General features: G+C 38.6%; 1 protein-coding gene across 3 annotated transcripts; it reads left to right on the top strand.

Moving 5' to 3' along the window:
* Window positions 1–224,473: 224,473 nt before the first annotated feature.
* Window positions 224,474–804,792, top strand: KLF12 (KLF transcription factor 12). Of its 3 annotated transcripts, none has more exons than XM_060287905.1 (8): window positions 224,474–224,526; window positions 497,687–497,750; window positions 557,511–557,600; window positions 650,156–650,702; window positions 681,710–681,845; window positions 725,770–725,832; window positions 778,352–778,509; window positions 794,793–804,792. In XM_060287905.1, the coding sequence occupies exons 2-8, from the start codon at window positions 497,718–497,720 to the stop codon at window positions 794,972–794,974; spliced, it is 1,209 nt and encodes a 402-aa protein (XP_060143888.1). In that variant the 5' UTR covers window positions 224,474–224,526; window positions 497,687–497,717; the 3' UTR covers window positions 794,975–804,792. The 3 variants fall into 3 exon arrangements, with proteins under 3 accessions (XP_060143888.1, XP_030694518.1, XP_030694520.1); XM_030838658.2 differs by lacking the exon at window positions 224,474–224,526 and adding an exon at window positions 356,169–356,426; XM_030838660.2 differs by lacking the exon at window positions 224,474–224,526 and adding an exon at window positions 356,566–356,695.
* The last annotated feature ends 348,641 nt before the right edge of the window (window positions 804,793–1,153,433 follow it).

Below are 1,153,433 nucleotides of genomic sequence, written 5' to 3'. Positions count from 1 at the left end.
CTTAACCATTAAAAGAGAATTTTGACGATAAAGACTAGCTGTGTCACATCAAGACTACTTAGGAAAGACAAAGCGAATGAAACCTGGAAAGGCTGAAAGCTCTTTACAAAGAGACTGCTGTGAACTTGAAGGAGCTGCTTTAAACAGGAAGAGATGATATACCTCAAAATGGCAATTTTAAGTACTCACAACACCCGCCTCTCACCCACCACCATCATCAGAATTAGGAAGTTGTGAGCTCAAAAGTGATATTAGAACTCTATAGGATACAAAGTTACTTGTTTACTGCACATTATCAGTCCCCTACATAATCAACAATACTTGCTAACTGATTCAAAGGGGTGAGAGTAAAGGGTAATGAGTCAGAAGGATAAAATAGGCAGAGAATGAGACGCGATGGTGAGCCATGAGCCATGGAATGTAGGCACCTCTAGGAACTGGAAAAGAGGAGCCTGACACTGACATAGATTAAGTGATGCCCAGTTCAGTGGCCCTGGCCTGTGACCAGTGGGAAAAACACAGGTGAATTCAGTGACTGCACATCTCTGTACAATCCCACATCTCAGAGGCACCAGAGATGGGTAGAAGGAAGAAGAAGCCCAAGCAACATCATTGTTATACAAGCACGTGATCAGGGCACAGCTGTGGCACTAGGGCTGCCTAGTGGTCTGGCAGGCCATTACGTAACCAAGAGACAATTCCTAAGCAAGAAGAAGAGAAAAGACTGAATAAAGGACTGGGTAAAGGCTTTGGTATCAGTAAAATATATATATTTTTAAAGTAGCATCCATACTTCTGAACCTGGGTTAAAGGGAGCACAATGATCCCAGTAATCACAGTAGGGAACAAGGTGGAGAGGTGGAACTAATAGGATCCGTTTAGGGCTCTGGACTCTAAAGTACCCATATGTAGCTAGAACTAGGAGTCTGGATGGGGATCTCCACTGGAGAGTCATCCCATCAAATTGACTATTGAAGCTAGGAGTAAATAAAATTTACTTCCTGTCTTAGTGCAGGCTGCTATAACAAAATACCATAGACTGGGTGGCTTGAACAACAGATATTTAATTCTCACAGTTTTGGGGTCTGGGAACTCCAAGGTCAAGGTGCCAGCAGATTGAGTTCCTGGTGTTGGCCCATGTTTTGGCTTGCAGATCGCCACCATCTCGCTGTGTGCCCACAGAACCTCTTCTTTTCACATGTGTGGAGAGAGATTTCTATGTCTTCCTCTTCTTATAAGAGCACTTATCCCATCATGGAGGGCCTCACCCTCATAACCTCATCTACACCTAATTATCTCCCAATGGCCCCAACTCCAAACACCATCACATTGGGGGTTAGTGTTTCAACATATGAATTTTGGGAGAGACTCAAATATTCAGCCCATAACACTTGCCCTGGAATAAAGTATAGGGGGAAGAGGAAAAAAGGGTGAGAAGATATCTATAAAAACAAACCTTTAAGATAGTGTGTGAGGGGAGAGGCAGCAGCCGTTATGAGAACCTGAGAAGGACTGAGTTGAATCAGTCAGAGAAGGAGGAATGGATTCAGAGTATGCATGAGTGAGGTATGAAAGTATCAAGGGGAAAGAGAGCATTGAGCAAGAGGAGGTAGGTAACTGGGCAAAATGCTTCAGAAAAGGTAGCTATGAAAAGGACCAGAAAAGGCCACAGAGTGTGGCTGCCAATAATGGTGATATTATTCAATATGCTTTATATCTCAATACTGCCAGATGCTGTCTTAGTTGTTCTTTTTTTAATGACAATATTACATAGGCACCATAAAAACACTTTATCTAAATCAGCTTTGCCCTCTGGTTCCTTATCTGAAGGACAAAATATAATGCAGGTTTAATCATTCAGCTAGCTTATGAACATGTTAGGAAATTAAATTAACGCTTTTAAGTCATTGCTGCTCTGGTGACCAAAATAATGGTCTTGAGTCCTGTCCAAGTTAACAAAGCTTCCCAAGTACTTAATTAATGGGCAGATTGAATAGCGTTTGCAACAGGACATTTCCTTGTACTCTAACTTCCTCTCTGGCAATAAGTTTTCTACAAAGGTATCAATTAGTGACCTGTAACCAGTAAATGGATTTCTCATTCCAGCTTTCATCAAATGACCCCTAAATGCACAATTGCTGTAATCAGTCACTGTGTTGTGTACATAGTACTTAGGACTGTCTTCATAAAATATTTGGAAATTATTTGCTTGCTAGCATTATGAATTTGAATTCAGAATCTCCAATTAAAATTTCAAAAAGCATTACTTTACCCTTTTTAAAAAGCCAAACAGACAGGTCAGTTGTGGAAGACAATCCAACAAAAGTACTTACAAAATAACCCTATGCTTGTAGCATCAAGTAAAAAGCATTTGTTATTTTAGTTCTTAACATGAACATGAAAAAATTAAGCATAAATGTAGTTATATTATCAGTTAATGTTAAAGTAACAAGGAGGCTGTATAGTTAGTATCTTGTCTTCAATTATTATTGATTTAAACTGACTATGAACATGTCAGTTTATAATGAGAGGCTTAAAACGATTCCTAAAAATTTCACAGAATATCTCTCTAAACATCTTATGGAGTCTTGGTTTCTTTCCACAAAAAATAGCCTAAGAAATGGCTACTGACTGCTTTGTTATTGTTTTGTTCTTTTAAAAGAAGTCAATCCTGTGAGAGAGGATGGCTGACAAGAAATGATAAATCCAGTGGAGCATACCAGTACTTGGGTTATTAGGCAGCAAATGGTCAAGCTTATCATGTGCTTAATTGTAGCTTTTATTAAAGAATGACAAATAGGGCTTCCCTGGTGGCGCAGTGGTTGAGAGTCTGCCTGACGATGCAGGGGACGCGGGTTCGTACCCCGGTCCGGGAAGATCCCACATGCCGCAGAGCGGCTGGGCCCATGAGCCATGGCCGCTGAGCCTGCGCGTCCAGAGCCTGTGCTCCGCAACGGGAGAGGCCACAACAGTGAGAGGCCCGCGTACTCTAATGTACCGCAAAAAAAAAAAAAAAGAATGACAAATAATAATAAGTAAAGGCAAGATTGATTTAACTTTTATTTTGTGCTAATATTCTAAGTGTTTGTCATGTAATATTTATTGAATCTTCACTATACCCCCCTTCAGTAAACACTATCATTATCTATTCTAATAGATACTATACATATCACTATTTTACAGGTTAGGAAAATGAAGCCCAAGAGGTTAAACAAGTTTCCTAAAGTTGTAACACTTTGTTCGGGTTTTTAAATGATAGTTGCTACATTTCTCATCTCTTTAATGTAGCCTCTCTCTTAATATTCTGAAAAAGTTATATGGGAGAACTGCTTTCTGTGAACCCATAGAGGGTGGGGAAGATATCTCTTCTCCTCGTCCACCCTAAATGTGTAAGCTTTACCTTCATTATTTTTCACTTACTTTGCATCTTTCTATCTTCACTTGCTGATCTCATTTAGGTCCCAGACCAAAGCATGTTGGGTATCATAATTTAAAACAAACAAATGGACTCCTGGGTCCTCTGAGGGGGGAAGATACATAAGGAGAAGGCTTGCTATCCTGGATATAAGATGGCGGTCAAGAATTTGGAGTGAATTCTAGCTCAGCTGTTGAATAGCTTCTGATAATTGGGAGCTCTTGATCTATTTTACTAAATGAAGTGAAGGCAAAAGAAAAATTAGCTCAAATATTTTTAAAAATAGAAAACTCAGCATCAGTTCTATTTCTTTCAAGAGTTGTAAATTGATTTGGATGGTCTTTTTTTTTTTAACATCTTTATTGAAGTATAGTTGAATAGTTCTTAAACACAGTACAAATAAAGCAAGATATGGTAAATATTCAGGACACTACAACATTGCTGTTTTTAAATATTCTCATTTACCTTTTTCTCCATAAATGATAATTTTACAATTATGAGGTTACCAATTCTACATATTATCTAGATGCTGTAGGAATTCAGTGAGATAGTAGTTCTGAAGGCATTTTGTGAGCCCTAGCACATCATAAAAAGATAAGTTGTTTTATCATAACATGGTTGAAACAATCCACTATGGCATTAATTCTCAGTTATAGGAATATAGGTGAGGTGCTGTGAAACTGCTGCTCTTGTGAGAAACAGAGGTAGAAATTACAAGCTGCTCCACAGTCCACTGAACCATGATCCTGGAGTTCACTTATCACTTAGAAGCTGCATTCTCCCCCTCCTTTCTCTCCCATACCTCTTTTTCTTCCCCTGCTTCTTTCTCTGTCTCCAATTGATTGTTAAGACTTCAGTGACTTTAATTAGGCTCTCCCTCTGGCATATCTCCAGCTCTAAAATCTAGAGGAGTTGTTAAGCTATTTATTTAGTTATTTAGTTATTTATACACCGACTTTTTTCCCCCATAAAGTGTTAGGGGTCCTAAGAGGTTAAATTATTTGTAAGAGTATATTTCATTTTTCAAACTATATGCATAATAAGCACTCAGAAAGGCACCACTGCACAGAGACTAATGCCTGAATTAGACCTCAATCCCTACCATTTTAATAAAAAGAGTGTGCTACTACTTATTGGGGCTTTTTTTAACCTGTCGAACACCATACTAGGTTATTTACTTAATTCTCTTCATTGAAACTCTCAATAACCCTGCAAAGGAAATTTTACTTTCCCCGTTATAGAGATGAGGAACTGAGGCTCAGTAAAATGAAAGTAATTTGCCCCAAATCACACACGAGCTAACGTACAGGGGTAAGATTCAAACTTAATTCTGGCTGACACCAAAACCATTACATCGCATTAGAGGAATTTTTTATTTGTTTTGAACTCATTCACTAAATTTAAACTCCAATGTGCTAATGAGAATAAAGCAACATAAAAATCCTCTTAAGGCTGTATAGAGGATCATTTGGTCTAATTCTCTATATCAGGGGTCTCCACCCCTGGGTCGTGGACCAGTACCTGTCGGCAGCCTGTTACGAACCCGGCCACACAGCAGGAGGTGAGTGACGAGTGAGCGAGCGGAGCTTTATCTGCCGCTCCCCGTCACTCGCATTACCACCTGAACTACCCCCTCCACCCGTATTGTTGCAAATGGCAAAATTTTATTCTTTTTTATGACTCAGTAGTATTCCACTGTATATGTGTACCACATCTTCTTAATTCAGGCGTCCATTGATAAGCAACTTAGGTTACTTCCATATCTTACCTTTTGTAAATAGTGCTGCAGTGAACATAGGGGTACATATATCTTTTCAAATTTGTATTTGGGTTTTTTTTTTTAATAAATACCCAGAAGTGGAAGAGAATTAAGAGACTCAAACTCCCAGATATAAAATAAGTAAATCACAGGCGTGTAATATACACAGAGGGACTATAGTCAGTAATATTGTAACAACTTTGTATGGTGATGGATGGTAATTGGACTTAGTGTGGTCATTATTTCGTGATGTATAAAAATATCAGATCACTGTGTTGTATACTTGAAACTAATATAATATTTTATGTCAAGTATAAAATGAAAATAAATAGTGGCTGCACCAATTTACATTCCCACCAACAATGTACTTGTGTTCCCTTTTCTCCACGTCCTCACCAACATTTGTTATTTGTGGTCTTTTTGTTGATAGCCATTCTGACAGCGTGAGGTGATATCTCACTGTAGTTTTGATTTGCATTTCCCTGATGATTAGTGACGTTTTCATGTGCTTGTTGGCCATCTGTATATCTTCTTTGGAAAAATGTCTGTTCAGGTCTTCTGCCTATTTTTTAATCAGGATGTTTGTTATTTTCATAATACAAAAGAATAAAATTTTGCCACGTGCAACAACTTGAATGGACCTGGAGGGTATTATGCTTAGTTAAATAAGTCAGAGAAGCACAAATACAATATGTTACCACTTATATATGAATGAATATGACAAAACAAACTCATAGAGAACAAATGAGTGGTGACCAGTGGGGAGAGGGAAGGGGAGAGGGGTAAGAAAGGGGTAGGGGAGTAAGAGATACAAACTACTATGTATAAGAAAAATAAGATGCAAGGATATATACAGAGAATATAGTCAATATTTTATAATAACTTTAAATGGAGTATAGTCTATAAAAATATTGAATCACTATCTTGTACACCTGAAACTAATATAATATTGTAAATCAACTATACCTCAATACAAAATGTAAATATGTAAATAAATAAATATCACTGATTCACCCACCCAAATCTGAGCATTTAACCAAAACCGCATATTTGGGGTTTCTTATACACACTTTTCTTCTTCTATCCACTCCTTCCTCAAGCAATGTGATCACAGTACTTGGCCATGGCTTTACTAACTGTCTACTTAACGTCACATGATGCAGAGGTGTTCTCAGGAACAGGCCCCTCCTCTCCAGCCGTTCCTTCACTGATGATGCTCCGGAGATACCCTCCACTGGGCATAATGACCTCTGCTGGGGAAGGGTACTTGGAATGAATAATAGCTGAGGAAACCCCACGGAAAATCTAAGCACACAAACTAGGCTGTAGTGAGCAATAAGAAAGTGTCCATCAGTTTTGGAAAAGACTGGCTATCTGGTCACCAAATCCATTCCCCCTTCCTCCTGGTAACACATGTAGAATGCATTTCCCACATTTCCTTAGTTGATTTTTACCATGAGACTGAGTCTTAAGCAGTGGAATGTGGTTAAAAATAGTTTATATCACTTCCAGGTGACTCCCATGCAGTTGTCCATGATTTTGCCTCACCAGCTGGCTGGAATGGAGATGACCTTGCATGTTCAAGATGACCTTGAATGTTCACTGTGATAGATCCACATAAAGGCAGCAGCCTGGGCCCATGATTTATCACTTCAAGGGAAACCACTCAACACTGGCTGGACTGTTACATGAGAAAAATTAAAACTTTAAAATTGTGCTAAGCTACCATAGTGATGGGGCTTATCAACCAGATTCTGGTGTTATCATAATTAATACAAAAATCTATATCCTGAAGTGAGATGCTTTCATTGCAAAAATCCAAAACATGGGGCATTAGCTCAGTGCTCAGATGTTGGCAGGAAAGTGATGTTGGCAGAGGTTTGGAAAATGGAGATTCACGTTACGTGGGGGCAGAGCATTTGGTAAAGATGCTTCTGCTTCCAGAACAGCCAAACCATGTTGACCCCTTTCTCAGATAGCAATGAAAAATGAAAAAAACAATTACGGAATGCACCAGAGAGTGAACAAAAGCAGGTAGATTCTGGAAAGGAGTCAACACTTGAAAGAAGATAATGGCCTCAAGAAGAATTCTCCATTCTTATTACTTTTAGCCTAACTATAGGCTTCAGTGGGCGATGGGTTGAGTCTAAAACACTGATAGAACACCCAGAGTCTTTCTGGGATGAAGAACCAGTGGATAGATTGCAGGTAAACACAGCTGCTGCAAAGTGAGAAAGAATCCTGGAAAGAAGAGATCCTGAGAGGTGGAACCTCAAATTCCATGTGTAGACTCTGCCCAAATCTCTGGCCGACCCCGGAACCATATGTATGCGGGGAAGACGTCAAGCAGCATAACCAGTAATTAGAGAATGGAAACCTTAGTTTAACTCCTTCCCAAGAGATGGAGTTTTCAGTTTGAGTCCAACAAAACTACTGTTACAAACAACAACAACAACAAAATCTCGAGATTTGGCAAAGCAATATGATAACATCCAGAGTCTCCACTCAAACCGTTCAAAATATCCAGGATACAACCCAAAAAAACGAAATACAAAGAAACATGGAAATATAACTCATTCTTAAGAGAAAAGACAATCAATAGAGACTTGCCTCTGAGATGACCTACATGTTGGATTTAGCAAAGAAGAATTTAAAAACAGCTATTATAGCTAAGCTCACAAATGTGAAGAAAAAATGCTTGTAATGAGTAAAAGTGTAGAAAATCTCAGCAGATAGATACTATAAAAGAACCTATGGAAATTCTAGAATCGAAAAAGGGTATCTGAAACTAAAAATGCATGGGATGGGTTTAGCAGCAGAATGGAGATGGCAGAGTAGTTTGTGAACTTGAAGATGGAGCAATACAAATTATTTGATCTGAAAAGCAGAGAAAAGATAGAAAGAAAATGAAAAGAGTCTTTGGGACCTGTAGAAAAATATAAAAAAGTAGAACATATGTTTAATGAGAGTCCCAGGAGGAGACAAAAAATAGGGCAGAATAAAATATTTGAATCAATAATGGCCAAAATTTTCCTAAATTTTGTAAAAGACAAAATTTTACAGATGCAGGAAGTTTGAGGAAACCCAAGAAAGATAAACTCACATGTAACCACACTTAGGCCTATCATAGTCAACCTGCTGACCAAAGATAAAGAGAAAATCTTGAAAATCACCGAGAAAAAAACGACGCATTACGTACAGGGGAACAACAATTCCAGTGACCTCAAGCTTTTCATCAGAAGCAATGGAATCCAGATGACAATGCAACAACATCTTTAAAATGCTGCAAAAAGCATTGGGGAGAGGAGGGTGGTAAACCTGTTGACCTAGAATCCAGTGAATCCTTCAGGAATGAAGGCGAAATAAAGACATTCTCAGATAAAAGTAAACTAAGAAGAAACATCCAGTAAAATTGTCGCCAGTGAAGAAAGGAGGGCAGATCACATGCCTACTCTGTCTGAGACCTAGAAGTGGTGGGAGCCAGAGTAATAGTGTACGCCTGCTCTCATTGTATTCTTTCAGCAAAGTATCACACGGAAGATAGAAACTCAGGAGAGGGTTGGCTGGTTTGCAGGCAAAAATGAAAAAGAATAAAGAGGAACCAGAAATTTAAGACCTTTATGGTTAGAGCAGCTAGATGGGATCTAAATGAGTGAGAAATAAAATTCTCTTTTGTTAAGCCACTGAGATTTTGATATTTTTCTGTCATAGTAGTAAGATTTATCATAATATGGCAATGGTAAATTTCTTTCATTTGATGAGTGTACATCTCTGTGTGTGGATAAATCAGGATGAAGAGTTTACAGATTCCTGGTTGCTTATGGCACCTAACTCTTTGACACTATTTTATGTTCATTTAGTATTTGTGAGAATGGGGACTTTCTATAATCTTTAAATAATTGTCTTTTCAGATGAATGTTCCTATACCCGTTTTTAAATCACCACGGTATATAGAAAAACACAGTTTAAGACATGTTGTTGATACAAATATAATAAATAAAAAGAAAACCTAAAATAGGAACAAAGAAGCATCTTAAGATGGGTTTTTTATTTCATTATTATCTACAAGGTAAATGTTGTTTTCTTACAGACTTGCCTAATGAGATTTAGACTAAAAATGGAGCCCCAACTTTCTAAAGTAGTCATAAAGTGTTGTATTAAAAGCAAAGGAATTAGCTGGTTTGTTGCTACAATTTTCTTCTTCAAATAAATTTATTATTCAAAAATAATTTTTTTAGATAAAATTATCTATTTTTCAACTACAGTGAAAAATCATTTTTATTCTTGAATATTCTTTTCTCTCCTAAGTAATCCAAAGCCCTGGAACTTTGTAAGAAGAATAACTCTTAGAGTCTATAAAGAAATTTCTCCAAATAGAAATTTAGTTAATCCTCACTTTTCTGTGAAGTACATAAGCCAGAAAATATTGCTTAGCTAGTTTATAATAGAAGAGAAATATGGCCTCATCACTTAATAGGGCTCTAATTTCTAATTAATCAAATATCATCAGCTGAATGAAAGGTCTGAATTCATGATAGACAGACATGAAATAGTGTTATTTTTCTGTAATGGCCATTCCCAGTCCAGCACCACACAGCTATCATAGCTCTCCAATCAGCTCTAGTGTTATTAAGAACTAATCTAGTGCAAAATCTCATTTTCATCTCCTATGATCTCCCCAACTCAAGCTTTGCCCATGCTGGAGGAAATTTCCTGGGGGAGGAGGGTGTAGAGGCTCCTCTTATGGTCCTAGCTCCTCCATGGTAGTGGTGAGAAAAACTATGGGAAGAAAGCAGAAAGTCTTTTTCCTTAAACAGAAATGAAATCTGTTGGGTGCTCTTGTTTCAAATGTTCATTTTAGAGCCCGTCAGTGACAGATATGGAATGCTCTCAACATTTTTGTAGAAACCTTGTGAGTTTCCCAATGTAGGAAATATGACTATGCCATGAATCTCTCTGCTCATCACTTTTGGACTACATGCTGCCTAACAGTCCTGGACACTTGTAAAACCCCTGGCATAGATAATAGTGTAGGAAGACTTCTGTGTGGGTTGTGGAGGTATGAGGGGGAACCCTTTGCCTCTGATCAAATTTGCAGCTAGTTGAACAAACAGGGATTTTCCTAGTGGACCCCAGCTACTGCTGAATGGTGAAACAAAATTTTTATTTGTGCTAAGATGTTTTAATTTGTTATAAACTATTTTTAGAAATGTTTTCAAAACATTATGCCACAGTGCTAAACTAGAAAATGGGATATTTAAAAGTATTTCCTGTAATGACCAATAAATTCAGAAATATGAATTCATAGAAATTTACAAGTAGAAAATCTAATATTTATGTCATTATCAAACATTGAAGAAAGTCATATCTGATACACAGTCTTAGAAGGAATATATTTTGGTATATATGACAATTATGCCTTGATTGCAAAAAAAAAGTTGTATACAGTACAAAATGTGCTAATATGGTCAATGATGAATTGCATATTTTATATTAAAATACTTTCAATTTTCAGTCAATAAGTAATAATATTTACTATTTATAGAATACCTTTAAGGGCCAGCTTTGTAATTCCTTTTTTATTCCATTAATTTGTATTATAATCTTGTGAGGAAAGCATTTCCTGCTTTTTACTGGGGTAAATAAGATTGTAAGGAGCTTGTGGTGACATATTCTAAAGAGCAGCTCAATTAGGATTTAAATTCATGTTTTCTGACACAAAAGCCTGTTCAATTACCACTATCTATCTTTTTTGCAGATGAGCTGGACAGACCAGCTTGTTCTGAAATGCGTTTTAGCTCTTTTCACATCAGTTCAGAAAATACATATATATTGAAAGTATTTTGTTCAATATATAACCAAAATATATAACTAGTTATACAACTCAATATCAGAAAAGCAACCCAATAAAAAAAAATGTGCAGAAGACATGAATAGACATCTTTCCAAAGAAGACATACAGATGGCCAACAGTACATGAAAAGCTGCTCAACATAGATAATCATCAGAGAAATGAAAATTAAAACCACAAAGAGATATCACCTCACACCTGTCAGAATGGCTGTCATCACAAAGACCATAAATAACAAGTGTTGGTGAGGGATTAAGAGATACAAGCTGCTATGGATAAACTAGATAAACAACACAGATATATTTTACAGCACAAAGAAATAGAGCCATTATTTTGTAATAACTTTAAATGGAATATAATCTATAAAAATATTGAATCACTGTGTTGTACACCTGAAACTAACATAATATTGTAAATCAACTATACTTCAATTAAAAAAATATTTTGCTCAGCTAGGCATGAGGCAAATGAAGAAATTCCTGAGTAGATTGAGTGTGAAATGCTTTACCCCTTTGAGAAAATCTGAGCAGCCCGTCTAAGTCTGTGCCTTATTCCCCTATTCGAGAGGTACCCCTATCAGCAACCTGGCGAAATGGAAAGGGCATGGAACTCAGAGCCTGGTGGACCTGGGGATGAATCTTGGCATTGTTACTTACTATTTGCATGACTAGATTCAAACCTTACATCATAAATTATATCATTTGTAAAATGGTGTTATGAACACCAACCTTATTTAAAGGTCAGAAATGGTATATGTGAATCACCTAGCATAGTGCCTGACACATTACATGGTAGTCCCTCAATTGTTAGTAATATTATTATTACATTAAGCATGTAATGGCAAGGTTTTGTTGCATAATAAAACATACCCAAACTTAGTTGCAATTTTTTAATGATTCTGTGAATCAGCTTGGCAGTTCTTTGAGGCCAGCTCATTCAGGATTATTTTGCCCAAGACCGCTTCAGTCACATGTCTGGCAGTTGGCACCTTACTGGTCTGGGCGAACCTCAGCTTGGATAATTGATTTCTGCTTCATATAGTATCTCATCCTCTAGCTGGTCAACACTTCTTCACATGGGAGTCTCAGTGTTCCAATTAGGAACATGGGAGCAAGCCCCAAAATGCAAACACCTTCTGAGTCTCTGCCTACATCATGTTTGCTAGTGTCCGATTAGCCAAGGCAAATTACCAGACAGATCACAAGGGTCTAGAGTCAGTGTGGGACAGTGCTACCAAAGACATGGATAAAGGGTACGAAATGACTACTGGACATTTTTACAATCTACCAAAATCCCTAATTATACTAGGGACATAGTGTCGCTCTTTGGAGCCCATGGCACGAAACCAATTTGTAAGACTCCCTCATAATTTAACAATTGATTTGCTTAATCCATTTCATTTGGCATGAATACATCTTATTTTCTCAATCCTAATTCTGTTTTCCATCAAATAATTTTATCCTAGGGTTGTAGTACTGTGTGTGTCCTATATAGCCACCACTAGATTATTTTGAAAATGAAGTCAATGCACTAATGATTTTTCTATCCAGCTAAATACATAATATCTGACTCTAAAGCCCTTATCACATTGATAAGACGTAAAGAATTTTCCTAATATCTGTTGCTTGTGACTATGCTATGGGCCTTGTTGCTATTTGAAGAATGGTGCTCTGGTACAGTAGACAGCAATTTTGCTCAAACTAAGTCACCCTATCCTTGACTGCCTTGACTGTACATACGAGTACATCCTCTCAGCTATAGTTTTTCTGCTCTCTGGTGTGATGTTACATTGCTTCAGGCTGTAATTCAGTGAATCCTTCAAACGCATCCTTGGGCACTCATGCTCAACCAACGTCTGAGAGATTAATCTAAGCTACTTTTCAGTGTACTTTATTCTTCCATCACTCATAATCCTAACACGTTTGAGCTCAGCAAGGGTGAATTTGAGTATCTGGCTGCTAAAAGCTTCGTCTAGCAAATGTTATGAAGAGCAATTTGTGAGAAGTAAGAACAAATTTACCCACATAACTAAATGGGACATTTATAAGTGTCACAGTCACATAAATAGGAGTGGACATTTTCACATCACGTAGCTGAAAAACTATAAAGCAACAAATTCCGGACAAAAATCAGCTGTTCCCATCTCCTCAGGGATGCAGTAACATATGAATTTCAGACAATTTAAAAAATAAGATTACCAGATTTCTGGGCATGATGTCGTTTTCCACAGCTCAACTAACAAACATGGTCTTAAATGAAAAACTGACTTCTTTCTGGAAGATTGCTGCATTATTTATAGTCTATGAAACAAGGATGATTTCCTCTTTCATGTTTGTTTATTTTAAATTTTGAAGCACTTTACTCTGAGCATGACCCAACCTTCCTCTGTTACATGAGTTGATTTAACTCCTGGTTTGTCCTATTGTGATCATTGCCTCATCTGGGGATCCCTAGGTTGCTTTGAATCACCAGAGGTCAGTCAAAGGAACTGGTCACAATAGCAATAAAAGGAGAAATATTCTTGAGTTTGTATAACCCATCGGGAGAACTCTCAAGACAAGCCCAAGGTTCTTGCTTTAGTCACAAAAGCTGACCTTCCTCCACCCTTGTGGTCTTCACTGCTGCACCCAGCCTGTCACTGAAGGAAGATGCTTGACTTCACCTTCACTGTGGAATGGTCACACACCTTCATTGTACGTGCTGTTTCCACCAGAAAAGCAGATATGAGGCACACTCTTCTTACAAACATTTTAATTCCCTGTGGGACTCCCAAAAGATGGTTTGTTTTGCTCTCAGTTTTTTTAAAACAGCCCATTCAAGTCTTAATCCCCTCACCTTGGTACCACACCACCAGCCTTTTCAAAATCCTCGATATCATTTTTTCTAAGAGGTCCACAAGATATCCAGGCTAATAGGACTCTTATGGCTGAGGATAACTGTTCCTAAGTTCCCAATATTATGATGATTAGCTTCTCAAAATTTAAATCCTGCTATGCCATTAAGGGGGCCAACCTTGTGCCGTACTCACTTTTCTGACCATTAACCTCTAAAACAGTTTTATAGATTAAAATCACTTTTGTTCCTTCAGTAATTATATTCCATGGATGAGATTTAAAATGAAGTCCTTACTTTGTAGTAAAGTAAGGCACACTTCGGGTTCCACTGGACCCCGTCTCTAGATTCTGCTCTGACCTCCCTCCCATGTACATCATTCTCTTTTTCAAATCCTCTCATAACTTTTACCCATTGTCTTATGTTTTTCTTCCCTCCCCACTTATCTGTTTTATTTCCTATTCCTCGTCTACCTCTACTAATTATGGGTTCCTCTCCCTCCAGTTCTCTTCTCAGTGACACAGTACTGTTCTCCTTCTGCACAGTAGGGAAGATTTCTCGACAGCATAACCTCACTTTCTGTATGTGAGTCTGTGTGTATGCACACATATGGGTGCATGCCTTACTTAGTCCATTCAGGCTGCTATAACAAAAATGCCACGGACTGGGAGGCTTAAACATTTGTTGTTCGGCCTAGGAAGTTCATGATCAAGGCACTGCCAGATTTGGTATCTGGTGAGGATCTGCTTCCTGGTTCATAGAGAGCTGTCTTCTCGACATGTTCTCATGTGGCAGAAAGGTCAAGGGAGCTCTCTTTGGTCCCTTTTATAAAGGAAGTAATCCAACTCATGAGGACTCTGCCCTCATGCCCTAATCACGTCTCAATGCCCTACCTCCTAACATCCTATTGAGGGTTAGCATTTCAACATATGAATTTGGAGGGTTACAGACATTCAGTCCATAGCAGTGCAGGTGTGCATGTGTGGTGGGAATGGGTATGGTGGAAAGTGGAAATAGTGATGGTGGTGGTGATCAAGGCAGAAATCTATTGCATGGGTTTTGTAAGTGAGTTTATTTAAATATTCTCGCCCAAAGGAATCCATTGGACCGATGTTAGCACAAAATAATGAAGAGGGATTCCTTTCAGACTTAATTCAGGGTCTTTAAACATTTAGTGAAACGTGTATTTGCCCTTCCAAGGCTCTTAAATACTAAAATACATAACTTATTTAAGTAATGATTACTTAATGTTTTCTGTAAGGTAAGTTTCATATTATCCTGCTCTCTTTGCTATTTTCTCTTCAGCAGCATTCCCTACCTGATCTGTCATGTACATTTTCAGTGAGGCTCACTGAGGTCATTACAGTGATGAATAAAGGAATCTGTACATTTGTACTACACAGTCCTCGCTGAATTGATGAGAGCCATGCCAGTGGGGCTAAATCAAGCCTATCATTTCTGAAAGGCTTTGATTTTTGGATATTCATACCAATTACCATGTTTTTGTTGACTAGACAATGAAATATCCAGCATAACATTGGTCAAAATTATTTTTACTGAAGGGAGATGACTAATGTGGACCCAGATGTAGTATTAGTTTTTCAAAGGGTAAAATATTTTATGGAGAAAAAAAATGAAGGGAAAAAACCTTTTAGCTTCCATTGGAAATGAAACATAGCTATACTTTGATTTTTCATTTCATTCAAGCTAGAGTTGGTGGAAGTCAGCAGGGTAGTGCTGGGGACATTCTCCAATTTCCTGGTCTTGTTCTTCAGAAGCATATTAAGCTTTCTAAAACATCAATCAGGAGACAAAGAATTGGTTTTTTGAGGTAAAAACAGAAGGTATTACCTTTTCTCCTTCCTGTGTTTTTTCCTCTCCTCCCTACTACCTGCTGTTCTTTTTTTCTCTCCTTCCCCTGTCAGACTCCGTAATCACCACATACACTCTGCTTAATGCTAATCTCTGCTTTCATACCAAGGTTCAATATTGAGGTTGCTGTATGGTTATCTGGTCATTCATTCATTTATTCTGTCAGTCAGTTGTTCATCAAACATATGAGTATGTACGATGGATGGGATGTTAGTATCTGATTAGTATTTATGTTCTTTGTATACTTTTATGAAATAAAAGCACAACTACTTTATGATTTGGTAAGCATATAGCAGACATCACTACAAAACCATTTTCTACCATGGAAACTCGCCAAAGATGACAACTATGAAAGCTAGAAGTTAGAAGAAATTAAGTGGAGTTTGAGAAACAAATGGGAATATTGTTTGTTGAGATCAGTTGTTCTTCTTCTCCTGAAACTGGTCTATAAGTTTGCTTCAAGGAAATTCAGTGAGGTCCACAACTTCCAGTTTTGTTTCAACTCCTGGTGGGCTTTTTGTGTCACGAGCTTGGCTGATCTGGAAGAGAAAGTGTAGGCTTTCAGATGTCTGAGTAGCCAATTAAGGCAACAAGTCAAAAATGGAAGAGGTACATATATATATTCTTTTTCAGATTCTTTTCCTTTATAGGTTATTAAAAATATTGAGTATAATTCCCTGTTCTATACAGTAGGTCCTTGTTGTTTATCTATTTTATGTATAGTAGTATGTGTATGTTAATCCCAACCTCTTAATCCCTGCCCTCTCCTCTTTGGTAACCATTAGTTTGTTTTCTATGTCTGTAGGTCTATTTCTGTTTTGAAAATAAGTTCATTTGTATCTTTCTTTTGTTTTAGATTCCACATATAAGTGATATCATATGATATTTGTCTGATTTACTTCACTTAGTATGATAATCTCTAGGTCCATCCATGTTGCTGCAAATGGCATGTAACTGAATCACTGTGCTGTACACCTGAAACTAACACAACATGTAAATCAACTATACGTATGCATATATATATTAAAGGAAGAGGTAAGCCTTTAACCACTTGCTCCAGATGGTATAAGCAGGAGTTCAATACTGGACAAAGCACTGTTGCATTTTCCCCCATGGAATGTCACCTCAATCCAGGGTCAGGTGGACCAGCACAGAGGTGAGGTCGTCTCCCTGAACAAGGCTCTGGAAGTTTTGTGCACTCTGGGGTCATGGGGAGGGTGAAAGGGAAGGACTAGGAGTGGAAGAGTAGGTACTGAGTCACAGTGGGGAAGGATTTCAGTTTCTTATTAGAAGTCCTGCTTCCTTCCTACTCCATTCCACTCCAGGAGATCCTAATCTCTTGGATTATCTCTAGCACTAAATTACCTGTTTAATTCTGCCTTCTCAAGGGTAAGTGGCATGGATGGATGGACGCATGTGGCATCAGGAGAGAACATGGATTTTGGAATTAGTGCTGCAACCTCAGACAAGTTACTGAATCTCTGTCTCTGGCTCCTCACCCGTACATTGAGGCTAGTCATACTGAACTAATACCTACATTGTAGTGGGGAGTAAAGGACATAATCAATGTACCCATCACATCATACTCAGTTATTTAATGGTAGGTTTTTTACCTCTTCCTTAGTTCCAAGAGTGTCAAGTAAATTTCTATGTGAAAAGTTTCTAGTCATGTATCATGTGTGTAGGTGGCAAAAAAGATATAGGAGAAGAAGGGATAAAGGTATTTGTGATTCAAGTTTTGATTCCAGCCTGAAGATTATGTTCCAGAATTCAGGTTGTGAGGGCTCTCTGGTGACCTTGAGATGAGGTTTAGAGACTGGATTAGCTGGAAAAGCCTCATGGTATCACTAGTGACCTGACTTTAGAGGCTCTAAACACAGGGTATGACAATGTCCCTATGTGTAAACCAAAATAAAAATACACTAATCTACAAAATAAATGTAGTGAAATAATTTTTCTTATACTTACTACTTTGATGCTTTTAAAAAAACAATATTAAAGACAAAATTCTTTTGAAAAAAATTTGTTTAGCTTTGCTGGTGGTGTATGGGAATTTGCTTAGTCTTCTTAATTGGAAATTTAATCAAGAAAAGGCCTAGATCCTTTCCCTTGACTTTTATTTCCCCACACTTCACTATAGCTGCTATGTTTAAAAGTCCACTGTTAAAAACACTTTGGTGCAATTCTAGTTCCAGACAAGACTGAGAAATTGACTCCTTTCCACTTCTCCCACTGAATGCAAATACAAAATCTTAAAAGAAGTCAAGCAACTATCTGAGGATTCTGAAAAGCAGATGATAGCAAATATCCTCACATCCTGAACTGAGGAACAGGAAAGAGAACTCCTGAGAGTCAGAGGGAGTGAAAAAGGCTCCCCTGATGGCTTTCTTTCCCTTTATCATTCTCTTGCCCCTGAACCTCCAAGAAATCAGGCAGCCACAGGGCAGCAATAGAGGCTGTATATGAGCATAAAACCCTAAGAGAGCAGAATCTCTTTCTCTGTCCAGAGTACTTATGGTCCCAAGATCACGGGGGAAATGCCTGTTGGGTTATCCTCTCTCTGTTCTCCCAACACCTAACCCAGATATGCAGACACAAGGAAGTATGTGACAGAGGGGAGAAACAGAAGCCTCAGGTTTTTGGCCAGAAGAGGTAAAATAGGGATCCCAGGGAACCAGAAAGTATCAAGGAGATCCTGGAGAGGAAAAGAGCTCAAGAGATCTCGCAAAATGGTATATAAATTTTCTGGGCTCACTTCTGTATGCTTCAGACCCTAAACAGAATACCAAAGGCTTTAAGAATGGAAATATGGGATAGAACACTTCCAAGGCCTCAGACTGGTGTCATATACATGCAGCAGATCCAAATAGCAGTGTAAAGACTTTGAAAAATACATTCATATTGAAACCACAGAACACAGAAAGTAAGCAATAAAATAAGGAAACAGTTATAGCAAGTAATCCAACAAGAGAGATAAATGGAGATAAGAAATAGTACTCAATCAAAAAAATTAAAGGCAAAAATATAGGAAAATAGAGCAAAGAACAGATGGGACAAATAGAAAACAAATAACAGGTTGGTCGATATAAAACCTACCACATTAGTAATCACATTAATTCTAAATAGATAAATCCCCCAATTAAAAACAAGAAATTGTTAGATTACATTAAAAAGTATGACACAATTTACTGCTATTTCAAATATAAAGACACAAATAGGTTAAAAGTAAAACGATGGAAAAGAGTATACCATGCTAACACTAATCAAAAGAATGCTGCAATAGCTATATTAATATCAGACAAAGTAAATGTCAGAGCAAGGAAAATTTTCAGTGATAAACAGGGTCATTACATAATGATAAAATGGTCCATTCAACTGGAAGACAAAAATAATGAATCCTAACTATGTCTGCATCTAAAACCAGAGCCTCAAAATACATGAAACAAAAACTGATAGAACAGAAAGATAAATAGACTAATTCACAGTTATAACTGGAGATTCCAACACTTCTCTCTCCATAACAAAGTAAATAAAGAGAAAACCAGCAAGGATGCAGAAAAACTGAACATCACCATTGAACAATTGTATCTAATTGATATTTACAGATCACTCCACTCCACACTGAATACACATTCTTTTCAAGTGCCCATGGAACATTTATCATGATAGTCCATATTAAGCTCATAAAACCTAAATTTCTTTTTCTTTTTTTAGTTTAACTTAAAATTTTTTTTGTTGAAATATAATCAACATATAGCATTATATTAATTCCAGGTGTACAATGTAATGATTCAGTATTTGTATATATTGTGACGTGGTCACCACAGTAAGTCTAGTTAACATCCATCATCATACATAGTTACAAAATTTTTTTTTCTTGTGATGAAAACTTTTAAGATCTTTCTTAGCAACTTTCAAATATACAATAGAGTATTTTTAACTATGGTTACCATGCTGCACATTACATCCCTATGAGTTATTCATTTTATAATTGGAAGTTTGTACGCTTTGACCCCCATAACCCATGTTGCCCACTGTCCACCTCCTGCTTCTGGAAACCACTAATCTGTTCTCTGTATCTCTGAACTGGGGATTTCTTTCAGAAAGAAAGAAAGGAGGAAAGCAAAGAAAGAAAGAAAGAAAGGAAGGAAGAAAGGAAAGAAGGAAGGGAGAAGGGAATGAAGGGAGGGAGGGAGGAAGGAAGGAAGGAAGGAAGAAAGGAAGGAAGGAAGGAAGGAAGAAAGAAAGAAAGAAAGAAAGAAAGAAAGAAACGAAAGAAAGAAAGAAAGAAAGAAAGAAAGAAAGAAAGAAAGAAAGAAAGAAAGAAAGAAAGAAAGAAAGAAAGAAAAGAAAGAAAGGAAGAAAAAGAAAGGAAGGAAGGAAGGAAGAAAAAGAAAGAGAAAGAAAGGAAGGAAGAGAGAGGAGGGAGGGAGGGAATGAGGGAAGGAGGGAGGGAGGAAGGAAGGATGGAAGAAAGGGAGGAGAGAGAGGGAGCAAGGAAGGGAGGAAGGGAGAGAGAAAAAAGAGAAAGAAAGAGAGGAAGAAAGGAAGAGAGGAAGGAAGGAAGGAAGAAACTAAATTTCTTTTTAAAGTACTGATATCATGGGGAATGTGGGACTACGAAGAGGCATTATGGGAATATTTTGGGGTGGGGGCAATGGAACTGTTCTTTATCCTGATTATGATGGTAGTTCCAGTAACTTATACAAGTGTTAAAACTCATAGACCCCACACACCAAAATATGTCCATTTCACTCAATGTTAACCATAAAAATTAAAATAATTCCATCTTTAACAAGCTGTGGTAGATATTACTAGTACTTAGCAATATCTTATTCTCTTCTCCTTTTGGGCATTATGATAATTCTTCTCCTCCTCTGTGGTTAGACAGTGCCATGTAGACAGTGAGTTGTGAGTGAAGTGATATGTATTATCTCAGGTAAAACATAAAAGATTTGGGGAGAGATTTCTAGATGTTCTGCTGCATATACTGAGAAAGGCTGCATGTTCCAGATGGTGCAGTTTTAATTGAGTGGAGCCTCCATCAGTCTGGGTATCTGAGGGGCTACAGACCAGAGTCATCCCCTCTCCCACCTTGCCAACCCATTAAAAATTTAAAATGAAAGTAGGATAAACTGTTGTTATGTTATGCCACTGGGTCACCTTGCCTGATATAAAAATTAGTAATGCAAGTTGAGTGCTTCTGTTAACAAGAACCTAAAACATGTCACATTGACCTAGCAGTCATGTGTCAGCAGCAAAGAAAATAATATCAGAGGCTACAATGACAAAACATTAAGTAAAAATAATACTATTATATATAACTCAGAGGGCAGAAAATATATCTAATGTGCTTGTGACTCTAGAACAGTGGTTCTCAATCAGGGTGATTTTTGCCCCTAAAGGAATATTGAGAATGTCTGGAGACCCTTTTGACTGAGAGTGTGCTAGTGGGTAGAGGCCAGGGATTCTGCTAAATTTCCTACAATGTACATGACAATCCCCCAACAAAGAGTTTTCCACCCCAAATATTGATGGTGCAGTGGTTGAGAGACTCTGTTCTTAAGGAAGGCATTGACTGGTTGCTACTGCCCATGTTTGTTAAAATATTGCAAAATAAAGAGGAAAAACTTGACCAGGTTACAAGCAAATATGACCAAGAAGAAAGATTCCAGCAATCAGTATTTTGCAATATTGGGAGGCCAAGTGCCTTGAAGTCGCAAACAGGAAGAGGTAAAATTGAGAAAGACTCACTAAAACTGAGACTTCCAGGAAAGATTAGACTAAGAGTTTGGCTTTCACACGCCTAATGCTGAGACCTCTTATTGCATAAAAAAGGCACGGGTGAAAAATCAGACTATGGGTATAGCACTTGGTGAAATCTAATAGTGGGTAGAGAGGCCGGAGGGAAAAAAATAAGATTAAGGACAAGCTTTTCTTCAGAATGCCATTATCTAATACTTAGATACCTAATATTAAGAGAGAAAAAATAAAAATATTTAACAAGTCTGTAGTATATCTCAAAAAGAACTGCACTTGTAGATTCTGGAATTTAGAAATGGCTGGAATCAAAATAGATTAACTAATAACTTTTGTGATATTTGTAATGCAGAGAAGCTAAGGCCTGGACAAAAACAAACCAAAAACAAGAACAACAAAAAGAAAACCAAACCAAACAATCTATGACCCCTTGAATATTTAAAACAACTCTTAGATTCTTAAACATCCTTGAGCAGAAAGTGGACTGAAAAAGTTGCACAGCCCCCAACGTGGGCATATTACTGAATGTCAACTTCTGAGATGGCCAAGAAGAATTGGGGACAATAAAAGAAAGTTCCACGAAGGCAAAGTCAGAGACCATAGAGTTCAATTGATAAAGGAACCTTCTCAGAGACTAGAATTAGTGCCAAATCATGGAACATTCCTGTTTCTGGAAATATCCTAGAGCAAGAATAAGTATTTGTTGTTCTGAGCAACTAAAATTTTGAGGGTTTGGGTTTTTTTTTTAATGCAACATTCTCACAGCAAAACTGAACCTTACCTCACCCCCACGGTGCCAGCCCAATAGGATTTCAGAATGTAAAGACCAATGATTGTTATGTGTTTCCTATTCTTCCTTCCCAGGGAGGAGTGTTAATTATGGTTACTCTTCCCCTGTTCTGCTACTATATTGTGTGTGTGTTGAAGTCCATGGGAATGTAGGGGAGCAGCTAACTTGTATTTTTATATCAGAGTCTCCAGACCAAGACAAACCACATTCACACCTAATGTAAGGACTATTGTGAATCACCCAGAAATTGGCTTGAGTTCAATGCTCTGTTTGAATGGGATTGAGTTGTCTCAAAGGAGGAGACAGAGGTCTCCTGGAGGAGGTCTTGAGGAAGAGGTGATTGTGTTCCACATGTAATAGGAAGAGTCAACTCTATATTTGACTAGAAGCCAGGATCTGATAAACAGGTGACTCAGGCTGAAGCACACAAGCACAGGTGTGAGATATTCATGCGCCCTTTTCCCTTGCTGTGATATCAGAGGGGGCTGTGTGTTCCAGGTGGTGTAACCACAGGATGATGGATCCTCTGATCCCTGGATCCCTGGGTGACCACATGGAACAGAGACCTCTCCATCACTGGCCCCTATGAACACAGTATAGACATAAAGCAGGAGTCATGTCCGGACTAGTGTACTCTTCCCCCTTCATTTTAGGGTAATAATCTCTGGTAAACCGAGAATCGTCTTGGCCATTCACACCATGACACCATGAAAGAGAGGGAGCTGGTGAAACTAGCATATTGCTGAAATAGAGAAAGAGCCCAGTTCGGTCATCAGAGAGTGACACACACAAATAGCCATTTAAAATGAAGTTATGGTGCCCTCATGCCATAATACTCACCGTTCTGCAAACCTGCATATGTAAAAATGTATGGCCTTGCATACACATCTCATTTCTAAAACCATTTCCACTACAAGCCAACTTACAGGTGAGATGTATGGTTATAAAGCCAGAGCTTACAGAGTAATTTTTCCCCACAAAGTAACATGAAGAGAGTAATTCATATGTGGATGCCTCTATTCACCAGTTCAGTTTATGTCCACATTTTAACTTTTAGGTTAAATCCAATATTTACCAGCAAAGCTCTGCTAATAGAAGAGTTTAGGACTTCTGCTCTTTAACCTGTGTTAATTCTTCAGGTCAATAGAGTTGGGTGTGAGAGGAGACTGACAATCAGCTCTCTTTCTGGTAAATATAAGTTTCTACTGGGTTGGCATGGGGAAATTTTTTTTTTCCATTTTTCTCCTACTGCATCTGGGACTACTTATTAGTTTCATTTTGATAGATGGAAAGAAGATGATCAAATCACAAGATTTATTTTTCAGGGCATATTTGATAGAATCAGAGACCTTTTACCCTTCTATATACTGCCTGGAAAAGCCAAATCAGACCAACATAATATGATTTGGTCTCCTCAGACTTTGTTAAAGAAGCTAGGTTTGATAGATAAAACTGTATTGAGCTGCTTTTTTTTTTCTTTGATGAAACACTAGTCTAAGAGAAAGTCATAGATCAAAGGCTACATGAAATATAACATATCTGGTTTTTCTTCATCAAAGATTTTCTGTGATGGTTTAGATAATGTATACAGTCTGCATGAAATACATAAAATCTTGGCAAGTTAACTCAACAAAGCAGCATCCCTGAAAGATATATCCAATTTCTAAAATGTATTCACTGGGAATAACTATCCCACTGTTGAAAATTGAAAGAACAGGTAACAAAGACATGTGTGAAAACTATATCTCAAAACTGCCTCCTTGCTGTCCCAGAGTTCCAAAATCAGAGAGTTGGGTTAAAGACCTGTGAGTCTCTACTAGCGGCCTAATGACAGTTCTTCATTGGAAAATCTAGTAAAATTGGTGGCTACCAGAGTGAGGAACTAAGTGGTTAGGGAATAGAGTAGACAGATTTTTCCTTATCTGTTTATAACTTTGACTTATGAGTATATGTAAATATATTATCTAAACAAAAATTAACATTTAAACATTTTTAAATGAATGAAATAAAAGCCAATCAAAATGTATTTGATGTTATTCAGCAGGGCCTTGATTATTGACCAGCATCATGTACAGACCCCTGGACACTTTAGTTCATTCTACACTTACCCTAATCCTCCTAAGACCTTCTTTGGATGAGCAATTCCAGCTAGGTCGGAGTGTGAGGCCCATGGTCTTTCTTCACTCTACCATACCCTCTCTTCTTTCTCATTCCTCTTTCCTCCCCTAATTCTTCTCTCATTCTCTCTTCTCATCTCCACGTGTTCTGTAACACTAAGAGTTGACACTTATTGCCCTTTTTCAAACTTCAAAAAGAGGACAGGAAGGGAAGGGCTGGTGCAAACAGAGGAAGGATGGAGTTGAGGGTGGGTGGAGGAGTTTGGGAAATGAGTCCTCTTCTATTACTTGGCTGTGCTGACCCATTAGCGAGAAGCTTAGAAAGATGGATTTCAAATGAGTAAGGAAAACAAACCACTTGACTGCCTCAAAATTGGTCTGTCCACAAGGACAGTGTGTTTTCTTTCATGAGGAACGTGAGCAGAGGCTGGATAAGTTGGCAGGGTGTTGTAAAGGGAACTTAACAGCGTTCATGTTGGAAATAATGCCCCAGAACTGTTTCCACTTTGAAATTTAAAGATAATTCTATAATTCTTATGGTATACTTTATCTCTTTTAGAATCCCCTCCTCTATTTTCTCATTGTAACTGGTGGTTCTGATCTAGTCTAAGACTAGTATCTCTCTGCTAAATGGAGTGATTAATTAGGAACAGGAATCTCTGACATTAGCCCCATCGTCTGTAATTCTCAAAATATGGGATGCTATTCAGAGGTTGCCCATGTCTACCCATTTATTGACATATTACAGCTGGATTCACTTATCTTTGTGCTTCAAAGAGACTATTCTAAAATAGAATTTATGGGTTTAAAATAATTAATAGCTCCTCTTTATTTGGCCACCAAACACTTGTGCAAAATCAGACTTTCACTGCAATTTTTGTACATAATCAGGTGACACCAAAAGAGAAACATTAGCTTATAGCTTCTAAGTTTTAAACTGTATCAAGTTTTAAAAATGGATAAACTATAATTACAAAATTACACTATAAATCCTTAATTATTTCTCAGAGGAATGAAGACTTTGAAAACTTATCAAGTAGCTACAACTAACTTCCCATCAAATTATTTTTGCTGTAGTTGAGTGAATGAAGAAAGTGACAAGGAAAATAATTTCTTCCCTTTGCTTAAAAGAGAAAATTTATACTTACAGTAGGTTACATTTTTAGGCATTTTGATTATAGACTTTTTCTTTTTATCTTTGTTTTATTTTGTTTTTATTTTTGTTTGTCAGCACATAATATATATTTGTTGAGTCATATAATCAAAATTATTCCAACTATATCTAAGAAATGCTGCCATATAAATTAGTAGAAAATAGTCTAAATTATACCATACAATAGATAAATTAGGGCAGAATTGTTTTCAGTTTGCAGAAGAATTCTTTTAAAGCAAGATTCCTTTAAAGACCAAAATTCCCTATTTCCCTTAAAGTAGAATTCCAACTACTTTCCATTTACATCCAACTTTTCCAGGATACTCTATCATATAAGTTGAAGGATATTGATAGTTTTCATGCTAAGATTTTACAGTTACCTGATAGAATTTTTTTCCTATTTTCATGTCCAAACTGAATCTTTTCATATTGTCAGAAATGATCATATACTATAACATCTTAATTTTACACTTGCTGCCAAAGCTGAAATCAAATGAATAGCTCCCATTATCAGAACTTATTCCTATGGGAGAATAAAACTGTTTTTCTTTACCTCTGTACACCCCAACTGTAACTGGATTCATGTTCATTTGGAGTTGGAACACTTTGGAAATTATGTTACCATGAGGTAAACAGCCCATGGAGGTCTGAACTTTTCAACTTCTTTTGGAAGGGATGGAAGACCAGTAGCCATAACATGAATCAGACTTGAAAAGAGAGTTTTGGTAGAGATGCTAACAAAGAATTTTTGATGAAAAATCATCACAAGAATTCTTAAGAAAACCAAATTTTTTACTCCTTTACATTCATCTTTATCATATTGAAAACTCTAGATACATGTTTTGTATGTCTCAATCTATCTTTTATTTAGGTTAAAAAATGGGGCAGTTTAACTTTTCAAAACAAATGTGCAAACTGCTGGAAAGTGTATGTTTCAATGAAACATGACTCAAAGTAGGTTTTTACAACAGTGAACTGAGTACCAGGTCATTAAGCATTTTATATTTCCTTCGTTCATTATCGTATAATTCATTGTCCTAGTTGTGTGTGCAAATTACTGAATACTGGTTAAAATATTTACTTCTTTATCCACTGCTGATTTAATCTACCTTCACTCTTTGGGCTGTATATATGCATAAAATATACTTTTGAGAAAAATTATTTGCTTTATAATCTTACACTAAAAGGAATATATTTCCTTTACAAAATAAATATTTGTTTCCTATTTCTCTGTATTGCATGCGGAAAAAATTTATACCATAGGTATGCCAAAAAGAGAAGGAGCTGTTAGAAAACAATCTACTCTAAATTAGGATTTCAGTATCTCTATCTTCTGAGCATGAAAACTATTAACATCTACTTTAAGTTTAACTCTTATTTTATATTTATTATTATAGTAGAGTTGGGTTGTGAGGAGTTTAAGTTTTGCACACAATTCAACTTACAACACCATTTTAATCCTCAGAGATCTAAAGACTACATGACATGAAAGGGAAGCAGAAGAATCCTTCTGGTTCATAGATATCTGAAGTCAGTCTGTTAATCTAATCTTGAAGGAAAGCATTCCAGAAATCATGAAGGACCCCTTCCCCGTGCCTCGCATTATTCTAGCTGGATCACAAATTGTATATATGACTTGCCACGTTTTGAAAAAAGTTGTGGCCTAAGAATCCACCCCAGTGTTAAATCCCAACTTCAGCAGCAAGTAGGTAATGGCATCTCACTTCGCACTTTTGAGCTTCTATTCCTTTCATAGATACTCCTCTTTTATTCTGTGATTTCTCCATCATTTACTAGTTCGTTAGCTTATTTATCTGTCTAACATTCTGTGAACATCTGCTTTGTGCTGAGCTTGGTGAAGGATATGACCATGAGAATGAATGGCTGAAGAGGGGAGGAGTTGAAGGTCTAGTGTTCAAAAAGCTTAAAATGCTGAACTTATGGAACACAGACTAGCCTGTAAGTGGGCCATTCAAAGTATGGCCCACGAACTGGCCCACAACATGGTAGATATAGAATTTGTAAGTAAGTGCCAGAAACTTTTATAGCAATTTGACTCTGATGTGCTCAATGGACTCATCTTGTTGAACGGCGTATAGACCCTTTTGGTGTGGTTGAATTTATGAGGTTGATTACCTGTGACATGAGCTGTGCACTAGTTACACATGGTAGGACTGCATGTGAGATATTTCCAGAAGCACTGGTCTGAAAGAAATACATAACAACTTTCAGACTGCAAAATCTCTTTTACTTTCAATTAATCCATGCTCCCTAATGACTTTTAACAATTGATCTGATGTGTAGAGATCTGGGGAAACAACATAGAAGGCAAGATACTAACAATTTTTGCCATTTTACCAAATATAAATTTTAGGCAAGTTGGCATAGCTTCCTAGAGCCACTATTATCCCAACTTTCTAGCAAAACTGACTAAAAAATAATAACCAAAATTAAAAATCTACTTTATATTTTTTAAAGATTTTTTTTGATATGGACCATTTTTAAAGTCTTTATTGAATTTGTTACAATATTGATTCCGTTTTATGATTTGGTTTTTTGGCCACAAGGCATGTGGATCTTAGCTCCCTGACCAGGGATCAAACTCACACCCCCTGCATTGGAAGGTGAAGTCTTAACCACTGTACCACCAGGGAAGTCCCTAAAAATCTACTTTAGATTCAGTGTGTTTTAGACACACTCTAGATCTATGAATGTGCTTATTTTAAAGTGTAATAATCAGTTAGACAAGCCCTAATAAGGCCACTTCCCTTGCATTTGGTTTGAAATCAAAAGTTTTGTCTAAAAAGTGTTATCAGGATATTCTTGTTTCAAATATTGACAGGAATCAACTATTTATGGTGAGTATTTGTCAACCTTTACTTTTTGAGGACAGAGTTCAAAAATCTTAGGTCTTATAAAGGTAAAAATTCTCAAAGGTATCGTTTAATCATCATGTTCTTTAATGATCTTAGCTACAAGAACACACAAAGGTGGAAAGTATATGTTGTTCAATATGCTTTCCATGTAAAATCTCTGAGATAAAGTAGAAGGTATTTCTTTCATTCCGTCAACAAAACTGTTGAGGGTCTGCTATGTGACAGTTGCTCTAGACAGTCTTGGGGGAAATAAACAAAAGATGTTCCTATTCCACAAAAGCTCAATAGTCTCACGTGGGAGACAGGCATATATAAATAACGACAGGTATTGGGTTGACACAAAATGCTATCTACAGGCAGTTCTTGCTTTGCACAGTCATATGGAAGAGTAAAAATGACTGCGCAAGCTGAAATTGTGCAAAGCAATCTAAATAATCAATAGGAAAAACATTGCAATTTTTCTGGGGCCCTTACATTTTTTTCTCAAAACATTGAAGCTGTCTTACTGTTGGTTATAAACATATAGGTAATTGAAAACATAGTAAAATGAACATTTATTTAGTACACTGTAATCTTACACATTAGAAACTTTGAGAACTAAAGTGTTTTATCTCATTTTAAACAATTGTCAAAGTAGTTTTAACAGTGCTTTCCTTCTTCTCATTGATTCGGAGCGAGGATCTTTTTAATGCTTTGGTTAGTTGCCATATTCCCTCCTAAGTGTGAATCGGCTTCTAACACATTATCCTTTTTGCTTTCAGTGTCATGAAACTTCTTCAAGAATTCCTTTAATGTAATGCTTTTTTGCCATTGTCACTTCTTCTGGGACACCTCCATCCTTTCCTCATCACCACTTTCCTCGTTTATATTGATCAGTTCACCTTCACTAAATCCCTCTGGCAGTACATCTAGAGTCTCATGAACGGTGGCCGTGTTCAACATTCCTTAGTTAGATATTTCTCCTCTAATTCTATGTGCAATTCCAATTTCATTTCCAGCATTATCACTTTTTATTTCTTTGCTACACTTTCATTATTGATGACCAATCCCTCTCTCATTATCCATTGTATAAAATGTCATGTGGGTTTATCACTGGGAGACAAGGAGACAATGCAGATACATGCTTTGCAGTCCATGCAGAACTGAATAAGAGATGTGTAACGACCAATCATGAACAGATTTTAAAAGAAGCACATGACTGGTCACTGATCATGATGCACATATGTTATTTAAGTCGTGATTTGTACACTGAAGCTAGCAGAAAAGGTTGTACGTTATACAATTAATTACTCATAGTTGATCTACCCTGATAACTAAAATTTGAATTGTGTTGTTGAGGCACTAGTGTTATTTAACTAAATCATAACAATTGAATTCATGCAGAGTGGAATGTTGAAAATCAAGGACTACCTATACATAAAGGTGTGGACACCTTAAAAAATAATAAAAGAATTGTGCATCTGGGGATGGCCAATCAGTCTAGCTGGAACCACGGCTGTAGAAGGAAAACGAGGGTCATGCAGAATTTGTAAAGATGAGGCTTGAGACAAGATTGTGAAGGTTCTTTGGCATAAAATTCCATGTAACCATTGCTGCCCTGCCTGGAAGGAAACTGCTCTCATTCCTACCTTACCTAGTTCCTTCCCCATTCTCACCAAAGGTTACCCAGACGTCAAAACTGCAGTCCCTGTCACTCTTTCATTTCATCGTTTTAACCTGGCCCTTCTGCCAGGTCTGAGAATGCTGGCTAACACTTTCTTCTCAGTGCCAACCTGTAGCTTTACAGCCAGATAGAGATGGTAGCAGAATCCAACTCAGAGCTGTCTCATATTTTGTTATGGAAAAGTCCTTGCTTTCCCCCCCATGTAATGAGGGTCACAGATACTAATGATAGGTGTGGTCATCTGAATCTGACTCTGGCCATTGAGAGGAACAGTGAAAAACCCAGTGGACTCAGTCCAGCTGTGTGTTTCAGTTCCTAGTTCACCAGTTACTTTGCTGGCGCAACTCATTTCACTTCCCTGGGCCTAAGTTTCCATAATGATGAAAAGATCTCACACTTATCAGATCTACTTCTCTAAAGGCTGTGGCTTTCTCTCGTTTATCATATGTTTTCTCAAAGATTATATTTCATTTGTAAGCCTGAAACGAGAGAGAAAAAGAGATTACAAAGCCAAACAGAATACATGCTATTAAGAATTGATGAAGGCTCCTTTGAAAGCTATTTTCAGAAGCAATGGCTCTTTCTCCAGAAAAATCTTGAAGAGTTTTGGTGGTTTTCCTTTTCCCAAACTGCCAAGCAGCTGAGTCTAATGTTCCAGACAGTAGTCATGTTCTGCCTTAGTTCTCAATCGTTAGCAAATTTTCTCCAAGAAAATATCCCACTTGTATCCTCCCAGTACAAACCCCACTTAGTTCTTTTCACAGAAGAGGACATGCGCACCTAAGTGTCCACTGACAGATGAATGGATAAAGAAGATGTGGCACATATATACAATGGAATATTACTCAGCCATGAAAAGAAACAAAATTGAGTTATTTGTAGTGAGGTGGATGGACCTAGAGTCTGTCATACAGAGTGAAGTAAGTCAGGAAGAGAAAAACAAATACCGTATGCTAACACATATATATGGAATCTAAAAAAAAAAGTGGTTCTGAAGAACATAGGGGTGGGACAGGAATAAAGATGCAGACGTAGAGAAAGGACCTGAGGACATGGGGAGGGGGAAGGGTAAGCTGGGACAAAGTGAGAGAGTGGCATGGACATATATACACTACCAAACGTAAAATAGATAGCTAGTGGGAAGCGGCCGCAGAGTACAGGGAGATCAGCTCGGTGCTTTATGACCACCTAGAGGGGTGAGATATGGAGGGTTGGAGGGAGACGCAAGAGGGAGGAGATACGGGGATATATGTTTATGTATAGCTGATTCACTTTGTTATACAGCAGAAACTAACACACCATTGTAAAGCAATTATACTCCAATAAAGATGTTAAAAAAAAAAAAGAGGACATGTGCTATGGACCAAGATTTTTTTTCACCTAGTGTTAAATAGCTTAATTGTGAGGTAAATACATATACACGTGTATTAAAATATATATAAATGGAGCCATCTAAGGGACAGAGGAGAAGAAACAGAAATGATGAGAAATAAAAAAGAAGGATTGAGGTTTTCAGAAGAATGTGAGAGACTACATTCAAGTAAGTGTGGTAAAAATGAGGAGCAAGAATAAAGTTAACTTGGAGCATGTGTAGGAGAGGGAAATTGAAGGTGGAAGTGGTGACATGTGAATAAGGACTAGAGATGTCTATTCAAAACCAAACTCTGTCTTTGCAATCTCCTAGGTCATTGCACTAGGATAAAATGTTAGCCAGCATTCTCAGACCTGGCAGAAGGGCCAGGTTAAAACAATGAAATGAAAGGGTGACACGGACTGCAATTTTGACGTCTGGGTTATTAGGAACTGAGGTTGGAACCCAAGAAACAGAAAGCACAAGGCATTATCCTTGACTGTGTCTACATACATGTATAATGAACTTTGAAAATACAAGGGAAAGGAGGTATTTGAAACAAGCAACTTGAGTTGGTTGGGTTTAGTAATCCCACAAAATGAGCTAACAATAGCCATGGAACTAAATAGATTTTCTCTTCAAGAGCGAATCTTGATTTGAGGAATTTCTCAAGACTACAGCAAAAAAGACGGAATACAAAGTTTGCTCATTTCCTTTCACTGTATGTTTTTTCACACTTAAGTGGGTAAATGCTGCTTTTCTGTCCTTCACTGAGAAGGTACAGCACTTGAAAATAAGATTGAGTGCCTAAAACAGCAGGAAGTGAAAGAACCACACCTCAAAATAATGTTCTTCCACTGTATTTTTAAAGAAGTTTCCACCTACCCTAATGTCACAGTCATTTTTTTCTGTCTTCATTTTTTTTCAAAGTATGACTTAACTAACAGTGACACCTGAATTTCAGTAGATCTTGCCAGTTAAAGATTGGCTATACAAAGTAGGAGGGATAAACTAGAGGTCATTACTGTCCTTACTTATCAACAAACCAGATAAACCAAACAAATCAAAAAAATAAAATAAAAAAAGCAATTGGAAAGTTTGGCTTATTCACAGATTGGCAGGGATATTTAGTTTGTTTTTATTCAGGATTTTCTAAAATTTCTCCCTTTTTAATGACCTCTGGACATTAGCATAGAAAAAAGAAAAGGTAGAACTCTGGAAATCTATTAGAATTATGAAAATGCTCTCATTGCAAAGTCTTTGGGCTCATGTACAAAGTAAACATGTAATCTTACTCCTGAGAAACTATTTTATGGATAATCCCAACTCATTGAAATCTCTCAAGTGGCATGAATGAGACCTACTAAGAGGGATATTGTTGCCTCAGACCCTGCAAAGGTGATTTTTACATGGAAAGGATAAGAAGTGAATTTCAAAGCTTCAGAGCCTCCCAAAAGAGACTCGATTTCTGTTCTGAGAAATAGATCTCGTAAAAGAGACCATGAGTTGCGAACAACTGCCTTAGAGTATATCACACAAATTACGGTGGAGTCTACATTTTGTAGCCCTAATTTTACTATGCAGTTAAAATGTCAGATCACTCAGAAGTGCTGTAATTTGTTGTTGAATAAGATTATGTTATTTGCATTTTGAGATCATTTCTGTCTAGGTTTCTCTTGAAGCCATGGCAGTTAAAATAATTGATCAGTATTTGGTATTGCAAACCATTTCTTTCAATTCCACATATACATGTCTACTTGAGTTGGCTCAGAAAAAAAAAAGATGGAAAAGTAGTAGACTGGAAAAAGTCATTAAGGAAGGACAAAATTTACCCATGCATAGGAGATCAATGGCTACAGAAGTGCTATGAAGTCATGGACTCTTTTTTCTTCCTCATGAACTTTCACTTGGTTGGCAAATCTTCTTTTTAAACTTTGCTATTGTCTGGTCATAGAAACTGCTTCAGGATTTCCCATAGCCTGTTTTATATCCTTAGAGTCCTTTATTATAAGTTTTAATTTGCATAAATCACATTTTTTAAAAATTAAAAGATATATGCATTTAAAAAATATAATATTGCTTGTCTTTTCCAAACACTGTATCCCAACTAAGACAGAATTGAAGAAAAGGTTTATCCTTGCAATTCTTTTATTCCCATTTGCTTTTCCTTAAATTTAGCCTCCTCATGTAAGTTGTGGCATATTATTTTACTTATAATTATTTCTTCTGTGCCCCTTGAATCATATTACAACATGAATTTCATTTCCCTCACTTGGATTTATGAAGTTCCTTAAGAGCTGAAATTGTGCCTTCTAATTATTTTGCATGATATGTAACCATAAGGTAATAGAATTGATGTTTTTAATTGTATTGAAGTATAACCTTTATGTAGAAGTGTACACAAATCATAAGTACATAGTGCTCTGAATTTTAAAAATTAAATACATCCATGTAACCAACTATCAAAACAAGAAACAGAACATGACCAGAAACAGAAACAGAAACATGACCAAGAAACAGAACATGACTTCTGGCATCCCCAGAAGTCCTCTTCATACTTCCCTCCATCACTTCATCTCAGCCAAGGGTAACCACTATCCTGACTTCCTAACATCATAGATTAATTTTGCCTGATTCTGAACACTAAATAAGTAAAATCATACATTAAGCACTCTTTGTGTCTGGCCCTTTTTGTTGTTTCTCATCATGTTTGTGAGATTCATCCACGTTGTCACATATAGTTTCTGTTCATTAATTCTCACCTCTATATAAGATTCTATTGAGGGAATATACCACAATTTACTTATCCCTTCCATTCTTGACACTGGCATTTGACAAATTCCGGCTCTTGGCTAGTATAATTATTGCTGCCAAGAACATCCTCATACATGTCTTTTCGTGAAAATGTTTACTCATTTCAGTAGGATATATATTTAGGAGTAGAATTTTTGAGTCATAGGTTATGTATATTTTCAGCTTAATAGATATTACCAAAGAGTTTCCAAATGACTGTACCAATTTCTACCCCCACAGCAGTATTTGAAAGTTCAGATTGCTCCACATCCTTGTCAACAATTAGATTTGTCTTTTTCCTTCTTAGTCACTCATGTGAGTATGTAGCGCTATTAGCATCGTGCTTTTAATTTACATTTCCCTCTTGAGTTTCTCTCAAAATTTAAATTTCTCTCAAAACACCTTTTAATGTGTTTATTGCTATTTCATGTGTCATTATTATTTCATATGTTTATTGGCCATTTTGATATGCTCTTTTGTGATATGCCTTCAAGACTTTCGTCCACTTTTCTTTTGAGATGTTTAGCTCTTAGTGATTAATAGGTATCCTTTGTGTATTCTAGATACAGTCTTTTTCAGGTATATGAATTGGAAATATCATATCTCATGATGAGGCTTTTCTTCTCAGTTCCTTAAGGTGTCTTTTTAAAAAATGAAGTTCATAATGTTAATATAGTTAAATTTATCCATTTTTAATTTTAAGAGTTAATACATTTTGTGTTCTATCAAAGAAATCTTTGCCTACTTCAAGGTCTCAAAGATACTCTCCCATGTTTTTATCTGAAAGTCTTTTTATTTTTACCTTTAGATCTGCAATACATCTGGAATTGGCTTTCATGTATGGTGTAAGGTCAAGCTTAATTTTTTTCCAAGTGGATGTCAATTGAACCAGCACCACTTACTGAAAGGGCCTTCCACTATACTGTAGTGTCATCTTTGACATCAATCTGGCATCTGTGTATGTGTGGATTATTTCTTAGGAGAAGAGGATAGTTTCTCTCTTCTATCAATATCATATTGGTCAGTCTAGTTGTCTATCCTTGAGCCAATACCAACTGTCATAATGAACTTTCAGTAAGTCTTGATATCTGGTAGGGTAAATCCTCCTGCTTTGTTTTTCGAATTGAAATTGACAACTATTCTTTGCCTTCCCATTTCCATATAAATATTATTACAGATTATCATTTACCACAGACAACTTCCTGAGATTTTAATTGAAATTGTGATGAATCTGTAGAGCAGTTTGAGGAAGTTTGACATCTAAATAATTTTGTCTTCCAATCCATGAGCATGATGTCTGTTTATTTCAATAATGTTATTTTCAGTGTAGAAGTCTTAACTATCTTTCTTAGATTTCTTGCTAGGTACTTGATGCTTTTTGAATCTATTGTGAGTGGTATCTTTTTAAATTTTATTTTCATTTTGTTACTGGCATATAAAAATAAAATTGATTTTTTATATTGATATTTTATTCAGCAACTCAGTTACTAAGTTCTAGTAGTTTGCCTATAAATTGTTTGCAGTTTCTACATACACAATTATGTGTTCTGTCAGAAAAAAAAAAAAGACAACCTACAGTCCTATTTCTCAATTATTTTACCATTTTGGGGGGAGAGAGGGTTATGTGTTTGCTTGACTAATTGCTTTGGGTAGAACCTCCAACACACTGTAATAGTAATTATCTTTGGCTGTTCTCAAGCTAAGGGAAAAGCTTTGGATGTTTCACTATTAAGTGTTATGTTTGTGGTAGTTTTTCTTAAACTGATTTTTAAACAAATATTAGATTATTTATGTATCCAAATGAATGTCTATTTCAAAGTGGTTTAGGAGACAATATGTTAACTTCATGACTCAGAATATTTCAGTCTTCTTGTTGGGGCTTGCTACTAGAACATCATATAAGATAAATATAATATTATAGGAGATATATATATATACATATATATACACATCAGCATTATTATTAGAAATTTAATGCCTTGCTTTAAATCTCAAAATGAAGATGACTTCCTTTGTTGTTTTTTCTACCCCTTATAGTTCCCATAAGTTCTTTCTAAAATTTTTAGTTGCTTGTTTTTCAATAAATATGTTTTAATTGAAAGCAAATCAACTCTGAGTCCTCCTCTCCTTTTCTAAAACCAAATTTGCAGCACTGCTTTATTGTAGTTTACTGTAGCTCCCTCTTCTTTACTTTTCTAGGGCTGAGATTCCAACATCAGGCTCCCTCTATTCACCATATAAGATCTAGTTACTAGCCACAGTCACTGCATACTTTGAAAAAAAAAAGAAAAAAAAACATTGGTTAGGCCCTTTGCCAAACACCACACTTAACCCCCCTGTACACTTTCAACTGCTATGCTTTTGGAAGTCCTGGGGTCTCTGGGAATTCCTGGGCCTTAACTTGGTTACTTCTAACAACAGTTTCTTATTCTCAGTGAACTCCCCGTCTCACTCATGTTATTGTTACCCTTGGCAGAGATGGCTAATTGTCCCCCAGTATCCATTTTCACTCATTATTTGAAGTAGAATCCCCTCCTACCAGGTTTCAGCAAGGCACACCATTGGTCAGATAGAGACTACACTTTCCAGTTTCTTTTGTACCCACATAGGACCATTTGACCTAGTTCTGGCTCGTGATATTTAAGAGGAAACAATGTTTGCAACTTCTGAATCATGTCCTTCAGAAAGGGAGCTGTTTGCTTTCTGTTCTCTTTTTCACTTTCTGCTGGTTAGAAGTTCGTAATAACAGAATAGTCAGCTTGGACCCATAAATGCTCGCTAACTTGGGTCCCTTGATGGCCTGGTGCAGAGTTGCCTTCCTGACTTGGACTGGTGGCTGACCCATGGACTGTAAGATGACAGAGAATTGAACTTCTGTTTTATCTAAGCCACTGTTTGTGTGTTCTTTGTTATAGAAACTTAGCTTGTATTCTATATTATACCTGTTCTCTTCTCTCTGTCCCATACTGGTTAAGGCATGGAAAAAAGATCCTTTACATTGATTTTGCGAAAATGCTACTCAAACAGGATGTGATAGAAGTTGATTGAAGATTTGGGGATAACAGCATTAGTCACATTAGACACAGAACAGCTCTGCTGAGAGCCCAATACAGAATATTATATATCACTCTCTGTATGAAAGTATCCAAGTCATACCTGCTGTTATGGACTGAACTGTGTCCCCCAAAGAAATATTGAAGTCTTAACCCCTGGTACCTATGAATGTGACCTTATTTGGAAACAGGATCTTTGCTGATGTAATCAAGTTAAGGTGAGGTCATTGGGGTGGGCCCTAATCCAACATTATTGGTGTTCTTATAGAAGAGGAAAGCACTGTGTGGAGATTCAGACACACAAGGGGAACACCATGTGACCACCAAGGCAGGGATCGCAGTGTTATAGCTGAAAGCCGAAGAACACCCATGATGGCCAAGGATCCTAGAAGTTGGAAAGAGGCAAGGAAATATTCTCCCCTACAGGTTTCAGAGCAAGCATAACCCTACCAATACCTTGATTTTAGACTTCTAGCCTCCAGAACTGTGAGACAATAAATTGCTATTGTTTCAGGTCACCCAGTTTGTGATGCTTTGCTATGACAGGCCTGATAAACTAATACACAGCCACCAGAAGTGTCTCCCAGGCCAGCTATTTTCTTCCTAATGTCCTTAAGCCTCTCATCAAGATGCCATTCCTGTCTCTCCCGAAAATATTCTGTCTTCCCAACTCCCCAGTGTTCTTCTATAGCAAAGAGAAAACAGAGATTCCAGAATCCCATTTCAGTTTGCATAATCCTGAGACAAAATTTCTAAAGTTTCGTTTATATGAAGTTGCTAACAACAATAAATATACCAATTGTATGGTAGCTGTGATTAAGAAAATTTTTAGTTTCTCCAAAATATCCCCAAGCATACTTTGGCACGTGCTTCTTTTTCTTTGCTGGTGCCATTCCTACAATAATGCCAAAATTTCCAAGTTCAAAATAATATGTTTTCATACCCCAGTGAAGTAACCATATGTGTGTATATATATATGTGTGTGTGTGTATATGAATATGATGTAGCCATATATATATGTGTGTGTATGTCCATATATACACACATATACGTATATATACAATAAAATATTTTATATATGTGCTATATATAATATTATATACATATATATTTTATTATATCTATTTTACTGTGAAAAAAATAAATTATTTTCAAAACCTAATATTTGGTATGACTTTGGCTTTCTAAATAAATACACATTTCTTGAGCTGAGTAAAGCTGAATTGGATTGAATTGCACCAAATTGAATCAAATTAAATTGTGGAACTATGCTTCACTTATTTGGTGAAGGTGAGCCATAGAATAGAATTTAAAACTTAACTTTAAAAATAGTCTGTTTGGGGGAATTCCCTGGTGGTTCAGTGGTTAGGACTCCACGCTTCCATATATTTTTTTTTCTGTTTTTATCATGGACACACTGTTATTATTAAATGATCTGTTCATTGCTGTCCTGTTACTTCATCATTGTTCTATGTTAGAATCTTAGCAGCTAAAGATAAGTTTATTTTATTCCCTGGTGATGTCTTTTTTTAGCTACTGACATCAAAGTGATGCATATTATACAGTCTGCTCATCAGAATGAAAGTCAAAGTTCTTCTTGGATATTTTCTGATCTCCATTTTTGTGTAGTTGAGCTAAAGTTACATAGCATCCCTGTGCTGTAAAGTGCTGATTATGTCAATGTCCTGTAACTTTTAAAACAAGTAAGACCAGAACATAGCAGACAGTTGCGGTACTAGAAATGGAATGCTCAGTTATGCAAAAAACAAGTAAATGATATTTTTTCTTCTCACTTCATATTCTGACAAAGCTAGAGACCAACAGCATTTCAGTTCCACTTCGATAGGCTTTGGGTCTCTCTATTGTGTAAATAAATATATGTAAACAGGTGTATATATAAATTTAAATGTTGTTTACAATTCTCATTTCCCTCTTCCTATCTCTAATCATTCAAAATAATATTTTCTTATTTATGAGAATATGACTTCCTTAGAGGAAAAATGCCACCAGACTCATTCATAGGCATAACTGTTTAGTAGAAAAAGTTTGTGGTTTGCCCCAATATACACTTTTCATTTGTCCCCTCCCCTTCCATGTGTCTACTCTTTTTTGTGTGTGTGGTACACGGGCCTCTCACTGTTGTGGCCTCTCCCGTTGTGGAGCACAGGCTCCGGACGCGCAGGCTCAGCGGCCATGGCTCACGGGCCCAGCCGCTCCGTGGCACATGGGATCTTCCAGGACCGGGGTACGAACCCGTGTCCCCTGCATTGGCAGGCGGACTCTCAACCACTGCGCCATGAGGGAAACCCCATGTGTCTACTCTTTTGATCAGGCCCATCTTCATCACCTATAGCCATTTATCACCCTCAACCTGGGTCTATAACTCTGCACATCCATGTCTTTCTGGACCCTTTCCTTCATCACTTCCACATTTCCATGAAGTTACTTATTTTCTGCTCCATTTTCTAAGGTCCCGAATTTTCTTATCCTTCACAAAATTCTCAAGAGAGTTTTCTACATGCGCTTATTTTCTCTACATCTCCCACTAACTCTCTAACACATTTCCAGGATAACTTCTTTCTGATCACTTCATTAGAATTGCTCTCATGGAGGCCATTGATGACCTCCATCGCCAAAATGTAAAAGATATTTTTCAGTTCTTCTGGGGGCTGACATCTCAGGCACACCCAAGATAATCCACTGTTCCCCTTTTCTTTAAACGATCCCTTCCCTTGGCTTTTATGACCCAACACTGCCCTGATTGAAATGTATCAGGATTCTTTTCTTCTTGTTCTCTACTCTCTCTGTGTGATCTTCCTACACTCGTGCCTTCTGTTACATCTAAAATTATACATTCATACAATGACATGCCCCATGATGGAGGGAACATGGTATAGCCAGAGACTGGTTGAGCAGAGGAAGTTAAGATTATAAAACCAACAGTAGTAATGAGGCTCTAGCATGCTGAGAAATAAGAATAAATTTTTTATGAAATGATGACAAATAGGAATAGCATCCAATGTGGGTAAAGAGTAAGGAGATAAAGGAAGAGAAGGAGGAAGGATTGGCAGAGCTGGCAGGAGCGGGAATAGTGAGGTAGGGGTTTATGTTGCCTTTTCCCTCTCTCTTGCTGTCTCACACACCTTGCCACCAATGAGCTCTAAAAAAGAGATGATAATTATAGACAAGGACCAGGAACAGGTAAGCTAGGTAAGTAGAGAACAGCGATAAGGAGCTAAAAGAGGGTGATATGATCTAGGATCTGCAAAAGAAAAGGAGGAAAAGGAACCAAAATCAATTTGTGGAAGCAGCATCTGCAATAGTAAAAGGGCATCTCTGCTGGAGTATCCAATTATATGTGAGAAGTACATTGTGTGTTAATTAGGGTAATGCCAGCAGTTGGAACAAATGAATTCCAAAGTGTATAATGGCTCATGCACAAGAGAAATTTGTTTCTCATTTAGGTAAAGACCAAAACAAGTATTCCCGTCTAAGGGATAGCCCCCTTCAAACAGGGACCCAGGATTCTTTATATTTTGGCTTCTCCATCTTCAAAACATGGCTTCCAAGTTCGCTGTGCCCATCTGCCTCAAGCCAGCGGAAAACATAAGAGTGTCACGGGCCAGGTGTGGAGGTAGAACATATTTCAGTGACCAAAATTCAGTTACATGGCCGGACCTAACCGCGAGGAAGACTGGGAAATATAAGCTGACCACATGCTCAGGAGGGAAAGGAAAACAGCTAAGTGAACACCTAGTAAGTCTCTGGCACACATTGTAAAATGAGAATGTGTGCGCTTCTAGAAAGAGTGCACTTTAAGTATAATGTGTTCATCAGCGGCCAGTGATTTATTTCCAACCCCCAAAAAATGGTCAGAAGAACCTAAGGGCAAGACGGGAATAAAGATGCAGACCTACTAGAGAATGGACTTGAGGATACGGTGAGGGGGAAGGGTAAACTGGGAAAAAGTGAGAGTGGCATGGACATATATACACTACAAAACGTAAAATAGATAGCTAGTGGGAAGCAGCCGCATAGCACAGGGAGATCAGCTCGGTGGTTTGTGACCACCTAGAGGGGTGGGACATGGAGGGTGGGAGGGAGGGAGACACAAGAGGGAAGAGATAGGGGGATACATGTATATGTATAACTGATTCACTTTGTTATACAGCAGAAACTAACACACCATTGTAAAACAATTATATTCCAATAAAGATGTTTAAAAAAAAAAAAAGCAATGGCATGTTGAGATGCTGCAATGAAAATGGGTCCGCCGAGCCCATTTATATATTCTTGAAATTGAGGCACCCAACATAGTTCTGTCTTAAGTCCTAGTGCAAAACAGCATGTCACGTTTGATATGTTCCCTGTTATCCATCACGCAGCATCATTGTGTATGCAGGGATATTTGGTAGTGTGCCTTTCTTTGTGTGTTTTCCAATTCCAAGTCCCCCCCAAAAGACCTTTAACTTCTAAAACAATGGCTCTCCATCCCCAAGATTTTAGACTTCTTTGCACCTCAAAGCCACATCTGTCAAAGGATTAACTGAGAAACAAAGAAAGCACCAGGAATTCATTAGCTCTAGAAAGAAATCACCCGGCCACTTCTTCAGTTGCAAATGCCATCATTCTCCTATGGTGATAGCAGATCATTTGAAACCGTTTCTCACTAACTGAGATGACAATAAACACAAGTTAGCCCTGCTGGCTAATTTTCTCTTTTATGTGGCTATTTTGCCATGAGGCATTAACCTTTCCCAGTAAACAGGACATTTTGGAATTATATATGGTGAAAGCATACAGCAGTTGGTATGCGTTTATTACCAGTGGCATTCGTATATTTTTAGATGAGCAATTGACTAGCATGCCCTGCACAGAGAAAGTGTTATTAGAGATATTAGTTGAGTGAATTAGGACTTAGAGTAGCATGGTGTATCTTTCACTGGCTGGGAAATAGATTTGGGGCATTTACTTGTATGTATTGCTAAATGTAGTATAATTCATAAGCAAAGATCTTTGGTACTTTTGTGTATATATCAACTGCACTTACTAAAATAAAGCTGATCTTTCTCAATATTAAAACATAGAAATAAGGAAAGGGATGAAATTCCAGAAATGAGGAGTTCAATGACAAAGAAAATCAATGCTTACACATGCTAAAAAAGACATCCTTGTCTTTCAATTATTTCTTCATTCAATAAATCTTTCAAGGTCCTATAGAACCTTGTTAATCAAAGTGCAGTCTACAGGGCAGCAACAGGGGCAAACCTTACAGCCTGTTAAAAATGCACCATCTTAGGGTCCAGCTCAGATTTCCTGAATCTGGCATCTCGTGGGTAGAAGCCAAGGGTACTGTGAAGCATCCTACAAGGCACAGGACAGTCCCCAAAACAAAGGATTATACTGCCCAAAATGTTAATGGGACACTGGTGAGAAGCCAAACTTTAGCATGTATTAGAATGACGTAGAAGGCTTGTTAACATGCAGATTGCTGGGCTCACTCCCAGAGTTTCTGATTATAGGTCTAGGGTAAGGTTTGAGAATTTTGTTTCTAGTAAAGCCGCTAGATAATTCCAGTGCTACCAGTCCTGAAGCCATACTTTAAAAAACACTGGTACAGAGTGATGGGAGATACTACTTGGCCCATGGGGGCCTTTTGCTTTAGCCTCCTCATGGCTCTGGAAACTCCTGGCAAGTTAACTAGAACCTGAGGTGCCTTGATGGTTATAGGTTGACAAGAGAAGCTGAGGGTCGCTTGAGGTGCGGGGGGTGTGTGCAGACAGGACTGAGTCAACAGAGAAAATACAGTGCCCTTGTCATTTACAGATGATACCAGATGGCAGCTAAATTCAGAGTCCAGACTGCCTGAAGGGCTTGCTAATTACAAGAGACTTCAGCTGCAGGAAACACCCTAATCACCCCAATGGCAGCTGGGCAGCCCCAGGGAAGGCAAGATTGCCAGTAAAAATTTTTGTGTAATCTAAAGTAGGACTCGAAGGGTAAAAATGACAAGTTCAATTTGGACCATATTTAACAGAGAAGAGAGGGAGAGGGAGAGGGCAGCATATTTATGATGGGGTTGGTAGGGAGTGAACAAGCGGGACAGTTCTGTTCCATAGGAGTCAGCATGGAGGGTGACGCACAGCTGGAGCCCAGGCTGGGCCCCTGAGAGACCACCCCCCCTCACACATGTCCCAGGCATCCCTGTGCACCACACCCTGTAGGATGGCCAGGGCTGGTTCTACAACCAAGACTCAAAGGTGGAATTTGTGGTTCCGACTTACACCTGCTGGATGCCCTCTGCTTCTTGTTATTTCTTTCCAAAAAAATGCTATTGATTTCTCACCCTTTCGGGAGGAAGGAAGACATCTTCTGCTTTGTTTAATCAGCTAACTGCCTTTCTTTGGTTGGCAACGAGCACTGAGATAATTTTGTTCTACGGGCAGCATTTAGCAAAACCCCAGGATTGTGAATGAGGAAAAAGCAGCAGGGAGGGAACAACTACCCGAGCAGCTGTTTCTGGGCTACACCCCAACTCGGGGTTTGGGCCAACTTCATGATATTCTCCTCTGCTGGAAACTTTAACAAAATTTCCTTAAAGTGGGAGTAAATTGGAGAAATGCACCTAAAATAAAATTGTTTACATTTTAATATAGTGGGATACAAGATGTTTAAATCGACTTTTTTTGAAATTTGACTTTACAACAGTAACAATAAAAAAGGAGGAATAGAATTCCAAGTGTATTCACATTTGAAAACCACTTCAGACTTTATTTTATGCCTCTCTCTTCTCCCCTGTAATTTTGCAAAGGGTGTACAGAGAGATACAATCCATTTCTGGAGAGAAAACATTAATAAATAGTCCTTCCCAGTCTCTGGGCCCCTTTCAGTGCATGCCCAATACGCCACAGTCCCAATGGTACAGCCGGGGGCCCCTTTCCTGTCTCTGTCTCACTCTTCTTCCTCTCTGCAATACTGCTAAGATTCTGATCACACCCTTCATCCCCGGAGGGTGGGGATAAAGTTCCTATGCAGCCACCTTGCTCATAGGCTCCCATCTTTCAGATTCTTCATAAACGTGACTCTACCAATCAAATTAAACTTTCTCTTGTTAACATGGAGCGGTGAATTTATAGCTCATAGTTACGTTAAACCCTCCTTTCCTATAATCTTGAAGAGCAGTTTCTGGTCCAGAATGTGGAAGTCGCAACTCTGTCCTAACAACAAAGAAAAAGCTGAACAAACTGAAAAAAAACAACTCCTCTTAGATCCATAAAAGAAGTGAGGTCACAGCACAAACCGTTGGCCCCAAATTGGAGAGACTGACAAGGGATGACAGAGAATCACAATTTACTGGCACAGAAACCTCCCTGGGAACCAGAGCAGGGGTATCAACATGAAGAGATGAGTAAAGGAGAAGGGAGAGACCCCAGTCTACCAGCCTTTAATTCAGCCATACACCCCCTTTTTACTTCCTACCCACTTCCCCACCCCTACTGCAGATACACTGAGTGTTTCACTGTGGCTACTAAAACCCTGAATTTATAATTTTGGGGTCGATATTAAAGGACATTCTTTACATGAAAATGGTACTTTGACCAGTGTTTTCCTTTGTAAGACCTTCCTAAAATTATAGTCATTTCTTCTGCGGGAGCAAACTTTTTTCACTTAGAGACAAAAACTTGGTCCTCAACTGATGGACAAAACAGCATCAAATTCTCCCATCAAGCCCTTACTGTAAAACTCCAGGAAGATCTCTATTTGGTGTGCAACCAATCCCCATGTTCATATGTTGTTTACCCTGGAAATCACACCATGGGTACCAGAAAAGCTTCCACCTCCTTTGTGGGCATGTGCACATTGTAGAGGTGTCCAGACAACTGGAAACTCAGCAAGTCCTGAATTGCAGCTGCTACCAAACTCAGGTTGCCTTGGAATTTCAATATTTTGTTAATAAAAACACAGACCTCACAGTTATCCATAGGATTTAATTATAAACACATTACACACATATCAATATAGCAAGCTTGAACTTAATTTTTAATAGACACAATGCAATTTTATGATAATTATAGAGAGAATTCAGGGTAACTTCTCTATGTTGCCACATGTCTAATGCCGTTAAGCAAAAGTATTGAGCTAAGATGCAACCAATAAAGCTTCAAATTTTAGGCTATGGTTATTTTGCAACTAAGAGATCTAAAAGTACGATCTTACCCTATCCCAAAGGTATGGGTACATTTAAAATTCTCCATTCTCTTTATTAAAGATGTTCACTTACCTGCAGTAGGTTTCCTGAGTCCTGGCTTTGTAGCTTACATATTTAAATGTTGTATTATGAATTCATCTCTGTATATTTCCTTTGTCTCCCTAACTCCTTCATACAGTCTCCCTCTAATTAGGGGGAAGAACTCATAAAGTTATGCTTAGTTCGAGAACCACATGGAAGGCAGAATAGTGACTCAGAAGAAGCAAAAGGAAGTCATTAATCGTGCCCAGCCAAGTTTAGAGTTCTGAGAATTTATAGTACTTAAATAATGTTCAAGCACATGGGAATATTTCTTTAGAATAAGATGCATAAATCATTTTGTAGCAGCTCAAAAAGTTTTGTTCTAGTCATCCCCTTGAAATAGAAAAATTTTACGAGACTAATAGGCATAAAGTATTTCTGTGAAAGAGAAACTTGCTTTAGAAACTAAGAAGGAAGAGGGAGGCTTTATTAGAAGCACTGATGTCTCAGTATTAACCACTAACCATTTGAAAGTATTTAAGAATTCTTAACAGTAGCTTGGTACATAACAGAGATGAAAAATACTTTCATAAGGCAAAGTGAGATAAAACAGTGGCTGGGTATGGTAATTTTCCCCAGAGGCTTAATTTTCTTACTTTTGTGAATCCAAATCTTTATTGTAGACAATATCCCTGGGTGGATTTGATGTTTCAATCTTTATGGCTAAGGATAATTGACTTTAAAAAAAAAGGAATAATTTTGACCTTGCACCTACATATGCACATTCACAATTTTGTAGCAAAAATGAGAAGTTTTACCAGAAGTCCATGTATTGCCCATTAAAATGGTGAGGCGAAAAGATAAGAGAGGAAAATGTGTTTTAAATTCAAATCATCCAATAGTGATTCTACCTGGCTTTTTCCTAAGATTTCCCTGTAGTCCCTCAAAGGCTTCCTCTAAACTTCCTTCTCTTCCACCAGGAAGATATGTCAGCTTCCTTCCTTCCTCTCTTGGCTTCTCTTAAAAACTGCTTTTTTTCCCCCATCTAATGGCACTTTCGTTTTCTTTAATTGAAGTATAGTTGCTGTACAATATCATATGTTACAGGTGTACAATATAGTGATTCACAATTTTTAAGGTTGTACTCCATTTATAGTTATTATAAAATAGTGGCTATATTCCCCATGTTGTACAGTATATCCTAGTAGCGTATTTCATACCTAATAGCTGTACCTCTCACTCCCCTACCCCGATCTTGCCCCTCTTCCCTCTCTTCTCCCCACTGGTAACCACGAGTTGGTTCTCTATATCTGTAAGTATGCTTTTTTTTAAATTATATTTACTAGCTTGTTGTATTTTTTAGAGTCCATATATAAGTGATAGCATACAGTATTTTCTTCCTCTGTCTGACTAATTTCATTCAACATAATACCCTCCAAGTCCATCTATGTTGTTTCAAGTGGCAAAATTTCATTCTTTTTTTATGGCTGAGTAGCATTCCATTGTGTGTGTGTGTGTGTATCACATCTCTTCATCCATTCATTTGTTGATGGACACTTAGGTTGCTTCCATATCTTGTCAATTATAAATAATGCTGCTATGAACATTGGAGTGCATATATCTTTTCAAATTAGTGGGGGTTTTTTAGGGTATATGCCCAGGAGTGGAATTGCTGGGTCATATGGTAGTTCGAGTTTTAGTTTTCCAAGGACTCTCCATACTGTTCTCCATAGTGGCTGAAGCAATTTACATTCTCACCAACAGTGCAAGAGTGTTCCCTTTTTTCCACACCCTCTCCAGCATTTATTATTTGTGTTCTTTTTGATGACAGCCACTCTGACAGGTGTGAGGTGATATTTCACTGTGGTTTTGCTTTGCATTTCCGTGATTATTAGCAATGCTTTCTTCTTTGACATTTTGCCTCAAGCCCTGGGTAACATGTAATTTTCACTGACATAGAGAAGGGGCACCAAAAAGAGAGCAGATAGAAAAGGGAGGACCACCTGAATGTGTTTCTGCAGACACTGCCTCTCTGAAGAGTGCTGGCCTTAAAGGTTCAAGCCAATGCTGTCTGAGCACTATGTGCTGAGCACTATGTGCTAATCACTCTTCCAGGTGTTTTGTATCGATTCACTTAGCACTCATGAACCTCGAGGAGGTGGGTGCTTGTTTTTCCTATTTTACAGATGAGGAAACTGAGACACCGAGAGGCTAAATGATGCTTATTAACTAAGGTGTCTGCCTAGAGGTATCTGGAAGTCAGTGATTCCTGAAGCTGATTTCCACAGTTTCATTTTACTTTTTCTCTTTAACTGAGGGAAGAAGAAGAAGAAGAAAAAAATGAGAATTCAAGCATGTACATGACTAAAAGGAGATATAGCAAACAAACCTCACACCCCTAAACCACGACAAGAGGGTTTCACACAGTGTAAGAACGTCTACCAATTAAAACAAAACAGACGATTTTTATCAGCATTTGTTTTTCTTCAGGATGTAGTTCAAACAGATTACCTAGTTCCTGAGCTACGGGGTCAGTTTCCACATCTATAAAATGAGTATACCAATAAATCATTCCTGCCTGGTCTACCTCCTGGAGTTGCTGAGAATCATGTGAGATAAAGTATGTAGAGATCTGTCATCACAATGTGGTATAAGTTCCTCTTCCACATTATAAAACATTTCCCCTAGGAAGTTTCAGATTCAGTGTTGATGCAGGGGACTGCCTAGATAAGATTCCTTAATTGTAATAATGGTAACAAATAATTGTGGAGTACTTCCCATGTGCCAGACACATCAACGTGTATTAATTTATTTAATTCCCCAATAATCTTATGAGGTAGGTACGATTATCATCCCCACATTACACATGGGAAAATGAAGGCATGGATAGGTTACTCTGCCCAAGGTCACATTGCTAAGAAGAAAGAGGGCACAGTTCCTCCCCCAAGCATTTAGAGTCTCCGCCTAATAGAGATTTCAAGAAGTCCTTAGTACTTGGTAAATTTTTAAATGATAAAATCTCTTATAAACTAGATTATAAATGAGCATATTATGGAAGCCTAATAAATGAGAAACTAAGATTTTAAGAGTCAGGTGCCATTCTATAGGCATTTGTTGAATACCTACTTACTGTCGGGAATATAATCATGTGTTCCTGACCTTGAGAAGTTTAAAGTCTAGTAAGAATGATAGACTGTTAAATAAATCATATCAATAATATATGACAATATTATAGGTAAGTAAAAAGAATTATACACACCCACTTGTCATGGTGCATAATCCTTTTTGTATGTTGCTGGACTCAGTTTAATAGAATTTTGTTGAGGCTTTTCACATCTACATTTGCAAATGCATACTGGTCTGGAGCTTACTTTTCTTTTGATATAACTGTCCAGTTTGGGTATTAGGCTAATGCTGGCTTCAGAAAATAATTTAGGAAGTGTTGCCTTCTTTTCCTTGGAAGAATTTGTGATGGATGGGGTTAACTCTTCTTTAAACTTTTGGTAGAATTCATTAGTGAAAATAGCTTTTCTTTCTTCTTTTCTTTGATTATTAATTCAGTCTCTTGTTATAAGTCTACTCAGATTTTCTGTTTCTTCTTGAATCAGTTTCAGCAGTTTGTGTCTTTCTAAGCATTTGTCTATTTCATCTAGGTCACATAATTTGTTGACATATAACTGTTCATAATATTCCCTTATAGTTCATTTATTTCTGTAAGGTCAATAATAATGTCTCCCCTTTCATTCATGATGTTAATCATTTGAGTCATCTATATTTTATTCTTGTTTTTTTTTTCTTGGTTTGTCACATTTATTGTTTTTTTTAAAATAACTAAGTTCTGGTTTTATTGATTTTTCTATTCTCTATTTCAATTATTTTCTTCCTTCTGCTTGTTTGAGTTCTGTTTCTTCTTATTTTTCTGATTTCATTAGATGGAAAGTTAGGCTATTAATTTAACATCTTTCTTTTTTTAAAAAATATAGATGTATACAGCTATAAATTTCCCTCTAGGCATTGTTTCTGCTACATTATATGTTTTGGTGTGTTGTATTTTTGTTTTCATTCATCACGTTTTCTAATTTCTCCCGTGATTTATTCTCTGAACCACTGGATGTTTAATTTCCACATATTAGTGAATTACCCAAATTTATTTCTGTTATTGATGTCTAATTTCATTCCCTTGTGGTTGGATAACATATTTTGTATGATTTCAATAATTTTATATTTATTGCATCTGGTTTTATAGCTAAGCATATGGTCTATCCTGAGAGAATGTTCCATGGGCATGAGATATTTTCTTAGTGTTTGTGCTGAGGCTTACTGTTGACATCTTAATTTATAACAATCTTTTCTGGATTAATAACAGCTTAATTACAATGATACATGAATACTTTGCTCCTGAATAGCTCCATTCCTTCCCCCCACCTTTGTGCTATTAGTGTCACACAACTACACCTTTATACATCATGTGTACAATACTCCTTTATGCTATTTTCCTTTAAATCAGGCAGGAGAAGGAAAGTTTTTTAAGCAAGACATACATTTAAATTGTCCTTTATATTTACTTATACAATTACAGATTTATCAATGCTCCCTACTTCTTCATTTGAATTCGAGTTACTGTCTGGTGTCTTTGCACATCAACCTGGATTATTTCCTTTAGTATTATTTATAGGGCAGGTCTGTTAACAACCTATTCTCTCTGTTTTTGTTTACATGGGAATGAATACCTTAATTTTTCCTTCTTTTTTGAAGGATCATTTTGCAGGATATATAGAATTATTAGTTGACAGTATTTTTTTCAGCAGTTTTAATATGTCATTGACTGCCTTGTGGCTTTCATAGTTTGCAATGAGAAATTGTTTCTTCATCTTATCAAGGATGACTTATACATGATGAGACACATTCTTCTTGCTGCTTTCATTTCTCTCTTTGATAGTGTGATTTTTTTTTTAATTTTTTAAATTTTTTGGCTGCCTTGGGTCTTTGTTGCTGTGTGTGGGCTTTCTCTGGTTGGGGCAAGCAGGGGCTACTCTTCGTTGTGGTGCGCGGGCTTCTCATTGTGATGGCTTCTCTTGTTGAGGAGCACAGGCTCTAGGCACGCAGGCTTCAGTAGTTGTGGCCTGCAGGCTCAGTAGTTGTGGCTCACGGGCTCTAGAGTGCAGGCTCAGTAGTTGTGGTGCATGGGCCTAGTTGCTCTGTGGCATGTGGGATCTTCCCAGACCAGGGCTTGAACCCGTGTCCCCTGCATTGGCAGGTGGATTCTTAACCACTGTGCCACCAGGGAAGCCCTGATGGTGTGATTATAATGTATGTAGGTGTATGCATTTCTACAAGTTTATTCTATTTGGGGTTAATTTAGCTTCTTGCATGTGTAGATTAGTATTTTTCATAAAATTTGAGAAATATTTGGGCATTATTTTCTCAAAGATCCTTTTTGCTGCTTTCTCTCTCTTTTCTGGGACTCCCATTATGTATATTTTGATACACTTTATGGTTTTCCACAGGTCTCTGAGATCTGTTTATTTTTATAAACTAATAGATTTTCTTTTTTTAGAGTAGTTTTAGGTTTACAGAAAATTGAGTAGAAAGCATAAAGACTTTCCATATATCTGTTCATCTTGGCTTCCCACACACAGTTTACCCTATTAGTAACATCTTGAATTAGTGTGGTACATTTGTTACAACTGATAAGCCGATATTGATACATTATTATTAACTAAAGCTTACATTAGAGTTCATTCTTTGAACTGAGCATTTTAGGGTTTTAGCAAATGTACAGTGATATGTATCCAGCATTACAGTATTATACAGAATAGTTTCATCTCCCTATTCATCCTCCCTCCTTCTCCCTAGACCACTGGTAACCAATGATTCTTTTACTGTCTCCATAGTTTTGCCTTTTCCAGAGAGTCATATAGTTGGAATCACATAGTACATATTACGTAGCATTTTCAGATTGCCCTTTTTCACTTACCAATGTACATTTAAGATTCCTCTGTGTCTTTTGTGGCTTGATAGCTCATTTCTTTTTATTATTGAATGATATTCCATTGTATGGATATACCACTGCTTATTTATCTATCACCTACTGAAGGACATCCTGGTTGCCTCCAAGTTTTTGACAATTATGAATAAAGCTACTGTAAATATTAGTGTGCATTTTTTTTACGTGAATATAGTTTTCAATTTATTTGGATAAATGCCAAGGAGAACCATTGTTGAATTACATGATAACAGTATTTTTAGTTTTGTAAGAAACTTCCAAACTGTCTTATCATTTTGCACTTTCCTGAGCAATGAATGAGAGTTCCTGTTGCCCCACATCTTCACCAGTGTTTGGTTTTGTGAGTGTTTTGGGGTCATAGCCATTCTTATAGGTATGTAGTGATATCTCGTTGTGTTCATTTGCAATTCCTTAATGACATATGAATTTGAGAATCCTCTCATATGCGCACTCACCATCTGTATCTCTTCCTTGATGAGGAATCTGTTCAGATTCTTTGCCCATTACTTATTGGGTCATTTGTTATAATTATTGAATTTTAAGTGTTTTTTTGTATATTTTGGATACCAGTACTTTATCATATGTGAATTTTGAAAAGTTTTTCTCAGTCTGTGGCTTACCTTTTTATTCTCTTAATGGCATCCCTTTGTAAAATTTATTTATTTATTTATTTATTTTATTTGCCTGCGCCAGGTGTTAGTTGCGGCACACGGTATCTTTAGTTGCAGCACGTGGCATCTAGTTCCCTGACCAGCAATTGAACCCGGGCCACCTGCATTGTGAGCACGGAGTCCTAACCACTGGACTACCAGGGAAGTCCCAATGGCATCCTTCATAGAGCAAAACTTTTTAATTTTAATGAAGTCCAACTTCAAAAAAAACAACTTACCATTTTTTTTTCTTTCATGAATCATGCTTTTGGTGTTGTATCTAAAAGTCCATTTCCAAGTTCAGGGACACCTAGATTTTCTTTGATGTCATCTTCTAGTTTTATAAGTTTGCCTTTTACATTTAGATCCATGGGTTGTCTCTCCATTCATTTAGATCATCTTTGGTTTCTTTCATTGGAGTTTTATAGTTTTCCTCATATAGCCCTTTTACATGTTTTGTTAGATTTGTATCCAAGTGCTTCTCTCTTTTTTGTGTGTGCTAATATAAATGATATTGTGTTTTTTAATTTCAAATTCCAAATGTTCATTGCTGGTATATAAGAAAGCAATTGATTTTTATATATTAATCTCCTATCCTGCAACCTTGCTGTAATTGCTTATTAGTTCCAGGAGGTTTTTTCATTAATTATGTGACATTTTCTACATAGGCAATTATGTCATCTGCAAACAAAGTTTTATTTCTTCTTTCCCAGTCTATATACCTTTTATTTCCTTTCCTTATCTTACTGCATTAGCTAGAACTTCCAGTACAGTGTTAAATGGGAGCAGTGAGAGGGGACATCATTACCTTTTTCCCAGTCTTAAGAGAGAAAGCATTCCTCTTGTCACCATTGAGTCTGGGGTTATCCATAAACTTTTTGTAGATGTTCTTTATCAAGCTGTTTATTTTTTCATTGTTCTTTTTTGTTTCTATTCCTTAAACCAGCTAATCTCAATTGACCAGACTATCTTCAAGTTCTCTGATTCCTTTTTCTGCCAGGTCAATTCTGCTATTGAACCTCTTTAGTAAATTGTACTTTTCAACTCCAAATTTCTTCTTTATAGTTTATATCTCTTTATTGATAGTCTCCACTTGGTTAGAAAATCCTGCTCAGAATTTCTTTTAGTCCTTTAGACATTATTTTCTTTTGTTCTTTGAACATATTTATAATAACTGATTTAAACTGTCTAGTAAGGTTGACATCTGGCCTTCTTAGGAATTGTTTCTATTGATTGCCTTTTTTCCCTGTGTGTGGCTCATACCTTCCTGTTTCTCCAGATGTCTCATAATTTTCTGTTGAAAATTGGACATTGTAATTAATATACTGTGGCAACTCTAGAAATAAGATTTCCTCTCTTTCCCAGGGTTTGTTGTTAACTTTCCCAAACTAATTCTCTTAAATTTCTTTTCTTTGACATGTGTGACCACTGAAGACTCTGGTCAGTTAGCTTAGTGGTCAGCTAATATTTGGACAGAAATCTTCTTAAATACCTTGATCCATAAGTTTCACAGCCTTTGCTAATGTGTTTTGTATGAGTATTAGAGCACATGTTCAACATGCCTTAATCCTTCATTTATATTTGTGCTAAGCTTCAAGGTCAGCCAGAGGTGAAAGATGGTGATGTCTTAGGGTTTTCTTGGGCATGTGCACAGTCCTGCACTTGTGCATGATCTTCTAGCATCGCAGGATTATATCAGAGCATTTCAAAGTCTCCTTTGGATATTTCACACCCAGATTCTGCCTTAAAGTTGTTTGGTCTACCTCTTGTTTGCCCAAGATATTATTTCTGCCTCAAGTGCAACACTAAATGATAGCCATTGATTGTTTTCAACAGTTGCCCCATAATGAGTGAGTTTTGAGTCAAGTCAAATAAAGATGAGCGTTGCAAGTAGGAAATTCCAGGGAAATGCCAGACGGGTCAAATGACAGTTATCTAGGAATGGGCCTTTGAAGGAAGCTCCAAACCTAGTCCATCCCCTCCAGTAGCTCCTAATCTGTTGTTTTTCACAGATACATTAGTTGTGAGGATACTGGTTTTCATAAGTACTGCAGAGCTGGGTAGAGGGTGTGGGAATATGACACATTTAAATACTGAAAACTTCACTGTTCTTACTGATACTCGGTCATTCTTCTTGAATAAATGCTCTTCATATTGTTGCAAATTTTTGGTTAATTTTCAGAATTCTGAAAAAGTTGATCTTGAGAGTTCTGCCAGAGTCTTCATTGCTTTTACAGAGGAGTGGTTTCCAGAGGTTCTTTGTCACCATTTGAAAAAATGCTTTTGCTACCACTGATTCTTATAGTCCAATAGCAGTAGCTTTATTGCCCCAGTAGTGTGGGATAAAAGAGCATGTCCCTGGGAAATATGCGATAGAAACCCCAGAAGTGTAGAAAAGATATGGAATTGAGTCAAGGCACCCCGTGATCCAGGACTGCTTAATCCATGAAAAGGCAAGTACTCTCCATGTATTTGCTCATCTCTGTTATGTGCATTTACTCTTAGTTTCTAATATAAGTTTATTGTTAAGAATTGTGATCTTATCTCTGCTGAATTAACCAGGAAAGATGTTTTCCACATTCCAAAAAAAAAGACAGTAATTAAGGGTAATATAAGGCCAGAGGTCAGAAAGTTCTTTTTTTTTTTTTTTTTATGGTACGTGGGCCTCTCGCTGTTGTGGCCTCTCCCGTTGCGGAGCGCAGGCTCAGCAGCCATGGCTCACGGGCCCAGCCGCTCCGCGGCATGTGGGATCCTCCCGGACCGGGGCACGAACCTGTGTCCCCTGCATCGGCAGGTGGACTCTCAACCACTGCGCCACCAGGGAAGCCCCAGAAAGTTCTTTTTAATCTGTTTATTACTCATCATACATAGGGACCATCTTTGCTGGGCACTTTGGCTAGAAAGTTGAAAATGCCACAGTTTGTGTTTCAGGAACCCACAGCTTAGCAGGGGAGAAAAATGTATAAATAATTATATTACATCATGAACAGTGCTGACTGCAGAAGTCTAAGGCAATGCAGAGAAGGAGGTAGGAAGTGCTCAGCTTGTGGGCTTAGGGAGAACATCTCACAGAGACACACTTCTGTTTTCTGTCTGGCAGTCATTTCTCCACGTGAATCTGCCTCTGGCACACAGGGCAGCATTTCAGTCAAGTTAGATACGGTGTCTTGTTGGACCTCATCGCTTTCAAAGCCCTCCTCAAGGTCTCTATGGCATTTCCCATTCAAGGAGGAAAATGGTATTACAAGAGTTCAAAGTAGGATATCAACTTAGTATATCATCACCATCTTATTTGCGCTGTTTCTGCGTTGTCCTGGTCGTGTCAACTCCAGAAACGTTGGGATGACTGGCCATGCACATTCTTTTGAGAGGAAGAGCAGAAAGAAAAGAAGACGTACAAAGGAGCATGCCCACCCCTACTCCCACCTTGCATTTCCCTTCGTCTACACCAGCTGTCAGTTTTCCAAAATAAAACATTAGGACATTGGGGAACATGATTATTACAATAATCATTTCTTTACTTTGACCCCATCTTGACATGGTTTTCTCTCTTGGCCTTTCGAAAATATTTTGAAAATGATGTGAGCATAACATGTTTTTTTAAGTATTGAGTCATAAGATTATTTCATTCATTTTAATATCTTTGTTTGGAGAACTCTAGTTTATGCACACTGCAGGAATCTGCAGAGTTGCAACCCACATAAGCCTGTGTAAAGTTTGCCTTTTACTCTTGAACCTCATAATCCCCTCAGGATATTAACATATTTTACACGTTGTGTCTTTATCCCATCGTCATGCTACCATTCCCTTGTTTGGTGTGAAGGAGTAACATGCTAAAAGGAATTGTAAATTGGCCTAAATTTACCTAAAAGGTGAGGTCCATTCTAACCCTGAGAGTGAGTGGCACAGTGTACAAAAAGAACAGATACCTGCTTTACAGCATAGCCCTCTTTCTCAGGGTCACAGAGACAACATTAGTAAAGGAATCATGATTTTCTCCTGTCACTACAGAACTTGTTAAGAATATCCTCTTTCCTCCAGAAGTAGTAAAGATGGGAGAGAATACCGGGCTAGAGGCTTGTATTTTCCATTCCACTCTCAGTGGAGAGTTTAAGGTTACAATCTGATGAATTGGGATAATTTGAAAGTGGTGTGGCGTTCCCAGGTGGGAAGCTGGGGAGAGAAAAACAGCGGAGACTTGCCTTGGCCAGAGTGTGGAAGGGTAGAAGCGGCAGAAGCAAGCCAACCTCAACAGGCACACAAAGGGGTTGGGAACAATGTGAGGGAAACCAGAAAAGCAGATCCAGGAGAGACATGTGTAGATCTTTAGACGGCTGAGGCATGTAAGTCTTCACTGGTTGTTTTCCCAAGCCTGTCATGTATAATGGTTAAGTGTCCCATGGCCCAGGACAATCAGCTATGCCTGTGAGGAAAGGTCAGTCTCCTGACCTTGATGTCAATGCAGTTCCCATCAACAGAGCACCTAATATTTCCTTCTTAAAGTCTTTACTTCAGAAAAATAGTCATCTTTCCTGTATTTCTCTTAGAAGAATGGATTACTGGATTTTCCCCGCCAGAGCTACAGAAAATGATTCTGGCTAAGGTACATAAAATGTATTTATTGGGAGAATTTCATGAAACTCACAAATTCAAAGGGAGGTTGTTCAACAAGACTCTAAAAATACCAGAAACCAGGAAAGGTTCAGATGCCTTGTTAGCATGAATTAAATGACAGTACCTTTAGGTCTCCACCGTGGGAAAGAATGTGTTCCAACTGCTTTTGTTCTGTTTAGTTTCTCTGTCTTTGCCTCATCCCACTGAGAGTTTGGAGTCCTGGGAGAGAGAATGTGGGCAGCATCAGTTGAATGGTGATGCCCATCCCTGCCTGGGGAAGACAGGTGACTTTTTCAGGTAACCACACCTCACCCACACACAACAGGAAAAGTCACCCCCTAATGGAATTCATTACTAAAATAAGAAGGAATAGAAGCTGACAGACAAAATATTCACAACAAGAGTCATGGCAACACACTCTCCAGTTTGTTGAATTAAATAGAATTACTTTTCTAAAAGTAGGAGAAATTTTTTGGTAAGAGTTGGGATTAAATAAGAGCAGTGGATAGTCGAAAAGGTAGTACTGAATCTTTTGGTTACCAAAGGGGACACGTGGAGGGGGAGGGATAAACTAGGTGCTTGGGGTTGACAGATTCACACTGCTATATATGAAATAGATGATCAACGGGAACCATCCGTATAGAACAGGGAAGAACTCTACACAATATTCTGTAATGACCTATATGGGAAAAGAATCAGAAAAAGAATGGATATATGTATATGTATGAATGAATCATTTGGCTGTGCATCTGAAACTAACATAACATTGTAAATAAACTATACTGTAATATAAAATAAAATTTTAAAAAATGTAGTACTGAAAACCAGGACCAACAAAGTTAAGGAAAGATAAGAATTAAATGTCAGGTTAAGTGAATTAGCCTGGAAACCCAAGGCAATGGCTCAGGCCAATCAGTGAAGACACAATCTATGACAAAATAAGGTGAGAGAATGGAATAACATGTAGAAGACTCTATGTTCATGACCAACTCTGGGGCACCCACTGAAGAAAAGTGATGTTGCCTAAGAAAGGTGGTCTTCTGGATGGAGGGAAAGTTTGAGTTGAAATAAAAGCAAATCCAAATAAATAAATAAATAAATAAAAAGGGTAACTCTTTTCTTACAATAGTATTCCAATTAATAAAAATAAAAGAATAATGGGAGCTTCCCTGGTGGTCTAGTGGCTAAGACTTCTCCTTCCAATACAGCAGGTGCCAGTTCCATCCCTGTTTGGGGAGATAAGATCCCACATGCCTTGGGGCCAAAAAACCAAAACATAAAACAGAAGCAATACTGTAACAAACTCAATAAAGACTTTAAAAATGGTCCACATCAAAAAATCTTTAATAAATAAATAAAGGACATGGAAAAACCACCATTTGTCCAAAACCATGGACAAATCACTGTTGCAGGTAAGAATCATCTTTGGATGTTAAAATTAGATGGCAAAAATATGATGATGTAGTATCTCAAATTATCTTCCCGCAAGGAACATATTAATTACAGAGGGAAAATTGTAACTTTACAGTGGAGAACCTTGGCAGATGCCACCTTAACTAAGTGATTGAAGTTAACATCACCACTAATAAGACGTATCAAAATCATGTATCTTCTGGTGTGATACACTGGAAAGGACACAGCATCACTATTGTGATATTCTTGCCAATAATGCAGAACTTCAATTCTACTCAAATTCTACAAAATAACTAGCCAGTAATCTTCAAATTTGTAAGGTTCTTTAGACAAAGAAAAAGAGTTATTGAAGTCACCATATTGAAGTCAAAGGAGACATGCCATCTAAATGCAATGTGAGATCCTGGGTTGGATCCTGAAACAGAAAAAGAGATACCAGTGGGACAATTGGCAAATTTCAAAAAAGGTATGCCATTTAGTTAATGGTATTGTATCAATGTTAACTTACTGGTTTGGATAGCTGCACTCTAATTTTATAAGATGTTAACATTTTGGGGAGGTATATGAAAACCCACAAGTATTATTTTTACAACTTTATGTCTAAAATATTTCAAAATAAAAAGTTTAAAAATATTTAGAATAGAAAGAAAAGAAGAGAGAGGGGAGAGTGCTGTTGCTTCTCTAAGTGATACTGCCAACATCACTGCTATCCAGGTCTGGGTGCCTTAAGTGACCCCACCAAGCTCCATTCACAGCTACACCTGCTGTTATGGACTGAATGTTTATTTCTCCCAAAATTCATGAGCTGAAATCCTTACCTCCAAAGTGATGGTATTAGGAGGTGGGGCCTTTGGGAGGTGAATTAGGTCATGAGGGTGGAGCCCTCATGAATGAGATTAGTGCCCTTATAAAAAAGACATCAGTGGGGGCCTCCCTGGTGGCACAGTGGTTGAGAGTCCGCCTGCCAATGCAGGGAATATGGGTTTGTGCCCCAGTCCGGGAGGATCCCACATGCTGCAGAGCTGCTGGGCCCGTGAGCCATGGCCGCTTAGCCTGCACATCCGGAGCCTGTGCTCCGCAATGGGAGAGGCCACGATAGTGAGAGGCCCACGTACCGCAAAAAAGACATCAGAGAACTCTCTCACCTCTTCCACCATCTGAGCACACAGAAGATAGCTGTCTATGAACCAGGAAACAGGCCCTCACCAGACACCAAATCTGCAGGCACCTTAATCTTGGACTTCTCAGCCTCCAGAACTATGAGAAATAAATTGTTGTTTAAGCCACCCAGTCTATGGTATTTTTGATACAGCAGCCCTGAGCAGTGTAAGACACCTACTAAGACAAACAACCATTCATTCTATGCCTCAGTTTCTAATTGAAACGGCAATTAGCCAAAGAAATGGTATTTTCAAATAAATAAATTTATTTATTTATTCTATTCTATTCTGTTCTATTCTATTCTTCTTTCCTGAATTAATGCTCAATTCTAATCTTCCTACATATGCTGAATTAAAGTATGTAAACATGTGGTGTGCAAAATGAATTTCTGCATATGAAACCAAGTCTGTTTTAATTGATTTCCATTGTATGTAATGCACATGTCCCTATAGAACAAAATTTAGCCTTCAAATGATATGCACAATTGGAGAAAGCTTTGATCAACCTCATGACGGTGGATTGACACAACTTGCTTTGATTTCCAATACCTTTCCAATGGAGGAATAGACAGTCATAATCAGTAAACTAAGTAGCAATCTATATCTCAAGCACTTCTACTCATGGCTTGTCCCCACACAATTTGAATGTGTGCTGTATTTCTTTGTGAAATCTGTCTGAATACCACCTCAGAGCCATTGTCAAAATATTCTTGGTTATATAATATTCCAAAGTCAAGAGGAATGGTTTCTTAGAGCCCAAGAAGACAATGAAAGGCTTTAACTTAATACGTATGACATATTTGGATGGAATTTTTTCAATAATATTTTGAATTTATTTTAGGACTTTGATGCGTATGTTGTTTCTCGATGATTGAATATAGAACCATTGAATAGCACCCCAAATGGGGGTAGAGGCTAGTGACAATTGTAGACTGGTAGAATTTGATGAGAATCTGAGATTTAAAAACCAATTCCCAAAGCAGTAAAATATCTTTGTCAAGGTAAATAATGTTTGCCTGTTACGACCTTTCAGATAGCATGTGCAAAGCCACCTTCAGATTACCTCACATGATAGAGTTTTATTTTAAAGCATGCCCAAGGGAGTAAGACAGATTACAAACAGCTGCATAGCCAGGTTTCCAAGACACTAGGATAACTTTCAGAATCCTTCCACAATAACAAAGCTGGGCCTCATGGAGGAAAGAAATGCCGTTCGGAATACAACATGGCTGGAAAGACCTTGCTGTCATTTTATGCTCCCCGTAGCAGGCTTCCTTTATGCACTGCTCAGCATGGTTATTCAGCTACTCTCTGCCGCTGCTTCCTGTGCTGTGACTGCTCCTGATGAAATAGTTTCTGCTCTGCAATCTGCCACACAATGCTTGCTTATTCACAACATCTGCTACCTCATAATTTCTACTGGATTATCACTGCTTACTACCTTCTCTCTCATCAGGCTCCATTTCTGCATCACTTATGTGTTTGTGTCCCTCTCTGTGTCTTTTATATTAAAACCCCTAAAAGAGAGGATTTTTTTCAGATTTTCTACTTAAGTTTGGGGTCCAGCTCTCATGGTAGGACCCTCATTAAGTCTACTGACTAGTCTACAAATGGTTGGGTTTTAGTTGATGTTCATTTCAGGTCCAGCATTTCCAGGTCAGATGGAACAAGGCATAGTTTCTATACATCTTATGTGTAGAAATCCCAAAGAAGCCAACGCGGGCATGGCAGGTTCTCCTCAGATTCTCAAAACAGACTATAAGCACATTGTCTGGCTTACCCATTTGACTTTTCACACCTCTCTGAATCTAGAAAGAAAATACAGCTTTAAGTTTTTGTCCATAAAGTTGGTTCTATTATTGGGATCAGCAGCAGGATATGAGACAGCCATAGGATCTGAATCACCATCAATCATCACTAAACAAGCAGAGTTAACTGGCTTATGGAGCTATAGAGCTTTTCCTGCTGTGCCCATTAGCACAGCTAACCAGCTCAGCTAACCAGCCCACTGGTTATAACACGTAAACACACCCTCACACCCAAACACAGCCATCACTAGCAAAGTGCATCTGTGATGAATGAGATTCAATCAGCCTTCCGGCCTTCCAGGCTCAAGATAACGTTTCTGCTATTGATAGTATCAATTTATAATTTAATTTCAGGTCCTAGCTCTTAAGAGATAAGACTGTTTGCAGAGCTAAAATCTAATCCAGTAGAGGGTATTGGACAGAGTTTCATAAATTCCGATGACCACAAGATAGCCTGATTTCCTTAAAACTCCGCCAGAATACCTTTTATAAACCTGAATTTCTAAAACAAGGAATAATGAAAACGGTGACACCAAATTTAATATTTGCTTATCTCATTAACCCAGATGCGTGAACTCACTGATCAGCCTGAATGTACACTTTTAAAGAAAAAGAAGGAAGAAATCCACTTGTGATCTTTACAAAAGTGCAGGCAAATCACGCTTCCTCTGAGAGTAGTCAGTGAAAATTGGTCTCATATCTTTAGTAGCTTATTATTTACTTTTCCTTAAGAAGACAACACTTGCTTGTGTTGTCGCAAACCATACAGAATGATAAACAGAGATCATTATTAATCGTTCCATATCTGGCTTCTTCTTTGAGGGTCTGCCTCCTGTATATTTATTTCAGGAGATCTGCTGCTGTAAACCCTGTTACCTTCAGCTCTCCTTGACGGTGGGTGCTCCTTTCTGCTGCGGGATTGATGTAGGCGTAGACTAAGTTATCAGGCAGCTCCTGACCCATCCAAGGAGGATAATTTTATTTCATGTCTGTTTAGCCTCTGTCTTGTGCTCTCTAGAAGGCATCAGTTCTCTCAGGTGAAGAACACAAATAAAATTGAGAAATGCTCCCTCAGGCTGAGAGGTTAGGAATCATGCCAAGATTTCGCTGAATGAAGTCACTCTCTGCATAATCTTCCCTGCTCTGGCCAGCTCTCACAACCGCGTGCTGCCCTTTGATTAGAGGAGTATTAAAGGCAGTGGAAAATCACTCAGAGGTTTGATCGCCAGTCATTTTCTTCTCTTATCCAGTTTCTGTTTTATAGGATAATCCCAAGGTGATCTCTTGCTCTTCCCTTTCTTTTGCCATTTTTCGTACACACGTGTGTGGCAAGTGTGCGTATGAAACCTATGAAACAAGCAACCATAAATAATAAGCATCCCCTCTGTCATTTTCTTTTCCTGAACCACACCCTCCTCCTCTCCTAACAAAGAACTTTTGAGAAATCGCCTTTCTCCTCCTAGTGTGGAGCAAAATCATTAAACAAAAATTATAGGGTGGTTTAGCCAATTTCTCCACTCTACTGTGAATTCTTCAAAGCTGTTATCCCAGGATGCTGCCTGCATGCTTCTCCCTATTCTAAGCATCTTCCACCAAAGTATAAACAATAGTGAGTCAGTTCATCAAAATGGTCAGAAATGTAGAATTTAGCCCATGAGAATCAGCCTCCATTCTCCCTCCTCGGGACAAGTTTCATCTCTGTTAATCCTACAACAATGGATTCTGAAATAATACAAATGTAAGTTCCTTGTAAAATAAATGTATTCTTTGAAAACCTGGATAAGGATAAAGAACATTATTCACACTTTAGATGTAAGTACTTTAAGTCTAAATTGTGTAAAACTAGTCATTATTAATAACAACGACAAAAACAACCACCTGAGTGGTGGGAAATTTAAAAAATCAGAAATTTTGCTAAGCCTGAATCTTGGCTAGTCTTTTTTAAAATGCAGATTCATTTTTTCCAGATTGCCAAATGTGTTCTGGAATATCATTGTACTGACATCCGTGGAAATTGGCATCTAATCCTGGTTTTACCTCTTCTTCATTGTGAGTTCCCGAGCAATTTATTCTCCCTCTTACCCTATTCCATTAAATGAGACGATTGGTTACATAGATCTCTAACATCCTTTCCTGCTTTCAAATCTCATGGACATCAGGATTGAGCACTCAACTCCCTCCTCCTACGTATCCATAGGGAAGAACTTCCAAAAAGGATCATTCCAGGCCTCGCGCCCTCATATCTCTCCTAATTAATGAATTTGGAAGTCCATTCCTGTGTAGGCATCAGCCTGACCCCAAGAAGCATACTTCCTCCATGCTTCTATGCCTTAAGTTTTCCAGTACAGACCTCTGCTGGCAAAGCCCATTGCTTTCTAACTCAGACTATGACTGGGTGAGTAAATTTAATTCTGAGGTAAAGTGTAAGTGTATCTTCGCATTCTGCAGAGATTAGGTAATAAAGTGGGTACTTTGATGCTCATTTGCCTGACTCCTGTGGTTATCTCTTCATTGCTTCTAAACTTGAGGGGGTAGGAAAGAACCGTTATATATTAACTTCCCTGTAAAATTTCAATTAGAGGAACAAAGGCGTGATGGGAACAACTAGAATCCAGGAAGGGAGGGAGGGAGGGAGGGAGGGAGGACAAGCTGAAAAATATTTGTTGAATGGGTAAACTGGTAGACAAATACATGAATGCTTCTTATTACTTCTTAACAGAACAATTTTATATAGATGCTTATTTAAATGAAGCAAATCTGACATTTACTGGATTGTTGCATGCAAGTGTACATGTTTTGTATTTTTTGTCTGTATGTAAATGTATTTCCATATTCCATACACAAAGTACATTGTCAGATTACAATGTACGATAGCACATCAAGGTTTATTTGGAGTTTCTTTTATGCCCAATAATCCCTAGACTGCAAACTTTATAATTATAGAGTTGGAAACCTATTCCTTTTGGTTTTCTTATGCTTAAGATATAGCTTAGCATTTACATTTATTTGCTAAAATAAACAGGATGATGATTTGGAGGAGCTTCCCCAGGCCTCTCCTAACTGAGTGCTTGCTGGATGCAGATGCCAATTATCCTGGATTCTGAAACTGATTCAAAGGGAACCTTGACAGGACACTTTCAAAAGGAAGGGAGCTAGTGCTTAGTTGTGTTTGTTTATGAACATATGTCATTTATTTAATGATTAAAATCACAAATACTACTTAAATATTAGCTTTAGTTTTCAAATTAAAATGTCTTCTTAAAAATAGAAATTCCTTTATACATTGTTGGTTGGAATGTAAATTGACACAACCTTTTCTTAGAATAATTTGGCAAGATTTATCAAAAGCTTCAAAAATAGCCACTAATTTTCACCTAGCAACACCTATTTTAGAATTTATACTAAGAAAATCATTATGCCTGTGCACAAAAATTTACGTATAAAAATTATTTCTGTAGGTATTTCTTATAATAGTAAAATTTCAGAAGCTTTTAAAATGTCCAAAAATAGGAGTTTGTTTGGTTTTTTTTAAAATAGTAAATCGGTATTTAGGAACACAATATCCTATAAAATTATGGAGCAAAAAGCACAATATATTCTCAAGTTAAGTTTATAGCATAGTATTACTGAAGGGTTAAACGTTTTAAAATAAATATGTTTGTCTATACATATGCCCCTTAAGATGCCAATGTCGTTGTTTTTTCAACATGTATTAGTTGAAGTTAGTTCATACATTTTAGGAGACAACTTTCCATGGGTCTCTTGCATTTCTGCTTACTTTGCAAGTAGAGACACTGACTGCTATATTTTTCAGACTGTCTTTCCAAGAATGTGTGTATTGTGAACAGCCTTGGAAGATGTAGGGTCTTCTTCTGGAGCAAAGGGTACATTGGTTTACTATCCAGTTTAATAAAGATAGTGTCTCCTCTGAGACAAAGTTCAGACAGGCTATTGTCCGTAAGAAAAGTTTCAAGTTCCCTAAGCACAGTGTCCCTCTCCTGTAATACAGCTCACTGTGTTTATGGGTGCCAGTGGGCCCTCTTTGTGTCACCCTGTGGGAATTGGGGCTCAGGAACTACTTCAAAACATGCTTATGCTCTATTGTTGTAATAAACTGTCCTCTATCTCTGACCAAGAAGTCTCGTGTCTTCTACCAGCATCTATAAAACTATTGCAGGCTAACTTTGCAGCTTGCAGTTCTTGATAATGTAGGTTGTTTTATTTGTGATTTTTTATACATTGCAATCTTACTACCATAAATATAGATAACTTTAGATCCAGATGTTTAATGTTACTTTTTAAAAGAATCTGAAAGCCAGGTGCCACGTCACAATAACGTGCCAATAATAGCGTCAGAGGATGCTGGTCTACGTGGCAGGAATGGGGGTGAGGCAGCTAAAGAGACTTTGTCTGTTGGTAAACTTGGACCTTCTGGTGATGCTTTTCACATGTCGAGAGGCTTGAGGGCTCTGCTTTCAACTTAGAGCCTGTTGAAATCTCAGGCAATCCACTGCCTATTCTTCATGCGGTTCATGGGGCAAGGACCTGTCCCAACAAAATAAGTTGCTCTCTTGGAAAAAGTGTCAGCTGCAACGTCTGACAGGGAACAGGTGTTTGGTGCATAGGACCCAGAGTCAAGAGCCTGCTGCCTTTAAATGTAACTGTCAAGTGATCAGCGTCTGCCAGCAAATGGCACTGGGAACAGAGCCCTTCTTTAGAGAACAGATGAGACTTTATAGTTGCTGGAGGTTATAAATGTTTGTGAATGTGGCTGTGCGTGCATATGTTCTCTCATCAACATCCACTGGAGCACAGGAGTAAAATGTTTATGAAAAGGTCTTTATCGGGTGGTAGTTTTACTTCTATAATTTGAAATGAGATGAATAGAGTGTAATTATCTAAAGATTTCTTTGGCACATATCTCCACTGTACCTTGGAACTCAGAGATGGTGGTTTAAGACAAAGAAAACAAAGGAAAGGAAGGGAGGCTCTTCCCTTGCCTCTTAAGCCATTGTGTTATATTCTCAGGAGAAAGGGGAGGGCTGAGTCCATGTCTGATTGATTTCAGGGAATGCAGACTTAGAATAATTAAATTGGGGCTTTCTTTCATTCCTAAAAGAATTTTAAAGTAACTATTGCTACATAAATCGAAGCTATAAGAAGCCCGTTTAGGTAGAAGTTGACTCTCAGCCATTAAAAAAGTTAATCCATTATAAATGAGTACAAATAACCCTAATCCAGTTCCCCAGCACACAGTTGCCTCCTGTTTACACTCTGAGGATTAGTGTGGATTTCTGAACCAGGCTTTGATTCCCAGTCCTCTTTCTCATGGAACGCTAGAGTCACATAAGTTTCTTTATGACACAATGGCTGTTAGTTCCTTGCACCAACATCCATCATCACTGACCACCTTAGTAACAGAACTCCAGTTTTATTCAGGATGGCAACGTGTCCAGGTAAAAGGCTACAGTTCCCAGGTTTTTGGTTTTGTTTTGTCGGTTTGTTTTTTGCAGTTAAATGTGTACCTAATTTCTGGTCAAATAGAAGAAGTACCCAGCAGATTTCTTTTTCTTTCTTTCTTTTTTTTTTTTTTTTTTTTTTGTGGTATGCGGGCCTCTCACTGCTGTGGCCTCTCCCGTTGCGGAGCACAGGCTCCGGACGCGCAGGCTCAGCGGCCATGGCTCACGGGCCCAGCCGCTCCGCGGCATGTGGGATCCTCCACGACCGGGGCACGAACCCATGTCCCCTGCATCGGCAGGCGGACTCTCAACCACTGTGCCACCAGGGAAGCCCTAGGAAGGTTCTTTAAAAGGGAAATAATGCTTCCTCCTCCTCTTTTCTTCCCCCCCACCCCTTTCTCTCTCCCCTTTCTGCTACCTCATTGTTGCAGATGGAATTAGAGCAATTGTCTTGCTGATGGAAACCAAGGAGGGCAGAAAGATGGCAGGATCCTGGTCTCTAGTGATTTTGTGCTTTCTCCAAACAATCTCCTCTGAACTTTGTTGTTATTGTGGTTGTTTACATAAAAAAATAAACCCTGGGTGTAAAGCTACTTCAACAATTCTAACTGAACAAACATTCTAGCTGATACAGATTGTCTGCCCTCAGATTAGACATTTATCACAAACTCTTTGGTGAATGTCTAAAATGGATTGGAAAATTTTCAGGTTTTGAAAGAGATAAAGAAATGGTGTAAGATAGAAGAAAAAATCTAGGCACTGAAATTAGCAGAAAGGATTACATTGTTTTCAAATTACAAAATTAAAAAGGATTCTACATTGTTCTGTATTTGAAAATAATGGATAAATACATAAAAAAAGATTTTCTTCAATATTTCATTCTATTTTTACTCATGTAAGAGAGGCATTATAGTGACATGATTTGAAATCAGATGGCTTGGGTTCGTACCTGGTCCCATGTTGCACCAGCCATGTGATAGCAGACAAGTTCCTCTCTCTCTCTGTTTCCCCTTCTTCATCTGAAAATAGCACCTTTTTTTAATAGGCTGTTGTGAAGATTACTTGATTTAATACAGATACATGGCTACAGTGACCGGCATATTTTGTCACCTATAATTATTATATTTATATGACCTCTATACTTTTAAATATTTTTATACATCTTTATTGGAGTATAATTGCTTTACAGTGTTGTGTTAGTTTCTGCTGTACAAAAAGTGAATCAGCTATATGTATACATATATCCCCATATCCCCTCCCTCTTGCGTCTCCCTCCCACCCTCCTTATCTCACCCCTCTAGGTGGTCACAAAGCACTGAGCTGATCTCCCGGTGCTACACACCTCCTTCCCACTAGCTATCTATTTTACATTTGGTAGTGTATAGATGTCCATGCTACTCTCTCACTACGTCCCAGCCTCCCCTTTCCCCCCTGAGTCCTCAAGTCTGTTCTCAACATCTGCATCTTTATTCCGGCCCTACCATTAGGTTCATTAGTACCGTTTTTCTAGATTCCACATATATGTGTTAGCATATGGTGTTTGTTTTCCTCTTTCTGACTTACTTCACTCTGTATAACAAACTCTAGGTCCATCCACCTCACTACATATAACTCAATTTCGTTCCTTTTTATGGCTGTAATATTACATTGTATATTCCATTGTATATATGTGCCACATCTTCTTTATCCGTTCATCTGTTGATGAACACTTAGGTTGTTTCCATGTCCTGGCTATTGTAAATAGTGTTGCAATGAACATTGTGTTAGAGTGATAATCTTTATTTTATACCTAGCAAAGTGATAGGGCTCTACAGTTCTGCAGGATAATTAAAATGAAGTATATGACTTGTTTGGGTTTATGTGTATCTGAGGAGGGTGAAAATCAGAGATGATCACACTGTCAAGAGCTGTGAAGAGCATGGAAGATGCTCTCTTTCCCTCTGAACTCCTTCCCCGTCTATCACCAACGATGCCACAAAGTAAATGATAAAGTTGTTCAAATATGTAAGAAGTGGTCCTCCTAACCAGACAACTAAATTTAATTTCTTATGTCTGCATTCAGACCTCAAAATAATAGGATTTGAGATTCCATGGAAAATTCCATCTCACTTGTCTTCTGCTATATTGCTTTGGTTTATGATAGTCTCAAGGATTAAATCTGCAGCCTAAATCTTTGAATATATATTAATATTATACAATTTACTTCAAATTTTTTATTTTTATTTAGGGAAAGTCTCACTCATTTCTAGTCATTTATAGTTATATCACTTGACTCCTTTTCTTAATGGGTAATATATTCATTATATTTTTGAATAAGTAGTTGTGCACAGGACATAAAATATTCTCCAGTATCTCCCAGTGTTCACTGGGAGGTAAAATGTTCTGCAGTGTTCTCCCAGTTGTCTTTATTGGTGACTTTGTTCATTTATATTGTACACAATGGGAGCATAAGATAGCTTTGAGTGCCCTTAGTTACCTTTTCTTAGATTCACTCATCCCTCGCTTTCCTCCGTTTATGATACTGCATTTCTAATTCTTTTCTGCTTTTATTCTCAATTACTTTCTGGTATTTCTTATTCATCTACATTAAGGTTGCATATCCTCAAAATTTATTATTCTGTGGAATTCACCCACAGAAAGGAATTATCTGTTCATTGCCAGATTATGCCCTTTTTATTAGTTTATAATTGAGTATTACATCATAATTCCCTTCTGGTCCTCATTCTTACAATTGAGGATAATCACTGATGATTATTTACCTTTTTCTTTTTCTTAATCAGCTGGAAAGATATTTTATGTACTATCTTTAGGAATAGCGAACCAGTTTAGTGTATCAGTCAAAATCACATTTTAATAAAATAATTTCTTATAAAAATGCTTTCTACCACCCCTATCTAATCTGGCTATCTGCAATGCAGTTTCCTTATTTCCAAATCCCTACTTATCAACAGTCTTTGCCTTATCCTGTCACTGTTGACCATTGATCATACTGTTGATATTTGCAAAGATTCCATCTCAAGCCTCTCAGTTTCAGTAGACAATGTTTTCGGAATGGAAAATGTTTCATGAGCTCTCAGACCTAAGCTATGTAGAATCCAGCTCCTTATTCATTATGTCTCAAATCAAAGAAACCAGAGTCACATTCGCAAAGTGAAGAATCCCTCAGAGACTACATTTCAAGTGAGTTCAAAAAGTTGCCATCTCCCAATTATCCTCAGTTAGGATGGACTAAAAAGTTTGAGTCGCTAGATTTCAAAAATGATTTTTAAGTCTTTGGTTTCACTTGTATCCCTCCATAAACACTTTTAACCACATTGCTTATTTGTAGCAGATCTGAACGTAGCAAGTTTTCTAAATTTTGTTTTCCTTGCTTCTCTAACTTTCTAGTTCTGCTGGCCTAATTCTTTTCATAATTTATTATAATTGCCTCTGTTTCTCTCTCTAAGCTGTGCCTATATCATGTTTGTTGTTGTAACCACAAAGTAGGCCATAATTGTACTTCAGTAAATTGTTGTTTGAGGAGAGAAAAGAGTGGATGATGCAGAAACTAATAAAAAGACTAGCAAACCTTCAAGTAGATAAGTAGAAGGAAGAAGGGGAGAGGTTATGATCATGGTCATGGACAATCACCTGCCTATGTCAGGTTATTATATAGACATTCAATGCTTTCATTTAAAATTAAAATGAGGCACTAGCATTTGACTCCTGATAACTTTTTCTAAGACACGCTGCCATTCCCCATCCCTTTTTTTGCATTAACATGTTAATTTTTCTTCCTGCCAAAGCAGTCATTTGAGAGAGGACCATTAGTTCATGGGAGCAGAAGTATGTCAATATCACTCTAGAAGGAAAAAAAAGGGCTGTATCCCATACAGAACTGAAAAAAAAAAAAAAGGCACGATTTTCATCCCTTTTAAAAACCTCTATCACTTGGAACATTTATTAGAATAACAGTAAGGCTGCCAGGTTTCTCTAGGGCTGTTAGAGATTCAGGCCCATTTTTAATGGGTTTTATTGTATTTAATCCTCACAACAATTGGAATTGTGGAGAAAGGTTAAGAGTGACGTCAATATGAGCACAACAGTATCTCTAATAGAAAATAGGCTTAATTAGGAATAAGTAGCTCTGAGCTCTGGTTCCAGTTCTGCCACTAACTACCTTGAGGAATTAACTCAAGTGACTTGGCTCCTCTGGGACTTAATTTTCTCATCTATAAAATGAAGGGCTTAGACAGCAAGCTCCAGCTCTAAAATTCTGTGCGTATTTTTATCAAAGAAAATGTATTTCAGCCACTCATTTCAAAGCTAGAATTCTTATTACTAGAGATAGAAATAACACAGGAGGCTTAAGCATCATTGCGGAGGATGAGCTGCCTTCTTTTTACCCTTCCAAAGGTCACTCCCCTTTGCCCACTTGCTTTTGCCCAGAAAAGCTCATTGAGTTCCCTGGTCACATTTTTACGTAGGAAATAGTTTCTTGCTTCCCTATCATCTCTTTCCTATTGTTAATGGTCAGTATTTGACTTCCAGATAAGACATTGGAAAGATAATATCATGGGATCAACCTACAAAATATAAATTGAAAGAGGGTGGTAGAAATGTACGATAGCACAGGAAACTAAGAAGAATGTCATCTGTATACCAGAAACTTTGATGTGTTTAGAATGGCTTGAAGGAGTCATTGTTAGCCAACTAACATGCCTTGAAAGTTAACAGAGGAGACATGGCAGAATACCCCTATATCCTCTAAACCAGAAAGAGAGGGGCGACCACAGGACGAGTACAAATAATACAGAAATGGTAGCGACGCCTCTCTGAGCTAATGGCCAGACAAGCTGACAATGGGAAAGGGTCTCCTCCAGAGAGGAGTGTTACCTGGAGGCAGGTGAACAGAGCATATTTAAATCTTGGAGCAGAGCACTTTTTTAACACCATTTCTTCTATGCAATACGTATGCAAGTGCATATTTTCAGTAATAATCATGAAAGGAAGCAAATGACAATAATGACCAGGAAAAAAGTCATGGATATTAAAAATTCCTTTTTATTAATTTTGTCATAATTGTTCCCATAAAAATAAATGTATTAATTAAAAACAAATAAGTATTATAATACCAGAGGGAAAGTCAATAACGGAGTAATATTGTAAATGGAAATGAAACATAAATCTACATATTGGTCTGTTGCAGTAAGGAATAAAAACAGTAACAGGCCTTAACTTCTACAAATTAGAAAATGACATCTTCAAAACTGTTTTTCTTCACATATTCACATTCATAGACAGTGCGGCCTTGTTGCTATAGTTGTTCATAGTTGACCAAAAACTATTCATATTAATTTCAAAAATATTTTTTGAATAAAGCAACAGATATACATATAGGAAAAACCTTAAACATAAAGATAAGTTTTGCAGATAGTTACAAAAGTCTCATTTTACAATAAATTCCAGGACTTGCAATACTGCCTGTGTCTTTGTTTCTTCAAAATCGATCCAAGCAGCTCTCAAATCTCTCTGCAGTCAAAATATTTCCACTAAAGTAGCTTCCCCAGAAAATGCATTACATTCTGTTTCTTCCAATTTACAATCACTATGCTCACTTGTTCATTTTGTAACTACTATTTAAATGCTGGAATATCCAGTCCCTCAGGAGTTGGAAAACTGCTCCCCAAGCGAGCTTGAATTATTGTGAACCTTTACAAATTTACTTTTCAAACAAGCACATGTAGCTAATCTCTGTGTGTTAGGAGCTGACTATATAATTCGGAGTTCTCTGAATTACCTTCCATAGAGAATATAATGTTTAACCAATGGTAAGTCATTTTAAAATGTACTAATTTGAAGCCCTGCCTATGTTATTAAAACTCAACCATAACTGTGTCACTTGCTTAGAACTTAAACCAACAGATTTTTTAAGAGAGGGGTATTTTATCATTAACATTGTTTAAATTTGCTGGTACATGGGGATAATAAAAAGCATATCAACATTCATCAGTTATTTTGTTGTTTGTGGATTCTCTGCAGTCAATGCACACCCTTATTGCCTGTACCCAAGCTGACCACTCCTATTACCTCAACCTTGGTGCACTTCCAACTTGCAATAGCTAAAAGGCAGCCCAGCATCAGGGCTTCCCCAGAAAGAAGCAAACACTAGAGAACTGAGTTAGTGTTTTGTACCAAGGTTGCTGCACGAAACAAGGAAATTATTTCTTCAAATATTTATGTCTATATCAAGATATAAAAATAAAATACAAAATAGGAGACCTTGAAGATCACTCTGTGGAATAGAATGCAAAACCCAAAACCCAACTTTGGTCAGTTAAGAATTTGGTATATGACAAAAATGTCATTTCAAGTTGTTGGGAGAAGGTGAACTATGTGTTGGGGCAGCTGTATAAATATATGTAAAACATATAAATGTTCCTCCTTTCTCATTCCACTCACAAAAACTGAAATCTAGACAATCTAAAGAGTTAAATATGTTAAACACACACACACACACACAACAGGAAGGAAATATAGATGCATTTTTGTATGCTATTGGACTGAGAAAGGAATTTCAAGGCATAAATCAAAGATAGAAACCACAGGGAGAGGACTGACATTGTCAACCGCATAAAAATTCTTTTTATACTTTGAAACAAACCATAAACAAAATTAAAAGGCAAATGACATCCTGGGAAAAAATATACTGTGTCGTGTATGACAGAATAAAAGCTTTCACAAATCAGTAAAAATAATAATAATAATAAGCATTATTATTATTATAGTAGTAATAATCCTGAATGGACAAATAACATGGAAATAACATGGAAAGGCATTTCACAAAATCAGGAATGTGAATTTTCAAAAAAAAAAAAAAATTCAACATCATTATAAAAAGGAAAATAAGCAAAGAAAACAACAATGATGTCACCAAACTCAGGTCCAGCTGCTTGCCACTCAAAAGCCAGTACTCAAGAGGCAAGTGTTGGTTGGAAAAAGAAAGGCTTTTTCTTTTTTATTCAGGTTGCCAACAGCCTGGGGAGGAGGTGGACTTGTGTCCAAAAACCAACTGGGAAGATTCTGCATGACCATGAAAGTTTTTAAAGGGAGAATCACTTGAGGAGGGGATCAGAGCCTTCCTTATCTTCCACCGTGTGCAGACTTTCTTCTGACTGGTTGGTGGTGAGATAACAGGGTGGTGTTTCAGGAATTTTGTGCTCAGCCTGAAGTTACCATCCTCTACCGGGTTGGGGGTGTTAGTTCCTGCAGAAGAACTCAAAAGCTATTGTTATGCATATTTCTTGAGGAGGAACCAGGACCCTGTCCCAAGGCTGTGCTGTTGTTTCTTGACTGTTCCTCCTTTGTTTCTACATTCCCTCCCTTTTCTGATTAGCAACCATTTGAATCTGCCCTTTGTAACTCAGGGAAGGTCAAGGAGGCTGAATGAAGCTTATTTCCTGCAAACAAGAATCGGGGGACACAGAAAGGATTTGTACCTGGACCCCACAGGGTCTTACTCCATTTCAATGAGGTATTTTACTCTTTATTTGGGATTTGTGTTACTCTCTGTCCAATGTTGATAAAGGATCAGCAAAATGAATATTATTTGATGTAATACAACATATAAATCACCCTTTTGGGTGGTTATATCTGCAGTACAAATCAAAAGCTTTAAAAATGTGCCCCGAGACTCCACTTCTAGGAATGTACACATGGAAATAATTAGAGATGCACACAAGATTTATGTACAAAGGTTTTCATTGCCCTGCTACGTTTAATATGAATACAGAAATCATCTAAATAACCAACTGGAGAAGAATGGTTAAATAAATTACAATGTATCCAGTAACAAAATACCATGCAGTCATTTTAAAAAATCATAGTATTGAAGCATATGATTATACTTTTAAATGTTCATAATATAATGTTAAGTGGAAAAGGCAAGATAGAAAACTGTTTATACAAGATAATTTCAATTTTTAATAAACAAGATGTTTCCATTTTTGAATAATGGTCATTTTAGGTATTGGGATTATTTGTCCTCTACAATTACCTATTATTTTTCTCCTCTAAAATTACCTATATTTTCTACATGTTCTACAATGATCATGAAACCGAGCAGGACCCTGTAGGGCCCTCCCAGGCACAGAAGCTTTTCTGTGTCCCCCATTTCTTGCTTGTAGGAAAAAGGGTTCAGCCTCCTAGACCTTCCCTGAGTTCCAAAGGGTAGATTCAAACGGTTATTAATTAGGGGAGTGAGGGAATACAGAAAGAAAACATAGTGCAGCAATTGGGCAGGTCCTGGTTCCTCTTCCGGAGATGTACGTAACAATCTGATACACATCTCTGAGTTCTTCTACAGGAGCTGGGGGCCCCACTCAAGTGGAGGAAGGTAACTTCAGGCTGAGCACAGGCACGTGGACCCCAGACTAGTTGGAACCAGAAGGCTGATTGAGATTCCTGGAACACCACCCTGTTACCTCCCCACCAACCAATCAGAGGAAGGTCACACACCCTGCAGCCCTCCCCCCAAAATTTGCCTATAAAAACTCTTCCCCCCCAGGGAGTTCAGTTCTTTCTAAGCATGAGCCACCCTGTTCTCCCTGCTGGGTCGTGCAATAAACCTTTCTCCACTCCAGACTCCAACGTTTTGGTTTATTTGGCCTCACAGTGCATCAGGCACGTGAATTTGGGTTTGGTAACAATCATATAATACTTTCATAATCTAAAAGAAAACATTGCGGTTATTAGAAGGAAGAAAAGGGCTAAACTTGGGATAACCCTGCTGCCTGTGGCTGCCACTCCAACCCCTGTGCTGCAAGGACTTCCTTGCTGATTTCTTTCAGAGGATGGAGGCAGTTTTCTCCAGGTTCTCCTTCCCTCCAGAGCAAAGACATATTTAAAGGCTTGGTTCCCAGTGATTTGTTCACCAGAACATTGTATAGAGAAACATGATTCTCAATAACTCCCCACCAGGGTGCTCCAATTGAGGTAAGAACTTGTTAGGACTTGAATTGTGTCCCCCCAAAGTTCTATTTTGAAGTCCTAACTCCTAGTACCTCAGAACATGACCTTATTTGAAAATAGGATGGTTGCAGGTGTAATTGGTTAAACTAGGATGAGGCTATACTGGGATTAGGGCGAGTGAGATTGGGTGCCCCTTATCCACTATGACTGATATCCTTATAAAAAGGGAAAATTTAGACACAGAGACATGCAGAGAGGGAAGATGAGGTGAAGGCACCCAGGAAGAACACCACGTGACGACGAAGGCAGACAGCAGGGTGATGCTTCTACCAGCCAAAGAAGCCAGGGCAGAGCATGTTCCTTACAACCCTCAAAAGGAACCAGCCCTGGGGCTTTCCTGGTGGCGCAGTGGTTGAGAGTCCGCCTGCCGATGCAGGGGGACACGGGTTCGAGCCCCGGTCTGGGAAGATCCCACATGCCGCGGAGCGGCTGGGCCCGTGAGCCATGGCCGCTGAGCCTGCGTGTCCGGAGCCTGTGCTCCGCAACGGGAGAGGCCACAACAGTGAGAGGCCCGCGTACCGCAAAGTAAATAAATAAATAAAAAAGGAACCAGCCCTACCAATACCTCAATCATGGACTTCTAGAATTTTTATTGTCTCCAGAATTGTGAGCAATAAACTTCTGTGGTTTGTGTTTGTGGTACTTTGTTTTGGTAGCCCTAGGAATCGAATACAGACCCAAGCATTTTGACTTAATCAGGTGTCTGTTTCTCTAAAGGTTGAATAGGGACATTATGGTTTTGTCCATGGGGTAATCACTTTACGATCTTTCTGCCTTGGCAAATATAAAGCACAAATCTCACCCTGCTATGGCAAGACCCAAGGTCAAGAGGCTAAATCTCTCTGCAAAATAACATTGAGATGCCCTTCACCAGGGATGGAGTTGTACACTTGCCAATAGTTTTCACTGAGAAACGTGCATTTCTCTCTGGTGGCAGGGAAGGGGAGGGGTGGACTTCCTGTGGGGGAGGAATACGTGGAGGAGTGTCACTTTGGAAGAAAGAAGTACCTGCAGGTACCCAGGCTACATACCACAGCCTGGGGAGAAAGGGTGGTCCCTGCTAGGGAGGGTGGATTGTGGACTGAGAAGGGTTATTTATAGTTTCCAGCTTTGTTCTCTCTGAGTTGCAAATCTCGTCTGCTTTTCCCAAACCTTCAGAAAAAACTTAAGGATTATGGACTCACTTATCACCGTGGGGAATCAGAGGCCAGGGAATGTAATCTATGGGGGGTAGATGGGAAAGGATTGACAACCTGTTGAGAGAATCCAGTCTCAAGACCACAAGTGGTGACGTGCACGAAAGCCACGCTGGGGTCTAGAGACCCTTGGTTCACTAAAGTGGCAGATGGCCGCCAGGACAGATTTGGGAAACATGTCAGTTTTCCCTGGACAATAAAACTGGTAAAAGACTAGACTTCCTGAACACTGGCAGGGTGGTACTTCAGGCACTTAATTGTTGCGAGACCTCACAACTGAGCAAATCTGGGACACACTTCTTTTTTTTTAATTGAAGTATAGTTGACTTACAATATTGTAGGATGGGACATACTTCTTTATAACACTATGCCAGGCACCCAGATTTTTCAAAAAGTTCATGCTTTCAGCATTTTCTTTTCAACAGCTTTCCATAGATTTGGCCTCAGATCCACAAAGTTAGAGGAACAATATTATCCCATTAATATTTCAGACTATGGACTATAGAATGTTTCTACATACTAAGAAAAAATATAAGCTTAACCAAATGATAATAATCAGTATTTGTCTATGCAGTGCTCTCTTCTTTCTTTTTTGGTAAGATAGATAAATCACACATACGTTAATGTCTCTATCTCCCCATGGCTCTAGTCCAATCCACCATAACAACCTCTGATTTAGGCCCCCTGCATCTTCTTTTATTTTCCTTCAATCCATTTTCTTTCCAGCAGTTAAATTAACTAAAAATGCTAGTTTAACTTTGTAACTTCCCGTTTAACATTCTTTAGTACTTTCTCAAGGAAAAAGAAATTTGTCAGGGACTTGGTGCAGCCTTTATCTCCAGCCTCATCTCCTGCTCTTTCTGGGCATTCTTTTTCCCCACTTTGCCTAATTCCTAATTTTCCTTCAGGTTTTAAATTTAATAGCACTTTATCAGGGGAGCCTTTATGATCCCGGATCTAAGTCAGCTGTCTAAATCATACTTTTTAGCTGTCTTCAATTAAAGCTGTACTTTCTAATTATATATTAGTTTGATAATTTATTTGTATAGTATTGATCTTCCCCACTTTTAAATACTATAAAGGCATAGATTGCTTTTCTATTGAGTTGTGCTCTGTCCCAAGGTTCTAACAGAATTTCTGGTCTATTGTAGGTGTATTATAGATGTGTAATAAATACTTGATGAATGAGTAGGTAGATGCCCTTGAAATAGTACTTGAATTGTGTCTTAAAGAAAACACTCAAATATATTAAATTATCTTTTTCACGGCCAAGATTGTTCTTTTAAGCAAGAGGTGAAATCTGCCTACATGCTTAAAGATGACAAATGGAGAAGATTTTCAGGTCTAGAATTTTTCAGTTTCTCAGAAGCAAACCTAGTAGAGCTTCTCAGCCCATCCACCATTTTCATGAAATAAGAATATCTGGGAATTGATTTTAATGATGTACTTGACTGAAAGGCCCCAGAATAATTTTTCTCATCCACCCCAAGACCTTGCTTGGACATGATTTTATATTTTGTTCCTCAGCTTTAAGCAAGCATCAGTCTCTCCTTTCAATTTCTTTTCTCCCTGAAAGAAAGTACAATCCCTTACCCTGGCTCTAACATCAGTTAGGTATATAACTCCGGCCCCAGTTTCCTCATCTATCAAATGGGAATAACACCCAACTCCCTAACTGTCAGAGCTATTTTAAGGATCAAGCGATTAATCATGAAAATGTAAAAATTCTCATTTTATAACACATAGCAAAATGTTAGACACATAACGGTTCCATAAACACTATTGATATGCATAGCTAATAGTTGCATTTCCAAAGAATTTATCTAATGGGTGTCGCTGGTGTTTGTATTTGTAAACATACATCTGTCAGTAAGCTTCAACCTATAGCTAATCAGATAAAATGTCTAGGAATATAGGGACAAAGAAAAGAAAAAAATACACACCAAGTTTGATTAATAAAATAGAAGCAATGAATTTAAGGTAGAAATAAATGACCAACTCCAGTTTTATGCATTTTATTTCTAAAGTTTATGCAAGTTCCCTTATATACAGTCTTAGTTTTCAATTTTGACAATTTTATTAGCAATACTGAAAGATTTTAAACTGTCATTACATTTAATCTTCTCCCTAAAGCTCCTTGTTTCTTTGGTAGTAAAGACATAAATTGTCATTGCCTATTCCTATTCAACTTTGAAGTATAAAATTCTTTTTGCTTAGCTAACCTAAATCAGCCATGTAATGTCGCCCCTCTGTGTAATAATTATACCTGAAATATGCACCTAAGTAGAAGAAAGGAAAACATCTCAATTCCAGGTTCTTTTCGTTTTGTTTTATGACAACTGATTTCTGTATTTCTTGGGTGTCCTATTATTCAACAGAAATAAACGTCTCCACCTCCCAGGATATATGTCAGTGATTTACCCAGTACCCTCCCTGCACACACACAAATGCACACACACAATTTTAATTTTTAATAAATTATCATAAAGCACATGTTACATGTCATTATTTGACACTAAGTTATTCTAATAACTATATTTTTAAATCAACTAAAAAACAGCAAAATTAAATTTTAGTAAACTGCACTCTAAGTGTGTTGCCAAATGTTCTATATAAATAGTTTCGCTTCGGCCCCATGTCAGAAAAATTTATGTCCTCAAAATATTTTTACTCACTATAATAATAAATTTTCCACATCGTCAATAACCTAGAGAATTAATATAAATAAAGGCATTTTATGATTATTGGGAAAACAGTTCCCCATTGAGCCATAAAAAGAAACTCTAGGTCAGTTTCAAGGTTCCTCTCTTTTTTTTTTAACATCTTTATTGGAGTATAATTGCTTTACAATGGTGTGTTAGTCTCTGCTGTATAACAAAGTGAATCAGCTATATGTATACATATATTCCCATATCCCCTCCCTCTTGCGTCTCCCTCCCACCCTCCCTATCCCACCCCTCTCGGTGGTCACAAAGCACCGAGCAGATCTCGCTGTGCTATGCAGCTGCTTCCCGGTTCTTCTCATTTTTAAATGAGGATACTAAAGGTATGAGTCTTCTGCAAAATGCTAAAACAAGATTTTGGTTTTGTTTATAGTTGTTTCTGACACTAAAAAGACAAGCAATGAGATGATTCATCAGGGCAATGTATTTGGTGTTTAAGGTATCCTCTGGTGAGAGGTGCCTCTGGTCAGGTAGCACTGGGTGGGAGTGTAATTTACTATCAGGCTCCTTGTCATTGTGTCACACACACACCCCACACACACACGTCTCTCTCTCTCTCATTAATCAACTTGGATGACAAAATACATAGTCATAACAAGGAACACCCTTTTGTTATATTACCTTTCCTCCCCCAGGTTGCCAGGCTGTATGTGCACACTCACGGTATCCCCATTGTCTGGCTCGACGGAAAGAGACACCTTCATGTGTGTTCACTCAAAGAATGTTGATGCTGTGCTCCTTTTCCAGAATATAGCCGCTAATGAGAGTCATGGTCTGTGTATACAGATAGGATCAAAATTCTCTTTGGACAATCTCTGTACACTTTTTTTAAGCTGTAAAGCCAACTCAGTACTTCTGGAACATATCAGTGTTCATATTTGCTAAAATAATACATATCCATTGTAAAAATTTAAGCATAATACAAAAACAGAAAATGGTCATAATTCTACTACCTAATGGCAAACAATTTTGAAAATTCTCTTGATATATACTCAGTACAAATATTCAGAGTACAAAATCTCTACTATATATTTTTAAAATAGTATTTCTCGTCTCTAGATAATCATTTTGATTACTGGCCAAAACCTTATCTTATTCAATTCAATGTAAACCATTCCCATCAGAGTTTTGGAAGTGAATGAAGTATTTTCTCAGACAAATTAGAATTTTTTCACTCAATTAGGTCTTCACCCTCTTCTTTATCTCTTGAATTGTATCCAGTTTTTGGTTCAGCTCGCAGTACCACACTGTGGGGGACATGGGTCCTCTCCCATATCATTTGTTCATACTACATTTGTTTGTTTACAGTTACTCTTGTTGGTATTTAATGAGATATCCTATATGCCATCCAGTTTCCCTTCCCAAGGCCATGCCTTCTACATCCTCCTCTTTCTAACTACAAGCACTGTTGATTCTCCAGCACTCAGCAATATCCACACCCTGTTTAAGGGATACGAAAACAATTAATTTGCTACTCTCCTCAAATTCTGTAGAGCTGCCTGAAACCCATCTGCTGGGTAAATTCTGCAGTCCTTACTACTCAACATCTTAGGGATCATGCATGACACAGGGCTTCTCTACAAAGCTTACCAACTCCCCAGTCACTCTCTGAAACACAAGACACAGGCACCTTCTGTGTCCTGCACCGCCCTGCCCCAAATGTGGTTGGAGGTTCTAGAGCACTCTACCCACTAGCCAGCTCAGTTCTAGGTTATCTTAGGGGAGTGACAGCTTCTCAGTACAAGTTTCCAAAGTAGAGTTGCATCCTCTCCAGTTTCCTCCCTCCCCCAGTTTGAACAATACTTACCTAATGTCCAGGGATAGGCTCCTATTACGTTTGCAAACTATTAGTTATGGAAGTAACTGGATGTCTTCTGGCTTAGCCTTTTAGAAATACAATATTCTGACCCTTACAGGTCAAAAGCTCTGGCTTTCAAGAATATGTCTCTGCTATGAGTCTCCAGAAGGTATTTTGGAACTCAGAAGCCAAGGTATTGACATTTTGTCCTCTATATTCAATGTAATCTCTCCCCTGAGACACTGCCATGTTAATGAATTAATAGGGGAAAGGTCAGAGAAAAAAAGGGAAATAGATTGTATTGCACAGAGAAGAATTTCAGTTAACATAATAGGATTCTATGTATCTATCTATCGGTCTGCCTACTTACCTATTTATCTTTCTAGAGAGTTTTTTTTTTTCTCTAGAGAATTCAGACATGTCCGTTGCTTATTTCTCAGAATTTCCAGTTTTTCCACTTTGTTTGACGCTGTGCTTTAGCAAACACATAACACATTTCTTCTGCCTTCACTATTATTCCATTTTTATCTGTGATTAAGTTTATTGGTTACCTTGTTTATGCCCCAAATCATAGAATTCCAGATGAAAATAGGCATTGGTTCAAAGGTAATAAGTTACTATTTTCTGAAGAGTAGAATATCAGAATAGATTCTTCTTTTTCTTTCTTTCTTCTTTCTTTTTCTTTTTTATGGGGGGCAGGGGGTTTGGAGTGCCTGTAACTCACACTGAGAAATCTACCCAAAAGCTTGAATGTAATATCTCAAGTAAACTTGAACATATAAACCTCTTAGGCATTTATCAGGAATTTGCAATTAGAATTCTTCAGTGTCCCTCAAAACTACTTCTTTCATTCTTACTGCTAGCCCTTTAATTAGTCTAGGTCTCCATAACTGTCATGTAGACCAGGGGTCTGCAAACCTTTTCTGTTAAGGGCCAGATAGTAAATATTTTGGTCTTTGCATACTATCTGGCCTCTGTCACAACTACTTCACTCTTCTGGGGTAGGGCAAAAGTCACCCTAGAAAATACCAATACATAAGTGAATGAGTACAATTGTATTCTAGCAAACTTTATGTACGAAAACAAGCAGGAGTCAGAGCCCTGTTTTAAACTATCTAGACCCTATCTAAAAGTGTCTTCCTTTTTCAATTCTGCATTTTGAAAATGTGGTGGGCATAGCTTGCCCTGCTGACATGACATGACTTAAGTATATACCTCCTTCTCAGACTGGCATTTAAGACCCTCTACAAGATGACTGTTAGAAAGGGAAAGAAAACTGGAACCAAGCAAAAGAAAGTGTTGGGAAAACTGATCTGCCCATAGGTTCTGGTTTTGGCAAGGAAGGACAGTTCAAGGAGACTCGTCAAAGGTATAGAAACTTAAGGCATAAACCAGGTCACTATGCTTGCTCACCTTTCTAGGAATATTGGACACCAGAGGGGAATACCGAGACGGTCATCAAATGCTAGGTGGCCAGGAGGCATCATTTGCAATTTTTTCTCTATACGAAAGACCCTCAGGCAAGAGTACATGGGGACAAGAGCAAGGTATAGCACAGTTCATGAACCAGGCACTTCGCAAGTTTATCATCAGTTCACTGTCAAGCCAAAGCTTTGTTTCTAGGCATCTGGAAACCACCCAAATGGCTAGAGTTCATGGCAAAGCCAGGCGCTGGATACATAATAAGCCAAAGAACTAGACTGACCAAAGAGTTGGAAGCAAAGAGAAACGCAGCCCTAACTTAGAGCAGACACTGTAAAAATCTATTCAGAAGGATGAAATTGGTTGTGGTACCATAAACGGAAGGCTGCCAGGTGTTGGGTGGGGCCTCCCTGGGAACTGCCTCAATTAGTTAAGTCACTTCCGGGATCTGCTTTCTGCAATAAATGTGTAACCTCCCCTTCTTTTATTTATTTATTTATTGTTTTGCGGTACGCGGGCCTCTCACTGCTGTGGCCTCTCCTGTTGCGGAGCACAGGCTCCGGACGCGCAGGCTCAGCGGCCATGGCTCACGGGCCCAGCCGCTCCGCGGCATGCGGGATCTTCCTGGACCGAGGCACAAACCCGTGTCCCCTGCATCGGCAGGCGGACTCTCAACCACTGCGCCACCAGGGAAGCCCTGACCTCCCCTTCTTGACAGTGGTCGGAGAAATAGGTGATGAGAGCCTGAAAGAGCGTAACTCAAATGCCCCTAAGACTAGGGAAGACACGTAAATCCTGACTTGCAAATGCTCACTGAGAAATCTAACTGCCACGCTGAGCAGCCTACTGGTCTCAGCAAGTGTTCAGCTGCAGTCTGGCTTTAAGAGAAATCAAATAATATTAAAGACCACTTTATTAAGTCATCTTGAAAAATCACTCTCATAGACACCAATGATGTTTATCATCTATATGAGCACTTAATGTTTGCCAGTAGAAAAAACTAATTGGAAAATCAAATCATAATTAGATGGTAACTAGGTAAGCATGGGATCAGTGCAGGGGTGATTAGATGTATAAATTGTTTAATGACATTAGGCTAAGATAACATAAAATACATCTACTTTGCCATAAAAAATTTTCTTGTTGTGAATGGATCCAGAACGTGCTGTGCTCATTGCCTGCAATTCCTTGCATCTCTCTTCATGAAAAGGATGTCTTTCTTGGGAAGGAAGCATTTGAGTTTCAAAGTGGGTATTTAGAAGGCAAACATTCCCTTGACTGTGCTTGCGTTAGCATTGTCAAAATTTATCTCCTGTAACTCTTTATTTTCTATATTTCTATAACGGGCCAATCCTGATTTTGAAGAGATAGTCTTTATTTAAATAAATCTATATTTGGACAAACACATTACAATCAGGTCCTGTTGGCATGAGAACTATTCTTTACCTTTCCCATGACTTAACTTATCTCTGCTCTGGTCTATTACCTAACATTTTAACTCTCAAGGGATATTCCCTTAATTCAATTTGCAAGATAGTAAGTCTTCACATGCTGTCAAAGGGAATACCTTGAAATGGAAACTACAAAGGCACACAAAGGCATCTGGTTGGCAGACATGGACACTTGGGGGCCCAGCTGTTGGAGGCTAGATCAATGAATCTTGTTAAAGTAATTTAATTCCAAGACCCACTACACCAAGATCTACTTCCTGCTTCAATTAGTATTGGCTTAAGAACAGATGTGGAACTAAACCTGGAGGGGTTATTGGTGGAGGGGAGGGTACATGAGGGTACGGAGGTTGTATGTCAGAAGATTTAGCTTCTGGGAAGCTGGTGAAAGTAGAGACAATGTGACACAGAAGGCCAGCCACAAAGCAGAGTATGAGCTTGAAGTGGGGAGAAGACGACTAATTATTGGCCTAGGTAAGGACAAGGGGAAACTAAGCAATACTCCAGGGAGCTGAGAGCCAGGAGTCTGTCCTTAATACAGTTTGGAATATTAGTTACACAGGATGGAAAACAAAAAGGAGAGTGGGAGATTGTAGCAATAAGCACCTCTGAACAGACTATTCTGAAGTCCTCAGTTATGGGTTGCTTAACCATGGTCAAGTCACTGATACTCACCAGCTCATTTTAAAAAATGGGGACAATAGGGCTTCCCTGGTGGCGCAGTGGTTGAGAGTCCGCCTGCCGATGCAGGGGACGCGGGTTCGTGCCCTGGTCCGGGAGGATCCCACATGCCGCGGAGCAGCTGGGCCTGTGAGCCGTGGCCGCTGAGCCTGCGGGTTCGGAAACTGTGCTCAGGTTATTGAACTCATGGGGTTATTGAAAGACAGTCCATATAAAGCACTTATTAGAATATATTATTATTATTAAATCTGACGCATGGAATACTGATAAAAACTACGTCCCTCTTCTCTAGTGTAGGAAATCCTTAACTTGAAATCTATGGCCCAAGGGAGAATCATAACTGGGTGTCAGGAAGTATGTGAACCCCTTCAAATTGTTTACAGAAATTCATGTGTGTATGTGCACTTTTCTGAGAAGGGGGTTTATATCTCTTATTTGATTTTCAAGAACGTCCATGACTGGAACAAATGTTGAGAAGCACTGTACTGGTGCACAGTGGCGACAGATGATTTCCACATCTCACTCACTAGTAGGCAAAAATGTGATCCTACCATATGAACAAGCCAGTTTCCCATTGATTCAGCCTGCGTGGGACAATACCTCAGGAAACAGTCCTTTAATTCTGACAGCTGGACCTGGCAACTGTGCTTTGGAGTGAAGAGTAATCACAGAGCAAAGAATTCTTTTGTTGACTCAATTCCCCACTTAGGTCTGGTCACGCTTTGGAACTTTTCTCTCCTTTCTGCTTTTTCTTCTGTCATTAACTAAATTATCCTCATGACAGGATGACAAATGCTACCATACTTGTTCTGGTTCTTCCTGGTCTTAAAGCAAAAATATAGTCATTGTAACAGAAATCAGAAATAAAGAGATTCCGGAAATATTCTCCTCCTTCTATTCAGATGATCCCTTTTGCCAGTACTTATCAACTAGAACATATTTAGCACCAGTGTTGATAGAGGATTATGCCAATAAAACGGATGCTTTCATTTATGATGAAAACAATGATGACAGAGAATATTCCATATAAGGACAGTTACAACATCTGGATCTACTTGACAAGGTAGAAGTAACATTTAGAAGTATTGAAATGGAGATTTTGCGTTAATATAAAATAAAGATCAGGTCTGGTAATAACCCATCTACCATGCTTTGGAATGATGAAATCATTCGTTATTCTGTATACACTGTGAAGATAGTGAATTGAGACATAAAATACGTTTTTTGTAAATTAAAAAATAAGTCAAGTCAATATAAATTCTTTCTTCGTCAAGGTTAATCTTTCTAGATAAGTAGGAAAACATAGGATTAATAAATATGGAAAGGCTCATAACTCTAGACCCTTTAACCTATTCATGAACCAATTAAGAAAATATGGCTGGTATTGGTGGTGGATGGTTTGGTTCAAAGAATAATTGGTCTTCTGGCGCATGAGATTATATGCTGAATTCTTTCTCATATATAACTGGCAGATAATTAAGGTCTATTTTATGTCCTTTTTAAAAAATAATTTTGGTGACTATCTATAAAGCAACAGCAGAACATTTCTATGGACAAAATAGTGATTTTTGTAGATGATTCTCAATACATGAATAAGTACTTAGTGAGTATCGTATTTACAGAGCCATCAGTTCCCTTCTAGAGGGGCTGCCCGATTGTGGATTGAGGCATTTGTGTTTACATTGCTTTACTTACCAATCAGTTTTACTCACTGAGCTTTAATGAAGCAAGCTTAGGAACATGAACCAGAGGAAGGAAAATGGCAAAACTTTCACTGTACCTGTTTTAATGGCTCAGAATCATGCATGTTTTAGTTGAAATGTTTTACAGGTAACCTGTATCGCTGCTAGCTCAATTTTTCACCTTCAAAACGTTTTAAAAATCAGATTTGATGTAAAGATTATCAGTTTACAGATCAGTAAACAAAAGAAGGCCTGGTTAAGTTTGCAGATGATAGGAGCAAAAGGTAGATATGATGAAAACTGACAACAAAAGATAGATGCAGGGCTTCCCTGGTGGCGCAGTGGTTGAGAGCCCGCCTGCCGATGCAGGGGACACGGGTTTGTGCCGCGGTCTGGGAAGATCCCACATGCCGCGGAGCGGCTGGGCCCATGAACCATGACCGCTGAGCCTGCGCGTACGGAGCCTGTGCTCCGCAACGGGAGAGGCCACAACAGTGAGAGGCCCCCGTACCACACACACACAAAAAAGTTAGATGCAAAGAGAGGTAGGATTTCACACAATGTTAAAAAAAAAAACAGTCTATACATTCCACATCGACAGGGATTGTGTTTGGTTCAATGTGGCATCTCCATTTCTTAGGACTATGTGTGTCATGTAGTAGGCTCTCAAAAATCTAAGTGAGTGACTTGTGAATGATACAACTCTCTAAAGATGGATCAAAGTAATATGCTAATGGAACACTCCAGCAGAGACAGAATAACAAGGTGCTAGGTATGTGGAACGGAGGGCTCAGGTTTCACGTACGCGTTTAGACTTAAGTGACCTTATTTATGGTTCTACTCAGTTATGAACTTCTATGTCTTAACATAAGAGAAACATGGTGAATAATAGTATCTTTCCCACCTCATTTAAAATGAAAAGTAAAAGCGATATGTTTGTCTACAGAAAGTAAATTCTCAAGTTCCTTTCTGAGCCCTTCTGCAAAGAGCCAGAATAAACTGGAAACACTTCCAGGATCAAGTAATAAACAAAAGGTTCATCAAACATGCTTTATATATCAAATTTAATCACTAAACTCACTTTGATTGAGCATTTAAATTAGCAAGAACCAAATTGAGAGTAATTTTTTCAACTTTCGGGTAAATTGGAGTATTTAGCATAATCTAATTAAGAGATGTCGGGAGCTAGTTATTATGGGTCACTAGTCACTACTAATCAGAGGCTCTTGAATATATTTGTAGAATTTTTCTACCTCAGTCTTGTACTGGGTTTCTTTCCTTTCCAAAAGAATAAAAATCTGAGTTTTTTAAATTAGTTTGTTTGAAAAGTAAAGTTTTAAACATTTTTCTAATGAAATCACTTCTTTAGATAGATAGTCAAATAATTTGTGATAAATTGTCAGTTTCAGTGATTGGCTTGAAGCAAGACCATAAATACTCAGCTTGACATCACAAAACATCTGCTCTTTGATTGCAATATGCTACTTTTATGATTTCGTTTCAAGAACCCTGAATTTTATTTACATGTACCAGATTACATCCTATAAAACTTGAAGTGAATGGTTAGCATTAAGACTTGCAAATAATAACAAGATATATGCAGACATGTGTTAATAAATTGGCCTTTATATTCTTCCCTCATGGCACAATAGTTCATAGTCCCCCAGTAATTCCATGGAAGAGAGGCAAGGATCCAGAGACCTGGAGTCCATTTCAGACATGACTGACTTCATACATACATAAAAGAAGTTAATTATAGAAGAGTTCACTGCTAAGGCTAAAAAGCAGGATATATGTGTGAGGGTCATGATGGGGTGGGGAGACACAGCTCTATCTCTTATGAATATTGAGTTACTCAATTCAAGAAAGAAGTCACTTTTTTGGACTGATTTGAGTCATCTTGATATATTAAGAATTCTCTTGCTTTCCATTTTTTGCCGCTTTACCAAAAAGCTTAATAGTTCCCTCACTACAAACTGATTCCAAGGTTTGACTTCTAAAGTGCTCTTTTCAAAGCTCTCAATTACTTGAAAATCCCTGAATTTTCTAAAATCCCCCATGTACTATATTTATTTTAAAGGAAGTATGTGTACATGCTTTGTTCATTAATCACAAGTTGAGAAGTGTAGGAAAACATAAAATATTAGCCGCTGAAAAGATGCTTCAAGAACTTTACAACTGAGAGTACTGAATAATATATGTGGAAACGGTGGTGAAATAATGACAAGAGAAAAGCTTGGCTACCTGTTTTTTTTTTTTTTTTTAATCCATCAGTGAAATTGGCTGTTCTGTTTAGAAAATATTTCTTGGAAATCTTGTTTTTCATTTAGTCTGTTTGATGATGTTTTTCACTGGCAAGCATAAGAAAACTGAACAGTGATATTTGAAGCCCTTTTCTTGAGGGTTGGGTTAAAAACAGGAAGTGATGCCCAGCATGAAATTAAAGATTCACATTCACACCTCTAACACCAACACCTCCCAAGTCAGCCATCAAATGATGAGTTAGAAACTCATAAATGAGGCTAAAATCAAGACAAATTTTGCAGATTTGTACTCAGTTATGAATATTTTCCAAAGTTCTTGAAGTTGGCTTTTGCAAGAACTTTTCTTAATTCCTTTGAATACCTGAAAAATATATTTGCATACAGGTCTGTATAAGAAGGGTTTAAATAATGCAGGTCTACTTCTCTAATTAAGGTTTTCAAAGCAGTACTCACGGTCAAGTTTAAACTTTCAGGAAGGATTTCCCCCAAATGATTTGACTCACATTAGTATATAAATTAGTTGTACCTTAACTAGAAAGTGACTCTCCTAGGAATTATTGAAATGTTCAAAACTTCCTTTATAATGCATAGTTTAAATGAGCAGAATTTTGAGTGGATACCCAGGAAGCTAACCACTTTGATTCATTTTTAATATCACAAACATAAGACACAGATTAATAATGAATAAGGTATTCTATACTTCAGTAAAATATTTGTTGGCTTCATAACGTTAAAGAGAATGAAGAATAACCCATTCATTTATCTCACCTAACACTGTCTCGCCAAGTAAAATTTTTGTACACAACATTTTATGCTTATTTAGAATCTAATAACTGCAAAATATTGAAGGAATTTAACCATCAATAGTGCTGTTAGTGATTATCATAGTTTACATTTTCTGCTTTGCAAACGAGTGCCTAGAAACTTTTCCAACAATCTTAGGTAATGTTTAACCACTATGCTTAACTCTCCTTTGTCAGTTTCATGATGAGTTAGCAGGTACTCTAATTGGATGTCTTATTTCAGGATCCCTGGATGGATAATTCCTGTTTAATCATGAAAAAGGCCCTGGGGAAAAAGTAAAACTCCTGTTTACTGTTCTCCATGTGATCAAATGAGGTCTCTGATATTTGTTTATTTTCTGAATTATCTCCAAAACTTCAGCTGTAGAAATAATATCCCACACAATGTATTTCAACTAGTAGTTCTTAAATGCTGAAAATACACCCACACTATTATAATGACACTGTGAACTACTGCATTTTCACTCCTTTGATATAATTTTAAGAAAAAAATAACAAAAAAAGTGTGGTTATATTCCCATTCTTGATTCTCCACTCTTTTTAATGCACTGGTAATCAGTCCAAACTTATTAATTTTTTTATCCATTCAGTAAATTTTTATGAAGACCCATATGTTCCGTGGATTAAATCATTCACCAAAATATTCTTGCAAGTACTCTAAGCTTGGAAGAACTAAGGACAAAGAATATTCCTTGAGTACACACAATACTCATATTAATTCTGTGTGGACACATGGATATCAAATGTAACACCTCAAAAATCAACATTTGGTATCAAATTTATTATGAGAGAAAATGAGTGACATCGGAAATAACACAAAATATTTAATAGTGGAGGTTTCAAAATGGACAACATTAAGAAAGAAATTAAAGATAGCCTCTAATACAGTGATTTCAAAGTAGTAAGCACTTGAGAAAGTCTTTGTTAAACATTACTTGGGCATTCTATAAAATAAGTCAAAACATAGGCATTACGTAAACTTTCCTTAAGGAAGACATATTATTAAGATATTTCAGGGAAAAAATTGACAAAGTTCACTATGAATTGGCTTATGAAAAAACAGCTTTAAGATGTTTTTAGTCCAAAGTTATGATCTTCTAAATATGCCCCCAAGGCTTTAAAGTATCTGGCTTTAAAACCAGATATAGCTTTACCAACGGCCTATTTGCTCCAGAGTCTACCCACTGGTCCAACAAGACCAGTTCTGAATCTTGGTTCCCATTTAAATTTGAAGAAGCCAACTGCAGCAAATGCCACAAATACCCTCCTAAAAACCTATAAACGTAGGTTAGAATGAGCAGTAGCTTTTTCTGTAGTCAACGTAGACAGTTAACCACTCTTTTTGACCTCCAGAAAACATTAAGCAAAGAGATTCAACCAGAGGCTGATAATAAAGATCTTAAATTGTATAATCTTTTAGTATATTTAAAGTGAAATATACTTTTTAAAGCCTTTTAAGTGTTACTGAACCAAACTTGGGTCCCCTTGCCCACATGCAGTGAAGCCAGTATAGTGACACAAGTCTGTAGCGAAGGAAAGTGCAGGGTGCCAAGCACGGAGTCCACAGCAGCTAGTCTACAAAACACCTGAACTTCCCAGTGGGAAATGGGGTTTATACCAGGAATGCAAGGATTCTTCAATATATGACAATCAATCAATGTGATACACCATATTAACAAATTGAAGGGTAAAAACCATATGATCATCTCAATAGATACAGAAAAAGCTTTCGACAAAATTCAACACAAATTTATGATAAAAAAAAACCCTCCAGAAAGCAGGCATAGAGGGAACTTACCTCAACATAATAAAGGCCATATATGACAAACCCACAGCCAACATCATTCTCAATGGTGAAAAACTGAAACCATTTCCACTAAGAGCAGGAACAAGGCAAGGTTGCCCACTCTAACCACTATTGTTCAACAGAGTTTTGGCAGTTTTAGCCACAGCAATCAGAGAAGAAAAAGAAATAAAAGGAATCCATAGCAGAAAAGAAGTAAAGCTGTCACTGTTTGCAGATGACATGATATTCTACATAGAGAATCCTAAAGGCGCTACCAGAAAACTACTAGAGCTAATCAATGAATTTGGTAAAGTAGCAGGATACAAAATTAATGCACAGAAATCTCTTGCATTGCTATATACTATTGATGAAAAATCTGAAAGAGAAATTAAGGAAACACTCCCATTTAGCACTGCAACAAAAAGAATAAAATACCTAGGAATAAACCTACCTAAGGAGACAAAAGACCTTGTATGCAGAAAACTATAAGACACTGATGAAAGAAATTAAAGAGGATACATACAGATGGAGAGATATACCATGTTCTTGGATTGGAAGAAGCAACGTTGTGAAAATGACTCTACTACGCAAAGCAATCTACAGATTCAATGCAATCCCTATCACACTACCATTGTCACAGAACTAGAACAAAAAATTTCACAATTTGTATGGAAACATAAAAGATCCCGGATAGCCAAAGTAATCTTGAGAAAGAAAAACGGAGCTGGAGGAATCAGGCTCCCTGACTTCTGACTATACTACAAAGTTACAGTAATCAAGGCAGTATGGTACTGGCACAAAAACAGAAATATAGATCAAGGGAACAGGATAGAAAGCCCAGAGATAAACCCATGCACATATGGTCACCTTATCTTTGATAAAGGAGGCAAGAATATGCAATGGAGAAAAGATAGCCTCTTCAATAAGTGGTGCTGGGAAAACTGGACAGCTACATGTAAAAGGATGAAATTAGAACACTCCGTAACACCATACACAAAAATAATCTCAAAATGGATTAAAGACCTAAATGTAAGGCCAAATACTATAAAACTCTTAGAGGAAAATAGGCAGAACACTCTATGACATAAATCACAGCAAAAATCTTTTTGACTCACCTCCTAGAGAAAGGGAAATAAAAACAAAAATAAAGAAATGGGACCTAATGAAACTTAAAAGCTTTTGCACAGCAAAGGAAAACATAAAGGAGATGAAAAGACAACCCTCAGAATTGGAGAAAATTTTGCAAATGAAGCAGCTGACAAAGGATTAATCTCCAAAATATACAAGCAGCTCATGCAACTCAATATCATAAAAACAAATAACCCAATCTAAAAATGGGCAGAAGACCTAAACAGACATTTCTCGAAAGAAGATATACAGGTTGCCAACAAACACATGAAAGAATGCTCAACATCACTATTCATTAGAGAAATCCAAATCAAAAGTACAGTGAGGTGTCACCTCACACGGGTCAGAATGGCCATCATTAAAAAATCTACAAACAATAAATGCTGGAGAGGGTGTGGAGAAAAGGGAACCCTCTTGCACTGTTGGTGGGAATGTAAACTGATACAGCCACTATGGAGAACAGTATGGAGGTTCCTTAAAAAACTAAAAATAGAACTACCATACGACCCAGCAATCCCACTACTGGGCATATACCCTGAGAAAACCCTAATTCAAAAAGAGTCATGTACTACAATGTTCATTGCAGCTCTATTTACAATAGCCAGGACATGGAAGCAACATAAATGTCCATCGACAGATGAATGGATAAAGAAGATGTGGCACATATATACAATGGAATATTACTCAGCCATAAAAAGAAACATAATTGATTTACTTGTAGTGTGGTGGATGGACCTAGAGTCTGTCATACAGAGTGAAGTGAGTTAGAAAGAGAAAAACAAATACCATATGCTAACACATATATATGGAATCTAAAAAAAAAATGGTTCTGAAGAACCTAGGGGCAGGACAGGAATAAAGACGCAGATGTAGAGAATGGATCTGAGGACATGGGGAGTGGGAAGGGTAAGCTGGGACGAAGTAAGAGAGTGGCATGGACATATATACTCTACCAAATGTAAAATAGATAGCTAGTGGGAAGCAGCCCCATAGCACAGGGAGATCAGCTCGGTTCTTTGTGATGACCTAGAGGGGTGGGATAGGGAGGATGGGAGGGAGATGCAAGAGGGAGGGGATATGCAGATATATGTATACATATAGCTGATTCACTTTGTTATATGGCAGAAACTAACACAACATTGTATAGCAATTGTACTCCAGTAAAGACGTTAAAAAATAGAGTCTGGTAGGGGGTGTAACGCTGAAACTTTTTCACTCAGTGTCGTCCTTTGTCCTTGAAGCACCATTGTCCTTGGAACACCACATTCCCCCCTCTCTTTATTTATAGGGCCAATTTCTTGGCCTTATTGGATACCCTGTTCATATCTACCTAACTGCCTAATTCCCTAATTAGGGAACCTCTTTGTTAGGAGAAGGGGCAAGGAACTTTCTCTGGTTGCTTCCTGCTGAGTGGGGTCATCGTGAGGTCTGGGTTCCCGTTGCCTGCTCTCTGTCAGGGTGTATCTAGGGAGGAGTGCGGGCCTCATGGAAAGTGATGGCAACTTGTTCAAGGGTTGCACGAGTATTGTCTGGCCAGTATTCTTCTTGCATCACCATTTGGAGGTTTTTTTGTTGTATTCTGGAAGAGACAAACTTAACAAGGAGGTTAAAAATACATGGCCCCAAAATTGGTCTGGACCTTGCCGATTGGTTAACCAAAATACAGGAATCCCCCTTTAACACTGCACAGGTCCCTCCCTGGTAAGCTGTTAGGAGGTCCTGAGCTCTTCTAGTTTGTAAAACCACTTCTGCTAGAGAATTTAGTAGCGTGTTAATTTGAGCTGCAGGGTTGGCAATCTGTTGTGTGAGTTCAAGAGAGAGCCGTCGGGCAGTGAAAATGGAGTTGAAGAGTCCTGCTGAGCCTGTTCCCATCCCTGTTAGGAGGATTGAGGAATGGTGAGTGGGACCAGAGAAGGAGGTCAGGGCTGAATAAGTAGCCCCTGTGTCAATTAGAAAGCTTATAGTAGCCCCTGCCCCATCCAGGGTTACCCGGGCCTCCTCCGGTCTTATGGGGAACATAGGGGCCTGTAGATTGAGCCCCGGGCACCTTCAGTCATCCGCATCCAGGAGCCCCAGATCTAGAGCGCAATCCGGTTCTTGATCCTGATGGTCAAAACCACCAACGGGGTAATGGGCCTTGACGTCGGCCCAGGGGGCTGGGACCCGAAATACCCCAGGTGTTGAGTGATTGTGGAATTGGCCTACCCGCTTGAGGGTGGGAGGGACAACTCCTCTTCCAGTGGCCCTTTTGGCGACAGTAAGGCCATGGGATATCGGGTGGTGGGGTGCAGCCATTCCTGACAGTGTGCCCCTGCTGACGGCACTGGTTTCTGAGACAGAAAAGGGGCTCCCGTGGGTCCCTGATTGCGAGGGACTGAGTAATGGCAAGAGCCGTATACTGAGCATGCCGTTTTAATTTTTCCTCCTCTCAGTTCTCGTCTGTTCCTAGAAGGCTCCTCCCTATTGTTGAAGACCTTAAAGGCCATGTCAATAGGACAGAAAATGGGGTCTGTGACCCTTGCTCTAGTTTCTGTCATTTCTGTCTTATGTCTGGGGATGCCTGGCTTATAAAGTGAACTGCAAGTATAGCCTGACCTTCAGGGGTCTCAGGGTCTACGCTACTGTATTTCCTCATAGGCTCTGCTAATCGGGCTGGAAAAAGGGCTGGATTCTCAGAGGGTTCCTGTGTGACTTCTCTGGGTTTCTTATAATTGACAGGTTTGATGATTGCCTTTTTCATACCTTCTAGCAGACAGGTAATCATGTAATTTCTCCTAGTGGGCCCTCCTGCTGGCCCATTTTCATTTGCCGGGTGTCTCCATCCTGGGTCTGCCCGTGGGACTGCTTCTGCCCCTGCTCGGTTCTCATTAGGATTTCGGGCGTATGTCTCATCTGCCCAGGCCTGAGCCAAGGCCCCGATCCTGGCCTTTCCCTCATGAGTGCAGCAGGTACTTAGGACCACAGGAATATCTGGCCAAGTTAAGTCAAAGGCTATAGTTAGGGCCTGGAATTCCCTGATGAACATGGAAGGGTACTGGCTAAAGGAGCCTGGTTTCCCTTGAACATGAGAGAGATCAGACATGGGGAAGGGGACGTGAACTCTGACAGTGCCTAGATCTCCGTTAGCAACGTCTTGTAGGGGAAGCATATTGGGACTCGATTCAGAGCGTTGGGCTGCTTGTGACCGAGTGTGGGGAGGGGAGGGAAGGTCTGCTTCTGGATACGCAGGTCAGGGTCGGGGAGAAGGTTTAGGAGGAGGCTGGGGAGACCGGGGACAAGAAGGCTCATCCAAGATACCTGGTGGATGGGGAGATGGGGAGGGACGAGGTAGTGAAGCTGAAGGAGGAGAGGCGGGTGGACGAGGCATTAAAGCGGCAATGGAGAGACACTTGCGACAGGAGTCCCTCAGGCTCGGATTCTGACTGAGGACCTGGAGGGCCTGGACCTATGGAACCTCGGAATCCTTTCCTAGTTTCTGACAATAGAGATCAAGATGGAGGATCGTGTTGTAATTTAGCGTGCCATTAAGAGGCCATTGTTCTTGGTCCCCCAGTTTGTATGGGAACCCAGCCGTATTACAAAAGAAAATGAGCTTCCTCTTTTTGAGATTGTCTGGGTCAAATTCCCTCCAGTTCCTGAGAATACAACCAAGAGGTGAGTCTAAGGGAATAGACGTACCTGAACCCATTCTTAGCCTCAATGCCATAGAATAGGCGTACTGAGAATCACTGGCGGGCAAAAGGGCATCCCACTTTGTCTCAGTGACGTCTCTGTGTGACTAAGGCACCAGTGAGAACAGTGTGACTAAGGCATCAGTGACCAGAGGGGAACTCCCGGAAGCCGGCCGGAAATTGACTCACTAGTAGAAGATTCTCAGGGATGTGAAGGGGCTCTCGGGACCATCTAGAGGCGGTGAGGTCCTTTGGAGTCAATCCAAGCCAAGGAGAAAGAAGCAGAAGCGACAGAAAAGAGGACTGAGGATTCCGCCTTCTAACCCTACAGAGGAGGCAGTGGCCAAGGGACTGTGGGCTTTGTGCTTTGCTTCGTCCACTACGTGCCTCGTGTTGCACGGAAGTTGTCTTGATGGGGGCAGACGCTCTAATAGCCTGGTCCGTTTCGGGAGCCCCTTATCCTTTCACAGGAGTCTTCAAGCGGCAGGCGCCCTAATGGCTTTTAAATAACCCGTGCCTGCACAATACCAATCGGCCCAGTCCTCAGTCAGAAGGAAGACAGAGTGATCCTCACCCGTTCTGGGAGGCAGTTACTGGGGTGAAGTGAGCCACGGAGCCTTTGGAACACACCAGGGTGTGGCCCTGACCACAGTTCCTCCATTGCTTCCACGGCAGCTTGCCTGTTCACAGAGGGTCCCAAGGAACGAGGAGAGGAGGTGGGGAAAGAGATCCCCCTGGAGATCCCCGTACAGGCCACCAAATGTCGTGGTCCGAACGCGGGTTGGTAAAGAGTTTCCAGACACAAGGCAGAATGTAAAGAAGATAGAATTTATTAGAGGTAAGGGTTGCTGCCAGAACAGCAGGACGACTTCCTAGTAGTCTGGGAGAGTAGAGCCCGAACATGTGCGATTGATCAGTTTTTATAGCCAGAAAACAAAGGAATGGTCCGAGGTGGTAATTTCCATTACTGATTGGTTGAGGCACATATACCTTCCTTCTATAGGGTGGGAGTGGGACAGGGCAGATGCCTTTCCTTATTTGGGAGAGGTCCTGTTGCCCAGGTGGGCATTGCCCAGGTGGGCTCGGGAATTTCGTAGCCATGGCAATATGGCGGGGACGGCGATTAAGAGTCTGGTATAGGGTGTAACGCTGACACTGTTTCAGGCAGGGTCATCCTTTGTCCTTGAAGCACCATTGTCCTTGGAGCACCACACTTTTGACAATACTGAGCTTTGAAAGCAAAAGTCAATCACTCTTTGATCACCAGTAGGAGACTATAGATTGAATTATCTCTAGGTTTAACAATTACAATTTACATCTTTTTGCTACAACTCACATTTCCTATCATGAAAGGTGGTCACATCTCAACAGAAGGCCTTAATGAGTCCTGTGAAGTAAGCAAACATCGACTGTGTACAAGTGAGCTAAACTGAGTAACTACAAACACTTTCATTGGAAAGTGGCAACCTAGATTTCTATCTCTAGCAGAAATGTCGGTCAAAAAATGAAGGCAAAGAGACTTCTTTTAGAAAAACAAAAGCTGAGAAAATGTGTTGCCAGCAGACCTATAATAAGAGACATGCTAAGGCTAGTTCTTCAAGCTGAAAAAATGCTACCAGATGGAAACTTGGATCCATAGAAAGTAAAGATGAGTGTTAGGAATGGTGAGCATGTGAATAAATAGGAAAGACATTTTTGTCATTTATTAACCTCTTTAAAAGACAATTAAGGGATGCACAGAAAACTCACTAAAAAGATTTGAAAATGAAGCTTAAATTTGAAAATTTCTTGATCTCACTCAAATTATAGAAATTGAAATATAAACAATACTAAGATATTATTTTTCATATATTAGACTGGCAAAAGTTAAAAAACAAGACAACATTCTGTTGGCAAGACTGTGGGGAAACAGACACTCTCATATGTTGCTCATGGGAAATTGTTATATCCCTTCAGGAGAAAAATGTGGCAATATTTAACAAAACCACATATGCACTTACCTTTTGACTCAGAAATCCCACTTCTAGGAATCTATTCTAAGACACTCTTCTAACAATATAAAAATACATACGTATGAGGCTCTTGATTGCAGTATTATTTGTACAGTTGACCCTTGAACAGGGGGCACAGGGGCACCAACCCCTGTGCAGTTGAACGTCTGCACGACTTTACAGTTGACACTCTTATCCAAGGTTCTGCATCTGCAGATTTAACCAACCACAGATCATGTAGTACTGTGGTGTTTATCAAAAGAAAAAAATCCACCTATAAGTGGACCCATGCAGTTCAAACCCATGTTGTTCAAGGATCAACTGTATTTGTAAAATATTAGAAATAAACGAAATATCCATACATAGGAGAATCGTTGAATAAATTATGATATATTTACATAACAAAGTAGTCTGCAGGTATAAAAGAATAAGGAAGATTCCACTATAATGATTTGGAGTTTTTCTAGGATGTGTTGTTAAATGAGAAAAGTAAAATGCAAAGGAGTAGCTATAGTGTTCTACACTTCATGTAAGAAAGAAGGGACTACTAGCTTGGCTATAATAAAAAAGATGGATAATTACAAGTTGGCAAATGTGGAAAAATTGAAACCCTTACAACACTGCTGGTGAGAACGTAAAATGCAGTTGGTGCAGTCACTTTGGATAAACAGTCTGGCAGTTCCTCAAAAGGTTAAACATAAAGTCACCAAATGACCCAGCAATTCCACTCCTACTCATGTATTCAAGAGAAATGAAAACATAGCCACACAAAATTTGAATACAAATGTTCACAGCAACATGATTTATAGCAGCCCAGAAGTGGAAACAACCTAAATGTCCATCAGCTGATGAATGGATAAATAAAATGTGGTATATCCATACAATGGAATATTTTTCAGCCATAAAAAGAAATGAAGTACTGATCCATGCATGGACGAACTTTGAAAATATTATGCTAAGTGCAAGAAATTAGTTATCAAAGATCACATAGGTTATTGGTTACCTACGGTTGGGAGTCGGGGAGGATGATGAGTGACTGATAATGGGTACAGGGTTTATTTGGGGGTGATGAAAATGTTCCGAAGTTAATGTGGTGATGGTTGAACAACTGAGTGAATACACTAAAAACCAACGGCATGTACACTTTACGAGTGAATTTTATGGCATGAGAATTATGTGTCAACAAAGCTGTTATATTAAAACAAGAAGGAAAGAAGGGGATATTAGAGACTATACTACGTGGGTATTCCAGTGGTCCAGTGGTTAGGACTCCATGCTTCCACCGTAGGGGCCATGGGTTCGACCCCTGGTGGGGGAACTTAGATCCTGCATGCCACAGGCATAGCCAAAAAACAAAAAGAAACTATACGTGTTGTGTTCACTTACGCAAAATAAATACAGGAAGTATAAATCAGGAACTAAAGGTATTTGTTAACTACAGTGGGTGGGCATGAACAAGTGGAAAGAAGAGGGAAATGGAACTAGAGTAATGGGGATTAAGAGAGAGCAATATTTCCTAATGATTGATTGATATTATTCTGGATAAAAGCATGAGGTTTCTTGATCAAGGCAGCTTACTATTACTTACAGTAATAACCATGTCAATTCTAGGGCAACCATCAAACACACACAGAGATATAATTTAAAAATCATTACTTAAGAAAAATTGAGATACTAAAAAGTATATGATTCACTCAAAAGAAGGTAGGATTAGGGAAACTGAGACAAAGAACAAATGGGATATATAAAAACCAAAAGCCAAGATGGGAGGCTTAAATCCAATCATTTCAATGTTACATTAAATGTAAATGAACAAATAGATGGAAATTGTCTGAGTTAGCGGCAGATATCATCTATTGGATTTTTTTTTAATGAAAGCTTATAAAATTACTGTCTTTAAAAACTCATTTTGTGTATACACATGGTGAACATTGTTCAAACTGGGACACTTTTGAGAGCGAAAGGGGGTTCTACTCATAATTATGCCAGAATAGTAGATATAAACACCAGGACTGATGCTCACCTCACCTGTAAACAAAAGTTGGTGGTTTGGGCTTCTCCAGTCCACAGTGTTTAGATCATAAATACAGAAGGTCAGGATTTGCAAGATTATTGTCCGCTACCTCCCTTAAGTTTTAAAATTTCCATATTTCTTATTATTCATTTAAAAATACCTATTGAGGGCCTTCTAAACGCCAGTACCTAATAATTCAGATGTAAATAAGGCCCTGCTGTCTTCCACAGTTTCACTACCAGTGAAGGAGGCAGATCAGCAGCTGGATAAAATCATATATAAATCTGCTGATTAAGTGATATTAAAATGAATATGAACAGCACAGAGCCGAATTTTTCCAGGAAAGTTGTAGAATGTTTCTGAGACTAGGAGACATTTGAGTCTGCATCTTAAAGAATAAATGAAAATGAATAAAAAAGAGTCAGAGAAGGCTATGCCAAAAGGAGAGAATAGCAATTGAAAGGACAGTTATAAGTGGGTCTGTTGTTTTGGTTAATTGTAAACATTTTAGCAAAGCAATAACATACATCTTAATGAATTGAAGATTAGAAGAAGAATGATGAGAAATAAATCCGGACAGATCTGGGGAGAAGAGAAAATTGTTAAGGATATTATAACAGTGTAACAAGTTGGATTTTGGTCCTATAGTTTGGCAAAGGAAAACAACAGAGCTTTCCAAAGAAGGTGGTGTGATCAGGATTATAAGAGTCCAGGGCCAGGGACAATATGAATTAGGCCAAAAAAAGATCAAAATAAGGCAGTGATAGTGAAGAGGAGAATAAGAGCCAGATTCCATAGATAGATTTGTAGGGATGAGCAGAGTCAAGGCAGTCAGGCCTATAGCTTGGTAGCTTGAGTGAATTTTGTTACCATTAAATGGGTTATAGCCCCCAAGACAGAACTGATTTTGGAGAGAAAAATTCCATTCTGTAAATGCTGGTAACTCTACAATAGCTGTTAATAAGGGTAGTATGATTAGAACAGGATGTAACCTAACCTGAGATAAGTTTCTGAGCCTGTTCACTCAAAAACTCAGCCAGGAACTGGATGGATCATGTTCCATCGAAACTGCCCAAGAAAATAGGGCATATATGTATCATTGTGAATGAGCCTGGGGAGGTTCCGTTAATTTTCTCATATCTCTATTTCTCTTCATTTTCCTTTGCGTTTCTAAATTTTTTGTTTCAAGTAGTATAATGCTATATTATTTTTAATAATAATCATGACTCCAAGAGCTACAGTGAGAATTGTTCCATTTAACAATTTTAAATGGTGCCTTTTGTCTTATTTAATGTTTGCTGCTTTGTCTTTTCTGTTTGCATTTGTGTAAAAATGCTTTCTTGCCCTTTTATATTAAACTTTTCTATATCATTTGGATTTAAATGCATCCCTTGTAAAACAGCATATAGTTGCATTTTAAATCTTTCTAAGAGTCTTTGCCTTTTAATAACATACAAAGAGTATAAACTATATTTCTTGAAATAGTGAATACAATCTGCTTATCGTGGTTTTTTTTTTTTTTTTTTTGCATTTTCTAGCTGTTTGCCTTATTTTTTTACTTAGATTTTCCCCTTTTATCCAGTTTTATTTAGACTTAATTGATATGTTATGTAAATATAGTGAAATGATTACCACAATAAATTCAGTTTAACCATCTATCACCTCACCATTACAAATTTTTTCTTATGAGGAAATGTCTCAGATTTACTCTTTCAGCAACTTGCAAATATAAAAAGCAGTATTGTCACCATACACAATTACAAAAATATTCTTTTTCTTATGTTGAGAACTTTTAAAATCTATTCTCTCAGCAACCTTCAAACATGCAATACAGTATTATTAACTACAGTCACCATGCTGTACAATACATCATCAGAACTTATTTGTCTTATAGTAACTGAAAGTTTGTACCTCTTGACCACCTTCACCCATTTTCCCAACCGCCAACCCTGGTCTCTGGCAACCACCTGTCTGTTCTCTATGAATTTGGGTTTTTTAGATTCCACATGTGAGTGAGAACATACATTATTTGTCTTTCTCTGTCTGACTTATTTCATGTAGCATAATGCCCTCCAGGTTCATCCATGTGCTTGCAAGTGACAGGATTTCCTTCTTTTTTATGGCTGAATAATATTCTATTTTGTATATATACCAAGTTTTCTTTATCTATTCATCCATGAATAGACACTTAGGTTGTTTTAATGTCCTGGTTATTGTAAATAATGCTACTATGAACACAGGAGTGCAGATATCTCTTTGAGACAGTGATTTTATTTCCTTCAGATATATACCCAGAAGTGGAATTTCTGGATCATATGGTAGTTCTAGTTTTAACTTTTTGAGGAAACTCCATACTGTTTTCCATAATGGTGGTACCAATTGATATTCCCATAAACAGTGCACAAGGATTCCCTTTTCACAACATCCTCACTAGCACCTGTTATCTCATGTCTTTTTCATGATTGCCATTCTAACAGGTATCAGGTGATATCTCATTGTGGTTTTGATTTGCATTTCCCTGATGATTAGTGACATTGAACTCCTTTTAATATACTTGTTGGCCATTTGAATGTCTTTTTTGGAAAAAATATCTATTCAAGTCCTTCATCCATTTTTTAATCGGATTATTTGGGGGTTTTTTTGCTATTAAGTTGTTTAAGTCCCTTATATATTTTGGATATTAACCCCTTATTAGATATATGATTTGAAAATATTTTCTCCCATTCTGTAGGTTGCTTTTCATTTTGTTAATCATTTCTTTTGCTTTGCAGAAGCTTTTTAGTTTGATGCAATCCCACTTGTTTATTTTTGGTTTTTTCGCTTGTGCTTTAGGTGTCATATCTAAAAACTCATTGCCAAGACCAATGTAAAGGAATTTTTCCCAATGTTTTCTTCTAGGAATTTTATGGTTTCAGGTCTTATATTTACATCTTTAATCTATATCAAGTTAATTTTTGTGAGTGGTATAAGATAAGTGTCTAGTTTCATTCTTTTGCATGTGAAAATCTTAATTTTCCCAGCACCATTTATGAAAGAGACCATCTTTTCCACTGATTATTCTTGACTCCCTTGTCAAATATTAGTCGAAGGTATATGAAAGGTTGATTTCTGGGCTCTTGATCCTGTTCCATTGGTCTCTGTGTCTGATTTTATGCCAGTACCATACTGTTTTGGTTACTATAGCTTTGTAATATAGTTTGAAATCAGGAAATGAGAGTTTCCAACCTTGTTCTTCTTTCTCAAGATTGCTGTGGCTAATTAGGGTCTTTTGTGGTTCAAAACAAATTTTAGGATTGCTTTTTCTATTTCTCTGAAAAATGCCATTAGAATCTTGATAGAGGTTGCATTGAATCTGTAGAGTGCTTTGGGTAATATGGACATTTTAATAATATTAGTTCTTACAATTCATAAACATGGGATATCTTTCCATTTACTTGTGTATTCTTCATTTGTCCATCAATATCTTATAGTTTTTAGTGTACATGTCTTTTAACTCCTTGGTTGAATTTATTCCAATTTATTTTATTTTTTATGCTATTGCAAGTGTGATAGTTTTCTTTATGTCTTTTTTAGATGATTAATTGTTAGTGTATAGAAATTTAACCAATTTTTGGATATTGATTTTGTACCCTGCAACTTTACTAAACTTGTTTACTGGTTCTGAAAGCTTTTTGGTGTAGCCTTTAGTATTTTCTATATATAATATCAAGTCATCTGAAAATAATGACAATTTTATTTCTTCCTTTCTGATTTGGATGCCATTTAATTTTCTTTTCTTGCCTAATTGCTCAGGCTAGGACTTCCGCTACTGTGTTGAGTAGGAGTGGTAAGAGTAGACACTTTTGTCTTTTTCCTGATCTTAGAGGAAAATCTTTCATGCTTTCACCAATGAGTATGATGTCAGCTGTGGGCTAGTCTTATATGGCCTTCATTATGTTGAGTATATTCCTTCAATACCCATTTTGTTGAGAGTTCTTATCATAAATAGGTGCTGAATTTTGTCAGATAATTTTTCCACATCTATTGAGATGATCATATGATTTTTTTCTTTTATTCTTTTATTCTATTAATGTGATGTATCACATTGATTGACTTGCTTACATTGAATCATCCTACTTGATCCTGGTTTATAATCCTTTTAATGTGCTGCTGAGGTTCAGTTTCCTAGTATTTTGTTGAGAAGTTTTGCATTTATATTCATAAGGGTTATAATTCTCTAGTTTTCTTGTATTGTCCTTATTTGGCTTTGGTATCAATGTAATGCTACCCTCATAAAATGAGTTTGAAAGTGTTCCCATCTCATCAGGTTTTTGGAAGAGTTTGAGAATGACTGTCATTAATTCTCCTTTGAATGCTCGGTAAAATTCATCAGTGAAACTATCTAGTTCTGGACTTTTGTTTTTTGGGAGGTTTCTGACTACTGACTCAATATCCTTACTTGTTATTGGTCTGTTCATATTTTCTATTTCTTCATAATTCAGTCTTGGTAGGTTGTATGTTTCTAGGAATTTATCTATTTTTCTATTTTATCTATTTGTTAACATATAGTTATTTGTAGTAGTTTCTTATGATCCTTTATATTTCTGTAATATCACTTGTAATGTCTCCCCTTTCTTTCATAATTTTATTTATTTGGGTCCTCTCTATTTTCTCTTGGTTAGTATAGCTAAAGGTTTGTAAATTGTGTTTATCTTTTCAAGGATCATAATCTTAGTTTTTTTAAATCTTTTTATTGTTTTCCTGTTCTCTGTTTCACTTATTTCCACTCTAATCTTTATTACTTCCTTTCTTCTGCTAACTTTGGGCTTAGCTTATTCTTTTCTTCTAGTTCCTTGAGGTGTAAAGTTACGTTGTTTGTTTGAGATCTGTCTTTTTCCTCGATGTATGTATTTAACGCTATAAACATGACTCTTAGAACTGCTTTTGCTGCATCCCATATGCTGCGGTTCCATTTTTGTTTGTCTCAAGATGTTTTTTATTTCCCTTTTGATTTCTTCTTTGTTCCATTCATTGTTCATCACTGTGTTGTTTAATTTTCATGTATTTGCAAATTTTGCATTTTTCCTCCCACTATTGATTTTTAACTTCATACCATTATGGTTGGAAAAGATACTTGGTTTTATTTCAGTCTTCTTAAATATGTTAAGACTTATTTTGTGGTGTAACATTTGATAAATCTTAGGAAAGGGCCCATATTCTAGGCTATACTGAGCTGTAGGCAGCCTTCAAATTTGCTTTCTGGCTCTGGCAGGGCTGTGGAACAGGCTACATGGCTAGTGTGGCTTGTTGGCTGAATCAGGAAGTACTGTCCACTGAGCTCTCTGGCCAGACAGGGCTACCAGCTTGGCTCTGTTAATGCGCAGAGCTGATGGCTGGACTCTCTGCTCAGGTGCCACTGCAAGCAGGGATGTAGGGTGGGCCCCACAGCTTCCCAAGTGCTCTGATTAAACTTCATGGTCAGGCAGGAGTGAGGACCATATTCAGCAGTAGGCATGGCCACAGACCTGCTTCCCTGCTTGGGAAGGGTGGTAGAATAGGCTCCAAGGCCAACATGGCTTGTGGCTGGGGACATGAGTCAGCCAGATCTTTCCACCAAGTTCCAAGGCTTGACAAGGCCATTGGCTTTGATCTGCAAATGGACAGAGCCATTGGCTGGGTTCTCTGCTCAGATGCTGTTATAAGTGGTGCTACAGGATAGGCTACACAGCTTCTCAGATGCTCTATTTAGGCTTCCTGTTCACATGGGGCTGGAAGCTATATTCAGCAGCAAATGTGGCTTCGACTTTGTTTCCCTGCCCTGGCAGAGCAGTAGAACAGCCTCCAAGGGCAGTAAGTCTCAGCTGGGGACTCAAATCAGGCAGCTCTGCCTACCAAGCTCCCTGGCCAGACAGTGCCACCAGCTCAGGTCTGCAGATGGACAAAGCCGCCATCTGGGCTCTCTGCTAGGTGGTCCTGTGAGGTAAGACCCAAGTTGGTTTCCTGGTAGAATCCCACTAAGCTGGAGGAGCTGGATGTCAACCTTGAGCTCTCTTTCTCCACACTGGAAAAGCCACAGGCCCTGAGGAGCCCTCTCAGTGTGTCACTGTGCCAACCTGGAAGAGGTGCAATGTGGTTAGAGTGTAGCCATTCTCTTACCCTTCTAATGAGCTCCTTCTTGGGCTCTGTGGTCCAGAGGTGTGCTTCCGCCTCACCTCCATGTTCTGGGATTTTCCCAATGGTGTCTCATCTACAGGCAGTTGCTAGTTTGTTTTCTTGTGATGGGGATTAAAGTCAGGAATGACTTATGTCACCATTTTGATGATGTAACTCTTTTTTTGATTTAGATTATTGAATATTGTATTTGCATTCTTCTGGTCCAGTGATTTGAAACAAATGTGTTTTACTTTAATTACCTAGTTATAACCTTTAAATTTTTCTAAAACATTTTTTAACGTAAATTCCTCTAATTATCAGAATCACTAATGAATGAATCTTTCCAATATTTCCGTTTGTAGGATAAGAGCACATGAAAGTTACATAGCCCAGGTTTTAAGGTCTCTATTGGGCCAGCAGTGCTTTCTATGCCAGTACTTAGTAAAACTATTTGGTATATTGTTGCTCACTGTCTGGCATGAATACAAGAAAAAAATTAAATGTTAATCTGATGTAAAGGGAACATATGTTAAAGAAATGGAAACTTATTGCTTAGAATGAAATCTGTTTAAGAGATACTCAGTGTTGGATTGTTGTTGTTGTTCCCCTTAATTTAACTAAGGGTATATAGGGTAAGAGCCCATTACTTTCATTCTAACCTAAATTGAGGGCACCAGTAGAGTGACTGCAATTCAATATTCAAATAGCTGTTCCTGGGGAAAAACAGGCTCAAGTTGACTTAACAAATTCCATTTATTGAAGGCACATTCTAAGCTTCATTTTCAGCTCAGACTCTAGAAACTGACTTAGTTAATTGGGACAATTAAGAATCACCAAGTGTATAATTGCCCCTTTCATTTTGCTTTGGGAGGAAAGAGAGTTATTTATCTCAGAAAACAAGAGCCTAGGGGCCTGCAAAGAAAGAGAATGAGAACACTTTGGTTAAAGAGAAATATCAGAAAATCTCTTTTATAATCAACTCAAGAGATGATAAGCCTTCACCTTCTCTCTAGGACAATAGAAATGATGGAATGTCTAAAATCGATTGTTCTAAAACTCCTACAACCTACGATTTCTCAAAGGGAAGGAGCCTGTTAGCCATCTTTATCAGCTGGTACCCTTGGCCAATGTTTAAAACACACACACACACGCACACACACATGCACACACACACACTTATAAAAATTTACCAGAATGAATGTAAAAACTAGTGTTGATTTTACTCGGATGTTAAGAATATTAGCACTCAAATCAAAAATGTAAAAAAAACACTTCTGGATTCTAGACTACCTGGAGAAAATTTTAAGGCACTCTTACAATTAGTTAACTGAATACCAATCATGTATATAGATTACATCAATAAAATTGCAAAGATCTCATTTATTGTAAATATCAAATTTGAGTACCATTGAGCCTTCAATAATTTTGAGTCTCATATATCACAGCACAAACTCGTGCAGATATTTGAAAACATGAACTTTCAATCCTTTATTTATGAGTCTACTATTTGAGCATATCATATTTTGTTTATTGTCATGTTAAAATATAGTCCCTTAATTTCCTAAGTGGGTTGACCATGTGAATCTGGAAAAGATGAAGAATCCATCTCAGAATTAGCAATCTTTTATATTTGTTGTTGTGCCTGCCTAAAACCAAAGTACAAAATTTAATCAGATGCTCCACTGTTTTGTCTGCACAAGGCCACCCATCTGGCTGTGAAATCTGCCTGCATCACATTGTTCCTCTCAAAAGGAATATTTTGCTTGATAAGAATAAAAGGTTATTTTTATCTTCCATATTGAAAACATTGGAATGCCATCTAGTATTTTCTTCTGGCATAAATTTCAATTTTGTTTTAGAAAATTATGAACCATAGAACAGGTTTGATAACATTTGACTCTTGGTTTATTAGACCAAATTAAAATAATTTAAGTAAGGAGCAAAAATGATTTTTCCTATGCCCACTTTGAGTGTTCCATGCAAACAGTAAATCTGAAAAACTGGCGTAAGTATTTGGCTAAGGCTTTTTCTGCCTTCATCTGCCTAGCTCTGCCCTTGTTATGAGAAGAAATATGGGAGATGCCCCGTGTCAAGTTATGAAAAATGACATGAGAAGGGAGAAGAAATTAGATCTATATTAGCTATGAAGACTGAGGAAAGGAAAGTATGAAATTGGAAAAGGCAAATTTTCTACAGCCCATCTCTCCTGCCAAGTCATCTGTTCTAGTGAAAGGAGACCTTCAAGTGAACTCTTTGAAGGCCTACAGGCAAATTTCTTAGTCTGTTCCTGAGAAATGCTCATCTCCAGAGAAGGCCATATTTAAATTCCTAGATCTATATTCAGCAAATGCTTGATGCAAAAAAATGAAAGGTTGCTGTTAAGCTTTGGTCAGTCTGTCATGACTTTGCTATAGTTTAAGCATCATTTTTAATCTAAGGAGAACTAAAAATGTGTTAGATATCCTGTAGTCACATGGCACGCCACCACAATTTCTTTTACAGATGTTCCTTCCAAAAATATTAATATAGAACCACTAGGTTAATCAATTGGTTTAGCCTTTTCTCTTACCACAAAGGAACACAGAGTTGATAATAACTATGGTCCACCCTAGGTATATAAGGTATACAGGCATCAGGGAGTATAATTTTAGTGTCATTAAAATCACAGCTCTTGTGCAAGCCTGGAAAATAAGCATGGAGTAAATTCATGTAAAAGTCTTATCTAAAATGCATATATCCTAAGTGTCCATCGACAGATGAATGGATAAAGAAGATGTGGCACATATATACAATGAAATATTACTCAGCCATAAAAAGAAACGAAATTGAGTTATCTATAGTTAGGTGGATGGACCTAGAGTCTGTCATACAGAGTGAAGTAAGCCAGAAAGAGAAAAACAAATACCATATACTAACACATATATATGGAATCTAAACAAAAAAAGTGGTTCTGAAGAACCTGGGGCAGGACAGGAATAAAGACGCAGACGTAGAGAAAGGACTTGAGGACGTGGGGAGGGGAAAGGGTAAGCTGGGATGAAGTGAGAGAGTGGCATGGACTTATATATACTACCAAACGCAAAATAGATAGCTAGTGGGAAGCAGCTGCATAGCACAGGGAGATCAGCTCGGTGCTTTGTGACCACCTAGAGGGGTGGGATAGGGAGGGTCAGAGGGAGACTCAAGAGAGAGGAGATGTGGGGATATACGTATATGTACAGCTGATTCACTATGTTATAAAGCAGAAACTAACACACCTTTGTAAAGCAATCATACTCCAATAAAGATGTTTAAAAAAAAGTGATATGAAATAGAGCTTATTAATAATAGTCAAGTGTAAGAACATATTTTTGGCAAGATCTCGATTTTCATTTAATTCCTTTTTCAAATCACTGTTTATGTACCTATATAAACAAGAGATTGGACACCTTTGTAAATTTATGTCCTCCTTTTAGGCAAATAGGGGGAGGGCAAAGAGGTTTTGTTTGTTTGTTTGTTTTTAATCTGCTTCTTCACAATTGCCTTAAATTCCTTATGCCAGAGTGACATATTCTGGGCATATTCTGCTACCCTTCACCATGCAGACTGCTTTCCTGCACTCACACCACATCTCTGACATCTTTTGAACAATGAACTCACTGTGTGGTGTCATCTATGCAAAATTAGGAATGTGTGGAGAACTAAGATTTGTTGCATTAAATTAGACTTTTTTTCTTTTATTTGAAGGAGAGTAACTTTTGCCAACACTTTAGCAACTATAATTTCTGTACTCCGGGGATTTAAAATTATTTATTTCCAGTTGAAGAGCTTTATTAATTAGAGTAAGTGAACAGTTGTCTGGAACAGCAATTAATGAAGTATATCCAACAGACATTAAGCACTCTAAGAGAAGGAGATTGACATATTAAGCATCTATCATGGGTCAGTTTTAGACTTGGCATGTTAAACCTTCATCTTAATTAATTCTCACAACACCCTGTGAGAGAGATATTTGCCTCCATTTTATAGGACAGGAAACTGAGGCTCAGAGAGGTTAAAGAGCTTGTTCAGGGTCTTGGGTCTAATAAATAATAATCAGTATTGTGGCTCGGGTCTTTCTGACCCTGAAGCCTATGCTCTTTATATGACATAAGGCTGTTTAAATAAAGTGGGATTAGGCACACAGGTTCTGATAAAAAATAATACATAATGGAATTTTTGAAGGGTGGAATCTAATAGGAGATAAAGTTTATCCAACGTATTTTAATTGAGTCTCTTTTCGAAGTAGTTTAGAAATATAAGAATACCAGAATGTTCAAGAGACAAAATATATATCAATCTATAGTTTTATTTCTCTTGGTCCAGAATTTTTAACATATTTCTATAATGATGTAAATATTATTTTAAATATTCTGTTTTTAGCTTTGGAAGGATACTGACTGGCTGTTGCTGAACCATTTCTCCTTTCCTCTGGGTACTTAACTAGACTACAATGCGAAGTCACCCTTGTATTTAGATGTGGCCAAAAGACTGAGCTCTTGCCAATGGAATGTGGGCGAACACAATCGCCTCATTTCCAGGCAAGGTCCATAAATCCTCCTGGATGGTAACACCCAGTGTACCTTTAGAAGCCACATGTTGAAAATAAAAATGTCTCTGTGAGCCTGGACCCACAAATAATTGTGTAGGTTGAACTTCAACTTTCCACCACTGTACCAGCACCTCTTTATTTAAGTAAGAAATGGACATCTGGTGTATGAATTAAAGTGACTCTGTGTCCTACTATGCCCAGAACAGGCCCAGTTTACACCACTTGTCCCAGTGTATTTGATAAAAGCTGTCCCTTGCATTCTCAAAATGCTCCAGTTTGAATAATAGATATAATCTTTGCAGTATAAGGCCATGGAGACTCACATTTATGATAAATAACATTACTTTAACTTAAATCATTGGTTATGTTTGTTTTTTTATTAATTTTATATTGGAGAATAGTTGATTTATAATGTTGTGTCAGTTTCTGCTGTACAGCAAAGTGAATCAGTTATACATAGACATCTATCCACACTCTTAGATTCTTTTCCCATATAGGTCATTACAGGGTACTGAGTAGAGTTCCCTGTGCTATGCAGTAGGTTCTTATTAGTTATCTATTTTATATATAGTAGTGTGTATATGTCAGTCCCAATCTCCCAACTTATCCCCCCACCCTTTTCCACCTTGGTGACCGTAAATTTGTTTTCTACATCCATGACTCTATATCTGTTTTGTAAATAAGTTCATTTGTGCCATTTTTTTAGACTCCACATATAAGCAATATCATATAATATTTGTCTTTCTCTGTCTGACTTACTTCACTCAGGTTGACAGTCTCTAGGTCCATCCATGTTGCTGCAAATGGCATCATTTCGTTCTTTTTAACGGCTGAGTAATATTCCATTGTCTATATGTCCCACATCTTCTTTATCCATTCATCCATCAATGCACATTTAAGTTGTTGCCATGTCCTGGCTATTGTAAATAGTGCTGCTATGAACACTGGGGTGCATGTATCTTTTCAAACTATGGTTTTCTCTGGATATATGCCCAGGAGTGGGATTGCTAGGTCACATAGTAGCTTCATGTTTGTTTTATACTCTTTATTTTCTTTAGCTTATAATAGCTAAGCAGGCTGTTTTCATTTTAAAAGTTTAAAGGAAAGCAAAAGAATACACAATAAATTGTACTTTGTTTGAATTTCTATATACATTTAAGACTCTGCACCCATTTTGCTGATGTCCATTTCAGTGAGTACATGTGTGGGTGGAAAGGAAATAATATGTACAGTTAAATTCCTGGCTGATGTAAGCCTAGGTTTAATGACTGACACATAGTAATAATCAATTTAGTATTTATTGCTAATGCTATTATTTCTGTTATTTTCTATTTTTATTCTATTATTATTTCTAATCAACTGCTGATAAAAAAGGGAATTAATAAAAATATGAATTAATGCAATCCTTTTGAAAAGTACTCTGATAAAATTAGTCAGTTTTACCTATGTGTAAATAATATCATTTCTAAGAATCTGTCCCCTTAGGTCGAAAATGAGAGATCTACAATTCAAAATAGTTTACGCGTGGGGGGAGACACAGTAGTCTGAGAATTCAGGAATAAATTTGCTATTGGCACCCCTGCATAAGGGATCAATAAAGTTTGGAAGCGGTCTGTCTTTTTCTGCATCTCAATCCTTCCTCCCTCTGTGTGTTGACCTTATTCTGTAGAGACATTCTACCTACAAGGCCAGGGAGACAGCCACCAAGAATCTAGATCACATCCTCACAGTTCAGTAATTCTAACATATCAATAGTAAGTCTATCCCCCTGATAGTTCTAGCAACAGAGTCTCAGGGAGAACTCCCAATCCTGTGCCCATCTCGGAACTATCCCTCCCAATCCTATGCCCATCTCGGAACTATCCCTGAGCCATGAGAACAGATCATTCTGATTGCCAGCTTGATCTGGTTTAATGGGGGTACTTTGATTGACCACTTTGATATCCACCATTGTGGTGGTGCTGGTTAGGGGAGGGGGGATGATAGGCTAAATAGCCCCACCAACATCACATTGGGATGGGGAGGGGGGGAGTATTTCCTGAAAAAAAACACAACAAAGATGGATAGACAGACAAGTCAACAATATATCTCTACAAAATGATAGATATGTAACCAAAGGCATATTTGCCTGTTACATTATTACTTATGTTGGTAAAAATTCATAGCAATTTCATATCCAGCAAGAGGAGTATTTAATAATGGTTAGTGACACATCCATAAGATTTAAAATTATGCAGGTAATAAAATCTTGGCTTTGATAAATAATTAATGATATGGGAAATGTCCATGATCTACCATCCTTATGATTACTCTTATGTGTCAACCTGACAGGGCCACGAGGTACACAGATTTTGATCAAACATTATTCTAGGTGTTTCTGTGAGGATGTTTCTAGATGAGATTAACATTGGAATTGGTAGACTGAGTAAAGCAGATTGCCCTCCCCAATGTAGGTGAGCCTCAACCCTTTGGAGGCCTAACTAGAGCAAAGAGGTGGAGTAAAAGAGAATTCCTTCACTCGCTCTGTAAGGCTGTCTTTGAGCTGGGATATTAGTTTTCTTCTGTCTTCAAGACAGACTCAGACTTGGACTGAAACTTACACCATCTGCTCACCTGGCTCTCCAACTTGCTGCTTCAGCAGATCATGGGGCTTCTCAGTCTCCATAACTGTGTCAGCCAATTCCTTATGATAAATGACATTCTGGTTCTGTTTCTCTAATACAGACTAATACAACTATTTTAGTGGGAAGCTCAGGATTTAATAGCAATCTTTCAAAATATCTCACAAACTCATTATTTCATTCATAGTTTCAATAAGCTTAACTTAATTATATGAATGAAATGATTATTATAATCTTCTTTATGATGTGAAGGCAGATTCACACACAATTTTATTTAACATCATTTTAAAAGACAGAACATTAGATGGAGTTTGAAATATAAACAGTAAGTTAAACAAAAAACTATCTATCCCTGCCAAACAGGAAATTAGAGAGGGGCTAACCTTCCTCTTTCTGTAAGAAAGTTGCATACCAAAAAAAAAAAAATTGAGGTGAAATGATTGAAATACAATGGAGTAATGTTCAATTTCAGTTTGATAAACATCTGCTGTACCTATCCTGTGGGCAGCACTGTGCTGGGCCCTGAGCATATAAGGATGATAATGGCTTTGAGGAACATACTATGTCGACGTGGAAAATAAATACATAATTGATATATACCGTGGTAAAGGCCATCATAATGATGTTTAAGGATGCTAAGGGAGCACAGAAGGACTCAGGTTGCTTTAAAAAGCTTGGGTAATCCTTTCTGGAGGATGTAGTACCTGAACTAAGTCTTGAGTACTTGTTGAGGAAGGAGAAGGGGGAATCGAGAATATTTCACATAAGAGAAAGGGCATAAACAAGACCACTGAGGATTAAAATAACGTATATTGTTTGAGGTGCTAATTCAGTATTTTTGGACTTCAGATGGGAGCCTCAGTGGACATAAAAAGAAAAGTAGGATCCAGCAAATTGCCGACTTTGTATAATACATCAAAGAAATCGAATGTTATCTGATAGATTATGGAGAACAACTGATAGATTTTAGTGGAGTAGCGGGTTTAGTTAATATTCATTTTAGATATACCATGCTGGTAGCAGTATGGCTGGTAGCAGTATTGAGAAGGGCAAACTTGGAGGCTGGAATGTAGTTAGGATTCAATTACAATATTCCTGGGCTTTATTACTAGGTAGCAATAGCAGGATTAGAGAAGAGGTGACAGAATCAAAATACAGTTGGTATGTCATTAACAGTTAGGGGTTAACTTTTAATGGAGTGGAGGAGGAAAGCAGGAAGGGAGAGAATGGTGAGAAACAGGAAGTAGTTTAAGATGACTCCCAGGTGTCTCTATTGGTTGACTAGGTATGTGGCAACATTATGAACTGGCTAATGGAGAAGCAGGATTCTGTTTGAGGGTCTGAGTGAGGGAAAAATAAAAGTTTAGTCTCAGATGTAGCAAATTCAAGGAGACTATTGGTCTTCCAGTGTCCAGAAGTTATTTAATATACAGTTTGATGTTCTAAGGAGAGGTTGGCCGGAGATACATATTGTTAAACTTTCAGTATATGGATTTTAGTTGAACATCTGAGTTCACGTGGAGAGGGAAGTGGGGAGCGGAAATAGTGGAGAGCTTTGGCACACAGTGAAGAGTGAGAGGAGGGAATAAAAACAGGATTCCATAGTGGAAACCAAGAAAAATTGTCAGAGAGGTGGAAGGAGAGGCAGGAAAAAGTCCTGTAAATCTATCTAAAAGAGCAGAGAGGGGGCTTCCCTGGTGGCGCAGTGGTTGAGAGTCCACCTGCCGATGCAGGAGACGCGGGTTCGTGCCCCGGTCCGGGAGGATCCCACATGCCGCGGAGCGGCTGGGCCCGTGAGCCATGGCCGCTGAGCCTGCGCGTCTGGAGCCTGTGCTCCGCAACGGGAGAGGCCACAACAGTGAGAGGCCCACGTACCGCAAAAAAAAATAATAATAAAAAATAAAAGAGCAGAGAGTTCCAAGAAATAGGTAGTCGCAACAATACTGTGGTCAAACAGCTAACTCTCCGTTGAAAAATGTGTGCTTCCCTTTCCTTAGTAGAAGCTGTACTGGCCACTCAGCCAGGACTATACAGATCTTCCTCAACTTACCATGGGGTTACATTAAAATAAACCCATTGTAAGTTGAAAATATCGGAAGTCAAAAATGCATTTAATACACCTAACCTGCCAAACATCACAGCTTAGCCTAGCCTACCTTAAACATGTTCAGAACACTTACATTAGCCTCCAGTTGGGCAAAATCATTTAACACAAAGCCAACTTTATAATGAAGTGTTGAATATCTTATGTAATTTATTGAATACTGTACTGAAAGTGAAAAACGGAATGGCTGCATGGGTACAGAATTGCTGTTAGTGTATCCGTTGTTTACCTTCATGATTGTGTGGCCGCCTGGGAGCTGCAGCTCTCTGCCCTGCCCAGCATCACAAGAGAGTATCCGACTGCAGATCACTAGCCCGGGAGGTCAAAATTCAAAGTCTGTGGTACAGTTTCTACTGAACGCGTATTGCTTTCACGTCATTATAAAGTCGAAAAATCATAAGCCAAGTCATCGTGAGTCAGGGACAGTCTGTAGCATCATAGGTATAATAAAAACTGAAAATTGTCCTTTGAATTTGACTAGGAAATGGTTGAAAACACAGGAATAATTGAACAGTAGCTAAACAGAGATGCAAAGTGAAGGAAGGTTTTTGTTCTAGTATTAGGACCAGAAGGAGATTTAATCATGTTTTACAGGCTGCGCAGAAAAAGCCGTTATAGGCAGAAAGAGTGTAGAAAGAGAGGGAATCAGTCCAGGAGCAAAGGTCATGGAGGAGATCCTAAGGCGGGGGCGGGGCACGGTGACCTTGATCACAAGGATAAATACCTCTTCCTATGACTGTGAAAGGCTGATGAACCGTAAAATGATGAACAGATAAGTAGATAAGTCTGAGAAACACTCTAAGATTTCAGTTAAATTATAACCGTAATAATAAACATCAAGGTTTTACATATTTTGGCAATTAAATGCTCATTTTAATACTTTAAAATGTGCAAAACCTGTACTGGTGTCTATACGCTGTCATTTCCTACTTACCATTACTGAAAAGGGGACCTTTCACATTTACATTTCCTCAACTTGCTCATTCTAATTTAATTGTACTTTAAACGTGATGTATAAGATAAAGATCCCTTCCCACAGAACAATATCATCACCATAGATCTAACATCAAATTCTGTCCCTAGAAGAGAACTGCATATTAAGAATAATTCTCTCTAGCTTTGACAGACTTCTTACCAACTGAGAGCAACATGACAAGGCAATGTGATGATTCATCTCGGTAGTTTGTAACATTTCTGGCTTACAGATATATTTATCTCTATACAGCCCACTGTATAGGGGGCTGAATAGGGACTGAATCTGAAATAACCAACATGAAACTAAAAATGTCCCCAAGTGCTGGAAATGATGGAAATGAATGAGATGGAGGACAGGAAGTGAAGGGGGAAGTAGGGAGAAAGAAAAGCAGTGCTCAGTGTTATATCCAGTTTCAGAAAGAAACGGTCTATACGTCCCAGTCTAAACCCCCATTTTCATGTATTATTACATTTTCATAATAGTGCTTTTTGGTCATTTATAATAAATACGTTTGTGTGATTGGGGTGAAACTTTTTTGTTAAATGGACAGGATTTATGATCATGAAACAATTTTATCCTTTCTCAGATGGTCCCTCTAAACACTCTCTCTGATTTTTTTTTTTTCTTCCTCAATGAAATCTCAGGTAGGTTCCAAAGCTTTTCGAGACCCTCTCTGTCACTAGAAAAGTCCCATGTCAGCTAGGAAAATAAGCAGATCAATGAAATAAGGACACATTCTAACATCCTTCAACCCAAAGCTTCTCCCTGCAGCTCAGGAACCCTTGCCCCACCTCTCCTAAGTCCAGCTCCCTGACGCTCACGAGCCAGCATCACAGCAAGCAGGAGAGGGCCTCTGGGGAAACAGCACATTCTCCGGGTGCAGAGGTGGTTGTAACGGGCCATTGATTCCTTCTAGACAGGGGCCACTGTACGGTCTCCCCTCACTTTCACGGAGCACCCTTGTGGGGTGTTTCTTAGGGGAGAGGAGGAAGCATAACCCTGCACCATCTCTCTGGGGTAGATCTTACCCTCCTCAACTGACTTTAGGAACCCCTCCCTCAACCCATGGGGACATCTGCTGGTCTGCATCACGCTTGTCTTTCAGAGGTCCATCTCTTCCTCCAGGCAGTGTGCTTGAGCTGTTCCACGGAGCCACTGGGCCCACAAGAGAACTCAGTCATCCTTATCCAGCACTTTGGTAGAAGAGAGCCTTCTCCCAGAACAGTACTTTTTCTCTTTGCAACCAGACAGGCACAGCCCCCTCTGTAGTCTCTCAGCAGGAGTGAGAGGGCACTCTCCCACTTCCGGGAACATATGTCAGTCAAGCCCTCCACGTGGTTCTCTTAAAGCGCTAACAACCGTTCCTGTGGAATTCTCATTCTCTCTCTCTCTCTCTCTCTCTTTCCCTCTCTCGTTCTCACCACCTCGTTCTTCTGGATCTCAATTACATCACCACTGCTTTCTGGGTAGGAGGTGGGTAGTAGTGACAAAGACCCTTTGTTTAACCAAACTTTAGTCAAATTCCTGAGACCTCTCCTAAGCCCATCTGTGCGTTTCCTTCTAAAATCTAGTTATAGAAAGATTTCTTGATACCTGATCTCCCTCCATATCGAACCGGGTTCCTCCCCTCCACCATCTCCCAGGTGATGTCTGATCACCCTGGCCTGTCTTCACCAAGGATCCTGTTAGGTCGTTTTAATCAGAACCACTCTCGGTTCTGGTTAAACCAACCCTGATGTTTTTTTTTCTCTTAGTAATCTTCCATCCACTGACCCGCACCCTGGTCCCTGGCTATAAATTCCTACTGCCCATGCTGTATTCGGAGTTGACCCCAATCTCCCTCTCCCTCTCTCTCTCTCTCACACACACTGTAAAATCCCATTGCTGTGGTCCCTATACCTATCATGATGGTCTTGAATAAAGTCTGTTTTAACATCTGTAACAAGTGTCATGGAATAATTTTTTTCTTTACCAGTAGTTGACACTGCTACTGGCAGAAAGGGTTTTACCACTGGCATCTGCTACATGTGTGGTCTCTCCCTTCCCTTAAGGATATTGAGTTACGTGGTAGTCCTTGCATCCTTCTCATTTTTGAGAGAGGAAACAAGGACAAAAAGAGCCCCATTACAACATCTTGTACATTATTTCTACTGCCCCCCCCCAACACCACCCTCCAGACTGAAAGCTCCATGAGGGCAGAGACCTTGTCTGACTGTGCACTATTGTGTTTCTCAGTGCCCAGTACAGCGCCTGGTACATAGTATGTGCTCAGTAAATACTTGTTAGATGAATTAATTCTGTTCTATTTATTCATTCCTGAGGGAAAAGAAACACTTTTTTTTAACATGATTGCCCAAAGCCCAGATTAGCAGCAGCAAAGTATGACCTGGCTTTAAGAATCAGAACATTCTATCGTATATTAACACATATATGTGGAACCTAGAAAAATGGTACAGATGAACTGGTTTGCAGGGCAGAAATTGAGACGCAGATGTAGATAACAAACGTATGGACACCAAGGGAGGAAGTGGCGGCAGGAGGTGGTGGTGGGATAAATTGGGAGGCTGGGATTGATATATATACACATATGTATAAAATGGATAACTAATAAGAACCTGTTGTATAAAAAAATAAATAAAATTAAATTTAAAAAAAGAATCAGAACATTTTATTTCTCTTTGCCACACAATGATAAACCTTTATATTGCCTTGCACTAATTAGAAAACTTCTCCATTATTATTAGCAGGTGCTTACATGAGGTGACTTTGAAAATAACCTAGTTACTCAATTTAAATGACAGAGACTGAGTGACTTGTGCAAAATCTCAAGACCAGCTAGTTCTCGGCAGGGCAGAAGGCAGAACCTAGACTGCTCTCGGTATGGCATTTTGGCATGTTCCTTTCACTAAACATGAGGAAGTCTCCATGCTATCTCATAGAATGCTTGCCAACCAGATCAAGTTAGTTTGTATTTTGAATACAGTTGACAGACCTCACCATTAGTAATTTTCTTGGAAGAGTGGAGATGTTTTTAAAATGTATGACTTTCTTATACAATTCTAACCATACTGGACATATTGATTATTTAGCTAACTGAGCCTGAAGTGTTTGAAAGGGATTTTTTTTCAAGTCCTTTAAAATAATTATTTAAGATAGAAATCTGATCGTAGGAAAATTGTCTCTATTTTTTAACTTTGCCATCAGTTGTTTTTGTCAGCAAAAATGCATTTATTATACATCTAGTAGCATGGAGAGTTTTCTCTCCTTTCACAGAATTCCCGTAGAAGTTATGGCTGGAACTGGAACCCTGCTGTAGCAGTGCTGGGTTATGGCTAGCTTGTGTCTACTGCCAACCATATTTCTTACCCTCTCCGTTAGATGATAAGCAATATGTCAACAATGTGTACAACTTTGTATCATCTCACAGCACCCAGCACAGAATATTCATTAATATATTATTGAATATATGCATCAAAACTTAAAATTTATATAGTTTCTCTCTTGGAACTACTACTTCAACTTCTTTAAGTAGCATTTTGTCAGTATCTTAGAAAATTTGAATTTTAAAAGTGATGAAAAATCCCTAAGAAATTCAGAATATTCCTTTATAAATAAATTGTCTTTTTTCCAAAATTTACTTCTTTATAACTTTATGGTATTCCTAGACTTATGAATAATGTGCCTGTTACAGGGATTTTTTCCCTTAGTATGATTGCAAATTCACACAATTTTGTTTTGAACTTATGGAGCTCATCCCAAGTTATTGTCTTGTAACAACTTTCTGAGCTCACACCTCACACCAGTTCTTCCATTTAACAATCCCGGAGGAGCAAAGCATCTAAATGATGTTGAAGGCATTGGCTTTTTTCAGAAATAGCTAGATTTAAATCTTCGTTCCTTCTTTAACTGCTTTATAATGTTGACAATTTAAGTAACTTCTCTAAGTCTTAGTTTCCTCTTTGATAAATGGAGATAATAGTAGAACCTATCCCATAGAGTACTTATGGTAATAAGCAAAGGGAGGGCTGTAAAACATTGGGCACATTGCCTGATGCTTAAGTACTCAATACACTTTGTTAAAATTTTTGGTCACGATTATCAGAATTTAACTATTTTTCATTATACTAACTACATTCTTGATCTAAAGCCAACAAATTGCAAGGGATCATATGCAAATAATTCCATAATGATATTCTGAGCACCACTGTGTATAAGTGATTGTGACAGGGGATGAAGGTTCTGAAAGTGAAGCTTCTTAAGAATGTATGATTTCATAAGGAAGGTTCACATGTGCAACCAAGTACAGGAAGGACAGTTACAGCAATAGTTGTCAAAGTCAAGGTTCTTAGAAAGGCTATGGCGGTTCAGAGGAGAAAGTGATCACTGCATGTTAAGAGATAGTAGGAGACTGGTCCAAACAGGGCTTTGCTAGAGAAGTGGAATGTGAGTTGGGTCTTGAAGGGTGAGTAGGGTGAGTAGGATTTAGGGAGAGAACAATAGGGAGAATAGCACTGCCATCTGAGGGAATCCTGGAAGGAGCTTGAAGGAAAACACTGGGAGTGTTTATTGAGCTTCCTTATGTTGGTGGAGTGTGGTGACTGTAGAAAGTAGAAGGGTAGATTGATGGGCAATCAGAGTTCTAAATGTCTTACCAAAGGACCATGGTCTTTCTTCTGAAGGTAGCTTGAATCTATTGCAGATTTTAGAAGCATGATTTTGGTAGTAATAGACCAATGGAGGGAGAAAGAAAAATTTAGAGAAATAAACTAGTATTGAAGTTACAACAATAGTAGAGTTGAAGAGCAATGAGCATCAGAACCAAGGCTGTTTCAATGGAAATGGAGACAAAAGCTAGACTAACAGTGGATTTGGCAGCATGGTTACTACTCAGAAAACTGGCAATTAGACGATAAAGAAATAGTCATTTACCTTGCTCTTCTGTACAAACTGTATTTCAGGGTAACCAAATAAATGGTTGTGTTGAAGGTTCGTAGCTAAAGTATATGGTAGGATAATAGCTAAAGTATATGGTAGGATAATATTAATAGAAATTACATTTTGCAACCCTTAATAAAATAATTGATTCAAGCAACAATCATCAGTGGATGAAACCATTAGATGAAATGTCAGTTGGAACTTTCCAGTGGAGAGTTCTGGCTGTCCCACTAAAAGTAGAAAACCAGAAATGTGGTTCCTCCTGATACGATGTAATACATAGCCCACAGCTCCCCTGATTACGTACCCCAGCCAAAAAATTGTGTACCTAAATCTATTTAAATTTCTAGAGCTGACCTCTATTTACAGAAATTATGGACGATCCAGGAGCAAATTAAATGACACCGCAAGAAAGCAAACGGACAAATCTGAAATGTGAGAAATTCTGAAAAACAAGAGTAGATCCAGTATTACTGGATTCAGTTTCGTAATAAGTCAATTACAGGGGAGAAAAGGGGGAGTGGGAAGAAGGGACTGAGATACATGAAGAGCTAAACCAACCAAATGTGATTTGTAAGCATTGCTTGTATTCTTATTCAAACTAGTCAAATGCAAAAGACATTTTTGAGAAAGTCTGGGAAATTTTTTATGAGTTGGTTACTAAATGATACCAAGAAATAATATTCTTAAGTTAATTACATGTGATAATGGCACTGTGGTTACATATGAAAAGGTTTCCATCTTGTAGAGATGCATACTGAAGTATGCGGGGTGAAATGGCATGATACCTGGGACTTGCTTTAAGATTCTTCAGTGAAGTAAAGGGAAAAAAAGGAAGGAAGGGAAGCAGGGTAGGAGAGAAGGAAAGAAGGACAGAGGAAGCCTAAATGGTAAAATCTTGATAACGCTGGAATCTAGGCAATGGTTATATTGAGGTTCTTCGTATTTCCTTCTTTTGTGTGTGCTTGCAATTGTGCATATAAAAAAAAAAAAAGGAAAGAAAACATTTTTTGCTTGTTATATAACTTGATGCTTTACGTTCCATATCTAGGAAAGCAGATGCTGATACTTTTGTTGATCTCGTTTTGCAGAATTTTTTTTCTCATTTCAGTAGTTGTGACACTCTGCACTGAAATACTGACTTTTTAAAATTTATTTTATTGAAGCATAGTCGATTTACAATGTTGTGTTAATTTCTGCTACACAGCAAAGTGATTCAGCTATTCATATATATACATTCTTTTTCCATATTCTTTTCCATTCTGGTTTATCACAGGATATTGAATATACTTCCCTGTGCTATACAGTAGGACCTTGTTGTTTATCCATTCTATATATAATAGTTTGCAACTCCTAACCCCAAACTCCCAACCCATCCCTCCCCCACCCCGCCTCCCCCTTGGCAACCACAGGTCTGTTCTCTGTGTCTGTGAGTCTGTCCCCGTTTTTGTAGGTAAGTTCATTTGAGTCATATTTTAGATTCCACATATAAGTGATATCATATGGTATTTGTCTTTCTCTCTCTGGCTTACTTCACTTAGTATGACAATCTCTAAGTCCATCCATGTTGCTGCAAATGGCATTATTTCATTCTTTTTTATAGCTGAGTAATATTCCATTGTATATACATACCACATCTTCATTATCCATTCATCTGTCGATGGACATGAAATGCGGTTTTAAAAAATCTTTTTCTCAGCATATATTGACCCTCACTAAGGACAGAGAATTATAGTAGGATTTATTGAAAGTAAGAGAAAGTATACAAAAATATGTGGACCTTAAAACTGAATCAACATAGCTACTCCTATACTCACTAAATCAACATTGTCTTGATTCTCATTTTGTTATGGCAAAGGATTGGGTCATTACATCAGTAATGGATTTAGATGCAAGGAAAAAAATGATCAATTTTGCTGCCTATATGACAATTTTAAAAAACGGTGGGTTACAAAATATTTAATTACATCTGATTCCTCTACTGCTTGCTACTCAATCTCTGGCAACAATCTAGCGTCTTTGAAATGATTATAACAAAAGTGCCGCCACATTTATCTTTGTTGATCTTGGCCATTTTGTGTTCTTAATAAATAACAAAATGCATTTTTTTGTATGTTTCAACCATCCGAGTAGTAAATATTTTCTCACAATCCTCAAGTGTGAGATACAGCTAAATTACACACTAGTTATTTTTTCTTTTTTTCTTTTTTTTTTTTTCGGTACGCGGGCCTCTCACTGTTGTGGTCTCTCCCGTTGCAGAGCACAGGTTCCAGATGTGCAGGCTCAGCGGCCATGGCTCACGGGCCCAGCCGCTCCGCGGCATGTGGGATCTTCCCGGACCGGGGCACGAACCCGTGTCCCCTGCATCGGCAGGTGGACTCTCAACAACTGCGCCACCAGGGAAGCCCTATTTTTTCTTAATATTACCACAAAATAAGCAGAAATTCCAAAGATGATGAATAACCCAAAAATGAAAGCTAATTGTGAGACTTAACATGAGAACATAAGGTATTTTTGAGATAGTTTTCCCAAATCAATAATTTTTTAAATGCAATCTAATTCAGGTACTTGCAATTGTGAAAATACTGCAGAAATATAACTTGCCAAATGCCTTAGGCAATGATGAAATTAGTCATTCACTCTGGCATCAACTGACAAACCATAGTTGATTTATTAGTCATATATTACCTTATAATTATGCAGTGCTTAACAGTTTACAAAGCACTTTTACATACATTGACCCATTTTTATCTCACAACAGGCCTTAGAGAGGACTCAGATTATTGTGTTCATTTTACAGGAGGAAGTGGCTTCACAGAGGGCTTAGGGACCTGTCTGTGGGTCTACTGCTGGTGGGAGGGGGAACACTGAGACCCAGATTTAGAACCTGCAGCCTAAAGTTCACTCAGTCACATGTGACAGCACCAGGATGCCCGATATTAGGAACAGTCTCTGACACAGATGGGGCTCTTAAAGCGATCAGAGACACGGTCTCCTCACAAACTCCTAAACTAATTTGTGGATTACAAGCCAACCAAGTGAACTTCTTCATAATAACACAAGACAGGAATTCAGGAGTGATCCCCAACCAAACCATGATGCATATCCAAATGAATGAAGGAGAAATACTTACTGACTTAAGCTGTTTTACTGTCAGTGTTCTTAACTCCACAAAATATAGGAGGAAGAGGTATATGTTAAGGTTGTTACATTTCTTTCCTTCTTATAAGATACAACTATGGATTCATGAGTGATTATAGTAAGTTATAATTGGCAAAATAAAGTATAAGTAATATACTATGCATTTTGCACTGTATTTTCTCAGTCAGTCAGCAAGACAATCCTGAGGATATGTTATTGTTATACATTTTACTGACAGAGAAGCTGTCTTAGGTTAAGTAATTTTTCCATGAAAGCGTAGTTAGTGAGACTGAAGCCCAGAACTGTTAAATTCTAAAGCCCACATTCCTCACCACAAAACTATGCTTTTCCTCCCCTCTCCATCCCACCCTGCAAATAGTAATAGCACCATTCCAAAGGTTTTGCAGAGAGAAACTTCTTCAAATAAAATGATTCACTTATTTATTCCAGTAACATTTTTACTGAACCTCTTCCTTATGCATAAATATATGTTACATGGTTCCTGCTGTACAAGATTTGCTCCCTATGTGAGAAGACAACACATACAAACACACACACACATCACAGCGCATTACTACTACTGCTAATAATAATAATTGCTTCTCGTCACCAAGATCTCACTATGTGTTCAGTTGTTTAAATACATCCCATGTGGTAATATATTTAATTCCCACAGTCCCATGATAGATCATTCCATTTATCTGGTTGAATATTATGTTGGCTTATGTTTCAGGTTACGACTTTCTCATTTCTGAAATAGTATGATAATAGTTCATTTTGTAATAAATCTGAACCCAGATTGCCATTTTAAGAAAGTCGTTTTACAGATATTCTTACTTTAAATAATTCTCAACTATGTAGCTTTGTAATTTTCATATCAAATCATTCATTCATTCAATAAATGTTAATGAGTATTTCTATATGTACAGCCTTGGGCTAGTTGCTATTAAGGATACTTAAGTATAACATAAGCATCTCCAAGGAGATTATTATCTAGGATTATAATGATCAAACCAACTTATGTAGTATCAGAAATGATGCAGCATGTCACTCCTTGCCTTGTTTCTCCTGCACCTGCCTATGACAGCTATTCATGTGGGTGCCCATTAACAACCCCAGAAGGCAGACTCGGCCCTATTATGTTTCCTAAGATGATCTTAAAGCACATAAGATGGGACTTCCCTTGTGATGCAGTGGTTAAGAATCCGCCTGCCAAGGCAGGGGACACGGGTTCGAGCCCTGGTCCGGGAAGATCCCACATGCTGCAGAGCAGCTAAGTCCGTGCGCCACAACTACTGAGCCTGCGCTCTAGAGCCCGTGTGCCACAACTACTGAAGCCCGCGCACCTAGAGCCCGTGCTCTGCAACAAGAGAAGCCAGCGCAATGAGAAGCCTGTGCATCGCAACGAAGAGTAGCCCCCACTTGGCGCAACTAAAGAAAGCCCGTGCGCAGCAAAGACCCAACGCAGCCAAATATAAAATAAATAAATAAATTTTGTGGGTTTTTTTTTAAAATAAATAAGCACATAAGATGATGGATACCTCGTTGGTGGGTCTTGATAATCACGTGAATCCTGCCTTTAAATTTTTTTAAGTGACTTCCTCTTTTTTTAAATAAATTTATTGATTTATTTTTGGCTGCGTTGGGTCTTCGTTGCTGCACACAGGCTTTCTCTAGTTGCAGTGAGCGGGGGCTACTCTTCATTGCAGTGCACGGGCTTCTCATTGTGGTGGCTTTTCTTGTTGCAGAGCACGGGCTCTAGGCGCACAGGCTTCAGTAGTTGTGGCATACGGGCTCAGTAGTTGTGGCACGTGGGCTTAGTCGCTCCGCGGCATGTGGGATCTTCCCGCACCGGGGCACAAACCCATGTCCCCTGCATTGGCAGGCAGACTCTCAACCACTGTGCCACCAGGGAAGCCCCAGGACTAATATTTTAAGTCCAACAGGTTTCCTCCAAATCCCTCTGGCCTGAGGACCAGGCACTACCGAGTCCTCCCAGGTCATAGTAGAATAAGGCAAGTAGCAAATGGATGGAAACAGAGTGTAATAAGCAGGCACTCCAGTTTGGGTGATGGTAAGGGCTTTTTGGAGGAAGTGACAGTAGAACTGTCCTTGTCCTTTGGCTACTCCAGCTCCCTCACAGCTGAGACCACTTGTGCCCACACTTCCTTCCCTGACTTGTTCAATAGGTCCTATTCAGTTCTTGACCCAAAATCATGGAATTAAGTCTCACTCGCACAACTGGAATCAGAAAACTTGCATTTCATCCCCTTCATCCTCCAGGCTTTTTGCCTCTAACTGTTCAAATGATTTTGACAAGCCATTCCTTTGATTCAACAGGGGTGTCACATGGAAACATTACCAAGACAAGTGCCTCAGTGCCAGCTTCTCCCCATCAGGGAACTATAACTCACTAGGCTGGAACCAGGAAGATACAGCCTCTTGGGTCCTTCATAATGCCTTAGTACAAGTCATGTGAGTCAATGATAGATGGAACCACCAGTAATGTCTATTCAATGCCCATTCACTGAATAATATTGAATAATAATATTCAATTTAAACCCATAATATTTATGTCTTCTCCCCTCTAAGGAACTGTGTTTTATTCATTTTAGTCTTAGTTCCCGATACATAAATGATACTCAGTAAATACCAAATAGATTACTGACTTAATTAATTGATATAATAGCCAGATGCAGGCTATGAGGTGCACAGCTGGAGTGATCTCACAGCTATAGCACTCCCTATTCATCTCTTTCTTGTCCCTACACTTGGGAATAGACTTCTACCTTGTTTTTTCACTGTATCATTAGCCTACTTACCCGACCTGGTAGTTCAGTTCCTTTATAGGACTGGAATTCTACCCTGAAGCCAAGCTGGTGACTAGGATTTGAAGGCCAATCAATTTTCAGCAACCATTCTTTCAGAGGATTGAGTCGTATTCCCTGTATTCCCATCTCTTTAGCAAGCAGGCTTGCTCTGTTTCAAATATCTCCCAAATCCACTGCAATCCCACAAGACTTCAAGGTTAAGAGTCACCTGGAGTTTGGGTGGGACTTCCTGCACCTTTGTCTAAACCATACTTTGTCTTTCCATGTCTTTTAGACACTAGGCCTTAGACAATTTCTGCTGTCTCCTTGCTCAGTATCTATTTCCATCCTGTGCTCTACAAAGTGGATCACTACCAAAACTCAGCATGTTTTTCTCCCCACGCTTACTCAGTACAGAGGGATGAGCACATTCAAGTGAGTCCTTGAAAGATGAACAGTATTTTGTTAGACATATATTTAAAGGTGTTTCAGTAAAAGGGCTAAGCAAGAATATAGAGTCCAAAAAATCCATTTGATTTCTTTTGGGAATGGAACGTAATCTTGTTTGGAAAATAAGGTTTATTTTAGAGATTAGATTGAAATGATTAATGTGACGTGAATATTGATGACTATGTATAAGCTAAAGCCCCCAAGGTATGGAAATCTTGCATATTAATTCAAATTACTGTCAAGATGGAACATTGAAACCTAAATATATTAATACATTTTATAAAACAAAGCTATAATATTCTGAGAGTAGAAATGGAGCATCTTTAGATAAGCGAGACATTCACTGGTCAAGAGTTTGGCAATTATGGTTTGGGCATAGGGTGGTGGCTGGTATGAACATGAGAAGATGCCAAAATATTCCAAGCATGCAAAGCAAAATAGATGAGTTAGGCAAGACCTTCCCCACAGCAGGTGCATCCTCTCTGATATGTTAAGATGCACAGGTAGCTTTGCATCACTGTATCCCTTGCAAATAAATTCAATCCAGGTTACAGAGCACAAGAATTAGTTAGGCGAGATCTGCATTCAAATTTTGGCTCCTTTATACACCAGCTGTGGGTCCTTGAGCTGTTCCTATAAGCTCTCTAATATTGTTTTCTCCTTTGTGAATATAATACCTTCTTCACAGATTGATAGAAGGATTACACGAAATAATCTAAGTACAAGTATCCAACACAGTGCCTGGAATATAATAAATGCTTAGCAAAAGTCAGGTTTTTCTCACCCTCTTAAAAGAATTTGTTCTTTCATATATTCATGTTCACACTCAGATAGTGATTACATCTACTTTTACTATTGAATAAAGAACTAAAGAGGAGAATTATAATTGTGATTATACTTCAACCAATTCTATCAACATTAATAAAACTATTAATAACCATATAATCAGTTTTAAAACCTTAAACATCAATATGGTAGGATGAGAAGTAAATGAGAGGAATGGGAAATATGGATGGGATAAAAAAGAGCCTCAGGCAACAAACTCTAAACAAATAAGTTCAAAAGGTTATCAAAATTAGGAGCTTGGGATTAACAGATACACACTACTATATGTAAAATAGATTTAAAAACAAGGTCCTACTGTATAGCACAGGGAAGTATCTTCAATATCTTATAATAATCTGTAATGAAAAAGAATCTGAAAAAGAATATATGTGTGTGTGTGTGTGTGTGTGTGTGTGTAACTGAATCACTTTGCTGTACACCTGGAACTAACAGAACATTGTAAATTAACTATACTTCAATTTTTAAAAAGACTAATATTATCCAGTAGGTCCTTTCTTATTGCTTACACGCATATTTTTCTATTTGCACCATTTTCTGGCACTTTTCAAGTCCAGTTTCCTTTATGTGTTGAGAACCTGCTCCATACCAGATACTGTGCTAGGGACTCAGGATACCACAGGCAGACAGGGTGAATTCCCCCCCAGTGGTGAAAGAGAGCTATTAAATACCATGGTACATGTAGGAGAGTTATTTACAGGGTGCTATGAGAGCAGAGATAAAGTGGAGCCTGGTTTTGCCTAAGGAATGAAAGATATTTCATAGGTGAGGTGATAACTAAACTGAGCCTTGAAGATTGAGTATGAGTCAGACAGCTAGGCAAGGAGATTTCAGTTACAGTGTGTAACTACTTCTTCTCCTACTGTCATCCACCCAACCATCAATGCTTGTATAAACACACACACACTCACTCACACACACATCCACACACGCACACACTCGTGTGTAATCCTTCCTTCCCATTCTCTTACTTCTGCTATTTTCTAGAAATTTAAATTTATTGATGGAGGAAAAGATCTACTAATCAATGACATAATATAGATCAAATTTTGAGAATTCTTGAAACTTGAAGCAGTAAATTTCATTTAAAAGATGGCAACGTCAGTGGTTCTTGTGAAGTGATTACAGCATCACCAGAAACCACTACCTTTCACATCACACCTACTGAACAGAGACTAAATAAGTGAGTTGATCACAAATGTGGGAGTAAATCAGAATCTTCAAGGAGCCATGATAAATACTCAGATACACAAGCATTCCTCTTTCCTCCATCCACATTTCTGAAACCATGTCTTTGCCCAGACCTGTTGAATCAGAATTTCTGGTGATAGAAATTGAGTTTAAGAAACTAAGAAATAAAATTCTCCATATAAGTTAACAGCTTTCTTATTAAGAAATTTGCACCCATGTATATTTCCATTTGCATTTTCTTGCTGTTATGTAGACATGCCCTTAGAGAATAATGAGTTTTGATTTTTATGAAGAGAAACAAATTTTTTCTTAATATTAATAAATTATTAATGTTCTATAACATCTGAACCACAAGTTGTTAATTTAATGGAATATTGTCAAAGTAATTTTAATTGTATCTAGTTATAAATATTTTGTGTTTACACTTTTGTAAGAAAAGTGTCTTTTTTTACATAATTTCTAAGCACAAGTGATTTCTAAAAATTGTTAGAATTCCCATAGACTACAAGTGTTTATTTTTTTCTCTCTGTCTTCATTTTTAAAACTTGCTGAGTCAAAATACAATAGCTTCTTGAAAAAACAATCAAAGATAGGTCACATAATTTTGTTGTACAGATTACTATTTTGAAAAAACAAAAAAAGCAGATTAGAAAGACATTTCGTTTATTAGAAGTGGCTATCTAGATGGAGATGTAATATAAGATGGGCTGTTTTGCTATCATTGTTACTATATAATTTAATTATTTTAGTAAATGATTCTATCATTTCATATCCTGAAGCTTTAAGAAAATAACTTGAGGGGAGTGAGTGAGAATTTCATCCATACACATCCTTAAATGAATTAATTATGTAGTATTTTGGATTACGGTGGGATTTTTTTTACCATAAAAAGTATTGCTATCAGTATATTAGTTTTCTACTGCTGTGTAAAAAATTACAACAAATTTAGTGGCTTAAAACAGCACACATTTATTGTCTCACAGTTTCTGTGGGCCAGGAGTCCAGTCTTGGCTTAGCTAAGAGTCTCACAAGGCTACAGTCAACATGCTCACCTGATGTTCTCATCTGGAGGCTTGACTGGGGAAGAATTAACTTCCAAGCTCATCCTGGTGGTTGGCAGAATTCATTTCCTTGCAGCTGTATGACTGAGGACCCACTTCTTACAAGAGGTCAGCTAGAAGCCACACTTGAGTCCTGGGCGTCACCACAGTTCCCACTCATGTGATCCTCTCCATAGACAGCTTACAACATAGACATTTGCTTCTTCAAGGCCTGCGGTAGAATCTCTCTCTACAGACTGCTGAAATGGAATCTAGCATAAACTAACGTAATTATGAAAGTGGCATCCTATCATCTTTACCTTACTTGATGGTTTAACACAAGCCTGCCCACACTCAAAGGGAGATTATACAAGCTCAGGGATAAATAGCAATCACCCTAAAGTGTGTCTCCCAAAATTAGAAATTTTGTTGCACATTTTTAATTTACTTATTTATTGTCTCCTCTCTGTCCTGGAATATGTGTGCCTTGACATCAGGAAACTGTCATTAAAGTCATATAAAAGGGCTTCCCTGGTGATGCAGTAGTTGAGAGTCTGCCTGCTGATGCAGGGGACATGGGTTCGTGCCCTGGTCTGGGAAGATCCCACATGCCGCGGAGCGGCTGGGCCCATGAGCCATGGCCGCTGAGCCTGCGGGTCCGGAGCCTGTGCTCTGCAACGGGAGAGGCCACAACAGTGAGAGGCCCGCGTACCGCCAAAAAAAAAAAAGTCATATAAAAAGGAAACTTACTTTGTTATGAATAAAATTTAGCCACAGAATATGTTCAAATATTTGTTTTTAAAATTACTGATAATTAACTACAGACTAACTACAAATAAAAGAGAACATGAGTTATTTCCATATTTTATTGATTTAGTGTGCTTTTAGACATGTTGACTTCAATAACTTGCTCTGAGTTTTCTGACTTCATCAATTGTCTAGACCTTCTAATAATCAGTCACAAAGAAATATATTTAATAACAGTACTAATTAGGATAAAAGCTAAGAAGATGTAGCAAAGAAGCCAATAATACAGTAATTAAAGTAAGGTAGAAGTTTATTTCTCACACAACAAATTGGCCAGTATAAACTGGCAGGGCACCACCTTGGTTCCATAAAGTCATTCATGGATTGAGGTTCTTTCTGTCTTCCAACTATGTCATCCCTACAGTATTATCCTTCGCTCCTTGGGCAAAATAAAAAAAAAAGGCCAGGGACACATTTATTTTCCAGAAAACAGGAAGGAGGAAAGAGTCTAAGTCCAGGGCAGTAACTTCTGCTCATATCTCATTGGCTCAAGCATAGTCACAAGGACAACATAGCTACAAGACAGCAATGAAATCTAGATGCTAGCTGTATAGTTGTGAGCCCAGGACAAAGGGAGAAACAGATTATGGGGAACAAAGAGTAATCTGTAGTAATAGTAAAACAGTTTAACAGAGTTTCTCATTAAGATAACAAATCAACGTCAAATTACAACAGCTCTCTGATAACCTGGATTATTGCATCACACCCAGAATGCAAGTGTGAGTCTCCTTTGAAATACATGCATTTACTCACCTACAAAATAGAATTAATGTAGGTTTTCCTGTGTTTATCTTACAAGGTTGCTGTGATGAATAATCAGAGGCTAGCGTTTTTAAATATTGCTCTCTTGAGCTTAATAGGCTGCCTCTAATATAATACTTGCACAAAGTCATTATATAAGTATCACAGTTTTCCTCTTTGACCAATAAAAGATTATTTTTCTCTAGAAAATAAAATTAAAATGTTAACACTCTTCATTTTATATAAAGGTGTAAGAAATTCTCTTTTTGAATATTCATGGCTTTTAATTTTCAAATTCTTCATTTCCCAAATTGTACCTAATTGTGATTTACCAAACTATTACCTTCTGTTTTTTACAAGTCCCATTTGGCTTGTTATAGACAGTACAAGCAAAATTCTTTCTCTACACACAAATGTCATCTTGAACAAATTGTCTCCTTTATAATTCTGGAAGAATTAAGCAGAGGTCATTATTTTCCCCTGAAACAAGTTATTATTTTTTTCAACCTGAATATTTAAACTCCATAAGTCATCTCTACATGTCCTAAATGATAATTATAACTGTAAGATATTGTCTTCTTATGTAGTGACTCTAAAGAGTCTTGATCCCACAGAAAGAGTATGTTCAGGTATCAGAAAGTGCAAAGGCACTGTTTATGAGTGTAGATGAAACATAGTACACATATATCACTGTAACTTTACATTAGCTACAAAGAAAGGGCAAGAGAGATAGAATAAAAATAGGCATTCAAGCACATAACACTTAAAAATCTATCAGTACTGGCCTAGCCCACTGAGTTGAGGTGTCAGCACAGCCATTTCTCACTAGGCATTCTGATCTGAAGTGCCAGGTGTGAGGCCTCTGCATGAAGCACCCTGTGAACAAGTGAAACTAGACAAAGCACAAAGAAAAAGAAAAAAAATAAAAACAGCAAGGTGCAAACCCTCTGAAAAAAATGTCTCTGCACCCCTGGCTCTTAGGGAGACTGGCATCTTCAATGGAGTGTCCTATTGAGGAGACCTTCAAGATGGCAGAGGAGTAAAATGTGGAGATCACCTTCCTCCCCAGAAATGCATCAAAAATACATCTACATGTTTAAATGCTACAGAACACTTACTGAACACGGGCTGAAGACCTCAGACTTCCCAAAGGCATGAAAATGCCCATGTACTGTGCCATGAGGGCTGACAGGGTCTTGGTGCTCCAGCCTGGTGTGAGGCCTGAGCCTCTGAGGTGGGAGAGCTCAGTTCAGGACATTGGACCACTAGAGAACTACCACCCCCACATAATATCAATCAGTAAGAGCTCTCCCAGAGATCTCTGTCTCAACGCTAAGACCCAGCTCCACCCAACGGCCATAAAGCTCCAGTGCTGGATGCCCCATGCCAACAACTAGCAAGACAGGAACACAAACCCACCATTAGCAGACAGGCTGCCTAAAATCATACTAAGTTCACAAACACCACAAAATGCACCACCAGACACATCCCTAGCCAACAAAAAGACAACATCCAGCCCCACCCACCAGAACACAGACACTAGTCCCCTCTACCAGGAAGCCTCCACAACCCACTGAACCAACCTCACCCACTGGGGGCAGACACCAAAAACAAGAGGAAAATTGAACCTGCAGCCTGCAAACAGGAGACCCCAAACACAGTAAGTTAAACAAAATGAGAAGACAAAGAAATATGCAGCAGATGAAGGAGCAAGGTAAAAACCCACCAGAACAAACAAATGAAAAAGGCACTCTACCTGAAAAAGAATTCAGAGTAATGATAGTAAAGATCCAAAATCTTGGAAATAGAATGGAGAAAATACAAGAAATGGTTAATAAGGACCTAGAAGAATTAAAGAGCAAACAAACAATGATGAACAACACAATAAATGAAATTTAAAATACTCTAGAAGGAATCAATAGCAGAATAACTGAGGCAGAAAAACGGATAAGTGACCTGAAAGGTAAAATAGTGGAAATAACTACCACAGAGCCGAATAAAGAAAAAAGAATGAAAAGAATTGAGGACAGTCTCAGAGACATCTGGGACAACATGAAATGCACCAACATTCTAATTATAGGGGTCCTGGAAGAAGAAGAGAAAAAGAAAGGGTCTGAGAAAAAATTTGAAGAGATTATACTTAAAAATTCCCTTAACATGGGAAAGGAAATAGTCAATCAAGTCCAGGAAGCACAAACAGTCTCATACAGGATACATCCAAGGAGAAACATGCCAAGACACATATTAATCAAGCTATCAAAAATTAAATACAAAGAAAAAATATCAAAAACATCAAGGGAAAAGCAACAAATAACATACAAGGGAATCTCCATAAGGTTAAAAGCTGATCTTTGAGCAGAAACTCTGCAGGTGAGAAGGGAGCGGCAGGAATATTTAAACTGATGAAAGAAAAAAACCTACAACCAAGATTACCCAGCAAGGATGTCGTTCAGATTCAATGGAGAAATTAAAACATTTACAGAAAAGCAAAGTTTAGGAGAATTCTGCACCACCAAACCAGCTTTACAACAAATGCTAAAGGAACTTCTCTAGGCAGGAGACACAAGAGAAGGAAAAGACCTACAAAAACAAACCCAAAACAATTAAGAAAATGGCAATCAGAACATATATATCAATAATTACCTTAAATGTAAATGGATTAAATGCTCCCACCAAAAGACATAGACTGGCTGAATGGATACAAAAACAAGACCCATATATATGCTGTCTGCAAGAGACCCACTTCAGACCTAGGGACACATACTGACTGAAAGTGAGGGGATGGAAAAGATATTCCATGCAAATGGAAATCAGAAGAAATTTGGAATACCAATTCTCATATCAGACAAAATAGACTTTAAAATAAAGACTATTAAAAGAGACAAAGGACACTACATAATAATCAAAGGAATAATCCAAGAAGAACAGATAACAATTATAAATATTTATCCACCAAACATACGAGAACCTCAATACGTCAGGCAAATGCTAACAGCCATAAAAGGGGAAATCAACAGTAACACAATCATACTAGGGGACTTTAACACCACACTTTCACCAATGGACAGATCATCCAAAATGAAAATAAATGAGGAAACACAAGCTTTAAATGACACATTAGACAAGATGGAGTTAATTGATATTTATAGGACATTCCATCCAAAAACAACAGAATATACTTTCTTCTCAAGTGCTCATGGAATATTCTCCATGATAGATCATATCTTGGGTCACAAATCAAGCCTTGGTAAATTTAAGAAAATTGAAATCGTATCAACTATCTTTTCCAACCACAATGCTATGAGACTAGATATCAATTACAGGAAAAAAAAACTGTAAAAATGCAAACACATGGAGCCTAAACAATACACTACTAAATAACCAAGATCACTGAAGAAATCAAAGAGGAAATCAAAAAATACTTAGAAACTAATGACAATGAAAACAAAACAACCCAAAACCTATAGGATGCAGCAAAAGCAGTTCTAAGAGGGAAGTTTACAGCAATACAGTCCTACCCCAAGAAACAAAAAAATCTCAAGTAAACAACCACCTTACACCTAAGACAATTAGAGAAAGAATCATAAAACCCCAAAGTTAGCAGAAGGAAAGAAATCATAAAGATCAGATCAGAAATAAATGAAAAAGAAACAAAGAAAACAATAGCAAAGATCAATAAAACTAAAAGCTGGTTCTTTGAGAAGATAAACAACATTGATAATCCATTAGCCAGACTCATCAAGAAAAAAAGGGAGAAGACTCAAATCAATAGAATTAGAAATGAAAAAGGAGAAGTAACAACGGACACTACAGAAATACAAAGAATCACGAGGGATTACCACAGGCAACTATATGCCAATAAAATGGACAACCTGGAAGAAATGGACAAATTCTTAGAAAAGCACAACCTTCTGAGACTGAACCAGGAAGAAATGGAAAATATAAACAGACCAATCACAAGCACTGAAATTGAAACTGTGATTAAAAATCTTCCAACAAACAAAAGCCCATAACCAGATGGCTTCACAGGTGAATTCTACCAAACATTTAGAGAAGAGCTAACACCTATCCTTCTCAAACTCTTCCAAAATATACTACAGGGAGAAACCCTCCCAAACGCATTCTACAAGGCCACCATCACCCTGATACCAAAACCAGACAAAGATGTCACAAAAAAAAAAAAAACTACAGGCCGATATCACTGGTGAACAAAGATGAAAAAATCTTCAACAAAATACTAGCAAACAGAATCCAACAGCACATTAAAAGGATTATACACCCTGATCAAGTGGGGTTTATCCCAGGAATGCAAGGATTCTTTAATATATGGAAAGCAATCAATGTGATACACCATATTAACAAACTGAAGGATAAAAACCATATGATAATCTCAATAGATGCAGAAAAAGCTTTTGACAAAATTCAACACCCATTTATGATAAAAAGTCTCCAGAAAGTAGTCATAGAGGGAACCTACCTCAACCTAATAAAGGTCATATATGACAACTCACAGCCAACATCGTTCTCAATAGTGAAAAACTGAAATCATTTTTTCTAAGATCAGGAACAAGACAAGGTTGCCCACTCTCACCACTGTTATTCAACATAGTTTTGGAACTTTTAACCAAAACAATCAGAGAAGAAAAAGAAATAAAAGGAATCCAAATCGGAAAAGAAGAAGTAAAGCTATCACCGTTTGCAGATGACATGATAGTATACATAGAGGATCATAAAGATGCTACCAGAAAACTATTAGAGTTAATCAATGAATTTGCATTCCTATACAGTAATGATGAAAAATCTGAAACAGAAATTAAGGAAACACTCCCATTTACCATTGCAACAAAAAGAATAAAACACCTAGGAATAAACCTACCTAAGGAGACAAAAGACCTTGAATGCAGAAAACTATAAGACACTGATGAAAGAAATTAAAGAGGATACACACAGATGGAGAGATATACCATGTTCTTGGATTGGAAGAATCAACATTGTGAAAATGACTATACTATCCAAAGCAATCTACAGACTCAATGCAATCCCTATCATACTACCAATGGCATTTGTCACAGAACTAGAAAAAAGAATTTCACAATTTTTATGGAAACACAAAAGACCCTGAACAACCAAAGCAATCTTGAGAAAGAAAAATGGAGCTGGAGGAATCAGGCTCCCTGACTTCCGACTATACTACAAAGCTACAGTAATCAAGAGAGTATGGTACTGGCAGAAAAACAGAAATGTAGATCAACGGAACAGGTTAGAAGCCCAGAGATAAACCCACACACATATGGTCACCTTATCTTTGATACAGGAGGCAAGAATATACAGTGGAGAAAAGATAGCCTCTTCAATAATTGGTGCTGGGAAAACTGGACAGCTGCATGTAAAAGAATGAACTTAGAACACTTCCTAATGCCATATACAAAAATAAACTCAAAATGGATTAAAGACCTAAATGTAAGGCCAGACACTATAAAACTCTTAGAGGAAAACATAAGAAGAACACTCTTTGACATAAATTACAGCAAGATCCTTTTTGACCCACCACCTAGAGAAATAGAAATAAAAACCAAAAACAGAAAACAAATGGGACCTAATGAAACGTAAAAGCTTTTGCACAGCAAAGGAAACCATAAACAAGATGAAAAGACAACCCTCAGAAGTGGAGAAAATATTTGCAAATGAAGCAGCTGACAAAGGATTAATCTGCAAAATATACAAGCAGCTCATGCAGCTCAATATCAAACAAACAAACAACCCAATCCATAAATGGGCAGAAGACCTCCTAAATTGTCATTTCTCCAAAGAGGATATACAGATTGCCAACAAACACATGAAAGCATACTCAACATCACTAATCATTAGAGAAATGCAAATCAAAACTACAATGAGGTATCATCTCACACCAGTCAGAATGGCCATTATCAAAAATCTACAAACAATAAATGCTGGAGAGGATGTGGAGAAAAGGGAACCCTCTTGCACTGTTGGTGGGAATGTAAATTGATACAGCCACTATGGAGAACAGTATGGAAGTTCCTTAAAAAACTAAAAATAGAACTAGCGTATGACCCAGCAATCCCACTCCTGGGCCTATACCCTGAGAAAACCATAATTCAAAAATGGTCATATACCACAATGTTCATTACAGCACTATTTACAGTAGCCAGGACATGGAAGCAACCTAGGTGTCCATCAACAGATGAATGGATAAAGATGTGGCACATATATACAATGGAATATTACTCAGCCATAAAAAGAAACGAAATTGAGTTATTTGTAGTGAGGTGGTTGGACCTAGAGTCTGTCATACAGAGTGAAGTAAGTCAGAAAGAGAAAAACAAATACCATATGCTAACACATATATATGGAATCTAAAAAAAAAAAAAAAAAAGTGGTTCCGATGAACCTAGGGGCAAGACAGGAATAAAGATGTAGACGTAGAGAATGGACTTGATGACATGGGGAAGGGGAAGGGGAAGCTGGGATGAAGTGAGAGAGTAACATTGACATATATACACTACCAAATGTAAAATAGATAGCTAGTGGGAAGCAGCTGCATAGCACAGGGAGATCAGCTTGGTGCTGTGTGACCACCTAGAGGGGTGGAATAGGGCGGGTGGGAGGGAGACGCAAGAGGGAGAAGATGTGGGGATATATGTATATGTATAGCTGATTCACTTTGTTATAAAGCAGAAACTTACACAACATTGTAAAGCAATTATACTCTAATAAAGATGTTAAAAAAAAAAAACTATCAGTACCAAATCTAATCCCATACTCCCCACTCACCAAACACGCACGCACACACACGCATATCATGCAGTTTGTGTTCTCACCTAGTTCTTTGCTGAAACTAGCTTCCCTGTGGCTTTGTCTTTGGATCCTATGTTCCCCAAGCTAGCTCATATTCATTTTTTAAAATTTTTATTGGAGTATATTTGATTTACAATGTTATGTTAGTTTCTTCTGTAAAACAAAGTGAATCAGTTATACATATACATATATCCACTCTTTTTTTAGATTCTGTTCCCATATAGGTCACTACAGAATATTGAGTAGAGTTCCCTGTGCTATACTGTAGGTCCTTATTAGTTATCTATTTTATGTATAGTAGTGTGTATATGTCAGTTCTATCTCACAAATGCAAACTGTTTCCCATTGTCTTCTCTGCCCTTGTCACTCTCCTTCATTGGTGCCACATTCAAACCCCTGTTTGCCTCTCTCAGGTTTAGAATACAACTGCCCCTCATTCAAAAGCAACATCTCTTTTTCAGCTCAAGTGCAGCCTCCTTCCAGACGTCCTCCTGAAGTAGTATGAATCACAGTGGCCTCTTCATTTCTTAACCCTGTTTCTCTTAGAGTTGGGCCTTCACTGTGCAAAATTTTGTTACATACGCTCTCCCGTGTTTGTTGTCCCAACTTGATTAAAAGTGCCTATAGGACAGGCATTATAATTCATAATTGATCTGTACCTTAACTTCACAGCGTCTACCACAGAACTGGTTATGTAGCCAGTGCTCAATAAATATGTATTCATTTATTAATGGATTTAGTGGGGTCAAATAATTACATGGGACTGGATATGCCAGATTGATTTTCTTAGCATGAAGTATATGTATTTAAATGTTCAAATTGCTAAACTTCTCCCAAAGGGAAATTTACTAACAGCCTATAGCCTCTTAGCACATTTTTAAAAATCAAGACTCTAAACTCCTCAAGATTTGATATTTACATAATCATAATAGTCCTGACATAAATTTCCTGGGTATTTATATCTTATAAAGTCACTGAAAGTCATCTCTTTAAGAAGTACCAGGAACACTTCAGTGAAGACTGAATGTTCTTTCTTGTTTCAAGAGAGTTCATCATAAATGCTGAGTAGGGGACAGCCTCAAAAATAGCACTACTCAATCTATTTCATTTATATTGCAAAGCATTTGAAAATGGAATATATTTATGTGCTGAACCAATTTGATTTCTCTGTATGATTTACCATTCATATTTTTTCTTTTTCCTCTCAATCCTATGATTTCAATACTGATTATATACAATGACAAATATGTGAATGAGAGTGATATGGAATTTGTCATTATTCTTGACAGAAACAGTATGCTACTTCATGAAAATTTGATATTAAAATTCACTCTGTGATAATCATAGGAAGAAAATAAGCTGGTTATCTTGACAATATTCATTAAAATATCTGGAGTAGGTGTTCTCAACTTTTAGGGGTTATTATTTTGTATACTAATTATTTCTCATTTGCATACTGTTTTGCAGTATTTCAACTTTTGTTTACCTCATACCCCCTATCACTAGTACCCAGTATGTATGTGTCCCTTAAGTACTTGATGGGAGGAGTTATTGGAGTTATGATGTTAGTTTCCAAAAGAAGCAAGAAAGAAGATGCCTCTCTATGATAATATCTGGAAGAAAATACTATCCAAGTGAACTGATCATACTCCATCATAAATTTTAATCCCCAATAGGAGAAAGTTAATAAGGGAAGGAAGGGGTTGTAAGCCCCTCTCCATACCCTCCCCCTGCCCCAGGGATGATGGAAGTTCTAAATACCAACATTCAACAACCCCAGGTCTCAGCCCCTAGAGGAAGTAAAGAAATAGCTCTTTGGCTCAACATCATTAAGATAAATGATACAGAGAAGAGATAGGAGGAGGAGCAAAGAGAGGAGAAAGGAAATGAGGACATTATGCTGACCAGGGGGCAAGGGTCACCCTCCCTTTCCAAACTCAGGAGCTCAGTGGACCACACAGCTGTTTGCAATGGGCTCACTGGGCTGGCTTCACCGCTCACTCAGGGCACCACAGGAACTGAAGAACTCTGGACGCCGAGGATGCTCATCCCCAACTATGGAGGCTCAGACCCACAGCAGGCAAGCAGGAGAGAGGCGGTTGGATTCTGGCACATTTGAGCAGGCAAAACAGAAAAATTAGACAAGCAGAGAGAAGAGAGACCCACAATTACCCGGCCCACCCAAAGACAACCATTGTTAATACATTGAAACATATCTATCTAGCTTGGCAGGGAGAGCACACAGTCCTAACCACTGGACTACCAGGGAATTCCCAGTCAGCGCTACTCTATGGGAGAGACCCAAGGGCATAAATGCCAGGAAGTGAGAATCACCAGAGGCCATCCAGGGCTGGCTGCCACTCCCAAGAACTCTGGTCGGAAGGGCCAGGGGTGAGGGTCCTGCACAAACAGCACCCTGTGAGCCAGTGAAACCAGATAAAGCACAAAGGGGGAAAAAAAAAAGGAAAGAGACCTTCACACAAACAGATTCTTAATGGCTGGTGTGAAGAGTCATTCCAAGCCATGCAGCTGGCAGGGTCTTGGTGCTCCGGCCTAGTGTCAGGCCTGAGCATCTGAGGTGGGAGAGCTGAGTTCAGGACATTGGACCAACAAAGACCTCCCAGCCCCACATAATATCAATTGGCGAGAGCTCTGCCAGAGACCTCCATCTCAACGCTAAGACCCAGCTTCACCCAGCGACTAGCAAGCTCCAGTGCTGGACGCCCCATGACAAACAACTAGCAAGACAGGAACACAACCCCACCCATTAGCAGAGAGGCTGCCCAAAATCATACTAAGTTCACAGACACCGCAAAACACACCAGCAGACACAACCCTGCCCACCAGAAAGACAAGATCCAGCCCCATCCACTAGAACAGAGGCACCTCCACCAGGAAGCCTACACAACCCACTGAATCAAACTCACCCACTGAGGGCAGACACCAAAAACAACGGGAACTATGAACCCACAGCCTGTGAACAGAAGACTGCAAACACAGTAAGTTAAGCAAAATAGGAAGACAGAGAAATATGCAGCAGATGAAGGAGCAAGGTAAAAACCCACGAGACCAAACAAATGAAGAGGAAATAGGTAGCACTACCTGAAAACGAATTCAGAGTAATGATAGTAAAGATGATCCAAAATCTTGGAAATAGAATGGAGAAAATATAAGAAACATTTAACAAGGACCTAGAAGAATTAAAGAGCAAACAAACAAAGATGAAAAACACAATAAATGAAATTAAAAATACTCTAGAAGGAATCAATAGCAGAATAACTGAGGCAGAAAACGGATAAGTGACCTGAAAGATAAAATAGTGGAAATAACTACCTCAGAGCAGAATAAAGAAAAAAGAATGAAAAGAATTGAGGACAGTCTCAGAGACCTCTGGGACAACATGAAACACACAAACATTCGAATTATAGGGGTCCCAAAGAAGAAGAGGAAAAGAAAGAGTCTGAGAAAATATTTGAAGAGATTATACTTGAAAACTTCCCTAACATGGGAAAGGAAATAAACAATCAAGTGGAGGAAGTGCAGAGAGTTGCATACAGGATAAATCCAAGGAGAAACATGCTAAGACACATTAATCAAACTCTCAAAAATTAACTACAAAGAAAAAATATTAAAAGCAGCAAAGGGAAAAGAAACAAATAACATACAAGGGGATCCTCATAAGGTTAACAGCTGATCTTTGAGCAGAAAATCTACAAGCCAGAAGGGATTGGCATGACGTATTTAAAGTGATGAAAGAGAAAAACCTACAACCAAAATTACTCGACCCAGCACGATTCTCATTCAGATTTGACAGAGAAATTAAAACCTTTACAGACAAGTAAAATTTAAGAGAACTCAGCACCACCAACCCAGCTTTACAACAAATGCTAAAGGAACTTCTCTAGGCAAGAAACACAAGAGAAGGAAAAGACCTACAAAAACAAACCCAAAGCAATTAAGAAAATGGTAACAGGAACATACTGTATTGATAATTACCTTAAATGTAAATGGATTAAATGCTCCAACCAAAAGACATAGACTGGCTGAATGGATACAAAAGCAAGACCCATATATATGCTGACTACAAGAGACTCACTTCAGACCTAGGGACACATACAGACTGAAGATGAGGGGATGGAAAAAGATACTCCATGCTAATGGAAATCAAAAGAAATCTGCAGTTCCAATTCTCATATCATACAAAATAGACTTTAAAATAAAGACTATTACAAGAGACAAAGAAGGACACTACATAATATTCAACGGATCAATCGAAGAAGAAGATATAACAATTATAAATATTTATGCACCCAACATAGGAGCACCTCAATACATAAGACAAATGCTAACAGCCATAAAAGGGGAAATCGACAGTAACACAATAATAGTAGGGGACTTTAACACCCCGCTTTCACCAGTGGACAGATCATCCAAAATGAAAATAAATAAGGAAACACAAGCTTTAAATGATACATTAAACAGGATGGACTTAACTGATATTTATAGGACATTCCATCCAAAAACAACAGAATATACACTCTTCTCAAGTGCTTATGGAACATTCTCCAGGATAGATCATATCTTGGGTCACAAATCAAGCCTTGGTAAATTTAAGAAAATTGAAGTTGTATTATGTATCTTTTCCAACCACAATGCTATGAGACCAGATATCAATTACAGGAAAAAAACAATAAAAAAGGCAAACACATGAAGGCTAAAAAATACACTGCTAAATAACCAAGAGATCGCTGAAGAAATCAAAGAGGAAATCAGAAAATACCTAGAAAAAAATATCAATGAAAACACGACAACCCAAAATCTATGGGATGCAGCAAAAGCAGTTCTAAGAAGGAAGTTTATAGCAATACAGTAGTACCTCGAGAAACAAGAAAAATCTCAAGTAAACAACCTAAGCTTACACCTAAATAAATTAGAGAAAGAAAAACAAAAAGACCCCAAAGTTAGCAGAAGGAAAGAAATCATAATGATCATATCAGAAATAAATGAAAAAGAAGGAAACAACAGCAAAGATCAATCAAACTAAAAGCTGGTTCTTTGAGAAGATAAACAAAATTGATAAACTACTGGCCAGACTCATCAAGGAAAAAAGGGAGAAGACTCAAATCAACAGAATTAGAAATGATAAAGGAGAAGTAAAAACTGACCCTGTAGAAATACAAAGAATCATGAGGGATTACTACAAGCAAATATATGCCAATAAAATGGATAACCTGGAAGAAATGGACAGATTCTTAGAAAAGCACAACCTCCTGAGACTGAACCAGGAAGAAATAGAAAAAATAAACAGACCAATCACAAGCACTGAAATTGAAACGGTGATTAAAAATCTTCCAACAAACAAAAGCCCAGGACCATATGGCTTCACAGGCGAATTCTATCACACATTTAGAGAAGAGCTAACACCTATCCTTCTCAAACTCTTCCAAAATACAGTAGAGGGAGGAACACTGCCAAGCTCATTCTACAAAGCCACCATCACCCTGATACCAAAACCAGACAAAGATGTCACAAAAAAAGAAAACTACAGACCAGTATCACTGATAAACATAGATGTAAAAATCCTCAACCATATACTAGCAGACAGAATCTAACATCACATTAAAAGGATCATACACCATGATCAAGTGGGGTTTATCCCAAGAATGCAAGGATTCTTCAATATACGCAAATCAATCAGTGTGATACACCATATTAACAAACTGAAGGAGAGAAACCATATGATAATCTCAATAGATGCAGAGAAAGCTTTTGAACAAAATTCAACACCCATTTATGATAAAAACTCTCCAGAAAGTGGGCATAGAGGGAACTTACCTCAACATAATAAAGGCCATATATGACAAACCCACAGCCAACATTGTTCTCAATGGTGAAAAACTGACACCATTTCCTCTAAAATCAGGAACAAGACAAGGAGGCACTTGTCTACTAGGCACTACTCTGTCTAGTATTATTCAACATAGTTTTGGAAGTTTTAGCCATGGCAATCAGAGAAGGAAAGGAAATAAAAGGAATCCAAATCATAAAAGAAGAAGTAAAGCTGTCACTGTTTGCAGATGACATTATAGTATACATAGAGAATTGTAAAGATGGTAGCAGAAAACTACTAGAGCTAATCAATGAATTTGGTAAAGTAGCAGAATACAAAATTAATGCACAGAAATCTCTTGCACTCCTATACACTAATGATGAAAAATCTGAAACAGAAATTAAGAAAACACTCCCATTTACCACTGAAACAAAAAGAATAAAATACCTACTAATAAACCTACCTAAGGAGACAAAAGACCTGTATACAGAAAACTATAAGACACTGATGAAAGAAATTAAAGAGGATACATACAGATGGAGAGATATACCATGTTCTTGGATTGGAAGAATCAACATTGTGAAAATGTCTATACTACCCAAAGCAATCTACAGATTCAGTGTAATCCCTATCAAACTACCAATGGCATTTGTCGCAGAACTAGAACAAAAAATTTCACAACTTTTATGGAAACAGAAAAGACCCTGAATAGCCAAACCAATCCTGAGAAAGAAAAACGGAGCTGGAGGAATCAGGCTCCCTGACTTCAGGCTATACCTCAATGGTACAGTAATCTAGACAGTATGGTACTGGCACAGGAACAGAAATATAGATCAATGGAACAGGAGAGAAAGCCCAGAGATAAACCCATGCACATATGGTCACTATATCTTTGATAAAGGAGGCAAGAATATACAGTGGAGAAAAGACAGCCTCTTCAATAAGTAATGCTGGGAAAACTTGACAGCTACATGTAAAAGAGTAAAATTAGAACACTTCCTAACACCATACACAAAAATAAACTCAAAATGGATTAAAGACCTAAATGTAAGACCAGACACTATAAAACTCTTAGAGGAAAACATAAGAAGAACACTCTTTGACATAAATTACAGCAACATCCCTTTTGACCCACCTCCTAGAGAAATGGAAATAAAAACAAAAATAAACAAATGGGACCTAATGAAACTTAAAAGCTTTTGCAGAGCAAAAGAAACCATAAACAAGATGAAAAGACAACCCTCAGAAGTGGAGAAAATATTTGCAAATGAAGCAGCTGACAAAGGATTAATCTCCAAAATATGCAAGCAGCTCATGCAGCTCAATATCAAACAAACAAAAACCCAATCCAAAAATGGGCAGAAGGCTTAAATAGACATTTCTCCAAAGAAAATATGCAGATTGCCAACAAACATATGAAAGGATACTCAGCATCACTAATCATTAGAGAAATGCAAATCACAACTACAATGAGGTATCACCTCACCCCAGTCAGAATGGCCATCATCAAAAATCTACAAACAATAAATGCTGGAGAGGGTATGGAGAAAAGGAAACCCATTTGCACTGTTGGTGGGAATGTAAATTGATACAGCCACTATGGAGAACAGTATGGAGGTTCCTTAAAAAACTAAAAATAGAACTACCATATGACCCAGCAATCCCACTACTGGTCACATACCCTGAGAAAAACATAATTCAAAAAGAGTCATGTACCACAATGTTCATTGCAACACTATTTACAATAGCCAGGACATGGAAGCAACCTAGGTGTCCATCGACAGATGAATGGATAAAGAAGATGTGGCACATATATACAATGGAATATTACTCAGTCATAAAAAGAAACGATATTGAGTTATTTGTAGTGAGGTGGATGGACCTAGAGTCTGTCATACAGCGTGAAGTAAGTAACGAAGAGAAAAACAAATACCGTATGCTAACTCATATATATGGAATCTAAGAAAGAAAAAAAAATGGTTCTGATGAACCTAGCGGCAGGACAGGAATAAAGACACAGACATAGAGAATGGACTTGAGGACATGAGGAGGGGTAAGGGTAAGCTGGGATGAAGTGAGAGAGTGGTATTGACATATATACACTATGCAAAATAGATAGCTAGTGGGAAGCAGCCGCATAGCACAGGGAGATCAGCTTGGTGCTTTGTGACCACCTAGAGGGGTGAGATAGGGAGGGTGGGAGGGAGATACAAGAGGAAGGGGATATATGTATACATATAGTTGATTCACTTTTTTATACGGCAGAAATTAACACAATATTTTAAAGCAATTATACTGCATCTTTAAAAAATGTATTTTTTAAAGATGTTAAAAAATAAAAAAAGGTAAATGATAAAAACCTAAAATTTATTGGGTACTTACTCTGTGTCAGTCATGGCACTAAGTGCTTTGCAGGTATTATCTCCTTTTAACTTCATCACAGACTAATAATGTAGATGTTGTTTTATGTCTGTATCACAGCTGAGGAGTGGAGAGCTACTGAGTCCTGAGGCATTAACCTAGACCCCCCAAATTTAGCTTTCCTCTTCCCCAAGAAAATTCCTCTCCACGGGCTCTTATCTTAGCACTTATTCTTCAATATATGTCATGGCCTGTATCCCAACCCCCAATGGCAAATTTCCAAAACCTGCTACTATACATAGTTAACATAACCTAATTCATTTGTCCACAATCTTAATGTAGCCAGTAGTCTTTTGCATTATCCTTGCTCACCATCTTCCCTTGTGAAAGGTTTATCTTCTTTTTTTTTGGAATACATTTTATTTTATTTTTTTGTTAGTAATACAAGGGTTTTTTTTTAATTGAAGTATAGTTGATTTACCATGTTGTGTTAATTTCTGCTGTACAGCAAAGTGATTCAGTTTTATATATATACATTCTTTTTTCACATTCTTTTCCATTATGGTTTATCATAGGATTTTGATTATAGTTCCCTGTGCTGTACATTAGGACCTTGTTGTTCATCCATCCTATATATAAAAGCTGACATCTGCCAACCCCAATCTCCCACTCCTTCCCTCCCTCTAGTATCTTCTGATAATATAGGAACCACTATCAAACATGATCTCAGTCCTAGAAATTTAACTCAGCCTTCTCTTCCCTAATTGAAATGAAACTCCAATGTCTTATTTAACTTTGTCCTTTGTCATAATACAAGCAACCTGCCCATCCCATCTTCAGAACTAAGCTCCAGGTATTAATCCAATCTGCTGGACTCACATCCTCATCTTTGTCTCCCATAATGGACCCTTGTGGTATCGCCTGGTCCCTAGTGCCCCCTCTCCTGGGGACCCAGTCAGGTTGGTTCTCCTCCTCTGCTCACTCAGCTTCCATCCTCACAGAGAGGATAGTCACCGCCTCAGTCTGGCAGGGTTTCCTTTTCCCCCAAGAAATAAACTTTCAGAAATCTGTCTGGCTCCAAACCCGATATGGATTATACTTTCAAACTCAATATTCATTTAGCAGAGGTATTATTCCGAATGGAAGTATGAGTTTGTGCCCAAAATTGTAATATAATTAAAATTATCTTTCAGCATCCTTTGGTGTCCCCCAAATAGATCACATCTAATGAATCAAGCCAGCAGGGTCATCCTTAGATATGTAGAGCCGTGGGGAGACGTGAACTCAAATTCCTCAGGTTTTCCCTTTTTCACTTTCTTCCTCTATTACGTTCCCTCTCCACAAAAGAAAAGTCCAAGTGCTGCCAGCTTTGACACCTGAATCAGGTCTGCCCTCCTTGGGCTCTATACTACCATGTAAACTCACTTTCACTTCTTTATTTCACTCAAAACAAACAAACAAACAAATGACTCCTAACTTTTTCTCAATCAGCCTCCTTTGACAAACACATTCCAGTGGCAATTACTTATAACAGCTTCATGCTCCATCCTCCTTGATAACAACTGTATATTTAATGTGCACATTTGGAAAGCAAACCCAACCACATAACCCAAAAGAATATATTTCTGGTTCTGAAGTTTCAGGAAATGTGACAAAAGATAAGTTAAAGTCAGGGAGATTTTCTTTATATCTCTAAATAAGACAGCTCTGTTGTTTGACCTTGGAGTTATGCTTCCAAATTTCATGAAAAGATACACCATCTTTACAGAAGAGAAATGATATTTCTTGAGCACTCACATAGCCTAAGTATTATGAGTTTTGCATACACAATTTCATCTAATCCCTAATAGCAGTCATTCAACAGGTATTATTATCCCCCATTTAACCGTTGAAGAAATTGGGGCTCGACAAGATTAGTTAGGTCCCAAATTTTTCTCCATTAAGTAATAGACCCAGAATTGGAACCTAGGTGTGCCTACCTCCTAACAACGGTCTTTATTCAATTTAACCCTGTCCATTGATGGGTATGTTACCTAAATGATTGCTATGTAATCATCTTGTGCCTACCTCCTAACAACGGTCTTTATTCAATTTAACCCTGTCCATTGATGGGTATGTTACCTAAATGATTGCTATGTAATCATCTTGCTGTGTAATATGTTACTTTACGTGGCAAAAGGGACTTTGCAGATGTGATTAAGTGTTATGGACCTTGAGATGGGGAGATTATCCTAGATTATCCAGGTGGACCCAGTTTAATCATGTGAATCTTAAAAGTGAAGAGCCTTTCCAGGATTTGTTCTGAGGGACAGATGAAGACAAAAAAAGTGTTTAAGGGAGATGCAACATTTCTGGCTTTGAATCTGAAGGAAGGTGGGAGTCTAAAGCCAAGGAATGCAGTGGCCTCAAGAAGCTGGAAGAAGGACTTCCCTGGTGGTGCTGTGGTTAAGAATCCTCCTGCCGATGCAGAGGACACAGGCTGCGGAGCAATTAATCCCGTGTGCCACAACCATTGAGCCCACATGCTGCAACTACTGAAGACAGCATGCTGCAACTACTGAGACCTAGACGCCTAGAGCCCGTGCTCTGCAACAAGAGAAGAAGCCACCGCAATGAGAAGCCCATGCACCACAACGAAGAGTAGCCCCTGCTCGCCACAACTAGAGAAAGCCCATGCACAGCAACAAAGACCCAACACAGCCAAAAAAAAAAAAGAAGAAGAAGCTGGAAGAAACAAGGAAATAGATTTTCCCCTAGAGTCTCCAGAAAGGAACATAGTCTTGCTGACACCTTGATTTTAGCTCAGGGTGACCCGTGTCTGACTCTTTAATTATTGAACTGTAAGATCACATTTTTATGCTGTTTTAAGCCTGTACATTTGTGGCAATTTGTTACAGCAGCAATACAAAACTAATATAATGGCTTAATATTTGTAGAACAATTAAATGAATTAATCCACAGGTTGACCTTGTTTTTATAAACTGGACACCCATGTCAAGTATCAAAAGTGCAAAGATTTAACTCTCATGTAGTCTTTTGTGAGTAGCCAGCTTTCCATGGAGTTTGCTAAATTGGGAATTTATGACTCAGTGAGATTTACATCTATTTAATTTTGTTCTACACTGTATATTTCAAACAATGCTCAAAATATATTTGCCTTTGGGTGGATCTAATCAAAGAATCACAAAGACCCATGTGCTGAGAACTATGAGCTTAATTACACTTGTTTTTGCTCTACTTGATCTCATGGTCATGTAAAATCAAGCTTCAGACCAGGCTGATTGCCTTTGTCCTAAAAGAGGAAACACATTTGTTCTTTAATGGTGTCTAAATGAGTGTAAACACAAGAATAAGCTAGAGAGATAGGAGTATTGAAGATTCTCGACAACACACTCTAGTGGACACAGTGATCCTCAGATACAATACACCAGAGTCTTACATGGCCTAGAAATGAGAGCTCTTTCCTTGCTGTAAAAGGATAGTCTTTTCTAGACTTGGAAGAGTTTGTTGTCACTTTTGCACATTTATTTCTATTTAACCAGAATACTGTAAGTGAAATAATCATTAAAATGTATTCTGGGGTTCATAAGTATGACTTAAAAAAGTTTTAAAATGCACCATTTTTTAAAACCAAAAGAGCAGTTATTTGGCAAGTGTGAAACAACTAAAAATGTAAGAAATCTTATGTGAATTCTCAAAGATCAACAGAGAATAAGAAGGAATAGAACAGAAGAATTTAAAGGAAAAAGTAAAAATCATCCAGGAGACTAAGGGGTATTTTAAAGCACTGTATGAGCTTATTTTTTAAAAAGTCCAAGAAAGTTTATCTTCTGGAATTCCAGGGTCAGAAGTGTAGAAAGAAAGGAAGAAAAGCAAGAAGGTACAGAGAAGGAAAAGGAAGTGAAGGGAAGGAGAAGGAAGGAAACAAAAAGGAGGGAAAGAGAAGCAGGAAGAATTTAGGCAGTTGTATTAAGTAAAATAAAAGACGTCCTACATACTGTTTTTTAAAAACTACCTGGGGCAATTTTCTTCAGGAGAATTGCTACAAAGACTTTTCAATTCACCATGCTTTAGCGAGTTTAGCACAAAACCTTAATTTATTCTAAAGTTTAACACCCAGTCTTTTTAATACTTCAGCATTTACCACTCTGTATCTCTATGACCTATTATCAAGCTGTCTATAATAATACCGGCTCTATTTAGAGATGATTTCCTTATTGAGTACCCAAAGTATCGATACCATGCATACATTCCCCCAAATAGGCAGAACCGAATGATTAAGGTCATTGAGGGTTCTCCCGTGGATACTAGAAGGTTACGCTGAATGAAAATAAAGTTGATGTTTTTAAGTACAAAGTGGGTACGTGGGGAATGATTAAAAAGGAAAGGAGAGTTAGCTTTCCTGTGACTAGGACATGGGTAAGGTAGGCAAGTGGCTGTGGTTCTACAAGGGGTGAGAGCCTACGCCGAAGGTAAGAATCTCTGGTGAGATAGTATGGCCCCTGGGTGCTGAAAGACTGATCACAAAAAGCTGAAGCCTAGGAAAGGATGAAGACCCCCAGGTTCTAAAGAAAGGAGCGACCGTGTTGGATCCTGATGGCTATGACTACAGACAAGCTGCAGCTCTGCTGAGCCCAAAAGCAGTGTGCAACTCCACCCCAGAGTTCCACGTTTTACTCTTGGTTATTCATCCATTGTTCTCAGTTGGGGTCTTTTTTTTTTTTTAACATCTTTATTGGAGTAAAATTGCTTTACAATGGTGTGTTAGTTTCTGCTGTATAACAAAGTGAATCAGCTATACGTATACATATATCCCCATATCCCCTCCCTCTTGCGTCTCCCTCCCACCCTCCCTATCCCACCCATCTAGGTGGTCACAGAGCACCGAGCTGATCTCCCTGTGCTATGCGGCTGCTTCATTGGGGTCTTCTCGAAGAATATTTCTTAAACCTCAAAATGTCAGTGGTTAAGGATGCTACTTAATCACCCACCCCCAACAATCGCTAGCTGAGTCAGGACTCTGCATCCCCAAGCTTGAGAGCTCCCAGGAGTGTTACTCCAAGTCCAAACCTCTTCTCCCATTTCCAGAGCTGCCACTCAGGTAACAATGAAACCCAATGTCAGGAACCGGAGCATGACCACTGTGCCACTGCAAGATTTCCACAGCATGCTGCCCCAGCCACCACATGTTACAGACCTTTATTACACACACACACACCTTTCTCTCAGGATGCATGATGTGTCATGGTGGCTGGACTGGAATGTACTTCCCAATCACCTGCCTTGCACTAATACCCAAAACATTTCTCTCTGACACTCAGGTTTGTTTCAGTCTAGCTTACTGCATTTAATGCCATCTTCATTTAACTCTTAGTGGCTTCCATTTTTCTTCTCCCTGAAATTGCATTTCCACTAGGTTCATCCCGACCCATTAGCCAAAACTGCATACGTCCAAACATCAGAGTTCAACAGTGGTGCGGGGTAGTTTCCAGATAGATCCTCAGCCTCCGTGTAAATCAGTGGGTATGTCAGCAGGGTTGGGGGGAGTCCTAAGGTGAAGGTTCATAGAGGTAAAAAGGATCTTGTGGTTCCAGAAGAGTGAATATTAAAAGAAAATAATAGGATTTGAGTGGGTTGCTGAGAGAGTGAGTAAGGACAAATTGAAGACAGTTAAGTGTAGTAACTCATAAGGAGGTTTGCTGCAAAAGGGAGCTGAGAAAACTTTTGATGAGGCTGTTTGCCCCCCTGGATCGCTTTCCCTGATGTGCTGATTTACATACTGGATTTGCTTTATCAGTTTTTACTATTTCGAGGGACTGGAGATCATGGTGATCATTAGTGCAATTTACTAAATATTTCTGGTTCTCCTTCAGAGCACATGGTAGGACTGAGCTTGCTTTCTCCCCATGTGACCTGTTGGAGTGATGTGTGTCACCTCCAGTTGGAAGCTTTAAGAATTAGTACAGGGACTTCCCTGGCGGTCCAGGGGTTAAGACTCCATGCTTCCATTGCAGGGGGCATGGGTTCAATCCCTGGTTGGGAAACTAAGATCCCGCATGCCGCGTGGAGTGACCCCCCCAAAAAAAGAATTAGAGCAGAATTCACTACACTTTTTTCCCACCAAGGAACAGCAAACAACAACCTTCAAAACAGGGTCTGCTCCATCAGCCTGGATCCTGGAGTGAGGACGCATGAACCAGGAACTTCAATCAAGTCCTGACTGGGACGTTGTGTGCATAAGAAATAAATCTTTGTGGCTGAAAGCCAATAAGATCTCGGATTGTCTTTTACCAGAGCATAACCTAGACTAACTCAACTGACACAAGAACTTATCAAATTTACTTATATTTTTAACAATATATAGAAAACAAATTTAAAGACTCCATCTGCGTTTGTTATCTAAATAAGTCACCTAAAATGAGGTTAACACCATATCTATCCTACCTATTGTAATAAGTTACAAATATTACATTCAAATGTTATCTCCTAAAGCTGTGTCATGTTTTATGGATGTTGTATTTCATTAACCTGATTGGATGTAAGCCCCATTTATGTGGCAGTTTTAGGGAAAAAACCATGTTCGTTTCAAAGTACATAATCTTAAGTAAGGATAATAGTAAAATATCACAGTTGGAAATTCCCTGGCGGCCCAGTGATTAGGACTCGGTGCTTTCACTGCCAGGGCCCAGGTTCAATCCCTGGTCGGGGAACTGAGATCCCACAAGCTGCACAGCATGGCTATATACATATATATGTACATTATGTGTGTGTGTGTATATATATGTCATAGATTCTGTGTTTTTTTAGCTCCTTGTCGGAACCCCAAGAACACTTGAAAGCCTCTTCTGCCTAAAAAGACAAGTGGAGTGATCTGTCATGTTTATAAGCAGTCACTGAACTGTCATCTTAATCAGAACAGATTCAGATTATGACAATATAAAACTTCCCTGAACCCAGCTTTAAAAAAAGAAAAAAAAAGACAATATTGAACATTTTTAGATCATCTTTTAAACACACAGACACAGCCATAATCCTTCACACTGAATAAGAGAAAAATTTTGTCTTTCAGCAAGTTATACATGGACTCATCCTTAATTATGTCAAAGAATGCACACACAGAGACACACACATATCCTTACAAAAATTTCAATAGATTTTCCATTCTCAGCAATGAAATAATGTTGTTCGTGTTTTGTGATGCCCTTTGATGCGGCATCGAGTTTCTTTAAATCATTCCTTGGCTGGTTTGCAATCATTTCCTTTTATCACTTTTGCATCAAGGATAAAGACAAGCAGTATTGATACTCAGTCATCACAACCCCTTTAGGTTTTAAAAACAGTTTCCGTTTATGGTATGAAGCAAGCAGATTCACACCATAGGGGTCTGCTGCTTTTTATAATCTGAGGGCCTTTGGCACGGAATGGTGTCCGTTTGCAAATCGTCCCCTCTGTGCTAACTTTCTATCTGCTTAGTTTGTAGAAATTTTCCACTAGGACACCCACAAGGCCACAAAACCCTCATATTCTCTATGGGCGGGCAGCAACGTGGACAGCAGTCAGAGAAGGGAAGCTGAGCATGCTTTGGCAGGGAGCCACATGAAGAGACTGTTCCCTGAGAGCTGCTCTGTATTTATCTGTGATTGAAAGGTGTGTAAATCATAGATCCCTCAGAAGTGCTTACACACTGTAGTCACCTTGTAAAAATGAGTGATTCTCTAGCTTTTATTTGACATTGTTCTTATATAGACATATGACCAAACTCTAGTGAAAATACCAACTTAAAACACAGCTGTGACACTTGCTTTATGCTCTTGGAAAAATCATCTCATTGCTTATCTGACAACTCACTTCCAAGACATGTGTCTTTATTTTTCTTTCAAGTTTCTCTTTCCTTTATTTTTATCTTCCACTTTTAAAACTGGAGATCTAGTAGAGAGGAATAATCTTCCTTTCTCCCAGGCATGAGATTGTGTTCCTAAGTGTCTGAATGGTGTTTCTTGTTATTATTATTATACTATTGATATTATAATAGAACAGATAGAGCTTGAACTCTAGACCAAGATTGTCTGGGATCTCTTATTCTCTGTTACTCTCTGGTGGTACAATTTTATCAATACCTCATCTCCTTACGTGTTCCTGTGAAGACAAAACTATTTAATAAATGTAAAGATTTTAGAAAAGATTCTGGCACATAGTTAACTGCTACTTATATGTTTTCCATTGTTACTCATAGAAAAAGTAACAACTCATAGCAGAATATCTACTTCTAACACAATTGGTTGCAAGAAAAGGTAATTATAGTGGTAAGGTTATACTGAGGACCCCCAAATTCCCTAGAATAAAAGGTTCAATTACAAACCAGCTGAGAGAGAGAGCCACTACGACAACAGAGAAGTTAAATAGCACTCCTACTCCCTTATAAATCTTTCCTTATCTCGCTAATAAACACTGATCTTTAATGTCCAGATCAGCTTTCACCACAGTCCTCTGGACATGAGGCCAGGGAAGCTCACTGAAATAAAGCCTATAGCTGCATAGCCCCATCTAATCACAATTCTCACAGTGTATGTGAAAGGAGGTCCATAACCACCTCTAAGGACCTGTACACACTTGACAATGCAACAACTCACAGAGTAAAATCAGCACTTTCTGTGAAGTAAAATGGCATATCAAGTCACTATTGCTGAGCCCTTCAGAGGCCACAGTAAAAAGCAGAATATTGTCGTCTTTGGTTCTAAACATCAACCCATTTTATTAATTTATTTATTAATTTATTAATTTACTCAACTAAAAATAAACTAATCAAAGACAAATGTTGAGACTTCCATTTTCAGTAGGGAAGAACTCAGTAATTATAATAATCTCTCTCATTGAGGAAACTAAAATTTCTGGATAAAATATTTTTTAATTTCTCCAAAACAACAAAATCTAACAAGATGGTGAAGAATTTTCTGATCAAAACCTACAGAATTGTGAAACAGAAAGATAAGCTAAGCACGCAATGTTTCTTTAACCTAAGGTTATTTGTTAATTTGGTAGGGTGGGGGAGGGGAAGATCATCAAAACAGAGTTGCATTTTTGCAGACTATTGGAGCTGTCAAAGCCTAGGGCCCCAAATCTGGACCTCTGATAAACCAGGCCCCGATTTCAGCCCCAAAAATCTGAAATTGAGAACTGAATGGAGAGATTTTGCATAGGTTAGACATAGCTGAAGAGAGAATTCATGAATGGAAAAATAGATAATAAAGAATTATTCAGAAAGTAAACAAATAGACAATGTAGTGAGCAGAAGGATAGGTCTGAGAGAATGAAATAAAGGCATTATTGAAAGATATACTTAATTCCAATAACTAAGGAGAAACATCAATTCACAGAGCCAAGAATCCCAAGAAATCACCCACAGGATAAATGAAAAGATATCCATATTTAGATACATCATAGTAAAACTGCAGAAAAACAGAGATGATTAATGTCATCTCATCTAATAAGGCAATTACAACATAAGAAGTTACGGGTGAGAGTAGGGTATGTAAGAGACACGTTGCCAGCCTTGTTTTATGGTCTGGTTTTGTTTTGATATTGCACAATTCAACTTTACACACAAACCACTTTTCCTCTGTTTACTTAAATACAAAAGAACACTTTCACTTTTACTTAGCTCAGGATACAATAGTGAATCCACAGGGAAAGTCCAGCTTCCCTGGTCTCCCTCGATTCCACAGGGACACTCAGAGCAGCAAATACAAATCTGATTAATCTAAGAAGGCCTCATCAGTTCTCAACAATGCAAAAGTATGTCACAGCCTATTTTCATGTCAGCAGTGAGAAGGGGGAATCTACAAAAAGACCCCACACACATATAATCATTTCTGAGGGAGACACACAGGTGGCATTCCTACTTAACAAGTAACATCCAATGCATTTCTCTTAACAGGACACATTCAACTTAATAAAGAATGCATTCAAAATGCATATATTTTTACTCCCAAATAGAAAATGAAAACTAAGTCTTGTAATTCCTTACATATTAGTACCCAGAAGAATGTTCTACACACAAGAAGCTGATTTATAGTGTACTTATTGTAGTATAATATGAAGTTTATCATTCTTCTCCAAAACCAATGATTTAATAGGGAGCATCATGTAATGGGCCCAGACGGACTCGAGTTCCAGTGTCAATCCTGCCATTTATTAGCAGTGTGGTCTTACAAGATTTCATTACCCTCCTCTCTGGGCCTCCATTTCCTTGTCAAGATATTGATGCAGTAGACAACAGTGGGACTGAGTCTATGACATATACCCCTGACCTCCAACCTCAAGGTAATATCTTTCCCCAATTCTATATAATGTTTTCAGTTACTACCATGTCATGTAATAGACTCTGGAACCAGAATGCTTGGGTCAAAATCCTGGTATTTACACTTATGTGATCATGGACAAGTTAGTTAAACTCTGTACTTTAGTTTCCTCATCTATAAAATGAAGATGATTATAGCATCTAACTTTTAAGGTTGTTGCAAATGTAAATAAGTAAATATCTGTAAAGTGCTTAGAACAATGCTTGGCACATAGTAGGCACTCAACTATATTATTATTACTATTAACTATAATTATTAGATTGAATGATGAAGTTGCCATCCTTAAGCAAATACTGGTAATTTCATATAGTTCAAACGTTATATTGTATGACCCTGCCACATGTCACTTGTGGGTACCTGGCCAAAGCTGAGCTAATGACTCTCTTCCTGGGCATTTTTCTTTTGAGTTAGGACCAAGAGAAGAGTAGTTATGCTGAAAGATGTAAAACTCAGGAGCCATTAGCAATAATATTTCCTGTCATGTAGAGAAAACCAGTAATAAACAGGAGAGCGACAGAGAGAGAAACTAAAAGTCCACAAGCAGAGCAGCAATGATAGACAGTATCCTGATGGCCTTGAGATCTAATTCTATCCAGCTGTCTGCAAAGCTCAGCTGCAGTCTCACAGCTGGTTTATTCTGAGATGACCCGGCATACTTCCCCCTACAAATTAAGCTTTTGCTTAAACATTTTCAAATAAGGTTTCTCTTTCTTGGAACTAAAGAGCTCCTACAAATATATTGTGTTTATAAGCTTAAAATAATCAATCTATCCTCATGGATTTTGAGCTTATTAAAGGAATGGATATAAGGTATATGATGATTCACTCAAAGTATCTGACAAGAGAGAAAACATGAATAAATGGTGGCTTTTATTAATTCTATCACTGTAATCTAAACTATCAGGTACACATGTTATCAAAGACATAGGCCAATACAAAGGGTTAGATTATGCCATATGAGATGCAGATGTGATTCAAGACAGTTGGAATAAAATGTTTTGCCTGGCCATTATTTTGTAGAATTTCCAAGAAAGCACATCTCCAAGTTCTAGCTCTGTGTAAGTTTTCCAACTTCAAGCTTTCCCAAGTAGATTAATCATGTTTTTATTATGAAATGAAATTCATCCAACCCCAAATTGTGTTTATGTTAAGGCTTTGTTCCAACTCATCTAATCTCCTTTCTTTTTTAAGAGACTTCCGGAGATGGCTGACCTGGTACTTACTTCTGGTCTTTGCCTTCATGTTTCATGTTGCCTTCCTCATTGGCCTGCCTCCTAACCACTGGCATTCCCTTGGAATTAATAATTGCATTTAGCAAGGTCACTAGATACAAGGCCAATATTATGTTTCAAAGCAATTTTATATTTCTATAATAGCAACAAATAAGTAAAAAATAAATTTAAGAAATCACATTTACTATAGCAACATGACACATAAAAATGTGATAATAAATGTAATTTTAAAAACTAGCACAATCTCTACACAAAGACTACATAACATTTTTAGGAGAAATTAAACAAGACCTAAATAATAACTTTTCACAATTTGGAACACTGAATCCTCTCCAAATTGATCATTTCAACCTGTCTCCAAAAAGAAAGTCCTCAGATTATATATATATATATATATATAGTATTCCTATATATTCCTATATAGGTATTCCTATATATATATATATAGTTTTTTTTGTTTGTTTTTTGTTTGTTTGTTTGTTTTTTGCGGTACACTGGCCTCTCACTGTTGCGCCCTCTCCTGTTGCGGAGCACAGGCTCCGGACGTGCAGGCTCAGCGGCCATGGCGCACGGGCCCAGCCGCTCCGCGGCATGTGGGATCTTCCCGGACCGGGGCACGAACCCGTGTCCCCTACATCGGCAGGCGGACTCTCAACCACTGCGCCACCAGGGAAGCCCCCTCAGATTATATTTTATGGAAATGTATAAACTTCATCTAAATGACCAAGAATAACTGAGATAATCTTAAGAAAAATGGTGGAGGATTTTAAAGGTTTTATAATAAAGCTGTGCTAATTAAGACAGTGTAGTATTAGTGCAAGGATAGAGAAGGTCCAGAAGAGAAATTTCAGAAATAGAACAAAAGAGAAAATCCAGAAACAAACCCAGACATATAAGGACACTTGACATAACAAAAATGGTACTGCAAAAAAATGATCCTGGGAAAGGATGGACTTTTCAGTAAATGATCCTGAGTTAACTGGGTAATCATATGAATCAACTGAACATTGACTCCTAACTAAGATCCCATGCAAAAGTCAATTCCAGATGGATTATTGATCTAAGTGTTAATGGTGAAACCATAAGGCTTCTAGAAACTAATGCAAGAGAATGTCTTCAAAACGTTGCAATAGGCAAAGATTTCCTAAACAGAACTAAAAAACTTATTAACATAAATTGAAACTAAGAAATTCTGTTTATCGAAAGAAATCTTCAAGAAATTTTAAGAGGTTAGCCACAGATTGGGAGAAAATAGTGTCGGAAACGCTTATAAACGAGTGACACTTATGCCAAATATATAAAGAACTCCTCAATAGAACCATGAGCAAAAGTCTAAGACACTTCATGAAGGAGGATATACAAATGGCCAGTAAACATAGAGCAACATGCTAATCTCATTAGTCACCAAGAAATGAAAAATAAAAGATGAGATAACACTACACATTCCAAATAAAACCAAATTTAAAGAGCCAAAATTAAGAACCTTAACAAAACTAAGCAGTACTGAAGATATGGAAGAACTGGAAATTTTGTATGCTGCTGGAGGGAATGCAAATTGGAAAAAATGTTTTGGAAAACTGTATGACAATAGAGGGAAGTAGGAGGGAACTTTTGAAGTACTGGGACTATGCTGTTTCTTGATCTGTGTGGTGGTTATTCATCAAGCTATAGTCTTGTAATTTGTGCAAATATCACAATGTGCAGTATGTATGTTATACTGCATTGAATATATTTTTTGTTTAGTTTTTTTTTTTTAAACTGGCCAAGTTCTTTTCACATATTGGTTAGTTATTTTATGGTAAGTTGTTGGTAAATTGGATTTTATTTCTTATTTTCAATGACAGTATAATCTCAATGATGAAAATTTGATCTTAAAAAGATACTACAGCCAAATTAGAAAAAAATGCATATACCAATCATTATAATGGATAATATTACTGCATTTTAACTTTAGCAATGTAATCATCCTCAAAAACTACTTCTACAGGGAACCTCTGAGCAAAGGTAAAAACAGTGAACCAAACATGCTCTCTGATCTCTGAGATAGATCAGTCCACAAATATTTATTGGCTCTTTATCATATATAACATGAGATACTATAAAGAACTCAAAGAAACTTGGACTTGATCTCTTCCTGGGAGGTTTGAAATGTGTTGGGGAACAAATCACGCTTAAGTACTTGAAAGAAAGCATTTATTAATCCAATGCATTAAACGATTATACTAAATTGTACAAGTTGCCAAGAGAAAGAAAGCCTTGTAGATGGGTCTGGTCAAGGAACACTCTCTGGAGGAGGTAGTTTTAGCAAGATTATGATGAATATATTAAGGGTGCATTGAGCGCTGAAGACTAATGATTAGATAAGGTTGGAATGCTTAAAATTAAGTCATCATTGAATAAATGAATGTTGGATATAGATTGTGTAAGCCTAAGGAGAGTAGGGAACCACTGAAGGCTTTGAGCCAAGAAATGATATGATTTTCTCCCTCAGGAAGAAGTTAATCACTCATTCCTCCCATAATATGTATCTTAATCTAATTCTGATATGAATTATAGTTTATTCTTCCTATGCTTACCTTGCTCATTAGATAGTAACTAACCCTCTCGAAGTCAAGCATCAATTAACAGTCATCTCTCTTTTTCCTAGAACATCCAGGTTAGAGCCTTACACATGGTTAGCACTCTATAGTTGTGTGTTGAGTAAGTTAATCAGCCAATAAATCAGTCAGTAATACAGGTAAAATAAAGATACCCATCAACAAACATATAATAAATCTAGAGTAGTGGCTTTAATGAGTTAATTGTGAGGTTATAAAAATGAAAAGAGGTGATTGGAAAAATTTTTAAAAAGCAAAATAGGTTCCTAGTGAACCTAGGAGAAAAGAAGACTCTGAGTTGTCTGGGAGGAATCTGCTAGAGAGCTTAGAAGCTGTCAAGAGAGTCACTGCTTGAAGACTTCCTGGCTCCTGAATTGGTAGTGAGTATGAAATGCTTTGTATGTTGGGCACTAGCTCCTTTAGGACCAAATAGGTTGGTATTTATGTACTCTCACCATGACTGTATTTACTTTCTTTTGGAAATTAATAGATAAATCTAGTATCGTAATTAGTTTGGGAAGTCATGAGATGAAACATGCTCTGTAAGAGGAAGCAAATTATATACGTTCAACCATTTAGCTGTTTTCAGCTTCTAATCATTACTGCTGAAAATATTCAAAAATAGGCAATAAAAAGAGAAGCATTCATTTTTCTTTATAGCTTTTAACCAACTTAATGATTTTTAAAGTGGCTTTTGGTGTATTCAAATGGAGAAGTGTAACTGTGTAGATTTAGCAAAACAGACCTGAGTAAACCTGTCTCCTCGATGATGATCAACTTGCATTTAAGTGCACTAAAGCACAGCACCCAGTATATAGCTAGATCATAGTAGGTATTCAATAAATGTTCATTTTCCTTCAATTATGCTAAACCAGGTAACACACAAGTTAATACACTATGAATCAGGTAAAGATTTTTTCCATGCAGATATTTTGCTTTCAAATAACTCTGACCCTACTAAGCAAATATTATTGTGTATGTCATTAAATTTTTGTAATAATTATATTTGTTAATGAAATTAAATAATAATTCAGTTAACTTATTATGACAATTGAATTATCTTTCATAACTTGACATCCAATCCTTCTCATCTTTAACTTCTTGGAATCTCATATTAAATACATTCCAAATAGATGTACTCTTTTTAGGAAGTCAAATGCATCATCCTCCATTACCAACATCAAAGCAACTACTACAGAACCCTAGTCAGTCTTATAGAACTAAATTAGCAAGGAGAAACCATATAGCTTTGCACCATGGTTTAAAGCTATACCAGATATAATAGGAATCTGATGCAACTCTAGTATCTGCATTACCATGCAGATAGAATACTGAATCAAATATAAACTTTGTCTTAGTATAATAAAGTTGAGTATGACCAGTTGTCTATTGCAGCCAATGTCTAACTGCAGTTACCAAAAAGGGAATCACAGGATATAGTTCTAGCAGAAAACAAACTCTTTCTAGGTTATTGCTTTGGCTCCAGTGGGGCTCAGTGCATTTCCTATAGTCAGTAACTATAAAGTCATAATTGTACAGACTTCTAAATGTCATAAGTCTAATCTGTACCTCATCTAATTAGCCATCCCGTTAAACTACTTTGCTCATTAGTGTTTTGGTATAACTAAATAAATAAACAGATAAACAAATGAGTTAATAGGACAGTAAGCTAACATACCTCCTGGTAAACTCTGAGATCATGTATATGCCGTGTTTTCTTCCAGGTCAAGCATTTCTTTGATGTATTTATTTATAATATGTATAGCAAGTGCTGCATTTCTTATGTTCACTAAACAAATAGGCCATAGTCTATTAATATATAGCTTTAAATTACAGATTATTTCTAGTTATTAGTAGGGAAAAGGAGTGTTAGCACTACCCTTCCTGCCTGTATTTATATTAGTGCCTTCTAATATGACTGTCTAATGCTGCATGAGCTTTGTCTGAGCGGACTGTCAGTTATGTGGGAGGTTTCTTTTATTCCCCCTCCTCTCTCTCTTTCCTTGATGACTGTTGTTTGATGGATGCTGTGTGAGGGAGAATGTGGTGTTTGGTTGATGTGTGGTGGGCAAGGAAAGTACTGCATTCTCAAATAAATGACAGAAATTCCTTCCTGACAAAAGAAGTGAACATTAGAAATGAACTCTCTGAATATATCTGCAGTAGATAAACAGACCACACTATATAAGTAATGCCTTGATTTCTCTATGACCAAAAGTGTCCGTTAGTTACCAGTGAGAGATAATCCCAAGGTAAGAACAAATCTCAATTTTATGCGCATCCCTGCTGCTACTGAAACTCAAAGCTCAGAGGATGCTTTCTTCTCTCATGCATGTTGGACCTACAGCTGAAAATAAAATACATGTGTAGTTAACCATATTTGAAAGGTACAACTGTACATTTTGTGGCACGGTTAGGGAAGCAGGCAAACGTTTCTGGGAAACCTGTGGACTTAGTCCGTAAATAATGCCTGCTTTGAAATATTCATCCTAAAATTAAGGATCATAAGACTTCCTCTACAGAGCATGAATGCCAAGTCAGACTCACAGAGAAAATTTAAATTGCGATGATTGAGTGTCTAAAACATCTTGAGTAATTTTGAATAATACGTAGTGTGGCATATATATAACTTTGTGAATTACATGATCCTAGAAAGAATAAACGATCATTCATCTGATTCCAAGGTGAGAGGAGAAATTGCAGAAGATGCTATTTGGGAATTAACTGCGAAGGTTCTCAAGATCCAGCCTTCCTTGAATTCAAAAAGGGACCTCCTTTTTCCCCCAAGTTCTTTTTTGGTACATTCCAAAGTACCTGGAGCCTTCTAAGATTACATTTTTTTAACTTTCAAAAACCATGTTTGCCATAGGACAGAAGTGATAGAGTAGTGAAAAAGACAGGAAAGCACTCCACATTCATACTTGTGTATGAAAGCAATGGAGGTAGCTGGATGATTGGTATCACTGTTCTGTACTAGCCTGGAACTTTCATTCAGAAAACAGAATGGAAAGTAAGGTTGGCACACTCAATATTCAGAAAAAAGTTAAATTCATGATATTTAGAAAAATCATTTTCCTTTTCAATCAGAAAGATGTTTTGCAGCAATGGGAAAAAATATTTAAGTTGGATTTTTAATAAACTAAACTTTTCAGTCCTAAGGTTGTTTCTTTACTTTCGTTCCAGTTTCAGAACTTTAAATGAAATTGCATAGAGCTCTTAATTCTCTTTCATCAATTTAAAAATCTACCTTGTTTTGTTTTTCCATTAAATAGAACCTTGGTAATCCAGACATCTCCTTGGGTTGATAATTGCCCTTTCTCTTTTCTTCTTTTCCCCAACCTCTTTCTTTCAGGACTTTTAAAGCATGTACATTCTTGGCCTAATAAGAAGGTTTGTACTTAGAAATTGCCATAAATGTTACACCTCAGAACTTATCTTTGAACTGCTCAATATCCATTATAGTTGGAGCCAAGAAACACTGGTTACTAATGTCTTGTGAGTGTTTTCGGATTTTCCTAACTATGTTAGGTTACCTAGAATCTAATTGAAGAATTTTTAGAGAAACTTATTTTACATGATATTACCCTACCTTTGAGATATAATCTAGTGATGTGATCTTCAGTTTTTATTTACTTTTTCAAAGATCCTTTGGCATTTATTAAATTTCAAACCTCTTTTTATTTTGTATAACTAAATTTATTCCTTCCATATTTACACAATCAATGCTTCTGTAAGCTCGATTTTTCCTCACTTTAAAAAAATAGATTATTTTGATCCATGTGTAATAACTTATTCCAATGGTTTCTAATCACATTTGAGTTTTGACAATGATTATATTTGATTAATCAATGCATTCCATTGCTTTCTCACCTACATGTGTTTGAATTAAGTCAAATACAATTAATCTTGTTTTGAGACTTTCCACAATACATTTTGACATACACAGACACCCTTGTATGCAAAAGCAGTCTTCAGAATTTACTGTTTCCAGTGCTCGCCATGCTGTAGCCTGGGTAATATCTTCCAGATTCAAAAATTATATCTGGATCAGAGTTGACTCCCTGTGCATCCCTAGAATTCTTGGAAAACAAAGGTTATGGGCACATAGGAGTTTAGATTAAGAAGAGATTGTACCAAACCCCTCATCTTTCAGAGGAGCAAACTGAGCCCTAGGCAGTAAAGGGACACGTCCAAGGTCCAGGTTCCCGTTCATAGGACCAGGAGCCAGAGATTTGGGTAGTGTTCCTTGCCCTGTTTCTGAGTTGAAGACTGACAAGTTAGTTAACTTGTACCATAGCCTCTTTACTTTAAAATGACGGGTTCGTGCCTCTTAGGGAACATGTGTCTCATGAGGAAACTTTAGAACAACTTCATTCGCTTAGAGAAAGAACTGAATATGTGCTAATGTAAAGGGTAGGAAAAATGGCAGCTAATTCTTTCTTGCCAATGTTTTGCTAATCTTTTGCTAATTGTATGGTTTTGGAGCCTCTGTTTCCTCTTTAGAGAAATGAGACTAACAAGTAATACCTGATTTGGTTTTTTCTGGCATTTACCAGCTATGAAAATAAGTGCACTGTAAATACATAAAAGCACAAGCTAAACATGTGATACCAACCATATACAGAATTAAATTATTACATATAAAACTTCCATATTTCATAATTCCATATGAAAAAATAGACTATCCTATGTGAATTTCTGTGGAATTTTCATTCTAGACTATTCCACATGAATTTCCATATCAACTATATTCACCTTCAAACACACTTCTCCAGAGGCAAAAATATATATGTATGTGAGAGTGGTTGGTAGATAGATAGATAGATAGATAATAGATAGACATAGATAGATATGCACACATACATATACAGAAAGGGAGACTCTTCAAATTGACCTACACAAACTGTCCTACAAAAAAATTGTGAAACGTTTAGCTGATCTCCAAGATTTGTAGACAAGTATCTTGCATGTTTTATAGATAAATATAATTATACTACTACCAGTCCTTATGCTTTTTCTCCTAGCCTCGTTTTTCAAATTCAGTAAAACTCCCACTGGAACATGATTCAAAAAGTTCATTCACAAAATGTAGGGTTGCATTATTGTGAGGGTAAGAGTTGTTGGGTTACCTCCATTCTGGTGATATTCACTCACCCTCCATTTCAGCAGCTCACTCTCCTAACCCACACTCTGCCTAGGAATTATGGACTGAATTGTGTCCCTCCAAAATTTGTATGCTGAAGCTTTAACCCCCAATGTGACTATATTTGGGGATAGGGCTTAAGGAGGTAATTAAGTTTAAATGAGGTCAGAAGGGTGGATCCTAATCCAGTAGGACTGGTGTCTTTATAAGAAAAGGAAGAGACACCAAAAATGCCAGCCTACAAAGGAAAGGCCATGGGAGGACATAGAGGGAAGGTGGCATCTGTAAGCCAAGGAGACAGGTCTCAGGAGAAACCAACCCTGCATGAATCTTAGCACCTTGATCTTGGACTTCTAGCCTCCATAACTATGAGAAATAAATTTCTGTTGTTTAAGCCACGTAGTTGGTATACTTGGCATGACCTTTAAAACCACAAAGTTCAAACTGTTCTTTTACCACAACTACCCATCCTTCCACCTTACCACTTTACAACCCCAGTACTCTTCTCTCTAAGCTCAGTGAGAACTCCAGTCCCCAAACACTGATTTTCATCTCATGTTAATCTCTCTAGAGCTGTTCATAAGATAGCTCCAATCAGTAGGAAGCATGTGCATCCATCAGGTGACAGTTCACAACACGTGTTAGTATGTGAACCCCTGTACTAAACTTGTTCTTTCCAGCATTACTAATGATCTCCATATTACATTCAAACTAATGGGTATTTGTATGAGCCTTACTTCAGTTGACATCTCTCCAGAATTATCCTGTAGATCACTTCTTCTTCTGGAAGCTCTTCTCTTCCCCATATTTTGTAACACTACTCTTCTCTACGTTTTATTTTTCTTCTGTCTGAACATTTTTTTTCTCTATTTTCCTTTCTGGACCCCTCCACTCCAGCTGCCCCTTAAATGTCAGTGTTCCCCAGGCTCACAGTCAGCTCCCTTCTCTTTACATTATTATATTCACTCTTTCATTGGATGATCTCATTCACGTTCATGGCCTCAACAACAATGCAGATACCCACATCTTCCAGTGTGCAGCCCCATCTTTTATCCTTGATTTCTCTTCTGACCTTTAGACGGAGGTATTATTGTCTTTTCTGTCTAGATATTCCAGGAGCGTTCAAATGTAACTTTTGCTAGACTAAACCTAGCATATATCCATGAAATCTTTTTCATCAATCAACAAACAACAATTCATCCATTTATCGGGACCTGAAAGCAATCCACAAATTGCCCTACCTAGAGGTTTCCATTTTCCCTTTGCTCACACTCTCAGTCTCTCTCTCTCTCTCTCTCTCACACACACACACACACACACACGCACACACTTACCACTTGCCAGTACTGTTGAGTCTATCTCCTTAAAATTTCTCATATCTATTTACTTTTCCCCAGCCCCACTACCTGAGTTCAGGTCTCGGTTGTTTCTGTCCTGGACTATTATGCTAGCCAGCCATGCTGGGTACTTTTTTTCCCCATCATCTTCCCACCTCAAGATAATTTCTCTCCATTTCTCTACCCTCCTCTATGCCCCAAGAGGCTAACCTCTACTTACTGCAACTCCCAGGCTTCCTCCTCTGTGGCTTCCCATTGGATTCAGCTTCTGGTAATAGGAATAAGTCAGGAACAGCTTCCTACCATTGTGGTTCCCCGGGTGCTTCACCATCCTTTGTTAATTCCCTTAACGCTGCTCACACCCCTGTAAACAGTCCCTCAGTAATCTCTCTACAGTTAAGGCCTTTGAAAGTGCCATCTCTTTCCTGCCAAGATTCTAACTGAAACTCGGGCTAACTCATATCCCCGGTTCCAGTCCATTCCCACCCATCCTATGCTACCAGTAGACTAATAGAGCTTAGTCACAAATCTGATGATAGTTCCTCAATGACCTATAGTGGTGTTCAAGTTAAAGTCCATATAACTGGCTTAGCCCACAAAGCCCTCCATGATTTGATCATATCTATGATCGAGCCTTATCTTCCACACTGCTCTTTCCTTCCATAATGGAAAACTATATGCTTTCCCTCAAACAAACCATGCTAGTCATTCCTCCTTTTCTTTCCTTTCTGTTTTCTTTTAATAGAATTATTTCTCTCTCTTCAGCTAGCTAAATTCTATTTTGTAAAAATTCAGTTCAAATGCCCCCTGGGATCTTCCAGTCTCATTGAGATGCCCACCAATGTGTGTGTGTGTGTGTGTATATATATATATATCTATATATATCATATTTTTATCTGACTTCAGTAGTAATTATGGATTAATGTTGTCTCCCCCTCCTGCGTATGAAACATCTTGAGGGGAGGGTATGTGACTTCTTTTACCTTGTAGATCCTAGAAAGATTTGATCCAGAAGCTGACCTATAACTCAGGCATGTGCCCAGTGATCACACACTCGGTGTTGAAACCCTTGAATGGTATGTCCCTCCCCTTAGCAGAGACAAAATAAGAAAGGGTTCTCTCCCCTTTCTCTCTCTCTCCTTTCTGATCACTGTTAAAAATGCTCCTAAATCTCTCAAAACTCTAATCTAGGGCCTTGAATCCTCAGTATTACTCTACATAATGGGAAAATGATCACTAGTTATTCTTCCCAGACCAGAGTCTGAGAAATAATAATAAAGGAATCTCTCTGGAGATCATATTCTCAGCAGCCACTCCTTCTCTTGCAATGGATCGATTAGCCTCATTCCAAGGAACATGGCTAAGAATGGGATCTGGAAGGACTAGGAGGGCAATCCCAGCTGAGCAGGCTTTGCACTAGACATGGATTTCCCAGTTCCTCCCTGTGGGAATTTATCGGGTATTTTTTTGTGTATGGATTTGCTTGTCTTTAAGAGACCAGAGAGTCAAGTTGTACGGAGAGCTGACACGAGATTCTTAAAAAGACAGTCACACCTGTCATCATCCTGGTCTTTGTTTGTAGTCCTAAATTTAAGAGAAGGAGATAGAGAGACACAGACAGACAAACTGACAGACAAAGAAAGGCAGACAGACAGAGAGGTTGACACTCATTAGTAATGTGATATCATTGTCATTTCCTGAATGACAAATCTAATCGTGAAAACGTTCCTCTTTTTACAAAAACATCACCTTCCCCCACATCAGAAGTTTCTGCCTCAGGCAGTAGAAGTGGATGCAGAGGGGATGCAGGAACTCTAAACATCGCCCTATTACTTTTTCTCAGTCACCGAAATCTCCTCACATCCTCAAATTACGCACATGATTTTGGTTTATAAATCACCATGGTAATAAGCACGACACAAATAACTCATAGAGTTCAATCAGAAAAACACTAATGATGAAAATGAATGATGAAGTAAGGGCTTTGTGCACTAGTTCCAACTACATTGCTCAGAATAAATAAAGCACTTGTGCTTTCTTGAATCTGTGGGTGCTGGCCCTTTTTGCCTAGAGAGAATAAGGACAGAAGTAATAGAGAAAAAAATGGATTTACTGAGTCAAACATAGTTTAAAAATAAGAACGATAGTTCAAAGAGTTAACAGGGGAAACAAGAGCACCTTCAATAAAAATAAGCTAAAGAAAAACAAAAAAAAATTTTTTTAATTTTTAAAAGAAAAACATCTCCCAACAGGTTAGAGTTAAATATAAAATTAGTGACTAAAGTGGAGCCAAACAAGGCTAAGAAATGGTTAATAATGTTTTGTAAGTTCAGTCATGATAGCATGAACTAGGAAAAGTCTGTCTGTCAATATTTTGGCAAAAGCCTGAGAAAGAACCAACAGGGGTTTTCACTCAGCACCTTAAAAGCCTGTCTTATCCTTGGGGTTTCTGCAGCCAATGAAAGTTTGTCATGATGATGTAATGCTCCTGAGTTGTGTTTCAGCACCGAGTGTGTGGTCACCGAATACCATGCCTGAGATATAGGTAAGTTTCTGGATCAAATCTTTCTTTCCAGCCTGTTCCCTGCTTAAACTAATTTCAGCAGAGATCATTTGTTTCTCTTCTATTTTGCTATCTCTGAACAATTTTTTTTAATGTGGGCTAGGGTGATTATAGGATTGTAAAGACAGCTGGTAAACAAAATGATGGGATCTTTGAGTCAATTTTCCTCTGTTATTAGTATGAAGGCTTTTAACTCCTCAGCAATTTATCATCACCTCAGAGGGAAAGAGCAGCGAACAGCGTTGTGTTTTATTTGTTAAGGGAATCCTAGTCATTTAACAAACATGTTTTACTAGAAAGATGTTTTCAGGGAGATGGAAAAGATTTCTTTTTAAGGATCCAAACTGAGTTTGACTTATATTATTAAGTGAGCCCCATAGAACTGTAAGCAAAGAATAAAGTTTCAATGTTTATTCTAAGTAGAGAATATATAGGTTCTGCCCTCACAAAGTTTAAACCCGAGAGAGAGAGAGAGAGAGAGAGAGAGAGAGGCAGCACACTATTTTTTCTCAATTTTTAATTAAGTTGAAACAATTTAAAAAGAAAAAAAAGCTGAAGATTAGTGACCTGTAATAGCCTAATAGTTATATGAAGTTAAATGGAGAAAAGTTAACTCTAAATAAATAAGCCAATTCCAATACCTGACTGTGCAGATACTTTTATATGTAAGCACCATTTTAAAATTTGGAATATTTCAAAAATTTGAACTGGGTAACCAGCACAAACAATGAAAAGTAGTTCTTTATTTTCTTTCCATGATACCCTCTGCAAACGTAAGAACTCTTACTGATACCAGTCAAGCTATGTATGTTCAAGTAACATGAATTACAGAAAACAATTATCCAGATAATTCAAGATTTAAAAAAAAAATTCAAGAGTGCTACTGGGGAAAAAGAGAATGAGTCGGGGGAGAAAGCCCTGGGGAGGGTAGGAGTTTAACAGTGTGTTACGAGAGACACTGATTGAATTATCCAGATGGTTAGTCATCTTTCACCTTAACGCTGATCATATAGACACAGACTCTGAGAAGAGCCTCTAAAATAAAAGTGTGGAAAGGAATTATCCTCAGCCATGAGGAGGCAGAAAATGTTAAGTGTTGTAGAATTTCTAACAGGAAAAATATTTTTTTCTTGTTTTGTAGAAACTGATGTCTGATGGGTACTGTTGCACATTTTCTTTTATTAAAAACTTCTCAACTTTCTAGTCTGAAAGCTATTCTACTTTCAGCTGAGTTTATCAATTACACATCACTTTCCACTGAATTTTCATTCACTTAACTTCTAAAGAACTTGTCATCTCTGTACCATACTTCCTAAATTGTTGAGATACTCACCCCTTACATTAAATTATCCTCTTCTCTTTTGTTCCATGGTTAACTCATTTTTCTCTCAACTTAATAACTGAAATCCCAAATATTTGTTATTATAAAGTAAACCTTATATACATTTTAAAATGTGTTAATCAGCATAGTGTTAAATGACTCATTTTCCTTTTTTAACCATAATTTTCCATATTATTGCTCTGGTACAGTACTTGGTACTGACACGTGGGACTTAATAGATGACATTCCGTACATCAGTAGCATCTTATGCTTCGTTTTCTGCACGATCCGTTCCGAACAGGGAGCCAATATGGCAACAGGAAGGGGTACAGAGTCCTGCTCTAGAATTGAGAGAATGAGAGGTGCTTTAGAAGGACTGATAGAAGGAGAAAACATTTCCAAGAAAGAGAAACAGAATGGCTAAGGTGGAGAAGAATGAGAACAACAGGAGATGACCTGGCTTCTGATACAGAATTTATTTGGTCTGGGGGCCTTGGTCTACGCTGAAATCCCAGGCCTTTATCACAGAGCTCTGGTGTGGCAGGCTTAGCTCATTTGACTTGGGCTCCCAAGTCTCCCAGCACCCAGCTGGAAGCAGAAAGGGCATCCGTTTGGAGTAAAGCAGGCTCATTAGTTGTCAAGTGGGCCTTTGGAGAGGCCCAGAATGAACCTGCCTGGGGTTCTGCTTGATCTAGGGAAACCCTTTGATCCTCACGCTGAGATGTAACCATGCAGAAAAAATCAAGAATTTTTAAACTCTGTCTCATAAGGAAGATATTGCTTCAGGGAAGACTTTAGGATGTGGTCTGAGCACAGACAGGGACCAAGAACATGCCCTTGTGATTCATTTGGAGGCCAGAGTGGACCTTGGAAAAGACTCTCCAGGGTAGATCTCTTTGTGCTCATAAGATCAGAAGGTTTCAGTCCAATTCCAGCATTCCTGGAATCAGAAGGTTTTATCTATCTGAAAGACAGCCTAGAGGATTTGTAAGTTCCCGAAGTCCCGTAATTCAGAAAGGAAGTTTTGTTGGGAAAAACCACTAAAACTACCATAGGACTCCACCATATATAATAAAGTAGGTGCCACTTGACTTTAAGAACTATCTTTTAAAATACCTTACTTTCCATTTCACCCTAAAAGCATTCTTTCATTAAGTAATGGCATCTTCCATAAATAGAAATGGTCTAGGCTTATTTAGTTTTTTACCTTACCCATCTGTACAATGGAGAGGGAGGCACATTGGTGCCACTGTCAGAAGAAAAGAATGATGATAAGCAAGGAGAAAAGGAGTTAGCTATACCTTCCCCGTATGAATATGGGAGCTAGAGCACTTCCTAAATACATGGAAAATTTAAATGTGGGAGCGTATGTGAGGAGGAAGGATAAAGAATTTAATAGTCATGCTCAATTATAATTACACAGTGAAGGTCCGCGGGGCACCTACCATGTGCCAAGCATGAAATTAGATGCTGAGTACACGAAGGAGAAGACACCTTTTCTATACTCCAAGAACTTTCAGTTTTCCTTGAATTGTTAAGTGTTAAAGAATAAAATAGTTTTTCATCAAGCACAGAAAAGTAGAAGTGTGTGATAACATGAGGATGGCCATACATCCCAGTTTGCCAACGATGGTCCCAGTGTATGCCTCTTGTCCTGGCATAATTATCAACCGCACTTCTGTGCATTTTCAAATGTTCCCTGACTTGTCACTAACAGATGAGGAACCATTAAGAGATTTAAAATATGAGTTAAAGGAGGGGGACCATTAACCCAGGTGAGATATTCAGAGGCCCTGACCCAGGGCAGTGGTCATGGTGATGGAGGGGAGCAAACAGCATCCATTTCTCCTTCTTTTAGACGCAGCATCCCCACCTCCTTCGGGAAACTGTCTCCTGTCGCTTTATGTAAATTAAGGGGACTCTGCTTTCTCCAAGCCAAGGGGTGGCATGAGACCAGTGAGCCAATGGGACACTCTCTCCTGGAACTCTGCCCCTTGAGCAGAATGAGGAGATGAGAGAAGACCAGTGGCGGGGAGCTTGGAGATTGTGCAATCTCACAGCAGTGCACTGACTCAGTCTCCCCATGTGGTTCCTACTGCAGAGATCCCCAGAATGGCATGGGCCCTGGGAGTCAGTTTCTTCAGCCTTTCTTTCATTCTGTGAGTTTCCTCCTAGCCTTCCAATCAATATCTTTTTGGTTTAAAGTAGCCAGAGTTCGGTCTCTGCTACTCACAACAAATGAATCCACACCCATCCCGGTGTTGTCAAGAGGCTGTACTTACAGTTGGAGGGGAAGAGGGAAGGAAAGGTGATACACTCACTAGCCAGCACTTTTCTTTTTCACTCTGTATCTTAACCATTATGTTTGTAAGTGAATGCCATGCCATAATCTCCCTCTCGCACTGCATCACTGTAAAATGCTCTATCTACCTCATTGCTTATTTTCTATTATCTACGTATATATATACAAATGGGGTGTGCTTCGTAAAAAGATAATTGTTAGTATTGAATCTGAAGATCTTGCCTCTGCCACTGAGGGTCCACTAGCCCAGGATTTGTTTCCTTACCTCCTGTGATGGTTCCAGTACTTCCGCAGGGGCTGCAAAAACAAAACGCTAGGATTTCACTTAAAACAAACAAAACATACTTCTCAAACAGACCTCTTCCTGGAGGTTATTTGTCCGTGAAACGAATGCGCATGGGTGACCTGAAGGAAATTTTTATTTTGGCACTGTTCTCCTTTAAACCATTCGAGGCACGGAGCGTTGCCTCTGCATTCTAACGTGGCTGGAGGGTGCTGAGCCGTGATCTAACACGGGCAGCACACACTTGCTTCAGGTAGGGGAACAAATGAAAATTGGGGAGGGCAAGACTACACGCTGCGATTGGTTGGATTTTGATGCAGCAAACACTCTAACGTCCTGAAATATGGGATGCAGGATGTCTCCACAGAGGCACTGTGCTACAGTTCTTGAAAGGCAAGAACAAATTTAAACTGGGTTTTGTAAAAACAAATGACATCATTTCTGCATACTCTAAAACGCTGCAGCCCCAATGGAACATTTTCTCATTTTCCCCTTTGCTCTCTGTATGTGTCTGACTGCAGGGCTTCAGGTTTTGATGCTGCACGTTTCACTGGCTAGATCTTGGAAGGAATAACCTTTCATCACTTGCCTCTAAAAATAATCAAATCCAAGAAGAAAATATAGAGGCATGTAAAAGTTCATTTAAACCCACATTTAATCTCCGTGCACTGTTATCTAGAGACATGACAGTGCATGGGAAGAATTCTAGGGATTTGAAGGAAACAATAACAAAATGCTGTTTGGGGGACTGTCCTCATGGAAATTATGGCACTGATTTAGTTTGGGTGGCCTTCGTCGTACAGTGTGTGGTGTGGGTGGCTTGGAAGGGCAGGATTTCCATGTAGGGATTATTCTGAGTTTGCACTGTTAGCTGCAACAGTAATCAGGGATCTGTTACAGTTACGATAGTCAGTTAAGAGCTATACTGAAATACTGTTCCTCGTTGCAGAATTCTACAAAAAAATAAAAGACATGCAAGTTCAAAAGTTTTTTAAAACACAGCAGAGTTAACTGACTTTCAGAGCGTGTTTTTTTTCATCTTCAGAAGCTAGACACCTAGAAATGTAATAGTGAATCATCAACATACCAAAATGCGATGGAAATTTTCTCACCAAGAAAACATTTGTTTAATCACTGTCTTTAGCCAAAGGACGTTCCAGGAAGCTCCCTATTTGTCAATGTCAGTCCTGTAGGAGCAAGTGAATGGGCAAGAACAGTGAGAACCCACCAAGGCTTGAATCCTACCTGGTTTTCTCAATTCCATCCCCAAACCCAGACCCTACTGTTCACCTTCCTAAAACCACTTCCCGCAGCTAATTCTGGAAACTGCTTTTCTTTGTTGAGCAGACTATTAAAATCTTTTTAGTTCCATTTTCTTCAATATTATGAAATGGCAAACAAGAAATGAATCTCAAACTACAAAGATGAATTTTATGTTAAAAATTACATTTAGTGACTTCCGAACTGAGGTTTGACACCATACACCCTCAAACTTAACGGTGATTCTTTTAGGAAATAGGGGCAATATGATGGCTGCCTTTCTCTCAGAAATGAAACCAGCCTAGGGAGAATCTTAAGGAGAAATGGAGAAACAAGTCCATACATACACCCCTGTCCTCCCCCTTGAATATTAATTTTAATCTCTGTTCTCGGTTCTGCATATACTCCCTTTGACCTTCAAAGCCTAGAGGTCATCTTTGAGAACCCCACTCTTATTTATGCCATTATGAATCAAATGATGGCTACTGTGTAGACCCCAGTAAAGTCGTATACCAGCAATCAGAAACAATCTTTAACTAGAGTTACATTTACTAGTCAGGAAATGCAATAGACTATCTGATTAAATAAACATTTCTTTATTATTAAGGATGATACCATTTATTTATTTCCATTGCCCTCCTCTTCAAAATTTCCCTCTCATTCTGAAAGAAATTTTTCACAATATTTTTCTGCATCATTTTCTCCATTCAACTGAAATTGTTTCCACTTTAAAAAGAAACCCAACTAGGTCTTCTTATGGAACTCAAAGTGACTTCCTCTTGCTGTAATCATTTTTCCTACTAGAGATACTTTGTACATATAGGAATTCTGCTTTATTCTTCGCAGTCTGGGAAAAGGAGAAGAAAAAACTTTCTAGCATTTCTCTATCTCTTTCTGACCTTATAGTACCTCTCCTCCTCTTTCTTATTTTGTCTTTCTTTCATCTCCCCTGAACTGCTGGAGCTGAAAACACAGAGCTAGAAACTTAGAGCCATAGTGGCTGCTCTTGCTATCCTTTGGCCTAAAGTCACCTGAGCCTTAAAATTTAAAAAAAAAAAATTTTTTTAAAGAAGAAGTAGAAAATAGGAAGGACACTTGACAGTTTCTAAGTTCTACTCTCTCTGCTTTGAAGTCCCTCCCTGGCATACACATGCTATTGGAATTTCCTTTCAAAATATATCCTACTAGCACTTAAAACTGAGAGTTTATAAAAAGGGAGGCAGTATTAGGAGATGTGAAGAAACTTAAATTTAACTTGCTTTTGCTGAGAATTTTTGTGTAACCTAAGACAAATTGATGGTATTTAGAATACAATGGAAATTCTACCACTAATTAAATTTACCCAAATTTTTATAGAAAAGAATCCCATGATGCTGACATCATCGTGTATATGTTCTACTCCAGTGTATAAGGCAAGTGAATAAAAAGGTATTGTGAGAGGCATATATGGGGTGCAAGGACAGAAAATCACCAGAGAAGCACTAGTCGGATGCTATGGCTCTTCTGTTCAGGACTTTCCATGGCTTCTCATCTCTTTCTGAAAAAGCCCAGTGCCCTTGCAAGGGCCTTGATCTCCTTCTGCACTCTGCCCCTCCTTCCTGTCTGACCTCAACTTCTCCCCTCTCCTTCTCATTCCTCAATTCCAGCCACACTAAACTTCTTGTTGTTTCTTGGACAGTCCAAACATATGTCAGCTTCAGGACCTCTGTACAAACTAATTCCTGTGCCTGGAGCAATGTTCGTCCAGACGGCCACGCGCTAGCTCCTGCGTTTCCTTCAGATCTCTGTTCCAATGCCATCTTTTCCATTAGACTTTCCCCGACCACATTATCCGTCAACAGTACTTGCTACTTCCAGTATCTTGATCCCCTGTAGCCTTCTTTGTTTTTCCCAGAGCACATATAAACATCTGACATTCTGTGTATTTGTTGATTTGTTTATGATCTACCCTACCCCTTTGGAAGGCAAGCTCCATTAGAGCACGGACTTGGCTTTGCTCCCTGGTGTTGACAACAATGCCCAGCACAGAGAAGGGACTTAGCAAATACTTGTTGAATAAATGAATGATCAGCTCGGTGCTTTGTGACCACCTAGAGGGATGGGATAGGGAGGGTGGGAGGGAGGGAGACACAAGAGGGAAGAGATATGGGAACATATGTATATGTATAACTGATTCACTTTGTTATAAAGCAGAAACGAACACACCATTGTAAAGCAATTATACTCCAATAAAGATGTAAAAAAAAAAAAAAGAATGAATGAACTTCCAACTTTGAAATACTGAGATAATATCATATTTCTAAGACCTCTTTATTTTTGTGTCTTTGCAGCAAAATCATACTTATCTTTGTTGCTAAAGCTTAAATCAGTGACATTGGAATTAGACATGTTTAACATTAAAATATAGACTCAGTTTTTTTTCATATTTAAAATTATACATTGAAGTTAGTGACATTTCTTTCTAATATAGTCCTCTTTTGTTCCTTCACTGTTATACATATTGCCTTTTCTCTTCTTTCCTTGCTTAAAAACTAAAACAGTAGTGCTCGCTGGTCTTTCCAGTAAATTCTCACACAATAATTTCCTTGATTATGTGTTTCATTTCGCTCCGGCTCAGAAAGCTCTCCTCCACCTTCTTTTCATTCCTAACGTTCCCTCCATTCCTGTCCATGTCTCTGAAGCCCTTGAAACTGTGAACTATGAAACTATTCTCTCTCAATTAATTTTTTAAATTTCCTTCTACCATGGTCCTCGCCTTACCCACTACATTGCCTTGTCTTTCCCTGCTGGGAACTCTGCTCTTTGGGGTTCCTCTGACTATAATATTTGGGCAAATACAGTGGACTGAGAGCTCTCATGGAATTGAATTCTCATGAAGCTTTTGAGGAAAGTAATCCCTGATTTCAATGAGTCATGTAAAAGATGGGCTTCAAAACAAGCTGGCTTGTTCCTTTCTTTAATAGTAATAAGTCGAGAAGGAGAAATATGTTAAATAAACAGCTAAAAGTTAATGTAATTTTTACCCTGTGTTTCTGCATTTCTTTTTTTTTGCTTTTTTTAACTCATTAGCATAAAACTTTCTATTTACTTTCCTCTGAATATTTTAATTTTTTGTTTTTTAAATTTTTTAAATTGATGTATAACTGACATACAAAATTATATTAGTTTCATGTGTTCAACATAATGATTTCATACTTGTGTAGATTGTGAAACGATCACCACAATAGTCTAGGTAACATTGTCACCGTACATAATTACAAAAAATTTTTTTTCTTATGTTCAGAACTTTCTTAAGCAACTTTCAAACATGCAATACAGTATTATTAACTATAGTCACCATGCTGTACATTACATCCCCAGGACTTATTCATCTTATAACTGGAAGTTTGTACCTTTTGACCCCCCTCATCCACTTCTCCCAGCCCCCAACCCCACCTCTGCAATCATTAATCTCTTCTCTGTATCTATGAGCTTAGTATAAAACTCTTCATAGTGTTCTAAACTGCAAAAGAATTTAGGACATTATACTTTTCCATCTTACATAACTTCACAAAGTAACACTTGCCAATAAAATCCTGCCATTTTAGCCTCTCTTCTTTTTCCCTACGCCCAACTCTCACATGGATCTGAATTTGTGTAAAAATATTGCTGAACTTTCTTCAATGATGGAAACGTTCTATATCTGCAGTGTTCAATACACTAGCCACTAGCCACATGTGGCTAGAGCATTTAAATGTGACTAGTGCAACTGGGGAACTGAGTTCTTAACTTCCAGAGGCATCTTAAATGAAGATAAATTTCATTACCAAACATGGAAATAGTGGATGAGACGCAGCCAATTTACAATCTACATCTCTAGTCACCTGCAAACCCCATATCCTTATCTCCTCTCGGTCACACACTTTATTACACCCAATAGTTTTCAGGCAAATTTCTTAGGAAAAATAAAACTGAAAAACTACTTTGACAGTCAGCCCTCAGGTATCTGTAATGAGGGAGTACATTTATCAATAATAAAATGAAGCCAGGACTTCACATTAACTTTGGGTTTAAAATCTTGTGCATTGACTCTGCTACTGCAATTGTAGACTATACTTCATTTCAGTCCTGTTGACCACACTGTACAGGTAGTTATAGGCCATGATTTCCAGATGGCAAAATTCAGAACGGAAAGAGAAAGTGACATCAAGACCTCGAAACAAGACTTCTGAAATATCACAGATGTTTGATCATATGACATTTAAATTCTCCCATTTTTGTCAGTTCACTATTGTTACCTATGATATTTTGACATTAGTTGAAAATTAACAGTGTTCTTCGCAATACTGTGGTTTTAAAACATAAAATTTCAGGCTTATCCAAATGAACTCATTCAACTTAAAATGTGTTTATGATACTATAGAGGATTCATTTAATTCTTAAATTTTCAATCTTTATAATTAGAGAACGCTTCTATATCATAGGTCATACCAAAGTTCTCTTTATCTTTGCCTCTTTGTGTTTTTACACGGGATATCTTTTTTATTGCTCTCTAGACATCAAGTCTGCACTGAGATGCTACAAGGGTGCCACACCAGTGAGTAGGAGCTTAGCCCCCAGCCACACAAAATATTTTGAAAATCCAGGGGCAAAAAACACTTCCCCGAGTGCCACAGTGCCACAGTACCTACTCTGCAGATCAGTATTTTTTAGATAACCCCTAAACAAAACCAATCAAAAAGACAGGAACTATACTATCTCAGGAGAGCCATGACAAACATTGACATAAAGATTCTGGAAAGTCCAGTAGCAAAGAAACCTATTGGCTTTTTTTCAAACTCAGTGCTTTTCTGTGACTTTAACCTTTGAACACTTTATCTTCTCACCTGACATCTCTTAATAGCCTATGGAACTAATGTTCCAGGGAAGACACTAGGCCTTAAGGTATTTCTAAGTATCAATTTCCTGTTTCCAAATATTCTGGCTTATTCTAGATCTATATACATTCGACAGGTTGAGAAACCCTATCAATTCAACAGAATGCAAGGTTAAAAGGTTTCCAAGAGATCGATAAGACCATTAGATAAATAAATAAACTAATAAATAAATAAATAACTTCCACTGTGTATTCCTAGAGTCCACACCGAGAACTTCTCTGACAGTTTACAGTTGCTTTGCCAAGAGGCTTCAAACATATCTGGGATCACAATTGCTCTTCAAGCTACAGACTTGTCATTAATTGTAGATACAATTGACTGCATGATTATTGCCTATAAGCAGGCTCTTGTAGACAAGATTTCCTCCACTGAAAATACCTGGAGGGTCTGTTACAAATAGCAGTTCCCCAGACCAGATAACACCCAGTAGTTTTTACGACTTGCCTTAGTTTTAGCTTAATTTCTTTGAGACAACAGGAAGGAGATCTCGTACATAATTTAGTTTAGAAAATTATCTGTGTGAGGACTGCCTATGAAACTACTGTGTGGTGAAAATGAAAAGTATCTTTGAAAGTCAAAAAGGCATCATTAAAATGGTTTTCCCTCAGGAATAAGACTGCTTAATGGCTTCTTCAAAACAAATAATAAGTGAAAAGGAAAGGATTTACAAGGTGTCCGGATTTTAGAATTTTACAGTTCTGAGTTATGTTTTATCTACCTAATAATTACTATCTCCAAACCACTTAAATATGTGACTCTCGCAGAGAGTGCCTTTATCTGTGTCTAAATTCTTCTCTAGGAAAAATTTCTATCCATGCTTTTAATCTATATTTAAGAAGAAGTTGAAACCAGGCTATGGAAGCAGATCGCATGAGATAGTACTGTGTAGAAGACAAACTGAAGTCAGAAAGACATGGGTTCAAATCCTTACCCTAACAATTGTAAACTGTGTAACCATACAGGATATTTACCTTTTCTGAATGTCAATTTCTCTATCTGTGAAATGGATATCACAGCACCCTACGACAAAAGATAGTCAAGAGAATCCGATGAGACGGTGTATGTAAAGCATTTAAAACCAGGCCTGGAAAATAGTAAAATATGTTAAAATATGCTAGAAAATGGGGATTATTACTCTAAACTATTATTTTGGTCTAAGAGAAGTTTCAGAAAATTTTTTTTCTATGTAGTTTCTGGAATATAATATTCAAGCATCCATTTCTTTAAACTATGTACCACATCGATTCCCTTCCTTTATTAAACAAATGCTCAAGTCACGAAGGATCAGGAGATAAGAGAAAGTCCTGGCCACTGAGAGGTCACCATCGAGTCAAGAGACATCTGAGGCCCAAATCCTGGCAGCCCATCACAGCAAGTGCATAATGGGAGGGGTGTGATCACAGTGCTGTTGGAAGACAGGAAGAGAGTGACAAGCTCTGCCCAAGTATGCAGGCTCTGTCTTCTTATGGAAGAAAGAAGAGAAGCTGGGCCTTGAGGGACCAAGGGGATTTGCCAGGTGGAGGAATGGGGTGGGTCTTTCAGCAGATGCATCAGGAAATGATATGTTCAGTGGAGCTAGAGAGTGCATATGTGTGGCTTGTAGGGAGTGGAGGAAGGACAAGAAGAAAGAGTTTCAAGAGCGTTCATATAAGGGGCTTAAAAAGCCAAAAGTGGTCAGACCAGAAAGAAAAAGGAAAAATTGGTAATTAAGTTACTGAACACCTACTATGGCTGGCATCGTATCAGATGCTTCACCTACGATTTTGCATCTAAATCATAGGACAACACTCCGAGATAAGCAGTATTCTCTCCATGGTGCAGATGAGGAAGGTGTGGCTCTCAGAAGTTAAGCAAGTTGCTCAAAGTTACAGAAAAAGAAATTGAAGAAATGTGGATTCCAGCCCAGGTTTGTTGAACCACAGAGACAATGCCAACCTCTATTTTAAGCAAGGGGAACCAGTCGGGGGTCTGCGAAAAAGGAAGTGACCTCATCAAAAAAATGTTTTTTGAAAGGAAAGTATGGTGACAATATAAGATGATGGACTGGAGGAAGAGAAGGCTGGAGATTAGGAGATTAGGTCGAGGTTATTGCAGCTTTGCAGGGGGAAGATGAGGGAGCTTTCAGCGAGCCAGCTCCTGTGCAGATGGAGAGGAAAGAAACATTTCTTAGAGAGACTCCAAAAGGCTTGGGAACCAACTGGATGTGAATATACCTAGAATAAAATCTCTGAACTTTATGACAGAATGTACGCAAGGGAGAATAGTGAACTACTTTATTTTAAAACGGTATGTTAATTTGGAAGAACAGAGTCAAACACGCGGCATTATGTCATCTAAACCCGTCCTATCCCAAGTGTAGTCCACAGGCCAGCACATCGCTACACCCAGAAGTTTGTGGGAAATGCCAGATTTCATGCCCTGCTCAGGACCTTTGGAAACAATCTGCATTTTAACAAGATCACCATGTAAAAGCAGCACTAAACTAAAAGCTCTAAAATTGAGGGTAATAGAGGAGGAAGGTATCAGAGAAGAGAGGTAATTGTCTTTAAAAATAGGCTCTAAACCCTGAATTTTGACCATAAATCTATAATCTTTCAAAAGCATTCTGGTTAGCAGTGATCTTATTTCCTACTTTTATTACGTTAAGAAGTTTCTAGAAGAAGCAGCCACAGGTGCTGACATAGCCAAGATGTAAAAGGCAGATGCTCATTCAATTCAGTATTTTACAAAAGCCTGCCAAATCCAAGCTGTAACCAAATGATTCGGTGGCATTTGATTTGCTCATTTGGAATGTCAGCAGGGATAATGCTTACATCAGCTCTGTGCTGTCTTATATTGTCCTTCAGTTACCAGAAAAAGAGAAATCCAAAGAGGGTATATTTTATCATCATGACTGACTGAAAGGGAGGCAGAACAGAAAGATCTTAAAATATTTTCTGAACTTTCAATACATGTGTGTATTAGAGTGTGTGTCTGTGTGTGTAATGTCAAGAAAGTCTTGAACGCCGTCCTGAATTTGTTTTTCTCTCCAACTGTTATGGATCCAAAGTCTGTAGACTGCACACAACGATTGATGAGAACCAGAGCCAAGACAGATAGGTTCGGTAGAGCCTGGAAGGGAAAAAAAATAATACAACTCAGAAAGGTACACCAGCTAAAATTCTTCACCCAAGATTTGCCCTGGAATCTCTTCTGAACCTCTGGCCCAGTGATTTGTACCAGCTTTCTCTCATTCCATCCACCCTGATGAGCACTGGTGTCCTTTGTAAAGAATATTGGGGGCTTCCCTGGTGGCGCAGTGGTTGAGAGTCCGCCTGCCGATGCAGCGGACACGGGTTCGTGCCCCGGTCCGGGAAGATCCCACATGCCGCGGAGCAGCTGGACCCGTGAGCCATGGCCACTGAGCCTGCGCGTCCGGAGCCTGTGCTCCGCAATGGGAGAGGCCACGGCAGTGAGAGGCCCGAGTACCGCAAGGAAAAAAAAAAAAAAAAAAAGAATATTGGGACTATATATTCTCCTTGTCTTATAATTTGATCCTTTAGCTGTGATGGGCAAATTTAAATATTTTGTCTTGGCTCAATAAGAAATGTTTGTATACAATTTAAACATTGGCAAGTGGCCAATGCGATGTTTCCTGTCTGGTCCGTGCATCCTTATCCCTGTAATGGCAGGATCCTGAAGAGAGTAGGGTTCCATTGCTCTTTTCATCACCACTGTTGTTTGTTAACAAACTTTTCTGAGAACTGTGATCAAGCACTGTTCTAGGCTCCAGGGCACAGAGGTGACCAAAGCCACTGCTTACACACACCTGACATCCAGGTGAGCAAAACAGATAATGAACAAATGGAAAATACAACCACAAGGTAATGTTTAGTAGTGATAAGTGACAACAAAAAAAGCATAAATGTGGTGTCGTGAGGAAGAGAGCAATAGGGATGCTGTTTTAGACAGGGCGTTAGGTCAGATTTCTCTGGGGAGCTGAGACCTGAATAAAATAAAGAGGTCAGACTTGGGAGAAGAGGAGTTCCAGGCTAAAGGAGCTGCAAAGGCAAAGACCTTTGGGTGGATGCGCATTAGGAATGTTTGGGAAATAGCTAGAAGGTGAACACGGCTGGAGCAGAGGGAGAGGGAAGAAGAGTGAGAGAAAATGTTCAGCCAGGTGCTATCATCTAGGCCCTTGAAGGACACTGAAGGTCATAATAGAGTTAAAACAAAAACAAACAGACAAAAAAAAATCTTTCATTTACTGAGACAGGCACTACACTAGTAAGACATATATGTGTTAGTCTAATCCTCACGATAATTCTATACATGGGTATCATCATTATCCCTCAAGAAAAATGAGATTTAGAAAGATTAATCAACATGACCAAGGTCAGACAGCTACTGAGTGTTGGAGCCGGGATTTGAACCCAGGCCTGTCTGATACCAGAGGCCATTATACTTTCCACAATGCTGTTATGACAGTTGGATCTCTGGAATCAAAATTTACATGCAGTTAATTGATGGAAATACTGTGAAATTCAAGTAAAATAGACATCGCTGTGATCCTTCTAAGTTTAATGAAAGGGTTGAATTATATTCTCTAGTCTTGACCACAATTAAGTTTTATTTTTGGCCACGTTTTTCATGCTCTTAATACAGTAGGATTCTCACTGAATGATCAAAGTCCACAATAATTTTATACAAGCATTTGTTTAAGTTATAAGATAATCAACTCTTTATAACATCTAGTTAACCTCTCATCGGACTCAGCAGACAGTAAGCCATCATACACAGCTGTGAAGACATTTTCATTTCAAAAATATTTGATATTGGGTACTGAATTTGAGAGACGGATGTTCAAAATATATAGTAGTTTCTACTTCTTCCTAATTTACATCATCATTGCTAATTTGTGCACCTGCTTTTCTAAATTTAATCTCACAATACATATATCCACTCCAGTAGGTCTGTTCTGTATGTACCCACCCTTCCCTGTCTCATTCTCCCAACCAGAACTCTTGTTCTTAGAACTCGTTCCCTCCTCTCTGCCCATTAAAATCTGCCTGTTCCTTTCATGCCTGCCCTTCTCGCTGGTGCATTTAACACACTGCCCTGCCTGTGTGATGGACTAACCTTCCTTAAGTACATTCTGCTTCAATAACTGGCCATGGGCGGGTGGCTTGACTTTGTCTTCTAAGTCTCTAAGGGCCTGACATTGCCCATTCATAGATTACGAGACTTTTGGAACAACAACCTTTATTTTTGGCCTCCCAAGCACACTTGTATCTACTGTTGACCAGAATATTTATTTGACTCTTTCGGTTAGTTGAATAATCCCTAATTCATGCGGAGCTGATTTATCTGATCGTCACCTTCCCTACAAGGTAGTGTAGTTTTCAAACCTATTTGCAGGCGTTTTCCTCGGAAAAGCCCTAGAATCTGAGTGACCTGGACACACATTTTAACGACACAAAAACCTACTTGATTTTAAAAAATAAACTCCACTTAGGATAAAAATAAGCCAGGTAGGTCTCCTTTCCTCCAATACCTTCTCTCCTACAAACTGCTAAGTTTTAAAGCTAGTTCTTTTTAGGAAACTCTGCTCCACGGGGCAATAAGTTTTTCTAAGACACTTGGTATAATTTTGTTTTCCATTAGATCAGTGGTGACAAAATTAAGCTTAGCAGGACCTTTCTATGAACACTTCAGTAAAAGTTCTGTTCATGTAGTTCTTTTTTAAGCAAAAAGCAGTCTTTTCTTATGCTGATTTTATACTGAAAATAGACCTGATATCAGAGGCCATGTAAATCAGGTATAAATTATAAAAGGTTTTTACTTATTTTCAGGACGACAGTGTTTAAAATACTCTAGGCGCTCCAACAGTTGGTTGAAGTACAGAAGCTGAAGAAATTCTGGGCTTGTAAAGAAACTGCAGTGTCTAAAACTCTCCAGAAGCACTCAGAATGACAGGGCTCTTAACCAATAAAATGTGAGATTCAAGGAAAACATTGTCACAACTCAGCAAATAATAAGGAGCAGGTATAAGTGTGACATCATTGAAAAACACTCTCATTGGCGGTTCCTCTGTGTGCTGGTTACTGTTCTATTTGTGGAAGCAGCAGCCTTATTCAAATTAACCTTTTCACACAGAGGGGAGGAGGGAGGTGGTGAGTAAATACGCTGCGGTCTTTTCCCTGAAGGTGATGTGCTCTCAAATTCACTTTACATTGCCTGTGAGTAGGCAAAATAAAAATAAATTCAGCCGTGGCAGTGTTTCACAGGGACAATAGCTGCTTGAATTAGATCAGGTCAGTGAAGAGGAACGGAATAGAAGCTGTTGCAGAGTTCAAACAAATTTCTGAATTTTCTCTTCCCTTTTATTCCTTCCTCCCACTTATTATTTCTCCGTGTCTCGTTCCTGGACTCAATTGCTACGTAGACTAAACTTGGTATCCCTCCAATCAGCCATTCGAGGGAGGGATTTCTTTGAATACTAATACCTCCAGCCTGTGCTGTCTAGCAGACAGCTCAGATTAACGGATAGTTCTCTGGCGTGATAGAAATACTCAGGAGTATGAAGCTGACGAGGTAATTTAGTCACATTTACTGTAGTCAGCGAGGAACTGTCATTTTCCATCCTATCCCTGTTATATAACATAGGGCCTCCAGCTATATCTATGATACACAGGAGAGCCCACTCTGTTTTCGACTTGGTTCTTTGCTTTAATTTAGGAGCGCTGCGATGCAGGGGGCAGTCCCTATGTCTGGTCCCCGTCTAGATTGGCTTCTAGTACTTTGTACAACTTTGCTCAAATGAAATGCTTTGTGTCTTTGGCTTTATTTCTTTTACAACTTCAAATTTCAGTTTCACTCTCTCTTGTCATCTATGAAGACCATTCAGGATACAAACCATGTAAAATTTTGAATCCTGCTTTAGAGTAAACCTGCTTTGGTGATTTCTTGTTTCTGATATTTCTAGTTTCTTCCCTTCCCTTGTCACCTCTTCCTTCCTACCTCAAAATACTTCTACTTGTCAAAGACAAATTTAAAAACGCAAGTGACAAAGGTCTCCAGAAAGTTGACAATCAACCTGTGATCTCTACCACAATATGGGTTATCACTCTGGGCACTCATAACAAACTGCCACAGACTGAGTGGCTTATAAATGGCAGAAATGTATTTCTCACAGTTTGGGAGGCTGGAAGCCTGAGATCAGGGTGAGGTGAGGGACCTCACTAAGTGCAGATTTCTCCTTGTCTCCTCCTTGGGTCTTCACACGGTGGAAGGGGCTAGGGAGGTCTGTGCGTCTCTTTTACAAGGGCACTAATCCCATTCAGGGCCCCACCCTCATGACTTAAGCATCGCCACCTGGGAATACCAATATCTTTGGGGGTTAGGATTTCAGCATATGTATTTGGGGGTGGGGGGAGATGCAAATATTCAGACCAAACATTAGGCAAAAATGGTTGTATTTCAGGTCAGAAATAGGTTGCTACAGGCAAAGAGCTAGTTTCCATTGCTCCAAACATGCTGCACTATTGCATGTCCTTAAAGAGGTGTTAACCTCTGAGATCTTCCCTTGCTGCTTCCCTAAAAATATTAATAATCTTGTCATCAAACGTTAATGACAATGGCACCAGCATGATAACACATGTTGCAATCTGATTTGGACTGTCTATACTTGTTTTGCCTCTGTTACTTACAATTCTTTTACATTTATCTGGGTCTTGTAGCTGTTACTGTGTTCTGAACAAAACTATACAGATTTAGAAAATAGTAGCTTGTGTGAGGAAGGTAAGAGCACTCCGATTTCATCACTGCTGAATAAATAATGCGAGAGAAGGTGAACCGAAGGACCACTGGGAAGCTGGTTGACCAGTGGGGAGCAGGTGCGCGCTGAGGCGAGGGGCGGAAACGAGGCAGGAAGGACGGGGCGTAGACTAATTCACTGTCACCCTTACGAGCTGGCCCTGCCCAAGCCCCGCCAGTTTTCTGCCAGGAACCACTGAGAACTATGGGCTCTTTTGCGGGGAAGAAATCCCAGGAACCAGGTGTCTGGAGCAGTTTTCAGCAGAGCTCTCTGTATGTCGTTGAAATCCAGCACTCCTGTGTGCCCAGCTTTCCATTTTTTGACTTTTTGCACCTTTCCCTGCCTAATCCCAACCCTTCCTTTGAAAGGAGACCGTTCCACGGCCAACCTTGGCAAACCACTCCAAGAGAGGAGCTCAGAGGTCGCCTGCTTGATCTGGCGCACCACGCGTCCTCAGCTTACGCTGCCTGAATGCAGCATTGTTCCCGTGCTGAATGAAGTTTCAGAAAATGACTTTCAGATGTTACATTCCCATTCTGGGGCTGTTTTACCCCCTTGCCGTTTATAATCGCATAAAACTCATCACCTTTGTTTGGCTCTGGACAAAAATGAAAAAAAAAAAACTCATAAAATAGCATCCTAGATGAGATGAACTGATATCAGCTGGTAATGCTTCACCTTCAGACCACTACCAAATAATTGGATGATTGCCCTTCCACTGTATTTACCTTTTTAGTTTGTCTATTTGCTTCTTTTACTTTAACTGTCAAATCCACCGGGTTCTTTTAGGCAGTGCCCACAAATGACTGTGACCCTCTTTATCTGAACTCTGATCAGAAAGCTGCCAGTTCTCCTCAGGTTTTTTTTCCTCCCGCCACCCCCCACTTCAAACCAGAAAAGTAGCTGCTGAAAGCAGAACAGTTGCTATGGCAACCTCTTGGCAGCTTCCTCGGTGAGTAACAGTGTTGATTTCCCGAGGAGGCCCGGTGGGAGGGGGTGGAGCTCTGAGGAGGGAAAGGAAGGTTACCGTGCACTTAGTTAATATGCAAAACCACTTTCGCAGTGCTGGATGCGCCGTGAATAAGCGCAAACAAAGCCATGCTTGATCAGCTAACATGGACTTTGCACACTAGTTGATCTGTCCAAGGATGCAGATGTTGGCTCTGAGAGAGATTTTGCCATTGGACAGTAAAGGGCACAAGAGGTAATCCGACAAGAGTCAAACACTATTTTTGTAATGGTTGACGAATACGGAAGAAATAAACAGACCTGAGGTGTAATTGCCTTTTGCTCCTCTTTGCTTTGTTCAAAGAAAAACATAGCAATCTAAATCGTAGGGATGGTGTTTTCTCAGAAAAGCTAACATACTGAAGTTCAAGTTTGCATCAATTAAACTCTATGTAAGATAAACCAATATGTTCAGATATAAGCAAGTATAGCATAATTGGGCTTGTGCTGGAACAAAACATACGGCTCAAGTAGCATCTTTCACCTCGGAGTTTTCAGACAAAGCAGCAGCATATAGTAACTTGGGGCAGGGAGTAGGGGCGGATACTATTGGTTCTGTCCTCTCTCTGGCTCCTCTCTAACTTTGAAGCATCCCCGCTTGTTTCCTGGGGGCTGGACAGGTTGGAAATCAACCCCCGAGAGAGTACTACGGAGACTGAGTGCAGTACAGTCCTGGCAAAGGTCACCTGCAGGAGAAATCAGCAGACTGGCTGGGAGCCAGCCCCTTACCTCTAGGCCTGCAGCTTTGCATGTTAAAGAAGAGGTAGGTGGATGGAGCCTGCAGCAGTGAGCTGAGGTCTGCCCAGCAGGTGTCACTAGGGATTTAAAGCGTACCAGGCCTTTGGGACAAGGCCTAGGAAACAGCCGAGTAATGATTAGTGAAGCTTACTTTAAAATATTTTTGAGAGATGGGATGTGAAATAATTCCAAGGAGTTCTCCTTCCAAGGGACGTTAAAACGATAGCTACAACTTGGTTTAAATGATTTCTGGACCATTCTCTCCGAGGCTCTATCTCCATTTCTGAGCCCCCATTCCAAAAACCAGACATGGCCATAAAACACACTGAATCCAACACAGTGGGGAAATTACACAGGCAAAGCGAAAGCGAGTGCAGAAAATCATTATTACGGTAGATTCCCACTTACAAAATCAGCTTCCATGTCCTAACACCATAGATGTTGATTTTATGAGTAATCTCAGGGTTTAGATGAGAGTTTACTGTAGAAATGCAAATGCCCCCAGGAGTCACTGTATACATGAGGTCAGTTTGTATTTTATCAATGGTTAATATTTGTTAACAAAGCCATATGAAGACTATCTCTACTTTTAAAAAACTGCATATAAGATGTTATCTACCTCTTAATTTAGGCAACTAGGAATATGCATATGATCATTTTTTTTCTAAGAATTAATAGTGGGGAAAATTTGTCTCCCCTGAACACTTTTTTGCTGTTTCCCTCTTTGTCTGCCTGGAAGCTCACTATTACATTTCACCATGAATTTCAGTAGCTTCCCAAGCTTAGATTTTCTTGTATAATTTCTCCTCCATTCATTTTACACTCAAATAATGGTTTCCTACCTTGTTTTAATCGGTTTATAGTCTTAACGTATCTGTACTTTTCACTGTGTATATCAACTCACATCCATTTTGGTGTGACATACCCACTTAGAAAGAAGGGAAGGAGAAGAGAGAGGAGGGAGAGAGGAAAGGGAAGAAATAGGGCTTCCCTGGTGGCGCCGTGGTTGAGAGTCCGCCTGCTGATGCAGGGGACGCGGGTTCGTGCCCCGGTCCGGGAAGATCCCACATGCCGCGGAGCGGCTGGGCCCGTGAGCCATGGCCGCTGAGCCTGCGCGTCCGGAGCCTGTGCTCCGCAACGGGAGAGGCCACAACAGTGAGAGGCCCGCGTACCGCAAAAAAAAAAAAAGAAAAAAAAAAAAAAGAAAGGGAAGAAATAACACGACTCCGTTATCAACACTCCACATCTTATGATGAACCTGTTAATCATATAATCACATTCATCTTCAGTTACCTTTTAGAAGGTGGAAAGAGGGAGCTAGAGTCTTGGGGGAGCTGAGCTTGAATGTGCCTAAGAAGAAAACTTATGGACTCTGGGCATCTGATTTGGGAGCAGAGGTGTGAATGCACCAAGGAAGTGACCTGCTTCAGGGCTTGGCCGAGCACTATTAGGGAGTGTTTATAATTCTTTCTGAGCACTTTAAAAAGCATCATTAGGTGCAGTTTGACTTGCAAGCTAAATGAAATTTCTGCCAAATAGATATAATCCCACCCATGTCACAGATGAGAAAAACTGAGGTCCAAGGAGGTTGTCCTGTAGTCCAGGGCATTAGGTAACAGAGTCAGGACGAGGAACCAGCCCCCTGCTCACATTTCTGCTAAGTGATGCTAACTCCAGCCTGGGAAGAGTGAAACAAAACCACAGGACGTGCAGGGACATCATGAAGAAATCCTTTGTTTTCTGTTCTTTCTCCTGGGGATGCCCCATCACACAACATCACCAAGACTCTCCCACAAATAAAAACACCAGTCTGCAGTTATGCAATTGGAATGCAATTTCATTACCATCTTAGCCAGTCATTATATTTACTTCTGTTTTATGAGGGAAAGAATAAATGACTTTAGCAGTGTTGATGTCTACAGGCCCATTTTCTAACCACAACTCTAACCATTCTCTAACTTAACTGATGTTGTTTTAATGAGAGCTATTGTTATTATGCATTATTAACAAAGGACCACCATTGCTATTAATATCACTTAGGGAAGATTCTATAAAGAGATTTGAGACTGCAGATGCAATTAACAAGAAGCCAAATTCTCCATGGTGTGAAAAATATCAGGTAGGGCTGGCGACACGTTTGGTCTTATGAAAGTGTTAAGGGGGTCAGAAGCGGACCTCACATGCCCACAAGAAAAATCATGAACCCCACGAAGATTGATGTATGCGGTAACTTGTCCTCCTCCATAGAGAAGAAAGTTGATGAGTTGAGAGGGACTTACATAAACCTCTGATCTCATGACCATGACAATGGAATGAATGAATGTAGTATGTCACATTTCAGGGAGTTTGGGCTTACCTAAAAGGTCATATTCAAAATGGGTGAAAATAAACATATTTACACTTTCAAGTACGGATGTTGGATGTTGGATAATTCTGACATATTCTAAATATACTGTGAAGCCCAACATTCTCATGGGCTTCATAGTATATCTGACAGCTGAGACCACAGGAGTGGGGCAAAGGCCCCTTACCCACATCCTGCCTTCAATCATATTCCCTCTGAAAGGCCCTCCCCTGGCCTCCAAAGCTGCCATTGCTTACCAGGCTCAGAGATATAGGATCACTCTTTTGTTGGGGAAGGATGAATTAGAAGGAACTTCTAATTCCTTCACAGCCAGAAGGAACAGAGCCTCAGTCTCTGAGTTTCTTATACCATGAATGGAAAAGGAAGACTGGGCTGTGGTCCCATCATCTTCAAGGTGAGGATGGAGTTCTCCACGCTAACAAAGGGATCACCTTAGCAGTGAGCCAATTGACTCACTATCCTGGGAACTCTGTGTTCCACAAGAAGCATCCACTACTTTACATTTGTTCTCTGAGAAAAGAGGCTTATTCCACAGTGCCTGAGGGTTACATTTGGAAAAACAACACTCTCACATCCTCTTCTAAGACTTTTTCTTTCTGAGTCTGTTTTCACGATTTGCCAACCCCGGATTTTCTCACCTGGCATTCGGCCTCTTTGTGTGACCAAAAGGCCCAGGTCAGCTGGATGACCCGGGGGCATAAAGGTTAAGTCTATCTGCAACAAGATCATAGGCAGACGTGAGCATTTTTCAGGGCTCTGAGAAACTAACAAGACTTTTAGGGAGGCTTAAAGATTATATTTTTGCTGAAAGCCTTCAGTCTCATTGAAATACCAAGAATCATGTATTTTTACTGGGAATACATAGTCTTTAGCACTTTTCAAGTCTATAATTTAATCTCACATTGATCAAGTGAATATCATTATCCTCATTTTAACAGATATGGAAATAGAGGCACAAGGCTTAAGAGCGGAGAAAGTCATAGAGTTAAAAAAAAAATGGAATAATCCAAAATAAAATCCAAATTCCCCCGACTTCTAGCCTAATGCTTGGTCTACTCATTAACATACGCTCTCTTTTTAATTAATAAAAACTCAAAACACCCTGTGAAGGAGTGTCTGCATGGAAATGTAGTGGGACTCTAGTTTATGCCTTGTCTGGAAGCATTGATTTTTCTAATTTATTAGTGCAAGACTCTTGGGTTATTCCATTGGACTTATTTGCCTTTTTACTTGTTTTGTTCTCTTCCAAATTATGGCTCAGCAGATAAAAGCTACAAGGCTTTCACAAAAGTTTTGGATTATGCCAATAGTATCTTCCTAGTAGTTTTATTAATCAAAGGAAAACATCTTGTTAATGGTATAATATCCATGAAATAACCATTGGAAATAGTAAGTATTGAAGCAATATAGTCTTGAGTTTTGGGAAGATACTTTCTAGCTGGCGTAGATGATTTACACAGATAGGATTTTTCTGTGCAGGTTGGAGTCTGTGTTTCCTCTGGAATCTCCAGTAGGTTAGGTTGGGAACTAACGTGCGTATTGTTAGTTTTTAAGGTAGAAGAATTTTGTGAATTTTAAGTCTTTTTTTGGCCACTTTTAAACTAATGTTCTTGTTAAATCATTATAATACATCATCAAGAATCAAGCACACCTGTGTTTTGCCGTAATAAACTCTACGAACATACTGAAAGTCAAAATATGAGTGTAGAGACAATAGAATACTAGGATGTTAGAATTATAAAATACCACGTGAATCATACAATCAAAACACACCCAGGAGGGAAACTATGACCCGGAGAAATTAAGTTCCTCGCCCTCAGTCACACAGAATTCAGGAACTGAATTCAAATCATCATGAAGGTCCCCAGCCTCTGGGACTCATCGCTGTGTCATTACCCTTCCTACTCATTTTTGGTTCTTCGGTTCATTTCTATTCTTTGGTTCACTTTTTCTCCTCCTCCATGATGTCATTATTCTCGTATTTCCTTTTCTGAACATGCTGTTGTTCAGTCGCCCAGAGATGTCAGTTTGTATCACACCGCCTCTCAGGAGAGTCACCTCCATCACACTGAGGTGCCAAGATCTTAACACTGTCACCCTGTAGCCCTAGGGAACCTCAGACCATCAGCATGCTTCAACCAACTCCTGCAGGATGACTCCACAGGAAACACTGACGATAATGTGTAGTGTTAACATGGCGGGAATACAGAGATCCGATTGCCCAGATTCATAAACCACATATACGGCAAACAAAAGCACTGAATTTCAGTCTTGCCACCAAGGCAGCATCTTAATCACATACCACCTGCTTAAGTGTGCAGAATCTCAAGGCTGACTTTTCTACTAAGCTGTGAGCTCTGAAGACGAATATTAAACTAGGATTTGGAAAGGAGAGTGTGCTCCTTCATAGAAAAGCACTTTGATTTTAACGTTTAATTATGAAGCTGTCCCACAGAGAAGTGCTGAGCTTGTTGCCATTAGAAACTGAGTCATACTTGCCAGGGGTGTGGTCAAATTGCAAATCCCACCCTCACCTTCCGCCAGCATCCTCCAATCATTGACTGACCTTCCTAAGGTTGACTGGGCTGAACTTTGAAATGGTCCCAGGTGTCCAGTGGCTGAGCTGCGCTTCTCAAGGTGCATGGAAAGGACATTGTTTTGATGGCAGAAGGGAGCCCTCGCTGAGAAGAATTTCCAAGGAAAGCTTTCAGTTGCAGAAGGTAGCAGTGCTTAGCAGAAACAATTTTACATCTGCCTGAAGAAAATATCCACAAAGTTTTCATTTATTTCAGACTTTTGTGAGAGATATTGAATTATTGTGCAGGAAAAAATATTTTCCGTACCCACAAAGAAGATTGCAACAAACTTCCAAAATGGGGAATGTCTTGGAACCAAGCACATAGATCAAAAAGTGATTTATGTGAGCCACTGAGTTTGTATATATTTTGACACTATTCACTTTTATAATCTTATTCTATTACCTTGACAGAAGAAAATTCTCATCTGCTTCTAACTTAGAGTCTAGCTAATTTTGTAAATGCATTTACAGTTTTTATATAGTTAAAAGCAGTTTAATGTATTTTGCAACAAAATATATAACCTTGTGCTTATTTTATTCATATTTATCTAAAGCAGGAACTGATTCTTTTTACTAATAACTATATTCATATCCAATATTTAAATACCTTTCATCCCTACTTGTCATGCCAAAGTACTTTCATATTTCATATGCCTTAATTCTTGTTGTCTCAAGGTTTTGAGGGGAAGAGGGACTAGAATAACTTTTCAACTTTTCCTCTGATGACAGTCACTGCAAAGTACTTTAGCATCCCAGCGTGGAGGGCAAAGAGCACCCCTAGCAAGTGACATTTCTACCTGAACAACTTATGAAGTGTAGTGAGAATTGTGTGTGGGCTTCTCCAGAAGAGACTTGGTAAAAAATAAACACACAAATAGGGCTTCCCTGGTGGTGCAGTGGTTGAGAGTCCGCCTGCCGATGCAGGGGACGTGGGTTCGTGCCCCGGTCCGGGAAGATCCCACATGTCCGGGAAGATCCCACATGCCGCGGAGCGGCTGGGCCCATGAGCCATGACCGCTGAGCCTGCGCGTCTGGAGCCTGTGCTCAGCAACGGGAGAGGCCACAACAGTGAGAGGCCCGCTTACCGCAGAAACAACAACAACAACAACAAAATACACAAATAAATAAAGAGGAAAGTTGTAAACATCATCCTTTAAAAGGAGAAGGTTAAAAGAAGGAAAACTGGGCAGAAAAATAAAATATAGCAAAGTATGAACAGCCAAGAATGGGGGAGGTAGAAGTCTACGAGAAGCATGATGACCAATTAGTAATAAATTACAGATTTTACTCACTGTCAGTTAGTCACGGGAGACAATACCAGATAGACAAAAAGTAGTGACTATCTGATCTTGGTTTCAGAGAGAGTTAATACGTTCTTGAATTTTTTCTCTCTTTATCTCAGTTTTTATGGGTCAGTTTTTGGTTAGAAAATGTGAGTGTGATTTCTATACACAGCTAAATATTTTTCTCAAAAGTCAGTTAGGAAAAAGAGTAGATAGAAGTGTTCACAAAACAGCATTTCCTATGATTCTCTGTTATGTCAGACTGTTAGGTCTGACCCCATCCACTAGGGCACTTTCTACCATCAACTTGCAGAAATCTAGGGAATGTGGCCAGAGATGGTGTTTTGACCCAACATCCATTTCCTCACTGTGTCTATTTCATTAGTTTCTCCCACCACACTCAGAGCCGTGCAGTTTTTGCTACCATGGGATACAATCGATACAGACTTGTAAACTTACAGTGCGCGTTTTATTGTACTACAGAGTAATCAGGTAATAGTGCAAGTCCGCTTCCCTAACCACACCTTTATTAGCATTCTAAGGAACAGAATTAAGTTAAGCCTGTTTCCAATTGTTTCAGTGACTTCAAAATTGAGGGGAGCAGAGAGGAAGCAGTTCATCAGTCTGTCTACCCAGAAAGAACATTAGACCATACCAGGTTCCAGTCCTGGTTCTGGAAACTTGGACTCCTTTCTTAACTGCTCTGAGTACCTGTTTCCTCATCTATAAAGGAAACATGAGAATGACATATAGCTTTGTGAGGATTGGTAATTATTTCTAGGACACACGGTAGGAATGTAATAAATGGTAACAATTACTAATCTGCTCATCAACCACGCAGGATAAATTTTAAAAAGATTCTCATGCGTATTTTCAACCCTAGGGGTATCCCGCAGTGGATTGTAGCAAGAAACATTACTGCTAAAATCCATTCCTTGTTCTGTTGTCCACACTGATGACATTCCACCCTTCCGGTGTTCTGAGATTAAGATAACATCCTTGTACACATCACTCCTTTCAGAGACTCTCATTTGTTTCCATATATTTGCCCAAGCCTTAGATTCTCTTTACCCATGAGAATTAGTTCAAGCTTCTTAACATGGAATTTAAGGGTCCTTAAAATCTCAGTCCAAACAAGCTTAACAACACTTGACAATGCCCATTATGTACTCTGTGCTCTTTCTCTATTGAGCCCACCGTGAAACAGCCCTCTGATGTATTTCCCTGTGTGATGTGTTTTTGTTCCAGCTAAACTCTCTGACTGTAATGCTATCCACCCTTTTGTACATTGGTTACGGACTTGATGTTCCCATCTCTGTGCTTGTTCAGCACTTTGATTGTATTCCTCAAAGAGCACTGGTGTCCAAAGAAAATGTCAACAGAGTTTCTACTTATTTCAAACTATTGTGAGAGATACTGAATTATTGTGCAGAAAAAAATATTTTTCTTACTCACCAAAAGTTAGACCACACTCTATCAATGTGAAGAGTTTGTTTCAGAATGTTGGTTAACATTTCTTCCATGCAGAGTCCTAGCCAAGAACCTAAGCACAAATATATTCCTTTAGGTAGAGCTGTCTAGTAGCAACTAAATTAAAGAGCACAGTGGGACTTCCTAACTCCTATTATGGTTTAACAACCTAACACAGTGATGAAAGAAACTCTCCCCAAGGGGAATTTTTTTTAATACATTTATTTATTCATTCATTTTATTTATTTATTTTTTAGCTGCTTTGGGTCTTCATTGCTGCGCGTGGGCTTTTTCTAGTTGCGGTGAGCAGGGGCTACTCTTGGTTGCAATGCGTGAGCTTCTCATTGCGGTGGCTTCTCTTTTGCGGAGCATGGGCTCTAGGCATGCGGGCTTCCATAGCTGTGGCATGTGGGCTCAGTAGTTGTGGCTCACGGGCTCTAGAGTGCAGGCTCGGTAGTTGTGGTGCATATGCTTAGTTGTTCCACAGCATGTGGGGTCTTCCCGGACCAGGGCTCGAACCCATGTCCCCTGCATTGGCAGGCGGATGCTTATCTACTGTGCCACCAGGGAAGTCCCTCTCCATGGGGATTTTAAGGACATGTGTGTCCAAGAGGAAAAGAGTTTAGTCTAGAAGTTGTTTAGGCAGAGAACTCTGACCCACCAATACATGGGAAGTGGCACAAAGGATATGAGCTGTCTTCAGTTTCACCAATCAGTGTTGATACCACCATAGCTTCTTGGGCAGCAGTGGGAAAAGATGTACTGCCCCTTTCTGGAGAAAGCAGCTAAAGTGATCTCCCCACTATAAAAATATAATGATCCAAAAAATAATAATTCCTACTTAAACATTGTTATAATATAGATATGTAACTGGATATTAAAAATGGGATTCTCTATCTGTTTTGACTAAAGCATGAAAATAATAGATGCTACAATTCAAAGTGAGACTTGAAAAAATTAGGATGGAGGACTTCCCAGTTAGGAATCCGCCTGGCAATGCAGGAGACACAGGTTCGATCCCTGGTCGGGGAAGATACCACATGCCGCGGAGCAACTAAGCCCGTTCACCACAACTACTGAGCCTGCGCTCTAGAGCCTGCGAGCCACAACTACTGAGCCTGTGTGCTGCAACTACTGAAGCCTGCCCTCCTAGAACCCGTGCCCCACAACGAGAAGCCACCGCAATGAGAAGCCCCCGCCTGCCACAACTAGAGAAAGCCCGCACACAGCAATTAAGACCCAAAGCAGCAAAAAATAAATAATAATGTAAATAAATAAAATAAAAGGCGAAGTTTTCATCTTTTTAAAAAGGACTAAAAAAATTAAGGTGGCAAAAAAATAATTTTACAGCACCTGAGATGACAGCACGTCTTTAAAAAGTTAGGAAGAGTTGAGAAAAGTGAGGAGAATTTTTGGAGAGATCTATAGGGGGAGGTGTGGTATTGCCCTCTGCCTCAAGTCAAGAGACAGAGTTTTAAAGCGACAATTGGAAGGATTCAATATATGTTCTTATCTATTTAGGGGATACAGTGGACTGATGCCTGATTCTTGCTTGGAAATCTAAAGTATAAGAGGAGAGGTGGGCTGACAAGTTCCTTTGTAGAAGAGTGAAATCGTTGTTGCTGAACTAAGATCAGTATGTAGACCCAGAATTTATTGAAGTAGGGTAGCGGGGATGAGGGGGAACAGTAGGCAATGAGGGCCTGAAAGTTTCCATTGGACCAGATGTAGTGAAATAAGCAAATGAGCAATTATCTGAGGTCATCTTAGGTCTTGACCTAGAAAGCTACCCAAAGTAAGAAAAGACTCACCAGAGAGAAACTGGCTGTATCACCAGATTTCTAGGGCTGAGTGAGCAGGAAATAGCCAGCCCGAAGAAAAATAGAAATCCTCAGTTATTGGTTGAGGCAAGGGAAGGGATGCTGGGAAAGTAAGGAAGCTGGAGGAGGGAGAGGTTCCAAAGAACCCATAAGGGACTTCCCTGGCGGTCCAGTAGTTAAGACTTCACTTTCCAATGCAGGGGGTGTGGGTTCGTTCCCTGGTCAGGGAGCTAAGATCCCACATGCCTTGCAGCCAAAAAAAAACCAAAAACAAAACATAAAAAAAGAAGCAATATTGTAACAAATTCAATAAAGACTTTAAAAATGGTCCACATCAAAAAAATCTTTAAACAAAAACAAAGAACCTTTGAGAGCACCTGTAATAGAAAGTACCAGCATTAAGCATCCACCAAGACCAGAGAACAGCACTTCATGACCCTTAACAGTAGTCACATAACAGACCTTAAGGATTATCTTGCCCCAACCTCTCTCTTCTCCTACCTTTCTCCCCCACCAACTCTTATTCTGAAGGAAAAAGAAAATCCTATTAATAGGAGGAGGTGGAGAGGTCCAGGTGTAAGGTGGGGAAGGAGAAGCCATCTTCTCTCTATCCCTCAATATCAGGTGGTCAGAGATGCCTCAACTTCACAGCAAGGCTGAAGTTGTGTGTGACATTCCATAGGACATATTCTAATTACCAAATTGAGAAAGGGTTTTGTGCCCTAAGAGTGGATTTTAGAAGTTATAACACCTGCCTGATTTTCATCCAGGAGAAAGAGAAGGACAGGCCCTACAGAGCTTAGTTTAAGGGGCTCCAGGAAAAAAATCACAGTGGCTTTACAATTCCAACCCCCGAGCCATGTTTGTTTTCATATATTATTTTTATATGCCTCTCTGCCCACTTTGGTATCCCTGATGGCAACTACTCTGTCTTGCACTTGTCATTTTTGTACTCTCAGTACCTAGTCTAGTAACTGGCAGATAGCACTGAGTATTTGCAGGGTAATACAAGGGAGAATGTCATGGCTACCTGGGAAGAGATAAAGAGAATTACAAGGGTGTGAATGCGAGAGGAACCACATCCTGTTGGATAGATCAAGAAGACTTCATGGACATGGTCATATATGACATGTAAGATTAATATCATTCCACCAGGCACTCATTTAGATCAACAGAATTCAAGAAAAAATGCAGTAGCAGGAGAAAAAGTGTCAAGATGAAGAAATGCAGTTAGCCTTCTGTGTTGTAGATGGCAATGTGAAGATGTGTATAGTCACTTTATAGTAAATGAGAACAGAGAGTAAGAGGAGAACCACAATGAGATTGGAGAGGCTGAGGCCATCACGCTGCTGGCACGTCCCCAAACAGAAACACACGAAGCTTATTTTAAGAGAGTAGACTGGGAAACCCACCAGAGGCCCATTAAGGGCACTGCTATGTCCATTGTCCAGAGGATGCTGCCAAATCAGGGGTCAAGTTCAATGAGGAGGGCAATGTCTACCTGAAGTTGATAGAGCAGATTCATTTTCCAGACATAAAAGGACTTGGCTTCTCCAGTTATCAGCTTTGCAAATAAAAGAGAATTAACTCACCCTAAGTGCAGGATTTAAAGGTAAAACCATGAGGACAAAAGACTCAGCTCAAGTATAGAGAAGAAGCCAATGGGAAGAGAATGAAGTGAAAATATGGGTTTGGCTGTGTCAAACCAACTGGGTTAAATAAGATTGACAGTTATCTATTCTGTATACAGTTTGTTATTACCCCCGAATTCCCTAACTCTGTTATAAACTTTTTGTTTTTGTTCGTTCAAATGGTTGACTCTAATGTCTTGCTGATATGGATGCTACCTCAGATAAAACGAGAAGGGCAAGGCTGTTTTTCACAGTGGTGAAATCAATTCTCCCCACTGATGGAAAGAGAAAGTTATTTCAATGAAGTGACATGATAGAGATCATTGGAATGCCTTTTTTGAGAAGTTGTCTTCTCAAATAATGTTAATTATTTATTAACATTTTTTAATGATTTAAAGAGAATCATTTTATAAAAGACTGAGAAAATAGGTGAAAAAATAAAATGTAAAGGCTCTGGAGAGCCAAAAGTCTTAGAAGCATCATCTACTTTTCATCTTGGATCTGCCCTGGGAAGATGAAACATAGACTCCAAGGCTAGCAGGAAAATATAAATCACTAGAAAAGTCAAGAAATAAAAACCTACTGAATGAGTATTTTGTGCTATCTTCTACATAAGTTCTCTCATTTAATCTCTGTAAAAGCCCTCTAAGGGATTATTACTATCATCATACCATTGACGAAACTAAGACCCAAACAGGTTAAGTAAATTTTAAGGCAATACAAACAGCATAACCAAGATTCAAATCCAGAGCCACCGAAAATCAAGACCTTGTTTTGTTTTTTTTTTAGTTCAAATGTAAGCAGCAAAGAAAATAGAAAAACACTAGTCCTCCACATAATGATTAATCAAGAGAAAGTTATTTTTTATAATACTGAAATCAGGTTTAGACAAACAGCAAGGTATCTTAAAATACTAAAATAAACTTAAGAAATAAGAAATGTGCAAGACCTAGATGTGGCAAATTACAAACTTTTACTAAAGGACTTTAATGAGGCTTAAATCACTGAAAGACAGTATTGTACAGATTTAAATTCTTGCTCAAAATAATCTGGGTAGCTAATTCAAACATCGAAAGCCAATGGATTTTTTTTAACTTGATCATAACATTAAAGTTTATATGGAGAAAACAAATGCCCAAAAAGAAGCAAGAAAAATTTAAGAAAATACTAATAAAAAGGAATCTGCCCAACTAGATTTTATTTTTCTAACATCTTTATTAGAGTATAATTGCTTTACAATGCTGTGTTAGTTTCTGCTTTACAACAAAATGAATCAGTTATATATATACATATGTTCCCATATCTCTTCCCTCTTGCGTCTCCCTCCCTCCCACCCTCCCTATCCCACCCCTCCAGGCGGTCACAGAGCACCGAGCTGATCTCCCTGTGCTATGCGGCTGCTTCCCACTAGCTATCTACTTTACGTTTGGTAGTGTATATGTGTCCATGCCTCTCTCTCGCTTTGTCACAGCTTACCCTTCGCCCTTCCCATATCCTCAAGTCCATTCTCTAGTAGGTCTGTGTCTTTATTCCTGTCTTACCCCTAGGTTCTTCACGACATTTTTTTTTCTTAAATTCCATATATATGTGTTAGCATACGGTATTTGTCTCTCTCTTTCTGACTCACTTTACTCTGTATGACAGACTCTAGGTCTATCCACCTCATTACAAATAGCTCACTTTCGTTTCTTTATATGGCTGAGTAATATTCCATTGTATATACGTGCCACATCTTCTCTATCCATTCATCCGATGATGGACACTTAGGTTGTTTCCATCTCCAGGCTATTGTAAATAGAGCTGCAATGTACATTTTGGTACATGACTCTTTTTGAATTATGGTTTGCTCAGGGTATATGCCCAGTAGTGGGATTGCTGGGTCATATGGTAGTTCTATTTGTAGTTTTTTAAGGAACTTCCATACTGTTCTCCACAGTGGCTGTATCAATTTACATTGCCACCAACAGTGCAAGAGGGTTCCCTTTTCTCCACACCCTCTCCAGCATTTATTGTTTCTAGATATTTTGATGATGGCCAAATGTCTATTTAGATCTTCTGCCCACTTTTGGATTGGGTTGTTTGTTTTTTTGTTATTAAGCTGCATGAGCTGCTTATAAATTTTGGAGATTAATTCTTTGTCAGTCGCTTCATTTGCAAATATTTTCTCCCATTCTGAGGGTTGCCTTTTGGTCTTGTTTATGGTTTCCTTTGCTGTGCAAAAGCTTTGAAGTTTCATTAGGTCCCATTGGTTTATTTATGTTTTTATTTCCATTTCTCTAGGAGGTGGGTCAAAAAGGATCTTGCTGTGATTTATGTCATAGAGTGTCCTGCCTATGTTTTCCTCTAAGAGTTTGATAGTTTCTGGCCTTACACTTAGGTCTTTAATCCATTTTGAGCTTATTTTTGTGTATAGTGTTAGGGAGTGATCTAATCTCATACTTTTACATGTACCTGTCCAGTTTTCCCAGCACCACTTATTGAAGATGCTGTCCTTTCTCCACTGTACATTCCTGCCTCCTTTATCAAAGATAAGGTGACCATATGTGCATGGGTTTATCTCTGGGCTTTCTATCCTGTTCCATTGATCTACATTTCTGTTTTTGTGCCAGTGCCATAATGTCTTAATTACTGTAGCTTTGTAGTTTAGTCTGAAGTCAGGGAGCCTGATTCCTCCAGCTCCGTTTTTCATTCTCAAGATTGCTTCGGCTATTCGGGGTCTTGTGTTTCCATACAAATTGTGAAATTTTTTGTTCTAATTCTGTGAAAAATACCAGTGGTAGTTTGATAGGGATTGCATTGAATCTGTAGATTGCTTTCGGTAGTAGAGTCATTTTCACAATGTTGATTCTTCCAATCCAAGAACATGGTATATCTCTCCATCTATATGTATCATCTTTCATTTCTTTCATCAGTGTCTTATAATTTTCTGCATACAGGTCTTTTGTCTCCTTAGGTAGGTTTATTCCTAGATATTTTATTCTTTTTGTTGCAGTGGTAAATGAGAGTGTTTTCTTGATTTCACTTTCAGATTTTTCATCATTAGTGTATAGGAATGCCAGAGATTTCTGTGCATTAATTTTGTATCCTGCTACTTTACCAAATTCATTGATTAGCTCTAGTAGTTTTCTGGTAGCATCTTTAGGATTCTCTATGTATAGTATCATGTCATCTACAAACAGTGACAGCTTTGCTTCTTCTTTTCTGATTTGGATTCCTTTTATTTCCTTTTCTTCTCGGATTGCTGTGGCTAAAACTTCCAAAACTATGTTGAATAAGAGTGGTGAGAGTGGGCAACCTTGTCTTTTTCCTGATCTTAGTGGAAATGCTTTCAGTATTTCACCATTGAGGATGATGTTGCCTGTGGGTTTGTCATATATGGCCTTTATTATGTTGAGGAAAGTTCCCTCTATGCCTACTTTCTGCAGGGTTTTTATCATAAATGGGTGTTGAATTTTGTCAAAAGATTTCTCTGCATCTATTGAGATGATCATAAGGTTTTTCTCCTTCAATTTGTTAATATGGTGTATCATGTTGATTGATTTGCGTATACTGAAGAATCCTTGCATTCCTGGAATAAACCCCACTTGATCATGGTGTATGATCCTCTTAATGTGCTGTTGGATTCTGTCTGCTAGTATATGGTTGAGGATTTTTGCATCTATGTTCATCATTGATATTGGCCTGTAGTTTTCTTTCTTTGTGACATCCTTGTCTGGTTTTGGTATCAGGGTGATGGTGGCCTCGTAGAAGGAGTTTGGGAGTGTTCCTCCCTCTGCTATATTTTGGAAGAGTTTGAGAAGGATAAGTGTTAGCTCTTCTCTAAATGTGTGATAGAATTCGCCTGTGAAGCCATCTGGTCCTGGGCTTTTGTTTGTTGGAAGATTTTTAATCACAGTTTCAATTTCAGTGCTTGTGATTGGTCTGTTCATATTTTCTATTTCTTCCTGATTCAGTCTTGGCAGGTTGTGCATTTCTAAGAATTTGTCCATTTCTTCCAGGTTGTCCATTTTATTGGCATAGAGTTGCTTGTAGTAATCTCTCATGATCTTTTGTATTTCTGCAGTATCCATTGTTACTTCCCCTTTTTCAATTCTAATTCTATTGATTTGAGTCTTCTCCCTTTTTTTCTTGATGAGTCTGGCTAATGATTTATCAATGTTGTTTATCTTCTCAAAGAACCAACTTTTAGTTTTATTGATCTTTGTTATCATTTCCTTCATTCCTTTTTCATTTATTTCTGATCTGATTTTTATGATTTCTTTCCTTCTGCTAACTTTGGCGGGTTTTTGTTCTTCTTTCTCTAATTGCTTTAGGTGCAAGGTTAGGTTGTTTATTCGAGATGTTTCCTGTTTCTTAAGGTAGGATTGTATTGCTATAAACTTCCCTCTGAGAACTGCTTTTGCTGCATCCCATAGATTTTGGGTCGTCGTGTCTCCATTGTCATTTGTTTCTAGGTATTTTTTAATTTCCTCTTTGATTTCTTCAGTGATCACTTCGTTATTAAGTAGTGTATTGTTTAGCCTCCCTGTGTTTGCATTTTTTACAGATCTTTTCCTGTAATTGATATCTAGTCTCATAGTATTGTGGTCGGAAAAGATACTTGATACAATTTCAATTTTCTTAAATTTACCAAGGCTTGATTTGTGACCCAAGATATGATCTATCCTGGAGAATGTTCCATGAGCACTAGAGAAAAATGTGTATTCTGTTGTTTTTGGATGGAATGTCTTATAAATATCAATTAAGTCCATCTTGTTTAATGTATCATTTAAAGCTTGTGTTTCCTTATTTATTTTCATTTTGGATGATCTGTCCATTGGTGAAAGTGGGGTGTTAAAGTCCCCTACTATGAATGTGTTACTGTTGATTTCCCCTTTTATGGCTGTTAGTATTTGCCTTATGTATTGAGGTGCTCCTATGTTGGGTGCATAAATATTTACAATTGTTATATCTTCTTCTTGGATGGATCCCTCGATCATTATGTAGTGTCCTTCTTTGTCTCTTTTAATAGTCTTTATTTTAAAGTCTATTTTGTCTGATATGAGAATTGCTACTCCAGCTTTCCTTGGTTTCCACTTGCATGCAATATCTTTTTCCATCCCCTTACTTTCAGTGTGTATGTGCTCTAGGTCTGAAGTGGGTTTCTTGTAGACAGCAAATATATGGGTCTTGTTTTTGTATCCATTAGCCAATCTGTGTCTTTTGGTGGGAGCATTTAGTCCATTCACATTTAAGGTAATTATCGATCTGTATGTTCCTTTTCCCATTTTCTTAGTTGTTTTGGGTTCGTTATTGTAGGTCTTTTCCTTCTCTTGTGTTTCTTGCCTAGAGAAGTTCCTTTAGCATTTGTTGTAAAGCTGGTTTGGTGGTGCTGAACTCTCTCAGCTTTTGCTTGTCTGTAAAGGTTTTAATTTCTCCATCAAATCTGAATGAGAACCTTGCTGGGTAGAGTAATCTTGGTTGCAGGTTTTTCTCCTTCATCACTTTAAATATGTCCTGCCAGTCCCTTCTGGCTTGCAGAGTTTCTGCTGAAAGATCAGCTGTTAACCATATGGGGATTCCCTTGTGTGTTATTTGTTGTTTTTCCCTTGCTGCTTTTAATATGTTTTCTTTGTATTTAATTTTTGACAGTTTGATTAATATGTGTCTTGGCATATTTCTCCTTGGATTTATCCTGTATGGGACTCTCTGTGCTTCCTGGACTTGATTAACTATTTCCTTTCCCATATTAGGGAAGTTTTCAACTATAATCTCTTCAAATATTTTCTCAGTCCCTTTCTTTTTCTCTTCTTCTTCTGGAACCCCTATAATTCGAATGTTGGTGCATTTAATGTTGTCCCAGAGGGCTCTGAGACTGTCGTCAGTTCTTTTCATTCTTTTTTCTTTATTCTGCTCTGCAGTAGTTATTTCCACTATTTTATCTTCCAGGTCACTTATCCGTTCTTCTGCCTCAGTTATTCTGCTATTGATCCCATCTAGAGTATTTTTAATTTCATTTATTGTGTTGTTCATCATTGTTTGTTTCATCTTTAGTTCTTCTAGGTCCTTGTTAAATGTTTCTTGCATTTTGTCTATTCTGTTTCCAAGATTTTGGATCATCTTTACTATCATTTCTGAATTCTTTTTCAGGTAGACTGCCTATTTCCTCTTCATTTGTTAGGTCTGGTGGGTTTTTATCTTGTTCCTTCATCTGCTGTGTGTTTTTCTGTCTTCTCATTTTGCTTATCTTACTGTGTTTGGGGTCTCCTTTTTGCAGGCTGCAGCCTCGTAGTTCCCATTGTTTTTGGCGTCTGTCTCCAGTGGCTAAGGTTGGTTCAGTGGGTTGTGTAGGCTTCCTGGTGGAGGGGACTAGTGCCTGTGTTCTGATGGATGAGGCTGGATCTTGTCTTTCTGGTGGGCAGGTGCACATCTGGTGGTGTGTTTTGGGGTGTCTGTGGACTTATTATGATTTTAGGCAGCCTCTCTGCTAATGGGTGGGGTTGTGTTCCTGTCTTGTTAGTTGTTTGGCATAGAACGTCCAGCACTGTAGCTTGCTGGTCGTTGAGTGAAGCTGTGTGCTGGTGTTGAGATGGAGATCTCTGGGAGATTTTCGCCATTTGATATTATGTGGAGCTGGGAGGTCTCTTGTGGACCAGTGTCCTGAACTTGGCTCTCCCACCTCAGAGGCACAGCACTGACTCCTGGCTGCAGCACCAAGAGCCTTTCATCCACGCGGCTCAGAATAAAAGGGAGAAAAAGTAGAAAGAAAGAATTAGTAGAAGAAAAGAAAGGAAGGAAGGAAGGAAGGAAAGAAGGAAGGAAGGAGGGAGGGAGGGAGGGAGGGGGTAGGAAGGAAGGAAGGAAGGAGGGAAGGAAGGAAAAAAGAAAGAAAGAAGATAAAGTAAAATAAAATAAAGTAAGATAAAATATAATAAAGTTACTAAAATAAAAAAATAATTATTAAGAGAAAAAAAGGACAGATAGAACCCTAGGACAAATGGTGGAAGCAAAGGTATACAGACAAAATCCCACACAGAAGCATACATATACACACTCACAAAAAGAAGAAAAGGGGAAAAAATCATAAATCTTGCTCTCAAAGTCCACCTCCTTAATTTGGGATGATTCGTTGTCTATTCATGTATTCCACAGATGCAGGGTACATCAAGTTGATTGTGGAGCTTTAATCCGCTGCTTCTGAGGCTGCTGGGAGAGATTTCCCTTTCTCTTCTTTGTTCTCACAGCTCCCAAGGGGCTCAGCTTTGGCTTTGGCCCCGCCTCTGCGTGTAGGTCGCCGGAGGGCGTCTGTTCTTCGCTCAGACAGGACGGGGTTAAAGGAGCCGCTGATTCGGGGGCTCTGGCGCACTCAGGCCGGGCGGAGGGAGGGGCATGGAGTGCAGGGCGGGCCTGCGGCGGCAGAGGCAGGCATGACGTTGCACCAGCCTAAAGCGCGCCGTGCGTTCTCCTGGGGAAGTTGTCCCTGGATCCCGGGACCCTGGCAGTGGTGGGCTTGACAGGCTCCCAGGAAGGTAGGTGTGGATAGTGACCTGTGCTCGCACACAGGCTTCTTGGTGGCGGCAGCAGCAGCCTTAGAGTCTCATACCTGTCCGCGCTTTTAGCTGTGGCTCGCGCCCGTCTCTGGAGCTCCTTTAAGCAGCGCTCTTAATCCCCTCTCCTCGCGCACCAGGAAACAAAGGGGGAAGAAAAAGTCTTTTGCCTCTTCAGCAGCTCCAGACTTTTCCCTGGACTCCCTCCTGGCTAGCCGTGGCGCACTAACCCCTTCAAGGCTGTTTTCATGCCGCCAACCTCAGTCCTCTCCCTGCGCTCCGACCGAAACCTGAGCCTCAGCTCCCAGCCCCGCCCGCCCCGGCGGCTGAGCAGACAAGCCTCTCAGGCTGGTGAGTGCCGATAGGCCCTGATCCTCAGTGCGGGAATCTCTCCGCTTTGCCCCCGCGCACCCCTGTGGCTTTGCTCGCCTCCGTGGCTCCGAAGCTTCCCCCCTCCACCACCCGCAGTCTCCGCCTGTGAAGGGGCTTCCAAGTGTGTGAAAACCTTCCCTCCTTCACAGCTGCCTCTGACTGGTGCAGGTCGCGTTCCTATTCTTTTGTCTCTGTTTATTCTTTTTTCTTTTGCCCTACCCAGGTACGTGGGGGGTTTCTTGCCTTTTGGGAGGTCTGAGGTCTTCTGCCAGCGTTCAGTAGGTGTTCTGTAGGAGTTGTTCCACGTGTAGATGTATTTCTGGTGTATCTGTGGGGAGGAAGGTGATCTCTGCGTCGTACTCTTCCGCCATCTTGGCTTACAAGTTTTCTAGATTTTAAATATATGTTGTCACAAAAGTAAAACAGTATTGTATTTATGCAAGAAAAAGTCAAGAGACTAAAGCAAACACAATGAAGGTTCCAAGTATATATTAACTCTAAGTACACATAAGAATTTAATAATTTATACAGGTTGCATCAAAAAAAACCCGACAAGCTTCTATCTCTAGGGAAAAGAGAGATTATTCAATAAATAATTTGAAATCAACTGCTGAAACTAGAATGGAACAAAATATAATTCTGTTAAAATGCAAGTCAAGTCACATGACTTTGGTGCTTAAAACCCCCAATGGTTTCCCATTTCCTCCAGAGTAAAAGATGCATAGTGACCTTGCAGGCACAGGGCCACATGGCCCGTATTTTCTTCCTGACTTTTCTTTTTTCTCTCCCCCGTTTAATCATTCTGCCTCAAACATAGTGGCCTTTTTACTGCTCCTCAAACAACACAGAAATGTTCTAGTTACAAGGTGTTTGCATTTGTGGTTCTCTTCTCCTGGAATTCTTCTCAAACAACACAGAAATGTTCTAGTTACAAGGTGTTTGCATTTGTGGTTCTCTTCTCCTGGAATTCTTCTCCCCAAAATATGACTATGGCTCCCTCTTCATCCGCTTCAGATCTTTGCTCAGATGTCACCTTGTCCATGATGCTTTCCCTTATTTCTCTGAAATTATAAAAGTTCTAAGAAAGAAAATATATGTGAATATTTACATAATCTTGGGGTGTGAATAGGCTCCTTAGCAAGACTCACAAATTACTGGGTAATAAATTTTATTACATAAAAATTAAAAACATCTGCTGGTTCCAAATATGACAAATAGAATAAATAGCAAGCAACAAGTTGAAGAAATGTACTCGTGATATGTGCCAACTAAAGGTTAATTTCTTGCCTGTAAAAAGTCTGTCACACACGAGAGGAACACCAATGCAAAAATGGGCAGAGGAATGAAAAAGAAAATTCTTACACACACATAATAATAAATTACCAACATACATGAAAAAATATTCCACCTCAATGATAAGAAAAGTGAAAATTAAAATAGTGCGACACTAAAATGTCGAAGATAAAAGGAATGGTAATTGGCAAGGGTAAGAAGAAACTTGTGTTTCCTACACAGCCAGTAAATGTAGAAATAAACGCAATCTATCTCAGGAGCAAGTTGGCAATATGAATTTAAAAAAAACTTAAAATGTGCTTACATTTTGACCCAGGACTCTCACTCCTGGAAATTGGTCATAAGGAGATAATTAGGGACAGGTGGAAACATTTAACTACAAAGATGAAATAAAACAGTAATGTACCACCTTAGAAGGAATAAGGAATGTAAGAGGAGGCAAGGCAGTTTTTTTGTTGGTGTTGATGAGGGCAGAGAAAGGGGATCTCTGAGCTGATTACATGTAAATAAGCTTCAGGTCTTTTTTTTTTTTTTTTCTCTAAGGACCATCTGGAAGTGGCAGCTGTATTGCATCTTCACTAAAGTTAGAAGAGGAAGTAGTGGGCTTAAGCTTTCACGTAGGGATTTAGGTTAAATATAGGAAAGTATTTCCTTACAAGAAGATTTGTAAACATTGGTATTGGGTAAGTAGGAGGCGGTATATTCACATTCCCTGGAGGACTTTACCGAAAATCAGAAGAGATTTTTGTCAAATTAAGATGATTTTTGGTGCATGCCTACAAGAAGCAGGTTTGATGCTTAAATTCATGTTGAGTCTTCTATTTTTAATGATATTTCAATGTCTGATTGGTCTATTGTTCATTGTGTGGTATGGGTTCATGTTAAAGTAACTGTCACCTCATCTCATTAAAATAATACTTGGAATTACTCCTTATTATCCAAATGAAATAGGTTTCTCAGTAAGAATCAGGGTGGGGTACTCTGTCTTCAACCCACCAGCTGCCATGCATTACATAATCTCAGTAATATTTGAAATCCTTTGGGTGATCTTGGCTTTTCCCAGAAAGCTGTAAGTCTGAAATCAATTTATCAACCCTCTGAAAGGCCAAAATTATTCCAATTTTCAGTTATAGTGGGAATAAGTTTTCTAGTTCACATAACTTTAAGTTTGTCATTATTGCTGTTATAGTATTTTTACTGAGCACTAATCTCTAAAATTATAACAAATTTTAGACACAATTTTATTAGAATATAACAGATTTGGATATAACCATTGGGAAGATCTGATATAAAGGGAAAATTTCACAAATATGAAAAACAGATTTGTACATAACAGAAAAACTGGATATCAAAACTGTTACAGGAATAGATTAACAGTAAGTCAATTCTAATCATTTTTTAAGCAGTACAGATACATTTACCAAGGAAAAAAATGAGCCTAAGAAGGAAGGAATATAAATTGCTTATGTAGAAAGTAGAAGGGATATTACTGTATTATTTATAACTTAGAGAATCATGTGTTCATATTTAATAAACTTCAAATATTCTCATTTTTTCAGACAAAATCTGACATTTCTCCAGTTGCATCATAGCTATATGCCACAAAATAAGGAATTCTGTAATGACTACCTAGTGATTATTTCTATCTTTAGATTTTTCCAGGCAGGAAAGAAAAAACTAAAATGAGCACTATTTGAAATTATACTAGTAGAGCACACGCCTTCCGAAAGGAAAAAGAATACTGCGTTTGTGGTTTCCCAGGCTCATTTGACCCACATTGCTTCATTTATTTTAAAGCAATATATGGTCCTTCCTTACATCCCAACCTTTACAGCTTGTCTATCCTTTTTAAAATTCACTTTTACCTTTATTCCTTGGCCACACCTAGTTTATCTTGCTCAGAAATCCAGGTACGTGGCATATCAAAGTTTTTCTGTCGACATATCAGACCCCTCTCTTGGCTTCAAAAAAATGTTGCTCCTCAAATTGCCTGAATTCAACCTGACAGTATTCCTTGAATCATTCACTCTCCCTTCTGGACACACACCTTCATTCTAAATATTTATGATTGAATTTTTCAAAATATCCTTTATTCCTTTTTTTAAAAAATATCCATTCATTCATTTATCTACTTGGCTGCATCGGGTCTTAGTTGCAGCATGCAGGATCTTCGGTGAGGTATGCAGGATCTTTTGTTGAGGCGCATGAGCTTCTCTCTAGTTGTGGCATGTGGCTTTTCTCTCTCTAGTTGTGGTGCGTGGGCTCCAGAGTACATGGGCTCTGTAGTTTGCGGCACGCGGACTTTCTCATTGAGGCGCGCGAGCTCAATAGTTGTGGCGTGCGGGTTTAGTTGCCTTGTGGCATGTGGGATCTTAGTTCCCTGACCAGGGATCGAACCCGCGTCCCCTGCATTGGAAAGTGGATTCTTTATTACTGGACCACCAGGGAAGTCCCCATAATATCCTTTATTCCTGCCTCCCAATTGGATAAAGAGTTCCTTTTGTTTCTTCCAACTCTCTACTCCCACCTTCTCTAAATATTCTGCCTTTGTCACTTCCTAGGTCAGTGTTAACACCCGAACCCGATCCTCCTTTCCAGAGCTTCACACCTAACCCCTGCAATCTTGTCTTCAGGGCCTCATGTGAAGAGATATTTCCTTCTCAAAAACTTTAATATGACAGCTATCTTACTTACAACTTATAACGCTGAAGTTTGACACAGTAGCACTGCAGGTTCTCAATCCACACAATTATTTTTAAGATTTCCTACACTGCCCTCCCAATTTGCTCTTCAATGGAAATCCATAAGATTGACTAGTGGTATGAATCTCCATCAAAGGAACATAAAGGAAGTCTAAATATTATCCTACATGAAGATTTAGCCATTCAACAAATACTAAATTGAGTATCCATCTATTAATCAGCTGTTCAATTGGTAGAGATATAAAATAAATCCCAGATTAGATAGGAATTTATTAGATAAGAATAGTTACAAGTAGCTCATAAAAGGTAGAGAAAACAACACTCTAATTTTTTTATGACCCTGATTTTTATTTGTGATGACGATGTATGCAGCAAATAAATGAACTACATTCCCAGACCCCCTTGCAGCTAGGCCTGTCAAGGAACATAATTCTGGCCGATAAGATATAAATGGAACTCAGAGTGCATTCCATAAAAGCTTTTTTAAAGGAACTGACTACACTGGCATGAGTTCTTTGCCCCTTGCCCTTTACCATTCTTCCTTGCCAAAATGCTTGTTGCCATGCCCATGGGGGCAAGAGTTACCTTGCAATAATGAGGAAGAGAGCATATATTCTGGGGAAAAGTTAAAAGGAGCCTGGATCCCTGATAACATTGTGTATACCATACTTGGCCTGCCTACTATCAGACTTCTTTCACATGAGGGAAAATTTAACCCCTCTCTTTTATGCCACTGTTTTTTAGGTTCTTGTGGCCAGCAGTCTAACACATCCTTAACTGATAGAGTTGGTAAAAAGTTTGATATGAAATTTTAAACAAAGATATTTCAGGAAGTGGCCTAGGAATAAAATTTAAATTATTATTATAAATGGAGTTCATTAATTATTTTTTCTTCAGAGTTTCTTCTGCTTCACAAGTGTCTGTTCTCTGTGATATGAAAATACAAAATGTTCTGCTATTTTGGGCTTTTTTACTATTTGTTATAAGTCTGCTTAGGGAAGAAAAGAAAATGGAATGATTAGAGGCTTCAGATCAATGTCCAAAGCTTACCCTTAGTTCCTACTAAAGCTTTAGTATGGTTTCCTTCTATTACTACTTCTATCTATCAAGATATTTGATTGCAAAAAACAGAAAGGTGTTTTAACTAACCTAAGAAAAGTAGGAATTTACTGGAATCATAACAGGTGGCAATATCATGATTTATAAGAAATATATATTTGGTCAGCAGATGACTAAAATATATTACCCATGTATATTTGGTGTTCATCCATGGTTCCTGGCTCACAGCTCCAAAAACCCTTGGAATCTCCTAAGTGATGAGAGCAATAAAGATGTCTTTTGTTATGCTAATGAGGTGATTTGGGGACCACACCTAAGGATGGGGACTGCTTGCCAGGAGAACCGACCATATGATTACAGGACTCAAACTTTCAGTCCCACCCCCCAACCCCTGGAGTTTGAATCAATCGCTAATGTCCAGTGATTCAATGACTCATGCCTATGTAATGAAACCTCCATAAAAACCAAAAAGTACTGGGTTCTGGGAGTTTCTGGTTGGTGAGCATGTGGAGACTGGGGAGAATGGTGCACCTGGAGAGATTATGGAAACTCCAAGCCCTTTCGTCATACCTTGCCCTTGAAAGAGACCAGCTTCTCTTTCATCTAGCTGTTCCTGAGTTATATCTTTTTAGAATAAACAGGCCACACTAGCAAATTAATCTAATCAAACCCAAAGAGAAAGTTGTGGGAACTTCTGATTTATAGCCAGCTGGTCAGAAGCACAGGTAACAACCTAGGCTTGCAACTGGCATCTGAAGTTCCAGTTGGCAGGGATGGGCACGGAGGGCAGTGGTGCTTCCAATCCTTAAACTGTGGAATCTGATGCCGTCTCTGAGTAGATAGTATCAGAACTGAGTTGAATTCTTGGACACCCTGCTGGTCTCTAAGAATTGTTTGGTTTTGGTGTAGGGAAGTCCCCCTCCTCACACACACTGGAAATTGGTATCAGAACACCTCCAAAGGAAATTGACAGGAAAAGCTGAATGCAATGAAATTCTGAGCTTAACTGCCCAGAATTAGGTCAAATTTCATGTTAAGGGAACAGTCTGCCACAAGACTCCCCTCTCTTCAGACACCAGTCACAAGCTCCAGGGTTCCCAGGCCACCCACACTTCTCCCCAGCTGGCTACAAATTCAGAGGTTCCTATTATTCCCTCAGGTTAGATGATTCACTGGAAAACTCACAGAACTCAGGAAAGTGATATACTACTTACAAATACAATTTTATTTTAAAGAACACAAATCCAGACCAGCCAAATGAACAGATGTATATGGGATCCGGGAAGATCCAAAACACAAAGCTTTCATGTCCTCGGGATGTTTCACACTCCAAGCACATGTCTGTCTGACTACCAACCAGGGAAATTTACGAGAGTTACAGTGTCCAGGGCTTTTACTGGGGCTTCCTTCCATAGGTGTGATTAACTGAATCACTGGTTATGTGCTTGAACTAAATCTCCAGCTCCCTTGCCTCTGTGAAGATCAGGTTGATATCATGTAGCTCAAAGCACCAAACCTCTAATCACATGGTTGGTCTTTCTGATATGAGGGCCTGATCTGTTGCATTAGTGTAAGCCATCTAGGGGTCTACCATCAGTCTCCTTGCTAGTATAAACTACCAAGTGTGGTCTGAAAGGCCAACCATAAATACCAGAGACACTCCATCACTCAGGAAATTCCAAAGGTTTAGAGGTTCCCTCCAAGTAACCAGGACAAAGCCCAGCCAAATTCTATTTTATACAACACTGAGGAAAATCAGGACGTTTTCTTCAGGAAATCAGCAGGAAGCAGGATCACAGTCAAGACCTCTCCACTGGAATGGCTGTCTTAGGACACACCTGCCACCTCTGCAGACTTCCCTGGAATTCTCCACTGACATTGCCACAGCCAGCACCATACTCACTACACCCCGACAGCACTGATGACACCTTCAAAATGAATGGATATTGTCTAGCTCCTTTGCCTCATTTCTAGTTTCAAAACTCCTCGATATGAGCCTTTCGCTATCCAAGTTTAGGTCATGTGCACACACCTAGCTCACAGAGAAATAGGAACATTTATCCCATGGGGGCTTCTAAGGTGGAAGTATCTAATCCTTATTTTGAATCTCCAAATAACGAAGGAATCCCCTAACTTAGGAACTTGAGACCTTGGGCAGCAAAAATATGCCAAATATCCCTATACTCCACCTATTTCACTAACTAAAATACTTATACTCCCTTCTTCTCCCCAAAATGTGCTTCTGTAAAATATAATACTATCACTTGTATAATTAAAACACACTTTTCTCCTCTTAGAACATGGAGACCATCCAAAGTCCTATTATGTGCAAATCCTACTACATGTCTCAGATCTTTGGATACCATCCCTTCCTTCTCTAGTTTTGCCTCCATTCCACAGAAATATCCCATATAAATACTGTTCAGCCTCTGGACTAAATATGCCCTATATATAACAGTGGGTGCAAATGAGCAGGAAACCAAAGATACATTAGTTAAATATGTAATGTATACATAATATATAATGCCATATACACATGGAGAGAGAGAGAGCAACTAAGATCATATAAAAGGGACTACAGTCCCTGTTTATGCAAAACCATATCAACAAATATGCCTCTTCCACTACCCACTGCATGTTCTCTTTGCCGTCAGCCAGCACGAAAGCTGGTTGAGTAACTTTACCCTAGGATACTTCATACCTTTATTCCTAAGAGTTCTGTGTCCTGGATGATCCTACTGTATAAGATTAAAGTCACCTTTAGTCTTTTTTTTACTTCTAGAAATGGCTATACAAAAATCTCCACCCCTACCCTCAGCTTAGCTGGTCCTGTCCACATTCTTTTTTGTCTCCATTGTGAAGTAACAACTCCATTTTTCCTTCTGTGTCAGGATTAATCACCCCAGACAGCACCATAATCCCTCTTTTCGATATATTCGACTCATGGTGAAGAACCTAAAAGGCCAGTGGCTGTCTCAGCTTCCAACTCAAAAGAACCCTTATTACGATGCCTCGTGGGTACATTCATCCTTTGCTTACCAAATCCTCGAAGCCAGAAGTGTTGGAAGTTAGTACAGTTTTCTGGAGTACATTATGAGTAATAATGAGTAATCTTGAGTCACACCAAACGTTCTGTCATTCACTCTTCCCTAGATTCATGTATTCCGTCTATGAGATAAATGGGTCCTCATATTGTTCTCCTGAACATGCACTCCGATCTCACACACAAGATCTCCTGCCTGGGACCCAAGGGGAGCCTTCCATAGGCCGTGCAACCATTCTACAAATGAGCTGCTTTAGGATCATGGCTACATGATAAAACCAATAATCCCATGAGCAGTAACACATTGCCTGATTTTACTCACTAAAAACCAGTTGTGTGGCCAAAGAAACGTGGAACACAATCTTCTGATGAAGTAAAGGGCATATGTTAAGTCCACAATCGATGGTGCTTTCAGAAGTATAACAAGCAAGAAAAGCAAATCCGTGTACTGAATGTTTATTGGAAATTGCCCAAGGTAATCAACCTGCCAGGACTCTCACCCATGTCCTAAGCCCTTTGCTCAGCATGAACAAAGTCTACTGGAAAATTGAGCCCTCCGCAATGCCAGCAATAAAATAAGCCTAATGTAGAGAAGTCCCAATTCTTGGTATATTCATTCCTTAAGTGCCGTAATAAATTACCACAAACCTCGTGGTTTACAAAACAGAACTTCATCTCTCACAGTTCAGAGACCAGAAGTTAGAAATCAGGGTGTCAGTAGGTCCTATTCTTTCTGAAATTTCTAAAGGAGACTCCTTCCTTGCCTCTCGTGACTGCAGGTGTCCCTTGGCTTGTGACTGTATAACTCCCATCTCTGCCTCTATATTCGCATGGCCTTCTCTGTGTCTGTGTCTTCTCTCCTCTCTCGTAAGGACACTTGTCATTGGATTTACAATCCACTCAGATAATTCAAGGTAATCTCAGCTCAAGATCCTTAATGTAATTACATCTGCAAAGACCCTTTCTCAAAACAATCATATTCACAGGTTCTGGGGGTTAGGACAAGGATATATTTGAGGGGGACAACATTCAACCCACTGTAATAAATTCCATCACTATCACCATTGCTACACCACTCATGAGACTACTAAGTCAACACTGAGGAGAAAGAGAGAGGAAGCTGACTGACATTCAGAGAGTAGATCATTTTATCTATTTTGACCTTTTAGAGAGTCTTGATAATCATTTAAATGGTATACTAATATTTTCCCACCTGGATCCATCCCAAAAGGTTTATCTACATACCTCTACCAAAATAGTCTTATTACTTTCAAATTACTGACCACCTGCTCACACCACTAACCACTAACTATTGGTTTGTGTTATTACTTAACTCAATCCATGACTTCTTCCAGGCAAATTAGACAGGATGTACCTCCCTTTAGAAACACCACTGAAATGAATGGTGCAGTAAGGTAGCATTAGATCCACCTAATATTGATCCCAGAACACCAGGAAGAAATGAAGAAATGTGTGTGTGTGTGTGTGTGTGTGTGTGTGTGTGTGTGTGTGTGTATCTGGCTTGTCAAGCTGCTAACTGGTTGTGGGAACCCCTCCATGAGGTCATTCCCATGGTATTGAGAGAAAGCAGCAGTGCAGCAGGAAGACACCTCCGGGGAGGATGCACATCCTCCTTGTACAATTTAACTTATGCATTCAAGATTGGCTTGGGTCCATTCCTTATATGGATGTATCTCTGAATGTATATTCCACTTGATGGTCTACACTGGGTATGCCTCGCATTATGATTTGGTGGATAAGCTAATGACCAGTTCATGATGGGAAGCTGAGTTCACAAAATCAGGCATTGAGGCTCTACTGAGGTCCAGTAACAATTCAAGAGTTATTTCTCAAAATAGGAATAGTTACTTGCTGAAGAGGCCATAGCTTATATTTCAAAAACAATAATAGGGGTCTTACCTGTGAATTTACTATTGGGGCTCCATAAGGAACCCCAATCTGCTACAGACTGTTCAAGTTTCATTGGATCTGCTGGGTCCTCTGGGCTGCCTGGTAGACCCGGTTGCACTGCAGCCTGGACTGATTGCCAGGGGCTGTATTGATCTGAGTTAGTAAGGAAACAACATCTGGAACAGCAGCTGCACTTGGAGGCTTCACCTAATTAAGCTTATGATAATCCACTCTCATTCTCCAAGACGCATCTGTCTTCCCCATCAGCCTAATTGGAGAGTTAAATGGAGCTGTGATAGAAATGACCACTCCCTATCTTTCTAGTTGTTGATGGTAGCACTAGTCTCTGGCATTCCACAGGAATGTGGCATTGCTCTTGGTTTGCTCTTTTAGTGAGGAAGGTGAGATCTAGGACTTCCATCCTTGGTCCTTCCCCTCATAATAATTCTTATTCTGAGTCGAGAAGCAAATGTCAATATCAGGCCATTGCCTAGGATATCTTTTTCCCAGAATACACTCAGGAAATGGAGGGGGAAAGAAGAGGGTGGATCTGCAGGCCCCGCTGTGTACTGTGTGCGGTACTTGGCTCAAGATTCCATTCATCACCTCACCACCCAAAGCTTCCGCTCTGACTGCTGGACCACAGTGCCATTTTTCTTTGCCAGGAATGTGTTATTTTGGATCCATTATCCAAAAATAGGTGAAAGGTCTACTTGTATTCCTTTCCTCAGAGTATATTTACACCAGAAAATGACCACAGGTCTAGAAATAGAGATAATGACTGCCTCCCTTTTGGTGAGCTCTATCAAAAGACATGGATTTTTTAATACAAATTTGTTAGGAACTTTGTGAGTTGCCCATACATTTCCATAGACTCAATGATCAATAAACCAATGTGAAATACCCATGTGCCTATTAGAGAAAGCACAACCATCTAGCCTCTGGAGCTTAAGTGCCTGACTTAGCTTCTGCACCTGCCCACCTCCACCAAAGAACTTCCCATCTCTGATGTAATCAGGCAGATCAGTTCAATATTCGTGTCTCCCCAAAATATCCTTGAACTACAAGAAAAACCACAATCACTTTTTAAAGATACTAGTGGTTCCCTCTTCAAAGTATTTCTCAAGGCTTAATAAGGAGAGGGTTTTCTATGGCTATTTAGGGAACACAGAAAGTATGTAGGATTCACATTATACATCTAGTCTGTTGATTGCTTTCTGTATATTATGGCAAATAATTTATGGCATCTTAACCGTCTTAAGCATAATCACCATTCAGTACAGCTTTCTGTCCGTCAACCTACCTAAGAATTAAAACTAACTTGCCTTCTCAATGAATGCAGATAATTGCATTTATGTTAAAAAAAAAAAGTCAGGTTAACCTGAAACTATACTTTTTCTCTCTTTAGCATGTTTGGAATTTAGTCCCATATATTTTCCTCTATGTATGTTATAATCTAAATTGCTAAATATATTTATTTCATTTTTCTTTATTTTATTTTATTTATTTATCTATCACTAAGGTAAACAACATCGTTGAATGTTCTGAAATCTAACTCTAGTTATCAATTTGAGATGAAGATTGGGGGAAAGAGGCTTAGGACCTGAGGAGAACTGGCTCAAGCGAGGCAGGACTAGCCCACTAAGACCAAGAAAAGAATCTCTAGGAGCTACTTCGGTTGCATCCACTGGTAAAGGAAGCTTAAAGAATCTGGGGTTTGTGGATATTCCAAGCCCTTCAAATCCTCCCATAATTCTTATTTCAATATTATGGGGCTTACTCTGTCCCATTAAATACTTTAACTTTCCCAGAAGAAACCTGGAGAGAGGGCATACTAAATAATGTGTTAACCTCACAATCCATAGACAGCCTTTTCCTTTGTTTGTTGGGTACCTCAGCTCTGCAGCTGTAAGAGTCAAAAGATTCTAGCAACATCATCAGATAGAGTGTCCTGGGTTTAAGTTGGTGACTTGAGAGTTTCACATTTAAGCTTGTTATTCTCTTTTTTTAAAGCCACCTAGTGTGGCTAAAAGCAGCCACTCCCAGCCCCACTTGAATTCTTTCATGTTGTTATGTAACAGCAACAAGTTGATACCCAAAGCCTTATCTTCAGTGTGCACTTGATTCCAAGTGACAGCAGGAAAAGGAACTGTTTCACCACTGCTTACCATAATCTGTCACCTTTCTATCGCTGACAGAGACTGAACTTTCACTAATTTTAGCCCAGTTAGGACAGGTAAAAATCCTAGATTTTCTTCTTTTTCAGAGGTCTGATACAATAATCTACTCCTGGAAACAAATTCCATACCACTCAAGGCTCTTGATTGCCCAGAATACAAATGTACATATTTGTTAATATGTAGTCTTTACATGTTATTTAAAGATGGAGACTTATATATAGTCTCTTACATGATATTTTGCCCCTTTATCACTTCCTTTATTATCTTTTTTTTCAGATAGCATTCAAAAAAAGCTAGCAGGCTTCTACCCAATCTTGTTTGACTAGTAGGGGCAAATGAAGTTGCATGCTTAAGCCAAAGTACTTTTTATTTTGAGATTGAAAAAAATTTTTAGGCTCTGTTTAGAAAATATGTGCATATATATATTAAGGAAATTGAGTCCACAAACAGGTAAAATATATAGATGTGAAGACGGTAATATTCTTATGTTCTGTCTATTCTCTAATTGTATATTTTTGCCAGGTAAACATAACACATTTCAGAGTAATTTTCCTTGTACAGTGATTATTGATATTATTCTGTTAAACACTAGGTCTTTTCAAAAGTGTCTGTTATTTTAATGCATATTGATCTAAACTGATTAACTTGTTTTGCATTTTTTTAATTTAGTTTGCTTTGCTCCCATCACCTTTTTTTTTCAGAATTAATGACTGCAAATCTTGTGCTTGCTTTTGCTCCTTAAACTAATTTGTTTTTCTTAGTGTGTCTTAAGACCAATTGGCACACATATCCCGATATTTTTTATCTTTCCAAGCATTCCCTACACATTTAGAATGTGTCTATTTTCAGTAACTTCATTATCCTCTTAACCGCAGGATATATTTCTTCATTGTTTTTCTATTTGAAACCGGATTTTATTACTTAGGCTCTCTCCTGCAATTAATTTACCCTAGTTGAATTGCTGTACTTCACCTGGAGAGAGCAGCATGCCTCTGGTGGTCCAAGTTATCTCTTACCAAAGCATGCAGTATGGGGCCTTGCAGTCATCAAGTTAATTTATTTACAAACATTTGGAAGCTCCTACTGTATGAAGTACATTGCATATAGCACTCCAGAAGGGATACAAGAGAAATAATCTTCATTTTTAATAGATTTGTAAATTCATGAGGAAAACACCCAGAAGAAGTAAAATCAATCCTTCTTTAAAATGTGAATTAGCCCCAAATGGCATAGTTTATTCATACAATGATTCAGCAAATTTTAATCAATGCCTACTATGCACCAGTCCCTGGGCCAGATTCTAGGAATGCAGTAAAGTCATGGTACCTGACCTCATGGCCTTTGAAGTGTGTCCTGGAAGGCTGGTGGTGAGCAGAAATTGCAAATTACAAAAGACGAGCATTGAATGATCTGGGAGCAGGCAATATGGAAATCGAATCTAATCACGGGGCTCAGAAAAGGCTTCCTTGAATTAATGCTTTTTACACTAAAAAGATTAATAATGTTGGATAGGTAAAGGGGAAGGAGTAGAATACAAGGGCTGAGTGGGTATTGACTAAAGGATTTAGTACCGAAAAGATTTTTGGAAAGAGATAAGCCCTGAGATAGTATGTAAATCAATCTGAAAAAAAAATTTTTTTAAAGCATTAGCTATGTTCTGTATAAAAAAAATTCTGTGTACTAGGAAGGACACAGATTAATGTAAACCACTGATGAACGCATTCCAAGTGGAAGGAACAGCTTAGCAGAGAATGAAAGGCAAAATTATGTGTATGGATTGGCTTGATCATATAAGGAAAGCTGAGGAGTAACGTAAAATGAGGTTGCACAGAGATGAGGAAAGTCAGCAGAATATCTTCTAGAGCATATTTCCTTCAATATCTAAGGAAATATGCCCTAGAAGATAAATATAAAATAAATGAGAGTACGAAGCATTAGAGGCTAGAAGGGGAATCCTTGGAACAATGGGAGTATTCTTGCTTGGATTAGGGTAGTGCCAGATGCTCTTGGTGCCCTGCTCAAATCACTTTGGCATCACCAATCCCGTCTCCACACACACCACCTGCTACCTACCACAAGCATCTGTGACACTCTGCCCTAGGGCTTTCTCTGGTCACAGGAGCATGCCTGGCCTATCCAGGGCACGGGCTGGACGTTTTGAGGAGTTCATGCTTGTAAGCAGGACAGGATAGAAATGTAGTGCATCAATACCCCGGTTCTCTCGCTCCAGCAGAGGGGGCAACTCCAGGGCAGGTTCTCCTCAGTCTTCCAGACTGCCAGCAGAAGGGAACACTGAGTACCTTCTGGTAGCTTTCTCCTCTGTGTTACTTCCCCACTCTCCTACAGTCTTCCTGGGATCCCATGCAAATAAGCTGCTTGTACCAAATCCTCATCTCATGGCCTGCTTCTGGGAGAACCCATAGTGAGCTGTCAGTTACTGAGGAGGCTGAGGAAGAAGAAGTGTTTGAACATGGTGATAAAGGGATAATCCCTTATGGGGTATCTAACCTATGAATTAGTCGCCCATCCCCATAACCTACAGACAACTCCATTCTCTCCTAGTAACAAAGATCTTCTAAATCGCACTGTTTATCCACTAAATGTAGAGTTGGGGATCACCAATGCTAACAGTGACAAAGAGACGTGATCCTTAATTTACACAAATTTACAAAAGTATATTGTTTAGCGCTTTACCTAATTCTGTCCCGGTTACTGATCTCAGGTTGTTTTGGTTACCACCCCACAGAGAATGAGCGCCCATGGAACCAGGACATCTCTGCATTAATAAAGACCTAAAAGACACTTACTTGGAGCACTCATTTTACAGGTAAGGCAACTGAGGTGCAGGGAAGAGAAATGTCTTCGGCAAAGTCACGCGGTCGGTGAGTGGAGGCCTGTGAATAAGATCTAGTTTCTCTGTCAAGTGCGAGCAGCCCACAGCTGTCTGCCATTTGGGGGTGTGGCCAGGGGGGAACCTTCAAAAATAATAGGAAACTGTTGTTTTAGCATATATAGGGTAACAGACTAGACAAACTGTTTGAGGGCAGTTGCTCTCAGTGCTCATAAAAGAGTAGATTTTAGACACAAAAATGACGATTCATAAAATTCTAATACTTGTCCTTTTGCCGCATATGATTTTTTCCCCCTGAATTGAAAGATAATAGAAGTTAATGAGTAAAAGAAGCAGTTCAGTACCCTCAGGTAATGATAAGGTATATCTCTAAGTGACCTGTGTTATTTAATACAAACCAGACTGTTCAACTAAGACAGAGAGTAGCTGTTAGTTACTTCTCAAAACACCACTGACCAGAATTCAGAAATGAAAATCAAAAAGGGAAAGATGGGATCGAGCTGAACAGACCTAGAAAAAGGCAACAGGGACTTCCCTGGTGGCACAGTGGTTAAGAATCTGCCTGCTAATGCAGGGGACACGGATTTGATCCCTGGTCTGGAAAGATCCCACATGCTGCGGAGCAACTAAACCCATGTGCCACAACTACTGAGCCTGCACTCTAGAGCCCGCGAGCCAAACTACTGATGCCTATGCGCCTAGAGCCCATGCTCCACAACAAGAGAAGCCACCGCAATGAGAAGCCCGTGCACCACAACAAAGAGTAGCCCCCGCTCACCACAACTAGAGAAAGCCCACGCACAGCAACAAAGACCCAATGCCACTGGAGTGTGATGGATGTTAATACAGTCGCCCTGTGGAAACTGATTTGGGTCCACAAAATCAGACATATAAGTACATTTTTATTAATCTGTAAGCAAAATTGCGTTCCATATGAAGCTCACAGTCTTCCAGGTGACAAAACTTAATTTCCATCCAATTATGACCTTCTGCCAGGGTTGCATCCAAGTTTGTACGGGCAATGGGGGATGGGGTCTGACAAAGTACCGGAGCATCACTGAAAGTGAGTGGCCGGTGAGATTTGGATCTTGGTTATTGGTCCACACATTTTCCTGCTCACATCAGCCTACACGAGGCCGGCTGGCTTTCTGTGCACGTCTGCATCACTCTGGGCATCAAGGGAAAGTGGCCTGCTTTCCTCGCACCAGCTGGGGAGTGTGGACCCTGGGGAGCTGATGCAGGTCCACCTGCCTGGACACCACTCATGACATGTCTTGGGCTCCCGAGCCATGCTGTTTCCCAAGCCCTCCTCGGGGAAGGTGGCACCAGGCTCTGCTCTGTCTCAGGTTTCCAGCCTCTTCCAGATCCCAGGCCTCTGTCCAAAGAACACAGGCAGGAGGGTTTCTAGGGAACAATCCAAGCTCTACTGCTCTCACCTCCCCCGGGCCACACACCTCCTCCAATCTAGACTCTCTAATTGGGAAAACTAACCCTGAGTGATTAAAACTTCTATCAAATTTTGCCTTATATTTTGAACTTAACTTTTGAAGATCCCAAAAGCCAAACTTTTCACTCTTTTTTTCTCTGTTGTTCGATGTCCCATGGATCAGTGGCTTGAATAGAGAAAGGATCATGAAACAACAAGTGCTATGGTCAAAAAAGTGAAGAGTAATCACCAATTAATGTATAAAAATATGTCTCCAGTGACACTGACACCAGTTTTAATCCTCATTCTGCCTTCTCATGTGTAATATAAAATTTAAAGTGTGATTAAAATTGAGACTGCTGGATGATAGTGAGTCTCTCTGCAAATCCTGGGCCATTTCCAAAACAGTATGGCAACAGTTAGGAAAATCTTGGGGAAAAGCGCTCCTCAAAATCTTCCACTGGTAAAAGAGAAGCTTAACACTGCTCAACCCACCTCCCCACCCTCCACCCCCACCAGTGAGCAGAAGTGCCAGCTCTACTCCGCTAACTCCTGGGAGGCTAAAGCCCTCATGATCCCACCCACTGTGATCTACCCGTTGGGTTGAATGACCCTTGCTGATTCTTTCAATAGGATTATTCTACTGCACTGACCTTTAATACAGTCTCACCCAGATCCACATCGGTCCTCAACTTTTCATCATCACATAAAGGTCAGAAGGGCAAGTTTCAGCCTCTTGATTTGTGATGTCCAGGACCCAGAACCATGAAGCAAGGCAGTGGCAAACCTGGGACTAGAGTTCAGGCATCTTTTTAAGTCATGTGTTTGGCGTTTGTTTTGTTTTGTTTTGTCTACGCTTCTTCTTGTTTTTAGTCACTGGGCCAGGCTGATTCCAGTCTTAGTCATCATCAGAGACTTAAGCCAAGTGTACCTTAAACTTGAAGCTGTTCATTCTTGACTTCTTGATAAGAACTTGGTAACTTCTCAGTAGATACTGACATTAGATTGGAACTAAGAAAAAACTTTGTTTGAACTTTATGGAAATACATGTTTCTCCTCAATATACAGCAGCAGTCACTGGATAGAGTTACTTTTCCTGTATATCTAACCATCTTATTTAGCAAGAAATTATTTCTTTTTCTTTTTTTTTTTTGCATAGTGCTTTTGTTTTTTTTAATTTATTTTATTGAAGTGTAGTTAACTTACAATGTTGCATTATTTCTGCTGTACATCAAAGTGATTCAGTTATACATATATATATGTACACTCTTTTTCATATTCTTTTCCATTATGGTTTATCACAAGATATTGAATATATTTCCCTCTGCTATACAATAGGACCTTGTTGTTTATTCATTCTACATATACTGGTTTGCATCTGCTTATCCCAAACTCCCAGTCCTTCCCTCCCCTCTCCCCCTCCTCCTTGGCAACCACAAGTCTGTTCTCTATGTCTGGGAGTCTGTTTCTGTTTTGTAGATAAATTCATTTGTGTCATATTTTAGATTCCACATATAAGTGATATCATATGGTATTTGTCTTTCTCTTTCTAACTTACTTCACTTAGCATGATAATCTCTAAGTCCACCCATGTTGCTGCAAATGGCATTAAAGAAAATATTTCTTAGAAAATAATTTCTAAACTAGGGACACAATTTTAATTAAATAGAAACCATTCGATATAATAGAAGCTACAAATAATTGCTCTGTGGATGTTCTTCTCTGGTCAATAATAATTTGATCGAACACCTTCCTGAAATTATATCCATCTGGGGTCTCACAACATCATGCAATTGAAGGCCAAATGCAGTTCTGATGAGTAGAGGCTGCTGCTAAATGATACAACATAAAAGCTAAACGTCAAACAACTGATGAGCAATTAAAAACTCAACTAGTCTCTATACCTTAAGCAAATGAATATACTTCAAAAACAATGATGTGATATCTCGTTATTAATCTGAAACGTACGCTCTAGAACACTCAAGGTACCGAGGAAAGTTTTTTTCTTGGTGCCCAAACACCCTCCCTTGTAAACTTGGAGAAAGGTTCGTTCTCACTTATTAAACAGTATTTATTGAGCACCTACTTGGAATGAGTTACCGTGCTAAGCATTATAGGTCCTTTACAGGGATAATAAAAGTGTCCCTTCCTTAAAGTAGTTTACTAGATATTTGTTAAAGAAGACGTGTTTTTAAAATGCTAAATTTCTAAAAATAAGTTCTAGATGTTAGCAAGAGCATCTTGATAGACGCGAAAGCAGCCAACTCTTGCCGGCACCAGTCTTCTCCCCTGATGTTCTTCTCTGGCTACCAAGCCAGTTGCTGCACTCTGAGTGGAGAAACTGTTCTCCATTTAGCTCGATGGCCCAGTTATGGCTGTCTTATCTTTTCTTTAATTACTCATAGAATAACTGAAGTAAAGCCTGCATATTTGAATGTGGTTAAGTAGCAGTTAAGGGACAACAAAAGACAAAATAAACACACACACGCACACACCATGGCACAAGATCATGTGCCCGGGAATGTATATGTATTTACCTTCAGCTTGGGGGTTTCCTCCCTGCTACTCTTACTCTCTCTTCATCTGGAAGGGGCCACTTTCAAACTTTACCTCCTTGGGAGCACCCTCAAGGCCTTTTAGAATCAGCAGACAATGAACGGAATGATCATGATTATGAGCATTGAGGTCAGATAGATGAGTTCAAATCCCAGTTTGGCTACCGTACCTGCATAGATTTAAACCAGTAGATATGTATTATCTTTTGGACAAAGCATGAAGAATACCTTCTTCATCGGGTTGTTTTTGGAATTAGAAGAGATAACAAGTACTTAGCACACTGCCCAGCTTAAGTGCACAGTACGTGGCAAGTATTATCATCATCAAAATAATAATGATCATTTAAAACCCATAAAAGTTAGCAAGACCCAGAGTGAATGGAGTTCCCTCTCTATTTACCTAAAGCCTGACATCTCAGTTTTCATTTTCTGTCTCAGAACCTGCCTCAGCCTAACTAACGGGCACCAGCAAAATCCACTCCCATCAAAACAACTCTGCTTGCACTTGGCAATAGCGATATTAACAGGCGTGAAAAGGACAATTCACTCAATAAAATACACCAAACACACAATCATACATGACACATACATATACTGATCGGAGATAATTTAGTTACAAGTGCATAAAAGGATGAACAATAATTAATGTAAGTGATAGTTCAAGCCTCCAAATGATTAATTAGCAAACATAAAATATATAAACAAAAGAGAGAGAGAAGTGTTGATACATGTTATGCTTTTGAAAAAGGCTCTTTGGTCAAATAAGTTTCAGAAACCCTGATTTTAAAAAGGCAAAAAGTTTATTAGTGCAAGGTTCATCATAATCTATAATAAGCTATGGAGCTTAAATAGTGAATATATAAATCATACTATTTCCCTAATTTATGTATGCTGGACTTTCACAAACATGTCAGTCTTTTTCTATGATGGCAGGGATAGTTGAAGAATTTGTTTTCTATGGAACATTGAGAAATACTGGTAAATTCAAAAAAGCATTATTATTCTAGAAGGCAGACAGCTCTGTGGGCTCTAAGAGGCTGGCAAGTTTTAATGGGAAAGAGATTTAATCTCTTTGAAGAATGGATAGGATAAAGCATTCGATTCCTATTAAGAGGAAGAATAAATAAACTGATACGTAGCTACTTAAAGATAGTTTTTACATATTCACTTATTTATATCCTTCCATCTTTATTCACTCATAATTTTAATATCCACAAGGGATTTGAGGTGTCTCCCAGACACATGTTTACACCTCCCTACCACTTCACTCCCACTTCAAAATTGTCCTTTCCCCTGCGTGATGTGCTGCGGTTTACAAACTCTTCATCTGCAGGGTTCCGGAAATATAATGTGCTTAAGATTGATAGGGACCAGGGGAGCAGTCTTGTCAGTAATACTGATTCTCAGCGCAAATACAGATTCCTGTACTTTTAGCTAGCATCTCAGATGACTCCGGGAAGGTAATATAAGACTGTGCTTTTTGAATGTTGTTTTAGATTAATGTTATTTAGAAAAGATATCTAATTACAAATGTTAATCTCTAATCACACTCTAAAAACATAGATATTTCTCTAGAGAGATGATGATACATAGAGAGATGATAGATAGATCCCAAGAGTTTTTTTAATTGAAGTACGGTTGATGTACAATATTATGTAAGTTATAAGTGTACAATGTAGTGAGTCACAGTTTTAAAGGTGTTACTCCATTTATAGTTATTATAAAATAGTAGCTATATTCCCTGTGTTATACAATATATCCATGTAGCTTATTTTATACCTAATAGTTTGTACCTCTTCATCTGTTACCCCTAGATTACGCCTCCCCCCTTCCCTTTTCCCACTGGTAACCACTGGTTTGTTCTTTATAACTGTGAGTCTGCTTCTTTTTTTGTAATCTTCACTAGTTTGTTTCATTCTTTAGATTCCACATATAAGTGATGTAAGTATTTGGATCCAAAGAGTTTTAAAAACAAAAATTATGAATAGGAATAATTTAGACTAGAGATTTCTAATTCTATGCCGGAATGATCTATCCTAGCAAGGAGGTGGATGACTCAAACTTCTAACTAACTTCTTTATTTCAAAGTTAGAAATAAAGAAAGGAAGAAGGGAAAGAAGAAACGAGGGAGGGAGAGGGTGGTGAGAAGGAGAAAACAGAGCTGATAGTTGCAGTTAAATATTTCTGATTTCATTAAGATGGTTACAAAGGAAGAATTTACCCTATATAATCATGGTTAGTTATAATAAATAGTTTGATTGAGCGCCACTGAATCCAATGCCTGTAGAAAGTAATAGTTAAATCTCGTAGAATCTCAGAGGTTTTGTTCCATTAGTTTGAGTAGCTAACCTCATTTTCCAAATGGAGTCCGGGCACAGTTATATGCTGAAGGTCATGGAAGCAGGGAGTTACAGTGACACAGTCAGTCTTTTACTGTGATGATTGTGTCCTGGTTGAGTCTAAGAACAGGGGGGAAAGGAGGTGTGTCTGAAACAAAGCCTGGGGTGAGGGATTGACAGCTTTTCTATGGCAGAGCCTGCAGTTGTGAGCAACAGCCCACGTCCTCATAACTAACGAACAGGTGCAGTCAGCTGACCCTGCTGGCAGCCCCATCTCTAGGGTTCTTTGGAGGCGGGAGCCTAACAAGACTCATCCACGGGTAAAGAAGGTTTGGGTTAATATCTGTAAGCCGCATTAGCGATGCTATTTTTCAATATGATTTATTGACAAGGGATAACAAAAGGGAAATAAACACACACAAAACATGGCACGTTATGGTGTAGCTTGCATGATGCTTGAGAAAAGGGGCCCCTGCCTGTGTGAACCAGAACCCCCAACTGTCAATTTCAGCCTATCCCAGCCCCATCCCCCCTCCCACAAAGATCACCTGCCTTGTGTGTTGTCAGCGGAACCCATCTGGGCACCAAGGACTGACTCAGCCTAGCAGAATTAGAAGCTTTCCCCTGTCCACTTGCAAGTGGGGTCTGGAAGCTGTCCATAGCTGTCTTAAGTCATAGAACCTGGAGGTCAACAGAATCCTCTGGGCCACGAAGAATAATACCACCTGGCCCTTCAGTTCAAGTTTGCAGTGTGTGGTTTCTCTTGACAATATCTTCCTCATGGTGGGGAATCAGGAACCTGATTCTGAACACCAGCCAGCCAATTCAGGAGTTGGGCCTTTCTTACTTGGCAGAGGAGAGTAGGAAGATGGGAGAGGACAGGAGAATTTTAATCCCCAACGAGAAGGAGGTGGGAAGGCAGAAGCATTGGGAACTTCGCCAAGCAGACTGTGGTTTCAGGCAGGGGCCCAGTCACAGTGAATATCTGGATAGTAAAAACCCACACTACAGGGCTTCCCTGGTGGCGCAGTGATTGAGAGTCCGCCTGCTGATGCAGGGGACATGGGTTCGTGTCCCAGTCTGGGAAGATCCCACATGCCGCGGAGCGGCTGGGCCCATGAGCCACGGCCGCTGAGCCTGCACGTCCGGAGCCTGTGCTCCACAGCAGGAGAGGCCACAACAGTGAGAGGCCCGCGTACCAAAAAAAAAAAAAAAAAAACCCACACTACAGGCATGGACATATATACACTACCAAATGTAAAATAGATATCTAGTGGGAAGTAGCTGCATAGCACAGGGAGATCAGCTCGGTGCTTTGTGACCACCTAGAGGGGTGGGATAGGGAGGGTGGGATAGGGAGGGTGGGAGGGAGACGCAAGAGGAAAAACAAATACCGTATGCTAACACATATATATGGAATCTAAGAAAAAAAAAAGGTCATGAAGTACCTACAGGTAAGACGGGAATAAAGACACAGACCTACTAGAGAATGGACTTGAGGATACGGGGAGGGGGAAGGGTAAGCTGTGACAAAGTGAGAGAGTGACATGGACATATACACACTACCAAACGTAAAATAGATAGCTAGTGGGAAGCAGCCGCATAGCACAGGGAGATCAGCTCGGTGCTTTGTGACCACCTAGAGGGGTGGGATAGGGAGGGTGGGAGGGAGGGAGATGCAAGAGGGAAGAGATATGGAAACATATGTATATGTATAGCTGATTCACTTTGTTATAAAGCAGAAACTAACACACCATTGTAAAGCAATTATACTGCAATAAAGATGTTAAAAAATAAAAAAATAAAACCCACACTACAGAAAAGCAAAAATTAAAAAATCTAAGATGAAGATTGCAAGGAAGCCCTCAGTTTAGTGAGAACTGGGACACCTGGGTAATTTACCTAGATATATCAGTCACCAGGCTCAGGTCTATAGTGAAGAAGCGTTCATTAAACTCGTACCTAGGGCAAGGTCATACAGGAAGCAGGTGTGGCTGTATCTAGTAGATGGAGATCCTGGGTACTGTTGAGAAGAACTGATAAGACTGGGACTGACTTTCATTGGTGGTATTAAAACAGCAACACTTTTCATTAATTATTCTTTGAATGTTGACATGTTTTCTCTATCATTTTGGCACATCTTCTTCTCACTGCTTTTTCAGTGTGGTGACTAACGCACATCATGTTTAGAAGAAAAACATAAAACTACGCCATACTGGGTTCATTTTCATTGCAGCCTTGACATTTTTTGAAGTTTGATGGAATAAGACCATCAGTCCCTGGCGTGTTAGGCATAATAGTGCCTGAAAGACATAACACAGTAATTAAATTTCCAGAGTTCCTGCTCCCAGAAAAGGGCTTAATCTCCTTCACCGGGAAGCCAGCTCTGGCCTGCTTTGCCCTCACCTCTTCTCTAAGGCATTCTTCAGCACTTCCTTTAGTGGTCTCTGATGGTTCTAACCTTTTGCTTTTTCTATATCCCCCCCTCCTCAGCTTCCCTTCCCTCGTTAAGTCCTCCAAGGTTCCCTTCTGGGTACCTCCCTCCTTTCACTTGCTGGTTCTTGTCTGCATGCCGTCTGCTCACAACCTTGCAGACATCTCTGTGCATGATGTTAAGATCTCTCTGGAATAGTTTGACATTTCTGTCACCAAAATTTCTTACTACCTAAAGCACAAAGAAAACAGATCTACTCCTTTTTCCAGGCGCAGAGCGCTGTGTTTTTAAAACTCTAGTCAACATTCTCTCTCAAAGCACGGTTTCCTCCATGGATGCATTCACTTATTTATTTATTTTATTGAGATATAATTGATCTATAACATTATATTAGTTTCAGGTACACAACATAATGATTCATATTTCTATATATTGCAAAATGATCACAACTATAAGTCTAGTTAACGTCCATCATCATACATAGTTACAATTGTTTTCTCTTTTTGTGATGAGAACCTTAAAGATCTACTCTCTTAGCGACTTTCAATTATACAATACAGTGTTATTAACTATAGTCATCATGCTGTACATTATGTCCCCAGGACTTAATTTATTTTATAACTGGAAGTTGGGTGTATCCATTTGTTTATTGGCTTCATATTCCTTTGGGTCTGACTATCTCTTGCTTTGCCTTGGTGTAATGACCTCTCCCTCTTTCCTCCAAACTTACCTCAGTACCTCAAACGTATGTCATTAATATGTTTCAGATATGTCTCATTGCCGAGCCCCAGATCCAGTAGCTCCAGCAAGGCTATTGTGATTACAAAGTTTGGAGGCCGTTGACTGGCCTGATTACCAAAGAGAGAACTTGACCTCACAGGGTGGAACACCTACCCTGTCTCCCTCCCCCAGCCTCAGGGAGACTCTCCCAGTGATGAATCAAGAATGATGAACTTCCAGAAAATATCTACTGACTCCACCTACCCAATCAAGAAATAATTTCAGAATCTCCTCTTTATGATATTCACATCCAAAAAACCAAGGAACCCATAAAACCTTTCCCAGTCAAGTACTCCTCAAAAGAACAGCGAGGAATAGATTTAAGTATTTTCTATCTAGTATTAAAGAAAAAAACTTATCAGAACTTTCAGTTCCATATGTTTTCCAACTATAATTATGGTTGATGAAAACCAAATTTTTAAAGTAAGAAAGCTTGTTTTCTCCAACTCTCACTTACTGTGTTCAAATTCCTCCTTCTCTACTCTAACCTCCACCTAAACCCACCCCTGGCCCAAGCTGTTGGGAGAAATCCCTGAGAAGCTCCATGGTCCAGACTCACCTACTCCCAATGCATCAGGCCCAGCTCAATGTTTTCTTTTCAGCAAACGTTTATTGTATTGGGGTGGGGTTTTGTGTGTGTGTGTGTGTGTGTGTGTGTGTGTGTGTGTGAGAGAGAGAGAGACAGAGACAGACAGACAGACAGAAAGAGAGAGAAAGAAATGCCCCTCCTTTCAAAGCATTTACTGTGTAGTAGAAATGCAGGAGTTGACATTTACTGAAGTATCAAATATTTGCTATACACTGTGCTAGGTTATTTACATCCTTTACATCACCTAAGCTTTGTAGCTTTTTAGTATTATTATTCCCACTTTAGAAATTAAAAATATAAGAACCTGAGACAGAGAAAAACTAAATAACTTCCATCATCATATAGCAAATTTCAGGAAGTGGTTTTGTTTTGGACCCACGTTTGCCTGGACTTTCTCAAACAGACCACTTGCCCACCACCATTTCCCATCTTTCGAATTCATCCTCTAGTACCACTATTCCATCAGTCCTTCAGCCTACCTGAAACTGACAGTCCATTAATCCTACCATTTTTTTCACTCTCCCTCACACCTCTTCCTTCCCTCCTTCCCCAGCTTAAAACCCACGGTCAGTCATCATGAACATCCTTAGCACACACCTCCAGTTCCTTTGTGGTTTGTCCCCTTTGCATGCTCACTTGGCAAAAGCCCAACCCTAATGAGACCCAACCCTCCACCTCCTCTGTGTCTGCTGCCTCCCAGCTGCTTGCTCAAGGCAGGAGAGAAACACACAACCAGGGGACTGGTCTCTTGTGAGACAAAGACCTTAAGTCAGCCCTTAATGGCGGGCACTTTTACAATTGTGGTGACGTGTGTCTAAATGACTGGCCAGAACATAAAACTGAATGAGATAAGTTCTATAACTTCACAAGTGCTTCCCAAGACTAAGCCTAGCTTATACATAGATTACTAATCATTGGCTGAAACTGTATTAATTGACGGGGGCTATTTCTCCTACTCTCCTTAAGCTCTCTTTGTTCTCCCTAGTGACATATGAAGCCTACTTTTCGAATCAGTGTCCCCACCTTTGCTAAATCCATAAATAGAGAAACTCAAATGGCTACTACAGAAGTGTGAATAGTCTTTCCTGGCCAACAGTGTTGCACACAAATGTCATCAGAAGAAAACAGGCCGGTGGCAACCTGTTTTCCAAGTTGACACTTGGAGGCAACCTGTCCTCACAGCAAGAGCATGTTTACCCTCAGCCTCTCAGGCTCAAAAACCTAATGTTTTCAGGTCACCAAGAGCAAATATAAGCTCTCAGTGTAAACTCACAGTACTCAAACTTGTAAGCAGATGTATAAATCCAGAATCCAACTACAAATAGGTCTATTACAAAGTCTGCAACATGGAAATTAGTATAACCACTATTCCTCTGCTATATAGCAAGCCAAATCATAAGCAGAAGTTTGGCTGGTGAGTTTATAATCAAAAGGAGAGCAATTACCTTAATTGAGTGTATGTTGTCATTAGTTTAAGGTACCCAGGGCCTCCAGTGCCACAATACCAATAGCCTTGCCAATAGGACTGGAAGTTCATCATCAGGTGATCCCCACTCCCTCTCCTTGACATAGTGTTTGGATGAACCCTTGTCAATGTTGGCCTCTGTGATCCTCCTTTTGTAATAATGAAAATATCTCTCTACAATAACATCAATTCATTCAATAACATCAATTCATTCAATAGTCTCATAGACCTAAAGCCATTCTGCCTACAATAACTTGACATAACTTTGATTTTTCATTCATTGTTTTCATAGGTGAATTCTCAGAGTTCAATTGTACACCATAAATTTAAAAATTCTTGGGAATCCCATTCTGCAGCCTCCACAGACATCAGTGAGGGTTCCAGAATAAGTAGGGAGCAATTAAAACTTGAGGTCAGTTTGGGAGATAAGAAAAATCAGGTAGGATGCTTATGATACTTCATCTCCCTTCTTCACCTAGGTAACAAAACTGGTACCTCTTGATACTTGCCAGAAAACTGATCACAGAGAAAAATTCAATTAATGGTAGCAAAGATCCCTTCAAATCGCTCATATGTCTCTGATATTTTTTTCAAAGTGTTATCATCACAGTGAACTGTTCCTATTTAATCCATGTCATCCTTGTGCACCAGAAAATCTGTAACAGCAAGGAAACGATTTTATATTATATGGGCTTTTCAATTCAAAGCAGTCTAAACCATCTTTATCACCAAGAGCATTTGTGATATCCATTTTACTGCTGTGTAATAAGCAAGATATCAAAGATATTTCCTCTGCTTTGTCTTTTCTGCACTCTCAATTTCTTTTCTTTGAAATCCGGTCAAAAGAACATAGCTTACTGCCTCCAAACTCAGTATTAGTACAATAAGATAATTTTCACAGAAAGCAATAGCTATTGATGGAATTCAAACTACTGATGTCTATATGAAGATCATATTTTTCAACTAAGAGTCTTTTCTTACATTAATCACGGAATACCAGTTAATTCCTCTGAGCATTTTGATTTTTTTACCCTAAGTAATTAACTCCTCTGACCCTCCTTAGCAGTGTGTCAGATGTGCTTTCTCATACTTGCCACACACAGATGCAAATCTCAGCCCCAGCATTCTGACTCCTAAATGGAGACGTGCACGCCTCAGCTGAGACCCCCTTCTTTGGAGGCTTCCTGCACTTAGACTCCAATTTCGGAAGAAAATGCCACCAAGGTGATCTTCACCATCTGTCCAGCGTTTCTGGGGAGGCATCGTGGGCACATGTTGGAGGGAGGAAGACTTGATGTTTCCCTCACGTTGGTCTGTGCTATTTTTTCCACCCACAAAGCCAGGAAGCTGCACAAATCTCTGGCAAGCAGCCACTTTCAGTTTTCTCAGAAGCCGAGAGAGTGGTTCCCTGTATTTTAAAAAAGGCAAATGCTGCCTTATTCAACCTAATCATTACTTGGAGAACAATCGCAAAAGAATCCAGCCCACTTCCTTTTATGCCTAAAGAATAAGCCTGGGCGGCATTCTAAATGCTTCCACTTCTCTTTGCCAGAAGACAGAAAAGTCGTTTCTCTTTGCCAGAAGACAGAAAAGTCATGTAGAAAACGGGCTCTCCACCAGAGGGTCCACCCACCTGCTAACACTCTTGAGTATTAGAACGTGTTATTTCTACTCCATCCTGGAACTCCCAACCGGAATGGGGCCAAACCCTGGTACCAGGTGACCCTTCTAGAAAACTACAGAGTTGTCGTCCACTTCAAGCAGGATGCATCATCCACTTATAACAGAAGCAGATCTGAAATCTCTGACTGTTTCTTCTGCCATCAATGACTGGGGTTCTAGCGCTGATGTTGAAGTGTGGGCATTTGGAGAAGGCAGGCCTGGGTGTGGTGTCAAAGAAAGAGGATTGGGGCACTGACGTGAGAGGATTTGAAAACGAGAACTCTAAGAGCAAGGAAAGAAGTTCCCAAGGGAGGTGAACAGGGACCAAAACTAAACCTTTTATGTAGAAGTGTCTGGGGAAAAGTTACTGAAAATTCCCTTTGCAACGGATCTTAGGTAGTTATTTTTCCACTGATACTTTAAGATACATGGCTGTGACTTTTTTTAATATTCCACTATTAAGCTTACATTTTAACCCGATCTTCCCAAAATAAAGTTGTTGTCCACTCTTATTTCCAAGAGGCAATTTGTTATTAATTTATTTATTTAAAAAACTGTATTGAGTAATTGCTCTCTGTGAAACACTTTGCTATATGCCATGGTAGATGGGAGACTCATAAAACACTACAGATTTTATTGATATATTGAGATCATTAAAATATGATAAGAAAACTCAACCAGGAATAAGAAAACAGAAGTGTTCTTAGCACAATCCTTTTTTCTTTGTAAACCTTGTCTTCTTAATTTATAAAATAAGAAAATATGTTAGAAGGTCTCTAAATTTGTTTATAGGGTTAACATTCCCTCATAGATCTTTCTTTCTTCTCCCTTACTAGCTCTGCTTTCTTTAGGGCCCTCTTTTTTTTTTTCCTTCCATAAAACACTTTCTCCTTCTGACCCTATATTAGTTCATTGGGCAGTTTCATCAAATTCCCAAGTTCCCATAACTTTGATTTCCACTTATAGACTTATGATTCCCAATTGTAAATAGATAAATGATAGATAAAGGACAGGTAGATAGATAGATAGATGATAGATGATAGATAGATAGATAGATAGATAGATAGATAGATAGATAGATATAAATGAGCAAACTTATCTCCTGGTCTCCAAACCTGATGTTTAGCCGTTCTACCAAATGTCTCCAACTGTATGTCCCAAATTCATCTCACACTTTCATGTGTGAAATTGAATATCTTCTATTTTTGTATCTATTGCAATAAATAATAATATCTACTCAAATACCAAAACCCAAAACTGGGAATTTGCTTCAATAGTTTGTATCGCCATCCAGTTGGAACCCAGAACAGTCCATTTTTCCTTTTCCATCCCCAAGCCTTCAGTCCATCTCCCGAGCCACCATCAGAGTGACCTTTCCAAATTCCAGTGATGGTAATACACTCCTTTTCTAAGTTTGAAACATTTAACCACAAGTTTGTTGCTACCACTACCTTCTTCAAACCCACCATTGGTCCCCCATCCCCAGGTGTGCTTCTCAATCTGGAATATACATCCCCCCAGGAGTCCTGTCACTGTGCCAGGGGAACTGAACACCTCAGGATAACATCTTCTGGGAAATTCAATTTTACTTGATGGCAAAAAATTTAAAATATGATTTTAGTATTGAAACCAGTAGAGTACACAGTAGAAAGCAAAAATATGAAAGGAGATGTCAAATAAATTTTTTCGCTTGCAATGGCCCACTTCAGACTATTCACTAAAAGCCTATGGTGGGAGGATATTCTTCTCTCCTCTTTGGAATACTTTGGAACAGACAAAATGTTTGAGAAGTACTGACAATGAAGAATAGAACCAATAAACAACTAGGTCCTACTGTATAGCACAGGGAACTACATTCAATATCCTGTGATAAAGCATAATGGAAAAGAATATGAAAAAGAATGTATATATAACAATCACTTTGCTGTACAGCAGAAATTAACACAACATTGTAAATTAACTATACTTCAATAAAATTTTTTTAAAAAGAATAGAATCAAGACTTCTTCTTGGTATAGCACTTGCAATTCATCTAGTCCACATCTATTATCTCAACAACTCCATGTTCTTCTCCCACTTCCCTCCCACCCAGGGCTCCAACTATAACAAGTTACCTTTATCTCAACAGGCTGTGTTGTTTCATGCACAAAGCCATGCGTTAGACAGGGGTACAGAATATGGGAGAACAATGAGTCATTCATGACGGCGTAAGCTTAGGGGTTGGGAGTAGAATGAAATGAGTTTGGAAGAAAGTGGGGAAGAATTATTGGGGCCAGCTTGTGAAGAATATTGTCTCCCACAGTGAGACTTATCTTGTAGGCAATGAGGAGTCCCTGAATGTTTTGAGACAATGTCAGGATCACCTGTCTTTCAGAAGTGAGAGCTCTAAGCTATAGCACTACCTCTAATGGTAACATGGTGTATGGCTCAAAGACTGGAGTGGAGAATTCGGGCGAGAGTCCAAGTGAAAGATAAAATTCTTAACAATCACTGAAGAGTTGACCCGTGGGAATATAAGTGACACTTTTCAGTCTAGGGGTTTGAGGTTAAAAACAAAAAATTCAACCACAACAGGAACTGCGATAATGACTCACTTGTTAAACATCTGGTAGTAGATGTTTCAGATACCCCTGTTAGTGAAAGCACTTCAGCTTTTCTAACTCCAACATATATCAATTAAAAACAATGAGACAGATGACAAGATGTGCCATTTTCAGGCCTCTTTGGCATTGTATGTTCATTCTGTTCCCTTTGGTAAGGATGCCCTTATCACCCTGGACCTTATTCCACCTGTGGAACTCTTAACTCTATTGCAAAACCCAGGCCAAAAGATACCCCTTTAAAGAATGCTTTGTCATTGTCACCTGCTGTGGTTGCATCAGGAGCCTCAATCTTTATGTGCCCAAAAGTTCTATGTCCACGTGGTCCAGATGGCCTCACCTCGCTGTAATACAAGTATGTTTCTGCATGTTCATCTCCACTTTAGACTGTGAGCTCCTTAAGAGTAAGGTCACACCTTCTTCCCCTTTGAATCACCAGCATCCGGCCCTAGGACTGGCACATGTTAAACACAGTTAATCAGATGAGTACATCGAAGAATTAAAACTCAGAAAGAAACTTTGTTACACCTCATATATACACATATATGTCAAAGAAAATGCAAGGATGTGTAAGCTCATTTCAAAATAAATGCCTATCTTACAAGACTAAATGTACCTTCTATGAAATCTGACTGTTCAACAGAGAAATATTTTCTATAAGTAGTAAGATCATTAACAAACATTTTCTATTTGAGGGAAAATTGAGTCACAATCGTGCAAATGTGCAATTTAAGTTGTCTAATTTAATTTTCAAATAACATTCTGAAAAGTAAGCAGAAGAGTTTTAATATTCCTACTCTAGAGATTCAGTAACTGAGAATCAGAGTGGATGTGTATATCCGAATTTTGCTGCCAACCTTCTCTTTCGTATACGCTATTAAGAAATTTGTACTTAAAACAAAATGCCAGAATAACAATATTTAAGGGGATGAATATAAGTTTGATCTTTTGTCTCTGCTTTCATGGATATGCCTTTCCTGCTCCAAAGGAGAGAAATACTTCCCGTAAAAGGATAACTTTTTTAATTGTAAAAAGGAAATAGAAATAAGTTGTTATTAATAGATGAAGATCTTACCTCACCTGTACTACTTCACAAATATATATAGACAGGGAGAAAGATCAGTTATAACAGATGTATGTATTTTGGTCAAAGATGTTTTCTAACTCTTTTCCTCTTTATTTCTCCTCTGTCTTTTGTAATTGCAGCCACTGAGATACTACATCACTTCAAGTAATAAATCTAAATCATAACTACTAAACTTTTAAGATGAACATAGGGAAAGGCAGTTTCTATATAACAACTATAACATTTATTGAATATTTCTTGTGCAGAACAACTGAGATAAACACTTTACGTATGTTATTTAATATAAACAATATTTAATATAAACAATATTCTGGTTTCCCTTACCAGCACCTACTACAAATAGTTGCATGTGCTTTGTAACATGAATATAATGCCTTGGTGATTTATACCAAGTGTCAAAACAAGGGGAATGAAAGCCTGATTTTTGCTTTAGGCAACAGGGTTAAAATAGCCTCTATGGCCCTCAAAGCTGAAATGCATCTGCCTTCATGAGTTTGGTGGTAAACACCCCCAGTAACTGTCTCTTTAAAAACCAGGGAAGAAATGGTCATTTAATCCATTTTGGTTTCTTGCATCTAAACTATATTATGTCACATTTGAAGATTTTTTAAATGAGTATATGTGTATTTAAATACATATACATACACACTCTATAATACTCAGGAGAAGACTTGAGACCTACCTCTGTCTCCAACATTACATGCCATAAATGTAAACCTTTTCAGAAATTCCAAGTAAAAGAGACAGATATTTCAGTTAAAATCCAAAATAGGCATATATATGTGTATATATGTAGGTAAAATCCAAAACATATATATATATATGACACACATATGTGTGTCTATATACATATATATATAGACATATATATTTGCATTATATGTATATAATGGTCTTGAGCTGTGAAAAGAAATTTTAGAAAGATACCTCCGAAGCATTTTTCAGAATTCCAAATAAGAGTGGCAAAACCTGAAAAGCTTAAGTAAACATACTGAATGGTTTTAAAATGTATGTATAGCCAAACAAATTAATGACTTTTCCTTTTTTGCATTATGACTTCTCCTTTCCTCCAGTAACCGTTCTTATTTCTGGCATAATTCTGTTAGCTTTTGAAATCTGTACAGCTTTTAAATGTAGCCTCATACATTAAGGATTGGATAGTATCAGTTATTGGATATTTACAGTGTGACATGCAGTGTTTTATGTGATTTGCCAACAAAACCTCATTTTAATGAGGTAGTTGTTCTTATACATGCTTCACAGATGATGATAATAATGTTCAGGAAGAAATAAATCTACTCTCTTAGGTTCACACAACTTTTGTAATTTGCATAGTTCAGCTATGAACGCAGATCTTTCCAATTCTAAAGCTTCAATTGTTTTATTTCTCTGTCTTCAAATAGAATACTTAGCCAGCTGAAGGATCTCAGTATACTTTTTAAAGTCATTTTTAATTGAATATTATCATGTTTTTTCAAACTACAGTGTGTATTTAGAAACAAAGTTATTGCACTTAATTATTACGGATGCCAAATCTCCATGGGCAAAATATGCTTCCAGAAGAACTGCTAACAATAGTGCTTTTTTCCATTGCTTACACAATACTCTCCCCAAGGCACTCTTACGTTCTTCTGGCTGTGGATATGTGAAATAGGCCTCTGCAGGTCCTGTTGCCCACCACAGGAATACTTCTCAGGGTATGTAGTGAATGGAGTAGGTCAAGGTTGCCAGGCCACGGGATCAGATCGATAGAGGAACCTTTAACAGGTTGCAGAGTCTTGTACAAAAAGGTCTTGTCCCACTGATGGCTGTAGCTATTCATGTATTCAGGTATTCATGTGAATACCAAAGGAGTAGCTTCATCAAAGTGTGAGTCTGTGATTTGTTCATTTGTTTTGTTTAATGAGTGATCCTTTGTCTATAGGCCAGGTTCACAGTGGTCTAGTCAAGTACCAGGGAATCAAAACTCCCTGACACTAAGCAGAGGAGCCCTGTTGTCTTTGACAATGATCTTGGTGAGACTGTGTACTCTGTCATTTAGATCTACCCCTGGAAAGAGAAAATGTGATTCTATAGCAATTGTTGTTAGCCTACCTGGAATGGCACAAATAAAAATTCTGAAGGCCTTTCACTTTAAAAAGTTTTTGAAACAGTGTTGTAAAAATACTTTTGTTTGTGTAGGTTCAACTGTCAGAGGTTAGAAACCCGCAAATCTGGACAGGACACTCTTCTTAGAATGTAAAGAAAATTTCTCAAAAGGTTTTACTGGGCATCTTTTAGAGTCCTAGAATTATGTAGAGATGTGAGAGCTTGAATGGGTATGAAGACATAACAGGAACTAGTTTCTTATCACAGTCTAGTTCAAGCCATGGGATAAACTTACATGAGGCAATAAACTATCAAGGTCAATTTTTTGTGGCAGAAACTGAAACTGCCAAGTGGATACATAACAGGGTCCCTTTCAAAGGATCATGAACGTCTACTTGACCACAGTTATCAATTTAGAAAGAGTAAAGCTGTTCAGAAATGTATTTCCATATCATCTTAATCTGCACACTTTGGAAAGGCAGAGCTTTATTGTTGCTGCTGTCACTATTATTTTTGTTGCTTAATAAGCCCTTCTCTACAAAGCCCATAATGCAATCAACACTACCTCCATCCTCCTTTCCACTCTACCCACAACCTCTTCCAATGTTAACATTGGTCTGAAGGAAAATGACTACTTACAAGGTAAAGTAAATTAGTTTATGTTACTCGCAGATCTTGTCACGTTGTGATTCATCTAACACACACAGCTTCTAGAATTTTAACATCAATTCTTGCTATTATCAATTCAGACCAAAAAATTAAATTTCTTTGGAATATTTAATAAGTTAGATGCTTTCTGCCAATTTTTCTCCAGAGTATACAGACCTAATATAATAATGAAAACCAATAACCAAATCCGATTTCCTAGACAATAGACCATTTTCATTCACAGATTTAAAATTTTTGATTGAGACGATTTGAAAGCATATAATAATAATTTCTATTTCCGAGGTTCTATATTGAATGATGTGTACTCTGAGGATGGTATGCAGAAAAGGGGCTCTTTGTTAGGAGGGTCCAAGCTGGCTGCCAAGCTTCCGTGTCCACTCTACCTGGTTTCCCGTAATTTCAAATTTTGGTCTTCATAGGACATATTTCCAAAGATGACATATATTGTAGAATCACAACTTGGGATAGACAAGCCTGGAGACTCCCAAACCTTTATGCAAAGTATGACATAACAGGAAAAGCATGCTCTTTGGAGGGACAAGGTTGAGTTCAAGGCCAAGCTTCCAATATGACTGTCCTTATGACCTTAAACAATCCTTTAACCTCTCTGGGTCTCAGTTTATAAGTTTGCCTTACCTCTCTGGATGATGGTTTTGTTTAGCAAATAAAATGATGCGAAGTTGAGAATGAAATAAGGCATTGTTACAAATATCCAAGAGGTTAAGGGAGGATGTGGCGAGTGATTCACATATGTCTTCCTCCTCTTTCTTCTCTTAGAGTTTAATGCTTAGCAAAATATTTGTTGAGTGTCTGCTAAATTCCACTGATTAACATCAGAGATTCATAGATAAAGCAACTTGGTCCTTGCCCTGAAGTAGTAACAATGTGACATGACCTGACTTTCATTTACAAGGATCACTCTGGCTGCTGTGTTGAGAATGCATGATAGGGAAGTAAAGGCAGAAGCAGAGATACCTGGTTTATAGACCCTTGTATCATTTTGGGCAAAAAATGATGCTGCCTTGTGCAAGAGTGGTAGCAGTGGAAGTAGTGAGAATTCAGATAAGACGAGGGTTGATAACTGCATCTTGGATTTAGCATGGCAAAAAAAGAACCAGTATCTTTGTGGCAGAGATAAAGTTCAAAGCAAAGCAACTAAGAGAGGATTACTTAAAAGAGAATGAAAATTTCATAAGCATATTGGAAATATTTGGGAGAGAAGCCAACAGGAAAAGGAAGAGTAAGAGGGAAAAAGCATCAGGTTTAGAAAGTCTTGCTTTGGAGGGCAATGGATAAAGGCCTGACAGACATGAATATGTGGAATGTCCATGAGGCTAGATCAATGGGGATGTGGTTCCTCTGAATAGAGCTCGTCTCAGGTATGAAGGGGAGAAAATCTTCTGTGTTCACCATCACTCATTTTCATGCAAAATCAGCTGCTGTCCATTTGGTTAGGGGACTAAAATAAACATGGTAGAACTGAAGAGGTCTGAATTGGAGCTAAAAATATCCTAGTCCTTGAATAAGGTCTTTGCCACATAGTTGAGGAGGTGAAGCATATATAATTATGTTTGTTATGTATTGAGTACCTATTCTGTGTCTGCCACATTAAACTCTCACAACAAAAACCTAAAAGATAGATGTTATCATCTCATACTAGAGATGAGAAAATTGCATCTCAGAGAAATTAAATAACTTACTCATCCACCCATCTTCCCACAGTGAGTGACAAAACTAGGATTCTACTCTCTCTCCCTCTCTTTGCATTACACTTTGAAGTGCTGTGGAGACACATCTTTCAGAAGGTGAAGAGGTAGGATTAGTTGGAAACACAACATGGGGTACAGTGGGGAGACAGGACTAAGAGTCTATATAAGAAATAAAAATAGAGTTACCATATAATCCTGCAATCCCACTTCTGGGCGTATAGCTGGAGAAAACTATAATTTGAAAAGACACATGCACCCCAGTGTTCATTGCAGCACTATTTATAATAGCCAAGATATGGAAGCAACCTAAATGTCCATCAACAGATGAATGGATAAAAAAGATGTGGTATATATATACAACGGAGTACTACTCAGCCAAAGAAAGAATGAAATAATGTCATTTGCAGCAACATGGATGGACCTAGAGATTATCATACTAAGTGAAGTAAGCCAGATAGAGACAGACAAATATGCTATCACTTATATGTGAAATATAAAAAAAAGATACAAATGAACTTATTTACAAAACAGAAATATATCCACAGACATAGAACAAACTTATGGTTATCAAAGGGGGAAGTTATATATATATATATAACTGAATCACTGTGCCATACACCTGAAACTAACACAACATTGTAAATCAACTATACTTCAATTAAAAAAGAAAAAAAGAAATGAAACTGAATTGGGGTCAGTTGTGGTTTTCAGCCTTCTAGACCAATCTTCAAAGCTTCCTCAGGTTCAGCCACTGGTTGTTAGTGGCTCACAGGCTGCTCTCGGGGACCTATGAAAAAATTGCCAAGTATAAGTTACCTTTTAAGTTTGGAATCTAAAAGAAGTTATTATTTTAGATGACTTTCCAAGTGTTAGTAGGAGTGAATAATTTTATTTAATTAAGACTCTCATCATAGGCTCCTACCTCTTCCAAATTCTCACCCTTTTAAGTCTGACAAGGAATAAAAAAGGTTGTTAGCACGCATCACCTTCACTGGTACTTCCCTACTTTTACAAGAAGCTGTGCACACCATGGGACTCAGGAAAACAGAGAATTACTGCCAAGCACAGGTTGCACCTGGGAACCCTGAATATTCAAAACCATGAATAATGAGTCCAGACGTAGAGGATATTTTTTTTTGGCCAGGATTTCACTCTTCAACAATGTATTCTTCAGACCACTTAGGGACATATTGCTTATTATATATTTTTACCTTGGTTCAAAGCCTTTGTTCCTGAAGGCTATCTCCCTATAATTTCACACAAGGATAATGCAACTTTGATGATAAGCTCCAAGAATTCAGGAAGCCAGGAGTATGGCAACTTTATTTTTGCTCAAAATATACTGCCATCCCAACTAGCAACTCTAAAGAAGCTTATTTGTTTCCTTGTTTATTTTATTGTTTTAAGATGTTACACATTATTACATGTTTTAGCATGTAAGGTTCAGATTATAAGGATTCATTATACTTAACTTTAAATGGCTACATGTACTAAGGGTTCTTAATATTTGATAATGGAAATTTAAATGATATTCAAATTATTCACTAAGTGTGGAAAACTACTGTTTGGTTTTCTTCATTTTTCTGTTTGGCCTATTTAAAGAAGACTATGAAAACTGATAAAGTACAAAATGTGATGTTTACATTGAAAAAATAAACTAAGGGGCACAGAAAAACGAAGACAAACTTTGTGTTAGTTATCAAGTGTCAGATTTGGGGGAACAGTTTTGATTTTGAATACTCTGTTTCACTGTTTCCATTTAAGTCAAATCGGACTGTCATAATATACACCCTAGTTTTAAATTCAGACAATATAGACACCATACTATAAATAAAAAGTGACAGATCTAGAATCAGACACATTAAATTCTCATTCAACCTCTGCTACTAATTTCCGTGTGACCTTGAAAAGGGGACTTAACATTTCTAAGCTTCATATTTCCTTATCCATGAAGTGGTACAATTGGTCTAGATGACCTCTGCAATCTCATCTTATCTATATATAATACTTTATGGGAAAATAATACCTAAATACTATTTCAAGGATTAAAGAAATGTAACCCACTGTTTCAGACATGTCCAGCTTTCACTGGTTTGCCTTTCCAAAATATATTATTTTCATTACAGTCCAATTCGTGACTCTTTTTCAAGTTAAGTCTTGAATGTTTCCAGTATATAATATAGTTTCAGAATTTTCAATACACAGTGCACAAAGTATGACAAAATGCTCTATAGCAAACTGTATAAGAGAAATATAATATTCCTTAGACATGGATAGTTATGAATTTCACCCAAGTAGACAGGTAAAATAAACTTAGGGAAAAGAAAACTGACATTTAAAATTGGTAGAGATACAAGTATTTTTGCAGAAATAACATCTTATACTTCCACAGCATCTGTCTTCTTTTCTTTCTTCCAAACACATAAAAAAAGGCATTTCAAGTTACTGATTAACTTCAACATGCTGATCTTTGATTCTGTCTAAGGTCCATGAAAATTGATTAGATTTCCTTCTACCAGAGAGGAAAAACTAAAAAATTGAACACATTTTTTAAAAGATTAGATTCTCTGTTATTCTGATATATTAGCCTAAATCTCATTTGGTTGGACTATATTTTTATTTGTTCCTTTTCCCCAAAGAAATTGGGAATGTCTGAGAGCTATTTTCTAAATATGATGCTGTATTTTATTATCAGAATAAACCATACATTTTTATGGGTTATCCTCTTTCTCTTGATACTTTCCACTTTAGAATGAGAAGGATAGGATTGTGGGGAGTTGATCCTATAACCACTGGGGTTCTTAACTATTGTTAGCCTTGGCTGTAGATGAAGATAAAAGGGGAAAAACTTTAAGCAGGGAGTTGCTTTGACTAAAAATGGAAAAACTTTGATCAGGGAATCAAAATGAATATACCAAGTGAGAATCAGTTATCATGTATGACTTTATAATGTTAAAAAGATGAAAATATGAGGAGGTATAGACCATGTCTACCATTACTAGCCAACCACTCTGGAAGAGGCAGCATGGTTCAGTCTGGAGTAATACAAAAGTGGACAAGGCAGCTTTTTTCTCACAATTCATGTGAGATAAACCACAAACACTCGTTTAAAGCATAACATGGGTTAGTGCTGTGATAGAGGTACAATACTCTGTAGGAGTACAGATTGCTGATATTTGAGCCATTCTTGAGATTAAGAGGATTGCAAAAGGTACGAACAGATGGGAAGGGTATTCCAGAAAGAAAGAACAAAAGCACCATTAAGGCTGTGAAGAGAGCTAATTTTGAGGAAAGGCAATTGATGCTATGTAGAAAGCATGGGAAAGAAAAGACTTAAGGAAAAGAGTAGCATTGAAAAGGAAGGGCTTTATACTATATGTAATAAGGAGTGGCTTAAAAGAGTTTTGAGCAAAAGGATGATGAGACATGATTAGACAAGTACTTAATTAGGACAAATAGTCTGAGAGCAACAGGCAGAAAACCTTGGAGTGGGGAAGACTGAAGGCAAAGAGATCTGTTAGGAAACTATTTCACTAGGATTGTGAGTACATTGGGAAACAAACAAATGAATATTTTCGCTTCCCAATCCCTAGCAGCCCAGGAGAAAAGTTAGCCTCCTGTGGGTCAGGTATGGTACCGTTACTGAGTCCAAGCTCGCTCCTACTTCTCACCACACAACAGGCCAATAAACCAAGAGACAAGTTGTTGGGGCAAGGAATAGCGACTTTATTTGGAAAGCCGGCAAACCAAGAAGATGGTGGACTAGTGTCCCAAAGAACCATCTTGCCTGAGTTAGAATTCAAGCTTCTTTTATACTGAGAGGCGAGGGGCTGTGTGGCTGGTTGTTTCAAACTTCTTGGTGCCGGAATCCTTTGTTCTTATAGCTGTCCACATAGGTCAGGATATTCCTATAAACCTCCAAAAAGACAAATGTTCTCTGTTCTGCAACTTTTTATCTCTACATGAATGGAAAAGTGTTATACCTTTAAAGGTCAGAGCCTTGAGAATGGGCTATCATGTACATTTCAGGCTATAGGCAGCATTCTTTTACAAAGGGGCAGAGCCAGAATGACTAAGCACAGGTAACAGAGCACCAGGGTTAGAGCTAAAGGGATAGATTCAATATGGAGTCAGGTTTGTTCTTCTCAGACACAGAATATCCAGGAATGAAAGTTAGGGTCCCTTCTTCAGTCTAGTTGGAGAGATATGGGTTGATCTTTTTTGTTGTTGTTTTAATTGAAGCCCCTGGCTTTTAGCAATGATCAGTTGCTAATGATTTTGTAAAACTCCATCCCTAGTCTTTTGCCCAGTACAGACTCCTATCCCTCATTGTTGAATGGACATGTCCACATAAATGTTCCACAAACTTGTTAATTGGACGCATCTAAGATCAAACTCATCTTCTCTCTGCTAATCTACTTCTGTTAGTGTCTTTCATTATTCACTCAGTCTTCCAAGCCAAAAATTCCAAAGATATCTATCCAAACCATTAGCAAGTCCTGCCTATCCTTGCTCAGAAACTTCTCTTGAGACTTTCCCTCCTTTTCTTTCCAAGATACTGCTTTTTCTTGCTTCAGATCTCCATCAACTCTCACCTGGATTATTACATTGGTTTTCTATCTGATATTTTTGCAGTTTCCTCCTCAAGGCCATCCTCCACACAACTTCCAAAAGTATCTTCCTTTCAAAAAATACATTCGCATCATTCACCTGCTTAAAATTCCAGATATTTATATGTGCCTGAAAAACAAAATTCAAGCTCCTGATTATGGCATGAAAGGACACTTAAAATATGACTGTAATACAACTTTCCAACAGCTAGTCCACATACTCCAAGTTCCAGCCACATTCAATGTATCATTATCTTTGATGAATTGCCACAAAGATTATCCTTCCATGGCCATTGCACATGCAATTTGGTCTGCCTCAGATGTCCCCTTTTTCTCTTCTAAGCTTGGACATCTTTTCATCCTTTAAGAACCATTCCAAAACTTACTTTTTCTTCCCCAACACTGCCTGAAAAAATGAGTTTCTGCCTATAACCATAGATTAAATTGTTTCTACCTTTATTCCTATTTTATTGTAACTTCACCTGCTTATATATCAGAGCTCTTCCAACAGACAACAAGATTCTCAAGGGATGGGATGGATTTCAATTACCTTTTTATCTCCAGGTCTCAAATTAGCCTGGTAAATGGAACGTGTTCAATAAATGTTTGTTGAATGAATGACTGATTATCACTATCACCATCGAATGTGGTACAAAAAAGTAATTACCCATTAGGAAAAATTACAGTGTAGTCCACAACTACATGCAATACTTCATGGAAAAGAGATAGGAAATAGATCCAATGGAGATTTAGAGATTCATCTACAAAGAATGTTTCGAGAAAACATAACTATATCTTTGTTAACAACATAGCTTTGATAGCAAAGAATCAAATAACACCTTTAAGGTAGAGTGAAATCAAGACTCTGGCTATGGAGGAGAACTTAGAGATAGTCATTCTAGTCCTGGGTATCTTCTTTGTAGAGGTGGTAATTGAAACTTTGGAATAGGATGAGGATATCAAAGCATCAAGTGTAGGGAGAGAAAAGTACATACATAATCTGGGATGATGTTCAAATTCTTCCTGAAGTTGCCACAGTCAAAACATTTCTATTTCTGAAAAATGACTGTAGTGTTATGTTTTAGTTTCTGCTTAATTCTGTTATGTTATGTCATTGATATTCACTAAGTTGTATGCAATCAAGGAGAAAGTCATTTAGGAGTAAGAATGCTTAGTAAAATTACAACAATATTCATCTTAAATTCAACATGTTCTTCATATTTATCCATTGTACTAGTTATAAAGAACTGGTGAAATGATAGTTTGAGAGAAAAAAATTCCAGAATCTCAAAATAACAAAGTGCTCCCACTCTAGTATAACTTTTCATTCATTGTGTTTCCATTGACCTAATGGAGATTTAAAACAGACAGTTCCAAGCAGCTACATGCTACAAAGTACTGTGGGTCCAATATGTAATGAAACTTGGGAAGAGTTAAAACACTAGGGAAGTGGAGGAAAAAATATTTCCTCTCTTTTGATCTCTATCATTTAGCATCAGTTAATCACATTGCGTGGTAGGATAGATTGGTTGGCTTAACAGTGTGTTGATTTTTCCCATATAGAAAATTAGAAGATCCTGGATTTTACACATCTCACTAGCCTGGGCATCAGAAATCCTGGGATCAGGGATTCTAGGATCTAGAAAACATATTTATATTGTTCATTCCTTTATTCCCAGTAGGTAGCCCAGGACCTTAAATAAATTCATTTTTGAATGAATAAATGGTCAAACCTCTTTTATGTTTCTGCAGATGGTCAACAGAAATGTTGATTACATTGTCTTATTTATCAAGTCATTAGTGCACATACATTCTGAATTATTGGGAGTTGCGTGAGGTAGGATGAGAGTATACTTATGGGAACATGATACCACACCTATGACGGATTCCCTCCCTAGGGTGAAAGATCAAAGTTACTGGGGAAGATTTTGTTTCTTAGGGGAAATACACAATAGGAGAGCAGTTAGGAGGGTCAGCTAATGTCTCAGTTGTTCATTACATAATGTCCTCTTCTGGTAAAGGAATGTTGTTCCTTACTCCACAGATGGTAAACATGGGAAAGTTAAACCAAGAAAAAGTGCAGGGTACATAATACAGAACTGGTGACTGCTGGTCAAACCCACATGGTTATGGAGGCCCACAAAACAGCCACACTCAACTGGATCCATTGCAGTATGGTTAGCAACATAGAGGCAAAACTACAAAGCTGAAAGGAAAGCACGGAAAATTGACAGAAACCAATCTGTTTGGGGGATGTCTTTACATTGAGGCAGCTCAGCATTGACTGCCCAACATAAAAGGGGTGGAAAATAACTGCTCTGAGCTTTTTGGACGATAGGGAAGTCCATCTTCTGTTCCTATTCCATTCAGGTCATATACATGAGAAGACCTTACTGGATCCTAGAGACAGTTCAGGATCTTTAGCCCTTAACATAAGAAAATGTCCCTCACCATCACTTGGAAACTGTCTTTGTCGTGTTGGGGAAAAGCTAGAGAGGAGTTCCCAGGCAACTCCAGATTCAATGAATATGAAAGTCTATTAACTATGCTGGGATGCATCAACTGTCACAAGAGGCTAAAGAATTAGGTTAAAGTTCTCAGTAGATTTTGATAGTTCCACCCACAAATTACCGGATATTACTTGTAGCACCTATGGTTCCATCAACTCTGCACGAAGTCATGCTCTGTAATAGAAGAACCCAACTGTGTATTATTTAAACTATTTACAATACTTTTGTTCACTCATAAAATGATACCCTTCCTTGCCAATTAAATTAAGCCATTTTAAAATTTGCAAAGCACCACAAAAAAGATCCAGATGTTTAAAGAAATAAAAAGGGTGGGGTATTATGTGCTTGTTGCCTTCATTTCTTGGATTATTTGCTTAAAAATACTTTTTTTGCTTGTTAAATCAACTGGGGTTAGCAGTTTCTTCTCTAGGTTTTATAGACCAAGAAAGCTATTTCCAAAAACAGGATTCACTTTTGTTAAATTCAACTGTTGATTCACTCTATATTGTTGAGTTCTTAGTCTGTGCCAGGCACTGTGCTAGTTTTGAGAATATGTTCAGGAACAAGACCAACATGATTGCTGACTCATAAAACAACATATTTTTCTTTTTAGTTAGTTACAAACAAATTTTACACTTGTGCAGACTTTATACACTACTATTTTATTTGGACTATCAAATTTTCTCTGTTTTAATTACTACTATTTTTTAATGTTTATTTATTTTCTTACTAGTCATTCACTTTATACATATTAGTGTATATGTGTCAATCCCAATCGCCGAATTCATCCCACTCCCCCCACCCCCCACCACTTTCCCCCCTTGGTGCCCATACGTTTTTTCTCTACTTCTGTGTCTTGATTTCTACTTTGCAAACCAGTTCATCTGTACCATTTTCTAGGCTCCACATATATGCGTTAATATACGATATTTGTTTTTCTCTTTCTGGCTTACTTCACTCTGTATGACAGTCTCTAGATGAATCCACGTCTCTACAAATGACCCAATATCATTCCTTTTTATGGCTGCGTAATATTCCATTGTATATAGGTACCACACTTCTTTATCCATTCATCTGTCGATGGGCATTTAGGTTGCTGGCTATTGTAAATAGTGCTTCAAGGAACATTGGGGTGCATGTGTCTTTTTGAATTACGGTTTTCTCAGGGTATATGCCCAGTAGGGGAACGCTGGGTCATATGGTAATTCTATTTTTAGTTCTTTAAGGAACTTCCATACTGTTCTCCATAGTGGCTGTATCAATTTACATTCCCACTAACAGTAAAAGAGGGTTCCCTTTTCTCCACACCCTCTCCAGCGTTTGTTGTTTGTAGATTTTCTGATGATGCCCATTCTAACTGGTGTGAGGTGATACCTCATTGTAGTTTTGATTTGCATTTCTCTAATAATTAGTGATGCTGAGCCACTTTTCATGTGCTTCTTGGCCATCTGTATGTCTTCTTTGGAGAAATGTCTATTTAGGTCTTCTGCCCATTTTTGGATTGGGTTGTTTGTTTTTTTAATACTGAGCTTCATGAGCTGTTTATACATTTTGGAGATTAATCCTTTGTCTGATGATTCATTTGCAAATATTTTCTCCCATTCTGAGGGTTGTCTTTTCATCTTCTTTATGGTTTCCTTTGCTGTGCAAAAGCTTTTAAGTTTCATTAGGTCCCATTTTTTTATTTTTGGTTTTATTTCCATTCCTCTAGGAGGTGGATCAAAAAGGATTTTGCTGTGATTTATGTCAAAGAGTGTTCTTCCTATGTTTTCATCTAAGAGTTCTATAGTGTCCAGTCTTATATTTAGGTCTCTAATCCATTTTGAGTTTATTTTTGTGTATGGTGTTAAGGAGTGCTCTAATTTCATTCTTTTACGTGTAGCTGTCCAGTTTTCCCAGCACCACTTATTGAAGAGACTGTCTTTTCTCCATTGTATATTCTTGCCTCCTTTGTCATAAGTTAGTTGACCATATGTGCGTGGGTTTATCTCTGGGCTTTCTATCCTGTTCCATTGATCTATATTTCTTTTTTTGTGCCAGTACCATATTGTCTTGATGGCTGTAGCTTTGTAGTGTAGTCTGAAGTCAGGGAGCCTGATTACTCCAGCTCCGTTTTTTCCCTCAAGACTGCTTTGGCTATTTGGGGTCTTTTGTGTCTCCATACAAATTTTAAGATTTTTTGTTCTAGTTCTGTAAAAAATGCCATTGATAATTTGATAGGGATTGCACTGAATCTGTAGATTGCTTTGGGTACTATAGTCATTTTCACAATATTGATTCTTCCAATCAAAGAACATGGTGTATCTCTCCATCTGTTGGTATCATCTTTAATTTCTTTCAACAGTGTCTTATAGTTTTCTGCATACAGGTCTTTTGTCTCCCTAGGAAGGTTTATTCCTAGGTATTTTATTCTTTTTGTTGCAATGCTAAATGGGAGTGTTTCCTTAATTTCACTTTCAGATTTTTCATCATCAGTGTATAGGAATGAAAGAGATTTCTGTGCATTAATTTTGTATCCTGCCACTTTACCAAATTCATTGATTAGCTCTAGTAGTTTTCTGGTAGCATCTTTAGGATTCTCTATGTATAGTATCATATCATCTGCAAACAGTGACACTTTTACTTCTTCTTTTCCAATTTGTATTCCTTTTATTTCTTTTTCTTCTGTGATTGCCATGGCTAGGACTTCCAAAACTATGTTGAATAATAGTGGTGAGAGTGGACATCCTTGTCTTTTTCCTGATCTTAGAGGAAATGGTTTCATTTTTTCACCATTAAGAATGATGTTTGCTGTGGGTTTTTTTGTATATGGCCTTTATTATGTTGAAGTAGGTTCCCTCTATTCCCACCTTCTGGAGAGTTTTTATCATAAATTGGTGTTGAATTTTGTCAAAAGTTTTTCCTGCATCTATTGAGATGGTCATATGGTTTTTATTCTTTAATTTGTTAATATGGTGTACCACATTGATTGATTTGCATATATTGAAGAATGCTTGCATCTCTGGGATAAATCCCACTTGACCATGGTGTATGATCCTTTTAATGTGTTGTTGGATTCTGTTTGCTAGTATTTTGTTGAGGATTTTTGTATCTATATTCATCAGTGATATTGGTCTGTAATCTTTTTTTTGTAGTATCTTTGTCTGGTTTTGGTATCAGGGTGATGGTGGCCTTATAGAATGAGTTTAGGAGTGTTCCTTCCTCTGAAATTTTTTGGAAGAGTTTGAGAAGGATGGGTGTTAGCTCTTCTCTAAGTGTTTGATAGAATTCACCTGTGAAGCCATATGGTCCTGGACTTTTGTTTGTTGGAAGATTTTTAATCACAGTTTCAATTTCATTACCTGTGATTGGTCTGTTCATATTTTCTGTTTCTTCCTGGTTCAGTCTGGAAGGTTATAACTTTCTAAGAATTTGTCCATTTCTTCCAGGTTGTGCATTTTATTGGCATAGAGTTGCTTGTAGTAGTCTTTTAGGATGTTATGTATTTCTGCAGTGTCTGTTGTAACTCCTCCTTTTTCATTTCTAATTTTATTGATCTGAGTCCTCTCCCTTTTTCTTGATGAGTCTAGCTAATGGTTTATCAATTTTGTTTATCTTCTCAGAGAACCAGCTTTTAGTTTTACTGATCTTTGCTATTGTTTTCTTTGTTTCTATTTCATTTATTTCTGCTCTGATCTTTATGATTTAGTTCCTTCTGCTAACTCTGGGTTTTATTTGTTCTTCTTTCTCTAGTTCCTTTAGGTGTAATGTTAGATTGTTTATTTGAGATTTTTCTTGTTTCTTGAGGTAGGCTTCTGTAGCTATAAACTTCCCTCTTAGAACTGCTTTTGCTGCCTCCCATAGGTTTTGGATCATCGTGTTTTCATTGTCATTGTCTCTAGGTATTTTTTGATTTCCTCTTTGATTTCTTCAGTGATCTCTTGGTTATTTGGTAACATATTGTTTAGCTTCCATGTGTTTGTGTTTTTTACGGTTTTTTCCCTGTAATTGATTTCTAATCTCATAGCGTTTTGTTCAGAAAAAATGCTTGATATGACTTCAATTTTCTTAAATTTACTGAGGCTTGATTTGTGACCCAAGATGTTATCTATCCTGGAGAATGTTCCATGTGCACTTGAGAAGAAAGTGTAATCTGCTGGTTTTGGATGGAATGTCCTATAAATATCAATTAAATCTATCTGGTCTATTGTGTCATTTAAAGCTTCTGTTTCCTTATTAACTTTCTGTTTGGATGATTTGTCCATTGGTGTAAGTGAGGTGTTAAAGTCCCCCACTATTATTGTGTTACTGTCAATTTCCTCTTTTAGAGCTGTTAGTAGTTGCCTTATGTATTGAGGTGCATATATATTTATAATTGTTATATCTTCTTCTTGGATTGATCCCTTGGTCATTACATAGTGCCCTTCCTTGTCTTTTGTAACAGTCTTTATTTTAAAGTCTATTTTATCTGATATGAGTATTGCTACTCTAGCTTTCTTGTGATTTCCATTTGCATGGAATATCTTTTTCCATCCCCTCACTTTCAGTCTGTATGTGTCCCTAGGTCTGAAGTAGGTCTCTTGTAGACAGCATACATATGGGTCTTGTTTTTGTATCCATTCAGCAAGCCTGTGTCTTTTGGTTGGAGCATTTAATCCATTCATGTTTAAGGTAATTATTGATATGTATCTTCCTATTACCATTTTCTTAATTGTTTTGGGTTTGTTTTTGTAGATCCTTTTCTTCTCTTGTGTTTCCCACTTAGAGAAGTTCCTTTAGCCTTTGTTGTAGAGCTGGTTTGGTGGTGCTGAATTCTCTTAGCTTTTGCTTGTCTGTAAAGCTTTTGATTTCTCCATTGAATCTGAATGACATCCTTGCTAGGTAGAGTCATCTTGGTTGTAGGTTCTTCCCTTTCATCACTTTAAGTATATCATGCCACTCCCTTCTGGCTTATAGAGTTTTTGCTTAGAAATCAGCTGTTAACTTTGTGGGAGTTCCCTTGTATGTTGTCATTTTTCCCTTGCTCCTTTCAATAATTTTTCTTTGCCTTTAATTCTTTTTTATATTTTATTTTATTTTATTTATTTATTTTTTTGCGGTATGTGGGCCTCTCACTGTTGTGGCCTCTCCTGTTGCGGAGCACAGGCTCCAGACGCGCAGGCTCAGCGGCCATGGTTCATGGGCCCAGCCGCTCTGCAGCATGTGGGATCCTCCCAGACCGGGGCATGAACCCGTGTCCCCTGCATCGGCAGGCAGACTCTCAACCACTGCGCCACCAGGGAAGCCCCTGCCTTTAATTCTTGTCAGTTTGATTACTGTGTGTCTCAGCGTGTTTCTCCTTGGGTTTATCCTGCCTGGGACTCTCTGCGGTTCTAGGACTTGGTGGCTATTTCCTTTTTCATGTTAGGGAAGTTTTCAACTATAATCTCTTCAAATATTTTCTCTGGTCCTTTCTCTCTCTCTTCTCCTTCTGTGACCCCTATAATGCAGATGTTGTTGCATTTAATGTTTTCCCAGAGGTCTCTTAGGCTGTCTTCATTTCTTTTCATTCTTTTTTCTTCATTCTGTTCCACAGCAGTGAATTCCACCATTCTGTCTTCCAGGTAACTCATCCGTTCTTCTGCCTCAGTTATTCTGCTACTGATTCCTTCTAATGTATTTTTCATTTCAGTTATTGTATTGTTTATCTCTGTTTTTTCTTTAATTCTTCTAGATCTTTGTTAAACATTTCTTGCATCTTCTCGATCTTTGCCTCCATTCTTTTCCAAGGTCCTGGATCATCTTCACTATCATTATTCTGAATTCTTTTTCTGGAAGATTGCCTATCTCCATTTCATTTAGTTGTTTTTCTGGGATTTTATCTTATTCCTTCATCTGTTTCATAACCCTCTGCCTTTTCATCTTGTCTATCTTTCTGTGAATGTGGTTTTTGTTCCACAGGCTGCAGGATTGTAGTTCTTCTTGCTTCTGCTCTATCAAATTTTCTATGTGAGTGAATGTCAGATCTCTCCATGTCTATCTGAAATTTTAATGCAATTATAATCAAAATTCCCATATGACTGTTTTAGAATTATCCATTGATTATAAAGTTTTTCTGGAAAATAAGTGTGGGCAACTAACTAAACTATTTTGAAAAGGTAGAATAATGGGAGTAGACATGCCCTATGATATCAAAATACAACACAAAATTCCAGTAATTAAAGGTGTGGTAGTGGTGCAGGCCCTGATGACTAGAAATATCTAGGAATAAAGATTCCAAAAACAAATTTGTGTCCTTTTTATAAAAGATAGTGGGATTCAGATATTTACTCTGCTTTTTCCTATGAAAATTACCAAAACATCTGAAAATCAAAACCATAAACTATTTGCAAAAAAAACAAACTAAAAATACAGAGAGGGCTTCCCTGGTGGCGCAGTGGTTAAGAGTCTGCCTGCCGATGCAGGGGACACGGGTTCGTGCCCCGGTCTGGGAGGATCCCGCATACCGCAGAGCAGCTGGGCCCGTGAGCCATGGCCGCTGAGTCTGAGGGTCTGGAGCCTGTGCTCCGCAACGGGAGGGGCCACAACAGTGAGAGGCCCGCGTACCGCAAAAAAAAAAAAAAAATAGAGAGAAAATTTATCCAAACCCAAAGAAAATACCACAAGTTAACTTTCTGCCCTCCAAATCTTGGTTAAAGTGTAGATTTCTCTAAAAAGAAAATTAGAGTACCCCAAGGGGCTAGCCAACATTTTTTTTAATGTAACTACAAGAACTGGGATAATGGGTGGGGGAGGGAGAGAGTGAAGGTCAAATTCTACACTGTCAAGTGGTGGGGGTCATAAGAGGATAAAACCTATGTAGAAATACATATGAAATACCACATAGACACCCATATTAATTCTCTCTGTACTCTCACCCAACTAACACTAGAAAAATAGCTTTCAGGTGTGGGGAGGTAAAGCGGAGAAGGGAATCAGCAGGCAGAATTAATTAAGCAGAGAGAAATCACCACATAAATGACCTGTGAGCTATAGGGCTTCACAGTGGAACTTGGTGACCTCCTACCTGTGTGATCTGCCCGTCCTGAAACGTAAGCTCCTGAAGTGAAGAAGTGAGTGATGGGGTCCTCAGACAGAGTAGACTCTGGCAGAAGATTGTTCTGAAACAACAGACCCAAATTGAAGCTGTTTCCCAGTTTCCCAAGATCATGCTCCCCGGAGTTATAGTATCAGCTGATAAAACTGCCTCTTTTCAGTGCTCAGCATCACTAATCATCAGGGAAATTCAAATCAAAACCACAGTGAAATATCACTTCATACCTGTTAGAATGGCCATCATCAAAAAAATAAGAAATAACAGGTGTTGGTGAGGATGTGGGAAAAGGGAACTCTCAGGCACTGTTGGTGAGAATGTAAATTGGTGCAGCCACTATGGGAAACAGAATAGAGATTCCTCAAAAAATTAAAAATACAACTACCATATGATCCAGCAACCCCATTTCCGGGTATATATCCAAAGGAAATGAAAACAAGATATTGAAGAGATACCTGCAATCCCATGTTCACTGCAACATCATTGTTTACAATAGCCAAAAATATGCAAACAACCTTAAGTGTCTATCAACAGATGAATGGGTAAATAAGATGTGATATATATACATATATGAATATTATTCAGCCATGAGAAGGAAATCCTACTGCTTGTGATAACATGGATGGATCTTGAAGGCATTAGGCCAAGTGCAATAAGCCAGACAGAAAAAGATTAATACTGCATGGTACCACTTATATGTGGAATCCAAAAAAAAAGGTCAAACTCTTAGAAACAGAGAGTAGAAATGTGGTTTCCAGGGACTGAGGGCTGGGGAAAATAGGGAGAGGTTGGTAAAAGGGTACAAAGTTTCAGTTATAAGAGGGTTAAGATCTGAGGATCTAATGTATAGCATGATGACTAGAGTTGATAACACTTGTGTAATTGAAATTTGCTAAGAAGGTAGCACTTAAGTGTTCTCACACAAGAAATAAGTGTGTGAGGTGATGGATGTACTGATTAGATGAGGAAATTCTTTACCAATGTATACGTATATCAATTCATCACAGCTTATGCTTTATCTAACAATTTTATTTATCAATTGGACCTCAGCAAAGCTGAAAACAAAACTTCCTCTTTTCAAATCTAATATTGACTCCATTAATAGACCCAAGGCATATAAATGAGACCTAATAACCTGTTACAATATAGAATGTAAGTGTTACAAACCATGAGAACTAAAAATATATAAGAAAAAAATGGAGGACTAGGAATGTGTAAGGAAGAATAATTGTGCTAATTTCTTCTTTTTTATGTTAGAGAATTAATGATGTCCTGTAAAGTTTATATGTCAAGGAAATTAGGTTTAAGTAAATTAGTGTTATAGAAGTAACATTAAAGACTACATTACAAGCTGCAGAGTTTCCAAGTGACCCAAAAGGTGGAGGAAGACTAAAAAGAAAAATAACACATAGACCAAATAAGAAAAAAATAAAATCAAAGGAAGCACTAAAAACAGAAAATATAACGTTATTTTTTTTTTAATGACTATATGTGTTGTATAAGCTTTCAGTGATAGCGGGTTACACAAATGAGAAAAACTGAGATAAAATATTTTAAAGAATCTTCTAACAAACAGTATTGGAGAGGTAATAGTATAATGACTTGCTTTCCAGAGAAATATAGAATATGAGAATGCAGAGAACTAAGGAAAATACTCAAAGCCATTTTTCTACACTATAATCAAAATTAATAACAAAGCTTGAGTTCACTAGCAACTGAAACATAATGAAAGAAAGACTTGTTAGCCCGGAAGTTTCATCAAAAAATTACCAGAACAATGCATCGAGAGACAAAAAGTTGGAAAACGCAGGAGAAAAAGATATAAAACTTATAGTGAGAAAGTTCCAGAATAGGAGGAAGTTGAAGCAAATGCAAGATTTAAGAGCTAATGACTGAGAAACTTCCAGAACTGATGAAACATGTTGGATTTAAGAATCAAGTTAAAAAAGAAAAGAAATCCACACTTGAACACATTTGAGTGGAACACATTTGTGGAAAACCAAAGAGAGAATGCTTGAAAGCAGCCAAGGAAAATAGATAGATTACCTTCAAAGAACAAGTTAGACTGAGCACTGATTTCCCAAGAACAACAGTCTTACTCAGAAGACGGTAGAGTATTTCCTTCAACGGACTAATCTGAATTCTATCCACAGCAGAAATATCATTCAATAATAAATTGAACTAAAGACAATCTCAGAAAGTTAATAGACAAAGAGTAAAGAATTTTTTTTAAATTTTTAACGTAAAATGTACTCACCCATAATCCTCCAATCCTAGAAGTTCATCTTAAAGTAATAATAGGACAAACATTAAAATATATATTTACAAGATGTATATACATTTTTATTGGTTTCCTTATTTTATCAAAAATATGGAAACAAGTGAAATGTACATTAATAGGGAACTATTGAAATATATGATGCATTCATAATTTGCATTAAGATTTCACAGATCTTTGTGTATTCACGTGGAAATATAATCTCAGTATTACAATAAGTCGGAAAAAAAGAAAAAAGCATGCTATGGAGAAGCAGCTTTCATATGATTCAATATAGGTTAAAAATTATAAATTTCTATTTGTTATAAGTTTACATATCCAGAAAAGTCGAAAAAGTCGAAAAAGGCATATATATATATATATATATATATATAATTATTACTGGGGTGTGGAATGCGAGGGAAATTTTTCACATTTTGTTTTATTTGCTTTCTTTACCACCATCATTTTCATTTAGAAAAACAAAGAACAAAAGCTGTTCAGGAGTATCACATATTTATTGAGACCTTTACTAGAAACATTACATTTATGCAGCTAACGGCACGGTGTTTTAGCGCTAGCCTCGTTCTCTCGTTTGGGTCGGCCACGATGGTAATAAAGCCTACTCTGGAGTTTGCTTCCTGTGTAGGTCAGTTAGCTCTGCACACAGAACAAAACGACTCTTTTGCGCATTATCCATCAACCAAGGAGGCAGGCTTTCAAGTCCTTACTTTTGTCTCATGGTAAGAGAATTTGTGTGGATGTTACAAACCATAGAAAATGGAAAACAACTCAAACCATGTGAACCCAGAGGGGGGGCAGTTAGTGTCACCTTCACCTACAAAGAAGGACTCATATCTTCCTTTGATATTCCCAGACCACTGCGTTTCCCAGGTTACAAGTCCAATCAAAACAAAACTGCATTCGGCAAGAAGCTCTCATTTTTTAGAGCTCCCTTTCCATTTGCCTCATTGCTTTCTCCCACTTTCTCTGCTCAAGAGGATTTCCACATATTTACCATATTCATTCTCATAACAAATGACCTCAAGAAATAGAGACTGACCTAACCACTCTCCATGGCCTCAAAAAAGAATTCTCATTTTTTTGCATTATGGTGAGGAACACCAACAGCTGGGAGATTCTAATCTCACCATTTTCTGGCCTGCAGTTTTACCCCTCGACTTTACACCAAGTAAATCCTCGTAACAGTTTTTGGAGGTTTATCTCTTATGAAACCTGCCATAGAAACTTACAGCTTCATTCCAATCTGAATGTATCATTGTCAGCTTATAACCCGAATCATGGAAGGAATTTGAGCAGCTAGTTGGGATGTTTATACTAAATACCTGGAGAGTTGGGCTTATACATTCCAGCATATCATTGTAAATGATGTACTAGGTAAAATTCTAAACAAATCATTTTAGAATTCTGAGTACTGGTTTGTTTCACTGGAAAGAATATTGAGGATATGGATACATTGTAAGGAGAAACGAGATCTTACTGCATTATCCATGTTCCTTTTGTAACATGTCCTGAGCCTTTTGTTAGCAACTAACAACTTTTCAGTTGTCTTTATTTTATGAAAGGTGTTTTACACTTTTATAACAGTCATACTACCAGTAGTGTTTGTAGGGCAATGTTTTTCTTACAAAACCTATTTTCTAACATTGATATTCTGATAACCAAGAAGAAAAATAAATAAGTTCCCAGAAATTTATGATTTGGGTTTTTCTCTTAGAAATCCCTGGATATTTGTTAAATATTTTCTTCTAGGGAATATGGAAGAAATATATATGGTAAATAAAATCATTGTCAAGGTATTTTTTTTACAAATATTCTGATTGCTAACTAGATAATTAATATAAAGCCATAAATTTCCATAGAAAACTACTCCAGAGATGAAAGTGCTAAGTAAATTCATTGTCAATCAATCATATTTATTTTTGAAACTCTTCCTCCTGTCAAGATTGGTTAAGACCTCTTGCTACAGAGGATTTTAATTAGGGTGAACATACATCTGGCTTCTGGAACAGTCCTGATTGGTTTAAGTCCATTGCCCCTGTGTGGGGGCACTAACTGTTGATAGTGTCCCTTCTCATTTTCAGAAGTCGGAAACAAGAATTACATGATCACTCTATTTTAAGAATTTGATAACCCATTTTTACAGCTTTCCCTTCATTATGTCTCTTGATGTACACTCCTCTGAGAAAGTCAAGATAAATGAAGAATGCAGAAGCACTACTACCCACCCTGGTCCTCCGCCTAGGGCATCTGCTGAGGCTCAGTCAGGCCTATCTTGTTGCCCAGTTCTCAGGGGTGCCCTTCACACCATGATCTGTATAACCAGTGGCCCCCACTCCTTTTCTTGGACTTATCCTGTTAGGGGAAACATGTATTTACATGGATTCAGCTAAGTTAAATAATTGTTAACTCTATCTCTCTTTCTTCTTTCTCTATGTGCGACTGTGCCCCAGCCCTCAACTTGATCCCATGTGAACAGAGTTTATCATCTCTTTTTAACTAATCTCATTTTCCAAATGAAAAAGCCTTTGCAAATGTCATGTTTATGGTAGAATCTGGTGTCACATGAAAAAGTCTAATGTTCATGTTTGGCTATTTTTTGTTCTAATTTCAGTCCAAACTAACACTGTTTTGTGTACATAGACTATGTTCCTCCATTCTAGTGATATTTTAGTAATCACTTACTTAGGTACAACAGTATCTTAAATACATGACTGAATTTCGTTGTATGAGAAAATCTGAATAACATATTTCTATATACATAGTACAAGCAAGGTTTAACTACGGTATGCTCTTTTTAGCACACTATATATGGATAAAATAGTCTTAAAAGATGTCTGTATAACGTAATACACAAAGTTCGTAATAAAAATTGTCATGGGGCTTCCCTGGTGGCGCAGTGGTTGAGAGTCCGCCTGCCGATGCAGGGGTTCGTGCCCCGGTCCGGGAAGATCCCACATGCCGCGGAGCGGCTGGGCCCGTGAGCCATGGCCACTGAGCCTGCGCATCCGGAGCCTGTGCTCCGCAGCAGGAGAGGCCACAACAGTGAGAGGCCCGCGTATCGGGAAAAAAAAAAAATTGTCATGGATGTTTCTAAATTTATAATTTAAAATAAATAGGGCTTCCCTGGTGGCACAGTGATTAAGAATCTGCCTGCCAATGCAGGGGACACGGGTTTGATCCCTGATCCGGGAAGATCCCACGTGCCGTGGAGCAACTAAGCCCGTGTGCCACAACTACTGAGCCTACACTGTAGAGCCCACGAGCCACAACTACTGAAGCTCGCGTGCCTAGAGCCCGTGCTCCGCAACAAGAGAAGCCACCGCAATGAGAAGCCCGCACACCGCAAGGAAGAGTAGCCCCTGCTCGCCAAAACTAGAGAAAGCCCACGTGCAGCAACGAAGACCCAGCACAGCCAAAAATAAATACGTTTAAAACAATTTTTTTTAAATAAATAAATAAAATAAATGAACATCTAACTTGTGACCAGTGAAAGAGCAGGCAGGGGCCAGGTTATGTGGTGCCCTTTAGGCATTGTGAAGGAAGCTGGATTTCATTCTAGGTGCCAAGGAAAAGTATTGAACAGTTAAGAGTAAGAAACATAGTTTGACTCACACTATTGGATTCACGTGGGCCAAATACATAGCAAGAAGTTTATTTAGGAGGTTGTAGCAGTAATTCTGGCAAAAGAAGATGGTGGCTTGGGCAAAGACATGGAGATGGAAAGTTTTGGAAGAATTGGGATCTATTTTGGAGTGAAAACTGGCAAGACATGCTAATGGATTGGCTGAGAGTGGGGAAACTGTGGAAGGACAGTTTATCTGGCTGTTCCTGAGTTATATTCTTTCATAATAGAGTGATAATCTAGTAAAAAATGAAGTAAAATAAATGAGCATCTAAACATCACACACACACACACACACACACACACACACACACACACACACACACACACACACACACACACACACATCAAAGGCAGAAGCCATAAAGGAAAAGGTTTATATGTTTGACTAAATTGATTTACTTCCAGTTAGACTTGGCCAATGGAACAAATGCATTTTTTAAGTACCCAACCCCCCTGAAAGCAGATTAAATGGATTTTCTTTCAGGTATAAATCCATACATACATAAAAGAGAGAATGACAAGGACTTAAGAGTGTAAAAGAGACCGTAGAGGGAAGGGGAGGGTTCTGCAACAAAATAGCCAGGTCTCCAAGAGCTGGCCCCATCAGGCCTCAGGTTCTAACCACACACACGTGTTCAAGGCCTTTCTTAAATACAAAGTTTTAAAGCTTTTCTGAAATTTGAGGAAAGCATCTAGTTTCATAATAAACAGAGACCCAAACATACAAAAAGGAACTCAAAGGAAACAAAGATATGATAGGATTAAAAAAAGACATTAAAGGTCCTAAAATTATTATCCTCAGAGTTTTAAGGAAAGATATTGCATCCGTAGAATAATTACAAGATACAAAAGAGGAATAATCAAAGAACAGTTTTATTGTAAAATAAAAATAAGGTTGCTAAAATTAAAAAGTCAACAGAAGTGTAAGGAGATAAAGTGGGTCCCAGAAAACATAATAAAAAGACAAATATATGAAATATTGGAGCAGAAAAATAAGGTAATTTAAAAAATGGTTTAGGAGATAAAATACCCAATAACTTGAGTTCAAGAAAGAGAATATATCTGGGGGGAGGGGGGAATAAGAGAGAAAGACATTATCAAAAATTATTTCAAGAAAATGTTTCCAAAATTTTAGAATATGAGTTTGCAAAATGAGTCTCAACAAAATAAATTTTAAAATACCCATTTTAATGTGCATCTCCTTGAAATTTCATCCAGAGGACTAGAGATAAGTAAAATACTATAAATAAATTTTGAAAAAAGTTTCTGCGATCAGAGTATTACCAGACAACACTACAACCACATTTGAAGCTAGAAGATGATGAAACAATGCCTTCATATTTCTGAAACAAACTTTTATTAAACCTAAAATTCTGTTCTCAACCAAACTATCAGTCTATGTCAAACCAGCAATCAAGTATAACAGTATATTAAAACATTTACAGGGCTTCCCTGGTGGCGCAGCGGGGGACGCGTGTTCGTGCCCCGGTCCGGGAAGATCTCACATGCAATGGAGCGGCTGGGCCTGTGAGCCATGGCCACTGAGCCTGCGCGTCTGGAGCCTGTGCTCCGCAATGGGAGAGGCCACAACAGTGAGAGGCCCGCGTAACGCAAAAAAAAAAGAAAAAGAAACAGCACTATAAAATACAAGAAATTAAATGCCAAAAGAAATAGCCAGAAAGTTTGTGAAAGAGAACACAGGAATAGGAAATTTGGGGCTTGGGGAACTATTTTTCAATATCAGTCTTGTAAAGTTATGTGACTGTTTAAACTACATATGTTTATTACTCAGAAAAAATAAAAACAATATTTCAAATAGAAATGATTTAACTTAGAAGGAAGGAAGGAAAGAAGGAGAGAAGGAAGAAAGAAAGAAAGGGAGGGTGATTCCATCCATATATTTCATTGTATCAATCAGTTAAAAGAGATAATATGAATGGTCTGTTCTATAGATGCTGAAAAAAAATTGATAAAATTCTGTACCCATTGCTGATATAAATAAAAGAAGTCTCATAACAAAATAGCTTCCAGAAACCCACAGCAACTGCTATGATATTAAAATGACAAATGAGAACAGTTGCTCTCAACACTAAAATTCAGCATTGTACTCACAAGCATAGCCAATGCCACAAAGAAATTTTTCATGTTGTCCTGAAAAATGGCCACAGTAAATTGTTAAATGGAAAAAAAAGGCTTAGTATGCTCCCATTTATATGTGTGTGTGTGTGTGTGTGTGTGTACATAATATTAAAAAGAGATATGAAACAAAATTTAACATAGGTTATCTCTGGGTAGAAGAATTGTAGGTGACTATTAGCTTTTATTTGCTGATATATGTATGCATTTTTTTCTACTATCTCAGTGTTTTCTAAATTTTCTACTATGTGCTACACATAAAAATTACATTTTACACATACAATTTTTATTAGTACCACCCTCATTTTAATTATAAAAACTTTCTTATTTTATTACTTGCTTGAAAAACGTGTTCTTATAACCAATCTCCTTCTTCTCTCTTCTTTCCATGTTTGTTAATAAATAACTTAGGATTATTACCAAAACATTGAATTAAAATATTTATTTTTACATCAGTTCTTTATATTGTTCTGCATTTTGGAGAAGGATTGATCCTGGGAGTAACTGTAGAATAAGAGAAATTTGTTTTCAGTGGCTCCCTATCCCCCCTTTATTTCTGCCTCTCCTACCTCCATTTCAGTTTTCCAGGGTTCTCTTGTACTCCCCACTATTTCCTCTCCCATCCTAACTAAGCAAGACCAATTCTACTAAAGCTATTATAATTCCACGTTTCATTAAGTTTGTTGTTGTTTACACATAGTTTTTTAAGTCTCTCTCATCCCATAGTTGATGCCTCCCAAGGTTCTGACCTGAGCCCTACGTAATCTAATATCAATTGTTCTGAGACTCTGTGCCCATAACGTCTCATGCATACCTTGGTTTTAGTAATGAGGAAGTTTTCTCAATGAAACTCCAATAATATACCTAAGCTAAATGATTGATATTGTGCATTCCTTTGTCAGATATAATGGCTGATGTCCAAAGCATGCTAAAATCTCCCAGCTTTCAGCTGTTCTCCAGTATAACCACGAACTTCTGTTCCTACCAGTTGGGTTGTATGTTTCCAAAAACTTGATAACATTTCTTCCAAACCAGTCGTCTTTGCTATTTTAATTACATAATTAAATTTTATGTTGGAACTAATGAAATACTCTATGAAAAGAGAGTTGTTTTGTGATAACATATGTGAATACTTTTAAAAGACTGGATAAAGTTGAGTTGTTAAAAAATAATACTGTTGAATTAAGTATTAGCAAGATAACTCAAATACTCATTTACAAAACTAATACAACCCCAGGAGGATCTGTGCTCATTACTTTGCATGTTTGTCTAGTTTCTCATTCCACTTTAAAAAATACAAACATTAAACCACATACCTTGCATTATGTATATGGTTTATATAAGAAAAATCTTGAAAAGAAAAGGCTTTGACATATCAAAAGATCAGTGAATGTACAATTTTATCTTTTAAATTAAAATATTAAAAGGCACTTTAAAATTCCCTCCTACAAGCACATTTTTACTTGGTTAATAAATCAATTTCTAGACCAAATTGCATTAGATAAAAGAGCTTCAACTGAATATAAAAAATCACTTATTTGTGTATCCGCCTCCCCTAGTGGAATGTTAGCTCCTTGAGAGCAAATACCACAACATCTTATTATTCTTTGTTCTCTAGGACTAATGAAATGCCTGGGCAATTAATAAATGTTTCCCTCTTAAAATTTTTCAATGGATCTTCCTCAAATGAATACTGTGAAATTTTTTATTTTTACATTCAAGTGTCCCATGAAATTTTTAAACTCCATAACCCAAATTGAAGCCCATAGGCCAACAGTTTTTGCTTGACTTCCTTCAAAAATAAAAAATTTAAAAAACAGCTATTTATCTGCCTCTCCTCATGTGGTTCTTCTACTTGGAATGCCCTCACCAACTTCAATATCCTATCCAACCCAAACCCTAATGGAGACAATCACCCAGAATGAATGATTCCTCCTCTTAGAACACTTCCTTGACTCCTTCCAACTGACATGATGGTTGGCTATTTTCATATTTTAGTATTGAAGCGAAAGTCATGATAAGTCAGGACCTGTAGAAAATTTGGGGACTGGCTGATGACCCAAACACTGGACTGAGAGAACCGACTAGGCTCAGAGCTAAATACAGAAGTTCAGAGATGGCTGGCAGCATTATAAGTTAAATCATATTTCAGACAAGAACCAGCCCAAGATGTCCAAAAATCCCAGAGCATAGCAAAGACATTCATAAACTAAGGAACACAATAATGAACCTGGATGGAAGGCTGCCGTCATCCCTTCGTTGCCTTGTGAGCTTACAGACGTCAGTAGGAACTCAGACCCTGTGCAGGCTACAGGACCATGTAAGAGGTGTGACCTCTCTCCTCCCAGCCTTCACTGGGCAGGGTTACCGGCCCAACTTTGGTGCTTAGAGAGCAGTGCAAAAGCCAGATCAAAATAAGCTACACAGGGGCTTCCCTGGTGGCGCAGTGGTTGAGAGTCCGCCTGCTGATGCAGGGGACACGGGTCCGTGCCCCAGTCTGGGAAGATCCCACATGCTGCGAAGCGGCTGGGCCCGCGAGCCATGCCCGCTGAGCCTGCGTGTCCGGAGCCTGTGCTCCGCAACGGGAGAGGCCACGACAGTGAGAGGCCCGCATACCGCAAAAAAAAAAAAAAAAAAAATTAAGCTACACAGGCCTGTGAGCCGGCAGACAGCCAGGACTTGAAGGTAACATGGACACATAGTGGGATCCCAAGGGAACACTGGATTTCAGGTCTGGAGCCCAACAGAAATAACGATTATTATAAGAGCTCAAAAAACCAACCAGATCACCAGGTCCCATGTCTGGAGTAGTGACTAAAGCATAAACCAGAAAGAATCGGGAACTAAAAAAGAGGCACTGAAGCTATAGATACTACTCTCTGTATTGGAAAACGCACAGGCAATGGCTGGATCATACCTTGCATGGAAGGTATCTGTCCTGCCACATTTTATGACCTTGGAAGAGATGTAGATGGGGAAAGTAGCATTGCCTCACAGTTAAAAACACTTTAACCTAGAAATGGCTGATGTTATTTTGTAGCATAGCTAACCCAGAGATTAATGGGCCAGTCTTCTAAAGTATATTTTAAAATACAGAAGGTTTTAGAACCTTTGAACAGGTTTTGGTGGTAAGAAGTTGGGTAGAGGGGCGCATAATTCTACTGAGCTGAGCACCTTTCAAGAAGTTTCTTGATTCACCAAAATAACTTAAAAATTTGTCAGTTACCAAACCAGCAGGTTTTAGAACCATGTGTCTGGATTCCTAGAGAATGTCGTTTCCTGTGACTTGATAAAAACCTAAATCAACCACTTTCAGATTCTTTAGCTATTAGTTAAGAATGGGAAGGCAGTCTTTCTAAACTTATTGCACTAATGTTTTGAGTTTTTTCATTCTCAATTTTAGAATTTTGTCACCCCAAGTAATTTAGTAAAGGATATATTTTAGCACAATTCTTACATATGCAGCAAAAACCTACCTTCTTCCACAAAATACTATCTGGTTTGAGGCATGTTTTTAAGACCTACAGATCAATTTCACTTATTTAATCAAAGAATTGGAAAAAATATATCAACACTACAGCTTGGTCCTTATCTTTTTATCTTGGTTTTATTCTATCTGTTGCTTAGTGTTAGTTGCCTCAAATCTTTTTAAACATAGGCGGGTGGCAAATAATAATGTAGTTAATAATTATTGAGCATTTATGTGCAAGAATTTATGCTGGGCACTTTACATTATTAAATCTAATCTATACAAAATTTCATCAAATATTCACTCGTATATCTGCCATTTTGCAAATGAAGAAACGAAGGTCCGTGTAGATTAAGTAACTTGCCCAGGATCACACAGGTAGTAAGAGGTAGAGCTGGGATTTTTAACGCAGGTCTCAAATTTTTAACTTGTACATTTAACCACCGCAGTGCATGTGCGTGTGTGTGTGAGTGTGTGTGTGTGTGTGTGTGTGTTCAAGATACTAAAATGTTCTCTTTCCTTCTTTTTTTTATGTAAACTTTATTTTCTCTTACAGAAGTTTACTGAGTATTTTGTGCACTAGCCAATATACAGGGTATTCAATAGGAGTCAGAAAAGGTTAAAAATCAATCTCAGTGCTCAGAAGCTTATAGTAGATGTTAAATATTTTCCAATTAAAGTGACAGCTTTTTAGTTGGAAAAAATAAAGAGGACTGAATGTTTGGCCCTCAGAGTTAGCCTAGGAGATTCAGATATCACAGGAAGGAAATTAAGTGGCTCTCACTGCAATTCACAGAGAATAACTTGAACATTGTAAAGAGCAGAATCCAGTATCTATTGAATACAAATGGGGTTTGTGTCATTATCCTTGGCTGTGGAACATATTTTTAATATGTTTGTGTGTGTGATAAGATTGTAAGTTCCTTAAGTGTTGAGCCTCTTTTTGTACTTCCACACTGCCACAAAGCCTGGTGTGCTGTTGTGTCACTCAAGATTGTATTTAATTAAATTGAGATAGGATCTCTTATCAGTATTTAGTGCATTTTCATGAAATACTTGGGAAATTTTTCATCTTTCTTTCTTCCACAGCACTTAGGCCACTGCAAAGATAACAAAGCTAGAGTTTGCCCACAATTCTCCTTCCCAAGGCAAAATTAAACTCTGCCCCTTCTCTCTTTCTTAAGGAAGTGATTCATACACTTTTTTTTATATGACCCTTTCCCTGGATTATAACGGGCCTTTTCCATTACATTGAGAATTATGAATCCAAAAGATTTTCTGACAACCCATTTTGATAAGAAAGTAGACGTTTGAAAGATTACTATTTGAATTTAGGGACTCTGCCTTTCAACAAAATGATATATAATCTCCTTACTGTTATAATATCACTACCAAAAATATTAACATTAGAAAACTTCTCAGACAAAATAGGCATCATTTTTTAAAATATCCATTCAATTTTGTAGTGCTTTATTTTTCTTTCTTTGCTAATTACACATGATTGGTGATAGATTGGCCACCAAGAGTTCAAATCCTTGAAGCACCATATTGCAGCACTCTGAATGATCTGTTTGCAAGATTATGTTACAAGGTTTTAGAGCCAATTCTCTCTTGAGATTTCAACGATATACTTTGGACAGATTTTACAGCAAAGAGACAATCTCTTTAATGTATTTGATTCTACTAACCGAAACTTGTAGGATCACATTATTACTGTGAAAAATATATATATATACTATATTGAAATATATACATTTTTTTTCAATGTGTCATACCTCTTGACCTAAACAATGAGGGTCTTGAATTTGAACATTCATAATGTCAAAAGGGAATTAACTTCTTTGAACTTAACTAATAGCTGCATTTATTTCTTTTTCTTTTTCTTTATTCTATAAATTCTTTATCCTGTGTTTTTTGTTCATTGAGCTTAAGGCAAAAAAAAATCCGATTTGGGGGTTTGGGGATGGCAAAAGTGGGTGAAAGGTCAAAGGTACAAACTTCCAGTTATGAGATAAATAAGTTCTGGGGGCATAATTTACAGCACGGTGACTATAGTTAATGATACTATACTGTATATTGGAAAGTGGCTAAGAGAGACAATCTTGAAAGTTCTCATCACAAGAAAAAAGTGTAACTATATGAAGTAATGAATGTTAACTAAACTTATTGGGGTAATCATTTTGTAATATATACATATATCAAATCATTATGCTGTATACCTTAGACTAATTTAATGTTATATGTCAATTATATCTCAATAAAATTGTAAAAAAAAGAATGTCTAATTCAATGCGGAGTCAAGATCTGTAAATACCTCCGACAAACATACTTATAATTCACTTAATCTCTTGGAGGACAACAGAGCCGCATAGCAGGAATTATATTTTCTACTTTTCACCATAGGCTCAGATGGCAAAGTGATTGACTTTGAATTAAGAGATTCTTATAAGATAAGAAAAGAAAAGTTAAATAAGCATATGCCCTAGTGGTTTGAAAAGTAAACAGGCTGTCACTTGATTTGAGGATGCATGGAAACCTCTTTCTAGCATTTCCTGCATGACCTGTCCTGAGGAACGAGGACCATTGTACTTCCCTGTCCCATACTGTGTGCTGTGTATGACATATAAGGTTTGCAAAGAACAAAAGTTCATTAGTTCGCTATATTATTATTGGCAAAGAGGCAGATGCAAAATGTTTAGAAACTCTTGAAGACTGGCTTTAGATTCTTAACTGTTCTGGGTTTTGTTCTAACGCACAGGGTTAAATGAATGACCAATGTGCTGTGTTGTACTTTGTTTTGTTTTCTGTAATCCTATGCATGGTGAGCCTGCTGTCTCCCAAAAAAAACAAAGTATAGCTTAAACTACCACTTACCACAGACTCTTTCATTCTCATTCTAGAATCAACACTTTATATTTTCCTTGTTAGAAAATTAGCAATGCAGCTCCTATCCCTTGGATCGGTGGATGAAGGGAAGAGAGCATGTGTATAGATTACTCAGTTTCCTGTGGGTGAATGCAAACACAAAGAGAAGTGAAGAATAGAGAAGGAAAATACCAGAGTAGCCAGAAATAAATGGGCCACTCAAAAGTGGTTGCCTGGAACGTGGGGAATGAAAGCCTGTGGTAATTGTTTGAAACTGAATAAGTCAATTGTTTGATACCATTTTAAAATATTTGAAAGTTCATAACCTCTAAGTAAAGTCAATGTTTTTATAACCAAGATAACCAGAGTAGTGCAAAGCCAACACTCCTTCTAAAAACATTTAAAACATAATTATTATAGTTAGTTTATAAAATGTGTTGTGTAAAGCATCCATTGTCAATTTTTTAATGTATTCTAACATAGGAAGTGGCCTCTAATGGGGAATGAAAACAGGTGAGACCTTCTTTCTTGACAACTATATTCTTAGGTTGTATCATGGTTGGCTACCATTATATAAACTTGAAGATCTGGGTAATGAAATAGATCATAACCAAGAATAGGAAGAAAAGAAAGAGAGAAAATGATCTCTTCAGTATGACTATTTAATTCAGATGTCCTATGAACAAACCTGTATCTTGTGTCATCTCTTATAAGACACTACCTATGAGATAACTAAAAGCCTGATCTACCACATTTGGAAGCCATTAATTTCTGGGAACAGAGTTCACATTTGACAGCTCTTTCCCACTACTGTAATATTAAAATCCCTACAGTCTGGAGGAAAGACTCATCCTTTTACAACCACCATGGCCCTTCGTCCTTAGTGTAAGCTTCAAATGCAGCTAAGCATGTCCTCACGTTCTGAGACCAGAGTTTCAGCCTCTAGAATTGTTTCAATTCTGTTCAGTTCTGCTATAAATGATATATAGAGAGAACCAAGGCCTTTCTCTCTGTCCACGTGAGGGTCAGGAAAATTACATGGGCAGGTCAAAGGAAGTTAATCCTTAATCATACATGGTTAGCAAAGCTTTGTGTGTTTGCACAGGTCCAAGAACATGTTTGCTGAGTCAGAGCCAGTCAACATAATTTTTTAGGTAATTTTTTTCTTTACTCAGTACACTCGGGTAGAAAGAAGGTCTCACAACTTAGAGCCCACATGACTGACTGGACCTCTTGAAAACCTCGGTCTACATGTCACCTTCCCCCAAAGCCTAGTAAATCTCAGACATAAACATTCCAGTTGTCTGAAAGAGTTACTTTTCATTTCACACCATATTTGTTCATAAAGAACTTCATCTGACAACATTTTCTGATGCAGTAAAATCTGCTGGTTGTCTTAATTATGAATTTATTACACTGGCTTAATTTGACAAACTGTATTTACTGTATTCATTCTACTCTGAGTAAATTTGCTGTCCGTCTATGCCCCTCAGGAATTTACCCTCTAGCTAGTGTAGATGGCCACTAGGGAAACAACTTTATAGAATATTTACACAGCAAAATATAACCAAGGACCAAAAAAATATAGGGCAGCTATGTCAAGGTCAAGGGAAGTTCACTTTCTAAATATAACAATAAAGGATAAATGGGAAGGTAACTCGATGGTCATTTTCTGTCATCAGCATATGCCCAGTGATTTATTTTAGACTGGCTCTGGCTTTGTAAAAAGCCCAACAGTCAAAGGGCTGGAGAGATTCCTGAAGTTTGCAATAGCAGTAATAAACTTTAAAGAAGTTGCTAGCAAGATGCTACAGAGACCAAAGTAGCCCAGATATCCCAAACATGCAGCAATGGTGGTGTAATCGTCCACCCAACCACAAATTCCTGAAGTTCCTCCAGATGCCACACAGAAACCTGGGTTTCTGAATCATCCAAGTAATAGCCAGCCTCATACACAAAATAAGATCTTCAACATGTTTTTAAATCTGAAAATTGCTTAAGATTTAGAGAAAAATGGAAGTCATTCAATTTACTCCTCAAAACTACAGAGAATTCACCACAAATGGTAGGGTGAGATTTCTAAAAATCTAAATAATTTTAGTGGGAAGGATTTTGTGGTTGACAGACTTTCAAACTCAAGGGGAAATGAATTGAGAAGAATGATTTTATAATCACTTATAAGAAAACCAAGAAGAGTTCTTACAGGTATTTTTATATTTACTAACAAAGTGTTTTTAAAATGATAGCTATCATTTCAATATTCTCCATGTGCCAGGCACTTTGCATACATTTTCTTGGTTTTTACAATGACACCAAGCAACACTGCTATTGTCTGGATGACGTTTTAAAACTTGCCCAAAGTCATACATATAGTAAATAATAAAACTAGAGTTGTATCACTTCAAAGCCCATTCTACAGGAGAGATGATGGGAGCACTGCAAGATTTCATATAATATACTTCCCAGAATATCTCCATGCTCTTCCGGAGTTTCTTCCTTAAGCTTCTCAGAAACAACGTCCATGTTGTCTCCATGTCTTCTTTTGAACGTCTTTCTGCATCCAGTCATTCAAGCTTTGCTTCTTCTGAGGCTCCACCTATGTGCTGTTCAAAGTAGAGTCTTCAGGGACTGAATATTGATAAAGCTGTTTTAAAATTGGCAACTGCCTCGTATAGTGTTCAGTGGGAATGGCTGGGTGATACTGCAGCTCTCTGCCCCTGTAACCTGAGTGCTGGGTCGGCCCTCTACTTGGCAGTCGAGTTTCTCTGCCATAATTAATGTCCTGTGTCCTGTGGGTAGGAGAAGGCATTTTAAATCTTTGCCAAGGAGAGTCACTTCCTGCTTATACTCCACCAAGTTGAATACAGATTCTCACATTGCATAGAATCATAACACTTCCTGTTTTTCACCATCATACATCTCAATGGCAGCTGCCGTTTATCAGCATTACCCTTAATTACCTTATCCTAATAACCAGGTTGCTTGGATCCTAACAGGAATCGCAGTGAATCATAAAGGTCTTATTAAAAAACTTTTTGTTGGGGAATTGAGGCTTGATTTTTACTATTGGTGCTATTAATTTGTAAATCTGAGGAGGGAAAAATCTCTCTAAAAAGAAGCAGTGTTCCATCCAAAATTCATTTTGCCACCGTCTTTTTTTTTAAACGTTAATTGCAGCATTGTTTAAAACAGCACATTATAGAATCTCAATGAATCCTAATGAATCAGAGGATTTATTTCAGTCTAACAATGGCTAAGTACTTTTCTTTAAATTGAAGTATAGTTGCTATACAACATTATATAAGTTACAGGTATACAATATAGTGATTCACAGTTTTAAAGGTTACACTCCATTTATAGTTACTATAAAATATTGGCTATATTCCCCATGTCGTACAATATATCCTTGTAGCTTATTTTATACCTAATAGTTTGTACCTCTTACTCCCCTACCCCTATATTGTTCCTCCTCCCTTCCCTCTCCCCCCGGTAACCACTAGTTTGTTCTCTATATCTGTGACTCTGCTTCTTTCTTTGTTATATTCACTAGTTTGTTGTATTTTTTAGATTCTACATATAAGTGATATCATACAGTATTTGTCTTTTTCTTTCTGACTTATTTCATTTAGCACAATGCCCTCCAAGTCCATCCATATTGCTGCAAATGGCAAAACCTCATTCTTTTTTATGGCTGAGTAGTATTCCATTGATTATACCATATCTTCTTTTTTTTTTTTTTTTTTGGCGGTACGCGGGCCTCTCACTGTTGTGGCCTCTCCCATTGTGGAGCACAGGCTCCGGACGTGCAGGCTCAGCAGCCATGGCTCACGGGCCCAGCCACTGGGCGGCATGTGGGATCTTCCCGGACCGGGGCACGACCCCGTGTCCCCTGCATCGGCAGATGGACTCTCAACCACTGTGCCACCAGGGAAGCCCCCATATCTTCTTTATCCATCCGTCTGTTGATGGACACTTAGATTGCTTCCATATCTTATTTTTACACCATCTTTTTGCATCTGGTCTTGTTCCAGGGTGGCGACAGCAGAGGTTCTCGAGCAATAGATTGAAATCTGCAACCTATGAACAATGACTCCCAAGCCAATTATCTCCAGCCAGATCTTACCCTCAGCTCTAGATTTGCGTTAGTATTTGCAAAGGTATATCATCTCCCAGATACTGCCATGCATTCTTCAGACTAAATATACCGAGAAATAAATGCCAAAATCAACTACCTCTTGGTATCTTAATAGAACCCCATCTAACCTATTCATGTAAACCAGAAATCTAAGTGTTTAAATCGATCATTAAGTTCTATTCTGTCATTCCCATCTCCTAAATAGCTTTCAGTTAAATCCCTTCCTACCTTCTGCCACTTCTTTTGTTGGCAGTATCATTACCGAACATGCGAGTCATGCTGCCTGCCACGCCCACACAGACTTTTCCCACCTTGCCTCTTTTATGAAAGAAGTATTAGCCCCTATTTTGAACAAGGGCTGCCAGTAAATGGACCAGAGCAGACACACCTGTGCCAAGAGTCTAGCAGGTGATTAATGAGGTCACTTAACTCAGAACATTCTGTTCAAAAAGAGGCAGCAGCATCTAGCAGATTAGTTCCTGCCATAATTTGGATGTGGACCCTGGGAGGAACTGACCTATCAATAGAAAGAGGAGGGCAGAGCAGACATTGCTGAGTGAAGCCAAGAATTTTGTGTCAGAAGAACAGAGGGAGATATTGGTCCTTAGAGGTGCTGTATCATAGACAGATTGACGACTGCAAATCTGGCACACAAGAACACGTCAATGAGCACTCATTTGTATTAAGGTAATTAGTCTCTTTTATTAAGGAAATAGTTTCTCTGCCTTGCAACCAAAAGAAAGTAACTAACACCACAAATAGAGGGGTCAGGAGTATCCTTGCAGTCACAGTCCCTTACAGGGGGTGCGGATCTGTTGGTAGGGCTGTGGAAGACTGGACAACCTGTTCCAGGATGGAGGCACAAGCAATCCATGTGTGGCAAAGGTAAAGTGGATTCTGTCCTGGCCAAAGCAAGGCTTGGTGCTTTTGCTTTGGAGAAATTCCAAGGAAATGGGAAATGCAGGTGAAATTCTTCCTCTCTCTGTGTCTTTCTACTTGTACTGCCCTTTCTAGAAGAATAGGCACCAAGTTGTTAAAGGTGGTTACTTTTGGATGATGGAAATATAAGAGGCTTTTAAGATCTTTCAAGTTACCTGTATTTTTCCCCAACAATGTACATGCTCTGATTTTTGATAAAGAAATAAGAAAGAAAAAATGAAAAAAAAGAGAAATAAAATTCAAGAATCCCAGAGCTGGACGACCGCCTCTCATACGATTAGACGGTTGCATTGGGAAAGCACATGCTCTGGTCCAAGGTTGCCTGGTTGAAAGCAGATAAAGAAACACAGGGCCACCACATGACTTGGCTTCAGGTAACCCTTTCTATGTGTAACTGGTATTCTGAGACCACTTAAAATCAGATCCAAAACTAATAGTACCCACTGCTGAATTGCAACGTCAAGCTGAATTGTCTGACTTGCCAGGTTTCTATGGTTAAAATTAATGCCCTGCTTGGCAAAGACTGTCACACTAGCAATTGGAACCATCTGAGAGGAGCCAACGCAGTCTGGATTTCCCGACTCCTGGGTCCCTTTGAATTATACCTCTGCATTCATCTGCTTCCCCCAAGAGTGGAAGGAGGTACAGTCCAGTCATAAGGATTCAAACACAGCATTAGATCCAGTGGTGTGCTAAATCCGAGTGTGGGAAATAAAAATACTATCAAAACTATTATAGGAGTTGTCTCAGGAGTATGGGGAAGAGCTTCATGAGAATACGTAGAGATGCATTTTACATTTGCTTAACCAAGGGGTACAAAACATAGTCTGAGAAGATCTAGCCAAATTCATTCCAAGCTTGAGATGAGAAAGGAAGGGGATGAAGGGGAAGCAGAGGCAAATGGTTTCACCTCTTCAGGCACATGTGGAGCTCTGTGGTAGGTTGTGACCAACACAGACAGAGGGCTGAAGTAGGCTTGCAGGCAACAGATCTTTGGAGGAAATGTGAACTTGGTTGCAGGGTTGTGGAAGACTGAGGAACCTTGGGGACAGTGCCTACCAAACATTAGGTTGGGATCTGCCATCTATAGTCAATGACTCCTAAGTCAACTATCTCCAGCCAGACTTCTACCCTGAGCAAACTTCTGTGGTTCCAAAGGTTGCTGGGATCAGCTGAGACCCAGCCAGTAACAGTGAAAAGCCAGACCACCAATGGTCCGTGTGAAAAAGGTTTACAAATGATACAGAAGATAGGAATATTTGAATGCTTCTCTATCTTTGTGTCCTACTGAACTGCTCCAAACTAGGCTCCCCATTTGGGCTGGAAGACACACCCTTCTCTGGATCATTAAAAAGAGTATAATAAGAGAAACCATCTTGGCAGGGAAAACTACTTTCCTGATGAGGCTTCACAGACAGGGAAAGGAGACAGCTATTTAAAAAAACCAAATAGATATTGTGAGTAAATCTGCACTAAATAAAATAGTAGCGCCCAAGTAGGTATAGCATTCTGGTGCTGTAGGATGAAGCCTAAATCTCATTTGTCTATGCTTTGAGATCCAGGACTATGAAGAATCCAAATTAAAAGAAAGTTCAATAAAGATCATCCTTGTAGGGAAAAGACTAATATGCAAAACATCTTCTAGAATTTGGAATAAAGAAAATGGGAAGAATGGGCTGTTCCATGGAGAGGGAGAGTGTATAACGACAGAGAGAAGGAGAAACTTTCAATGAGATTGAACTCAAGTCACAGGCATGAGATTAGCCTGTCTTGATGGTTTCTGTGTTCAGTTTGCTTATTAAGACATCCCCCTTTTTTTTTTGAAAAAGATCTGAGTGAGTCTGATTTGGACAAACCAAAGATCCAGGCTAGCATCTGTCATTAGGTCTTATGTAAGCTAGTCTTAACATTCTTTTATCTTCAGTCTTTTCCCACTCTACCTGCCATGTAACTTCTAGAATAATATTCATCAAAAATAAAAATCCAGTCAGGTTATTCTGCCTTCAAACCTGTCTATGACACTCAGTATGATCCTGCAGAATTTTCCCGTTCCTACTCTTCACACATCATCACAGAGGCTCTTGGCTCTAGTCACGGAACCATCTCAAATCGCTTAAGCGTATCAACTCTATTGCCTTGGTAAACTTAGACCTAGCTTTTCTCCTCTCCTGGCTTCAGTTCCTGCCTGATTCTCCCAGCCATGCTTGGTGCACACTGCATGACACAACCCTCAGTCCAGAAGATCACTGCCTCCTTACAAAACCCTTTACCGACTAGGCCTAGAAATAGATGTTTCCCTTCTTCTGTTCTTCTAAAGCTCCCTTCACTCTTGTTAATGGCAAAAATTCCATTGTGTCTTTGTTTACCCTCGTGCTTCTCCCACTGCAATGCAATCTCCTTAAGAGTGGGAAGAATCTCTTTGAATCTGTAAATTATCTTTAATTATCTTGAAATGCCCAGCACTTGGCACAGTTACTAGGATGCTATAATGTTTATTGAAAGAATGACTAGTGATCATTACCTACCAGATGTCCCCAAAAGGCACAGGCAATGTCCTAGACAGAGCTTGGGATTGTTAAGATGAAGTCTCTGTGTGGAGTTCAGGGGCAAGCACCCCACCCCAACCCCGTCTATTGTATCCCATCCTTTTAAGAAGCTCAGTGACTCCTCAAAAGTGGATTAAATTTGACTTCCTTTTCCCAAGGCAGATTCCTGTGATTTGGAAAACTTCCTATCTGACCATTTACTCAGGGCTTGATTGTCAATCAACATGGTCATGACTCTCTTACCTAATTCATTTATTTCATCTAAAATATTGGGCAATGGAACTGAAGTGCTTGAGCCACCAAGTGTGGAGTAGATTTGCAGGTCCTGTGCATCCTCATTCTGCTTATGTGTCTATTTTTGAAATGTGACATTTTTTAAAGTTCCCTTTAATATTTCAGTAAGCCTTTATTAAGAGTGTACTATATGCCAGGCATGACTTTTATTGTCACAATTTTTTGGGCATATGGCAGGGCCAATTTACGCACTACCAGTCAGGTGTGAAAGAAATGTAGTTTATTTTCTACATCTAACTTAATTTTGCTCCCAAGCTATCGCACTGCTGGGTACTGAGAGAAAACATGACTGTTGAATGACAGTATATAATCTCTTTGGGGCAGTCATTTTAGAGTAAATCCTCGGTCCTTTTGTTCTCTACCCTCATTCCCAGGATGGGTTCTGAATGTATGGGGGATTTTCAAGGCCATGAGTTACTGGGACAGAAGACACTTTGAGACCACCCCCAGAGATCCTGGGAATGGATGACTTGTGGTCCTCATTGACTTCTACAGTAATGTCTGCCAGTCATGGGATGTCCTATGGGCCCATGGTACTGATGTCCGGGTCTGGTGGAATCATGAGTGGTTCTCATACTGGTTCCATGAGTTGTTCTCATACTGGTTGCCTCTCCCTGGCTTTGTGGACCCACCTGAGTGTCAGCCACGCCCTTCCTCCTGCTCTGGTTTAAGCCATCTATCCTGCAGCCTGTGCAGTGGAGTCTGTTCTTGTTCACATTGCCAGCTCATGGATTCTCATTCCAGAGACTTTCTATGTCTCCTCCTGACCCAGCACACTTACTTCTGGGTTTCTCCCATGGCCCATGCATGTGGAAGGAGTTGGAGGAGAGTGAGGAGTCTGACCTCCAGCCCTCTATCTCACCCCTTGCTCAGCCACTTGTAACGTTTCCTTCAGGACATCACTCCTCAAACTATAGTGGATTCTCACTCCTCGAACTATAGTGGATTCCCACCCCTGCCCCCAATCCACAGCAGACCCATAGTTTTGTAAAGTACAATAAAAGTCACTTATTAGACAAATAAAATAGTAAAAAGGCACACAATACAAGCCCCAGTTTTTAAAAATAATTATTTGAGTCAAGAGGTATAAAATCAGTTGTCTTAGTCCACCTGGGCTCCTAAAAGAAAAATATGATAGATTATGTGGCTTATAAACACCAGATATTTATTTCTCACATTTCTGGAGACTGGAAGTCCAAGATTAGGGCACCAGGAGGGTCAGTTCTGGTGAAAGCCCCCTTCCAGGATGCAGACCTCCAGTGTCTCATGTTATCTTCACACAGAGGAAAGCAGAGTGGAAGCAAGCTCTCTCCTGACTCTTCCCAAGGGCACTAACCCCACTCATGAGCTCTCCACCCTCATGACCTGTCTCATCCTAATCACCTCCCAAAGGCCCCACCTCCTAATGCCATCACATTGGGGGATGGGATTTCAACCTGTGAATTTGGGGGGACACAAACATTCAGTCCATAACACTAGTCTATCAAATTGGTATAAAAGTTTCTAAATGCTTACTCCCCATTTCAGAACTGATCTCAGTGTGGACTGGAGGCCAGCACCTTCTCAGGACCACACTTTGAGTAGCACAGGCCTAGAATGTGCCACGTTGGGCCAAGAACTTGTCTAAGGTGGTCTTTAGTCTTAGGCAGTGCCCAGGGAAGGGAAGAGCAAGTCCCACTACACCAGAATTCTGCACAGTTTCTCTGTTTTACTTTGTCTATCAGCCTTCAAGCGCCACGCCCAGCTATACTTACTTTCAACATGCCCCAGGGTTTAACCTCAGGGGTAAGAGAGGACACCTTCTTTCCTGACCCTGGTCCCTCTCAGCATCTGCCTCTCTGACCAGGAGCCTCTCCATTTTCTCCCTTTGCTTTCCATCTGCTTGGGGTTGATAGACAAAACCCTCTGTCTTTGCTTTTGATATGTGACCAGTAGGGATTTTTTTCCCTTCTCTTGTTCTTCTTTCTTTCTTGTTTTCTTTCTCTCTCTCTCTCTTTTTTCTTTTTGGCATTCTAGAATACCCTTTTCAGTCTCTAAAAGGCTCAACCCTCTTGCTGGAATTTTTTTTTAAGTTGGCTTTGGAACTCAAAGCTGATCAATGCCCTCTTTGTTCCAGCTGGTACCCGCCCTCCTTCTGAGAGGACAACTGCCATTGACAAAGTGGGTGGGGAGCCTCGGAGGCAACAACAAAAAAAGTACAGGGTATGAAAATATTTCATAAAATGCCTATTACACTGACATCTGGGTGATACAAATAGGAGTAATTAAGAAGGATTTTAAAACTCTTCATCAGATCAACATATACACACTACTATATATAAAATAGATAACTAATAAGGACCTACTGTATAGCACAGAGAACTCTACTCAATACTCTGTAATGACCTATATGGGAAAAGAATCTAAAAAAGAGAGGATATGTGTATACATAAAACTGAATCACCTTGCTGTGTAGCAGAAACTAACACAACATTGTAAATCAACTATACTCCAATAAAATTTTTTTTAAAAATTAAAAAAAACGCTTCATCACTATTACGTGATACCTGATTGATAATTGCATAAAATGATGCTTTTGATGCAAACATTTATACATTCCTTTACTGTACCCTCATCTCACAACAAAACAGGAGGAGTTTTCAGGATACATATCTTTATATGGATGAAACCAAAAGTAATAGCACTAGTAGAAAATACAGTAAAAATTGTAAAAGTTATTCAGTGTGTGTGTGTGTGTGTGTGTGTGTGTGTGTGTGTGTGAACAACTGGCAAGAGAATCCATTTTTAACTGAGGGATCTTTATGCACTCTTGGGATTTTAACTCACATACAAATTAACCTCTGCTTTACTCTCAGGAAAACTGAGTTGCCCAAAGAAAATTGGATGGTTCCTCCTGGATATTCTTATATTTCAAAAATTATAATTTTGTAAATATGCCTGCAAACTTACTTTATAGAATTCAAAATAACCATCAAAAGAAACTAGACAATATAGACAGTGTTTGTACATTTTTTTCTTCCTATTATCAATTATTTGTTATGACCACATAAATAATTCTAGTCATTATTTCTATTTCAATAGCTATTACATACTTGAAAGTGTTGTAAAAACTAAATTCCAGTTTCCTGAGATCTTACCTCTTTAAGACTTAGAGATGAACACAGGTCTCATTCACTGTACTATTTGAAATTTTTGCTCAGGGCCTGGAATAGCAAAGAAACCAAATAAATCTTCACCAAATTAATTATTAGAAGTGAAAGCTCACCTTCCCATAACTTCTGCTGGAAACACTATCCTTCAATGTGTGCACATTTTAAATTAAACTAACATTTTAAAAGATGTAGGAAACACAATTTTTTAAAAAAATTCTAAACAAATGTTGCTATATATATCTACAGTATCTTTCAACAATGGTATTAGTCAGAGTCTAGGTAGGAAAGAGATGGCACAGTCAAACTGTATATTTGGGGAGAACTTAATTAAGGGATTACTTTCAAGGATGTGCTCTGGATTTAGGGAAACTACAAAACATAGTGCAGTACCACAGAGCTAGTTACCAGGAGCATTGTTACCATCCTCAAGCTAAAGAACCCCGGGGGAGCTGAACCCCAAGACGGAGAAAGCTTCATAAACTGATCATCCTCTGAAGACTCCAGCAAAAAATGGAGAAACCAAGCTAAAGAACATAAACATACATTTCTGTTACAGATACAAGTAGCATTTTAAACAACATGAACATTTAGGTTGTTTAAAGGTCCATCAACAGATGAATGCATAAAGACGATGTGGTACCTATATACAATGGAATATTACTCAGCCATAAAAAAGAAGGAAATCATACCATTTGCAGCAACATGGACAGATCTAAAGATTATCATACTAAGTGAAGTCAGAGAAAGACAAATAACATATGACATCACTCATATGTGAAATCTAATTTTAAAAATGATACAAATGAACTAATTTACAAAACAGAAACAGACTTACAGATATCAAACACAAACTTATGGTTACCAAAGGGGAAATGAGGGGGGAGGGATAAATCAGAAGCTTGGGATTAACTTACACACACTACTATAGATAAGATGGATAACCAAGGACCTACTGTATAGCACAGGGAACGCTACTCAATATTCTGTGATACCCTGTATGAGAAAAGAATCTGAAAAAGAATGAATATATGTATAGGTACAACTGAATCATTTTGCTGTACACTGGAAACAAACACAACATTGTAAATCAACTGTACTCCAATAAAATTTTAAAAATAAAACAAACATGGAGTTTGTTCTTCTTTCCCACTACTTACTGTCACCTCTCATTGACAATATTGTAAACATTATGTGCCTTTGGATCGAGGGATGCAACCAACCCAAAGTGATCCCTGCACCCTGCAAGAAAAGAGCCTGAGGAATAAATATCTGTCTTTACTCCCCTTCTTCCCTCTGATGTCCTGCTGAGGGTTCCCACTGGAAAACTCCACCAGAAGTCAGGTTAAGGAAGCTGCTACCTTCAGTCAAAGTTCTAGTCTCCAGAGAAGGGTGGAGGAGAACAGAAAGTGAAGATTGAGGGAAAAACACAAGACATCTAACACACTCAGTGCGCTGTCTTGCAATGTACACATGGTTGTGTTTGTACTCTTTAAAATATTTTGTACCTGATGTGTGCTTAAAAAGTGTGAAAGAGCTAACGAAAGGATATAGGCGTACTTATCAAGAGTGACCTAATTTATCTCATTTTCTTTTCATAATACCTGTGGTAACAATAGTAAATACATTTCTTCAGCTATCATTAAGTCCCAGGTACCATACATTTTCGGACTGTAGTAGGTCTGTCATGTTTTGTGGTCACCAGCCATAAAAAAACCTCCTTAAATGTATGGACTTTCCCTCTTTGTGAGTCTTGTGGTCAAAACCAGGGCTGAGTTTCTCAGCCTCAGTCATGGAGCCTAGGTTAGGCTAATCAGACTCCTCCAAACAAGACTGGGTTTGGAAGAGAGCAAAGAGAGAAGGAGACTGCACAGGCCGCCCCATCCCCGGCGCTCATGGTGTGTCAGGGCACAGAGGCGAGAGGAACAGGGTTCATAGCAGTAAGTATCCTTTGCTCAGCCTCGTAGCATGGACTGCTGGGCCCTCGCCCAAGCCGGGAGTGAATTCAATATTTTTCTTGGCTATGAGGCCGCCATGTCTGATTTTCTGGCCTTTCCAAAGATTCTGTAAACCATCTTTAATAACTTTCTTCTCTACTAAAACTAGCTACATTATGTTCTGGTTTTTGTAAATGTTGTTTTAAAACATCTGGCGGATACAAATTTTCAAAAACATTTTAATACAGTCTTATGAAATGTTGTTGCCAATAAAGAAACGGGAGCTTGGAAAAGTTAAGATTATACAATTCGTAAGCAGCCAAAGGGCTGACCACAGAAATCCACTCCCCACAGTGGCCTCTTTGCCCCCGTGCCAGCTAATTCACCTGCAGAGTCAACGACAAACTCCACAGAAGAAGGGAGTCCTGAAGGAGATGCTTTAGAGAGAGTTAAGGAAAGCAGATAATTAACAGTTGAGAGGCTTTTATAGATCAACTTGTCTATGAAAAAGAAATAAACGAATCATTATTTTTCAACGGAAGTAGGAAAGGAATGTCATCCGGGAGTGACAGCTACCTCAAACTGAAAACATTAGAGTTTCTTTTGTCTGTTTGTTTGTTTTCTTTCCCCTCTCTTTGAGTATCTTAGATGTCATCCAGACTCCTGTTGGCCCTTGGAGCATAACATGTATTTGGTGTCATCTCCATTCATTCAAATCGGCAAAATTGTCCATAAAATTCTGTTCCATTCACTCTGTTCTGGTTCCTGAATTCATGCATGCTCGCTCTGTACACAGAAATCACCCCCCTTCACCTGTTTTCACTACTCCTTTTGTTAAAAAAAAAAAAAAAAATGACTTCATTGGAGATCTGTGGGCACATTAAAGGGTTACATCGTGTATCACGCAAAATTTTCACATCTTACCTCCTTTAATTTTTTTTTAAAATTTATTTATTTTATTATTTTTGGCTGCGTTGGGTTTTTGTTGCTGCACATGGGCTTTCTCTAGTTCCAGCGAGCGGGGGCTACTCTTCCTTGAAGTGCACGGGCTTCTCATTGTGCTGGCTTCTCTTGTCGTGGAGCACAGGCTCTAGGTGCACGGGCTTCAGTAGTTGCAGCACACGGGCTCGGTAGTTGTAGCTCACGGACTCTAGAGCGCAGGCTCAGTAGTTGTGGCGCACGGGCTTAATTGCGCCGTGGCATGTGGGATCTTCCCGGACCAGGGCTCGAACCCATGTCCCCTGCATTGGCTGGCGGATTCTTAACCACTGTGCCACCAGGGAAGCCCCTTACCTCCTTTATTCTTGTCCTCCCTTCTTTCATCCTTCCTTCCCAGATTGCCCCCAGTTCTCCAAATTATGTTCCCTTCAGGAAAAAAGAGAAATGAAGTCATTCCCTTACAACAAACATTTATATCCAGACCCATTAAAATGTTCAGCAGAACAAAAAATCATCATCCACTTAACGAAACCCATGTCCTCAGAAGGCTAGAACAAAAGTCAAAGAAATCAAGCTGAAGAACACAAACATACATTTCTGTTACAAATACAAGTAGCCTTTTCAACTATTTAATAAGGATGCATTAGCAATCACCAGGATTTTCCCTCAGACAGAAGAGACCAGAAGAAAGGGAGAGAGTCGAAATCCTAAGGGCACTGGGGCAATGGGGGAAGTGGCCGGGATTGGAGGCAATGGCTAAGCTTAAAATCCTGGCTTCCTTCCACATCTTTACTAGCTCTTTAAGAAGAAAGGTTCCTTAAAAGCGTTTTCAATCTGATTCTAACCTAGAAGCCTATCTATGTTGTGTGTGGGTCTGTGGTAACAACATTTGAGAGGTGACACCAAGTAGTGGGAAATAAGAATAAGCTTCATGCCAACAAAATTGGTTTTCTTTGAACATCTAGGTATTTTAAGAAGTTTTCAAATTATATGGAGGAGTCCATAGATTTGTCTAGCTGCCCCAAATGTCCACGGCGTGAAAATAATCTCAACATTGCAACTTTTTTTAATGAAAGGCATCCAAATGCAGATAATAGCTTTGCCACTGAATTGCCAACTTGGACCCATTTTATAAGTGTGTCGAACTACAGAAACACAAAGCAATGAAACCTAGCTCGTGACACATACAGAAACCCACGTCATTACCTTGTAATCACATCTCACACTATGTGAAGCCAAAACATAATAGGCATTCATAAATCATATTACAGAGTGTCGACACCTTACAAATTCATAATATCTTTTTAACGGAGTCAGTGGGGGTTTTAAGATATGCAGAAAGTGATTTTTGTAAAGTAAAACTAGGGGCTGTATTAATACTGGAAAGGGAAGAGCAGGCATCCTAGACTAGTTTAAACTGTAACTTCCACTCCTGGGAGTTTAACATACTGTGTTTTTTAAAATACATAATGTAGTTTGTAAAAGGAATTGAACTGGAACAACCAGTTAAAAGCAACATCTGGGGAGGAGAGAGGATACTAACTGATTACTTGGTTTAAGTTTCTTGTAGGTCCAGTGTTGGTAATTTGCTACAGTTTTCCTTTTTCAAAAAGGAAGGATTTTGTTTTGTACACTCATTTGAATAGCAGCAGTATTCACAATAGCCAAAAGGTGGGAGCAACCCAAGTGTTCGTCGACGGATAAACGGATAAATAAAAGATAAAAAGGAGGACAGTTTTTAAAATAAAAAAGAAATTAATCAAATAATTCGAAAGAAAATGACACTGAAAATAAACAAAGAAGATCTAACAGAGATAATGGGAAATCCCTATAAACCACAAAACCAAGTAAAGAGAATCATGCTTAAAAATTATATTTCAAGAAATCTACCCTCCGCCTAAAAAAAAGAAAGGATTAAAATGTAGTCAATGTCCAAGGTTCTCTTCTTGATTTGTTCTTCTGCTCTCGGGGGAAGGACACATTCCTCAAGTGCTCATCAGTTTGCTGCCTTCTGTTTACAAGTCTTAGTTATCAGAAGTTCAAGTGTGTCTGTTGAGGTTTGAAAATAGACAATGAACCGAAAAGCCGTGATGTCTAGTCAACATAGGTGATTTGAAGTGAAAGGGGAAAATCTCAAACCTTAACAATTTCTTTCAAAAACTGGAATCATAAAAATTCAAAAGAGGGAATTTAAATCATTTTTTTCTCAAGTGGAACTGGTGAAGATAAAAATTATTATTACTGGGGGAGTAATATTTTACAGTTTCTATATACCAAATATCTGCCCTCAGTTGGCCAGTCTGACACTCAAAGAGGTTCTGTCTCAAGGGTGTTAAGGCATGACCCCCTGGTGTGAGTCAGGGGCTCTGCACCTCCTAGCCTGTCCTCTACACAGGCCTGTGGACAGAGCTGGGCAGCCCCCAGTGAGAATTTCGTCAGGGCCATCCCAGGAAACTCCGAGAACACTTGTTTCCTTGTAGCAAGAGACCTCCTGAAGCCCAGATGCAGAAACATGTGCCTCTCCTTAATCTGAAAGGAATTTGGCTTTTTGTGAGGCGAGCATCTGCAGCTGGAGAAGCAAGAGCAGAAATGAGCCCCTCCCAGGACGGCATTACGATGCTCGGGAGCTAGACTGTTAAACACAAGTGGAAAGAAAACAAATTTAACCCAACCAAAGACAAAGGTTTTCAAAGCTTTGGGTATTTCTCTCCCGTGGCATTACGAGTGGACAAGAAGAAGGAAAATTCTATCTCGTGATAAAGCAACAATAAAGGAACTTCAGAGGCGGCTGAGGCAGATAGGAAATGATAAATCAGCCACCTGTATGCCCAGATGCCAAGCTCTTTGACTCTCCTTGCTAATTCCAAAACAGAATATACTGCTTGTCACATGCTTCACATAAAATCCTTTGAAAAGGGAATTCATTAGAGAGAGAGTTCACAATATAATGAAGCAGACATTTATTGCTAAAATGATTGCTGACCTGACTTTTCAGTTATTTTGGTTCACATTAAGATACTCCTGGCTTCTGGCTTCAAAAGCATATTGAGGGACTTTTCCAGTGGCACAGTGCTTAAGAATCTGCCTGCCAATGCAGGGGACACGGGTTTGAGCCCTGGTCCGGGAAGATCCCACATGCAGCAGAGCAACTGAGCCCGTGAGCCACAACTGCTGATCCGCATGCCACAACTACTGAAGCCCACACACCTAGAGCCCATGCTCCACAACAAAGAGAAGCCACCGCAAGGAGAAGCCCATGCACCTCAATGAAGAGTAGCCCCCGCTCGCCACAACTAGAGAAAGCCCGCGCACAGAAGCCGGCGCACAGCAATGAAGACCCAACACAGCCAATAAATAAATAATAAATGATTTTTTTTAAAAAAAAAAAAAGCATATTGAGTATAAAGTAATGGGCAGTGGTGCCATGTGCTTCCAGAGGTCATATGCAGAGCAACCCCAGACCCCGAGAACACATCTGGGAATCCAAACATAAGTGGAGAAAAGGGTCTTTGAACAGTGAAGAAAACAGTTGTCACAAAGCTAATACCTTTTCTTCTGGAGGTAGGAGAGAGTTGATATGGCCATTGGAACAATGAATCCCAACTCTGCCATATATATATAGCCTCTCAGTAAAATTTAACAGTAAGATGCAAGTCATAATATCTACCGCTAAGGTCTCTATAAAGATTTAATCAGATAATGCATAAACACATCTACCTGAAACACAAAAGATACTTAATAAATGGGAGCTATTAGAAGTTAGTATTTTGAAGTCTAGGAACATCTTTCATGCCCTCCTTCAGTTGATAAAATGTTAATTAAGGAACCAGATTAGAAGCCAAGAAGATATTCACGTACACAAAAAGCCACAGCTGAAAGAAATTAAGTAGCCAGAAAAACAATAGAGGCACAGTATTCAGAAACCAGTCCCACTCCTGGCAAAAAGCCTCTAGGCCTCACTACCCTTTAATGTATCACCGCATTAGAGCACAGAATTCTTGTCCATTATGATGACAGCTAAACGTCAAAGGACCATTAGAAGGATTAACTTGTATATAAGTTGTACAAGAGGGCTAGAGAAATATGCAATATATTCTTGAATGATTTCTATAAAATTTTTTCCATTAAAAAACCCTATTGCTTCTTCAAGGGATAAATTCCAAATTTATACTAAGATATCTTTTTCACCTATTAGATTTGCAAAGATCAAAAACTTTGGTACAGGGACTTCCGTGGTGGCGCAGTGGTTAGGAATCCGCCTGCCAGTGCTGGGGACAGGGGTCCGAGCCCTGGTCAGGGAAGATCCCACATGCCGCGGAGCAACTAAGCCTGTGCGCCACAACTACTGAGCCTGTGCTCCGGAGCCCGCGAGCCACAACTACTGAGCTCGCGCACCACAACTACTGAGCCCGCAAGCCACAACTACTGAAGCCTGAGTGCCTAGAGCCTGTACTCCGCAACAAGAGAAGCCACTGCAATGAGAAGCCTGCGCACCTCAACGAAGAGTAGCCCCTGCTCTCCACAACTAGAGAAAGCCCGCGCACAGCAACAAAGACCCAATGCAGCCAAAAATAAATAAATTAATTAATTAAAAAATTTTTTTTAAAGTTTGGTACAGTGCTGTCATGGACGTAGGTGAAAGAAGAACTTTTAAATATTATTGGTGGGAGTGTGTATTGTTACAACTCCTGTTATTACCTTCCACAGGAAGAATTTGACAATATCTATGAAATTACTGATGCATATACTTTGACTGAAAAATGCTTTAAAATGCATACGGCCAACATACTCTCAAGGATGTGAGATGATCAATGTGACCAGGTTACTCTTTGCAACAATATTTACATACATACAATAGCAAAATATCGGAAATAATGATGTTAATCAGTAGTGTACTAGTTAAATAACTTATGGCACGAAGTGTTTGGTGGAATATTTTGCACACAGTAAGCAAAAAAGAATGTGGAAACTCCTCAGGGACTGGTCAAAAATAATCTCTGATATAACTTGCTAAGGGAAAAAAAAGAGGTGTGAAAAGTATTATAATAGACATTGGTGGGTGGAGAAAATATACGTGCATATGTTGCTTGTATATTGCTGGAAGGATACACCAGAAGTTAGCAACATTAATTGTACCGGGTATTTGGAGAACTGACGTGGAAGAGGGATTTTTCACTCTTCTGTACCTCTTGAATTTTGAACCATGTAAATACACTACCTATTCCAAAACGAAAGCAAAACAACTTTTTGTTTCAATAGTCTTCTGTGTGAACAAGCCTAGAAAAAGAGGGTGACTGACATGGAAGAAGTTGAAAGGCAGCTGTTGAGTAGGGGTGGTTCCACATACAAGGTCAGGTCCATGGAGTAAGGGAGGTGCAGATGTGTCCGTTGCCATCAAAAGAAAGAGAGAGGCATCTCACTGCTGTGAAGAAGAACATGTGTCAAATACAGACATTGTTTAGGAAGGAAAACTGTTGATCTCAGGTGCAGTTTTATTGTCCTTTCATTCATCTTACAAAACAAATGAAAAATTGGTTCTTCAGTTTTTTTCTCTTACAAGTCTACCATTGTCTATAATTCCTTTATGCCCTGAAATTACACAGGAGACTTGGCAAATATTTTTTTTTTCCAAAATGTGTTCAGTAAAAAATTGTCCAACAAAAGGATCCATTAAGAAAGAGGGTTCCATGATCAAATAGGTTTAGGAAATCCTGAGTATTAGTCTTCATGCTTGGATATTCAGGAAGCCCAGATATATTTTCAAAGTTATTTATGCAGGAAATTCACTTTTTGCTTTTAAGCTGAGTACCTATTAACAGTTCATGGAAAATAATATTCAAAATTCTGGTTTAGAGAAATTGGCCCCTGTTAACTTTCTCAGATTTTACCATCATGTTTTTGACAGGCATGACAATTGAGCCACAATTTCATAGATACATTTTTCTAAAGGAATAATAACATTTTTCAATTATATTTACAATTTAGTAAAGACTATGGGATTTAGAGCCATAGAACATTCCATTATTGAATTTATCAACTTCATGGTATTTTAAGAAAAGTATTATGACACTGAAGTAATGCAATTCTGATGTAAATTTTCTGTTGTATAGTTGATAGAATTTTGATCTGTTTTGGTCACCAGTGTGTCCTCAACTCCTAGAATAGTGCCTGGCATATAGTAGGAGTTAATAAGTATTTGTTAGACAAATAAATGACAGCATGAATAGAATACACTAATTAATATACTTTTGTAATGTACTAATTATCTAACAATTAAGTACACAAAACACCAAAACTATATTAAACCACTTTTTCTCTTCCTATTTTTGTTATTCCAAAGATATTCCCAGACCTTCTGCTACCTCAGAGGGACAGCACTGTAAACATTGTGTTTGTTATATAGACTTTTTTTAAAGGAATTATTGTCATTTAGGAAGCTCATTAGAAAGTCACATGTGTTGCATATTGTGAGCAATGTTAAATAACTGTATTTTCTTCTGGCTATGCCCCAATCTGCAGCGACTCTCAGCACCTTGGGACTGACCTGGCTTGGGTTTGTCAGTGTCTAAAACCATGAAATGTGTCAGAGTTGGGATCATGTCAAAGTCAGATGGTGCCCAAGCAGCTTAGCATATCACTGTCAGATGCTGGAATGAGGGTTTGCTGAGTCATCCTGGCACCCTTCAGGGAGCAGGAAAATATTATACAACCTCTGTGGCCCCCAGTCATCCCTGGGGCAAATCAAACTTGGACAAATTAATTAAGTCATATGTCTATTCAGTCATTCGTTAAATATTTACTTACTATCCACTATATTCCCAATGGAATGCTGGGTATTAAATCATTCCGTATAAACTCCCTACTAACAACAAAATTTCATCAGTGGTTGCTATGTACCTAGACTTGTGCAAGAATTTTACATGATATCTCATTTAACCCCACAGCAACCCTCTGAGATCACTACTCTGTAAAACCCATTTTACAAATGAGGATAGGAAGGTACACAGAGGTTATATAGTTTTCACATGGCCACAGCTAGTAAGAGATGGCAGGATTTTACCCAGATTGACTGACTGCTGAGCCTACAGTCTTAATCTCAGCAATGACAGACTCTGCCCTCCCTAGAAGTAAACATATACATCAACATTGTTTTAATTTTTATTTTATATTGGAGTATAGTTCATTAACAATGTTGTGTTAGTTTCAGGTGTACAGCAACATTTTAACATAAGGGGAACTAAAATTTGTTGAGCATCTTCTATGCGCAGTCCTGTGTTTTTCATTTTTTGTATGGTATCTCATTTAATAGACTTACACATTGAAACAGTAAAAAGGAGAAATTAAGAGGACAAGATCAGTTAGCTAAACTCCTGGGTTCAAATCTCAGCTCTTTCACTTACTGGCTATGTCCTTAAACAACTTCTTTCATCTCTGTGTGCCTCAGTTTCTTCATCTGTAAAAGAGGAAAGTGCATACCTTATAGAATCAATATTATTAAATGAGTTAATACATGAAAAAAACACTTAGAACATGGCTGGCTCTAAGTAAGCACTATACTTCTTAACTATTTTTCTTTTAATTTAGGTAAAATGTAATTTAAATAAACAAATAAAGGCACTTTAAAAAAAAGGTGGGAAATGCGTGGGTTGGTGGAAAACCAAAAGATAATTTCTCTGCTGTACACGCCACCATGGGATGCTGTGTAGCCAATATCCTCAGCTCCGACATCAACTAGATGATATGTCTCTAAACCTCAGGATGCTTTTTGTCTTCATCTAATGCACCCTCCACCATCACCCTTCTGAGAATTTCCAGCCACTTTGCCCCAAGCTGTCTCAGGATACAGGGATACTGCTTGGTCTTTTGGGGAGGACTCTAGCCCAGGACCCACCTATTCATTCTATCACATCTGAAAATAGGGCTCTGGTTAAGTCTTCATGGTCTTGTATAAATATCTGGGAAGGGAAAGATGGCTAAGGAAGAAAAATTGAACCTACTAAGCTTTAAGTGAAATATTTTACAATTGCCACAGATTAAAATGAACATATGCCAGCAAAAGAAACTGTTTACAAATCTTAAAGCATTGTGGTTTCTTATATAGGTATCTCAAGGGGAAAAAAACTTTTTTGAAAATATGGTCATTAGGATTGTGTTTCTGAGTTATTTGTTGTGTTCATTTTTTGAAGAATCTGGTGATCGCTGTATGATTGCACACTTGAAAGAAACGGTATCAATTAGTGTGTATAAAAACCTCAGTACTTTAAAGTCCTTCATCAATCATGAGTCATAGCAACAATCTTAGCTCATCACTTTTCTGATTACAAAACTCCAGGTGACCTACAGCAAATTCAAGAGGTCTTACGAGTCCAAGACATTAGTCTGGCCAGTGTTAGCCCCGTTCCAAGCTGAAAGCTCCAAGGCTATCACTTGACTACCTCTTCCCACTGTTCTCTGCAACAGCTCAAACTTCTTTGGCCCTAAACTAAGCCTGTCAACTCACAGTGCATAGTAAGATGCCATATGAAGTTGATCAAGTCAGAAATAAATATTGTTGACTGACTGAAATGTTTACTGATGAACTAGTTACTGCATTTGCCAGCCTCACTCCATCCTTGGTCTCGTTCGTTGTTTTTGAGGCCTCTCTGATTTAAGTTTATTGCTCTAAATTCTGAGACTATTTGGGAACACTGGAGGATGAGAGAGAAAGATTTCAATAAGGAATTTCTTAGTATATAATTGACTGCACAGGAACAAATATTTATTTGGTTGTATGTAGTTTGTTGCTCAATGTAGCTTAAAAAAAATATTGGCACACATGTAGAATCTATTGGGAAACTTGACTCCATCTTGCCTGTCCTAGACTAGAATAGTAAAGATAAACATTACACAGTCGATAAGTTCCTGAGAGCATAGGGCCATATTTATCTACATCACTAGTACCTGATTAAAGAGGCACTTCAGACATACTTTTTTATGATGGTGAAGTGTTTACAACAAATCACTATGTAAAATTTGCACCCACTTTGTACTTCAGTAGTAAAATATCCAATCTTAAATAAATATAGTACAGTAAAAAATTACTGTATATTTTAGACAAATACTGTAGTGTTTCTACATAAAAACTAATTGCAAAATTAACTATTGTTTAAAAACAGAGCCAATAAAAATATTTTTATTTCTAGTTTGGCCTTCTGGTCGACAGTATTCTCTTGGTTATTGTGCTACTGAGTACCGTGTCTCCCAGCTCCAGTAGATTGTTGCAGCCTTCTGGGAACGCAACCATTAGCCTACTATGGATCGCACTAAGCTTGCACGCTAATTACAAAGTCTCCAGTAATTACGGTTTATCTCTGCATACTTTTGAACATTTTATAATGGAGAAAATATTTGCTGGGGGAAGTTCTCATCCAAACATTATTTGCAAGAATGCTGCTTACACAGTTCTTTCTCAATGCATATTACTGTGTTCCATAAATAACAGTGTTAAATATTGCAGCATCCTTGGAAGGTAGTCAAATGGGAATATATTCTTTTTATGGTTTGGAAAAACTAAAACTTTTCCTGATTTACCATATTGAGTTATAGCCACGCCCATTGCTGAGCTTTCATAGCAGTTTGTCATCCCTGAAAGAAATCATTATTATTGAAGTACAAAATTTGACATAGAAGCTTTTCTGATAAGATTATTCTTCAACTAACACGCCTTGTCTCTGAATGAATAAAAGAAATGTACTGTATAAGCCCATTTTACCACTTAGCCTATTATGTATGTCTGTTATATGTTTGAACAAAATGGAAGAATTATTTTACCAGTTGGAATAGTATAGATAATTTAAATATCAGTGCAAGAACTAGAAATAAAATAATTTACTCTCATTTATATTTAACAAGATCTATTAAGTATCTACTATGTACCTGATAAGGCAATGGAGAGATAAAGATGGGAAATTATGGTGTCTGTCTCTATAATCTAGCAAGGGAAGAGCTTCAGAAATAAACGAAAGCAACAATGTAATACCTGTGATGATACTACAGGCACATGAGAGGGGGAATGATCCCTGCCTCTTGGGAAGAATCAAGGGTGATGCCAAGATGGGTGACAGCTGATAAGTAACATGTGGATGACTATTACGATTCTGCTATAACTCAGGCATTGTGCTCAGAACTGACGGAAATGGGATAGTACAATGGAAAACTTTAATATCTATTCAACAAATGTTTATACTTTATTCACTGCAACGTAATAAGTTATCATCTCTATTTTCAAAAATTGACAGTCTAATTTAGGAGACAGGACATATACATCAGTGAGTGTGTGTGTGTGTGTGTGTGTGTGTGTGTGCATGGGTGTTTGAACACAGAAGTATTTGAGTGCTAAATGAACATAGTCCAAATAAGTGGTAAAGGAGGGAGGGAGTACTATGAACTCAGCTGACCCAGGAAGGATGCAGGGTGATGGCAGAACTTGAGTAGGCCCTGGTCAGTGGAAAGGTGGCTCTTTTCTTTTTTTTTTTTTTTAAGAATTTTTTAAAATTAATTTATTTATTTTTCGCTGCATTGGGTCTTCGTTGCGGTGCGCGGGCTTTCTCTAGTTGCGGCGAGCAGGGGCTACTCTTGGTTGCGGTGCGCAGGCTTCTCATTGCGGTGGCTTCTCTTGTTGCGAAGCACGGGCTCTAGGCGCACGGGCTTCAGTAGTTGTGGCACATGGGCTTCAGTAGTTGTGGCTCAGGGGCTCCAGAGCGCAGGCTCAGTAACTGTGGCATACGGGCTTAGTTGCTCCGCAGCATGTGGGATCTTCCCGGACCAGGGCTCGAGCCCATGTCCCCTGCCTTGGCAGGTGGATTCTTAACCACTGCAAAAGTGGCTATTTTCATTGGAGAGAATGCGAAGGCAAAGACCTGGGCTCGGGATTATATCACTTAGGATATTTCAAGCGCAAGAAACAGAAACTTAAGACAAATTGGCTGGAGCAACAAAGGAAATTTGTCCTCAGAGAACTGAAGAGTGAAAAGGTAGGGTAGGCTTTAATGCACTTGGTCCCAGGTCTTTGGCTCATTCCCTTGTGCTTCTCTCAGTTCTTCCATCCTCTATATCCTGCTTTGTTCTGGGCGGGGTTTTCTCAGAGTGGCAGAAATGGCCACCGTATATCACCAGGCAAAACATTCCAGGCATAATTCCTGAGATTCGTCCTACCTGGGCCGGCTCAGCCCATTCGCTGCTTCTGAACTTGTCCTTGTTCAGGGGGATGGAAGGTGCTGACTAGATTAACACTGGTAGAGCCAGCTTCCCAGGAAACACAAGAATTTTTTGATGCAGAAATAAGGGGACTGTTGGCAAATGAGGCATGGATATCAGATAGGCAGTCAATGAGTGGCAGCTACAGCTTGTTCACAGAATGCTTCCTTGACTTTGGGACACATTGTCACCATTCTTTGTGCCATCGTTGCCAAGTGCCACGTTCATATGGCTTGGGAACCTGGAACCTGATCGCTTGCATTGTGTCTGGTTCCTCTGGTAGCGTGAGAACTTTCTGAGGGCGGTGACCATAAGTCCTGCTCATCTTTGTATCTCCAGCAGCAAGCAGAGGGTAGGCCCTCAGTAGGTCCTCAATAAATCAGTGCTATTCAATAAATCAATGTACCAAAGAACTTTCATATGGCTTTGGCAGGCACAAAAAGAAAGAGAGACCAAAACTAAGAGCCCGTCGTACACTTGAGGCTTGAGTTGAAAATGGTTTGCTCGAGGGCAGCATTTTCCAAAGTGTGTTCCAAGAAATACAGTCTCACATGGTATTCCTGGAAAAAGAGTCACTGGTCAAAACAGTTTGGGAATTACTGCGTTCCAATTCCCACCCCTGCCCCAACACGCTTCCTAGGAGGCTTGCCATGTGTATTAAGGTATGACCTACATATTACATCATGTGGAAGAAAATGCTTAACGAATTTAACCAAGCACTTCTCAAACTTATCTGACACATACCCATTCCTCATGCTTCTCCACATAATGTCTATTAATGTTTGTGGAAGCAGTATCTTGGTTTCTATAAGGAAGTTTATCACTTGTTTCTTTACAGGAATGCCGAGAGCATTTCTTTCCCTGTGCATTCTTACCTGACAGCAAAAAGGAGGTGCTCTTCTTAGGTGAACAGTCCATCACAGTTAGAGGGGATTCTTGGCGTTCCCCCAGTGGCTGGTGAAGACAGGGAGGGGCTCCCGATCCCAGGCATTCCTTCCCCTCGCCTTCCCCACCAAAAAAGGTAACAGAAAAGCTTTCTTCCCTTCACATCCTCGCTGAGGTACCAGAAAGTGAAAAAAACCCTAGCTCCTCCCCCGGGATCACTGCAGCCTGGGGCAGACCATAATATATACTAGGTTGCTTGAACAGATTCAAACCTAGTGAAACAGTACTACAATTAGCTCAGCCTCTAATTGCGTGCTAACCGTGGACAGAGAAAATAAAATCACCCATGGACAAAAGTGACTGCAGCTTTATGTGTGGGTCTCTAAAAATGACCCCTTAAAAAGAATGCCTAAACTAAACAACTAATACAAGGAAAGGGAGTTCCCCATTCGTGTGTTTGCTCATTTCTAAGGCAATGAATTTAGATGATATTTTTTATTGTGGAAAATTTTCAAAAAAATAAAAGCAGAAGGACAAAAAAAACCACAGAAGGACAGTATTAAAACAAAAACAAAAAAAAACAAAAAAAGTAACAAACCACCTTTGTACTCATCACTCAGCTTGAACAAATATGACATTTGTCAATTTGTTTTTATTTTTACCCTTCCACCCTTTTTGTTTGTTTCCTATACTATCTTAAAGCAAACTCTGAACATTAAGCCATTTCCACTGTAAATTCTTTGTTCTTCATCTCTGATTTATGTAATTTATATAGTCTATCTATAGATAGATATCATGCCACTATTAAATCTAACATTAAATCTAACATAATTAATAGTAATTTCTTAATATCATCTGATAGCTAGTTCATATTCATGACCCCCAGATTATCTCAAAGATACATTTATACAGTGTGTGTAGTCAAATCAAATCAAGTCCCAAACAAGGCTCTCATTCATTTGGTTGTTATTTCTTATGTCTCATTCTCAATTTTAAGCCCCCTTTGCCCTTTTTTCACCTTTGTCATTCTTTTCTACATTTCTTTTATGCTAGATGCATTTTTAAGATATTTTTCATCACTTACCATTCTAACATATGTAGTCAAAGGACATGAAAAAATCAAATAGGTAGATCATCTTTTAAATTGGGGCACAGAACATACAGAATTAAATGGGCTTTATATTTTACCCTTTAGGTTGTGAATGTCCCTTATTTATCCTCGGGTATTTCCAGGTAGGGGAAAAAAATAATAAGCTCAGGAAGCATAGTTTCTGAATAATTGTTATATTTTATGATTTTATATTTATAATTTATTTTATGATTTTATATTTATAATTTATAAGTAATCATTCCTGGAGGTGAGAGAAGACAATCAAACAAACAAAGATACTCATTTGTGGGATAACAACACCCATTCTTGATGAAATAAGACAAAATCTTGTGTTCTTCTCAAAAGATTTGTCTATATGCACCTCAATTTCTTAATTTATTTTAAATTATTAGAGTTGTTTAACTCATGCATGTTTCAACTTTCCTATGCCATGATTGGGAGGAAACTCAAAAAAACAATCTGATAATGATTTTCAGAAACAGGATCCAGCCTTCTTAAGAGTTTTGCCAGTTAGTCACCTTTGTTTCAGAAAAGCTGCATACTAAGTGGGTCACTTCATTGGCAAAGGCAGTAATTTCTGAGGCTTTATTTAGAAGAGATGAGGAAAGAAAGATAAATTGTGAAGAGAATTAGTAACACAATTTTTCAATTGCAAGTATTTCAATTGATTAACTGTCAGACCAAGCATTTCCCTAAACTCAGCAAACCAACTCAATCTGTCTTTTGACATATTCTTTGCAATTTGTTAAGGCTTTTGGCCCAATCGAGAACACCAACCACCAACTATTAGTTTAGGTTTGATTTGTAGGTTGGAATTATTTTCCGTAGAGAAATCTATATATTGCATGTTAATTGCACAACCCAGTTAATCAAAATTCTTATAACAACAGCAACAAAAAACTCTTATAACATCCAAGGAATGTGCCAGAAAGTCTTAAAAAAGCATACCAATGATTTGTAAAGATATCTTTATTATTTTCTTGTCCATCTGTTGCAACTATGATACTCTTTCATGCTCTGAACTTTTAATAGAATAACTCCCCTGTAAGCCATTCCTTTCTAGCAAGGGTAAGAAACTTTCTCCTCCTTTAAGTACAAGCTAATTATATAATCATTCATCATTACCAGATGCTGATTTGGGGGACTTTTTGGAAAAGAGAGGTTGTATACCTGCAGTCTCATTGCTTAGGACGTATTAAAGTAATTATGAGTTAAAAGCTCTGTGCACTCACTGAAACAAAAAAGAGGGATATAGCTGTTGGTTTTCAAGTCACATGGAATTCTCCAGTGTTGATCTCGATAAAGCAACCTCAGTTTCATAAACCACTGAAAAACCAGAATTTAACTAGCTGACAGAAGAACCGGGGCATCAATATGTCTTTAAATGGAGGTCAGGGAGAAGTTAAATTACTGACCAAACGGGTAGAAATCTTTCCCCTGACATATAGCCTAATTTTTTAGTACATCTCCAGGCAAGATTGTGTGGCTTCATTCATTTAAATCATTTTGCTTCATACTAAAAGGAGGATGGGTAAGATGTGACACTGGTGCTCAAAAAGGACAGTTATATATAAGTCAGAGCACCTACCTTGACACAGTACTGTTTTCAGAGAAGCCACCATTTCTCCTGCAGGACAGATACAACCAATCAAGTTGAATGTATACATGAGTCACCTTATGGTTTTATTCATCTCTGCCAATAGGCCTAGCTCTCAGCCTCTGCAGTTGTAATGGCACCTGTTCAAATGGGCTCTCACTACACACATGAGGCTTTCTTGGCTGTCTCTTCCTCATAACCAGAGGCTTATGGGTCATGGAATCTAAAGTCTTTGGCAGGAGGGACCTGAGTGTTAGGTCTGATGGTCCAGGCTGGCAGCCTAGGTTTGTGCTGTGCCCAAAGGAAGGGAGATTCAAAGGACTAGAGAAGTTTGTAGCACATGGAGCATAGTAGACACTCAATAAATACTACTGACCAGCAACTGACTGTATACAGTATCTATAATCTCATTTTTTAAGAAAAAGGCAGAGGTGGTATTTTTTTAAATAAAAGGAAACACTAACTAAAGAGTAACAGATTATGTTCACGACACTGGGGGTGGAACAAAAATGAGATACCAGTACTTCCAGTGGGTTACTAGTGAGCAAGGTATTGCAGGAAGACTCTGGGACTGGAGACGGTCAAGTGGAAGAACTTCCCCTCACACAGGGGTTGTCCTGGGCTCCGTTTCAACCTATAGATTGGGGTACATATAGGAATGAGAAAACTGTCTTAAAACTAAGGAGATGAACCAGCCTCTACTGATAAATGAAATAAACACTTTCATAGTGAGATGCTCTTTCTTCTGTGACATCTTCATTCAATTTTCTAAAATTTAATACTAACTTGAACCCTCTGTTCTTGTGAGTACCACAAAGAAGCACAAGGAAAACCTCTAATCTTTCTAAGGCAGAGATGCTCAAAGCAATCAAGGTGTAAAGATATCACCTCCCTCGCTCTTTTTTTTTTTTTTTTTTTGCACAGCAGGCCAGGTTCAGCCTGCTGGTACAGTGGCAGCACTTGTTCTTGTACTGGGTGCTATTCAAGCAGAGCTCTTGCTCTCATGCTCTGTGGGTCCCACGTTCCTTTGAGGAGCCTGTCAAAGTTGAGAACATCTTCCTGGAAAATTCCTCTCTCCACCGAGAGACATTCACATAAAATCTCAGGGGGATCCTGGACCCTCCAAGCCCATGCATGGCCTTGAGTTAAGAACCTTTGGATGGGGTAGGTGATGCCAAAGGGCTGGCTCAGCTCTGCCCTTAGTGGAAAGGCAGTGTGGGGCAGTGGTGAGAGCATGGCTTTAGAGCCTGCAGCTTGGGCTCCAAGCCCTGTTCAACCCACCTCCCTTTTCTAGACAGACACTGCTAAGAGTTGCCCTCTCATGCTTGTTTGGCTCTTTTTCCTTTTAAGTGAACACTGATTGTTTTCTGGCTTGCAACGCGTGTAAAGAAAACACTGCTTTTCCCAGTCATACTTGCACCAGGGGACAACGTGATGAAGCAACAGTTCACTGGGTGGAGCTTTTGGGGAACTCCACACACAGGGACGCAATCGGCCAGAGTACATCCTTTGCCCTTTGATCCTCCTCTTTGACCTTTATGGAATATGCACCCAACTCTGGTTGGTGGCTCTGAGGTGAAAGCCATACTGTCTTATACTGGCTGCTATAACAACATATCACAGACTGGGTGGCTTATAAACAGCAGAAATGTATTGCTCATAGTTCTGGAGGCTGGATGTCCAAGGTCATGGTGCCAGCATGGTAGGGTTCTGCTGAGAGCCCTCTTCCAAGTCGCAGACTGCCAACTTGTCGTATCTTCACATGGTGGAAGATGGGAGGAAGCTTTCTCAGGCCTCTTTTAAGGGTGCTAATCCCATTCTTGAGCGCTTTGCCTTCATGACCTAATCACCTCCCAAAGGCCCCACCTCCTAATAGCATCACCTTGGGCATTAGGTTTCAACATAGGAATTTTGGGGACACACAAATGTTCAGTCTGTAACACATACATTAAGAAAAATTGCAGAACAGAAAACCAGAAGGAACTGACAGCCTGGTGGCATTATAAAATGCTATATCATTAGTGGTATAACAACTGGCTCGAGCTTTCTTATGTTAGAAAATAAAAGTCCTAATGTATTTAAACCTAGGTTTTAGAGGTTTCTCTTGCCCACAGTCAAACACAATCCCCAAGTGTATTTCACTTGTTAATATAATGTACTGCATACATTAGATCATTAACATTTGATGATCTAAAATCCTCTGGGGTAGGAATTATTATTACAAAACCGAAGTGAATCACCTGGCATCAAATCTGTTAGTTATCTTGAATTTTTCTCTCTTAAATCATGAATCTGATTTCCCCCAAGTCTTTCTGGCCTCTCTTCTCCACCTGCACCATCATAGCCTTAGATCAGACTTTCCTCACCTGAACTGCTGCAAAGACCTCTGGTTTATTCTCTCTTCTTCCAGTCTCATTCGTTCATGTACATCTGCAGCAACTCTTTATTAAATGTCAAGTGCAGTAGTAGATGCCGGGGGGAAAAGTAGTGAGGGAGGTGTGGCTCATGTCATTAAACATCTCAGATTCTTCCTACTTAGAGTCATCATTGATCCTCCAAAAATGTATATATGATCACATCATTCCCTGTTTAAAATCCTAAAATGACTACCCATAACTTATAGGTAAAATTAAAACTTTATATTTCATGTAAAATCTTTCAGAACCCTGCAACATGCTAACTTTCCAACCTCATCTTACCACCTTCCATCACCTTTTTCTCCCAGGTTCCCTATTTTCAAGTTCACTGAACCGCTTGCTAGGTAATGTATTTAAAGCACCTTATGCAAGGCCGTCAAAAATAGGCACTTAGAAAATGTAGCTTGCTTTCCTCAGCCCTTCCTCAAGCACACCATACGCTTTCACACCTTCTGTGTTTGCCTATAATTTTGCCTGAAATTGTTCACCTTGTTCACTTTCCCTCCCAGAAGACTTTCTATTCAGAGTTCAAGATTCAGCTTCAATACTGTGAACTCTAGGTGTCCCTGATGATGTGGAGAATCAATTTTGATGCTTAGTACCTTCCTTCCACATCCTAGAACAGGAAAGTTATGAAAACTATTTAAAAGAGTTACTGATAAGTGCACTTACTTCGCTTCAAATAAATTTGGTATTGATCATTGGTAGTAAAGCACTGTTAGATCAAGGAAGATTCTTTAGAGTTGGCTATCGTGGGAAGCTGATTGTGTTAGATTCCCAGTAACCCAAAGGTGGCTAAAATGCTCAGCTCTACTATGGTCTTAGGCAATGATATCATCTAATACAGGAAGTGCAACTAATTAATTCTATATTATTAAGTACCTAATGCGTGGACCTCAGTGGAGTTGTTGACAAAGTAGACAGATTGATATAAAGCGGGAGTTCTCCTGGAAAGTTGGGGAGGAAAAGGTGTGTATAAAGAGGCAAGAGAATGGAGAGTGAGATAAGAGAGTAAACTATCAGGTCCCCGAGTTTAGGTTAGATGCAGAAGGAAATGAACCTCCAAACAGACGGACAAAATTGGGAGAAAAATCGAGAGATTAAGCACCTGAATGTCTGAATACAATCAAAGAATCCAGTTAGTGGATGTAATAGGTGAAAATACTAGAAGAGGAGACAGTGATTAGAAAATAGAAAACAAACTTATGGTTACCAGGGGGTAAGGGGAAGGGAGGAACAAACTGGAAGATTGGGATTGAAATACACACACTACTATATATCGAATAGATAACTAATAAGGACCTACTCTATAGCACAGGGAACTCTACTCAATATTCTGTAATGGCCTATATGGGAAAAGAATCTAAAGAAGAGTGGGTATATGTATATGTATAACTGACTCACTGTGCTGTACACCTGAAACTAACACAACATTGTAAAGCAACTATGCTCCAATAAACATTTTTTTAAAAAAGAAAATGGGGCCTTCCCTGGTGGCGCAGTGGTTGAGAGTCCGCCTGCCGATGCAGGGCACATGGGTTCGTGCCCCGATCCAGGAAGAACCCACATGCCGCGGAGCGGCTGGGCCCGTGAGCCATGGCCGCTGAGCCTGCGCGTCCGGAGCCTGTGCTCCGCAACGGGAGAGGCCACAACACTGAGAGGACCGCGTACCGCAAAAAAAAAAAAGAAAATGGGATATCCAAGTTCAAGGTTTCAGTGCCAAAGCAGTCCTTGGGGATGAGCAGTCAAGTGTATAGAGTAGAATAAGATTGCCAGACGTTGAGGTGAGGAAGACAAGGCACCATGATGTTAGAATGGTGGGCTTGTCCTCATGCACAGCCAAGCCATCTAGAATAATGGCTAGACAAGGGGTGAGGATGAAGAACTTAAGTCAGATGAAAGCTTCTAGATCATCTGTGAGGAAACATAGAGGGTACACAAGCTGAATGGTTTAACCCTCACAGGACAAAGGGTATTTACACAATGATGGGAGAACAATGCTTTCCAGCCATCCTCGGGATTCCCTCCCCTTCCAATCACTCCCACGTATGCACCAAAGCCTAATGCTGAACAGGAGGAATGATTGGTTTTAGTGAAAACGGCTAAGGGAAATTGTATTCTTGGGAGAAAACCAGGTTTAAATCAAATCAGGAAGGTGTAATGAGTCTTCTGTTGAAGATGATTAAAATGATGGAATTTTTCATCATCATGAAATGAGATTTCTTGAAAATGTAAAATATTGCAAGACAGTTTGATAGCAGGGGGCTGGCCGGGGGAAGGAAACACGGAAAATCAGCAATATAAAAAATGTGAAGAGACCAGATGGCCCGAGGAGTTTCCTTTTTTTACAAGGATGCTGGGTTGTGAGGCACAGTGAATTAGCTGGCGTCAAGGTTTTAAGGAAACAAGGGGACAAGTGCTTTGAGGACTGGCTCAGGCTAAGCTTCATGTATGTCCTAGGACAGGTAGGGTAAGCCTTCCATGACTTTTGTTCTGGGTTCATATGTGAACATTATTGAGAAGTTGTGGTGGTGTCTTCTGTAAGGAAATTCTAACCCAAGTGGTTTAGAACTGAAATCACCTAGGGTCCATATACTTACCTTCCAATGACAGGGATGGCTTAAGCTTTGGAAGGAATATTCTGTGGCCTGGATTGGATCTCATCTTGGGGATGCCCCCGGCAGCATCTATCAGAGATGAAATCCAGGAAAAGGAGATCCTCATTCTCAGAGACATAAAAAGGTCAGAAAATCAACTAATGGTGTGGCTGACACATGAGAAGGACAAAAAAGAATTTGTTGAGTGAATTAATATGACTTAATTTAACAGTAAGTTTTAATGCTCTGTTAGAAAATAGAAGCTTTGATAGCACATTTTCAAACTGTTTAAAAGGACAGTAGGAAATACTTCTCGTTCTTTCTGGCTGCTTCTCTGCTTAGGGGAGTTCCCATTTTATGAGCTAGAGGTAGAAACTAATGACAGCTCCTCATTTATCCCAGCCTCCCTTGCAGGTCAAGAGCATGCATGAGACCTAGGCTCAGCCCAAAGAGATGCGACTTCCCAGGCTTTACCCTGGGATATGGAATGTGGAATAGCAAAGAAGCATTTCTTGTGGCAGGGGCTATGGAAGCAGATTAATCTCCTAGAGTAGTATTAGTCAGTGTGGCAGTGACAGCACTGTGTGCTCCATGCTGGTGACATCAGCAGGATGAGCTGCAGGTTGTTTTCACACAGTTCTGCATGTGCTGCATGCCGTTGTTCCTGACACATCCTCTCCTCCTGGTCTTGCATGCCCACATGATTCCTACCCACTATTCATTCAGCAAATGCAATTTCTCCTTAAATCAGATAGATTTGGTTTATGATTCTGACAACTAAAAACTCTACTGGTACAGATGATTGATCCAGAGGTGGAGTACTGAAAGCAACAGAACATAAAGTGAGGAATTGGGTAAATGGTAGTGAGGAACCTGACTGGTAAGATAGTAACTCTTTTTATGAGGTTGTGAAACAATAGGTTAAATTATCCATTGCTCTTGAACACAGATCATGGACCTAGGGAGATTTCGGTATTAGTGGAAATGGTAGGAAGATCGATGGATGCCTTTCAGTGAAGTTCCATGGGAAAGAAACCAGTTAAAACTAAGGATGAACTATCTTAAAGAGGGAAGCAGGAGATTTAGCAACAGCTGGTAAATTTGAGCCAAAAGACAAGTGCAATCTGCCAGACCTGTCTCAAACAATTTTTATAAAGTTGTTTCTGCCTGATGAAGAGAAAAACCCAGATGGCCAAGACTGGATTATGAGTATTGCCTTTCTACCCAAGGTTATTGTTTTAAACTGCCTTGGGGCAGAGGTCATTAATCTGAGGTCTAGGAGGACTGGCACCATGTAGAAGTCCCTGGCATGGAGTCACGAATTCTCAGGCTCACAATCTATTTCTAGAAAAGATCTTTGGCTGTGTTGTTAGCCCATGGAGTTGACTGGAAGCACCTGAAGCCTACTGAGTTCTTACAGGAATTGTATTACCAAAGAAAGTCCAAGGTTAATAAACAATGGCTTTATTCTTTATTAACTTTATTGTTTATAAACAGTGACTACTCCGTCTCTAAGGCAAATCCCTGAGCTCCTAAACTCCCACCAACAGGATATAGAATAATACACTGTGCAGCCCCCAGTAAGAGCATATTCCCCAATGTTCATCTCTAATGTCGCCGTAAAGGAGAATTATATTGGTACAGGTAGGGTGACTGCCATAATAAATAGACCCAATATTTGCCATAACAAATAGACCCAATGGAAATTTTATTTCTTTTTTTTTCTTTCAAATCTTTATTGGAGTATAAATGCTTTACAATGTTTTGTTAGTTTCTGCTGTATAACAAAGTGAACCAGTTATATGTATACATATATCTCTATATCCCCTCCCTCTTGAGCCTCGCTCCCATCCTCCCTATCCCATCCCTCTAGATTGTCACAAAGCACCCGAGCTGATCTCCCTGTGCTATGCAGCAGCTTCCCACTAGCCATCCATTCTACATTTGGTAGTGTATATACATCAATGCTACTTTCTCACTTCATCCCAGCTTCCCCTTCCCCCCACCCCATGCCCTCAAGTCCCTTTTCTACGTCGGCTTCTTTATTCCTGCCCTGCAATAGGTTCATCAGTACCGCTGTTTAGATTCCATATATATGTGTTAGCATACGGTGTTTGTTTTTCTCTTTCTGACTTACTTCACTCTGTATGACAGACTCTAGGTCCATCCACCTCACTACAAATAACTCAATTTCATTCCTTTTTATGACTTAGTAATATTCTGTTATATATATGTGCCACATCTTCTTTATCCAGTCATCTGTTGATGGACATTTAGGTTGCTTCCATGTCCTGGCTATTATAAATAATGCTGCAATGAACATTGTGGTACATGTATCTTTTTGAATTATGGTTTTCTCAGGGTATATGCCCAGTAGTGGGGTTGCTGGGTCATATGGTAGTTCTACTTTTACGTTTTTAAGGAACGTCCATACTGTTCTCCATAGTGGCTGTATCAATTTACATTCCCACCAACAGTGCAAGAGTGTTCCCTTTTCTCCACACCCTCTCCAGAATTTATTGTTTCTAGATTTTTTGATGATGGCCATTCTGACCAGTATGAGGTGATACCTCATTGTGGTTTTGATTTGCATTTCTCTAATGATTAGTGATGTTGAGGATCTTTTCATGCATTTGTTTGCCATCTGTATGTCTTCTTTGGAGAAATGTCTATTTAGGTCTTCTGCCCATTTTTGGACTGGGTTATTTGTTTTTCTGATATTGAGCTGCATGGGCTGCTTGTATATTTTGGAGATTAATCCGTTGCCAGTTGCTTCATTTGCAAATACTTTCTCCCATTCTGAGGGTTCTCTTTTCGTCTTGTTTATAGTTTCCTTTGCTCTGCAAAAGCTTTTAAGTATCATTGGGTCCCATTTGTTTATTTTTGTTTTTATTTCCATTTCTCTAGGAGGTGGGTCAAAAAGGACCTTGCTGTGATTTATGTCAAAGAGTGTTCTTCCTATGTTTTCCTCTAAGAGTTTTATAGTGTCTGGCCTTACATTTAGGTCTTTAATCCATTTTGAGTTTATTTTTGTCTATGGTGTTAGGGTGTATTCTAATTTCATTGTTTTACATGTAGCTGTCCAGTTTTCCCAGCACCACTTATTAAAGAGGCTGTCTTTTCTCCATTGTATATTCTTGCCTCCTTTGTCAAAGATAAGGTGACCATATGTGCGTGGGTTTATCTCTGGGCTTTCTATCCTGTTCCATTGATATAGTTCTGTTTCCATGCCATACCATACAGTCTTGATTACTGTAACTCTGTAGTATAGTCTGAAGTCAGGGAACCTGATTCCTCCAGCTCCGTTTTTCTTTCTCAAGATTGCTTTGGCTATTCAGGGTCCTATGTGTTTCCACACAAATTGTAAAATTTCTTATTCTAGTTCTGTGAAAAATGCCATTGGTAATTTGATAAGGATTGCATTGAACCTGGAGATTGCTTTGGGTAATATAGTCATTTTCACAATATTGATTCTGCCGATCAAGGAGCATGGTATATGTCTCCTTCTGTTTATGTTACCTTTGATTTCTTTCATCGGTGTTTTATAGTTTTCGGAGTATAGGTCTTTTGCCTCCTTAGGTAGGTTTATTCCTATGTATTTTATTCTTTTTGTTGCGATGGTACATGGGATTGTTTCCTTAATTTCTCTTTCTGATCTTTCGTTGTTAGTGTATAGGAATGCAGCAGATTTCTGTGCATTAATTTTATATCCTGCAACCTTACCAAATTCATTGATTAGTTCTACTAGTTCTACTAGAAAACTAGTTCTACTAGTTTTCTGGTGGCATCTTTAGGATTTTCTATGTATAGTATCATGTCATTAGCAAACAGTGACAGTTTTACTTCTTCTTTTCCAATTTGTATTCCTTTTATTTCTTTTACTTCTCTGATTGCTGTGGCTAGGACTTCCAGTACTATGTTGAATAATAGTGGCAAGAATGGACATCCTTGTCTTGTTCCTGATCTTAGAGGAAATGCTTTCAGTTTTTCATTATTGAGAATGATGTTTGCTGTGGGTTTGTCATATATAGACTTTATTATGTTGAGGTAGGTTCGCTCTGTGCCCACTTTATGGAGAGTTTTTATCCTAAATGCGTGTTGAATTTGTCAAAAGTTTTTTCTGCATCTATTGAGATGATCATATGGTTTTAACTCTTTAATTTGTTAATATGGTGTATCACATTGATTGTTTTGTGTATATTGAAGAATCCTTGCATCCCTGGGATAAATCCCACTTGATCATGGTGTATGATCCTTTTAATGTGTTGTTGGATTCTGTTTGCTAGTATTTTGTTGAGGATTTTTTCATTTCATCAATGATATTGTTCTATAATTTTCTTTTTTTGTGATATCTTTGTCTGCTTTTGGTATCAGGGTGATGGTGGCCTTGTAAAACGAGTTTGGGAGTGTTCCTCCCTCTGCAATTTTTTGGAAGAGCTTGAGAAGGATGGGTGTTAACTGTTCTCTAAATGTTTGATAGAATTTGCCTGTGAAGCCATCTGGTCCTGGGTTTTTGTTTGTTGGAAGATTTTTAATTACAGTTTCAATTTCATTATCTGTGATTTGTCTGTTTATATTTTCTAATTCTTCCTGGTTCAGTCTTGGAAGGTTGTACTTTTCCAAGAATTTGTCCGTTTCTTCCAGGTTGTCCAATTTATTGGCATATAGTTGCTTGTAATAATTTCTTATAAACTTTTGTATTTCTATGGTGTCAGTTGTAATCTCTTTATCTCTTTTTTCATTTCTAATTTTATTGATTTGAGTGCTCTCCCTTTTTTTCTTGATGAGTCTGGCTAAAGGTTTATCAATTTTGTTTATCTTCTCAAAGAACCTGCTTTTAGTTTTATTGATCTTTGTTATTGTTTTCTTTGTTTCTCTTTCATTTATTTCTGCTCTGATCTTTATGATTTCTTTCCTTCTACTAATTTTGGGTTTTCTTTGTTCTTTTTCTAATTGCTTTAGGTATAAGGTTAGATTGTTTATTTGAGATTTTTCTTGTTTCTTGAGGTGAGTTTGAATTGCTATGAAATTCCCTTTTAGAACTGCTTTTGCTGCATCCCATAGGTTTTGGATCATTGTGTTTTCATTATCATTTGTTTCTAGGTATTTGTAGTTTCCTCTTTTATTTCTTCAGTGGTATCTTGGTTATTTAGCAGCACACTGTTTAGCCTCCATGTGTTTGTGTTTTTTACGGTTTTTTCCCTGTAATTGATTTCTAATCTCATAGCGTTGTGGTCGGAAAAGGTGCTTGATACTATTTCAATTTTCCTAAATTTTCCAAGGTTTGATTTGTGACCCAAAATTTGATCTATTCTGAAGAACGTTTCATGTGCACTTGAGAAGAAAGTGTATTCTTCTGCTTTCTGGTGGAATGTCCTAAAAATATCAGTTAAGTCTATCTGGTCTATAGTGTCATTTAAAGCTTGTGTTTCATTATTTATTTTCTGACTGGATGATCTGTCCATTGGTGTAAGTGGGGTGTTAAAGTCCCGCACTATTATTGTGTTACTGTTGATTTCTCCTTTTATGGCTGTTAGCATTTGCTCTATGTATTGAGGTGCTCCTTTGTTGGGTGCATACATATTTATAATTGTTATGTTTTATTCTTGGATTGGTCCCTTGATCATTATGTAGTGTCTTTCCTTATCTCTTGTAACAGTCTTTATTTTAAAGTCTATTTTATGTGATATGGGTATTGCTCCTCTAGCTTTCTTGTGATTTCCATTTGCATAGACTATCTTTTTCCAACCCCTCACTCAGTCTGTATGTGTCCCTAGGTCTGAAGTGGGTCTCTTGTAGACAGCATATATAAGGGTCTTGCTTTTCTATCCATTCAGCCAGTCTGTGTCTTTGGTTGGAGCATTTAGTCCGTTTACATTCAAGGTGATTATCAATATGTATGTTCCTATTACCATTTTCTTAATTGATTTGAGTTTGTTTTTGTGGGTCTTTTTCCTCTCTTGTGTTTCCTGCTTAGAGAAGTTCCATCAGCATTTGTTGTAAAGTTGGTTTGGTAGTGCTGAATTCTCTTGGCTTTTGTTTGTCTTTAAAGATTTTGATTTCTCCCTCAAATTTGAATGAGATCCTTGTTGGGTAGAGTAATCTTGGTTGTAGGTTTTTCCCTTTCATCACTTTAAATATGTCTTGCCACTCCCTCTGGCTTGCAGAGTTTCTGCTGAAAGATCAGCTGTTAACATTATGGGGATTCCCTTCTATGTTATTTGTTGTTTTTCCCTTGCTGCTTTTAATATTTTTCTTTGTATTTAATTTTTGATAGTTTGATTAATATGTGTCTCAGCATGTTGAGTGAGGGTGTGTGGGTGGGGTTTAGGCCCAGCGCGTTGGAGGGTGTCTCAGAGGGGGTCTCCGAGTGTAGAGGTGGGTCCCTGGGTGGGGGGTTAGGGGTGGGGCTTGGGCTCTGCTCGGCAGGAGGGAGGCTCCAAGGGCAGAGGATTAGGCCCAGGAGCCCAGCAGGCTCCCTGGTGCCTAAGCGGACAGGGAAAGTGCTGGCTGTGTTCCCTTCTGTTCCTCTGCACCGCCCCCGTCTCTCCCAGGGTCTCTCCCATCACTGCTTGGACCCCTAACAGTGTGTGGGTCTCACTGGGTGTAAGAACTCCTCCCCTCCCCCAGCCACCCCTCAGCGGTGCCAGTCCCGGAGGTCCGGCCTTTACATTTGTTCCCCCTTCCCTCCCTCCCACTCCCTCTGGACCCGCCTGGCTGGAGTGGGCCTAGGTGGGCAAAGGATCAGGCCTGGGGTCTCAGCAGGTTCCTGGGGGCCCAAGTGGGCAGGGGAAACCTGGCCATGCTCCCTTTTGATCCTCTGCCCTCCCAATTTCCCCCTTTGGGTGTGGGATCCCTTCCCCTCCCCCAGCCGTCCCCCAGAGATGCCAGTCCTGTCCCACCTCCACTTCTCCTTCCCCCTCACTCCTCCCATGCCCCACGTCCTACCCGGTCGCTGGGGGTTTCTCCTGTCCCCTTAGGTGTCTGTGGTCCCCCACTGGTGCTTGGTAGGTGCCCTAGTTGTGCAGAGACACAAATTCCACGTCCTCCTAGTCTACTATCTTGACTCCACCCCCTGGAAATTTTCTTTCTTTCTTTTCTTCTGAATTTTTGAATTTTATTATTATTATTATTTTATACAGCAGGTTCTTATTAGTTATCCATTTTATACATATTAGTGTATATATGTCAATCCCAATCTCTCTTCTAGGGGTTTGTTCTTTAATTCTTCTAGGTCTTTGTTAAACATTTCTTGCATCTTCTCGATCTTTGCCTCCATTCTTTTTCTGAGGTCCTGGATCATCTTCATTATCATTATTCTGAATCCTTTTTCTGGAAGGTTCCCTATTTCCACTTCATTTAGTTGTTTTTCTGGGGTTTTATCTTGTTCCTTCATCTGGTACATAGCCCTCTGCCTTTTCATCTTGTCTGTCTTTCTGTGAATGTGGTTTTTGTTCCACAGGCTGCAGGATTGTAGTTCTTCTTGCTTCTGCTGTCTGCCCTCTGGTGGATGAGGCTATTCTAAGAGGCTTGTGCAAACTTCCTGATGGGAGGAACTGGTGGTGGGTAGAGCTGGGTGTTGCTCTGGTGGGCAGAGCTCAGTAAAACTTTAATCTGCTTGTCTGCTGTTGGGTGGGGCTGGATTCCCTCCTTGTTGGTTGTTTGGCCTGAGGCGACCCAACACTGGAGCCTACCCAGCTCTTTGGTGGGGCTAATGGCAGACTCTGGGAGGGCTCACGCCAAGGAGTACTTCCCAGAACTTCTGCTGCCAGTGTCCTTGTCTTCCTGGTGAGTCACATCCACGCCCCCACCTCTGCAGGAGACCCTCCAACACTATCAGGTAGGTCTGGTTCAGTCTCCTATGGGGTCACCGCTCCTTCCCCTGGGTCCCGATGTGCACACTACTTTGTGTGTGCCCTCCGAGAGTGGAGTCTCTATTTCCCCCAGGCCTGTCAAAGTCCTGCAATCAAATCCCTCTAGCCTTCAAAGTCTGATTTTCTAGGAATTCCTCCTCCCGTTGCCGGACCCCCAGGTTGGGAAGCCTGATGTGAGGCTCAGAACATTCACTTCAGTGGGTGGACTTCTGTGGTATAAGTGTTCTCCAGTTTGTGAGTCACCCACCCAGCAGTTATGGGATTTGATGTTATTGTGATTGCGCCCCTCCTACCATCTCATTGTGGCTTCTCCTTTGTCTTTGGATGTGGGGTATCTTTTTTGGTGAGTTCCAGCGTCTTCCTGTCCTTGATTGTTCAGCAGTTAGTTGTGATTCCAGTGCTCTCGCAAGAGGGAGTGTGTGCAAGTCCTTCTACTCCGCCATCTTGAACCAATCTATTTAAGTAACAGGACTGAGCAACTGAAGAAGTGGGTGGCACAGCTTTGACCTATGCAGTAATTTGGGGATCCAGGTTGAAAGAGGTTCTACCATATTCAACATCATCTTTTAAGCTTATCTTATCAGGTATCTCCACTTGAGATACTTGATAGTGAGCTGGAAGGAGGAAAAAAAAGACATGCAATCACACATGCTGGTGATTTTATGAGCCCAGCCTGGAAGTGATGCATGGCATTTCCACTAATATTTTATGGGCTAGAATTCAGTCTACATGGCTACGACTAAGTGCAAGAAAGGCTGAAAAAGGTGTCCTAGTTGTGTGCCCAGGAAGAAGAAGAAGCAGGTGTTGGAGAGCAGCTAACCATCTCTGCCACAACAGAGGAAAGAAAGACCAGTCCTGAGAGTAACACTTGGGCTGTACAATTGGATGACCAAGTACCTCTCTCTACTGCCGGAATAAGAAGCCTTGCTACTCTCATCCAGCAGAATGTAAGTGCTAGGGACCAGTGACTGTTGTCAGGTGTTTCTACTCTTTCCTTTTCAGAATTGGAATTGATTTGATGAGAGGATAAGGGGAGAATTAATTGTATTTTACGTTAGGGATTCTAGTGATGAACATTTCTTTTTAGCCATATGTGCACAGACTATGATAGAAGAATAAAAGTCTAGAAATCCCAGATGTAGATTGGGTGTATTGACAGGTGAGATTTTGGGCTGTCTCCCATTCAGAAAGTAGTGGGTATATTTTTTGTAGGTCTGAGCATTTTTTACCAAGTGTGAATGGGACAAAGTGTATATATTTAGCTGATGGTTGGGCAAAGGGTAAACCTGAGGAGGCATTTTTTAAATTGCTAGCCCACCATCAATTCCCCTGTTTCCCCCATTTTTTAAAGAGCTAAAATTTTGTTTGGGTAGCCCATTCTCTTCTTCTTTTTAAAAAATATTTATTTATTTGGCTGCTCCGTGTCTTAGTTGCGGCACGCGGGATCTTTGAGTTGCGACATGCGGAATCTTTAGGTGTGGCATGCAAACTCTTCATTGCGGTATGTGGGATCTAGTTCCCTGACCAGGGATCAAACCCGGGCCCCCTGCATTGGGAGCATGGAGTCTTAGCCACTCGACCACCAGGGAAGTCCCTAGCCCATTCTCTTCTTGACTTCAATGAGTCAACTATGGTCATCTCATCCCCTTTTTCTGCAGTACAGCAAAGGATACGTGATGCAATTATAGTCGATGAAACATTAGGAGAAATCTTCTGAATGGCTTCAGAAAAAAATTTTTCATTACTAGTAAAAGGAGACTCATGAGGAAAAAGAAGTCTCTTTTTCCATTTGACCTTGTTCTGCATGTGCGCAATACTTGGACCGATGCCAACACTGTGTGACCATGAAGGGAGTTGGACTGAGGCTAAGGCCACAGGAACAGAACAGAACCAAAAGATGGGAAGAACCTCAGTTGCAATCCCAATACCTTTAAGCCACTAAACTAACTGGACTTGGAAACACCCAATAAGAGGCTACAGACTTCTTATTACAGAACAATACATTTTTATTAGTGTTTAAGATATTTTTGAGTCAGGTTTTTCTGTTACTTTTACTTGAAAACTTCCTAACTAATAAAGATCCTTTGTGTTATCCAGTCCAAACACCTCTCATCATACATGGGGAACCTAAGGTTTAGTGTCTTGTCATAGAAAATACACTGTCTATATCTGATAAGTGTGTACTTTCCTCTGTAGACAAATATAGTCCTGGGAGCACATGTCAGTAAAGAATGTGTGTGTGTGTATGTGCTCATGTGTTTCATGAGGGTGATAAATTTGGATGGGTCCATCTACATTTTCTCAACCAGTTCTCCTCGTAACTGAGAACATGTATTTGATATCCAGTTGACTGGGGTCAATGGTAGAGTGCTTGGTTATGAAATGAATTGAAGTTATGTCAGCACAGAACACATTGTCCTGGACCCATTAGGATGTTGGGCTAAACGTCAGAAGTTTATGCTTACTCTGAAAGGAAAAGGAAAAAAACTGCATTATAAGCCCTGTAACATGGAAGGAATTGAGAATTCTCCTTCAGATTCTATTTTACACTCACTCTATTTCTTTTTCTTTGAATTTTATTTTATTCATTTTTTTATATAGCAGGTTCTTATTAGTTATCCATTTTATACATATTAGTGTATAGATGTCAATCCCAATCTCACTCTATTTCTTTGGACCAGTAAGTAGCAGAAATAAAGCTTTGCAGATGTGGGTGGCTTAACATGGTATTTTAGGATCCAGTGTTTGTGTTGGGGTTTTTTTTAGCAGCTGAACATTTCCTATGAATGTTTCTGAAGTTACTGCAGATCATTTTCTTCCCACTCTAGTATATTATACTCCACTTCCACCTTTCAATTATTGTGAATATGTAATGATGAAAATAACTACTATAAAGAATGCCTTGACTTTTTATATCTTCTTTCCAAAAAAGAGAAAAATGCATGCTGAGCTGCAGGGAGAACAGGGTGGCAGCTGCTGCCATTTCTCAATAGGCAAAGATGTATGGACCATTTGAAAAGAAGCAGTTTGTCCTCCTATTTCGGATGAAATGGGAGGGACTGTGGATAGTAACCATCTCATTCCACAACTGCACCTTCACCCCCATTTTTAACATGGGGGTTCTCCTAACTGAAGGTGTAAAAAGCTGAGAATGACAAAAGCAGTGTCCCTTTGCTTTTCCTTCTTTCTCAGGAGTTAAGGATCTTTAAGAAGGTGATATTGGTGACAGCATGGATTTGCCCAGCCTTGGGCAGGAAATGCAATAGTTTTACTCTTTGAGGCAGGGCATTAATTGAGTACAATCTTAGCTCACCTTATTCTCAAGAGATGGATCATTCTGGAAGCAACATGGAATTTGGAATCAGGAGACCTGGGACAAAGCCCCAGCTCGGCCACGTATGAGCGTAATAACTTTGCTCAGGTAGCTTCACCTATCTCTGAAATTAAGACAATAATAGCCAAATTATTCTTTCATTCATTTCTTTATTTTCTCATATGGATCCTCTTTAAGAACATTTGAAGCAGATTATGAAAAATTATATGTGCAATAATCACCTGAGGCTGATGAAACAGAAATAGAAAAGCAGAACAAAGAAAAAGGAGAAAGTGTTCTAACGCTAAAGGTTGATATAATAGCCATAAAGCTTCATTACATTAGAATCTGAGGTTCCTAGAAGCCAGGGCATGAAGGGAAAAATGAGGGTACATATACTGGGTTTTCATTAAGGAAAGTGAACATCAGTTCCTCTGAGGACATACAGCATGTTCCTGGCACTGCATTCTCCAAGAAATTGAAACCATATAAGGAAAACAGTGCCAAACTCCCAGGGTTGTTAAGTGTGCTAAGTATATATAAAAGCCTTTATAAATTGCGAACTATTATTTAACACTAATTAACACATAAATATTGATTAAACCTATTTCCAGAGATAAGTTGAAAGCAGAGAACAGAGTTTTAACATCTTACTCGTTTTTAGTGGAAAGAATTTCCATAACATACTCTATACTTTCCTATCTTCGTCTCTTCTAGAGCAGAACACACAGGGCATAATATCACTTTCAGAAGGGATTTGAGAGTTCATGATTATAAATATCAATGATAGTAATTTGCAGTACATATAGGTATAAATATAGATGTGAGAAGATTATGTGGCATATAGGGATGAATGGAAAGGACTCCACCAATGAGTCTGACACTTGCTTTCTAGGGAAAAAATCACCAATCTTTGTTTGCTTTTAAACAATTTGACTCTCATAAAGGTGGAGTGAAAAATGTGCAGCTGTTGACCCTTTGGGCAGCGTAACACAGCTGCTTTTCTGTAAAACTAATTAGAGAACTAAAGTTGAAGCAACTTTAACTTTTGGGCCTTCTCCCCAGTGATTTTCTCACCCCCGCAGACAATCTTCACAGTCACTGTGTCTCTTCCTCCTCAGTGACATTCAAAGCATCATTCTTAGTTTCTTGGTCACAACTCTATGGTCCAGGAGTGTCTCCTTGTCAGCTCAACATTCGTCTTTTACCTCATGTACCCAGTTTGAGGATGCTGTGTGTACAAGGAGCATATCTTAGTACTTGAAGAAGTTGTCCAAGGGCAAAGGGTATAGTCTATTCCAAAGCCTGTTGACAATATTAACAATACCTAACAGTTGTATATCAGTTTAAAAGCTCACAGAATACTTCTGTTACTGAACTAAACATGGGTCCACTCGCCCAAGTGCAATGTACTGACACTGAGTCGTGTGTGGCGAAGGAAAGTGCAGTATTTATTGCAAAGCGCCAATACAAGCAGAATGGGTAGCTCAGTGGCTCGTGCTCAGAAACCCGAACTCCAGAAAGGGTTTCAGGGAAGCATTTTTAAAAGCCAGGTGAGGGAGGGGCATCGCAGGGTATGTGACCAGCTGGTGCCCAATTCTCTGATTGGTTGATGGTGAAGTAACAGGGTGGTGCCCCAGAGGTTAACGTTATCAATCCTTAGGCTCCAGTAGGTCTGGGAGCTACATACTCATGGCCATCAGATAGTTAACTTCTTCCATTTGGTGGTGGTTTTAGCATATGTAAAACAACTCAGGAAATGTGTATCAGATACTGTTATCTAGATACTTCAGAGAGGAATTAAAGCAGAGGACCTGGGGGGAAGCGTCTGTCCCAGAAAGCCCCCATAGAACCCTACTCAGTTACACTTCCTTATACATAGTTCCATTTAATCTTCACAATTTCTCCATTTTGCAGATAGAATAAGACATATTTGAATTTGAATCTTGTTTCTGCGCCTTATTAGCTATGGGAGCTCAGGCAAACTATTTAATATTTTTATGAATCTATGTCCTCACCTATAAAACAGGAATAAAGACTGAATAAGGTAATATCTGTGACATATCTTCAGAGAGTCAGACATAGAGTAGGTACATAATAATGGAGATTATTATTGTTGTGTTTCCTGAACAGAACTCTTGTAGCCACAAAAAATTATAAGTTACATATTAAAATGCTACAAATATTCTTGAAAGTCACAGTTGTGTTCTATTAAAATCTTTCCTCGGGTAATATAATTTTCCTAGTAATACTTTGATCCATAGTTTGAATTAATGGACAACACTGGTTTAAAAAGAGTCCCCAAACATAAAACCTATTTCTTCAGAGTAAACCATAAAATCTTCTAGGACTCTTCTCATGAAGCTACCAAAAGGTAATTAAATCAGTGAGAAGAATTCCTGTCTAAAGCCAGGGTTGGTTTGTGCTCTGTACTCAGTAAATACAAGGCAGCTACAATGCTCCAGGACTATGAATTTTAATCCCTAATATTTTCATATTATAAGAACCTCAACCATTGGTGCACAAAGATCTTTTCTTATTTGATTCATCCCAGAGACATCAGATTATTTTCTAGGTATCTTCTAGGTTAGAATTACCAAAATAGCCCAACCTCTTCAGGCTGGTAAATTGTTTAAAGGTGATTTATTTGAAAACAAGCCACAATTATTTTTCAGCAGCCTCCTAATGTGCTAAGTCTTTGTCACTAGTTACTTCCATTTCTAATAGCACACCTCATTCTAAATGGCCAGCCCCAGCCTTGAGAAAGTGCACTAACTGTGGCCACCATGTCTGCTGATATAGCCCAGCTTTTCAGCCAGCACTGGGTCAGACTTGGTGAGTACTTTGATCTTTTCACTGAGAGGCACATGGTCTCTTTGTCAAATATCACCAGTGGCACTATTTCACAAGTTGTTGTGCCCAAGTTGGCATGAGGACTGGACAGGAGTTAAAACTCAGAGTCAGAGATAGGTGTACACAAGCAAACACAGAGAGCCAAACACGCCGGTGCCAAAAGAGTTGTAATACAGGGAGCAATATAAGATACAGAGCCAGAGTCCAGTCCGGGGTGAGAGAGAAGAAACAGGCTGCACAGCGGCTAACACTGCCATCCCCTTGCTAAAGCTGTTCATATTGGACCACCTGCAAGTATAGTGACTCACATAAAGGGGCCCACAGTGTCTCACAGACGCCGCTTACAGCAGAGATGGTTCAGGATGCAAAGAATTTGAACTACCATTTCAAAGCCTTGCTATGTTATCAGGTAAATACACCTAAAACTCGTTGGCTTAAGGCCAGCTCAGCCAATGATAAAGTCACTGATTTGTATATGAAATGAAATATTCATTTCATTTTTGATATAACCATTCCAACCAATTTTGGAAATTTTTGAATTCTAATAATTTTTTTTTAATTACTTGTTTTGACTCATTTAAGGATGCTTAGCCAGCTTGTCTAAGCATTCTTTCACTTTAATGTCATATTTTTAAAACATACTCATGGTAACTTTATAGATGATTCATTAAATGCATCCTTTGTGAGTGTCTTGCATTCCTTAGTGAATACTTTTACAAACTGTATAAATTGATTAAGTAGATTAACAAATACCTTGCGTTTGCTCCCTGCTAATGAAGGATTGCTGTTTTGATGATAATAAAGAGAAGATCTGTTATGATTGTATTATGTAGATGTCAGGAACAATGAAGTGCAATGGAGGATTAAATTCAATGGAGAATTAAATTAAATATGAGATGAAGTATAAAATCGCAGTACCTGGCATATGTTAGCTACTTCGTTAATACTAGTTCTTTTTAGAGAAATGAGAAATTCATTCTCATTACCAAATTGACTTGGTTGATATTTCATATACCTCAGACTCGCCAAATACTACTAGTCTTGTTTTTTATGATATGAAGAAGTGTGAAAGTAGATAAAGAAATATTCTTTAAAATCTGTGTGGTTCCAGTTTTTTAAAATTTATTTCCCTAACTCCAATTAGAAACAGCCTCTGGGTAAAGGAGCTATTTCCACTTGACCCTATACTGGTTCCAATGTTCTTAATACTAAACCTCTAACCTTTTGTCTTCTCCCTGCTGGCCTCTGTGAGCAAAAAAGGGAGGTATACCAGATGTTCCAAGGCTTGCCCCTCAAGGAAGCCAAATCAGTTATGCCCTAATGCATTCTTTGCTTGAGCACCTCTATGAGGTAGCTGGCCAGAGGAAGAGGCAGAGAATAAAGAGAAAAGAACAAGACACAGGCTCAGAGTGTGTGAATGTGGAAGAAGAAACTGGAATTTATTAGAACAAAAGCATTCAAGGTATTCAGAGAGAAGGATCGATACATAGTTCTAGTTTGGTGAAAGAAAAAAATATGGCTTTATTTGCCTACATTTGCTTCTGCATAATGACAAAGGCATGACATATCGGCCGCAAATATCTATGAAGAGAAAGAATGGAGAGAATCAAAGTGTACGTTGGGCAGGGGAGCTTGGGTGATATAAATCAGTGAGATAACCTGGGCTTCAGTGGGAGAAGAGCCAACTGTTGGTGCATATATTTGAAAAAGGTTAAAGGCATGGAGGAATTCCAGTTAACTGTTGTTAAGTATCAAAAGTGCAGTACTGTGTATTCAATATTAGAACAAAGTCAATGGTGAGTCAGAGTCTAAAGAACGAAACAAATCTGAAAGGTAATTAGTAGACACAGAAAAACGGAGGGAAAATCAGTGCAGAAATAGGATTAAAGATAAAATAAATAATAGAAACAAATGTTGGGGGGAAATGTATAAAAAGTGACATAAAGAGGACTTAACTACTATATTGTTTTCTCCAACAGAGATGAGCTTTTAGTTTTTAAGAAGAAAGTTTTATACCTTCTCTAGATTTTGCCCATATAGGTCTCTTAGACGTCACAAGTCTCTCTGTTAGTTGTCGACCCAATGGTCATTATGCCTTTCCTACATACTAAGAGAAACATCATTTTGAGTGGCAGAGATCTGATATCAGGCAAGGTAGTATCCTGACTTGGTCCCAGGGAATGAGCCATTATTGGTCTAGGTCATTTATAATAATCCCGTTCCCTTCTATTAGTGGGTCTGGTCCCAAAGTGGCATGTGAACCAGTTCTGGTCAATGAGACATCAAGGGAAACCTGGTATTTCCCTTCTTGCCTCAAAAGTAGTGTACAGGAACTTATCCCTTCCTGTTTCTGATACCAATGTAAAGACATAATGCCTGGAGATGTGGCAGCTATCTTGAAACCATGAGGCTACAAATACAAAAGGATGGCAAAGTAGAAGGGTGGAAAAAGTCAGACTCCTGGTTGATCCCATTTAATAGTTGAGTCTATTTTAGCAACTGCCAACTACCAGATGTGTTACATGCATAAACCATAATTTAGCTGGATTTTCTGTTATTTAAACCCCAAAGCATTTAGCCTCTCAATCACATCTGGACTGGGCAATCAAGCTATAACCTTCATTGTGTCTTTTAGGCTTTAAAAGAAAACATTTGTTTAGTAGTTCAGGAAAGTATTTAAATAAGCCATCTCAAATTAACATATTTAAAAATAATTTAGCACATTCTCTTGTTGTCCCAGATCCAGAGAACTTAAGCATGACAAGTTGTTCTACCTATTTTCATGTGTTATCACCTTCTACTGGGGATACAAAAAGAAATATACAAGAAAATTGAAATATGAGTAAATTGCAGTAAAAACCTAAGTATATGAATAAATACAGATAAATAAAATAACATTGCCATGTTGACTCCTGATTAATCAAGTTAACTAAAATTTATTTAAGAATACATAAAGTCTTAGAGAACAAGAAGGCCATAAACATGCTTTTATTTTACCTTGGGAACAAAATAGAGGGTTTGAAAGATCTAGCGGTGATCATTCAACTAGACAGCAGCCAGCAGGACTAGAATGTAACCCTTCTTTCAGGCCAAAGCCTTTCTGCTCCATCGTACTGGCTTCCAAAGGAGACATAGAAACACTGTCATAATTATTAAAATCTGTTCACTAGAAAGCCATGGCCAGATGTGGCCTCTCCTGAAATGCACCTCTTCTTGGTCTTCAATTCTTTCCTTATTATTTCTTGCTCTTTTTCTTATGCATCATGCTGATATTTCTTCTTTTTTCACTTTTCTTTCTATTTTCTTCCTTATTTTGTTTCTTCTATTCGGATGACCTCAACTTTCCCTTCCCTCTTCTTCTGATTACCCATTCTCATTTTACCTACTTCCTTTCACTCCTATCTCCACTCTTCCACCAAATCCTGGCATCAACTCCACTCATCCACTTTCTCTTCTGAATATAAACTCATAGGACTTTAGCAGCTCATTTACTTTCCTTGTTTTTTTTTATTTATTGTTGCCTGGTTTCTTTGGTATAATCTATTTTCATTTGGAAGCCCTTCTTTTACACATGCTTTTAAAAATATAATTCTAACTTCATAATTAATATTTTATCCAGCATACCCTGTCATTTTCCTATGTTAATAGAGCAGTAATAGTCATAAGGACCTGGACCTGGCACTCTAACCAATGCCACTGCTGACCTGTAATTCCACACTTGACCTGCAGACCTCTGCCAGGGATGGAAAATAAAGATTGAAAATGTTGACGAGGGCTGTGAGGAGAAGCAAGCAGAATCCAAAGAGGTAAGAGAGCAATGAGGAAGAGAAATAAAAGAGAAGAGCAAATAAACAGCATTATACCCTACTATTTCAGAGCCCTATTATTTCACAAACACACACATACATAGGCAAGCTTCCAGGTTGTTAGGATGAACTTCAGGAGGAAGACACAGGGAAACCCAAAATTAAGCTTTGGGCTTATTTTACAAACCAGACCTGAAGAGGTCAGTGCTAGGGCTGAAAGAACCTGGGTTAAAAAGGTTAAAGATAAAGGAGACATTGGTCAAGGTCTCTTCAGCGTTGATCAACCTGTGTTGCCAAACTCGAGGGTTCTTTTGTAGTGTCATTCGTCCACTGTGTTTGAGGAGGAGAGGGACATTGGACAAACAGCAGGGAGAAGGAGAACGTTATTTTGTGAGATTAACAGATGACTTGAACACATAACTTACATCCTTTACAAGAAAGGCTCAATGCTCCTAACTTTGCCGTGATTGCATGTTTCATTGGTTTGCAATTCTATAGCAGAAAACTCTCTCTTTTGAAAATGGAAGGAATGTCTTTTGCTGCCACTTTCCCTGTGTTCACTCCACCATGGAATTTGTGTACCTTATTATAACTAATTCTACATGATAGGAAAAATATTTTCTTATCAAAGAAGTTGCCAAAATGATAGAAATAAAAACACATTGATTTAAAGAACAAGAATTTAAAATTGTGTCTTCAGCTTAATCAGGGAATGAAAGGAGTTATTTTGAATATTTCTTATGACTCCTCCTGACCCTTGAGTCTTTATCTGTGGGTCCTTTTGGGTGTGTTGTTTGTTTATGTATCAGGAGTGCTTGAAGAAGGAGAGGTGAGGAGAAATGAAAACTAATCTCTATTCAGTTGCTAAGCAAATAACTATGCAGCCCATATTTCCATGGGCCACCCTTGCCTGGATCTAAAATTGAGGAATATGGTGATATGTTAGTCTCCTAGGGAGGCTATGACAAATTGCTACAAATTTGGTGGCTTAAAACAAGAGAAATTGATTCTCTCACAGTCTGGAGGCCTAAAGTCTGAAATCGTGGTGTTGGCAGGGTTGGTTCCTCCTGGAGGTTCTGAGGGAGAGTCGCTCCTTGCCTCTCTTCCAGCTTCTGGTGGCTCCTGGCAACCCTTGGCATTCCTCGGCTTGTAGCTGCATCATGCCAATCTCTTTCTCCATCTTCACATGGCTTTCTTCTCCTGTGTCTCTGTGTGTGTCTAAAGCGCACTTTCCTTTCTCTTATAAAGATACCAGTTTTCGGATTTAGGGCCCATCCTAAATCCAGGATGATTTCCCCTTAGAACTTTTACTAATTACATCTGCCAGGACCCTGTTTCCAAATACAGTCACATTCTGAGGTTCTGAGTGTACATGAATTGGGGGGACACTATACAACCCACTACAGGTTACAACAGCAGTTCTTAAAATATGGCTCAGCAAAGACTAACAAATTTGCAAAAACTCCAATTCAACCACCTTTCCCAAATCTGCCAGTCCAGTTTAATGAAGCCTCACCAGAATGCATCCAAAACACCCTGGAATGTCCCAGACGACACACTCGCTCCATCCCACAGCCGTCTCCCACGTGAATGACGTGGCGTTCTATTCATCCTGCCACCTGTGGTTCCATCGAGGCTGCTGCCCTGCTCTGCTCTGATGGATGCCTTGGTGAAGAGGGTGAGAAGGAGCTTTTGCGTCCTCATGTTGATCAGAACTTTAAAAATTTCCACAAGCAGTGAGCTTTGTGTACTTGCACTTTAGGTTAATTAGAGCTGACCAAAACCTGACTGAAATTCAAACATTCTGGGTCAAAATTTCTCTTGAGTCAACTACTCCGAATTATTCCTCCCACTGACCTCATCCAGCGTGTCCCCCACTTTCCATTTCCCCTAACTTTCCTACGTTTCTTCCCTTTACAGTCCATATGCTTCTAAGACTAAGGAGTGAACCCAGTAACCTGATTTCTCAAGGTGGGGCTGCAGGGAAGGAGCCCAAAGCCTAAGTGACCCTCATCAGTTTTTATCTCCCTCAGGTTCATTTGGCATTTACATAAAGAGATTTTGTTTGTTCTAAGCTCTCTGCCCTCTGGAAAGGCCTGGGTAACTACATAGATTTAGGCTGAGACCTTCCATTAAAAAACAGAAACATCGCTGTAGAAAGATTTCCTAGTTCTCTTTTCTCTGCAACAGAGAATATACAAGAATATATCCCACATGTTTATATTTAGGGAGCATTTAGTTACAAGGTGGTGTAAATAAGATTGGTACGAGAGACCTGCCAGCTGGCTATTTTAGACTGAGTTCCATTGGGTGTTAGTGTGTCAGTGAGGTCTCCATGGGTCCAGAGTTTCATCTTCAGTGTTCAGAAGGAAAATATACATGCAAAGAGTACGGGAACATGTACCATCATGCCATGGTCCTACACTAAAGAAGACACTATGTTCCTTACATTTTTAAGTTCTGCAATCGGATTTTTTCCTATTCTTGTTTTTCTTTTTTTTTAATTTATTTTGTTGAAGTATAATTGATTTACAATGTTGTGTTAGTTTCTGCTCTACAGCAAGCTGATTCGATTATACATATATACATGCATATATTCTTTTTCATATTCTTTTCCATTATGTTTTTTTACAGGATATGATATCACTTATATGTGGAATCTAAAATATGTGATTTTATATATGAACTTATCCATGAAAGTGGATGAACTTATCCACGAAACAGACAGACTCACAGATATAGGGAACAGACTTGTTGTCGCCAAGGAAATGGGGGTGGGGGAGGGGTGGACTGGGAGTTTGGGGTTAGCAGATGTGAACAATTATATATAGAATGAATAGACAACAAGGTCCTACTGTATAGCACAGGGAACTATATTCAATATCCTGCAATTGGATTTTTAATTCTCTCTGCTGAGCTTATTCACATTAATCAAATTGCAAAGCATTGATAAGCCAAAATTCCAATTTATTAATTTACACTGAAAAATGTTACTGCCAGGTGGATTGCAATGCTCACTTTGGCTAGTTAGAGTAGTACCTTCTCAACAGAAATGTGTCCTTGAGAGGTGAAATCAAAATTAGAGGATATCTTGGATTATTGAATGAGAGTAAAAGAAATGAATGACCTTAAGTCATATAGCAACTTCTCTACCTTGGGGTTACAGGTGCCATGCATCAAAATTCCTCAGTTGCTCCAGAGTATGTGCAAGTATTAATGGAATGTATGCCTTATCCGGCTCTCAAGTTTCAGTGTTCTTTATTATTGTGCAAAAGTTTCTGTGACTAAAATTGCACTTAGTGTCAGAATTTTCGGCATTATTACATCCATATCTCCCCCCTTGATCTTCAGAATGTTTTTAGTTTCGGGTTTCCCTGATGGGAATTCAGGAAGGTCGCATTGTTATCTTACCTGTGACACTCTCATATGACTTATCTTAATGTGATTTTATATTTTTAGAAAAATATCCTTTCCAAAAGGCTACACTCATTCCCTTGTGTGAACTGTTGTTATTTTAATCAGACTGAAGGGTGCACGCTTTTTTGGAATCTGCAGTCCTTTGTATTTGCCACACAAGGTCTCAAGGACACATGTGGACAAAGTGGTCTCCAATGTACTTAATTCCTAGAAAGAACATGGCCAGTGGGACATGCAAAGAACTAAGCTTCAGGATATCTGGGTTCTGGTCTCAGCTCTGCCTCGAAGTGCCTGAGGCATAGGAAACTCATGCCTGTTTCCTTGTATTTAGACATAGAACTGGGGTAGCTCATTTTCCAATCCCTCTGACTAGCACACAATAGGTACCTGTGCTGGTTAATCAACCAATCATCTCTAATAGCTCTTTTAACTCTAAAAATTTTACTAAACCTTGGTGAATTAAAATCCAGATTGGTGAATGACATTTTACAAATTTGTTTTTTCTCTAATAGATTTTCATTTATTCATTCAATGAACATTCATTGCAGGCAAGATCCCTGACCATGGAGAGCTTATTGAAATTAATGATTTCAAGCTTTTTTCCTCATATTCTACATCCTTCTTTCCCACACTCAATACTCAATGTCCACATATGATCTTCTTTTCTTTCGAATAATCTGATCATCTCTCTTTACAACCAACTCGCTCTCTCCTCCGTGTTTCCCTTTCCCACGATCTCCCCAAGATTTATTTTTCTCAGGGACTCACTTGCTTTGAACTCTTTTTCCTCAAGAAGTCTGCCGACGGCTTTGTAATCCAAGTTCAGAAGTTTAGGAAAAGCAGATTCTAACCAAAAAGCAGGAGTCTGAGTGAAGGATTCCAGTGGCCTTGCACTAACCTAATCCCGGAAGGTGAATTGCTCACATCTGCAACACTGGAAGGTCACGCAGGCTTCTTCATCCTCGTGGAAGATTGCTCCAAGAACTCAGCACCTCCCAGGTCGCCTCCATCTTTCACCCCCCTTGAAAATCCCCTACAGGGTGGCTGGGAAGGAATCCAGCCCAACATCCTGCGGCCACACATGTGTCTTCACTCATACTCCAGCCCCCGCAGGTCGCCAGCCTCCCAAGGACCTCCCAGACCACCCACAGGGCCCTCCCCTGGAGTCCTGAATGTCTCCTCCCTCGCTCGCTCTCTCATCTCGGCCATGCCTGAACCTGCAAGGTCTGTGTCTGGGCTCCACTTATTTCCGCCAATGTCATTATGAAGATTTTAAAGAGAAACACGATTTTAAATGTCATAACACTTCATATTTGAATAAGAGCAAACCAACAAAGTGCAGCAGAGGCAGCAGCAACTCACACAGCAATGAATACAAGAATGAACCAACAACAACCTACTGTATAGCACAGGGAAATATACTCAATATTTTTTAATAACCTATAAGGGAGAAGAATCTGAAAAAGAATAGATATGTATGTATGTATAAGTAAATCACTGTGCTGTACACCTGAAACGAACATAACCTTGTAGATCAACTATACTTCAATAAAAATTTTAAAATTTTAAAAAAGAATGAAGAGGGGAGAGGCACAGGAAACTAAAATGGGGCTGTCCCTAGGGCAGGGAAGGGAGTTGACTGTGAGTTTACTTGGTGAGTGCCATCAGAGACAGCAGAATGTCTACAGACTCAGTAGGCATCTTCCCTCGTGACAATTAACCAAGACCCAAGACAACCGGAATCCCAGATCCCCTGTTTAGTGGTTTTCTCTGATCCAAAGAATTGGCCCATTCCAACATGTTGACCTTCTCGGTCCAGTATTTTAGGGCATGATAATGACAAGTCAGGGGTAAAGTTCAGGATTTGGTAATGGAGCCACAGGAAGCCTAAGAGGTCAGGCAGAATATGGCCATAATCTGACTATCTCCAGCAACGCCTCTGAGCGCCTCGTTTGCTCTGTACTGGTATTTGTGTCCACCTTGTTGTGGGCTGCAGCTCTGCATCGGGGAGTGGGGCGGGGGGGACGCGATAAACTTCCATGCCCTCCCCGATAAAAGTAAAATCAGGGCTGCAGGAAGCATGTTTTTAAAAATTCAACTGTTGTTTCTCTAAGTAATCAGCTCCTGAGCAGTAGAATAATGTGATTTTACGGATGCCTTCAGCCCTGCTCTGGGGCACTTGGCTATAGAATGAGGTAAACCAGTGTTTGATTAGATGAGTTCTGCAAGCTCCCTGCAAGTTCTGCAAGTTTTTTTATGACAAGAAATCTGTCATAAAAAGACAATTGGGGGGAAAAGGGTACATGTATAAGAGTTTTATTACAGCATTTTATATATTTGCAAAATTTGATGGATAAACCAAATATCAGTTGATCCATAAATTGTCATGTGTACATATCACAGGACACTAGGCAATCATTAAAAGTGTATACCTTTATTCACTGATAAAGAAATCCCCTGTGATTCACTGTTAAATGCACAAAGAAAGTCAAAAAACAACATGTATGATGCCATTTATGATAAGTTTGTACTAACACACCCACCCCACACAGATACAGAAAGATATTAACCAAAATACTGAACACTCCCTGAGATATCCCCAAAGTGGAATTTCAGATATTTCAAATGTTTTTATTTCTATTTTTCTGTATTCTTTAAATTTTCTACAGTAAAGTAAATAGTTTTTTAGGATTGGGGGAAAAAACTTAATTAGCTACCTGTATTTTGAGGATAAGAAAAGGGAAGTATATGGACGGGGAAAGGGAAGTATATCACCTCAGACTGAGGTGATTTCAAATCCTGACTCTCATTTACTTGTTATATGACCCTGGGCAAGTCATTTAACTACACTGAGCCTCACGTGCTTCACTTATATCGTTAGTTATTCCCTACCTACCACGAGGGTTGCTTCAGGATAGTATGAGAGAGTGTGGCAAAATGTTTTGAAATATTACCCGATGTATCTTTCTTTTAACTCTTTTTCAATGCTAGAGCCCTTCCGTCACTCAAACTAGATGAGGAAAGCAGAGACTCAGGAAAAAGAGGACATAAAAGAAAATAGTGAGAAAAATATGTTGGAATCAGCAGTCACATTTTTGTCTTTAAATTCTAAAATTATTGAAATTTTTAGAAGAGACAAAAGACTTGAAAAGCAAAGTGCCATTTAAACAATTCCTTTCATGCTTTTTTAATGTTCTCATATTGCAAGTACTACTCTTGAAATGAAATATCTTTAATTTTAAAAGAAAATAGTTGAATCTCGAACCTCCCGACAATCTCCAAATAAACCAAGTTCAGTTACTTGTCACAGGACACAACACTTCATTCATTCGTTCAGCAAATTATTCTTTTCCAGGCATTCTTCTAGGCACTGGGAATGTAGTTGTGAGTAAAGCAAACAAAAATTTTGAATTTTTAAAATTCACTTTGTACAATAGGCAATATACTCTTATGATACATACACACATAAAGGGGAAGGTATAGAGCAGAGAGGATGGGAAGAAACTGGAACTGATGCATTGCTGATGGCTGATTCTAAATGGATTCAACTCCTGTGGAAGACAATTTAATATTATGCTGCAAGGTTGAATGTCTGATACTCTATGACACAGCACTCCCGCTCCCAGGTATATGCCCAAGAGAAATAACTTGCACACATGTTATCAGGAGCCTTATACAAGATTGTCTGCAGCAAAGATGTTCACAAGAGCAAAAGACGAAAGCAATCCCAATGTTCACAAACAGAAGAATGGATTAGTAAAATGAAGTCTTTTCAGACAATGACGAAAACAGATAAACCACAACTTACTTTGGAAAGGTAATTGTAGCAGAGGATATTTTTCAGAAATGGCCACAATATTAGTTCTGGCCCCAAATGTTCTTCCAGAACCTTCTCCACCCTCCCCTCCACCTCCCATTAAGAGGTGGAGTCTGTGTTTTCTCCCTTTGAATTTGGATGGGTCTTTGTGACTGCCTCGACTCATACAAGACAGAAACGATGTGACTTTTGAGGGCTGGTCATAAAAAGGCAATGTAGTTTCCTCCCGGCCTTTGGAGCCCTAAGCTGCTCTGTAAAGAGTCTGATGACCCTACAGCCACCAAGCTGGAGAGACCCCATGGAAAGAATACATAGAGGAGATAGAGGTAGGCCGAGAAGCTGGGCTTGTGTTACCAGCCCAGGCAGCAGGAATGTGAGTGAAGATGTCTCAGAGATGACTCTGGCTCTAGAAATCATTTGACTCCAAACACATACGAGACTCTGAGCCAGAAACATGCTTCTCTCAAACTCCTGAATCCAGAGACAGCACGAGATGTCTGCTTATGTCCATCAACTACAAATGACGTTTGTTGTTTTAAGCCACTGAGTTTTGGAGTGATGCATAAGGATAGATGACCAGAACGATGACAATGGGTGAAAACAAATAAAAAGTCCCAGAAAAGTTCTTACTGTATAATATCATTTTCTTAGTGCTCAAAAATAAGTCAAACAAAACAATAAAACTACTTTTTAAATAACTGAAAAAATAAATGCAATATTTTTTAGATTTTGATATTTCTGATTTCATTGCAGTAGAATCAGAGAATATTTGTATTATTTCTACTTTTCAAAATTCATTAAGGTTTTCTGTGTAGCATAATAGGTGATCAATTTTTGTGAATGCGACTTGAGCACTTGAACGTGTATTTGCTATTTTCAAGATACAACATTTGATACATACATCTGTAGGTATAAATCAGATCTACCCTACTAATTATACTATTTAAGTCTTTTAGTCACTTAATTTTGATGTGTGAGAAAGGTGAATTAAGGACTTGTAGTGCTAGTATGTTTCTGCCTCTTTTGTAATTTTTTAAATTTCTGCTTTATTGCTATTCTGCCTTTGTTTTGGGTGGAGCACAAATATCCATACCTCTATCTCCCCTGTGAATTATAAAACTTCTTAGTTTTATTTAATGCTTATGGGCCTGAAACCCCATAACTGATACTAAGAGCATGACTCTTGCTTTCTTTAATTTTTGTTTGCTGAAAGGTTGCCCAGCTTTTTATTTACAATCCTTTTTTTTTTTTTACATCTTTATTGGAGTATAATTGCTTTACAATGGTGTGTTAGTTTCTGCTTTACAACAAAGTGAATCAGTTATACATATACATATGTTCCCATATCTTTTCCCTCTTGCGTCTCCCTCCCTCCCACCCTCCCTATCCCACCCCTGTAGGTGGTCACAAAGCACCGAGCTGATCTCCCTGTGCTGTGCAGCTGCTTCCCACTAGCTATCTATTTTACATTTGGTAGTGTATATATGTCCATGCCACTCTCTCGCTTTGTCACAGCTTACCCTTCGCCTTCCCCATATCCTCAAGTCCATTCTCTAGTAGATCTGTGTCTTTATTCCTGTCTTACCCCTAAGTTCTTCATGACATTTTTTTTCTTAAATTCCATATGTATGTGTTAGCATACGGTATCTATCTATCGGATGAATGGATAAAGAAGATGTGACACATATATACAATGGAATATTACTCAGCCATAAAAAAACGAAATTGAGCTATTTGTAATGAGGTGGATGGACCTAGAGTCTGTCATACAGAGTGAAGTAAGTCAGAAAGAGAAAGACAAATACCGTATTTACAATCCTTTTAAATCAGAATGTTTTAGGTATGGCTCACTCATAGCATAGCTTTGGCTTTTCTTCGAGATTGGTCTGAAATCCTTCTTTCATAGAGAATGAAACCTATTTATATCTATTAATGAGAGATATCCTAGTTCTGTCACTTATTCAGTCAGTTAATATTTTTTGAGTTCTTCTACTCCAGGTATATATAATAGGAGCTGGAAATACAGAAGTGATAGATGATAGATAGATGATAGATAGATAGATAGAGGCACCATTCTAGGCATCAGAAATGTGAGTGAAGGAGGATTATCTAACTATCTATCTACCATCTTTCTATCTACAATCACTTCTGTATTTCCATTTCCATGTAGCTTGCAATCTAATGGGAGGAGAGAGACTAAACATAATATCATGTTTTCAGTTTTATAGGCTACTTATTTAAACCTTTAACTCTATGGTCTGTATTCTTCATGTCTATGTGTTTGTGTAGTTCTTCTATTATTTAGAAATGTTGTATTCTTACACTAGCGGAACCTTTATAATTATAACGATATAATATCCTTAGTTTTTCATTTCTTTAGACAGTCCCTATTAACTTTCTATTATGAGCAATGATAAAATTAGCATGTTTCCTGTTTCCTCTCTCCTCTCCCTGTCTCTATTATCTTTTTAAATGTTTAATAGTATAGTTACATGTGCTTACATTTCTATCACTTGATCTGTCAACTTGGAATGACATCTCCTCACTCTCAACTATTATAGACGAAGCAATCAGCAAACTGACGCTAACGCCCATGTCCCCTTTTCCTCTGCAAATTTTTATTAGTTAAATACTTTTTAAACTGTTAGGGCATATAACCCATATGTCTGTTCTGTCACCACGTTCCATCACATTTGGTTTAATCTTTGCCTGTAGTTAAACCAATTCAACGCTCCCTGCCATTGCATCAGCCAATGTTTCCAGAGTCATCTCCAGGAATTTCATCAAGAGGAGTTAATTAGAACAATATTCCCTGTGTGCCTCATGTTCAAAACAGCCTGGACAGACTTTAGTCTTTATATTCGAAGGATAGTTTGGCTGGATATTTAATCTTTCACTTACACTTCCCTCTGGGAATATTGTAGAAGTATTCAAAATATTGACAGTTCGATGCCTGCTTTTTATCTGCTGGGAAGATTTGCTCTTCTTTTTTTTTTTTTTTTTTTTTTTTTTTTGTGGTACGCGAGCCTCTCACTGTTGTGGCCTCTCCCATTGCGGAGCACAGGCTCCGGACGCGCAGGCTCAGTGGCCATGGCTCACGGGCCCAGCCGCTCTGCAGCATGTGGGATCTTCCCGGACCGGGGCGTGAACCCGTGTCCCCTGCATCAGCAGGCGGACTCTCAACCACTGTGCCACCAGGGAAGCCCTGCTGTTCTTTTACATATTTTTCTTTCTTAGAATATCTTTTCATGATGCTGTAGCACTTGAGCTTTTTCCTGGAGGTCATGGAGTCTGTAAGGCTACCTTGGAGGATCTTCCCAGCAGGAACATTTCTTCCCCTGTTCTAGCACAGAGGGAAGCTAATTTCTGCAGTTATGGGTCATCTGTTTTTAATTCTACCTTTTCTGTTTATCTGAACCAAAAGGATCTAAAGGACCTCTACTACAGCCCTGCACACCCCAGTCCCTGACCCCTTCTTCTAAACAAATGAAGTAGTATCTGCACTTTAGGAGAGCCCCTTATCTTCAGGAGGTGGCTCAATCCGAGTTCTGGAATTTTCTGGGCTTCTTGTCTCCACCTCCTCCTGTGACTTTTGGTCATTCTTACATGAAGTTAGCAGATTTTAGTGGATTATATGTGTAATTTCATGAAAAATTAAGTTTGCAAGGTCCATTTTTAATGCCTTAGGCTTTTGCCTTTTTCCTAGGAGAAGGGGCAAAAAGCTGACTTATGCAACCCTTTTTTGTGTCAATATTTCCAAGCACTTTTGGTTTGCCAGAATTGGACTTAATGAGAAAGAACTGTAATGAGAAAGAATGATGCAAAAGCAACAGCATTCCTCCCAGTGCAGGTTATCCCAGAAAAGAAGGAAGGACAGGAAGGGAATATTCAAGTGACTAAATATTTAACTTGATTCGGCCACACAAAAGTTGTAAATGACTGAGTCACCTTGAATTGCACAGATTATCTTCCTACGACCTTTAAAAGGGGAGCTTTAGAACTGAATTAAGTTCAGTTCTAGAAAAATAAATACTATTAGAGATTTGCACCCATAGGTTAGTGAGTGTAAAACTTTAAATCTGCTACATTTGGGGGCTTGCCTGAAATTCCAAGGAACATTCATGTAAAGCATACTTGCACCATGAACCTTAGACAAGAACTGGAGCAATTCAAGAACTGGTCAGGACCATGATGCTGTGAGAGAACTGTGTGCAGAAAGCCAAAGTTTGGAGCCCCAAACTGTGATATTAACTGTGGCTCGGAAACGCCAAAAGAATAAATGTCCTACTCATAGAAGGAAGGCTGATTCTAGGGATACCAGTTCTGGCCATAAATGTGGTGATGGCGGATATTTGAAGAGTTTGACTTTGGAAGAAGAAACAAGCTGTGAGGAGAACTCATAGCTGGTGATGTAGAAAGTCAATAAACTAGGGAGGGGGTCCTTGAGACCTGGAGAGTGGAGACACCATGATATTGCAGGAGCCGAGGATTGATTAGTCAGTGTCTATCATGCCTTTAACCAGGTTGCCTGGACACAGTGATGGGAGAGTCACTACTCCCGGGAACCAGTGGGTATCCCAGGAGATTTAGACTGGGGGGGTCCTATACATCATTTCATATAACCCCAAGCAAAGACACCTTAGTTATCCCAGCATCATGATAGCACCTTTTGTAGTACAGACTACCTCGGAGGGCAAAGTGAGCAAAGGGAAATTCTTGGGAAAGCAGTGATGATCTTCCAGTGGAAACAAGTGGCAACTCCACCCATGATCCACATGTAACTCCATGATCTCAGAGACTCTGGCGCGTAGATTATGGGTAAACAACATTTGAACAGGGACTTAGCTACGATACTCTTAGCAAAATATTTCCCTTCATAGGAATGCAAATACTTATTAAGGGGATAAAAGAAAGAAGATAATATTTTTGAAAATTTAATTAATACAATTTATGTTTGTAGTCATTCTTTTTTTTTTTGGATGTTTGTATTTTATTTACATTTCTAGAACTGTTTAAAATACAGAAAAACACAAAGGATTAAACAATAAATACCTATATTCCTATCATCCAGAATTAAAACTTTAAAAAAAATTTTTTTAATTTAATTTTATTTTTTATACAGCAGGTTCTTACTAGTTATCTATTTTATACATATTAGTGTATATATTTCAATCCCAATCTCCCAATTCATCCCACTGTAGTCATTCTTAAGTTCTCAATAGTCTCAAGGCTTTATTTACTGAATAAATGGTATTCATTGCTTTAGGAGGGGACCAGATCCAATTTAGAACAAAAAAGTCACCATTCCATTTGCTGGTAGAAACTTAAAAAAATCCCAAGTAGGCAAGCAAGAGGGTAAATTCAAGAGGATCAGTGATGTCTAGAAACCCAAAATGGGGGGCAATAGGTTCAGGGGTGAATCCTAGGAGAGCAATAGCTTAGCTTCGCCAGGTAAAGCCCACACACTGAAAATTTTCTAGAGGTTTAAATCCAACATCAAACCGAATGCTGTTAACTAACAGTGGTTGAATAAGATCTCTGAGTTCTTGGGCCTTTGAAGTCCCTGACCTGAGTGTGGTGTGGAGAAGGCCATTGGCAGCGTGCGTTGAGAGAACTGGTGGACCAAAGGACACCTCATGTTTGGAACAAGGAAGGTGAAGAAAGCATGGTTTGACAACTGGGGGCCACTGGAGGGATATGGATCAACAGTGGATATACAGATACTTAAGTCCAGGCAGGACCAGCTATAGCTTACTGGACCAAACAAGCACAGAGGATAACACCTGGATCAGATGACTCATCCCTAGGCCAGAACATCTTTACCAGTGTCTCCCTCGACCTCTTTCTGACCCAGGTCTTAGTTCACCCTCTGTCTTCAAACAGAATGAGGGAGAATCACTGATTGACTGATTTGAAGCTTTAAATTGACCACATTGAATTCAGGAGATTACTGAGTAAATTTGAATTGGCAATACGAAAATTTCCACATCAAAGAGACCAGGAATTCTCAAGTTTAAGTAGTTTCAGTTATGGAGCAAAGAAAATCATTTTCATATTTAACACCCAGATTTTGTGACTATGTGAAAATTAAACCCAATGTATATGTTAAGAGTAACAGGTATATAGCAAACATTTAATAAATGATAGCTGCTAACAGTTATATTATTACATCTTTCCATTGTTATCTGAAATTTATGCTTTGGTCCTATCAACTTTTAGGTCTTAAGAGACCTCCATAAAAGCAAACCTCTTTAAAATGTCCTGTTAGTTTATCAGGCGGCACAAAAGTACTGGCAAATAAAATCTTTGGTTCTTAGGGTGGAAATACAATTATGGGAACGGGGTGGAGTAATAAAAGGCAGAAGGTAAAGACGAATGTCTGAGAGGGGAGCATTCTAGAAATTTTGCCTGGATAGGAAAACAAGCTCATCTGGCCCCCAAGTCACACATGAATTATTTGTACCAGGATGACATTTAAATAATTAATAGTGAGAAACTTAGCTTAATATTCTTGCCAACCAGCTGTATTGAGAAATCAAAATTTTTTTAATGGCTCGCTAAATCTGGGATCAGAGTAAAAGTGTTGGGTGGTCTTGCAGGCTATTTTCAACACATTGTAGGAGCCCAGTGGCCTGCTTTTCTCTCCATTAAGGGACTGTACCACGGCATCTATTTATATTCCAAAGTCAAGCCACCCGCTTTCTTGGAAAATGCTGCCAAAAATGGAACACCGCCGTTATGAATCACCTCTTCTTATACGTTAAGAGTGCCACCGCTTCTCACTTTGTATCTGTTCACCTCATCTTTTTCTTTTCAACATGTATTTTTAAAACACTGCAAATTAATTACAGATTTTTAAATTCCTAATATTTTTGGTTGGTTACATTGATCAGCAGATATAAAGAGCTATCTTTATTCTTCATGTTGTAACTCCAAGCCACACTGGTGGTAGATTCCTTCTGTCAAGTCAAGCTCCTGAATCATGTATTTATAAGTTTCAATCATTTCCTGGTCAGAATTTCTTACTGTTCCTTTGACTTTCTCCTAGGTTTAGGGATTCTCCTTAGTTTGGAGTTTGTATAGTTTGGCCTATTGACTATAAATGCCTAATCACATTTTATCTAGTTAGAATTCCAACTTTAAACGTAAATTATGATATGAAAATGCCCCCATTTTTTCCTGCTCTCAAGACTTATTTTTCAGAACTATTAATCTTCAGTCTTCTCTCAGACCCTAAAGCCAATTCTCTATCCACACTTGTAATCACTTAAACAAGTTTATGTTCATGGAACTAACTGTGAAAAAAAAAAACAAAACACCTCACCACCTATTATAGATCCTAAAATTAGTTGTCAGGGATGGAGGACTACTATTTTCTTATGTTACAACTGATTAATAATGATAACAGAAATTTTGTCTTTTAATTCATGGAAACAAATCCCTCTTATTTAAAATACTAATGCTCCGTGTATGAGTGTTCACGGATGGTGATATTTGGGTGGGAAGAATTCCTTCAACATGTATTAGAGAGGTGTTCATTAGTTCGTTCAATAATGAATTCAGTAGATATTTATTAAGTGCCAACTATATTCCAGGCACTCTTCTAGCGAATACATTAGTGAACAAAATAGACACAGATATCTGTCCTTCCTGAGATTACAACCTAGTGGGGAGGAGAGAAAAAATAAAAAATGAATGAATTAATGTTTACCATTGATGTTGATATATGGAGAGAAATAAAGCAGGGAAGGGAGGTGGGACAGGGTGGGGAGGAAGTGCTGTTTTTCAAAAGGTGGTCTGGGAAGGCCTCCATGACTGGGTGAGCAGACACCAGAGGTGACAGTGCTCACCAGGCACAGATCTCAGGGCAGAGCATACCAGGCAGAGGGGGTAGCAAGTTCGTGGTCCCAGGGCAGGGAGGCCTGGTGTGTTCAGGAACAACCAGGAGGCCAGAGTCGGTGGAAAAGTGTGAAGGAGAAAAGTGGGAGATGGGTTTTGGAGAGGCAGCAGGTAGCCCTGACATAACCACTTTGGAAGCCTGTGTGAGGACTTTGCTTATAAAGAGTGAGAGGGGACACCACTGTGAGGGCATTGAGCCATGGAGTGATAAGATCTGACTTATGTTTTAAGAGGTTCCCTCTGGGTAGTGTCCTGAGAAGTGTCCATAAGGAGGGGAGGATGGAAGCAGAACGTCCATTTAAGAGGCTTCCACAATAACCTGGGTGAAAGGTGAAGGGTAGTAACAAAGAGGTGGTGGGATAGAACTTGAAAGAAGAATCAGTAGGACTTGCTGGCTGATCATACACGAACCCTAAGAGAATGATTCAAGAATGTTATTAAGTTTTTTACCCTAACGACTGGGGAATAGAAGCAATTGCTATCTACTGGGATGAAGAAGATGACTAGGAATGGTTAGGGTTAGGGTGGGGACAGGTAAGATCTGGAGTTCAGTTTTAGATAAGTTAATTTTAGGTATCCATCATACACATGAGTGTAGCTATAGAACAGAGAGTAGACTATGTAAATCTGGAGTGAAGGGCACCCTGAGATATACATTTGAGAATGATCAACATAGAGATGCCATTTAAAGCTATCAGGACTGGAAGAGATCACCACGGGGGTGGGCAGAGACAGTTGAGAGACCGAACAGCGAAATGTGGGCACTCCAACATGAGGAAACTCAGGAAAACAAAAAAAGAATGAGATAATGTGGTGTTCTGGGAAGCAAGGGAGGAAAATGCTTCAAGGAGGAGAGGGTGTTTTACTATCTCTTTCACTTTTGGTTCGTGTTTGTGTTAAACTTCATCTTCTTGACCTCTCTGTGCCACATGCTGCTGATGGGTCAAGATGATGCAGACTGAGCATTTACTACCAGATTGAAACACCGGATTTAATTTTTGTTGACCTTAAATGCAGTTTTGGTAGAGCGGTGGGGATCAAAGCCTTTGTGACCGCCTGGAGGAGTGGGATAGGGAGGGTGGGAGGGAGGGAGACACAAGACCGAAGAGATATGGGAACATATGTATATGTATAACTGATTCACTTTGTTATAAAGCAGAAACTAACGCACCATTGTAAAGCAATTATACTCCAATAAAGAGGTAAAAAAAAAAAAAAAGCCTTAATGGAATTGTTTTCAAGAGAGGATGGGAGAAGCGAGATTGAGTACAGAAAAAAATTGAGCACTTCTTGGCGGGCTTTTGTTCTAACAAAGAATAGAGAAAGGGGGTAGGAGCTGGAGGGGACTGCGGTGGTCAGAATGGTTTTAAAATTCATTTTGAAGACTTTGTAAATTACAGGACGTTGTATGCTAAAGAAATTGATTCAGCGGAGAAGGAAAAACTGGTGATGCAGAAGTGAGGAAACAATTAGGGAGCAATATACATGAGTGGGTGAGAAGAGAAGGAATTTCATGCTAAAGGGGGGAGGAACTGGCTTTAGATATGAGAACCATGGTTTATCCATGGTACCAGGAGGGAAGGTGGAGCTGTAAGAAGATGGGTAGCTGGAGCGTGTAAGCCTATATGTGGAAAATTCATTCCTGAGGGCTTCTGTTTTCTCAGGGAAGTAAGAAGCAAGACTCAAAGTGGAGGGTGAGGATGGAAGAATAGTATTGAAAGAGGTGAGACAGGAAGTGTAAACAGTCAACGGGCCAGGAAATGTCCTAGGATTGGTGGGCAGGACTTACACTCCAGAGGAGCATTTTGGAACTCAGGTTGCTTGGGAAAATATTCCCAGAGTATTAAAAACATGTTTGAAAACCAAGTGATTAAATATTTTGGAGAACTACTGTATGCTCTGTCGGCCCTGTCTTCCAAAGTCACGACGTCAGTTACGAGGTGAACAGCAACTACAGCATCCTCTTCAAAGAAAGATGTTTAACACTGTATCATCAAAAATTTCCCAAATGTTTGAGAGCACAGAACTCTTTGTGTCCCATTACCTATTAGCATCCTTCAGAACAGTGTTCCATGGACCCCAGTTTGGAAAAATCACTGTCATAACTACAGCATCACCAAAGGTGTTCATTAATTCCCCGAGAGAGGCTCTCGCAGTCACTGCTATGCCACCTATAAGGGGCAACATCTGAACCAGATGCAAAACTTAAGAGGCTCCAGGTAGGGAAGAGCTCATTAACTTTTTCTGAAGTTCCTCACTCATGAACCCTAACGGGGTATAGAAAGCCTTCAAGGACAATTCAGTCTAACGGGAAGAACAATGTGCTGGGATCCAGGAACTCAAAGCTGAAGTGCATAGACTGGGCGATTTCGGCAGGTACCCAGCACTCAAGTATCTAAATGTCGACTAGCAAGTTTCCTCCACCAGTTGTGAGTACAGAATACACAGTGATTAAGAAGACTCATCTGCCATCCGTCAAACCAGGGACAAATCTTATTTCCATCTCCTACTAGCTGTGTCACCTTGGAAACAAGTTAATATCCATGGATCTCAGTTTTCTTCTTTGCAAACCAGAGAAGACGATATCACCCACCTCACTGGCTATTATGAGGATTAAATGAGAAAAAAACACCTCACTTAGCACATTGAACTTTTACCTGTATATTGTAACAAGCAATAACTGATAGGAAGCACTTTTCTAAATTAAAAGTCTTGTGAAATTGTAAAGCAGCGTTAGTTCTGTATTAACAGTGTGGCAAAGGAAATTAAGAATGTTTTTAAAAGAAAACATATAAGTGGCTGGTTTGGTTCTGAAAAGTATGAAGTCAACACACTGCTCCTTCCTAGTCTGTTTTCTCTTCAGTATTTTAACAAAAGTCTACATCAGAGGTTTATTGAACTTGTACTGCATTATTGCAGAAAGGGATGGCTTTTCTGTTGGGGATAATAATAGTAATAAAATAATATTATTTTAGATTTGTGGTCTAGCATTTCCTTTACAAGCAGGTATTGTTCCTAATGGGAAAATAAAGATTATGAAGGGTTAACTGACTTAGTAAAGGTCAACAAAAAGTCACAATCGGTCCACTCATAGAGCGGCAGGAAAGTCTGTATTTCTGACATATTTATAACTCTATGGTTAAGATGTTTGTTTAATGTTCTCTTTTATTCAAAGGTCTCTGACCATTTAAACCTTTCCCCCCTTTAACTTAGATGTGCTCTGTTAGTTATTAGCATCCTTTAAGTACCTGCTTCATGCTCACTTTAAGATCTGGACCTACCAATTTTCAAAGACTTCTACTTTGACAAAATTCCAAGATAATTACAGCAATTTTTAAAAACATGTTCTAGTGAAAAATAAAACCTTCCTTTAGATTTGAAATTTCAAAGAATTAAGTTTGCTTTCTTCTTGTAAGAAGATAATTCTTAGACTTTGTGATACTAAGACTAAAAAATACACTATATTTTGCTTGTAGGTTTAAAATGTGTTTGAGTATGTTTGCTTTAACCATGGAACATGATCCAAGACCAGGCTCAGAAGTAGGAGCTAAAAACCTGAAATCTAGGTTTTATTGTCAAACCCATGGAGGATTGCATATCTCCTTTCTAACTGATACTTCTAGATAAAATGGCAAAATATTTCATTGCTGCTTGATTACATGTTACTAAATAAAAGTGGTATTTATAAGTATCGTTGGGGTGAAATTATATAAATATTTTTATTAGCATATGATTGTAAGAGATAGAGATCCCAAATGTAGATGTGCATGAATGACACAAGTCAATACACACACACACAAAGAGATAGAATTACGAATGGTGTGCGTCTAGATTTTCGCAGCCGACCCAGCCATATGTTTCTTGTCTAGGTGGCTGCCCAGGGAACTCAAGCATGTGGATAACAGTTCTAGCGGGCAAGAAGCCATATAAACAATGAACATAACTCAAAATGAAACAAAGAAGCATGCTAATAGCAAATTGTATCATTGTAGAATACTACTCAACCAAACTTTTTTGATGAGTGATAAATGGATAAATGATGTAGAATCATCCCAATGAAAAAATAATTGTTTGATGGAAGAACCACATAGCATTTTGTGCTGTAAGATGTGACAGTCCCATTCTCTCTCTGATTTTTGTCTACACTTGCCTTCATTGTAACCTCCCCGGAGCCAGCCAGGACAAACACGATGCCTGATACCCAGTGGTTAAATTCTACGAAACATTTTGTTTATTTTGTCACTGTGATAGGAAAGATCTGCTTCCAGCTTCAAAGAAATAAATAATGGAATTTAAATTCTTTTTCCTTTTATGTAACAAATAGAATGTATACTTTCTGTTAGTTTGTGGGTGGGGTGGGTAGTGTAATAAAGTTATAGAATTTCATTCACATGGGAACATTTTGATATATTAAGAGTAAGCCTTATGTTTTACCCGATGCTTTTTCTGAGAAAATAGTCACCGTGCTTAATTCAATGAGAAAAATACTTAATAATTGATGAGGATTTGTGGAGTTGAAAGTTGTAAACAAGACAGTATTTCAATACAACAGCTCTAAAATAACTAAACAGACTTCCTCTGTTGAATTTATTTACCCTTTCTATAGCACCTATCATCTTAATACTTAGGCATAAAAGTACCAGGCATAATGTGAGAATGAAAATATTATGATTCTGTCTAATTTTTCTCTCTCAGTGAGTTAAAATACAGTGTTCAACCATACATTTATTCCCCTTTGTTACACTGCTTAGTTCCTGAGACTAAGGAATTCCTTATATACTACAACTATGCAGTGATTGGTGTGAAAGAGAGATGAAGGAATGACACTGTCTATTCAAAAATCAGTCAGTAGTTTAACTACAAATAGTGTACAAATACGCAGGTATAGTAGCAGTACCTAATGGCCGTGTATTCACTTTTTTCTGTCCTGGTTTCATTCTCATTTTTGAAGAAACTCTCTCTCATGATCTTGTGATAACCCATTAAGTTCCTGAGACCAATATTTATCTGCTGGGTCTGTTGAGAGGTTATCAAGCTCTTTCATGTCAACAAGATATATGGGAAGGATTTATATCATGACAATTAATGACAAATTATACAACAAACTTACAATAGTTTTAAAGACAAAGTGATACTAAAGGCAGATGCCTCAGAGTTCTCAGAGTTCATCTATGCAATGGGAATTGTGTTAATACCCAAATATTTGCTGAGTGACTACTACATTCCAGGCACTTTTCTAACCCAATGGGCTGCAACAGTGAACATGTGAGAAAAATCCTCTGCTCTTGTGGAATTCCTACTCTAGTGGTGGGGCAGATAGACAGTAAGCAACAAAAATAAAGCAAAATATGTAGTGTATTAGATGGTGATAAGTGCTGTATAGAGAAAGATAAAAGGAGAGGAAGATCAGAGTGCACCGTGGGGCTTGCAACTTAGTTGCAATAGTTGGTGATGCTTGCCCTGAGGAGGTAAAAACAATAGTAGAGGTTCGTAGAATTCTTGGTTAAGATTGAATGAATTATATGCAAAATGCGTTGAGCAGTGTATGGCACATAGTAGAGGGTTAATAAATGTCAGGTTGAAAAAGAGGGTGTGATACTTAGGGTTATCTTGAGGAAGGTTTTTGTTTGTTCTGCAGACTTTCCTTTATTGGCCATGGCCATTTTTATCTGGAGTTAAGAATGGAATTGTATTTGACTTTTGCATAAAACGTTCATAAAGCTAATTTGTAAACTGGATAAAAATAAAGAACTGGAAGACCTAGGTCTTCATGGATCAGTTATCCACATTTTGTCCCTGTCTTAAAAAGAGAGAAAGAAGGAGGAAGGAGTGGGGGCATGGAGAGGGAGAAAGCGAAGGGGAGAGGGAGAAGGAAAGAAGGAAGGGAGAAAGGAGAGAAGGAAAGAAAAGTTCTTTAAGAGTTCATCTTAAGAGTAAAATTGTTTTAAGGCATATAGTTTAAATTACTTTAACTTTATATGTGACTAACTTGAAAGATGGCTCAGTTAAAACAGGTCTAGGGCTCCCCTGGTGGCGCAGTGGTTGAGAGTCCGCCTACCGATGCAGAGGACATGGGTTCGTGACTGGGCCCGTGAGCCATGGCCGCTGAGCCTGCGCCTCCGGAGCCTGTGCTCCGCGACGGGAGAGGCCACAACAGTGAGAGGCCCGCGTACCGCAAAAGAAAAAAACAGATCTAAATCCGAATCTAGGAAAGTACCAATCTTTAGTAATTGGGTTCGAACATTTTATTGAACTATATAAAATCTATAGAAATCTCATATATTCCTTAAGATTATTTTTCTTGACAAACAACTTTATTATTCTAGAAGGTGACTATATTTAGGTGTATTTTAATAGTAAACAAACAATGAGTTATTTGTGTTAAAGAAGTTAACAGTTCTAGCTAATAGAAAAGAAAAATAAATACTCATAGGGCACCCACAATGTGCTAGGCAATTTGGAAGTTACTTTCATTTTACCATGAAAAAGTTTTGAGGACTTATGTGTTGGGTGCTGAGTGAGGCATTGGTGGGATAACTAAGAAGTGGTCACACATAATTCTTGCCAAGTTTCAGAGAGCTTACAGTCTTGAAGGAGAAGGTGTATAAGACCTCATTTGTTCTCCACATCTTTGTAAAGAAGATGCCATCCCAGTTGTACAGGGAGGAAAACTGAAATCAAGAAAAATGAAGCAAGCTGTCAACGGTCACTCAATCAAGTGATGAAAACCCATAATCAGTTCAGGACTTTTTGGTTAACAGGCACAAGCTCTTTTGCTGCTGATTCTCTAGTATTTGAGTATGAAATACGAATGCAGTTTATATTTACCTTTCCGATTGTGACTTGCTTATCCAACTTTTAAAAATTAATGTTCATTTCTCAAAGACATGTAAATCGATAGAATAGCAAGATGAGCCACAACCAGACTCTGTTACTGGGTGAAGCTAAACTGGGATTCACGTTTGCCTTGGGTAAATCACACATGGATTAATCTTAAATTGGCTACATGATGGTTTGTGTACTTTAATGATTTTTAAAAAATCACACTGTGGGGAAAAGTATATATTAAGAAATATCACAAAGTCTTTTTTTTTCTCTCTTTTATGAAATGGTGTCCTTACAATGACTGTGTCAATAATTTGTCAGCCTACTATATGTTTTTCTTTTTTTAGCTGTCAGCCAGCAAGAATTCAATAGAGTCTCAGTAATATAAAGGTTTGCAATTTAAAACATTATGCGAAATTACATAGCAAAAAGGTAGAGACTGTCAGTTGACTGTTCCAAATTCCACCTAAGATGTTCTCTGTGTCCACTTTCCTGTGATGGATCTCTGGGAAGCCATGTGACCCAATCTTGGCCAATGAGATATAAGCAGATGATATGGGTAAGGCTTTGGGAAAAATTTCTAAAAGGAATAGATCTGACCTTTATCTTTAGCCGTTCTCCCTCTTCCTCCTGTGGAGGGAAAAAAGAGTTACACTTTCAGAAGGCAAGCAGGAAAAGAAAATGGACTTGGAGGCCCTCGGACACCAGAGAGCAGCTTCACAGCCTTGAGCTCTGGCTGTGTACCTTTGGACTTCTTGCTTCATTGCAAGGGCATTGGGTGGGGTGGGCGGGGCAGGGGGAAGGGTATGTATCCTAAGCAGACATTAGCTGGGTTTTCTGTTGTTTGCAGACGAAAGCAAAGTACTACTGATCAGTACAGTGATGTTTCTCCCTCTGTTTCCTCTTCCTTCCCTTTCTCTCCCCCTATTTTCATTTCATGTTATTTTATTCCCAAGTTTCTGGCTAAGTTTTAATTCTTTCTTTTTCTCTCTTCTTCTCTATCAGCTATCTAATTTGTTATTTTAGCTTCCAATGTGGTAGAACTAAATATCTATTTAGATGCCTTACAAGTTTATCAAAAGTAAAAACAAGTATGAATTTCATAAAGACACTTTTTTTCTCTTATTACCAGGACTTGAAAATTGAGACAAAGTTTCCTATTTTCTTTCCTTTGTACCCCTTCCCCTAAATACTTAAGTTGTTGAATTTCAGAGTCTGAATTTGTAATGCCAGCTGTTCCAATGTTGATTTCCTATTGTAGACGGACTGGCATCCTCTTAGTCGGGCTGTGGCAACAGCAGTTTGACTCAGTCCCAGCGTCCTACCCACCAATTTCACATTTATATTTCTAGAGTAGAGTTCAGTCTCTACTAATCAAACAATTAAAATTCAAGCTATTCTTGTTTACCAACCTAAGGTTTTTTTAAAATGTCAAAACACCACCCAATCTTAGCAAGAACACAAGAAAATAGCACTCTCATATATATGGTGTCATGGTAAACTGGTAAAATACTTTTGAAAAATAATTCAACAATATGTTTCTAGAATAATAAAAACAAATTCATAATCTTTGTTTCAGTAACACTATTGAAACTAGGGGAAACTATCTAAAAGTTATTTTTAAAAGAAAGAAGCCAAGGCGTTTACTCTAAAGTAAGTACAATTGCAAACATTTGGAAAACTTCGAATGTGGGAGGGACAGTACCCTAAATAGGTAATAGCAAATCACTATTAGGAAAAATAATGATATGAAGACTTTATGTCAAGATCAAAAATATTAATAATAAAAATCTGCAATGAAATTTTTCCCCCAAGTTGAAAAATAGTAACCCCTGAAGGGACAAGAGAGCGATGCAACTGGGATAACCCCAGTGGGTGGCTTAGAAAGTACTGGAAACCCTATGTTTCTTAAGTGCGGGAGAAGCCACATGTACCTGATATATACTATTTTACATACATGATACACTTCATGTTATTAAGAAATAAAAATATCCTTTCCATCTTTTAAGTGCAACCTTCTCCACAAAGTTTCCAAACAGATATAACTTTATCCAGAGTATTTTAATTGTACCTCGTGTTATTGTTGTTCATTAGTTTTATCTGAGCTCATCTTCATAAGCTTATAATACTGAGGCTAGTCCCTTGCATTCAGCATGAAATTAAAGTGGTATTCTGTAAACGATCTATACTTGAGCTGAGCTAAATTGTTTCCATGAGGGTACAAATTTCATTTGTAAAATTTTAAAAGGCAAGGATAACTATAGTTCAAATCTGATATGCCTCAATTTGTTATATTTAAAATTGTAGATTATCTCTATCACAAAATTATAGCTCCAATGTTTGCAACCTAAAAAGTTGCAAAGTGCCATTTTAGAAAACAAATTTGTTGTGAATTTCCTCTCTGATACTGAAGAATTGAATTTTTATTCAATACAGTATAATTCTAATTCTAATAACACAGAAAAGTAGTATAATTGATTGGATAATTTTTAAATGATTACATATGATAGGGACAGTGGAATTAGGTAAAAATGCTTCAAATTTAATATATTCCTTTACGTAAAAACTTCTAACTTAGAAGAAAGTTGATTGAAGAATGTTGCCAGAATCAATGTTCAGAAGGTATTTGTCAACATATGCCAGAATTTTATTTTCAATATATGTACACAAATGGAAACTCAGGTTTTCTTCTATATTGTATTTTAATGATGTCATTCTAACTTTAATAATTGTTGAATAGATTCAACTAGTACTCATTAATTCCCTACTATGTGCAAAATAGTGTGCCGGGTGAAAGGAAGGCTAAATAAATGGTTCAGGTACTGCTCTTGTTCACAAAGGATTATCTGTGATAGGCCAGCCAACAATATTTAATGAAAGCAGAAAGGTGTAAGTACCTTAAGAATAAGTGAGGGAATTTACATTTGCTGGATGCCTGCTCAGGCTAAATATATTTCACATCGGTCCAAATAAGCGTACAATAAACGTTAATCCTTCAATATGAGGGAAATATTATTCAAATAGGTAGAAAAATTGAGAATCAGAAAAAGGATGAAAAAACCGTCTGGTCAGTGGCTGAGGCACTCTTTCCATTATACCAGAAGAAGCTCAAAGAAGGGAAAGATGAGTTTTGGGTGAGGGAATAAGAGATGCATACATGTGTATGGGGTGTCATGTCATCATTTGGTGATGATTCCACAGGAGGAAAAGGAGGGGGACTATTAAGTGAAGGTATCCAGGATGGATGGGGCATTGTAAGATGGCCACATGTGCTGGGAGGGGAAGTATGAGATATGAAAAGCTAAGTGGGGCCCTTAAGTGTCATCGTATTGTATTGAAACAAATTTGTGCCACTTTGGGTTTCTAAATATAGGTATGCTATAATCAAGGTTTTGCTGTAGGAGAGGTGGACTGCATATGAGAGGAGGGGCTAGAAGTTCAGAGCTGGGGTACCAGGAGGGCATGTGGTAGTGGGAACAGGGGGAAACTTGAATGAAAATGACTATGCAGGATCTTGGAAAAGAAGAGACACATCTCAGGATGTGAGGAAGATATTGAAGCTAGAAGGACCAAAAACTGTATTGACTACAACAAAACAAAGTTATGAAATGTCGTTTTCCCCTAAGTTCTAGATACCGCCTCACTCAAATCAAAAGATGTTGCATGTAATCACATAATATCACCAGCTGTTTGCATTTGTAGTAAGGCTTTTAGATGCCTTTCTCATACAGGAAAATCTCCCTTTGCTGCACATTATTGCCAAAATATGACACAAGGGAAAAAAAAAAAACAACCAGGCATTGAAAACCTAATAGCACATATTCACTTCAGGCCCTAGGAAAAATCAAGGTTATATTTTTTAATTTATTTAAAGCCCCGGGAATCACCTTTCATTTTCACTTCTAGTCAGTTCTAGTCTTTCAACACAGCTTTTACTTTTGAAAATGGACTTCATCGCCCCCCCGACCCCCGCCAAATTATACTAGTGTTAAATCATCCATGCAATCTTTGGCATCATGCAGCCAAAGGCTTAAGAACTTTACATGTACATAGATATTGAAGAGAGTCTTTACCTTAGAGAAATCAGGCTATGGGACAGGTAATACTCTTAATACTGTAAAAGAGTTCCTGTCACTGACATTAATTTTTCAAAGAGTATCACAACTGGTAAAGTATAAGAAGATCTGGCAAAAAATTTCTGGGTAGGTAACATTTACATTAACAACTTAACATCTCTAGTTGTAAATTTAGCTGTGTATTTACATTGAATTAGGTATATTATTTGCTTCGATGGTGCATGTGTATTTTTTTTTTTTTTTCTTTCTGGCCAATATGTTAGGGAAAAGAAATCCAACGTGTGTACTGTTTATGTGTATAAGAATGTCAGAATACAAACCTACATCCTCTTTAATTCATTCTTCTGGTATTTGCAATAATAAAGACTAAATAAATGAAGTATATAAACTTAGGAAAACAGGTCATTATCTTTGACCCAAATCATCTTGCTTTGAAACAGAACTATAGTATCATATAGAATTGGATTTGACAGATACTTTCAACACTGAAATTTTATGATTCTGTAATTTCAACACATTCTTTTATGCAGACAGAATTATGCATTCTTGGTAAAATAACTTTGCCATCTTTAGATTTTCTGCTTTTTCACATCCCTGCATACACATGGAAGTAGAAGAGAAAGGACTAAACATAAAGGATGTGCACATACTTTTGCCAGGGTATGTAGACTTTTTTCCTACCTCCTCCCAGCTGTTCACACCCTACTGTTTAAATCCAAGTTCTATGCAGAGATAGAATTATACAAACTGAATTGGAAATGTATGCCTGTACACAGACACACACTCACATACAATTGTCTCCAGTATCCTAAGTGCCAATAATACCTTGCTTCTTTATTTTCTTACTGTTTTTGCACTTCCATATCCATCCCCAGCTCACACAATGAAGTGATTCTCTCTCTTAAACCTTTTCCTGTTTCTATCTGGGGAGTTGCCTTAATTTAACATTTCTATTCTTTCTTATGTCAACAATTTAACAAAATTTGCTAGTATTTTTTTTCTAATACTTGATATACTTCTCTCTTCTAACCACACTATACAGTTTCTAGATATTAACCTTGACCTATCTCTATATTCGTTAACCCTCTGGAATGGATTCTTGTACTTTGTTTTCTTTTTTTCTTTTAAATAAATTTATTTTATTTATTTTTGGCTGCGTTGCGTCTTCATTGCTGCATGCAGGCTTTCTCTAGTTGCAGTGAGCGGGGCTACTCTGTGTCGGTGCGCGGGCTTCTCATCGTGGTGGCTTCTCTTGCTGTGGAGCAGGGGCTCTAGGCGAGTGGGCTCAGTAGTTGTGGCTCCCAGGCTCTAGAGCACAGGCTCAGTAGTTGTGGCACACGGGGTTACTTGCTCCGCGGCACGTGGGATCTTCCCGGACCAGGACTTGAACCCCTGTTCCCTTCATTGGCAGGCGGATACTTAACCACTGAGCCACGAAGGAAGCCCCGTACTTTGTTATCTATCTTTCATCATTCTATTAACATGCTCATGGCTGGAGCCATAGGAAGGAAGTGCAGTCTGGAATACGTTTCCACGTGCATAATCACTTGCTCTAGAATATATTTATGGTAAGTCCGCCACTCAGCTCTCTTCGAGAAAGAGCTGTTAGTACAAGAACTGCCACGATGACATAATGTCTTATAGCATCCTTCCACTCTTGCAGTTAAACTCACTTCTTTCACTCCCTGCCCCACCTAGAGGAAAACTTTACAGTGTTTCCAGTAGAGGCAAGTTTTTCATTTAAAGGCTGTGCATCTGTTGATGTTCTACGGTTTTTCAAACTTGTCTTTTCATGTTGTTTTTATCCAGATGTAGAGGAATGTAAAGGGCTGTTTACCCGGCGCCCAGGATCAGGCCAGGGGGTGGGGTTCGGGGCTGCTTTCTCCGGAAGAGTCCCCACCCCAAGGAGGGCCCCTCAGCCCCCAGTTTCCATCTTCCTTTGGGCTTCCTGATTCCCTTGCCGCACCCACGTCTTCGGATGTGGGCTTCCATCGCCTTCCCGCTCGCGCTGCTTTCCTAGTCTAAGGATACTTCGCTTAAGGAGTGGGGCACAATTTTTGGCCACCTTCACTTATTTGTTCTTCGACACCCTAACACCAGGACAGACCCCTCCTCTTAATCCTGATTTCTCAGGCGCAGGCCCAGTGATTCATCCCGTCAGGACCAGAAGTGGGCTGTGGAATCCTGCTCCGGTCTGGACCACCTTGCCGATCTTCCTCACCTACAGAATGTGGCAGGAGGTAGAGAGCACACCAGGCAGTGCACTGCCTTTGTTTTCATTAATAACACACACCGGGCCTCTAGAAGTGTTTGGAAAATGCCACAGAAAATGTAGAACATGGCTTTTCCTGGCTAGAACTCGTCCCTTCACTCTCATTTCCTGTTTCTCGGCCTCTGCCTCCTTTTTCTTCCCACCCTACTTCGTGCCACACTTGCGAATCTTTCTTCCCTTAATGTAAACTTCCCCTTCGCTGCCTTCCCACGACCGGGGCGGTTTCCCACGCGGGGCGGGCTCAGGAGCGCCGCGCCGGGGTGTCCGGCGGCCTCGGCGGCCTGGGCGCCCCAGCGCGCTCACGCAGCTTTGCAAGAAAGTGGCGCACGCAATCGCCACCTCGGCCGGCCGCGCCCGGCCCGCCAGCTCCCAGCCCCGCGCGCCGGCTTCCGCCCGCGCGGACCCTCCAGCGCCGCGCTGACCCCGCGCCCTAGGGGCCACCGCGGGAACGCCGGGCCGCACGGGCTGCCTCCTCCCCCTCCCGCCCCAGAGTCGCGCCGATCCGCTCCCCCGGGCGCGGAAGCGGGGAGGGAGGGGCCCCCGGGAAGGGCGTGAAGGACGCGGCTCCTGGCTGCCCGCATCTCGGGGCGCAGGGCGGGGTGGGGGTGTGCTGGACTCCCCTCTCCCGCCGCTCCTCGCTCCGGGTCTGCAGCTCCTGCTTCCTGCTCCTCCCGCCCGCAAGTCCGCCCGCCTGCCTAAATTCCGAGCGAGGGCGGACGCCCCTTCTCCCCGGGCTCCCGAGCCGGCCGCGCGGTTCCGCCTCGCCCCCATTCATCCCGCCAAGGTGAACCGCTGGGAGGGAGGGCGCCCCCGCCTAGCCCGCAACTTGCGTCGCTCCAGAACCCAAACAATGCTTCCCCCGCCTTCCGCGTGCGGCCCTCCGCCCAGCCCAGCCTCGCGCGCAGCCCCGCGCGCAGGGAACCGCCTGCCCGGGCCGGGACCCCATTGTTGCCCGGCGCGGGCGATGCCCGGCGTCCGGGGGCGGTCCCCGCGAGCGGTCCCGCAGCCTCCGCCGGCCGCTGGAGCCGGCTCCGCCCACACCTTTCCAAGTTAGCTGGTGGGTGAGCCGCGGGGACGGCTCGGGCCCCCGGCCCCCTCCCTGCACGCTTTCACCCGGCCGGGAGGGAAGGGGAGAGGAGCGGCGGGGGCTGTGGGCCGAGCGGGCTCCGCGCTTTATTTGTCTCCGAATTCCCTTCCTAAGGCTGCCTAGCGCGCTGACACAAAAGAGGGGACTTTCTCGCGGCTCCGCGCGAGTCCTCCCCAGACGAGTTGAAATCGGGGGTTCCTCCCGCCGCGAGGCCCGCGGGCACCCCTCGCCCCGCGGCTCCCAAAGCGGCGTTGGCCATGTGTAGGTTATTTTGGGTGCCGCAGCAAGGTGGTGCAGGTGATCGGGAGGCTCCGCCGCGGCCGGGGGCGGGGGCAGGGGTGGGGCGGGGTGGAGGTTCCGCGGACCCACCCCCCAGCCGGCGGCCCGGGCGCCGAGGCGAGGGCCGGGCAGTGGGTGTTGCCTTCTACCTCTGCGAGCGGGGAGGGGTTAGTTTCCCACAGGGGATTTCAACCATCACACTCAGAGCCCGCCTCCTAATCCTCGGGCGGAGCGGCTCGGGGGCCCCATTTTATGGCAATAAAGCGACTTAGCGCCTGCTGAGCGAGCCCCTCCCCGCCGCCGCCCCCGCCCTCAGCCCCACCCCGGGGCTCGCCCGCAGCGGCGGGGCTTTGTTTCGGGGGAGGAGGACCCGGAGCTCTTTTGTTTGGGGGTTTGGTGTTTTCACCTCCCCCCCGCTCCCCCCAACCCTCCCCCCCCTCCGCGCCTCTCCGGTTTCCTGAGCTGCGGGCTGCAAGGGAGGAGAAGCGGCGTCTTGCAACCCCCTCGGCTGGGCCCCGGGGTAATTCGATGCGGGCCTGGCGAGGCTCCCCCCGCTAGACCCGGGCTCGCGTCTCGGCAGCCTCCACCCACCGGCCCACCCTACATTTAGCGCATCATGTGATCCGGGTAAGTCATTTGCAAGTACAACAGTTCCCTGGGTTGCCCCCCATTCATTTCCTGAGAACTGCAGAGAGCAGCTGAGAGGCTCTGCCCGTGCGTGTGCGTGTGCGAGTGTGCGTGTGAGTGTGCGCGGGTGACGCCGTGTGTGTGTGTGTGTGTGTGTGTGTGAGTGTGCGCGCGCGCGCGTGTGAGAGCGAGAGAGAAAGGGAGAGAGAGAGGGGGACTCTGTGTGAGGGAAAGAAAACAATTTCTCCTGCTCTGCAGCTTCTGTTCAGGTCTGTGCCGATTCCGTTTCTTATCAAAATAAACAACCCCCTCCTCTTTTTTTTTTTTTTGTGCCATCCCAGATCAGACCGTATTCTCTTAACATGTTTTATTTTCCTTCTGTCATCTGCTCAAGTTAAATCATTTTGGTTGGTCTGTGTTCGTAAAGGGGGAAAGTGTTGGGAAGCGGGAGGGGGCCGAGGGAGGGCGATGCTACTGCAGAGCAAGTAGCGTCGGTTGGATTCGTGGAGAAGAAAGAAGGTTTCTCCCCCCCCACCCCCGCCTCGCAATTTTTTTAAAAAAGAACTTATCAAGTAGCGTGAATTAAGCAAATGTTTTTCTACCCCTTGTGGAATTGTTGGTTGCAGTGCTTGCCTGACAGTTGCCAAGGATGAGAAATAAAACACCAGGGCTGAATTGGGGGGGGGAGCTTGTGGAAGTAGTGTGCCCCCAGGAAGAGAGCGAGTTGGGTGAAGAGCTGCCGCACCGGGCCTTGTGGGCTTGGGTGTGCACTGGAGAGAGCGGAGGGGAAGGGGTTAAGGCGGAGATGACACTGCTGGCATGAATAGTGAGTGGTCCTGGTGCTACATTCATTATTGTCTCTGGTCGTAATGATGTGTAACTGTCACTTGCTACAGTGCCTGGTCCATGGAAGTAGCCAGGGGCTGGCCCGTGGCTGTTATTTTCAATTACGGGGGGCCTGACCAGAGTTGACAATGGGCAACTTTGCAGGGCCACCCGGGCCGGGAAGCCCGCGGAGACGGCCTGGGAGCCACTTCTTGCCTTAAGAGGCTCGCTCCGAGGACTCGGACTTGACCTCCGCGACATTAGTTGGTGTTCGCGTTAGATGCTTCCCTACGGGGAGAATCAATCCTGCTTTTGTTGGGTAGAGAACTGCCTATTAGAACTTTGAAAACTTTTATCTTTGGGGAAAAGGGTGGGGTGCACTCAACAGTTCTGTTTCGAAGTGCATTTGAGGCAAATGCTTGGAAAAAGTACCAATTCCTTTGTTATATGCCCTGCAGCTTCCCAACCCCCTTCACCCTGCGCTTCCAGTTTTGCATACTTTAATAGTAACAGCCTTTATTCAGCTGATAAAAGCTGACTGTGTTGAGTTAAAGAGTATTAGTACAACGGAATGTGTAATCTGGATAAACAGTTTGTGTGGTTAGTATTGTCGGCTCTCTAATTTAACTGTACAGATGGTTTAAGTGTCGTGCTGTATGGATTGTTTTAAGCAATTCCACTGGCTAATAGAATCCTCCTCAGACGAGCACTCGAATATTTTATTTTAAATCAGCTTTAATATTCTCTGTTTCCCTGTAACACCAGGGAGAGGAGCAGCTCTATTTACGTTTAGTGCGTGTGCATCTAGTGGCTTCGGTAGACATCTGCCAATCAACGCACGTCATTCTGCAAATCCACCTAGACGCCTTCATGCCCTTTTCTTACTGGAGGATAGAGTTGTTTAGATAAGTTAACGCTTTGAAATAAATTTGGTGGCTTTTAACGGGCAGCAGCTTGTGATGGGGAATAGGGGTGGTCACTTTGAAGGGTGAGTGTATTCCATCTTCTAAGAAATGCTCTTTGGAATTGGCATTCAGTAAAAACAGTGACCCCTCACCTTAAAAAAAAAAAAGCCTGGTTGTGCTATTTGCAGACCTCATTCAGATGTTGTTTACATTTTTGAAAACCACATAGAAATTGGTTGTGATAAAGGGGTATACTTTTAGACTAGAAAATGTTTAACTTTAGAAGCTTAGAAATAGGTTGAAGGACAAACATTCGGTTGCATAAGTTACATCTTTATGGCTGCAGCCTGGTCAATTAGAGTCCGAGTTGGGGAGAGAGGGTTTTGAACATACAAGAATTGACAGAAATTTGTAATGTAGTTAGGGAAGAGGTTTGTTATTTTTACCTTCTAATTCATAACTATTATGAAATATACTTGCGCTGGTAAAAGTTGGGATGTTTTCACATAAAATTTTAATCACTTATGTACTAAAACTGCTATAGCTGTGTGAGGTAAAGAAACATCCTTGAGGGGTTTCTGTTTTTTGAAGTGCTTCAGTTATTTATCTATTGCTTAGTAATGCATATTTAAAAGAAACTTCTGTCAGCTAAACTTTATTTTGGAATGCGTTGAATTACTATTTACTGAATGAAAATGGTTGCGCTAATGGGCCCTTAGTATTTTTTTTCCTCCAGAAAATTCCTTTTCCACAACTGAATGTCATTTGGGAGAAAATTGGTCCTGGTATAGCATTTGAGACCTTGACCTTAGCAGCAACTCTTGGCTGGCGCTTGTTTACTACAGCTGCAGCCTATGTGTGTACAGAAAGGGAGGGACTGCAAACACTGGTGCGCTCTCTCTCCCCAGACCAAGGGAAAAACAAATCAGGATGCTTGACAGTCATTCCGAAGAGCACCCATCAGGCATGTAATAGCGTTAGTGTTCTGGTCGTTTTAAAAAAAATCTATGTTCCTTGGGGATTACTTTCCGGCCTCCTGGGAAAGGTAAACATGCACTTCAGCAGACTCAGAGTGAGTTTTAGATGTCATATCATGAAGCAGGCTGCTATCAACGTAATGAAATAATTTGTTCTTAAATATAGGTGTGTTTTCTATCCCCATAAAGATGGCATAAGTGCTTAGGCCTCTAAGCCCATATGAGAGCATTTTGAACTCAAGCCAGGATTGGTTAATCTAGAGTATTGAGTAACTTGACCAGTGAGGTGATGTTGTTAACTAGTTGAACATATAAACGTCTTGGATATTTTCATCATGGTACAAAATGGAAAGTGTGGAATTTCATATTTCTGCGAATTAATATGAGACTAATCACATTAAATTTGGGGCGTCAAATGGTTTGTTTTCTTTATATTGTGAGAGTAACAGTCCTCTTAGTGTCAACTTCATAAATCTAGCTGTAGATGATCTGTGTATTAATACAAAGAAGTTTGTATTCTGCAAAACTAGAAGTGGCACAAAGTTATTTGAAAAGTTATTCTTTTTTGGATAAATAAGTTTCCTCGCTTGTGCGTCCATGTTGATTAATGAACAAGAGCTAAAAATCTCCAAAGAGTTTTATTCAGAATCAACGCCATGGTTATCTTTTTCTCTTAGAAAACAACTTTCATTTTTGTAAATAACTCCTAAAATAGATGGCAGTGGCTCACCTTTGTCATTTACATTTTGAAAATACCACGTGGTACTGGAGTGGAAATGTCTGTATTTTTGCCCAGTGTTCGTTTATTTTCCATTTTAAAATTCACGTTTATTTATTTTTTCAGGCTACACATTATGCACGCCTTTCAGTCTTACGTATGGACAAAATGTAAGGGTGAAAATAGTAAGATTAAATCCCTGGCAACACCCTATAACCACAGCCTTAAGTCATCCACCGCAACCAGGGGTCCCCAAATCAAAAGGCAGGTAACCAGATGGCCCTCCCCCGTGCCCAGAAGGGCAGCAGCCTTCGGCTCTGTGAGACCTGCTTGGTTTCTAGATCCCAGGCCCTTGCAGAGAACTGTCTGACTTCAGCTGGCCAGAGTTCATTGTCAGGCCATAGAGCAGGGACACCCCATCCGATGTCAGCTTTTGAGTTCTTGCGGTAGGGAACACATGCTGTGGATTAAATGGTTACTTTCTCTATATGTTCTCAGTAATTATGTTACAAAAGGATTTTTCGCTTTGGGGTGTTTATTGTCATAAAAGTGGCTACTTGAGTAGTCCTGCTGCTCCAATGAAAATTTGTTTTGGTCTGGCAGTAGATTACAGGATATTCACTCAAAGAATTCTGCTCTGGGATGGGCTTTCCTCCTGTCTTTTTTTCCAACTCAAAGTCATACTTTTATTTTGTGGCTAATTTAATGGTATATATTTTTGAAATTTTACTAAAAGCATAGTAATTGGACTGGTCCAAACAGTGTTGCTTTTTAGGTACAGATGCAGTAGCAGAAAGCCCTTGCTGCTGTATTCCGGCGTGGAAGACGAGGGGAAAAACTACAGAGCTTTGGGGTAGTTTTCCCACCCCCATCAGAGGCCATAGAAGCTGCCACTATCACAACTTGTTGGCCTCCACAGCCAGGAATTGTGTTTCATGTGCTACATTCACCGTGCTTAACAGTATATATGGCTTTTCACAATAATTGCTGGCATGATGTGTATGTATATACCATATATAAAAATATAGCCACTATTTTAGGTATGTACATATATATGTGTACATACATAGTATTTATATTTATGAATGTGAGTTTTTATATTCTCTACCTGTATAGGTACATACCCCATACATAAACCATGTACGTTATGACCACGAATTATGGTAAAAAGCCCCCTTCCCACTTGCATAAAAGAGGAGAAGAACAAGCCGAGTTTGTTTTTTCAAATTCTATGTTTAAAATACTATTTTCACTTTAGTTTAACAAGCAGACTTAAAACATGAAAACAGCCCTGCCCCAAAGAAAACAAACCAACAGACTTACATGACAACCAAGGTAAATGATTGTAAAAAATGAAATAAATAACTGTAAAGAAAACCTTCATTCATTTCATAATCGGGTGTCTGCTAAGATTATACATCCTGGAATCAGGACTGATTTAAGCAGAGATGTTGTAGTTTGAGCCTGGTTCTCTTGCTTACCAACTCTGGATGACCTTTGTTAAATTTCTTAACGCCTCTGAGTCTTTAAAATGGGAAAAATCATATGCAGTTTACAGGGCTGTGGTGAGGGTAAGAAGAAATAATGTAGGTAAAAATCACTTTGTAAAACTGTAAAGCACTGGTGTGTCAACTGATTTGACAGGAAAACCACTACCTCCCCGTCCCCCCACCCCCTGCCCTAAAAGGCATGAACTTTCCAGCCTCTCAAAGTGAGCATATAAATTACGCTTATGGAGAAGGAATTTCCGAGTGTGGGTAGAAAACTCCTGGCAGTCAAAGGTCATGAATTCCATTCCTGTCTCACCAGAGATTTGCTCTATGACCTTGAGATCAAGTCACTCTTAAAAAGTTTTTATGTAGCTGGTATAAAAGTTACTGACTGTTAACATTTATATAATGCAGGTGAAGTATCTGAGCTTTTCCAAAGGAAAATACATGACAATACAGTTTCCATGATCATTTATAGAAAATAGAAAATAAAGATCAGCAAGGATTATTTAGAGATTATAAACCTCCAGGCTACTTCTTCAGTGAGTCAACTGAAACCTCTATCGACTGGTCATTGAAAATGCCCTTAATGTTTTTTTTTTATGGAATCATTAAATTTGTGCTGTTGTACTATAATTTAGAACAGCCTATTGAACTTCAAATCCCTAGTTAAGCCAAGATTCTGTTGATTAAGTTCTGTCTGATTTATGGTTTAGTCTCTTGGTTAGACTCAGATGTTGTTGCAGTACAACGTGTGAACAATAAAGGAAGGTAGATGATGGGGATCTTAAATGGGTATTTGAAAATTTATTGCACACATTTTTTTATATGCACACGTTTCCGGCCATGTACATTTTTTAAACACACACACATTTTTGAGAAAATTAAGAACAATAATACTTTACATAATTTCTCCCCAGCTACATTTCCTCCAGTTAAGAAACAATTTTTTTTCACACTCTGCACACTGCTATGCTTGCAGTAGCAAAGAAACAGACTCAAACTAGCTCATCAATATAACTCTTTCCGTGTCACACATACACCTTGCCTACCTCCTGTTCATGTTACAACTATCACTGTAAACATCACTTTCTGTGGGACTCTTATTTATCATCCCTTGCTTGAAGAATACACCAGGTTCCAGTCTGTAATCTATGGCCCCATAACACACGATGTTCCTTCTGGTGTAATTGCTTGTTGATTTGTCTTGTCCCTTCCCAATAATAAGCCCCTTGAGAGCAGGAAATGAATCTTCTTCATAGTTACTTTCATGGCTTCTAACATAGTGGCTGATCATATAGTGCTAAAATACTTAATGAAGGAACAAATTGAGGAGTACAGTCCATATGACTGTCCTTTCAGTAGCTAAGTGCCAAATATCATGGTCATTTCCCCTTGCCTTTTCATTTCTAGTCAGTATATTCATGTCTATTAATCATTCCACAATTCACTACATTTTCCTGAAAAATTTTTTCTCCTTGCCAAATGAAGCCTTGCAGTGGAGTTAAATACTACTGGATTTGAAACCTTAAACTACCCAGTTTTTAGCCGTCTAACTGGGCAAGTTGCTTCTGCAAGTCTTAGTTTACTCATTGGTAAATAAAAACAAAAGCAAGAACATATAATGTCACCATTGCAGAATGTTTTTGAGGATCAGAATTGTGGTAATGCCTGCAAAGCATCCAGTATATAGAACCTTGTACATACTTAGTGCTCAGTAAATATTAGTCTGCTCAAAAGGTACAAACTTCCAGTTATAAGATAAATAAGTACTAGGGATGTAACATACAACATGATAAATATAATTAATACTGCGGTATGTTATATAGGAAAGTTAAGAGAGTAAATCCTAAGAGTTTTCATCACAAGGAAAAAATTTCTTTGTCTTATGTTTTTGTATCTATATGAGATGTTGGACGTTTACTAAATTTACTGTGGTAATCATTTCATGGTGTATGTTATACTTTAAACTTACACAGTGCTATATATCAATTATATCACAATAAAACTGGAAGAAAAAAACTTTCATCTCTTCTAGTATTTTTTTTTTTTTAAGATGTTGGGGGTAGGAGTTCATTTATTTATTTATTTTTGCTGTGTTGGGTCTTCATTTGTGTGTGAGGGCTTTCTCTAGTTGTGGCAAGTGGGGGCCACTCTTCATCGTGGTGCGCGGCCTCTCACCATCGCGGCCCCTCTTGTTGCGGAGCACAGGCTCCAGACGCGCAGGCTCAGCAGTTGTGGCCCACGGGCCCAGTTGCACCGTGGCATGTGGGATCCTCCCAGACCAGGGCTCAAACCTGTGTCCCCTGCACTAGCAGGCAGATTCTCAACCACTGCGCCACCAGGGAAGCCCTCTTCTAGTATATTGATGGCCTCTTAAAAGCAGCCACTGAGAATGAATAGCAGCAACAAAACAACTACTCTTTATTGTGCAGCTACTATAATACAGAAATTAGGCACTGTGCTTTTCATTTCTTAGCTTATTTATTTATTTACGGTAAAGATGTTTTGTGGACGTGGACCATTTTTTTAAGTCTTTATTGAATTTGTTACAGTGTTGCTTCGGGTTTATGTTTTTGGTGTTTTGGCTGAGAGGCATGTGGGATCTTAGCTCCCTGACCAGGGATCGAACCCACACCCCTTGCATTGGAAGGCGAAGTCTTAACCACTGGACTGCCAGGAAAGTCCCTTAGGTTATTTAATATGTACTGTTTAGTAAACAGGCATGCCTAGTTGACTTTCAAATAATTGACACTTTGAATACTCTATGTGGAGACCGCTGAAGTACCTTTTTGTACACTGGATTTTGACTTACGAATATCATCAGTTCATGAATGAATGAATTTTTTTAAACTCTTGTAAGATGGGGCCACGTAACAGTCTTTCCCCTCCCCCCGCCCTGATTTTGCCATTTTTGATAATAATTTCGAAAATTATTTGTGAATTTTACTGTTTTTATGCCTTTCATTAACAAACTGAGTAGAAAAAGGGGAAAATGAAAATCTTGATTCTGGTTTTGAGAAACAGGGCTTATTATCCAGTTGAGACAAAGAAATCATTAGGTGTGCTGAAAATTGGTAAATCTTTATTGAAAGTGCTTAGCGGAGGTAAGCTAATGAATTGTAAAAAAATAATAAGATGACAGAACATACAAAATGCTATACATCTGTTTTTAATGACACTAATAGATTGTGTATAATTACAGATTTTGTAATATTCCTTTGTCTCTGGGAATGGGTGTCCTTTGAAATGTAAGTCTAGTCCCTTGACTTACACATATTTGAGTTTTGTACAAGTTTTTTGGAGTGCATTATATATTAGAAACATGAGATTCCTTCCTCCCTTCCTTTATTAAATATTCATTGAGTACATGTGTATGATATTATGGTTTCTATTTAATAGATGTGGAAACTGATTTTCACACAGTAATGCCATCATTATCAATAACCAGTTAGCTTTAAAGCAAAGATTTGAAGACTGGAAAACCTTTGAACTGTCCTCTGTGTTACTCTTACCTCCCTTCAGCATTAAATATGCTATTCCAATTAATTTTATTGTAGAGAATTAGAGCAAAAGAATGGGAGATTGTACAAATAAATATTGTCTTTAGAGGCTGTTTTATTTGTAGATTATATTGATACACATTTACTAGAATACCTTTACTAGAATATTTACTTCAGTGTAGAAGCCAATTCTGTGTTTAAGAGACTTAATCCAAAAAATTATTTTAGGCGGCAACTGCTACAGGATGTTCCATAATGTTAATAGTAGACCAATAAATTCTGACCAGTATGCATTCTGTTTGATAAAGCTATTAAAGTCAGAGGCATAATAAAATTAATAAAAAACATATTATCTGTATAAAAAATGCCTTACTTTCTCATTGGACTTATGCTTATTTAGCTCCTACCATGTATCTGGAATTATATATGAAAATGGGTAGGACATCACCAATGAGCTGAAAATCAAGTAGGAGAAGTAAGACTTCTGTAGAAAATTATAATTCAAAGTAATTTGTGATACATGGATCAAGTGCTATAAGTTGCTTAAACAAAAGGCAGGGGAGAAAAATTGCTCCTAGCTGGGAAATCAAAGGTTTCAAGGTTTGAAAGTGGATAGGTGGCACAAATCCTTCATGGAAAAAGTTTTACGTTTTATAGAAAAGAAACAGCAAACCTGCAAGTGGAAGAGAGCAAATTAAAAACAGCTATTTTGGCATCTGCGGTGATTTCACACCTCTTTTTCTGTTATCTTTTAGAGCTGATGGCTTTATGGTGTTTTGGTGAACTTCTGTCATTTGCTGTATCACCAGAAAATTTTCTTTTCCAAAAATAGATCCCGGCATATGCTTGGCTAGTAGGGCACACAGTGTTACAGTGAATTTAGAGAAGGTTTATTTGGATAAACAAAAATAATGGTGGTTGATTAATAAAAATTTAAAAGTACACTTTATATGAAGTTATCTAATAAAAGTTTTGCATATTGCTGAAGAGGTTTGATATATGTTTTATTTATAAATGTTGGGAATTTTAGCCTTGACCAAAAGCCTTTACATATAGGAATAAAATCTTTTTTTTCTGTGTAAGAACAATGGAAGGGAAAACTTGAAAATCGATCAGTTTTACAGAAGGTCAGAGTCAGTTGAAGGGATATTTAGAAAGGAACTTTACAGTAGAGTGGTTGAATATTTAAAGAGTGATATCCTCTGGAATGTGCATTAGCTTTTCTGCTGTAGGTATAAATACAGGACACTTAAGCAAACACACGAGATACTTCATTTTGAGAGACTGTATAATAAGAAAGAAATGAACTCTTAATGAGTCTATAAAGAGCATTGACGGTATTTTTATTGTACACTGAACTTTCTGTTGAGTATATTGGGACTCTACCAAGGCTCCAGGCTGAAGCAGTTGTGTTTTATGTATAAGTAGCTTTGTAATTAAGACAGTTTAGAATTCTTGAGAAGTAGGGGCCAGCAAAAAAAGAATTTCTTAGTGCTTGGTGGTTTACAGAGTGGTTTTAGTTTCATCCTGACAATCCTATAATGTAGATTGGACACAGTGAAGGTAAAATAGCTAGAAGGTAGCCAAGTCAAAACTAGAACCTTGATTTCCAACACCAGTAAAATAATTTGTTCCCATTTCATTCCACTGCTGTCTTCCTAACTTTCATTTAGTCTTAATAAGCCAACATTTTGAAAGTCCACATTGCACAAAAGAGGTGCTGCTCAGTGAATATTATTGGATGAATTCTTATCTCCTTCCAAAACATACTTTAAGGGGGTATATAAAACCCCAAATATAACAGCTTAGAGAGATCAACCCAATTAATCCTAGAAGAGACTGTGCAGTTGGAATGCATCCATACTCTGAAGGAAATTAGGGAGATGCTTCATCACTTAGCACATAGCAGGGCTTATGTTAGGTGCTGAGAATACTAAGATAAATAGAACATGGGCTTTGTCCCAACGTATAGGCAGATTGGGGAAAATGCAGCACAGTTAAGCCCAAAGGAAGGGCCATGCTAGTGTATTCTGCTTCAGTTTATTTTCTTCATGTAGATCTTTTATGTGCCTAAAAATAATACACTAGATATTCTTAGATTTATGTTATAGTCTCTTTTAAGTACTTTCAATCTTATCGGAAAACCTTTGGAAAACCTTTTTCCATTTAAACGTGGTTTTCTAAGTGTTTTCTCTTTCAAAAATTATATTGCACATTTACTGTACATAAAATGTGTATATACGTTTTAAAGGTAGTATTTAATGTTTACAACCAACTCAAAGCTAGATATTTATAATATTTACATGTGAATTTATTCTTACCTTTATGACTTAGTTTTTCAAAGGATTACCACTTAAGATCTATAGGAAATAAGCTGTGTTTTGCAGAAACTTACTTGTTGGGCAGGGTTTACAAATCTCTCTCTCTGATAAAAGTAGGTACACGTGTGTGGAGACTTTAAACTTGATTTTATAGTGAACTCCTTTCTCTTTTTTTTACTTAGCTTCCCTTCTTCCTCTAGCCAACAATAGCATTATATTCCCTCATAACCCTCATCATAACTATCAGTATTATGTGTCTTAATATTTTTCTCCATATCCATAAGAGTTATAGATGCATCTGCACACATGGTTTTTTGATCACGTTTACAAAAATGAGATTATTTTTTGGAGACTCTTTTTTTTCATTTCGTCCTGCCTAAGGGAAATCCTTCCACTTAGCTGCAAGAACTCTAATCCATTAAAAACAAAACTGTTGTATATATTGCAAGGTATGGTTATTTTATAGTCTGTTACCTTACTGATGGGCAATACTTTGTTTCCAGTTTTTGCTACTAAAAGCAATATTGTAATAAATATCTTTATATTACAGACTTGTGGGATCGATCACCAGGGTGGCGTTATTGATTCAAAATGTTGCCACCAGCAATGCAGGGAAATACCCTTTCCCATAAACTCCATCAGCAATAGATGACACTTTTCTAGTATGATAGTTGTGTAGTGGTATCTCATTGTTAACTTCAGTTTTTTATTTCCTGACTTCTAGTGACCTGGAGCATCTTTTCCTATGTTTGTAGGTAAATTGGTATTCTTCTAAGAGTTGCCCTTTATTCTTTGTTCATTTTTCTATTTGGTTATTGTCCTTTTGTGAGAGTTATTTATATATTACAGCTATTAACCATTTGTCTGATGCCTGCATTGCAGATAATTTTTTCAAAAACTAATCTTTGGCCTCTTGTCTGTTTAAGAAGTATCTTTTGATATTGTTAACATTTAAATTAAAAAAAATATTTATTTTTGGCTTTGTTGGGTCTTCGTTGTTGCGCGCGGGCTTTCTCTAGTTGTGGTGAGCAGAGGCTACTCTTCCTTACGCTGTGCAGGCTTCTCATTGCGGTGGCTTCTCTAGTTGCGGAGCATGGGCTCTAGGTGCGTGGGCTTCAGTAGTTGTGGCACATGGGCTCAGTAGTTGTGGCACACGGGCTTAGTTGCTCCGCGGCATGTGGGATCTTCCCGGACCAGGGCTTGAACCCGTGTTCCTTGCATTGGCAGGTGGATTCTTAAGCACTGCACCACCAGGGAAGTCCCTAACATTTTAAATTTTAATATAATCAGTTTTTTTCCTCTCTGTTTCTCTGGTTTCCTGTTTTTGTTTTACGTTTTTAAAAGACTTTCTCCATTGGTAAAATAAACATGTAATGTCCTATACTTAGATTTAATTTTTCTTTCCACTTTGATCTTATCTTTAGTCCATTTGGAATTTTTAGTTGTATATGTGGTATGAGAGGGGAGGGAGGGGGTCCACTTTTTCTTACTTTCAGATGCATATCCAGTCCATTGAATCAGAACCATTTTTAAGGTAATGAATCCCTTTCCCAGTAAATATAAATTCCACAGTTGTTTTCGTATATCCTATGACAGTACTGGGTTGTTTTTTTTCACATCTTTATAGGAGTATAATTGCTTTACAATGGTGTGTTACTTTCTGCTGTATAACAAAGTGCATCAGCTGTATGTATGCATATATCCCCATATCCCCTCCCTCTTGCGTCTCCCTCCCACCCTCCCTATCCCACCCCTCCAGGTGGTCACAAAGCACCGAGCTGATCTCCCTGTGCTCTGCGGCTGCTTCCCACTAGCTATCTATTTTACCTTTGGTAGTGTATATATGTCCATGCCACTCTCTCACTTCGTCCCAGCTTACCCTTCCCCCTCCCCGTGTCCTCAAGTCCATTCTCTACGTCTGCGTCTTTATTCCTGTCCTGCCCCTAGGTTCTTCAGAACCATTTGTTTTTTTTTTTAATTCCATATATATGTGTTAGCATATGACATTTGTTTTTCTCTTTCTGACTTACTTCACTCTGTATGACAGTCTCTAGGTCCATCCACCTCACTACAAATAACGTGATTTCGTTTCTTTTTATGGCTGAGTAACATTCCATTGTATATATGTGTCACATCTTCTGGTACCGGGTTTTTTTCCTTTTAAAACTGATTTTCTTAGATATTCTCAGTCATATAACTAGGATTCATGTCTTAGGAGTATTGTATTCATTGTCCACCTCCCCTGGGCGAAAGATACATAAAAACCCTATTGTGATTTTAATTGCACTAAATTTATATATAATCTGGGGACAATTAATATTTTAATGTTATCTCTATTTCTAATGTTATTTCATTTTATCAGCCCAATTCAAAAATATGGTTGTCTTTCCATTTGTTCAATCTTATTTTTTATACTTCAAATAGATTTTAATATATTTTTGTAATGATTGTTTTCTCTTTAATTAAATTTAATTCTAAGTACATTATAGGTTTTTGGCTCTTTTATATCTATTGGGATAATATAATTTCTTTTCTTAGTTTGTTGATACAGTGAATTAATTGTACTGCTTACGTTTTGAACGTTGTACCAGACATTCCTTATTCCTTGTATAAGCCTTACTTGGTCTAGATGCATTATCTTATTATGTATAGCTATATTTGATTTTCTAATATTTTGTTAAGAATTTTTTAAAAGTTAGCTTTTATTCTTGTAGTGTCTTTATCTGATTTTTCTTTCAGGGTATTTGTAGCCTCCGAAAATAACTTGGGAAGTGTTCTGTCCTGTTTGTTTTTGGGATACTTTGTGTAGAATTGGTATTTTTTCTCCCTTGGAAGTGTGGACGAATTCACCAGAGAATTCATGTGGATTTAGAGGCTTATTTTTCTTTCTAGGAAGGTTTTCAATTTATTTAATGCATATAGGGCTATTCAGATTATAAATTAATTTTTGAGTGAACCTTCTTAGTTAGTGATTTTGAAGGAATTTGGCTTTTTATATGTTATAGAATTTATTGGCATAAGGTTGTTCATATTACCTTACTCTTTTAATATTTGTAGGATCTGCACTGATAACACTTTATTCCTAATTTTGGTGACTTGTGACTTTTGTATTTTTGTCTTGATCACTTTGTCTAGAGGATTATCAATTTTATTGATGTTGTGAAAGAACCAGCTTTCGGTTTCATTAATTTTTTCCTCTAGTATTTTACTTTTTTTTAATTCATTGATTCCTGATCTTTATTATTTTCTTCTTTCTGCTTGTTATAGGTTTACTTTTTTCTTTTTATAGTTTCTTAAGGTGGAAGCTTAAAATATTGGTTTGAGACCTTTTTTCTAACGTAATGTATGTAATGCTATACATTTTACTCTGAGCTCTGTTATTTTACATTTTTATTCAGTTCAAAAGATTTTCTAATTTCCATTGTGATTTCTTCTTTGATCTTGGACTATTTAGAATTATGTATTTTAATATTCAAATACTTGGGCATTTTGAGATATACTTCTTATATTGGTTTCTAGTTTAATTCCATGGTTTTCAGGGTATGTATGATTTGGGGTCTTTAAATATTTGCTGAGATTTGTTTTATGGCTTAGAATGTGGTCAGTATTGGTGAAGGTTACATGTACAGTTGAAAACAGTGGATCCTGCATTGTTGGGTGGAGCAGTCTATATGTATATTAGACCTATATCCTACAAATGTCAGTTTGGAAAGTTGGTTAATGTCCTTCACGTCTTCTACATTGTTAACTGATTTTTCTTTTGTCTCCTTGTTCTGAAGGTTTTTGGGAGAGCGGGCTTTAAGTATTTAAATTCAATTGCGAATTATCCTAATTCTCTTTTCAGTTCTATCAGCTTTTGTTTATGTATTTTGAAGCTCTGTTATTAGGTGCAAACAAATTTAGGATTGTTATGTTTTCTCCATGAATTGACCCCTACATCATCATGTAGTATCCCCCTTTTTCTCGTGTAGACAACGTATAATTGGGTGTTACTGTTTTTAATACAATCTTACTGTCTCCAGCTTTTACCTGGAATCATTTGATCATTTACATTAAACATTTTGATGTGATTAGGTTTCAATCTACTAACTTGCTATTTGTTTTCTATTTGTCTCATATGTTCTTTGCTATTATTTTCATGCGTCCTGCCTTCTTTAGGCTTATTTTTTAATATTCTATTTTATCTTCACTTTTGGCTTATTAATTACAGCTCTTTGTTTTATATTGTTAGTGGTTACTCTAGGGTTTACAACATACATCATTAACTTCTCACACTTCCTGTATGATGTCAGAATTTTACAATGGTATACTGTCATTTTTTTCCTCTCACTTTGCTTATGCTATTTTCTTAATATATTTTACTTATACGTGTTATAAACCATAATTTCCTAGATACTATTTTTGCTTTAAAGAGTCAATTACATATATATACATATATATATGTATATATATTTGTGTGTGTGTTTACTGATGTCTTTTCTAGTTCCTGCATTCTTTGTTTGTTTGTTCTATGTTTCTATCTAGTATCATGTTACTTTTGCCTAAAGAAATTTCTTTAGTATTTCTTGTAGAGCAGGTCTGCTGGCAATGACTGTTCTCAGCTCTTGCTTGTCTGAAAAAGTCTATCTGCCTTTGTTTCTGAAATATTTTATTTGGGTTTTGAATTCTAGGCTGACAGTTTTCTCCTCATTACTTTAAAGATATTGCTCTATTATCCCATAGCTTACATAGTTTCTGAGAGATGTCTTTTATTATTCTGATCTTTGTTCTTCTATAAGTAATATTTCTCTTTTTCTCTGGCTGCCTTCAGGATTTTTTTTAAACTTTTTTTTTTTACCCTGGCTGTAAAGTGCATAGGTGTGTTATCATTTATAATTGTCCTGCTTGGGGTTCTCTAAGCTTCTTTGATCTGTAGCTTATTGTCCTTCCTAATTTTTCATCCATTATCTTTTTGAATATTTCTTCTGCCTCCTTTCTGTTGCTTCTTGTGGACTATTTTGACAAGTACATTAGTCTAATTGATATTGCTTCATAGGTCTAGGATTCTCTGCACTCCCCCCTTCAGTTTTCAGTCAGAATAATTTCTATTGATCTGTGCTCAAATTTACTAATTCTTCCTGTTGTGTCTAGTGTTTTGTAAGCTCAGTGAAAGCATTCTTCATCTTTGAGATAAAGCAATTTGTCTAGTATTTTCATAGAACTTAAAAAAATTTTCCACATCTTTGCTGAATTTTTTTTTTCTTCTTCTTTTTTTTTTTTTTTTTTTGCGGTACGCGGGCCTCTCACTGTTGTGGCCTCTCCCATTGCGGAGCACAGGCTCTGGACGTGCAGGCCCAGCGGCCATGGCTCACGGACCCAGCCAGTATGCGGCATGTGGGATCCTCCCGGACCGGGGCACGAACCCGTGTCCCCTGCATTGGCAGGCGGACTCTCAACCACTGCGCCACCAGGGAAGCCCTTTGCTGAATTTTTGATTATTCATGTTGTCTGTCTTTTTCTCTAGATTTTTAAACATCTTAATTACAGAGTCTCTATTTGATAGTTTCAACATCTCTGCCATCTCAGGGTCTGATTATGTTGATAGCTTTATCCCTTGACATTGGGTATCCTTGCTTTGTTTTGGTGTCTTGTAATTTTTGATTGGCTGCATGACATTATGTAAAAGAATAGTGCATAGTGAGATAAAAAGTTATTATGCTAAGACATGAATGTGCCTCTTATTCTGCAAGGTGTTAGTGTCTGTCGAGACGGGTAAATGAATCAGTTTGTTCAGTATATGTGCTGCGTTACTGCTTTGTTGTTGCTAGTGAACTGTCACATCACCAGAGACTTCAAGTTTCTCCAGGAATGCATTGCTTTACCTGGAGACTTCTGTGAGACCTGGAGTGCCACAGAATTTTTCTTCTCAGTGTTCCTGCTATACCCTCAACTTTCCGCTAGTCCTGAACTCCAGTGACACAAGGGACCCCTTTCTGTGCTTTTTGCGTCTATCTTGGAAGTAGTCTGGGTGAAGTTGTGGATGGATGAGTGTGTGGGGTCTCAGTTTCCCTACACCAGATGCAGTTTTAGGCTGGCCTGGATGACTAAGTCTGAGCTGGGACGTTGTCAGCATGTCTGTCCCTTTCTCTTGTGGTAGCCAAACTCTGCCTTGTGTCAATGGTAGGCTTTTGTGCCAGTGAGTTTTCTATTCTTACATCAGTATGGCTGATGTCTTATTTGTATCACTGTAGAATTCTGGGCCTCAGTGAGTTTCTTGCCTTACTCCAGGATCAGATGAGTTTTACCTAGTGTTCAGTGCAGGGCAGCTGTGTTCATGATTTTTGTTTCTCACTCAGTGGCTACTATCCTTTGAACCTCGGAAGAGGGCTAGGCAGAGGGTCTCTCTCTCTCTCTCTCCCAGTGGCAGATAACTTCTTCTCCTCCTCTAGCACAGTCCACCTTTGCCTGGAGGGAGAAGAAGTATTTACTGTCCCTTTCTCTGTGGCAGATGGCTTTTGCTTCATTTGATGTTAGAGTCTTGGATGAAGCCAGTTTTTATGCTTGTCCCCCAGTGGTAGCTGATCCCTACCCGCATGCCAACACTTCCAAGAGTAGCTCTTTTAGGTCTCCTGTTCTTTTTCTAGTCTTTTGTCTTAGCACCTGGAGGAGGATTATGCAGAAGAGTAGGTGAGTGGCTGTGGAGTGTCCTTGCATCTGGTGCTTCCTGGGATACTAAGTGACTTTGCTAGCCCACATTCAGCTTTTAAAAACTTATCACTATTTTAGTGGTTTTATATTGCTTAAAAATTAAAAGAAGAATTTTTTTAATTTTTTAATTTTGTAGTAAAAAAAAACAACATAAAATTTACCATCTTAACTATTTTTAAACTCACAGTTCAGTCATGTCAACTGTATTCACATTGTTGTGCTTCACATCTCAAACTTTTTCATCTTGCACAACTGAAACTCTGTACCCACTGAACAGCACCTCTCCATTACCCCCTCTCCTGGGACCCTGGCAACCACCCTTCTGTTTGTGTTTCTTATCAGCTTTTATGACTGTTCACTCTTTTTCCATTATCATGGCCAAAGGCAATTCCTATTTCTCTATGAAGGTCAGTCCTATGAACTGGAACCTAGTTCACCTGGTTGCCTTGTGACTTAAACTTTTTGGTCTCAAAAACATTATGAATTTGTAGGGTGTTCATCTTACATACGTATTTTCTTTCTATATCTGCTTAACTTAAATGTGCTTAGATTTCATTCTTTTCTTTTCCTCTGGTAATACCTGTTGGACTGTGTGTGTGTGTGTGTGTGTGTGTGTGTGTATGTATGTGTATATAATCTACTGATGGAAAATTTTTTTTCTCCTTTAGTTGACTGTTAGCAAGCATTGGAGGATTTGCTAGTATTGAACTATCCTTGCATTAGGAGCAAACCCTTTTAAAAAATAATTTATTACTTTTTATAACTTGGCTTGATTCTATTTGATAACTTGGAAAGATATTTAGAATATGTATTCACAAGTGAGATTGGTCTATAATATTTTTCTTGGTGCTGAATCAGATTTTTATATAATAATTTTGGTGGATACATAAATTAACTTAGAAAGTATTCATGTCTTTCCTTGCACTGTAATTGGAACTGTCTCTTAAAGGCTAATACTCAGGTGTGAACCACTGGATCATAGTTGGGTTTTTTTTTATGTTCCCCCAGTGGTACATATGTAATCTTTTCTCCAATTTCGTCTGTATATCTGTCCATTAAAGTTTTCAGCTTCTTTTCGGATCAAGTTTTGGCTAGGAAATACTCCATTTGCTTTTTAAAATTATTTATTTTATATTGAAATATAATTGGCATGTATTACATTGTATTAGTTTCAGGTGATTTCTGAATTGATTACCACAGTAAGCTTAGTTTACATCTGTCACCACACCTAGTTACAATAGCTTTTTTCTTGTGAAGAGAACTTTTTAGATCTACTCTCTTAGAAAACATTCAAATATCTGATACCTTACTGTTAACTGTAGTCACTATGCTTTACATTACATCCTCAGGACTTACTTATTCTATAACTGGAAGGCTGTACTTTATGACCACTTTCACCCATTTTGCCCACCCCCATACTCAGCCTCTGACAACCACCAGTCTCTTCTCTGTATCTGCGATCTCTGGATATCTGTATGTACCCATTTGCTTTATAGGCTTTTAAATTTGTTACCTTGGGATAACATGTATTATAGTATTCCCTAATGCATAATTACATTTCTACTGTAACACACTTTTTTCTTATTCCCAATATTGTCTTTTTTTTTTAAACTGTTCTTTCCATAAATGGTCCATGTGTTACTTTGCTGTTTTATTAATTTTCTTTTAGAAAAATTCTTTTGGTTTTTAAAAATCATTTCTACTCTGTTTTTTCCTTGTTTTCTTTTTCATGACTTTTTGCTTATTTTTTTTCAATTCTCTGTCCTTATCTGTTTCTTTTTGCTTTGTCTTTTTTTCAAAAAAAACCTTTAACTATGAAGGCATTGACGTTAGAAATATTGTTCTGAATATATCCTTTGCTATATTCTATGTGTTCTTATTGAGGAATTACTTCCCTTTTCATTGTTTTTAGATAGTTGGTAATTTTATTTCTTCTTTGAATCAAGAGTTTCTAGGAATGTGTTTTTAAATTTCTGATTATTATTTTTAGGTCTTCAATTTTGTATTTCCATCTGAATTTTGATTTACATTCAGAGATTGTAATCTGTAAAACAGTCTCATTTTTAAATCACTAAGATTTTTTTTAATGTCTAAGTATATGATTTACTTTTATAAATATTCCCGAGAGATTTGAATAGCAGTATCTTCTCTATTGAGGAATGTGATTTTCTATTTTTCATCTGCTAAATTGTTTGTTGATTTATTTTACGTTATTTTATGTTCTAACTTATATCTGTTCTGTTAAATTTGATTAATTCAAAAAGTGTGGTGTATTGAGTTTTACATTCTAATCATATTTTTACATCTTCATTAAACTTAAAATTTATTTTTTGTTATTTTAAATTGTTGTGAAATATAAGTGACATAAAACTTAACCAAAAAAAAAAAAAAAAAAAACTTAACCATCCCCCTCCCCACAGCCCTTGGCAATCACCACCCTACTTTCTGGTTTTTTGAGTTTGACTATTTTAGATACCTCATATAACTAGCAACATATATTATTTGTCTTTTTGTGTCTGGCTTATTTCAATTAGCATGATGTCCTCAAAGTTCATCTATATTATAGCATGTGTCAAGATTTCTTTCTTTTTTTGAGATTGAATAATATTGCATTGTATGTATGCTACATGAAAATGGATGTTTGAATGTCTTTTGAGTCCCTGCTTTAAATTCTTTGGGGTATATAACTGGAAGTGGAATTGCTGTATATTGTTGTAATTTTTCGTTTAATTTTTTGAGGACTTACTATACCATTTACCACAGTAGTTATAACACTTTTGCATTTTCATCAGCAGTGCACAAGGGGTCCAGTTTCTCTGCATCCTGGCTAATACTTTTTATTTTCTGGACTTTAAAAAAAAGCCATTCTGATGGGTTTGAAGTAGCATCTCATTGTGGTTTTCATTTGCATTTCTGTAATAATTAGTGATGTTGAGCATCTTTTCATGTGCTTATTGACCATTTGTGTATCCTGTTTTTCTTTTTGAGAGAGACTTTAAATATATATGATTTTACTGGACTAAATGACTTATTCTGTCATTAACTTTTCGTTTTTAATTTGTTTTAAGTTTGTTTTATAATATAAAGTAGTGTTTTTCTTCAGCATTTTGCTTTTTCTTTTACTCATTTTATTATCTCAGCTTTTTAATAGTCACATTAACATAATAACTGTCCCTGTGTTTTTCTTAATTATGATTTTTTATTCATTTCTTCATACTTTTGTGAATTTAATCAAATTGATATTTATATTCTTTTATTTCCTACATGACCCCAATCAATTTGGAAGATATGCTTCACTGTGCTGTTTGACTAATAGTATTCCAACCCCAACTTCATGTTTACAGCTCGTGTAGTGCTGATGTCTGAGAAAGAAAGTGCACCATTTCCTTAAGACCACTCTGTTTGACAAATTTTTTTTTTTTTTTTTTTTTGGTAATATACTGCCATTGCCAGAACATTTTAGTAACCGACATAAAAATCTCTGGTGTCTACAGTGTGAAGGGCCCCCTCTTAGATGTGATGCCATTGGTTGCCTGTTGCTTGCTGTGATAAGAGTTAGGAAATAACTTTTCCATTACATCTTACTGCAAGGTGATTGCCATTTTTCTTAAATTCTCTCCTTTGTGAGTTTTCATTATATTGGCATCCTGATATCGTGGAGTACGATATCAGGGATGTTTTATTCTAAGGTTAGGAGTCTACGCACACATTGTACTGCTAGCACTTTTCATAATTTGCTGGAGGTTTCTATTTTAAGAGTAGTTCATTGATCTCTTCAAACCTTGGGCAGAAAAATTACTTTAGCCCTAATTTAGTTTTAAAAAGATTTGAGATTGTTATCCCAGTTTCTAACCTTAACTTGGAAATCATAACAATCTTTGATCTCCATATAGTTAAAATATTTTCTGAAAAGTCTTGTTGTGAAGTCATAAACTGTGTACTGGGAACAATCACAGTCATGAAAATCAGCTAATTCTCACTGAGTATGTATAATGCGCATGGGGTTGTGTTTAGATCTTGCCTTAGTTTGGTTGGGCTGCCTTAACAAAATGCTACAGACTCAGTAGCTTAAGCAACACAGATTTATTTCCTCACAGTTCTGGGTACTGACAGTCCCAGACCAGGGTTGGTCTGTAGTGAGGACTTTCCTCCTGGCTTGCAGATAGCCATCTTCTCCCTGTGTCCTCACATGACAGAGACAGTGTGCACTGGTGTCTAAGGACACCAGCCCTATTGGGTTAGAGCCCTACCTTATTTAACCTTATCACCTCCTCATAGGCCATATCTCCAAATACAGTCACATTGGGGGGTTAGGCTTCAACAAAAACATTTTGGGCAGACACACACATTCTGTCCATAACAGATCAAAAGCCTAAATTTTTGAAAAATAAGGCTTTAACTCTTGGTTAAGTTTCCTATCAGAGTGAGTTGTCAATAGTTTGACTTTCAACCACCCAAGTAAAATTACACATTCATGTCCTTATATAAATAATTTGAAGAGATCAGAACCTCACCCAGAGAAGGTCTTTGTAAAATTACCATGTGAACAAGTACGTTGGTTTGTGAGAAAGGATATATAACTGGGTTTTTTTCCTCAGAATAAAGATATGGTCTCCAAAGATTTGTTGTTGGCACTATGTAGAGTAATTCTTGGGGATCAGCAAGAAAACGCTGCTTAGGCTTCTGGCTGTGCCTCAGTGGTTGCTTTTCAAGCAGGACATTAGCAAAGAAGGGAACAAAGTAAAGGCTATTCTTTATCCATTTTTCCTCTTTTTGGGAAGATGGTTATTTCATTTGGATGTAAGGCAAGAAAACACGTATCTACTGAATGCCTACTGCAGTGGGTTGAATGGTGGCTCTCAAAAAGATTTGTCCATTTCTGAATTTGTCAAACCTGTGAATGTTACCTTATTTGGAAAAAGAGTTTTTGCAGATGCACTAAAGTTAAGGACCTTGAGATGAGGTCATTCTGGATTACCTGGGTGAGCCCTAAATCCCGTAAGTGTCCTTATAAGAGTCAGAAGAGAGGAAGGCAGTATAAAGACAGAGCCAGGTATTGGAGGGATGCTGCTGCAAGCCTAGAAACACCATATAATGCCAGCAGCCACCAGAAGCTCGAAGAGGCAAGGAATAGATTATCTTCTAGAGCCTTCTGCCTGGCGTGTCCCTGTCACCACCTTAATTCTGGACTTCTGGCCTCCAGAAGTGTGAGAGCGGAACTTCGGTGTCAGCCACCAAGTTTGTGGTAATTTGTTAGGGCAGCTTCAGGAAACTAATCCCCGCCCCGCCCCCCTGCCATGGGGAAGGCATTCTGCTAAATGCTAGGGGTGCAGAATTGAGCAAGACAGGGTCCTTGTCACCAAGAAGTCAACGTTGTTTGAAATGTAAACAAAAGCCTAGTAAAACATTACAGTAAATTGTGTAGCAGAAGTTTGTACAGAGTGTACTGAGAGCATTGAAGGGTACAGCTAACTTTGCTAATTTGGAGAGTTTGGAGATTCATTGAGGATGAAACTTTCCATCTGGGTTTGAATGAGGAGTAAGAGTGTGCCTGGAAGAAAGGGGATGAGGGAGAAATGTGTGGGAAGTATCATGTCCTGCTCCTTTAACCTCCATCTGGGAGACAAGCACCCAATCTGAAAGCTCAGTGTTTTCAAGTATTGAGAGGAGAGCTGTTTCTTGAAGTGACATTGTCAACTTGAAGCCACCGGGCTCGAGTAGTTTGTCTCTGTGATAAATGTAAAAGATATTTAAAAAAATCAGTCCCTTTGGCAGCTCAGAGAGTAGTATGAAGTCAGTGCCCTACGTGTCCTGAGGTCACAGTTATAAAGACTCTCTATGCTCTGTGATTGGGAGTCTGCAAACTTTTGCATCAAGAGCTAGAAAGTAAATATTCTAGACTTTGTTGGCCATGTAAGGTGTCTGGGTGTGTGTGTGTATATGTGTATATATATTTATTTTTCCAAACACACACACACATATATGTTTACAGCCATTTTGTGTGTGTGTGTGTGTGTGTGTGTGTGTGTGTGTGTGTGTAGATATAGATATAAAATAACCCTTTAAAAATGTAAAAATTATTTTTGGGGAGCATGCCTTACAAAAACAGGTCATGGGTTCTGTTTGGTCTGCTGACTCTTGTTCTATGATATAATAATATCTTAAATTAGGGGTCTTTTTTTCTTTCAAAAGGAGAGTCAAGTATTTCTGCTATAAAGAAGAGATATTAAATATGAACAGCTTAAAATCTGAGCCAAGGTATGACTGATTGAACTTTATAGCTTTCTAACCTCAAACAAAGATTGAACGAATGTAGAAACAGCCAGATAAATGCTTAAGTTTTATTTAATACCTTTGCTTTTTTTTAAATAAGTGGAACTTAAAAAGTATATATTTCAAAGATCCGAAAAGAAGAGGAAGCTTGCCATCTTGATGATTTCTTTAATAATACCACTTTAAAAGACTACATTTCTGTTTAGTAACTGACAGCACTTTTAAAAGACCATTTCTTTTTCATCGGCACAGATGTTTCTCTATGTGAGATGTATTGTAGTTTTCAAGATGCTTCAACAAGGTTGTGTTCTTTAGGATGAATGATTAAATGGACGTTTCAGATCATCCTGTGAAAGGACTTTATCATTAGATTGTCTTCTCTTTTTTCACTCACAGCTCCTGAAACATCCCAAAGTGCTTTTATCTTTAGAAGCTATCAACAAATTATTATTTTGAATTCTTTCAAGGTAAGCTTATATAGCTACCTCAGAGATTACTTATTTTTAGTTCCAACAAAACTGTTGCAAATTAGGTGTTATAAAAACATTATGCTGAGCTTAAAATGAAAAGAATATTACGGATATTTCAAAAGCTTGTCTTTTCAAAAGCTCAGACTTTCTTTCAGACTATAGTACAGTTCCCATTTGTTCTTTCCCCCACTGAGTACATAGAGTTCAACTGAATCAATAAAAATTTCTAAAGCAAAAGGTAATTTTGGATACAAATTATAGAAATCAATTTCAAATACAGAATTAGAATACTTAGTAGTCAGTCTTGTGCTTCATGTGGTACTCATATCCTGTTTCTAGGGTACAAACCCCTCCCCTACCAACACCACGAAGTCCTAACCTCAGTCTCCTTTTTCTTTTAGCCATTATCTCTCACCCTTTCCTTCTTTCAGAGGAGAATACCAAGTCAGTTAAATTCAGACCAACTGTGATGTAGTTGGTGAAATCTGGCAAAAAGAATTAGCATCCTATTTCTTCCAGGGCCTGTTTAGTTATTTACACCCACTCATCTGTAAAACGGGGACAGCGTTCATTCTGCATTTGTTGAGAGGATTATAGAAGTTGTGTGCAAAGTTTCATCACAGCGCTTGGCACAGATATGGCCAATAGATAGTAGTACATATTATTCTTAGACAGTGTTCTACTCTCCAATCTAGAGGAAGAGAGAGAGAACACATTGAATAACTTGTAATGTTAAAGCTGTGATAAGAACTGCAGTAGGGGGAAGTAATGGTAATTCCTTCTAGAGATTCTAAGAAGCTCTGTAGAGCAATGGCCTGTGAGCCACACCTTGTTGGGTGGGTTGCTTTGAATGGGTGGAGGGAGAGGAAAGGGCTGTCTAGACACAGGAAGCAGCTTGAGCTCAGGGTGAGGCAGGAAGTGCTGGGTGTGTATGGGGCTGAGGTCCACTGTAGCTGATTTAGCCCACAGCAATGCTTTCTTTGGAAATACACAATGCTTTCAAAAATTTAAGCCAACAGAGTAACCTGAGAGATTTCACTTAAATCTACATTTCCAATTTTTCTTGAACAATTTGTTTACAACTGTTGGTTGAAGCTTATCACCATTTCTTAGCCTCACATTGTTTTAATGAATATATTTTAGCATTTTAATATAGCTCAAATCTTCTTCCATTATTTTCAGAAATGTCTTGGTTATTATTGCTGCTTTATTCAGTGTGTTCTGGTAGGCAGTCTCTGCTGGCTTGGCTTGATATTTTTATCATGTTAAGGAAGCGTTCTTTTCTTTCTTCACTAAGAATTATCATTAAGAATAGACTTTGAATGTTATCAAGTATTTTGGGGCATGTTACATTATGATTTTTCTTTTTGACATGTTGGTGCTTTGCCTTATAGTATGTTTCTTTTTCTATAGTAAATTAGTAAGTGTCCCATGTTTTTCTGTACTCTAGAGCATCAGAATGATCTTTTCTTTTAAAAGTTACTGTAAAATATATTACCTGTTCTTTAAATGTTGAGAAACTTCACGTTTGTGTATATCTTTTCAAAATAATTTTTTGTTTCTTTTCCCCCTGCAACCCCACTGAATCGGATCTGTAGTTACTGATTCAGTCAGATTTCCTACTTTTTTTTTTAGTATTTATTTATTTATTTGGCTGCACCTGGTCTTAGTTGTGGCATGTGGGATCTTTTAGTTGCAGCATTCAGGCTCTTAGTTGTAGCATGTGGGATCTAGTTCCCTGACCAGGGATCGAACCTGGGCCCCCTACGTTGGGAGCTCGGAGTCTTAACTACTGGACCGCCAGGGAAGTCCCCCTACTTCTTTTAGATCAATGTCGATTAGTAGCCTTGGTTACCTCCAAAATTTAGTAGCATAAATTTAAACATAATATATTTAAAAAGTTTTTACTTGGTAGTTAAAAGCAATTCTTAATTTCATGATTTTTATATCTTATATCTTTGAAATAAACTAGTTTATGATTTATTCTTTTTTAATTTTTTCTTCCTGTTTTATTGAGATGTAACTGGCATACAGCACTGTATAAGTTTAAGGTGTACAGCATAATGATTGGAATTACATATATTATCATGTGATCACTACAAGTTTAGTGAACATTGTTTCGTGTAGATACAAATATTTCCTTGTAATGAGAACTCTTAGGATTTATCCTCTTAACTTTCATATATAACATACAGCAGTGTTAATTAATCATGTTGTACATTGCATACCTAATGCATATTTATCCTGTAACTGGAAGTTTGTACCCTTTGATCGCCTTCATCCAAATCCCCCTCTCTTCTCCTCTTATCTCTTTTTCCATGAATTTGTTTGTTTGTTTTGAAGTATAATTGACCTACAACACTATGTTAGTTTCTGGTGCACAACACAGTAATTTGATATTTATGTACATTACAAAATGATCACCGTGATAAGTCTAGTTTCCATGTCACCATACAAAGACATTACAGTACTGTTGACTGTATTCCTCATGCTGTACATTTCATCTGTGTGACTCATTTATAACTGGAAGTTTGTACCTCTTAGGCGACCACCTGTCTGTTCTATTAATCTGTTTCTGTTTTATTATATTTGTTCATTTGTTTTTTAGATTCCACATGTAAGTAAAGTCATATGGTATTTCTCTTTCTCTGACTTATTTCACTTAGCATACTACCTTCTAGGTCTGTCCTTGTCACAGATGGCAGGGTTTCATTCTTTTTTATGGCTGAGTAATATTCCATTTTATATATATCTTCTTTATCCATCCATCTGTCAATGAGCACTTAGGTTGCTTCCATATCTTGGCTATTGTAAATAATGCTGCTGTGAACATAGGGGTCCATGTATCTTTTTGAATCAGTGTTTTTGTTTTCTTTGGAAAAATATCCAGAAGTGGAATTGCTAGATCACATGAGAGTTCTATTTTGAACTTTTTGAGGAAACTCCATACTGTTTTCCATAGTGGCTGCACAATTTACATTCCCACCAACAGTGCACAAGGGTTCAGTTTTCTCCACACCCTCCTAACACTTGTTTTTGTTGTCTTTTTGATAATCTTTCTGACAGGTGTGGGGTGATAGCTCATTGTAGTTTGGATTTGCATTTTCCTGACGATTAGTGATGTTGAGCATCTTTTCATGTGTCTGTTGGCTGTCTGTATGTCTTCCTTGGAAAAATGTCTGTTCAGGTTCTCTGCCCATTTTCTAATTGGGATTTTTTTTTTTTTTTTTAATCTTGAGTTGTATGAGTTTCTTTGTATATTTTGGATATTAGCCCCTCATCAGATATATTGTTTGCAGATATCTTCTCCCATTCAGTAGGTGGCCTTTTAATTTTGTTGTGCAAAAGCTTTTTAGTTTGATAACTCATTTTACCATTAAAAAAATATTCAAGTTTAGTACATTTTTTTCTGTTTTCTGTTGCATTTTCTAATTGGTTATTCCCAAGTGTTTGGATTTTACATCTAGTTATTTTTTAGTTGGAAAATCTGATTTACAATTTCTGCATTTTGGTATTTATTTAAAATTCTTCGTCATGGTGTATATGGTTAACTTAGGTAAAATTTCTCTCTATATTAAAAACAGTGTTTTTATTCAGTATGAAATTTGACATAAATATGCTAACTTTTGTCTTTTGCTCTTGAAGAGTTCTGCTTAGCTTCTTGAAGAAAGATAATATGTAAATGAACATTATTTAGAGTTGCTCAGAGTCGTAGAGCAATTGGAGTCAGTAGGAATTTGGTGAAAAAGTTGATCCCAGGAGATCCTAAGGAAGCCAAAATGACCTAGACATGGACAAATTATTATTGCTATTGCAGAGAACATAAATAAATAAATATATATATATATGTATGTGTGTGTGTGTATTTTCAAGGAGATGAGGGACATACGTTAAAGAGCCTTTTTTTTTATCTTTATAGATTATTATGCATCTGTAACACATTCAGTTTCTTAGGTGAATAATGGCATGTGTGGGCATCTTCGCTTTGGTTCTTTCTCTTTGCTCCTGCTCTGTAGGTGCACCATGCTTCAAGTACAGGGCAAGTCTTAATGTCTTAGCTTTACTTGATTTCTTGTTTCTGATATGTGGTTTATTTCTCTAATCTGCTTCTTATTCTTTAAATTGAGATATGTATACATATACCCAGAGACCTCAAATTGAGATATATATACACACACACATATACATACATATATATAATATACATATACCTAGAGACTTTATACTTAAAGAAGTAGAACATAAAACGATCTAAAAAGTGATGAGTTAACATTTCTTTTTACTCTTATTTCTGTAGTGATATGATTATCTTGAAATTCAGCTTATTACTTTATTTTCGTGTAGTAACACTGTGATTTCAAATTTTGATTGGGAAGTTTGAAGAAAAATTTCACAGGGACTCTACCCAGGATATTTGCTCTTAGAAATTGAATCCTTAATACACGTGTGTCCCATAGAGGTGGCTTTATTCCTTTTTCCTTTGAGCTGTTTTGAAGTGGAACTAACTCCCTTGCCAAGACTTTACTATCATAATACAGAGGAAGAATAGGAAAGACTTTCTTGAATTGTTTGACTTGGCTGTATTTTGTGGTTAGTGGGAGATAGATTTGAGTTGCTAAACACCTTGCTATCTTTACAGAGAAAAATACCTAACAATACTTGGGTTGGAGCTGGCGTCTACAATCATCTGTTTCACATAACACAATCATATATTTTCTAGGCAGTTACATTTTTGAATATAATTTGATTTATGGTCTTGATGACCCAATGAAAGAATGCACAATTTCTATCAGCAGTTTTGTTGCGTTGATTTTGGTTCTCCAGAAAATGTCACTATTTTTTGAATGTGAATGTTTAGAAAGATTTAGAGCATTTGATAATTAAAAAAAAATTTATGTCTTGAAATGTATTGTTGAGTAGGAGAAGTGGGAATTCAATTATAAAGTGCCCTAAATTAGTCTATTATGTTAGAAGCCATTAATTTCCCCTTATAGTGACGTATAATCATGATTTCACCAATATTTAAAATAATAAATGAACTTTTCAGATAATTATGTGAAAATTCTATTTTAAGTATTTGAATTCAATTTTAATATCTAAGATGTCCAATTTAAAACAGAAATTGGTCCAGACAGCTGTTGAAATACCTGTATTGTCAAAACAGTCCTAAATATCAGTTTCGATAGATACCGGTTTACGCGTCTGCGAGCATTTCCTGTCTACAGGTAAAGCACAGATGAAGCGTTTAATAGCTAGGAAGCACCAAATGTGATTATGAAATATAATTGACTGTGAGTGCCTTGAGGACAGGGACAGTGCTTTATAAATAGCCTTGAATTCCCAGTAGCTGGGGTACAAGCTACGTAGAGTAGAGGCTCAACCGAGTGTGTAAAATTCAATTACATCATTTCTTTTTAAAGCTGACAAGAAATTGCTATCTCGTAACCACCTTAATTTTATTACAATAAGAGATGATGCTGAGAGCATCGGTGTCTGGGCTTGAGTCTCTTTTTTTTCCCCCCTCTACACACTTTCTCCTTACACGTAGTATGAAAGTCATTTTCCCTGCCTTTCTCTTTGCAAAAGCCTTCTTCCTCTTTTCCTTTGGAGATCAGTAGGCACAATGTGTATTAGTTTTTCTCCTTTTATTGTCAGTGCTTGAATATTGCATTATTTGAACAAGCACTTCATCCTTTCGTGGAAAAAAGTCCTTCAGGGGTTTCCCTGGTGGCGCAGTGGTTGAGAGTCCGCCTGCCGATGCAGGGGACGTGGGTTCGTGCCCCGGTCCGGGAAGATCCCACATGCCGCGGAGCCTGTGCGTCCGGAGCCTGTGCTCCGCAACGGGAGAGGCCACAACAGTGAGAGGCCCGCGTACCGCAAAAAAAAAAAAAAAAGTCCTTCAGAAGCTCTGTTTCTGTTAACATATTTAGGTTGGAAGCCAAGTAATGCTGTCTTCACTTGTACATTGATGAGAGAAGCCAAGAATTCAGCCCCTGCATTCCATCCTGTATGAATTTACTCTTTTACCAAAGATCCTTTTCCTTTCTTTTCTAACTTCTGTTCCCCTTTCTTGCCTTCTCAGTAATTTTTTTTTTTTTTTTGCTTTGTGGATAAACCTTCAATAATGTCAAATTATTCTCTGTGTATTGTATGATGCTTCTAATTAAAGTATTTCAAATATAATAATGACGTGATTTTATTCTTAGCTTTGCTTCCCCTTTTCCCTTCATCGATCAGATTGATATTTTCAAAAAATTTAAACAAAGAGCCTGTGATAAAGTTAGCGATAATTAGGAACAAAACTCAATTCTGTTGGGGATACAAAACTCAGGTAATTGTATTTCTAGAAAATACTTGTCTCTTGAGAATTCTGAAATGGCTAAATCAGTCACTATTTCCTTTGACAGTTATCTCCTGATCTTTCTTATAGACCATCAAACTGCATAGTTTTGTCTTCAACTTTCTTAAGAGATTTATAAATACAGTCATCCAGCAAACCTTATATTTATTTAGTGAAAGAACAGATCTCTCTTCTCAGCACTGAAATAATCATCGACTTATGTTGTACTTGGCCCTGATGATGTGCCAAATTTCATGGTGACCCAACCTGCTGTGAACCGTGCAGCTTAGGGTCTTAAAAAAAAGACAATAAATAATCTCAGAAATTAATTAAATTAATGAAGGTGGCTGAAGGGCTGTAGAGGAGAAGTATACAGAGCTACTGTGGAACCTATATGGAGTGTCAAGGGGGACCTAACCTACTTCAGTAGTGTCTACTCATCAAGTTTAAAATACGAGAGCCTATCTACTCCATATTTTATCTCCCAGTCGCCGTGGTTTCTTATGGCTCTTCTATTTCACATTGCTGGTCTGTTGCTTCCTAAACTAAATCTAATGAATTTAGAAGTTAATAGATTTAATTAGTAGCACTAATGGACTTATGTACTAAACTAGGAAAATGTTTTCTTGATAGAACATGTTGACTCCTGAAATTGTATACTAGCTTTACTATATTATGTTTTCACTCTGTGAGACTGGGAAAATGGTGGTGTCATGAACAGAAATAAGGAGAAGCTGAGAGGAAGGTAGGGGGCTGGAGATAAACACAGTAAAAACCGTATCTGACTTAACCAGCAGAGTGGGGTTCTGGTCATTCAAAACATCGGGTACATGGATTCACTGAAACCATATGATATTGACCAAGCATTTAATCTTTAATGATTCGGAGGTCACGCAAGTCAGGAAATTTTGGTATCTTACTCATCTTTTTGAATTTCAGTTTATGTGAATGTGCAGAAATGTCAGTTTGTAAAGTTACAGTTGAATGAATGTGGTATAACACAGTGCATGAGTTTAATCATTCACTGAATATCTCTACCTGTCCACAGAGGAATAATGTACAAATCATTGAAGTAATGTATTAAAAATATGTTCAACTGTGATGACTCACAAGCCCAAAAAACACCTTATCTGGGAAATTTCCTTATCTGTATATGCCTCTTTATTTTTTGTATGATGTGTGTGTGTGTGTGTGTGTGTGTGTATTTTAATAATAGGATAACATCAATTTTATGACCCAGTTTTAGAAAGGTAATCATTCCACTGGGAAAATTGTTCTCACTTTTCTTGTATTAAATTAACTTTTTAGGATCTATTATAGCGTCATATTTTAACTAATAACTTCACCAACCTTTAACAGAACTTCTATCATCGTCTCTAAATCATAGTGTAAACTGTGATGCTATGATAAAGTATGTCTTACGTTGTGTTGATGAGTTATTTGTGTAATCATTGTACTTTATAGTATCATACTAGATTAAGCCTTTTGAAATTAGAATTGAATTATGGCTCATCAGTACATATTCATAGTGATTTTGAAGTTGTCTTTTTCCTTTTGGATCATTTCAGTGACAATGAAACATTTCCTTAATTGTGATTATTTTTTTCCCTCAAAAAGATCTATAAAGTCAGATACAAATAGCACTTCTAACTTAGCCAAATAATACCTCTAATTCAAGGTTGGACTTTGTTCTTCAGAATTCTCTGAGGGGTGTGCTTGGGCCACTTTGGAGATTGTTTCTTGTTAGTGACTGTTAGTTTTGATCAGCTGGTCATGTGAGTGTATGTCGGATTTCCCTTCCAAAGTCACCATTCCCCCCTGTGTAATTGATGAGCGCTGTCAAGGGAGGTAATCTGAGATTACGTCAGGGTCCTTTCCCTCATCAAAGCACCATCCACCAGGCTTATTCTCCACTGACGGCTCTGCCTGAGTCAGCCGACACGGTGATAGTTGCCAAATGGTGACTTTAGTTTTCTGTCATTCCTTCTACTGGTAATCTCCTTTATGGAAGAGCTTTCCCTTCTTCCTCATCTTTTCATTTTTTTTTTATGTGTCACAGATTTCTAGTTTATTCAGGGCATTACGATTCACTATTATCCTTATTTATTTTGATGCTCATATTGTCCCAGATTTGGCAAATGGGGACCCCTTATGTGTCTCATCAATCTTGGAGCACTTCCTTATTTTGTGACAGAATAAGTTGTTCCAGGCTCATCTTGCCCTTTCCCTGCCCCATCCTTGCAATACGCTGTATCTCTTAAGGTAACCGTGGTTCCTTTTCTGTATGGTGTTCAGGAACTAAGATCTGGGCCCTCCCAACAGACGCTAGGAAACACGTCCATGTATGCACGTATGCAAGCATTTTTACACACATATACACACCCATAAACACTTCATCTATAGCTACGCGTACATCTGTGTGTGTGTATATATACACACATATTAAATATATATATTTAATACATATTATATATATATTTATATATACATATATATACATATTAAATATATATATATATATATTTAAAACTAAGTTCGTAATTGTACTTCCAGTTCTAAACCAACATGTCTTTCTAGCCGTTGCCCTTGCTCCAGCAGTGAGGCCTGGCCCTGCTTAGCCTCAGCATACGTCCTTATTTGCTCAATCATTTTACCTATTTTCTCTATCGACTCTCTGTCACATAGTGTGCTGTCTCCTTACTGTCCACCTCCACTGCCCTGTGTCCTTAGTCACCAGTGGATAGCTGCCAACGTGCATCAGCTCAGCTGCTCCCCTCTGCCCTGGGCTTTCCGGGTGCTCAGGGCCAGCGGGCATGCTCACCTGCATGTACCATCCTCTCTCCCCACCCCTGCAGCTCTCCATGTCCTTGGGTGCTTCTGGGCAAACAACACAGTAATATCTTATGGTCAGCTTTGTACCATTTCAGCACCTTTAGCACTGTTGTTAGAATGTGTTTTCAAAGAAATTTCCAGTTTAAATCAACACTTTTTTTTTTTTTTCTTCAATGAAGGCTTACCCTGTGTGAGGCACCACGCTGGGTGTATTACAAGAATGAAGATAGACACAGTCTCCACCCATTATGGGACCATGACTAGCGGGTGAAACAACTGAATTAAATGTGATGAATTTTACAAAAAGGGAAGAACGAATGTTGTGGATGTACATTGAACATGCTTCCCTAGTACCCCGTATTAGTGTCTTCTTTCTCCTTCAAGATTTACTGAATGGATTATTTGTTATTTGTGGTGTGAATATGATATGTGGCCAGGCTAGAGGAAAGGCTTGGAGAGTTGCAGACTCTGGGTATGAGACCAGCACCTTGGTTTGATGGTCTTTCATAGTCTTCCTCTCTTGGTCAGGGGAAAGGCTATTTTTATGACTCATTTTCTGCTTGGTGGGAGGGCTCTAGCTGATGTTTCTGAGCCAGGTAAGATTTGTATCGTAAAAGGTTTGTATGCTTATGGGGCTTGGCCCAGTGCAAAGAGATTTCTCTAAAGCCATTTATAGAATAATAATTAGGATAGAGAAAGTCATAAAGATGCCCTTTCCTAACCTTAGAAAGTAAACACCTGTTAATGAAACTTCACTCATTTGTGTTGTAAAACAAGACCTGTAGCACATAACATGTTGTCTCTTTAAGGGTTTGAAAATATTCAGTGTCCCATGTGAACTTGTTTACTTGTTCGCTTAAATGTAAAACCTTTTTACATTTTGAACACAATTGCTTCATAATAGTTCAGTGCTACATAAACAAGCTAGCAAAATATTTTCTAAAAATTGTTAAGCCTATGATGAAGACTCCTTGCGTAAAAATTTGAAAACAAAGGTTACCAAGGTCTGATTTATATAATGGCTCTTTCCTGTGGTATTGACTAAATATCTGGGAAGTATGCATTCCGGCCTTGTGGCAAAATCCATGTATGAGGTTTGATACGGCCATTCATTATTCAGTATACAGCTCTCCAGGGCATGAGGCCTAAAGAGTAATGGAAGCTTAAAGGAGCTTTAAATCATCTGTCTTCTGTAGATAAAGGTAAAGTGACTTGTACTAGGTTACAGAGCTTGAATGCAGTGAAGCCAGGGGCCCAGACAGAAATTTAGCTCTCATGGCTCTAAGTCAAAATCTATGCCTGAGATTTTAGTGCTTCTGGATTTGGTGGTGATGGTAATGGTGATAATAATAATAACAATGCGTTTTATGATCATAACAGTTTAACATTTATATTTTTATAAATAACTATATAAATAATATATTATAAAAATGAGTTACATAAATAATTGTATATTATATAATTATTATTTGATTAGCCTAACAGTTTGTAACACCAAGCTTTTGCCAGAAGGTAAGCAATACCGATGGTTAGTAATTACCTGGACCATTTTTAGCACTTAATTAAAATGGGAGCAATGTTCGCTTGTCAATGTTTAATTTCAAGAATCTGATCAGTGAGTTCAGCTTTATCTGTGACTGAGAAGCTGAAAATCTGAATTGTCTTTGGTATTATGGCTGAAATGGTACATTCCTGGGATCAGGATTTCTGGGCTATTAGGAGGTGAATGGTACAGATGGAAATGTAGAGCTGTGGTGTCTGTCATTTGGTAGTAGATGCTGAATGTGGCCTATGAAAGTTAGTTTAGCTAGTTGTTTCCATTTCCTAGTTTCTTTTTTGGATTTTTATGTATTTTAAAAGGGAGAGAAGAGAACATTGAATTTTGAATAACTGTGTGGTGGGCCAGTAGATGCACCTATAAGTCAAAAGGAGTATTTCAAACAAGTATTTGGAGGAGCATTTTGTAGAGTTGGGGCTTGGAGTATGGAAAAATACTAAGTTGCTGCTTTAGAGAAAAGTTGCTTTGCAATTGCAGACATTTAAATCATCCAAGCACATGAATATATGTATAACATTTTAAAGTATGCTGTGTGGTTAAATGTTTGGGAAAATACTTAAAAATGTGTTAAAAATGTTGGGATATAGTGTCTGAATCTTGTTAAGCAGCAAATCTCAGCAGCATATGTAGTGTTTGGATCTTTGGGCCAGGGTTGTGATGCCTTACACATTACTGTGATTTAATAATGGCTTTTAGAAATTTGAAACTGTTTAAACAAGCTCTACAGTCATGTTTAAAACTCATTTATGTTGTGATTTGTGCCTTAGTTTTCCTCCTGTATTTGGTTGTTGATTAAAGAAAAAAGTCCAGGTACTGTGGACCCAGCAAAGATGTATAGTAAATACTAACCATATTCTCAGGGCTAAAAAGTTCATTTGCCGATGTTTGTAGAAGTGATACTCCATTGTACTTTCTGTAAACGCCATGTCTCCCTGTAAACCCTTTAAGAGGAGAAAAAAAAAAAAGCCACCCCCCCCCCGAAAAAAAAAAATCACACCCTTATTTAACAATAGCATAAAGACTTTGAGAAACTACCAGTTTTGCCGTCTTTGAATATAGCACTTGGAGACTCTTCAGAGACAAAATTGTTTCTGAACTTGGTATTTTGTATTCATTTTAAATCTAATATATATTAGCACAATATGAGCTAGGTATTTTTCCTTTTTTAAGAGTTAGAAACCGTAGTTCAGAGTAGTGAAGTAACTTACCCAGGGAAAGAGATTTGGAATTTGAACTCAGAAATGTCTGACCCAGTGTTTCTAATAAATCCAGGTTTTACACATTTTTTGTCTCGCCTTTCACATAGTGAGTTAAGCTAAATGCCACAAACTGTGTTGGGCACTTACTGAACTAGATCATAAACCGCTTTCCAGCTTTTTGGAGCTCTCTGGGCAGACTTTTCTTCTGTTTGTTCTTCCATCCACCCCAGGAGAAGAAGCAGGCTGGGAAAATGATATTCTAGCTCCCTTCTCATTTCATTGTGATTTCTTTGATACTGGAAGGTCATTTTTTTCTTCTAATAGGCAGTAACCACATATGTGAGCTGAGGATAAAAGGGAAATGACACTGGTAGAGTTTCCTTGCCTTAGGTTAACCTGCTGAGTTTCCTAGGAAACAGACATGATTTACAAATATTGATTTGAAAAAGCTTGGAGGAAATCCTAGGCCATTGTTTCTGCCTTTAAAATAGTTTTTCTGAAGAGAGCAAGTTAAATAATTGAATCTTTAATGATCACATTTTATGGAGAATGCATCTTGCATAATAGGTGTTTCTGTGAAATTTGCGTTGAGGTTTCTGATTGTAATCTTTGCTGCCTGTGTGATTTCTTTGTTGGAGAAATGGGGGACCTTTTTTTTTTTTCCTGTAGCTGAGTACAGTCTAGTCAGTCACCCTTTGATTTTCTGAGCACTGTGCTGAGTGCCAGTGTGAAAGGGGCAGTGGGTACAAAGGAAGGTAAACATAATTTAAGATGTAGCTTAGCGTTTAATTAGAATGATGAACTCTTGTAGTCTGTCTTATGGCAGGCACACTTTTGGAGTTGTTTGAACTTGGTACCTTTCTGTTCCACCAATTCAGATGAAAACCTTTCGAGTTTTATAATTAAAAGGGGAAGAAGAAAACCTCCAGAAACAGCCTCTGAGCACTTGTCAGCAAATTGACCTAACTGAAAGGAACTGCTCAGGATGTGCGTGTAAAAGTTGAGCCTCTTCAGACCAAAAGAGCGAGTTCGTGACATGATGGAAGATGGTAGGAATCTGGGTGGGGAAGCCACTACCTTCATTAGAGGATTTCATGAAGGTGTGAGAGATACCGGGTGTGTGTGGGTGTGGGTGTGTGTGTCCGGGGGGGGGGGGGACTGTGTGTCCTTGATGGTATCACGATACCATGCTGAAGACAACCCAACACACCCAGTGCGATTCTGGAATCAGATATGAGGATTGGCAGAGGTCATCACTGTAACTCATGTTCAAAATGGTAACCCCAAGTCACTATGAATAGTTTTAAGTTTTCAGTACATTCTTTGTAAGGAATTGGAAATATGTAACGCAGCTTATAAACATGTCTTTTAAAAACTACAATAAAAAATAGAGGCACTGAAAATGTTCAGTGTAACAAAAATTCAGTCATCTCGGAGGACTTATTCCTTGAGGAGTCTAGATAATTGAAGTTTCACTGAATGCAGTCATAACCCCCTGACACTTCTAATCTGAAATCCCACGTGGGGTTTTCAATCACATCTCAAGAAATATATGGATTTGAAAGAAGGGAAATGAACTGATTTTTGTTCTACCTGGGGATTTGAAAAATGTGAACTTTTCAGGCTGGAGGGTATATGATCAGAGCCTATAAAATGCCGACTTAATTGATCAAATCTCAGAAATCTGTAATAGAACTGAGTTTTCCTCTGAAATCTGAAAGATATTTAAGTATAAAACAAATGAAATGAAATAATACTGTACACAGTGAGTAGAATAATCGTAGAATATATTATTTACGCAGGGTATTTAACGCTGAAAGCAGGTAGCTTCAGAAATGCTTAAAAAATGTAGCCAAATCAGTAGAACAATAGATCTAAAAGCCTTTCTGGTTGTGGGAAAAAACATTTTTACTGAGTCCCTCCTATGTGCCAGCCCTGTGCTTCCTTCTGGGGACTCCTGGCCCAGTCCTTTCCCCTCAGAAGTGCACATCTGATGAAGGAGATGACCCATGTGATCTATAAGGGAAAGTGCAGAGCACTGGGGAAGCCAGTTGTGCTCGGATCATTTCTTCCCCGCCACAAAGGCACGTGCATTGGCTTTTTAAAGCCAGGAGCTGTAGTTTTCTAAATCCGTATATTTTAGAGTTATTAATAATAAAACCAGTGTCCTTTACTTTCCCAGCCCTCAAGGGATTAACGTATAAATAATTTGAATAAGCAGGATTTTAAACTTTTTCTGCTGTGTGTGTATGTATGTATTTGTGTGTGTATGACAAATATTTATTAGTATACACATGTAAGAGATGGGTCTAAAATATATAAAATTATATACATCAGAATCTATAAAACATACCGATTTAAATTTTTGAATACATGTTTGTGTAACAAATATGGACTATCCCCTAGCTTTTTAAAGAAATTGTTTTTCACTAGTACACCTAGTATACTTTGAAATATTTGGGAAAACTAGTTCTTCCCTAAGCGTTGAAACAGAGTGGTTTAAATGCTGAATTGCTATTTAAACCGAAGTAATGCTCCTTTATGTTAGTTTGTATTTTTCTTTGTTTTACTTATCTAGAGAAATGGGTCTGAGGCGAATAGTCCCTCTCACTGTATATAATTTTACAGTCATTTCTTGACACTCTGTGTGTGTGCGTGTGTGTGTGTGTGCGTGTATTTATATATATATACACATATATGTGGCATATGATGATATATTTTCGAAAACCTTAGAATTATAACTTTAGAGCTGGGATTCTTTGAAAAGAATTCTTTGAAAATTAATGGAGTCTAATTCTTTAAAGTTATTTGTAAGCAAATGATAATGATTCTATTATGGTCATTTATAGTTTACAGAGTTCTTTTTCATTAAATGGAGCTCCAGCTTTGCCTAAATCTATGACCTCTGTATTTTAATTTCTTTATTCTTTGTGTCATGTTACTTTGGACATTAGAGTCAGCAAAGATGACTAAAAAAAGAACAATGGAATTTCCATGGGAAGTGGGAGACTTTTTCGATTTGTGTAAGTGTCCATGTAAACTATATTGATTAATAAAATGGGAAGTAGTTGTAAGAACTAAGGGACACTGGGTCTGATTTCTTCATACAGGTGGTGGAAAGAAGAGGAAAGACCTGTTTTTGATAACGGAAGGGCAGGAGCATGGGAAAAGTGAAGAAAATAATTGAATGTTTTCTTAAAGAAAAAGTAGGAGACGAGTGACCTTTCTTTCCCAAGTTTTGGGTTAACTGCCCCCAGTCTGTCCTCAAAGATGATTTAGCCACCTATAAAGATGTCCATGGTGACTTTTTTGTACCTCAGCAGAGCAAATGAAACAGCCATTACCATTCCTACCACTATCTAGTTTAATCTTTCGCAGATGCTTAACTTGGGGGGGGTGGATTATGAAGCACTACTTTGCAGTCAGTAAGGGAACTTTTCGAGGAAGGCAGCAACATGGTGAAAATAATGCGAAAAGCTTAATCTGAGCAGCATGCGGATTGGGTTTAATGAGGAGAAACTAGAATCAAGGAGACTAAGTAGGGAGTGTTGGAATGCAAGAAATAGGTAGAATTAAGAGCATTTCATGAAGGGTGTTTTGACTCCTGAGACTACAAACGAAGAGAAAGAGAGGGAGAGAGGAAAGAGGATTCTGAAGTTTCAGCGTTGGGTGATTGGGAGATGCCATTCACATGGGGAGATTGTGGGAGAGCTGACCTGGAGTTAGATTCTGAGCTCAGTAATGGTCAGATTATGTATGAGCTGATGGTAGGCATTTGAGTGGACCTGTGCTCACGTGGTTAGAATACTGGAACTGGAGCTCAGGTAAGATCTTTGAGCTGGAAAAAGTTTGGAGAGTAGAGTTCTGAGTGAAGCTTTGAGACATGATTCAATACACTAGGGGGAAACATAGTTTGCCTTTCTTCAAAAATAGCTGTTTCAGCATTTGCCTCCAAGATGATATTTCTGCTCCACTTATCCACTAGCATTTCTTAACTCTGTGATTTAGTCAATTAAGATGTGTTTGATTAGGAGTAAAGGAAATTAACTCAAACTGGCTTTGATAATAAAGGAGACTTTGGTCTGATCATAGAAAGTCCAGAGGCAGGTAGGTCTTCAGGATTAGTTTGGTTTAATGTCTCAGTAGTATCATCAAGGATGTATCCAGTTTCTTTCTGTCTTTCTGTGTCAGCTTTAACGTCATTCTGGCTCTTCCTCAAGTGTGCAGGAGTGAGAAGGAAGGTATCTGGTTTTTCACTTGTAGGATGAGAAGAAGTTGGCTCCTGGCAGCACTCTCAGGTGAGGAAGCTTCTTTCTCAGATGCCACTTGTGAGGAAGATGCTGTAATTCACCGTGACCATGGGATGTTTTTTTCATTCATTCAGATAGTCTTTAATTTCTTTCAATAGTATTTTCTAGTTTTCAGAGTGTAGGTTTTGTACTTCTTTTGTTAAATTTATTGTTAAGTATTTTATTATTTTTGATGCAATCGTAAATAGAATTGTTTTCTTTTTTAATTGAGGTGTAATTGACATAACACGATATTAGTTTTAGATTTACAGTACAGTGATTTGATATTCGTATGTATTGTAAAATGATCACCACAGTAAGTCTAAACATCCATCACCACACATAGTTACAAAATTTTTTTTCCCTTGTGATGAGAACTTTGAAGGTTTACTCTCTTAGCGACTTTCAAATGTGCAGTACAGTGTTATTAACTACCAGTAGACATGTTTTTTTTAATTCATTTTAGGATTGTTCATGCAAGTATATAGAAACACAGTAGATTTTTGTAAAATGATTTTTGTATCCTGCAACCTTGTTGAGCTCATTTATTTTAATTTTTAAAATGAATTCTTTAGGAATTTTTATATACAGGGTCATGTCATCTGTGAATTGAGTTAGTTTTACTGCTTTCTTTCCAATCTGAAGGGCTTTCATTTCTTTTTCTTGCCTAATTACTCTGGCTAGAACTTGCAGTACAGTGTTTAAGAGAAGTAGCAAGAGCAGACTTTCTTGTCTTCTTCCTGATTCGGGGGAAAGCGTCTAGTCTTTCTCCATTAAGTGTGATGTAATTTGTGTGTGTGTGTGTGTGTGTGTGTGTGTGTGTGTTTTGTAGCTGCCTTTTAGCATGTGAAGAAGTTCTCTTCTATTCCTAGTTTGTTGAGTTTTTATCATGAAAGGGAATTGGATTTTGTCAGATGCTTTTACTGTGTTTAGTGATATGATCATGTGTTTTGTGGGGTTTTTTAGTATTTTGATATGGTGTTATTACATTAATTGATTTTCATATATCAAACCAACCTTGCATACCTGAGATAAATCCGACTTGTCATGATATGTAATTCTTTTTATATGTTGCTGGATTTTGTTTGCTTGTATTTTGTTGATGATTTTGTATTCATATGCATAAAACATACCAGCCTAGAGCTTTCTTGTGAAGTCTTTGTTGGAAATAATTCATTTTTAAATGCCTAGTTTAGATTAGCTGGAATTTTTAACATGTCATTGATGACTAATACTTCTTTATGGGCTTATTTAAGTGCACACATTAAATAAAATGGCATATGAATTAGTCTCTATTATCATATTTTGAAGGGTTTTTTTTTTTTAGGATTGGAAAGGGAGCACAGTAGCACCTATTGTTGCAGTGGAATGACAGAATTTATTGTATTCATGAACCTAGTGTGTTTTCTCTCCACAGTTTATTTATTTGTTTTTTTTTGTTTGGTGGAAGTGTTTTTTGATTCTTTGTGTGTATGTTTATAGGACTCATTTACCCCATCATTTACCTGAAAAGCAATGAATATATTATATTATGAATAAGATAAAGTTAATTTTTTGGAGATTAAGCTTGGATTTGTATTTAGGGTTTTATTGCTTTTTTTTTAATGATTAAAACATGAGAATTTTACAAATGATAATTGCACAGTTCCACTGCAGGTAGCAGAATAATTTATTGCACAGTTTTCTTATTTCTTAGGAGCTTGGAACACAGTACAGCTGTTTATAATACAATCCAAAAAATTAAAGCTTATTGTCTTCAAACATCCCCATATGCGTGCAAGTTTGTTTCTTTAATCATAGTTCCTTGTGAGTGATTTTAACACTTTAAAATGCTTTCACATTTGTCATCCTTTCTGGCCATCATCAAAACCTTGTAAAAATGGTAGAGTTAATATTGTAATCTGAACTTGTCAGACAAACAAATTCAGTCATTTAGAGATCTTAAGGTTGCAGATCTATGAAGTGACATTAGAAACATAGTAACCTAGATGTTCAGAATCCCAGCCATATGCTCTTTTTTATAAACCAAATGATCTGCATAAAAGGACCATCTAACGACCATCTCTGATTTCTGAATGGCCTTCGCCTTTTTCTTTTTGTCCTTGGTGTGCTAGAGCAGCAAGAAAGCCACAGCCAACAATGTCACCAGCGCAGTAGTTTCTGTGGTAGATTAAATTCCTCTGAAGGATGGTATTTATCCTTAGCGGAATTTCTGAGCAGATGATTTACTAAGTAGTAAGAGTTGCTTGGCCTTTGGGCCTGATCTCACCGTCTTTCATGGAGTTTTTAGCAGATTCCTGTTTCTTAGGGTCCCCTGATGTTGAGAGAGAGAGAGCAGGACCATACTTTGTCCGCAGTCTGTAACACCCCCTCCTCCAATCACTCATCCCTGTGAAGTTGCTAAGAATAAGAGCATATTGGTAAAACCACCCTGGCTCATGCCCTCGTGAGTGCTCTCCTGCTTGAGGGTGCACCTGGGTGCATCCTTTTTCTGCTCATTAGCTCTTTGTGTGTTTGGTGGGGCTTCCTTGATAGCCCAGGTCTGGCTTCCTCTGTGCAGTGCGCTGAGGAACACCAACTCATTATGTGTTAGTACCTTACACTTTACAGAGATTCTCATTTAATGCTAACAATGGAAGAACTTTCTGTCTCTAATTTACAAATAAAAAACCCCTGAGGCTCAGGAACTTGAATGACAGGACCAGAAGCTGGTACAAACTGGGGCTAGGAACCTGACTTCCCTCAGATTTTAAGCTTCCTGAGAACAGGGAATACATTTTAATCAGTGTTTTAGCCCTAGCACTCAGCATGTATCTTGGCTCGTACTTGGATCCCCCAGATATGTGTTGTATAAATGTTGAGCCCCCGCTCCATATTGTGTGGCTCCCCCCAATTCTGCTATTGTGAGATTGCTTATGCAGAAGATTCCAGACTCTTTACAGGGAACCTGAGGCTCTCTTCTTAGGGCCCAGGGACATCAGCTGCTTTCAGAGGTGAGAAAATCCTGCCAAGATTTTTTTTTTTTTGAAGCCATTCTGCTGTCTTGTCTCTGACCTACATAACTTCTGACAGAGGACCTGTGTCAACATTCACATCACGTGCTCTTGCTGGTGGCCAAGCTTCTGTGCCTTGTGCTACTGATGGCAGAATTCATGGAGCTGCTGCTTTGGATCTGAACTTGCATGTTGGGCCAGGCTTTCCGTTACTTACTCAACAAGTTGTGTTGTCAGAATTAACTCCAAGTGCAGTCGTTGCCAAAAACATCATAGTTTTTCTCCAGCATCCTCAGGGGCACATATGTAGAATGTTCTGGACAGTATATGTTTTGGAAGATACAGGAGAGAGGTATAATGGGTTTACCTCTTTAAAACAAAAGATTACCTGCTGGCAGGTGATCATCAACCTCTCGCTGTGCTTAAAATATCAGTGATTAGTTTAGCTTATTTTTTGTTAAACAAAAACTGGTTTTTAAAATTTAAAGCACTTTTACATTTCTATAAAATATTAAAAGCTCAGTATAGTTTTCATAATTTTAATTCATAAAAAAAGAGAAAGCAGGCTGAAATTAAAATTTAGCCTGAAATCAGTCTACTGCAGCTTTTCCTCATTGAGGCTAGTCATCTACTTCAAGTATGGCTTTAGCAGGCACTGACGATCCCTGTTCCAGTACAGATGCTTGGCTCTTTGCTTGGAAAATGCATGGGATTGCCGTGTTTCTCAGGGTTGGTTCCACTGACAGTTTGCGCCAGACTTAACGAGAAGTATGTGTTCAAATGCAGAGTCCTGGGCCTAACCCCACATGACTAAATCAGAACCTTTTGGATGTGAGGCCCAGGAATGGGCATTTTTACGAGCTCCCCGTTGATTGTGGTGAGCTCTGAAGTTAGAAGCTGGCTGGCTAGTAGATGGCAGCAACAGATCAGAGTCACGGAGATCTTGGATTCAATCGCTGCAACATTTAAGGCTGCTGCCATATCTGTTCGTGGAAATAGGGATGATGTAGTTACCTCAAGGAGGTGCACGGATCCAGTGAACTCGGTGTCTGGTCCACAGCAAGTGCTTAAGAAATTCTGGGCAGGGCAGGCACAGCCGTGCTCGTTACTGTTAGCATTGCACCCAAATGACATAATAGCTGCTAGGACTCATCGTCCCCCAAGCAAGGCTGTGAGAGTGTTCCCAGAAAAATAACTTTGGAGAGTCACGAAGTCAATGCCAGACCCACGGCCCGGTTTTACAGAGAGCGTTATTGCTGCACGGCCACCCCGTTGGTTTAAGCATCGTCCGTGGCTGTTGTGGACCCTTTGGCTTACACAGCCAATGATATTTACTCTCTGGCTCTTGACAGGAGAAGTTCGCTGACTCCCGCTCTCCTCTCTGTGAATGTGGTTTTTTCGTGGAAGCTTCATTGACGTTCATCCGTGGTGCAGAGGCAGTCAGGCCTTGTGATAAGTCAGGCCTGGTGGCAGCGGCCAGTGCCCCCACCACACCTGCTGCTTCACGTCTTTACGCAGCGCCAGCCCTTCTTCGGGCCTTTTCTACCACTGCCTTCTCACTCGGCCTCAAAAGCAGTGACGGGGACCGGGACCATTTCAGCATCCGAGAAGCTGGCTGCCTGAATGCTTTCAAGACCGCCCAGGACTCAGGTGTTAGAGTCCCCACAAATAGCAACATGGGAAGGGGAACCAGTTTCCAGAGAACATGCAGACAGTCGAGTCATGTGCCCTGGTGGGCCTTCTCGCTGCCAAGTTTGAGTTTACATTGAATTCTGGAAACGCGTTATCATTCATCTTCTACCCTTTCTACGTTAGAAACCACAACCAAGCCCAACTATCAGATGAGAGAAAACAATCCAAAATTGACGTAAAGCTGTAGAAGAATGCTTTTATGGAAACAATTGCAGTCCTCATTCTCTAAACCTAAAAGTCCAAGTGAAGATACAGTTGTTGAAATGTGTGGTTATATTTCACAAATTAAGGTCACCGCCTAGACTTCTGTTCAACAAGTATGGTATCAGGCTCAAGCGTACGCGCGACAATTAATTTACAACATTTTGATATTTTCCAGCAGGTTTAATAACAGGAATATCTCATTTTTCCAAAAGTCCAAATTCCATCCTTCTTGCTGGAGCCTCTAACGTTGTGATGGGCTTTAGTTGGGAAAGAACCTCTGCACTGTGGTTTTTACATTTGTTCCTTAGCATAGTTCCTCATGCCCCTTGGGGCAGGTGATGAGGTGTCTCCCTTTTTGCACATGTTCATGATAGTAAGACAGACATCTCTTAGTCGTCAGTAAAAATGTTTGGAGAGATTGAGAAATTAGAATGCTATTCTGTGTTCATGTGGGTTTGATTATAGGTTGCTTTTCTCTTATATTTCTACTTCTTTGGTGTTTTGTGTCTTTCTCTGTGTGCGTCTCATTCCTCCTTTACTTGGTCCCCTAACTCCATTCTTCCTTTTGTCCCTTAACTAGTCATGATAGGTATATATCCCTTGGGTCTTGCTTCTCTAACTAGTCATGATATATAGTATACCCCTTGGGTCCAGTGTTTATGAAGTATAACCAGCATAGCATTAAATGTTCCTCTTAAAAAAAAAAGCTTCCTGCCAAACTATAATTAAAAGTCCTTTTATGTGTCTCTTGATTAATATTTTTATTCGCTCACAGACTCTCTAATAAGGAGAGTTCCCGTCCCCTGTTTTCTTGGCCTCTTTATGTTGCTGGCTCCGAGTGTTTGATTGCTTGATGGAGCCGATAAAATTCCCCTGATGTTTCCTACTCACTCTAAATTTGGAATACACCTACAGTATTCTTTTAGGCCTTATTGTTTCCTAGACCATCTATTTAAATACAGGCCTAAAGCTTAAACGGAACACTGTTATTGTGGCTAAGAATAATATGTGTAATGGAGCAGTAGATTAGATTTCATTACCATCCTCATAACCATGCAAAAGCCAGCGCTCCCACAAAGCGCTCAGTAAGTTCTCGTGATTATTAAATTTTGCCAGTACCATGGCAAGTTTATAATGGTTACTTGCAGTTATTTGTGAGTGGAGTGGAGGGAAGAACTTGGCCTTTAAATCCAATAGGGCCTCTCTAAAACCCTGATGTTTGAAGCAGAAGCAGAGGTACCCATAAGGACAATAGTCAAGGGGAAATCTGTTGCCCATCACTGAACAGAAAACAGTATCATCTAATGCATTGTTTTGCTGCCTCTGAGGCAGAGCAAGGAGCTTTTCGTGTATTGTATTGTATTGAGACTTCTATGAACTTGAGAATGTTTGCAGCCCTTTTATAGGGAGTGACTGACTTGACGCTCTTATTTCAATTTCCTTTTATGGTTTATCAGAAAACCTTTATATTTGTTTCAGAATCCCAGATTTTAATCGGATTTTGAGACATAACGTCAAATTCATCAAGTGAATTGAATATAAATTATTTTTTAATAGTGAACCTTCTGTACGTGTTCTGTGACATTAAAATACATGATTCTGTCATTTGAATTATTCTGTTACACTTTATGATCCTGTGTTTATGTTCTTGCTTTTCCTCAGCTTAAAATTCCCATCTGCTACTTCCCTCCCCACTCTATTCCCTCTTCTAACTATTCCAACTTTCAAAACCTGATTGCCTAGTTCATATGCCATCTGCTCCGAGAAGCTGTCCTGCTTTCCAAAGTCAAAAGTGAATGATTTCTTTTGTTTGAATTTTAATTTTTGTACTTTCTATATGTCAGAAAGAGACATTTTGCCTAGACTTCTATTTCACAGCTATTTTGTTAGTTTTCACTGATAGGTATCATATCAGGCTGAACCATATGCAATTACCATTATTCAACTATTTTTGAGCTACAAAACATCAAGTTAATAAGGTCAAACCTCATACGTATTTCATCATGAACTGCACAAACTTATGAAAATAAATGATCTGAGTTACTTAAAACACATCTTGGACTTGGATTTACATATCTCTGTTCTGGAGCACTTGCTGAGTTATGGACATGACAAATGTATTCAAGAAATGTTTGTTGAAATGAAATCAATTGGACTGTCTAAATCATTACTTTTTATGAACAGCTAATAATTGATTTAGAAATGAGACCTGTTCTGTGAGCCACACCCTTTTAATGCCAGCATATACAGGAGTCCACAGTATACTTTGGTGTACATTGTCCAAACCATTACAGTATTGTCACACACGTAAAGTTAAACTTCTTGTCTCAGTCACTGTTACTTATGTTTTAGTTTTATATTGTTACCTTGGTTGAAATATTTTTCTTTCCTTTGCCTATAGTTGTCTTATTTTGCTTTACTTAATGCAAAAATAAGAATTCTTTTATTTTCTAATGTTCCTCTCAAAATTTTTTACCCACCTAACTCTTGGCTGAAGGTCTGTCAGTGTCCCCCTCCTCAGAAAATCCTCCCTGGCTTGCTTTATTTAGCCATGGGGAAAAAAAATCCTGTCCTTCCTTTGCAATATTTTTGTGCTTGCTAAAGGTCCAGTTAAATCACAGGAGATAAAAGTTGTACTGACAACCTTGGACATTCTCTGTCGTTTGCCAGAAATAGCAAACTAGATACTCATCTTGTACAAAAATATGTGCATGTTCATCCTCGCTAAAAACATCTTGTATTTGGTAGAGGGGTAGAAGTCTAAGGCAGCTCGTAGTGTGGAATCTTGGGCTGGGGCCCATGAGGTGGGGTTGGAGGGGAAGAAAGGATGGTGCTGAACAAATGGAGAAACTTATGCTTTTTTTCTTTATTGACAGATTCGTTAGTTTAATAACATGTAATCTCTTTCTTAGCTACTTGCAGTACAGTGTGATTTCCTCAAGACATTTCTGTTTTAGCTCACTCACGCTTTTTTCCTAACTAGAAGAAATTTTACATGAGAAAAGGTGATTCTGGAATTGGAAAGAAAGCTCCGTCTGTAAATATATTGAAATATTTTACAGCATCATGCATAAATATGGTTTTGTGAATTTCTTTTGTTCTTGTGTCAACAATTTTGCCATATAATACTTTTAGTTAGGGTAAAAATTCTGATGGGGCTTCCCTGGTGGCGCAGTGGTTGGGAGTCCGCCTGCCGATGCAGGGGATGTGGGTTCGTGCCCCGGTCTGGGAGGATCCCACATGCCGTGGAGCGGCTGGGCCCGTGAGCCATGGCCGCTGGGCCTGCGCGTCCGGAGCCTGTGCTCCGCAACGGGAGAGACCACAACAGTGAGAGGCCCGCGTACTGCAAAAAAAAAAAAAAAAAAAAAAAAAAATTCTGATGGGCTCTTTTACAAGCTCTTGAGGCATGTATAGACATTTTTCATTTTTAGACAGATCCCAGTAGTTGAGGTTGCTGGAACATGAGATTCTATAATCTATATAGTTGAAATTAGTATAACAATTAAATAAGGTGACTTATTCTCTGATAGGAGTGGAGTAAGGGAACAGATTATTGTAACTGTGTAGAAGGAAGCTTTCCATGCCTGTATGCATGTATTGTTCCAATGAATAATTCAGTAAAACGCACTAGATCTTGTTGAGCATGGATTGTAAACTCAGGGGTAGAGATCAGTATATGTCCTATGCCTAGGACGGTGCCTTGCACACGGCAAATCCATAATTATTACCTGTTGAGTGAATGGTTGAATTGCTAAATAAAATACCTAGTTGCTTAATACCATGTGATGAGCTCTAAGGAACATAGAAAAAACATATTAAACATGGTCCTTGAGGTTGTAATTTAGAAGTAGAGACAAAAATCGGTGCATTCATGGAGAGTGATTTGTAGTGAAATCTATAGTACTTAAAGTAATTTTTTTAATAAAAAAGGAGATGAGGCAACCGTAGAGATAGCGTCATTTACTAATGACCGAATACCTATTTTGCACTATTTATTGTGCTAAGTGGTTTACATATATCATCCCAGTGAATCTTCATAATAACTCTGTGATGATTATTCCTGTTACTCCTCAATGCAATAATCAAGGTTCAGTATCTTTCTCAAATCACCTGGCAGTTGGGGGCAGAGCTAGGTTGTGAGACCTGTTTTGTCTGCCTGTTTTACTGCTTTGCTGTATAATTGCTTTTCTGGTTTTCTAGAACTGTCTGGACCAGGATTGGCCCACGATGGTAGTTGGGTACCAGGAGTTCTCTGGACACCACAGATGCAAAAGAAGACTTCTTGGGGCTCTTCCTAAAGCAAAAGTGTAAAGCAGATACTGCTGTCAGTGGACCTGGGGCTCCACCCATTGCTATCAGTTCAGTGATGGAGAGAGGGACTATTGTAGAGGGACTTGAAGGGACTGCCTTTGTCTCTTCTGTCATAAGTATCAGTATTAAAAGTCATCCATTTTTAGTGACGTTTGTATCAATTTCCATTATAAGAAATATTTTACATACACCTATAAACATTCGTTAAAAGCAAACTGAAGGTTCAACATGGCTGCCATTGTCTTTGAGTCACTTTCGGTTAGGAAACTGATAAAATTGATAGATCTCTGTCTGCTGGTTTTGGTCTCTCACTTGGGGAGCTTTTTACACATCCTAGTTTTTTTTTTTTTTTTTTTTTTGTAGCGGTACGCGGGCCTCTCACTGCTGTGGCCTCTCCCGTTGCGGAGCACAGGCTCCGGACGTGCAGGCTCAGCGGCCATGGCTCACGGGCCCAGCCGCTCCGCAGCATGTGGGATCTTCCCGGACCGGGGCACGAACACGCGTCCCCTACATTGGCAGGCGGACTCCCAACCACTGCGCCACCAGGGAAGCCCCACATACTAGTATTTTAACCCAATCTCCGGAAAACCTATCAGTAGGTTTGTGATGGGGGTCAGGAAGTCTATGGATTGATTACTTTTAAAAAACCATCTAACCGTGCTTCCCGGTTAGAGAGAGAGAGACCGCAGCAGTGAGAGGCCTGCGTACAGCAAAAAAAAAAAAAACAACAAAAAACCATCTAACCATTTTTGAACATACAGTTCAGTAGTGTATATTCACATTGTGCAACAGATACGCAGAACTTTATTGTACAAAACTGAAACTATATCCATTAAAACAACTCCCAATTTCTTCCTCTTCTTAGGTCCTGGTAACCAGCAGTCTGTTTTCTGTTTCTATGAATTTACCTATTTTAGATTCTTCATATAAGTGAAATATACAGCGTTTGTCTTTTTGTCATTGGCTTATTTCACTTAGCATAATATCTTCAAGTTTCATCCATGTCGTAGCATGTGATAGGATTTCCTTTTTAAGGCTGAATAATATTCCATTGTACGTATATACCACATTTTGTGTATCTGTTCATCTCTCACTGTACATTTGGGGAGCTTTGACTTCTTGGCTGTTGTAAATAGTGCTGCTATGATCATGGGTGTGCAGCCATCTCTTTGAGACCCTGTTTTCAATTCTTTTAGATATATACCCAGCAGTAGGATTGCTGGATAATATGGTAGTTCTTTTTTAATTTTGTGAGGAAATGTCATACTGTTTTCCATATCAGTTGCACCATTTTACACATTTTATATTTCTACTAACAGTGCAGGGTTTCAGTTTCTCTATATCTTCACCAAAACTTAATTTTATTTAATTTTTTTCTTTTTGTTTTTTTTTGCATTGTGGCCTTCCCACTGGGTATTATGAAGTGTCAGAAAATCTTCTAAAAGCCCACTGGTGAGTCTGATGGTAGATTAACTGTGTAAACCACTATCTGAGCACATCTTTGTATTGCAGAGACTACAACAGTGCCAGCCTCAGGAATCAGTGTATAGAACTTCCTCTTTAGTCCAATGAGAGATGACTCAGTGTTTTTTCAAAAATAGAAGTTTTTCAGGAAAAGTTACCTTATCAAGTTAGCTAATTGGCTGGGTTGAATTTAGGTACTTCCTAGCTTAAGATTTTCATTGTCTTGTGATTTTGTTTTGCATACTGTTTTTTTCTTGTGGAGATATTTTTTATTATTATTGTTAATTGTGATAAAATACACATAAAATTTACCATCTTACCATCTTTTAATTGTTTAGGTCAGTGGCATTAAGGATATTCAGATTTTGTGCAGTTATCACCGCCATCTTCAGAACTTTTTTCATCTTTCAGAACTAAAACTTTGTACCCTTAAACAATAATTCTCTGTTCCTTCCTTCTTCCAGCCCCTGGCAACTACCATTCTACTTTCTGTTGATGAGTTTGACTACTCTAGGTGTCTCATATAAGTGAAATCATAACAGTTTTTTGTGACTGGTCTATTTCAAATTTGAAAATATTTTGTTGCAACATTTTAAAAATGTTTCTTTAATTAACCTTTATTGAGTCCTTTGGGAATAGAATGCCATGTATCTGCACATTCCCTCCCCCAGGATCGGCCTCACACACGTTGTAACATCTCTGAAGGCAATTTAGCATTGTATACTAGTTTAATTTGACAGAGGTTTAGTCTCTTGCACATAAAATAATGGTACATTTTACAATTGATGGGTACTTGTTTTCGATGATGGTAGGGTAGGTGATTTCCGTAAGGTAAAATGATTACCTAGAAAACATTCATTTAGGGGATGCCCTTACAATGCCCAGTAAATGTTTTAATTTAACTAAAGAACAGAAAAGCTATCAGGTATCATTAATCAGTACATTCGAATCATTACTCTGAATGATTATGCTTCATTTATTTTGTGTCAGAATGTTTTCCACACAATAATAGAGAATAAAAGTGCATCATTAATTACAGTAGAGCAACTCACACATGTGTGGGTATATGTATTTCCATATCCTCACACAATGAGGGAAATTTAATGTAAGAATCAGTCCTTACCAGAGTTGAAGATCCAAGTAAATAATATTACATTTAGGACCATTTATAATTATGCCTTACAAAAGTTTTCAGTAATGCTTGAAAAAGTTTGTAGAAACATTTCCATATACTTGTGTCTTCTATTTGTAAATGACAAGCATTTTTAATAATAATGTTCCTTCCAGCTCTTTCCCTTTCCCATAGCTGTCTGGATTCTTGTCAGAAAACCACAAAACAAACACACAAAACCCACTTGCAGTATATAATTGCACTATTATAAAAACACACAGTATTGTCTTAGGTCCAAAAGGCAGATGAAGGAAGTCAGCCCCTAGTTTGTTTCATCAGCTGCACTTACTTTCCAGAGTAGAGGACTTAATTTACAGTTCAAAAACCTCTTAAAAGACATATGTCTCTCTTTTAGAGATGAGAGTGCATAGACAAGAGAAACTTAAGTAGTTTAAGTGATGCTACAGGAAAAAGGGGGTGGAGAACAAAGTTTGAAAGGTTCTTGGAGAAAGTTACAGTCTCTTTCTGAACTCTGTCCTCTCTCTTTTTGTAAGAAAGCCAAAATAATTTCAACACTCTTTTTTTTTTTTTTTTTTGCGCTACGCGGACCTCTCACTGTTGTGGCCTCTCCCATTGCGGAGCACAGGCTCTGGACGCGCAGGCCCAGCGGCCACAGCCTACGGGCCCAGCCCGCTCCGCGGCATGCGGGATCCTCCCCGACCGGGGCACAAACCCCTGTCCCCTGCATCGGCAGGCGGACTCTCAACCACTGCGCCACCAGGGAAGCCCTGATGTATAATTTTTAAGGAAATTTTGAGTAATTTGTCCAAGAATACTCATCCTAGTCAGAGCTAGGATTTGGGACTTCTGACTCTTAGGACCATTTCATTTCCACCACATCACACTTAGTGATTCACTAATAACTTCATCACACTTTGTTCCCTGCTCCCTCCCTAATTATATCATTTATTTCAGTATTTTAATGTTAATTTTTATAGTTAAAAATTTTTGCTGTAGCCTGTGAGTTTGAAAAGCTGTTGAAGCCAAAATTCTTCCAGTATGGAATATACCTGTGATTTTAGGAGGATATGAAAAAGAAACTAAGATTTATACTAATATTTTGTGGAATACCTATAGTCTGTATACAACTATGAAAAAACTCATTTTTAATGTAGCTAAGAAAATAAACCTGCTTAAAAAATTTCTCTTTTGTAACAGCTTTCTTGAGATATAATTCACATACCATAAAATTCACCTATTTAAAGGGTACAACTCAGTGGTTTTTAGCATTTTCACAGAGTTGTACAACAATAACCACAATCAATTTTAGAACATAGAATACCTACTTTTAAAAGTAGAGTGTTCAGGGACATCCAGGTGGCTTTCAGTTTTTGGCTGTTAAGAATAGAGCTGCTTTAAAAGAAAAAGAATAGGCAATTTTAACAAAATAATCTTTAAATTAATGTCAGAATCGTATGTTTGAAAACCTTTAATTATATTGTAACTATTTCTCAGCTATTTAGAGACATTTTGTGCCAGTGTGCTGAGCTGAAAAACTTAAAAAAAATTTTTTTTTTTGGTTATATCAGTGACTTAGTGTTTCTCTGTTGCTGTTTTTGTAAGTTTTTGGTCAGGAAGGTGAAGTGAATGATGTTTGCTTAAACAAATGACTTTCATATATTACTGTAGGAGCTATAAACATACACATGGTTAGATTTCTGTTTTAGCTTATCAGGTTCACAGCGTATCGCAGGCAGAACATTTTATGTAGCATTATTTATCAGGCAGTAGTTCTCAATCTAATGCAGATTAGGATCACGTGAGTATTTAAAAATACTAGCACCTTTATTTACTCCTCAGAGATTGTAATTGAATTGATAATTTAATTCAGCATGGGACCCAAGGGCCAGGAGCTGGCCCATTTTAAGTTTCCTATATGATTCTCCTGTATGGCCAGATTAAAAACCTGTTTTAGATTCCTGCTGTCAAAAACATTATTTGAAGATATTTTACCTTTTGTCTGTCTGAAGCCTAAGAAAAAGAACTGATTAAATCAAGGCTAGATTAGAAAGTAGGAGAGGAAACCCTGAGTAGATCACCAGGCAGCACCTCTGAAGCTCATTTGCCATGCTGTTGGTCTTTGCATCCTCTGTACTTAGCAAATGCCTGCTCTGTAGAAGTTCCTTCCTTCTTTTCTTCCTTCCTTCCTTCGACATTTATTAAGTGCCTACTGTCTGTTCCAGCGCTCTTTTATACCCTGAGGATATAAATACAATTTGGAGGCCTTCTTACATTTGAGTTGGCAAAAGATGCATGATAAATATTTGTTGAGTTGAATAGAATCACAGCTGAGCCCTCTTGGCGTACTGCTCTGCAGTGCCTCAGATCCTTTGTAGAAATTATGCCTTTTTGATATCCAGGAACATTCCAAGCATTGTTTGTCATTTCCTCATTTGTCTGCTCAGGGATACCCCACATCTAGCCAGGCTTGAGTCATCAGGATAGAGTTGGTTAGGATGAGTAATTTAGGTCTCACTTCTCCATGTATCACAAACACATGGGTCCTACCAGCGACTGAGTTTTGGGGAAGCTTAATGTCAAGTTAGATGACGGAGACGGGGAACACGGACTGGGGGTTGTAAATGAGAGAAGTCTGTCCCTGGAGGACTTGGTCTTAGAAGCCAGGCTTCCATTCAACCCCATGGCACATTTTCTTTTCTGAGAGCAGGGGAGGAAGAGGAATGGTGTGTTTCTGTAGGAGTTTATACGATCTGACTGGATTGATCATCTCTCCTGTGCTTCCCTATACAGTTGCTTGACTATTTTAGCGTTGACTTTACTTATGGAAAAAAAGAGAGCTTAGAACAAAATAGTAAAATGTCCATGTGTGTGCATGTGAGCCCAGCACACACACACACACACACACACACACACACACACACACACACACACACACATACACACACACATATATTTAAGAGTGAGAAAACAGAAGCAGATGGGGCAATAGTTTGTTTTTTTTAAGCAGTGATTTTTTTAAACACTCAGTTATTTTTAGCTTTTCCAGCCTTTCAGCATATAGCAAATACCTTCTGAATAAGAGTAAGTGGGTGTGTGTTGCTGGCTTTTGTATCTTGCTGTGGTGCTCCTGATGGAAATATAACACATGGGAAGAAAGAAAGATTGCAAGGTTTAACAAGGCTTTCCTCCTGGTTGAGTCTTTGCTGCCACCATTGGCATTATTAAATTTATATATGCAATAGTGAGTAATAATATCTAGAGTCATAGCATGTCCCATGTTTTTAGGAAAATATTTTAACAAATACATTCTGCTTTTACTTTGTAAATGAAATATTTAGTTGTTGAGGTTTTTCCCCTCACACTGCATTCCGCCCTCAACTCCTACACTTTTTATTGGGGCTGTTTTACTTGTTTATTTTGTTTTGCAAAGAATTTATTCTCTGGGCGTGTGTGGATTGGCGTTTACCTTTTAAAGACTTTTGTTTGTTGGGGCGCTAGACGTATACCAAAGGAGCTTCTGTGTGGCCACCATTCAAACAAAGCTTCCTAATTTCAGTGTCATTGAGTCAGCAGCTGGTGCAGCTGAATTCAGAGGAACAAGCATAGTTATCGACTGTTTTCTTTAAAAACAGCTTGAACAAAGCATTTCCTTAAGCAACGCTGAGCAGGATCTGGAACTTCCTATGCCTCAAAAAAGTCTTAGAAAGGTTTGCGGAAGTGCAGAGGTCTACATTACTGCGTGTAATTCCTCTCCTCCACCCCCGATTCATGGTAATTGACTCCTTTAAAAAAAAATCTCGTATTTTAAAATCATAGGATCAGCATCTGTAAGCAAAAAACAAACAGAAAAACAAGAAATAATCAGTTAAGTACATGGTCATATCAGCTAGATAATCGTTAGTAATGCCAGAGGAGTGTAAAACACAAATGCTGGTTAATTTAAGAAAGTTTCAAAAATTGTAGCTTAGTTGTAGTGATTGTGTGCTATTTTTACATGTTATTTTTTTTCTCATAGATAGTTAAGGGGAGTAATCTTTTATATAATTATATTGCTTCAGTAGAGATCTTTGAAATGGTATAGATCAGGAGTTGGCAAGAATTTATTCATACATTTTATTTTTAAATTTTTAAAATAAATTTATTTGTTTATTTTTGGCTGCATTGGGTCTGTGTTGCGGCAAGCAGGGGCTACTCTTCGTTGTGGTGCGCGGGCTTCTCATTGCGGTGGCTTCTCTTGTTGCGGAGCATGGGCTCTAGATGCGCGGGCTTCAGTAGTTGTGGCACGTGGGCTCAGTAGTTGTGGCTTGTGGGCTCAGTAGTTGTGGCTCGTGGGCTCTAGGGCGCAGGCTTAGTAGTTGTGGTGCACAGGCTTTGTTGCCCTGTGGCATGTGGGATCTTCCGATCCAGGGATCATACCCATGTCCCCTGCACTGGCAGGTGGATTCCTAACCACTGCGCCACCAGGGAAGACCCATTCATACATTAAAAAAAATAATCATGCTTTCATTATTTTTTATCATAATCATGCTTTCATTAATTTTTCTTTTTAGTGAGTATCTACCATATAGCAGACACTCTGTTAAGTACTCACAGGGACAAAAGAAATGCATGATAATATGCAAACAGTTAAGTAATAATAAAGGTGGAATATAATTTGGGGAGAAGGTAAGTGGCATAGATCTGCTTTCATTTGTTTTATTTCCAGATAAATTTGTATTTTCAGGTAAAAGTTTTATTTTTTGTAGCAATAACTTAAGGGTTCATAAGGAGGTTTGAATACTATCCCTGCTTTCTGTACTTTTGTGATCGAAGTGTCTATGAGGTATTGCCTACTTGTTCTAGGGGGAAGGAAGATTAGGAAATGTTATTAGATTACATTGTGTTTTACATTTTTCTGGTAACACATGTAGAATTTCTCATTCTTTTCCGTTGGCATCGATTTAAAATAAAAATCATTGTATAGGGTCAGACTCACGGCCGATCAAGGAGGGTCATGTTTCTGGGTTGCCCCTGAAAATAGTCCACTGACATCTTAATTTCTTTAAACTACTACTTGGTTCTGTTGAATCCACTTTAGTTTTCTATTCATTATTATTTTTTTTAACTTAATAAAATTTAGTCTCACAGATTAAGGGATTATTTTATGTAGGTCTCCTGCCTGCCTTACCTTACAAAATAATGACTTTTTCTTTCCTAAACCTTATGTATATTTCTCTCAGGTTTTAATGAGGTAGACCTGTATACTGCGGCCAGGATTAGATGGACAGGTTGTGTTATAAAATCATACCATGGGGCAGGTACGATTCCATAGATTATTTGGCTTCTGTTTCTAGACCAAGACATCACATTATTTTTATATGGCCCTCCCACATTCTCATGATCATTAAATTGTGAGTAGGTATCGCCTTTAACATGCATTATTTAGTAAGGTCTGGTGGTTAACACTATGAAGGGCATCACAACTCTGTAAAGGTAATGTTGTATGCTTTATTTTTAGTTCTATTTGGGTCATGTTTAAATTTTAAAAATATTTTTGTGAGTTAAGAGTGTCCTAGAGAGATACCTTCGAGTTGTTCATAGTGCCTTTGGGCACATTTCCTAAGTTTATTTATAACTTGCCACCCATGATGCTATAAACATCTAAAACTGATTTTTTTTTCTCCTCATGAAATGAATTATCGGGGAAATGTTACAGACCCACTTCCAGAGTCTCAGGAGGGTCCCTGCATTGCACACAGGGGGCGTTTAAGACTTCCGTTGCTTTCCTTTCTCATTCCTTTTCCCCAAACAATGCCACTCTCACCCTCATAGATAATGTCTGTATCACCGAGACAGTAGGTCTCTGTGTGAGTAACTTTCTCAGCTTTTCACTTGATCCATTTGTGGGCTTACCACAGCCTAGTTCTCTACCCGTTCCTTCCTTCCCATTCTGAGACAGGCGAGTTCTTTGAATTGGGGGTGTCCTGACGTCGGTCCTCTTAGAATCTGGGTCCTTCCTGGCTTTTGGGGAGTTGGGCCCCTCACCTTGTCTCCCATGACTGTTTTCATCTCCTCCTCCGTTTATGAAAATCTCTCAGGTTATATCATCTTAAAAAAACCAACTTTTTCCTTTATGTTGTTCCATTCTCTAAGAAGTACCTTCACTTTCTCTTTCACTTCAGTTGAAGGAATATTTCTTAAAAGAGCTCTTTTCCACTTCTTGATCTTCACACGCCAACTCAAGACCCTTGAGCTTATGTACCTGCTACCAAGCTCAAACTTCCTTTGCTAATGGTCTCGTAACTGCTAAGTACAGTGGTGTCATGGTGATCTTATTTGACCTTGCTTTTGCAGTTGATGTGCTGATTGCTTGCTTCTTTAATTCCCTTCTGTTGGCTCCCATATCATTCCCAAGCTCTTGCTTCTTCCTTTCTGACTGTTACTTCTAAGACTCCTGTATGGGTTTATCTTTTCCTTCTTGCCTCTGGAGTTGGAATTTGGAATAACTGTCCAGTTATTTCTAGCCAGCTTTTAATTAAATATCTCCTTTTGGTTATATAGTAGCATTTCAGACTCATCATGTCCACAGCTACATTCTTTATTTGTTCCTTTAGAATCCTGCATTTCTTGTTTTTATTTATTTTTTTAAATTAATTTTTATTGCAGTATAGTTGCTTTACAATGTGTTAGTTTCTACTGTACAGCAAAGTGAATCTGCTATGTGTATACATATATCCCCTCTTCTTTTGGATTATCTTCCCATTTGGGTCACCACAGAGCACTGCATAGAGTTCCCTGTGCTATACAGTGGGTTCTGAGTAGTTATCTGTTTCATACTTAATAGTGTATCTATGTCAATCCCATTCTCCCAGTTCATCCCCCCTCCGCTCCCCCCGTATCCATACGTCCGTTTTCTACGTCTGTGTCTTTATTCCTGCTTTGCAAATTCCTGTTTTTATTAATGAATCTTTGACCACCAGATGCTACATCCATCCCTAAACCTGGGAACCATACTTGACTCACTACTTATATCTCTCATCAGTCACCAAATCAGGCTGATTTTACCTCCTCAATATTGTTCTTCTGTTGTTTTATTTTTTTTAATAGGCTGTTTTCATAACCTAGTGTCATGGCTGGTCTCTTTCTGTATTACCTCCATCCATTTGCTAAACTGGAAAGATAACTTTGCTAACATACAAGTATGATGGTGTCATTCTTTTGTTTAACATATAATGATTCCCCATAATTTATAGTCTGAAACTTAAATAACTTTGTCCCTCGTGACGCGGCTCCCACCCTCCCTTTCCAGCCTTTCCACAGTTTGGGAACTTTCAGTGACTGGGACCTGTGGTGCTCTCTAATGCGGCTCTGCTTTGGCACACGGGCTCTGTCTGCGTGTGCCTGAACTCACACAGCTATAGCCTCACTGACGCTATCAACTCACCCTACTGCTCTTCAGACTAAGTTACTTTCTTTTTGACACTTCATGTTTCTTTTCAGTGCTTGGTATAATGGATAGCTATTCTTTGTTAGCACATCCATCTACTCCATTAAATTGTGACTTACTGAAGGGCTGAAGCCTTCTTCTTCATTGTATTCACAGCCCCTGCTCTACTGCCTGGCACATAGTAGGCATACCGATAAGTACAGTAGAGCTTTCTCAACAAATGAAGTAAGAATCAATAGTTGGTCAGTTAGTCAGGAAAGTTATTAAAATAGAGAAACATAAAAATGATGTATACATATCTTAAATATTTTAAACATAAAACTTACAAATGCATTTTTTGGCAACCCTTTGATATAAAGCCAAGACTTTTTCTTCCAGTTTCAATTCACAGATGGGATTCAGTGTTATCTTTCGTATCAAAACTAATAATGGATTATCTGTTATTTCCAATTTGTTTATTTTTAGAGTGAAACTAAAAACCTTAGAAACACTTTTGAAGATATTTTTGATTTATTTTTCTCATTGTACAATTATGATTGCCCATGCCTTATTCAATGGCAGCTTTAAATATTAGTATTTTATTAGGTCTAGTCTTTGAAAATCTTGAAAGCGTTCAACGTACTTTTCATAGAAACAAATATTGTGCTTCTTTTCGTACTCCAGTTTCACTGCTTTAAGTAATATATCATTGAATAAAAATCACATTACTATAATAAAGTATAACTGCTTGAACAGGTTTAGGATCAGAACTACTCTTGCTACAGATATGGCTCAGCTGATGGCAGCAGAGGCCCTTGCTCTGCTCAGGAAGGAGGCTGCTGGTTGGGAGCATTCCAGGTGCATCAGTCAGTATGATTTACAAAGGGAGTGGAGATCATTGGTTCATCTGGACAGTTGGTTAAGTGGAAGTTGGTTAAAAGCATTCTACCATGTTTGTCAGATTGATGCTAAAAGATGTTATCTTTGTTACTTGGCATTTTGGTAACTAAGAGAGCTGGATAGAAACGTGCCTGCTTTCGTGTGCACTCTCTCTACGTCATTTATAAAAATGTTAAATAAGACCACGGTGAGCACCTGTCTCCTGGACGTTCTCACGTTTGTACGTCTGTTTCTCTGTCATTTGTCTCCTGCTTTAACCGCGGCAAAATGCAATTTTTAAAACTGCTCTTTGGTTTGTTTCAGTCTGTTGGTTGCTCTCTAGTAGAATGAGTGCTCAGCAGTATTCTACCATTAATTCCTGTTTGGTTTTGTCCCTCAACATGTTGTTTTCTTGACTATTTAAAAGGCCTTCATTTTGAAAATTCTGCTTCGTCATCCTTGTTAGCAACTGCATCCTTCTGTCCAGTGGCCTGTCTAACTAGAATTTTACATTTGAGCCAACAGTTTACAAATTCCACTTTGAATCTTTAACTCTGTGATAATGCCAATCGAATTTTTGTTACATCTTGTTTAATAATTAGGTTTAGACCCACCTTCGAACTAATGACTCTTTGATTAAGTCCTGCATGCCTATCTGTTTCAAAAGATAAGTTGGTATTTGCAATATTCTTGATACTTTCCCCAATAAAGACCAAGGAAACAGTTATTCAGTTTCTGTCTTTCTGTCTCTCATCTATAGTACATGCTTTGCAGAAAATCTTACTTTACTTCCTGAGGTTTTATCTTTTTAAGCAACATTCTTTTTATTGGCTTTGGAGGACTTTGTAAGGTTACTGTCAAATTCTTACTTGGCAGCCTGATTAGTAGTTTTTCCTTGACCCTCTAATCTTTGAGGGTTTCCCTATATCCCTTGATAGGGCTCTGATTTCATTTTTTGAAAAGCAGTTAGCTATATATGTCGCCTCCGACGCTGTCCCTGTACCCTAAGCCTCTACCCAGGGCCTAACCGTTTTGATCGTTGGCAGATGTTTATCTTGAGCTATGGATAAGGTCTTTAAAATGGTCTTCAAAGTACCTAGGTTTATTTTCTTTAAGCTGCGTGTTTCCTTTTTAGGAATAATGCCCCATTTTTAAGAGTTGGCTAGTGACCTGTTATAGCTGTCTTCCAAGTCTGGAGTGATGATGCTTTTTTTAAAAAATTTTATTGAAGTATAGATGACTTACAATGTTGTGTTAATTTCTGCTCTACAGTAAAGTGATACGGTTATATATATATATATATATATATATATATATATATATTCTTTTCCATTACGGTTTATCACAGGATATTGGATTTAGTTCCCTGTGCTACACGCTAGGACTTCGTTGTTTATCCATCCTATATATACTGGTTTGCATCTGCTAATCCCAAACTTCCCTCCACCCCCTTGGCAACCACAAGTCTGTTTTCTACGTCTTTGAGTCTGTTTCTGTTTCGTAGATAATTTCATTTGTGTCATATTTTAGATTTCACATATGAGTGATATCATACGGTATTTGTCTTTCTCTTTCTGACTGACTTTGTATGATAATCTCTGTTTTGGCAGGACTCCTTCCCAGTCTTTGATTTTCAACGTTAGGTGAAACTCTCCTGCCTGACACCCAGAGGGGTACACTCATATTGCATTACCATTATTCTTGGTGTTTTCTTTTCACTATCTTATTTAAAACTCTGAAACTGTTCTCTAAATGGATCATAAAAGTAGGACCTGATAGTTGACTGTACAGGCTCTTTCAGTATAATGTATATATGAGTTGGAAATGGCTATATTTCATAATAAAGGAAAATTATTTATGGATAAAGAGAAGCATGCTAGACTATTAGAGCAAGTAGCTTGAGAAAGCAAGTGTTCCAAACATTCACCATCTGCTTCAGTAGACATTTTGAGAATAATAGAGTACAGTCTAAAACCCACACACACAGGCGTTTCCATTTCCTCTTTACGTAAGTTTCACCTTCTCAGTATCACCTCTGTGTCCACTGGCCTTACTAGAGTGTGGATGTGGATGGACCGTATCATCCACAGCAGCTCATATTTCCTGTTGATGCACCTACCTGCTCCTGTAGCACTTCCAGTCTCCTTTAAAGTGTCCCCTAATCCTTCTGTGTCTGGGTGCCCAGGGACATCTTATATGTACTGATGAGTTATTCCGTCCGCTGGTTACCATGAAGAGTCTTCTCCGTTTTGGCCTCTTGCTTGCTTACATCCTCTTTTCCTAAAATCCCTGAGAGGGCCTCATCCTTGCTGGTTATAAGTCTTGTAAGAAAGAATCCTAATTCTGTATGTCTAGAGACATCATTCAGAGCTCTCTAGATTGTCAGTCCTTGAACAGAAGGGAGAATGTCCCTTCAGGTAGCTGGGGTCCTAAGCCATGTTGATTATGTACTTCCTTCATGTCACTCCTAACACTGCTTTATGGCTTAGAAACTGGGAATTTGTCTTGAAGCAGGTACATATAATACTGTTCTCTGTTGCTGGCTGCTGTGCATATCCATTCCTTACCCCATATGATGGACAACTACAACACAAACAATATGAATACCCTCATCCTCCAGCCAAGAAACAACAGTCTTCATGCAAATGGATAGGTATGGGCTCAGGGAGTTTCCATGTCATCATATTTACCTAGATATGTCTCCTTCTTTCAAGTTAGGAACTCCCATAGAGGTGAATAGGGTCCAGGTAAATTACGACATAGTATCAGTTACAGTAACTTTGAAATCATAACATGAGTGTCTGTTTCACATTTGAACTTCTCACATTGAAAAATATGTATTTTGAATACGAACATGGTTTACTGCTTTAAATTTTAGTGTGTCTGTCTATATGCCAGTATGTAAGTGTGTGAATATAAATAACATACACAGTATTATCAAGGTGTGTGTGTGTGTATGGCACAAAGTAGTATGATACATATGAGTAAGTTGTATGTACAGATCAAACAGTTGTGTGATTGCTGCACGTATGTGTATGTGTGTGTATGCATGTGAATCAAATGTGTAAGAGTCAAATAGTGTAATATATATGTGTGTATGTGTATATATGAGTCCAACACAGTGATATAATGTGTGTGTGTGTGTGTGTGTGTGAATCAGACACAGAGTAATGTGTGTGTGTGTAAGAATCAGGGACAGGCAAGCATGATACATATGTGTGCATTTGTATCTTTGTACAGGATTCAGACACATAGTAGTATAAAGTAAGTGTGTGTGGGAGAATCAGAGTAGTATAATTGGAAAAACACAGGATAAATAAAATTTATGATGATTCCAAAATGATAACACCTGCATGACTCTGTGTGAATCACACAACCTTTCTAGGCACGATTTAGGCGAGATTTTTACGAGATCTAACTGCAGTCTTTTATGGTTCTAAAATTTGATGGTTGGTGCAGTCACTATCTGAAACTACTTGGCCTGTTCCATCACTGTGTGAGTTATTCTATCTATAATGACATTTATAACTGACCTTTCTGCGTTCAGAATCTCTGTTGTATCTTTGTTTATTAGCTTCTGTGGGAGCGAGACATGGTAACCCTAATTTCATGGTTATTTTTCTGAACTATGCCCAAAATGGCCCCTGGTTTTATAATTAAGGGAATCCAACACTTCCTTGGATGTACTGTCAAAACCACATTTTCTAAATCCTTGCATTAACCTAAAGAAAATGTTGCAGCAATCTGTCTCATCTTGTTAAGGCTACCTGGCTATTTAATACCTAACTAAAAGGACTGAGTGAGTGAAAGCCTTGAAGGCAGTATTCATCTTTGTAGGCAGTACATAGATAACCCTTGCCACATGCTACATACTCAGCATACATTTATGGAATGAACAAATTATATGATAAAATACATTTAAATAATTCATTGTTATCTACGTGCCCATGTGTTTTCTCAAGATTCCTTTGCAATGTTTTGCTTGGAGATGGTGGAGAAGGGTGGTTTCCTACCATCATGGTTGCAAGATGGCAGTACTGTTTAGATGCTCTTGGTAACTGTGACAGACAGGGTGTGGAATTTAGGGATGGTGGGAGTAGAATGTTACTGCTTTTCTGCCTTTTGGGAACAGTTATTGCACCCCTTTTAGAGGAACCATCTTAAATCAGTGAACCACTGATTTAAGTAGCTCTGTGTCCATAGAATCATATGGGAGCTTTTCCTCTGGGCATAAATCTTGTGTCTATAGGGCACTGAAGCAGTTAATATAAATGCTCTCTTTTGGAATCCAAGTTCAGTGCGGACATAGCACTGAGTTATGGTACCGGAATGTCAGACAGTCCTACTTTTCTCTTAGAATATTCTCTTACTACAAAGGGAAGTGAAAAACTCTATAAGGGAAAATTATAAACAATAAAAGAAAATTTGGTAATCTAATACAAAAGAACACCTTTTTCATTGCATGAAATGCCTTGTACTTTTTTTTTTTTTTTTAATTTCAAAATCCATTTGAGCATTCATCACTAAAGCTTGCTGTGATGGCAAAAAATGCCTTTAGAGGCCCTTAGTCAGCTTCGGCTGATTAGCTGTAGTGGTAATTAATTCTTACTTTGATACCTTGTCAGCCTTCTTATTTGTAGAAAAGGAGTAAACATGAGAAATCGGACTTTAAAAAATGTGGGTCATTATTAGCTCTTGCAAATGTTCTTCAGGAAGCGATTTGGCCCTGAAATGAATGAAATGAGAACATGTTATATAAGGTTGGTTTCCCAAGCAGTTTTGATGTTCTTAAAGTTTAGCATAAAAAATACTAATAGCCTCTGGATGTCTCATATTGGCTATCGGTGAGCTCTTTTCCTTTAGGCCTCCTTCCAGCATTTTGAAATTCTGGCGTTAGGTGTGTGCTGACTCTAACCTCAGCAAGAAGACTTCTTCCAGAGTCAAAATGAAACTAAATATTCATATTAGGGGGTGGTGGGGAAAGAAACACTGCCTTCCCCTCAGGAGCAGACTGCATGTGAGTTCTGCCAACTGGCCTGTTTGTGAGAATTAGTGAAGTCATCAGACCAGAGCTATTTTCATGCACTGACATGGTGCTCTAAGGCAGCTGGAGGTGCTGCATAGAGGAAGCTCTGAGAGAGAGGTTTTCAGAAGCAGAAAATTTCCCTGCTGACTGACAGCGTCCGACATCTCCAGGAAGCATGAGGGCTTGTGTAACAGCCCAGGCAGAAGGACGGGGAGCGTTTTCTAGCCTTTCCAGGTTATCTGAAGGGATGTCTCAATATCAAGGTGCCAGGATTGTCCGAAAGAATAGGTGGCCCTGGGTAAGGAAGATGGTGCTGGAGATGAAATCTTTTGTTTATAGAGCAGCAAGACAGATTCCTTTTCCCCTCCCTCCCTCCCTCCCTCCCTCCTTCCTTCCTTCCTTCCTTCCTTCCTTCCTTCCTTCCTTCCTTCCTTCCTTCTCTCTCTCTTTCTGTCTTTCTCTTTCTCTCTCTCTCTCTCTCTCCCTCCCTCCCTCTCTCTCTCTTTGCCTCTCTCCCTCTCCCCCCCCACCTTCTTTCTTTCTCAAAAAGGTCAGAAATGCAAAGGCTGCCCTTTTTGCTGGCACAGTCCTGTAGGAGATTATGAGCAAAGTAAAGGAAGTGGGACGTGCATCATGTATAATTTATCAGCATATTGAAAACAAGTTGGATACTATGCTGGACAGTAAATGACCCCAGAACAGCCCCAATGTGGGAGAAAATACTGTTCAGTTGTATTTCTTAAACGCTTAAGAAAAAGATCTATCACTTGGAAACAGTTTTTTTCTGTAACCTGAACTGCATTTAAATTTTTGAATTCTGAACTCTGCCTTGTGGGCTCTGCCTCTAAAGATCCTTCAGAAAGGCATAAATGAATATTTGATTAGAGAATCATCTACCGGATGCTGTTGTAACCACTTCCGAAATGATCTAAAAGTGTACACGGAGCTCTAGCCCTTCAGAGACTTAGAAAAAGTCCAGGGACATCAACCAAATGGAGATAAATTTAGAGATAATGAGATACTAAGCCTGAGCGTGAGAAATTCGCTCCTTTTCAGCTTCAGTGATGCAAGTATTTTCAATTCAGAAAGCAAGAGGTGTCCTCTGATAAGTAGTTTCCTACAATAGGAGTGAATCAAAGCAGACACTCTTTAGCATGAGTGCACTCAGGGGTCATGGCTGTGCAAGCTGCCATGATTCAACCCTGTTGAGCAATGGGATGTCAGAGACAGAAAGCTGCCTTGTTTATTAGAAGTAGGGTAACCACAGTCTCAGGCAAGTGAGGAAGGTTTTGCTGGCACTTTCATTCTGAATAGCAAGCCCTAGTGCAAGGAAAAAAGAAAAAGCCAAAGTGTTTGGTATAGGTGTTTATATACTGCTAAAGCTCACAGAGCTCTTGTTTACTTCTTAATTTTTTAAATTAAAAAGCACAATCCTTACATTTCTTATTCAGTAACGGTGAACAGCTTAGCAAAGCTCTCATGTAAGTCAAGGATGACGGTGCATGGCCTGGATTTCTACAATACTTTACGAATTCGAAGTTAATGAAACCTTTGTTTAGGTGGGTGTTTCCTTATTGCCTTAGAACTTCTGGGAAGGTCGAGGAGGGTTTGCAGAGTCATTTTCTATTTTTTGATAGAATTGGGGCCATCCTTTGGAACATTTTCAATTACAGGTGAAGAAACTCGGACCCCCAAGTGTCTTCCTTACCTGAAATCTCGTAATCTAGGAAGTATTAATGGAAATTAGATGAATGAGTCTAATTGAGGGTTACTTTATGTTCAATATTAGACTTGCTATTTGGGTGGAAAATTAAGGAAAACTGTAATATGCTTATATTAAAGCTCTCTTGGCTATAATTTATTCTTTCTCTGGTACTTAGAAGGAACTTGAGAGTCACGAAATTTGGTATAGTTTTGAAAAGCCAGGCTTGAAATCTAACTTCCCCCTTATTGCTGGGACCTTGGGCAAGTGACTTATATTTGGGGCCTCAGTTCCCTCATTTGTAAGATGAACTTAATAAACGAACCTACCGAAAAGGATTGTTGTGACATTTTGAAAGAACAGATCTGAAATGCCTTAGTGTGGCGTCTGGTATGTAGAAGGAGCAAAATAAATCTGGCCTGTGCGGAAGATGACTAATAATGTTATTTTGTTCTTCAATACCTCAAGGCCCTCGTTTGAGGGATTCAGTTTCATTTCCGTCTGAGTATTGGACCCCATGAGGGACCAAGGTCTACATTTGCCCTCACCCCTGTATACTGGAAAATAATTTTCTTTCTGGTGGGCTGAAATGAATGCTCTATCAGTAATAAAGTTCAAGACATTAAAACCTGTGAATAGAGGTCAGTGAACATTTCGGAGTAGGTTGTAGGAACACCCCCAAGTTCACAATGGCAGGTTTCATTCACGGTCATTTTATATATTAAGATATCCTCTCTTTTGCTTCCACTTCTTACTCATGACCCTGTACTCATGGGTATGCATTTTTATGTGAGATTTTTGCATATATTATTTAAATGATGATGGTAAAGTTATGAGAGAGATTTCTTTGTACCTGTTCTATGGATGAGAAAACTGAGGCTCTGAGAAACTTGTGAAGAAGTGGTTGCATTAACTCTGTTTCACTTTTTGTTTTTCTCTCCCCCGTGTCTCCATCTCTCTCTTCATCCGATTCTTCTCCTCACTGTATTTTCTTGGCTTCCTTCCTTTTCACCCTTCATCTTATTCTTCTCCCTTTGTATTTTATTTTATTTTTCCTCATTTTATTTTTCTGTTGTTTTGTCTTTCCTCATTTCTCTTATGTATGACAAAAACAACTTTTAAGAGTTGCTGTCTCTAATGATTTTTGAATTCTATACCCATTTTTAAAGGAGAGAATACATTTTCTTTTAAAGCCGTTAAATTAAGTTGCACTTTGTGGCCAGTAGTTTAACTTGCCTCCCCTGCATGTCCATGACTAGCTGACAGGAAAAGTAGTTTGTTATTCTTGTTTAAGAGATGGAGGCAACTCATAGATACATATCTTGAAAATTTTCTTTTTCATTGACAGCCAATTCTACTTATACTAACAGAGTGCTCTGCTTTTAAAAGGCCATCCTATAGTAGCTACCATTTTGATTGCTTTAAATCTGTCTCCTAGGAGTAGAAAACCTACTGTAACCTATTCTTTGAGAGTCCAGTGAATTTAGTTGGACCCTTTTCAAAAGCGACGGGAGGAGGTCAGAGCTCCCTCCCGGGCTCTGGGGCTGGGCAGAGGCTAGGGACAGCTGGCCCCAGCCTGTCTCTGTCTCACTGTCTCGAACCTGCTATCCTGTTGCACTTTGTACCTCTTCACACAAGCACTCAACCCCTTGCCCTTGCTTTTTCCTTTTTATCAGAAGACCATGTAGAATTAACTTTATGAAGATAAGGGAAACTGAAAAGTTAGACCTCCAGAAACAAAAAAAAGCTTGGAATTGAATACTAGACCATATTTTAAAAGTTCCCTTGTCAGGATCCAACAACTTGTGCCTGGCCACCCATCATTCACCTTGACCCTCCTTCTCTCGTCCCTTAATGGCTCCCAGTAAGTTAAAAAAATAATTCTGAGCTCTTATGTTATACAGAGCACTACAACTTCCCCTGACCCTGGTGCCCAGTTCTGAATCTCCTTTTGCTTATCTAAAGAATCATTAATAATTTCTAACTCCAAATCTTTGCTTTCCCCTTTCTCTTAGAGGCCTCACAATGAAAGGGGAAGTAGGCAGATTTTTTCCCACTGAGTTGAATTTCATCCCCCTTCCCTCCCAAAGAAGGCAGACATGGCTTTTATTTTTCCAGTCCTTTTTACATGTAGAATTAAAGCCAAAACAAATTATGTTAATCTTGGCTTTTTGGTTGAGTAGATTTTGGATGAGTTGAAGTTTACTGTAACTTTAAAAAACGTTTTTCAGTTTGACAGTATCGTCGGGTAACACAGTTTTCATTTTCACAGATTACTTTTCTGAGCCTATTTGCAGACCAAAGCATGACAAATACACAAATAAGTTTCACTTCTTTTCTCTGCATAGGAAACTCTTCATGTTAAGTGGGATTCTTATACACTCAAAGGGATATACTGCATAATTTTATACCTAGTGCCGTATAAGTTGGATTTCTTATTCATCACACACCATATGCAGTGTTATTAATCTTTACTGTAAGTAGAATGACAAGTGAGCAATAAAAGCAGGCCTTAAAAAACTACCAACAAACATACAGGAAAAAAAAAATCCCCTAACAGATGCTTCAGAAAGAAGTGACAGTCAGTGAAATTTGGGTTACATGTATGTTGCATAACTGATGCCCTGGTGTGTGCCCTCAATATGGTCCATGGTTTTCACTTCAAATCCTAGCTTGGGCTCCATTCTTTTCTCCGTTTTCCCCTCCATCTCTCTCTTTTCCGTCCTCTCCCATACTTCCCACACCTCTTAACTCCTGTTAAAAACATCTTCTCTGGGTGGGAACCGCTTGCCCCTTTCCTCTTCCTTCCCACTCTTCAGGCAGGTGTTCCATTTGTCTGTATCCGTGGTCCCAAGCGTGCGCATCATCTGTGGTCCCAAACACGCCCATCATCTGTATCCGTGGTCCCAAGCAGGCCCATCATCTGTATCTGTGGTCCCAAGCATGCCCATCTTCCCTGCGGTGGGTGGAGAATAGCTTTTAAAGTGGTTGGGCCCCACTCACGCTTGATGCTTCCTGTCTCTGTGTCCTCTGCCTTCCTTGCCCATCTGTACAATCCACTGTTGCTCTTGGGGTGGTGGTTTTGGCTATTGTTATTCATGCCTGCTTTGCCAACTGCACGTTGGACTCATTCCTGGGCCTTACCGTGCCGCCGTTTATCCTGGTCCTGGGCTTGGTGCTTTATAGCCCTTGCTTCCTGGCTGCCTGCTGCCTGGAACAACTGTGTTTGGGGTGGACTGATGCTGTTGTTTTTCTTCTGTCACGGTTGCTTATCCATACCCTCCTACGTTAAATGAAAACCCCTCTTTGGATGCATCTTGACTGTTTCATGTGTTGGGCCACAGTGGGCTCTGCCTGCAAAGAACTTAAGACCTGTGCAAAGGCTGAAGGGCCTTGTAATATTACCATGGGAAGTAGGTTAAAGAATCTTGATTGTGCCTACAGTCTGCTTTCGAACTCTGGAGATGAGCATCATATGTGCACAGTGGTGTAGAACCACACTTAACTGGGGCAGCAAGCCTTGTTGCTTTCTGTTACATCTTGTTAAGAACCAAGAAAGTAAAATTTACAAGTATCCTCAGATACTTTAATGGCAAAGTAAATGCCTTGCATTGATTTGTTATTGTGGCCCATTAGCACAAGCATCATGTATTCTTTTCTTCTAATAAATTGCTTTGCAGCCAGGGTTTTTCTTTTTAAAGTCATTTAAGTGAATGGAATGGATTTGAGAAGTAGAAGTCTAAATTTCCAACTTGCTTGATGCTAAGACTGCAAAACATTTTGGTGAGAGAGTAAGGGGCAGGATTTGACTTACTAAAACTTGCAGTTAACTTTTCTTTGGTAGTTTCTCTTGACATGAATTTCCTGGTGATTTTTATTTTTTTTCTAATTTTTAATTTATTATTATTATTTTTAACATCTTTATTGGAGTATAATTGCTTTACAATGGTGTGTTAGTTTCTGCTGTATAACAAAGCGAATCAGCTATATGTATACATATATTCCCATATACCCTCCCTCTTGCGTCTCCCTCCCACCCTCCTATCCCACCTCTCTTGGTGGACACAAAGCACCGAGCTGATCTCCCTGTGCTATGCAGCTGCTTCCCACTAGCTATCTATTTTACATTTGGTAGTGTATATATGTCCATGCCACTCTCTCACTTCATCCCAACTTACCCTTCCTCCCACCCCATGTCCTCAAGTCCATTCTCTTATGTCTGCATCTTTATTCCTGTCCTGCCCCTAGGTTCTTCAGAACCATTTTTTCCCCCTTAGATTCCATATATATGTGTTAGCATACGGTATTTGTTTTTCTCTTTCTGACTTACTTCACTCTGTATGACAGACTCTAGGTCCATCCACTTCACTACAAATAACTCAATTTCATTCCTTTTTATGGCTGAATAATATTCCATTGTATATATGTGCCACATCTTCTTTATCCATTCATCTGTTGATGGACACTTAGGTTGTTGACATGTCCTGGCTATTGTAAATAGAGCTGCAGTGAACATTGTGGTACATGACTCTTTTTGAATTATGATTTTCTCAGGGTGTGTGCCCAGTAGTGGGATTGCTGGGTCGTATGGTAGTTCTATTTTTAGTTTTTTGAGGAACCTCCATACTGTTCTCCATAGTGACTGTATCAATTTACATTCCTACCAACAGTGCAAGAGGGTTCCCTTTTCTCCATACCCTCTCCAGCATTTATTGTTTGTAGATACTTATTTTATTATTTTTTTGCGGTACGCGGGCCTCTCACTGTTGTGGCCTCTCCCGTTGTGGAGCACAGGCTCTGGACGCACAGGCTCAGCGGCCATGGCTCACGGGCCCAGCCGCTCCGTGGCATGTGGGATCTTCCCTGACCAGGGCACGAACCCGTGTCCCCTACATCGGCAGGTGGACTCTCAACCACTGCACCACCAGGGAAGCCCTGTTTGTAGATATTTTGATGATGGCCGTTCTGACTGGTGTGAGGTGATAACCTCATTGTAGTTTTGATTTGCATTTCTCTAATGATTAGTGATGTTGAGCATCCTTTCATGTGTTTGTTGGCAATCTGTATAATTTCTTTGGAGAAATGTCTATTTAGGTCTTCTGCCCATTTTTGGATTGGGTTGTTTGTTTTTTGATATTGAGCTGCATGAGCTGCTTGTAAATTTTGGAGATTAATCCTCTGTCAGTTGCTTCATCTGCAAATATTTTCTCCCATTCTGAGGGCTTTCTTTTTGTCTTGTTTATGGTTTTCTTTGCTGTGCAAAAGCTTTTAAGTTTCATTAGGTCCCATTTGTTTATTTTTGTTTTTATTTCCATTCCTCTCAGAGGTGGGTCAAAAAGGATCTTGCTGTGATTTATGTCATAGAGTGTTCTGCCTATGTTTTCCTCTAAGAGTTTTATAGTGTCTGGCCTTACATTTAGGTCTTTAATCCATTTTGAGTTTATTTTTGTGTGTGGTGTTAGGAAGTGTTCTAGTTTCATTCTTTTACCTGTAGCTGTCCAGTTTTTCCACCATCTGGTGCTTTTTAAATATTTAGTATTGTCATCAATGGTTACTTTCCTGGGGCATGAGAAGTTTTGTTCAGTGTTATCCATCCTGCTAGATGCCCTTGAGCAAGAAATTTAACTTCTCTTTCCCTGCCCATAAGATTTTAATTATTATAATTTTTCCCCATTTTGTTTTTATAGGGATGTCATGATGCTTTGGAGTAGAGTTCATGCGTCAATACATAGTACAGTATAATGGATTTTTATTATTTTCTTTAAAGTCAATCTTTGCTCACTAATTTTTAATTAGGACAGTGGTGCATTGAAGATGTTTAAGCTCGTGAGTCATTTTTCCTAATAAGATAATAGGCATATTCCTTTTGCTTTTGTTTTATTTAAATTTTTTTTACTTTCTATTGCAGTATAGTTGATTTACAGTATTGTGTTAGTTTCAGGTGAACAGCAAAGTGATTCAGTTATACGTATGCATATATCTATTCTTTTTTAGATTCTTTTCCCATATAGGTTATTAAAGCGTTGAGTAGAGTTTCCTGTGCTGTGCAGTAGGTCCTCGTGTATTCCTTTTGTTTTTACTTTGGCAAATGAGGAACAAGCAGTTCTGTCAAGAATGGAAAGTACTGTACAGTGTCCAGAAAATGAAAACCCCTGAGTTAATGTAGTCAGTAAAATATGTAGGCACACTACTATGTTCAGAACACCAAAAAATTCCATGAACAGTGAGGCAGCACAGCCGCGAGAATGGCCCTGGGCTCTGATCTTGAAGTTGTCTCACATTAGCTCTGTGCTGCCGGGTAAGTCATGAGGTATTTTCTCATTTGTAAAATGAGTCATTTCAGTTTGCCAGCCCCAGAGTTCCCTTGTGTTCTGTCATCTTAAAACCAAGTATCCACTTCCCTGCCCTTCCCTGCTTGCTCCTCCCGCCCGTGTCAGGTCTTGGACTTGGCCCCTGCAAGGGAGCTGATGCAGACCTCTGTGAGCTGAGTCTCTGTAGCACTAAAGTTGCTGATGAAGAAACTCCAGCTCCTGACAATAAGGCCCTCAACTTGTTTTGTTTTTGTTTTTGTATTCTGTATCATGTATAAATTATTTCTGGCTAAAGCGTCTAGAAGTTTAAATGATCACTCTGAGTTAGTTGCTTTGACTTCTTTTTATGAATTGTCCTAGCTGTTTTGCGTAGCCTGGTGGTTGTAAGTCTTTGGAGTTAGGGATGAACTTTCTGTGTTTGGTTTTTATCCCCCTTGGGTCTAAGAATTTTGATGCTGTGAGTTGTCTGAAATACATGTTGAAGATAGGAGCAGCTTTAAATTTAACATATCTTTATCCTATTTTATATGATGGAATACATGGAAAAGTTTACTGGGATTGGGATATCATATAAGAAATTACAAGTTAAATTACTTTTTTTTTGGAAGTTTTGAATTTTTAATTATTTTATACAGCAGGTTCTTATTAGTTATCTATTTTATACACATTAGTGTATATATGTCAATCCCAATCTCCCAATTCATCACACCCCACCCCACCCCACCCCAGAACTAATAAGCCTTGAAATGTTCCTAAAAATACTCTGTAGTCACTAGTCCCACAAAATGAGTTTGTTCTCCCGTTTGTCAGTGAATATGAGTCTCTAGTCTCATTTACCCTTCTGAAGAGTCACAGTGATATGCCAAAAGATTTTCTGCTTTTCCTCCACTTCATCTTCCTTCTCGACAATGTAATAATATAATTTTAAAGCAATCTTTTTAGCACATTTTCTCATCCAGAGAGGTTCATGCAGTAATTTAAGTTTTCACACATTCATTCTATACTTACTGAACATCTGCAGTGTGTGAAGTCCAGTACCCACGTAGGGAAGCTCCACTGTTCATATATATATATTTCTTTTGCGGTGTGCGGGCCTCTCACTGTTGTGGCCTCTCCCGTTGCGGAGCACAGGCTCCAGACGCGCAGGCTCAGCGGCCACGGCTCACGGGCCCAGCCGCTCCGCGGCACGTGGGATCTTCCCGGACCGGGGCACGAAGTCGTGTCCCCCACATGGGCAGGCGGACTCTCAACCGCTGCGCCACCAGGGAAGCTGTGTTCTGGCTGTTTTGAAGCTAGTGCGGGCAGTGTGTTGAATGGTGAACAGCGCTAGCCTCTGACTGCTTGGCTTTTCATCCTACTCCACGGCTTGTGTCTTTGGCCAGTCTTTACCTTCTCTCTATGCTGGTTTCCTCGTCTATGAAACAGGGAAGTTAACTCTATCTCACAGGGTTGCTGAGTGTTAAATGAATTAATACATGGAAAGGACTTAATATGGTGCCTGATACATGATAATCCTTATTGTTTATTATTATATTACTATCATTCATTAATAGTAGTAATGGTACTGTTGAAAGTGGTAGGTGGTATTTCTTGCCATCATGATTCTTTCAGTTTCATGGGAAGTTGAGAGTTCTATTATAAGGAATATGTATTAAGTATAAATTCTGTTTGGAATACAGGTTTTTTTTTTTAACATATATTTCTTTTTAATTTTAAAAAATTTTATACAATGTGTTTTTTTTTACATCTTTATTGGAGTATAATTGCTTTACAATGGTGTGTTAGTTTCTGCTTTATAACAAAGTGAATCAGTTATACATATGTCCCCATATCTCTTCCCTCTTGTGTCTCCCTCCCTCCCACCCTCCCTATCCCACCCCTCCAGGCGGTCACAAAGCACGGAGCTGATCTCCCTGTGCTATGCAGCTGCTTCCCACTAGCTAGCTATTTTACGTTTTGTAGTGTATATATGTCCATGCCACTCTCTCGCTTTGGAATACAGTTTTTCACCACAAATGAGATTTTTCTCTATAAATATTATATTTAATAGAATTAGGTTAGATAATAACCTACTTTGATACATAGTTCATCCTTAATTATTTTGGATATTTCAGTTTATAATAGCAAGTATCTGAAGATGCTCATTGTAAACATATGGACAAAAAAAACTCTAGATAATAGAGTTTCCTGAAACAATGGCTTTCTACTGATGAGGTGTAAGTTAATATGCATGTGCTTTTAAAATTATTGCTGGTATGACTGTGGTGGATGGAGAGCACAGGGCAGCTGGGAAGACTGCAAAGATTTTAGAGGGAGAGCAAGGTGTTAATTGGCAGAGATGATGAAGAGAGGCCTAGCAGCTGAGGAGTGGAGTGTTTTGGAAATTTGAGGAAGAAATGAGCAGATTATATGCAAGGGAGAGGAGGCTAGTTGCCCTGCAGCTTTTCCTCTCAGCTGTGGCAATGGGAGAAAAGGACAGACATCAGGAAGGGTGACATTTTCTAGAAGGGATTATGTTTGATTCTTCTTGATTCTTTACTCATGGCTGTGAGTGGCCTACTCATGTCCAAGGGACACTGCCTTTAAAATTTAGGGAACTGAAATATAATGGAAACTTGCTTCGGGGAAAGAATTCTCCCATTTGAATTGTGTGCGCTGTGATCCAGGCCAAGGTGATGGAGTGTGATGTTGGGCAGGGTAGGTAGCCTGCTTCCTTGGCTATTAATGTGATTCTCAGCTTTGATAAATGGACGCTTTGTGATTTCCTTTCCATGGAGTGTCAGAAAACTTATTTTCAGTAGAAGTAGTCTTCTCAAGGTGGGGACCAGTAGAAAACTTACAAAAAAACACAACAGTTGATTCAAAACTGTAATTCTCAGAATTATCTACTGGGCAGCAGGTGGGTACCACGAGACTGTTTGTCTATGGCACTGTATCCCAGAGATCGACACACTGTATACCACATTTGTGATGCCACATAAGGGCCACTTTAAATTTGGACTGTCTTCCAGTTTCTGGGCTTAAAAGCAACCTGACATTTATAGAAAATTTTCTAGTTTAATTCTTACAGTTACTCTAAGCAGAAGTTACAGTATCTTCCTTTTTTATGCATAAGGAAAATGAGGCATAGAAGGTAAAATATTTATTTTAGGCCATATACCTAGAAGATTTGGGAGCCAAACTTGAAATCCATGTCTTCTGATTCTAGATCCTCTTTTTTTTTTTTTTTGTACTTGACACCCCTTATATTTCTCTCTACTTCATCCCAATTCTGTCCGTCTTTCTGTCTTTCTTTGGGGGTGGGGTTTAGTGTTGAGCAGTGTTGGTGTTTTTGATCCTCTGCTGTAGACAGTTGAGTCCATTGTACTTTACCTCCCTTATTGCTACCTGGAAGGCTCCTCTCCTGTTTCAGTCATTTCACTTCCTTTGTCTTTGATGCCCTCTTGCACTCCTCTTCCCCTGGTCACGCCCTGCTTCTCACAACCAGCCAAGCACACATTCCGATGTGGCGTTATGTCCCTAGATGTGGCGTTATGTCCCTAGATGTGCAGGAGCCCTTGCAGAATTGTCAGTGGTGTTTGTAAGTGTGTGTGGTTGATTTTCATACATGGTTCTATGTTATAAAACTCATTTCTCTTTTTTACGGTTCTCACCTAACACTGTATTTTTAAGTTATATCTACTTTGGTATCAGTTCTTACTCCTGCATAGTATTCTGTAACATTCACCTACTATATTTTACTTTTCCATTCCCTAGTGTATACCTCCATGCCTTCAACTCCCATTACTACAGTGTTGCCGTCAACGTTTCCAAACATGTATCTTTAAAACGAGTGATCAGATAGGGCTTAAACATACTTAATTTCACTAATTACTGCCATATTTTTATTTTTTCCATAATGGCTCTACAAGTTTAAACATGCAGCAGCTGCATGTCAAATTTTCCCTTGTTCCAAATCACTGCAAAACCTTGATATTATTCTCCTTTCTCATTCTACACCATTCTGATAGATTGGAAGTAATAGGTTGTTGTTCTGATGTGTATTTCCTTGATTTCTAGTGAGTTTTAACCTCTCTCCTACTCTCTCTCCCTCATTATACTATCCTTTGCCTTTTTATGGAAACTCACGCTCATTAACTCTTCTTGGACTGTTGAAATATCGTTCTAACTGGCGCCTCTGCCTCTCATTCCCCAGTGCCCCTTGCTCAGCACTACCAGATTCATCCCCCTAAATGTGTCTCATGGATCTTCTACCCCAGATCCCTTAATGGCTTTACATCCTCTGTGTATGAGGTCAGCTCTTCTTCTGTGAATTGCCCGCCCGCATCTGGCCTCACCACCACGGTGTGGTTGGTCCATGGTGTTTTCTTAGTCTCGGCTCCTACAGTCCCCCATGACCCCTGACACATGGTAGGGTCTCCTCACTGTGCATCACTCCACGTGGAACGCCCTCCCACATCTGTCCGGGATCCTCATTTGGTTTCTTAGTTTTCATTAAAATTTTGTTTGCACATAGCTTAAACAGTCAGATTGACCAACACAGCTGGGTAAGAAGCAGCAGCAAGTCTTTGCTTGTTTTCTTCACTCTGTTTTTCTGCCCTCTGAGGAACTACTCTCTTTGTTTCCCTTAGTGTTAGCGCTTACCTGCCGACTTCCCAGTGTGTAATACAGGATTGAGCCCTTTTCCTCTCCACACCCCTCTGCCTGCCCCCACCAAACCCACAGCTTTGCTGTCTCTCCAGTGTAGTTGTGTCAGCTTTGGTTCAATCCATATTAAGTGTTTACGTAATTAAACCTTTGGAGACACTACTCAAAGCTGTGCTGTGCTCAGCGTTTACTCTTCCTTTCTTATAAATTTTGTCTGATTGTTTGTTTACCGAGTTTTGAATATTCTTATCATTGCTCCAATCCCCGAGTTGTCTGATTCTCCCCTCTGTGCGTTTAGATTCCTGGGGTGTTGTGTCAGATCCTTCTTCTTGGGGCTATGGTGCTGCCCTGCCTCGTGCACAGCTCCGGTCCTGGGGCCCCATAGCTGTCAGTTCTTTCCTCTCTCTTGAGCCCTCTATTCCCTTATCTCATGGTTCCTCCTCCTTTGTTTACCTCCTTCTTTGCTGTGCACCTCCTCCTTCCTGAGAAGGGTCCTTGTAGGAGATGTAAATTTTTGACACCTAACATACCTTTACTTTTATATTTCATTGACATTGTGGTTCGGTCTGGAATTCAGGGTTGGACATGATTTTCCTTTGGGATTTTGAAGGCATTCCTCCACTCCAGCTTCTGTTTGGATGCCGTCATGATTCCCAGTACTTTTGTTGCTTCTTTCCTTTTGTTGCTCCTTTCCTCCCCCCACCCCCTTGCTTTCTCTCTCTCTCTCTCTCTCTGGAATCTTGCAGAAGTGTCTTCCTGTTGCAAGTGTTCTGAATTTCTCAATGATGTGCCTCTGTGTGATCGGTTTTCATCAAATCTTGCAGTTTCTTTCATTTGCAGCTGGTTTTATAGTTGTGTCAACTTTTAAACCCTTGTTTTAGGGAAATTTCTTTTTTCAAATGCAGACATCCCTTGTTATCCAAATTGATTCATTTACTGAGTTCACCTAGCAAGCAACCAGAGCGGAAAGTGTCAGAGGATCCAGGAATAGTGTTTCCTCCAGAGAGTACTACCTCAAAATTTATTTTCATTATCTATTCAGTTCAGGCAACCAGAGTTTGGGGAGCAGGACGGTTGTGTTTGTTTGATGCTGTCCTCATCTCCATTTTCTGTTTTCTCTTTAACTCCCATATTCCCACGTTGCACATCCTGGACTTCAATTCCAATTTTCTTCAATTCCAGTTATTGTTTTGCTCCTCCTTTGTGTTCAGTTCTGCTTTCTGAAAGAGCATGTCATCATCATCTTCCCATCCTTTTATTTCATTTTTTTACTGTCACATTTTTAATTTCTAAAAATCACTTGTTCTTACAGTAATCCTTTGTTAATGATGTCCTCTTGTTTTTTGAATGCATTTATAATCACTGTAATCTCTGGTTGGAGCACTCAGCAGCTTCCTGTAAGCTCTGTACTGGAATGTGGGCTTCTCAGCAGAGTCACCTCCCTGGGCTACTACTTGTGGAGCCCCGAATGGCAGGGAATATCTGTAGGCTTGATTCTAGGACCAATTAGGTTCTCAAAGAAAGAGCTTCCAGACTCCTGCCTACAGGTATAGGCCAGGCAGCCATTTGCAACCTGACTGGGAAGAAAACTGGACATGACACCTCAGCAGTCTGCTCCCCCCGTACTCTGTCCTCCGTATGATTCCCTCACTCACACGGTGTCCCTGGACTCCCAGTAGAAGCCCCGTGTTTTCCTCTATCCCGAGAGTGAACCACCGGTCTTCTAGGATTGGGGAGGGCGGTCATCTGTGTTCAATAAGGTAGGGCATCTGGAGATCTAAATAACTCTTAGAGGGATTCTCGGCCAGTTTCCCTTGATATAGCTGAATGTTACCCCCTTTTCTAGAGTCAAGTGGAGCTGACAGCCTCCCAGATCCTGGAAGGTTTTGTCGGGTAGGTGAGATTGCTTCTCAGTTTTCCTCACAATTGGCTTATCTTCATTCAGCTTTCTAGGGTCTGCTAAGTCATTTACCTTTCTTCCATCTGCTTTTTGCCTTTCCAGAAATTTTTTTTTGCTGTGATTGACTCATCTCACGTTCTATGCCAAAAGAAAAATCTATTACCTCTCATTTTATTTGAGTAGAGGAGAGCGTGAAAGTCAATGTGTATGACCAGTCTGCTCTTAATCCCAGTCATATTCTTGTTGGCCATTTTTGTTTCCCTTTCTGTCAATCATGTATCCATATGTTTTAGCAGATTTTTCTGTTGAGTCTCTTGTCTTTTTCTTTGTAGAATTTCTTTAGATATTGTAGTGTTAATTCCTAATTGAATTTGTATCCTTATGTTAACAACTTGGGCCACATGATAAAGCTCTACTCTCAAAATTTTGGTTTTCTAAAATGTGAAATTAGATGCTCATATTGCTGGATTCTAAATGTGTCATTGTTGTGTGGGATTCCCAAAATGTAAGTACTGCAGTGATTTAATGCCTTAAAGTTTCTTGCTTTTAAATTACAGTCATTGAAAGAACACCTATTACGTAGTATATGATTTGTATAAGTTACCTTAGTTGGAAATTGTAGACACCCAGATTGGCAGGGACTGATTGTCCCAAAATCTCTGTTCTTTCCTTCTTCTGTGACAATAGAATTTTTAGTTGTGTGCGTGGCTGCCCAGAAGAAAGGTGACTGACATTTTCTAGCCTCTGAATGTGGCCGAGTAAGTTCCAGCCAGTAAGAACTTACTGTAAGTGGCTGCTACGAACCCACCTGTAAAGTCACCTAGTGCATTCCCTTTACCTCACATCTTCCTCCCTTCTTCCTTTCTGTGTGTGACATGTGACGCAATGGCAGGAGGTCTAACTGTAGGATTAAACTCATGAGAGGGGGTCTGACTCTAGGAATGGTGATGCCGTGAGCTAGAATGTGCGTGGTTCTGTAAGACTTGGGGGAGCAGAACTTCCATACCAGCCCTTGACTCTGCATTCTGAATGCTACAGATAGAAATTGCAGTCATGTCTAAGCCACTGTCCTTTTAAGTTGGCTGACATTTGCAGCTAAACCCAATCTTAACTGATATACCACCTCAAACTTGCTTAATCAAAAACAGGTTTATGGTTTATTGGCTTACGGAATGGGTCCATCCAAGAGGGGAAGCTGTTTTTAAGTCCTGCCCCATGCAGCAGTTTAAATTATGTCATTAGTGCTCACTTTCTCTATTCACTTTTCAGGTTTGTCGCTTCTGCTTGCTTTATTCTCAGACGGTTCAAGTGTGGTAACTGCATGGCTGCTGGTTGCCTCTATCATAAAGACATTTATATTCTCAGAGAAAGAGCAAGCACTTCTTCTGATAACTTAACAGTTGTTCCTGTCACCTGTTCTCTAAACCAGGCAGAGGTGACCATGGGGGAGAATGCTCAGATCAGTTAGGCCAGGGTCACATGCCCATTCCTGGGCTCTAGGCGGAGGAACATCCGTACCCAAACACACGGACTAAGCAGAATTTCTCTAGGATGAAGCAGGGCTGGTTCCGAGAAGATGCTGGGAAGATAAATATTATATATGTCTAGTTGCGTTATGGATAATTAATCTTCATATTGCTGTGATTTAAAAAATATGTAAATTTCTTGCTTTTCTGTTTTTCAGTAGTCCTTTACAAAGAATGCAATGAATGTTAAAATGACTGATTTTATTCGTTAGGCAAATCGATGACAGTAAAGAAATAATAAATGAAATGAATGATGTAGTAAGGAAGTACAAAGCATTCTTTGCCTATATAGAATACAGTAGTAAGATGATCAGGTGAAAATATCTGTGGTAAAAAAAATCATAATAATGTTTTTCTAAATAGAGGTCATTTCTATTAGTGATAATTAAGCATTCCTTATTAGAGTGGTTACAGTATATCTGAGCAGACTGCCTCAACTGTAATCAAGAAACAACCTTATATGGTTCAATTCCAATTTGTAATCTTTGCAAGTAACTCTTCTTTTTCTCCTGTGAGCCTCTCGAAAGGCCCCATGCAGTGTCACAGCTGACCCCAGTTTCTTTTTATCAGGTGGAAAAGCAAATCTCTAAGAGCCCCTCAAAATGAAACGGAATATGTTGTTTCTTTTGGAAAACAAATGGAAAAGTATAATTTTTAAAACATGTTTTAAGACTACAGGTGTTGTAGCTTGTGAACAAACTAAATACTTCTATAAACTTTTTTTTTTATGGCTTTATTGAGGTGTGATACACACAAAAAACTGCATGTATTTAATGTGTATAATTTGATGAGTTTGAACATCTGTACATTCATAATAATTAATTCATCATAATCAAGGTAGTAAACATATCCATTGCCTCCCAAGAGTTTGTGTCCCTTTGTTATATTTTTTAATGGTTAAGAACATTTAAAATGAGATGTACCCTCTTAACATTTTTTATTTTCTTTTTCTTTTTGGCTGTGTTGGGTCTTCTTTGCCGTGAGTGGGCTTTCTTTAGTTGCGGCAGCAGGGGCTACTCTTTGTTACAGTGTGCGGGCTTCTCATTGCGGTGGCTTCTCTTGTTGTGGAGCACAGGCTCTAGGCGCATGGGCTCAGTAGTTGTGGCATGTGGGCTCAGTAGTTGTGGCTCGCAGTCTCAGTAGTTGTGGCACATGGGCTTAGTTGCTCCGTGGCATGTGGCATCTTCCCGGACCAGGGATTGAACCTGGGTCCCCTGCATTGGCAGGTGGATTTTTAACCACTGCCCCACCAGGGAATTCACTTAACATATTTTTAAGTGCACAGCACGATGTTGTTAACTATACGTACTATGTTGCACATCAGATCTCTAGAACTTGCTCATCTTGTATTACTGTAACTTTATATCCATTGAACAATAACTCCCCTTCCATAAACTTAAAAAAAAACTTAGCCTTGCGTAGAAGGTTAGTCAGGCATTTTTAAAAATAAACTTTATTTTTGAAAAACTTTAGATTTACAGAAAAAAAATGTGATGATAGTACAGAGAGTTCTCATACACCCACGCGCAGTTTCCCCTGTTACAAACACTTTACATTTCTATGGTATGTTTATTACAATGAGTCAATCAATATGGATACATTATTGTAAGTACATACCTGATTCCCATCTTTGCAGTTTTTACCCACTGTCCTTTTCCTGTTCTAGGATCCCATCCAGCACCCCACACTACATTTTGGGGTCATGCCTCTTTGGCCTCTCGCGGCTGTGGCAGTTTGTCAGATGTTCCTTATATTTGATGACTTTGACAGTTTGCAGAGTACTGGTCAAATATTTTGTAGAGTGAGTCTCAATTGGTATTTGTCTGATGTCCTTCTCATGGTTAGTCTGGGGTTATGCCTCTTTAAGAGGAGGATCACAGAGCTAAAGTGCCATTGTCATGACATCAGATCAACAGTATATGCTGTCAGAATGATTTATCACTGTCGATGCTGACCTTGGTTACCTGGCTGAGATAGGGTTGGTCAGGTTTCTACACTGTAAAGTTATCCTCTTTCTTTCTTTCCTTACTGTTACTTCTTGGAAGGAAGTCGCCCTGTGTTCCCTACACTTGAAGAGTGGGGAGTTGTGCGCTTCCTCCTTGAGGGTGAAGTGTACACAAAGATTATTTGGACTACTTCAACTCGTGAGATTTGTCTGTTGTCCCTTATTTATCTATCTGTCTATTTTTATCTATCTATCTAAACACATATTAATATAGACTCATGGTTATTTTATACTTTTGGGTTATAATCTAATACTACTTAATTTATTTTTATTTTTATTTTTTTTTGTGGTACGTGGGCCTCTCACTGTTGTGGCCTCTCCCGTTGCGGAGCACAGGCTCCGGCCGCGCCGGCTCAGCGGCCATGGCTCATGGGCCCAGCCGCTCCGCGGCATGTGGGATCTTCCCAGACCGGGGCACGAACCCATGTCCCCTGCATCGGCAGGCGGACTCTCAATCACTGCGCCACCAGGGAAGCCCCTAATACTACTTAATTTTGTTACTCAGATTGTTCTAGTGTTGGCATTGGGGACTCTTTTAGTTGGTCCTTGTATCCCTTTGACAAACCCCCTTATTGTGTTTTTTTGTGGTTTGTTTGTTTTAGCCGTGCAGCACAGCTTGTGGGACCTTAAGTTCCCTTACCAGGAATTGAACCCGGGCCCTCTGCAGTGAAAGCGTGGAGTCCTAACCACTGGACGGCCAGGGAATTCCCTATGTGTTTTTTTTTTTTTTCTTTTCTTCCCTTTACCCTTGCCTTTCCCTCTCCCTCCTTTTCTTCCTTACTTTCTGTCGCTACAGATGCTACATACTCATTTTATATATCTCCTGCCTCAGGCCTAGAATCAGACATTTCTCCAAGGAGACCTGGTTCCTGTTATTAGAGAATGATACTAGAAACCAAGATCTGGGTACACGGTGTGCTTGTTGCTGCCGGGGCGTTTTTATTATCCCATTTTACAGATGTAAAGTTGGAGGTCCCAAATAAAAATGGTGGCGACGGAAGAGGGTAGAAGTAGTTGTGGTCACATTGTGGAATAAGAGGCCTTGTTTCTGGGTAGTTTTTCTTCCATTCCTCTGCAGTTGGGAACTAATAGGTTTTTCTCTCTCACTGATGTTTTTGTGAGGTGGTTTATTTTCCTGGGCCCTCTCATGAGTCATTTATCTAAGGGCAAAGTGTAAGAGGGTTTTTATTAATGTTCTGACTGGAGGAGTTATTCATTTATTGACCACATCATTTTTTTTTTCTTTTTGCAGTTTGCCAAAAAGGCATAAAATGAAATATGATCTGCTCAAGAGTATTGTTTATTGTTTCTGACAATAAGACTAGAATCCTTACAGGATTATTGGGAAACATGGAACCCTTTAGGAGTGTTTAATGGATGTAATGCTCTCTCACTCGCTTCTTTCAACGTAAACAGCAGTTGCTCTGAGGACTTGCCTAATGTATTATAACTAGATCCATAGTCCAATTTTTACATTTCAGTCTTTATTGAAAGCATAAATATTATCTGGAGTAGAGAAATGCCAACCTTCCTCAAGGAACGCTTACTTAGAGAAAAATTTAAGCCCACTTCGTCTGTCTTTGTACAGCAAATACTACTTTTGTCCCTTTTCGTTAATTAATTAATCAGTGCTCTTTAGAAATGGGAGAGTGGTAGCTTTAACTGGTTGTCCTGTCCAGGGACCAAGATACTTCTGTAATCTGGATTTACTGTATTTTAGTAAAGTATCAAGAAACACTGAAGCCATTATGGAAGTAGAGAGTGTACACACAGTCATGCACACACAGAGGTTAATTTCCATTTTTCCATGAGGCCTTCTGTGTGTCTGTTAGGAAGTTGGAGTGAGTTCTTTTGTCTCAGTTTCCTTACTGCTGTGTTAGCCCGGACAGAATCGCCCTCCATCAGGCCACAATGAATTATCCTGTCCTTGTCCTCCTTCCACAGACCCATATTTAGTCATCACTAAACATATTCTGTTCGTTCTGTTCTTTTGAAGCATGTGAATGCATTAATTTTTTTTTTTTTTTTTTTTTTTTTTTTTTTGCGATACGCGGGCCTGTCACTGTTGTGGCCTCTCCCGTTGCGGGGCTCCGGACGCGCAAGCTCAGCGGCCATGGCTCCTGGGCCCAGCCGCTCCGCGGCATATGGGATCTTCCCAGACCGGGGCACGAACCCGTGTCCCCTGCATCGGCAGGCGGACTCTCAACCACTGCGCCACCAGGGAAGCCCAGAATGCATTAATTTTTGATGTTTGAAATGGTTTAATTTGTCAAAGGATGAGGTTCTTAATTTTATTTTCCTTCTGGCCATTAGGGGACTAATTAGAAAAGCTTGAGCAGTGCTAGACCCCCATTTCATACAATCTTTCACATTTACAGAGTTAATGAAAAAATAATATTTCACAAAGGGAATCTCAGTTTAACCTTGTGGAGAGGCTCTTCAGTCAGTCGGACGTTGCTTATCATGCATGGAATCTTATTTATACTTTTCTTCTTCTTCTTTTTTTTTTGTATTTGGATGATCTTGAGAAAGATCCTGATGAGTCTTTGCTGCTTTCTTGACACTCTGATTCCTGTTTTACACAGTTTCTCCCTACTTTGTTGTGTCTCCTGGAATATCTGGGTACTAGAAGGTCCCAGCCCATAGAGAGCATTGTGCTGTCTCAGTTTTAATTTGTGCCTCAGTTAATGCTTTTCTCATGTTCATTTAAGTGCTTTATGAGTTTCTGTTCTCTGAAGCATAGATCTTAACTGTTTGATTGAATGACATGTTGCAAATATTTAATGTTTCATATTTATGAGGTCCTTCTGAATTATTTTATTACTCTGTTGGACATACCTATCAGGTCTTAATTGATGTTAAGACTTGGCAATCCATTAAGGCCTCTTCAGTCAGTTCAAACTCAGGCTGTAGCTAGGATCCCTGTAGCCCTAACTCCTGCAGTGTTCAACATAGCTGAATCAAAACAGAGATCCTGTTCTGGGTTTGCTTCTTTTTTAGCAGTCTTTAGGACCCTCTGACCTTTTGATTTCATTGTTACAGTAAAAAGCATGGAATAGTGCCTGGCCCTGGGAGATGCCCCCAGGTCAGATCCATTTTCAGGATTGGGTCCTTATGCTGTTAATTGCACATGAGATCTTATCTATTAAGAATCAGCCAGTAGATAATCTCATTCTAAATATTTAAGTAAATTATTAATAAATCATATACATTCCGGAAAATAGTAGTAGCAAACACTCATATACTGTAGCACTTATTTAGCATATACATGCTTTATATGAAGGAGGTACTACGTCATAATCTTTATTTTGCAGATGATGAAATTATGGCGCAGGTAATTTATATACTTGGAATACATTCACACAGTAACAAGGCAAGATTGGACCAAGGCATTCTGACTCCAGAGACTGCTATAAAAGCTTGACTGTCCTGCCCTGAGGTCTACCCCTTTCTTGGGGATGGGGGCAGGTGGGGAGAGAGAGAAGGAGGGGGTGGGGAGAGAGAGGGTGTGTGTGTGTAATTCAGAGGCCTGGGGAATTTTATTGCCATATCTTTGATGTTGGATTCCTTTTTTCATGAAGTTGAGCCGTGGGTGTTGGTGATTTTGATAATGAGTTTTAGGAAATCACAGTTCCTGAGATCACTGGAACTGCTGGAGTTCCTGCCTCCCCACTCATCAACATTTTAGCCCCATTTACACAATGCTTGCATTTGAGAAGAAGCCAGCATTTTAACATGAATGGTCAAGGTCAGTTCCATTTGATAAATATTTATCAGTCATCTCCTGTGCACTGTGTTCACAGGATATGTCCTTGCACTGGGTGGGACAAGGCAAGCCTTACCCTTACATAAAATACATCCATGATAAATACTCAGGTGAGTAACTGCATTGCAAGGCATATGAATGGTATAAGGTATTCTGGGGGTTCAGAGATGGTAAAGAATTAGGACATAATTTCTTTGAGGAAGTTGCTTTCGAGCTAAGTTGTGAGATGGGATTTTTGTCAGAGATATTTGAGGTGGAGGGAACCAGGTGATCAGTGGCGCTCAGGAGGAAGGGTGTGCGCGAGTAGTCGCGTGTGGTTGTTGGGTCCCATGTGTACAAGGTGGGAATAATTCTGTGGTTTGGGGTCATAATGTGAATTTTATTTAATGTGTACGAGGTGGGGAATAATTCTGTGGTTTGGGGTCATGATGTGAATTTTATTTAATGTGTACGAGGTGGGGAATAGTTCTGTGGTTTGGGGTCATGATGGGAATTCCATTTAACGGCACTCTGGATGATTGTTGTGGCAGTGAGAATGGAAGAGAAGGGATCAATTTGAGAGTCATTCTCAGGACCCCTAAGACTTGACAACTAATAAAATGAAAAAGATCTGGGAGGAGGAAGGGGGGTTCAGGATGGTGTCGGGCTTTTAAGTCAAGCAGACTTGAGAGGGTGGATGGAGATCAGAAGAGCTGGTTTTCATTTTAGCCAGCTTGCTGAGGCAAGGATTATTTCGATATTCGGTATAAACATTTTTTGACCACCTCAGCTGTTGAAAACCTGAGTCATACGACCTAATATTGTTTAAAGGGAGAGGGGACAGGTCCCTAAAGGCGTTGTGGAGAAAATACCTCTTAACAACAACAGCTTTGTTATGTAGCACATTCGCTGTTTCTGCATGAGGTATTCTAAGAGTCTCTTGTTCAGTCTTAAGTGGCTTGAAAATAAGGGAGAGAAGCTGTAGGCATACTGGCGTTGGCACTGAGTTTATAGGACTGGAGTCACTTCATTCCTGAGACTGTTCTCGGCTTGATGGAAGCTCCAGAGGTCTAGAGGTCTCTGGAATCCTGTGTCCCAGTCTAGGACTGTGGCTGTTCAGTGCAGCCACTTGGAGCATCAGTGCTTTTTTCGGGAGTGGTGGGCGGTCTGCACGCACAGCCCTGTGTCTCGTGCGCAGGCTGCGGAGAGCATACCGTTCTCTGTTCCTTGTAGATGCTCTCCATGATGGCACGCACCCTGTCTGCTTTGGATGGCTGTTGCGTTTTGGCACTTGGCTCCATGCCAGATACATGATAGAATCAGAAAAATAGAAGTGAAGAGATGATGAGCTGTTCCCATAGTCTGTGGCAGATTAAGTTTTCAAACATGGTATTCTGATGGCTCTTTATTAGGGAAAGTGTGAATTAAGGAACCTGTATGTCTGATTTACCATTTATGTATTCCAGTATGTGATACCTGTAGTTGAATTATTTCAACCAGAATATCTGTTTAACACTATACCCAATTTTTGACATTCATGAGTTTTTTCCCACCTGCAAGAGTGTCTTGGTTTTTATTGGCCCACTATACTTATGAATATATTTTTGATCAGCTTATAAGGGTCCACAAAACAAAGATAAATAAATAACCCTTTCTGGCTTATTATTGGGGTTGCATTGAATTGATATGACATGTTTTTGGAGAGAAATGACATCTTCAAAATAAAAAAATATTTTCAGTCTCATAACTTGGTATCTTTAATCATTTATTTAGGTCTATTTAATGTCTTGTGATAATTTATTTTAGATAAGAAGTATTTTATTTAATGGAAACAGTAAAAATTCTGTAACATAGTAAGTCTTATTAATTTTGCCTGCATATCATTTTTTATAGTTTTATTGAGATATAATTGACAAACATCACTGTGTAAGTTTGTGTACAGCATAATGGTTTAACTTTATATATATTGTGAAATGAGTATTGCTGTAAGTTTAGTTAGCATCCATCAACTCATGGATACAATAGAAAGAAATAGCAAAAAAAAACAAAAGAGAGAGAGAGAAGAAGAAAGTCTTTTTCCTTGTGATGAGAACTCTTAGGGTTTGGTCTCCTGAGTTTGTTTGTTTTTCAATAAATTTATTTATTTTATTTATTTTTTATTTTTGCGTTGGGTCTTCGTTGCTGTGCACGGGCTTTCTCTAGTTGTGGTGAGCGGGGGCTACTCTTCGTTGCGGTGCATGGGCTTCTATTGCAGTGGCTTCTCTCGTTGTGGAGCATGGGCTCTAGGCATGCGGGTTCAGTAGTTGTGGCTCGCGGGCTCTAGAGCTCAGGCTCAGTAGTTGTGGCGCACGGGCTTAGCTGCTCTGCGGCATGTGGGATCTTCCCAGACCAGGGCTTGAACCCGTATCCCCTGCATTGGCAGGTGGATTCTTAACCATTGCGCCGCCAGGGGAGCCCCCTGAGTTTGGTTTTTGAACAAGCCGTACTGTGTACTTTATACAGTGACTGTAAGATACTGTTTTATATTGATTTTTTGGACGATAGGTCATGTGTGAAAGTTTCGGGGCAATGCAGGTGGTACTGTGTGTAAGTCAGGAGTTTTGTGTAGTCAGCATTGCCATCTTTGCTTCTGCCCCCTTGAGTCCAGTGATCATCCAAGCTGAGGCTAGAGAGATTGGTAGAATTTCCGTTTTTCTCTTAATTGCGTTCAGTTTTTGAAAGCTAATATTTGTCCTTTATTATTTTCTCCTATTTCCAAAAGTAAGATTTTTTGTAGTAAATCTTTAATAAGGCCAAAGCACAATAATGGCATTATTTCTTTGTTTAAAAATTTTTTACAGAATTATGTTTTCTTGTGTAGCAGTTTCCAGATATAATATTAGAAGTATGAGGGAACCCAAGGATTTGATTAGGCCAACTTGTGAGAGGGACTGATAAATAAAAGTTAAGATACTGACATATTGTTAATGGAAAATCAGAATCAGGGAGGAAGTACCTCTTAAATAAAAGATCATATTGATTTAAAATGAAATTGTTTGCTTTTACAAAAGTTTTCCAGGAAAGCACGTAACACGCAAAGTGAATCCATAGCTGTGTTTTAAAGAATAGCAACTTCTATTCCAAGTTAACATTCTTTATCACCCCTCAGTTTTACATGTTTTAAACTAAGCTGTAAATTTAACTTGAATAATTTTAACATTTCCAAAGACATATCTCAAAAAGCAATTTAAAGGAAGCATTGACATTTTGAAGTCAAACACAACCCCCTTTCTTATGAAAGCAGTCAGCTTATTTTAACTGAACATTTATTTGCTCTTAAGATAGAAATACCTTTAGCAGAAACTTTTCTCCAGGGTTGAGATTTTTTTTTTCCCCCATTTTATTGACGATGAAATAAGAATACTTTTTTTTTTGCGGTACGCGGGCCTCTCACTGTTGAGGCCTCTCTCGTCGCGGAGCACAGGCTCCGGATGCACAGGCTCAGCGGCCATGGCTCACGGGCCCAGCTGCTCCATGGCATGTGGGATCTTCCCGGACCGGGGCACGAACCCGTGTCCCCTGCATCGGCAGGCAGACTCTCAACCACTGCGCCACCAGGGAAGCCCCAGGGTTGAGATTTTTTAATGATGTGAACCTTACGTTAATCTGACCATTTTATTCTGGTCGTACATAGTCATTTATTTTGTGAATGGAGTGGTGATTGGCAAATACATTTGCTTTCATGTAAAGCTTGACTATGACATGTACCAGCTGCAGACCCTTACGTGAACTCTGCGCGTAGAGTACCGTTGTACCTTCTCTTCCCTCCATACTTTGCTTTCCTGGTGGATGACCAGGCTGTGAGTTTCTCAAGATCAAAGGTGATATCATTTCTGTGTCTATAGCCCCAGCATGTGCAGCAGTGCCAGGCAATAGTATGTGCTTAATAAATTGAATGAATATGACTAAATGTATGTCTGTATGTATAGCAAACAGTGTTTGCTACTGACAGGTTTTCTTTCTGAAAATTTTCTTTTTAAATAATTATAGGTTCCTAGGAATTCTCCTGGGTCTTGTACAAAGCACATCTTGTATCCCTTTACCCAGTTTCCCTCGGTGGTAACGTTTTGCCTGACTGTAGTGCAAAATCACAACCAAGACCTTGGTCCAATCTGCAAAGCTTGTTCAGATTTCACTAGTTTTACATGCAGTCATTTGTGTGTGCTTGTGTGTGTAGTTCTGTGCAGTTTTGTCACGTGCAGATTTATTTAACTGCTATCACAGGCAGAAGGCTTCCTTGTGCTACCCTTTTATTGTTCACCTGCCTACCCCCATGCAACAGGTGCTGACTCTGCTTTGCATTCACTTATGCGTTAACTGTGGCACGTAAAAGAATTAGTTTCTGTTCAAGAAAAGGGAGCAGCAGTGATAGCATTCGTGATTGTTCCCCAGTCTGTAGGTCATCTCTCACCCACGAACAGTTTACATCTTTCCTATTTTAAAGAAACATTTACCTTAAAGTTGGCTTCCCCAAAGTTAGGAATCATCAACATTATCATCAGGGGAGTCTACTCCCATTTGTTGGAATTTAGAGACCTCATGGTATATTCATTATCCAGAAAATGCGTGAGGTTGCAAAACATAAATCGAATGCTAAAAATGGGGATCCACAGTGTTAATGAGTTAGATATTGACAGGTGAATCTTAGGAAATGATCTTGAGACCGAAAAACTGATGCAGTCTCATGTGTCCTGAATGGGTGTGTCCAGTGGGTCTTAATTGGTGTGACCACAGATCCCTTGTGCATGATGGAGGCTGTAAGGATGGATGCATGCAGTAGGCTTAGTGTGTCTAAACGTGTGACTTTATGTGTTGAAAGGGAATCTGTCCCTTGGGGTGAATATAGCAGGCTGGTCGCTGATATGACCACCTATGTTTATATAAGTATGGAGGAGACTTTTGGTGTAGAAGGGAAAAAACAGATGCTTGTGGATGTTTTCCTTTAGGAAGTAGTTTGAAATTTTGAAAATGAATCTCAATACAATAGAGATTGTATTGTATCTCGTGCCTGGATATGAGAGAGAAGGCAGTGTCTCTCCTCCTTCCCTCGCCTACTTATTCTCTCACATTTCATTTCATTATGCTGGAAGGCAAAGTGGTGGAAGTGGCTTGGGAGTTTCATCACTGGGAGTGAAAGGACCCTCCCCTGCTGACTCTGCTTCTTGCCTTTCTTCCTTCTCTAGCCTCTCCCTGGAGCACCTGCTGGGCCAGGAGCTATTGTGAAAGACCTGTTTTGTAAGGAAAAGCCTCCAGGTGACACTCCCCAGATTTGGGATCAGAAAAGTACTGCCACCTCCTCAGGGTGAAAACCCTGCAACCTGTCTTGGGCACACTGAGCCCCTATTGGGCGTGGAATGTGGGTTTGTGCGTGCGCTCTGAGCAGATCTGGGAGTCTGCAGGTGGGCGTGGGGATACCACGTCTGGGTTAGTGTTTGGCTAAGCCTTTAAAAATAGCTTGTTTTTCGTGTTTTGGAATATAATCTCCCTGTTCCAGTTTATTAACCATCAATTTTAAATCCTTACACTAGGTGCTGTGGGAAGTTTAAAAAAAAGACTTTATCTTTGAGGAGCTAACAGTCTCTTCAGAGGATTTATCTACTAGTGGGAGAAAAAGAGATTTACCAGGAATGCAAAATAATAGGCCACGGACTATTTTAAGTTCTGAGAGAATACATTGTTAACCTGATGGAAGTGGTCTGGGTGCAATCTATGAAGACTTAGAGAAGGGGCATTTCCAGACAGTTCACAAGGAGTGGATGACTACTGGGCATTGAAGAAGGGGGGCCTCGGCTAATATGTGCACTGGTGTGGAGGTGAGCAGGTGTCCTGGGTTCAGGTCCTGCCCCTTGCTGGACTTTTTAATTCAAGTTGAGTTCCTTCACTGACTATAAAATCCCTGCTGTCGACTGAAAAAAGAAATAGGCACAACCTCAAAGTTAAGACTTGTATTTTATTTGGTGGACAAAACTGAGGACTTGAGCCCAGGATACAGCATCTCAGATAACTCTGAGGAACTGCTCCCAAGAGGCAAGGAGGGGAGCCAGGGTGTATAGGAGTTTTTGCAGCAGAGACCAGATAGTCGGAACATCAAAAGATTACTGTTAATTAAAGAAAACCAGATATCTCAGGTTAAAGAATTTAGCATTTTTCTATGTATGGGAAGATGCAAGAGTCTGGGCTCACTGAAATCATTCCTTTGCTATGCACCTCAGCTGTCTGTCGCCAGTATCCTGTACTTTCTCATCCTGAGTCCCCTGAGGGTGCATCCTCAGGGGTGGCTGCAGCATTTGACTGCTAGGCGGCGGGCATCCTGTTTCTATCCTGAGTTCTCTCAAGGCTCACTGTTGGGGACACTGTGTGTGATGGCTTGATGGCTGCAACATCCTTTGTTTATTGATATGGCAGGCCATGTTTTTCATTCACACTGTCCTAAAGTTGTGAATACTAAATAATGTGTACAAAAAAGCTCTGTAAACTGCAAAACCCTACACAGATTTGAATTCTTGCTCTTTGATTATCAGTCTTAGAAATCAAAGGTTTTTTATTTCTTTGTATACGCTTTAAAACTGCGGAGCATTGGAAAGTACACTGGTATTTACCTATATTTAAGAGCATGAAATGGTACTGAAATAGCCCGATTTAGCAGATCACTTTAGGATGAAATATGTTTTCCCCTTTCGACCCGTCAGGAATGAATTTTTAGAATGATGGTGCCCCTCTTCAGCTTTTCTAAATATGTGTGAGGGAAAGATGGATTACTTCCGAAGAAGGACTGTGGAAGGACAGCTTTTTGTTTGGTTTCAACCTGACTTGATATTTTTCCTAGAATAACAAATGCCAGCAAACAAGACAAAAAGCTATATGGAACTAAAGCTAAAGGAACTTCCCTTCCGCCCTCGAGGACCTGTTTAGATGCCAGCTACTGCAGTGGGGATCAAAAATCCCCATCATCTCTGCCGTGATTCAAGTAATCAAATTAATAAAAATAAATGTCTCATTTCCAACCGAGACCTACTGTAGGATAGAGGGAAAAATCCTGAGTGCTTTATAACAGGCACCTGTGAGGCCGTTCTCCCTGAGGAAGTAATTTGAGTACAGATGTGAAGTAAGCTGTGGGATCAACAAGCCTGGAAAGCAGAACAGAGGTATATGGATTGAGATAAAAATTAATTGCTAAAAATATGAAGCCACTGTATCTGACTTGCCTTTTTATAATATTCTGCTCCGGAAGCTTAGATAAAGCCGCTTCTATATCATCCTTAATACAGTGGTTTGGCGAAGCATTATGCTTTGTCCAACCTGAGATATTTTCAGAAATAATTCTCTAAGATTTCACATACATCTTCCTAATACTTTGCTTCATAAAACTGAATCAGAGTAACGTATAAAAGGTACTAAAGTAAGATTTAGATTAATACTTTTATAAATCTGTATGGGTGAAGAATTTCTAAAGGATGACACTGAATCCAGACATCATAAATTGGAAATGGATGGGTATATTTGACTAAAAAATCTAAACACATCTTTATAATAAAAATTTGGTGAATTGAAATGACAGATTATAATGTGGAAAAAAAACTATCTGAAATATATATAGCAGTGAAAATTCATATATATATATATATATATATTTTTTTTTCTTTTCTTTTCTTTTCTTTTTGTGGTACGCGGGCCTCTCACTGCTGTGGCCTCTCCCGTTGCGGAGCACAGGCTCCAGACGCGCAGGCTCAGCGGCCATGGCTCACGGGCCCAGCCGCTCCACGGCATGTGGGATCTTCCCGGACCGGGGCACGAACCCGCGTCCCCTGCATTGGCAGGCGGACTCTCAACCACTGCGCCACAGGGAAGCCCGAAAATTCATATTTTTAAGGGAAGAAATCTCTTAACCAGAATAAGGCAACTGCCCCAGTATGAAGATGGGAAAAGATTTGAACAGGGATTTTACAGAAGAAGACATACACGTGACCAGTGAACTGATGAATTCATGTTTAGTCTCATCGATAGTCCAAGAAGTTCAAATTAGAACCATTTTTTTTCTGCTGTCAGATTGGGTAAGATTAAAAAGATGACCATACCGGGATTTCTCTGGTGGTTGGTCCAGTGGCTAAGACTCCGTGCTCCCAGTGCAGGGGTCCTGGGTTTGATCCCTGGTCAGGGAACTAGATCCCACATGCTGCAACTAAGAGTTCGCATGCTGCAACTAAGACCTGGCGCAGCCAAACAAATAAATAAATATTAAAAAAAGAAAGAAAGAAAAGAAAAGAAAAAGACCATACCAAACGCTGGGGAGGATGTGGTAAATACTCAGGCACGTGCATTGATGAAGCATGAGTAAATGTGTACTTTTCTGTGGAAATATGTATAAACATTTAAAATGTGAGTACCCTTTGGACCAGAAATTTTACTTCTAGGAATTTATTCCAAAAATGTGATTATGAATATGTGCAAAGATCTGGCTACAATCATGTTCACCAGAGTATGGTTATCATTAAAAATTATGAAGCAATCAAAACGTCAAATAGAGATAGTTAAATATGGTACATTGATAGAAGAAGCTCTAAGCTGCTGTTAAAAACAACATAGTTTTGAATTTGTTGGTAGGGAAATTTGTCAGTGAAGTGTTGTCAACTGAAGGAAGCAGGTTACAAAATGGCGTTTATGTCAAGGATATATAATAATGTTGAAAATGTGCTGTATGTTAGATCCTTTGCTAAGTGCTTTACATTGATTATCTCCCTTAGTAACCACAACGTTCCTCCTACTAAATATTATTGGCCCCATTTTACAGATTAACAAACAGAAGCATCCAGAAGATAAATAGCTCAAGGTTGCAGCAGTAGGAGGTATAGAGCCAGGATTTAATGAGTAGCTTCCGGAATTAAACTTTTGTATGTGTGTATGCATATATGAAAGGGCACAGCAAATATGGTAACAATGCTTCCTGTTCGTTACTAGTATGTCAAGTGGTTTAAATTTTCTTATTTATACCTTTAGGCATTCTCTGAGGATTTTAGAATATGCACATTGTACTTTTCTCATCAGAAAAAGCAAAGCTATTTTTATTTTTTAATGTTTGTATTATAAGTAGCAGTTTTTAGATTTTTAGAAGGGTAGGTACACTACCTCTAATTTGTATACAACGTGTGTCAACTTTTACTTTAAGAGGAAGAGTTGAAGAAAACTATGAATGATGAGCATATATAGTTGGCATTTTTCATAACACCCATGGGACATTGCATATTAGGAAATTAGTAAATGATGTTTCCTGTGGTACTTTTTAGGGTAGATACAACAAAGATTGAGTTTTAAAGAATAAAAACAATTGAACATTGGACTCATTTATCAGTTTAAAATTTTAAGTACTATTTTGAAAAGTCAAAAAAGGAAAGAGTTCATATAAAGGTAATTTTATTTTTATCAACAAGCCATTAAGTATTTACTGAATGTGGAGAATTTCCAGGAATAAAGAAGAAGTGTAAGGTGCAGAATTAACAATCTAGTTGTAGACACAAAACGTCAGAAACAGATAATCTGTATGTATTTAAAACAGTATGTTATCAGGTGGTAAATGATAAACTTCAGATGAAAATACAGAAATAAAACTGAGTCATAAGGGTAGGGTTGTATATAAGTATATACTTGTATATAAAGTACTATAAAAGTACTATACAAGTATGCTTATAAAGTGTAAGATGGATAGGGTTGGATAATACTCATGTGTAATAGGGAAGGTACATGGAGAAAGTAAGGATTGGGTTGACACTGAACACAGGATGGGTGGCAGGTAGCCTGAGCAAGTGGTCGAAGCCAGAGAGAGCAGGATGGGAGCAGGCGTTTAGTTCAGTAATGTTTGGCAGGAGGTGGGAAGTAAAGTAAGGCGAGGGCAGATTATAGAGATTCCAGTGTGAAGCATTTATGTAGAAAGTTTGACAGATTTAAAAAAAAAAAATTCGAGGGGGCTTCCCTGGTGGCACAGTGGTTGAGAGTCCGCCTGCTAATGCAGGGGACATGGGTTCGTGCTCCGGTCCGGTAAGAACCCACATGCCGTGGAGCGGCTGGGCCCGTGAGCCATGGTCGCTGAGCCTGCGCGTCCCGAGCCTGTGCTCCGCAACGGGAGAGGCCACATCAGTGAGAGGCCTACGTACCGCAAAAAAAAAAAAAAAAAAAAATTCGAGGCTGTCTACAGGCTTAATTATAATAGTTTTCCAAAAGTTTCTCTTCAGTTCGATAGATTTATTAAAGGAAGGTCCTTTAATCAAGAAGATTAAAGGACTGCGCCACTTCCCTTGTGGCGCAGTGGTTGAGAGTCCGCCTGCCAGTGCAGGGAACATGGGTTCGAGGCCTGGTCCGGCAAGATCCCACATGCCGCAGAGCAACTAAGCCCGTGCACCATGACGACTGAGCCTGTGCTCTGGGGCCCACAAGCCACAACTACTGAGCCCGCATGCCGCAACTACTGAAGCCCGTGCACCTAGAGCCCGTGCTCCACAACAGGAGAAGCCACTGCAATGAGAAGCCCACGCACCGCAATGAAGAGTAGTCCCTGCTCGCCGCAACTAGAGAAAGCCCGCGCTCAGCAATGAAGACCCAATGCAGCCATAAATATATATATATATATATATATATATAGAGAGAGAGAGAGAGAGAGAGAGAGAGAGAGAGAGAGAAGAGTCCATGCCTAACAGATTTGGAAGTTCCTGTTGTACACCACAGGGTTTTATTTTCAGTTTTCAAACTGTGTTTTTATGCTATATAACATCCCATTGATATTACATGAGAAGTAGTGTAGCTGATCAATCTGATTGGAGCTCTTGTAAGTAGCGTTCTTAATTAAGAAACTCTGGTTGGATGGGGCTTTAGACATCATTTAGTTTGAGTTCTCATCTCAGTAAAGAGATTTCTTCTATGATAATCCCCAAAGGGGATTATTTCTAACTATTTGTTTAAAATGAATAGAAAGAGGAAGATGAAGACGTGTTTGATGCTTAGACCAAAATTTGAAGTAGCCTGTTTTATCTGTTGAAACATATATTTATAACTGAAGAAAAATTTAAAAGCACACACCACGTTTCTTTTTAGAAGATTTATACTTGGAAAGGATCATGTAGAATACTAAGTTACCAGTTAAGTAATTTAATCTTTGAAATGCTTTTAAAAAATAATTAATTAATTTTATTTAGTTTTTGACTGCTTTGGGTCTTTGTTGCTGCACGTGGGCTTTCTCTAGTTGTGGTGAGCGGGGGCTACTCTTCGCTGCGGTGCCCTGGATTCTCATTGTGGTGGCTTTTCTTGTTGCAGAGCAGGGGCTCTAGGTGTGTGGGCTTCAGTAGTTGTGGCATGCAGGCTCAGTAGTTGTGGCTCACGGGCTCTAGAGCACAGGCTCAGTAGTTGTGGCACACAGGCTCAGTAGTTGTGGCTTGTGGGCTCTAGAGCGCAGGCTCAGTAGCTGTGGCGCACGGGCTTAGTTGTTCCGCAGCATGTGGGATCTTCCCGGACAGGCAGATTCTTAACCACTGCACCACCAGGGAAGTCCCTGAAATGCTTTTTTAAAAACCATTTAATCTTTCATTGCAAGGTGAAGGAGCATCCTTAAATCTCTTAAATTAATCTGGCAAATTGAATATTGTTTTTTGTCAGTGACTTCATAAATATTTTAGTTAGCTTTCTCAAGTAACGAATAAAATGTCACTTGATCTTTTGGTGTGATTATAACGTATTAAGTATATCATGTTTATATTCTATAGATATTAACTATTTTATTGTCTTACAGTGTACTCTTTATAATACTGGACAGGTAGCGTATTAAGGGTGTATACAAAAAGTATTCATTTCCGGTTTGATAAAAGATCCATTTCTTTGTTAGTAATAATTTAAATCAAGTCGATTGTATTTATTAATAAATTAACAAATGCTTGTGTGCTTCACACAAATACTAGATTATTACCAGTAACACATACATCCTCTAAGTAAAAAAGACCTATGATGATAGTTTTTCATAAACCTAGAATTAAGATTAATCCAGTTCTTTGTACCTGAGATACACCCCATCAAACTAAGTTGTATACTCTCCTTGATATTCAGTATACAGTGTATTGTAGGTATAGTTGGTCATTTAGAACAAAGTAGAAGACACCTTCTCTGTATTTGTTGAATGTAAATTTTATGTACCAAGCCATTCAAACAAAAGAAACTACAGGAATTGATTTTAAATCAAAGATAATATCATATACAATAGCATTGCTAGACTGATTGAATAAATAAGGAGAATTAGGGCTTCCCTGGTGGCGCAGTGGTTGAGACCGCCTGCCGATGCAGGGGATACGGGTTCGTGCCCCGGTCCGGGAAGATCCCACATGCCGCGGAACGGCTGGGCCCGTGAGCCATGGCTGCTGAGCCTGCGCATCCGGAGCCTGTGCTCCACAACGGGAGAGGCCACAGCAGTGAGAGGCCCGCGTACCGCAAAAAAAAAGAGAATTAGTTAAGAAAGACATTATGGAGAAAGGGAACAAGAATTTGAAAGAGCATAAATATGGGCATTAGTGGACCAAGGCAGGTTTACATAAGAAGGAATGGTGAATTGTTGGAGTCTATGAACCCATCAAGACTTGGACTGTTTACCTAATCTCTACATTTCCAGGATACGGCATAGTGCCTTGTACATATTGGTGCTCAGTTCTTTTCTTCTTCTTCTTCTCCGTCATCTCCTCCTCCTCTACTTCCTCCTCCTCCTCCTTATTAAATATAGTGCCTTTCAGATATCAAAAAGGGTAGAAGGTAGATTTTAACAACTTGCAGTATAATTTGGCAGTTCAGAATTCAGTTTGGAGTTGGAAAGATGGAAGTTGACTCCTGCCTTAATTACTTGCTCCCATTTTGTGATGTTGAGCAAGTTACAAGTTACCTTCAAGTTACAGTTCCCTCAACTGTCAAGTGGTAAAGAGTGCCTAACCACAAGTTCCTAACTTGTGATTTTAGTGAGATAAATCTTGCAAGCCTTTAGTACTGTGTTAGCTTAAATGTTAACCTTAAATAAAAGAGATGTGGGATGCGGCAGAATGCTACTTTTGTGGTTTGCATTAACATGTAAATGTATTCTTTATGGCCTGCCATAAGCTTCTAAGACGTGATGCTTAGTGGCTTGACTATTATCTGTAGAATATGATTATTTTCTTATTTTCTTTTTAAGTTATGTTGGTTGGATGTGGGTCAGAAATAGGGCGGGTGTGGGTGGTAAGTAAATGATGGCCAGGTTTTGTTGTGGAACAGTGGAGCTGTTCAAACTTTTTGTCCCTTCCCCATGTAGGTATTTAAAAATTTTGTTAAGGCCCATTTAAAGTAGGGTGCGAGATCACCGTGCTAATGCAAGGAATTGGTATTTCCCTGGGCCGGAGGTTGACATGAGTAAATACAGAGTCTGAAGCAGGGAGAGGAAAAGAGAGGCAGTGACATAGGAGGGAAGTCACACAGTGCTGGGCAGGGCCCTGCCCATTCCTCCCCAGCTCTTCCCCAGTGACTGCTTTTCTGATCTCTTAATGCTTTTTCCCGAGAGGCAGCCCTTCTATCTCCAGTAGACTCTGTCGTCAGCCATCTTCTCTTTCGTCTCCTGTTTTCCAATAAACCCTCTACCCTACCGGGTAAAGCAGAGCATGCTTTCCCCTCCCCCAACTCTCAGCCCTGGCTCTGCGTCATTCTCCTCTGGGATGTCCACATCTCCGAGGGCATCCTGACTTTCATGTTTGCCTGTCAACTTACCCAGGTAATTCAAGACAGGTGATGATTTAAAATGATTTAAATAAAATATAAAAGATCTACTGTGTAATTTTTTGAAGAAACTTCATGTCATAAGAAAATACAAAATTTCAGGTACCCTAAGACCCATGTGAGGGTGAATCATGTTCTACCGGCAGTAGCAACTCACTCTCCTTCTTTCCCCATGGCCTTTCACTTGGCCCTGGTTCTGCACTTAGCCATGGTCTAGAGGTAAGAGTTGATAAGGCAGTGCCTTTAGGAGATTACATTACAGAACTTAACTCAGAGGGAACCAGACATGTTGTTTAGGAAGGAGGTAACTGTTCAGGAGATGATTGAAGGAGCTGTTAATATTGGAATGCAAGGCTTCTTCTAGAGGCTGGGAATTACCTGGTGTTTAGAATAAGACATGCTTAGAAAAATACATGAGAACAAATTGGAAGAGTGATACTGGGTGCCCTAGATGCCCAAACCTGTTCACAGATCTTCCTAAATACTTACCTTAGAAATCATGAGTGACTTAGACGCCAAAGGAAAAAGTTAAAAACACATCTGATCCAGTGTATTCTGGCAAATCATCTGTGGTGTAGCTAAGTCTGACCTAAACAGTAATATGATCAGGAAACATGCCTGTATTAATTTTGTGATCTTAAAGATAAAATTTCTATTTAGTTGGAAACATTTAGTAGGAAACTTGTTGAAAATAAAGGAGATGACTAACCATGATGGATGAAGTTTTCTTGTTGTATAGTTGAGGAATTCTTCTCTTTTAAGAAGAATAGATACGAACACCTGAGGAAAAAGCAAATCTAGTGGGATTATATAAAGAAATATAAGTAGGGCTTCCCTGGTGGCGCAGTGGTTGAGAGTCCGCCTGCCGATGCAGGGGACACGGGTTCGTGCCCCGGTCCGGGAGGATCCCACATGCCGCGTAGTGGCTGGGCCCGTGAGCCATGGCCGCTGAGCCTGCGCGTCCGGAGCCTGTGCTCTGCAGCGGGAGAGGCTGCAGTGGTGAGAGGCCCGCGTACCCCCACCCCCCCAAAAAAAGAAATATAAGTAAAAGTGCTGTTTTTATATGGTTTATACATTTTTTTTTCTTTTGAAGTCGTTGGAGAAAGCATGCAATAAAGGATCAGAACATGGTTCAAGGCCTAGTTCTACCCTTTCTTGTTGATTGGATGTCCTCCGTATAAACTTGGCCAAGTTATAGTTCCTACTTAAGCTTCAGTTTCCTCATCTGTGAAATGCATTTACTAAACTTGTCTAGTCGGTAGTGTTGTACTGAGTGTGAAATGATAAGTATGTAGAACATCTGGCAAGGTGTCTGGAAATTAGTACTCAATGAGTGATAACTGTTTTTTTTTTTTTGTCCACCTTGAAGTTTCATATGTAGGGGACTTACTGTACTTAAAAAGAAAATCCATTATAGTTTTCTTTTAATTTTTTTAAATTGGGGTCTAGTTGTTTTACAGTGTTGTGTCAGTTTCTACTGTACAGTGAAGTGGAGTTCCCTGTGCTATACAGCATGTTCTTATTAGTTATCTATTTTATACATATTAGTGTGTATGTGTCAATCCCAATCTCCCAATTCCTCCCAGCCCCCCGAGTGATAACTATTAAAAATAGTAAGCGATAATTGCAAATTCCTTTTTTTTTACGTTATACATTATTGTTGGTTGTTTCTCTAGAGTATTGTAATTGGTCATATCATGTATGTCCTTTTTAAACAAACTGAAAAGTCTCTTTTTCTTTATTTCTCTCTTATAGTGTAATCTTTCCATAATGATGTGATTCTCTTACCTTCTTTCTCTTACACACTGTCATTTTCTGCAGCACCTGGCAAAATGCTTTTTGGTAATCCTGTTAACACACAGACTAATTGAACGTTTTGAATCTTGAAGTGTTTTCCACTTAAGAGCCATGTTTATTGTATTATTCATCATGTTAAGACAAATTCTGGGAGTGACCTTGTTAATCTTTATAGTCTTTTCAATAAACACTGCTATTTGAAATCTGTTTATTAATATTTAAAAATAGTATTAGGAAATATACTTATAAAAATATATAGTGTATGTAGTTTTTTAAAAAAACATTACAAAGGTATGTCAAAGGTAAGGTAGGGAAGAAACCTTAGACCACCACACCACATTTATTCAACAGATACTTTTGTGTATTTTACTAATTCTTCATGTGCACGTCATTTTTACTTAGTATTGCTCTTTTCCCCATCTTTCTTAAACGTAGTTTATATTGGTAGCATAATAGTTCATTACATTGTTTTACCATAATTAAGTCGGCCATTTCCTTGTGATGAACGGAAAAGAACTGGAACTGTTTTTAGGTTACAAATGGAATTTCAATGAGCCTCTTATTTATTTGTTATTTATAACTTTATGTTATTTATTTATTTTTGGCTGCATCAGGTCTTAGTTGCGACACGTGGGATCTTCGTTGAGGCATGCGGGCTTCTCTCTAGTTGTGGTGCACAGGCTTCAGGGCACATGGGTTCTGTAGCTGTGGTGCGTGGGTTCCAGAGCACGTGGGCTCTGTAGGTTGGGGCACGCAGGCTCTCTAGTTGAGGCGCACAAGCTCAGTAGTTGTGGTGTGTGGGCTTAGTTTCCCTGCGGCATGTGGGATCTTAGTTCCCTGACCAGGGATGGAACTTGCATCACCTGCATTGGAAGGCGGATTCTTTACCACTGTACCACCAGGGAAGTCCCCCTCAATGAGCCTTTTATATGTGTAGTTTTCCTTCTTTTGTTTTTTACCCCCTCCCTTCCTCCCTCCCTTCCCTTTTTTTTAAGGGGGTAGGATTAATTCAGGAATATTATTACTGGGTCACAGATTATTAACTATTGATATTTTGACTCTTAAAACATGAGTGCCTTTCAGAGGGTTCTGGTAGTTGGTATTGCCATAGGCAATGTACGAGTAAGATGGTTCTACCATTTTCTAACAATGAATATAATAGGTATTCGTTTTAAATTGGCTAATTTAATTGATGCTTAGTGATATCTCACAGTTTCTTATTTCTTTACAAGGGGCGAAAGTGACCTTGTTGACATGTACTTACTTTCTGATTTAAGACAAGACATCTGGTCATGTCTTGCAGTTTTCTGGAATTAGTTGTATAGTTGTAATAAAGCACATCTTGCTGGAACTAATTTAAAGAAAAACTCTTTAATGCAACTTGTTGACTTTTATATGATGAATTTGTATGCTCACAGTTGAAACTACTTATAGGAAAAGTCTTTGAAGTAAAAAAAAAGTACTTAAAAAATGTTTTTCCGGTTTATAGATCGAATTACTGATTATTTGACTTAATGAAACATTTGCTGTAACCTCTTTCTGTCTGCAGTCCCAGTCACTAAATGTAGGATTGGAAACCACTGTTTTGGTTTCATGGGTGGTTAAAAATAGCCTCAGGGGATCCTTATCTTGAGTTTTACTCTTCAGGCCAACTGCTTACTCTTCTTAGCTTGCTCTCTTTCACCTGATTTGTAGGAGGACAGATCTTAGTATTTACTCACAGTATCCTCTCACCCCCTCCCCTCCCCTCCCCACAGCAGCTTGGACGAATAGACCTAAAGGGGCAAGGGAATGTCCGTGAGATGTACAATTGGAAGGAAATTAAAAAAAAAAAAAAGAAAGGAGGAAAGGGTGAGAACAAAAGAGGAGGACAAGGGGAAGAAACTTAGAAGGGAGAAAGACCTGCACATATGGAAGGGAATAGATTTGAATTATCATTGCCTTCAAATTTCTTCACCATTTCCTCTGTAAGCCTTACGATAGGCTCAGTTGATTTGTATTTTTGGTCAAACTAATTCTGCATCTCTTTCCCTTGCTCTTTTTTCTTTACTTTTCAGATTCTTTGCTTTATTTTTAAGAAATGCACAGTCTGAGTTTCTGGATCTTTCTGCCCTGTTGTCAGTGCACCCACAGCCCTGCCTCCGTGTGAATTTGCACTTCAGGGGAACCGTTTCCTGTCAGAAGCCCAAGGCAGGCCCCTGACATTTCTAGGTGGCGACTCACACAGGAAAGGACCTGACAGGGCACATGACTTCACGGTGGGACGAACTGATCAACTTGGTGCGCAAATCGGTCCCTTCTATCCCATACCTTTTGGCCTCCCAGGGATCTGAGATTAGAGTGGCTAGAAAAGTTAAAAACTGATGTAACCATATTCCAGAATATAAATTATGGAAGGTTAGATTTGATGTTTAGATTCACCTGGATTGAAAACAAGGTGAATGATACTGATACTTGATTCCAAAATAAAGTGATTTTTTTTTTGTGGTAGTAAAATTTGCATAACATAAAATTTACCTTTTTAATCATTTAAAAAACATGTCACTTATTTGACAAAGTTATAGCTTTTCACACTGTGCAAAGAACTTTTCTAAATATAGGAAATTCAAAATGAACAGAACCTGATTCTTGTCTTCAAACAGCAGAAGTAGAGTTAAATCCACGTAGTTTCAGATAACTGTATCTAACTTGGAAATATGTGTATGCATATGTAAGCTACAAAGATGAAAACCATTCCTTCCCTATTTTATGAATAGATGAACCTCTAAATAGCACTTCATTTTTATTTTTTGATTGTGGTAAAATATATGTGACAATAAAATTGACCTTTTAGCCATTTTAAGTGGATATTTCAAGGTGATTTTTATTCACTGTATAATTTAAGCATCAGGGGGAATTATATAAAGTTTTATGACAGAAGCATACTGCTAAAAAAGAAGTTGATTTGCAAATCTTTTACTTTTTTTTTGAATTAAAATAACTGATTTTCTTTCCTCTTCCGCCTTTCTGCATTTTTTACACATATATTTTGGTAGCTGAACTATTGCCAAGTTATTTTAGACCTGTTTTTCCTCTAATGTGGAGATTTTTTTTTTTTATTCCCCATCAAGGTCTAAAAGAAAAGATAATTTTTTCATGGGATGGGTTTGCAATCCATGTGCAGTTATTTACAATAATTTTATAATAATAAAAATATGAAATCAATAATTTTGCATGTGTTTCTTTTGGCATGAATTATGTTAATTAATAAAGTTAAGCTTTGAGTAAGGTTACCTAAAATACAGCTGTTTTGCTGGGTAAACCTTAGCAAGTCTAAATTATTTAAGGAAGATAACTTGCATTCTCCAAATAATATTTTCTTTGTATCATAAGGACAGTAGAGGTGTGATTTATGGCAGTAATCAAGTTAGATGCCTGACATATCTACTTGGTTGCTTCATTTAGCTGTATCTGCAGTCATTTGGTTATCTCATCAGATCAGTCTAATGCATTTCATTTCGCTTTATTGATTGATATAATCTCTATTATTTTGTATTTATGACAGTGACTGTTTATATAAAGGCAGAGCATAAACTTTTATGATTGTGAATTCCCTTTTGTATCTTTCATGCTCAGTGTATGTTAGTAAATTATTATTATGGGCTTGATAGACCTAAGGCAATGAAGCACCAGAGCCTTTGCATCTACTTAGATTGATTTTATAAAACTGTAAAAAAAAAATGAAATGTCCACCATGTATAATTTACTAATGTTCATAGGTAAATTAGTAGCACCATTAAGAACCTTTAAATCGACTTTGAAGCTACAGCAGTAGTTGGGGCATCAGATGTGTTTGGACACTTCACCTGAGTGGATTAGCAACTCTTCTCAGAAAGTAGAAGTAGTTGGGAAGGAATGACATTTGCATAAAGGCACTTCCTTTTGCTACCTTTGGAATTGTTTTTTTTAGAAGTATGGTTTAATCTTACTCCGTTATTAAACCACTTTAAGCTTCTTTTCAAGTATCACAGCCAAACTGAAGGATTTATTTCCTTGCCTGTTTTTTAAAACACTGCTGTCAAACAGAGTAAAAAAAGGCAAGCAGTAAAGATACAGCCCCCTTGTGTTTTCAGTTTATTTGCATTTGTTCATGACTTCTAAGGTATTCTACATTCCCAAAGGAGTTTGCTTGCTCTGTTATATATAAATTGTTACCTGAAAGGGTCTGTAAGAGATCAAAGTAAATGTCAGCCTAGTAAATAGAAGAGATTTTTTTTTCTCTCTGAGCTACGTTATAAAGGGAGATTTCTTTTGCCTTATTTTTGTTTAGAACTTAATGTAGTTAGGAAAACAGTGAGTTATTAAAGTTTGAAAAACGTCAGGAATCTCAAATATTTGAAATCTATTGAAAGAAAAAAACAATCAATAAAAATTTATTTGATTACTTGGAGTTTCTCCTAGTTTCCTACATTTTAGAGAGTTTTTGCTTTTTTCTTCCTTAATGTTGAAAAACAAAATTTGGCTGAAATAAATGATTCTGCCCATCTCCCTTAAAATAGTATTTAAATGAACAGTACTAACTTGTTTATATTGCCAGTTAATTTATAGGATGCTTAAGGCCAAAAAAGATGACCAGGGACCAAACTAATTTGTGTCCATGGGCTAATGATTTTCGTCAAAAAGTTTTTGCACTACATGTATTGATTATACCTTCTCATTCTCCTTTTCTCTCTCTTGGCAGAAGTCCAACTGATGGCTGCTAACATCGTAGGGGCTCTTCTTAGTGTGTCACAGAGAAGTTTTTGAGCATGACAAAATGACTCATATATTTTTTGATTTCTTTGGTTATTGGAAACAAAATGTCTGTGCTAACTATTGCTGGTGAGGATGATTAATATATAAACCATTTGATGGATAACCAAAGTGCTGAATCATGGAAAGTTTATTATTTTGCTGGGTATTTGTTAGAGTATGAAGTTGGAATTCAGAAAGTATTGTCCCTGAAACATGATTGGGTATGTGCTTGTTAGAGGTGGTTAATTCTACAAAGCACATTTCATCTATAATGCCTGCCTGATAAGAATATGCTACTTCCATTATAACTCTCTCTCTCTCTCTCCCTCTCTCTCTCTCTCTCTCTCTCTCTCTCTCCCCCTCCCCCCCCTCTCTCTCTCTCTCTCTTTCTCTCTCTCTTTCACTCTCTCTCTCTCTCTCTCTCTCTCTATATATATATATATATATATATATGACAGTGTATCTCTTGGGAATTGTTTGAATTCTCATATCAATTTTTAGGAACATTGCTGTAACTCTGACAACAAATAAGGAAAGTTATACGTCACAGGCCACTTGGTATTTTAAAGGCTGGAAGTTGGAAGGGGTTCCATTGCACTGGTGGTGATAAACTCTTAGGGCTTGGAACCCCTTTCCAGGTTATCTTTTAGAGACACTCTTAACTCTAGCTCTGTTTCGCATACCTCTTTATTTTCTTCGAGATCCCCAGAAACTTGGCTGATCTACTACCTGTTTGCAAGCAACACCTGATGTTTCTGACCAGAGTTGCTGTTTTTTTCACCTTTTTTCCTGCTGTGCTGGGTTGATTGATGTCTCCCTAAAATTCATGTCCTTCATGGGACCTCAGAATGTGACTTATTTGGAAATAGAACTGTTGCAGATGTAATTAACTAAGAAGCGGTCATACAGGAGTTTGGTGGGCCCTGAATCCAATATGACTGGTATCGTTAGAAGAGATACAGAGACACAGACACACAGGGGGAATACCATGTACCGAGGGAAGCAAAGATTGAGGTGATGAGTCTTCGAGCCAAGGAGCACCGAGGGTTGCTGGGAACACCAGAAACTAAGAGGAAGGCACGGGACAGATTCTCCCCTACAGCCTTCAGCGAGAGCATGGCCCTCCCGATACCTCTAGCCTCCAGAACTGAGAGACAATAAGTATCTATTATTATAAGCCACCTAGCCCTAGGAAACCCATAAACCTGCCAATAAGCTGCAAAGAATAGTCTCCGAGTTTATCAATTGCAAGTCTGGTTTTGAGACAAGTGCTTAAGTAATTTTAAAGTTCCATAAGCGTTACTCCTACTGGAAATGGTACAAAAGTAGAACATAAAATAGGGAAACTTATAATAGTTGAAGGAATTCCAAAAACAAAGCTGAGGATCTCTAGTTGGAAGAGCGTTACTTTCAACCGCAGCTTTAGCTCAGTATCTTGTGGGAAAGTGTTTCCATGCCTCAGAGATTCTAATTTAGTTGGCTTAGGGCGGGGCTCCGGCATCTGTATGTTTAAGCTTCCCAAGGGAATCTGGAAACATGTGGCTTGCAGTGAGAATCAGGAGCACAGAGCGCGGAGTAAGAACCATTCTGTCTAGAGCAGCGGTTCTCAGCCTTCGTTGCACCCTGGAATCACCTGGGTGACTTTGAAGACCCACTGATGTCCGAGCACGGACCCCAGAGATTCTCTGGTCATTGGTCAGGGATTTCGGTGGCTCAGAGGGACTTTAAAAGCTCCTAATGTATTGGGATGTGCAGGCAAAGTTGAGAAATGCTGGTTTAAAGGTCTTTTTATCCCAGTGAATAGCAGGGATACTTACTTTAAAAATTTTGAGATTATGGAGATGATGATTTTTGTTATGCAATGGATAGGTTTAGATTAATGTTAACTTTCAAGAAGACAGAAACAAATTTAGTATCTGATTCTTCCTCACAATGCAAGATTTCCCAGACATCTCTGATAAAGGAGGCCAGTGAATTATGTGCTCGAAGGATTGGAATGGTCCCTGCTGGTTGCATGTTGGTTAGGGTGGGGCTTGGTGTTTTTAGATGGACTCTTCTCTCTACCATTGCTTTTTCTGCTGTTTGAAAACCTGCTTTGGGCCCACATTAAAAGAGATGAGGATGAAAGTGTAGAGTTGAAAAAAGTATGGAAGATACTTTTATCTAGTATCTAGTACTGATATTAAATCTAGCTAGGGAATGATTTTCTTTTGTGACATAGAAATGTGTGCATATAGTGAATCACATTCCTTTTTCTGAAATTCTGTTCGTAGTGAATGTTACCATTGTATCAAGTGATGGTTTCATGAGACGGCATTCCTCCTGATCTTGTGATCCCCCATTTACTGTGTAGACTTGACGAGTGGGTTGTGCCTTTAGTGTTACGGACTGAGAGCTGGTTAACACCTCTGATGCTTCCTAGTGGCTTATTTCTAGTATTTCATTGTTGCCATTTCTGACACAGGGATGGTATATTTAAAATACCTAGGAGGACATAAAAGTGACAAATTTAACCTGGGTCTGTTTCATGTAGAAGGCTCAGAATGAATGCCTCCGTGTTGACTTCCCATTTTGTGCTGGTTTCCTTGTCAAGTGTGCATGCTTTGCTATTTCCCAGTGACCTTACCTATGTTCCTTTTTGTGTATTTGTTTCTAAACTCCACTGCTGCTCTCACAGCTGTTCTTCATCCACTGGAAGCCTGTGGTCTGAGCCAGCGCTACCATGAAGGAGACCTCATTAGGTGAAATTCTTTGAGGTTGCCTTCTGTGATGTATACTTGATGGCTAATTCTTGAAAGTAATAATAGTCATAGCTATCTGAAGTTCTTGTATGTCTACTAAGCACTCTTGTATTATTGTATTTAATTTTCATATGAATTTCTTGAGGAAGATGAGAGTACTTCTGTTTAATTGGTCGGAGACTGTCACTGAGCATGGTAATTTGGATCTAACCATATATACTGATAAATAGCTTTCTGAATAAAAGCTCTGGTTTGTTACCTTTGCTGATTTCCTTGATATAAATGTACTGACTGTGATGAATTCCAAGCTACAAAAGTGTAGTCACAGGGTTGTGCAGAGATGTACACAGTCAGCTCTCATGTGCCTCTGTGAGCCAGCTCCAACTCTTCTCTGGCTCTTACACCAAAGCTAATGTTTCTATTGTGTTTTCTGTTCTCCCTCCCTCCCTCTCTTTCTTCCTTCTCTCCTTCCCTCCTTCCCGTTTTTTCTCCCTCCTTGTTCCCCCCAAGGCAGTTATTTTACAGAATCTCCTGTATCACTATCTCAAGAATATCATGTCCTGTTTGTAGCTTCTTCTATTAAGAGTTTCTTAGGGACATGGAATTATCATCAAATGTCAACATCTAGGACCCTTACTGCTTTAAATTGAAGTCGAATTAATAGGGTTTATTATACTAAGTTGTCTCTTTTTTATTCTTGATAAGAAAAGTGTTTGAGTATGCTATCAAGTGAAATGCCTGATCATTCCAGATGTGAGCAACAATTTTATGAACTTATCAGTAACAAATCAAACTGATTCTATTCACAATACCAACCGTTCTTTTTTAACATCTTTATTGGAGTATAATTGCTTTACAATGGTGTGTTAGTTTCTGCTTTATAATGAAGTGAATCAGTTATACATATACATATGTTCCCATATCTCTTCCCTCTTGTGTCTCCCTCCCTCCCACCCTCCCTATCCCACCCCTCCAGGCGGTCACAAAGCATTGAGCTGATCTCCCTGTGCCATGCGGCTGCTTCCCACTAGCTATCTATTTTACGCTTGGTGGTGTATATATGTCCATGCCTCTCTCTCCCTTCGTCCCAGCTTACCCTTCCCCCTCTCCATATCCTCAAGTCCATGCTCTAGTAGGTCTGTGTCTTTATTCCCATCTTGCCCCTAGGTTCTTCATGACCTTTTTTTTCCCCCTTAGATTCCATATATATGTGTTAGCATACGGTATTTGTTTTTCTCTTTCTGACTTACTTCACTCTGTATGACAGATTCTAGGTCCATCCACCTCACTACAAATAACTCAATTTTGTTTCTTTTTATGGCTGAGTAATATTCCATTGTATATATGTGCCACATCTTCTTTATCCATTCACCTGTTGATGGGCACTTAGGTTGCTTCCATGTCCTGGCTATTGTAAATAGAGCTGCAATGAACATTGTGGTACATGACTCTTTTTGAATTATGGTTTGCTCAGGGTATATGCCCAGTAGTGGGATTGCTGGGTTGTATGGTAGTTCTATTTGTAGTTTTTTAAGGAACCTCCATACTGTTCTCCATAGTGGCTGTATCAATTTACATTCCCACCAACAGTGCAAGAGGGTTCCCTTTTCTCCACACTCTCTCCAGCATTTATTGTTTCTAGATTTTTTGATGATGGCCATTCTGACCAGTGTGAGATGATATCTCGTTGTAGTTTTGATTTGCATTTCTCTAATGATTAATGATGTTGAGCATTCTTTCATTGCCAACAACCGTTCTTTTTGAGTTTGATTCAAAACGATTTTTTCTTTCCATGCCTCCTTTTCCTCTGCATAGCCTTTACCTGAAACCACTTTTTTTCCAGGATAGGATTTGCCTGACACAGCTAATGTAGGAGCAGACTTGGAAGGGTTCTGGATCTCAGTGGTCATGAAAACCCATGAGAAAAATCAGTCATCTTTCTCCATAATTGCAAAGGAAATGGCTGGTGTTAAAATCTCCCTCCCATTGCATATTTTGATGGAAAGTCTAAACACTTGTCTAATCTCCTTCCCCTTGTCGATTTCTACCTGATTATAAATCTCAGAAAACACGTGTCTTAGACTTTTCATTTATCCTGTCTCTGGCTGTAACACTGACTTTCTTAAAAACTGGAGTGTATTCAAAATCATTGCATTTTGTCAACTGCCCTGCCCTTGCTGAGACCTCGAGTTGGATGTATTAGGCGTTCGTGAAGTGCTGCTGCCATGTCTTTAGGATTTGCCCTGTAGGGATTAGGGTACCCATCTTCTTTCTTCAGCAGAGCTGTGATAGGTGGCTGGGAGTAGAGAGTGCTTGAATCCATCACTGGTATGGGCTGCTTGCTTCTTCTTCATTACTTGACTTATACAGAAGTTGCTTTAGTCCATGAGTCCTGTGTTATTTGGAAAAAAAAATTGTTAAACAAAATTTCTAAAATTGCTTCTTGAAGTTTTATCTATGCATGAAAAAATACTTTAGTGAATATCAATACGAGGCTTGTAGAGTCTCCTTTATAACCAAATTCCGGGTAAGAATGACCTCGCTTTAAAGGCAGGCTGCATTTTTCTTTTCCATCACGTCAGACCCCTTGAAGACATGGCCACAGGCCATGGGATTTCCCATTCAACAGAATGTCATTTTATGTTTGATCCCCAAAGAATTTGGAATTGTTGAGATTTTATGACTGTCTGACACTTGTATTTAATGTGTAGGCCACGCCACTGAGTGATAAGAGCAGATGGGCATGGGGACCATAGGCGGAGTTTATGTTACTATAGTATTACAGAGGACTGTGAAAGAAAACCCCAGAGGGTTCCAGTGTGGTTTGCAGTGCGGGTAGTTTATTTTGCTTTTGTTGAGGAAATAAATAGTTAAAGGAGTAGATTTTATCTTCTTAAATATTAAAATTGGAAGCGTTTTCCACCAGAAAAAGAAATTTCCCAGAAAAGAAAAAATTTTATTTCTCAGTCTGATTACAAGAAGAGATGCAAAGTGAAATTGATCTGTTTCCTACTTTTATTTAAACATACAGATCTTTGATTGCAAGGTACTTCGAAGTTAAAAAGATCCCTTCTTGGAGATGTTGCCTTTATGCTTTTTCTTTTAAAAAAAAATAGGAAAAACAATAATTATAAGGACTTTCAAATGTTTTCTCACGACTCTGGTTGTTCCAACCCTAATTTCTCACCTTCTCTTTTTTTTTTCTTTTTTAACATCTTTATTAGAGTATAATTGCTTTATAATGGTGTGTAATTTTCTGCTTTATAACAAAGTGAATCAGTTATACATATACATATGTCCCCATATCTCTTCCCTCTTGCGTCTCCCTCCCTCACACCCTTTCTATCCCACTCCTCTAGGTGGTCACAAACCACCGAGCTGATCTCCCTGTGCTATGCGGCTGCTTGCCACTAGCTATCTATTTTACGTTTGGTGGTGTATATATGTCCATGCCACTCTCTCACTTTGTCCCAGCTTACCCTTCCCCCTCCCCGTATCCTCAAGTCCATTCTCTAGTAGGTCTGCATCTTTATTCCCATCTTGCCCCTAGGTTCTTCTGACCATTTTCTTTCTTTCTTTTTTAGATTCCATATATATGTGTTACCATACGGTATTTGTTTTTCTCTTTCTGACTTACTTCACCCTGTATGACAGACTCTAGGTCCATCCACCTCACTACAGATAACTCAATTTTGTTTCTTTTTATGGCTGAGTAATATTCCATTGTATATATGTGCCACATCTTCTTTATCCATTCATCTGTTGATGGACACTTAGGTTGCTTCCATGTCCTGGCTATTGTAAATAGAGCTTCAATGAATATTTTTGTGCATGACTCTTTTTGAATTATGGTTTTCTCAGGGTATATGCACAGTAGTGGGATTGCTGGGTCGTATGGTAGTTCTATTTGTAGTTTTTTAAGGAACCTCCATACTGTTCTCCATAGTGGCTGTATCAGTTTACATTCCCACCAACAGTGTAAGAGTGTTCCCTTTTCTCCACATCCTCTTCAGCATTTATTGTTTCTAGATTTTTTGATGATGGCCATTCTGACTGGTGTGAGATGATCTCATTGTAGTTTTTTTTTTTTTTTTCCCGTACACGGGCCTCTCACTGTTGTGGCCACTCCCGTTGCGGAGTACAGGCTCCAGATGCGCAGGCTCAGCGCCCATGGCTCACGGGCCCAGCCGTTCCACAGCATGTGGGATCCTCCCGGACCGGGGCATGAACCCGTGTCCCCTGCATCGGCAGGTGGACTCTCAACCACTGCGCCACCGGGGAAGCCCTCATTGTAGTTTTGATTTGCATTTCTCTAATGATTAGTGATTTTGAACATTCTTTCATGTGTTTGTTGGCAATCTGTATATCTTCTTTGGAGAAATGTCAATTTAGGTCTTCTACCCATTTTTCGATTGGGTTGTTTCGTTTTTTGAAATTGAGCTGCATGAGTTGCTTGTATGTTTTGGAGATTAATCCTTTGCCAGTTGCTTCATTTGAAAATATTTTCTCCCATTCTGAGGGTTGTCTTTTCATCTTGTTTATGGTTTCCTTTGCTGTGCAAAAGCTTTTTAAGTTTCATTAGGTCCCATTTGTTTATTTTTGTTTTTATTTCCATTTCTCTAGGAGGTGGGTCAAAAAGGATCTTGCTGTGATTTATGTCATAGAGTGTCCTGCCTGTGTTTTCCTCTAAGAGTTTGATGGTGTTTGGCTGTACATTTAGGTCTTTAATCCATTTTGAGTTTATTTTGTGTATGGTGTTAGGGAGTGTTCTAATTTCATTCTTTTACATGTAGCTGTCCAGTTTTCCCAGCACCACTTATTGAAGCGGCTGTCTTTTCTCCACTGTATAGTTTTGCCTTCTTGGTCAAAGATAAGGTGACCATATGTGCGTGGGTTTATCTCTGGGCTTTCTAACCTGTTCCATTTATCTATATTTTTGTTTTTGTGCCATACTGTCTTGATTACTGTAGCTTTGTGGTATAGTCTGAAGTCAGGGAGCCTGATTCCTCCAGGTGCGTTTTTCTTTCTCAAGATTGCTTTGGCTCTTTGGGGTCTTTTGTGTTTCCATACAAATTGTGAAATTTTTTGTTCTAGTTCTGTAAAAAATGCCAGTGGTAATTTGATAGGGATTGCATTGAATCTGTAGATTGCTTTGGGTAGTAGAGTCATTTTCACAATGTTGATTCTTCCAATCCAAGAACATGGTATATCTCTCCATCTGTTGGTATCATCTTTAATTTCTGTCACAGTGTCTTATAGTTTTCTGTATACAGGTCTTTTGTCTCCTTAGGTAGGTTTATTCCTAGATATTTTATTCTTTTCATTGCAGTGGTAAATGGGAGAATTTTCTTAATTTCACTTTCAGATTTTTCATCATTAGTGTATAAGAATGCAAGAGATTTCTGTGCATTAATTTTGTATCCTGCTACTTTACCAAATTCATCGATTAGCTCTAGTAGTTTTCTGGTAGCATCTTTAGGATTCTTTATGTATAGTATCCTGTCATCTGTAGTGACAGCTTTACTTCTTCTTTTCCGATTTGGATTCCTTTTCCTTCTCTGATTGCTGAGGCTAAAAGTTCCAAAACTATGTTGAATAATAGTGATGAGAGTGGGAAACCTTGTCTTGTTCCTGATCTTAGTGGAAATGGTTTCAGTTTTTTTACCATTGAGGACGATGTTGGCTGTGAGTTTGTCATATATGGCCTTTATTATGTTGAGGAAATTCCCTCTATGCCTACTTTCTGCAGGAATTTTATCATAAATGGGTGCTGAATTTTGTCAAAAGCTTTCTCTGCATCTATTGAGATGATCATATGTTTTTTCTCCTTCCATTTGTTAATATGGTGTATCACGTTGATTGATTTGCGTATATTGAAGAATCCTTGCATTCCTGCAATAAACCCCACTTGACCATGGTGTATGATCCTTTTAATGTGCTGTTGGATTCTGTTTGCTAGTATTTTGCTGAGGATTTTTGCATCTGTGTTCATCAGTGATATTGGCCTGTAGTTTTCTTTCTTTGTGATATCTTTGTCTGGTTTTGGTATCAGAGTGATGGTGGCCTCGTAGAATGAGTTTGGGAGTGTTCCTCCCTCTGCTATATTGGAAGAGTTTGAGAAGGATACGTGTGAGCTCTTCTCTAAATGTTTGATAGAATTCGCCTGTGAAGCCATCTGGTCCTGGGCTTTTGTTTGTTGGAAGATTTTTAATCACAGTTTCAATTTCAGTGCTTGTGATTGGTCTGTTCATATTTTCTATTTCTTCCTGGTTCAGTCTCAGAAGGTTGTGCATTTCTAAGAATTTGTCCATTTCTTCCAGGTTGTCCATTTTATTGACATATAGTTGCTTGTAGTAATCTCTCATGATCCTTTGTATTTCTGAGGTGTTTGTTGTAACTTTTCCTTTTTCATTTCTAATTTTATTTATTTGAGTCCTCTCCCTCTTTTGCTTGATGAGTCTGACTAATGGTTTATCAATTTTGTTTATCTTTTCAAAGAACCAGCTTTTAGTTTTATTGATCTTCGCTATTGTTCCTTCATTTCTTTTTCATTTATTTCTGACCTGATCTTTATGATTTCTTTCCTTCTGCTAACTTCGGGGTTTTTTTGTTCTTCTTTCTCTAATTGCTTTAGGTGTAAGGTTAGGTTGTTTATTTGAGATGTTTCTTGTTTCTTAAGGTAGGCTTGTATTGCTATAAACTTCCCTCTTAGAACTGCTTTTGCTGCATCCCGTAAGTTTTCGGTAGTTGTGTTTTCATTGTCATTTGTTTTTAGGTATTTTTTGATTTCCTCTTTGATTGCTTTAGTGATCTCTTGGTTATTAAGTAGTGTGTTGTTTAGCCTCCATGTGTTTGTATTTCTTACAGATTTTTTTCCTATAATTGATATCTAGTCTCATAGCGTCGTGGTCGGAAAAGATACTTGATATGATTTCAATTTTATTAAATTTACCAAGGCTTGATTTGTGACCCAAGATATGATCCATCCCGGAGAATGTTCCGTGACCACTTGAGAAGAATGTGTATTCTGTTGTTTTTGGATGGAATGTCCTATAAACATTAATTAAGTCCATCTTGTTTAATGTATCATTTAAAGCTTGTGTTTCCTTCTTTATTTTCATTTTGGATGATCTGTCCTTTGGTGAAAGTGGGGTGTTAAAGTCCCCTACTATTATTGTGTTACTGTTGATTTCCCCTTTTATGGCTGTTAGTATTTTCCTTATGTATTGATGTGCTCCTATTTTCGGTGCATAAATATTTACAATTGTTATATCTTCTTCTTGGATTGATCCCTTTATCATTATGTAGTGTCCTTCCTCGTTTCTTGTAACATTCTTTATTTTAAAGTCTATTTTATCTGATATGAGTATTTCTACTCTACCTTTCTTTTGATTTCCATTTGCATGGAATATCTTTTTCCATCCCTTCACTTTCAGTCTGTGTGTGTCCCTAGGTTTGAAGTGGGTCTCTTATAGACAGCATATGTATGGGTCTTGCTTTTGTGACCATTCAGCCAGTCTGTGTCTTTTGGTTGGAGCATTTAATCCGTTTACATTTAAGGTAATTATCGATATGTATGTTCCTATTACCATTTTCTTAATTGTTTTGGGTTTATTACCGTAGGTCTTTTCCTTCTCTTGTGTTTCCTGTCTAGATAAGTTCCTTTAGCATTTGTTGTAAAGCTGGATTGGCGGTGCTGAATTCTCTTACCTTTTGCTTGTCTAAAGCTTTTAATTTCTCTGTCAAATCTGAATGAGATCCTTGGTGGTTAGAGTAATCTTCGTTGTAGGTTTTTCCCTTTCATCACTTTAAATATGTCCTGCCACTCTCTTTTGGCTTGCAGAGTTTCTGCTGAAAGATCAGCTGTTAACCTTATGGGGATTCCCTTATGTGTTACTTTTTGTTTTTCCCTTGCTGCTTTTAATATTTGTTCTTTGTACTTAATATTTGATAGTTTGATTAATTTGTGTCTTGGCGTGTTTCTCCTTGGATTTATCCTGTATGGGACTCTCTGTGCTTCCTGGAGTTGATTAGCTATTTCCTTTCCCATATTAGGGAAGTTTTCAGCTATAATCTCTTCAAATATTTTCTCAGTCCCGTTCTTTTTCTCTTCTTCTGGGACCCGTATAATTTGAATGTTGGTGCGTTTAATGTTGTCCCAGAGGTCTCTGAGACTGTCCTCAATTCTTTTCATTCTTTTTTCTTTATTCTGCTCTGCAGTAGTTATTTCCACTATTTTATCTTCCCGGTCACTTATCTGTTCTTCTGCCTCAGTTATTCTAACTTTGATCCCTTCTAAAGAATTTTTAATTTCATTTATTGTGTTGTTCATCTCTGTTTGTTTGCTCTTTAGTTCTTCTAGGTCCTTGTTAAACGTTTCTTGTATTTTCTCCATTCTATTTCCATGATTTTGGATCATCTTTACTATCATTATTCTGAATTCTTTTTCAGGTAGACTGCCTATTTCCTTCTCATTTGTTAGGTGGTGGGTTTTTGCCTTGCTCTTTCATCTCCTTTGTGTTTCTCTGTGTTTTCATTTTGCTTAACTTACTGTGTTTGGGGTCTCTTTTTAGTAGGCTGCAGGTTCGTAGTTTCCGTTGTTTTGGTGTCTGTCCCCAGTGGCTAAGGTTGGTTCAGTGGGTTGTGTAGGCTTCCTGGTGGAGGGGACTAGTGTCTGTGTTCTGGTGGATGAGGCTGGATCTTGTCTTTCTGGTGGGCAGGTCCACGTCTGGTGGTGTGTTTTGGGGTGTCTGTGGCCTTATTATGATTTTAGGCAGCCTCTCTGCTAATGGATGGGGTTGTGTTCCTGTCTTGCTAGTTGTTTGGCATAGGGTGTCCAGCACTGTTGCTTGCTGGTCGTTGAGTAGAGCCGTGTCTTGGCGTTGAGTTGGAGATCTCTGGGAGATTTTCACCGTTCGATATTACGTGGAGTTGGGAGGTATCTTGTGGATCAATGTCCTGAAGTTGGCTCTCCCACCTCAGAGGCACAGCCCTGATGCCTGTCTGGAGCACCAGGAGCCTTTCATCCACGTTGCTCAGAATAAAAGGGAGAAAAAGTAGAAAGAAAGAAAGAAGATTAAATAAAATAAAATAAAGTTCTTAAAATAAAAAATTATTATTAAGAAAGAAAATTTTTAAGGCAAAAAAAAATGGACAGACAGAACCCTGGCACAAATGGTAAAAGGAACAGACAAAATCATACACAGAAGCATACACATACACACTCACAAAAAGAGGAAAAGGGAAAGAAATATATATATCGTTTCTCCCAAGTCCACCTCCTCAATTTGGGATGATTCGTTGTCTATTCAGGTATTCCACAGATGTAGGGTACGTCAAGTTGATTGTGGAGCTTTAATCCGCTGCCTCTGAAGCTGCTGGGAGAGATTTCCCTTTCTCTTCTTTGTTTGCACAGTTCCCGTGGCTCAGCTCTGGATTTGGACCCACCTCTGCGTGTAGGTCGCCTGAGGGCGTCTGTTCTTCGCTCAGACAGGACAGGGTTAAAGGAGCCGCTGATTCGGGGGCTCTGGCTCACTCAGGCCAGGGGGAGGGAGAGGTGCGGATGCGGGGCGAGCCTGCGGCGGCAGAGGCCGGTAGGACGTTGCATCAGCCTGAGGCGCGCAGTGCGTTCTCCCGGGGAAGTTGTCCCTGGATCACGGGACCCTGACAGTGGCGGGCTGCAAAGCCTCCTGGGAGGGGAGGTGTGGAGAGTGACCTGTGGTTGCCCACAGGCTTCTTGGTGGTGGCAGCAGCAGCCTTAATGTCTCATGCCCGTCTCTGGGGTCCACATTGATAGCCGCGGCTCGCGCCCGTCTCTGGAGCTCCTTTAAGCGGCGCTGTTAATCCCCTCTCCTCACGCACCAGGAAACAAAGAAGCCAGAAAAAGTCTCCTGCCTCTTCGGCAGGTGCAGACTTTTCCCCAGACTCCCTGCCAGCTAGCCGTGGTGCACTATCCCCTTCAGGCTGTGTTCACGCGGCCAAACCCAGTCCTCTCCCTGGGATCCGACCGCCGAAGCCCGAGCCTCAGCTCCCAGCCCCGCCCGCCCCGGCGGCGGGTGAGCAGACAAGTCTCTCGGCCTGGTGAGTGCCGGTCGGCACCGATCCTCTGTGCGGGAATCTCTCCGCTTTGCCCTCCGCACCCCTGTGGCTGTGCTCTCCTCCGTGGCTCCGAAGCTTCCCCCCTCTGTCACCCGCAGTCTCCGCCCGCGAAGGGGCTTCCTAGTGTGTGGAAACCTTTCCTCCTTCACAGCTCCCTCCCACTGGTGCAGGTCCCATCCCTATCTTTTTGTCTCTGTTTATTCTTTTTTCTTTTGCCCTACCCAGGCACGTGGGGAGTTTGTTGCCTTTTGGGAGGTCTGAGGTCTTCTGCCAGCGTTCAGTAGGTGTTCTGTAGGAGTTGTTCCACGTGTAGACGTATTTCTGATGTATTTGCAGGGAGGAAGGTGATCTCTGCGTTTTGCTCTTCCGCCAACTTGAAGCTCCCTCTCACCTTCTCTTATATATAGTGTTCTGGTAGGTAGCACAGAGCGGTCAGGCACCTCTGTATAATCCGGTTTCCCCTGCACTCTCCCAGTCTGTACGAGTTGGCAGTGCTCTGGACCTGTCTGCTCTGATGCTTTCTTACCCCCTCTTGCTTCATCCCTGAGGGTGGCCAATGGTTCATATGTCTAGACCTCTGCTTTTCTGTGTCTTTTCAGTGCCCTTTGCCAATTACTTTCAATTCAGACCATTTGACAGCTATGTTTTGCTATAAACATAAGTACATGGAGTGTGTGTGTATCATTTCTATCTCTTTACAGTTGCCAATTTATCTCAGGAAAACCGCTTTCCTTCTTTTTCTTCCATTTGGAGTAAAAAATCATGACCCCATTTCAGCTGTTCCATCCTTTTTTTTTTTTTTTTTTTTGTGGTACGCAGGCCTCTCACTGTTGTGGCCTCTCCCGTTGTGGAGCACAGGCTGCGGACGCGCAGGCTCAGCGGCCATGGCTTACGGGCCCAGCCGGTCCGCGGCATGTGGGATCCTCCCGGACCAGGCCACGAACCCGTGTCCCCTGCATCTGTAGGCGGATTCTCAACCACTGTGCCACCAGGGAAGCCCTGTTGCATCCCTTTTTATGGCAGTGTTAAACCTGTGTATACGTAGTCTATATTTAGCAAATAGGTTAAAATAGAATTTCCCAATAAAGAGAAGAGTTAGAAATAAGACCAAGATGAGATCTCAAATAGAATCAAGTGACTGGTCAGGCTTAGAGGATTTCAGACTTCCTGGAGTTGTGTGAATCATGTCTGTTGACTTTTATTTTTAAGGTTGAGTGCATTTACTTATTCATTTATTTTTAGCTCACCTTTTCACCAGAGTGCAGTTCACATGCAGAAAAGTGCACACACCGCTGGTGTACAAATGGGTGAACTCCCATAAAGTGAACATAACACACTCCACTGCCACTCAGATCAAGTCATGAAACATGACCAGCAGCTGCTCACGCACCAGTCGGCTGCTGTCCCACCTCCATCATCGTAGACGACTGTCTGTCCCTGATGCTGCATAATACACATGCTCTTTTGAGTCTGGATTCTTTTGTGCAACATTGTGTTTTGAAGAAAAAAATTTTTAATTGAAGTACAGTGCTGTACAGTATTATATGTTACAGGTGTGCATTATAGTGATTCACAATTTTTAAAGGTTATACTCCATTTATAGTTATTATAAAATATTGGCTGTATTCTCTATGCCGTACAGTATGTCCTTATAGCTTATTTATTTTATACATACTAGTTTATACCTCTTAATCCCGAGCCCTCCCTAGCCCTCCCCTGTCTCTCCACCCTCCTTTCTCCCCAGTGGTAACCACTAGTTTGTTCTCGGTATCTGCGAGTCTGCTTCCTTTCGGCTGTCTTCACTAGTTTGTTGTATTTTTCAGATTCCACATATAAGTGACATCATGCAGTATTTGTCTCAACATTACGTTTTTAGATTCATTCCTATTGTTCTTTTTTCATTGCTATATAATATTCTGTTATAGGAATTTATCAGAAACCTTCCACAGACTTATTTATCCATTTTACTGTTGGTGGACATCTCGGTTGTTTCCAGGTTTCAGCTGTTAGGAATATATTGCTATGAATATTCTTGTGAATGCCTTTTGGCACGTGTATGTACATAGTTCTGCATAGCATAGTAGTAGGAATGGAATTGCTGAGTCTTCAGGAATGTATTTTCATTTTAGTAGATACTGCCAAACAGTTTTCCTTAGTGACTATAGCAATTTAGACTTTATGAAAGTTCCAGATGCTCCATATCTCACTACTCTGTATTTTCTCACTCTCTTTTTGTCATTCTGATGGATGTGTGTTGATGTCTTAGAGGAGACTTTAATATACATTTTCTTAATAATTAATAATGGTGTATACGTTTCATATGTTAATGGCCATTTGGCCATCTTTGGGGAAAAACTTGTCCCTCTTTTTTCGGTCCATTAAAAAAACTGGCTTATCTGTCTTTTCCGTTTTTGTTCATTTCTAAATTTGAACCATATCCTAAATCCAGTGTGACTTTTCTTGGGGAGGGTGAGGATCATGGAAAGGTTATTCCGGTAGAAATATGTATGTGTTCATTCATTTAACACAAGGTTTATTGAACATCTCTTATGTTCTATACCTTTACAATGGTATAAAGGTAGTGTCTGCCTTTGCAGTCTAGTGGGGTATTAAGGCATGTCAAAGACATCAGGAAGACTGAAGGTTAAGTGCTTTGCTAATTAGGGACAAGGAGAAAGCCCAATGAGAAAGCATAAGCAGGACACATAATAGACTCAGAGTTTTTAAGAAAAGACTTCCCATGAGAGAAGAAAGGGAACCAAAATTTAGATGAAAAATAAGAGTTAGCCAGATGAAAATGAAGATGGGGAATAGTGTTTTAGGTGGAAGAAGCAAAATCATATTGGAGAAATGGCAGTGTCTGTGGAGAGGAAGGATGTGTTTGCATGCAGATGGGGGGATGTTGAAAAAAGTATTCATCGATTTATTTAATTATTGTTTGCTGAGCACCTCTCATGTGCCAAACCCTGTGTAAGTTGCAAGGACACAAGGGTGGATAAAATTATTAACCACAACAATGATAATATCTAATATCTCCTGAGTGCTTCCTGTGCTGTGCACTGTGCTAAGCTCTGTACCTGCATTATTTCATTGAACTCCCATAGCCGTTCTGTGACATAGGCACAGCTGTTATTCCTGTTTTATATTTGGGAAAACAGGGTCCTCCAGAGTTTAAATAACTTCAGTAAACCTAGAAAGCCTCTATGCCCACTGAAAATAAATCTGTTGGGGACTTCAGAAATTGCACAAAGAACTACACATACCAATTGTAATTGCATTGGAGGGTTACAGTAACAATAAGTTAGATATGGGTCTGTATATGATAACCAGAGTAGATTATAAGAATAAACATTTTTTAGTGTTTTAAAAAAATTATAGGTATGTAATATAATACTATGTGTATATTATATGTACTGTACTAATACTGTATATAAATTATTGTGTATAAAATATTTCTATCCACATGATAATAAACAGGTAATAAACTATACTACCTGAGAGCACAGACTCTGGAGTGGAAATCCTTGGTTTGATTCCTGACTCTGCCATTTATTATTAAACTAAGCATGGCAAACTCTTAACCTATGTGCTTCACTTGGAAAAATATTGTTTTAAATCCCTACTATTAATATATTCAATTCAAAATTTTGTGGTCCTGTGAGGAAAAATATTCAGATTTGCCTTTGGTCTTTTTCTTGAAAGTTTCAATGTGCTGCACGCTAACAAAAAGATCGTTTGCCAACAGAGACCTTGTAAAGTACATTAGTTTGGGGACTGCAGACAATTTTTGGATTGAGCTGAAGGCACTGAAAATAGAAGGTTATAATTGAAATGTCAGCAAATATGACTTTAACAATTCTAGTTGATGCTCTTGGAATATTAAATATACCTGTTAAATGCATTTTTCCTTTTCAGTATTTAAATTTTAATATGCATCTCCTATTGCTGCAGCCTATTTCCTATATCAGTAGTCCCCTGTGGCAACTTTATCTTTGAATACAAACTATTCTTGTTCAATATTTGAGTAACGATAATGAGTTTTATTCCGTAAATAACAGCCTTAGGTACTCTAAACTACAGCCCAGCATAACTTTACCGTTTGCAAGAACTACAAATACTTTTTATTTGTTTTGTATTTTTCATTTGTTTTATTAAATGTTTTATATTCCAAATAGCCATTTTAATGTTTTATTCATTACAGTAAACAAATGCAGAACACACGAAGAAAACTGTTGATGAATGTACAATGGGTAAATCAGTTGTGTTTGTGGGGTACCCTCTCTCCACTGGGCTGGAAAACCTGAGATGCTGAAATGCAGTGTTCCAGGAGCCTTCTAGAACAAGTTGACAATGTGAATTATGTTTGAATTAGCAATCTAAGTGGCCCAGAGCTGATACACACTCCAAACTATGGAAGAGTCCTTGAAAAATCTTATTTTGTTCAGAGCTTGTTTAAGGGGTTCTTGTCCCCTCTGAGGGTTGCCCACTAGTTTACTTTTCAAACTTTTCCTCAGAAAGGGAAAATCATTCCAGGTGTGTGGTTGAAAGTAGCCTGCCGCAAGCAGTGAATTTACTGACTCTCTTATTTTACAGTAAATCATGTGATTTTTGAACTGTGCTCATAATATACTCAGTTTGTTTTAATACAGTTTCTCCAAAAAAAAAATCTAAAAGTGAAATTGATGCTTCCGTTAGAAAGTCCATGTTTATCATGTGAATTTATGTTCTTCCTGGCACCCCGATGCAAAGGCCCAGACAAATCTAGGGTGTCCATAGTTTGTAGTTTCCTTGGCCTCCTAGATGTTTTGAATCTGAAGGTCAGGCCAGTGCAGTACATATCATGAACTGATTGATGTGTGGATGGTGTTTTGTTTGGTTTTTGTCAGTACAGCAGTACTGTGTTTATAAAGTAGGAGATCTCTTAAACGGGTATAGAGGCTTCATTTCATTTGACTATAACTACGAGGGAACCACTGTCAGCAGGTGAGGACCAGCGGCCCTCTGCAGAGAGGACATCCCTTCTCTGTCCCGCTTCCAGCCTTCTGTTGGGTGGCTCCACTGTTTCAGCCTCTTGGCTCCTGGGAGCATGGAGGTTTGTAGCTCCCTCAGAAAATTAGCCCAGAGCTGCCCAACTGATGTGCTGGGGGTCGGTTCCAGGTGTGTTGAGATACTGATTTCCTTAAACAGTTGAGGATGCCCTGAAAAGGGTTGAGAAGCACTGAGTTAGCCTTTGGTAACTTCATGTGTGGCCTGGCACCTCCGCCCCTAAGATGCCCCAAGGGTTGTGGGTTCCGGGAGTTTTTACACAGGAGGGCCTCTCTGTGTTTATACCACCATGTGGAGAATGGTCAACTCTGAAAGACCCTCTGCAGAATTAGAAGAAATAAATGCATGTGCTCGTTGTCAAGCAGATCCTCTCTCTCAAGTCAAAGGTTTTATTGCCAGTGAACCAGTGTCTTCTGAGTCTAGCCCTGCTCACATTGCCTGGTATCACACTTATTCGTAAAGTTAGCATCTGGCGGGAACTGACCCACCAGGGATATTTGGTAGAAATCATACGATTGAAAACATGACTTCACACGTAACTCCATGAAAAAAATGAGGGTTGGTATGAGTTATAATATGTGATTGTTTTTTAGGTATTGCTGCTTGTCAATAAAAGTGCTGGAAAAATTCCTTAAATGTACAATGAATTCTTTCACCACTTTTACACATTATGAAAATGAGAAACTCTGTTAATCAAATTTGTTTACTCAGAAGAATGCCTAAGGAGAAACATAAAGAGCAACATTGAGACACAGAATGAATGAAAATGTTATTGTCAGTAGTTTTGACATTTAGAAATTTCGGAGGATTGTTTGGCCTGAGTTTCCAAATGATGCTGTAACATAATATGCTTGGCTGTGTTCAGTTTAATGATGTATGTATTGTCCAGTGTACTTCCCATCAGCAGCAGAGTGGATATGTGATGCAGAATACGTTACATTTTATTTTATCAATTTAGATACAGCTATGCTTCAGGACACAAAGTGGATGTTGGGTTGTATTTCTGGTCCTCTGGGGATCTTTTAGTTTTAATAGGCTATGAGGATTAAGGAAAGCCCTCGACACTTGAATTCAGGCATGGCTGTGCGTGAATGACTGTGCTTTTGGAAGATACACACGACACTTTTGAGATCACTTTGCAGAGTTTTCAAAGATCTGAAGATTGATAATCTGGTGAGATAAAAATCAGGTACCAACAAGCATCAAATACATTCTTCACAATTATAGCTTTCCAAGGAGCTGAAGACTGTGCTCAATTAACAGTACATGTTGGGATATATTCACATCCAGATACATTAAATGCTAGATTAAACAAGAAAACGTATCTTTGGGGAATTCAGTGGAAGAGAAGTCATTATGGTCTCTATAAAATACAATTAGAGGCCAAGAAAATTCCCAGTGTGTTGTACAAGGCTTTGAAATGTAGGACCTTTGACCAGTGCTGTTTAATAGAAATATAATGCGAGCTGCTTCAGTAATTGTAGAGTTCCTGATTGCCGTGTTAGAACGTAAAAAGAAATAGGTGAAATTAACTTTAATAATATATTTTATTTAACCCAGTATGTCCAAAGTGTTGCCATTTCAGCACATAATCAATATAAAATGATAAATGAAGTATTTTAAATTATGCTTTTTGGTAAAAGGTCTTCAGGTGTATTTCACACTTGCAGAGCAGCTTGATTTGGACCAGTCACGTTTCAGACGCTCAGCAGCTACAACTGGTGGCTATTGGAGCAACCACTAGGAATGCGTGGCGTTTAGTTTCCTTAGTACTGTGAGTAGAGATTTTATGCTGTTCCGTTGTATGTCTTCATGGTAATTAAAAACAAAATTCTGAGGGGCTTCCCTCGTGGCGCAGTGGTTGAGAGTCCGCCTGCCGATGCAGGGGACGCGGGTTCGTGCCCCGGTCCGGGAAGATCCCACATGCCGCGGAGCGGCTGGGCCCGTGAGCCATGGCCACTGAGCCTGCACGTCCGGAGCCTGTGCTCCGCAACGGGAGCGGCCACAACAGTTAAAGGCCCGCGTACCGCAAAAACAAAAAACAAAATTCTGAAATCAGTGCTTTCTAAAACCTATAGCCCTCCTTTATTTTTAACTCAACGAGGGATTTAGTTGGAAAGAGGAGGAAGGAGAAGCAGTACTTGTTGATCCCGTGAATGAGTGATTAACGTTCATAGGACAGAGATCAAGGTGTGGATTTCCGAATAATTACAGGGATAAGATGGACGACATTAGAGAGGCAGTAAAAGAGAGGGTGTAGAAGTTACTGAGAATCAGCGTCTAAGGCTGGAGTAGATATAATATTAAGTTGTTAAGTTTTAGAAGATGGAGCCAAATAATCTCCATAAACAGGAGTTCTGGATGATGGATTTTCAGAATGATCTTCACTTCTATGGGTTTTAGTTTATTTGGGTCCTATTACTATGAAAAATTGGAAACCCATCTCCTGTTGCCTTGTTCCCTGTAGAAGAAGAGTATGGCATACGCATGCCGGTTTTCTGGAAACCTGGCTGTCTTTAGTAACTCTTTCTCTTTTCTTAAATTAGAATCATTTAATAATACAGGATACCCAGAGAAGTTCATGTGGCTTGTTTTCTGATCTCTTTCTGGCTCCAGCAGGTTCTGTGGCTTAGTAGTGTTGCTTAGTTCTGTGTTTTAAAACCAAAGTAGTACTTATAATTATGAAAAATAATAATTTAATAATAACTACTCTTTTTATCGAGAGCCTTCTGCAAATTGCACTTCTTAGATTCTCTAGACGTAACAAACATGCTGCAAGGTAGGCATTATTTTAGCCATTCTTGTGGATGTTGCAAACCTGAATTCTAGAGAGATTGTGATCGGGCCATGGCCGTTTAACTTAGAAATAGAAAAGCTGAGTTTCGAATTCGGGTCTCTAGGATGTTAGATGTCATCCACCTCTGAAGAACTCTGCAGTTACTGTTCATGGTCTTGTAAAAATGGGAGGGTTAACTTTCTAGAAACTTCTGAGGCTCCTGGGACTTCTGGCTATATGGGGGAGTGTTCTTGCATAATATCTCTGAGAAAAGCTACATTAAAAACAAAATGCATTGGCAAAAGGAGCTCTGATGTCCTTTGTTTAATATAGACCCCATTCCGTCCACAGAACATACGTGGAGAAATGCTGCCCAAGTGTAGCAATAGCAACACTGGGGCCATCAGTGGCTCCTGATCATAATTGAGAATGGGAACAGCAGTGTCTTCAGTGGCTGCCCGGATCCACAAAGTGATCAGCAGTGCCTGAAAGCTGGCCACATCTGTACCTGGATAAATTTGTCCTGGCATAGCGCTTTCATCAAGCTCACACCTCAGGAGCTTCTAGTGAGGGGCACTGTGGTGTGAGGAAAAGAGTATGGACTTTGGAATCAGACAGAAGAGTGTTCAGATCCCCACTGTGCAGTTCAGTAGCCATGAAGCTTTCTTCACTGGTAAAGTGGAGGTTAATATCCCTCCTTCATGGTGAGGACTCCCTAAGATAACGTGTATGAAGTACCTGCGACGCTGCCTGGCGCGTACCTGGTATATAGAGTACATTTTTGCTGCTGAGATACTGTTGGAAATAATATATTCCTTTAATTTACACAAAACAATGTCGCAGATACGTTTCTGAGCCTTCCAAGTGGCCATCGTAAAACCCTAGGGAAAGAAATTACTTAAGGGATTCTCCCTCTTCACCTTTGGAATTGTTCAAGACCACCTCCAGAGGATCATTCAGCTACTGGTGTGTCCACAGGCTCAGCTCTGGAAAGAGTGAAAATATTTCACTTCATGGTCCCCTCTTTGCCTCCTAAGCTTTTCTCTCCAGAGCACCACATAGTAAAGAGATGTGGTGTGCTAAGTTACCACTGACCTATTAGTCATCCATTATATTCTGCCAGGTTAGGAGCCACTGGGAAGGAGAAGTTTTGATAAATTTCACTGAGTTCATCAATTCAGAGATAGAACTCAAACTCTGTTAACCAATATTAATGTATTCCAGCTCATAGCATATGCCTTGCAGGCTTGTGCATTTTTTTTTCAACAACAGCTGTTTATTCCACTTTAAAAGAATTTCAGAGAATTGGACTCTCCAAATAATTCCTGCGTTCTAATATAAATACCTTCTTTTACAGTAGGAACTCAGTAAATTGCATTCCATAAATTATTTTTGGTGACTTCGTATGATTCTTTTCTTTCTCATTTTTTGTGCATTTTTAAAATAGAGGGTTTGTAGATTCCAGAACTTTATAAGTGAAAGGAAACTTGAAGACGTTTCAGCCCCTTAATTTCATAGATAAGGGAGCTGAGGCCCAGATCGGTTAGCTAATCACTAGCACACAGTTGATAATGGTAGTATTGCCATATACTGTGGTATTGTTTACTCTATCTAATGGGACACGAATCTCACCAAATAATGTTTAGTGGTCAGCTATAGGAATTCAGCATGTTGCTAAGAACCATAGAAACTCCAAACAAAATGTATCATACAATGTGCTTGCATTAAAAACTGATGCTGGGTAGAAAGGGTTGTTCAAGAGAGCTGGAGCATTAGATGTGTTTCAAGTTGCTTGCCCTTCTGTAATCAAGAGTAGCTCATGTAGCCTCCGCTTGATAACTGATTGGTCCATGGGTGATAGCTAGCTTTGGAGTGACTCCTGCATACACTGGACACGATTCTGTAATATCTATGTGGGAAAAAAGGTAGAGCAAGATTTTAGCAAGAGTTTAGGCTTAGAGATGTTCATTTGAGAGGTAATAATCAAATCTCTGGTGGGTGAACTTCCTAAGAGATCAAAGCCCGTTGTAAAATTAAGGAGAGTTTTGGAAGATACCCCTTTGTAGGGAGGTAGACTATTTAAAAGACATCCAATGGTAGTAGAGAGACTGGAGAAAAGAATCAGAGACCTCATTGAAACGGGGGAGGGGAATTTTCTTTCCAGGTGCAGGTTATCTGTAATGCTAAATATACATCTGTCATCAAAGAGACCGTTTCATGGTCCGGGGAAGGCGGATCAACTTAGAGTTAATGAGTTGTGATCACATGTCTGAGGAAGGATAGAAATTGTTCTGTAGTTACCTGAAGTTACATCTAGTAGTAGAGCTGGCTGACTGTTAGCATTGAGACGGAGATTATCTGAATATTTTGAAGGTAGGAGAGAAGATGCATATGCCGGAGAGGAGTACAGAATGAGAGCCCAGATGTGGTGAGGGAACTTTAAAGCCCCTCAACCAAATAAAACACCTTTAAAAAGGATAACTAGGGTAGGCCTATATGTCAAAGCATTTTGTGAACCTGAAGGTAGAAGCATGTCGAAGATAGTATACTTACTATCTATGGGCATATTTTCATTGCTTTGTATTTGATTAATAAATATTTTGAAATATTTGATCCATGAGAGTCAGAAATGTCAGCAATACCTTCAATCATGGAACATAGCACAGTTCATGAGAAAGCACTTTTAAAGTCATTTTTTCCATAGAATTAGCTTCTTTAAATCATATTTTAATGTTCTTGGTTTAGCATATATAATATAAATCCCTTTATACTGTAAGACAGATGTGCACCTAAGACACTAGAAGTTATGCTTTCACAATTGTTTTGATCGTTTATTTGAAATGGACCTTCTCTCCACATTACAGATTTCTATCTTAGAGCCCCTCGTTGGGTGACATGGGCTGGCTGGTATGCTGATTCTTAGGACGCTTGGTCATATATGTGTGTGTAAATTATATGTGTCTGTACATATATTTGTGAGTGTTCTCAGACTCAGATTTAAATGTACTCATTCCTAGTACATCCCCTTTCCCTGAAATGTCTTTTCTTCCTCACTTTTCACAACTCAGCTTTGTTTCACCTTGCTGTGGGTTCCCTCAACTTCCTGCTGTACTTTATTCTTTTCACCAGACCTCATATGATGTTATTAGTTCTTCAACTTGATATAAGTTAGAGAATATGGACTTTAATTACAGTTACTTTCATTTTAAAGTGTGGGTGTTAATTCAGGGTCATTAGAATAGCTACGCCTTGTACATGCATTTATTAACTAATATATATAATAACACCTAGTTCATGTTAAACGTATGGTAAGCATTCAATAGATGGTATCTATTACTGTTATAATTATTTTACTTATTTATATTTGTCTCACCTTTGTTGTCTATGAGCTTCTTTAAATTAGGCATTGTGGCATATAATTTGTAATGCTCTCAATTTCTGGCATATGGGTGATTCACAGATGAATTAATAACAGAATATATGTACCATGTAGTAAATGTCAGTGGGCCTTCATCAATAAACTGCTTGGATTGTACTTGAGTTGAGGTCCAGTTTCAGTATTTTTCAGTTTTTCAAGTGGTCTTTTTGATCCTTCTGAACAAGAATCAACCTAATATATCATTTGTCATTCTCAGCAAAATAGTTATTTTGATATTTTGGTATTAATTAATTATGAGAGAAGCATAGGGTTATGTAATACATTTGACAGTCTACTAATTTGCTCATCGTTGAGAAATACTTATTGATTATGTACTTGCCATGACAGCCAGCTATCTCTTATGGATCAGATTATGAACTACGTGGGGCAATGGTTATGATGTCTGAATATGCACACTGGATTAATGAGTTCAGCTGGTCAAAACTATCGTTCAGTAAGGCAAGATTTTCGTTAAAAATATCAAATAAACCCTCTTGTTTCTGTATCATTATGTCAAAATGTCACTGAAAGAAATCTACTTACTTCATTGATCCATCTTCAAATTATATTTTAAAATCTGCCTGTGTTAAAACTTCTTTGCGCCCAGTTATGTGAAGAGATTGAACATAAAAGTATCCTTAAAATACCTCAGGTCTGATGTTTTCTAATTCTTGTTAAATATTTCGAGATTGCAAATTTCATTTAAATGTCAACTGTAATTGTGTGCCGTTTGTTTTCCTACTCAGGTTTTACAGTTTGATGGAATGTTTTCCCCACGATTTAATAAATATTGTTTTATTTCACGTGAATTAATTCAAAACTGGATAAGAGCAACATATTTTAATCAACTATTGTTGTGATGGACTAGAAAATAAATTTACTCCGTACGCAAACAGTTTACTATGCCTTTGAGTGGGATTTATCTTGCTTAGCATTGGCAAGCTAAACATAGAAAGCAATAATTAATAGGAAAACCAAATATGTATACTGAATGAGGCACTTATTTATTTATATTTTAAATAAATTTATTTATTTATTTTTGGCTGCATTGGGTCTTTGTTGCTGCGCGTGGGCTTTCTATAGTTGCGGCGAGTGGGGGCTGCTCTGTCTTGCGGCGTGCGGGCTTCTCATTGCGGTGGCTTCTCTTGTCGCAGAGCATGGGCTCTAAGTTCGCGGGCTTCATTAGTTGTGGTTTGTGGGCTCAGTAGTTGTGGCTCGCAGGCTCTAGAGCACAGGCTCGGTAGTTGTGGTGCAGGGGCTTAGTTGCTCCGCGGCATGTGCGATCTTCCCGGACTAGGGCTCGAACCCATGTCCCCTGCATTGGCGGGCGGGTTCTCAACCACTGCGCCACCAGGGAAGCCCGAGGCATTTATTTTTCCTGACTATGTCATAGCTCTTTAGTGTATAAAATTTTAATTACCCAGTAATATATACACCCAGTTATGTCCAGATAACACCCATTGAAGTAAAGTAGTGAAGAAGTTCTTAGACTGTGTGAATTATGCATTTATAAGTGGTACCAAATGTGTGTTTACCATGATTTTATTTTCATTTGTTTTCAAAACTTGAAGTTTGCTTTTCTATATATAAATCACACAACCACATTATATTTAACACAACCACATTATATTTATAGAAAGTGCTGGGAAGTGAACTGGAGATTAATAAGTAGCTGGGTACCCTGTGACTCCTTTTCTCCTACCAGCCTCTTAAAAACCCCAAAGATTTTTAACATCTTTGGCATGATGGTTTAAGACATCCTGACAGAGAGGGTTGGGGAAGGATGTTAGGGTCCCCCACGTGGCGGTGCAGACTAGTGTGTGGCCAAGTTACTTTTGGCAGAACGTAGTGTTACATGCGGTAGCTTTCCATGCAAGTACAAATTGCACATGCTCATATTTGTGTTGCAATCTAAATCACATAAATTAGACATACGAAGACAAGATTTAATCATCTTGTCAGTCCTTTGCAATACAAATCAGATTTTTGACTACGCAGTCCCAGTAAAATGGCAATTACACTGGAAGACGAGCATAACATACATTACTTTTCAAACCATTATATTGAGCACAATATGTGTAAAAGAAAGGCTTAATTCATTTGCTATGGTTGCTTTCTTTTAAGGGTTTATTTGTTCTCCGTCTGCGCAGAATGATGGGGTGTAACGGAAGCCGCAAACAGATTGAGAGAGTAATTTCCACGTCAGTGTGCTTTGGCTCCGCCTCCTCCCTCAGAGAATGGGCTGTTTATTCAGAGAACTCTGTTCTTTTTTTTTTTTTTGCGATATGCGGGCCTCTCACTGTTGTGGCCTCTCCCGTTGCGGAGCACGGGCTCCGGACGAGCAGGCTCAGCGGCCATGGCTCACGGGCCCAGCCGCTCCGCGGCATGTGGGATCTTCCCGGACCAGGGCACGAACCCGTGTCCCCTGCATCGGCAGGCGGACTCTCAACCACTGCGCCACCAGGAAAGCCCGAGAACTCTGTTCTTAAATGATTGTGCAAAGCATACATTACTCCACATGGGACCTTAGTTCTTAAAGTTTGCTCTTTCTGTGTTGTCTGTTTTTCTTAATAGTGAAGAATTCCTGGGTGGAAACATAATTTCAGAGAAACGTAGAGCTGGAAATAGGGAAGAACCGTTTTGTAAATGGAGAATTTTCAAATGATTTGTATGTAACTAACAGAATTCCAAGGGGATTATTATGGGATATGGGTTATTAATGACCTTGAATTCCCTTTCTCCTATTTCTGTTAGCTGTTACATCATTGAACTCTCTTAATGGGTGCATTATAGACACTGTACTGTGACACCCTAGAGTGGAGATCCTGTCGTCTTTGTATTCCCAGGATCTTCCTGTAAGAGACACACTCTCATGGTTGAAGGTGGTATCGAGGAAGTGGAACTTGGGCCAGAGTAGGTCATTGCTAGTTCCTAGTTCTCAGGAAAGTTTAAGTGGAAATAAGAGATTGGACACTTGATGATAAATGTAGCGAGTAGGGGCGGGACTGACATTTGCTGAGTAACTAGTATGTGCCAGGTAGTGTGGTAGCTACATTGTCTACATTCTCCTTTTCAGTGCAGCCCACAAGGTTTTATGTTACCAGTTTAATAAATTCAGGAAAGGGAGTACATAAGGTGAAGCAACCTGCCTCAAGTTATATGACCCCAGATGTTAAAGCTGGTGTTCATTCTGTCTGGCGTTCATGCCTGGATCTTTTTCGTGACCATCAGTACCACCTTTCTAATGGGAGTGGAACATACCATTCATTCATGTGAGGTCCCAATTCTGGGCATAAAACCGTCCTTGGCGTTTCCATATCATCATTTGGATTGCCTGATGAGTAAAGGAGGGGGTGGAACTTGGTGCCTGGGTTTTTGTCTCAAGGAAGGGAGGTAATGCTACAAAGTAGGTGTGTAATTATAAACTATGTCCAGGAAATAATCTACATTGAGGCTTTTTGTGCTTCTCTTTTTGCATTCATCAGATCTTTGCTATGATGCTCTTGTATTAATAAATTTAATACAAATTGGGTTCCTTTTTATCAGGATATGCTTTCTCTATGGATTCTGCCTACCCTAGTTGACGTGATCTCTATTAAAAGTGTGAAAATTCCGAAGTGGGATACAAAGAAAAATTATCACTCTTTAATCTTTATTCACGAGTCATGAAAATTATATGTATTTCATATGTAGATGTTATTTAGATTATAGAGCCACATCTACTCAAAATGGAAAATAAAGAGCTATCCTTTTCTATTTATTGTGAGAGGCATATCTAAAATCACATATTCATACAGATGTAATTTCCTGACTACCTGTGGCCTATATTTAAAAATACCTGAACATTAGTTTGCTTCTCTACAGAGAATGATGTGTGTGCCATGGAAATCCGTGTGTCTTTTCTCAGCAGTAAGATGTCTCATGCTGTACAGGTTCAGAAGAGATACTGTAGGTGTCACCTGTCACCTAGCAACAAGCTTACTGCTTTGTGTCTTTAGTGTCTCTTTTCATTTTAAGTCAAAATAGTTATGAAAATGTAGCGCTTAGATTTGCATTTATCTCCTGAAATATTTAGATTAACCTTCAAACATTTTCAGTTCCCAAGATAACTCACCACGACAGATGAAACAGAGATAACTTTCAATAAAAAAAGGCAACTTATATATCAGAAACCTTGGTACAGAGTAAGGCCAACATGGATCCTGTTATATAATATCTCAGACTGAAATGCACAGGCCTGCCAGTGAGTTCCGTAATCAGCTTTAAAAGTTGTGGTAACTGAATTGAATAGGTATATTACACGTTTATTACTTGGCTTTTTTTTTTTTTTTTAAATCAGCGCTTGAAAACACAAGATCACAACTAATGAAGTAGTGATTTGTACTACTGTTGAATCCAGAAGACGGAATTCCAAATGGGATTGCCATACCGGCATCAGGATTCAATTATTTGAAACAGAGCAAACTAAATTACCTGTGGGCAGAGTGGTATACCCTGACTAGTCAGGTGTCTGTAAACACTTTTAAAATGTGTTTCTGTGTCTCTGCTTAAAGATACATAAAGGGATTATCAGAGGAACCAGCAACAAGTGTACTTATGGGTCCTGAAGTATTTTGAATGTGTTAAACACTAGCCTTTAAAGATTGAGAACATAATAGATCATTTAAGATGTGATGAAGAGCCTGTTACTAGAGGGTAATGTAATGCCTGTACTCCGAGGTAGTTATTCTGAAGTAACTCCCTATTCGTTAAGGAGGATAGCATCCACTTTCATTCTGGCCAAGGTCATTTCTGTTATCCAGGATACTCTCTTTGAATTTTTATGGAAGCTGGCTGACCAACTGGAAATTTTAGGGAAGAAAACAAGAGTTAGAAAGTGAAGAATTTGGACAATTATTCTCTATTGCTTATAGCTACTGAAGAGAGAAACAGGTGTAAGTAGAATTTCTCCAGACTATCCACTAAAAGAAAAACAAACCAGTATTTGCCAGTGGTTCCAGGCAGCAATATTTTTGTTTAAAAGTAAATCTAAAATTCTTTCTAAAATACAATACTTTATGCCTTTTGTTATTTCTCATGTTTTTCATTTTGGAATAAGTGACTACTAACTAACCCTTTGCTTTTCTTCACCTGACGATTGAGAATCATTTTTGGAGCCAGGAAAGTGAGGACCAAAACACGTGTGATGAGTTTTTTGATGAGGACAGTGCCCTTTAGAACTTCGGTACTTAGGGAAGATTTACTGGATAATTTCACAAACCTGTTTGGCAGAGTTAAATAATCTTTTAATTAGGAAATTGATGATATAATAACTGTTATTGGAAATGTGCCAATTTCCTATCTTATATCGTGGTTTGGTTTTGATGGGAATTTGGGGAACAACCCAAAGGTCCCTTAGCATGAATAAAATTGGAGCTTCATCTATTCTATCTTGTGGTCTTAATTTGGGGAAATTCTGTTGTTTTCCTGTTTAATATCTGTCCACTGATTAAAGAGTGATAATTCTTACGTGTGCTTACGTATATGTTAGTGCAGATTGTTGTATAGACATTACTTCAGTTAGGGTATATCGGGTAGGTAAAACAGGTATTATCCTTGCTTCTGTGGAGACGGAAGTTGGGCCTCAGAGAGGTTGATTGAGGTTTTTAAGGTCACAGAGCCAGTAGATGACAGAGGTGAAACTAGGGACAGGTCTTCTCAATCCTAAACTGTGTCTTCGTTTTCTGTGGGGTGGGGGTGCTACAGAGCAAAAGATGACCTTGAGTGCTTTGAACAGCTTCAATTGAATGGAAAACAGAAGTTAGCATTGTACCAAGCTGTCCCCAGGTTTAAAACATACTGAGGTGTACATTTAAATTATAGGTAGTTACAGAGATATATACAAAGAGCCGTCCACTAACATTTGGGACTAACTCAGGGGGTTTAAAAGGACCCCACCATTATCTGACTCGTTGCATAGGAAATTAACCTCTGATCGTCACTGACAAATGGATCTTTTTTTTTTTTTTTTTGTCAAATGGATCTTAAAATGCTCATGTGCTCAACTCACAGAACTACTTTCAGAACAAATACTATCATTAGGATACTTGGTAAATCTCCAAATGCTGTAAAAATGTGTGATGTTGTGTTATGTATAATTCACAAAATTTAATGTTTATTGTGGTCTGTAGCTTAATTGCATCAAAAAAATACAAATTATATAATTAAGGCCCTAGTTACTTGGTTAAGAAATATCCACACAATTGATATAAAGGGGAGTTTATTTTTCTTTTGTTTTTATCATTAGCTTCTCTTATTCATTTGACAAACCTTTATTTTATCTCCTAAAGTTTGCTGGGCAGTGGTTTGTGTATTGGACCATAGATGGTAATAGAACTAGGTTAGCAGGTACAGCTTCTTCTGGTGGGAATATAAATTGGTGTAGTCTGTATAAAAAGCTTCTTCTGGTGGGAATATAAATTGGTGTAGTCTGTATAAAAAGCAATTTGGGTAATATATTTTGAAAGAGTGAAAAAAGTTCATATTATTATGATCCAGTAATTATACTTATATAACTATATTCTAAGGCAGTTAAGGTAACTAAAGGTGCAGACAGGGCAGCTAAGTACAGTGGTGTAGGATGTGGATGCTTGGCTGAGGGGTGAGTCGTGGAAATCTACACAAGGCTTCCCTGGCCAGGCCCCACCTCCTGATTAGAGTCTGTCTGTGTCTTCCCAGAGAGGGCATCCTTTCTAGTTGTCCAAAGGCATCCTCCAGGCTAGCAGAGGTCCTTGTGTCCAAGATTTACGTAGAAGGATGTGTGTTATCAGTAATAGTAAAAAATAATAAACTAGTAGACAAAAATGAGGGAGTAAATAATACTGTATCCCTACAATGGAGTATTATGAATTTAGGGAGAAGCATTAATAAGTTGAGTGTCATGTAAAAATTCTCATGGTTTATTAAAGTGTGAAAAAAATTATAGAACCAGAATGTAAGATTGAAACCAGTTTCGAAGTACCTGGTACATTCTGCTGAGAAGTGGGAACTGATGGATTGAGATATATTTTGAAGAAAAGAAAGGACAAGATGTATTTTGATAAGAACATGGTGTTTTAGATGACTTTTTAGTTCTTTCAAGGGGTACCCTATTATGGTTTCATAATGTAAAATAGAAGAATTATCCTCTGAATTTCAAGAGAATATTTCACCACTGTCATATTAAAATATTGTATTTATGTTCCATTGCTTCTTAGTGGCATTTCTAGTAGTGGTGAAAGCTGTACTATATTTTAGGGGATGTGTTTTGAGTCATAAGAGACATATCTATATCAATATAGACATAGAGGGAGAGATGGAGGGAGGGAGGGAGGGAGGGAGGGAGAGTCATTGACTGACTGATCAATTGATGGGGTTAAAGCCGGAATAAAATGAAAGACCACTTCATCTTACAGGCCAAGCCCATGGAACATGTACATTCTGGTACATTTCATTTAAGGCTTTATGAGTGAGTGAACTGTTTTTTCTGTTCAAATGTATGGAAACACACACAAAGGAGACCTGGCTGGATACTGCCTGTGTAGACATTGGCACAGAATGGGTGCTGCTAAGAGCTCCAAGGCGTGTCCCCTCTTGAGTGTAATTCCAAATGAAAAAAAAAAGTCAACTGTGCCTAATAAGCTGGCTTAACTGAATGCCAAAGAAAATTTGCCTCATGAAATGGAAATTCTGAAGCAAGTTACATAATACTGAGAGAGAATAAATAGGAGGACTTTTAAGATCTATCCAAATGGGGCAAATGGTGTATTGTAATCAGAACTCTCCAATACAGCAATATTTAATTCTATTTGGTGAGATCCAAATGGTGTTGGGGATTTGGAAGCTTTCAGAAATCACATAAATATTTACTTGGTATTTGTTTAATTTTTGAGTGACATATCTTAGATCAGTTTTTAAAAAGTTACTTGGGTATTGGGTAACATGGAGCCACCCAAAAGTATTCATGTTAGTCGTTCTGCACATTTGTATCAGCTATAAAGAGGGAGAACAGCATTCCTTTAACAATCTCTTAGTTGCTAAGAATAATAGAGCCAACTGCTCCAGCCGGAACATTTGTGACTTCTCTTTCTTACATTAAATTTACTTCTAAAGCAGTTTCTGCCATTTTCTCCCCAGCCTTCTCTCCCTGTTGCATGCCTTTCCTTTTCTCCCCTCCTTCCCTTATCTTTATACAGATTTTCATATCTTGTGCCCAGGATCTGTCATAGCGTCATAGCTGGAGTTTCTGCCTCTGTTTCTTCATTTCTCCATTTTGCCCTTTACATGGCTGCTAAAGAGGAAGCAAAAACCAAAACTGTTCATCAGCTATTACTTTTATTGTGTCACTCCACTAATCAAGAGCTTCAAAAATTGCAGAGTTAAGGTTTTCTTTTTCTTTCCTCCAGTGGAAGAATGTTACCAACATGTGGAACTTTTTTCTCATTTTTTAAAATTGAAGTATAGTTGATGTACGATATTATATAAGTTACAGGTGTAGGATATAGTGATTCACAATTTTTAAAGGTTACAATCCATTTATAGTTACAACATATTGGCTGTTTTCCCTGCGTTCTACAACATATCCTTGTAGCTTATTGTATACATAATAGTTTGTACCTCTTACTCCCCTACTCCTATGTTGCCTCTCCCTACTTCCCTCTCCCCACTGGTAACCACTAGTTTGTTCTCTTTATCTGCGAGTCTGCTTCTTTTTTGTTATCTTCATTAGGTTGTTGTATTATTTAGATTCCACATGTAAGTGATATCATACAGTCTTTCTCTGTCTGATTTATTTCACGTAGGGTAATAGCCTCCAAGTCCATCCATGTTGTTACAAATGAAAAAATTCCATTCTTTATGGCTGAGTAGTATTCCATTGTGTATGTATAGCACATCTTCTTTATCCATTCATCTGTTGTTGGACACTTAGGTTGCTTCCATATCTTAGCAATTGTAAATAATACTGCCATGAACATTGGGGTTAGCGTATCTTTTTGAATTAGTGTTTTTCTTTTTTTTTCAGATATATATCCAGGAGGGGAATTACTGGGTCATATGGTAGTTCTATTTTTAGTTCTTTGGGGAACCTCCATGCTGTTTTCCGCAGTGGCTGCACCAATTTACATTCCCACCAACAGTGTATGAGGGTTCCCTTTTCTCCACATCCTTGCCAACATTTGTTATTTGTGTTCTTTTTGGTGATAGTCATTCTGACAGGTGTGAGGTGATATTTCATTGTGGTTTTGATTTGCATTTCCCTGGTGATTAGCGATGTTGAGCATCTTTTCTTGTGCCTGTTGGCCATCTGCATGTCCTCTTAGGAAAAATGTCTATTCAGATCTTCTGCCCATTTTTTAATTGGGTTATTTTTTGATGTTGAGTTGTATGAGCTGTTTATATATTTTGGATATTAACCCCTTATTGGTTCTAATTATTTGGTTTTCTTGTGTGTGCTTTTCTTGCAGGATCAATGTGACTCTGGAAACAAATGGATGAATGAATATCCATATGAAGAGGAAAACAATAAAGGTTGGTTAGTCAAACTGTATAATTGCAGTGGCAGTTGAACATTAATTCTGGGCAGTTATTCTCATTAGAGCACTTCTTTGTCTGACTGTGAGACAGAGGTCAATGGTTAGAGACATTCATCTATCTATAAAGTGTAATTTTTTTTTTTTTTTTTTTGCGGTACGCGGGCCTCTCACTGCCGTGGCCTCTCCCGCTGCGGAGCGCAGGCTCCGGACGCGCAGGCTCAGCAGCCATGGCTCACGGGCCCAGCCGCTCTGCGGCATGTGGGATCTTCCCGGACCGGGGCACGAACCCGTGTCCCCTGCATCGGCAGGTGGACTCTCAACCACTGCGCCACCAGGGAAGCCCTAATTTTTGTTTTTAAACCCTTAAATATATAAAAAAAAATTATAAAGAGGCAGCCCTTCTTTGTTCAAGTCTAGCTGTTGTCAGTTTCGGGAACTGAAGCTGGTTTAAGAATCAACTTTCAGATAATAATTAAAAAATGGAAAAACACTTGATACAACTGATCACTGGGACAAAAACAAAAAAAGCCAGATTTTGTTCAATTCCTACCACAAGCCTAAGCCTAATCCTAGTGCTCTATGGCATATGATTGCTGTCAATGCTGTCCTCTTTGCAGCTGCAGTCTTGGCTTTCATCAAGGGCATGGGATGATTATGAAAGGCTTTTAACTTTGTTTTTTCACAGACAAATACTGGTGTAAATTAGAGGGTAAAAAAATCCTGGGAATTTCAACAGTAATCAAGTGCTGGCTATCACTTTGTAGTATTTATTTGAACTTTTTGTGTACTTCATACTGGTCATAATATAAACATCATCAATTAATACTAAGAAAATGACAATATGTTAAACCATTTCTATTTCATAAAGTCTAGTACAGAGGCATGTGCCTCATAACTCTTTATATAGCTGCACAACACATACAGTTTCATATTTTCCTTCCCCCATTGCTCCTGCTACCTTCAAATAAATGTACATCATGTCTTTTTCTGCCAGCCCACCTTCATAGATACTTACAAATGATTTTCCAGATTATATCTTTCACTTGAAATTGCCTTCTTCCAATTCAGCATCCATTCATGATAAAAAGTCTTAACAAGTTAGGCCTAGAAGGAACATATCTCAACATAATAAAGGCCATATGTGACAAGCCCACAGCTAATATACTCAATGGTGGAAGTACAAAAGCTTTTCCTCTAAGATCGAGAACAAGACAAGAGTGTCCGCTCTCACCACTTCTATTCAACGTAATACTGGAAGTCCTAGCTAGAGCAATCATGTAAGAAAAAGAAAAAAGTTATCAGAATTGCAGAGGAAGATGTAAAATTGTCTTTATTTGCAGATGGCATGATTTTATATATAAAAAATTTTAAAGACTCAACCAAAAAAACTGATAGATATGATTAATGAATTCAGTAAAGTTGCAAGATACAAAATCAACATAACAAAAATCAGTAGCGTTTCTATACGCTAACAGCAAAGTTTCTGAAAAAGGAATAAATTGATTCAATTTACAATAGCATCAAACACAGTAAGGTACTTAGGAATAAATTTAAGGAGATGAAAAAGAATACATTTTAGGAGATCTCTATGCTGAAAACTACGGGACATTGATGAAAGAAATTGAAGAAAACACAAATAAATGGAGAGGTACCTCATGTTCATGGATTGGAAGAATTAATATTGTTAAAATGTTAATATGACTGAAAGCCATCTATAGATTCAGTGCAATCCATATCAAGATTCCAATTATGTATTTTACAGAAGTAGGAAAAAACATTTCTAAAATTTATATGGAACCACAAACAACCTTGAATAACCAAAGAAATCCTGAGAAACAAAAAATGGGAGATGTCACATCACACTTTCTGATTTCAAGCTGTACTATAAAGTTATAGTCATCAAAACAGTATGGTACTGGTAGGAAAAAAACCAACAAATAGACCAATGGAACAGAATCGAGAGCCCAGAAATAAACCCAAACATATATGGTCAACTAATATTTGACAAGGGAGCCAAGAATACTCAATGGAGAAAAGGCAGTCTCTTCAGTAAATCGTACTGGGATAATTGGATATACATGTATGAAAGAATGAAATTGGACCCATATCTTACACCACTTACAAAACTTAAGTCAACATAGATTAAAGACTTAAATGTAGGACCTGATACCATGAAACTACTACAAGAAAGTACAGGAACAAAGCTTCTTGACATAGGTCTTGGTAATGATGTTTTGGATATGACACCTAAAGTACAAGCAACAAAATAAAAAATAAACAAGTGGGACTACATCAAGCTAAAAAGTTTCTTCACAGCAAAGGAAACCATCAACAAAATGAAAAGACAACCTACAGAATGGGAAAAAAATATTTGCAAACTGTGTATCTGATAAGGGGTTAATATCCCCGAATAGAAGGTGCTCGTACTACTCAATAGCAAAACCCCCCCAAATAACTGAATAAAATAATGGTCCTAAGTCTGAATAGACATTTCTCCAAAGAAGATATCTGAAAGGCCAGGAACATAAAAAGATGCTCAATATCACTAGTCATCAGAGAAATGACATATCACCTCACACTTGTTAGAGTGGCCACAATTAAAAAGATAAGAGATAATGCTGACATGGATGTAGAGAAAAGGGAATCCTTGTGCACTGGTTGGTGGGACTGTAAATTGGTGCAGCCACTATGGAAAACATTATGGAAGATCCTCAAAAAATTACAAACAGAACTACCATATGATCCAGCAGTTCCACTTCTGGGAGTATATCCAAAGGTAATGAAAACACTAACTTGAAGAGATACCTGTACCCCCGTGATCATTGCAGCATTATTTATAGTAGCCAAGACATGGAAGCAACCTGTCTGTCAACAGATGAAAAGATAAATAAGATGTGGTATATATACACAGTGGGGTATTATTCAGTCATAAAAAATGAGGAACTCCTACCATTTGTGACAATGTGGATGGACCTTGAAGGCATTATACTAAGTGAAATGAAGACAAAGGCAAATACTGTATGATTTTACATGTATGTGGCATCTTAAAAAAAAAAAAAAGCCTTCCTTTTTTCCTTGCTAAAATTTCTCCTTTGTTGTATTTGTTTCTGGAAAGTTTTTAGCCCTCTAGAGGGAGTTTTGATTCAGAGATGATATAAGGTAGATTTCTGGGTAATGTTCTTTTTTATGATCTCAGTATTACCTATATGGGTACATTTACTTTGTGAGAATTAATTGTACTGTGTACTTATTTGTATATGGATTAGTGGTGTGCTAGTAAACTGGCTCTAGGGCATGGGGTGGGGAGGCCTGATCTGTAATATTTGTCAGTTCCCATGGTGTAAATATTCCCACTACGGCTGGTTTCAATGGTTTAACAAAGAGCTTGCAAGATTCCTTAAAATTTAACAATTGGCTCTCATGAGCCGGAGATGAGCTAGCTCCAGCAAACCATTGATAATTTCATGTATAATGTAACGTTAAACAATTTTCTATACTCCTTAAGACAAATAGGGCAAATGTAGTAAATTCAAATTTTCCTGACTCATCGCTGCGTAAACATGGAAACCTTCACTCATTATCATGCAGAAAGTACTTATCCCTTTTCTTACGTATGATGTTGATCTTATATTTATGTTTTCATTTGTAATTAAATTTTTATGTTTGAATGGATCAGTGTCAGCTTTGTAAGTTTATGCATTTTGACAGTGTCATTGCTCTGTAACTAATTTTATGAGAACTGAAGATTATCGCAAAGAGAATCTTTGTGTTAATACTTACCCTGAGGGTAGACTGAAAATATTATCTTGATTAAGTATAATATATTATGTGTGATTCATTCTAAATGATCGTGCCTCATAGCTCATAATTCATGAGTTCAGAAGTCTTTATAGAGGAAGGAGCAGTGAGTATTTCACTTAATGTGTTTGTCCCAATGAATTATGTTTTTCTTCTTGCTGTTCCTTATATTTCTCAATCTGTGTTTTCAGTTATAGATGCCTTAGAACAAAGAGTACATTGATGCTTGTTTTTAAACCTGCTTGAATCAGGTGTTGTTAGTTTTAGTAAGGTCTGATTCAGAGAGAAAATTGCAGTTTGGAAATTTATCTCTTCTATATTTCATGTATATTCCCAAGGTCAGTTTTAAGATGACGTTTTTAAAATGTCAGCAGTGGATGCAACATTGCCACTGTCTACATAATTGAAAAGGGATTTGAATATGGCTCTTAAAACTATATTGTACATTTCCAGTTTGCCAGCAGTGATAAAATCTTGCCAAGAGCCACAGAATATCATGCTATGCCTTCCTGCTTATGCTCTAATATTTGAACAGCCTAAATAGCATTTGTAAAATTTATTTTGTGGCCGTATCAATAGTCTTATTTTCAGGTGCTGTCTTCATCTCCTCTTTCAACCAGTCAATCAATCAATTAATCAATAATATATAAATATATTTATATCAAAATATGTGTGTGTGTATATATTCACATTAAGTTCTTTACTCAGTTTTTAAGTTCTTTCTTTTACTCCATTTCATTGCACTTGGATTTGTCGCTTTACCATTTGCCATTAGATAACATTAAATAAATTCTAAAAAGATTCCAGTTATCCATTATTTTCTATTCACATATATCGGCATAAAACCTTGTCTATGTGCTCTTTAACATATTTTAGCAGTTGCTCTCATTGTGAATGTTTGTGGACCTGACTCCACAAACCTGGCTTTGCTCCATTGTTTTCCATCCATTTCAGTATGTTTCCCAAGTGCTCTCAACAGCTGGTTTAGAGCAGGTGTCCAAAACATATGCATGCATATACATTAGTCCAGCTTATCAGACTTCATGTTCAAACTTTTGCTCTGTGACTACTTCTGATGAACAGCTGCTTAAACCATTCAGCGTTAACAGTGGGTAAGTTTTCCTTTTTTGGATTTGGAAAGCAAGAGGACGATAGCAGGCCTTTCTGGGAAAGCTTTAATTCCCTACAGAAAAAAAGTTTGCTTCATAGCGATGGGCATATATAGGGTGGTTACTTTAAATTTGTTTTCCATGAAGTTTCAAGGCTGTTTCTTCACTCAAGGTAGAAAGACTGTAATAGCAACAATCCAGCCTTTCTTCCATTTTGAGCTAAGTAGGCATAGTTGTTGAGAAAGCCCCAGTTGATGTAAGTGAAATATATTGTCAGCGCTAGGCCACTGTACATTTATGTAGAGTAGCTGCCTGGGCAGTAAACATGGAATCACAAAAAGTCAAGTCTTCGCTCTGCAATTCTCTGCCTGTATGATCTTGGACCAGTGACTTCTTGCTGAATTTTAATTTTCTCAAGTGCCAAGTGGAACTAATAACACCTGTCCTACCTATTTCAAGAGTCGTTATGGGGTGAAAGAAAATATGACATATTTATGAAAGTAATTCAGAGCTGTAGAGTTCTAAAAGTGTGGGTCACGCTTGCTACTATTGTTTATACAGCATAAGACAGAGATTCATGACTTTGTTGTATGACGTCACATCACAAAGTCAAGTATCTTCAGAATTGGAAGTGCCCACAAAGGTCATTGACTCTAATCTGTGCTTGGTACATGGCTGTCTTTCCATAAGAGTTGGTTGGTTACTTCAGCGCTATATCTTGAGTACTGCTTGGAATTTCCTACTGCATGTGGCAGTTCATCCTGTTTCCAGGCATATCTAGTTATATTAAAAGTTATTCCTTTTATTGAGCCTAATCAGTAGATGTGATAATGATCCAAACTAGTAGGTGTAGAGCATATTTATTAAAATATAGTCCTGCGTGAGGTCATTCTTCGGTGAAGTCCCATCACCCTTGGGTGTCTGATTTCTTAGACCTGGGATACGAGAACAAAATGATATACAGGGATTTGAGAAAGATTATGCAGTTATTGAAGTAGAATAATGGCTTTATTCTTTGAAAAGATGATGTATTGCTCATTTGAAAACATTAAAGCATGCAAAGTCCCATCACCTCCCTGTCTCACACCTATTAGTATTTGGTGAGCATTTTTTGCAGCCTCTCTGTGTACGTATATACAAGTAAAGAGAGATGGTTTTACAAAAATAGGATCATATTTGTACTTTGTATTTCTAATATAGAGTTATTTTTGTTTGCTTCTGATGTAATGGAAGAAATAGAAGCTGAGTTTAAACCAAAGGAATTTATTATTTTCAAGTTAACGTCCTTTCACCAAAGTGATGCTATCATTTGAGAATTAAGAGAAAAAGAAAATAAAAAACTTTGAGTTCTGATAATTCTGTGGATTTTTTTTAATGACTGAATTTAACTTCAAACATCTTTTGACTTGTTGCTATGAAAGATGGGTAAATTAATGACATTTCTAACTCTTTTCCCTCTTCTTGTTTTACTATCTTCTTAAAACTTAGGTTTATTAACATTTATTTTCTGATTGTTAACTGTAATTATCAAAGCCAATTAGTATTAATTCTTATTTTTCTCAGAAATATGGAAACACTACTTTACTGTCATCTGGTATTTGGTGTCACTGTGAAGGCTGAAGCAAACTGGTCTTTGCACTTGTTCTTGTCTTGCTTTTTGTTCAGATGTCCATGGACTATTTTTAGTAAGCTAGAAGTTCAGTAACTTCATCAGTTTTGCTTCTTGGTTTTTATCATTCTGTGTCAGTTTTTCTTGGATCCTCCCATTCAGCTCTGAGAAGTAGACTCTGTTTTTATGTCTTCAGATTTAAATATTATATTTAAGGTGTCTTTTCTATTTGTTCTCTTGTTTAGTAACCCTGAAGATAGGTATAATGTTTCTCCTTGGCGTTTTGTATCTGTGGTCTTCACCTTTAACGTTTTTATTTCACTTAACTGTGCTTTCCCAGTCAGCATTTTTTCTTACTATCTTTTCAGTCAAATTCTTTGTTACTTTTTAGTTCCTGGAGTTAATTATCATCTCTGTAGTATTTCATAACTCTGTCTGCTTACTTTCATCTGTTTCACATGTCCTGCATTTTAACATTTGAGCCCTGTACTTTCCTGAATATTATTTTCTTTTAAAGCAAGACCCTTTTGTTTGAACCATTATTATTTTTGAGCCTGTGAAGTGGTGCTATTTATCCAAATTCTTCATCTGTTTCCTTGGGTAATTCTTCCTGCGGTGTTTGTTCTTCACTGGCCTCTTGCTTACATTTCTCTCTGGCTTTTAATATTTGCTGCTTTCATGCACAGTTCCCTTGTGGCCTCTCTCTGGTTTTTACCTATCTTTGAATGGGGCCGGTAGTTTCCAGTATGGCAGGTAGTATTGTGGACAGGGGCACCAACAGTTTTGGGCATGTGCTAGATGAGTCCAAATCTTTGTCTTGCGTTTCTTGTTTCAGATACTCTAAATAAAGGTGTTACTTCCAGAGTCCTCCCTCAATTGCCCTTGTACAGCAGAGCCTCTGGAGACAAAGGCTCCTGCACTTCTGGCACTTCAGTGACCCCCTGGATGATGGAGCTAGACTCTAGAAAATGCTGCATCTGTGTGTTTGCTCTCTTAGCACCACTTTCTCTGCTTTCACTGGATAGGCATTTCATCGCTGTGATCTTCACTTTTAGGAAATTGCTCCAGGTCTGAGGAGGTATGCATCCGTTCCCCGAGGACTCCGAGATTTCACAGTCTTCGATGAGTATGTTTTGATTGGCAGTCTGAGTTTCTGACTGTTTTTACTTTCACTTAAGATGGAGTTTTTCTCTGTTTGTTTGTTTTTTCTAAATTGGCTTTAAAAGTTTTCAGTGAGTTTTAAAGGAAGGGTATAAAAATGCCTTAACATCACCGTTTCTAATAGGTAGCATTTTAGGTACATTTAAGGGACCCATGGAGACTGTTGAACTTGCTGACGTGTTTAAGAGCTTGGCTCTATATGCAGGCCTCCTGGCTTTCAGTCCCAGCTCTGCCAGGGCTTCACCTGCTTCTGTAGCTCATTGTCACACCAGTCCTATGTGGATGACGATGATGATGATAGTAGTGTCTCGTCCATACAGTTGTCATGAAAGTTAAGTGAGTAAAATGCTAAAGCGTTCACATATTGTCTGGTAGTTACTAAGTGCTCGTTAAAATAGCCATTTCATCATTTTAAGTCATGTTAATTATGTCCATTTGCTTTAGGAAGATTTGCTGTTCAGGCCAGTAATTGTATCTATATTGTTTCCTTGGACTGAGGATACTGCTGGAACATACCTGCATACCAGGGGGTACCGGGTCTCTGACTTAATATGTCAGCTTCCAGTTTCAGGATCTGACTGGGGACTTCTAAGTTGTTGCTCTGTATTGATAAGAAATAGATACCTCTGGCTTTCTCTCGGAGGAAATAAAATCCTTGCACTCACTGGATATGCTCCAGTGGTTGGTACACATGCTATTCATTTCCCTCACAGAATGTTGACAGCTTATTTTGTAGTAGGCAGGGTTCTCCAGAGAAACAGAACTAATAGGATATATATATATATATATATATATATATATATATATGTATGCATACACACATATATATGTGTGTGTATATATACATATATATATATAATATATGTAATTTATTGTAAAAATTGGCTCATGTGATTATGGAGACTGAGAAGTCCCGTGATCTGCCATCTGTAAGCTGGAGACCTGGGAAATCCAGTGGTGTAGTTCCAGTTCAAGTCCAAAGGCCTGAGAACCAGGGGAGCCGGTGGTGTGAATCCAAGGCCAGGAGAAGTCCAGTGTCCCAGCTTAAGCAGGTGAGAAAGGGCTAATCCTCCATTTCTCCACTTTTGGTTCTATTCAGATCCTCAACAGATTTGACGATGGCCTCCGACACTGAGGAGGGCCATCTGCTTTACTGAGTCCACTGATTCAAATGCCAATCTCATCTAGAAACACCCTCCCAGGCACACTCAGAAATAATGTTTAACGTGGGTGCCCTGTGGCCCAGTCAAGTTGATACATTAAATTAATCATGACACCTATGCTGTAGTCTGATTGAATCTAGTAATCTTATACTTAGAGTATGTTATTTGTTAGACACAGGCCTACAAAGCCAAATTATATTTAGACCCTGTTTTCAAGGCTTCATCATCTCAGGGACAGGCAAATGAGCTACTACTATCTGATATGATTAGTGCTACAATATATATAATGAAACCTAGGGAGCTGGTGATGGCTTCACTTGTGAAGTGACCTTTGACCTGGGCCTCGAATGATGGTGTCACATTTTCTGGAAGAAATAGGAGTAAAAGTCACAATTTTTTTGTTCAAAAAAAATTCTAAGTAAACACAAAAGTATATTTTCTTTCTCTTGGTCACAAAAGTGCCCTGCAGAATTTCCTTTTGGAGTTAAGGATAAATGTAATACTCAGTGATACCATTAAATATTTCAGCTAAAATCTGTTGAGGCTCGTTTATGTGTGCAAATGATTTTCTCTTTGCTTCCCCCTCTGTCTCTCTCCCCTTTTATGTCTCTCTCTCTCTGTCTCACATGCTCTGGTGTACTTTTGTGTTCTCTCTCTCTCTCTCTCTCATTTTCATTCTCCGGCCCTTTGATTATAGTGGCTCTTCAGCTAAGCTTTATGTCATCCTATTTAGGGTACATTACCCAAGTAGTTTATATAATGCGTTTTACTAGAACTTTTCAGGAGTGATCATAAAAATGATATGAGCATCTTTTAAACATAACCATTTTAGTTAACCAGTTTTGATTTAATGAGAACATCAGAGTATTAAAGCAACGTAGTGATTGATTATTGAAAGCATTTGTTGAAATATAGTATCTATCTGGTTAATTTTGTTATTAACAACATCTGTGCATTTAAAAAAAATTGTAACCTCTTTCGCCTCTCTCCAGTTGATGTTAGCTGAGAATTAATCTCTTACTGTTCTCTAAAGAGACTTTTGTTTAATAAAATCATGAATGATTATTGACTCAACAATGAGTATGATTCTTTATCTTATAGTTTAGTCCTTAGTACACCTTAAGGCCTAATGGAAGTAAGACTCACAAATATTCCAATTTAAGAATCAGTTGGTTATTCATGTTCAACATGCTTTTTTCCTGGAGCTAGGGTTGGCTCAGAGGAACAGAACCACGGGAATGGTAGAGAATATGGAATTTAGTATCAGGATTTGACCTCGTCTGATTTTAGGAGCTAGTTAGGCAAGTTAGGTGTGGTCGTTGCTTCTGTATTTTGGGTGCTAGGCCTGACGTCAGCAGGGCACGCAGTCAGGAAGAAAGGGTGACAGGAGGTGCTGGAGAGCAGGGATGAACGGAAGCCGTGAGGGTGAGCTGAGTCCACACAGACTCCTCACTGCTCACCAGCCTCCATCTCCTCGAGGATGCTGCGAACTGCAGGGGAAGCTGGCGCCTTCTCCGAGTCACAAGTATCTCGTGTGAGAATCAGATAAGCTGATGGAGATTTGGGGGGCTCGTTCCACCCCTGAGGCAGCATGGTGTGCAAGCACAGAGTGACAGCAGGCACGAGCTGCACCCGCCCCTGAGCCCTGCCTTGATCTTCTAAGTGTGGTGAGAACACGAGGGCTGCCGCACTTCTGCCTTCTGCGTCTCACCACGGTGTCCCTTATAACCCAGGAGCTGTGGAACCCTGCAGGGAAGACAGTGCTGGACCATGCAGGTGGAGCTCAGCTAAGCTGTGACAGTTCATACCCAGCACTGAGTCCCACGTTGCCTGTTCTCCCCATTTTCCTGCAGGAGTCTCCTTCCTCACCCTTCCCTCCACCTGAGTGTTGTATGTCGTACCTTTTCTGATCCACGTCCTCTTTCCTTGATCCTTCCATTCCCGTCCGAGGACGGAAGCACTGTCTTTGGGACCCAGGCTTGTAGTGGAGACGATGTCGCACACAGAGAAGTCTCACCCGCTCTGGACAACCACCTGCCTGGATTCACTGTTTTTGAGCTCTGCTCACCTCTTGAGGAACGGCAGGATCGTTTGTGGCCTCATGTGGTACTTGACTCGTTTTTGGTGTCAGTAGTAGCTGAGATCACTCTGCTCCCTGGATTTTGACTGACCATCTATAATGTAGTAGAACGGTCAGGCTCAAGCCAGGGCCGTGTGGCCATGGGGAGCTTTGAGAGCATAGGAAGATCGAACATAGCCTGAGAAGAGGGGAGATTCTGATATAAAATGGTGGAAATTAGGTGGGTCATCCGGATGTTAGGGGCTTATCCAGCTAGTAAAGTTCAGAGTAAAATTATGAGCAAGAATGAGATTGAGAGATTATATCCAGAGTAAGAATGAATGATGCCAGGGCCAGCGTACGTTAGAGGTGAGGGTGACAGGCTGTAACTGAACAGAATCGCTGGAGAGCAGCTAACGAGGAGGCATATGTTAATTCACGCCCGGTTCCGGACAGGAGGCGCTAATACTGGAGGGGAGGATGGGGGGCGGCGGGGGGTGGTGTCAGAGGGCAAAGGGCAACACCAGCGGGACTGCCGAAGTAGTGGCACCAAGAAAGGTGAGGCCTGTGCAACAGGCTGGAAGGGCAAGTGGCTCGTTATCTCACAAGTCGACTCTCCTGTGCTGGGAGGTTTCCCGGAGGTCTGTGTTGAGCCCTGGTGCAGGACCAGGAAATCCTGTATGATGGGCCTTCCTGGAACAGAGGTAAAGGAGAGCATTTGGAGAGGTGGGTGAAGGTAGACAGGGAGAGGGTATTAGCCCTTTACTGGGTTCGGGGGGAAAAAGAAGAAAAGCTTTTGAAGGTAACCTGCCTTCAGTTCCCAGAATTCCATCCATAACCCCAGAAAGGACTTGACTCTGATATGTGATTTAGAGTAAATTCAGAAATAGCATTCTAATCAGATAGAGAGTAAGAACAATTAGGTTGCTAAAAAAAGAAGTTCAGATACTGGTAGAATATGCCAGTTTATATTTTTACATTTACATGGTGTGTGTGTGTGTGTGTGTGTGTGTGTGTGTGTGTGTGTGTGTGTGTGTGTGTGTGTGTGTGGAAGAGAGAGGTTGATTGATTCTAGTTTATGGGTAACGCTTGCTAGATTTTTCTGAGTTTTAATTACTTTTTAAATTTAATTACTCCATTCCTTTTAAATTGAATTGCAGATCGAATTCACAGTCCTTAAACACCAAGATCACATGAATTGAGACACTTGATCTGGTTATTCCCTTTGTGGACTCAGTTCTTTCCAGTGGTGACTACTTTTCACGGAGATTAATGTCGCCAACCTATAGATATGAAGGACAGAGTATCTTATTTATGCTTGTAAACTCTTCTCTCCTCCAGAATATACTCATTCTAAAAAGGAGAAAATGATGGAAATAGGTGGGTGTCTGGCTTCTGGCTAGATATGTTATTTCCATCCATGACAACCTTTATCATTCTCTGACATCCTGAGGGACTTGCGTAAGGTTGCACTGCAGATAGTAGAACGGTGTACATTTAATCTTTGTTTCGAAACATTTATTTGTACATCATTTCTAAAAGTGCCATTTAGAAAGGCCCCAGTAGAGAAATAATTGTGGAGGAGCTACTTGTGGGAGGAGAGGTTGAGTGATTACAGGTAGAGGAGAGTAAGCAGAATTTATTGTTTTAAGCAACTAAATGATTTCCATTTATAATTTCTTCTGGTTCTACTCTAGGACATCTATGCATCTGAAATGCTTGCTTGTCTAACTAGGTAATCACTGTATCCCCACCTCACTTCTTAATTCTCCTCATAGAGTTTGAAGAAAAACTGAGATATCAGATATTCAGTGGTGGCCCCGGGCATGCAGTCTGGCAGTTCCCCAGCCCACTTCTGGCCAGCTTGGTGTAAATAATCAAGGGGCGGCAAAGAGAGAAAAGGCCAAGAGATTTCTGTGTTGCAACTCAGTGTGAATTGAGGTCTCTTCCCTGGTTCTAATCAATTATGCAACAGCATTTATTTTTTGTTCTGCCAGAAACAATATACATTGTTGTATGTAAGAATTTAATTACAGTGGAGAAGTCTCTAGTGCTTTTTGAATGAGAAATTAAGTCTCCATCTTACTTTGCCTCTAACTGTGAAACAGATACTACTAAAGCCCCAGCAGAAACTGCTGGTAACGTTAGTTGCTCTTTCCATGTTGAAATATGTTGACCGGGTGAGAGGGGAGACTAAATGGGACCAGTGGGTTAGCGAATTGTTATTCTTTTTACGTTGGCTCAGTCTTGTTCAGTAGTTCAGGATGCAGGGTCTGTGCTTCAAAGGGATGATGTTATTGCTGCCCTCAAGAGCAGCTTCTTTCCAGACTCACAGATGCAGAGAACAAATTAGTGCTTACCAGTGGGCAGGGGGGGCAGTACAGGGATGGGGGAGTGGGAGGTACAAATGACTGGATGTAAGATAGGCCCAAGGATGTATTTACAACATGAGGAATATAGTCAATATTTTATAATAACTGTAAATGGAAAGTAACCTTTAAAATTATATAAAAATTAAAAAAATTAAAAAATAAAAAAAGAGTAGCTGTTTTCTAGATTTTTCTTCTCAAGCAATGCTGAAAATTTCAAACATATATCTTAGAAATGTAGAAATTTGGAGTTGGATGTTTCTATAAGAAATATCTCATTCAAGTGGATTAATGTAAATAGGAGGAAAAAAATCAATAAAAATGAAGCAATTTGCTGAAGGTTATGGTTACATAGCCCAGTGTAGAGGGGTAGATTTGGGAGAAAGGAAGGCTAAAGGGAACGTGGTGACTTGTAGTTCACGGATTTTTAAAACCCAGTTTAAGCAAGTAGGTTTAACTTTTGCCTATTTTTGATTTTAAAGCAAAATGGATGGATATCTTTTTAATGGACGTTTGAATAAACGGGTGGATGGAGGATGAATGAGGATAAAAGAAAGAGAATGAGAAAGAAAATGAGTCTGATCTCTCACTTTTTCCTTCTTTGAAAAAAGTGTTAAAGATTGTCATCATGTGATCATGTGCGATGGAAGAGTGACAAAGATGAGGCCCTGAAAAGTTGGCAAATGGGTCACACAAAACCTGAAACACTGAAAATTTATTAAGGTTGACTTTTCCAGTAAGTGGAAAAGTGGTTGAGGGAAAAGGTCTGGTTTACAGGAGCTAACTATGTGGAAAATGGCAAGGCAGGATTTTCCTAAACAGTTACCCTACACAGCTATGCTGATGACATGGCAAAAATATTCTGAATTTACTGCTCAGACTATGGTTAAATAAAATAACAGATATGAAGAGGGTACTTTCCTATACTAAATATTTATGATTATTAGTCTATGCATCTGTGGTAGCCCCAAAATTTTATATTAATGTATCTAGCAACATGATTTTTTTTAATGGATAATATGCTTTTTTTTTTTTTTTTTTTTTTTTTAGTTTGGTAAGTTGAGTGTTCTAAGGATTTCCCCTCTACTTTTCTTCTTATGCTTTGGTGTTGCAAATTAAATTTTGATTCTTAAAATAATTGCTTGTGTTGTGTGATGACTATGTAGTCTTAACAAAGCAAATTCTAGCTAACAGTCATTTTATTTCAGAATCAATAACTTTGAAAATTCTTATTTAATCAATTTAAACAATGTGTTTCTAGTTGAAAGAGTAGGGGTAGATGCTTTCTTGAAGTTATGAAGTTTTTGGTAGATGTAAAAGAATATATGTGATGGATGTATATGTAAGTTATTAAGACATAATGATAAAGAGAAACCCAACTTAAGAAATAGAATGTTTCCAATATTTTTAAAGACCCCTTTTAGTTCCAGGCATGAGCATTATCCTGCATTTTTTATTGTACTTTCCTTGCTTTTTATAATGCTTGTCATCATATATAAGTATGTATTCAGGAACTATATATTGTTTACTTTTACTTGTCTTGGGACATCAGATGAGTAGTGCTATACTCTTTTCCTTTGTAACTTGCTTTTCTTACTCAAATTTTGTGTTTTGATATTCATCCACACTGATACATGTAGGTAAAATTATTCATTCCCACAACTGAATAGAACTATATTATATGACCATACTGTAATTTATCCATTCTTCAGCCATAGACATTTTTATTCTTTCTAGCTTTTTTGCTATTTTAAACAATACTGCTGTGTACAGTCACTTAAATGTGTCCTGGTACACAAGTAGAAGGGTTTCTCTGGAGTATATCTCTAGGGGTAGATTTGCTGGATTGTAGAGTATGCACATTTTCAGCTATACTAGATAATGCCCAGTTGTTTTCCCATATTGTTGCAATACTTAAATAGCACTGTTTGATAGTTCCATTTCTCCACATCCTTACTGACTCTTGGTTTCTGCTGACATTTAGAGTTTTGTCAGTCAGGTGTGTGTTAAATAGTGTTTCCTTGTGGCCTAATTGCACTTTTCTATTACTAATGGTTTATATGTTTACTGGTTATTTAGTTTCATCTGTGGAATTCCTTTTCATATGTTTTTGCCTATTTTTCTATTGAATGGTAGTCAATTTTTTTCTCGCCTTGGAGTAGATATTCAGGGCTAATTAAATGTGTTGAAAATATTTTCTCCAAGATTGTGGACCGTCTTTTCACTTTTATAATATTGCTTTAATTTTTGATTTGGCTGAATATATATTTATTATATGGTTAGTGTTTTTCTGTGCACTTTGTCATGATAATTTTATATAGGATGTTTGTATCTACTAAGTGAGATTGGCCTGTAGTTTTCTTTTCTTATAATATTCTGACTGGGTTTTGGTATCAATATTAGAATCTTTTTTCTTTATTCTTTGAGAGCATGTGAATAACTAGAATAATCTTATCTTTACATATTTGGTAGAACTCACTTGTAAAGCTATTTGGGACTGGAGTTTTCTTTGTGGGTAAAATTTGAACTTGAAGTTCATTTCCTTTAGTGGTAATAAGACTATTTAGGTTTTCAGTTTCTTCTTCAGTCAGTTTTGGTAAGTTGTGTATTCTATAAAGTTGTTCGTTTAAGTTTTCAAATTTATTGGCATAAAGATTTTATTAGTTTGCCAGAACTGCCATTACAAAGGACCACAGACTGGACGGCTTAAACAACAGAAATTTATTTTCTTACATTCTGGAGGCTAGAAGTCCTAGATAAGGTGTTGATGGAGTAGATTTTTTCTGAGGCCTTTTTCCTTTGCTCATAGATAGCTTTCTTCTCCCTGTGCCTTCACATGGTCTTTCCTCTGTGTACCAATCATATTGGATTAAAATGTACCCACTTGACCTCATTTTACCTTAACTACCTCTATAAAGGCTCTGTCTCCAAATACAGTCACTTTCTGAGATACTGGGACTTCAACATAAATTTATGGGGGACACAATTCAGCCCATAGCAAGGATGTTCACAGTTGTCCATTAATTATATCTTTAATCTTGTTGTATCTGTACTTATGTCTCTCTTTTCATTTTATTTGTTTCAAAATGATTATTTTTATGTTTTTTACTTCTCTTTTTACTTCCTTTGGTAAGTCTTATCAGGGATTTGTCAATTTTGTAGTCTTTTCAAAAGCTCCTTTTGTTGTTGTTTCCTTCTATTGTATTTTTGTTTTTTATGTATTCTTAGTTTTTATTTGTCTTTAATTTTCTCTTGAGTTTCTTCTCATAGTCGTTGTCTGATAAATTTAGTTACTGAACTAATTAATTTTTAACTTTATACTCTAAGGATTTCAGTATAGAATTTCTCTCTAAACACGGCATTAACTGTATTTCATGAGTTTTGATATGAAGTATTTTCTATATCATTTAGACCTATTTATTTTCTGTATTCCACTATAATTCTTTTCTGAGAGTCTTGAGTTATTTACAGATCTTCTTTGACTTATGATGAGATTATGTCCTGATAAACCCATGATAAGTTGAAAATATCCTTGGCAATTCCCTGGCGGTCCAGTGATTAGGCCCCTGTGCTTCCACTGAGGGGGCCCGGGTTTGATCCCTCGTCAGGGAACTAAGGTCTCACAAGCCAAGTGTCATGGCCAAAAAAGAAAAAAAAATACCCTAATTCAAAAATGCACTTAATATATCAATACCTAACTAACCAAACATCATAACTTAGCCTAGCCTACCTTAAACGTGCCCACAACACTTAACGTTTTACCCACCTGGGCACAGACGTGCCCAAGTTGGGTAAAATCATCTAACATAAAGTCTGTTTTATAATAAAGTGTCGAATGTCTCATGTAATTTATTGAATACTGTTACTGAAAGTGAAAAACAGAATGGTTGTCTGGGTACAGAAAGCTTGTGTGTTAATTGTTCACCCTCCCGTTTATGTGGTTGACTGGGAGCTGTGACAGCTTCCACTGCCCAGCATCACCAGAGTATCATACTGCATATCACTAACCTGGGAAAAGATAAAAATTCAGAATTCTAAGTATGGTTTCTAGGGAATGCATATTGCTTTCACACCATTCATAAAGTTGAAAACTCGCAAATTGAACCATTGTAAGTTGGGGACCCTCTGTAGAAGTTTTAATTTACAAATGTACTTTTAGTTAATTTTAAATTACCAAACATTAGCTTCATTGTGTTGTATTTATAGCATGTTGTCTGCTTGCTATTAATTATTTATAGTATTACTATATGGCCTACTTCAAGGACAATTTTTGTAAATGCTTTGGATTTGGAAAGAATGTATGTTCTCTTATTGTTAGGTATATCGTTTTATATTTGTCCAGTAGATAAAGCTTTTAAATTGTTTTGCTCAAAATCTTTGTAGCCTTACTGATTTTTGCTCGGCTAATCTATCCGTGACTGAAAGAATGGGTTATAATCTCCATTTCTTGGCTAATCTATCCATGACTGAAAGAATGGGTTAAAAATCATGACTCTCTTAGTTTCTTGTTATTTCTATAAATTTTGGCTGTGTATATTTTGAATTATGCTAATAGATGCATACTCATTTAGAATTTTTTAATACTCTTAGGAAATACATCCTGTGTCTCATTACTTAGTCATTTTCCCTTCCTTTCATAATGCATTTTGTCTGTATGCTTCTTTTGTCTGAATTTACATATTCCAGCTACTTAGTTATTACTGTCTTTCAGCATTGTGAGGACATTATTCCATTTCACTTTAAATGCAGTCAGAGTCTTTGAAAGATTGCAAGCAGGAGGTTCATATGGTCGAGTTCTGCGAAAATGGCATGGACTTTTGTATGGAAAAGGCATTGGAAGGTTGCAAAAACCTGGAGTTGGGCTATTATAGGGCAGCATGAGATGGTGGTGGCTTGGCTTGGGGTCTTAGCACCTGAGATGGAGATAAAGAGAATGTATATGATTCAGAGGGAGAATTAATTGACAGATGTTGGTGATGGATGTCAAGGGTGATGTGAAAGACAATGTATAAATGATGAAGCTTCAGTTTCTACCTTGAGCAACTCATTCCTTGAAATTATCATTTATCAATTTTAAAGTAGTAGAGTACTGTGCTCCTTCAATTCATTTTTGTACATGTTGCATTTATTTTTCAAAAAAATGTTGAGGGTCTCAAGAATAATTTTCATACTTGCTGCTTTAGAAAGAATAAAAATAAGCCTATTCGTGTATGGGGATGCTATGAAAGAGCTTTCTGTCTAGTCCTATTTATTAATTCCTTAACTTTTTTTTTGATGACTCAGTGTGCCAGGCACAGTGCCACTTTTTCTGGGCTTGCAGCGGTAAATACGGTGAGTAGAGTGTGTGTCTGTGCTGAGTTTAGTAGTAAATGCAGATCAGCACAGACTCATGTATCAACACAATGTGGGAGGAGCTTTGGTGAGAGAAGTGTTCGGTTCTGTGACAGCACGTGGCAGGGACACCCACCTAGATATGGTCCAGTAAGTATGGTGAAGATTTTCAAATGAAAATGAAGCTTAGACTAAAAGAGCCCCACCAGAGAAAAGTTAAGAACTTTGGAGAAAGAACATAGGCGAGAAGGAGATTATGACAAAGTTGAGGAACTGTTAAAAAATCATTAGGATTTGAGAGTAGAGTGCTAAGAGATATAGTACCTGTTTGAGGAAAGGAGGACTCAAATTATGTTGGTGCCTTATAACTTAAAAGTTTGGTATTTATTGTGAAAACAGTGAGGAGCTTGTGAAGAGGTTTAGGAGAGAAATTGACATGACCAGCTTTGCATTTTAGTGAACTCTTGAGTATATATAAAAAGGATTGGGTTGGGAAGTAAGGGTGGACCACCAGATAAAGGACTGATGATGATACTTGATACTGTCTTGAACTGGCTTTAGGCTTGGCTGTGGAGGTGGAGAAAACTGGATAGATTAGGAGGATATTTAGGAGATAAAGTGATAGATTTAGTTATTCAGTGTATGTGATGTTGAAGAAATTAAGGAAGTCAGAAATGGTAGCAAGATGGGGCTTGGGTCACTGGGTGGATGGTGCTACTGGGAGGATCAGGTTTGCAAAACATGATGAGATCTTTTAAACTTTTGAGATTGGAATGCCCTGGGAGAAACCCAAAGGGATTTTCCAGTGCGTATATTTGGGCCTGTTGCTCAGGAGAGAGTTCTGGGCTAGGAACTTAGGAAGTCAGTGGTACATTGATGGCGCTTGAAGCGGTTGGAGTGAATGAGATCATCCAAGTAATGTTTATGGAAAGAGAAGAGAAAAGTGGGAGGGTCAGCATGGAGAGAATTGATATAAAACAAGTACAAAAGGGTATAATATAATAATATGATGAAATGCAGTAAGAAGATATAAACCATTGATGGGATTTTAAAGGGGGTAGTTGCTGTTAGGAGAACAGGAAAGTCTTCACGTGAGATGATCATTGAAGAATGATGGCTAATATTGAATAATTGTGAAAGAGAATGATTCAACCAGAAGGAGTTATACAAGCAATCACGCAGAGGGAGGAAAAAAAGAGCATAACTTTAGAAACCAAAGAATAATTTAGTTTAGGACAGAACAGAAAGGTCAGTTGGGGCCATTTTATAAAATACCTAATGCATTATAATGTTAGAGTATAGTTCAAGGTATTTGAATGAATTCCATTAGTGTGCCTTGTAAAAATGTCTGTCTCTTATTTATTTTATTAACCATGAGGTCACAGTTAACAGTTTGTAGGTGTTTTTTATTCTTACTGTATTTCCCCTTGATGTGATTAATTGAAATTCTTTTGAGATGCTTTTTGAAAATCTGTTTCTTTTTTAAAAGAAATACTCAGGTTGTATTTAAGGAAATTTATTAACACTGAATTCACTCATCTGATTTCACTCATTATGTTATATAAGTAAGCATGCATTAATTATTAAACTCTAGTGTTTAGAGGGAAAAAAAAGTGGTTGAAATGATGAAAGGTAATTTTAGACATACCTGAGTTGGCAGGTCTCAAATAGTAACAAAAAATTGAGGGTGAATAAGTGGGATAAACTTTTGTCTTTCCAAACTTTCTGCATACATTTTATTAGGACTTCTAGAGTTAAAAGTATACTTTTGAATTACAAAGTAGATATGTAGGTGATTGGAATTTTAGATTTTTGGATGAAAACACTTGTTTTATTAATGGAAGAATTAATATTTTTAATGAGTATACAGTGATAATGTTGCAGTTGAAAATTCAGTTCTTAAGTGTCAAGATTGCCTTTTACTGAATCAATTGAACAATTAGCAAACTTTATCGACTGTGTAGAGCTCTCTACCTGAGCCTCTGGAAAAGTAGGACACCTGTACTGTGTTCTTAACAGTTCATCAACTAGTTAAGCAGCAAAAGATTTAAATCAGTTAAATTAGTTTGATGTTCATCCTGGTCCTTTTCCGTGGCTTTTTCATCCTGAGTTGTTTCTTTTAATTTATCTCTTGGTCGACTAGATTTCATTGTCAAGTAATTTTCAGAAAATATCATAACACCCTGCATTCCCTAAGATATTTTATGTTTGAGCACGTTAAACAGCTGCTTTTATACCCTAAGGCCAGGTTGATTTAATAAAAGAATTGGCCCATACTTTCCCTCAGAACTTTGTAAAACTTGAGTGCTGAAGTAGTCCTTTTGCCATAGCGTCTGTTAATAACTTGTTTGGCTAGATTCTATTATTGAATAGTTTATTTTATGAAGGACTCATGGATGCTGTGTTCCCTGACTTCTTGCATGTTTCAGTATCTGTTTCTTTTATATTCAAAGGATATTTTGCTTTGTTGTAACATTTTGGGGTCCTACTAAGAAATCTGTAGACATGGCTTCTTTGTCTTCCGGCATTGAGTGTTCCTCCTATAGAACAGTGAGGTTAGTCTGACCTCCTCACCACGCCATGGGAGTGAATTGCTCTTTTCTGCCTGAACACCTGCAGAACGTTTTTCCTTTATCTTGAAGTTCAGTGACTCAAGGATATAATTCTTTTGGATCGTTCTGCATCAATTTTTAACTGTTATTGCAATCTGTTCTTCCTTCATGTTATGGAAAATTCATACTATCATTACTTGAAATATTTCTCTAGCCAGTTTTTGGGTTCTTTTCTACAGAGTCAGCAGTTTTCAGTTTGTTTTTCATGCTTATCTTTTCTCCATTAAAAAAAAATGTATTTATCTTTCTCCTCTGTATTCTTTGGAATTAAGTCCTTTTTTTAAAAGATCAATAATTCAATTTTTAGCCATATCTTCTCATTTCTAGCCATGTCACCTCATTCCCTTGCTGTTTTTATTTTATTAGTTCTGAATTGATAGATTTTTGATCTTCTGTTTGTTTTGATGGCTCTGCAACATCTTTTTAATTTCTGTTATTTCATCATTTCATCTTTGATCCCCTCTTCACTGATAATCCTTTAAAAAAAATCCTGCTATAATGGGAAGCTTTTTGTTTTTAGGTTGTGTTTTCTTTTGGAATGAGTGCTTTTTCCCTCCTTTCCTCCCCTTCCCTCCCATTCTTTCTTTTATTACTTCCTTTATTCTATGATATGTTTCCATATTTCCTGTTTTGCTTCATCTTGTCATGTAAGCAGAGAGTCTGTTTGCTGAGATGCAGTGTTGGTGAATCTTTCTTTCCTTCTTTCCTTCTGTGGTTGAGACCTATCTATTTTCCCTTGGTTGCTACGTATTGAGAATTAGTTGTCCCTTTCATTTTGCTCTAATTCCAGGTGAGGAATGGGATGGCCTTATTGTGGGGAATGAAAGAAGGGAAGGGCTTGGCAGTGTGAGCTGTGTCAAAATGTTCTGTGACTTCTCTCCCCAGATGGCCGTGCGTACACAATGATGCCCTTCAAAGGAGATCTCAGATATAATACTTCCTTACGAAAGCATGCAAACTATTTCTGCACCTTTCAGCTAAGGGGCACGGAGCTAGTCTTTAGGGAGCGTGGTGGTGTTCTGTTTCATCCTGTGGCTTTCCTGTTTACACGTATGAGCCCTGTTGCATACATCTTTACTTATTCAAGAGCTGAAAATCTCTCCACAGGGTAATTATTTTAAGTATTTAAGATTACTTTGGGCCCTGTAGGAACATCATCAGCTTTAAATAACAATGTCATCTTATGCATTTTCTAGAGCAAAACATATTCAGAAATACTGAAAGGGCTTTGCATTTCTCCTGTATGTATTGCTGTTGCACCATTTCCTGTTGCCAACATAGAAACAACTTACTCTAAAGTGCATATCATTTTAAATTATTAGCTCGTTAGGCATCCTGGTTTTCTGTCATTCTTGGTGTTTCAACTTAAAATGAAGTATTTATAAAATAGGTACATAAGCTGTATTAAATCATTATGTCCGGCACCTCGTAGAAACTTTATCTCAAGGAAAGGGAATGATCCTTTTTTGGTGCTGACATAAATCCATTCTCACACGGGCAAAACGCAATCTCCAGTGTGCTCCTGGTGATTCATTAAGTCTTTGGAGTGCAGAAGGGCAGTGGTGGGTTACACTAGGGTGAGATTTTAGCTGGGAGTCTGTCACCTCCTATCGATCTACTAGTTATTTGTTTCATTTATGTTTGAAGATGCTCCACTGCAGCTGTGACGACTGTGAATTCCATATGAGTCATACAAGATGAGAAAATAAACTGAAATGTATACAGTTTACCAAAAAAAAAAAAAAAAAAAAAAGGAAGTCAAGCTTCATGTGCAGTTTATTATGGTTTAATGCAATTGATGTTATACTCCCTTCTACTGAGATGGCCCGTAAGGAAACTATTTGTCATCTGTCATAAAGATTGACTATCTGTGACTGAGGAACCACCATGCTGTTCTAAATGATTATTACTAATCAATTGTATTGATAATGTTATTGATTGGATTAATTATAGGGAATCAAACTTTGAAGACTATTTTAAAGACTGTCCATACTTCTTTAAAGGTACATTCACAATGAAACTGTATCAGCATAATGGGGAAAGTTTCATTTATTGTCAGTGTTTCTTCATCCCGATTACTCAAAACTCAGTGTTAGAACAGTCATAAACTCTCAAGCTGTAATTATATTATCTTTAACAGGTTGCTGTGATTTTATATACTCATGCATTTAAAATTTTTTTCTCTTCTTTTTCTCAGAGTAAAGATTTCAGAATTTTAAAGTTTTCTTTGGCATCATAACTTTACATCATTCTTTTCCCAAAAGTATTTTTTGTACCATTAACTTTGATTTAATAAACATTTATTGATTGCATAATACCAAAAAATATGATTGATTTGGCCAGTGGAGTTGTGCAACCAGTTAATTTGTGAGTGGGAAACTAGCAAACAGACAAAAAATCTTTTAAAACTCCTATCTGTTCAGCTAGGAAAAAAATCTATTAGCTGTATTTATTTGTAGTTCATATTGCCACCACGAACGTATGTCATCAGTAGTTATACACAAAATCTAGAAAATTGGTGGTGATGAAACCTATTTAGCCACTGTTAATGAAGAAGTTTCTTTGTTTTGAGTCTCAGGAGAAATATTCATCATGCATTTCTTAATCTGAGGCCTTAAAGGAATCAACTTCATAGTTTACGGTTTAGTAACTTTTTCTGTCCTGGAGCATGTCATCATATAGGTGAACTAACCTGGAAAAGGGTGCTGTAGCCCAGATAAATTATATATGCATCACAGTATTGCCTAAGAACAGGGGTCAATAGTTCTCCGGTCTCTTATGGTATATTATTGTGTTTTTATGGAGTCTGGCAGCTTATCAGAGCCTCTGTCTAGCTTTTGGTCCCAGAGTTTTATTTTGTTAAGGAAGTGTATGTATTTGGATTGCATTATGTCTCTCCCCCAAATTATTAACTTCAGTATAAGAACCCGTAAATGTGTTTGTAATTGATTGCTTATTAAAACGATCTGGCAAGTGAATGGTTTAATTTATAATGCTTATTAACTTCTTGACTCCCTGCTTGATTTTATCTTTCTTTGGCATCTATTTTTATTGATATATTACATATTTTTAAAAAATAGCCCAGTTTTTTATCCCTTGCCAAGTTCTGGTAACTTTCTCATTTTGTGATATTAATGTTTATAAATTTTTACCATTTGCAGTTTGTGTAAACTTAACTTTGAAAACCACTAACAACTCTTTTGTTTTTCATGGACGCCCTCCCACAGTTGACATTAACATTTTTTCTGCAGCTTATGAAATTTTGTTTAAAAAACATTCCCTGCCCTTCTGCTACTTCTAGCCCTTGATTTAACCCACTAAAAATGGGTACTTTTGATAGCATCTGTACTGGGAAATGATTTCCAAGCAAAACATTTGTTAGAACACACAAACGATTTATTTAGGTACATCTCAGAGCGTAAATATTCGCTTCAGCTGCCAGTATGTGCTTTATGGCTAATGTTTCTGCAGTGTTTCCACCTTTTTATAGGCTGGCGGCCAAGTTGTCCAATAGTCTGGTACCTCTCAGGGAGTGGAAGTGGGTGTGTCTATGGGGAGTTGGTGGCACTAGAATGCTCTTTTGTGTAGCCAGTTGGCATATGTTAGAACCAGCAGAAGTTGATCAGAAGGAACCTGGAAGCATCTATCTATAACCTGGAAGCATATAAATACTAATGAGCTTCCTCTACCTGTCCAAAGTGGCTTGAGGACCCTGCTTAGATCCCCTGTGATGTTGATCCAAGGAAATCAGAACTCTTAGAGCAACTTGTTCAGTCATGTTGGATCTAAAGTAGTTAAAACATTTAGTACAACTGAGGTCTAATATGTCATTTTTGTACAAAGATATATTATGGTAAACAATACTTCTGTAGTGCTCTGTGGTTTATAAAGTGCACTGTCATGTGTTTTCTCATTTGATCAGCCAAAAAAAAAAAAACCAACTTGTGAAGTAGATGGTGTTATACCCATTTTATAGATACAAAATCAGTCAGTCACACAAGCTGGAAATGCTGACATTGTGGGTTTAAATCCTTGTCACTGGATCCCATCTTCTGTGTTTTCTCACTGTGCTACACAGGAGATAAGGGTTGGCCAATGGAAGATGGACTGAGCTAGTATAATACAAGATTGCGTCAAATAGGTATCAGATTAAGGACCCAAGAATGCTGCTTGTACCACCAACCTCCGGTGGTCAATTGGCAACAAGGTGTTTGTTGTTGATCATAACTAAGCACTATGGGATTTGTAAAGTTTCGATTAGATGAGATCTAAAACTATAAGTAGGTCTCTATATGATAAGAACAAAAACTGGATGAGTGAGGATGCAGATTTGTATCTATCTAATAGATAGACATAAATAATATGTTTTCCGGGTGTGTGTGTCTTTACTGCATTAAAAGGAAGAAGATTTGATATAATCCCTTGAGGAAAGTTTTGAGAATGGCATATTGTTAGTTAACTGGGATCAGTGGAAGAGCTTCTGTCCCGTGTATGCACTGAGTGCTTTCTATGGATGTGCTTGGTGTCAAGCAATATGCCGGGTACTGGGGGTACAAAGATGATGAATACATAGGGTTGAGGAAATGACTCCTTCACTTTGGTAGATGCTGTGGACTGAAATGTCTCCCCCAAATCCACGTGCTGAAGACCTAATCCCAGTGTGACAGTATTTTCAGGTGGGGTCTTTAGAAGTTAAGTAGATTATGAGTGTTGAACCCTCATGATGAATTAGTGCCCTTGGAAGAAGAGATGTGACAGATGAGCAATCTCTCTTCCCATGTGCGGGCACAGCCAGAAGATGGCTTTTTGCAAGCTGAGAAGGGAGGCCTCACCAGGAACCAAATAGACCAGCACCTTGATCTTAGACTTCTCAGCCCCCAAAACTATGAGAAATAAGTTTCTGTTGTTTAAGTCAACCAGTCTGTGATATTTTGTTGTAGCAGCCTGTGCTGACTAATACAGCAGAGTTAGAGCACTCTTTATAGACCCACATTTGAACAAGGGCTTGAAGGATGAGTAAAAGTTCTGTCACCAAATGAGGAGGAAAGGTATTCCTCCCAAGATATGAACTAAGTGTGGGCATGTCCTAATGCGTGGAAGGGAATGTAAAAAATTCTGGTGGTAGTATGTTGTTGGGAGGATTGAAGGAGAAGTTAGAAGCTAAGCTGGGGCCTGTTTGCCAGCTGTCCTCTCGAATGTAGGATGTACTGGAGGCCATTGCACATAACATCCAGTCTAGTGACTTTTACCCCTTTTTTATAATTCTGTATCTTCATATGTTCGATTTACTGCAGGCAGTATAAAATGTCATTATTCACAGTAGTTGTCTATGATATGTTTTAGAACCTCTGAGAGGACAGGTTTTGTATTCTGATCCTTCATCATTTTGGATCCATATTTTTTGGCTATTATGTCTCCTCCCTCTTTTTCTCCTACACATGCGCGCGTATGTGTGTGCGTGCGCGCACACACACACACACACACACACGTTCACATACAATGTGAGGCCAAACTCAGCAGCAGCGTAGTATTTCCCTTGGATTAGTATCATTTAGCTCCAATATGGCAGAAAAAATTGCGAATAGGTGTCATGAACAATAAGAAGATATATATATATATATGTATATGCATGTACGTTGATTTTTTTTACATATGTGTATATGTATACATATGTAAAAAAATCAACCTGTATGTTTTATAGAAATATGATTCATAGCTGATCTATACATAGACTGGAAGGGAAACTGTTGGCAACTGAGAAGGCAGTTAGGGGCTATTTAATAATCATTAAGAGATGATGACCTGAATTAAGCCTGCAACAGTAGAGTTAGTAAGCATGGATGGTGTGGAGAGGTCTTTCAGAGGTGGCATCAATACAACTTTGTAATTGATCATGAAGTCAGAAAAAGTGGGCTCCTAGATTTCTCATTTGGTGCATGTTGATGTTATTAACATGAATAGAGAATAATGGAGAAGAAAGTAGGTTTTTGAAAGTATGAGGTAGGGAGAGAAATAAGTGAGATGAGCCTTTATAAGCTTCCTTGGACACTTTTTAACTTAGGGCAATCCAAGTAGAGGTTATGCTAGGGAATAGGGATCTAGAACTCAGGAGGAGGTGGGAGCTGGAGATGGGTCACCCATATAGAGATGGAATGATGGCGGTGAGCATGACTTGGATTACTCAGGGAAAAATGTGTGGAAGGAGAAGGAGATACAGACTGAGGTATGGGTTTTTCGGGCTCCTGATGGTGACACTGAAGTGTGTAATAGAAATCATGTGCGAGGGACTCCTGAAAAATAAAAGATGAATAAATTACTTTCCTTTGCGTTTGCAGAAATATCCTTTACATTTGCACTTTATTTTATATTAAGTGTTTTCACAAAACCATCTTTTAGAAAGCTTCCTGAGTAATTCTGTCATCCAAACACATAAGGCAAAGAAAGTCTCAAAACTGAGTACTCATTTTACAGTTAGTTTACTGACAGGCATAGATGATGACATATACAGATTCTGCTTTTGGGTGACCTGAAAAAGAGCCCTCTCAAATAAGCAGTTATTTGCATTGAGAATACTAGGCCAAGTAGAGACATACAGAAGTATAGTGGCATATCATTGGTAAGGTCTTAGTTATCCAGAAACCATAGCTGTACTAGACCCCACCAACTACTGGGAATTATATAGTAAGACATCTGAGAAGACAACTAGACATTACAAGGTATATTCACTTTGCTTATGTGAGAGTATATTGCACGCTTAAGTATCTGTATTACTTTCCATCTAACTTCAGCTGGCTTATTTTAAAAATATATAAAACAAATGAGAAGCAGCAAGTTTGCATTAAGCATTTTAGCAAAGAAAAGGATTGAAAGAGTTACCTAGTTAAATTTCCTCATCTTACTTAGGCCCAGAGATGTTAAGTGACGTATCCAAGGTCATTTAGCTAAATAATAACCTAAATCAACTTAACTCTTAGTCTGATATTCTTTCTGTTCTACCATAGGGCAGAAGGAGCATTCATTTTTACTTAAAAAAAATAATATTGAGAAGTAAAAGCCTGACAGACTATAAAATGCAGATACAAGAACTCAAGGAGCACAGGAGTTTCAGGTCATTTAGTGTAGACACACTTCAGTGGGCCCTGAAGTTATGTCTTTATGCAGCATTGCATAGTCATTGAGGTTCATAGTTATTGGTCTGAGTCATCAAAAAAATGTTATATCCCTTATTACCTTCTACGTAAAATATATTAGGAATATTTCCATCCCAAGTAGTTAGTATTTTTTCCTTTTAAATTTGAAGTTAAAAGAGATACACTCTCGGGCTTCCCTGGTGACGCAGTGGTTGAGAGTCCACCTGACGATGCAGGGGACACGGGTTCGTGCCCCGGTCCGGGAAGATCCCACATGCCGCGGAGCGGCTGGGCCCGTGAGCCATGGCCGCTGAGCCTGCGCATCCAGAGCCTGTGCTCCGCAGCGGAGAGGCCGCAACAGGGAGAGGCCCGCGTACCGCAAAAAAAAAAAAAACACAAAAAAATACAAAAGAGATACACTCTCGCCCATCCAGAAAACGAAACTCTCCAGAACACAGTATTCTAAGAATGCTGTGTAAGGGAGGCTTATTGATGAAGGGATAGATCTTTCTTGCATTGTACTTGCTCTCTCATTAAAATGACAAGACTTACACGTTTGGTGCAGAGAGTAAAATACCTTAAAGAGTGCATGACCTTATTTAGGACTGAAGCCTTCAAATATTTAGAGGGAGGAGGGATCTCTGTTAGATGCCTCGTTTACCAAGCTCATGGTTTAAGGCTCATCCTGGGCAGGAGGCATGAGAACCTCAGGAGGAGGTCCTGCCCCCCTGCCCCCCACCTGAGTTTGTCTTACAAACTCCCATCACACATTAATTACCTCATTCTTCTGTCCTTGAACACCACCATGCTTGAGTTGTGTTATGTGGCTGTGTATTCCAGTCCTGGCTGAGTCCTTCATCTTGACATTTCTGTGGCTCTCTCATTGATTCAAACTCGTTTTCTCAGTTTTGGCGACCAGCATAACCCTATTTTAACGGGTCATTCTTGGTTCAACCCTTCCACCTTTGGCTGTCAACCATTCCACCTTCTACCCCTTTCACTAGTCTAGGAAACTGATTCCTGAGACAAAAATGCATTTAATTATGGGCTTGGGAAATGTTACATTTGTCTTCATAGAAAGTTATCAGAAAACAAAATTAGTGGCCTTTCTCAGTAAAGGAGCTTGTCAGAATTGATCATTTTTATTTGTCTTTAACCATATCCTGGCATTTATTTTGGTCATTATTTATAATATTTTTGTCTGTAAAAGTTAGAGGGAAACACACATTAAGATTTTAAATAGAGCTATCATTTTCTTTGTCTCAGTTTGGCATATATGAGTGGCTGAAATTAGAATTAAATTAATGTGGAAAAGTCAGAAGTTATTTGTGCATTGCCGAATATTAGCTAACTTTTTACTGTACTTCCTGAGTAAAGCGCTGGCAAGTGGCTGGGCGTGTAAATTCAAGGTCATTGGGTGTCAGTGCTGGGTGTAAGACCTTCGGGGTTAAGTTCCCTTGAATAGGGTAAAGGATTGTGGGGGATCAAGGGCATTGTATGGAATGGACTACTTTGTGCGTCATCGAGTGCAAATTGTATTTTGGCTCAATCCTTTTGCACATGGAGGCGCAAGAGGCCACAGAGGTTACGCCTGCATTCAAGCTGTCCTCAGATGAAAGTTGGCTACCCTTTTCTTACGAATCCCCAAGGAAAAGAGATTCCATGACCTTGGTTGACTGCACATTTCAGAGCTTCTCAATCACACTTGTAAGGAGTTCTTCCTAAAGCACATTCCTAGTCCTTCCTCTTTCAGTTAGTTTCTTTTCTCTGGCATATTACAAAAAAAAAAAAATCTTTTACTGTTTTCTGTCTCCCCTTTAAGTTTCTCTTTATCAAAACAATACATATTCTTTATGTACTCATTAGAGAAATAGCAGAAAACGTAAAAAGAAGTCAGAGACAAGAAAAGTAAACCTACATAGTTTTCATTACACTGGAAGTGAGATAACTTCTTATATGCTATTTGTATTTTGATTTTTATACTTAAGCATATGTAGTACAAACCTTTGTGTGTCAGTGGGCATATTTCGGCATCTTTTGAAATGACCCTTTATGGTATTTTATTTTACAGCTCTGTGATAATTTATTTAACCGCCATCCTATTTTTGGACATTTAGTTTGCTTCCAAGATTTAGTAATTACAAATAGCAGAGAAATAAATATTCTTTTGCACGCTCTTAATTATTTCCTTAGGATGAATTCCAAGAGTTAGAATTGCTAGAACGAAAGGCATATGCATTTTATGGCTTTTAATATTTTCTGCCAAATTGCCCTGTAGTTAACAGCCTCACCCACTAGATTATGAGAGTAGCCTGCTCTTAATTAATTTACATTGCAGCTGTATTCAAGAACTTGGAAAAGCTAGTTTGCTGGCCTGAATGGTCATTTTCTAGGTTGAAGAGCAGGCTATATAATAGGTGCTCAATAACCATCATCCTTTTCTTCTACTGAAATTCCTGTCACCTCATGCCTTTTGGTCAGAGTGGGAAATTTTAATATATTCATTCTATTTTAAAAAGGAAAGATGAGGGCTTCCCTGGTGGCACAGTGGTTGAGAGTCCGCCTGCCGACGCAGGGGACACGGGTTCGTGCCCCGGTCCGGGAAGATGCCGCGGGGTGGCTGGGCCTGTGAGCCATGGCCGCTGAGCCTGAGCGTCCGGAGCACCCCGCAACGGGAGAGGCCACAATGGTGAGAGGCCCGTGTACCACAAAAAAATAAAAATAAAATAAAAATAAAATAAAAAGGAAAGATGAGTAGTAAAAAGGGAACAGGAGTTTTGGAGCAATGTGCAGTTGTGTGCGTGAATGGTCTCTGCATTTCCTACCCTAGGGACATTGAATCAGCTTCCAGAATGTACCTTTGTGGACTGTGGGCAGTGGGATTGTAAACAGCCACATAGATATGAGTGCAAGGTCTCCGAATGGGTGACAACTAGGATTCCCATCTATCCCATCCCGATCTGCGAACCCGATCAGTCTCTCTCTGTATAGGACTGAAACAGAGGTAATTAGAGACTGGAAGCTCTGTATATGTTAGAAAAATCAGGGTAATATTACAATTTCCAAATTTTGTGGAAGAACAAAGAAATGGCCTATCAAAAATAAATTGTGCTTTTAAAATACAGTATTTCTTATGGAGACTTTATTAAAATACTGTCCCCTAAGGAGTCTTCCATCTGAAGTAAATATGTTAGAAATTAATTTTCTTAGGAAATGGACTTTTAATGGTGGCAATATTTATCTATGTAGTTCTCTATAATATCTACAATATTGAACTGTAAAGATGCTGATGGTGCTTTGATTCATAGCACTACTTTCTTAAATTAAAAAATTTATTCTTTTACTGAGGTATAGTTGCTGTACAATATCATATAAGTTACAGGTATACAGTATAGTGATTCACAATTTTTAAAGGTTATATTCCATGTATAGTTATTATAAAATAGTGGCTATATTCCCCGTATTATACAATGTATCCTAATAGTTCGTATCTGTTACTCCCCTACCCCCATCTCGCCCCTCCCCCCTTCCCTCTCCCCACTGGTAACCACTAGTTTGCTCTTATATCTGTGAGTCTCGTAGCACTGTTCCTTTTAATTTTTTGTTTTGTCTATAACCTAGCCATGCTGAAGGTATTTGATCCTAAGGCAAAGCCTTTCAACTAGTATGGTATCAAGTCACACTGGTATGCCACAGATGGGTTACAGGTATCCATCCCTTGAGCGTTTGAGACTGTCTGCCAAGGCCAGCCTTGTCTGATTAACCCACTGTGCGGTAGAGCCATGAATTGTGACTTTTGGCTTCTTTGGAAGACTATATTCTAGGTTCAGATCAGCACAGACGTGTCTGAGCATCCTTATTCAGTCTCCTATAGATTACTCTGATACCATTTGGGGGAGAATTGAGGGATCCAAAAACTTTTGAGGTATTCACTAGAACTAGAGTAGAACAAGAGTTACCTAAGATTCTCATAGAGGGATGCTGAAATTCAAGAGGTAGTTTTGGTATCTTCAGTGCCCTTTGCCCTGGAAAAATGACCTAGATAGGCTTAATTTTGCAGTCCTGTGTTCTATGAACTGAACTACAAACACTGGGAGTTGCAGAGATAATCAGTCGTGGTTAAGAGCTATTGAGGAGCTTCCCATTGCACAGACCTTCTTCTTAATGTCAGTATTTGTACTTCCTTGCAGACTGTGTATCCCTGCATCCTTGCCTGTAATTTTTGTAGGTGTGAAAAAGTACTGAATACCTAGGTTTGCTCTTAAAAGTTGTACCATAGCACAGATCATGTTCTCATTGTCTAAGTTTTGAATGGAGCATTCTGAATGGTATAAAATTAGACATTAGGCATTTGTAATAATACTGTAGGAAGGATCTATCAGCTCTTTCAGCCATATTTGTTGGCTTCACTGGTAATAAATTATAAAAATAGGCCCATAAGTTGAACCTCAGACTCTTTTTATTTCTGAATTTTATTTTATTTTTTTTTATACAGCAGTCTCTTATTAGTTATCCATTTTATACATATTAGTGTATATATGTCAATCCCAATCTCCCAGTTCATCACACCACCACTCCCCTGACCCCGCTTTCACCCCTCGGTATCCATACGTTTGTTCTCTACATCTGTGTCTCTATTTCTCCCTTGCAAACCGGTTCATCTGAAACATTTTTCTAGATTCCATATATATGCATTAATATACGATATTTGTTTTTCCCTTTCTGACTTACTTCACTCTGTATGACAGTCTCTAGGTCTATCCATGTCTCTGCAAATGACCCAGTTTCGTTCCTTTTTATCACTGAGTAACATTCCATTGTATATACGTACCACATCTTCTTTATCCGTTCGTCTGTCGATGGGCATTTAGGTTGCTTCCATGACCTGGCTATTGTAAATAGTGCTGCAATGAACATTATGGTGCATGTGTCTTTTTGAATTATGGTTTTCTCTGGGTATATGCCCAGTAGTGGGATTGCTGGGTCATATGGTAGTTCTATTTTTAGTTTCTTAAGGAACCTCCATACTGTTCTCCATAGTGGCTGTATCAACTTACATTCCCACCAGCAGTGCAGGAGGGTTCCCTTTTCTCCACACCCTCTCCAGCATTTGTTGTTTGTAGATTTTCTGATGATGCCCATTCTAGCTGGTGTGAGGTGATCCCTCATTGTAGATTTGATTTGCATTTCTCTAATAATTAGTGATGTTGAGCAGCTTTCTATGTGCCTTTTGGCCGTCTGTATGTCTTCTTTGGAGAGTTGTGTATTTAGGTCTTCTGCCCATTTTTGGATTGGATTGTTTTTTTAGTATTGAGCTGCATGAGCTGTTTATATATTTTGGAGATTAATCCTTTGTCCGTTGATTCGTTTGCAAATATTTTCTCCCATTCTGAGGGTTGTCTTTTCGTCTTGTTTATGTTTTCCTTTGCTATGCAAAAGCTTTTAACTTTCATTAGGGCCCATTTGTTTATTTTTGTTTTTCTTTCCATTTCTCTAGCAGGTGGGTCAAAAAAATCTTGCTGTGATTTATGTCAAAGAGTGTTCTTCCTATGTTTTCCTCTTAAAGATTTATAGTGTGCAGTCGTACCTTTAGGTCTTTAATCCATTTTGAGTTTATTTTTGTGTGTGGTATTAGGGAGGGCTCTAATTTCATTCTTTTACATGTAGCTGTCCAGTTTTCCCAGCACCACTTATTGAAGAGACTGTCTTTTCTCCATTGTATATCCTTCTGTCCTTTGTCATACGTAGTTGACCATAGGTGCGTGGGTTTATCTCTGGGCTTTCTATCCTGTTCCATTGATCTATATTTCTGTTTTTGTGCCAGTATCATACTGTCTTGATTACTTTAGCTTTGTAATATAGTCTGAAGTCAGGGAGTCTGATTCCTCCAGCTCTGTTTTTTTCCCTCAAGACTGCTTTGGCTATTTGGGGTCTTTCGTGTCGCCATACAAATGTTAAGATTTTTTGTTCTAGTTCTGTAAAAAATGCCATTGGTAATTTGATAGGGATTGCATTGATTCTGTAGATTGCTTCGGGTAGTATAGTCATTTTCACAATACTGATTCTTCCAATCCAAAAACATGATTTATCTCTCCATCTGTTTGTGTCATCTTTGATTTCTTTTGTCAGTGTCTTATACTTTTCTGGGTACAGACAGGTCTTTTTCCTCCTTAGGTAGGTTTATTCCTAGGTATTTTATTCTTTCTGTTGCAATGGTGAATGGGATTGTTTTCTTCTCTTTCTGATCTATCGTCTTTAGTGTATAGGAATGCAAGAGATTTCTGTGCATTAATTTTGTATCCTGCAACTTTACCAAATTCATTGATTAGCTCTAGTAGTTTTCTGGTGGCATCTTTCGGATTCTCTGTGTATGGTATTGTGTCATCCACAAGCAGTGACAGTTTTACTTCTTTTTCAATTTGTATTCCTTTTATTTCATTTGCTTCTGTAATTGCCGTGGCTAGGACTTCCAAAACTATGTTAAATAATAGTGGCGAGAGTGGACATCCTTGTCTCATTCCTGATCTTAGAGGAAATGCTTTCAGTTTTTCACCATTGAGAATGATGTTTGCTGTGGGTTTGTCATATATGGCCTTTATTATGTTGAGTTAGGTTCCCTCTATGCCCACTTTCTGGAGAGTTTTTATCATAAATGGGTGTTGAATTTTGTCAGAAGTTTTTTCTGCATCTGTTGAGATGATCATACAGTTTTTATTCTTCAGTTTGTTATTATGGTGTATCACATTGATTGATTTGTGTATATTGAAGAATCCTTGCATCTCTGGGATAAATCCCACTTGATTGTGTTGTATGATCCTTTTAATGTGTTGTTGGATTCTGCTTACTGGTATTTTGTTGAGGATTTTTTCATCTATGTTCATCAGTGATATTGGTTTGCAATTTTCTTTTTTTGTAGTATCTTTGTCTGCTTTTGGTATTAGGGTGATGGTGGCCTTGTAGAATGAGTTTGGCAGTGTTCCTTACTTTACAATTTTTTGGAAGAGTTTGAGAAGGGTGGGTGTTAGGTCTTCTCTAAACATTTGATAGAATTCACCTGTGAAGCCATCTGGTCCTGGAGTTTTGTTTGTTGGAAGATTTTTTTTTTTTTTTTTTGCGGTACGCGGCCCCCTCAGTGTTGTGGTCTCTCCTGTTGCAGAGCACAGGCTCCGGACACGCAGGCTCAGCGGCCCTGGCTCACGGGCCCAGCCGCTCCGTGGCATGTGGGATCTTCCCGGACTGGGGCACGAACCCGTGTCCCCTGCATCGGCAGGCGGACTCTCAACCACTGCGCCACCAGGGAAGGCCCCCAATCGAGTATTTTAAAGTGAAAATATATCTCTTGGTGCTTATTGTATTATACCAAGGACTAAATCATCACAAAACTTTTCCATATAGATAAATAGAATTATTTTGGTTAGCTGTTTTTAAAATTAAAGGATAATTGGTAGAAAGAAACATTCTAACCATAAGCTCTTTTAAAAAAAAATTATTTATTTTTGCCTGCTTTGGGTCTTTGTTGCTGCGTGCGGGCTTTTTCTAGTTGCGGTGAGCGGGGGCTACTCTTTGTTGAGGTGTGCGGGCTTTTCATTGCGGTGGCTTCTCTTGTTGCAGAGCACAGGCTCTAGGCATGCAGTCTTCAGTAGTTGTAGCATGTGGGCTCAGTAGTTGTGGCTCGTGGGCTCTGGAGCACTGGCTCAGTAGTTGTGGCACATGGGCTTAGTTGCTCCATGGCATGTGGGATCTTCCCAGGCCAGGGCTCGAACCCGTGTTCCCTGCATTGGCAGGCAGATTCTTAACCACTGCACCACCAGGGAAGCCCAGAAAGAAACATTCTAAAAACATTGTTGAGTGACCTGTCCTATTTGTTAGAAGTAGTCAGACTTACTACCTAAAACTGTTTTTTTCATGTTTATATAATGCGTTCAAGAATTGGAAACAGATTGAAAAGGTTAGTCAAGGCAAAGTGTTGTGACTCAAAATCTCCAGTTGTTTTTCCCCCTGGACATTTTTCAGGGACATGCAAATCAAAGTCATATATATATATATAACAGTTATAACTTATATACAGACACACTCAGACGTACATATGCTTATATCCTTCTATCTTCTGGCATAATAATGACAATTTTATTGCTTTATTCAATTGCATTTTAGTCTTATATATAACAAATACACTGGGTAACAAATTTCTTTACTGCCAGGAGAAAAGTGATTAAATGCAGAATGATATATTTGCCCACATTGCCTCATATTTCAGATGATTAACCAATCTCTTCTGTTGGTCTTGACAAAGTATGTTTATAATTAATGTAAAGTAATAGACTAACATTTGAATCACTATTATAAGTATGCTTAACTAATATAAAATAGTGTTGGAGACTGGTCTGTTTCTTCACAATTCTTATGATAGTACCTTGCAACTTTTGATAGTTTTATAGATTTGGTAGTAATGGTTGCCTTTAGGAATCATTATTCTTTTCTATGTACAAATATTATTTCTGATGTCCTCTGAATGAAGTAAGAAATGCGTGCTTGCGTTGCCCATTTATTTTCATTTTTATTATTATTATTTTTTTTGTGGTACGCGGGCCTCTCACCGCCGTGGCCTTTCCCGTCCCAGGGCACAGGTTCCGGATGCGCAGGCACAGCGGGCATGGCTCACAGGCCCAGCCGCTCCGCGGCACGTGGGATCCTCCCGGACCAGGGCATGAACCCGCGTCCCCTGCATCGGCAGGCGGACTCCCAACCACTGCGCCACCAGGGAAGCCCCGCCCATTTATTTTTTAACTGCTTTTTGAGACCACTTTAAAGAATGTATTCTTTTTTTAATTAAAGAAATAGAATTTGTGATTAAACATACAGCAGAGAATTTTTTTATTTAATAAAGTTTGTTTTAGAGCCGTTGAGATTCACAGCAAAGCTGAGCAGAAAGTATAGAGTGTCTGTGTACCCCCTGTCCCCATTCATGCACAACGCACACCACAAGGTATATTTGTTACAATAGATGAACCTACATTGACACGTCATCATAACCCAAAGTCCACAGTTTACATTAGAGTTTGCTTTTGGTGCTGTAAATCTTGTGGGTTTGGACAAATATATAAGTTCCATGTGCTCACCATTGTAGTATCATATAGCAATAGAATAGTTTCACTGCCCTAAAAATCCTTCATGTTCTCCCTGTTCATTCCTCCCTCCCCCTTAACTCCTAGAAATCAGTTATCTTTTTGCTGTCTCTGTAGTTTTACCTTTTCTGGAATACCATATAGTTGGAATCATGCAGTGTATAGCCTTTTCAGATAGCTTTCTTTCACTCAGTAATACGCATTTAAGTTTCTTCTCTGTCTTTTCATGGCCTGTTAGCTCTTTTTAGTGCTGTTTAATATTCCATTTTCTGGATGTAGCACAATTTATTTATTCACTTACTGAAGGACATCTTGGTTGCTTTTAAGTTTTGTCAGTTATGAATATAACACTACTGTAGACATTCATGTGTAGGTTTTTGTATGGACCTAAATTTTTAATTCATTTAGGTGAATTCCAAGGATTGTGATTGTGGACAGTACAGTAAAAGTATGTTTTGTTTTGTAAGAAATCCCTAAAATATCTTCTAAAATGGCTGTACCACTTTGCATTCCAAACAGCAATGTATCAGAGTTCTGTTGCCCCACATTCTTGCCAGCATTTGATGTTGTCAGTGTTTTAGATTTTGGCCATTCTAATAGGTGTGTAGTGGTATCTCATTGTTTCAATTTGTATTTCTCTAATGATATATGATATTGAATATCTTTTCGTATGCTTACTTGCCATCTGTATATCTTCTTTGGTGAGGTGTCTGTTAAGGTCTTTGACCCATTTTTTAACCAGGCTGTGTATTTTCTTATTGTTGAGTTTTAAGAATTCTTTGTATATTTTGGGTAACAGTCTTATATCAAATGTGTTTTTTGCAAGTACTTTCTCCTATTCTGTGGTTTCTTTTCTCATTCCCTTAAATGAAACTTAATGAAGTCCAACTTATGAATTATTTCTTTAATGAGTCGTGCCTTTGGTGTTATATCTATAAAGTTATCTCCATACCCAGTGTCATCTAGGTTTTCTCCTGTCTTGGAGGAGTTTTATAGTTGGGTATTTTATATTTAGGCCTGTGATCCATTTTGAGTTAATTTTTTGTGAAGGGTATAAGGCCTGTATCTAGAGTGATTTTTTTTTTTTTTTTACATGTGGATGTCCAGTTTTCCAGTAGTGTTTGTTGAAAATACTGTGTTTTCTCTGCTCAATTGTCTTGCCTTGCTCTTCTGTCAAAGATAAGTTGACTATATTTATGTGGGTCTGTTTTTATGCTCTCTATTCTGTTCCATTGATCTGTTTGTCTCTTCTTTTGCCAATACCACACTTTCTTGATTATTGAAGCTTTACAGTAAGTCTTGAAGTTGGGTGTTGTCAGACCTCTGACTTTTTTCTTCCCCTTCAATATTGAGTTAGCTCTTCTAGATCTTACGCCTCTCCATTTAAATCTAGAGTCAGTTTGTCGATACCCACAAAATAATTTGCTAGAAGCTTGATTGGGATCGGGTTGAATCTGAAGATCAAGTGGGAAAAACTGATATCTCGACAATATTAAGTGTTCCTATCCATGAACATGGGGCATTTCTCCATTTATTTAGTGCTTTGATTTCTTTTGTCAGAGTTTTGTGGTTTTCTTCATGTAGACCTTGTACATCTTTTGTTAGATTTATATCTGTGTTTAATTTTGGGGAGCACTAATGTAAATGATAATATGTTTTAAAATTCAAATTGACTTGTTTATTGCTGGTATATAGGAAAATGCTTGACTTTTGTGTATTAACCTTGTATCTGGCAACCTTGTAATAATTGTTCATTAGTTTCAGGAGTATTTGGTTGATTCTTTGTAATTTCTACATGTAATTTACAAGCAACGATAGGTTTATTTCTTTCCAGTCTGTATACTTTTTATTTCCCTTTCTTATCTTTACTAGATCATGGGCTAGGATTTCCAGTATGATATTGAAAAGCAGTGGTGAGAGTTGACATTCTTGCCTAGTTCCTACTCTTAGTGCAAAGCTTCTGGTTTCTCATCATTAAGTATGATGTTAGATGTAGGTTACTTGTAGATATTTGTATAAGTCAGGGTTCTCCAGAGAAATAGAACCAGTAGGATACATATATAGCTAAGACGATTTATTATGAGAATTGTCTCAGACAATAATGGAGGCTGAGATAATACCACAATATGCCATCTGCAAGCTGGAGAACCAGGAAAATTGTTGATGTAATTCAGTCCATGTCTGAAGGCCTGAGAACCAGGGGAGCTGATGGTGTTAAATCCTGGAGACCAAAGGTCGAATAATGAGGATCTTTGATGTCTCAGAGCAGGAGAAGATGGATGTCCCAAATGAAGGAGAGAGAGAGAGAATTTGCCCTTCCTCTGCGTTTTTGTTCTGTTTGGATCCTCAATAGATTGGTTGATGCCTGCTGACATAGGTGAGGGTGGATCTTCTTTACTCAGTCTACTGATTCAGATGCTGATCTCTTCTGGAAACATCCTCATAGGCATACCTAGAAATAATGTTTTACCAGCTATCTAGGCATGCTCTTTAGTCAAGTCAAGATGGCATATAAAATTAATGATCACAATGTTCTTTGTCATGTTGAGGAAGTCCCCCTCTAATCCTAGTTTACAGAGAGTTTTTATCATGAATGAGTATTAGATTTTGTGAAATGCTATTTTTGCATGTATTGGTATGATCATGTGATTTTTTTTCTACTTTAGCTTGTTGATGTGAGGGATTGTTTTCATTGATTTTCTAGTTTTGAATCAGCCTGACAATCCTACTTTTCTGTGGTGTATAATTTTTTTTACACATTGTTACATTCATTTTGCTAATGTTCTGTTGAGAATTTTGACAGCTGTGTTTATTAGAGAGATTGGTCTGTAGTTTTCTTGAAATGTTTTTGTCTGGTTTTGGTAATATGGTAATACTGGCCTCGATGAGTTAGGAAGCCTTCCCTCTGATTCTGTCTTCTGGAAGAGGATAGAAAATTGGTATAATTTCTTCTTTAAATACTTGGTAGAATTCACCAATGTACTTATCTGGACCTGGTACTTTAAGTTTTGGAAGGATAACTATTAGGTATAAAATAAGCTACAAGGGGGCTTCCCTGGTGGCGCAGTGGTTGACAGTCCGCCTGCCGATGCAGGGGACACGGGTTCGTGCCCCGGTCCGGGAGGATCCCACATGCCGCGGAGCGGCTGGGCCCGTGAGCCATGGCCGCTGAGCCTGCGCGTCTGGAGCCTGTGCTCCGCAACGGGAGAGGCCACAACAGTAAGAGGCCCGCGTACCGCCAAAAAAAAAAAAAAAAGCTACAAGGAAACATTGTACAACACAGGGAATATAGCCAATATTTTACAATAACTATAAATGTTTTATAGTTTTATAATAAAACTATATAAATAAAAATAATTTATTAAAATTAATTAAATTATTAAATTAAAATTTTTAATTATAAATTATATCATTTTATAACTATAAATAACTATAATAACTATAACTACACCTTTAAAAATTGTGCAATCACCTGTAACATATAATATATATGGCAAATATACTTAAATAAAAACAAAAACCAAAACAAACAAACAAAAAAACCCAGCAAAACATTTTTTTCTTTAATGGATACAGGCCTATTCATATTGTCTGTATCTTCTTGTGTGGGTTTTGGCAGATTGTATCTTTCAAGGTAGTGATCTATTTCATGTAGGTTATCAAATCTGTGAGCATAGAATTGTTCATAATATTCTTTATTCTTTTATTGTCCATGGGATCTGTATTGATGTCTCCTCTTTTGCTTCTGATATTATTAATTTGAGTCTTCTCTCTTTTTCCCTTAGTTAGCCTGGCTAAAGGTTTACCAGTTTTATTCATCTTTTCAAAAAGCCAGCTTTTGGTTTTGTTGATTTTCTCTATTGATTTCCTGTTTTCAATTTCATTAATTTCTGCTCTGATTTTTATTATTTCTTTTCTTCTGCTTACTTTGGATTTAATTAGCTCTTCTTTTAGTTTCCTAAGGTGGAATGTTCGATTATTGATTTTTTTATATTTCTTTTTTTATAATACATTCAGTGCTATAAATGTCCCTCTAAGTACTTCTTTTGCAGCATCTGACAAGTTTTAATAAGTTGTATTTTCATTGTCATTTAGTTCAAAATGTTTTAAAATTTCTCTTGAGATTTCTTTTTTGACTCATTTGCTGTTTAGAAGTGTGTTATTTTGAATTCCCAGCTATCTTTCTGTTACTGATTTCTAGTTTAGTTCTAGTGTGGTCTGAGTGTAGACCTTGTGAGATTTCTTTTTTAGAAACTAATTAAGGTGTATTTTATGGCCCAGGGTATGGTCTATTTTGGTGAATGATCCGTGGGAGCTTGAAAAGGGTGTGTAATCTACTGTTGTTGGATAAAGTAGGCTACAGTATGAATTATATCCAGTTTATTGATGGTGCTTTTGAGTTCAGCTATGTCCTTACTGATTTTCTGTTTGCTGGATCTGTTCATTTCTGATACAGAGATGTAAAGTCCCCAACTGTAATGGTGGATTCATTTATTTCTCCTTGAAGTTCTATCTATGTTTTTGTCTTGCATATTTTGACATTTTGTTAGACAAATACATATTAAGGGTTGTTATGTCTTCTTGGAGTATTGACCCCTTTATCATTGTATAATGTCCTTCTTTATCCCTGATAACTTTCCTTGCTTTGAAGTCTGATCTGCTTGAAATAATATAGCTACTTATGCTTTCTTCTGATTAATGTTAGTATGGTATATCTTCCTCTATCCCTTTACTTCTAACCTATATGTCTTTATATTTAAACTGGGTTTCCTATAGGCAACGTATAGTTGGGTCTTATTTTTTTGATCCACTATGACAAACTCTGTCTTAATTGGTGTATTTATATCATTAATGTGTAAAGTAATTATTTCAGTTGGATTAATATCCACCATATTTGTTATTATTTTCTATTTATTGCCATTGTTTTTTGTTCTTGTTTTTGTCTTTCACACTTTTTCTACCTTTTATAGTTTTAACTGAACATTTTATATAATTCTGTTTTCTCTCCTTTCTTAGTATATTGGTTATATCTCTTTATTTACTTTTTTTAGTAGTTGCCCTAGAGTTTGCGATATATGTTGATGACTAATCCATGTCCACTTTTAAATAACACTGTCCTGTGTCATGGATAATGCAAAGTACCTTATAATAAAAAATATATTTCTGATTCCTCTCTCCTTTGTCTGCCCATAAAAGGCATTCCTCATTTCTGTTACAGTGTTTTTGATCACTTGTATTTCTTTTTGAGTCCTTCTCAGCATTTCCATTTCTCTACTTACGTTACTCATCTGTTTTTCCATGTGTCTACTTTTAAAATTGAAGTTCTTAGCATATTAATTGTAGTTTTTTAAATTCCTGGTCTGGTTATTTCAACATTCTGTCACATCTGACTCTGGTTCTGATGTTTGTTCAGTCTCTTCAAACTGTGCTTTTTGCCTGTTAGTAACCCTTGTAATTTTTTGTTGAAAGGTAGACATGAGATACTGGATAAAATGAACTACAGTTAATAGGCTGTTAGTAATTTAGTGGTAAGGTATAGTGCTATGGTCAGGTCTTAGTCTTTTGGAGAGCCTATGCCTCTCAGCTGTGTAAATCACCAGTGCTTCTGAGTCCTCCCCATCCCCTTACTTGGGACAGGATGGCTAGAGGGGACTGGAGTTGTGTATTCCCCTCCCTGCAGGTAGGTTAGGTGCTTATAAGACCCAGCCGGTTAGGCTTTGGTAAGAGTTTCTCCTAAGGGAAGTTCTTGTTAAGAAGAATTTAGTGCTCCAACATGTTTTTCAAATGGAAATCCTCCCCCTGATGGAAGTATTAGAGGATTTTTCTCCAATATTCACTGTAAGGACATGGTACAACTCCCAGAGAATAAAACTCAAAAAGTGCGTGGACACCCTATAAATGGAGTTTTTAATTCTCCGGTTTGTCTATCCTGAGCTTCCACTAATTCTTCAATTACAGTTCAGGTTTCTCTACCCGAGCACTGCTTCCCAAAGAGGTTTTGGTTCAGGGGCTTTTGCTCTGGCAAGTTGGGGTTCTCTGCATCCTCTTGTCTTTCCAGTTTTTGGAACAGCAGTTTGCCTTATGACCTTACTTCTCTGATGGATCTAACAGAAGTTGTGGTGTCTGTCTATTGAGCTTTTTACTTGTTGTCATGGTGGGTTGATGACTTTAAGCTTCTTACATGGTGGACCGGAAACTGAAAGTCCCTGAGGTTATTTTTAGTTCTTCCAAAACTGCATTGTTTAGAACCTAGTTCTTCTATTTATTTTCCTCATAACTCTCTAGGAATTTTCTCAAATAACAATTCCAACATTGTTATGTAATCAGAGAATGTGGCCTTAACATTTAAAGGTCCAGGGAAGTGGGAGATCTACACAAAGGGCAGAGAGTATAGTAGTTTGTGGTTATTATAAGATAGAATATTTTGTTTAAAAACCTGACAAGTATAAATCTTTTCGCTCCAGTACTTTTTCAGACAAGAACAGAAAGGATTGATTTTTCCGTAAGACTAAAATCTTGTAAAATACACTCACTGACTGCTCAATGTAGTGGAAAAAACAAAAATATTTGGCACATAGTTTCCTTTTTCAGGATGCTAAATTCTTAGCTCAAGATAGTAGTATAATGTGCCCATTTTTTTTTTGTGGAATTGAATAGAACTTTAAAAAGATTATAGATTTTGCAAATTAGATAACAATGTATCATAGCTCTTTGCATAATAAAAAATATTTGCAAATGTCAGTTGATATCCCACTTGAAGCAATATAACAGAATTCAGTGAGTCAATTACAAATATAACTTAGACAGTAAGTTCCTTTCAATTTCACCTACATATTTTTTTTAGATTTGTAGTAGTTAAATTTTAACTGCAGCACAAATATGCAGCTCTGTGTGTGTGTGTACTTTCCTTGTTAGAAAATTGATATGACTTTTTTATACTTTATGAAAGTTAATCTGGATTAAAAACTCATTTCTCCCATCTGTTTTTCTTTTAACCTGTTTGGCTCTTTTTAACCTCTTTTTTCTTTTAATTATTTCTTTTAATTACAATTATTTCTTTTAATTACACAGATAATATATGAAATTCATAAAAAGTGAGAAAATTCGTCAAAACATGTGAAGAAAATCAGTCAATGTCTTGTCAGGTCCAATTTTGAAATGTATATCCTTTTAGCTCTCTCTCCTCCCTCTCTCCTTCCCTCCCTCCCATTCTTCCTTCCTTCCCCCCACCCCACTTTTCTCTCTGTCTATCTCTCTGTCTGTTATAAGCATTGTTTTTAAAGATACAGGAACAGGGCTTCCCTGGTGGCGCAGTGGTTGAGAGTCCGCCTGCCGATGCAGGGGACATGGGCTCGTGCCCCGGTCCGGGAAGATCCCACATGCTGCGGAGCGGCTGGGCCTGTGAGCCATGGCCGCTGAGCCTGCGCGTCCGGAGCCTGTGATCCGCAACGGGAGAGGCCATAACAGTGAGAGGCCCACGTAACCGCAAAAAAAAAAACAACACAAAAACAAAACAAAACAAAAGATACAGGAACATATTCTTCTGTCATTTCTTTTTCGCTTAATTATGATCATTCATCTACTTTAAGACAGAAAGCTGCATATCATAAATTCAGTGAATAAATATTATTCACTGGTTTGTATGTCCCATAGTCCATTCAACCAATTACCTGTGGTTTGGCATTTAGATTGATTCCTTTTGGTTCTTTTAATACTATAAGAAGGGCACTGTTGTACATGCTTAAGTATGTACTTGTTCAGTCATTTTCTTAGAATAGCAGTTTCTGTTAATTTCATTATTTTTTACCAGGATACTAGTAGGCCTTGATGTTTCTCTTCCATTTGTGTATCTCCAGCTTTTTTCAGTTTAGTAGGCTTTCAAGTTAATGTTAAAAGAAAAACCTACATTTTGCAGTATCTGAGGCTGTTGTTCCAGTAATTTTATGCATTCAAAATGTGGTTATGGGTCATCATGGTCCGATCTTTAGGGATAAACCATGTAGTTATGAGCAAGATAAACTTTACCATTTTTTTTTTGTCCTTTTAAAATCTAGCAGAGATATTTTTGTTTTTAAAGATAGCATTTATCTGATATTGTGTTGAAAAATACTGTGCCTAAAATAAATCTCTTTATTTTTAGTCCAAATAACCATACATGCTAATTATATATTATGTAAATTTATTATATATATTATACATTTAGTACATAATCATATACACGTGTTATATATAGACCCATATAGAATATGTAACCATACGTAATCATATATAATACTTAAACTGCTTTATAAGTCACTTTTAATTCTTATGTACTAATATACTTAATTTATTATTTTTCCCTTATTTCACCCTTTTTGCTTAAAATGAAGTCAAATTTTCTAAGGCTTCCTTGTCACCTTAAATTTTATCTACCATCAAAGATCAGGGAAGTTTTCCCTCTGATCTGGCTAAGTTTAAGTTAGTTAAGCCTTAGACCTAGTTAGGGGAATATTTCCCCTCTGTCCCAAGATGTCTCTGGCAACAGAGTAGAAGAAGGGTGTAGCAAGACTGTCACTTATTGGACAAAGAGTAATGGGAACTGAGAGTAAAGGCTGGCTGTGATGGCTAAGGGTCTGGTAGCACGGTTCATGAAGGGTTTCTAGCCTGAGAAGCAGGGTTGATTATGAAGTCATTCCTTGAGGGACAGTTCATTAAGCAGAGTAAGATTTTCCTGTTCCCTCCCTCCCTCCTTCCCTCCTTTCCTTCCTTCCTTTTTTTGGGAAGGGCTGTATGGAGATCAGAGACACTGTATTTGGTTTGGATTTGTAAATCATGGCCTACTCAAGGAATGTCCAATTGGAGATGTTGACCAGTCAGTTGGAATATAGTCTTAAGTAAAAGAAGTCAGAGCTGAAAATACAAAGTTGGGTTCCAGCAATTAGCTGCTGCCATTTGGCTGCCCGATTATATCACCTGCCCCTTTTTCAATGGAGACACAACTGTAGGTAGGTGAATTCTTCATTTTACGGGGATGACTCCTGCACTGAGGAATTTTAGCATCCCCGGGCATTAAAGGCCAGTGACACTCCTCCAATTCTGTGACATTCAAAACTTCTCACTTCTCTACCCACCCTGCCCCTACCCCAGTTCCCAAAAGGATTGGGTAGAAGCTGGAGGGAAGACCATGATCCCAGTAGAGGTTGAGGTCTATTGAAGTGATGGCATAGAACGACTTTGTCCGGTAGGCATGGAATGAAATCCATATGTGTAGTTCTTAATTTTCTACTAGACACATTAAAAATTTTAAAAATAACGTTAATAATATATTTTATTTATCCCAATGTAACCAAAATATCATTTCAACATGTAATCAATTAAGTTAATGAGATGTTCTACATTCTCTTTTGCATACGAAGTTTTCCACATCCAGTGTGTATCTTATATATAAAGCACCTCTTAATTTGGACTAGTCACATTTCAGCTGCTCCATAGCTGCATATAGCTAGTGGCTACCCAGGCATCATAGGTGTAGACTGTGTGTATCCTAATGGAAATGAATTTGTGGTTTGCTTTCCAGCATGTTCTCCCACCTTCTAAAAAGAAGTCCTTCTTTTATTCCTGTGACTCTGAATCAGCAGTGAGATGCTCTAAGAACCTACTAGCCCTCAAAAATTTTCATTTTCAGGAGAAGACACCCTTCCTCTTCTTCTTTAGCAGGGACATTGTGGCAGTTTAATTTACATAACCTTGGTCATGACTTAAATCTGTTTGGTCCGGTACAACTAGATGGAACTAACTCCTGTATTACCACAAGGGTATATTGAATTGTTACTTAAAAGGTAACATTACTAACACAATTGAGAAAATATAGACAGGTTTATATTTCAGTTCATAGTCAGCATATTCATTTAGGTGATTACAGTTTCTTACTTTTGGGGTTTTCTAGGCTAATTTGGTAGATACTCACTGGCCATGTCTAGGAATGAGGTGAGAGATCTTCCTTGAGTTGTTATATTAATATTGAAATCCCTATAGGTTTCTTTCAGTTGCCGTAGATTGAACTAATGAGCAAATTCTTGCAGCTCCTTTCTGGAATTTTTGCCCTTGTTTAGCGGGAAAATTTGTATATGCAGAAAGAGGAGAAGAAATTCGAACAAAATAGTAAAGCCATCTTGTAAAATGTTTCTCATTTCCCAGTTAGGTGTATTTTAAGGTAAACTGTAAATATTCTTTATAATCAGATATTATTTTCTTTTAATATTCAGGTTGTATCTATACTCTTGGGCAATATAATTCAAAAGAAAATTAAGATTCTTTTCTAATGGGTTCATAATATCAATACTTATAAAATAGTGCTTCTTAGATGGGGCACCCTCCTTTGCTTCTCCTTCCTCTGCCCCTCTCCCTTGACATTTGGCTATTTCTCACAGTTTTTTTTTTCTTTGCCGTACCACGCAGCATGTAGGATCTTACTTTCCTAACCAGATATCAGACCCACGTCCCCTGCATTGGAAGCACGGAGTCTTACCGCTGGACCACCAGGGAAGCCCCTGATGGCATTTTGGATTGCCACAACTGTGGGGGTGAAGGAATGTTCCTGGGATCTAGTTGTAGAAGGCAGGGATGCTGCTGAACGTCCTACAATGTACAGGACAAGCCCCCAGAACAAACAACTATCTGGTCTAAATGTCGTAGTACAGATGTTGAAAAGCCCTGGTCTAAAAGAATACCGGAGTTATGACAATGGACTTCCTTAACAGAACCTATTTCCTCTCTCTATGAGCAGAATTTAATTTAGACATATTGACTGTGAAGTAGCAGAAAAAGGTAATAGAAACTTCCTGGATACAGTAAGTTATACAGACTGAAAATTATACTGTTTCTGGTTTTATGGGGCAGGTTTATTAAGAGGCTGGAGGAAGTAACAAAGCCTGAGTAAATGCCCGATAGTTATTTAATTCCTTAATAAAAAGTGTGCTTCAGATTTCTGTTGGATAAATTTTCCTTTCTGAATTGCATTGCGTCGCATTTTAGAATTTTAGAAGTACCGCTTATGGGAAAAAATAACCCTAGATTTAATTTTTCTACACACACACCCCTTATAGAAATTCTAAGAAGGCATAAAGATGGTTGATAAAATGAGGGAGGTGCAGAGATGGGGGAAAGTCATTCAGGGTGACAACAGCATGGGTAATGGCATGGCGGTGTTAATATCACTGGCATTGTATTGCCCTGAATACAGACAGATTTTAAATTTTTAGCCCCTTGGATTTATTTTACCTCCTATGTAGTTTTTCTGGTTTCCTCAAATAATTTTGCAAGTTTTCCACAGCTCAAATAACAGGGCACTCTGTAGGTATCTTCTCCTACAGAGAATATGTTGTGGTAGTGAATATCTTTCTTTAAAACAGTGTATTTGTGGGTAATCATGTGAAGGGGAACCATAGAAAAGGCTTTGAGCACTGCATCAAATAACATTTGATTGCTAGGAAGGGCTATCAGACACTTCACGGCTGTGCCCGGCAGTCAGAGAATATTAACTGTCCTAGAGATGTCCATGGAGAGGTGAGCTGGGTCTCTGTTATTGGTGTTCATCCTCACAGTTTTAAACAGATAAAATAGTTCACTGTTGCCATGCATCATGAGAAATATATGTTAATTGTGTAGATCAGTCTTCTATCAATTCCTTTCATTAGTATTTTTATCAAATCTACCATTTCCATTCTAGTTCTATAATAGTTCACATAGAGAAATCTCACACATAAAACCAAGAGGGTTCTGCAAAGAGTCAAAAATCAGATTAGGACATCCATTCTTAAAAGTAAGTTTAGTAGAATGGGTGAAATAGTATAACCATTACTACTATTAATTAAAATTACTTAATATTAACAATTAATATAAAATACTTTGTGCTAAAGTATCTTACGTGCATGAACTCATCAAATCCGTAAAATAATTTTGTGAGATAGAATGTTATCTGCATTTTACAGATAAGAAAACTGAGACCATGAGAAGGTCATAACCCATGTTATAGGCCCATGTTCTGGGCAATATTCTATTCTAACTTACACTTCTATATAGTCATGAAAGTGTACAGAAAAAAAGCATAGACTTGGAAGATAGAATGCTTTTAAAAAGGTAAAAGATAAAGTCGTCAGAATTCTTGGAGATGGTATTGGATAAAATGAAAGTAGATGTGTAATAAATAGCATTGCCAATAAAAATGTCAAATTAGTACAGGATTTGGATTATACGTAAAATTTAATTATTACAACTAAAGAGATCATTTGGGGAATCTGGAGAGATCACAGCTAGAGGTGGGTATACTTGGAAGCTGACAGATTACATTTTGGGTTGAGCCAATGCATTTGGCCATTTGGCAGCCAACTACTAATGTCTTTCTCCACTGCAGTCCCAGGACCCAGAGTGTTGAGGAAAAAAGAGAGGGGAAAGGCCATTCCAGTGATGTGTCTTACATGATTGTCCAGGCAGTGCAAACAATTGCACCTTTGTATTTTTGATATAGTCTTTTTAAAGCACTTTTGTTACACCTTTTAATAACAGGACGAATACTACCTAACGCTTTCACATGCTTTGACAATCCTTCTTAGATGAAATAAACTGTAAAGGTCATTTGTTCTAGCTTTACTTTTTCAAAACATACATTTAAAACCAGTATCATGCCTAGGGTTTTCAAGGAATGTGATATTTTATATTTGTTACAAAATCTTAACTAAATAATATGTATAAAATAGGAAGGCATTGAATATAAGACCTAGTTTACCAGTTTACATATTTTTCTGGCCACTGAGGAGACCCATGAGGTTGATCTTTTCTTTTTGTTTTCATTAGAATAGTTCTAACTAAAAAAAAAGTTAACTTGGATTTTTATTTCTCCTCAAAATTTTTTTGCCTATTCCCAACTCTTCAGTGCTATTTCTTCAGGCTGTACAGGAGACAGATATTCAACAGCTCGTGTTCTAATAAGATAATCCATTTTGGGTTTGATAAGGAGCCACTTGACATCATTGTAGGTCAGGAAAGGTGGAAATATAGGTCAATAGTCATTTCCTTTGTTTCCTACAGAAAATAAATGACTTTATTTTTGATAGTAATCTTCATTGTCTCCAGGCACAGAGGACCGGTGATGTTAGTTATTTCATTACATATTCCATTCAGTGTTCTGCATATTTTTTTCATTACTATCCAAATGACTTTTCATAAAGGGAAACAGCGATGAATATGTTAATGTACAATACTCTTAAACTTGTACTTTGGCAAATATTTATTTTGTTTTAAGTTTTGATAACCATGGAAGTCTGTAAAATGATAAATCCCAGGAAAAATGATAATGAAGACAGAGTTAATTCTTGTCTTAAAAATGCAGCTAAGAAGATGACTTCTTTATTTATAGTTTTTTCCTTATTTCAACCAAACCTGTGTTTCCAAGTTTGAATGAATTTGACTCTATTAGTATCTGTTATAATATTCGAATGTACTCAGCTTGAGAGGAATTTTCTTCGATGCATAACAGATCCTGAGTAAGCAAAAATGTATTGAAATTAAACAATATACTGAAATATTCATGTATCTCAAAGTGCAATAGGTCCTTTACGGGATATTGGAGGAATATATGACACGTTTGGCTTTTCCTGCTGGGCTTCCTGCCTCAAGCTTCATGTACAACGTAGAAAATCAGTGCCATCCTTGACAGTCCTCTCAGCTCTTACCCCACACTTCCTCCTTCTTGTCAGTCATCAAAAGCTGTTCATGGGCTTCCCTGGTGGTGCAGTGGTTGAGAGTCCGCCTGCCGATGCAGGGGACGCGGGTTCGTGCCCCGGTCCGGGAGGATCCCACATGCTGCGGAGCGGCTGGGCCCGTGAGCCATGGCCGCTGAGCCTGCGCATCCAGAGCCTGTGCTCCGCGACGGGAGAGGCCGCAACAGTGAGAGGCCCGCGTACCGAAAAAAAAAAAAAAAAGCTGTTTATTCTTCCTGTGTACTCTCTCTCAAATAATTTTCCTCCTCTTTATTCCCACTGCCACTGTTTTGGGTCAGGCTCTCCCCAGCTCTCCCCTGAGTTGTTGCAGTAGCCTGTGAACTGGTGGCTCTTCCCTCTGCATCAAATTCTATCTGTTTATAAGCCATCTTCCAAAGCAAGTCCAGGGCTAGCTTTCTAAACACAAAGCTTAAACACATTATGCTTTTGCTTCATGATGCCCCATCACCTGCTGTGTGATACCCAAACACATTTCTTTCCCATTTACCTCAAGTTTTCTTGGGATAGGGGAATCTTTCTCTCTTATTCACTTGGGCCCCTAGCAGCTAGCCCATTGCAGGCATTAAAGAAACATTTTTGCATGAATGAATGAATTACCATAACATATAAGACCTTTTGCCCCCTAACACCAAGTTACTTATATGGTCTCATCTCCAGTTTCTCCTCCAATAAATCCTGTGTTCCAGCCACATGAAATCCTTTATTACTGTTCACAAACATGGAGAATTTCATTGCCCTACGACTTTGCTTATGCTCTTCTTGCCATCTGTTTCTCAACAATCAGTTATATCACCCGGGTCAGGTGAACCCAGGGAATGAACTGATTTTAGATTTATTTACATTTATTCTTTCATCAGCCCAGCAAACATCTACTGAGCACATAGCATGTGTTAGACACAGTTACAAGTTTGGGGATAGGGACTTATGAACAAAAAGGCAATGTCATGGCCCTCCTGGAACTTACATTCTAGTGTAATAACAGATAAAGAATTTGTCAGGTAGTGATGAATACAAGGGTGGAATCGAATATAGAGGCCTGGAGGAGAGAGCATTTTTCACATGGTTGAGATGTACCCTGAGCAGAATGGTGGAAAACAGGGTTGGGTAACTGGTTAGAGGCACATTGGGTAAATAGTTAGAGGTACCCACTATAGGACAGGGTAAAGACTCCATAATGACCTTAACACCATCTCCCTTCAGTGTGTCTGTGATCAGCCTGCCTTGCTGCTCCCACTTCAGCCCTGGTTCCCAGCCTTTTGATATAACAGGAGCTTGAAGTACACTAGCCAGAGTGGCTTGGACACTTCTGGGCTCATCCAAACTTTGCAGCCAATGTCAGAGTACCGAGCAGTTGAGAATTTCTATCCCAGGTAGCAATGGAAAATAGGTATTAGCCCCAGAGTTAGACTGCCGATCATTTTCATAACCTTGGGCAGATTACTTAATCTCTCTGAACCTGAACTTTCTTGTCTGAAATGGACGTAGTAAAAAAGAAAAGAATGAAACTCTGTAAGTTTCCCCATTTTGTTCACTGATGTTTCCTAAATAGCGAGACAGTGCCTGGTACTCAGTAGGTATTTTTTGAATGAACGAGTGATATAACAAATGTAAAGCCCATGAGACAACACTTGGTACGTAAGTGTTTAGTAAATAGTAGTTACTGTTATTATCATTGTTCGAATATGGTTATGTGTATATTGCTATTATAATTGTTGTATAATTATTTAAAAAATTTTGAGATCCTGTGGTCATATTGTGGTTGTATTGCAAGTGTAATTGTCCATGTGTGGGTCCTGTGTACTGCATCGGCCTTTCTGCCCAGCCTCCTGGTGCCTGGTTTTTGTGCCCATGTGTGTGCCTGGGCTTGGGCACGTGGCTAGCTCTCTGATTCTTGTCTGCATCTGTTACCCACTTCTGGCTTCTCCTGGGGCTAGGCACCCAGAATTAGTTTCAGCTAGCCCTGCTCCCTTCAGAGAATCTTGTTTCTGGCTTCCTTTTCCAGGACTGAACTCACTTCTCTCTTTTCTTTCTCATCCTCTTTTTTTGGGGGGAGGTGGGAGCTATAATTGACATATACTGTTAATAGAGTCACCATGCTGTACATGACATCCCCATGACTTATTTATTTCATAAATGGAAATCTGTACCTTTTGACCACCTTCTCTCACTACACACACACACCCCTGTGGCAATCACCAATCTATTCTCTGTATCTATGAGCTCTCTCTCTCTCTCTTTTTTTTTTTGGTATTGTGTGTGTGTGTGTGTGTGTGTGTGCATTTAAGATCTTACCTCTAAGCGAGATGTGGTATTTGTCTTTCTTTGTCTGACTTATTTCACTTAGCATAATGCCCTCGGGGTCCATCCATTGTTGTTGCAGATGGCAAGACTTCCTTCATTTTTATGACTGAATAATTCCCTTATACTTTACCTGACATCCAGACCACTTGTTAGCCCATCCTGATACCGGTTCCTACACATTTGATCTCTCCCTGGGATGTTAATATCTGCGCAGCTGAGCTGAAGTTTTGTGCTCCCTCTCTAGGGTTTGGTTGGTGGTCAGTTGGCACGTCTCTTGCCATGATAATTGCCTGATTTTTTGACCTGGTTTCTGTTCTCCAGTCCTGGCTCTGCCCGTTACCTCCTGTAGTGCCTCATGGTTCGTGAATGTGGCACGGATAGAATGAGATGACTGCCATAGCAGAGACCCGTCACTGCGTGTTTAAGGAGAAATTTGGCCCACTCATGACCCCCAAGTGTGTGCAGCTCTTCAGAATATGAATGACAAAATAATTTTTATTACAATCTGTATTAATGCTGGGGTGGAAGACTTATTTAGAAGCTCAGTTGACATTTCTAAAACTATTAGTGTAAACGATCCATTGTTGTGCTAATTTAGCACTTTACCAACATAGAAAGCAATGATTCTTTTTTTTTTTTTTTTTTTTGCGGTACGCAGGCCTCTCACTGTTGTGGCCTCTCACGTTGTGGAGCACAGGCTCCGGACGCGCAGGGTCAGCAGCCATGGCTCACGGGCCCAGCCGCTCCGCGGCATGTGGGATCTTCCCAGACCAGGGCACGAACCCGTGTCCCCTGCATCGGCAGGGGGACTCTCAACCACTGCACCACCAGGGAAGCCCGAAAACAATGATTCTTGCTATCAGGAAAATATAAGTTGCTGCATTGCATGTGCAGTTTTTACCAATTCTTATGAAAGACACAGTTCCATGTTTCAATGTGAGGTGATTATGGAAGGGTTTTGTTTTTGAGACTGATGACAGATATTTCAGAATAATGTGTATATGGATCATTGAACCCACTGAAGGGGATTTAAGTTGCAAGTCCCAGTAGGTCTATAGTTTGGATTCTAGTTCTCCCAGTAAAATATGATCATCAGTGTGATATCCACTCTCCTGTGCTGCAAAGCAAGGGAAGATGAAAGCCTGGGCCAGAATGGCAAAGTCAGCATTTCAACTGATACTTATTTTGTACCATCAGAGGTACTTTAATTACGCATATGCCCTCTACAAAACTGACTTACCAGTGTGAGGGTATGTGAGTTTAGAAAAATCTAATTTTACACTTAATCTAAGCACTTATAAATTGAATGTGAGGCCCGAATGTATCTCTTTTGAGTATAAAAGGTCGAAGATGAAGTTCCTGTATAATCCAAGTACTTCAGACTATTGTGAAAATATCGCATGAGCCATCTAGGATATGAATATTTTCAAAACACTGGGTAGCAGATGAGATTACCATAGATTTTTCTGGATGTTGAACTCAGGATGGGACTGACTTGCTAAATTAATTACGAGATGTTTCTAGGATAGGAATGTATAATCTTATCAAGCTAAGGAAATATGTTGAAAGATTGATTTAAAGAAAAAAATAAGTGAAATAGCTTTGAAACCAGGGGCTTATTTGATCTCTTATTGTTATTCCCCAAACTGTTGATACTCACCGGTGACCAGAAGTTGCGCATTCCTTTCAGTGACTAAATCAGTTCAGCCCTGAGAGGAGCCATCGACTGAGATTCCAGAGCTCCTCTGTTGGGGCTTTCAGTAAGGTGCTCATGTTTTTTTCCACGTCGATTTAGGGAGCGCACAGAGGAAGATGGAGAGAGAAGGAGAGGGAGAGGAAGGGAGAGAGGGGTTTAGTGGTTGGGAGCTTAGTTTGGTTGGGCTCAGCCTCCTTTGGTTTGGAATCGAGCTGCACCACTTACTAATCGTGTGACCTTGGACAGTTTAACCTCCTTGTGTCTCAGATGCCTCATCTTCGGATAATAAAGCCTTGACCTCTTGGGTAGCTGTAAGGACTGAATGAGTACACGTCTCTTAGCACAGGGTCTAGTCCATAGTAAATATGCAAATAGTAGGTGCTGTTATTATGTTTGTTAGCAAGATAATAATAAAATGGTAGCTGTGTTATGCTACCTATTGTTGCATAACAATAGATAATGGAAACTGTTGGCTGGGCATAATTCTAATCTCTTAGGTGTGTCGATCCTTATGAAGAGCAGGGATTCACTCATTCTTTTGCATTTCAGCATAAATTTGGGGGTAGTATAAAACACTTATGTTTTCTCTGAAGAAAGGACGTATTGGTTGAACTGGCATACAGGCTTGGAAAACAATTGTTATTTTTGTTGGTTTTTATTGTTGTTATGGTAGAAGTGAGTCAAGAGAGGGGAGAGATTGACTTCTTTATGACGTGGTTTTCAAGCAAAAGGCGAATTTCCTTATAATCTGATTCTTCTGCTTTTTCTGTAGGAAAAAGTACTCAGAGGATGATACTTTTAACCGGTTGGTATGCCTGCATTATAACCCGTTAAGAATCTTTTCCGAACATGCCTTAATCAGCTTGATGCAGTGAATCCTGAATTGCTTCTCAAATGTCCCTTTGATCACTGTTGAACATAACACGGGTAGGGGTGAGGGCAATTCATATTTTTCATTACCTGTAGCCAAACATGGAGATTCAAGATGGAAATATGTTTAAGTGAATATGTCCTGTATCTTGAGAACTCGGAACAAATCCCAGTAGATATTTTTGGCTTATGAAGGGAAGCCTTGTTGAAAACTTTGGTCTGTTGAATGTTGACTAGCTGGCTCTTTATTACCCCACCTGTGCAAAGTGGATGACGCACAGACTGGAGGAGGGAGAGGAAAGAGACCTGCCTTCTGGGAGTAGGAGGGCGGATTGTAGTAATTGCCCTGGAAAGTCCCCCCCATTCTATATTTTTGTGAGAGAGGATTATTGAGCATCAGTCCTTTTCCTTCCTGCAGGTTCCATTCAAAATATTGTGAGATGCTAGGATTGATGACAGTTGTGTTTACATGTACATGTATTTCTGATGTATTTGTGGGGAGGAAGGTGATCTCCACGTCTTACCCTTCCGCCATCTTGAAGGTCTCTTGACAGTTGTGTTTATACTGCTTTTGACTGGGAGAGCTACTATCAGCTGGACTGCTGTGTTGCCAAATCTTTTTTGGGAAATAGGAGTATCCAGAGTACCGTTCTCATCCAGTGCACGTGTAATTGATCAACAGCCAGCTAATAAATCTGATGATAAATTTGTCTGTAATTGATACAGTTTACTCATATGAAATAACATAAGTGTATAGATACGTGTACATGAATATAAACACATATACATAAATTATGTAGGGTTTATAATATCAAAATATTTGTTACAACATAGAGAGTACCATGTTACTAAAATTGATGACTAATCTTATTTACCTCTTGGGAATCAACTGAGCTATTGGATTCCCCAGCAAATGCGTTTTGATCAAGATCACGACAAGATATGTTTGACAGCAATTTCAAATTATTAGAGTTTATTACATATTTAAAGTCTGAAGTCCGTTGAGATTGTATGTATCTGATTTTTAGCTTAGAGAGATAAATCTATTGATATTTTGTTCCAAGGACTATGTCCTCAATGCTGTATAATTACCATGTGCTCCGTAAAAACCACACACCTTCTTGGATGGTCTGGGATATGGTGTGATGCTCGGCCCTTCTCTTTAGGCTAAACAAGGTCAGAATCAGGAATGCAGAGATTAATATGCTTCATGTATATACAGTATAACTTTCAGGCATATGTCCTGATCGAATCTGCACTAGTTGCAAGAGTTTAATAATTAAGGATTGGGTTCCTTAGCTGTGAACATTGTTATTTATGGTGTTTATTATGGGTATGCTACGCTGATCCTGGAAAAATCAGGGAAAGAGAAATATTTGCCGGGCAAACTTCATTTCTTAAAAAAATGCTTGAAAATGTGTTTAATTATTTCACTTTTATAGGAAACTGAAGTGTAACCCTGTCTTTAACGATCTAGAATTATTCCAGTACAACAACAACAAAAATTATAATGAAAACAGTGATATTTAAATGTACTAAATAGCATGTGAACCCAGTCAGCTTTTTATGATTTATCCGTTTTTAACTTCAAAGACTCTGGTTAGCTTGCATTTTTTTTTTTTTAAATGAATGGGTTGATCACAGCCAGCGAGGAAAACGGCTGAAGTCTATCAGCTGTAAATTGGTACAAAGCACTAAAAGGGACATTAGCCTCTAATCAGATTCTAACAGTTCATTAAACCTGCCTTTCCAGAATCGCTCTTTGTCTTTTCCCCTCCTTTGCAAGGCATCTTCTTCCCTTTCCATCTGGGCAAGACCTCCTCCGGGGTAGGAAGCAGTATCAACTCATCCTTCATTGTCTACCAACCAAACAGCCTACGGGAGGCTTTGTTAGGGTGGATTCCATGCTGCTGTGAAAGGCCCGGCAGTTGAGGGCTGCTGGCAGCAGGAAGGCTTTCCTGAGGTTGGGAGGTAGCAAACCAAGCTGGCTGCTTCCAAGCATGGAAGCAAGTGACACATTGGGATTTGAGGTCCATGCCTGATATGCAAACAACCCACCAGCCTCCGCGAAAGGATTTTAAGCTTGGAACAAATGCACTGAGCTCACCAGTAATGCCATAGTTCCTTCTGTTCTAAGCTATTAGGATGCAAAAATCCCCCCCCCCCCAAAATATGGACAAGTCAAAAGCAAACATGTAAAAACAATGATGTATCCTGCCAGTTTTAATAATATTGTACATTTCTAAGAGAGGAACATGACAGTAATTTTTCTTCTTTTTATTACCTAACAGACTAGGTAGCATGGGATTTCTAAATGCTCATTAGTTAGCTCTAGCGTAAATTTGCTTTTTCTTCTTGCCGTTGATTTCTCTGAGCAAATATTTGTGATAAGAAGCCCCATACATTTTATTTCTCAGAGTATTTTTCTTAAACAAAAAGGAGAGTCAAGAAATGGGAGAAATAATTAGAGCTTCACTATACTGCACTCTGTTGGTATTATTTGGTAATAAAAACGTTTAATTTATGATGTGTTGAAGTGAGAGTTGTTTTTATTTAACTGTCTGTTGGGGAGAAAAGCAACTCCATGAATGGCGAAAACCTGAAGGTTTAGAAGTGATATTTAACCTTTGTCACCATGTAGGCAAAACATTTAGAAATGTCTCTTTCTTTTAATAAGACCACCTTAGTGTCATGTGGTTACATTCTATAACAGCAAAGACACTAGTCTAAAAACTCAGTCAGACTTAGTCATTTTAATTTCTTGGTTTAGTCAGTGTTTGAGGGTAAAGTTGGCATTCTCAACGTATTTTGAAGCAGGAGCCTGATTTTGGCCTGAAGCAAGCACTGATGTGTGGCTTTCTGACTCCCCTTCCTAGGTTGTTGACTTCAGAAAATCCCCGAAGCTGTGGAAATTAGTCAAAAAATAACCCTGATTTAATCTTTTTATAGATGTTTGAAATTCTATTGCACCACAATAGAAGTAAGGTTTTCCCTTCAAGAGGTGTTAAATGGAGGCAAACATATACTGGAACAGAAACCAAATTGTCGTTTATTCTTTGATTATGACTTCAGCTTAAGAATTCGCTCTTAATCCAAGACTTATGTTAGTTGTTTTTAAAGCAGATGTTTGCCGTTGAAAGGTAGAAATTTTCATTTGATCAGATATACCATGATACCGGAATTCACTCTCCAGCATTATAGTATCTTGTATTTAAAGTTATTTCCACTTTGACAGTAGTATGAGAGTATATAAATTATTTTGATCTGTCTTTTCCTTTATGGATTTCTGTATACAGTACAACCTCCAGAGCTAAGGAAGAAAGAAACTTGCCTGGTATTTCCTTCCACGATTGCAAGTGTGATGAGTTATTCCGGCCCTGTATAAATTAACGTAAGGTTGCCTTACTTCAGTTTATTACCGTCTGACCTCCAACCCAGGGGTCATAGAATCAGACTGATTAATTCAAGTTCTTGGTCATTATTTCAAATGAAAGTTCAGCATGGGGGGATAATTGGCTGTGCTGATGTTCTCCTTTAATTATACTATATTGTTAAAAAATTAGGTTAGCAGTACTAAATGTACTACAATGAAGGCAGACTCTACTAGCTGTCCTCTTCTGAACGCTCTATAGCTGAATTTCCCTCTCTCTCTTTTTTATTCTCAGAATATCAACACCCTTGAGAACAGAATGTTAATGCTTGATGGGATGCCGGCAGTCAGAGTCAAAACAGAGCTTTTGGAATCTGAACAAGGGGTAAGCAGAAGTTTCCGACGATGCCCCACCCCCTTCTCTTTAAGAGAGTGGCAGTGTTTACCTCCAGAGTGTTCTAAGGTTTGCAGAACACTTCTGATTTTTCACTTGCTTCAGCTTTTCTCTCTTGAGTAAAAATCATCTGAGACCATGGTTGATTCTCACCCATTTGCAACCTCAAATATTACTAACTTAGAAAAGATAAGTTCTTGAATTTAGGAAGGCATAGTAACCATACGGCTTTATTTAAATTGGTGAATGTTTTGGAAAACTAATTCAAATCCAACTCGCAGAGGAAGAATTAAAAAAATAAGATGGGACTCTAACCTCAATGTCAAGGTAGTTTGGTTCTTGCTAAGTTAGGAAATAACAGAGTACAGTTATGGGAATGTTACTGTTTTGGGATGGATTTCTCTTTTTGACATTTGTTTTTACCGTTTTTTATAGTTGATAGTGAGTTTGAAAAGCACATAAAAGCAAAAGAAAGCTTATTGAGCAATAACGTAGCCAAATTGACAGTTTATGGCTACTGAAAGTGTAAGGACTTAAGAACACAGCTAGATTTTTTAAAACGATGTGGGTGATTTTATAATTGTTAACATCTATAGCTTCACTAGTAAAAATCATAATCACCGCGACGTGATTCCTTGCAGCATTGGCTGACCACCTTTTGTATTTAAGGGAGAAAGCACTGCCTACCTGTCTTACTAAAACAGCATCACAGAGGCGAGTACACGTGACCGCAAAAAGGACATCGATTAAATATATATTTAATCTTATTTGTGTATCCCTTATTCAAAAAAACCAAAACAAAACATTAGCAGTGTTTTGTAATTGAGCAATCAAATTTAAGTGTTAATAAACTCTCACTCTTACAACAGTCAGTACGCATGAGTTCCTCTGGGACCCCATTCAAGAGGTTAGGATACTGATGTACCAAAATTATTTTGTAATGAGGACACTCGAGGGCAGGGATCTCGATGGTTGCATTTAGAGGGTTCTCCAGTAACGTCCCCATTCCTGAGCGCTATGTGGCAGGGTGTATGGCATCTCATGATATATTTCTCTTCCGTGTAAGTCAGTGTCTGAAACAGACCCCCATCCCGTAGAGCATATCATTTCATCTTTATGTTCAGCGTAGACTGTGGTAGCTCTGAAATGCACATTGTGGAGTATGTCAACCGAGAACATAACCCCACAGTCTGCGTGACATAATGACTGAGTCACAGAGATTCAACCCCAAACTTAGGCAGTAGAGCATCATGAAAGAAAAGACTATGTGTTGGTTATTAATAATTGCTTGTTCATTGTAGACAAACCTTTAGAAAAAATCATGTGTTCACCTGGATTTTCTAGCCTGACACTCATCAAGTTAAACTCTATATCCTCCAAACTAAGTAGTTCTTTACCTTTGTTTTCTTAACCAAACCACAGAAGGATGTGTTTTATTTCTTAGGAGTTCTGTTTTCTTAATCTAAATGCATTAGCATCAGTTTAATAAAATAAATTCCTACATACCCCGTGTTTAAGTTTAACAAAACATACAGACTGTAACATCTTATTTGGAGAAGGTAGCCTGATGGAAAAGTGAAAATGGTATGTTTCACAATGTCGCTTTTATTTCACAGTATGTTCTTCCACTTAAATAACAGTAAATCTGTTCAAATCATACATGTTGGAGGGAGGCAAAAAAGTACAGAAAACCAGTCAGAATATGTTACCTGGGCTATTAGGCAAAGCCAGGAATAGTGCATTGTTGTCACCAGTCCTGGGAATCTGTAAGAACATCTAGGTACTTCTCTCTCCTTTACTATCAGTTTTAAGGTAAGGTTTGCATGAAAGGTTTAAGTATACAAAAAACAAAAGCCAGTATTCCCAGGGGTTTTACAGTGTGAATAAGAAACTCATGTCACATTATTTATAGAAAGTATTTTTCTGTCCTCAAATAGGGACAGGAAAAATTGTAGGTTCTAGGTTTTACTTAATGCCTGTTCATTAAAATCCGTTTTCTTCTTTGTGAATGGAGCCGATTGGTACTTTAACCCTAATTTAGAATGTGTGTGTTGGAAGGGAATAGAAACTTCATTTTTTCTTTTCCTTAGTCTCGTATATACTTTTCTTAAGTATATGACACGCAAACTTTTGTTCTCTTTCACAGCAAAGCTTTAAGAGAAGCAGACCACAGTGTTGAATGAAATGTATTATGATTTAACTATTTATAGAATACAATTAATTTGTACTTAGTCATTTGTAATACTTTAAATCAACTCTTCTTTAAACAGCTGAAATCTTGAATTTTAGTGAACTTTATTTTTCGTCCCTTTACTGGAGTTTTTTATTGGGGGTGATGGGATGGGTGATAATCCTGTGTAATTTCAGAATCTCAGAACTACTTTTAGATAAGGAGTGCTAGAATTCTGAAGATTTCTTGATTTCCATCTTACAGAACTCTCCTCATTGAGTATTAAAGGCTGTTTGAAGTTTGATTCTTCATAAGAAAATGTGAACATATTGGTGACATTAAAATCATCGCATGTGTGATTATGGGCTTTTGAAAAAGATGAGATGTTAGTTACAGTGAACAAAACATTATAGAAATGTATCTGTGCATCACAACAATGAATGGGAAAGCCTGAAGCTTGCGCGTTAGTGGGATTCTCTAATCACTGTGGAAACCTAGTTCTGAGACTCTTCCATCAGCGTTAAGGGGAAAAAGAGTCAGTCTGCCTTTCAGGCTACAGGCAGTATTGTAAGGATCTGCTACTTTACATGGACCTCCTGTCTCAGGGCACCATGAAGGCATCTGCTCCTTCCCTCTTTCTTGTCATAAATAGTCCCTTAGGTCTTCGGCTGTCAGCTGGCCTCTGCATGTGCCCCCTCCTCTCCAAGGAATTCAGGACTGGATGAGCACATTTCAGAGCTTAAAGAAAGACTGTGGAACAGGCCGAGGTTGGCCACTCTGCTTTCTCTTCTCTGAAAAGTTCTGGCTGCCTTGCCTCTTCCTCTAAATAGTTCCGTGGTGTGTACGTGGCCCCATCTCTTTAATCAGATTCTAAGCTGTCAGAGGGCAAGAACTATTCCTTGTGTTTTTCTCATAGTTCCTGGCAAGTGCTCAGAAAATACGTGCTTTATTAAACTTGTCCAGGCATTGTAACTGGCATGGTGCAAAATATGAAACTAGTCAATAGCTGCTTATAAAGCTGCTCTGTCTACCTCATAGGGTTGTTGTGAACATAAAAATAAAAATTGGAAATATTGGAAATAATAGATTCCCTTTGGTGGCAGTCTTCATCTTGTAGCCATGTGAACTGGATGGATAAGAGTGGCTAATTCAGCCCGTCTCTGTGTGCCTTACTTCTCTTTGGAACCCTTAGTTTTGTGGTGTTGAAGTCGATCATTGTTGCAGTCTCCTGAAATGTGACCTAAGTTTTCTTCAGCCTTCTTGGTGATACAGCGCATGCTGCCGCGTGGTCCGTGGCAAGGTCATGTGCTCTTGTGATATACTTCAGGGGCACAGCGTGGAGTGACTTTGTCTGTGACCTTTGGTGCTTGTGTCCTGCTGTTCTAAGAGCTTCTCAAGTGTGCTCTCAGCCTTGGGATGTTCTAAGGTGTTATTAAGCCCAGGACTAAAGCAGGAAGAGGAATGCTAGAATTTGTAAACCCAGAGGTAAGGTGGTGTGCAGAGAACAGGCACCACCTCAAAGACATAAAACGTGATTTTATTCCTGGCCCTGCAGCTCCCTAGCTGGAACGGCATTGGGAAGGAACTGCCCATCTCCAGGCCTCTGTGTCTTCATCTGTGCAGTGGGGATGTTAGAGACGAGACCTTCCAAATTCAGTCTGACGGTCTTTGATTCTGGTCACAGGCATGGAGTGAGCGAAGGCATTTCCAGTGACGAGTCTAAGAGTGATACTGCAATGAAACTGCCTGTGTGTGGAAGTAGAAATGCACAGACTTTAAAGTGAGACAGACCTGAGTTAAGATGCTTCCTCAGCCGTCTCTGTCCACCTGTTCCTCCTCGCCTGGGAGGTGGAGCGAACCATCCAGCCTCACAAGGGCCTGACTGCATGTGGTGGGTGCTCAAGAAATGTTCTCCTTTTGACGAACAATAGGATTATAAAGGGCCCCATTGCTTCACTTTCCATTGCTGCAGTTCTCATAGGTACTTAGTAGAGGTTTCAACATCTGCATTAATTTATAATCCTAAGAGAGGACTTCAGGTAAATCTTAAGCTTTGTTTTTTTATTTTAATTTTTATTTAAGCACATCTGGAGAAACGTTGCAAATTCTGCTTAGATTTTATCATGTAAAAAAATAGAATGATGGGGCTTCCCTGGTGGCGCAGTGGTTGAGAGTCCGCCTGCCGATGCAGGGGACACGGGTCGTGCCCCGGTCCGGGAAGATCCCACATGCCGCGGAGCGGCTGGGCCCGTGAGCCATGGCCGCTGAGCCTGCGCGTCCGGAGCCTGTGCTCCGCAACGGGAGAGGCCACAACAGGGAGAGGCCCGCGTACCGCAAAAAAATAAAAAAAAAATTAAAAAAAATAGAATGATGAAGCCAGAAATCAGTTATTATTTTAACACAGAAGTGATACCGCTTGGTGCGATAATGCTATTTGGCCATAATTTTTAAAAAAGGAGTCTGAGTTCACATACTTTAAAGACTTGTTGCTATATTTCCAGATGAAATAATTCGATGTCTGGGATTTGCTGCAAAATAAAAGGGGAGGGTGGAATGGATGGGGATAGAGATGCAGTAAGATTGGTCATGGTTCCATCATTACTGAAGCTGGATGATGGGTGCAAGAGGGCTTATTTAACTCTTCTGCCTAATCTTATATATGTTTGAAATTCTTTAAAGTAAAATGTTTAAAAAAGCTCTCTCAATAAAAATTTGAAAAATACATAGGCGTCAGAGGGAGACGGGAAAGAATCATTCCTCACTCAGTCACCCTCGCTCTTCGTGTTCTAAGGCCTGAGGGGTCTGCCACAGGGATGGAGCGGACCTGAGTCCTTCCTCCAACCACAAGGGTGTTGGAGCCCTTGGTTTTTCCTCCTCTCTCTCCTCTTTGTAGAGGCAGGTGAAGCCCTGATCCGCGGGCTTGTAGGCACAGGGAGGTGGCAATAGCGTGGCTGCGGGAGAGAAGGAGATGGGATGTTCTGCCCATTTTAAGTGTTCCGAGCAGTTGGTAATTGGGTGATAAAAGACCCCTCTGTGTTACACTGTGGGAGACGGCCTAAGGTCGCTTTACCACAGCCCGGGAGCTGGGGAGGGGACAGGTATGGCAGCGGATAAGTATGGTTCCATGGCTTCCTAGCAGAAAATATCAGCCCTGGTCGGACCAGAGATCTCTGAGCGCTCTAATTTTAGAGGTAGGACAAAAGAGAATAATGGTTCTTTCCCCTGGAGGCTTGCAGTGCTTTTGCAAACCGTTCAGTAGGACATTCATAGCAAGGTGTTGAAGACATTTCTGTATCAAGGAGAAGTAGCGCCGTTAAGGCGACTATATTGTCACGTCCTTAAGAGCAGAGCTAATGCTTTTTGTTTCTCGTTATTCCTCATCCTCCCAGCGCAGGGAGCTGATGCTTAGGCAGAGCTCAACAAAGAGCGATCAATTCAGAGGCTCTTTATTGTAAGTGGGAGCCAGTGTCAATGGCAGAATTGAGATTTCGAGACAGGTGCCATTTTGGAAAAGCCGCCAATTCTTAGGTTTGATAAACAAAGAGAAACAGGTGCAAGTGTTGTAGCTGAACCTACATGTGTGCTATGCAGTGCTGATTGGAGACAGGCAGTTACATTAAAATTCAGTGGCTTTAGAGAAAAACACTCCACAACACGTCTAACTTCTTTTTCCTCAGTAAACCAGTATGTTTAACTTAACATAGAAGATTTAATATACATTAGTGTGTCAAGGCTTAGTAAGACAGTGTTACTTTAATGACTATCAGATGAGCACGAGAAGGCATTGTAAAAATGCCACTTGCGTTTCCCTTCCATAGTGCCTCATTATTACCCCCTCTACCTTGGGAACAGGGGCCAGCATAGCTAGTAAATTGGTAGAATTATCTTAGACATACGATGTTGCTTATCACTTAATATTCTCTGATGACCCACTACTTGAGATCTTTTGATCCGTAGTCCAGTCTTTGCTTGTCACTACCTGGCTTCAAAGAAAAGCATACGCAGAAGCTACGTTATTGCTAATACAAGAAGACCATTATTTTTTTTAAAAGCAGGAAAAAATATCTGCACTTGCAAAACTCATATTTTAGGGAAGAGCTGTCCTCCTCTGTAGAAGCAGAGTTGGACTGATTTTAATAATGTCAGAATGGCCAGTAAATATATTAATAGAAAGAATTGAAAATCAATGAGCTGTGATAGTAATTACAGATAGTACCCAAGGGAAATATAGCAGGCAGCCAGACCCTTTCCCTCGGGGCCTGCCCTGGGCAAAGCTATGAAGCTGATAATTCTGCCCCCTTTCTTTCCCATTAGCAATGTACTTTCTCCTTCAACTTTATTCCCTTCCGCCTGCCATCCAGACACCCTTGACCCCTCTGTGCAGTGTTAGTTCTTGGTATCCACAGATGACCGGTTCTAACTGCAGTCGTATTAATTGAGGAGAATGTGAAATGCTATTCTTTCCAAGCATTATTTGCATTTGCACAGGGTCAGTGCTTTGTAAAAAGGAACTTTTTAAAAAGAAATTTCATGCTCTGAGTAATCTTGATTTGGGAGAAATTAACCTTTCCAAAATATTTCAGCTTATGAACGATCGTGTTCTCCTTCATGTACTAGTCTTTGTAGTAGAATCAGGAAAAAAAAATCTGGAGCATGAGGTGTATATTGCTCTATGTCTAGGTGTGTTTTCTTATCCTAATATTTATATACTGATTCAGAGTCTATAAAGTGCCTCACAAAAATATCTTATGTAGCCCTTGGAGGACTTTCTGCTCCTGACTGTTAGGGATTAACTGCTGTGGGTATCAACCTCCCACCATAAACACTAGAAAACCAGACAAAATACATGAAATGTTTTTCACGTATTGGACAATAGGCAGTTAAGGACTGTGATCCTTGGGACGTGGGACGAGAAAGGGGGTGATGCTACTCTTGCCTCAACCTCCTGCCTGGAGGCAAAGAGGGAGGGCGGACCCAGAGAGGGTCTAGCAGTCACACCGAGCTAGGCAGGCAGGGTTTGGAATTTGGAGAGGTCAAGGCAATTAATTTTTAAAGAGAACAATAACAGAGAGGACGGGGTTGTACAAAGAGGGCTCTGGGGATCTTCAAACTGGTCCCTTTAAGGGTTTTGCTAAGTAATGATCTGCCTGTGTGAGGAGGAAGGCAAGGAAAGGACAAGGATGGCAACGGGTGGAACGATTCTTGGATGTCACATAAAATTCACAGAAATCATATGGGAGAGACCTCTTCATACATGGGCATTTGGTAGAGGTCTCAGAAGGGCCACAGCTTAGTAATAGAGCTGAATTAGTTCCATAATAGTCTGGTCTGGACCTTTCCATGACAGAAAGGATCAGACTGATCTGCAGGTTACTTAGTTGTGCCAGAACAAAATCCAACAGTCTCAAAGGAGGACAGATCTAGCCTTCAATAATGTAAAAGTAACAGTGTCGTGGCATTTAATCAAAATCGATCATATAGAAAAAAAATTTAAAAACAGAGTCTCAGTGACCTGTGGAACAATCCCAAGTTGTCTAATATATGTACAATTGGACTCGCAGGAGGAGGGGAGGCCAGAAAAAATATTTGAACAAAGAAATGGCTGGACATGCTCCAAACGTGATGAAAACTATAAACCCACAAATCCAAGTTCAGCCCCAAGCAAAAGAAATCACGCCAAAGCATATAATAATCAAATTGCTGAAAACAGGTAATGAAGAGTAGTCTTAACAGCAGCCAGGGGAGAAGGAGGAAATATACCTGCCATACAGTGGAACAAAAATCAGACTTCTTATCAGACACCATTCAGGGCTGAAGAAAGAACTTCCTTAGGTAGCAGTAAAAGGACACTAGGTAGGAATTTGGATCAACACAAGGAAATGAAGAGCACTCAAAATGGCAAATACGTAGGCAAATATAAGAGATTAAAAAAAATTTTAGAAGAAAATTGCTCAAAGCAAACATAATAACAATACATTATAACATATATTGAAGGAAAATGAGTAACAACAGTAGCACAGAAATGGGAGGATGGAAGGAAGGATACTGTTGTGTGTGTGAAGAGTTGTGGTATCATTTGAAGGTAGTCTGTATTAAGTTAAAGGTGTAACGCTGTAAATCCTAGAGAAGCCCCCCTACACACACACACACACACACACACACACACATACACACAAAAGAAAACAACCAGATAGTATCTAATAAATCAATGGTAGAGATGAATTGGAAACATTTGAAAAGGTACTCAACTGTATTTAAAAGAGAGCAAGAAAAGAGGAAAAATGAACAAAGAACAGACAGGAGAAATAGAAAACAAATAGCAAGGTAGTACATTTAAACACAACACCTTGATTATTGTGTGAAATGCACATGGTTTAAGCACTTCATCTAAAAGACAGATTGTCAGATTGGAAATAAAAGTAAGACGCAACTACATTCTATCTACAGGAAACTCCCTTTAAAGATACAGATAGGTTAAAAGGAAAAAGAATCAAGAGTAGTCAAAATTATGAAACAGAAAATGGAATGGTGGTTGTTAGGTGGAGGTGGACATGGGGAGTAGTTTGATGAGGAGAGAGTTTACATTTTGTGAGATGAAAAAACTGTAGAGCTCTGTTACAACAACGTGAATGCAGTTGACACTACTGAACTGCACAGATAAAAATGGTTAAGAGGGTAAATTTTATAGTATGTATTCATTACCACAATGAAAAAAAACATTTAAAACCCCAGGGAGCTGATGTTTACAATTGTCCAAGGGACAGTTTAGTATGGATTACTAAACTGAATGGCTGAAGGAGAATTTCAGCAGAAATTGCTTCAGGCAGTTCAAATGGGAAGTGACTTTTAAAAAAATCTGTTTGTTATAGCAGCAACTATGTGTGAGTAATGGCCCTGTTTTTACTTAAAACGGCCACTTCTTAAATGAATGTTGGCTTTGACAACACCCTTCTTCTGACTCTGGAGGAAGAAGTTTTATGTGAAAAGTGAGGTTACAGTTGAGGAACCAGGCAGGGGTTGTTATGAGTGCCAAGCCTCTGAGCAGCTGAACATTTAAGTATAGCTTGTATTCAGCCCTCCATATCTGGCGTTCCTCCATATCTGTGTTCCGCATCCGCAGATTCAAGCAAGGTGGATCATGTAGTATTTACTGTTGAAAACAGTTGACGCGGAAGAGGACTCATGCTGTTCCAGAGTCAGCTGTGTCTGTGTTTAGTCATCCCAGTCCTGTAGATTGCGGGTCCTGTCGATCATCCAGATCAGAAACGTAATTCTTATGTCTGGTAACATTTTTGTCATTGAAAAATTCAAATATATAAAAAACCCATCGAGAAAAAAATAAAAGGCATGATCACACTACCTTGAAATAAAAGCTGTTAATAGTTTAGAATTTTTTCTTCCAGGAAATTAATAATTCTGTAATAGACATTCTTTTAAACAAACAAAAAGTAAAAGGATAGGAAAAGATGCATCATGTATACACCAAATAATTACAAAAAAACAAAACTGCAGTGCCTGTATTATTATTAGAGAAAATAGACTTAGGGACAAGGGGAACCAGAGATAAAATAAAACATCTCATAATATAAGAGAGTCAATTCATTGAGAGTCAATTCAACAATCCAAGTTGCTTTTTTACCTTAGTAAACCCTTGAGTCGATATAATATTAGCCCTATTAGTCATTAAAATTGCAGAGATATTGTACGTCCAAGGTCATATCACCAGTAAGTAACAGGCATGTAACTGGAGTTCATGTATTCTGAATCAGAATCTTTTCATATTGCAAGCTGTCCTTGACAGTATTATAACTAGTCATCACATTGGAAATGATCTGATTTCAAATAATTTCCACTACAATATTAATGTTTAAGAAAAATTTTAGATCTTATGAAAAGTTTTAATTCAGTACTCCAATAAATGCAAGTTTACCAACAGAGGTTCAATGCCCAGTGCACACAGTACCACGAAATAAATATGAACTCTTGGGCTTCCCTGGTGGCGCAGTGGTTGAGAGTCCGCCTGCCGATGCAGGGGACACGGGTTCGTGTCCCGGTCCGGGAAGATCCCACATGCCATGGAGCGGCTGGGTCCGTGAGCCATGGCCGCTGAGCCTGCGCGTCCGGAGCCTGTGCTCCGCAGCGGGAGAGGCCACAACAGTGAGAGGCCCGCGTACCACAAAAAATAAATAAATAAATAAATAAATATGAACTCTTGGAATCTCTCTTTTACCTTAATTACATAGGATTAAAAAATATTTTACTACTTAGTGTATGTTTGTTTTAATATAAAATAATGTTTTCAAAAGTTTAATAGTAAGTAAAAATGTGCAAAAATACTCCCTGCTCATCACATTGGCAAAATTTTATTTCACTGTGTGTCTATCAATTTTAGAAATCAACAAATTGAGCAGAGCTGACAGCACACATTAAATGCACCTTCTAGAAAACTCTGTCTCTCTTAGTATTTTGAGAACCCAGAATTTCATAAATATGTAACATCAGAATGTCAACAGTTGTCTTTTTTTTTCATTGCTTTACAAATTATGTCAGAGTCATCACTGAGGAAAATACATACTTTGCCACCAAGGCACATTCGACCTGGTGATAATTTTGATCAATTTAACGTCTTGCTGAATGGTCGTGTCTGTGGCCTGTGGGAAAATGAATTTGTCTCTAATCTGCTGGTCAGTCCTTTTTCTTCTCTTAAGGGCATATTGTCCGGAGATTTTCTTAACGAAGAAATATGTACTTCTCGTCAGTCATAAATGAGCTGTGAAGTTCAGATGACTCATAGTCTCCGTGACCAATTGTATTTCCACTTTTAATTTCACTGTTATGCTCTTGTCATGACTAATTATATCTTTTTCAATAAAGCCAGGCAGATAATGATTGAGATTATTTAGTCTTAAAGCCTATATCTGCTAAATAAGACAATCTTATTGTTCTTTACAATTAAGATAAAGAATGTACTGTTCTTAGGTTCGTTTTTTAAAGACCTCAGTTATATACTTTTTTTACCTTCAGATTGAAAGAAATTAATACAACTGTGGGTTTAAAATCTGCAACTTCCCTTGGCTAAGTCAGTTATAACAGGGTAGTAGAATAAGTCTCTTGGGTCACTTCAAGTGATAAATTTCATATAAAGATGAGTATTCAAACCATTTACAAATGAATCATCAATATATTACTCTATTTACTGAAAAAAATAAAGAGGCAAAGTGTTTGAGGTGAAGTATTTTCTATGAACAATGCAGCGGCTACTGGCACCTTTTAGGGACCTGACAGTCTGGACATTATTTTCCCACCCATACGTATGACCTTCTCAGGTATAAGATCACATATTTTTTCCCCCAGTGAATATTGTACTTACTAAAAATTTATATATCTTGCTGAAAATTTCTTCAGTCTTTACCATCAACTATTTTGCAAAGGAACGTGATTTTCATACCCATCATCGTTATTAATATGGTAAATAAATACCAATGATATGACAAAACCCTTAATGTCTGTTGTTTTATCAAGTCATAAAATAGATGTAGAGACAGTTATCTCTTTCCATTCACCTTGCGTGACTGTATACCCTCAATTTGCTCTCATTTCCCTCCCACCAAATTTTATTTGCCACAGTGACTTCTGATTTCCACGTTGACATTCCATAAATATGTAAAAGTGGAGATTTTGCCTTTGTCCTCTTTGGATTATTGTTCTTGGGGGTATATTCACATTTCTGTGCAGTGTTTTTGGATGACTGAAATGTTTCTGAAAAGGATGTGAAACATTTTCCTATATTTAAATTCAGGTGTAATAAAGGGTATAGAGTTCAGCTAGGTTAATGAAATTATATACATAATGCTTAACATAGTACACTGTGTATTAAGTAATCAATAAAAAGTAACTGCTCTTGGAATTGTTACTGTTAAGTCTGAATTTCTCCTTAATTTCATTATGTAAAGTACATTGCATATGTAAATTAAAATATATGTTCATTTATTCACATGGATTTTGGTGATGCTCCACAGTCACACTGTTTCATATGACACCATTATCAATTAAAAAATGGAACTGTCAATTTATGTTTACACAAGAGAAATAATATATATTGTGTTATTAATACCTGCCTTTATGCATAATTCACATTTAAAAATAAATCTTTAGTTCTGTATTCTTGAGTTTTGCTCTGAAATACTATATCTTATTGTATGCAGCTAACTTTCCTTAAGCATAAAGAACAAGAAACAATTGTTACTGTAGAAAGCACTTGAAATTTTATTCAGAAACATTATGTGGCCATGATAGTTAAAGGAGTAGTGGTTTAAAAATAACTTTCTATTTTGTAAAACAAAACTAAACTAACTCTTTTCTAGTGAATATTTATAAAGTATTTTATTTCAAACTCCTATTTCCACAAAGACAAAGTTATATTGCCACCATTCAAAATCTCCATTGTCTTGGAAAATGTTTCTTCTACAGAAGTATAGGAGAACTATAAGAGGCAAAAATAGTACATGCTATGGAATGTGACCAGTTTCCTAAATTAGTATCTTTTGCTTTTTCGTATAGGAAAAATGATGCATATTGTTATGCTGTAACATTCTGAAATCACTGGGGGAAAACAGTCACCAAGTAGTTGGTATTATTAGTTTTTGAATTACATGAGTTATTGTCTTTATGTCTTGTGAAACGTCTTGCTATTATAAGAGACCTATGGCCTTTGTTAGAAAAGAGTAAATTGTTCCCAAATGAAATGAAGTTTTACCTACATGATCTGACTCTCCTTTAGGTAGCTGACATTATTCAAGAAAACTTCTCAGCCTGCCCATTATCAGAATGTGTAGTGGCCCTTTGTGATTGCCTGACATCTTTTGTTTATCATCTTGACTTCCTGTTAGCTTCCATATTGTGATTCCAATTCCCCTGATAGAATCTTTAAAAATAGCAAAAACACAACCAAAACACCCTGTAGTTCCTAGACTCTCTTGCAGCTACGACTTGTTGCCAGTGAATTGCACCACCCACTAGAGGGACACGAGAAGGAGGCAGTGCAAGGCTGATGCTCTTTGGGTGAGTGCAGTGGCAAGAACTTCCGGCTTTTGGGGGAGGTTGTAACAGACTTTTTGGCATCAGATGCTGGAGGACAGTAGTTGTGGAATTTTCACTGGAGGAGACCTGAGGTGTGGTTGGGCTTTCTTCCACCCACATTGTTCCTGGCTATGTAGTATTTAAGCCTGGTTCTCTGATGTACCAGAAGATTTTATGAACTGATATTTTAAAAAATATATTTCTCTCCACTGAAACTCCTCCGAGTGGGTTCTGTTTACAGCTGATACAATGAGGTCTACTCACTTTCCTGCTTAAATATTTTGGGACTTACCTTGGTGACTCTCCATGGTTAAATGTGTGGGCTCTAGAGCCAGACTGGCTGTACTTATGTCCTGTCTCTAACATTTTTTCTGTGACCTGAGCAAGCTACTTAAATCTCTGTCTTATTTTCTTCATCTGTAGAATGGGGATTATAAGAGTACCTACCTACTGGAGTTTTGGGGAAGATAAAGGAGTTAATGTGTATTATATCCATTTGCTGCCAGCTGTTGCTTCAACCTAATACCCTCTCTGTTCCTGTAGTTTGTTTAGGTCATGGTTATCCTCCAAGTCCCAGGACAAAAATCTCTCTTCCATAAAGCATTCCCATTGATCTCTCTCTTCTCTGCACTTTTATTGAATCTATCTGTAGTCACTACCCACCCAATTTAGCACTTAATTGAGCTCAAATTGCATGATGCATATTAACTCTCAGCTTGATTTCAAGCACATTTATTTGTTAATTCAGTCTCAGAACAATCATTTATGGTGCTGGTTGTTAGGGATCAAGGTATATAGCCTGACTTGAAAGAGCTCAATGGTTTATTAGGAAGATGATCCTAGTATTAAATTTCCCCAAAAGACTAGTTGTGGAGGGTGCCACTTACGGGTACTTCTGAGGGCCTGGTCCTTTATATCATCTCGTCTCACATTCCTGGTTGTCACTGTGGAGTGATCATCTCCACTTCACCAGCGAGGGCAGAGTGAAAGAGGTATAATTCATCCCTTTGTTTGGACAACAGAACTCTGTTACTTGTACTATGAAGGAAGGATGCTGGTGTAGTACTGATTTTGGGGGTGATCCATGCTCTTTGGGACTCTCCCACTCTTAGCTGACCTACTGGCTTCTCTCCTTCTCTTCCTCACCTTCTCATTTATGTTATTCCCCACTTTTGCTGTGGTACTGGATTTTCAAGCCTGTTTGGCTGTGCCAGATGAGATAAATTTGGAATTATCGATACTCGTTCACATAAAAGCTGTGTTATAGTTAAGTGGCTAGACGTTTGAGTTCCATGCTTCACACCCTTTCAAATTCTTTATGCCATTTCATTTATCCAGTATGATTTCATTATAATTCTGTGTAACACTTTGGGAATCAGCTATGGGATTGCCTTGGGCCCATTATTTTTATGGACCCAGAGTACTGCTCTGTCATGTTCTCATCTGGAGTCTTAAAATGGTGTGAGTGTGATTCTAGAGACGCTCCTTTTTACTGAAATCATACAGTACTATAGACGTGCCGTGAATTTAGCCTGATTCTGCATAGCTACAATTACTTGGGTAATTCAAGCAGAGAAACCACATGCGCTAGAAACCGAACCATTTATTGTGTCTTTCACGAGTTAGAGTGATTTAGCCTGATTAGTTTTGCAAAATAAGTTACCCTTCTGCAACATCTTTGGTTCTCAGTTATTTATTTATTCATTCATTAAAAAAAAATACTGGGGGAGGGCACTGAGTAGATATACCTGGGAGAACCCTGAAAATATGAAGTTAATGTGTATATATCAAGTTTTAGGAGATTACACTTTGTTATGTACTGATGTACTTTGCTGTTTAACAAGCTGGTCATGCTGTCTCTGAGTACTACTTCACATCTGTGAATGTCCTTTTCATGCTTCAGAGCAGTTTCCTGTGCATTATAGCTTGATGTCTGTATCAATTCAGTGAGAAGGTCAAATAGGAAGAACTTTGCAATCACCATTTTTCACAATGGAAAACTGAGAAATTAAGTTGGTACACTCAGGAGCAGTGTGGTTTGTTAATCCCAAAGGATGGCCAGAGATTGCAGGGTTCTTGTATGACACTGGGTGAGATTGTGAGCCGCGTTGACTTGGTGGGAGGTTACGTCAATCTCTGGAGTCAGAGAGCTAGGGCACGGAAAGCAGCATTTTTCAAAGTGTGGTCTGCCTGGCTGGTGCACTGGGTTTGTTAGAGAAGCCAGTGGGGTGTTGCAGTCTGCAGGCAGCTTAGGAATTTTTAACACCTGAAATTGATTAGTGGATGCATGTAAACTCTGAATGGCCCAGATGATTCCTTTAAAACTCAGTGAGGGTTGTGAGGACGTTGCATTAAAAGTATAGTGAGCAGGATACGGATAGTTCTGGGCCCACTTTCTCCAGCAGCCTTTGAGTTCCTGTGGAGCCCTGTGAATTGCCGTTGTCAGGTTCCAGCACTGTGTTTTCAAGTTCTAAGCCAAATACCGTTGAATTGTGAGAAACGTACTTAACTCTGTCTTTGAAGAAGTAGTTCACGTTTCAGGCATTGACATTTTATTTTACATCTTCTCTACTAAGAGAGTGAATGACTCATTTGGAAGTTAAAAAAATATTTGAACTTTTAAAAATATTGATTTTATAAGTGCCATAACTTAGAAGAGGAGGCATGAAAATTGGCATTTAAATGATGTCTCCGAAGATTCCACCTCTTTTGTACAGAATGGGACTCGCTATTGGAGTGAAGCTGCGGTGTCAGATTCTGAATTCACCCCTGAGAGCCTGGTGGTGGGGGCTGCAGAGGCTGAGGGGCTTCACATGAAGCCACCCTGCAGAGGGGCCATGGGTTATACTCACCCTGTGCTCTCCGGGCCAGTCAGGAGCCCCAGCACATGATTTTTCTAGGGTAAATTTTTCTAGTTACTCCTCTAAATAGGTGTCTTTTTCTGATTTTTTTCCTCAAACAACAAAGGGCTTTGGGTTTAGCCGAAGTCTTGCACAATACTTACGATAATGCGTGAAGTAGGTTCTTGACAAATGTTTCTTTCGTTTTATTTCATTGAGCCTGACTAGAAGTCTGAGATTCTGTGTTTATGTTCCTGTGACACGGTTTTCGAGGTTTTGCTGTGTAGAAGCCTGATTCTGTCACCTCTGACATGGATGGTCCAAGGGTCCGCCTTTCTCTTGGCTGTAAGAAGAGATAGATCACATCTCCCTGACCTGAACAAATAAATGAACAAATTTTATCAAGTCTTAAAAGACCTATGTCACACTATTCCCCTCTCTCCCTTTCCCTCTCATTTTCTAAAATCCAGTCTCGGATGTCCCTTTGGCAGTGCTGTTTATCTGCCTTTGTCAGTCCTTAGCAATCAGAGATGAGTGTAGGTGACAGTTGAATGTTAGCGTGAGAATCAACACAAGTACCCCAGTGTCTGTTTTTTTAAGTTGACGTTTTAGTTTTTTAAGATGGAAAATAATTGTCTCATAAATACTGTGTGTGTGTGTGTGTGAGAGAGAGAGAGAGAGAAAGAGAGAGAGAGACAGAGAAGTCTAGGACACCTTAGCTAAAGGAAAGGAGAATAATGACATTTATTTAAATAACCATGGTTTCAGAAAAATCTGCCAGAACTACTGAGAACATGGTAGTTTTAACTTTTCTGAATAATAGAAATAATATTGATAGTAATAGCTTAATTCTCTATTTTCCTTTTTCTTTTAATACCTGGCAGGTGACTTTTTGTTTAGCCACAGTAGAACAACCCTGAATTGTGAACACTCTTTGGAGACGTGTGATAACTGGTGAACTATTTCTCTTGTTGGCAAAACAGCAACAGTCACTTATAATTTCTATCACTGGTATTAAGTCTGGCTGAAATAATCTTGAGGTGAGAACAGTACTGCTGTTGTCTGGAGTTTTTAGGAAAATTAGAATCATTGAAGAAAAACCTGGCAAAGCCTTTGTTAATCAAATGTCTCAAAACTTTTTACACAGTAGGCTACCTTCTTGATTTTTCTGGGCCTTTTCCATGGATACAGAGATGTTAAGCTCATCTTCAGACCTGTAGTGAACTTGAAATACACAAATGATCTATTTATGACACCAGGAGAGTATCTGTAGGGTTTCCAGCATAGCTCACTGAAGAGGGAGGAAAGAAAAAGGCAAACACAGCTTTGACCCTCAATTCATATGTAAAATCTTTAAGGCAAAGACAAGAATCAAGTAATTTTCAGTATATATAGAATATGAAGACTTTACTCCTTGGAGGTAATGTCAATATAAATGGAAAACAATTCAGTTGAAACTAGACAATAAATTCATTCAGTTAAATGGAAAGTAGGTGCCAAAAGACATCATCCAATAGTAGAAATTAGATTATTTGTACTGCTCGAAGCATAGGACTTCCCTATGAAAAAAAAAAGAGATTTTGTGCAGTGTTATTTATTGGTCCTGCAAGCGCACAATAGCACGTCCACAGATTCCGAAGCTCCTGTTTTCTTTATAACTTTTGAGTGTGATAATAGAGTTTTAATATTTCTTTTGATCCATATCAGATGAAGAGGATTCTTCCTTTTACCTGAAAGTAGGGTACAGAAGATAACAGAAATAATTTCAAAAGACATGGTATCCAGAAAGCTTACCAGATGGCTTTTCAATACGTGTGCTATTTATTTACTCCATAAGGGAGGTACTTTTAAAATACTTGAGTCACTCTAACACTAATCAAGCTAAAAAAAAATTGAGTTTATCTTAGGAGATATTATTGAATTGACAGGGCAGGTGAGACCAGTGTTTATTAAGATATTTGTTTTAGTCTTTTAACGTGGATGATTACATTTGATTCTTTCAGTGACATCTTCAGTTGAGGAAATCAAGTCTCCGAATGTATAAGTGCCCCATCTAGCATCAAATCTTAGGAGTGTTCTTTCAACTACACACAGCAAATGAAAAAGTGCTATCTTAAATGTGCTCTCTGACAGACAGGTAAGGTAGGGAAACATAATGTGTAAGTATTCATTGCCTCCCCTTTTTGCCAGCTTCTTTTTTGTTGTGGGCCTTTGTTACACAAAATCTGGATGAGCAGAGAAAGAGGACTTTTGGGGGTGTGGGTAGAAGAGATAGAACAGGGAAACCAGCATGCTTTCATTTATTCTGGAAAGGTCAGAGCATTGTTGCTGAGGGAGAGAATAATTGATTTTGAAAGCGTGTGCAGAGATCAGGGTAGGGAGATGGGGCATTAGAGCCAAGAAGAAAGCTTTGGTGAGTTTGGATAGAGAGTTAAAAAGTAGTGGGCAGGGAGGGATAGATCTGCCAAGTGTTTCATTTTTTGAAAATGGAGGAAAGGGCATTTTGCTAGTTTGTGTATTATGATCACATTTTTGTTTTGTTTTGTTTTGTTTTTGTTTTTGTTTTTGTTTTGCGGTACGCGGGCCTCTCACTGCTGTGGCCTCTCCCGCCGCGGAGCACAGGCTCCAGACGCGCAGGCCCAGCGGCCATGGCTCATGGGCCCAGCCGCTCTGCGGCACGTGGGATCCTCCCAGACTGGGGCACGAACCCGCGTCCCCTGCATCGGCAGGCGGACCCCCAACCACTGTGCCACCAGGGAAGCCCTATGATCACATTTTAACTTTTAATTTTTTTGTCCAGAGACTTGACTACACATCTAACTTGTTTATTGAATATCGGATTGGAATTTCCTTAAAGAGCAGATTGCCATGCCTGGCCCATGCAGTAGCTCACCTCCACATGGGTTACAATGTATATTTAAAAGTAAACGCACACATGTCCACACACACACTCATACACACTACATATATACATGTATGTATATAGTTATACATATGTAAATATATATTTATGCATACACACAGAAAATACAAATATATATATGTGTACATATTTGTGTATGTATTGATTTATTGAATATTTATATAACTTATAATTATTTAACACATCACATAAATAAATTCGTATGCACAAACACCAAACTCTTCTCACAGTATTGGCAGTGTTGTATTGTTTAGAACAGGCTTTTCAACCTACTTTACATTTTTCCAAATTTGAAGGGGAAAAGGTGCCAACATTGGAGCCCCTGATAGGAGATGGAGAAGACCCTGACAGTGAAAACCCTCAGTGGAATCTGGGGTAACTGCTGCTGCTGGCTAGACTTCCTTTCTTGCCATATAGTGAGAAAATTTAGAGGATAAAGATTTGTAAGAGATAAAGCATTGACAGCTTGGATGTCTCTCAGATGAAGTTTGAGAATCTAAGGATACAACAAAGTCAGTTGGAGGGCAACCCTGATGTACCAGAATACGCCTCATATGAGGAAAGAAAACATTTGCTTTTCAACATTGCAAATCCTTGGGGAGTTATTTTGCTTTTCATGGTGTATTGATTATAATACCCAGAATTCGGGATGCATTCGAATGGGATGCTAAGGATTAATTCATGACAGCATGGTGTATTATGTTAATATCGATAATGTAGTTAGAAATTGAAGATTAGTAAAATGCAACAAGGAAATAAGCAGGATCATTTGACCCATCAGGACAAACTGCAGAGTAAGGTAGCCAATTTTTATTTGTTGAGGGAATTTTAAATGTTTATGCAATGTAGGCAAAAAAAAAAAAAGTTTCATTTAATTTTCTATCTATGCTGTTCTATTGATGGATTTAGGGTTTAGAGAAAGACAGCTTTCCTCCGTGTGTCAAGATAAGCAAAGTCAACAGAGAAAATCCACGTTACCTCTGTGCAGTCTGGAGAGATCATACCCTTGAGTCGTCACGGTAGAGTCAGTGCTAGGTCTTGCTGTCGCAGTCAAAATTCTATCATGGGGGTCAGCAAATTTTCTGGGGTATTGATCCCATTTGTGTATAACCATTCTAGAAATGTTCATGACAATTCTTGAGTGGCTCAAATTTTAGTTAGGAGCTCCCGGCATTAGAATTCTTGAAGAAACACCTTCAAGAATGTTAGAATTAGAATTCTTGAAGGACTTATTCTTTGAGTTCTGTATCAATTTTGAGGGATTTTAAAGCGACCGTTTGACATCTGGGGGCCTCCTTCAGCCTGGGCTGCACTCCTGGGGTAGTTAACAAGGACTTCCGTTGGCTCTCGAAGCCCAGGGTAAGACCTGCTCTATGAGTTACTACCCACAGTTTGATCGCAGGGCACCCATTTTGCTTGCGGCATTTGGCGGGTGTTCTCCAGAATCTGACTGGTTTTCAGAAGAGTCAAGTCGACCATCCATTCAGAGGTAATGGCGTGTTTCCGACCTTCAGGACTTTGGCAGCACAACTCTAAACAGAGGAATTAAGAGTAAATTAGGCAACATTAAAGAGTCTAATAGGAGTAGGGTTTAGAGCACATCAGCGGAAATGCTCAATAGCAAATAGGGTTCCCTTAACAATTCTGAGGTTCTGGCAGGAGAAATCCAGTGTCTAGCCAAACTCAGCATCAGGTGGTAGGAAACAAATCCTTGATGAATAATTCTTTTACTGGCAGTCTTTCTTTTTTTCTGGTTTTGATTGTTAAGTAGCTCTCTAAAGGTTCTCTTTGCATTGGGTAAAGGGTTTAAATCTGAACAAGCTTGGATTCTATGCAGTTCATATCACAGGGTCTGTGTTTGTTTCTTTTGTTATCAAGTATTAAAATGTGTCAAGTATTGGGACTTCCGTGGCAGTCCAGTGGTTAAGATTTCGCCTTCCAGTGTAGAGGGTACGGGTTTGATTTACTGGTGGAGGAGCTCAGATCCCAAGTGGCCAAAAAACCGAAACATAAAAAGAAAACAGAAGCAATATTTTAACAAATTCAATAAAGACTTTAAAAATGGTCTGCATCAAAAAAATCTTTTAAAAAATGTATGAAGTATTAAAAGTATTATTATAGTCCTGTGTAAGAACTCTTGTGTAGTACAAAGGGATGAGATGAGAAATGTGCCTTAAGTTGGTAGACATTTATGTAGCTCATCTACATCACAGAGGGGAGAATTGGGCTTTTCTAGGAGCAATTTAAGAGAGAGAGCAGTAGAAATACTGTAGACTGAATGTAGACATTCCAGTGATGGAATTTCAGGGTAGAAACATATTGCCATGGAAACAAAGATTTGAGTAGGAGTAAGAAGAGGTAAGGATTGCAGAGGGAAGTATATTTGGAAAAAATGAAGTAAGGAAAAATAAGTTTTCAGTTTAACGCACTTATAATTGTTTGCCGAGTCAGCACTTGTTTTTGTACTGCCCGCCTGGTCCTTTTCACTCACAGTCTTGTATGTAAAATATATATATATATATGTTTAACTAGACTAAACACTTAAAGATTAACTGCTCTTTAACTAGACTCAGCTTTTTTACTAGACTCCGTTTTTTCACTAGACTAAGCCCTTAAAGACGTAAATAAAGGTCAGGAATGATGTCTTTTTCATTTCTTGCTGTGCCTTCACAATGGGAAAGCTCAACAAATGTTTGATCACTATTTTTCATTTAATTTCAATGTAAAAGTGCCTTCTGACCAGCAGTTGTGTATAAGGCATTGTCCTAGGTGCTGTAGGCACACCAAGTACATAATACATAATCTCTGATAGGCAGAGAGTTTATACTCAGAAAGGAGAATGAGGTTGTAGCAGGAAGAAGAATAGTAGCTAATGTGTATTTATTACTGATGTGCTAGATTTAGCACTTGACATAGATTATTTCATTCCGTTCTTCTGGTAAACCTGAGGGTTAGATATTATTATCCTCTGCTTCCTTAAAGAAACTGAGTCTCAAGAAAGATATGCCAATCATTGTGATAACTACAAGTAGATGGCAGGGTTCAGCTTGGTGCCTGGTGTAAACCAAAGCCAGGCTCTTAAATATACCTCTGTGGTACCATCATATATGTATGTGATAAGCAGTAGGGCAAGTAGAAACATATGGGTTTTAAAAACTGTCAAGAGATCTCTGAGCATGGAGTGATTATTTCTAGTTTAGAAGATCTGGAAAAGCTCCAAGGTGATGCCAACTGATACACACCAGGAAAAGGTTAGTACAGGCATGAGAGGAGTCAGTCTCAGTAGCGGGAACAGCATCAAGAAGGGTGTTGAAATTTATTAGTGTAAGTGTCTGCCTCTGAGTACGAATGATATGTGCCAACTGTTTTAGTATCTCTTATAAAAAATAATCATTTTTCTAGCATATAAAGTGGACACTAAGAAAATGGAGTGTTCTCCCAAGTCAGGGCCAGTCAGACACTTAGTATGCAACACATACTGGACCTCGGATGGTATATGTTTGGTGATGCTTACTCAAATTTGGTTTGAGTAAGTTACAGAGTTTCATTTAAAGACATGATTGTTGTTTGACTTAGCTGGGTACGGTAGTGGCCCAGGGAATACCAGTGTTCACGTTCCTACCTTCAAAATAATTGTTTACAACATTTTGAAAGTGTTTTATACCTGTTAATTGGGGGCAGATGAAGTTAACAATTAAATAAAAACAGTTATATCACTGTAAGATCTCAAAGCCAGTCGTAGAGTACTAAGAGCAAGATGCAGACATTCTGCTTCGTTATCTCCCATTTCTTTGTTAAATATTAATACATTAATGTATACGACCACAGTCAGCCACTGGCACTTCTGCTTCATCTCCCCATACATCAGAGTTACATGACGGTACTTAAACCTTCATTTACAAAGTAACTTGCACATTCTGGCTAATTCGTCAAAACACTTCCTAACGGTTCTCATTTAAATATTAGAATTGCTATTTTATAGGCAGAGAATAGGCGGCAACGACACGGACAGTCTTTATTTACGTTGAGTATAAAGCATTATACCTAGAGTGTTTCGTTCAACATAATGACATTAACTGCATTCTGGATTTTTTAAATTTTGGGGTTCTGCGATGGTTGAAGGGTAGGTTATTGCAGAGGAGACAGTCTGTTGTGGCTCTTCTGCCATAGGCAGCTAGAGATATTTACTAGATTTGACAGCTCTGGTCCTTGTGGTCTGTGTCAGTTCTGGAATGAAATAAGTCCATAGTTTAATTAGTCGTTACTTCTTTGAGTTACTATAAAAAATAATAGCCATTATGTTAGATTATTAACTTTTTAAAGCCTTTTTTTGTGTGTAAGTAACAGATCGTCACCAAATTGGAATACTATTTATTTGTCTGTTTCACACGGGATTTATACTTCTTAATTATCACAGTCACATCACTCCAAACATCATCTAAAAAAAGCCTATGCAGATCAGCAAGAACAGATGAAACCGTAAAACCTCATACTTTAGACGTAATAGGAAGACAGAACACTACAAACTTCACGTTATCTGCAGTAGGAGGGTAAACACCAATGTCTAGAAAAGATATTTCTTATTTCCCTTATCAAGCCTTTGTGGAGGACTGGGTTTTTCGCAAAATTGTACAGAAAAGCGAAGATGTAATTGAGCTACAGTCAACCCTCAAGAGATAAAATCAGTCCTAAATTCAAAAACACTGCACAAGCGGCCTGGGTAGCTCAGAGCACTGACTGCAGGGAAAGGATTTAAAATGCGGGTGACCCATGCCAGCAGTCTTGGAAAGGCAACGCATCTGGGGAGAAGAAGCGGGAGGCTGAATAATGGCCCCTAAAGCTATCCATGTCAGAATCCTTGGAACCTTTGAATTTTACCGTGTTTTCTGAAAAAGGGACTTGTAGATATGATTACATTAAGGATTATGCGATGGGGAGATTATCGTGGATTATCTGGGGGGACCCTAAGTGACAGCATAAGTGCTCTTATTAGAGGGGTCCAGGATGGGATGTGACCACAGAAGAGAAGGCAATGTGAGGACATGGACCTGGAGTGATGCCCACGCAGGCCCAGGAACACTGGCAAACCACCAGAAGCTGGAGGACTAAGAATAAATTCTCACCTAGAGCCTCCCCAAAAGCACCCAGCTCTGCTGACACCTTGATTTTAGCTCCATATGACTTATTTTAAACTTCTGGATTCCGGAACTATAAGAGAATATAAATTTCTGTTATTTTTATGCCGTTAAATTTCTGGTAATTTGTTGTAGCATCAAAAGGAAATGAATACAGAGATTAAATGGGAAATTTGCCTTTGGGAACTCTCTGGTGAAAGCATGAAGAGCAGAGGGGAATTTAGGCCCCTGAAAGACACAACACACCAGAAAGTAGATGGAAAGCACACAGCTCCCACAGCCCATCATCTGCACAAACGATTTCTTGGAGAAATGTTTGTGTGTTTTACAGTGTACACGTTTTGTACAGTTTGTACAAATTAAAGTACATTTTTGCTACACTAACAGGAGAGGGCACTCTTAATCTAAAATTGTATTAATCACTCCAAACTACCACCATCGTTCATGAAATGGAATTATAAACAGCCTTCAGAACTATTCTAAGATGAAAACAAAATGAGAATCAGAACCCGTTGGTTGATGAAAATTCCCCTCATAGTGCCAGCCATAAAGTAGCAGAAGACTGGAACACAGCACTGCAAACTGAATTAAATATTCCTAAACAATTATTTGGGACTATAAGGGGGAAAACCTTTATGTCAAAACCTTAAGAACAGAAATGGACTAAAAACAGGAAGAAGTGAAACACAACTTAATTGAACCTAGGAAAGAAACAGAAATAGGTAAAATCATAAGCAATATTGTAAAGACTAAATTGTAAGACGTGCAAGGTGGGGAATGGATTAATATAGGAAAACTTAATAAGGAGCATTGAAGACATAGGCAAATAACTAAGAGAATGAAAATAAGATAAAGGTAAAATTAGTCTCACAGAAAGTTGTTGAAATAGACAGGCAGAGAAGATCTAGCCTATGGATAGAGAAGAGAAGCAAAACAGTGATGCAGAACTAACATTTAAACTATAACCCAAAAAAACTTTCTTGAATTAAAAGACGACCTGAAGGTACACATACTGAAAGGGATTTCCAAGTAACTAGGGAAATTGACAAAGAATGATCAACTCTTATTATTTCCTAGTAAAAGTAGTGAACTTTAAAGCAAATAATCTTATATATAGCAGGGGTTGGCAAACTACATTTAATGGCCAGTTTTTATGTAGAATTCAAGCTCAGAACTGTCTCTGGGTGTATTTTCAAAGGGTTACAAAACAAAAATACGTGACAGATAACATCGTATGTGGCCCACAATGCCTAAAAGAATTTATTACTTGGTTCCTCACAGAAAATGCTTGCTGACTTCTGGCCTACAGGCAAAAACAAACAAATAAAAAATCAACCAAATAATTCAGAAGTAATTAGGAGGGCATCAGACATCTCTAAAGAACATGCAGAAAGTAGCAGCAATTCAAGAAATTCAAGTGTGAATTCAGAGTGTGAACCATGAGTTTTATATCCAGCCAAGCTCTTCATCAAGTATAAAGCTATAGAGAAACTGTTCTAAACATGCAAAAGCTCAAGGACTTCAGCATCCAGTGAGCTCTTCTTGAAATGTTCAGAGAACGAGTATTGGCAACCAAGAGATGCCTGGGAAAATTTTGGCAAAATGATGTGAGAGTGAACCTTTATATTTACTTGTAGCTCTAAGCCTGAAAAAAAAGGTGGGTCCATGAGTGGGAGAATAATACATAGATGTTCTGACAATGTTGAAGGAAAGCGTTCATTAAATTTGAACATGGACTGTGGATTAGATGCAATTATTGACTTTGATAATTAGATTATGGTTATGTAAGAGTGTACTCATTCGTAGTGTATACATGCTGACATATTAAGGATAAAGGGGCAGTATATCTGAAACTTACTCTGAAATGTTCAGGACAAAATGGATATGTTTGTACACACATATGTAATGGTGTGTGTATGTACCTGTATACACATTTATGTGCGTGTATGTCTGCAAATGCTTTTAGATAGATATAAATATATAAAGAGATGGATGGTTAAGCAAATGGGTATAGTCATGCCCAAATGCATGTAAAAAGAGTGACATTTTAAAACCCAGGTTGAAGGGTATATGGGACTTTTTTTTAATATCTTGTTGTAATTTTCATGTAAGTTTAAAATGATTTCAAAGTAAAACGTACCCAGAAAAACGACACAGAAGGGCTCATGAGAGAGTGTGCTCTCATAGCCTTGTGTAATGTCTCCTGCATTTTTTTCCCCTGGAAGAAAGAACATGAAAGTGGAGGCCCTTCTCTGTGGCGTCTGCCAACCTTATTCTGGTTTTCCAGTCTCACGCTTATAGTCAAAAGCCAGCCAGAGAATTTAGCTATTTTGATATTTATAACTTTGTAGATGCTCATTTCTTTTTAGAGGAAAATATTCATTTGCTCATTCAACGTATGTTTATTGGGTGCACTATTCTAAGTGCATTGGAGGTAGGAGTTAGTGAAAATGTCTCATTTTAGTGAAACTCCTAAGCCTGGAACATACCCTACAACCCTCCAGCAGTGAGGGTCTGTACCACCGGGCTTAAGGTCCCAGAGGATGAGTGGATGGGTCTTCTCGTGGCTGCCAGGACTCTCGGGAGGATGAGCTGCACGGGCAAAGCGGGCTTGTGAGAGGTGGATAAAGAGGACACAGCCAGGGCTGTGTGCTGGTGGATCTAAGAGAGTCATCACAGCCGGGGTGCAAGAGAAAGACCTTCAGTGGGAAACCAAGGGGTGAGGAACAGCTATCAGACGTAAGTCAATGGGATTTAAAGTTGGTCGAAGTAAAGTGGTTTGGGATATTCACAGGGAAAATCAAGGTCCATGGGCCATTTGTTGATGTTAGCAAGAACAAGCCAGTCGGCTTACAGACCCAGGGCTGGGCTGGCCAGGGACCAGCAAAGATGAAAAAATCAATTCATTTAATTCATAGAGATGCAGTGCAAATGGTTTCTTACAAAACACTTGACTGCGCTCATCCTTTTGCACTGACATTTTTCTTTCAACAAGAAAAATACTTGTAAAGCTGTTTCAGATGCCATTATAGTGTGTATTGCCCTGTTTAGAAGTTTGGCATATACTGCTTATATTGTATCATTTTTAAAGTGCTACAGTTAAAACAAGAACAGATGAAAATATGCTGATGGTAATAAAAATGCTTTTAAAATATAAATAAATGTTAACAACGTGTGTTTTATTTGAAAGGTATGAAAAGCTTCTTTTGTTTTTGTGTGTGCTAAGCTCAAATCTGCTCTTTTGGTCATCGCCAGCATCAACGCTTGCTTTTACTTGCTGAGCCATCCAGTTCCGTTCCATCACAAAGGGTGAAAATCCACACATGGTCACTTATATCAATGGAAGGAAAGGGTTCTCGTATTCGTGCTTAGACTCGCACGGTGCTGCTTCTGCTGGTCTGCCTGCTGATCAACAGAACAGACAGCCAGGCTGGACAGAATGCAGACCATGACTTACAGGTGATGATTAAAATTATGGCAAATCTGAGGAATAGCCCAGGTCCCTGTAGCTGGGCTGTGGCTCCCAAGTGCCGCATCAGCTGGTTTTTTCCTAGAATTGCATCTAAGGATTTTCTCGACGGAAGCCCTAAAATTACCTGCTAAATTCTAAATTGAGGATTACTTGATGCATGAGCCGAAGGGGATCTAAAGAGAGGAAAGCACAGGATAATGCAAGATAGGAGTAGTTCAACCGTGCAGCAAGCACTCTGAGCCTAGTACTAAGTTCGGTCCTGGGGGTGCAGTGGTGAGAAGCAGTCAGTGTGAGTTCAGAGCCCACAGTCGTTGGGGAAGGCAGAGGTGTGTCACAGATTTGTTTGTTATGCTTGGGGGAAAGAGAAGCTCAGCACAAAACCCAGCCTGGGAAGAGATTAGGTGAGGTTACGTGGAGAAGGTAACTCGGAGATGAGTTTGAAAGGTACGTTAATGACATGAAGAAGTGTGGGGAAAGAGAGTCGAGAGAGAGAGAATGTTACAAGCAAAGAGGAGGAAGCATAAGGCTGCATGCCGTGAGTGAGGGCGGTGTACGTAGCTTGCAGCATAGGAGGAATACAGCACACTGAAGAAAGAGAAGAAAGATTGACTTAAGAAAGACATGTGGTATGTGTCAGGTTACCACAAACTTTGTGTCTTCCAATAACAGAAATGGATTCTCTCACACCTTTGGAGAAGTCCAAAATTAAGTGTTGGGAGAGCCATGGCTCCTCCTCTGAAAGCTGTACAGGAGAATCCTTTCTTACTTCTTATAGCTTGTGGTGTTTGCCAGCAATCCTTGGTGGTCCTTGGCCATTTAGATGCGTTACCCCAATCCCGGTCTCCTTTTGTATTTCTGTCTCTGTGTCTCTTCTTCTTTGAAGGACCCCTGTCATACTTGACTAAGGTCTCACCCTACTCCAGTACTACTTCATCTTAACTAGTTACATCTGGAACAACCCTATCTCCAAATAAGGTCACAGTCTGAGGTTCTGGAGGTTAGGACTTAAACATATCATTTTGGAGGACACAGTTCACCCAGAACAGTATCCACAAAGGAGTGTTTTCTCCTGGGCATTGCTTAAAGGAAGGCCACTCAGTGGGAACCTACACCTGTGGCCTGATAAACTGTGGTGAGTTTTTTTAAACAACATATGTAGGACAAATCAGCAAACTTTGACGTAATGAACTTAGAAAAAGAACAGTAACCATTAAATTAGCTCTAGTAGCCCTTGTTAAGTAAACAATCGGTAGCATTTTTCTGAGAAGGTATTTTATTTATTTTTTTTGTGGTACGCGGGCCTCTCACTGCTGTGGCCTCTCACTGTTGCGGCCTCTCCCGTTGCGGAGCACAGGCTCCGGACGCGCAGGCTCAGCAGCCATGGCTCATGGGCCTAGCCGCTCTGCGGCATGTGGGATCTTCCCGGACCGGGGCACGACCCCGTGTCCCCCGCATCGGCAGGCGGACTCTCAACCACTGCGCCACCAGGGAAGCCCTGAGAAGGTATTTTAGAACCTACCTTCTGGGAGCTATTGTGAAGGAGCAGTAAGTAGTTAGGCCTTTAGCAGAGCCTTACCTGGGGCAAAACAAAAACCCAAAACCACAAAACCCTGGACGCATCCTAACCTAAATCATTGTACCTTATAGAAGCATAAAAGGAGCAGAAACACTGGAGAAAACCGTGGGGCCTCTGGCCTACAAAACAGTTTTATTTAAAAGGTTATGTTTGCTTGGAAATAAACAGAGTCATAGAATGAAAGCACAGAGACACCGTGTGCATTTCTGTGGTTCAGAATACAGGGAATGTTAAGTTTTGGTCTAATGTTTGTACTGTTTCTCATCTGAATATTTTTCTTATCTCTGTAACTCCTGATATATTTATTCTAGGTACATTAAAATAATTCTTTGATTAGAACAAGTGAATATATATCCTCTGCTTTATAGAAATTTGTGCATTTTTCAGGAACACGTCTTTTCTGTGAACTTAAAAACCACTCTTCTATGTTTCTCTGTTGCTGACTGTAGGAACGTGTTTGGCTGTTAATCTCCCGGGTGCGTGGGCAGTATTGAGGTTTTGAATTGCACTGAATTGTATCTTTAAAGATTATCCTGAAATTCCACTAAATTTATATTTTTAGATGGGGCCATTACTTCATATCATCTTTTTTTTTTTTAATAGATCTTTACTGGAGTATAATTGCTTCACAATACTGTGTTAGTTTCTCTTATACAACAAAGTGAATCAGCCATATGCATACATATATTCCCATAGCCCCTCCCTCTTGACCTTATGAACAAAAGCTGAAATAGCTTCCTAATGTGACTTTTTCATTTTAATAAGCCAGGAGATTTTTAAAAATTGTTTTCATTCACTCATATACTACCATACCTTATCCTCTTGTCTCATAATTATTGTAAGGTTATTTTTTTAAGAGTCATGAGTTTGAATTCATTACTGTATAGCTCAATATTCCCATTAGCTAAAAATTTTGTGGCTAAGCTTCAAGTTGCCTTAATACAGGTAGCAGAATAATCTGTAGCTTTAGTTTATTATATAATGTTACATTCATGTTTAGATTACACAATTTTGTCCAATATATTTAGGTGTTTTGTCTGTTAGAACACATGAGGACTGAAAAACAGGATTAAATCTGCTTTTCTTTCTTTCAAATGTTCAACCTTTCAATATAGAGCAAATATATAAGTGCCAAAAGCTATAGAATGTTACAGTAATTGTAAAACACCCCCCGCCTCCAATTTTTTTTGGAGAATATTAAATAGATTGTTTGTGTTAACATGGAGTGAACGTGGATATTTCCTAAAAGCAGAGCTCAGAAGCTGGGCAGGGTGCAGGAGACCTAGTACAAATGAGGAATCAAAAGCCTTGGTATTTAATACCAGCCCTACACCTAACATGCTGCAAGCTCTGAGCTGATTACCCTTTTATAACAGGGGCTAATAATTGCTATTCTCTTCATATTGCTGAGCCATTGGATGCATCCAAAAAAATTAAGGTTGGAAATTATCGTAAATTTAAAAATTTATAAATTGTAGGGAACTGTACCACTCTAGAGTGATGGTGTACAAAACAACCTAATGGTAAAGCTTATTGGAATAGTGGATCAAAGAAAAACCAAAGACTTTTTTGATTTCAGCAATTTAAGAAAATGCTAAAGGAATCGTCCGTTAAGTTATTTAGATAAGATGGGAAAACGTGGACTGAACGAGAGTAACGCAGAGTAGATTCATAGGCAGTGAAACGTCAATATTCAGAGATTTTTTTTTTAAATATACTTAGGTCATGTCTAGGACATAATGGATGTTCACTTAACATCCATTGTAGATTGATGGTGAATGGCTGGCTGGATATCACAACTCTTAAAATTTCTTTGACTTTGTGCTGGAAATGCTGCACATGTCCTATTAGGGCGACAAACTTTGAGAAGATGGAATCTCTTTAGATGCAAGTGGTCGGGATGGTGAGAGATTTGAAGTCATCCCACATAAACATAACTGAGGTAGCAAAGAGAGATTTAGCCCACAGAGCAACAGACATAGGAGGAGACTCAATAGACTTTCAGATTTTTGAAAGTTTATTGTAGATGATGTATCTGTAATTAACTTTAGTTCAGAAGGTGGTGTTAGTACAAACCAGAAGTTATAGGAAGTCAGGATTGATATATATGAGGAAGCAAGAGCTTAGTAACAAGTAGAATTGTTTGAAAAATGAGATCCTCTTTCTGATGAGTGCTTTGTGCCCTGTCACTGGTAGTGCGGGAACAGAATTTAGTTGAATACTTTGCACAGATTTTACTTGGGATTTCTTGGTCTGGGAAGGTTGATCTTTATCTTCCAAAGATTTTGTAAATCCATGAAAGATCTCACGTATAAGTCATGGGTCTACTGATCAATTGTAGGAAGTTGAGATGAAATAATTGTGGGGGAAAGAGGTGCCTGATTTTAGGTAAGTTAATTAAGTTTGGGGGGATGATGGCATAATGCAAGGAAAATTTCATAAAGAGAACCCATCCTTATGAACATTAACATTTTTTCTGCTGTTTAATCTGAAGAAAAATGTATTACACAACCAGAAAGATTTATTTTATTATATATTGAGAGTTAAAATGATCAGAATCACTTTTAGTACAGTATTTCAGGATGTTCCCTGCTTTTATGTATGTATCACGAGGGTATAATGAAAAGGAGACAATACAATGTAAGATCAGTTACTAAATTAATTGGGAATTAAATCTCTGGAATTGACATTTTCTTGTTAGCACAAATTAAGAATGGCAAGAGTTACAGGAACTAACGCTTGTAGAAATTCTTGGACTTGGGCACAAATATGCTTATTTTACTCTGAAATGTGTATTTTTAAAGCTATTGTACTGTTACTTACCCAGGGTACTAATTTAGCAATGGAATGATTAACTATGATGATAACATTTCAACAGAGTCTCACGAAAATTAAAAAAGGTCATTGCTGCCTCAGGTTTCAGCGAGGCAGAAAAAACCAAAAACCTTTCACTTGTGCAAGTAAAACAATAATTTGAAAGTTAAGAGGTAACTGAAGAACAAGAGTAAGGGTAAACTGCAGGTTAAATATGAGTAATGAAGGGATTCTTTCTAAAAAAGGAAAAAAAACTTCAATACCTCTAAAATCGTATATGATTTTTTCTGTTGTTTATGATATTGCATTAAATAGATATATCAGCTTGGCCAAAAAGTGCATTTGGGTTTTTCTGTACGCTGATATGGAAAAAACCCGAACAAACTTTTTGGCCAATCCAACAGTAGCCATACGAACTAAACAGATATGCAGGTTAAATTGACAGTTCAGAAATCTGTAAACTTCAAATTAATATCCCATCTGTGATGGATGATGATTTTTTGCTGAGTGTGTCAATTGCCATCAATGTGAATGGCTTCTGACTGCTAAAGCCCAGGTTTCTGGAGTCTGGCAATCCTGATCTACTGAGTTCTGGGTCTTCTTGCTATGTTTCTCAGTTGGAACTACCGGGTAACCATCATCATGACTCCCAGCGCTGCCATCTCGTCTAAGCTTGAGTCACAGGCATCACTACTAAGTCCACCTCCATTCCTTTTCCACTGCATTAGCCCAGGATGTTAGAGTTGTGTCTTAGAGTGTTGCTATTACAATGTTAAACACAGGTGCAGATGCAGACACTGAAATCACATGATGGTCCTATAATAAAATGATCCAGAATATAGTTATATTAATTTTTAAGATGGTCACTGAAATGGAGTGACAGAATTTCTTAGGGATAGCTAGGATTTCTGACATTGTTGTGTCCTTTGGCCTGTTTGGACCTAAATTTCACAGTGAGCTAATGGAATCAAAATTCAGTTTGTAATTTAAAAAATACACATGAGAAAATACCTTTCCATCTCTTAGTAAAGTTGATAAAGTTAAATAGTGCATTATTCTGTTCTCTAATGAAAATTGCATTTGCTATATATCGAATGATCCAAGGAAACAGAATCCAGAGATTTGGGGGAAATGATTGTTACGTAAGTCAGCCTACACATCACAGAAAACAAATGTGTTGCATCAGTGTTAGGAGGAACCGTAGGGTAGTAGGTTTTATTAATGACCCTCAGTAGCTATAATTAGCATGCAGAACCTTTGAACCTGATTGGCTTTTTTTCCCCTGAAGTCTGTGGTTGAGACGACTTTGATTGCTTATTTCTGATATATTGAGTATGCATTTGTAGCCTTGTCTTTGCCTGTAACTGCTACCCAGTTTACTTTAAGGTTGTTGATTGCCATTAAAAAGTATTTGGTTATGGTCCTCCTTGATGCAGACCACTTTCTTATATTCTCTTGTGTATCTTTAGCTTGGCTTTGTTGCAGACTAAGCGCAAGAGCAGAGGAACAATTTGAAACTTCTGGGGCATTAACTTTCCCACATGCCCATTTATTAAAATTCAGTTGATCTACCTGTTTGAAAATGGACTTGATATGTGGATAGGGAAGCTTTCAGAAAAAAATTACACAGTCCTATTCTTAAATTTGGTTTTAGATTCAAACCCTGTTATTCTTCATAGTAATATGAATTTCTTAAAAGATGGCCAGATTTTTATTCTTTTAGTATATTTTCAAATATGCCAAATTTATCAGTCCCTTTTATTTTCCTTGTACTGTTGACGTTACAGGCGTATCATGTATTTGTGGGTTGCCATAATTAATAAGACTTTAGACACTGTGGTTAGTTTTAGTGTTTATTGCCCATCTCCTGAGGTGACGATCACTTCGTCACTGTCTCAGCATGCTCTGGCCCACACAAGTGTCACACACAGACAGCATCTTTATTAATAAAAAAAATGGTACTGCTTTAAAAATTAAGCTATCAATTAGACATAGACCAAGTGAGATGATATCTTCTATTAGATCACATTACATAAAAACTCTCGGTAGCGCATATAAAAAAGTATAATGTCTTGATTTGTGGGCTAACCTTTTAGTTAAAAAATTATAAAGAAAAACTTCCAGTGGCGCATGCAGAGGCAGTGATCTGAATAAAGCAACTGTATCCTTTTAGGATAAACTAATGAAGACTGTACACGTTTCTCTAAAAGAAACGGCATAAAAAATAATTAACTAACCCAACTCAGGGTCATATTGCTGGACAGCACTTATTTTTAGTCTTTTTAGTAAGACTTTCACTAATCTTAGTTATATCATCATCTCACTGAAACTAACAGAGGACTATTGATGGATTGGATCTTGAGTACTTTGAGAATAAAAGGACAGAAAGAAAGAAGCTTTAATATTCTTGATTTAACAATGAATCATTACTGTGTGCTGAGAAAGTTTCTTCATTGTTTGTGTAAAGAATATTTTAGCATGTATTGTGTGGCTACTGTGCTAAATAAAATGACACCGAAAGTAATACCATAATGAAGTGTTGGAAAGCTCCCTGGCTTTCGAGTTACGTTTGCTTCCTGGGAGCCCTGTGAAGCACGTCTGTGAACTTGGGCAAATCATTTAATCTTCCTGAGCTTTGGTATCCGCTTCGGTAAAGATGGCAAGACACTCACTCTTCTTCCACCTCCTCCTTTTGTAGTATTTTAGAAATAATTGAGAGAACAGATGTCAAAGGGCCTCATCTAATGCCAGGAATTCTTGAATTAAACAAATTGCGTATGTAAAGTGACCAAGAAATAGAATACCTGCCTCAAAGTAGTTGAGCATTAAAACTTTTGTACCCCTCTCTGCTGCTTCTGAATCTCTTACCCTTCTAACACACATCTCCGTGCCTTCCCTTCTTACCTGCTCCCTGATATACGCCATGAGCATTTGGGGACAGTAGAAGTCCAAGTAATTACATTTTTGTAATTTTACTTTTTAAACTCTCCTCCATATTTAGTTAAGATTTTGTGTTTAAGTGGCCCTATAAATAAGCACATTAAAATATAAGCAATGAGATGACTAAATTCTGTCTCGTTCCTCTGGCCCCAAATGGTATACTGTGGATTTCCACTGAAAGTTATTTACAGATACGTGAAATGATCATGTACTTTTAAGCCATTAATATGCCTCAGGGAAGTTCATTTGATTCTTTTAAAAACAACCTTTAAAATAATTTATTAAACAGTATCCCAGGCTCCCCACCCTGAATTAATGATTCCTAAAATGTTTTTCATGTTTGGGTTGACACGGTGAGATTTATTTCCCCATTTCAAGGCAGCTGCTGATACCTTTTCTTTCGGAAGCCACTGACCCCAGAGCTTAGAATGAAGAAAAGGGATACGGAGAATTATTTGCTGAATTATTGCTTTGCTGCATTATGGAGGTTTTCAACTGAACCAAGGGAGCAAGAACCCATTAATCAGGGACTGTTGTCACTGAGAAGATTTGTGTTCTCCATTTTGGGGAATGTTTTAGAACTAAGGACCACATATTATTTATAACCATCAGGCCAGGGTAAATTATCCTCTAATTTGGGCTAATATATGCCCCCAACCCACCCCAACACGTGTGCGTGCACACGCACACACACACACATATACACATGCACACATGCCATTAATAGCAGGCTAATGTGAAGGTGATGTTTCATGCTGAGGACAAGGTGGCTTGAAGAGATTTCTATGGCAACAGAAAGGCCCCTACAGATATCTGTCTTCTAAACTTGATGCTGTTTATCAGAGGCTGCCTGTTTCACAGACTGTAATTATCATTAGGTAGAGAAAGGTTGTTGAACGTGGGTGCACTGCTTGGCTGAGGCTTTCTGACTGATTTACTTAGCATAGCTTTGAAAAATTTCAAAGGAATATTAAGAACCTGAGATCATTGTGCTCCTTGTCTCTGGAGGTGAAGCCATAGCTAATTATAGGATGTTTGCTGAATGAGGATGAAGTCTTTGAACCGACAACATAAATAGCAACACAAAAGCATAATTAAGAGTGATGGGTCTGGGCTTCCCTGGTGGTGCAGTGGTTGAGAGTCTGCCTGCTGATGCAGGGACACGGGTTCGTGCCCTGGTCCGGGAAGACCCCACATGCCGCGGAACGGCTGGGACCGTGAGCCATGGCCGCTGAGCCTGCACATCTGGAGCCTGTGCTCCACAACAGGAGAGGTCACAACAGTGAGAGGCCTGCGTACCGCAAAAAAAAAAAAAAAAAAAAAAAAAAAAGAGTGATGGGTCTATGTTAAATGATTTTAGTGTGTGTGCAGTTACACTGTTTAGAGAAGTCTGTTATTTCTTCACTTCAGTCAAAATGGCCATTGAATTAATCAAGTTGTCATTGGAGTGTTTTTCCAGTCTATGATTCCTAATTTATCTTCTGTTTTTACAACTGGGACTCAGAACTTCCAAGATTTTTCTTGGTTCTTGGCATACAATTTAAAGCAGATGGGCCAACAGGAATCCCACTCTGATTGGGATGTGTGTGAAGTGTTTAGTATGCCTGCATTTATAGCCATGAGCAGTATACCGAGTGAGCCAATACAATGTTTTTACAAAAGGAAAAACATGTAGAAATTTGGCTAATTTTGGCGACACAATTGAATGTTTTCATTGTTTTTCAAGCATGAGATTTCAGTTGTAGTGTTGCAAAAAACAGTTTCTTACTATGTATGATTAGTTTTTTAGAAGTTAAAAACTATAGTTTTCAATTACAGTTTGAGTCCTTAGTCTATGTATTTAGTGAGATTTTTCATGAGTAATAATGTAGTTGCATAAGACTTTATTTGGAAATCATGTAATCATCCCATTAAGACGTAGAACTCTGAATGAATTTCACTGACGTTTGCATCATTCGATAATGTATTAAATTGAAAAAATGTATTAAAAGGCTTAAGATAGGTTCTCGTATTTTGTAAACACCTATTTTGCTAGTTACTGTAACTAGCAGTTAATAAAACTTATTGAAGATAGAGGTGGTTAGGAACAGAATGATTTGTCTATTGGGTATTATGGAATAGCTTAAAAAAATTTTGCCCTTAATATGTAGTCTAATTAGGTGCCAGTTCTACTCTAGCAAATTGTTGTCTCATTTGGATGGTTTTTCTTGTATGATGACTGAGATCGCTCATCAGTTTATTGAAAAATCTGAATTTGGTAAAGTATAAACTTGAAATTTTATATTTTTCCTGAGTCTTTAGAAGTTCCCATTTGTATCCCTTAATTGACATCTCATCTCAAATGTTTTCTATACCTTATTAGTGACTTTCGGTCATTTAAAGAAAGACTTTCAGTCCAGCTTCATACTTGAACCTCATATCCAACTGTAAGCTCTTGTGCAGATGGCTCAGAGGAGGGAAGGAAATTCTGTTTTTGGTTTTGTTTTTTAAATTCATCTTCTTATTCCTCAACTTGGAATGTGTCTCAAGGAGTGGGGAGGAGGGCAGTGTTGGTTTCTGGGTCACTTTCCTCCCCTCCTTCTAATAGGTGAGAATAGGAGGGGAGAGAGGAGAGAAGACAGTAATGAGTGACACTCTACAGTTTGATCCGGCTTGATCTAGTTCTTCACCGCTGGTGGCCTCAGTGATGCGGTGTTCTCCGTATAGATGGCGTTCACTTTTATTTCACCTTCTCAGAGGACCTGTCAAAGCAGGGCAGCCATGTTTCCTTTCAGTCTTCCAGTGGTCCGTGCCTCCATCCCCCTCTCTGGGCAGGGTGCCCCTTGCTGGTAGCCTCCTGGGCAGCCCCATTGTACGGTTCCCTAATGGGGGACATCTGATGCTACTAGCATGATCTTTTCTCACCCACCTCCCTCAATTGTTGCCATCAGAAGCATACCTTATGGCTGTTCTCTCTTGCAGTTGCCTTTCATTGCTAAACATTCTTTTGAGGTATGAGCCCAAATTCCTTCTGCAATGTTCCTTAATTCATGGGACTCTTACCTATTACCTATTGTACCTATTACAATGCCAAAAGGTGGGAGTGTAGGCTGTGTGCTCATTCCTCCACTCTTCACTACCTGTTGGTCTCTAATTTCTCTTTTCACACTTTTGGATAGGTAGAAGGATAGTAAGTGTATTGCCGAAGTGCATGTCCAGCCAAGGGTTGAGATATAAAATTTCCCCTTCTTATAAGTATGATATTCGTAATAGACTTGGTCGCTGTCCATCGCATTCACCTTTGGTTGGGGTAAGCTCCTAATCCCCCCTCGTCCCCTGTCCTGACAACCAGGCAGAGGACACGTGATTCCACAGTTCTCTTCTTTTCCTCCGTAGTCTCTTTCTTAAGGACTTCAGAAGTGGGCCAGACTTGGATGATGGTCATGAGTAGCAGAGCTTTTTTCAGCTACAATTTTGAAAGTCCCGAGGGAATTGTCTGGTGCTAGATATTTATGAACCTCTTTAAATATTAAGTGGTTTATCTCTCTGTCTTCAGCTTTGTGTTAGTGGATAAATTGAGGACAATTGAGAAGAGCCTACAAGTCTCCTGCAATAAGGTTTTCTTTAAGAAGGAAAGGGCTGGGGGGCAGATAAAATATGTATTGCTGCCCTTTGTATCTGAAATTACCAACCTGAAGATCACTTTCTAAGACAGGTTAATTTACTTCTTGAACATTGTTTTAGGAGTTTATTGTGTGTCAGGCAGAGAAAGATTTTAGTTAAGAGAAAGAGAAAAGCTTTAATAGGAAGCTGACATTAAGGAGGGTTGTTTAGCCCAGAATTTTGGAGGTTGGTCTCTCTCCTGCAGGAAGTGAAATCTGAGTAAGTGATTAAAGGAGATGTAGGGATTAGGCAGGTGACAGGAGCAAGGGAAAAAAGTGTTCCCTGACAGGCATAATAACTATCTTTACAAGGTCCCAGAATGAAGAGAAGACTTGCAACCTTGAGGTCCTGAAGGTCTAGAATATGCAGTACTTATAGGCCAAGTAGGGACTGATTGGAGTGGTCTTACATGACTGTAGAGAAATAAACAGAAACCAGATTATGAGAATTTTTTTTAAAAGGTATCCTAAGTGGTCTTCCCTGGTGGCGCAGTGGTTAAGAATCCACCTGCCAATGCAGGGGACACAGGTTTGAGCCCTGGTCTGGGAAGATCCCACCTTCTGTGGAGCCACTAAGCCCGTGCACCACAACTACTGAGCCCAAGTGCCACAACTACTGAAGCCCTCACGCCTAGAGCCCGTGCTCCGCAACAAGAGAAGCCACGACAATGAGAAGCCCGCGTGCTGCAACGAAGAGTAGCTCACCGCAACTAGAGAAAGCCCACGCACAGCAAAGAGGACCCAACGTAGGCAAAAATAAATTAAAAAAAAAAAAGTATCCTAAGAGAATTGGAGAACTAGTGAAACGTTTTAAGTGTGGGCGTGGCATCATGAGATTTGTATTTTAGAAGTACCACTGTTATGTTGGGTTCAACGAATTGAAGAGGGCGTGAGGAATGCAGGTAGATCAGTTAAAAAGCCATTGCAGTGATCTGTGTAGGATATGATTGATGGTGGTCTGGAATAGCGTTGGGTAGCTGGTGTGATGAGAAATAGACAAATTAGAGAGCAGTTTGGCATGTGACGTAGTCAGCATTTGAAGACCGATGGCAAGTAGGGGTTGAAGAAGAGGAAGGAGTCAAGAAGAAGGTACCAGTGTCTGTCCTGAGATGCCAGGTAGTTTGATATTAGTCTATCCTGGGATAGAGGACACCGGTGGAAGGAAGACCTGATCAGGATGAAGAAGATGATGGACTGAGTTTTATACATCAACAGGATCTGAAGTGCCCAAAGGCCAAAAATATGGACATGTCAGGTAGGCAATTGAGGTATCAGGAGGTATTTGGCCTGCAAACGCAGATTGTGTTTGGAATGCTGAATTCATTACCTAAGCTGTTAGCTCATTCAAAGTAAGAATAAGCAGACTGCTCTATCATTGAGTTGCAGTGCTTGGGTTAGCAAACTCAACTTTTTCATTTGAGGCTGTTTTTCCCCCCCATGAAAATGATTTATTAAATGTTTTCAATATGCTATAAATTTTATATTCCCTATTTCCACCATAACTTGAAGAGTTTAAGGTGATTTTTGCCATGGGAACCAAATTTAGAGCACAAGTGTGAGTGTACATAATGTGGCTACCATGTCCAAGATAGAAGTGCTGGACCTGGGACTTCCCTGGTGGTGCAGTGGTTAAGAATCCACCTGCCAATGCAGGGGACATGGATTCGAGCCCTGGTCCAGGAAGATCCCACATGCCGCGGAGCAACTAAGTCCATGCGCCACAACTACTGAAGCCTGCGCGCCTAGAGCCTGTGCTCCGCAACAAGAGAAGCCACCACAGTGAGAAGCCCGTGAACCACAACGATGAGGAGCCCCTGCTGGCTGCAACTAGAGAAAAGCCCACGCGCAGCAATGAAGACCCAACATAGCCAAAAATAAATTAATTAATTAATTTAAAAAAAAAAAAGAAGTGCTAGACCTAAAAGTAACCATTAGTTTTGCAAGCCTGTTGCCTGGTTGAGACTGGATATGAAATATGACAAAAACCTTTGCCCAGGAAAAGAACTGTTAGTATTATGAGTTTAGAATTTTTAGCATGATAAAACACAGAAATAATAAAGCACAAGTCTTCAATATTCCAGTCTCTCATTCTCTTGGAGGAGACCAACTGTTAGCCGTTATATTACAGCAGAAAACCTGAGTCCATTATTTAGCGCTCATACATATGGATTTAATGAATCTCTATCAACAAAAAAAATTTTAAGTTTTAGGGTAAAGGACAAAACATGAAGAGAATTGCTAATTCTGGAGAAGAAAGCCTAGATTTAGAGAATAGACATTAAAACACTTCAAGGAAGAAGTGAATTATTAGGTGGGGATGAAAACTCAGACCTAGTTTATGCTCCTCTGATGATTTTTATTTTTATATGAGCTACTCCTTCATAGATGAAGCTGAATATGCCACACTGTTACTGTCAGCTTGTTATTATGTCCTGGGGAAAGACTGAGAGGCTCCCTGACCCTGTAGCTGACTTCAGTGGTCACCCTCAGCATACTGCTGGCACATAGTGGACCTTCAGAAAGTATTCATTCCCTTCCCTCACATTTGCATTGCTTTTGGGAAAAAAAACATAGTTTTCAATGTGATTTTGATTTCGTCAGAAACTTTCTTATCCAAAGATTTAAAATCAGTTAATTGGGGCTTCCCTGGTGGCACAGTGGTTAAGAATCCTCCTGCCAATGCAGGGGACATGGGTTCGAGCCCTGTCCAGGGAAGATCCCACATGCCACGGAGCAATTAAGCCCGTGCACCACAACTACTGAGCCTGTGCTCTAGAGCCTGCAAGCCACAACTACTGAGCCCACGTGCCACAACTACTGGGCCCACGTGCCACAACTACTGAAGCCCGCATGCCTAGAGCCCATGCTCTGCAACAAGAGAAGCCACCACAATGAGAAGCCCGTGCACCGCAACGAAGAATAGCCCCTGCTCACTGCAACAAGAGAAAGCCCGTGCGCAGCAACAAAGATCCAATGTAGCCAAAAATAAATAATAAATAAATAAATAAAATAAAATCAGTTAATTGGGAACTCTTTGTTCGACATAACTTACCATCTGAGTTATAATGAACATGAAAGAGGCAGTGTGTCTTGCTTTATAACAGATAATTTTGATATCAGCTTCTTCTGAATGTGAAGCATGCTTGGGACAGGATTCCTCAAAAACTCATCTTCTGTCGTAGCCACTTTGTTTTCATCCCATCTGTAGGACCTGTGGTGGTTTCTCTTTGACCTGTTCATTATGATCAAACTTCCAATCTAGGGCAGCAAAACTTAAACCTAATATCAAACTGCCTAACTGTCCATTCCTTCCATTCCAGTGAGGTCAGTCCTTTGTTGTTCCCCATCATTCGTTCCTCCTGGTGTATCCCCTACACTCCTCTGTGCCCTAGGTACTGCCATCCACTCTTTGACATGTGGCTCGTAATTCACTCTGTAACCTTCTGTTCGATGTCAGCATTGCTAACCACCCACCATGAAGATATTAGAATGGCTGGCATAGATCAAAGCCCCTCATTTCCTTTTCTGATGTTTCAAGTCTTAAATATAATTTCATATGGGAAAAGTTCTACCCAAACCAAATGGACAAGAGGAAAATTATGGTAAGTGAAAAATGTTACCTGGTTGGCAGGCTGAGATCTTAGCCTAAGACTACTAGATACTTCTGTATATTCTTGGAAAACATTACTTAACTCTCTGGGCTTTAGGTGATTGGTTTCTTTGTTTTCACTGTTTCTAAGTTCTTTAGCAGTTCTAAGATCTATAAAAATAAATTCCTTTGTGACACAGAAGTTAGGCCTTACATAAGCTCAGCCATCTAGAATCTGGCAACTGGATAAAAACAAGGATTTGGCGGAAAAGAAATTTCTCGTTTTCCACCCATGATAAAACTAGTGAAGAAATGTTGAACCACAGATAGAGCTCAGACTGTGATTGTGTGGTTCCTGAACAGAGGAATAACCACAGAGAAAGAAATACTTTTATTGGCTGGCTTTTTTGTAATGCCAAGGCATTTTGTGTATAAGCCAAGAAATATAGGAGGTTTAAGAGGAAAAAGAAGATAGAATGAATAAAAAGGAAATCTGTTGTTAAATATGAAGAACTATTACTCTGTAATCTTCTCAATAAATTCTGACATTTAATAGAATTCAACTGCCATTCCTTAGAAAAATACTAAAAAATAAAACTTAATAGGTATTTCTTCTAACCAGTAGTCAACGGTATATTTAACGGAAAAAACCAAGAGTTTCCATTGAAATCAGAAAAGAAGCAACCTGCTAACACAATCATCATTATTTTGTTTTAGAAAATCTACTCAGTGTGTACCTGGAACACAAATAAAAAGAGTAAGCACTAGATAAACTTAGATAAAAACAGTATTTCGAGAGAGTGTGATTGAATACCTCAAATTAGAGAAAAAGGTGGTTAAGTTAGGATTAAATAACTTGAGTTTAGTGAAGTAAGGGTGCTAAAGTAAATAGCATATCTATGCTTCATTAATAACTAAATTAAAAATATAATGGCATTCATGGTGGCAACTTATTATGAACTACCTAGAGATAAATTGTGTTGATGAAAGAATGAAAAAGGCAGTGAGACTGGGGGAGTCAAGAGAGTCTCTTTGATCCCCAGGCTGTGCTCTCTGTATACTCATGGGCATCATTTCGTTGTCATTGTGACTGAGCACATATTATATAGCGCATGTGTGCGCTGGTGTGCATGTGTATGTATGTCTGTGGTTTGTGGACATCTGGAGAGTGAAACGTTTTATAGACTAATTAATCGTTAAGTAATCATTACTGAAGTCTCAGTGTCTCTTTGCATTATCCATTCTCTTGCAAGCTATGTTTTCCAAATTCCCTTACCCATTGGCTTGTCAAGAAGTTCAGCTAGTGGGAAGCATTAGCAGACAACTACGAAGGTTAAAGGAATGGGGAAAACCAGGGTTTTAGCTCTCTTCCTAGCCATTTTCCAGTGGCTGTGTCTCTTGTACACAGCTCCTCAGGCAGCCCTCGCTGTGGATCTAGCTGCCTTTGGACGGAGCCAGCCTCGATTCTTATAACATCCTCTCTGACCTTTGTCTTTCCAGTTCTAGAGATGAGAGGGGCTTTTGGAGGTTTTGCTGTTGCAGTTACTTCTCTGTTCCCCCTTTGGCTTCTCAGTCACCTGTGTTAAATTTCCTCTCTTTGAATATCCAGCATGGCACCTGTTTCTTGACTGGGTCCTGATTTAGAGAAGGCCACGGTTTTACTTCCTGCCTCCCTCCCTCCGTCCCTCCCTTCATTCCTTCCTTCCTTTCAAAAAATCTATATAGAACAATATCTGGCACATAGTAAACACTCAATATTGTTGACTGAACATATTCTAAAACAATGGGGCTGAGGAAAAAGGATCAAATTATTTTCAGATATTCAGTCAACCAAAGCTAATGAAAAGATCTGCCTCACTCACATAATTAAATTAGATCACATGGATTGTGCTTATTTAGTCATTAGAGAAGAGATTGGAGGGTGCCCCCTCTCTCTGACCCAGTGCTAATTGGAAGAGTAATGCAGAGGTGTGGGTCATGGATTTTTTGAAGAGTGCCTTTTCAAAATATGATGTTAGGGCATCAGGTTTGGGGCTGATAAGCAGTCAGCAAAACAGGAAATGGCTAGGGTTTTTCTGTTTTTGCCTTTACTTCCAAAGCTTTCTTTCTGAACACAGTATATTATCATCTGAACACATTTACATTGCCGGCAAAGTGGTTGATTTTAATTATCCCTTTATTTTTATTTTAACAAAAGTGATATATTCTTGTGATAAAAAATATTCACAGAAGGTTGTGGCTAAAAAGTAGTAGCTTCATCCCACTCACCTCCATCCCTACAAATGTAGCCTAGGTGAATGGTGCATTGTAACCACCATACAGTGGTCTCTGCATATATTAAGAATATGCAAATTGCATCTGCAAGGTATACTGTTTTATAGCTTCTTTTCTTTACTAAAGAGAATAACTTAGACATCTCTCTCTAGCAATCCAGAACTCTTTGCCTTTCATGTTAATAGCTGCATAGTGCTCTGTTATGTGGATGTAGCCCAGTTTAATTGTCAGATTCCTTATTGATTGGCATTGGATTTTTGGCAGTCGCTTCTACCCTAGCAAATAGGCAACTTTTAACAAAATAAGAAGAGTTTGACTTTTTTTGTCCATGTTCTCATAATGTTCCTGTTTTATATAAACATCTGCGAGAATTGATAAAAACCATAGTAGCTGTGAAATTTCTACAGCTTTCAAATACACCTGAATATATATGTGGACCTCTGATTCTGGCATCTTTTAAAATCTTCACTAAAAGTTTTTTATTACTTGAGAAGAGGAATACTGTTCTGTTGCTGTAAGGAGTTAGAGTTCATCCTGAAGAAGTGAGATCACTATTTCTTAATAGTTTACTCTCTTTACTTCCATGGTTGTCCTGTTATTTTCATGGGTTATTACAGAGTAATGTTTAGATTACAAAATATTTCAGAAGAGATTTCTGATGATGAAGAAGAATTTTTAGATTTAAAATAAGGCCTTTGTAAAATATTCAAATCCAAAGTCTTTGAATTTATAAGTTAATACCATTAAAATAACAAACTGGGGCGATAAGATAAATTCTTGTCACAAAGTTTCTTCCTGTAGTAACATAGAAATAACATTGTGAATGAATGCTATTGACGAATCAGCCATACACAGCAGTAGCGAGGAAGGTTGGTGACTACTTGGGAAATTATATTACTTTGGCTTTTGAATCAGTATTTTAATTCAGTAATTCAATATTTTAACTTTCTGTTAGAAGATAGTCATATTAGATTGATTAGGAGTTTGTACATGACTACTCTGCCTTACTAATAAGAAAGAAATAAATGATCTACAAATGCAAGCTTATCAGCAGAAACTTCTTTAGAAATAAAAATTATAAGAAAACTGTAGAGTGCGTCAATTTCTATGCAACAACTACATCTTTAGAAGAAGACATAAATTGATGTAGGCTCTGCCCAGAAAAGATCGTAATATCTCCATTTTGGTTAAGAAGGTAAGGAAGTGCATAATTATCTTAGAAATGTTTTTTCCGAAACCAGCTTTGATTATAACTATTTTGAAAGTATACTTGTCCAGAACTCGTTATTCCCCATGGTTCTTGAAAACTATATTTATGGACCTTCATTTAATTTTTGTTTCATTTTTAGGGCAGAAGTAATTCAGTTACTGAATGTATTAATATTAAAAATTTTATTGAAAAAGTGACCTTTATTTGTCCCAACTGTAATGCATTCAGCTGTTCAGAGAAGAGGAGATGGTTCTTACTCTAGGTCATTCTAGACACATGGGATTTTTGTCCTTATATAGCAAAAGTGTGAGAGGCAATCTACATTTTTGAAATACATGAAAATATATTTTAAATAACATTTGATTTTGAATATAAAAATGTAAATTTTTTTTTGTTTTTTTTTTTTGGTGGTACGCGGGCCTCTCACTGTTGTGGCCTCTCCCGTTGCCGAGAACAGGCTCCGGACGCGCAGGCTCAGTGGCCATGGCACACGGGCCCAGCCGCTCCGTGGCATGCGGGATCCTCCCGGACCGGGGCACGAACCCGTGTCCCCTGCATCGGCAGGCGGACTCTCAACCACTGCGCCACCAGGGAAGACCTAAAATGTAAATTTTTTGACCAAAGTTTTTTCTTGTGGTCTTTTCTAACTTAGCCATACTCATGAAAATTTATTTGTACATATGTGCGTATCTCCTAAAAAAGTAGAATGCCGTAGCACAATATTTTCTGCTTTCAGCTTTCTATTGTAAATACTTCTGTTTTTTTTGGTTTTGTTTTTGTCCTTTCAATTTTTTTCCATTTTCAGATGAAAAGCAGTGTTGGAATAGCCGAGGAAAATTCATTCCGTATTTTGAGGTTTCAGCTAAAAAGTTGGAATTCAGATTCTTTGAGACGTTTACAGAGGTTTTAAGCACATTCCAATAAATGTGTATTTTTGTTTGTTTCCATCTTCAACATTTACATTGTCTTTAAAAGTATAAAATAATTAGTTTCTTCTAACTTCTTTATATAGAACAGACCATTGGATTATACATGGTTAAAATCTATTGAAGTGTGTGTCTGTTAAGTTTTTAAAGCTCTCACTAGAAAATTAAAATTTGTTCCCCTTTAGTCATCATTGTTTCAAATTATACAAAAACAACTCCACTTACAAGTATGTAAAGTGATTTTTAAAAATAACACTTAATGGGATAAAAAGGATTATTTTCCCTTATGGGAAAAATCCTCACATCAAATGAATTTATTTTTGCTTTTTTTTTTTTATGGTAAGAGTATTTGGGATTTCTGATCAGAAAGTTTAAGCAAACACAAAGAACCTTTATAAGGTTAATTTCTCATTCCTTGGTAGAAAGAGGCATTTTGGGTGATAATTTTTTGAATTATAGCCCAAAGTAAGGCTTGTAAAATTCATGACCCTTAACACTTACATGAGGCAGAAGATAAATAATACAGTTTAGTGGGTGGGAATGAGTCAAAGGAATTTATCATTACTTATCTGATAATAAACTACAAATAACACTAGATACTCTCCTACTATGGATATGTTTAGTTTAAAGACAATATCCTTGTGTGTTCTCTGCTTCAAATATATTTAAGGTCAATATACGTGTGATAAATCAAATTATATCTTAAGAATATTCTGAATTTAGTCTCATAAACCGTTACTTAGAGGAAATCTTGTAAAAAGTAGGCCCAGAAATTCGCTGTTTTAATTAATTCTTTACTCTTTTTATTTGAAAAAAATTCAAAACCTATCTTGTACTTGAAAGATATTCTCACAACTTACTATTTGAAAATGTGATTATATTTAGTTCCTTTTATTTTTGCAATAATCTACACAAAAGTGATATTTTGCTTAAATATTTTAAAAAATTATTTACCCAACTTTTCTAGATTTTTTTTTTTTTTTACTGTATAACCCCCTTATTTTACGTTATCCTTGCTCATACATTTAAATGTATAAAATGCTTCAGAGGGCTTCCCTGGTGGCGTAGTGGCGATGCAGGGGAAACGGGTTCGTGCTCCGGTCCGGGAAGATCCCACATGCCGCGGAGTGGCTGGGCCCGTGAGCCATGGCCGCTGAGCCTGCGCGTCCGGAGCCTGTGCTCCGCAATGGGAGAGGCCACAACAGTGAGAGGCCCGCGTACCCCACCCCCCCCGCCAAAAAAAAATGCTTCAAAAACTTAGTGATACTCTTGGGTTCTCTTAGATGAAAACTAGTCTTTCAAAACTGGATTTCTAAATGCATGTATATATTTATTTTTTTAACAAGAGAAAAACGAATAAGTTTATTAACATGTATACTTTGTGTATATATGGGAGATGCCTAGGGAAAATGAGTAAATTCCTCTTTTTTTTTTAGATTTAAACCACATATCTGTCATTGGGTTTTCTATAGATACGCTTTAGTAATCAAGCATTAAAATCATAGTACTTGGGACTTTCTATATTTTTTTCTATATCATATCATGTGCAGATAGTGACAGTTCTACTTCTTCTTTTCTATTCTGTATTATTTGCATTTCTTTTTGTCTGATTGCTGTAGCTAGGACTTCCAAAACTACATTGAATAAAAGTGGTGAGAGTGGACATCCTTGTCTTATTCCTAATCTTAGAGGAAATACTTTTCAGCTTTTCACCACTGAGTATGATGTTGGCTATGGGTTTGTCATAGATGACCTTTATTATGTTGAGGTGTGTTTCTTCTATACCCACTTTGCTGAGACTTTAATGTAAATGGATGCTGAATTTTGTCAAAAGCTTTTGCTGTATCTATTGAGATGATTATGATTTTTATTCTTGCATTTGTTAATGTGGTATATCACATTGATTGATTTGTGGATATCCTTACATAAATCCCACTTGATCATGGTATATGATCAAGTGGGATTTATGTAATAAATGTGGAATAAATCCCACTTGCTCATGGTATGTGATCCTTTTTGTGTATTTTAAAATTTGGTTTGCTAGTATTTTATTGAGGATTTTTGCATCTTTGTTCATCAGGGATACTGACCTGTAATTTTCTTCTCTTGCAGTGTCCTTGTCTACTTTTGGTATCAGGGTAATGTTAAAGGCCTCATAGAAAGAGTTTGGTAGCATTTTTTCCTCTTCAATTTTTGGGAATAGTTTTTTGAGAATAGACTCTTCTGGAAATGTTTGGTGGAATTTACCTGTGAAGCTGTCTGGTCCTGATTTTTGTTTGCTGGGAGTTTTTTGATTGCTGATTCTGTTTAATTACTAGTGATCAATCTGTTCAGATTTTCTATTTCTTCCTGATTCAGTCTTGGAAGATTGTATGTTTCTAGGAATTAGTTCATTTCTTCTAGGTAGAAAGAAGCATTTTTGGGGTGATAATTTTTTGAATTACAGCCCAAAGGGAATGTAAATTTGTGTAGCCACTAGGGAAAACAGTATGGAGGTTTCCTCAAAAAATTAAAAATAGAACTACCATACAATCCAGCAATTCTACTTGTGGGTATTTTTCCAAAGGAAACAAAAACACTAATTTTAAAAGAATTTGCACCCCTATGTTCATTACAGCGTTATTCACAATAGCCAAGAAGTGGAAGCAACCTAAGTGCCCACTGATAGGTGAATGGATAAAGAAGATGCGGTATATATATACAATGGAATATTAGCCATAAAAAAGAATGAAATCTTGGGCTTCCCTGGTGGCACAGTGGTTGAGAGTCCTCCTGCCGATGCAGGGGACATGGGTTCGTGACCGGTCCAGGAAGATCCCACATGCCACGGAAAGGCTGGGCCCGTGAGCCATGGCCGCTGAGCCTGCGCGTCCGGAGCCTGTGCTCCGCAATGGGAGAGGCCACAACAGTGAGAGGCCCGCGTACCACAAAAAAAAAAAAAAAAAAAAAAAAAAGAATGAAATCTTGCCATTTGTGACAACATGGACGGACCTAAAGGGTATTTCGCCGGCTGAAATAAGTCAGCCAGAGAAAGACAAGTACCATATGATTTTACTATAGTTGGAATCTAAACAAAAACAAAGGATCAAACATAACAAAACAGAAACAGAATCTTAGAGACAAAGAATACACAGGTGGTTGCCAGAGAGGAAGGGGTTTGGGGGGGAATGAGTGAATTAGGTGAGGGAAATTAAAAGGTATTAACTTCCAGTTACAAAATAAATGAGTTAAAAGGTATTAACTTCCAGTTACAAAATAAATGAGTGACGGGTATGAAATGTACAGTGTGGGGAATATAATCAATAACTATGTAATGTCTATGCACGGTGACAGATGGTAACTAGATTTATCGTGGGGGTCATTTTTAATGTATAGAAATAATCGAATCACTATGTTGCACATGAGGAACTAATGTAGTGTTGTAGGTCAGTTGTACTTCAAACAAACAAGCTCGTAGAAGAAGCGGTCAGATTTGTGGTTACCAGAGACAGGAGTGGGGGGAGAGGAAACTGGATGAAGGCAATCAAAAGATACAATCTTCCAGTTATAAGATAAATAACTACTAGGTAGGCAGTGCATAACATGATTAATATATTTAACACTGCTGTATGTTACGTGTAGAAGTTAAGAGAGTAAATCCTGAGTTCTCATCACAGGAAAAAATATATTTTTTCTTTTTCATTTATTTTATATCTATACGAGATGATGGATGGTCACTAAAGTTACTGGGATAGTCATTTCATGATGTGTGTAAGTCGAATCATTACGCTGTACACCTTAAACTTACATAATAGTACCTCAATTATATCTCAATAAAACTTGAAGAAAAAATCCTACTACATGGTCATTGAGAAAAACAAAGCATGATTGCCTGGATTCTAAATTTATATGGTGGGAAATTAAAGGTAACCTCTCAGATTTCCAGTTTCTCAATGTGTGTAGTGAACATAATAATTCTCACATTATAGATGTTAAGAGCTATTATACGGCTTGTGTGCCTACCCAGGTGTTCAAAGACACTATTATCACTGCTTCTTAGTGTAATTTGAACTTTAGACTCATAATGCCGTAAGTCACTGTAAAAGGAGGGGAGGGAGGGAGGGAGGGAGGAAGGAAAGAAGGAAGGAAGGGAGAAGGGAAGGAAAGGAGATTTGACTTGAGTACATATCGTACGTGCATAGGTATGCGCATTTATATGCATATATATTTTATACATAAATGTAGCTTCTGCCTGTCCTACAGCATTCTGTGCCTTTACCCAGCCCTCCAACTCCCTTCTAAAAGTAGGGGAGAGGTGCATACATTTGGATTTCATTAGACACTAGAATGAAAGAAGACTCATGATATGAAAAGATTCTGGCAGTTCTAAGTAAATCAGTCTGGATCTAAAATAATCTGTAAAGACCCATTAGCTTACACGATCAGTGTGGTTCCTATCCTGCAGGAGATTTATAGGAGCACAGTTCTAGAATTTTTAGTGGTTTCTCAGATGTTGACCATATTTTCTCAGTGACTCTTCCAAATGCCGTGCAGCCTGCACAGTTAAGCTCTTTGAAGATAAAGGAAGAGTACAAAGCATGACAGACAGTAGCAAAGAATCGAGTTTTGAGTCTCACAAGTCCCCTAAAATCTGAGGAGATTTCTTACTTTTCAAATGACATTTCATTCTTGGAAGAAAGGCTCATAAGCATACAAACACTGATTTCCTGTAGAATGATTGTTTCTTTCTTGACAATTTCGATAAGATATGTGCTTACCTCTTTTCCGTTCTCCTTTTTTTTGGACAATTACTTACCATATTGTTTTTAAGAAACTGAAGCACAATAACCTTCTCTTTTTAACTAACACAGGTGAAAGGCAAAGAGTTTTCATGAAATAATGAAGGATAGAATTATGCATGCTGAGATTTGGCATTAGATCTTGATGCTATTCAGAGCACTAATGTCCCCACCCAAAGCCTTCGTAATTAAAAGACAGTCAATGATTTAACAAAACTTTTATAATGAAAATATTAAAAGAGGTAACCTAAATTCATTTTAGTCTAAATTATTTTCATCTAAAAGTTATAAGGTTTTTTTATCAGATATTTAAATGTCATGATCAGTAATCAGTGTTTCTCTCATAAATAAAGCAAACTTAGAAATGGCCGTCATAGTCTTATGTATTCAGTCACTTCTTGTCATGCAATCCTTTATCTTGGTTTCCCTAAGAAAGCTCATTCAGGATTCTTTTTTTTTTTTTAATTCATGGGGATAATATTGGACCAACTTCAGATAAATGTTTATTTGGAGCTTACAAAAATTTTAAAAGTGCTTTAGATGAATAAATGGATAAGAAGTTTTTTTTAAAGAAAACAGTTTAAACAAAATGAACTTTTTAAAGAAAATGGTACTTTTATTAGCTTTGCTGTCTTTATTTTTTTATATTTATTGTATTTATGGATGGCTTGAGCAGTATATCTAGATTAGACTATGTAGATTAAAATTGGGCAGTTATGCTTACTCAGTAGCACATATGCACATAGCACAGTTTCTATTTTTGAAGATATTTGATGTTTCCAATGATGATTAACTGTGAGAGTGTGTTGTGTGATCAGAGCTAGTGAGTGAGCAGTTTTGATCTGACTGTATACATTAACAACAATTATACTTTAATTTTTTAAAACATTTTGATATTTTTGACATATCCAATAGATTTGATTCTCTGTCTTGTGAGATGGCTATGCCCTTTTACAAAAAGAGCCCTTGCTGTCTGCCATATTGCTACTTCCTAGTTAACTTTGTTATTCGGTTATTGCTGAAGTAGCACAGATCTTCTGTCACTGAGCACAGATTTCACGCAGAATTAAAGGATGTCCTGGATGGCAGCTGGAGAGAATCAGAGAGATTCTGTGTGTTCCATGCTCATGAATAAAACTGGCTTCTCTACTTAACTAGTAGGAATGGCAAACCCCTGGTATACAAAATATCAGTGGGCATATTGTGGGTAAGTGGCACTGGAGGTTAGAGTTTTCAGGGTTCCATCTTTGTAGCACTCTCCTAGATTCGTGCCAGCTGACCTTTGTTGTCCATTTTTGGAACCTACCTATGTGATGTCCCTGCAGAACCTCCACCACCAGCGTTCACCTAAATGGTGGGTTCCATAGTGCACCTTCCTTATCTCAGTAGGGGGCACCAATCTTCATCAGGTTTCTGACGCCAAAGCCAAAGGAGCCAAAGCCATCCTTGCTATCCTTCATTCCTGCATCCTCCACATTCAATTAATAACTTCTAAATATGCCTTTTATCTGAATTCATCTCCACCTCCCCAAATGCTCACCCCAGCTACACTAACTAATAGCCTCCTAACAGGTTTCTCTAACTTCCATTACCACCCGTCAGCCCATTCTCCACAGAGCAGGTTTCTCTTCCCAACTTACAACCTTTCAGCATCGTTTCATTTCCCTAAAAATAAGACCTAGTTTTCATTCATAGCTTAAGGCTCTTGCTTGTCCTCCTTTATAGACTTCTCTTTCTCTAGGTATCTGCCTAGCTCACTCCTCCTTCTCTTATTTCAAGTCTTGATTCAGACGGCCACTGTGACTAAACCCTTCCATTACCACCTGTTTAAAAGTGCAGCTGCTTCATTGGGTGAAGAGTTGTAGGGATGGGTGGTAATGAAAGCAAATGTGGATGCAAGAAGACAAGTTTGCAGACTTCTGTAATAGTCAAGACTAGATGGTGGTGACTTGGAGTAGGTTTGTGGTATTAGAGATAAAGTCGCGTAAACCAATTTGCGATGCACCTGTAGGTTTAGTTAAAAGATCCCACTTACGGATTGGATTTTGGAGCTGACGAAAGAGGAATCAAGGATAACCCCTTAGTTTTCTCTTGAGCTACTAGGTAGATGTTGATGCTATACAGTGACAGGGGGAAAGACTAGATTAGGAGATGTCTTTTTGCAGAAGAGAGAAATTGAGTTACATTTAGATGCTAAGTGAAGATTTCAGGAACATCATTGGCTATGAGAATCTGTATTTTGAGTTGAAGGTTTCATAGTGATTGACATATCGATGTAAGAGGTTACCTAAAAGATTGTAAATAGAATAGAAGGTACAGGACTGGGCCCCGAGGAATTTTAGTACTGAAAATTTGAGCACTCTAAGTGAGCCAGCAAGGAAGCCTAAGAAGACTGCCAATGAAATAGGCAGAAAACCAGGAAAGTGTGCCTCAGAGGTCAAAAGAAGCAGGTACTTAATGAAGAGGCGATTGCTCAGCAGTGTTGAATGTTACTGAAACATCAAAGAAGATGAAAATAAACAAGTAAATAATAGATTGGCAGCAAGGTCATGGGTGGTCTTGATAAGAGAATTCTGAGCGGCCAGTGTTGCGGCTACTAGTCCCATGTGGCTTTTTAAGTTTAAATGTACATTAATTCAAATTAAATAAAATTAAATATTCCTCAGTCACACTAATCATATTTCATGTATCTAATAGCCACAGGGGGCTAGTAGCTAGACATTGGACATTGTAGCTATCTAGCATTTCCATCGTTGCAGAAAGTTCTGTTGGATACTGCCAGACTAGAAGGCAAGTGCAGCTCTGAGCGTGTCCTCTTTTGGCCTGACAGACTCCTCTCCCTGTGAGGAAGGATGTGGCCAGAGAAAGGCTGGAGCAGAGTCCTTGAGGCACTGGATCCGGTATACCTGGTCTGACCTAAGGGGATAGTGCCCAGTAGAGTAGTGAAGATGAAAGCATGATTGGAGAGGTTCAGAAGAGTTGGAGAAGTGCAGACAGGCTGTAGATCTCTCTGGTTTAGGAGACAGTGGAAGCGATTACCGCAGATCTTTTCTTTTATTGACTATAAGTGTTACACTGTTTTGTGCAGTTGCACTCCTGGGAGGTCAAGGACACCTGAGGAGGTGATTGCGAAGCGTGTTGTCTGGGAAAATTTGATTCTGTAGACAGTACTTCATGCTAGGCGGAAGATGAATAAAACTCAGATCCACAAAGGAGTATTGATATGCCCTTCAACTGAGGGAAGAGAAGAATACAAGTGCGGTTGTGTTTTAGACATACTGACATATGGAATCCTCAGAACAACTTTAGGAGGTAGGTATTGTTAATATCCTTGTTATCCAGATGAGAAGAGTTCCATTTTATTCTGACAAATGAGATTGATAGGAAGTCAACTGAGGACCTATTCTGTGGATCTCTGAAAACCAAATAGGGGACTTAACTTTTAACATAGTGTACAAAAAAGACTTTGTTTTTTCAACTGTATTAAATTTGGGGAAGTTGCCCCTGAAAGGCTGTTGTTTTCTCTCATAACTTATATCTGTAATTAAGTTGGCTGTCATTCCATTTTATCAGTTTGTCCTTTGTAGTAGAATAGCTAGTCACGGTGGTACAGGAGTGTGGTTTATCTCACACATTGTCATATAGCACATGCCCAAATTGTAATTTTCTAACAAAAATTAACACTTTTTAAAACTATGAGTTAATTATTTTATCAACTGTCTGTCAGAGGCAAATGTCCTACCTTTTGTCACATTGTGCCTTACAGTGGGTTTTGCTACGTCCATGCCTGTTTTTCAGACTGGGTTATAAGTTCCTTGAGGTAAAAATGGGTGTGTATTTGTTTTACCCTGGAGTGCCCTGCTCAAAGCTTTGCAGATAGTTAGATGTTGAATACATGCAGGTTGGGTTGAATTAAGTACTATGTTACTTCTGTTGAATCAGTTTCCGAGCAGAATTATTTCCTATTCTCTTTCCTTTTGTGCTTGATCTTATGGTGCCCTTCCCTGTCACATCTCTCCAGTGTACAATAAAAGAAACATCCCTAACTATACTACCTTGTAGTCTTCCCCACTGAATGTCATCCTGTTTATGTAATTAACAAGTTATCAATGTGGCAAGGACATTTAAATTTATATGTCTTGTAGAGCAGAGGTCCCCAACCCCTGCTCTAGAACCGGGCCGCACAGCAGGAGGTGAGCGAGTGAAACTTCATCTGTATCTACAGCCACTCCCCGTTGCTCACATTACCGCCTGAGCTCCGCCTCCTGTCAGATCAGGGGCAGCATTAGATTCTCATAGGAGCATGAACCCTACTGTGAACTGCGCATGTGAGGGATGTAGGTTGCGCACTCCTTAGGAGAATCTACTGCCTGATGATCGGAGGTGGAGCTGAGTCGGTGATGCTAGCGCTGGGGAGTGGCTGCAAATACAGATTATCATTAACAGAGAGGTTTGACTGCACAGAGACCATAATTAATCGATTGCTTGCAGACGCATATCAAAACACTCTCAGTGAGTGGCAAGTGAGAACAGGCTCAGGGCTCCCACTGGTTATGCATTATGGTGAGTTGTATAATTATTTCATTATATATTACAATGTAATAATAATAGAAATAAAGTACACAATAGATGTAATGTGCTTGAATTATCCCGAAACCATCCCCCTTCAAACCCCAGTCTGTGGAAAAGTTGTCTTCCACGAAACTGGCCTCTGGTACCAAAAAGATTGGGGACCGCTGTTCTAGAGGACTCTGCCACGTATTCGTAAGGCTTATATGATAAGAATTGGTGCTCTCGCTTTTTCAACAAAGAGGAACTTTTCAAACTTTGATAGAATCACTCATTTTTCTCTCATGCAAGTAACTTAGTTTTTAATGAATTTACTGCTTTTCTCAATAAAGTTGCTTATTTATAAAAAAATGTGTAATAAGGCATAATTGAATTTTCTTTAATAGCTAACAACAAACTTCAGAATGTGTAAAAATAAGGAGGCAATATAATCTAGATATTAGCCATAGTAATTATTTGAAAAAGGGTCTTTTTTTTTTTTATAGAAGGTATTCTTAATTTAGCAGTCATCAAAATTACTGGGCTAATAAGTTTCATATTCAGGGATGATTGTTTTCATTGCACAGAAGACAGTTTACAAAGGCACCAATGTGACAATTCACTGAAAAGAAAAATGAAGAATGAGTATGACTCCATCCATAAATGCTGTTTGCCGAACATGAGATAGTTCCCTAAGCCAGTCTATACGTGGTCCTGATATTTGTCTCCTTTGACAGTTTGCTTTCTTGTATGTAATGAGGGACTCTGTTAATGTATATTAATTTGTACTGCTTCTGTTTCGAAATAATTGCAGTTGTTTTAAAATGCTTGTAAGACGAAATATCAGACATTAGCAGCATTTATTTTGGGTTTTAGTATTGGCTCTTATGATTTAAACACAATAATTTTTATTTGAGTCCCTTCTTAGCAATAAAATATGGGCTGATGGAATATGATTATGTAAATATCCTTTTTTTCCAACATCTTTATTGGAGTATAATTGCTTTACAGTGGTGTGTTAGTTTCTGCTTTGTAACAAAGTGAATCAGCTATACATATACATATATCCCCATATCTCTTCCCTCTTGCATCTCCCTCCCTCCCACCCTCCCTATCCCACCCCTCTAGGTGGTCACAAAGCACCGAGCTGATCTCCCTGTGCTGTGCGACTGCTTCTCACTAGCTATCTGTTTTACGTTTGGTAGTGTATATATGTCCATGCCACTCTCTCACGTTGTCCCAGCTTACCCTTCCCTCTCCCTGTATCCTCAAGTCCATTTTCTAGTAGGTCTGCATCTTTATTCCCGTCTTGCCCCTAGGTTCTTGATGACCTTTTGTTGTTGTTGTTGTTAGATTCCATATATATGTGTTAGCATACGGTATTTGCTTTTCCCTTTCTGACTTACTTCACTCTCTATGACAGTCTCTAGGTGCATCCACCTCACTACAAATAATTCAGTTTCATTCCTTTTTATGGCTGAGTAATATTCCATTGAATATATGTGCCACATCTTCTTTATCCATTCATCTGCTGATGGACACTTAGGTTGTTTCCATGTACTGGCTATTGTAAATAGAGCTGCAGTGAATATTTTGGTACATGACTCTTTTTGAATTATGGTTTTCTCAGGGTATATGCCAGGTAGTGGGATTGCTGGGTCGTATGGTAGTTCTATTTGTAGTTTTTTAAGGAACCTCCATACTGTTCTCCATAGTGGCTGTATCAATTTACATTCCCACCAACAGTGCAAGAGTGTTCCCTTTTCTCCACACCCTCTCCAGCATTTATTGTTTCTAGATTTTTTGATGATGGTCATTCTGACGAGTGTGAGATGACATCTCATTGTAGTTTTGATTTGCATTTCTCTAATGATTAATGATGTTGAGCATTCTTTCATGTGTCTGTTGGCAATCTGGATATCTTCTTTGGAGAAATGTCCATTTAGGTCTTCGGCCCATTTTTAGATTGGGTTGTTTGTTTTTTTGGTATTGAGCTGCATGAGCTGCTTGTAAATTTTGGAGATTAATCCCTTGTCAGTTAATTCATTTGCAAATATTTTCTCTCATTCTGAGGGTTGTCTTTTGGTCTTGTTATGGTTTCCTTTGCTGTGTAAAAGCTTTTAAGTTTCATTAGGTCCCATTTGTTTATTTTTGTTTTTATTTCCATTTCTCTAGGAGGTGGGTCTAAAAGGATCTTGCTGTGATTTATGTCATAGAGTGTTCTGCCTATGTTTTCCTCTAAGAGTTTGATGGTGTCTGGCCTTACATTTACGTCTTTAATCCATTTTGAGTTTATTTTTGTGTATGGTGTTAGGGAGTCTTCTAATTTCATTCTTTAACATGTAGCTGTCCAGTTTTCCCAACACCACTTATTGAAGAGGCTGTCTTTTCTCCACTGTGTATTCTTGCCTACTTTATCAAAGATAAGGTGACCGTATGTGAATGGGTTTATCTCTGGGCTTTCTATCCTGTTCCATTGATCTATATTTCTGTTTCTGTGCCAGTACCATAGTGTCTTGATTACTATAGCTTTGTAGTATAGTCTGAAGTCAGGGAGCCTGATTTCTCCAGCTCCGGTTATCTTTCTCAAGATTGCTTTGGCTCTTCGGGGTCTTTTGTGTTTCCATACAAATTGTGAAATTTTTTGTTCTACTTCTGTGAGAAATACCATTGGTAATTTGATAGTGATTGCATTGAATCTGTAGATTGCTTTGGGTAGTAGAGTCATTTTCACAATGTTGATTCTTCCAATCCAAGAACATGGTATATCTCTCCATCTATTTGTATCATCTTTAATTTGTTCATCAGTGTCTTATAATTTTCTGCATATAGGTCTTTTGTCTCCTTAGGTAGGTTTATTCCTAGATATTTTATTCTTTTTGTTGCAATGGTAAATGGGAGTGTTTTCTTAACTCCACTTTCAGATTTTTCATCATTAGTGTAGAGGAATGCAAGAGATTTCTGTGCATTAATTTTGTATCCTGCTACTTTACCTGATTCATTGATTAGCTCTAGTAGTTTTCTGGTAGCATCGTTAGGATTCTCTATGTATAGTATCATGTCATCTGCGAACAGTGACAGCTTTACTTCTTCTTTTCCGATTTGGATTCCTTTTATTTCTTTTTCTTCTCTGATTGCCATGGCTAAAACTTCCAAAACTGTGTTGAATAATAGTGGTAACAGTGGGCAACCTTGTCTTTTTCCTGATCTTAGTGGAAATGGTTTCAGTTTTTCACCATTGAGGACGATGTTGGCTGTCGGTTTGTCATATATGGCCTTTATTATGTTGAGGAAAGTTCCCTCTATGCCTACTTTCTGCAGGGTTTTTATCATAAATGCATGTTGAATTTTGTGTAAAGCTTTCTCTGCATCTATTGAGATGATCATATGGTTTTTCTCCTTCCATTTGTTAATACGGTGTTCCACATTGATTGATTTGCGTATATTGAAGAATCCTTGCATTCCTGGGATAAACCCCACTTGATCATAATGTATGATCCTTTGAATGTGCTGTTGGATTCTGTTTGCCAGTATTTTGTTGAGGATTTTTGCATCTATGTTCATCAGTGATATTGGCCTGTAGTTTTCTGTCTTTGTGACATCTCTCTGTCTGGTTTTGGTATCAGGGTGATGGTGGCCTCGTAGAATGAGTTTGGGAGTGTTCCTCCCTCTGCTATATTTTGGAAGAGTTTGAGAAGGATAGGTATTAGCTCTTCTCTAAATGTTTGATAGAATTCGCCTGTGAAGCGAATTTAGTCCTGGGCTTTTGTTTTTTGGAAGATTTTTAATCACAGTTTCAATTTCAGTGCTTGTGATTGGTCTGTTCATAAGTATCCTTTGTCAGTAAAACAAAAATTCGAAGTTTATAAGATTGTTTTGCACTCGATATTCCTCATACAGACTGTACTTTGAAAATTAAAGTTTTATTTGTTAGTGATTTACATATATCTTCATGCTTACTCATGAAATTCATGTACTTGTTTTAAAATTCAGAATTATTTAAATCCACATCTCTTTGGTATAATTAATTAAAATCTAAGCACAAATTTCTTTCCCTATTTTAGTATATTCTGTATGTGAATATATTCTGTGTGAGTATAATTTGGATAAAATTAATAAATGACCTTAATGAAAATGACATTGGCAGATATGGTTCTGAGACAGCGTAGTGTGTTTGTGTATATATAAGAATACTGTTCAGTCATAAACAAAGGAGGAAATCCTGCTGTTTGTGACAATGTGGATGCAGCTGGGGGGCATTATGTTAAATGAAGTAAGTCACACAGAGAAAGACAAATACTGTGTGATCTTACTTATATGTGGAATTTAGAAAACCAAACTCATAGATAAAGAGAACAGATTGGTGGTTGCCAGAGGTGGTGTGTGTGTGTGTGTGTGTGTGTGTGTGTGTGTGTACGCGCGCATAGTAGGTGAAGGTGCTTAAAAGGTACAAACTTCCTGTTAGAATATAAATAAGTTCTGGGGATGTAATATACAGCATGGTGACTGTGGTTAACAATATTGTATTGTATGTTGGAATGCTGATAAAAGAGTAGATCTTAAACGCTCTTATCAGAAGGAAAAATAATTGTAGCTGTGTGAGGTGATGTTTGTTAACTAAGCTTATTGTGATGATCTTTTTGCAGTATATGCAATACATATATAAATCATTACCTTGTACACCTAAAACTAATACAGTATTGTATGTCAATTATATCGCAATAAAACTGGGAAAAACATAGAGTTCTAGAAACTCCAAAAGGTAGGTCCTTCAAACGTTAAAGAACAGGAGCTTTTTAAACTTCAAGCTTTATCTGCAGCAGTCAGTATTTCTCACGCCTGCGATTGATATGTAGGCGGCAAAAATCGGAAAGGCTTTATTCCCATCTTGCCCCTAGGTTCTTCATGACCTTTTTTTTTTTTTTCTTAGACTCCATATATATGTGTTAGTGTACGGTATTTGCTTTTCTCTTTCTGACTTACTTCACTCTGTATGACAGACTCTAGATCCATCCACCTCACTACAAATAAGTCAATTTCGTTTCTTTTTATTACTGAGTAATATTCCATTGTATATATGTGTCCCACCTTCTTTATCCATTCATCTGTCAATGGACACCTAGGTTGCTTCCATGTCCTGGCTATTATAAGTAGAGCTGCAATGAACATTTTGGTTCACGACTCTATTTGAACTAGAGAATGGACTTGAGGACAAGGGGAGGGGAAGGATAAGCTGTGACAAAGTGAGAGAGTGGCATGGACATATATACACTACCAAACGTAAAATAGATAGCTAGTGGGAAGCAGCCGCATAGCACAGGGAGATCAGCTCGGTGCTTTGTGACCACCTAGAGGGGCGGGATAGGGAGGGTCGGAGGGAGGGAGTCGCAAGAGGGAAGAGATATGGGAACATATGTATATGTATAGCTGATTCACTTTGTTATAAAGCAGAAACTAACACACCATTGTAAAGCAATTATACTCCAATAAAGATGTTAAAAAAAAAGAAAATTAATGACATCCATATGAAATATAAATATATAAACATATTTAAAAACCCAGTTAATTTTTGGAACATCCTAAAAAAAAAAAAATCGGAAAGGCTGACCAAGTAAACGACAAGGAGAGTGAAGCAGCTGCTGTTCTAGTCAAGCAGAACACGCCCTCACTTTACCTTTAAAAATGTAGTGAAAGCAAGATTAAATGAGCCAACAAAACATTCCATAAGCCCTTAGTTTTTAATTTTTATTCACTTTTTGGACAAAGCCATAAATCATGCTGATTATTTCAAGTTATACTGATGAAAAAGACCTGGTTACCTGACTTATTTTTATAATGAATTTTATTAGTGTCATATAAACAACGTAATGCCACATTACTCGAGTTAAGATTTCATTCCACCCCTTCATTAGCACTAACAGTAAAAAATGGGAGTAGAAAATTCATGATCTTGTGCCAGGCCCAGATTTCTAAAGTTACTAATGAACTGGAATGGCTAAGCTGGTGTGGACGCTTGTTTTAAGTTTGTCAGTCTAAACTAGGTCTTGTATGCAGTGGATTCTTTTTAGCTCTATCTATAAACAACATAGTTTGCTTTTTAAAAAAATCATAAAGGAAAAGCACCATGGTGTGCCAAAGGCCAACAAACAAAAACCCACCTATCCAGTGTCTACAGAGGAGGAAAAGTTTATATGAGAGCAAAACTCTGTGTGAAAAACTTTTTATATGGGACAGTAGTTCTGTGCCAAAGCTTAGAAAATGAAATTCCCTCGACCTTGCCAAACTATAATTATACCTGTATTATCCTATTTTTGTATTAAATATTTTGTTTCCTTAGATTTATAAATTAGGAGAACTTTGACTAGATCTTAGTTGTTTTGTGTGTGTGAATAAGTTGGTTGAAATTGTTTTACCTCTCATACTAAATATAAGAAAGTAGTGTTCCTTGCTAAATAGATGAAAGCAGTTATTTTACCACTTTAAGATTTTAGGAAAGTTTAAAGAGAAAATGTTACTTTATGTGTTTTTTATCTTCTATAAAAAAAAATAACACTTACTGACTCTATGTTGGTGCCAAAATACAGACATCAAAATGAAATCTATGGCTTTGTAAATAATGATTTATAAATCTGAGTTATAAAAATGGAATTGTTTCCGCTAATTTGGCCTTCATTTCCAAAACTCCGTCCCCTTAATTTCTGTTTAGTTTTGCTTGGCAATGACTCCTGAACTGTGATTTTTGTTTCGTTGTCTCTAGAGAGCATGTTTAGGAATTAATGACTGTAAATAGGTACATAAAATGGTTCTAATCTGTCTTGAGCGTTAACATTTTTAGGTGTCAGCCTTGCTTAAAGTAGGGTACATGCTTTATTTTTTGACAGAATAATAATATAACATCAAGTTTACTCTTTGTAAAAGCAGTAGGTCTTTATAGATTTTTTTCTTTAAATAGGTCAAGGTGTAGTTTTCCATTCCATAATAGTTCAAGTAATTGTACTAAGTTTCTGATTCAAGAAAAACACCCATTTAGAACACAGCCAAGAATCTGGAATTTAGAAAAATTATCTTTGGAAGAGCAGCCCTGTTCATGCACCTGTAGGAAAAAAAAAATCCCATAGATCCTTAAAAGCCTATTTATTCTAATTTTGGATACCAGTGTTACCCCATGTTTGTTTTGTTTTCCAGCTCTAAAAGTAGTTTTAAAGCAGCAAATTAGGAAGGGAATGGTTGAGTCATGGCCAGAGGCATCTGGAAGCCGCTGAATATGACAGGGGAACCTTCATCACAGGTTGGAAGTAATTCCTCAGAAGGACCAAAGTCCCTACGTATACATTTTATAGGAATAATCCTTTATAAACATTTTTCCTAAACTTACAGCATGTGACAAATTTACCATGCTGACTCGTAGGATGAGGCAGTAAAGTGAATGTGAATTTCTTTCTGGCCCATTTAACTCTCTCTCAGTCTGGGTCTAATGCCAACCACCTAAGTTGTTGAAAAGTTGAATATTTGTTCATTTGGAGAAGAAATGCAAAGTCCACAAAACATTTCCTGTTCTCAGCCATCTGATATTTAATTAGGGTGGCAAGGATATAAATAATGAAAATCAAAAAAGCTATGTGTGAAGTTCCAGGTATGCATTAGTCAATAGGGACCTGAGAGGAGGACTCTTAGCATGTTGGACAGTGAAGAGCCTTCTGTTAGAGAGATGGCCTGAGTTAAGTCTTAAAGGAGACATGGACTTAGCCAGGCAGAGGAGGTGGAGAACCCTGCTCCAGGCAGCAAAATTAGCACTGACAGTCAGTGAGAACCAACGAAACAACCAACAAAACAGGGTTTATTTGAGTAGTACCCTAAGTCTTGAGGAGCTTCTGGTGAAGTGTGTCAGAGCAGGGGTCAGCAAACTCTTTCTGTAAAGGGCCAAATAGTAAATATTTTAGACTGTGCAAATCTTATGGACCATATGATCTGATGCAGTGGCTCCATAGATAGTATGTAATGAGTGGGCATGGCTGTCTGTGTTCTATGATGACAGTTTCAAAAATTGTCATGTTGGATTGGCCCTAAGGCTCCAGCTTGCCAGACCGCTGGTGTAGAGGTTGTGTAAGCACCACAACCCTCTACTGCTTTGAGTAATTTTCTTGTTGCTTTTGTTAATACCTTCATAAGATTGGTCTGAATGGCATAGTGTAGATAGAATTAAGGAAAACTTTTATATACTTCCCCTTTAAAACTTTTTTTTCCCTTGTGTTTTAAATATTGTAGTTTTACTGTGTGTTTTAGTATCTGATATTTGCTTTCCATTCTGGAGATTCTAACATTTATTAGCATACTTACATATAGTAATTGCTCACAGTGTCTCATTACCTTCATATCTTTTGTTCTGTTTTCTTTTTGTTTCTTAAGTTTGTGTCACACTGAAAGTGTCACAGTAGAAGAGTAGCAGAAAACACATTGACTATCCAAGGGTCATAGACATAGGCTTTTCAAAGCAATAACATTGGAGCTCGCCCTTGAGGGATAAGTATAATTTTGCCAAGCAGTGAAAAAAAGAAACGATATTTTGGGCATGAGAAATAGCATCAGCAGAAATAAAAAGTCGTGAAAGGCAGTGCAGTACTCAGTGAACATAGTCCAGAACATCAGAAAACCTGGAGGGTATAGATCTATCCTCTGTTTTCAAGTATCTTAATTGACCGTCTTAGTTGTTTGGGTTTTTCCTGCAGCCTGTGGAATGGTCTTGCCCTTCTGCAGAGTCTGTTTTCCCTCTCACAGCCAAAATGATTGCTTTTAAATGTAAATCAGATGGTATCACACCTCTGGTCAAAGACTTTCCTACTCAAAAAATAAAATAAGAACTCCTTGCCATCTCCTAAAAGATCCTCCATGACCTGACCCCTTACTCCCCTGTATGAACTCATTTTCTCCCATGTTTCCTGCTCTACCTCCACGGGCCTCCTTGAGATCTCTCAAGTGTACCCGGCACACTGCCGGCTCATAGATCCTCTGGAGCACTCTTCTCAAGGATGTCTCCCTTATTTTATCCGGGTTTCAGTTCCAATCTCACTTCATCAGACGAGCCTTCTGTGAACACCCAATCTAAGTAGAAGCTTCTTCCGTGAAACTCTCTGGCCTCTTATCTTGTCTCTTTCTTGATAGAAAATCTCTTAAAAACATAACTCTGATGTCACTGTGGAAGTGGGACTGCACAATAGTTGAAGACCTTGGCTGAGGAATTAGGAGAAAAATGTAACACAGAGCAAATTCTGGATATTCCAGGCCAGAAATACTTTAAAATAATTAATAGAAGTTTTGCACCTTCTTTACCAGTTCTTCATTCCTCTTTTAATTTTGCCTTCTTAGAACAGCTCCCAAAGCATGTCAAAATGAGAAAGTCTATCTTTAGGTGAGAAACATCAAATTTCTAAGGTTAAATTTTATGTCTATGTGGCCTCTATAGGAAAATGTAAAAAGAACTTTCCCTTTTTATTAGCCTCTGTATAATTTTAGGTCATTATTCATATAGAATGTAATTTTCTATTGTGAATAGAATTAGTACATAATTTAATTAAATTTACTTTGAGTTTATGCTTTTCCAAAACCAGCTATAAAGTCAGTATGACTCTTATAATCCATGAAGAGTCTAAGATTCATGAGAGATATCCATTAGCACCTTTTCAAATTTGAAGGTCAAGAGAAAATGCCAGTAGAGTTATTACTATATTATCGTGAGGTTCTTTATGACAGCTAAAACACTAAGAAAAGTACAACTAAATTGTATGTAATAAGGATTTATTAGCTAGATACACATCTCTCTGAGATAAAAATACTCCAGATCCAGGAAAGGATACATCAAAAAACTATTTTATATCAACTGAGCTGTTATATGTTCCATACGAGGCTCCCTGACTTTTTCTGGGGCACAGGATAAGTTGTGAGAGTTCTGTAGGGAGAAGTGAATAAACACAGGAGTATTCGTAGTGATTCCTGGTTAATAGCTTAGCCAACATTTTCCGTCCCCTCCCCTCCCCTCCCCTTCCCTCCCCTCCCCTCTCCTCCTCCTTGCCCTGTGTCTTGTGGGATCTTAGTTCCGTGACCAGGGATTGAACCCAGGCCCTCAGCCGTGAGAGCGCAGAGTACTAACCACTGGACCACCAGGGAATTCCCAAACCCTTTCCTTTTTTAATCTTTATTTCTATTCACATATCAAACAGTGAACCATGATAGGGAAATGTTTGAGGGAGAATATGTCAGCAGTGTATCACTGAGCATGAACTGGTCACTTTTTTCCAATTTTATTGCCTAAATTACATAATTATGCCTAAAGAAAAGTACTCTGGTCATTTTAGTTGTATGCAAATGTTGCTCTGATGGCCTATTTAACTCTCTCAGGTGAGATTTAGTGTGCTGGGTCACCTGGATTTTATATTTGGCATGCACTTTATTCAAAATATGGGACATAACTTAGCATTATAAGAAATTGTATTACTTATGATGGTACAGGTTGTAGTAATAAAACAAATCTCCAAGAGCAATGAAGGAAACAACTTAAAAAAAAACATGATTAATCTAAATGATTTGATGTTTTGTTCTTTATAGACAATGATACTTCCAGTAGTATGGAGGAGTAAATACTCTGAAAAGTCATCCTACTGCAAAACAATTAGAGAAGAGAAAAAATAGGGCAGATTTTTCAGGTCCTTCCACCATTCCTAGTTGTTCCCTTCCCATGCACACTAAAATATCAAGAGGTCATAATTGGAATTACCCTGGGAACAATGTCAGTATTAGACTAGGGCTGACTGAGATCAAGAAACAAATAGAATTGTTAAAAATAAGAAGTATAATTGACTCAATGGATAAACTACAATGTCAAAACTGAAAAAAAGACAAAGAAATTCATAAAAATAGCAAGAAAAAGATATCACTTACAAAGGAAATACCAATAGAGACATCCAACTTCTCAGTATCAACAATGGCAGCTGGAAGACAGTGGGATAGTATTTTCAAAATGCTGAGAGAACATGTCAACATAAAGTTGTGTTACCACTCACTATAATTCTGTGAAATAGCTTCCGAAAATATGAGCAAAACTCAGGACATTTTTGAGTGAACAAAAACCAAGAACCTAAAGTAAAGGACTTCCTAAAGTATTTAACTAAATGATTCTGACATATTAATACTTGAGGAAGTAATAGAATGATCCCAAAAGGATGATCTGAAATCTAAAAAGGAATGATGACCAAAGAAGTTGGTGAGCATTACATAAATTTACACACACATTTTCTTCTTGAGATACTACTACTAATATTTAATTTGTAGGATTTTTATATAATGACAGAACTGAAATGTTGGACTATCAAAACATTTAAGTTTAGAGAGGATATTGGGAATTAGTTTCCTAAGGTCCTTATGTTATATCTCTACGACACTGTTAATTATGCTTGGTAAAAATTCAAGAGTAACTACTAAAAGAATAGAAGTACAGTAAATCATTTCCAAATCCAGTAGAATGGAAAAAAGTGTGTAAGACAAGAAGCAAACAAAAGAGTATAGGCATCTTTTTTTTTCTATGTGTTTTTTTAACATCAGAAATGATAACAAGTAGGTAAGAAAGGCAGAACAAATGGAAAGCCAAAAGTAAGATGATAAAAATAATGCCACATATCACTAGTTATAATAAATGTAAATGAATGTGATAAGCTGCATTCTGGCCAACCTCCAAGTTTTCCTGTCTGCCCCACCCAAGGGTGCATGCTAATCCAACCTCCAGAAAAGGACTTGACTAGCTGAAATCTTGGTTTTAGCCTGTGAGACCCTGTGCAGAGCACCCAGCTAAAATGTGCTAGATTCTTGACCCACAAAAACTGTGAGATAATAAATTTGTGTTGTTTTGAGCCACTAAGTTTGCAGTAATTTGTTATTCAGCAATAGAACACTAATACATTGGACTAAGCATGAAAGCCAAACGATGGAGATTGTTAGTTTGATTTTAAAAGTGTAATTATATATGGTTTACAAGAGAAATACCTAAACATAAAAACATATAAAGATTAAAAGTAAAGGAATGATGACAAGTTTACCATGGAACTGTATCCATTTTATTTTAGATCATTCAGACTTAAGTACAGAAAATATAATTAGGTAGTGATAGAGTTTCACTACATATATTACATGTTATCAGGATTATATAACAATTATAAACTTATAGGCAGCTAAAAAAAGTAGCATGAAAATATATAAAGCAAAATTGATTTAAACGTAAAAAATGGAAAGTTCTCATACAGAGGGAGATTTTAGGTGGAAAGTTTTTAGATGGAAAGTTCTCATACAGAGGGAGATTTTAGTATACCTTTGTCAATTATTTTCATGTCAGAAAAAACTAGTAAAGATAATGATGAATTCTGAAACATAATTCATAAGGTAAATGGAATAGAAAATATAGACCCTTGCATCAATAATTTAGAAAATAATCATTCTTTCAATATTTTCAAAACTGTAAAAATGTACCAAAAAAATGCCATAAAAGCAAGCCTCATCACAGTTCTGAAATTCCTATTATACAGCCCACATTTTCTGACCACTGCATTTAATTAGAAGTCAGTAATGTGAAAAAAATTGAAATTTAACATCTTTATAAATAACTCATGAATCAGGCAAATTATAATGGAAATTTAAAAAATAGTTAGAATTGTATGATAATGAAAATACTATAGATCAGAATTTATAGGATGCTGTAAAACTGGTACTTATAACCTTAAAAGAGAATAAAGGCATATATTAGACAAGAAACTAATTATGGATGTTCGTTTTCTTATGGTTCATATAAATTTAATATTTATTATGCCTACCTATATTAGTTGCATTATTTTGCATATTTCAAATATTATAAAAATAAATACTGATACAATCTTTTTTTAATATTGAGTGGTCTTTCTAACTTGGCAATAATTACTGTGTTCTCTTCTAATAAGTGTTCTTTTGCAGATGATATATGAAAAATTAAGATGACCAGTGTTGAAACAGAGATGACCAGTGCTGTTGAAACAGTGTAGTAAACAACATTTAAGCTGCTCTTAATCATGTTTTTATTTTATATCTCATCATTGAAATTCCTAATTACAATCTGATATTTAGCAATGACTAGATATTTGCAATATATTAAGGACAAGGAGCTATCGTTCTTAAAATTTCTCTTTAGATAACATCTAATCCAAAGGATAGTGTTTGTAAGTTCTTACTTAAAAGAAAGCTTTCACTGAAAACTTCATTATCACTTGATAATAAAGCAAATAAAATAATATAATTACTAAGTTGTGACAGTCAGTTGTCCCATGTCTCTTAGTTCTGATGACTTGAACTGGTAATGGTTTCACTTGAGGGAGGCTATTGCCAAGTTGGTGGGTGGTGTAATAGGATGTCCTTGTCTGCTTCCCAAGCCTGAACAAGTACTTACTTCACTTTGGTATAAAGTCAGTGCCCTGTGCTAAAGAAAATACAAGTTCATTATTGGGCATATTATAATTCAGAATAGACTGACGTTGCTGCAGTTACATTTTCCTAAATAACTGAATTTGTCAGTATTGAATTTTATTGTGAAAAGGGCATCATGTCATTTATTTTACATGACATTATGGCTTCTAGTAAGATTGACTGATTTATAATTTATTCTAATTTACTGTAGTGCATAATTGCTTAAACTTATTGAACAGGCATCAAATGTTTCACAGGGGATGTTTCCCCTCTTTTCTCTTTCAATAATCTGAATGATTTACCTTCATAGAACTGCCTATTTTCCCCCATAAAAAGCAATATATCTAGTGTCCATTAAAGTCCCAAGGTCAGATATTCAGAGAATTCATAAATAACCTTATCTGAAATCATCACAGTGTGAGAAAAGCTCAGTAATAAAAATTCAGAGCTGCTACTTCCTTAATAAGTCGTCCGCAGCTCCGAAGGCTGCACTTGACCTCATCAGAATTCTCCCCAGTGCACAGTCCTCAACCTTGCCTTTTCCAATTCCATAGTAACCTTTCTAACCAAGTTCACTTGTATTCATTTGCATTTTTAATGAATTATTTGCTTCAATGCCTTCTTTTGAGTGGTGTCATATGTTTACTACCCTCATTATAAATTCTGAATGCCTTCGTAATTTAAATGCTATAGTAAAGCTTTTGAAAACATCATCAGTGTGAATTATTTTTAGATATTTTGAAACATATTAATACATATTACTGATATTTCATAGCCCTACGTTTTTTTCCTCTGAGAATTATTAAAGAGTATTAAATCTTTTCATTTCACATATTTTTACTTGGAGCAGAAATAAAACACATTCAAGTAAATGTATTATTATAATTTTTAAAATAGTTCACTAAAGAGTTTAGGCTGAGCAAAAGTTTTCAGAAAAATCTACAGAAACAAATATGGACATAGGGAAAAAATAATAAAGTTGGGTTTAATAGCTCATTTCCCAGTGCTTTGATTACATCATATACTTTTGTTTGGGAACTTACGATGTAAGTTGATTTTAAGCTGTGTTATATATAAGTTTCATGTTGTTTCTAGAAGTAAAAACACAACAGTCATACCAAAAGTAAAGTAAAAGAAAATTTGACAAACAATATTTTGAGCATCATCATCTATTTAAAATTAGGCTAATGGTAAAATGATAGAAATCTCAGACCATATTTAATAAAGCTTTCTTAGGAAGCCTCTCTTCTCAGTGCCTGACAGATGATTCTCTTGGCTCATTTCATGTTTAGGCTTATCCTCCCTTTTATTTATTTTTAGAGGTTAAATCTACTAAAGTGATTTCTCTGATTATTTATGGAAGTTCTTAATAGGGAAGCAGAGATGAGAGCAAACCAGGTCAAATTGATCATTGATTAGGTTGTTTTAACAGGCTATTATCAAATGGCCAAGGCTAATAAAATCACTCATTTAGATCAGTTGCTGAATTCATTGTAATGTTCTATGGTAAAATTAGGTGATTAGTTTTTCACCTTTGATTTTAATGTGATTCAGCTTATATTTGTTATTACCCATGTGCAAACTTGACATAAATGAAAGTATTAACACACAAACTTGACATAATGAAAGTCTTGCTTTAGGCCTAAAACCATGAAAATATGGTAGGTGCAATGGGCAATTCTCAGTGACCAAAGGAGATACCAAGAGAGAAATAAGCAAATGGGATAAAGGAAAGCATATAATAGCACCAGCCTCATTCCATTCATTGATTCAGCAAACATTCCAGATATTGGGCACATATCAGTGAAGGAAGTAAAAATCTCTACTCTCATGAAGGTTCAGTCATTTCTTCTGATTATTTTGGTTCCCACAGCTGAGCCTTGAGACCTCTACTCCTAAAAGCTTGACTCTGTTTTCCTGATTGTTTCAAAAATTTATCAGACAATACTTAACTTCCCTCTTTTCCTCGTTCCATTTACCTCTCCCGTACCCACTTATGAGGATATCTTAGCCAAGTGAGATATCAGAACTATTTAAGAGCAGGTAGAACAATGATTGATCAGTCAAAAAGGGTTCTGGCTGTAAAGAACCAACTACTCTACTAATCCAGAGCTTGGCAAGATCTAGCAATGGCTGGTGGCTTCCTAGGTGCTCCCAGATTTAATCCCCTTTCTTCTAATCAGTGGAGTCTGACTCCCATTCCCTGTTCTGTTTCGGACAGTGGTCCAGGTTCCTGGCAGAGTCCATCTCTCCAGTCCCAGTTCTAGCATGATTGCCTGCCCGCCTTACACCTGTCCTCAGGTAAGGACTGAGGAGTCTCGTAATCCATAAACTGTCTGCAGACACTTGAGTTCAAAATACTGAATGAAACTTACAGTTCTTAATTTTTCATTTCTATTTTTGTGTTTATATATATCATTATACTGAAAGGGATTTGAAGACCTAAGTGAGAAATTTTGGCCACTAAATGAGTTTATACAGGGTGAAGGTGGGTGATGCTGACATAAGGTGTGTAGATTAAATTTTGAAATGTATTTGTAGTGTGAATGGCCAGACATAAAATCTGGACAAAAAAATGCCATCATTTACCGCACATAGGACTTGTTAGAATCGTTTCCCTTTCTATAGGGTGCAGGACCTAAGTACGTAGTCTCCCACACTTAGGGAAATAGCTTACGGGGAGAATTGAAAGTTTCTCTGGGAAATCTTGCTTTGACTCAAGCCCTGATGAAATCCATTCCATGGACTTTTCCTCATTCCCTTTAAAAACTGAACCCTACAAAAATGTAAACTTCCACTGTGCCGAATGGGGGATGTATTTTTTAACTGATATAATTAGCCTCTTCAGGCAGATAGAGCAATGAAAAATATAGACTCGTTGTCTCTTTTATTCATTTGACAAATATTTATTGAAAGTAATCCCACACTGCAAGGACTCAACAGTCTTCTAAGAGGGACATATACATGGGCAGATAATTCTAATACAGCATGGTAGGTGGAAAAATTGGTTGGATACAAGAAGAAAGCTCCTAATAGGACTAGAGTGAGCTTCAGAGAAAGCTTCCTGGAAGAGGGGACATCTGAATTTCATCTTAAAGATGTCTAGAAATTAGGGAAAAGTTGAGGGTGGAGAAAAAGTGGTTGGGAGAGAATTGTGTACTTCTTTTCAGAGGTAACAGAATGTGTGAAGGAGCCCAGAATTTTCAATAATGTGAGGAAACTCCATGCACTTTGAGACAGAGAGAGTGGAGGGGTATGAGAGGTGGGTGTGGGACTATCAAAGGTTATCATTTATGCTGTGTTAAAGAACCTAGAATGCATATGCTTGGTGATGGGTAACTGTGCATTTTACACCTTCCTTTACATTTCTTATCTATATTCATATATGTTTTTCGAATCTCCTAACAGGTTTGCAGACTATAACACAGGAAATGGTAACCACTCTAGGAATTGAGTGGAATTTCAAGCAGCCAGGAATTTAATGTAGAGAATTAGTTGTTTATGTAATCCATTGAAGAGAGGGAGGGGTTGAAGGTGGGTTTGCCTCTCTATCATTGATTTCAGGACACACCATCATAGCTGTAAAGCAGAGACTGGGAAGCTCCTGGTATTGCCATTACTGCTATGGACACAAATGCTTCTCACACAAATTATTCAACCCTACAACGTGGAACATTGTTGTCAGCGGCCACCCCAGCCAGAAGATGACCTCCAGCTCACTTCTGACTTTTAATACTTGCATGAGGGCATCTCACCGGCAGAATCTAGAACCTTACTATATAAGAGAGTTTGATGTTCCACCCCTGTGTTTCAGGGAGATATAAGTGAGCAGTAGTAACAGATGATAAGCAAAATCTAATCACATCAAATACAATATTCTGTTTTGTACTTGTTTATATAGTGTATAAAATGCTGAATATGGTTTTTCCCCGACTCCCTAAACAATCTACCTTTAGTATGAAGGTGACCAGAAAGGAAATAAAAAGGTTATCAACAAGGGAGTGAAAAGAAGTCTGGAGAAGAAAAGACCCTGGCTAGGATAGTGGGGGAAAAAGTACATTTGACGGACCAAAAGGATGGCAAGGTTTACAGGGAAACCTTCTTTATAGCTAATTTTAGGTGGTTTTCAGTGAACACCCCTTCACACTAATTTCTACTTTAACCTTATGTTTTTCTCTACTGAGACCTCCTCAGAGCTCTGAAGGCAAATGTTCTGACATTATGCATTTCATAAAGCTGAATGATCATATAGGCATGAGGACAAAGGATCACTTTAAGATTGTGTTTAAGACCACTGATCTACACACACACACACACACACACACACTTCTAGCTACCTTTAAGTACTTTTGAGAATATCTTTCCTCTATACCAGAATAAAAAGCAAGCTGTGGACTTCAAAATGGGAAATATTTGAAAAGTGGTGACTGTAGAATGGAACCAAATTTGTGTTGACATGTGTTTTACAATGTTATTATAAAATCAGTGATATAATGTATAAATTGTTTAACTCGTATAAGTGAAATATTATTGGAGTGTAGTGTTAGGACATCTGGTAAATCTCTGACTTGCTACAGTTATAGGAAAAGGAAGAAGTGAGGTGAAACTGATGATGCTCTGATTAGGTTCTGAATAAAAAGGGATGTCAAAAAGATGGAAACCTGGGGAGAATGGAAATTTATATTGAATTTTGTAAACGTTGGGAAAAAATACTGGACATGGTAGTGGGGGGAGAACGTAGGAAAGCTGGAGTTTTAGAGTGCTGCAAACAGCAAAAAAAGTTACTCTGGTTCAAAATAAATGAGAAGTTCTATGACTCAGAGTAATCAGTGTGGCTCTACTAGGAGCTTTTTTATTTCAGTTATAAAAGATAAGTTAGTCAGGGACAGGGAAGAGATAGAACTGTTCAATACTTGTTCCATCAAAGAAGAATTCTCTAACTTTTAGAAAAGGAGGGACCAGTTTTCTTCAGAGGGAATTGAAGTCTTCAATGGAAGATAAATTGTTAAGAGACTGTCTGCTTTGTCATGAAGTCCATTCCTTCATTTAATGACTGTTAATGAGTTCCTATAAGGACAAGGTGCCAGAAACTATGTTAAGTGCTGAATACATTACATATATGTATACTGATAAATCTTACCTATGTAATTTCAGGATGATTATGGAAAATCTAAGAAAAGTTGAGGGAGAAATTGGACAGAGGATTGGACAGATATTTCTTTTATAATTTTCAAAATGTAAAATTAAACTCTGGAAAGGTGTACTGCTATATTTGTTGAAATTGACATTATATTATTAAACACATAGTTTAGGTTGGTGTTTAGAAAGAATATTGATATCCATATAAACTTAAATGGATTTCCTGAGAAATCACATCAAATGTTATTTTTCACATTTTTGACATTGGAAAAATGCCATCATTGTAGCTGGGTTTGATTTCAGCAAGGCATTCTCTTTTTCTTATAATTGTTTTTCATGGACATGTGCAGAAAAAATACTCTGAATAATAGTGTATCAAGGTAACAACTTTATTCTTCAGACAATTCACACGTAATGTTTTATGGATTATTGTTGACCTGTAGTGAGGTCTAATCTAAGGACTTAGCGCTTTCATTTATTTTTCTAGGTATGTTTCTTCTTTTAAATTTGATATATAACATACCTACAGAAAAGTTCACAAATTACAAGTGTGCTGTTTGTGAAATTTCCACAAAGTGACGCAGACACATAACTACCACCCAGATCAAAAAAGAGGAATTTATGTGTCCCTTTGACGTTGCATCACAGTCACTACCCGATTTCAAAATAATGACTATCTTGGCTTCTAAAGCTGTAGCTTAGTTTTGCCTGTTCTTGAATTTTGTTAGGTTTTGATCACAAGTATACCAACCTCATAATAACATTTAAAATGTGTTCCTTTTTTTTAATTCTGGAAGATTTTGCATATGATTCGGATTATTTTTAAATTATTTCATCATAATATGTTTGAAATAATTCATGAAGCAAAATCTGGGCCTAGAGTTTTTAAGTCAGAAGGTTAAATCAATTTCTGAAATAGTATAAGATACTTTGATATTCCTTTTTTTTTTTGCGGTACGCGGGCCTCTCACTGTTGTGGCCTCTCCCTTTGTGGAGCACAGACTCTGGATGCCCAGGGTCAGCGGCCATGGCTCACGGGAGGGGCCTAGCCACTCCACGGCATGTGAGATCTTCCCGGACCAGGGCACGAACCCGTGTCTCCTGCATCGGCAGGCGGACTCTCACCCACTGCGCCGCCAGGGAAGCCCTGATTTTCCCTTTTTTTGGTGTCAGTTTTGGTAAATTGTACTTATTAAACAATTTCTCTATTTTATCAGAATTTTTAAATCTGTTAGCATAAATCTATCCTTAACATTCTCTTATGTTTTTAATTGAGACATCCCCATTTCTTAATCCTGATATTGGTAATGACTGCCTTTTCTCTCTTTTTTTGTTTAACAGTTTTACTGTGAGTTTATTAGTTTATGGGTCTATTGAAATAACAGGTTTAGGTTTTGTTTAGGTTCTCTGTTGTGAATTTGTTTTCTATTTAATTAATTCTATTATACTCAATGTTTTCTTCCTATCCTTTATTTAAGATAAATTTGCTTTCTTTTTCTAACTTCTATAGATAGATATTTAGATCATTGATTATCAACCTTTCTTCTTTTGTAATTATGTTTTAGCATAAGTTTTCATCTAATCACACCTTTAGCTATATGCCACAGATTTCACATATCATATTTTTATTCTTATTTGAATCAAATTATTTTCTTTTTATTGTGATAGTTTTTCAACCAACAGGCTGACTTTAAGGTGTACTGCTTAGTTTCTTAGTGTTTTCGAATTTTCTAGGTATCTTTTTGTAATTGATACCTAGCCTAATTCTGCTGTGGTCAGAGAACATATGCTGAATAATTTTAACTCTTTGGATTTATTAAGACTTAGTTTACAGCTTACCCTGTGGTCAGATTCTGGTAAAAGGTTCAGAGTACTTGAAAAGCACTGTTTATTGGGGAGATACCAGGTATATTGTTGTAAACAGATCAACTAAGGTAGGTTTGTTAATTGTGTTGGGTTTTTTTTTTTCATCTTCTATACTTTTGGCTCCCTGTTTATCAGCTATTACGAGAGGTGTGCTAAGATCTCACACTATAATTATGGATTTGTCTATTTCTCATTTTTAGCCCTTTATGTTTTTAAGGCTGTTTTCAGGTGGTTATAAATTGAGAACAATTATATGTATTCCTGTTTGTGAGGTCATTTTGTCAAAATGAAATGTCCCTCTTATAGTAATTATTTGAGTTTACAGTATACTTTTTCTGGTATTCATATAGCTATGTGAGTCTGTTTTCATTCTTTCAGTTTCAACTTCTATATTCTTATGTTCAAGATTTCTCAGTTTTAAGGTATTAACAAAATCTAAAATATTAAAAGGTTTTAAAGCCATAAAAAACTAGACTACTTAATTGCAGAATGTAGACTCTTTTACATTTAAATATAGTCTTATTGTATGTTTTTTGTTACCTTTGTTCTGTTACCTTTCCACTTCATCTTGGGGAATTATTTACAATCTGATATAATTTGTGTGTATTTGTAGGAAAAGTGTAAATGAGTGTTTTCTCTTAAGGCCCCACCCCCTTTTCATATGGTATTGCTTAGGTTCTATCTCATCTACTGACCAGGGAAAGTATCAAAAAATGTTCCAGCATATTAAAATTCAAATCTAATAATTTAATCTAGCTAACCAGTAAAGTATAATGAAAGAAATCAATTCCTAATTGAAATAAGGGGAAAGGGACAATGCCATCTACATGTCACCTTTTTGTAAATCAGGATATCTGCCATATCCTTTATACAATTAAGGAGTCATCATATAAGCTGGAATTACTGTTTAGAGTTGCACTAGCAAGAAGTTATCCAGCACCATTTTATGCAAACCAAGGGAAGGATTTTTTTATTCTTCAATTATCTTAACCTATAATTCTGTGATGTGCAACACAGCTTTAATGAAAAAATGTAGAATTGATATTATCAGTATCATTTAATCCAGTTTCACAATCTCTTATCTGTTAAAAGTTAGGAAAATTTAACATTAAAAAAAAAAAAAAACTCCTTTAGGGCTTCCCTGGTGGTGCAGTGGTTAAGAATCTGCCTGCCATTGCAGGAGACACGGGTTCAAGCCCTGGTCCGTGAAGATCTCACATGCTGCGGAGCAACTAAGCCCATGTGCCACAGCTACTGAGCCTGTGTGCCTAGAGCCCATGCTCTGCAACAAGAGAAGCCACCGCGATGAGAAGCCCACGCACCACAATGAAGAGTAGCCCCCACTCACCACAGCTAGAGAAAGCCCATGCGCAACGATGAAGACCCAATGCAGCCAAAAATAAATCAATAAAATAAATAAATTTTTTTAAAAATTAAAAAAAACTCATTTAGAATTAAAATCTGGACCTAACCAATGTGCAGATATTTATAGTCCTCATTTCTAACTCGATGTAAATGCTCTTTTGTTTTACTGCCAAAATATTAATATGTCTGAGAATGCAGTTCCACTCCGAACCCTCTTGGCGATGTGCTATTACCTTCCTAAAATCCTCAAAGTTTTAACGTATATGGCCCCAAGCGTTGAAAACAAGAAATTGTGTGTTTCTAATATTTTCCACTTGGTTTTGGTAGTTATATCATAAATATGTCCAACTGTCTTCTGCAGAAGATAATGAACAAATTTCAACATTTGACCCTATAGTGTGCTAATATAATTTATTGAGTAATCAAGGCAGTGTCATTTTATGGAAGCTGAACTGTTACAGACTATCAGATATAGTCATCTCTAGCTTTAGCACTAGAGTAAAATGATAAAAATAATAGCTACAGCAAGAAATACAACCACAGTTTTAATTGAGTACTTTGTGTCAGGCAGTGTACCTTCAATAATTTAATCTTCAGAACTCCTTTCAAATGTAGGTAGAAATATTAGCACCATTCGTAAGTGAGGAACTGCAGTTTAGCAGATAAGCAACTTGCTTTGTGGTCACAGAACTGGGGCAGAGCCAGGGCACAAACCTAAGTCTATTAGTGTTTATAGCCCATGCCCTTCACACCTCTGCTATAGTGTTATAATATATCCTTTTTAATTAATCATATAAGACATTTAATAAATATGAAATGCAATTTCACAACCAACTCTTGATTATCTTCATGTCAATTACCTATGGGAAAAACATGCTAATAGCAAATCAACTTCCTTTTGTCATCCAGCGTGTATCTGGGATCCTCCCTTCTGCTGACAGTTGGCTTGTGCTCAAGAAATACAAATGAATTTTAATATGAGCCTGAGAAAAAGAATATAATTATGGTGGTAAATCTGCTGGAATCATATAATGAATTTAAAACCCAACATAAATGCTTTTTGGATTATCTGTCACTTGGGATTACTTATACTGCGATCCCTTATGAGACGGTAGATAATTGAACATTGGCTATTTTACTGCAGCTGAAGGTACTGATGCTAAGGAGAAAATGAACTATGTAAATGTGAGTTTGCTTATTTATTTAATAATGTGCTTGAGATTTCATCACAGGAATCATTTAAAGCCAGAAACACAGAGTAACTTTATCTCATGGGAATTAAAGTTCTATTATTTCAATCAAAGAAGTGATTAATATGCCTGATTCTTTTCTTTTCCTTATATATTCAGTAATGCATAATTGAATAATGTACAGTTGTTTTCTTAGAGATATAAGGAAACCAATGAAGGAAAAACAATTCTGTTAATACATGTTTGTGAAGTCCATGAAAGCGTTTACTTAACCTTTTTAGCCCCTTCTTTATGAAACATAGTCACCTTTAAATTGCATGAAATTAAAGGAAAATGTTCTATGGCACTGACACAGTGATTTCAGTCTTTCCTGATCCGCTGGAGGCATACAGTATAGAATCGGACGTGGAGATCAGTGTTGCATTACAGTCGAGGCAATGGGTTCTGTTGTCAGGGATCACTCACAATTGTGTCCTGACACTGCCACTTACCACTGTAGAGCCACTGGCACATTTCTTAACCTCTCCAAGTCTCTATTTTGTATCTGTGAAGTGTGATTAGTAATAGTTTCCTATATTGGGATGTGAGGATTAAATGGATATATCACAATGTGTACACATGTCGGTAAGTGTGAGATACATGCCATTTCACCTTTAAGTATGGTGAAGATGATTCAGGTTTGAGGCCTAGACAGGGTAGCCATCCTTTGGCTGATACCAAAAGCCTCAGTAGAAAGGCAGATGCTTAACGGAGCTCGGATCATCAACCACACTTGTTACTTCAGCTCTCTGACTCAGCCCCAGTCCCCCTTCACTTTTACACAAAACAAATATATCTGCCTTCTTCTATTTATGCAACTAAGCACAAATATGAGAGGTAAACAGTAAATACTTATAAACTCAAGGCATGTGAACACACACACATACACACACATCTGCATATATAGATCATAAACTCAAGTTATTTTTTGTGCACATTCTCACTACACACACACACACACACACACACACACACACACACACAACCCTCCTGTAATTTTTAAGTGTACCGTATGGTAAAAGTCACAAGAATGTATGCATGTTAACTAACATTCATATTAATATATAAACCATACCCAGTTCTAACTAGCATTCACGTTAATATACAAACCATACCCAGTTGCCCACAGAGATGCATCTACTGATGTTTTAACTGTATAGATGGATTTACCTGATTAATACATATGGAGGAAGTTGAGGAGGGAAAAATGAGAGGAAAATAATATAAATTTTTTTAAAAAAGGAAAAAATAGGACGGTAGAGGGGAAAACATAGAAAGAAAGGGATGGTAGCTCAGTGCATGGTCTCTCAACCTCAGCCCTATTGATCTTTCGTCTTTGTGGTAGAGAAGGGCCTGTCGCCCTTGCCCTCAGTCGTGATAATCAAAAATGTCTTCGGACATTCAGTGCTGTGTCCCCTGGGGGAAAAATTACCCAGGCTGAGAACTGCGCCCTTAGCTGTAAGAAAGAATGTCAGATATGCAGATGAAACTGTTCTTTTGTGAGAGGAATTAATAAAATGGCAATCAATTAAATTCTTTTTAAAGGAAGGAATGGGCAGATGGAAACTTACAATGCTAATTTTCGTATGTTACAGTTAAGTTAATAAGTATATTTACTGTTTGTTAAGTTTCATAGATTTATTGAATTTTAGAATTAATAAGGGCTTCAGAGAGCAACTGGGGCTTGTTTCAGGAACTCTGATAGGTGCTGGGTGACAAGAGTGTAATAAAAGTGGTGTGGGCTCACAGCCTGGTTAGAGAAAAGACACAGGAGCCTGGAGTGCTTTGGAAGCACGGAAGAGTGGTATCTCATCAGGACAGGTAGAATCTGGTAAAGGTTGAGGTGGTAACAGACATGTGACTGTGCAAAAGCATAATCAAAGGCACTTTCAGTTAGAAATTAAAGGAAGGGAGATGATGAGTAAGCTACCTGCCTAAAATAGAACCTCTACTAAAACTCAGGCAAGCACTCGTTTTACAAAACTGCGTTGCCTCTCGCTTAGTGTTCCGTTTACCAGATTTACACTTTATTACGCTACCTTTATCAAGGAGCATGCATCACTGGCCAAAAATGAAGCATTTTTTTTCATTTCTGAGTGTCTGGTTTACAAGAAAAGGAACAAAAGAAGTTAAATAGATGATGAGCTGGTTGTTTTTCACTTACATTTCTAAGATGTTGCTTACAAATATAATTAGGCTTTGGTCTTTCCATTTTTTCCCCCCATCTTTTCTCATTTCTTTCAAACTTACATCACATACAGTTTGGCCAGAGCACCAAATGCAGGATGCTGTTCCTAAGAATGATGATTCTAGCTATGGTTATCCTAAAACTTAATGTGAAAACAAATTGGAAATAAACATGAAATAGACGTTATAATGTGAGTTACTGATACCTGCCTCCTGCCCTTAAATTTGCTGTGTGCTAGGTATGTTGGGAAAGTGAGTTGGTGCCCACCAGACAGCTATCCAAGCAGTGCTCATTTTTATACTCTCTTCAGTTTAATATTGCCAGGTACTAATTTCACATGAACTGCAAGAAAATATTTCTCAAAGGCACAGGTTCTCACTCTTTTTCCATCTTTCAGGGCTGATAAGGGCCGCATGGGGGTAAGTTCAGTCTTAGGAATCACTCTTAGGTTTAGATCACAGATCCATATTACATTGTGGCCCTGGACAGTTCTTTCAAATCCTGGGAGATGATATTTCTTTATTTATAAAACTGAAGGAGAAAATTCTACCAGATAATGTTGTAGTAAATATTAAGTATATTTACTTTTCCTGTATTTTAAAAATCAATCATTATCATTCAATTAATTAGTATTGAGTTAACTAATTTATGATTGCAAGTTCTCTGTAATACTTTTTTGAATGTTTACTTGTTGATTTAAAGAGCACAATTTTGTTTTCTCAAATTCATTTACAATGTCCTCCATTCTTTATAGCACAAGGTTGAATGAAACATTCCCCATTGTTCATACCATTTCATGTTTTCTAAATGCAGTTCACTAGAAAAGTGGTGAAACTCTCATTAAAGCTCTGGGGGATGGGGGTGGGGGAAGAGTTGCTTCTATCATGGTCAAGATTAAAATCCTTTTGCAGTATCCTCAGATTTGGGGTGAAAGCTTTTCATCAGAAACATACAAAGCTTTGTAGTACCCATACATTGTTATATATAATTGTTGACATTAGCTTCTCAAGTATGAGAATGTTTTCCCAGTAAACTGTGTTGCGGAAGCTTGAGGTTTCCAGAAGAATTCATAGTTTTAACCCACTAGGGTTACTACAACTGCATACTTTTAGTTACCAGTTACATTTAACTTTTTTCTTAGTCTAATTGCAAGGTCTATAGGTAGATACGTTAATTTATGTAGAATAACCATGCCAACAATCTAGGACTGATAGTAGTAACACCCTTGGCAAATTGAGATTTTAAGAGAATTTGCTGTTTTCTTCTAATAACAGTATATTATAGTGATTTGCTTCTAATAACATTACGGTTCTCTAGAATCTTGGAAAAGCCAGATTGAAAATTATAAAACACCTCCATTCACTTTCTAGGTTTTTTTTCTTTAAAATATATTTTGTACACTACTCATTTTTATCTTTCTGAAAATGTAACTTGTTTCTTTTTGTTTTAAAAGTAGTGGAACTTCCCTGGCGATCCAGTGGTTAAGACTTTGCCTTCCAATGCAGGGGGTGCAGGTTCGATCCCTGGTCAGGGAGCTAAGATCCCACATGCCTCGCGGCCAAAAAACCAAAACATAAAACAAAAGCGATATTGTGACAAATTCAGTAAAGACTTTAAAAATGTTCCACATCAAAAAAAATCTTGAAAAAAAAGAAAAAGTAGTAGATTCACTGTAGAAAATATGGAAAACAGGAAAGAAGTAAAAAAGGAAACATGGATCACCCACAAATTCACCAAATGGAGAAGTTATTATTACCATTCTGGAGTATTTTTTCTAGGCTTTTTTTATTATTTTCATGTATAAAAATATTTTGGTGGAACAAAGTTAAACTCATTTATTATGGGCAGTTTTATATCCTAACGTTTTTAAACTTAACATTACATAGATAATAGTTCCCCATGCCACTGAGTATTGTTTCTCAAACTTGTCTGATCATTGTAGTCGCATGTGATGCTTTTTAAACTATTGGTACCTACACCATATCCCAGACCTATTTCATCTCTGGCCTGTGTACCTTTAAAATGTTCCGTGTATGATTCTGGTTCATAGTTAGGGTTAAAATCATTGTTCCAAATTTTATTTTGTTTTTATGACCACTTTGTTGTTTCTAACTTTTATTCCTGTAAATAAGGCAAAGTTAAATATTTGTGTGTACATCTTTGTCAAAATCCCAAATTGCCCTTTATGTCTAAAGGCAAGTCCCTGCGTTAAGTTATGCCCTGTATCCCAGAAGGAAAGTTTTATAACCAACTTGAATATATAAACTTGTAGATAATTTAACTTTAATAGTTATAATATTTTAATATACTAATTAGTTGCAAAGCAAATTCAAAATCACATTTTATGTAAAATGTACTTATTTGCATAAAATTGAAATGGTTGATACATATGTCATCTCCCTAACAGAATGACCATCTTTTGAAAGCTTCTTCACAGTTCCAACACTTGAAATTATGAGGTCATTTCACAGGGATCATGACTAAATCTGTGTTAACATTCCTTGGCTTTTTTTTTTAAGCATATTCTCTTTGGTGATTTCTAAAAGTCAACACTGGTGTTGATTGAGAATTTGCTTTTCAAAATAGCATTTTGTTTTTCAAAATAGAATGATTAGGGATAGACTTTGAATAGACGTATTTACATGTATATGGAGAGGGGAGAGAGGGAAGAAGAGAGAGAGGGAGATGGAAGTGCCCTAGATTCTTTTTTAAAAAAAATTTTATTGGAGTATAGTTGATTTATAATGTTGTGGAAGTTTCAGCTGTACAGCATAGTAATTCAGTTATACATACACATATATTCATTCTTTTTCAGATTCTTTTCCAATATAGGTTATTACACAATATTGAGTAGGGTCCCCTGTGCTATACAATAGGTCCTGGTTGGTTAATCTGTTTTAGAGATAGTAGTGTGTGTATGTTAATCCCCAAATCCTAATTTATCCCTCCCCACCTTTCCCCTTTGGTAACCATAAGTTTTGCTTTTGAAATCTGTGAGTCTATTTCTGTTTTGTAAATAAGTTCATTTATATCATTCTTAAAAATGTTAATTCTTGTTTTAAGGTATTTTAAGACTCTTGAGACACAGCTCACCAGCATTCCTGAAAGTGTGTATCCATTTACACTGCTGTCCTGCAGCATAATAAAGTGTCTGTTTTACTACAAGCTTGTCAGCATTACTAGTATCATTTTTTAAATCTTTATTTCTTAGAATTCTGTGTCCCAGCCAGGAGGAATACTGAGCTATTTCCCCTGTCACTGTAAATCATAGCTGGTTAGCAGGAGTCTTGTCTGGCTGGCAAGTCCTCTTTTTCAATCAGATCAGTTGTCCTCCATCTGCCTCCCTGTTCCTGCCTTTGTCTTCCCTGAGGCTCTAGCCTGCCCCTTCTCCCCTTTTGCTCAGACACTCATCTCGATGGGTAAAATCAATGGGGGCTCGATTTGTACAGTTAATTCTACACCTAAACGTATTAATTACGTACGCCTGTGTGTGCCTTGTGGCAGTTGCACCTTAACGGGACGGGACCACTTTAAAAAACCTTTAGACAGTTTCACCCTCTCAGATCCTTAGAAAGACCTGCGTGCATCTATACCCCATTTACCAGGAAGCCAAAAGATGAAGCTCAAAGAGTTGGTTTGCATGAGGGCATTTTGCTGATTTGTAGGGGGCTGGGATGGAATTAAATCCACTGCTTGTGAACAAGTTCTGGAGCATTTGAACACTATTGCTTTTCTACTTCTGCCACATTCTCATGGTAGCTCCCTCTGATTCCAGGGGTAGGTGAGAAAAGGTGGCTTTCTCTCAACTTTGCTACTTGTCTTGTTTTGGCTTGGTTGTTGATCTCTCTTTAAAGGCATTTTCTATGAGTAGAGAAGCATATACAGGCTTCTCTGGACTACTTGCTTGCTTTAAATATCCAGAGTAAAACCTACATTTTGCAAATATACCTCCCTTTACATAAAAAGATTGCGTTATTGCTTTATATGTTTGTAATATGTTAGGGTTTCCAGTTGTATCATTTGGGTATCTCAGCCTCTCTGAGGTCATCTTCTAATCTCTGAAATTTGATGTATTCCAGTACTATGAAAAATATCATTATAAAACTAACTCTTTATGGTGAATATTTTGTGAAATCAAAAGCACAGTCCATCTGGTAGCAGACAAGATTAATCTGTTTGAGAATGGTAAACATTATTGCATATTTTAAAATATGTAACTAGCACAGAACATTTGCCTCAGGCGTTTGACTAAGACTGTGGCTTAGGGTGAAGATTCAAATGAACTTTTTATCCCTAAAAGTCTGTAAGACATGTTCCTCTCACGTACAGTGAAACTTTAATATCTTACATCAGTCACTGAATAATAATACCAATTTAAAACCAAAAGAAGAAGAAATTTAACCGTGCTGTAGTCAAGATAAGTCTATAACAGTTACCTCTTTTTAAAAAAAATTGCAAGTGTTATGATAATGGTTTTGGTTTATGAATTTTGCAAAGAATTATAAACAAAATAATAGATAAAATTGAATCTTATCAGTAGCATTAATATTACATTCAAGTTAATTTAAAATCATTAGGGGACTTTACTTTTTCAGTAGAGATTTATACTTTCAGAATAACTCGGCAGATTGTACTTAAGAATTCCATATACCCACCCTACCCCCCCCTTCGCAGTCTCCCCTATTATTAAAGTCTTGCATTAGTGTAATACTTTGTTAGATTTAATGAACCTATATTGATACATCATAGTTTACATTAAGGTTCATTCTTTGTGTTGTACACTTCTGTGGGTTTTGATAAATGCATAGTGACATGTAACCACCATTGCAGTCACATACAGAAGAGTTTCACTGCCCTAAAAATCCCCTGTGCTTCTCTTTTTCATCCCTCCCCTCCCTTCCCCCAAGCCCCTGGCAACTACTGATCTTTTTACTGTCTCTATAGTTTTGCCTTTTCCAAAATGTCATATAGTTGGATTCACAAAATTTATTTTTAAGACGTATTTGCATGCTTTTGTGAAGTTCAGTTTGACAGTAATTATAAGAAAATAGGAACAAAACTACCTTCTTATACTTCCTTTTTGGACATTTATTGTTGTGACACTATTTCGTTATCTCATTTGACCAGGTAAATGGGATTTAAGTGGCTTAATATCTTGAGCACAAATATTCTCATCTAACAAATGCGTTTGAGTCTTCAATGATTATGTTATGTGGTAGAACACAATAGTAATTTACATGTAACACATTATATTCATGTTCAAACAAGTTTGTGAGTCTTTTCGTTGGTTAGGAATGTCTGCTATTAATTTTTTAAATGCACAAATAGAAATGCCTCTGTCCTCTACCACCCTGTAGGAGAATCCTCCCCACCTCAGGTATGACCCTAACTTTACAACACATAAGTGCCAAACCAGAATTTCAGATGTGCAGTCAACTGTTAACATAAATTCTGATGGCTTTGGGTAAATAATATGATTCATGAAAGCCCTGGGAAATAAATAATAGGTCATGGAAAAGTATAATAACTAGGAAATAAGGAAAATTTAGGATAAATTTAAATGCCTGCATTGAATCCTTTTAGAAGGCTGGCATTTTCAGTTTGTGAAAGCATAAAAACATAAATGTAAAGCACAAAGAGTCCATTATGTTCTGCATATGTTCTGAATTTTCTTAAGGAATCAATCATTTCTTAAACCAGCACTTGAGAGATTGAGATAAAGCAGCTGAATTAAATATTCATTGAAAATCTTCCTCTTTAACTCATTCAGTACTTTTGAAACCAAGTTCCAGATTGTAAACGTAGGCTATTTCTACTTGTTGCCTTTTATTCTCTCATCCGTACTTTTAGAAAAATTACAATTTGTTTTTCCTTTTTTGAGTATACTTTGCTTTAATTTTTTCTTGGTCAGGTTTACAGATTCACACTTGTACAGCAACTGTAGTTAAGAGTTTGCTCTTAACATGAAGAATAAAGAAGAAAAATCACTAGGCTTGAAAGAAAGGTGAACGATGACCATCAGGGCCCATGCGAGACAAATTTTGAAAAATTTGTCTTTGAAAAAAGGCCTTCCTTTTTAGTAAAATAACGCAATAGAGAGGAAAGCAAAGTACTTGTTCCTTCACAAATTGATGTTTGGTGCCTTTCACACTTCGAGCAAAAATGACCTGTCAGAGTTGAGCAGGTTGCTTGCTTGATCCATGATGCTCATATTTTTAAATTTTCATTTACTAATGTGGAAAACTAAGACATGTACCTATTGTGCATTTCATGTACAAAGAGGAATTCTACTCTTTAAATAAAGTGTATTTGCATTTAAAATAATGCAGTATAACAAAAGCTCAATGATAACAGGATATGGAGTCATAGTTTATTCCCTTTTTTACATGAAGTGCACAGTAAGTTTCTTTAAGCACCTCCCGTAAAAAGTGCACATTCAACTACTCACCAAGTCAGTGAAACTTACACAAACTAAATTTCTACTGAGACACAAGAAACAAATAAAGCTCTACTATTTCATCTCATGATAAGACTGTTGAAGAATAGCCAACATCCCAAAACAATTATTTTAATATATTTATGTATTATTGTCATAATGGATACAAACTGAACTATGGATTGATAGGCGATATTTATATAGTGGAATTAACAAATCAGACCAGTCAATTAAAATGTATTCCATCAACTATTACATGCTCATCCTGTGGGCCAATCTAATTAAGCTAAAAAAAAAATAGAGCAAAAAAAATTTGAATAATGTCAAATGACTGTCCTTGTGCATTTTAAGAGAAGATGTGTTTGTTTAAAATTTTATGTGGAACCTGAAAATGCTTACAGTATTTCTACATGTTCAGCTTACTTTTGTAACATATATCTGTTTGGTTGTTTAGCAAACACTGACCCTCTACAGTGGCTGTATTACGCCATCCTGCCTCAGAATATATCTTATGCTGAGTTCACGGAGCTATAGTAATAGATCAGGTTCTGTTTGGAATTTTAGTTCTAAAAGGGGAATCTCATTTACTTCTGTCCCACAATTCTCAGTATTACTTAAAAGCACTCAATGTCCTAAATTCAATCTTTACAGCAGTTGTGTGAGTTTGGAATTTAATACTCTTTTATAGGTGGATAAACGCAGACCTAGAGAATTTTCATGATGATACCATGACTGTACAGCTAATAAGTAACAGGGCAGGTCATGAATTCAAGTCTTTTGTGTCCAAATCAAATTTTCTGTCTCTAATAACCACATAACAGGCTATAAAGCGCGGATTCTTATAACTGTGAAGCCATGAGCTTTGTAACAGTAGGCAAGTCACTCTACAATCTTCTAAACGCTGCCATGAAATGATTTCTCAAAAAACTTTTATAAAGTTGGAAAGATAGAATTAAACATAATCTTTTTATGCTTTAAATGCTGCTTGCTGACCTGCTGGCTCCCTGGCTGGCTGGATGAGTAGATGAATGGAGAGATGGAAGGATGGATAGATAGTTAGGCACATCCTTTTTGTGTGTGTGTTTGTGTGTGCACGTGTGTATATGCATAAATATTATGTTAGTTCTCTGACAATCCCTGATGCCATTAAAGATGAAACAGCTTATAAATCTTGGATAACATTTAGCAGAATATTACCCAAGTGGTCCCCAACCAAACGTAAGAGTCTCTGGAGGGCTTTCCAAAGATGAGGTGGTGTTCATATATATTTTTTCTCCTTTTAAGGTTGCCAGGTGATCAAAATACATGACAAGCCTTAAAAACCCATATTCACTTGAGGACTGTAATAAGATTCAGCTGATGGCAACGGCTGACTGTAGGAAACACATCAGGTACTCTGAGTACTCACACAGAGAAAGTTTTAGATACATTTTTGCATTTATTCAACAAAATGCCTAAAGCTGAAGTTACATTTTAAAACGTTTATTCAGGAAAAAGATGATCTCATTAGAACAGCTCACACGTAATCCCCAGATCACTGAAGGGAATATGTTCACTAGAATATTGTGCATTATATTTTATTGAGTGGATTATTTAGAATCAAACTGGCCTTCAGACTTTTGAAGAAATATTATTATGCAGCAGTATAATCCTATTTATATTTATCTTTATGTTTTTCACACACCTTTTTTTAATGAAGTATATTGTTACATTTACCTTGTCAGACTTCTGTGTGTTTATGCGTTTATTTCTTAAGGTATGTATGAAAGGCTGAAAAATTACTTTATTGTGGACCCCCTCCAAGAAATACTATATCATCTCTTGGAAAGTGAAATTAATTACTCTCATTCTCTTTGACAGAAATGCAGCGTGCCCTTCAATCTTCACATCCTTAGAAGGAATTCTGTTTCTGTTGATACTATTAAATATAGTTTAAGTGTTTGATCATCTTTTCCACCCCAGGGTCATCAACAGCAAAAATTCAGCTAAAGTCACTGCTCCCAGGCAAAAATCTTGATGGGCTTTTATTTAAAACAAACAAACAACAAAACAACAGCAGTGCTTAGAGGATGCTGCTGTGAGTCGTCCATCAGTGTTGTATCAAGAATTGAGTAGTTAGTGACCAAGGGCAGAATTTTAGTATGAAATCCTTTCTTTGTTCCTTTTTACAAAATTTTCATGTCCTAACTGTGCATAAAACTTTTCTTTGTGATATCTGGTCTTTTCAGTGTCCCTGCCTCTTAGAGGCTGTTTCCTGGTAACATAACCATATCTTTTCTCACTTTCTCAAATCTGTGCAGTCCTTTTATTTAGTTTCTAAGTGCTATAAGTGCTGCTTGTTTGGTGTTTTCCCGTGGTTTCCCCAGCTTTCCTTCTGTCTCTTGGCTGCTCTCCCATTGCTACACGTTTATGGATTCATATCTCGGAACCAATGTGTTTCCATTTTCCACTGTCCAAAAGCCAAGAAATGAATTCTAATCATGATTTCAGGATCAAGCCTTTCAGGTCTTTTCTTTTTCCTAAAAGGAGGAGGAAGCGTATACCTCAACTGTTTGGGAAACATATTTATGCAGTATTGCTGGTCTTACGTGTACGTACGTGCAGCTTGAAGCTGGAATTATGGATGGTTTACTGGCCACATTATCACAGTAGAAATGATTGGTATGGGCTATGAGAATATATTATGTCAATAGTGTAAACGGATGAATGGTATGATCAGGGTTTTGTCCTCCTTAGACTGATGAGGCATTGTTTTTGGATATGCTGGTTGCATTTCAACTGCTACGTGTGAAATAGGAACCAGCATGTGCCTCTGTGATGTTTACACTTATAAATTCATGCATAACATGTCTAACGCTCCCAAATAAGATATGTCTGTTGTCCAAAGGTTTGGTTGATTCTTCCTAATTTTTATGAGCATTTTCCGTATTTTGGTTTGAGCTTGTGCAAAAGCTATGTAGTTCTCAAGTATTTGAAAGCACCTAGGGGCTCTTAGTATTGGGTCTTCCTAGCTTTCTTGTATATACAGCAGAATTACAAGAGGAGTGCTCTTCCTCTATTGTTGTAAAACAGCTTAAGGAGTAAAATTTTTTTTAGTGAGGGATTAAGCAGATACCTACAAAGTATGGACTCGTGTTCATAATCTACAGAAGTCTAAAGCAGTTTGCAAATCTCAGTGAAGCTTGATGCCTCAGAAACCATCTGTTTACAGATAAGCTCCATGTTTACCTCCTGTATTGTCGTAGTCTACGAAAGCACTCTTCCATTTACTTTATGAAATGTTTGCACCTCAGCCTTTGGTTTATAAACCTATGTTAGAACCTTGTGTCTAAGTGTAATTAGGAAGAAAAAAATTCGTGATGGAAATAGTCACTATTTCCAAAATTAGAATTTTGGAGAGAAATTAATCAAGGCTATATTTGAAAGCAAACTATGTTTGATAATTTGTGCTTAATGACATATTTTATAATGTTAATGACAAACCAACTGGGATATTTTATGAAAGCAGCCTCAACAAAGAATTTCTATATGGGTATGACATACTAATAAGAAACATCCTACATTGTTCTACAGAGAAATTAAATGATAATACTGTGTGCGAATTGAAATAGTGTTCTAGTTAGAAGAGTAGATAATGCTAATAGCTTTTTATAAAACTTGCTCCGTTTATGGTGTTTCTTTTCTTTGGTTCTTAATATCTGAGAATATTTAAATTCTTATTTCTCAATTTCAGCACATGAAATGAGATCTTGTCATTTAGAATTTTATGCAGTAGATATTTGGATGCTTCATTTTGATATTTTCTAATTCTTGTCTTTTGGTGGGTAAGTAACCATGTTAGCTTAGAAGCAAAAAAAAAAAAAACCAATAAAACATCAACCCATTTTCCTGTTTATTGATCTGATACCATTGTTTAGCTTATTTTCTTTCTTTTCTCATTGTTGCTAAATAAAATGCCCTTGCACTATTGTATTTCCTGAATGGAGCTATAATTTATATTCTATAAAGAAAGATTTGAAGAAGCATGTTTTGTTCCTTTAAGTGTATGCTCAAGCTTTGAGCTTGAGCAAACCAAAATCTTTTATTAAACAAAGAATGAAATGAACCAAATTAATATAATTTTAGGCATTGTTGTTCTCATACCATAGTGAAGCTGAAAAAAAAAAGGTTTGGGTCTTCATGTAATAGAACAATAATGTCTACGTTAGCCTGGTCAAATTAGATATAACCAAAAATAATCTTTTGTAGTCTAACTCTCTGTTAAGGCTAGACGGACACCTGCTAATTTGGGGGCCATTTTAGGCCTTGGAAGTAGACATTTAGTAACTGTTTCTTGAATTTATGAGTGAATAGGTATAAAATTAAATTATATTCATGCTCAGTAATAACACACTGAGCCCATTAGTCTGGGTGGAATCTTGGATTCTTTATTATTATTTATTATTAAATTTTGCTCATTAAAACTTGAAAGCATGAATACAAACTTGGACAAAATTATTATCATTGTCTTAAATTACACAGCACAAGCATAGGCAACTTAAGATTTACAGAATAAGCTTTTCCTAAAATTATTTCCTAAAAATACCTGTTGTAGTATTTCTGTATATTATTTTGAGAAAAACTTTTTCATTGCTATGAGCTCAGTTATAATCCAGTTATTAGAAATGGCTTGTATTCAATAATTTAGCAAACGGGTGTGGGAAGTTGGAGAATTTTATGCCCTGTTTTAGTGTATTTCCCTGGATTTTGACAATGATGTCTGTCGCCCTCCCAATCGTCTTACTCTGTTGTGCTTTTGTACTCTCCACTTTAATTATGACGACTGTCCGAGCGGTTCTTCAGATATTTGGAGAGCGAATTAATGTTCTGTAGCAATAAGAGAAAAATTAAAAAACATTCAAGTCATCAATCATACCTCTATTTTTCTCCCCACAGTCTCCAAACGTCCACAACTACCCCGATATGGAAGCTGTTCCCCTGTTGCTAAATAATGTGAAAGGGGAACCCCCGGAGGACCCGTTATGCGTAGATCACTTCCAGACACAAACTGAGCCAGTGGACTTGTCCATCAACAAAGCCAGGACATCCCCTACAGCCGTTTCCTCCTCCCCCGTTTCCATGACAGCGTCCGCCTCCTCCCCTTCTTCAACTTCAACCTCTTCATCGTCTTCTAGTCGTCCAGCCTCATCCCCAACTGTTATAACATCAGTATCTTCAGCATCATCTTCGTCAACGGTATTAACTCCAGGGCCCCTTGTTGCCTCTGCCTCTGGTGTGGGAGGCCAGCAGTTTTTGCACATTATCCATCCCGTTCCGCCTTCAAGTCCCATGAATTTACAGTCTAACAAACTGAGTCACGTTCACCGCATCCCCGTGGTGGTCCAGTCGGTGCCTGTCGTCTACACAGCTGTGCGGTCACCTGGAAATGTGAACAACACTATCGTCGTACCACTTTTGGAGGATGGGAGAAGCCATGGCAAAGGTAAGAGACACAAGCAAGCCTTGATTTATTTCAGCAGTAACTCTTCATTTATTCAGTGAGAGGACCCCAAGTCATAGGCAAACACACTACATCCAAGGAAGTTCTGTGCAGAACGACACAGGAGCCAGCTGATCCACGGCTGAGTAGAGCACAGTTTAGTAGAAACTAACCTCATATTTATATAGGTATATGCTTCAGTATTACTTAGTCCATATTTCTATATATCAAGTCATTTAATGTCAGAATTCAAATACCTAAATTTGCAAAGTATTTTTACCTTCAAGCGCTCAAATCGAAAGTTCAATCTATAGTCAGCGTAACTGCTTGTGAGATGTAAATGTGTAAATCCCTCGTAGAGGTTAACCACTGTGAAATTTTTACAAAGTGTGTCAGGATGTTTCTTCTTTCAGTTGTTCAGGCTGGAACTTACTTGTCTGGCAATAATATAAAATTCCATGAAGTTCCAGTGGTTGGAACCTTTGAGTAACTTGTAAATTAAGTCGCCATTAAAGTAATTCTAAAGTTAGGTGTTTGGCTACAAATGTGTTATGTAGCTTGAGTTCTTATCTTCATACAAGTCTAAGTTTTTATTTTAAATAGCAGGAAGCCTCCATATGATAGAAATAATTCAAAATGCAGTATTAATATTTCCTTCTGGGGGTTAGAAGGCAGAAAGATACTTTGTTACATGACTGTATGTAATAATACCAAGTTAACTATATATGATAGTTAACTGATCATGAAGTTATTTTTCTTCTTCTAAGTTCTTTTTGTTTCATTTTTAAATAGAGGGAATTGTAATAATATCATGGTGTTGATTTTTCTTCCCTTTCTATGAATCTAAAAAAATAAGTCACCCTTCTATAGAGATGTAAAATGCCTATAATCATCAATTCATGTGTGTATTTTGTCTTCAGAGCCTAGAAATGACGATGAATTAAGACTTAGATTGCATTACTTTTTGCTTTGATACCATATTACTTCCGAGGTCCGTAATTAAAATATGATGGGTGAATACATAAAACACTGCCTTCGTGTAAAATACTAGTAAAGATAGTTGTTTTGGTTCTTGTATAAGGTGGGATTCAGTGCATAGGAATAACATTTGGTCGTGAACTTGGAGAAATTTTTGCAAACGTACATTACAGAATTGTGCGTTCATCTTTTGCAAGTTACTGTTTTATCTGCAGTGAGTTTCTTCATAGCACATGGCAAGTTTCATCTTCCCAGTTTTACCACCTGAAAAATCTAGTGCTTTACAGCAGTCAGAGGTTTAAACTGCAAACTTGAGATCCAGACGCTCTGCTTACCTGACAACCTATTTTTTCTTTTCTTTTTTTTTTTTTTTTGGTGCTTTTATGGGCAAAGGCCAGGAAGTAGTCCCACCACCATCTTTGTGAGCAGGTAGAAGAAAAAGAGGAAGAAGTGAGTCTTTACATAGATTTTTCTTGAGTCGAACCTTCTTTGATATTACTAATACTTCTGATCCAAGTGAGCTAATCGATTCAAATAATAATAACATAACTAAAGGCCACATTAGGTATTTATTTTCTTTTATAATTTACATATGTGCTTTAAATTTTTTAAGAATTAGGAATTAACAACTAGAAAAATTATAACCTTGCGTATTACATTATACATGTGTACACCATAGAACCCAATCTTTTTACAATAACACTTATGAAAAATATTGCTTTTATTGTGAAGGTGATTGATAAGGATCTTAACACTGTTCATGACCTGCTTTTACAATTTCCATGCTCTAATGAAGGAAACAAAAGAGATATCTCTTTTATTTGCCATTATTTGATGGGAGAGATTACTTTTATTTAAAGTTTACTGCCAAAATTTAATTTTCTGGAAAATTTATCTTTGCGGAAGAACTGTGTTAAGTAAGACTCATGCTGTAATTTGTTCTCTACATGAGTATATTTGTTAGTTTCATGCAGTGTTTTCTATTCAGTAGTTTCCTCATATCAAGAGTAAACATTTATATAACCATAAACACACTAAACTATAATGTGGATGTTAACAGCATGAGATTTGGGATCAAGGTTGTATGGGTTAGCATCCTAGTTCCCTCACTTCCAGCTTTGGACTGGGCAGTAACTGGGCAAAGTTATTTAATTTCACTAATCTTCATTTTCTTCGGTGATAAAATGGGAATAAAAGTATGCATCTTTCAAGATTATTGGGAAGATAAAGTAAGAGCTTATGTGTAAATGTCTAGCACTGATCAACTGTCAATAAATGTTTGCAGTTATTTATCATTATTATATCCCCCCCCCCCAAAAATACCTGAAGCAATAATGTTCAGAAATTTTTTCTCTGTCTTATAAAAACAGAAAGTTGGAGGAAAAAAGACTTACTGAATTTAAAAGTGAAAAACTGTTTCCAAGAAGTTGGTATAGAAATGCTTCTCAAAGTTGTTACAACAAATTATAAGGGATGAGTGTTTAGGATGAGAAATTGTCTGGAAAATCCCATACTTTCTATGTTTATTAGTTTCTATTAAGTTTTTATAATCCCCACATTCTACACATATATTGCTACACATTTTATAAGTTTTTTTATTGTTTAATTTATTAATTAGATGATGGTAAAATTCTCTAATGGAGGAGGTCTGCCTACCTCACAGAATGAATAAAGGAAAGGGCATTTCAGTGATTCCTCACGTCTGTATTTTGCACATATGCACTGGGCACTGGGCCAGCAATGAAATGGCTGGGTGATAAAGGGAGCCCTATTTCCATTCTCAAATAGGACTTGTATATCTGGTATGGATGAGCAAAAGAAAATACAATAGGGGAGTTGGTTTTTCAAAATGCTACTAATAAAAATACAAAACTAACTCTTATAAATGTAGGTGATTGTACTAGCTGATTACCTTTAAAGTTGGTATAACATATCTGGTCTGTGGTAGAGAAATAGATTACCTTACATCACACTACACAAGGGACTGTGAATGAATACATCTGTATCTAAAATACCATGAATTGAGTCATTTGTCCGTTCAAGTATTTATTGAGCATCTCTTATGGGTCAGGCATTTTATTGGCACCAGAGACATAGTGTTGAGCAAAACAGATGCTGTTTCTATCTGAGTGCTTGTAGTCTACTGGGAGATTTTGACATCAAACAGAAAAATCGTACAATTAACTGATAACTGTGGACAGAGTTGGGTTAAAATGTAGACCAGCCATGGATGTGCCTAGGGCAAAGAGTTTAATTATAACTGCGGAGGGAGAAAGTTGTATATGACAAAAGTATTTTCATACAGGGTGTTACATGTGGTTGGAAAAAATGTTTTTGCTGTTATGCTCAGAAGTGGGTGTTCGGGGCTTGGGAGTGTGGTGGGCTGGAACTTCCGCACGGTATGCTTGGATGTGAAAAAGCATTCTAATGAGGAGAGGACTCCAGCCTATCCAGTATCTATGGAATATGGTCTAAAGGAATGGCAAGTTGTCAGCTAGCCCAGGGCACCAACAGATCTCAGTTGGATCTTGAATGTAATCTGTGATATGAAGGAAAATGACATGATGTTCTGGAAGGCACAGTAAACACAGTGTAGACTAGAGCCATTAGAGGTATGCTGTCAGAGAAGTTCTCCAGAGGAAGACATTTTTCTGCTTGATACAGGACAAAGTAGCAGTTAGCCCCTCGAAGTGATAGTGCTGTGGGGTAGAAGGCTCTCCACGGAACCTGAGACCTATTATTTATAAACAAGACCCTAAAGGAATTATTTGACCTTGTAAAGGAATTTCAGTTCAGCCTGGGGAAGTTTTTGGTAGATTTCCCAGGAGATTTTCATTAGTTTTTACAGATATTTAGCAACAGGAAGCATAGAAGGTCAAAAAACAAATCACAAGCAAAGTGATTGGTTTGTTACTGCCTTGATGGAGAAGTAGGCACTTTTATGGTTCTCTTTTCCTTCCTTCCTTTTGATCCACTACTAAGGTGAGGGAAAGAGTGTTTAAAAGAATGCAAGTGAAGAGAGCGTTTTACCGAGGGACTCATCAAATGTATCAAAAGCTTCTAAGGGGCCAAATAAAATAAGGACTAAGAATGGAGCATTTCGGGAGGATGGAGTTTACTGGTGACACTGTGTCAGTGGAGTGGTGGGGACAAAGGGCGGACTGAAGTGAGTTCATGTTCAGATGGGAGGTGAGACAGGGGTGACAAAGTCCAGACAACTCTTTGGAGTAGTTTTGCTGGAAGAGTTTTGGAGAAATGGCATGATAGCTGGAGAGGCGTTACGCTCTCAAGGGAGGAATTTTAAAAGAGGCAGAAAGTATAGCATGTTTGTATTCTGTCAAGAATAATCCAGTAGACAGTTGAAAATGGGTAATTCTAGAGAGGGAAGAATTACAGAAGCAAAATTGTTAATTGCACGTTAGTTGCTTATATAATTTTGTGGAAGTAACCTGCATCTTGCAGTAATTAACCCAAATTCTAAAGTCAATTTATTAGATTGACACAAGTTTTAGGAAAAAAGATACATAATGGAAAAGGAAAGAAAATGCAAAAAACAGCAGATAATGATCTAGGATTGACAATGAAAAGCAAACAGAAGTTCAGCAAAATGTGGGTTCCACTGAGAATTATAAAAACGATACCAGCATTAATATGAATATAAGATCAAACATTTCTCATTCACCACATACTGGAACGTACAGAATAATTAAAAGAAAAAGGTAACCCCCAAATAATTTGTTGTTTAAAGACATTTTTATAATTGAATATTAATAGATATTACATTTCAGAAACGCAGAACACTTAGGAAAGAGCAAGGCCGTAACCAGTCTGTGACCGTCCAACTAAAGAGCTAAAAAAAAAAAAAAAGTATTTACTTTCTCCCTCCCATATGTGAGCTAGTCCTTTCTCCGTGTAGCTAAAGGAATAGGTAATATCACCTTGATGCCCAGGAATGAGGCTCGAGCCAAGGTGTGATTGACCAGTGGCTTTGAAACAGCCAGAACTGAAAAGCCAGCTGGGTATTTCACTGTTGCCCAATTTTCTTCCCTGACCACTATTGCTTCCTTCTTTACTACGTTATATAGATGGTCTGTTGGTCTGTCGTCTCCCCCTTTCCCCATATTGTCTTCTCCTTAGCCACCCAAACCCACCGGATGTCCCCGTGACTGTAAAAAGGAGATTGCCCAGCGGAAAAAGCTCAGCTTGTTTCCTGTGCAGCCACTTTGTTTTTCCTGAAAATGCAACCCTGGCAGCCCAGCCTACCAGAAGTTTTACAAAACATGTTTCTTGCATCAAGACTTTTTATTATAATGGTGTCATACTTGAAAAATAACTCATTATGGGTCATAAGTGCATTATTCCTGCCCATATATTTATAGGATAAAATCCTTGAGTTTAAAGTACTTTTTCCCCCAGATGTCTGACTAGAGCATGTTGTTACTGCTGTTAAGAAGCCAGCAGCCATTTGAGCATGTCATTTCTTTCGTCATCTCCTTTAATAAAAGCGTGTTGTTTTTATATTATTTGTAGATGAAGTGAGGAATCCTCCAAAACTATACCTTTTTCCCACAGCACTGGTTCAGGAATTTCAAAGGGCCGTGGCTACGAGCAAATCTGAAATACTCAAACCCCATTTCTTCCTATAGGCTTTTGCTTTTCTCAGCAGCCCACGGAAAGAAGCCACAAGTGTATTTTTAGTCCTAGGCCATTTATACTTGTGAAGGGAAATCTGGTCATTGCAGTGATTGCTGCAGAGCTGGTTGGAGGTTGTGACTGTAGCTCCTGACCGTCTAATGCAGCTGGAGTTTTGCTCCCATGAAACTCTGCATTTCAGATCTCTTTGTGTCACCAGTTTTCTTCTGCTGTCAGCTTTCCCAACGTTGATGTTTGTGGTATCTTTTTTCAGGTCCAGGTTCATTTTGTCACAGACTTGCTTCTCCTGTCTACCTTACACATGACTGTCCTCTTTTAGTTCACCATTCAATGGATTCCTGGTGTCATCTGTCCATAGGACCAGAATAGTCCAGGGCAGCTGACTTATGCTCATGTATATGGTTGTCTTGGCTTCTTGAGTGATTGAACTATCACAGCTTCCTTTGGTAAATGTATTCTTCTACTTATGCTTAATTAAGTATGATAACTACTAGATAGAGATTCCTATTTTAAATCTGAATTTAATATCTATTGACAAACCATCTAGTTACTCCATCTTTTATTGTTAATTTTTTAATGTTGCTTATTGGGAAGCAGGACTGGATAGTTGCTGACTTTGGGCTTATTATTCTTGAATTTAGACTTTGATAGGACTTGAGTGTTTTATTACTGTCATAAGACAGGAACATGTCAAATAGAAAGGCAGCCAATATTTATGAAAAACTGAATTTTAAATAGGAGGTCAGAATATTTTATATAGATAACGTTGGTCATTTGTTGTTTGTTTTTACCTGACTTTCAACAAGGAGTAGAAACTTATCTGTATTTTTTCACTTCTGGGCATCCATAGGAAGTTGAATGGATTCCATCAAAAAAATGGCTTCTTATGCTCTTGTTTATCTGAAATACCCACAATCTGTCGACTCCTCTGTTTTATCTGGCATAGACTGGGTTGGGTCTAAAATTTGATGATAATAACTGTCTTGAGAGAGGAGACAGAAATTGTATGTTCTGTTCTAAGAGAATTAGCAGAAAAGAGAAAACTGTAAATGTAAACTGTAAAATGTCAAGGAATGAGTTTGGCTTTTCCCCCGCGCAGTTAAATAGTAAATAAAATTACAAAGGGGAAAAGAAGAGAAAAAAGTATGGCCTGCAGGGGGGATCCACATTAAGAGAGAGGTGATACTTCATTCAGAGATAGATATTATGTAAGGAAGCAAAGATAATAGACAGGAGACAAACCCATTCAATAGATAAAGTAGCTAAAGCAAGGGGTTACCAAAGTGGCATTTGTGTCCATTCTGTTATAAAGTGATACCTAGCACACCATTTTAATTTGTTAGGTCAAGTGCCTCCTATGATAAAGTGGTCTAATTTATATTTAAATAGATAGATGCTTAAATGTGATATATTACTAGTATTTAGTCTAAGGTTAGTCTCTATATTCATTTTTCACCACACCTGAAAAGTTTTCTCTGATAATATTTAACACACTGAACATTAACATACTGGATCTTGAAATATAATATCTTTCCTTTCCTCTATAGTTTCCTTTTTTAAGAACAAGTTTTTTCTTTCCTGAAGTCATGTTCTATTTAAATATAAAGCTTCTAATTTCAAATAGTACAGGTGCTGTTATGCTGCAAGGAAATTCTTATTTTACATATCAGATTGCAGATATTTATAGGATTCTTTTGATGATGTTTGGACTTATATACTCATTTCAAGAAACCTTTGGGTATTGGATGGCTATATCTATATATGGAGAGATATAGATATCTATCCTTATCTGGATATATCTATATAGATATAGTTATTTTTTGCAAATGGGCATTTTACCTAGTGACTCTTAAGACCTGGAAAGAACAAATGAAAGAAGGAAGAATATAAGATCCAAAAGGGAAACTTGGTCTTAGAATCCTTGCCAGCACTGTTTTAAATTGGCTTTTTAATTATTTATAACCTTCTGGCTGTGGTTTCTGTCTCCCGATTTTTTCTCACTCCCTCAACAATAATTCTTTTTCTATTCCAAGCTCTGTTACTATTTTCTCAGCCCCTTCTCTCTGCCCGTTCTCCATTGTTAATGGAGAATTTGATTAACTGTTCTTCCACTTTGTGTTCTTTAGAAAAGAACAAATTGATATTTATCTTTCTGTCTAATAAATAAAAGAAGAGCTACCAATTTACAGAGTTATCATTACGTACTCCATCTTTCCTCCAGCCACCTTCATGTGGGGGAAATGCTGCTTTGATCATTGGCCAGTTGTATGTGTTTTTCATGACCAGGCGTCTTCACCATCGTTTTTCTTCATTTTATCAACAAATGTCTTATGGACCAGTTATATGGCCAGAAATGTCACTATGGCGATTTTTAAAATAACTTCTCTCAAAAGCCTGCTTTTTAGTGTACAATACACTAAAATGATACTGTTCACACTGTGAGTCATTTTCCTGTTGATGAATCTTGAAATCAGTTGATTAGCTTATAATCAGCATTTTAAAGAAATTAAATAGGATGGACTTGATTAAGAAATATGAGAGTATCACCCAAATAAGTATTATATCATGAAACTTTTACTTCCATACATGCAAGTGCAGTACTGTGTGTGTCTGTATACTGTCTGTGTACTGAGTCATATTGAAATACGTATTTCTTACTGTAGTTCCTGTCTCAGAAGTTTGAACGGCACTACATGGAGTTCCGTCACCTCTAATTCAGATTTTTTCCCCTCTTCCTTTCTCTTTTTTTCCATCTCCCTCTCGAATACCCTTCTTGATTCCACCTTCTTTTCTCTACCCTCTCACTCTCCCATCTCCTCTCCCTTTCTGTCTTCTTTCTTCTCCGAGGTGTCCTTCTCCATCTCCCTCTACCCTTCACCATTCTACCTTTTCTTGAAGCTTGATTCTTCTTTCTCTTCTATATGTAACCAAATCACCTATCCCAGAAGTGATGTATTATGGAACTAAGCAACCTATATTGAAAATGATAGCCTGTGTACTGCCATCTAGTGGTGGGATTTTAAAATATTGTGAACGGAAAGAGTTGGAGGAACTCTATGGAATCAAGTTATTTCTTCTATGATTGCTCTCGGGTTTTCCCAGCTGGTTTAGGGTTGTCAGGGAGTTCAGTGAATATGCTCTTTTAAAGTGAAACTCGAACATGAATTCGAAACCTAACTTATCTCCTTTTTTAAGAAGCATCCCTTCTACTCACTTGTCCTGCTTCCCATCCTGCACATTTGTATGTGACTTCCGTTTAGTAGAAATGAAATGCTACTTTCTATGTATCTTTGCTTAGTTTTTTTTGTAACTATGGGTTGTGTTTGTTGGGTTAGTGGACGCACGTATATGCCGACTTGTGAACTATTAAGTTTTATTGAATGTCACAGAGAAAAAATAAAAAGAGAGTTATGTCTGGGACAGCAGGACTTCAGGAAGACAGAAAATAGGAGAATTTGGTGAAACTGATAACTGGGAGTAGCCCTTGGAGAATTCATCAGAGAATTCAATCAGAGAATTCATCAGCTTCTCAATAGCTAGGAACTTAGGAAAAGCTCAGTAGAAACGGAGTAGAATTCGAAAGATATTCCCATGGATGGTTTTCTCAGATTCTCAGTGCGAGAAAGATCTAGTGGGACTGGGATGACCTACAATAAGAATAAACTTTTCTGTTGACAAAAACTGTAGTTGCTTATATAATGCAGTATATATTATTATAAATCCTCACTCACAGGATGAAATAGGCTGACATCTCCCAAAATCCATCTGGGCCTCATTAGCTACAATTTTTTCAACACATTGCATTGTGCCTGACACTAGTAAATGTTCAATAAATACTTAGTGAATGAACAAATGAATTAATTAATGTAGGTGCAGTGTTTTATATGAGGTGCTCAGTTAGAATGCCATGGCCAGTGCTGGTCTCTAGTCCTAAACCCTAAACATAAAAGGAACCTTCCCCTGTATGGTCAAGTAGAAGAAGCAACAACATAAAGTGGAAACCAGCAGGGTTCTCATATCCTCACAGCGTGGATCCTAGCACCCCTCCCCGCCAGGCTGTTGCCATTCCACTGAATATGTCTCATGTCTCAGCCACCATTTCCATGGCTTTTCATGAGGACAACTCTCCCTTTATCCATGTAGTTTCCTTTTCTTGGACAGCCTTTTCTTTCTCTGGAAAAAGACCTGGTTCAGATGCCTTCTCTTCTAGAAAGACACATACCAAATTGTATTACAATTTATGCCATACATACACATACACATAGATATACATATATGTAAAATATATTCTCTTGGCTCAATATATGTGGCTCAAATATATATAATATAAAATTTTATTATAATGATATCTATATCGTGGCCTTACTGCTTTGTCCAGTGTCTGGCACACAATGAACAATAAATGTTTGCAGAATGAATGAATATCATTCCCAGAGCTGTTACTCTCTTATGTCAGTGGGCCATCTGTAATTCCCTGGTGTTTTTGAGTGTATTGTTTCTACTGTTTCCCAAGTTTGTTTTATTTCATTGAATTTAATACTGAAGAATAATATTTGGTGGTACATTATAGATGCTTGATATGATTTAGGTTTTAATGGTTTCTGGAGTTGAACCCCTGTGGGTGAGACATATTCTTATGGCTTCTGAACAGTCTTAATGAAAAGATATTGCTGTATGAAAATTACAGCCAGTTCTTATTTATTGTTTTACTCTCAGGTAAAATAGTTTGCCTGTGAAACTAGGATAAATAATGGCTTTGATTGGATCCAGGCAATTAATAGAGTCTGTGAGGTTTCTTATGTAATAGTAATGCCAATTTCATTTCCCAGTCAAGGTGAAACAAATTACACCTCCTATCCCATTGCAGTTAACTGTGTCAGCATCACAGTACCATAAAATCTCAATAAAATCTGAAGACTGTGGAGTATGGATAATCCCACTATAAATTGCAATAAAAATTACCCCTCCAGACTCTATATTGTCTCCATGAAGTTCATAGACACTGTCTCTTTGTACATAAAGTTTTATGAAATAAATCGACCAGTTCTTCTGTCCTTACCAGATAGCAAGCTGTTTTGATTTAAAAGCTGATAACGGTATAATCAGTTTTTGGTGTTTGCAGTGCATTTTAAAAACATAAGTTTCATCTAAGGAACCTTAAGTAGAAGGAAAATGCTACTTTAATTTGCACTATGCACCGAATGTCTCTTTGTGAGAAAGAATAATGACATTTTTACCATGGTGGGGCCCGTTTGCTGCAGCCATAAAACAAAGATTTCGTTTCTTTCCACCAATCTCTAATTTTAAAGGTATATTAAGCAAACCCAAGCACAAATCTAAAAGAGCTTTGCTAAATTGCTTCAAATTTTCTGCATTTAGAAGGAATTGTCAATTTCATGATTGCATTTTTGTCTCATCTGTGCTAAATCCAAGAGCTCCTTAATCATCTCTGGTGTGGCCTTTGTTAGGAGTAGATGTTTTGTCAGTCCTCTGTAAACACAGAGCCCTTTAAAACAGAGGAAACCTTCCAGAGACTTAGGTTGTAAATCTGCAAAGAACATGAATTAGACCCTGGAGGAAGTCATATGTTATAATGAAGGTAAAGTAGGTAGCATTTGACGTGGAAGTTAAAGAAGCATAAGGCTTTGCTACTTGGAGTAGGCAGAAGTATTCCAGCCAAGGAAAAGAGCGAACAATGAGGACAGAGAGTGAAGGGTACGTAAAGAATGAAGAATAGTGGAGCTTTACTGAATCTTAGGCTATAAGGCACACACACACACACACACACACACACACACACATACACATACACATGGCATAGGGTATAACATATACATTGCATACGTGATATATACTATGAATTACTTATAGGGGAGGACCTGAGATTCTCCTTCTCTGAAAGAGAAAGCCTTTTAACTCTTAGTTTAGATGTACTTCTTACATCCTTTGTGAATATGACTCTTCCTGCTGTGTGTAGAGAGGAAATAGTGAATAAAAATGGCAAAAGAAAAATATAGGAGAGGTATATTTCTCAATTTTTATTTTTATAACTCATGTCCCCTGAAATGTTGTCTCAATAGATTGTTTTATGTATTCCCAATAGCCACAAAAACTGTAGCATTTCACTTTCTGTAGTTTTCCTTAGGAAAAGAAGTTACTGATTTTGCGTTACCAATCTACAGATGCTCAAAACCCTCTGAGATTCTCATCTGCCAACCCCCCTGTCAAAATAGGAAATTCCCTTCATCTGTAGGTGGACTTAGGGCAAAAGAGTGGCAGCTAACAAAGGAGGTGTCAAAATTATTATTAAGATAAGAACTTGAAAAATCACAGCAAGGTCTTTCGGGATTGCAGTAAATAGGCTTACACAGCTCTTGAGTCCTTGGAGGTAATACTTTATTACAGCATAATAATTGCTTTTGAAATAATGACCATTAGTAATGAAGGAAAGGCTGAATTATGGTCAGTCTGTTTGAAGTAGGAGACAAAGTATGTAATAAATCTTGTATTTACTAAAAATCATTTAAATAATTAACCTTAATTGAATGCTTATATGTTCTTTGTGCTTTACATACATCAATCATCTTTAAGTCTTACAGTATAACCAGTGCATAGGTTTTATTGCTTGTCTTTTACAGATAAGAAAACTGAGACTCATGTACCTTCCTCTACTTCTTACAAGGTTACAGCTTATTAGTGATAGAGCCTTGAATAAAATCACAACTTTTTAATACTTTTGCCATACTTTGCCTTAATTAAAAAGGTATGCCTTAGTTATCTAGAAAATTTGTCAATATTAAATAGCCCAATTTCATATTTTTTCAAATTAGGTACATTGTATTTTTAAATCATTTTATTTCTGTCAAGGTGTAAAATATTACATATGAAATTATCTATATATAAAATCAAGTATGGGCTTCCCTGGTGGCGCAGTGGTTGAGAATCTGCCTGCCAATGCAAGGGACACGGGTTCGAGCCCTGGTCTGGGAAGATCCCACATGCCGCGGAGCAACTGGGCCCGTGAGCCACAACTACTGAGCCTGCGCGTCTGGAGCCCATGCTCCGCAACAAGAGAGGCCGTGATAGTGAGAGGCCCGTGCACCGCGATGAAGAGTGGCCCCCAGTTGCCACAACTAGAGAAAGCCCTCGCACAGAAACGAAGACCCAACACAGCCAAAAATAAATAAATAAATATTTTTTTTAAAAAAAAAGACAATGCTATACACTCTTAAACTTTAAAAAAATAAAAAATAAATAAATAAAATCAAGTATGTATATGAAATGCATGAGGTAATTCCATGTTGCTAAATATTGACATTATGGTACCATATTATGTACTTCCATTTTCTCCAGCATCTCGCAGCACTGAAAACAACAGCCTTGAGCTATAGGTTAACATTTCCTAGGTGCAGGGAAATTTTGTCAAAGTGTGGTTCACTGAGTTTCAGAGATCGACATCTGTGTCATTTTTCGACATATCTGGTTCCTGCCTGGAGCTCTCGTGAGCAGGGAATTGCTTAGACAGACATATACAACACAGATGTGCCTGTTCTGTCTTGCCTCGCTCTGGTAGTGGTTATTTTCTGAAAAACACAAGGGGAAACTACAAAATAAAGATACAGCCAGCGTTTATTAGTATCGTTATAATTATATTTATTTTTCTTAGATTAATGAGTTCAGTAAAATTCTGAGCACTAGTCAATAGCAAATAATCATGACAACATTACAGCTTTAGAATTATCCTAGCTTATGTAGCAGATGTTCCAAAATGCCTGCTTTAGAATTGGAAAATAAATTCCATAAAATGTGTGTTTGGTTACAGAGAATAGCTTCAGAGTAAGATCTGACATTTTCCAGTTTTTGTGTCAGTTTCTCTTCAGAGTCTCATATACTATTTTTCTATGTTTTTGTTTCAATAGTTCTCTTACTATTTTATGAAGTTTAGCAGAGAGTAAAACATCTTGTATGCTTTCCAAAATTGATCGGTACCATGATACGTGATAGCAAGTAAATATTTTCCAGTATATTCTCGGAGTCATGGTTGTCACGGAACATGACCCATTTCTCATCTAACAAATGGGCACTAACTGGTGAGCCCTTGATTCCTGGCATCGTTGTGCCCATTGGTATGATCTACAGTAATCAAGGTACTATATACCTCCCGTTTACTACCTCATTATCTACCTTGCAAGTAGCACAACTTATTAACAGGCCCCTTTATTTCCTTCCTTGGCCCGTTGTGATCATTTTTTATGTTAATCACCACAATAAGCCCCTCACACTTAAAAAGTAAACCCTTTTTCAGCTGTAACTTAAACTAGTTTTACCTGTAGAATTTTGCATGATCTGATATAAGTGGAAAGTGACAACTTTTTCAGTTCATAAGTCTAAGTAAGCCACTGAACGGTTTATAGTGATCCTTCAGTGTCGTGCTCTGTATTTTTTATTATGGTAAACACTGAGACTAGAGTTATGCTTAATTGGCAGGAGTAAGCTGTCACACTTAGACTCTACTTGTTAACACTACTTATTCCATACCTCAGCCAGTGGGTGGTTTATTTAGAGGGGCTCTGCCTATTTGTAAGGTACAGGGTGCAGTGGTCATGTCTTATCTGGGCATGTTAGAATGCACTCAAAGAAGAGCTTGGAACTGTACCTTATTTAAGCATGTATATATAGATATAAATACATGAGACGTATGTATGTATATATATTCATATTATAAAATGATACCACCTAGAAACTGTTGTATTTAATACTTTGTAAACTAAATGAAATTAGTTGACTCATGATATAAACTTCTTGAATTTTTTTCCCTATGTTGTGCCATTTAAATAGGGGAAAAAGTCTTCATATTTATGAATTATTGACTGAACATGATGAGTATAAAAACCATTTATTTTCTTTCTTGCTTTCTTATTCTTTTACCAAAACTAAATAAATTTGAACTACCAGATTAAAATTTTTTAAAGATATTTAATTCTTATTTATTTAAACTTTTGCCTTACCCGGGAATTATCCAATGTATTCCTTTCCGTTCACTTACTCATTTGATTAATGCACATTTATGATTCAGCCACAAGTTCAATGCACAGACAATGCCCACAAGAAGTGCATAGTCAAGTGGATGAGGGAGACAACTATAGTGAGACGAGTGCTGTAATACAGATAAGTGTAGACTCACGGTGATATATCATAAAGGAGCACGAAGCTGGGGAGTTGGAAGGGGGTGGTTGTGACTTCAGGAGAAGGGCGTTTCTCAGAGGAAAGTGTTACTTATATTATCCACATAAATGAGGAAGGAAAGGCAATTGAAAAAAAAGGTGCAACGTCCTAGAAATATGAAAGAGCATATACTGCATCCTGGTAGATAGGGAGATTATACAAGTAGATAGGTTGGTATGGTTCAAGTGAAGGGTATTTATCAGAAATGGAAATGGGGTTCCAGGGGTATCCATGGATCTGGTCATCACAGCCCTGGTATGCCAAACTAAAGCGTTTGTATTTACCAAACACTATAGGGAGAGAGACTTGTAAGTAGATGGGAGTGACATGGTAATATTCAAATTTGTGGATGAAGGACTGAATATAGTGACAATAAAGGAAAAGAGAAAAGGTAGGAGGCTGTTTTGGGAAGCCAGGTAAGAATTCCCAGAGGCCACTGCAGAGGCAGTATGAATTGGACATCTGATGGACAGAACTCATTGCCCAAATGGATGTCAAGGATGAATGAAAAAATAAATCTAGGCTAGTTCCCAGGTTCTTGTTTTGGCAATGTTGAGAAAGTTCTTCAGTGGAAGAATATATGAATTGAAAGATTGTACTGAGAATTTTACCCAGAAAACAAGGCAAAGTAAAAAAAAAATGACAAAAATATAAAAGAAAAGTTATGGGCATGAATTAAAGTATTCCAACATTTATCTAAAACAACTTCCATAAAATAGGAATAGATAGAATACGATATTCAAAAAAGCAGTATTCAGAGGAAGATCTGAGAACTTTGGAGAATTAAGGGATGACATGAATCCTAGACTATAGACAAGTCAGTAAAAATAAATCCACATCTAGACACATAGCAGGGAAACTGTCAAGCATGAGTTATAAAGAAAATCTCAAAAGCTTTTCTACAAAGGAATTAAAGAATGACAGAGGGTGTCAACAACAACAAATGCTGGAAAGCATGCCCGTAGTCTCTTCAAAGCACGGAGTGAGGGATCCTATAATTCTATTCTCAACAAAAGTCAATTCAACTGACAGTAAAATGAAAAAAAATTTCAAACATATATTGGCTAAATTTACCACCCACACAAATATGCTGAAAGAACTAAAGGATATGTTTTTGAAAGAAGAAAAGAACCTGAAAGGGAAGGTGAGCTTAGAACTGGTTTTAAAAATATAGATAAATATCTGCATGGAGAGAGAAAGTTTAATTAATTCCTAACAGTGAAACGAACCAGAATTTTGGACTATAATGAAAAAGAACTTGGGGAAGGTGGGAATGTTCACTGGGCTGAGTCCTTCTTGTGTTTAGGAGAAGATATACATGGAATGACTTTAGACTAGCAGAATTTTAAATGAAAAGACTATAAATAAATCTCAAATGTAATGTGAAATTGTAGAATATGATATTATATACGGTTTTTATAGAGCAAAACTGCATTGGTGGTTGTTCATTGATATATACAGAGTAGAGTTAAAGCATTAAAACTTATATACACTAGGACACTATGGAAGAGGGAAACAAAATAGGGGAAAAAATGCAAAGAGTCAACTGTGTGATATTTTACTTTTTTTAATGATCTGAAAGATATACTGTGCATGTTGAGATTTTTTAATCTTTTGGGAGAATAAATAGGTGATTATCATATGTGTGTGTGGAATTTCTTAAATAAAAATGGCATCAAAGAAAAGCCGTAGGGGCTTCCCTGGTGGCGCGGTGGTTGAGAGTCCGCCTGCCGATGCAGGGGACGCGGGTTCGTGCCCTGGTCTGGGAAGATCCCACATGCCGCGGAGGGGCTGGGCCCGTGAGCCATGGCCACTGAGCCTGTGCTCCGCAACGGGAGAGGCCACAACAGTGAGAGGCCTGCGTACCGCAAAAAAAAAAAAAAAAAGCCGTAAATAATTTAACTCAAATTTTATAAGTAAGTGTGTGAGAGCAACTGTTGGGTTATATGTGAGATGGCTCTTCCTATTTTATCTTCCTTTTTTTAAAATTTTTTTCTTTTTTTTTTTTTTAACATCTTTACTGGAGTGTAATTGCTTTACAATGGTGTGTTAGTTTCTGCTGTATAACAAAGTGAATCAGCTATATGTATACATATATCCCCATATCCCCTCCCTCTTGCGTCTCCCTCCCACCCTCCCTATCCCACCCCTCTAGGTGGTCACAACGCACTGAACTGATCTCCCTGTGCAATGCGGCTGCTTCCCACTAGCTATCTATCTTACGTTTGGTAGTGTATATATGTCCATGCCACTCTCTCACTTTGTCCCAGCTTACCCTTCCCCCTCCCCATGTCCTCAAGTCCATTCTCTACGTCTGCATCTTTATCCTTTATTCCTTTATTCATCAGAACCATTTTTTTTAAGATTCCATATATATGTGTTAGCATACGGTGTTTGTTTTTCTCTTTCTGCATTACTTCAGTCTGTATGACAGACTATTTGTAGTGAGGTCCATCCACCTCACTACACATAACTCAGTTTTCTTTCTTTTTATGGCTAATATTCCATTGTCTATATGTGCCACATCTTCTTTATCCATTCATCTGTTCATGGGCGTTTAGGTTGCTTCCATGTCCTGCCTATTGTAAATAGTGCTGAAGTGAACATTGGGGTGCATGTGTCTTTTTGAATTATGGTTTTCTCTGGGTATATGCCCAGTAGTGGGATTGCTGGGTCGTATGGTAGTTCTACTTTTAGTTTTTTAAGGAACCTCCATACTGTTCTCCATAGTGGCTGTTATCAATTTACATTCTCACCAACAGTGCAAGAGGGTTCCCTTTTCTCCACACCCTCTCCAGCATTTATTGTTTGTAGATTTTTTGATAGTGGCCATTCTGACCCGTGTGAGGTGATACCTCATTGTGGTTTTGATTTGCATTTCTCTAATATTGAGCATCCTTTCATGTGTTTGTTGGCAATCTGTATATCTTCTTTGCAGAAATGTCTATTTAGGTCTTCAGCCCATTTTTGGATTGGATTGTTTCTTTTTTTGATATTGAGCTGCATGAGCGCCTTGTATATTTTGGAGATTAATCCTTTGTCAGTTGTTTCATTTGCAAATATTTTCTCCCATTCTGAGGGTTGTATTTTCATCGTTTATGGTTTCCTTTGCTATGCAAAAGCTTTTAAGTTTTATTAGGGCCCATTTGTTTATTTTTGTTTTTATTTCTATTTCTCTAGGAGGTGGGTCAAAAAGGATCTTACTGTGATTTTTATGTCAAAGATGGTTGGATGGGAGAGACAATGGGAGGAAACAGTTTTCAGGATTTGGAGTGGTTGGAGGAGAAAAAAGGAATAACAATACCGACTAGTTGCTTTGGTCCTTGACATCTTATTTAATTGATAGTGTGAATGGGGTAGACACAGAGGAAGAGCTCTATTTTTAGCATACTAATGTGCATGGATTATAATGAGCCATCCGGGCTTCTCAGCTCTCTGCTTGGCCTCAGGGCCAGCTGATGCTTAGTGCTGAGGAGGTGACTTTGGCAGCTTTCGTGAAGGGAATCAGGGTAGATGATATTCAGAATGCACACTGTTAGAGCATTATACGTTTTAGAAGTCATCCACACATAAATGTCAGTAGTTTTTACCAAAAAGAAAAATCTATTTTTCTTTATTACTATATTCAAAGAAAACAATATCGAATATTTGTGTTTGTTTAACATCTAAGCATACTGACCTCAAGCATGATGCAATCTACCAGACATTGGCTTGGGAAAGTCTGAGACCTCACCCTCTACGATAGCCCTTATCTTCTTCTCCTCACGGAACCGAGATGGGCTTTCGTAAAGAAGTTAGTGTAAACCCAGTTGAAAGTTAAGAAAGCTAAAAAGACAAGTGTATGCCTTTTACACCCTCTTGCAATATAGCATGTATTAATTAGCATATATTGTTTCACCTGGCCTGTCTCTAGGTAGAATTTTGAGTTTGACCTTGTTCTTGGAGTCATTTCTGGAGAAAGCGTCACCTGCCTGTATGGGCTCCTTCCCTGACCATGCGCTCAGGAAGGGGTCTGTGCAAATGAGCCCCAAAGTAGTGGTTGTACCCGAAGCCAAAGGAAGTTATGATTCCATTTCCAGATGGTGGAGATCTCAGAGGCTAGGTAATTTATCATCCCCAAGGGGGGCTTTTAGGCAAAGCATCAAAATAACATCTCTTTAAAAACAAACAAAGCCCCCAAACAGAGAGTGCATGCTTCTTAGGGGTTGAGGGGAACTAATAGAATTGTCCTTTCTTCTAAAAGCATATCAAACATAGAATTGATATGGAAAACACCTTTAATCCAGTTTTGCAGAGCAAATATTTCTCTTTGGAGTTTGCATAAAATGAGGATGTGAGCAAACACATCCTTCAGCCTAGGTTGAAACAGAGGAAGAAAATGTAACAATACTTGCTTTTTGGCCCAAAGATATTTACAGGTCATTTTCGAGTAGTTATTCATCCCAGGTTAGGATGAAGCCAAACAATGCACCGCAAAGAGAAGAGTTAGCACTGGCTTTTGCCCTCATAAAAAAAATTATTTTCCGGGATTTTAACACAGTAGACCCTGGCATTGACAGGTAGAACATCTAAGATGTTGGCTTTTCACAAGTGTCCCTACAAGTCTGTTATGTAGTACCTATATTTTGCTAAGTCACAAGTTAAAACTTTTTCTAACAAGTCACGTCAACATGGGAGTCAGTTCTTGCCTGAGCCTCCAAACTGCAGGACTCATTTCAGCGATGCTTTGTGCTCTCTACCTGTGGCCCACACAGTAACGCTAGTGAGTTGCTGCGGGGAGAGGCGTGTGTGTGGGTATGTGGGTAAATTGCTAAATGAGAAAGAAAACTTTAATAAAATTTTAAAAAATATGATGGGAAGGTGTGCACAAGAGATATATAACTCCGGATGGAAATGTATTACAGGGTATGTGGACAAGTGTGCCCATTCCCAAAGCCAAGGGTGGAGAGAGTTTTAAGAAGAGGATGGAAGTGAAAGTGAAGAGGCGTAACCAATTGTCTTGAAAGCTGTAGAGAGACCCAACAGCGTGTGTCAGTAATTTACAAATTTGAGGATTTTTACTAGTCTTGGAACAAATCTTCAAGAATTCCAAAGGTCTACTGTATGTCTAATAGGATGAATTAAATCACTGTTACATATCATGACTTACCGCACGTGGGCCTCTCACTGTTGTGGCCTCTCCCGTTGCGGAGCACAGGCTCCGGACGCGCAGGCCCAGCGGCCATGGCTCACGGGCCCAGCCGCTCCGCGGCATGTGGGATCTTCCCGGACCGGGGCACGAACCCGTGTGCCCTGCATCAGCAGGCGGACTCTCAACCACTGAGCCACCAGGGAAGCCCCATGACTTACTTTTAATCTGGCAGGTTTAAGTATATTGTAAAATGAGGCACGGAAAGCAAACCATTTAAAGAGGGGTAAGAAGCAATAGCAACATTGATTCGAAACATGCCATGGTACTTTTATGTGCCCACTTTTTTAACCTTTTTACTTTGAAACTAGCAAAGAATCTTTCTTTGTAAGTGTAAGTCATTTCCATGCCAACTAACTATACAGAGCTTAGTTGATATAGAAACAGAACTCTTAAGTTCAAGGTAGATTTTCTGCCATTTCTGAAGTATTTCTTTTCTTATATCTAAGCACCTTATATTTAAATTGAGGATTATGATTTAGTGGTATTAAAATCATTATATCAGATCTCGATCTGTTTCTTGCAAGATTCAATTGTACCCAGGTGACGAAGCAGAAAACACAGAACAGAGAGACCAACTAAGTGAAATAAGAAAAGTGAATTAAAATGCCACGGATTAATGCCTAAAGTCATCTTCTTTGTGCCTTACAGATGAGAATGAGTTTGATGATCTCATTATGCACCATATGTACTCACCACAAATTCACTTTATTATTAAGTATTCTAAATCATCTCTGACTAAAGTAGATTCAGTTTTGAATAAATCAATTGGAGCTGGTTAGGTTGGGTTTTGAGCAGTTGTAATGAATTGAGAAAATGGAATGGTAGTGGGAAATAGTGGTATAGTGATATCTCAGAGGACTCCTAGAGTTCAGGGCTCTTGGCTGACTCTGGAGAGTTACATAAGGCTAGTGTAAGTAAAACTCCACTTATTAATGGAAAATTTTATGAATTCTTTTTGATCACAAAAGCTTTTTATGAGCTAAGGCATACTTCCAGTGAACACAAGACAATTGTAAATCTCTATTCATTTTCTTTTTATAAATAAGAAAAGTAGTTTTAGTCATGATTCTTTAGAAAATGAAACCCTAGTTGCTGTTGTGATAATCTCAACAAGCATTAATTTTAAGCTGTATTTTAAAGCATTGAATTCCTTTATTGCAGTTTCCAAGCAGTAACTCATATTATAGAAATGATAGGTATGTTGATGTATTTAAAATATTTTCCTGAAAGGAAAGAAAAGCCTGTTAAATGTAATTTAGTTTAAAAAATGAAGAAAAACTAAGAACATTTTCATTCCTATGTTACCCTGTGACCTATACAAACCAAAAAATATATAGAATTATCTAAGACTTCATAGAGGAATAGAAATTTAATGATTGTGACTTCCCCCCACAAATGTTAATATTAGAATATAAGCCAGAATGTAATTTTTAAAATAAAATGTGAAACATACACTTTTATCATTATACTGACGAATCTTTTGCCAGCTGGGAACCACTGTGATCATTTCAAGTAGAGATCTGCATTTATTACCATCATCTTCATCAGTAAATGTTACTTTTGACTGTGTACAAGGGAATGTAATCAATGTGGTCTCTCCTTTCAAGGAGTAGATGGAATAACAAGGGATGTAAAATAAGTACATGCTTAAGTAGAATTCAAAATGGGAAGTGCAAGAGTGCCATGAAAATATTTAAGTACAAAATATAGGTATTTTTTAAAAAGGAAAGTTTATATTTTTTTAGAAAATGAAAAGAAGGTTGATGAAGGAAGGATTTTTTTGTTTGTTTGTTTGTTTGTTTGCGGTACGCGGGCCTCTCACCGCTGTGGCCTCTCCCGCTGTGGAGCACAGGCTCTGCAGCCTCCACGGCATGTGGAATCCTCCCGGACCAGGGCACGAACCCGTGTCCCCCGCATCAGCAGGCAGACTCTCAACCACTGCGCCACCAGAGAAGCCCGAAGGAAGGTTTTTTGTTGACTGAATTGTGGGTAGAAGGGAATACCCATATGTAGCTGGATTCAGGGGCCTTGCAGATAAGACACATAAGTGTTCCAAATGAAAAATGAAATTGTAGAGTGGTTAGCGGGCGCTGCTGTACCTTATTTGTTGACGTGGTGGGGAAAATTCAAGGCTTTCAAATGAAGAGTGATTTGAGGAAAGTCCTGCATTCATTTAATTACTAGAGAAATACTATAGAAGACAAATTTATGTAGCAGTACTTTGAGGGAGTTTATTGAGTTTATTATGAAAAGAAAGGAAGGGGCTCGAGAAAAATTGTGGGGTAAAAGCAATAGCAATTAGCAGCTGGTTGAATGAAGGGGACACACATGAAATGATGAGAGCTCTGAACCTGGGTGGCCAGGAGAATGATGGGTCTTTCCATTGAGACTTGAAAGAGGTATAGGACCGGAGTTTGAAATGACTTTCCGACAGTCAGGTGAAGTAGGATGCTGGAAATATAAATGTAAATAAACTGGGGTTTAGGGCAGAGGTTAGAGACAGGAACATGAATTTGGTGTTCATCTCCACTGAGATAGTAATTGAAATTGTGGAATTGTCTGGAATTACTGAGAAGGTCACCAATAAAGAGAGGCAGAAATAAGAAGGTAGGTAGTGGAGTCTGAAGGGGTAACTAACATTTAGGTATATGCAGAGAGAGGAGATGAAGAAGGTAAGAGGGAGAGAGACCCAAGAGAATTAAACAGTCTACAGCAGAGTCAGCAAATGCTTTCTCCAAAAGGCCAGGTGGTATTTTATGGTGAGCCATATGGTTTCTGTGACAACTACTCAACTGTGCCGTCTGAGCCCTAAAACGGCCAGAGACAAAATCGTGAGCATGCTGGAATAAAACTTTATTTATAAAAGCAGGTGGAGGGCTTCCCTGGTGGCGCAGTGGTTGAGAGTCTGCCTGCCGATGCAAGGGACACGGGTTCGTGCCCCGGTCCGGGAAGATCCCACATGCCACGGAGCGGCTGGGCCCGTGAGCCATGGCCGCTGGGCCTGCGCGTCCGGAGCCTGTGCTCCACAACGGGAGAGGCCACAATAGTGAGAGGCCCGCGTATAGCAAAAAAAAAAAAAAAAAGAAGGTGGCAAGCCTCAGTGTGCCCACCCCTGAAATCAAGGCAGGAGAGAGATTCAAGAAGAGGCTGCAAGTGAAAATGAAGAGAGAGAACCAACAGTCTTGAAAGGTGCAGAGAGGTCCGATGGCATTATCACTGAGAAGGGGACCTTGCACTAGGGAATCATAAGAACATTATGAGGTTATTTTTTAATATAATGGGGGCAGAAGCCATAACACTGACACATGTGCAGAGAGGAATTGGGAAAAAAAATAAGTAAGTTGCGTATTGTATCTGCAGAGTACCAACATCCCAGGATTTGCATAATTGATTGGATTTTTAAATCTCCATTGGGGGTTATCTAAACAATCACAGTTACTACTATGTAGAGGCATAGTCACATTAGCAGTAACAAAAGTAAAGAAAGTAAGAAGCAGAGCGTAGTGGAAACATCAGTAAGTAGAGTGGGACCCAGGAGAGCTGGTTCTAAGCTTGGAGTCCACCGTCCTTTGAGTCAAGCTTTATTTACTTACGTGTTTTTCTCTCATCATCTATCTTGATATGCTAGAAAAATCAAGTATGTATTTGAGCAACTGATACTCTGAAACCAAATGAGGTGAGAACATCAGTTGTACAAATGCATTATGAAAAGCGTACTTCATAGCCCTGCAGGTAATAAAGTTCTACCTAAGTTTTAATTGACTGTGTGTGGCCAGCATGAGGTGACCAAAGAGAGAAAAGCTAGTGCAGTTTTTAGGGAATATTAATATCACTGATGATTCTCCTGCATGTATCTCCATCTGGATCTCCCCCTGTGCTTGTATAGCCAGGGTGATCCTGATCAAATGACGTAACTTAGATCCTGTCATCCTTTTACTTAATCTTTCCCAGTGGCTTCCTTTCCCACCCAGAACAAAACTCAAAATCCTTCCACTGGCTATCAAGGCTTTCGTGCCCACCCTCCTCTGTCTGGCCTCATGCACTTTGCCCTCCATGTCTCAGCTCCAGCTATAACCTCCTTGCAGGTCCTCAGGCACGTAAAACCTGCTCCCACCTCAGAGCCTTTGCACCTATTGTTTGTTCTGCCTGGAATATCCTACCCCATCCGCCGAAATAAATAAGCCACATCTGCAAGCGTCCCTCAGCTCCCCCAGGTCCTGGCTCAGGTGTCACCTTCTCCGTGAGACCTTCCTGGCCACCCTGTCTGAAATTGTCAACCTGCCTCTCAGCGACCCCTACCCTCCCTTCCCTGTTTTATTTTCTCCATGGCACTGACTGTCTAACAGAGGATGTGGTTTTCTTATCTATTTATCTTTGTTATCTGTCTCCCCCGCCCCGGCCCCAGTACAAAACCAGGAATTTTTATCTACCTTATTCTCTCCTTTCTCCCCAACACTCAGAAGAGTGCTTGGTACCTCATAGGTACCCAATAAATATCTGTTGACTGAATACAAATCTTCCTTGACTTAAGATGGGGTTACATCCCGATAAACCCACCATAAGCTGAAGATATCTTAAGTCAAAAATGCATTTAATGCACCTTACCTACTGGTCATCATAGCTTAACCTTGGCTACCTTAAACGTGCTGAGAGCGCTTACGTTAGCCTTCAGTTGGGCAGAATCCTCCAACACAAAGCCTACTTTATAATAAAGTGTTGAATATCTCATGTAGTCCGTTGAATACTGTATTGAAAGTGAAAACCAGGATGGTTGTAAGTGTATCGGTTGTGAACAGTTGTGATTGGGTGGCTGACTGGGGGCTGGGGCTCACTGCACAGCATCATGAGAGAGTCTGGTAGGGCATATTGCTAGCCCGGGAAAAGAGCAAAATTCAAAGCGCAGTTTCTAATGAATGCATATCGCTCTCACTCCATTGTAAAGTTGAAAAACCGTAACTCAAACCATCTTAAGTATGGAATGTTTGGATTAAAAGAAGTAGTGGTTTTAGGTATTATATACTTAGGTATATATATTCTCTAGTAGTATTTTCAGCTTAGGTACATTTAAAAAGAAAAATGCTTGATTTGAATAAGTCCAGGGGAAGATGAGGGCTTTGTAAATAGTATTATATCGATATAAGGGAAGGCTGAAGTCGTAGTACTAAACGTACTGCCAGGATGAAACAGAATGATGACTGACTCCTAAGTGCAGGGCAGGGTACTAAACACTTTGCATATATTATCTCCTTTACTCCTCACAGCGGCAATGGCAGGGGAAGAAAACTGAGGGTTAGTGGTGGGAAATCAATTGCCCAAGGCCAGATGGCTGTAAATGATGAGTGGCGGGGCCAGAAGTCTCACCCATGTTCTTTGAAGCCAGAGCCATGTTTTTATTCTAAAAACCCTCTATGACTGTCATTTTTGGAGCACTCCTACATTGAAGTGCTGAAGGAGACTCTCCTACTCTGGGATGCTAGGAATTCTCCCCCCCATACATTCATTTTCCATTTTCCCCCCCTCATCCTTCCACTGCCCTTGTTTCTAGGGAAGCAGCGGCCCTCCTGGAAACCAAGGTTTCTGTAACTGGGGCACGCTTCAGCCTTGGCAGGGCGAGCAATGAGGACATCTGCAGGTAGCAGGCAGCCTGACAGTGGCCGACAGGGGAAGAGAAAGGCTGGCAGCACGGCAGCTGCCCATCCGACTGCCTCACCCCGCTTCCATCCACGTGCACCCCTCTACCCTCCAGCCCTGATGGGCGGAGGTGAAGGCGACTGAATGCATTCCTTCTGGTTAGAAAATGTTCGTCTGTAAATTTCCATGTGTGGTCAAAGATGATTGTATAATACATAGTAAATATGGTGACATAACAGGAAAGCTTCCTTTCCTTTACGAATAGCTGAATGGACCAGTTCCTTTCCAAGGAGGTTAGAAGAGCACCTCGCCTGAGGTGACGGAGGTGAGAAGGGATGCTGATGCCACTGCGTCTGTGTCAGTCCACTGTTATGTGGGGGGAAAGTAAAGTTTCCATGTTTCATGGGAGTTCTAGAAAGGCAAACATAGGGAGTGTAGCTTTGGGTGATCATGTACCTGGGAGTTCTGCCCATCTGAGCCTCCTGTGAACTATGAACTTGGGTAGAAAAGCTTTGTCCACCAGAGCAATAATGCCAACTCATGGCCCCTTTCCCATAGAAGCCTGTATGAGGCACGGTCAAGGATCAAAGAAGACGCTTTTAAAGACAAAATGCCTGTAAATCCATTTTGCACATTTTGGATTAAGAAGTAAATAATGTAAAATAACGTGGCATTTACTTTCCTTTATTGTATTAATAGCCCACTTAAGTATATGCCACTGGAGGCCAGATTACCTCTTGGGAGGGAAATAGAGAGGCGTGTGATAGGCTGACTATAACTGTAGCAGAAGTCTTTCCACATCGTTGCCAGGAAATCACTGGAAGGAGCTGGGAGAGTAGCTGGTATTGAAACCGTGCACCTCAGGTTGGGACTTGAACCCACATGCCGGGACTCGAACCCATGTGGCCGGGACTCGAACCCGGCCAAAACCCACAGTCTTCCAACTGAGATCACACACCTGGTTTCAGCACTTAATGAAGCAGGTTCTTGAAGTCTCATCGCAGAAAGAATTCAGCGAGAGACAAAGTGATGGGTAAGAAGTGGATTTACTTAGAGAGAATCACACTCCACAGACAGAGTGTGGGCTATCTCAGAAGGTGAGAAAGGCACCAGGGCATGGGGGTTGTCAGTTTTTATAGGGGAGGGTAATTCCATAGGCTAATGAGTGGGAGGAGTTTCCCAGCTATTTTGGGAAGGGGCGGGGATTTCCAGGAATTGTGCCACTGCCCACTTTTTGATCCTTATGGATCCTTGGAACTGTCATGGCGCCTGTGGGTGTGTCATTTAGCTTGCTGATGTGTTACAGTGAGTGTATAGTGAGGCTCAAGGTCTAGTGGACGTCGACTTGTCCACCATCTTGGACCCATTTTGTTCTAATCAGTTTATGTCATGTCCTCGGCATGTGTCATTCTTTCAAATGCTGTGCCCTGCCCCCCTTCCCTCCTATTTCACTACATTGATTTTGTATTGCTGTGTAACAAATCACTCCCAAATTTAGTAGATTAAAATAGCAACTATTTTTTTTGCTCACAGTTCTGTGAGTCAAAAATTTGGAATGGGTTTAGCCGGGCTGTTCTCACGCTGGTCACTCCTATGAACGTGGTCATCTGGTGTCTGGAATGTGTCTGCTCGGTCTAAAGTGACTTCAAGTCATCGAGCCAAGGCCAGAGTCACTGGGGGAAGGAGCCCCACGAGAGCCTGGCTACAGGGAGACACGACTCATTGGGATGATCTTTACAGTGACATTGACTATAGGTGGGTGTTTGAAAGGGTAGATAGGTTCAACTTCAGGTGTTGGGGGTTCTGCAGTTATCTTCCAGAGTTTGTGTGACATGGAGTGAAGTTCACACCGCGTTCCCCAGTACCTCCACCTCGGGGATGACACTTCACCAGCAATGAGCTGGAGTACCCACCCGTGTCTGATCCCTTTTTCATTTAAGAGGAATAAAGTCTCAAATGTAAATCCTTTTCAGGTGCTTATAATTCTCCGGCTGCTCTCTTACTTTGGGAAATAGGTACGTTTTTGGTTCTGGTGCCCAGGTAACTTTTCCATTTTCTCTGCATGGGCACCCCAAAGAATTGGTGTTCCCTAAATGAGCTGAGAAACTCAAAGACTAATGGAGGTTAACTAGGATAAATGTCCCTACCCCACATTTAATAAAAATAGAGTGGAATTATGCGAGTATGTAGATAAGCTAATCATCTGACCTAATCAGCAATGCACTTTTTTTTTTTTTTTGTGGTACGCGGGCCTCTCACTGTTGTGGCCTCTCTCATTGCGGAGCACAGGCTCCGGATGCGCAGGCTCAGCGGCCACGGCTCACGGGCCCAGCCGCTCCGCGGCGTGTGGGATCTTCCCGGACCGGGGCACGAACCCGTGTCCCCTGCATTGGCAGGCGGACCCTCAACCACTGCGCCCCCAGGGAAGCCCAGCAATGCACATTTTAAGAAGCTTTTCTAATTACTTCCTCGACTTGGCTGAAGGTACGGTAAAAAGAGTTTCCCAGCATGATGGCAGCAGATGTATTTCATAATATTTATTGAAACTATTGGAAAGAAATCCTCAATTATAATGTTCCTGAAAAGTACATCAAAAAAGACATCATATTTAACATATTTTAAACTCTCATTAAGATAGCAACATAACATAATTTAGATGATCAACTCTCACACCAGTTATTTGGAATCTCATACAGCGAGACTAACTTTCACAGCCAAATTGCTTATTGGTTAACCGCCTGTGTCTTCCTTGAGTTGTATTACTTACCTGTGAGAGCTCTAGTTGTCTTGCTAAAGATGGGACCAGAATATTCTCTTTTCTCTGGCTATCTGTTAATTTGATATCTTGGCAAAGGAGTCTTCGTGCATGGTGTTTCAGGAACTTGAAATGTTAACTTGTTGATGTTTCCAGGTGTATGTAACACCACACAGTATGAGATTTGGAAGCCTAGATAGGTCTATTACTCATTTTCTTGGTTGAATTTGAGCAGTTGTGAACGATTGTTAAATGAATCATTTTCCAGTGAGATGGGCCCAGAGGAAACCCATCGATGACTTCCTGGTTGAAATGCCTGTATCATCTCTGTGTCTTGGGCTACTTGAGTGCTGGTTGTTCAGCTTTACCTTCCATTCTGTGAGCTGCCCAGTATCTTTCCAGTACATTCGTTTAATATAAGTTAGCCCGAGCCAGTTTCTGTTGCCTGTAGCCAAAATAAATCTTAAATGGTCTGATGCCTTCAGTGCCTTTGGAATGACTGAATACTTAAGTAGCTCTCTGTTATTGCATAATTGTGGGACTGGTTACTTTCCTCTACAAAGAGTTTCTCCAACATCCCTCTCCTAAGAAATCTCTAGAGATCAGATGGAAAAGAAAGTCTTTGTCCCACCATGTGGTAAAAAGACAACATTCAAGGACTCTTAATGAGCGTCACTGCATAATTCATTCCTGGCGTTGGAGTGAGTGAGTGCTGTATCGGTGGAAGTTACGAGTGCCAAGTCACGTGACAGTGAATTGTTTTATTTGAGGATAGAACCAGAAAAGATGGATAATCTAATGTGTGATTTAATTTCGTCGCTAGTGACTTTGAAACTGGAACATAGTTATGCAATTGAAAGTCATCAGATGTAACACCGTTATGTCCAAACTCTTAAATCTCCAGGTCAAAGTTTCTCAGCCTGGTGCTATTGACGTTTTAGACTGGTTCATTCTTTGTCATGGGGCACTGACTGTCCTGTGTTTTGTAGGATGTCTAGCAGCATCCTTGGCTTCTGCCTTCTGGGTGCCAGTAGCATCCCCCTTCCTTCAAGTTATGACAAATCAGTGTGTCTCTAGACATTGCCAGATGTCTTTTGCCGGGGGCGGGGGGCAAATTTGTCATCAGCAAAGGACCACTGCTTTAGATTAGTTTCATTATTTTCTCTTTAATTTAGCCAACATTTACCAAACACGTCCACTATTCAAAGTACATTTTCGTGTTTATACTTACAGGCAGAATGTATGTCAAGTACACTCACACCCTAGGTTCAACAGATATTCGCTCCTTCCTAACCAAGTTTAGTTAGAAATATATCAGAACTCTCTAGGTATAGTTTTTCTATTCATGTGGTAAGTATTAGGTAGAATCATGAGAAATTGTCTTTCGTGGTTTAAAAAATGGGAAAATATCAGCATTTTCCTGTGGCTCTACCTAATGTATGATGCACAGTAACAGCAAGAAAAAAAAAATGATTTGAGAAAAAAAATGAAACTGTAAATGTACCCAAATGTCATTGTAACCACGATTTTAAGTGTATTTTGCTTCTCTTTACAGCTAGTGGTGGTTTCAGAAATCTTTTGTAGGCAGCTTGGAAGAGCAGGCTGAGGGAGCTGGCTGAGGGTTGAAGTCATATGTTTTAGCAATGCAGTTATGTAGCTAGCGCAGTACTTTTAATTTAGAAGGTGTGCTTCTTCCGTGCCTCAGCTGAGAGGGCTGATGGAAATCCTAGGCGGTGGTTGCTAAAGCTGTTCATAAAGAGAAGGCGGTGGGAATGAAATCTATTTTTTAAAATATACATTAGTATATTAAATGTTGATGGTGATCCTCTCATTTAAAAGGATCTGGTGGTCCCCATCAACAGGAGTCAGAACATCAGGCTATGTCCTGCTTTGGCCAGTTTGCAGCGGAAGGAGGATCTTATCTAGAAATGCATTTTTGGAAAATGAGATCAGCATAGAGATGAAGGGCACTTTCTAGCACATGTAGACACAGTTAAAATGCTACTACTTCAGTCATTTTCCTGCACTCAGGTCTCCACTTAGAGCAACAACGAACTGTGAACAAGGATTCACTGTAGTATGAAGAATACCTAAACCTTTATGTTAGTCTTGTAAACCTTGTCGTTCTTTAAGCTTCTGATGGGAGCCCTAAGCAAATAAAACCTTCTCTCCCTCCTGCTCTCCACCTTCCAGGGAAAGTGCTAATGTGCAACGAAATGGCCAGAGCTCTGGTTGCAGAAGCAAGAAGAAGCCAGAGGGTAGAACAGTAACTCATGAGCTACCTAATCAGCTTCTCAGAAGTTGGTAATATTGTAGATTTTACAGTTTCTATTCCATAATCATCCCCTGAAACTACCGAGAGCTGATGGAGGTTCTATAAATCAGACGAACAAGGGATAAGAGTCAGTGCGTGCTCAGTCCATAACATACGTCGCTTTCACTAATTCCTGGGATTTCTGGAGAATTCCATGTGTGTGACATACACAGAAGAGACATTCCATGCTTGATGTTGGTCCAGGACAAGGTTAACTTTCTGCACACTAATTTTAATTCATTATATATGCCTTTTTTTCCCAGCACAAATGGACCCCCGAGGCCTATCTCCCAGACAAAGTAAAAGTGACAGTGATGATGATGACCTGCCAAATGTGACCTTAGATAGCGTTAATGAAACTGGATCTACGGCCCTTTCCATAGCCAGAGCAGTACAAGAGTAAGTATCACATTCTCAGGATGAAATAAGAATTGCCAAGGTGTTCAATGGATAATGGAAACAGCAGCATCTCCTGTTCCCCAGACCTGTCATTCTAGCTCTGAACGGGCACATGTGTCAGCATCTTTCCATTCAGCCTTGTGTTCTCTGGGAGGAGATTAGGGGAAACATGGAGTGTTTTGCATAGTTGAAAATTTGTATTTTGAATAGAAATGAGACTTCTTTTTTAATACTTCCCGCCCCTTCTCCTTAACTCTGAAAAAAAAAATTGTTCTTTTCGAGTGTCACTATCTAATTATCATCATTGTTTTCATTATTCATATAGAACAGTCAAGAGAGGTACAATATGACAGGCAGTATTATCTTGTGTTGATAGGAAAGTACAGAACAGCTTTTTTGAAATTTAAAATTTGGAAGATACTATGTTACCCCTTTGAAACATTCAAATCATATGTAATTTTTAAAGGGATCGTTTCTCACTCCTTTAACTGTAACACAGAGTTAGAGTTTAGCCCTTTTTCGTTGAAAATAGCTGCTTTTTCATCATTGTCAATTCTGTGTCTAGAATTTCACCTATGACTAGTCCATGTGTATTTTTTCTCTAGCATAATTTTTAATAACATAATTTTAAAGAAGAGGAAGATTTAAATTAAGCCACTGTTACTGCCAATACAAAAGTTAATTAACACTTTACTTAAAATGATCTTAGTTACCTTCCATATATTAATTCTTTTTTCCCAGGTATTGACTAAATATCTACTCTGTTTCATGAATTAGGCCTTGAAATTAAAAAAAAAAAAATTAGTAGCGCATTTTAGAATTTAAAGCCTATGTGTGTGTATATGTGAGGGTGTATAAAATGAATCTCTATGATAAATAGGTACTAGGTATATTATATATTAGAGGAAACAGGATATGGAAAATCTAATGAAATTGCAGTCAGAAAGATTTGGATTCAAGTTCACATTCAGTCACTTAATAGCCGTGTGACATCTGGCAAGTTAACTAACCACTCTGAGATATTTCTTCATCTGTAATAAGAAAGAATACGTACTTTATAGGACCATTGTGAGAGTGTGGTATAGTTACAAGGCATGAAAATTGAATTGCAAAGTTTTGACAGATGAGAGCCTCAAGGGTGAAATTAATATTATTATTAGTGGTAGTAGTAACAATAATGGTAATAGTGTGTAGTATAAGTACATGACAACTAGTAAATATAAATATTGCAAGTGTTATGCTGATTTTACAAATGAAGATACTGAGGATGAGAGAGGTTCAGTGTCTTCTGCAGAGTCATATAATAAGTGGTGACGAGACAAAGTTTAGGACTTCTAACTCCCCAAACATATCTTTTTCTCAGGAGTGCCTGTAATGTCTGTTACCAGTCATATTCTTCCACTTGAACATGTATAAAAACACTTTTTTCTCTCATTTGTTCCAGTAACTGGTTGTAGTAACTTAGTTTCTCCAAAGCGTTGGATCAGAAGGATGGCTGAAATCATATTTAAGTGCTAGCATGCCCGGTCACTTCATCACCAGTTCAGTGATCAGCACAGTGATTGTGGTTTTGTGGGAGCTAAATCTTAAGATCAAGGATTCCATGTTCTCACCTGCAAAATTAGACTAAATGATGACAAAGTTCAATTCTGAGATGAATCACAAGTTTCATAGACATTTTAATCACAGTTTTCCTGCACCATATAATATATACATAATTTGTGTGTGTGTGTTATAGATATGTGTGTTTCTGTAAGTTTGGCACTGTGATTACTAAAATCTAAGTTATGCTTACTCCATTTCGGGCTTATCGAGCAAATCATGGTATTAACATCTTAAACATAACCATTTGTTGTGCTTTTAATATTATGTGCTGAGAATATAATAGTATATTTTAATATGAAACTTTTAATAGCAGCCTTTAGGAACTGGAGCTTCATTTTCAACATAACCTCTCCGATTTGCTTTGTGAAAACATTTGTAAGCCCCACAATATTTTGTTCTGACGGTGCATACGCCTGCCTTTATTACTATTGCAAAAGTTGCATGTGTATCTAGGCAAGTGCCAGATTCATTATTCATGTAAGTGTTTTCATTAAACGATTAGTAAGGAATACTGAGCTGTCACTTGGGAAGCCCTAGAATGCCAGGACCCATCAATAGTTAATTAACCATCACTCAAGAAGGAGTATGTGTGTGTAAACACTGAGAAGTGCTAAGATACTGTTAGATGAAGCGAAAAGAATGTTCTGCAGAGACGTCTTAAATATAGGTGTATTTCAAAACTTAAAACGATATGTTGAGGAAAATTTTATTCTGGGACAAATAAGTATATAGTCCTTGTTAGAGAATTTTTTTTAAAAATCTGTATTTAGGTTTACCCAAAGTTAACTCTCGGTGGATATGTCTTCCTGCTCTTAATTTCTCTGATTTTTAATGCATGTCTCTGTTTCACTATTAATTTCCCTTTCCTCTTTTTTCTGTTTGCCTTTGGATCTTGATGGCTTCTATTAACTCAAAAGCTGTCCAACAAACAAAAAAATTCCAGTATACTATGATCAATAAAATAATGCTTCAAATCGTAAGAGGATTGAACACCATCTTGGCATGTACGAGATGAGAGGATTTCAAAAGACATCCGTGCATCTGTTTCTGGCACTTGCAGAACTTTGAGTTAGGTGAGAAGGATGCCTGCAGGTAGAGAGGTGATAAAATCAAGGGTTTATGTGCAATAGAGGAAGCACATTTTAGAAGCCCTGGGCAACCAAAACACGTCTCTCCAATTAAAGCCATGGTTTAGGAGGGGTTTGAAGGCATTCCTCTTATCTCATTGGCCACCAGTGCAGTGTCAAGGAAGAAGCGGGAAAATGAGAAAGGAAGCTATTAGGAAAGACTGACACTAGAGAGGGGCGAAACTGCCTTGTCCTAGGCCAGCCCTTCAGGCAAGATCCGAACCCACAAGGTGACTCTCTACAACTGAATCTCTTCTTTGTCTCCTTTCCCATTCGGGTTCATAGCCTTGCCTCATGCAGTCATCACCATAGTTTGAATTTTTAATTTGGTGGCTTACTTTGCTGACATTATTATATTTACATAGCATAAACCTTAATATGCTAATAAATGCTCTTTTTAAATATTTGGTATTATGCATTTAACTGGTTTTTAAAATGAACGTTTATTAAATCTTCAGTTCAAGAAATTTTCCTTTGATTTGAAATGCAGAAGTTGTTAGCCATTGCACCTCTCCCCACCCCAATATATAATATTCAGATACTCTTGGTCTTTGAATAAAAAGGAACAATGCTTGGTGGCTAGAGCTGCAACCTAAGTTCACTTCCATTTAAATAGATTTTTATAGCAAGGCTCCTGAACTGTGCTTGAACCAATCATTGCAACTATATTCATTGATTCACTTGCTTCTCGTTTATCAGCTCAGCCTCAGTGAATTCAGACAAATGGGAAGAACCGGCCATAGCGAGGCCTACAGACAGGCTCTACCCTTCTTGTATTTCAACTGTAGAGATACTGTCCGAGCCAGAGACAGTGTATTCAAGTAATTCTGACAAAGCCAACTTCCAGCAATTCATAGAACATCTGTTTTGCTTAGGTCTGGTTTGTTTGTTTTTTTTCCCCTCTGATGCTATAATAGGATCATTACCCTTAACTACTTGACAAACATAATTATGAAATAAGTGTTTGGAAAAAGAGAGGTACAGGCACATGATTAGAGCAAATTATCATAATTAACTCTAACCCTAGGCAAAACAATGATATTTTTTAAATAGGTAAAATTTGGCTCTCTTACTCAGAGCCTCTAACCTCTGTACCCCTTTTTCTTCTTTTTTCTCTAACTCCAAACCTTCCTACTCCTCATTTGTTGATGCTGGTAGAATAATCGACTTCCTTCAAAGTAAAGTGTAAATGAATAAGAATATCTGAAAGCGGGCCCTCCTCAGAGGAATTAGTGTTCAACCAGGCGCAAGCCTTAAACTGAAAGAATAAAGGTCTAGACGTGATACTTTCAGTAAGAGTGAAGTGGGGAAGGGTGGAGTAGAGGGTGGGAGAAGGCGGTGAAGATTTTAAGGAGATGGACCAGCTCTCCTCAGTGTCAGTTTTCGCAGAATTGGTAAATGCATGTGATTGTTTAACTCACACCATATCTGAGTTCTCTGCCCTCTCTGATCTTGATTGTAACTGTCAGAGTGGAAAAGAAGCAACATGCTAGTAGCTTTTTGCTTTGGTTAGCATCCCTAAAATTGGAACCTGTTAAAAGGATATTCTTTTTAAATAGTTCCTTGTTAATTACATTTAAGCTAATTAAAACACTGGCTTCCTCCCCCTGTTTTTATTATATTGCCTGTGTCAAGTGCCCTTCTTCTTAAAGGAAAACAATTTGTGAATTCTGGAAATGAAGAGTCCCATCTTTATTTGCACTTAGATGCTCTTTGAAAGAACAGATATGGTAGCAAGTTGGATATCCTATTCCTTCAGAGTCTGCTGCTGGCTCAAACATCATGGTTTTTAATTTAGAAGGTTGCATCTGATGATCAGAGAAGGGTCAGAAATCTTGGAGGTTTTCGGTTTGGGTTTTTTGTGTGTGTTTTTCATTTTCCTTATTTTAAAATTCTTGATCCTTATTTCTGAATCTCCTCATGTATAACTTTGTTAATGTCTTTTAAATTACAGTAGAGAACAGTCCTAGAGATAAGGAAGAAAGAGAAAACAAAACTGTTACTGACTGACTTCTTTCAGGCAGATTCTGTGAGGACTTACATAGTTTTCGTCTAATTTGCCCTATGCTCCTGTTTTTATGCACAAATAAACGGAAGCCCAGAGAGGTTTACTCTATCCCCAGAGGTCCTATAGCTGATAATTTGCAGAGCTCATATTGAAATCAGAGTTTGTCTGACTATAAACCCATATTCCTTTATGAAGGCAGCTCTTGTTTTTATGTTGTGGCTTTAATATCTCTAAACCGTAACTTTCTAAAATTAGCAAAGTTTTTTGACACCTGAATCCCAATAAGAATATAACTTTTATGAAATAATTTCAGATTTTTTTCATCTTTAAACTCGCTGTCACTTTAAATATAATCTGACTTAGGGAGAGATAATTCTATCAGATGCCTTCTCAGAAATAGTTCTGAAAAAGGTGTTCCACTTCTGTAAATCGCACACAGCATTATATTGATATGTGAAGAAATAAAGTACAAATACATTAGAGCATTCTTTCTATAAACTTCACTGTTGCTATTATTTTAAGAAATTATTGTTTCAGTATATACATATGTGCTGACATTCCCAAAATGAGCATCCTTTTTAGAATTGCTTTCTGTCAATCTATAAAAGGAAATGTTTGTCCAAGGGTTGAAACGGTACTGTGTCATCTAATTTTGCAGCCCTTGACTGAACGATTTGAGGGTATTTGGATCATGCCTCTTCCCTTGTCTGCTGATTAGAACGAACCCAGCTGAGCTGATTGTGCCCAGAGAAGAAGCCAGAGAGCTCAGTATGTCAAACAATTTCAGGGTTTTTTTTTCTTTTAAATCTTTCCCAGATTCTTGTCTCATTAAAAGAAGCTATACTTTTATTTAATAAGCCTAATGTGTTTGGGACGCCTTCAAATCCCCACTTCATGCCTTAACAAAGAAATAGCTTTGATTCAGTTCTGTAGGTGGAAGTCTAGCTCTCTAATAGACTAATAATAGACATCATGGCTGATGGGTAAATCTGAGAGGCGTTCGCTGTCTTGCCAAGGAGATAAACACTTTTACGTTGCTCTTCTTCTAAAGGAGGTCAGAAAAAGCTCCTGATTTGATGTGAATGAACATAGGTAGAGTCTAAAGTGTATACTTAGCCTGCATCAACCCAACATTCTAGCAATATTAAAAATATATATATAATGATCACTGAGTAACTCAGTCCCTGGGTATTTAATAGCAAGATGAAGACTGTACACCCATACACAGTCATTTCTATCGCTTTGATTGGGACCGTGTTGGTCCCACTTTCGTTTAAAGTCTGATCAGTTTTTGATAATAATTTGATATTTGAGCTGTTTTGTGAATTAGCAAATTAAGTCATGTCTGTATTTGGTGAATAATTAATTCATTTATTTAGCCCTGTGTTACATGCTGGGGATACAGGATGAATGATTCATAGAACCTTACCACAGGGAGCTCAGAATCAACATATATGAGGCAAATCAAAGCCCAATGGGATAAAAGCATGAAGGGCTGCAGTGAGGACAGGGGGGAAGGTCACGTAGCTCAGTCTGGAGTAGAGGAAAGCATTGACATGCGGTAGGAATGTGTGAGTTCATAGTAACTGGCGCGGAAGTGAGTGTGGCGGAGAGCTGGGAGATGCAGCTGCTTGGGGAGGTGGGTAGGGACCTGATCAGGAAGGGTGAATTTATTCTGTAGACAATGGGGAGACATCAAGAGGTTTTAAATGGCAATGGCGTCATCAGCTTTGTGTTTTACAGATTTCAGTCTCAAGGAAGCTGGGTATGGTGGTGCGGGTTGAGCACTGTACATCCCAAAGGGTGCCATTTATATGACTAGCGCTGCCTAGCTGTCCACAGCTAGACACAGGAGCTTGTGGTATATATATATGTATATGTATAGACACCCCTGTGTCCATACATGTCAGACTCTCCAATATAGTGAGCTGTTCAGAGGATAGATAACATGTTCTAGTCTTCCATGTATCTCCAGGGCTGCTAGCACAGTGCCTGGCCAGGTACTTTTTTAAACACTAGAACAGCATTGAATAAAATAGACAAAATCACTGACTTCATGGTGCTTATATTCCAGTGGAGGAGGTGGGAGGGAAACAGACAGTAAGCATATGGTACCTCTGAAGAAGGCAAGTGCTCTGGAGGTGAGGGAGACAGGGTGTGGGTGCTGAGTGAGCTGCCAGGGTAGACAGCATTTACTCTTTCACGTAAGGCATTTAAAGAACTCTGATAAGATTGTATATTAGGAGAGACCTAAAGAGGCATGAGGTCAGGTCCCCAGGATATCTAAAGGAACCGCCTCCAGGCAGAGGGAATAACAAGTGCAGAGACCTTAAGGCAGGAATATTCTGGAATGAATAAACAAACTCACTGACCAATAGAGAACATTAATTGTACAGAAGAAACTGAGCTCTGTTGATGCCAAATAATGATTCTCCCATTACATCCCTAGGGAGAGGGATTCAGGACTGAATCTCTTTATCCACTCATACTTTTCCCTCTATGCTGTGATACAAGTTCTTTTCTTTTTTCTAAGGGAATCCGCAGTTTTTTAACCCACACAAGAATCAATAAACAAAAACAAAAAATAAATGCAAAACAAAATTTTTCTTTCAAAATTTCTTTCAAAGAAGTACTTACTTCTTTTGGGCCTGGGTTCTTGAAATCTAATTTTGTATCCCCTGATAAGTCAAAAATATTTATTATCCTAGAAAGTTTTTTTTTTTGTATATTGTTACTGTATCTTCTAGGATACAGAAACATTCGTACTTTTTCCCTAAAATTGATGCAACTGTTGTTCCAAGTGAGAGCTTACCCTCAGAATTTTTTATGCTCGAATCTTTTTGATCATTAAAAAGTAAAATAAAATAAAAGGCACCAGAATTCCCTGGCGGTCCAGTGGTTAGGACTCCGCGCGTTCACTGTTGAGAGCCCAGGTTCAATCCCTGGTCAGGGAACTAAGATCCCACAAGCCATGTGGCACGGCCAAAGAGAGAGAGAAAAAAAAAAAGAATACAAGTAATACAATTTGTTCTAGAAACGCCAGAAAATACGAAAACCAACAAACAAAACAAACAAAAAAGAGCAAAGAAAATAAATGGCACCATATATGACAGCTACTACACAGGTGTTGCTGGTGGTGTGTTTTTTTTTTTTTTTTTTTTTTTTTTTTGCCGTACGTGGGCCTCTCACTGCTCTGGCCTCTCCCATTGCGGAGCACAGGCTCCGGACGCGCAGGCTCAGCGTCCATGGCTCATGGGTCCAGCCGCTCCGCGGCACGTGGGATCTTCCCAGACCGGGGCACGAACCCGCGGCCCCTGCATCGGCAGGCGGACTCTCAAACACTGTGCCACCAGGGAAGCCCAGTTGTTGCTGTTTTGAGAGTGATTTATATCTTGTCTCTTTGGTAGGCATTTGATACTCCATACATAATGCTAAACAGCGAGTTTGACCTTCTCCCTCCCCAACTGAATTGAACATCATCTTTCTGTATACTACAGATATAAACAGATTATTTGTTTAGCCTTCCTAACCACTTGGAAATTATCGTTAACTGAGTGTTGATTTGTTTTCAAACTGCCGTGCCTCATTCTAATGTGAATTAATTACTTCTAGGTGATCAATTTAAAAATAGATAGAAATCAAACTTTTTAAAGCCAAACTTTTGTTTTTATATTTATTTATTTATTTAATTTTTTTTTGCGGTACGCGGGCCTCTCACCGCTGTGGCCTCTCCCGTCGCGGAGCACAGGCTCCGGACGCGCAGGCTCAGCGGCCATGGCTCACAGGCGCAGCCGCTCCGCGGCATGTGGGATCTTCCCGGACTGGGGCACGAACCCGCGTCCCCTGCATTGGCAGGCGGACTCTCAACCACTGCGCCACCAGGGAAGCCCATTTATATTTATTTTTAACAAGGGGATTCCAAAGCTACATCATAGACAGAGTGAAGAGCCGCTTTTGTTTGAGAATGGCTACTTATTTTTGCTACTTCTATATTTAAAAAAAATTTAGTGCCAGTAGTTACTGAGGTGACTCATAATTTAAAATAAAGTGGTATTTCATGTGGTCATACAGTATACTCCAAACTGATTGCCAGTATTAACTTGCTGCCAATTGCTTGACATACTTCTCTGTGTGAGATCTTTGTGTAGCTTTTTTCTTTCTATATGTTCTACGTGTAATTGCATTGCAAATTTATGTATACCATTTATATTTCTCATCCATATATTCTTAATGAGTATAACTAGTGAGTACAGGTAGTCATTTCTCATGCATTTTTGATGTGTGTTGACACAGATACTCAACGATGATGTTGAAATATTAATGTTTCGCTACAAGTTCCCAGAACTATTCATCACTCTATCATTTATTAATATAGTCAGAGAGAGTACATATGACAGAAAACCATACTGTAATATATTTGAAATTAACTCAATTCACCAGGATATAATCTCTTCCATTTGCAGTCAAATGCTCTAGGCACTCTCTTCTTATTACTCTTCATGAGTTATTGCCATTGTACCATAATTTTCCTTCACTTTATAGCACTCTCCCACACTTGAATCTCATTGAATATGTTTACTTACATGTGTCAAATGAAAGTAGAAAATTGAAGGATACGTTTTCATGGAGAACCTGCTGCTATAAAGAAAAATTTGACATAGATAGAAAAAGATAGCTTGGATCAGAATGAATCTTATCAGGTTGACATTTTACCATGATTTTGTGCCATCTACTTTCACAGTCACAAAGTTGAGGGTTGCCCTCAGTTGAAATCTAGTACCTCACACATTATGGCTTATCCTAAAAGTTAAATCCCAAACCATGTGCAGTTAGTGTAGTAAAAATGCCAGCAAATTTCTGGGTACAATTTTGGATCTTTTTTGTTAATTTGAATAAAATTCTATCTATTTACCTACCTATCTGCATATCCTTTCAAATATCGATTAATGTTACCTTTGGTGTCAAATAACAATAAATGTTACAAGAGAACTTAAACATGGAATTATTTTTCTGGGATAACAAGAAGTCTGGAGTAAGCAGGACAGGCGGATGGAGTGTCCTAAGGTTTGTCCTAGGGTTTCTTCTCTCTTCCTGTTTTGTTGTCCTTCAGTTGTGGCTTTCCAATGGTTATATGAAGTCAACTGCAACTCCAGGTATCCCGCCCTTATAATAGTCAGAAGAGGAGGAGTAAAAGCAAAACAAACTAACCAGAAGAACATAGCAACCAACTGTGTCACTTTTAAAAAGCTTTCCCAGGACACCCACCATATGATTTCTGCTTATATCTCATTGGCCAAAACTAATTTACCTGTTCCCAATTATTGGAGTATGGCTAAGGAAAAGAAAAACATGGACAGGACTGATTCAATTAATCAGTAATGTCTGCCACCAAATATTAATTTAATACCTAAGAAAAATAAGGCACCACCCCAAATTCAATATCAAGATTTTTTTTTTTTTTCCTAATCATATATTGCCGCTATAATGCTGTGTAGCCAGTCATTCCGGAACTCAGTGGAATACCGTCATAAAACATTTACTTCTCTTCCATGTATCAGCTGGTCATTTGGAGCAGGTCTGCAGGTTCTTGGAGCAGTACTGTTCACTCATTTTTCTTAACCCAAAGGGCAGCCCAGGGCATGTATATCTCACAGCAGTGGCTAGAACACAAGAGGACGAGCCCTATAGTACAAACAGATTTTAAGCCTTTGCTCACATCATTCATCTACTAGCATCCCATTGGCCAAAGCAAGGCACATGACCAAGCCCAGCATCAATGGGGTGGGGAAATATATTCCTCCCATGGACATGCAAAGCTTTAGGAGAGTGATGACTAGTGTACTAATATTTCGGGAAAAAATGGCTGTTGCTTCCAGAAGCAATTGAAATTAATTTACCTATTTTTGAAATCTTATTTTCTAAGTTTTAGCAAAGTTTAGTCATGTTCTCATGAAATTTCTAGATGGCCCTGGTGGATCTCATAAATTCCTCTTTCTATATCTACTTAATGATGTATGTTTTAAAATTAATAACAAGTACATTTATTGAGTCTTGATATCTGGATTTCATCGTGTAAACTCTTATCTCCAGGGCTTACACTCTCAGAAGTGTTTGATTTTGCCAAGTGTAATGGAGTGGTGTTACAAAAGATGTAGCACGTAGCAAGAGGCTGATTCTAGCTGAATAAGCAAAATCTGTGAAATGTAGTTATGTTCAGTCTCTAAGCTCAAATTAACATTGATTAACCTCTTATGGTGCACAAAGTGACAAAAAAATTAACATTAGCTAATGTGCCTGTTCCCCTGATTTCTGGAATTAGATAGCTGTGGACTGTGAGAGTGACAAAATACAAAACATCAAATTGAAACTATTACGCAGGTAAGAGAAGATAAAATCTTTGAGCTAAAATTTCGTGACCTTTCAGCAAAAAGTGTTTGGGTCTTCATTTCTACATCCCTTCTCCATTTTGTTCTGTATATGTAATCACTGTTACAAGTGATAGAAAACATGGAATTGATTCTTGTAATTTTGATTTTCTAATGCAAATATAAAACTCATTTATTTATTATTATTATTTTCTTTTTGCGGTACGTGGGCCTCTCACTGCTGCAGCCTCTCCCGTTGCGGAGCACAGGCTCCGGACGTGCAGGCTCAGCGGCCATGGCTCACGGGCCCAGCCACTCTGCGGCATGTGGGGTCTTCCCGAACCAGGGCACGAACCCATGTCCCCTGCACTGGCAGGCGGACTCGCAACCACCGCGCCACCAGGGAAGCCCTAAAACTCATTTTAAATTGTACATTTAGAGAAACTTTTTCTAGTATATAATAGTAAAGTGCAAGCGAGGAAATTGATTAGAAAAAATAAATGTCTTTCTTAAAATCAAGAAAATCTTCTTCTCTACTTGGGTGGATTACATTGTTGGGGTTAAGATATTAATTTTTCACTGTAGCTTTTTATGAGGCTTATTATTCAAGTAAAGTCAGTAGACCAGTAAAGGTTTTACAATATGAGAATATCCAGCAAAAGTATTGTCAAGAAAACAAACAAAGTAATTGTTGAATTAAAAGCATGTAATCTCTTCATAGACTAAAATCAACCTGGTTTTTTAAAAATAGATTTATAGCCTTGGCTTTTTACTCCTACATTTTTACCAAAGCTTCCAGATTGACAGCTACTTTGAAAACAAATCAGGAGTTTCATAAATCTTGCCATATGTATCTTTAAAAGATCAAGATTATCCTAGTGTTTTAAAAGGGATTGCACGATAAATTATTAGTCATGAAAATGAGTAACAAGTTGGTCACATGCCCAAAAAACTCAGGAAGACAATATCGGAAGTTATTGAAGTAGTTCAGACACGAGCGCCTCTGGGCCTGGGCCAGGGCTCCAGTGGTGGCTTTTGAACCAGTAACAATAACCCTAAGTGTTGTATTAAAAATATAGTGCTTTATAAGTCTCCGTTTATTTTTATTATGTATCTCACCATGTTCCTAACGTAGCAGTGAATGAATTATCTCATTTTACAGATGAGGACAGTATAACTCAGGAAAGTTAAGTACTTAGTAGGCATCATAAAACTAATAAGTAGTGATGCTAACGGTGCCCGATCAGATATATTTTACAGTACATGTTAAAAGTGCTCCTTCCTGCATTCTGTCTTGAAGGGAAAGGATTTATGATTTATGGTTTAAAGGAATAATTGACAGTTTTAGTGATAACTAGACTCTAAAGGATAAGATAAAGGCAGAAGGAATGGCCATGCCTTTGCACTGAATAATGTAATTGAGTAGAGTGGGTGGAGTTTGATAAAATGGTGAAACATACAAACAGAACCATCCTGTTGGAATTTCGAGATCTGGAATTGGAACCGATTAGAGAAGGCTGGAAATACAGAAAGGCAGTCATTGGCATAAGAATGATTATTGAGGTTAATTTTTTTTTGAGGTATTATTGACATACAATAAAACACACATATTTTAAAAATACAGTTCAACAAATATCATATATTAACGCATATATGTGGAACCTAGAAAAATGGTACAGATGAACTGGTTTGCAGGGCAGAAATAGAGACACAGATGTAGAGAACAAACGTATGGACACCAAGGGGGGAAAGTGGTGGAGGGGGTGTGTGGTGGGATGAATTGGGAGACTGGGATTGACATATATATGCTAATATGTATAAAATGGATAACTAATAAGAACCTGCTCTATAAAAAAATAAATAAAATAAAATTCAAAAAAAAATACAGTTCAAAGGGTTTAACAACTGTATATACAGTTGCCTCTTGGTGTCCATGGGGATTGTGTTCCAGGACCCACGCGGATACAAAAATCCGAGGATGCTAAAGTCCCTTATGAAAATGGCTTAGTATTTGCATATAACCTACACAACATCCTCCCTTATACTTACTTTAAATCATCTCTAGACTGCTTATAATACTAACACAATGTAAATGTTATGTAAATAGTTGTAAATACAATGTAAATGTTATGTAAATAGTTACCAGCTCCTGGCACATTCAAGTTTTGCTTTTTGGAACTTTATGGAAAAAAAATTTTTTTTTTTTCAATCCACGATTGGTTGAATCCACAAATGCAGAACCCTTGGATGGGGTGGGCATGGAGCCGGGGTTGGGTCTGGCGGGGAGGGGGGCGACTGTACTCATACACCTGCAACTTTTTCTTTTTTTTTAATTAATGTTAGAGTAGAAGTATGTGTATGAGATGGGTAGAGAGAAATAGTGGGGGGGGGGTTGTTGAAGATGCCCTGCTTAACTAGCTTTATTTTATTTTATTTTTTTAATTTATTTATTTTTGGCTGCATTGGGTCTTTGTTGCTGTGCGCAGGCTTTCTCTAGTTGCGGCGAGCTGGGGTTACTCTTCATTGCGGTGCGCGGGCTTCTCATTGCGGTGGCTTCTCTTGTGGAGCACGGGCTCTAGGCGCGCGGGCTTCAGTAGTTGTGCTGAATCAAGATACAGAACGTTTCCATCGCCTAAAATGTTACCTTCGCCCCCTGCACCCACCAGTAAATTCAGTACCTCCCCCTAACCCCCAGCCAGTCACTTTCTGATGTCTGTCTATGGAGTAGTTCTAGACCTTCCTTTATGGAATCGTATACTGTGTATTCTTTGATTTCAGTCTTTCACTCAGCATGATGTTTTTTAGATTCTTGCATGTTGTTACATTGCTAAGTAGTACTCCATCACTTGGATGTAATATAATTTGTTTATTCTTTCACTCATTGATGAACATTTGGGTTGTTTCCAGTTTGGGTTTATTATATTAGGGCTGTATGAACATTCTGTGCAACTCCTCTGTGGACATGTTTTCATTTCTCTTAGGTAGCTACCTAGAAGAGGAATTGCTGGGTCAAGGGAACATGTATGTTTATCTTTGTAAGAAACTCCACAACCGTTTTCCAAAGTAGCTGTATCCTTTTACATTCCCGCCAGCAGTGTGCAAGAGTTCCAGTCAGTCCACATCTCTAGCTACCTTTGGTATTCATAGTCTTTTTTTAAGGCATTCTCTTGGTTACTTAATCTTTCAAAGAAGATCTATTCAGTCCTCCTCAGTGAAGAACAAGATGCCAAGGACAAGTTTGGGAGGAAGACCCGTGGTGAGGAGACAGATAAAGTTACATGGACAGAAGTGCTAAGAGAAGCATCAGGAAAATAGGGAGGAGTGATTTTCAGCCAGATCCTGTCCCTTTGAGGTTTCAGGAGAGTGAAAAATGAGAACTCTAACCAATTTAGCAAAAAATGAACTAGAGACAGTACAGATCTCATCGAGTTGTGGAAAGGACTTATAAGCCTGGATGCAGCAAGTTAATAGGAAGGAATCATGAGTGCTGAAGGGGTAGGAGCCTAAGATTCGAGGAAGCAAACGTATACACATAACTGTGAGGGAGATGAGAAAAATAGGATGACAGCCAGAGGAGTGATGTTCATTTCTGTAGGCTAGAGATCAACCCAGAGTAAAAAGAAAGCTTAAGACACTTATTCAAATAACTGTGTTTGGGGGAAAAAAAACAAACTTAATTACAACATGTTTTTGTCTGAATATATAAATTTGATTATCTGATAACTATCGGAGAAATCAATGTAGGTAGCAATTATGATTTTTTATCCATTCAGAATATACTGATTGAAGGCCCAGTAAATGCCATCGTCATTGGTATCTCCCCCTCTCTGTTTTCATTCTGGGTACCTCTTTGTCTTCTTATCCACATGAACTTTGAAATTCTTCCTCTGATCTCTTAACTTAAGACGTGAATAAGTATTTGTAAGCTTTAAACCCCAAATGAGGTTGGGTCTTGGTTTATTCCAATGAGAAAATAAGGAGCTTTTCTTTTAGTAATAGCTCTTCCATTTGCTAACTCCATAATAGTTTATAACTCTCCAACCTTCCCATTTCTTATCCATTAAAGATAGGGAGAGTCTCAAGCATTTTCCAGATTTCTGTGCTTGTAGAGTGCCCAGGAACTATAGTTACCTCTTTATGTTACATAACTAAAAGTATAAAGTCAAAATTGCAGGTAAATATTACTGATTCATCCAGATACTCCTACCACGTCATTTGAATGACTGTTTATTGTTGTTTATTGTTCTGCTTAATGACATGACAGACATCAGGAGGGGATTATTTCCTTCTTACACTGCATTCATTCAGTGCTTATTGAATGCTTGCCATGTGTAAAGACCTCACCCTCAGCTTCGTGAAGGAGACAAGTAGAGAATGTCATCTCTAACACGCCAAGAGTGGTTTCGTTTTCTGTCCACCACAGTAACTAGGATATTTGTAGTCAAAGAAAATTTCCAGTGAACTTAAGTTCTTCCACGCATTGCAGTAATTTCTGTTATCTTTCATGGAAGCTCACGTTACTTGAGCATCGAATATATGCCAGAAATCACCAGTCATTGGGGAAGGTCTGCGTGGGTCAGGCAAACCCATCTTTATCACAGGGGAAAAAAAAGATTCAAGATTGTTTCACATGTCTTCCCAATTTAAGGGGGGAAAAAAGTGTCAATACTTCCTTTTTAGCAAATCCGATGCTTGTAAAACCCAGTCGTTATTGATTTTAAAACCAGTTTAAGAGGGAGGAGATAATGGGGATATATGTATACGTATAGCTGATTCACTTTATTATAAAGCAGAAACTAACACACTATTGTAAAGCAATTACACTCCAATAAAGATGTTAAAAAATTACTTGAATTTAAGTAATCAAGTAAGAGTTTGGAATTTAGAGTTTTAGAATTGAAACTTCAATAAGATTTAATGTAATGATAATAGATGATTTATACGAGATCCAATAAAAAAATATCAAGAACCTGCTTTACATATGAAAAATATTAATCACGAAGACAGTAGTTGTTTAGGAAAGGAGTCCTAAGCCAGGAAATTCATTCCCATCATGTCTCCAAGCTTATTCACTGCTCTGCGGGCTAAGGAAAGGAGTTTGTGAGCTATAAACTCTTCGAATGAGAAGATATGTTCTGGTGTCAGAAAAGTTCCTTTGATGATGCTTTTCAAGATGACACCTATAGAATGCTAGATTTTAAATGCTTAAGGTTCATTTTAATGAAATTCAGTAAATTTTAAAATTGCAGTTATAATACAATCACGTATAAGAGTTGCCAAACAACTTTTTTTTTTTTTTTTACAAACTTGGAGCCTATACTTGCATTAATTTGTGCTGCCATATTATCTTATTTTAGGGGCAGATTGCAAAACAGATCTCCTGCTGTCTCTCTGTTCATATGTTTAAAAATCCTGTAAATGCAATTCTTGAGGTGCTGAATGCAGGAACTCGGCACAGTGCTTGTAATGCAGTAAAACCTCAATAAATGTTAGTTGTTGCTGCTTCTCTTTATGACCCTTTTTATCATACATTGCTAGTTATAAAGGCTGTCACTTTGCACGAATTCTTTTCAAATTCATGTCTACAGATGTCCACTCACATAAAATTGCACAGCTGAGTACATTACTGAAGCACACATGTGCCAGGCTCAATTAAGTGTCAGGCAGAGTCAGGCATATGTGTTCAACATGTGACTTCACCATGGCTTAGCAGTCATTTGTATCAAGTGAATCTTTATAGCATGTGTGGCCAAGATAATATATTAGAAATCATTTTGGTTCTTATTTTCTAACTCTAATAATAATGATAATATACACTTTCATTAGACATTTTTCTTAACTAACTTAAAAACAAAAGTTTACTGTTTTTCAGGCTTCTGGGCCATTGTTTTATTATTAAGATGTGACATGTACATTGTTAAGTGTACAGATCTTAAGTGTACAGCTCAGTGATGAACACACTCATGTGACCTTCGTATAGATCAAAATATAGAGTATTTCAAATACCTCAGAGGGTTCCTTTACATCCTTCCACTCAGTACAAATTTAAATTATTCAAGTACCTCTCCACCCAGTGAAAATCGACATTATTCTAATGGCAGAGGATTCGGAGATTGCAGAATGGCCTGTTAAACAGTCTGACCATTTTTAACTGTGAATTTCAGTGGTTCCAGATTCTTTTAGACTCACTCACTGGAACGAAATGCAAGGTCATGTGGATGCTGCCATGATCTTAGAAAAACCCTCACATTTTAGTATTTATATTAAAACACATAATTGTTCTTTTCATATCCATTTTGTAATAATTAGTAAGAATTTCTATTCGTAAAATAAGTTTATTATAGCTACATATTGCTTTTGTCTCTTTTACGCTTTGAGATTCTGTGTTCAATTTCATCGCAAGAAGGCTTCTTGTAGCAGTTTTCATCTAAGATGTGGATACAAATTGGTGGGTTAGGACTCACTGGTATATTGTAATCGGTTCAAAGAGTGGAGTTGCAGCTAACTGGAAATATCATTTAACCTGCTGTCTGTACCATAGCCATAATGAGCAACCTTCAAAATCTGGGTTTATTTGGGTCTATTTTCTGGTGTCTGTTTGACTCTGTATATAAACATGAGAATTACATGTCTATGAATATTGGGGGAAAAGCAGTTAAAAACAGCTGATTTAGGTCGTTGGCTTGCCATATTTAGTGCATTCTGCAGACCAGGATAGCACATTGTGGGGAATAATTTTTGAGACTACTCCAGCATGATGCCAGTGAACTGGATTCCTGTTTTGATGATTGTATTCTTTGGCCCACAGGGATCATAATCCCAGAACAGAAGCCATGACAACAAGGCCGAATACTATATTTCTTTACTTATTCCCTTTCCCATTTCAAAAGAAATTTTGCCATAATCTATGTAAATGTACCTAGTATAGTGTAATTGAAAAATTAACAACTGGACTAACAAATCAACATACAGGAAAAATAATGCAACAACTGTTAGATAAAGCTAGGGAACTGTTAATACCTAGATACGCAGAGCATGAGATTCTGCATGATAAATACAGGTAGGATGCTGGTGTCATCCATATATACTTAAAGGTCACTTCTATAATAAGGCTTTATTCTAGGAGAATAGCCACAGAAGTACTGCTCTTAAAGAAGACGGTGATTTTTTCTGACCTGACAACTTATCTGGAATGACAAACAGGTAATGTGGCAGAAAAAAAGTGGCAATTCAATGAGGAAGAAAGACAAATTGCATTGAAATTCTGCTACAGTATTATTTATAGAAAAATACTTCCAACTGCATCATTAGATAATAGTGTAATAATGATTTTTAGCTTTTACTATGTCTGAGTAGTCACATGAATATGTACTTTTACTACTAAATCTGGTAAACATTTCTGCTCTCGTGTCTTTATAAAATGTATAGACTGCACATATCTGTTCACTCTGATTATCGTATTTTGAGTCCGTTTAACTTTCAGATAACTTTAAGAAAATGAAAGAAGTCCTAGGAAGTTTTTTTAGGGATCTTGAGAGGAATGCAAAAGAATTTTTTTTGTAATTTATTTCTGGTGAGTTTGAAATGCAGAACATGTTTTCCAAGGGTTAGTTCCCCCTATTATCAAAAATTTCAAGATCAGAATAGATAATGTTCTGTTCACTCAATGTGTTAGTTTTATCTCCTGGAAGGACAGGAGGGACTTTCATGGAAGAAGGAGTGTGGTTTGTGGAAGCCCAGAGCTGTGAGTCCTTGGTCCTGAATTTCACTTCCCCTCTGTGTTCTGCTGGCCCTGTTTTCAGGTTGCCCAGCCTCAGCACTCACTCACATCTGCAGAATGGAGATGAGGAGACCAGCTCCCTCCTCTGTTATTAGACCAAGAGGAGGGAAACACCAGGATTAGCTGGAGAGTTCTTGCAGCTTCTTTGTAAACTTGTTCCTAAATGCACTGTGGCATCCCCGGAAAATTCTCTAAGCATGCTTTCTAAGCAGTATTTTGACTCCAGGACCATGCCCAGCACTGCATGCAGTAGATAGGATGCAATATAAAATTCTATGCATCTCTATTAATTGGTTTTGAGTGCCACCCTAGAGAGTCTTGACTTTTATTGCTGCAAAGTAGTGTCAGCATGGGTGACTTCACAAAATACTTGATCATTGGAAGGATTAACTTCCATTCTAAGCACAAAACAGTGTAATTTTAAAAAGAAATTACAAAAATAAATATAAGACAAATATATTGTCCAGAGCAGACTGATGTGGGTTTTGACTTACATTTTAAAATAAATTATAATAAGAATAGTATGCTTACTGTTTGGTCTAGTATTTTAAGGGAAAGGACTCTATATAATAAAGATTGAACAATTAATTAAAAGAAACATAAGGATTACCTGCAAAAGTCAGAAACAGATACATTTAAAACCAGTTTTTGTAAGCAACTGGATTGCTGAGATGTTTAGTTTATGAAATAAAATGTGAAAACTGAGTACCATTATGTAAACAGTGAGTTGAAAAGAGGGCAAGAAAAGAATGTGTTCTGAGCAGTGGTCATGAGACAGGCACACCACATCTCATCTCTTTTCATTCCCACAGCTACAGAAAATAGGTGTTAATTTTCCCACTTAAGCGATGAAGAACCAAAAGTCAAATGAATGTAGGTCACTTGCACAAGATCACAGAGTATATTTTGGAAATAGGGTCCAACCTAGCTATGTCTGACTCTGAAGCCTTCCTTTTCATTACATTGGGGAAGAACGAGGGCGTCCTTAGTCCCTGTGTAGCCAGAGTCCCACTCACCATTGGGGATGAGGGAGATCTCCAAATTGCTTTCTGGCTCTGAGTTCTGTCTGGGTAGTAGAAAAAAGAAACGTTTAGAATTGGTGCTCATTTCTTACTGACTGGTACCATGGTGACCATGGTGACACCCAGCAAGTCCTCGAATGCCATAGGGTGCTCATTTACAGAATGCAGATATAGTAATGCCTGTGTTCCTGCCGCAGGCTTTTGTGAGGATCGAATGAGACAGCAGTGTTTTGTGCAGTCTAAGGCACTTCCCAAATGGAGACTATCACTGATCCAGCATTCATGGCCCCGCTTAAAGACCAATGGATGAAAATATTTGTAGGAAAACAAAGGTGCGCAAACCTTCCCTTATAGGATGCAATTTGTGAGACCATTATGTGTCCCCAAGAGCATTTATACTCTTAACTCACCAGAGTAAAAGGAAACTTTATTCTCAGTAGTTTTGAGTTTTATTAATGACTCAAACTGTTACAATTCGGAAAAATAGTGGAGTCTCTTAATAGCTTTCAGAAGTAACAATAAACTATTTGGAAATGTGTACAGAACTCAGCAGTTTGCTTAGATGACAGATATATAGGACTCAAGGCAGGAAAACTAGTCAGTTTTCACTAGACTATGACTTTTATATCATAATTAGCAGAATGTGTAGGTGCAAGTTTCACACTTTATAAGAAAATGAATTGCAGAGAACTCCATTTGCCCAGCTGTTTACTTAATTTGAAAGTTAATATGTAAGGTTGGAATGTTCTGAAACAAAAATGCAAAAAGAGATGAAAGCAATTTCATTTTAAACATAACTAGAGAGCAGACATGTAAACAAAGGGAACGTGACATGTGTTTGATATAAGAGCAGAGAAGTGGTTTCTGCATGCCCAGTGCAGAGCTGTCCTTGACAGACTTGCTCTTAGCAGTCACTGGGAACCACCCTGTATTACTGAACTGAAGGTTTGCTCCTGAAACAAATCTGCTTTCAAATGCATTTGACGTGTGGGTGTACTTGTCACTTTCTATAGGCCATCGTTTTACCTCTTCACTGACTTCCTGAATGACAAATGAATGTGGAGAAAGGAACAAAAAGACCCTCATGAAAGGATGACAAATTTGGGTTGAACTAGAATTACCCGCTCAAATTCAGTTGCTTTGAAACCCAAGATTTGAAATAAGTTATGTATGAGTTCTTTAAGGAAATAAAATTATGTGCATTTGCAAAATTTAATATGGTGATAATTTTACAAGGGAAAAGTATTATATAAAACTAATATATAAACTACAAATTTGCATATTAAGAGTAAGTTAACATAAGGAAAGAATCAGTCAAAGAAGAGCATCTTGTTCAGCAAGGAGACTTAACAAGAGAACCCTGAGAGATTTAGTCAGTAATTATTATTTTTAAATAAAATATATGTGGGCTACTATGGGGAAGACTAACATGTCAGGTGACATCCTCTCAAACTTTGAGATTATTTTTCCTCAGGTTCTTTTTTTTTTTTTTGCGGTACGCGGGCCTCTTACTGTTGTGGCCTCTCCTGTTGCGAGCACAGGCTCCTGACGCGCAGGCTCAGCGGCCATGGCTCACAGGCCCAGCCGCTGCGCGGCATGTGGGATCTTCCCAGACCGGGGCACGAACCCGTGTCCCCTGCATCGGCAGGCGGACTCTCAACCACTGCGCCACCAGGGAACCCCCCCTGCCAGGTTATTCTTGCCCTGCCTGTTCTTCTCTTTTCCCTGACTTTTCAATTTTCAAATGTTAGGCTACTTCCGTGTCTTGCAAACTAGAAGATTTAAATTGTCACAGTAATCATGACTCTTGTAATAAAGAAAATGTGCTATGATGTACCTTATTTTTATTATTTTTTGCTTAAAAACAAAAGATTTCATTGAATGGTCTCCCAGTCAAATCATTGTATCCTTCAGAACAGAAGTGTTTATTCTAAGATGCAATGCATGCATTCTGGAGTCAAATGCTTGGGTTCCAAGTGCCGTGTATTGATTGGCACTAAGATCTTGGCAAGTTACTTAATTTCTCTTGGTGGCAGTGTGTTTTTTTCATCTTTAAAACATGTAAAGTATCTAAATCTTGAGGTGGTTGAGTGGATTAAATAAAACATCACTTGTAAAGTCGTGCTCAGCATAAAGCATGGTAAATAGTAAGTGCTCAAGAAATGTTCCTTTGAAAAAATAATTTCCTGATTATTCAGTTGGTAGTTGGATAAAATATCTATTAAGCACCATCTTTTCTCTAACTCCATGACCCTGGACAAGCTATATAACTTCCCAGAACTTGTTTCTGTTTCAGCATCCATTAAATGAACAAGGTTGTCACGTGGTGGGTGTCCAGGGATGGGACATAAAAAGTGCCTACAACAGCACCTGGCTGTAGTAGGTGCTCAGTAAATTAGCTATTTAGTTGTTATTATGAATGATATAATGTAGGTTCCTCATGAATGAATATTAGAGAGAGAACCCTTATGAACTTGTATAAGAAAATTATCAAGAATATACAAAGCCATATGTGAAAAATATATAGTCTGACAATATAATATGTCCTGTGTGTCTAGAGGAGGCAGAAGAGAAAAATCACTCCCGCATGAGGTGGTCAAGGAGGGCTTCAGGGAAGAGGTGGGGCTTATTCTGTGCTTTGAAAATTAGCTTGAGTTTATGTCAGAGACAGGGAGAAAGGTATTTCCAGTAAATGAAATGGGGTAAGCCCTATAACAAAAAAACAGAAGCCTAGACGGAAAGGTTCTTATAGAAAGTTGTGTGAAATAGTACCTAGTGGGTGAGGGCCAGAATATCAAGGTCTTTGATGTGATGATAAGGAGTTAGGGCTTCATACTATAGACATTAGGGACCCCTTTGATGGTTATTGAACTGAGGGTTGATATAATGAGGAGAGTGGTTTAGGAAAGTGTTTCAGGCTTTTTAGTTGCTGATAACAGAATCCACTCTAACAATTTATGATGAAAGGGAGTTATTAAATGATACACCAACAGAGCAACCAGAGGGCACTTCTAGCAAAATACCTCCGATACTCCCCACCCAGCATTTGCACCTTTAAAGTGGACCTGGATGCCAGGATCTCCTCCCAGCTGGCCCAGAAGAACTTAAGCCTCTACTGTTAGACTTGTCGGGAGACGAGGGTCTCTGCCCAGGGTTGCTTCCTTAAATTGCTCACATCTGCCTTGTTCGGGGACTTGGTGGAAACAGCTCACACACAGAAATGTAGTGACAAGGGCCTCTGGGAAATGTCGCTTTTCGCTTTCTAGACTCTCTTCTTTAGGAAGGCAAAAAACAAGAGGCTGGCACAGTGCTGAGTGAGCCAACATCCGTATCTGCCCAGATAGCTCATCTCGTAGCAGGATGTCACATGGATTGGCAGGGACAGAGGTTGATGCATGCCATCCAGTGGAAACAAATGTGCAAAGTGTAAGATAACAACCACCTGCCTCATTTAGAGGGGTTGCAAGAACATAGAAAATAAAGGCCAGTGGAGACAGTTCAGAGTCAATCAACAATGTGGCTATTGGCTATAAGGGGTAAGAAAGAAGAGATCAACAATATTTACACAGCTCTGAACTCTGGTATCTTGAAAAACACCCATTTTACTAATAAAAATATGGGTGGAGAATTGGTAATGGAGAGAAGATAAATGCTGTTTGTATTAATAGTGAGATATACAAGTGGACAGATCTAGTAAGGAGTTAGAAATGCAAAATTAGAATTTGGGCAAGGCTAGAACTAAGAACGTAACTGTGAGAGATACCAGCATGATGTACCTTAATGAAGTCTATGGAAACTAAGGGGAGAGGCAGGAGAGGGGGAGCAAAAGAAAGTGATGGGGGTGTGTCAGAGGTGTCATGAGACGTGGCCGTCAAGAGAAGTACAAGTTTCTGTTGATGGGAATGGAAATCGGTGCAGCCACTGTGGAAAACAGTATGGAGGTTTCTCAAGAAACTAAAAATAGAGCTAGCATATGATCCAGCAGTTCCACTCCTGAGTGTATAATGAAAAAAATGAAAACACTAATTCAAAAAGATACATGCATCTCTATGTTCAGAGCAGCATTATTTACAATAGCCAAGATGTGGAAGCAACTGAAGTGTCCATCGACAGATGAATGGCTAAAGGAGATGTGGTTAAAAAAAAAAAAGAAGAAGATGTGGTATATATACAATGGAATACTACCCAGCCATAAAAAAAGAATGAAGTTTTCCATTTACAGCAACATGAATGGACTTAGAGGGCATTATGCTGAGTGAAATGTCAGAGAAGGATAAATACCGTATGCTATCACTTTATATGGAATCTAAAAACTAGTGAATATAGCAGAAAAGAAGCAGACTTGCAGATATAGAGAACAAACTAGTGGTTACCATGGGGGGAGGGGCGGGCAACATAGGGGTGGGGATTAAGAGGAACAAACTATTGTGTATAAAATAAGCTACAAAAAATAAATAAATAAAATAAATAAGCTACAAGAATATATTGTACAACACGGGGAATATAGCCAGTATTTTATACTAATATAAATGGAGTATAACCTTTAACAAAAAGAAAAGAGAAGTGCAGGGTTCAGGCCTGGCGTGAGGGAAGTGAGGGCTCAGCCAGGCTAATTATTAAGTGAATTTATACTGACTTAAAACCAATTCCACAGTAGTGGAGGTAGAAGCCAGATCACAAGAGGTTAAAAAAGAAATGTAATGCCTAAGAACTAGGGTCAGATGTTAATTAACCGCTTGTCGCAGAGGGTAAGTTGTAAAGAAGCAGCAGAAGTTGTGTTTTTTTCCACCCTCTTTTTATTTAATAGAAAGCCTATTCTGCGTATTCTTGAGGTTCAGGGGAAACAGGGTAATACAGACATACTTCATTCCGTTGTGCTTCGCTGTATCGTGCTCCACAGATGCTGCGTTTTTACAGACTGAAGGTTTGTGCCAACCTGATTCAAGCATGTCTGTTGGTGCCGTTTTTCTAACAGCATTTGCTCACTTTTGCCTGTATCACATTTTCTTAATTCTCGCAGTATCTCAAACTTTTTCATTATTATTATTATGGTGATCTGTGGTCAGTGATCTTTAATGTTGCTATTGCAAAAAGATTACGACTCAAGACTCAGATGACGGTCTGCGTTTTTTAGCAATAAAGTATTTTTTAATTAAGGTATGTACATTGTGTTTCAGACATCATAAAATTGCACACTTAATAATAGACTACAGTATATTGTAAACATAACTTGTACGTGCACTGGGAAACCCCAGAATTTGTGTCACTCGCTTTATTGCAATATGAGGAACCGGATGGCATAATTGAATTTAAGACTGTGCAAATATATTTCCAAGCTGTGTACTTGTGGATTAATTCATGGTCAAGGTGAAAAAAAAAAAAGTAGGGTGTATACAGGCTCTTACGTGACTTACAACTGGCATTCCGCAGTAATTCACATTGGCAAAATAGAAATATTCTCTCTTTGAAGCCCTTGAACCCTTATGTTGGTAATGCTGTTACCTTAAAAAAAAAAAGCATAATTTAATCCATCCATGATTTGCTTCCCGTGGTGTGAATGAATCAAATGGGGGAGCAAGTGTGTGTTTAGCATAATGATACATGTCTGAGCAGAAGAGAGTCTCAGGATCCCTGCTATTCAGCACTACTCAGCATACAGAAAGCAATAAATCAGTCCAACTGACTGTCCTGTTTTGCCCTGCCCAGAATGATGCTGCTTTTATAAACACAGCCACAATTAGTAGATGACTTAGCAAATTAGAGCCCCTGACACCACTTCAGTAAACTTTCTTGACTCTCATGGCAGCCATTCCTCTGATATGCAGTCAACACCAAATTTGAATATGGATAAACTCAGAAGAAACTAAAGTCACCTCACAGCCACTGGGTCATACTTCTGATCAGCAGAGAATTTGTCTAGTTAGTTTCACATTTAATTTCCAAAATACCCATTACTCTGGGATTCTAACAGAATGCTGTCTACTACAGCTATACTGATTTGAATTTGTCTTGCTATATTTAACAGGTTGTTGCAATATTCTGGTGACTTTTTATTCAAAAATTAAGCTTTTACATTTCTTCATGATGAATTTCCCTAGTTATGGACAAATTGAGAGCTGGCTGTTTTGAGATAGTCTTTATTGTTGTCTGCTAGCATTTAGACTGTACCTAATACCCAGAGACATACATCCTCGTATTATTGCCCTGGCTTCAGAGGAAAGTGAGACACAGAGACATAGGGCAGCCCTGAGCAGACATCGACACTGCAATGTGGGACTCGCCTAGGGAAGGTCAGGATCGTCAGGTAGCTAAGAGTTGTCCAGCACATGCTGTGCTCCAAGGATTGTTCTGAATGAGAGGATGTAATTACCCTCACTATAAAGATGGGAGAACTGAGATAGATAGATATCTAAAAGATTAGATATCTTATCCGTAGACCAAACAACCAGTAAGTGCTAGAACCTCGTAGTGGTTGAACCCAGGCAGCCTGGTCCAGAGTCCGTACTCTTAACCATGCACTATGTAACCCTGCTATGAAATTTCTGTGATGTTTGAACTCTTGAGCCTGGAAAGTTTTTCAGGGCAGGAGCAATATTTTATGGATTTGTACATCACCAATGTCTAGCACAAGGCCTGGCAAACAGTAGAAACTAAGAAATTCTTTCAATTCGTTAATTATTATTTTCGAATGTTGAATTGTTTTATCCCTTGTACAACTAGCTGAATCATATTGGTTTCTTTCTCAGATCTCCGGGGCAGGAATGCAAGAGTGAAACCATCAGCTGATTCTATTTCAATTTTATCCATTCTTTTTTTAAAAAAAAAAATCACAATAGTTCTGTTTTACTGTTTGTTAATATGCAGTTTTTAGGCCTATATACTTTGTGTGGTATTGTTTAGTACATGTGTGGAATTATTTTTTCTAGGTTGGTTCTCATTTCTGCAGATTTTGCAGGGACTCTATAAAAACTCTTGCTTTCTTTTCAAAGCAAAAATAATGCTAAATAGTAAGGATGCATTTGTGAGCAGTTTCCAGACCCAGCCTATTTTGCATAACACCTGTATTTAATCAGGGACTACAAATTTAAGCAAACTGCTCTAATCATATTTTGTAAATTCAGTTTGTCTTGATTATTTAAAAGAGACTATCAGGATTGGTAGATTTAAATATGGGTTAATTCTGTTTAATGGCTATTCGTGCTTCCACATTTTCTAATGAGATTGAGGGAAAATAGTCCCCCAAAATTTTGCAGAATTTTTAAAAGATCGTTTAACTTACAGACTTAAAATCATAATTTCACTTTTTGACAATGGCGTTATATGCATTATTCTCATGTTTGGCCAGACCACATGGGAAATTTAAGTACTATGAAAGCTCAATATAAAATTATTTGAGGGCTTCCCTGGTGGCGCAGTGGTTGAGAGTCCGCCAGCCGATGCAGGGGACACGGGTTCGTGCCCCAGTCCGGGAAGATCCCACATGCTGCGGAGTGGCTGGGCCCGTGAGCCATCCGCTGAGCCTGCGCATCCGGAGCCTGTGTTCCGCAACGGGAGAGGCCACAACAGTGAGAGCCCCACATACTGCAAATAATAATAATAATAAAATAAAATTGTTGAAATATATATATACATACACACACACACACACACACACACACACACACATACATATATTAATTATATGTTGTTTTCCAAACAGCAACCAATTATCCAATCCTCTGACACCAGCAGTGTGTCCAACAATTCAGTTCAGTTCTGACACTAATTACCCACAGCTAGCAAAGACCCACAGGTCAAGGGCTCAGTCCTATAGGACTGCCCCACATTAGATGCCAGCCACATATGGGGGCCCCAGGCTTTCTGGTCAACTACAAATTTGAGGGTTCCTAAGATCCTCTCTCAAGCTCAAAAAGTCATTAGGATGATTCACAGAACTTAGAAAAGTGCTTTACTCATGATTACCAGTGTATTATAACAGATGCAACTCAGGAACAGTGACATGAAAGAGATGCAAAGGGCAGGGTATGAGGGAGAGGGTGTGGAGCTACCATGCCCCCTCCAGGCACACCACCCTCCTTACCCACTGTTGTGTTCACCAGCTTGGTAGCTCTCTGAATCCCATCATTTAGGGGCTTTTATGGCGGTTTCATTCCATAAGCATGATTGCTGAAATTGTTGGCCATTGGTGATTGAACTCAATCCCCAACCCCTCTCCCCTCCATGGGGGTAGGTCTGAAAGTTCTCTCCCTCTAATCATTGCTTGGTCTTTCTGGTGACCAGCCCTCCTGCAGAAGCTACCTGGGAGCCTGACCCTGAGTCACCTCATTACCATAAACTCAGTTGTAGTCAAAAGGGGCTTCTGAGGAATAACAAGAGACACGCTATCACTTAGGAAATGACAAGGGTTTTAGGAGCTCTGTGCAAGCACCTGGGGCAAAGACCAAATATATATCTTTTCTTATACCAGGTATATGTGGACCACTGTATGTATTATAAGCAATATTTTGAGGTTAGGTGGTCATTTAAAGAGTTCAGACTACTTCATGACTACTTATAAACGTAATTCTCAATTTCAAGCAACATTGGTAAACATGAAACTATAAGCAAGAAAATTTTGCAATATGTTCTACTATTTTAGCTGTTCTCCACTTGACATGTTTTAAAAAAAAATAGAGTTACTTCTTTGCTCATAAAATAAACAGAGTGGGACATTGTTTAAGAGTGTGGCGTGGAGTCTGTGTGGCTTGGACTTGAGTTTCAACACTGTTCTGTGACCCTGGGCTAGGTATATCACAGCTCTCTAAGCTTGCCTTTTCCTTACTACAAAGTGGGAATGATGATGTCTATGTCATGGGCTGCTGTGTGGAGAAGTGAAACTGTCCAGTAAAACTCTGACCATGTACCCAGTTCACGGTAAGCTGACTTTTAAGAAAACCTTTGTGTATGTGTCGCTGCTGTGTGTCAGGGACACTTTTTTTTCCATTGTGCTTTCTTCCTAACATACAGAATGATAGCTTCCCTTTTCTTAAGAGAAAAAGAAAACACAAATGACTTCTTTTGGTCCCAGCTGGCTATTCCAGCTGTTTCTCTTCTTTCATGGGAAAGCTTCTCAAACAGAAGTTGTTTTCCAATATTCTTTTATCCCCATTTTTTAAACTTTTTAAAATAAGCTTTATTTTTTTTACAGAAGTTTTATGTTCATGGCAAAATTGAGTGAAAAGAATGAGAGTTCCCGTATACTCCCTGTACCCCCAAGCTCCTCCGCTATTAACATCCCACACCAGAGTGGTACATTTGTTACAACTGATGAACCTATACTGATACATCATCATCACCCAAAGTCCATAGTTTACATTCATGCTTGCTGTTGTACATTCTATGGATTTTGACAAATGTATAATGATATGTTTCCCCCATTGTAGTATCATGCAGAATAATTTTACTGCCCTAAAATCGTCTGTGCTCTGCCTATTCATCCATCCCTCCCTACCCCCTGCAACTACTAATCCTTTTAGTGTCTCCATAGTTCTACCTTTTCCAGAATGTCATATTGTTGGAATCATACCATTTGTAGCCTTTCTAGTTTGGTTTCTTTCTCTTAGTAAGATGCACTTAAAGTTCATCCATGTGTTTTCATGGCTTGATAGTTCATTTCTTATTAACACTGAATAATATTCCACAGTCTGGATGTACCACAGTTTATTTATCCACTCACCTACTAAAGGGCATCTTGATTGTTTCCAAGTTTTGGTAATTATCAATAAAGCTGCTATAAACAACAGTGTGCAGGTTTTTGTGTGGACATACGTTCTCTCTCTTTTTAAAAATTTTTATTGGAGTACAGTTGATTTACAAGGTTGTGTTAGTTTCTGCTGTACAGCAGAGTGAATCAGTTATACATACACATATATCTACTCTTTTTTACATTCATTTCCCATATAGGTCATTAGAGTATTGAGTGGAGTTCCCTGTGCTATACAGTAGGTCCTTATTAGTTATCTATTTTATATATAGTAGTGTGTATATGTCAATCCCAGTCTCCCAATTTAGCCCTCCCCCCATTACGCCCCTGGTAACCATAAGTTTGTTTCCTATATCTGTGACTCTATTTCTGTTTTGTAAATAAATTCATTTTTACCATTTTTTTAGATTCCACATATAGGCAATATCATATGATATTTGTCTTTCTTGGTCTGATTTATTTCACTCATTATGACAATCTCTGGGTCCATCCATGTTGCTGCAAATGGGACCTAATTAAACTAAAAGCTTTTGTACAGCAAAGGAAGCCATAAACGAAACAAAAAGACAACCCACAGAATGGGAGAAAATATTTGCAAACGAAGCAATTGGCAAGGAATTAATCTCCAAAATATACAAACAGTTCATGCAGCTCAATATAATAAAAACAAACAATCCAATCAAAATATGGGCGGAAGATCTAAATAGACATTTCTCCAAAGAAGACACACAGGTGGCCAAAAAGCACATGAAAAGATACTCAACATCACTAATTACTAGAGAAATGCAAATCAAAACTACAATGAGGTATCACCTCACACCAGTCAGAATGGCCATCATCAAAAAAATCTACAATCAAAAAATGCTGGAGAGAGTGTGGAGAAAAGGCAACTCTCCTGCACTGTTGGTGGAAATGTAAATTGGTACGGCCACCATGGAGAACAGTCTGGAGGGCCCTTTAAAAACTAAAAATAGAGCTACCATATGATCCAGCAATCCCACTCCTGGGCATATATCCAGAGAAAACCATAATTCAAAAAGATACATGCACCCCAGTGTTCGTTGCAGTACTATTTACAATTGCCAAGACATGGAAGCAGCCTAAATGTCCATGGACAGAGGAATGGATAAAGAAGATGTGGTACACGTATACAATGGAATATTAGTCATAAAAAAGAATGAAATAATGCCATTTGCAGCAACATGGATGGACCTAGAGATTGTCATCCCCATTTTGAGGATTTAACGCTCTAGAGCCTGACGCTCATTCCTTCTGTAGCTTTCCCAAGAAAACTATTCTTAGGAGGGTTACCTGTTGACCATGTAATGGGCCTTTCCCATTTCCCACTCTCATTCCTTTTAGACAATTTGACAAAGTGGCTGTGTTTACTTCTCACAGGATCTTTTTATATTCGTTTTCCTCTTATCTGTCTTAGCCCTTCTAACTCCTTGATTCTTCCTTTTCCTCTTGCCCTCAGCCATAAGGTATCTCAGTCAGTGCCTCCGAACTCCTCTGCCTTTGTAGCTTTCCTTTAGAAATCTCACTTACTTTTTCAGCTACAGTTTTCTGCACTATGTTAATGAAAATCGGATCCATTCCTGCAAGTCTCCCCTCCAGCTGCCTAAAATTAAAACCATGTGTCCCACCATTCCTCTAGTCTCTCAGAACTCGAGTCTTGCCTCTGCCTTCCTTTATCTGGTGTCAACAGATCACGTGGCTACTTCTTGTTATCGCATCAATTCTTTTCTCCCTGTTCCCTCAGGACCTCTTTGGGTTTGACTTCTGTCCCTTTATATCTGAACGTTGCAACATATCCAGATTATCTTCATATTAGTCATCTGTGCACCACAGGCAGATGAATTCTTATGTGATACCCTTTCTCCTGTGAAATGAAATCTTCCATCAGTTTTGCACTTTCTAGGGAGAAAAATCCCAAAACATCTATCACCAGTCATCAAAGACATTCCACCTTCTGGGCTGCACTCCCTTGCATGAACTCCTGCTTCTGCCTAAGGTAACCGCATGCTCTTCTCCTCTCCCACCTCTTTTTGTTTGTTCCTCTTTTATCCTCATCTGCACACCTGCACGCCTGAGGGCTTCTTCACGCCTGCTCAGGAGATGGAGACTGGGAGACCTGACCCCATCTCATACCCTTAGCTTGAAGTGATTTTTCTCTCCACTGCCCTCTTGAAGTAATCAGTGCTTCCATTTTTTCAACATCTACTGTCTTGCGCCAACTCTTCTGTTTGGAGAACTGGCGTTCTTAATCTTATATTATTATTTAACCTTTCTGAGGCGATTGTATACTCATCCAGTTGAACTAGTCTGTTTTTAAGGTCAGAGGCCATATCTTGGATTACTTTAATATCACCTAAATTGGTTGGCAGGCGCACAGTGCTTAATACACTTTAATCAGTTCTTTCTTCTTTATCCTTTTTTCAGTCACAGGAATGGTTGGGTGCTTCATAAGCAACCAGAACGACGATGTTGCGACCTGTGTCAAATTCAGAAATAACCAAAATAACGAAACTAGCTGTGCTTAGGTTTGCCTATTTTGTTAATATAATAATATCCCATAGGTGTTTCTGCAGGAAAACTCTGTAACCTCTTGGATCAGTGCTACATGAAGCAGTGGAAAGAAAATACCAGTGGCTGGCGGTGGGAGAGGAGGGAATGGTGAATGTGAATGCAATTAATGTAAATGATCGTGTTCAATCGTAGAAGGCCTGGTGCATTTTGGAAGTGCTTTTGTGGTGGGTGCATTGTTCTTTGTCTGATTCTGTCGGTAAGTGGGTGTGTGACATTTCATATATCCCTCGCCAGTCTCCACAAGCACCTTTAGCCCTGTGGGTACTGATTGATGTGTTTGGCAGCTCTTGGCCTGCGATGCTAAGTTCTAAAATAATGTGTCTCTGCATAAGCCAGTAAGTCATTTCCTGGCTCTTTTGCCTTAAAGTCCTCCAAGCTTCTTGGCCTTCAGTTTTGGCAGTGAAAGGACAGCCTCTACAGCCGTCTACAGATCAGACTGCTCTCTGATTCAGTACTGAGTCCATCTCTTAGATACCATTCCCTTTGATTTATTTGGTGTCTACTTAAAGACAAATCAGGCTTTATACACACATACAAATCCATAAATCCATTTCTTTTAAGCACCTTATTAAAATAGAGATAGCAGTTACATTTAATTACCAGGTTGAAGTTTTTCTAGCATTTGAAGTTTTACTTTAAGGGAAATGTAAGCTACATTTTCTTCTTAGCAATTGCTTATCACCTTTGGGGTCTACTTTATGGCATTTTCATTATGCCTGTGAACCAAACGATGTAAAATTTTGTCCTACTCAAAGGAAAAATGGTGCAGCGCAGTGAGCTATAACCCCTTCTTGAGAGAACGCTGAATTGTAATAGGTCCAATTTGGGGTGACAGAATGCCCATATTACATACTTTAACTTTGCCTCTTTTTTCAGCACAAATGAGGCATCATAAAATTAATGCAACCAGAGGCAGTAAAAGCGTTTGAAGTAATTCTTCCAATACTCCAATTTCTCCACAGAGCACACCAAATAAAAGGCATTAGCAGTGTGACTAATAGAATAACTACCAATCAAAATGTCTGTCAATTCATGAAATTTTCAGCGCCATCCATACTAACAACTAAATCAAAGTATTTCAGTTCACATATTAAAAGTTGGGAGCCTTAACGCACCATATACTGAATGCTGAAGAATAATATGTCAGACTTATGTAGATGCAAAATAAAGTAAAAAATTGAAGCAACTATCAGGGTAGCTCAGGTCAGAGCAGGCATGTGGAATCTATATTACCTGGATAAATGTCAATTCCACAATATAGGTTGTTGCTCTGTAGACATGATCTAAATCCCCCCCATAGCATTATTTTTATTAACCTTTTATTTTTTTAATTATTAATTTTTATTATTTTTTTAAATTTATTTATTTTTGGCTGTGTTGAGTCTTCGTTCCTTCACACGGGCTTTCTCTTGTTGCGTGAGCGGGGGCTACTCTTGGTTGTGGTGCGCGAGCTTCTCCTTGTAGTGGCTTCTCTTGTTGCGGAGCACGGGCTCTAGGCCCGCGGGCTTCAGTAGTTGTGGCATGTCGGGTCAGTAGTTGTGGCTGGCGGACTCTAGAGCGCAGGCTCAGTAGTTGTGGTGCACGGGCTTAGTTGCTCCGCGGCATGTGGGATCTTCCCGGACCAGGGCTCGAACCCGTGTTCCCAGCATTGGTAGGCGGATTCTTAACCACCGCACACCAGGGAAGCCCTTGGTTAACCTTTTAAAATGACTTCATCTTTTTTTTCTTCTACTCCTTTCTACCACTTCTTAGCACACCTGTTATTAGTAATTCTCTACCCAAGGCATGGAAAAGATGATGGTGAAAGCATTAGAATTGTTGATTGATGAGTTTAACTAACTAAAAAAAAAGTGTGAGAGAGAATGTACACACACAGATATACTCATATTTATAAACTTATAAAATGCATGCTATCAACAATAACTAACTGTTGAAAAGCATGAAATAAAACAGGGAAAAAGGAGTTCCTAGAAGATCTGTATTGCTTATATTCTTATCCCAGCAAAGAAATAGCACTTTAAGAATGTTTTATTTTTAAGTAATTTTAGTCTTAAATAATTTTAATATTTAAAAGTTGCAAAAATACTATAGAGAGTTCACAGATCCCTTTCACTCAGTTTCTGTATGCTTTATATCTTAAATAATAATAGTACAATTGTCCAAACCAAAAAATTATTATTGGTTCAACACTATTAATTGAACTGTAGACCTCATTTAAATTTCACTAGTGTCTCCACAGTGTCCACTAATTTTCCACAAATTTCTCCAGAGATGAGGAAGTGATAGACACATCTGCTTTGGCATCCTGGCCCTGGATGGGTCCTGTGCTCAGACTGTGTTGGGCCTGGGCTGATGCAGGGTCCAAAGAACCCATCTCCTGTGGGACCCAGGAGACAACACCCAGGCCCATTCCATTTTCATTCACCTTCTCTTCCACGTTATATTTTATCATATAAATACATATTAAATATAAAAATAAATGCATATTAAATCTGTGTATAAAATTATTATGTACATTTACTTATTTACCTTTCCAGATTATTGCAAGAACAAATCTCAGGGAAAATAAAAAAGGCTACTATTCCTAATTCTCATCATCTCCTTCTCTTTAAAGATCAATATTTAATTGTATCAGATGTAGGGTCCAATACGGGGCATATAGTGGAGAGCTAAGGAGAAAATCGTTTCTGCTTCTCATTGAATGATTGCATCTGTATATAAATAACCACGAGCCTGATGAGAAGGATAAATGCAGAGAATAATGAGTCTGTAGTACGGACATGATGCAGGTTGGTGAGTCAGGGAAGGTGCCCTGAGAGGCGCTCTTTGAGCTGAGAGCTGAGGATGAGTAAGAGTTAACCAGATGAAGGGGCGGAGGGCCTGTTGGGGCTTCTATAGAAAAGGAGGAACATAAGCAAAGGCACCAAAACTGAAAGGAGACCAGGGTGATGGGATCACAGAAAGCACAGATATTGTTGGAAAGTGAAGCTAGAGAGGTAGGCAGGGGCCCGATCGTGGGCATTTAGGCTGTGTTGAGATCTGGGTCTATTTGAAGAGCAATGAAAAGCCACTAAAGAGATAACAGAGTGAGGAAAAAACAGGTTTGCCTCTTAAAAAGATCACTATGGTGCTAGTGTAAAGAATGGATTGGGGGAGGAGGTTTAGGGAGTAGTGCTGGTAGGAGAGAAGAGGGGGTTAAAATAGGTTGATGGCTGTGGAAATGAAAAGTGGGTAGGAGGTAGCAGACGGGCCTGAAAATGGGTTGGATGTTGGGAGAGAGGTTCAGTCAAGGATGATTCCTGGGCTGCTGGGTTCTTAAACGCTATTGTGGTTGGTGTCATTTACTGCCCAAGGTGATACTGAGGGAGAAACAGATTATTTGGGGCTTTTCTGGCATTGAGGGAAGGGTAGAGACGATCAAGTCTCTTAATCTTGGTCGTGAGATCACATGAGCCTAAACTGAGTCATGAAACTCCAACTTCCCATCCATATGTGGGAATCTCCAGGGTTCCCTGTTATTACATAATCTCCTGCCCCTCCAGACCTGCCAGCCCTTGGCACCCTGAACAATTTGTAGTTTTGCTATGGCTATTTCTACCCTTCCATGCCTCTTCATATCTTCGGATGCCCCCTTCCTCTTCCATAGCTGAAAACTTTTCCTTTAAAACTTACCGTATTTATAATCCAAGGAAAAGTCTTTTGTCTGCTCCAAAGCTTAATTCTGATGCCCTTTTTATCTGCTCCCATGGCCAGCTATCACACTGCACCCTGATGGCCAATCATTTGTCTAAACTCATGCCGTGCTGTACGCTTCCTGATGTCAGGAATCACATTTTAATGGATGTAATATCCTCTCCCCTAACACAGTTCACCATGCTTAAGAGCCTAGAAGTGTCTGGCATAATAGACGCTCAAGTAATATTTGAATTCATGAGTAAATACTAGGTATGCAATAAATGTTGCTTAAATTAAAAATATACATGAAGTAATTATACCCCAATAAAGATGTTAAATATATATATATATATACACACACATGAAGTATATACATTGCTTTGTCCAGTAAAGATTGCTATTGTCCCACAACTGACTGTCCCAATTACTGATTCCTTTTCACACATTCATTTATTGATCTGTGTTCTACGCCTGCCTTAACATTCTAGCTCATCTTTCCCCAATTTTTCTAAGAAACTCTCCCTTCCAGGCATATCTTTTTATTCACCTCACACCTTCAATTCACGTTTCTCTTCCTGGAGTATCTTGCTACTGTCATTCACTTCTGACGATGAAATTTTTACTTTTCCTTCATGCCCAGCTTAAAGGTCTTCTCCTCAAAACCTTCCCTGTTACTTTACAGTTTGAATTAATTCTAACCTCTTCTTCCCTCCAATAAAACTTGAAATCCCTTTTAATTTTCCTACCCTATTTTATGGTAGTTGCTCCCTCTTTATTTCACCTAGACTGCAAGCTGCCTGAGGGCAGAGATTCTGTCTTAGCCCACAATGCAAGACTTCATGGGTAGTAGCTGTTAAGGAAAATGTGTTGGATTTAGTTAATATTGATCAATTATTGAAGCTCTAGGTGCTCTGGAGGTGCTCAGTAAAATAGCTCAGATTTGTAAATCTAAAATATTTTATCCTTTTTCTGCATCTCATTGCTTAACAAGTATTTATTATATGCCTACTCTGTATTATGCATTTTGCTAAGCTCTGAGGATGCAGTGGTGACTTAGACATAGCCATTGCCACCCATCCTAGAAGTTCTGGTCTAGTAGGGAAATAGGGCTAATGCTCCAACAGTTATTTATTGGGTGCCCACTTTGTGGCAGGTAAAGGAGTTAATGACAGTGAGTGAAAAGAGAAAAGCTCCCTTGTCCCCTTAGAGCATATCATCTACTTGGAGAGGCAGACAAAATAAACTAAACGTACAAACAACTGTAATCTTTAGTTAATGTGTGCTAAGTATCCTGGGCTGTGAGACCTTGGAGCAAGTTGGCCTAGACCTAGAGGTTTGGGACGGCTTCTTAGAGTTGAGCATTCCCTAACCAGGGGACAAGGGAAGAAGGAGAATCTTCAGTGTCACTGCCACAGAGAGAGCAAGTGAGGATGCTGGGAGATGAACCTGGCATTAATTAATGTGACGTAATTATACCAACCAAATGTTCCCTTTTTAGAATTTCTCATTCTGTTGATGTGTAGCAGAAATACATGTTTTTCCTTTCAAAGCACTATATTTTTAACAAAATTTATACTGTTAAAGTTAACTGTGAAGAAATGATCACGTTAATTCTGTATGATGTTTAAATTCAGCCTACTCTTCTGAAAATAACAGCAATGGCTCTGCATAGAGAGAATTAAATATAATGGGAGGGAAAAAGAACTCTTAGAAAATATATGGCATCCCTAATGGTCATCTAATCAGTGACTTGATGAAAACTGAGAATAAAAGGGCCCACTTAGTTTAAATAAGTGTCATGCTTATATTTTTATTTGGTCAAGTGTAGTGTGTGTGTGTGTGTGTGTGTGTGTGTGTGTGTGTATTATGATAAAAACATCCAAACCAACCTGAATAATCATGAGAACTTGTATTCAGTACAACTGTGTGTAAGAAGGCAGCAATACCAAGAATTACTTTAAAATTATCTTTCATGTGGTTCTACGTAGGAAAATTCTGATTCTTAAGAATAATCGTGGAGTTAGAGATTAATCTTTGCCTCCCCAAATGGAGTAAACTGGGTTGTTAAAGTGTGTATTTTGTCAAATAATTGGATCAATTTATGGATGAGAGTACGGGCTACTCATTTTATTACATAACAGAAAAAAGTGGATTTAAGAATAGGAAATATGTATATATAATAATTTCTTATGATCTTGTAATGAAAATCTCTAATCTTACTAGATGAGTAATTTGTTACAATAAATATTTTATTGGTCTTTGAAATAATAACTTATTCTGATTTTTCTCACTTAAGCAGCCTCTCTAACATATGGGGCATGAGAGCATGAAACGGCTCAAATATTATTTCAGGGTTGCAACTGGGTGAATGATGCTGCCAGTTTTGAGCCTGGGAAGATAAGAAAAGGAACACGTTTTATTTTTTAAGGGAAAGGTTGGTCGGGGCTGAAAACCCTAAGTCTGGTGTTGATATGGGGCTAGGGCTGGAGATAGAAATCTGGGAGTCATTGTTCTATGGGTGGTATCTAAGGCCTGTGGATGGGACGAAATCATCAAGGGGGTGAGGGGAGCTATTTTGGAGACTCCTTTATCCAGGGAGTGAGCTGAAACAGGGCAGAGAAAGGTCATGGGAAAATGATCCCCAGGCCATACCAATATTTAGAGCTCAAAAGAATGAGAGGAAGAGGCTTAGGCAAAGGGAAAAAAAAAGAGTAAGAAGGCTGGAATAATGTCACTGATGCCGAGTAGAGAAAGTTTTTCAAGGATGGAGTGATCAGTTCTGTGAGTCACTGTGGAGAATTTGAGAAGATAAGGACTGAGACTTAACCAGTAGGTTTGCAAACATGGAGGCCATTGATGACCGTGACATCGATGGTTTCATCAGATACGTGTGGTCCCAAACTGGATTGGTTTGGGTTCTAGAAAAAATGGGAAGTGGAGGTAGATTCATTTTACCATCAAAAACTTACATGTGTTATATATACATTATGTGTTGAAATGGTAACACAAATAATGCGGAATTTTCATGAAGAGTTAAAGGGAGAACAAAGTATATGACTGTGACTATTTCTGGTGAGTCCCCGAAGGCTTAATATTTAGCCCGGTGCCAATTTTAGGCCAGGAAAACCAGTACATTCACTTTGCATCTATTTATACTATAGAATGTTCGGTTGGGCTCCAATAAATGCTAAGTCTTGTTAAGGCCCCTGGTGCTAATTCACTTTATTGCATCCTCTGGGGTAGTGGGGAGGGAATATACATGAGTTTATAAGTATTGGTTGATAATCTGCAGGAAGACAGGTCAGACATACCTGTGTCCAAGTTCTGAGTTTGCTTTTCTCCGTGCAACTCTGGCAACTTATCTAACTCTTCTAAACCTATTTTTCTCAAAGGTAAAATGTGGATACTAATGATATGAGGAGAAAATATGGTAATGTAGCTAAAGAACTAAGCATGGTGTCTGGCACCTAGTAAAGGCTTAGTAATGGGGATGACTTTATTCCTATGATTACTGACTTGAATGGGATACAGCTGAAATACTATCCAATTTAGTAAACAGAAGATAGGTCTTCTAATAAGACACAATGAGGTGCCAGAGAGGAAGTCATACCTTAGAAACCAGAGTATTTGGTTCATGTTACTCTATGGGTGTTTATTTCTCTTTGCTATTTCCTCGCCTTCAGTGAAGTCATATAAGCATAGTAGTCGAGACTGCAGGCTCTGTAGAGCACATTTATCTCAACCCCCTGGAATTAACTGGATATTCCAGTTCCATCTTCCCATCCTTTCCAATCCAATCGGCACTGCTAATAATAGCTAACATGTATTAACTGCTTCCTGTGTACCAAGCACTGTTCCAAACACTTTAAAACTATGAACTCATTTAAATCTCACAGACCTAGGAGGTGGCCACTATCATTGCCTCCATTTGTGCAGAAATGAGAAAACAGAAGGGCAGACAGGTTAAGTAACTTGCCCTAAGATGACACTGTTGGTAAATGGTGGAGCCGGAATTCAATCCCAGGCAGCTACACAGTTTGTACTCTTTACCACTTTATCCTGATTCCACTGGGGGCTATAAGATTGGATTTAAATTGTCACAGCTTTTCTGCGATGGGGATAGTAAAAAGGTAGGATGGGTGCCCTTCCCGGCAGTTCATCCGTGATCAATAATTTGCGTTGGGGATGGAAATTTCACATCCCACCGCCGGCCACCAGCCATTCGGGTAGGTTCAGGAAAACATTGAAAAAGAACAGACCGATCGTATTCTCTTGATTAACTATAAATGTTAGTCATTAAAATACAAGATTTGAGGGTCGGGTCCTTTAGTGCTTATACCGAAAGAAGGAAGAATCACTTTTGTATGAAGGTATCTAAAAAGTTCTCACATGCTAAGCAAAAAAGCTAAATTAAGCCTTGTGTTGGGTAAAATTATAAACATGCTGTCTGCCTCAGATGAGTAAGTGTATATAAATAGAACAGTTGGTGTGCATGACCTTAATGTTATAGCTTCCTTTTTTCTGTGTAATGTAAATTACCAAATGCAAGCATTTCCATCTGACCTAAACTGTCAGTCTCCGAAGAGCACACTGTAGGATTGAATACATGTTATACAACAACAAAGATTGCCCTTTTCTTCAGCCTGGTGATTTTTTTTTTCTTTCCATATCCAGCGGTTAGTACTAAGGCCTGAAACCCTTACTTACAGAACAAAGTGGCTTAGCAGTAATCAAGCCTGTGTGAGGCTAAGAGAAGAATAATGAACATTCCCTGCAAGCTTCCTGCCTAGATGCAGGTGCAGGAATCAGGAGGCCATGAATAATGCATGACATGCAGATTAGATGGTAGTTTCTCCTACTGGGGTTTTGACTTTGCTACCTGCCTAGCTGCTATATGTGGAAAGAAGGTAGAGAAGGCAAAAAGTGTCACAATTTAAAGACAGAGCTCATAGAAACACTGCATATTCTTTTGCAGAAATGAAATTGGGGAGTAGCTGAAATGCAAACCTTTACGGTCTACTTTATGAGATAAAGTAAGCTCCAGGTTATCAATTTACTCGCTTTGGGAAGGGAAAAAACCTTTCTTGTTTTACCATTTCAAGAAACCTTATAATTATTTGGTCTTACATACACAATCAGGAATTCTTTGAAGACTGTTAAACAGTTAAGAAATTATCAACTTACAATATTTGATCTATGGATCAATGAAGTTTTGCTAAAAGATACAATTACTTAGAGAATATTGTAATTATACGTTAAACAGACCCATTTTTTCCCACTGATGTATGCAGTGAGAAGCATCGGTACTTTTATATCATCAAACTTCACCTGGTGGAATTATCATGATGACTAGAAATAGGGTTAAGGTGGAAGCAACGTGACGTAAACATTTAAAGGATGCAGAGTGAATTAAAGAACTGTGAGTATGTGGGCTATTACTCCTGCCCATTTTATTTAGGCAGTAGGATTCTGACACCCCAGGGGGTATGCAGGCAAGGTTCACGAGGATTTCCTGCATTTTCCCTTAGGTCAGGGAACTTTAACTGGAGAGACAGTTTTGGGCTCACAATTCCATTTTGATGACTGTGTTTCAAACAGACTGAAAGAAAAAAGAAAGCAAAAAGAATGAGACTTGCTACCTTGTGTATAATTCTTATGCATTTTTATTGGGTGTTTGTTCTCTCTCTCCCCAAATTGGGGCACTGGAATATGAGCTGGCTTTCATTTCTAGCTGAGTCTGTCATTTCCGATAGGCCCCCCTGTGGCCGGATGCCAAGACCAACAGGTGATCCTTGTAGCTGCAAAACAGCAGGAAGTGGGCCGTGCTTGAAAGAGACAGTTCACCAGAGGGGCTGTCTGGCCTCTCTCCATCTTTCTGCATCATCAACAACCCCTCCCCCATACAGAGCAGAAAATCTGTGCTGAGCGGCTCAGCTGCAGAATCCATTGAGAAGTGCTGTGAGGAAAAGAATGTTAATAAGGGATGTTGGAAGAAATAAGCCTTCTGAGTGCAAAGTGCAGCCTGGCTCTGGGTTTACGGAAAGACTGCATTTGGCCCTTCTGAGGGGCTAGAACTGTACTGTCCGGTTTTTTTTTGTTTTGGGGGGTTTTTTTTGCAGTACGCGGGCCTCTCACTGTTGTGGCCTCTCCCGTTGCGGAGCACAGGCTCCGGACGCGCAGGCTCAGCGGCCATGGCTCACGTGCCCAGCCGCTCCGCGGCATGTGGGATCTTCCCGGACCGGGACACGAACCCGTGTCCCCTGCATCGGCAGGCGGACTCTCAACCACTGAGCCACCAGGGAAGCCCTGTACTGTCCGTTTTGAAATGATTCTCACTCGCTGAACAACTATGGAGAACTGGGATTCTAATCAACCTTGGGGCTCTTGGTTCTAAGTGGACTTTAAGACCAATTTAAAATCCCCATTTTGTTTCTTGTCTTGTAAATAGAATAATGTCTGAGACATAAAGAGTAAAGATAACACAAGCTTAACGACTGCCTAGATCTCACAGGTACCTAGTAAAGAAAGATGGGTACTTTACTAGGAAGCAGGAAGGTGTCCACAAGGACAGGAAGTAGAGCAAATTGTGCTGCCAGTAAGTGACCCACAAAGAGGTGGAGGTTCACGGATTTTCAGCAGCTAGCTCCTGATTGGAAGATATTAGCAGTTCCTAGAAATTTCAACTATTTCCAGTGGATGACTCCAACCCCGGAAGCTTGTAAAACAATATAGTCTTTACTATCTTTTCCCCATAATTTAGCTAAAGGTTTGAAATGACTGTTTTCTTTAAAGCCCGGCTGGAGAGTATCACATCTAGAAGACCTTCCTCCTAGAAATAACTATTCACCTTTCCTTTCTCCTCCATTCCCACAGATTCTGTGCCTGGACATTTGGATGAAGTTATTGTAGGGGAGGAAAAAAATTTTTTTTCCTCTACCCTCTCCTTATTTAGGGTCTGGGGGCCTGCAAATTAAACTGACAAAAGATAGATTAGCAAGAGGAAAAACAATCCAAAGTTTATTTACACATAAAACATGCGTACATACATGCATGCAGGAATACTCAGTGGTGAGTAACTCAAAGGGGTGGTTAAAATTTGAAGCTTATATACCATTTTAACAAAGGGTAATAAATTGTAGAGAAGTGCCTTGTCAAAAGAAAAGGGGGTCTGGACGTTTAGGGGGGGCTAAATTTTAGGAAGGTGACTAGGAAATGTATGGGGGAAACTAATGGTAAATAAGGGTTGTTTATACCAGCTCATCTCAATACCATTTTTGGTGATAAGAGTTGTACATTGTACTCTGCTTCCTGGTATGGGGCGGTGGGGTGGGGGGGGGCAGGGAACGCCTTTAAAAATGAAAATTTCCTTTACAAAAGGGAAATGTATGCCCTGCTTTTAGGCATATAAAGGGAAGGTAGAGAGTTCCTCCTCCTGTTTGTGTTTGTGGTTGCCTTCAAATGAAAATAATCCTTATGCCTCAGTAGCGTGTTTTGGGGTGGCGTATACTGATCCCCTTCATTATCTTGCTTTTCAGGGCTTTAAATCTGGAAGTTGACTGAGGGAGTGTATACTTAGACTGTCTCTTCGTGTCCTTCTTATGGAAACAAGTAGCAGAAAGGGCTCACTGAGGGCCAGCACCAGACCTTACATTACCTTTATGCACTCCTAAACCTGGCAAGGATTAGGTAGGCAGCAGTAACTTTTTGTTGGACTGAATGAATGAATCAACTTAGTAAAACTGATCCTACCTTTGGGGGGTCTTCACAGTGAACATTGTGACAAACACTTTGTATGTTAAAAGTGGTGCAGAAGGAAAGAGAGAGACTGACTGCTGGTCTGTAGGCATAGGAACTTAACTGCATCCATTTACTAAGAGGTGCTCAAGTTCTGGGGCATTTTATATTCAGCAAATCTAAAAGAGATCATTTATAAGCCAGATCACTTTTTATTTGTTCATTTATAATCAGGAAAATGCTTTTTCGATGACTGGATTACTCTCATCTCTTACAGGGTACATCCGTCCCCAGTATCAAGGGTCCGGGGAAATCGAATGAATAATCAGAAGTTTGCTTGGTGAGTATAGAGTCCATGTGATGAGAATTTATAAGTCTTATGGGAATTTTTAATAGGACTGTGTTAAAAGAGAATTATTCCTGCTTTCTCTGTAGAGAATACATTTCTACTGACTGAACTACATTATTTCCCTTTCCTTTGGAAAATTCTAAACAAACACGAATAGAGTTCCTTTCCAGCCAAATCATCTTCACTCACCAAAAACTGAGTGCAACATTTTTTTCCTAACAGATATGTCATATTTCCAAGGGTTATCAACTGTTACATTTTTAAAGAATGTTTTCCATTTTTAGAAGACACTCACTTTTTTAGTAAGATTTAGACAACAACTCGGATTTTTCTCAGGTACCAGCTTCTACTTCTCATGAAGATTTTCATAGTAAATTAATCTATTAAATTAATTATGATGACTACTGTTTAGATGCCCTTTTTATGACCTTAGCCTTAAATATCGAGGGATTTGTTTTTTAATTTGGGGAATACAAAGATCTTCTTTCACTGACTAGTTCTTTTTTTTCTAAAAAAACATCATTATTGGAGTATAATTGCTTTACAATGGTGTGTTAGTTTCTGCTTTATAACAAAGTGAATCAGCTATACATATACATATATCTCCTCCCTCTTGCGTCTCCCTCCCACCCTGCGTATCCTACCCCTTTTGGTGGACTGACTAGTTCTTGAACAAAAATAGAGATGGAACTTATCAGATATGACCTGAAGAGTTATTTCAACCACAGAACATTGATTACTGATTGCTTAAAGAGGGAATGTAAAGTGTTTCACAAATGTTTCGTATGAAACAAACGAACAAAAGTCAATGTAAATTTAAAATCTATATTTGTTTACGTTACTCCATTCTCCAAAATTAACCTTTCCACACATAGTGTATCTTCAAAAAAAAGGAAGGAAGGAGCAAAGGAAGGGAGGGAGAGAAGTAGGGAAAAGAAAAAAGAAAAAGAAAGAACTGATCTGTGTACTGTTTTACTTCAAAGGTGAATGGACATTCACAGGTCTCCATTCTTTTACTTCATTGAATTGCGCTTAGAATGGGATTTTGATTAAAAACTATGGCATTTTTTTTTTATTTTAGGTATGGGAAGATGATTACCAAAGATTGAGCTTCCAAATTAATTTTACTCCTAAATCAGGATTATTTTTAGACACAAAATAATGATTCTTTGAATTTGAATAGTGCCTGATCAGCTTGCCTCCCTTCCCCCATTAAATCTAATTAACCCTCACAGTAGCTTGGTGATGTTAAATATTATGCTTTTCTTTTTCACAGAGTGGGAAATGGAGTACAGAGGAAACAGCCATTTGCTTACACACTCCCTAAAAACTGGGGCATCCCTCATGGTTTCTCACAGTCACTAAAGCATACCATTCCCTGTCAAACCTGGAAAGCTGAGAGGATAATAATGCTGATTGCCATCACATAAAAGGAAAGGGAGAAATCAGGCCCTTTTTTAACTTCATGGAACTGATATTCCTTCTTAGTCCAAAGCATATTGTGCTAAAGAAACTTTATTACAAATAGAGAATAGGAGCTGTTCAAGTGAGTGACATAAGCTAATGGGTAGAGTACCACGTTGTCAGGTATGAAATCCAGTTTCTACATCTTATTTCTCAGTGGCTAAAGGTGGAACACCGAGTACATAACACATTTTCTTTCCTTCACTTTTCCTTTCTGGAGTATTAGAATAACAGTAACTTGTTCCTACATAATTCATAGCACAGTATTTGGTTAGTAAGTTTAAACCACTTTTATCTCCAGAGAAATAATCCATGAAAAACAAACGGGATCTTTACTACTAGGCTTGAGAAAATTCAACATTTATTTATTCAGCAACATTTATTTACACTCTCAGGCACTAGATTACAAAGATAAATAAAATATGCTTTCTGTCTCTACGGGGCTCACTGTCTTGTAGGAGAGGGGCGTGTGTGATGCCTCACATATATAATATACAATATGACATCATACAAATAATATTTAATAAAATTTAATAATGCTCTAAGAGATACATTCATAGTATAATGTTCAGAGGAGAATGTTATCAGCTCTGTTTAAGGCTAGTTTGGAAGTGAGCCGTTGGGAAGGGGAAAAGTATAGGGGAAGGAAGAGGATTGTCAGAAAACCCATCCCCAAGAAGAAGGTTTTTGAGTAAAGACCCAGAATTAATAGGAAAAGCAGAGGGTTGACACAGCACTTCCTTTATTGATTGAAATACATATACAAAGACCTGGAGACATTTCTAAATTATTTGGTCATGTGTTTAGTTAAAAATCCTATTGCATATATGCTACCTTGAATTTTTTCTTACTTAAATACTGTGAGGCTGGTGTATGGAAATAAATCACGCAGCTAGGAAGGAGCCCAGTGAATCGCCCAGCATCTACATCTACTTAAGTGATAAACTCTCGCTATTTCTTTGTGAAATATTGACTCTGAAAATCCAGAAGTTTTAAATGCTCATGCTAGCCATGGATATGAAAGTGATAGTTGCTCTCCGCAGAATAGAAGTTTGGGATAGTTTATAGAATTAGATGGCAAGTTCAGCACTAACTTGGTTCCGGCTTGAGTTAGATCCGCAGACATTATATGTGAGTGATGTTGGGTGCTTCTGTGAAGCCAGCAAGTGGTGCAATCAGTTAAAAAATATTGTTCATCACATAAAGCATTAAACCTCAGTAAAAGATGAAAAAGCTTGAACTTGTAAGTTATGCCTAGGAAATGCATGACAATTGGTTGTAAATGTCAACAGCTGTGGTTGAACTATCAAACCACTGTTTATTATTGAGTAAAGATGGCTTAAAATTGTAAGTAGTGTTTTTCTTTGCACAATGTCAGTACAAGAGGCAGCACCCATCCACTGGCCTCATTCCTGTGGCAGCATTTCCTTTGGAGCTGAAGAAAAGTGTGGAAAAGAATGTCTGTTCAAGACAAACAAACCTGCTGGAATGGAAAGAAAATGTGGTTAAAAAAATATACATAACCAGGAAGGAGCTGAAAGCACCAGACTGTAAAGGGTCCCATGACAGATGTTAGGATAGAGCCAGGTCTGTTATAACTATCTGCTAACTTTTAGGATTAAGAAATGGCAGTAAGAACCTCTTGCAAGATCTATTAGCACCCCAGTAGAGAACACGAGATCACTGGACAACTCATTTAATATTCAGTTAATCAGAGGTAGCAATCCAGACCAGACATAAACTCTATTAGAATGGCTCTCCCCTTACTGCCATCCCGCTCTAGTAATATTTGTTGATTGGAGGATTGATGAAGCCTTTGAGGTTCAGCACATGAACTTCATTCTCTATGTCACGTGTCACAGCTCTCCTCTTTTACACCTTCCTTTGTCCAATGTGAACCTTTTCAAGAGCATTTGGTATTTTTTCTTACATATGATAATGACAGGAAAAAAAGATATTTTGCTCCATGGGGGGGCACATGGGGCAAGTCTTATTAGAGAGTTGAATGTACAGATAGGCTTTTCTTCTTCACAGATCTTTTTGCTTGAAGCTCTTGTATTCTGATACCAAACCCACAGAGAGTGGCTGTTTCCAAGTCGTCTTTCAGCTCTTTTATTCCTAAAGCTATTCTAGAAATCTGGAACCTGTGTTTGGTGTGTAGGTTGAACCAGGACAGGGAGGGGCTTGGTGGGGAATATCTCTGAACTGAACGTCGAAGTTGATTTAAGGCTCCAAGCTTGCCAGGATCCGTGGGAGGATTCCAAAAACATACACGTAGTATATGCTCATTTATAGCTTTTCTTTCGTTCTTCTCTTCATTTCTCCTTCCAGTCTGCTCCAGTCCCAAAGTTTTCAAAGACTTGGGTGTATATGGTTGTTTGATGATGGTGTAGTCATGGTTGTACTATGCACCCAAAGCGTCCATGTACGGCTATTATGTGACAGAGGTATGTGTCACGTAATAGACACTGTGGACTATTTATACGATAATGGAGAAAATTAGGCATTGTGAATAGGAATTGCCAATAGTAAGATAGGATTAATTTTCTCTAACCAACCGGCTGCTGCCACCACCAGTCTCAGTCATGATTCCTTTCTTACCAACATGCCTGAGATGTTACGTAGCTGTCTACAAAAGAAGCTCCAGTTTTAGTAGCCTGTCCATGCAAATTGTGACACATTCTGGGTGTGAATCACATTTCACATTTGGAAGTGAAAAAATTCTGTGTCACCGATTTTGGGGAGGGCAGGAAGAGCCTTTGCACACTTTGATGTTTTATTGTTTGATACGCTGTGCTACAATGAGCTTAAATATTTATATGCATATAGTTGCAAATGTTAGACATGACTTCATTGAGACTTTTTGAAGGGTATAACCAGTATGGATTTTTGTCTTAAAAATAAGGACATTCCTTCTTGCTTAAACTTTTTTGCCTTAATAGAGGAAGGTGCTCAAGTTGTTGATATTGGAAACCTTTCAGAAAGCTGAGGTGGAACTAACCCATGTTCTACATGTCCAAATGCAGTAGTTATCAACTGTGGGGCTGAAAAGAAACTGTAAGCATTATCAAGTTCAGTTCAACCTCTCACTTTTACAAACGTAGAAATGGAGGTCCAAAGACAGAAATGTGTTCCATGTCAGGTGTGGGCATAAAACCAGTTCACTGCACTCCTGTCCAGTCAGCTTTCTGCTACGTGGCAGTTAGTTACCTGTGGGCAGAGCAAGAGAAATGCTAGAGATTAAATCAGATGGATGTTTAATTCATTACAAGCTAAGCAGAAGGCTTTTGTCTGGGAAATTCCCATGAGATTGATGTGCCGGGGGAGAGAAAGCAGGAGGAGAGAGAGGCCTGATAAAGACATTGCTTTCCATTCCAATATGTAGCAGTTGCTCCCTGCCAAAATGTTTACTCATCATCCTGCAGATCCTTGCACGCTCATTATTTATAGATAATATTGACTATGTTATTTTAATTACCAGAGCATTTCACTGCTTCTTGTTTTGTTTTTTTTTTTTTTGGTTTGTTTTTTTTTTTGCGGTGCGCGGGCCTCTCACTGCTGTGGCCTCTCCCGTTGCGGAGCACAGGCTCCGGACACACAGGCTCAGCGGCCACGGTTCACGGGCCCAGCCGCTCCGCGGCATGTGGGATCTTCCCAGACAGGGGCACGAACCCGTGTCCCCTGCATCGGCAGGCGGACTCTCAACCACTGTGCCACCAGGGAAGCGCCTGCTTCTTGACTTACGGGGCAAAAATTATGCTACTGTGTCTGAACTTTAATATGTGAAAATTCCAGTTCCCAGAGTGCCTGCCTGGCCTTCATTTTTTTTTTTTCTTTTTAAATCCATACGTGTTGGCAAATAAATAACAGCAGGTTGCCTTTAGATTTAGTTTGGAAGCATGGTCTCTCCAGTGTTTGATAACAGATTCAGAAAATGGGCCGTAGTTTATATAATCATAAACCGGTTTGCGAGTTCTCTGTATCCTGAATTACAATGAAAAGTACTTCCACAGTGTTGCCACATTTAAAATCCCTCCAAATCCATATCTTTTCTTATGTTATAATCCAGTGTCTGCTAGTAAATTCGTTACTTCCACCACCTCCTCAAGTTTAGCTTGGTGACAGTTATGTATAATTAAACTTATATGCTGTCTTTCAGATTGCCCTTCTTAACGACCTTTGGTCTAATTTTCTTCAATTCTCTATTACCCAGAATTTCAGCAAGAACGGTCGATAAAATTGTTTCACATTCCTGTAATATCAGCTGATTTTTGTGTCTAGTATTACTTCAATCACAATAAAGATGATTTGGGGAAAAAATTAAAGTAAGTTATTTTCTACAATTATTTTCTAATTATGGGAGAATTAAGGCTATAAGATCATGCTGAGCTAAAAGGTCACCACTTCTGAGACATTTTTCTATTAAAAGTTCATTAGTAATTTGTTTTTACCAACCCACTGCTCAGGACCATATTAGTGTCTTATTGGGCATGTCAATATATTCCTTGTTCTTTGTGACATCTTCTCAGTGCTGTAGCTAGGTGTGGTACTATTGTGTATTAAAACATCTCTGTTGTATTAACTAATTTTAGCATGACCAAGAAATATTAATTCAGTATTCAAAAGGACTTTTTTGGAAAAATCTAAAAAATACACAGAGACTTAGCAACATACTTACAGGGGTCAAAGAAGAAATTTCAAGAGAAATTTAAAAATACTTTTAACTACAGTTGACCCTTGAACAAGCAGGGGTTAGGGGCACTGACCCTGTGTAGTTGAAAGTCTGTGTATAACTTTACAGTCAGCCCTCCGTATCCATGCTTCCCTATACATGGGTTCAACCAACCTCTGATCGTGTGGTACTGTAATACATACTTACTGAAAAAGATCTGCATATACGTGGACCCACACGGTTCAAACCTGTGTTGTTTAAGGGTCAGCTGTAAATGAAAATGAAAACACAACTTATCAAACTTTGTAGGTTGCATCAAAAAGCAGTGTTTAGGAGGAGATTTATTGCACTGAAAGCATATGTTAGAAAAGAAGGATCTAAAGTCAGTAATCTTTTTTATTTTATTTTATTTTTTTATACAGCAGGTTCTTATTAGTCATCCATTTTATACATATTAGTGTATACATGTCAATCCCAATCTCCCAATTCATCACAGCACCACCCCCCGCCACTTTCCCCCCTTGGTGTCCATATGTTTGTTCTGTACGTCTGTGTCTCTATAAAATCAATAATCCTTAAGTTTTTACCTTAGGACACCAGAAAAAGAAGAGCAAATTAAATCCAAAGTAAGCAGAAAGAAAAAACAAAATGACTTGTTTGTAATTCTGGGATTTGTAGCATATTTTTTTCATATAATTGTTGTTTGTTAGCTTGGTTTTATATAGCTTAAGGGTATTTAAAATCCACACAATCAGGAATCATGATTTTACTGGGAAAGCTACTTAAACTACAGCTTTTTATAGTTTTGAAGTGTGCAGTGTGCATTATCCTCCATCACAATCCCCTCCCTGTTAAACTTGTTCAGATGGAGACCTTTAAAATAATGGTTGTGTTGTAATGAAACAGGCAGAATAAGGGGATTTAGGGAGTCATTAATGAATAATGCAAGGAAAAAACTGTCCCAATATGAAAAAAATGATGTACCTACTGTTAGCACCAGTACAAGTTCTGTTATAATTAATGTATGAAATTAAAACAGTGAAAGATCTTATTTTATATATCTCTAGAGGAGCCTCAGTCTTTCTTAGCCTTTTACAGTATTTTTCAGTGGATATTTTTGGGCTAAAGAATTAGCTAACCAAAGCTGACTTCTAAATATATATATTTGAAAGAATAATGACTTAATATTGGGACCCAGTCAAAAATCCTAATGTGTTCTTGAATGTGCTGGGAATACCACTCAGGATCATAAATCTTAAGAGAATGCTTGGGGTACCAGCGGTTTTGTTTTGATTTGGGTTTTTCAGTCATATTTCCAGTATAATCGTTCTAGCCATGGAGATTTATCTGTATACACATGGACAGTGAACTAGCAATTTTAAAATTAAATAATATATCCTCATCTTACTATAATTTTTCTCAGCTGACCCCTAGATTTTCATAAAGTTTCTTAACAATTCTTAACAATTTCATAAAGTTTCTATTTATTACATTTCTTGGTACCGTACTAGATTACCTAAGGAAGGACCAATATCCTCATAATGAATATATTTCCTTTAATCGGTTCTAAGAGAGCAGTAGATAGCGTGTGACCTATTTACCCTATTTACCCTCCCAGTTAAAACCAACCCATATCACACGGGTTGTAGTCACAGCTGCTGCACATAAACCCTCAGCTAATAAGTAGCAGGAGAGCTGAGGACCCTGCAGGAATCTGCTGTCTGTAGCCATTACCTGTGTCTCAATTTTCATTCAGTTTAGTCTCCTTTATCAGGTGAGTTTCTTTTGTCGGAAGTAATGGAAACTGAGTCTGTTGACCTTAAGCAAAAGGTAATTTTGTCGAAGGACATGAGGTGGGTTACGGGAGTGAAAGGAAGAAAGAGGAGCCGGGCCTCAGGACACACAGGGAGCGGGACAGCACCCGGGAGCGAGATTGAATAAGCAGGTGCAGGCCCAGAACGACGGGAGCTGGACTCGTTTTCCAGCTCCCCGATCTCAATCAAGGAGGTCAGAGTCTGATGAGCCCCAGCCTGGCACAGATGCCCAGCCCTTGGCCGAGGTGGTTGACTGTCCTGTTATGACCACACGTAAGGAGGAATGTCCCAAAGGAAGAGGAGCTGCTGGTACCAAACAGTGATGGGAAAGAGGGTGCTTCATAAACCAGCACCGTCCACTTGCCCTGTCATCCCAAGAACTAGAAGCGACCAGTAAAGGCAGTTACTGACCTTCACTGTTGCGCCTTGGGGGCAGGCTTTTCTTATATTTTGGATAATGGAGGCACCCCTGCAATTAGTAACTAGAATAAGTGGCTTCTCTCCGGCCTCACTCTTGAATGTTCAAAGCCCAAGAAGAGTGTTTAGTCAAAATAGACTTCATTCTTGAAACTTAACAGTTTTTGATCCTAATCCCCTCAGACTCTCCATTTTCCCAGAAATCCTGCTTTAGATCATGTATTTTCCAAAGCAGCTTTTAAAACCAAACACACTGGGACTTCCCTGGCTGTCCTGTGGTTAAGATTCTGCGCTTCCACTGCAGGGGGCATGGGTTTAATCCCTGGTCAGGGAACGAAGATCCCGCATGCCACGAGACGCAGCCAAAAAAGTAGAAAATAAATAAAACCAAACACACTTAAGGGCTTCCCTGGTGGCGCAGTGGTTAAGAATCCGCCTGCCAATGCTGGGGAAAACGGGTTCGATCCCTAGTCCTGGAAGATCCCACATGCTGCGGAGCAACTAAGCCCATGTGCCACAACTACTGAGCCTGTGCTCTAGAGCCCGCGAGCCACAATTACTGAGCCTGCGAGCCACAACTACTGAAGCCTGCATGCTCTAGAGCCTGTGCTCCGCAACAATAGAAGTCACCACAATGAGAAGCCTGCGTACCGCAACTAAGAGTAGCCCCCGCTCGCCGCAACTAAAGAAAGCCCGCGCACGGCAAGAAAGACCCAACTCAGCCGTAAATAAATAAATAAATAAATAAAAATTTATGGAAAAAACAAACACAGTTATTGTGAGAAGATATAAAATAGAGGAAGCTCCTATGAAATCAATAGGGCTTGAAGTCTGCAGGCTTGGGTTCTAGTATAAATTTGGCACTTACACTAAATCGATCTTTCTGCTCCTTTCACCCCAGTATTTCTGTTAAGTGAACGACTGAATGGTGTTTCACCCAAACTATTCAGATTCGGTCTTGGGAAGAGTGCAACAGAGATAATACTCGTCATAGTATCACCTTGAAAGAAAGTGCTTCATAAACCCTAGGTATTAGCCCACAATTGAATGTCAACTTCACATAAAAGGAATCTTCTACCACCTGGGTGATTTTTTTGACATACCCAGTAGTTATTATAATCTCAAGTGAGGCTATAAGTTACTTTGACTCTCCTGGGTCCTTCTTAACTGTAACAGTTTAGAATCCTGAGCAGGTGAGTATAGGTAGGTAGGACTGTGGTTTGATACATTAGGTGAATACATGTTCCAGGAAGAGCAGGTGGTACATCCAAGCAGAAATGATAGCTTTTTAGGTTACAGATGGAGCCACTTCAGTTTCTGTGAAGGCCAAATAAACAGAAGGGTAACTAACACTCTGTATGTTACTAATTCTGTGTGACTAGTAATTATTCTCTTCCACCCTATATTTGGAATGCCTTCATACATAAGACATATTGGGTTATATCCTTTAGAAAGCAATGATTTAAATTACCCATGGGATTAAATTAATGTTCTTGTAAAATAGAAATCTCTCCAATTCCATCTATTTTCCCATTCCTCTACTCATTGCCTTCTTTCCTTAGAGGACTGTAAAGAAAAAGAAACATTGCTTTCCTTAGATTTTGTAGTTGATAGGTCTGGAGAAAGAAAGAAAATAGCTTTCTATTATTTTTCACCTTAAACCTGAATTATTTCGTACTCTTTTCTTTTTTTAACATCTTTATTGGAGTATAATTGCTTTACAATGGTGTGTTAGTCTCTGCTTTATAACAAAGTGAATCAGCTATACATATACATATGTTCCTATATCTCTTCCCTCTTGCATCTCCCTCCCTCCCACCCTCCCTATCCCACCCCTCTAGGTGGTCACAAAGCATTGAGCTGATCTCCCTGTGCTATGCAGCTTCTTCCCACTAGCTGTTTTACACTTGGTAGTGTATATATGTCCATGCCACTCTCTCACTTCGTCCCAGCTTCCCCTTCCCCCTCCCTGTGTCCTCAAGTCCATTCTCTACGTCTGCATCTTTATCCCTGTCCTGCCCCTAGGTTCTTCAGAACTTTTTTTTTTAGATTCCATATATATGTTCGTGTTAGCATATGGTATTTGTTTTTCTTATTTCGTACTCTTTGAAGAACCCTATAGCTTAACCGAAAGAGTGGACTGATTTCTTACAGTGCAAGTGGCTTACAATAATCTTCCCCAAACTTTACAGGCTGTGAAGTGTTTTTTTGAGAAAGAGAAGGAAGGGTGGAATTGTATTGAAGGTAGGAAGCAAAGGCCAAAGGCGAGGGTGTTGAGAACAGAAGGAAGTTGCTGCCACCTAGAGGTAGAAGTTGGTAAATGGAGGGTGTAGTGTGAAAGCTCATGGAGTGATCTTGAGAGGAGACTGAAATGCTGCCAGTTGACCCAGTCTCTGCCTCTAAGTGTGACTAGACTCATTCCCTCCCCTTCCCGTTGGTAGTGCGCCAATATTTCCTATGAGATTTTGCTGACCCTCATGGGTTTTTCTATTTTTGTGGACAGTAGCCTTGTTATTGATCATGAAACCGTCTGTTAAGTCTTTGGAAGTTACTGGAAGTCCTCTGTACCATGCAATCTCAATTATTTGGAGGAGTCCTTATTATCTTGGCTAATAGAGAATGTCTTTTCCATAATCTATGCCATGTATTTCAAATGTTACCTTGGAAGCTCCTCGAAGACTACATTTTCATTGAATTTTGTGGCTCACGCTCTCCTGTGTCTCAAGAAAGCTCAGGTAGCGGGGAGACCATTGAGATGGGAGCAGAGAGCCCCGGGAATACCACTGAGAGGAAGGGACCCAGAGATTCCCCTGAGTTATGCCTAAACCTAAAACCAATGCAGCACCAGCCTCGAGAATAATATACAATGTAGCCCATTTTCATTTTGGTTATTAGGAACTCGTGGTACATAGCAGTGACAGTTTTTTTTGTCTCGCCAGGACATTTTTAACGGAAAATTCTCCCTCATAAAGAAGCCTAGGCATCCAGGAATGTTGTGCTGCCACACTTGGCTGGCGGTTCTCTCTTTCCACAAACCCAGGGGGCACTCTTCCCATTGTAGCCTATGTGGCGGGCACCTCCTGGGGCACTAAAGCAAAGCATATTGGCATGGAAAGGTGAGAAAAGACGAAGAGAATATCTGTGTGAGTTTATACCTCAGCCCCTCTCTCCTCTCCTGAATGGGAGACGTGATCGAATGTTGTGGATCATTGTGATGACGGTTTTCAAGCGGAAGAAAGGGCTTCAGAAAATACCAGAAGACATCAGCGAGACCTTTTAGAAAATGAGGATAGCAAGCAGAGTGTTCCTGTGTTCCTTGTTTATTTTAAACCCGACTGCTGCCCTAGAACGCATTAGCTGAACCTCTTTTCTGCCTACCTGCCTGGTGGGGCTTGACGTACTTGCTTGCCATTTTTTGTTCTTTTTCTTAGCTTGAATTTAATTTTAAGTTACAATTTAAGTATTTACATTCGATGTCACTTGCAAACCTGATCACTTTTGAAACTGCCAGAAGTTTTGTGGGCTTTTTGTTTTGTACTCGATAGCATCATCGCTTTTCTAGAATATTTGTGTTCATTCATTTGTTCCCTTATTCAGTGAAATTATGGCACCTGCAATGATCTGGCCACTTTTCTGCACTCTCGGGACACTGTATGTAATAAGACAAAAGGGCCTGTGATCTCACAGAGCTTACCGTGGAGTCGAGTAAGATAGATAACTAACAAATGTCTGGAGGTGATAAGTGCACTGATGAAAGTGTAACGGGGGGATGATTGGAGACGACTGGAAAGCCACCCCAGGGGCTTGGTCAGAAAAAAACCTCTTGAAAGAAGGAGACACACATGCTGGAAGATGCATGAAAAGGAGCCAGCTGTGTGGGCCTCTGGGGGAAATGGTCCAGGTGCTCGAAACAACTCACACAAAGGCCCTAGGATGGGAACACATTTGGAAAATCCAAGGAAAAAAGTGAGTGGGGAGCAGGTGAAACAAGGTAAGGGCAGAGAGGTTGGCCAGGACAGAAGCCTGCAGCCTGTGGTCTGAGTGTAACGGGACCACGGGAGGAGAATGAAATGACCAGATATGTGTCTATCTGCAAGGCTCTCTCTGGCTAGTCTGTGGAGAAAGGATTAAGAGTGAGTAGCCACAGACACCCACAGGTAAATCAGACAGAAACTATCACGGTACACCTAAACGGCGCCTGCCGTGTCCTCGGCGTGCAAACTTACTACTGTGAGTTTCTGTCACTTTCTTTGCCCCACCTCTGTATGCTATCAACAGTCCATCATAAAATGATGCCACCTGCCCCGGTATATGTCCAGCCCAGGGCTGCTTGGTGAGACACTCAGCCTCAACTAAATAAATAGATCTTAATACCCAAAGGCGTCTTTTCCCAAAACACCAAGTACCCTGACCCCTTTCTTCCATGGAAAGACTTAGCACTGGAAAAGAATCTATCTGCTCGGCTCCTCCAGGCCCAGTTTTCTTCCTGTTCTCCACCCACACAGTCACCCAAGCCAGAAGCCTCACAGTAAATTCAACTTTGTCAAAACCAACATCTATTTGATCACCCAATCTAGCATTCCTCTTTCTAAATCTTTCTTGGCTGTGTTGGTTCTTCTTCATCCCACCTCTTGCCTGAAGTATTGACCTGAGCTCCTAATGGCCTCCTTGGATTCTGATTCTTTCTACTCCCTGCTGTATTCAGTCTTCACCATGCCTACAATGATGTTTGTAAAATGCAAAGGGGATTGCCCTTCTGTACAACTCTGCCAGTGCCTTGCCATCGTTTACATGTCCCCCAGAGAGTTTAAGAAATGTTGTCCAAGTTTGCACAGCGAATTTGAGCTGGGATTAGACCTTCTGTCTCCTGACTTTGATGGTTTCCCTTCCACTTTTTCACGGCTGTTTCCTGTTCCTTATTCAGTATTTTTTTAAAAGTAGAAATACTCAGATTCAGAGAGCAACAAGAAATTTGTTCATGTTAGAAACATCTTTAGACATTACTTACATCATCTCTACCGTTCCTCTGCTTATAATTATTATACTCAACAAAATAGTTGAAGGATAATTGTAGAATACTGACCTGAATTTCAGAGATTGGGGGTCTCATCTGTCACTCTCTTAATTATCTCATCTGGGGCAAGATTGAGTCCCTCATGCCTGCTCTTGCCTATATATTTCACAGAGATGATATGAAAATAAATAGAAGAGATTTTGTAGGAAAGGACTTAATGCTCTGGAAGGCAAGATGCTCCAGAATGCCTCAGTGGTATTTTTTTGGTCACTGTTCACTTTTCTCTTAAATGTAACCTCCTATATTGGTACTTTAAAAATACATATATTTGACAGCTGTCCATTTCTCTTTTTGTTTCCACAATCTTGTAGTTTTATAAAGGATTAAGATTCCAGTTGTTACCTCCACCTGACTTTTCCATTTACACCCTTCCCTCTGATCTACTTGATTCTGAATTTAATTATTAGGCTTACGTTAATACCCTGTCTCTTTGCTTTCTTCCTGCCTAGTAGTTCTTCCTGCCTAGTAGAGTGAAAAGAACTTGATTAATAAAAGCTTGCCCTTTTATATTTCCTCGTAATTAGTCCAATAAAAAGGGGTCACCTCCTGGATGGGCTTTGTGTAGGTAATTTTTTTTAATTCGTTGTCCTTTGGGTGTGCTAATTCCATGGCTTTTTGTTCCTTGTGTATATTGATGGATTTGAAAATCAAGCTTCTGGTTTTTATTGCCACACCTTCAAAGACACAGACACCCACAAACATCACAACTCTGGAAATAGGATTTGGAACGAGATTTAAGTGGTGACTCTGTGGTTTAACAGGATTAAGGCATGGGACATTGTCAGATGAACAAAGTATAAATGCCTTTTCTCTTTTTAATCGATTAGCTAACTCAACAGGTCCTGCATTTTAAGTGGCACTGTGCAAGAATATCAAATCCATGTTGGTGTGAAGAGTTAAAGCACTTATCTTCCCAAGGGCTAAGAAGCTGGACCTCCCCAGGATCATAGCAGTTGTGGACCCAGGGTCCCAGAGCGCACACCAGAAAGGGCCTGCTGATGAGAATAAGGGAGGGTCGTTTACTCTATAGGAAATGTCCATCAAAGCAAATCTAGGGCTGTAATTGGCCACAGAGGGAGATGTGGCCTCGGAAGTACTGAATGTAGATTTCTATTCTCCAGTAAGTTTTTAAGGCCTTTAAAATTGACCTGGGATGAATAAATAGAAAAATAAAAATCCAGGCAACTCAATGGATAAAAGCACAGGCTTTAAGATCAGGGGGTGCTAGTTCAGGTCGTGTCGTCTGCATTTATTGGTTGTTTGGCCTTAAGCGAGTCATCAGATTCCTCACCACCGTTTTCCTCAGGGGTAAAAATATAACAAAAATATCTCTTTTCTAGAGCTCAGCAAGTTAAAATTTAAATGTGTGGATTCAGGTTAACGATCCAGCTGGAACAGGATTGTGTGTGTTAGTTATTATTTTTATCAAATGCCAACTCCTAATTATGTCCTCCCTCAAAGACAATCGTCTAAACATCATTTGTGTCTGACTCTGCCTTCTGTGTGGGTTAGGTACTACCTCCTGACAAAGGGGACCTGATACAGAATTAGAAATGGGCCCTGAAATCAATGATTTGCTCTCAGGCATGCCTGGTTATATTGCTGGTAAATAATTCATCCTTTGGTGGTAGAAGGTAGGTCTCCAAAGTGATTCTCCACAAACTCCTCATTTTTAACACTTCTCTCCAAACGGGAACAATGAAGCCTGATTTCCTCAGGAAATGGACTGTGTACTTGGTTAAACCACCTTTCAGTGATATTTTACATTCTTAAGCTTTTTACAGTTTTACGCATTTTCATACATATCATTCCATTTATTCTTCATAACAATTCTGGGAGATATCTTAAAAGATATTACTATCTTCATCTTTAAAATGAAGAAGGGCAGAACAAAGTGGGGATTAAAGCATCAGTCTGCTTATTTTCATGTTGCAGTTACCACATACTAACTGTAACCTTAAGGCAAATGTTTTAATATCTCTGCCTCAGTTTCCTAATCTATAAAATGGGACTTGCTGTCAATCCTTGTGCCGTGGTTATTGTGAGGATTAAATGTACTTATACCTAGAGAACTGTAAGAACAGTGTTTGGCAGACTCAATCAATATTGACTATTAGTATTTTAAGGGAAAGCAAACCTAATTTATGCAGGACCACAGCTAATATATAGGTAGCATTAGTTATCTCACTGTCTAGAGTGACAGTGTGTCTCACTGTCTATCTTACTGTCTAGAAAGTATTTTGACCCTCTTACAGATAACAAAATGGAGACCTACGTTAACTGATCCCAACATGATACATGCAGCTGACCTCAGTATTTCCACTGCATCCCTCCTGTTCACTCTTCCTTTACCTCCTTTTTAAATGTTCATGTTTTCCAAAGTTCCATCTCATTTTGCATAATCTTTCTTAATGATAACAGCCTTCTCCACAGTTTAAGTCCCCACCCTTTTGCCAGTGACAGCTTGGATCGACCACTTCCTCCTCTGTGTGCCCACCGAGTCTTTCTGTCAAAACCCTTGAGTGTGTGTGTGCTCGAGCGCAAGCGCGAGTGTGTGTGTGTGTGTGCACGCGCGCGCACGCGCCTCTCTCTTTTAGACTGTAAGTCTCCAGTACCTTACAAAAGGTCTGGCCCATACATAGCAGGCACTCTGGAAATCTTAGAAGAAGGAAGAAAAAAAGGGATGGGGCATGGTTTTAAACTGAAGTGTTCTAATCCTCCTAGAATACTTTCCAGAATATTCTGGAATGTTTTAAGAGTTTTTCCAAGGTTTGCTCAATTAAAATAATCTGCTTATCAGAAGTCTGACTTATCTTGAGTACATACTCTGTGCTAGTCACTGTGCGAATCCCAGGACTATAAAGGTATCCTCAAGGAATGTCTGTCTTTGGGGGAGATTTCAAACTCCCAAGAATGAGTTAGCAACATTACATTGTTGCCGTGTGTTGATGGTCTTCTGTAAAAATCATGTCTACACCTCAGCAATTTAACATATTTAGATATTGCGTCATGTATTGGCCCTGGGCATCAGCACTGTTTGAGCTAGTGCAATTCATGCATAGAAATTATTTGCACTTTTTCATTTCATTTAAAAGTTTTTAAAAAAGTGTCTCCATTGTCTCCTTTTCCTAGTGTGGTTTCCATGTTTGTAAACTGAAAAATAATTGAACTAATACAGTTCCGTCACTGTTTGCCCACATGCACATATACACACTCCTGATGGTGGTAATGCAGTATTTTTGTTTGTGGGTTTTACCTGTGGATCTTTGCCAGCCTGATACTACTCCACTCTATTGACATTGGAATGTCATTAGAATGCTGATTTCTCTCTGGGTGTAAAGACCCATTTTGAAGGTGTCAGGCATTCAGTAATAGACTTTTGCCTGGTGTAGACTGCCTGCGTTACCTACATAGTCGGACATTACTATCCTTGAAACGTAAAAATGATACATCATTTGTCTCATGACCACTAATGTTGTTCCGCTGTTATTGATTCAGTTGTGTAGTGGCATGCCCTTGACTTGCATGCTTTCAAACTGTTGGGCATCTTGAAAATAGCATTAAGTGAAAGCAAAATCATGGCTGTTATTGCCCGGCGTTGTCTGAAACAGCATTTGCTTTTACAAGACGGTGCTTATCATCAGTAGATCGGGAGGCCTCTGATGGTGGAGATTGTAGATGTGAAGCACAGGTGTTGACAAAGGCGCATTTCCTTCTCTTCTTGCACTTGGTACTTCGGCTTAGTGTGTGAAATATGGTAATTCTTGCATGCGATACTTTCATAAAATATGGAACCACTCATTGTCACAATCTGGACATAATATGTCCTTTGTTAGATACATGTTGGGGATAATAATAATTACAGTTAATATGTATCAATATGCATGATTAGGATTAGATTGGTCAGAGTATGTCCTTCAGCCCTCATTCCAGTTGACCTGAATGTCACATGATTTAGTCACTGGAAGAGGAAAACCAAAGCCTGCTCCCTGGCTCCTGACCCAGACCCCTTCATGGTGAGCTCCTTCACACCTTCACGATTTTAGTCACAATGAGGCAAGAGTAGTGACTTTCCTACATGAAACATATCCTTTAAACGAACGTGCATTTGCAATGTACATTCTTTTATGTCCCCAGGGGCTCAAGAACACATGTCCAAAAATAACTCCATACTGCAGATGATTTATGGTAATGAGCCATATTTTTAAAATGAATAAAAATGTAGTGACCACAACTTCTCCTAACTACAGAATGAGTAAAATGTTTATTCTCATTGATAAATAATAACTATCATTTTAAGCATTCCTAAAAGTGACTGATTCTCTTATCAGGCCTTGGTCCAAAGGATGTAGCCGGCTAAAGCTAGAAGGCTCTGTGCCTCTAGGTGCAGCTGTCATCTCTGTATTTAACACCAGGATGCAGAAACATCAGCATTCTTTTTTTTTTAAGAAATTAATTTATTTTATTGAAGTCTAGTTGATTTTCAATGTTGTATTAATTTCTGCTGTACAGCAAAGTGATTCAGTTATACATATATATGTTCTTTTTCATATTCTTTTCTATTATGGTTTATCACAGGATATTGAATATAGTTCCCTGTGCTATACAGTAGGACCTTGTCATTTTTCCATTCTGTATATAATAGTTTGCATCTGCTAATCCCAAACTCCCGATCCTTCCCTCTCCCACCCCCCTCCCCCTTGGAAACCACAAGTCTGTTCTCTATATCTGTGAGTCTGTTTCTGTTACATAGATAAGTTCATTAGTGTCATATTTTAGATTCCACATATAAGTGACATCATATGGTGTTTGCTTTTCTCTGTCTGACTTACTTCACTTAGTATGATAATCTCTGGGTCCATCCATGTTGCTGCAAATGGCATCATTTCATTCTTTTTTATGACTGAGTAATATTCCATTACACACACACACACACACACACACACACACACACACACACACACACCCCACATCTTCTTTATCCACTCATCTGTTGATGGACATTTAGGTTGTTTCCGTGTCTTGCCTATTGTAAATAGTGCTGCAGTGAACATAGGGGTGCACGTATCTTTTTGAATTGTAGTTTTGTCTGGATATGTGCCCAGGAGTGGGATGTCAGCATTCTTTATTTCTGAAACACTAGCCTTCGTTGAAGGTAAACCTCAACCAGCTACATTCAGGAAATAACAAACTCTAATAATGTAGAGGGACACACGCACACATTCACATATATGTGTATATCCATACCTGTATGTATATCGATCTCACCCTGCAGTTTTATTTCTTAATATCCTGGTACAGATTTTGCATGTGATGAGCATCCTGTCGTCATGCTAGCCTTAAGCAGCACATGCTGCTGTACTTTCCATTCTTGCATTGCTCTCCGGTGCCTACACACCTGCTCCTGCAGCCCTGGGGCGTTACAGCAGTTCTTCCTGTGCTCCCTGCTCTGGTGTAACTCCCATTGCTGCCACCACACCTCCCCATACTGGACCAGCTCCCGTGTAGCTGGCTCAGGCTTCAGGTGGTCCAGCACAAAGACCCCCGTCACCGGGTCTCCTCTCCAACTATTGATTTGCCAAAAAGGGGTTTATAAAAACTTGTCTTGAGAAGATCCCTACTGGAGGGGGCCTATGCTTATCCTTTTAAATCCTTTTTAACCCATTCTCTCATGGGAAACTCACAGTCAACCTTTGGGACATTAACATTCGGTATCACTGAGCACATTTTGTCAGTGATGAAATTAAGGGTCCAAAATAGAGATTCAGTGATTCGTTCTCTGTAACAAGCCACTGTGGAACAGAGCCGGCACATTGAGATCTCAGTCCAAATTTAGCACTGGATCTCCTAACCCATGCTGCCTAGAGTCAGCTGGAATTCTTATTTGTGGAAGGAGAATTTCAAAGCAGACACATCAGCTCTATTTTATTTCAGTACAAAGATGCCACAGATCTTGGCATTTGGCTTTGTTTGAAGTTTGGAAAAATATTTTGTAGAAGTGGGAAAGATGAGCTTCCAAATAAACATGAGAGGTCACAGAGGTTCTTGAAACGGATTTTCAAAACCTTTTTAAAGGTATAGATTAGTTTTCTCTCTGAAATGCTTGACATACAATCCTGCCTCAAGGAACTAGGGAATTACAAGAACTCTCAATGTACTCTATAGTCGTCTGATTTTTCTCCTTTTTTTTGGACACCACAACTTCCTAGAAACCACCATCATGGTTTTTCTCATCAACACAATGGGACTTTAAAACTAAGGTGAGGGCTTCCCTGGTGGCGCAGTGGTTGAGAGTCCCTCTGCCGATGCAGGGGACACGGGTTCGTGCCACGGTCCGGGAAGATCCCACACGCCGCGGCGCTGCTGGGCCCGTGAGCCGTGGCCGCTGAGCCTGCACGTCCGGAGCCTGTGCTCCGCAACGGGAGAGGCCACAACAGTGAGAGGCCCGCATATCGCAAAAAAAAAAAAAAAAAAAAAAAAAAACCAAAACTAAGGTGATTATTCTGAAATTATTCATGGTTCCGAAGCACACTGTTACCAAAACGATTTTTAAGATGTACTTCTTGGATCAACTTTTTCTAAATAGAAATAAATGCACATAAACCTATGCATATAACAACATACATATCTCTTGGTAGTTTTTGAGAAGCCATTTCGAAAGAAGTTTCCATGTAACTTTAATGGAATGAGAAAACATTTCTTCTAGTACTTCTCCCCCGCCACCCCTCTTGATTTCTAAAAATATTCAACTTGTTAAATAATCGTATAGTAAGTCTTTTGGCAAAGCTAAATTCTCGGGTGCTTTCTGGATCTTAAAACGGGGCTATTTTAAGGAACATAGCACTGATCAGACAACAGAATTTAAGACTGCATAAGAAGAGTTGGTCCTGCAGGAAGTCAAGATAAACCCCTTCCGCCAACATTCGGCAAGAGGGAGTAGTAGTAACAGCACATGCAGTACTTAGATAATTCACAGATGAATATGCATCCTCCAAATTTGCTCATATTCTTTTTTTTGGTATCTATCTATCTATCTTGGCTACGCCGGGTCTTAATCGTGGCACGCGGGGTCTTTGCCACGTGCGAGATCTTCATTGTGGCATGCGGGATCTTTCAATTGCGGCATGTGGGATCTAGTTCCCTGACCAGGGATCCAACCCGGGCCCCCTGCATTGGGAGCGCAGAGTCTTAACCACCAGGGAAGTCCCCAAATTTGCTCATATTCTAAGCTCAGATTTTGGAAATGGAGCGTAGCCAGAGCCGAAGAAATCAAGGCTGATGTCCTCAACCCATCTGAAATGTAACAGGCTACTTCCTGCCTCATTTAGCAACTCTTCTTGTAAGTGGAGAAACTAATGGAAAGATGTGGGGTTTTCTTATGTAAGAGAATGAAAAACCAGAGGAGGGTTGAGACTCAAGGGTAACTTTTTTCTTTATGCTCAGGAGAACATGACTATACTATGGCTCTCCCAGACTTAAGGTGGTGATGGAAAGAACTGAGAAACAGTCACTCCTTTGAGCAGGGGGAAGCTGAGCCATTTCAGTCCCTCACAGGGAGAGGTGACTATTGTTTCTTCTGGATGAACTGTTTTCTTAAGGGAAAAGCAGATTGGAATGCTGAGCTCTCATTTGAAAATATACACGCTGCCATTTCATATCCTCAGTGCTAAGAGGATTGATGTTACTCACGTTCTACTGTTTGACCTCTTTAAGGTTGTTTAATCTGCCTAAGCTTTATTTTACTCATCTGTAAAATGGGAGTGATAATGCCATCATCTTAGAGTATTGGAAGAACTAAGTAAAATTATACACGTAAAAGAATTAACAAAGCATCTGGCAAACCTTAATTTGTTGAATAAATGTTAGCTATTGTGAGCTATTATGATTTGAACACATAAAAGTTCAGTGAAAGGAAAATTTCTATTTGTGATGCTCTAAGTAGAGACTAAAATCCATATGCTGTGTGTTTTGAGCTCAGGTTTGACTGGAGTAAAGCTAGCAAGTAATTTCAGAAATTTGGTTCCGTTCTTAAAATTTTCTGCTTTTCCAAGTGAAAAATTGTGCATGTTCCACAGAATACCTTAAATATTCAGAAATCTTCCCTGAGTCTAATGACTGTAGCAAGAATTTGAAATAATAAGCACTGCCTTTGCTTCTGTCACTTTTTTTTTTTTTGCTTCTCTTATACCTGTAAATATCCAGCATTTCATTAAATTGACCCTGTTGGCTCTGTTCAAAATCCACAAAATGAGAGAACCGTCAGCAGGTTGGGCTTGAAACTCACCATGTCAGTAGGCTTTCCAGCCACTTTTCAGAGGTCAGTGTGCATGGCCGCAGGAACATGAAGGCTCTTGTCCCTTGGTGGCCTGGGGTAGGTGTGCAGCAGATGACAGAAGGGAACTGTCACAACCCCACTTGCTGCTGAACCCCCAGAACTCAGAGCTGTGCTCACACATAGTGGGTGCTCAAGAAACGTTTGTGAAATACTGGAGAAGTGACTGATCTCACAATGACATCTTGAGATTTTTTTCAAAGCAACTAAACTGCATTTTTTAAAACTTTAAAACTAAACTTCATATGGAATATTTAGAGAGAGAAGAGTGGTAATTGGTTAGTATAAACTTATTTTCTATAAATTTAGATTTCTTTTTTTAAAATTGAAGTATAGCTGATTTACAAAGTTGCATTAGTTTCTGGTGTACAGCAAAGCGATTCAGTTTTATATGTATATACATATATATTCTTGTTCATATTCTTTTCCATTATAGTTTATTACAAGATACTGAATATAGTTCCCTGTGCTATACAGTAGAACCTTATTGCTTATCTATTTTATATATAGTAGTTTGGTTCTGCTAATCCCAGACTCCAAATTTATTCCTCCCCTACTTTCCCCTTTGGGCCTATTGGCCATCTGTGTGTCTTTGGAGAAATGTCTGATTTCTTGTTTTAAAGTCAACCACTGAGAACAATGAACTTGCTGAAATTCATCACTGGAGGGACAAAGGTGAGAGTTTAAGTCTTATTATATTAGCTGTACATACTTGAAATTAAAATAATTCGAAACAGTGACACTGAAGCTCTTGCAGATTCCATGGTACATAGTTTAAGACAACTGTCATGGAGCTAAGAGAGAATGTGGCATTGGTCTAAGGATTATAAGAAGAACTGTGGTCCAGGGGATCACAATAGAAGTCTTTGCTGTTACTCCTTGTAAATCTGAAGGCAAGATTCTTATCCCACAAGGAAACCGGCATTTACGGCTTTGAAACCCCAGCTATGTCTGACCAGCCCAAAGCTTTTGGGGGTCTTGGGAGCACTGTTGGTGCCACCCAGTCCTGTGGGCAGGGACCAACCCTGATAGGCTCTCTTGTGCTTGGGAGGCATCGTGGCTCCATGGCAGAGCACACCTGAGCTTTTGTCACTCTCCTTCTGTGCTCGACTTAACTGTGCTTTGCTTTTTCTCTCCCCTAAGATGCAGGAAAGTTTCTGTTCCATGGAAACATTGTCAGGATGAACTGGAACTTTAAAAATGAATAAAACATTTTTAGAGGAAGTTTAACTGCTCCAAGGAAAGATGCTATAGGAATGGAAGGAGTTATTATAAACTTTTTAAAAAATGGTTATGTAAAAATGCTCTTAGCACTTTGAGGAGAATGCGTCCCCATTCTGCTCCTTATGTTTTGCCTTTGCCCCTGGAATTTTTAGGCCTGTCTTCTGGATGCGAAGATCACATTGGGGGGTGGGGCGGGGGGAGGGCTTTTCATACATGAGTTGCACTGTCTGTCAGAGCAGATTGCTCTGTTGTTTCTCCTGATTTTCCTCAAAGTCTGCCCCACGCCGGTAGACTCACACTTAATATATGCCAGAGCACAAAATGCTTTCCCCTTGGGACACGTAGAGGGTGTATCAAGAATACTTTCCCTGATTCCTGCTTCTTGAGGTAAAAGAACATATGGCAAAGAAAATCTTAACTAGTTGCTCTGAAACAGTAAATCAAGAATTGAACTCATTTAAGCAAACTAAAGGATGCATGACATGGCTACTTCTAAATCATCTCCCATGACGAGGCTTAAGCAGGTTTACCCTGCAGCACTCAACTGTGATTCACTCTCTCCTGTAACTATTTCTGGGAACGCTTCTTGGTACTTGGAGAGCACGCAAACAGGTCACAGGCTCTAGCTCACACAGTCCACAAAATTGAATAATTTTACAAGGTCTGTGCCCTTGCAGCCCACCAGATCAGCTCTGAAAAAATAGCTGAGTGCCTATTCCTGTGCACCACCTTACCGATTTTTAATTATCACACCTCACAAGGTGATATGTTTCTGCTAAAAGGAAAAATTATTGTTTGGATTTGAAAACTAGACAGCTCACTTAAAAAATACAATTATCCAAGAATGTGCTAACCCCAGGTAAATTTACAAATGTTTTGATCATTGTCAAAGAGAGTGTAATATGTTTTCTGATCATTTATCATTATCTCTATGTAAATGTGAGAATGATTCAGAAATTATTAATAGTCCGCAGTGGTGCAAAAGTCTCTTGAGAATATCAGATAACAATAATGAGAAGAGGCATAAGTGGTGGGTTCATTTCCCCAAGCTCTGCCCCTGAGCACTTTGAACTTTCTTAGAGACTTAAAACTTCTTACTTTTTTTATTGACATTATACCTTCACTTCTACATCCTATATGGGCTATGTGACATACATTTTGTTACTTTTAATTGAGATGTAATTGACATATATTAGGTGTTGGTTTGATACATTTACATATTGCAGTATGACTACCACCTTAACACTGACACCGCCATCACATTCCATAATTATCTTTTCTCTTTTTGCGTGAGAACAATTCAGATCTAGTCTCTTAGCAACTTCGAAGTTTCTAATACAGTATCGTTGACTATATTGACATGTGTTTTTCTAACTGAAGTTTGTTTGCACACTTTTGTTATTGTCTTTGACGTTAACAACAATACTTAATCCATTCCCAGCCCAAAATTAGGGGACAGCGTGAGGTAAGATTTATTGAGGCTCACCCAGTAGCAAAGGCTAACCAAGTAGTAGGCACTGTCTTAAATGCCTTACATGTATGAATTTATTTACTCCTTATAACAACCCTGTAAGTCTGCTTATTTGTCCCATTTTATAGAAGAGAACCTGAGGCATTGAGGCCTTGTCCAGTTACAGCTGTACAGTTAGATGAATAACGCTGGGTGATCTGACTCCCACACAGCCCCAAGCACTTAACCACAGACCTTCTCCCATAAGGGATGGCCAACAGACCAGAGTTTACAAATAATATAATCATAAGTGAAAGCTTCATGAAATCATCTTGGCTATGTTTATCATGGTCTTTTCAGCTATGCAGCCCTTTAAGGGTAATCTTACACCCTGGTTAACTCCCTCAGCACTCGTAGATTCTGTTTTAATCACTCCATAGCTGCTTACATTTGGTCTTTTGTTGTTGTTTTTTCATAAACATAATGCACATTGACTTACCCATATTTTAAGTTCTAAAGATCAGAGACAATGTCTTTTACTATTTGTCTATTTTCCACAAGAAAAGACATGGAAAAACAAGAATAGAGTAAGCACTGAAAAATGTATACTGAATGAGGTGGATTTAAGAAAGTTAAATAATTTGGTTTTTATTAAGCTATTTTTTACATCTGCCAAAATGTGTAATCTTCAGATAATTTGGTATCATTGGTTTTCAGTCACATATTAATGCCAACATGCATTTGGCCAATTTGGTCATCTTCTGAGAGACTCACAGAAATTTCTCCAAAGAAGATGCTTAATACATTCTCACTGATAATATACATATTCTTTAACTAACTTCTTGCTGAAAAACAAAAACAAAAACAAAACCCCAGGTTCCAGATAAAGCTAAATGAGACAGTTGCAGATATTTCCACAAATGCCTAATATTAATGCACAGAATTAATTAAAAAGTCAAAGCCTTGCTATTCTACATTAAAGTGTATTTTTATTACCCAATAAACAAGGAAAATTAAGCTGGTAATTAGTATGAACTTTGTATCTGATTCACAGATGTCTTCTGATAACTCATATTTAATCACGCAATGTCATTGCCAGTAATACATTGAATACTTATTAGGTTTATAGGCACATCATCTTTTTGAAGGGTCTCAGAATTTGCCCTCAGGTAATCTAGATAGGAATCAAAAGAATAAATGCATTGCGTTGTTTGGAAAATAGGATAAGAAATCTTTGAAACCAGTGGTACATAATCCTTTTTGTTAGAACATGAATTTAATCTTAGAAGTTAGTGTGTAATGAAGAGAACTAAAAAGTCAAACAGATAATGTTTCATCTATTGCTCTAAAATTTTTTTAAGAAATGAAAGCTAGAAACTCTAAATGTCATATGCTGGAGTATAGCTATTAATATGTAATTTTCCCCTGGGAAGCGCTTCTGTTTTGGTCACTTTCTTTGTAATAAGCATCAATACTTTATTTTTCTGCTTTACTTTCTCTTTGAATGAACCCAAACTTGCACCAGTGATGTCAAACAAGTCTGAACAGTGGATCACAACATACCAGTTAATCCTGCATGGCAACAACCCATCTGATAACCAGCCCCTATATTGTTCTTCGGAAGCCGTAATACACAGCACATGGAGACTTGCACCTTCCCTGTAGCATAAGCACCACTAACACTTAGAAATATATACAGTTTCTGCTTGACAATGTGATCTTTAACATACAGGCACTTAAATCTCCTGGTACTATGTAAACCTGTGGAAACTATGAGATAATGAGAGAAATCTTAAAATGGTGAATTTTCTGGTGTTTGAATCGTTTCACTGACTCTTGGAATCAGACAGTCTTAAAGTATTTTAGTTTATATTGGCAGCTGGAAGAATCAAATATTTATTATATTGATAATTAACTCTGAGTTAGGAGCAATAGATTGTAATTCACAGAAACTCCAGGCTTTCTGGAGACATTATCCTTAATTAATGTCTCTAGATTATGAAACAGTTCTCACACTACACATCCATTTTCCCTATACATGAGTTGCATTATGTAGGTTTTGATGGCTGAAAGTACGTCCTTGAATGGAGGATCCAGGGGACGTGTTAGGGGCAACTGAGGAATTTCAGTTAGTAGGGCTTAAGTAGACTAGCAGGCTAGTAGACTTGTCTTGATGCACGCATGCTTGGAAGCATGCGTCATGTTCAGGATAGCTTTGGGAAGAGAGGAGGTGATTTTTAAGTAGCACCACTGGTGGTTATTAAGATGGGAGTAGAACTTCATGGGGGAGGGACCCAAAAAAACTCGGTGCATACAGACCAAAGACAAGTAATTTGTCTTAGCATTCCAAATCTTTACCAAGACTGCCTACCCATCCTTACCTCTTACTGTGTGTCCCTACCTCACCCTTAGTCTCAGTTTTCCCATCTGTTAAATGGGGATAGTAGTGTTAATCTCATAGGGTTGTTCTGAAAATTAAACAGATAATCCATACATAGTACGGTGCTTGGCATCATTTATTAAGTGCTCGATAAATACCAGCCAGCATTCTTCTTCTACTCCTCCAGAAGTAAACTCTGAATTTCTAGTAGACTGCTTTACCCACGTTTGACCAAATACCCCTCATTCCTTTTTATCCCTGCGCCAATGCTCAGCTGATTCATCCTGTCTGGAGTGTGACCCTCTCCACTTTACCCTACGCCTCCCTTCTCGAATTCCCACTCAAAGTCAGGGTCCTGCTCAAATCTCACTTTTCCCAGGATGAGGTCCTAACCACCACAGCCCCCAGGGGTGGCTCCCATCTCTGAATTCCTCTAATGACCACGAACAGTCTTTGGAACACCAGTTTGTTGTCCCTTATGTTGTCGGGTGTCTTTTAAATTATATGTATAGATATATGCCTTGTCATACCACTTACTAAGCAGCATATGCCTTAAAGTAGAGGTTGTTGGGCCTGATGCTCTTGGGCCCCCAAATCGCTGAGTAGGAGGTCTTGCAGAGTGGCCTAGTGGAATAAGTAATCAGCTTTGGAGCCAGACAGCGCCTGGTTGGGATTCCTGGCCTGCCACTTCCTTGCCGTGTGATCTTGGGCAGTTTACCTTTCCTGAGCCTTAATTTTCTCTTCTGTAAAGTGCAGATACCCTATAGAATTTTTTGAAAATTAGTAGTAATATGTATCAAGCACCTAGCACAGTTCTGGGCACAAGTAAATGCTTCATGATGTTGTTGTTATTATACAGAATATATATCAGTAGATACTTCTTAACTGATCAGTAGAGAACAGCAAATGCCCACCCTTCTCCCCACCCCCCAAAAGAGGAAAAGACATATATGTTTGAAATTTCAAAGAATATTTTGCCATTTCTAATGAAAATAACAAAACAAGTAGATTAAGCTTCTTTATCTTAACTATCCCAAAGTATTAAACCTCTGTGAACATATAACCATGCATTCCTTCAATAATTAATGCCATGATTTGTATGGCACTGTTCTAGGTACTTCAGATGAAAAAGTGATTAAGAAAAATCTAAAAGACACAGCAAACTAGTGAATACAACAAAAAAGAAGCAGACTCACACATGTAGAGAACACACTAGTGGTTACCGGTGGGGAGAGGGAAGGGGGGAGGGGTGAGATGGGGGCAGGGGAGTAAGAGGTACAACTATTAGGTATAAAATAAGCTATAAGGATGTATTGTAGAACACAGGGAATATAGCCAATATTTATAACTATAAATGGAGTATAACCTTTAAAAACTGGGAATCGGGCTTCCCTGGTGGCGCAGTGGTTGAGAGTCCGCCTGCCGATGCAGGGGACACGGGTTCGTGCCCCGGTCTGGGAAGATCCCACATGCCGCGGAGCAGCTGGGCCCGTGAGCCATGGCGGCTGAGCTTGCGCGCCCGGAGCCTGTGCTCCGCAACGGGAGAGGCCACAACAGTGAGAGGCCCGCGTACCACAAAAAAAAAAAAAAAAAAAAAACTGGGAATCACTATATTGTACACCTGTGACTTACATAATATTGTACAGCGGCTATACATCAGTTTTTTAAGTCTTTAATTAAAGACAAGAAAGAAAAAGTCCCCACCCATATCTCTGCTGAGAGAGATGGATGATAGATAAATATACTATATAATGTTAGGAGTGATAAGCGACACGAAGGAAAATAAAGCAATGGACAGTGAGAGGGTGGGGGGAAAGGGGGTGGGAGGGGACGTGTATGTCGTCTCTGAAGAAGTGACATTTGATTAGAGCCGTGAATTCAGTGAGGCCAGAAGCCATATGGGAAGAAATAGTTCTAGGCAGAGGAATAGCAAGAGTGAAGGCCCTGAGTTGAAATGAGTTTGACATATTCCAAGAACAGTTAGAAGGCCACTGTGGCTGGAGCAGGAATGACAAGGTCTGAGAGTTCCTAGAGGACCTTGTGGGTGATAATAAAGACTTCGGGCTTTGTTTTCAGTGAAATGGGAAACCGCTGGCATTTTGATAGGACACTGTTTCTTTATTAAGAAGACTATGAGAGAACATTTCGCAGCCATTAGGGTGGCTATTATTAAAAAAAAAAAAATCAGCTGTTAGTAAAGATGTTGAGAAATTGGAATCCTTGTGTCTTGTTGATGGGAACGTGAACTGATGCAGCCTCTGTGGAGAACAGTTTGACAGTTCCTCAGAAGTGAAGCAGAGAGTTACCCTATGATCCAGCAACTCCATTTCTGGGTATATACCCAACAAATTGAAGACAGGGATACGTGTACACTGGTGTTCACAGCAGCAGTATTCACAATGGCCGAAAGATGGAAACAGCCCAGATGCCCATCAGTGGATGAAAGGATATACAAAACATGGTAACTACATGCAGCAGAATATTATTTGGCCTTGAAAAGCAATGAAATGCTGTTACATGCTACAAAGTAAATGAATCTTGAAAACATTATGCTAAGTAAAATAAGCCAGACACAAAAGGACAAATATTGTATGATTCCACTTATATGAGATACCTAGTTTAGGCAAATTCAGAGAGACAGAAGGTACAGTAGAAGTTACCAGGGACTGAGGGACCAGAGGGTGGGTTATTGTTATATAATGGGAGCAGAGTGTCTATCCAGGGTATTGAAAAAGTTCTGGAAATGGATAGTGGTGATGGTTGTACAACAGTGTGAATGTACTTAATGCCACTGAACTGTACACTTAAAAGTAGTTAAAGAGTAGGGCTTCCCTGGTGGCGCAGTGGTTGAGAGTCCGCCTGCCGGTGCAGGGGACACGGGTTCGTGCCCGGTCCGGGAAGATCCCACATGCCGCGGAGCGGCTGGACCCGTGAGCCATGGCCGCTGAGCCTGCGCATCCGGAGCCTGTGCTCTGCAACGGGAGAGGCCACAGCTTTGAGAGGCCCACATACCGCAGAAAAAAAAAAAAAAAGTAGTTAAAGAGTAAATTTTATGCTATATATATTTGCTATAATAAAAAACAAAAAAGGCTATGGGGGGAAAGGGTGTGGAAGCAGAAATTCCAGTTAGACGCTGTGGCAGTAAGCCAAATAAATACATGGCTGCGGAGATGGTGAGAAGTGTTCAAATTCAGGGTGCGTGTTCAAAGTAGAGCCAGTAGGACCTTGCTGACAGGTTGTAAATGGAAGAGGATAATCACAAGAGACTCGTAGTTTTGTTCTGAGCCACCAGGAGAACGGTGGTCATTTCCTGAGATAGAGAACACTGGGGAAGGAGAGAGTTTGGGGGAAAATATCACGTATTCACCTTTCAACATGTTAAATTAGATGTCTAATGGACCCATGAGTGGAAGTTCAAGATGTATGAGTGTGGAGCTCAGGGAAGAGAGCCTGCAGAAATAAAAATGGATGGGTGACATGCAAAAAGATGGTCTATGCAGCACACTCTATGAAGCATGGGGGCGAATGTGATCACCCAAGGAGTTGAAAGAGAAGTGGTCAGAGGCCTGAGCTCAGGGACCCTCCAGCATTCAGAGGCACATACATGTGAGATGCTTTTCACTGATATTAGCAAGTTTCTGTTAAGCACCTCCTCTACCAGGCACTGTTGGAGGTGACTGGGACAGCAATGCCTAAAATAAGGCAGCCCCGCCCCCGCTAATATTATCTATTGCTCGTGGGCGAGTTACTTGACTGAACCCCAGATTCCTCATCTGTAAAATGGGCTTAATCATTGAGGTTCACACAAAGTGAAACAACAGTAACTTGAAACATTTCCTGATTATCCACCTGTTTATACAAGGTGTTTTATTTTCATAACTCTAATTCATCTTATAACCCTGTAAGGTAGGTATAAAGTTTAGGGAAGCTGATAAATTTTTCTAAGACACAGCTAAAAATTCATTTTCATTGGCAAGATTCTTACCCGGGTAGTTCTGAACTTACATCTTTCAGTCCATCCAATATTTCAAGCCATTCTAATATGTAAAATACTCAGCAAGCTGCCTGAGGTGATAGTAAGTGCTTCAAAATACGTTTCTCTCATCCCTTCTTTGTCCTCCCCTCCACTTAAGTGAGTCTCTTTGAAGTCCTGAAAAACAAACTCCTATAATTAAAACCAATCAGAAAAGCAATCACTGAGGTCATCAATATGTAAACTGCCAACTGTAAACTTAGTAATATCCCTAAACGAATTTAATGAATGTTAATTGACTGAATAAACAAAAACTGTGCATTTGTAGTCTAATTTTCTCTACAAGGTACCTGGCCTTTAGAATTTACAGATTGGACAGCATTTAATGAAATTCCATTACTATTAAATTAATTTTATGAGCTTTCTTTTATAAACTGCATTCAAGATATCCCTGAAAATACTACCTTAACCTAGTTTATACTACCCTTTTAAATTATTGCTTGTCTGGCAAATGAAAAGAAAGTGCCACTCGGCTGTCTTTTTTTTATGATCATTATTTATTTATTTTTTTGGCCGCGCTGCTTGGCTTGTGGGATCTTAGTTCCCCGAACAGGGATCGAACCCAGACCCTTGGCAATGAAAGTGTGGAGCCCTAACCACCGCCAGGGAATTCCCTCTGCTGTTTTTTAAACATAAATCTATTGTTTATACGTAGATTAATTTTAATCATTAGTGCCTCCTATCTTGCCGCTCTTCCTGGGGACGCTAGGATGGTTAAGGACATTATTATTATCCTGGTCACCCAGGCTAAGCTGCTGGGGTCATTCCTCCCTCTCCCTTATCTGCCATCATCCAGTCAGTTACCAAGAACTGACAGATCTACTTCTGAAGTGTCTTGGAATTGGTCCCCTCTGATTCAGATTTAAAGACAGTACTTTGGTTCAGCTTAGAATCCACTGATTAGATGATGGCAGTAAATAGCTCTCTAACGGATAAAGGCTGATTCACTAATGAATCCTATTTTTATAAGCCAGAAGTTTCCTCCTAAAACTAAAAAAAAAAAAAAAATCCTGACACTTCCAGGACCTACAAAATACGGTTCCTTATAAGGAAACACTCAAAGCCCGTGGTATCTGGCTCTGGTCATCCTGTTCTTGTCTCTTCTGCTTTTTCTTTACTCACACATTCTTTTAAGACCACAAGTCGGTGTCCTACATTAAGCTTGCTCTGTTCTTCTCAGAATTAGACACTTTCTCCCTTTACTCCCATAGCGCTTTATTATTCCTCTCTTTATCACATATCATTTCTACGGCTTTTATAATTATGATTCACATACATAAGTTGGAGCAATTTTTTATTATCTTAACAGATGGCACCAAGTTCCTGCAGGAAAAACTCCTTTGGTGTAGAAAATGTGCTTTTAGGAATGCTTGGAGGTAGACTGACAGCTGAACCCCACTCCTATTTCCCGGCCAAGGATTTGGATATAACCTTAGCCCCAGGGCTTTTAGTAGGGGAAATCTGCCCCGCGTGTGCCAAGGGAAGGAGTTTGTTGTTTTTCTCTTGAATAAAGATGAGATGGGGGTAGAAGAAACCAGAGAAGAGATGAAGGAGAGAGAGAGTGCCAGGAAGATGTACACTTGCCTGAGGCTGGAGGGGACCAGTGAGCAGCACAAAAGTACCCCGAAGCATTTTATAAATACAGGAACACTAGGAAGAGAAAGACAAAGCTCCAGGAGTGCCTCGACGTCTGTAGTAAAAAGGGCTACTGAACTCTGATGAACGTTTGTGGTGGTTCTTGATGTGAAGATTGAAGAAGGTGCTGATTTTTACATCCGGATTAATGATAGAGGCCAAGATAGCCCTGAGAATATAAACCTCCCAGAAATTTACATACATCTTTTGGGAGTGAGGGTTGGACTTCCACATGTCATATAATGGGTAAATATTTGAGTCCTTTGTCACCTGTCTGAGGCAGATAAATATCCAAATCCTACACCTCACCAGATTATAAACTCTCCGAGGATACTTTTGTATGCCCACTTGCTTTCCTATGGTGAACCCACAGAAAATATTTGTTGTTTTATTTGATTGAATATGTAGTGTTAAGATGAAAAATACCTATACACCTGACTGCTATTTATTGAAACTCTCATCTTATGGATTTTCTCAGTGGGAAAAAGCCAAGTAAAAAAATACCAACAGTGCAAATGATATTTAATCATCAATGAATATGGTGCACGAGACTTGGTGTTGTCATCTTGATATATTATAGGTTTTCCATCTTACTCTAGGACTGATGTGATGTAGGAGGAAGTGTAGACTGGAGGTCTTGAGTCTATCATTTCCCAGGCATTTAACCATTCTTAGCATCTATTTTCTCGGCTGTTTCTCAGCTCTTAGACTGCCAATAACAATATCTACCCTGCCAAGCTTTCTGTAATTTTTGTGATGATCGTCTAAGTTTATGTATGGTGATATAAAAGTCATTCTTATGCCATCTGCAGTATTTGATAGTACACAGTAAGTTTACTATAAACAGCACAGTACATATTGAGAGGCTACCAATCGTATCTAATAATACTCTGGTCCTGAGAGCTGTGGACAGCGTTTTACCAATAATGGAGAAGAGTGAAGTTAGGAAAGTAAGTGATATTTACGTGATGCTTCAAAGCTTGCAAAGTTTTTATCTAACCCTTCTTCTTAAGAAAGATGGGCCAGGGCTGTACTCTTGGTAGATAGTCTGGCTCCGAGATTTTAGTGATATATGAAATTCTAGGTGAGAAGTTCTAGGCAAATAGCATAGAAATGACAGAAACATCAGCTCCATAGAAGCAGGCTAAGAGCAAAACTGAGGTTGGAAAGAAAGTGTAAGTATCAGCAAATAGGAACTTAGTAAGGAATGGCTCTTGGTATAAACATGGTTTCATGGAACCCAAGGTAAAGAAGGAGCTCAAAACGCTTCTCAACCTCTTCTATGAGACCATCATTCCCCTGATACCAAAACCAGATAAAGACAAAAGAAAACTACACAATATCCCTATGAGTATAGGCTCAAGAGCCCTTAACAAGATACAAGCAAACTGAATCTAGCCACATATACAGAAGATTATATACCATGACCAAGAAGGATTTAACCCAGGAATGAAGCTGGTTTGACACATGAAAATCAATCAATATAATACATTATATTAATAGACTTAAACACAAGACCACATGATTATCTCAATTGATGCAGAAAAGGCATTTGATGAAATTCAACATGTTTTCATGATAAAAGCACTCAGCAAACTGGGAATAGAAGGGAATTTCTTTAATCTTATAAAGAACATCTGTGAAAAACCCATATCTAACATCCTTAATGGGTGACTGAATAGTTTTTCTAAGATCAGGAGCAAGACAAGGATGTTTATACTCACCAATTTCATCCAACATTCTAGCCAGGGCAATTAAGAAAAAGAAATAAAAGAAATCCAGATTGGAACAGAAGAAGTAAAATTATCTCTATTTGCAGTTGACATGATCTTGTATATAGAAAACACAAATGAATCCCTTCAAAAACTATTAGAACTAATAAACGAGTTCGGCATGATTGCTGGGCATAAGATCAATATGCAAAAATCAACTATTTCTATCCACTAACAATGAACTATCTGAAAATAAAATTCATAAAATAACTCCAACACAGCATTGTAAATCAACTATACTTCAATGAAAAAGAAAATAATTCCATTTACAATAACATGGAAAAAAGAAAAATGCCTTGGAATAAATGTAGCCAAAGCAGTACAAGATTGGAACACTAAAAAATATAAAGCATTATTTTTAAAACAATTAACTCTTAAAAGACATTCCATGTTCATAGATTGAAAGACTTATTGCTGTGTAAAATGGTAGCATTCCACAAAATGGTAAATAAATCAGTGTAATTTCTATCTGAATTCCAACTGCATTTTCTTTTGAGGAAATTGACAAACTGATCCTAAAATTCATATGGAAGTAATCTTGAAAAAACAATCTTGAAAAAAAGAATAAATTTGAAGGACTAACACTTTGCAATTTCAAAGTTCACCTCAAAACTATAAAGTCAAGACAGTGTGGTACTAGGCCAGGTATGCACATATCGATCAATGGAATAGAAATGAGAGTCTAGAAATAAACCCTTACATTTATGGTCAGTTGCTTTCTTCACAAAGTTGCCAAGACAATTCAATGAAGAAAATCTTTTTAACAAGCAATGTTGGAATAACTGTGTATCCACATGTAAAAGAATGGTATTAGACTCCTTCCTTTTTTTTTATACCATATACAAACACAAACTCAAAATAGATCATAGATCTAAATGTAAGAGCTAAATCTGTAAAGATCTTAGGAGAAAGCTATAGGAGTAAATCTTTGAGCCTGAGGTTAGCTAAAGCCGCCTTAGATATAACAGTAAACACACATACAACTAAACAAATTGGACCAAACCAAAATTTAAAACTTTTGTGCTTTAAGGATACAAGAAAGTAAAAAGACAACCCATGGATGGGGAGAAAATATTGGTAAATTTTATATCTGATAAGGGACTTGTATCCAGAATATACAGAAATTTTATAACTTAACAATAAAAAGACAAGACAATTTATAAATAGGCAAAGTATTTGAATAGACATTTCTCCAAAGAAGATATACAAATGGCCTATGAGCATATGAAGATTCCCAACTTCATTAGTCATTAGGGAAATTACAAATCAAAACCACAATGAGATACCACTTTACATGCACTAAGATGGCTAAAATCAAAAAGACAGACATAATGTGTTGGTGAGGATAAAAAGAAATTACAAGTTTCTCACAGTGCTGGTGAAATTATAAAATGGTGTAGCCACTTTGAAGAACAGTTTGAAAATTCCTCAAATATTAAATATAGAATTACCATATCATCTAGTAATTCCACTCCTAGGTGTATGCCTGAGAGAATTTAAAATATATGTCCACACAAAAACTTGTACAGATATTCATAGGAGCATTATTCTTAATAATCAAAAAGTGGAATCAACCCAAATGTCTGTCAACTAATGAATAAAATGTGATGTATCTGTTTAATGGAATATTATTCATCCATTAAAAAGAATGAAGTATTAATCATTTCATGATGTACATAAATCATTATTCTGTACACCTTAAACTTACACAGCGCTGTATGTCAATTATATTTAAATAAAACTGGAAGAAAACAGGAATGAAGTATTGATGCATGCTACAGCGTGGATAAACCTTAAGGACTTTATGCTTAAGTAAATGAAGCCAGACACAAAAAGCCACATATTGTATGATTCTGCTTCTGTTAAATAACCAGACTAGCCAAATCCATAGAGACAGAGAGTTGGATTAGTAGTTGCCAGGAGCTGGGAGGAGGGGGTGTGTGGAATGACGGTTAAAGAGTATGGAGTTTCCTTTTGGGGTGATGAAAATATTTTGAAACTAGATAGAGAAGATGGTTCCACAACATTGTGAATATAATGAATGCTACTGAATCGTACACTTTATAGGGTGATTTTTATGGTATGTGAATTATATCTTAATAAAGTTATTATTAATCAAAAAAAGGAAGAAGGAGCCCAAGGCTAAGAAGTGTTGGTGGTATATTGGACATTGAGTCAGGTCTGCATTACTCTAGGTTAATCTTCCTGACAGCTCCGCATTTGAAATATGGGAATCTGAAAATCCAAAAGATTAAATCTAAGATACCATAACTAATAAATTATAATAAACTATAATTCATGCATAGATTTCAGATTACAGTCTATGCTTTTCTCTAGGGAACACAAGAAAAAATAGGATTCTTGTTTTTTTTCTTAAAGATAATAATATGAACTTATTGATCACAAAACTTTAATTTAGAAGTCTGCAGATTCAAATTTCACATGTTTTTCTCCATTTTTAAGATCAGCATGTTCTGGGTTTTTTTGTTTTGTTTTCCTTGTGTACCACGAGTACTTGGCCTAGTTCAGAAAGAACTTTATGAGACATACATTTAAGAATGACTTTATAGGGCTTCCCTGGTGGCGCAGTGGTTGAGAGTCCGCCTGCCGATGTAGGGGACACGGGTTCGTGCCCCGGTCCGGGAAGATCCCACATGCCGCGGAGCGGCTGGGCCCGTGAGCCATGACCACTGAGCCTGCGCGTCGGAGCCTGTGCTCCGCAACGGGAGGGGCCACAACAGTGTGAGGCCCGCGTACGGCAAAAAAAAAAAAAAAAAAAGAATGACTTTACAAAGTTAAAACTATATTCTTTTGGGTTGGGAGTTGTATAAGTAAAGTGAAGAATAAACACACCAGATCCTAGGCTATTGTGGCTGAGTTTCCTGGTAGCCAAAGCAAAAAAGTAAATAGGGTGGGGATTTTACTTCTAATTATCTGGTGAAAATATATATATATATACATCAGTGTTACCAAGCACATTTTCTTCCATACCAAATAAAAAATATAACATAGCTTTTTCTCTCTTTCTCCAATGTCATTGGAGAGTGAAAGAGTCCTAGCTTGAGGGGTCAGGAAAGAGTGTCTTGTTCCACCTCTGCTACTGTTTAGCTGTATGGGCTTGGCATAGGTTAGTTTAATTGATTTTCTGAGCCTTGGTTTCCTCATCTTCTAAATGTCTTTCAAATATGAATTTGGGTCACATTAATATACCTTCCAACTTTTCCAACATTAATTTCGCAAAGTATTCAAAGATTAAGTTGAGTTTTCAAGACGGAAATAAAAAACAGGTAAAATATTCCCTCCGTTAGATGGGAAGGTTTTTGGTTTTCTCCAAAATTCAACCACAGCCACATTTTATGGTAGGAGAAATGCCTATTTGTGGCGCCAGATAGCCATTCTGGTCAACAAAAACTCAAGTGGGACATTACTAATGAGTTCTATTTGGCCTTGTTATTTTTTTTCTTTTTTAATTTTAGATGTTTTTCCAAAAATTCAAGTGAATGGTAACCAAATTATTTCAGATAATAGTCACTTTTAGGTAAGAATGGCTAATGATACATTTTGGTTTTGAATTTTATTCATTTTTTTATACAGCAGATTCTTATTAGTTATCCATTTTATACATATTAGTGTATATATGTCAATCCCAGTCTCCCAATTCATCCCACCACACACCCCCTCCACCACTTTCCCCCCTTGGTGTCCATACGTTTGTTCTCTACATCTGTGTCTCTATTTCTGCCCTGCAAACTGGTTCATCTGTACCATTTTTCTAGATTCCACATATATGCATTAATATACGATATTTGTTTTTCTCTTTCTGACTTACTTCACTCAGCATGACACTCTCTAGATCCATCCACGTCTCTACAAATGACCCAATTTCGCTCCTTTTTATGGCTGAATAATATTCCATTGTATATATGTACCATATCTTCTTTATCCATTCGTCTGTCAGTGGGCATTTAGGTTGCCTCAATGACCTGGCTATTGTAAATAGTGCTACAATGAACATTGGGGTGCATGTGTCTTTTTGAATTATGATTTTCTCTGGGTATATGCCCAGTAGTAGGATTGCTGGGTCATATGGTAATTCTATTTTTAGTTTTTAAGGAACCTCCATACTGTTTTCCATAGTGGCTGTTATCAATTTACATTCCCACCAACAGTGCAAGAGTGTTCCCTTTTCTCCACACCGTCTCCAGTAGTTATTGTTTGTAGATTTTCTGATGATGCCCGTTCTAACTGGCGTGAGGTGATACCTCACTGTAGTTTTGATTTGCATTTCTCTAATAATTAGTGCTGTTGAGCAGCTTTTCATGTGCTTCTTAGCCATCTGTATGTCTTCTTTGGAGAAATGTCTATTTAGGTCTTCTGCCCATTTTGGATTGGGTTGTTTGTTTCTGTAATATTGAGCTGCATGAGCTATTTGTATATTTTGGAGATTAATCATTTGTCCGTTGATTCATTTGCAAATATTTTCTCCCATTCTGAGTGTTGTCTTTTCGTCTTGTTTGTATTTTCCTTTGCTTTGCAAAAGCTTTTAAGTTTCATTAGGTCCCATTTGTTTATTTTTGTTTTTATTTCCATTACCCTAGGAGGTGGATCAAAAAAGATCTTGCTGTGATTTATGTCAAAGAGTGTTCTTTCTATGTTTTCCTCTAAGAGTTTTATAGTGTCCGGTCTTCCATGTAGGTCTCTAATGCATTTTGAGTTTATTTTTGTGTATGTGTTGGGGAGTGTTCTAATTTCATTCTTTTACATGTAGCTGTTCAGTTTTCCCAGCACCACTTATTGAAGAGACTGTCTTTTCTCCATTGTATATCCTTGCCTCCTTTGTCATAGCGTAGTTGACCATAGGTGTGTGGGTTTATCTCTGGGCTTTCTATCCTGTTCCATTGATCTATATTTCTGTTTTTGTGCCAGTACCATATTGTCTTGATTACTGTAGCTTTGTAGTATATTCTGAAGTCAGGGAGTCTGATTCCTCCAGCTCAGTTTTTTTTCCCTCAAGACTGCTTTGGCTATTCAGGGTCTTGTGTCTCCATACAAATTTTAAGATTTTTTGTTCTAATTCTGTAAAAAATGCCATTGGTAATTTGTTAGGGATTGCACTGAATCTGTAGATTGCTTTGGGTAGTATAGTCATTTTCACAATATTGATTCTTCCAATCCAAGAACATGGTATATCTCTCCATCTGTTTATATCATCTTCAATTTCTTTCATTAGTGTCTTATAGTTTTCTGCATACAGGTCTTTTGTCTTCCTAGGTAGGTTTATTTCTAGGTATTTTATTCTTTTTGTTGCAGTGGTAAATGGGAGTGTTTCTTAATTTCTCTTTCACATTTTTCGACATTAGTGTATAGGAATGCAAGAGATTTCTGTGCATTAATTTTGTATCCTGCAAATTTACCAAATTCATTGATTAGCTCTAGTAGTTTTCTGGTGGCATCTTTAGGATTCTCTATGTATAGTATCAAGTCATCTGCAAACAGTGACAGTTTTACTTCTTCTTTTCCAATTTGTATTTCTTTTATTTCTTTTTCTTCTCTGATTGCCATGGGTAGGACTTCCAAAGCTATGTTGAATAATAATGGTGAGAGTGGACATCCTGTCTTGTTCCTGATCTTAGAGGAAATGCTTTCAGTTTTTCACCATTGAGAATGATGTTTGCTGTGGGTTTGTTGTATATGGCCTTTATTATGTTGATATAGGTTCCCTCTTTGCCCACTTTCTGGAGGGCTTTTTATCATAAATGGGTGTTGAATTTTGTCAAAACCTTTTTCTGCATCTATTGAGATGATCATGTGGTTTTTATTCTTCAATTTGTTAATATGGTATATCACGCTGATTGATTTGCATATACTGAAGAATCCTTGCATCCCTGGGATAAATCCCACTTGATCATGGTGTATGATCCTTTTAATGTGTTGTTTGATTCTGTTTGCTACTATTTTGCTGAGGATTTTTGCATCTATATTCATCAGTGATATTGGTCTGTAATTTTCTTTTTTTGTGGTACCTTTGTCTGGTTTTGGTATCCGAGTGATGGTGGCCTCATAGAATGAGTTTGAGAGTGTTCCTTCCTCTGCAATTTTTTGGAAGAGTTTGAGATAGATGGGTGTTAGCTCTTCTCTAAATGTTTGATAGAATTCACCTGTGAAGCCATCTGGTCCTGGACTTTTGTTTATTGGAAGATTTTTAATCACAATTTCAATTTCATTACTGGTGATTTGTCTGTTCATATTTTCTGTTTCTTCCTGGTTCAGTCTTGGAAGGTTATACCTTTCTAAGAATTTGTCCATTTCTTCCAGGTTGTCCATTTTATTGGCATAGAGTTGCTTGTAGCAGTCTCTTAGGATGCTTTGTATTCTGCGGTGTCTGTTGTAACGTCTCCTTTTTCGTTTCTAATTTTATTGAGTCCTCTCCCTCTTTTTCTTGATAATTCTGGCTAATGGTTTATCAATTTCATTTATCTTCTCAAAGAACCAGCTTTTAGTTTTATTGATCTTTGCTATTGTTTTCTTTGTTTCTGTTTCATTTGTTTCTGCTCTGATCTTTATCATTTTTTTCCCTTCTATTAACTTTGAGTTTTGTTTGCTCTTTGTCTTGTTCCTTTATATGTAAGGTTAGATTGTTTATTTGTGATTTTTCGTGTTTGTTGAGGTAGACTTGTTTTGCTGTAAACTTCCCTCTTAGAACTGCCTTTGCTGCATCCCATAGGTTTTGGATTGTCCTGTTTTTGTTGTCATTTGTCTCTAGGTATTTTTTTGATTTCCTTTGATTTCTTCAGTGATCTCTTGGTTGTTTAATAACGTATTCTTTAGACTCCATGTGTTTGTGTTTTTATGCTATTTTTTCGCCAGTAATTTATTTCTAATCTCATAACATTGTGGTGGGAAAAGATGCCTGATATGATTTCAGTTTTCTTAAAATTACTCAGGCTTGATTTGTGACCCAAGATGTGATCTATCCTGGAGAATGTTCCGTGTGCACTTGAGAAGAAAGTGTAATCTGCTGTTTTCGGATGGCATGTCCTATAAATATCAATTAAATCTGTCTGGTCTATTGTGTCATTTAAAGCTTGTGTTTCCTTAATTTTCTGTCTGGATGATCTGTCCATTGATGTAAGTGAGGTGTTAAAGTCCCCCACTATTATTGTGTTACTGTCGATTTCCTCTTTTATAACTGTTAGCATTTCCCTTATGTATTGAGGTGCTCCTATGTTGGATGCATATAACATACAATTGCTATGTCTTCTTGGATTGATCCCTTGATCATTATGTAGTGTCCTTCCTTTTCTCTTGTAACATTCTTTATTTTAAAGTCTATTTTATCTGACATGAATATTACTACTCCAGCTTTCTTTTGATTTCCATTTGCATGGGATATCTTTTTCCATCCCCTCACTTTCAGTCTGTATGTGTCCCTGGGTCTGAAGTAGGTCTCTTGTAGACAGCATATATATGGGTCTTGTTTTTGTATCCATTCAGTGAGCCTGTGTCTTTTGGTTGGTGCATTTAATCCATTCACGTTTAAGGTAATTATCGATATGTATGTTCCTATTACCATTTTCTTAATTGTTTTGGATTTGTTTTTGTAGGTCCTTTTCTTCTCTTATGTTTCCCACTTAGAGAAGTTCCTTTAGCATTTGTTGTAGAGCTGGTTTGGTGGTGCTGAATTCTCTTAGCTTTTGCTTGTCTGTAAAGGTTTTGATTTCTCCATCGAATCTGAATGAGATCCTTGCCAGGTAGAGTAATCTTGGTTGTAGGTTCTTCCCTTCCATCACTTTAAATATATCATGCCACTTCCTTCTGGCTTATAGAGTTTCTGCTGAGAAATCAGCTGTTAACCTTATGGGAGTTGCCTTGTGTGTTATTTGTTGTTTTTCCCTTGTTGCTTTCAATAATTTTTCTTTGTCTTTAATTTTTGTCAATTTGATTACGGTGTGTCTCAGCGTGTTTCTCCTTGGGTTTATCATGCCTGGGACTCTCTGCGCTTCCTGGACTTGGGTGGCTATTTCCTTTCCCATGTTAGGGAAGTTTTCAACTATAATCTCTTCAAATATTTTCTCTGGTCCTTCCTCTCTCTCTTCTCCTTCTGGAACCCCATAATGCGAATGTTGTGTTTAATGTTGTCCCAGAGGTCTCTTAGGCTGTCTTCGTTTCTTTTCATTATTTATTCTTTTCTGTGGCAGTGAATTCCACCTTTCTGTCTTCCAGATCACTTATCCCTTCTTCTGCCTCAGTTATTCTGCTGTTGATTCCTTCTAGTGTATTTTTCATTTCAGTTATTGTATTGTTCATCTCTGTTTGTTTGTTCTTTAATTCTTCTAGGTGTTTGTTAAACATTTCTTGCATCTTCTCGATCACTTCCATTCTTTTTCTCTGGTCCTGCATCATCTTCACTATCATTATTCTGAATTCTTTTTCTGAAAGGTTTCCTATCTCCGCTTCATTTAGTTGTTTTTCTGGGGTTTTATCTTGTTTCTTCATCTGGTACATAGCCCTCTGCCTTTTCATCTTGTCTATCTTTCTGTGATTGTGGTTTTAGTTCCACAGGCTGCAGGATTGTAGTTCTTGCTTCTGCTGTCTGCCTTCTGGTGGATGACGCTATCTAAGAGGCTTGTGCAAGCTTCCTGATGAGAGGGACTGGTGGTGGGTAGAGCTGGCTGTTGCTCTGGTGGGCAGAGCTCAGTAAAACTTTAATCCACTTGTCTGCTGATGGGTGGGGCTGGGTTCCCTCCCTGCTGGTTGTTTGGCCTGAGGCAACCCAACACTGGAGCCTACCCGGGCTCTTTCGTGGGGCTGATGGCGGACTCTGGGAGGGCTCACGCCAAGGAATACTTCCCAGAACTTCTGCTGCCAGTGTCCTTGTCCTCATGGTGAGCCACAGCCACCCCCTGCCTCTGCAGGAGACCCTCCAACACTAGCAGGTAGGTCTGGTTCTGTCTCCATTGGGGTCACTGCTCCTTCCCCTGGGTCCCGATGCACACACTACTTTGTGTGTGCCCTCCAAGAGTGGAGTCTCTGTTACCCCCAGTCCTGTCGAAGTCCTGCAGTAAAGTCCCGCTAGCCTTCAAAGTCTGATTCTTTAGGAATCCCTCCTCCTGTTGCCGGACTCCCAGGATGGGAAGCCTGATGTGGGGCTCAGAACCAGTCCAGTGAGTGGACTTAGGTGGTATAAGTGTTCTCCAGTTTGTGAGTCACCCACCCAGCACTTATGGGACTTGATTTTTTTGTGATTGCGCCCCTCCTACCGTCTCACTGTGGCTTCTCCTTTGTCTTTGGATGTTGGGTATCTGTTTTTGGTGAGTTGCAGTGTCTTCCTGTTGATGATTGTTCAGCAGTTAGTTGTGATTCCAGTGTTCTCACAGGAGGGAATGAGCGCATGTCCTTCTACTCCGCCATCTTGAACCAATCTGGCCTTGTTATTTATATATACCTGTATGAGCAATTAAAAACTATTTCAGGGGCTTCCCTGGTGGCGCAGTGGTTGAGAGTCCGCCTGCCGATGCAGGGGACACGGGTTCGTGCCCCGCTCTGGGAAGATCCCACATGCTGCCGAGCGGCTGGGCCCGTGAGCCGTGGCCGCTGAGCCTGCACGTCCGGAGCCTGTGCTCCGCAACGGGAGAGGCCACAACAGTGAGAGGTCCACGTACCACAAAAAAAAAAAAAAAAACTATTTCAATAATTTATGTAAGTACCAGATAGTTAACTGATATAATTTCAGTGCTCTTTAATAAAACAAATCTCTAGTGGAACATAGACCTGGTTAATGACAAACATAAAATAGACGGAGGCTGTGTGGATGGTCATTTAAAAAGTTTATTTATGGTTCCCTTACAATATCTCATTAGAACTGTATATTTGGAACAATTTATATATGTTTTAATATTTAAGACACAGAATCTTTTTATATACTGTCCTTGCCTAGGGTATATCCAAACAACTACCTTAAGACTGAATCTGCCTTATAAGAAGATCCTTCTGATATGGAAAAATTAACCTGTTTATATCAAATTCTGCCCTAGAGCAGTGTTATGGTGAGACTCCAGTGTGTGCCCTTGGAAACGTCCTCACGGGGTAGACTGTGTTTCCCAAGCTCCTTTCTCTCTCCCTTTCCCGTCACCCTTTCCAGCACCTACTGATATGCCAGCTTCTAGAGAGGCATGCATGTGACCACATCTTCATTCTTGAGGAGTTTAAAGTTTATCTTTAATGAAATAAGGAGAACTTATTTTTCTAACTTAGCACAATTCTAGAGGGTCTCAAAATCAGATGGGTTCAAGGGCCACACCAATAAGATACATGCATAGTGCTGTCCTTATAAGGCAACAGGGAGTTGTAGGGCTCGTGCCAACCTGAGGAGGACAGTGCCTGCCTTAAAGGCATTCTGATTAATTAATCCTGTTCAGACCTAGAAAGTATTTTTTTTTAGGTTTAAATGATCCATCAAGCTATATCTCCTGGCATGAAACATAATTTAAACCCCAACGTTTCCTGAAGAAATTCTGTGGAAACATTCTTCTGAATATTTCAGTAAGTTATATGTCTTCTGTTCCATGTCCAGTGTAATTCAGAAATCCACACTTGTGGGAATTCCCTCGCATCCAATGGTTAGGACTCCGTGCTTTCACTGCTGTGGACCAAGGTTTGATCCCTGGTTGGGGAACTAAGATCCCACAAGCCTCAAGGTGCAGCCAAAAAAAAAAAAAGAAAAAGAAAAAAAAGAAATCCGCACTTGTTTCAGGACCCTTGTTCCATTCGGCATTATGAACTGATTTTATGGGGAAAAGTCTTTACGATGCCTACAGTGTTCCCCCAAAAGAAAGTTTTGAATAGATATTGCATGTCGGAAATGGATCTTTTTTGTTAACAAATAATCCTCTCTCAATTTGTAATATCAATTCATCATGAAAGTTTGATAGTATAAGCAATCACAGCAAATGCCATTAATGATTCATTTTTGTCTGTTTATCTATTTTACTTTTTGCTTACACAGCTTATGATTTTACTTACTTGCTAAAATATGATGAATCAGGAGATTCTGAGATCTGTAACAGAGCCTGTAACAGTTCTGAGTATTTTAATGGTCCTAGATAGTAGTGAAAAATACTTAGTAGCAGCTGTTATTTTTAAGGAAAATCATGATATACTATGAATCTATCTGCAGACCCATCTAAAAAAACTTCGTTGGTAAACCCATTATATTTTAATTAGTAGGAGATTTCATATATTAGAATAATAATTAGAAATACACTTTGACACATTCTGTTCATATGAAAAAGTGTCAAATTCTAGTGGAATGTATGCCAGGATTGAGCTTTGGGACATGTTTCAGCAAATGTATTACTCTTGATTTACACATTTTGTGAAATGGATTTATTTTTATTGAATCCAGATTTCAATGTAAAGTGGTGTATAATGTTTTAGTCACAGCTTCTGGAGAGATTGGCAACTACTAATCTTACAATTTCAAGTCTGCTCGAAAGTAGTTTTCTGTAGGAAACTATGGGCTGGAATGAAAGAGGTGAATCTGTGAATCAGTGAATCTGTGCTGCCTTGGAATGTAGCTTCTGGAGACTGGAGGGTGAATGCATCTAACGCCTTTTCCCCAATTCATGTCATAGAAAAGGCACTGACATGGTTTGATAGAAGCTAGATAGAGCCTGTGACAGTATGGAAGAGAAGTATAAAGATTCCTGCTTCTGAGAGCCATCTGCTGGCTAAGAGAAAGCCTGCAAAAAACCCACAAATGTCTGGCTTGTCCACGTGAATAGAATCTCAATTACTAAGATTTATGTAACTCCGGTTTAACTGAAATTCTCATCAATTCTTTTTTTGGCATGTGACTTCGATATTTTTTTTTGTATATTTATTGGAGTATAACTGCTTTACAATGTTGTGTTAGTTTCTGCTGTACAACAAAGTGAATCAGCTATATGTATACATATATCCCCATATCCCCTCCCTCTTGAGCCTCCCTCCCACCCTCCCTATCCCACCCCTCTAGGTGGTCACAGAGCACTGAGCTGACCTCCCTGTGCTATGCAGCAGGTTCCCACTAGCCATCCATTTTAATTTGGAAGTGTATATATGTCAATGCTACTCTCTCACTTCATCCCAGCTTCCCCGTCCCCCGCTGTGTTCTCAAGTCCGTTCTCTACGTCTGCGTCTTTATTTCTGCCCTGCCACTAGGTTCATCAGTACCCTTTTTTTAGATGCCATATATATGCATTAGCATACGGTATTTGTTTTTCTCTTTCTGACTTACTTCACTCTGTATGACAGACTCTAGGTCCATCCACCTCATTACAAATAACTCAATTTCATTCCTTTTTATGGCTGAGTAATATTCCATTGTATATATATGCCACATCTTCTTTATCCATTCATCTGTCGACGGACATTTAGGTTGCTTCCATGTCCTGGCTATTGTAAATAGTGCCGCAATGAACATTGGGGTGCATGTGTCTTTTTGAATTATGGTTTTCTCAGGGTATATGCCCAGTAGTGGGATTGCTTGGTCGTATGGTAGTTCTATTTTTAGTTTTTTAAGGAACCTCCATACTGTTCTCCATAGTGGTTGTATCAATTTACCTTCCCACCACCAGTGCAGGAAGGTTCCCTTTTCTCCACACCCTCTCCAGCATTTATTGTTTCTAGATTTTTTGATGGTGTGGCCTCGATATTTCATTCTCTGTGTGGTGTTTGATTTACTAACAAGGAAGTAGTTCTTGCTTCCGTCTCTTCTGTGGCAGAAGCTGATTCAGAATTCCCATAGGTGATATTTATCTCCTGTTGAAAATGATTTTAAAGCAAACTTTGGAAAACAGTACAAAATATACTCTTAAAACTGAATGTTCCCCCTTCCCTTAAGGTAACTGTGTCATGCAACCAACTCTAAATGCTTTTTGGTACAATTGTAAATAAACTAAAATGACAGGGAAGGAACTAGTTCTGTGGTCTTGATGGTCAAGGAAGAGTTAATTGCATACCACTGCCAAACTCAGTCTTCGAAAAACATATCCCTGGAAAGAAATATGTATTTTACAACAACCTGAAGACAGTATTTTTTAAGGTAGATTAATAGTAAGTAATACTGAGTACTTCTACAAATAAAACAGTTTACCTTAAAATTCTCAAGAGAAAAGTACATTATAGCAGACTACGTTTAAGAATGCTTTTATGTGCTGTTGTTTTCTATAATAGGATTAGAGGGGAAATTTAAATGATACAGATTATTTTGTTGCTTTTTCACAGTGTGTTATATGCTGGTTTATATTCCTGTTTACCTGAGTCAGTAGAACATATTAACTAGGATTGGGTTCTGGAGTCAATCAACCACTTGGGTTCAAATTCTGGTGTGGTCACCAACTTTGTTTTGGCCTCGGTCTTAACCTCTCTCTTTGCCTCAGTTTCCTCATCTGTAAACTAGAGGTACTAATAATAGTACAGAGAGTTGCTTTGAAGCTTAAGAAAAAGCGTAAGGCATTTAGAGCAGTGCCTGGAACGTGGTAAGCATTCTGTAAATGTCAGCCGTCGTGGTTATCCTCAGCCATACTCCTTGGCGTTCTGTTGAGATGATATATGTGAATTTGCTGAAGCACCTTCTATCCCTCTGTTTTCTGCTCTTGTTTTAAAATTTTGGATGTGTGTGTCCTCCCTTCCCAGCCTTAAACGAATGTCCTGGCTTCTTTTTTCTAACTCCTATAGAAACTCCAATTTCAGTGAAGGGTGTCTCGTCACACTCAGGTCACACGTGACAAATGGCCTTTTATTACATGTTGATTACAGTTAACCTTCATTTCTTTCATGGCAGCGGTGTGGTGCCTTCTATTTAAATAGAGCTGTTCCCGGATATGACTTTTCGAGCCTCTCTGGGTTTAATTCTAATTTAACTTGCCATTCCAAGTGGGACTGTTGTGTAACTGAAGGCGTGATGCACTCATTTGTTTTCTCTACGTCTAATTATCACCATGCAGTGCCCGTGAGGCCCCCTCAGGCATTCGTTCACTTTTCTAAATGGTGGAACCTTCTGGGGAAGGAAGTGGGCCTTTAGTTATTGTTCTTTTGAACTGCACGGATATGTTTATTAGTGCAGTGTCTGGGAACATACTAGCAACTCTTTTACCCTGACCATTTTCATCATACCGTGCTTATTACCAAGGATTATTGGAAGAATCCTCTGCTGGCATAGGCAGTAGTTTCTTGCGCATTTCCATTCTTCAGAACAAGACCAACTTTCGAAGCACACAAGTCAGTGTGTGTGCATTTGAGGATACCTGAAGTGCTTTGGAAACGAAGGGCACATGGCTTTCAGAAAGCATAGGAAGGGCAGGATAGAAACACCCAACATGTAATTATAGCTGTTCTGTTACCAAATACCGTGCTTTTGAGCCCCAGGGTGAGACGGGACAGGATGAGTTAGAATCATTCCTTCACCCTTTTGCACTCACCTAGATGCTTACCTAGGATCAAAGGGAAGCTTTTTCTTTCATTCACCAGCATCTTATACGTGTTCAGAGGGATCTCAGCAGTCTCCCACTGAGAATTTTAATTGTAAGCCGTGCTTTAGAATGCCATTCTCTTGAACTTAGAGCAAAGAACCAAGGCACTTATATGTACATGTGGTTTTAATGGTTACCCAGAATCCCAGATATTCAGTAGCCACTTTGTATACTATAGCATTTAAAACATGAAATTTAGGGAAATGAGAGTAAGAGTGAGGAATTGAGTGACCATTATTGGAAGATTTGCAGTCAAAGGATCCTGGTAAGGATTAATTAACCAATTAAAGATTCATTAATTAGTTGATTATATTAAATTAAAAATTAGGAATACCTGACTTAATACACTCTTCCATTCATCCATCTATTCGTTCATTCTATTTAGCAAACATTTCTTATATGCCCACAATGTTCTAGGCTCCAGAGACACAAAAATACTTGGTACCAGCACCGTGACTATCAGATTTTCTGCCATGGACTTGGCGTGGCCAAACACCCAACCCACAATTGTCTTCCACCTACAGTGCCCCCTAACTGTAGGATCATGCCGTGGGCCCCAGTACAGCAGCAGTCCTCTGTGGAGTTGGGTTGTCCTCTCCTCTTCCTGTGTTCTTTAAACTCTTCTGCACTTTTCATTCTTTTTCACTTCAGCCCCACTTACCTTCCTGCCTTTCCACAAAGAGATCAAATAAGTTCTGAAAGGTACAGGCTAGCCTAAGGTTCTTTGATGTCTTCTGAGGTTGTCTCTACCATTTAAAAAGGGGAACCAGGGAAAATTTTACCCACTGAATATCATGTTAAAGCTAGTTTTTGCTGGGTCCAGCTATTCATTGCACATACCTTTTTAAAAATTATTTTTATCGTCATCATCATCTTTACACATATACCTTTAGGTGGTTGTTCTTCATAGTGTCCAAAAATATTTCACTTTAAATTGAGGAAAACCAGGGTATGAAGTTTTGTAGAACATTAAGGCTGTCCACCTAACCTGTCTTCATTTAATGTAAATTCAGAAATCTGAGTGCAGTAATTTTATACCATTCTATAGCCCTTGCTTCCCCTTCTCTGCCTGCCATATAGTTCAGTAGTTGATTGACTATATAGCAGCATTACTTCAGTCCCTTAAAGACCTACTTAGTAGTTACTCAGTTTTTTATTTCAGATTTATTTTTCACTTTTCTCTGTATACATGTATACATAGCAAGATAAATAGCTAAAGTCAACTATGGGCAAACAATATGTGTGTGTTATTATGCTTAGTTACATTTAGACTTCTGCATACTAGTGTGTAGAAATTATTGTACAAAACAGAGGGTTCTTATTATAGACTTTAAGTTATAATTTGAAGGGAAGAAATACCATATCATATTCTCAATTTGAAAGATGTCAAACATACCACAACGTGAAAGTTTCTATTTTTGAGGGCCCCCAGTGACAAGATCCATATTTGTTTTTATGACTAGATATTCAAGAAGTGAATGACTGTTGCCCTCTTATCACACACACACACAGTCTTAATTATTTGCAAAAATCACAGCCTATGCCAGCACATACCTTGTTGGGAGTGACTAAAGCTGTTCTCTCATGGGCACACCTGTCACACTATTTTGACTCTTTTCACAATAGGCTCCAATCCCTACAACTGAGTCAATGGTGTGGAAAATCACAAATCCGTATTGAGTGATAAGAAGGCTGAAAAAATGGCTTAGCTCTCCCATATGTTCTTTCCTTCAACTACTAGAAACCTTGCACAAAACTGTTTAAGATACTAGTAGATAAACATCATTTATATTTGATCTTATCTAATAATATGAAGCTTTGGCTACTGAATCTGTTATTTGTACAAGTGAAAAGATGCACTGAAAACCTAAAAGGCAAGTACATGGAAGGAGACATTCAAAACAAGTTCACTGGAGCAATGTTATAGTGAAATATTAGAAATAATTTATATGTCCATCACCTAGGAAATGGATTTTAAAATGCTGAGATGATATTCTTTGGACTACTCCCATATTTCATCTGAGTCAAGTATCAAGCAACTACAGCCCGTGGATCAATTACAGCCCACTATTTGTTTTGTAAATAAAGTTTTATCAGAACATAGCCATACTCATTTGTTTATATATTTATCTATAGTTACTTTCATGCTACAATTGCGGGGTTGATTTGTTACAACATAGACTGTATGACTCTCAGTCAAAATAAAATATTCACTATCTAGCCCTTTACAGAAACAATTTACCAACTCCTGATCTAGGTTAAAACACCATCTATTGTAAAATACACCATTACTTTATATACCACTAAGAAAGAAAAAAAAGTCTGTCAACCTATGACAAGCTGTCAAATGTCAGAAGCATCCTGCTTTTAGAGACATTAAAATATTAAAATATTCATCTTAGAATCAATGAACTGTGGTATATCGCATTTCAAATAAACAATACAGTGTATCCATATGAACAGATCTCAGATCCTCCATGTCAAGTGAACAAAAGTCAAGTGTAGAACACTTTGCAGAATGATGTGAACAGCATATTATTTATTTGTCTCTTAAAAAACACCAAACAATATAATGAGTTTCCATGAATGCAGATATATATCAGTAAGCATGATTTAAAAGAATTGGAAGAATTTAAAGAAAGCTGATGATAGAGGTTTTCCCTGAGAGGAGAAGGGACCAGGATAATGATAGAAGGGGGGAGGGGTATCTTTATCTGTTGAGTTCAGGTTTTTCAAGGATTGATTTATTAATAGAAAGGAATTTAAAAAAGCATCAAAGCATGGAAAACCTGGAAGAAAGTAATGTCAAAGTATTAATAGTGGTAAATTTTTTATAGTAGGAATATGGGTGATTTCTTTTTTGTAGTGTATTTCACTGTAATTTTCAAGAACTTCATGAATAACTAAAGAAGATGAGTCATGCTCTTCATTTCTATTTCAATCAAAAGACATTAAGGTTGGAAGAAGTACATGTTAATCAGTTACCTGACATTACAAACTAATCCTGTTTTTCTACTGTGGCATTAAGGTTAAACAATGTAAAAGTCAGGGCCAAATTTCATGGTTAAAACTTTTTTTCATAATGTGGTACAGCTAATCTTTCAATACAGTGAACTTTATTCCTCACCGTGAAAAACCACCAACGAGAAAAGTCAAATGTCAGGTGCATTTTACAGAGCTGAAATAGCTTGTCATGAGTCATGTTACTGATGTACTGATGTCATTTCTTTCAACCCGACCTTACTTGTTTTGAAATTACGTTGTGATTTTACACGATTGTATATGTTGTCACATGCAATTCAGACCCTCGTGTTACTTATTAAATGCATTCATTTTGTCATTTGTCTATGGCAGGTCTTCCTAAAATATGCTCTGTAAGTGTCTTCACAAGTTCAAAACTTTGAGGGATAGTTTTAACACCACCAGATTATTTCTTTTGATGATGGGGATCTACTCACTCACCACTGCTTTCATTTAGTTTTTGTTCTTGTCATTTTGTTGTTATTTTAAGCATGTCTTTCTCTCCCTAAGAGTGTTTCCTCAAAAATAGGTCTAGCTGCCTGCCTTCAAGATTAAGAAATGAAATGTGTCCCAGAAGATGACAGCGGGAAATGTGGACATGGGACCTTGAGTCTGTATGAAGCTGCAGGCTATGAGCCTCAGGTGTCATGGCAATGGAACCAAACAGAGTGCTGTATTGCTCACCATTTAAATCTTTTTCTTTTTCCAGTTCAATCTCACCATTTAGTATTGAGAGCACAAGACGCCAGAGAAGGTCTGAATCCCCAGACTCCAGAAAACGGCGTATCCACAGATGTGATTTTGAGGGATGCAACAAAGTGTACACAAAAAGTTCTCACCTGAAGGCTCATCGAAGGACACATACAGGTACAGCTCTGCAGGGCGTCTCACCTGAGGGTCGCTGAGAGTCCAGAAAGGGCCAGCTGCTTGGCTTTGGAGCCATGAGTGTGCTGGAATGTTCTGTGCTCACCCCTCACATGTGCATCATATGTTCCTTTCCGAGTGGAGTACATTCCCTCTCTCAGTTGAAAAAAGGCCTAAGTCTTCGTGAAGTTTCGCAAGCAAAGAAGTATTTCTTTTGTGTCTTAAGGACTTTTAAAATAATAGTACGAACACGGTGGTCTAGTCTTTTTCATAATCAGCGTTGCCACTTAATCGTTGTCTAGTTATTAGGTTTTAAAATGTCCACATAACATACCAACCAAACAAGCTGAACAAAATCATTCTCTTAAAGTTATCGTTTTCACCACCACTTAGATCATGTTTTTCTCCCCTTGATCTCATCCCCCAAATAACCAAACAGATAACCCCCCCCCAAAAATGAAATAAGATTAACATATACATAGCACTGTGGGGAGTTTAAAGCAATACTTCCACATGATTCCATTTGATTCTCACTGGTATTTTTTTGTATAAGGAGAGGATTTTTCGTATTCACAGTTTGCAAAGAAGGAAATTGAGATCACAAGTGATCCGCTGACTTTGTCACCATCCATTCACCCATGCACCTACCCAGGAAAGAAGCCAGTGACTCTTCACTTAGCTCCCTACCCACCCCATCAATCCTCTACCCTGTGTGTCCCTCACCTGGCATCCCCTGGCTTCCTTGGCTTCTGGATCCCATTGGGTACCATCAATGGGGGGCTCTGGGAAGAGACCAAAGGTGGAAGGAGAGACCCCCAATTACAGAACTTTTTGGTCAGAAAAGTGACTGGTGACTGGAATGTGTGAACCTCAAAGAAGCAGAGAGAAGAGAGAAATTCATTCACACTCATTCCTGGTAGCAACGTGCTATAGAGCCAGTAACTACCCTCGACAGGAGTCAGCCTCCAGCACCTGCCTCTATCTGGGAGCTTCACGTGTAACAGACTCCTGTGGGGCTGCGTAAATCGTGCTCCCACCTCAGATACATTGAGATGACCACACTGTATAAACTGTTTCTCAGCTGAGGCAGCAAAATCATTGAAATCGTCATTCTTTGCCATTTATTGAGTCATGTGCTTATATCAGATTATTTGAAAGCTGCTTTACAGAGACTTTCATGACTCTGATCGTTAAGATGGGACATCTTTTTGTGTGTGTGATGCAGTTATAGCATGGGATGCTTGCCTGAAGTCAGAAAAGCTTTATAGAATCTGAAGTTTACCTCTGCTTATATAATACATTAATACTATTACTGTTTCTAAGGGAATTCAACGCAGTGTGAAAACTGTCGCTTCCATCTTTCCTCCCTATCCCCAGTCCTTATCCCTTTTCTACATAATTCCAAATTCTTTCCTCTCCATTGATCCAGAGCTTTCCCAGGAGAGGTTTTCATCTATTTCTTCGGCACTATTTCTTTTTTTTTTTTTTTCGGTACGCGGGCCTCTCACTGTTGTGGCCTCTCCCGTTGCGTCGGCATTATTTTTGATTCAGTTTTCTTTCTTTCTTTTTTTTTTTTTTGGATCTGAAAAATTAAGTCATTTAATATTCAAGTTAAGTTTTTATTGAAGTTAGTTGATTTATAATGTTGTGTTAGTTTCAGGTGTACAGCAAAGTGATTCTGTTTGACATACACATATACCTTTTTTTTTCAGATTCTTTTCCCTTAAAGGTTATTACAAAATATTGAGTATAGTTCCCTTGCTATATAGTAGGTCCTTGTTGGTTATCTATTTTATATAGAATACTGTGTCTTCGATTTTCTCATTAAGGCCAAGAATGCATATAGAGACATGAAAGTTGAATAAGCATGTTTCATCTATCAGTAGACAGTGAACACAAATCAGAGGACTAAGTATGATCAGCTCATATTACTGACTTCTTATGGGAGCATTTCAGTTAAAGGAAAAAAAGAATGACCTTCCTTCAGTGAATCCTTGTATATTTTGAGTTACTTCTGTTTTCCTTGAACTTTCCAAAATACTTATTATCCCCATTTTCACGTAGGTACCCTCTATTTCATTTATGCAAGTGATGAACAGTGAAAGAGAGGAAAAGTTTTAATGAGGTACTATTAAAGGATTGAATGTTATGGCATGATAGGATTGCATCTTATAGGTTTTAATATAGATTGTGAAAGTGGGGGAGATATGATGTGTGCATTATAATTCAAAGCAATATAAACCTTTAATGCTGAAGCAGAAGTAATTAGTTTGGCTTATTAATAAGATGAAATCATCGACTCCTAGGGTCCGCATGGACCTTATATGTCACCAAGTCTAGTTGGTTTCCTAGTTAGAGGGATCCTTGGGTGTCATCTTTCACAGAGACCCAGTCCCTATACTATGCAGTATTCTGCACACTTAACATATTTTTTCTTTCATTTGATCCACACAATAACCAGTGTCATTACCTCCTTGGTATGAGTGTGACTCCCGGTCAAGTATTATTTCCCATCTCTCCTTAAATGCCTCGCGTGACAGAGAGCTTTTTCTTGTGCAAGACAAGTTGGGTGACATTTCTGAGGGCGGAGTCCTCGTCTCTTACAGCATTGAATTGTCTCGGATGGCGTTGTTTGGCTCCCGTTGTCTCGTTGTCCAAGGGAATCGCTCGAGCCATCACAGTGTAAATTTCACTTCCGGCACCCTGGTGCTCTTCTCAGCACTGTCATGAACGGCTGGTATCTTCATCTCTCCAAACTAGACACCCGCTGTTCTCTCAGCCACGTTTTCCTATATGCCAACATATCACAGTATCTTTTAACGTTTTCGCACCACAAATTGAGGGAAGAGCTCTTGTTAATGGACGTCTCTTAATAGACATAAAGATGATGATAAGTCTTTCAGCAGTTGACTCTGTTAGGTCATCTAAATCAAAAACTGCTGAAAACTGGATCTTCCCATCCCCTGTACCTATAACGGATTTCTTTTCAACTTAAACGCACAGTGTTGTATTTGTTATTGAACCTGTCCCTCAGATGATGGCTCCCTTGGGAATAGTGGGTTTCCCATCACTGAGGTGTTTTGCCCCAGGCTGGGTGACCTCTTGTGGGAGATATAGGACAGAGTCATTACTATGGGGGCTGCACATACCCTTTCAAGTCTGGGAAATAATTATACTGCATCCATTTTATTGACTTGGGCTCATTATTCTAATAAATTGAAAAGATTTTGGAGCGCTCCCTGCCCACCTTGCTTTTACTTTTTTAGCTTTCTCCTTCAGCTTCTCCATTTTTCCAAGTACTAAGTAGAACAGGTTCAAGGAAAAAGCCCTGAGATGTGATGTTGGAGACTTCCATCCAAGTGGTTCTTAATTTATTTACTTATAGCTAAGAATCCACTTAGTTGTCCTACTCCAATCCATGTTTCTTGATCTCACAGCTGCATCCGAAAGTCCTTGTGAAATTCCTGCTCCAAACCCAGATATGCCAAATTCATCCATCCACTTAGCAGAGAAATACTTACTCTGCTCAAGGCAGAGTCTCCTAAACTACCAGTCAAATAACAGTACTTTCAAAAAGAAAGAATGAAATTTGCTTGATTTGCTGTCACTGGTTCAAAGTGAGCCCATACTGGTTTCTGATTTATAATTACACGCAAGATTTCATAACTTCGGGTTCAAAGTAAAATCAACACTAGTTCTATAGGGATTCGGGTTGACTTGTTTGATTTTAATAAATATCTTCTTAGCCTTACCTTTGCTTCAGGCATATTGCGTAAGTTATTTGTGTGTGACCAGTAATAATGAATGTGAAGTTTGGGATTATAACAGATGACTTACGAGAACTATACACGCGATGGGAGGTGAGCAAGGGACAAGAAGACACTTTCTTTGAGAAAGTCACGTTAATTCTACCTTTAACACTTGATCTTTTGTGCTTTATTAGTACATGATCAGTCATCTGTTTAGGACTTATACGTACAGTAAATTAAACATATTTGTAGGAGCGTGAAAGAGGATCATTTCCTATATATTAACAAGGAATTTAGAGTAAAAAAAAAAAAGACATGCTGAAGAGTACCTTTTAAAAATAATTAACTATCGTTTCATAAATATGCAGTTTAGATAATAACATACAGGTTTGACCAAATATTTTTAAACGCCTACTAACACCTGTCTGTAGTAAGTTGTTTAAGTCACTTTCAATAGAAGGAAAAAAATATATCTCGGTCATCACATCCGCCCCTTTGTCAGCAGGTACGTTGTTCCTACTCACTGGTCTAAATTGTATGTTTCCTCTGCATGAAGCAGTGTGCAGTGTATTTAAATGAATATGCAGTGTACTGAAATTAAAGGTCATTTAAATCTGTGCTAAACATAACTACTATGTATTAATACAATGAGTTTCCCTCACTTTAAGAATTTCATTACTTATTAAGTGATCTAAATATGAATTTTAGAAAAAATGGTTTTATGAGTTTGATATTGCTGTTTAGAATTCTTATTACTTTCTAAAAATGTATGCCATTGTGTTTTCTAAAATGCAGTTCAAGCCAATAACGCTCAGGCACCAGTGATTCTTACAACCACTAGATGGCGCACTACAACCAGATGTTGGGTCTAGTCTAAGAGGGTCCAAGGAAGAGTCAGCTAGAACCCTCTAGTGGTACGTTTGACAGGGCGTGATGATCACTGCTCTGCAGAATATTATAATTTAATGATGAACAAGGAAAACGGCAAGATAAAGATTTAAAACCAGATTTTTAAATAAGTAGTTTTGACCTATAAAAATGTTGTTTCAGATGAATCTGAATTTGAAAATTTCAACTTGGTATCCTGCTCTCTAATAAATCTGAGGCTCATTTAGCCAATCTTGTCTAATAATCACTTGAATTCATATGAAAACAATACACCAAAGTTCTAAAAGTTAGTAAATATAGAGCAGCCACGTTTCTTATGTCTGGCTTTAGCAAAAATAATTCATGTCTGAATTTTACACATCAAGGAAGTTAACTCATGGATGCTTTAAAAATTTTAACCAATTTTTATTTAAACGTCTCTAAAATATGTCCTTCCCTACCTTTACAAATGAAAGAGATGATGTATTATTTAGCCCTTCCCTTGAGGAATGAAGACTTTGTAACTAATATCATGTGCTATAATTAACATCAGATAATGACTATGCGTGCGCGCGCGCACACACATACACCCCAGTCCCAAATGCTTGTGGATTCCATGCTTTTTCACTTTCTTTCTTGTCTCATTACTTCTCATTGCTATTCCTATATTTCTTGCTTCTAATTTGACATCTTATTTTATTGGATGAGATTCTGAAATGATTTGATGATATCCTACAAAGAAAATCATGAGCTATGTGACAGCTGTGCATCTTGGTGGCCTTTTGTTCACAAGTCTTGGGGTTGCTAGATCTTACCTTCAGGCGATGGGGTGCTACTTATACTTTCACATCTATCTTCATTAATTAAATAACTCGTTCCATATAAAGCTCCACGTCAGACCCTCTGTCTAGATTCATTGTTAGATAAAGCATAGGGCTTAGCGATGCCAGGATAATGAATCACTGAAGAACAAACTGACGTTTTTCAGGTAAAAATCCTCTGCAAATAAGCTGTTTGCGGATCTTGGCCAGAGAGCTCACAGATACGCTCCATATTGGTAACTGTGAAGAAATAGGAAACTATCATAGAAATAGCACTAAATTTGAAGTCAGGCGACAGAAATTTGCCTGTGGCCCCTAACTGGCTTGTGAGCTTAGACAAGCTACTTAACTCAGTGTATCTCAGGTTTCCTATTTTTTTAACTTTGAACATAAATATAGCAAGTTGTTGCATAATTACCACAGGGGGCCTCATTGTTATATCCCCAGTGAATACAGTGACTAACACATTGTAAGGACCCAATCATTATTTGTTGAATTGAAATTGTGTATGCCTGGATATTGATGTGGATATATGTTATTAATATGAGCAGTAGGTTCAAGGCAAAAAAGTTTGGATAATTTAATGTATCGTCACAATCAGCTGTAATTATATAATCTCTTTACTTCAGACTCGACCAATTTAATATTTATATAATGCAGAAAAAGTTGGAGTAAAAGTATTATTTTATCAGCCCTTTGTCATCATTTTTATAATGATAGTATAAATAATCTTTTTAGGAACGTATTTTAAATACTTAGTAAAACGTAGTCTTTTATTTGAAAGGACCTATTCATAGACAGATTCAACAAGACAGATATTTATTGAGCATTTTCCATGTCTAAGGCACTATAGATTTTTCTTGAAAAAGGCAGAAAGAGGCAGAACCCCCATCTTCAATGAACTTCTCCATAAGTGTACTAGGTAAGATGCATTGAACAGTCACAACGAAGGCCAGGTCTACAAAGTCATATAATAAAGATACAAGCAGAATAACAAAAGAACACCATGGGCATTGTCTGTTATGGCCAGAGAATTTGGGGACACGTTTCTAAGCTGGGCATGCAAGGCCCTTCTCATCTGACTCCTTTTCATCCGTCAAACCTCATTTGCTGACCCCGTCCCAATTTCCCCCATTCCCCACCCACGCAAATGAAGCAGCCTCCAGACATGCCCAGCTGTATAGAGTTCACTTGTATGTTCTTGCACCTACCTGAAATGGCCTGCCTGGGCACCTCCATTCTTACTTCTTGAGTTGGTAAACTCCTATTTACTTTTGGAAACTGCCTCAGTGTCACCTTGTCTGTGAAGCTCTCTGACCACCCTCCTTCCCTGGGCAGGTAGAATTTTTTCCTCCGTGACCCTGGAACACTTGGACGTTTCCTTGTTGCAGCAGCACAGTGAGCAGAGAGGAAAGCATGTGGGAAACAGTGGAGCAGTAGAGACAGGAGGGCATGGCATCTGCTTGGACGTGAGGGCAGGGGAAGGGGAGACTTTGAAGACATCTGGGGTGCATGGTTAGGAGGAAGGAATGCTGTGAACAGACATGGAGACCAGCAGTGAGAGAGAACTGATATTTCCTGAGGACCTGCCAGGTCCCAGGCACAGTGCCCCGCTCTGCTAGTGCTTTACATATTTTAATCACATCTGTAAATCCCCTGGAAGGTTAGAGCACTTGTCCACTGTCATGGAATGAACAAGGAAGGAGTGGAGCTGTGATGCAGACTCCGGTTTCTCTAGGACCTGTGCTGCTGTCATTACACCTGGTCTCAGACAAGTTTGCTAATAACCTGCCAGTCTCTCCCACTAGGGCCACACTCCATGCAGGTCTAGCTAGCGGTTCCTACCTGTTTAGAGTTGGTCATTAAGGTACTTGGAAGTATCAAGATAGCTAGTGATTGGTAAATGGCCTATTTTTAAGGATTTTCATCATAATGTGAACTGATCTTTTTTTGTTTGTTTTTTGGTTTTTTTCGGCCATGCTGTGTGACTTGCGGGATCTTAGTTCCCTGACCGGGGATCAAACCTGGGACCCCTGCAGTGGAAGCATGGAGTCCTAACCACTGGACCACCAGGGAATTCCCAGTCTTTCTTGAAAGTCGACTAAAGTTTTGCTTTGTTAGAAAGCCAGTGAGAAGACTGGCTTTCTAACAGGAGCATTAATAATTAAACTGGAGGTAGCAGGACATAAGACAGGAAAACAGAGCAGTAGATGTTGGTATTGGTGAAAGGTGGTGAAACTCTAAAAAGAGGCAGACCATCTTCATGGAGATGAACTGGAGGGGACATTTGGAAGGCAGAACTGGCAAATGTAATAATCGGGTTGGGGCAGGTAGAAAATAACCGATAGGAAAGAGTCCAAGAAATCTCGCCAACTGGAGAGATGTATGACTTGATACCTGAGTAGATGGGCTTGTCTTTTTTCCAGATATCAAAATAGAAGGAGGAACATGTCTCATCTAAGTGGTAGATGCTGAATAACGTTTTGGTCACATGGGGTTGCTTTCGGGCTGCCAACTGGAAATGTTGTTTCCCCTTCCATGGTGCTTGGGAGAGAGACGGAGGTGTAGACACTTGGGAATCTTTCCCTTATAAGTTGTGGTAGAAGCTGTGGAAACCAAGGAGAACCTATGCAAGTGAGAAGATGTCAAAGCCCAAATCTCAGTAAATATTTATGTCAGCGTCCCCAGCCTTTTTGGCACCAGGGACTGGTTTCGAGGAAGATAATTTTTCCACGGACCAGGGCGGGGGATGTTTTGGGGATGATTCAAGCACATTACACTTATTGTGCACTTTATTTCTATTATTATTACATTGTAATATATAATGAAATAATTACACAACTCACCATAATGCCGACAGGAGGCGGGGCTCAGGCAGTAATGCGAGGGATGGGGAGCGGCTCTAAATACAGAGGAAGCTTTGCTCGCTCTCCCACCACGCACCTCCCGCTGTGTGGCCTGGTTCCTAACAGGCCACGGACCAGTACTGGTTGGGGGTTGGGGACCCCTCATTTATGTGACAGGTAAAGGAAGGCGTCTACAAAAGAAACTGAGGAAAAGGTAACCAGAACCAGGAAGATAAACGTTGTCCCTACATAGAAATATAAACTCAGCCACATAGAGTATTATCCTTAGACCTTGAACTTTTTACTTCCAGTAAAGTACATTTTAATTATAGGGTATTTTTTTTATTTTTTTTTGCGGTACGCGGGCCTCTCACTGTTGTGGCCTCTCCCGTTGCGGAGCACAGGCTCCGGACGCTCAGGCTTAGCGGCCATGGCTCACGGGCCCAGCCGCCCCGCGGCATGTGGCATCTTCCCGGACCGGGGCACGAACTCGCGTCCCCTGCATCGGCAGGCGGACTCTCAACCACTGCGCCACCAGGGAAGCCCTATAAGGTATTTTTAACTTCATTTACATTTGATTTCTAGAGGAGAGGGGCTAGCCTCTGGGTTAACACAGTGTTTGTCCTGTGAGTACTAGCTCATATTCTGTCAGTCTGCTTGGCCAGTTCTGACTGGATATCTTGGTTTACGAAAGCAGTGATTTAAGGTGTTGAGAGGCATTGTAGGGTAGTGGTTAGGACTGTCGACTCCCTGGGTTGAAATCCCCCCTCCATCCACCACATACTAACTCTGGGTGAAGTGGGGTTGGTTACAGCAACTACAGTTAGGGTCGAAGTTAAATGAGTTCAGATCCATAAAACTCTTAGAGCTAAGTGTGGTGGATGGAAGATGCTATATGCTGTAGCAAATATTATTTTCATCAAAGAAATCCACTATATAATTGCATGAAAAAAAAGACCCACTTGGTCTTGTTTACACATAATGAAAAGGAGAATTAATTCAGTCCAGACAGTTCCATAGGGCAGATACTAACATACTGATCACTTGTTTGATTGAATTGACAAGACCAAACGGATCAAACAAATTATAGAATAGATTGGTCTACTTGGCCTATAAAGGAGTTGTATACTTAAAACCTTAGAAAAAATCAGGATCAGGATCGGCATCCATTTTACCTGCAAATCTTAATTCCTTCCTTAAAAATAACAAATGGGGCTTCCCTGGTGGCGCAGTGGTTGAGAGTCCGCCTGCCGATGCAGGGGACACGGGTTCGTGCCCCGGTCCGGGAGGATCTCACATGCCGCGGAGCGGCTGGGCCCATGAGCCATGGCTGCTGAGCCTGAGCGTCCGGAGCCTGTGCTCCGCAACGGGAGAGGCCACAGCAGTGAGAGGCCCGCGTACCACAAAAAAAAAAAAAAAAAAAAAAAAGCCAAATGGGATTTATTTTTAACTTTATGTTATTTATATTTCTTAGCAGAAACAGAAAAACAATGAACTTCATAACTATAGAATTCAGTATCCTTTATTGAGCACCTGTCATTTGCCAGGCACATGGCATGTGTATTTCTAAGTTTCACAGTGGGAACAGTGTTCCCATTTTACAGACGGGGAACAGAGTTTCAGAAAGCTTAACTCTCTAGCCTGAGATCCAGTCGCAGATTGGAGACTGAGCCTCATTTGACCGTGCATTCCGCTTGATTTCAAAGCCTGTGCTGTTTTCTGCCCCCTTAACACCAGCAAGAAGGAAGGCAGCCTTGTCTACCCCTGGACAAGTCAAGGGCCTTGTAATCTCAGCTCTAGGTTTCTGTTTCCTCATTTTCAAAGGACCTAATTTCCTTCCAGATCTAAAATTCTGTGAACTTTTATGAACTAATGTAACAGAAACCAGAAAACAAGATAGGAATCTTGATTCTGGGTTTTTTTTTTCCCCTCATATGCAAATACCATTCCTCAAGTGAAACAGATTGTCACAGCAAATATGTTGAGCCTTGAGTGTAATGAAGCTCATTTGTCAGTGTCTGGGGCCCCCTGACTTTATAAAAGTTAAACAGGGACACATTTCAGAAATGCACTTCTGAACTGAAGAAAATGCCTATGTTTCCTGTTGCCAAAGGTGTTTTTTTTTTTTTTTTTTCGGTTGCTTGAGAAAATAATAGAGAGAAGCTGATGTGAGGACATGGGCGTTTTGTTTGACGGGGAGCTTTTGCAAACTGCACATTCCTTTTCTGTTGTTGCTCACACGTCATTTTAATATGAAAGGGCACCTGTCTTTTGTCTCAGGACACATTTACCTTTCAGCGTTTCAGATGGTGAAATGGGAGGTACCCGAAAAAGTTATTTTTGTTTCCTGGGTTTTGGGAATCCATTCAATACCTGATGTTTTCTTTAGACTTTATTATGCCTTCTGCTGGGTAAATGTCATGGAAATGCACTGAGTGACTCTTAATCCTTTTCTTTAACCAAAATTGAAAGAGGCAGCAGTTCTCATAATAAATCAGTTTCTTGACTGTTTCAAGAAAAAAACCCTGATGAGAGTTTTCATTTTCCCAGGATACTTAATTAGAATACTAGAATACTACTTAAATAATGCCTGTGAATACACACACACACACACACGGGCCAGTGTGCATATAAAACTGTTTCTAACATGAACCCCAAATGAGGAGTTAAAAAGAGTGTTTTCGAACAAAAATTAACAAACCCTCTTTTTTTGGTATGTTCTCTTTTTAATCCTTGCAGGACTCTTTCACTTTAGAATAGGAGGGCTTGCTATTAGTTTCAGTTAACATTTTTCTTTTTCAGAGGTTTCATAGTTTAGTTCAGGTTTTATAAAGACCTGAAAGAGGACAGATTGTGCTGAAAAATGGTCAAAAGGTGGAAGTGGCTTACGGGTTTTTCATGGGACATAGAGACCTTCACTTCAGCATTGAAAGTCTAAAAGTTAATAACTACACTCCAAGGTGAGTGTAGTGTTAAGCTACCAATTACCCAGCTCAGGTCCTTTGATTTTTTCCTGTACATTAGCAACTTGATGTCTCGACTTAATCACTTACTAAGACTTATTGGTAAGGACATATACCACACCATTCCCTATCATTTTTTTATTTCACAGGATTAATATAAGAAACAAAAATCAAAGGTGATCTGATGGTGGAGTCAAAACTTCTGATTATTTTGAAAAATATTTAAATACATTTTCAAAGACTTTGCTACTGAGGATTCTAAGTGTATTTGTGGGTTAGACCAAACAAAAAAGGTGGGCATGCTTTTTTTATTTTTAGCTTATTTCTAGTGAAAACAGTGTTGAATAACACATTTGCAGAATTCTAATTCAAATGACTGTTAAGGACCGTTCACTATTCCTGAAGAAATCACTGGAAATAGTGTTTACTGTCACTCCCATTCAGCCTGACACAGAGCAGCTGTGCACAATAGCTGCGCAGACCCTGGGAGTTGCTTGACTCCTATTAGTGTCCAAGCCAACTCTTTCCATAGGAAAATGTTCATGGAAAATTCACCTACCGTTCTGTCCTCACCACTGACTTTTTAAACTTTAAAGTGAGCTTTCTGTTTTCTAGCAAGATTTAAAGGAAAGAAGGGGGGATGGAGGAAGGATTCTGTCTGTTCTTTATTATATCCTTTCAGGGCTCATTTATACGTATTACAGTGTATCTTACAAACTTATTTATCATCTTAATTAGTTTTTACTCACATCATAAAGTTGGTGTCTCTTATCTTAATTTGTTTATAAGATTGTACCCTTTAAATAGCTTCAAAGCACAAGCATAAACTATAACGTTCAGTTTTAACATAATGTAGTAGCCACTAGCATTGTTCTTGTATCCACTTCTAAAACTTAACTAGTCCAGTGAGAGAACTTATTGACTTTTTTTAATGAAATGCTAGGCACTAGATGGATATAATGGAAACCGAGGTCCCTCTTGAGGGAGGGGCAGAAGCCTGCTTTCTGCCTCGTCCAAGCAGCCATGTCATCTCCATAGAGTGGAGCCACCCCTATAGCTCAGCCTCTAGCTGTGAAGAGAGATTTGAAGATCTTATTTTCTTTTTTCCCCTCTTCTTTCTTCTGAGTATGGAGAGAGAATACCCAAACTCTGGTTTTATTCATGAGGAAATGGGGGCAAGAAATATTATACAAGAAATATTTGGGGATATTAAAAAGAAAGCATATATTTTTGTAAGAAAAGCTTCAAGGAAAACTCATCGATCACTCAGATAATTAAGTTTATTATTTTCTGATATAGGTCCCCCCTCCCCCCACCCCCAGATGAGAATGTGTTCATTCTTTTTTACGTGCCTTCATTCATCACTTAGCCCCTAATGGTTTATAAGCTTATGTATCATTTTCACTGGTTTTACTCATGAAGTAGGGACGTATCTGCATCTTGCATTTTGGAGGCACTTACTGTACCTGATTTCACCTCGCGGAATACTTTTCAGGTTCTGCACTGAGTTTCCTGCTGCACGTTTGTGGGCCCACAGAAATCCTCACCATAGTTGTTGCTTTCTCTGCCTCTCCGCCTTTAAGACATCCACCTTAGAAATGATGCCAAACATCTGAGCTCCTCTTTTCTGATCCTTCCTTCCTTATGTCCTCCTCAGACTAAGTAGAATTAATCGCAGCTCATCACTGAGCACGGTGGCCATGGTAACACAACCGTATTGAAAGGGTGGGTTGGAGTGGAGTAGGGCAGGGTCGGGCTCCATCACTGTAGAATCAGTGCTCTTTTGGTTAGCGGGGAAAGTGTATAGAGACATTCCTGACCCCTCTCACCCTCATAGCGAAGGCCTTACTCATTATTGTGCTTTTATAATGAGCAGAGGAGATCCCGAAGACTTTTAAAACCCTGACTGAATTGGGTGAGCCTTTTCAGAGAAGCCCTGATTTCTCCTTGTCCAGAACTCTCTATTTAAAGCATCGGACATGAACTATCACGTGTATTCGTTACCAAGAGGACAGTTAGAATTTTAATCGAGGAGCCTGAGTTAAGAATAAGTGATTATCTAATAGCCAAAATATTCCCTCACCCACCCATCCCAAACTAACAAGGTGTGTTATATATCCTGCTTAAGTTAACATAACCAGGAAGCCTGACAAAAGCTGAGGTGCCCATCCCTTACATCAAGAGTCGGCCAACCTTCTATAGTAAATGGTTTAGGTATTGCAGGCCATGCATTCTCTATTGCAGTGTTCAATGCCTCCATCCCTGGAAAACAGCCGTAAACAATATGCAAACAAATGAGTGTGGCTGTGTTCCAATAAAGAATTATTTATGGCCACTAAAATTTGAATTTCATGAAAAGTATATACTTTTCACATGCCACGAGAGAGCCCTCTTTTGGGGTTTTTTTTTTTTCAAGCATTTAAAAGTGTGAAAACTACTCTTAGCTTGCGGCTTGCACAGAAAACAAACCAGACTAGATTTGGCCTGGGGGCCACAGTTTACCACCCCTGCTATAGATTTTCAAGTGAAAAGGGCACAACTACCATTATTAAACAGCCCAAGTGAAAGTAAAAGTACGTCTATTATAATTTGGAGGAAGAAATTGGAGAATATTAAGTGCCGAACTTGGATGTACAAGGAAATTCAGAGAACCCCTGAGACAACAGGACGTCCCTACGGTGGCCATACCAGCCTCCATCATCCTTCTTGAGGTGAGACTGAAGCCCTGTCTCCTTCTATTGCCTCTCTTTACTTCCGGGCCCATCCCAGTTATGGAGCCCCTTCCTGCCTCTCCATCTGCAATGCCAAGGTGAGGGTCCAGCAGCTTTTCTAACCCCAGTCATACTCAGATGACACTTCCCCACCAAGATAGAAACAGACGTCCTCCTGACACACAACTGAACAATGCTTTTCCCCAATTAAGAAAATCGTTTATTTTTTCCTTCTTAGGCCTATGCTCTCTGTGGTTGGTTCCTTAGTAACACAGGAGATAACTAGGAGATACCTGTTGGTGACAAGGAGTCAACTGGCTGAGCTCAGTGCCCCAAAGATGGATGTGTTTTTGAAGATATGATTTATATCAAGCTCAGCTTATTACAACCCATGCTCATGTTGTAAATTTCAAGAAAAAAACCCATATGGTGATGACATGTAAATAAAAGCATTTTAACAGTTGCCATGGATATACTGTATAGTGGATTGCCATTGTTTTTAAGTTAGGGTTTTGCTGATTTTTTAAAATTTCTGTTAAATTCTGATCAGTAGACACCTGCAAATGCAGATTTTTGTCTCCATAGGACATCCAGAATGAGTCGGAAGTTGAGGTTTTGGATTAATCCAGTCAGTAGGCATCTACCTGACAGGAGCCCTTTCAGAGTAACCTGGAGCTTTCTGTGGGCCACAGTTAGTGCGTCTGTATTTCTAGATTTAACTGGGCTTTACTATTCACTCACTTCTGTGAAAGGGCCACTTGATCCTAAAAGGACCCCTATGGTTAACATTTATTTAACAGTTGAACAAAAACTGCTGGGTCTGGTTTAGTCTAGTTTTCCCATCACCTGTACATCTCATTCACAGGGCTTAGTAGTTTCCTGTGTACATGCCTTTGTGTGAGCATGTCTGTGTGTGCTGCAGTTTTATTAATTTATTCAAACACTGTTTGGCACATACTTTTAAGCTCTGAGGATAGTAGAGGCGTGATTCTTCATCTCTGCGTATTCAGAAACTGGTAGAGGGGAAAGACATCTAGACAAAATCTGTATGATCTATTGTGGTAGGCGACTTAATAGAAATAGGAGTTGAATAATTTGAAAGTATCTAAGAAGGTGGAATCAATGTTGTCTAAGGATGTGACAGAGTTTACATGGGGAAAGAATTATCCACTCCCCTAGAACACAGTGAAAAGCGCTGCATTTGGAACCAAGCACATCTATTTACTGGCCTCAGGCAAGTTACCTTACTCCATTGAACCTCAGTTTTCTCATCTGTGAAGTGGATTTAACAAAAGTCACTTTGCAACTCTGTACGTTGGGATCAGCAAACAGCTCCTTTCCCTGTCTTAGGCCCTTTCGCCAGACACCAAGTGTGGCTAAGCAGCATTTAGTTGACTATTGGATGGAAGCGGCAGAGGAGAGATCAGTTCTTGTGGGGTTGCATGAGGACAGCACTTCCATTCTGAATGAGAGCCAGGAAAAAGCACACCTAGGTCAACTATTGTCCCGTTCCCCCAGGGAGCTCTTTTGGACAATGGATAGCATATCTTTTCCCAGCAAAGCCTTTGCATATTTTACTGTCCTTACGAGTTGACTGAGGGATCTGGTCAAATTACATACTTCTTCAGACTGTTTTTTACTGTGGGTTTCAACACTAGGACCAACTTGATGATTCCTTAGGGCTTGCCCTAATTCTTAAGTCACTGAAGAAGATATTGAAACTTGCACTATTAAGGTATCTAGGATTCTTTCCCAGTAGACAAACGAACAGTAGATGTTTATAAATAATAAGTACTTAATACCTAATTTCTGGGGGTGGTAGAGTGCTTACCTTTTAAATGAAATTTTGTGGGACTGATAAAAGGACATTGTACCCTAAAATAGCCTTTAAACATCTAAGTGATACACTGTTTGGAGGAATATTGCAACAAAACATATAAATCACTACCCTTTATAATTCTTTGTGAGTTTTAGCCCTGGAGTCAGTCAACCTAGGTAGAGCTCCCTAACACGCCTTTCCGGTCTACCATGGTGATTATATCCAGTAGCAATCAGTCTATGCCTTTTGATATTTTGACTGCAAAGTAACTTACCCATAACTGAGGATGCAAGTGTTAACTAACCTGCCCAGTGTCACAGCAAGAGAGACGAGATTGAACCGCCACCTGTCTGACCCAACACCAGCTGGTGGGGTGATTAGGTTTCCCAACCAAAGGATTACCAAATGGAAAATCCATTGAGAACAGTCATTTCCCCAAATATCACGTTGGGATGGTTTTTCTGGAGAAATGATGGAGCACCAAAGTGTGTGTCCCTTTGTTTCTTCCAGGAGAGAAACCCTACAAGTGTACCTGGGAAGGCTGCACCTGGAAATTCGCTCGTTCGGATGAACTGACGAGGCATTACCGCAAACACACGGGAGTGAAGCCATTCAAGTGCGCAGACTGTGATCGCAGCTTTTCCCGGTCAGATCACTTGGCACTGCACCGCCGGAGGCATATGCTGGTGTGAGGAAGGCTACCTGTCCAGCTGAGTGTAAGAGCTGGATCTCTTAGCGGCACCCAATTCAGCAGGGCTGAATCCCCTTCACAGTGTTAACACAAAAGGGCATCACCATCCCACGATGTCTGAAAGCAGAGCAGGAAAAAGAAGTAGTAACACTTCTCCTTTCGGTCTGAAGGTAACCCCCATCATGACTACACGAGAAACAACTTCATGCTGGCCTGGGAGATCGGTGACACAAATGCTGAAGAGACAGGCATTGTTTTCCGTGCTGTGTCCTCTGCCATTTCAAGATGTTTGTAGTTTGTACATTTTCTGAGCTGTCAGACGTTTTGTTATTGATACTTTAAAGGTCATCTACCACAAATTGATGGCTAGAGCAAGACCTTGTAAATTTGAATTATTCTCCCATCATCCCACCCCTGAACCCGTTTTTACAAAAGTTTGAGTTACTGTCTAAGTAAGATAGAACCCACTTCCAATCTGTTACCAGCAAGCAGCCTGAAAGTAGAAAAGAAGAAGCTGTTGGAGAGGTTCCATTACCTGAAAAGAAAGGAGCGCTCAGGCAGCCCTTTGCAATAGTGATGACAGCCACTAGATATCACCCGCAACTTGTCATTATGCCATCCATGCCCTGGAGAAAACCAACATTGATTCTTTCATTTGTTTGTTGTTGATCGTTTTTGTTTTGTTCTGCTTCTGTTTTGTTCATCTGTTCGAGCAGAGGGGCAGCGACATTTCAGCTGGAGTCTAGTCCTGGTGTCTGCCCTGGCATGGACGGGCACAGAGCTGTTCTGTAGTTGAATAGGAAGAGCCTGTCTAAAAAAACTACTGCCCCACTTCAAATTGCAGTGTTCTGTCACCTAGGCATCATCTCTTCCTGCCCCTAGTATTTGATTACAAGGAATCGGGGGGAGGGGGGAAACTTTCTTAGACACACTGGCACCAAGGTAAGAGGTGGGGCTGACCAGGCAGTCAGTGAACATGAAAAAATCAGACAAAGCAGAGATGGAAATAATGCGCCTCTTGAGGAGAAAAGCAATAATGAATAAAAGGACTTGCCTACAATAACTTCACTGAGGACTCATGTTACCAATTTTCATACTTACTAAAGGGATTGTAAAAAACACCCCAGCATTTTAGAGGTCTTGGTTACATTTGCAGCACTGAGGTAATCTTTCTGCTGTTTGTTGTCCTCCTTGGTTGAGTACCACAATTAAAGATTATGCTCCCCCTTTTCTTGTTTGAAAACAGTTATTTGGTGACTAGAAAGGCCACGGAGGCATAGCAGGGAATTAACTCTTGGGTGAATGGGTCCGTTCTTGGAACCAAGTCAGTGGGAAAGGAATGCTCCCCAAGGAAAGCCTGACACGGTGCTAGTTTCCTCCCTTGGAGAGCCAAGGATAAGTGACTCTCCAATAGGTTCTTCTCTACAGATTTCATTTTCTAAACTGTATTAGCACCCAGTGGTTCTGCAATGGCATCTGCAGGGATATGGAACCCACTCATCCTGTGCTGAGGGTGAGAGGAAATTATAGTCCCGTCAGCCCCCAAAAATTATGAGCCTTTTTTGCAACTAGCAAAGTCTATAGTAAACAAAGCAATACATCACCAATGAGCATTCTTTCAGAAAAATCATCATATTTTTTCCCCACTGAAAGCTGGGTTTTTTCAGCTTTCTATGGCTAAGGGGCTTGGTGAGGTTTTTTTTTTGTCATTGTTGTTGTTGTTGTTATTAAGATTTTTTTTATAGCTTAGGTATAAGAAGTTGCCAGCATAGACCTTTGCAATATATTTTAACTACAAACACTTGATTTGGAGAATTGCACAAATCAACCTCACAATATTACTAGCTCATTTTTAAAGGTGTGAACATTCTGAAATAATTTCTGGTTCTAGAATTATCCTTTTTAGGATTATCTTCTAATTCAGATAATCTTATTTTGGTGAAGCAAAAACTATAAACATTGAAAAAGGATGATTTGTGTTGGATGGCATTAAAAGGAATTTTTTTTTTTTTAATGTTCAAGCAACAGCATAATGATTTTCAGGTCAAATTCTATCTTCAAAAATATGTGCTCTACATTTCCTGCCAGGTCTGAAAAATTCATTGGCAGTTTCCCTCCAACAAGGGCTGCAATTCTATGGATAAATAGCTTCTTTAGCTACAACAGTGTACTACCCACCAAGCACTGGGTTTTTGTGGGGTTTTTTACCAACTGGAAAGTTTTTTATCTGTACTGTATGCAACTCCTACTTCTCATTGCCTGTGACTATTTTGAATAGAAAGGCCAGTGTTGGTTACTGGTCAGTGGCAAAGAACACAGAGCACGACGAACACAGAGCATGGTGAACACAGCTGTGAAGCCCTCTATGCTAGTCCTGGAACCAAGTTGGCAGATAGTAGGTGAATCACTGAGGTGAAGGGCAGACTTGATTTAACTCTGCCTGCTCTCGTAAGAAGGGCCAATCCTGTTCTCTGCTGAGAGACCATGAGAGCATTACAGGTAGAAATGGTTTTTAGAATTCATAGAACTGACAGGCAGTGGGAGCCTCCTGAGTGACAGCTCGATTTAAATTTAGCACAGAACGAAATGAGCTGCTCCTCTGTAATAACATAGGAAAAATTCAGGGACTTGAGCTCGTCTGCTCACCCCCTGAAAGTGGCAACCCAACTGAGACAGTAATTTTACTGATAGAACCTGTCAGCATTATGCCATTTCCCCCCTTTGATGTACTGATACTTCTAAGGAGGGATCCAAGCACAAATAGTGAATGAGTTGCTGATCTAGTCGCAGGACTGAAATTTACCTGGGGCTTGTCTTGGGACACAACAAATTCTCCTTGGTGAATTTTCTACAAGTGTTTCCCTGTGGAAAAGAAGGTGGTTTGGGAGAGAAGGAATTACATTTTTAAGTAAGAATATCTTCAGGCATAGAAAAGCCTACTCTATTTTATCTTATGTCCATTCTAGACTCTTTTTAAAAGCACAGTAGATGATTAACAACAGAAAAGGAGTAGAATCCAAAGGACTTCTCAGTTGTTCTCTAACTAGAAGCATTCTTTGGTTTCAAATTTGAAGCTATTCAGTTTGCAGCTGGGCATATGTGCATGTCTGGGAACTTAGACACAGGTAGCTGCAATGGCTTGAGAAGCTACAGTTGACCTGTCTCTTTGCATTTTAGAGACTGATTTCAAGGAAGTTAGGGTTATTTGAAAAGTTAAGAGGTACAGACTTTGAGGTTTCAATAGATTCCCTCCTTGTATCCTGATCTTAGGTTGTTTGGGAAAAGATTCACACTTCCCCATCCACTTCCAGCCCCATCCCATCAATTGTGTGTGGACTTTGAGAAGCCTGCTTGATAACTTGTCTTAAGTTCTATTAAGGCATTTAGACTGAAATTGCTAATGGCTTTACCATAAAATTTATACTGTTGCCTGGCATTACTTTTACAAAACACTATAGGACATTTATTTTCAAAGGCAGTTGAATAACAATAACATAAACCACATTTTTTTTAAAAAAAGAGCACTTTTTATTCACTTTAAAGTTTAAGTGGAAAATAGGAAGAGGAATGTCATGGGGGAAAAACTTGCAAAATGCTACAGTGTTTACAAATGCCAGTTCTAGATGATTGAAAAGGCCCTTCTCATAATGGTTGAAATTTGGAATAGCTTATACAAAGATTGTGTTCATTTTTATACAGTTGTTTTAACTTCAAATTGCTATTTGTGTTTTAAACATAAATATAATTCTGCACTTTGAAATCAGTTCATTAGAATGATAACCTGTATATGGATAAAGATGCAGTATTCCTTATTCTGTACTTTATTATACTTATCAAAGCTGCAATTGAATAAATCTGGTGAGGTGAGGCCTTCAAATGTATTAATACGCCTTTGTTACATTGTTACAACTGCTTAGAAATGTAGCCATGATGTTGTTATAAAGGTGTCTTAACATTTACGGTAAGGATTGACAGAATTTAAGCAGTGTTAAGAATACCAGCATTCATTATACGTTGAGTTACAATCTTTGTGTAAAGGATTGAACGTGAGATAACTCTTACGAATCATAATAGGCCCAGGAAGCCTTAATACACCTAGTCCATAATCCAAGCTTAGATTTTGCTCCTTACTAATTAATGCCTATAAATTTAGGAGGTAAATGTATTCTGCAACTTCACTGATCAGGTCTCTGCCTTCCACTTTTCTGAGGTAGTGCATCTCATGAAAAAATCTTTCAACTGGATTTGGTTTTGTTTAGAAAAGGGGTTTGGTAAGCCATGTGTCTTCCATATCGCATTTCTCCTTATCTCCACACTGCCTTCCACTTAACCTGTACAGGCCCCCCGACAGATGCACACCTGTGTACACACCTGTATATGCAGCAGCCAGGGGGCTAATAAATATCAACAGAGAACTTTTTTAAAAGAATGAATTTGTAATAATCCATGCTGTCTAGAAATGTAAGTTATTTACCTTACTAGGGAATCAGCTTATAATGCTATATATGACTTTGCCTGCATTTTATAGTTAAGAAGTGTACATAAAAGTTTAAAATGCTATATTTTCACAGTTTCATTATAGAATAATGTCTGTTTAGCAACCCATGTCCATTGGTACTTTAAATGTGCTAAATACTGTGCAACTGCAATAGAAATTCAGATTTGCGTAAGAAAATGAAACAGGAGGATACTGCATCTTAAAGAAATAGAGTGAAGATATTTTACTGTATTCGTGACATGTGTGATAGTGGAAAAAGTATTTTCAAACTCACAAATTTTACAGAGGTTGTAAATAGTTTGATGAAGTATGTTGGGAAAAAGAGCTTCTAGTTTTCATCAAAATAAAAAAAAAAAACTTGTTCAGATATGCCTTGTGTATCTTACACACGATTAGTGATATTGCCATGGGGACTCTGTTCTGCTTTGTCAGAGCACAGCCCTTGTGCTTCCTGACAAAATGGAGTGGCCACTTGTCTCAATTTAGCCAGGATGGTTTAGAACGCAATGAAGTCATTTTAAGTTGCAGCCAACTGATTCCAAACTCAAAATGTCTTTGCCTGAAAAGAGAAAAACAGCTGCAAAGGATTTTACTTGTGCTAAAATAGAAGCATCTAGCAATTATTCTCTTTTCTCAGTGACTTTCCTCCTCCATGAAGTAGTTCTCTATCAAAAGAAACAAACACCCTCTACAGGTGTTTATTCCTGTTGAATCCCAGAGGGAATACTTTTAGCAGTAGCTACCTGTTGACAAGATGAGTGCCATGGATATGGCCACATGTGAAATGAATCTGTGCTGGCAATAGGAATAAGCTAATGCCAATTTTCAGAAATGAATTAAAAGCTGAAAGTGCCTGTCAATAAACATTATGACCAATGAGATATTCCTGTACTTTTACACAGCAATAATTCTTCATCAGACTGGGTTTTTCCTCCACCTTTGCGAAACACATGCACACAGAGTAAATATATGCACACAGTAAATTGAATCTGTTCGTATACCCCCTCAAAAATTATTTGGTGTGTTTTAAATATACCTAATCTTGTTTATGTTAGCATTTCTTAATTTAATCTTTCTTAACTACAGAATGTAAGAATGCAAATCTGAACTTTATGATTATCTCCAATATATACTCTGGCACACGGCATTTATAATTTTGAGAGGAAAACTTCACTGTGATTTGCCCCAATCTTATGAAGCACTTGTGTGTGGCTCAAAAAGTTTTGCTTGGTTAAGAAAAGCCAGTTTATTTAGAACAAAACACTAGAGATATTTGTTTGTTTTCCTTTATTTTATTCACTGACATCAACTGCACAAATCCGTCTTTACATTTCTTCATATCCTTTTCCCCTAATATTTCCTGTTATCATCTAAGAACCATTTTGGAGTGAATACTGACACAATCATTTCTCCCCAAAAAGCCCACAAAGGTATGACTGACACTTAGTAGGCCTAGTCTTTGACTAAGCTTTACAGTTAGTCCTGGAAGTGACCAGATTCACATTCAGAACTTCACAATATTTTCCTATCATTATTTCACTGCTAAAAGTGGAGTCGTGAATAGAAATATATGAGGAGATGATATGAATAGACAAGAGCCCTGGAAATTCACCAGCCCTACCATCTCAGAGCACAAATCCACCCAAACAAGCTATCAGTAAAATCATATTCTTTCAGAGCCAAACATTTGGTAAGAGCAATTTTAAAAGTATAATTGTGATTAAACACTCAGGCTTTAGACAGTGAAGACATCCACGATGGACAGTGTTCTCCAGAACCAGATCATAGGCCTAGAAAACCATCTCCCGTTTCCTCCTCTGCATTTCAGAATAAAAGAGAAAGAAGGAAATATGCCAGGATAGGGTATAAAATAACCATTTAAGTGTCAAAGGAAAGCTGCTGGGTTCCGTAATCTCACTGAAGGCAAGTCTTCTGACTGGGCTGTTTTCTGCAAGTTGTCTGAAAGAACTAAAAGAACTTGAAAGGTCAAAAGTTCAGCAAACCATGAAAATAATAGCTGTTCTTTAGTAAACCCTTACTACGTGCCAAGCACTATACTAGGCAATATTTAGACATATTACCTCTGATCTGTACAACAGTACCAGATTTTATGGGTGGCTGAGTTGTCCACAAACAGAAATAGCGACAGAGTGGGAATGTGACATTACCTCTCTCTGGCTCTGAAGCCTGTATTCTTCCCAGTGCACCACAGTACGTGTGTTCCCAGAAGCCACGTTTCCATATCTAACTCTTAAGTAGTTTTTTTGTTTGTTTGTTTTTTTTTTTTTGCGGTACGCGGGCCTCTCACTGTTGTGGCTTCTCCCGTTGCGGAGCACAGGCCCCCGGACGCGCAGGCTCAGCGGCCATGGCTCACGGGCCCAGCCGCTCCGCGGCATGTGGGATCTTCCCGGACCGGGGCACAAACCCGCGTCCCCTGCATCGGCAGGCGGACTCTCAACCACTGTGCCACCAGGGAAGCCCCTTAAGTAGTTTTATTATGAATGTGTATCATCTATTTTCCGAATAAGATATAGGGACATGATACAGCACGTGACTTAACCGTGGTACATAATATTTGAAATCAGTCTTCTCCTGGAAAGTCACACATGGAGGATTATTACAAACAAACAGCACCAGCCAGCTGTCTCCCTGAGCTTGTCACTTGCCTCTTAAAATGTTTGGCCTGGAGATCCAAAATCATTAAAACTCTTCCCACTTTGTAGCATTTTCGACAGAGCAGGTTTTCTCGATTCTGCATATTTCTTTGTAGGTTTACTAGAAGGCTTTCCACCTGTATAGACCTTCTAGCGTATGTTTAAGTTACATTTGAAATGTTCACCTCCATGGGAGCTAGTCGTTAATAACAGAGCCCACTCTTGGCGGTGGAGAATGGGGAGACCATCTTGAACATTCAGATGATCAAGAAGAGAGAACGGACAATTCCTTTTCAGATTTCTCACCTAACAGGACCACCTTGGAATGTTTTCAGTAACCTTATAAGTAATTTGTTTTTAGTATTGTTGTTAGGTTAATTGAATTTTACGTAGGAAGCTGTCCAACCTCAGAGAAATGACCCCGACCCCCCTTTTCTATGTAGAACAAGGTCTCTGACAGTATTGATTTATGGAAGTACTAATGGACTTTTAGAGAACATTAAGAGAATGTCATTTCTCATGGTATTTCTTTTTCTGAAAATGAATCTCCTGAATTATGATCGTTTTCCATGTTACTTGGCTGAGGGAAGAGATAAAACCTGTATAAGCAAATTCCCTTCCATGCTGACAGCAAGCGTTCCGTGTGCACACAACCCACTGCAGAAAGGGGCTTTCTCCTCAGTGAACTGGGTTTCACAAGCAATAATTTCTCAACAACAAAACCACAACTTTAAGTGAGTTGAAAAGAGGTGAATAGTGAAAATAGTCACATCGGTACTTTTTCTTTCTGGATTACTTCTCTAGAAATTTTAAATGTTTGAGGCAACAGTCTTTGTTGCTTTGTGCAAAGCAAGAACCAATGAATGGACTCCTTGTGTGAATTATTATGTCTTGCTTTTTCCAAGTAAGGGTGAAGAGGAGGGTAGAATTTGGGTCAAATTCTAGTCAAAATGCTCAAGTAATCAAAAAGTAGGGTATTTTAGGGATATACCAACATCTTCCCTTTCTGCTAATTTCATACTCCTAAGCTATAGCATAAAACCTTATAGGAAATGCTTTTGTCCTACTTGTGTTTGCCCTGCTAGTTTTTCCATAACAGAATTTTGTAATTACATCCAGACTACAGGATATATTTCGTCCCTCAGACTTGATTACATTGGATGGGTATTGTTGAACTGGGGCACTGGTGCCTATATTCAAGGCTCTTTCCTATCAACTTGTCTGTCCACACTTTGTTGTGTTTAAAACTTCATTTTAAATAATTACCATCACCGCCCCCGACCCATGGAATGGTGGCTGTATTGTTTTGTTCATGTCTGTGTGGGACACATTGCATCACGTGGCAAACCAACTCCCCATGGATGTGAGACAACTACTTACAAAACCAGCTTGAAAACATCGTCTTCTGTATTATGTCATCCTGTATCATAATGCAATTATGTGTATCATAACATGCTCATTTTAAAAAAAAAAAAAAGAGAGAAACCAGCAAATTCATGTTTGTCCATAGAAGAATGTACTCAGAACTTTGTGTTGTGAAACGATGAGAACAGACCACGTTTAAGATACCCACCTGCCACTTAAAATGACTTAGTTATAATTAGTAGTAGTCTAGACGTTGCTCTTGGTGTGTGGGATTCAATTCAAACGTCATCTTCTTTTGAATAAATCTCTTGGTGGTATTTGAAAAAACACATGAGAATAAAGAAAAATATCATCTTTGACCAAATCAAGCAGGCATCTTTTTCCTTTTCCTTGACACTTAGCTCATTATACATGGTGATTGGATTACAAGAGCTGTGTAAAAATACAAAAAACATCCTTTCGTTTACAAAACAGTTATTCTAGGCTTGAAGCCTCTGAACAGCAAATTGAATAGATGTGCTGCGTCTGATTCACTTTACAGGTGTAATTTTACAAAAGGCTCCTGGGTCTCTGACCCCAGAGAGTTAGAATGCCCAGAGGAGGTCCTCCGAATTAAAGGATAAACCCGCCGCCCCCCCCAATAATGCTGGCAAGCAAATGTGTTAATTTCTTAAATCTTCATTTAGTTTTCTGTTCAGAGTTTTAAGTGCAAATGAATTTATTTCTCCAGCTTATCTAAAGATCTAATTTCCCAATAGTTTCCTCTGCATTTATATACTCTGTAGTGTTTAGGCAACCCCTGTTATAAGTTTATTAATATTATGTAAGTGTTGTTCTTGTATTTATGTATAGTGTATGTATTGTAAATATGCTCAGAGCTTTTTTCCTTTTACTGTAAAATGGTGATTTTTTTTTTTTTTTTTTTTTTTTTTTTTTTTTTTTGCCCTATGATAACGTAAAGGGAGACCCTCCTAATGAGATTCTCTCAGAGGATGATTATTCCAGTCTATTCTCAGAGATGTAAATGAACAAGTGTTATCGTTTTTAATGGTGTCTCAGACATATTCTGTTGGTGCATTGCTTTTCTGTATTCAACTTTCCTATGAATTGAGCTGTGAACCGAAATAGAGTTTAAACCTTTAACTGTATGCATTTGTATAATTATCTGAATGAAGGCATGAAGGTTAAATAAAGCATTTTGTATGGAACGAAACTCCCTAATTATTACTAAGGCTGATCCAGACACTTTGGAAATCATAGTTATTAACCATTCTAATTAAACCTTTGTTATGAAGAGTTTTACCATTTGTGTATAGTAATTTAAAACACAGAACAAGATAGCCTCTATACTAAAAAATGGACAGGGTTTTATTTCATAACACCCAGGACCTAAAGAGGGATTCCTAACAATATTTTAATGAATGTAAAACTAAAAAGTGGTCCAGAAATATGAGATATTTTTCAGAGCCTAAAATTAAATCTCTATAATTGAATGAATTATAATATTTTTCAGACTTTGTGGATCATTTAAGTGTAGAATGATCCATTTAACACATGCCAACGCTAGTTTATTTCTGTAAACTTTTTAAGAAAACAATTATAAGAGTTTTGAAAATAAGACCATTAATGAATAGACTATCTTCTAAATAACTGCTAAAAAAGCACTTGAAAAATCTAAGTACAGTAAGTCCCCTACATACGAACAAGTTCCGTTCCAAGAGCACGTTCGTAAATCTAATTTGTTCTTGAGTCCAACAAAATTAGCCTAGGTACCCAACTAACACAATCAGCTATATAGTACTGTACTGTAATAGATTTATAATATTTTTCACACAAATAATACCAAACAAACACAAAAAATAAAACATTTTTAATCTTACAGTACAGTACCCTGAAAAATACAGTAGTACCAGCTATATCACCTCTGCTTTTACCCATGCTTCCAGATATCCTGGGTTTGGAATAAAGATACTGTACTACTGTACTTTATTCAGTGCTGTACAATAAAGTACACAAAAGCACAACCACTTGTAGAGAATGCACACACGTGACAACGTACGCCAGACACGGTGATTCGACATGCGAACGCATGTTCGCATCTTTGAAAGTTCACAACTTAAAGGTTCATATGTAGGGGACTTACTGTATCCTCCTATTAGTGTCCTTCAATTGGAGACCTACTAGAAGAATCCATTCAACAATGAGAATGGTAGTAAATGCTACTAACAATTATATAAGAAGATGATAATTAAAACAATATTTGAGTACTTCCTAGATGCCAGGCAGTGTTCTAAGTATTATATTTGCTCCCTTTGTTCATTACAAACATCCTGAGTTAGGTTCTGTTATTATCCTAATTTTACAGAGGTAAAAGTAAGGTAATGAGTTCAGGCAACTTTCCCAGTCAGTCTGGTTCCAGGATTGGTGTCTTAGGCTACTGAAGGGTTACGAGTTAAGAGGATGGAGAAAGGATGGAAGGTGGAGAGCAGGGGGTCCAGGTGATAGAGAGAATAAGTAGTGATGAATATCACAGAAATGTTCGACAAATACCTTTGATTATGTATGTACAAATAAATAAAAATAAATCCAATAAATGCTATTCTTCATACTTGGCAAACCGTAGTGTAGTTTAATAACTCATAAAAATCAGAGATTGAAATTGATTTTGACTCACTTTATTGCTGACTCAAATCCATTTGTAAATGAACTTTGAGTTCTGTGAAATCACTGGGTTCCACTCAGAGACGCTGTGCAAGGAGAGCCATGAGGGCTGCATGTCACTCTCCACTCCATCCAGGCCGCTCCTTCCATGTAGGTTGGAAGGCTCAGTGCACTGTATATTTGACTTTCCCAAGCCTGGTTTCTTTGAGCATCTGAAGGGGTCCTAAGAGAATGATTCCTCTCCCAGGGCGAGCTTCCTTGGCACTTTCATGGTGATCACAACACCAACTCTACAGAAGAAATCACTCACTAAATGATGATAAGATTCTTTGACAATTGAGGCAACAAACTGTAAGTACATTTTTTTACTAAACTATTTATGAATATTTTAATCGTGCCATTTTAGAAATAATCCATTCAGGCAAAAGCCAATAAATTAGGATAGTCTCTGTTGTTTAACACTCTGGTGAAGCATGGTAGTAACTTGTAAGGCTGAACCTAATTCATTCACTTACTTCATTTTTGGATGTGACTTTGTAACAAAGTGGGAACTTGGACATCAGATTTCCATGTCTTTGGCCTGATTTCCTGAGCGTTCTCTTTAGGCCACACAAGCAGCTAAGCCAGCTCTACAGCTTTGTTCTTGTTTGTTTTCCAGTCTGCCTTAGGAAACTTGGTCATAAGCATAGACCAATGAAGCAAATCTCATGGAATAGATCACCCGATACTATTCTACGTTCAAGGTAATTTATTTGTCAGTGTTTCTTCTCCCAAGTGATTCCTGGATACTTCAACAGTAGGTGGAATTATATGGGTGCTGGATTATTCTGAAACTTCCTCAGTTCTTACATTTAGTCTGGGTGTTTTGCCATCGCTGAGATTTCTAATCTGAACATTGATGGTTTCACTGTTTCTGTTTCTCTCCACGTTAATGACTACAAATCAACAGCATGAAAGAGTTAAAAGTATAGAAATAGCAATGTGATTAAGATGAGAATACCTTGGAGCTTTATCAAAAAACAAAACTATTTCAGTGCTAGAACAAAATTATACTCCCTAAAAAACTGTTTCAGTCCCAAAAGGCCACTGATGGTTTTCATACCATGTAGTACATTGTCTTCCCACCAAAGTTGCATGATTTCCTTCAACACAATGAGTTCCCTGTGCTTTGTCCAAGTGCTGCCTGGATTTAATATATTTCTCTCCCAGTAGTGTAATAAGTATAATTTACGTCACTTCCTGTTTAGTCTAAATTCACCAATGAACACCTACACAGCCCATACACTTGAATAATTGTCTATTTCTAAAATAAAATACATTTTCCTTCCACAGGAACAACTTTTACGTGATCTTTCCCTTTTATAGTTTCACTGTGGTAAATTCATGTGTGTGTGTGTGTGTGTGTGTAACTCAGTTTTATGAGGCCATGATAATATCAACATCAGACTTAAGCTGGTATGCTAAAAACAGATTCACTCAGGGAATACTCCAGAATTGCTTAAAAATATATATAGCCATCATGATGCCCGCTTTTATTAGAGCTACAGTTTACATGCATATATTGTAATCTATTACCTTGGAGAGGATTGCAGGGCACTGTAAGTCTGTGCCATGAGCTACTGTGATGTCCAGATCCCTTAGAGCTTTCAGACTGTACCAAAGGCTCAAGTCATTTCAAACATCTCAAGGGCAGCCTTGCTGTGCCCCAGACTCCTCTGAGCCCTGGTCTCTTCTTGACCAGAGACCAGTTCATGAGGTAGATGTGGTCATGAAGGTTTAGCATACTTGATCATCCTCAGGGCCCTTAAAGCTTACATTAGTACGTACTGTACATTCCATTGCTGAACCCTACCTCACCTTTTGTGGCTAACTTGGAGCCACTACTTTGTAATATGTTCAGCATGAATCCACACAGTCACTTGGGCATTGATGTTGATTCTTTTGTAATATATATATATATATATATATATATATATATATAAAAACAATATTTTGTAACTTAAGTGAGAATTTAAATTATATTTGCTATATCTAAACCATAGGAGAATGGTTAGGAGATTTCATACAGTTTATTTATTCAGCCACCCATAACAAGTCAATTTTATTATGGTTACTAGTAAAAAGTTTTATATGCATAAAATAAAGCACACATTTGAGTTATTACTCCGTGTAGGTATTATACTAATCAATATGGGATATAAAAATTGTACCTCAGACATGATCCCTGACTCAACCTATTGGAGTAGATAAATACACAGTTTCTATCGTATAAAATAGAAATGGATAAGCACAACCAGAACTGGCTAAGGTGTTGTGAAAGGTTAAATGTAGAGAGAATAGCTTCTGTAACACAGGTAATCAGCGGGGCTTCCATGTCCCCTGAGATTTCTCTTGCGTGCAGTTGCTCAGATCCCTAATTCCACGCCCAGTGAAAGACCAAAGCCCTCCCCAGGATTTCCGTGAACTTTGAGGGCATGTGCAGCCCCGGGGGTAAAGGAGGCAAGGCTGCTCGCATCATCACAATCACCTCATTCTCTTGGTTTATGGATCATTTCAAGGTCTAAAGTGTGCTGTCTCTGTTTTCTGACCTGTCAGCTTCTTCTTTGATTTACTACACACATGCACATGTGCACGCACACACACACACGTAAATTATACATTCATTTGTTTGCACACTGAAGTTTTGTGATCCATTAGTGGCAAAGAAATCCATTTACTGGGTCAAGATGAAAATTTTCAAAAATTAAATAAAGAGTAGAATGGGATGGTATAGGACAGGATGGAATGGAGTGTAATGGAATGCAAGAAGAGGGAAGAGAAGAAAGAGCAGAGGCGATGAAGCGTAGCTTTTGTTTCAGTTATGTACACAAGAGCATGCATGTGACAAGGCACAATGTAAAAAATACAGTTTGAAAGCCTCTAGTTGACTGATCTCTCTCTCTCTCTTTCTCCTGCCCATCTCTCATGGCAAATCCAGTTGCGCTAATTTCTCACACTGAGCAATTTATCCATTGTGGTGGTTAATTTTATGTGTCAACTTGGCTGGGCCATGGTGCCTAGATATTTGGTCAAACATTATTGAGGATGTTTCTGTGAGGTGTTTTTTGGATGAGATTACCAGTTAACTAAGTGGACTTTGAGTAAAGCAGATTAACCTCCATAATGTGGATGGGCCTCTTTCAATCAGCTAAAGGCCTTAATAAAACAAAGACTGTCCCTGAGAAAGAAGGAATTCTGACAGCAAACGCATTTACACTCGAACTGCAACTTTTCCCTGACTCTCTAACTTGCCAGCCCACCCCGTCAGATTTTGGATTCACCAAACTTCTACAATCCTTTCATCAGTGTCTTTTCTGACTACAGGTCTTTTACCTCCTTGGTTAGATTTATTCCTACGCATTTTACTCTTTCTGATGCAACTGTAAATGGGGTTGTTTTCTTAATTTCTCTTTCCGGTAGTTCACTGTTGGTGTATAATTTATTTATTTATTTTTTGCTGTGTTGGGTCTTTGTTTCTGTGTGAGGGCTTTCTCTAATGTGGCAAGCGGGGGCCACTCTTCATCGCGGTGCGCGGGCCTCTCACTATGGCGGCCTCTCTTGTTGCGGAGCACAGGCTCCAGACGCGCAGGCTCAGTAGTTGTGGCTCACGGGCCTAATTGCTCTGCGGCATGTGGCATCCTCCCAGACCAGGGCTCGAACCCGTGTCCCCTGCATTTGCAGGCAGATTCTCAACCACTGCTCCACCAGGGAAGCCCCACTGTTGGTATATAGAAGCACAACAGATTCCTGTATATTAATTTTATATCCTGCAACTTTACTGAATTCATTTATTAGTTCTAATGGTTTTTTTTTTAAATATAAATTTATTTATTTTTGGCTGTGTTGGGTCTTCATTGCTGTGTGCGGACTTTTTCTAGTTGCGGCGAGTGGGGGCTACTCTTCATTGTGGTGCGTGTGCTTCTCATTGCAGTGGCTTCTCTTGTTGCAGAGCGTGGACTCTAGGTGCACGGGCTTCAGTAGTTGTGGCTCGTGGGCTTTAGAGTGCAGGCTCAGTAGTTGTGGCATATGGGCTTAGTTGCTCCGCGGCATGTGGGATCTTCCCGGACCAGGGCTCGAACCTGTGTCCCCTGCATTGGCAGGCAGATTCTTAACCACTGCACCACCAGGGATGTCCCTCTAATGGTTTTTTGATGGTGTCTTTCTATATATAGTATCATGTCATCTGCAAATCATGACAGTTTTATTTCTTCTTTTCTAATTTGAGTTCCTTTTATTTCTTTTTCTCATCTGATGGCTGTGGCTAGGACTTCCAATACTATATTGAGTAGAATGAGTGAGAGTGGGCATCTTTGTCTTATTACTAATATTAGATGAAATGCTTTCAGCTTTTCACCATCAAGTATGATGTTGTCTGTAAGTCTGTCATAACTGGCCTTTATTATGTTGAGGTATCTTCCCTCTATACCCACTTTGTTGAGAGTTTTTATCATAAATGGATGTTGAATTTTATCAGAAGCTTTTTCTACATCTATTGAGATGATCATATGATTTTTATTCTTCAGTTTGTTAACATGGTGTAGTGTAGCACATTTATTGATTTGCAGTTATTGAAACATCCTTGCATCCCTGGGATAAATCCCACTTGATCATGGTGTGTGATCCTTTTAATGTGTTGTTGGATTAGGTTTGCTAATATTTTGAGGATTTTTGCATCTATGTTCATCAGTGTTATTGGTCTGTAATTTCCTTTTTTGTGATATCTTTGTCTGGTTTTGGTATCAGGGTGATGATACCTTGTAGAATGAGTTCAAAGGCAATACTTCCTCTGAATTTTTTAGAATAGTTTGAGAAAGATAGGTGATAACGCTTCTGTAAATGTTTGATTGAATTCACCTGTGAAGCCATCTGGTCCTGGACTTTTGCTTTGGAGGAGTTTTTTTTTTTTTTAAAAAAAAAGTGATTCAATTTCATTACTGGTAATTAGTCTGTTCATATTTTATGTTTCTTCCTGGCTCAGTCTTGGAAGATTGTACATTTCTAGGAATTTGTTCATATCTTCTAGGTTGTCCATTTTATTGCCATATATTTGTTCACAGCAATCACTTTTGATCCTTTGTATTTCTGTGATGTTGGTTGTACCTTTTCCTTTTTCATTTCTGATTTTATTGATTTGGGCCCTCTCTTTTTTTCTTGATGAGTCTAGCTAAAGGTTATTTATTTTGTTTATCTTTTCAAAGAAACTGCTCTTAGTTTCATTGATCTTTTCTATTCTTTTTTTAGTTTCTATTTCATGTATTTCTGTTCTGCTCTTTATAATTTCTTTCCTTTTACTAACTTTGGGTTTTATTTGTTCTTCTTTTTCTCATTCCTTTAGGTATGAAGTTAGGTTGTTTACAGTCCTAAAGACTTTCGAATGTGATGATTTTTTTTCTTATAATCATTCCTATCTAGTAGGGTTAAAGTCCTTACCAATATTAAAGTGATTACTTGGACACACAAATCTAAGACAGTGATTCTCAACTGAGGACAATTTTTTCCCCCACATGACATTGAGCAATGACTGGAGACACTTCTGATTATCACAACTGGGAGTGAGGATGCTACTGGCAGCTAGTGGTTAGAATCCCAGAATGCTACTAAACATCCTACAATGTTCAGGACAGTCCCCCATAACAAAGAATTCTGTCCAAACTCTCAATAGTACCAAGTTTGAACAACTCTGGTCCAAGGTCATGTCATAGTTATTAGGCTCCCATAAGCAACCATCATCGTCTACTCTAGTCTGCAGAAATGGCAGGATGAGCCATAATCAAAGGATTTCATGGATAAATGGCATTTGGAAGGTGGTGAACCCCTGTACTCTTTGTTCCAGAAATAGTCAAACATCTGTACTGGAACAGATCTACATTCCTATCTCAGACTTGTGTGCCTGTGTACAGAGCATCATTTTCTGTGTGGTGAATTCTAATTTACTCATTACCCCGCCTATATAATATTCCCCAAGACTGTTATCTATCCAGCCAGGAAGTGACTGGCATTTCCTTTTGTGCCTTTAACACACATCAAATATTGCACTTTTAATACTGTCAGTAGCTGATTACGTATCTTCTTCTTTGCTAGACTGCGAGCTGTTTGAAAGTAGAAATTGTACCTTATTGATATTTGGGTCTCAAAGCTTGGAACATGGTAAGCACTCGTTAAATATTTGATGGCTACGTAAATGATCCAGTTTACAAATAGGATTTTAATGAGGGAATAGAAACAGTAAAATTGAAAGTGTATTTTTGAACTAGATCACAGAGGGCCATAAAGGCTAAATTGTGGACTTTGGCTTTTATTATTTAGGCAATAGAGAGTAATATTATTATTCCTAAAAATGAATGTTTTGATAAATCTTTTGAAAATTAGGTCATATTTTAAATGTACTCCCTTACACACACTTCCACACACACAAATATATTAGGTTTTCCATTAAAGAAGGAGCATAATAAAATAACTGATAGTTTAAAACTTATTCACATGTTAAAATTAACATCAGTGGAGGCTTATCAACTTGTATTCTGTAATCTTTCACTGGAATTTATATATATATATATATATATATATATATATAGGCTTATGGTAAAGTATAAGTATAAAATTATAAAGCATAAAATTCCTTTTTTCAATAATTAGAAAATAGAATTTTATCAACTTACCAAGCACTTTATAGGGAGAGAATATTTTGAAATTTTCAAATATTGTGAAAATTACAAGGTGCCAATTTACCTAAAAGTTTCTGCTGAGACTCTGCCAGTGCCCACGCTTATTAGCATCTGATTACCTTTTCATTATTTCAATCCACAGAGTCTTATGACAATAAAAAAAGTCTTTTAATTCTGTGACTTTAATACTTTTGCATCTTTCCAAAGAAATCCTTTAAGAAAATGCACATTCGGTAAGCCCTAAATTGATACCATACCTCATGTATGAGTCTCTGTTTAGAAATAGCTTTCACTTGATCATTTGATTAGGATTGGGTTTTAAAAACATATTATATAATAAAGAATTTTGAAACTCAGAATGACAGCTGGTATACAGAATTCACTGCAATCAAAAAATAAATTGTTTTCTTCAAGTGAAAAAAATGCGTTGACTATAATGCTTTTGCTGAGCAGGTAGAACTGTAGCTGAGAAACAGTTTTCTAGTCAGAAATGTTTACCTTCAAGTCATAGCATTCAGGTGGCTTGGTAGCTTGCCCCTGTGACAGTAGACAACTCAGGAGCATGGAGGCCCGAGCATACACAATACTTCATCATAGCCAGGGCAAGTAGGAACAGGCCACCTCTTCACATTGTTAATGGATGTTTTCTTTCTTCTTCCAATATTAATGTATTTTATGCTAACGTTGTCATTTCCTGTCTTTTGTGAAAGATTCTTTAATATTTGAATCATTCAGCCCAGATGGGGTCTAAAAATTTTGCATTTCCTTTTTTAAAAATTCATTTTCTACACTGATGTGGCTGTCTTTATTCACATAAAACCATAACCGTAGTCCCTTTTTTAATGACATGTAACTGTGATATATTATTTACCAATATGCTGACTGTATCATATAAAGTATTTAATTTGATTTTGTGCCTATGCAGTGAATTGCTAATCAGGGACTAGTTATTTTCCACCATAACCCTGGAGAGCTACTATTTTAACATTTTCTTTACCTTTATTTGTGGAGACAGATTTATGAAAATTTTGTCACCCATGCAGGGGAGATGGGTGGCATTTTCTATGGCTGTCTAACTGGTGGAAGGTGCATCTCTCTATCAAGACCTTTAAGACATCAAAGATGACAAAGGAAACCTTTTGACTCCTTTTCACTGCTTAATCTCTTGGCATTCTGTGTATATAAAGACTATCACTGGGCAGAAAGCAGTAATAAAATCCAGAAGTAGATAAAAGCACAAACAGTGAAACCAGGGTATTCGTAAAGCTCTATAAACCTGCTAACCAGAAATTGCAGTTTAATCTTTACATACAGTGAAGTCTCAAGGTTAACTGCTCCGTAAAGCTTCACATAGGCACTGGTGTTTGGCATCTCTTCACTTCCTTATCAACTAAAGGACCCTCCCATCATATTTCTTAGAGTCCTACTTCTTTTGAATGTATTATCAATGAAAGATTCCTCTACCTTAGATTGAAAATAATGCCATTGGCTGTTGGAATCAATTCACAAATAGGACATGTTTGATATAAATGTAAAGAAGACTGAGATTGGCCTCGGTTGTTGATAAATGGTGTAATGATGGCATTTTCGATTCCATGATGAGAAAAAAAAAAAAGACTTCCTACCCAAATTGGATGACTTCTTCTCCATTTGTGCCAGAGGATCTAGGTAGAAGTTTGGAACTGTGAGTGTTTTGAGGACAGAGGTTAAGAAAGAAACTTTTGACAAAATATACTGGTGGAGCTACGACCTTAGTCTTTGTTACAGAAGGTTGAAGGCTTTTTAAAATTTATTGAAGTGGAGTTGATTTACAATGTTGCGTTTACTTCTGCTGTACAGCAAAGTGATTCAGTTATACATATATACACACTCCTTTTCATATTCTTTTCCATTATGGTTTGTCACAGGATATTGAATCTAGCTCCCTGTGCTACACAGTAGGACCTTGTTGTCTATCCATTCTATATAGAATAGTTTGCATCTGCTAATCCCAAACTCCCAATCCTTCCCTCCCCTCCCCTCCCCCCTTCCCCTTGGCAACCACAAGTCTGTTCTCTATGTCTGTGAGTCTGTTTCTGTTTTTTGTTTGTTTGTTTTGCGGAACGCGGGCCTCTCACTGTTGTGGCCTCTCCCGTTGCGGAGCACAGGCTCCGGACGCACAGGCTCAGCGGCCATGGCTCACGGGCCCAGCTGCTCCGCGGCATGTGGGATCTTCCCGGACCGAGGCATGAACTCGTGTCCCCTGCATCGGCAGGCGGACTCTCAACCACTGCGCCACCAGGGAAGCCCTGTTTCTGTTTTGTAGATAAGTTCATTTGTGTCATAGACGTTGAAGATATTTAAAATATTGGCACGATGGAAAGAGTATTCGTGTTAAGGTCAGACGGGGGTGTTTTTAGATATTGGTTATTCGGTTTACCGGCAGAATGATGCCTGTAAGCTCCTTGCCTAAGGAGACACATCTTAACACTGGGGGTAAAGAAAACACCGCCTTCTCGGGTGTTGTGGGGTATAAACAGGATCACATATACAAAATGACAGTGCAGAGCCTGCCCAAAGTCAGCCTTTGTTGTCATTCCCCGTTCCTCAAGTTCATAAAGGGAAGAGATTTCCACTTGACTCCACAGGAAGGAAAGTTCAGCAAGATCGACCCCAGCCATTCTCCACCCCTCTGTGTTTCCTCTCCAGAGGAGTGGGAGTAACTTTTCCGTTTTGTGAACTTTAAAAGAGTGAACACACGGTGGCTCAGTCCCTCTCCCTCTCTCAGGATACCCTGCCCTTAGAACGCCCATGTTCTCAACCAGACCTACAGCAAAGGTCCCTTTATCATTATCATTGTCTTCTGCAGAGTTTGGGGCCATCTCCCTGCGATCTCCAGGAAGGTAAAGGCGATATTTTATTTGGTGAGTGTGGGCTTTAAATGTTGGAACAAAGGAGATCACAGCTACTTAAGTATGAAAGGGTATCTGCCTTAAGCATACACAGATTATTAGCTACTTTATTTGGGGGTCAGCTAAAAATACCCCTTCTAACCCACCTCCTCAGTAAGTATATTCTCTACTTATGCACTTGGTGTTTGAAATTACCCATTAGACTTCATTTATTTCCCTAAGGCTTCTAATCACTTATGAAATAAGCCTGAAGAGCAAAAGTGGTAGCCTTGTCAACAGTCACACCTTAATATTAATGAGCCTGGAGATGTATTTACAAGAGCAGGTTTAGATTAAGAAGGAGAATGAAGTTAGTACAAACACCTCCCTCGTGTGATTGTGTGCTTTTTGTGGTGGTCATTGTGGTTGCTTGCGGTGGCTGGGAGCTACAGAAGTGGCAAGGGGTAAGGAGAGAATTGTGCAGAGGTTCAGGAAGGAGAGACAAGAGCCCTGGAAAATAACCTTTTTCTGGCTTATAATTTTGCTCAGGGTGAGTCTGCCTAAGAAGTAAAGAACGTGTCACTCATCTGCTTAGTCCCTGTTGAGTAGGGGGATTTGTCAAAATACACTTTCATGCACTGGAGTCCATGCAATCTAATACCCAGGTTGGTTATTCCATCCAACACACAGATGGAAAATGTTTAGAAAAACAGTTTTCTACAAATTACTTCACTGAAGGTATGTCGCTTATTTGAGAGTTCTGGACAAATCAAATCTGATTTGATAGTTTTCACTACTCAGTCTGCTATTTGATTGCAAACTGCTATCAAATGCCATTTTTTTTTTTTTAACAAAAGAGCAAATGGGAGGAAGACTAGAAATGCAAAAGCATAGGTTAGGAGAACTGTACTTTTTTTTTCTGTAAACTCCCGTTCTTTTTTCTAGGAGAATTGAATATCCCGCAGGGGAGTGGTTGAGAACTGGTCAAAGCAGCAAAAGGATTATTAAAAGCTTTTTTAAAAAACTTGCTAATATCGTGCCAGGAATATTTACATTAGGAATGTCGCATCACAAAACAGATTTCAGATTTTATATATATGAAGAATAAAGTCATATTTATGAGCTTATGAATAAATTCATTCAGTGTCCTTTTTAACTTCTTTAACCACTCAGTGTCTGTCATTTGGGAAACACAATTTTTTTTTCCATCTTGAACAGAATGTTCAGTGTGATAATATTAATAAGCTGAAATTCAGTGGGATGAATTTTCATGCTGTAGAGCTGTAGAAAATATTCTCAGGTATGTCAAACACATTTATTCAGCGTACAAAATCCAATACCCCCAAACGCCTCTTCTCAGTATTTTTAAAAAAAAGATATTGAGTTGTACGATGAATAAAGAAAACATACACACATACTCACAACATTTTTTTTTTCTGAAGAAACAACAAAAAAAATCACATTAAAGAGGAAAGCTCAGGATTTGACAAGGCTGAATATCCCAGACTTGGTGACCAGCCCTGTGGCTTGCTAGCCATGTGAGTCTTAGGCAGGTAAATCATACTTGCTGGTCTTCAGATTCTTTATCTGTAAAATGGGGATAACACATAGCATCATAGGATGCTAGATCATTTAAATAAAATACGATATCTGAAGTTCGGGGTTCTGTTTATTTTCACCTCACTCTACTTATCCCCTTTTACCCACTATATTCACACAAAGGTACCTCTCTGTGGCTCTAATGAAAGCTGAGGGCACTATTTAGGGTATTGTTTTTGTTGGTATAGTTGCTTGCCTCATTGAAATGTCTGATTTTTTTATTTGCAATATGAGAAGCCATGTCTTGTTCAGAGACAATGGATTTTTAAGAAAATATTGAAATAACTTGGTATGTACACACTTGGCAAAACTTCCCATCCCTCTCTTGTTTTAGATTGGTTCCTGATTTTTACCAGTGACCTTTTATTCAACATAAGAGTGAATAAGCCCTGGACTTTCCCAGATTAAAGATACACATAAACCTGGAAGCAGCTACCACAAAATATCACTGTGTAAACATGATAAAATGCAGAAGTAGATCATTTACATTCAATGAGTAACAAGGTACTTGCAGGAATTAGCTGCCCTTGACCAGCCCAATTCTGTCCATACAGTTTATGCTTTCACTTTATTAATGCCTATAAATAAACATTTCTTGTCTAAATGTGCCCTGGTTCAGCATTTAACACACGTAGGGCTATATTTTATAGCTGTGGGTTACACAGCTCGACCTCCAGGTAAATTGTGATTCCTTTCCTCCTACATAGGCTGGCGTCTGCTGTGAAGGTCTGCATTTCTGGGACTTTCAGTTAGAACCATAATCTGTTGCTTGTGGGCCAATCATCCACAAATAAGCCCTCCCATCCTTCTGTTCCTCTGGGCCATCTTTTGGGGGTTTTCATTACTTTTTTTTTGAATTTTTATTGGAGTAGAGTTGCTTTACAATGTTGTGTTAGTTTCTACTGTACAGCAAAGTGAATCAGCTACACATATACATATATCCCCTCTTTTTTGGATTTCCTTCTCATTTAGGTCACCACAGAGTACTGAGTAGAGTTTCCTGTGCTACACAGTAGGTTCTCATTAGTTATCTATTCTATACATAGTATCAGTAGTGTATATATGTCAACCCCCATCTCCCAATTCATCCCACCTCAACCCCCTTCAAGGGAGTTTTCATTACTTTGTAATGCAGCTATTGTTCGGGAGAAAGAAGTAATATCCATAAGAGGATATTTGTGAGGATGGCTGGGAAGGATTAGGTGTGGAAACAGTTTCTGTTTTTTCCCCTGGGTAATCAAGAGTTCAATATAAAATGCAAAGATTCTCAAGAGACCAAGCTTATATTTGAAAAACAGTTTGGTCAGCAAAGATGGTGCCAAACTCTACCCACAAGTCTAAATGGAATTTAGAAATACCTTCTTAACTCTTAGCTCCCACTCATGGAGCACTTATTATGTACCAGGTATTGTGCTACGTGCCTGAAAAATGTTGTCTCATTTAAGCTTTCCATATCCCTGTGAGGCAAACATTACCCATCTTAGAGGTAAAGACTGTAAGGCTTAAAGAAAGCAAGCAGCTGCCCAGAGACACATCATGAGTTAGTGGCCAAGCTGGAATTTTCTGCCCCCAACCCAGCTCTTAATCACATCGATGCTGTATGTAGTCATCATGGTAATCCAGTCTTGGTCAAAATCCACATCCCAGGCCCATTGAAAAATAACTACTTTTACACAATGTCCAGACCTCATTCAGCAGTAAATCGATGGTGTTAACCAAGTTTCCCTAGTTTTATTTTCCCCTAGTTTTCCTACATCTATAGCATTTTCTATTTGGAGGCTTTTAAATGGAAAGAGTTCCTTTAAGAAGTAATTATAAAAATTCTATAAATATTTTTTTTGTAGAGCTATGACCATCACCAAGGAAGTTGGAGACAAAATTCCTGCCCTAACGTGTATTATTCAACAAATGCTTATTGAGCACCCATTTTTGTGCAAGGTCTTGTTAAACACAGGAATGAAATGGTGTCTATGGCTGAGTTACTGCACTCAGAATGACTGCGAATTCCATGAAGAAGATAGGTCAGAAGAAACAAAGTGGACTACCGTGTGAGAATTGCTCTGGCTGCCACATAAGTATATGGCCAGAGCACTTAATCCAAACTTGGCCATCAGGGAAGTCTTCCTGCAAGAGGTGATACCTGCACTGAGTTGTAAAAGGCATATACAAATCAGTCAGGTAAAGAATGGAAAGGTGAGATGGGAGAAACAAGTGATTTGGTTCAGCAAAAAGAAAGTTCTGTGGTTTTGGAGAAACAGCAGAAGTAGTTCAGTATGGTTAGAGTGTAGATCAGTGGTCTCAAATTTGCTGAAAATTAGAGTCACCTGGGGAGCTTTGAAAACTACCCAATGGCCAGGTTGTACTCCATATCTATTACATCAGGATTCTCTGGGCATGTCATGCAGACATCAGTAAGTTGTAAAGCTCTTTAAGTGATTTCAACGTGCAGCCAAGTTTAGGAAACAGTAGTGTAGACCAATAGTTCTCAAAGAGCGGTCTAGAGACAGACAGTATCAGCATCACCTAAAAATACAAATCCTATGCATGGTATTGGAGAAGTGACAAAGTCATTAAAACACATATTGCTGGGAATACCACCCCCAGAGTTTCTGATTCAGTAGGTCTGGGGGCCTGAGCATTGGTATTCCTAATAGGTTCCCAGCAGATATTGATCCTGATGCTGCTGGTCTGGGAGCTGCACTTTGAGAACCACTGGCAAAGGCAGTGCTTCTCAAACTCTCATGTGCATATGGTCACCTAGAAAAATTATTAAATTGCAAATTTTGATTCAGTAGGTCTAGGGTAGGACCTTAAGTTCCCTATTTCTAACCAATTCTCTGGTTATACCAATGCTGTTGGTCCTCAGATGACACACTGAGTGTAAGAAGACAGATAAGAAGAGGTGAAGCTGGAAAGGTAATTAGGGACTAGGTCATGAAGAGCCTTATAATGTTTAGGATGATTTCATATCAGCTTTAAAAAAGTAAGTTATAGTATGTTCATTGTTGGTTGGTTTCTTCCATCATTTTGCTTTGTCTTCCACAGCATCAACTTTAGCCTGTTAAGATAGCAGCCAAGAGTATCAAGGTTATATCCTTTTACTGTTTACCTCAATATGGGAAGAGAGAACTCTCCTATTTGTGGAATAAAACTTCCTAACCTCAGTCTTAGAGTGGACCACCTTAGTCACCATATCCACAGCTCCATCAATAAATGTCACCAGTGGAATGTCCAGCATCAATTACCTCAGTCCTCGGTTCCAAAATCCATTATTGGCGAGGGCGATGGGATCATCATGACTGGCTAGACTAAGCAAGATCTGCCTCTGAAGCAAATGTCAATTCCTAAAATTATTTTGCTGCATAGTAGGAGGATAGGATTGGGAATGGATGGGGTCAATCACAATTAGCACTACAAACCATGAATGTCTTGCTAAAGTATTTTTTTCTGCAGGCTTTCAGGAATCATTGAAAAATTTTAAGTAGAAAGGTCGCAACATCAGATGTGCCTTTGAACAAGAACACTAGATTTTGGAGGTAAATAACTTGTAGTGTAGTGCAAGAAAGCCAATGAGGAAGATATTGCATTCATCAAAAGTTAATGGTGGCTTCATCTTAGGCCATAGTAGGGCAAATGGAAGAGTCTAAGAGACTAGGTGATGATTTGCTGTGGGTTAGGGAAACAGAGGACTTGAAAGCCACTCACATGTTTCTGGTTTTGATAAGAAACATATGAAGAGGAGAAGGTTTTGGCTTGGGACAGTGGAAGAGGGAGGGGGTTGGATCAAGGAGTAAGGTGAGTGGAAGATGGTAGGTTTAGTTTTAAGCATATCATTTGAAGTGCCAAGAAGACGTCCAGATAAAATTGCCCAAAAGCAGTTTGAACTACCTGTATAGGTCTGGACCTCAACGGAAAGGACAGGGCTGAAGATACAGAATCAGGAATCTCTATTTGGCCAAAAAGTTTGTTCGGGTTTTCCCATAATATCTTGCAGAAAAACCTGAATGAACTTTTCAGCCAACCCAATAGATGGTGGTGTAGAGTATGAAGAGAGGTCAAGATAGAGCCATAGGGGAATTGGGGAATCCTGACATTCAAGGGGAGGACAGAAAAAAAAGATGTTTATAAATGAGACTGAGAAAGATCAGGTTGATTATCAGACCACAGAAGAATGCGGTATTGAAGACTCTAATGTTCATGATAGACACAAAAGTTCATGGTAGAGATTGCTCCAAAAGTACAGGAAAGTGTTCAGGGAATTAAGCTGCCACAGGCTAATTAGATAATATATATCAGAGTGTACGGACTTAGAGCAGAGATGAAGAATGAATGATTTGGGGCGGTGGGGTTAGCAGGTGTAGACAATCCTTCCATGACAATCATCTGTGAAGGGCTGTAACTAAAGGGGAACTTGGGATTTTTTTTTCTTTGTTATTGTTAAGGAGAAATCAAACTTATAACAGTCGTTATACTTGTTGCAATTTTGTCCAGGAGCAGGCTCATACCAGCTCTTGAGAGAAGATTGAGTTCATCACTTCCCAACTCTATGTTAAGAAACATCACAGTGGTAGCTTTAAATTTGTTATAGTGGGATACATACACCCCAGAAATTGACAAATGCTCCAAATCCATGCTTCTTCCCCCTGGAGTGCCAGTTAAATATTTACTAGCATGCTACTGCCTTTAGTTAAATTTTAGAAGCTACAATGGATTTTTTCATGTTTTTGGCTGCTCAGCAAGGCCCCCCTTGCTGTTTGGGGGGTTTCTGATTTCAAAAGTTCTGGTGAAGAACAGGCCCATTTTCCACTTCCAAAGCTGAAAAGATCCATGCCCCTGGCAGCCAGGATTAGAACACATGACACTCCTTTCTGGGCTTTAATTCTGAAGAAAGTGATATGAATTTAAAAAAAAAAAAAAGGGCAGTGAAATCCATATGAAAGAGGAAAAGTCTAAGAATAGTCAATTCCAGTTATAAAAAAGAACAATTTAACAGAAGCTGTGGAGCTGGAAACTGAACTTAGGCAGCATCACTCAAACCCTACAAGTTTTAAAAACTAGCAACACACTTGGAGAAGATACTTTGCACATATAGGAAAAAGATTATTACACAGAATATAATTTGAACCTCACCTATAAATCAATAAGAAAAAGACAAATCACCACCAGAAAAATAGACAAGCAATATGAGCAGGTAATTTACAGAAGAAAGAACCAGCATGGAAAAATACACAAAAAGATGATCCAACTTCCTAGTAATTGGGATAGATCAAAATAAAAATAATTTGAAATCGAATTTCATACTTGGATTGGCAAAAATGAAAAAGTCTGGCAATACCACATGGTAGCAAGAAAGAAGAAAAAAAATCTTACCATACTAATAGGATAGAAAATAAGTACAATTACATTGGGAAGTAACTGTGCAATATGTAATAAAGTGTAAAGTGTGCATACCTTCCTACCCAGATTTTCTGCTTCTCATTCTAGAGCTGTAGTTCTCAACTGAAAGCTGCTCATTAGGATTATCTGCAAGGCTTTTAAGAGACAGGCTTGGAGATCTTATCTTAATAAGTCTGGGATATGACCCTTGAGGACCATTATCCCAGAGAAATGGTCACACTTGTGTGCAAGGAGACAGGGAAATGTTTATAAAGGCAAAAATTTGGTAACAAACTAAATGGCTATCAACAAGGGAATGTCTAAATACAATGTGACATATGTGTTTGTAAATGTAATAAAGGTGTATATACGTGTACAGAGACACACAGACACACACATCAGAGAAAAGAAAGCTGAAGCATGTTTCCTTGTTAATGGAAAAATGCAAATGTAACAGAGAAGAACAAACTTGACTCCACATTGGATCTACTCCTTTAGCTCTAAGCCTTGTGCTCTGTTGCCTGTGCTTAGTCGTGCTGGCTCTGCACCTTTTGTAAAAGAATGTTGCCTCTAGCCTGAAATATACATGATAGTCCATACTCAAGGCTCTGACCTTTAAAGGTATAACACTTTTCCATTCACATAGAGATGAATAGTTGCAGAACAGAGAATGACATTTGTCTTGTTGGAGGTTTACAGGAACATGATGAACAGGCCTACATGGACAGCTGCAAGAACAAAGGATTCCTGCACCAAGAAGTTTGCAGCAACTAGCCACACCCTCTCCCCTTTTAGTATAAAAGAAGCCTAAATTCTACCTAAGGTAACGTGGTTCTTTGGGACACTGGTCCACCTTCTTCTCAGTCTGCTGGCTTTCTGAATAAAGTCACTATTGTTTGCCCCAACAACTTGTATCTTGATTTATTGGCCTGTCATACAGCAAGCAGTATGAGCTTGGACTTGGTAATAGAAAGATCCAGGAGAGATGGAAGGTATATAAGAGAAAGATTGACTGATGCAGCCAGGTATGTCCCTGACGAGGGAGGATCCAAGAACTTCTTTGGAGGATGGAGCCAAAAAAACAGGAGGAGGACTTGGTCTTCAGAAGGCTTAGTTAAGTAACAAGAGAGGATCTCTTCTACTTGACAAAAGTAAAGGAGTCAAGAGTGAAGATCTGCACTCATCCATCCATTCCTCTCCTAACAGCCATTCATGAAGTGCCTGCAGGTAAGTGTGCAGTGAAGCTTTGGGAAGTGAACTTGAAGGGATTCTGCCTGGACATTGAAGGGATGGTCTATTTTCTCAGTGAAGGAAATAAATCATCTGCTGAGGGGTGGAGAGTTAGACAGTAAGGCAGTTAGTAATCGTATTTCTAGAATGTGAAAGTGTTTTAAATAATCTTTATTGTTTTTCAATTTACTTGTTGGCTAATCCAGTAAAAGTGTTTTCATTTTTAGAATTAACCTTCTGTTTCTAATTTTTCCAAGTCCAGAGCCAAGTTTTTTAAAAAAATTTTCTCTGGTTTTTGTTTTTTACTTAAGCAATTGGCATTTTATAAACTATTGAAAGGACAATGATTTACAAAGGAATCCATTTCTGCATGTGGCTTATCACATCAGAGACAGATCTTTGAATAACGCTATTCAACTAGACTTTATAATCCTAATACAAGGACTTCACAATTATTTGTGGACAAAAATAAATTTATTTTTGGAACACTATTGATATTTTCAGCTTTATTGGCATTTAAAAATTGAACCAAATCAATTGAACATAAGTCAGAGTCAAGTTGAGAAACTGCACTTCCTGATTAGAAATTGAGGCCACACATCTTTTCCCAAGGGCATACACAAAGGTTTGAGCTCTCTGAATAGGCCAGCCAGCAGCATATGGATAGAATGTATTAAACAAAAGAACCAATAATGTGACTGCAGTTTTTGAAGGCTTCCAAAAAGAGCAATTGAACTAATTTTGGCATTAGCTATTTCACAAGAAAAGAAACTATGAGAAAATGGAGATCTAAATATGTTCTTTCACTGGAGACCTATTATCAATTGCACATATAGTTATTGAAGTTGCTCTTACATTCTACACCTGCAGCATTGTGTGAGATAATTATTTTATTCTTTGCTCATTAGAACAAGCAGACCTCCCAGAAAGTAATGTGCATTCTTATTTTTTTTTAATGGATTTATGGACTCAAAGTATTGAATACCAAATTTTCTGTGGGTTACTAAAAAGGCACAGAGGGATTCTAGAACAGACTGGTTGTCAGAGTCCAGGCGCCTTGTATCCAAGGAAATGGACTTAATTTAATCCAGGTGACTGGCTATTCAACACAATCTTTTCTTAATTAGTGGTACCTTGACCTCTTCTTGTGGAGTCCCTTTCATAATCTACATTTCTTGCAACTAACTAGTCTTATTTTCCCACATGACTTCCCACAGTTTAATTGTCATAGAAAATCTTTTTCTTTTTTTTAAATTCCTTCAATTTGAGGTATATCCAAGGAGCTAAGAAGAGGCAACTGTTCTTTGCACTATTTTTTGTGGAGGTAATTTTTCTCCCCAAAAATGAAAATTGTGAAAGGCAATTCTTGGATCCTCAAGAATCTTAGCAGCAACACTAGTGATAACACATATTTAAATAGGGGTATGTTTTCCATTTCAAGTGTGGAAAACAAAATTCTAAGAGAGCCCCAAGATTCTTCACTCTAAGTATGTACATTATCCCAGTTATTCAGCCAAATGATAATCTAGGGTACTGCTGTGAAGGGATTTTTTAGATATAAAAAGTCCCCAATCAGCTGACTTTAAATTAGGGAGATTATCCTGCACCTAACTTTACCAGGTGAGCCCTTAAAGAAGTCAGAGAGACTCTCCTGTCAGTCTTAAAGAAGCAAACTGGCATCATACGGAGAGGGCTTTGTGGCACGGAACTGTGGGGGCTCTAGTTGCTGAATGCCTCAGTCCTAGACCCACAAGGAACCTAATTCTGTCAATAACCAGTGAGCTTGGAAAAGACCCAGAGCCTCAGATAGGATCAGAGCCCTGGCTGACACCTTGATTTCAGCCTGGGGAGACCCTGAACAAGGACCCAGCTAACTCTCCAACACTTGAGGTAAAAATTTTGTGTTGTTTTAAGCCACTAAATTTTTAGGGTTTCCACTGAAAACGAATACGCTAAGGGAGTGCTGATCTAGCTTCTTGACTTGAAGGTAGAATATTAACTTTTTACTTGTCTTCTAGTTTCTAGAGCATGGGGATCCAGCTTCTGTATGAAATACAGTTTTAGAGAGTGTAACTTCCAGTTGTTATTGGCATAATCCTTTCAAATGCCCGAATGAGAGAAATGGTAGAGAAGATAATCCAAAACAGAATTCTCCACCTTTTTTGACCGTCATGCACTTGCTGGATGAAGCTCACCTTAATGATACTCTCCCATGACTGTATCCTGTTTAATTCCCATTCACAGACTGTAACTATATCCCTTTCTCTCCACGGTTAACAAAGCAAATGATTGAAAGTGACACTATAATAGTGATAATCGTGAATCCACTCTGATTTATTTTAAAAAGCAATTTGCTTTCAATATTTGGAACTTTAGCTACTAATACACTTGTGACAAACCTCACTACTAGTGTTTCTTCATCAAAGAGGAAAGCATCTTCCTTTTCTTCCCCTCCCCTTCCCCTCCCCCTCTGCATCCTCCTTCTTTTTCTTCAGATTCAGTGAAGACTGATTGAGAATTTATTGTGTAAAAGACAGTGTAAGTATTATAAAATCAGCTTCCTATGTCTGCTACTCCAAAGTAATTCTATTAATTGGATCAAGAAGATCTGTGATTACCCAGTCTTCTTCCACCTATCAGCCCCTGACTATACCTTCCTTAACTTTCTAGTAAGTACCATACTGTTTTGATTACTGTATCTTTGTAATATATTTTGAAATCAGGACGTGTGATGTCTCCAGGTTTGTTCTTCTTGTTCAAAATTGCTTTGCTATTCAGGTTTTGTGTGTGTGTGCAGTTCAGATGAATTTTGAATTTTCTATTTCTGTAAAAAATACCATTAAACATTTGATAAGGATTGCATGCAATCTGTAGAACACTTTGGATAGTATGGACATGTTAACTATATTAATTTTTCCAATCCATGAATATGGGATATCTTTCCATTTTTGTGTCTTTTTAAATTTCTTTCATCAATGCCTTATAGTTTTCATCTATAAGGGTCAACTATATAGTTTTCCCCTTCTGAAAGACCACGAAGTCTCTCACCTTCCTGGTTAAGTTTATTACTAAGTATTTTCAGAGATTTCTGAACAGGGAAGAAAGCTGGTCATAACCTCTTCATAGTTTTCTTGTAAAACCAGAGTTGAAAATGGAAGGAGTAAGGATATCAGAATAATCTCAGAGCTCAGGCTGCAACCAGAGGATCAGTTTAAGTGCAGCGTTGTCTTGACAGGTCCTAGACAGCAACAGGACACTAGGTGCCTAGGAAAGGTCATCTAGCAGAGACTCAGGAAGTAGAGGTGTGTGCTTACCCTATGCATCTGCTTAGCATTTAAGGTCCACTACAGAGCTGGAAGGAACACACGTTGGGTTAGGGAAGATGAAACCTGGCTGGAAGGAACATGGTTTTCATGGATATGAAAAATCACTGGATAAAACACAGTCCACAACCCATCCACCATTGTCTGCACTGACTGATGAAGTTGCCAATCAAGTGGTGGTCTTTGGAGCTGGGAGAAACCTGAAGAGAGTCATTTTTAAAGCAAGGATCATGGGTCCACAAGCCTCAGCTCACTCCATGAATGTCACTGGACCTAAGCTCTGGTTTGAGTGGGTTTCTCAGGAGACTCTGCCCCCTACAGGGTTTTGGAGAAAAACAAGGCATGGCCCTTTACAGTAGGGCTTGAGCTGGGACAGAGCTCACCTACTGTATATGTGTGGCCAGGACAGATTGCAGGGATATGGCATTGATGAAGTGGGAGGTGGTGGGTGGGGAGAGAGTGGAATGGTCCTGGCTGGAGAAGTGTGGCAGAGACTAGGGAAGGGGCATGCTGATTGAGAGAAGTACTACCAGGCCAGGTGAACGGGATGTGATTCTGGTGGGAGGGGAGTGACCATGGACTAACACAGCGCCCAACCAGCAAAGTGGCCTTGGAGGGAAAGGAATGGTGGGTGAGGGAGGAGATGAGGTTAGAACAGAGTGTATTTGCCAAGACCAAATGGATAGAGGCATGGCCTTGTGAAAAGGGTGTGGTGGGTTGGAGGGGGCATGGTTACAATGGAGCACAAGGAGTGAGGCCCAAGGGGCATGGGTATTCAGAGGACCCAGTCTGGCCACAGGAGAGTAATACAAGGTAGGGAGCATACTGTAAGGAACAAAAAGAACTTTGCCTGGGAGGTTGTGGCAGAATCAAGGCAAAGCACAGAGGATTAGTTTGGAAAAGAAAAGCACGATATACAGGGGAGAAGGAATGTGTCCCGCCAGAAAGCACATGGCCCTGTGGAGCCAAGAGACATGGCCTCAGAAAGTTGGGTGTGGCCATAAAGAAGCACCGGGGCATGACTGGCAGTGGCCACGCCCAGAGGGGAGTAGAATTAAGGACATGAGGGAGCATGGTCTAGAGGGAGTGCGGAGGTGGGCGTAGCCATAACTGAGGGGATATGGCTCCTACCAGACCATGAGAAGCACAGAAGTCCATTAATTTATATCTAGCACAATTCCTTGTCTCTCCTCAAAGCCCTTCCTTCTTCCATAATTCTTTGTTCTTATTGACAATTCTCTCCCACATGTCTCTGTTGTCTTCCACAGTTCTCTCTTTCCTTAAAGCTTCTGTTTTCTCCCATAATTCCAGGTCTCAACTACAATTCTCAGCAGCTATGATGGAGTCCTGGATATGGCCATGGATAACCACTGTGTGTGGCCCCAGCAGGAGTTGTGGGGCAGGAGGGGGAGGGTCATGAAGGAGTAAAGGTGGCTTGGCTTCAGAGGGAAGGGCTTGACTCAGACAGACTGTGAGGGCAGTGGCCAGAAGTGACGGGGGTGGACCCTGTGGGAAACGCTGGTAGAAGAGCACTTGTGAATTACTTCTCTCTCCCCACATTATCTTCTTTCCAGTAATTCCCTCTACCATAATTTTCTGTTCTCATCCACATTTCTTTCTCCACAGTGCTTTGTGGGCACTCATATTCCTCAGTGCTCTCCCACAATCCTCTATGTTCTCCCACATTTCTCTTTTTTCCCCCAGAATTCTCCGTTCTCTCCCCAAATTCTGTCTGTCCCAGAATTCTCTGTTTTCTCCCACGATTCTCTGAGGTGCCTCAGTAGGGGGAGTGGCTTATGATGCTTCACTAGTGACCCTGAATGGGAAGTGTGACCATGGAAAGCCTAGGGTGGACTTAGCGGGAGAGGTAGGTTTGCATCATTCGGGGGCATGATGGTCAATGAAGGAGCTAAGGTGGTGTGGCCAGTGCAAGAGAAGCAGGTCAAAGTGCCCAAAGCTAAAAGGTTCTCATTCAGGAATGCTTCCTTCCTCCCTCCCTTCCTTCCTTCTAAAGTGTACCCTTTTTGTATTTGCTCTAGAAAGGCTACACAGTTGAAGCAATATGATCACTTCCATATTTAATGTAATTGGGCCCAGAGTTTACAGAGGAATTGAGGTTATTCTTCAAATCAGCTATACAGAACTGCTTCTGTAAAATTTGTTGGGAAGACTGTTGTTGAAGGCAATTTTTCTTTCTCTCAACAAATGCTTATTGAAGGAATCTCTGTGCCAAACACTGGGCTAAGGGCTAGGGACAAACTGATGAATAAGGCACACCATCTTCCTCAAGAAAGTATAACGTGGTATAAAGCACAAGTTTTAAAAAAGGCACAGATTCAGCCTGGGAATCTCAGAGATGTTTGAGCTGTAGCAGTATTAACGAGGAAGAATTGAGTGGCAGATGAGGAGTGAGAAATAATAAAAGGAATTGGAACCACAGAGCATGAAGAAATAGAGCTGGTGACTAACCGGGGAATGGCAAGGAGTCAGTATGGCTGGAAAATGGGGGAAGCCTAGTGGTATTGTGGGAAATGAGACTCCAGACATGGATAGAGGACTGTGGTCTTCAAGATAATGGGAAGCCATTGAAAAACTATTCAGGAGCTCGACACAATCATACCTGAGTTTTAGAAAGGTCATTCCTACAGAAGTGTAGAGGATAGGTAGGAGGGGGTAAGACTGGATTCAGAGAAACTGGTTATAAGGTGAGCCCAGCAGTATATTGTAGGAAATGATGGGATCTTGAACTAAGAAAGTAATTAATATTTGAAGAAGAGAGATATTTAAGAGATTTAGAGTATCCTTCATTGTCCCCTATATAAAATGTTAGAAAATTTCTTGTCTGCCCTGAATTGGAAAGGGCATGGATTTTAGAATCAGATAATCCTCGGTTTAAATCTCAGCTCTCCACATATTAGCTGAGTAGAGCAATATCTCAAGTCTTCAAGTTCCTTATCCATCAAATGGGAATAGCATGGGCTTCCCTGGTGGCGCAGTGGTTGAGAGTCCGCCTGCCGATACAGGGGACACGGGTTCATGCCCCGGTCCGGGAAGATCCCACATGCCGCGGAGCGGCTGGGCCCGTGAGCCATGGCCGCTGAGCCTGCACGTCCGGGGCCTGTGCTCCGCAACGGGAGAGGCCACAACAGTGAGAGGCCCGTGTACCGCAAAAAAAAAAAAAAAAAAAAAAAATGGGAATAGCAATATTTAGCTCACAAAGCTGTAAACATTAGTAAACATATATAAAATGCTAGCATATAACTCGAACTTCGTGGTTGACCTTCTTTACGTTACTCACATATATTAATTGTTTTCTTTAGATTGCAGGAAGTTCAGAGTTAAATATAATACTAATCAACAGAAATCCTATTACACCTCATGACCAGCATATATGCTTTCACTATCTTCTAATATTTCTATTATATTAACTTTACTGACTATTTAGTCCTTTACTATAAACAATCTTATGTTTCTTTTGGAAAAAAAAGGTGAATAAGAAATAGGTAGATGGATGGATAGACAAATGGATGAATGGATGGATGCATGGATGGATCTATGGACGTCGATCAGTATAACCTTGACCTTGATTATAAACCACCCCCAAATTTAGTGGTTTAAAACAACAACCCTTTTTTAGCTCACAATTCAATGGGTCAGCTGGAATGACTTCAGCTGGGACAGCTCATTTTTGTTCCATTTGGTATTAGCTAGAGTCAATCATGCTTTGTTGTCAGTTGGAAGCCAATGACCTCACTCACATTTTCGGTTGCCTGTTGGCTATTGGCAGGGACGAAGAAGGTAACTGAGCTAGCCTAGGTTGTAGGGTTCTCAAGAGCAGTGTAACAGGGCTACTTACACTGAAAGCACTTTTTGTTCCCTTCATAATGTTTGCTAATGTGACACTGACCAAAGCAAGTACCATGGACAATTCCAGACTCAAGGACCAGAGAAACTAAACTCCACTTTTGATGGGAGGAGCTCAAAGTCATATCGCAAATGGATGGGAAGAATTTGTGACCATTTTTTTGTAATCTACCACCACCTGGGCTAGCTTAGTCTCTTTCATATGGAAATTGTTTCAGAGTTCTTTGACTAAGTTTCCACGGCTATAATGCAATAATCCTTTACCATTCACATCCTTGCTATTTGAGGATCTCCAGCTCCCTGTAAAGTCCTGAGGGTACATCCTGGGGGTCCCCCAAAGAGTGTCTCATTATTCTCAGTTGCTTCCTACTTGAAGATATTTTCCCTTTTGCACCAGCCTCCTTTCCCCTCATTGGATATCCCAGACCTACCAGATGCTGCTCTCCTCATGGGCATTTAATCTGCTTGCTAATCTAACTCCTTTATCACTGGTACAGCAGAGTCTTTCAGGCATAAAGCTACCCAGTGTCTTGTGGCACTGCTGGGAGAAGGCCATCCTTCCCTTTTCACAATTCCACTCTTGGTTAGTGGAATACCAAATGTCTCATAGTGTTTTGAGAACACACTTGTACATTTTCCATATGGCCTGCCTCCCATTCCCACCAATCACGGTTCCACTGGTTGTAGAGGTGTTGTGAGGGACACTGAATCAGAAGACGAATCCAAGTTTATAATCAATTCATCTTCAGGACGCTCCAACCAGTGACTTAATCTTGTTCACCTGACTCCTTCCTTCGTTGTGAGGGTTTTTTTTTACCCCCTAAGACTCCTTGGGACAATATTACCAGTTCAACGAACATAGTCAGACGTGTCTGAATCTCAGATAAGTGCTATTATCGTCCCCAGTTTGTAGATGGGGAAACTGAGGCTTAGAAGGAAATTCAGAAAATTGCCCTTGGTGTCATAGCAAGTACATAGCACAGCTGGGATTTGAACTCAGGCACTCTGACTCCAGAGCTCATTCACTTAGTAGCCTCACTGTAGTCTATCCCCTAAATGTAAATTATTCCACTAGGTATACATTTCAGCATTTCTGCTTAAAATTTAGGTGTTGTTTATACAATGCACAAGAGCTGTTATTTCTTTGTGCTAAAAGAGGACAATTGAAGCCAACCTGAGTAAAGACAGGGAAGTTTCTCCTTTTAGGAGAAATTCCAGTGTAGTCGTGGTAATAAGATACTAGCTGTCTGGTTTGTGGCTCTGTACTTTGCAATATAATACAGTTTTGTACTTTTAAGTATGCTACTCTGTGAAGCCATGGACATGATGGCTTTGCCAGAGAAGAAAGAGAAGAAAAAGGAACTGTGGTAGAAACAGAAAAAGGAACTACTCAGGACATGCCTCCAAATTTCATGGGTGTCATGGTGTGATCATGCATTCAGATTGTCATGGGTCCCCAAACCGATTTCCCCTTTACCAGCTGTGATGTTGAGCAAATAATGTAAACCTCATTTTTCTCTACTGAAAAAAAAGGGTTCCATCACCTCCCATATAATGTTGTGAGTGTTAAATAAGTTAATGCATGCAAAGCATCTTAGCCAAGTAGCTGGCCCAGAAATATGTCCACTTAAGAAACTGCATTACTATTGTAAACTTTAAACCTTTTGAAACAAGGTAGATAAATCAGTAATTATTATAATAAAAGGAAAACTGAAAAGTTGCCAGTCAACACACACAGCTTTTGTTCAGTATCAGTGCTCTTATAGTCAACATGTTCTTAGTCTGTTTCTTATATCCTTTTCCATGTTTTTTTCCAATCCTGGCTCCATGGATGGGTTAGTTCTCATTTGCCCTAAGATCAGTAGACTTATTCTTTTTACTTTCCCTTTTCTTTTCTTTTTCTTCAAATATTATCCCATAACATCCTTCTTTGCCGGGGCGGAGGGTGGGGGGTGACTTTGCACTGGTTCTTGAAGAATTTCAGCAGGTAGAGGATGCAACAAATCTGACCATCTATGATATTTGCAAAGACTAGTGAGCAGCTTGGTGTGTCTGGAACACAGCATATTACTGGGGGAATTTTTTGTGACGGGAATTAGAGGGAAAGTGATAGAGCACTATGAATCCCAAAGTAAGAAATGCAGGTTTTACTGTAGGCAGTGGAGGCTTTTGAAGGTCTCTGAAGAGGCAAATGACATTTCAGATCTGTATAATATGAAGATAACTGTGACAACCAGTATAAAATTAGATAAAAGTGAATAATGGATTCAAGTGAACAGAGACTGGAAGTGGGGAGATCATTTAAGATCATTTAGAGTCATGGCAAGAACCCTGAAAAGCTATGAAGATGACCTGACACAAGGCAGAACAGTGGGAATGAGAAGATAGGATAAGGTCCAAGCGGCATTTGCCTAGCTGAATCCACATTTGTTCAATATAAAATGTCCACTCCATGGCAATAACTGTTCTAGGTACCAAAGACACAAAGTGAACACAGTTACCAAAGATCATGCCTCGGGGGAAATTTTAGGTGGTGAGGAATGTGCTGTAGAATAATATAGCTGGGAAGGAAAAAGGGAGCCCTGGGTGAGAGCTGCTGTCTCAGAGAGAGAACTCAGTGGGGGTCTTTAATACAGTGACACAAGAGTCCATGATGGAGCAAGCTTGGGGACCCAGCAGGGAGATATTTCCAGGATGAGTAGCCAGCAGGTACCAAGTCAGGAGCTTCAGTGTGAATTCTTAGACCAGCAAAATGGTTAGACTCTGGAACAGGGAGCAGGAATGTGAAAGCAGTAGGAGACAAGCAAGCAGGGGCGTCTAGAGGGCCAGTTCTTGGAGGTCATTTAAAAGACCTTTTACTCTGAGTACGATGGAAGCTGTTTTGCATGTTTTGTGATCCATTTATTACTAATTAACTTAGCCATACTTAGGCATGTAACTGGAACCTTTCTGTGCCTCAATTTCCTCATCTTTAAAATGGGTAGAAGAACTGTAAGCCATATGTGGTTGGTGTGAGCATTAAATGACTGTTGAAAGGCACTTGAGTGTTGACCAGGTATGTGGATTGAATGGGTGGGAGAGTGACCTTTCGGGTCAACACAACTAGATCATGGTGGTATTTTCTGGAAACATAGGAAGAGAGCCAGACTGGTGAACAAGGTGCTGTGTGACATCCAGGTGGTTGTCGTGGTGTGGCCGGTTCTATGGGTGTGGACTCCAGGAAGAGGTGTTGCCTGGAGACATGGATTTCAGAGAAGGAAGGCAGAGAAGTAGGGTAGTCACTACATTTTTACATAAGTTGCTCTTAAGCCTTCAAAAATCTTTCGTCCACTACTGCCACACATTGTCATTGTCTCCTAATGTTGAAGGAGAGTCTCATTAAACTAAACTATAAAACAATTCTGTAATCATCATTCTTTTTTTTTTTTTTTTTGCAGTACGCGGGCCTCTCACTGTTGTGGCCTCTCCCATTGAGGAGCGCTCCGGACACGCAGGCTCAGCGGCCACAGCTCACGTGCCCAGCCACTCCGCGGCATGTGGGATCTTCCCAGACCGGGGCACGAACCTGCGTCCCCTACATTGGCAGGAAGACTCTCAACCACTGCGACACCAGGGAAGCCCTGTAATCATCATTCTTAATCCTCCTTCTCCTGGCACGGGCACACAAACCTCCTTCTAACCGTCTGCCTTTAACTCTAGGTGTCATAAAACAGGTGTCCAGTGGAGACCTGGCACCAGAAAAGGCTTGACGGCCTTGCCCTCTTTTCTACAGCAACTTCCAAGTTCAGAATGGAACACACCTGCACACACACACCTTCCACCATTAGGTACTTTCCCCATTTGTTTGTTTCTGCTTTCCCGATTCTTTTTGTTTCTTCCCTTTTAAAGTATATGTCCAGGCTATATACACATCCTCACATCTTCCATTTTTCCATTTGCAATATTATTATCACTCACTTTGATGGATTTACCTGGGTTTAACTGACTCCTGATCTCACTAGTCACTGTCATTCAAATACACACCCATATGTATTTAAACATTATGCATAATGACATCACCTGCCAAAGATGCAAGGGGATGGTGTCCATGAGTGAAGCCCTTTCTTTTCTTTTCTTTTCTTTTCCTTTCCTTTCCTTCTTTCCTCTCCTCCCCTCTCCTCTCCTCCCCTCTCCTCTCCTCCCCTCTCCTCTCCTTTCCTCCTTTCCTTTCCTTTCCCAAGCAGTGTCCTTAGGATTGAAACAAAGCAGGACCCTGTGGAGCACTGCCGGGTGCAGATCCTTTCCATGTCCCCCGTTTTCTGTTTGTAGGAAATAGGCTTCATTCAGTCCCCTTGACCTTCCCTGAGTTCCAAAGGGCAAATTCAAACAGTTGCTAATCAGAAAAGGAAGAAAATGCAGAAACAGAGGAGCAGTCAAGAAAAAATAAATAGTACAGTGATAAAGCAGGGTCCTGGCTCCTCCTCAAAGGATATATATATAACAATATCTTTGAGTTCTTCTGCAGGAACTAAGGCCCCCGCCCCTCAGGTGGAGGATGGTAAAGTCAGGCTGAGCACAAGATTCCTGGAACACTGCCCTGCTACCTCACCACCAAACAATCAGAAGAAAGCCTGCACACAGTGGAAGATAACGAAGCCTCTCACCCCCTCCCCAAATGATTAACTGTGATTAACTTCCTCTTTCTCCCTTTAAACACTTTCATGGTGGGGCAGAATCTTTGGAGTTGGTTATTGGACATGAGTCCACCTTCTCCCCAGGTTGCCAGCCTCCTGAATAAAGCAAACTTTCCTTTCCAACCAACACTCTTCTCTCAAGTATTGGCTTTTGAACATCAAGTTTGGTAACAGAATGGCTCTGGGGGGACCCATGGAGCCCAGAGTTAGGAGCTGAGAGGGTCACCTTGTGCACTCCTGCATTTCTTACTCTGAGAAGGGAGATGCCACACCCACTGCCATGTCTAACATCCCCCGTACTCCTGCAGCTTTAAACCCTCTAGATGGAAAACCTTAGTTTGCCTTCTTGCTTGAACCATATTATTCTCCGCATCTTTCTTATTTAAGCAGATCCCATGATTTTCCCTAAGCCACCATCCCTTAAAGTCACATGTCACATGATTTTGTAACCAATATCCATCTGTTTCTACTATCTTCCTTCTGTCTTTTTTCTAACCCTCACCCCTTACATTAGGAGACTGGTAGTTTCCATCTTTTTCCCATTGCAGTTGAAAAGAACTGCTGAAGATGTGGGCAGGCAGGCATGCAACCCTTCAGAAGGAATTCAGCCATGGCGTCAGCCAACCCAGGAGGCTGCTCTTCTGCTGGAATTTCTGCTCCCAAGTCATTTGCTTTCTCTGGTCTGGGTGACTTTTTACCTGGTTGAATACTGTGAACCACTTTCCTCCACCCCAAGCGTGCCTTAACCTTCCCCCATTTTTTTTGGGCTAACTCCACCTTGTTCTCTGCTTTTGTTGGTAAGTATAACACCAATTTCTCCCCAAGGCTATGACAGGTGCTTCTGTCTGTGTGTGCAGATCAATGTGTGTGTGTGTGTGTGTGTATACATATCCTCCAATACTATATGGCCATTGTCCTGGGGCTTTTCTGCCTTCCCATTTAGATTGTGACTCCTGCTGAGGTCACTTCAGTCTCACTGACACCAGTATTGAGCCTGAGCGGGTTCTGAAAAGATGCTTATTAAATGAATATGTGCATTTCTTCATTCTTTCATCGTCATGCTAACATTAAATAAGATGCTGTATATTACTTTACCCACATAAAACCTTTTTTTATTCCCACTTTTACCTTCTCTTGATGTCTTTTTTCCCTCCTAAAATTATTTCTTAAAAGATTATCTATTATATGAAATTTCTCCTTCGGTGTCACCAGAATCTGTTTTTATAGCATCACCCTTTTACGTTTTTCTTGGATACTTTGAAGCATTTTGAGGTTTGCCTTTATGTTCACCTGTATCAATCATCTTACCATCCTGAGACTAGTATCCTCAAGCAGTATAGCAAGTTGTCTCAAAATCATTAAGCTTTTTTCAAACTACATATCCTCATCAAGAGAGTCTATGGGATTCCCATTTCCTCACGCTACCCAACTTTATTTTAGAACTAGCCACCATTTCAGATGGATGTTTTTTATGTCTATCAAGTGTGTTGGGACTAAAAAAGTAAAAAGTTGAAAACTATTCAGTACTATATAAATATGTTTCAACTGAACTTTGATTTTATTTATGAGTGATTATGAAATGAATCACAACTCAGATTTGCAAGAGGAAAAAGGATTTATTTATCTTAAGTCTGATACAAGTTCCTTTTTACCAGGAAAGTGGTAAAACAATTGCAATTTCTCTGAGGTTCCAACCTCTTTTTCTCCAGAATTGGGCTTTGGGTCCTCTGACATCATTCTTTCATTATTCATTCAAGAAATATTTATTTAGGTCTTACAGTGTGATAGGCAGTGTTTCAGCCTCTGGGATATAGCAGTGAACAAAGGAAAGTTTCTGCTTTCATAGAAACAAATATACACATACATACATATGTGAGTAAACATGTGTATGTACTGTTAAGTGGAGATACATGCTATGAAGAAAAATAGCATGGGGTGTATGGGGACAGGAAATCCTAGGTGGGAGCTACTATTTAAGATAGGTTAGTCAAGACAGGGTTTTCTGATATGGTGATATTTGAGCCCTAGGAAAGGGCGAGTACTCAGAAGGAATTAGTATAGATATGCAAATAGAAAGGGAAGGGAAGATAAGACTGATCCCTGGGGCTTTCCAGATGGAATAGAAAAGGAGTATCAGTAAAGAAGACTAAGAATAGGTTCCAGAGGTAGGAGGAAAGCGAGAAACCCAGTGAAGAAAGTGCCTCAAGAAGGAGGGGCCAACAAGCTGTAATCAGTGCTTCTGGTAGCAAGAGTGAGATAAGGACTGAGCACTGACCACCTGTGGAAGGCTGTCCTCTCTGAGATGGCACTTGCCCCCTCTGGCCCTCTACCACCGCTTTATACAGGTCCCTTTCCATTGAGTTCAACCTTTTCCACCTGCTCTGTGAGCCACATTTGTGCTCCAGGAACCAACCTACTTCACTGAAGCCATACTCAGGTATGGGGTCCAATGAGGCTAAGACACTAACTACTGTCAGAGAGGAAGAAATTTTCCTCTACTCTTCTAGGTCCTTCTAGCTGGTCTAAGAATTAAACTGACATGAGACAGATAGACAGGAGGAAATCAAACAAAACTTTTAGAGCAACTGTACTTGGGAGAGACCAGGAAAACTGAGTATCTCACCAAAATGGCCGAAGCCCTCAACTTAAATACCATCTTCAGCTAAAGACAAAAGATGTTGGGGGTAGATGTTCTGTTACCCTTTAATCCTTGTCTGAATTCAAGGGGCTGCCAGTCCTAAAGCAGGGATTTCACAGGAGAGGAAGGACTCTGGGAACGAGCCCTCTATCTAAATTCTTTTAGGCAGTTATGGAGGAAGGTCAAAGGTTCTTCCTGAGTCTTGGGCCTTCACATGCCAAACAAACACGTTTTGGGGTGGCAAATTTTGCTCCCTTATACTACTTAGACACAGGAGGAAGCTATTTCTTTAGGAGGATCCTAAGACATCTTCTGGAGTAAGTGTATAAAATGGAACACAGGTTTCTTCTTCTCTAGGTTTTCTAAAACCCATTCAAAAGACTCTGCTGTCCCCACCTTCATGTTACTCAAAATGAGAAGGAGTGAAGCTCAGGGTCCTTTTCAGAGACCAACCAGCACCTAAATTCTTCTCCTTTGACTTCCTGTTCTACATATTTCCTACAACGCAGGAAGTCTTTATTTAGTGGAAGAATGATGGGTGGAGACTTGTTATGTATTCTCTCTTCTACATTGTCTAAACTCTGAATTCTTTCAAGTTCCCTCAGGACCTACACTTTTACTCAAAACTTGCTGCTAATAACCATTCCCTGATATGAGGAGCGTAGCATGGCAGCCCTTTGAATTCAGAGGATTAAAGGATAACAGAAAACACCAAGGTGAGTCTTAATTTTTTGTCCCAATTTCTTTTTTTTTAATTTATTTTTTATTTTTTGCGGTACGCGGGCCTGTCACTGTTGTGGCCTCTCCCATTGTGGAGCACAGGCTCCGGACGCACAGGCTCAGCGGCCATGGCTCATGGGCCCAGCCGCTCCACGGCATGTGGGATCTTCCTGGACCGGGGCACGAACCTGTGTCCCCTGCATCGGCAAGCGGACTCTCAACCACTGCGCCACCAGGGAAGCCCACCTTTCTATTTTCTACTGTAAGTTTCTTTATTTATTTTACTTGCAGTTACCAACATGTGTTTTGACTCTGGAGAAAGGGAAGTGATCTCTGCCGTCTTCTTCCTTTAATCCTCCCCGAAGGAGGAGCAATTTTGATTTGGGTCTGTCTGCTCCCAAGGTGCTGAGTGAAAGATATCTTCTAAGGGACAAGCATCACCAGACACATCCACATGGCCACCTTCTGTCTGTCTCTTCCTGTTAAGGGCCAGGCTGCTCCCTCAGGGGAGGATGTAGGATCTTGGGATCTTGTTTTGGTTCTGGCTGTCCTTTCATGTTTTCTCTTCCTCTAGCTTGGTAGCCAAAGACTCTCAGGCCAACTTGTTTGTGAACACCACAAGTAAACAGGCTTCTTTTATTCCACTTTATTTTTGTTGTTGCTGTTTATTTTCTTTCTAATTTCAGTTTTCCCTGTTCCTGGCAGAAGGACATGATTCTAGCCTTTCCTTCCATTATAGGGGTAGAGCTGAGTTTTGGCTTTGGAATAGGGGACAGAGTGAAGAGAACAAAATAGTCCTTGTGGTCTCCTTTAAAACCAAAACTTTTTATTTTTTAAGTTTTATTCAGACATAATTCACATAACATAAAATTCACCATTTGAAAGTGTACAATGCAGTGGTTTTTAGTATATTTACTATGTTAAAGAACCATTATCACCATCTAATTCCAGAGCATTTCCATCACCCCGAAAGAAACCTCTTACCCGCTAGCAGTCACTTCCCAATTTCCCCTCCCTCAGCCCCTGGTAATCACTCATCTACTTTATGTCCCTATGGATTTGTCTATTCTGGGCATTTCATATAAATGGAATCATATATATATGGCCTTTTGTGTCTGGTTTCTTCTACTTAGATAATGTTTATGTTTTATTCATTTAGGAAAAAGGAGACTTCTACATGGTTCCGTATAGCTCATTAGAAGTTGGCATTGGCATTCACAACCCCAGACTCAGCATATCATTGTAGAATACTGTACCTTTCATTGCCTTGTTTGCCATTGTTCCATCAATATCAAGGGAACTGTAGCCAAGGCTGGTTGGGCCCACTAGCTATTCTAGGACACCTTGGCCATAATACCTAATAACAGTATCCAAAGTATATGAGTATCCCATTTTCATAGAAACAACTCGCTTCATGCCTCCTGCAGAAAACATAACTTATAAGAGGAGCAAAAGTGCATATCCTTTGAATATTTTCTTGTTGTGTATTTTATTTGTCCTAGTCTAATAGGATTTCCTCATCATCCTAAATCTTGACCAAGTCTTTCAGTGTTAATGATAAATTAGTGTAATTATATGATTGGAAAGTACAGTCATTACTACCTCACATTTTACATAACCTTGATTTCTCCTTATACTTAAAGCTTTCCAACAATACCAGACCACTTATATATGAAATGTGCTGTGTGTAAGTGTGTGTGTGTGTGTGTGTGTGTGTGTTTGTGTGCGCGCGCGCAGGTGTGTTCCATTCTGAACTTATGCAGTATACATTATTGATCTCAGACACATCTGGTCACATGTGGCAAGCTGGTGGAAAAATCCATGGAAGAAAAATGTCTCCTTAGATGGAAGCATGAGGTACATCCTGAGACAGATGTTAGCCATGGACTTCGTCTTGTAAGAATGCTCCTGGTGGCCAAACGCAGGCATATCCATGCTTCCTGGCAGTGGTCAACCTGATCCGTGGCACAGGAAGTGTTGCCAGCAACACTGGCAGTTCTGAGAGCACCAGATGGCCAGCTGTGCTCCCCAGGTGGGCATGGGTAGCCATGAGAATTGTGAACCCAACTCAAGCAACTCCTCTCTGCTTGTAGTGCTGAGAGGACCAGTAGCTGACATCACTGGGAGCAGGAAAGAAGAAATCAGTGGATACCACATGGTAGATAAGAAGACTTATCAGTGAGCCCACAGGAGACACCCTTGGAGACGCTTCATAATAACTGAAGGTGACCTTGAGGGGACCCATGATAGTATGTGACTAGGCAAGGCAAAGAAAAATTATCAGTCTGATCTCATTTTTACCCCAGGACTGATGTGCTTAAAAAACACTGATCAGTTTTATAAACAAGAGAGAGAGAGAAAATATATATATATATAATATATATGATATTCATACATATGTAAATAATAAAATTATATTATATATAGTGATTGTTTAAATTCACAGGCTACTTTTTTATTATCTCCAACCAGGGGCCTAATCAAGTTCCAAAAAATCACTCAAAAGGGCAACAACTCAAATAAATGGAGAAGTTTAATCTTACTCAACAGTTTCCTATTTAGCCTGAGGAAGTAGCAGTGTTTCCTAAAAACTATTTCCTATTTCCCATTCTCTTCCCTCCCATCATTTTAAGAGACAATGTCCGATAGGGAAAAACAGTTAGAGAAAGCTAAGGGGCTCTATTACTTACCGGCTGGTGATCTTAGACAAGTTAATTAATATCTCTGAACCTCAGAATCTTTGTATGTAAAAAGAGGGATAAAATACCACCTACCTGTTGATATGTGGAGAGGCTTAACTGGATTCGGATCCGTAAAGTGAGTAGGAAAATGCCTTGCATGGTGGGCTGTCAGTCAATGGTAGTTCTCTGCGTTCTCTTGCTGCCGTGGTCTGGGCCCCTTGAGGAGACCACCCTGGATGGTGTTGAAAAGACAAGTCCTGGAAGAGAGCTCTCCAAGGAAGCCCATGGCAGCCAGCGCCACGAGCTCACTTCTCTATGGAAACGCCATCAGCTCCTGCCTCTGAGTATCATCCATTGCTGCCTTCCTTGCCTCTTTTTCAGATGCCATTTAGCCTTGGACTTCTTCCAGCCAGTAGAATAGGCAAGGTCTCCCCAGGCTCACGCAGAACTGGGCAGCCTCTGGCACCTCTGCGTCACTCTCTGTCACAGTCCTCTGACCAGGCAGGGCCAGTCCCCCTCCCCACTCCTGACTCATCCGTGGGTTCCACTTCCTACACCAGTAGCTAAGGACCACCAAGGATAAAGCATCACCATCGGACTTTCCTTCTCCTCTTACATATTCTGCCCTGCCCCCTCCTTTCCCACATCACTCCTCAATTTATTCCTTTCTTCCATTTTCTAGGTTCTCTTTTGAGGTTGATGAGGGAGAAAATAAAGCTCAAGAAACAATGGATTCCATTGTCTCAGTATTTCCAGAAATAACCGATTAGTATCAAATCTGCCAAACTGAAAATCATCATAGTTTTTGGCACTCACCAAAGTTTGCGTAGACAACACTAAACAATTTTACCCTTGCATGAGAAGAGATCCCAAGATCATTCCTAAGGAAAACTCTGACCTCAACATCAGACATCCCGTGACCATCTCCTGGGAAGGTGCTTCGCTCCTTATCTGAATGTGGAGTCGAGTCAGTTGTATGAACTTGCTCACACATGCCCCTCATTGTATGGCTCGAGTCCAACACATAAGGGGTCTCCCTTCAGCCAGGAGCTAGGAGCTAGTCCATGTCATGCAGTAGTTAAAAGCCCAGCTGTGGCACCAGGCTCCTGAGATTTCAAGCTGTTGGTGATAGGTAAATCTAATAAAATCTTTGTTTTCTGATATATAAAGTAGGTAGAATAGCAATTATTAGCTAATAAATTTTTATGAGACTTATGTGCTACAATCAAGACCTGGAACATAGTAAGTGTTCAAGAGCGTAAGCTAGTATTACTGTTGTTGTTGATAATTTTCTAAGATGAGGCTAGAGAACTTAACTTTGAGCAGACTGTTTTAAGCTAACCTGAGGGAAGTAAAAATATGTACATAATAAGTAAAGAAGATACATAAAGACGATTGTTTGAGACGGTGGTCCTCAAACTTTCATGTACGTTAGAATCACTGGAAGCCTTGTGAAGATACAGATTTCTGGCCTCCACTCCCAGAATTTCTGTCAGTAGGTCTGGGGTGGGGAAAGAAAATTTGCATTTCTAACCAGTTGATGCTGACGTGATGGTCTACAGGCCATACTTTGAGCAGCACAAATTTAGGGTATTTCTCTTTTAGAAAAGTAATATGTTTTTTGTCAATGGTTGATACAAAACATGGCCACATGTTTCTATAATTTTTCTTCTGAGAAAGCAGAGTAGAGGTGTGGCTTACCCGCTTTCAATGCCCTGTATAAATACCCATGTTAGGTTGAGGCTTCACTCAACAGTCTTACGAATTGAGCAACTGTGATGTGCCAGGTACCGTCCTAGAAATACATTAGTGGGTAAGACAGACACTCCCCCTGCCCTCATGGGGGCTAATGGCCTCCGGGGGTGATAGGCATTCAGCAAATAATTACATGGATGCAAAATTACATTTACTATTGAGTGAAAAAAAGCTTTCATTCTCATTTTAACTCTGTGAAATAATACAAATATTATGGTTCTATTTTAGAGCTAAGAAAAAAAGTACAGAATCGAGTAATTTAAGGGCTGGCATTGCCCTTAGAAATCACTTTTTAAAACTCTTATTGCAAATGGAGTTAAAGAACTTCCTCAAAGTGACAGGAGTAATTGGCATCAACACTAGAATTAGACTTTTATTTGAATTTTCTTTTCATACCGCCTGAAAACGGAAAACATGGCCTTGGTGTTTTATAGCACATATACTATATACAACATACCAACTCTGGTAGTAAGAGTGAAATAATAACAAGGGAGCTATCAGGCAACATAAAGAGACTTTCTGCAGCACTGATCAGAGCTTTACGTGGTATTTATAATTTCACTCCTACTTCTCTTGGTGGCCTAGAAGCCAGCCATTATTCTTTCATTATTTACTTGGTGGATGTTTTTCTCTTTGAATTTTTGGAACACATTCTCACATGGACACTTGACCATGTCTGATGGATTACTATGTCATTTATTTATTTATTTATTGCGGTACGCGGGCCTCTCACTGTTGTGGCCTCCCCTGCTGCAGAGCACAGGCTCCAGACGTGCAGGCTCAGTGGCCATGGCTCACGGGCCCAGCCGCTCTGCGGCATGTGGGATCTTCCCGGACCGGGGCATGAACCCATGTCCCCTGCATTGGCAGGCGGATTCTCAGCCACTGCACCACCAGGGAAGCCCCATTTATTTTTTAAATTGGAAATTTTGTTTAAATCAGTCCACAATTTCTGAAAACAACACTTTTCAGGTATTCATAAAAATATAATTCTTTTGTAAAACGCCTCTCAGCCAGGTAGTCGTTGAGTTTGTTAAATTTTTTCCCGTTTGAAACTAAAAAGTTCATAGAAAGTAAACAAGAAATATTGCTACTAATTAGAACACATTAAAAAAGAGTGATGAGAAACTTATACATATTGAAGCTCACACATTTTAGGGAATTAAACTTTTAAGGTACATCAGACAAATCCATTACGTAAACTTATTTTAGCTATGGAAATCAGATATTAGCTTCCATTAAATCTTTCTGAACCCGGTTACAAGGGATCCTACTTCTAAGTATTGCAAAGAGGCGGGAGTGGGGTGTAAATCACGGTGCCCTATGTTACTTACCGTGAACACATGATCACAGAGTTTTAAAGGCACAGAACTAGATAAAAACTTTTAAAAATAATCAGTTAAAGTAGCATTTCTAGAGTCAGAAGAGAACATGGAAAATTGTCTTTTCTTACTCTCATTATATGGATGAAGAAGCCATCTCAGAGAGGAAATGGCCTTTCTGTGATCTTGCGGGCAAACTTCCAGTCTTCTGATTCCTTGTCTGGTGCTTTTCTCTGAACTATGGCAGTGACATAGTGCTTTGAAAGTATTAGGACATCCCTTCCCCCTCCCCCATTCCTTGGCTGTTCCTTTAGCCTAGGCAAGTTGGAAATTTCTTACATAATGTCCACAGAGAGAAGAAATCACAGTCAAAAAAGTCTATTCCTGGTTTTGGGGTTTCATAAGCCTAGTTCCTGGCACAATGCATAATGCTTTGGAGCAATGCATAATGATGTGAAGAACAAGGCTTCTTGCCCCAGGCTGGATAAAGATTATCTGGGATGAGGAAGGAAAAGTTCAAAAAGTAGATGCAGAGAGCTTAGACATGGTTGGTTTCTGAGAAGGGACCATGTGACCTGCTTTTCCTTAACCAAACACCTAGTGGGAGAGGGTGTTATGGAAACCCAGGATGCAGTTGGAAGGTTCAAGTATCCCAAAGCAGGTCTGAGTCCTCAGCCACTGGACAGGGAGCAAGTTTCTAGCAGCTCTGGCTTTCATGGCTGGGACGCAGAAGCAGTGTTGGGCAGACAGGCCCCAAACAGCCTCAATGAGCTCTGCATCCTACTCTTTGTCACAACACCAATGAACTGAACCTCTGCACCCAAGAGGGATGGACGTGACACAAGAGTGGGAGAGTCAGAGGGGTCTGAGGTTGTGAATGAGGAGGGATGCAGCAGTAACCTGCAGGGGTAGTTGATGACCAGAGGCAAGGCTGAGACCAGGGTGCCTCATGGACGCCAGGGTGGATGTTGTCCCCCCTCCAGCCCTTCCCATGCCTCAACACCCTGTAAGTCACCCTAAATTTAGGCCTAATCCTGGGGAAGCAGAGAGTAGGTGAAGGTGGGAGACAGGGAGGAGACCACATTATATAGACTGAGATCAAATTTCCAACCATTTGGCCAAATGGGGAATAGAAATGAACATTAAGTTCAGTTACAACAAAATAGGGAAATTTCTTGTCACCAAAGAGTTTGTGGGTGACTTTTTTTGCCCACTATAAATATTACTGCTTACTTGGCATGAGTGTAGTTTATCCAAATGGCAAAAGAGTTTCTTTTCTGAATTCAACTTAAAAAGTAATTTAATCCAATTATTTGACATGTAAAATGCCCTTAAATAACATTTTAGGAAACATGGCAACTCCTCTTTTAAATGAAAAACTGTTGTGAGGAACAATTTATGTCTTAAAACATTTTAATGTAAAACTTGTGTTGGTATATCATTTTGGACTTGAACACCAACTCAGCCCCCATACATTCCCCTCTTACATCCTGTCTCAGGAAGCTTCCAGAAACTCTGCTGCACTGAGGGCCTCTCAACAAGACCTCCCAGCTTCCTTTGGGAAACACCCCCAGCCCACTCTCAGCAGAGTACATGATCATTTTATTATTTGATCCAAATTGTCTTTCTTACTTTACAGTGTTATTGTTATTTACACATTTCAGCTGTTCCCATATTTGTTCCTGAAGTGCATGCAGTTAACATGCACTTCAGCTAACATTTACACATGCCCTTGAGGGTTACCACCGGTTTCTTGTCTTTTTCAAAAAGGCACTGTGGGTCCAGCTCCCTTTTCTTGCATGGGTGTATCAGGAAGGGGAAGGCTCTGAAGGTCAAAGTTCAGGCTTTGGAGCCCCTCCAGGCTCTATCACCTACTGGCTTTGGGTCTTTAAGCAAACCTCCTTATGCCTTAATTTTTTCATTTATAAAATGAAGATAATGATAGTTTCTACCTCATAGAGTTGCAAGAATTCAATGTAAAATACTTAGTGCAATTTCTGGCAAATAGTGTTAAAAAATGTCAACTATTACTATTATGTGACTTGAAACAAGGAATTTGCCACATCTGCCCTCTCCCCCCACCCCCATTTTCTTCTTCCTTTTGTGCTATTTTATTCCCTAATAAATGCCTGATGAATGTATTCTAAAGGAACCATTTGCTTTCACTTTTCAGTTCTATAAAACTTAATTAAACCAATGGCCAGACACCATGGTAATGAGACAAGACAATGAATAAAACTCTGTGTTCTTCATCTTAGAGCATAAGAGAGACAATTCAGAACTTCACATTCGCACATGTTGACTGGGATGTTGACTGGGAAGGGGCACTGGAGAGCCACTGAAGGCTTCCTAGAGGGGGCAACCACTGAGCTGAATCCTGAACCATGTGTGAGAGTCAGCTAGGGGAAGAATAATGCACAGGTCTTTCCAGTCAGTGGGAAGAGCCTGGAACAGGGAGAAACAGCATGAAGACATTGTGTGTGGGGAAAAAAACCAAAACAACCTTGGCATTTGCAGGGATCAGGGCAAGAATGCAAATGGCGGCCGCATACCTTATGTCTATTTAGAAGTTATAAACGAAGCTAACAAACTTCTATATAAAATAAGTTTTATCCTCCTATCTTGACAAATATACCTTCATAACATTCTAGAAGGCTGGGCTGTAAGTTGGAATATTGGAACTTATTGGAATTCCAGGCTAGAAATGTGATGTTGAGGAGAGAGTCAGCCCTAGCCCATGGCCCATCTTCTTCTTTTCTCATTCCTGGCTCCATCACCCACCTCCCTTTCTTTGGCAATAATGCTAACATTTGCCCTTTGGCCAGCCCACCTCAGACCTGCCTAAGGTTATGGTCTATCCTTCAGAGCTTAAACTCAGGGAAGAGAACAATACAGGTGTTGGAAGGACTTTGGGTTATTTGTCCAGGGAATTTGGGAGACCAGTAGCATGGTCCGCAAGGAGGAAGCATGGCCTCCGAGTGAGTGCCTCCCCTAAATACATGGACTTCTCAACTGTGAAGACGACCAGGGAGCACCAGAACCATGTGCCCTAAAGAACAGAGGTCTTAGAATGGTTACCCTGTGTGTCCGGATCTAAGAGTGATACCAAAGAGAAATCAAATTCTCCATTATGAGAGCATAGAGACTAAGGCAAAGAGGGGGGTAAGAGGCTGGAAGGAGTAGATAAGAGTCATGCCATGGATGCCTTTGTGTTCCATGGAGGCTGAACTTGAATCTGTTGGCTGAGTAGAAATATTGAAAGGTTTTGTGAAAAGAAATGTCATGGTCACATTTTTTTTTTAATTACTGGCTACAATTTGGAGGACACATTGAGTTTTAAGAGAAAATAAGATAGAGGTAGAAGGGCCAGGTTGGGAGCAGTTCAGTTGAAAGATAAAGCCAAATTTTATGGAGATGAGAAGATGGGTCAATACGTGTTTTGGAGGTAAAATTGGTAGCAAATGTCCTTTGTACTTGGGGTGGGAGAGTGTGAAGGGTGGAAGTCATGGAGAACTAGAGCAGGGGTCCCCAACCCCGGGGCCTCGGACTGGTACCGGTCTGTGGCCTGTTAGGAACGAGGCCGCACAGCAGGAGGTGAGAGCTGGGCAAACAAGTGAAGCTTCATCTGCCGCTCCCCATCGAATTATCGCCTGAATCATCCTCCCCTCGACCCCCATCCGTGGAAAAATTGTCTTCCACGGAACTTATCCCTGGTGCCAAAAATGTTGGGGACCGCTGAACTAAAGGATGACTCCCATGTTTTGGCTCAGTGACTGTGTGTTGATTTTTTTATTATTGTCACAACAAATCACCACAAATTTAGTAGTTTAAAACAACACCCATTTTTTATCTCCAAGTGCATCTCAGCTGGGTCCCCTGCTTAGAGTCCAGTAAGACTGGATTCCATTCTCTTCTGAAAGATTCAAGGATGGATCTGCTTTCAAACTCGTTCAGGCCATGGGTTAAATTCCATTCCTTGAGGTTGTAGCACTGAGGACCCCATTTCCTTGCTGGCTGTCAGCCGGGGGCTGGTCTTTGCTCCTAGAGGCTGCCTGAGTTCCTTAACATGCTCTCCATACAGACCTCTGCAGCAACAGCAGAGTTCCTCACACTTCGAATCTCTCCAGCATCCCTCTTTCTTGCCATCTCTCAGCTGCATTTCTCTTGTACTTTCCTCTTCTGTAAACAGAAGATATAATTCTCTACTTTTTTTTTTTTTTGTGGTACACGGGCCTCTCACTGTTGTGGCCTCTCCCGTTGCGGAGCACAGGCTCCGGACGCGCAGGCCCAGCGGCCACGGCTCACAGGCCCAGCCGCTCCACGGCATGTGGGATCTTCCCGGACCGGGGCATGAACTCATGTCCCCTGCATCGGCAGGCGGACTCTCAATCACTGCACCACCAGGGAAGCCCCCTAATTCTCTACTTTTAAGGACTCATGGGATTGGATTGAGCCCACCCTGGTAATCTAGTATAATCTCCCCGCCTTAAGGTCCTTAACCTTAATCACCTCTGTAAAGTCCTGTCATGGAACTCGATCTATTCACAGGTTCCAGGGGGGCCTGAAGATGGGGAGGGGGTGATATTTAAGGAGACTGTTCTGTCTGCCACAGGCTGTTAAAATGCTTCTGGAATTATTCAGTCTAACCAACCTGCTCATTCCACAGATGCCCCTTGTCTAAGGCCAATCAGCTGGTTGGTGGCAGAAGCTGGGTGAAAATCCAGCCTTCCTGATTTCTAGCCCAGGCAATCCAGGACCACGCTATCTAGTAGCCCCTGACCCTACCTCCCCGACCTCACCTAATTTTTCTCTATCAAATCACCTTGTTTTTTCCTTCATTGACTCCATGAGACTCTCAAATAATGTTACTAGTTTATTATTTATTGGCTGTCTTCTCTCACAAGTATTTCAGCTCCCAATTGAGCTACAAGTCTAAAATAGGGATTTGGGCTGGTTTGTCCACCATTGAAGCTCCAGTGCCGCAAATAGTGTTTGGTTCATAGTAAGTGTCAATAAATGCTTATTGAATGAATAAATGAATGGATGATGCTGATAATATTTGGCCTGAGTAGATGAGTCTTGAGAAAAAGACACACCATTGCAGGCCAGAATTTTTTCAATCTTCACATTGTTATTAAAATCCAAAGCACGTTTAGTCATCCTCTAATTCTTTTGGCAAACCCTCTTGATTTCAAAGATGCATTTGCAGCATACCAACTCAAATCATAATATCAACATCCAAATCAGGTAGGATTGACTGTGGTTGGATTTTCCCTAGACTATTAAGTTGTGCTTGCAAAGCAGGCCATTTTAACCTTCCACGGTAATACCTCTTCCAAGAGTGGTCCTATTAAAATAAATCAGCAATATTAAGGCATAATTTTACTTTAATTAATGACTTTACTAGGGCCAGCTGGACATTTGCATATGTTTGTATTTCTTACAGTGTTTTGTTATAAATTTAAACCTTACTTGTCATATGCGTTGGAAATAACACAAGAGCTCATCTAACCCACCATCTCCCTTAAATTACAAGTATATGAAAACCATCCATAACGTCAACTGAGTAGCTGCTTCTTAAATAGCCTCCAAAAAATAAGGTTCCTTACTAAAAGACCCAAATTTCACAACTATTAATCAAGTACATTCTCTCTAAGACTTAGCCTTTCTTTTTTTGCATTATTTCTTAAACTGCATTGACTTAATTATCCTTCAGTGAACAGAGTAACATCAAAATAATTTATATCCTCCATTCTTTTTCAGGCTTCCATGGGAGATGAGAGCTATAAAGTTAATTTTTATTCACTAGGATTTTTTTTTAAACGATTGACTACACAGCCTTCCAATTTACATCTCATTGATGAGACCTCAAAGTGAACACAGTGTTTTAATGAAGTCCTAATTAACGGTGTGTGTACTGAGTATGTGCCTTCGCCTTCCTGTATATGACATTCCTCAAGAAACACAGGATTTTCTTTCCGATCTCTTACTGTTTTGGGGGGCCTCCTGTGGCTTATAAACTAAGAGTGCCACCTGAAGTGAGTTCTAAGTGCATTTAGGTAGGAATTAATTTAAAATAAACTCCAGAAGCATTAAAACAATCGGTTGGTCAGTATCTCCTTCAATATCTGATCGTGGTGGTCCATGTTTTCCTTGTGTACAGGCCAATTTTTAAATCTCCAATTTTTAAATGCAAGTTGTCTACCTTTGACATCCGACACATTTCTGATTTTCTTTTAGTGGGTGTGCACTCAGACATGGAAACTCATTTTATCACAGAAATGTATACAACTTCATGTAGGGTGGGATCCCATTACTGAGGAGCTGCTGGGGGACAGCAAGCATGGGGCAGTGACACTGGAGTTTGCTGGTGGTGTCCCTAGAACCTCTGTGGCCTTAATGGACCTCTCCAAGGAGCGTTTCACAAGCAGAGTTTAGATTCAAGTTGGTTTCTTTTGTTTTTTAATTAACTGTGTTTTTATAAATTGAAGAGTAGTTGATCTACAATGTCATGTTAGTTTCAGGTGAACAGCAAAGTGATTCAGTTACATATATATATATGAATATATACCTATTCTTTTTTCAGATTCTTTTCCCTTATAGGTTACTACAAAATATTGAGTAGAGTTCCCTGTGCTATGCAGTAGATCCTTGTTGGTTATCTATTTTACATATAGTAGTGTGTATATGTTAATCCCAAACTCTTAATTTATCCCTCCCCACCTCTTTCCCCTTTGATAACCATAAGTTTGTTTTCTATATCTGTGGATATATTTCTGTTTTGTATATAAGTTCATTTGTATCATTATTTTTTTAAGGTTCTACATATAAGTGACATCATATGATGTTTGTCTGGATTACTTCACTGAGTATGATAATCTCTAGGTCCATTCATGTTGGGGCAAATGACATTATTTCATCCTTTTTATGGCTGAGTAATATTCCATTATATATATATATATATATATATATAAATAATATCTTCTTTATCCATTCATCTGTCAATGGACATTTAGGTTGCTTCCATGTCTTGGTTATTGTAAGCAGTGCTGCAAAGAAATTTCAGGCTTGTCTGGGTCTCTCATTCCTGGATACAGATCTTTTCTTATTCATCTAGCTCCAAATTTCTTTCTTATAGCTTCACATTCTGTAGAGGTGCCTTGCTGCTATGTACTATTAAAGACAATGCTAAAAAAGTAAGCAATGTCTGGCTTGCCATTAGTAAACTATGGAGATAGTTCACAGATCCATATAATGGTGACTCTGTTTAAGAATAAGGTACAGAGGAAAGGGGTATGGTATCACAGCAACATCTACCACCCTATGGTCCTATCCTATTGCTGTTGCTGCTATCCTTTCAGATGTCCCCTTAGGGTGGATTGCCACCACAATAGAAACAGATGTAAATGTTGATTCATTCTCACTTTTCACATGGCATTAATTTAGACTTTATTAGGTTTCACAATTTTTGAAAATATGAGCTTGTTGCAATTTCTTTAATCCTTGTGTTGATCCTTTGAGTGACAAGATGCCCTGGTTATAAAACATAGATCATTGTTTGACCCAAAATATAAAGAAATCTGTGCCTTATTGTGTAAATATTCTGAATTCTCCATACTCCATTTCCATGGAAGATTCTGATTCAAAAGACATACAAAAGAGTATATTAATTCTTTTCCTAAATCCTTTACATTTTTGGGGGGGAAGTTAGTGAAGCTTTTCCTACATTTTGTATATTGTTGAACTGTTTTTACTTGGAAGTTTTGCTTTTGTTCAATATTTACATCTCATCGTAACTTATGCCAAGACTGACTTTCTTTTTATGCATCTTCAGGGCTATGTGCCCAGATCTGGAATGGTGCTTGTTATCAAAAATACCCCTTAGGATAGTCTCATATATGGTTGCTTTGTAAATAATATTATCCCCTTCAAACTCAGGTTCTTTTCTATTGGCTAGACAAAATATACACAAGAAAATGCCTGTGCATCCTTTTTGTACCAACAATGGGCTAGTTTCTTTAATGCATAATAAATCACAATCCCTAACTTCCCCAGAATGTGTCTAAGGAGACAAGCTGGATAAACTTATAGACACAGAAACACATAAAACCCCCTTGAACTACAATTTAGCATATTACCAGTTATATGTCACTATTTCTTATTGCTATACCTTTTTCTATACCACACGGCTCTCTTATACCCTCATGCCTTAACAGAGAGTCTGGAGTTAATTAGATTCGATTTAAATAGCTGTTGAAATCTGGAGAATTGGGTAAACAGAGAAAAATATTTTTATCCTGTTAATAAAAAAGTTGAGACAATGTTCCTCTTTCTGAATCAATTCATACTCCAGTAGTGCTTTCGAAATTTTTAAAACATAAGGTAATTAAATTATTAGGAAGTGAAAAAAACCCTGTACAGTTATAGGAATCATCTTCCAAGAAGGGTACAGATGTGTTGATATGCTTTGTATAAAAAAGAGAAATACTTATTTCAAATAATTGCATTAAAACAAACAACTGAAAGAGTAAACCCTGCATCTAGTGCTCTCTCATATGATTCTGAAAACTTACACATGAAAATAAGCAGCTTTATTTTATTTCTTTTAAAAGATTTTTTCGATGTGGACCATTTTTAAAAAGTCTTTATTGAATTTGTTACAATATTGCCTCTGCTTTATGTTTTGGTTTTTAGGCCACGAGGCATATGGTATCCTAGCTCCCTGACCAAGGATCAAACCCGCACCCCCTGTATTGGAAAGCAAAGTCCCAACAGCTGGACCACCAAGGAAGTCCCTGCAAATGAGCAGCTTTAAAAATGGAAAGGCCTGAAGAGAGAAGAGTTGGGGCTGGATCTTGGGAAATAGGAGTTAATTAGATTCTCTCTTCTGGTCATCGCCGATAGCTGTGGATGGTCAGGAGATGGGAGAATGTGCTACGGTATCAACTGAAAAAGATGCACAACTTAAAAGTTGAGAATTATGTTTTGTGCAGAGGATTCTCTGAGGACTTTAGCCTGGAAGACAGCCTCGCAGATGGCTCTGAGGGACCGCTCAGAAGAGGTAAGGGAGGAGCCAGGATGTATAGGAGTTTTGCAAAAAAAACCAGGTAGTCGGAATATCAAAAGATGACCGTTCATTAAAGAAAACCAGACATCTCATTATGAATTTAGTGCTTTTCTATGCATGGAAAGATGCAAGAGTCTGGGCTCATTGAAATCATTCCTTTGACATGCACCTTAACTATCTAGGCCAGTAGCCTGCTTTTCTCCATTCTGAATCCCCTCAGGGTGCACAGTCAGGGCGGCTGCAGTGACTGCTGGCTTGTTGTCTGAGAAACTTCCTTTGTTTACTGCTATGATAGGTGACACTTTTCATCCACAATAGATTCTAAGACCTGGTCAATTGAATCCTGTGGGCTTTAGCACCTGGTCCGTGAGCCCTTCCCTTCTAAATCTGAACATATTTCCATCCCTCCTAAGGCATTTAGCAGGCCTTATATGCCAGAGTTCATAAAGCCAGCAACCTAATGGGCACAATCCATAACAGTAACAACATTAAGAACGAGTAAGGGCTTCCCTGGTGGCACAGTGGTTGAGAGTCCGCCTGCCGATGCAGGGGACACGGGATCGTGCCCCAGTCCGGGAAGATCCCACATGCCGCGGAGCGGCTGGGCCCGTGAACCATGGCCGCTGAGCCTGCGCGTCCGGAGCCTGTGCTCCGCAACGGGAGAAGCCACAGCAGTGAGAGGCCCGCGTACTGCAAAAAAAAAAAAATAATAATAAAAAGAATGAGTAGAAAAGGACACTGAGATTATGGGGTATCAGTATGATCGTGACTGAATCAGGAGTGGATCTCATATGAAAGAAAAGGTTATTCTTTCTGTCCATCACCAGGGGGAGATGGATCTCCAGATAGGATACCGACCGAGAAAGTGAATATCAGGTAAGAGAGAAGCCACATTTTGGGAGATTTAGGAATCTATGACTGGGTTCCCACTACTAGGAAATCTCTGCCCTTTAGTAACTATGGCTCCTCGGATCCTGGAATAAAAATAGACTGAGATTTTTCTGGGTTGAAGACTCTCAGGGGATTTTGTTGACTTAATTATGCCTTTGTGCATTCTAGGAGTAGGCCATGAGTGTGTCAAAAATACTTCTAAAGGGTTCCTCTTATCTCTCTCACTCGCCTGCTTCTGACGCTCACATGGGCATACACGTGTATGCAAAAAAAAAAAGAACTCTTCACTTATTTTAGCATTTTCCAATATTCTCTCAGTTCCTCACTTACCCAGTCACCATTGTAGCGCACATCCCATAATAAGCAGCGTGTGTTATCAGCAGAGATAACAGTGTGATATTTACCACCAATTTGGCCTCAGAAATCTTTATCTTTTTTCTTGTGAGCTTTCAGAATCTTATTACAGAGAACACAGTCTTTGATCCGTGAAAATATTTCCTGGTACACCTGCTCCTCAATATCTTTGTACTAAAGGTGTCTCCTGGATTCTTCCTCGTGTCCCACGTCAATAGATCAGATGAAGATCAAAATTATATTTATCTTACATGCTGACTAGGCAAAATGTGAAGGCCAAGGTTCTAAGGGAAGAGGGGTACAGCTTATCACTGTTCCAAAGATAAGCACAGCGGTGTGGAAACCAGTGGTTACAGGGCCTTATCTGAAGAACGGAAGGGAGAGAAACCAGTTCAGATCTTCCTGCTTAAGCAGCAGACCAACAGAGCCCCTCCGAGTACAGTAGACACCCACTTCAGCACTGCTTCAGGGTGTGGAAGCATGTCGACCACTGTAGCAATGGGACTCAGGACCTGTGGGGAAGGAACACTTGCAAGATGTCCCTTTCCTTCCTGGGGTCTCCTGCATACCTCTCAGCTAGGAGAGCAATTCAATAACACGTGTTCTAGTGTCTGGAGCCAGGCACTCTGCATTTATCTCTCTTGTTCTCAGTTTTTAGCGGGTTAGTTCTCAACCCAGCCTGAATATCAGGATTAAATGCCAAGTGAGATGCTTCATAAGCCTCCACAGTCCTAGGCCCCTAGACGACAGGCCTGCTATATCTCATTTTCTGTAAATCTGAGATTAAATTCTGTTATGAATTGTGTTTCTTCTCCAAAAAGAAAAAAAAAAAAAAAGGATATGTTGGTGTTGTAATTCTGAGTACCTCGGAACGTGACCTTATTTAGAGAGAGGGTCTTCCCAGAGGTACTCAAGTTAAAATGAGGTCATTAGAGTGGGCCCTAATCCCATATGTTGTGAGACAATGTTTCTGTTGTTTAAGCCCCCCAGTTTATGGTCTGTTGTTACAGCAGCCCTAGGAAGCGAATACAAATTCCATTTACACTTTGTCTCTATAGCTGATTTGGTTCTAAGCCGAGGAAAAATTTATGATCATAAGTGCAGTCTATTTCTGTAGAAATCAGGAACAACTCCTGGATCCCCACATCCAACACCCCAGGGACTCTTTCTTTCTTATGTATAAGGTAAAATTGCACACCAGGCACTGGGGGACTACTCATTGGATCCCTTGTTTGTCTTGAATAGGCATGTTCTGAGGAGTCCTGGATTTCTCTCGTTACTTTCATTTTCTAGCTAAGTATCAATATATTCAGAAAATGATTTGATTCCTCAATCTTAGTTTTCCTGCCTAAAAGGGGGTTAAAGTTCCTTCCTCTAGGTATTCATTTGGTTTCAATCAAAAGGTGAGTGTAATATGCCTTCCATATACCAGGAACTCAATGCATGTTACTTTCATTTCCCTTCTGTTCTACTTTCCCCATCGACCAAATTTAATGAGCACTCAAAACATAAACGCCTCTTTGTGACTCAAACTCCTCTTCTATGAATGAGGATTATAATAGAACATACTTCGACTTTGTAGGGTGTTTGCATGGATGAGGTGAGTAATTACGTGTTAAGTGTGTAGCCCTGGAGCACCCGGTTGCTGTTAGCTGGTACTATCCCTCTTATGGCTATAAGCATTAGCTCCCAGTGGGAACAACAGCTTCCATTCAATGACATAACCATTCATCTGAGAATAAAAATGCCAACAGGCAAAATCTAACACATGAAATAAATTAACAATTAAATAAATGAATGATTATTTCTTTAGATGGTTTTAACCTTTACCTATTCATTCAGGTAACCTTTATTTTTCTGTGTGAGGGACTGATCCCAGTACATGGTGCCTATTCAAGATAAACGAGGGATCCAATATCCCACCTTAACGCCCTCCTGAGTTCCCTCTATGCAATTTCACCTCATACAGAAGGAGTAGGAAAAAGTCCCCTATGTGATGCATGTGGGGATCCAGGAGTTGTTCCTGATTTCTATGGAAGTAGACTGTACTTATGATCATAAATTTCTCCTCAGTTTGGAACCAAGTTGGCTCCAGAGGTGAAACACCAGTACCCAAAGCAAGACCCTCGAAATTAAGTCCCAAGTTAGGTTTCAGGTATTTCTCTTAGAAAGTAAATAAAATGTAAACATCATATGTCAAATGTCAATGCTTCCAAGTAAAATATTTTTCTTCTTGATTCAATTCTATTAAATGGTGTGGTTCAGAAGTGTTCATGTGATGATACTAATTTCCATAATAAAATTGAAATGGGAGAGATAAAAAATGATCTTGAATAAAGAAGAAACAGGGGAGAAAAGCCTCAACAGATTTAATCTCAGGTATAACTACATATGCAAAGTTGCATGGTCTTGAAGAAATACTCCAGAAAAAGTAAAGAAAAACTCACTTTTGCTTCAAATAATCTAAATACTAATCAGAATATCTAGATAATTAACTCATTTCTCCATTTTATGTTTATATCTATCTTATATTTAGGCAGGCATCTATATAGTAAGTAGGAAAGCTTTTCCTACGTAAATCAAAGAATGCTGCCCACACAATCATGAATGAGTATCATTGCCAAGGGTTGAAAGTCCCTCATGGGCAGCGTTATTTAGGTAGTCCTATCACCATGGGGACGTTAGAATGGAGAACAGTGGGCATGTTGTAAGATCCTCACGTGAGGGAACGAACCAATGCCTTTGCCAATGCCTCTGCAAAGGAAAACATTTAGCGTTTAGCATTCTGCTTACTCAGGTCAATCGTGGACACAACAGAGTTTTATTCCTTTTTAAAGTCTAAAGGCAGCTTCTGTGTTTGAGATCTTCCATACATCACCCAGTAACCTCAATATAGACTTTGCTTCCTCATGGAAACTTCTCCTCAGGTTACAAAGTACAGGAAAACAAGAGGGAGGGTGCTGGAGGCCGGGGCGGAGAATTCCACTCTCTAGTTGTATAATTTCAACAACAGTGACATTGATCAGATTTACTCCTATGGGAAGGTTACAGGAGATGGAATTATTGCCCAGTGGTAAATGTGCACTTCCACATCTCTATTTTGGGAATAAATACTCTTTAAGAAATCCTTGAAGTGAATGATTAACACACACGTATTGCCAAACAACAAGACGGAAGATTTGCAGACCTGGCCAGAGGAACTTCCCAGCTCCTGGCTCAGCTTAAAGTGGTCAGAAGCCGCCTCCAAGTCCCACAATGCGTATTTCCCCCACGGAGCTCCAGAGTGAGGCATTTCTGGTTGACCTGAGGTTTCTACTAGCAGTTTAAAGAGAAGCAATGCTTAACTATTTGTCTGGATTTGTCTCTGATTTTTTAAAAGACCGATTTCATTCCAGCTAAGGGAGCATTTTCCAGCATATTTAAACAAAATGGGGGCAAATTGGATGTAAAACTCTGGAAAGAACTCATATAATTTTACCATATGAACTTCTTTATGCAATATTTTCTTTACCAAAATTTTCTTCTGCACTACAACATAAGTTGAGAAACAACGTGAGAACGACGAAGCTGAGCCTAGAAAAACCGTAATTAGACACAATGATGTCAATTTAGAAACAATATTTAAAATAAAATTCAATCAGGGCTTCCCTGGTGGCACAGTGGTTGAGAGTCCGCCTGCTGATTCAGGGGACGCGGGTTCGTGCCCTGGTCCGGGAAGATCCCACACGCCGCGGAGCGGCTGGGCCCGTGAGCCATGGCCGCTGAGCCTGCGCGCGTCCGGAGCCTGTGCTCCGCAACGGGAGAGGCCACAACAGTGAGAGGCCCGCGTACCGCAAAAAAAAAAATAAAAAAATAAAAATAAAATAAAATAAAATTCAATCAATCTTGAGGCTCTCCTTACAGACTTCATGTGTAGCTGTAATATGGATCCTTCTAGTGGCCTGAGACAGGGTGGAGCTTCACGCTGCAGGCTTTGGAGGCAGACAGCAGGAGTTGGAAACTCAGCTCTGTCACTCTTGGTCTATGATCATGAGGTATTTAACCTCTTGGGGCATCATTTTCTTCATCTGTAAATCTGATAACAAAAGCACCTCCCACCTGGGGTTGAGAGTATTAAATGAGATGATGCCTGTAAAGGACTTAGGACAGTTCTTGTTAAATAGGAGGTATGTAATAAATATTAGCTTATATTATTCAAAAATATAGGAAACAAGTCTACTGAGAATGTTATTGACGTCTAATAAAAATGCAAAAGGTAACTAACCTTGGGAGTATATATGTATATATCTATCCAGTGATGATCTGTGCACTTAGGACTCAGCAAATCTAGACAGGTCTGCAGGATAACAGAGGAGAGCCCTTTAAAGCTGAGTGAAGGACTTAAAAGGAATCCTATGAAAAGACTCATCCTAAGTAATAGAGAATGACTCAAGGACACAGTGCTGATGTTGGAGCGGGAAAAGAGACTGTGAGAACCACGCATGTCTGCCACTAAGATATTTGACCTAGCTCCTAAAGAATACTTGACCAAAAGGCATGGTGTGGCAATGAAAAGGACACAAAATCAAATAAAACAAAACAGAATAAGTGGAAAGGAATTTATTAAAATTTGCTTGGAATGTTAAGTGTGCAAAGTGGCAACCCTGGTCCAGCAGCGTTAACATGACGAAAGACATTGCCAGGGGCTCTGGAAGATAAAGACAGCCTTACACAGAACTCCATGTCCTGGACATGAATAGCTTCAGGACAGACACTGCATACAGCTGTAGTGTGGACATGATCAGTGGGCACTGATGAGGGATTATTCTACGGACATCGGCAACATAACTTATGTGGTCAGTGGCAGTAGCATCAAAGGATATTCTACAGTGACCCAGAGCAGGCTATCATCTGGCCAAAAAAAAAAAAAAAAAAAGAAAGGAACTGGCTGAGCACAGTTGAAACCACCCTGGCAATTCAGAATTGTCTGTGCCAATTGCTACAACGAAGCCTAGAAAAGGCACTCTTCCACGCAGGCAGATACCTCTGGTCCAACTTCGGATGCTCATCCAGTAGAAATTTTGGATGTCTGTTCCCACCAAGACCACCTACCTTAAACAATTTAAGGAGTCCAGGAAGGAGTCCTAATTGGAAATATTTACAACAAGCAAATACTTCTAATTTTAAATATTCTCATAATGCTATAATTGAAAATTTCACTTAGAGCTAAAAGTTTGCAGCCCCTACATAAATGAGCTCCTTTGTCTCTGACCCAGGAGTCGCATGTCTTTTGTCAGCATTCATGAAGCTCTGGTAGGCTAATGTGTAAACATGATAATATCTCAAACCTTTATAGTCCTTGATAATGTTCAAGATCCTTACCCTTAGGGAGACACAAATTAAAACACATCAAGTTACCACTACATATCTATTAGAATGGCTAAAGTAAAAAAAAAAAAAAAAGCAAGTACTGGCAAGGATGCAGAGCAACCGGAACTGGTGGAAATACAAAAATAGAACAACTGCCTTGGAAAACTGTTTGCAATTTCTTATAAAGTTAAACATACATATGACCTAGGAATCTCACCCATAGGCATGTATCCTAAAGACATCAAATCTTATGGTCACACAAAAACCTGCACACAAATGTTTATAGCTGTTCTAGTCATAATTGCCCCAAATTTTAAAGTCCAAATGTTCTTCAGTGGCTTCAATAGATAAACATGTATGGTACATCCATACAATGGAATACCATATGGCAATTCAAAAGGAATGAACTATAGAAACACAGAACAAGTTGGATGAATCTCAAAGGCATTAAGCTGAGTGAAAGAAGCAAGGCTCAAAAGATTACATACTGTATGCTTCCATTTATATGACATTCTCCCAAAGACAAAACTATAGGAAGAGAGAATAGATCGGTGATTGACAACGGTTAAGGATGTGGGGAAATTATGACTATAAATGGGTAATATGAAGGGGTTTCTGGGGGGTGATGGAACTATCCTGTATCACGATCGTGGTAGTGATTCCATGAATCTATCCATGTGTTAAGATTCATACAATGGCATAAAACACTTTTACTGTATATTATTTTAAAAAATAAAATTTAAAAATTTCACTAAAATTCTCACCATGTAATACTACCCACCATCTCATAAGTTTTGAAACAATGTATAATTTTTTGAGAAATAATTAATGTGTAGTAAAATGCACAGATCTTAACTGTATAGGCCAGCAAGTTTTGACAAACAAAACAGATGTATAACTTTTGGCATACAATTCTAAATGTTTCTTTTGAGAAACATACCTTTTTAAAAAAATTTATTTTTTATTGAAGTATAGTTGAATTACAGTGTTGTGTTAATTACCGCTGTACAGCAAAGTGACTCAGTTATACATATATATACATTCTTTTTCATATTCTTTTCCATTATGGTTTATCACAGGATATTGAATATAGTTCCCTGTGCTATACAGTAGGACTTTGTTGTTTATCCATTCTATATATATACCAGTTCAGGGAAACATGCGTTTTTATTGTCATTTTCTCACCATAAATGCTATTATAGCACATCTCAGTGACGCTATGACATTATATTTTCTTCGTATTTTATCTGTTTGTCCTATATACTCTGTCATTTATGCAAGAGCAAAAGGCAATAACTTAACAGTTTCAGTTAATTCATCTCATCTGAATGAATACTTTAAGGTAGTATTTTACATTTTCTGTGTCATCCGTAATAAGACTCTACCTTTTAATTACTTTTAACACTATAAATATATCCACATTATATTAGTTTATAGAAAGTTTCAGAAGTTGCACTAAAACTTTAAAAACTCAGTGTTCAGCATAGAGATTGTTCCTCCTGCTGTAATGAAGTATAATAAAACATAGTAAAGAGACTTTTTTAATATAAATACATGGCAAAAAAGAAAAATTTAAAACAGTTTGTCTTTTTATATATCTATGACTCTTTCAAATATATTGATAAAACATTATTAACTTTTTTAACCAACACAATGATGAGAATGCACATAGGTTTTCTAATCAATAACTTGCAGCATGATAATATCTAAAGCATGACCAAAAAGAAAAAAAATGTCTAACTCAATGGCCAAGAGAGTCATAAGTAAACACTGGAGCTTATTTTAGCCAGGCTCAAATGAATTCGTAGTCGGAGAAAATGGTAATCAAATAGCTTTAAAAGAACATAAATAGCTATAATGAATTTTATTTAAAGACAATGAGAACTAAATAGGAGCCCATTCAAATAGGCACAACTCTTTTAAATTTCTTTCACGTTTTAACCGTGAAGAAATCTAGTGACAAGACCAAACCTGTTCTTTAACCAGTCAAGCAGGTAAAAAATATGATCGATACTGTAAAGAGAAAACCTAACCCCAGCAATTTTGGCTTTGAGAGTGAAGGCGATTCTTGGGTAACAAGCAGGGAATCTCTTTGATCAATGGTCTAACACTTCCCAGCGTCTAATCCAGCGCTTTCTGAGATCTCGCATTAACCTGAGCAGTGGACCTGCCTATTCACTTTTTCTTTCCAGATTCAGAATGGGCTGAAAAATGATGAGTGTCCCAGGAAAAGCTCCTGGCAGGCATTTCCAAAGGTGCAGCCTCTCCTTAGTCTACTAGGAGAATAATATAATTCAGACCTGCTTCTGGCTTCCTGTTTTTAATTTAATACCAAAATAATCAGTTGTACATACAAAATGGAGTCTTTCTATACCTGAATGAGCCTGGTTCAATCAGATTCTGTGAGGGGGTGGCTTTCCTAGTCTGCCCCCTTTCCTCCCTAGAACCCCGGCACCAGTTAGATGAGGTGCACCTTATCTGTCAGGCTTCTACTTTAATAATACTGGGAGAAGTTCCTTTATTTCAAGACTTTATAAATAGAACAAAAGTGGCTAGTTTGACTGAATGAACCTCTCATACAGGATCAACTATACAGCACACTAAGCAGTTAACCTAAATATTAGCAACTTCAAAACAAATTACAAATCACATACAGGGCTGTTCTTGTTTTAACCCTTATCCCTCTTTTAGGAATTGGTGCATAGGAGCTGAAGCAAGGATGACTAAGAGAATAGTCTTTGTTCTGTTCCTGTCCTGACCTTCTTCATTTTCAGCCATCCTGTTTTTATGACATGCATTAATCATCTTCTGGGGACTATATTGTTTAATTTACCATACTGATCCTTTATCAGCACTTCCCTTTTAATGGCAGAATGTATCAGGTCCTTGACTGCAAATAACCAATGTTCAAAGTTCAGATTTTCTGCTCACCAGCTGTGTGAAATGTAAAAAATAAACCTCTCTGTGCCTCAGTCTACTTGTCTGTAACATGGAGATAGTAATATCTGTCTTATGGGACAGATTATTGTAGGGATTAAATGGGTTGGTGTGTATAAGAGGTTATAACAGTCCGGTTTAGCATGGGCACTATATACATTTTAGCTGTTTACTCACCAAATTGTGAACCACCTAAAGCCTACTGATAACCAGAGGTCTGGATAGCATGGGCCCACTGAGGAAAACATGTAAAAGAAAAAGGGAAAAGGAGTATGGAATAGAACTCTATGGCTCAAGTTTTAACTCCTGTGGGATTTCTTTTCTGTGAAGAAATTCTTTTGCGGGTGTAAAGATGTTTCTGAACTCTCTTACCTCCGCACAAAAGTGTGTCCTCAGTGCCTGAAACAAGGCTGAATATAAAATGGACACTCAGTAGATGTTTCTGGAACAAAAATTACTGATAATATGGGTGGGATATGGACCATGGGAACAATTCTCCTACCCTGAGGCCTGGCTCTAATTTCTTTCTACAATCTGGGGAATGTGAAACTTAATAGTCGAGATCAAATTAAAAGTTTGGAGAACACTTTTGGAAGTCTTGGAGGGGCAGACGCCTGCAGACAGAGGTGTAATTCCAACAATTTGACCAAATGTGAACGTCATAAGCAGCAATCAACACAGGACCCAGCTTGAGAGGCTGTTGACATTCTGTGTAATTACCGCAAGTGCACCCTGGGTAGCCCACGTTATTGTAAACTGCATTTCCAACACTGTATGGCATTAAATTAAAACAACCGAAAAAAAGCAATGAAGTTATAGCCATTAGCACAGCTGAATTGGAACTCCTAGAAAATGTCAAGGAGATCTTAATTGTACTTTATATAATGGTCTCCTAGGCTAATAAGATATGATCTAAAACCATTAGGTATGAGAAGGTAAACATTTTAAGAGCACTTTTTTTGCCAAAAGGCTCTTCATCTCTGTTTGACAACTCTCGCTCGGCCTTGAAGTAAAGCATTGCAGTGTTCTGAAAGAACAGATATTGTTTGTGACAGAGGCCGTAGGGCCCTGTGGTGTTGGAGAGTACTCAAAAATAATGTATACAGAGCAAAGCTGTCTATAAATCTGATTCTTAAGTCACCCATCACTGTTCCCCACCTCCCACCCTGGCAGAGGGGTGGGCAGGTATGCTCTAAAAGCTATTCCCCTGTCACATATCGTGCAATTCCCAAATGCTGGGAAACACCCATTATTCTGACAAGCTTCAGAACACATAAATCTATTTAACCTTATAAATGACTGAGATTCATTCTCTCAAGGTCGGAATGTTGCCAACAAAGAGCCATATATTCGTGTCTTGTTTTTTTCGAAGAGCTTCTGAGCTAAGACAGTGGATCCTTGAATCTCTGTAGCTGTCAGAGATTTTTTGGAGTCTCTGCTCTCGATTATTGATAGAAGTCACCAGCGATCAAATCTACAGGTCAATGTGACTCTGCCCCTTGAACTCCAAAGCCTTGTCTTCTATTGATATTTCTGGTTCAAGGAGCACACGTTTTACCTTAGTTCATCTTTTTCATTGATTTCATGTTAAAATAACATGAAGAAATGTCATCTATTCACCACCAAGACTTATGTGTAAGTAAGAGGTAGGCTCCCTTCTACCTAACTTACCACTCTGTTAACAAAAGGGACTAGCTGTTGACTACCCCTAAAGAGGGAAATATGTGAACAAAAAGAACCAAAAATTAATATATGTTTGAATTTTACAAGTGCGTCCAGTTAAAATCCACTACGTGAAAATCCAATTACCAAGGTACAACTTGACTTAGTTCAGTCTGGTTCGAAACTGTGAGTGGTTACAATTTGCAATTTGGCTCTGTTTGTAAACACAGCTTAGAAATCATTGTTCAGACATGAGGGTTTTGGTTCCAGTTTGTCTCAGTCTTGTGTGTGTTCTGGCAAACAACCTAATGCTTCTTTATACCTTTGTTTCTCTATTTGTCCAGAGGAGAACATTACCACTAAGTGAAATTTGTATAGTGCTTTGGGACACCTGGACAAATTGTGCCATTTCAAATGGATATTAAGATGGTCTTTGTTTAATCTACTGCAAAAACAGAATAATACTGTCCTTAACGCTGGTTGGGTCGTGTTTACTAAAGTGCGTTTGTTTCATTAAACATTAGCCTTTCAGGATTAGATGTTACATGAAACGGCCTACTTTTGTCAAATACATTTATGAAACCCTAAGGTAAACAAAGTTAAACAAAGGCCTTGCTACAGGACTTCTCAGAGCCTTTAATATGCTAATGAGAAATATGAATCTCCTAGATGGGTATGGTATGTGGTGTTCCCCAAACTTATTTAACAATAGTATTTTGGTGGAGAGAACTTTTCTTTGGGGGTCAGGGAGAAGCTTTTGTGAAATACTTGGCAGAAGAATGAGCACCATGAATAAGTGCAATTCAAAAAATGTTAAAGAGGAAGCACAGTGTTGAAAAGCATCTCTGTTCTTTTAATATCATAATAGAAGCTGCCTTAGTTGACATGCACTTAACTCACAGATCAGCTTTTCACGACTGTAAAACATACTGGTTGAATCATATTGAATTGCTGGTTTTGTAGGTCAAAAAATGATGGAACACCAGCATTTTCAAGTATTTCTACCTAATATCAGTGACCCTGGTAGATTGAACCATGGGGCTACTGGGCTACATTCTAGTGTGTCTGCAAACTTCTGCTCCCACCAGTTGAATTATGTTGACCAGAATCAACTGTATTTGCTCCTAAGCATTTTATGACAGTTGTGCTTATTCCTGTAATTGCATAACTTAATTAGATATTATGTAGACCCATAGAATATGAATATGAGTATAGAAAGAAAGTTGGTGGATTCTGTGAAAACTAGATTGAATGCTTTGTCAATACTCATGGTGAGATTTAAAAATTGCTTTTAACTGAGGCTTAGGTGAGATATTCTAAAAGTTTGGGGAGGGGAATCTTAAGGTTGTAGAGTGCATTGCATTTTAAGTGATTTTTAATTCTCACTGTACATCAAAGAAACTGAGAGTGGAAATTTAGCATGATATGTTTTGGGCATGGTTTATGGGAAGAAAGAATCAGAATTCCTATCAGAAGACCTATACTCAAAGAAGTGACTTTGATCCTGTCAAAAGATTGATAAATATAGAGGGATTATATCCAAATATTTTAATAATTGGTATGGCTTTGACACTGATCAATCAGAATAAATGTCTGTCATAATCAGAAAGGAATCTCAGACTTAAACAATTACACATGCTGGCTGAATGTCAGCTGTGCCTACAAATGTTTTAGGTTAAAGTATAACATTTTCATAGTTTACATCATTTTAAAACAATTCCTTGTTTTAGACAAATATTTTGATTATCCAGCCAAATGCTACTCCTGGTTGACTCAAGAGAAGACTTCTCTTGAGTTACTACTGCTATCGACAATAAGAGGAACTAGTCTAATACAAGGTACTTTCTACATACGTCATTCCCTTTAGTGATCAGGAACTGAAGAAAAGAAGGTTGGCTCCTGTAAGCAAATGTCCTGGAAGAAACAGGTGGAGGATTTAGAAATCAGAATTTAATGTTAGAAATCATTTCCTTGTTAATCATTTGGTGAATGAAAAAGGTCACAAAAAGGGAAAAAAAAAAAAAAAAGATTTGGAACCAGGATTCCAGATTTGGGTAGAACAATCAGAATATGTGCTGTCAGAGGCATTTCCTGACAGGGATGAGTACTCAGCTGGAGGAAATTGGGGAAAATGGGGGGTAACTGTACTAAGTGACTGCCCCTGTGTCCCTCACATTCTAATCATTATTAATGCACGAGGGTAGGTGGAGGGCTGTCCAGCCACATCTCAGAACCACCATCCTGCAGCTTAACCAGTACAATATGAGGCTCAGAAATCAGGATTAAATCCAGACACAAAGAAGAAAAATAGGGCTTCCCTGGTGGCACAGTGGTTGAGAGTCCGCCTGCCGATGCAGGGGACACGGGTTCGGGCCCTGGTCCGGGAAGATCCCACATGCCGCGGAGCGGCTGGGCCCATGAGCCACGGCCGCTGAGCCTGTGCTCCGCAACGGGAGAGGCCACCACAGTGAGAGGCCCGCGTACCGCAAAAAAAAAAAAAAAAAAAAAAAAAGAAAAATACCACAACGAACTCTCTCAACTGACAAAAACATAAGAAGGTCTATCCATAACTATCAATTTTTAATTAGCTGGAAATAATATAGTTGAGAGAAATTCCAGTGTTCTTTGAGGCAGTAGAACAAGTATAAAAATAATTATTTTGTTAAATAAGAAATATTATGGTTATGTCAAGGCTTTATTTTTCTTAAATTGCACTCCTTTGAAACCAGTCATCTCTTCTTTTGAAATATCAGTTACTGTTAATCTGTGTCTGGAGAAAATCTGTGAGTTAGAAGCTACTATTGCCATCTGCAAGCGGCTACTGGCATTGTCACTTAGTATTGAATACCTAGCTGTGTACTGGGATCATCTGGGGCCTTTAGATGAGTACTGGCACCAGGGGCCACTCCCAGAGATTCTGAATCAAGTGGTCTGAGATGCTGCTGAGGCATCGGATTTTAAGAGCTTCCCACCTCAAGTGTTGTCTGTGGACCCGCTGTGTTCACCTGGGGACTTTTAAGAAATACTGGAAATCAGATCCCATCCTAGACCCACAGGGAATCTGAACCTGCACTTTCCCAAGACTCCACATGAATTGGTGGCATAGGAAAGTGGGAAAATCTAGAAAACTGTTTCTCAAAGTATTGTCAGAGAACCTCCATTAGAAGCACCTGCGGTATTTATTTCTTCTGTTTAATAAAATGCAGATTTTTGGCCCCAGTTTAGCGCCTGAATGAAGATCTCTGCGGGAGAGGGAGGGTTTTGGTTGGGGGAGGGACAGGTGGGGTGGGATGTGGGCCTGAGGAAGTAAAGCTTAACAATCACCCAGTAAGGACTTTTATGCGTGTCTAAACTGAGAGCCATCTGGTGGGGGAAATAGGGAGAGGTTTGTAAAGGGTACACGTTGTCAGCTGTAAGATGAAGAAGGTCTGAGGATTTATTGTAAAACGTGGTGACTGTAGTTGATAACATTGTATTGTATGATTGAAATTTGTTAAGAGAGTAGAATTTAAATGTTCTCACCAAATAAAAAGGATAACTGTGTGGGGTGATGGAGGAGTTAATTAACTGGTTGGGGAAAGTCCTTTTATGATGTATATTTATATCAAATCATCACATTGTACACTTTATATATCTTAACAACTTTGTCAATTATACCTTAAGAAAGCTGAAAAAAGTAAACTGAGAGCCAGCATTTTAGAGAATATGTCTTGAGACTTTCTGATACTGCTGACGTCTGAATCTGAAAGGCGGTGGAAGGGGTTGGAAGCAGGACAGAGAGTACCCGCTGTATTAACAAATACAGGTCCTCAGTCGTGAAGCAGCCCCCTCTGCTTCCAAAGTCTCAAATAATGCTATAAAGAAGAAGATGCTCAGAGCATCAGTTCTTGGGGAATTTGTGTCTACTCTTTCTAAGAACAAGTCAGATTTCAGGGGATAATCTAAGATGCTCACTTACCTTTCTTTAAGCACTAACAGTTAGCTGAGGTTTGGGATCCGTTCCAGTGCTTTTGTTCCTCATCAGAATTTAAAATAGCCATTCTCAGAAATAAAGTTTGTGGTTAGAGACCCAAGAACCTCTTGTAGAAATGATTGACACAAACTTGTCTAGACATTTTTTTTCTACTCATACCCCAATTAAGTAAGTTCTGGCTGTGTTTCTAAATACAGAGCAAGGAGCACCCTTCTATGACAGCTACTCTTACACAACCACGGAGGTAGCATGAATCACACAACAGCTCTGGCAAAGAACAATTCTATGCAGCACAAGTCTTAGCATAGTATTGGCTTTTCACGTGGGTGTTAATACTGTCGCCCAATATTATATACTGTCTCCCAGACTAAAAAGAATTCTACTGTAGCCTTTATTTATTCTAGTAATTCAGGTGCATATATATCAGCTCATGGTTGTTATCATGGGTCTAGGCAGGACCTTATTTTGTTTTTGTATGAATTTGCTAGGGCTGCCATAACTAAGTACTACAAATTTGGTGACAACAGAAATTTATTGTCTCGCAATTCTGGAGACCAGAAATCTGAAAACAAGATGTTAGCAGGGTCATGTTCTTTCTGAAGGCTCTAGGAGAAGACCCTTCTGTCTCTTCCTAGGTTCTCATGGTGACTGGCAATCCTTGGCATTTCTTGTCTGTAGAGGCGTTGTTACAATCACTCTGTGTATGTTCACATTGTCTTCTCTCTGTGTCTCTCTGTGTCCCTTCTTATAAGAACATCAGTCATATTGGATTAAGGGCCCAACATACTTCAGTATGACCTCATCTTAACTAACTACGTCAACCACGATCCTATTTCCAAATAAACTCACATACTGAGGTCCAGGAAGGACATGAATTTGGAGGGGTACTATTCAACCCAGTTCAGTTTGGTGTTATTTTTAAGTTTCATTATTGTTTTTCTCCTTTATCCTCCCTCCCATTCTCTTCCATCCCTATTGATGGCAATATTTAATTATATTTTGTACATATCCCTCTCCCATTCCACTTTCCTTCTTTAGATAAGTATGCCTCCTTGAAAATGCGGTGTTAAATTTATACCAACGGAGTCTTTAAATGGAAATAAATGGAGTTGTGCTATAAACCTCATTCTGTTTCATATTTATTTTGCTCATTATTTTATGTTTGTGACCTTCCATGTTGGTATCCATTTAGTTAATTTCTTCTCATTGCTCCATATTCCATCATCAGCAAATACCACGGATAAGCATATAGACCCTTAGTGATAGACACCTAGGTTACTTCCAACCCTTTGCTGCCACAAACCACCATATATTGCAATCATCACTCTCATCTGCATCTCCTGTGGACTTAAGGAGAAGTCTCTGGGACATATGCCAGAAGTAGGATTCCCGTGCTGTGTTAGCATTGGTGTCAGCATATTTAACCTCACTGGATTCTAACAGAGTGCTATGCAAAATGGCAGTACCATCTCACAGTCTCAGCAGCAATGGCTGAGAATTTCCATTCTCTTCCTTACCTATAACCAAATTCAACTTTCTAAATTGTGTCCATCTGATTGTGAAAAGGGGTATCTCACAGTTTTCTTAATGTACAGTCCTCCAGTTACTAGTGAGGTCAAGCCAGTCAGCATTCCCTTCTCTGAATTGCTCTTTTTTTTTTTTTTTTTTTTCGGTACGCGGGCCTCTCACTGTTGTGGCCTCTCCCGTTGCGGAGCACAGGCTCCGGACGCGCAGGCTCAGCAGCCATGGCTCACGGGCCCAGCCGCTCCGCGGCAGGTGGGATCCTCCCGGACCGGGGCACGAACCCGTGTCCCCTGCATCGGCAGGCGGACTCTCAACCGCTGCGCCACCAGGGAAGCCCCTGAATTGCTCATTTTTATCCTCTCCCCATTTTGCATTTCTCTTGCTAATTTTCAGGAGCCCTTTATATACTCTACATTTAATCCCCTCCCTCCTTTTCAGATATCTCTTTCTCCCCATTAACTTTGCCTACACAATCCCTCCTTGAGTGGAAATCTTTAATTTTGCTGCAACCAAATCCACTAGTTCTCCTTCTGGTTTGGTCTTTGAGATCTTGTTTTAGAACATCCTTCTCATCTCCCCCACCCACTATCATGAAAATATTCTCAAACATTTAGTTTTTTCAGGTTTGAGTTTTCCATTCACATTTATATATTTATAATTAAATTTGATTTAAGCTATTTAAAACCCTTCTATGAGTTTCTATTATTCAGAATAGAGTTTAAAATTCTTCTCATAGTGTGTTAGAAAATTCCCCAGAATTTTCTAACTCAACTCTCAATGCTTCCATCTCTTCACATCTTAATTTGCTGAATTGCTCACATGCCTCTAAGCTTGCTACACACTCTCTAACCCTCTGGATTTTGCATGTGTTTTTCTCTTGGCCTGGCATACTCTTGCCACAGATTTACTGAACTGATTCCCACTAGTCCCTCAGGGCTGGGCTCAGATGTCCCCTCTTTCAGGAAGTCTTCCTAGACTCCAGGACAGTATTACACAGGCCCCTATGTGCTATCCATCTCTGGTCATATTATATCACACTAAAATGTAACTGTCTGGTTACCTGTCTGTTTCTATCACTAGATTATAAGTGATTTGGGGGAATAGATGGGGTCTTAATTACGTGTAGACTTACATGGACTTATGTCCACAGTGCCTAACCTATTGCTTGGCAGACAGAAGGAAATTATAAATAATTATAGAGTTAAAGAGTGAATAGTTTCCTGACTCAGAAAATTTGACTCATGTTTTCTCTATGGACAGAACTGCCTTCTTACTTTAGAGTATATTCCTGAGCAGATAAAAGTTTGCTCTAAGTCATCTTTCCTGGTATAATAAATATATTACCGGGAATTCCCTGGTGAGTCAAAGGTTATGACTCAGTGCCTTCACTGATGTGGGCCCGGGTTCAATCTCTGGTTGGGGAATTAAGATCTCACAAGGCACCTGGCACAACCAAAAAAAAAAAAAATATATATATATATATATATATATAGAGAGAGAGAGAGAGAGAGAGAGAGAGAGAGAGAGAGAACTTTAAGGCTCTTAAATAATTCTCCTTTTCTCCCCTCAGCACTCCTTGGTTCCTAGTGTCTTGACCATCTACCAAGAACCATACAAAAGGTACAATCTTCCAGTTATAAAATAAGTAATCCTAGGGATGTAATGTATAGCATGGTGACTACAGTTAATAATACTGTATTGAATAATTGCTAAGAGAGTAGATCTTAAAAGTTCTCATCACAAGAAAAAGAATTGGTAACTATCTGTGGTGATGGATGTGAACGAAACTTATTGTGGTGATCATTTAGTAAAATATACAAATATTGAATCATTATGTTGTACACCTGAAACTAATATAATGTTATAAGTCAATTATATCTCAATTAAAAAAAAAAGCACTATTCAGTTTCTGCCATAATGTAGGGAAACTTTTCTTCCTACCTGTGGTAGCTTGACCGTGAGGCTCACTGCCCTAAGAAAAAAGAAGTATTGACAATAAAAGGAGTTCTGAGCACTCAGGAGGAGGAGGTGGAAATCCCACACCCACTCTTCCAAGAGGGAGTGAGAAAAGGTGGGGCAGAGATAGAGGAAATAAGTAGTCAACGGCCAATGCTTTGTCCTTGGGGCCAAAATCTTGCAGAGTGTATTAATCTACAGCTATGTAACAAATTAGCCCCAAACTTGGTGACTTAAAACAACAAACTTTTACTTCCATGAGTTAGGAATCTAGGCCTTCTTTTGCTGGGTCCTCTGGCTCCAGGTCAAGATGCTGGTCGAGGATCAGTCATCTGAAGGTTCAGCTGAGGGAGGATCCACTCCCAGACTCACATACATGGTTGCCGTAGGATACAAGGGATTTGTAGTGTGTGTGTGTGTGTGTGTGTGTGTGTGTGTGTGTAGGTGCAGGCTGTAGTATTCACTGGAAAAGTCAAAGTAGGCCTCATTGAGAATATGAAACTTAAGCAAAGAAGTAAAGGAGATGAGGGAGTGCCAAGGACATATCTGGGGAAAGTACATTTTAGGCAGAGGAAACAACTAAGGCTTAAAGACAGGAGTCATTATAAATATATATATTTAAATTTACATATTTGTATTTTTATAACTATATATAAGACAGGAGTCATTTATATACATACATATGTGTGTGTGTTTGTGTATATATGTGTGTGTGTGTATATATGCAGCCATTGAACGTGTTCTAACCCACAAACAATTGTGATTTATTGGGTCTAGTGTTAGAAATGTCCTTCTGTGTACAAGGCACACAGAAAGACAAACATGGAATAGCAAATCTTTCTAAAGTCTCAGTAATGACAATGGGTTGTTTAAAATATAGAAGTGTGTATTTCAATGAAGAATAATATGGACTGTGATACCAAACTTGGAGGGAAAATGTCTTAGTCAGAATAGGCTAGGTAAGTCTGCATTAACAACAAATCTTGAAATCTCAGTGGCTTAATGCAAAAAAAGAAAAAAAAAATTCTTCTTCATACAAAAGGATGCTTCCATCCCACCAGGAAGGTCCCTTCAAATAATGGCTCAGCGATGGAAGCGGTTTCCATTTTATGGTTCTGCCATCTTGATATGGAGAGTCTACGAACTTTCCAGAGCAGGCGAAAAGAGAGTACTTGGAAAACTCACAGCATTTTAATCCTTGTCCTAGAAGTGACTCCTGTTACTTACGCTTAAGCTCATTGGCCAGAACTAGTCACGTGTCCCAACTTAACCACGAGGGACATTGAAAAATGCATTCTTTCTGTGTGCTCAGGATAGGGGAAAGGCATGGGCGTAGTGAAAAATGCATTGTCTCTGATAGAGAAGAGAATAAATCAGACAGTGTTTGAGTTCGTAGCACTGCTGGGCAGGTTAACCTTAAGTCCTGAATGGAAATAATTCTAACCAGCTTTCAAGAGATAGGTTTTGACATAAAAGTGTTTTTTTCCCTTTGTTTTGTTATTTAACTTTCTAGGTTTCTTGCTTCCTTCTTCCTCTAATTCTAATGAAGTCTTTTGGCCATTGATGGCTCATTTTCCCTCCTCCCAAAGGTACTGAGCACACAATCCACAATCAACAAATTCACAAACTTATTGACTGAAGGGACAAAAAACCTTTAAACTCAATCAATCCTGACACTTGTTAGTTTTATTAAAGATTTGATGAGGAAAGAGATAAAAGAATAAATGAGTAGAAAGTTCCGTTAACAACCAACGACTTAGTTTATTCATCTTTCATCCTCCCCCAAAGTAGCCATAATTAATGGTTGACGATGTCATCACCTATAAAAATAACCTCGATTTGTATCTTCCTTTCAACTTTGCGAAGTGTGCTACATCTATTATCTCACTATATCCTCACACCTGTGAAGATAGCAAAGCAGGCATTATCCCTATTTTGCAGATTAGAGAATTAAAATGCAGCAATGTTAAAGTGAGCTGCCTGAGATCCAAGACAGGTCCTGATGTTGTCACCAGAAACCGGATCGCCTCCCTTCCTGTGCTATGCTTTTCCCCCACTAGAACATAGAGGTGTCTGCAAATGGTGATCCATAGAGGCAAGAAAACATCTCCTTTTTAACCTTCTACAGGGAGAAATCCAAGTTGGCCATAATAATGTAATGAGAGCATAATTTTAAAAAACTTCATCCCAGTGCATGTCATTCTATAAACTGTTCTGCATGTGAGTGGAGAATAAGGTTTAGGAAAGTTTTCCTCTTAAGGACCAGATAGTGAATGTTTTAGGCTTTGCAGTCATATGCTCTTCATTATTTTTTTACTCTAGTTTTAAAATGTAAAAAGTCTTTTAGCTCACAGACTGTTCACAAATAGACCATGGGATTTTTCCCACAGGCACTGTGACTGTTTGTCCACAGAAGGTTCATAGCAACCATGCAACTGACAACTGCACCATAAACTTGCTGTCGTTGCCTAGGGTGACCTGCTGGGCAGTTTTCTTTAAGGTCACGAATTACCCACTTTTAGGTGAGATAAGCCACTTTTTTTTTTTTTTTTTGCGGTACGCGGGCCTCTCACTGTTGTGTCCTCTCCCGTTGCGGAGCACAGGCTCCGGACGCGCGGGCTCAGCAGCCATGGCTCGTGGGCCCAGCCACTCCGCTGAACGTGGGATCCTCCCAGACCGGGGCACGAACCCACATCCCCTGCATTGGCAGGCGGACTCTCAACCACTGCGCCACCAGGGAAGCCCATGCCACTTTTTCTCTGAGTTTCTTGCTCTGCCAGGTGACATGCAGCGTGTCCCTTCTGGGGCATTGCTGGATCTGTGACTTGGTTTTGTGAACTATGTTTTGAGCTCCCCTTGCAGTTGGGGGCCATGGGTCGTGATGTTCCCTTCCTTCTCTAGAGAGCTGAACTTCTGCTGCACGTTTGCTTATGTTGGGCATCTCCAAAGTGCCCCTCCCACCTCATTTTATAAACTTGTGCCTTATTTATCCTCTTCATTGTCTCTTGTGAAAGCCAAAAAGGGTGAAGTTTGGGGTATCTAGGAGGTTCGTCAAGGGCATTGACATAACCCAGGTGATCATTAGAGGCCAGAGAGCCTTTTAGAAATTACTAATCTCATGCGATCTAGGCATGCCTGCCTGCATGAACTGCATTAATGCTCTGCTATGGAAATCAATCATTTTTTATACATGTCTCCTAATGATTTTAAAATTTTTTTTATTTTTTATAAAAAAAGAATATTTTATGGTCTAGATTATGGGCTTTCTTGGTAAATATTTTGTGTGAACTTTATTTTTTTTTAACATCTTTATTGGAGTATTATTGCTTTACAGTGGTGTGTTAGTTTCTGCTGTATATAAAAGTGAATCAACTGTACGTATACACATATCCTCATATCCCCTCCCTCTTGCGTCTCCCTCCCACCCTCCCTATTCCACCCCTCTAGGTGGTCACAAAGCACCGAGCTGATCTCCCTGTGCTATGTGGCTGCTTCCCACTAGCTATCTATTTTACATTTGGTAGTGTATATATTTCCATGCCACTCTCTCACTTCATCCCAGCTTCCTAATGATTTTTAAATTTTGGCTAAGTTTTTTTCTAGGCAGAACATGCTTTGTTCATTCAACAGAAGTCTTCAATCCACCATCAGTCAGGCACTGTATTCGCTGCTGGGGCACAAAGCGAATTGAAACGTGGCATCAAGGAGCTTACATCTTTGAAAGAAATAGAGGCATACGTGGGCTGTTAAAATACAGAATAAGTACAAATATAGAGCTTTGCATGGGGAGCCACAGGAGCATGGAAAAAGTCCTAATTCTTCATGGGGAAGAAACAGCTAAGGAAGATGTCAGAAAGGAAGTGATGTCTGAGCTGAGTAGAAGAGAGAATGAGAAAAATGGTCAAGACAGAGAGGATAACGTGTACAGAGATGTGGCAGAGGATGATGAGATCGGAAACTATCTAGAGCCTAATGTGCCTTGTGCATGTGGTGTCTGTGAAGGAGGGATGGGTGGTCAGGTACAACAGTAGAAATGTGTCAGAATGTACTCCATGCTCCAGTGAAAAGTTTGTTAATCCTGAAGGCAATGGTGAACAACTGCGGCAAAGCAGTGGCACCATACGGTGTGTGGTTTTGAAAGCCCTCTTCGGCTGTGATGTGGAGGTACAGCTGATGAAATCTAAGTCTGCAGCGGGAGGTAATTACAGTTGTCCAGCAAAAGATGGTCAATGTCAGTGTTATGGCAATAGCCAAGGGGGTGGCGAAAGGGAACAGGTTCAAGAGATGATTAGGAAACAACAGCACTTGGTGACTGATTGTGAGTGTGAAATAGGGAAAGATCCAGAACAATCCCCAGGTTAATGGCTTGGAAACTGGGAAACGAGGCTCTAATCCAACAACACTGGAAACAGTGAGAGGAGCAAGGAGGAAATTAGGAGGCCAGATGATTCATTCCACTTTAGACATGCCAGGTCCCAAAATCCTCTGGGATGTGCAAGTGAGGGTGCTCAGCATACAGTAGGAAAAACTGGTGTGAAGGTCAGGGATAGTGACTCGGCTGGATATATTTGGGAAACATCAGTAACTAGTTGTTGGCTGAGGCCAGGGGTTTAGATGTGATTGTCCAAGGACAATTTGGAGCTTGAGAAATAAACAGGAGCAAGGATAAAACACCGAGGAGCCTCAGCTTTTTAAGATGCAAGAAGAGCCTGCAATAGCATTAGGGGATCAGGAAGGAATGGTCAGAGAGAGAGGAATGTAATTGGAACTGTGTGCCATTACGGAAGGCAGGATTGGAGAGAGTTTGAATCTAGTGAGATAAAAATAAAAAACACATTGATTTTATGTAGAAAACAAGAAGTCACTTATTGAAAATAATCCAGTAAAGGGGTTGGTAGTAGGAGTGAGATTGAATGATTTGACTAGTGACTTGACTATTAAAGGAGATAATATTGGATGTAAAGTCTGTAAAAACACCTTACTGTAAAGAGGTCTGGGAATATAGAGGAGACTTTATTAATGCATAACTAATACATGAATAAATGGACTTGGAACTATTCTTTGAAATAATTAATCCCTCTATATTTAATTTCCATGCCTCAGAGATAATAGACCACAGACAACAGAAGCAATAGATTCATGATAGAAGCTACAACAACCCCTTATCTCTATCCATCCTCTGCAGGAAACTCATTACCTTAAAAACACTCCTGTCCTTTTACTGAATAACTCTAATTATTAGAGGCCCTATCAGGATTTTCTGGGTTTTTTTTTTTTTTTTTTTGCGGTATGCGGGCCTCTCACTGCTGTGGCCTCTCCCGTTGCGGAGCACAGGCTCCGGACGCGCAGGCTCAGCGGCCATGGCTCACGGGCCCAGCCCCTCCGCGGCATGTGGGATCTTCCCGGACCGGGGCACGAACACGCGTCCCCTGCATCGGCAGGTGGACTCTCAACCACTGCGCCACCAGGGAAGCCCGGATTTTCTGTTTTTTATGTCCTGGGGGCCCTTCGCAGCCCTGGACAGTACACAGACCTTCCTTTCTTGCCTGTGAGCGGACCTCACACACGACCCCTGTCACCAGTCACTCTGTTCCCTGGGATCTTCCCATTATTCTTGCCCTGGAGTTTGAGGACCAAGAAACCACATCCTTGGCTCTCCTTTACTTGCCCTTTTCAAAGGTTATCACATAGGCCCTTTGTGATTTCAAGGGTTTGGGAATCCTTCTGCTAGTGACAAAGAAAGAAACATGATTGAAAACAACAACAACAAACATGGGAAATTTTCAAAGCTTCAGAAGTCTTAGAATTAAGATCTTGGTTGATGAGTGAGGTATTAAGTGGACCTCATCCCTCTATGCCTATATCGAGCCTCACTAAGTCACTTCTTTCATATCTCTTCCTCCTAATTCCATGTCCTCCTGTTCTTCATGACCTTTCTACCAGGAGGACTCAAAGGTAACGTCAAGCTAGGTCTAGAGGCCTCCCTTTGTAATGTCTCTGAGAACACACAGGCTAAGTGACCCCCATTCCATTGACCTCACCCCTCAAAGAAATGATCACCTTTGTGTATTACCTCACAGATGTTTCCCATGTAGAGTTGAAATACAGATCTTCATTCTAAAATACAAATACTTTCCATCCTTCCCAGTTTAATCTCATTTGTTAATTTGACACTCTTATATTCTTCTGTAAGTCTATAGACCAGAGCAGGACCAAGGAGAAAGGCCTGTGGTGTGAAAGGGGAGACCATGTTTCCATATCATATTCAATTCACTAATGTGTTTTAGGAAAAGTCATTCACAAGTTATGGACCTACCTCAATATTTGATAATTCAGTTTCCATTTTATCATTGTGTTCATGAGACATTGTGAGAAATACTTTGCTGAATCTCAGGTACATTATGATGAGAAGATGGTGTGATGGTTACAAGTATGGGATCTGAAGCCAGATATGCTGGGTTTGAACCTGGTGCTTTGATTTACTAGCTTTGAGACCTTGTGCTAGTTACTTAACCTCTCTTTGCCTCAGATTCCTTATCTATAAAATGAGGGTAATATTAATATCTCATGGGATTTTCTTACAGAGATTTCATGAGGATTAGATAAAAATAATCCACATAAGGCATTTAACTGTGTCTGATAGATAGTAAGTATTCAATAAATGTTAGCTTTTTAAAATGCAAAATGGTAGCTCTCCAGTGGGGCAGGGGGAGAATATTGAATAATCAAAATCTCTGTGTGGGTGATGGGGACAGAGACCATACTTTGGAAAAATGCTATAGTTGATTCTAACATACCACTCCTTCATCATGGTGAAGAATAAGTGGTAGTTAGTTTTCTTCTTTTCAGCTGTATTGTCATTAAAATGAAAAGAAATCTGACTTAATCTGTATGGGCTGAATTGTATCCCCCGAAATTCATCTATTGAAGTTCTAACCCCCCAGTGCCTTAAAACGTGACTGTATTTGGACATGGGATCTTAAAGAGGTAATTCAGTTAAAATTAGGTAATTAAGGTAGACCCTAATTCAATACAATGGGTATCCTTAGAAGAAGAGGAAATTTGAACTAACTTGGCATAGTATGGTGACATATTGCTTTTCTCTCTAACCATCAATAGTAGAAGAAAAGACATTGCCATCCTTGGTAGGAAGAAACACCTTTTGGTTCTTGCAGACCGAGTGTAAGATCTGGTTTTGTACAGAGGTTGTGTTTTAATGTTTTCATAAAAAGCAACATGGCGCAGTGGAAGAGGTCATGCTCTGGAGTCAGCCAGACTTAAGACCTGGCTCAGCACTGACCTGTATGGAGGATGGACCATATGAAGACACAGGGAGAACAGCCATTTGTTAGCCAAAGAGAGAGTTCTCAGAAGAAACCAACCCTGCTAAACCTTGATTTCAGATTTCTAGGTTCTAGAATTGTGAGGAAAAAAATTCTTGTTCTTGACTTATCACCCAGTCTATGGTACTTTGTTATGGCAGCCCTAGCAAACGAATTCATAATCTAATAAAAACATTGATTTCATTCTGGGACTAGGGCATTTTAAAGGGTATCCAATGTTGGGGGCAGCCAACATTTCTTATGGATGCTTCCAGAAATATTCTATATACATTCATATATATCCTTTCTCCTCTCCCCTCCTTTTTTACCCAAATAGTAACATCATATGAGTTCTTTCCTATACTATTATCCTTTCTTTATAAGAATGCCACAATTTCCTTGCTGGGAATTTCTTTTCCTCATCGAGTCATCTCCCCAACTGAATTCTGTGATTTGGGGATCAGAAGTTTCTTTTCTCTCAGTTTCAAAAACTATCCTTTAATAGTCTATAGTGTACACCTAACTTGGCATAGTATGGTGACATATTGCTTTTCCCTCTAACCATCAATAGAAGAAGAAAAGACATTGCCATCCTTGGTAGGAAGAAACACCTTTTGGTTCTTGCAGACCGAGTGTAAGATCTGGTTTTGTACAGAGGTTGTGTTTTAATGTTTTCATAAAAGGCAGCATGGCTCAGTGGAAGAGGTCATGCTCTGGAGTCAGGCAGACTTAAGACCTGGCTAAGCAGCTCTTAAACTGACTCTGACCAAGTTCCTGACCTCACCTCACTGAGTCTCTATTTCCACATTGAAAAATGAAACTAATAAATAACTACGTTATAATGTATTTAGAGTGCTTAGTATATCATACTTGCTTTACAAGTATTGATCCTCTTTGTTTTAATGCTATTTTACATGTATTACATTTATATTTTCTCACTCTTCTTTTTTATAATATTCATTGAGCAAATTCCAAATCATTATCAATAAACATTTTTTGTTTATCTATTGTTTAGGGGTCTGATCTAGATGGTAAAGATACAAGGAGGGAAAGATATGTCTCTCTTGCTACAAGGGGATTATAACGTAATTGAGCAGGAAAACATATCCAAAGAACAGTAAGTGGCAGAACCTGGCAGTCATGTTCTGTACTTAGACTAGGAATGAAATAATTTAATGATAAAAATAGAAAGAATAGACTTTTACATGAAGAAATGAGGTGAAACCACACTAAATACAAAATGCTGTATTACAATATGTAGTGCTGTTATTCCAAAATTTTGAGTAGCTTAATATTTAGAAGAGAAGGCAATAAACAGAAAATCAATGTAATTAAAACAAAAATTCCTACTTATTTTAATTTTATTTTTCTTAAATGAGGAGTATACTCTAAAGATTGTTATACTGGGATAAAATTAATTTCCTTTCAAAAAGAACTTAAACTACTGCATTTTTATTCTGCTATATAGAATATAGGAAAGTTACTATAGATACAGCTTAGGTTTGGAGACTTTGTTCCCTCTCACTTGAATTCAATGTAGTAATACGAAACATAATTAGATGAACAATTAATGGAAATTCATTTCTTGTTGACACAGCTACATTTCTGTAAACCGTTTCTCATTATTGAAATTATTTGTCCAGGGTCTTAAAAAAAACAAAAAACAGCTGACGACTAAGACAGTACTTACTAAAACAGGAACTAAATAAACCTGCTTTGACCGCATTCATGAGGTCATTCAATTGAATGATACTGCATGAAACCTGGAACACAAGAGCCCAAATCTCTGAATGTAGCTGGATAATCAGAGTAGAGAATTTATTGTGGGGTGATTCAAAATTGCATCAGAGAAATAATGATCCACCCTTTAATTACTTTCCTTTGTAGTGAGCTTAGATCAGTATCAATGGTTTGTTTTATTCAAGCTCCTTTATTTTTCGTCCTTAAAAAAGACATTATGTGACTATGCAAGTACAAGAACTAAGAGAAACTCAGAAGCATTTGTCAGGAAAGGTAGAAAGCATGATAAAAGTGACACACATTTGGTCTCTGCAAAGACTTCTGCTGTGGCAAAAACTTAACAGGTCATCCAGAATAAGAGTCATAATAAGATCATCATCTTTAGTCTAATTTTTATTGAAGTGTGGGAAAATCATGATGAATATATGAAAATGGAAAAATTTGCGATTATGTACAGATTGGCATTTTTAACTGAATTTTCAGCGTGTCCCTTTGAATGCAGTTATCCAGTAGAGTAGCTTAATTAGTTGCCACTTTTAATCTCTCTCTGGCTTCTCACTGTTGGTGCCAAGTGTTATTACTATTATTGTTGTTTTATTTTTTGCCAAGGAAAATGAGGAAATGGTCTTTAAAATCAAAGGATGCTTTTTAGCTTTTAAAAAACAAAGGATGCTCGAGAAGCAAACCTGAGTTCTCATCCCAGGCCAAGTTGGAAAGGACATATGGAAGTGAAAGAAAACATCCGTTGAGGGTGGCCGGTGTTGAGGGCACATTGAGATCTGCTAGGGACGTTGCACCTGGTTCCCAACACTGATGCCACAGACAAATAAAACCGCATACTTGGGTGTGGCACCAGACTGAGGCAAGGGCTCCTTTAGATTAGATTCCTCTGAATGGTAAAATTTGTACATGACTTGAAGGACAATCCAGAAACAGCCTAGGTGTTCATACCAATGCGATCATGGACATAATTCCTCCGTGGGATGGCAGGAAAAGTGTCACAGACCTTCTTTAAGGAATTGTGTCTCTGCACCGGGGGTGGGCGGGGGCACTCTCTCACCCACAGTGGTGAAGTTGCTTTGAAAAGAGTTATGCTGCCATGTTGCTGGGTCGTGTTGTCCCGTCTCATCCCCACCAATGGTAAATTTACACAGGGAAATTCTCTTGTGATTTTGTAGCCTTACTTTTTTCAGTCCATTGGTAGGTAGTGTAATAAAGAATTATGAACATGGGCTTGAGAGGTAGACAGTTTGGGTTTGAGTCCTGACTTTGATGCTTTTTGATTCTGTTCCTCAGTTTCCTCAACACTGTCTTTCTCTTTATATTGTTATGAAGACTAAATAAGATAATTCTGCCAAAAGTGGTAGACCGCAAACTGGCACATAGTAAGTGCTCAGTAAATATAGGCATTTTTATTGTTATTGGTATATAACAATGACTATACATCATGTTTCATTTAAATGTTCAGAAAGTGGGGTATTTTGTGAATGATCAAGAATCATACAGAAAGTTCTTTTTATCAAAATTCTTATAAATATTACCCAGATCCTTATAAAAATGTACTCATAACATCTCCTAAGACTACTACAGTAAAAATAACGTAATCTCTGATGATAATTTTACAATGCCTCAGGATAGCATTCTGAACACGATTGATTATTATAAAGAACTGAAAAAAGCTATGGGAATTTGGAATCAATCATGCACTGATGCAAATAATCCCCTCGAGGATTTTTTGAAATTTTAATATTATCTTTTGTGAGGTTTTTTTTCCCATTCAACTTGCCTTTAAAAGCAGAAAACAAGATACAAATCCAATTGGATTGTTCCAGTTAGTTGGTTATAGCTAATTGAAATTTCACTGTACTTCTCAAATGATTCATACTTTCTTACATATTCACATCCTTTTTATAAGGCTTTTAAGTACATTTCTCAAAAACTGACATTTGAAGTTGTGCTTGTTTGTGTATAAACTTCTATATAAAAGATGTATGCTGATAAGGCATAACCAAGATATATGTATTAAGAAATTTAAATACTTTATTTGATAAGCAAGAAAGAATAAAATTAAATAAATTAAAATTTCAACCCAAGAAGCTAGGAATATAGCTACAAAATAAATCCAAAGAAAGCAGGGAAAAAGAATTTATAAACGTTAAAGCAGAAAATAATAATGTTAGAAATAACTAGGATTTGTAAATAATAAGATCAGTTTCAGTGAAAAGTATAGACAAATTCTGGCTGTTTTAATCAAGAAAAACAGAAAAACTCATAAATACACAGGATTGTAAGAAAGATGATATAACCACAGACCCATAGGAAATTAAAAATTATAAAAGAAGACTCTTCACAATCCTTTGTTAATCTATTTGTAAAACTTGATGGAATATTCAATTATTCCAGGAAATATATAAATTAAAAAAATGGAAGCATGGAAAAATCAAAACAGCAAAGGAACAAATAACCACGAAAAGAAATCAACAAAGTTGTCAGAGAATTGCTCTTTTTCCTGTACTTCCCCATAGGTGATACGATAAATTTCTGGAAAATCTTTCTAGCATAAATTATGTTTATGTTAACGAAGCTATTACAGAGCACATAAGAGTACGGACATGGTAGTTCATTCATTATGTGCAGCTAGCATAACCTGACAGAGATAGCAAGCAGAAATAAGATTATAGGATACAAAGTCACATTTTTTTTCTGAGTCCCAAATGCTTGGAATGTAAGTAGTAGGGAATCAGAAATTTTTGAACAAATAAACGAATTTACTTTTAACTTTGCCTTGTTGAATATTTCAATTATTCATCTCTTTCTGATGCACATACACTCATGAAAGGAGTAGGTTACATACAAATATTGAAGATTCCTCAGAATTCTCATTCTGCAAAACGTATTCACCGTTCTTGAAGACGTTTTATTTTTCTCAAGCAAACACATGACCTTAGGATATATATCCTTCTTTGTTCAGTCTGCCAGTTTCTCAAGACCAAACTGCATCCACTAAGTCTTAAAAGTGGCCAGAGATCTTCCTTAAGCTCCCTTTTGTCAGCTTTCTTCTCTTCACTGGCGTAGCCCTTTTTCCTTCCCTGCCTTTCGAGTTCTGTGGTGGCTTCATTTCCTGTCTTTTAGGAGAGCGTAGACTGCACAGTGGCTCTTGCCTATGTAGTTTACTTTTCATCAAAGACTCGTCTACAGTTGCCAGCGTGAAGGAAAACTTAAATCCTTTCCCCCTTTTTCTCCATATTCTTTCCCTCTGTTTTGCCATGTACTTAACTATCTGGGCCAGAGTGTCCCTTCCTGTTTCCAGTGGATCCTAAAACTGTCTTTCTATCTATTCAGCTCTAAAACTTGCCCTTCTCTCCCTTACAACCATATTTCACATTCTTGTTACCATATGTAATCAGAATAGATGAGCAATACTCTCAATTTCTCTCTTGAATATTGAGAAGAAAAAATCAATAGGAGTCATTTGATTGGATCAAGCACACATCTATTCTACATGAAATTCATTGCTGCAGAGGGAAAGGTAAAATGAAACTTGCATGAAAAATGGCTGAATTTTCTTTCTCTTTTTAAAAAGGATCTTGCTGGACAATATTTGCCTTAGGCAACAGGCTATGAAGGTTACTATCCCTGGAGTTTGAAGAGCCAGTATAATCACAGACTCCAATCATTCAGCAAAGCCAGGCACCATAGTCCAAAGAGCTGCTGCTTCCAGTTTCTTTATTTTTCATAAAAAATATGGTCAGAGATTTATTTTACTAAACAGCTTCTGAAATAGAAATAAAGAAATCTTTCAAATTTGATTCTGATTCTTTGCTTAGTCTGCGATTAAAGCACTCCAAAAGGGGCATTGCTGTTGTTCCTAGATTTCTTCTTAAGTCAGGTTGTCGTTATAAAACGAATCTATTGGGTCAAAAGATATTAAATACAAAAAAACCCAGAAAGATTGTGGGAGACTTGCCAAGTGGTTAGACTGCCTACAAAGTAGCAAAAGTACAGCTGTGCTTAGCATGAACGTGCTGGCTTCTTAGATAGTTAAAATTTGAAAAAAATGTATCTGAAAAATGAGTCTGAGGGTAAGTTATACTAACTTAACGTTTAAAACATGTGTGTCAGTTAGAAGATAGAGATTCACTGTAATTGAAGAGTTGTGGTTATACCTAAGAACAAAGACCAGAGGCACAGATGAATTTCATACCTAAACCTTAGAAGTCAAGTAAGACTCAATATAGTAACTGAACACTCCTCTCTTATATGCTGGGTTTTTTTTTTTTCATAACTTTTGGGGCTTCTTAGAAATTGGGGAGATTGCTGCTCTTTGGCTTTGTTTCAGGAGTGATACTATTAAAAAATATTCTTTCTTAGGTGGCAGCAATGTTCAAAATAAGCCCTCAGAGTCAACAGATTTCCAGTTTGCTCTTGAATGGAGAAGAAAAGGACTGTTCTCTTGATTTTAATATAAGGTTACAAAAGCAGCCATTGCCCACTCACCACCTTATATTTATCCTGCACTCTTTCCCCGAGGCTACTCTCAAGGCTGAGATGCTGCGGGCAGAGTCTCTATGCTGACATAAGCTCTAACATGGAGATTCTGAGGTTCTAACTCCACCAATTTTTTTAATGAGAAAATTCACTTTTTACCCCAATATGATGATAAGTAGAAAATGTGGACTGACTTCCTTCTCTCTTAAGTAAAACCCACCCTGAAAGACAGCCATAGGGAAGAAGTCCTCTCTAGCCACCTGTCTCTGTGATTCTCCTTAGTCACTCCATTGGCTCCACTTACAGTTCCTGTGGCCGCTGTTCCCCTCTGTGTGGACTCCTTTGAGTAATGGTTGATAAAAGCACTTTCTTTTAGCCAATCTTCTGTGGAGTTGCCACTGTTTCTCACTTCCTTGTTTGGCCAAGAGCTGCTGAAACCCGCTGTGAGGATTACCCCACCACATGAAGAGAGCCATCCTTGCTATGCTGAGCCCACAAGGACCACATAATTCTTAGAAAGAATGCCCACAGTCTTATAAAGTTGCTCAGAGAAGCAAATCTACATGGTGCTGCAAGATATCACACCATTAACAGCGATTTTACTCATTTATGATTCTCAGCGGCAGGTCCTAGATTCCCTAACTCTCTTTTTTCTTGGGTGAGTTTTGTACTCCCTAAGGATCTCTCTCTAAGGGCAAGGCAAGGGAGAACCCTTCACTCCCTCTTAGAAGTGGTGGACCTCAGGTGACTAGAGTATTTTGCAAACAAAGCACATTCTTCTTCAGACATTCTGCCATAGGGCACAGGAACAACAAGTACTCGAAGCCTAAGAAAATCAGCAGGTATCCATAGTTCCACAGAATCGGTATGAAAATACATTCTTTACATGCTATGACACCACTTTGTACCCATGCACACGTGTACCCTGCGATGTTTGTCTCTGTGTGTATGTGTAAATAGAAAATATTTACTGTTCATATCTATATGAGTGTGTGTGTGTGTGTGTTGTGATAAATTCCTCAGAAACACCGTTTACTCGTTCTCTCTCTCCCTCATTACAGTTCTAACTAGATCCCAAAACTGAGTCCAAGGTTTACATCTGAGGTCTAAGGCACAAGCAGGGTAGTAAATATGAAATATGGGGACAAGAAGCCTCAGAGTCTACAGAAAAAGCACTGGGCTGAGCTTTGAAAAGAGGTTTAACGTCTGCTGTGTCATGGATATAATTCTGACTTTGGTGATTTGGTTTGCTTATCTAGAAAATAGAAATGATGACAAATATCCAGTGAGGCGATAAATGTACTTGAACTACACTCCAATGTGTAGAGAAAAATGTGTAGAGAAAATCTCAATCATCCCTCCCCCAACCGCCTCCCCCTTGGCAACCACAAGTGTTCTCTTGATTTTTTCCTGTAACTGATCTGATTTCCTTCAAAAGTCCCCACAATGTTACATAGTGATATGATATTATAGACCAATTCAGTAAGTGTTTCTAATTCAATAATTTAAACAGTCTCACTAGAAAAATTCTGTCTCATTCAGACAAAATGCATAGACTCTTTTTCTTTTCTTTTTTTTTTTTGGTTTGTTTTTTCAGTTTTTTATTTTATTTTATTTTTTACATCTTTATTGGAGTATAATTGTTTTACAATGGTGTGTTAGTTTCTGCTTTATAACAAAGTGAATCAGTTATACATATACATATGTTCCCATATCTCTTCCCTCTTGCATCTTCCTCTCTTCCACCCTCCCTATCCCACCCCTCCAGGTGGTCACAAAGCACCGAGCTGATCTCCCTGTGCTATGCGGCTGCTTCCCGCTAGCTATCTATTTTACGTTTTGTAGTGTATATATGTCCATGCCACTCTCTTGCTTTGTCACAGACCTACTAGTGTCTTAAAACTAAAACAAAAATGCACTGTTTATAACTGCACACACCAAAATGTTGTTGGTTTGAAAAAATGTAGAATGAAATATATATTTAAAAAATTGATTTGCTCTTGAGTAACAATAGTAAAACCATCTCCAAATGCTCCTGAGACACCCTAGGAGATAAGGCAGCCATCATATTCACCTTTGCATCCCTCTCTCCCTCCCCACAAGATTGTTTATTTATACAACAAATATTTATCGAGCACCTACCATATTCTAGGCCCTTTTTTTACTGGGGCTCCATTAGGAATGACCATCTCCCTTTGTTTATGGAGGCTACATACTATTGTGAGACTTATATTCTTGTGGGCTTACATTCCAGTATCTAGCCTAGTGTTCAAATTCATAAATACTTGTAGAATGAGAAGGAACTGTACTATTATAAATTATAAAAGGCAAGATGATTTTAGGCTCTTTAAACTTCTTTAAAAAAAAAGGAGCAGGGCGAGAGAGAGTCATGGACATATACACACTAACAAACGTAGTAAGGTAGATAGTTAGTGGGAAGCAGCCACATGGCACAGGGATATTGGCTCGGTGCTTTGTGATAGCCTGGAGGGGTGGGATAGGGAGGGTGGGTGGGAGGGAAGGAGACGCAAGAGGGAAGACATATGGGAACATATGTTTATATATGACTGATTCACTTTGTTATAAAGCAGAAACTAACACACCATTGTAAAGCAATTATACCCCAATAAAGATGTTAAAAAAAAAAAAAAGAGGAGCATGTCAAATCTGATAAAATTAAATTTGTGTCAAGTCTGATAAAATTAACTTTGTTTAAAAGAAAAGCAAAAACACTTAACACTTACTAATTATGTATTTACTACTTATGTACAAAGTATTGCTATAATGAATAGCTATCAGAATTGTGAAAATAACCCCTAATTGAGCATTTTCTTAGTACCTAATAACAAATTATAAACTGGGAGATTGAGATTGACATATATACACTAATATGTATAAAATAGATAAGTAATAAGAACCTGCTGTATAAAAATAAATAAATAAAATTTAAAAAAACAAATTATAATTGTTAACAAAAAGTAGAGGTACCACTGAAGTGAATACAAATATATTCTAGAAATAAATATTTACAATTTTTTTAATTTAAAAAAGGTAAAATGTAGCCTTCGAAGTTATTTTGGTAATTTATAAAATTTCCAGGGAAAGTGTTAAAAGCTTTATGTACTTAATTGTACCTATGGTTGTAACTGCTTTCATAATCAAGAAATTATTTTAAATAACATGGGAATACCAGTCAAGTTAATGAACAACAATAATAGAATCAGCATATAACTCTTTATAGAGCACTTTGAACTCTATTCCATACATTCATATGCGTCTTCTCATTTTATTTAGCCATTTATTGATTTTTTAAGAAATGTAAGGCAACTATAAACAAATTTCAACTCAGAAAATATTAAGAGATTTACAGATTGAACTATGGAAAATGAACAGTTAGAAAATGAGCATTGGGAACACTTAGCATTATTTCATTGCTGAATTACCATGTCACCTTGAGCAGGTTATTTAACTGTCTTCTCCTTAATCATTTACCCTCAGTTAGATGGGAAAACTTCCTCCATGGTTTTATAAAGATTAGATAATAACTATAAAGTAATATCTGGAAGAAAGCTCTTGGCAGAGTTGTAGCAGGGATAGATAATAGTTTATCATTAACTAGCAAAATGGAGTCAAAATACCCAAGTCATAGGAAGCAGTAATTAAATCGAGCGTAATAGGTGTGTATCTGTAAATATTAGGATGAATAAAGAGAATGTGATGTGTAACACTGGCCCAAACTTCTTCATGCCATAAAGACATCTCCTATTTAAACCTACCACACGAGTCCTGTGGTAGTCATAGGGTAAGAAGAGATTTGAAAATAGGCTTTTCAAGCATAAGCATTTAAACTTCTTTGGGAAACAGATTAATTAAATGCACTTATAGGAAAATGGAAGGTTTATTAAAGAGTTACTCCTCTACTTCCAGCCAGTATTTCCAAGACCAACCAATAAGTGGGAAAGGAGACGTTGAGAACAATGCACAGTGGGGATACTGCCCTTCAGATCTGGAAAATTTGTCTCTGTAGCTGGTAAGTCTCCAGGGTGATTTTCCAATAGCACTCATTGAAGGAAGAGTAGCTACCTTGAAGGAGATGAGATCATTGAATCAGAAACAAGCTGGGGACATCTGACCTGAAAGTGAATTTAGATTAGGGAGTAAGACTATAGATTAGCTCACATAAGAGCCAACTAGGAAGTCTTGATTGGAAAAATGAAGACATGATATTATTATAAGGCCTGTATATTAATTGGCTTTTATATTTACTCCAAGAGAATCCCAACAAAAACATGGTATTATCCCAGGAAGCCAGAATCCTGGTATGGTTGGTGGATACAGGTGTGTACTGTAGGTGTGTTTTATGAATATTCCATGTGATTGTGTTTTTCTGTAAAGATATTGGCTCATTTCCCTATTAAAGGATGCCTACTGTGAATTCTTTTGTAAAGAGTAGAAACTTTTGGTAAGGAAAGAATTACCAGCCAATTGACTCTTTTAAGTGTTATATTTGTCTAAGATGTGGTATACGTTAATGAGTAGTAAGACGCTCTCTATGTAGGCAAATTTAGTCAGTAAGTTTCTATATGAACACCTACTACATTGTAAGGCTTTGTTTTTGACGCAGAAAGCACAGAAGAATGAATCAGACATCACTTATCATTGAGCTCACAATTTAATGGAGAAGATAGTCTCTGTGCAATTAATTGTATGAGATGGAACATAATACTGTATAAATTATATTTTTTTGAAAAAAATGTAGAATTACGAAGAGAATGCTAACTGGGTAGATGTGAGAAATATTTCATGGAGTAGGTAAAATTTGAGGTGGACTTTAGAAGAAGAGTAAGATCTTTAATAGATAGAAGAAGGAAGAAAGGGTATTCAAGACAAAACAAAAAATAGCACCAGCAAAGCCAAGTGGTCTGAGAGCCTATCGTGTCTTCTAAACTCAAGGAGTGGTGCAGTGTGGCTAGATTAAAAAACTCTGTGTTGGGGAGTACGAAGTCAGGGGTGTGTCCACCATGATGAGCTTGTTACTTCCCTTTATTACTTAGATAATGGAGGATCTTTAAATGCTCTTGCCCGTAGGAATGGAATCATTAGATTTGTGTTTTTAAAAGAATTAAATGGCAATGTGGTGAATGAATTGCAAAGTAGAAATTTTGTGAACATGGTAAATAAAGTATTTATTAGGTTAATTGGATAATGTATATGAAAACATCAAGTAAATTTATAAAGAACAAAACTAAATGTGAATTGCTCTTACTATTATATTTTTAATTTTTATTTTATATTGGAGTATAGTTGATTTACAATGTTGTATTAGTTTCAGGCATAGAGCAAAGTGATTCAGTTATACATATACCTATTCTTTTTCCATAAAACTTATTACAGAATACTGAGTAGAGTTCCCTGTGCTATGCAGTAGATCCTTATTAGTTATCTATTGTATATATAGTAGTGTGTGTATGTCAGTCCCAAACTCCCAATTTATCCCTCCCCCCCGCATTTCCCCTTTGGTAACCATAAGTTTGTTTTCGAAGTCTGTGAGTCTATTTCTGTTTTGTGAATAAGTTCATTTGTATCTTTATTTTTAGATTCCACATATAAGTGATATCGTATGATATTTGTCTTTCTCAAATTGCTTTTATTATTATTATGGTCCAGGAAAACAATGATGAGTACCTAAACCATGGAAGTGTCAAAGGCAATGGGAAACAGCAAATATTTGAGAGACATTTTAGAGATAACAATAATAGTAATAAAAGTGGACATTTATTGAGCAGGTACTATGTTCCAGGTACTTTTTAAAGTGCATTGCATGCATTACTTTATTTAATCCTTACAATCCTTTAAGAGGTGTCAACTATTTTGAAGTCTGGTCATGAGCAAAGAAAGATTAAGTAACTTGCCCAGATCTCACAACTGGTTAAGTGGTGAAGCCAGGTAGTAAACTGAGGCAGTCTCACTTTGGATGTACCCCTAGGTGTAACTATAGAAGGAGGTGATGAATTTTATGCAGAGGTTAAGGGACAGGATGGGTCAAAAATGATCAATAGTGGCAGTTTTCAACGTATCTTTTGTAAACATGAGTTTTTTCAGAATGTTAATAGATGTTGTATACGAAAGGGGTCCCCCATATCAAATAGAATACTAAGATAAACAAGGTAAATATGTTTTCTACTGCAGGAAATGTAAGAGCTTTTAGAAGCTTAATTTTCATTGTGAATCTCCAAGAAATTGTGATATAGTATGTACTATTTCCCAGACTTAGTTGACCATAAGTCTTTTTTAATTTAAGCTTTTTGGGGATTAGTGTTCCTGGAACACAATTTGGAAAATGCTGATGTAGCGGTCCTACTTTGGGCACCAGATGTAGGAGCAACGGTATTGTAGATAAAATGGTAAATTTGATTTGGACATCTTGAGTGTTAGATGCCTGATGGGAAGATGCATAATAGAAGGTTATAGATTTGGATCTTGAGAGATAGGTCAGGATTGGAGATGTAGACATGCAAATCCCTCACATGTGGGTGGCAACGAGGACTTGAACTTAGTGGCAGTGGCTGAGCTCACTAACAGGATAAGTGAAAGAGAAGACCCAGCACATTTTGGGTGCTGCCTATGTGTGATGACAGTTTGTGCAGGACTCAATTGATGTTTAGTTGCTATTTAAATTTGAACATATTTTGTTAAATTACTTTTAGTGGTTTGTTAAATTTCAGCATACCCATGTGTATAATTTAAGCCATAGGTATTCTTTTAATAACCATGTTTCTTCAGTACAACTGACCAAGCAGGAACATTGAATTTCTTTTTTTTTTACATCTTTATTGGAGTATTATGACTTTACAGTGGTGTGTTAGTTTCTGCTTTATAACAAAGTGAATCAGTTATACATATACACATGCTCCCATATCTCTTCCCTCTTGCGTCTCCCTCCCTCCCACCTTCCCTATCCCACCACTTCCCCTTGGGAGAGATGGTCTTTAATTTGAACAAAGTATAACTCAACTGTAAGTGCAACGATGTGGACCTATGCATAGCATTCCATATGTCACTTGTCCCCATGACTGTCTTATATAAATTTAAGGAAAGATTATTATTTCTTATATTTGAGTACAGTTTTGAATTTTAAACATGAGGTCTCCTAGTAATTTAATCCATGGCAACAAAGATTCCCTCAACGCAAAAAGTTCCAGGAGGATCTATTTTAGAAGCAACATCTGTGAACCATTCTAAAGGCTTGCAATAAAAAAAAAAATAATAATATAATATCTGACCAGAAACAACAAAAGCCAAATTGGATTCCTCCCTGGAAAATGAACTTCAAATTATGTTTTAAACCTACAGACTTTTAAGGGAAAAGGTTAAAAAAATCATATTTAATTCATTTAAAAACAAGTAGTTTCGGGCAAATACACTATTGAATCTTTGATTTCAACATGTTGAGAATGTGTTTTCAGTGTCAAGGCCAATTTTAACTTAAAAAGAGAATTAAGGAGAAAGAAGTTTAGCTAGATTTTTTTCACTCCTCTGAGCCCTCCCCAGTTAATCTCATACACTGTTTTGCTAAATGAACATAGATCTTGGTCCTGCAGTTTCTCTGCTTGAAAAATCTCAATGGTTTTCCATCACACAGACAGTGAAGTCCAGATCCCTTAGACAGACATCCAGGTTCTGGAGGCCCAGGCCTTTGTGTGGTTTCCTGGTCTGATCTCTTACTGCTCTACCTCTTACCTGGAAGATTCCAGCCAATTGTACTGCTTGTTTACTACATCCAAACACTGCACTCTTCCTTTTGCTCCTTTAAATATGTTGTTTTCCCTTAGATTACTTCTTCATCTCACCAACTCCAACAAAAGGTAAATCTCTTCTTCTCTTGTTTCCTACGTTATTTCATGTAGACTTCTAGCACACAACCACTTTCCAACTTATATTATCGCTAATAGGAAGTCCAAGTGAGATGATCCATGTGACCTTGGGGATCTGCCAGACGCTGGTTTCAACACATGTTTGTCTTATTAGCTAAATGGCCTTTGGCAAGTCTCTGAACCTGGCTGATCCTCAACTTCCTTATCTGTAAAATGGAGATAAAATGTTATGTATAAGTTTCTTCAGAACTCTGCCTGGCACACAGATGTTAATACACATTCACTCCATTTAAATAGTTCTTCATTTTATTTTTACTTTCTAAGTGCATACATATCAGCTCCATTTAAAGACTAGAGACTCTGAAAAATTACTTATTTCATTAGGTTGTTAAAGAATAAAAGAGGTAATGTATTAAAATGCATAGTATATTTCCCGGCACAGAGTAACCATAATAAATGGCAGCTCTACTATCATTATTATTGTTTAGGTATATAAACTTAAGTAAGTAGGGGCTTGTGTGCAATTCATCCTTGAATTTCTGTCAGTGCTTAGGAAATAGTTGATGCTCAACTATTATTCCTGGAATGTATACTTCTGTATTGTTAGGATCAAGTCTGTGAAGTAAGAAATCATGATTTGAGCAAACCCCAAGATAGGTCCCCTTGGTAGGTTCTATTTTTAAGAGAACTGGTGAATAGGCATTTGACGCAATTTCGTACCCACTTCAACACCCGAAAGCATAAAGAGCAGAACTCAGGAGAAAAAGTAAATTTTTAATTTCCTTTTTAAAAAATTTGTGATAACCAGCAAGGACCTACTGTATAGCACAGAGAACTATACTCAATATTTTGTAATAACCTACAAGGGAAAAGAATATGAAAAAAATAGTTATATATGTATGTATAACTGAATCACTTTGTCGCTTACCTGAAACTAACAGAGCACTGAAAATCAACTATACTTCAATAAAAAATAAAAATAAATTGTGATTTAAAAAAAGCACACATAACATAAAATTTACCATCTTAACCATTTAAAAAGTCTACAGTGCAGTAGTGCTAAGCATATTCATTATTGTTGTGAAGCATATCTCCAGAACTTTTTCTTCTGGCAAATCTGAAACTCTATACCTGGTAAACAACTCTCCTTTTCCCCTTCCCCCTAATCCCTGATAATCACCATTCTACTTTATGTTTCTAAGGAAAAAACATTTTTTTAAGGAAAGAAAAGAGAAGAATTCTATCATGAGTACCTCGTCCATTGATTATCAGAGGAGGTGGAAAAATACGGAAAATAATAAAACAGAGAGATGTCCCTAGCACAGCAAACCTGTCACATGCTAAGTTAATGAGACTGAAACTTGGAGCAGGTTGGTTCTTGGCTGGGAAGCCAGGGAGGAATAGCAAGTCCTGTCTGGGAAGCAAGAGGTGGAGTAGTCCAGCAAGGCCAGAATCACTTTTCTGAAAGTTAGAACAGAGAAAGGCCAAGAGCTGATTTAGGGCAGGTACCAAAACTACAGTCTGAGGGCAAACATGAGACACCAACAAGAAGACAGAGAGGAAATGAGAGAAGGGAAAAGCAAAATACTTAATTCCTATGGGTGAGTCTGACTGTGTTGGTCATCTTTCAAAGGACCAAACATGGGCCTCTTGGACAATGTTGAGCGGGGCTTCATAACACCAGCCCCAGCTTGATGAAGGAGGGGTCACTTCCTACCTCTCTACCTTAATTACTGTTTTTAAGAACTGAGGCTCATAAATATTTTACCCAATTTCACTGATATAAATATATTTTTTGGAGAAGTGGGAGAGAAGTATTGAAAAAAAAAAAGCCAACCAGGATTTTTCTGGGTCCCACCCACTTTCAAATAGGCCTGCTGGGAAACAATGCTGCTTAAGGAAAAAAAAAAAACAACCCAGAACATCTAAACTAAAAATCATGAGTCCTAGATATTTTTCTAGCTCCACCTAGTCTTTTTATATATGACCTTTGGCTGGTCCAATCTACTAGCCTTTGGCTCCCCTTAGGATCAATCTTCTTGTAATTTTCAAGGACTTTGAATGTCATGTTAAGTCACTGAATGAAACCAGATATTTTCTTGCCCTTGTCTGGTGACTATTTTAGTGTTTTGATTCTCAAAATTGTTCTGTGATCATATTAAAAGTTAACACTCCATGGTTCACATATATGAATATCGAGGTTAACCCGAAAGAACAATACAAAATGAACTTTAATCATTTTAATAAATGATTTAGCTTCTGTAAAATTAATTCCTTGACCATAAAATACTGAAGGACAAACTTCCTTCTTTGTTCATGCTTATCTTCCTCAGAATTCCATGGTAGACCATGTGGGCCTAGAGGACAGTAAAGGTCTGGAGGTGATGACTGGCTGAGAAGACAGGTGGAATATTTCCATTCATTCTTCAGTGAATGGGCAATGCCAACACAATGGTGAATAGATACATGCAGTCCTTTTGTTCTTGGACCTTGCACTTGGATGTGGGATAAGGGAGCTTGTATTCTAATGTGAAATAAGTATTAAACTAGTAATCCAGAAAGGAAACAAAATAGTGACCACATGAGAAGCTCTAGGGAGGTAATAAATAGCAATGGTGATATACAATAAGGACAGAGATCTTTAGAGAGGTGTCTTGAACCTCTTCTTCCTTCCTCTTTGCTTAGAGTCCTCACTTCCTTGTCCCCTATGCCTTAATTTTCTATTGCTGACATAACAAATTACAATGTTTATTGACAACACAAATTGATTACAGTTTTGTAGGACAGAATTCCAACATGCGTCTCACTGAAGTAAAAGCAAGGTTTCAGAATAGCTACATCCCTTCCAAGTGTTCTAGGAGAGAATCCATTTCTTTGCCTTTTCCAGGTTCTACAGGGCCCAGATATTCCTTGGCTCGTGGCCCCCTTCATCCTCCTTCAAGGCCAACAATGTAGCATCTCTCCAACCCTGCTTCCATTGTCACAAGGCTTTCTCTTATCACAGCTGTGAAAGGCTCTCCATTTTTTTTTAAGGACTCATGTGATTAGATGGGGCCCACCTGCGTAATCCAGGACGATCTCCCCATCTCAATATCTTTAACTTAAGCATATCTGCAAAATCACTTTTGCCTTGTAAGTTTACATATTCACAGGTTCTGAGGATTAGGACAATCTTTGGGAGTTATTTTTCTGTCTCCTGCACCAAGGTATCTAGAGCTCTCAGGTTCCTTATAGGAGATAAAGTCTGTCATTCCAGCAAAACTCTCATTCCCTCAGCTGTTGGCTAAGGGAATTATGGAGAAAGTAGTGAAATAAATTCACACTAAGTTTGTAATAGCTGACAGTCTATAGTTTCTTGTAGCACTGGATTATAAACCTTAAAAAAAAAATTCTAACAGATAGAATACCTGGCTGTAGAAGAAGATATATAGATAGATAGATACTTTTTGATTTCAACTAGATTGTTCTCTTTGAAGTAGACCTATCTACTCCAAAGACACAGGAGAGAGGGAATATCTTCATAGACTTTTCTCTGTTGTAGGGAATGGGCAGGAATTACTTTGCTTTCTCTTCCTTTCTCTTCTCAATCAATTTTGTTTGGAGCTGAGATCCAACCAAAGTTGGTAGGAGCCTGGTTTTAGCATCCAAATGACTGGAGCTAACTCACTCATGAGAGGAAGAGTTTAAAATAAGGAAATCATGCATGAAATGGAAATACCTGTTTTACCAATACCCAGTGTTGAGTTCAGCAACTTTACAGACCCTCTGATTCTTGATAATTTGTCCTGTAGAAGCAGAGATAGCTCACTATCCCTGTCAAGAGGCTGAGGGCAAATTTCTAGTATATCACACAACTTTTCCTCAATTTCAGTTTCCATACTACTTTTCCCCCCACATCAGGAATCATCTACAGCCCATCTCAACACCTAACTCAGTGTTTGGTCCATAGTACATACACAATTAATATTGGTTGAATAAATGAATGATTGTGTGGCAACAGGTACCATTTATTGAACACCTACTCAATCTACCAGGTCAGCTTTCACATATTTTCTAGATCTCCACATATTTTATGCCTTTCAGCTTCCCAACAATTCTATGAGGTGGTCTTATTGTCTCTAAAAAAGTCAGGAACTTTAAAAATTTTGTCCAGGATTACACAGCTAGCTTATAAGTAAAGGAGCCAGGACCCCCTAAGCCCATTGTTCTTTAGGACTTTACACTGCTGTCCTCTTCCCCACCATCCTGGTCCTGTGATCCACCCAGGATCAGCCTAGCTAGCAAATCTCCAGTCTCAGCTTCTTAATAGTGGGGTGGGGACGAGAAAGCTAAGTGCCAGAAGTGGTCCTGGGCATAATTGTGAGCAAGACTGGTTTTGGAGTCCACCAACCCTCTCACACTATCTTTGCTTAATATTTTTAATAGTACTATAACAATTGTGTGTAGTATTCATTATGGGACAGATCAATATTTTTGGCAGTTTTGTTTATTCTCTTTATGGATACCTGGCCTTTTCATTTTTGCTCATGTGTAAGATTGTCTCCTCAAAGCACAAAAATTTTAGTAAAACCTTTAGAGGGGAAACAATGGCCAAGTTTTATAACTGGGTCCTGCCTGGACTGGCCTTTTAGATGCCCTACACTATCACTCACTCCAGCTCTCCCACCCTCTGCTATATAAAATTTAGAATGTATTTAAAAATCCATAAACTATAGGAAAAAAGACCAAAAAAGAAAAAAATTCTGATTCCTGGGGTGTCTATTTTGAAAGTCTTTTTGAAATATTATTTTAAAAAATAGTTCTTCTGAGTAATTAGATGTATTCTCAGAGCAGCAATAAAATGAAATTTGCATATCTCAGGGAAAAAATAATTAATTAATTAATTTAAAAAATAGTTCTACTTTGCTGGTTCTCCCAGCACATGATAATAGTGACTACCAGGCAATCCCACCTGGGCTTTGCAGTTTTTTGTTATTTGTTTTTGTTTGTCTTTTGTTATCCAGAGGGAAACTGAGAGAAAGCTGGGAGTCAAGTGCTCTAGGCAAATCCAGAGATTTCTTGAGATTACTTGGGGTTGCTTTAATATCTTTTTCCTGTTCATACCATGTGTTCATGTTCTTTCTTTGCTCAGAAAAGCTAAGTTTGTATAATATGTCACAGTAGATCATTTTCCTTTATGTCTTTAGTATTTCTTTTAAGCTAAGGGGAAAACTGTCCCTAGTGAAGATCTATGTGAATTTTTCTTCCTTGGATTTTCCATCAGTAGATTTGTAAAAATCCCTTTTCCATAGTCTTTATGATGAATAGACTGTTGTAAAAAACTACCAAGTGGCTTACGATTGTAAATGACTATTCAAACGCCAAGAAATAATTCAGTCATGCTCGTCTTTTACGTGCAAATTTTGTTATTTGTTGCAGGAGTGGAAATCCATAATCATATGAGACCATTTCAGTTATGTATTTAGGGATCCCACGAGGATGCCTTGGATAGAAACCAATATTTGTTTTAACAGCAGTTTCTGAGATTCTCTTAGACACCAAGAACTGTTAGGTACTGAGGATACAAAATGAAATGATTCTCCAAATCAATCAGCCAGGATATCATTTCCCTCCAAAATACAGGCTAATTATTGACCTTTAATTTCTTGAGATGCATATAAATAATTACAACTTTCATAAGCACACGTGAGAATCCAGTTATTTGTGTAACTGCCTTGTTTTTTTAAAATTTTATTTATTTATTTTTATGCAGCAGGTTCTTATTAGTTATCTATTTTATACACATCAGTGTATACATGTCAATCCCAATCTCCCAATTCATCAGACGTCCCCGTCATGCTTTCCCCCTCTGGTGTCCATACGTTTGTTCTCTACATCTGTGTCGCTATTTCTGCGTTGCAAACCAGTTCATCTGTACCATTTTCCTAGATTCCACATATATGCTTTAATATACGATGTTTGTTTTTCTCTTTCTGACTTACTTCACTCTGTTTGAACCCTTTAGGTATAGAGTTCTGGTGAGGGTTTCTGTATTCCTAACTAAGCCAATATTAACTATAAAATAATCAAAAACATAGCTATAAAAACTACATTGGGCTAATTCATGGTAATTAATCTCTGGGGTGTTATCTGAAACATTATCTCCTACACAAAAAAGAAAATAAAGAAATCTGTTTGCCAAGAGAGGAGGAAGCTTGGATGTTCGTGGAGCACAGACCCTCATCTGGATGATGTTGTTGTTCTATTACACACATCTGCTGGGCTTCCTGTTAGAATGGTGGCCTACATATTGTCATGAAATAAGTAGAAAGGTTTTAGAAGAGTGTATGCTAGAAGAGCCCAAGAATAAGGTTGAGGAAGAAGAGAGCCTAGGGAAATTGGTGGAGACACAGGTACATACCCAGAAACTGGAGAATATGGTAGGGAGAGGTAGTAGAGGTTAGCAAATGGGGATGAAAAGTAAGAGGAAAAAAGATAGAGAATAATGAAACAGTGAAAATGCCAGGAAAGATTTATACAGATGAGAATGAGAGGAAAAAAAGGACTGTAGATAGAGGGGAAAAAAAGAGAAAGGAAAGACGTTTAACAGTCGAAGACAGACGCTTCAAGAGAGACAGTGAAATGCTCACTACATTCTCCCCCACTGTTCGATTCTGGGATTAGATGTCTGTTGCTGCCACAGCCCACGGATAGCACTAGTCATGGGCCTGTTGATAAAGGGACAGTCTCAATCCTGAACAAGAGGACTGTCTCTCAGCCATGTCTGTGAGCCAAGCAGAAAGGCTAGGTTCCACCAGCTGTCCGGGAAGCCCTGCTGCCATCTTAGTCTTGACCTATGGCTTCATTTGAGAAGCATAAGGAATGGGACAGGTTCTCTAGGCTAGTGGGGTTGAGGCTAAGGTGGAACATGCCTAGCTAGAAGCTCCTGTGCTTCTCATCAGGTATAAAGCCAACCCCATGCAAAGGAGTGGATAATCTTCAGCTTCTGTGACTACTCTTTCTTTCAGAGCAGGAGTAGAGAGAGTGCTTGGCAGATCCAAGCAGGAGAGTGAACAGCAGCAAAGGGAACTTTATAATTTAATTGGCCACCAAGACACTTCCCTGACTAATAAAAATCTCCCACTGAAAATTTTGCCTGAAGAGTGTTGCATGTTATCTTATCCTTGGTTTGCTAAGAGTATTCATCAGATCAGAAGTTGCTAAATGTTATCCATTTTTTTCTACATGTATTAAGATAATCATATATTTTTATTCTTTTAATCTGTGAATGTAGTGAAATGTATTTAAATAAATGTATTGCTAGATTTTGGCTTACTCTGTTTAAAAGAAAGCTTACACTTATGAGGACAGAGGAGACGAATGCATAATTTTTTTCTAATATTACCTTTTTCTGATTAAAGGACCAAGTTTTACATGAGACCATGCAAAGTATCGGGAGCTTTTGCTCTTATAGTGTTCCCTGGATGTGATATGATGATCTGATTCATGAAAGTTTGGTGTAACTCATAAAATGGTCAGGAGAGTTCTTGGTGTGTATGTGTGTGTGTGTGTTGAGGTGCAGACTATTCAAATGTATTACTTATTCTTAAGTCAGTTTTGATAAGTTATGTTTTTTTCCCAGGAAATTGTCCATTCATTCAAATATGTAGATTTATCAACACAAAATTATTGATAGTATTTTCTTATTATTTTCTACCAAGTTTGCATTTGCAGATATACTTCACCTTTTTTTGTTTACTTCCAATATTGTTTGTTATTTCTTTTCTCCTTTTTATTCTTGAGACATCTCACCAAATATTTGTCTATTTTATTAACATTTCAGAGGATAAGCTATCGATTTGGTTGTTTTTCTCTCAGGCATTAAAGTAATTTCTGCTCTTTTTGTTTCTTCTCTTCCTTTTTTTCCTTTGGGTTTTACCCAGTTGTATTTTTTTCTAACTTCTTGAGTTGACCATTTAACTCATTAATTTTCATTCTATATATATTTTAAATTAAATTTTTCTTTCATTATTTCTTTAGTTTCTTCCCACAAATTTTGATATGTAATTTTTAAATATTTCTGTTCTAAGTATTTTCTCATTTACATTACAATTACTTATATTTATTTATGTTATATGCATTAATTTCCAAATGTATGAGATTTTTTCAGATTATATTTATTAATGATTTATAATTAAATTGTGTTGTAATTGTATTTCCGGGTGAGAGAAGACCTAGTCACCCAGAGCATGTCATGATTTCCACTTTGGATGAGGCTGAGGTGCTGGCTGTGGTTTCTGTTTGGTTTTAGTGCAATCACTATACATTTCTGAAAGAAAAGAGGTGAACCCTGTATTCTTCTTGGGGAATTGTCGAAGAATTGAGGATGTTAAGGTGACATGGTAAAACCTCTAGAAAAATCACTCCTTTAGGTTTACCTCCCTCTTTTCACTTCTCATACTCATCAGGATCAACCACTAACCTGGTTACAATTTTTTAAACATTCATCTTTCCACGCTAAATTCAGGGTAGTAAAAGCTAGATGAAAAGCTGATTTTCCTTTTTAAGCAAGCAAAAGAAATTCCCTTCAGGCTGTACATTACACTGTCAGTGTTTGTGAAAGGGTGTTATTCACAGGGTCAGTTGGTGAGAAAAAAAAGTGCCCTCAATTTTTCAGCAACTACTTAAAAATGGACAGAACTTGATTTGTAGGCCATGAGGGCTGAGGGCTCTAAAGAAGGACCATTTAGTTTGGAAAAAAACAAAAACCTATTTATATTTTCCTTCCCCACAAAGGAAACATTCTATAGTCACCTAGCTGGGCAGGAATTTGTAAGAAAATTGGCAACGTTTTTGTTTTGTTTTGTTTTGGTGCTGGAAGGAATTTTAGAGATCAGCCAAGGCTATTTAACAAATGAGGAAACTGAGTCCTAGGAGGTTTAGAAGTTTGTCCACGATCACACCCCTTGCTCCTGGAAAAGCTGGAAGTGGAATCCAGTATTCCGCCTCCCTCACCGCAAAGCTTGATTTGAACGCTGTTTGTAAAGCTTCTAACTAAAGATGTGAAGATGTCTTTTTTCCACAGCTCAACATATAGCTTGTAAATATCCTGATGAGCTATAAAACTTGGCAGAGCTGAGAATCCTGCAAAAGAGTAGGAGGTGGGAATTTTCCATACTTCTTGGATTATCAAAGGCTGAAATTAATGACATGTGCTATTGCTAGAGATCCTCAGATCCTGGCAATGTGATGTGAAATGTTTCCATTTTTTGTTAGAACACGAAGAAGTCTTCTTTACTCAGTGGGAGCAAATATCAGATATGGTGTAAGATCAACACATGAGCCCTCAACAGGCAGTATAGATAAGATCGAAGCCTATGGAAAGAACATCCAATAATGACAAAATTCAACAAAATGTATAAATCAGTGTATGCTGATGGAAGCATAGGAAATATCAAGTCTACTTACTCTTAGCCTTTAAGACTATCTTTTTAGACATGATAAAAGCCTGTAGGATATTCTGCTCCAGCTGTTCAGTTCACGACCTTTATTCTGGGCTATGGCTGGACCATAGCCTGTGACAGAGGGAAGAAAAGAGGCTGAGGGTCAGGCAGAGGGCGGGCTGTATCAGGCCTTAAACATCATGCTGAGAGCATTGGAGAACCATGAAGCAATGAGAAGCCCCTAAGGGTTGCAAGTTAGAGAAGTAATTTAGTTAGATTTGAATTTTAAAGCAGTCACTCTGGCAGAAGTGTGGGTAATCAATTAGCGGTATGCAAGAATAGAGGCAGGAAGGGACTTCCCTGGTGGTCCAGTGGTTAAGACTTCGCCTTCCTATGCAGGGGGTGTGGGTTTGATCCCTGGTTGGGGAGCTAATATCCCACATGCCTCGCGGCCAAAAAATCAAAACATAAAACAGAAGCAATATTGTAACAGATTCAATAAAGACTTTAAAAATGGTCCACATCAAAAAAAAAAAAAAAAACTTAAAAAAAGTAGAAAGAACAGAGGCAGGAAAATCAGTTAGGAAAATATTAAAATTCTCCAAAATAAAATGAAAAGGGTCTGAGCTGAAGCCTAGGAGTGAGGATGGAATGGAAAAGACAGATTTAGGAAAGGTTAAGGAGGTAAAGGTTTGAACATGAGAGATGAGCAGAGGAGGTGAGTCTCAGAAACCCAAGTTTGGCCCTAGGTTACTTAGTGCATGGACATACTATTCACCAAGCTAAGAAAGATAGCAGAAGCATGTTTGAGAGGACAAATATGGGTTGATTTTCAGACATGTTGAGTTTTACTTACTTTGGTCTGAAATGATGGAGAAGAAACCGGTTCAGTGGTCTGCATTTGAGAGTGCTGAGTGCATACGTGGGTGCCATGGAGGAAAGATGAGTTTCCAAGTGAGAACACACAGAGGGAAGAGAGCCCAGGACAGAGTTGTAGCAAACAGTAACACTGAAGGGGAGGACAGGCAATGAAATCCACTACAGGACTATAAGGACTGAGGCCTTACATGCTGGGCTAAGGAATTAGAGGGAGTATCCCCAAACAGTGAGGATGGGTAGTTCAAGAGCAGAGGTAGGGGCTTCCCTGGTGGCGCAGTGGTTGAGAGTCTGCCTGCCGATGCAGGGGACACGGGTTCGTGTCCCGGTCCGGGAAGATCCCACATGCCGCGGAGTGGCTGGGCCTGTGAGCCATGGCCGCTGAGCCTGCGTGTCCGGAGCCTGTGCTCCGCATCGGGAGAGGCCACAACAGTGAGAGGTCTGCGTACCACAAAAAAAAAAAAAAAAAAGCAGAGGTAGTGAGAGTAATAAACTCAATGAAGGTGGTGAGAACAATAAGGCAACAGGGAACACTCAGCTGATGTTGAAGACCAGAAATCTGTAATGGCAAGAAGAAATTGAATACAGTTGATATATAAGATGTGTGTGTGTGAGAGAGAAAGAATGGACGAATGAATGAATGAATTCTTGTTCAGAGTACCAAATTCACCCTTGTAGTGGTTGGAGTAACTGTTTTTGTCAGATAGAATCCCTCTTTCCCATGCACTAGGCTAAATCAACACTAACCACTTCTTAACTGTACAGTTATTATTTTATTAGTAATCAAAATCACTATTATCTCATTCTGAAAACATCATAATATAATGAAGTGTTCTACTGAGTGAACTGAGAACCATGCTGATCCCAGCAACTCAGTTACACACCATTTACCACTCCGGGTTACTCCACAGACAGCAAAGTGATTCGATGAATATTGCTGTTCATCTAGAGTCAGTTCCATAGAGGGATATTTCCTTGATCTTAATGTCATATCTTGGCGTTGTATCATTTCTAAAGCTTCTGACCATTCTTTCTGGGCAGGAATTGCTCTGGAGGGTGAGGGATGGAAGCAGGAAGGGCATCTTATGTTACCAGCACTGCATCACATCTGGGGAGGTATCGGGGGGCACTTTCCATCCTTCCAAGCATGTCCACTTTTCTGTTTTCTCTTATTTTTAATCTCTGTCTTCTGATTCTCTTCCCCTCCAATATAATCTTCCCCTCATTCTTCTCTTTCAATTATATCTTTGCCTACCTATTACATTTTGTGTTGCAAAATGACACTAGACTTGCAAACTAAATGATCTCCTGGAATCATGATTCTTCCTCTTTGATGATGGTGTCTCTTCCTGAGATCTCATTGAGATGGACCTCACAGTGAGAAATAAACATCTCTCAGTTTCATGTATAATTTGGGAATATACAGCCTCCCTTTTACGGCTCTGCTCAGACAGGACTGCTGTACATAACCCTCTCATGATGACTCATCCTTTCATCCGATGAGTTTCCACCACTTTAAACACACAAAGATAACAGTGTGTGCACACAGAATTGCTATACAGGGATGTATTTCGAGTGGGGAAGGGTTTCTCTCGATGCTCATTACATCAGAAAATAGAAACTTTTTTTGAAGGGATAACTATTGTCATCAAAAAATATTAACCATAAATTAGTTAGAATCTTGGCTTATATATAGTTCTGGCATATAGTAGACACACGATAGATATTTGTGAGATGATTGAATAAATGATGATTTAGGTCATTACTATTAGAAATACATATTAAATTAAGTTCATATCAAATGCATATTAAAGTTATTTTAAAGAACATGTCAGGTCTCCAAAGTATTTATTTTATCTTTTCATATACTCTTAGGGAAAGCTGGGTGCTCTGTGGGATTATTTGTTGCCTCAGTCCACAGTAATTCTTTTTAGAAATGTTGAAGATATTAATTCAGTGCCTTAAACCTGTGCATAGTTCATGGACTTCTCTTCAGTCTTTTACCCAGATAGGGGTGTAGCTTGGAATTTCAGTTTATTACACTGAGTTCTTAGCTGTGGCTCCCCTCTTACCTCTAAAACACAACCCCAAAGTCACATAAACTCATCATGTATCCCCAGGACACAACTTAGCGTGTGTTTGTTTATGAATTGATCTGTAATAAGCCCACAGGAGCCCAGCAGTATAAAATTTGAAATAAATAACACCCAGGGCCAAGAGTGGTCCACAAAATGAACTTCACCCCACTATTTTCATAAACCTCCACCCCCCGCCTGCTGACTGCAAATCTCTTTCAGCTTCAGGAGAGCCAGATGTTCTTCACCCTGTGTACTCAAAACCATCACTTTGAGTCCCGGGAAAGTGTAAAGGGAACATCAGTGTCCACTGCCAAGGGCACTCCACCAGGATCCAGAAGCCTGGGAATTCTACCCTGGAGAAAGAAAGCAGGAGTTTCCCAGCCAGATTTCACCTCCCACCGCGGGAGGTTGTTTTTAATTGTTCTTTGAAGAGTCTTTCCAAGTTGTTTAAAGCCTTGTCCGCCCACTCAGGCAGGTTTTGCTGGGCTCCTGGAGCAGCTGTGGTTTCTTCCCTGCTCTCCATCACAGGTGCTGAAATTTTGGGCAGAGTTCCCATTTTCCACTCTCTCTTCAATGGACGGTACCCGACAGACTACTGATGCGGTGGTGATGGCTGAGATCTTTTCCATGGCAAGCTTTTAGCAATTCACTTATCATTTTCAACATATCCCTGGGGAAATTTTGTAAATGACATCCTTTCCCTTTTTTATCAGTAATGAGCATGCTTTAAACAGCTTTTGAGGAAGTGTGTCCATTTATGTTAGTGAAATACCAACCAAAGGAAGCATTCTGACACAAAGTGATGACTGGCTCAGGAAGCTATCATTTCTCACCCTTTTATTTAAATCAATCATAGTTCAAAAGCTAGAACTCATACCTAGCACTGTGGTAAGGACCTAGCATACATCGACTCATTCAATCCCACAACAATCCTATGATACCTTTGCTTATCCCCATTTTTCAGATAGGGAAACTGAGGTTGAAATACATAGAAATTGGCAGGGCTGGGATGTCTCTCCAAATCGAAGTCCTATAGTCTTGTACCACCATGCTCTATATCCTCCCAGAATTCTACAGTAGAACATTGAAGAGCTCCCTAGGAGCATCACCCATGGATTTGAATAATTAAAAAACTCAAATTATTCATTTGAATAATGAAAAAGCCATTTATTTAGTTGAGTTTTGAAGTTTATGTACATACTCATTGAAGATAAAAATTGGTGGAACTCTACTCAATATTCTGTGAAAACCTATATGAGAAAAGAATCTGAAAAAGAATGAGTATATGAATATTAACTGAATGACTTTGCTGTACACCTGAAACCAACACAACGCTGTAAATACTCCAATACAATTTTTTTAAAAAATTGGTTTGGCTGCAGGAGAAAATCTATTTATTTCTCTACTTTAACTTTGATTTTTGAAATAAGTTCAGACTTAAAAAAGTGGCAAAGACAGTATACAAAATTCCTGTATACCTTTCTCACAGCTTTCCCAAATATTAACATCTTACCTAACAAGTGTACAGTTAGCAAAATCAAGAAATTAACATTGACAATGATACTATTAACTAATCTACAGATCTTATCCATTTTCACCAATTGTCCCACTAATGTCCTTTTCCAGACCCAAGATCCAGGTTCTCAGATTGCATTTAGCTGTCATGGTTTCTCAGTCTCCTACAATCTGAAACAGTCCTCAGTCTTTCTTTGTCTTTTATGATCTTGATACTTTTGAATAGTACCAGCCAATATGGGAGCATGATCCTCAGTTTGAGTGTGTCTGATGTTTCCTCATGATTCAGGTTAGTACTTTTGGCAGCAATCCTACAGAAGTGATGTTGTGCCCTTCTCAGTGCGTAATATCAGGAGGCACATGATACTGATAGGTCTCATTACCTGTCATGCTAACCCTGATCACTTGGTTTAAGTGGCGTCTGCCATATGTCCTCACACTAAAGTTGCTATTTTTCCCTTTGCAATTAACAAGTATCTATTCTCTAAATTTAAACTCTCTTGCACTCATTTATGGTTATATCATTTAATCCCTTTGGGCCCCAGTGTCCTCATGTATTAAGTGGAATTAGTAGTCACTGCTCTGCATATCCATCAGTGTGGCCGTGAGGCACAAACAACATAATATATGCAAAAGGGCATCGTCAGTTATGAAGAGGTAGATGAATACAACAAACCAAAATATTGAATCAATTATAGAATGAGAAGCCACAGGCTGACAGATTGCTCAGCATTCACATTATATTCTTTCAGACTTCCAATGAAATCAGTTAAAAGGGAGATTTAGGAATTAGTCTGCAGTGATCCATGCAAGGGAATTTCTTAGCTGTGACTTATTCTCATAGACCTCCCAGAAGATGTCAAATCTTCTTTGAGATTTCTAGGGTTTCTGCTGATCTAAGTAAAATTCCCTGGACTGCACATTTAAATTAATGAACAGAGGGACTTCCCTGGTGGTCCAGTGGTTAAGACTTCGCCTTCCAATGCAGGGGGTGCAGGTTTGATCCCTGGTCGGGGAGCTAAGATCCCACGTGCCTTGTGGCCAAAAAACCAAAACATAAAACAGAAGCAATATTGTAACAAATTCAATAAAGACTTTAAAAAATAAAAACAATTAATTAATAAACATAAAGGAGAAATCACAGTATGTATTGTGATTTGGGATTACCCACACAATGTACCATTGTGATTTCTCTATAATTTTACAAATGTAGCAAGCATACCCTGATTCATTAACACAGGGGTACAAAGCAGTCATATTCTTTTATTTTTCCAGTTAGTATCCATGTGACTTCTTAGTGGGAAGTCTAGCATCTCACTCTTGAGACTTCCCCTGGAAAGCCTTCCCCTCCCACACGTATTCAGACCCTTTTTAAGTTTAAGAGCTCAAGACTTACTCAGTACCATGGGGGAAAGAGTTTGATCCAGCATTACTCTTCTGCATTTTGCTACCACTGAATGTCATTGTTCAAAAGCAACCCTCTTCCATGCCATGGAAGTGTGTCCATCCTGCAATGATATCTTATACCTAAACCAAAAAGCATCACATGTTCAAATGCTCAGGCTTTGCTCCAAAACCACAACAATGTACCAGCATAGCTAGATCTTACATGCATGCCAATCTCAGCTACATGTTTTTTTTCTAAAATAGCCTTTTTCTGGTATATGCCAAGGATAACCATGCATATCCTTTTTTTTTTTTTTTTTTTGTATGCTTCTCTTTGAAGAATCCTCATGTGCTTCTTGCAAAATTTGGTCTACCTGTCCTGGTCCAAGAGGTGAAGAGGGCTGGGGGCCCTTTTTCTCAAAAAATCCCTAGGTTCCTTCTACAATTTATCAGACTTCTCTCTACTGACCAAAGATGTCAATTAAGAGGTGTGGTGGGCTTCCCTGGTGGTGCAGTGGTTGAAAGTCCGCCTGCCGATGCAGGGGACACGGGTTCGTGCCCTGGTCCGGGAAGATCCCACATGCCGTGGAGCGGCTGGGCCTGTGAGCCGTGGCCGCTGGGCCTGCGCGTCCGGAGCCTGTGCTCCGCAACGGGAGAGGCCACAACAGTGAGAGGCCCGCGTACCACAAAAAAAAAAAAAAAAAAAAGAGGTGTGGTGAGGAGCTAGCCTTGGTCAGGACACAAAGAATTCCCATGATACCCTTCACCCAGGTGAAGACTGCCCAGTAGTCATCCTATACTTATTTATCTAAGGAAATCATTCAAGAAATTCCAGAAAATGGTCTGTTACATGATGATTTACTATGATCACCAGGAGAGAAGAAGGAAGCAGTCTCTTGTACTTACTACACAAATATGTATAATTAAATGCTTAAGCCTCAGATACATATAAATATAAAATAATAACATATTTCCATTTAAAGTTTCGAAAATGATAGTTTGGGTCTTACCTATTTGTTTACCATAAATTAGCCAACTTCAAAGTGTCTTTGAGCTCTTTCTGAGAGGGAACACTGCTTTTTCCTTCCAGCAAAGAAGACACCAGGTGGTAACTTCTAATCAGTCTTCATTGAAAGTTTATGGAAAATAGAAGGGACTGTCCACATACAGAATAAATTACAAGTTACACACGGATGTGCTCAGAGTCCTCAACCTCAAAGCCAGGATGACATTCTTCAGGGAGTTCTTAAATGATAACCTTCTACCTTCCTCCCAGTCAGCTGCCATCTGGAAAAGGACAGCCAACCACCCTTCAACAGGGGTGCCTTCTAGCATGACTAATTTACTTGGATTCCATGAGGTTTCAGAGAGAGGAGAAAAGACCCTAGTACCTCTCCCAAACCTCACAGTCTAAAGCCCACAAGCCTGAGTTCTTGCTTGCTGCCTCAAGGTTGGCCCCTTCCCAGGGTGATGCACACCATGTCATCCGCTACTTTTAGGGGAAACCACAACTCCCATCATTAGGAGTATGGTCTGGTCCTATGGACTCAACCTGACCCATATATGGCACTGCAACTTTAATTTGTTTTCCCAAATCTGGCTTATTCAGTCTTCAGTAGACACCAGTCTTTTCTTCCAGGTTGCATACCACCAAACCCCATGAGATTCTTGACGCCTCCAAAGTAATATATTTCCTTATTTGAAGCCATTCTTCACTGAAAATGGCTCCAACTTTCCTTGAGGAGCGCGTTGGGGGAAAGGGATCTTCAGACAAGAAATCATTCTTCAAGGACACTCAATAATAAATATGTCAGAAGAGTCTAATTTAGCACAGAAAAAAACCAAACATTGGCCTCTAGGTAGCAACTGCTAAAACGTACTTTAACCAAATTTACGTTAAACAGAGAACTTAACTTCTCAGATGGAAACATCTAAATTTAATTTATTTCTCTATATTCAAATTTCCCTTTAAGAAGTAGGATATAGTTCTGCTTTACCTTTTACATAACAAAAAATGCCTATTATGCGGTTTCTCCCAGGTTGCTATACCAATTTGAGCCTCTATCTCTAAAGGTAGAACATAGATTGCTAGAGCATAGATTGCAACTTTTTACGCGGGGCTCTCACTGTTGCGGCCGCTCCCGTTGCGGAGCACAGGCTCCGGACACGCAGGCTCAGCGGCCATGGCTCACGGGCCCAGCTGCTCCGCGACATGTGGGATCTTCCCGGACCGGGGCACGAACCCGTGTCTCCTGCATCGGCAGGCGGACTCTCAACCACTGCGCCACCAGGGAAGCCCCGATTGCAACTTTTAAATGATAGTCTTCCTCCACGTCTATATTTATTAAGATTTGTGTTTTTAAATTTTAGTCACAGGACTGAATTTCACATGGAAAGAGAGTAAAGCAGGACCTTCCTCTGGCCTCTAACTCAGCATAGTCACTGTCACTCACGCATTGGCTTAAGCTGCTTCCTCTCTTGTTGACTACCAGGGAGCGCTGTGGTCTCCACTCTCTACCCAGGGTCAGTAGGCACAGAGAAGCCTCCCCGTCTCTGTCCCCCACCCCGAACCTACAGATAAGGAGGTTCAGAAGGGAGTCCATCATGGCCAGAGCCTACAGCAAAGCAGAGGAGATGGGAATTCTAATACACCTTAACTTTCCTCACTGTGATCTGAAAGGTTGGCTAATGACCTCTATGATATCTTTTTTTTTTTTTTTTGGCTGCACCCCGTGGCATGCAGGATCTTAGTTCCCTGACCACGGATCGAACCTGTGCCCCCTGCAGTGGAAGCATGGAGTCTTAACCACCCAGGGAAGTCCTCTATGATATCTTCAAACTCTGAAGTTCTATGACACTATAATATCCTTAGTGATGTTTCACATGACTTTTACAATTGTGAAAAAAACATGAGGAAGCCAGGCTTTTTGACTTTTTTGGGGCACTGCTCTTATACAAAAGACTGGCCATGGGAAGGTTGCCACAGCTTTACCAAGCCTAGGACATGATAACACATCGGCACAGTGCACGTATGTCGGACTCTAGGGAACAACTGGAATTTGAACTACAATCACAGTCGTCTTCTGCACCTTTAGATCTCTGAAAAGCTTAACGTACTTTTAAAGGTAGTTTACTTTGATATAATTAATAAGACATGTGTTCTTTTTCATCATGGAATTTAAAACTTGATGCAATAATTTACCAAGTATTAGGCTCTGATAAGATTACATCTCCAAAATCATACTCTACATTAAGAAGAAAGTTTAGCATATTTAACATACCATTTCCCTGCCTTAAAGGAAAAAAAAACTGCACTTAACATTTCAGAAAAGCTGAGGAAAAGATTCTTCCTCTTTCAGGTGACCATTTTATATCTGGAATAAATTATTGCATTGGAAGAAAAGTTACATCGTTAAGACAGACAATTATGTCCGGGACAAAAGTATGACTTGTCTTCCATTTTTACAAATATGGAATAAAAGTGAAGTAGATGTCCTCCCTATTCTCTGGTTTTATGATGCTCATTCCTTTTGGGGGAATTTGCTAAAATGCTGTTGTCCACTTCCGGAAAGCTGTCTTTCCACTACTCTGCCTGAGTCCATCCTTCCATAAACAGCTCCAGTGTTACTTTATTCATTGAAACTCCACCAACTCAACTCTCACACATCGGTCCATTATTCTGTGAACTTCTACCATGCTAAATTCAGTACCAGGTAGTTTAGCAGTATATTGCTTTTTTGACTTCCATTAATTTGCTCTTATCAACTCAATTATAAACCTGAAACTCAGGATTGAATCTTCCGCCTCTTTGTATAACTCACAGCACCTCACACAGTGCTAGCAATGGAAGGAATGCAATAAAAATATTTGATCGACTCGGGCAGAAGGTGATATTTACACAGCTAGGCTAAGACACATGTCTTTTGCCATAATATGGCTATACTAATACCAGACCAATTTAGCATGAGGGAGAGGAGAAACAGATGGAAACTTAAAATTCCTTATCAGCAATCAGAAAGCTAATTAGCTGGCAAAGTACTGTATTTGTTTTGTTTTGTTTTGTTTCCAGAGAGTTCTTGTACTGCTGCTCAAGCTAGCCAAGACCTGCTCAGAAATCGTAGGTCCATTTTAGAGGCTGTAGGTTTATTTCTAGGTCTCCAGGTCACTGTTGAAATGTGCTTTTAGCCTGGGTCTAAATACTGAGCTCTTCTTCTGGTCCCAATTAATGATGGGCACAGGGGGCAGAGAAATAAGCAGTGTTCTGAATTTCTTAAAAAGGTATTAGGCCAGGAGGACCTGCTGGTATTACTGTAGGCTTTCTGGCTTGAGCCAATCCCAAAGCTTTAAAGGAGTAATTGTGGAAACCAGAGACCAGGCTGTAGCCCGTAAGGCAAGTTCAGGAGCATCTGAAAAACTAAAGGGGTTTGGTAGCCTTCTAGAATCTAGACTGAGGCTAGAGTGCTCTGATAAGCTAGATTTCCTTCCTCAAATGGCATCTCCATATGAGCAAGTTTGCATGTTAAGACACTGCTGAAGTACCAAGACAGTCTAAGAAATGAATTAGGCTGGTAGCTGCATATGAACTAGTAAAAGTCATGCAGATAATATAGATTGTATATCTTTATGATGAGTTTTCTAGTATTTTCTGATATTTCATAGGAGATGCTATGAAAGAAATGTTGTCATAATTGGGTTGCAAACCCATTCCTAAAATTATCACCATGTTCCTATTTCAATTTACTACCCTATTATCTGGCCTTTAAAGACATGAAACATGAAAATTATTTCAGCCATCCACCTCATAACAGCACTGCTTTCAATAAGATCATCTTTGTGTTTTCAATGTAAATGACTCAAACCAGAAAAGATCTTTCTTTCAGAAGATTTCCATATAGTACTAGCAGTTTGTTCCTGTTTCATGTTTTATACATAAGCCTGCTGCATAAAAAATTTTTTTCTGTCAACTGAAAAAGTTCAATAGGAAATTAAAGACTTCTTTTTCTTTAGAGAGAAAACTGTATGACAGTTTTTATAAATAAATACGCAAATGCACTTCCCATTGCCAAGATTTTCCAAAGAAAGCTTCAGTTTGCTCAAACAATAGGCTAACTCCTGGATCTTCCAGCTACAGGAACTTGTGGTCTTTGGTAAATATTAGCAGAACAGGCCTATTCACAAAGGCTGCACACCTGACCGTCTGATCTCAGACACAATGTACCCTCAACACTTCTGGGAAACACCAGCCTGAATTTTCTTATGGGTTGGACATAATGAAAATGAACAGAGGTTGCATTTGTATGTCGACATTTCCACCAGTAACTAGTTTAGTAAACTCCATTCATTAGCAATGCACAGTGGAAAACTACTAATAAGGAAAGAAATTAAAATTTTTCATATGCATTCATAATGTAAGCAGATAATTATTACTGTAATCAGTGATTTCATCTATTTTGCAATAATGCTTACCCAAAAGGCTAATTATATATGACTCTTTGGCCGTGTGCTTATCAATCAGGGCTAATTATTTCTTTCTTTATTACTGAAAACCATGCTATATCTCTTGAAATGAAACAAATCTTATATTTTCAATTTGTTTCTCATATTTATGTGTGACTGTTTAATGTGTCTAATGCATACTAAAATCTTTGATATTTACCATCAGAGAGAAGCAAGAATATGTACTGTCTTCCTAAGGACAAATTATAGTGATTGCAAAGGTTTGACCAATCTTGCAGTACGCGGGCCTCTCACTGTTGTGGCCTCTCCCGTTGCGGAGCACAGGCTCCGGACGTGCAGCCTCAGCGGCCATGGCTCACGGGCCCAGCCGCTCCGCGGCATGTGGGATCCTCCCAGACCGGAGCACGAACCCATGTCCCCTGCATCGGCAGGCGGACTCTCAACCACTGCACCACCAAGGAATCCCTGACCAATCTTTTTCTGCTCTGTGTTTTGAAACACAACTGAGAGCTGTTACCAAACCTTTTATGCCAGCTATAGTGAAGATGAGGAATAGTATTTCTTAAGCATCCACCCGGAGAAATGAGAGCAGATTGCTTTATAGAACATACATAAATTTGTGTCCTTGCTGTCCGGTAGGTTTCACATGAGTATCTTTATATTTTATTATTTCTCTTAGCCATATGTACTTTCCACCATCCACATTTATCATTTATGAGCATATCTTTCTTGATTTGTAAAATGAAGATATCATCCAGGAATGGCTCTTTGGCAAAGAAATAAACCCAACGAATGTGTGATTGGCAGGCTTGTTCAGATATACTCTCAGTACGTTACAAATTCAAATGATGTTTTCTGCATACGTCCAACATTGCGAGAACTGTAACATCCAGACTTGCTTATGGTTTTTCTTTGGGCTATCCAAATAAGAAAACAAGTCTGTAACTTCCAGACAGTAAGGCTGAAAGCAGTGTAAGGAAGTGTGATTCAGGTCAATGAGGTAATTGAAGAAATGTCATGACAACCAAAATTAAAATGAGCAGCCTCACATTTGCATGTGCCAGCTGCTCCTCAGGAAATCTTTCTGGCTGCTTTTTTGTTCCTATTAGACAGGATAATGTGGCTGCAAATTACCTCCAAATGAAAGGGAATTGACTCACCCTCAGCAGATATTGTCAGAGCGAACAAACCCTGGAAGGATGACTTTCAAAGGAATAAACTCAGAACCAAGCAAAACACACACAGGCAAGCACACATACACACACAAGTATTTTTATTAATTTTTCTCTCCCGTTTCTGCTGTGATGATGCCTGGAGATCATTTTAAAACGTTCAAAATAAAAAGTTCCTTTCAACCTCATACCATTCAAAGTTGTCTCGTGACTTGCCTATACATAGTCCTGTGCAAGGTGGTTCTGAAGGCCTTGGCTTCTTCCTAGTATGACCCAAAATCTCCTCAGGAGGATAGTAGTGCAATTGGAAGGGACCTTCCCTGCATCAGGTCATGGGTTTCACAGACTTGAAAAGTAGGTGTGTAATACCACCATGAGCCCTTCCACCGAGTCTTCTATAAATATAATACATAGAAATCGACATCTTGTCCTTTGTATGCTTGTGCTCCTGTGTTTCACAGATTTGGAGGGCAACTGCAGTGAGGTCTGTGTGTCCCATGTCCCAGGGAACTGAGCAATGGGGCATTATCCTCTAGAAGATATTTATACACGTGACTCTCTAGGTGAATCCCTAGGACTCACAGTGACGTGGGAATCACTTTCTTCCGTCAGTCGTTGACATCTCCCTTGGCCATTCATCAGCTCAAAGTAAATTAAGTTCTCATGCAGTTGACACAGTTTCCTCCTTGCCTGTTGCAATTGCTGAGCCAAGCAGAGTGGATTGGCATCTTCACTGTCTTGGCGGCACAAAGCCTCACAGTAGTGGAACAACTTTTCATCAGTGCAAAAAAGGTTCCAGAAGATACTTGCTCTGTTCAATACACTTGTACATTTATTCTAGAATGTAAAAGAATATAAAAATAAATGATTCATCTAATCTCTCGTTTTGTTAAATGTAAGACAGTGATTTCGAGTCAGAAATGGCAAATTCTCCTGAAAGTGCTAGGGAAAATTACTCTTAATACCTCTATCTTGTTAAGTTACCATAGTAATAAAATCTCATTCTATGAAGGTAACTTTGTCAACAGGTCAGAGCTTGAAATTCTACGTTGTAAACTTCTAAATAGAAAGGAAGGCATAAGTTTATTTACTGGAGCTTAAACTTTAGAGATCTGACAGCTTTGAGGACTTTAAAAGATACTGAATCAATTGCTATAAAAGAAAAAACTCTTGACAATTTAATTGGTATAGTATTACAACTGAAGAGACTATTTGGTGATTTATGAAGGGCATGTTTATGATCTGGGTTTGGGAATTTTTGCATGAAAGGTGAATTTGTCCTCAGAATGTTTGCATCTTCAAAGACCCATGAGTTTGACTGTGGGTACGTGTAGCATTTGGTTTGGAAACATATGAAAGAAACACTGCTATTCCTTAAGAATGTGATTTAACTGTCAATTTACTTGGATATACTGATTTACTGTTTTAAGTCATTTTGTAATGTACTATGCATATACGTCTGCATTGGACGCATCTATCTCCAAGCTTTAGAAGCTCCTGGAGAGTTGAGATTATCTTCATGTAACTGTCACAGTTAGTACACACCAAAGGCAATCAGGCTTTTAACTTTTTCTAATGCTGAGTTGCTTCGTTCAGTGACATCTCCTCAATTCCCTTTGATCTCAAGTGTACTGCAAACTGAATAAAGAAAAGACTGAATGAATGAAGTCAAACGTAGCAAAGATGATGCTTCTGGAATGGCTACTTAGTTCATCCTCATTAAAGAAAAAAATACCAAAAAAAGAGAGAAAACATGATCCCTAACATCAAGAAGTGCAATCTAGTTGGAGAAGATAAATATACAGATCTGATTTATCTAGAGACTGATTGCAAAGCAGTCTGTGACAAGTGTGAGATTGTTTAGTATACACTGAGCTTGCAGTTGTTAGAGAACTGGTGAGAAGATAGCCATCAGCCCTGGGCAAGTGGTGATTTTTTTCATCTCCTCTAGAGTCCTCCCTTCCATTTCAGCTCTCCTCTTACTGGGAACTTGCTCTCCAGGAGCCCCATCACTCGTTGAACCGGTACGAGGGAGACTTACGGGATCCAAGCCTTTTCTCTGTATCCCCTTTGGAACCTGGAACCAAAATGTGTTTTATTTCCTCTGAAACCAAAGTATCAACTATGACATAATAAAATAAAAATTTATGGAAAGACATCTGTAATGAACAGAATATCAAAATTTTATATAAGGCCAGGATCAGTACAGTATGACTGATTTTTTCTTTTGCCTCAAGCTACTGTGGCTTGGTACGATAAGGTCCCAATCCTCTCTTTCAAACATTTTTTATTTTGTTTATCATGGCTTTTCTTGCATTAATTTTAACTTTGCAAAAAAAAGTATTTCATTAAAATATTTATCTTGATTATTGAGTCTTTTAGTGCTTCCTTAAATTTTTTTATTGAAATATAGTTGCTGTACAATGTTATATAATTTACAGGTTATACTGCATTTATAGTTATTATAAAATAGTGGATATATTCCCCATGTTGTACAATATAACCTTGTAGCTTATTTTATACATAATAGTTTCTACCTCTTAATCCCCACCCCTATATTTTCCCTCCCCACTTCCCTCTCCCCACTGGAAGCCACTAGTTTGTTGTCTATATCTGAGTCTGCTTCTTTTTTTGCTGTATTTACTAGTTTGTTGTATTCTTTAGATTCTACATATAAGTGATATCATACAGTATTTATCTTCCTCTGTCTGATTTATTTCACTTAGCATAATGCCCTCCAAGTCCATCCATGTTGTTGCAAATGGCAAAGTTTCATTCTTTTATTTGGCCTAGTAGTATTCTGCTGTATATTTATACCATATCTTCTTTATCCATTCATCTGTTGAAGGACACTTAGGTTGCTTCCTTATCTTGGCAATTGTACATAATGCTGCTATGAACATCGGGGTGCATGTATCTTTTCAAATTAGATTTTTTGTTTGTTTGTTTTTTTCAGCTATATACCCAGGAATGGAATTGCTGGATCATATAGTAACTCTATTTTTAGTTTTTTGAGAAAACTTTGTACTGTTTTCCACAGAGGCTGCACCAATCTACATTCCCACCAACAGTGTACGAGGGTTCTCTTTTCTCCACATCCTCGTGCACATTTGTTATCTGTGTTCTTTTTGATGATGGCTATTCTGACAGGTGTGAGGTGACATTTCATTGTGGTTTTGATTTGCATTTCCCTGATAATTAGCGATGTTGAGCATCTTTTCATGTGCTTGTTGGCTGGCTGCATGTCCTCTTTGGAAAAATGTCTATTCAGGTCTTCAGCCCATTCTGTAATACAGTTGTTTGTCCTTTTGATGTTGAGTTGTATGAGCTGTTTATATATTTTGGATACTAACCCCTTATTGGTCATATCATTTGCAAATATTTTCTCCCATTCAGTAGGCTGTCTTTTCATTTTGTCAATGGTTTCTTTTGCTGTGCTTTTAAGTTTAATTAGGTACCATCTGTTTATTTTTGCTTTTATCTCCTTTGCTTTAGAAGAATGATCCAAAAAAATAGGCTACGATTTATGTCAGAGTGTTCTGCTTACGTTTTCCTCTAGGGGTTTTATGGTTTCTAGTCTTACATTTAGGTCTTTAATCCATTTTGAGTTGTTTTTTTATTTTTTTAATTTTTTGCGGTACGCGGGCCTCCCACTGTTGTGGTCTCTGCCATTGCGGAGCACAGGCTCCGGAAGCGCAGGCTCAGCGGCCATGGCCACGGGACCAGCTGCTCCGCGGCATGTGGGATCTTCCTGGACAGGAGCACGAACCCGTGTCCCCTGCATCGGCAGGCGGACTCTCAACCACTGCGCCACCAGGGAAGCCCCATTTTGAGCTTATTTTTGTATATGGTGTTAGAGATGTTCTAATTTCTTTCTTCTGCATGTAGCTGTCCAGTTTTCCCAGCATCATTTATGGAAGAGACTGTCTTTTCTCCATTGTATATTCTTACCTCCTTCGTCGTAGATTAGTTGATTATAAGTGCTTAAGTTTATTTCTTGGGTGTCCCCTTAAATTTTGCACCTGAGGTCAGTGACTCATTCAACTTACCCTAGCTAAGTCCAGCCCTGCTACAGGGTCCTTGATGATTAAGGTGTAAAGAAGGAAGGAAAATTTGTGTGGGAGGTCTACATGAAGAATATAGTTTCCAATTATGTCAGAACATTATAATTAAGCTTTGCTGGAATGAAACAATAGTAAAAAGCCAGAAGAAAGATAGTAGGTCAATTACACACTTGGGAATTCTCATAGCCACAAGAGGGCATCAATTAAAATTTTGAGAGAATATGCACTCCAAGAGAGTATGGAAAGAAAAGGACAGAGGACAAAGGACTCATCTGAGAATGACTGTTAGTTCTAAATGACAGATTTTTCTCTAGTGGATTATCACTTTCACAGTATAACACATATTCTAAAACAGTGCTTCTGAAACTTAACACATGCATCTGAATCACCTGGAGGGCTTGTCGATTACTGGGCTTCCAGGACTCTACTTCAGTAGATTTGGGGTCGGAGCTGAGAATTTACATATCTAGCAGGTTCCCAGGAGGTGTTGATACTTCTAGTCCAAGGCCCATAACTTGAGAAGTGGTTAAGTGGTGGGCTAGAATAAACAGAACTTTACAAGAGTGGTTTGTTTAAAAATTTATGTAGTAAAATCCCCTATAGAGAAAACAAATTCTATTATTTCCTACTAAGTATAAACTCTTCAGGAAGAATCAAGAGAATTATTCTCCCATTCCTCCTAGACCAGACAAGTAGCAACAAATAAGGCTAGCTGGAGCAAGATAATAGAGAATGGTAGGGCTTGAAAACTGGAGATGACATGTCCAGTCTAAGGGTATTGAAGTTCAATTAAAACAAAGTAAATCACTATGGAAGACAAACAACTTGTACCTCTGACATCTGGACCCAACAAGAATATTAAACTGATCTTCTGAGAAACAAAGGTGTTCAGAGTCTTGGTGATTTAAAATTTGATAAAAGGAGCAGCCAAGTTCCTGCAAAATTGGTTTGATTCTTGCTACTGAAGTGGGTAAGAGCACCGGTTTGGACAAGAGACATAGATCAGAGCCAGTTAAAATGCAGCCCCTTAAAAAAAAAAAATGCAGCCCCTTGCAGCTGGAAAGACTGAAAACTAAGCCCAGTGATCCTGGGAGCTTTGGTGAAGGCCCTCAAGTCCCTCATGGATGGAACAACTGGGGCTGCCTGACAGCTGCCCATATTTGAACAAACCACTAAAACATGGGCTACAGCAGCCATAAGCCCACAGAACTTGAGGAGTGATGCTGTCCTATATTTTTCTCTACCCCACAATTCTTGAGGTCCTTCTATAGCCCAAGGCAAGAGAAAGGAGAACTGAAAATCACTGAGTTTGGACTTCTCAGAAATGATGGAAAATAAAAAGCTCAATTTGTCTTTAATATGATTTAGCAAAATGCAGAAATGTGACATTTCTTGGATTCCAACTGTCATGGGGCAACTCATACTTCTCTCAGTTGGAGGAGACAATTTGATAGCAGACCAGCCCAATCTGGGGCACTTGCTTGACCACTGTTGGTTTACAGAGTAATATATGGAGCCCATATGTCTCTCCCTATCATAAGAATTTGCTGAGAAGCAATCAGCTCCACTTTTGCTTCCTTCAGCATGAATGACGTGTTACAACCTGTTTTTTCACATCAGAACCAGTGAGTCACCTGAGAATTATATAACAGTTTGAAGCATGCCGAACAAGTTACCAGCAAGAAACATGTCTCATGGTTAGACATGGGTGCCTGATTGGGTCTCAGTGTAAATAAGCTTCTGCACAGGCTGCTTGAGCTCCATTTCTAGCCTTACAAATGGTGGAATAAGGAGACGTGCGTGGGATGATAAAATGACCAATAAACCAAACTAATTCAGCAGAAGCAGAAACTCAGAATTAGAGATATGGGTAAGCAGTAGGCCAACTCCACCTTCTAGAACATGTGTCTGCAAACTATGCCCTTGGGCCCAATCTGGATGCCACCTGTTTCTTTGAATAAAGTTTTATTGGAACACAGCCACGCTCATTTGTTTACATTGTGTCTATGGCTGCTTCAAAGGCAGAGTTGAGTTATGTGACAGAGACTGTATGGCCTACAAGGTTGAAAATATTTACTCTCTGGCCCTTTACAGAAAAAATTTGCTGGCTCCTGCTCTATGAAGAAGAGAACTCAGAGTCTCCCAATTCACTAAATTCACCTGGAATATGGTCCAACTAATTTTATTTATATCTCAAAGGACAACGTACCTCAGTGATATTTGGTCACAGTAATATATGTGAACAAATTTGATAGAAAATATCAATATCCTTAATCTAGTGACATATGACATATAGTCCCATCTGATGGTGACTTTCAGTCTGTTTTTTAGGCTCCAACTTTAATAATTGGTCCTAAATTTCAGATCTTCCTATTCCTTTAGTTGGATTGCAAGCTGGCAGAATTATTGCCATGATATACCCGTAATTGTCCCATAAGGTAACAAGCTACTTTCTGGCCTTGCCTGACACTACTCTGTATAGGTAAAATGAAGAAATTGGCACGTTTGTTCTCCCAGCTGCATGCCTTTTCTTTCCTTTGAAAGATCTCATCAGTTGCAACGGCCTAGTGTCCTCAGATTCTCTTCCTATCAAAACCTGCCCTCGCAAGAAAACATAATAAATTCAGTCACAGTAAAATACAAATAACGTATAACAATACAAGATCACCTTTCCAGAGGTATCAAAGTTCCTAGGTGCACCAGCAAGTTAAGTGGTAAACAAATTTTTCTTTCATTCTCTCTTTTTGAGGTCACGATATAAAGAAAAAAATAACACCAAGTAAGCTAGTAGCTTCTTCCACTAAGAGCTAGTTCTTCTGTGCTTAATCTCTAACCCAAGAACCTCTACATCAAAATCACCCAGGATACTTAATAAAAATGCAGATCTTGAAGCCAAATTCTGGACCGACTAAATCAAAATATCTGAAGATAAGTCACTGGAATCTTTATTTCAACAAGCACAATTTCCTCTTCATGATTTTAATGTTGAGTAAGTTTGAAAACTATTGCACTATAGTGTGTGCAATTATTCTGCCCACTGGACTCATATCTTGATGGGTAGTAATGGTAGGCTGGAGATGCTCCAGGACCTGACTTACTCAGTCTGATTGGCCACTTAATGGTCCTCTGACTTACAGGTGAGCTGATGAATTTCTCACACTACAAGGGCTCTCTCTATTGGGGGCTGGTGTAATGTTGCAGAGTGTAAAATGTACATTGATTATTTATTTTCACATTAACTGCACAGAGCAATAATATGAGGTAATCATTAGTATGTTTCAGGAAAGTGACCCAGTTTCCTTCATTGTAAAATGGGGATTTTTTAACAAAGCCTGTTTCAAAATGTAGTGAGAATTGAGATAATGCACTTAAAGTGCATAACATGCAGGAAGTGATTAATAATGTCAAAAATTACTGTTGCTAATTTTATATAACATGAGAAAATTAAAGCTCAGTAGTTTTATTCAATAGGTTTGTTACACAACTTGTAAGGTGCCAAGAAGATTAGGAACCCAATACTTTTTGGAGTCAGTCTTTCTTTTACCCAGAGGTTGCTTTCCCATTTATCATGAAACTCATACTGAATTTCAGAGTCCCTCATTTGCATGGACCCCTTCCAAGACCCTAAGATGGACCCAGAAAGGAAATACGTTCACAGAGCCAAAATTTTTATAACATTTGCAAAATTTAGATAATTTAATCACAATTGGTATAGAAAACTGTTTCTTTCCAGTTCTATTCTGTCATGCTTTTTCTCTTTTTGTTGGCATTGAAGTGGCTACAGGCATTTACAGCTAAAAGAAAATTGAGTTGGGGATAATTTCAGCTTGGATTTTGTGGGATGTTTTTACGTGGTTTGTAATCACTTCTGTGTATAGTTACATTATTACTACCAGACTCAATGTATAATTGACTTCAATAAATAATCCTACTGACTATTTTTCCAGTCTTCATGGTATCATGACACGATGGTATCTAGACCAGAGCTTATATTTTATGAAGGTGCACCTGAGTACCCAGCACCAAGCACTGAAGGCATATGCATAGTGGAAGTGAACTTAGTTATGAATTATACAGCACCAGAAGCTAGTCTGTGGCAAAACCTTACAGACAGCAGAAAAGTAAAATTATAAACAGAGGCTTCTGTTCTCACCAACATTTAGGCAAAACAGAAGTTGTCTCTTGTCAGGAACATACTCAAACATACAGTGTATGCAATTATAAATGTTCCATAGTTTTTTCCCACTTTTCTCCCTTTTTTGATGGAATTGCACAAAACAGAATTTATCAGAATTCCTCAATTTGTAAATCACAAAAATGTAGCAGTTCTAAAAACCAGTGAGTACAAACTGTTTGTAAATCACATATTTATATATCCCTCCCCCAAATATTATAGAATATCTGACTAGACCTATAACAAATTGAGAAATTGAATTAGTAACTAAACGTCTTTCTTCAAAGTAAAGTCCAAGTTCAGAAGACTTCACTGGTGAATTTTCTCAAATGTTTAAGTAAGAAACAATACCAATCCACCTCAAATTCCTTTGGAAAATAGAGAAGGAAGGAACACTTATTAACTCATTCTATGAGGTCAGTATTACCCTGATGTCAAAGCCAGACAAAAACACTCCATGAAATGAAAATTACAGGTCAATGTCCCTCATGAAAAAGGATGCAAAAATCTTCAACAAAATATTAGTAAATAAAATCCAACAACATATGAAAAAGGATTATGCATTTTTACCAAGGACTGCAAGGTTGGTTTAACATCTGGAAATTGATCAATATAATATATAATATTACCAGGATAAAAGACAAACCTACGTGATCATCTCAACAGATGCAGCAAAACATTTGACAAGATCCAACACCTATTCATGATAAGAGCTCTCAACAAATGAGGACTAGAAGGGATTTTTTGCAACCTGTTAATGGCATTAAAAACAAAACAGAATGGCATATATCCAGAGAAAACTTGAAAAGGTACATACACCCCAATGTTCATAGCGGCACTATTTATAATAGCCAAGTCATGGAAGCAACCTAAGTGTCCATTGACAGATGAATGGATAAAGAAGATGTGGTGTATACATATAATGGAATATTACTCAGCCATAAAAAGAATGAAATAATGCCATTTGCAGTAAAATGGGTGGACCTGGCGATTATCATATTAAGTGAATAAGTCAGGCAGAGAAAGACAATTACCATATGCTATCACTTATATGTGGAATCTAAAAAAAATGACACAAATAAACTTATTTACAAAACAGAAATAGACTCACAGACATAGAAAACAAACTTATGGTTAACAAAGGGGAAAGAAGGAAGAAGGATAAATTTGGAATTCAGGATTAACAGATATAGACTACTATGTATAAAATAGATAAACAACAAGGACCTAGAATATAGCACAGGTAACTATATTCAACTATATTCAATATCTTTTAATAACCTATATTGGAAAAGAATCTGAAAAATTATATATATATAATTATATATGTATATATATATATTAATGAATCACTTTGCTGTATACCTGTAACATTGTAAATCAAGCATAAAAAAAAAAATACACAGCAAGAGAACTTGTCACTAACATCATAGTGGTAAAAGATTGAGTGCTTTCTCCCTAAGAAAAGGAACAAGTAAGAATGTTCACTCTCAAAACTTCTGTCAAACATTGTACTGGAGCTTCTAGTCAGTGCAATAATGCAGGAGTAAAAAATTAAGGGCATACAAACTGGGAAAAAAGAAAGTAAAATTGTCTTTATTGACAGACAATACGATCCTATATGTAGAAAATCATAAATATATTTTTTAAAAAACCTACTATAACTAATAAGCAAGTTTAGCAAGGTTGCAAGAAACAAGATCAATAAATTTAAAAAATCAACTGTATAAAGTACAAGCAATGCACAATCAGAAAATAAAATTAAGAAAACAATTCCAATCACAATAGTTTCAAAAACAATAAGACAATAAAGAATAAATTTAACAAAACAGGGGCAAATGGGCCTGAGAGAACTTTCTGGGTTGATGGAAATTTTTAGAAACATGTTGTACAACTATATATATTTACTAAAAATCACCAAACTGTGAACTCGCAATGATAAATTTTATGGTATGTTAACTATGCCTCAATAACACTGATTAAAAATGTATAGACAGAAAAAAGTATCTCTCTATTCTCATAAGAAATAGAAATATCTTTCTTTTCTCATAAAAATTATAAAATTGTCACATGATGAGGCAAAGATTATGCAGCAAAAATGCAGGGGAAAGTGTTTTAGAGGTTTGTTAGTCAATGAATAAATAAATAGATTTTTTGTCTGAACTTTGTAGTATTTTTTAGCATTAAAAGTGTTTTTCTCTAAGTAAGTGTTTGTCTTATTTTTTTAATTTATAATTTGTATTGCTATTCTTTTTTTAAAATAAATTTATTTATTTATTTTTGGCTGCGTTGGGTCTTTGTTGCTGCACGCGGGCTTTCTCTAGCTGTGGCGAGCGGGGGTTACTCTTCGTTGCGGTGCGTGGGCTTCTCATTGCAGTGGCTTCTCTTATTGCAGAGCACGGGCTCTAGGTTTGCAGGCTTCAGTAGTTGTGGCTCGCAGGCTCAGTAGTTATGGCTCGCAGGCTCAGTAGTTGTGACTCGCAGGCTCAGTAGCTCCGTGGCAAGTGGGATCCTCCCAGACGAGGGATCGAACCCATGTCCCCTGCATCGGCAGGCAGACTCTCAACCACAGTGCCACCAGGGAAGTCTCTGTATTGCTTTTCTTAAAGGGGGCCCTAAAATTGTGTACGTTTGAGTTTTAAAAAATCCACTTCTGCTCCTATTCCTGTTCCCTAGTCCCTTTCTCTACAGGGAACCACTTTTACTGGTTTATTATATAGGCATAGCTCAGAGGTAGTGTGGGTTCAGTTCCAGACCACCACAATAAAATGAATATCACAATAAAGCAAGTCACATAAAAAATTTTGTTTCCTGGTACATATAAAAGTTATGCTTACACTGTACTATAATCTATTGTGTGCAGTCGCATTGCATCTAAAAAATGTATATACCTTAATTGAAAAATACTTTATTGCTGAAAAGTACTAACCATCATGTGAGCCTTCAGCAAGTTATAATCTTTTTGCTGGTGGAGGCTCTTGCCTTGATGTTGATGGTTGCTGACTGATCAGGGGGCTGGTTGCTGAAGGTTGGAGAGGCTGTGGAAATTTCTGAAATAAAACAACAGTGAAGCTTGCCGCATTGATTGACTCTTCCTTTCTTAAGCGATTTCTCTGTAGCATGCAATGTTGTTTGATAGCATTTTACTACAGTAGAACTTCTTTCAAGATTGGAGACAATCCTCTCAAACTCTGCCGCTGCTTTGTCAACCAAGTTTATATAATGTTCTGAATTCTTTGCTGTCATTTCAGTAATCTTCACAGCATCTTCACTAGTTTCCATTTCAAGAAACCACTTTCTTTGTTCATCCGTAAGAGGCAACTCCCCATCCATTAAAGTTTTATCATGTGATTGCAGCAATGCAGTCACATCTTCAGGCCCCACTTCTGGTTCTCTTGCTATTTCCATCTCATCTGCAGTTACTTCCTCCACTGAAACCTTGATCCCCTTAAAATCACCCATGAGGGTTGGAACCAACTTCTTCCAAACTCCTGTTAATGTTGGTATTTTGACCTCTTCCCATGAATCATGAATGTTCTTAATGGCATCTAGAATGGTGAATCCTTTCCAGAAGGTTTTCAGTTTATTTCACCCAGATCCATCAGAAAAATCAGTATATATGGCAGCTATAACCTCATGAAATGTATTTCTTAAATAATAGGACTTGAAAGTCAAACTTAATTCTTAATCCATGGGCTGCAGAATGGATGTCGTGTTAGCAGGGATGAAAACAACATTAATCTCATATATCTCCATCAGAGCTCTTGGGTGACCAGGTGCCTTGTCAATGAGCAGTAATATTTTGAAAGAAATCTTTTTTTTCTGAGCAGTAGGTCTCAACAGTGGGCTTAAAATATTCAGTAAACCATGCTGTAAACAGATGTGCTGTCATCCAGGCTTTGATGTTCCATGAACAGAGCAAAGGCAGAGTAGATTTAGCATAATTCTGAAGGGCCCTAGGATTTTCAGAATGATAAATGAACATTGGCTTCAACTTCAAGTTACCAGCTGCATTAGCCCTTAACAAGAGACTCAGCCTGTCCTCTCAAGGAGGCATTGACTTCTCCTCTCTAGCTATGAAAGTTCTTCCAATATAAAGATGTTTCATCTGCACTGAAAATCTGTCATTTAGTGTAGCCACCATCATTAATTATCTGAGCTAGATCTTCTGGATAACTTGCTGCAGCTTCTATATCAGCACTTGCTGCTTCACCTTGCAGTTTTTTGTTTTGTTTTGTTTTTGCAGAACACGGGCCTCTCACTGTTGTGGCCTCTCCCGTTGTGAAGCACAGCCTCCGGACACGCAGGCTCACGGGCCATGGCTCACGGGCCTAGGCGTTCCGCGGCATGTGGGATCCTCCTGGACCGGGGCACGAACCCGTGTCCCCTGCATCGGCAGGCGGACTCTCAACCACTGCGCCACTGGGGAAGCCCCACCTTGCAGTTTTATCTTATGGAGATGACTTCTTTCCTTAAACCTCATAAGCCAACCTCTGCTAGCTCCAAACTTTTTTCTGCAGCTTCCTCACCTCTCTCAGCCTCCACAGAATTGAAGAGAGTTAGGGCTTTGCTCCAGATAAAGCTTTGGTTTAAGGGAATGTTGTGGCTGGTTTGATCTATACCGACTGCTAAAGCTTTCTTCATATCAGCAGTAAGGCTGCTTTGCTTTCTTATCACTTGTGTGTGCACTGGAGTAGCACTTTTAATTTCCTTCAAGAACTTTTCCTTTGCATCTAAAACTTGGCTAATTGTTCAGCAGAAGAGGGGGAGCTTTTGGCCTGTCTCAGTTTTTGACATGCCTTCCTCACGAAGCTGAATCATTTCTAGCTTTTGATTTAAAGTGAAAGACATGTGACTCTTCCTTTCACTTGAACACTTAAGACACCACTGTAGGGTTGTCAACTGGCCTAATTTCAATATTGCTGTGTCTCAGGAAAAAGGGAGGCCTGAGCAGAGGGAAGGAGATGGGGAATGGCTGGTGGGTAGAGCACTCAGAACACACACAACATTCACCAGTTAAGTTTATTGTCTTATATGGGCATGATTCATGGTGCCTCAAAACAATTACAATAGTAACATCAAAAATCACGGATCACAGATCACCATAATAAATATAATAACAATGAGAAGGGTTGAATATTGTGAAAATTACCAAAATGTGATGCAGAGACACAAGGTGAACAAATGCTGTTCGAAAAATGGTACAGATAGAGTTGCTCAATGCATGGTTGCCACAAACTCAATTTGGAAAAAACATAATATCTGTGAAGCACAATAAAGCAATGTGCAATAAAATGAGGTATGATGGTGTAGCCTTCTGGAGATAATCTAATTACTAAATAACAACATAATCTAATTTAATAATAATAACATAATAGACATTTTAGCATGACTAAGGGCCAGGCTGTGCTCTAAGGACTTTCCGTTTATTAAACCACTTAATCCTTACAGCGATTTTATGAGGCAGGTGCTATTCTTATCCCATTTTACAGATGAGGGTGCTGAGGCAACAGAAAGTATAGTAAATTTCCCATGGTGAGTTTTAAACCCGGACCATCTAGCTGCAGTTTTTACTTCTAATTACCACTCAAAATTGTCTCTCAATACATAATAATTGTTTTTTGGGGGGAGGGGGTTGCTGGTGAGAGGGCAGTGGGAATGGTCTAAAGCATAGGTACAAAGAGCTGGGTTTTACACATGCTGTACACACTTTTCTATATTGCTGTTTTATGTCTCAACAATATGTCTTGAAGACAAGACTGGTTGCATAATTTTCTGGGCCCAGCACAAAATGGAAATGTGAGGCTCCTCCTTCAAAAATTATTAAGAATTTCAAGAAAGTGACAGCAGAGTATTAAATCAAGCATAGGGTTCCTTTAAACCCATGCCCATGAAGTCAGCCCTACATGAACCCAGTACTTTTGCCTCTAGCTCTTGTCTCGATTATAGCTGCTTTCCACTGACTGATCATCAGCTGGTCATAGAACTAAGAGGTGCCACCTCTGTGCCACAACCTAGGGACATGTCAACTGTTCTGTTGTGACTGTCAACTTATGAAGGGAGAGGCATCAAGCGTGCCCATGCAACTCCTGCTATTGACTAAACGGGAAAACGAGAGTCTGGCTGCAGAAATATATGGATAGAGATCTAGAGATTAGACAGCTGTAGTCTGGAGTTACCTTGCCTCTTATCCTTTGCTTTATTTTTAGCAAGGTAATTTGGGTCACTAATATTGATGAGGTCAACAGAGCTAGCACTAAATTCTTCCCCTCTGGCTGTTTCTGCCTACATCCGAACCAAAATTTTTCCCAGCCTGTACTTGTGGGTAAAACTTATCAAACCATTTTACCCAAATGACGCTGAAAAATTGGATTGCTAGACTCTTTGTAGCATTTGACATCATTCGGATTTTTCCTTTCCTTGGTAGGGAAAAACAGGAATCACCCAAAGAGCTTCGGCTCATCTGACTGCCACTGATAAGATCAGGAAAGTTCGCTGAGTGAAGACCCTCCAGACATGTTTCTGACCTGTTGATGGAAGGTTTGTTTTGGCCTCATTTCTTCTGCCTTTCCCAGCTGATACCTATGGTGACCTAAGGAATCAGAGGCACTGACCAGACAAAGAACATCCAATTCAGAGTCACCCAAAAAGGTACAGGCAAGAGAAAAAAAGCCGAGAGGAAAATTTCCAGAACATTTCCATTTAGAAGCACGATGAAACTTGTTGACTAAGGTAGCCACGTTATCTAGGGCATGCATTTGACAATCTGGCACAGGTGACGAAACTGACAAACACACACAAGAAACTAGCACAACATTATCTGTAAATTGGTTGTGATTGAATACTTCATGTCATCAAGGGAATAGAGGCAATGAAAGAAAAGCCTTATTTCTCTGCAAAGAAAGGAATTTCTGTCAGAAAGAGACTAGGAAATAAAAGAGAAAAATGTCTTAAGAGAGATCACTATGCATTCTATAAAGTACACGTTGTAAAATGAAAAGGGAAAAGCAGCTTGATTCTGAAACCCTATTCAGTGTAATTTTGTGTAAACTGTTCTCTAAAGAGAGAGACTGAACCCTAATCAACCGGCATCTTCTTCCAGATGGCTCTAAGTGTGGCTTCATCTGTTTTTTAAGAGAGGGTGGGTATGATTCCTTACTATAAGGAAAGGCACATATTGAGACTCGATCAAAGGATTTTTCCAATACATATTTATAACTTAGCACTCTCAGAATGGTTTGTAAGGGTTTTCCCTTTCCCTATCTCTGCCTGGCATTTGTTGGCTCATCACTGCCCGGATGATGACATGCTTCAGTTGAATTCTGATTCTTAAGTGGCTGCCAAGTCCATGATGGTTTTTTTTTTCCCCAGGACCCTTAATCAATACTTGTTGAATGAATGAAAATAAAGAGACTGCATCCCCATATCCAATGGCATACTAGCTGACAAAGTAGTAACTGCAGGAGGAAGACCAGGTTGTCATCTTCAACTGAAGGCAAGGAGTCTGAGTTACCTCCTTTCCTACACAGAACAGAATGATGTGAACATGGCTGCAGGATTTTGACCCTATGGCACTTCCAGCTTCATGAGAAATTTCAGCGGTTTTTTTATAAACACAGTAACAGAGCTTTACCTAAAACAATGCCACTGTGCCAACAATGAAGTCGAAATTGCTGAAGAGATTCTGGGAGAAAGAATTCTTGAGAAAAGATTCCTAGTCATTGCACTTATTCATTCATTTGTTTGCTTATTCATCAAAGTAACTACTGTCTCAGCTATTGTGCTAAGTTCCTGAGGATATGCAGGTAAATAAAGTAACATATCCTGCTTGCCCTCAAGTTGACAATCTAGTAGGAATATTTCGGTTACAATAGTTTGATGAGGGTTATGATGCCACAGCATGTTATGGGAGCAAATTTTGGAGGATACTTAATCAGACTTGGAGAGCTGTAAAGTATTTCCAGAGAAGAGACACAAAAGCATAGACCTGAAAAATGAGTATGATTTAGCCAGGCAAAAGCGGGGAAGGATCTTTCAGTAGAAGGGAACAGCATTTACAAAAGGTCAAAGGCAAGTCCAGGGAGAGGCATGCTGGGAACTAAAGGAAGTTCATGACAATTGGCGGTTGAGCTGGGGCGGAGGACGAGAGAGGGGAGGATTGGATTGGAAGGGTGTAGAGGACATCAAGAAAGCATACTGAGCGCTGGTTTGTGAAGCAAAAATAATCTCATTCTTTCACGTGTGGATTTTAGATGTGAGTTGAGGGTGTGTATATGTAGATGTTTAAAACATACCAAGAGAAATTCTCAAATTCCCTGCAATCTACCAACATTAAGAATTGAAGGTTAGCACAGGGAACTATACTTAATGTCTTGTAATCACCTATAATGGAAAAGAATCTGGGAAAGAATATATATATGTATATCATACATATATATATCAATATATAACTGAATCACTTTGCTGTACACTTGAAACTAACACAGCATTGTAACTTTAACTATACTTCATTAAAAACTAAACTATTAACTATATTTCATTAAACATTAAAAATAGAATAAAATGAAGAAATGAAGGTGAGCTAAATTTGTAATATATATAAATGTCAAATCACTATGCTATACACCAGAGACTAATATAATATTGTACATCAACTATATATCAGTAAAAAGAAAAAGAATTTATGATGCTACTGGGGGGGGGAAACAAATGAAGACAATCTAAAGAAATTGGGAATCAAAATCATCTCTTTTGAATTCTAGAAATATTGAGATGAGAGAAATTCTGTCACAGATGAAAATTACAGTGTGTGCTTCCTGCTGCAATAGCAGCAGGTAGAACTTAGAAAGTTAGAGAAAGATTGACCTCAAAGTTTCCTATCTTTCAGTAGAAGTTTGAAAAATCTGAATTCCATCTGATATTATAAGATAACTACAGAGAATCATTTTCTCTTCAAAGTCAATAGGTTTGACTAATACATAATCTAAAGACTCTTCTAGGACTTTTGGAAAGTTCTCAGAAGACATTTGCAATTTTGGTGATGTAGAAATAAAGGCAGTGCCTATTTTAAAGTCATGGATACTTAAACGAATATGCTGAAACTAACATTAAATGCCAGGCTACTCATCATCATGCAGAAACATTGATGATATTTAATAATATTTTCTTCTTAGTATAATTTTGGTAGGATGATCATAAGCTTTTTGACAAGTTCCTTTCTGGACCCCAGTCAGGTAGACTCCAATTCCAGTCTTAATCAGAGTTGGGATTTGTTGGTCTCCAGAATATGAGAGCTACACAGCCAATTATAACTAAACAAACAAGCTAATTACATTAATAACTTGGAAAACCACTAATCTAGACAGTGGTTCCCAATCTCTGATCAGAAGACTCCTGGAGCTACTGCAAAAACATTTCAAATCCATGTGTTCCCCAAGCAATGTCTCTACATTATACACCTAAACTTATGCAAAAATTCATGCCATCTCTAACAATATATTCCAATATTATTATGTTTTAATAAACAGAAAGCATTTAAATGTTACCAAATTTACGAGTCTTTTGTCATATGTTCTCAAGCAACATATTCTAAAAGTACAACTATGAGATAACTTAAAATGTTTTTGCCTTAAGAAAGAATCCTCAGTCTGCAGAACAGAAGGCCTTTTGAGTTTTTTCTGCAAGTGAGTTATTTTTTTGTCGTTCTAATTTACAGGTCACTCATAAGCATATTATATACAACATTGCAAATAAATAGTTGAAGGATATAATTAAGCCCAGCAGAATTTTAGCTGGTCTGAGTAATGTGTCCATGTGCCGTCCTCCACCTACAGAGTCCCACAGAAGCCTTAGGGCTGTTCAAAAAAGGAGAACATATTACTTTATCTGCTAAGAAGTGCAAAACTATATCTTAATCTCAATGGCAGCAACTTTCCTTAGTCTAATTTATCAGGTAATATTATCACTTTTTCACTGCATGGTGCTTTCATGCTGTTTTTAAAGATGGAATTATTCATGTGACTCATTGCAAGCTATCTCAAATCTTTTTGGAATTAGGTGAGGCATGAATAATAACAAACTAACTTGTAACATTGTACTAGAAATAGATTGCATTATAAAGCCAGAGTTCTTAAAACTTCGTTTTCTTCTGAATAATGTGTCCCACTGGGCTGAAATCTTTGTCAGGTTGAGGAACTCTTCCATGCCAGGCAAATAAAGTTAGCTCAACACTTGTTGACCATTTCATATGTGCTACTTGGTCCTAGGAAACAAAGACAAATTAGAATCACGTGTCATATTCTTACTCTATATTCACTCAGAACATTGTGGAGGTGGACAGGAGGCGTCTTTGGTGGCTACGTCACAATCTGGCTTTTGTCTGAAGTGCTATAGAAGCAGAGAAAAGAGAGCAGTTCTTACGGCACTTGAGGAAGTACAGAGTGAACCAAGAAAGTTTTGCTTCATCAAAGAGACATTTGAGATGTCTAGGAGGATGAGCTGAATTTTACCCCACAGAGAAGAGCTCCAGAGAAAGGGATCAGGATACACAAAGGCACACTCCCAGTTTTCCTTCTACCCCTCGCTCTGTTTTATTAGTTCTTCCTCCCTGACCCATTCCTAAATAATGGGGGTTACTCAGAACTCTAGCCTGGGCCACTTATCATCTCACACTACACACAAATCTTAAGCAATTTCATCCACGCACAGGGATGGCTTGATTCCCATCTTTACGTTGATGACAACTAAATATGTATCTCCAGCCCAGATCTGTCTGCTTAACTCCAGACGAATATAAGCAAAGCCTTCGCAACATCTCTTCTTTGGCAGCTCACAGATCTCTCAGAGTCAACACGTTCGGGATTGAATTTGTCTCCTCATACCCATCCTGCTGCAATCTTCCCGTTTCAGTTACTGGCATTACGATCCCTCAGGCGCTCACGCCAAAAACCTGGGTGCCATCCATGACTCCTCCCTTTTTCTCACCCACAGGCTCCATCCAATACGTTGCCAAGTTCCGTCAAGACAGTCTCTGAAGTAGTTCATGAATGTATTTCCTTGCTCTGTCCCTATTGCTTCTACCTTACTCTTATGTCCCGAATTATGTCCTTAATGTCTATGTCCTAAATTACTGAGTAGGAACTAGCCAGCAGAAGGGGAGGTGGAGCGGATAGCATGAATTTGGGGTACAGTGGAAATGGTACAGGCAGGAACAGAGGCTCATGGCTAAGGAATGGTACCAAGTTGGACTTGATGTTTTTTGTTGTCGGCAGTTACGGTGGGTCAAGCTCTCCGAAAACTCCAAAGTAAGAAGAGCACACGGTACCCCTCTGCTGTGGGGTTTATCAGCAGTGCTCTTAGCAAGTTCATTTGTCTGAGGTTAAAATGATGCTCTGCGGTCACAAGACCAAGGATGTTGCTGGAGGCTCCCAACAGGTAGGAGGTGAAGTCCTCTCCTCCTGGTTTTGAACCCCAGGAGGGGACCTTATGACAAATATGTGAGGCTCCTGTCTCAAGGACTCAACCAAAAGTGTATTAAGTTAATGAATGAATGAACAAACCATATTTGCTCATTTGAGAACTGTTGCTTTCTAGTTTTGGTCCATTTATCTTCGTGTTGAATGAATTTGTAAAAGTATATCTTATAATAAAAAGGGTAACCCTATTTTTGTCACATTTGCTGCAAAAAAATTTTTCCTAGATTTGTGTATGTGTGTATTTGTGTCAGCAAACTTGTCTACACGTTCTTTTTCTTTCACTTCCAGACACAGGACTCCTTGCTGCTTTGGTATATGCCCTGAGTCCTTGGAAGTCCCTAAATGGACCAGGGGCAAGAGAGAGCCTGCCCAGAAGGGCACTCCGGATCAGAGGAAGACATGTTTCAAGACGAAATACTGTAACTTAGGCAGGGATTTTCACTTGAATGTGAAACAATTCCACATTTTAAAACATATTTTTTCAAACACAACATGCACTCAGTTAACTGAATGTTTGGAATCAGTTTTTAGTATAACTCATTTCACTTGAGTATGTCTATTTTCAGAATGGCCATTGTGCCAAGGACAAGTTGATCAAGTGACTTCCCCTAAGTGTTTTGGCAATCCACCCTGATGACACACTGCCAGTTATCAAAAGCACAATCAAGTTCAGGAGAGCTGAAGCTGAAGCACACAGGGCCGACACCACTGGACTTTGAAAATGGACCCCAGTGTGCTAAACGAACCCTGTCTAATATCCGTCTGGATTCTCTCACTCAGTTAAAATAGGTATTTTTTATGATCATTAATCACAGTAAAGAATTTAAATGGTACAGAAGGTGGAAAAGAAAACTAATTTCCTACTCTAGTTCCCCAACACTCCCCATTACAATCTACATATTGTTCTGCTCCTTGTTTTTTTACTTAATAATATATGCTTTATGTATTTATGACATATAACAATAAGGTTATATAGCTAATTTTTATATCGCTAAATACTACAACATATTGGTAAGCCTCTAGCAAATATAAGAAGAGAGCACAAAAGCAAGGGAATATATCAGCGAAGGAACTCTAAATAGAAAGAAAGTGTAAAGAATTTAAATTTTGTGGCACTCAGCTCCATAAAACTAGATCAAGTTGAAAGAGGAAATAAATGGATGATTTCCCAAGAAACTTGTAGATAATTTGTAAGGCTGCCATGGGACCATGGACTCAGACATCATTTTAAGTACAGGGTACACTAAGCCCACGCAGGTCCAGCTGACCTACTTAACAGAGTCACCCACGCTTACCTAATGTGATATTACACCTCTAATAAACTCATTGTGCTGTGTCTAATAAGCGCCTAGCACTCAATATATTCTTGTGGAATGAAGGAATCCACCACGCAGAGTGAACCAGTAAGCAGCCTCAAGAACTTACTCCCTAAAACGCTCTCCTCAATGGGGACATCTCCCACACCTCCTGTGACAGCCACCACCTTCAAGTTAGATGCTAAAACTTTAATTCAGCCCTCCTGTCATTAGGATTAGAGACAGGTTCTGATTTAGTGGGAGCTTAGTTAGGATTAAGCTAACTAAGGATTTAGCAGGATTTACTTGACTACCCTTATGCTCTCCTGCCCAAATTGACTGCAGGTAATTAAATCTATCCTGGTTACATCAGAACTCCATGGGTTGTAAATTTTCTCCTATCAATAAAGATTGATATTAACATCCCTTTGGAAGTGGGGGTGTCGTATAAGGACAGTGAAGCCCTTTGACTTTGATTTGGGATCAGGTAATTAAATGGATCCCCTCCTCATGCAGATATCTAAGTCAGAAGTATTTATTTTTGCATTGAATTTTAGTTTTGATATAGTCCTTAAGGTAGCTCCTAATGTATTTCACATGACAGAGTAAATATTGTTTTTATTGCCTTAAGATACTTAAGATGACGATTAACTCAGTGTGAGGCTTTTTTCACTGGGAAGGAGAGGGGGATCACATAGTACGTAGCAAAAGGACCCTCAGTTTATTGGGGGTGTGAATAAACAAGAATGAAGGTAGAAACTGGATATCACTGGCTGAGAAAGCGTTTCATCAGATAAGGCAGGAAAAAATGGGATCATTACTCTGGTCAGAGCTCCACATCAGTAAAAACAAAAGAGAAAAAACATCTTCATCTCACTATTTCAAGGAGAGAAGTAGCCCTCTCTGAGTTTTATTATGTGGTTTAATTGATAGAGAGAACTGGAAATCAAGACATCTTGGTTCTGTTCCCATAATTTGAATGCTTTCATGCTGCTCTTTCTGACTTGATCAAAATATCCTCCATGTGCAGGGGCTTAAGAGCACAGCTCTGCAACCACCATTAGAGAACAAGCAATTCAAATAAGTCATTACACTTTAAGTACTTCTCAATTCAGAAATAAAGGAACTAAATGCGGGCAGGAGATTGAAAAGTCCATAATGATATCAGCTTAAATGTGGCTTCCGGAGTTATGTTGTAAAAAATCTGCAGTGTTCTCTTATTCAACAGCTACTTGGAAAATTGGGACCCACAGCACATAAGAAAATGCTGCTTATCACTGCCCAAGACTTGCTCCAGGGGCAGCTCATTTTACCCCATTTCCTTCTCTCTTGCCCTTGCTACCATGTTTGAAGTACCTGAGAAAGGGAGGGTTCTCCAGTATCAGATCATCGCACGTCTCCAACTACAACCTTGACCTCTAATGTCTTCAGGTCACTTAGATCTGCAATAACTAGAGAAGTGGTCCTCAGCTCTGGCTATATATTAAGATCTCTTGAGGCAGTTAAAAAAATTACTGTTGCTCAGATCCTAATCCAGACCTGTTAAATCAGAATCTCTGGGATCAGAGGCTTGTTATTAGTATTTTTTAAATTTCCATATGGAATTCTAATGTGCAGCAGGAACAGAGATTGGATCCTGCCAAGAGGGATCAAGAGACATCCCCAAGCTCTCGACCCCAGGCTTTGTTTCTGAGACAGCAAGTGTCCAGGCGTGTGGAACCAGCCCTGCAGGGATATCTGGCTTCTTGGGGAAGCCTGGCTTGATGTTATGAATTTGAGGCCAGACTGAATGTAGAGACAAGTCCTACTTTATCTCTTCCCTTTTCCCAAGACTGGGATGGAAATAAATTGTTACCTCCAGACTCCCCTACATCAAAATTCAAAACCAAGCAGCAGGGTGGAGGCCTAAGAAATGTCTTAGAGAAACCACAGTTTAGCGTCAGCCATTGAATTTCAGACTAGTTCTTATAGATAGGATTCTCTGTGCTTGGCAACTTTCACATCTCATTTCATTGGCACATCAACCTCTTTGAGCTGGGGTTAGTAGCCCATTTTACAGATGAGGAAACAGAGGCAATTCAGAGCGCTTCAGTAATCAATATAAAATCACCCTTCTAGGAAGTGGCCAAATCAAGATTTAAGCTCCAGTCTTTCGGATTCTGAGGCCCATTTTTCCTATGAGCCTGCACGGCGGCCCTCACCATCCTGCCACGTTGTGGGCGAACAGTCAGCAGCAGCTGTGAGCAGCAGGCAACCTGCTTTGTGACAGGTTGACATTATGACATTATGACCACCGTCTCCATTTTTGAGCACAGAGCTGGGCTTTCAGATACTCTGATGTTTTTAGCCCCAAAGTAAACCTCTCAAGACAATTTGAGAAGGCATAAAAGAGACACCTCTCACCCAACTCAGACTTAGGTTTTGCAAATTCAGCTCCCTGGGCCAATATATACGCTCTCAAATTGGTGACTCTTTTCTTCCTGAACCTGGGAAGAAAGGGAGGGATTCCAGGGAGAGAGGGGAGGGAAGCTCATGAGATTCTCTGGCACAGAAAAACTGCTTCCCTATACTCTACTCCCTGAAAAATGAAATAAATAAGGAAAGAGAGTTCTGAAGAGTTTGTAAGGAAATTAAGAATACCTGCTGTTTCACTGGGGGTTCCAATAATTAAAGATTGATTTATGGTCACAAACTCTTAAACGGATGGAGTTAAACTTTATTCTCATCTTATTCTGAGTTACTTTAATTATCGGAGAAAGGAAGTTTTACCTGGGGCCAATAAAGGAATGATTTCTGAATGGTGGCGGGCCTGGGTAAGATGTGCAGGACAGCCAGGACATGAAGTAATTGCAGGGAAAGATGAAAAATAATACATTTTCCTCTTTGATACATTTTTAAGACAAATAAGCATAATTCTAGATATGCAGCTGCCAGATTTGTGTTTCATACCTCGAATAGCTTTGATCATTACATGGGGGGATGTTTAAAAGTCCAGTGACAATGTCTGTTAGAATTTCATTCAATATTTATAGTACTGAATAAAATTGATTCAGTACTTATAGTACTATAATAGAATAGAATAGATCAAGATGGGAGAAAAAACAAATCTAGCCTGCTCTGTAACCTGCCTGGCCTGCTCAGTTAGGGCTTGGATTCCAACTGGTGGGCTGCAAAATTAGGAGGCTTAGCCCTTGGGCAGTCAGGTAAGGTCAGAGGTGGCCCAAATCCTTGAGTAAGTCACTTGTAGCATAGAGGATCCTCAACTATGTTTCAAATACTCTTAAGTTTGTGATACAAATATTCTTATTTTCTTGGAGTAGCATCATGTGAAAAATATTTGGAAGCCCTCTAGACAGGAACCAAGAGCTAATGTAAAATTGAAGATTTCTACCGCACATGGCCCAACCCAGAGTTAAAGTATCCAGATTTGTTAGGGCAACTTAGATCCCAGTTTCCCCACCATTTGGTTTCTGCTCCCAGCCCCAAAGTGGAGAAATCCTGCTGCTCTATTAAACCAGACATTCCCCAGGAGGAGAAATATGCATGTGTAAGTCCCAACCTTTTCCCAGTATTTCTACAGGCAGGCAAGAAAGGGCGGCCATACAAAATCCATGGAATTTCTATGTTCAACACCACACCCATGGAATATTCAATATTCATGAAGTCTCTATATTTAATAGGTGAATAACAAATGCTATTGTATCTTATTTTTAAGATTTGATCTGAAAGAAAACAGAGAAAATCTAAATATTTTTGAAAGCGGAGTACATTGTAGGGGGAAATATATATATATATATACACATAAACTCAAATATATATCACATATTTGGCAATAAATATATATAGTCAATTATATATATATACATTTGACAATTAGGATAAGTACAAATATTTGAAGAAATAAAATGCCTTTGAATGTTCACCCTATTACATACCCTGGCAAATAAACATAAAGGCAACTATTTAAGTATAAGCATCAAGGCCTATGGTGAGTAGAATGCATGACATTCTAGGATTACAATGATAATTCTACTTTTACAAAATTGAACCATATGGCATTGTTAGCTCTAAGTGCCTTTCCTTTGGAGGTTATATAAAAGACTGACGGTATATTGAATGACCTTTAATTATTCAGTTTCCTTCTAAGGATACTGATCTGTATTCTAGATCCAACTGTGGATCAGAGACGAAGTAAGAGAAACTCAAAGAGAAGACTGGCGGAGGAACAAATAGTTGAAACACACAAGCACCTGATCTGTTTCCTTCGGACAATTCCTTGCAGTCTTTAAGGCATATATATATTCATCTTCCCTCCCATCTCTTTCAAAATTAGCAAGTCTAATAAAAACACCAGATGTCAATGGCAAATTTGAATTTTAAATTTCGAAGGGCTCTGAATGCTGCCGCTAAGAAGCAGGTAGCAACTGGAGAGCAGAGTATCATTTTCCGAAAACATAACCCACCTCCTGCACACAAACTTTGGGCTTTGCAACAAGAGGTTAGCGACATGGCAGCCTGGGAGCTGCGTCTGCGACTGCTTTCTACACAAGGTGGATGTGAGGGTAGCTCAGCGTTTCTGAAACCCAGCATCCTGGCACGGTGAGCGCTGCCCTGGGGCCTCACGTAAGTGTCAAGAAGGGTTCTCTGTTCTCTCCAGAAAGTATGAGCTATAGGCTCGACCAAGTACAAAGAACATCTTGATTTAACAAGTAGCTGCTAAGGCAGACTGTCATATTCAACATTGAGAAGCACAGCCTGATCAGCCAGCACGAACCCCCCTGGTTCCACCAGAGGTATGTTGTGAAGCTGGCCGAACATGCTTGTTGCATAAGCCCAACTTCACACACTGGCATTTACACCAGAGGGGATTCTACCCCATCCTCCACAAAACAAAAAAAAGCATTCTTAAATGTGGGAGGTATTGCCAGAGATGATGTTTCTAAGACCAGGGACAGATGGTAAAGAAAGGCAAGTTTGGAATTTATGGAGTGGCTGCACTAGAACAATGTTTTCAAGTTCAACCTAAGGTCAATAGAGTTTGCTAGATATGAGAAACATGGAAATAAATGTTCTTTCTCTTTTCCAAGTGATTTGAGGAAAATATTCACTCTGAGAAAGCACTTCCTTATGCTTCTCGAGATGAAAAGAATGTTTCTATTTATGTAGTATCCAAATGTCCTGGTGAGAAGCAAAACTTACTTGTCAAAGACACTGAACTTACCCACCCAAATTGACTCATCCACAGTCTCAGATGTACTATGCAGTCCAGAATCTTTAAAAAGGAAAATCACGTATTTTGTTGCTGTTTCTTCCCAGATAGTACTTATTCTGACTTTTTTTTCCTACTTCACTATGTTCTTTTTAAAAGCTTTTTGGTTTACTACTAATTTCCCCTTTTTCAGGCTCAGTTGTACAATATGGTGTGTGTGTTGGCTTGTAATTTTGGAGCTGAATTTATGGGCCTGCCATAGTTCAAAAGATATTCTATTTTTGTTTGTTTTATTTTTGCCTGGGCTTGATATGTTTTATGAGGTTCTCTCCTATAGTACGGGCATTCATAGCTGGCATAACCAAAATTCTATCTCTTATTTAATATTTCTTCAAAGTTTCAAACTGAAGTCTTTTCTTTTGTGTGATGCTGGAGCTTGTTGTGTTGTGTTTGTTTTTTTTTTTTAATATCTGGAAACATTCCCTTCCACATCAGAAACTTAAGTTTGCAAGAAATCCCTTTGGGAGTCTTTAAATGTGTGTCTCAAGGGCAGAGAGGAGAGACAGCCAGCATTGGACCTCCTGTCCACTGAGTCCCAGAGTCCCTGTGTACAGCTGTAGGGGACAGGATGAGGTTGGCCTGGGGAGACAGAGGGTCTGGTTCTCTCCCTCTGCTGCACTTACCTGCCTGATTTCCTCGTTTTGCTCAAGTGAGGTGCTGCCTCATTGCTCCCATTAGTAAACAGACAGTTCTTTCTATGCTTCTCACTTTCACAGTAAAAACTGAGCCAGGCTGCTCGTACTGGGATATCTTGTACAGGCTGACTTGATGCGCCAAAGAAAATTTGAAAACAGGACAAAACCTTCAAGAGGTTTGGAGAAACACAGGACAGCTCAGAATGATGGGTGCCTGCATCAGCCCACGGAATAAACATCCTGACAAACCACTCCACCCAAAGGAAGCTATAAAAATCTTAATTGTTCCTCAGGAGACCTTAGATCTAGCCTGGCTCTGCCTCTAACTAGCTATACGACTCTGCACAAGTGGCTTCTCCAGGACTGGTTTTCAGATAAGCCAGAGATGAAAGGAACAAGGAATCTTCAAGCCCAACTTTTACTCTCTCTAGTGTGTAAAAGGAAGGTTGGAGTAGTCAAGTGACCTGCCAAGTTCATGGTTAGTCAGACACAGGTCTCCTGACTATCGATAAAAAAAATTTTATTTTCATTGCATCATACAGGTTCTCTCACCTGTACAACTTGAGTGTGTGGGGGGTAGGGGGTGGGTGACAATTGCTAATGTTTCTGGAAGTTTTCATGCTCCAAAAGTCCATGACTGCAGGAAGCTGGGTTCAGGGCATGTAGGAAACAGGTTCAGAGCAATGATTTCTCATTCCTCTGTCTTTTCTTCCTTTGTCTCTGCCTTCCCCCAACCTCATCTCTCCACACCACATCACTAATTTCTTTTCTCTCCCTATGTCCCTTCTGTTCTGGATTCAGAATTTGGAATCAGGAGTTAGAGTGTATTTTGCACAGTTTTATTTCTTTTGGAGGAAAAGTACCAGAAATAACAAACTGGTAAATAAAAATTATGCCTCTTCAAAGAGAAAGTATTTCCAACAATGTTTTTAGAGAGATGGAATTGGAGGGAAAAAAAGATTTTGTTTTATATTTTGGGTTTCAGAGTCTTAACCGTTTTTATAAAAGGGCACCAGAGAGAGAAGTTGCGATGCCAGCTTCTGGAAAAATGCAGCATTCTAATTCAAGTGTTGTCTGAGAAAAAGATAAAGCAGGGAGTACTCATTGTACTAATGGGAAAAAGATGAATGACACCTAAATGGGTTTTCTTTGCATCACAGACCATGGTTAAGTGTTTTACATGCATTTGTCACTGCTATTAATGTAATCACATAAAACTTTCTCTTGTTCTCAAGTGCTTTTAAAGTGAGCTATTTGAGCTTTTGATTCTGCAAGGTTTTCCTCCTCTTTCAAAATTAGCAAAGGTAATATGTAAGCCCTGGAACTTTTTTTTTTTTTTCCACGCAAGAGCAGAAGTAAAGAAAAGAGTACGGTAGCTCTTTGGGTAAATTGGGAAGTGCAGGCGTTACTTTTCAAGGGCTGTTCCCTGTAATTGTAATAAAAATATCCTCAGAGGATCGTAAAAGATATTGCAAGTATTTTCTGTATTATATAATATTAATGTCGGGTCATCTACACAGGCCTTCTGCATGAGTATTCTCTCCCTACTGCGTTTTCCTTCTGACTCAGGAGCTCACAGCTTTCTTAAGGAGGCACCTCAAATCCCAGTGGCACCCCGCCCAGCAGGGGACCATTGGGATGGGGACAGGGCAGTCATAGGCCTTGCTGCGGTGCTGGTTTCTGTGGCCCATGAAGTTACAACTAGGGTGGGCTTTTTGCAGGATAGCGAAAAACTCTTCCCTGACCCTTCATGGCATACCTGTCCCAACACTCAGGAGTGGAAAGGGGACCTGCCTCCTTTTTTCCTTCAACCAGTAAGACCTGGATTTGACATTTGTCTTTGTCATTTCCTGTCATGGTGGCCTTGAGCAAACTATTTACTCTCTGGAAGCCTCAAGGCCTCATATAACACCCACTTTACAGGGCTCCACGAGGTGACGCGTGGAAAGCACTGAGCACCTGAGCTCACTTACTGATTCATGTTTGTTTTGTCCACCATTCTATCAGAGGGCCACGAAGTTACCAAAACTGCCATTGAAAGCCCTTCAGAATTTCTTACCCTGTCATAGTCCAGAAGAAGCGAACTCATTTTTGTTCTGTTTTGTTTTAACTTAATAAATTTTTTAAAAATATAAATTAATAGAATTTATTTTTTTAAAGCAGTTTTAGGCATACAGAAAAGCTGAGCAGAAAGTACAGAGAGATCTCATTTATTCTCCACTCCACCCACACTCCCCAAAGTTTCTCCTGCCATTAACAACCTGCATTACTCTGGTATATGTGTTGCAATTAATGAGCCAATATTGATATATTATTCTTCACTAAATTGCATGGTTTACATTAGGGTTCATTCTTTTTGTACATTCTATGGGTTGGGACAAATGTATATGACATGTATTCACCATTGCAGGATATATAGCAATAATTCCACTTTCCTAAAACTCCTCTGTGCTCTATCTTTTCATTCCTCCTTCCCTTCCTCTGAATTCCTAGCAAACTTTTACTGTCTTATAGTCTTTTCCAGAATTTCATATAGTTGGAATCATACAGTATGTAGCCTTTTCAGATTGACTTCTTACACTAAGTAATATGCATTTAAGTTTCCTCCACATCTTTTCGTGGCTTGATAGCTCATTTCTTTTTATTGCTGAATAATTTTCCATTGCGTGGCGATACCACAGACTGTTTATAGAGTCCCCTATTGAAGGACATCTTAGTTGCTTCCAAATTTTGGCAGTTCAGTTCCAAATGAACTGACCGGCTATCAACATTTGTGTGTGGGTTTTTGTAAGGACATAAGGTTTCAATTCATTTGCGTAAATACGAAGGAGGACAGTTGCTAGATGGTATGATAAGAGTATGTTTAGTTTTGTAAGAAACCACCAAACTGTCTTCCAAAGTGGCTGTACCATTTTGCATTCTCACCAGCATTTTTTAAATGCCGAACAATTCTTTGGATGAAAGGGCACATTCCTATTACGAGTCACAGACATTTTCAAGTCTCTGTATTTTGTTTGCATCCAAAAGTTGGGGCTATCTGAATTTCTAAAAGACTCAAACTTTCATTCCAAAGGCTCCCTACATCTGAAAGTTATTTCTTCCTATTACAAAGAGTGTAATGACCCACATGGGAAAAAATTTATTACAGGCATGATAGCTCAAAACTTTATCAAAGGAGCACATTAGATAATTTTGTTTTTTAAAAATTTGAAATCCAACATATACTAAAATATGGCAGATCTTTCAAAAACTATGGGAACAATAAAACCAATGAGGAAAAAAATTCAACTGAAATGAGGCTGCCGTATGTGTCAAGCTAACAAGATATCAAAGAAGAAAAAAGAAAAGAGATGTTGTTTATGGAGCCAAAGTTACATTTTGCTTATTTGGATTATTTTAATTCGTGACATAGGTTAAGATAAGGAGAGTCAGAGAGGAAGGAAGAAGGGAATTGAATATTGAGTGTCTGGGGGCTTTATTCTTGAAAGGAGGGCAAATATCTTTGAGAGATTTTTCCAAACATTGACTAAGAGTTGCTAGACTGCAGTGGATTGGCTTTGCTTAAAAACTCCATGGCTCCTCATATGAAACCTTGCCTGGAGACATCTTAATTTATGGTTGGTCAAGTAAGACCCAGGTGAGCCTGTTTGTGGATGCCCAGTTAGTGAATAGTTCTGTAATTTGGGGAGAGTAATGAATTGCTGTTGTAAAAAATAGTCAAGTACCCTCTGAGTCAGACAGCAAGGGTGTCTACTTTGCTGACTGTGAAATCAAGTGTATTGAGGTAAGACTAGAAGAAGGAACAGTTGACACACCAGTGGGTACGGTGGCCATTGAGCAGACTCCATGAAAGAAGAGAGGCCTTGGAGGTCTCAGGGTAGCTGCAATAAAAGAGGAGGTGTGGTCACTACCCTGCCAGAGAAGAACCCAGTGCCAGCATGGCTCCTCCACTGATCTTCCATAGCTCTTCCTCAGGTGATACCTTTACCTGATCCCTACTGGCATTTCCTAACCAGACAAGTCTTCCAAAGGCCCTTTGACCTGAGAGAGGACAAGAGATGTCATCCAGTCAGGGCCACAGCTGGGGGAAAACTAGTGGACTGCAAGTTTAAGCAGAAGCAGATTTGACAAAGAAAAATATGTTGGGGCAAAGGCAAACATGGGATAAAAATCCAAGAATTAGATTTGAGAAGGTGGAGATGGAGAACTAGGCCGAAAAAACAAGAAGATCAGTTATATTTAATCTGTTCACACCTAACAGATGATTAAAACAGAGTAACTTGTCATTCTTAGTGTGTATGCAGGCTCCAAAGTACCACAAATATTGATGCGTAGAAATGGAATTGTAAATTTTTAACACCTATCTACTTGAGATAATGTTTCTAGGTAGTTAGAGGAAGAGAATAAAAATCATGCTGGGCTGGGTCTGTTCCCAGCTTTGGAACTTGGCAGCTTTTTCTGAGTTTCACTCAAGTTCTCAGGTCAAAGGAATCAAGTAGAAGAGGTATTCATGTAAACACGCTGTGTTTTTCTGTGAGTAACAGACCTACTCCAGTTATTTATTTTAGATTTGAAAAAATGTTCTCATCCCAGTAGCTTCAGGGCACGGAACAATATAAAAATTGAGACTCAGAGAAAATTTCTGTATTTCAGCCTTAAATGATAGCTTCTTCCTGACCCTCTGAAAAGATTAAATATCCTGATAGAGAGTTTACATTATTCCCCAATTACTGATACATTTTTTAATGTCTTAGGACAAAAATTAAAGAATAGTCTCATCAGTAGGGACTGATATCTTTTTTAATGACCCACAGTAGATGATAAAGTAGAATCTAAAAATTTTTCTCCTATACTTTTTCTCAAACACTTTTACAGAGGTTGTGATGTCTCATCCATCATCTTCATAGTTTTGATGTGTGCTCATTCTAGAGTTTTTCATTGATTGCATCTGTTGATGAGTTAGGCATGGAAAAATGAATCCAATACACTAGACTTTTAGGAGAGCTGCACTTTGGTTTGTTTCATTTAGAAGGAGGGACCTCTGTGGTTAGTCATTCAAATATATTATGCATAAAAGAATTTGCATTAGAACTCTGCATTGCTTCTCATTTAGAAATGGAAATCTATGAGTGAAGTAATGCATCACAGGTAAACTTTAGAAAGTTAATATTTTGGCCTTTCCAGATGTCATCACTGTCTTATTTTCTTTAAGTCAATAGTTTTCAAATATTTGCTTCTAGTATTATAAAATTAAGATTTTGATGACTCATTTAGGGTGTGCTAGAGACAGTTCACATATCCTTAGGGGAACCTGTGGTATACAATTCACAGTACTGGAGTTATTTTAAGTTAAACAGTAAAATATGGAGTAAAATATTTTATCTCTTTGGTCAAATAATTTACCACTTTGGAGAAAATATATTAGCACAAAAAACAACTTGAGAATAATTTTAAGGCAGTACTTAAACACATACAAAATAATATATTGTGGTCTCCAGACTGTGGAGAGATGTTAGAAACAGAATTAAAAAGAAACCAGATCAATTGGGTTAAGTCATGATGACTTCCTGGAATACCTCAAGTTTGACCCAGATTTTAATGGTTAGGTAGAAAAGGGGAGGCATTACAAGCAGAAGGAAGGGCATATTAAGGCAAGAAGGACTTTAGCAAGTCTAGGACATGAATAGGAAAAATGGACATAACTAATGAACTCTTTAAATGTATTTGAAATTTTGTTTTAGGATTAACTTTTCTCCTTGTATTAGTCAGGACTTTTAGGTTCAAATCATATAAATCAACTTGACATAGCTAAGTTTAAAAAGGGATTTATATGGTTACTGGGGAAAAAATATTATGGGCATTCACAGTATGTCAGAAAGGGGATAGTCATAAAGTGCTCAACTCCCTGCCAAAGCTTTCTTACTATCTTTCTGCTTCTCTTTCTCTCGCTCTGTCTTTCCAAACTATGTTTTTGCTCCCTGATCTATGTGGCAGAAAACATTACCCAGTGTTTACATCTTCTTTCAGCAGCCTAGATTGAGGTAGGATTCTCTTGGACTCCATTCAAAATTGCCAAGTAAAAGAGTTTGATAGGCTCTGCTGATTTCAGGTGCCAACCCCTGGACCAGTAAAACTAAAGTCTGTTGGACATTTCATAACAGCTGTCAGAAACCTGCTTCTCCTGTGACTGAATGGATAAAACTAAAGGATGAATCCCAGAGAAGGGAGGTCAGATAACACAATATGGGTCCACCATATTTATATATCTAACTTCCCCTTCTTAATTCCACTGGATTCATACTTATGAAATATTTTATGAGTTAGGCTGCACTAATGGAAGACATGCCATCCTGCAAATGCAGACTATATTTTCAGGCTTCCTGTGTCCCACTCATGCCAGCAAGACAGAATTGAGGTAGCTTGAGATCTGAATTTGGATAATAAGGGTTTGTGGGTTCTAAGAGCTTTCCATATGAGGAATCCTCAGTCATCTCTACTGTCTTTACTGAATAACAAATTTACCATTTGATCAAGTCAGGTAGACTTAAATGCAGTTGCATTTTTTTAGCTTTATTGAGATAGAATTGACATACAAAGAATTGCACATATTTAATGTATATATCTTAATGAATTTGGACATGTGTATACATCTGTGATACCATCACCACAACCTAGGTCCTGAACATATTCATCACCTCATCACAAAATTTCTTTGTGTCTTTTGTGTTGTTATTGTTGTTGGGTTTTTTGTTTTGCTTTGTTTTGTTAAGAACACTTAACATGAGATCTCTCATCTTAATGTATTTTTAAGTGCATGAGGAGGGGTGGCCAAGATGGCGGAGTAAGAAGACCCTGAACCCACCTCCTCCCATAGACACACTAATTACAACTATTTATGGAGCAACTATATGAGAACTACCTGAAGTCTAGCAGAAAAGATTTTTCCACAACTAAAGATGTAAAGAAGGAACCACAACAAGACACGTAGGTGGAGCAGAGTTGACACGTTAGTCAAGACCCACAACCCTGAGTAGGAGACCCCCAAATGGGAGGCTAATCACAATTACAAAACTCCTCTGCAAGGAACGAGTGCTTTGAGCTCCACATTGGGGTCCTTAGCTCAGGGGTCCTGCACTGGGATGACGAGGTCTAGACATTTGCCTTTGAAGCCTACTGAGGCTTGCATGTGGGAGAGGCAGGGGGCTGTAGGAAACAGAGACTCCACTCTTAAAGGGTGCATGCAAATACTCACACACTCCTTGTACCAGTGCAGAGGCAGTAATTTGAAAGGACCCTGGATCAGACCCACTTTCTGATCTTGGAGAGACTCCCAGAGAGGCCATGGGCAACTGGGACTCTACCTGAAGATGGAGCTCCTGGCAGCAGCCATTTTGAGGAGTTCATTCTGCCACAAGGACACTAACAAGTGCCATTTTGGAGTCCTCCTTCTAGCCAATTAGCACCAGGGATTTACCCACCCACCAGTAGGCCAGCACCAACCCCAGGCCCCCCACAGCCTCTATAGCTGGCCACCCTGACCCAGCCCCACCTAACAGCAGGCCAAGACCAGCCCCAGATCCCTGCTGGGCCTCACGGCCATACATCTTGGGACATGGCTCCACCCACTGGTGGGCTAGCAGCCTCATCACAAGGCAGGGGCTGGAAGCCAACTGGCCCAGGGGCCAGCCCTGCCTACCAGGGTATCCACAGTAATCAGCCCTACCATAACAGAAAGGCCAATGCAGCCCACATAGGAGGCACCCCTAGAGCATATAGCTCTGGTGACTAGAGTGCAGTATGCTGCTCAGCCCTATAAGATGTCTCTTACATAAGGCCACTTCTCCAAGATTGGGAAACATAACTGACCTACTTAATACATAGAAATAAACAGAGAGAATTAGGGAAAATGCGGAGACAGAGGAATATGTTCCAAACAAAGGAACACTTAAAAATGCAGAAGAACTAAGTGAAATGGAGATAGGCAATCTACTTGATAAAGAGTTCAAGGTGGACTTCCCTGGTGGCACAGTGGTTAAGAATCTGCCTGCCAATGCAGGGGACACGGGTTCGAGCCCTGGTCCGGGAAGATCCCACATGCCGCAGAGCAACTAAGCCCGTGTGCCACAACTACAGAGCCTGTGTGCCACAACTATTGAAGCCCATGTGCCTAGAGCCTGTGCTCTGCAACAAGAGAAGTCATAGCAATGAGAAGCCCGCACACAGCAACGAAGAGTAGCCCCTGCTCACCGCAACTAGAGAAAGCCCACACACAGTAATGAAGACCCAAAGCAGACATAAATAAATAAATAGATAAATAAACAAACAAATAAATAAATTTATATAAAAAAAGGAGTTCAAGGTAATGATTATAAAAATGCTCAATGAACTCAGAAAAAGAATGGATGAACACAATGGGAAGTTTAACAAACAGTTAGAAAATATAAAGAAGAACTAAACAGAACTAAAGAATACAAAAATGAAATAAAAAATACGCTAGGATGAATCAACAGTAAATCAGATGATACAGAAAAACAGACCAGTGAACTGGAAGACCAAGTGGTGGAATCCAAATTGGAAAGGAAAAATTAAAAATATCACTATTTTCAGATGACATGATACTATATACAGAAAATCCTAAAGACATCATCAAAAAAGCCATTAGAACTAATAAATGAATTCAGTAAAATTTCAGGATACAAAATTAATGTACAGAAATCTGTTAAGTTTCTATAGCTTGACAATGAACTATCAGAAAGAGAAATTAATAAAACAATCCCATTTACAATTGCATCAAAAAGAATAAAATGTCTAGGAATAAATCTAACACAGGAGGTAAAAGACCTGTACTTAGAAAAGACAGTGATGAAATAAAATGAAGACTATAGAAGCAAATGGAAAGATACACAAAATGTGGATTGGAAGAATTAATATTGTTAAAAAAGACTGTACTACCCAAGGCAATCTACAGATTCATTGCAATCCTTATCAAAATACTAATGGTGTTTTTCACAGAACTAGAATAAATAATAAAATTTGTTTGGAAACACAAAAAAACCCTGAATAAGCAAAGCAATCTTGAGAAAGAAGAGCAAAGCAGGAGGTATCATGCTCTCTGATTTTAAACTATACTATCAAATTATAGTAATCTAAATAGTGTAGTATTGACACAGTACTATATTTACATAGATTAATGGGACAGAATAAAGAGCCCAGAAATGAACCCATACTTACGTGGTCAATTAATCATTGACAAAGAAGACAAGAATGTACAATGGGGAAAAGACAGTCTCTTCAATAAATGGTGTTGGAAAAACTAGGCATATACATGCCAAATAATCAAATTGGACTACTTTCTCACACCATATATAAACAAAAACTCAAAATGAATTAAAGACTTAACTGTAAGACCTGAAACTATAAAACTCCTAGAAGAAAGCGTAGGCAGTAAGCTCTTTGACATCAGTGTAGCACTTTTTTTTTTTTTTTGATATGTCTCTTCAGGTACGGGAAACAAAAGCAAAAATAAAGAAATAGGACTACATCAAACTAAAATGTTTTTGCACAGTGAAGGAAACTATTAAGAAAATGAAAAGGCAGCCTACTGAATTGGAGAAGATATTTGCAAGCAATGTATCTGCTAAGGGATTAATATCCAAAATATACAATGAACTCATACAACACAACATCAAACAAACAAACAACCTGCTTACAAAATAGATGGAGGGAACCGAATAGACATTTTTCCAAAGAAGACGTACAGATGGCCAACAGGCACATGAAAAGATGCTCAACATCACTAATCATCAGGGAAATGCAAATCAAAACCACAATGAGATGTCACCTCACACCTGTCAGAATGGCTATTGTAAAAAAGACAGCAAATAACAAGTATTGTCAACTATGGAAAAAAGGAAACCCTCACGCACTATTTGTGCAATTATAACTTGGTGCAGCCTCTATTGAAAACAGTATTGAGGTTCCTCAACAATTTAAAAATAGAACTTCCATATGATCCAGCAATTTCTCTTCTGAGTATTTACCCAAAGAAAACAAAAATACTAATTTGAAAATATATATGCACTCCAGTGTTCACTGCAGCATTATTTACAGTAGCCAAGATATGGAAGTAAACTAAGTGTTGAAAAACAGACAAATGGTTAAAGATGTGTTATATATATACAATGGAGTATTACTCAGCCATAAAAGAAAATGAATTCTTGCCATTTGTGATAACATGGGTGGATCTAGTATGTATCACGCTAAGTGAAATAAGTCAGAGAAAGACAAATACCACATGCTGTCACTTGTGGAGTCTAAAAAACAAAACAAACAAAGAGAACAAAACGAAAACAGACTCATAGATACAGAAAACAAATGAGTAGTTGCCAGAAGGAAGGAGGTTAAGGGTGGGGAAATAGGGAAAGGGAATTAAGAAGTACAGACCTCCAGTTATATAATAGATAAGTCACGGGGTTGTAATATAGAGCATAATGAATATGGACAATAATATTGTAAATGCTTTGTATGCAGACAATGGTTACTAGACTAATTGTGGTGATCATTTCATAATTTATGTAAATGTCAAATCATTATGTAGTACGCCTGAAGCTAACATAATATTGTACATCAACTATATTTCACTAAAAAATAAAGTACACAAAATCTTACTGTTAACTATACAGTTGAATGCTTTTATAGATCCTGGATATAAAGGGGAAAATAAGGCCCACCATGAAAAACAAATTTAAAAGTTGTTATGTTAGCTAAGATTCAGAAGATGTTAAATGTTCCACTCAGACGTTTTACTCTGGAATGTGTTCTTGATTTATAGCAGAAACTATCCTTTTTTTAAAAATGAAAGTGAAATATAATTTGCCATTTTCACGAATATTTTTCTTGGCATGTCCACTATTACTTATTTTTATGAAACTTAAGAATTTCAACTAAATTAACATAGTTACATGCAGGTGTTTTTTTTTTTTAATTTATTTTTGGCTGTGTTGGATCTTCGTTGCTGCACACGGGCTTTCTCTAGTTGCGGTGAGCGGGGGCTACTCTTCGTTGCAGTGTGCACGCTTCTCATTGCAGTGGCTTCTCTTGTTGCAGAGCACGGGCTCAAGGGTGCACGGGCTTCAGTAGTTGTGGCACATGGGCTCAGTAGTGTGGCTCGCGGGCTTTAGAGTGCAGGCTCAGTAGTTGTGGCACACGGGCTTAGTTGCTCCGCAGCATGTGGGATCTTCGCGGACCAGGGCTCGAACCCTTGTCCCGTGCATTGGCAGGCAGATATTTAACCACTGCGCCACCAGGGAAGTTCCACATGCAGGTTTCTTTTTGCCATGAAAACTTCTTTGCCACTATCAATAGAAAATCCACTGAATGGGCTAAATGTTATGTCCTGTCAATGAACACTATGTGAATTCATTTTCTCACTATGCCTGGAAGTCTACAGGCAAGGTACTGAAATGTTTGACATTGTGGATATCAGTACAGTCAGCCCAAGATAAAACTGATTTCTAAAAATCAAGCCAGCAGAGAATAGGTTTATAAGCCATGAGTCACCTGCTCTGCTTTCAGCACTGGGCTCTACTGGCTCAGAGCTTCTCTTGAAATGTACGTGTAGGTCACTGGTATACCAGAATACAAGAAGATCAAAGTGCAATGATACGTTCTATCACTTTGGGATCTATCTTGAATTGGAGTTGAGCAGTATTATATTAAAAATTTCAGCTTCAAGAAATAATTTAATTCAGAGAACATTAGGATTCATTTTATCATTATTTGTTCCTACTATGAAAGAGAAATAAAACAATAAAATTGCATGATGGCTCTCTGGTTGTTGCTTTATTTCAACAAAGGAGATAATATGGGCACTAAGTTAATGGGCTGAGGGAAAACTTTGTGGAACATTATGCTACATATGTCATAGAAAATCTTTACTATGTCTTAAAATAGAATCTGTTCATCAACATCATCACTGGTTTGTTCAAAATAAAATAGATTAATTTCCAGTGATTTTTCCCAACCCCTAACAAGGTCTTGGGCTTGAGACCAACTTGGAACTATTCTTCAGGAAGGCTAAAGATGTAAAAGGAGTACATCTGAGAGCCTAGGTCTTACTCTGGAAGTTCTCTAATGTTATACAAAACTAAGAAAGAAAGACAAGAGGAGAGAAGACAGAGAAGCTGAGGTTTCAAATTGAAACAGGCTGGGTTGTGTATCAATCTGAAGGCACAAAAATGGACAGCAAGCCTGTGGCCTCAGGATGGCAGAGAGAGCAGAGTAAGGAGAAAGCCTTAGGATATAGGCTCCGTGGAGGAATAAACTCATCATCTGCTTTGTCCTGTGCCTAGAATAACACCTGGATGTTATATTGAATAGATGCTCAATTCATATTGATTAAATAATCAATGGTTGGCTGAATAAAGGAATTCACAAAAGATGAACTTGTACAATCCAGTACACAAAATAGATGTCCCTTTCACATCACCTTCAATGTGTGCTGCATAAAATGGCTTTTAAAAGTATCTGACCACACCACAGTGGAAATATGCTCCTAAAAGCAGTAAATGCAAGAAGTTACGCTGTGCAAAAGACCTTCCCCTTCGTATTTCATTGTGATCATTCTCTCCATTATTATCATAGTAATTAAGCTCACATTAAGTATACCATCTGTCTTTTTCCTCTGCTGCTTAAGCATACCATGTTTTTTCTTTTTTATTAAGAAAAACTCCAGAAATAATACCAAGTAAAATTGAATGTATAATATTAAGAATAATATTTTCCATCTACTATTTTCTAGCCTTGGAAAATGTGCTATTGGCAAGATCAAACTCCTCCCCCTATTATTTGGCACTCCCTTACCTGACCCCACTTTATGAACTCAGTCTCCTGTCTTCTCATGTATCCATCACCCCAATTAAACTGACCTTCTCTCTTGTCTCATGCCATTTTGTTTCCCAGATTTTGGTTATATTTATCCCCATAGCGGGGTACTGTCCCCCTTTCCTATGAGTTGTTCCTCTTAATTTTCAAGTTCTAGTTCTCGTTCAAGTTGTAATGCTCCTTAAACTTTTATCTGTTTAGTTATTTTTCACAAAGTTTTGATTGCATTTATAATTTTTAGAACAGTCAGTGTTTTAGGTACTCTGCATAGGTTTCTCATGATAGGCATTTGATAAATATTGGTGATATTTCTTTTTCTGGCTGTAGTTTTCCAAGTCAGTATTAATTTACATTTAAAGGCAACAGTAAAGGCAACCATAGCCTAAAACACTAGATAGAATGCAATGAGTAGGTGATATGCCACATGTTTTACATGAGCACAATTAAGTGATACACCATAGTAACAAAGTGAAGAATATAAACCATATGATCATCTCAATAGATGCAGAAAAACCTTTTGACAAAATTCAACACCAATTTATGATAAAAATCCTCCAGAAAGTGGGCAAAGAGGGGACCTACCTCAACATAATGAAGGCCATATATGACAAACCGACAACAAACATCATTCTCAATGGTGAAAAACTGAAAGCATTTCCTCTAGGATCAGGAACAAGACAAGGATGCCATTCCCGCCACTATTATTCAACAAAGTTTTGGAAGTCCTAGCCATGGCAATCAGAGAAGGAAAAGAAATAAGTGGAATACAAATTGGAAAAGAAGAAGTAAAACTGTCACTCTTTGCAGATGACATGATACTATACATAGATAATCCTAAAGATGCCACCAGAAAACTACTAGAGCTAGTCAATGAATTTGGTAAAGTAGCAGGATACAAAATTAATGCACAGAAATCTCTTGCATTCCTATACACTAACAACAAAAGATCAGAAAGAGAAAATAAGGAAACAATCCCATTCACCACTGCAACGAAATGAATAAAATACGTAGGTATAAACCTACCTAAGGAGGTAAAAGACCTGTACTCAGAAAACTACAAGACACTGAAGAAAGAAATCAAAGATGACACAAATGGATGGAGAGATACACCATGTTCTTGGACTGGAAGAATCAATATTGTGAAAATGACTATACTACCCAAAGCAATCTACAGATTCAGTGCAATCCCTATCCAAATACCAATGGCATTTTTTACAGAACTGGAACAAAAAATCTTAAAATTTGTATGGAGACACAAAAGATGCCGAATAGCCAAAACAATCTTGAGGAAAAAAAAACTGAGCTGGAGGAATCAGACTCCTTGACTTCAGACTATACTACAATGCTACAGTAATCAAGACAATATGGTACTGGCACGAAAACAGAAATATAGATCAATGGAACACGATAGAAAGCCCAGAGATAAACGCCCGCACCTACGGTCAACTAATCTATGAAAAAGGAGGCAAGGATATACAATGGAGAAAAGACAGTCTCTTCAATAAGTGGTGCTGGGAAAACTGGACAGCTACATGTAGAAGAATGAAATTAGAACACTGCCTAACACCACACACAAAAGTAAACTCAAAATGGATTAAAGACCTAAATGTAAGACCGGACACTATAAAACTCTTAGAGGAAAACATAGGAAGGACACTCTTTGACATAAATCACAGCAAGACCTTTTCTGACTCACCTCCTAGGGTAATGGAAATAAAAACAAAAATAAACAAATGGGACCTAATGAAAATTAAAAGCTTTTGCACAGCAAAAGAAACCATAAACAAGATGAAAAGACAACCCTCAGAATGGGAGAAAATATTTGAAAATGAATCAATGGACAAAGGATTAATCTCCAAAATATATAAACAGCTCATGCAGCTAAATAATAAAAAATACCAAGCAACCCAATCGAAAAATGGGCAGAAGACCTATATAGACATTTCTCCAAAGAAGACATACAGATGGCCAAGAGGCACATGACAAGCTGCTCAACATCACTAATTAGAGAAATGCAAATCAAAACTACAATGAGGTATCACCTCACACCAGTGAGAATGGGCATCATCAGAAAATCTACAAACAACAAATACTGGAGAGGGTGTGGAGAAAAGGGGACCCTCTTGCACTGTTGGTGGGAATGTAAATTGATACAGCTACTATGGAGAACAATATGGAGGTTCCTTAAGAAACTAAAAATAGAATTACCATATGACCCAGCAATCCCACTACTGGGCATATACCCAGAGAAAACCATAATTCAAAAAGACACATGCACCCCAATGTTCATTGAAGCACTATTTACAATAGCCAGGTCATGGAAGCAACCTAAATACCCATCGACAGAAGAATGGATAAAGAAGTTGTGGTACATATATATAATGGAATATTAGTCAGCCATAAAAAGGTTCGAAATTGGGTCATTTGTAGAGATGTTGATGGACCTAGAGACTGTAATACAGAGTTAAGTAAGTCAGAAAGAGAAAAACAAATATCATATATTAATGCATACATGTGGAATCTAGAAAAATGGTACAGAGGAACTGGTTTGCAAGGTAGAAATAGAGACACAGATATAGAGAAAAAAGTATGCACACCAAGGGGGGAAAGCGGTGCAGGGGGCTGGAGGGTGAGATGAATTGGGAGATTGGGATTGACATAAATAAGCTAATATGTATAAAATAGGTAACTAATAAGAACCTGCTGTATAAAAAAATAAAATATAATTCAGAAAAGAAAAAAGAAGTAAATCTTGACATTTTCAACAGCATGGTTGTATCTGAAGAGCATTGTGCTTAGTGGGATAAGCTAGTCTCAGAAAGACAAACACTGCATGAGCTCACTTTTATGAATACTCTAAAACAGTCAAACTGATATAACCAGAGAGTAGAATTTTAGTTACCAGAGGGTTGTGACGGGGAGATTGAGAGTTGTTGGTCAAAGGATACAGTGTTTCAGCTATGCAAGATGAAAAAGTCCCAGAGATCTACTGTATAACAAAGAGAATACAGTTAACAGCACTATTGTATTCTTAAAAATTTGCTAAGAAGATATATCTTATATTGTGCTCTTACCACAAAACAAATGCAAAAATAGTATAAATAAGTAAATAAAGGGGGAGGGAGGAAACTTTTAGTTATAAGTGTATAACTTTGATAATAGTGATGGTTTCACAGTATATTCTTATGGCCAGACTCATTAATTTGTGCATGTTAAATATATATAACTTTTTTTTTTGGCAATCGTATCTCAGCAAAGTGTTTTTTAAAAATAAAATAAATATAGCACAAGGAACTGTACTCAATATTTTGTAATAACCTATAAGAGAAAAAAGGAAAAGAACCTGAAAAAAAACTATATATATATATATATATATATATATATATAACTGAATCACTGTGCTGTATACCTGAAACTAACATGACATTGTAAATCACTATACTTCAATTAAATAAATAAAAAGTGCAAAGAATAAAAGTAATGCAACATTATATTAGGTATTAAACATGCCAATCTTAAAATTTAGCCTTTTCTGGGTCCATATTATTTTTCTATGACATTAATAAATAAATAAGCCAAAAATAAAAATAGTAGTATAAATTTAAAAAAATAGTATAAATAAGTAAAGAAAGGGGGAGGGAGGAAACTTTTAGAGGTGATGGATAAGTTTATAACTTTGATGATGGTGATGGTTTTACAGTATATTCTTATAGCCATACTGTGTTTACTATGTTTACCATGCTTAAAGTATATTTTCTGTCTGAATTTTTTCCAGTATTAAAAAAGTATAGTACATCATGAAATAGGTTTTGGCATCAACTCAGTAGCATGCATCTTATAAGACCAGATTAAATGAAACAGTTTTAGACAAATAGAGATCACCTGAATTAACATACAAGTTTTAGTAGACAAATCTGTCACATATTTCTGTTTTTGTTTGGTTTAACTTAGGAGGTACTTTCTGATTTATACTTTGGCACAAATTATAAAATGGCCTCATGTCCTATTTACTTACATGGAGTTTCTCATGGAGGACATGCTGCTTAAGAAAACAGGTGTTTCAGCACCATCCCTGGGAGGCATTCTTTAAGTTTAATCTGATTTGCTTAAAGAATCAAGTAAAGTATGAACACCTTGTTTTGGCACAGGTTAGTAGATGATATTTACTTGGATTTACATAAATGATGATTTGTCATAAAAAAATACCTCCGACTTTTATATGAATATGTTTAAACTTGCTAAATCTTTGAAATCACTGATGATGCCAAACTTTATGCTTTGGAGTTTTGGGGGCTTTGATAATGTACAATAAAATCTAAAGAAATTCATCTTACCACTTTAGCACATCATTGGATCTCCTTAGTGACTGAGTATAATTTATTCTTACATAATAATAATAGTAATATAATAATAAATGGTGTGGATATTTGGAGTGTACTTTTAAAGGAAGAGTGAGAAAGAAAGAAAGAGAAAGCAACATTTTGGTAGGAAAATCTTTCTGTCCCTTCCAGTGGGGATAGAAAGCACTGATATTGCTGCAAGTGTGAGTCTGAATGTTCTACTTAGTTCATCTTTCTGTGAATAGAACTAGAAAACTCAAGACAGTGTCATAAACTCTGGCTTATCCAGTGTAGAGTGGGCTTCAGGGTGAAATCTAAAAATGAATGAATCTTCCTTGCTTTTTTTTTTTAAAGTAATAAAGAAACATCAAGCAACATCCTAGGATGAGAGTTAAATGATATGCAACATTTTAACAGAGATTTGAAGACCTGGAAGATAGACAATGGCAAGTTCAGCCTGCTAATGGCTCACACCTGTGGCTGAGGACAGTAAGTGCTCCTTGCTTGATTCTCAGTGTGAGAGGAGCTTGATCGGAGATCCTGATGACTTGAAAGATTACCTTCCTCCCTGGGCATGTTTCCCACTATTATGGTTCACCCTGAACTGGACTCTCTAGACCCCAGGACAGGGACCCCTTGCAACCTCTTCCCCTTCCTGTGCCTCCCAGCCCACACCCGGATTTGAGGAACTGCAGGAAGAGAGCTCTGTCTTGAAATATCCTCACTTTTGGTAAGGCCTGATGACCTTTGTAGTCTGTCCAGTTAGTTGTCTCATTTACTATCAAGGTTCAATCTCTCTTTGGTTGGATTTTGACTAAAGCTGAGATCTTTAAAAATATATGTTCAAGTGGTTAGAAGTGTGCTAAGTAATTGGGTACATTCTTACAAATATAATGCGTAATGGCAATAATGATTAATCTGCGAAGGAAAATGTGGAATAATTTTTATTTGCTCTCAGTATAACTGTCTGATGTTAGGATTTGGCATTTCCTTGTGGGAACCCAATTACGGTGATGTGCTGCCAAGATAAAGGAAGCAGGAAATAAGTACCGCGCCCCAGTAAGACTATATGGAGGCTTTAAAAAACATTTTTAAAAATAGCTTGTCTACTGACAAGATCAATTGAACTTAAGGAATATTTCCTAACCCTACTGCCATGAGGTGTTAGTTTCCAAATTTCTGTGACTATTATTCTGAGAGTAGTGCCATTTCTCTCTTTTGGGATTTCCTGAATCCTGTCCCTGGCTCTGCTGTGGGAGGGAAGATAGTTTCAATGAGTCCCACCAAGCTGATTTGAATCAGGGTCACAATTGTGTAAAGAGCACCAGTCCTTGCCTTTCTACACACTTCCCTAGAAAAGTCTCTCTTATTTGGTACTTGTGATTTTCTTTCAGTACTCTCTTAGCACTATGACAAGGAGGGATTTTCGCTTTTTGCCGAAACATCACTTATAATTTTGAGGTAATGTCCCTGTTAAAGTCACAATTACTAGTCTCTAAACTGGTAGAGAAATGATATCCTGAATCTCAACGGATAGTAACCCATCCTCTAACATATGCAAATCACAGATATAGGTCAAGGGGAAAAATTATTTCTGAACTTCCCATTACCAGTTTCCCTTGAGATATATATATAGATATATATATATATATATACATACATATATATATATGTATATATATATATATATACCAAAATTATATTCTAAAATTCTGGAAGGTCTCCAAGGATTGCTTTGCAGCTTCCTATTCTCAGGTGTACATCTTTGTAACTGTAACAGATCTAAAAGTACTAGGTAACTTGAATGCTGGTTACCCAAGGAAGGCACATATCTTTTTTTGATCAAAACTTGTTATAATTTTGTGAATAGAGTGAGAAAAGATGTCATAGAATTCTGATAAAATGGGAGAAAGAAGTGGAACAAAGGGGTTAAATATAATTCTCTTATATAAATATAAATGAAGGTCTATCTTATCTATTGGGCCTTGAGAGTAAGTCAGTATCATGCAGGGTCCTGTTTTGCTTAACTGGACAAAACATCTACGTCAGCATAGAGCCTCTCCTGTGGCTGCTCCGTGAATGTATTCACTTACTAGATATTTTGAACACACATTATATGTGAAGGTGTAGGGAATACAGAGATAAAAGCGATAAGGTCTTTGTCCCCGATAAAAACTTAAAAATCTATCAAAGTTGTAAGGTAAATAACGATAATAAGGTTGTTTTTTTAAAAAAAAATAAATTTATTTATTTATTTATTTTTGGCCGCGTTGGGTCTTGCTGCGCGCAGGCTTTCTCTAGTTGCAGCGAGTAGGGGGTACTCTTCCTAGAGGTGTGCAGGCTTCTCACTGTGGTGGCTTCTTGTGTTGCGGAGCACAGGCTCTAGGTGCATGGGCTTCAGTAGTTGTGGCACACAGGCTCAGTAGTTGTGACTCACGGGCTCTAGAGCGCAGGCTCAGTAGTTGTGGCGCACGGGCTTAGTAGCTCCGCAGCATGTGGGATCTTCCCAGACCAGGGCTTGAACCCATGTCCCCCGCATAGGCAGGCAGATTCTTAACCACTGTGCCACCAGGGAAGTCCCGATAGTAAGGTTTTGATTACAACACAGTACCAAGTCTGAGCCCTGCCTCAATTTTCATAAGCTAGTCCTTCATAGAAATACATTAATCAGGCAATATTGTTTGGAGGTAGAATTTTCAGGGCCAATGTTCCCAATGTTCTTATACCTCAGCTCCCACAGGAGGCTTTGGTGTGGGCTTCCTTCTCATTACAAACACACCGAGGCAGGTCTCCTTAGCGAGGGTATCAATGTTACGTATAATCAGTGCCACTATGTTTATGCTCATCAGTGTGTCATTAGCACTCATCAGACTGTGTTCCTATGAACAGTTTCATAGTAATCAGGGTTCTGTTACTGCTCGTCATCTCAGTGGGGCTCTGAGAGACAAGACTGCTGTGACAGTGGGGTACAAGAGACATAGCTACATAAGAAGTGGCTTAAACTGGCTACCACAGCAGATGGCTATTTGGGGAGATTAAACGAGCAGGGCTGTAATCTGTTTTAGGAAAAGATTATTATTTTTTAGTCCATTATAACCTGTAAAACTATTGTGGCTGAGTAAATATCACACAACCATCCATTCTGGAAGGCTGTTGTAATTCTGTTTGGTTAAATGTGTTGGCAAAGCAGACGTAACAGGTAGCCAAGGAGACCCACTCCACACACAGAATAAATAACATTTATTTTTGCTGGAAAAGATACATAATATTATATTGTAATTATAGGTCTTTAATCACCCCAGAAAAAATTTTAGATGCTGTTGGACAGAAGACAAGGGCAATCTTCAGGTCTTTTTAAAGAGCGAGACAGCATGTAGCCTGAAGATCATGGGGTTTGGATTCAGAAAATGGTTCTGTTTCATCCCAACATTGTGACCTTAAGCAAGCTACTAAACCTCATTTTCTTCATCTGTAAAATGGGGCTAATGGTATCTTACAGGTTTTTTATAAGGGTTAAAGATAATATATGTAGAATGACTAACTACAATTATTATCTGCTTACTCACACCCAGGTATACTAGCTAGTATTCATTAGCTATTACTGTCTTTTATATTAACTGTATACTAACTACGTTCTAATCCAGTCAGTCCCTATCCAAAGGCTTACAAACATACACAATCATCAAAAACAGGCAAAGACACTTAAAAAAAGAAAAAACATAAACACTGGCTTTAAGCATCTTTTCAGGTGAAGGTATCTTCCTATAAATCTTCCATGTCTTTTCTTTTTTTAGGCTGCCATTCCTCAACCTCAAGAGAGAATGGAAGAAAGGAAGAGAGGAAGGAAGGAAGAAAGGAAGGAAGGAGGGAGGGAGGAAGGGAGAAAGAAAGAGAGAAAAAGAAGAAAGAAAGAAAGAAAGAAAGAAAGAAAGAAAGAAAGAAAGAAAGAAAGAAAGAAAGAAAGAAAGAAAGAAAGAAAGGAAAGAAGGAAGGAAGGAAGGAAGGAAGAAAGAAAGAAAGAAAGAAAGAAAGAAAGAAAGAAAGAAAGAAAGAAAGAAAAAAAGAAAGAAAGAAAAGAAAGAAAGATGGAAGGAAAGAAACTCTATCTTTTTGGGAATGAAGACTAAGAAACCTTAAATTCAATGAGAGATAGCCAGATTAAAGAGTTTGTTATGGAATACATCTCTTCCTTTTTTAAGATATCAGAGTATTTAGAGATCTATCTAAATAAGCAATCTCAAGAAGAGTTTATATTCAATTATGACAATACTCTCATGTGATATTTTATAATCTTTCTCTAAATGGGGTAGTCTTTGCCCTGGTTTGCCTAGGACACTTCTAGTCTGTTCCTTTTATTCTGGTTTAATCATTAACAGTCTCTACCATCCTTTCACTCTTAAAGGTGTCCTAGTTTGGACAATAAGTACAATCATCTTACGCAAAGCATTTTATACTTGAATTTTCCCGGGAACTCAGGTTAGATGACATACAATAGAAGGTATTGAATATTTTACCTACAACATGTATAAATTATACAAATTGGCACTTAGACTGTGAAATGTTTTCATAAGAAATTTTCAGGGTAACATTTTATTATTGAGTCATAATATAGCAAAAGAGATGAAGCAAAAAAGAAAGATTTATAGGATTGAGAGGACCAAAGCAAATTGAAATCTATACCAGGTCACTAGTGACAAGGGCAGTAGGGAGAATTTGGACATCAAGTATGTTTTTGTCATGCCCTGGACGTTTTGAAAGCTCCTTCCAAAAGTGATAAGAAAGATGAGAGGTATTTATTTGAATTGACTACAAAGTGATTTTTAAAACTCTAAATGCTATGCAATTTTTTTTCAAAAACACTATCAGAGTTCAAAATTTAGTTCATTTTTTGAGCATTTTGAATCCCAAAATCTTATACTTTGGAGATGAATTCATTGCATAGAATTAAAGAATAATGTGACATGTAAAATATCCAGTGTCTAGACTTCTCTTCCTTTCCCCTCCCATCATGTCTCTTTACAGTGTATCTACAAAATTTATAATATTTCCAAGAAAGAGAGGAAAACTGGGATTATGCTTTGCTGATAAAAACTGAGATTTCTGGATTAATTCTAGAAAAAATTTTGTGAGAAAATTCAAATCTATTATTTTTTATAATTTAAATAAGCTATGGAAATAGTAACTAAGTTAATTTAAACATTAGTTTGTGAAGTGTGAATATACTAATTTTTGTTAGATGTCAGTGTATCACCTTAGATTTTAAATATTGTGCTTTTCAATATTATTTATTTACCCAGGCTTACCACTACTGAACTTATTACTCAACAAGAAAAATGAAATGGATATCTTGGCATGGAACAAAGACAGATAGAAAGAACAGATAGTTCTCAATGTCAAATACCAGATATAGGTTACTTTAAGTCTAACAAGTTCTAGGAAATTATAATCACAAAGTAATTGTGAAATACAGATTTTTTGGTCTTTCATCAACTTGCCATAAGTAAATCCCCATAAGAAAAAATTTCTGTAAAGTCTGTGCTTAAAAGATATTCAGCCTGAATCCGCTAATAATCCAGAGACCTTTCTGTCATTAATCTATTAATATTTTCCATTGCTGTGTATAAGAGGTTAGTGCATATTTCTTTTTTTTAATTGAACTATATTTGATTTACAATACTGTGTTAGTTTCAGGTGTACAGCTTCAGATTCTTTTCCATTATAGGTTATTGCAAGATATTGAATATAGTTCCCTGTGCTATGCAGTAAATCCTTGTTGTTTATCTATTGCATTTATAGCAGTGTATATCTGTTAATCCCATATTCCTAATTTATTCCTGCCCCCTCCCTTTCCCTTTTGGCAACCATAAGTTTGTTTTCTATGTCTGTTAGAAGGCCTTTGTGAAAATGACACCTAAAGGCAGAAATCATTATGAAAAAGATTTCTGGATTTGACTACATAAGAATGAAATTTTCTATAGAACAAAACCCACTATAAACAAAATCTAGCGACAGAATATGTAAAATATGTGGTGGACAGAGGTTTTCTTCTGTTTTCTCGCAAATCAACAAAATTGTCTCCCACAGAAAAATGGGCAAAGATTTAAAAAGAGAATTTACATCATAAGACATACAAAAAACAAATAAGAAAAGATATTCAAACTTGTTTATCAATATAACGATTTATTTACAAAGACCTTGCTTTGATTGTAAACAAATGTGTTCAAATAGTTGGATGTAATTTTATTAACTATTTAGTATCGGGAGGCAATGCACTCCATCAAGGCAGTGGGGTCGTTCCCTTTAGGAACAACTTCTACTTGAATTTACAATTAAGTAATGGGAACTAGTAAGGAAATTATTTCTTTAAATCAAAGGTCACTTCTGTCATTCTTCTCTAACTGTTTCAGTGAGTCCACACTCAACCCAAATTAAGAATCCCTGAACCCAGGAAAAGTCTGGATTCCAGGCAGTGGCTGGGATGAAGTTCCCAGAGCTGGAGTTCCTGTGGGGTATTGTCTATCCTTTGTCAGGGTAGGACTGGGTGATCAGCCTCAACAGCTCTCCTTTTCTTCTCCCTCTGCTGTAAAAGGCTGGCTAATGTGTAGTCATTGGGCATCCATAAGGGGACGTTGGATTTATAGCAGATACAAAGGTTGCCTCTTCCAGCGTCCATTCCAATCACCTCTAGCTTACTCCTGTGCTATACACAGTCTGGAAAGCTAAATTACATTTCTTGGTGTCCTTTGCAGCTAGGGTGCTAGAATGTAATGCCGTTCTGGTTTGAGCTAAAGGATCACTTACAGGACTCCCTGAGTTGGAAGCGAGCAATGTGAGGCAGCAGCCATGTGCAGGGGCATGAGATCTTCTGGCAGATGTACCTGGCTCTTCTGGGGCTGCTGTGGCAGTTTCAGGCATCCAGTTCCTAATTTCACAAGTGCCAAAGAATAGGAAGCAGTAGCCATGGTGCTTCTGTTAGAACCATACTAAGCCAATGGTTTCACTGATTAAGTAACAATGAAAGAAAGAAAAGAAATTCAAATTAAGTAACAACGCGATAGAATGCTTTCACCTAGAAGACTGAGAAAGGATGTTTAGAGTGAGAATGTCTCTAACTAATGAGGATCAAGGAAACAAGCCACTTTTATACATTGTTGGGGAACATGTACGTCAGTAAAACTTTGCTAGAGAGAATATGACAACATGTATTGAAGGCCTTAGTGATGTACAAGTCATTTCACATAGAGATTCCCCTTCTAAGGATTATTCCTTAGGAACTGTTTGGAAAAAAGCACAAGGTATTATATATAAAGATACCTGTCACAGGGATTCACACATCGGCAGAAAATAGAAAAAGTCAACTGTCTATCAATACTGAATTAGTTAAATAAATAGGGTGTATTATAGATGGGACAATATTCATTCATTTAGGATGTAAATTTATATTTATTGATATAGAAAAGGCCGATACACATTTTTATTTCATTCTTTATTTCACTACTAAAGTCTTAATTATTTGTCATTTCTTTTTTTATTGAAGTATAGTTACTTTACAATGTTGTGTTAGTTTCAAGTGTACAACAAAGTGATTCAGTTATACACATATATATATATATTATTTTTCAGATTCTTTTCCATTGTAGGTTGTTACAAGATATTGAGTATAGTTCCCTGTTCTATAAGTAGGTCCTTAATTGTTTACCTATTTTTTATATAGTAGTGTGTGTGTTAATACCGAACTCCTAATTTATCTCCCACTATATACCCTTTGGTAACTATAAGTTTGTTTTCTATGTCTGTGAGTCTACTTCTGTTCTGTAAATAAGTTCATTTGTATCATTTTTTCAGATTCCATGTATAAGTTATATCATATGGTATTTATCTTTCTCTATCTGACTTACTTTCACTTAATATGATAATCTCTAGGTCCATCCATGTTGCTACAGATGGCATTATTTCATTCTTTTTTATGGCTAAGTAATGTTCCATTGTGTATACGTACCACATTTTCTTTTTCCATTCATCTGTCAATGGACATTTATGTTGCTTCCATGTCTTGGCTATTGTAAATAATGTTGCTATGAATATTGAGGTGCATGTACCTTTCTGAATTAGTTTTCTCCAGATATATGCCCAGGAGTGGGACTGCAGGATCATATGGTAATTCTATTTGTAGTATTTTAAGGAACCTCCATACTGTTCTCCACAATGGCTGCACCAATTTACATTCCCACCAACAGTGTAGGAAGGTTCCTTACAAAAAGGCAAATATACATTTAATTCTAAAAGGTTAGTTACAAAAAGAATGCTTACAGTAGGACCCCATTTTTTAAAAGAATATACATCAAAATTGTATCAGCAGTCATCTTTCAGTGATAGGATTATGTAGAATTTTATTTACTCCTTTATATGGGATTGTATTTCCTAAATTATTTATGTTCATCATAAAAACAATAAAGGTATATTTCCCCCCACTTCCTTATTATGAAGGGGGAAATGTCATGGTAAGTAATTTCTGACCATTTTTCTATTAGATGGGTGTGAAATTGAATTCTCTGTCCAGAAAACAGTCATATCTATATGACTATTGAAAATCTAAATGGAAAATGTTCTTCATAGGTGAAACATTCAATGATAATGGAAATTTCTACAGATGGAGGTTGTGACCTTTGCAAAAAGAAAGGTCACATGAAATGAAAAGTTACATATGTTATGGTGAAAAGCGCTCTGTGGGCAGGGCACTCCATTTGGAAGGGAGATTTCTTAATACTGCATAGCTGTGATTTTGAAGATTGGCATCTCTTGATTTTACTCTCTGCCCCGTTTCTTCTTACTCGCTAGCACAAAGTTAGCCAGATCTTGGGAACCAGGAGAAAGGGTAATTGGAGGGAATTGGGAGAGAAGGAAATGGTGACAACAATGAGAAAATCTTCCTGGCAACAGCTCAGAGAACAATGCTATCAGGCTCATAAATATGGTGCTAATTTTATCTATGGAAATCACAAAAATGAGCCCAAATCCCTCCTCTCCTGCTCCATGCACAAATTTCAAGTCAAAATTTAGCCCAGAGGGGAAAAACCGAACCAAATTAATACATGTACCTAGCTAAATCCCTCACAAAGGGGTCTTCAGTGTTTCTATTCAGCATAGGAACATAACTCCTGGCTCTTCTACTGAAATGATTCATGAAAAATAGCTAAATATATTTTCATAAGAAGCAAGTCAATGTGTCAGAAAAATATGATTGTCCTCATCCAGTTTAACTTTTAACCTCAATAAATAAGCAAGAGAAGTTTGCAACCTGAACCTTTCTTAGCAGTGAATGTTTCTCTTCCTTCTTACTCCTGAAGAGTTTTTCTTTTTTATCCTGGGGATAAAGAGATATTATAATTCATCAAAATTTCATCCCTACAGGAATCTGGACACCCCAAAAAAATAAGTTAGTGAAATAAATTATGAAACTTTCTTTCACAAATATTTTTTTAAAAAAAGAGGCAGGCACCCATTTGGATACAACCTGGGGTAAGAGCAAAGAATTAATGCAAGGCCCTCTGAAAGGCTTTCTCTACCATGAAGAGGAGCTGTGGGCTGGGGGTTAAGACACAGCACTAGTCCTGAGCAAGTCCTTTTACTGCCCCAGACCCTATAAGAAATGAAGAACACTTTGATGGCTGCCAGATGTAGGGATGGGTGAAATGGGAGAAGGTGGTCAAAAGGTACAAACTTCCAGTTCCAAGATAAATACATCCTGGGGATGTAATTTACAGCATGGTGACTATAGTTAACACTGCTGGATGGTATATTTGAAAGCTGTTAAGAGAGTAGATCTTAAAAGTTCTAATCACAAGAAAAAAGAAAATTTGCAATTATGTGCGGTGACAGATGTGAACTAGAATTACTGTGGTGATCATTTTGCAATATCTGCATATCATGCTTACACCTGAAACTAAGATACTATGTCAATTATATCTCAATTTTTAAAAGTGACATTGACATAAAAAATGGGTAGACTAAACAGTTTTATTTGTGCCTTGTAGTTCTAAAATCTGATTACTTGTAATAGACTACTGGCAGGGAAAATGTACCAACCAACATGTACAATATGATCCCATTTTTGTAAGATAAAGCAGAAACACAGTAATAACACAAAAACTTAAGGCAAAGGCTGGAGTGAACTTTAACCAAAATCATACAAATTGTAGCCTTTTATAACTCTTCATCCAATCAGTACTATAATATTCCAAGTAGTGACTTCTCCCAATCTGAAGTTCGATTTTTTACTCTCCTAATGACGTCATTCGATGAACAGCTTTTAATTTTAATGCAGACTCATTTATTGTTTTTCCCCTTTAGCACTTGCTCTGTCCTGCTTAAGAAATCTTTGCCTACACCAAGACATGGCACGATCAATGGCTTATTTTTATCTTTATCTTTTTGTCTCAAGTCATTCCACCAGTGGACCAAGGGAAGTGCTATACCCCAGGGAAAGTTTCATAAAGGGGGCATGCCTTGCTGTAAAATGGAACTTCCATGGAGGAAGTCAAGGAGAAAGCTTAACAATCTGTGTTTCACTTGGTCCCTGTAAGTCTCCTGGGAAGTTGATTCTCTCTGTCTTTCTTGTAGGCCCTAAATCCCACGATGCGTCATTGGCAAATTCCCTTGTTTTGACAACCATTTCTCTAAGCTCCTGACTCTTCAACTAACTGAAACTATCTGTTGCCCCATTCATCCTTCCAGGCAAGAGTGAATCGAGATTTTTTTGAGTCCTGAAATGTATACAGGTTGTGGAACCCTTTTAAAGAAAAGAAAATAAAGTAACAAAATTCTGGGGCAATACATGTAAAAATAACAAATAGAAAATGCCTACAGCTGCCCTAGGAGGGGCCAGTACAAGCGAGGGGTTGTGTCCATAGGTCACAACTCCTTCCATAGCCTTCTCAGGATGAGGCTGTTCTGTCTTCATACATCTATGTCCACAAGATCCTGGAGTTGGGGTACATTGCTAGTTTTAAGTCATTTCTTTTCCTACTTTTATCAAAAACCCCCACTCCTTTGACATTTATGCCTTCACACCACTCACCTAATTTTTCTCCCTGTTTTTATTACTAACCTCCCTTTAGCCACTTACCTTCTATTACTGAGGGTTTTAGCTCACTTAAGACTGTTCTTCACCTACTCTGTCACTTAACATCCACAAAGATGATCTGTCCAACACCATAGTCCCCCATCTTTTAAACCTGCTGCTCTGATCCCATGTCTCCCTCTGGCCATTACTACATTTTCTGGTCTCCTTCCCAGTAAATCATCTCAAAAGAGCTTTCTGTAGTTACTGTCCTCACTTCCTCCCCCCCAATTCTATCCTCAGCCCTCTTCAAACAGAAGAAAGTGATCTTCTCAAATCAATAATGAATCTCATGTTTCCAAAAGCAGTAATAATTCTTCTTTGTCTTCATCTTACTTGTCATCTGAGCAGTTGTCCACTCCCTCCTAAAAAAAAAAAAGCATTATTTATTTTTTCAGTTTTCATAACACCACACTCTCCTTGTTTTCTTGTATCTCCTGGGCCACTTATTCTCTCATTCTCCTTTGGAGACTCCTCCCTCTCTGATTAATCTCTAAATATGGGAGAACTCCAGTCTCAATCCTGATTACTGAACGTTATCCTCTTCTCCATCTGCATTCACTACTGAAGTGATTTCCTCCAATTACATGGCTCTAAATGTCACTTACAAGCACATGATTCCAAAATGTGTTATCTCCACCATTTCCTCTTCCTAAATCTCCAGATGTGTATCTATCTGTATTAGTTTCTTAGGGCTACTGTAACAAAGTACGACAAACTGGGTAGCTTAGACAACAGAAATTTATTATCTCATGGTTCTGGAGGCTAGAAATCCAAAATCAAGATGCCAGCAGCGTTGGTTCCTTCTGAGGGCTGTGAGGAATAATCTGTCCCGTTTCTCTCTCATATCTTCTGGTAACTTCAGACATTCTTTGGCTTGTATATGGTATTCTTCCTGTGTCTTCACATTGTCTTCCCTCTATGTGTGTCTCTCTCTGTGTCCAAGTTCCCCCTTTTTATAAGGACTCATTCATATTGAATTAAGACCCACACTAATAACCTCATCTTACCTTGATCATCTACAAAGACCCTATTTCCAAATAAGGTCACATTTGTAAGTACTGGGGGTTAGGACTTAAAATGTATTTTAGGGGGACCCAATTCAACCCAGAACACCATCTAACTTCTTCCCTGACACTCCTCTTGGATGGGAATGTCAAACCTAACATGCATAAAACAGAAATCTTGATTGATGCCTTCACCAACTGAGCTTTTCTTTAGGCTTATTTACTTTAACAAGTGGTACCACCATGTACCATCTAAGGTGTCATCCTTGATGATTCTCTTTTCCTCATACCCCACAGTCAATACCTCAGTAAATTAAGTCAGTTTCATTGTATTACATACTGAATCTCTTCACTTTTTCTCCACCACTACCACTGTGATCCAAGCCACTATAATTTCTCACCTGGACCATGGAAATAGCCATCTCTTTCCATTCTTGCCTCACTACAATGTAATCTCCACTCTGCCACAAGAAACTTTTGCCTTAAGTTTTGTTTATTTTTGGTCAAAGTAATATATACACATAGTTGAATAACATATGATAATATTTTAAAACTTCAGTGAAAATCAACAGTTCCTTAGCTCATCCCTTCTTACCTTATATTTCCTTGTTTCTTCTGGTGTTTGCTTCCACATTTCTAAGTAATATGATTGCTATTTCATGACTTGTGAATTTAGATATTATCTATCAGCTTCCTTTCATGGTTGGTGAACACTTAGCTCTCCTATACCACCATTCCCCACTTCTCATAGTAATACTATTATTAGTATTTTTATTTACAATTTTCTTATTAGACAACTTATCAGAGTTTTCATTATTTTGTTTGTTTAAATATATATTAATTCTAAAACTAGGTAGTTTCCTTTTTAGACACATTTTGTGTTTTGCTTGTAGAGGTAATTTTGTTGAGACTTTGCATGACTTACATATCTGAAAGTAATTTTATTTTATCCTCAAACTTGATGATAATTTGGCCTGGTATAAAATTTTAGGTTGAAAATAACTTTCTTTGGTACTTTGTAAGCATTCCTCCATTGTCTTTTGTCAGGAGCATTGTTACTACTGCAAAGTTGAATGATATGTTTAATGTTGTTCCTTTGTAACCTGTTTATTTTCTCTCTAGAAGCTTCTAGAAACCTCTCTACCATGATGCTCTTATATGTCATGATGGTCTGCCTTGAAATAGGTCTTTTTTATTTATTCTTCTCAGTTTTGTAAACCTTTCAATCTAAAGATTCATGTCCTCAAATTGGAGGAAATGATCTTGTGTTATTTCTTTCATTATATCTTCTTCTGTCTTTTCTTAGTCTCTGAAACACCCTGAGTTAAATGTTAGACACCCTGATCCCCCAAGTCTTGTCTTTCTTTTTTTCCATCATTTTGTTTCTAGTTCCACTTTTCTGAAGATTTTCTTCAACTTTATTTTCCAACTATTTTTTTGTATTTTTCATTTCATCTACACTTTTTTTCTTTATTGGTTCCTTTTTTTAGTTTCCTAATCCTGTGTTAGATATGCAATATCTTATCTTCCTAATGATGTTAAAGACAGAAAATAATTATGCTACTCTTTGATTTACCTCTGTTTCCTCCAGGATTTTATTTTTTATTTGTTTTTACCTCTTTTTATTGGAGGGATAAATTGGGGGGTTTTCTCAAATGTCTTATTTTATTATCTCCTAGTTAATATTTAATAGTGCTTGGAAAACAGATCTAGCCCATGATCAGGACTGATCAAGTGGTGGGCTTCACTGTAAGTTTAATAGTCAGGGAATTGTGCGAAAATGTGTTCTCTAGGACTTTTCAGTTTCTTCTGAGAAAAATTTCCTTGAGTTTCTTGCCTGTGGAGTATAGAAGAACATTCATGTAACAGACAAATAAAAGGGGATGAGAACTACCTTACTCAGTTTTCAGACTTTAGATTAATCTTCTGTTTTTATCCCCAAGCTGCAGATATGTGTCCTTCACTCTGCCATGTTCCACTCAAGTTCAAATTCTCCATAGAATATATGCTTCTTTTCTTGCCATATAGGAAATCACCTTGATGCAGGGCTCAGCATGGGCATCTGGAGACTAACAGCTTCATGTGCAAGCTTTCATCCAATCCATCTATTTCCAGACCTTTGCTTCACACTACTCTCCATGGGACCGCATGACTTCAAGTCTGGGCAATAAGAATTGACTCACCCCTCTTTGGTATTCTCTGCACATACTTTAGGTTATAATTACCTACCTCTATCTGAGTCAGTTACCATTCCTCTGTCCATCTGCTTCCATTTTCCAAAATATGTAGTAATATTTTAGCTCCTGCTGTCTCTTCTCCTTTTATCATTGTTCTTAAAGTTTTATGCCTTTTTTCTTCCTTTACTATTATTTCAGCAAAGTCTTTGGAATAAAAAGAGAAAACTGCATGTAGCCAGCCATTAGTCCTTAATATCATTAACCAAAATAATGATTTGCTGTTTAAAATTCCCAATGGATTTTTATGACGTTAAGAATAAAATTCAAGAAAGAAAAAGACAAATACCGTATGCTAACACATATATATGGAATTTAAGAAAAAAAAATGTCATGAAGAACCAAGGGGTAAGGCAGGAATAAAGACGCAGACCTCCTAGAGAACGGACTTGAGGTTATGGGGAGGGGGAAGGGTGAGCTGTGACAGGGCGAGAGAGAGTCATGGACATATACACACTAACAAACATAGTAAGGTAGATAGCTAGTGGGAAGCAGCCGCATGGCACAGGGATATTGGCTTGGTGCTTTGTGACAGCCTGGAGGGGTGGGATAGGGAGGGTGGGAGGGAGGGAGACGTAAGAAGGAAGACATATGGGAACATATGTTTATGTATGACTGATTCACTTTGTTATAAAGCAGAAACTAACACACCATTGTAAAGCAATTATACCCCAATAAAGATGTTAAAAAAAAAAAAAAAACAATTGGAAGGGCAGAAGTTGAGACACAGAGGTAGAGAACAAATGTATGGACACCAAAGGGGGAAAGCCGTGGGTGGGTGGGGATGGTGATGTGATGAATTGGGCAACTGGGATTGACATGTATACACTGATGTGTATAAAATTGATGACTAATAAGAACCTGCTGTATAAAAAATAAATAAAATAAAATTCAAAAAAAAAAAGAATAAAATTCAAATATATCATCATGACCTTCAAGGCCCCATGTGATCTGGTCCTGTATGTCTTTCTACCCCATCACTACCTTTCCCCCTTCACTTACTACACTCCAGCCACTTTGACCTCCTTCCAGTTGTTTAAAGGCTTTGTCCTCAAATCCTCACAGGGCTTGTTTCTTTCTTATTCAGATCTCATCTCCATATCACCTCTTCTGAGAAACCTTCCTGACTTTCCAAAGCACTGCTCCCTCAGGATACTTTACTATATAAATTTCTTTATTTTTTTAGAGTATTTTTCACTGGCTGTAATTATCTCATACATTTATGTGTTAACCAGTTTATTGCTTGTATCCTCCCCACCAGAATGTCAGCTTCATAAGTGCAAAGGCTTTATCAAGCTTGCTCACTGCAGTGTCTCTAGTGCATGACACCTCACAGATAATAAATATTTACTGAATTATAAATACTAGAATGTTTCTGTCTTCATATACCAAGCTGGGCAAAATATACTTATCTCTTTTAGTACAAGAAAGGAATTTTGGAGAATCTTAGAAGAATTTATTCTAGAAGATTTACTCTAAAATACAAGGAGAAAACCAGAGATGCAGGTTGGGAGTCCAGTATTTGGAAAAAGAACCAGGTTAGTGTGTGTCATGTAAACCAAGGGAGAAGTGAGTGGACAGAACTATGAAACACTGCTAATGTGCCAAGGATATAAGACTGAGAACAGATCTACAGATTCAGTGATTTTAAGAAAATAATTTCAATGGTGAGGTGGAGGTAGGAGACATAATTTGGAGAGTTAAGGTGAAGGTTGGGGTGCAGGCTGGGGGTACAGGGCACTCAGATATAGTACGTTATTAGTCATTCAAAATCATTAGCAGGGAAGGGAAGGAAAGAGGGTAAGGCAGGGTGAGAGAATTGTGATCATAAATTTAGAGTGATGTTGGTCTGCTCTGTTCTGTAATTCTCTCTAGCCCCACTCACTTGTCCTGGCTAGATATTTTCTGGTGGGAAGAAAATTTTCCTTTTTCATTGCAGCCTCCTTTAATGCTTATTGCTTCTCTCTGTGTATCTTTATCCATCCTTTCCTATCTCCTTCTCCCTGTCTCCTCTCTCTCCACCCCTCCTTTTCCCCATTGTTGGTTTCTTTGTGCCTCCTGTCTTCAGCTATATAACTGCAGATGCTTCTATAAGTCAGTGGTTCTCAAAGGGTGGGTCCCAGACAAGCAGCATTAGCATCACCTGAGAACCTCTTCGAAAGGCAGGCAGTGGGTCTCACCTCAAACCTACTGCATAAGAAACTCTGAGAGTGGAACCCAGCTATGTGTTAACAAGCCCTAAGCTGATTTTGATGCATGTTAAAATTTGATAACCACTGCCGTAAGCCACATCTTAATTTCTGAGCCTTCTTCAAAGTTCAAGGTCTGCAGCGTCTGTGAGCCAAACATGGCTCCCTGGGCATCAGTTCCTTCTACTCTCCCAGACTCCCAACTCTTCTTTTCCCAGTAGATTCACTGCTTGTCATTCCTCATTTGAAATTGTTTCAAATACCTTCACCATCCTAATTGGACTTTTTAGCATATTGAGTTTTTCTAAATCCTTTTTATAATAAAATTAGTTTAAATAAATAATCTTAACACTGTGTATTTGGCCTGGCCAGTACACATTTATTCACTATTATTTGTGTCTTCTCTTGTGCAAATCAGTTTTGCCAATTAAGCTATTTAGATCTTTGTGTTTTTATAAATATTAAAGCTCTTTATACATTGGAGGTATGAATTCTATTAATCTGTTAATATTTTATCACAAATATTTTCTTGTTCCACTGGTTTCTAAAGTTTTATGTTTTTAATTACAATGAAGCTTAAAAGTCAATACTATAATACGTAATAAATTACAGACAAATGTGTGACTTTGCCTCTGTAATATTTTACATTGTTCAATAATTAGAAATTGTCATTGCTACAGAGTTGAAATAAATTTTATCTTGCGGATTCTAGTGTTTTTCCATGGCTTAAAAAAACATGTAGCACTTTCCTTGGTTCATTTTGACTTACGGTATAAAATATCATAAAGCTAATTATACCCAAAATACTTATAAGTTAATGATTACTTTCCCAACTGTTTTATTAAACTTCATTTTTCAGAGGCAGTAGAGTGTAAAGGTTAAGATATGGCTCTGGAGCCCAGTGGCCTGGATTTAATATTAGCTGCAGCTCTAGCTGATCTTGAGAAACTTACTTTAACTTTCAGTTCCTTCATCCCTAATGAGGTCCTCCTCAGTTCACTGAGACAATGAAATCAGTAAGTTCAGCATCCAGCACATAGTAAGTGATCAGTAAATGTTAGCTATGTGACATTTCAAAATTCATTAGATTCCCTTTCGGCCTCTTTTACTGTGCCATTAACATATATGCCTATTTTTATACCATTATATTATTTTAATTATTGTGATTTCCAGATATAGGCTGTTTTAGAGTGGTCTTGCTTATTAACTCCCTTTTTCAGAAAATCATATATAAAATATACATGTTGTACCTGACTGGCTTGACCAAGAGGCAAAGGAACTTTGTAGGTAGGACACAAGGTGACTTGAAAGAGGAAATAAAGAAGAGTTTGAAAGATGCCCATCCAGTCATGTGGGCCTGGGCAGGTGGGCAAAATGAATGTGATGCTTTGATAGAGGAAACAGCCTTGGAACAGAGTAGGGTTTTAGACGGGAGAAGAGGAAGACAGGTTAGTGTAGGAGGCGTTATAGGAGAGAATCTGTGTGAGAAGAAAACAAAGAGGCAAGAAAAGCAAAGAAGAGGAGAACAGTAAGTCATGTGAGAGGGAACTGCACTGCCCAATCTGCACTGCCCAAACTGCTCCAGTTATCTCTGTGCCTGGAAATAGAGCCAACTACATCCCTCAGCACTCAGTAAATAGGCTTTGCTCACACACAGCCAAAGACATGAGAGCAAGACAGTGAAACGTGAATCTCCACATTTAGTGCTAAGCTATCGTCTATTTTACTTAAGTGTTTAAATGCAGAGTTACTGATTTTTTTTTATTGGCTAGATATTCTAGATATTACTTTCTGCTCTAAAACTTTAGAACCACTATTTATTGTTGCCTCCAAATATTTCTCAGTGTATATTTACATGAATTTTTTAAATCATTTATATCCTTTCCAACTTCTCTAAATCCTCTTGACCATTATTTCAGCAGGCTCAATCACTTTGGCCTTATTCCACATTTGAAATTATGGTTTGTGTTTCCTGATAGATTTCTCTCCAATTGCATTTTGACTCCTAACTTTTGTTTTACATTACCTAAGAGCACACGGTGTTACCTTCAGAGAGGGTAGATGCATATTTCATTGGAAAGCTATGCTGGGTCTGATCCCGTGAGTTTGCCTTAAAGCTCATCTCTGCCACTTAAAGTAATCCAGTATGCACCTTGGTAATTGAAATCCTTCCGTTACCTTCACTCCAGCCCATTTAAATATTTCTCTTTCAGAGTTCCGTCAGGAGTTGAGCCAAATGATTTGGGAAAGATGTAGGCATTTCCAACAAGAAAGTTTTTGGCTGCCCACCAAAAAGCTGGTTGGTGCTCATAAGTCCAAGTCAACTCTCTTCTCTGAAAAGTTTCCATTTATATAGAGCACTGTCAACCCTGCTCTTCATTGTAGCAGAACACTTGGGACTTGGGTTGACCAATGCTCATGGTGGCAACCACCGAGAGAAGGTTACCTTAGGTTTCTTCATTGCTTGATGTTTTGCTACAAAAAAAAAAAAAAAAAAAAAACCCCATTGCTTCTTGCCCTCAGTTGTAAATCAAAGCTTTTCACATCATGTGAAGATCCTGTCTTTTAAAATATCTTGAACCTCATAGACACAATTTTCACTTGAGTGCAATCTCACCCCATATTACAAGTTTGAAAAGAAAGGTTTTGGGTATTAACCAAACCAGCAAATTTCCAGGCTAAAGCGTCAATAATGTCTTTTTAATGTGCTTAAACAGATGTATATTCTGTATTTATGTACGAATGCAGCTGAACCACAACAGGCAAACTAAATAATTCAATGGAATGCATAGAGAAAACTAACAGTTCCATATTCTAATAACTGTTCTATGAAAAGCTTTTCATTTAGCTCTGAAAACTGCCTCATAAATCGACACTTGGATAATGCAATAAAGTTATATTTAACTCTAGAATTCTCACATGCCAGGTTTCAAATATGCTTCTTAGTAAATGTCCTTTTGGGGGCTCATTATGACTATTCCTGTCTTCTCTCAAAACAAACCTCTTATGCATGTTCATTTCCCTCCTTTCCTTGACTTCTGGCTGTCAGATTTACACCTCTTCCAATCCATGTTATCTTGGCCTGGAGCAGCAATATCACACCCAAGGACAGGGAGCCCGAGTTTGACAGATGTTGCCAGAGAGTACCTAGCAAACGTTTTTGTACAAGATCGATCCACTCAAGCAACGGCCCACAGTAGTACTTCAGAGGTGGTTTATAATGAGCTACTGGAAGAATTCTTAATAAATCACTGATCGAAATCCAACTTTGCTGAAATACAGAGAAGGTACATACAGCCAAGTCACACAGACAGGTATCGCCCAGTGCCAGCCCAGGGATTTGGGATGAGAGGCATGAGGCTGTATTGCTCCTTGGCAAAGGGTAAAAGTTATGCAACAAATAGGCTTGCCATACATGAAGATACTGTTGTAGCAGTCATCACAGCTTCTGTGCCCAGTGAGGATCTAGTTCAAAATCCTACTGGAAATGCATTCATTTCTTAGTCCAGATCCTGCCCCCCAAACATACACCTTTATTGAAACACACACAAAAAAACCCAAACAGAGGGTACCAAAATGCCTCAAGTGCTCTTGATTTTACCAGAAAGATATGTGGCAGTAGATGCATATTCTGTACATAAATGGAAGAAATAAGACATGGTACCTATTTTTCTGATGCCTTGCATGAGCATTAACATCTATATTAAAATAACCCTTTAGTCTTTAGAAAAATAGAGGTTTAAATGCTAAAACTATGAGTTTCATGCTCCTGAAGGCTCTAACATTTAAAAAGTTAGCATTTTTAGTTTAGCTTATGATAGGTAACAAAATATGTTCTTATTGTATATAATATAACGTAAAGGTGTGTGTGCATATGTGTGTGGAGAGAGAGAGAAATGTGTCTGAGCTTATATACAACATTAATGGGCACAGCAAAGTCCAACATTCTCAGGTGTAACACTAACAAAGATTCATTTCGTGGCTTTGACAAGTTATTTAATTTTTTGTTGCTCTGTCACAAGTTAGAAACCCTAATACTAACTAATATCTTTCCGAGTGCATGTTCTCTAATTTAGTTTTAAACATTTCTGAAAATATGATTCCAACAAATTTCTTCACATCTCAACAGAACAATGGTAGGCAAAGCATGAGAGAAAATGCAAAAAGCAAGCAGTAGGTTCAAGCAGTTGGGTCCAAGAGAATAATTTTGTCAGTGTAGTCCATGAACAGAATCCCTTTCAATATTAAAATCTTTATGAACTTGTGGTATTTATGGGCCCAGAGCCCAAATAAATGGAATACATCAAAGTGGAAAATTGTATCCAGTGAAACCAGATCCTTATAAAAGGAGGCCAGTGTCCTGGGGCTTAGTCCCTTGGGCTTTTCCCACCACAAGACCCAAGCAGCAACCATCTTCACAGAGCCCTTGGGGCAGCTCCACATCAAGGATTTGGTGCTTGGGAAGCAGATGAGTAGGCTCAACTCTGCTAAGAGTTCCAGAATAATCTGCCACTCCTGTGAATTCAGGTTTCTTAGAACCCAGTGTGAAAGGTTAGCTATTAATCTCTTTTACTTTAGATTTTGCTAATCAAACTTAGTTTTTTGGCATTATTTAGAGGAATCGTGTCTTTCCAAGGAAGTTCATTCCAAAAGTGATTAAAACACATTCTTAAGACTTAAAAAAGAAATTCCTAATTTTAGAAGGATACTTGTTCTATGACCTATGGAAATACTTAAATCTCAATTCCCAGAGGATGAACTGCTTTCTTCTTCTTTTTGGCAGTTTTATGTAGAGAATGAAATACTGTTTGATCATTACACATGAGCATTATTCATGAAGGAAAAAACCTTACGTTATTTTTTTCCTTTATTCTGTCTTTTTATTCCAGGGTTGAACCCTAACACTGAGATGGGAGTTTTGCAATCTCCGTCAACAAAAATTACTTCAGGGAAAATTTGGAAAGATCATTACAAAAATTGACCCTTTCTCAGAAAACCGAAATAAAATGAAAATAGAAAGCAAAGCTATTCAGGTCAGGGCAGGAAACACTTGGGACTACTTTTCAAAGGATAATTCTGATTTGGGTATGAGGAATTGGCACCAACATGGATCAATTGTAGAAGTGGCACCAAAATCAAGACTCCATCAGTCAGGTGCACTGAATAGTCAGGGGCAGAACAATAGCCTTCTCTCCAGTGCTTTATCTGGTCCACAACACCATCCTACAGGAGAGAGGAATGCATTGTAAATATCCTTCCTTATTAATTCACTCACTCTTTTATTTTTTATTCATTTTCCACATAGAGATTAATTTAACAAGGGCTAAGCCAGGCCCTTCATTGTGTGGTTCAGATACAGAGATGAATACGAAAAGATAGTCTTCATCTTTAATGTGTGCACAACCTAGATTAGGAGGCATATAAGTCATCACAGTACGAAAAGGTGAGTACAATCGGAAAGGCACAGAGTTATAAAACAGGTGAAAAGAGGGTCGCTGGATTCAAAGGGAAAAAAAGGAGACATTTGAACCAAGTCCTGAAGATTGAATTGGGGTGAAGGGCAGACTGAGGTGGGTGGGATGAGATTCCAAATAGTGGAAACACATGGTCATGAAACTGTGATATGTGACATGAATGATCGTAGCATTCAGTATGGCCAGAGAATGGGCTTTTATTAGGGTGTGGAAGAGATGCAGCTGTGGAAGTGCACAAAGTCCATATTCTAAAGGGATTTCTATGCCATTCTAAATGGTTTTCACTTGTTACTGAAGGTAATAGTGGGCCCAAGAACAATATGAAGCAAAGAAATGGCATGATCAAACATAATTTTTTTAGCTTTTCATTCTTTAATTTTTTCACTTTTATTTATTATGTATTTTAACATGTAACAATTACATAATAATGCATAATATAGTTTTAAATATATTTTAAATTTTTGATTAATTTTTGAATTTGAATTTTTAAATTTAGTATATTCACATTTTTGTTTTTCCTTTTGTTTTTGTTTTTGCGGTATGCAGGCCTCTCACTGCTGTGGCCTCTCGCGTTGCGAAGCACAGGCTCTGGACGCGCAGGCCCAGCGGCCATGGCTCATGGGCCCAGCCGCTCCGCGGCACGTGGGATCCTCCCGGACCGGGTCACGAACCCGTGTCCCCTGCATCGGCAGGCGGACTCTCAACCACTGCGCCACCAGGGAAGCCCTAGTACATTTACATTTTTAAAAATCAAAACAATCAACAAGGTATACAATGCATTATCTCATATCCATCCCGTTTGGAAACATTCATCCCAAATGCCTTTATCAAACAGATAGCCACTTTTATTAGTTGCTTGCAAACACATATAAATTCTTATTTTCCTCCTTTCGTACATTAAACTTAACATCTATGCTCAGATCTGCACTTAACTTCTTTTTAACTTAATAATATATCTCGGAGATTTTTCCATATCAATACATAAAAAGCTTCCTTGGTCTTTTTTAACTGCCTAGCATTTAAAAAGGAATACTCTCATTGCAATGTAAAAGAACATAGAAGGAAATGGAAAACTGCAGGAATCTAAGTAAGAAATGATAAGATCCTTGAGAATGGATATATCCAGAAACTGGAGAAATACCAAGAAGACAGAATCAACAAATTAGGAAGATAAGTTGGGGAGGGGGTAAGATCAAGATAAGAACCAGAGATACTCTAGGATTCTGACCAAATGGTGAAGCCATGTCAGATGATGAAACACAGAGAGAAGGAAGTCACTAGAGGAGCAGGTTGGGGTAGGCAGGACTGCAGAGAGGATGAGTTGAGTTTTTAGACATGTAGAATTCATGTATCCCCTCGGAGATGTTAGGTAGTAAGTATGGAGCTCAGGAGAGAGGTGAGAGATGGAGAGTTTGGAATCACTGGAAAATAGTAAATAATTAAAACCCTGGATATGGATAAAATCATCTAGCAAGAATATGGAACAAGAAAATAAAAGCAGGTGAAGATAGAATCCCCTACATTTAAGAGGTCATTGGAGGAAGAGAAATAACTACTGCCTGACATTAGAGATTAGAATAGCTTTTGCCAAACCCTGTTCTGTGGAGGTGGTACACACACACACACACACACACACACACAGTGTGCCATGGTCAGAAATCTTGGAGATTCATAGGAGGCATTACCATATTAAAGGCTCATAACATCCTTAGAGCTCATTTTTGGAAAATACAGTATCCAAGTATTTGGATAAGAACTGGAAAATTCTGCCTTTAGCACTAGAGAAGATGACCTCAGCCCTGGGCTCTGTGCTTTTGTGGACCATGCCTTGGCTCTTGCCTAACTGTTTCCTTTCCCATAGAATGAAAAGTCCATGGAACTAGGAGTATATTTCCACCAGGAGGCTGTCCCACCCTTACCCCTACATCTAGACCATGCTCTAGGTATCTGGAATCCCAGAATTTGCTGCCCTCATGGTCCTAAATCTGCAACCAGGGCTGTGTCGCCCTTTACCTGGTCTTGCCTCCTGAGGACGGTGTATCCACCCTCTGATGTACATTTCAGTAGGCCCAACTTGTGGTCAAGAAGTGACTGGGGAGTGTGGAAAAGCTTGGAGGGGTGAGCTGATGTAGCCGCACAAACATGAGTGAGAATCCTCATGGTGTGGGTGGAGCTGAGAGTCGGAGGAGAAAGCTGACAGACGAAGGGCCAAAGGCTGGGGCCGGCTTTCCTCACCCCACCTCATGACCCAAAGGGTCTGAGAATTCCAAAGTCAAACTAGCCTTCCAGACCATTGTGAATGTAGATTTATCAAGTTGGAAGACGGCATATGTTTAATTTAGCAATGTGTTAGCTTGATTTACAGCTTGCAAATATTTAGACATATGGCATATGGGCCTCTATTTGTATTCTTGAGCTGGCTCCACATAGTTTATGGGCTGGTCTGGGAAGGAATAACAAGAGGACAGGACAACTGACAGCCAATGAGAAAGGGTGGAGTAACCCTTATAGGAAATAAACATTTTTAAACAAGTTTGAGGAAAAGTTGGTTATTCAGTCAACAGCACATGTTCTCATTCCTAGGGCCATGGGTACTTCCTTAGCTCCTTTAATCTTTATAACCTTTGAGTTTACAAATGAGTGAATTGAGATGCTGAGCAATCAGTCATGTGCCCAAGTTCACACAGTTTGTAATTGCTGGAGATTATTACTCAGGACTCCCAACTCCCAAACCAGCGTCATCTCCACCATAATCTGCTGCTTCAAAACTGGAGAATGCCAACATCTTTTTCTCTTACCAAATGAAAAGAAACATCCCACTGAGACAAATGTATGGTCTTCAACCCATAGTACATTTGAAATTCATGATGCAGTCTTGGAAAGTAATCTGTTGTGTTGTCTTTAAGCATCGTCTACTAAGGTATATCCAGTTTAGAAATAAGCAACCATGCTCTGTCACTTCTTAGATACAATTCTCTCACCAAAAAGCATACACATTAGTGTATCATGAAAATCACTGTTTAACGTTGACATTATGGATTAGCATTTGATAACTTATTATTACAATCATTCAGCTTAGTACATATTTAGAAAAAAGAAAAACATATATTATATATGTCTATATTACCTACACTATATATATTACATACATATATATGGCATTAATACATAGACCCAAGAAAACCTAAAAATATACAACATAAAACTTTATGTATTTATACCAGAAAAGGGTTATTTTGGTGCCATCTCAAGTCAGAAATGTTAATGGCAATTTTTTTTTTTTTTTTTTTTTTTTTTCCGGTACGCGGGCCTCTCACTGTTGTGGCCTCTCCCGTTGCGGAGCACAAGCTCCGGACGCGCAGGCTCAGCGGCCATGGCTCACGGGCCCAGCCGCTCCGCGGCACGTGAGATCCTCCTGGACCGGGGCACGAACCCGTATCCCCGGCATCGGCAGGCGGACTACCAAACCACCGCACCACCAGGGAAGCCCAATGACAAATTTTTAAATACATTGTATAAATAAGAAACAATCCACTAAAAATAGGTTTATAGTTTTTTAAGAGTTCATAGATCATATTTCAGAAAACAAAGTGCTGCACTCAAGTTGATTCCTAAGTAAATTCTTGATTTGGCTGGATTAGAGAACGAGATCCCTATCTACTTGGTTGCTCCTGGGATGATTCTTGTTTGAAAAAGTCTGAAAATGGAAAAAGTTACTTAATAAAAAATTAAGGAAAAATTATGTAATACAAATTACAGGAGAATTAGCTGATACAAAAAAAGAAGTTTCCAGAAGTTCAACAGTTAATGCAGATATTCACTCATCCTCCTCCAGTTCACTCCTTTCACTGCCTCTGCAGAATTAGAAGAATAGACATCATCTATCCTAGATACCCCTGTGTGCACTGGGCAGACAAACCTCATAACTGTCACAGATTATTTAGGACCACAGAAGCAGAAGTCCAATGTATCTTGGACTTGCCTGGGGACCAAGATCCCCTGGGAAAGATCTTGAAACTCTGACCATACTTGGGTTCAGGGTTAGACTGATGTATGTGAAACTGCCCCTTCCCCTCCAGGGAGGAAAAAATCGGACCTTGGATGTAAACAGAACAATATTGACTCCCATACCTGATGCCAGAGAGTCTAGGATGGTGTGTAGTCACCAATAACCCAGCGCCCCTCATCCCTGGAGCTCCTGAGTGATGTAGATGAAAGGATTGTGTCACTGGGACCCAAGCCATTCTGCTGTGGGAGCCTGCCATGAAAAACCTGGTCATATACAGTGTGAGAGTCATTAGTCCAGAGGAGAGGCAGCAATGGCACAATGTCCAAAAGTAGCAAAGTGACCGTGAGAAGGATGTGGAGTAACAGCCATAGCCTCCAGCATTGGAGGGTCCCACGTTTGTCTCCCTCATGGGACTTTGAGGGCAAAAGACTTGTCTAACACCAACAAGGTTGTGCAGGGGACAATTGACTTACATACGGCACTCCTAAAACTTCTGAGAGATATTTAGAGAAGGGAACCTGTGGAAAAGTCAGGCTCTGTCTAGTATCAGTAGGTGAGCACAGAGCATCAAGATGTGGGCATTTACTGGAAATAGGATCATATATGCACCAACTGGAGAAGCCGGGAACACACATAACACTACATAATAGGCAATATATGTATTACACAATATACATACAGGCATATTACATAATATATATACTATTACGGTGCATCTTTGGCATTTGACCTCATTATTCAAATGGAAATTATAATTTCTCTTGAAATGTGTCTTTTATTTAATTGTAATGCCACTTGAAGGTAGATGCATACTACATGTGCCCATAAGACATTCATCGACATATTAATAAGTGATTGCCACATATCAGGCACTATACAAAGGACTGGGTGAGCAAGTCAGATGTGACCTTTACTCTCATGCACCTTATAATCAAGAGCCACTCCAAATGCAATTATCACTCAGAATGTTTCATTAAAATCCCAAGTTTTAAGCATGTTCATTTCTGCCTGTTTATTTCTTACAAGTAAGAGGAAATACTTCTTCAACCTTAGTGTCCATCAACAGAACAGATGAATGGATAAAGAAGATGTGGTATACACACACACACAATGGAATACTACTCAGTCATAAAAAAAAAGAATGATGAAATTCTGCCATTTGCAGCAATGTGGATGGACTTGGAGGTCATTGTGCTAAGTGAAATAAGTCAGACAAAAAGAGACAAATACTGTATGATGTCACTTATATGTGTAATCCAAAAAAAAAAAAATACAACCAACAAGCAAATAAAACAAAAAAGAAGCAGACTCACAGATATAGAGAAAAAACTAGTGGTTACCAGTGGGGAGATAGAAGGGGGGAGGGACAATAGAGAAGTAAGGGGAAAAAAAGGGTTATCATGGGATTATATGAAATCATGTGCATGAAACTTTTGAGAATTGTAAAGTACTATAGAATTTAAAGAATCTTTCATTCAATAAAAAAAAGTTTTTTAAAGAGGAAATATTTCCAGATTTCATTGTAGCAAAACACACCACACTAAGTGACAAGAACAGGGCTGGCTTTGTAGGCGTGTGATCATCTGCCCAAGATCCACACTTAGAAGGGTCCTGTGATTGATTTAAAAGCTCTGCTCTCACCATCTTAAAATGTGTAATAATTTTTGAGCAAGGAGACCCCACATTTTCATGTTGCACAAGGTCCTTCAAATTAGGTAGCCAGTTTGGTGTGAGCAAAGTTTTCCTGCTCTGTGCATAGATAGTGTGTTGCTCCATGGGTAAAGGGTTCATGGGTAGGGTTGCCAGGTTTAACAAATAAACATAGAGACACCCGGTTTTAGTGTAAGTCCCCAATATTTCATGGAATCGATCCAGTATTGCAGAGAATACACTTATACTAAAAAATTATCCATGGTCTACATAAAATTCAAATTTATATAACTAAAAACAGTTGTCTAGGCTCAAAAAAATAACTGAGAGATAGCCTTGAGCAGAAGATTTTTGTCATCCATGATTAGAAAGTAATCAGTCATTTTAGCACATTATTTACCTTTGGAAAGACAAAACGAAGTTTCTTATGCAGGAATCACCATTTTCCAGCATATTTAGTAGATAAATTGCCCATTCATCCTCTGGTTACAGAATATTTGTGTTCAATTTTGTGTTTTTTGTTTAAAAACATATATTCAATCTTTTGCATAACTGCAGGCAATCCACAGGCTCTGTCTTGGCCTTTTTGTCTGTTTTCTTTTTTACTGCTCACCCTTTGCAATTTCCTCCCTTATCATAGATTCAACTAACACTTAGCCACTGGTGTGTCGGAGCCAACTTGTGCCAGCTCAGACCTGATTGTTAGCATCGCTTCCCAATTCCACATGCAATGGCCTCATGTAGGGATGGGAAATCAGCAAACACTACAAATCCAGTAACCCCCTGTCCCCATCCCATATCTGGTTATTCAACACTTAACAAGATGTCACTGCCTATACCCAGTATTCAAGGCCTTTTTCAACCTGGTTCCAACCTATCCTGCTGCCCAATCTTCCAACTACTCCTTTGTATCTGTCTTCAACTCTAATTAAATGAGACAACACAGTGTTCTCCCAATGGCCATAAACCATCCTACCAGTCTGCCTTTGTTCATGCTGTATGCTTCACCTCCTCCATGATGCCTTCAATCCTGCCCCAACCATGCCTCCTAAACTTCTGTCCCAGGGGCTTTTGTTTGACATTTTTCACATTCTAACTTGCATCACAGTTATTTATACACTTGTCTTTTCTTCTTTACAAAGTCAAAAGTGTACGTCAAAACATGATCCAGGAGGACATTCAAGATGGTGGAGGAGTAAGACATGGAGATCAACTTCCTCCCCACGAATACATCAAAAATACATCTACAGGTGGAACAACACTTACAGTGCACCTACTGTAGGTGTCAGAAGACCTCAGACTTCCCAAAAGGCAAGAAACTCTCCATGTACATGGCTGTGTAGCTGACAAGGTCTTGGTGCTTCAGCTGGGTGTCAAACCTGAGCCTCTGAGGTGGGAGAGCTGAGTTCAGGACATTGGACCACCAGAGACCTCCGGGTCCCAAGTAATATCAATTGGCGAGAGCTCTCCAGAGATCTCTGTCTCAACACTAAGACCCAGCTCCACTCAACAACCAGCAAGCTCCAGTGCTGGACACCCCATGCGAAACAACTAGCAAGACAGGAACACAATCCCACCCATTAGCAGAGAGGCTGCCTAAAATCATAATAAGTTCACAGACACCCCAAAACACATCACCAGAGGCAGTCCTGCCCACCAGAAAGACAATATCCAGCCTCATCCACCAGAACACAGGCACCAGTCCACTCCTCCAGGAAGCCCACACAACCCACTGAACCAACCTTATCCACTGGGGGCAGACACTAAAAACAACAGGAACTACAAACATGCAGCCTGCAACAAGGAGACCTCAAACACAGTAAGTTAAGCAAAATGAGAAGACAGAAAAATACACAGCAGATGAAGGAGCAAGGTTAAAGCCCATCAGACCAAACAAATGAAGAGGAAATAGACAGTCTACCTGAAAAAGAATTCAGAGTAATGATAGTAAAGATGATCCAAAATCTTGGAAATAGGATGGAAAAATACAAGAAACATTTAACAAGGACCTAGAAGAACTAAAGAGCAAACAAACAATGATTAACAACACAACAAATGAAATTAAAAATTCTCTAGAAAGAATCAATAGCAGAATAACTGAGGCAGAAGAACGGATAAGTGACCTGGAAGATAAAATAGTGGAAATAACTGCCACACAGCAGAATAAAGAAAAAAGAATGAAAAGAATTGAGGACAGTCTCAGAGACTTCTGAGACAACATTAAACATACCAACATTCAAATTGTAGGAGTCCCAGAAGAAGAAAAGAATAAGAAAGGGACTGAGAAAGTATTTGAAGAGATTAGAGTTGAAAACTTCCCTAATATGGGAACAAGGTAATCAAGTCCAGGAAGCAGAAAGAGTCCCATACAAGATAAATCCAAGGAGAAACACACCAAGACACATATTAATCAAGTTATCAAAAATTAAATACAAAGAAAAAATATTAATAGCAGCAAGGGAAAAACAACAAATAACATACAAGGGAATTCCCATGAGGTTAACAGTTGATCTTTCAGTAGAAACTCTGCAAGCCAGAAGGGAATGACAGGACATATTTAAAGTGATGAAAGAGAAAAACCTACAACCACGATTACTCTACCCAGCAAGGATCTCATTCAGATTCGATGGAGAAATTAAAAACTTTACAGAGAAGCAAAAGCTAAGAGAATTCAGCACCACCAAACCAGCTTTACAACAAATGCTAAAGGAACTTCTCTAGGCAGGAAACACAAGAGAAGGAAAAGACCTACCATAACAAACCCAAAACAATTAAGAAAATGGTAATAGGAGCATACGTATCGATAATTGCCTTAAATGTGAATGGATTAAATGCTCCAACCAAAAGACATAGACTGGCTGAATGGATACAAAAACAAGACCCATATATATGCTGTCTACCAGAGACCCACTTCAGACATAGGGACACACACAGACTGAAAGTGAGGGGATGGAAAAATTTATCCCATGCAAGTGGAAATAAGAAGAAAGCTGGACAGGCAATTCTCATATCTATTTATGCACCCAATATAGGAACACCTCAATACATAAGGAAGATGCTAACAGCCATAAAATGGGAAATTGACAGGAACACAATAATAGTAGAGGACTTTGACACCCCACTTTCACCAATGGACAGATCAACCAAAATGAAAATAAATAAGGAAACATAAGCTTTAAATGATACATTAAAAAAGATGGACTTAATTGATATTTACACAACATTCCAACCAAAAACAACAGAAAACACTTTCTTCTCAAGTGCTCATGGAATATTCTCCAGGATATGTCATATCTTGGGTCAAAAATCAAGCCTTGGTAAATTTAAGAAAATTGAAATCATATCAAGTATGTTTTCCAACCACAACACGATGAGACTAGATATCAATTACAGGAAAAAAAAAACTGTAAAAATACAAACACATGGAGGCTAAACAATATTCTACTAAATAACCAAGAGATCACTGAAGAAATCAAACAGGAAATAAAAAAATACCTAGAAACAAATGACAATGAAAACATGACAGCCCAAAACCTATGGGCTGCAGCAAAAGCAGTTCTAAGATGGAAGTTTATAGCAATAAAATCCTACCTCAGGAAACAAGAAAAATCTCAAATAAACAACCTAACTATACACCTAAAGCAATTAGAGAAAGAACAAAGAAACCTCAAAGTTAGCAGAGGAAAGATATCATAAAGATCAGATCAGAAATAAATGGGAAAAAAATGAAGTAAACAATAGCAAAGCTCAATAAGATTAAAAGCTGGTTCTTTGAGAAGATAAACAAAATTGATAAACCATTAGCCAGACTCATCAAGTAAAAAAGGGAGAAAACCCAAATCAGTAGAATTAGAAATGAAAAAGAAGTAAAAACTGGCACTGCAGAGATACAAAGGATCATGAGAGATTACTACAAGTAACTATATACCAATAAAATGGACAACCTGGAAGAAATGGACAATTTCTTAGAAAAGCACAACCTTCCAAGACTGAACCAGGAAGAAATAGAAAATATAAACAGACCAATCACAAGCACTGAAATTGAAATTGTGATTAAAAATCTTCCAACAAAGAAAAGCCCAGGGCCAGATGGCTTCACAGGCGAATTCTATCAAACATTTAGAGAAGAGCTAATACCTATCCTTCTCAAACTCTTCCAAAATATAGCAGAGGGAGGAACACTCCCAAACTTATTCTACGAGGCCACCATCACCCTGACACCAAAACCAGACAAAGATGTCACAAAAAAAGAAAACTACAGGCCAATATCACTGATGAACATAGATGCAAAAATCCTCCAAAAACTACTAGTAAACTGAATCCAAAAACACATTAAAGGATCATACACCATGATCAAGTGGGGTTTATCCCAAGAATGCAAGGATTCTTCAATATACACAAATCAACCAATGTGACACCATATTAACAAACTGAAGCATAAAAACCATATGATAATCTCAGTAGATGCAGAAAAACTTTTGAAAAAATTCAACACCCATTTATGATAAAAACTCTTCAGAAAGTAGACATAGAGGGAACCTACCTCAACATAATAAAGGCCATATATGACAAACCCACAGCCAATATCATTCTCAATGGTGAAAAACTGAAACCATTTCCTCTAAGATCAGGAACAAGACAGGATTGTCCACTCTCACCACTATTATTCAACATAATTTTGGAAGTTTTAGCCACAGCAATCAGAGAAGAAAAAGAAATAAAAGGAATCCAAATCTGAAAAGGAGAAGTAAAACTGTCACTGTTTGCAGTGACATGATACTATACATAGAGAATCCTAAAAATGCTACCAGAAAACTTCTAAAGCTAATCAATGAATTTGGTAAAGTAGCAGGATACAAAATTAATGCACAGAAATCTCTTGCATTCCTATACACTAATGATGGAAAATCTGAAAGAGAAATTAAGGAAACACTCCCATTTACCATTGCAACAAAAAGAATAAAACCTAGGAATAAACCTACCTAAGGATGTAAAAGACCTGTATGCAGAAAACTATACAACACTGATGAAAGAAATTAAAGATGATACAAACACATGGAGAGATATACCATGTTCTTGGATTCAAAGAATCAACCTTGTGAAAATGACTATTCTACTCAAAGCAATCTACAGATTCAATGCAATCCCTATCAAACTACCAATGGCATTTTTCACAGAATAGAACAAAAAAAATCCACAATTTGTATGGAAACACAAAAGACCTCGAATAGCCAAAGCAATCTTGAGAAAGAAAAACAGAGCTGGAGGAATCAGACTCCCGGACTTTAGGCTATACTACAAAGCTACAGTAATCAAGAGAGTATGGTACTGGCACAAAACAGAAATTTAGTTCAATGGAACAGGATAGAAAGCCTATAGATATACCCATGCACATATGGTGACCTTATCTTTGATAAAGGAGGCAAGAATATACAATGGAGAAAAGACAGCCTCTTCAATAAGTGGTGCTGGGAAAACTGGACAGCTACAGGTAAAAGAATGAAATTAGAGCACTCCCTAACACCATACACAAAAATAAACTCAAAATAGATTAAAGACCTAAATGTAAGGCCAGACACTATAAAACTCTTAGAGGAAAACAGAGGCAGAACACTCTATGACATAAATCACAGCAAGATCATTTTTTGACCCACCCATTTTAGAGAAATGGAAATAAAAACAAAAATAAACAAATGGGATCTAATGAAACTTAAAAGCTTTTGCACAGCAAAAGAAACCATAAACAAGACGAAAAGCAACCCTCAGAATGGGAGAAAATATTTGCAAATGAAGCAACTGACAAAGGATTAATCTCCAAAATATACAAGCACCTCAGTATCAAACAAACAAACAACCCAATGCAAAAATGGGCAGAAAAGGACCTAAATTGACATTTCTCCAAAGAAGATATACAGATTGACAACAAACACCTGAAAGGATGGTCAATATCACTAATCATTAGAGAAATGCAGATGAAAACTACAATGAGGTATCACTTCACACTGGTCAGAATGGCCATCATCAGAATATCTACAAACAATAAATGCTGGAGAGGGTGTGGAGAAAAGGGAATCCTCTTGCACTGTTGGTAGGAATGGAAATTGATACAGCCACTATGGAGAACAGTATGGAGGTTCCTTAAAAAACTAAAAATAGAACTACCATATGACCCAGAATCCCACTACTGGGCATATACCCTGAAAAAAGTATAATTCAAAGAGAGTCATGTACCACAGTGTTCATTGCAGCTCTATTTACAATAGCCAGGACGTGGAAGCACCCTAAGTGTCTATCGACAGATGAATGGATAAAGAAGATGTGGTACATCTATACAATGGACTATTACTCAGCTGTGAAAGAAACAAAATTGAGTTATTTGTAGTGAGGTGGATGAAAATAGAGTCTGTCATACAGAGTGAAGTAAATCAGAAAGAGAAAAACAAATGCCATATGCTAACACATATATATGGAATCTAAAAAAGAAAAGAAAATGGTTCTGAAGAACCTAGGGGCAGGACAGGAATAAAGACACAGACATAGAGAATGCACTTGATGACCCAGGGAGGGGGAAGGGTAAGCTGGGATGAAATGAGAGAGTGGCATTTACATATATACACTACCAAATATAAAATAGATAGCTAGTGCGAAGCAGTCGTATAGCCCAGGGAGATCAGCTCTGTGCTTTGTGCCCACCTAGAGGGGTGGGATAGGGAGGTTGGGAGGGCGATGAAAGAGGGAGGGGATATGGGGATATACGTATATGTATAGCTGATTCACTTTGTTATACAGCAGCAGCAAACACAACAATGTAAACCAATTATACTCTAATAAAGATGTTTAAAAAAGAAATTAAATAAAATGCTAAAAAAAAAGACAGCCACCTCTATAAATTTAAACTAGTAAAACTACCAAGGAATCTAGCAGTTCCCCTTATCTTTAAAGGTGTGACTTCAGAAATAAACTCCTAAGAAATAAAAACCAAAAACAGAAACAAACAAACCATGAGCCAAATTTGGTTTGTTTTTCGTCTATTTGTTTTTTAAAGATAATCCTGCGCTAGCCCACTGACTTAAATAATCCAGGCATCAAATACAGGTTCTTCAATCACTGGATTTATTCAAACAGAAAAGAATTCAGACCTCATAGAGTGTCTTTATAATATAAGAAAATAATTTGTCTCAGAACAATTGATTTTGAATCATTTTGACTGCATAAGTCTTTGAGAGAGAGGTCAACATATTCTAATAAAGCTATGCCTTGGTTTTACTGAGAACCAAGCATTTTGTTTTTTAATGGCAATGGCAATAGAACAATCCTTTTAAGCTGGAAATCAAGTTGTTACCTATTCTTGGTAGATCATAGCTAACACATCACATTGAAATTGCTTCAACAAATATTGAGTCCCTCCTTTATGGAAGATGCAATATTATGTGCTACACCTCATAAAATACTTTGAATTGCCAGAAAATGGAAACCCTTCTTCAATTTTTGTGTGCTAATGGCGTTGAAAACAAAGAGGGTGATTCATGTAGAGCAATCCATATTAAAATTTAAAATGCATTAAAATTAAATAAAGGGCATACTTCAAGAGCACATATAATTTACATTTGGGTAATAAGAGAATAGATACTTCCTTTTCAGAATTCTCCCTTGGTATTCCATGAGCAATGTCAACTATTGATGCCTTCAGCTTATAAATGTAGTGCAGTCATAGAAACAGAATTTTAAAATCCATTTGCCTGGCCTCATTCACTCCAAAAAAAAAAATTGTCTCTATTGTATGCCTCTTTATCTACTTCCTGATAGCTTCTCTCATTTAATTTTACTGGTACCAATCGTGGTTGGGGTGCGTGTGCATGTGTGTGTGTGTGTGTGTGTGTGTGTGTGTGTGTGTGTGTGTGTGTGAGCTAGGAAATGCAGAGCAGAGCAATGCAGTAATTCTTGGTCTGTTACACTCTCATATTACACGCACACAAGAGGACTGCATTAAGATACGGAACATTCCACAAAGTCAATGAGATTCAATGAAATTTCATGGAAGTTGTGTGTGTGATAACACTGGAAACCTAGAATTTCTTCCAAGCTGATATGTTCACACCATGTTGAGAGCAGTTCTAAGGCTGGGCTCTATGTTTTTGCAGTCCTATGGGACCAGTCTCTTAAGCTACAACTCTGATTCATGTGGAAGGATGCAGGAGATACGGCCTTCAGGGGAAATTTACTCTGCAATTTCTCAGCAAGGCTGGACTCTGCTCAGAAATTATCCTTGCTCCGGGGAGATCTTTGTTCTTGACAATTCTCCAGGAAAGGGATGTGGGAGGAGAAACCACCCTCTTCAACCTCTAGATTTGCCTACTGACTTGGAGTCACTGGAGTGTGCCCAGCTTGCTTGAGGAAAGAATATCAACCCTGGCATGAGTCCCCCGGAATAGCAGTAGGACAGCCCTTTTCAAGTCCTATCCGTGTCGGCCTGCCTCATTTTCCATTGGCCTGAGAGAACTTTCAAAAATCTGCCTTGGGGGCTTCCCTGGTGGTGCAGTGGTTGAGCGTCCGCCTGCCGATGCAGGGACACGGGTTCGTGCCCCGGTCTGGGAAGATCCCACATGCCGCGGAGCGGCTGGGCCCGTGAGCCATGGCCGCTGGGCCTGCGCGTCCGGAGCCTGTGCTCCACAACGGGAGAGGCCACAACAGTGAGAGGCCCGCGTACCGCAAAACAAAACAAAACAAAACAAAACAAAACAAAAAACTCTGCCTTGGGAAGATAGGTGTACTAATGCCAGAGCCACTCCATACAGCACCTTCGTGCAGATATGAAAAAAGCACCCTTCTGGGCAGATGTAGCCTCACCTCAGGGTACAGGACCCAGTGAGCAGAGTGCAATGGATTCCCCTGCGCCCCCCTACAATTACCTTCCCCACTGGCTGCCCTTATGCAGGGCACAGTTTACATATACAATAGCTATGAGTTTCACTATTCACTTGCTGTTGTCACTTCAAATATTATGAACAAAACAGCAACCATCAGGATTTTCAAGCTTAAAATTTACAATTTTCAGCAGCACCTTGATGACATGCCATTAAGTGAGACTTGCTGATAATAACCCCCCTGATTACAGCCCTGGCTTTCCACTTTACCATATCCTGTCTGATTCAGACACATCATTACCAAAGTTATAAGCAGATGTATCAAAGATAAAGCCTTACTTTAAGATGAGTCTTGCAGTGGTTTATCTGTAAGACGTGATAAAATTTCTCTATATTGTCAAATTATTTTAAATCTGTCTTAGGTGACTTCATATTACAATCTCTATCAGTACTAATCATCAGGTCATTAAATAATCTTGCAAAAGAATTGTTAATGTATTCTAACATAATTCTAGAGAATTTCCCTTGAGGTCCATGATGGTTATAAGAAGGAAAAAAAGAGTTAACTTAGCAGCATGCTAGGAATATATTCCTTTTCAGCTACGCCAGCAACATAAGCCACTCCCTTTTTTTAAAAAAAAAATTTTATATTGGAGTATAGTTGATTAACAATGTTTGTTAGTTTCAGGTGTACAGCAAAGTGATTCAGCTATACATATACAAGTGTCTATTCTTTTTCAAATTTTTTTCCTATTTAGGTTATTACAGAGTATTAAGCAGAGTTCCCTGTGCTCTACAGTAGGTCCTTGTTGGTTATCTATTTTAAATATAGTAGCTTGTATACTCCCTTTTAGCTATGGGAGAAGAGTCCTTTGCAGGGGCTACCCTGAAGGCACAAGGCCCAGAGAAGCTTATCTCCTTGGAGGCAGGGGACTCTCTCACACAAAAGGGGAAAAAAAAAGAACACAAATGTCTTGCTGCTGACCAGAGAGGGTTAAATAAGTAGCAGAGAAGTGAAAATAAATAAGATCCCTGCCATCTCTGGGCTGACCCACAGCACTGTACCTGGAATAGCATAGGCCCTCAATGAATACTTGCTGAATACTTGAACTGGGGGGCTACTGCACAGTGACCTTGTGACATATGTCACCATCCAAGGACTCAGTTCCTTCAGATGTGGAAAGTCACTCTAGAGTTTTAGCTCAAGTTCAGTACACGCCGTTAGATTCCCAGATGCCTGGTGTTATTTTAAAAATTCCCAAATGGGTTATATTTTTCTATATATTTGACACAAGGGAAATGCCTGTGATCGCATTGCCTCACTGCATAAGCATATCCTGACAGGTTTTTAAAAAAATTAATAGCTATTTAATTTACCAAGAATGTTGCTATGATTAAGGACATGTTGGTTCCAATGGATTAAGGCAGCTCATCACATTTTATAAACTGCCAACATGTAATGACACTTTCCTCTTGAGGATGAGTTTCATCAAATTGAAATGCTGGTTTCTGGTTTATAATTCAATCCATTTCACTGACTCACAGAGGGTGGAGTAAAATGACAAAGTTTTTTGGTCCTTCAGTCAGAGTTTTTCATATTACCGGCTGATTATGCATTTACCTTTTTACCACATGAGGTGCTAAGTAGAACCAGGGTCAGTAATTACCACCCTGCCTCTGACTTTTATGTATTGTAGAACTGCCCTCAGATAAACATGTCGGATTAGAGGAAACAAATAAAGCATAAGACTGTCATTAAACCGAGGAGTGTTGGAAGGGCAAGGAGGGAGAAAATACCATGGCCATGCCAGCTAGAACGCTCTCCAAAAGGAGACTCCAGTAACTCTTCACCCCCAGGTACACTACATACTAGCTACTGTTACTGCCTTTGTAAAGGTATGCAAAACACTGGCCAGACACAGCATAACAAAGTGTGTATTGTACATACAAGGACGTAGGAATATAAATACAGAAAACCAAGTGCTTTCGCTGTTGAAAGAAGAAATTAACTCATTTGTGCAGACAAGTTTCTGAACTCGTTAATTAGATTCAGACTTTAGCCTTCCTTACTCCCTCCTACACCCCTACTTTGTTTGGAATCAGGAATTTCTTATACTTTAGACCAAGAGGGCTCATACAGCTGTGGAAGTGTGTTCAGGAAGGGATCCAGAGAACATGGGGATTTTGTGACAGGTGGGAATTCTATAAAGACGTACAAGGACTTAACTAAATTATAAACTCTTTGTAGTACTTTTGTGATTGTTATTTGTTTTGGTTTCTTTTTGTTTGTTTTCTCTTCTAGTTTAATTGAGGTATAATTGACACACAGCACTGTATAAGTTTGAGGTGTAGCATAATGATTTGACTTGTTTATATCATGAAATGATGATCACAAGAAGTTTAGTGAATATCCATCCTCTCGAGTAGATGCAAAATTAAAGAAACAAAAAAAATTTTTTCCTTGTAATGAGAACTCTTAAGATTTACTCTTAACAACTTTCATATATACTGTACAGCAGTGTTAATTGTATTTATCCTGTTGTACATTACATCCCTAGTACTTACTTATAACTGGAAGTTTGTACCTTTTGACTACCTCCGTCCAATTCCCACTCCCCCAACTCCCATCTGTAGTGTCTTTTGTATTAAATATACGTTCTTTTCTAGTTAAGCCCATTCAAAATCGAAAGAGTTTGATTTTGAATAGATTGCTGATTTAATGTGTGGCCATATTTACAAACCAAGTATAGCCAGTTGTGCAGTGTCTGTGTCAATAGAAGAGAATGGTAACGTAATGACAGAAGATGAAGGCCTTAAAAGGATCCTGTGTATTTCTCCTCGCAAAGTGTTTCTGGGTTTACGTTTAATTAGATATGTCTGAATTCTGGGCATTTGAAATACTTCCAACAAAATAACGAAGCTCCAGTTCTGACAAAGGGGGAGGACCAGCCATCTTCCTCATTCCACTGCCTGCACACCTCCTCCCAGCCCCTCAAACTATACAGGAAGCTGCCCGTAGGTGCATCATGTGCATTAGCCTGAGAAACAGCAAACGAGAAAGTGGTCATGGACAACGGACCTGCAGACAATTACAACTTGAGTGTCTCCTTCGATGCATATAAAAAGAATTACACGCACACCACAACAAGAGCATTCTCTTCTTCCGAGGCAAAGTCCTCCTCCGACCTTGTCTTTTTCACCCTGGGAGTGGAAGATCAAGACAAATGTAACCTCTACCATGACTTTCTCCTACCTTAGTTATTCTAACTTAAGCTGTCTTGCCGATACTCACCTGAAGAGCAACAGAATATTAAAGTGACAGGTCTGTGATATTTATGTTTCATTTTGATTTTCCTTAATCCTAAAGGAGGCTACTACAGAATTTTAGAACCCAATATCTCTGCGAAGATATTGAGTACAAATCTAGTCACTGTGTCCATTAGTGCAAAGCAGTGTTTCTCAAGCCCTTTCATGCAGAATACTGGTTCTAAGAGATGTTAACAGATCTACCATGAAGTCAGGCATTTCTAACCAAGTAAATTTGGAAGCTTTGCCTTCTGGATGACCTTCTTGCAATTTCTTGATGAACTCATAACAAAAGCTCACGGAAGTACTATTATAAAGAAAATTCTTCTTTGTTGAACCCATGGTTTTCCAAACTTCTTTGACAATAAAAGTTTTGAGAAACACCTACAAGCATCTTGTAGAACGAAAGTCAACAAAACATATGTTTGGAAAACACTATTGTTTAAAGAACAACAGGAATGGAGCAACTATTAGGTGTATGTAAAGGAACTAAACCCATACAAAAAACAGAATGTTTTAATAATACATTAGTATTTTGTGGTGAAGAAAACTTCTTGCAAGTCACTAGAAGAGTGCATCTATGAGCAAACCATATTATGGTTATAGTTTTAAATGAAAATGGAATGTACTAATGTATCTTCATATACTTTATTGGTTGCCCATTTACTCTTTTCTTAGAATGATAATATGATAACAATAGTTTTCCTTTTCTTAAATATTATTTGGATTTACCATATTGAGTACAAACTGTACTTTAAAAATTCAGAAATTAAAATGCTGAGTTTCATTTGTGAAGCTGTGAATTTCATACCAGGCCAAGCTGCTTTCTTCATTTATTTCCATTCTGTGACCTATTAAAATAGTTGAGATTGAAAAACAATCACTTTTCTTCCAGATTCTCACGATTGAAATATAGGTGTTTCATGAGCATATTTTCCTAAAATCTTTTGGAGTTTGACATTTTCACAGGCTTTCAACCACAGAATCATGCTTACTTCATTTAGCATAAACATGCTTAAGTATCAGTAGATCATTTACAGCTCTTATCAGGAGGAACTAAGGGGCTACACGCTTGAAACACAAGGCCCTGGTTACCACGATAAAATGTGGCATCCGTGCTTACCTTTATCCTGATCATGGAAACTTGCCTCTCCAGGATGAGCCCTTCTAACCTGCCTCATTCCCCGTTTATTACACATGTGGGGAGAGAACTCTGCTTCCCTTTACTCTGCTGTGTATTCCTAGTCCCTATCCCTGGCCTGGGTTCCTCTGATCCTCTTTATCCTTCAGAGACCCATCGCTGGGTTCCAGCATGTACTGTCAGCACTGCTTGTACGAGTCCTCTTACAGACGGTCCTGGTCAGCTCATTCATCTCCAGCCAGAGCTTCCCTCTCACACTTCTTGCAACTACAGTGTCTAGAATCACAAGTACAGCAGTAAACTAATAATATTATCAGGGGTCAATTTTAAAGAATCATTGACCTCTCCCGTTGCGGAGCACAGGCTCTTGACGCGCAGGTTCAGCGGCCATGGCTCACGGGCACAGCCGCTCCGCAGCATGTGGGATCCTCCCGGACCGGGGCACAAACCCGCGCCCCCTGCATCGGCAAGTGGACTCTCAACCACTGCGCCACCAGGGAAGGCCAGCATTGACTTTTAAAAGGTGTTGAATAAACTAAAAAACGGGGGCTAGAGCCTAAGGCAGGGGTAGGACACCTAGTCTTATCTGTCAACTCCTGTAATCTTTCTGAGAATCACTGATGCATCATCAATGTATACTTTAATTTGTCTTTCCTTAGCAACCATCTCTTATTTGGCATCTGCCCACCATGACACATTTTACCTGGAGATTTTGGTAAAAATACCCGACAGAAGAGGACTCAACTCAATTTCCCCTTTCTCATTTCTCCTTCTTACTACTTCTATTAGGGCTTCTTCCTGGCCATGGGGTTTAAATGCTTTGCTTAGTCTAGTGGCATTCAAAGTTGGTCTGGGAAACCCTGGGAGGGGGGAACGAAGACTCTTTCAGAGAGTCCATGAGGTCAAAACTATTTTCATCATATTAAGATGATAGTTATTAGCTGACTTTTCTCTCACATGCTTTTATAAGTGCACACATTTCTATCAATAGAAATCTCTGATGGTAAGAACCAGTTGTCCGGGTTCAATTAATGGAAGTTGCCAGACAATGTGCTACATAATTTCATACACACAAGTATTTAATTGTTACTGTAACGCTAGGAGACAGATACCATGTCAGCTCTGCCAATGAGTACACTGAGATTCAGAGAGGTGAATATATACATCTGTGGCCTGCACAGCACTGTACTCCCCTTAGCCAGAATTTGAACCTAGATTTTTCTCCAGTGGTTTGACCTCTACAACTCTACAGTAACATTTGCCTAAATAATTCCACTATTTCCCTTTTAAGAAAGGGCTAGCACCTATACAAACAACTTTCTCTTTAGATTGTGTGATAATGAGGTTTGAGTCTTTCCAGGTAGGGAATTGAATGTGATGCTCTATCTGACTGTCTGTAGATGCAATAATTTTCTACTAATTTGTATGTGAGCCATCAATTAGAATACTATCTTCTTTTGAGCAGAAGGATGTTTTTTTCAGAAAGTCAGAATCTCCAAGACTGCTCTCAAAAATATGAGTTCTACTCTGTGATGCTGGTTATCTAACGTGATATGCACAAGTGGAGGATGTCACTGGATGAGCTTTGTTTTACGTGGTCTTTGACATTTTAAGAAAGACTGGCAGGACTGCCATTTCCTATTACACTTGTAAATGCAACCAGAGCACACTGAACAATGAGCCACCCAAAAAATAAATAAAATTTCCAAAGTGCTGTCTGAGCATCTCAGTAAGATCAAAGAGGCCAGTGGTATTTTTGCTGGGCTTGTGTTTTATGATCTCAGAATACTTCTGACTTATTGATCATTCTCTGCACCTGCCAATCAGTCAACATGGGTCAGATGTTGCTAAGACCAAAAAAATAAAAAATAAAAAGTAGTTACTGATTACATGGCACCAACCAACTGATAAAATCCGTTTCATCTGCTCAGTTGCCCGGCTGCCGTGGGCGCTACAGTTGCGTGTATTAGTCTGCTTATTAGCCCTTTAATTAGTTTTTTTCTGTATGTGTAACTAATCTCTTATTATGGACGTGATGAGGGCAAATGTTATTTGCCCACTGCTTCTGCGGACCGTAAAATCTGCTGTATCGATGTTTTTAGCCAGGCATTATACCTGTCTTCCATGACATGGTTCCCTTTAACAAGAAACATGTAGAAAAGGCTTTCTACCATATTAAAAGTGGCTAACTTGAAAATCTCTCTTCTAAAAATGTGAAAACTGACTGTGACTCCATTTGAATAACTCACTGTATGGCCTTCACAAGAAAGTTCACTGGGGCCCATTGTTTGGGATATTATTGACTTAACATTCATTAAAAGACTCATAAAAACGTACTTCCTGCATGTTCAGGGCATACTGTTTAAGCTGTAAATATGGCAATATGGGTGTAAATATTGGCTTAAAACTCTTCTTTGAGTCATTTATTTCCTTTATCTTATTGTCTCAAAATCGGCGTTCTCTTCTGTTTAGCCTGGCCCTTTCCCAGTCTCCAAATGTGCTTTCTGAATTCCCAGTGGCAGTTTTGCTGGGATTCTTCCCGAAAGTGTCAGGGGGCACTGAACTAGGATAATTTTTGTTCTCACTCTGTTCCAGACACTCCGTAGCGGCTGAACATGAAGACGGCACTCCACTGGGATGACCTTTGACTCTTGGCAGAGGACAGAGATTTCACTGAGGGAATTCACTCTGCCTGAGGAGTCTCGAGTGTTTGTTGAGATCTCTGTGGAAACAAACACTCAGAGGGGCTTTGTGGAACAGTCCAGAAATAATTGAGGAAACCAGGAGACTCCTACCCCCCTGCACAAAAAATGTCAGGTTACACTTTCTTTTCAGGACTCCCTAATTGATGCCCTTGTATAAATAACTGCTATTTCCCAGCACTTTCTCTTTCCCCTTTTACTGAGAAAGATACAAAAGTCAACCGAATCAAGACATAAATTCATTTTTACAGCTGAATAAGCTTTGTCCTTGGTTGTTTTAAAATTGAAATAAATGGGAAAATATTTGTTAGAGAATAATAAACACACCCAGGTATTTGCTGCTCTTCTCGGGCTGGGCTGAGATTGAAGTGGCTCGGTGAGACCACCTGTGTTTCTTGGTGCAAGCCCAGCAGAGCTTCAGAGTTTGTATAGTTGGATTCAATCCAGCGACCTGGCTACATTCTTGGATCTCCTACTCAACATGAGGCATCAAGATCACTGGAAACTTTAACAAAAACATCAACAACTAGAAGAGCCAGTTAGCCTATGGTTTGACCCCCAGCCTGCACACCCTCCCATCAGTCTATCTCTAGTCTTCTGGGAAATTAGTTCAACCTTCAAGGCAGGAGAAGGGGCAACCTGAGGGTACAGCTGCTTAATCTCCCGTAGGAGATGAAGAATCTACAGTCATCCCAAAGCACACATTTAGATGGTTGCTTTTCCATCTGCTTTCCACTGGCTGAATGGATGCCTCCATAATAACTCTAAAAGCATCAAAGGAAAAGCAGCACACTCTGTGGCATTCCATGATGGAATCCAATAAAAGAAACATAACTCAAAATCATTTCAGAAGCAATGAATAAATTGCTACTTAGAAGCAGCTCCTCAAGGAAGCTTGCTCTTCTGCCCAATAATGTAAAACCATCCTGAGAACAGTAGCTGAGGAGAAAGGAAAAAGATAATAAATCTTATTTTCCATTTGTCCTTTTAGCATATTTCAAAATAATTTGGATACTTTCTGAAGTAGCTGTTTTGGATGTTTTTATTCACGTTCCCAAAGGTCTACTTAGTTTAACTACCTTTATCTAAAAAAGATGGTAAAATGGCCATATTAACTTTAATAGTAGGAAGAGTGGGCTATGGCTAGAGTTAGGATCACTGCTGAGTCAGCCAGCCTTGGTCTCAGGACCCAGTCTTCCAGTCCCCACTGGTGTGACCTTGGACAGGTAAGTTAACCCCTTTCAGCCTCAAAGATCTCAAAAAGTTGCTCACACAAAATGAAAAGATAGGATAAAGATTCTAGTTTCCCAGTGTGTTTCATGAACACACTGAGTTAGTAGGTATTATGTGAAGAAAGATTTTTACTTTTATTTATGTTTTAGAAATGCTCTATTAAACAAAGTTAAATGGAGTTTTGTGACAGGATTGGCCACATCTTTTAATATACTAATTACTATCATAAATCGGAGGGTGGGACTTCCCTGGTGGCACAGTGGTTAAGAATCTGCCTGCCAGTTCAGGGGACACGGGTTCGAGCCCTGGTCTGGGAAGATCCCACAGGCCACGGAGCAACTAAGCCTGTGAGCCACAACTACTGAGCCTGCGTGCCACAACTACTGAAGCCTATGCTCCTAGAGCCCATGCTCCCCAACAAGAGAAGCCACCACAATGAGAAGCCCGCGCTGCAATGAAGGGTAGCCCCCGCTCGCCACAACTAGAGAAAGCCCACGTGCAGCAATGAAGACCCAACTCAGCCCAAAAAATAAATAAATGTTCCTTTAAATAAATAAATAAATGGGAGGGAAGATTATGATATGTAGAAATATCTAAACTTATTTGACTATGGGGCTCTTATTCATAAAACATTATGGGAATAGTATAACCTAAGGTGGCCTCCAACTCTAAAATTCCATTTTTCAATCTGAAGTAGCTAATTGCAAATTGGCATGTATACAAAGGTCATCATCACAACCATGATTACTCATCATTGAATGATGTACTTCACAGGTGGACGTGTGGGAACACGGAACAGAACAGGCAAATATAAAGTCCTACCTTAGAGGGAGGGTTTTCTTATTCTCCACCTCATCTCCTCACTCTTGGGGGGCTGATCTCTCTGCACACATGGCCTTGGTCAGGGAGATAAGGCTCCAGACTTATCATAATGTAAACTGGTATAATTCATGGCACCCTATTATTCTCCTTACTTTCTCTACAGGGCAAGCAGTTGACAAGGTCTATTTCTCTACTCAACATTATACCCACCACACATATGTCATTTCTCTTCCAGAAAATAAAATAAATTTTATCTGCAAATATTTTAAAGCAATAACCTCAATTAAGTCTTATACTTTAACTAGAATGGTTTCCTCAATCTAATATTCATGTATGACTGACCCATGCTTTATGTTGAATTTTATTAGTTTCTTTCTCTTTATTGTGATTATAACTTAGCATCACAGGTTAGGAAAGCATAAATGATAATAAATGTGAGTAATTAAATTGTCTTTCTAGTGACAATTCTGTTAGTGTGTTTTCGTGTCTCCATTGTCTACTTCTCCCAGATTGTAAAAAGTATAAAAGCAATCTGTGATTATTTTATGTGTATGATAAAGAATATTAGGTTAATTAAAATTTTAAGTAGATTAATATTTTAATTATAAATTTAAACATAAAGTTATAAAAATAAATGTTAAGCATGTTTCTCTGTCAACAATTATTCCTCTACTGCACTTTAATGATTAAATCCATATTTGGTTATGCTAAAACTTATTTAACGCATGGTGGCCATGAAAATGCTCCCCTCAAATCTCCTGTTGCATGGAGTGTAATTGACTGATGGCTTCAGCTGCTGCTCTCTGAATCCACCACTAAATCTGAGCAAATGTCACATTTCCCATGAGCATTGCTGAGAGACACAGTACTTCTTTGATAGGCAACTTTGGCTAGAGGACTTTCCATCAAGCTTGCCAAAACTGTTCAACTGAGTTACTAAGACCCACCCAGACTTCCTTCCTTCCCTCTCTCTTTCACAAGGGTGAGTCCTGCATTGTGGCCTGATGGCTATTCCTCTTCATTTTCCCTCACTGGCATTTATCCTAATAAATCTCTTGTATCACTAATTTTACCTTGGCTTCTTGCTTTTAGAGGATCAGAGCTAACATGAACCAATTCCCTATTTTTGGACATTTAGTCTATTTCAAGGTTTTTGAATCTGTTTTTAATAAATAGTATTGCAATGAAATTTCTTGTAAGAGCTGATAAATGGCCATTATTAATTAATTCTGTAGGATATAATCTCAGAGGTGTAATTGTGGGTGGCACAGAAAGTATAATTTTTAGGGCTTTTGAAAATATACTTGAAAAATTGCCCTCCAGAAGTTATTCCGATTTACGTAACCAAAGCCAATTACTTTTTTCTTTTGGGTTGTTTATACTTTTTCTTGGTAACCTGTAAGTGAGTTTTACATATTAAAGGCAATAAACTTAGTGAAATAAATTTAAATGTTAACAGTTATTGACATAAATAGTTCCAAGTCAAATAACCATATTAAGTGAATTCCACCTACTGTAATAAAACTTAAACCTCACCCCACATTCATGGGTACACACACAAATTCACAATATCTAGAAAATATTGTACATAGCATTATTAAGTTGAGCAAAGCAAAGATTTGTCTTCTGGAAGAATTTCTATGGAGGCAATAATATTAAGAATTGCTGGTAAATCATCTTGGTGAGCAGCTAACAGAACCTGGCAGAGATAGCAAAGGAATTTTGTGTGGGCATGTGCATTAGTTTACTTTCCAAAATAATCCCATCTGGATGCATGAGAAATGTTCTGTCTGTTTCAGCTCATTAGGAGACAAGGTTCAAGCAAACATGCTCATTGATTTAACATGCTGGATCCACGAGAAATGAGTCACCCCTTGCAATTTTCTTCACCAAGTTTGGGATGGAGGATGACCCACATGCATTTTTTGAGTTGCCCATCAGTTCATAGCTTAGAAAACCATATTTTATTGGCTGTCTCTAAATTGGGCACCCAAAGCAATTTGACACTTGCGGAGTGGGAGAGAATGAATGGTCTCAAGCTTAATTCTTATTTTAATTGATTCTTTAACCATTGGGGTCAAGGAGACGTTACTAATTTTAAGTAAAATAGTCCTGTACAAAGATATCTCATATAACCCTTAGTTTATTATACTGAATCTCAACATAAAAATAGGCCTTAAAAATGTAGTTTAAAGGGGCTTCCCTGGTGGCGCAGTGGTTGAGAGTCCGCCTGCCGATGCAGGGGACACGGGTTCGTGCCCGGTCTGGAAAGATCCCATGGAGTGGCAAGGCCCGTGAGCCATGGCCGCTGAGCCTGCGCGTCCGGAGCCTGTGCTCCGCAACGGGAGAGGCCACAACAGTGAGAGCCCACGTACCGCAAAAAAAAAAAGAAAAGTAGTTTAAGTATGTAGTTTAGAAGCTGTAGCATTTTTCCCATGTAAACAATGTTTATTTCCTGTTCATTTCTATAGACAACTACTGACCAAGTCTTGGATTCCCAAGTGAATAATAAAAATCTTACTAAGCCCATAATGGACTGTACAGGAGCTGTGAGAAGTTACAAAAAAGGCACGATTCCCCACCCTTAGGGTTTCCCTGGCTAGTAAAAACAGAAATGAAAATGCCTGAAAACCATTTAGGTCCATTTAAAAGCTCCAAATTATCAACTTAACTTTTAAGGGGCAGTAATAGAGAAAGGGAGCTTAACATTTGCGTTACTGACTTGAGCAAAACAAAAGAAATGAAACCATGGGCCTATTAGAAGGACCAGTGAAAGATGCGGCCCTTCAGAATATTACATCTTCATTTTCTTGGAAAATGCTTGCTATTTTAATTTTTCAGCATATCTCTTGAAACCATAATCTATGATGATTAGTGTGTTAGTATTTTTAAAACAGATCACTCCATTTGACTCTGACTTCTATACCTTAACAATAGGAAGGTATGTGGTTGTGCGTGTGTGTGTGTGATCATTTTAATTCTGTGGTGTATGCTGTAGTTAGAATTCTTTTCAGTACTGGGATCATGACACTAACGGCTTTATTTTATTTTTTATTTATTTTAAAATTATTTATTTATTTTTGGCTGCGCTGGGTCTTCATTGATGCACACGGACTTTCTCCAGTTGTGTCGAGCGGGGGCTACTCTTCGTTGCAGTACAGGCTTCTTTGTCAATGTGGTGGCTTCTCCTGTTGCGGAGCATGGGCTCTAGGTGTGCAGGCTTGAGGAGTTGCGGCATGGGGGCTCAGTAGTTGTGGCGCACGGACTTAGTTGCTCTGCAGCATGTGGGATCTTCCCGGACCAGGGATCAAACCCATGTCCCCTGCACTGGCAGGTGGATTATTAACCACTGCACCACCAGGGAAGGCCCCTTAACAACTTTTAAATCAGTTGTATGAAATAAACCCATAAGCAAAACCACCCGAAATAGTGTGAATAATGTAAAAGTTTATATTTTTATATAATCAACAAAACCACTTATACTGACATTATTTAGTGATTTTAAATAATGTTTTCTCTATTTAAATTACAATGACAGAAATGCACCTGTTTTTATCAAAGCCAAAGAAGTTGATTAACTGAGGACAAATGCAGGGCCCCAGCTGCCTGTTTGACAATTTTAACTGTCCCTCAAATTTGGATTGAATGAATTATTGTTCTCTTTCTGTCCTAAACTGTTAAATTGTTATTTTCAGCATGCAAAGTTAAAGACTGTCATATGTGTTCCAAAAATGAGTACATCTCAGAAGGAGGAAGAGTTCCTGCGTGTTGTGGCTGAGTACTGGCCACCCAAAGATGCCCATGTCCTAATCCCCAGAGCTGTCACTGTGTTATATGACATGTCAAAGGGGAATGAAACTTGCAGATGAAGTTAAAGTTGCTAATCTGTTGACCTTAAAATAATTAAACCATCCTGGATTGTCTGGGTGGGTCCAGTGTAATAACAAGCATCCTTAAATGGGGAAAAGGGAAGCGAAAGAGTCAGATCCAAAGAGAGGTCATCCTGAGAAAGACTCGATTGGCCATTGTTGGCTTTGAAGATCAAAGGGGTCCACGAGCCAAAGAATGTGATTAGCTTCTAGAAGCTGAGAAAGGCAAAAAAATCGATCCTCCTCTAGGACTTCACGAAAAGAAAGCAGCCAAGTCCACACTTTGATTTCAGTCCAGTGAAAGCCCTATCAAACATCTGACCTCCAGAACCGTGAGATAATAAATTTGTATTGTTTTAAGCCACTAAATTTGAAGTCATTTGTTACAGGAAGATAATATACTATGTGGTCAGTCAGTCAGTCATTTTGGATTTTCAAAGGTCAAGGTGTGTGTATGTCTATGTGTGTATTATATGCATATATATATACACATGCACATGCATTAGATTTTGTGTGTTATTAAATCTGAGTTTTTAAACATGGTGATAGGCTAAACTCCCTAAATTCAGATAAAGTTCTCATAGATGGTTCTATTTAGGGGAATATAACTCAGTAGTGATACAAAAGTACTTGGAAAATCCTAAATCTTAAAAAGTAACTCACTTCTATAAACTTTGCAGAGAGCTATATAACTAGAGACTCATCTCTGGGGAAAATAAAGTCTGATTCCTCCACACTGAGTGTTCTAGGAAGGAAGGTGCCAGAGGATGTCTTCCATGAAAGGAACAAAGAAGACCTAGTATCCAAGAAGGAAAGGATGAAACACAGAGGGACAGAAGGAAATCCTCAGGATTATAGTGAAGAGAGATTCCTAAGCTGACAGTGCAGCACCGGAAGTGGGGAGGCCGGTCCATACTAGAGAGGTCAATCATCTCCAGGGAAGACGTCTTCCAAAAGTGAAACTCATAAAATAACAGTTGCACTAAAGTCACAAATTTGGGCTTGCATGAATAACAATGATTAATTCCATAGGAAACCAAAAAGTAGTGCAGAAAAGGAACAGCAATTACATTATACTATAGAATTCAGCTGCCAATGTTTTCACAATCTCAATAATGCAACCCTGAAGAATGAACTAAACAATGTTACAATATAACTATAGTAGGAGAATAGGGGACAGGAGATGATTTGTGTGTTGGATGATGTGGTGTGAAAGAGACCTAAGTCCTTATTTTCCAAAATGGAAAGTCAAGAAGTAAAGCCTAAGTACATAAGTAATGTCTCTAACTTCAAAATGAAGAAGTAACGAGATAAGTATGTTCTTTAGCCATTTGGAGGTAAATACCAAAATAACCAGTTATGTGAGTTGAAAAGTGGTTTCCACTGAGGAAATGGAATAGAACAGAGGGGCATTGAGCTGCTGTGCATCTCAACAAGCCGCATATGACTACACCATACTTTAAACTATGTGCATGTCTACCTTGTATTCAACATATAGCTGAAAAAAAAGACCAGTGAACAGTATGTTTTAATAGGAACCTACACCTCCCACCTCTGCTGAGCCCAAATCCTGGGTTGATGTTGTTATTGATACAAATTAACCCTCAGGCCTATTTATTCCAGTGAATTTACCATGGAATAAAGAGGTCTGAAGGTTTACATTTTGTAAAGAAAACCATTAAGCACATCTCATCCACATTCTCCCTCTGAGACTGACACCCATTGGAACATACACTCAAAAGTCAGATGGGAACCCACACAGCTTATATGTTAAGTTGTAAGCCTGGACTGGAAAATAAGATTTGCCTTTTTACTGGAGAAGAGGCTTCTTTCAAATTTCCCAGAAATCTAGACTTAGAATCCCCTGTGGGGAGAACCGTGAAGCAGCACATTCAAGTCTGCAGACGGGGTGTTCCCATCAGGTCCCAAAGCTCAGGTGGGCCTCCAACCTGCCCTTAGGTAGTGGGCACTGGGCCCTGAGCCAGGTGTGTCTTTCATGAGAGGGACGGAAGTAATACAGTATGTGCCCACCTCCAGGGAGACTAGAAGATCTGGCCTTAAGAGGTTATAATAAAGGGAACAGGAAAAAAGGGTCTTTCTAATTTAGAGAACTAGAGAGGGCCAGTAACTGCTATCAATCAGTCAACAGATACTTATGGAGTTAATGCCCTACACCAGACATTGGATGCCAAGCTCATTACAGTTCTTGTGCTTTGCAAACTCTGACTTAGCAAAACTCACTGATTCCTAGCCCCCTAATGACTTACGTCTTTTTCCATTCCCCCCTCCCTGTTTCTTATCTTTGCTTTGGGGATGCTTGTCTCCTTTTCTTCCATTTTCAAATCAGGGTGCAATATCTATTTGATACATTTCTAAAAACAACACAAAATTAAAATAACAGCCAAACATTGAAAATATAAGCTAGCAACAAGAAAGCAAGCAGGTGCATTTTATATTATGTTGCAGCTTCATGGTATTGCACTATTTTGCAGCCAGCAACAAAGCAAACAGATAAAAATTTTCTCTGCTAATCCTAAAATATCTTTTATGCCTTTTAGAATCTTTAAAATAGAAGAAAGATCCTTCTTAAGAAATCATTTCCTTCCCGTAAATCAGAGACAAAATTATTTCATAAAATAAATCTTCTGCTTCCCTATCATTATTATATATTATATACATCTGGAAGAAAAGAAATTGAAATGTTGCCTGCATCAAGGTGAACTGCCTGAGGAAGCAGGGATAGCCCTCCATGTATCCTCCTTGGCGGATGCACGTACAGCACGTTTGGGAAAATAGGCAGGTGCACTGAGAGAAACTGAGGAGGGTCAGAGTCTAGTTAGGCAAGACATGAGATTCCAGAAGTAAAATACATAGAAAGCAAGAATAAGCAGCAAAAGTGAAGAGAACTCAAACACACTTCGCTTTGAATTCACCCCTAGGACACAGTAGTGCAGAGCTAAAGTAACCCAGTGCATTTGAAGCAGATTAAGGAAAACAGATTAAGGAAAGCGGCTACCACTTCTTGAGTGCCCACCATACGCCAGATCCTATGAGATGTTGTCTTGAACCCTTAAGAGAACCTTGCTAGGCAGGCATTTCTATCCCCTTTCACCAGTGAAGACTGAGGCTCGAGCTTGTTAAACAACTTGTCCAAGGTCACCTCACTGTTACCTGCCATAGCTGGGGTCCAAACCTTGACCCATCAGATAGATAGATCCAAAGCCATCCCTCTCTCCACCATTCCAAACTGCCTGTCAGTGTGTTAAATGGACATTCCAAAAATGTTTATCAAACTAATGAATAAATGCAAGAAGTGGGTTCTGGAAAAAAGGACTCCAAAATATGGGATTACAACTCTTAGAAGGGGGATGTAAATATGCATGACTTGAGTAAGACTTTTGAGTTTTTTGAAGAATGTACATCTGGAAGTGAGATTTAGTTGATGCATAGAAAAAGAAAGAGGAGGTCTATGAGTAAAGAAAAGTTGCTAGAGAGAAACAACTATTTATTTTAAAGAATAAGGACCCTAGGGCAGTAATGGAAGCCATCATAGGAACGTTGAAGGCCAACAGAAAATAATATTCATAGGAATTTTGAAAGAAAAAACAAGAACAATCATGGCAGTGAAAACATAGATTAATTGTTATGTCAATTCTACTTCTTATTTCAATGATGTTATGTTAGAGAATAAATGTGGCTACTAATTAACCCAAAGCTATATAAGATTCTCATATTCATTGAACTTCATGAGAGCAAGCAGTAGAATACATATTTCAGCATCTTAAGTGAATTTAACAAATGATAGTGAAACTTCTCTCTGGGGATATTAGGTACTAATAACATTGCTTATTCATGTAAGTGTCAAATGCTTTTTAGGTCTTAAGTTCTACTTAAATTTAGACTACCTATAAATTCTACGCTATGACACTAAGTTCTACAGGTTAATCATATATCTTAGGTTGTTTCCTTGTTACCAGTTTTACTTGTCTTTAGTTGGGTCTTTTTTGTTTGAAAAAGGCCTGGTCACTCTTAATAGATTCATTGCCTTCTTTTAATTAACTGACTGTTAAATCTACTGCATTATCAATTCTACCATCTCCTCTGTGCCCAAAACCATCTTTGACACTGCATTCCTTAAATAGAATAAGGGATTATTCACAAAAAATATGGTGTAGGAAAAATGCAGGATTTCCATTCCCTTTCCAATAATTTGCCTTTTCTTCTGAGTATCCTCTTCCTCTTCTATCACCCCTAACACCAGATCACCACGGTCATTATCACCTCGGTCATCATCACAGCCAAGTCCTCCACAAGTATATTCTCTGGCAATACTCATGACTGTGAGGCTTTAACATCACTCCAAGTATATACTGAGCCCTCAACAAAGCAGTCTTGTCAAACATGGTCCCTGTCTTCCAGAAGGAGTTTAACTCTCTCTAGCCTTATTCTCCACTTCTTTTCTTCAAATTTCTTCCATTCAAACTGGCCTACTTGTCGTTCCCCTTCTGTAACTTGGCCCCATCTCCTTATATTTGTGTGGACTCTTCTGCTGAAGGGGCTGTCCCTTCCCAAGTCATCAGGATCAGTGCAAATGTCACAGCCTCCAAGAAACCGCTGTTATGCTCTGTGAAATTTCTATCTCTTCTAAACCTCCTTACTGTACATCCTTACAGTTATTTATCAATCTGACTATTATTCTAATATCTTGTCTTTCATACAGTAGAACTTAGTACATGTTTGTTTATGGAATGGATGAATGAATGAATTTATAGTGTTTGTCTTAGTTTAGCTTGCAAGAGTTACACGTCTTTCTTCTCCACTGGGATGGGAACAGAGGTCTTGGTATGCATGTTTATGTCCTCCTGGCACCTTTTAGAGTAAATCTCACGAGATAGACACTCACTGCATGTCTACTAATTCAAAATAAAGATAATATTCTGACAGAGACTAAGTGAGTGACTGCTGCGGAAAAGATAAAGTATGAGAGTATTGTTATAGCAGAAGCAGTGTTAAAGAATATGGAAATGCCTTTTAAGATCTAACTGACCGATTGCCCTGACCTTCTCACTTAACATGGTATTCTAAACTCAACTAAGAAAAAGTAAAGCATTTCCATAGTTATGGAGGGGATATTAATGAGTCTTGGTTCTGGGATGAGGAAGAGGTTGTATCCCTTCACTCATTTAGTGATGCTCTAAACTGGTCTGAGAGATGTGGCATAAGAACAGCTGTCTACAGAAATTTGAGTGTTTTCCTTCAAAAAAAAAAAAATGATGAAAAAAGTGCCAGTGGAGTAGGCAGATTGTTGAGAAAAGCTTGGTATAGAAATCTAGAAACTGGCTTCTATTTCAGGCTCTGCCACAGACAGGATATGCCAGAAGTATGTAGTGAAACTTGTGAAGCAGTGTCCTTAAAGAGATATAGCATGCTACTCTCCTCTCCTTTTTTCATACTTGCTAGCAGGAATGCTTTTATGATGGCTGGAGCTAGAGCAGCCATCTTGGATCTTTCAGTGATCTTGGAAATGAAACATAAGAGCAAAACAGACAGAGCATAGATCCTACCTTGACTTTGATGTGAGAGAGAAGTAAATTTGACAGACAAATAAATTTCTATCTTGTTTGAACAAAAAAAAAAAGAAAGAAAAAGAAAAAGAACACCTACCTAGATCCTTGTTCTCTCTTGTTCTCTGCGCCTTCCTGGGATCAATAGGCCTGCAAGGAGTAACGGAGAAGCAGTTGTCTGCCCTGGTAGGCACAAAGTGGTCAGTGCCTAATGGTCCCAGTGTCTTTAAATGGCCTTAACGACTATGGAGTGGGAAGAAGTACATAGTGCCATGGAAAGAAATTGATCTGAAGAATCAGACCAATCTCAATTTGAATCCTGGATCCAATCCTTTCTAAAAGTCACTCCACTTCTTGGAATCTCAGCTTCCTCATCTCAAAAAGAGAGGGGGAGAACATCTTCTACCCCATGAGACCATTAGAAGCATTTGAGGATAAGTAGATAGACAGATAGACAGACAGAAGTTCCCTAGTACGGCACCTAGCATTCCAGAAAAAAAAGGCATAGTGCTTTGAACTTGCTGGGAAACTTCATTGGAATGGATCCCATATTTACTGAATTTAGAACCTAAAGTAATTTGAGATCTTAAACAAATACTGAGACTGGTGTAGATACCTCAAAGGTCTGAGGCTACCAAGGCAATTGTGTTAACATTAGGTAAATCAGAGATCAGGGCAGTAAATATTTATAGCAAATACAAGCAATGGAAAGCTCTACTGTGTCTTAGAGGTGAAGAGTGACTCATGTGTTGCTGCATGTTCAGGCAAATTGTAGTTGAAGAAGAAATCGCTTTTTTGTCTAGTTACTCAGCAAGTCTTTGGGAAAGAGGCAAGAATAGGGGAAGAAAGGGGCCTAGGTTAGCTAAGAATAGGTGGCGTTTCCAGGAATAAGAATTAAAAGGGAATGAGGAATTGATTAACTCATCTAAAAAGACAACTCACAGGGACTATAAAGTTGAAAGAAAATAAGAAACACCTGAGTTTCTTTTCCTGATGTGTGCTTGCACAATCTCATTCTATCATTTTCTCATTCATTCATTCATCTATTTGATGAGTTAACAGGTATTTAGTAGGGACTATGTGCTAGGAGATGAGTGCTGAGAATGAAATAGAGTGTGCTGTGGACCTCACAGTGCAGTGGGGTAAACAATCTCTTGAGTGTATAATTGTAAAAGCATAGATATATGCTATAAGAAAACCCTCAGTTCAAACCTGCATATAATAAGGGATTCAGCTAGGTAATTATGTGTCTCTTCCGTCTCCAAAACTATGTTTGTGAGTGATAAAACTCACTTTGCCAATTTGCACTTTGCAATTTGGCAAAGGTCATCAAACACAGAACATTGCCTGTTTCCAACGTTCAGCACATCTGATGTCCCTGAAGGGCTGGCTATTATCTGTGCAGGCACTTGTATGTACACTTGCCCCCGCAAGCCTGCAGACCTAATCACACACACACATGCCTGGGAGTGGCACAAAGCACCCAGGGAAAAGTGGACATTAGAAAATTATCTTGGGAAATTATCATAGAATTAAGGTCATGCATTAAGTTCAAAATGCAAATAGCTGTGAGTATTTGCCTGTTTTTATAACAATACTAAGATTGTATAAAATGTAGTCCTTTAGGGACTACATTTTTTATCTTTTTCTGTCCAGTGGTTTTCCTTTAACTCTATGAAATAGATTTTTATATGTTTTAAACATAAAAACCATGAGTTCTTGTGATTTTTTAAAAAAAAATCTCAAGTAACTCAAAGCTGTTTAAATGCTAAAACTACAAGTGTCTCTCCCTTCTTGGTTTTGAGTCACTCATCTCAGATGTATTAGTCACATTCCTTAAGGCTGAACCTCATTTTATTAATTTCTGAAAACTTCTTTTTATGTAAGGGTGTTTGGAATTCTACAAGAGCATTAGAACAAGATCAGTCTATTCTTAACGTAACAAATTATACGGTTTCTATGTGAACATTACCCTTCTTCATTCAGAGTCAGAGAGCATGAGAATTGAGATGACTCATGGTTTCCTGACACTGGTAGAACTAGTTTACTTCTACAGACCCTTAAATACTGTCAGAGATGAGCTCATTTCTTCCCAAGTGCAAGGAACTTTTGGAAGATCACATTCTAGATAAGCAACATATCATTAATATTATACAACCTCAGTAGAAGTTTAGCAATAGAATTATATCAGTCAAAATCAGAAAAGGAGCTGAGAAAGCCATTTTGCTAACCCCCAATGTTGTCCCCAGACAAGTCAATATTTAAACTTTCTTACATGGATGTTTATACATCAAAGCAGCTTGGTGATGTTCATTTTGGTTAGATATATCAACACCTTGATGTTACAAGCAAACATGTAGAGACATATTTCAAATCACAAAGGAAGTCACAGATAGATGTACCAAAATCATGCCATGACCTCCTGTAAAGCTCAGGAAGCCAGGTTGCATTTCTCTACTTTACTGAATCATTGCCATTTTTCTCAGCACTTTCAAATTCTAAACTATCCTCTGTGTTCTTCTATTTTTAAAAGACCCTAGGTGTCAGAACCATGGTCCAACATATCTCAATATTTGCATATGTAAAAGTAGAATGAGTACATAGGGTGATAGGAAGAAAATAGAGTTTATAGGCCAATAGAACTGCGTTAGGACTGCGCTATGTCTATTTCTTAACTTTCCTCCACCCAAATTTCTTCATCTGTTTTTAAAAAAGATAATGAGGTCTATATCACAGGGATTTAAGAAGATCAAAAAGATAATACGTTTAACATGTTAGTCCACAGATGTTAGTTACCATCCTCTTCCTTTCTTAAAAACTAATGGTGTTTTACTCCACAAAGAAGATTGAATAAGAATATACTTAACATTTTCCCCAGAAATTAGGATTAACATATACACGCTACTATATATAAAATAGATAACCAACAAGGACCTACTATATAGCACAGGGAACTATGCTCAATATTTTGTAATAACCTTTATGGGAAAAGAATCTGAAAAAGAATATCACTTTTCTGTACACCTGAAGCTAACACAACATTGGAAATCAACTATACTTCAATTTTTTAAAAAATTGAAAAAAATGACATTTTTCCTAGAAAATCACAAGAAAAGATCATTTTCCAAAGAAAATAATCACCAAATTACTAATGAAGAGTCTAGATCAAAGATCACCTGTTAGTATGGTGGTTACCAAACTAAATTCATCAAGCTAAACTTGGAATTCACCCTAGAGCAAATACCCCCAACACTGTCCCTGGTGGAGACAATCCAGATTCTGTTGCAAGTTCATGGCTTCTGGCCATTGAGGCTAAGAGGACAGGTCGTGGTGACAGGATGAGCTTTCTCCCACAGTCACCTCTAGCCCGTGGCATCCTCCCCAACCTCCTAGGCTTAGGCAGGATGGAGGCAAAGTCCAGGACTTAGTAACAGTGACAATGGTGTCATCTTCTTCACATCCTTTCTGAAAGGAGGGAGTGTAAAAATGTAGAAATAAACAAACAAATTGAAGAACTGGGAGGCAACCAGTTAGAGTATTAGGAAAAGTGGAAAGAGTGTGGGTTTTAGAGTCAGATGTGCTCTCTGCCACTTCTTAGCTCTGTGCTCTCCAGTGAGATTTTGAGCTTCCAGAGCCTCAGTTTCCTCACTGTCATGTGGAGCAATAATGTCTGCTAAAGATGGTTATTCTTTAGCAGGATGAAAAAATATAGTGTATATAAAAATAACTTGGTCAGGTTTCCAGAACCTGGGCTACTCTATAGATATTAGTGTTCTTCCCATGTGCAGAGATACACCAACCTCAAAAGAGGATTTGCTCAGACAAGTAAGTCAGAAAGAGAAAGAAAAAGAAAACTATCATAGGTTATCGCTTATATGTAGAATCTTAAAAAATGATACAAATGAACTTATTTACAAAACAGAAATAGACTCACAGACATAGAAAACAAACTTATGGTTACCAAAGGGGGAAGGGAGGTGGGGACTTTGGGACTGACAGATACACACTACTATAAATAAAATAAACAACAAGGTCCTAATGTATAGCACAGGGAACTATATTCAATATCTTATAATAACCTATAATGGGAAAGAATCTGAAAAGAAGATATAGATATATATATTTCTCTATATGTATATCTGAATCACTTGCTGTACACCTGAAACAAACACAACATTGTAAATCAACTATACTTTAATTAAAAATAAAAAAGATTTGCTATATTTGAAAAAGTGCAAGGGGAAGATAGAAATTTAAAGGTTTCATACAACAAAATTATTAAAGAACCAGTAGTAGTAGTAATAAGTTGAAAAAATGGTCAAGGAGTTAACTCACCAGCCTAAGACTGATTCAGATTTAGAAAGTGCAGGAAATATGATATTTTCAATAATGCCATGAAGAAAGAGGATATGAGACTTAAGGAAAGGTAAAGAACTTAATCCTTTAATAAACTGATTTAGATTTCACAGTAAGCAATCCAAGACAAAGTACAGAAAACTGGAAGATTCATGTATTCAGTTAGCCCTTTAATACCAGCAATTACCTAGTTAAAATTCTTTAAAATAACATCTATAATGGGTTTTTTTCTCATAATAAGTAGGAAAAAAACCTCACTTTTGAAAATTTAAGTATAGAAGAGTATAAACAAGAAAATTAAAAATATCAAATGCATCTAGAGATATACGATTCATTGGTCCATTTGTTTATTTACTCAACAAATAAGCCAGATACCAGTCTAAGTAATGGAGCTCCAATAGTGAGCAAAAAGAAAAAGTCACCATGTCTCAGAGGGCTTCCATTCTACTAGGGAGAAAGAGGGTGAACAAGGAAAGTATAAATAAAGAATTCGGTGGTAAGTGATATTCTAAAAGATTTTCTAAGGAGGTAGGGGTGAGGAAATATTAAGGCTGGGGTGTCTTTTAACATGAGTGATCACATGGGGAGATGACATGTAGGCAAAGCCCTAAGGAAGTGATGACATCAGCCACATAGAGCATTCCAGGTGGGGTCAGAGGAGGTGGAAAGGCACAGAGGAAAGGGAGGGTTTTGGTGGGTGTTAAGAACACAAGGAGCTAGTGTGGCTGAAACCATAAGTTCGAGAAGAGTGATAGAGAATGAATTCAGAGACAGAGAGCAGAAATGCCAATCAGGAAGGCCTTTGCAGGTCAATACATAGGTCTGGCTTTTATTCTGAAAGCTTTGGGCAGAGGAGTGACAAGATCGGACATATTTTAAAGGCTCACTCTGGCTGTTATATGGAGAAAAGAGAATGGAGGTCAGAAGGGCTGGTACAAGGACCTCAGTGAAGAGACCTCTGCAGTGATCCAGCCAGGGGGCCTGAGCCAGAGAAGAAGCTGGTGATGGTGGAAAGTGATCAGATTCCAGATAGCCTGAAAGGAGGAGAGGTGAACAGATTTACTGTTGGATTGGTTGTGGGTATAAGAGAAAAAGAGAAAGAAGTTGAGGAAAGATCCCAGATATTTGACCTGAATAATTGGAGGATGGAATTTCCCTTTACTGAGATGATGAAGACTAGAAGATTCAGGGATTCATGTCTGAGAATAAAAACATTTGGATATAGACAGGTCAAGTTTGAGATACATATTGAGCACTCATGCGGAGATGTCTGAAAGATATCACTGATAACATATAATGATATATATGTTAATGAGGTGAGATCATATACACTATTCAGTTCTGTAATATCGTAGGAGTACTTTTCCTAACTTTCAGTGTTCTTTGAGAATATTATTTTTAAACCTCACTGGTAGAGTGGAATATTCATTCATCTATTTTCACACATTCGTTTCACATTTATCATTATTATATGTAATGCTTTGATAAAAATCCTTGTCAACCTCACTATTTCCGTAAGAAACTCTTTGATTCTTATTTATTTTTATTTTTAGCGGTACACGGGCCTCTCACTGTTGTGGCCTCTCACGTTGCGGAGCACAGGCTCCGGACGCGCAGGCTCAGCGGCCATGGCTCACGGGCCCAGCCGCCCCGCAGCGTGTGGGATCTTCCCGGACCGGGGCACGAATCCGCGTCCCCTGCAGCAGCAGGCGGACCCTCAACCACTGCGCCACCAGGGAAGCCCCTAAACCTGCCTGTTTGACTGTACTTTTGCTCAAATAGGAGATTATCATTTCCAAGTTTTTCTAATTCTATAGTAAAATTATCTATCAGTATTTAACTCACATTTATCTGATGTTTAGTGAATATGAACATTTCTTCATAAGTTTATATGCCTTTCGAATTTTTCTTTTGTAAATTATACATTCATATCCTTTGAATTGATCACTCTTGAAGTTAACAGTTAACACTGAAATAATGATAACTAATAATAGTACAAATTGTATGTGCCAGGACGTGCACTAAGCAATTGATGTGCATTAATCTTCATGACCGTATTATTAATACTACATTTACAGATGAGAACATTTAGAATTTAAGTTTAGGATTTAAGCCTTAAGTTACAGGGCTAGTCAGTGCTTGAGCTGAAATTTCAACTCCCACCCCTGCCGACTCCAGAGCCCACCAAAAGTAATCATATTTAGTAATTTGAGAAGAGAACAAGCTCAGAGCCCATAGAAAAATGTGAAAGGTAAGATCTGGATTTACTCTGGTAAGAATTTACCAGGACAGATAAATGCACTGCAGAAATGTTATTTTAGCAATTCAACTACTCTACTTAATTGAATATCTGTTAGGGGCAAAGGTTCACAAAAGATGCTGGGGAAATGCAAAGGAGTGCTTGACAAGCTCATTTCTAGAATGGTAACACTAAGCCTGTCATCCCAAATAGGACTGACCTAGTTTCAGACGGAAAGTTCTCCTGGTTTTGAATTTACCTGAATTATGTATAATCTTTAATTTCTACATTTTAAAAAGAAATGTTAGGAGGAAAATATCGGGTGCTTAAAAAGATGCTTTGGGGGAATAATTTATTTTCCTTACAGTAGATGTCCTCAAGAAAGAAATAGTACTTAGAACTAGACTTAATTTTTTCCTTAATGTCATAAAATATTTTTAGAGGACAGTGAGGTTCCTTCCCTCCTTTCTCACAACCAGCCTCTGACTTCCTTGGTTGTAACTTCCTGGGCAGATTTTTATTCCCCCCCAAATGCATAGTGAGCCATGATCCTGCCCAGGACAGCTTCAGTTTCATCAGGGTGACTCTTGCATTTCAGGATCAAAGTTTCACTCTAAGTAAGGAGGTGGTTGTGCCTGTGGCAGTGAATCAGGGACAGCTTCTCCATATGGAAGAATAGACTGAGGGATTAGGGAAAGATCCCTGCAGGTTGTACAAGGTCTTTGCCAAAACCCTGGGAAGACTCCATTGTCTCCAGGCCATGAGCAACGAGGTAGAGCCGAGACAAGTAGATCTCAGAGTGAAAACAAACCAGAAAACGACAACCCTGAAAACGTACATGGCTTATACAATTAACTAGTATAATGTTAACATATTCCTGTGCTGATCATCAGACCTTTAGGAGACATGGATATAGTCCTTGAAAAGTTAAAAGTGATAGCACAAAGGCAGGCCTGAAGTAAAGCAGAAACTTGGTTACCGCCCTGAAGGAGGCACGTCAGGAGTGTCCTTGAGAGATCCCACTTTGTGCCTGGGAAGAAAATTGACATGAATGGTGTCATATGCTTTAAGGCCTGCTGGGCTCATGCCTCCTCCAATTTTCAAAAGAATATGTTTTCTTTGTTTGTTTGGGTTTTTTTTGCGGTACGCGGGCCTCTCACTGTTGTGGCCTCTCCCGTTGCGGAGCACAGGCTCCGGATGCGCAGGCTCAGCGGCCATGGCTCACGGGCCCAGCCGCTCCGCGGCATGTGGGATCCTCCCGGATCGGGACACGAACCCGTGTCCCCTGCATCGGCAGGCGGACTCTCAACCACTGCGCCACCAGAGAAGCTCAAGAATATGTATTTTTAAGAGGCAAGTGGATCTCAATAAAACTGTTAAGGAAAAAAAAAGGATTCTGAGAACTCTTCTATTCAACCATAAATTTATGGAAGTTAAATAATAATCATTATTATAAAAATAATTACCATTTGATAAACCTTACTATGTACCAGGCATCATGCTAAACATTTCACGTGGGTTATCTTCTTTAATATTTATTGATAACACTTTGAGGTAAAAACTATTCTTATCTCCATTTCACAGGATAGACATCAAGTAATGTGCCCCAAATGACAGAGCTAGTAAATGGTAGAGTTGAGACGCAAACCCAGATCTGCCTCTTAGCAAAGAGCAAGTGCTCAATCATTATGTTGACTTTCTCCTCTGAATGAGGGAAGAATAGTTTTGCTATAATCATATTTTATAGTAAACTATAGTATGTGCTGTAGATATTTTAATATATATCTGTTTCCTCACTCCTGTCCTGCCTTATTTTATTAGTCATATTTTCTCCTGGCCTCAGTTTTCTTATTTATTAATCTATTTGCTTCTATTTAATAGTTCTTTTAAATCCTAAAGAGAGAGCATAAACAAATGAAATAAACAATATACACATATGTAAACATATACATACTGTGCTTTAAAGTTGAAAGATTCACAAACTCAAAAAAAAAAAAAGACCAAATACATTCATTGCCAAGTGCAAAACTAGCTGTGAAGCAAAATGCCTTGAGTACTTAATAATGTATTCTAAATTTCGATATTGAGCAAAGATGGGTAGTAAAGCATACAGCATACCTAATATTGTATTACCAGTAACTTTTATTGCCACAATAGAATCGATTCCTCCATTTTGAAATCCTGAAGGCATTAAATAGAGCAATCTCTGGAAGCTCTTCAGTCAGGAAAAGTGATTAAGACCTTTACTATACATCTGTTCACATGCACCCCTGAGAGCAGAGTACCCACTCACCATGATTAGTTAGTGGGTCAGCCTGAATCATCAGAAAGAATGCACCTGACTGAATCACCAATTTTATTTCCTGTAGCACCTGGTTTTCCTTGGACCACTGCCATTCACAAACCTCCCCATCCAAGGTCTGTTTAGCTTATGAACCCTGACAAGGACACGACCGGAAGTAGTGTGGTAGTGCGATTCACTAGAGTACCGGTACAAGGTCAGGAAATCCATTGCTATCTGGAACCAACACAGGAATGTCTATACAGTTTTATGATGTATGGCGACAGACGTTCCCAGTCATCTAGACAAGGTCATTCTATTGAATCACTGGAAAGCATGCAGGGAAACTGCTAATATATGTCCAAGTAAATACTGGGGCTGTTATATTTCAAAATGACTGAGGGACAAAGTGTCTGATAGATGTGCCCCCTGAACTTGTGAGTCATCCATCACACCACCGTTCCGGCAAGAGAAGGCTCCTATACTTGCTGGACAGCCTGAGAGCCTCTCAGAGCCTCCTTTTCCCAAGTCTTGACTCCGTCTCCTTACTTCCACCGTCTAGGACTAGAGAGGGAGCTCTCATCTGTAAGAGCCTACGAAGAATAGTCATTTGAATGAAATTTTTTTATGGTATCTATTCTTTTTCAGATTCTTTCCCATTATAGGTTATTACAAGATACTGAATGCAGTTCCCTGTGCTATACAGTAGGAACTTGTTGTTTATCTATTTTATATATAATAGTGTGTATCTGTTAATCCCAAATTCCTAATTTGTCTCTCCCCTCCTGTCCCCTTTGGTAGCCGTAAGTTTGTTTTCTGTCTGTGAGTCTATTTCTACTTTGTAAATAAGTTCATTTGTATCACTTTTTTAAGATTCCACATATAAGTAATATGATATGATACTTGTCTTTCTGTGTCTAACTTACATGAATGAAAATATTTTTCAATCATATTTTTGTTTCAGCTTGAGGAAGGCAAGCAATGAGAGAGAGAGAGAGAGAGAAATTGCTAAAACCACTACCTGTTTGCATTTACCTTAGTGAATACACCATGAGGCCTATAGATTCAGATCACTAATATCAGCATGCCAACAGGCCAGCCATTTCTCTTGAGTAGATTTACATTAATTCAGTTCTTACAGACTGTTCCATAAATCATTTACAATGAAAGATTTAACTGCTGCGAAAATCGGACAATGAGCTGGCAGATCCATACACTTTCTTCCGTAGTCAAGCCATGTGCGAAGCCGAACGCATGGAATCAGACCACGAGGACTGAGAGAATCTTAAGTTGCAGGAAACAACCAAGAGAGGAGAGTCTTGCCAAGTCTCCCTTGATCATTTGGCTCCTGTGACTTGGCCATTTCTAAACTTCTATGAGCCTTGTTCTCTTCACAGAGGTTTCCTCCAAGACAGGAAAGAAAGCAAATGTTTCACATTTCCACGTTCTGAGTTATAAAGTTACAATCACACTCTAGTTCTCCTTTCTGAAATTTCTCAGTTTACCTTGATCAAAGCGTCAGTTGTTCCCAAACTCTCTGTTCACCTTGTATAGGTGGCTAATCACATCCACTGGGTAAGAATTTTCCAATTTTAAAGTTAACAAATAAAAGCAATTTTATTTCTAAAATTTCGAGAAACCTCTCACCATCACCCCAGATATTAACATCAGTTTTTAATTTCAATCTAAAACCTACCATCAGAAAACTGCCCCCAAATACCTGACTAAATTGTCCATCTCAGACAAATTTATCTAAAATATTGTATTTATTATAAAATGAATTATTTTTTACACACACGTCACAAATTTCCACACAAATGGAAGGTGATGATTATGTCCTTTGCTACTCAAATTGACTGATCGGTAAGGCTAAAAAGCAAAAATGAGTGCCTGATCAGGATCCTCCAAGCTTTTCACAAGGGTTTGGCTATGACATTGTAACTCTGCTTCAAAAGAGATTTCCAGAATCTTCGCTCAGGAATAGCAACTGCAGTGCTAAAATGGGCCATGCCTGATTGTTCTGTCTGCTTCTCTTCCTGCTTTGTGGATGAATCTTATTTATGCAATCATGGCATTTAAGTACTTGACGAGACCTAAAGAAATTCCAGTTAAGCCTCTGCTTCAACCCAACACCACATCAGATTACCCAGGGCTTACCTCTTCAATTCTTAAAGATTTTCTGAAGCAAAGACCCACAATTTCCCTCCCTAGCAAGTTCTAGAGTTTAATCAAGAAGTTCTTTCTTATGTGTAAACATAAGCTTTCTTGTGGCAGCTTAAGCCCATTTCTATTTCTGATCTCTATTGAAATAGAGAACAAATACTTTGTTCTTTAATAAATAACATTCCGTAGATTTGAAAACACTTAAGTTATCCCTAATTGCTTTTCCCCCCAGATTAAATTCCCTGCAGTCCTTTAATTTTTCTTCATCTCTTCAATTTCCCAAGATTTTAACTATATTTGTTTTTCCCTGGGTGCTTAACAAATTTTGTAAATCCCATGTAAAGTATAGAGATCCCACCACACTTAAATGTTGTAATAAATCTCCAATAACTTCCCCAAATAAATATTTTATCCCATATCACATATCTTTAAATTGTGGCCATACCTTTTAATATGTTGATTTAGGGAGAAAAAGAAAGTATACGCTGCTGCCATTCCTATGGCTCTGTCTCTTCTTCATCTTCGTTTTGGGGGTTATTGATGCTCAGAGCTTTTCTCTAATAGTTCCCCCTCCCTTTAGCCTATTTACCTTTCTCAGTTAGGAATTATCAGTCAACCCAAAGAGCTGTGTCCCACCCTTCAACCTAAATTCCAAATTCTTCCAATGAGTCTGAAGCTATTGCCTCAACAGTTGCTACTAATTCAATTCTATAATAAACCCCAAATCTTTTCTTTATTATCTCTGTGAACATTCCCATAAGCAGCTTCAACATAGCGAACAGATTATTATCACTACTGTAGGCCTCATATCAGGAGTTGAATAGTGATTTTAACAGCCAGGTTTACCTCCTATACTGCTGGTGGGCATGTAAATTGGTGCAGCTACTATATAATAATATAACGGTTCCTTAAAAAAACTAAAAATAGACTTACCATATGATCCAGCAATCTCACTCCTGGGCATATATCCAGAAAAGATGAAAACTTTAATTTGAAAAGATACAAGCACCACAATGTTCATTGCAGTACTATTTATAATAGCCAAGACATGGAAGCAACCTAAATGTCCATCGACAGATGAATGGATAAAGAAGATGTGGTATAAAATGAACAAGTGAGCATAGTGATTGTAAATTGGAAGAAACAGAACATGATGAATTTTCTGGTGAAGCTACTTCAGTGGAAATTTTTTGACTGCAGAGAGATTTGAGAGCTGCTCGGATCAATTTTGAAGAAACAAAGACACAAGCAGTATTGCAAGTTCTGGAATTTATTGTAAAATGAGATTTTTGTAACTATCTGCAAAACTTATCTTTATGTTTAAGGTTTTTCCTATATGTATATCTGTGGCTTTATTCAAAAAATATTTTTGAAATTAATATGAATAGTTTTTGGCCAGCTATGAACAACTACAGCAACAAGGCTACACTGTCTATGAATGTGAATATGTGAAGAAAAACAGTTTTGAAGATGTCATTTTCTAATTTGTAGAAGTTAAGGCCTGTTACTGTTTTTATTCCTTACTGCAACAGACCAATAGGTAGATTTATGTTTCATTTACAATATCACTCCATTATTAATTTTCCTTTTTGGTATTATAATACTTATTTGTTTTTAATGAATACGTTTATTTTTATGGGAACAATTATGACAAAGTTAATAAAAAGGAATTTTCAATGTAAAAAAAGATGTGGTATATATATATATGCAATGGAGTATTACTCAGCCATAAAAAGAATGAAATATTGCCATTTGCAGCAACACAAATGGACCTAAAGATTATCATATTAAATGAGGTCAGACACAGAAAGATAGATATCATATGATATTGCTTATATGTGGAATCTAAAAAAGTGATACAAATGAACTTATTTACAAAAACAGAGATAGACTCACAGACATAGAAAACAAACTTACGGTTACCAAAGGGGAAGGGGGTGGATAAATTAGGAGCTTGGGGTTAACAGATACACACTACTGTATATAAAATAGATAAACAACAAGGACCTACTGTATAGCACAGGGAACTGCATTCAATATCTTGTACTAATCTACAATGGAAAAGACCCTGGAAAAGAATATATATACATATACACTAAAAAATGTCAAGGACCTGCAAGAGACCCTCAGGATGCTGAGAGTGAAGCTGATGAAATGAGAATTCAGAAGGATCAGGAGTTGGAACAGCACAAAAGAAACTCTTCCAAGTCTTGGAAGCAAATTGGGCTTGATTATTGAACCTCATTCAACTATAGTGTATTTATTTCTTCTTTTCCCAATACAAGTAAGATTATTTTATTAATTATTATAGTAGGGCTTCCCTGGTGGCGCAGTGGTTGAGAGTCCACCTGCCGATGCAGGGGACACGGGTTCGTGCCCCGGTCCGGGAAGATCTCACACGCTGCAGGGCGGCTGGGCCCGTGAGCCATGGCCGCTGAGCCTGCGCGTCCGGAGCCTGTGCTCCGCAATGGGAGAGGCCGCAACAGTGAGAGGCCCGCGTACCGCAAAAAAATTAATAATAATAAAATAAAAATAAATTTAAAAAATATTATAGTAATAAGCGAGGAAAGTTTAGGTGTGTAATTTGTTAAAGGAAAAGTGGAATTTCTTGTATTAGTGCAACTCCCTGGATACTTTTAAGCCTCTTAAAAGGGAAAAAACTGTGTAATTACGTGTAATATTTTGTAAAACATAAAAAGAGTCTTGCAGGGAAAAAAATATATATGTATATAACTGAATCACTTTGCTGTACACCTGAAATTGACACAACATTGTAAATCAACTATACTTCAATAAAAATAAATAAATTTTAAAAAGAAAAAAAATCAGGTTCTTATAGAACCTTGAAATGAGAAATTTGTAAGTAACAGCAAGGAGATGCTTAGAAATGACAAAATTACAAGGAAAAGAATAAGAGAAGTGCTCCATGATCATCATCATCTGAGAGAATTATTGTTACTTTTCATAAAAATTCTTATGGCAAAAACTGGACAAGGCTAAGGAATTGGGGAATGATTAGGAATGCAAAATAAGAATGAAAAAGATATGAGGGAAAAGGCTAAATTCGATTTAATTCAAACAGCAAATCATCATCAGTAAAGAAGAACCCAAACCCTTACTTCTTGAGGATGTCTTTCTATCCTGCAGTCACATATTGAGAAGCTATACAGTTTAGTGCATCAGAGCTTGGGTATCGGGGGTCAGTCAGTCTGTGTTCAACGCCTGACTCTGCCTCTTGAAGAGGTCTGCGACAAATGTGTGTAAACTTCAGCTTCCTCGTCCATTCTTTTCCTTTTCAAAATCTATCTCGCAGATACCTACTAAACCCCAAGCATTTCTGGAAGTTCTTTACAAACATTGATTTGTTTAATCGCCCTAACAACCCAGTGAGGTAGAAGCTATTCCAAACTCTGTTTTACACATGGGGAAATGGAGACCCAGGGAAATTAAGTTGCCCAAAGTCACACACCTAGAAAATGGCAGATTCAGCCTCTGAGCCCAAGTGGCCTGGATTCAGGTCTACTACTGCTAGTGTTGTCAACAGAATTACTAAAAATGACTTTCAGTTGCCAGGCAAAAAATAAATACCTAATAAATGATAAGGTTTGTATGTTTGGGTGTGTGCACAGTGGTGGTAGTGGTAATTTTGAGTCCTTAATGTTGTGTATTAGCTTGACTTCCAAGGGTGTGGTAGGAAGTGGCATCTCTGAGCAGTAGGTGGAGCTCTTTCCTCTGATTATATTTTTACCCCCATAACCCCAACACCTCCCCTACCATCATGTTGTGAGGTCCTTGAGTAAAGCCAGATGTGTCAAATATTAAACTGAGACTTCATCCATGCTTCTTTTATCAAAAACCTATGATAATATTAAATATGTCTATATTTTATCAAACTGCATTTGTAAAGAATCTATACATAGTCTAATAATGCTCATTTTGGTGCCTCTATTCAGGTAAATAAAGTTAATTGTATTTGTTAAATGAAGATTTTTTGAGAATAACAGATAAAATGTATGTGCCGTGAATATGACCTATCAAAATATTCAGCTTACATACTCTTAATACTTTATATTTCATTCAGTTCAAATTGTGTTCATATAGATTTACGAAAACTCTGAGTAAGGTAGTTTTAGAATAATTATACCCATTTAGCAGATTAGAATAGTGAGTCCAGAGACATCAGATGAAGTTATATGAACTGGGAAAGATTATTATTGTGACATAGGATTTGGAGATTTTTTCTAGTGCTTTCTCCACTATAACTTGTTGACTATCACTGATGTTTTGCTAGGAGCCATGGTGTCCTTTCCTTCTTTCCTCCTGTGCTATATTGAAACCCTGTGTAGCTATGACAAGAGGCAGTATCACTCAGTGATAAAGAACACTAGATTTGAATTCTGTTTCTACCACTTATCGGCTATGTGAGCTTACCCTCTCTGTGTTTTGGTTTTGTTGTATTCAGATACGATTTGATCCACCTCATTGAATTGTTGGGGGCAGTAAACAACATGATCCAGGAAAAGCATTTAGAGCAGCTCCTGGCCCTTTGAGAGCGTGCAACAATCGTTAAGCATCCGTATAAGCTACTTTTTCTCCCCTTCCTCTTTTTCTTGCTCTCTTCGCCCACCAAACATTTATGGAGTACCTGTGTGGAACCAGGTATCTACTGAGGGAGACACCAGAAATATGAGGCCCCAAATTGTAAGCGAGGCTTTCAGTTCCCAGCTATGCTGCTATCCATAGAAGAGACCCAGCACAGCCATCAGGGAACTCAGTGAGCAGAGATCTACTGTCACTGATGTGTTTGTGTTTTATCTTCCCCATTCATTCATTCAACCAATGTTTATCGTGCACACACTTTGTTCAGTGCATAGTGGTAAGTGCTGAGGAGATTAAAAATAAAGGTGAATCAGAGATAGATTTTACCCCCAAACAATAAAACTTAATTCAGAAAACAGGAAAACAAATAAATGGTGGGGGGTGGAGAATACATGCCACGATGACCAAAATTCTTTTGTGCAGCAGTTCATTCACGCAGTTACTACAACAATCATTCAGTATTTATTGAACACAAAGCACTTAGTGTGCATGGAACATAACTGAGAACGCCTTACCGGTTTGTTAAACTGACCTGAACTCAAATTCTTAGAGCAAGAACCTGAAGTTATACTTTTAGTAACCAGTTAGGCTACCAGTGTTTTGGGGCTCAGGTAATGCACAATAATAATATCCGTATTTCGTTCTCTAACAAATGAAGCTAATAATTCAAATCATCTATTTAATTTGAAAAGATGTTAGAATTCCACTTCAACTTCTGTTTAAAACTTTGGTATTATCAGATAGTGGAAGACTTAAGAGCACAAAGTATGATGACCACTGATTAAAACTTTGCCTCTGGGTTTACTTATCAATCAGCTCTAGGGAAGAATTAAGGAAAATTTTCACAGTCTCAACTTTCCTGTCTCAATGTTCTCTTTCTAATCCCCATTTACATACAAACATAGAATATTTTTCTATAGATCCCTCACCCATTTTACACTGAAGAGCCTAGACAAGGAAAGGAAGGTAAGAGCCTGCCAGAGGAAAAATCTATAGAAATAAGCATTTGGACTTAGACAATACAGGAATAAAATAGAATACTGATGTATTTCTTTAAGGAGTTTGAAATGCTTTGCTTCTTGTGCTAAACATCATTGCTAACTCTACTATATAGTCTGCCCTCCGTATCCGCGGATGCACAACCGGTGGATACGAATGGTTGACTGTACTACGCCATGTTATATAAAGGACTTGAGCATCTGCGGATTTTGGTATCCCTGGGGCCCTGGAACCCATCTCTCAGATACCTAGGGAGGACTGTACTTCAAAAAGAAGAGCAGCATGTTAAAATTTCAGAATTCTCCTAATAGAACAAAACATTTAACTAAAGCGGGGGGGCACTGATTTTACTTGGAAAATCTAAACTGTCTTGAAGTGATCTCTTTAAGTGGTTATGAGGTATGAATGGGGAACTGGGGGTAGAGGTGGGACGTATAAGCCTACCCACTTGAACTGATGTTCCAGCTCACAGGGCCAGCTTGGGGCTGTAAAGGAAAGAAGAAACTTGTTTCTTCTCCTTATCTTGTTAATATTCAACTCACAGTACAAACTCCACTTACAACCTTTCAAAGACCCTAGGACCACAGAGATAAACAGAGTAATGGAGAGCTCTGTGGTTAATTTCCTATACAAATAATAGGAGGGAATCATTTTCATACGGTCAGCTTACGTGAGTCAAGGAATATCAGTAACAGCAAGTAAATCTAGAGGTGAGTATTTTCAGAATGAGAATCAAAGCCCAATACAACCTCCGTAGGTCTGCAATGCCTACCATTAAAGTTGAGGACACAACAGGAGCACTTGATTACTGTAAGACTCAAGGGAAATCTTTAATCGCTCCCTTTACCACTCCACCCCCACCCCACAGTCCTCACCTTTTCCATCTCAATAATAGGAGCCATATTTCATCAGCTCACAGTGATCTCGGAATTGCCCACGTTCATTACCAGCTTTCCATTTGTAGGGTTAAAAACACCATACAAATGGAAAGTGTTATTACGTTGCAAGATTGATTTGACATAGAGGCTTTCATTTTGGTCTTTTTTCTTTTTAAAAAAAGGTAAGACTAGATGATCCAGAATGTATATTTGTGTGCCAACTTCTACAGAAAGGAAGGCTCTGTAAAATAAGAGGGAAAAACAAAAACCAAAAACGTCCTCCAAACTCACTCAAGCATTCTTGTTTTATTTGGTGATCCTTGTTTAGTTAAAGAATGTGGTTGTGGAAGGGGGTGATACAAACTTAAAACTCATGAAAATGCTAGAAACTCTCAGTTATCAATGATGGTTAAGAATCAATGTGTTCTTTTGGTTGGATGTTCTTGTTCACTGAGGGTTACCAGACATTTCACCTATGGTTGCCAGTTTTTATCATAAAAATACACAATGGTGAAACCTTGACGGAAATAGTTCAACTTCTGAAAACTCAGCTCTTTGGGATCTTCAGTACCTCAGAGTCCTTATGATTTAATAATAGTCATAATTGTCTGGATTCACATAGCCATTTCCATTTTCTAGGTTTGCTATATCATGAGGATGATTAAATAGCTCTTTAGACGATATCAAATGAAAGGGTGTAATGTTTTATTTTTTTTTGAAAGAAACCTAAGTGTGTATATTGAATGGGTGGTATCTTAATTACTACTGACCTAATGTTGTTCCCTGGACATTTTTTAATTTTAATTTTAAAATCCTTACTATTCGCTTGTGATTTCAGAAAAATCAACACAAAATTATATTGGTGTTTTTGGCTACTGGGATCCTGATTAATAGATTAAAATTCCAGATTCTGAAACAGTGAAAGGAGAGGCAATGGGGATTCTAGGCCTCTGTCTGCCAGTAAACTAGTCATGGGACCTTGAATGATTCCCTTAAACTCCCTGAAATATCAGATTCCTTACAAATCAAAATAGGAAGATCAACAAAAGTGCCCTCCTTAGAACTTTCACAGCCTATGATTTTATGATAGTTAGGGTATGAAAAAACACCTGTGAAAGTTTTTTAAAATAGAATTCAGTGAGAAGATGGATCGATTAAGGTCAAGAGCCTGGATTGTAGTTAGTGGTGCCACTAACCAGCTGAGGGACTGAGCCAGATTAAACCCTTTCTGAAACAGGAGGAAGTATAAAGAAATTAAAGTAAAGTTCTAAAAGCTGACTGATCATGCAAGCCACTTATTAACCTTTCTGGATCTCAGTTTTCTCATGTGAGATGTGAAAGTGGCTGACAAAATAATCTCTGGAATCTTCTGGCTCTAAATTTCAATATTTCTGTATCATGTTACAAAAATGTTTGGCCATTTCCCTTTTCTAGATTTGCTATTTCATTATGATGGTTCAATAGCTATTTTCTACACTAATCATTATGAAGATTGATTAATTAGCAGTAGATAATTTTTGATCTATTCATCTGCAGTTCATCAAAATAATTAATACTGTCCAGGTGTTCATTGCCAGGATAACCAAAGCTTGTTGATGAGCCATTTCATTAATTTTTATTCATTGAGTTTCATTCAATAGATATTCATAGAGTTTCTCTGCCTTCGTAAATGATGACTAAATCTCTTGACTAAAACATATTCCACTTTAAAAAACAAAAACATTTACCTTTTCTGTGCTTTTTTAACTGTAAAATTGTGGCCATAGATACTTACCTCCATTATAGAAGGGCTTTGATGACTCATGACATTTGTAAGGTGCATCGAGGTCCTTGATGGAAGGTACTCCATCTGTTGCAGAGTGTAATTAACATTATGAGTTTACTAAAGAAACATAAGAGCCATTGTTAAAGAGCATCATGGGGCCGTCTCATTCTTTAGTCATAAGACACCTCTGATGTGGAGGAAGGTAATAATTCATAATGGTTACTAAAAGTAACTTGGACATGAAAAGAGTTTGTTGTTTTTAAACTCAAAATAGTCTTTTCATTAATTAAAGGAGCAGCCATGACAATGTATTCAACATGTTTTATTTTTGAACTAATAAGAAAACCAATTAAAGACCATGCTGTAGAGGATATGTTGGATTCTGTGAATGCTAAAGAAGGTAATATTCGTATGAAGTAAGCAAGCTATTATTCAGGGAGTTCAGGTGCTACAGAGCTGGGAAATTCCTCTTCCTTTGGTCAAGAATGGAGAGATGCAGCCTCTACAATCTTTTATATTTAATTCTACAGCACACTCCAGCAATGTCAGGAGAAAAAGTATCCATTCCAGTGATCTAAGTCTGATTGCTTGGTAATGCTAAGAGAAAGGTTTCCTTTATCCCATCACCCTCTCTGGGAGGCAAGGAAAGCTTTGAGAAAGTCTCAGGGATCCAGAGAATGACTGTCAAATAGTTCCTTCTGATAGGTCAAGCCTAACAGCATCATGTAGGTGATTGGTAAAAATTCTTGATGATGTTTTGGTGATTCTGAAGATGGTGTTACTGATGGGGGTATGCGATTATTTTGGTGACTTGGGAATGAGAGGTAATTGTACTCACAAATGAACCACAGTTGATAATTTAGTGCCTCTCACCTTCAGTGAAAGAGGGATGGAAGGAAGAACATTTCTATTCTTATTCCAGACATTTTCCTTTTTCGGGGGGGGGGCGGCATCATTGGGGGGTGTGTGCAACATTAGAGACAAAAATAGATGAAAAGAATTAATTGATAAGGCTTTTGAGAAATTCACACTTGTCAATGCATTGTTCAAAAGCAGAGCTTTAGAGTAATAAGAAGATGAAAAGAATAATACTAGAACAAGAACAAAATATTATACATGTCCATTTAGTTTTTGTCATGTTCCTGGCATTATTCTATGCTGCTATTAGAAGAATATGACTCTACTTTTCATAAAATTACATCATTGAGGTGTTTAAAAGAAGGAAGGAGGGGTGAATAGGTAGAGCACAAGAGTTTTTACGGTATTAAAACTGTTCCTTTTGTTACTGTAATGGTTGGATACACGACATTATGCATTTGTCAAAATCCATAGAACAGCGTAACACAGAAAGTGAAACCTAATGTGAACTATGGGCTTTAGTTAATAATTATATACCAATATTGGTTCATGAATTGTAAAATTGTACCACACTAATGCAAGGTGTTCATAATAGGGGGAAACTAAGGGGGTGGAAGAGACAGGAGGTAATGGAAACTCTGTAATTTTTGCTCAGTTTTTCTGGAAACTTAAAACTGCTTTTAAAAATAAAATCTATTCATTATATTTTAACATCTTTATTGGAGTATAATAGCTTTACAATGGTGTGTTAGTTTCTGCTGTATAACAAAGTGAATCAGCTATACATATACATATATCCTCATATCTCCTCCCTCTTGCATCTCCCTCTCACCCTCCCTATCCCACCCCTCTAGGTGGTCACAAAGCACAGAGCTGATCTCCCTGTGCTATGCAGCTGTTTCCCACTGGCTATCTATTCCTTTTTTAAAAATTTAAATCATTGTCTAATCCAAAAGAAGGGAAAGCTTTCATGTTGCTATATACACTTTCAATTTCAACAAAAGGAGCCCAAGGAGGTTGTAGTTTTGAAAAAACTAATGGTGTGCCCTTATTAGAGAAACAGTACATCAAAATCAAACTTGATTATAACTACTACTTTAGCCTGTAAGTACACATGACATGTTCAGAAGAAGCAATATTAACGTGGCGTTCTTAGTTTGTTCTGAACCAGAAAATGAATTGAAGTATCAGTTTTCAAAGTAAAGATCAGTGACAATCACCATGAAATCTGTACCTCTATTCCTCAACCCAGAACCAAAGATAAAATATTTTACATCATATAAGACTTCAATATTTTTGAACAATATAAATATAAGGTAAATAGAGAGGTAGATAAATCATATAGACAATTGAATTCTATGTTCTTCTGGATTTTTCTGTACTTCCTATTCTGGGAAACTCATAAACCAAGGTTTAAATATCATGGGAAAGTGGACGTGAATACACTGTTCTTTAAGGTAAGTCACCTGGAATCAAATGGTTATGGTATAGTAATAATATTTCATATTTATACAATATCTTTTTGTCCTGAGTCATCTTGTGAATGGGTAGTTCAATTACGTCAAGACAACGCCAGTCACAATGAAGCTTTGTGTATAAATTTTGAGGATTACCGAGGCCCAAAACTTACAAACCCCATAATGACTAAATCTATATTTAAAGAGACAATTTCGTGGTCCTCCTGAAGATATCACTGTCTTTTGAGGTTGTGGGGTGACATTGCAATAACCACTCAGAGCAACCCAACCGTGTTCAACACAAGAAGAATTAAGAAATAGGTCAAATTTGACTTTGGAATACCTCCAGGGAGAATTAATTTCCTTTATTCTCAGAAACAGGTTCTCCATACCCCCACTACCCAGGAATTTTCCCCTCCTGACCCTAAAACATTTGCTGCTTCTTGCCCCACTTCAAGTTGATTGATCAAAGACAGAGCCCCACCCATAGTGGCCTCTATGGGCCTACCATTCTCGTTAGTATTTCTGTTGTTCCACCAACACCATCCACTGATTCACTCGTCCTTCATTCCCTCGTTTTTTATTCTTACACTCATTCAATCAATCACTTATACATTCAACAAGTATGAGGTGAGTGCCTACTGTAAACTACACACCAGGCTAGGGCTCTAGGATTTTGCAAACAGTAAGAGAGATGTGGTTCCTGTACTCATGGAGTCTACAGTCTATCTAGAAAGGCAAACACTGAACACATACTACTTAAATAAGTATTTAATTAAAATATTGATATGTGTTACAAAGGAGAATGTGGAGTTCTGAGAATGTGTAAAATAGAGGGACCTAACCTAAAGATGTCTGAGTAAGAGTTGGCCAAGAGAATTTTAAGGCTGTGACAGTTTTTATTTGGTCTAGACTATCAGCAACATGTTGAAACCTGCCAGTCTTGCATCTCACCCCTTTAGGACAAAGCTCCCTAGTCCTTTTAAAGTGCAATTAGCTAATGTGATTCATCATAGTATTGGTCATAGTATTGATATGCTCTGGAAATCTCCAGAATAACATCTTCTCTGATTAGCCCCATATGTTCATTCCAAAGGAGATATCAAGCCCCTTAGGTGTCCATAGACCAGTATCTCTAACTGGGAGAATGTGAGGCCAAGTATGATGGGAGATCTGATGGATGAGCTAATTTGGATAGAGTGATTCATGCTGCCTTCTTTATCTTTCCCTGGGGTTGGACCTGACAGTGAGCCTCAGGTAGACGGCTCACTGGTCAGAGATGGATATCACTGGTGCTTCCCAGGCCTCACAACCTGCTCATATCAGAAGAAAGTTCCTGAGAGAAATCCCAGTGATCTACCTCAATGGTGATGACCCTTTAGGTCACCTTTTGTAGATCTTCACAGATGGCCCTCACAATTATCTCTTGGCTTTGGGCTACCTAATGAGATAGTCTTTACTGGAGCCATAAAAGCCTAGATGGATCCAGCATGATATTAATGAGCCAGCAAGCAGGACCTAACCAGGCACAATTGTGAGATAGTTTATCTCCAAAGTGCCCTCCTCTACAATGTTCTATGTCTCTTCATTCTAAACAACTTATATCACAGGCAACTAGCCACTCGGTGTTACTTGTTTGATGCTCAAAAGTCTACACTGTTATGTCCCACTTGTCAAAACACTATCCATACCTCCTAATCCAAATTAATCTATCCTCTGTTCCATTCTCTCAAAAACCTACTATCTCTGCAGTACAATTAGTTGTCACGTCAACTAAGAAGTCAGCCAGTATAAGTCTATTGAATGATTGGATTAGTTGTATCCCAACATCCTTGTACAAAATATCCTCTCTTTTCTTTATGCTTTAATTTTCCTGGACCTCATTTTTCTGTGACTAAAATGAAAGAGTTGGACTTGATGGTCTTTGAGTTCCTTTTCAGCTCCTATAATCTATTCCTATAAATGGATTGTAAAGGTTTAATCAAACATTGTTATTCTCATGGATATAGTTTTACTTTCAGGGAAAGGAAATTCCAATGCTCAGAGACCCACAGCTCTTCCCAACTCTGGGTCAGCTAGTGAAGTATTTCATGATCTTCCTCCCACCACCTCCTTCACTAGAATCTTCCCCATCACTAGAACCCTTCACTTCTCTGCTATAATTTCCTCAAACGTATCCTATTTTTCCAGGCCTCAAAAATGTGCATGTTCTGTCACTTCTGCCTGAAAGAAGATTCTAACATACCTTGCTGACATTTTTTTCTTTAATTGGGAAATATTTTGAGCATGCACAAACAATACAGAGAATAATATAACAGGCATCCATTTACCCACAACTCCGAATCAACACATATTAATTTTGCTGTATTTTCCACAAATCGTTTTTAAGAAGTAAAGAGTTGCAGACCCAGTTGAATACCCTTAGCCTGTTTTCTTCCCTAGAAGAAAACACTATTCTGCATTATGTCTCTTGCTTTTACTTTATATGTATATGCTTGTAAATATTCTTTAGAATTGTTTTGTGGGCTGGTTACAGTTGCATTTATGGAGTACTGTGTGTATTGATTTGTCATTTGTTTTTTCTGGTCAACATATTTTCTGGCATCATCTATGTTGATAACATGGAGAGCCATTTCATCCACTGAAGCTTCTATTTCCATTATGTGAATATACCCTCATTTGGTGATTCACTCTCTTACTGAATGTATATTTGTTATTTCCAGTTTTGTTCCTTTACAAATAGCACCACAAGAACAATCCTCTGGAATGTTTTCTTGGCCCTGTGTGTGAGAGTTTCTTTCAAGGGTATATGCTTAAGCATAGGATTACTGGGTCACAGATTACATGTATTTTTGATTTTACTAGATATTTGCACATTGTATAAATGACTAAGAATTAGTATGCAGAATATATAAAGAATTCCTAAAAATGTGCAAGAAAAAAATGACCCAATAAAAAATGAAGAAAGGATATAAATAGGCAACTGAATAAAAAGAAACCTCAATTGGCCAATAAATATTAGACATATGTTCAACTCAGTAGTAGGCAAGGACATGCACATTAAAACAAACAAACAAAAAGCCAAAATGTGGGCTACTATTACATACATATCAAAGTAGCAAACATTAAACAGCCTGAAAAAAGGGGATGCTGGGGCAGGAGTTAAGGAGTCATCCTATGGGATGATAATGAAGTAACCTACTTTCTCTGGGTCTTTGTTATTTCATCTATAAAAGAAAGATTATTTTAAGAATCTTGCAAGTCCTAACATTTCCTTAACCTCCTCTCCCTGTTCAATTAAATATGATTCTACCAGCACTGACTTCAGGAATGAAGGAGACATACTATTTGTCTCACCCAGTAGGACAGGCTCTGCTAGTATTGTGGGCCCTGTTTTGATGCATTCATTTGTTCTTTTTCCTTCCCCCAAATCTTTATTAATTACCTACTACATATTGGACATTTGACAAGTCACTGCCCTCACAGTGGATGGAGAGTGAAAAATAGAAACTCCTAAAGAGACAAACCTACCTGTACACAGGGATTGTTATGATGTGCAGGTGTGTAGGGCCACAACAGAAGATGCTATAAGCCAGAGCTGAAACACTAGTGAAAGACTCCTAAACACAGCCATGTCTAAACAAGACCTGAAGGTTGAGGGCATCAGCCACATATAAGGAGGAGCAAACATAACCAGGCAAAAGGCAACAAACAGCACAAGGGAAGACCAAGAAGTAAAAGAAAGTATCTGAAGGGTCCCATTGAAGAGGTAAAGTGTAAAGAGATAAGGACATAAAAGTATACAGAGTCCAAAAATGTACACTTAGGAAACTATGTTAAAAGGTTTAGCTTTGAGGGAGTCATTGATGGCTTTAAGGCAGGAGCATGGCAGGTCTGAGTTATAGTTTAGAAAGGTCAGTCTCCAAGGGACTTCCCTGACGGTCCAGTGGTTAAGAATCTGCCTTCCAATGCAGCAGGCGCAGGTTCTATCCCTAGTCGGGGAACTAAGATCCCACATGCCACAGGGCAACTAAACCCGCGCACCACAACTACTGAGCCCACACACTCTTGAGCCCGTGCGCCACAACTAGAGAGAAGCCCGCACGCCATAATGAAGATCCTGTGTGCTGCAACTAAGCCCCGATGCAGCCAAATAAATAAATAAATAAATAAATCGAAAGGTCGGTCTCCAAGGCTGAGGGCAAGAAGCCCAGCCAATAATCGAGGCAGGAGATGGTGCCGAGTGTGTGCTCTAAGTGCCCCCAAAGATGGAGCAAGACGGTGGGATCAAGAGATTTGGGGAAGGTGGAATCCATGGGACCTGGTTTGATTAGCTGGGTGAAGTAAGGAAAGGGGAAGAATCAGGACTCTCAGGTTTATGGCTTGAACAAATGTGGTTAAAGATGATGCTATTTACTGAGATACAAGTCACAGGGTGAAAGGGGGTCTGTATCTGATGACAGTTTGGGACAGGTTGAGCTTGAGGTATACGGGGGACATCCAAAAGCAGCTGTCTAGTAATTAACTGAATACGTGACTCTGAAACCCTAATGAGGGTTCTCAAATTTAGATTTGAGAATCCTCACTATATAGTAGGCAATTGAAACTTCACTAATAGATAACATTATCTACCTAGTACATCTAGAATGAGGAAAAAGAAAAAGCAAAGGAGACTGAGAACAAGTTGTCAGAGGGGTAGGAGAAAAAAAAAAACAGGAAAATGCAGTTTTACACACACATGAAACACAGAGTAAGCAACAAGTGTCAACAGCTGCTGAGATCCACAAGAATTTTCTCTCTCTAAATATAGTTTTCTATTCTTCTTAAAGGTTGGTCTTAGCAAGAATAACTTTTCAGGGAAGTCCCATGATGCTTTGAGGATTTGCCCTATTCCAGAGCTGGCTTGAAGAAATCAAACTATGGCTACACTGTGGCATTTCTGCCACCACCTAGGAGCACCTGCCCTGGTAGAAAGTGCCATTTCTGGCTTCACCATACTTGTCACAGTATGAGAGGCAACCCTCAATGAACTTGCTCTGCAGTGCCAAGCAAGAGTTCACAGACAGGTGGCCGATGGTGCTGCAGAGAAAGGTAAGGAAAGCGTCCTGAGACACAGAATGTGATGGCACATTTAGGAATTTAGCCAAAGTGATAGGGATATCTCTCCAATTTTGGAAGAAAATAAAGTCAACCGAGAATTGTTCAAGGACCTAGTTCAGTATGTACTAAGAACTGTTGCCTCTAAAAGGGAACTTTCTCTAAGGACTGTGCCAACATTTCTAGCTATGAATTCCTCCAAAGAAAAGTGGGGCCTGAGAAAGTGTTGCCCTGCTTCTTTAACCCCTTCCAGGCCACCATATGTTCTCAAATGTGTACCATTTATACTTCACTAGTCCAGCCGGCTATTCACTGAGCATGCTTACACGTCACTCTTTACATAAAGACCTGACATCACTGCTTCAGTTGTTAAAACACAAACAAACTAAAAAAAAACAACTCTGATTTTTGTTTGTTGCCTCCCTACTACAAATTGCACAAATTTCAAAGGCAGACATGTATGGCAATTTCAAATAATTCTGCCAAAGTGAAATAAATAGAACAGTGGTATCGACAAAGCAAGAAACGGATGATGGGGTGATGGACCCTGAACTTCTAGGGACGGGAAGTAGAGACCTTGATCTCCTACAAATATTTCCAAAGTCATAAAAGAGAGGGAGAGAAAACACACAATGACCATGTATGTCAAAACATTGTCACTCGAAGTATATGTTTTAAAAGGTAAGAGGAAGCAGAGAGCAGGCGCCGCATATATTGAAATTTTCAGTCCTGTTTTCAAATCACTCATGGGATGGAGGTGCTGAAAGGCCTGTAGAAAAGGGATTTATGCATAATCAGATCATTCAAAAACATGTAAACGGCTGCCAGAGCAAAGTACAATGTTCACTTTTGAAATCACAAAAAAAGCTTTGTTTCAAGTAGGCTGAATCGACTAAAGTTGAGTTTCAGTGCAGCGTGTTTTTGCTTTGGGTGTCATTATTTAGTTTGGCATCCTTGCCAAGGAAACCTTTTTCTTACTTCAACTGTTGTTTTTCTTCTGCTGCTACAACAGTGAATGTTGAGGCAAGATCTCGATGCTACTTATTTAAATGAGAACTGGCTCCCTGTTTACCTTTGATTCTGATGAAGGGAGTGGGGCAGCATGGGGTCCTGATGGCTTGCCAGGACTCGTAAAGCTGAGAGATGTGTGCCTTGTCTCTCGAATCATCTGGAAAATCAAGTTTAGCTGGTTTGATCAAAGGGTTTGCAAGTCAGTCGAGAACACTTGCATGCAATAACTATAGATACTGTATACATTGACAAGCCAAAGGCCAAAAAGCTAATAGCTTTGCCAGAGATAAAGTATTATGTATGTTACGCTTGTGAATACCAAAGGGAGGAATTCTTCATTTGGAAATTGATGGCTAAGGTTTGTACTGGTTAGATATTCAGACCAACAAATTACTCTAAATCTTAGGGACTTAAGTCAGGACGAAACACTTTTAAAATCCTGTTGCTCTCTGCCCATTTAAATCCGGTGTGGAGTGAGGGAATAAACTACATACTCCTTACTGACAGTTCCTCAGGAGAGGGGGGAGTAGTTTTAAATAGTTATGAGTTGAGGTTGCCTCATTTTTTTGGAGTCCTTTTTCATTCCAAGCTTCGAGCTACAGCACCTGTAGGGACAAGACTCTGATGGAGATTGACGTAGAAAGGACCTGACATGAATTCTTTTTTTGGACATCCTCCTTTTGGGCAAGTTGGTCATGTGGGAAAAACTTGATTTCTCGGCCAAGAAATGACTCTCTGGATCAGAAAAATGTATGTCATGATGGGAGAAATTAGAAAAATTAAAACCAAAAATGATCTGTCAGATCATCCCCATGTGATCTTTCCTGAATGAATCATCTGACTGGGTCTCATATGTTTATTTCAAGTACCGTGTTTTTATTTTGATTTAACTCACTTAAATGACAGCACTTCTCTTGGCAAAATTATGAACAATGAACTAACTACAACTTCAGCCAATATTTCCCATTTTTTAACATAGTATTAAATCATTCCCTAAAAAGCTAGCCATTCAATGCCCTAGTGTAAGTGAAGAATATTATAGCTACCTGCAAGGGACAGTCACTATATTTCCAAATGTAGACACTGTTTAGTTACTACTGTGAAGCCCCATGAAACAACAGTTGGGGAAAGCTTTAAAAACACAGACACACACACTTGGCACACTGACCTGGCATTAAACTAAATTACAGGTACGGTGGTGACATACGTAAACAAATCTGCCAGTACAAGTTACCGAATGTTATGTGCCGTGCAAGATAATAGATGATGCATTATTCAAGTTTAGTACTAATTAAAGAACTACTTTGTTGCTAAGAATCAGTGTATTAAAAACATAAGTTCTTATTAACTGCGTTCCCAAGAGTTAGAAAGATGAGAGGTGGATCTCGGATTTCAGGGACCTATTATTATGTTCTCAAAGCATTTTCTTAATCGCGTGCATTTTTTAAGAGAAAGCTCTGAGTCCATATCACATAAACAAGGTCTGATTGTGGAGTTTTAAATGGCTATCTTGGGGTTTTCTTCCTTCCACGTTGTTTTTCCTTTTCACGCCACCAAATTTCACTTCTCGGAATCAGGACCTGAACCAAAGTTAAACATCATAAAGAAATTTGCCCAGTGAAACAGGATTTTTATTGACTGAAAAGCATTTTTACAGTGTAATCTGCATTTTTGTAAGTCCTTGTGGAAAATCCCCTAGGACTGAGTGGTACCTAAAGATTGAAAAATACACATTGCCCGGGAAGATTTCATAAATGGAAGAAAGGAGACAGAGAGGAAAAGAACTGATATATCTGACCCACCAGCCTGTTAACCACCTGAAGGACGAAAAGGCTGCTTTTATAAAGGACCGCAAATTTGGCCTCATCACTCAGCCTGGACCCTAGATCTTGGGGAGATGCCTGTTCTCTGCCCAACAATGAAACCCTGACAAGACCAGGACAGCAGTCCCCTCTCTGCTCTGAGGACCCCTTCCCAGATCCTCTGTCTGCCGTCATTTGCATTCATATCCTTTCCTTCTTCTCTGTCCTCCCCAGTTTTCGCCCTTCACCAAAAATTTTCCTTTTCAACAAAAGTTTTATTCTCAAGACTCATTTATTCAAACAACTTCATCAGTTCATCAGAGGTTCTCATGAGCCAGAGGTCCACAGGTCCCTTCCCTTTCTTTTAATGTGAAATGACTAAGACACAAAAGCCCCCTGTCCATTTCTCTGATAACACATTAACCCCTTAATCCATAGCTCTGGACTCTCCCTTTCTCTTGTTTTCTGGCTCATACATGTGAGTGATTTGTATAAATGGGAGGGGATTCAATTGTTACTCTTTCTTCTTTGCACCTCGATAGGCTTTCTTGAGTGGGTGAGAATTGGGTGAAATTACAGTTAATTTGCCAGAAATCATATACTCCCATGAGAGCATGGAACACACGAACATTCTCAATCATGTGTACACAGTGGAAAATTTTTGAGAGCCACTGCTGAGGCATGCTATGCTGGTCTATTTTTACTAAATTTGCTCTATATTTTAAATTCTGTGCTCTTATTTAAAGTACCTTTTCTGGTCTTCTGTTTTGAGGCTCTCTTTGGTTCCTCTGAGGCTGTCTGGTGGCCTTCAGTCAAACGGTCTCTGGTCTCCTCCATGCTAAAACAAAAGAGAACGGAACACACCCACCTGTCAACCATCACACCATCACTCTGTTTTGGATCAATCCCTTTCTTCTCTTGATCATGCCAATTCCTTCTTTTCCTTTAAAATCCCCAATCTTCTTCCTATTCTATCATTTTTGAAACTATATAGAGATCTGGGTTTTTATGGCCATCTTCATCATCATCCCAAAAGATGAATGCATTCCATACATGTGGATTGGCACTAAGTAATGTCTACGTTCGATGTTGTTGCCTGCTTTCTCCCTAGCATCAACTTGTGGTCAGCTTTCCTTCCGAATAGCCTTCTGCCTCTATGTTCATCCCTTTACAACCTTCCTTCCTGCGTGCCCCCCTCCCTCTGTGCCTGATCTTATTCCCACATTCTTGAACTTTGTCAAGAAGTTTTCATTCCCAAGTCACTTTTTTCATGCTCTCTCATCCTCCTTTCCTCACTTGTAGGATCTGTTTTGTGTAGCCCTTTACCCCCCAAATTTTCCTCCTCTCCTCTTATGTAGAATCTGACATGGAAAAAGACATCCTAACTCCAAACCTATCAACACTTGGAATAGCAAATGACAAAGCAAAGACATAACTTCTTTTTTTCCTTTAGAAAAAGTCTACAGTTTCCCCAATATAGTTGGCAGCAAAATAAATTCTATATTTTTTCTTGAAATTGTAACTTTAAGTAAATTCTGAAGCTTCACAGTTTTTCCCCATAAACTTACCAGTTATGTCTTCCAGAGCATCATTTTAAAGATCTACGTACACTTTTGCTGAGCTGATTGAGTGATTTGGCATTGAGTGGAGGAACCATGACTACTTTTAAAACACACATGAGTTTATTCTTGAAACAGGATTTATTCAATCATGTATTGACTTACATTTGAAAGCTAATTATTGATTTTCACATCGGCAGTATTCTTCTGCTAATAATTGTGACCTATAGTTAGGTAGTATATGCCCCAATTAGGCATTCAATTGTCTTATTAAAATACTTATACCTAGAATTTTTTAGAAAATGTTTTCTTTATTTTATATTAATAATACTTCCTACTATCAGGTTTAAAATTTCCCCAAGAAAAACCTTGAGGTTACAACTAAATGACATACTTTATTTTGGGTCATACATATCTAGATTGTAAGTTTATAAAGGACGTAAGTCTACAGCTAGAACAGAACTTAAAAACGTAAGCTATGAATATGTTATAGACTTCTGAAACTCAACATGTACCAAGCCGAGTCATTAATTTTTCCCCTAAATTTCATCTAATTCTATGGCCATTTCTATACAAATTCCTACCAAATTTTTACCTTAAACCCTATGTTCAGACTTCCCTGGTGGCACAGTGGTTAAGAATCTGCCTGTCAATGCAGGGGACACAGGTTCGAGCTCTGGTCTGGGAAGATACCACATGTCACAGAGCAACTAAGCCCATGCACTACAACTACTGAGCCCTACTACTACTATTGTATGTGGCAGGTTATCCATTGTTATCTACTGAATTGAATTGAATAAATGGTTACTGAATGAAAAATATACATATAATTTTATCTACATAATTATAGCTAAGCTGATACAGGTGTGTACTATGTAATTCTTTTTGTTTCCAAGCCCCAACTTGCTGTTGAATCATTTGTAGACTTCCTGACAGATTATTTTTTTTATATTGCTAGGATTTAGTGGTATAAAAATATGATCTAACAATTTGACTTACTGCAAAAGTAGTTCCTTAGTTTTATAATCTGTGTATAGTAAGGGTGGTAATTGCATTATTCTTCCATCTTAAGTAAGGCAGGTTCAGTTTTAGGGTGAGGTTTTGCCTTTTGACTTTTGATGTCAGGCCTTTAAACTCAAACGGAACAATTTTATTCCCACAGAAGCTGATAAAAATTACACTACAGATGAATCTTGTGTTGCACATAGTTTATGGCCCATACTAAAATAAATTTTCAATAGTCTCTGCATATAAATTGAATGATTTGGTATAGACGGTCATACCCTGTACTAAATCTTCAACAACTCAAACTTTTCTGCAATGAATAAAGTCATCATAATAATATCATTTCCAGGTGGCAGCAGCTGATTGGAAATAAATAAAATATTAGGGAAGTTTCATTTACCTTGGCCCATTTCTATGTTGGAGATGGTAGCGACCCAAACTTCTCAGCTCTCCTATTTGGGGGCATCTTGGTGGCTTGGGGACACTTGAGCCACTGGAACATTTTCAGTCGCTGACTCTCTGCCTTCAGCCTTAAAGGTCAATCCTATTTTGTTCTTGAGCCACTTGGATCACAGTTTCACTAATATCAGCCCCATGCCTACGTGAAGACCTGAAATTGATATTTATCTTTACATTTTATTTTATAATAAATGCTTTTCATATTTCAAAACAAATCATAAGCAATTAATTTAAAACCGAAATCTAAAAAATTAACTGTAAGTTGATTAAAATACGGTCTTTAATTTGAAACTCCTTTCTCTGTTCCAAAGATTTAAAAGGGTTATTTTGCTCATTGAATTATGCCCAAAACTAATGATCAAATGTCTGGCAAATTAACCTGAAAACGTAATAGATTCAAATGAAGAACTCTATTACAGGCTTTTAAAATACAATTCATATGTTTCAATCACAAATCTTATTGATTTTAATCAAATATATTAGTCTCTAGTAGTCCAGTCCTACATATCTGACATAATGTTTAGTCCATTCTGCTTGATATATTGAATTTTTTCATTTTTGAATAAGAGTTTGTCATTAAAAACAAGTCTCAGACTTCCCTGGTGGCACAGTGGTTAAGAATCCGCCTGCCAATGCAGGGGACATGGGTTCAAGCCCTGCTCCGGGAAGATCCCACATGCCACGGAGCAACTAAGCCCGTGTGCCACAAGTACTGAAGCCTGTGTGCCTAGAGCCTGTGCTCCGCAACAAGAGAAGCCACCACAATGAGAAGCCTGCGCACCACAACGAAGAGTAGCCCCTGCTCGCAGCAACTAGAGAAAGCCCGCGTGCACCCAAAAATAAAAATAAATTAATTAATTTAAAAAAACAGAAAAACAAAACAAGCAAGTCTCATCCATTGTAGTTAGAAGGCAAGTTTGTAGTTTCACAAACGAATGTATCAAATTTTAAAAGCCTATTTTTTCGGTAAAAGTAAATGTTCCCAGTGTCTTATAGAGCATTGCTTTTAACACATACAATGTCCTCCAGTGATCCCAGACCTACTTTCACTAGAAATTCTGAAATATTGTCCACTGTGATTGTTTCATTGGCCCTTGTCAGAATTCATAAGGGAGAAATTCTATAGCTCCAAATGAAAACAACTTTTGGCCTTTGAAACACATTACTTCATTTAGCCACGGCGTATGTTATTCCCTGTTCTGTGCATAGTAAGATTAATCCGAAGTAGGAGACAAAGCCCTTGGCCTCAAACAAGTCATTATAATCACATAACACAAAGGGCACAGACAACAAAAACTGTAGGAATTCCAGATGAGAAGAAATAGAGAAGCTGAGAGCAGGAAGAACGTTATTTGACCTTTTTGGTGGGTGTTGAGGAAACCTAACACGAGAAATGCTTGGGGTTAACCCTGAGGTGTTCAAGGATCAGAGGAATTCTGTTGAGGAGTAATAGAGATGGGGACAGATTCAAGTGTGAGGAGTATGGACAAGGAGTGAGAATGGTAGAAAAAATCCCTTGTTTTGCAGATGGTAGAACTGGGTTTGAGTTCGTAGTCTGCACCGAGCTGAGTGCCTGGGTCTGTGCTAAGACCTTAAGCAAAGGATTTGAACTCCATGAGCCTTCATTGATGAGATTCAGCACTTGTAAACCATAAAGCTCATTAAAAAAAGGCAAGATGATTTAAAAAATTATTAACATGTTATTAATGATCATATTAAAACATTCTCTGTTTAAAACCCTCTAGGGACTTCCCTTGACACTTACCATCAAATCTCAACTTGTTGTGATCTACAAACGCTGACAGCATCTGGGACCTACCTACTCTTCAGCTTTGGTTTATTCTGTTGCTCACTTTTCTTCCGACGTACTGTCCCCCCTTCCTACACCCCCAGAACTTCCAAGCTGAACTACATCATCTGAACTTCCTATTTTCTCTGCTCATCGCTCCCTCCTCCCGACCCCACCCCCACTGAAAAAATCCATATCTCAACTCAAACATTTCAGAAAGGCCTTCTTTAGCCACTTTAAAGATCCCAGTGTTTCTCTGGATCCCTATCCTATGTGGTTTCTTCGTGGCATTTACTGTCATCTGAAATGACATCGTTTTGCAGTTTCTTTGTTGACCATTGGCTCCTGCATCATCAGTTGTTTCTGCTCTACTGCATTATTCTCATCCCCACGGAGCAACAAAACAAAACTTCTTGAGTCTACATCTCTCTTCAGTCGTTGCTTCCCTTTACTGCCTGCAAAACTCATTGAAAAGAGTTCTGAACATGCTGGCTCTATTTTCTGCTCTCCCCTCAGTCTCGAACTTACTCCAGTCAGGCCCTCTTCCACCCCACCCCATGACCCACTCCCTGACACTGCTCTTACTAACGTCATTAATGGCCTCACATTGCCAAATCCAATGGCCAATTCTCAACAACCATCTTCCTTTGATCAACAGCATTTGACAACATTGATCATTGCTTCCTCCTTAACATGTTTTTTTCCTTGGCCTCCTGGACTCCATTTTCTCTTTGTTCTTCTACAACCTCATAGACAGCTCTTAGTCTCCTTTATTAGGTCCTCACCATCTTGGAGGTCAGGAAGTAGGGCTCATCTTCAGGCTTTCACTCTGTCTACTCTCCCTCCCTAGCTTGCCTTATTCAGTACTATGACTTTAATATCATCTCTGTGTTGGGCTTCAGATCATCCCCCCATAAGATGTCTTTATTTTGCAGAAGGACTCTGTCACCCACCACATAGTTGTTTCTGCACCTAATGTTATTTGCTAAAAAGCAACCTGATTGTTTAGGCAGTCAATAATGTGGTACCCCACTCTTGTAGAAACATAGATTTTTTTCTTGTTCATTGCTTTATTAGATACGAAAAATAACTCTAATTGTTTTAACAGATAAACCTCCCAATCTCAGTGACTTAGCACAAAATCTGTATCTCATTCATATCACAGTCCAACATGGGCCAAGGATTCAAGGACTCAAGTCTTTATCTGTGACTGCCTATTCCTCTGGGTCCCTGAAGGGCTTCCAATTTATCTATCTCATTGTGGTTCCTTCTTTGTGTCTTTAGTTTTAGAAGATCTTTTCTGGTAGGTTCTGGTCTTTTTCGTAGATGGTTGGTCTACAGACAGTTGTGATTTTGGTGTGCTCATGAGAGGAGGTGAACTCAGGGTGTTTCTACTCTGCCATCTTCCTGCTCACATCAATGAAACATAGAGTTCATAAAGACCTTAGTGGGCACTTAGCCTTTCTTTGTCATTTTACATAGGAATTTGATAAGAGAGAAATCAAATGACTTGTCATAAGTCACATAGAGCCGAGGCTACAATCCAAGTTTTCTGATTCTAAAGATTCCTAAATCAAAGTTCTTTCTGATAGCCAACATTGCCTGAATTCTTACCTGAAAATATGTGCCTAAACATCAAGTATCACAGAACTAAAAACTAGCAGTGCCCTTCATCATCATCATTTCAGCTTTATCCCTTTGTAATTGGATGTGTCTCCACTGCCATTTAAAGCAGAGGAAATATATGCTACAACCAGTTACAGATTTGGACCTTCAGGCACAAAGACCCATGAGATGACAGGTTTCTTGAGATTCAGTCCATGCTCTTAAACTTTTATTAATCTAAATTCTGCTTGTCTTTTATTTATCTTTCTTCATCATCCCAGAGTATTTCTCTCTTTTCATTCATTATTAGTAGGGTTATTTCATCTGCTATTCTTTTGAAACCTTGCCATTCTGAAATGTCACATGGAAAAGTATTTACTTTGGCTTGAGAGCAGTTTCCCCTTCACAATGTCCTGTCCCACTCTATAACATTCTGTTCAGCTGGTCGGGTTGTCAACATAGGATGTTTGGTGATAAAATGCTGACATATTGCCTGTTTATATGCTGTCATGTCACTTTCTAATTGAGTGGCTGGAAAATAGAAGTTTATTATTCTCTGGATCCCTTCCACTGTTTGTTTCAATGTTCTTTCTTGGCAATCTCACTGGTTGTTGACTGACGTCAAAGCATTCTAAGCTGTTGTATCCTACTGAGGTTTGTTTCTTCTTTTTTTTTTTTTTTAAGATTTTTGTTGTTGTTGTTTCTGTTTTATGTTTTGGTTTTTTGGCCATGAGGCATGTGGCATCTTAGCTCCCCGACCAGGGATAGAACCCACACCCCCTGCATTGGAAGGCAAAGTCTTAACCACTGGACTGCCAGGGAATTTCTGATAGTTCTACCCGATCAGGCAATGCCAGTTTGCTGCCTTCACAGTGTAGGACAGTGCATCACTGAAAGCAAGCTTTATCCCTAGCACCACTTTACCTTGAATTCACCATTCCCCCGTTAATTTACTTAGAAATTCTAGGATGAAGTGCAATGAATTACAACGTGTTTAGTCTTCAGTTGGCCAGCCTTTGCTCACCCCACAATATTGGACATGACGTTTATCATTCTTTTACTATCCTAAAGATGGGGGAAATACCACGACTTTTTTCCCAGAAGAACTTTCCTCATTTTCATCTTATTGATTCCTTCTTAATTTGGAGACAATGTCAAATTTCATTTTCAAACTTCATTTTTCCAAGGCCAGTGCAAGTCCCAGCTCAAAATATCTGTTTTTATAGCTATCATTTTTTACCTTCCTTCTTATCTAATAAGCAGAGATATCCCAGTTCCTTGCCTTCTTGCCATTCTATGATCTTCCTGCTCTACAAACTTACTTCTTCTGTTAATCCCTGCCCCTCCAGCAGGTTCAATGTCTGCATTGAATTGTTCTGTCTCTTCTGTCTTGCAAAAGGTGTCTTGAAAACCACCTTCCTGCTGCCTACACTTCATTCCTTTTGGTTGTCAAACTTCTCACCTGCTGCCTTCTACCCCTCCTGCCACCATCACTTTTCACTCTGGTCTCTCTCCAAACCATCACAATTCTGAAAGCCTGTTCTAAGGTTAACAATGACCTCCTTATCGATAAATTCAGTGCCCTTGGCACATTCCTTAGGGGCATTTGTAGTGTCTATCTACAGATTAGACCCTGCACTCCAGGCTGGAAACCCCCTCTCTGTAATCTATTTTTACTTCAACCTTTGGTTTCTCCTTCACCCCCTGCCAGTTCTTTACCTGCCTTCTTAGCAGCCTCTTCAATGCTTTCCCACTCCTCTAAGTATAAGGCTCTCCTAGGTATAGCTTCTGTCCTCTGCGCCACTCTATACCTCAGCAATTTCATTTCCCATCTTAATTGTAAAACAGTATATCTTCAACTAAATTCACCCTACCCCTCTGAAAACTGGCTGCCCCTTCACACTTCTCTTTTAATAGACCACCATTTCCTAAGTCAGAGGATCTCAAAATTTCAGAATTGCCTGTATCAATTTTCTCTTACCTGTACTTCCTTACTCATGTTCAATCAGTCATGAAGTCTTATTTTTCTTCTGCACAAAATCTCTTAAATCTAACCCCCTGTTATTGTTTTTATCCTTATTATCAACATTATAATTTGGGCATTTACTTACTCATGCTAGATTTAATGCAATAGTTTTAAAGCACTGTCCTGGCCTGTAACTCCGGCCCTCCCCACAGTCCATTTTTTACATTATTATCCTATATGGCAGTTTTACATTATGTCACTGTCCACATCAAAAACCATCCCTGGTTACCTACCAACACACATAATTCACATTCCTTAATTTGCCATCTACTAAACAGCATCGTACTAAGCACTTTATTTATGCATTATGTCAATTTATACACACACACACATACACACACACACACACCTACCTCTAAGGAATAATTACGATTAACAATATTTTATAGATGAAGAAATGGAGGATTAGAAAGATGCTTTCTTTTCCCCCCAAAATAGTGAGTAGGTAACTTCTGGAATTCAAACCCAAGACTCAAAAGCAGCTCTTAATACCTAGGATATATTGTTTTTACCCTTGGACGCCAACCTACTTCTCAGACTGCAATTCTCCATTTTTCCCTTTCCACAAAAACATAACTGGCATGATCCTATCTCTGTATTCTCTTCTTCATCTCCATCTACACATATTCTACTGGGACCCATCCTAGACCATTGAGCCCTCATAACTCTCTTTCCCTCTTGGACATTTACTATCACCACCATTCATTTGGTTCTCAACTGTATGTTGCTTGTTGATGTGTCTTGTAATGTTGTCTTGTATTACTATTTCATCCTAGTCAACACTAATGCACGTCAATGTATATTGTCTCATCAACTACATTGTAAGGAAAACAACTTTTCTTATATGTTTTTGGATCCACCTCTCAAATTCTATCTATCACGCTAACTCAATTTCCTCATAGCCCATGCTTATTGCATAGGTGACAATATGATTTTATTTGATGCCTACTGTATATATAGCAATATATGTTCTTTTTTTCCTTTAGAATGTATGGTTATTTTTGTGGTTTACTTACAGGGATTATTCATCTCAACAAGCATTTATTTTAAGTAGTCTAGCTTTTGATAATGTTTGTATTTTTAAATTTTTTCCAGCTTTATTGAGGTATATTAGATAAATAAAAATTATATATATTTAAGGTGTACAATATGATGCTTTGATATATGTGAATCATGAAATGATACTACAATCAAGCTAATTAACATATCCATCACCTCACATGGTTACTTTTTCTATATGTGTGGTGAGAACACTTATGATCAACTCTCTTGGCAAATTTTGATTCTACAGTACAGCATTATTACCTGTAGCCACCATGCTACACAATAGATCTCCAGAACTTATTCATCCCACACAACTGAACCTTTGTACCCTTTGACCAACATCTCCCCATTTCCCCCAGCACTCTCTCTTCTTCATAGATGACATGGCTCCTGCATTTGTGATCTAGTGGCTCCAGAAGATGTAAATTTGGAATGGTAAGTATGTCCTAAAAATGATAAAAGTTTGAAAGCATCCAAATAATATGTAATTCCACACCAAGCATACCAGATCTGTTTTAATATCCTATATATTTTATCATTTTTAAAATGTACTACTGCTAATGTAGTACATTTTATCATTTTTAAAATGTACTACTGCTAATCTCCTCCTTTATTTCCCAATGAGATGAGCTCTATTACAAACATTAAAAACATACAAAGGGCTAAAAGAAATCACAGTAGACATTCAGCCTAGAATCAAACAGCCAAAGTAAAATAAATATACAATATTTTATCTCTCTTAATTGTCCTTTGGTTGGTTTTAATAAAACTTGGTATTTTTAAGAGATTTATATAAATCTCTTAAAAAGCAATTCTGAATGATGATAAAACAGTTTTTGAAGGTGAATGGAAAAGCATCTCTGTCCAGGACCTACAGATTCTCCATAACCAAACTGAAAGCCCCCAATAAAAATTACATGAAAATATTTTGTTTCTTTCCAGATTTATTGGTTTTTATTGTATTTATTTAAAGTATACAACATGGTGATTTGATATACACATACATTGTGAGACGATTATCACAATCAAGTTAATTAACACATCCATCACCTCACATAGTTACCTTTTATTGAGTGGTAAGAATGCTGAAGATCTCCTTTCTCAGCATATTTCAAACGTACAGTACAATATTATTAACTCTAGTCTCCATGCTGTAATTAGACCCTCAGAAGTTATTCATCTGATAACTGAAAGATTGTACCCTTTACCAACGTCCCCCCCATTTCCCCCACTCTTCAGCCAATTGCAATCATTATTCTAATTTCTGTTACTATGACGTCGACTTTTTTTTCTTTTTCGATTCCATATATAAGTGATTCCATGCAGTATTTGTCTTTCAATGTCTGGTTTATTTTATTTAGCATAGTGCCTTCAAGGTTCATCTGTGACATCCTGAATTTCCAAATGACAGGATTTCTTTCTTTTTTATGGCTAAAAAATATTCCATTGTACACACTTTCTTTATCCATTCATCCATCAATGGAAACTTACGTTGTTTCCATGTCTTGGCTATTGTAAATAATGCTGCAGTGAACATGGGGGTCCAAAAAACTCTTCAGTATAGTGATATTATTTCCTTTAGATATACATCCATATGCTATGTCATATGACAGTTCTATTTTTAATTTGTTAAGGAAACTTCATACTGTTTTCCATAGTAGCTACACCAATTTACATTCCCACTGACAGGGCACAAGGGTTCCTTTTTCTCCTTATCCTCACCAATATTTATCTCTTGTATTTCTGATAATAGCCATTCCAACATGTGTGTGGTGATATCTCATGGTGTTTTTGATTTGCATTTACAAGATAATTATTGATGTTGACTATAATTTCATGTACCAGTTGGCCATTTTATTAATGTCTTTATTGGAGTATGATTGCTTTACAACGGTGTGTTAGTTTCTGCTTTATAAAAAAGTGAATCAGCCATACATATACTTATATCCTCATTTCCCCTCCCTCTTTCATCTCCCTCCCACCCTCCCTATCCCACCCCTCTAGGTGGTCACAAAGCACCGAGCTGATCTCCCTGTGCTATGCGGCTGCTATCTATTTTACATTTGCTAGTGTATATATGTTCATGCCACTCTCTCACTTCGTCCCATCTTACCCTTCCCACTCCCCGTGTCCTCAAGCCCATTCTCTACATCTGCGTCTTTATTCCTGTCCTGCCCCTAGGTTCTTCAGAACCACTTTTTTTTAATTCCATACATATGTGTTAGCATATGGTATTTGTGTTTCTCTTTCTGACTTACTTCACTCTGTATGACAAACTCTAGTTTCATCCACCTCACTACAAATAACTCAATTTCGTTTCTTTTACGGCTGAGTAATATTCCATTGTATAGATGTGCCACATCTTCTTTATCCATTCATCTGTCGATAGACACTTAGGTTGCTTACATGTCCTGGCTATTATAAATAGAGCTACAATGAACACTGTGGCACATGACTCTCTTTGAATTATAGTTTTCCCAGGGTATGTGCCCAGTACTGGGATTGCTGGGTCATATGGTAGTTCTATTTTTAGTTGTTTAAGGAACCTCCATACTGTTCTCCATAGTGGCTGTATCAATTTACATTCCACCTATAGTGCAAGAGAGTTCCCTTTTCTCCACACCCTCTCCAGCATTTATTGTTTGCAGATTTTTTGATGATGGCCATTCTGACTGGTGTGAGGTGATACCTCATTGTACTTTTGATTTGCATTTCTCTAATTATTAGTGATATTGAGCATCCTTTCATGTGTTTCCTGGCTATCTGTATATCCTCTTTGGGGAAATGTCTATTTAGGTCTTCTTCTGATTTTTGGATTGGGTTATTTGTTTTTTTGATATTGAGCTGCATGAGCTGCTTGTATATTTTGGAGATTAATCCTTTGTCAGTTGCTTCGTTTGCAAATATTTTCTCCCATTTTGAGGGTTTTCTTTTCATCTTGTTTATGTTTTCCTTTGCTGTGCAAAAGCTGTTAGGTTTCATTAGGTCCCATTTGTTTATTTTTGTTTTTATTTCCATTTCTGTAGGACGTGGGTCAAAAAGGTTCTTGCTGTGATTTATGTCAAAGAGTGCTCTGCCTAAGTTTTCCTCTAAGAGTTTTATAGTGTCTGGCCTTACATTTAGGTTTTTAATCCATTTTGATTTTATTCTTGTGTATGGTGTTAGGGAGCGCTCTAATTTCACTCTTTTACATGTAGCTGTCCAGTTTTCCCAATGCCACTTATTGAAGAGGATGTCTTTTCTCCATTGTATATTCTTGCCTCCTTTATCAAAAATAAGGTGACCATATATGTGTGGGTTTATCTCTGGGCTTTCTATCCTGTTCCATTGATCCGTATTTCTGTTTTTGTGCCAGTACCATACTGTCTTGATTACTGTAGCTTTATAGTATAGTCAGAAATCCAGGAGCCTGATTCCTCCAGCTCTGTTTTTCTTTCTCAAGATTGCTTTGACTATTCGGGGTCTTTTGCATTTCTGTGAAAATTGTGAAATTTTTTGTTTTAGTTCTGTGAAAATGCCATTGGTATTTTGATAGGGATTGCATTGGCTCTGTAGATTGCTTTGGGAAGTATAGTCATCTTCACAAGGTTGATTCTTCCAATCCAAGACATGGTATGTCTCTCCATCTGTTTGTATCATTTTTAACTTCTTTCAACAGTGTCTTAAAGTTTTCTGCATACAGGTCTTTTGTCTCCTTAGGTAGGTTTATTCCTAGGTGTTTAATCTTTTTGTTGCAGTGGCATATGGGAGTGTTTCCTTAATTTCTCTTTCAGACTTTTCATCATTAGTGTAGAGGAATGCAAGAGATTTCTGTGCATTAATTTTGTATCCTACTACTTTACCAAATTCATTGATTAGCTCTAGTAGCTTTCTGCTAGTATCTTTAGGATTCTTTATGTATAGTATCATGTCATCTGCAAACAGTGACAGTTTACTTATTCTTTTCCAATTTGGATTCATTTTATTTCTTTCTCTTCTCTGATTGCTGTGGCTAAAACTTCCAAGACTATGTTGAATAATAGTGGTGAGAGTGGTCAACCTCGTCTTGTTCCTAATCTTAGAGGAAATGGTTTCGGTTTTTCACCATTGAGAACAATGTTGGCTGTGGGTTTGTCATATATGGCCTTTGTTATGTTGAGGTAAGTTCCCTCTATGCCTACTTTCTAGAGAGTTTTTATCATAAATTGGTGTTAAATTTTGTCAAAAGCTTTTTCTGCATCTATTGAGATTATCATATGGATTTATCCTTCAGTTTATTCATATGGTTTATCACATTGATTGATTTGTGTATATTGAAGAATCCTTGCATTCCTAGGATAAACCCCACTTGATCTTGGTGTATGATCCTTTTAATGTGTTGTTGGATTCTGTTTGCTAGTATTTAGTTGAGAATTTTTGCATCTATGTTCGTGAGGGATATTGGCCTGTAGTTTTCTTTTTTTGTAGTATCTTTGCCTGGTTTTGGTATCAAGGTGATGAAAGCCTCGTAGAATGAGTTTGGGAGTGCTCCTCCTTCTGCTATATTTTGGAAGAGTTTGAGCAGGATAGGTGTTAGCTCTTCTCTAAATGTTTGATAGAATTCGCCTATGAAGGCATCTGGTCCTGGGCTTTTGCTCGCTGGAAGATTTTTAATCATAGTCTCAATTTCAATGCTTGTGATTGGTCTGTTTATATTTTCTATTTCTTCCTGGTTCAGTCTTGGAAGGTTGTGCTTTTCTAAGAAATTGTCCATTTCTTCCAGGTTGTCCATTGTATTGGCATATAGTTACTTGTAGTAATCTCTCATGATCTTTTGAACCTATGCAGTTTCAGTTGTTACTTCTCCTTTTTCATTTCTAATTCTATTGATTTGAGTCTTCTCCCTTTTTTTCTTGATGAGTCTGGCTAATGGTTTATCAATTTCGTTTATCTTCTCAAAGAACCAGTTTCTAGTTTTATCGATCTTTGCTATTGTTTCTTTCATTTCTTCTTCATTTATTTCTGATCTGATCTTTATGATTTCTTTCTGCTAACTGTATGGTTTTTTTGTTCTTCTTTCTCTCATTGTTTTAGGTGTAAGGTTAGGTTGTTTATTTGAGATGTTTCTTGTTTCTTGAGGTAGGATTGTATTGTGTAAACTTCCCTCTTAGAACTGCTTTTGCTGCTTCCCATAGGTTTTGGGTCATCATGTTTTCATTGTCATTCGTTTCTAGGTATTTTTTGATTTCCTCTTTGATTTTTTCAGTGATCTGTTGGTTATTTAGTAATGTATCGTTTAGCCTCCCTCTGTTTGTATTTTTTACAGATTTTTTTCCTGTAATTGATATCTACTCTCATAGCATTGTGCTTGGGAGGATATTTGATACAATTTCAATTTTCTTAAGTTTACCAGGGCTTGATTTGTGACCCAAGATATGATCTATTCTGGAGAATGTCCAATTAGCACTTGAGAAGAAATTGTTTTCTGTTGTTTTTGGATGGAATGTCCTAAAATATCAATTAAGTCTACCTTGTTTAATGTATCATTTAAAGCTTGTGTTTCCTCATTTACTTTCATTTTAGATGATCTGTCCATTGGTGAAACTGGGGTGTTAAAGTCCCCTACTATGATTGTGTTACTGTCAATTTCCCTTTTTATGGCTGTTAGAATTTGCCTTATGTATTAAGGTGTCCCCAAATTGAGCACATAAATATTTACAGTTGTTATATCTTCTTCTTGGATTGATGCCTTGATCATTATGTAGGGTCCTTCTTTGTCTCTTGTAATAGAATTTGTTTTACAGTCTATTTTGTCTGATATGAGAATTGCTACTCCAGTTTTCTTTTGATTTCCATTTGCATGGAATATCTTTTTCCATCCCCTCACTTTCAGTCAGTATGTGTCCCTAGGTGTGAAGTGGATCTCTTGTAGACAGCATATATATGGGTCATGTTTTTGTATCCATTCAGCCAGCCTATGTCTTTTGGTTGGAGCATTTAATCCATTTACATTTATGGTAATTATCAATATGTATGTTCCTATTACCATTTTCTTAATTGTTTGGGGTTTGTTATTGTAGGTCTTTTCCTTCTCTTGTGTTTCCACCCTAGAGAAGTTCCTTTAGCATTTGTTGTAAAGCTGGTTTAGTGGTACTGAATTCTCTTAGATTTTGTTTGTCTGTAATGTTTTTAATTTCTCTGTCAAATCTGAATGAGATCCTTGCTGGATAGAGTAATCTTGGTTGTAGGTTTTTCCCTTTCATCACTTTAAATATGTCCTGCCACTCCCTTCTGGCTTGCAGAGTTTCTGCTGAAAGATCAGCTGTTAACTTTATGGGGATTCCCTTGTATGTTATTTGTTGTTTTTCCCTTGCTGCTTTTAATATGTTTTCTTTGTATTTAATTTTGATAGTTTGATTAATATGTGCTTTGGCATGTTTCTCCTTGGATTTATCCTATATGGGACTCTCTGTGCTTCCTGGACTTGATTAACTATTTCCTTTCCCATATTAGGGAAGTTTTCAACTATAACCTCTTCAAATATTTTCTCAGTCCCTTTCTTTTTCTCTTCTTCTGGGACCCCTTATAATTCGAATGTTGCTGCATTTAATATTGTCCCAGAGTTCTCTGAGACTGTCCTCAATTTTTTTCATTTTTTTCTTTATTCTGCTCTGCAGTAGTTATTTCCATTATTTTATCTTCCAGGTCACTAATCCATTCTTCTGCCTCAGTTATTCTGCTCTTGATTCCTTCCAGAGAATTTTTAATTTCATTTAGTGTATTTTTCATGATTGTTTCTTTGCTTTTTTGTTCTTCTAGGTCCATGTTAAACGTTTCTTTTATTTTACCCATTCTATTTCCAAGATTTTGGATCATCTTACTATCATTATTCTGATTCTTTTTCAGGTAGACTTCCTTTTCCTCTTAATTTGTTCAGCCTGGTAGGTTTTTACCTTCTCCTTCATCTGTTGTGTGTTTCTCTGTCTTCTCATTTTGCTTAACTTACTGTGTTCGGGTTCTCTTATTTGCAGGCTGCAGGTTCGTAGTTCCTGTTGTTTTTGTCGTCTGCCCCCAGTGGCTAAGGTTTGTTCAGTGGGTTGTGTAGGCTTCCTGGTGGAGGGGACTAGTGCCTGTGTTCTGGTGGATGAGGATGGATCTTGTCTTTCTGGTGGACAGGTCCATGTCTGGTGGTGTGTTTTGGGGTGTCTGTGACCTTATTATGATTTTAGGCAGCCTCTCTGCTAATGGGTGGGGTTGTGTTTCTGTCTTGCTAGTTGTTTGGCATAGGGTGTCCAGCACTGTAAATTGCTGGTCATTGAGTGGAGCTGGGTCTTGGCATTGAGGTGGAGATCTCTGGGAGATTTTCTCCATTTGATATTACGTGGAGCTGAGAGGTCTCTTGTGGACCAGTGTCCTGAACTTGGCTCTCCCACCTCAGAGGCACAGCCCTGATGCCTGGCTGGAGCACCACGAGCCTGTCATCCACACGGCTCAGAATAAAAGGGAGAAAAGAAGAAAGAAAGAAAGAAAAAGATTTTTTTTAAGTTATTAAAATAAAAAACAAAAATAATTATTAAAAAAAATTCTTTAAGTAATTAAGAAAAGGAAAGAAAGAAGAGAACAACCAAACCAAAAAACAAATCCACAAATGATAACAAGCACAGAAAACTATACTAAAAAGAACAAAACAGGAAAAAAATGGACAGACAGAACCCTAGGACAAATGGTAAAAGCAAAGCTATACAGACAAAATCACACATGGAAGCATACACATACACACTCACAAAAAGAGAAAAAGGGAAAAAATATATATATCATTGCTCCCAAAGTCCACCTACTCAATTTGGGATGATTAGTTATCTATTCAGGTATTCCACAGATGCAGGTACAACAAGTTGATTGTGGAGATTTAATCCGCTGCTCCTGAGGCTGCTGGGAGAGATTTCCCTTTCTCTTCTTTGTTCTCACAGCTCCCGGGGTTCAGTTTTGGATCTGGACCCACCTCTGCATGTAGGTCGCCTGAGGGCCTCTGTTCTTCCCTCAGACAGGATGGGGTTAAAGGAGCAGCTGATTTCGGGGGCTCTGGCTCACTCAGGCCAGGGGGAGGGAGAGATGCGGATGCAGGGTGAGCCTGCGGCGGCAGAGGCCGGCGTGACGTTGCACCAGCCTGAGGCGCGCCGTGCGTTCTCCCGGGGAAGTTGTCCTTGGATCACGGGACCCTGGCAGTGGCGGGCTATACAGGCTCCCAGGAGGGGAGGTGTGGAGAGTGACCTGTGCTTGCACACAAGATTCTTGGTTGCGGCAGCAGCAGCCTTAGCATCTCATGCCCATCTCTGGGGGCCACGCTGATAGCCGCGGCTTGCGCCCGTCTCTGGAGCTCCTTTAAGCAGCGCTCTTAATCCCCTCTCCTCACAGACCAGGAAATAAAGAGGCAAGAAAAAGTCTCCTGCCTCTTCGGCAGGTCCAGACTTTTCCCTGGACTCTCTCCCGGCTAGCTGTGGCACACTAGCCCCCTTCAGGCTATGTTCATGCCGCCAACCCCAGTCCTCTCCCTGGGATCCGACCGAAGCCCGAGCCTCAGCCCCCAGCCCCCATCCACCCCAGCAGGTGAGCAGACAAGCCTCTCGGTCTGGCGAGTGCTGGTCGGCCCTGACCCTCTGTACAGGAATCTCTCCACATTTCCCCCCGCACCCCTGTTGCTGCACTCTCCTCTGCAACTCCGAAGCTTCCCCGCTCCACCACCCGCAGTCTCCGCCCACGAAGGGGCTTCCTATTGTGTGGAAACCTTTCCTCCTTCACAGCTCCCTCCCACTGGTGCAGGTCCCATCCCTATTCTTTTGTCTCTGTTTATTCTGTTTTCTTTTGCCCTACCCAGGTACATGGGGGGGGTGGGTTTCTTACCTTTTGGGAAGTCTGAGGTGTTCTGCCAGCCTTCAGTAGGTGTTCTGTAGGAGTTGTTCCACATGTAGATGTATTTCTGACGTATTTGTGGGGAGGAAGGTGATCTCCACGTCTTACTCTTCCGCCATCTTGAAGCTCCTCCAGGTCTTGTTTTTGTATCCATTCAGCCAGTATATGTCTTGTGGTTGGTACATTTACGGTAATTATCGATATGTATGTTCCTATTACCATTTTCTTAATTGTTTTGGGTTTGTTATTGTAGGTCTTTTCCTTCTTTTGTGTTTCCTGCCTAAAGTAGTTCCTTTAGCTTTTGTTGTAAATCTGGTTTGATGGTGCTGAATTCTCTTAGATTTTGCTTATCTGTAAAGTTTTTAATTTCTCTGTCAAATCTGAATGAGATCCTTGCTGTATAAAGTAATCTTGGTTGTAGGTTTTTCCCTTTCATCACTTTAAATATGTCCTGCCACTCCCTTCTGGCTTGCAGAGATTCTACTGAAAGATCAGCTGTTAACCTTATGGGGATTCCCTTGTGTATTATTTGTTGTTTTCCCTTGCTGCTTTTAATATTTTTTCTTTAATTTTTGATAGCTTGATTAATATGTCTTGATGTGTTTCTCCTTGGATTTACCCTGTATGGGACTCTGCGTTTCCTGGACTTGACTATTTCCTTTCCCATGTTAGGGAAGTTTTCAACTATAATCTCTTCAAATATTTTCTCAGTCCCTTTCTTTTTCTCTTCTTCTTCTGGGACCCTTATAATTCAAATCTTGGTGCATTTAATGTTGTCCCAGTGGTCTCTGAGACTGTCCTCAATTCTTTTCATTCTTTTTTCTTTGTTCTGCTCTGCCATAGTTATTTCCACTATTTTATCTTCCAGGTCCCTTATCCATTCTTCTGCCTCAGTTATTCTGCTATGGATTCCTTCTAGAGAATTTTTAATTTCATCTATTGTGTTGTTCATCACTGTTTGTTTGCTCTTTAGTTCTCCTAGGTCCTTGTTAAATGTTTCTTTTATTTTCTCCATCTTATTTCCAGGATTTTGGATCATCTTACTATCATTACTCTGAATTCTTTTTCAGGTAGACTACCTATGTCCTCTTCATTTGTTTGGTCTGATGGGTTTTTACCTTGCTCCTACATCTGGTGTGTGTTTCTCTGTCTTCTCATGTTACTTAACTTACTGTGTTTGGGGTCTCCTTTTTGCAGGCTGCAGGTTTGCAGTTACTGTTGTTTTTGGTGTCTGCCCCCTGTGGGTAAGTCTGGTTCACTGGGTTGTGTAGATTTCCTGGTGGATGGGATTGGTGCCTGTGTTCTGGTGGATGAGGCTGGATCTTGTCTTTCTGGTGGGCAGGACCGCATCCAGTGGTGTGTTTTGGGGTGCCTGTGACCTTATTATGATTTTAGGCAGCCTCTCTGCTAATGGGTGGGGTTGTGTTCCTGTCTTGCTAGTTGTTTGGCATAGGGTGTCCAGCACTGTAGCTTGCTGGTCATTGAGTGGAGCTGGGTCTTAGTATTGACATGGAGATCTCTGGGAGAACCTTCACTGTTTGATATTACATGGAGCGGGGAGTTCTCTGGTAGACCCATGTCCTGAACTCAGCTTTCCCTCCTCAGAGGCACAGGCCTGACACCCGGCTGGAGCACCAAGACCTGTCAGCCACAAGGCTCAAAATAAAAGGAAGAATAAAATAAAATAAAGTTATTTAAAAAATTATTAAAAATAAAAAAAATTTTAAGTTATTAAAAAAAATGGACACACAGAACCCTAGTACAAATGGTAAAAGCAACGTTATACAGACAAAATCACACAAAGAAGCATACACATACCCATCCACAAAAAGAGAATAAGGAAAATTATATATATATCTATATATATTAAAAAAAGGAAGAGAGCAAACAAATCAATAAACAATGTACAAATGATAATAAACTCTAAATACTAAACTAAGATAAACATAAAACCAGAAACAAATTAGTTGCAGAAAGCAAACCCCAAGTCTACAGTTGCTCCCAAAGGCTACCGCCTGAATTTTGGGGTGATATGTTTTCTGCTCAGGTATTCCACAGATGCAGGTACATCAAGTTGATTGTGGAGATTTAATTTGCTGCTCCTGAGGCTGCTGGGAGAGATTTCCCTTTCTCTTCTTTGTTTGCACCGCTCCTGGGGTTCAGCTTTGTATTTGGCCCTGCCTCTGTATGTAGGTCACCTGAGGGCATTTGTTCTTCCCTCGGACAGGACAGGGTTAAATGAGCAGCTGATTCGGGAGCTCTGGCTCACTCAGGCCGGGGGGAGGGAGGGGTACGGATGCGGGGTGAGCCTGCGGTGGCAGAGGCAGGCATGACGTTGCACCGGCTGGAGCTGCGCCATGCGTTTTCTGGGGGAAGCTGTCCCTGGATGACGGGACCCTGGCAGTGGCGAGCTATACAGGTTCCCAGGAGGGAAGGTGTGGAGAGTGACCTGTGCTCGCCCATAGGTATCTTGGTGGCGGCAGCAGCTGCCTTAGCATCTCATGCCCGTCTCTGGGGTCCGTGCTGATAGCCACGGCTCGCACCCATCCCTGGAGCTCATTTAGGCAGCGCTCTGAATCCCCTTTCCTCGTGCACCCCAAAACAATGGTTTCTTGCCTCTTCGGCAGGTCCAGACTTTTTCCTGGACTCTCTCCCGGCTAGCCATGGTGCACTAGCTCCCTTCAGGCTGTGTTCACGCCACCAACCCCAGTCCTCTCCCTGGGATCCGACCTCTGAAGCCCGAGTCTCATCTCCCAGCCCCCACCTGCCCCGGCGGGTGAGCAGACAAGCCTCTCGGGCTGGTGAGTGCCAGTTGGCACCGATCCTCTGTGCGGGAATCTCTCCACTTTGCCCCCGCACCCCTGTTGCTGTGCTCTCCTCCGCGGCTCCAAAGCTTCCCCCCTCTGTCCACCCACAGTCTCCCCCCGTGAAGGGGCTTTCTAGTGTGTGGAAACCTTTCCTCCTTCACAGCTCCCTCCCACTGGTGCAGGTCCCATCCCTATTCTTTTGTCTCTGTTTATTCTTTTTTCTTTTGCCCTACCCAGGTACGTGGGGAGTTTCTTGCCCTTTGGAAGGTCTGAGGTCTTCTGCCAGCATTCAGTAAGTGTTCTGTAGGAGTTGTTCCACATGTAGATGTATTTCTGATGTATTTGTGGGGAGGAAGATGATCTCCACGTTTTACTACTCCGCCATCTTGAAGGTCTCCTCTGTTGGCCATTTTGTATGTCTTCTTCGGAAAAGTATCTAATCAGGTCTTCTGTGAATTTTTAAAATCAGATTTTTTTTTTTGCTATTGGCTCCAGGCTTCACCCTTGAAATCAAACCTCCACAGAGCCCCAAGAGAGACCTTTCTAAAATATACATCTGAAAATGTCATTTCCTGGCTTAAAAGCATCCCATGGTTTCCCCTTATCTTCCGGAAGTTTCCTGAGAATAAAGTGTAAACCCTAGGGGTTAGCACACAATACACTTTGCCATCTGACTCTTGCTTTTTCTCTCTAGCCTCATCTCTCCACACTTAAGTTCTTCCTCCTCATGTTTCGGCTTTTAACGTTTAGGAGTTCTTTTTATGCCATTGCCCTTTACGATACTACTAGTTGGACTAGAAATATAGTACTAGATGCAAATTGTAAAGCTCAAGCAAGGTTAGAGCATGTGAGAGTTTTCACGTGCTGGTGAATGAACCTCCAAGATGTGGTGTTGCTTGCTAGAACTGCAGTTATCTGAGTCTGGTATTTCCCCATGAACCCTACTTCCCTCTATACATCTTTTCCTTAGAAAAGAAAGGCGCTTTGCCCCCAGCAAAGTGGTAGCAAGAAATCAACAAGCTCTTTAGGGATTTGCCCATCTCTACAGGACAGAGAACAAATTCCTACTGTTTGTCAGGTTTCTGTGAATTTATAAAAACAAGTTTCCCAGACATGAAGGTACAAAACTCAGATGTAGAGGCAGAAAAACATCATAGTACAAAAAGTCATTCAATTCTCTTGGAAGCACTGTGCTTATTAAAGGCATAAACACTAGGTACAGAAAGTTCAGTAATCCTTTTCCTAAGGGAAATAATAGTTTTTACATTACAAAATCAAATGGTTGCTCCTTATTTGAAGGATGAAAATAAAGTGCCATTTTGGAGACGAAATAAAGTGTAACCAAGTCAAATACTTGCATCTGAATGGAGGGTCAGTCATTTTCCATCGTCAATAGCTTTCATCCAAGTGTATTTATAACGCAGTCAGGTTTTATTTTTACTTCTCCCAGGTTGTATATCTTTACCATTGGTTGAGATTCTGGCATAATCACAGAAACCCATCCACTCGCTTAATTCTTAGCTCTTTGGGCTCTCCCTGCATGTCCTACAGGGAAGCCAGGACATGGGAAGCAGGCAATTCAGCACCATGGGGAGCCTTTATCACAGAGTTATTGCCTCTCTCTGTTCTCACAATTGCAATATTGATAAGCAATAAAATTATACCTGACAACTACTTCCTCAGGAAAGAAAAGGAATAGGAAGTAAAGAGACCATGCTTTGAGTTACTTTGTAGAAGTGATCTCCCATATGAAAAAGACTCGAAAGTAGTTATTTTTGAAAGCGATGGATTCCTGCCACCACACTGCAGCTCGGCACACCAAGCCCAGAAGTGAAGTGTATTGCCCAAGCTCTTGCAGTTAGTAAGTGACAGAACCAGGATATAAACTGATATTCAAAGGACGTGTTCTTTCCCCTCCATGCCAGCTGCTTCCCAGAAAAGAAGCATAGCCCTATTGTGATGCAGTTACTTTCTAGCAAACCAGAAATCTAAATCTGGAAACTGATTCTAAGCAATTCCTATGGCTTCCTTGTATCTTGAATAATGAGCGGGATCATGCAAAAAATAGGTTCCACATCTCACGGTTTCCATTTTCGTTCTGTTGTAATGAACATTATTACAATGATACTGACTCTAAATTCTGGGTTTTGATTTCATTAAAAGGTGTTTATAACTCAACAAATATCTCCAGGACAAGTGGAGGCAATGATAAAAGATATCAAGGCACAGAAAAGGGATTACTGCCTTAAACGTAAAACCACCTCTGCTTCCCCAGTACACACCTTTAACCGCAAATGAAATCTTCTCTTTGAGTGTCGCATTGTGATGAACAATGAAATGCAAAGGAATTACCCTTGTGTTACCTCTGCGGATATTACAAGTTTGGACTACAATCCATAGTAGTATCCTTCATGAACTCAACCACTGCTAGTAAATTTAAAAATCAATCTTTCATGGCACCAAAGGTCAATGTATCACTGGCCTTTTGTTGTTGCTTAGATATCTGTCCCTAAATAGTCCTCTCCAAACATCCATTCACTCAGTAAAGTGTCTGTTGTGTATGCCACATTATGCTAGGAAACATAAAAGGCCCAATGGGCTATAGCTCCAAAAACAGACATGTCTTTTTTTATATATATAAATAAATTTATTTATTTATTTTTGGCTGCGTTGGGTCTTTGTTGCTGTGCACAGACTTTCTCTAGTTGCGGCGAGCGGGGGTTACTCTTCGTTGCAGTGCACGGGCTTCTCATTGCAATGGCTTCTTTTGTTGCAGAGCACAGGCTCTAGGCACGTGGGCTTCAGTAGTTGTGGCTCTTGGGCTCAGTAGTTGGGGCTCGTGGGCTCTAGAGCACAGGCTCAGTAGTTGTGGCACACGGGCTTAGTTGCTCCATGGCATGTGGGATCTTCCCAGACCAGGGCTCGAACCCATGTCCCTTACATTGGCACGTGGATTCTTAACCACTGCACCACCAGGGAAGTCCCCAAACCAGGCACTTCTTACATCTCTACTACTCTCCTCATAATATAAACAAACATCATCTCCCACCTAGAACACGGCAGCGGCCTTCTAAATGGTCTCTGAAGTCTTTTGAAAATCAAGATCCAACTACAACACACGCGTATTAAGTTCTTCCAATGACTGCTTATTGCAATTACAACAAAAATCGAGGGCTTTACCTTGATCTACAAAACCTGCACGATGTGACCCCTGCTATGCTCTGGCCACACTGCAACTTTATGTTACATATTCCCTTTACCTGGAGTGATTTTGCCTCAAATCTTCACACATCTGGGATTCTCCCCATCATTCAGGTTCACCTGAAACGTTACCTTCTCAGAGAGACCCCTCCTGAAGATTCCATCTTAAATAAAAATAAACTCTCTACAATATTTTCCTCTTTAAATACTCTTTGGAGCATGTATTATGATATGAAATAATTTTTAAACTGTTTAATATCTATTGTTATCACTAGAATGTCAATCTCTTGAGGACGGGGAACTTAGTGATTTTATTTACCACTGATTCCAGGGCCTTAAGCAGAACCTGGTTCACCCAGGAGCTCAAGAAAATCATATATTTAAAGTATACAATTCGGGTTTTCCTGGTGGCTCAGCAGTTAAGAATCCACCTGCCGATGCAGGGGACACGGGTTCAAGCCCTGGTAGGGGAAGATCCCACATGCTGCAGAGCAACTAAGCCCATGTACCACAACTACTGAGCCCACGTGCCACAACTACTGAAGCCCACATGCCTAGAGCCTGTGCTCCGCAACAAGAGGAGCCACCGCAATAAGAAACCCGCGCACCACAAGGAACAGTAGCCCCCGCTCGCCACAACTAGAGAAGGCCCGTGCAGCAAAGACCCAACACAGTCAAAAATAAGTAAATAAATTAGTTTAAAAATAAATAAAGTATACAATTCATTCATTTTTTTGTGTATTCAGTCATGTAGGCATCACCCTAATCAATCTTAGAACATTTAGATTGCTGCAAAAAAAGTCCCATACTCATTAACTGTCGCTCCCCATTCTTCCTCCATCCCCAAACACAAACTTTTAAAAACAGAAACAGTGGTATGTAGAAACTAAGAAAAGTAATGCGGAGGAACAAAAGAAACTAAAGGAAGAAACAGCAACTGCCAGGGAGGTGTAGGAAAAAATGAGCAAAGCCATACGTGGATGGAGATAAATAAATGATCATGTTGTTCACTCCAAATCCACATTTCAGCAAGCACCCTAGTGATGCCAGCACCACAATGGGCTCACTTCCTTAACCAATAGTCCTCCTCTTGTCAGAAGGGGAAACACGTATACTAGTTAAAGATACCTTATCAGGACCTGTTTAAACACAACTTGTCAGAATATAATAAAAATGAAACTAAATAATCAGACTGTTGACCACAATTCTGTTACAATGAAAGCCATAGAATATTTCATAACTTAGGAAGTACTGAGATGGCAAAACTTACAAGCTGATCATTTTTTCTACAGCCCAGAAGGAGTCTCCATTCCTGACACTCTGCGATATTATAATGAATTATAAAACATTTTCCATCATATTGGCGGGAATAATGTCTTGGACCATTCAAACATCTGAGAAGACTTCTTATTTTTACAACATCTTCTCCCTCATCTGATTTAATTATTTAATAGAAGGTCATTCTTGGACAAAGGGTCACAGAATACTGTTCTGGTATCTTGACCTTCCACGCTCACATGTTCAGGAAACACGTGGAAGGTCATGTTAGCCCGCCCAAGTTGAAGCTATGACTCAGATTTTGCCAGCTGCAATCTCACTCTCCTTCATCTAAACTTTTGCACCTTTCCAGACCACAGAAGTCTAACTCAGTGATAAGACAAGGAAAAAACACCTAGAAGTAAATTTTCCAGGAGCCTGACTTTCTTAAGTTTTGAGGTAATTGCCATAGGTTCAAAAAGAAGAGGAGTTTACATGTAGCTGGAAAAATCTACACTGTACGGGAATCATGCAGGTAGGATACCAGTTGTTAAGAAGGGCTCCCTTAAAGACTGTGTTGCTAGGTCGTTGATAAATAAAAACAAACAAGGTTAACTACGGAAGTACTGAGTCTGAACATGACTTCTTGGACAGAGAAATCAATAAAATGCCACTTCATGAGGTAAGAAGAATGAGATTAAACATACAAAGTCTACTAGCATTTTTTTCTTTCTTTTTTTAAAAATAAATTTATTTATTTATTTTTGGCTGGGTTGGGTCTTCGTTGCTGCATGTGGGCTTTCTCTAGTTGTGGCGAGCGGGGGCTAGCGGGGGCTACTCTTTGTTGCGGTGCGCGGGCTTCTCGTTGCGGTGGCTTCTCTTGTTGCGGAGCACGGGCTCTAGGCGCACGGGCTTCAGTAGTTGTGGCATGAGGGCTCAGTAGTTGTGGCTTACCGGCTCTAGAGCTCAGGCTCAGTAGTTGTGGCACACGGGCTTAGTTGCCCCGCGGCATGTGGGATCTTCCCAGACCAGGGCTCGAACCTGTGTCCCCTGCACTGGCAGGCGGATTCTTAACTGCTGCACCACCAGGGAAGTCCCATACTTTTTTTCAAGAAGTAATTACTCAAAGACAGGTGCAGGACTTCCCTGGTGCAGGGAAGACAGGTGCAGGACTTCCTCTGAGCCTGCGCTCAAAGACAGGTGCAGGACTTCCTCTGAGCCTGCGCTCTAGAGGCCCCGAGCCACAACTACTGAGCCCATGAGCCACAACAACTGAAGCCCGTGTGCCTAGAGCCCATGATCCTCAACAAGAGGAGCCACTGCAATGAGAAGCCCGCACACCACAACAAAGAGTAGCCCCCGCTCGCTGCAACTAGAGAAAGCCCCCACGCAGCAATGAAGACCCAACACAGCCAAAAATAAAAAGTATAAGTAAATAAATAAATTTATATATATATATATATATATATATATATATATATATATATAAGACAGGTGCAGTGAGAAATCACTGATGTGGGAAATGGGAAACTGATGAGATGAAGTTTGTTTTAACAGTAGGGTTAAAAGGAAAGGGTTGGACCAGTGACACAACCATCGGCGTGTTGTCATCTGCAGTTTGTTCTGTGGAATGGCCTTAGGCCCTAGGTACACAAACCAACTATTTGTTGAAAAACTGTACTTTGGAGACGGAATCAGATTTCTCACAGCTTCCTACAAGGTGTTAGGACAACAGATCTGTGAACAAACAGAAGGTTGCTTGGGCTACTACATATAAACTGAAAGATTCGCAGCAGTATGCTCTTCCTTAGAGAGCTCCCCATTGGCTGCCAGGGAGAAGCCAATTCCCAAGGCCGTCTGGTATTCAAGACTTTTCCCAATCACAGCCCAACCACTTTTCCAAAGGTAACTGCTTTGCTCCCTGACACAAGCAAATTGCTTCCTCTGTCCAGACTACTGGGCTCACTATCACCTCCCCCAGTCTCAAGACACACATTGCCCTTGCCCATCCAGAATGCCTTCCTTGTACGTCTCCATCTTTCCAAATCTGATCTCAAGAAACCTCTCAAGTCTCACCTCCTTCACGAAACTTTCTAGCTCACTACAGCCTAAAGAAATCTCTCTTTCCTCCCATAACCTCTATTGTATATAGTCTGTGGTCTGAGTGATGACATACCTGTACAGGCAATTTTATTATTATGTGTTTTATCTGTTCAATTGGACTATAAATGCCTTAAAGAAAAGGACTAAGAATCATTCATTCTTGTTTTCACACCCTCAAAGAGTGAGGGTCTAACACATAGTCAGTGTTCAATAAATGTTGATAACTTTATGTAGATGGAAAAGGGAAAGACCCTGTATTAGGGAACTAAAAGCTACTATAAAAAGTGCAGTGCAGTGGTTGAAACTGTCCAGTTTTATCACGAGGCTTGCCTTTACACAGGTGTTCAGGGCGCCAGGCTGATGCAGCTCTGCCAACCTCAACAAATGGCTTCCATCATCAGTTTCATGGCTTCCATCCCCCACCCCAACCCCCAGTAGAAAGAGAGGGAAAAGTAGAGATCCAGGGCTTCCCTGGTGGTGCAGTGGTTGAAAGTCCGCCTGCCGATGCAGGGGACACGGGTTCGTGCCCCGGTCCGGGAAGATCCCACATGCCGCGGAGCGGCTGGGCCCGTGAGCCGTGGCCGCTGAGCCTGCGCGTCCGGAGCGTATGCTCCGCAACGGGAGAGGCCACAACAGTGAGAGGCCCGCGTACCACAAAAAAAAAAAAAAAAAAAAAAATAGAGATCCAGTGCCAGACTTTCCCTCTCGAAATGAGTGAGACGTTGCACACATCAATTTTGAGCACATTTCTTTGCCTCAATCCTGGCTGCAGAGGGAGCTGGGCACTGCAGTGCTGAGGTAGGCAGCCACTCCCAGCTGCAGCTCTGCCATCAGGAAAGAAGGGTAGAAGAAGTTTCCGTGGACAAGTAGCACCCTCAACACAGACACTCCGGGCATCTTTCCCGTCTGCAGAGATGATGAAACTTTTTATCTAACGACATAGTGTCCTTCTTGATGCTGGAATCAGGCTTTCTATGAAACGTCAACCTCTTGTAATCCAGGGATGAATCTCATCTCTCCCTGCTCAAATCTCACCATGGAATGGCCAAGAACCACATTTTGGGATAATGTGCCAAGCAGAAGTAGCTCTCTCTCTTCACTGTCTAGTAGAGGAGGAAAGCCCTGTCCCTTACGTCTCCATGGTGAGTCCAAGTGAAAGATGCCTCCTGCCCACCAGTTCACCTCCCATCTGCTGTCTCACTGAGGGGCTGGGATCAGTGAGGACTTCCCCTGCTGCTGACTGTCAAAGAGGCTGGAGTGTTCTATGCGTTTCAATTTATTGTACTCTTATGTCCCCAGAGCCACACTTACCTCCTAAGTTTTGTAATAAATATGCCCAGACCACTTAGAGATATTGAGAGGCTATCCACATAATACCTAATTTTAATTCAATTCTAAAACATTTATCTATCGTATATTATGAGCAAAGCACTATGTAGAGACTGAGATTTTTTAAATTCCTGCCCTGAAGTTGTTTAGAATCCCCTGCAGGGGATAGATATCAGCAACTCACTTTATTACAAAACATAATTGGGCAGGTCTAGCTAGAGATAACAAACAAAGTGCTATGAGACTGTGACCAAAAGAGCAATCAATTCTAAGTAGATGGCCAGAGAAGGCTTTAAAACATATTTAGATAAAAATGCTGCCTGGAGGAGGTGACATTTGACCGGGGCCTTGAGGGATGAGTAGAATTTTAACAAGTGGCAGAGAAAGAAAGTGACATTCTAGGCGGTGTGTGAGCAAAGGGGCAGAGGAGCCAGAGCGATCCAGATCCAGGAGATGCCAGATGCCTGCGGGGCTGGGATGAAGGAGCCTCAGGCGTGAAGTAGGGATGGCTTTGAGTACCAGGAATGACCTGTGATTCCTGAGGAGGGCAACAACTTGATCGGTTCCGGGTAGAAGGAAGACAACTTTGCTGATCGTGGGAAGGAAGGTGAGGTAAAGAGGAAGGAAGATTAGTGGACACTCCTAATAATTCCTTTTTTTTTTTTTTTTTTTTTTTGGCTACGCTGCATGGCTTGCAGGATCTTAGTTCCCTAACCAGGAATTGAACCCAGGCCACAGGCAGTGAAAGCACCAAGTCCTGACCACTGGACCACCAGGCAACTCCCCATAATAATTCTTATTGAGCCCTAACTATCCAAGCACCATGCTAAGTATTTTATTTGCCTGCTCGCATTTAAGAGGGAAGTCCCATTATTATGCCCGTATTACAGCTGGGTAATGACATCCTCCACATGCAAAGGCAGGACATGAGCCAGGGCTTTGCCTGGGTAACCATTACACTATAGTCCTGTCAACGTGACAGCTATCCAGCCTGGGGACACGAAGGGGCTGTATGAGGGCAAGTGCCATGGAGAGAGGGCACTGAACAGATGTGCCAGAGTGGGATCAAAAGAAGACTCGGAGGCTTCCCTGGTGGAGCAGTGGTTGAGAGTCCGCCTGCCGATGCAGCGGACGCGGGTTCGTGCCCCGGTCCGGGAAGATCCCACATGCCGCAGAGCGGCTGGGCCCGTGAGCCATGGCCACTGAGTCTGCGCATCCGGAGCCTGTGCTCCGCAACGGGAGAGGCCACAGGAATTAGAGGCCCGCGTACCGCAAAAAAAAAAAAAAAGACTCGGGACAGTGCCTTGAAGGAGAATGAGCCTGGAAGCGGGCAAAGATAGACCCATGGAGTTCTGATGGCTAGAAAGGAAAAATACTGGGACTGCAAACCATCCCTGAGAGCTGGGGTCTGGGGATTAAGGCGAAACAGGCACAGAGTGGCAAGTTACAGAGCTCACAGTTGTTGATACCGTGCTCAAGTAAATCAAGCAGCATGTGAACAAACAAGGCAAAAGGCAAGTGGCTGCCGGGGTGAGTTCTAATGAGCTGATTTGGAAGAAAAATTCAACTTGATTGACTGGGCTGCATTATACTGATAGCAGTAAATCCCTTTGGCCAAACAGAACTTGGTTCAACCTTAAAGGTATGTTATGCATTATCGCTCTGCATACCAAAATATTCATCCATCTTGGGAGAGTCTAAAAAAATTATGTTTTTCCTTTCAAAGAGTGGAATGTAAAATACCCACCAAATCCACCTGGATGGCACCTGGGTGAATGTATTCCTTGTTATTTCATTTAAGCTGCTAAATATCTATTAGAGTAAAATTATGGGCTCTTTGCTTGTGGAGTTTCCGTTTGTAGCTTCCTGAGCACCGCAGCAATAAATGTGATTCGGAGCCCTTCATTTTGTAAGGCAGATCTGCTTCGTGCCTGTGATTGCCTAGCAAGTGGGCAATGGTCCCTACAAGAAACTGTTTGCTCTATGATCTAAACCAGAGGGTCACGTAGACTCAAAAAGGTAGCCCAGATCCTGGATGGACATAGTGACCAAGCAAGGGCATCTGCTGATGTTAGACTTTCAGGGGAAAACCTCAAGACACTGGCAATTAAAATTATCTAAGCATGTCTCTCTGTGACCTTCACTCTGACAGAGACTGCTCTTTCCAGAAATGACCAACCTACTTTGCAAAGTCAGGATGACTCCTTTCTCTGTAAGCTCTTTCTACTCAACCTACAGTGTGTATTTCAGGTTTTTCAAGTGAGACACCTGTGTCCTTCACTAAGCCATGAATGGAAGGGGAAGGTGGAGGTATAACTCAAGTGCTTATAAAAACACACACAACCATTCCCTTTATTCAGCTGTACTAACTTTCTCAGCACATAGACTGAACAAATACAAGTGAGACGTTAAGATCAGCAGCTGTATCAAAGCACAGAGCTGTCAAGTTCTGGGGGAGGCTATTTGCCAGATCAGAGCACATAAACTTTTAGGATAGAAACTAGAATATGAATTAAGCTCATACCACTCAAAAAAGAGCTGAATGCATCTGAAACCAAAGTACACTGTCAGCCTCCTCCACTTGCTCCGGGCGCTGATGCTTCGATTAGCTATGCAAGAAGCTACCTGCTATTTTAGAATTATATGAAGTCACCTCGGGGTATCTACAAGCTTCTCACGCACAAGATACTGACTTTTTTTTTTCCTCCTTATTCTTGGCTTAGAGCACAGTTGTTGCTCCATCCCGGTAAGTACTATATCATGGATTGTTATTGCATAAGCTGTCATTAAGGCAACTTGGCTTCTCACAGAAGAATCAGCCTGCAAATAATAATGGTTTGTTACTAAACCCCCCCTAAGACTAAAAGACACCTCGCATATTTTTTCAAATAGTAAGTATTCCCCTAAAAGATTAGGGAGCTGAAAACTTAATTTCTAAAGAGGACTTTTTTTAAATAATGGAGAACATTCCCTCCACCCCATTTTTTAAAAATATTTGTCTCTTGAAATAGTAACTAAATTTATAGGAACAAAAGAATAGCTCACGTGATAGGTAGCTAAGCCACGAAGCTGCCAGTGTACATAGGATTACAGGTACCATGCAGTTTAACATGTTTCTACCTGAGGTACATGGATTCTGTTTTGATACTGGACGGCTTCAGAACATTTTTAGATGAAAATGTGATCATGAAAGTGAGGGCCTGACAACTCAGTCTTCAAAAGCCAAGGTTAATAAAGGGCTTTTGTAGAGTTTCCCAAATAAATACATTAACACAGTTAACCTTTGACCTACAGTGTCCTTAATCTTTCAGCCCCAAGTTTCTCCCCTGGGAAGGGTGTAACGATGTTGCCAAAATGAGCTTTGCCAAAAAGAGTGCTGAGCACTCACTCTGGTTTAGACCGAAACCACCTTCATCACTCACCTTTCATCTTGCCAGATTTCCAGAGTCTAACTCTTCCAACTGCGCTTAGATTTCTCAGGTTTAATCTGCCCTACAAAACTTGAGTATTTCCAATGAAAAAGAAAGGCACTAGATTTCTGCTTCTGCTCACTTAGCTCGGACGCATTTCCCAGCTCTAACTCATGATACCACCTTAAAAAGTATTGCTCGGAATCTGAGTACCCACCTGCTCCAAACTCAGATTGGAATCCCTATCCGCTAGCCCCTGTGCTAGTTTCTCACTTGTGTAACCATATGTGGCCTATAAGTCCACTCTTCCCGAGGCCTTAATAAAACTTCCTTTACGGCACATGCAATTACTAAGCATGCAATTTATATTTCCAGGTGCAAAAATATCTCATGCTAATCTCTTTGACCTGAAGTAAATGCAGGCACCTTCGAAACAGGAGTCTTAGAGTCTACTTCTTACTCAACAGATCCACAGCAAACGCCACTGACCTCATCTTATTCTGCCCTACTCCAAATCGCCAGGGCTTAATTAGACATATCTGGAACCAAGCCTGGCTTCTCCAAACCCATCATGGATGAACTGGATGAACTGAGGTGCAGCTATGCAACGGCTTTTGTCTCTGTGGTTTATACAAGTAAAGAAGGTGACTAAAATCCAAGAGTTCTACTCTTGTGATGTGAAGACTATGGCTTCTACGTGGTTCTGACCTAGGCTGTTTTGACCATATAAACTGTAAGAAAAAAAAAAGAATATGAAATAGTTACTGCTACCAGTATTTCAAAACGAAACCAAATGCTCTAAAGCATCACCCTGAAATCAAATTTCCAGTTGATTAAGTGGAAGTTTGGAAGAGGGAGAGACGGATGCATTGGGAAGCTGTTGAGTAAGTAATCTCTAGGCATGGCCCGTGGCCCACGGAGCAGCACACAAGTTGAGTGTTCCAGAAAGATTACAGGAGTTACAACCCTTGACCTTTTATTCCCAGCTAGACAAGGATTAGTTCTCCTCAGCATGCAGGAAAATGTGAATGCATTTTTCTAGGGCTAGTGCTAAGGCAGAGAAGCCACCAGTGGAAGGACCGTGAGTACTTCCTGTATTAATATTATCTCAACTCCTGGGAACAATAGGCAAATGCACTTGAAAAGCTACCCTTGTCCCTGGAATCAAGGAGAACACTTTGCCATTGGCTAATTACTTATTTATTCATTCAACAAATATTTATTCATAGTATACTTAAGTTCTTGCATGCATGCATCATTACACTGGAAACACACTATAGCAGGAAACCCTATCTAAATAAATGCTAGTTTCTTTCTTTCTTCTCTCTGGGTAAATGTGTTCTAATCAAATACAATGAACTGACAAGCAATCTTTGAGGACTGCCTTTAACTAAATTCAAGATATAACAGGAAGGGTTATGGGAGGCTCCAAACTGCTCATTCCTTTTTCAAATTACTTCATTTCCAAGTGGATACTGCTAATGAGAGTTAAGGTAGGCCAGTCTTCCACATGCAAGAAGTAAAGCTCATTGTGCTATCTGAAGTTTCCTTACCATATTTCTTGACGCAAAGTACAATATCATTAGATTTAAAAACAAATTAAAACAGGTATTTTTTTCTCTTCAGTCTTCAGGTGTAATTTGGCACATGTAAATTGTTTTTTCTTGATAATTTAAAGAGTGACATGATAGATTTGATCAGTAGCATTTTATTACAAAATCAACAGGCAATCATTACCTGGGTGACTCATGATGGGGTGTAGAGCTGTTCTTAACCCATCTAAAAAGGAAGAAAAGTTCATTAAAGTTCAGGTGTTGAGAACACAAATTTGAAAGCCTAGGTGTTTGAAAATTGCCCAATTTCATGAAGCATAGACTCCCTTAAAATCTGACTCTCACCCAGGCTTTGTGAATACATGACTTCAGCAACTTAAATTAGTCATGTGAAGGGGAGCTGGCTAGTTACAAGATGGGAATCATGCCATTCTCCTCTGTTTACCACAGACTAACAGGGGTTGAGTTACAAGTGTTTATTATTTCTGAAGCTGTACTATCACATAAACACCAATGTGAAATTCTCAAAGTGGACATTGCCTAGGAACAAGGACTCACAGGGGTGACAGAGGAGTAAACCTACGCCAGTCTGCATGCAGTCTCCTCTTTCCCCAAGGCAGCCTGTGACGTGAGATGTCACTTGCCCAGCTCAAACGAAGGGAGGATCTACAGGCCGATAGGGGAAGAAAGGGTCATTAGGTAAACATATGCAAGCAGAAGTCCTTTCTGAAATGGATCGAGTATCTTTAATCCTGTATTCTGGCCTCCAGTTGATTTATGGCTCTTATTTTCTTTTCTCTCTTTCCTTGTAAAGCTTGCCAAAGTAGACTTTCCCTCTGCTTGAAGCGTGCAAGCACAGAGTTCTATCTTTCTTGATGAATCGGATTCTTGCCAAGTGAAAGCTTTCATGACAAAATTATGCTCTGAAGAAGGGACAAGGTGATAGCCTGAGAGACTTGAGAGAAACACCACAGAGTGTTCCTTGGGCTGTTAAAGTTCAGGAGATTAAGAACTAGGCCATGATCCTCCCCCCACACCTCATTAGTGTCCCCACACCCTCCCCTAACTGCAGCTCAGTGATAATACAAAAATTGCACATATGTTAAGTCTGATTTGCTCCATTTTGGGTAAGGCATTCGGGGTTCTGCCCCATCACCTTTTGGTTCTGCTTTACCTTAAATGACAAGGAACTGCTATGTGCATTCTCTAATCCTTCCCCTCCCTCAACCTTTGGCCTTATGTCAAGTTGGGAAGTAGGTAAAGTGTGTCTCAGGCACCCAGTCACGTTCCTTTGTGATCTTCTCCATCTGCACCCACCCCAGCCTTCCAGAGCTCCACATCACTCAGACTTCCTCCTGTGAGGACCTGGTCATTATGAACAAGGATATTCAAAACTGCAAGAGACCTTCCTTTTCTCTTTCTTTTCAAGCCTACCATTACAGGAGGAGACTTCCAAATTTCTCTCTCCACCCCAGATCTCTACCCTGAGCTGCAGAGCTACACATTGAACAATATGTTGGACATGTGCACAGGAATAGTCAACCGATACCTTCCATTGTCAACCTGTCTTTCTGTACTGACTAGTGGAGCAGTCTTCCTTCCCATAACCCAGATCCATAGCCATAGAATTTCGATACACCCTATCCTTTCCTTTACCATCAAAGCAATGTTCAATTCTTGTCTATTCTACCTTCTATTCAGTTTATCAACAAGTATCTATGGAATGCCTATTCCGTGCCAGGAATGTTTCTAGGCTCTTGGGATATATCAGCAAGCAAAGTGGGAAAAGAGCCCTGCCCTCCTAGAGTTTACATTCAAGTTTTGACAGACCGGACCCTTCCTAATAATGGTGATAATGATGACAATGATAACGATGACAATGATGATGACAGATAAGTAACTTAAACAGTCTCTTAGAGAATGAGAAGTGTAATGGGAAAAAAATTTTAAGTAGAATTAAGAGGATTGGGAGTGACACATGAGTGGGCAGTCGGGGTTGAAACTTTTAACAAAGAGGGCAGGTAGGCCTCACTGAGACGTGCTATTCAAGCACAGGGGCATAGCCATGATGGTATCTGGAGGAAGAATGTTCCCTGGCAGAGGGAACAGCCAGTGCACAGGTTGTCCAATGAGAATGTTCCTGGTCTGTTCACAGAACAGCAAAGTGGTCAGTATGGCTGAAGCAAGTGAAAGGGTGGGAGAGTGGTACCAGAGGAGGCCAGAGGGGCAACTGAGGGCCAGAGGGTATGAGGTCTTGGGCTTCCATGTAAGAACTTTGACTTTTACCAAAGTCCAATGTGGAAAAAATGTAGGATTTCATGTTTTTACTTAGAAGAGAATTATTCCGGCTACTGCACTGGAAACTGAGGAAGCAGGAACAGAAACAAAAAGACCAATTAGAAGGTTATTACAATAATCCAAGTGAGAGATAATTATATCTTGAATCAAAGTGGTTTCAACAGAGGTTAGAAGAAGTGACCAGATTCTACATAAATTCCAAAGGAAGGTCCAACAAGATTTCTTTTTCTTTTTAGTCTTGGTCTTCTTTTTCCCTTCATTTTGAAATAATTTTAGACTTACAGAAATGTTGCAAAAAAAAAAAGAGAGAGTTCCCATATACCCATCACTCAGCTTCCCCAAATATTTACAACTTACTTAATTGCAGTTGTTATTATTTAAAACCAGGAAATTAACAATGATACAATACGATTAACTAAATTACAAACTTCATTCAACTTTCTCCGGTTTCTCCCAATGTCATTTCTCTGTGCCAGGATCCCACACTGCATTTAGTACTTGTGTCTTCATAATTTCCTCCAATCTGTGACACACAGTTCCTCAGTATTTCCTTGTGTTTCACGACCTTGGCATTCTCGATGAGTAATGGTCAGTTATTTTGTAGAATGTCCCACAATATAGGTTTGTCTGATATTTTCTCATAATTGGATTGCATTTTTGGCAAAAAAAATATGACAGACAAGATGTATTTCTTTCTCTATGCATCATATCGGAATATACACGGTGACAAAGTGTCTTATTAACTGGCGGTGTTACTCTTCAACGAGATTTCTTGACAGATTGAAATATGGGGAATGAGGACAAGAGGAGTCAGGAATGACTCCAAGATTTTTGTCCTGAACAGCTAGAAGGATAGAGTTATAAACTGGGGTAGGTGGAGCAGGTCTAGGGGAAGCTGAGTTCATCTTTGAACATATTAAGTTTGAGGTGTCTACTAGATATCTAAGTAAGTGTAGGTTTTATGCAGGCAGTTGCATATATAAGTTTGGAGTATGAGAAAGAGGTTGGGCTAGAGAAATTAATTTTGGAATCGTCAGCATATGGATGGTTTTTACAGTTATAGGATTAAATTAAGTTCACTAAGCAAGAACATAAGAATAGACAAGTAAAAAATAAGGAGTGAGCCCTGGGACTTTCCAACATCAGAAAGTTGGTGAGAAGAGGAGAAACTTGCAAATGATATTAGAAACAGCAACCAGTAAAGGATTAGGAAACAGTCTTGGTTGATTCTTTATCCTTTCCTCTCCATCTTTATTCCCATGGACTTAACCTAGGCCAGTTTCCTTAAAATATTGTCTACCCCTTCAGGATTCCATTTTCCTCTGGAAAATGGGGTTTTAAATAGCTTTTAATTCTTAGGTCTGATATGAGAGTTAGGAGAGAAAATAGCTATAAATTACTTTGCAGTGACTGGCATGCGGAAAATGTTAGCTACTTTTGTCATTATTATTCTTCTCTGTCTCCTTCATTAGACTGTGAACATCTTAATAGCTGACCCAGTTTTATTTTCTTTTGTTCCATTCCCTAATACTGCATTAGTACATTATTAATGCTCAATGAACAATCCTTGAATGAATAGAAAAAAGAAGAAAAAAGTTAAGGGCCCAGCTTAACCCAAAAGATGGAACTCTTATGAAATTCCAAACAATGGCACTTAGGATACATTTTGCCAGAGGGTCTTCCTTGACACCTCTCAGAGCATATTCCCTGGGCGACCACCTTGGTGTCAATTTTCCCGTTCTGTGTCTTGAGTTCAGAAGAGCTACAACTGAGCTCAGGCTGGCCCTTGTCCGAAACTTCCCCTCATTGCATTTAGCTTCTCAGGATTTATGAGCCAAATCAATCTCTCCCAATGACAACCCTCTCAAGAATGGCACTGAACTCCTGACAATCTAGAATAGAAAGATATGCTTGACCTTGGACAAGTTAATTAATTCTTTTTTATGTCTTGGTTGTATTTGTTAAGTGGTTGTATCTGTAAAACTGGAGATGATGCCTCTTCTAGTAGAGCACAATGGCTGAACAAGACCATCTCTTGAGGTGGTCTTTCTTTTTTTTTTTTTTTTGAGGTTCTTATTCTTAATAGACAACAACACGATGAGAAATAGAAACCAGTATTATATTTATTGTTCTATATTAGATGGTTAAGTGGGCTGGTAGAGGGACCACATACCTACTGAGACTCCATGTATGGGATTATCTAATGCTATAGTATTAAATCTCACTGCAGTATTATGGAATAAATATTAATATTAGCAAATATTTAAGAATTTGTAGAGAGAGATAGGGACTCGAGTCCTTCTGATCCAAATGAGTGCTTTTTCCACTGCACCAGGCTGGAAAATAAGATAGAGAATCTATCTGAGTAGAAGAAAGTGCTCATCTGAACTCTGGGTGGAAAAAACCACAAGGCTCTGTGCTTCTGCCCTCTGCAGGGACTCCTAGACTGTTCTAGTATACTATTCTGAGTTTCCATTTTGGCAGTCTAATTTAAAGGAAAACTTCACCTGCGTAATTAAAACTAGGCATTTATGCTACAGAGACCTGTGATTTTTTTCTCCTTACATCAATGTTACAGACTTGCTTGCTTTCAATATTTTCTCCTTAACCAACATTGCACTTTTAACTCTCTTGGGTGAGGGGGTAAGAAGCAAGACAGAAAAAATCAATGGCACCAATGTTCAGAGTTCCCTGTATAGGAAGTAGTAAAACTGGAACTCAACTATTAAGAACCTTTCAGTAATTAGTCTTGTTTTGGTTTGGCTTTTCTTCCTATGTCCCACTTTATTAAAAAAAAAAAAAAAAAAAAAAAAAAACGGAGGTCACTAGAAAACAAGTATATAGCAGAGATTTAACATTGGCATCAAAAAAGCAATTTCTAGGGGCTTCCCTGGTGGCGCAGTGGTTGAGAGTCCGCCTGCCGATGCAGGGGACACGGGTTCGTGCCCTGGTCCGGGAAGATCCCAAATGCCGCGGAGCGGCTGGACCCGTGAGCCATGGCCGCTGAGGCTGCGCGTCCGGAGCCTGTGCTCTGCAACGGGAGAGGCCACAACAGTGAGAGGCCCGCGTACCGAAAAAAAAAAAAAAAAAGCAATTTCTAGAGTAAATCCCAGTCCTCATACACACACAATTAGCTAAACCTTCAGTATCTACATTTGCTCGGCTGCAAAATGAGAGTTCTTATCTTTAATCATGACCTAGGGGCACTGCAAGATAATCATTAAATATATTCACTAAACTGTACTTACAAGGGCAGAAAATTGGAATAGCACATCAGAAAGATTTTTTTAAACAAAGATTGAAATTTAGAACTGGTTTTCTAGTTAATTTTCAGTTAATTTAAAAAATGTTACTCTATCCCACCACAGCAGTTTCTGATGGAAGATAACATAAAATGAAAATCATTTGTCTCCATATGATTCATTTTAGCAAACATTAATTCAGTGCCAGGTATTTTGTTCATTGCCAGCAGTGTATGAAAATAAATATAAGATAGACTTACCATTTAGAACAGGGTTAACAAACTGCGGCCCACGGACCAAGCTTATTTTCGTATGGTCCATGAGCTAAAGAGAGATTTCACATTTTTTATGGTTGGGGAAAAAAGTCAGAAGAAAAAAAAAATTTGTGACACGTGAAAATTATATGAAATTCAAATTTCTGTCCATAAGTAAAGTCTTACAGGAACACAGCCACACTCATTTTTTAGATATTTATCTAGGGATGCTTTCACACTAAGATGGCTTAATTTAGTAGTTGACACTGGTACGATTGGCTTGCAAAGCCCTTTCCAGAAAAAGTTTGCCAACCCCTACTTGAGAAGCTCACAATCTATGGTGGGAGAGAGGTACACATATGCACTTAGTTTTCCTAACATGATTAGTGCTGTAACAGTGGAAAAGTTATTCCTTCTGTCTGTAGAAGTCTGAATTTAATGAGTATATTTAAGGAGAATGAAGGCAATGAGGTAATGAAAAAAATTCTAAGCAAAGACATGGAGAATGAGAGCATAATATAGGGACAGAGAATAATGAGTCCATATTGTATCTGAGAGAAGTTCTGGGAGGAGTATGGAAAGAAGTGGGAGATGAGATTAAGAAAGTACGTGAAATCTGTGCAAATGTAAATTGGTGCAGCCACTGTGGCAAACAGTATGGAGGTTCCTCAAAAAATTAAAAATAGAACTACCATACAATCCAGCAAGTCCACTCCTGGGGTTATATACAAAGAAAATGAAGACATTAATTTGAAAAAATATGCATACCCTATGTCCATTGCAGCATTATTTACAATAGCCAGGATGTGGAAGCAACCTAAATGCTCATGAATAGATGAATGGATAAAGAAGATGTGATACACACACACACACACACACACACACACACACACATACTGGAATATTAGTCATAAAAAAAGAATGAAATCTTGCTATTTGTGACAACATAGATGGACCTAGAAGATATTATGCTAAGTGAAATAAGTCAGACAAAGAAAGGTAAATACTGTGTAATTTCACTTATATGTGGAATCTAAAAACAGATGAACAAACATAAGTAAAGAGAAACAGAGTCATAGATACAGAGAACAAACAGGTGGTTGCCAGCAGCAAGGCAGGTGGGGGAGGAGAGAAATAGGTGAGGGAGACTAAGAGGTACAAACTCTCAGTTACAAATGTCATGGGTATGAAATGTATAGTGTGGGAATATAGTCAATAATTATGTAATAACTTTGCATGGCGACAGAGGGAAAGTAGATTTATCCTAATGATCATCTTGAAATGTACAGAAATACTGAATCACTGTGTTGTGTACCAGGAAATAATGTAGTGTTGTAGATCCTTCATACTTCAAAAACAAACAAACTCATAGAAAAAGAGATCAGATTTATGGTTACCAGAGGTGGTGGTGGGGGAAGGAGGAATTGGATGAAGATGGTCAAACACACGAATTTCCAGCTATAAGATAAATAAGTACTAGGAATGTAATGTACAACACGACTGATATAATTAACACATATATATTATATATACAAAACTGTATATTATGTACAAATATATATACAATATATAATATACAAAACTGTCAAGAAAGTATGTATTATATATAAATTGTTAAGAAAGTAAATCCTAAAAATTCTCATCACAGGAAAATGAGATGGTAACTATTGTGGTAACTATTTCATGATGTACGTAAGTCAAATCATTATGCTGTACATCTTAAATTTATGTAGTGCTGTACGCCAATTGTATCTTGATAAAAAAAATGGGAGATGAGATTAAGAAACTACATGAAATCAGATTAGTATTTCTAACCTATTCAAAGATTAGGTGTCTCCTGTAGTTGGTCATTAAAGATTTTAAAGCAGAAGTGCTTGATCAGATCTCTGAGAAAGATAACTCCAGCAGAAATGTGGAGGAGTATTCCAGTTAATTTTACTTTAAAATACCATACCTGGATGCCTATTCCCTTGTTAAACTATAAAATAATCCTGTTTAATTGAATAGGCACTGCAGATCTCCACAGCCTGGCTTCATTGTCCCATTGGAAAGATTTGGCAACCACCTGCTGCTATAACATTTTCTTTTTTATTTTTTGAAATAAATTTATTTATTTATTATTTTTGGCTGTGTTGGGTCTTCGTTGCTGTGCGTGGGCTTCTCATTGTCGTGGCTTCTCTTGTTGCGGAGCACGGGCTCTAGGAGCGTGTGAGCTTCAGTAGTTGTGGCTCATGGGCTCAGTAGTTGTGGCTTGTGAGCTCAGTAGTTGCGGCTTGCCGGCTCTAGAGAGCAGGATCAGCAGTTGTGGCGCACAGGCTTAGTTGCTCCGCGGGCATTTGGGATCTTCCCAGGCCAGGGCTCAAACCCATGTCCCTTGCATTGGCAGGCAGATTCTTAACCACTGCGCCACCAGGGAAGCCCTGCTATAACATTTTCAATGTCATAAAAATATTAGGTAAGAAGGAAAGAAAAAAGAATATCAACTATATTCAAAAACATCTTTAAATGATTTGGTGTATTCTGCTGTTATACTACAATAAAGCAAAATCAGAGTTATCTTTGTATTCAAACAGTAACACTGACATTAAATTTTAAACTGAGTTTAGAAAATAAAATGAGTATATATGTCAGGCATGGAACCCAGAATTTGCTTTAAATATGATGTTAAGTATTTGGAAAACAGAAACAAACAAATATACTTGATTGTATTACAACTCTAGGCATAAAGACTTGTGCATTCTTCTGTTATTGGAAAGTGAACTCCAATTGCCAGAGGCAAGTTGGTTGGACGGGGGTCATCCACAAGGTGAAACCCCAAGGGAGAAAACTGGTAGGATTTGGTTTCCTTCTCCCATTGTATGACACTTGCGGGTGTTTGGGAAACATAGCATTTCGAAAAGTGAAACATAATTTGATACAGCTGGACTTCCTGGCCTTTAATCCAATAATGTATCTCATACATCTTCAAGAGTAGGGTACTATGTGGTACATTTTCTAACTTATTTGACCACAAAGTAATTTTATTCAGAGTATCTAATAGAACTAGTCTATCGTGGAACCCACTTTGGGGAAAAAAATATACTAATTAGCCTCAAAAGCTACACACCTCTTTGCAGGCAATTTTATCCACTGCTATCTTTCAACAACCATATATTTGCTGATGATGAGCAAATTTATATCTCCATTCAAGTATTTTCTCTCTTGAGCTCCAGACATGTGTCTTGCAGACATCATCATTTGAATGTCCTGCAAGCACCAAGAAAATCCATACGTCAAAAATTGTCAACATTTCCATCTCTGCTTCTCCCCACCCCCCCCCCCCCCACACACACACATATTCATTTTCAGCCCTCTGAGTACTCTCAGTCTCAGGAAATAGTACTACCGTATGGCCAGTTGCTTCAATAAGAAATCTTGGAGATATCTTTGAGTTATTTTTCTTCCTTACCACTGATACCCATTCACCTCCTTGATGTAACTACCTCTGAAATATCTCTTAATTCAAGTCTTTTTTCATAAGCCCTACCATCCTGATTCAAGCAATGGTCTTTAACATACCTCCGGTCTTGCTTCCTTCCAGTCCATTCTTTGTGACACAGACAAATGTTACATGGGTTTATACAGTTGTCAAAACTCACTGCAACACCCAAGATGTGTGTATTCTATTTTATGTAAATTATATTTCAATAAATATAAATGTTGCAGCGCCTTGATACCAAGTAATTCAGGTGCCTTTAAATAAGAAAAGGTAAGTTAGTTACTGGTTCTCTAATGTAATTATTGCTGAACTAATTTTGATTAGTGAATTGAATGAATCATCTAAAATTCTGCTGTCATGAGTCAGTGATCTTCTCATGGTTATAAGTGCCAATAAAACTCAAACTAGTCAGATTGGTACATGTCTAATAAAAAGTAAACACACAGGCAAACCTCAACACTGTAAGGTAAGATTACTCAGAACAAATATTTCAACACCCAGGCAGAGCCAGTGTTGGCTCAAAGATCACAACATGGTGCTTCTGTAGCTAACTTTTCACCAATTTAAGAAAGAAAGAACTGAGAATTACAGACAGAATTTTGTCTCTACATCACATTCTATTTTGTATTTGGCAAAATAGCCTTATAAACTGTCTTAAAAGCCATTAAGAAAACGCAGGTCTTTTTTCCCACAAATCTCTTTTTTTATCCACATCCTCATACTGTCACGCATATAGGGAAAAAAATCCACATTTCCAAAAGAATTTAACATTTTTTTCTTCACTCTGAATTCCTTTAAACAAAGCCCATATATTCAAGAACCAAAAAGGAAAAACACAATTGTGATATTACTTAAAAGGCGGACACAGAAAATAAAATAAGAATGGCTTTAAAGAGCTATAAGTTTATGTAAATCAACTATACGTCAATAAAATAATTTTTTTTTAAAGCTATAAGTTTAGTTTCCTCATGTAATAGTTCTCATGGAAGCTTTCAGGGCTGTCATGGCTGCTGCAGAGTACTGAGAATCCAGGATTTTTCGTCTACTCGGTATGCCAACTTCAGCTGGCAGCTTCCAACTCTTGGTCCGAAGGCAACTTAAACTCTTACCATCTGTGATGGTTAATTTTTAAATGTCAAATTGACTGGGCCACAGGGGGCCCAGATATTTGATCAACATTCTTCTGGGTATGTTGTGGGGTGTGTTTGGATGAGATGAACATTTGAATCAGGAGACTGAGTAAAGTAGATTGCTTTTCTGAATGTGGGTGGAGCCTCACCCAATCAGTTGAAAGCCTGAATAGAACAAAAAGACCTAAACTCTTGTAAATAAGAAAGAATTCCTCTCTATCTGACAGTTTTCAAATGTGACCTCAGTCTTCTCCTGCCTTTGGACTCAGGCTCAGACTGGAACTTACATCCTTGGTGGCCCTGGTTCTCGTACCTTCAGATTCAGACTGGAACTATACCACTGGCTCACCTGGGTCTCTAGCCTGCCAATTTCAGATCTTAAGGCATCTCAACCTCCATAACTACTTGAGCCAAAAATTTATAATCAGTCTTTCTCTTTCTCTCTCTCTCTCTTTACACACACACACACACATACACACATCCTTTTGGTTCTATATCTATGGAGAACCCAGAATAATACATATTTTGGTACCAAGAGCGGTTCTAGAGGAACAGAAGTTTAAGGATGAGTTTTCCAAATTGTTTCAAGAGTTTCTGGTATCGACTCTCTAATCTGATTAGATTTAAAAATGATAATTACTCTATTCCTAGTGGTAAAGAAAGAATTGATAGTCCATGGACTGATCTGGCAATAGAGATATGCAAAATACCTCCACTGGATACTCCGAATCAACCACTCCTAAGAAGCAAGGAGGTGGGTGACTGTGTATATGATACTTTCAAACAATTTGGGAAAACTAACAAATAGAATGAGATTGCCTGGTTGTTCCTAATGTCACTGGACAAAGTGGTGAAAGTAAAGGATGAGCTCAGGGATTTGAATTCCCAGCTCAAGTACTGCTTCAAAGACTTGAAAGTGTCTACTAGTGCCCTAAAGAGAGCTTTATCTCCTGTAGCCACGGGGCGAGGATTGCTGAAAATCAAACACAGAATCTTATCTTGTGACTAGTTGAATTACAAGTTGCACTCCCATCCTCACAGGGTATCTACTGTGAAAGTAAGGATATAAATTGGGAAAGAATGGGATGCTCTAAGTTGGTATGGGAAGACCCAGATGAAACGAGAGACATTGAACCCCTAAATTCTGATGAGTCTTCTCTGCTACTGGAAGCAGCCTCCCCACCCCCAGAGGGAGAGGCTTTCCCATCGCCAATGGTAGGTAACAGCCTCTTCACCCCTGTCAAAGGGGATTAAACCTGCATTGCCTGAGGAAGCTGTAATCAACTCCCCTGAGGCAGTTGCCATAAAAGACTATCCTGATTCTCCTCAGAACCCCCTGAACACTCCTCTTTGCTTCTAGACCTGTAACTAGATTCACATCACAGTGGGCCTCTAAAGGTGAGGTACAAAGTGTGACCCATGAGAAGGTATGCTACATTCCAGAAGAACTGCATGGGTTTTCTAATTTAGATGGAAATCTGAGGGACGTGTGTGGGAATGGACACTGAGGGTGTGGATAATGGTGGGAGGAACATAAAGTGGGATCAGGCCAAATGTATTGATATGAGCTCATGAGCTTAGATCCTGCATTCAGTGTTGCAGCCCAGGGCGTTAGGAAGGGTTCTAACGGTGTGTTTGGTTGGCCAAACCATGGACCAAAATGTGGTCCACAGTGAGCCACTGAGAAATGTTACCTCTGCCTTACTTTAATGTAGAGGAAGGGATTCAAAAGTTTGGAAAGACTGGAATGTTAGAGTCGATTTGTTACTTATAAGGCTTATTCTCACACGATGGGAGAGTCTAGCAAACAAACCTACTCTCCACAAATGTGAGAAAGAAATTTGTGAAGGGAGATTCGGTATCCTTGAAGAGCTCCGTGACCACTCTTGTTTGCAGGCCAGACCTTAGCAGACACTGAAGTCACTGAATCAGGAAACCTAAATACAATGGGAATAATTGGATCCCAGCATGGCAGGGGTCAACTGGCAGCATTCAACCTCCAGAAGCATGGTGCATGTGTTATCATAACGGATAGTAGAGTTAAAGCATCAACCAAGAGTCTACATTGTATATATCCGTGGCATTTGGCTAATGGATCATGGTGCTTCTAGAAGTGAAATAGATAGGAAGCCTACTAAGTGCTTCCTCGATCTATATACACAGAAAATTTCCAGGTCAGATGAACAAAAGTCTCGTCGGAATCATAAAAACAAAGTCATGGTTTCTCAGTTATTTCCCAGACATAAGCCCGTTTACAGACCCAGGTTCCTAGGAGAAAGGCCCTAGTACACTACCCAAACTTTATACTGTTCATTTTTCTTCCAACCTTCCCCAAAGGGACCTACAGCCTTTTACCAGGGTAACTGTGCCTTTCCGGAGTTCTGGACACTGGCTCTGGACTGACACTAATTCCAAGAGACCCAAAACGTCACTGTGGCCCACCGTCAAAGAAGGGGCCTATGGAGGTCAGGAAATCAATGGAATTTAACTCAGGTTCATCTCACAGTGGGCCCAGTGGGTCTGTGAGCCCATCCTGTAGTTATTTCCCCAGTTCTAGAACACATAATTAGAATAAATGTACTTAGCTGCTGGCAGAATCCTTGCATTGATTCCCTGATGTGGGAGTGAGGGTTGTCATGGTAGGAAAGGCCAGGTGGAAGCCAATACAATTTCCTCTACCTATGAAATACTAAATCAGTGGCAGATATCTCATGCCTTAACATTTTTGACAAGAAATATTTTATTATTTTAATGCTATTCCATTTTTAGGAATCTAGACTTTAAATTCCATGAGGCTAAGGACTATGTTTTTCTTATTCAACAGTGTATATTCAGCACCTAGAGAGGGTCTAACACATTACTATACAATTGGTGTTCAATAATAATACTGAATAAATGAATAAGCAACAGTAAATCAACAAATATTTTTATGTAGTAAAATGATACAATAATCTTTGCTTTTTAGACAATATGAAGAAAGTAGGATGGGAGTTAGAAAACATTTAAAACTAAATGATCAAGAAATATTATACATATGAAAACTCATTAGATGCAGCTAAAATAATGTTAGAGGAAAATCTATAACCTTAGATGCTTATATTAGAAAAGAAGAGTTAAAAATTAAAGGGCTAAATATCCAACACAAGAAATTATTAAAATAACGATAAAATAAACCCACAGAAAATAAAATTTAGGAAATATTTTAAGGTAATAATAATAAGAAATAAGAAATTAAATAATAAACTTAAAATAATCTAAAAGTTAATAGAAAGGAACAACAAATCCAAAGTTGATTCTTTGAACAAAATATTGATAAATAAAATTAACAATCTCAGAGACTGATCTTGAGAAAAAGAGCAGTGTAAGAAGCAATATGATAAATGGAAGAGGAACATTATTTAAGATGAAGCAGGAGGTTTTAGAATACATTATGAGAAAATATTATGATCATTTTTGATTCTAAAGGAAACCAAATGTGATTGAGGAGCAGAGGGGTTTGAAATTCTACTTCCCCTTTTAAATTCCCTGTGAGATGACAAAGCTTAGGTTCATTGCTTATGTAATCAGAGAACCAAGGATCAGATCAGATTCCCCTGCAAGCAAATTTGAATGGAATCACTACCGATTACAGCTATGATCACTGGGCACCTTCCCAATTAGTAACTTTGTTCTCAAAAGCAAACTCGGGCTTCCCTGGTGGCACAGTGGTTAAGAATCCGCCTGCCAACTCAGGAGACATGAGTTCGAGGCCTGGTCCAGAAAGATCCCACATGCTGCAGAGCAACTAAGCCCATGCACCACAACTACTGAGCCTGCATGCCACAACTACTGAAGCCCGTGCACCTAGAGCCCATGCTCTGCAACAAGAGAAGCCACCGCAATGAGAAGCCCACACACCACAGTGAAGAGTAGCCCCCGCTCGCCGCAACTAGAGAAAGACCACGTGCAGCAACAAAGACGCAATGCAGCCAAAAATAAATAAAATAAAATAAAATAATTAATTATTTAAAAAGTAAACACAATCTTTCCCCAGCATATCAAGGTCACAACTGCCAAAAAGAAAACCAAAGGAAAACATGCCCTTCTCTTGAGAGTTATCAGATTGATGACACTGCAACATTAGAATGATAGCCATTATTTCACTTATAGATGTACAGATAGAGATGGAGTTGAAGATAAGAGATAACGAGTGAGATTTATCCTTGTTTGTTCTGCCAATTTTTTTTTCTGTTCTTTTTTTGTTTGTTCATTTTTTTCTGGGTTGACAACTATACTCAACCTAAAATGAATTTATAATTAATATGATTCTATTCTAATGGAAATAGCTAAAATTAGAGCTTAGTTTACATCTACTCTTTGCTGGTCGCTGTTTGAACTGTATTTCCTTCCAAAGTTTTGTGAAGTTGCTTGGTGCACTTTTCATTAGGTTAAAAACACATCATTTGTTTGGAAAAATACATGATTTTTTATAAAAGCTCTAATAAATTCTAATAAATTTTAAGTGTTGAAAATTGAAGGAAAAAGAGTTTACACAGAGACTTCCATTTAATAAACTTATGTTTATACACATTCATCTCAGCAAACAATTAATCTTTGTAAAAAAATTAATAAAACGGAAACCTCAATTAAAATAGAATCAGGTGACAAGAAAGGGGGCATGCTCTGCTAGAGATCAGAGCCACCAGAAAAAAGAAAGACTTCCTCCTCTTTCTTGCCAAGAGCTCAGCCAATGAGAGACTGTCAGGACTCAGCCAATGAAAAGCCACAATACTTTGAACACTCAATTCCTCCAATGGATTCTTTGTTTACCACAGCCCTCCCAACTTCCTTTCCCCTTCTTTAAAACAGTTCTTCTCTCCCTGCTGGGACTTGCTCGAGGCTCGCCATGGTTGCAGACCCAGAATTGCAGTTCTTTGTTGATCCAAATTAATCCATTTGTGCTGGAGAAATAACTGCCAGTCTATTTGTTTTAGGTCAGCACCTTCTGCCTTTCAGATGAAAGTTTGCTGCTTGCAGCCATGGGGACTTCATGGGCAGGCGAGTTTCCAGGGTGTCTGATATAAACAAGATGGGATTTGGTTCAGTTACAGATTAAAGTGAACACAGCATGGAGGCGGGTAGAATAAAGCGGAACAGAGGCCAGAGCATAGGTTCATCTTGGGACACGGTGTCATATAAAGACATACTCTAGAATCAGGGCTCAATGCCCAGCTCCGCTTCTTACTAGATGCTGATCATGGGTAAGCTCCCTAACCTTACTGTGCATCAGTTCCCCCTTCTGCAAAATGAGGTTAATAATAGTACTTACTGCATAAAGTATTGGAAGGACCAAATGACACAGGCATGTAAATCTTTTAGCATAGTGTATAATATGGTGAATATTTTAATAAGTAGTTGCCATTATTATTATTATCATCAGAAACATCTTGTAAAGCTGTCTGGACCTAGCAGATGAGGTCACATGGTGAGGACCACAGAGTGGGTCATACCTGAGTAGCTGTGTCTCTCATATTTTAGATGAAATATTCCTAGTATCATTGACCATATTTGATTAAAATGTCCACATAGATACACCGTAAGAACTCTGCATTCAAGCAGCATGATATTTTTCATAATATTCTTTCTGTAAAGACTTTTTATTATAAAGAAATAAAATTCTTCTTAGTATAACCTAGTTTAGAGGATGGTAATTTGAGGGGTTAATTGACACTTGCTATTCCCAACTCAGTATCCTTCAGCTGAGGCTGCCTCCTGGGTCACAATTGCACAGGGTCAGTGAGATATTCACACAGACACAAGAATATGAGAAATAAAATGCATCTCATATGAAAACCTTGATAGATACAGTACAGAACTGCAAAGAATTCCAAAATAAGTTTCAACAAGAGCAAAATATATATGAAGTGGAGATGATAAATCTAACAAGCTGTGGAGGCAACAATAATTCAAAAATTCTTCTCGGGGCTTCCCTGGTGGTGCAGTGGTTGAGAGTCCGCCTGCCGATGCAGGGGACACGGGTTCATGCCCCGGTCCGGGAAGATCCCACATGCCGTGGAGCGGCTGGGCCCGTGAGTCATGGCCGCTGAGCCTGCGCGTCTGGAGCCTGTGCTCTGCAATGGGAGAGGCCATAACAGTGAGAGGCCCGAGTACCGCAAAAAGAAAAGAATTCCTTCTCTCCTACCCTAGGGATAACATCTCACTGCTGGGGCACCTTCTTCCCTACCCTTATCACCACTGCACACACCTCTCCAGAATGACCAGCCTTTGTATGGGAGGTGCGGGGTGGGGTGGGGCGGGGAGAGGTAGAGTCCTGCTGTGGCAGAAACCTCCTTCTGAAGAATAAACTGTCTAAGCCCAGTCCTGACTCTGCAGGGAGTAAGAAATCAGGAGGAGGGAGTGGAGAGTGATTATAAATAGAAATGTATATAAGAAATACACATAGAGGAAGATGTCTGAAAGCTTTCAAAGATTCTCAAGAATCAAACCTTCCATCCACCAATAAACCATATTACCAAAGTAAATCCGTAAATGACAATTTGAAACATATACATTCTCACACAAGGCTCCCTAAATTTCCATCTGTCCATTTTCCATCACTTTAGGGATGGGCTCTTTAAAAAATATTTCACACCAACCAAAGGAAATCAGTAAGCACTTTGGGTACGGGGTCTGTGATGAAATAGTTATGGCCAGCCACAGCCGTTGATATCTCAGGTGCAGAATGACCAATCTATTCTTAGATTTTTTTAACAAATTCACCCAGCTCAAAATCAATCACTTTAGCCACCGAGAAGTGGTGCTTGAGAAGCGGTGTCAAGGAATGTTCTGGAAGAGAGATATCACTATTCCAAGAGGTTATTTTTGCCCTGCCAGGATTCTCATCTAGAGGATAGTAGGCTGAGTATCATGATACAGAGTATACAGTAGGACAGAGGAGCAAAGAGGGGGAACATATACATCAGACTGGAGGAACTTTGGGTAGGGGGGATGGGTCAGAAAATTTGATGAGGAAAAAGTCTTGCTGAAGCTGTCAATTCCAATCCTGACCCCAGAAATAGCTCCTATTAACGCGTCGCCTTCTACCAAGTCTTTGAAGAATCACTCCCCAATCCCAGGAGCTCCCCATATATTGCCCTCTACCTATCAGTACAGCCTGGAAAATACTGTTTTTCCTCCCTAAACCTCTAGGCCTAAGTTGAGAAGTTTCTCACTTTCACATATACTATTACCATATACCAGGTTCTGTGTTAGCTGAAATTATGATAAATCCAAGTAAAGACTTTTTTTAAAACTTATTTTTTTCAAGTATAGTTGATTTACAATGTTGTATTAATTTCTACTGTACAGCAAAATGATTCAGTTTTACATATATATATATATATATTCTTTTTCATATTCTTTTCCCTGATTTTTTATCACAGGATATTGTATATAGTTCCCTGTGCTATACAGTAGGCCCTTGTTATTGATCACTATATATATATATATATATATACATATACACTTTATATATATATATTGAAAAAATATACATAGTAAATACTTTATATATATATAAAGTAATATATATATAAAATATCCAGACAAATCAATACTTAAATTTCAATTACTGGATATATATATATCTTATAACTTAAGTTTCTGTCCCTATTACAGATTTCTTGCTTAGGTGGAGAAAATAGTATTTCAGAAATTTCAAAAACATTATGTGTCATAAACAGATTAGAAATTCTCTAATATAAACAATCTGATCCAACATCTGTTAACATGTGGCCAACCACTTAAGAATTTAACCAAACTCCAAGTCTTAGCTTTTAATATCTTCTTGCAGGTAAGTCAAACAAGAACTTATTTTCACTCCAACTTTTTGATGCTTTTAACGAAGCGTTTTTCAATGCAGTTTAGATGAGAAAGACCATGAACAGTTTTCACTCAAAACTCTATTTTCTCAAAACATATAGTACGATGAAAACATCATTGTAGTTAGGCCCCAGAACACTTTTCTTAGCACAATTTTCTAAAGCCTAGGTGTAATGAGAAAAATATCATTATTGGGTTTGGTTCTCTTTGGCCATTTTACCCAAAGCCTTGTTTTCTTTTTGTCATTTGCAGATTTCATGGGAGGAAAGTCGGGGAGCAGGGCATGCAGAGGAACAATCCCTCCAGCGTTTATCTGAGTTCATGTCTGTCCCTGGGTGGGGATGAATGACATTCTTTGCATTATGTTTATACAAAACTATAAAGGCTGTTGCTAATTGTTTTTATGATCTTCTCTATCTGGTTTGTATTTTAAGCAGAAGAGCAAGAAGATTTGATTCACCTGAAAAAATTAACAGTTTTGTGTGCCTTTTTTTGTTTGTTTGTTTTGTTTTTGCGGTACGCGGGCCTCCCACCGCTGTGGCCTCTCCCGTCGCGGAGCACAGGCTCCGGACGCGCAGGGTCAGCGGCCATGGCTCACAGGCCCCACGGCGTGTGGAACCTTCCCGGACCGGGGCACGAACCCGTGTCCCCTACATCGGCAGGCGGACTCTCAACCACTGTGCCACCAAGGAAGCCCTACAGTTTGTGTGTCTTTGCTTCACCCTGGAATTTTACACTGCAAAAATCTACTGCTATTTTTGTCTCCCAGAATGTGTTCTAACAGTGTACAGAGTTTATGCCTAATACCCAAACAAAGATTAAATTGTCATAAACTATAAAAATTAATTTCAGGAGGCTCAGGAATATATTTGAGTAGAAAGAGTCATATTAGATAGGCTTGACTCATCAAAACATGTTCTTCCCCCACCCAGAAAATTCTCCCAACAATAAGCCCTCAGCATTATATTCAGAAGCAAAACATGGAAATTGGGAGATGGTATTATCAAAATATAATTGGTCTAGAATGGAAGCAACTTAAATGTCCATCGACAGATGAATAGATAAAAGAGATGTGGTATATATATATATATATATATATATATACACACACACACACAATGGAATATTATTCAGCCACACAAAAGAATAAAATAATGTCATTTGTAGCAACATGCATGGACCTAGAGATTATCATACTAAGTGAAGTAAGCCAGACAAAGACAAATATAATAGGATATCACTTACATGTGGGCTCTTAAAAAATGATACAAATGAACTTATTTACAAAACAGAAACAGACTCAGACATAGAAAACAAATGTATGGCTACCAAAGTGGATGGGGGGGGGGAATAAATTAAGAGTTTGGGATTAACATATACACACTACTATATATAAAATAGATGAACAACAAGGACCTACTGTATAGCCCAGGGAATTATACTCAATATTTTGTAATAACCTATAAGGGAAAAGAATCTGAAAAAGAATATATATGTATGTATAACTGAATCACTTTACATCTAAAACTAACACAACATTGTAAATCAACTAAAGAAAAAAATTCGTCTACAAATATATGGGTATATTTTAATTATAATTCATGGAAAATATTATATTAAAAACTTAAAGACACACCCATTAGAATGGCTACTATTAAAAAAATAAAGCACAGAAAATAACAAGTCCTGGCAAGGATATGGAGCAATTAAAAACTTGGTCCACTGCTGATGGAAAAATTTCTACAGCAGCTGTAGAAATATTTTGGTGCTTCCTCAGAAAGTTAAAGGTGGAAGTATCACATGATCCAGCAATTCCACTTCCGGTTATATACCCAAAAGAATTGAAAGCAGGGACTCAGATACTTGTACACCAATGTTCATAACAGCATTATTCATTATAACCAAAAAATGGAAATAGCCCAAATATCTGTCAATAGATGAATGAAAAAGCAAAATGTGGTATCTACATGTAATGATATATTGTTCGGCCTTAAAAAGTAATGGAATTCTGATACATGTCATAACCAGGATGAATCTTGAAAACGTATCCTAAGTGAAACAAGCCAGACACATAAAAGACAAATATTGTATGATTGCACTTATCTGAGGTACCTAGAAGAGTCAAACTCATAAAAGACAGAAAATAGAATAGAGGTTACCAGATATTGGGGGCAAGGGGAGCATGGGGAATTATTGTTTAACGGGTATGGAGTTTCTGTTCTGGATGATGAAAAAGTTCTGGAACTGGATGGTGGTAAGGGTCACACGACACTGTGAATGGGCTTGATGTCACTGGGTTGCACACTTAAAAATGGTTAAAATGGTAAATTTTATTTTATGTATATTTTACCATAATAAAGGAAATTAAATGCTTTTAAAAATGTGAAGAAATGCAGTGAAATTTATACAAAATTAAGTAAGATGCCACATACATAGCTAATCTCTTCATCTGTGGCAGGGAGAAAGAATGCAGAAAGGAAGCCAAAGACCCTCGATGCTTGAAGATAGGCTAGCCTATGGCCACGGATTCTGTTGGGCCAAAACATCCCCTCAGAAGATCAGTCAAAACTACAACAATGTCACAGAGAAAAAAAAAAAAATTTATTAATTAAATATTTCAGCTTCCAGGCAATTGTTACATTGTCTTGAATATACAGCCTAAGAATTAAGAAATTTATGCTCTTACTTAAAACAACAAATTATTTCACCTAGGGTTTTCCCTCACAGTGATTTAGTTAAAGAACACTATAATTCACTTATTAAACTATTTTATTTCCATCACATAAATGTACAAATACAGCCACCTAAATTGATAATCAAATATATCTTGTAGAAGATGATCAGATCATAGAACCAGACTCAGTAGCTATGTAATCCTTGGATAAATCCATATCCCTAGAGCCTTGGTTTCCTAATCTGTAAAATGGGAATAAATACATAGCCACCACAGAATCAGTGTAAGAATGAAATGAGATAATGTGAAAGCACCACCTCTGGCACATTATGAGGATCCAAATATTTTTTGATTATGTAAATGAGTGAATATAAATGAAGCGACTGGAAGAAAATAAGAAATTTAGAACTTTAAGCAACTATATACATGCACATTGTCAACACATGATTTCATCTGATCTGTGGAAGCTTTTATGCAAAATGGGTGTGGAGATTCACAAGATTGGACCTGAAATTAACTGATGCATTCAGACATACTATATGTTATACTAATTCTAAAATAAAGCAAAAATAAACAAAATGACACCAGTAAAATACACAGACAAGATGATACAGGAGAAACCACATATAATTGGATAATAACCACCACCACTGTGAATAGCATGCAATTGTGACTCACAAAACATTTGTTTGCTATGGTTTCTTTCTTTCTTTCTTTCTTTTTTCTGTCCCTTTCATGAAAAAAAAAAAGAAGTTTGTTTTTCTTCAAAATAAAAACACTGGTTTGTGGGTTTGGATTGATTTTTTTTTTTTTTTTTTTACTCTTTGTTTAAAAAGGTCAGTAACTGTCAACGCACGTATGAGAGGGTAAAAGTTTCTGGCTCTCGAAATTTGATTGTTGAACAAAAGAAAAAAAGAGACCACCTTGTATCACTGAAGACAAAATAAAGAAAACATTACATGTTTCCAACTTGCATGTCATAAGGAATTTTGATCACTTTGGCATTAGTGTTGGAGAAAACATTATGTTAATGTTTGTTTTCCTGACACTTCAAAAGTTATTTCTTATATCCAAATAAGAAAGGAACATATCTCCCCTGACAAGAATTTTTAATACCAAAGTAAACAATCTGTTGGATTGTTTTACTGTAACTTGACTAAACACCGATGGTTCTCTAATTTAAACTCTATGAAAATTAAGGTTGCATCATGGTAATGACAACATGAATTGTGCCAAAGAAACAATATTTTGCTGGGATCCATGGCAATGTCACAGTCATCACACGTATGGAACAAACCTCTAGAACATTAGGTCATATTTACCTCATCAGGTAAAAGTCAGAAAGGATAACTGTGGATCATTATAATATTGGAGTTAACGAATTTATTTTTAACTCACTTCTCACTCATCTAAATAGTTAATTTAGTCCTGACCACTAAATTACATTTTCTTAATAATCTGTGTGTGTGGTTTTTAAAAAATATATTTGCAGTTATATGTCATGTCAGTTCGTTTTGAAGTGATGAAATAGCTTCCTTTTCTTTGTATAAATGTCATCTACCTTAGATTAGACTCTGTGGAGGAAATAAATATTTCTTACCTGATGACTCCAAGATTTTTCACAGAACCAATTTGCCTGTATCTACTCAAGATAAATATTAAAAGATAATATCTACTTCGATCAGAAAGTACACATATTGTAGTAATGGTACAATGTAGTATTGTACCATTACTACAATATTATTTTGATGGCTAAAATTATAATCCTATCTAAAAATAAATGCAAAAATGTAAGTTAGTTTCTCCTTTAAGTCACTTTTTTGTTTTGAAAGATGGAAGAAATATTCAGGATCCATATATGTATAAGACTTTGCCATTAAATAAATGAAGATAAGATGTGAAAAGAAAAATACTTGTAATATAATTATATTGTTAAGGCAATACTTACAGAGAAATGAATCAACTAATTGAAGAGTATAGGAAGGGAAGCAGATTCACATTCTCAGACAGTGATATTCTGATTGGAATACTTGCTATAAATCTTTCTTATTCACTATATTTCTTAATGGAGATAGTTTTACACACTGGCCCCAAGCTAAGTCAGAGCAGAAACTAATAATGAAACTAGTAACAGTGATAACATCTGTGCATTTACACAACTGTTACTTTTTCTATGGTAGAAAGTCAAAATTGTTATACTTATTGGGGCTTGAAGTGAGGATAGCACTTAATAAGGAGGGAAGTGGTGACTTCTTAACAAGTACAAGGTTTTTGAAGACATTTTTAGTCAAGAGATAGAGATCAGTAGTATTCTGCCTCTTTGAAAAACCGAAGGAAGCCAGATGAACTAATAAAACAGCAGAAGCGATCCTCTGCTTTGAAAAGAAAAAGAATGCTCTAGTGGAGAGCTTCTTAATGGGAGAGAACCTTAAGTCAAGACGTAGGTATGGACTCCTCTCCCCTCTAACCAAGAAGAAAGAATACATCTATCTAGAATACCTAGAATGTCAACCGGGACATTGTGAATATCTTTTTGACTGTCACCACTGTGGGAGGGGGGAAAGGTCTCCTGGCATCTAGTGGGTAGAGGAAGGCAGGGATGCTACTAAACACCCTACAATGCAAAAGACGGTCCCCCGCAAGAAAGAATAACCAGCCTGAAATGTCAATAGCGCTGAGGCTGAGAAATGTTTAATTAGAATGATACGGGACAGGGGTAGGCAAACGTTTTTGTAAAGGACCAGATGATAAATATTTTAGGCTTTGCCACTTCTACAGTCTCTGTTGCCACTATTCAGGAACTCTGCTCCTGTAGCACAAAAGCAGCCATAGGGGATAACACCTATTTTATTTATAAAAACAGGCAGCAGGACCCATTTGGTTCTCCTGCCTTACTTTGCTGACTCCTGGTATAGGTCATTTCTCCTCTTAAAGATTGCTCTAATTCTTATTTCTGGAATTGGAAAGAATTCCAATTATCATGATGACTCTTCGGTAGTAGGAGTCTATACTTAGGAATGACATCCCAATATGAGATTAAAAAAAAACAACTCTACTTCTAACAGGAAAATTAAATCTATGCGATGGCAGTCACAAAATTTTTTAAAATTTACTCTCTACTTTGAAAGGAAATCATTTTTCCACTAAGATTTCATAAAACAGATTTAAAATTAAACCACTTGGCACCCCTGCAAAAAAAATTGGCAAATGAACAAACAAGAGTAGGTTTACACCCTGATTTTCTAAACCAGAGATTCTTATTCTATCTGTCGTGGTGCCATGGAAAGTCCTCAGATAGATCCAGGGGTTTATAAACTTGTTGAAATTATATGTAAAGTATAGTAGGTATGTATGCATGTGCATTTTCATGATGTCCTGGACCTCCTGAAAATTTAAGATCCACTGCTAAACCATGCAAGGTAATTCAGAGAGTGTGTTTTCAAGAATGGACTACTTTTCTGAGGCTGCCAGCATAACCGAAAAGTACTACACAATAGCAGATTTGATTCTGTGTCTTCGACAGGCTGAACCAGTTGTTATAGATTACTACATAGTTTCTGAACAACTACATTAATCTTGGCCTCTAAGTTGTGTTATACTCAATTTGGTTAGATGGCAAAATTACATTTCTGAATCTAAAGTCTTGGTACCAACTCTTTTTCACTGCCTTGTTCCAAAAACCATCTAAGAAGGTTTTCAAAGATAAGTATTTAGAGTGATATAGTGTACATTTTTAAAAGTTGAGAAAGATAGAGGGAAGGCAAAACATGCAGGGACAAAAATCGAGCCAATAATAGAAATGTTTCTACTATGAACTCACTACATGTATTATAGCAAAAATGTCATTTGATTTCTTGCTGCTTCTGTTTCCTAATCTTTAGATCTGAAATAGATGATTTCTACATGACATTTTCCTTATACTCAGGATTTATTGGTGGTATAGTAATCAGTCAACAAACGTCTAGTAAATCTTCACTGTGAATATAGGACTTCACTAGGTGGTACGGTGAGTCAGAAATAAGTTTCGCCTACTGAATCATTAACCTCACTTCCTGTATTAAGTGTGCTCTTTTGGGAGGTTCTTCTGTCATCTGGTCCCACAATAATCTGCTTATGAAATCAGACTTAAACTATACCCTGACTAAAGACAGTTTGTATGAGTCTCCTCAGAGTGAGAAAACAAATAATGGGGGAAAGAATGGGAGAAACAGTGGATACTTTGATGAAACAAGAACAATGACTTGCAAGCACTGTTTCTTTTAGCTATTACAAAACATTAGATTTGGAAACTAATATGAGAAATAGATCTAAAGTGGGAATGAAATTCTGCAAATCTTCAACACTGGTTATTGGAATCACCAACATGGGGGAAAATAAACAATATCCTTTCCTAGGGGAAAGACTATAAGGGATATCAGGCAAGAAGAAAGAGTGAAGAATTTCTGTTTCTCTTTTAACTGTCAAGATGAAACAGAACTGATGGTGCCAAAACATGTTCTTCCAATATTACACAGCTCTTTTTTAAGGTGCCTTATTGAGTTTAAAGGATCAGTTTACTTGGCTGGGGAGTCCATCCATCCATACCATATTAAGTCAGAATCTGAAGATTCTACTCTTCTTCTTTTTGCTTTCGTTGCTTAAGGGTGAATTGCTGGCTCATTGTGCTGCTCGTGGGAGAGGTATGCATTCTTTAAATTACAGAACATAGCTGCATCTTACTGCTGTACAACAGGAAAGTAGAACTGCTCCAAGCAATGAGCACTGAGTCTCTATTTTCATGGTTGTTACCGTGTAGTCACAAACAAAAATGGATGATGAAAGAATTAAGTTAATCTATCTCATGCAATATCATTAGTCACTTCCTAGGTTCTGGAGCTCCCTAAAGCAAAGAGAGAATAAAATTTCAAAATATTACTTTGCTAGTCAGTTTTACAGATATCAAGTTTGTACAGGCACATAAATCAAAATCTATTCAAAGTAAGGAGCAGATGTTTGAACTATTTCAACAAAGTAAAATCATCTTCTCTCGTACATGCTACAAATCCACAGCCTTTTCATAAGTATGAAAGTTGTGAAAAGGATTGGGATTCATCATTTAGGTTATTTACATTCCCTTTGAATTTTTTGCACCACGTGGTGGGACCCGAGGACATCTTGTTATTTCCATAACCATGGCCATTTGTGGTGAGCAGTCCCACTGTATACTGAGGCAGAAGTAGGCAGAAACCAACCCCACTGAATTTTTAAGATAATAATAATCTTTCTTGTTGGCATTTGATTCGAAGTTATCCTTCCAACCAACATTAAGAACACGGTGGAGAGAAAAAGAATAATAATGGGAAAGAATTCAAGAAGGCCATAGAAGACTTCATTTAGATTATTTTTCAGCAGAGAATACATATTAAAATATATATGAATATATACATAATATATATGTATATTCATTTTACACCCTGCCTCCTTATAAAAGTTGGCTTATAGACTTTCACCTAGTTAAGGCATGTTAAGACAAATGATTGGAAGATTAAACTGAGTCTGTCTGAAAGATACAAAATTAGCAAAAGCGATGCTGTTGCTAAAGAGGTATTTCCCAATCCTTCTTACAGTATAAATGTTTATCTATTTTATACAAGTCCTATAATGAGAGATCAGAGAGAACAGAGCTTGTGTTTGTTGCTTCTACACAGATCACAACCCCCAACACACTTCGTATACAGCAGAGCTTTAGCAATTAATAATAATAAACTTAGGCTTTCCTACCATGCAGTCTGCAGGTATATGTCACAGGAGCACTACATCAGTGAGGATCTCTTATTTAGAGTTCTTTTCTTTCTTTTTTTTTTAAAATTAATTAATTTATTTATTTTTGGCTGCGTTGGGTCTTCGTTGCTGTGCACGGGCTTTCTCTAGTTGCGGCGAGGGGGGAGCTACTTTTAGTTCTGGTGCGCGGGCTCCTTATTGCGGTGGCTTCTCTTGTTGCCGAGCATGGGCTCTAGGCCCGTGGGCTTCAGTAGTTGTGGCACACGGGCTCAGTAGTTGTGGCTCACAGGCTCTAGAGCACAGGCTCAGTAGGTGTGGTGCACTGGCTTAGTTGTTCCGTGGTATATGGGACCAGGGCTCGAACCTGTGTCCCCTGCATTGGCAGGCAGATTCTTAACCACTGCGTCACCAGAGAAGTCCCTGGAGTTACTTTCATACTTAAGGAAATTATCGCCCTTGTATAGAATTCAAGATGAATCCTTGCACTGAATCAGTATGGAAAAAATCTCCAACATCAAAAAACAACAATAACATAAACTGTCTTAACTTCTAAGACAGTGTTCTAATAAAATGTTAGAATTAGATTCCAGTTGAATATCAAATATAAATGAATATATAATATGCAGAATTAAAAATTTAACAAGGATAATTTGGAAACTAACTCACATAATTATCTTAGGATATTACCAAAATAATAAATCAATAAATTTTGAGCAGTAGAACAGATTTTCTGCTCTTTGTTAAATCATTGTTTCAGTAAAACTGTTAAAATTAGTAGGGGGAAAATCACATTATTTTATCTGTAACACCAAGAAAAAATATGACTCTGAAAATATTGTTTAGAAATATAAGGAAATTACAAAGTGTCAAAGTCCTTATCACCGGGAATATCTTCATAGAGAAGCATTATTTCTCCCACTAACTGTGTGCATCACAAGAGTTAGAATTATCTTTTTAACTCTCTGTATCCCTGGTACTAGCTCAGTACTCACTCTTCAGAAATTATTTAATGAACAAAGCAATGAATAAATGAATAATTTGTGGGTAAACCAACATAATATCCTTCATTTATAAAAATGCTGCCATAGAAGGCACACTTTAACATTCTTTTTCAGCCTCAGGTGTAGTAGCTGATTTAGTTAGTTCTAGCCCTATCCTTCTATCAAGGCTGTGCTTGTCACATTAACCAGAGAGGCGTGGGATGTAATTTGCCACCAAAGCTAATGAGACCAGTGTCCTACAGGCTTTGTCTCCCCTGGAGCTTTGGGGGTTTGCCTTTGTTAGGGCAGGTCTATAGTTGGTCTTACTCTAGGTGTTGTCTTTTCTGGGTTCTAACGGCAGTGTTCTGATCTCTGCTCTCTGGCAGGGTTGAACTCGAATATCTTTCTGTACACCCTCCCCTCAGCATGCTTAGCCCTAGTCTATTCTGCTCTCAATCCTGTAGTAGATGCTCTCCAGTAATTTCCAGGTGGTCTTACCCTGCACGTGATGAATAGCCCAGCCTTCAGCCATAGACTCATGGGTGACCCCAACATGGACTCCTGGGTACCCCTCACTCCCTTATCTCTGTTGTCCTGACTCAGAGGTTCCAGCCATTTCAGCTCTCCCCAACTCTGATCTCCATATCCTCAGCTCAACGGAAACACCATGTTCAGCTCAGATTCCAACTCTCTGTAACACAGTAAATTATCCCCAAGCAGAATGGGCAATTGTGAGGTATGTCTCAAAGTTTTCTTCCCTAAGAGTTAACTGCCTAAAAACAGTTGTGTCCTATGTTTCACCCAATTTTATATTTGTTCACAGTGTGAAGGTTAGTTCAGTACTAGTACTGCATCATGCCTAGGAATAGAACTGAATGTAATGGAGTGGATTGGAATGAATAGAATAGAATAGAATAGAATAGGATAGGATAGGATAGGATAGGATAGGATAGAATGAGGATCATAACAATAATACTGACCTCTCAGGATCATAGTAATAACAAAATAATGTAAGTTACATTATGCAAACTTTCCATCAAAGATTTTGTTTCTATGACCTGAACACATTTTTTTTGAAGTATGCACAAATTCTATGGAATTCAATTAATCTGATTCCTATGCATTTTTTAATTAATTAATTTATTTATTTATGGCTGTGTTGGGTCTTCGTTTCTGTGCGAGGGCTTTCTCTAGTTGTGGCAAGCGGGGCCCACTTTTCATCGCGGTGAGCAGGCCTCTCGCTGTCGCGGCCTCTCTTGTTGCGGAGCACAGGCTTCAGACGTGCAGGCTCAGTAGTTGTGGCTCACGGGTCCAGCTGCTCCGCGGCATGTGGGGTCTTCCCAGACCAGGGCTCGAACCCGTGTCCCCTGCATTGGCAGGCAGATTCTCAATCACTTCACCACCAGGGAAGCCCCTGAGCATATTTTTAACAAAGATCTTCATGCAACAATCTTACCTCAGAGGTTCAGGCTTGGAAAGAGAATTGTTTCCAGAATAGATCGAAGGAGGCTCATTGTGAGCACTCATTTGGCAATCAATTCAATCCTGTGAACTTCGGCTAATATCAGAGTTGCTGACCCCTGGCTGAACATTAGCATTTCCAGGGCACTTATAAAGGTATCAGTGCCCAGCCAACGACATCAGAATCTCTGGGGGTGCAAATTGGGCATAGGTAGCTTTACAAAGTTTCCCTCCACCTCCCCCAACCCCAAGTGAATCTAATGTGCAGTTAGGTTGAGAATTACTAGGTCTGTCAGCCTCAGGTTCTTTATTCGCAAAATAGGACTAAGTCCTTGCTCATAAATATAAGGATTAAAAGAGACAATGTCTATAAAGCACTTGGCACATTTTTTTTTTACCCGTGCCATGCATGTGGGATCTTAGCTCCCGGAGCAGGGATCAAACCCTCGCCTCCTGCATTGGAAGCTCAGAGTCTTAACCACTGGACTGCCAGGGAAGTCCTGGTACATTTTAGCAATTTGATAAAAATCCTTTCCTATCCTCATGCTCCTTCAATTAATTGCCTTACTTTTTACTAATTGCTGGGATACTAAAACTGTTTTCTTCTTCAATAGTGTCTTTTTGGTAGGTTTATTTATTTGTTGCTTTTAGTTGAAATGGACCAGCAGCTTTTGGCAGTGACTCAACCTCAGCCCTCCTGAGGAACACCTTACATTTCCCCACCGGCAATGTCAGTAGTAGAGTTTCCCTAAGCAGAGATACACAATTATATAAAAGATGCCCCTCCCTCCCCTCTAGCTAGCTAACCTGCCGTAACTCCCAGAAAGATTCCCCTTCTCCCCTGAGAATACTATAACTTTTAGTGATTCCCACACCAGTATCTCTTTAAAAGTGCAGATTCCTGGGCCCTGCCCTTAACCTACTGAACTAATCTCAGGAGTTACAACTGTCTTTTTAGCAGCCTCTCAGGTGATTCTTATGCGTACTAATGTTTGGGGAACGTTGGCGAGGAGAAAAGCAACAACTGTAAATACAGCCATCAGATAATTCAGGTTAATCTCCTACCTACTGCAGTTTACTCAGAGACCAGGGAGGAAGGTAACATCAAGCTTTCTTTCTTTCTTTCTTTCTTTTTTTTTTTTTTTAATCCAATTGCTCTCTACTTTCTAAAAGATTTTTTTGACCTTGAAAAAGTTTTTTGCTCCCATAGCGTCTCTTAAATATCATCGGATTCGGCCTCTTGTTTTATAAGAAAGGCTGTGACTTTCCCAAAGTTACCAACCTCGTGGCACCATATTCCTTAAAGTAAATAGCTGTCAACTCTTCTTTTAAAAGACAAAAACGTTTGTGTTGGTGGCTGCATGAAGATACAGCTCTACACTCGCCAGAATGTGTGCATACACAGCTCTGCCGCCTCTCCTGCCCCCCACCCCACCGCCCCTTGAAAGGCAATTTCTTCTCTAAAGTTCAGAAATATATCCCATTTCACAAATTCAGGGAATGGTCAGTAGTCAAGGACAGATTCCCATGCACAGCAGATTTTAAATACATAATTGAGCAAAAAGGAGACTTCTACACTGGTTGTAACAGATTTAGAAATGATTTACTTGGAGAGACCTGAGACTGTTAGGGCAAAATCACCTTGCACACAGGTAAATGATTGTCAGAGCCATGGAGACTGCTAAATCACAGTCCTACATTAGTGACACATCGTCCCAGCTAACTGACTCCCAAATGGGTGAGAAAAGTCAGCACAGAGCCTTATTTGTGCACAAATTCAGAAGAACCAACTCAACCAGCAATGGAAACCAAGAACACTGGTATCATTAGAATAATCCCTTTCACAGTCACAGCTTTGGAATTTGTAAATGTACAGATACAAGGAGCATTATCCATGTTTACTTAACTTGGCTTCCTACTATTATTGCATTCATTTTTATTCTGAAGTGTTTTTACATTTCTAAAGCTTGATTCATTAAGGAATTGCCATCCTTCTATCTGGGTCATTGGTCATATTTATTGCAAAAGAAAAATACAAATCATTATTCAAGAGCAAATTCCACATATTTTCCACGTCCTAAACTTTTCAACCTCTCTTATTTTGTGCGGGGTTGATTCATTCCAAGGAACAGCACATTCCCCAGAGGTAATCAGACTGAAGCAGGAGAGGAACAGGGTTGGTCTTCAATAGAGAGGGCCACAGAGTTTTTGCCATTTGCTGTCCTTAGTATTAGGCCTTGTTTCTGAACATTATTAAGAGGTTTTAAAAATAAGCCTGTGGTTAGATTGGTTAAAATCGCCCTGACTCGTAAATTGTGGGGAGAATTCACACACACACACACACACACACACACACACACACACACTTCCCTTTCCTCTTCTTGTTCACAGAATAAGCAGGGCATTGTTTGCAGCTCTTCATTTCACTGTTGAAGAAAACATAAATAAAACATGGCAGGATGAATGGATCACACCATTAACTTAAACTGCCCCATACTTGAGAAGAATATACAGCTTACAAAATAATGAAGTGTCTGGAGCATGTACGTAGAAAGTGTTCCTGTTTGTAAATAATGTATGCAGCATTGTCCTTGTTTCTTTCACATTCTCATTGTTTTTTTCATTCCATTCTTTTTCCACTACAGTCATCATAGAGTCTAGATTATCCTTTTGTATTTGTGTTCCCTGGATTGCCATCTAAGCTATTTTTAAAAGCTCATACAACATAAACAATTTAAGATTCTTAAAAGCCAAAGGCTGTAGGAGGCCCCCAAATGAATGGGAAGAAAGAGTCCTTTCACCTTCTAAACAACCTTTTCCTAGGAAAGCCAGTGGACCCAGGGAGGAAGAGAAGCAGCTGGCATTTACCCAGGGTTTGCTGCCACGCCTTGTGTTGGGAGCTTTACATACAGACCTCATTTTCCCTCACAATAACCTTATAAAATCAAAATTATTATCCCCACTTAACAGATAAAGAACAAAGATTCAGAGAGGTGAAATGACTTGCTTGAGATTATAAAATAATAAATGGAAAGGATCTATCCAAATCTAGGCTCTGTTTAACTGACTTTAAATGCTATGTGTGTTCTTTCTATACTGCTCAAAGATGAATATCTTTTCCTTTGCAAAGATATCATAGATTGTTTCCATGGTATATGGGATTTTTTTGTTTGTTTGCTTCTTTGTTGATTGTTTGGGTTTGGGGGGTTTAAATCCTGTGCGTTATCTGATATGCCTTCAGGAAGAGAGAGAGTTAGAACCTTGGAACTCTGGTGGTGCCCTCAAGCCCAGAATGATCACCACCTAAAAGTTATTTGTGACAATCAGTTATCTATTGAGCCCAACTGCTCTTACTTGTGAGGCAGAAAACGAGGCAATCCCAACTAAGACGCGCAGGGCTGATGAGACATTTGGACATATATTGACAGAGAGGGCGTGGGTTGAGCCTGTGAGAGAAGGTACAGACGGTGCTGTCTGGATTCCTCTCTGAAGGTACTGTAGTCCCTTCGGACTCCTCAGGTACCCACCCACATTTCAGACCTTTCATTGTACATTGGATATTTCCTTACCTTGTTGCTTCTTAGGAAGCCCATCACACCAGAAAGTAGAATATCGCCATCCTGACAAACAGGAGCCTCAGTGGATCATGGGACCAAAAGAAGACATGTGGGAGCCACCTCTGGGTGAGAAGCAAGGACGTCCTTAGACACAGGCTGTTCTTGCTTTTGTCTTTAACCATGTGATAAACCATGTCATAAAAGAGAATAACAAAATAATGGAACGATATGTCCTTCCACACTGCTGTGGTTTCCCAGAATCCTTCCAACACCCAGTGCAAGTACAATGGAAAGAGTGTCAACTCTGGAATTGGACTGACCTGGTTTTGCATTTCAGATAAACAATTCACTAGCTGAATTAACCTCTCTGACTCTCTGTCCTCACTCGTAGAACAGGGATAATAGTACCAACCTTACCACATTGTTTTGAGGATTAAAGATAATAGAAGTGAAATGTCTAGAAGATTACTGGTTGGTTATTTTAGCCTAAAGAGTGCCCAGGCCTAAAATCTTAGAGTTTGAAGGAGTCTTGGAGGTCTATTCCAACAGCTTTCTAATGTAGAAATATCTTCTCTCACATCTTTGATAGATACAGTTTGAATACTTTCTGCTTTGGTAGACAATCTGGGCCCACTGTTGGATCTATAGAGCAAAAATGATGAACTATTGTTCACGTATTTGTAAAATTAGAAAACTATCAAGTGAGGTTATTCAAATGGATTCTTTTTATTCGAGAAATAAAGTATAGAGTTTTGAGCAAGGTAGAATAAACGAGTTAATGAAGTTAAGGGGTGACCAGCTAGGGCATGAAATATATTAAATATCTCAGAAGGGAAATGCTTTTACACTCACAAAGTAGAACATTAATGCCACAATTAAAGTCATATGTGTTTGACTGTCCTGGCAAAACTTTTGTTCAGTTTGAGGTAATAAACTTGTAGGTTTTCTTTTTTATACTTGCTGAAGAAATGAGTTCTAAATATGAAAAGATTTGATTAAATAGTCAAAGATTGTCTTTGCTACTTAATTTCTAAGAAATTATTATGTTGTACCATTCCTGTCCTTGAGTCCTACTCAACATACCCATTCAAAAATTAGAAAATTTGTGTGGAGAAAAGGGAACCCTCCTTGCTGATGGGAATGTAAATTGTACAGCCACTATGGAGAACAGTATGGAGGTTCCTTAAAAAACTAAAAATAGAGCTACCATATGAGCCAGCAATCCCACTCCTGGGCATATACCCAGAGAAAACCATAATTCGAAAAGATACATGCACCCCAATGTTCATTGCAGCACTATTTACAGTAGACAGGTCATGGAAACAGCATGGAAATGTCCATCAACAGAGGAATGGATAAAGAAGATGTGGTACATATATACAATGGAATATTATTCAGCCATAAGAAAGAACAAAATAATGCCATTTGCAGCAACATGGATGGACTTAGAGATTGTCCTACTGAGTGAAGTAAGTCAGACACAGAAAGACAAATATCTTATGATATTGCTTATATGTAGAATCTAAAAAAAGGGTTTCAAATGAACTTATTTACAAAACAGAGTCACAGATGTAGAAAACAAATTTATGGTTACCAGGGGATGGAGTGGGGGGAGGGATAAATTGGGAGATTGCAACTGACATATACACACTACTATATATAAAATAGATAACTAATAAGAACCTGCTGTATAGCACAGGGAACTCTACTCAATACTCTGTAATGGCTTATATGGGCAAAGAATCTAAAAAAAAAAAAAAAGAAAGAAAAGTGGATATATGTATAGCTGATTCACTTTGCTGTATACCTGAAACTAACACAACATTGTAAATCAACTATACTCTAATAAAAATATTTTTAAAAATTAAAAAATTACCTTTCAGCAGGACGAGGGTATATAGTCAGAAAACAAACCTTAGTAGACATTCTGGGCTAGTACAACTCAACTGGGTCCCTGTGTTCAAATGAAAATACCATGCCAAAAGGCTGAGTCAGGGGCATAGACAGTCACACATATCCCACAGCCAAAATGCTTGTCAGTTTCTAAGACTTGATAAATGTGATCTTTGAAACCCAACTTGACCCTGGGAAAAATGCTTCTGAGATTACACTAAAGCCACCAGATGATAACTGGACCTCACATGCCAGAAACAGGTGGATAATCTGGACCACCTGTAGATAAACTGTGGATCAGTTACATCTCTTTCAGGAAATGGAATTAAGTTTAGGTGTATCTGCACTTGAGAAAGCGACTAAAGTAGCCATCCTTAGAGGGAAAAAAAAAAAATGATCACCTTTTTCAAATCACTTGAACAAACTTAATTTGTGCTCTTTATATTTTGCTCACAAATATGACCAAAAAGATAGCTAGTATTAAGGGAATTATAGAAATATAACTTTTTTAAGTGTCTAGAAAGTTAATTAGATGAATTTTCTATTTTCAACACATATTTGTTTCAGGGAATAATTTGTAATTGAAAAAGTAAGTGAGCCTAGCTTTGTATATTTACCCTTCACTTACTATTAAAACTGCCAGTGGTAACAATTATGTACTATTTGGAAATAGACAATATACTAACAAATTTCACTTAGGTTCTCTATTCCCCACAAAAACTGAATCAAATTTAAGTCTCTCTGCTTAATAGGAGAAAAGAAACAAGGAGCAAAATTCGGTCAAACATTCAGCTTTACTCAATAGTTTGGTTTTAGTTTTGGTTTGGGGGGCATAATTTATACACAGTAAAATGTATAAATCCATAGTGGGCAGTTTAAGAAATTTTTACTTATGTTTATACCCAGTAGCCACCAGCCAGGTCAGGATATGAAAAATTTTCATCACCTCAGAAAGATCACTCATGCCCCTTCCCACTCAAAGTTCTGCCCACTTCTATAATGTAGCTTGGCTTTTCCCCACACTTTTCATTTATTCCTTTGTTTGAAAAATGATGAGAGCTTCATTCAATAATTCATTATTAGCACAAATTCAGTGCTAATCACTAGGAATATAAACATGAAAACTGATATGCCCTTGCCTTCAAGTTTTTTCAGTCTTTTTGACTTTAGAATTCCGATGAAGTGTATTTTCAATATTTAAAGCACATCTTTTCAAGGTGTTCAAAATCATTTATCATCAGGAAATGCAAACCAAAACCACCGTGAGATATCACCTCACATCTGTTAGAAAAACTATTATCAAAAAACAAAAGATAAATATTGATGGGGATGTAGAGAGAAGAGAACCCTTGTGCACTGTTGATGGGCATATATATTGATACAGCCACTATGGAAAACAATACAGAGGTTCCTCAAAAAATTAAAAATAGAACTTTCATACAATACAGCAGAGGTCCCCAACCCCCAGGCCACAGACCAGTATCGGTCTGTGGCCTGTTAGGAACCAAACCACACAGCAGGAGGTGAGCCACGGGCAAGCGAGCAAGACTTCATCTGTATTTACAGCCACTCCCCATCACGCTCATTACCGCCTGAGCTCCGCCTCCTGTCAGATCAGCGGCAGCATTAGAGTCTCATAGGAACGTGAACTCTACTGTGAACTGCGCATGCGCATGAGAGGGATCTAGGTTGGGTGCTCCTTATGAGAATCTAATGCCTGATGATCTGAGGTGGAGCTGAGGCAGTGATGCTAGCACTGGGGAGCGGCTGCAAATACAGATTATCATTAACAGAGAGGTCTGACTGCACAGAGACCATAATAAATCAATTGCTTGCAGACTCTTATCGAAAACCTATCAGTGAGTGGCAAGTGAAAACAAGCTCAGGGCTCCCACTGATTCTGCATTATGGTGAGTTGTATAATTATTTCATTACATATTACAATGTCATAATAATAGAAATAAAGTGCACAATAAATGTAATGTGCTTGAATCATCCCGAAACCATACCCACCCCACCCCTCTCCCAGTCCATGGAAAACTTGTCTTCCACAAAACCAGTCCCTGGTGCCAAAAATCCTGGGGACCACTGTAATACAGCAAGTCCATGCCTGGGTATATAGCCAAAGGAAACAAAATCAGTATCTTGAGCTATTCACACTCCCGTGTTCATTGCAAAGTTATTCACAGTAGCCGAGACATGACAAATGAATGGATAAAGAAAATGTGTTAGATATATACAAAGTAATATTATTCAGTCATAAAAAAGAAAGAAATCCTGCCATTTGTAACAACACGGATGAAACTGAAGGGCGTTACGCTAAGTGAAATAAACCAAGCAGAGAAAGAAAAACACTGTATGGTATACTTCCATGTGGAATGCTAAAAAAAAAAAAAAAAAAAAAAGGACAAACTCATAAAAAAAAAGTAAAATGGTGGTTGTCTAGAGCGGGGGGTTTGGGAGAAATGGGGAAATGTTAGTTAAAAGATATAAATTTTCAAATATAAGATGAATAAGTCCTGAGGATCTAATGTACAGCATAATGACTATAGTCAATAATACTGTACTGCATATTTGAAAGTTGCTAATCTAATATTCAGTATAATGATTATAGTTCAATACTGTATTATATACTTGAAATGTGCTGAGAGTAAATCTTTAGCATTCTCACCACAACCAAAAAAAGGTAACTAACAACATGAGGTGATGGATGTGTTAATTAACTTGATTGTAGTATTTCTCAATGTATGCATATCATCATGGTGTACACTTTAACATATACAAGTTTATTTGTCAATTATACCTCGATAAAGCTGGAGTTGGGTGTGGGTAACACCTTTCAGTAATGAAAAAATTCCTGGATCAGGTATCCCACTGCAGATGCGGACTAGATTAACCACCAGAAATGTTGGTATCTACCCCACAAACAACTATATCTACCCCAGAACAATAGCTTCCTTCTTCTTTTTTTCATTTTAGATTTATTTTTCATTGAGGTAACATTGGTGTATAACATTATGTAAGTTTCATGTGTACAACATTATATTTCCATTTCTGTATACCCTATAGCCTACTCACCACCAAAAATTTCATTTCCATCCATAAATATACAGTTGATCCCCTTTACCCATTTCACCATCACTATCCCCACGCTACCCCTTCCCCTCTGGTAACCACTACTCTCTTCTCTGTATCTATATGTTTGCTTTTGTTTGGTTTGGTTTGTTCATTTTTTTGTTTTTTATTTTTTGTTTGTTTGTTTCTTATATTCCACATGTGAATGAAATCATACTGCACTTGTCTTTCTCCATCTGACTTATTTCCCTTAGCATAATACCCTTATGGTCCATCCATGTTGTCTCAAATGGCAAGATTTCTCTTTTTTACAGCTGAGTAGTGTTCCATCATATATATATACACACCTTCTTTATCCATTCATTCATTGATGAGGCCTTGGGTTGTTTCTATATCTTGGCTTCTGTAAATAATGGCACAACAAACACAGGGCTGCATATATCTTTTTAAATTAGTGTTTTCATATACTTCAGATAAATACCCAGAAGTGGGTTATCTGAGACATATGGTAGTCCTATTCTTAATTTTTTGAGGCATCTCCATACTGTTTTCCGAGGTGGTTGCACCAATTTATATTCCCACCAATAGTGCATGAGTGTTCTCTTTTCTCCATATGCTTGCCAAAACTTGTTACTTCTTGCCTTTTTGATAATAGTCATTCTAATAGGTATGACATGATATTTTATTGTGCTTTGATTTGAATTTCCCTAATAATTAGTAATGTTGAACATCTCTTCATGTGTCCATTGGCCATCTGTATGTCTTCTTCAGAAAAAATGTCTATTCAGGTCCCCTGCCCATTTTTTAGTGAAATTAAAATGAGTTGTTTGGTTTTTTTGTTGTTGTTGAGTTGTATGAGTTCTTTATATATTTTGGATATTAACCCCGTATCAGATATAACACAATTTAATACATTTTGAGTTGATTTTTGTGTATGCTATGAGATAGTGGTCTAGTTTGATTTTTTTTGCTGTGGCCATCTAGTTTTCCAAACACCATTTTCTTTTTTTTATAAAGTTATTTATTTATTTATTTTTGGCTGTGATGGGTCTTCGTTGCTGTGCATGGGCTTTCTCTAGTTGCAGTGAGCGGGGGCTACTCTTAGTTGCTTCTCATTGTCATGGCTTATCTTGTTGCAGAGCATGGGCTCTAGGCATGCAGGCTTCAGTAGTTGTGGCATGTGGGCTCAGTAGTTGTGGCTTGTGGGCTCTAGAGCTCAGACTCAGTAGTTGTGGCTCACAGGCTTAGTTGCTCTGCAGCATGTGGGATCTTCCTGGGCCAGGGCTCAAAACTGTGTCCCTTGCATTGGCAGGCAGATTCTTAACCACTGCATCACCAGGGAAGCCACCCAAACACCATTTTTTGAGGACACTATCCTTTTTCCATTGTATGTTCTTTGCTCCTTTGTAGTAAATTAATTGTCCATATATGTGTGGGTTTATTTCTGAGCTCTCAGTCTGTTCCATTGACCTATGTATCTGTTTTTCTACCAATACCATGCTGTTTTGATTACTATGGCTTTGTAATATAGTTTAAAATTGGAGTGTGTCTTACTTCCAGGTTTATTTTTTTTTCTCAGGATCGCTTTGGCTTTTCAGGGTCTTTTGTGGATCCATATGAATTTTAGAATTTGGAGTTCTATTTCTGTGAAAAATGTCCTTGGCATTTTGATAGGGATTGCATTGAATCTGTAGGTTGCTTTAGGTAATATGGACATTTTAATAATGTTAATTCTTCAATCCATGAGCTTTCATTTCTTTGTGTCTTCTTCAATTTCTTGCAACAGTGTCTTATAGTTTTCAGTGTACAGGTTTTTACCTCCTTGGTTGAATTTATTCCTAGGTTATTTCATTATTTTTGTTGTAATTGTAAATGGGATTGTTTTCTTAATTTCTCTTTCTGCTAATTCATTGTTAGTGTACAGAAATGCAACATATTTTTATGTTGATTTCATATCCTGCAACTTTACTCTATTTGTTTACTATTTCTAAGTTTTTTGGTGGATTTCTTTTTTTTTTTTTTGATAGGTAAGAAGTATATATTAATATCTTTTGTAAAGAGGTTTTCAGAAAATGAGGTTTGTGAGGATGGCTGTATTCCAGGTCTTGGGCAAGTTCCTGGGACAGGCTGCCAAGTGAGGTTCCTTGGCTTTGCCCAGAAAAGAATTCAAGAACAAGCCATAGTAAAGTGAAAGCAAAGATACACATTCCATAGGCAGAATGTGGTCTGTCTCAGAAGGTGAAAGTGGCCCTGGGAGAAACACACTCCACAGACAGAGTGTGGGTCATCTCAGAAAGTAAGAGCAGCCGGGTGGAGTCTTTAGAGTTTTCTATATATAAAATTATGTTACCCACAAATAGTGACAGTTCTACTTCTTCCTTTCCAATTTTGATATCTTTTTTTTTTTTCTGGCCTACTTACTCTGGCTAAGACTTCTAATACTATGGTGAATAAGAGTGGGCATCCTCATCTTGTTCCTGATTTTAGACGGATAGCTTTCAGCTTTTCACCATTGAGTATGTTGTTAGCTGTGGGTTTGTCATATATGGCCTTTATTATGTTGAGGTATGTTCCTTCTATACACACTTTATTGCGAGTTTTCATCATAAATAGGTGATGAGTCTTGTCAAATGTTTTTTTCTGCACCTATTGAGATGATCATAAGGTTTTTGTTATCCTTCATTTTGTTAATGTGATGTATCATGTTTATTGATTTGTGAATGTTGAACCATTCTTTCATCCTTGGAATAAAGTTCACTTGATTATGATGTGTGATTCTTTGAATGTATTGTTGTATTTAGTTTGCTAATGAGTTAGGAAGCATTCCTTCCTCTTCAATTTTTTCAAATAGTTTGAGAAGGATAGGTGTGAACTCTTCTCTAAACATTTGGTAGAATTCACCTGTGAAGCCATCTGGTCCTGGAATTTTGTTTTATGGGGGAGCTTTTTTTTTTTTTCATGGTACATGGGCCTCTCACTGTTGTGGCCTCTCCCACCGTGGAGCACAGGCTCCAGACGTGCAGGCCCAGCGGCCATGGATCACGGGCCCAGCCACTCCATGACATGTGGGACCTTCCCAGACCGGGGCATGAACCCGTGTCCCCTGCACTGGCAGGTGGACTCTCAACCACTGTGCCACCAGGGAAGCCCAAAGAGGGGAGCTTTTTAATTACTGTTTCAGTTCTTGTACAAGTGATCAGCCTGCTCAGATTTTCTATTTCTTTATCATTCAGTCTTGGAAGGCTGTATGACTCTAAGAATTTGTCCATTTCTTCTAGGTTGTCCAATTTATTGGCATGTAGGTGTTCATAATATTCTTTTAAAGAGCCTCTGTATTTCTGTTGTATCTATTGTTATTTCGCCTCTTTTGTTTCTGATTTTATTTATCAGAGTTTTCTCTCTTCTTAGTGAGTTTAGCTAAAGTTTTGTCAATTTTGTTTATCTTTTCAAAGAACCAACTCTTAGTTTCACTGATCTTTTCTATGGTTTGCTTGTTCATTTGTTTGTTTTTAGTCTCTATTTCATTTATTTCCACTCTGATCTTTATTGTTTTCTTTCTTCTACTGACTTTGAGCTTTGTATGTTCTTCTTTGTATAGTTCCTTTAGGTGTAAAGTTAGATTGTTTATTTGAGTTTTTTGTTCATTCTTGAGCTAAGCCTGTATTGCTACAAACTTCCCTCTTAGTACCATTTTTGCTTCAACCCATAGATTTTAATATTTGGCATTTTCATTTTCATTTGTCTTCAGGTAATTTTTGATTCCTCCTTAGATTTCTTCATTGACCCAATAGTTGTTGAGTACCATGTTGTTCAGTTGTTACATATTTGTGATTTTTTTTAAGCTTTCTTCTTGTAGTTGATTTCTAGTTCCATACCATTGTGATTGGGAAAGATGCTTGATATGATTTCAAACTTCTTAAACTTATTGAGACTTGCTTTCTGACTGAACATATAGTCTATCTTTGAGAAAGTCCTATGTGCCCTTGAGAAGAATGTGTATTCTGCTACATTAGGATGGAATGTTCTGTACAAATCTATAAATCCATCTGGTCTAATGTTTCATTTAAAACTGCTGTTTCCTTGTTGACTTTCTGTCTGGATGATCTGGCCACTGAAGTAGGGTGTTAACATTCTCTACTATTATTGTGTTGCTGTCAGTTTTTCCCTTTAGGTCTGTTAATAATTATTTTATATATTTTGGTGCTCCAACCTTTTTGGTGCTCCTACCTTTTTACTTTCTTGCTTTCTTTTTCTTACTTTTTTTTTTTCCATGTGCAGGATTTGTCATTTGCAAATACTTTTTTAACATCAGCTATGCTTAAACTATTCTATTATCCAGAATTTGCACTGGCCTTCCCATATTTACTACTTTACTTACTTCTTCTTTTGCCCTTTCTCAGATTAGTCTTTGCTCTTTCAGTTGCTCCAGAACCTATTTTCTGACTAGGTAAATATACCCTCAGAGTTCAAACAACAGAATCTTGTAAAATAGTGGTAAATAAAGAGGAGCAGTAAATAAAATTTCTTGTCAACCCCACTGTCTCAGGCTCATATTTAGTTTGCCTGGAATTATTTTCATGGCTCCATCATTTTCAGTGTTAGAATAACAAGCTTCTTTAGTGTGTTTTGATTTTATTTGTCCCTCTAGTTTGTGTTCATGGTTCTTTCTCTCCCACCTTTAGTTGAGTGTTTAATTAATTGCTTTGCTTCTATTCTGTCATGTAGGACTAAAGATTTGCTTCAAAGTAGGAATTTGGCACCACCTATTTTTTCCAAATAGATTAGTATTCATTATTGTTAACTCAGACTATAATAATTTGAGTAAGTAGTGATCTGAGAAGTGTTTCTTAATTTTAAAATATTTGGAAAGGGTTTAGTTTTGTTTTAAATTATACTATTTATTTCTGGTTTATTATCCTGCAGTCAGAGAATGTGGTTCATTTTTCAAGGCTTTTTGTGTATGCATATGAAAACGATTATATGACCAACTTTTGGAAATATTCCATGAACACCTGAGAAGAATTATAGTCTATTTTATTTACTGTATTATTATCAATTCATCCTCATAACTTACATTATTCAGATTCTGTACACACTTATTTTGGAGTAGGGGGCAGGAAGGAGGCTCTGGGAAGACTGAGAGATTAAATTATTGCTCCTGTCAATTTTTCCTCTCATTTGTAAAATTTCTTTCCATGTATCTTTCTCCATTGTTATTCAGCAATATAAATTTAATCTGGTTAATGATTTTATTGTATAAAATATTGTTATCCCTGTTTTCTTTTTAGTTATATTTGTTGATAAACCTTGGCTATTGTTATTTTGTAGGTTAGTCAACTGAGTATCTAGAACACCTTTATCTAAGAGTCTTTAAATCAGTTTTATTTACTGATAAAATGAATGTGTTCAATCTTTTAAAATCTTGTTTGTGAATGCTTTTTATGCTTCCTTATTGTATCTTGGGTGTTTTGTTTTTACTCTATAATATATATTACCTCAAGGAGTAAGAGTTCCTCTCTGCTCTCCATGCCAAAAATTTTACTTGCTATGAAGAGTCCTGTCCCAAAATAGAGTGCCATGACCGGACAAGTAAATCTGCCCAGTTTTGAGGTTCAGTATCTTGTCCATTTGGCTCTCACCTTAAGTTATTGTAATGGGTCAAACTGTGTACCCCCAAAAGATATTTTGAAGTCCTAACCCTAAGTACCTGTGAATATGACCTCACATGGAAATAGGGTCTTTGTAGATGTAATCAAGTTGAGGTCATTAGGGTGGTCCCAAATCCAGTACAAGTGGTGTCTGTATAAGAAGCGTAAAGATACAGGGAGAAGACGGCCATGTGACAATGGAGGCAGAAATTGGAGCAATGCATCTACAAGCCAAGGAATGCCAAAGGTTGCTGGCAAACACTGGAAGCTAAAAGAGGCAAGGAAGGATCCGCCCATATGGGTTTCAGAGGTAGCATGGCATGGCCAATAACTTGCTTTCAGACTTCTAACCTCAAGAACTGTAGGACAACACATTTCTGTTCTTTTAAGCCACTCAGTTTGTGATTCTTTGTTTCAGCAGCCTTACAGAACTAATACACTTACGTTCTACAATTTAGACTTTATCAGTAATAAAGGTAATTTTGGTGCCCTGCCCCTCACCCTCTGTTGTCTTATTTTTCAGTTGGTTCAGAACTTAGGCAGGCCCCTGAAAATCTCAACATTTTGGTGCGATGGCTGGAAAATTTGGAAAACAAAACAAAAAAACCAGGAAAGGTGTTTAGTAGACCAAACTTCAAATTCAACAGAATCTTCCTGAATGGAGCCAAAGAGAGCAGAGGGAAAGAAAACCCTACAGGCTTGCCCTACATTGTAGAAAACAATGCGGCAGAAAGAAATGCCACATGTGGCCTGCAATATTCAAATGCAGAAGAAAGAGAGTATCTTGAGGCAGAAGTATATTTTTCCTCATCGGGACCCAGGGATAGAAGCTTCAGAAACGTCAGCAGCAGCTGTAGTTCAGGAATTTGCTGAAAGGGACTGTCAGGCTGAAACAGACATGGGAACCGAGGAAGCAAATCTACATTTTCCAAGAAGAGTGTCTCAAATATCTCTCGCTGACAGAGGAACCGGTATGCAGGGTAGCTTTTCCCTCTTTCTGGGAAATTTCTCTCAACTGATTTTAAGTTTTAGGTTATCATTCCAGACAATTAACATAAATTAATTGACCCATAAATAAAACCAAGATTTTCTTCTTCATTCTGATACCTTGAGCTTCTACTGTGGTCTTTGGCAACCCTAAGTATAGGAATGGTAGGAACATTGTTTTGCCTGGAATGACTGATTTGGGGTCTGTGAACTGCTTATTTTTATACATTCGTGTGAGGCCAGAACTGTGATGATCTCATGGATTGTTAACTATTTAGACTTGTGTTCAACAGTAACATGGGACAGTGGCCAAAACAGTGAAGAACCAGGACAACAGTTCCTGTTCACTCTTTCCTACCCACTGCCACCTTGGGTCCCTCTCAGGGATCTAGACAGTTGGGGAGGAGACAGGAGAGGACTCAAGAGAAAGATATAGAGCTTTCTGCCAACACAGACTTGTGGGGACTCTATAATTGTATCTGCATTCCAAGCTGACATGTGGATAATATAATTTTGAAGTATTTGGAAAGCTTTCCTTAATAACTAACCCAAATCCCTTCTGCTGCTAGATAAGCATATTCAATGGCTAATTTCTTTTTCTTTCATTTTGAGGAAATGGGCATAATATACATCCCTATCAATACAACCCTTACATCCATATTAAACTTTTGAATGAAAGTCACAACTAGTGACACTCAAACTGTTTTCCTTGACTGGTACATTTTACAAAATAAATAAGCACATTTGAATGGCTTTAGTCATGGACCACATTCTCCAGGCCAACCATATACCCCATTGCCCTTATTGTTACAATGAGCCTGATTTACACTTTTGTGTTGTCTGCTGGCCCTTGTAGACTTGTGAGTTTGCCAGCTATGCTTAACAGTTTTCAAAGTCATTTCACCTATATTGTTTACCTTGCTCTTCACAACAGCCCCATAGGAGGGTTACACTAGCTACTGTCATTCTCCCTTTTCAGATGAAGAAATGCAGGCTCTAAGGGGTTAACTGACTTGCTGAAAGTTACCACACAATTACTTAATGGTAGATCTAGAGTCAGCAGTTTTGGGTTTTTTTTTTACCATAAAGCACTGCCTTTCTAAGCAAATAGAGAATAAATGTATTCTAATCACCTTGTTCTCCGTTGCGTTAAATTTTCACACATAGTTGTTAGAATATTAAAAGGTATAATAAATGATTGAACAGTTGTGAGAGGAAAAAGGCATTATTACAATTGTTTGCTTAATGTTTTCAATGAAGTAAAATCACATGCTGTGACTATTTACAATAGCCAAGACATGGAAATAACCTAAATATCCATCGACAGATAAATGGATAAAGAAGATGTGATATATACACACACACACACACACACACACACACACACACACACACAATGGAATACTACTCAGCCATAAAAAAGAATGAAATAATGCCATTTGCAGCAATATGGATGGGCCTAGAGATTAGCATACTAAGTGAAGTAAATCAGAAAGAGAGAGACAAATACCATATGATATCACTTATATGTGGAATCTAAAATATGATGCAAATGAATTTATCTATGAAACAGAAACAGACTAACAGACATAGAGAACAGACTTGTGGTTGCCAAGGGGAGAGGGTCAGGGAGGGATGCATTGGGAGTTGGGGTTAGCAGGTATAAACTAGCATATATAGAATGGATGAACAACAAGATCCTACTGTATAGCACAGGGAACTGTATTCAATATCCTGTGATAAACCATAATGGAAAAAATATGAAAAAGAACGTGTATATATATATACACGTTCTTTTTCTTATTCTTATACTATGTATGTATAACTGAATCACTCGGCTGTACAGTAGAAATTAACACAACATTGTAAATCAACTATACTTCAATAAAATAAATTTTAAAATGAAATAAAATAAAATCACGTGCTGTGAATAATTTGTGGTGATGTCCTAGGCAAACACATTATGAGAACTATAAAAATGTTGTATTGCTATCTTAATTACTCAAGCATTGTTCTTTGTGGAGAGATTCCCAATTCTAGTCAGCTACCTTAGTTTACCTTTAGTTGCCAAGTAGAGCCACCTACATTTACAGTAAGGTAGTTAGAGAAGAGAAGATCTGGTCAGGGATCAGGAAAGATGCTGGAAAGTCTTTAGAAATTTTGAGGGCTCAGTTACCCTTCTAAAGGCCTCACCAGAACAGCCCTCAGCTTTTTGAGCCCAGAATTATAGTAAATGGATCTTCTTTGTCATCACCAAATGAGGACAAAACTGCTCCCTTTCTTGAGATGACTTAACTCTGAAACTGAAGATCTGCTGAGAGTCTGCAATATTCTTTTTGTAAAGTGTTAGTGCTTTGAAATACTTAACATCTGTAAAATAATGAGGAATTTAGCTTGAAAAAGTTGTGATCCAAAGAACTGGGTGATGTGGATGGACCTAGAATCTGTCATACAGACTGAAGTAAGCCAGAAAGAGAAAAAGATCGTATATTAATGCATATATGTGGAATCTTGAAAAGCTGGTACAGATGAATTTATTTGCAGGGCAGGAATAGAGACATAGATGTAGAGAACAGACATGTGGACTCAGGTGGGGAGGGGAGGGTGGGACGAAGTGGGAGATTAGGTTTGACATCAATACACTACCATGTGTAAAATAGATAGCTAGTGGGAACCTGCTGTATAACACAGGGAGCTCAGCTCAGTGCTCTGTGATGACCTAGAGGGGGTGGGATGTGGGGGAGGCTGGGAGGGAGGCCCAAGAGGGAGGGGATATATGTATACATATAGCTGATTCACTTCATTGTACAGCAGAAACTAACACAACATTTTAAAGCAACTATACTCCAATAAAAAGAAGTTTTAAAAAAATAAATAAATAAAAAGAGAAGAAGACTCTGAAACAGTACACCCCAGTGGGGAAGAGTCACTGATCACTGATATTGTTTAGAAATGCTGGCCTGTGGTTGTAATAAAAGCAGACGGGCATTTAGTTGGCTTTAAGTTTCTTCACAGACATTGCAGCCTCTTACTGCCTGAACCCAAGGTGAACTCCTTCCACCCACCCAGCCCCAGGCACTCCACTGCAAAAGAAGAACGATACTTTGATTAAATTCTAGACACTACAAATGGTGCCTTGGGTTCTCTATAGTAATGATGACAAATACCAATGGAAATACAGATCTTGTGGAACTTATAATAAAAGTTTAATTTAATTTTCTCCCAGCTTTATTGAGATATAATAAACATCTGGTTTAATTTTTAAATTAATCACTTAGTTATTAAATAAATGAGCTTCAAAAGAAAAAAGGTGAAATAGTCTAATCTATTTAATGGAAAAAAATATTAAATGCTTAAAATTTTTATATTACAGTCTATAAATGGAGGAGTTGAAAAACATGTAGTTCCTGCCTTTAAGGGACTTTAGGGGCCATTTTGATGAAAGAGATGACAGTTATTATAAAAGAGCTTTCCTATACCACAAAAAATAAAGAATTTAAACATTTGAGAAAATCTGAAAAGTTCCTGTAAAAACACCAGAATGAACACCTCTTAATAGTACATACATAATTTATTACTAATACGATTAGGTTTAAATCATTTCCATTTCTGTTACTTGGACTAGGTGTGTATTTATGTGGAAGGAAAGAGAGAGAGGAAAAAAGAGCATTTATACAAAAACTGAACTGCTTAAGCTGTATATGGATGTAATTAAATAGACAACAGTTCTTGGAGAAAGTAGCAGTTGAATCTCTTTAATTAACATTAGAAATAAATTAAAATGGACACTTTTTCCTGAATCAGACAGACCTATAATCACAGTTGTACCTAATAATTGAATTTAAAGGTTAAGCAAGATGGTTCTCTGTACAAACTTACCTTTATAATTGTACCACTCTTTCCAAAAGCATTTATAAAAATATGACTATTTAAACAATATAGAAAATACATATACTAATATCTTAACAGAGTTTACACTTTATCTCAGGTTAGAAACTCTTGTCATACTTAGAGATGTGGAAAGATTTGCCTTTAATAACTTGAATATGTGCCCCATGAATGAATGAAACAATAACCAGCAAGCAAAATCAGTAGAGGATATTTAACTTTCAGGGACCAAACAGTACGCAAACCTAAACAAGAGAGAATCTTCACTTAGCTAGAAAGAGAATTTGATCAGCCCTGGGAAATCTTATAGCCTACCTCAGCATTGTTAATTGCTGGGTTTGCTATAATTCAATGTAAGAGCTTTTAGTTCCTTATAAATCCCACAGTTGCCTATTGCAATGATCTTTAGGGTGGGTTGGGCATACCAGTAGTTTTATAGCAATAAAGGACTGTCTTGAAATCTGCTGGTTCCTTACTTGCTTTTTTACTGCTGGCCAACACTGACTCAAATTTACAAGCGTTCCCTTAAAGCTTTCTTAAACCTGTTTGGGAAAAGATTAACTTCAAACACAGACATTGTAGTATATGTGTAATACACAAATCCACTCCTAGCCACTTCTGTGTATTTCTCACAGGGATGGAGGCATCACATTTCTATCATGAGGAAGGAAACAGATTTAAATGTGCTAAAAATTCTTCAGGTATTTATAAAATAAACTTGGAAAAAGGCTGTGGAATATGACTGCTTAATAGTACTAGGCTATGTGCTGAAATTATGATTATATGTTCCCCCAAAATAGTATTTACCTTTTGTGAAGGAAAAAATAGAAATAAAATGAGTCACACATCATTTTAATAATTAATCTCTATTATCATTATTTTAAAAAGCAAAAAATATATATCCTTCTAACTCCAGAAGAGATCACATTTAAACTCTTCAAAATAGAATAAATTTTCTTCAAGAAACATTATTTGAACATCCAGTATACAATAGCACTCAGCTTGATGCCATAAAGCAGTACTTCTCAAAGTGCACATGAACTGCTAACAGCAGAATAGAGAGAACTACCTCCATGAAACTGGAGAGGACAGATCTGTTGTCTCAGACAGGATAGGCTAGATTGTGCTGCTGTAACAAACATCCTCAACATTTGCCTATAACAGAGAAGGGTTCTTCTCACTCCCAATTTATATTCATTACAAGCTGACTGAGGAATCTGCTTAGTGTCATTTTCCTTTCAAGTTCCAAGCTTGAAGAAGTTGCTATCTGAAATATTGAAAATCACTTTATCAAAAGAAAAGAAAGCTCTGGAAAGCTTCACACAATTAAATGATCTGCTCACAAATATTAGACAGAACCAGGCATTTAGCTTTAGGTTTCAAGAATGATAATCCATCCATGGGCCCAGAAAGAAAGGCGAGCCAGATCTCAGTGAGTGCCACACATTTCCCTAATTATTTTCTCTTAAAATAATTCAAATTTTACATTCTGCTTCATGCTAAATCCATTACTATAAAAATAAGGTTTTTAATTACCACTAGGTAAAATTGACAACCGAAATAAATTTTTATTCTGTGGCACTGGGATATACAGTGGTCAGATCATGAAGGACATGTTCAATCACACAAAGAGCTTTGCACTTTATCCTGAGGGCAATGAAATCCGTATTTAAAAGGGGCTGTAAAATGATCAGAATTTTCATTTGAAAAGGTTACTCTGTTTTCCACTGTGGAATGTGTTTAGATACAGCGCACCCCTTCAGACTGAAGGCAGGGAGACCAATTAGGAGGCTTATAGAAATCCAGAGATGATGGTGACACTGAACAAAGATTGTATAATCAGATTGGATAGAAGTGGACAGATTTGAGAAATATCAAAAAGTCCAACAGAAAAGACTTGGTGATTGGTTATGGAGGCTACAAAAAAAGCAAAAGTCTCGGGTATTCCCAAATTTGGCCAACTAGGCAGGAGTTGACAACCATTCTCTGAGAAGAGAACAGAGATGGAAGAGCTAATTTAAGAAGAAGAGTTGAAGACTTCTGTTTTGGACTTGTTGGGTTAGAGGCATGTAGTAGATATACACGTGCTTAGATACCTAACAATTCTTGGGAAACAACCCTGCCCCTTCTTAAATCTATACAGCTCAAGTGGCATTGACCACACCCTTTAGTGACAGGGACTGGCCAGAGTAATACATCCCCCTGGTTCAGGAGAGGACATATGACCTCAGTGACCCTGGGTTGCTTTTTTGTCCCACATTCTTTTAAGAAAGAGGCTTGGACTTTTCACTACAATCCCTAGTTGAAAGCATGATATAAGCCTATCATTGCCACAACACGAGAAGAGAATGCTTGATATTGAACCCACACAGAGGAAAGAGGAGACAAGATAATTCATGTAAGTCTATTAATTCCTGTGTTCAGCTATGTCTACCCACTTACACAGAGCAATAGATTCCTATTTTTATTTAAGCTACACTGACTCAGCTTTCTGTCACTTGCAACTGAGAACACCTGACTAATCCTTGATGAGAGTGGGACACCCAAAAGGAGTCACTGGAAAGTCATTTGAAGTACTGGAAGCCATCTTGAGCAACTAACAGGGATTAGAAAGGAAATTATCTATTGGAAGGATATTCAACTCAATCTCTGAGGTTCCTCCTGTTTCTAAGATTCTATGAGAGTATTTTAACGTCCCCCTAGAAAAATTCTTCCCCCCTCCCTTCTCCTTCACAGTGAAAATGTCAACACTTTAACACCACTCTTTCATTATTTCTCCTCCTGATTAATGATTATTTCTAAACAGCTACTTGGTAGCTTTATGACTGGGATAGGGACAAACAGGGAAGAGAGGAGTTAGGAAGATATTGTTCAGAATAGAAAGCACACTAAGTTAGCACTAATCCTAAAAAATGAAAAAGGTTTAAGTCGTTATGGAACTTGTTTCCCCCTACTCTTCATATTTTCCATCAGGTCCAGTTAACTTGGATAATATCAGTCCAGCCTGGGCAGATTAATGAAGTGTGATGTTTGCATGAGTGTTTGGAATCAAAAGATCTGAAAAGATATTGCTAGGACCAGAGGAACTAGCAGCCACAATTCCAGCCTTAGGGTCCCAGTTTGAAAACGAGATTTCCTATCACACTTAGCTTACATAAGAGACTAAGCACTTTCCACCCTTGTAATATGTGTATGTGATGCCACATACTCCAGCCCTATGAGGGCTGAGCCTCTGTTATAGTCATCTTGATATCTCTTTCCTCTTCTCTTCCAATAACCTCCCTCCCCAGTGTCTAGTACAGAGCTTTGCACACAATCAGGACTAAATAAATATCTACTGAGGGTATTAAAATGTAAAAAGCAGAATCTTCTGGAATACCCACAATCAAATGTACTTATCAGAAAAAGAAATCACACAGATGTTTTCGTAATAAGCAGAACCCAAATTAGTCATTCATGATTTCTGCTGATCATATTAGAATCACCTCGACTTAAAAAAAATAATGCACACACACTCAAAATATCATTGGCTTTTTTCCATATAAGCAATATTTAAACATGAAACAAGCTGGGAAGGGGAATAAAAGCCTTTAGCTGCACATGATTCTTAATCACAAACCATTTCCTTTGTGCGAGTAGTCCTGCTGGCATTCCCTGGAAATTAACCTTTGTTTCTGCTTGTTACCTGATGCGTTGCATGAATAAAAAGTACGCGTGACAGAACCTTATGTAGTCACCCGGCCCAAAGGAAGCGTGAGCATACAGCACCCTCTGACTCAGCAAAGAGAGGTGCTGGGTCACCCATCTAATACAGAGAGACACACTAGCTGATTCAGAAAACCCATGCTCACCACAAGAAAAAGAAGGAATTCAGCACCAAGTGAGCCGGGCCTCCCGGAAATTAATCATTTTCTTTTTAAATTTAAATTTGCATGTATTTGAGTCACAGGCCTATGATAATATGAGTTTCAGAGACTTTGAGATCTTTAGAAGAAAGATACATTGTAAATATGAATGGTGATAAAGCAAAGTGTGGGAATGTTAGGGCAGTTGAAAGGATCTCGGGGTTCACGCGTTATTCCTTTCCATATGTTCAGGTCAACCTCTGCAACCAGGGCAATATTCTCCTTTCATGTTCCTCCAGTCTTTTGTGGGGGAGTGGTTAAAGAAGAAGATGAAGAAAGATGAAGACAAAGACAAACACGAAGAAGAAGCAGAACTGGAAGAGAAGAATGAAAAGAAGGAGAAATTAATATCCTTTGCAGTCACCAAAATAAAGGATTTTTTGTAAAGCTCTCTGTGTTGTTAATGTATGTTTATATTCCATGTATAGACATACACTTATGCCCATTTTAATATTTTAATTTTTATTGCATAAAATATAACTCCAAGTGTAGCTCATCTGCAAATAAACTACAGAAGCTGTCTAAATGCAATATGAATACTAAGACCATGGGAGCTATTCAGTGTGGTGGTTAAGAAATCTGGCTTTAGAACAGACACTCTGAGGTGGCTTCAAATAGAATTTCCACCACTTACTAGACATTTGAATTTAGACATGTTATTTAAACCTTAAAACGCTCAGTTTCCTCCTTTGTTTATCAGAAATAATAATACCTATCTTACTGGGTTTCATTAAAGGTCAAATGAGATAATGTCTATAAAAAGATTAGCTGGGATCCTAACATTTGGTTATCAATAAATGATAGTCATTGTTATTAATTGTAGGAGTATTGACCCTGACTTCAGGTAATCAAGATTAGTGAAATTCTGTACACTTAGAAATAGATCATTCTATCTTTCTTTCCTTTTGCTTCTCTAACTCATCATAGCCAAGTTCTAGAAACCTGAATGGCCTGCAAGTTCTAGTTAGTGGGTATAATTGCTCTCTTTATTGTAATTATTCACAGTACTGCTAGCTTCACATTTGCATTGCTAATAAACCTTTCAAAGTGTGCTGACATTTAGGTTAGTTTCAAATGATCAAAACTTTACAAGTGTCCATAATGAGCCCCAAATATTCAGAAATCATAAATTACTTTAAAAAAATTATAGAGAAGTACAAACTGGTATCCTGAAAACAAAAGAACTTTCTCTGTCACAACACTAACATTCATTCAGAAATGTTCCCTTAGATCAGGAAACTACTTAAAGTAAAGAAACCAGCAGATAACTGGTGTTTAGAGACAATCATCATGGGGTGTGGCCAAGACCCCCCCCAACCCCTATGGAGACCTTGGAATAATAATATCTATTTGAGCCCTTACTATTCACACATCCCTAGTCTAAAAGCTTTGCATGTGTTAACTCATTTTATTTTCATAACCATCCCACGAGGTACTATTTTTATTCCCATTTTATGAGTAAGAAAACTGAGGCACTGAGAGATTAATTTGCTTGGTCAAGATCATGGTTAGCAAGTGGGCAGTCAGTATTCAAATACAGACAGTGTTAAACACTATTTCCCTGGGATGTGTTTTCCTCTATAGCCACTGGTGAAAGTTATAAATGTTAAGCATAGCTTGAATTTACTGTACTGTATTGTTAAAAATTTACTTTTGCTATGAACTGCTAGACAAAAATAGGTTAATATTGGGAGGAAAATTTTTTCTTTACTGACTTGGGTCTTGTGCCTGGGGGCCTGCAAATTAACTGTCAGATTAACAGGAGAGAAGACAAGATTTATTTACACATATGTGTGGGAGTTGCTTAGCGATGAGTAAGGTTTATATATATCAACTTAACAAAGGTAGGGGCTGGTTTAGGACTTCAGTGGGAAAGCATGGAAGGTTCTGTTGGGCTTTTCGATGCTTGTGGGAATGGGTGGTCAGTCTCCACAGCAACTGAACTTTCTGGAAACTCCTTTGAGGGGTTAATGTTAGGTGTACCCTCAGGAGGTTCCACTTTAGTCAGATAAAGCAAAGTTCAGAGAAGATTTCCTGCTGTATCTTCTGTAGCTCAAATATTTTCATTTAAAAATGATCTTTATACCAACTCTGAGGGTCCAAATATGTCCCTACACTAATATCATCATCTCTCAGGTGGGGAACAAGGATAGCAGAAATAGATTGTATTCAAAGTTAATTCAGATTAGCTTTGTATAATCTGCATCAGTAATTAGTTCTAGTTACTGTGTTTGAAAGTCAAGCATTCTCTATATCTACAAGTAATATATAGTAACATAATATTCATTAGTGCTTGGACCACAGGAGGTGTCAACTAAATATTTATTGAATGAATAAAAGAATCATTGTAAATATTAAATTGTCTTACACCAATCTAAATACATAGTAGGTTTCCATATACTTGAAATATAGTTGCTATCACTTACTTGAAATATCATTTTATTTATAAATGAACATGACAAATATTTGTGAGAATTACCACTTGAACTTAGGGAAAATCCATTGTCTTTTACATTGAGTAGATATCGGCCAGTCACTTTTCAGACACTCGGAGTTTAAAGCTCACTGGCATGTTGAGTGATGAGATATCACGAAGATGGTCCCTCTACGTCAGGCCTCGGCCAAGTGTCAGAGGAGGTAAACTCAACTAATCCATGTTCATTCATGGACCAGTTTCCTCAAGCCCTCCACTCAAAGACTTCTCTGCCACCTGCCTTGATATCCTTCATTTATTCAGTGAACAGCAGGAGTTGAAACTGGTACCTCCCCCAGAAGCATACATTTTAGCAGACCTCAAAGGTGTAACCTAGAAGGAAGAAGCATGCCCAGAAGTATTTTATTCATACTTTCACCAATTCAACAAATATTTATTCGGTACACACCATGGCCCAGGAATACATTGCATGGAACGAAACTGACAAAAATAAATAAATAAATAAATTCCTGCCTGCCCTCACAGAGTTTACATTCTAGTGAGCATTTCAGGCAATTGTCAGTCATCCAAAAAACTCTTCAAAGTACAATCAAAAGAAACATTAAAATGTCCAGAAACAATTGAAAATGATGAATCCTCAGAGCACCAACAAGACAGAGTAAACATGGTCTTTGGAGGCTGACTGAGCTGGGTTCAAGTCCTGCCCCTACCATCTACCTGCTATGTGATTGTTGCAGACAAGCTGCTGGTTTTCTCACCAGTGAAAATGCAACATAACAACATCTTTAGTGTACAGCTCTTGAAAGTATTAGACAAAATAATGTAGGTATACTTGGGAGGGCTCAATTTCAGCCCCCCAAGGTTGAATTACAGTCTGTGCTCCTACTCTGAATAAAAATAATCACTTGAAGTTGTAGTATGATTTACTTTTTATATTTATTGTAATTTTTGTTGGAATGTCTAATCCAATATTTTGAAGTCTCCTGTAGCCTCAGAAAATGACCAGTCTTTTCATTCATTTGATTCACTAGCAAAAATTAACTGAGCCCTTACCACGTGGACTAGGCACTAGGTACAGAGGATTAAATAGAACAGAAATAGTACCTGTCCTCATGGGCTGACTCGCTAATTGGTGACAAGGACAATAAACAAGTAAACAATTAAAGTTATAGTTGCAAAATGTAATGTGGTCATCAAGTTCAAAAACAGGCCTTCCTCATCTGCCCTTGTCATCCTTTCTGGTCTTTTGGGGGGCCTTCCTCTAACAATATCTCCTCTATTTCTTTCTTTTTTTTTTTTGCAGTACGCAGGCCTCTCACTGTTGTGACCTCTCCCGTTGCGGAGCACAGGCTCCAGAAGCACAGGCTCAGCGGCCATGGCTCACCGGCCCAGCCGCCCCGCGGCATGTGGGATCCTCCCGGACCGGGGCACGAACCCGTGTCCCCTGCATCGGCAGGCGGACTCTCAACCACTGGGCCACCAGGGAAGCCCTCCTCTATTTCTTGAACCTGTCTATTTCTGCGTAATCTTTTCCCTCAACTTAAAAGCAGACACAAGTCTCTCTCATTCTTAAACAAAACCAATGACATCACCCCAGGATCACGTGCCCCTTTCTGATGGATGCTTTATTTCCTCCTTACCTTTTGCAACCAAGCTCTGTAGTCTGTTCCTAATTCTTCATATCTTAGGCAGTCTTCTACTCTTTGAGGATAAGGACGTCTCCAGCCACACAGAGCCCTCCACCACCACTACTCCCACACACATCCCACGGTGCTCCAAGTCACCAAGTGACCTCTCCATGACAAAATCTACCATTCCTGGCCTTCTACTGCACTTCCCTCTGTGGGTCATTCTCTCACATTCAAATTCCTCTTTTGGCTTCAATGACCCTGTGCTCTTCTAACCTTGACCTTTCTCATTCTGCCTAGATGATTCTTTTTTTTCTCCCTGTCTTCTCATTTTTCAGGAGTCTTTCCTTGGCTATTTCTCTGCTCCTCTACATAAATCCTCTCTAGAAATCTGCACCTATTCTTAGAGTTTCGCTTCCTTTAACATGTCTTTATTGTGATGGTCCCTCCACTGTGCTGATACATACTCAGGCCTTCCTCAGATAACTACTGTGCTAGTCAAAACTAGTTCAAGGATGGTGTCTTCCAGAAAAGTCATAAGTCTGCATTAGATGTCCTTTACCCCAAATGCTGTAACATTCTGGGCATTCCCTAGTCTCTTTCACCTTAAAAACCAGCAACAAACACACTCTTTTTTTAAAAAAAAAATATTTATTTACTTATTTTTTGGCTGCATCAGGTCTTAGTTGCGGCACGCGGGATCTTTCGTTCCAGCACACAGGCTCTTCATTGCGGTGCCCGGGCTTCTCTCTAGTTGTGGAGCGTGGGCTCCAGAGTGGGTGGGCTCAGTAGTTGCAGCGTGCAGGCTTAGTTGTCCCATAGCATGTGGGATCTTAGTTCCCCATCAGGGGATCAAACTGGCTCCCCTGCATTGCAAGACGGGTTCTTAACCATTAGACCTCAGGGAAGTCCCCAAACACACTCATTTAACCTTATACCTCCCTCCAGCTACAGCCCCATGTCTTTGGTTCTTATTATAGCTAAGGTGACTATATGTAACAGTTTCTCTGCTTTATGCCTGCTGTTCTGGTATACCATCTGGTTTAACATTTGTCCCAGAATTTTTCTTTTTAATAATGAGGTAATATTACTAATAGTTGATTCAAAATAAGTTGGAATGGGTGTGATAGACCTCTTACTTTGTACTCCCAGCATCTGTCTTGGTTCCAGCTCAGAGTATGTGAGTCACATACCAGTGAGTGGAGTTCTCACTTTAACACTTGGTTAAATCTGAAAGACAGCAGTGGTAACACATCACTTCTTCCCTGACCCTTTTGTGATACAGCATAACTACATCCTTGCTCTCAGGAGCAACATGCTATTTGCTAGCTGGTAGAACAAAGATGCTCAGACACAAGCAGCTGGGGAAAACTAACTCCTTCTGGACCCAGGTGGGGTACAACAGCCTGCCGATCTGTGGCCCATGCCATGAACTAAGAGAAGCACAAGGCACAAATGACAGTGTCAGTGAGGAATGTGAGGACTCATAGGTTAGATGTAAGAAAAACACACAAAAGAATGGAGGCTGAGTAGTCCTACCTTAAAGCATATAATCTATTTATGTGCCTTTAAATTACTTATTTATTGTTTGTTTGATAAAACATTTCTATTTTTCAATAAACTCTTTTGGTAGCAACAAACTCAAAACATGAAAATGCAAGTTCAAAATTAAGTTCTGAATTTCCATTTCTCAGGAAACAGTGAAGAACTTTTGTTGACGTTAACACAATGTTAATTGCATAGAATGTGTGTTGACATTAATATCCACCACAGGGGCCAAAACCAGAAGATACACATGTTGCAAAAACATCAACATCTGTTAAAAAACTTAGTAGCAAGTTTAAAAGAACTATGCCCAAAGATGATCATTCCACAAGTGTAGCTACAGAAGATGCATGTGCATACCATTCTACAAGGCATGACTTTTCATTTAGATCCAATGACTGTTCTTGTTAATTAATTTTCCCCATTTTTATTCCAAGTTCTCTTTTACATGTACAAAAAGGAAGTGATGGCTATCAATATGTTGATTTCATTAGCAGAAGACACTTGCAAACATTAAAATTATGCCTGTTTTGTATTTGTAATATTAGATACTCCAAACAAAATATCAATTAAGTTAATTCTAATGAAGTTTTGATTATTTAACTCATTTCATGTACTATAATAAAGTTTTGGGGGGACTTCCCTGTTGGCACAGTCGTTAAGAGTCCGCCTGCCAATGCAGGGAACATGGGTTCAAGCCCTGGGCCAGGAAGATCCCACATGCCATGGAAAAACTAAGCCCGTGCACCACAACTACTGAGCCTGCGCTTTAGAGCCCGCAAGCCACAACTACTGAAGCTCATGTGCCACAACTACTGAAGCTCACACGCTTAGCCTGTGCTCTGCAACAAGAGAAGCCACTGCAATGAGAAGCCCACGCACTGCAACAAAGAGTAACCTCTGCTCACCGCAGCTAAAAAAAGCCCGTACACAGCAACGAAGACCCAATGCAGCCAAAAATAAATAAATAAATTTATTAAAAAATAATAATAGTAAAATTTTTGGAAGTTCATTCTGTAAATGTTGAAACATTTGGCCTTATTGTAATATTATTATAAATCTACTTTAAATTCAACACTGAAGATAATTTGTGTGTGAAGGGTGATAATACAGAAACGAATGTTGGTAGAGCACAGAATCATTATTAAACACAGTTTTGCTACTAAGTGAACAAACTTTGGAGCACATATGTTCTAGGAATTGATTCTTATGCTCCCAGAGTTCATAACGGCATACAAAAGTTTGTGGTAATGCACTGATCATATTAGAAACATTTTTAATATTTACACAAAGTAACTAGATTACTAAATAATTGAATATAAACATCATTTCAGCATAGCAGTAAATTCTTTCTCTCTTTACTGCCTGACATCAGTTGGAGTTTAGAAGTGTCTTTTTGAAATATTTCTTTGTGATGCAACCAAACCATCCTGTAATGGTAACATGCTTTCTGTAAACAAGTTCTCTAAATTTTGGTTGTATTTTGTTTAGAATCAGCTTGAAATCTTTAATCAAAGCAGTCAACACATGGAACACCAAAAAAGCCTTCAAATTGTGAGGCTCTTCACAAATTGAAATGATTGGAAATAAAGCTTACAAATATGAGGGCATGGAAATTGATCCCTACAAAAGCAAAAAGGATCTGAATATATTAGGTGATGAGAGCTCACTCTTTGTGCAAGATTTCATTGTGAAACTCTATAATTGTGTTTTAGAATATTTTAATTTGTGGGGAGCATATTTTGATATAGCGCCTTTTGTTACTGGAAAAAATTCATATTTCATACAGAAGTGAAAAGAAACTGAGAAGGCTTATAATTTTATAGCTTCAAAATTTGTACAATAATCAAAAGAATTATAAATGGAGATGAGTATATTAGAGACTTTTGTCTTACAAAAGTATTTTAAAACAAAGATGATTTGAATGAAGGGGAAAAGACAATAACTTTTTAAAAAATTAGCTCAAATATTTAACAGTATATTATCTCCTGACACTGCTGGAAAAAAAAGAAAGAGAGAGAGAGAGAATTGAGAACGTCCTCAATTAACAGAATTTGCTCTGAGCTTACCATGTATCCCAGCACCAGTAGAGAGAGGGTATTCTTTATTTAAAATACTGTGTTTTACAAGGAAGAGTAAATAAAGTGTCACATTTTCAAATTTTAAGTCATAAAATGAAACACTGAAGAAGATTGCAGGCAGCTTTATGGAAAAAAATTCCAGATAATAAAACCACATTAGAAACAATACATTGTTTAGAAAAATAATGGGGAGAGATATGATAAAGGACCCCTTTCAAATTTGTGAACATATGCCAAGAATAATTATTTTGTTTATATTGTTTTTATTGTTCAGGAAAGTCAATATAGTGAGAAATAAATTTTTTTCATTACTACATATATAATTAATATTTCATTTCCAGAGAGAATTTTATTTTTGATTTTTGATGGCTATTGTAAAAATTTTTTATAGATCCCACAGATATGCTAAAATCAGTTTGTTAACAAATACTTACTTCAAAATGATATAATTTTACCCATCAAATTATTATACCCATTCAGCTTAAAGGGTGAATTTTATAGTCTATAAATTATGCTTCAATAATCTGATTTTTTTTAATTACAAAATTTATTTATTCTTAGCACACCCCTCCCTCTTCACTCTCTAAAGTGTCCTAGCTTGGATAGTAAATTATATGTTCATCTGTTCATAATAAAAATCTTAAAAGAGTTGCCTAAACTTCCTGCCCACACCTCCCCATGTCCCATTCACTCTTCAATTCACTTCAGTTGGATTTTTCAACTCCATCACTCCAACGAAGACATTTTTTTCAAGACACCGTTGATAAGCATTTTGCCAGGTTAGTGTTCTATTGTCATTTTACTCAACCTCTCTCCAGGATTCAACACAGTTGACCAATTCCATCTTCAAATATTGTCTTCTATTGTTCCATGACAACACATGATTCTGGTTTTCCTCTCAATCCACTGCCCATTTCTTTCTACTGTCTTTTGTTTGCTCCTCTTCCTGGACTGTAAATATTGGAAAGACCCAAAACTCTGTCCTCTATTGCCATTCGTTCCCTAGATGACCACATCTTGGCTCATGGCTTAAAACACCAGCTATATGTTGATGATGAGCAAACATGTACCTGGTCCAGATTTCCCCTTGAGCTTCAGATTTGCATATCTAACTTCCTACTGTTAACTCCCTAGTAACTCCCTACCTTTCCAACAGAGCCTTCTTATTGCAATAATAATAAAACACAAGCACAAAATTATTGACTAACAAGACCCTGCATGATCTGTCCATGCTTCTACCTCTCTGACCTCATCTTTTATGTTTACCTTTCTCCCTCTCACTCTGATTGCTCTATCCATTCTGGCCTTCTTCTCTTTCCTTGAGCCTACCAAGTTCATTGCTACCACAGGGCCTTTATGAATGCTACTCCCTCTTACTGGATCTCTTTGAATGGCTGTCTTCTTCTCATGATCCAAGTCTCAGCTCAGTTCTCCTCCTCAGAAAGGCTTTCTCCAACCACGTAAAGTAGCCTACCCATTTCCCACCCAGCCAAAATCCCTCTGAAAGTGGGATGAATCTGGAAGAGTCCCCGCTCCCTGCTCAAATATGTTCAAGTCCTAACCCCTGCAAACTGTGAAGATGACCTTAATTAGATAAAAGTTCTTTGCAGATGTAATTAAGGATCTCAAGATGAGCTCATCCTGGACTTAGAGTTGGTGCTAAATCCAATGGAAGGTATTTTTCCTTATAAGAAGAGAAAACACAGAGAAAAGATAATGGGAAGATGGAAGCAGAAATAGTAGTAATCTTCCTACAAGCCAAGGAATGCCAAGAGTTGCCAAAAACCATCAGATGCTAAAAGAGAAGCATGAAACCCGTATTCCCTCAGAGCCTCCAGAAGGACCAAAATTTTGATTTTACTTTTCTGTCATCTAAAACTGTGAGAGAATACGTTTTTGTTGTTTTTAAGCCTCCCAATTTGTGTATTTTGTTACAGCAGCCCTAGAAAACTAATACATCCCCCTAAGATAATCCTGCCTTACTCCCTTTGCAGACCTTCTCAGTATTCGGTGTCATCCATTTGATTATTTTCATACTTGTTTATTTTCTGTCCCCCACACACGTACGCTCCATGAAGAAACTTATTTGTCATATTTATCACCGGATATTCATACCTAACTCAGAACTGAATCTACAACAGTAGAAACTCAGTAAATACTTGTCAAATGAATGAATGTTGATTCAACAGTTACCTCTTCTTGAAACAATTACAGGTCTTTCTCCTTGATGTGACTTAAGCTCTTTGTTAGATGAACATCGGGTCTGTTTTATTCACCACTTTACCCACACTCCCAACACAACCAATTAATATAAGGCCCTCGGATGTTTGGGACATCCGATGTCTCTTAAGCATTGTCATATGCAATGCTCTAAACACAGTTATCTCATTTACTTCTCAGAATAATACCTCAATTTATATACTATTGTCTTCATTATATAACTGAAGAACATGAAGTTAAGAACAGTTAAGTAAATTGGGAAGATCACCAAGTTAATAAGTGATGGAATCAGGATTTAAACCGAAGACTCTCTGATCTCACATGCCAAGCCTGTCCCACTAACTTAGCCTTCTTAGCAGTAACAATTCCTGTGCAAAATAAAAATTAAAAATTAAATATTAAATTAATATGTTAAAGATTTAACATTTTTTTAATTTGTGTTTATTTTTTTAATTAATTTTTATTGGAGTATAGTTTCTTTACAATGTTGTGTTAGTTTCTACTGTACAGAAAAATGAATCAGCCATACATATACATATATCCCCTCCCTTTTGGACTTCCTTCCCATTCAGGTCACCACAGTGCATTAAGTAGAGTTCCCCGTGCTATACAGTATGTTCTCATTAGTTATCTATTTTATATACAGTATCAATAGTGTATATGTATCCATTCCAATCTCCCAATTCCTCCCACCTCCCTCCTTTCCCCCTTGGTGTCCATACATTTGTTCTCCACATCTGTGTCTCTATTTCTGCTTTGCAAATAGGATCATCTATACCATTTTTCCAGATTCCACATATATGCGTTAATATACGATATTTGTTTTTCTCTTTCTGACTTACTTCACTCTGCATGACAGTCTTTAGGTCCATCCATGTCTCTACAAATGACCCAATTTCATTCCTTTTTATGGCTGAGTAATATTCCATTGTATATATGTGCCACATCTTCTTTATCCATTCCTCTGTTGATGGACATGTAGGTTGCTTCCATTTTAAAATTACCTCCCTCACTCAACTCCAAATGCCCAATATTCCAGAAAGAGACCATTCTTTCTCTGTCTTAAAACAAGCAGAAGCTTTTCCAGTATCACTGATGAACATTCCTACTAAATCACACCTGTCATCTACACGTCAGAAGAGCGTATTTGTTAGGTAGAAGAAGAACAGAACTTTGGGAGGCTAGATCGGTTATTAGCTTAGTGGTTTTCAAAGCCCTATGTGTAGAAGATCATGGGGGTGGTGGTGGGAAAATGCAGTTAAAAATGCAGATTCCTGGGTTGCACTCACAGATACTCTGATTCAGTAGGACAAGCTTGGCACCAAGGAATCTGATTCCTTAACAATCAATGGCATGTGTACTACTCAAAGAGGAGCCATGTGAGCAATATCGAAAAAGAAAAGGGGTACATTAAAGAGAAGGCCAGAGATGCCAAAGTCAACCTCCGCCGGCTTCCCAGCTGTGCCAAAGGCTGACCCTGGTGGGGAGGCATAATTAGTGTGGGTAAAAGGATTTTGTATCTTTGGGTGGAAAATCATCTAAGCATGCCAAATATCAATATTGTCTTTCATCTGAGCTTCTCTGTTCACTTTCTCCTGCCACACCTTTCAAACTGTGGTGATGGGAACAATAATAAGCCTGTGTTATTTGGTTCCATCAGAGCTCTTTCTTATAAATCTCCTAAAAATCGTATTTATTGTCATACAAAGTTAAATGTATTACAGGATGTGAGTGGAAAAAGCAGTGGTAGATATTTACTCTTTGGCCTTTCTTCATGATTGTCTTTTTTTTTTTTTTTAACCCCCAAAAACATTAAGATGGCAAATTTCTGCTAAGTAACTTAAAGTGCTTCATGTTTGGATCTAACTCTCAACATTAAATTCCATAATAGTTCCAGGTGGAAGTTGGAAATATTTTCATTAGCATGACATCTTCATTTTATAAGTAACCAAGGTGAATCAGAAAAGGAAGAGATTAAGCTTGTCTCTGTATCCAGGACAATCCCTTTATTTATCGAAAACAAGTGATGAAACAAAGTAGAAGGGGAGTGAGGGAAAGGACTAAATCCTGATTATGCCTCTAACTGGTTGTTGGCCTCATAAACCACTTGCACTCTGAGCTTCCCACTTGTGTGAAATGGCAGTTGGGTCAGATGAATACTAACAAACTAACTTGGATAAGTCTGTGCGATCAAATCATCCCCTTAAAGGAAATTCAACGATACACAGGGAAATAGAAACACAGCCAATTCTTTTTTTTTTTTATTGAGGTATAGTTGATTTAGAATGTTTTGTTAATTTCTGCTGTACAGCAAAGTGATTCAATTATACACATATATATGTTCTTTTTTATGTTCTTTTCCATTATGGTTTATCCCAGGATATTGGCTATAGTTCCCTGTGCTATACAGTAGGACCTTGTTGTTTATCCATTCTATGCAATAGTTTACATCAGCTACCCAGTCCTTCCCTCTTCTTGATTATCTCTTCTTAGAGGGAAGTATTTCTTCAAACCATCCAAAAGCTATGTCTACCTGCCTTTCAGTTTAGTAAGGGTTAATGAAACTACAATCGACAAATCCAATACAGAAAGATCTGAGAACCTGCTCAATCTTTCCATCATTCAAAATATTAGGCTGGGCTCTATTTGCTTTTTATAGCTCATAACTAATCAGGAGGAAAGCAGGTAGAGAAATAAGCGACACTTTAGCTTTGGAAAATCTTTCCTGTTAGCTGAATTGAGAGTAGAGAGCCTCAAGCCTCTTTTTAATTTTCTACTGGATTAGATTGAGCTAACAGATAATCAAGCAAGAAATGGACAAATACAGTATTTATGGAGCAGCTACAAAGGGACCAGAATTGAAATAAGCACCATAGGGAATTCCAAAGAATAACATACAGTGTGCCCCAGCCTCATAGAATTTATACTTTATTTGCTGAGGGAAAACACTGACACACCTAAGATCTACAAAGAAAAATTGTTATAAATATAATTTTCGACACAAATAAGAACAATTCTGGATGGAGGAAAGGAAATAATCTCCATAAAGAGAATCTGCCTCTGCAGCTATACGGTGAACTGAGATAAAAGATGTAACTAAAACCTCCAAATTGAGCGCACTGACCATCTCTCACCTCCAAGGTCACACTACTTGAAAGCTAGGTCAAGCTACCCTTGATAGGAAGACAGTATAATGCTATTCAAGATTAAATTTCAGAGGCAGCTCAGAAGAACGTTTTTAAAAATCTGATTTCCAAGTTTCCATGGGGAGTCAACTTTTTAAGAAGAATCCTTTAACATGTTTTGGAAATCTTTTGTAACCTCTAAAGAAATGTTTTTTAATAGGACTGGACAAGGCATAGCGATTATTAATGGCAGTTTTGCATCGTGCCTGAAAATTAGTTAGGAAAATGGACAATTCCTATGGGGTTTGTGTTCTTAGAGATTTTTTTTTCCATAAACAAAAGAGAAGGTCCTTATAATGGAAAACTAGTTCCAAGATATACAACTTAAGTGAAATATGGGAAAGGAATTATTTTTCTCCAAAATACTTTCCTTCCTTCTTGTTCTAAATGGTTATTGCAGTGTTGTGTTTTTTTTTTTCTGATAGAACAATAGCTCTTATTTCCACAAAATAAATGGTCTAAGCAATCAAAAAAATATTTCCCTAATGGAAGACAGATAAGAGAGAGAGAGAGAGAGAGAGAGAGAGAGAGAGAGAACCCACTCTACAAAAAAAAAAAAACAAAGAAAATCTCCAGCACTGTGGTTCGTATTCAAACGGAAGAAAATAAAATGAGCTTTTAACATAATGATTTTACTGTTTAGTGTACAATCCCCATTTTCACATTTCGAAATATGTGCCAAACAACTCAGAGGTATGGGAGGATGCGTGAAGAAGATCAGAGTACCTCTTGGCATCCCAGCAAACTGAGCCACAGAAACAGAAGATTATGAAATAAAAAAATTGTTCCTCAAGTGGAAAGGTGTGTCTGTTTGTCCCTTGAATACCGAGACTTCTATCTGAGTTTTGTTTTCAACTAGATGATCAGGAAGTCTAATTGCAGATTTTGCTGTAGGTAAAATGGTGAAATAATAGGTCATAGTTCTATGTAGCGAGTGCCTACTGTATACCAGGCACTTTGCACACTATACACTTCAGTATATAGTAGAAACTGAGGCTAAATAATTAACCTGTGATCACACAATTTATAAATGGATGCAAGATTTGAATTCAGTTATTTTTGGCTCAAAAGCTTTCATTCATCCTCCCTTTCCTCACCACCATCACCTCTCCGCCACCCCAAAATGTACCACTTTGGCATTTTGGTTATTTTGAGTTAAAGGCACTAGAGAAACAGCAGATGAGGAAGGGTTCTCTGACCTCCCTGTCTCTACCTAAAAGCAGGTGATAAGATTTCCTATGAGAAAGGTATCTTTATTGCGCCAGGAAGAACATTCTTATTGTTCAGACTGGGAGTCAATGCCAAAATGCACTTGTACAAACCAGCCTACTAAAATAACTCTTATCGGGAATTCCCTGGCAGTCCAGTAGTTAGGACACCGCGCTTTCACTGCCAAGGGCCCGGGTTCAATCCCTGGTCAGGGAACTAAGGTCTCACAAGCCGTGTGGCTCGGGGAAAAAAAAAAAATTAAGTAAAATAAAATAACCCTTCTCTTCCATTAGTTTACCCTATATATTTCTTAGTCACTGTCCCATAATTTACAGCCCCTAGCCCAAGCCCCATTGTCTTGTTGCATCCACACAATTTGTCATTCTTTGGTTTAAAAAGTATATAAGCTTTGGGGCTTAATGGCTTCTTTGGGTTTTCATTTTCCTTTTGAAGACTCCTTCATCAACAGAAAAATATTGAATAAAATTTGCATATTTTTTTCCTGTTAGTCAGTCTTATGTTAGCTTAATTCTCAAGCCCCACCATAGAACATAACAGGGTAGAAGGAAGTTTTTCCTTCCCTACACCATCTACCCAGTGCTCTCATACTTCTTTCTCTAGCGTTTTCCTGTCATGGAGGAAAAAAAAGCAATTCACATAACTTGTTAATAATTTAATGTGTTATCGGTCCAAGAACAATACAGGAGAGAATAATATTTAAACGTGGGTCCCCAGTGGCAACCTTTCAAAGCATCTGGAGAAGAAGGATGTTTTAAGGTTCAGGTGAAACTTGGTCACACCTTTCAAACCTCCCCACATAGGGCCACTACGTTGCCCAACTCCGGGTTCAGGTACATGGGAATCTAAGAGAATCGTGGCCCACAGAGTCACATAGGGCACTGCCGTCATGGCTGTGTGGCCTTGGGGGACAAGACCCCATGTAATTGTCAATGGTCAGCAACTAAGGAGGCTTTATTGATTATCTCCATCCAGCATCTGTTTATTTTACAGAAGAGAAAATTGAACCCTAAGAGGTTAAGTAGCTGCCCTATTAATATCAAAGTTAGAATTAGGGAGAGGGCAGAAGTGGTGGGAGGGTGGGGGAATGGGGGATAGGTGCAGGGGGTGGGAAAGGAAACCAGGGGATGAAAGAGACAAGTTTGCTGGACTTCCAACTGGGTCCCACAGTTGACGCTTGAAAATTATTAACTCATCAACTCTCCCCACCCCAATTTTGTAATTAATTTGGCAACTCAAAAAGATAAGGATTGACCCAGTAAATCAAGTGAAGTCTATCTCAAAGACGTGGAACAAAATCACAACGCAGGTACAAGTTTTCCTTCTCAGAAAAAGGTCATGGATATTTCAACCCCAAACCCACCAGCTCTAAAATCCAAGCTTCACGGGTTCAATGATTCCTCTAGATTAGGGAAGATTCGCAACTTTTGGAAGGAAAGTGAACAGTTTTGGAAATTCCGTTCAGTCTCCTAATTACAAAGTTCTAGTTAGCAAGCTCGAGCTTTGCTTTGGCGGTTTTCAAACTGTGATTGGCTGGGTTTCCAGGGAATTGCTTCAAGAATTCTCGAAAACACATGATTTGCTGATTACCAGATTACCCACGTCAGGACAGAGAGGATTAACCACCAGGAGAGCTAACATAATGGAAAAGGACTTGGGAGCTGTTTGCCCTACCTGCTTATCATTAATTTCTTGGGCTCCTCCACCCGAACAATGACCCAAATCTAAGATTTTCCTTGTAAGTAGGGCTCCACTGCTTTAGAAAAAGTTTGTTGAATAGCAAGTTATGCGGAGAGTTCTGTAGCCCCCTAAAGCTACAGAAATCTCTCTGGGAGAAGTTTCAGCATTGGAGATGTTTCTGTTTAGCGGACTGCTCAGGACAGCAATCATAGTCATCATGGCTGTGAATACCCAATCTAAAACTGCTGTGCATATTTACAATAGCCAAGACGTGGAAGCAAACTAAATGTCCATCAACAGATGAATGGATAACGATGTGGCATATATACACAATGGAATATTACTCAGCCATTAAAAAAGAATGAAATAATGTCATTTGCAGCAACATGGATGGACCTAGAGATTATCATACTAAGTGAAGTAAGCCAGAGAAAGACAAATATCATACGATATCATTTATAGGTAGAATCTAAAAATAGGATACAAATGAACTTATTTACAAAACAGAAATAGACCCACAGACATAGAAAAAAAACTCATGGTTACCAAAGGGGAGGGGAGGAGAGGGATACGTTAGGAGTTTGGGTTAAAAACACACACACTACTACATCTAAAACAGATAACTAACAAGGACCTACTGTACAGCACAGGGAACTATAGTCAGTATCTTGTAATACCCTATAATGGAAGAGAAAGTAAAAAAAAAAGAATATATATGTTTGTGTGTGTGTGTATATATATATATATATATATGTATATATATATATCTGAATCACTTTGCTGTACACCTGAAACTAACACAACATTGTAAATCAACTATATTTCAATTAACATTTTTTAAATGTAAAATAAAATTGCTGTGCAAAACATGGACAATGGAGAAATAGGCATTTCATCAAAACAATGTTATTCTGTTAAGGAATGAAACAGATGCTGGTGTGAGCACTGCTAAGTGCAAAGCTTACTAGCTGAAGCTGAGGGAACTAGATTTAGACGAAGGATGTGCATTTCATTTTTAAAGCATTATCATTTTCCTGGGGATCCACTGACTAATATTCTTCCCTCCACAGCACTGAGTCATGGAAGGTCCTTATTACTGATTGGACTGTAGAACCACTTTTAATCCTATTTGTTATGCTTTGTCTATGGGATATCAGCACCAACTTTCTCACTGAAAGAAAAAAGGCAAGAATGAACAAGACTTTAGAAAGCTAGAAGGATGTTCTATCTCTCCACCTTAAAAAGTGGCATATAGGAGCCTGCATGTTCTACTCAAGCATTTCTCAACAATGGGTCACAATTCCTTGGGGATTGGAGAAGGGTTTCAAGAGCGTGTTCAAACTGAGATTTTCAGAAAGCTTCCATCTTTGTCCTGGGCACCAGCACTGCCTGAAAGAACAGTATGAAGAGCAGGAAGAAAAGGTGCCCATGGAAAGTGTGTGTGTTCAACCAGAAAGGGAAATTACAAGACAAGAGAAATGTCCACCCTTCCACACAGCTCCACACCGTTTTGCCACAAAACTATTGTGTTGAGAAAGTTTGATTACCACCACAGCCTGACTTCTGCCTGGTCCTTAAGTCTATGCTTATGAGGTGGACATAGAGAGTTGACAGAATCTATAAGGTCAGAAATGTTTACCTGCACTGGAAAGAAACTTGAGGTAAACCTCATGAAGTCTCCCTCCAGCACTCTTGACCAGCACCAAAGATAACAGTGGTATAGTTGCACCAATGACCGCTCCACCCTGGACTCTCCCATAAAGGAAGAAGTCATCTTAGGACGTAGAAGGTACCACTATCATCTGTGACATCTCTAGAAAAAAGAAAACCTTCTACAGGCAATACAGTTTGTTGCTGAGCTATTAAAAGATTTCAAGTTCTTCACACAAGTCCTGCTGAGAATACCTGCCGCTCCATTTGAATATAGTGCCCTAGTATTAGACAACCCCTTCCTATAATTTTGAAACTGAATCCATCCAAATTTCCTATAATTTTGTTATAGGAAAGATTTCTCTAGTTAATGTTTTTCAATTCAACAGTCATTTATTGAGACCCACAATGTGTCAGCACGTAAGGAATATGTCACCTGCTCCAGAAGGGAAACTAAAGTTGTCAATAAACACACTGAACTGTGTGAGAAGTGTTATGAGGAAAGTAAAGCTAGGGTGTTAAAGGTGAGGTGGGGACACAGCTGCTGAGCGAATTTTTTAAACCAGTTTTCTAAGTAAAATTCCTTTCCTAAAAGAATTCTCTTTTAGCTATTTGATATCAGTTACTAATGGAATTCCTGACTAGGATTCTGATTTCCTACATAAGCCCCCTCATTTACTTCTAAATTATAAATCAGTACATCATTCAGTCATTCAACAGTTACTTGAGCACCTACACATGTGCAAGTAAAGAAGAATCTTTTGATTTCTAGATCATGAATCAATGGTTTAAAGAGCCTCAAGCTATCCAGAAAATTTCAATCCTTGAGCAGAAATATCAGGTCTTTTGCTTGTTATTCTTTGGTTAGCTCTCTGGAAAGAATTTGACAAGAGTCCGGGTGAGACATCTAAAATAAAAATAAAAACCACCTTACCGATCCAGGGAACTTTTTACATCAGCATATCAAATTATATCCAAATAGCCAATATGAAAATTGCTCTCCAGATTTCATAGCATAATCAAACAATAACAAGAAAAAAAAAGGTCCTTCCAAATATGATCTAGGTAAGATAACCAGCAATGTTTATCTTTCCCTGAGCTATTGTGATGATTAATAAGATAATGTTCACAAAGGACTTTGAAGGAGTAATGTAATGTACTTTGAAGCATTATCGTTTTTTTATTAATGAGTTTTGATTCAGACAACTGCCAATTGCACTACAGCCATGGTTAACTCTTGGTCATCTCCACAGAGGAAGGGACACATGATCCAAAGGAGCAAATAGCGTATGGTGGCAGCTAATATTTGCTCCAGGAAAAAGCCAAGTCCTGCTAGAGACAGAAGCTACCAGGTAAAGCAACTAGAAAACAATCGGGAGGGACAGGTTAGGGTGTTAGGATGGGACCAAAGCTAGTATAGAAAGAAACACACTCTAAATGTACATAGAGAAAATTTAAAGAGATAACTTAGAGTTCCCACACCAAGGCAAAGTTAATTGCATTTCATTCATTCATTCACTTGTACTCATACCAAATATTAATTACCTCTATGTACCAGGCAATGTTCTAAGTGCTCAGGATATAAAAACAAATAAAACAGCCCCCGTTTTCTAGGGACTTACACTTTATTGGGGGGGCAGAGAGGAGAGGAAGTAGAGAAGCATATAGACAAATAGTTACTATTGAATTATAGACTATATGAAAGAAATCCATACAGGGAGAGGGGACACAGAGGAAGAAGAGCTCCTAGTAATTCCCTTCCCATACAAAGAAGGGAAGTACTGGGAGAAACTCAAGAAAGATTGTGTATTAAAAGAACAGAGGGAGGAAAGGCATTTCAAGTAGAGGGAACATTGGTCATAGAGATCGTCTGTGAACAGTGTCCCCTAGAGTCGTACCAGTGACCACTCCAAACTCAGTGACCCTGGTTATGAGTAGAGGTTTAAGGGGCCCAAAGTGGAAAGCAAAGTTTGGTCAGAAGTTAAGGACCAGCTCTAGGAATTATGATTTATCCTAAAGGCATTGAGAACCCTCTAGAATTTTTTTAAGCAGGTAAGTAACATAGTCATATTTGTGGTTTGGGGAGATTTCTGTAATATCAGCATGAAATGTAGATTGGAGAGAAGGTCTGGATGGAGAGCTTGTTGTCACTGTCCTTGTGAACAATTCCAAGGGATGAAGAGGAAGGGAAAAATTTACATGTGAAGGAGGTAACATCAGACTTGGATATTGATAAGAGGAGAAGTGGGGGGAAGGAAGTATGAAAGTCATCCCCAGGGTCATGACTTGGGTGGCAGAGTCAGTAACCCAAAGAGGAAAAGGGAAGAAGAAAAAAGCCAGTGGGCAGAAAGTTCACGTATTCCTTCTCTTGGTCACCAGCCTCACCACTCATCCTGTCCCCAAGATACCTGTGCACCTCAAATTACTCTTGTGAGACAGGAAGAGAAGAAATGCCAGATGGAACAGGGGCTCCAGAAATAATTCTCTCCCCTAACTCTCTCTGGGGTTTATTGCATCCTAATGCTGCCTGGGACATGCATTCAAAGGGTTAAAGTGGTTAAAGTTGTTTTAGAGGCAAATTTCAAACAATGTTTCTGTCACTCCCCTTTCAGATTCCTTAATGGCACCTAAATGAAAATAAAGGTTCAAATTAAGTTCAGAAAACTTTAAAGCACTTTTTAATGGTGGAACTTCAGCATTAAGGGTTTCTTTATTTCTTACTTTGTTTCATGTGTTAAATATTAACTTGAATTTTGTAAGAATTCAAAGTTTTAACAAGTAGTTTTTATACTTGCCAATTAAAAATGTGTCTACAGTAATAAATATCTCAAACATCCTTCAAATGACAAATATATTTCCATGGCATAGACTTTAGAACATGAAGTAATATCCTAATATAATTAATGTGCCATAATTATATAAATATTCTACTTTTAAGCAAGTCATATGTCTACACTTAAAAAATTTTTAAACCAAAAATTTGTAGTGTCATTATATAAGAATTTGTCATATCATTTCTATTTTTTAAAAATAGCATTTTCAGGGAACTCACAATGTGATTTGCTAAAATTTGTTTTAGTATTTTCTAAAGTGAAAAAAAAAAGATGTGAGGAAATCATAGTAAACTTAAAACTGACAAGTTCTATTGTGTTAAAATATGATTTAAAATGTTTAGGGCAAATTTTAAAGTTGTGTAAGAAGTGGGAGGCAAGTTGCAAAATGCTAAAAGAGATAAGCCAGTAAACTTCAAATAAAATAAAATATGTAGCACAGTTACTCTGTGAATACGCTGAATCCTCCATAAATGTTAGCTTCTTACCTATCTTCCCTACCCATCTAGATATGCAAATATGTTGACTAGTTAATGAGATAGGAGAATGGCCAATGACACGCCCACAAGAGCCAGGCATCTTAGAATAAGACCACCATGGGCAACTGAGCTTCTCCTTAATTTTTCCTTGTGTACAATTTTGCAATAGAGTAAAAAGACAGAGTGTTTCAAGCCCGTGATAAGAAACTTTTCCTCTTCTTGCAAAAAGAGACACAGGAAAAAAAGAGAGAGGAGGAGACACAGGAGACAGAGTTAAAGATATCCTCACTCAGATAATATTAAGAAAGTTAGAGAAGCAATGAATGCCTTCTCTAGTAAGCTCTGTGCTCCTAATTAAAATGTTTAACAACCAAAGCAAAAACACTATACAGTCTCTAAGCAAGAACAGCCTAATAAGTTTCTGCTTTAGGAAAAAATTCAAGGCAGTTGAAGGATGTTTTCTATTTAGCCCAGGTTAGAAAGAAGGCATTAAACAGTCATTGAAAATAGTATAGTGACAAAGGTATCAATCCATATCAAAGTTGGTTATGTCTTATTGGTTTCATAAACAGTCTCACATCATTAGGGGTATACATGTAAAGCATTATTTCCTCCACTCTGTTGGCTGCTGTATTAGTTTCCTGGGGCGGCTATCACAAAGTACCACAAACTGGGTTGGCTTAACACCACAAAATTTATTCTCTCACATTTCTGGAGGCTAGAAGTCCAAAATCAAGGTGTTAGCAGCGCTATGTTCCCTCTGAGACTCTGGATAGAAACCTTCCTTGTCTCTTACTAGCTTATAATGGTGGCTGTCAATCCTTGACTTTTTTTTTGCTTGCACCTAAGTCATTCTAGTCTCTGCCTCTGTCTTAACATGGCATTCCCCCTGTGCTTCTCCGGGTCCAATTTTCCCTCTTCTTGTAAGGATCCCAGCCATATTGGACCAGGGTTCACCTTAATTCAGTATGACTTTAAACTTAATTGCATCTGCAAAGACTCCATTTCCAAATAAGGTGACATTCACAGGTACTGAGGGTTAAGACTTAACTTTTTTTGCGGGGAGACACTATTCAAACCCTAACAGCTGCCATTGCTATAATTTGTCAAATCTTCCTCTCCCACTGAGTAGTAGTTCCCTTACAATATCTCAGCCTGATTCTAGGTTATCAGGTACTCATATTTATCAATACCATTTCACTTATGTTTGTAAGATTCAGTCCAGTTCATGTCATCAGATGCAATCCAAAGCTCATTCTCCTTCCCGGTTGGAGTCTCTTCTGCAGCTTCCACAGTCTAGGGGTGAAGAATGTATTCCGTTTTCTCTCACACCCTCTCCTTTTCGCAGAGCTTACCCCTCTGGAGTTGGGTTAAAATGGAGGGAAAGGAAATGTCCACTGACTTCCCATACACTGCATATGACACCATGATGGTCTTGAATCGTCAAGCCTATGAATGGGCTTTTTCCACATGGGCTCCAGGTGGACATGAGGTGGCCATTCCCCTAGGTGGAGGATGGCCTCTCTTGAGATTGAGTTACACTTCTAGATGATGCTTGGTTGGCAAGAGCATTCATAGCCCCCAGCTGGCATGTCTCC

The sequence above is a fragment of the Globicephala melas genome, chromosome 18 (genome assembly GCF_963455315.2).
Source record: "Globicephala melas chromosome 18, mGloMel1.2, whole genome shotgun sequence".
Classification (NCBI taxonomy): domain Eukaryota; kingdom Metazoa; phylum Chordata; class Mammalia; order Artiodactyla; family Delphinidae; genus Globicephala; species Globicephala melas.
This window is presented reverse-complemented; position numbering and strand designations above follow the sequence as displayed.

Bases quoted from the DNA above. Each gene is read 5' to 3' on its own strand.
- KLF12 (XM_060287905.1), top strand. From the start codon at position 497,718: ATGAATATCCATATGAAGAGGAAAACAATAAAG. The intron at 497,751-557,510 runs GTTGGTTAGTCA...TTTTATTCTCAG, and splicing joins TGAAGAGGAAAACAATAAAG to AATATCAACACCCTTGAGAA. The intron at 681,846-725,769 runs GTAAGTATCACA...CATCTCTTACAG, and splicing joins ATAGCCAGAGCAGTACAAGA to GGTACATCCGTCCCCAGTAT.